Genomic DNA, 1,153,433 nt, shown 5'->3' on the forward strand with positions numbered 1-1,153,433 from the left:
GGTTCTATTGGAATTTTCTGCAGCATATTATCAAGCCTTTTATCGCCGATTTTAGCGGCAGTTTCCTGCCGCTAAAGCGGCGATACTTTTAACGCCGTCCTTGATAATATGCCCCTAGAAACGTAAGGTCGTCCAGCGCAAAACAAGCATTTATCCCAAACTTTGAAAGAGTCAGGACTGGAGGCAGCACCTTCAGTCATCTTTCCTCAAAAATCTGGAACACTATTCCAGCTGGAATCCGGCTTGCTGTGGTGTGTTGCGTGAAAGAATGGTAAATCAGCCGAGTGTTGCTGCTGTGTCCAAGGGACAGAAGGCCCATCTTTATTCTCAGGATAAGGCTCTGATCATGGGAAGGAGACATTGGTATACATTCGCCCTGCTGGACCGGTCACAGCACACCTGAGGCGGTGGGACCCTTCAGTCAAAATTGGGCCTGCAGGGAGAGTGATCGGACTACTGCATACGCAAAGGAAGGGGCCTCTCTGTCAATCAACTGTAAGTTCCAAGGATTGTTAGTCGATTTATAGTCCAATTGCTTGCTGTAGAAGACTCACAAGAGTGGTATGATATGAGTATCTTAAAACAAGTCGTGGTGTCCTGCATGGGTGCGGTATTCTCCTGCCTGGAATGATGTGCACATGGTATTCTACCCAGATCCTTATGTTCTCCGAATGTTGGGGATGGGACTCTAAAGGCGTCTGTTGGGGAGGCTTAAGGAGTTGTATGGGGTTCTTCTGACAAAAATGTAGAGCCTACGCCTGCCCTTTCTACACAAGTCAGCTCCTATTCACCTGCGTCTGACCAGCTGGACCGCTTGAGTTAACCCAACCTATATTTCACTGAAGGCCTAACAATCCTTTTCTCCACGTTAAAACTGTGTAGTCTGAATTGTTTTGAATTATTGTGAGCGGGTGGTAGCCTTGCACTGCAGGTATTACCGGGTCCTATAGGGCCGAGGGCAGCAGACCTGTGGTAGGAGAGTGTGCAGGGGAGACAAAGGAACGAAAAGATGCTCAGTGCATTGTTGCAGGCAGACCCCCTGGTAGACAGCCTGAGCACAGAGGAGCCAGCGCGGGCTGCAGGCGTCGGACAGGGATGCTCTCGCGGATGGCAGTGACGTGTAGAAACAGTGCTGAGAGCAGGGCGGAGGAGGGGCGCAGATACTCAGCTTGAGCTCAAAGCGAGCTTTATTTCAGTCTCTCGAGGGAGGGCGCCTGGGGATGAGAAGCAGCGAAACTACAACTAAATAACCAGTTCCACGCAGGAAGGGCATTGTGACAGGGCGGGCACAGAGCCCAGTGGAGGGCCGGTGCTGCGCCCCTCCGTCAGGCTGGGAGAGCTGCTACCCGTCGGAGCCTGTCTGGCACTCACTGCGGTCTGTGGGGCTCACCCAGGCTCACTCAGATCAAAGCACCAGTGACCGGCTTTATCAGCCAGGCGAGTCTACCCTGGACCACAGCAGCCCACTGAACGCGAGATAGTCATCGTGCCAGGACCAGGCGACAATTTAGAACGAAACCAGGACCCTGAAAAGGCGGTATTATCACCTCTGTCTGGCGCTGCCTGTTCCCCTATCACGGCCCGCAGAGACCTGTCTGGAGCGTGGCTGTAGAGCGGCACACATCACCCCACAGAAGGATGGCAGGGCGCCCATCACCTGCATACCTGTGTGCCCTTCTGACAGGTGAGGCGGTTCCTTTATGCTCTCGGTATTACTACTGTCTGTGTGTGTGTGCCACTGGTAAATATACCATCAGCTGCTCCTGTGCTCTGTTTCACACGGATGTCCGAAGCTGCATTGCCACTGCTGAAACATTTTCTGAAAAGTCGGTTCCCACGCTCCAGCATGTAAGGGAGGGAAGGCGCGAAAACTCCAGCTGCAGCAGCATTACACCCTCTTCCGCTTACCCAGCCCCCTCCTTCTGCCCCTCACACGCAGGCTGCACAAACGTATAGCTAACGGAATCCTTGACACTGGCACATGTGACTGACTTGGGAGCTGAAAGCTGCCCACACCTTTAACCTCAAGTTCCCTGATCTCATTGGCAATGAGGAGAACTCCAGTTGTGATCTGCACACGTGCTAGTCTGGTAACTATGGGGCATATTATCAAGACAGGCGATAAAATGATCGCCGGTGGGAAACATGCACATGCTCCCTGTTCCCGTCTGACCAATCACAACCCTACAACACAGCATTGTGACTGGCTTAGTGGACCTTAGAGGAACCAATCATAACGCTGCATTGCAGCTTTGTCATTGGCTTAGGGAGCCTGGGAGCCCGGGTGCTTCCTGCGAAGTGGAGAGGTGGCGGAGAGGCAGCGGCTGGTGACGTGACCAGCAGGTAAGTTCTGGTGTCAACATGGGCTTCTATGGGAATTCTCTGCGGCATATTATCAAGCCCATTATCGCCGCTTTAGCTGCAGTTTTCTGCCGCTAAAGCGGCGATAATTTTAACGCCGGCCTTGATAATATGCCCCTATATTCTGCAGCGGCTGCTAAGTCTGGAGCATAAACTGAGATGGACATGCCCAAACCATGGCCGCTCTCACAAGATGCAGCAAATGTATTAGAAAGTCATGTAACGCAGCACTGTGTTGCGTGAAAGAGATTTCAGGACTGCTGTGGCGCTGTTGCAGCATTTGGCTGCCATTTCATGCTATTTTTCTATGAGAAGCAGATTTCAATTATGTTTCCATCCTTAAGATAATTGTGTGATCTTGGTCTAATCCTTCCTCCTTTAATCAATAGAAATACAACAGAACATTTAGCATATTGTAGAGATGTACATAGCAATGATGGGGATGTGAAATGCACGAGGACAGACGTTACGGTAGATTTACAAGTATGTCTGTCATCGATGCAGCAGCTCGCGGTTCATTCACCTCCGTATCCCTCGAGCTGTGGGGAGATGAGATGTAGGGTACCACAGTGCTCGCCTTTGAGCCACTGGCCACAGAAGCCTCGGGGCTTTAATAATGTGTCCTGTGCTGATGACATGCAACTAATGCTTGCCTTTCAACAACTTGATGAGTCTGTAGTAGCTCATTTTCAGGGGTGTTTCAGGGCCGATGCACATTAGCTGTCTAAAGCTGAATTCTGACAAGATGGAGATTTTTATCTTTGGTCATTCGGAGCCCTTAGACCATCGGTCTCCAACCTTTTCTGCAGTAAGACCTACTTATGTTCAATGAAAATCATACCGGTTTACTAATATAATTAGTGCCTTAATAGTGACCACATGAGACAAAACTACATTAGTGGTCACGACATGCAAAATTACCAGCAATGATCCTCTTAGTGAAGGGTTGCTGGCAATAATGTAAAAAAAAAAGAATTTGTCAATTTGAATACTTCAAGGTGATACTCATATCATAATCATAAAATATCAGTTTTAAATATCTTTTAAAAATGTAGCCATTTAACAGTGTCGGCTGGTAGGGAACGGTGGAGGAGGTCCGCGGGGAGGGGTAAAAAAATAAAATCAAGAAAACTTACCTGCTGGTCACGTCACCAGCTGCTGCCTCTCCGCCACCTCTCCACTTCGCAGGAAGCATCCAGGCTCTCAGGCTCCCTAAGCCAATGACAAAGCTGCAATGCAGCGTTGTGATTGGTTCCTCTAAGTTCCACTAAGCCAGTCACAATGCTGTGTTGTAGGGTTGTGATTGGTCAGACGGGAACAGGGAGCATGTGCATGTTTCCCACAAGGCTGTATAATGCAGCCTGGTGAGGAACATGCAAAGTGCGCATGAATGTTTGGCCGGCCCAAAACAGCCGGTCAAACATTCATGTGCACTTTGAGTGTGCTCACTACCCCTCTCCTGGCCCCTGGTCTGACCAGCCCGCCCCTCCCCACACCTAGGAAAGGAAAAATGAAATGATGATAACATTTCTTAGATATCATTTAATTTTTCCTCTGCACTGCTTTTAAAGCAGCGGGGTGACAGTCTACCGCCTTAGTGGAGAAGCCGCCCCTGGCAGTCTATCTCCAAAGATCAGCTCATGCCTTCTGAAAATACACTCATTTTTGTCTCAAATTCATGAATTTCAATTTTAGTCTATACATCAATTCAACCAGTCAAAAGCTTTTAATTTACTATGCCCAGCTGTACAGAGGAGAGCTACTTACAAGTAGCAGGAGAGCTACCACTAGCTCATAAGCTGCTCTTTGGAGAAGTCTTCCTTAGACATTAGAAGATTATGGCCAGCTGGGGAACAGCCATTACAACGCGGTTATTACCACGCTGTGCAGTTACATCGCATGCGTTACAACGCATGCGATGCTACAACGCTATGCCATTAGAGCGCAAGTCTGTACATCGACTTGCGCTAGATGGTGTGCTAACATTACAAATAGTGTAGTTTACTATCCCAACACCTTCCCTACTGTTAAGTGGACTGGAGTTGGAATAGTAAATTACACTTTTTTAATGTCAGCACGCCATCTAGCGCAAGTCGATGTAAAGACTTGCGTTCTAATGGCATAGCGTTGTAACATCGCATGCGTTGTAACGCATGCGATGTAACTGCACGCGTGGTAAAAACCCACGTTGTAATATCATACATCCGGCCAGCTGGTTAGGGGGAGCCTCTGATAGAGGCTGTGTGGCAATAAAGTTAGGGATTAAATTCAACAAGGATTTATCTTCTCTACTGCAAGTGCGTCCCTTGACGGCTACTTGTTTTTTGATCCTAAAATCTTTAAGAAAGATCTTCAAATTTCTCCCAACAGCTATGAGAAAAGACATTGTCCAAGCATTGATTATGGCTAGATTAGGCTATGCCAATGTGCTGTACCTTGGGGCGACGGAAGGTCTGCTAAATAAGCTTCAACTGGTGCAGAATGCAGCAGCACGCCTTATTCTGAATACCCTCATCGGCATTCCACCAGTGATGGTCAGAAGGCACTGCACTGGCTCCCAATAAGGCAAAGAATAAATCCAAAGCTCTAACAGTAACTCATAGAACCCGACATAAAAGAGGCCCTTGTTATTTACAAGAAAGAGTTAGAGTTTATGACCCCTGTAGGGTTCTTCGCTCTGCCAGAAAGAGACGTGTTCAGATTCCTTTGATTCGCAAAGTCATAGCAGGGGGAAGATCTGTTTCTGTATGGGCTGCTAGGGTGTGGAATTCCTTATCCAGGAGTCTTCGAGAAATTGAAGCGGAAGATGTTTTTAAATCCAATCTTAAAGCCTTCCTTTATAGAGAGAAGTCTTTCAGTCCGTGTGTCTGGCTAGCTTAGTGCCAGGACTCTCCCTTCTTCCTTGGAAGCAGCTGTTGTCCTTTGTAAGAGGCTTTTCATTCATTCAACTAAAGTTGCTGCGCTGTGTTGCAAGAGGGAGAGCGCAGGACAGAGCCATAGCTGCAGAAATATGGTGCTGTTTCTCCCTCTGCGCTGGCGGATGTTGAACCTGACTTGCACCGTGCACACACCCTGGCACCATAAGGCGAGGTTGTGTGTGTTACGTCTAGCATAGGTTGTGCACTAGAAGTGTGCAACCAATACGATATGAAATCCTATGCTTTGACTAACTTTAACATTTTCCCACAAGGGATGCGTACTGTACATCCAACACACATGCAACATGCAATGTTGCTAAAATTAGGAGAAATTACATTTTTTTTTTAAACACCTGCCTTCAGTAAGTGCAATATTTTGGGCGCAAAACCATGCTTTTAATTGTTAATAGACAGGGCTTGGTGGTTTCATGGGAATGCCCACGTGCCACCCATGGAACGCTCTCATGACACAAAAAAACGCAAAGTAGCGTGAAGCACTGTTTGCATGACATTTTGACAGTAAATAGCTTAAGACTTTGCGCCTATTTGCGTCAGTTTTTACGACTTTGCACTATTACAAATCCATGATAAATCTGCCTCATTGTTTTCAAGGGTAACAAAAATGGTGGTGTGAGTACCTTCCCAAGAGCATGGCAGGCAGGCCATCTCCCTGAGCTCAAATAAGCCTCCATGGTTTCATGCCCAGTTACATGACCGCAACGTTGAGCCCATACATGTATGGAATGCATAATGTCCCATGTAATCTCCCTAAAACGTCATACGGAGGAAAATCTTCTTGACACTCCGCATCCCCCGCACCCTTGCTCAGAGATGAATCCTCCTTTTGAAAATGGGGGTATGCACTGTGTGGTGACAGCACTACGCACATCAGGAACCGGCTCGTGTTTCTTACCACGGACTCCTTGACACCACTGTGCCTAATGGGCGTGCCTGGCATGCTGGAGAGCGGGGGATCTGCCTTCAGCGAACTGTGCTGTTGCAGGACGGCGCGCTCAGCCCCAGCTCGCCATGTATGGTATCGAGTGAAACTCGATAAGTGTGGGAGTGCGTACTGCTCGCGTGTTTGACTGTCACGCTTGTCCTGCGCACAGTGAAACGGACGGGCAGCTTCTCTGAACACATGCATTCTCTTAGAGTGCTCTCAAGAGGCTGCGAGTGCCAGTCCCACCTGGCTCCCTAAACGTGAAACACCTGCGGACAGCTGGCCCTGGCAGACGGCTCCTCTCGCTGCCTGACATCTCCGACTGACGGGCTTTAGCGACAGTTGTTTGTGCCTGCGAGTGCGATGAGTTCCAGACTGCAACACAGCGGCGGTCTGCATACTGGGAGGAGAGGATAAAAGACATTTCTGGCCAGTGGCGTAGCTGGAAGGGGGGGGGGGGAGCGGTGGGCGCGCTCCCCCCCAGGCGGCACTATTTCGGGGGCGGACAAAGGCATTCAGATAAGGCTCGGCTTGCTTTCGTGGACGGGCAGAGAAGGAATAGGACTCGGGCAATGTCCTCTTCTTTTCTGTGCTGGCAGCTGCCCCCCCCCCTCTCTTCCTATTATTCTCTCTCTTTCTGTCTTGCTCCTCACTTACTGAAAACCGTAGCTTGAAGAAACGGTTCACAACCTCTCTTTCCTTCCTTCATTTAGTTGCTTCCCTGTGAAATGGATCCAAAAAAGAAAAACACTCTTGCAGGAAATGCCCTTTTTCTGACATTTTTCTATTCCAAAGTGCAGTGGGATGGAGAGAAATAGAAGGTTTAAAATATGAGAAATAAATACATAACTAAATAAAGCAAGACAGAGTGGTTGCACAGTGGCCCGATTGGTTTTATTCACATCCAAATACATCAGCCTCACTTTACAGAGTTTGTCAGTGAAGCGCTACTTTTGTTTTCTCGTCTTTCTTTGAACAGCATTGTTGTCCCCAGGTGGGAAAGTGCACCATTCCTGGAGGTACTGCAATACCTGGTTGATGGGTGGATTGGAAAACAAAATGTGTACCATGGCTCTGTGTTTATGGATGTGGTCTTTTTAAACCATACTGCTTACGTTTTGTAAGGATATAAGCAATGGACATTGAAACGGGTCCCTTCAGGGCCCTGTAGTCATGTCCTTAACTCTTCAGGTAAAACCACTCGCTGATTTCTGAATAGTGAGTGAGAGATCGTTAAGGTAACCATGTTGTGTCTGCTTACATTTCACATGCTTTACGTAATCTTGCATTCCCTATGAGTGCTAGCTTTTACTTTTTTTTTTTTAGGCAGCATGTTACTCTTATCAAGTGCATAATTTGAATAGAGCCACATCCAAGTGTTAATAGCGGGCACAATTAGGTTGTACCTGAAGGCAGTGCGAGTTTCTCTCAGTGGGGCAGTATGGTGTTCAGTGGGGGAGAGGATGTGGCACTATGGCCAGAGCTGTTCAATTTGGAACTGGGGAACTGGGTTCAGCCTTCATGACCAGTCCACCAGACCACTCTACTGAGGGAGCATATTCCCATGCTAAACCTTAGAAGGCCCCACTAGACCTTAAAAGGCTTGATGTCTTAGCACAAGCAGGTGCACCCTAGTGGTGTCAATTGTGAGATAACCTTGAAGGCCTGTCCACCATAATCCATACTGAAGTTCATCTCCAGTCTTGCGGCCGGCCTACGAAGCAGCAACACCCTAGAGCAACAGTGATCCAGTCACTGTGACTCTGTCACTGAGGTCACATGAACCCTGAGCATGTTAGGGCGGTGCAAACGGCGTGACCGCACTGGGTACCTATTTCGGGTGGGTGCGTAGTGTTTCCAAGTATATTATGGTTTTAAAAAAACATGCTGCCTCCTTCCTGGCCTCCAGCAATTTTCAGAAACAATAAAAATGTCATGACAACTTCGGTGATTAATGTTCTTCCTAGAGAGAGATCCCAGTTTTGTCTAGTGGAAGGGTTGACTCCTGGAAAGGTAGCACAAAGGGTTAATGTGCCTGCAGCAAAGAACATGTACCATGCAGATCACAAAGTGCTCTGCTTGAATGGGGGGACCATGATGAATGGTCATTTAATGTCAGCTGTAGATGATGGATCCCTGAACAGTGTCATGTATGTGCATGTTTGCATTGTGCTGAGGGAATTAACAGGTAATTGTTCACGCAGCTCTCTGATGAATGTCACATGCCGTTTTTCTGAGTCCCCAGATAGATCATGCAGTCTGTGTGTTCTCTTTTGTACTGCCAGTCACTGCCAGTCACCGGTGTATTCAACTGTGTAGCCTTCGACCGCGTCATGTATGTGCATGTAACTTGCATGATCGAGGTAACTATTAGCGGCGATACTACGTGACACTCGGTCCTCTTTCAAGTGCTTGCCATCCTTTTTCCCCAGCAAACCCCCCCCGCCCTGGTGCGGCAATCTGAGGGATAGCCCCGGGCGCCACATGCTCTAGCTACGCCTCTGCTTCTGGCTCTCTACTCCACAAGAGCTCTCTCTGCATTGTCCTGGAAGAGCATTAGTCAAAGTGCCCGCCAGCAACTGCGTTTCAAGACCCTCCGAGCACAGAATCTGATTTTATAACTTTTTACTTACAAATGATCATTATTCTAAACGTTATACTTCTTAGTTAGAAAGATTAGGAACATAGGTTGCTGAATGTTTAAGAATCCCGGCCCTACTTTTAAACATCAGGATCGGCAGTCAAAGGTGACCAAGGCATTTGATTGCTTTGCAATGTCTCAGTTGGTTTGTGTACACGTGTGAACATTAACAATATTCAGCCATTAAAATGTAGTTCAAAATTCTGCATTTGTTTTAGTAGTTTGAAAACGGGTTGGCGTTTATTTTTGAATATTATAAATATGGATTTCTTATTAAAACAGCCAATCGATTTGATTTCGTGAAGTGAGAGTGCTTCATCCGTGATTGGTCGGTTTGTGTATTGATTCTGTGGATTGATGAGTTGTGAGAATGAGTCAGTTCGAACGTTTATATCAAGGTATAGATGACTGCTTGCCTGAATGGAGGCATGGCTGATGAGTGAATGAGCTTCAAGGACTCAATGAGTGAGTACTTGAACTGATAAATGATTACACATGAGTATCAGTGGACATGACTTGCCATTAACAGAATAAGATACATGGGTATTTATTACTCAATCCATCAAGCTCTGTCTGACAGTGCATGTCAATGAATGCCCACAGTATATTAAGCAATGTCAAAAATTGCCATCATGATACCAGGGCAATGCCTATATTACCATTGCAACTTTTATGTCAAGACCACCATTATTTCAGAAGTAGGTACGATCATGCCTTGCATTGCTTTTTAATGCGAGGGAGTACCTCACATAATAAAAAGATAATGCAAGACACAATCAACTGACTAGTTTGAGCAGAAAGTGTATCTTGGAATACCATAACGGGAACTTCTTGGAAAAGTAGCTTTTTTTCCCATGAAATAAACATAGTCAATTTTGCAAATTTCACTCAAGAAATTAAGGGGCATATTATCAAGACAGGCGATAAAATTATTGCCGCTTTAGCGGCAGAAAACTGCAGCTAAAACGGCGATAATGGGCTTGATAATATGCTCTATGGAATTCCAATTGAAGCTCAGGTTAGATGTCCTTCACATCTAACATGGGCTTTAATTGGAATTCCATAGAGCATATTATCAAGCCCATTATCGCCGTTTTAGCGGCAGTTTTCTGCCGCTAAAGCGGCGATAATTTTTTTGCCCGTCTTGATAATATGCCCCTTAGAGATTACCCGACCCTAGCAACGGCCCTGACGACCCCAACCTGCACCCACCCTATAATATTCCTTTTCCCTTAGACCGAATTTGCTAATTGACCTTTATCACTCACCTTGCTAATTTCTAGTTTTTGTGTCCAATTCTCCACACCCACCTTTAAAAGCTTTCTTTCGCCCCAAAAATATTTTTTACATGGACAAGCAACACCATCCTTAATGTAGCTGCATATTCAGGGTTAGCTCCTCATTCACAACCATTCCAAAGTGCACCTCAGTTGTCCCTGGTATCCCACTCTTTCACCAAATCACTTTGGCCTTCAGCAAAACACTCTGTATTTGTTAATCTGAACACCAGCTTCCACCATCACACTCTAAAACGTTCCCAATGCTTCATTTGTCTTTCATGGGTCACATTCAATCAAACGTTAAAGTGTTGTGATTTCCCCACCCCTGCGACTACTTCCTCACCCCACCCCACCCCACCCCTCCTCTCTTCTTATTGTTCTGTGTCAACTCATCCTGTTTGCTGCTACACGAAGTTGTTACATCGGCCTATTGGATGTTCATTTTAATTCCTTACTTAATAAACAATTGCAACACACAAACAAATGTTGTGATTCCTTGCATAGGTGACACTTTGTCGTGCATCCCCTTTGCCCCTCCAAAGTCTCTAACGTACTGCTCTTCCGTCATCACAGACCTGCTTACAATCCCACACTGCATAACTACATTTGATTGGATTTGAATTTTTTGTAAATGCAGTCAAATAACCAGAGGCATCTTGGAGCTAAGTGCCAGCTTCAATTGCCAAAAAAGCCATGTTTTTAGAGCATTTCGAAATCTAATAAGAGATGGAGCTGTTTTTATTTCAAGAGGGAGCCTATTTCAATTCCGTGCAGTACAAACCACAAAACCCCTACCTCCCTAAGATGAAAGTTTATGGGGGGAACTACCAGATTACTGGCTGAACTTGAGTGAAGAGTCCTCTCTGGGGCATACCTTCTGAGTTTTTCCCTCAGGTAGGCTGGACCTGAAGCGCTTTGTATATAATGCACAATGCCTTAAAAACGATGCGCTTCTGTACAGGTAACCAATGTAAACTATTGATAGCCTGTGAGGCAGACTGTAAACTAGGAACCTTTATCAGCATCCTGGCCACCAAGGGGCATGTTATCAAGAAACGGCGTTAAAATTATCGCTGCATTAGTGGCAGAAAACTGCCACTAAAGCTGTGATAATGGGCTTGAAGATATGCCCTTGAGAATTCCAATAGAGGGCCATGTTTTGGTGTCAACATGGGCTTCTATTGGAATTCTCTGCGGTATATTATCAAGCCCATTATCGCCGCTTTAGCTGCAGTTTCCTGCCGCTAAAGCAGCGGTAATTTTAACGCCGTGCTTGATAATATGCCCCTAAATTTGGAAGAATCTGACGTTTGTTCAGAGAAACATTTGGAAGATTTTGATACAGGCCATTACTATAGTCCACATTAGATAACAAGGGCTATGAGAACTGTCTTCAACAAGTCAAACAGAAGAAACAGCACTATTTCCCCAATAATGCGTAGCATGTAAAAACAGGTAGAAATCACCTTATTGACTTGTTCCCTGTTGGTTTGTCTGTTGTCAATCAAGATTCCAAGGATTTTTACTTTCTTGACGGGTGATGGAAGAGAGCTAAATTCAGCTGGGATTACCAAATAAGGTAACTTCTGTCTTTGAAGGATTCAATTCCAGCCAGTTATTATCCATCCATAGACTCACTGCCCTCATACAGTTCCAGAAAATGTCACTCAAGTCTGGGCCCTTGCTGGAAAGGGAAGGCACACTCTGGGTGTCATCAGCATAAGATACTAATGACAACCCAAATGATTTCACTAAAGATGCCAAAGATGTAACAAAAAGATTAAAAAGAGTTGGGCTTAATGACAAGCTTTGTGGACTTCAGCAAGGTAAAGAAAAGGGTTCTAATACAAAGAGACCGAGAGTGACAGATTGAACTCGATCTGTCAAAAAAGATCGCAGTAAAGAGAGAGCAACACCATCTAACCGATCAATCAAAAGATCATGATTAACAGTGTTAAATGGTACAGACAGGTCGAGTAAGATAAGGGCAGCATTGATGCCCCTATCTACTGATGCCCTGATTGCCTCTGTGGCCCCATGTTGAAAGTTGTAGCTGTCACTTCCAACCCTTTTGTTCCCCATCACCTCACTGTCACCAAAAACCCTGTCAAAATCAAAACAAGCCCTAGTAAAGCCAATAGATCTCACCTATGACTTTGTCCATGCTTTCTTTCCCCCATATGACTGGCTGCATGTGTGCCTGTAGGTGCTGTGCCCACTGTGTAATAAATGTTTGTAAAGCGAAAGAAAAATGATCACAAGATGTTTGCCATGCACTCATATGCAGACACACACAGTGGGTATCTTGTAATAATTTATTCTTAAGGGAATTAAACAAACTCATTCAAAGATGGCATTTGTACCTGTGCACACAATAGGCAGTGACCATCTTTACAATTTATTTCTAATTTCCAGATCAAAGGGGGTTAGCGGCTATGGAGGAAGAGTGAAATAAAAAAACATATGTGTCTGATGGTGGATAAATTGAAGCCTGCCAGTGTTCATATGCTGGTCCCTTCCAAAAGTTATTTAAAAAAATGAAAAGAAAGTACAGGGTGCACGTCGAGCAAATGTAAATACCCTTTTAGCAGTGTGCAACTGATGGGTCCTTGTAAAAAGTAAAAACAAATATAGATCAATGAAAAATTAAGCAGCCTGGATGGGAAGAAGCACAAGAAAAGTGTTACACTACTATGGAGTGATGAAAGTAGAAGAAAAAATGAGTCCTCTCTGAAGTAGCAACATAATATAACGTGTCTTGATTTCCCACATGGGACTGCTCAAAATCTGCATCCAGCAGGTTGATTGAGGAAGTGAGTTGAGCTGTCTCCAAAAGGACTCACTATACTCTTAAGTCAGCGCCTTATGATAATGTGAAGCACAGTAGACACAGCTTCCTGAATGAAGACAGATGCTCTCGGAGGTTCAAAGTATACAGATCAGGTTTAATGAGAGCATCACTACTAGAAAGAGCAAGTATTAAAGCACCCTTCTGTGCTCAAAGAAGAGGTCAATATACATGTCCAGAAGATCTTCTTAGCTCTCACTAACCTCCTTACAAGTCTGTCTATATTTCCAGGTTACACCTTATTCCTTGTTAGGAAATCCAAGAAGTCCTTACAGGTTGCAGAAGTTTATTCCCAGTGTCTGTTTTTTTTTATTCTCTTGTGTCCCAGAGACTTTGCTGGTTGCAAGGATTATGTGTTTCAGCTGACTCTCTGTTCCGGTCATATTTATGGTCCCAAGTTGAGGAAGGGAGTGTATTTACAAGCTGACTGTGTTTTGACCAAGCACAGCTGACACTTGACCTGGTGACCTTTGTAGTATTTGGGAAACCAAGAATGCATGTGATGTGCTAGACATGGGTGATTTTGCCGTTACCGCAGCTGACGCCAAGAATAGACATACAACAGTAAAAATAAAAAAATGGTACAACTTCATGTATTGAATTTGCACACTCTGGATTCTATATTCTCTTTCCATTCACACTCAAGCTAACTCTCTTGCCATATAATGAACCTACTCCTAACTGGCCTCCATAGATCCTCACCCTAATACCATTTCCACCCTTACTAAAATCCTTCTGTCCCTCACCAAACCTCAAATCCTTCTGGAACTATCATCCCTTTCACCACTCTAAAATCGTTCTTCTCTTCATCTTTACCCAAACTTACCTTACCAGGATCACCCTCATTCTTACTTCAGCAGTTCCCTTAAAGATGCTTTTCCCTTGATCCCAGGAACCACTTTTCCTCCTGTTTTTCAGCACCTGTCGCAAATTTTGCTAAAAATCTCTAAGGAGGCCTTTAACTAACCTCTCCACTCAACTGCTTGGCTCCTTTATTTCTGTGTGAAACACAGAAACCAGCAGCAGGCCACATGCAATGTGCATACTGTATACTACCGCATGGCTCCCTCCCAAAGTGCTTGGCCTAAACAAAAGCTACCTGGGGCTTCAGGCAACAACCCTGTGGCTACCTAATCTCATGTAAACCACACAGCATGTGCATCTATCCTGAATGAAAGAAACAATCAATCAAGACTTCTACTGCACTCAGCTTCTACCAGGGCATCCCAGTGCTACATATATTGTTTGATAACTAGAGAACAACAAGCTTCAGATTCATTTGGAAAAGCCAGGTTTTATTATTTTTCCCACATAAGTTGCAAGAAGCGATACACAAAGGGGGGGAAGTATGCCACAGTTTGGCAGCTAGACAAGAAAAGTCTTTACTCTCCGTTCTATCTGTGTAAATCTTTAGTAGTTGGAGAGATGCTGAGCAAAACTTGTGTTCAGGGATATAGAAAGAGAATTTCTGTCTCAGATAGCAAGATCACTTACTTTTCAAGGCATTGTGTGTGAGGCACAAGGATTTGAAATAATGCATTTCCACACTAGGAGCCAATGAAAGGAGATGAGAGAAGGAGTGGCCAGGTTCTGCTTGGGGATGTCTAGAATAAGTCTGGTATCAGCATTCTGTCAAATCTGGAAATGTTTCAGGATGTAAAGAGGTGTACCCAAATAAAGGGAGTAGGCAATGCCCAGTCTCGAAAAAATAAGGAGTTGTACGGGATTGTACTACTGAATAACAACACTAACAGTATTGTGAAACAAGTATATTGAGGACAGAATATTGAGGTACAAAATATCGAAGGTAAGTGGCTATAGGAAAGTATAGATTTGGTAAGATGGTGTCCCCTGTGTTGGACGAGTGAACAACCAACTCCCGGCTCCCCCCTCTCTTTCGCTGTGTATTGACACGATTCTGAAATATGGTGGAAAAACAGAGGAACTGGTCTCTCCCTGGAATGGTCTCAGGAAAGCAGTAGAGACTTCCTAGTGGAGCCTGAGAGATCGATGCAGCATCTTTAGCAAGTTGGTTTCTCCGGTGGCGGCTTTGGAAAAGGAACCGACAGCGTTGCAGTACGCGGCACGTATCAGAAGCGGCAAGCTCGCTGGTGGCGTGAGGCATGTCCTACCAGGCTCAGACGTAGTGGTATGCCTCCCAAGTCGGCCAGAGGAGGGAAGACTCGAGCAACTCTGGATGCGGCTGCAGTGAACAGAGGCGCTGCTACTGGTCGCAGTATGCATCCTTTGGCATTGGATGGAGCAGTGGGAAGCATGGATAACCCATCCTGAGGAGGTGAGCAAGCGGCGGACAATAAAAAAGTTCCCCAGGTATTTTTGGCAGGGAGCAAAAAAAAGTTTACAGCCCCACATGTTTCCAAAGCAGGTGCCGGGAAAATGATGGATGGGACATCAGGAAATTTGGACGGCACTGAGGTAGGCAGTATATCCCAGGGCCAGTCGGTGTCTGAGGAACATTCCATAAAGAACAAATCAGAGTCTTTACAGAATATCGTAGAGAGTGGGGATGAGGCTAGGAAGCCGGAGGCAACGGCAGAGTATAACCCGATGTTATTAAGCATACATGAGAGGGTTGTGAAATCAAAAGTTGTGGAATGTGCTGCCTCTACTGGATCTATGGCCGATGGAGGTTTGGAAGAGGTTGAGCTTGAAGGAGCTTGTGGGGGTGTTGGCAGAGAGAATAATTCAGGGGAGAAATTCTTTTCTATGTGGGATCTCTCGGATACCTGGGATGATGAATGCATACTAGGCCCTAAATCGCACTCTCAGGAAGGATCAATAATGAGGACTGGAAGTGACCAAAACAGTATAAACGTGGAGTATGAAAATTCTGATTTGTTGACGGTGCACAAAAAAATTGCTGTTAAGGAAAAGGTGCAGCAACCAGAAGAAGTGAATAGCTTGCTGTGGGACTTTTCTTTCTCATTAGAGTTGTCACCCAAAGGAGCAAAATCTGCCACCCATACTATGGGAGATACAGTAGAAAAGCAGGATGAAGAAATGTAATTAGTGTCAATATATCAAAGCATTTTTGATCACAGAGTTGAGACCCGAACAGAGAATTTAAAAATGCATACTGCTTGTCGGAAACTACAGAATAATGTGAGGGGGATTGCCAAAGCTTGTAATGAATTTATGGACAGAATGAATGAAGCAGAATCACGTATATCCACGCTAGAGGATGCAATGGCGGCCCAAAAGGCGACTGCAGAGCTATATGTTCATATAAGGACAATACTCAATTAAAGCTTGTCGATTTAGAGAACCGATTACGGCGTAACAACTTGAGAATATTAGGAACCCCTGAGGGAATGGAGGGCTAGGATGTTCGCAAATTTGTGGTGGAACTGTTTGCAGAGGCCTTTCTTGAACTGTCAATGTGGAACTGGGCCAGTGAAGTTCAAAGGGAACATAGGTTCCCATTTTAACAACAGACAGGCAAATAGGGACTGCCTGCCCTTGGGCCAAGGGTGATTATGATTTGTTTGAATAATTTCCTTGCGCGTCAGGCTGTATATTATCTTGCGCAGCCGGATAGGAAGAGGTCCAGGGAAGGGCATCCAATTTTTTGTCAGGCCTGATTTTTGTTATCATATGGTGGAAAAAAGGTGGCAACTGCACCAATTAACATCTCCATTTCAAGGCAAGGGGGCACAAGCCTTTCTGTTGAAGCTGGCTACGTTGAAAATATTATATAAGGGGCAAACACGTTTTTTTACATTAGAGGGACAAGCTAAGGAATACCTCCTATCCATTTAGGTATAAATGTCAGTAGGGGTATTACCAAATCAACTGTTTCAGATTTCGTTTTGAATTTTATGTGGGAAATATAAGAGTAATATCGTGATGGGGTGTCAAACGGTATGGCAATGTCTTTAATGTCTCCTAATGATGTATTCATTTTTGGCTGTGGCTGCTCTTCCGGAGGAAGAAGATAAGAATTTTTGTGAGGGGGTACACCGGGTAGCAAAGAAGCTCCCCATCGCAAGGGGCATAGGCCCTATTGCCCGAGGATTGGGAAAAGGGAGGAGGGTGGGTTGGGGGAGAGGCGGGGTCACAGGGTTTGGGGTGTGTGGGATGTATGGGGAGAATCTGGGTGTGGTGAGTGGGGACGGGGTAAAATCAATCCATAACAAAGGAAATATGGCTATTATAGCTATCATAGCTGTTTGTAAAGGAACGACATGCAAGTGGGCATATAGTGTAGCAAGATATGGCAGGTAGGATGACAGTTTGTGGGTTACAAATTTCCTCGTTCATTGTATGTGGCTTGAACACTACTGGTAAAAGGCAACGGGTAGCGGCCGATTTATGACTAACAAAGCCTGACATTCTGTGTGTACAGGAGACACATATACCTTGGCCCAAACGTACAGTATTAAAAGATCTTGGATATACATTAATTGTTGCATCCCCGACAGACCACTACAAATAGGGGTGTGGCTATTTTGGCCCGACAGGGAATTTGTGGTACTCCGAGGATATCGGCAGATAATTTTGGCAGGTGGGCTATCGCTGAATGTTTGGTAGGGGGTGGTACAAAAGGGGGTGGGGATGGACGGAGCATCAGAACCAATCAAACACTCACACCCAGTCAAGCGATCTGGGTTTGATCCATCACCGTTCTTTAGCCCACTCTGCCACCCCAGTTCAGAAATAGCCATATGCAAATCAGTCTGACCCTGTGCCTCATGGGAACAGTCCAGCCCGAACTGTCAAGCCATGCCTTCCCTGGACCGGAAACAAGCTTCCTAGGACCGGTTTCTGGCATTTAGGCCGTCTTCAGCAAGGCTTGCTTGAATCCAGTGGCAAAGTGTTTGGTAGGGGGTACCAAGGTCATTATATGCACAGTATACGGATCGAATTTCGACGAAGCAGCAATATTAGAAGGGTTAAATGTTGAGTTGGCTTTGTGGGATACCACGCTGATTTTATGTGGGGATTTTAACATCCATTTGGAATGTCAGGAGAGGGAGTTATACAATAATAAATATGGGTGCCGAAAACCCAAGGTTTTTAAAGCATTACAGCAGCTTATTGGGGATCATGGACTGGTAGACGTGTGGCAGACCCTGAACTATCCGGACCCTGGATATGCTTTTTACTATTATCCCTACCACAAACTAGTTAGGCTTGATTATGTTTTTATGTCTAAGCTACTTACTGTGGGGGCAAGAATACAGGTGTGGCCCAATATTATGGCGGACCACGGTCATTGTTATTGGATGTTTTCACTAATAGCCAAAGGAAGGTGGGCAGAGCTTTTACCTTTGATAGGAAGCTCCTAATGGATAGCTCTTACGTTAATCACATTAAAAGCTGGGCTACACAATTTCTGGATATTAATAGGGGTCCACTTCTAGGGCCATGGTATGGGATGCTCTGAAGGTAGGATTGAGGGGTAAAACACTAATGTACGGATTGGGCAGAGAGAAACAACAGCAGATTATTATACAGGGGCTCTTGGATGATCTTAGGATAGCGGAGCAGGAACTCATTTAGAGAATAAGAAGGGGTGTGGAGGTAAAGGGAATGCAAACCAGGATAGCCTATTGTAAAGCTAAAATCAATCGGGTGTGGAGCAAGGAAATCGCTTGTCAGTATAAGATTCACAAGGAGGAAAGGTATGAATATGGGGAAGCTACAGGGCGCTGTCTGGCACCAAGGTTATGGGTTAAGCAATCTTTACAAAAAATAACGTCATTGGTTGATCGTGAAGGGAATACGGTGGAAACAATGGAGGGTATTTTGGATGTATTTCATGCCTTTTGCAAAGAGTTATACACACAGAGGGAATGTAATTAGCAGGCTATCAATGTATTTTTACAGCAACTAGAGGTAGCAGGCTTAAGACAGGAAGAATTGGATATCCTCGATGCCCCGATATCTGTGGAGGAGCTTGAGGAGGCAATAGGGTCATTAGCTAGGGGAAAAGCAGCAGGACCAGACAAATTACCACTTAAGGTCTATGGAATGCTGTTTCAGGTGCTTAAGGAGGATATGCTGGTTACATTTCAAGAGGCACAGTTGAGGAACCTGCCACTGTCATGCGAAGAGGCCAATATAGTAGTATCTAAGAAAAAAGACAAACCTCCAGACTTGCCAGGGTCTTATAGACCAATTTCCATTTTAAATACGGATGGCAAGGTCTATGCCAAAATTTTAGCAACTAGATCGGCGCGAGTAATCACCTCCTTGTATCTATCCATCAGCATGGATTTATACCTGGCAGGAGCACGGTCAACCATATAAATAGAGTAGTTACTTTGATAGATTTTGCTAATATACAACAAAGTAGGATAGGATTGATATTTCTCGATGCCGAAAAGCCCTGGAGATGTTCGTGTGACTGAGGGAGCCACATGTTTGGGTATTAAAATTAGGATGTGCCTACAGGAATTAATAGAGGTTAACTGGGGAGGTATGTTGGCAGGGATTAAACAACAATTCGATCGGCTGGAGTGCCTGCATCTCTCACTGGTTGAGAGGTGCAACGTACTTAAGATGAATATTCTCCCCAAAGCTATTACTGTAGGGCAGCACCACTAGAGCTAACATGAACACAGCTACAGAAATTACAATCTGTGTGTGATAGATTCTTGTGGGGGCAAAGGAAATCTCGGAGGGCTTCTAAATTTATGATGCTACCACGCAACCATGGTGGCTGGGCCTTCCCTAATTTAACATTTTACTATTATGCTTGTCTCCTTCAGAATATGAGGATATTTTTAACAGGGGAGAAAGTGGGCACATTGACAGAGACACCGTCAATATATCAGATGCTGTTGGGGTCAGCAGGTCGATATTGTTTATTTAAATATTTGGAGCCAAGTTATTTTAAGAAAACACGATTTAAAGTGGTGGTGGCAGCATATAAGGTATGGAAGGCAGTATGGAGAAATGTTTTTATACCCCTACGAATTCCACGATAATGCTACCTGCTATATTTTGGGATCTTAGAATGGATTAATGGAGAGCTAATGGGGATAATGCAATTAGGAGATTTATTTGAAGAAGAAGGACTCGCTTCATTTTCATCCTTAGCGGATAGATTTAGTCTGCAAACCAATGACTTCTTCAAATATCTGCAAATACGAGATTTCCTATGGAAAAACCAGAAGCAGAAGGGGATGAAGCCTAACCCTTTAGTTGAGGCAGTTAAACGCGTAGCTAAAATAGGGGTACTGTATGGTACGTTAATGGATACACAGCAGGACGATCTGGAAGGCCAAGATAGGAAATGGTGTGCACGGTTAGGACAGGAAGGGATGTAATTTCAACAATCGATCGATATTGCGGGAAAAATTCTGGTTTCAGCTCATTTGAAAGCCCAACATTTCAGGTCACTCTTTAGCTTATATCACACAACTGCGAGAATGATGAAATGGGGGGGATCAAATGATGGGAAGTGTTTTAGATGTGCGACGGAGAAGGCTGATATCACGCATATCTTTTATGTTTGTACTTATCTAACGCAATGGAGGGGGCATATTGAGGGTTTTTTGTCTAAAATTACAGGGGTGGATATTCATATAACAGTGGATGTTATGTTAACAGGAGTTGGTGACACTCTCAAGCGGGGCCAACCGGGCTATCTATTCAGATATCTAATATTTATGGCTGTGGGGGTTGCGTCAGTCTGACTGCAGCAAGAAGCCCCTTCGTTTGAGATGAGGCAGGCTAAATCTTATAATATTTTTAATTTAGAATTCAGCCTTTTTTCTCTCAAATCAATGAAAAGACAAAAATTGGGCACTCAAATTTGAGGCCCATGAGAGAGCATATGAAATGAGATTGCCTTCCAGTAAGTTTCTATCATACCTTTTTTTTACCTGTCTATGCTTTGTGCAACTGTTAGCCACTATATTGTATCGTTTGTATGCTGTGTAAGGTATGTGGCTGATTTTGGTTTCTAATGCTTGGTGTAAAAGTATTTATGTAACCGATCATGATTGCCATTTTTTATGGATAGAAAAAAATGAAATATAAATAAAAAAAATTAAACAAGGAAAGTATAGATTTACTATTACTAATTCTACATCTACATACCTTAAAGGTATACGTACTGCGTAGGTACATAGATGTGGAGTTAGGTATGAAAAATCTAAACTTAATTACCTGTTGATATTTTATTTTTGATATATTTTCCACTATATTTTGTTCCATTGATATTGTTGTTTTGTTTTCAGGGGGCACTCCCTTGTATGGCAGTTTTATGTGCAAAAAAAGAAAATAGTGGAAAGATTTCTAGAGATTGCAGCATGCCAGACCAGATGCAGCAACATTGTTAATTTGGCCAGCAATAGACAGGACACCGCCAAATATCACTCTGAGATTATTTTACTTTTTGGAAAACATTTTATTAGCTTTACAACTTCCTATAAGAAAACAGAACAGTGAGCGTAGTTCCAATGCAGAATATAAGAATACATTGTACTACAAAAGAAAAGCAGGAAGACATCACCTCCAGTCCAATAACCAAACTCCGGAACACCTGATAACAGCGTAGAACACAATAATCCCGTTTATACAGTGATATTGCCCATCCCACATAATCCCGGCACCCCACCATCAGCCCAGAGGCTCTCTGTGCATGGCTCTAGCTGTATCCCTCTGTATTCCGCCCAGTCTTTCCAGATCTTAAAGTGTCTCTGGGGGCAGCCCTGTGATAAGTACATCAGGTGTTCCAGTCCAATACAATGATCCATGACCTTGGCCCAAGTGTTCACCTGAGGGGCCTCAGTCGCCTTCCAAGCCCTCACAATATCCCTCTTAGCAACAATGAGGCCCGACCAAAGAATAACCCTCTGATAATGTTATGTTATGTTAAGGAGATTTCTAAAGTGCGCGATTACCCGAAGGTGTCCTGGCACTAGTTACTTCTCCTGCAGCAGAGCTTGGAAGAAGGAGTTTATTTGTCAAAAAGCCAAAAAATAATTATGAGTTTTCCTAAGATAATCTATGACATGACAGTGCCAGAACATGTGAGGTTAATCACCCCTTGGATCATCACACTGCAGGCAGTTTCTCGCAGGTATCAGGCCCATGTGATGGAGCCTGGCGCTAGTGAGATGCACTCTATGAAGTATCTTGAGTTGAGTTAATCAAAACTGGGCGGCCTCTCTGGGGGCCTCCACAGCCTCCCTTCAATTGTTATCATCCAGGCAGCCCAGTTCACCCTCCCACTCCTGCTGCACCCCCTCCATTGGGTCTAGCACATTACACAGTAATATTTTCGACAACTTATGCTCTTTGAGGATTGATAGAAGGATTTTATCCTCCATCGGGGAACAATCTACAGGCTGCAGAAGAGGGCATGACGGAGCTGCAGATATCGAAAGAACTGTGTACGTACATATCATACTCATCTTGCAGGTCCAGAAATAACTTAAATTGTCAGATTGTGCAGCATATCCTCCAGCGTCAAAATGCCTATTGTTATGTCCCAGGTGATGAATCCCTTCAGGGCCATCACCTGCGGAAGTCTTGTGCCCTACCACAACAGGGTCTCCAGTGTGAGACGATCGGCCCACCCCACAGTCTTCAAAGCTGTATTCCATATCTCCAATACCATGCGGGTGGAAGGAGGAAGAGCCGCAGAGACCCTCCCTCCATAGAGCAGGTGGAGAAGATCTCGGCCACTCAATAGACAGCTCCCCACCGCATACTGATGATACCCAAAGACCCCAAACACCACTCATTCACAACTAACATATGTTCCACCCAGTATAACAGGGGCAGGTCTGGGGTGGCTATCCCTCCCACCAACAGCCAGTTGGAAATATTTCACCAAAACAATGCGGGGTGCGCCACCCTCCCACAGCAACAATCGGATTTGTACATTAACTTTAAGGAGGAAGGTTTTATCGACCGGAAATGGGTAGTTTTGCAGTTGGTAAAGCAGAAGTGGGAGGGTCACCTTTTTAAAAATGTCAGAGCACCCCAAAAGGCAAAGAGGCAGAGTGGACAAGAACTTCCCATCCCGTCCAAGGGCAACCAATGGAAGTGTTAGATTCTATTCAAAGGAGTGGGTCGCATCACCGGTGACAAAAACACCTAAAGTACTTAAATCCTAGAGGGAGGATTGGTATACGGCAGCCCATAGCATTTCTACCGGACAAGGAGCAATGAGATAAATTGGAGATTTTTGGGGATTCACCCAAAGACCGGGGTGGAATTCAAAAACATTCAGAATCCAGAGTGCCCCAGGCCACCTGATTGTCCTAGAATATAAGGACGTCATCGGCGTACAATGAAATTCTGTAGCCCACCCCCTTAGACCACTAATAACACCTGATAAGCGCATTGACCCTCACCCATGCAGCCAAAGGCTCAATTAACAGCGGAAAAAGTAAGGGCTACAAGGGATAACCTTTGGGGTGTCCCTTGTCACCTGAAACCACTCCAATGCCACCCCCAACCCAAATTCTGGCTATCAAATTGGTGTAGGAAAGGCACACATAGCTCACAAACATCGGGTCAAACCCCACTCAGGTAAGGAGGGCAAATCAAAACGCCCAGTCCACTGAATCAAACGTCTTCTGACAGTTGATAGAGAGGAGTGTATGACCACAGAAGGCCCCACTCATAGCAATGGCGTTATTCATCCTTCACAGATTACGCAGAATGGCCTGATGGGGCATCAGTCCAGAATGGTTGGGGTGAATGAGGCCTGTGATCACACCCGTGAGATGGGCGGCTGGCATCTTAGCCCATATTTTTACCTCTGAGTTCAAAAGTGAGATTGGTTGGAAGTTTCTGCAGCGCATCCCCTTGAGACCCGGTTTCGGTATCGCCACAGTCTCTGCCGTCCGCAGATCAGAGGCCAACTCCCAATTTTTACTCTGAGATTTTTAGCTTCCTTTGTTGGAGAGAGAGGCCCTGACATTGGGCCACAACTGTGAGACACAAGTCCAGGAAAGTTTGCAGAAAACAAGAACATCCGTTTTCTTCCCATTCAATTTCAGGCAGTTGTCTCTCATCGATAAGACCACCACTGTCATACAATTTTGAAAAATCATCTTTGTATTTCCATTGCTGTCAGAGATAGATACAACTATTTGTGTTTCATCTGCATAAGGTAAACACAAAATAAAGAGAACAGTGGAGCACTCAGATAACAAATGTTGTGAAAAAGGTGTTACACAGATGTATGCATTTAATAAGTTAATATATTGAGCCACTGTCTCTTCTCTATGGGTCAGGAATTGATTAATCCATTTAAAGGCTTTCTTACCTGTCCTGATGTCCAGAATCTTGACCAATAAGATATTGTGGGGAACTGTGTCAAACACCAACGACAAGTCTAAGAGGACCAGTGCAGCAGATTCCCCTTCTTTCTTAGGTTGTCAGAAACAACAAATAGTGCTTCCACTTATGTGAAAAAATGCACTGAAGCATGCACACACTCAAGTATATGTATGTGGATACAAGTATCAAACCGAGAATTATTCGAAAGAAGACTAGAAAATCTCCATGTATATCATGTACGGAGAATAATGTGATAATCAAAACACTCATAAAGCACAAAGACACATATGACTGTATTTAATAGGAAACCATGCCTGCAATAGATAACTCATCAGTGGTAGGGTTTCAGTAAAGCCCCATAGTGTTCGAGGAAGTAGGCTGTCATTGAATTCAAACTCTAGGGGCCTAATTATGATGGTGGTCGGACAAGCGTCCGACTGCCATTGCCTCAGCTAGGTGTCTGACCAACTATATGTCAGTGGTCCCACCTGCCCAATTGCAATGCGACCGCCATGCAGGTTGTTGGAAAACTAGTATTTTCCATTGCAGCTTGTGCTGCGGCCCTAGAGCATGGTGCATGGATGTTTGGGGGGCACCACATGGGCCCCCCTGGGGTCATAGCACAGGCCCAATGGGGACAGGGGCCTTGCTAGGTGCCCCCAAACTCCCATTCTGTCTGCCTTTACATGGCGGTAGGCCCACCATGTAAAGGCAGAGGGAAAAGGGACATCATAATCCCTATGGCGGGGCCTCTGCAGGCACCACCCCCACTGTAGGTATTCTGCTCCAACCGACGCTCCGACGGGCTCCTTGAGCCTGTCGGATGCATTGGTCAGTCCCTCCGCCTGCTGCACTCTGACCGACCGCATCATTATGTGGAGGTCGGACCGCAGCATCAGATTTCGGACAGACCGCCACCGACGGCCTGTCGGTGGTAATCCAACCGACATCATAATTGGGCCCTTTTTATTGTAGAGAAAGTATGCACTGTTGGTGTCTATTGGTGAAACTATTGTTCAGATAATAATTCTGGAATCAGGGGGAGTAGCACTTAGTTCTTCAATGTATGCGGCCCCCTCGTAACACCTAGCTCCTTCACGCCCCTGGATATTGAGAAGCAGAGGAAAACATGGTGTTTTTAAGCTACTGTCAAAAAGCCTGCACAGCTGCAGTAGGGAGTGAGGAGCATATGGCATGATCTTCATGGGGCAGCATCATGACATCTTGCATAACATGCTATACGTCTTCCCGGCCATATTTGTACAATCTGCCTTTGCCGTTTTGTATTCTAATTTGGGCTATATTTTTCAATGGTGTGAAGATAAATGCAACGAGTTGAAAGTACATATATGACTTCTGTGTGTATAGTGTCGCCATACATTGTCTTGAATGTCTGGTTGACTAGAGAGACAGTATTTTCTTTAGAGGAGGTAGACACAGAAATGCTTGACTCTTCAAGTAAGGCTTCATAGGTGAAAGTAGAGTATTAATCCTTCTTGAAGGAGGGTATGCTACAGTGGAATACAAAATGGGCATCCAATATGCTCCTAGGGACATCACCCCTTCACTCTTGTTGCTTTTCCTTAATTGTTTTCCTCTAGTATTCAGCGGGCTTTGTTAGCTATGAGATGCCTGGTCTGAGGGTTCACAATGTTGGGCCACTTTTTGTAAGTTTTCCATGCCATTTGACCAGAAGGTTTTATAGATGTGACAATGTTAGAACTACTGGTATTACGCAGATATGTCTAATAATGTTTTCTGTGGTACTTCTGGTGACGTGGATGTGACTCGACGTTTTTATGACTCAATGACTATGGTCAGGCACATTGGTTTGAATGCTGGTACTTGTTGTTTGGTAATAGTTGCAATGTAGCCACTTACCTGGTACTTACATTCATCACTTTTTTCAGGGGTGATACCATTTGATGGCTCAGCATACTGATGCTCTGTTACCACAGCATCTGATTCCTAGGAGTCTATTTGTTGCCAGTTCAATTATTTACATGGTGCTGTTCGCTCAAATATTTGGGTACTACTGCCTCATATGATTACACGCTGAGCTGTTCTGTCACATTTTGCAGTGCGCAGTTTACTTGCAAACACTGCTGGTGGGAATCTGTACTTTTTCAGATTATGCACTTTAATAAACACTCAGATGTAGATTATAGACTCTGGTGTGCATTTACCTGTTGTCCATGAAGACCTTGTGTCTCTTCAATATGCATAGCCTGCAGTGACAAACTATACTAAAATCATGGTTGTGTTGATGTACACTTTTGACTTTCATTAACAATCTTTGGTATTTGTTGACCTATCTAAAACAAAGAATACACGTGTAGATTAAGGGGTTGTGGCACTATGGACACCTAACAGTATTCAGTTACTGTAGCTGCTACAGTAGCTGATAAGGACTTTCTTTACAAATCTGATCATGCAAAGTATCTCATTGCTTGGATTAGGTGTGACAAGAAGACATCTGAAAGATGATGTATTTAGAAAGGTTGACCTCTTATTAGATCTCAGACATAGACAGCGTTAGCTCTCTGTTGGCAGACCTACTGCTTGCGATATATAACATATATTTAGAGGTGGCTTTGTGCCAGCCCCTTGCTCATGAAGGCTTTGTTATCTATCTTAGGCGTCTGTTCTTAATTCACTGACTTTCCTCTCTATTCTTGTGTTTGTACCTTCCAGGAGAATTTCAGTGTCATAGTATTCTGATTGCTTAAGTTGTGTTCTTAAAGTACTGAATTGAGGGGCCTTTTTATATCTTGGCTAGACTGTGCATGTGCTGTCTAGAAGAGACATTTTGGGTTTAATCTGTTGACTTCAGCCCGCCCACAGACTTCCCATTTGCTTGCTCCATTGTGTGCCTCATATTCTTTGTCACATTTTGTCCTTGGCATGCATGATCATGCCTCTTTTTGTGTTTAGCCCTCCTCCCCAGAGCATGGACCAAGTACTTGTAAACATTCACTGCTCATGTTTTTATGACATTTTTAGGACCCACTTTTTTCTTTCTTTTTTAGCACTTTACACAGTGCTCTTACTTTTACCATCTCCGTTTCCTCATACTCCCTCATGCTCCATCCATAAATCACACCCTTGCCTGTCACTGTTTTTTCCTCTGTTGCTGCTTTCCGATTCCCCCACCTCCTCCCTCCTGTATCTTATTGCTCCCTCGCTCCTACCAGTGCTTGCCCCATCCACAAATCACCCCCAACCCCATCACTGCTTTAATCTCCCATTGTAGACTATTTCTTTCTAGTGAGAGGTGGTGTTCTGCTTTTTAATGTCCTGTTAGTGTATAGCTGACTTGCTGATTGGAGAATGTGTGCACTGCTGCTATTACTTGGCACAGTTTATTTTCAGTGCATGTTGGTACTAGGTGTGTGCCCTATTTGCACCATATGTGGTCGTTTGGCAATGGTGTTTATAGCTGGAAAATCAGACCTCAAGTGAATCAGGAATGCGTTTTCACAGGGCATGTCAGAGTTTCTAAAGTACCTGTGTTTTCTGCTATAATTGTGCGGCCATGTTTCTCATATGCAAAATGATTGAACTGATTGTGTTTCACCTTGTTGCTTCTCGGTTCATATGGTGGGACTCCAGTTCTTCAAATTTCTCCCATCAGGGCAATTTGTTACTTTTTCAGCATTCACCTGTGAAAAGTGTCTGTGCGCCACTTTTCCTGTACTTGATTTCTCTTCAAAGGAGCCAGGCGGAATCTTGATGTCATCAAGGTCTGCGCGCACCACAGTCTCCATGGCAAAAGCAGTCCTTTTAATGTGGTTGCCAATGCAATGTATTTCCTCATGTTCACTACTGTAAACCAGCCCAATACTGTGATTATTTGTGTGTTTTTTGTGTGCAGATTTATAGAGCGCCAATATCACCCAAAGGTAGAGAAGCACTTTACATTTGCACCAGTTACTTTTTTGTGCAGTTTTATATAGTGGCAACACCACCCGAAGGTATTGGAGTGCTTTACATTAGCACCAGTTCATTTTAACACAAGGAGACATTCATTTTTGTTGGCACTTGGAGTTTAAGTGATTTTCCCAGAAACAAGGATGTTAAGCCGACGCCCAAACTCGAACCTGGTTTACCCGCTCCATAGTCAGCAACTGTGGTTCTTACATCATATTCTCTTCCAGGAGGATGCCACATCGTCTCCGTAGCCTCACTTCAGTTCCACATATTGTGATTTTCAGCCAAGTCACTTGGGGCCAGATGTATCAACATTGGATTTTGCAAGTCTATAATAGCAAATTTTACCGATTCGCTATTATAGACTTGCAAAATGCAATGTATGTAGGTGTCAGCAAATATTTTGCGATTCCTACGCATGCCTTAATTGCGACTCACAAATTGCGAGTCGCAAATCAGTAATGGCTTCCCATTCATTTCGATGGGCCTAGAGGCCATAGGAATGAATGGGAATTGCATGCGCAATTTGTGAGTACCCAATAGGTACTTGCAAATTGCGCATGCAATTTCAAGGGTGCAAGGCTGCCAAAAAGACACCCTGTTGCACCCCTGAAATATGCATGTGTGCACATGTAGCACACATACATGCCCTACGGGCATGTTTGTGTGCCACATGGCACTTAGGAAAATGCAAAATTTTGCATTTTTCTAAGGATTTACAATTTACCACCAACTTGAAGTTGGTGGTAAAATGCGATTCCTTAAAGCAGGGTCTCAAATTTAAGAGTGCTTCCTACATTGCATTTAGGGAATCAAAAATTGCGATTCTCTAAATGCATTCTCAAAATAGGTAATCACAAAAATTGCTTTACATCCCAAAAGGCTTTTTTCCTGTTCTGCGAATCGTCCCGTTTGCGAATGGGAAAACGCTTGATACATCTGGCCCTTAATCTCCCCGTGGATGCCCGCATTTGCTGCTGGTTGCCTGACTACGTCTTGCTTGTCACTGCTTTCCCCACTGAACTCTGTTGCACACATCCCCTCCTCCTGCGACTCTGCTTTTCACAGTTTTTGTGTGAAATTTTATATAGTGCCAACATCACCAGAAGCTATTGGCGCACTTTCCAATAGCACCAAATACTTTTTGTGTGTGCAGTTTTATATAGAGCCAACACCACCCAAAGGTATTGAAGTTCTTTACATTAACACCAGTTACCTTTCATGAGGACAACATAAACTTAGGAAAATCACTTAATCTCCTTATACCAGCCCGCATTTGCTGTTGGTTGCCCAACATCCTCCCACCTATTGCTACTTGCCACGCTGAACTGCTGTTGCACAGTTCCCCTTTTCCCCCAGATCCCCTCCTCCACTGACTATGGTTTTTACATTTGTTTTTTTGTGCAGTTTTATGTAGTGCCAATACCAATTGAAGGTATTGGAGCGCTTTATATAAGCACCAGTTATATTTTTTTTGCATTTTCATATAGTGCCAAATTACCACAGAACGTATTGACTTTAAATTAGCACCAGTTACTTTACACAATGATACATTTATTTGTGTATGCATGGGAAGATTAAGTGATTTAACCTAAATCAAGGATGTTAAGCTGACGCCAAAACTCAAACCTGGTTTCCCAGCTCCATAGTGAGCAGCTCTGACCCTTACGCCACATCCTCTCCCTAGAGGACTCCACATCGTCTCCCAAGCCTCGGCCTTAGTACCACATTTTATGATTACAGGCACATCGCCTAATCTCTGAGTTACTTTACACAGCATTCATTTTCGTAGGCACAGCGAAATTCGCCCAAAATCAAGGATGTTAAGCCGATGCCGAAACTCAAACCCGGTTTACCAGCTCCAGAGTCAGCAACTCTGGCCATTATGCCACATCCTCTCCTGAAAGGCTGCCATATTGTCTCCCTAATCTCGTCCTTTGTTCCCTTTTTGGGGATTATAGATAAATCACTTAATCTCCCTATTTCTGCACACAACAAGCATTGGCAAAACGAGTAGGTTTTGCCTGTGCGAAATCTTTTATTTTTGTCTCGACTAGACCGCGCATGTGCTACATGTTGTGTTCTATCTGTGGGCTTAAAGACCATCCATCTCCTACCATTGGTAAACTTGAGTGTCACTCTCATTTTCTTTGATGCCATTTATAATGACATGTAGGCACCATGCCCTCTTCTTATGTTTGACCCTCCCATAGTGCATGGTCCAGGTACATGTTTCCTTACACTGCTCCCAGTTTGCGCAGCTATTTATTCTTTGTTTCCAAGCACTCCATAGGAGTACTTGTGTTTTCAGGTCGTCTCCTTTGTACACATACGCACATACCACTAAAATGCATGCACATCTACGTAAACAAATGCATTTCTTACAAAGTTATTAAGACACTTACAGCTCTTGTTTATTTTATTTTTTCTGCACGATCCGATGGTATTGGAGAGCTTGCTCCATTCTTCATCTTGCCATGAGTTGATGGTAATGGAGTGCTTTAAGAGCTCACCAGTTACATTTCACAATGGTGCATTCATTTTTGTTGTTGATCTTGCTTCAATTAAGGTATTTCTTTACCCCTTTGTTTGTTGCTTTCTCGCGCCCTCTCCCGTTGTTACTTGCTCATCTCTCCATTCCCTTCTGCTTCCCTGCATGACTCATCCCCCCACTACCTCCCTCGTCACTGCTGCTTTCATTTATTATTTTTTTGTATGATCTGATGGTATTGGAGAACTCGTTCTGTCCTCTAACTTGCCATAGTCTCTCTTGTACACATACCACTAAAATGCATGTGTTTACATAAACAAATGCATTTCTTAAAAAGTTGTTAAAACATGAACATTATTTTTGCATGATCCGATGGTATTGGAGTGCTGGTTCTGTCCTCCATTTTGCCATAGTGTTAACACCAGTCGATGGTATTGGAGCGCTTTAAGAGCTCAACAGTTACATTGTACATTGACACATTCATTGTCGTCGCAGGGGGAAGCGTACGTGATTTTGCCCAGATCACAAACTGGTCAGCCGACCCCGACTTGGCGTCCTGTGATTCAGGGCTTTCAGTGATTTTCAGCCATGGTGAACAGCAGATGTGCAGCTAGGCAACATGGCTAAATAACATTCACATTGACAAGGCCAAGAGCTCTTGCATTGCTGAGACATATTGACTTTGTTAATGCTCGCTTTCCTTTGCATACAACCTTTCCTAGGACTGCATGCTTTTTCTTGCTCTGTGCCGCTTGATCCTGTGGCCCTCCATGGTTCTTTGTACTACCATGACTCAGTCTCTATGCTCCATGTCCAGATCCCCATCCTTCTCTACATCTTGCTCCCCATTTTAATTTTTCTTTCTTTCTTTCTTTCTTTCTTTCTTTCTTTCTTTCTTTCTTTCTTACTTTCTTTCTTTCATTCTCTTGTATGACAATGTTAGAAAGTATTTATTTGGACGTATTAACTGTCACTAATGCTCTCTGGATGCACCGACCTTCTTGGTTTATTATCAGCTATGGAGTACACAACAAATGTTATGAACATATTTAAATATGAAAGACAGAATGTAAATAATTGCTAGTAGTGCACAAGAAATGGAAAACGCGGTGATCAAATTCAAAGTTAATGCTAAAAAGGCAGTGCATTGCTATAATCTCAAGGACTATTTCGAACCAATGAATCTGTTAATTCCTTAATTTTGAAATGGAAATGAAACTACGCCCAACAGTAAATGACCAGTCTTCATTAATTCATGCAACATCTACTGGGCCAAATGCTATTTTGATCCTATGCATGAAATGCATTCATGGTAGACCCTATTGCTTGACTATATTTTGAGGACACACTAGATACAGTTAAACTTTATCTTTACTAATCCTACTAAAAATAACATATAACATGCTTACTTAATTGCACTTTAATTAATTAATTGATATATTTCACGTTTTATTGCGCACTTTCGATGCCCTGAGGTTTCAAAGAGATTTGTAAAAAGAAAAAGTCAGTTAGTTTACAACAGACAGCCGATACCAATATTGACAATAAATCATTTTGCTAATTTTTCCAGATTGCTTTAACAACATAGCCACTGTCTCAGCTTCCATTTAATAGTTGACCAAAAAAGATAGAATCATTCTCCAGGAGACTGAGGTGAAAACGGAGAAAAACAATTGTTATATCCTACAGTGTAGTTATGTATCTCATGAAACCATATAGTCCAGTTATTCCTTATGTCCTGTAAAATTTCACAAAAAATAAGGGAGGATAATCTCAGCTAATGTTTTTTAACCTTTTGGCTTCTATGGACCCCTCACTGAATCTCTACTGGAAGTTGGCAGCCTGGGTCTAACAACTGCTAAGGGTTTAACCTCAAAACAACAACAATACAAAAAATATAAGGACAAGTATACATCAAACAAATACACAAATTATTAAAATGTGTATGCAATTCACAAAAAAATAAACACAACTCAAAAAAAGTTTTAAAGAGAAGATTGGAACTTTTAAACATGTTATTTTATTTCTAAAAGATAAAGCGATATGGTAGACTCTAGCATATTATCGTTGTTTCTTTTTGTTCCTAATGCATGTTGTCTGTTTTTTGGCACATAGCAGTGCCCACAAGAGAATCTCAGAATATCAATTTATTTTTTAGCCTCCAATTTCAAATTCCTTCACATTTACAGAGTGTTTTCAAATTAGCTTTTTTTAAAGAGCATACTTTATTATTCAGCTAATAGTATTTAGAGGGATATGTACAAGGAAGTAGCGGAGAGAGGCATTAGCCGTCATGGCTTAACGCCTCTCTGCGTCACTTCAGAAACGCAAGGCTGCACCATATTTACAAGAATGTGGTGCATCCTTGCGTTTCACTCCGCGACGGCGCTAAGTTTAGCAACTTAGCTCCAACGCCGGCACCCTTGCACCATAGTGCAAGGGTGTCTGCGTGCAGGGGAGGATTGTTTAGGTGTAGGAAGGTGTCCCTTCCTGCACATAAGCAATCCTAAATTGCCATTCTGTCACTGTCATGTGTGCTGCTTCATGCAGCACATCTGAAAGTTACAAAATGGCTTTTTTTTAAAGGATTGTTTATGTACAGGAAGGTGTCCCTTCCTGTACATTAACAATCCATGGCATTTTGCTTTTTCCATGTGTGCTGCACAAGGCAGCACACATGTAAAAAGCAAAAACGAGGAGAAATATTGCATTTATCCTCGTTTCGCCACCTTAAGACCAGGTTTTTCCTGGTCTTAATTTTGGCGTTGCCTCCTCTGTACGCCACCCTGGTATATAGGGGCAGCATCAAAAACAATAGGTTTTGCGGTGGAACGCCCACCGCAACACCCACCGACCACCCCTTTCACGCTAACCATAGCATGAAAGGAGGCCGTATTTACAAGGCAGCGTTACGGCACGTTAAGAGGCTTAACGCTGCCTTGTACATAAGGCTCTGCCCCGGTAAAAGTGACCTTGTGGTGGCGATAGGGGCTTGTACATATGCCCCTTAGTTTCTAAACAGTTGCAGAACCCCTGAGTAACTGTCTGAAGGTGAAAAATCACTAATCTAAGCATCTAAGTGAAAGCGAAGATCCAGATTCCGATGTTGTGGATATTATATTGGAATAAGCATTCATTTAATTGAAGCTCCTCAAGTTGATGTTGTGCTCATTTACTTTTACGGTTCACATTTGGTATTCACTGGCTTCTCACTTCATTCCAATCCTTACCAGGCTGAGCTGTAAGAATTAAATAATTAAAAAAAAGCCGTCTCAACATGCCTTAGGAAAAAAGTCATATTCTGGTCATTTAGATTCAAGTGCAAGTGCTATCAGCGTTAGCAAAGCCAAGAGGTCTGGGTTTAATGAGCTAATACAAGCAGCATTAGCACATTAGAGCGACACACAGGGGAGGGAGCCAGCAGGAGCGGGTCAAGACAGAGGGCTACATTTGCAAAGTATTTTCCCATGATGTTCAACACAGACATTCAAGCTGGAGGGGGCAGGATGCGCCCCAATGGCCCAATAGCATTAGATGAGAGGAGAACACTGGGCTCAGCCAAGACATAATTGACAAAGTCTTAAGCCAATGGCTGAAACAGGCTGGTCGAAGAAAGCCAATGGCTGAAAGCGAACTCTGTGTATTGTTAACAATAGACCTAAAAACAAATGTAAATCTTTCTGTGCTCATTTTTGCAGGACCACCTGTCACGACTTAAGTGCAAATCGCATTTGCATGAATTTGTCATAGTACTTACTCTTCTACTTAGCTGGCGGTATCTACCCATGCAAAATGTATAAAAACATTTATGAACAGTTGGTAAAAGGACACAAAAACATTCGCTCGCCTTTGTTCCCAGTATGTTGATTTTTACACAAGTATCACTCTGTAGCAAAAACACAGCAGTTACAATGTAGAAATGTAATTTGAACAGTCTACCTAGACATGCATCTTGTACGTGACGGGGGCGTTGAGCACCATGTTTTAATATGCACTGACCATCGAAGTGTCAATGAGGTTTCAGGAGACAACTGGTTGTTTTCCATAATTAAATAATCACCTATCAGCAACACAAAAAACAAACAAAAACAAAGCTATGATTTTATTCCCATGTTTCTTTCATTCCTTCTCTTTTCATCGTTATAACGTGTGTAATTAAGGCACCAAAGACAGTATATAGCTAATTATCGGCAGGCAGCCATTTGATTTCAATTTATATAACGCAAACCTCTGAACCAAAGTGCTATTTGAGTAGCAGCGCCTGCTTCGGCGCTTTTGCGTCTTATAAATGAATAGAAACACATTCAAAAGAGCACGCAAACTGGTGTTGAGCTTCCTTCCAATGCTCATTCGAAGCAGAATATCAGCGTACAGCCAGAAATCCCACTCTCATGGGAAAACAAAATTGCTTTTTTAGCACAAAAAGCGCCTCAACAGCGATTTGAGGTGGGCATACATTTCACTAGCACAGTCGGGTGTTTGTTGCCAGAGAAGGCTTTTCAAGCTCCATCGCGTCCCCCAGGACCAAGCGCATCATTACAAAGGTGCACGTCCCACCCCCCCGGTCCTAGAAAAGATGAGCCCTCCAAAATTATTAATCAAGTCGATTCCTACAGATAAATCATCGCCCCTCCCTTGGGAAAATAGTCCACACCCCCAATATGAGAAATTCCAATATATCATTAATTACAACCCTTCCTTGTCACTAAAAGCCAATGCCTGCCGGGAATGCATGACTCCCGCCCCCTTATGGAATAATATATTGCCCGTACCTTAATGGTTGCCATTTCGTCTGGCAGAGGCCCCCTCCACTAAGCAAACCTCCATTTGGAGCAGGGGGTCAGATACACCACACAATTTCAGTAAAAACAAACATTGTCAAAACTTATAGATCTGGCGTTCGTTGACAACTTTTCAATTTGCCGTTGTTTGTGAATGGTTTTTATAAAACTGTACAAGAGGTCTACTTTTGGTGTGTGAGGTGCCGAGTGGGCAACAGCAGAGCGACATCATCCACAGAGAGGTAAACCAATGGCTATAGTGACTTACCATGTGCACTTTGGTGCAGTAGGCGGGACTTAATGTGAATGACACACTAACAGATTAAAGAATTAAGAGAGCTGGCTGAAATCCACTATAGATAGGAGCATGATATATATATAATTTTATTAAACTCAAAGGTCTTAGCTAAAGCAAGATTAAAAACAAAAAAAACAGTGCCTCCGAAGGCCGGTAGTGGTGAAGTCGGGTCTGTCACAGACATACAACAGATTTCACTATGGCATCAATCATTTTGGACCCCCCTTTATCAGGAGCTTCCTGAAAGTACACTTTACCCAACACTAACAATACATTTTTTACACAACCCCTTGCAGCATCACAGAAACCTTAAATCAAAGAGGGGGAGGGGCCGAAATTGCCTTGGCTATTCGCTCGGTTGCATCCGGCAAGGCCATGGGCCCCAATGGTATTCCCATCGAGCTCTACAAGCTACGCCCGGATGTGTTGGCTCCCCACCTGCGCGCGATGTTCCTGGCGGCCCACTCGCGGGGTTCCCTCCCGCCGGACCAGCGTCTAGCCACAATTGTGGTGATCCACAAGGAGGGGAGGCCCCGTGAACGGGTCACATCCTATAGGCCGATTTCGCTTTTGAACGCGGAGCCCAAAATCCTCGCCAAGGTGTTGGCCAACAGGTTGGTTGGCGTGGTAGGCGATTTGGTCCACCAAGACCAATCTGGCTTTATACCGCACCGCAACACGGCGCTCAATCTGCGGCGCTTGCACGGGGCGCTCGCGCGTGTCCCATTTGTGCGGGAGCCGGCCATCTTGGCGTCCTTGGACGCCACCATGGCGTTTGATACGCTTGAATGGCCATACATCTGGGCGATGCTGGCAAAATTCGGGTTTGGCCCGGGTTTCATTAGCTGGGTCAAATTGCTATATTCGGGCCCATTGGCGCAGGTGGTAGTGAATGGGCGAGTCTCGGCCCCATTCGCGCTGGGGAGGGGTACGCGACAGGGCTGCCCCCTGTCGCCTCTCCTGTTTGCTCTGGCCCTGGAGCCCCTGGCGGAGTGGCTGCGGTGGCACCCTTCTATCCGTGGTCTCCGCTGGACCCCCGAGCATGAGGACCGTGTGTCCCTCTATGCTGACGATATCCTTCTGTATCTCGCCTCCCCGCGTAAATCACTGATCGTCCTGGTTGATGTTTTGCGTTCATTCGGTCGCAACTCAGGCCTGGTCATCAATTGGGCGAAATCCTGTGTATATGTGCTTTCCGGGGAGGCTCCGGCCTTACCACGGGACTGTCCGATCCAGATTGCCTCCCAAGGTTTTCGGTACCTGGGTATCTATATCACTCTTGACCCGGAGGCCCGCTATGAGCGGAATTTGTTACCCCCCCTCCGGCGTTTGAGGGAGGACGTGGTGCGCTGGCGGCGTCTGCCGCTCTCGCCGCTCGGCCGAGCGGCCTTGTTTAAAATGATGTCCCTGCCACGCTTCCTCTACGCCCTCCAGAATACTATGGACTTGGTCCCGGCACGCTATTTCCGTGAGGTGGAGGGCCTCCAGCGGCGCCTGTTCTGGGACGGGAGGCCGCGCATTGCTCTGGCTAAATTGACGCTCCCGTGGTACGATGGGGGGGTCGCCCTCCCTGACATTAAACGGTATTACTGGGCCTCCCAACTAGCTGCAATTAATCATGGCCTTTACGGGCCCGCCTTGAACCCGGCATTTGAGATGGATAAGATGCTCCTGCCCGGTGGCGATTACAATCGAGCGCTCTACGCGGGCGCGCCCGACTCCCGTTTGACGGGACCGACGCGTGTCATGGTGCGTGTTTGGCACGCGGCTAATGCAGCTATGGGGTGGAAGGACCGTTTGACCCGGGCGTCACCGCTGTATGCGTCTGAGAGGTTGGGCTCCCTGTGGACGTCGAAGGGCTTCGAGAAGTGGGACACGATCGGAATCAGCACGGTGGGAGATCTCTGGACGAGGGGGGGATTCAAAACTTTTGAGACGCTGCAGGCGGAGTTCCAGCTGCAGGGCAGTGAGTACTTTCGGTACCTACAGGTCCGCCATGCGCTGGGCTCCGTCTTCCCGGATGTCGCATCCATTCCGGAGTCTTCCCCCCTGGAGGACAGAGTCCTAGATGGCCATGTCCCGGACAGCACGATCTCCCTCATATACAAAAAACTGATCAACGATAGATCGTGCCTGCTGACTAATCTCCGCGAGGCTTGGGTTGCCGACGGGCTGGAGCTGGACGATGAGGATTGGATTTCCGCGGTGGCCTCTCCGAAAGAGGTGGCCATCCCGGCTCGCCTTCGTTTCGTCCAGCTCAAGATCCTTCACCGGGTTTACGTGACGGGGCCAAGGCTTCTGCGTATGGGTTTTGCTGGTGACGGAATGTGTAAGCGTGGCTGTGGTGCGTTGGCGACTTTCATGCATATACTGTGGGAGTGCCCGAAGGTGGAGCGATTCTGGCGTGGTGTGCATGAGGTCCTGCGTGTGGTGACGCGTGTTGCGCTGCTGCCTGAAGCGAGGAGATGCTTGCTGAATGTATGGGAACCGAATGACTATTCGGTCCCGCAGACGCGGTGGGTGACTCTGGGATACATGATAGCCAAGCGCGACATTGCTCAACTGTGGGGATCCCAGAGGCCCCCTGCGGTGTCGGCCTGGAAAGAGCATATGGATTGGTGTATGTTTCGTGAAAAGGTGGTGTATGTGGCGAGAGGTAAGCCTGGGGCGTGGGTGAAACTCTGGGGCCCCTGGAACGCCTACCGCGGGGGTATTTGTGAGCCACCACTGCTACCGGCTGCCTCGCCTGCTCCGTCTCCCTAGACAGCCCCCCTCCCTCAGCCGCGGGCGCGCGGTCCCCCAGTCCCTGATCTATTCCCATCCCCCCCTCCAGAGTTCTGCTGCTGGTTTGGATCCCCCACTTATGGAGCACGTGCTGTTATTTTGGATCGCGGGTTGCCTTGCGGGTGTGGTTTTTTGGTGTTGTTTTGTTTCAAGAAAAGGGAACCGTACTGTGGGCTTGGAGCTGTGTGGCCTGCACCATTGATTACTCCTGTTTCACTGCTCTGCGCTGCCTAGAAACTTTTACTGTATGTGTGCAATATGTTTTTGTCACTCTAGCGGCCGGCCGGATGGTTGTAGGCCCATACCTGTAACTTTTACGAACTGCAATAAACGGTTTAAAAAAAAAAAAAAAAAAAAAAAGAGGGGGAGGGGGAGGAGCAAATCTTTCGCATGGTCCTATTCCTGAGCTCCTCCATGGACTTGCATCAGGATAATCAAGTCTGAGGGGTAGTTCCGCTGCCAGACAGATGCACGTATTTGTGCTATTTGTCTGGAGTACGTGTCGCTAGGAGATCTGTAATTCAGATTGTAATGCCCTCACACACCTGGGGGATGTCATGCTTCATCATTGGGCGCTCCTCGTTAGGCCGGCGCTGCGATGTCTGATGGGCCTGGTGGCGGCTTTAGCGGAGTTCTTTTGACCTGAGGACGTTGTATATGATGAGTGCAAGTGGGCAGTATAAGTGGTGCAATCAGGTGTAAAATGGTGATTTAAAAGAGGCACAGGAGCCCATAGGCAAACTATTTACTAGGATGTGGGCCCAAGGACTAGGTAAAAGCAGTGGTGCTATCTGTTGGTCGTTAGGTACCAGGATAGCGTTAGTAGCAGGTGGTCAACATGTTTTGTGCCATTTATGCCCAACCGTCGGGCGGCACTCCTTCAGGACCTTGGTGATCAGTAATGCTCGCTATTGGGGCTAGAGGTCTCCCCGCTACATGGGGATGACCTGCTTATGTGTGCCGGTGTCCTATATTTGGGAGCCGGTGTGGTTTTCCACCTAAAGTTGAGGAGTCTAGTTCTTCATAGGAGGATTGGAGGGTCCTGAACACGCTGGGGGACACTTGGCATGTAGATCGGACACTGCCGTCTCACCTACCCAGCTTCATCCAGCCTATTTTAAATAACCTTTTTACACCCGATTGTACCACTCATACTGCCCACTTGCACTCATCATATACAGCGTCCTCAGATCAAAAGAACTAAAGTAGCCACCAGACCCGCCAGGCATTGCAGAGCCGACCTGACTAGGATCAACCAATGATGAAGCATCACAGAAACAACATGGCTCAATGTCATGTAAATAGCTAAACACATTCCATCTCATAAGCACTGTCAAATACATTTAAATTCATGCTCATTTTACACCGATAGTACACATTAGACACAGCCCCCACACCATCACAGGCACAAGATGCCTTCATGCCATGAAGTAGGTAAAACACATGCCATCTCAATAGCACAGCCATATCAACATGTATTCATACCCCGATCCACAGCCACAGTCCAGGTTTGATGCAGACCCCCACACAACCACATGCACAGCCCAGTCCCAGGCACAATGACCTGCATAACCAAGCTCGAAGCATTAATAAAAGGCATTGTCATTTACAATATCAATAGGACAAAGTTTTAAAAATACGAGACCTATTGCATTGCAAATGCTTGTTTATAAAGATGCACAGGAATGAAGAATATTAATTATTTCAGATGTTGGACACAGAAGCGTAGTACCATTACAGACAAGGGATTTTTATAAACTCTACCCAACAAACAGTACTGTTGGACTTGGCCCTTCTGGCAGGTTCACCCCTGAACTTTTTTTGCTTGTAATTGGTAACTTGGTGTAGTGATTTTGGGTTTCTGCGCACTTTACCGCTGTGTCCCAGGGTAAAGTGCGTGCGTGTTGTGAGGTTGGCCTGCCCTCCCATAGGAATGCATGGGGGAATGTAGATGTCCCGGTAGTTCCTGATGCGTGGGGTGTGCAGGCCCGTGTTTGGTATGTGCGGACTCGTGTGAGTGAATGCTGCGCGTTGATGTGTGCGGCGTGCATGTACCTGGTGTGGAAGTGCCACTTCTAGAAGTGGGCACTTCAGTGTGCAGTCTGAAATGTGTGGCTTGTCTGATGATTGGCTGGTGAGGTCAGGTGACGGACTAGGGAATTCCCCAGAGTCAGGAGGAGTCACCCAGTGGTGAATGGGGAGGTAGCATGTTGATGGCTGGGGAGGAGTGTACCTGGGTCCTGAATAGGACAGGGCTTCCCCCACACAATGCTGGCGCCGGCCCCTGTGGTGCGTCTAATGACCCTAGCCCTGCCAGTGAATAGAGTGAGGGGCTGAGCACATCAAGGGTGCTCCCCAACCAGCTGCGACTGGTTTTCCCCCTCACCCTGAACCCAGACAAAGGGATTTGGTGTATAAAAAGGGGCTGTGTCCCCTTACAAAATGTTCTTGTTCTTGTTCCAAACTCGAATCTACCAGGGGCATGCTGCTGCTGGGGCCCAGGGGAAGGCTTGCCTCCCTGGGCCCTGCCCAGCCCCTGGATGCCAGATGGACTTACTGGACCTTTTTGACCTGCAGCGCCTGGGAGCGCTTTATGGGCTTTAGAGCGCTGTTTTGCTGGACTTGCTCTCTTTTGTAGCGCCTGGGAGCGCTTGTGGGGCTTTCCAGCGCTGGGAGCGCTGTGCGTGACCTTGTAGCGCTGTGTGCGCTTTGATTTCGTTGGCGGGTGCCCACCCCGCTTATTCGTTGTGTTTGCGAGGGAGCCTACCCCTCTACGAGCAGAGAAATCACCGCCGCGGCCGGGCTTCAGCCGGAAGTCAGGCGGGCTGTGGGCGGGCCTCCGGGACAACCGGAACTTAGAATCGGAGGGCGGGAGCCTACCCCGCCTCCTACCGAAGCGTCGCGGCTGGTGGGAGCCCCGGAGCAGGCAGGAGCCTACCCTGCGCCCCGGGGCACTCTGCCCAAGAACGAAGAGCCCGGTCGGAGAAGTGTTGATCCAGGCGGGAGCCCACCCCGCACTGGACTGAGGAGAGGAGCGCGGCGTCCGGAGTTGGTGCGGAGGGGGCGCGAGGCACATTGTCGGTGCCTGCCCCTCCGCGTGGAGAAGAGCCCTCCCGTCCGCCGGCACCCGAGAGAGAGAGGACGACGCGGGAGTCCCCGAGCAGCCCGGTGAGTGCTTAAGAGGGCTGGGGACTCCACGCATGTGCTGGGGGTGCGGGGGCAGTGATCGAGCCCCGTGAGGCTCCAAAAGTTACCGCCAGCATTTCTCGAGCCCCGTGAGGCTCTAGGGGGGCCTTGTGAGTGAAGAGTCCCCCGTGTGGGACTCCAACGTTCCGGGGCATGCTTCTGTAGAGCGCGAGGCGCTCCAACGTGAATACAGCTGAGTGTTCAGAGCGCTCAGAGCGCTCCAACGCGGGGAGTGTATTTCCTCGAGCCCAGTGAGGCTCCAACGTTGTGCTGAGCCACGAAGGCTCTAGGGGGCATTGTTATTGTGATAGAGCCCAGAGAGGCTCCAAGAGCGACAGATTGGTGTTCCAAGGGCACAGCGGTGCCCACGCTCAGGTCTCCAGCTGCCCAGCACTTAGTGGGCAGCTGCCACGTTTAGGTGGGGGGACCTTTCTTGTTTTGGTCTGCGCAGCTGGCGCAGCCTGACTTTCAGAAGACAGAGTGTCCTAGCCTGGACAAGGCCAGTTGGCCAGGGACTGCCACAGGTGGTGGCTCATAGGAGTTCTTGCGCAAATGTTGCTTCTACACCTCTGAATGTTCCCCTGCATCATGTGTTTCCTTTTGCTCTACACCTCTGAATGTTTTCATGCATCATGTGTTTATGTGTTTCGACCCCTACAGGTATTGTGATACTTAGGTGGTTGTTTGCTTTCTCCTAGTACAGGTGGTGCTAGTGAGGTCCTGATTCCCTGCGCAATATTTCTCCTAAGGTGGTTAGGGTTGCGTAGGCGGTACTTTCTGATACCAGTAGTTACCGGTTGTGTGCTACATGTTATTTTGTGCTACTGTGATATTATTCCTATGTTCTAAGTGCTAATTTCTACAAAGTGCTAATTCCTGACAGTGGTCCATGTGGCCCTGTCCCCTGTATATATAATCCCTTGTAAATTCTGCCCGTGCCTGTTGGCACATTGTAGAGTGTGTGTTTTTATCTAATGTGTTGTGTATAATACAAAGGCTATTTTTATAGAATACCTTGTGTGGAGTTTCCTTTGTGGTGGGCCTTGGGTGTTGTTGCTGGGTGCGCGCGCAAACGCTTTACACATCGCCTCAGGGATAAGCCTGTCTGCTCGTGCCAAGCTACCAAGGGGGTGAGCAGGGGTTATCTTTGGCGTGTAACTCCCCAGCCCTGACTAGAGTGGTGGTTTCTGCCTGGCTTTGGCGCAAGCCTCAGCCAACCAGAAATCCCATTTCTAACATTGGTGATCAGCGGTGGGATTTGGACTTGCGTTTGCGCTGTACCGCAGCAGCAACTGGCCGCACTACAAAACTCTGCATTTAGATAAATCACATGGTATAGGGATTATTGTTTTAAAGTTTGCTTTTAAATGTCATTTCTTTGGAAATGTGTTTCTTGTGCACTGTGAGTTAGGTGTCCCTAGCTCGGGAGGGTAGATCATCCCCCTTAGTGCATTGTGTTTTCTGGATTCACCAGAGGGTGGGATCCAGTGGTGGCAGCAGATGTGTGTCCAGTGCATGTATTCCCATTCCCAGTTCCAGGGGTAGTGGTACCTGTGTCACGTGGTGGTCAGGTTGAGAAATCAGGGGCGGTAGAAACTGTCTTACCAGTCTTGGGAGGGGTTTGGGGATGAATGTGTAATGCGCTGGATGAATGTGAATGTCCCATTCCCAGTTCCCAGAGTGATAGTACCTGTGTCACGTGGTGGTCAGGTTGAGAAATCAGGGGCGGTAGAAACTGTCTTACTAGTCTGGGGGGTGTGAGTGTGGATGAATGTTGTGTTGCACTGGAAGATTGAGTGTTAAATGGTGTGTGTAAAATTATTTTGAGCTTGTTTTTGGGAGTAACCCTAGAAGAATGGTGCAGGTATCTCCACAAACCCTTGCGGCGGAGATGGTTTAGAGTAGCCCAGCTAGGTACCCTTATTTGTGAGGAGGTTGAGTGGTCTCACGCCTGAACTGGTTGAGGGCGTGACCCTGGGTTGTATTCCCAACCCCAACCTCAGTCTCCAGGACTGGTTGGTTCCATGAGGGAACACCAGGTAGGGAGCCTAGTCTGTCCTGTTGTACTGTTCTTCGAGGTGGTTCTTCCTGTTTGAGGTAAGCTGGGAGTGTCTGTAGTCAGGCCTCCATCAGTTTTGGTGTCGAGCAGTGCCACTCCTAGGTGGAGGGTGCAGAGGTACAGTTGTGAGGGGTGAGAGGGGGAGAGGTCCCCAGTGGGAACCAGTGGGTCAGGGGGCCAGCCGGATGGGCTGAGCCACCAATGAGTGACCATGGTGATGCCACTTCTGTCCTGGGGCATCTTCACGCACTGTCGGAGGGACAGGAGGTCGTGAGCTCTGCGCCAGGTTGCTGGGGCATCTTAACGCACTGTCAGAGGGACAGGAGGTCGTGAGCTCTGCGCCAGGTTGCTGGGGCATCTTCACGCACTGTCAGAGGGACAGGAGGTCGTGAGCTCTGCGCCAGGCAGACTGTCACACGACACGCTAGGTATGTGTCACCCTTAGGAAGTCCTGGTCCGCCAGGCATCTGACCAAAGGGTACGTCCCTCGGTTGGGGAGCCAGTAGCCGGTGTTTCCGGATCTGGACGTAAGGACGACTGTAGTCAGTGTCCTGGCTGGGTTGCCTTCTAGGGGTACCACTCCAGTTGGGAGGGTGCGGAACTCTGGAAGGGGGTGCAGAGGGAGGACGGCCTCGCCTCTGACCCCGGTGCAGCCGGCGAACTTGGATCCCAGGTGGTAGACCAGTTGGTGGAGAGAGGTCCTAAACTGGTGGGAGAGTTGTGTTCTGGTGGGTGCTTCCCTGGGAGGGTGCGGAACCCCAGAAGTAGAGGTAGGGTGGGGCATTCTTGCCCGTGACCTCTGGTCAGCCTGAGGGTGCGGACCCTAGGTTGAAGGATCAGTGGTAGTTGGGAACTACACTGAGAGGGAGAGTGGAGAATGGCTTGTATGCCAGGGGTTACTACCCCCCACTCTGGGTTTGGCAAGGACCAGTGGTATCTGGGTGGCCTAGGGCCTGGTCCTGGCCGTGGACAACTAGGTAGTACCAGTGGGGTAGCCTAGTTGGGCCTGAGTTATTTTCGGTTGTTTTTTTTCAGATGGAACCATGTTGATTGAGAATGGCGTAGAACCGGAGAGTGTCCCTGCAGTGCGGGCCTGCGTCCGTGTTCTATCGCCCCAAGCAGGGAAGACCATCACGGTGGTGATTGGTCTGCCCTGCGTTTTGGCTGGAAGGGGGTTGTGTTGGACTTGGCCCTTCTGGCAGGTTCACCCCTGAACTTTTTTTGCTTGTAATTGGTAACTTGGTGTAGTGATTTTGGGTTTCTGCGCACTTTACCGCTGTGTCCCAGGGTAAAGTGCGTGCGTGTTGTGAGGTTGGCCTGCCCTCCCATAGGAATGCATGGGGGAATGTAGATGTCCCGGTAGTTCCTGATGCGTGGGGTGTGCAGGCCCGTGTTTGGTATGTGCGGACTCGTGTGAGTGAATGCTGCGCGTTGATGTGTGCGGCGTGCATGTACCTGGTGTGGAAGTGCCACTTCTAGAAGTGGGCACTTCAGTGTGCAGTCTGAAATGTGTGGCTTGTCTGATGATTGGCTGGTGAGGTCAGGTGACGGACTAGGGAATTCCCCAGAGTCAGGAGGAGTCACCCAGTGGTGAATGGGGAGGTAGCATGTTGATGGCTGGGGAGGAGTGTACCTGGGTCCTGAATAGGACAGGGCTTCCCCCACACAATGCTGGCGCCGGCCCCTGTGGTGCGTCTAATGACCCTAGCCCTGCCAGTGAATAGAGTGAGGGGCTGAGCACATCAAGGGTGCTCCCCAACCAGCTGCGACTGGTTTTCCCCCTCACCCTGAACCCAGACAAAGGGATTTGGTGTATAAAAAGGGGCTGTGTCCCCTTACAAAATGTTCTTGTTCTTGTTCCAAACTCGAATCTACCAGGGGCATGCTGCTGCTGGGGCCCAGGGGAAGGCTTGCCTCCCTGGGCCCTGCCCAGCCCCTGGATGCCAGATGGACTTACTGGACCTTTTTGACCTGCAGCGCCTGGGAGCGCTTTATGGGCTTTAGAGCGCTGTTTTGCTGGACTTGCTCTCTTTTGTAGCGCCTGGGAGCGCTTGTGGGGCTTTCCAGCGCTGGGAGCGCTGTGCGTGACCTTGTAGCGCTGTGTGCGCTTTGATTTCGTTGGCGGGTGCCCACCCCGCTTATTCGTTGTGTTTGCGAGGGAGCCTACCCCTCTACGAGCAGAGAAATCACCGCCGCGGCCGGGCTTCAGCCGGAAGTCAGGCGGGCTGTGGGCGGGCCTCCGGGACAACCGGAACTTAGAATCGGAGGGCGGGAGCCTACCCCGCCTCCTACCGAAGCGTCGCGGCTGGTGGGAGCCCCGGAGCAGGCAGGAGCCTACCCTGCGCCCCGGGGCACTCTGCCCAAGAACGAAGAGCCCGGTCGGAGAAGTGTTGATCCAGGCGGGAGCCCACCCCGCACTGGACTGAGGAGAGGAGCGCGGCGTCCGGAGTTGGTGCGGAGGGGGCGCGAGGCACATTGTCGGTGCCTGCCCCTCCGCGTGGAGAAGAGCCCTCCCGTCCGCCGGCACCCGAGAGAGAGAGGACGACGCGGGAGTCCCCGAGCAGCCCGGTGAGTGCTTAAGAGGGCTGGGGACTCCACGCATGTGCTGGGGGTGCGGGGGCAGTGATCGAGCCCCGTGAGGCTCCAAAAGTTACCGCCAGCATTTCTCGAGCCCCGTGAGGCTCTAGGGGGGCCTTGTGAGTGAAGAGTCCCCCGTGTGGGACTCCAACGTTCCGGGGCATGCTTCTGTAGAGCGCGAGGCGCTCCAACGTGAATACAGCTGAGTGTTCAGAGCGCTCAGAGCGCTCCAACGCGGGGAGTGTATTTCCTCGAGCCCAGTGAGGCTCCAACGTTGTGCTGAGCCACGAAGGCTCTAGGGGGCATTGTTATTGTGATAGAGCCCAGAGAGGCTCCAAGAGCGACAGATTGGTGTTCCAAGGGCACAGCGGTGCCCACGCTCAGGTCTCCAGCTGCCCAGCACTTAGTGGGCAGCTGCCACGTTTAGGTGGGGGGACCTTTCTTGTTTTGGTCTGCGCAGCTGGCGCAGCCTGACTTTCAGAAGACAGAGTGTCCTAGCCTGGACAAGGCCAGTTGGCCAGGGACTGCCACAGGTGGTGGCTCATAGGAGTTCTTGCGCAAATGTTGCTTCTACACCTCTGAATGTTCCCCTGCATCATGTGTTTCCTTTTGCTCTACACCTCTGAATGTTTTCATGCATCATGTGTTTATGTGTTTCGACCCCTACAGGTATTGTGATACTTAGGTGGTTGTTTGCTTTCTCCTAGTACAGGTGGTGCTAGTGAGGTCCTGATTCCCTGCGCAATATTTCTCCTAAGGTGGTTAGGGTTGCGTAGGCGGTACTTTCTGATACCAGTAGTTACCGGTTGTGTGCTACATGTTATTTTGTGCTACTGTGATATTATTCCTATGTTCTAAGTGCTAATTTCTACAAAGTGCTAATTCCTGACAGTGGTCCATGTGGCCCTGTCCCCTGTATATATAATCCCTTGTAAATTCTGCCCGTGCCTGTTGGCACATTGTAGAGTGTGTGTTTTTATCTAATGTGTTGTGTATAATACAAAGGCTATTTTTATAGAATACCTTGTGTGGAGTTTCCTTTGTGGTGGGCCTTGGGTGTTGTTGCTGGGTGCGCGCGCAAACGCTTTACACATCGCCTCAGGGATAAGCCTGTCTGCTCGTGCCAAGCTACCAAGGGGGTGAGCAGGGGTTATCTTTGGCGTGTAACTCCCCAGCCCTGACTAGAGTGGTGGTTTCTGCCTGGCTTTGGCGCAAGCCTCAGCCAACCAGAAATCCCATTTCTAACAAGTACCATTTGTCTCTTCAAATGGGGAGGACATTTTAGCCAGTGTTGACTATATTAATATTTCTCAACTACGTATTTATCATTGGTCAATTGTAGTTTACATTTACTAAACAGCAAAATGCAGTGAAGATATTCTAAACGTGCTTCATTCTTTATTCTCTTATTATCTCAATTGTCAAATGTCATTGTCAAATGTTTTTGTAGAGCGCGCATATCACCAGAAGGTCTCAGGGCGCTTGCAGCCAAAGACAAAAGGAATGTACAGTGCGCTAAAATGCTCAGATACCTAAATTTAATTAGCAAAGAGCCAAGTTTTCAGTTTTCTGAGGAAAAGTGCATGGTCAATTATAGAAGTTAGCTCCAAAGGAAGTTTATTTCAAAGTAATGGGGCTAGATATGAAAAAGATCGGCCCCCAATACGTACCGTCCGGATACGTGGTTGGGCAAGAAAAAATCTGGAGCTGGACCGCAAAGAGTGTCCAGGGACGTACCATTGAAGTTTTTTTGCCAGATACAATGGACCCGCTCCATGCATTGTCTTATAGGTAAGACTTAGAATTTTAAAACGCCCTCTTTGGCGAATCGAAAGCCAATGCAAGGTTTAAAGAGTAGAAACAGAGGGAGACCGAGAAGGAAGATTGAGAACCAATCTGGCAGCCGTGTTTTGGAGAATCTGAAGCTTGCAAAGTGAATCTTGGTTGAGCCCGATAAACAGGGCATTGCCATAATCCAAACGGCTGATGATGAGACCCTGAACCAGAGGTTTCCTTGCTTCCAAAGGTAGCCACTTAAAGATCGTATGTAGCATACGCATAATCCCAAAACAAGTCCCAAGCACTTGATTTATATGGGTCTCCAAAGACAAAGAGTTATCAATTGTTATGCCCAGGTTGCAAACTGCTTGCTTAGGCTGGGGACAAGAGCCCAGCTCTACCGGCCACCAGTCACTGGTCCAAAGCTGTTCTGCTTTCCCAAATAAGATAACCTCCATCTTACCGCCGTTCAGTTGGAGCTTATTCAGATTCATCCAATCATTAATCCGGATCATACAACTCTTAAAGCGGGCTTGCACATCAGCTTGGTCAGAATTACAGGTGACTAACAACTGAGTGTCATCTGCGTAGGATATTGTTTCAAAGCCGTAGGTCCTGATGATGTGAGCTAAAGGTGTTAAGTAAACATTAAATAGCACGGGGCTAAGAATAGAGCCCTGTGGAACCCCGACTGTTACTGGATATGTATTGGAAACAATCTCATCCACAGATACCGTAGTAAAGCGGTCAGCCAGGTAATTCTCAAACCAATTAAAGGCCTTCCCTCTAATACCAATTGTATTATCTTTTACTCATTGAAACCTATTTCTCTGTATCTCACATGTGGTGAAAGTTGTAAGGTGCAGAACACTCTGTCGTAAAAGAAATAATAATAACTGCAATACCATACTTGTCAGATTTCACTGTGCCATAGCTATACTTGCTCAGATGGGCACCAGGCATTCCATCAATTAAGAATCCCTGGAATTTCTTCTGGCTCTTTCTTATTAGCAAAAGATGTTGTTTCGGATCCTCAATAGGTGGGCTATAGCTCCAGGACTCTATTGCAGTGCCCATAATTAAATTGTCTGTCAGGCTACCCGTTTGTGATAAATGTAATAACACACTCATTCATAAGCTCCATACAAATAGTTCAAGAAACAAGTTTATTTAAGAAATCTGCTTGATTACTGGCAATGGCAGTAGATGGCCTTTTGTGAATCTGATTAGCGAGCCTGGCCTGCGCCTGATCACCTCGAGGCTTCTGCGGTATTACTTTGGAACCAGTTCCTGTCTAGTGTCCACTATAAACATTCATGGACCATGAAATAACAACATATAAAATTAATCAAAAATAGAAGGTGTGATTATTAAAACTCACTTTCTATTGTAGGGGTACATCTTACAGCTTCTCGTGTCTTCTTGAGATATTATCTTGATTGTTACAGATGTCTTCATGAAGTTATAAACATGCCTTAGTTAGACTTTTTCCTACATAAATGCATATATGTGGCATTTGGATAGTACGAACGTTGCCAAAAGTCACAAGAGCATCTGAGAGAAGAGGTGCACTATTTAATGTGTCACAATATAGTGTTCTTTAATTATAAGTCTTCAGCTCCTTCCTAAATTGGAGAAGGGTAATGGCAGTCCGAAAGAGTATGTCGATGTTCATCCAGATCCCAGTTCCATAGATGGATACACCCTGTTGCCTGGCTTTGTTTTTAGGTCTAGCATGATAGGACAGCACAGAAGAGCCAAAACCCAATTTATAACATACATAAAGTGGGGTTTGACTCTTCCCAGAGGTGTATTTCTATTGCTATTGGCTGTTTGGTGTATCATTTTGTCTCATAAGGAGTATTTGCACTGCAATACATGAGGAGCTATTTTACAAATCCAAAGTACACTAAATCGTCAGACAGTACATTTGTGATGTCATGCATATTTTGGTTTTAGAAAGCAATCTTTTTTTTCACTGCTGCAGGCTTAGGCCGAGCCTACTAGACAGTGCATGCGCTGCCTGTTGTGAGACATAGAAGGGATTGGAGCACACCCATTCATCACTATTTATTGGCTTATCTGACACTCTTATTTGCCTACTTCTTATTCACGTCTCAGCTTATCAATTTTGTGTTTATCCAACCCATGTAGCATAGTCTCTCTGCATCCTCTTTTGATTAGCTGGCTTCTATGCTTTCACTTCTTGCTTTTGAAGCACTGCTTTTTAGGTCTCGCCTGGCGTTAGCAGCGCGCATGCGCTGTCCTTGCCATGCAAAGGCCTTTTGGAATCAATACGGATTCCCAAGCGTGCACGCGGACAGACAGAAGATGTGCACGTGCGGCATGGGATTACATGTGACATCTCTGCACAACCAGCGCATGGCGCGCTTTCGCTTGTTTTCCTTTTGTATTGCATGTGTTTATTTAGTATCAACTCGACCGAAGGTAAACAAACTCGACTGAAGGTAACAAAGCACTTTACATTACCAATTGTATTTCAGATGGACAGGGACTAGAACTGTGCACTACGAATGGACATTCTCTACATTAATCATGAATGCACCCCGTGCCCCTGCTATTTAGACTTCTACCCAGGAGTTGCTCATTGTTGTGGATTGTCAGAGGGTAAATGTCGAGGAGCCCCGGCGTTATGTAATATTTGCTATCCTCTTGTCTCCGGCTCTCTTGCGGTGTCATTGCCCGATACTGACCTAACAAGCATTGAAAATGCAATAGGCCTTGCTTTTAATTAAGTTAAAGTCATTTGCTTTGCTAATTGCTATACAATACCATTAGCAAAGCAAATGGCTTTAACTTAATCAAAGTCGAGACCTATTGCATTTTTAATGTTTGTTTCTTTTGGGATAAGCTCTCCATGGAAGTACATGTGTTCTCCAGTTGTCTGCCTCATGTACGTCTCTCCCCCTGCACTCTCTGTTACAGTCTGTCCCCCATTTGCTTCGCCCTGCCCTCTCCATGTTACACTCACCTAGGCGCTCTTGCCCCCTTCCTCTTCTTCCCCACCCCTACCCACTGTGTTGCTTCTACCCACTCATACCCTCCACTCTCAAATGCTCCTTCTCCTCCTCCTTCACATTGCTTCCCCTCATCCATACTCCCAGTGTTGCTTCCCCCATCCCAACCCTCTACATTGCTACCCCTACCCTGGCCCTCCATGTTGCTCCTCCCCATCAGCGCTGAAAAAGCCCCACATTTCAGCAACTTTTTTTTATTTTTCTCGAAATCAGTGAATACAAAATTCTTGCCTCATTCTGTAGACAAATGCAAAAACAACAGTTGATGGACAGAATGCAGAACGATGTCATACATTCACCCCAGTACAGAGATCTGAGCCTAAATCCATCGTTTTTTTGCTCACCATGCCATTCCAGTTTGAACCCAGCCATATGCAAATCAGTCTTGACCCTGTGCCTCATGGGAACAGTCCAGCCCGAACTGCCAAGCCAGGTCCTCCCTGGACTGGAAACAAGCATCCTAGGACCGGTTTTGGTGTTTCACCCCTCTTCAGCTAGGATAGCTTGATTCCAGTGGCATGGAGAGCACGGGACCCACGTCTGGGCATACCCGTCCCACTCGGGGTGACAAATACAAAAACAACAGTTGATGGACAGAATGCAGAAGAATGTCATACATTCACCCCAGTACAGAGATCTGGGCCTAAATCCATCGTTTTTTGTGTGTTTTTTTTGGCTCACCATGTCATTCCAGTTTGAGCCCAGCCATATGCAAATCAGTCTTGACACTGTGCCTCATGGGAACAGTCCAGCCCGAACTGCCAAGCCAGGTCCTCCCTGGACTGGAAACAAGCATCCTAGGACCAGTTTCGGGGTTCACCCCTCTTCAGCTAGGATAGCTTGATTCCAGTGGCATGGAGAGCACGGGACTCACGTCTGAGCATACCCGTCCCACTCGGGGTGTCAAATGCAAAAACAACAGTTGATGGACAGAATGCAGGACAATGTCATATATTCACCCCAGTACAGAGATCTGGGCCTAAATCCAACGTTTTGCTCACCATTCCATTCCAGTTTGAACCCAGCCATATGCAAATCAGTCTTGACACTGTGCCTCATGGGAACAGTCCAGCCCGAACTGCCAAGCCAGGTCCTCCCTGGACTGGAAACAAGCATCCTAGGACCAGTTTCGGGGTTTCACCCCTCTTCAGCTAGGATAGCTTGATTCCAGTGGCATTAGGGTGAATGTTTTAATTTGTTCTGCATTCCATCCATTAATTGTGTGTCTTTTGCTTTCTCGCCCTAAGTGCGCCAGGTATGCCCGGACGTGGGTCCTGGGCTCACTGTGCAACTGGAATCAAGCTAACCTGGCTGAAGAGGGGTAAAACCCCGAAACCTGTCCTAGGATGCTTGCTTCCGGTCCAGGGAGGACCCGGCTTGGCAGTCCGGGCTGGATTGTTCCCATGAGGCACAGGGTCAAGACAGATTTACATATGGCCAGGTCTAAACTGGGGTGGCATGGTGAGCAAAAGAATGATGGATTTAACTCAGATCTCTTGACTGGGGGTGAATGTTTTGATTTGTTCTGCATTCCGTCCATCAATTGTGCGTCTTTTGCCTTCTCGCCCTAAGTGACTCATGTATGCCCAGACGTGGGTCCTGGGCTCACTGTGCCACTGAAATCAAGCTATCCTGGCTGAAGAGGGGTGAAACCCCAAAACCGGTCCTAGGACGCTTGTTTCCAGTCCAGGGAGGACCTGGCTTTTCAGTTCGGGCTGGATTTTTTCAATGAGGCACAGGGTCAAGACTGATTTGCATATGGCCAGGTCTAAACTTGGATGGCATGGTGAGCAAAAGAATGATGGATTTAACCCAGATCGCTTGACTGGGGGTGAATGTTTTGATTTGTTCTGCATTCCGTCCATCAATTGTGTGACTTTTGCTCATTCTGTAGACATGCGCAGTTTTTACCTTGTTTTTTTCACCATGCTGCACAGAAGTGGAGATACCATTCAACAAAGTTATAAACTTTCCTAAAGGCTAAACCTGCTGGTTTCCATAATGCTTGTTTAATGTTCTAAAGAAAACCAGTATGGTGCAGCCCGGTATTCTTGAATACCTAGGTAATCGATGAGAATCAAAATACAGTGGTTCGCTTAGAAGAAGTGCTTAGGTAATCCATTAAAAAAAAAAAATAGGCAAAGCAAAAACATGTACTGAATCACCAGTCATTTAATCATTATGACATTTTTTGCCAAACAAAGAGATGGAGGGGGATATGTATAAGGAAGTGGCAGAGCGTGGCGTTAGCCTCCTTGGCTTAATGCTGTACTCCGCCACTTCTTCACAGGCTGTACCATATTCACAAGAAAGAGGTGCAGCCTTGCGTTTCCCCCTGTGATGGAGCTACGTTTAGCAACTTAGCGCCAACACAGGCACCCTTGCACCATAGTGCAAGGATGTCTGCATGCAGGTAAGGATTGTTTATGTGTAGGAAGGTGTCCCTTCCTGCACATAAACAATCCTAGAAATGCCATTCTGTCACTTTCATGTGTGCTGCTTCATGCAGCACACATGAAAGTGACAACATTACTTTTTTATAAAGGTTTGTTCATGTGCAGGAAGGGACACCTTCCTGTACATAATCAAAACATAGCATTTTTCTTTTTCCATTTCTCCTCATTTCGCCAACTTAAGACCAGGATTTATCTGGTCTTAATTTTGGCGCTGCCTCCTATGTACGCCATCCTTGTACATAGGGTGCAGCGTCAAAATGAATGGGTGTTGCGATGGAATGCCCACCACAACACCCACTGCCCACCCCTTTCACGCTAACATAGCTTGAAAGGGTGCCTTATGTACAAGGCAGTGTTAAGCCACATTAAGTGGCTTAACGCTGCCTTGTACATAAGGCGCAGCCCCTATCGCTACCACAGCGTCTGTAAAAGTGACGTTGTGGTGGCGATAGGGTCTTGTACATATGCCCCAAAGAAGTATGTGTTCCATAGAACGGCGCAACAATAGTGCTTAGTGTAAAAGTGGTTCTCTGTGATTGTATACCATACTAAGTTGACTGAGAGACAGTTGAATTCACAGAAAACAGACTCTAAATTGAGTTCAGATTTTTTTTAAACTATACACTTTGCTAATACAGTCAACACATGGATGAGTTAACGTTTCAATCCCCTATAGTGTAATTCATGAAGAGGGCATTTATCAGGACACAATGAGGTCGCAACCTACAACATGCATTTGCAATGCAATTGGTCTTGCATTACTGAACGTTTGAACTATTAGCGTTGCTAATAATAAAGCAACGCCCATAGCTCAAACTTTCAGTAATGCGAGACCTACTGCATTGTAAATGCGTGTTTTAAACAGACATTAGAGTGAGACAGCACACAATGATCCAATGGCAATTACTAGTTGAAGACAAATCGTATATAGAACATTAGGGAGTATAAACTGCAATTATTTATATTGATCAAGAAAGCCCACGGCTGCATTCAGCACATGGATGTCAGAATTCAGTCTCTTTAGTGAGAAGTAATAACTTACAACAGCTGTTTTAACAGAATGTTCCTGACTTTAAAAAAAAGGGATGCCTCAGATGTTGGCAGGAAGGCTGCATACTGAATCTAGGCCGTGTGAATGTTACTACATTGTTTAATTTGAAAGACAAAAAGATTAACTATAACCAACTCCTAGCCAATGCTGCAACAACATTCTGCCAGCTAAGCAAGCTGAGGAAAAAGGAATACAACTACTGCAAATTTATAAAAAATAAAGGATACCCGAAAGTGTACCATTTGTACACTAAATAAGGACACAAAACTGAAATGTGGTTGCTTTATGTAACAAGAAACGTTTTACTGCAGTGATGCACAGTAAACACACACAACGTCCAAAAGTTAAAGGCAACTTGAATTGACGCAGTGTTCTGCCTGTATTCTAACAACATTTTAGCATCTGGCTACTGCATGTAAAGATACAAGTGAGGGGGGCACAAAGGTAGCTGCTATAAAAAAAAGTCTTTAGACTCAAAGAAACACCAACCTCAATGATGCGTTATTATAATAATGATCAATACACACAAATACCTTCCAAGTGCCTGTTGCTGCAGAGCCAGGCTCCAGCTCCCTGGGAGGGCCGGGTAGTTCACTCTGTGGGTAGTGCCTGCTGATTACATTTAAGTCTCCCACAGCCAAGGAACAGAGAGGACAAGCCCAAGCATGTGTCCGAATGGGTGATTAGGGATGCCTTGTGGCGCAGTTTAGGCAGGCCCCGCCCTCACATGCCTTGCTTTGTCTCCAGATGTTCCTGCGCAGTGTTGGGGAAGTGAAGGTACTGGGGTATGAAGCTGAGGATGGCATCCAGGACAGGTGTGATGAACTTTGATAGGGCTGACTATGAGACCCCTCCGACTCTGGCAGTTGTTGGTTGGAAGGTACCAGAGGCCAACAGGTGAAGCACAGCCAGCAGCTTTGTATACGGAGGATGTTGGTTCTCCTCTGTGTTGGGACCGTCAGCCTGTGGGCGATGTGGGTCATGATGCGGAGGATGGTTGCCCTTTTGAGCCTGTAGTGGGCATTTACTTCCTCAGGTCTGTGAGAGTGGTGCGTTTTCGGTAGGTCTCACTCTGCGCTGCCTCTGTGGTGGTCCGGTGGGGGGTAGGGTCTGGGTCCTGGGGGTGGTGGCGGTGGGTGCTGTGGCCCTGTTGGTGCTCCGAGCTGCATGATGAGTAGCTCCATGGCGTTGTTTGTTCTTCGGGTGTGGCTGTGTGCGGGGCTCCGTTGCCTACTGCAGGTAGTCATTCGTCTTTACACCTGCTTGAGGCAGGTGTTAAATACCTGCGGCTACCGTGGCTTATCGCCTGTTTTTGGTTCGCTTAGCAGATCTGGCAGTTCGTTGTCAAAGTGGTGTTGTGGTTTTTTCATGTGTTTTTGCACCTACTCTGCATCTCATTAGGGTTAGTTGGTGGTGTCCGCCGTGGTGATACATTTTGGGGCAGTTATCGCTGGAATACTTGCAATGCTTGCAGTTTGCACCAGCTTGTGAATGGGGTGTTAGGTCTATCTCCACTTTTGATGCGTTAAGGTCGAGATAAATCGGAGATAGGTCCTTGTGAATATACCCCGGTATCTCCACTTGACCACCATGTGCGATTCTGACTGTGCACAACACTTATCTCAACACACATCTCTTTCCTCAATGAGCTAACAATGCCAACAGTAGGCGCTACAAAAAAACACCAGTCCGTTACCCGTACAGGTGATGGGCTATGGTATTGTAATCACTGCCACAGACACAGTAGAAGTTGGAAGAAACGTTTTACCTGCCAGAAGGGGGAGTGGCACCAGCAGCTAATACAGGACCCCAAGCAAGACCCGCAGCTCCTGCACGGGGGTGAGAGGAGAGCTTACCCGTGAGGAAGGTGATCAGGCTCCCGGCATCGCTGCCCAATCTGGTTGCAGCAGAGCAGCTGATAATTTAAAAAAACTGAGAATCCTGGAGGCTCAACATGATACTTCTTGCAGCCATGGCGGCAGCAGCAGCAGGGGCTCCTGCTTGGTGTTGTGGGAAAGCTTTAGCTTCCGGTGTCGCTGCTATAGCCAAGTGAAGCACAAGTAGAAAGGTGCATTCGCCACTATGCGACAACCACTAAATGTAGGTTAGTTGACCAGGTATGCTGGCCAGCATAATACAGTAACGGCCATGCAACTCGGAACCAGGCAGTGTGATAGGCGTGAGGCTTAGACAAAGGAAGGGCAGCACAGGGGCTCACAGTGAAGACGGGGCCCGAATCAGTGCTTTAAATGGGCCGGTACTCACCGGTACTGAGTACCGGCACTTTTTCATTTTCTCCCCTTGAGTACCAGCACTTTTCCTAGAACGCAGAGAGTACCGGTACTCATGGGGCCTGACTTCAACCCAGGCAGCGCTTCCTTTATCCCTTCACTGCTACATCTGCAGCACCTTTAACAAGCACTGCACGGAATTAATCACAGGAGCTCTTGTCACCAGGAACCAGCGTGAGCTGCTTTGGAAGTTTGGAAGTCATCAGAGCAGGGGGGATGTGGGGGGGGGGGGGTGTCTGAAGATTGGTTATCTTATCCTTTGTTCTTTTCACCGTGGGGCTGAGAGGGGGCTGTAAAATCAAATAGGTGGCGGTAGGACGCACAGTTCAGGATTGAATATTCCAGCAGCGTTTCATTTAAAAGTGGGTTTATGGCTGTTGGAGTGATGTTCACTGAGTGTTATCTAACAGAGGTCCATTAAGCGCACCTGAGGACAGGCACCAGCTGGCCTGCCCATCTCAGCCTCGAACCCCTCCTGGGTACAAGCCTCGCTGGCCTGCCCTGGGTATATGATCCACCGGAGGGCCGTTCTTCAGCTCTTATTAAGCAAGTGCTTCACTGGCTACCATTACAACTTGATCTATATTTCCAGAGTCTCTCTTCATTCTAAAACTCTATCATGTTGTGAAATGTGTTCTTTCTGCAAAGTATAATAATGCCTCATACAACTAACAGTAACTCCTTCCAGAATGAGTACACTCACGTAGAGGGACAACGAGGCACGGCTTTCAAACTTACGAATCTTGTTTCTTTATATCGGATAAGTGCCAAGTGTTTGTGTATGTGGTTCAGAAAACAAGTAGTTGCTGGAGGAAGGCACTGAACTCTGGCTGCTGTTTCAGAATGAGTCACAGGAATTAACACAGCTCACTCGGAAGAACACACTTTTCGGATACCCTTAAATTATACTAAATTTTTTTTTAAAACAAATGTTCATAAAATTCTCGATTTCACTGTTGCACAAAAAAAACACACACTCCACAAATAGACACGTACCGTAGACAAACACAGTAGTGACGCACACAACAAAGGAACGGATACATGCACACAAACCATTATGCACAGACACGGATGAGTACATACTGCACAGATGTACATGCACCAAATATTCATGCCAAAGCACGCACACGCAAACACTTGTGAAAACCACAAGCACGGACACACAGCACACACATTCCATCGGTAGACACACACAGACAACATGCACACATACAATTAAACACATACCAAACGCATACAAACTCACAAAAGAAACTATGGAGCTTCTACTGGTCACCTTACAGTATGTTGCTTCACCTTTCTTCACAGCATGACATTTGATGACGTCACATTTCCTTCATGGTTATCTTGATAAATAACTACCACGTATAGTGTGTGCTGTACAAACTGAGCAAAAGACACACAATTGATGGACGGAATGCAGAACAAATCAAAACATTACTGTTTTTAAGATCCTTGTAATATAGCTTAGTGAGTTATGACCCTGCAGCAAGGACCTGCCTGCAAACAAGAAGACACACAATTGATGGACGGAATGCAGAACAAATCAAAACATTCACCCCCAGTCAAGAGTATAAGTTGCGGTATGGGTGGAAAATTCTGGACTTGCGACGCTGCAGTTGTTAGGGCCCAATTTTATATGTGGCACAGTCCTCGTAAATGGCTACACCCAAGAGCCATTGAAAAGTTTAGGTTAAGACACGATGGAGGGTAGTGCCTTCTTAATTGGTCCACGTCAGTGGATAATCAACATCAAAAACATTGCTCGAATGGAAATCATTTGTGTTGTTTTTATTTGTATTTTTATCAAAGGAGCGCAAATTTTAAATTGTGAAGAGAAAAACAAAAGCCGACACGTGTTTCGCCCTAGTGGCCTATTGGCCGTGGGCTTTTTCCAGGCGGTGTAAATTAATCATCAGAGTCTTCCTATGAAAGTAGAAAAATACGTCTCTGCGGTCTTCGGGGAAGTCGACTTGCGAAAAGAGCTGTCACAGGCTCGACCTAAAAATGAAGATGCAAATAATTACTCTATCGAATCCACAAAACTGAGGTCGTAAAGTGCAACCGTATGCAACGGAGGGATTATTACCTCTTAAACATTTGCTTCTTCGCTGGGTCCAAATCTGTCTAAATCTAAAAGCAATACATGTTATGTTGTTATGTAGCAATAACTTAGTTGGGCAAACCTATTAATCCATACATACATATACAAAAGCATATTTTATATTACTAAAAAGGTTTATAATCAAAGAATACTTATTTGTCAGTTTTGGCACTAAGCACTATCACTTCTGTGTTCTATAGGGCACCTACTTGTTTATCCATATCTTTCGATAATATACTCATAACAGTGATTAAATGAGTATTGATTTAGAACATATGTTTGTGCTTTGCTTATTTTTTGAAGTCAATAATTTAAACTCTTTTTCCAAGGGGACCACTGTATTTTGATTCAGTTTAATATTGCAGCCAGTATTCAGTTTTTCCTTTTTGTCTTTGTTGTTCTTTCCCCTTTCAACTTTTTTATTTTCTATATATGTTTAGTTCAAGTTCTTTCACCAATGTATGTAGTTTCTGTTTCTCCATCTTTCTCTTAGCCATTGTTCTTCCTCCTCTGTTATCATGCAGAAATGTTTTGCCAAATCTAATAAGTCTACCTTCAATGAGCTAATACATGTAAACACAGATATGCACACTTAGCTTACCTGTATGTCAGCACATTAAAGCCAGGCCTATTGACTAATTCTTGTCTTTCTTGCGCTGTGCTGCTGGTGTGTTAACAGCCACTTGAGATGATAGGCAGGTGCTGGACATAATGGCTTTGTAGATGATGCAGCTGACCTTGAATTGAAAATATTTAAAGTATAAATACATTTTATTGTTACAAAAATGCCCTTCTAGGGAGCAACTCAATAGCCATGTTTTAGGATTCAAAACATTATGGAGCTCATTTTTAAATATATAAGTATCTGGATGTGTAAGAATTAATCATTCTTGAGTTGAGGCACAAACACCGCAGATAATTAATCTGAGAAATTTAGAATTGTTATGGGGAAATGTATGATTTTGAAATTCATTATACGTGTATGCAAGTTTACCCAAATCTATGAGAAGTCTCTGCACCATGGGAAATCCTCCTGCATTTCGTTGGAAAATATTTGAAATTTTACAAGTTTTTTATTCAAAGGAAAACATTTTCCATGTGAAGAACTCCCATCTCTTAAACACCCCCCCAACACCCACAAAGTGCATTATTTTCCTCAAAAACTGCATCATTATTGTTTAGTGTTGCACATAAACAGGGGATAGGCATCAAAAATATTTATAACTTGCCACACGATTACTACTATGTTGATGTACACCTCACTTGCATTTATTTCCCTGAGCATTGTAGGACACAATTATGTGAGAATTCCCAGGAGAGGGGCTTTGACTCCGCCCAGATGTTGGGGCCAGGAGCACATGTTTTTATGGCAGAGAAGCTGTGTGCTTCCACAGAAACAAAATGCTTATATTGCACACGGCTGCAATCATTTTGTTTATTTATCCAGCTGCCTGAGCTTATACTTTCAGAGGTAGACACATGACATTGTAATGCTATTAAAATGGCTTAGATAACTAAATAATGTTTGTTGTGTGTCTCTGACAGCAGCACAGATCAGATGGGAGGAGGGCAATCATTGGCCTACTTGAATTTTAGGCCTGGCTTGACGGTGCACCTTTCTCCTGACCTTTTAACCAACACCAATATTATTCTACAGTTCTTTGCTTCCACACAAATAAATATCCAAAGCCAGACCTATTGGCATTACCAGTGCTCGTCTGTTCCTTTTTTTTTATCGATTGGCTTCTCTTTGAGTAATGGCTCATGTCTATCTGATAGGTATTCTGAATTTGAATATTTTTCTCCTTGTAATGTTTTTCGTGATGCAAATGTACCATGCCCTGCAGCATTGAAAGAGAGGGTTTGAAAAGGTATGGACACAGTGCCTGTCTTGGATACATTTACAAAAAAATTGTTATGAGATGAAAAAAAGAGATAACTCACTTGCGTGCAGGCCTTGACCTACCTTTTGTACTTTCCTGGATGGTTTGCTGGTGAAGGAAGGGCGTATCAATGAGACAAGGCAAACCGAAAAACCAGACAAATAACAGAGGACTACTTCCAGAAAAACAAAACAAAACAAACACTATATCTCAATAACCAGGCCTTAAATACAAGAACTAAGAAGGGCTTGTTATTTGTATTCCTCTGTGCCAAATCTTGGTTGTGGAATTCGACGTAAGTTCATTATTTCTGGTACAGTGGCTTGTCTGTGCATGAGCTGCCAAGATACTGTACAATTCTCCCATGTGGTTTTTTTGTATCAAGGGAAAGTGTTCCTTAATTAGGATTGTGCTGGGGAGCATAGGCTTTTGGTAATCACGGTATGGGAGCATCTCACCATTCACAATTCTGGAGCAGGCACATGCTGTCTGTTGTACTTTACCCTCTTCTCGAGAGCCTTTATTGACCTTTCAGGTGAGAGTGCTTCAGAAAGTTCATCCAAGTGTGATTAGTTCTTCTTTCCTGTCTAAAATCATTAGGATATCATTCTTTCTAATTTTTAATGCTGAAAAATAAAAGTAACAGGTAGAATCATGGGCTCCTATTTTAAATGGCTAACACAACAAGATGGTGGACGCAGTGCTGAAACTTTGCAACCACTCACCCCCATTGAAGAGATCTGGGTTTAATCCATCGTTCTTTTGCTCACTATGCCACCCCAGTATGATCCCAGCCATATGAAAATCAGTCTTGACCTCGCTCATCATGGGAACAGTCCAGCTTGAACTGCCAAGTAAGGTCCCCCCTGTACCGTAAACAAGCATCCTTTCTATAGATGACCTCAAGTCAATAGATTTTGGATGGGTCAAAAAAAGTATAAATGTGAGGCTATAAAACTGACATACTTGTTCTGTGTGTACCTGTTAGAAATGGGGTTTCTGGTTGGCTAGGGTGTTCACCTTGACCAGGCAGAACCCACCACTCTAGTCAGGGCAAGGGAGTTACATGCGGAAGATAACCCCTGCTCACCCCCTTTGTAACTTGGCAGAGCAGTCAGGCTTATCCCAGAGGCAACGTGTAAAGCGTTTGCACAACACACTCACACAGCAGTGACACACTAGGCACACCACGAAAGAAACTGCACACAAGGTTATATAAAAATAGCCTTCGTATTGTGCATAAAAACACATTAGAACACTATCACATATATACACTTTGCAACCAGGCACTTGTCATGACTTTACAGGGATTACATAAATCATTAGGCCAATCAGGCCACTGTCATAAACATTTATCGTCGCCAGTAAATACTGGCAGGATTGCACTTAGCACAAAGCATGAGGCATGAACATCATAACCGTACTCAGCATAGCACATTACGCATATATATCCTCAGCAGGGCACCAAAGTGAATACTCATCATACATATACATAAACACCTCCTGCCCCTCTTAGGCATAAGCACTTCATTTTTGCAATGCACAGGGTGCCAACCTTGGCAACCAGCCCAACCTATAGGCAAACATCAGGCATTGGGCAGAACCCTTATCACTGACCCTGATCCGTGATGTGCAAGGGAAAGTGGGTGACTCAATCCGGTAGTCCCCCAAAGTACCTGGTGCCGGTAATCCCCCGTGGGAGTAGTGGTGATCCCTTTGACCCCTCACCAACACGAGGCCTCAAATTAACCCCTAACATCCGGTAAGAGGGCAGCTGTCTGCGATCATGTGGCCGAGCTGCAACAAGGTCAAAAAGAAAATGCGTAGCCCGTCACCACTGCAAACAAGGGGGTGCAACTCACCCCATCTCCTTCAATGGAGAATGCCCCCGATGTGGAAGAACAGAATGCAGTTGCCCGCGACCATGCAACGCAGCTGTGACAATGTGGGAAATGCAAACAGGGCTCCTCGGTCTCTTGCTGGCGGGAAGACCCTCCCTTGACTGCACAGGGAGCCCATGAGGCTCCGGCTTGATCTCCTCGTCTGGCGCCGCCCACAGCCAGGCTTCCCCTGCCTGACTTCCGATCTCTGGCGAGGGCTAGGCCCCACCCCCCTACTGACATCAGTATTGCGAGGCAATGCGGGAACCCCGGCCCAGGGATTCCTCCTCAACTGAGGCCACTGCTCCCCAGCTAAAGTATGGAAGGCTCCCGCAATGTTGTCATCACGGTGCAGGAGCCACGGGTGGGGGCCCGGCCCGAGGCAGTCGCTCCTAAGATAGGTTGTCAGCGCTTCCCTCTCCAGCGTGGTCCTGACGCCAGACGGCTGCTCCTCCCGCTGAATGGGAAAGATAAAACACATCGCCAGAAAGGGTAACTAGTGCTCAACACATGCTTCACCAGGGCAATAATAGAAATATAATGCGCTCAGTCTGTCTCCCCCTGGAAGACACAAACAGGGAGCAGGCAACGCTCTTTTTCCAGGAATCCACAAGGCCAGAGCTGGGCAGAGGCAGGCCAGCACGCAGGGACTCCCCGCAGAGGGCAGCCCCTACAACCACCTAGAAGGCTGCAGCTGAGTCCCACAGCAGTTCCTCCTGGCAGAGTGCTCTTCAAATGCAGTTCCCAGTAACCTCAACCAAACTTGGGGTCATAGCCACAATATTTATGGTGCACAAAGGCTTTGTTCTGCCCTGGTACAGGTCCCTAGACCCAGTTGGAACCAGTTCTGGGGGCACTTAAAAAGTATCATTTACAGTGCACAACATGCCCCATTGTAAGTGTAAGCCCTGGCCTCAGGCACACCACAGGGGGGCGGAGCCTCCATTGTGGAAGGCAGGCACAGCCCTATTCAGGTACAGGTACTACTCCTCCCACCACTCCAAACGCAGACCAGGCCTAGTCAGTCTAGCGCTGACTCATCTAGACTCTCTGAAGCTACTGCACATCCCCAGCCCCTGTCACTCCAAAGCCAGGCAGTCAATACACATCCTAGCAGAGGACCAAAGATGCATAGCACACAGAAATGCCTGCTTCTTAAAGTGGCATTTCTAAAATATTAATAATAAATCCGCAAACACGAATATGCAGCATTTATCACCACTATTCCAAACATACCAAATTTGATCACGCTATCCCTCTCATGTCAGGAATTTCCACTGAAGCACATATCAGGGAATTCCCAATGCACTCCTATGAAATGGCAGCCTCACAGCAGTGAGAAACCAAATAGGCTGTTTGTCACTACCTGGACATGCCACACAGTTAAGGCACATGTCCTACCTTTTACCTACACTGCACCCTGCCTATTGGGCTAGCTAGGGCATACCTTAGGGGTTACTGATATGTAGTAAAAGGGGAGTCACAGACGTGGCAACAACTTTATGTGCCACGTCACAGCAGCGGTAAACTGTGCGCACAGGCCCTGCAGTGGCAGAGGCCTGAGATAGGTCTGAAAGGCCACTTTGGTGGGTGGCGCAAGCAGCGCTGCAAGCCCACCAGTAGCATTTAATTCACTGGCCCTGGGTATATGGGACACCACTGTACAGGGGGCTGACAGATAAAATAAATATGCCAAACAGGAGTAGACCAATCGTACCAAGTTTACCATAGAGAGAGAGAGAGCACATGCACTTTAGCACTGAACAGTAGTGATAAAGTGCCCAGAGTTATAAAATTTCCACCGACAGGTCAGAAGAAATACAGGAGGAAGACAAACCATTCTGGGATGACCCTGCAAAAAGAGCAAAGTCCAACAGTACCCTATCTACTCAAATTAACTTGAAATATCCCACCCACCTTCATTGGAAACAGTGACTACCAAAGCTAAAGTACAGAACGTAAGCTACAGTCCTAAAAAACTGTCATCACATTATGGTCATAGTATATGTCACATTGCTCCTAAACTAAGGCAATATCTTGCATGTCAGCCTGCTGCCTGCAAGTCAAAAAATAGTCTCATATGGGTTAGGTCTCATTTTAGGATTATGGAAGCATTTCTCCAACACCTTTTAATGGAGAGGCAAAGGCATGATGTTAGATCTGTCAACCTTCGGGTGGTACTACCTCAAACTTTTTGCCTTCCTCCTCCATTTTTGCTGATCTTGTTGTTGCTGTCTTTAGGACTCTGCACTCTTTACGACTGCTGACCAGTGTGCACTCCTCAAAACATGGTAACCTTGGTTTATCCTCAATTGACAAATTTCATTTTCTTATAAATCCCTAGTAAATTGGTACTATATGTTCTCAGGGCCTGTAAATGAATTGCTACATGTGGGTCTGCTGCACTTATTGTATTAAGTAGCCCTTTAAACATGTCTCAGGCCGGCCATTTGCAGTCTGTGTGTGTGTAGTTTCTAACTGCCATCTTGACTTGGCAAAATAAACCTTTTGCCGACCCAAACCTTCCTTTTTAACAGTAGTGGTGCCTCCATAAGAGCAGAGGAACATCCCCCCTCCGCTGTGACAGCAGTGAGATAAAATGGTAATAAACCAAATTTATTACCATTTCATTTTTCATGCTGGCAGCAGCTGAGTCTGAGGACGGGGTCAGCAGCAGGGAAGGAATAGTGTGCACTTCATTTTAAAGTACGCATGTCACTTTGGCTGGCTGTTTTGCGATGGCCAGCCTGGCATGCACACTTTATACACTCCAATCCGAGCTATTTTAGACAGCCGGTGTCTGAAGGAGCATCGAACCAGTGCACTCCAGCCAGTGCTGGTGCTTTTTTCATGATGCCTGAGCAGCTTGTGAGCATCATCTGGATTTGTAGAGGGGAACTGGCCGAGGCTCTGGGAGCCTGCAGCATGTGCTGGAGGAGCCACAGACAGCGGAGGTGAAGAGGAGTAGTGGGTAAGTAAATCTTAATTTGTTTATTTTCATTTGATTCAACTCACTGACAGGCACTGTGAGAAACTCGCAGTGCTTTCAGTCTCAACTCCAGAGCTCTCAATCGTGGCCCATTATTAACACTGTTCAAAGTGTACTACAATTGAGAGATTTGGTATTGAGCCTAACGGCCCTTCTCTTTTGTTTTTTACCAGTGCCTGCCAGCTGATTAAATATTCGCCCCCACCAGTTTTGTTTGCTGCTGGCCTCCACTGCTTTTTAATACATATAAGTCAACCATAGGGTAGGCCCTGGACAGCCCAAAGACATGTCACGGTAGCGAAAAACTCTAACACTATTTTTTATCTACTGCAAGGACGACCTCTTCCTTGGGATAACATTGGCGGTATCATACAACATTTAGTGAGATGTAATATCTAAATGGGGGCAGGTAACCAGTTCATGTCTAGTCTCTTCAGAATTGTAATAAAAAATCCTAACTTATGGTGCAGTTAGATTTTAAATTGCAATTTTGAAAATGCCACTTTTAGAAAGTTAATGACACATAGATGATGGACGGAATGCAGAGCAAATCAGATATTCACCCCTAGTCCAGAGATCTGGGTTGAATCCATCGCTCTTTTGCTCACCAGGCCACCCCAGTTTAGACCCGGTCATATACAAATGAGCCTTGACCCTCTGCCTCATGGGAACAGTCCAGCCCGTACAGCCAAGTCAGGTCCTCCCTGGACTAGAATCAAGCATCCTAGGACCGGTTTCGGGGCATCACCCCTCACCAGCCAGGCTAGCGTGAATCCAGTGGTACGGTAAGCCTGGAACCCATGTCTGGGCATATCCGGCACACTTAGGGCGAGAAAGCAAATGACACACAGATGGACGGAATGCAGAGCAAATCAGGCATTAACCCCCAGTCAAGAGATCTGGGTTAAATCGATTGCTCTTTTGTTCAGAATGCCACCCCAGTTTAGACCCAGCCATATACAAGTCAGTCTTGACCCTATGCTTTATGTGAACAGTTCAGCACCAACAGCCAAGTCAGGTCCTCCCTGCACCAGAAACAAGCATTCTGGGACCAGTTTCGAGGAATCACCCTTCATCAGCCAGGCTAGCGGAAATCCAGTGGCATGGTGAGCCCGGGACCCACGTTTGGGCATACCCAGCGCACTTAGGACGAGAAAGCAAATGACACACAGATCTTACAGCGGCCTTCGATACCGTAAATCACTCCGTCCTATTAACAAGACTTACTTCCCTAGGCTTCACCGGTCCTGCCCTGGCCCTTATCACCTCCTTTCTTACTACCCGCACTAACCAAGTGCTTTGGAACGGACTACAATCTGTTGAATTCTCCCTTCCAGGTGGGGTCCCACAAGGCTCGGCTCTGTCACCAACACTTTTCAATCTATGCGTCACCCCCCTGGCTGCCCTGATTAGATCCCATGGCCTACAACTGGTGTCTTACGCCGACGACACACAAATTATTGTGTCCATCTCACAAGCTATCGATGCCACGGCGGAGTGTTTTAGGAGCTGCCTCACTCAGATTAAGAACTGGATGAGTAGTAACTTTCTCAGACTGAACACAGATAAAACTGAAGTCATCGAGTTCGGTCATAAACCTTCCATCTGGAATGAACTATGGTGGCCCCCTGAAGCAGGAGCCTGCCCTCTCCCCGTAGACAAGGTCAGAAACCTTGGCTTCTTGTTAGACAAAGAACTCTCTTGCAAAGCCCAGGTGAATCAGGTAACTTCCGCCTGTTTCCATAACATCAAGATACTTAGGAAAATCCTACCCTACATCCCGGACATGTTAAGGAAGACGGTGATGGGAGCCCTTGTAATGTCCCGAATAGACTATTGTAACTCCCTCTATTTAGGAGCAGGAGAAAAACAACTGTCTAAACTACAGGCAATTCAGAATGCGGCTGCCAGAGCCTTATTGAACCTCCCCAGACACCACCCTACGTCGAAAGCCATCCGGGAGCTGCACTGGCTCCCGGTCAGATGCCGCATTCAGTTCAAAGCTCTTTGCCTGGTAAATAGATCGGTACATGGCAAGGGACCTGACGACCTCAACAATCTACTACCATGATATGTTCCCTCACGCACACTGAGGTCAGCCTCCCACGACCTAGTGTGCCAACCCATAATAAACAGAGCCCGTTGGGGGGGGAAAGTCCTTTTCCTACCAGGCAGCTAAAATTTGGAACCTGCTACCCCCAGCACTTCGTGCACAAAAATGTAAAACCAGCTTCAGGAAAGACCTAAAGACCTGGCTTTTTACCTAGATCGATCTGCCTCCCGCCTTCCCCTACGTTCTATATCTTCAGCGCCAAGACGCCGCGGCATTCGTGCGCTCTACAAATATTTCAGTCAGTCAGTCAGTCAGTCAGATGATGGACGGAATGCAGAGCAAATAAAATGTTCACCCCAAATCAAGAGATCTGGGTTCATTCCATCTTTCTTTTGCTTACCATGCCACCCCAGCTCAGACCCAGCCATATGCAAATCAGTCTTGACCCTGTGCCTCATGGGAACAGCCCAACCCGAACAGTCAAGCCAGGTCCTCCCTGAACCGGAAACAAGCATCCTGGGACAGTTTTGGGGGTATCACCCTTCATCAGCCGGCTAGTGTGAATCCAGCGGCACGGGGAGCCCTGGACCCACATCTGGGCATACCCGGCGCACTTAGGGTGAGAAAGCATATGACACAAAGATGATGGATGCAATGCAGAGCAAATCAGACATTCACCCCCAGTCAAGAGATCTGGGTTAAATCCATCGTACTTTTGCTCACCATGCCACCCCAGTTTAGACCCAGCCATATGCAAACCAGTTTTGAGTCTGGGCCTCATGGGAACAGTCCAGCCCGAACAGCCAATCCAGGTCCTCCCTGGACTGGAAACAAGCATCCTGGGACCGGTTTTGGGGTATCATCTCTCATCAGCCAGGCTAGCGTGAATCCAGTTGACATTTTCCTGCCTTTGCCATTTAGTGCCTGTAGCCTGTCTTTGGGTCATATGACTGGGTGTAGCTAACAGCTAACAGTTTGGCTTTGTGTATTCCTCCTAGATAACCACATACAATAGAGAGCTTGTATAGGCTGTGTTCTGCCACCACACAAGGGGCTGCATACCCCCTGTAGTTAGTTTGGAGCCAGGTTGGGGAAGGCAGGCTGTCTAGGGACTTCAAAGAGAAACCACTAGAAGCTTCCCCCCCACTTCAAAGGCGCAACAAAGTATAAATACTGGATCTCAGACACCCACTCTTCAGGCCTGTGAATACTTTGCCAGGAAGAAGGACTGCTGTGCTACTGAAAGTACTGTCACTCTGCTGGACTGCTGCTCTGAAGGACTACTGCCCCGCTGTGCTGACCTGCTGCCTGCTGTCCTCCTACCTGACTGAGAAGAACTGAACCTGCATCTGTTGAACCCAGGATCCCAAAGTGACTCCATCGCAATTTTGCTCGGCTCCTGACTAGAGACTAAGGGAAAGAAGGCTCCAACAACCTTAATCCCAGCTCCTAGACTCTGCCATCTTTGAGTCTACCCTGCCAAGTGGTGCCACCTCAGTTCTGGACTCTTAGAAGTGGGCCTAAGGTGATCTGCCAGTCTATGTGGCTTCAGTGCAACCAACACATCTTCTATGCTGCGCGGCGCAGCTGCGAGTAGTACAGACACAGCGCTGCTGCTGCATGGATCTCTTCCATCACAAAGACCCACATCCCATTGCAGCCCATCCCCTTTATGGACCTGTTGCTGTGCAATCCATCCTCGGCACAGGCCTTCATATGCCTCTTTGACGGCAGCCTCAACGACAGACTCCGCATCACAGCCTTGCAGCTCCTCAGAACTGATGCATCACACCTGACTGAGTAATGCATTGTCGATGCCATACTTTGCATCGCAAGTTCTCATCAATGGGATCCTTGACAATAATGCAGGACCTTGCACCGCAGCCTCGTCGCATCTCGGTACCGACATATCACTGCGGCTGCACGACGCATCTTCAATGCGGACCAACCCAATGCTCCCCAAACCAGGATTTAAGGTACTTTGTTCAGCGGGCTTAACTGGATCCATGTAACTGGCCCACGTCCATTGCGTTTCGCCTGAACTTGTGACTAGGTCCCAGTATGGCGCGACCAGATATCCACAGTTTGTGCTTTTTGTTTTTTGGTGCTATTTTGACAAAAAAATGTAAAGTTACATATCTTCAGTTTTACTGATTGGATTGTTGTCATTTGTGTCTTGTTTTATTTATCAAAAATTACTCTATTGTTCTAAACTGGTGTGGGATCCTTTTATGGTATTTTTACAGAGTTACTGTTTGAAGTGTTGCACAGATACTTTACACATTGCCTGAGTTAAGCCTGACTGCTCTGTGCCAAGCTGCCCTAGGACTGAGCATAGGTTAATTTGCTTGTGCCTTCACCCTGAGAAGAATTGTGGTTGCTGCTTGAGAAGGGTTTCACCCTCCACAACCAGTAACCCAATTTATTTTAAGGGCCCATGACTAATTCGCATTTTGACAGCGGCAATGGGGTGACAAAGGTCATCAGTGACCCCCCCCTTCATCTCAAGCTTCTCTAATTCCACTTTGATTTCCATTCATCCTTTGTCTTCATTCATTGACCACCATTTTGTTAGGTCTGGCTTTAGCCAAGATCTTTTTAAACTAAAATGATAAATATACTTTACATGGGGGGCTAGCCAGACCTCTTCGTTCTCCTGTCTGTTGTTATGTCATTCACACTTTTCTTCCACCCACTATAACATGCGGCAATAGGACAGCTCATTTCAGCCTGTGGATAGGTTGACTGTGAGTGAGGGCATTCTGCTGTCTCACAAGGCGCACAACGTCACTCAAAAAAGGTCCCTTCATTGTCAGCCACTGCTGTGGCAATGCGTGCTTTTAGACACCAAATAAATATTTTTACTTTTCGCCATTATTTTGGCATGGGCCAGCAACTCCCCCAACAAAGACATTTTTCAAAAATCACGACAAAACAAAACAAGCATTGACAAAGCCAAAAGGCTGACAGCCAGCGCTAGAGCTATTGGCTTTCCTCGAGCTGTTTATGCATGGGTCCTAATCTGTATTGAAACATTTTGTTGAACTAGCCATGTAATGCCTTACAGGTCACCTATCACCTTTTTATGTAGAGTAAACATGTTTTAGAATGTTCAAGCTTACTTAAAAAAAGGAGACACTAACAATACTGTAACACTTTTCCTCGTATGCTCTGCATTTTTGATGCAATCTGATCTCTTGAAGTCAATTATTTTCCTAACTCTACCACATAGTCCACATAAACAATTTTGCAAGCGTACTAGCGCTTGATAGGTCGAATGCTGTGGAGAAAATGACAAACAAAATGTTAATTATGTATTTATTTTAATTCTTCTTGTTTTCTTTGCTCTTATAAATGTCTTGAGGCTCACCATGGCCAAACAAAACCCAAAAAACCCTTGTAGGGATCCTCAGAGAAAGCACATGAGCAGGCGATAGATGCTTCTCTGTCCGTGGCCCCAACATCTGGATTCTCCTCGCACTGGGCATCTGCAGGGCCCTTGTCATTATACCACACGCCCACATATGCTGGCTCTCACTGGGGTTTCAGTTTCACGTGTGGCCTTCCAATCCACTGTGATATGGCAGACATTTGAAAGTGTCATGCTGCACCGCACGGGAAATGGGATCACTAATATACGGACGATAAGGTAAATGTATTGTTGACTTATTTACTGTGGTTTGTTAACATTAACTGATAATACCTCTGAGAAAATAGCCACCAGGTGATCTTAAGCAAATATGGCTGTAACATATTGCAAGAGTGCCTGGTAGCAAATAACTTATACAGTGTGTGCTTCAGAGACAAACATGAATACAGAGATCTAGGTACAATGTCTGGGTGTTATAAAGGATTAGCCGGTAATAGAATCGTAAAAAACACTTTCAAGCTGCAGCTACTTTCCGAATGGTCTAAATCTTGGATGGCAGATTTATGTAAATGCTTTTTTATTGTGATTTGGTTGAACACCAGCAGATCGCCTGGCTGTTTCCTTGTTATGCAGTCATTGAGAGCAAATGGTGGTTCTCTATAACTATGTCTGCTATTCAAAGGCACCCTCTTCATTTGCGTTTTGTCTAGTTGATAAAGAAATCCTGGGGCACATTTACTATCATTTCAATGCAGCGCAGCAAGGGAACTTGCTGCTCTGCATTGATTGAAAGAGAGAGAGTAGAATGCTCCATATTCACAAAAATATACAGCATTTCTGCTCTCTCTTAACGTGGGCGCACGGTGTGCAATCAGCGCCAACACAGGAACCTGTTATGTTAGCATTTTATAGAGCACATGGTTACTCCAATTCGGAGTGAATTCTGAAACACCGAGAGGGTGACCAAGACTACCCCCGTCGGTTGAAGTGTCTCCTAAAAAGCCAAGGGGCATATCATCAAGCCCCGGAGATAAAATTATCACCGCTTTAGCGTCCATTTTCGGACGGAAAGCGGCGATAATTTTATCGCCTAATCAGCAAGGTCATGCTATGGCGTGAATCCTTGCATTATCGCCCTTTCCCCCAACCCCCATCTTTGCATCTCTAATGAGATGCAAAGTGGGCGTTCCTTCCCTGACATAACTGGAAAAATGTCGCTAAGCGACATTTCTCCAATTATCAATGGGCCCGCTAACCTGCAGAGCGACAAGCAAAGTAGCGATAACCTCTGTTATCGCTACTTACCTTACGCCTGCTTCAAAACTGACTTAGCCATGATACCCTATGTAAGGTGGATATCATGGCTAAGTATGCCTTGCCCTATCAGCAAGCTTTCGCCAAACCGTGTGCGATTATCGCTGTATTTCCAGCTATAATCACACAATTGGCAGCTTGCGCTCTGAATTTTATCGCTTTGGAGATAAGCGTTTCTGATAGCACGCTAACTCCGCGATAAAATTCAGAGTTGGCCGGCGATAAATATCCTCGCGCTAAGAGCGCTGAGCGATAATTATCGCATGGCCTTGATGATATGCCCCCAAGTTTTTAGGTGTTTTCGAAAGTATAATTCTGAAGGCTCTAGTCTGAGATGTAAAGGAAGTAGGTACTGTTGGGCTGCCAGGAACCTAAAAGATCTACCACCAAGGCGCTTTCTATTGAATTTGGGAACGCTGGCCAGTCCTCTTCCAGCTGATCTTAAGCAGCGCTTTGGGTGGTAATGTAGAATCAGGGGAAGAAGATAACTCAGACCTTTACCCTGCAGTATTTTGTGAACATATCACATGGCTTTAAAAGATGTCCTCTCCCCAATGGCGAGCCAGTGAAGTGTGTCCAAAGCCCGCCCTGTGGGGGCATGTTTGGGAATTTTCAGCAGCATATGCTCTGCCGTCTTTTGCACTCTCTGAAGTATTTGGATGCTTCTCTTCCCCAGATAAAGGATGTTGCAATAGTCCAGTCTTGATACCACAAGGGCCTGGACTGCTGTTCTTTTCGTGTAATACGGAATGAGCCCTAAGATCTTCCTAGTCAATTTCAGCACCACCAAAACAGGAACCTGTAGTAGTGGAGATTTGGTCCCAAACAGATAGGGACAGATTTACAAGCCCCTTGCGACAACTTTATGCCGCTTTTGCATCACTTCTGTGACGCAGCAGCGTCGTAAGCAATGCGCCATGATGCAACATATTTACAACGTTTCGCATCTAGGGGGATGTGTCACGTTGTAAAGCCCTGCGCTACATTATACCTGCGTCAGGTAAATGTATGCAGGATTGTCGTTCCGTTGCAAGGAAGCCTCGTAAAAGTGAAGCAGTGAAATCTACAAGTCAATTTTACGACGCCACTGCGTCACAACCTTGCACCTGCTTGAAGCAGGTTTAAGGAGTGACGCTGCATGATGGGAACAGGCATTCCTGACCATTGCTGGAGCTGCGTCGTGCTTACGACACGACTCCAGCAATGCGCCGCCTTTCTGCCAAAAGATGCGCCGCTCATCTGTCTATCCTTGCGCCACGGTGCGCTGCATTGTAAATGCGGTGCATCCGAATGTATGACGTTACAATGCATACATTAACAACGCATGCCTTTACAACTCAGATGTAACATCGCATCATCCTTTACGACGCATCATTTTACATTGCATGCCATTACAACGCATTTTTTAAAACTACACGTACAATGCATTCCATTACATCACATCATACCATTACAACGCATACAATTACAACTCATACCATTACATTGCATTTAAGATACGTGTTGGATAGTGTAGGGGTGAAAATTACTATTCTAACTCCAGTGGGTGCAACAGTAGGGTAAGTGTTGGATAGTGTAGGGGTAAAAATTACTATTCTAACTCCAGTGGGTGCAACAGTAGGGTAAGTGTTGGATAGTGTAGGGGTAAAAATTACTATTCTAACTCCACTGGGTGCAACAGTAGGGTAAGTGTTGCATAGTGTAGGGGTACTATGCGTTGTAATGATATGCGTTGTAGTGACATGCAATGTAATGGCTGCGTTGTAGTGACATGCAATGTAATGGGTGCGTTGTAGTGACATGCGTTGTAAAGGCATGGTAAGCCAGAGTTAGAATCAGTTGCGTGTCATCCGCATAAGACACCGTCTTGACACCATGAACTTCCATTAGATCTGCAAGCTGGCATATGTATAAATTAAAAAGGGTCGAGCTCAGAGCTGAGCCCAGAGGCAAGCTCTGTTTCAACAGCCGGGTGATGGAGACAAATGACTGTAGGATCACTTGAAGGTACGACACTTCAGAAAATATGCCAGCCATCTCAGCGCCATGCCTCCCAACCCCTGCATGACATAACCTATCTAATAGCAGACCACGGGGGACAGTGTTGAAGGCAGCACTCAAGTCAAACAACACTAGTGCAGCCATTTTACCATTCTCTGCACTACGGCGGAGAGATTCTGACGCGAGTAGCAGGGCTGATTCTGTGCTAAATGAAGGTCTGAACCCAGAATGCGTTTCATGGAGAAAAGCCTTTTTTCTCCACAAAATTCATAAGTTGTTGGTTGACAGATTTCTCAGCAATTTTTTTCGAAGAAAGGCAAAAGAGAGATTGGTCTGAGATTTTCAGGCAACGGGGGGTCTAAAGTGGTTTCTTTAAAAATGGGTTCACCATAGCATGTTTCTACTCTTGGGGAACAAGCCCAGAGCCAAAAGTTAGATTTAGCACCTCAGTAAGGACTGGAACAATGGCTTCTCTGCCCCGTTCTACTATGGCCGGGGACGCGAGATCTAGAGGAGATCCAGATTTTACTTTCATCATCAAACTGTTAGTTTCAGCATCCGAGACGGTTTTAAATTTAAGAGACTTCCTGGAGTATCTAAGGAGGTCCAGGCAGAGATTGCAGGTTGAAAGTTCCTGGCACTCTCAGGAAAGGAGCTATAGATGTTGTTTATCTTTCCATGAAAAGATTGTGCGATCTGATCACAAAGGCCAGTGGAAGGTGGAATTGACGCAACTGTTTGTTCCAGAGATATTAGGGACTTAATTATCTGAAAGAGTTTCTTCGAATAATTTTTTGATTATTCGATTTTTTGGGCATCAAAGTTTGCGTGGGGTGCCTAAGATCTTTGTGGTAATTTTTCAGGGAGGCAAGATAGGAAGTTTTGTGGCGCTCTTCATAGTTTTTGCGCCGTATGCGTTCCAACCGCTTGCAAGATTTCTTCTTTGCCTGCAGAGCCTCCGAGAACCATGGAGCGGAAGGTTTAACCCACAAAAGGGTAATCTCCTTCTTGGGAGCTAAGGCGTCTAAGGCCTGGTTAATCCACCCCATAAGTTGTCTATTGACGGTGGATGGACATACTTTAAATGTTTGTGTGTTTGTTTAAAACCACTCGGAAGGCATCTGATGTAAGACGGCACCATTTGCGCGTGCTTTGTTTCTGGTATGGTGCCACTAGCTGAGAAAATTCAGAGATCCCAGAAGGGATCAAATAGTGGTCTGACCAGGCCAACGGAATTGGCGCAACTGCTGTTATGGAACTCAAGTTAGTAAATATTGGGTCCAGAATGTGACCATGCACATGTGTGGGTGCTCTAACTAGTTGGGTAAATTGGAACAGACCGAGATTTTCCACCAAGTCTTTGGCTAGAGGGCAGTTCTCGATTTCAATCTGGATATTAAGATCTCTTATTAGTATGAAATTGGCATTGCGTACTGCTTAGTCGGGGATAGTGTCCATTAAGCTTTTGACAAACGTGGCAGGTGGGCCAGGAGGGTGATAAAATAAAAAGCCTGTTAGTGTGAACTGACTGGTCAGGGCTAAACTGAAAAAGGCTGCCTCAGAGTTAGAGATATCTACTTCCCTCAGTCTGCATTGCAAGCAGCATTTAAAAATTATTGCCAAGCCTTCCCCTAAGCAGGGGACGATCAAGCCTTAATAGGGCGCAATTAGGGCGAACTGCATCGAGTACGACGGCGGCTGAGGAAGCTAAAAGCCATGTTTTAGTTAGGAAGAGCGCAGCTGGTTGATATTATGTTATTAAGTCTGCTATCTCAACCTCATGTTTGGGCAGTGAGCGGCAATTCAATAGTAAGCATTGGTTAGCATGTTGACTCGCCTGGGTGGCCTTACCTTGATGGCTCGTTTTTGTGGATTCCCCCACGGAAAACTTGCAGCTACTGCATTCTTTGGGACTGAGTAGTACATTCAAAGAGTGAAGGCAAACTTCCTTCACGGGGCTGTTTAATTCCAACAAGTCGCTCTGTGAGTATGTGATTGGCTTTGAAGTATGAGGCAGGGGTTCTAGCACCTGATGCCATCCAAGCACGGACAGGCACAGATGGGCATGCATTTGGTGCGCGCGTCCGCTGTGCATCCACGCATCTGGCATAACTATATAGCCCACCTCCAAAAGGGCGTGGCTATGTTCCATCTGGACTCGGCAGGCGAACACAAAGTGGGAACTGGAGTCCCAGAGCTCCGCTTCAATCAGTGAAGCTCCCCTCCCAGGTTGAAGTACTGGGAAAAGTAAAACTAAACCAACAACTAAACAGAAAAGTGTGAAAGGTAAACCACAAAAGCAGCTAAAACAACCGGTAGAAGGCCGAACTAAGATGGGCGCCACCGGGACGGGAGCCAGGCACCTCCAAGCGCCTAGAGCGCTACAAGGAAATCAGCAGTAGGGAGCAGGTAAGCAAGGGCTAGGTTACCCAGAGAGCAAGCCTTACCCCTCTAGGCAGTCGGAATCCAGCACGTTAGTGCTGCTGGCATAACTATAGAGCCCGCCTCCAAAAGGGCGTGGCTATTGTCATGTCTTTTAGTATACTCCCATCGATGTATACCCCATTTTTACATAGATTGTCCCATCCACACGACAGTAACGATTCTAAACAGGTGACCTTTTAGCTAGTAGCTTGCGCCTGTCTCCTCGACACCAGGCTCTAAGTATTCTATCATAATCCCTGTACATGACGTACATAAACATGTCCCCAGGCACGGCAGATTTATCCTGTATAAGGGTCACCACTTTTTTCAGCTTTGGTCAACATCCAGCTGTGCATGATCACACTTGTTTAGAAAAGCATCGTTGATTGTTTTCAAAACTTTTATGATTGTTTACAAAACATCCATGGTTGTTTTAAAAACATATCGATTCTTTAAAAACCCTGGAGTGACCACTTTAGTGTAAAAGACCCTCACTCCCCCCGAAAAATTAGAGGAGAATTTCTTTCAAGCTGAGACGGGGGTCCTGCATGCCGAATCTCCGACAAGCAGTGGTCTGACATCCCTTGCGGGTTGTCATCCTCAATGCAGAGACGGAGTCATTCATTCCCAACTAACAAGTGAGGGGGCTGGTCCTTCCCTGGTGGTTTCTTGACTACAGATACACATATCTATACGCATATACACCTACACATCTAGGTTAGGCTTGGTACATTTTAGCAAATTACTTAGGGCGCACATTTTAGGAATATGCAAGTGCTACTGTTTTTATCTGAACTGTTTCTGTTCATCTTATTAGCACTATGGTAGAAAGGTATCTACTATTCACTATATTGGTACTAGCAATCTCTTTCGTATGCTTCTGTCTCCTGATTGTAGCGGGACATATATTTTACACAAGGCTGTCACTGGACGAATACATTCTTACTGAACCGTCCCAATCACCAGCTTGTTTATTTTCTGAGAGAAAGCAACCCCAAATGTCTGCGCAAAAAGTACTGTACTGTTTTCCACGATCCCTGAGGAATCAGGGTTGTCATGTTCAGTGGTTGCCAGAGACCACACACACCACTGTAGAATACAGGGGGGTGGTAGTGGCACTATAGAGCTAGATGGTCTAACGACTGACATATCCTGTGGGGGTGTCCGGAAGCAGTTGGGACACCAAGCCCTCAGTTTAAGTCATGCAAAATGCACAGGTCCTGTGGGATTCCTGGGGACTGCACAAAACTATGTTCCGTTCGGACTGGGTGGGCGAACACAAAGCAGGAACTGGAGTCCCAGCGCTCCGCTTCAATCAGGGAAGCTCCCCTCCCAGGGGATGGGAGCCAGGCACCACCCAGTGACTAGTGCGCCAAAAGGAAATCAGCAGTAGGGAGCAGGTAAGCAAGAGCTCGGCCACCCAGAGAGCGCTACCCCTCTAGGCAGTCGGAATCCTGTGCACCATAGTGCAAGTGTGCCCACGTTACGGGCAGGATTAAGGAGCACCTCCCTGCACAAAAACAATCCAAAGAGTAATTTTCCTCTTTTGATGTGTGATTCCTAATGTTTCACGCATAGGAAAAGGAAATAACGAGGAGAAAAAAATACTTTTCTCCTCGTTACGCCATTCTTTGGGATTTGATGCTATCCTAGGTTTACAAACCCTTGTAAATCTGGAATTGCACCAGATCCATGGGTGGGTGCACAGGAATTCTATTCGGTTGAAATGTATGGTACGGCAGCAAAAGCTGCTGCTTTGTGTTACATTTCTTGACAAAGCCACCCAAGGCGGCGCAAATCGCCGATTGCGTAGCTTTGTAAATCTTACTGAGTGCGTTGTCCACGCAAAGGCTTAGTAAATCTGGGCCCCAGTATCTTTGCTAGTAAATACGTTAAATTGGTTTAAAAAAATGAGTCTGCAAAGTGTGTGATTCAATCAAAGTCAAGATAGACAGCAGAGTGTTCATGAGTCAAATTTGACCCCTCAATTTGTCAGCGCCCCAATATGTGATTTTTTCAATGGTGTTTTACTTCATGGGAAGTTAATCCACACAAAAGATGATGGGGAAAATCTTTGCGAAAAGTCTAGAAACTGGCAATCGCTCGAGGCATTCCTCCCATCACCTTTTGTAGGTTTACATTTTGGGAAGACCAAGCCCCGGTTGGTCTTTCCATCGGGCTGTTCACAGTCTGTGCACTATAATACACATCCACTCAGACGAACATTTAAAAAGAGAAATATTCAGAAGCAGAATAGGGATTTATTAAGGCCAGAGAAGCTCAGATGGAGTCTGAACCCCTAATGATCGGAAAATTCGAATTATTTGGAGTTTGGACAATTGAAGGAGGTCCAATAATACTGCTCGGGATGATGCCGTGTCAAAGTGTAAACAAATGCTTTTAATTAATTTGCCAGTGATGCCATATACGATGCACATACAAGGGGGCAGATTTATGTTTCCTGGCGCATCCCTGCAAATCAGCAGGGATGCGCCAGGAAAGATGCGTCACGCAAGTTCACCCTTGCGCCACCACCGATGCGCCGCATTTACAATGCAGCGCATCATGGCGCAAGGATAAACAGATGCGTGACGCATCTGATGGCATAAGGGCGGCGCATTGCTGGAGTCGTGTCGCAAGCACGACGCAACTCCAGCAATGCTCAGGGGCTGGCCATACCGAACATGCTGCGTCATGCCTTACGCCTGCTTCAAGCAGGCTCATGGTTTTGACGCAGCAGCGTCGGAAAAGTGACTCAGTGAAATCTTGTAGATTTTACTGCACCACTTTTCCGAGGCTTTTTCCAACGGAACGCCCACCCTGCATACATTAAACCTGACGCAGGTTTAATGTAGCGCAGGGCTTTACAACGTGACGCATCTCCCTAGATGCGTCACGTTGTAAATAAGGCGCAACATGGCGCATGGTTTACGCCGCCGCTGAGTCACAGACGTGACGGAACGGCGGCGTAAATGTCTCACAAGGGGCTTGTAAATCTGCCCCAAACTCTTTAAGAGGGTTACCTGGTTGGACCAGAGAAGTAAGGTGTCTTGTTGCCTGCATACTGTACTGACTGCTCATTGTCATCGTTGTTGCTGATTTGGTTTTTGTAACTTTCAATAAGTTCAGATGTGTGTTTAATAAAACTATTTGCTGAGTTTTATTAGCAAGATTTATATTTTCAAGTCCTGCATCTAAGTTTTATGAAAGTAACCTACATACAGACGAGCCTTTTGGCGTGTAATAAAATTGCTCGGGGTTCATTCAATTTTCAGTCAAGCTGCGAGCCTCCGTGTACAGAGTGGAATCCATATGTAAGTCCCTGTGTGGTATCTTGCCTCTGGGGATGGATGCAGGCAGCCTCGAAGATGATAATGAGTCGTGTCCCCTTACAAGCTGCTCTTTCCTCCGATTATGTGCTGGTCTTACTCATCACGCAGCCGCAGCGCTCTTTATCGGCAGTCCCCCGTTTCCTCACTGCCAGTTTTCCTAATCTAGTTATGTTTTTTGCTTCAGTAAAACCTCTCAGACAAAAAAAAAACTATTCTTTGCTTTGTTCAGTGTTCGGTATTTGTCACAATGCAAAAATATCACTCGTGATATATTGGACATTTCTCAGAAAAAAACTTTTACGAACGAGAGATATGCCCTAAATGTAAGCAAACATAACTTGCAATCTATTTATATGTTTCCTGACTGAGACGATAACCGGCCTTTTCTATTATCACTTAGTTTAAAACCAAGACTTGAGGATTTTGGGACTCGACCCAACGAATCCAGTACTCAACCACAGTTTCGAATCAGATTAGCTCCATATATAGAAATCCCAAACTCGTATTTTGGTATTTCCAGCCTCTAACATAACTCTCTTTGGAATGGATCCGCCTCCTATCTACATAGCGGGGCTTGTAAAGCAAATCCCACGAGGATTACCTTCAACAGTTGTGAATTCCTCTGTTCCACTTACAAGAAGAAAATGGCTGACTGCACAGCCTTGTGGGTAAGTGTAGTGCACTTGCCCTCATTTAAGGTCATGAAAGTAAAGAAATGATGATGCCTGTGTTTCAAATAGTGAATATTAGCACAATTCTCGAAATTGTCTCTCCATAGTATCTGTGTGCGAGGGGATGACATCCTCTTTCAAAGAGGCAAATCGTCATTATTTAATGATTCTTTATGTGCAGGAAGGGACACCTCCTTGCACATAAACAATCATTCATAGCATTTGCTCTTTCTATGTGCACTGCATAGCAAAAACGAGGAGAAACAAAAGTATGTCTCCTTGTATCACCATTCTAACGCCTGCTCTTGCATTGGCATTTGTTTTTGGCACAGATTTCCAGGTCCTTGTAAATCTGGGGCCGCGCAAAAAAGCAATGGGAATTTCATTGGAACGCCCAGAGCAACACCCATTGCACGCCCCTTTCACACAGATACCTGCGTGAAAGGGTACCATATTTACAAAATGGCGTTAAGCCACAAAAAGTGGTTTAAAGCCACGTTGTAAATAGGAGCAGGACATTGCACCATAGGAACATCGTTAAAAGTGATGTTCCTGAGGCGCAATACCTTTGTAAATATCCCCCAAAGTCTCCATTCCACTGTTGTTATGTGAGCTGTTTCTGAGCTCCCGCATCACCTGATGTGTGAACACCTACAAGGGTAAATCGGTTTTTCCCCAACAATATCCTTTGTAAATGTATGTGAGAATAAATGTAAAACTACAGAGATATGTGTAGAGTATGGGTTAAGAATGCTTAAAAAACATACAATTAAGGAATAAAGAATGCGTCAATTACTTACTGGTAACTGTTAATACTACTAGGCCAATGTTTCCGCGTCACAATCCTAAAGGTGTGAGGTCATCCTCCCTGTAAGAGAGGATTGTTTTCTCCCAATGTCCCAAAGTCCCATATAGCCAGCTCCCTGCCAAGTAACTTCCTGTCTCGCTAAGGCTCTTACTATCAGCAGAACGGGAGGGACGTAGGGCTGGGATGAGTAGCATCAGACTAGGAGTAATAAATATCACTAATAAGCAAACTGTTCCTCCATGTCTTCCCTTCCTCATACATCCCAGTTGTAATGATGTGAGAATGTAGAAAGCTTTTGGGCTTCATTCACTGAAAGTCATGCGCAATACCACAAAACAACATATCAAATCTGTTTTCATTGCTCAAAATAACTCTTTATTGAGGCATAAACTTAATTCAGATAGAAGACACAAAAGAAGAAAACACCGTCTGAGAATTTGTTTTAGAGTAGACGATTGAAGTGTCTACACAATAATGATTAATAAAAGTATGCCTATCAAATGAAAGTGTGACGGAGGCTTGGTATCAGGTAGCACCTTCTTCCATTAAGAAGTTTGACATGCAAAACCGTATACTGGAGAACTTTAAAATACATATATATATATATATATATATATATATATATATATATTACCTACTGGCGGTCGCCAGTAGGTAGTTATAGTTAGGACCACGTTTCCATAGGAAATCCGCAACATTCTATTTTGAATAACTTTGGCGCCGGTCGACGAATCCTCGCGAATTTTTCAAAATAGGTGGGGCGCTACGCTCCGCTCCTACCCTGAAAGTCTCGGGGGGATTCGTCAAGCGGGGGCTGAGATAAAAGGGGGGTCCCAAAACGCATTTTTCCCATGCATTTTTCCATAGGACCTTTAGACAGGGCTACAGCCCGAACGGCTGAACAGAATTACTAGAAATTTGGCAGAGAGGTAGTCCTCAGGTCAAGGAAGTGCCTTTTGTAGGTTTGGTGTAAATCTGTTCAGTAGATTCTGAGAAAATAGCCTTTAAATCAATATATATATCTGAGCCAGCTTACGGTGCGCTTACGGTACGCTTACCGTACGCGTACGGTGGCGTGCGCGAGCGCGATTCTGATTGGCTCTTAGATCTTAGTAAACATTCGAATCGGCAGAAACCAGGAAGCGGCGGCCGCCATTTTCTCTCTCGCACTGAGAGTGATGTTTAAAATATAAAGCACAAAAACATGTAAAGGGGCTGTTTAGACAGATCCCACACACATAGCAATGTTGAGGGAGTCCCCAAAGATCCCCCAAGGCCAAAAACGGAATTTTTATTTTTGCGCTAATTTCGCCGATTACGCTTACCGTACGCGTACCGTAAAAAATTATAAAAAAAAAAAAATTATCCACACTCTCCCCACCCCGTGTGCAATTGGTGCCCGAAGGGCACCAATTGTGCATGGCTTATTAAAGATGAGTTAAACTAAAATATTTTAAAAAAAAATAATAAAAAAAAAAAATGTATCCACACTCTCTCCACCCCATGTGCAAATGGTGCCCGAAGGGCACCATTTGTGCATGGCTTATAACATATACGAAAAATTAAAATATTACCTTTCAAAACGAAGTGCATCATATGTCCTCCATGTGCGCACGGTGCGCGAAGCGCATCGTGCGTACATGGCCCATCTAGCGTAACGTGGGCACGCGGTGCGCGTAGCGCACCGCGTGCCCACCGTGCGTGCACGGCACTAACTGCATAAAGTGGGCGCGCGGTGCGCGAAGCGCACCGCGTGCTCACTGTGGGCGCACGGTGCGCGAACGGAACGAACTGCGTTAAGTGGGCACGCACGCCACGAATGGCATAAAGTAACTTAGCATTTAAAAAACCGTACAAATTCACTGAAAAAACCATAGGTTTCACACACGTTATAGTTAGGAATTAGCATTTAAAAAACCTTGCAAATTCACTGAAAAAACCATAGGTTTCACACATGTTATAGTTAGCGGAAATTTTACTGATAAAAAACCAATGAAATTCCCCCGTTATAGTTAGTGCAGGCAACTATAACTCACGCGACCGCAATCTTCTGCTGATGACATATGTGTCTTTATGAAAAAAAAATATTTGTAATATATGTATAGCTAAAAATGTATGGAAGAAGACATGGGCAAATAAGTGTCTAAATACAGTATTAGCATCAGCAGAGGATTGCGGTCGCGTGAGTTATAGTTGCCTGCACTAACTATAACGGGGGAATTTCATTGGTTTTTTATCAGTAAAATTTCCGCTAACTATAACATGTGTGAAACCTATGGTTTTTTCAGTGAATTTGCAGGTTTTTTAAATGCTAATTCCTAACTATAACGTGTGTGAAACCTATGGTTTTTTCAGTGAATATATATATATATATATATATATATATATATATATATCAGTGAAAAAACCATAGGTTTCACACATGTTATAGTTAGCTGGACATTTTACTCGTAAAAAACCAATGAAATTGCCCCGTTATAGTTAGTTCAGCTAACTATAACTCGCGCGCCCGCAATGCACTGCTGATGATGTCACATATTACATCACTCATGACATGGTCAGTGACATCACTGATGACATCACTGATGACATCTCAAATGACATCACTGATGACATCACTGATGACATCATCCAGTGAATGTGGGTTTTTCTGAAAATTAAATATGTTTTATATATGTATATCTCAAGGTCGATGGAAGAATAAATGGGTATATAAGTGTCTAAATGGATGATTTGTTTTTGAAAAATTGATTGTTTAACTGACTGATTAAGTGTATCATAGTGAATACATGTTTTAGTGAGTAATGTTTAAATATGTATATATCTGTATCAGTCTCTCACTTTGTGTATAAGTGGCTGCATGGGTTGGTGAGTAGCTACATGGGTGTCTATATAGGTTATTAGTTGGTTTTTTGAGTATCAGTCTGAGTGTCTGCATGGTTCGGTGGGGGGTATTACGTAGTGCATAGGTGCATGAATGAGTGACTCACTGTTTGTATGTGTTGAACAGACCATGTGTGCAGGACTGCATGGGTGGATGAGTGTGTGTATGGGTGTGTTAGTGAGTGAATGACTGTCTCAATAGTGTCTTTATGAGGAACTACATATGTTTAAAACTAGTATATGTGACTATTGGTGTATATATGTGAGTATATGCAAGGGTGAGAGATTGGAAGAGTTCCTGTATGAATAAGTATGTGTTTCTACAAGTGATTGTTTAAAAGACTAAGTATGTGTAAGTTTCCGTAGAAGTAAGTATGGTGGTGTGTGTATAACTGTATATGCAAGTAAATGTATGTTTGATTCTTTATTAGCACGAGTGACTATGTGTGTGAGTAACTCTATGGATGAGTGGCATTGTGTAACAGGATGTATAGGTGTATGAGTACATATGATGAGTGAGTACATGTATGAGTGACTGTATTGGACTGTTGGTGAATGAGTGGATGTGTATGTGGATCTTAGAATTACTGAAGAGGTTGTTGTAACTGCTATTGGTATGTCCATTGTTTTTGAAAATTTTAGTCTCTATTTTTGAATGTGTGTGTCAAAGGTTATATTAGGGTGAGAGGAGGTCTGCCACTCTATCACAAGGATGATGTCATCAGTGATGTCATTTGAGATGTCATCAGTGATGTCATGAGTGATGTCACTGACCATGTCATGAGTGATGTAATATGTGACGTCATCAGCAGTGCATTGCGGGCGCGCGAGTTATAGTTAGCTGAACTAACTATAACGGGGCAATTTCATTGGTTTTTTACGAGTAAAATGTCCAGCTAACTATAACATGTGTGAAACCTATGGTTTTTTCACTGAATTTCTAAGGTTTTTTAAATGCTAATTCCTAACTATAACGTGTGTGAAACCTATGGTTTTTTCACTGAATTTCTAAGGTTTTTTAAATGCTAATTCCTAACTATAACGTGTGTGAAACCCATGGTTTTTTCAGTGAATTTACAAGGTTTTTTAAATGCTAATTTTTTTTTTTTTCTTCTATTTTTTCTAACATATTTTTAATTTAATTATCTTACCTTTTATAAAGACTATGATTAAATTTTTAAAATTCTTTAATATGTTTTTTTAAATATATTTTTTAAAATAAACATGTAAAATTTATTTGCAGTACTTTTTTTAAAAAAAAAATATTTTTTTAGTACGCGTACCGTAAGCTCACGGTAAGCGTACGGTTTACGCAACGTCCGTAATCTATCTACGCTGCTTGCGTATAGTTACGCACTTTGCGTAGCTGCGCGTACTGCGCGTGGGACGCGTGCGCGCTTACGCCACACGCGCACGTTACGCGGAAGTGTCGGGTAGTGACTGTTATGCGCATGCGCGCAAGCGCGTGTCTTTTTTACGCGCATGCGTACTTTTTGCCGTAAGCGTACCGTAAGCGTACCGTAAGCGTACGGTAGGTCATGTGATCATGAAACACAACTTTTGATTGGTTGAAACTACTTTCAGTTCTAGAACTCTCCTACACCACACCCATTCCCCTCATTTCTGCTTGTGATCCCTTGGGAGAAGGAGCTGGTTTGTCTTTGGGATACGATGGCAGAACAGCAGAGCTCTTCTGAGAGTGAGGCTAGCACTAGCAGCACTGTCTTGAGGCAGAGAGCGAGGAAACAAAAGCCCTCTTATGTATGGGATTATTTTACTTTTCCTGAAGGCCAGCAAAAGGTGAATGCACCCTTAGTTACTTGCAGGCTGTGTAAGCGTGTACTTTCTAGAGGTAATCCTGACAGGAAGTATTCCTTTGGGAATCACACCATGAAGAGACACCTCCAGGATGTACACAGAAGGACACATGGTCATCTTTTTGGAGGTAACTCTTCAGAAAGACGAGCCAGTACATCCACAGCAGCTCAGCCTGGACCATCATCTGCAGGGCTGACTCCTTCTTCTGCAGGTCAGGTGAGCCCTTCATCTGTGGGGGGAGAATCTCCTTTTGCTGGCCCTCTGGAAATGAACCCTCGATTTCGGAAGGTTGATATTCATTGCACATTTTGTAAAGATCTAATTTGCCATAGGGAGACCAGTGTTTCCCTAGTGAACAACAAAATAGATCAGCACATTTGTCGCTTTGAATAATTTTCCCATGCTTCCTTTCCTCTGTCCCTGCATGAACACAACGGTTCTTTTAAGAGCCAACCTTATCTTTCATCTTTTTTTTACATATGTTTTTAAAAACTTTTTTTTATTTTTTTTTTACCGTACGCGTACGGTGCGCTTACTTTTTTTTTTTTTTTTTTTAAAAACACTAAAAATCATTTATCACATTACATTGTCCTTGAGAGACTACAATTATTATTATTGACTTACCATACTCACTGAAAAAATATTTATTCATTTGTTTTTTTAAAAAATAGGTTTAAAAATATTTGTAGTTTTCGAAAATTTTCTATATCTATCTGGAAAAAAAGAAAAAAGTATTAATATTTTTAAAACATTTTATAATACAGTACACATATTTACATTTTTTTCCCAAAAATATTTTTGCCTTATTTTTGCTGTTTTCAGAATATATTGCATTTCACTATAAATTGTGAAAGCAATTGCATTCATCATTTTACAGCGGGCAAAAAAAAATACCAATCACAAAGATTGTATTAAAAATGCCCTGATTCTTTTTTTACTTAAACTTAACATTATAGAAATGCATAATATTGTAAAAAAATATCATCTAATACCAATAGTTATTTCTTTAAAATACCGTCTGATATGTTTGTTTCAGAAGTATAATCACAATATTATATCTCAAATAACTCCAAAATACATCTGATTTCATTTCCTTTAGACCAAATAGTAATTTTAAATTTTTTTTTGGAATAAATTTCCAACGGTAATCCAATAAAATTCTAAAGTTTAATTTGTCCAGATCTCACCGATTCTCTGTAACATTTTGGTTCACGAAAATTTTTTGAATAATTTATTAAGTCCACAATAGAATTGGTTACTTTTCCACATGGCCAAATAGTAATTTTTTAAAACATTTTTGAAAAAATTTCCAATGGCAGTCCAATAACATTCCAAAATTTAAAATGTGCAGAAGTTACCGATAATCTCTAAATTATTGGTTTTTCAAAGTTTCATTAAAAATTAAAAAAGTCCACATTACAATTGGTTATCTTTCCATTAGGCCAAATGATAATTTAAAAAATCTTTTTTTTACAAAATTGCAATGGTAATCCAGTAAAATGGTAAAATTGTTTTGTCCAGATCTTGCCAAGTCTCTCTAAAATTTAGGTTTCAGGAAGATTAGATAGGAATTTGCTAAATCAAAAGTCAAACGTTGTTTGAAAATCAATTGGGAATCATTACACAGTGTCCAGCCTTTTTCACATTTAAGATAAACTGTGTAATGTCCAGAAGTAACAGTAGGTCCATCATGGAAAATTATTGCAACAGTTACAAAAGTTTTTCCTGAAATTGATCATTGCTGTCCTGTAAACTTCTTTATTAAAGTATCCAATTTTGAACCATCAGCTCTACATCGTTGCATCATTAAAATTACATACTGTCCGTATTCCTTTAAAATTAATGTTGAAAACATGTCAGAATTACACTCACCACATTTCATGCTATGATTAGCATCTTTAACTAATTTTGCAAAAGTGACTGTTTTACTCTCTGGCAATGTCAAATAAATAAACCTTTCATTATCAACAATAGAGCCACATATATTATAACAATTATCACAACTATGTTCCCATTTATAAGAGAGACCAAAAAAAATGTCAATGGGAACTCCTTCTTCTTCCACTACCTGAAGAAAATACATCAAAAATTCATGTGCATCTTGCTGTTCATTTTGAGAAAACTGTGTTCGTCCTGAACATACATCTAAAAGTTTTCTAATGTCAGTAGCACTTTCTATTTGAGTTTTATCTTTACTCAGCTTTTGAAAAAGGAGACTCAGCTCTGAACAGAATCTTTTTCCCTGATTTACTATTATCTGCTCTTGCAAACTTTCCAGATAAAATGCAACATTCAGCACTACATTTGCGTAGCAGTTGACACCAGAGCTATTTTCAAAATGACATCCTACAACCTGTTCTTCATTTTCCTTTTTCTTTTTGCTTGCAATTACATCACTCCTCTTTTTTTTCCTCTTCTCTACATCTTCACTACAGATATTCTCATTTTTTCTTTTACGAGAAACTACACGTTTCTCCAACACAGGATACTGACCTAAATGAGGAGCATAGCTTCTTCTTAATCTATTATACTCCTTTACACAGTTTGTATCAGCACTAACTTTTGACTCATCAAAGTCTATCATGAATAAACCTGATAATGTTTTGACTCGTGACAAAGCAACATATGCCATACCTTCTTTGAACACAGTTGAACCAATGTTCACAAATGCACAATCTACAGTCAATCCTTGAGACTTGTGAATAGTTACAGCATATGCTAGAGAAAACGGAAACTGCTTCCTACGTACATATAAGTCTTTCACAAGCATAAAACGAACTGTACAACGACAAATATCTTTAACTTCATCTATCTGATCAAATTTTATTTTTAAACATTCAACTCCTTCTTTTTTCTGGTAATTAATAAAACCCACAACTCTTCCCATCGCTCCATTAACTAAACCTTTCTCAACATCCAAATTTCTCCTTAAAAACACTCTACAGTTCATGCAAACATATAGATTTTTTTCTAATCCAGCTGTTTTGGAGATGTTCTTCTCTAGTGAGTCCAATTTATTTTTCAGTTTGCCTGTTACTGTGACAGTAATTCTTCCATCCTCAATTTTGTCCACTGCTTCCAATTTCCTGATCTCTTCCTTTTCCAATTTCAAAAGCTCCTCATTGAATATTGAGCATTCACGTAGAGTTGGCATTAAGCAGATGACACTTTTGTTTTCTGCAATGTTCTTGTATATCTTCTCTGCAACTATTTCTTCCTTTGGAAATAAATTATGTAGCAGCCGACTCTGTAATGCTTTTTTGCCAACTTCTGTCAGTAGTCCAATCCTGATATCTTTCAGAATACTTCCATATTCTTCATCGTTTGTTTGCCTCATATTAGTAGTAAGTTCCTTGTACTCAAAGAAGGACCAAACATTTGTATTTCCGATGCTTCCCAATGACTTCTTCGTGTCTTCATGTGTCACAGTATTAAACACTGGTTGTCCTTTAACTGGAGTAAGTTGCAAAAGATCTCCAAAAACTATGACGTGTTTTCCACCAAATAACATGTCATAGTCTGTCTTCAAAATTTGCTGCATTCTTAAATGCACAAAGGCAAGCATTAGGTTTGATACCATGCTCACCTCATCAATAATGAGAACTTGCATCTTCTTCAATACTCTTGAAACTTCCAAGGATGCTTCTCCAGTTAGCTTGTTGAATTGTATTTTGTTCTCATGCTCCACTGGTAACATTAGCAAACGATGTAAGGTGATTCCTTTTATGTTATATGCTGCTAACCCAGTTGGAGCAGTAACCACACAAGACAAAGTAGAATCCGTTTTTTGCTGTAGGTAGCTTCTGATGACTTTTATTAGGAAACTTTTTCCAGTTCCAGCTTGTCCGCTTACATACATCCTGATTGGATGAAATGATGTGCATGAGCACTCTTTTTTTACATGTAGAAATCCGTGATCAATTTTGTTTTTGATCTCTTCATAAATTTGTTGCTGCTCTTGATTCAGTTGTCTTTCCAAATTTTCTAAGTCTATAAATTCTTCTTGAGCTTGATTCATAGCCGTTTCCACTTCATTCATGGCTATTGATGCTTCATTTTCAATGATTGGTTGTCCTAGGGGATCTTGACTGTGTGTTCCTGAACTTTGGCTGTCCTGAGAACTGTCTCTAGCTATTTCTGCTGCAATTGTAGTTTCCTGTTCAATTTCTTCATTTAACATTTGCAGATAAGTTGTGAATGTATTGCATTGTATGCTGTCTTTGCAAGCATTAAATGAATCTTCATAGCTTTGAAATTCTCCCAGTAGTTCATCCTCTGTACGCCATGGTTTAAACAACTGTAAAAGAGCCAAGTAGTAAAATTCTTTCTTGTCAGTAGTGTCGCAACTCAGCTTCCGGTGATTTATCAAACTTCCTTTTGTTTGCTTCACCAAACATCCTTCTTCACCAACGACTTTATATTTTCCATTATTGATGTCTTCTGTGGCTTTCCTTGAATAAATGTAGTTCTGCAGCACTTCATAGAGACACATGTTCTCCAGATGTTGACTTCTCTTGGGATAATATGTGTCCAACATGTTTGTTTTCAATATATCTGTACTTTCTGGGTCATTCTCGACCAAATATTCAATTTCTCCTACAGATTTTAGTACCCGATTTCTCATTGCTGCAAGGCCTAAACTTGCCCAAATTATTCTTCTTGACTTCGAGTAGAGACTTGCAGAAGATAACCTATCTGAACATTCGTAGGATCCAATTTCTCGATGCGATAACATCTTCAAACTGAAACTGTACAGCTTCTTACTGACAGTCTTCTCGTGAGAAATCTCTTCCCACATTTCCTTCAATTCTGTTTTTTCTGATTTCGTAATGTAAGACGTTACATATCGTGCAACAGCAATGGAATTGTCAGCTACATACTGTATATCCATGTTAGCGTTCCACATGGATAAAATGACTGGGTTGTAGTCATTTATATTTTTTGATTCTTCTTTTCTTTTAAGGTTGTAGGTATTCTTAGGTGATTTTCTTGTGATAGTATGTCTCACAGCTGACATAAAACTGTTTACTCTTCCATTTGAAAGAACAGGTCTAGGAAATCCAAATCGACATTTAGTGTAGTATTTTTCTTTGCTCTTGTATTTCCGTCGACAGTATTTTCCACACCGATGACTTTGGAAACGTAAAACTTGCTCCTTTAACTTGTTCTCTTCTGTGCTTTTTGGTATAGCACATGTTGCATATTCTTGAATGTAAGATAACACTGCTTCATCAGCATCTGTTCCAAACTTTGGGGCATCCTTGATCCACAACAGCATATGAATATGAGGAGCACCTCTTGCCTGGTACTCTTTTCTCCAAAAGAAATCCACTACTTCTCCAAGGGGTGGATTTTTTTTATTGCAGATGAAGGACATCATAGCCTCAAATCTATGATTGAAATATCTGCAAACATTAACCGGATCCAATGAGCACAATTCTCCTGCTGTCTTGTATTCGATGTTTTTAATGTTTGAATTGGCCTCTCGTAGAAAATCCAGTAAATCATCCCAAGCGTACTCGGCACAGCTTAGGGTAAGGAACCATGTTGGTGTTCCTAAATTCCGTAACATGCATTTTAGTTCACCATGGCGTCGGTACCAATATTCATTTGTCCCACGCTGACAAGCCATCAGATTGATCAGTTGTGTTTCCAAATGATCATCTCGGTGCTGCACTTTCTCCATAAAATCCTTAGCAGACACATTTTGTAAATGTACTCCACTTTTTAAAATGTGATTTACTGCATAAGACAGTGCAGACAAGTCGCTTTCAAATAAAAGATGGAACAAATAAGGAATACTTTGTCGAAATCTGGGATCTTCAGCATATAGTCTTGTAGTCCGATACTCTGAAGCTGGAATCTGTTCTGGACGTTCATCGTATCGTCCTCCTTTTCCTTTAGGAAACAGCTGAGGAAAACATCGAGCTTCCAAGCTCTCCTCCCATACACTCACAGGAGTTCCTTTTGCTTTCTTCATCTGAAAGAGATCAATATTGTCTCCCATAACTTCTTTCGAATGAAGAGGATGTATGCTAAAATGTTCATAAATTTCTTCTTCCTTTGACTTGTCCACTTTTTCAATTTGTCCAGTTGGTGTTTCTGTGTCTTCTTGAAAATCTTCTTCTTCTTCTTCTTCTTCTATATAAATTGATTCATACCATTTGTTATTTTTTTTCAAATACAAATTTGCTCTTTGTACTTTCCGCACATCTACCAGCTCCTGCCAAATCTTCTTATTCTTTGTAGGTACACCATTAACCAGAATAATTAATGGTTCAGTTTCCAAAGTATCCGCATCAATAGTTTCCATATTTTTTTTCAAATCCAAGGGCAAATACACCACTCTACCTTTTAAACCTCTCAGTAAATCTGAAGGAGGTAATTTACCAGTTTTGGGCTCCATACGTACTATGGTCTGGAACGGATGAACACATTGAATGAGTATAGACTCATATGTATTTAATTCAGAAAGTTCAGCAGGAATAGCATCCAATTCTAAATTATTATGTACAGCTCTGGTCGGCATTCTATTTTCCTCTAACTTGTTGTAACAGTATTTACAAATACGCTGATCTTCACCCAATTCAAAACAATTTTCTAGAAATATATATGTGGCAAAATCCTTCCACTTATAATTATCTTCATTTTCACTCTTTCTGTAGAGATCAACATTCCTAGTTTGTTTTCTATAATGAGTTCTGCGGCAACAAATACAAGTAACATTTGGTCTTTCATTAGAGACTATTGCAAATTTTGTTATGTGATCATTAAATGTCTTACTTACAGAAGGTTCTACATTCTCTTCCACTTCTTCCTCATTTACTGTGTCCTTCTCTGCACTGTTTTGTTCAGGACCAAAGTAACAAAACTGAATTTCATCAACAACCTTCTCTACATCTGATACCGTTCCTCGGAACAGAGCCCTATTCAATTCATTTAACTTTATTGCTGGACTTTTGGCAAAATACAACCGTCTCACAAACTTTCTCATTTCAGTATGATGAACAGCCAGCATCCTAAAATGATGGAAAACACTATTGCACACTTTTCTAGATAGACAAGCCAGAGAATGACCCTGCAAACCAGTATTCTCTCTCACTCTGCATGGATCCAGACTTTGAAGCACCTTAATCTTCTGTTTTACACTTTTTTTACTATATTCTCTAAGAAACTCTCGAAATTTGTCAATAGAATCCTGACGCACAGTGCAAATACTACTACAATTCCAAGTGTACACTGGGGCTTTAGGACGTCTCCCCATTGCCTCATCTGCCATCACTTGTACCTCATCTCTTGGAACCATTATCTCCTTCTCCATTATGCAACCATTTTTCACTTCGTAAGCACGACCTCTGGTGTCAACTGCATGCAGCAAACTATTACTTTGAAAATAGCTCTCTTCATTAAAAAAAGGTTCACTACTTGAACTATGCATCCACTTTCCTAAAAACACTTTACAAAAGTTTGTTCTGTTCACTACTCTTTTGCTTTTGCTTTGTGATTTCAGTACATTAACCATTTTATCTAATGTACGCATCCTATTCAAAATTAATATGAATAGTTTCCTTTTTAATTCTAATGCCTTTGCTGCAATGGCTTCAATTTCTTTTTTTCTCTTGTAATATTTTGCCTTTTGCTTATATTTCTTCACATCCTTTATCAAATTGGACATAACTCTTCTCTGAAACATTTTTCTACGTATCTCTTTAAACGCTGTTTTTCTGTTTATGTAAATCTTTTCAGTTGCAGAAGGTATATTTGCATTAACTAAATTCTCAATTTTTTCCTGTTCTCTTCCTTTTGTAACATTCTTTCCAGTACAGACATTTTGTACATTTTTCTTTGTTTTGAATATATTTTTAAGAAATTGTTTTTTCTGCTTACCAGAAGATTTTTTCTTTTTCCCAACATGAGCATCTTCTACTAACTTTGGTCCTCCAGTTGTCTTCAAATATAGTTTTTTTTTTAGCGTTTTTTGAACTCTGGATTTTGTAGGCATCTTAAATTTTGTTCACTGCTCTTCAGCAATACCTGAAAAAAACTAAAAAAAAAATCCTTTATTGTATTTAAATATATTACTACATTTCTTTTCACAATAGTCACAAAACGAAATTTCTTTGCCAATTTGAATGCACACAAACTGCTCTTTTTTTTGGGCAAGTGAAAATCACTTTTACAAACTGTCACATTATGAAACCACTTTTCAGATTTTTTAAAAAGCCCATGTCCAGAGTGCTACACTCCAGCAAGGGCAACCAGCCTTAGTGATGCTGAATGTATTTGCATTACAGACTGAAACCTGAAAACCCCGCTCGCTTGTAAATACTGTGCATGACTATACATGGCAAGCACATGGGTGTGTGCTAAGACTCTGCTTCTTCCCCCAAAAATTTGCTCCCCCTTTCCATCTAATGCAACTGTGAAATCACCAGAGCAAGACGCAATAAATCTCTGCCTATAATTCCTCTCTGCACACAGAGTCATGTTTTCACATTCGTCCCAAAACGAAATTTCTTTGCCAATTTGAAAGCACACTTACTGCTCTTTTTTTTTTCGGGGCAAGTGAAAATCACTTTTTACAAGTGAAAATCACTTTTACAGACTGACACATTATGAAACCACTTTTTTTGATTTATTTAAATGCACATGTCCAAACTGTTTTTTCAGACCACCACCATGTGTATTCTCGGTGACTGCCTACACTCCAGCAAGGGCAACCAGCCTTAGTGATGCTGAATGTATTTGCATTACAGACTGAAACCTGAAAACCCCACTCGCTTGTAAATACTGTGCATGACTATACATGGCAAGCACATGGGTGTGTGCTAAGACTCTGCTTCTTCCCCCAAAAATTCGCTCCCCCTTTCCATCTAATGCAACTGTGAAATCACCAGAGCAAGACGCAATAAATCTATGCCTATAATTCCTCTCTGCACACAGAGTCATGTTTTCACATTAGTCCCAATACGAAATTTCTTTGCCAATTTGAAAGCACACTTACTGCTCTTTTTTTTTTCGGGGCAAGTGAAAATCACTTTTTACAAGTGAAAATCACTTTTACAGACTGACACATTATGAAACCACTTTTTTTGATTTATTTAAATGCACATGTCCAAACTGTTTTTTCAGACCACCACCATGTGTATTCTCGGTGACTGCCTACACTCCAGCAAGGGCAACCAGCCTTAGTGATGCTGAATGTATTTGCATTACAGACTGAAACCTGAAAACCCCACTCGCTTGTAAATACTGTGCATGACTATACATGGCAAGCACATGGGTGTGTGCTAAGACTCTGCTTCTTCCCCCAAAAATTCGCTCCCCCTTTCCATCTAATGTAACTGTGAAATCACCAGAGCAATACGCAATAAATCTCTGCCTATAATTCCTCTCTGCACACAGAGTCATGTTTTCACATTAGTCCCAAAACGAAATTTCTTTGCCAATTTGAAAGTACACTTACTGCTCTTTTTTTTTTCGGGGCAAGTGAAAATCACTTTTTACAAGTGAAAATCACTTTTACAGACTGACACATTATGAAACCACTTTTTTTGATTTATTTAAATGCACATGTCCAAACTGTTTTTTCAGACCACCACCATGTGTATTCTCGGTGACTGCCTACACTCCAGCAAGGGCAACCAGCCTTAGTGATGCTGAATGTATTTGCATTACAGACTGAAACCTGAAAACCCCACTTGCTTGTAAATACTGTGCATGACTATACATGGCAAGCACATGGGTGTGTGCTAAGACTCTGCTTCTTCCCCCAAAAATTCGCTCCCCCTTTCCATCTAATGCAACTGTGAAATCACCAGAGCAAGACGCAATAAATCTCTGCCTATAATTCCTCTCTGCACACAGAGTCATGTTTTCACATTAGTCCCAAAACGAAATTTCTTTGCCAATTTGAAAGCACACTTACTGCTCTTTTTTTTTTCGGCGCAAGTGAAAATCACTTTTACAGACTGACACATTATGAAACCACTTTTTTTGATTTATTTAAATGCACATGTCCAAACTGTTTTTTCAGACCACCACCATGTGTATTCTCGGTGACTGCCTACACTCCAGCAAGGGCAACCAGCCTTAGTGATGCTGAATGTATTTGCATTACAGACTGAAACCTGAAAACCCCACTCGCTTGTAAATACTGTGCATGACTATACATGGCAAGCACATGGGTGTGTGCTAAGACTCTGCTTCTTCCCCCAAAAATTTGCTCCCCCTTTCCATCTAATGCAACTGTGAAATCACCAGAGCAAGACGCAATAAATCTCTGCCTATAATTCCTCTCTGCACACCGAGTCATGTTTTCACATTAGTCCCAAAACGAAATTTCTTTGCCAATTTGAAAGCACACTTACTGCTCTTTTTTTTTTCGGCGCAAGTGAAAATCACTTTTACAGACTGACACATTATGAAACCACTTTTTTTGATTTATTTAAATGCACATGTCCAAACTGTTTTTTCAGACCACCACCATGTGTATTCTCGGTGACTGCCTACACTCCAGCAAGGGCAACCAGCCTTAGTGATGCTGAATGTATTTGCATTACAGACTGAAACCTGAAAACCCCACTCGCTTGTAAATACTGTGCATGACTATACATGGCAAGCACATGGGTGTGTGCTAAGACTCTACTTCTTCCCCCAAAAATTCGCTCCCCCTTTCCATCTAATGCAACTGTGAAATCACCAGAGCAATACGCAATAAATCTCTGCCTATAATTCCTCTCTGCACACAGAGTCATGTTTTCACATTAGTCCCAAAACTAAATTTCTTTGCCAATTTGAAAGCACACTTACTGCTCTTTTTTTTTTCGGGGCAAGTGAAAATCACTTTTTACAAGTGAAAATCACTTTTACAGACTGACACATTATGAAACCACTTTTTTTGATTTATTTAAATGCACATGTCCAAACTGTTTTTTCAGACCACCACCATGTGTATTCTCGGTGACTGCCTACACTCCAGCAAGGGCAACCAGCCTTAGTGATGCTGAATGTATTTGCATTACAGACTGAAACCTGAAAACCCCACTCGCTTGTAAATACTGTGCATGACTATACATGGCAAGCACATGGGTGTGTGCTAAGACTCTGCTTCTTCCCCCAAAAATTCGCTCCCCCTTTCCATCTAATGTAACTGTGAAATCACCAGAGCAATACGCAATAAATCTCTGCCTATAATTCCTCTCTGCACACAGAGTCATGATTTCACATTAGTCCCAAAACGAAATTTCTTTGCCAATTTGAAAGTACACTTACTGCTCTTTTTTTTTTCGGGGCAAGTGAAAATCACTTTTACAGACTGACACATTATGAAACCACTTTTTTTGATTTATTTAAATGCACATGTCCAAACTGTTTTTTCAGACCACCACCATGTGTATTCTCGGTGACTGCCTACACTCCAGCAAGGGCAACCAGCCTTAGTGATGCTGAATGTATTTGCATTACAGACTGAAACCTGAAAACCCCACTCGCTTGTAAATACTGTGCATGACTATACATGGCAAGCACATGGGTGTGTGCTAAGACTCTGCTTCTTCCCCCAAAAATTCGCTCCCCCTTTCCATCTAATGCAACTGTGAAATCACCAGAGCAATACGCAATAAATCTCTGCCTATAATTCCTCTCTGCACACAGAGTCATGTTTTCACATTAGTCCCAAAACGAAATTTCTTTGCCAATTTGAAAGCACACTTACTGCTCTTTTTTTTTTCGGGGCAAGTGAAAATCACTTTTACAGACTGACACATTATGAAACCACCATGTGTAACTACAACAAAAACAATTTCCATTTCTATTATTCATTTCTTAAGTTACCACATACATCCCCTCTCAAACTGTAAACTCACCTTTAAAATTAGTTAGTTGTGAAAGAAATGTGACACTCAAACAGCAGATTATCAGAGCCAGGATCTCTGTTGTGTTCACCTCTCTCCTCTCAGCAGAACCAGATAATGGCAAACTTTCCCTCTATTTTTCCACACATATACTTGTAAGTTTCAAATCTCAGTGCTTCCCCCTTTTTTTCAAATGTAATCACACATTTTGAAGCCGGAGGTTTGCTGCTTTTTTAAAAACACTTATCTGTTTTGTTTTCTGTTTTTAAACGACCTCTACCTGATTAAAAAGGACAGGCTTCCACTCCACTTACAGCGGACATAGCGCTGTCTGGTGCCAGAGTCGGAGCACGAACGCCTCACCCTCGCGACACGAGGCCACGCCCCCAGCCAGGCCACGCCCACTTTTCCCGCCCATAAGACTGCGCAGTTCAACAGCGCGTCTTAGTGAAACTGACACCCTCTGAGGCGGAAGCCGGAGGTTTGCTGCTTTTTTAAAAACACTTATCTGTTTTGTTTTCTGTTTTTAAACGACCTCTACCTGATTAAAAAGGACAGGCTTCCACTCCACTTACAGCGGACATAGCGCTGTCTGGTGCCAGAGTCGGAGCACGAACGCCTCACCCTCGCGACACGAGGCCACGCCCCCAGCCAGGCCACGCCCACTTTTCCCGCCCATAAGACTGCGCAGTTCAACAGCGCGTCTTAGTGAAACTGACACCCTCTGAGGCGGAAGCCGGAGGTTTGCTGCTTTTTTAAAAACACTTATCTGTTTTGTTTTCTGTTTTTAAACGACCTCTACCTGATTAAAAAGGACAGGCTTCCACTCCACTTACAGCGGACATAGCGCTGTCTGGTGCCAGAGTCGGAGCACGAACGCCTCACCCTCGCGACACGAGGCCACGCCCCCAGCCAGGCCACGCCCACTTTTCCCGCCCATAAGACTGCGCAGTTCAACAGCGCGTCTTAGTGAAACTGACACCCTCTGAGGCGGAAGCCGGAGGTTTGCTGCTTTTTTAAAAACACTTATCTGTTTTGTTTTCTGTTTTTAAACGACCTCTACCTGATTAAAAAGGACAGGCTTCCACTCCACTTACAGCGGACATAGCGCTGTCTGGTGCCAGAGTCGGAGCACGAACGCCTCACCCTCGCGACACGAGGCCACGCCCCCAGCCAGGCCACGCCCTCAACCTTCTCCCTAAATGTGCCCCCAGCACAAGCGCAGCGGACGAGCGCAGCGGTAGCGCCGTTTGCGCGCCGAAGGCGCGCTTAAGGCAAGCCCGTCTGCGCCCGTCCGCGATCGCACGCCGTCTAGGGCTAGACCCCATGTCCCTCGTGCGAACCTTACACGGTGGAGTAAGCTAGAACTACTAGCGCTTCGTCCTAACACTACTGAGCAGTGCAAGCACAAACTAAAAGTAGAGGACAACATAGGTTGTGAACACTGTCACTTCTCCTACGATCCTGGTAGAAGCATGGCCACTACGGACAATACCTTAGAATGCGGACTGGTTAATGTCCGCTCTTTACGCAAACACAAGCTAGATCTATATGATCTACTTACTGAAACACAATGGGACCTGACATTTTTAACCGAAACCTGGCTGGATGAGGAATCCACGCCTGACGCCTTGGAGGCACTTCCAGAGGGATATACAATATACAGACAAGACAGACCTATAGGCAGAGGAGGGGGCATTGCAATAATTGCACAGGAAAGTCTCCGCTGCCAACTCAACTATGTGCCTATCCTGGACAGTGAGGCAGGGAGCTTCACGATAAAAGTGAATAACAACCACACACTGGAAGGTATGTTAATTTACAGACCCCCCGGCCCCTCAACTAGGTTCGAGGAGAGTCTAGTTGAATGCATTATAGAGTCCTCGATATGTAAAAATAAATTCATGGTACTTGGTGACCTCAACCTCCATTTCAACAATCCATCTGATAACACCAGCAAAAACCTCTGCCAAGTATTAGAAGCTTTACAACTTAATCAAATTGTAAGCGGGCCCACTCACCAGTTAGGGAACTTACTAGATCCCATATTTGTTAACTGGGGGGAAGTAGAAGCGAAGACTCCCATTCCCATCCCCTGGTCAGATCATCACCTGGTACCTTTCACCATTCATATTCCTGAAGGTAGAGCCCGACAACCCACAGCATTATACCACCTAAGGCGAAAATGGGCCTCTTTCTCCCAGTCTAAGTTCTGCGAGGAACTAACAAAAGGAGGCGACCCAGGGGGAGATGATGCAGATACAGCTAACTCCAACCTATGCAAACGCATCTACGATGCATTAGATCTCACAGCCCCGCTATCTGAAATTAATCCCAGTGACCGTGCTCAAAAAACCGCACCCTGGTTTACTACTGAACTGCGGAATGCTAAAACCTTACTGAAGAGAGCTGAAAGGCAATGGCGGCGGGCTTTCTCCAAAGATACCAGAGAGGTCTACCTGTCAGAGAGGCGAGTCTACCATGGACTGATTAGAAAGGCAAAAACTACACACTATGAGACTAAGATCAACGAAGCAGGTAACTCGACAAAGGAGTTATTTCTACTATACAAAACTCTCTCTAGTGGAAAATCCGCCACTGTCCCTGATGACTGCTCGCCTGAATCTTGCGACAGAATCGCAGACTTTTTTGCTGAGAAAATATCTAAAATTTACTCGGCTTTTCCAACTCAACCCACGAATGGGATTGAGTTTGTAGAACACTCTAGGGATAGGGGAAACTCACTCACCCTTACCAACTTTGTTACCCCACCCACAGAAACTCTCCTAAAAATATGCAGATCTGTAAAGTCGGGTTCCCCACGGGACCCTACTACTCCCAAACGACTAAAAGACAGCCTGGGGGCCTTGGAGCCTTACATCAGGCATCTACTGGACGTGTCTTTTATGACAAAAACGGTGCCTAAAGAATGGAAAAAAGCGGTGGTCCTTCCGCTCAGGAAAAAACCTATCATCAGCTTTGATAAATTGGATAATCTGCGGCCCATTTCTCTCTTACCTTATTTTGCCAAGGTGGCAGAGAAAACGGTCAATATCCAACTTATGGATTTCATAGACAAAGCTGCCTTACTGCACGACACCCAATTTGGCTTCCGCCCCCGCCATTCTACGGAATCGGCACTACTGACGGCAGTGGAATCCCTAAGACAGGGGGTGGATGAAGGTCACACTATGGCCCTTATCCTACTGGACCTGAGTGCTGCATTCGACACTGTAGCTCACTCCACCTTGCTACAGTGTCTGAATGATGGAGGTATAACTGGAGCCGCACTCCAATGGTTCCTATCCTTCCTGACGGGAAGAAGTTTCCAGGTCCGTCAAGGGGACCACTATTCCCGAGACATAGAATTGGGTCAGGGCGTTCCTCAGGGTTCGTCCTTGAGCCCAACTCTTTTTAATCTCTATGTCTCCCCAGTGGCTCCAATTGTAGTGGGACACGGACTACAAATTGTAACCTATGCCGACGACACACAGTTGGTTGTTTCCCTCTCGCGTGCACCCGGCCTTGCTATGGACAGCTTCAGGGCTTGCATGCAAGATCTTGCAACCTGGATGTCCACTAATTGCCTTAAATTAAATGGCAACAAGACCGAGGTGCTCGTGGTGGGAGGCAGCCCATCTGTCTGGACGTCGGCATGGTGGCCACCTTGCCTAGGTGAGGCCCCCACACCTCGGAAAGAAGTCAGAAATCTCGGGGTCTGGCTAGATATCGACCTGTCTTTCGGACCACAGATCAACAGGGTGACGGGCATTTGCTTCAGTATTCTAAAAACTCTGCGGAAGGTCTTAACTTTTCTTCCTACAACCGCCCGCAGAACACTGGTGCATGCCCTTGTCACCTCACGCCTAGACTTTGGCAACCTACTGTATCTAGGAGCTACCTGTAAAGCGATAAATCGACTTCAGGTGCTACAGAATGCTGCAGCCCGCCTTATCTTAAACCTCCCAAAAAGATCTAACTCTAAGGACGCCCTCCAGACACTCCACTGGTTGCCGGTGAGGAGCAGAGTTGAATTTAAGTCCCTCTGCACCTGCCACCGTATCCTCGCTAAGAAGGCGCCAGCACCACTCCTGAACCTCATCTCAAGGTATGCACCAACCCGTGCATTGCGCTCCTCGCAAGGAGGCTTGCTTAAGGTTCCTAAGGTGAAAAAGGCCCGTATGGGAGGTAGATCCTTCCGATACCTGGCGGCAAAAAGCTGGAACAATTTACCTCTTAACCTCCGACTGGACCCCTCCGAATCCAGTTTCCGGAGAAAATTAAAAACCTACCTCTTCTCAAAATAGTGGGCTCCTCCCCTACTTCTCTCTCGGAGTGTTTCAGTTCAGCGCGGGGACACGCAGTTTGCGTAACCAGGCGCTCTATAAATGCCCCTTAATAATAATAATTTCTATTGGTTGAAAACCAACCCTTTTCCAAAAGTACCCTTCCCCCAACTTGACTTCTGCCTAGTACCCTTCCCCCAACTTGACTTCTGCCTGCTACCATAGCAACAGCTCATGGAACACTGCTGTGTTGAGTTAGGTCAGAAGTTCGCCAAACAATGTTTCAATTCCACAGAGCAAGAGTGCTTGACTTTTCAAACCTAACAGCAAATCCATAGTACTGTTCTTTGGTTACACATTTTTTTTTACCAATACAAAACATGCTTCTATTAATTTACACATACAGCCTAGTTTTTATTCTAGAATGGTATGAAACAGCCAATCAGTTCTTTTTGTTTTGAAAAAAATATGTATGCCTCCATTTCCAAACTGTCTTTCTTTTCATATTGCCATTCTACTGAAAGACACCTCCTGAGTGCATCCAGTTCTCCTTTGAAGATGTTCACAGTGTGGATTGTAGGGCACAGCTATGTCTTCTGGAGTGAAAAGTTTGCAGAGAAAACAGGTATGGTGAGAGACCTTGCTTTGCCAAATGTAGACATTAAATGGATTGGTCAGAGAGGGTTAAAGTGGCACCAATTGATGCCATTGGTGAAATCCTTCATTCAAATCCAACACCCTGACCTCATAATAGTGCACTGTGGTGGCAATGACCTAGGCACTTTGACTGGGGTAGGTCTGGAAATGCTTATGAAGGACACCTTTGCACAACTGTTTACACTTTTCCCTAAAACTGCCTTTGTGTTTTCCAACATATGCCAAAGGCAAAAATGGAACTGGTCCAATCATTTCTGTCCACAGATTGACAAAGCAAGAAAGCACGTCAACAAATCTGTTTCTGCTTTCCTCCGTGACTATGGTATGGGTGCCATTTACCACAACAACTTGCGTTATGACATGCAAGACATTTATAGAGGAGATGGTGTGCACTTCAATGATGAAGGGAACAGAGTCTTCCTCTTGAACCTTAGACTCTGCATCGGTACTTACTTGTAGGTACCACTAAAAAAATGACTTCATAAACACAACAGCTCTTTTTAGAGCTCCCTAATTTCTAAACTCTTAAATCTGCTTTTCATTTATTTTTTTTATTTTTTTTACCGTACGCTTACCGTAAGCTTACCGTACGCGTACCCCGTGATTTTTTTTAAAATCAATAAATGTTTTTTTTGTACTTTTCTGTCCTTCTTTGACCCCCTTACAAATGTTAGGGGGTCTGTAACTCTCCTCATTGCCCCCTTTCCTTGTTTTCACTCTTTTTTTTCAGAGTGAAATACACAAAATGGCGGCCGCCGCTTCCTGGTTTCGGCCGATTCGAATGTTTACTAAGATCTAAGAGCCAATCAGAATCGCGCTCGCGCACGCCACCGTACGCTTACCGTAAGCGTACGGTAAGCCTACCGTAAGCGGGCTCAGATATATATATTGATTTAAAGGCTATTTTCTCAGAATCTACTGAACAGATTTACACCAAACCTACAAAAGGCACTTCCTTGACCTAGGGACTACCTCTCTGCCAAATTTTGAGTAATTCTGTTCAGCCGTTCGGGCTGTAGCTCGTTCTAAAGGTCCTATGGAAAAATGCATGGGAAAAACGCGTTTTGGGACCCCCCTTTTATCTCAGCCCCCGCTTGACGGATCCCCCCGAGACTTTCAGGGTAGGAGCGGAGCGTAGCGCCCCACCTATTTTGAGAAATTCGCGAGGATTCGTCGACCGGCGCCAAAGTTATTCAAAATAGAATGTTGAGGTTTTCCTATGGAAACGTGGTCCTATCTATAACTACCTACTGGCGACCGCCAGTAGGTTATATATATATATATATATATATATATATATATATATATATATATATATATATATATATATATATATATATATATATATATATATATATATATATATATATATATTGCCTACTGGCGGTCCCCAGTAGGTAGTTATAGTTAGAACCTAGTTTCTATGAGAAAAGCATTTATTTATTTGCTAATTACTTTGGCGTCGTTTGATGAATATTCGCAAAATTCTCCAAGAAAAAGGTCTATCCAGGTCAGCTCCTATCCTGAAAGTTTGGGGGTGATTCGTCAAGCGGGGGCTGAGAAAAAAGGGGGGTCCCAAAAAGTGTTGTCTCTATGTTAATTTCAATAGGAAATTCTATTACAGGCTACAGCCTGAACTGCTGAACGGAATTACACCAAATTTGGGAAAAAGGTAGAGCTTGGTTCAGAAAGCGACTTTTTTTTTAATGGGGTAAATCTGTTCGGTAGTTGTTGAGAAATTCAAAAAATAAAAGTCAAAAAATCAATTTTCCATAGGAAACTTTAGCCAAGACTACAGCCCGAATTGCTGAACGGAATTACACCAAATTTGGCAAAAAGTTAGTGCTTGATTCAGAAAGCGTCTTTTTTTTTAAATGGTGTAAATCCGTTCAGTAGTTGCTGAGAAATTAAAAAAATAAAAGTTTCGATAGCTGGGGCAACGGTGGGTTAGCGCACCTTCCCGGCCACGCGCTTCACTGTGATTAGCTGCCATGACCACGAGCTTCACTGTGATTGGCTGCCAACACTCCAAACCAGGAAGTGTTGGCAGCCATCTTGTGACTCAGTAGAACCGAGTCACAACAAAACAGTTGAAAAAAGATTAAAAGAGAAGAAAAGGGGGTAGGGTAGAAACATCCTGACCCCCTAGTCCTGCTCAGGGGGGTCCCACAAAGACCGAATACGCGCTGGGTGCACGAATCCGGATAAAAACAATTAAAAAAAAATGAAACAGGGCTCCCCCATTTCCTTTAAATGAGCCCCCGGGTGGGCCAGGTTCCACGGGCAATCCTATAACTATATTGCGGGTGTTTGCGGGGCCTCTGGAGCCCCGGGGAACGCCACCTCCATGGGGCTATGTAAATTAGGTGTGGGGGTGCACACAGCCCTCCCGCAGCTCTGGGGACGCCACCTCCCCGGGGCTTGTTTTGTCATTGTTGGGGGGCCCGGGGATTACCAACCCCGGGGCTTTAATTAATTATGCAGTGGGGGCCTCGCGGGGCCCCCGAAGCCCTGGGGTCACCACCTCCCCAGGGCTTTGAAAATAGAGGTAGGGGGGCCGCGTGGTCCCCTCCTGGAACCCTTGATGGTCCTGGGGACCGCCACCCCCCAGGGCCGGCTCCTGCAATGTCCAGGGGAGCCCACCCCCGGGACATTGTTGTTTGCTATGACAGGGTGGAAGCACGTCTCGCACACTGTCATAGCAGACCCTGGTTTGCTTTGTTGAAGCGAGGGGAGGATAACCTGCTCTCATTTCAATGAAGCAAAGCAGGATTGCTTTTGGGCAAGGGGAGCTGTATGTTAGCAGCTCCCCTTGCCCAAAAGCAATGCTGGTTCCCACAGGAGGCGGGGAGCCGGCGGCAGCATGGGGGCATTGGGGGTCCCCAACGAAGAGGACAGGCCCCAGGGAATGGGGTCCACATGGCCAGTAGTGGACAAGGGAAGAGGGACCACGTGCCCCCCTTCCCAATGATGAATAAAAACATTCAAGAATTGGGCATGCCCCGGGGGATGGGGTCCTCCGGGTGGATACAAATTAATGGAAGTGGAAGTTTTTTTTTATTAGAGAAGTTTGGAGTTGCGATCCTAACACAGTGCTCAGCACGGCCCTCTAGTGTGAACGCGCTGGGTGCGCGACTCTCAGCGCGACCCCCTAGTGTGAACACGCTGGGTGCGCGGCTCTCAGTGCGGCACCCTAGTGTGAACGCGCTGGATCCGCGGCTCTCAGCGCAGCACCCAAGTTATTCACAGGTCTTTAAAATACCATTTACCTGTAAATGAGGCTTTGTTGTGATTTCACCTCTTCTTAGAGCCCCTGCATCTCCAGTCTGCCTATGACTGGAAGAATTAGCCCCCCTCTGAAATTTTTATCAGCCTCCCCCGAAATTTGGCTCTAGTTGTGCCCCTGACTGGTGTGTGCTGGCTCTGCCCACTCCGCTTACACTTACAGAATTCCGTAGATTCTATCCGCCATATGTCAATGATCCAGCTGTGGGGCTGGGAATATCTTGCAGACAGGATTCTGGTCCTTTACCGAGGCTTGGTTTGCAATCCTGACGCTCCACCGGGGTTGCCACTGGCTGGCAGCCAATTAGAGCCAAGCTCGTGCTCGGGGGTTAGGCTCCGCCAACATATGTACTTATCCAATCACTCCGCCAATCTCCAAGCACTCATAAATTCACTATACACTCTCCTTGCAGTACTCTAATCATCCAGTCTCTACCCATGTACTCATAGAATGACCCAGACAAAGTTACATAACCAAGTTCTTCCCCACCGCCAAAGGTAACATGGTTGTGTGTGCAGTCAACAGCACAATGTAATGTGGTAGGGACCAGGGCCATCATGCATACATAATGAACACATGGACACAGTTAGATAGATAGTGGAACTGGCTATGGGCCCGTGTGCTCGGTACCTTTTTATTATCAGGCTCACATGTCCAGTGACGTCTGTGCTGGATGCGTGTGGTGTGAGTGTAAGCCAGCCCTCAGGGAATAGTTGGTGCTGGCAACAGCTACAACAGTGATCATCGGATCACACACAGAGGTTCAATCATAAAGGGTCCATGTCTTGTGGTGCACTAAAGTAGGGGCACCAGATCTTAAATCACACACAAAAGATTGTATCGTAAAGGGTCCATGACTTGCGATGCACTGAGGTAGGGGCATTAGAGATGAGCGTGCTGATGTGAAGAAATTGTTAATGTCCCTTCGGGAAATTCCTGCAGCCTGAGGTGACATTGTTGCTTCCGGTGTCTACAGCACGAAAGTCAATCATAAAGGGTCCATGAGTTGTGATGCACAGAGTTAGTGGCACCTGAAGAGCTCAGCGTGTACGCAGCCAGCGATGATGGCGTGTCCTTGCAGGACAGGATTGGATTGGATATGTGTGAGACCAAGATAGGTACACGATGGGTGCGCAACTCCACTTTTTCCCATTTTAAAAAAAATATATATTAATATTTAAGAAAACAGAAGACATTATATTATTTTAATAACAAACAAAAAAAACTATTTTTGGGATATTACAAAATATCACTAAAAAAAATTCAAAATGACTGAAAAAACCATAGGTTTAATGAACATTATAATTCGATATTAGCATTTATAAAACCTTTGAAATTCACAGAAAAACCATAGGTTTCAAGCACGTTATAGTTAGAAATTAGCCTTTTAAAAACCCTTAGAAATTCACTGAAAAAAACATAGGTTTCAGGCATGTAATAGTTAGTTGGACCTTTCTCTCGTACAAAACCATAGAAATTCCCCTGTTATTGTTAGTTCAGCTAACTATAACTCGCGCACCCGCATTGCACTGCTGATGACATGACATATTACATCATTCATAACATGGTCAGTGACATCACTGATGACATCACTGATGACATTTCAAATGACATCACTGATGACATCATCCACGTGAAAATCTGATGCACCTCCTCACACTCTAATATAACCTTTGATATACCCACTGTAAAATACAGACTACCATTTTCAAAACCATCGACACACCAATACCAGCTACTACAGATGCACTCACTGATTCCTAGGTATACACACACATTCACTCAATCACCCATACAATCACTCATACATGCAGTCACTCATCAATACAACACTATTATAAGAACTCATACACCTATACAGACACTCACACACCACCACTCATCCAGAGATACTCACATACCTAGTCAGTCATGCTGTGAATCAATCACACTTTATTTACTGACCTGTACAGTTATACACACACCACATCACTTATTCAAAAAGAGAAAACACATGCATACTTACTCTCTTATACAATCACTGATACAAGTACACACTCGTCCATACAGCCACTCTCACAATCAATGACTCTCATGTATAGTCAGTTACATACTTCAATTATCACATACAATGCCTTTTACATATGCAGTTACTTGGACATGTACCATTGAGACATCCATTCACTCACCAACACACCCATATACATACTCACCCACCCATACATACAGCTGTTTCCACATGCACTCTTGAACCCATACACACAGTGAATCAACCACTCAAACATCTATGCACAGAGTCACACACCTCCCATCCACCCACACACACACACTCAGACACCCATACAAATACTCAGGCAACCAATCGATAACCCATATAGACACTCATGTAGCTACTGACCAACCCAATCAGCAGCTTATACAACAACAGACAGACTAATACAGACATCCACAGAATGTATTCACTATCCCATGCATTCAGTAAGACACATGTAATCACTCACTTGAACAGTCAGTCATGCACCTACTAAATCCTCCATTCAGACACTTATACACCCACTCATTCTTCAATACACCTTGGCATATATATAATACATATTTAAACTTCACATTCACTGGATGATGTCATCAGTTATATCATCAGTGATGTCATTTGAGATGTCATCAGTGATGTCATCAGTGATATCACTGACCATGTCATGAATGATGTAATATGTCACGTCATCAGCAGTGCATTGCGGGTGCGCGAGTTATAGTTAGCTGAACTAACTATAACGGGGGAATTTCTATGGTTTTGTATGTGAGAAATGTCCAACTCACTATAACGTGCCTGAAACCTATGGTTTTTTCAGTGAATTTCTAAGGGTTTTTAAAATGCTAATTTCTAACTTTAACCTGCCTGAAACCCATGTTTTTTTCAGTGAATATATATATCTATATCTATATATATTACCTACTGGTGTTTGCAAGTAGGTAGTTATAGTTAGGGCCTATTATCGATAGGAAATCCGCAACATTCTATTTGGAATAACTTTGGCGCCGGTTGACGAATCTTCGCAAACTTTTCAAAACTGGTGGGGCGCTCCGGTCCGCTCCTATCCTGAAAGTCTCGGGGTGATTCGTCAAGAGGGGGCTAAGAAAAAAGGGGGGTCCCAAAACATGTTTTCCCCATGCAATTTTCCATAGGAACCGCTAATCGCAGCTACAGCCCGAACTGCTGAACGGAATTACACCAAATTTGGCAAAAAGGTAGCCATTGGTTCAGAGTCGTGCCTTTTGGCTAAATGTTGTAAATCCGTTCAGTAGTTCCAGAGAGAATCAAAAGTAAAATCATAGCTATATCTATGGGCGCGGTGGATCTGCGCACCCTGCCGAGCACGAACTGTATGCTAATTGGCTGTCAACACTCCAAACCAGGAAGTGTTGGCAGCACTCTTGTGCCTCGGTAGAACCGAGGCACAAGAAAACAGAAGAAAAAACACGCAGAACGCAAAAAGGGGGCAGGGTAGAAACACCCTGACCTCCTAGGCCTGCTCAGGGGGTCCCACAAGGACCCACAAGGCCCCAAAATGTTTGTTTTTTTTACATCGCAAAAATCCGCGCTGGGTGCGCGGATCCTGCCGTTGGGAAAAAAAAACAAAGCGCGGTCTTCCGCGCTTCTTTGTTAATTAGACCCCGGTGGGCCAAGTCCAGGGGGCATGATCAAAAAAAGTGGGGGGGGGCTTTATCACAATATAGGCAGGGGGTCACGGCCCCCCCCGCTACCCCGGGGACCGCCACCCCCGGGGCTTCTTAAAATTAGGTGGGGGCTCTCAGGCCCCCCAAGCCCCGGGGAACACCCCCCGGGGCTTTAAAACATGAATGGTGGGGGGGCTCATGGCCCCCCCACCACGGCCCCGGGGACCGCCACACCCCGGGGCTTTATTATTTTTTTTAATTACCCTGTCTGGGGGGCTCAAGCCCCCCCACATACCCAGGGACCACCACCTCCCCGGGGCACTAAAGATTCAATTTGGGGGGGGTCCATGACGGAACCCCCAGCCCCCGGGAACACCACCCCCTGGGGCTTTGAAAATGTGAGGTGAGCCTGAGGTGACGTGTGCAAACACGCCCTGTGGCGTGTTTTAAGTTGGGGAAATAATTCCCCTTCGATCCTGAGGGCCCCGTGGGCTAACTAGCCCACCAGGTGCTTCCAGTAAGCGTCACTGCGCTGCGTTGCAGAGAGGTGGCCCAGGCCGTGCCCATTTTTACACCTCTCTGCAACGCAGCTCTGTGGCGCTTACTGGAGGTACCTAGTGGGCTACTTGGACCCCAGGGACCCTCAGGATTCAAGGGGACTTAATCTCCCAAATTAAAACGGACACAGGGCGCGTTTACACAGTGGTGTAGGGAGGGGATGGGGTAGGAAAGTGGCTCTATATATAGTGGACCAAAGTAAAATCAGCCGAACTATGATTTCCGATTAACTCACCTGTTATCAGGAGAGACCTCAGTGCTGCATCTTTGAGCCAAGTCCTGATCCTGAAAAGTTATTCTAACCGTACTTATCAGTAACTTGAATTTCCTTCCATAGGCTAACATTGACTAGTTTCACTTGGAAATTCTTCTAAGTATGGAGTTTTGGAACTTACAAATATTCCTCTAAAATCAGCCGAACTACGAATTCCGATTTACTTACCTGTTATCAGGAGAGACCTCAGTGCTGCATCTTTGAACTCAGTACTGATCCTGAAAAGTAATTCTAACCGTACTTACCTGTAACTTGAATTTCCTTTCATAGGCTAACATTGACTGGCTACACTTGGAAATTCTTCTAAGTGTGGAGTTTTGGAACTTTAAAATATTCACCTAAAATCATCCGAAAAACGAATTCCAATTTACTCACCTGTTATCAGGAGAGAACCCAGTGCTGCATCTTTTAGCCCAGCACTGAGCCTGGAAAGTAATTCTAAGCGTACTTACCAGTAACTTGTATTTCCTTCCATAGGAATCCATTGTCTGGTTTTTACCAGAAAAGTTTCTAAGTGTCAATTTTCACAAACTACAAAAATTCCTTAAAAATCGCCTGTATGACTTAAACGCATTCTTGCAACTGTTTACAGGAGATGCACCAGTGCTGGATCCAGGATCCACCACTGAGTAAGAAAAAGTAACGATAACACTACTTACCTGCTAAGTGAATTTCCTCCCATAGGATAACATTGGTGATTCTATGTGAATAAGTTTTTGTGTCAACTTTTAAAATACAATAATATTCCTTAAAAATCACTAGTGTAACCAAAACGCTTTTACTCAACTGTTTACAGGAGATGTCCCAGGACTGAATCTAGGATCCAGTCCTGTGGTTAGAAAAGTAATCCATAAAGTAACTAATTGCATTTAACTAGAAATTCCCATTGAGCTCAATGTTGCATTGTGTTTGAAATTGTGTTGCCCATTGCAACAAATGTAACTACTGTACTTAAAAGTCTATTGCCTATTTGCAAAGTATTTAAACTAAAATAATTCATTCTGAGAAAGTATATTTTGTAATGTAATGTATAATGTAATTATAATATAATTTAAAAAATAAAACATCTAAATAAAAAATGTAGTAAATCAGTATCAAAAAAATAAATATAACAATTAATACATTTAAAAATTGTCATTTACAAAACCTTTGAAATTCACTGAAAAAACAATAGGTTTCAGACATGTTATGGTTAGGAATTAGCTTTGAAAAAACCTTCGAAATTCACTGAAAAAAACCATAGGTTTCAGACATGTTATAGTTAGGAATTAGCATTTAAAAAACCTTAGAAATTCACTGAAAAAAACATAGGTTTCAGGGCTGTTATAGTTAGCTGGACATTTCACTTGTACAAAACCATTGAAATTCCTCCATTATAATTAGTTCTGCTAACTATAACTCGCCCGCCCGCAATCCACTGCTGATGATGTCACATATTACATCATTCATGACATGGTCAGTGACATCACTTACGGAACAGGAGAGGCTTCGTCGTCATGAGAGCGGCCCTTTAAGACATCTGCTGGTTCCTGTGAAATTTTTTAAGAGACTGTACAGCAGCAGCCCACTTGGGTAGCCACTGTTTGAACTACCAGTCCCATAATGCCTGGCTCACATGAGCGGAAATTAAAAGAGGGGCTCACATGAGCGAAAATAAAAGAGGAACTGCTGGTGGTTCTGCGTTGTTTGCTGTCTTTCATCTAAGCTGTTCATGATTAAGGGCGTAGTCCCGAAACGCGTCGGACAGAGAGTGAAAGGAATGTAGGATGTCCTGAGCAGCGGCTCTCACAAAAGAAGCACTTACTCACCTGCGAGGGCCTTTCCACGAGGGGCAACTCTTCTTTGAATTTTGTAAGTGGCCGGCCCGGCCACGGAGAGGCACCACCGCGTTATCAGAGCGGGTCCGTCTTGGTGAAACAAACACGAGACTTACGGAACAGGAGAGGCTTCGTCGTCATGAGAGCGGCCCTTTAAGACATCTGCTGGTTCCTGTGAAATTTTTTAAGAGACTGTACAGCAGCAGCCCACTTGGGTAGCCACTGTTTGAACTACCAGTTCCATAATGCCTGGCTCACATGAGCGGAAATTAAAAGAGGGGCTCACATGAGCGAAAATAAAAGAGGAACTGCTGGTGGTTCTGCGTTGTTTGCTGTCTTTCATCTAAGCTGTTCATGATTAAGGGCGTAGTCCCGAAACGCGTCGGACAGAGAGTGAAAGGAATGTAGGATGTCCTGAGCAGCGGCTCTCACAAAAGAAGCACTTACTCACCTGCGAGGGCCTTTCCACGAGGGGCAACTCTTCTTTGAATTTTGTAAGTGGCCGGCCCGGCCACGGAGAGGCACCACCGCGTTATCAGAGCGGGTCCGTCTTGGTGAAACAAACACGAGACTTACGGAACAGGAGAGGCTTCGTCGTCATGAGAGCGGCCCTTTAAGACATCTGCTGGTTCCTGTGAAATTTTTTAAGAGACTGTACAGCAGCAGCCCACTTGGGTAGCCACTGTTTGAACTACCAGTCCCATAATGCCTGGCTCACATGAGCGGAAATTAAAAGAGGGGCTCACATGAGCGAAAATAAAAGAGGAACTGCTGGTGGTTCTGCGTTGTTTGCTGTCTTTCATCTAAGCTGTTCATGATTAAGGGCGTAGTCCCGAAACGCGTCGGACAGAGAGTGAAAGGAATGTAGGATGTCCTGAGCAGCGGCTCTCACAAAAGAAGCACTTACTCACCTGCGAGGGCCTTTCCACGAGGGGCAACTCTTCTTTGAATTTTGTAAGTGGCCGGCCCGGCCACGGAGAGGCACCACCGCGTTATCAGAGCGGGTCCGTCTTGGTGAAACAAACACGAGACTTACGGAACAGGAGAGGCTTCGTCGTCATGAGAGCGGCCCTTTAAGACATCTGCTGGTTCCTGTGAAATTTTTTAAGAGACTGTACAGCAGCAGCCCACTTGGGTAGCCACTGTTTGAACTACCAGTCCCATAATGCCTGGCTCACATGAGCGGAAATTAAAAGAGGGGCTCACATGAGCGAAAATAAAAGAGGAACTGCTGGTGGTTCTGCGTTGTTTGCTGTCTTTCATCTAAGCTGTTCATGATTAAGGGCGTAGTCCCGAAACGCGTCGGACAGAGAGTGAAAGGAATGTAGGATGTCCTGAGCAGCGGCTCTCACAAAAGAAGCACTTACTCACCTGCGAGGGCCTTTCCACGAGGGGCAACTCTTCTTTGAATATATATATATATATATATATATATATATATATATTTATTGAAAAAAACATAGATTTCAGGCACATTATAGTTAGAAATTAGCATTTAAAAAACCTTAGAAATTCAATGAAAAAAACATAGGTTTTAGGGAATGTTATAGTTAGAGATTTCATTAGTGATGTCATCAGTGATGTCACTGACCATATCATGAGTGATGTAATATGTAACATCATCAGCAGTGCATTGCGGGGGCGCGAGTTATAGTTAGCTGAACTAACTATAACAGGGGATTTTCTCTGGTTTTGTACGAGTGAAATGTCCAACTAACTATAACTTTCCCTAAAACCTATAGTATTTCAGTGAATTTCTAAGGTTTTTTAAATGCTAATTTCTAACTATAACGTGCCTGAAACCTATGGTTTTTTCAGTGAATTTCAAAGGTTTTTTAAATGCTAATTTCTAACTATAATGTGCCTGAGACGTATGGTTTTTTAAGTGAATTTCAAAGGTTTTTTAAATGCTAGTTTCTAACTATGCTTACTGAGGTAGGACATGTGAAGAAAGAAGAAAAAACGTAGAGAAAGAAGCAAAGGAAATGCAGAAAGAAGGAACAGAAGTCCATAAAGACGAAGAAAAGTGCAGGAAGAGGCAAGACATGTGCAGAAAGAACCGAGAGAGGAGCAGAAAGAGGCCTTGTTGCAAAATCATCCTGTGCCCACAACTGTTTCAGACGGGTACTGGTGGTAACTGAGTCTGACTAAAGAGGCCTAGAGCCAGTGCTATGTTAAAAGACACTTAGAATACAGTGAAAATACCTACATACACTATGGAACACTATGCGTTGGGGTACCCCTGTGAATAGCATGACCTTCTCTATAAGTCCCTAGTACATAATAGGGCAGGGGGATTAAAACTACCTCTAAGTCAGAGGTGCAGAAGTATGCTACTTAAACTAGTAGTCGCGTTTGCAGAGTGGTGGAGAAAGGGTGCTGGGCGTCCAACCAACGCTCAGGAATTCCACTGCGTAGGACTTACAGGAGGTACCAGGAGGGATTCTTGGCCCCCAAACTCCCTAAGGACAAAATTGGACTTCATCTCCCATCCCGTAGTCTGCCATGAGGCACGTTTGCAGACTGGTAGAGAAAGGGGGCCATGGCCTCCGAAGACGTCTTAGCAGTCCCACTGTGTGGGACTTACTGGAGGTAACAAGAGGGGTAGTTGGCCCCCAAGGACATCCTTGGGGGCCAACTTCCCAAACTACTACCTCCAGTCAGTCCCACTGAGCAGCACTGGTAAGTACTCGTACCAGGCCACGCCCACTTTGCTCACCACTCTACAAACGCGCTCACTGGCACGCTCTTGGATGGGTATTGAAGTCCCCTTCACTACTGGGGGTCCTTTAGGGGCCAACTAGCCTACATTTTACCTCCAGTAAGCCCCACACAGTGGGATTGGTGGGAGGTAGACAAAGGCCATGCTCCCTTTCTCCACCACTCTGCAAACGCGCCCCCTGGCGCGTTGTTAGTTGGGGGATAAAGTCTACCCCATGAGGTACCTCCAGTAAGCGCCACAGAGCTGCATTGCAAAGAGGTGTAAAAAGGGGCGTGACCTCGACCACCTCTCTGCAACGCAGGCCTGTGGCTCTTACTGGAGTTACCTGGTGGGCTAGTTGGCCTCCAGGGGCCCTCAGGATTGAAGGGGAATTAATTCCCCAACTTAAAATGTGCCACAGGGCGTGTTTGCAGACATATCACCTCAGGCCCCGCCCCCTCCCTTCACCACTGTGCAATCACACCCAGTGGCGCATTTTATGTTGGGGGATAAAGTCCCCTTGGATCAGGAGGGTCCCTGGGGTCTAACTAGCCCACCGGGTACCTCCAGTTAGCGCCACAGAGCTGCGTTGCAGAGAGGTGTAAAAAGGGGCATGGCCTCGACCACCTCTCTGCAACGCAGCCCTGTGGCACTTACTGGAGGTACCTTGTGGGCTAGTTGGCCCCCAGGGACCCCCAGTATTGAAGGGGAACTAATTCCCCAACTTAAAATGCGCCACAGGGCGTGTTTGCAGAGTGTTGCTGGAAGGGGGCGGGGCCTCCGGTACAATCGTGTGTTTTTATTAATTTTTTTTTTTGTAAGGGGGGCTGTGTGGCCCCTCTTCTTTTTTTTTTTTTAGGCCCTGGGAACCCCATCCCTCAGGGCCTGACCCCCATTTAAAAAGAATATTTATATATATGAACGGGAAGGGGGCCGCGTGGGCCCCCCTCCCGTGGCCAATCCCAACCGGGCCATGGCCAAATATTTGGTTTTTTTATGGAGGGGGCTGCGTGGCCCCCGTCCTGAGGTCTCTATTGGCCCCGGGGACCACATCACCCGGGGCTGGCCTTTATTTTTTTTCCTTTTTATTTTTTCATTTTTGGGGAGGGGGCAGCGTGGCCCCCTCCTGGGCCACTTCTAGCCCCAGGGACCCCATCCCCCATGGCAAGCCCTATCCGTTGGGGATTGTGGGGGGAGCCCCAATACCCCCACGGTCCCGCCAGCTCCCCGCGTCCTGCGCGAGCCGGCATTGCTTTTCCACATGGGGATCTGCTAACATGCAGCTCCCCTTGTATAAAAGCAATCTGCTTTGCTTCATTGAAGCGAAAGCAGGTTTCCCTGCTCTCGCTTCAATGAAGCAAAGCAGTTTGCAATGACAGGGCGGGAGCCGTGCGGCTCCCGCCCTGTCATTACAAACAGCAGTGTCCCACGAGTGGGCACCCAGGGACACTGAAGGAGCCGGCCCTGGGGGGTTGCAGTCCCCAGGGCCATCAAGGGCTCCAGGAGGGGGGCCGCGCGGCCCCCCATCCCACCTATTACACAGCTCTGTGGAGGTGGTGGTCCCCGAGGCTGGGGGTCCGTTACGGACCCCCGATTTTGAATATTAGTGCCCCGGCTGTCCCCGGGATGTGTCGGGGGGCTCGAGCCCCCCCACACAGGTGTATGTTTAAAATAATAAAAGCCCTGGGGGTGGCGGTCCCCGGGTCAGCGGGGAGCTGTGTGCCCCCGTGATTATAATGAATAAAAGTCCTGGGGGTGGTGGACCCCGGGGCTTGGGGGTGCCTTGGAGGCCCCCACACATTAAAAATAAGAAGGGGGTGGTGGTCCCTGGGGCTGCGGGGAGCACATGGCCCCCCGCAAATTTTTACCACCCCCGGGGCTGCGGGGGCCTCCCTGGGCCCCCGCAATTACTTCATTGATTGCCCCTTGGACTTGGCCGACCCGGGTGCTAAATAATAACGAAGCGCGGGTGCACGTGCATCATTTATTTTCTAATTTTCAGACGAAATTCGCACTGGGTGCTCGAATCGCGCCGATTTGTTTTTTAAAAAAATGCTTTTTTTGGCCCTGGGGGTCCTTGTGGGACCCCCTGAGCAGGTCTAGGGGGTCAGGGTGTTTCTACCATGGCCCCTTTTCTTTTCTTTCACCTTTCTTTCCCTGTTTTCTTGTGCCTCGGTTACCGAGGCACAAGATGGCTGCCAACAATTCCTGGTTTGGAGTGTTGACTGCCAATTAGAATAAAGCTCGTGGTCGGGAGGGTCTGCGGATCCACCGCGCCTCTAAATATTGAAACTTTTATTTTTTGATTTTCTCAGCAACTACTGAACAGATTTACACCATTTAACAAAAGGGCGCTTTCTGAACCAAGCACTACCTATTTGCCAAATTTGGTGTAATTCCGTTCAGCAGTTGGAGCTGTAGCCATGTCTAAAGTTTCCTATTGGAAATTCATTTTCCGACCTCTTTCTTTTCAATTTCTCAGGAACTATTGAACGGATTTACACCATTTAACAAAAAGGTCTCTTTCTGAACCAAGGGCTACCTTTTTGCCAAATTTGGTGCAATTCCGTTCAGCAGTTCGGGCTGTAGCCGTGTATAAAGTTTCCTATGGAAAATAACATGGAGAAAACAAGTTTTGGGACCCACCTTTTTCTCCCCCCCCGCTTGGCGAATCACCCCAAAACTTTTAGGATAGGAGCTGATCGGAGCGGGCCACAAGTTTTGAATATTTCACGAAGATTCGTCAACCGGCGCCAAAGTTATTGGGAAAAGAAAAAACGCCTTTCCTATGGAAACTAGGTCCTAACTATAACTATCTACTGGCGACCGCCAGTAGATAATATATATATATACATATGGATAGATAGATAGATAGATAGATAGATAGATAGATAGATAGATAGATATATAGATAGATAGATAGATAGATAGATAGATAGATAGATAGATAGATAGATAGATAGATAGATAGATAGATAGATAGATAGATAGATAGATAGATAGATAGATAGATAGATAGATAGATAGATAGATAGATAGATAGATAGATAGATAGATAGATAGAGTTATTTCAATTACCTACTGACAATCGTCAGTAGTTAGTAGTTATAGTAAGGACCTCGTTTCCACAGGAAGAGAGTTTTTGTTTTGCCAATAACTTTGGCGTCATTTAACGAATCCTTGCAAAGTTGTCAAAACCAATACGGAGCTCAACTATAGATGTTGTCTTGAAAGATTCGTGGTGACCCTTCAAGCGGGGGCCGAGACAAAGGAGGGGTATAAAAACGCGTTTTCCCCATGTTCATTTCCATAGGAAGCTACAGCCTGAACTGCTGAACGAAATTACACCAAATTCGGCAGAAATGTAGGTGTTGGTCCAAAAGGCGACCTTTTTGTTAAATGGTGTATATGTTCAGTAGTTTTGGAGTTATTGAAAGACATTTCCAGTTGTATATTTGGGGAAACGGTGGATCCTTGACCCCTTCCGATCTTATGATGAAATCTGATTGGCTGCCAACACTCCACACCAGAAAGTGTTGGTAGCCATCTTGTGACTCTGTTGAACCGAGTCACAAAAAAAAAAAAAAAGAAAAGGGAGCAGGGTAGAAAAAGACCTCTTGGGGGGGGGCCCCACAGGAACCCGGCAGATGCAAAAAAGCATTCCTTTAAAAAAAGTCACACGGGATCCGCAACTCCTGCCCAAAATATTTAAAAAATATGAATTGCAGGCTCCGACGCTTCATTTGTAATCGGCTCCTGAGTGGGCCCAGTCCGGGGGGTGCTTGAGGACCCCTCATTGTAGCATTACAGCCCGAGGACTGCCACCTCACAGGGGCATTTTGAAGATTATATGGGGGTTGCGCTAGGCAACTCCTGTGCCCTGGGGACCGCAACCTCGCCAGAGCATTTTATTATTGAATATGGGAGGGCCCTTGAGTCCCCCGGCAATCCTTCGGACTGCCACCTCCACAGGGCTAAATATGACAAATGCCGGTTGGGACCAGAAGGACCCACCGCAGCGCTGGGGTCCGCCACCTCCCCAGGGCTAAATGAAATATTAATGCAGGGGGGGCTCTGGCCCACCCTGCAGCCCTGGGGACCCCCACCTCCATAGTGCAAATGGTTAAAATTACAGTGGGGAGCCGTGTGGCACCCCGTAGCCCCAGGGACCACCACCTCCCGAGGCTGTATGCCATAATGGATTGGTGCAGTGCGGCCCCCCTCCTGAAGTCATACATGACCCTGGGGAGGGCCACACCACAGGACCGGCTCCAACAATTTCCTGGGGTGCCCCCCTCCAGGATATTGCAGTTTGCTATGGTTTGGCAGGAGTAGCAAACACTGCTCTGCGTGAAAGCATGGAAAATGCTCTTGCCTACTCAAAGCAGGGCATAATTGCTTTTGGACAGAGGGAGCTGCATGTTTGTAGCTCCATCTGTCCAATAGCAATTCTGGCTCCCGCAGGAAGCGGGGAGCCGAAAGGAGCACTAGGGCCTACAGGCTCCCCCCGTGGTCTCCAAAATGAAAAACTGTGTGCCGTGGGTGAGACCAGGGCACACTGTACTGTGGCCAGGCCCAAGGACAAGGGGGCCCCCGGGGCCAAAATTGGCCCAGGAGAGTGTCTCTTCCATGTTTAAAAAGTAAAGAAAAAAATAAATAAAGGGCAGGCCCCAGGGAAGGGGTCCCCAGGGCTGAAATCGGCCCAAGGAAGGGGGGCTACGCAGTCCCCCTTCCGTTAGAAAAGATTTTTATTTTAAAGCCCAGCAACTTGCCGGAGGCCTCTCCGCACTTTCCACCACTCTGCAAATGCGCCTCTTGGCATGCTGCTGGTTGGAAGATGAAGTCCCCTTGGCTGCAGATGGTCCTTAGAGGCCTCCTGTTACCTCTAGTAATCCCCAGACAGCTGGATTGCTGGTAAGGGGTAGGAGACCCTGCCCCTTTTTTCCAGCAAATGCACCTCTCTGCACATTGCTTATGGGGGGTGATGTCCCCTAGCCTCCTGAGGGCCTCGGGCCTCTGCAAACCTGCCTCCTGGTGCACTACAGGTTAGAGGATAAAGTTCAGTTGACTCCTGAGCCCCCTTTGGGGCCAAGAAGCCCTCCTGGTACCTCCTGTAAGTCCTTCACAGTGGGATTCCTGAGAGCTGGTCAGAGGCTCAGCACCCTTTCTCCATCACTGTACAAATGAGACTACTACTTAAAAAATCATAGAAATTTACTGAAAAACCAAAGATTACAGGGACAATATAGTTAGGAATTAGCATTTAAAAAAACCTTAGAAATTCACAGAAAAAAAATAAAAAGTTACAGGGACATTATAGTAAGGATTTAGCATTTTAAAAAACCTTAGAAATTAACAGAAAAAGATAAAGGTTACAGGGACGTTATAGTTAGGCTCAGATTTCACTCGTACAAAACCAGTGACATTCAGCAGTTCTAGTTAGCTGAGCTAACTATAACTTGTGCCCCCTGCAGTGAAATGCTTATGATCACACATATGACATCACTCATGACATGGTCAGTGACATCACTGATGAAATCGCCGATGACATCTCAAATAACATAATTGATAACATCATCCACAGAATCACCGATGCACCCACTCACACCCCATAAAAACTTTCATACTCCCGCTCCCACACAGCCATTCACAAACCCATTCACAGGTCCATACTAGTACTTACACACCACCTAATCACTGATTCATAGATCTACACAAACATCCACTCACTCCCCCATACGGCCACTAATGTACCCACTCAGTAACTAAAACAGTCACTGACAAATCAACTTATACACCCATACAGCCACTCTCACACTGAGTCAGTCACCCATAGAGCTACTCATACACCTAGTCACTTACCCAAACAATTGCACCGACACTTATTCACCCATACAGATACAAACACACCCACTCACTCATATAGGTACTAACATGTACTCACTCACCCATACAGTCACTGACACAAGCACACACTCACCCACACAGCGACTATCACATTCACTCACTCACCCATACAGTCACTCATATGCCCCATCACTCACCTATGCCATATACCACTGACAGATCAACTTACTCACCCACATAGCCATCCACACACTCACCCATACAGCCCCTCACAAATGCATTCACTAACCCATACAGCCACTGAGTCACCCACTCACTCATCCATACATCAGTCACTCACCCTCCCACACACTCATGCAGACAATCACTCTCCAAAGCAGCCACTCATGTACCCACTCAAACACATATACAGTCACTTAGACACCAACTGACAGACTGATACAGACATTCGCGCAAGCAGTCACTCACTCATACATTCACTGAGACACCTAATCTCTCACTTAACCTGTCAGTCACGCACCCACAAAAACATCCATACAGGCACGCTTAGACCCACTGATTCACCAAAACACGTTGGTATATATATTTAACACAAGCACATTTTAGAAGCACTCACAGTCACTGGATGATATTATCAGTGATGTCATTTGAGATGTCATTAGTGATGTCACTGACCATTTCATGAGTGATGTAATATGTGAGGTCATCAGCAGTGCATTGGTGGTTGGTGTGAGTTATACTTAGCTCAGCTGTAGGTGACGGCGTTGACCTGTTGGTTCATGGAGAGTGATGAGTCAAGTACGATGCCGAGGTGCTTGGCATGGTCTGAGGGGGTAGGTGGGCTTCCGAGGGCAGTCAGCCACCAGGTGCTCTTCCATGCAGAAGGGGTGGTACCGAGGACGAGGACTTCTGTCTTCTTGGCATTGAGCTTCAAGCAGCTGTTGGTCATCCAAACTGCGACATCTTACATTCCTTTCTAGAAGTTGAGTTTGGCAGTGGTGGGGTCTTTGGTGAGGGAGAGGATGAGCTTGGTGTCGCCGGCGTAGGATACAATGTTGAGGCCGTGTTGTCGGACGATAGCTGCGAGGGGGGCCATGTAGAAGTTGAAGAGGCTGGAGCTCAGGGAAGAACCCTGTGGGACTCCGCAGGTGATTTTCGTGGGGTCGGAGAGGAAGGGTGGGAGTCTGATCCTTTGGCTTCTTCCGGCGAAGAATGATCAGATCCAGTCCAGGGCTGTTCCTTGTATGCCTGCATCATGTAGTCTGGTGACTAGTGTGCGGTGGGAGACAGTGTTGAAGGCCGCTGATAGGTCGAGTAGGATGAGGGCTGCGGAGTGGCCTTGGTCCAGGAGGGTGCGGATGTCTTCTGTGGCGGCGAGTAGGGCGGTCTGTATGCTGTGTTTGCTTCGGAATCCGATTGGGACGGGTCGAGGACGGCGTTCTCTTCAATGAATCGTGTCAGTTTCCTGTTGACTGTTTTCTCTGCAACTTTGGCTGCGAAGGGGAGGAGCAAGATGAGCCAATAGTTCTTGAGGTCAGTGGGGGTCAGCTGTGGGCTTCTTGATCTGGGGTCTGACTTCTGCATGCTTCCAGTCATCTGGGAAGGTGCCTGTTTTCAAGATGGTGTTGATGATGTATTGTAGTTTGGGTGCGATGGCGGCCATTGCTCTGTGGTAGATATGAGCTGTGCAGGGGTCAGTGGGGGCCCCTGAGTGGGTGCTTTTCATGGTCGAGGCGGTGTCTTCGGCAGTGATCTGTGTCCAGTTGGAGATGGTGGGCTGGCGGTGTTTCTGGGGGCGGGGCCGTCTGTGGCTCCTGGTGGATGATCAATGAAGTTGTCGTAGAGGTTTTTGATCTTGAGGTGGAAATAGGTTCCAAGCTTGTCGCAGAGGTCTTGGGATGGGGTGATGTCTGTGGCTTCGCTGAGTGGATTGGTGAATTCTTGAACGACACTGAAAAATTCCTTGGAGTTGGTGGAGTTGGCCAGGATTTTTTTGTGGATGAAGTGCCTCTTGGTGTCCTTGTAGGTGCTGTGGTTTTCGGTTGTCTTGGTGTTTCTCCAATTCTTCCTCAGGCATCTGCAGGTGCGTCTGGCTTCTTGGAGAGCATTGGTGAACCAGGCGGCTTTCCTGGAGCATTGTCTGTCGGGGTTGTGTAGCGGGGCAAGCTTGTCTGCACAGCTGGAGATCCAAGTGTCGAGTTCTCTTGCTGCGTCGTTTGCGTCGGGTGCCCAGGTGTGGTAGTCTCAGGTGAGGGTGGAGTTAAGTTGCTCCACCTTGATCCAACCTTGATCCAGTTCCTTTGTGGTGGGCGTGGGGCTGGTTTGGGTGCCTTGGGTTTGTTGATGGCGAAGTGTACGCAGTGGTGGTCGGTCCAGGGTGGCTGCATTGTGTGGCTGAATTGGACACTGTTTCCTGGCGCGAAGATGGGGTCAAGGGTGTGTCCTGCTCTGTAGGTCGGTGTGTTGACGAGTTGTTTAAGTACGATGCTGGCGAGGTTGTCACGAAGGATAGTGGAGTTGGAGTCGCTGGGGTTGTAGAGGTAGAAGTTCAGGTCTCCAATGAGTATGTAGTTTGTTGAGGCAATGGCGTGGGGTGCGATGAAGTCGGTGATGGTGGTGGCGAAGGGTGTTCGGGGGCTGGGGGGCTGTAGACGAGGGTTCCTTAGAGTGTGGCTTTGGGGGTGGTCTGGATCTGGAAGTGCAGGTGTTCGGCATAGGGGAAGGTTTCGCTGGAGGTTGTGAAGTGGAGGGTGCTCTTGTGGGTTATGTCGAGGCCCCCTCCTGGGTGGTTGGGGCGGTCTTTCCTTTGGATCTTGTATCCCTCTGGGATGGCGATGCTGATGTCAGGGGCGGAGGATGCATTGGTCCAGGTCTCTGTGAAGAAGGTTATGTCGGGTGAGAGAGAGTCGAGTAGGTTCCAGATTTCCATGGCGTGTTTGTTTACGGAGCGTATGTTGAGGAGGATGAATTTTAGGGTGTTGCCGGTCCTGGCGTCGGAGGTGGTGGAGGCTGGGGTGGCGGTGAGGGTCTGGCAGTAGTGGAGGCAGGAGAACTGGCCGTGGGTCATGTTCAGCGAGGCCTGTTGGCATTCTCTAAGTCTTCCAGGGTTGAGTGCAAGGAGGGTGGTGGCGTTGTAGCGATGGGTAGTGGGAGGTCCAGGGTTCCTGGCGCTGGCTGCGGTCAGGTCGCAGACAGGCTTGCTTTTGGTGCTCCTTTGGCGCGCCAGCGGCGCACCCGCTGCGTGACCGCACCACGGCTGCCATTAAGTAGGGGAGGTGGGAGGCGGCAGCTGGGGAATTCAGGGGGGAATTCTGGGGGGTAATTCCGGGGGAGAGTGGCTATGGGGCAGCAAAGGTGAAAGGCGAAAGGAACAGGCAGGCACGAGAAAATAAAAACAGTGGTGGAAAGAGAGGAAGACACAGATGGGCACAATAACAGAGGCACAACGGGGAAAAATTAAGAAGAAAAAAAACGGCTGAGAAAGGTTACGTAGTTGCATGAAGTCTGGGCCCGGTTGGAAGGGGCAGCAGGCGCAGGAGCGGGCAGTAACCTCTAACCTCCCAAGGAGGAGGTCGGGGTCTGGAGGCAAAAGACAGCTCAGCAGAGCTGCGGGGAGAGAGTGTACCTAGACCGAGGAGTCGGAGGATCACACACTAGACGCCATTACTTCCAATATCTTAAATTGTAGATCACATGGTTCCAGACTTGATGATCATAGAAAACAAACCAAACGGCAAAGATGTGATGGCACATATATTGCTCAAAATTAATCTTGTTTACTTTTTTCTTTTTGGAATGTTATTATTATTTTTATTGTCTTTTTAATTTCTTTATTATTTTTGATTTTATTTACATTTTTTATAATTCTATGTCAAAATAATATCACCATTTGACTCTAGTATTAAAATTAGTCATACTAGACCGTATCTCAGGTATTTAAACAATATATTGCACAGGTTAGTTATTATTGTCTAAATAAAGTGCTCATGCATAGATTCAGTGCCAACGTAGGTCATTCTATGTCTACTTCTTCAATGTTCAAAATTCATTCTGATAAAGTGCATGTGCTTTAAGTAAACATTGCCCCACTCTCCTAAAGTGCTGGTGCTATATTTCATGTTACAAAACTGTTTGAATTGCTAATGCAAACACACAAATAAGAAAAAGAGAATTTTTTCCTAGTGCCTTACAATAAACCTCCAAATGGTTTAAGTAATATAAAAGCAGAGGGTTTCTCCCCTTGCTTTTCTTATTTTATATTTGACACACACCTTGGGCTGTTATTACTATACCTCACAACTATTAGCATCTCTTCATATACAGAAACTTTCTATAGTATAATCTCACTGATTTATTTCAACAATAAATTAACTAAACCTTAAACTCGTAATTTGAAAAGTGCAAGTGATTTTTTTATGCCTTTTCTTTTTAAGATCACTCTTGTTTTATAAGACGCTATCTTTTTTACCAGACTATCTATCTACTCACATAAAATCTCTTTTGGCTGTTCAAGAGAGATGAAGAAAAATCCTCTCTAAATTTGTACATATAACTTCATCGGAATTGAGGCCACGCGGAATTCTTAGTGTTAAGCATCACAATATATCTTGAATCTAGCTGTCTTCACTTAAGTTCTCGTTGCCACCTCTTCTGTTTTTTGGAACCGAATCAATGACATAATTAAATAGCTCATTCACAATTCCTCCATTGATGTGCCTGGCGACAGGATAACTTTGATCACTGTTCGTTACTGCCCTGAGGTGTTGCAGAATTCTCACATATGCCATGTGGATGGTGCTCCCTACATATAATTTTGGACATAAGCATTGGAGGATGTACACTACATAATCGCTCCTGCAATTATAAAAAAGGCGAATTTTCCATGGACTCTTCAATAAGGGTGATTGGATCTCATTCTTATTAAGACCATGTGTGCAGACCTTGCATTTCTGACACCTGACAAAGCCGGGACTGGCCCTCAACTATGTCAGCCATCTCTGGGCTACTCACCACCAGATCCTGTCACATAGATTTTGCTCTTCTGGATGTTAAAAGAGGTTTACTAGATGTGATTCTGCCTAATGTAGGGTCACTCTTTACTAAATGCCAATGTCTGATCATTGATTCTCTCACCTTTAGCATGCTAGACATTGTACCCAATAATCATATGTAATTCATCCTTGCCCTTTCTTTTTTTGATTCCTGCTGTCTTACTTGAGAACAATAACGAATCTCTGGTAATTCTCTTCACCTTATTCTCGGCTTGATCTAGAAACTGGGTGCTATATCCCCTCTCTGTGAATCTCTGTTAGTTTCCTCTGTGCTTCCCTCAAAGAAATGGAATTACCGCAGTTTCTTTTCATCCATAGAGTTTCTGCTTTTGGAATACTCTGTTTAAGTTTCTGTGGATGGGCGTGGCCAAGTAAGATGGCGGAGTAGACGTGCCTGAGAAGAGCTCCCTTCATCTGTATATCCGTTCAACATCCTGGCGATGGAAATCTAATTATTTGAGCACGACCAGCTTTTAAGACCCCTTCCGTGAATGAGAGATACCTGTCTTTTACACCCAAGGACCCCCTGTGATGGGAAACTGCTAGCTGTTTCAGCGGGATGCTGGAGCCGCTGGCCATTTTCCTGGCCTTCACGGAGCAACGTGTGCGGCTGGGATCTGACGCCCGGAGATCGTAGGGCTGGGCATCTGACAGGGACCGATGCTCTGGAGGACCACGGTGGGGCCGACGCCTTCCGGCGATGCTCGTTCGGCCGATGGGGTGAAGCACTTGCTGTGCCAGTATGTGGGATGTGGAGTCCCGGGCTCTGCACACTTTAAGGGCCTGCGCTGACTGAGATCTGGCAGCCGGAGAGTGGCAGTGGATTCGGCTAATGGCGGCCGGTGTTCTGGGTGGCTGGACCTGCATCGTGGCCACCCGACGGTACCTGCCGCTTTGCATTGGTGAAGATCTTGTGGTGCCTGGTTATGCGAAGTGGCTGCTGAGGAGCTATGCAGACGGGAGGCCTGCACTGCACAAAGATTTGGGTGGCCTGGCAGCTTGATCCCGCGCAGCCCGAGAGATGTCGGTTTCATCAGCCAGGACCAGACCACTTCTCTCGATGGGTGGAGGCTGCCCAAGAAGCTGGCATCAAGAGACCTGAGGTCTGCACAGACTACATGTGAGTTCACTCCATATGGGGTATTGGTGTGCTGCGGCTCTGCGACGATACGAATGGTTGAGATACCAGGAGTAGAATACCATTCTACCGACCAATGCCGGAAGCTGGTGGTGTCCGGGACTGAATTTAAACTAAGGGTCTTAGACAGTGAAAAGACTCTAGCTGCTGCTCTTACATATTATATCGGTAGCTCTAATATGACAGACCTGTGCCGGTTGGACTGCACTACTGGATATGGTGTAGCGCCTGGGGGGGGATCTGAGGAACAGGAGCGTTCAATTGTTGGAGATTGAAACCCTGCTGTGTACCGCCGAGCTGCGGAAAGAAAGAGGACACTTGGCTAAAGCTGTAGATTTTGTCTCCCTGTATCAAACAACAAAACTCCCCCTATTCAATTTTTAATAGGTGATACATCCAAAAATCATTGAAAGACCTCATTATGCCACAGAGATTATTTTACATTTTGGTTTATTTGGTGAAAAACGATGATATAATAAAACAAGGATATAAAAGATATATTCAATTTAGACAATAGCTAGAAAAACTGTTTGTAAATATCAAGCGAGCCAACCCAGCGGGAAGCACCAATGGACGATACACAAAATTACACCTCACAGAACATATCTAAACAGAACATATATACCCACAATACATAGTTGAGGGAAAAAAAGAGAAAAACAAAAATACATCAAATATACAAAGATTACAGCAAATACATTACAGTTGGAATGACACATACAAAACTACAAATAGCAAAGGAAATCCTTCATTTCCATTGGTTGACAAACAAGGCGCCGACACGCGTTTCGGAAAGGACCGACGTCCAACAAGTCCTTCGTCAGGGAGCAGGAGGTAAAAATCATTAAATGGTCAGAGATCCAATCCAAGATTTCTTTTAGGTTAATATAAATGCAAGCTGCAAGGTGGGAGGGCTCCTTAGAAACACAGTATATAACCGGCTATAATCTGTGGGCAATAATGAGGCACAAAAACATATATATAAATATTAAAAACAAGTTGAGACTATATCTATTGGAGCTAACCGCATCATGAAAACACCAGAATAGTGAAAGATATTCACGATCCCAAGTCAGATGTGAAAGTGAATTACACAGTGTATAAAGATGCCACAATAACCAAGAAAAGAGATGAAGAAAAGTATGTGAAAGATGAATCAAGCTTCCTGAGTTCAGATTGATCGAACGTGATGTAGAAGAAGTCATACTAGGAGCAGAATACATCAGAGAATAGAGGCAGCTGATCCTATGAATATACCTACTATTTATAAGCCAGGTCACTGGGCGCCAACACAAAGATCAAAATAAAGGGCGCGTAACCTCGAATTGTAGGTCCAATGTAAGGTAGTACTCTACAAATAAGGAAACAAATGAATATAGTATTCAAGCCCAGGACAGATAAATATAGTGTAGCTATAAGGGAAACTAACTTACTATGTCCATGAGAATCAAGAACATGTAGTGCTGGTCACAAGCAAAATAATATGTGAATAATCCTGGACTTGGGGTCTGGACATGCCCTAATTAACGACAGAAACAAAAAGGGGTGAAAACTCATACGTACTACATAGTCACAAGATAAACTCAAACTCTCTTAAAGAGAATGAAGACAAAGAAAAAAGGAAACTGACTAATGTTGAAAATTGCTTACTTGATGGGCATATACTATTTGAGGGTGCCACGCTATGTCCACAACTTCTTCATATCAAGGCTTAAACAAGATGTGGTAAACCCAATCAGGAAATGGAGGCTAAAGACAAGCCGGACAACAAATCAGAAGAAATTGGGTCTATAGTGCATAGACTATCAGGAGCATGTCCTAAGTAGCATCGGCGCGATCACTTACCTAATAGATATAAATAGAGTCCCGCACAGAAGTTCCCCTGGTCCGTGGGAAGGTCCAGTATGGGCGTCCCATGTCCGCGTATATAAATACTGGGCCAAATTAGACACACCTGTATTGCGTGAAAACGCAAAGGCGGAATACTAGAACGCGTGCATGGATGGGCGCCATCTTGGGGGTATGCGTATATCTCTCGTCACGAGGCAAGATAACATTTGAGAACGTAAAGCATATTAAAGTGATGCCTGCTCACTAAATGAGCATAAGATGAAAAGGGGGCTAAACATTATTTAGACTCAATGGAAAAAGGTGAACAAAGATTAGAAAGTAAGATGTCTAAGAATATAATGGAAATAGAAAACGGACAACCAAACAGAAGCGAGGCATACTTCCTACGGGCAATGATAGCCAGATTTCATGAGTAAATATATGGATAAAAGTATGGGAAAGTGAGACAAGATACTGATACCAGAATATAAAAGAGAAAAAAAGTAAAAAAAGTGGGGTGTAAAAGAAGATACATTTGTATAACACCCATGAACACATATATCTAAAAGTATGGGCGCAAGATGTCAGTATGTGCCAAATGGATCAAGGATACTATTTATTGGACTAAAAAGGTCCACCATTAGAAGGAGTGTTAGACAGCATATGCAATAAACCTACGTGTTAGGTAGGTAACAGAGAAAAACGGAGGATTATAGGAGGGCATTTTGCCAAGGGCAGTATTCATTAAGTTCTGTGAGCGAGGTCCGGAGAGTATAAATCCAGAACACTTCTCTTTTGCCCCTAAGTCCATTAATGTTGTTGTCTATAGGGTTATGGACTTTTTCTAAGATGGTCCATTTTAACTCAGTGTCAGAATGTTGATAGTCAAGCCAATGTTGTACGAGAGGGGCCCCTCTTCGTTTATTTTTAATCGCTGACTTATGCTCACTGAAGCAGGTTCTAAACTCTCTACCCGTTTCGCCGATTTTGTCTCCCTGACCTGTACAACCTGTCATATGATGGCGAAAGATAAAGGAAGTAAGGCGGTCCAATCCATTAAAATATCAAATTACGCCCAGCCGCTTAATATAGGGAACAGGGAGCCTCGAAGATGTCACAGCACATGGAAACTGCCGACTTACCGCTGGCTGCTGATAGACCCCCATATAATGCGGAAATACTCACAACTATCCACACTACAAGCGGTGAATTGAAAAACAAAATTGAAGCGGTCGCCATTGACGGTAATTTACTCCGTTGCGACCTCCTAAAAGTTTCAGAGAGGATTACAACCACAGAACGAACAGTAGACACAATGAAAACAGAATTACACAGTCTCTGGGACACCGTGATTACCCTCCAGAAAAACTAGTGCACCTGGACGACCAAGCTGATGACGCAGAAGGACGGTCCCAGGGAAACAATCTTCCCTTCCTTGGATTTCCGGAAAAGGCGGAGGGACAGTCAGCGGAGCTGGTTCTCAAGGAGTGGCTGACGGAGATCTTGGCCCCCCGGGGGCTTTCGAAGTTCTTTACAATAGAAAAAGCACATAACACACTATTACCTACTCCAAAACCAGGGGCACCTCCTACAGCCATCATAGCCCACTTTCTTAAATTCCGTGAAGAGTTTCTACTTCTGCAACTAGCACGTACGAAAAGACAGCTACATTTATGGGGCATCAAATTGTGATATACCCAGACTACACCCAACGGGTTCAAGAGCAAAGACGCTTTTTTTTTGGCTGAGAAGCGAGGATTGCGAGACTTAAACTGTAAATATAGCCTTTTCTATCTAACCAAACTAAGAGTGGAGCATAATGGAAAAGAGCTCTTTTTCTTCACAGCAGGAGAAACAGCCGACTGGCTGGATGCATGCAGTTCCTCGGGTCCCTGTTTGGTTACCTCCATGATCATGCCTAGCAAGCCCAGCCCACGTGATCAGTCTAGGGGACTGGGACTGCAGAAACACTCTCAGGATGCCACCAAACATCGCAGTCCTAGCAGAATTACGGTCTGCCCAGATGGCACACTGCAGGCCTCAGAGGTTGTTCTGGACTCGAGGGCTTCGTTGCCAGGACGTCCAATGAATGATGACGCAAGCGAGGACACTGATGCCTGAAACAGATCAGTAAATGGGACATTTGCTCTGACGTATAAGTGGACACTACTGATTGGTAAGATCGACCTAATGAGGGTGGCTCAGGGTTTAATGAAGGGGGAATTCTTTACAGCACAAACACGTTTCTTTCGATACGCACTGTGATATATGACGGGGTATGCCCCCCTAGTGACTGGTACCTGCTGATGGAGTTGGAGGTCAGGCCTCATACCTCGGCAGCTTACCACTCACTTCTGTGGAATAGGGTAGGGTGGGTGGGAACATGCATGATTGTGTTGCTGTTTTCTATAGTTGTATTAGTTTGAATTTGCAGTGATATACTATAGGGCAATGAGGCGGTGTCTACATGCCCTCACTGTGCGTGGGTTTGCCAGGGATGGAAATGTGATAGTGCCCAAGGAGAGATTACCAAATGTTGCATGGCTGGGGAACAACGCTTATTATCTTGAGAGATGGGCGGGATTCTCTCGGGAGGAGTGTTGATGGGGGTTTGTTTTGGCGCCCACCATGACTAAGTTACTTACCTGGAATGTACGCGGCATCGCTGCATTTGACAAACATAGACAAATATTTGCTTACCTGAAGGGGTACAAGGTGTTGGTGGCGTGTCTTCAAGAAACCCATATTTGGGGTGATTCCATAAAATGTCTGAAGAAAAGGTGGATAGGGCAGCTTTATGCCACCTCCTATTCCGGGTTTGCAAGGGGTGCCCTCATATGGGTAGCACCGTGAGTCCCATTCCAACATTTACATCATGTGATTTATATTAATGGACGATATGTCATACTCCATGGGAGACTTGATGGTATTTGTATCATAAATGTGTATGCCCCGAATGATGACAGCTCTTCCTTTTTTAGGGATCTCTTTGAGGCGGCCTCTACATATCTTGGGGCTCCAATACTGTTGACTGGGGGACTTTAACAGATTATTAGACGGAATAATGGATAGGGAGCCCCGTAGAATGCACACAAAACCAAAGATGACACTGGCACTCCAGCGAATATTGCAACGGTTACAACTTCGGGATGTATGGTAAGAACACTTCCCCCTAACAAGACAGTTCTCCTGCTATACTCCAGCTACTGGCACTTCCAGCAGACTAGATTATTGTTTTTTATCCTCCTATCTGGGTCACCTGGTAGGGGGAATAATGTATCAAACAAGATATTTGTCAGACCATTCGCCGGTCTTGCTGGAGATGGGATCTAACAGGGTCAGATACCACTATGGCGATTGAAAAGTGAGGCGTTAACTGATCCCCCTTTTTTGGTCACGTGTCAGCAGAATTAAGTATTTCTGAGAAATTGGGAGGCAGCCTCCAGCCGAGCTACTGAGTGGAAGGCTATGAAGGTTATTATCAGGGGCGTTTGCATAAAAACATCTATGGAGTGCGGACCCAATTAGAAAAGGATATGGCAACCCACGAATCCAGGTTGGGGAAATTACAGACGGAACTTAGTACAGACCCCCAGAAATTGAAATAGTGGACTGACGTTAAGGAATCACTCATGACAGATCTCCGCAGACTGGAAAAATATGTCTACACAACATATCGACAATGACCGGGAGGGAGATAAAACTGGGGCTTTGTTAGCATGCCTCGTAAGACAGAAGACACCAGCATACTGCAGATACGCACTGCAGATAGAACACTACACTACACACAGAGGATCATAGCAGACACCCTAGCAACACATTTAGAAAATGTATATACTAAACACGTCGAACTAGGGCTGAACCACTTGACAGACTATTTAGATGTGGTACAACTGCCTTCTGTTATGCAAAAAGTAACGGGACCCCCTCTAAATAAATTGCTTTACCAAAAGGTCAGGGAGAAGAGAGGAAAGAAATGAACAGTCTAACAAATAAGACTCCCTCACGACCTATCTATAATTTCTTATTTTTAACAAAAATACTTTTTTACAACATATCAAACAAACATGGGCTATATGACAACAAACTAGATAACCACTTTAATTTCTTTCTTTACATTTATTTAGAATATTTTTATAATTATCTATTTTTTGTGAGTATATAAGTCAGATTTCATTTATGACATTATCACAGTTATACATTTTACATAAATTACATCAATTTCCTAATACACTGTTATTAATCCAAATCAGACCCAGGTAGAGAACACTGAACAATCACACTACTCATTCATACATCCACATACCATACACATCCCATAAATGAGATCTCAATAGCTATCCCAATAGACGTTTTGTAGGTTGATTACAGTCTTTATAACCCTAAGAGGGAACTACTAGAATATTAGTAGTAATGCGAAAGACATGGTCGACGCGTTTCGGTGGCAAAAGGAAGCGTAGAAACCACCCTCATCAGGACCCGCTACTTCACATATCACAGGTTCTCAAACCTTGGGATTTTCCGGCTAACAGCACCTTTAATTTCTTCTTGTTCTTCGAAAGAGGCCAGAACCATATATTATTTATTTAGACATTCTCCGTGTACCTTTGTTTCGTGTTTCTTATGTAGATTACAGTGATATTCTCATTTCATCCGTCTCCAGATACACTGCAACCCAGGAAGAGGTTCACAAATATGATTCTTCGTGGTCTCCCATTTTTATCTCACGTGTTAATTCTCCATACGCATGCCTAAATCGTCCGGTCTCCGAAGGTGTCTATATATCTTCCAACACTCTTTTTATGTGATACCGAGATCATTTTTTATCACCCTGGAAACCCTACTTGGCACTCTCCTGTTGGGGGAAAAAAGAAGAAGAGTCCAACTAGAAACATTACAAAGGACATGGGAGGGAGGTGTATTAGAAGTCCCGTGGTTGGACATGTACTATATGGCTTCTCAATTACAATACACAGTTCACTGGTTGGACGACGAAGATAACTGGAAGAAAAATCTGTTGGCCGGAACATATGGAAGAGATTCACTGATCGCATTATTAATGATGGGATTTTTGATCCCTAATAGCTGCCCCTATATAATATGACATGTGGCAACTGTCTCGGAGCAGGCATTACGTAGAGTAGTCCGACATGCCCCATACGCACCAGACATGCCTTTATAGGCGGTCCATCCATTTGCAGCAATTGCGAACTCTATGTCCGTTGGTCGCTGGAGGGAGGGGGGCTGTCTCATGACGGGGGACCTGTACAATAATGGCCACTTCCTAACCCGTGAAGAGGCACAAATCGAATTAGATCTGGACCCGGTCCAATTTTTACAATATGCCAAAATATTGAGGGTCGCACAAGAGCTATGACAGACTTTTCCAGATGAGCCACCCGTTACTAACATTCTTAAAACTATGATAGAAATGATACAGGGAGGGTGACTAGTTTCTCATTTGTATAGGGCTTTAAGAGATGATCTTCCGAAAGAGCCACTAAGTCTTCAGCAGAAATGGCACGATGTCCTGGAAGAGCCCCTAATGGAGGCGGATTGGCAAAAGGTACATGGTGGGGTACACAAAGTAAGCACGAATGCTCACTTTAAATTACTTCATTACAACGTCATACATCAGGTATATTTAACCCCACACACATTACATAAAATTTACCCCCCCCGGGAGGACTGCTGCCCTAGATGTCCCACACAGGGGGTGGATTTCATTCACATGATTTGAACTTGCCCCACATTGCAGTACTACTGGAAGAGAGTCCTAGAAAGTTTGGGGAGAGCCACGGACTGTACTATCACATGGGAAGTTAGGACGGTGCTACTGGGCCTACTGCCAGCTCCTAAAAATTAAAAATTGAGCCGGCGCTTTGTATGTCTGGGGCTGGTGCTGGCCAAAAGATGAATAGTAATTGCCTGGATGCACCCAAGACTCCCGAAACAGTCAGACTGGCTACGAGATATAAATGAATGGGCAACAGCGGAGTTGGTCCGAATGCGATTCATAAGGACAGATGAAAAAGCAGAGGACAATAGATTAGCTTGGGCGTCCATGATAATGGACCCGAAGGTTGATCAAAGACAGCCTACTCATCATACTCATGACAGGACTGGCACCCACAGGGATAATTCCAGTGGCAACCCGGGCAGACACACCCCAACACGTGATTAAAGAAAACATCATGGTGGAACATTGGTAATCACAACAAAATGGACTGGTATCGCTTCAAAGGAAGGGGAGGTTGGGGGAAGGTTATTGATTACTGTTCAGTTTATGCTAATCCCTATTAGATGATGTGTAATGCTACAGACATACATGCTGGGACTGAACGCTGTTATAGGATGCTAGAGGATTGATATTCATGGTCCAGCACACGCTATTTTGTATACTGCTGACTACGGAAATGTGTCTTATAACATCTAATGTACGTATTGTTCAGGATGTGCTATACTTACAGTTGAAATGCTAATAAAAAATCATTTAAAAAGAAAAAGTTTCTGTGGATGAAAGCTGCGTGAATGCAAGATCGAATTCCCTGCTGTGGGTTTCCTATGAGTTCTTGTGTGTAATTTGTTGTTTTTCACAAGCACCTCAAGATCCAAAAAGCAAACCTCTGGTTCACATTAAAAGTTGTTTTTTTATTTCTGACACAAATCACCATATCTGATTCTTGAGAAATTTTCACAGGATGAACAAGTCATCAATGAATCTTGTCCAGAGAATGACACCCTCAGCCCACTCCACTCCCTAGCATATTTGACCCTGAGCACCTGATCCTCCCACCAACCCATGTGGAGGTTCGGCATAACTTGGGGTGAAGCAGGTGCTCATGACCATACCTCTCACCTGTGTCCTTTTCAAACATGAAAACATTATTTTCCAAGCACCATTGCGCCATCTCAATCAGTATTTCCGAATGTTGATATAAGCCTATTGGTTTTGAGTCTAAAAAATGTCTCATGACCCTGAGTCCGTCCACATGTTACATGCTGGTGTACAGCGAGGTTACATCTAGTGTCATCAGGACAAAAGATTCCTCCCATGGGATGTCATAGATTCTCCTAAGAAAATCTCCTGCATTCTCAATGTACGAAGGAAGGCCACTTTCAAATCCCTGCAAAAAGTGATATATATATATATATTTATATATATATATATATAATTCAATTTGGGGTCATACTTACATAGTAAGTTTTTACCATGCATATGCCTTTACTATACATGCCTTAACAGCGCACATTTTATTGTAAAGGCATGCGTGGTAAAGGCATATGCTTGGTAAAGACTTGCATGGTTAAGACTTACATGGTAGTGTTGTGGTCGTTATAATGACCGCTTGTAAAAACAAGGATGGTAATGGCTTGCATTGTTCCATCATACATCTTTGACCAAAAAATCAGGTATAAAAAAATTCAATTCTTTGCCAGTGCAACATTACTTTTAAATCTGATTTACTTGCTTAAAAAAGGCTTTACATCGGTTTCATGTTTCAGACATGCACTCACATGAAGCCTCTATGAAATGCATAGAAGTGCGAGTTTATATTTACATCTCCTTTGCCTTATTATTTTATTATGCCTGTGTGCTTGATTTACAATTGTTATATCCATCATATTAAAGGCTGACCATCGCATGGAAACAGCAGTGACTATGAGCCTTTTAGGATTACTGTGGGACCGCCACCGACAACCTGTCAGTGGTGGTCCCACCGCCATCATAATAAAGATTCCCGCCCGCCACATTAGGATGGCAGACGGATGGGTGGCGGTCGGACAGACAAGGAGGGAACTTCAAACCCTACAATGGTGACGGTGCCTGCACGGCACCACCGCAGTCATGATGTCCCTCCCTGCTGGCTCTTTCATGGCGGTTTACCCGCCATGCAATGGCTAGCAGAAAGGGACATTTGGGGCCTGTAATAGGCCCCCCTTGTGCCTGGCCCTCTGCTTTGGGTTTTGGGGGACACCTATTGTGCCCCCCTACATATCCCTGTACCATTTGGCAGGCACCACATGGTGCCTGCCAACTAGTGCAGGGATATGTGTAATGTCTATTTTTTGTACTGCAGCCGGTGCTGCAGCCCGCAGCTCCCACCGCAGTACAAAATATAGACATTGTGACCACTGTGGTGGCGGTTGCATTCTAATGCCTATGGCAGGACTGCCGACAGCCAATTCGGTGGCCTCATTTGCGATAGGATAGCAGTCGGACGAAAGTCTGACTGCCAGCATAATGAGGCCCTAAGTTATTTTTACCAACAGACATTTCCTTTATGTACCTTTTATTAACCTCTTTCATGTGATGGAACAATAAATATATAGTGGAAGCAAACATACACAGTACAAACATATACATTGTTCCATGCATGCAGGGAGACCACTATAACATAAAACGATTGCTTACATTAGGCTAACTCATGAAAATAATATTCATATTACTTTATGCCATTTGTAGGTGGAGAACTGCTGAGAAGATGTTGCTTCCCTATGTCGATGCATGTCTGCTGTGCTGCTTTCAGTGCTTCGGCTCCCGGAGGGGCGAGGGCACATTAAACGCTCCTCTAGTGATGCTGCAAGGAGGGCAGGCCTCACCTAGCGCTGAGTGCGCATGGCTGCGCTGAGGTGCTATTAGCATTGACAATGCATTGACAACGATTATAGACATTGACAACTCCTATAACTCTCAGATTTCTGAGACTTATTGGCTTTACCAATGCTTGTTTTTCAGTGTTGTGTTGTTTAAAAGGAAAGTCTACGTCAAAAGCTACTCTTTTTAAATTAGAGTTTGTAATTTACTGTCGAACTTTCCATTCAGAAATAAAGCCTGATGTGGCAACAATTGCATGGCAGAGCACTATTAGTGGAGCTAAGGTGAGGCATATAAAGCAAGATGTTAATTGGTGAACAAGGGAAGTGCAGTAAGTATCAAAATTTGTTTTGGAATCTCAGATGACATGAATATTCTGGAAGGGGGACAAGTCAGGCTTTGGGAATGCTGTTCCTTTACTAATTGTAGGAAAAAAATGCTGTCTGTCAGCCTGCCCAGCAGCAAATTCCACCCCATATTCAGCATAAAACAGTCCATTCTGGCAGGCTGCCAAAGTGCGACCCTAAATTCCTTCAGACATAATTAGCTTTAAACAGAGCTCAGTCTGACAGCCTGACTGACCTCAACTTGCTTGCAATTTTTATCATTATTAACCAATTCTTGCTTGACTGGTGCTAGTTGCACTGTGTCTTTTTTGTGTTCAATTAATTTAAAGTGGTAACATGCACAGTATCCCCAATCAATGTGTCTGTATGAAAAGGATTTGTGATATATACTGGGTGGGGCTGTATGCTGCAAAGAGGGAAATCATGTGGGGCTTATTTATGCGCTGCGTGATAGGAAAAGGGCAGGAAGGTGCTGTATTACACAATATGTTGCACATTCCTCCAACTTCCCAGTGCTGGTGCACAATGTGCTGTCTAGTGCCAATGCAGGCGCCCTTGCACTATGCTACAAGGTGCATGGGCGCCTTGCCTGTGTTGTTAGCAGGATTGTTTTGTGCAAAAAAAAGGACACCTTCTTGAACAAAAACAATCCTGTGAGGCATTTACTTCTTTTTATGTGTGCTGTAGAATGCAGCACATATAGAAAGAGAAAGTAACTAGGAGAAATAAATACATTTCTTCATGTTTCACCTCACCTGGGAAGGCATAGCATTTTGACGCATTCCCAGGTCTACCACTAATGTTAAATCTGAAAATGTGCCAAAATTGATGGGTGGATCCATTGGAAAACCCACGCTCCACCCATGGAACACCTCCTTGGTGCACTGTAAAGCAACACCATAAATTGTGTTGCGTTACTCTGGATTTATCAAGCCACTCAGGGCCACACAAAGTGGCCCTGCGTGGCTTGATCAAACCTATGAAGGTTTTTGTGTTTTCCTTGCACACCCTTGTGTAGCGCATAAGTGACATAAATATGCCCCAGAGTATTTAAATGTAGTGACAAATGACTTCACTTCATTTGTGATGCCTCCAACTATTCCTGAATTGTTTTAGTCAGATGACAGTTACTACAACATTGGTTGTGTGTGTCTTTGTCTTTTACAGAGGCCCAAATGCATTTTTGTCCCTCAAAGAAGAAATGAGGATGAGTGTAGGTCTAATGTCTGTTGGAAATCGCCATTTATTTCCTATTGGAATTGCAAAAAGAGAAGCAGAAAAGTGCCCCGACTATACACTCATTTAACTGCTCCTCCAATGAAATGAGCATATATGCTAGAGCAATGGCTAAAATCTCTTTGAAATAAATGAAAGTTTCAACCAACCAATGGCAGAAGTTTATGGATTGGCTGCACAATATGTGAGTAACGCTTGCAATAATTGGCAGACGGGGGTTGACCTTTTGCCTCACTCTTTCTCTGTATATTAAATTAGCTCATCAAGTCAAAGCTGTCTGTAGCCAGACCTAAACATCTAAGATGCACACAAAGGTGCAGAAAGTTGAAGAAAAAAGAGAAAATACTAAAAATGAATTATCATCGTTAATGGGCATGTGGTGCTTCTTGAATCTGTTGTGCTACTACATTATTGCACACGTTTAAAGGAAACAAGGTAATTAATTATCCTATTTGTTATTGTCTTAGTAAATATGAAACTTACATTGAAGATTCACAGAGGTAAGACTTAGAAGAGAGTTATAGCCTGACCAGTTAGCAATGTTATCATTAGTAAATGTTAGATTACATGCGGAGTGGCTGCACTTCCTTTCATACAGGAGATTTTTGCATCGTGTATTAGTTCTTAGGGCCCGATTATGATGCGGGCAGGAAGGGCTCCGACCGTCGGTCGGTGCCCTCTTGCCCACATTGTAATCACCAATTTGTATTCCCTTACGACCAAGCCATTTCGATGGGCTCTGTCGTAAGGGAATCCGAATCAGTCGGAGAGCCCATCCGCCATTTGGAAGGCCCACAGTAATCCCCGGCTGGCTCTTCTGGCCGAGGGTTTACGATGGCAGTTTCCCACTGCCATTTTGTGCCGGCCTTTCTGGCACAAAAAGATATTGGGAAACAGCTTTGGGGGTCCCCAGCAGGGCCCCCATGGGTGCAAGGCCACCAAATAGCAGCCTAGAGTCCACCTATGATGCCCCCCTGTTGATCCCTGCACCCAGTGGCAGGCACCTTGAAGTGCCTGCCACGGGGTGCGGGATGAACTGCGCCCCTGCTTTTTGCTATGAGAGCATGCATTCCATTTGGAATGCATGCTCTCATAGCAAAGTATAGGATTGCGACCAAACCCATCCTAATTCCTGGGCTGGAACCAACGACTGGAGGTCGTTCGGTTCCAGGTCCAGAACGATGCCGGATGGATTCGTGTCCGTACGGCATCGTAATCGGCCCCTTAGTCTATTATGTGATTTGTAGTGCATTCTGGTTCTTGAGGTCATCCATTATTCGACATCACATTTCAGAAGAGTAATTTTAACATTTCATGATTCTTTTATTAATCCCTGTTTTTCAAGCTTTTCATGTTATCTTGGTTCGTTTTGAACCTTTGTTCTATGTGAGTCCATATGTAAATGTGAAATCCCAGCGGTTTCCCACTTTCTATACTGTAAAGATTCCGAAGCAAATGCTCATCTCTGCTCTGAAATCATCTTTTCGGGTTGCAACAAGTACGGTTATCATTTCTATTAGATTATTATATGGTGGTATCTCATTCCCGGCAAGGCTGCTTCAAGGAACTCTGAAAATTATACCTTCAATGATTTTCTGAAGGTTTGGTGGTGATTTTAATTGGTTGATTGAAGTCAACGGAGATTCCATTGTCTGGAGCCCTGTGCCGCAAAACGTCTTCCAGTAAGTTTAGGTTTTTGATTGATAAGTGATCATGATGATGCCAAAGAGGACCAAAAGTTTCTTATAGGCAAATATGTATTGGCAACGTCTTCCTATGCCAAGGGAACCCAGTTTTGTTTCCAAGCCTGCCCTGTGATTCCTTTCAATAAAGGACCCACCTATTCATGAAGTGTCATTCTCCAGGGGACTGTTGCACCAACAGCTAATGATGGTTGTGTGTGGCTGACACCCATAACGGCGAATTCTTATTTACGGGCCCTAAACAAGAATTCTATATGCACGGAGGGGGTGCAGTCAAATTTGCCAACTAAAAATGCAATGAGCTGCAGGGTGGAGGGATGAGGTCACCAAAGTTCAGGATGGACTGTTTCCATGAGGAACAGGGTCAGTGCTCATTATGTGGCCTACATTCTTAATATAGTTTGAGCAGCATTACAGTCTATTAATTCAAATGTAAGAGGTGATTGTAGAGTGCAGCTCCTGAACTCAGGTATTTAAAAGTGTCCTAATATGTGATAATAAAGAAGAAGGAGTCTCTGTGAAATAAAATATATGCGAAGGATCACACAATTTGGACAAGCAGGGAAGCTGGTATTGATTGTAGATTATCTAGTTTTATATTTGGAAATGCAGCTGGCAGATGGCTATCTATTTCTCTCTCTCATTGACATCAACAATCACTGTTATATATTTCATTCTTGGTTCAGGAGGAGAAAAACTGCCACAGGGATAGAAGACCCAACTCAGAGTCCCCATACCCAACTCCCAAGCAACAAATGCTTTCATTTGGCGGTGTGCCACACCCCAAACACCCTTTCTGAAGCTATGGCTGTGTGTGTGTGCGTGTGTGTGTTGGTAGAGTATCTAGTTCACCTCCAATACACATCTTGTTTATTTTTATTTTAGAAATCATCTTAGCACATCCCCATGAACTATATGTGTGCAGCTGGGTAGGTGTCCTATGCTAAGCAATGGATCAGTATTTAGAATTTACACAGACTATTTCTTTAAAGCTCATTGCCATTTGCATGAAGTTGTTTAAATCTTTATCTTACAACCGTGCTTTGGGGCAGTGCCATATGCTCACAGTCATCTTCACTTTATGTTCAATGCCTGTGATTCGACTATATGTTTAATATGCTATGGCTCCACTACATGTTCAATATGCAGTGGTTCTGCTATATGTTCCGTATGCTGTTGTTGCACTATATGATCAGTAGATTGAGGCTAAATTGCATTGGAGCTGCATGGAAGGAGAGCAGAAGGTCCCCGTACCAGCTCCCCCTCGCTGCTGAGACCTCGCACAAGCTTTTGTTCTGGCTTGCTCTGTGTGCATACGCTGTGTGTATAATACTATTGTAACTGGTGATTACTGTTATTGTTTTATCTCTGTTCTGCATCTGCGTTCCTGTTGTTTTTTCTTCTGGTTCAACGCCGCTCCGCCCGCTCGCCATACTGCTGTTTTCTTTCCACTCTTACCCTCCTGCCTCTAGCAGAGCCCCGCCCACCGCCTAAGACCTACTGATGGAGGTAACAACGTGGATCCAGTAGCATGTCCCCGTACCAGCTCCCCCTCACTGCTGCAACCTCGTGCCAGCCTATGTTCTGTTTGCTCTGTGTGCTTACGCTGTGTGTATGATCCTGCTGTAAGTGGTGTTTACTGTTATTGTTTTTTCACTGTTCTTCATCTGCCCACCGGTTGTTTTTTTCTTCTGTTTCACTGCCGCCCCACCCGCTCGCCTTCCTGCAGTTTATTCCCTACTCTTTCCCTTCTAGCAAAGCCCATTCCCCACCGCCCAGGAGCTACTTATGGAGGCTGTAAAGCAGACGCCTGGCAAACGTGCGCAGCAGGCATGCCACCGGTATGCCAAAGGTAAGCCCATCTGCGCCCGTTCATGCCTGGACCCCACCCAGGTCCTGGAACCCTGATTCTTCCACCCCACTCAGCTACACCACTGCAGACCTCGAAACACCAACAACTGCTGCCACACATCTTCACGCACAACCAGAGGACCTGCCAGCACTGCTGCTTCACCTGCAAGACCAAAGCGACCACCAACGCTAAAGACATCTGAATCCCTCTCAATCCGGATTCCCAGCCAACCACAGCACCGAGAGAGCCCTGATCACAGTCACTGGCAACATCAGGGCCTTCCTGGACAGCGGTGAAATGACACCCCTCATCCTCCTGGAACTGTCAGCCACCTTCGACACCGTCTCTCATCAGATGTTGATCAACCGACTCCACCACATTGGAATCCAGGGAGATGCTCTCAAATAGATTGTCTAATACCTCGCTGGAAGAACCAAGAGAAACCCTCTCCCATTGTTCACCTCAGAGCCCATGAAGATCCTCTGCAGCATCCCCCAAGAATCATCCCTCAGCCCCACCCTTTTCAATATGTGCATGATCCTTTGGCCAACACCGTCTGATCACACTGACTCAACATCATCTGCTACAACGATGACACCTAACTCATCCTCTCGCTGTCAGAAGACCCCTCCACCACCAGAGCCAACTTCCACATATGTATGATGAATGTCGCCGACTGGATGAAGGATAACTGCCTCAAGCTCAACACAGAGAAGACAGATGTCCTCATCTTTGGGAGCAACACCTCATCATAGAAAGATGCATGGTGACCTACTGAACTCGGCCCATCCCCGACAAACCACTCCAACAACCGCTGCATCATCTTGGACAGCAAGCTATCTATGAAGACATAGGTAAACCCAGTTTCATCCACCTGCTTTTCCACACCCTACTCATGCGCCGCAAGATCTTCAGGAAGCTCCCAGTCAATGACCCACACAAATAAAACCCTGCACAAAGAAAGACCAGCATACATTAACAAATGCATGAACTTCCACCAACCAACCAGATACGTACAATCCGCCTCTCTCTTCCAGACACCACCCTGATCTGCTGAGGCAACAGTAGAGGACACACTTTCTCACACTTGGCAGCCAAAGCTTGGAACGACCTTCACCTGCACCTTAGGACCTCACTGCTCTGGTAATTCAGGAATGGACTCAAGACCTGGCTGTTTGAATGAACAGATCACAGCAAAGCAGCTAGCAACTCCAGTGCCTTGAGACCTTCACTGGTGTTTTGCTGCACTTTATAAATCCTTGATTGATTAATTAATTAATTGATTGATTGATTGATTGATTGATTGAAGGATTGTGCCTTTTTAGGGGTGCATGGCAGGACCATTAAGGAAAATGTTAAAATGTCTCTGACACACAAGGAGAAGTTACTTCAGGGCAACTAACACATCTCAGCTTTAAGTGCTGTAAAGAACAGTTATTACTGTTAACCAAATTAAAGCTACCATCTAAGCAATTACATTCAGCTATTTACAAATATTCAGTTCTTTGGGCCACATACAGGTATGATTTGCTAGCAGATGGACATAAGGTGAGGTAAATACAAGAGGTCTGCATAAAGCTCTGGGTCCGCTGACCCCAGGGCTCCCATATAAACATCCCTCTGTGTTTCACTTACTCCTAGTTACAACTCTGAAGTCAGTAATCTGTGAAAGTATGTGCGGAAACCTTTGAACAGATTGCATCCATCAAAAAGCTGTTCCAGCAGGAAATTAGGAAAGGAAACTAGGCCCGAGCAAGACAGATCAAAGACATATCAACTGGAACAACTTTGAACATGTGGAGAGAAAACACTCCTTTAAAGTCAATACACGAGTCAAGGCAAGAACTACAGAACAGGGGAGAACCGTAGAGGAACATTCCCGACAGCGCAGTAGTTTTTTGGGAAAAGGTAGCTAAACAACAAATCCAGTGTGAACCTATAAAAAATGCTTTTTTTAAGTTTAACCATGGGCCCTCTCTTTGCTGGCATATTATTTCACTGTCTTCTCCATTTCCCTTTGAAGTCCTTCTTAAATTAGTTTCATAAGAACATTGTTTACTATTAGGAAATGGAAATGTGCAGACGTGAGAAATACGAGGAGCAGCGTTCCAAAATTAGATAAGATGGCCGTTTAAAAATAGTAACTGGTGCATTATTGTCAGTTATTTATTTATAGGACACACATTGCATTCATTAGATGGTGGATATTAATAACAAATGCAAATACTCTCCTTGACTTGGTTTAGGGTTGTTCCATAGATGACTAAGGGGCATATTATCAAGACAGGCGATACAATTATCGCCGCTTTAGCGACAGAAAACTGCCGCTAAAACGGTGATAATGGGCTTGATAATATGCTCTATGGAATTCCAATTGAAGCCCATGTTAGGTGTGAAGTATTGGATGATGGCGCTCGTGTCTGAGGCAATGTTGGATTTATGGAGCGAGTGCTCTGTGCTTCAAGACATGTTATTTCTCTCTGAGGTATTCTGAGAGGCAAAAGAAGTGTGTGTGTGTCTGGGGGGGCGGGTTTACAAGTAATTCTTTGATCAATAAATATATAAATCACTAGGTAATTTCTATAAAATATAAGCAAATGAGTCCTTCATAGAAACATTGTTGCCCAGTGTTAGAACTCGTACAATATTTTAATATTTCAGGATCGATGATTGGAAACGTTATTGCTCTACACAGCAAATCATGTGTCTGCTCTGAAGATGCCTAGTTGATGGGAGTTGTGTGTGGGGGGGGGGTTACAAGTAACTCTTTGACTTTATAAATATATAAATTAATAAGTAATTTCTATAAAATATAAGCAAATGTGTCCTTCATAGAAATATTGTTGCCCAGTGTTAGAAATTGGGTTGTAGGTTGGCTGGGGTATGAGCCAAGTCAAGCAGCAACCACAATCCTAGTCTGGGTAAGAGGCAGGTAAACCCTTAATTAACCTGTGCCCACCATCTGGTAGCTTGGCACAGAGCAGCCAGGCTTACCATTAGAGGCAATATGTAAAGTATTTGTGCAACACTTCAAATAGTAACACAGTGAAAACACCATACAAAATGATTCCATACCAGGTTAATTTAATAAATAAAACAAGACCAAAATGAAAAAAATCCAATAGGCAGAACTTGAGATATGGATTTTTAAGGAATAAGCAGATAAAATAGCAATTAGAAGCAATAAGCGCTTACTTGGGATATCTGGTTGTGCCATATGAAGGCAAAGTCAAAAGTTCAGGCTGACCGCGATGGAGTGCAGGCCGGATACAGGGACCCAGTGAGGCCCGCTGAACAAAAGTACCTTACTCCTGGTCGCTTTGATGTCGAAGATGCAAGGTACAGCCTACTCGATGCATTGGTGTTGATATACGCAGTGGGGGCGATGCACCGGTCTTGATCCGTGCAGCAGTGGTGATGCATCTGCTCCGAAGCGTCAGCTCCAATGATCGAAGAGCTGCGATTCATAGCTTGGTCGTTAAGGATGCGGTTGGCGGGGGTGCGTGGTCCTTGTGCTTGAAAGAGCGTTGCACAGTGGTGGTTCTGAAGGCAATGCGTTGGGCCTGATCCACGCAGCAGAGCCGATGCACTCATTCTGGTCTATGCAACAGGAGCAATGTTCAGGTTCTGATCCACGCAACCAGAGCAATGCACTGGTACTGATCCAGGCAACTGAGATGAAGCTCCGATTCCACAGAGGATGCAAGGTGTTTGCTGGAGCAAGCACCTCAGTCCCACTTCCAATGGTCCAGGACTGGGTGGCACCACTTGGCAGGGCAGACTCACAGATGGTAGAGTCCAGTTGCAGAATCAGAGTGGTTGGAAGTCTTTTATGTCCCTGAGACTTCAGATCAGGAGGCCAGCCAGCTAGCCCATGGAGTCACTCTGAGTTCAAGTGATGCAGGCCCAACCCTTCTCACCCATGCAGGGGAATAACAGCTAGCGGGGCAGCACAGCAAGGCAGGAGTCCAAGACAGCAGCAGCCCAGCAGAGTGGCAGTCCTTCAGCAGCACAGCAGTTCTTCTTCCTGGCAGATGCTTCACATGTCCAGAAGGGTACTGGAAGTGGTGGTGTCATACGTCCAGTTCTTATACCCAGGTGGGCCTTTAAGTGGGGGAGACTTCAAAGACTGGTCTTTGAAGTGCACAGAAGTTCTCTATTGCCTTGGCTTCAGACTCACTACAGGGTGGGGGGGGGGAGTGAGTATTCAGCAATTTGTGTTGGGACACGGCACAGATTAATCAGGTGTAAGTGAGGCTGGGTCCAGCTCTTCCCTCCCATCCTACCAAGATGGTCAATCAAGTCACACATATGCTCCCATTCTGTTTGGTTGTCTAGGGGAAATACACAAAGCCCAGCTGTCCCCCACCCAAGACTGATCAGAAACAGGCAGCACCCACCAAATGGCTAAAGTAACTTAATTTTAAATCCGACTACACCGTAAATTAGGATTTTAAATTAGGATTCCAGAGAGAGCACATCGGGGTCTTACCTCTTACCAAAATTTGAAACTACTCTTATAAAATGTAATATGGTTATCCCAATATTATCCTATGGCAGAGATAGGCATTGTAGTATTGAAAAACGTCTTTGAGAGTTTTTCGCTACCAGGACACGTGAAACTTAAAAGTACATGTCCTGTCTTTTAAATACATTGCACACTGCCGTCTGGGTTGTCCAGAGTCTACCTTAGCCGTGACACATGTGTATAAAAAGGGAAGGTTTGGGCCTGGAAAGAAGGTTTTTTGCCAGGTTGACATGGCAGTATAAACTGCACACACAGGTTCAGCAATGGGAGCCCTGAGATATGGTTAAGGAGCTTCTTAAGTGGGTGCCACAATCAGCGCTGCAGGACCACTAGTAGCATTTATTTTATAGGCCCTAGGCACATGTAGTGCACTTTACCAGGGACTTAAAAGTAAATTAAATATGCCAATCGTGCTTGATCCCATGTTATCATGTTTTAAGGAGAAAACACAAGCAGCTTAGCATTGATGTGCAGTGATAAAGTGCACAGTCCTAAATTCAACAAAAATAGGGCCCGAAAAAGAGGAGAAGGCAGGCAAAAAGTTTGGAGGTGACCCTGCAGAGAGGACCATTTTCCAACACAGGCCCTTTCCAGTCTAAAGCCAGGGTAGACTACTCAATATCTTGATGGACTTCCCTGCTTTGGGTGATAGAATGTGGACAATGGCTCTCTACTGATAGAGCACTTGACACTTATATGCCTCTCTGGCCTCAGTTGGCTCCCTCTGTCTGTACACTCTTGATCCATTGAACCGACCAATGGGGAACCCTTCTCCTTAAGTGTGGACCCCTTCTGTGCAGTACCTATCCTTAATTTGCTCACAGGTGCATCCCGGTAGGCAGACAGTACCACCATGGTCATCAAGGAGAGGTGGCCCATTCTACCCCTTAGATTAGACTTCTGTCCTTAACCCAAGGAAAACTCTTCCAATAAAGACGGTAACCAACAAAGGCCATCAACAGTGGTCAGTGGCAGGAGCCAGGCCCGCCTCTCTACTAGCCTTGAGGCTGGTAAGGGGTTCCCTATGGGCTCCTGCAGTTTCAATGACCTCTGTGGTGTCTCATAGTGGGGGGGGGCACACTACTTCCACTCTATCGCCCACCAGTTCCATAGAGGTATCCTGACACTGGCCATTCACCTCAGGGTATGTACCCTGAGTCTGAACAGGGTACAGGGGTGACTCCTCCCTCACCCTGCCCCTCCCACTGGGCTCTGCTCCTCCAAACGGGCTTCTGTGCCCTCCGCTTGGAAACTGAATTGCCAGCAACTGCTGTTACTTCTTCACCGTCTTTGAAGATCCTAGCTACAAGCTTCAAGTAACCATTGAAGAAATGTGATTGTATATATATATATATCTATCTCTCTCTCTCTCTCTCTATATATATATATATATTCACTTAAAAAACCATAGGTTTCACACATGTTATAGTTAGCTGGACATTTCACTGGAAAAAAAACATTGAAATTCCCCCGTTATAGTTAGTTCAGATAACTATAACTCGCGCGCCTGCAATCCACTGCTGATGACTTCACATATTACATCACTCATAACTTGGTCAGTGGCATCACTCATGACATCACTGATGACATCATCCTTGTGATAGAGTGGCGGTCGCGCGAGTTATAGTTATCTGAACTAACTATAACGGGGGAATTTCAATGTTTTTTTACGAGTGAAATGTCCAGCTAACTATAACGTGTGTGAAACCTATGGTTTTTTAAGTGAACTTGTACTGTTTTTAAATGCTAAGATTTGTATCTATTATTATATATATTTTTTAAGGTTTTTCACCGTGCGCGCACCATGCGCGCACGGTGCGCGCACCCCGCGATTTAAAAAAAAAATAATAATGTTTTTTTCACCCTTCGGGGTCCTTCAGGGACCCCCTGACAAAGGCTAGGGGGTCAGGAACTCTCTACCCTGCCCCCTTTTCACGTTCGCCACCTCTCTTTTTCAGTGTCGCACCCAAAACAAACAAAATGGCGGCCGACACTTCCTGATTTCGACCGATTCGAACGTTGACTGACATGTAACAACCAATCAGAATTACGCTCGCGCACATCAGGGTGCGCGCACGGTGCGCGGCTATAGATATGTATGTGCTTTTAACTGCAATCTTCTCAGGAACTACTGAACAGATTGACTCCATATATGCAAAAGGCACATCCCTGACCTGAGGACTACCTCTCTGCCAAATTTCAAGTAATTCTGTTCAGCCGTTCGAGCTGTACCTTCGACTAAAGGTCCTATGGGAAAATGCATGGGGAAAACGCGTTTTGAGACCCCTTTTTTTGTCGGCCCCCGCTTGACGAATCCCCCCAAGACTTTCAGGGTAGGAGCTGAGCGGAGCGCCCCATTCGTTTTTAAAATTTCGCGAAGATTCGTCAACCGGTGCCAAAGTTATTCAAAATAGAATTTTGAGATTTCCTATGGAAACACGGTCCTAACTATAACTATCTACTGGTGACCGCCAGTAGATAATATATAGTTATATAGATATATAGATGTAGATATTGCCTACTGGTGGTCTCCAGTAGGTAGTTATAGTTAGGACCTATTTTCCATAGGAAATTCGTAAAATTCTATTTCCAATAACTTTTGCGCCGGATGACAAATCTTCACGAAATTTTCAAAATTGGTGGGGCACTCCGGTCAGCTCCTATCCTGAAAGTTTGGGGGTGATTCGTCAAGCGGGGCCGAGAAAAAAGGGGGGTCTCGAAACGCGTTTTCCCCATGTTATTTCCCATAGCAAATTTTAGACACGGCTACAGCCCGAACTGCTGAACGGAATTACACCACATTTTGCAAAAAGGTAGCCCTTGGTTCAGAAAGTACCCTTTCTTTTCAATGGTGTAAATCCGTTCAATAGTTTTTGAGAAATTAAGAAATAAATATAGTGATATCTAGAGGCACGGAGGATCCGCGCACCCTCCCGATCGCAAGCTTCATGTTAATTGGCTGTCAACACTCCAAACAAGGAAGTGTTGGCAGCCATTTTGTGCCTCAGTAGAACAGAGGCAGAAGAAAACCGATAAACAAATGTGGAAAACAGGAAAAGGGGGCAGGGTAGAAACACCCCCTAGGCCTGCTCAGGGGGTCCCACAAGGACCCCAAAGGCTCCCCAATTTTTTTTTCTTTTTTTTAATCACGGGAAGCATGGAGGATCTGCAGATCCGGCAGCGAAAATTAAAAAAAACAAATAAAGTCCCCGGGTGGGACAGGTCCCGGGGGCAGACAAAAAAGTGTGGGGGGCCCAATCTCCCCATACTGGCCCAGGGACCGCCACTCCCGGGGCTTTGCGGGGAGCAAACGGCCCCCCCGTAGCCCCGGGGAACGCTTTGATTTTTTATGTGGGGGGTAATCAAAGCCCCCCCAAGCCCCGGGGAACGCCACTCCCGGGGCTTTAATTAATAAATTTGGGGGACACACACGGCCCCCCCCGCTGCCCCGGGGATCGCCACCCCCGAGGCTCTTATTTTTTAAATTATTCCTGTGTGGGGGGCTCAAGCCCCCCCACATGCCCCGGGGACCGCAACCTCCCTGGGGCTCTCATTATTAAAATTGGGGATCCGTGACAGACCCTCTAGCCCCGGGGACCACCCCCCCTGGGGCTTTGCAAATGGTGGGAGGGATTCTGCGCGGCCCCCCTCCTGGGGACCGCCACCCGCCAGGGCCAGCTCCTGCAGTGTCCCAGGGTGCCCACCCCTGGGATACTTCTGTTTGCTATGGCAGGGTGGGAGTCTCGCGGCTCCCGCTCTGTCATAGCAAACTCTGCTTTGGTTTTTGGAAGAGAGAGCAGGGAAACCTGCTCTCTCTTCCAAAAACCAAAGCCGATTGCTTTTCCACATGGGGAGCTGCATCTTAGCAGCTCCCCATGTGGAAAAGTAATGCCGGCTCCCACAGGAGACGGGGAGCCGGTGAGACTGTGGGGATTGGGGACCCCTCCACGGTCCCTAACAGAGAGGGCCAGCCCCGGGGTATGGGGTTCCTGGGGCTAGAATTGGCCTGAGGAGGGGAGCAAAAAACTGGCCATGCACCAGAGGATGGGGTCCCCGGGGTCGATTATGGCCATGGGAGGGGGGTCACGCGGCCCCCTTCCAAATTAAAAATAAATAATAATAAAATAGGGGGTCAGGCCCTGGGAAATGGGGTCCCCAGGGACAATAGAATAGGAAAAGAAGGGGGGGCACACAGCCCCACTTCTTAAAAATAAAAAAAAATTAAAAAAAAGCATCCTGCCGGAGGCCCCGCCCCCTCCATGCAGCACTGTGCAAATGCGCCCCTGGTGCATTTGCAGATGGGGAACTAATTCCCCTTGAATACGGGGGTCCCTGGGGGACAACTAGCCCACCAGGTACCGCCAGTATGCACCAGGTAGCTGTGTTGCAGAGAGGTGTTCAGAGGCCATGCTCCTTTTTACATCTCTCTGCAACGCAGCTCTGTGGCGCTTAATGGAGGTACATGGTGGGCTAGTTGCACCCCAGGGACCCTCAGGATTCAAGGGGAGTTAATCCCCCAACTTAAAATGCGCCACGGGGCACGTTTGCACAGTGGTGAAGGGAGGGGGCGGGGCCTGAGATGACATGTGTGCAAACACGCCCTGTGGCGCGTTTTAAGTTGGGGAATTAATTCCTCTTCAATCCTGATGTCGCTGGGGGCCAACTAGCCCATCAGGTACCCCCAGTAAGCGCAACGGAGCTGCGTTGTAGAGTGTTGTACAAAGGAGCATGTTCTCTGAACACCTCTCTGCAACGCAGCTCCCTGGCGCATACTGGAGGTACCTGGTGGGCTAGTTGGCCCGCAGGGACCCTTAGGATTGAAGAGGAATTAATTTCCTATCTTAAAACGTGCCACAGGGCGTATTTGCACACATGTCACCTCAGGCCCTGCCCCCTTCCTTCACCATTGTGCAAACGCGCCTCCTGGCGCGTTGTAAGCAGGTACCTCCAGTATGCGCCAGGAAGCTGCGTTGCAGAGAGGTGTTCAGAGGCCACGCCCCTTTTTACACCTCTCTGCAACGCAGCTCTGTCAGGATTCAAGGGGACTTAATCTCCCAACTTAAAACAGCCACAGGGTGTGTTTACACAGTGGTGAAGGGAGGGGACGGGGCCTAAGGTGACGTGTGCAAACACGCCCTGTGGCATGTTTTAATTTGTGGAAATAATTCCTCTTCAATCCTGGGGGGGCCCCTTCAGGCCAACTAGCTCACCAGGTGCTTCCAGTAAGTGCCACTGCGCTGCGTTGTAGAGAGGTGGTCTAGGCCGTGCCCCTTTTTACACCTCTCAGCCACCCAGCTCTGTGACGCTTATTTGGAGGTACCTAGTGGGCTAGTTGGATCCTAGGGACCCTCAGGATGCCAGGGGAGTTTATCTCCCAACTTAAAACGGCCACAGGGCGTGTTTACACGGTGGTGAAGGGAGGGGATGGGGCCTGAGGTGACGTGTGCAAACATGCCCTGTGGCGCGTTTTAAGTTGGGAAAATATTTGCCCTTCAATCCTGAGGGCTCCTGGGGGCCAACTAGACCACCAGGTGCTTCCACTAAGCACCACTGCACTGTGTTGCAGAGAGGTGGTCCAGGCCGTACCCTTTTTACACCTCTCTGCAATGCAGCTCTGTGGCGCTTACTGGAGATACCTCGTGGGCTAGTTGGACCCAAGGGGCACTCAGGATTCAAGGGGACTTTATCCCCCAAATTAAAATGGCCACAGGGCGTGTTTGCACACATGTCACCACAGGCGCCCCCCTCCCTTCACCAGTGTGCAATCGCGCCACGTGGTGCATTTTAAGAGGTAGTTGTAATCCCCCTGCCCTATTATGTACTAGGGTCTTACAGAGGAGGTCATGCTAATCACAGGGGTACCCCAACGCATAGTGTTCCCTAGTGTATGTAGGTGTTTTCACTGTATTCTAAGTGTCATTTAGCATAGCACTGGCTCTAGGCCTGGTTAGTCAGACTCAGTTACCACCAGTACCTGTCTGAAAAAGTTGTGGGCACAGGATGATTTTTCAACAAGACCTCTTTCTGCTCCTCTGTTGGTTCTTTCTGCACATGTCTTGCTTCTTCCTGCAATTTTCTTCATCTTTGTGGACTTCTGTTGCCTCGTTCTGCATTTCTTTTTCTTCTATCTGTGCGTTTTTTATTCTTTCTTCACATGTCCTACCTCTGTAGGCATAGTTAGAAACTAGCATTTGAAAAACCTTTGAAATTCACTGAAAAAAACCAAAGGTTTCAGGCACGTTATAGTTAAAATTAGCATTTTAAAAAACCTTCAAAATTCACTGAAAAAAACATAGGTTTCAGGGGCGTTATAGTTAGTTGGACATTTCACTCGTACAAAACCATTGAAATTCCCCCGTTATAGTTAGTTCAGATAACTATAACTCGCGCCCCTGTAATGCACTGCTGATGACGTCACATATTACATCACTCATGACATGGTCAGTGACATCACTGATGACATCTCAAATTACATCCCTGATGACATCACTGATGACATCATCCATGTGATAATTTCATGCATCTTCTCACACCGTAATATATCTTTTGATACACCCACTCTAAATTACAGACTGCCATTCTCAAAACCATAGACACTCCAAGACCTATAACTACATACCCGCTCACTGATTCTTAAGTCTACACACACACACTCACTCACCATACAGTCACTCATACTTACGGTCACTCAGTACAGGACTATCATATGTACTCATACACCTATATAGACACTCACACACCACCACTCATCCATAGACGTACTCACACACCTAGTCAGTCATGCAAATATTTAATCACACTCCCATTTACTCACCTATACAGTTATACACACACCAGCTAACTTACTCAAACAAATACTAGCTGTTAGATCTGGGGGTCTCTAGTTGGCAGGGTAGGTACCACTGTCCAAGTAGGGACCCTTGCTTCTAGTCAGGGAAAGGGGAATACACTGTTAAGATAACCCCTGCTCACCCTCTAGGTAGCTTGGCCTGAGCAGTCTAGGCTATCAAAGGCAATGTGTAAAGTATTTGTACCAACACTCACAGTAACACAGTGAAAACACCACAGATTTACTCCACACCAGTTTTAGAAAAAATAATGTATCTTTACTAAAAACTTCACAAGACCAAATACTACAGACAAACCAACATATAATTCAAAAGGTTACTTTAAAGATAGTTCAAGAGTTTGCAGAAAGTACTCCAGGATGTAAAAGTCAGTGTCCTGCACAATGCGACTCTCAATGCACAAAATGCGACACTCTCGTGCCCAACAGTACCTGTAGTTGCGATAAGGTTCCCAAAAGCTATAACAAGGAAGATGGCAAAGGCGATGCGATACTCCTGAGACCTTGGGGAGGCTTTGCAGCAGCCCTGCTTCACGCAGCAGAGGTGGATGCGCCGGCTCCGATCTGTAGGGGGAGGATGCGAGGACTTTGGCTTTCGTTGCATAGGTTTCTTCGGGGGAAGCTTCACGCACAGGTACGATGCGACGATCTTCGGTGCGGCGCGATGCGCGGCGCAGCGCTGACTTCTGGCGCCGCAACCCTCGATGCGTCACGGGACGGGACTCTGCGTCGACACACGCAGCGACTGGATACTTTCACGCACCGGCAGTGGTGCGGCCCGCAAACTGGTTCTGCGACGACCCTCGCAGCGTCAGGAATCTTCTCGCACCGGGACGATGCTCGACGCACTCGGCGATGCGGGGACCCCGGGTGCTGCGATGGCGCCGCGATGAAATTCTCCTCGCACTCTCGTTCTTGCGACACGCAATCGGATGATGCGTTGGGTACCAGTTACTCTTTTTCACGCTTCTGCTTCCCAGCTCCCAAACACAGCAAAACGACCTCCTGAGGCCCCAAGACTGGGCAAGCACTCCACGGCAGGTCAGAACTCCTTCAGCAGAGTTCAGGGGAGCTGGTGGTGAAGTCCTTTTGTTCCTGGGACTTCTTAACAGGGAGCCAGCTCTTGGCCCTTGGAGATCAGAATCAAAAGAAGGGGACACAGCAAAGTCCTTCCCCTCTCCTTGGCAGCAAAGCAAAACAGTAAGCAGGCAGTCTTCTCCTCTTCAGTCCTTTTCAGCTTTCTCCTTGGCAGAGGTTTCTTCTTAGTTCCAAAGTGATCTAAAGTTTAGGTGTCTGGGGTCCTCTTCTTATACCCCTCCAAGTCTTTGTCTCTCTTTGTTCCAGTGGGGGGGTTCCCCTGCTCAAACCGGTTCCTGGGTGTGCTCTGCCCTGGAGCACCTGGTTCCTTTCAGAGTGAGGGGCAGGGTCGTTAGACGCTCAGCAGGAGGTGGAGCCTTCTTTGTGCCAGCAGAGGCCGAGTCCTCAGCCTGGCCAGCAGGGGGTGGAGCCAGCATTGTGTTGGCAGGGGCAGCCCTATTCAGACCCAGGGACTACTCCTCCCACCCATCTAAAGCAGATCTCCCTATTCACCCTGCTGCTGACTCATCCAGGCTCCTGGAGCCACCTAGCCCATCACATGACACCAGTCAGCCAACCAGCACACAGGCACACAGGAAGGTTAAACAGGAGAATAGCTACTTTCTAAAAAGTGCCATTCTCACACAGTGAATTTAAAAACCATCTTGCTAAAAAGATGTATAATTAAATTCTGTACACAAAGATACCAAACTTGGATTTTCTATCTTGCCCTTATGGGAAGATAGGCATGTAAACAGCCTCCCCCATTCTATCCTATGGGCAAGATAGCCTCTCAGCAGTGAAAAACGAAAATGGCTGTAATTCACTACCAGGGCATGTTACACACCTCATTACATGCCCTACCTTTCAGATACACTGCACCCAGCCCAGGGGGGTACCTAGGGCCACCATAGAGATGCCTGACATGTACAGAAAGGGAAGGATAAGGCCTGGTCAGTGGGTGCACTGGCCAGGTCGACATGGCAGTCCTGGACTGCACATAGGCACTGCAAGCAGGCCTAAGACATTATTTTAGCGCTACTCCTGTGGGTGGCACAATCAGTGCTGCAGCCCACTAGTAGCATTTGAATCACCAGCCCTGGCACACGCAGTGCACTTTACTAGGGGCTAACAGGTGAAACAAATATACCAATCATGGATAACCAATCAATATAACAATTTACCAAGGGAGCACTTGCACTTTGACACTGATCAGCAGTGGCAAAGTGCCCAAAGCATCTAATCAGCAAAAACGAAATCCAGCATAGCATCAAAAATACAGGAGGTAGAGGCAAAAAAGTCATGGGTAACCACGCCAAAGATGCCAGGTCTAACACTAGCACATTCTTACCCTCTTATACAATCACTGATACAAGCACACACTCATCCATACAGCCACTCTCACAATCACACACTCTCACTTATATCCATTTAAATACTCTACACACATATATACTATCTTTTACATATGTAGTTACTCACACATGTACCACTGAGATATACATTCACTCACTAACGTACCCATACACACACTCACCCACCCATACAGTCCATCACAGATGCAGTCTTAAAACCATGCACCCAGTGTATCACCCACTCACACATCTATGCACAGAGTCACACACACCCCACCCATACAAACACTCAGGCACCTATACAGATACTCAGACAACCAATGAATAACTCATATAGACACTCATGTAGTTATTCACAAACCCATGCAGCCGCTTACACACCAACAGATAGACGGATACAGAGATTCACACAGTTTAGTCACTAACCCATGCATTCAGTAAGATATGTTTAATCACTCACTTATAGAGTCAGTCACGCACCTAGTAAATCATTCATTCAGACACTTATACACCCACTCATTCTTCAATACGCCTTTCCCAATATATATTAAACATATTTAAACTTTACAGAAACACACAGTCACTGGATGATGTCATCAGTGATGTCATCAGTGACATCACTGACCATGTCATGAGTGATGTAATATGTGACGTCATCAGCAGTGCATTGCGGGGGCACGAGTTATAGTTAGCTGAACTAACTATAACGGGGGAATTTCAATGGTTTTGTATGAGTGAAAAGTCCAACTAACTATAACGCCCCTGAAACCTATGTTTTTTTCAGTGAATTTTCTAACCATAACGTGCCTGAAACATTTGTTTTTTTTCAGTGAATATATATATATACCGAGAAAAAGGGGGGGTCCCAAATAGCGTTTTCCCCATGCATTTTTCCATAGGACCTTTAGTCGCAGCTACAGCCCGAACGGCTGAACAGAATTACGTGAAATTTGGCAGAGAGGTAGCCATAAGGTCAAGGACGTGCCTTTTGCAGGTCTGGTGTAAATCTGTTCAGTATTTCCTGAGAAAATAGCATTTAAAAGCATATCAATATCTATACGCGCGCACCGTGCACGCACCCTGCCGTGCGCGAGCGCAATTCTGATTGGTTGTTAGATGTCGGTAAACATTCGAATCGGTCGAAACCAGGAAGTGTCGGCCGCCATTTTGTCTCTCGCAGTCTGAGGGGGTCAAAAACAAAGATGGAGAACGAGAAAAGGGGGCAGAGTGGACAGTTCCTGACCCCCTAGCCTTGGTCAGGGGGTCACAGAAGGACCCCCAAGGGAGAAAAAAACAATTGTTAATTTTTTTTAAAATCGCGAGGTGCGCGCACCGTGCGCGCATGGCACGAACTGCGAACCGTGCGTGCGCGGTGCGCGCACCTCGCGATTTAAAAAAAAAATAAAAATAGTTTTTTTCTCCCTTGGGGGTCCGGCACGAACTGCGAACCGTGGGCGCTCGGTGCGCGCACGGTGAAAATCCTGAAAAAAAAAAAAATACATAACTTAGCATTTAAAAAACCGTACAAATTCACTGAAAAAAACATAGGTTTCACACATGTTATAGTTAGCTGGACATTTCACTCGTAAAAAACCAATGAAATTCCCCCGTTATAGTTACTGCAGGCAACTATAACTCACGCGACCGCAATCCTCTGCTGATGACGTCAGAAATTACATCACTGATGACATATGTGTCTTTCTGAAAAATAAATATTTGTAATATATGTATAGCTAAAGATTAATGGAAGAAGACATGGGTAAACAAGTGTCTAAATACAGTGATGTAATATCTGACGTCATCAGCAGAGGATTGCGGTCGCGTGAGTTATAGTTGCCTGCAGTAACTATAACGGGGGAATTTCATTGGTTTTTTACGAGTGAAATGTCCAGCTAACAATAACATGTGTGAAACCTATGGTTTTTAAGTGAATATATATATATATATATATATATATATATATATATATATATATATATTTGTTGATCTATTTTATAACTGAACCTTTTTTGCTTCTAAACGACTCCGTAGAGCTGTGACGTAGGAATCAGATTGCAATGCAATGAAAGCTTGCTTTAGAATGCTTAGTTTGTTGTTGCACACAGCAGAATAAAAACTTGTAGTACTAAGCTCCGTGTATGGTGCGATCATTGGCGGGTACCCAGGCTGGGAAGATGCTACACTGTCCTAGACTAAAATGGTATCATTAGAGTAGAAAATAGGTTGTTGGCGTGGTTTCAGGATTTTTAGAGTTAAAAAGTTATTTTGTCTGATTGCAATTTAGTTTCAAGCAGGCCTTTGCAACCCACGATTTAAAAATAATTTTTTTTTAAGGATTGATAATAATTTTCAGGTTGGATGTTGGGAATTAGAAGGTATAGATATGTTTTCATCATTAAAATATAGATGTGGCCATGGTGACCAATGCTTTTCATGCATAGGTAGAGTTAATATTAAAGCGTGAAGGTGAGAAAGGCAGCCTTTGTTGATATGGGAACTGTTAACAGTCTGAAAGAAAGGCTTGTCTCTGGTTATTATCAAAATGAGATACGGTGGCAAATTATAAGAGAAAACTGTGTTTGTGCTCCTATTAAATAAAAAATAATGATGTTTTCTCCCTACAGCAGCAAAGGCAGAGCTTTAGTCTTGCAGCACTAACAAGCACAAGTCACTCTAATCATACATGTTTTAAAAATGACTTGATTTCACAAGACAAATTGTGAACCTGTCGCAGTGAGATGCCTCAGAAAGTCAAAACAATTTGATTCCTAATAGGTGAGGAATGCCTTTCCCATCTATTTCAATCGTAAACGCTTGGCACAAAAGATGGTTTTACACAGAACAAAATGCACGTGTTACCTGTGCAACACTATCAAAACAAGAATACAGCTAGAAATAGGTGATATAGTTGTTCTAAGCAGTTTAGATGAAAGGGGAAAAATGCCTGAGGAATAACATGAAATAACACAAAATTTAAGAGAACCATAAGGATTTGCTAACAGAATTAAAACATTCTACTAGAGACAATGAATAGTAAAAATCAAAGTCGGTCTGTGGGGTGTATTGCACAGCACAGACTGACTTTGATTTTTACTATCCACTGGCACCTAGACACAATTTCTTTCCCACTGCTAAAGCAGCATGGTCATAAAAAGTTGATGGCTCAACCCAGTGACACGTTTTACCATTAGACTTATTTCTGTAGGTTGAAAATCTTTGACAGGGTTAGCACAGAAGCTTATGCACACATACCTTCAGAAGACTGAACACAATTTTTTATTGTCCCAAAGTAGAGTTGATGTTTCAGACTTAAAGCTCTGAGTGGAGACCAGCTCAAAGTAAAGTCTGGAAGGTTGTGACTTTTGTGGATAGGGTTGTCACGATCTTTCAGAGATTAAAATGGTCTACTTGCCAATGTTTGTGAAAGGTTTTGTAAATCCTATACTGGTCCTCCAAAATTAAACTTTCAACTTGGGCATCTTGGACCAGGAGAGAATTTAGAACCGAGCAAGCAGGCTTTCTAGCTGAGCATAGACACTTGTTTCCTTTGAAATCAGAAAAAAACATCTTTCTTCTCCTGACAAGTAATTGTTCAGTCTCAGTATGGGCCAACATTCTTTCACAGCGCCTTAACTGAAAGATAAAAAATCCTCCACCAGTACTAAGCAAGCCCTTTTTTTCTTCTTTATCAGTCTGCTGTCTTTGGGAGAGAGTTCAAGCAAAGATTTCCAAAAGGTTAAACCAGTCTCTCATTGCTGACAACCTGCAGTAAAATCAAGGTTTATGATTACAGGTTCCCCAAATAATAATTTCAACAGTGCAGTTCGACACAGTTTTGTATAACAGTTTTCTACTGAAAACTGTCCAAGAATCCTTTGCACAACAGCTTTTCCAAGATTTAAGAAGCCTGAATCCATTCATTCTCTCTCCCTCTGCAAACTTGTCAAAGCTGGAAAAGTTCTGTCTTCCACTGCTCAAAGAAAACCTTCACTCCTTAAGCTGCATGAGGGGATTTGTTTGTCTATGGATGCACCCTCTTAACAAAGAGGCAAAGGCCACCATTTACTAAAGCTTGCACAGGTGCCCTGACAACACAAAACAATTCAGTGTTACACATGTGGAATGTTATGGTAAGTAAATTAATACTATCTGTGTGTAACATTAAGGTCTACCCAAAAAATTGATAATGAAGTTCCAAATATTGTGCTTTCTCTTTCACATGGATCTGTGACCTCGGTGTAGGGAAAAGGCTCTCCTCCCTCCCAGTTGCCCATTGTTCCAGAAGGCTGTGATTCGGCCAATGTAGTCCTGGGGAAGAATAGGTGTCAAAGACCTTCTACTCTCCTCTTACTAGATAGTCTAAATTCCCCCCTGCTGTCTGGTTCAGTACCAAATTCTTTAATTTTTTTAACAAATAATTCTCTATTGAAAAAGCCTTTTGTTGACCCCATGGGCCCAGCATATTATTGCCCCATTACTCTCCCACCACAGTGGATAAAACCCTAGAATCCCACATTGATTAATGCTCTTCTCTTTTCTTGCAACCCATAATTTACTTGATTACACTCAGGGCTGGCTTTTGTCCCAGTAGAAGCACAAAACTAGCACATAACCTCCACCTTGCCTCTAAGGGTGACATTGTCAATGCCTGATCCTTTTAGATTTATCAACTGCGTTTGATATTGTCAGCCATTCACTGTGTCTTCAAGCTTTCCTAAGTGGGCAAAGAAGTTCCATTGTTTCCTCTCTAACTGGACTAAAATTTCCCTCACTACGGCATGAAATTGTGAATTTCACCCAGGCTCAATGCTTTGTCCCTACATGTTCAATATTTACGTCTTTCCTTTTACCAACCTTATTACATTTCTAAACCTGAAACTCCCCTCTTTTGCAATTAACGCTAAGAGTGTGTTCAATCTTTCAAGACCCGATCAGCAAATTCTCATGTATGCATTGTCTACTTAAAATGAAACACTGCATGGGCAGCCACTTGCTAAACCTCAGTACAGGCAAAACTGAAATCTTATTGGTTAGTGTTAAACCAGTAATCCTTGGTTTAGTCTTCCCCAAACATTTTGCCTTTACCCCTCCTATTTTCTGAATTTCAGTTTTGTTGGCATTGGGACTCTGTGCACTTTCCACAGCTAACCAGTAATAAAACCCTTCTGCTTTCTCCTTAAAGCATGGTACTGATGGAGTGGAAATCTCTTTTAATTTGTAGTGCTGCATCATAATCAAGTGTAGAGCGCACCCACATATAATCTTGCAAAAATATGTAAACCTGATGTGTTCGAAATGTGTTAACATAAATATGTGATATATCTTAGGCTACTGACAAGTAGCATGGAGAATTAACGTGGAAAATGAATGTAACTAGCAGAACCTTAACATGAAGAACTTGTGCTGTGAAGTTGACAATTACTTGTGTACTAAATGAGCTCATTAATTATGTAATTTCATATGTAGCTGAATGCATGTGAATGCATTAGTTGAAAGTGTTTTAATGTTTATGTGAATTCGTAAAGCTTACATAAAGCATTCTTATGTTAGCAGAAATTCGTAGGCCTGAAATGCAAGTCCCTGAAAACTCTTGCATTAGAATTAACAGTTTGAATTTCATGTGTGCTGTGGAATCTGTTCTTTTTCACGTTTTTGTACTGCAGGTGAAGAAGCCCTCTTTTAGGCAGAATAATATCTTTGCTTTACTAGGCAAGGCGAGAAGAAGTTACAATCATGGGGCTTGAGTTGATAAAGGGATGACGTTACAATTCAAACAGGAGAAGGTCTGGAAACCAAGGACAAATTGTTGCGAGGACGATACACAATCGACATCGTCGAAAAGTACATTCAGGACTGTACCCAGAGTGGAAGGTGTGATTCGAGATGCATCATGGGAGTGCTACCTGTGTTTAACTGGTTATTGAAATTGGAGATAGAGCCCCACTTTCTTGCCTACAGAGAGGGAGCATCTTAGAACCAGCTCTTTCTTTGTAAAGGTGGCTTTATGCTACTTGACCCATTGATGATGGAGAGACTTCTTAGGGAGTCTCCACACACTGGCACCTTTTATCCTTCCTTCTGAAAATGCCTATGTAGGGAAGTCACCATAGTGTTAGAGTAGTGATAGAATTAATGCTTTTCACTCACCAACCCTCGATGGAGGGAAATTTTAACTCATGCTTCCTGATTTTCTGTATTTTACTTCTTGAGTTGATCATTTTGTTTATGCTGCACCGTCTGAATTGGATGCACAGATTTGGCTTCATGCTATTTACTTTGTATTTCTATACCCTCATGTGGAGGTGTCTATATATATCCAGTTATTTTTTGCTTTGTAATAAACTAACTAATCTTACGTGGTTGTCCGTGAGTTATTATGTACCAAGGAGAGTTATTGGCTAATTGACTGTTTCCTAACAACTTCTCTCTCCTTTACACGCTCATGCTGTGAAAAAGAACCATCGGAGTGTGACTGTAGAATAGGTCCACAACGTCTGGGCCTAACTCTTTCAGTACTATCTGCTTACACCTGATCTGCATATCTAATTTACTTATAAGTCCCTATTGTATGGTACTGCATGCTCCCAGGGTCTCCAAATTAAATGCTAGAAGTGGGCCTCCAGCACTCATTGTGCCACCCACTTAAGTAGCCCTTTAAAACATGTTTCAGGCCTGCCATTGCAGCCTGCTGTGCAGTTTTAATACTGTCCATTCGACCTGTCACATTAAAGCTTCCTTTTTAATACATATAGGTTACACCTGAGGTAGACCCTAAAAAGCCAATAGGGAAGGTAGCATTGTATTTAAAGATTAGGATGTGTTTTTAAGTTTTGCATGTCCCAGTAGTGAAAAAACTCCTGGATTCATTTTCCACTACTGTAAGGACTATCTTTTCCATTGGATAACATTGGGTTACCTAATTACATTTAATAAGTGCTAACCTTCGATTGGGAACAGATAGAGATGTGATATTTGTACTCAATCGTACTTTAATTTAAAAACCTCTTAAATGGTAAAGTCAGATTTTAAGTCACAACTCTGAAAATGCTGCTTTTAGTAAGTTGTACTATTCTTGTCCTACCCATTTGATGCCTGCTGCCTGTGTCCTGTGTCACATAAATAGCTTGGCAGTTGGCCTTTGTGTGTTCCTCAAGACAATGAGACAAAGGAAAACTAGTTGTTGGTAGAGTGGACTATGCTGCCAGGATAGGTGGGGGAGAGCTGTTTCCTGCTCCACCTAAATTTCAAAGGGCTGCCTCCAGCACTCACACAAGGGAACCTGACACCAGTCTGTTATCACCCCAGACTACTTGCAAGCTTAGCAGGGGAAGGGATGAACTTTCCAGAGCCAGATGTGGGGCAGTCATTGTGCCACCTACAGTTCAAAGGCTGAATATAAATATTGGACCTCCTGAAATACCTCTTCAGTACACTTCTGGGCCTGTGGTCACTACCGAAGAAGGACTGCCTTGTTCCCCAGAGGAATGCCTTTCTGGTTGAGGCCTACCATATTCCTTAGAGAACTGCCCTGCTGCTTGAGGCCCCCGAGAAGGAAAATGGGATCTACTCCCTTCATCCCAGTCTAACCTGAGTGATGCCAAGGGTCAGTTGGCTGACCTACTGTTCCGAGTTACAGGGATACAACAAGCTCCAGAGGCCTACCTTTAATTGCCCAGTTGACCTGCTGCAACTGGACCTGCCTCGGCCTGCAACTGGACCTGCCTTAGCCCTGCTGGCCTCTGCTAGAGTGAGTCCCTAATCACCAAGAGGCAGGCATCAGAGTGCACGTCTGTGAAGAAAGGAGAAATTCTGAAGTTTTGTGCCCTTCTCAACAGCAAATGAGCCTGTTCATGGGGAGATTCTGCTGCCTGTGAGAACTGCCAATGCGAAGCTCCAGTGAACCTGCCTCTTCACGATAGAGCAACCGCCAGCAACGACCGTTAGCATGTAATCTGCACTTTGCGCTACAGCAATGACAACCTTTGGTGAAAGCTAATGCAAAGCTCCAACACTGACTGCCCGACGCGATTTTCATGCCACAGTGACAACTGTCCACAACGCCAGGCCTGCACTTAGCACTACAGCAAAAGACCATCCTCAACGCTTTCCCTTCTCGTCGCAGCCTCCTCCACTGTGAACTGAGCACTTTGCGCTGGAATTTGAGAAGGTGACTTTTTTTGGGACTAACTTGGTCCCTGTAACCAGCCCACTCTCCATCGCAGTCAGTCTGAACTTGTGGCTTTCCCCCTGTCTAGCACGACTAGCTAACGCTGAGTGTTGCTTTGTGCTTTTTGGCGCTCCATCTACCTAAAAACTTGAAATTGCATATCTCCGGTTCTACTGATTGGAATGTACTAATTTCTGTATTATTTTAATTAACATTAGATCTACTTTTATGCATTGTTTTGGGATTTTTCTTTTGTAGTGTTTTCACTTTATTACTGTTTGAATGCTGCACAAACTACTTTACACATTGCCTCTACTTTAAGCCTTGCTGCTCTTGTGTCAAGCTAGCAGAGGGTTAAGCACAGGTTAATTTAGTGACTTTTATGGCTCACCTTGACAAGGATTGTGGTTGTTGATTAAGTAGGGTATTCACCCCCTCCACCATTAACCGAATTTCTTGCGGGCAGTCACAACCCTGCTCTATGGATACATGCTATCTGTCCCAATCCCTTTCCCTCTGTGAAAAGTCTTGGGGGCATATCAACAACGAGGGGCGATAATTATCGCCCAGCGCGCCTAGCGCTGATTTCCCTAACGGCAGCTATCGCTGAATTAAATCGCCGAGTAAGCGCGTTATCATCAACGCATAACTCAAGGGCGATATATAATCCAGCGATAGCAGGGAAATCGCCGGTTTTGCAGGGAACATCGCTGGTTTTCCAGCGATGATCCCTGCAAAACGGCGATATGCTTGATGATACGACCCTGTGGTCGTAACACATCAATCCACCTCCCATTGTCAACATACAATAGTCAGGATTTTAGCAGACGTTAGTTTTCGGCGATAACTGCGGGTTTTGCCAAAAACTAACTTCTGCTAAAATCCTGAGGGCCATCTTGTAAATATCGCAATGTGTATTTAGCGATAATTTAAAAGGTAGTCCGTCAGGGGTACGCCCAGTGCCGCCCACTTTGCATCTCATTAGAGATGCAAAGCGAGGCGTCGGCAAATCGGCTGATAACATGTGCTAATGCATGTTAGCACCGGCTTGCAAATAGGGCGAAAAGATTATTTCCGCTTTTTTGGCTTTAACAGCCAAAAAAGCGGAGATAAGGCCCTTGATAATATGCCCCTTGGTGTCAAACTTGATGACGAACTCCAACTTTTTGAACAGATTTCTTCAATCGTGTTGTCCTGCACTTTTTCTCCGTGTCAATTGCCGAAAATTAAGCTTTTCCTTACTACTGACAGCAGAAGAGCAGCGATGGCTGCCAATAGGGTAAAGCCTCAAATACTGCAACAGAATTTCATTTTTGTGCACAGTCTCATTGATTTAAAACTTCAGTTGATTATCCATGCTAATTTTGCGTGTAAAGGCTGTGCGATCTGGTAACCACAAAACCACTGAGTAGGGTTAAATGGTGAAGGTTTTGCCTCCCAGATTGCTCACCAAATTAAATCTCATACTTATCCATCAGTTACTGTCTAGCTCAGATACTACCCATCATATTTTTAAATGCTGGTTCTAGAATGTTTCATATCTTTATATCTCATTGAAATGGCATAGACTGAATTACCCTAGCTATGTTAATTATTACATGGTTTGCAGCTGATTTCAGTGGAGCCTAAAAAAGAGAACGGAGAAGAAATAGAATCATTCTAGATCTGTGATTGCTCCCTCACAGCAAAAATGGCAGCTTCAAAATGCCATACACTAGTCAGCTTTGACAATTAATGCTTGTGGTGGTAAAGTCACAAAAGTAGCTATTTTCAAATCTCGAGGGGAGGGGGGGAGTGGAGGGGGGGCCTATTGAATCCATTTGACTCAATTTTGTCTATTTTTATAAGAACCATTGGATAAATATGTAAGAGCATCTGTAGCAAGAATTCAAAAGATGATAACGATGGTCAGGTTCCTATGTTGTGTTTTTTAGTCTCTTCTGCGGTGATCAGTTATATTATTGGTAACACAGATGAAGCTCTATATTAGAGCCCTGTTCAGCTTTAATTTTCATAACTGAGACACCTTTACAAAAAGCACTGAAATACTTACTGCATCAGAGAGCACAGTAGTTGTCCCCTGTAGGGTCCTTCCATAAGGGAGATGTTACCCCAGGCCTTTTTTAGAGCAGTTACCCAATAGACATTACACGCGCTGATGTTCTCACAATAGAGATCACTTGTTATTTCTATTCTGGATGACCGATGGGAAGAACTAATGTCAGTGCTGTCAAAGCATTGATATCGTTATGTCTGCCTGTGGACTTTAACACTGTCAAACATAATAGTTTGCTTACACACTTGGTCGAGAGAGAAAATGCTGGGTAGGCTACGGGCTACATTAAAGGAGCCATTTAGACCATGGTAAGTGGTCCACCAACCTGGTGGCGAGGAGAAGGAGGACCCATCTCTGTATGTGAACCATTCACCAAAATCAAGCAATCTCTCTCAGATTATCTGGGATCTATCTTCCTGAAAGCCTCTGGTCAGTATGGCAGGATCACTTTTGGTGAAAATGTGATGCACTTAGTGGCATGCCTGCCAGCCTGCAAATGTTTGATGTTCAGAAATGTACTGAAACAAAAACGAAAAATACATGTATCTGACACACGGGGAGTTTATCGTTACGAATCAGAGACATTTCTGCAATTTTCATGATTACATCCGTCATTGGTTACATGGCAGTCACAAAATAAAAAAAATACACATTGGAAAGCTAATCTTTGATAGTGCAGGCCTTCAGCTACAGTGCTGTTGTAGCTTTGGAGAATGGGCTGCAGGAAATGGTTTTCAATGTCTTTTCTACCTCTAAATGAGGTGGGGTTTGACAGAAGCAGACATGTGCTGATTCACAGCAGATGTGCTCCTCCCACTAGATCCCAAATGAGATGACCCAAAGTCCTTGTTTCAGTCTCCCAGTCTGATCTCCATTTGACAAATTGAATTTGACTTTCATGGATCAAACATTAACTTCTGTATCAGCGTTTAAATGCTATTTCCTATTTCCTCCATCTATATTTTAATCTAGAGCAATTGGGCATGGTATTTATGGAGTATCATGCAGGTTGTTGCAAGCGCACGTAGTCTGGCTCTCCTGAACACACATAGGCAGACTGCTAGAGGGTAGAACATGATGGTCAGAGAGCCATTCATTTTACGAAGAGATAAAGAAGTGAATCTGGTACTCCCTGGAAACTAAACTCAATGTGTCTCCTCTTAATCCCTCCGTCTGAGCACAGAGAGTGTGCACTATAGATTCACACTCTAGTAAATTCAATTCAGGCCGTAGACAACGTGTCAGAATCGCCAGTGCCATTTCTCTTTTTAAATTAGGGACATGTTTTCCTCTGGGCTCCTCGTGATGCTGCTCTTGTTCAATATACACAAGCTGCCCCTAGAAGAGGCAATTTAGTCAGCATCAAGTACATTTCTAAAGATATGCTGATGATGATTGTTAGACCTGGCACCATTGGCGTGGGTCACCCTTCCATTTTTGTCTGTGCCTCAATGTATTTTTGTGCTGGTGTTAGCTGCTCAGGGCCCTGTGAATTGACTTCCATGTTTGGCTATTTGGTTTACTATCAGTCCCTAGTAGAGTGCACCAGGGGTGCCAAGGGCTTGTATATCCAAATGCTGCTAGTGGGCTTGCAGCACTGGTTGTGCCACCCACAGAAGCAGCCTGGTAAAATGTATCTAAGGTCTGCCATTGCAGAACCTGCATGCAGTCTGGTACTGTCATGCTGACTGGGCAAGTGTCCCCACTTGCCAGTCTCTAAACCTTCCCTTACCTTCATATTAGTCACCCCCTATGGTAGGCCCTAGGGCAGGGTGCATTGTAAGGATAAGGTAGGACATGCCCTGAGGTGTGTGGCATGTCCTAATAGTGAATTACAGCCATTTTCGTTTTTCACTATTGTAAGGCTACCTGCTCTCCATAGGCCAGAATGGGCTGCTAGATTATAACACTCTATAATCCTAGCAGGCTCAGGAAGCATGGTAGAAATTCATGTTTAGTATGCCTGAACTCAGAATAAAAAAATACATCTTTTATCAAAGGTTATTTTAATATCCTGGGTTTGCAAATGCTACTTTTAGAAAGTTAGCCTTTGCGTGCCTAACCATTTCAGTCCGCCTCTGGAGGGGAGGGCTATCTTCTTTGTGTGTAGCTTGAGTGACAGGGCTGGGAAGTTCCAGGAGACAGGCTGGGGCTACCAGGTGGTGAATAGAGAGATTACACCAGGATGAGTGGGAGGAGTGCACCTTGACTCTGAATAGGGCAGTGCTCTGCCACCACAATGCTGGCTCCACCCCTTGGGGAGCGTCTGATGTCTCTGCCCTGCCTGCTGAAAGAAGAAGCCAGAGTCCCAACAACAAAGTGCTCCTCACTGAAAAGAACTGGACTGGGATTATGCAAAGGCCCCCGTGGCCTGTAAAGACAAAATAAACTTGGTATAAATGAAATCAGATCCTGATTGAACCACGAAGAAACTCTGCCTGACCAGAAGGACCTGGAAGAAGCTGAAGGAGGAGTAACTTTCCCTAACCTGGGTGATTGGCCTGCAGTTGGTGCCTTGCTGAGAAAGGAGAGGAAAAGACTGAAAGAGACTTTGCACTTTGTGTTTTCAACAATCTGCAAGGGCTTGGAAGAAGAGCTTGCCCCCTGAACTGAGTCCCAGGACCATTCGACTCATCTGCCTTCCAAAACTGAGTTGCCTGGACAATTCTTGCTTGTTTCTCGCTGGATTTGGCCCCAGTACGACTCGTGCCCCATCCGCCGCGAAGCCGTGTCTTTGCCGCCCGGCACCGTGTGTCTACGCTGATTCAAAAGCGTTAGTACGCACCATATCCCTCCCGGCCGCATCGCACCTAACCTTCCCCGCCGATTCGAGACGTACAACCCTGGCTGCCTAATCCTGTACGCCGGACCCAAGCTTCGCTGTCCCGCAGGTACGGTCTGTATGCTGCTAACGTACTGCACCGTGCCGTACTCAGAGCCGAGAAGCCGCATCACGCTGATCCTCCCCGTACGCTGTACGGCGCCGAGAAGTGTTGCCGCCTATCCGCACCAAAGGTACGGCTCGAACGCCGAACGCCATGGACTCTGCAAGCTGATCCGGGCCATCCGCACGTATCCCTGAAGGTCCCGTACCAATGCCGCGTCCCGACGGCGCGACCCGACAAGCATCTGAATACGCTGCCGAACTACGACCCGGACCCATCAACTTGTCCCGCACTGTCCGTCCCGGACCCCACGAACTTAAGGTACTTTGTTCTGTTCGCACCGCCGCGTGCACGTCCCGGACCCCGGAGTCCGCTCCGATTGTTTGACTCGTACTTTCCTTGTTTTTAATGCCGACGAGTCGCACATCCAGGTACCAACCGTACAAAGCCTGAAAAGAAGCAGAATTGACTAAAAGAAGCCTATTTTTGTATTTTAAGCCTTTTTACAAGAACATTGAACTTTAAAATAATACTGTGGTCATTTTATTCGTTATTCTGGTCTTGTGCTAAGCCTTATATAAAGAGAACTATTTTTGATACAACCTTGACTGGTGTCCATTTGTGGTGTGTCATTGTATTACTGTATGTGTTCACAAATGCTTAACCTATGACGCCCTGAGAATAGTCTTGACTGCTTGCGCCACACTACCTAAAGGGTGAGCAGGGGTTATTTAAAAGGGTGATCCCCTTACTCTGACTTAGAATTGAGAGTCCCTGCTTGTCGCAAGTGCATACCTGTGCCAACTAGAGATTCCCAGTTCTAACAATGATGCTGACATCTCCATCCGACTTGAAGATAGCCAAGAAGAGTTTACCAAGATCTCAAAGGCGTTTATACTTTTGGATCAAACAAGAAAATCACGAGCGTGGAACTCCTATAGGGGTGACATCTGTGACCCGCCCTCGGACCCTGAAGACGATGCCTCCGACTCAGACTAGGATGGGGGAGCCCGGGGGTGGGGGAGCGGGATGGTGGATGTTGGAGAAATGTACTGCTGTTGAACTGTTTTCTGCCAACTTGCCGCATTCAGGGGCTACTGCATTGCTCTTCATTGTGGAAAATTATGTGTCTGATTGCTGTATTGTGCTGCTGCTAATGAATAAAATAAAAACAAGTTTAAAAAAAAAAAAGAAAATCACTGGGGTTTTGGTTTAATTTGAAGCTTCCTTTCAGGCAACTGATTACATTGGTGTCAAAGAGCACCGGTTTTTATCTCATGATGCTAAGAAGAGCTTGCTTTTCTATACAATTGAACTACAAAATTGAAATGTACACAAGCCCTCACAATATCCCACCTAGACGACTGCTATGTAGTCTGCAGTGGTGCTCCAAAAATGCACTTTTTGAAACTCCAGAGGAAAAAGAACCAAATGGCCCAACGGCCAGTGTGGTGTTTTTAACACCAGGAATATTTTAATCTACCCATTCATTGCCTACATTATCTCATTCCAGGTCTACTTCTTAATGGTGTGTGCGCCACTGGTGCAAGCTATCCTACACCAAAGGTACCCGTTCTACCTCCCATCTTACATTTGAAAGGGCTAGGTTTAATGTATGTCCATGAGGAAAGTGAATCGTTTGTGAAACCTCTATCCATCCATCGACACCACTGTGGTAAATAAAACAGCACTATACCTAAGAGTGCTCTAACAAGACCATGTCTACTTATGTCAGTAACTGTTATAGCCTATGGGGCGCCCAGCAAGATAGATTCGGAGGAAAAAAGACAATGAGGGAATAAACTTCAGTTTTGAAAGATTTCTTAAAAGAGGAGCATTCTAGCCACTAGTATTTCACACTTTGTAAATGTAGGTGAATGGAGTACTTTTTACCTGTGTGAGTTGGACCACAGTAAGATACTTGCTTGGGAATTGCAGTGTGGCATGTGTGCAAAAGTCTCTTTTTTGTATGTATCACTTATATTTCAAGGCCCATCTTCAATCACACACAAGTTGGCCATATAATTAAATGATATAGAAAAAGGAAAGAATTATACATACGGTCCACAGTTTCCAAACAGTTTTATCCAAACCTTGCTGATGGAATAGGGGAAAAAAGAGTATCTTGCCCTACATGCATTTTGCACGTGGGATGTGCGAAGAGCGATGGAAGATGCTGGTTTCAGTGAAACCAGCATTCAGAGAGAGATGTGCTTGAATCTGCAGCTAATACCTCCCTGTTGCCCTGTGCCAGTCTTGAGCTAGAATAGAGCTGCTGTACAGGAAATCACAATGCAGCTGGGCACAGAAAGTTCGGCTGGACTGGATTCTTAAACCTGGTAGAAATCTTTATCCACAGATTTTTAATCTGGCATGAGTTCATACTTTTGAGTTTTTGGAATTCGCAAAGGGTTTCCATTACTTGTTTGGAAACCTGTACGAGTCACGTGTTTCAGCAAAATTACAGATGTTCACCTAGAAAACTTTTTTGATTTTTGTTTCTATCAGAGTGTATGTACATAAACATTTTCCCAAATGTGAGAATAATGAATATAGGGACTACATTTTCACACTCAGAGAAACCGTTTTTGCTACACCCTCTTCAGATTTGGGCAGTGTTCCTTTCCCTTCTCATCTTGGAGAGGGATATACTCGTGCCCTTTACAGGAGTAGATCTCGAATTGTCCCGAGTACGAAGAGGTTGCTTTGGGACTCAGAGGATAGCAGGCTGGCAGAGGTCCTGTCATATGTGAGGCCACCGGAGTCATCTTCATCCCCTGGCAAAGAACCGCCTATCTAAACATTTCCTCCTGCATGATGGGTATCTCTTTGCCAAAAGTGCTTCTGCCAGTATGATAAATGGATTTATACCACTGTTGACTGCCCTGTGGACTTCCATATTGATGCGTTCTGCTTAGAACCCTTTGTTCTCTCTCAGCAGCAAACTCCCAATGCAGAGGCTTTTTGTTCAGACAGAAAAAAGCAAGCGGCCATTTAAACCTTGGCAGGCGGCCCATCATCCTTCCATTGGACTAGGAGGACATGACCTCAACCACCCTGGCCAAGGACCATTAGCCAAATTTAGAGTTCCCGACTGCCGGGAGTGGATCTATCTGTTGTCAAGGGAGCTGAGGCAATGATGGCTCCTTCAGAGCAGTGTAATTTGCAGAGTGTGAGCCATGTTTAAAGTGCCAGCTCAGCAAACGCTTTTGTTGTTGATAGAAATTAAACTCCCAAAGTGTGACCTTGTTTTCGCTTAACAAAAAGCAAATGGATGTGATGTGCAAGGAGATTTTTTTACCTGCCAGTCAGGGCAATTAACATTTTCCCTGCCCATTTCCATCATGGCTTGGATAGCGGAAACGGGCAAGGAAATGAGCGATGATTGTCCGGCTGTCAAGGGGCAGGATGACCACCATTGTGGCAAACCGACCACTGGGTAAGGGGTTGTTGCCAGCAGAGCCAGCAGTGGCCTGCCCCTGTTAACCCAGGGTTTTCCTGACTCTAGAGCAGAGGGAGCATGGGTATTGTGGGGTGAGTGGGTCGTTGGTCATAAATCCTTTTGCGAGTCCAAAACACAATTTTATTAATAGGAAATGCAGCTTTCCACCCATAAAAAGCGTAGTCTTGTTTGTCAAAGTTCTACATGCAATTGTTTGTAAAGATGCTGTATGTAGAACAGAACCAGTCTTCCACTGCTTATGAAACACATGTGAAATGTAGTACAGATTCACACTCACAACTTAGGGCTGGAAATGTAAATCTAAACATTTACATGCCTTTTCAATTAAAGGCCTTCAAATTTTGCTGTCATGCTTGACGTTAGGATAAGGATAGAAGGCGCTGACAAAATCATGTCCCTGTCAGATTAGACTTATTAGGGAGGAAATTTGTGCAGGGTTGACTACTAACCAGATTAGAGGGGCCACGAAAAAGCATGGGTGGTTTGACCATGCATGCACTCTTGCTCATAAGAAGTTAAAGTGGGCTTTGAAGGAGGTACCAAGGAACAACTTAGTAGTACAGAACTGTAGGTGGGCTTACAAGCAAGCTTTAAATCACCGTAAAAAGATTTTGAAAGAGGCGTCCTGGGATCACTTGCAAGAGGGCAGCCAGAATAAAGATTCTAAGTTGTTCTGGCGTGTAGTAAATTCACCATTTTGCTGTGATAATGACAAACCAAGCATAGAGGTAGCAATCACAGAACAGGAATGGATGGCCCACTTTGCAAAATTATATATGGGCCAGATTGAAGAAGGACAAGACAACTCTGTGATAGGGGCGAGAGCGGTCCCTGCTGGGCTTGCCTCCGCAAGGCAATATTTAGATTTTAACTTCACACTGGAGGAGGTGATATGGGCACTCAGAGCGAGCAAGGGAGGAAAAGCACCTGGCCCTGACGGGATTCCGATTGTATTTTTAAGGACAATATCGATCTCTAGAGTCGTCTTGTGACCCTGGCTTTTAAGTCCTTTCGGGAATTTGGCTTCCCAGTGTCATGGTCGGAATCACTATTGTACCAATATTTCAAAAGGGAGATTGAAATTGCCCTGCACACTACAGATCCATCTTCCTGATGGATTCCTTGGTTAAGGTGCTGGGCCGCATTGTGTTAGACAGACTACAGGAGTGGGCAGATTGTAATAATATTTTGACCGACTTCCAATACGGCTTCCACAAGGGTGTTGGGACCATAGAGCAGGCCATTAACCTAAATTTGATAGTGAGCAAGTATACACAAATAAAAGGGGGTAATTTGTTTTTGGCGTATGTGGACTTGTCTATCATGACCGCCATGGGTGTTGACTGTGCCATTGTCAATTTTCTTAGATATTTGTATTCAACGAGTTCTGCCAAGATTCGATATGGTATGAACGGCGAACGCACTAGCTCAGTTGACATCAAAAAGGGGGTCCGACAGGGGTGTGTGCTTGCGCCTTTTTTATTTAATTTGTACATTAATGGTCTGGGTGTTGCCCTTGTGGACTCCTGTAAGGACCTGCCCCAAATTGGCAATAGGCCAGTACCAGTATTATTGTACGCAGATGATGCGGTGCTTATGGCCCGCACCCCTAATGCCCTTCAATATCTCTTAGATAAATTTGTTAATTTTATGGAGAATCTGGGTCTTTCAATTAATATAGGCAAAACGTATGTAACGAAAGCCGGCTGTAAGTCAGCTAAGGGACGCAACAGTTCAATAGGAAACAAGACTCTACCTCAAACACTAACTTTTTCATATTTAGGAATAATGTTTGATAGCATCGGTAACTGGAAAAGCGCAGTTAAATCAAGAAGAATGCAGTTTCTCAGATCAATTGCAGGACTGAGTAACTTCTCTAGGCAACTGGCACATAAACTACCTAGGGACATGCTGAGCATTTATAACGTGAAATGCCAGTCAATAGCTATGTATGGTTCTGAATTGTGGGGTCATGTAGATGTTGATTCATTACAGCTGGTAGAAAATGGGTTTCTTAAAAACCTGTTAGGGCTTCCTAACAGCTGTTCGAATTGTATCTGTCATGCAGAATTGGGTATAACCTATCTGGAGGACTTGATAAGGGTGCAGCCAGTCCTCTTATGGCACAAGATATGGAAATCGGATTTTACGAGTTTTAACAGAGCCATACTGCAGGACTGCTGCGGGGCTGATCATGCAATGAAGATAGCATGGTTGAAATACGTAAAAAATTTCATGCATGATATTTGTCACTCTGAATACTATGCAAAGCCCGAATCCTTATTGCAAATATCTAGAGAATCACTAAAAAGAGTTTGTTTGAACAATTTGGAGGAAAAAAGATTAACACTGGAACTTGTGAAGCCCACCGTTCAACATAATCAAATGATATTGATCTGTTACATGATGCAACCGTATTTAATCGGTGTTTTAAATGCCCAAAATAGATTTGTCTTGACATGCTTCAGACTGTATATTTTCCATCGCTTGACCAGTTTCCCTAACAGAAATAATTGGTCTCGTCGACTAATATGTTGTCCTTGTGACCAGTACTGTTTTTTTGTAAATTTCATATTGACCTAAGGACTACTTTTATCAAACCTTTAATGAAATCTTTACATTTTAGACAATGTAGACCAGCCTACCTGTTCTTACAACTGCTCCCAGATTTGTTTACATGCGTAGTAGTGGCAAAGTTTTTGAGGTCCGTTATTGCCAGAAGGAAGTTTTTAACTGATGCATTTTAAATTTTTATACAGATTTTATTGAATCTGTTTTTAATTGACTTGAATAATTTTCAGTTTTTAAATCTGTATTGAATTGCAAACTTTTATGGTTCTTTCTATGAATCAAATAAAGTTAAATTGATTGATTGACTGTTATTCATGGGAGCCAATATATAATGGGAATGCATCCACTCCTCTTTATGCACGGAGGACCAGGTTTCAAATGCCAGCAATTCACGTACAACTATTTCCTGATGTCAGATAGATAATATCAAGTAAGGTAAGCAGTGTCAACAAAACATCTTCAACAAGCTGTGCCACAGGAATCGGTTCGGGTTAGGGGGTAGATTTACAAGAAAGTGACGCATCTGTAGAGTTGCGTCACTTTCCCTGCACCACTCTGAGAAACCCTTGTTCCACCATGGATGCGTTGTATTTACAATACGGTGCACCATGGCGCAAGGATTGAGAGATACGTCAGAAATTCTGACACATCTGTTGGGGCAAAAGTCACGCATTGCTGGAGTTGTGTTGCAAGCACGAAGCAGCTCCTGCAATCCATTTTGAGGCCTATTCCCACAACACTGCATCAATCCTTACGCCTGCTTCAAGCAGGCGTAAGGTTTTGATGCAGTGGTTTTGACGCAGTGGCATCCTAGAAGTGAAGGAGTGAAATCTTGTAGATTTCACTGCGTCACTTCTACGAGGCTTTTTTGCATGGGAACGCCCACCCTGAATACATTACACCTGACGCAGGTATAAGGTGACGCAGGGCTTTACAACGTGACGCATCTCCCTAGATGCGTCACGTTGTAAATGGGCCCCATCTTTACGCCACCGCTGCATCACAAAAAGTGACGCAACAACTCACAATAATGACGCAAGTGGCTTGTTAATCTGCCCCTAGGTATTCATTTTGGCCTCATTTATGAAAAGTGACTCATCGCTGGTTGAAAACAGCATGGCGTCACTTTTCATTGCGCCCTCCTTGTGACACCAATGATGCATCATATTTACAGTATGACGCATCATGTCGCAAGGAGTTACAGATACGTCAGTATTTCTGACCTATCTGTAGGCGCAAAAATGATGCATATCTGGAGTGAGTCACAAAAGTGACGCAACTTCAGCAATGGGTCATTTCACATGGGCAAGTCCCATTCCAAATGTGCCTGCATCAGTCTTACGCCTGCTGTGAGGCAGGCGTATGATATTGATGCATTTGCATCCTAGAAGTGGCGCAGTGAAATCTCATAGATTTCACTACGTCACTTCTATGATGCTTACTTGTGTGGGAACGTCCACTCTTAATACATTATACTTCGTGCAGATATAATGTGGCGCAGGGACAAAGTAAATGTCCTCCAGACATGTCCAAAGAGTATCCTTTTATTATTCTTGAAATTTAAACATGGGTGTCAGCCAACACGTTTCGTTCCACTGAGGGAACTTCATCAGGACTGAAAACATATATATGAGACATAACGTAAGTCACCACGAACCAAAATAAAATAACATGTATAAACATACAAATAGAACGCACATAATACAATTACACAAAACTTAATTACCAAAAAACGACTCAAACTGAGAATTTGCACAAAGCATACACAAATATATACAATCAAAAACATCACATTAGAAAAGAGTGCGTGATAAAAACAAACATAAGTAAAGCGGACTTCATAATTCACATTAGTGAAAAATGGTAATTTTACATGATTATACGTTTCAGTGTCCGAACTTATTCCATCAGCGTCAATAAAGGGTGGGAGAAAACCCATTGAAATGAATCAGACAGAGACAGAGGCAGACAGCAAAAGAGAGTAGAAAATGAGTTGATTGAAGTGAACATAGAATAATCCCAAAGAACCAGCCATATGTGTAATGATTGAAAGTCAAAAAATATACTCCAAAAACCATAGACCATAAATCTCACCTCATATAACAATACGAGGTACAATATATCCGTAGTTAAGGTCAAAGTATATCCAAAATAGAAATAAAAGCGTCCAAAATCCTAATGAGAAGAGGGATTGCACAATATCAGCCACAGTGCGCAGTTTGTCATGTATCAGACCAACTTGATTAAACAGAGACAATAATCTCTAAAAAATATAAATAGGATAGACATTAAGTTCCTATCTGTACAATATAACCACAAAGTCGCCATACTCACCTCATATATCAAAAAGAGGTTTGTCAGAGCTCTATATTAAAGTATATTCAAAGTCGAAGTAAGTAATGCCAATCCAAAGATCTAGTAAGAGAGGTCAAAAAACAGAAAAAACGAAATTGACAATAGGTAGCCGAATATCATGTTTCAGACAGCAGAAACATAAACTTCCATTGTTTGTACACTATGGTCAGAAGGAGATCTTACCTGACATTTAGATGGCAATAATATATGGGATCAATCTGTAATGTTCACAGCAATTAAGCTCCAAACTTCCTATGGCAAATTATAAACCAGTATCCTAAAAAAGATGAGACATGGGATCCATTTGCAAAAACTAATAATAACCGCAGGTCATATAACACACAACTACTCTAAACAATACGTTCCACAAATCCAAATTGTGGTCAAATACCCACGTTTGTAAATTACATCAATCAATCATTACACTTATAAAGCCTGCTACTTACCCGTGAGGGTCTCAAGGCGCTGAGGGGAGGGGGTGCTGCTACTGCTCGAAGAGCCAGGTCTTGAGGAGTCTTCTGAAGGTGAGCAGGTCCTGGGTCGGCCGTAGGTGGGTAGGGAGGGTGTTCCAGGTCTTGGCGGCGAGGAAGGAGAAGGATCTGCCACCAGAGGTCGTTCGTTGGATGCAGGGGACAGCGGCGATTGCGAGGCTGGCGTAGCGGAGCTGGCGGGTGGTGGTGTAGAAGCTGAGTCAGCTGTTGAGGTAGGCTGGTCCGGTGTTGTGGAGTGCTTTGTGTGCGTGGGTGAGTAGTTTGAAGGTGATCCTCTTTTCGACGGGGAGCCAGTGTAGGTCTCTCAGGTGGGGGGTGATGTGGCTGCGGCGAGGGACGTTGAGGATCAGTCGGGCGGAGGCGTTTTGAATGCGTTGAAGTTGTCGCAGGTGTTTGGTCGGGATATCTGCATAGAATGCGTTGCCGTAGTCTAGCCTGCTGCTGACGAGGGCCTGGGTCACCGTTCTTCTTGTTTCGGTGGGGATCCACTTGTAGATCAAGCGGAGGGTGTTGAAGCAGGACGAGGAGACGGTGTTGACCTGCTTTGACATGGAGAGGGAGGAGTCGAGGATGATTCCCATGTTGCATGCGTGGTCGGTTGGTGTTGGTGCTGTTCCCAGCGTGGTCGGCCACCAGGAGTCGTCCCAGGCGGAGGGGATGGTTCCGAGGATGAGGACCTCCGTTTTGTCAAAGGCAACCAGTAATCTAATAATCGACAGGAGCGTGAAATAAGCTGTTTGTGAACTCCAAAAATTACATTGTGTGGTCAATAAACTACAAAAGTAAGTTATTCCAAAAAGCAATGAATGGTCTAATAGTCACAATAAGCATAGATAAAACTGCTCATAAATTAAGCCACTCAGCAACTTGTGTTCCACGTCAGTATTAAAACAACGAGTACCGGCCAGTAAGCAAAAATCAAATAAACTCATTGTCTAACCCCCCCAGAATACATGGATTAGTCTGCTCCGCAACTCGTATCTCGCAGTGATTTTTAACAGCGAGTGTTCGATCCCCTGTTTACATCCAGATTAACATAGTTAAAAACTTCCCATAAAAATCCATAATAACAGGGGATCACACTGCCCAACCAACAACCAGCAACACGCTATAAATCATAACTGTATCGTAATCGTACCTTGATACGATACATCCTCTGCCAGTGATATTCGTATCCGGTGCCATCGGCCGGTCATTATTTGACAGAGTGTGCTTGACGCTGATGACGTCACGACGTCCTGAAGCAAAACAAACCGTGTATCGCTGTTAGTATGCCTAAAGTAAGGAAATAGCAGCATATAGCGTGTGATAAACCTGTCCATCGAATATACCAAAATCGGGCTCATTTTAAATAAAAAGCAAAGGAAAGCCTAATATTTTGGACCAAATGATACGGGTTTGAGTGTTTTTAATATAATCTAAACACGGAAACAACACGTACTGTGCCAGCAGCTAAGATACACTAAAAACGTCAATATGCTTGGAGTCACATATTTAACGTTCCATATTCCAAAAAGACAACATGGGACCAGAACAAAAGAATATCAAAAAGTCCCACCAGAGTTATTAGAGGGAGCGCGTTCTTTAAAAACCGGTCGCCATCTTTGAGAGTCCACAAGAAATATCAAGAACCCTCATGTGGAAACCAGATGATCAACAACAGAATCATTAAGGAAGCTGGTGAATCATGCAGATCACAATATTCTGATGCATATGTCACAAAAATAACCTCATGGGTGCATTTAGCTGTCTTGAAATTATTGTCTCTGTTTAATCAAGTTTGTCTGATGACAAACTGCGCATTATGGCTGATATTGTTCAATCCCTTTTCTCATTAGGGTTTTGGACGCTTTTATTTCTATTTTGGATATACTTTGACTTTAACTACAGATATATTGTACCTCGTATTGTTATATGAGGTGAGATTTATGGTCTATGGTTTTTGAAGAATATTTTTTGGCTTTCAATCATTACACATATGGCTGGTTCTTTGGGATTATTCTATTTTCACTTCAATCAACTCTTCTTCTACTCTGTTTTGCTGTCTGCCTCTGTCTCTGTCTGATTCATTGCAATGGGTTTTCTCCCACCCTTTATTGATCCTGATGGAATAAGTTCAGACACTGATACGTATAATCATGTAAAATTGCCATTTTTCACTAATGTGAATTATGAAGTCTGTTTTACTTATGTTTGTTTTTATCACACACTCTTTTCTAATGTGATATTTTTAATTGTATATATTTATGTATGCTTTGTGCAAATTCTCAAATTTGGTAATTAAGTTTTGTGTAATTGTATTATGTGCATTATATTTGTATGTTTATATATGTTATTTTATTTTGGTTCGAGGTGACTTACGTTATGTCTCATATATATGTTTTCAGCCCTGATGAAGTTCCCTTAGTGGAACGAAACGCATTGGCTGACACCCATGTTTCAATTTCAAGAATAATAAAAGGATACTCTTTGGACACGTCTGGAGGACATTTTCTTTGTCTCTTGGTGCACCTTACCTTTTCGTATAAGAATTACGTTTCTGGTTTCCAGTGGAGCCTAACTGCGGCAAGCTCTGGAAGTGATTGCACAAGACTCTGAATGTTTATGAAAACTTGGGATTTGATGTGCTGAACCTGTGGTCAGCCGTTGATGGTGTTTTTTTCTCTTTTTAATAATGTGGTGCAGGGGTTTTACAAAGTGATGCATCTACCTAGATGCGTCACTTTGTAAATATGACGCAACATGGTGCATTTTTTACGATGCTGGTGCATCACAAAAAGTGACGCACCAGCGGGGCAAAAGTGACGCAAGTTCTCATTAATAAGCCCCTTTCCATTTGTTAAATTTGGTGAACTGTTTAGAAGATGTATTTTTTGTCATTATTATTGCAAGAAATTACTTCAGATAGTGTGATACCAAAATACTGAGTTTTTTAATATCAACCAACACATATAGATTGGCAGTATATGGTCACGGCAATTAGATGCGGAGTTAGAATATTCAATCTGTTCTTTATTACGTATGCCCAAATTGATGATATAGCGGTAGCCAATATTTTAAAGTAGATATTTTGACATAAATATCTTTGATGACTGTGAATCATAAATCTGTTTATTTTCAACTAGCATATTTTATTAGACTGTGTCCCAGACGTAGCAACTTTATGCTAGTTTAAAAAACAAGGGCGCTGCTTAAAAACAAGGACACAGCTTAGAAAACAAGGGCGCGGTATAGAAAACAAGGGAATGGTTCTGCCCAGCACACGCACAAGGCAAAAATATCTCTGCTCAGAACACATTTGTGCTTTATTTCATGAAGACTTTTCCAATCCCAGCACTGCATTGCATCCATTCAACAAGGGAATTCTTGTACTGGGAAAACAGTTCTTGTCCGAAATGGTTTACAAGAAGTATGTCCATTTTCGCTGAAAGGTCACAAGCCAAAAGGAACTCAATTTTGGGAACATTACACAAAGGTTACTTTATTCCCCAAAGAAACATAAAGCATGTTTGAAATGGGGCAAGCTGAATTGCCAGGGCTTTTTAGATGGTTCAATTTAAAGTTTGGCACTAGTACAAATTAGACCCTTGACAGGATCCAGTGTTCACTCATAGAAGTTTTTATAATGTGAACTATGCATGTTCTGCATAATGATCAAATGTATACGTTATTGGCTTGTAACTATATTAGAAAATCATTTGTATCTAGGCAAAAAATAAAATGTGCTAGTTATTTAATTATTTACACTCAAAGAATATTGTTAACATTACTACAAATAAGCATGTCCAGCATGGAAAGGCGCCAGCTATTGAAATCTTGTGAAATTAAGCTTACACAGGGACGTGTCTTTTGTACTTGTAGGACCTCTCACAATTACCTACATAGATAAGGTCAAAATTAACATTTATGGGTTTTTAAATTTTCAATTATTTACCTTATGCATTTCAAACCCATATATGATTGATTTTGTGATCTGCAAAAATTGTGAAAGATCTTTTCAACTTGACTCACATTTCCAAGTACCACGGTGGATATTTACAAGTGCCTTATGCCGCCGGTGTGTCACTTTTTGTGATGCACAGGCGGCGCATTTTGCTGTCCCATATTTACAAAGACACGTGAAGCCACCTTGCGTGGCTTTTGTGTCCTTGTAAATATGGCCCCTTTTCTCGCAGCTCTTTGTGTGAAAGGGGCATTCCATGGGTGTTGCTGTGGGTGTTCTCACGCAACACCCATGGATTCTGCCACATTTCCAGATTTACAACATTTAGTAAGTCTGGGAATGCGTCAGAATCCTACGCCTTCCTTCCGCAGCACGCATACAAAGAGGAAAACACTTTACCTGATTGTTGTTGTGCAGAAAGTTACACCTATACCTGGTGCAAGGGTGCCTGCGTTGGTGCTAGGCAGCTAATTTTAGCGCCAACAATTGGGAAAAAACCAGGGGTGTTCCATATTGAAGTAAATATGGCGCATCCTTTCGTATTGTAAATGTCAGAGAATGGCGCTGCCAAATTTGGTGCAGTTCTGCTCTCCGAAATTTTGTTGTAAAGATGCCCCAGAGTTCATATTGAAAAATCAGGGGCATGTTTATCAAGGTTTTGCATCACCCTTGTGCCATGCAAGGGTGACACAAAACGTAACTGAGATATACCAAGCAATGCAAGGTAATCATGCATGGCCCTGAGCAGCAGCTTTATAAATCTATGCACGGCAGTCTCCCTGCTTTGTGTTACTCTGCGGCAGGGAGGTGTGCCATGGGTGGAGTGTGGGTGTTCCTATGCATCCACCCATGTATTCTCACACATTCCTGGATTTACCAACATTGATAGACCTGGGAATATGTCAGAATTGTACGCCTCCCCACTCGAGGCAAAACAAGGAGAAATATCTTAATTTCTCCTTGCTGTTTACTCTTTCTAAGAGTGCTGCATTCTGCACTCTGTAGCACAATTAGAGAGAGGAAAATGCCTGAGAGGCTTGTTTTTGTGCAGGAAGGTGTCCCTTCCTGCACAAAAACAATCCTGCCTGCAACACAGGCACCCTTGCCACATGAGGCAAGGGTGCTTGCGTTGGGGCTAAGCAGCTGCTGGAAATTGTGTTACTGGTTGGCTGGCATGTGAGCCTTGGTCAAGCAGCAACCACAATCCTAGTCAGGATAAGGCACAAGCAACCCCAAATTACCCTGTGCCCAACCCCCTCGTAGCTTAGCACAGAGCATTCAGGCTTAACATAGAAGCAATATATAAAGTATTTATGCAATACTTCAAACAGTAAAACAGTGAAAACAACATTCAAAAAGGCCCGCACCAGTTTAGAAAGATAGAGCAAAATGTGATATACAAACCAGAAACAAAATGACAAAAATGATAAAAATTCAATCATTAGTACTGGAGTTATGACTTTTTAAAGAATAAACTGTAAAATAGCACCTAAAAGCATAAAGCACCAACCAGGAAAATCTGGTCGTACTGGACTAGTTCAAAGTCAAAAGCTTAGGCCGACCGCGACTGAGTGCGGGTCAGATACAGTGCCAGATTACTCCTGCTGAAGTTTTACCTTCTCAGGTTTTGTGTCGAGTCCCATTTGCGTAGGAGAGGGATGCCAGAAGCAAGGAGAGTATCGCAGGTGGCATGGCACAAAGAGCAGGCTGGGTGTTGCAGAAGGGCAGGCTGGGGCTTTGCGTTAGTTGTCTCCCTTGGGGTGCCGATGCTGCTGTGCAAAGAGAGGGATTGGCAGAGGCTTGTGCTGATTCCTGGTGTGCACGGAGCAGTTCCGGTGTGAACAGGAACATTTGCTGTCGCAAAGAGTCCAAAATCTTAATTTAGGAACCTGCTGAGCCATACCAAGTGTCCAGGACCTGAGGGGCACCACTTGGGGGTCAGGAACTCACTGAAGACCGGGCCAGGAGCTGTTGGGGAGACTTTTATTGTCCTAAGGCTCAGAATAGGATGCCAGCAGTCTAGCCCATTGAGTCACTCTGTGGTCCTGGGTTCAAAATGGGCTGCAGGTCAAGCTCTTCCTCCCCAAGCAAGAAGGCACCAGGCAGCAGGTCAGCAAAGCAGGCCAGGAGCTCCTTCAGAGTGGCAGTCCAGCAGAGTGGCAGCCCTTGTAGCAGTAGCGATACCAAAGGAGATGATGGACGGAGCGTTTGAGCAAATCAAACACTCACCTTCAGTCAACTGATCTGGGTTTAATCCATCATCATTCTTTAGCTCACTCCACAACCCCAGTTCAGACATGGCCATATGTAAATCAGTCTGACCCTGTGCCTCATGGGAACAGTCCAGCCCGAACTGCCAAACCATGTCTTCCCTGGACCAGAAACAAGCATCCTGGAACTGGTTTTGGGTTCATAACCCTCATCAGCCAGGCTATCTTGAATCCAGTGGCAAAGTGAGCAAGGGACCCACGTCTGGGCATGCTCTGCCAACTTAGGGCGAACAAAGCGATACCAAAGGGGATGATGGACGGAGCTTTTGAGCAAATAAAACACTCACCTTAAGTCACCTGATCTGGGTTTAATCCATCATCATTCTTTAACTCACTCCACCACCCCAGTTCATACATGGCCATATGCAAATCAGTCTGACCCTGTGCCTCATGGGAACAGTCCAGCCCGAACTGACAAGCCATGTCTTCCCTGGACCGGAAACAAGCATCCTGGGACCGGTTTCGGGTTCATAACCCTCATCAGCCAGGCTATCTTGAATCCAGTGGCAAAGTGAGCAAGGGACCCACGTCTGGACATACCCTGCCAATTTAGGGCAAACAAAGCGATACCAAAGGGGATGATAGACAGAGCGTTTGAGCAAATCAAACACTCACCTTCAGTCAACTGACCTGGGTTTAATCCATCATCATTCTTTAGCTCACTCCACCACCCCAGTTCAGACATGGCCATATGCAAATCAGTCTGACCCTGTGCCTCATGGGAACAGTCCAGCCTGAAAAGTAGTTCTTTTTGCATTTGTCACCCTGAGTGGGGCGGGTATGCTCAGGCGTGAGCCCCGTGCTCTCCATGCCACTGGAATCAAGCTATCCTGGCTGAAGAGGGGTGAAACCCTGAAACCGGTCCTAGGATGCTTGTTTCCAGTCCAGGGAGGACCTGGCCTGGCAGTTCGGGCTGGACTGTTCCCATAGGGCACAGGGTCAAGACTGATTTGCATATGGCTGGGTCCAAACTGGAATGGCATGGTGAGCAAAAAAACGATGGATCTAGGCTCAGGTCTCTGTACTGGGGTGAATGTATGACATTGTTCTGCATTCTGTCCATCAATAGTTCATTTTGCATTTGCCACTCTGAGTGGGGCGGGTATGCTCAGACGTGAGTCCCATGCTCTTCATGCCACTGGAATCAAGCTATCCTGGCTGAAGAGGGGTGAAACCCCGAAAACGGTACTAGTATGCTTGTTTCCAGTCAAGGGAGGACCTGCCCTGGCAGTTCGGGCTGCACTGTTCCCATAGGGCACAGGGTCAAGACTGATTTGCACATGCCTGGGTCCAAACTGGAATGGCATGGTGAGCAAAAAAACGATGGATTTAGGCCCAGGTCTCTGTAATGGGGTGAATGTATGATATTGTTCTGCATTCTGTCCATCAATAGTTCGTTTTGTATTTGTCACCCTGAGTGGGGCGGGTATGCTCAGACGTGAGTCCCGTGCTCTCCATGCCACTGGAATCAAGCTATCCTGGCTGAAGAGGGGTGAAACCCCGAAACCGGTCCTAGGATGCTTGTTTCCAGTCCAGGGAGGACCTGGCCTGGCAGTTCGGGCTGGACTGTTCCCATAGGGCACAGGGTCAAGACTGATTTGCATATGGCTGGGTCCAAACTGGAATGGCATGGTGAGCAAAAAAACAATGGATTTAGGCACAGGTCTCTGTACTGGGGTGAATGTATGACATTGTTCTGCATTCTGTCCATCAATAGTTCTTTTTGCACTTGTAGCAGTAGAGCAGTCCTTCTTACTGACAGAATATCCACAGGTTCAGAAGTGTCCTGAAGTAGTGGTGCCTGAGGTCCTTCTTTTATACACACTTGTGCCTTTGAAGTCGTGAGAAGCTTCTGGAGTCATGCCTTATGAAGTGCACAGATGCACTGACTTACCTGCCCTGGCTCCAGATTAACTACTGGGGGTTTGAAGCAATATGTGTGGAGATATTACACAGCCTATTCAGGTGTAAGTGACACAGGGTCCATCTCCTCCTTCCTATCCGGCACTGTTCCTTTAATTGATAAATTGCTGGACCTCTGTAGCTGGCTTTCCACTTCTGTAATTGCTAAGTATCCCTCAGACGCCTTTCCCACCCATACTCGCTCAATGAGTCTGTTTTTGGTTAACTACCACATGCGCATATAATGCCTATATTGACCCCGGTACTATATTTTAGGTATCTTCCCCAACCAAGCAAATAATTTCTTCTGTTCTTCTCACTTTGTGGTAGTTCCAAGAATGTGTGATGAGCAGAAATTCATGCTCTCCACATCTAGATTTAGGTACCTCATATAAGGGCAATTAACCCTTGTAACTTAGGTCTTATTCATATTCTCTACTCATAAACTTCACAGACATAATATCACCAGCATCTAGTAACCTCTTACCAATCATCTACCAGGTCCTTTATACTGCTCAGTCCTGAATAGAACTCGATATTTCAGTAAGAGTTTGATACGTCGTCAACAGCACAACACACCAATTGAACTATAATAAATCAATGAATTGCCACTGCAGAATTCATTCAATTGTATGTTATTGAGATACATTTGTGAAAGTTGGTAATTTTTAATTTTTTTACCCTTTCTCTTCAATATCATTTCTCCTCACTGGAGCACTTTGCACTCTAATGAATGTATGACGTTACAACGCAAACATTAACAAGACATGCCTTTACAACGCAGTTTTTATATCGCAACATCATTTACTTTTTTTTTTTTTTATATTTATTGGGACTTCAAAACAAACAAAATATATGACAGGTTATACAATACCAGAAATAATTGAAGTTCACATTTATAGATTTATATCCCCCCTCCACCCCCCACCCAGATGGATCCCAAAATAAAGAAAAAACAGAAAAAGAGGTAGTTGCACAAAACAATACGTACAACTCACCCTAGATTTCCCTAATATACCACAGGGTTAGGTACCTTACTATTTGACACTAGGGTCTAGTAATCCTCGTCTGTGTTTATCCATCTGGCTAAAGGTTCCCAAATACTCAGCCCCCTCTCCCGCACCCTAATTCCCCTTCTTCTGAATACCGAGGTCTCCCACTTATAGACTGAAAGTAATTTACCAAACCATACATGTATAGAGGGGGGATTCTGGTCAAGCCAGACACTAGTAAGGCATAGCCGATAAACAGCAATTGCTATATAGACCAGATTCCAATTGGGTTCGTCCATTTCAAGACTACTAATCCCTAATAATATAACCTGAGGGGTCAGTTCAACCGAAAATCCCAATATAGTATCAAGACGTTGTCCAATTTCGGTCAACAGTTGAATGAGTCTAGGGCAGGGGGCGAACATATGAATGCTGTCCGCAGCAAGCGTTCCACACCGAGAGCAGTGTATCCCTGATATCCCACCCCATCTATAGATTCGAGCCAGAGTAATATAAAGATTGCACCATGTCTTAAAACATTGGGCTTGCGAGCTTGCTGAAATACAGGCTGTCTGGCTAAGCTGGAGACAGTCCTCACACTCTCCCGGCCCAGCTTGTATCATCTCTAGCCACCTATCAATGTGTTTGGGCATATCATCCACCATCCCTTTATTAATAAGCATATATAGCATAGACATTAATGACCTGCCCCCCAAAATTAAATCCATTAAAGGAATATTGTTACGGCAGGTTAACTTTTTAAACAGAAAGTCCCTTATCTGTAGGTATTTAAAAAAATGATTATTCCCAATCCCAAATTTTTCCTTTATTGAATCAAATGAAGATATTTCCGTGTCGGACATTAAGTCTCCTATGAACCCCTTTCTTACACCACTTTTTAAAGTATTCACCCTGAAACTTATTATTGTTGTGAGGAGAATATCTATGAATCCGACCAATCAAAAACTTTTTCCGAACGGAAGTCCAAACCCTGAACGCTCCCAACAAAACCTTAAATTTTACCCTCTGAAAATAAGCATAGTCTATATGGCGCATGAGGAGCCCTTTGGCTTCTACCCCGTAAATTAAGCGATAAATAGATATTTAACTATGTCCCCCGATTTCCCCTTTCAACAGATCGACCATTTGTTTCAAAACTGAAGTCCAATAATAGATTTGAAAATTTGGAACAGACCAGCCCCCCCGATCTCTAGTTAAAGTCATATATTTGAGGGCCCTGCGGGAACGTTGACCGGCCCATAAAAACCACGAGATCAGTTGGTTAACTGTAAAAACCATGACCTGTTTATCTCAAGAGGAATTGCTCTGAAGTAGTATAACATTTTTGGTAGAAATAACATTTTAATTACGTTACTCCTACCAACTAATGTAAGATGTAAAGTATTTATTCTATGAGAGTCTACCTTGATTTTCTTAATCAATGGTTTCAAATTGATATCCACAATATCTTCCACTTTGGATCTAATCTCTATACCCAAATTATAGCACTTTGGACAATTCGATGGTCAACCAGATTAATTTTATCGTTTATTACAATTTGGGTTTTATGCTCATTAAGATGATAACCTGAAAGTTTACCAAAGGGCAGCACACGGGCTGGGTGTAATGATAGTTAAATAGTCAGCATATGCCAAGATTTTTATATCCCCTCCCTTTGCATGTATATATTGAATTATTTGGTTTTCTGAGATTTTCTGAATTAAGGGGTCAATATAAATGGCAAATAGTAAAGAAGAGCAAGGGCAGCCTTGTCTTGTGCCCTGTGATATCTCAATTGAGCCAGAGAAGGCCCCCCATCATAGCTATCCTTGCAGTTGGTTCTTTGTACATACTTTTGATTGCCTTAATAAATCCGTCTCCTAGACCGTTTTTTGCCATAATTGCCCATAAAAAAGGCCAGGAGACCCTATCAAATGCCTTTTCTGCATCCAACAGAATTAAGGCCATAGGGTCTCCTGTAACCTTGGCGTAATCAAAAATGGCTATAGTCCGGCGAATATGATCGATAGTTTCCCGGCCTGGAACAAAGCTGTGTTGTAGAGGAGGTACCAGCTTCTTGATCACCGAAGCCAATCTATTTTCGAGGATTATTTAACAGATTTTCGTATTGCTATTGATCAGTGTTATGAGTCTATATGATCCACGTTCAGTTGCCAATTTTCCTTTTTTTGTTTAAAATATAACGATCTTGGCTGCCTTCCAAGAGTCAGGAGGTGCCTCACCTGCTTGTACTATGTTAAAAATCTTGGACAACAGGGGAATCAGATGAATCCAATTTTTTTTTATAAAATTCGCCTGGTACAAAATCTGTCCCAACAGCTTTGCCAGGTGGGAGAGAATCAATAGCCATTTGAATTTCTTCTGGTCTTATTGATGCCTCTAACATATCTTTCTCTTGGGGAGTGAGCTGCTCTGGATTTATCTCTTTGAGATATCTCTCAATCTCCTCTTGGGTCCCACAGTTATCTACTATATCTTCTGTATATAGTTTTTGATAAATTTTTTGAAATACCAGTAGTATAGCTTCAGGGTCATAAACTAAGACAATATCAGGATCTAAAATTTCATTGATACATGTTTGAACCTCCTTTTCTCTGGAACGAACTGCCAACATATGTCCCACCCTTTCCTTACTCTCATAGAGTTTCCTCCGCCTAGCAAGATATTTACCCACTGATGTATTAAGGGAAATTTTGGTGATTGCTTGTTTGAGCAGTACCTAATTCCCCCCTTCAGTGAGAACCTTAAACAAATGAGTTTCAGCCTTCCCTAATGCCTTCCCTAATGTTTCATATAGTACCTTTAATTTATTCCTCTCCTCCTTTTGTGTCTCCCAACAGAATTTAGACTTTTCGCCCCTGATCCCTGCTTTTAAAGTATCCCAAACCTTTTGAATGCTAGTGCTACCCAAATTTTCTTCTACGAACCTAGGAATCCATCTCTCCATATGTTGTATGTAAGCATTGTCATTTAACAGAACCCTGTTAAATGTCCAGCGTGTGGCTTGTAGTTTTCACTTAATATTGACTTCTAATACCAGAGGATTGTGGTCTGACATTACCCTCGGAAATTTGGTGATTTTGCAGCCCTGAGCCATACACTGAGAAACAAAAACATAGTCCAGTCTTGCATGTTTTTTATGAGGGGCAGAGAAATATGTGTATCCAGGGTCATTTCCCTCTTGTAGGGCCCATATGTCCAATAGACCATGAAATTCTCTTGAGATAAAGATTTGTACACTTTGGGTTTCCTCCCTTGATAAGCTATCTCCCATAAAATAATTGGGAGAGGCCAGCCCACTAATTCTATGCTCAACCATTTAAATATTGCTGGGTTATCTAGTACAGGGCCATAAACCGAACAAAGTGTAAACAAACTGTCATTAAATGTGCATTGTAAGATTACTCATCTTCCAAATTTATCTGTAAGGGATCGTGAAAAATTAGCCAGACCCCGCTGGGCAAATATTGCTACATCTTTAGTCCTTACATCCTGCGTGGTCCAAGAAATCAGTTGATACCCATCAAATTCCATAACCTTCCTTCTACCAGCTTCTATATGGGTCTCCTGGGGGCAGATAATATCTGCCTTCAGGAACCGAAAATCCTGATTAATCTTGTGCCTTTTAGTGGGGTCATTTAGCCCACAAATGTTGATAGAGGCAATTTTAAGCTTCCCCATCAAGAGTGTAATAAAAATTCAAATACCCTGAGGCCGTACCAAACATATCTAGAAATTCCAAAAAGAACATCACCGTGCAAATCCCCCTTATAAAGATCGGATCCATCTCATCCCCCTCCCCCCTCCCTCACCCCACCCCTTACTAAGGCAAAAAAGGTCCAAAGACCCTTGTGATGCCTCCTGCATTCCACTGTGCTTCCAGATCATTTCCCGACCAATAAAAAACAAAAGAAGAAAAAAAGGCAAACCCATGTAGTGGAACCCCATGCACATAAATTATAATCTTTTATAGTCTTTTAGCAGAGTTGTCATAAAACGCGGTATAGACAAGATCGGCTTCCCAGTTGCTGGCTGTGATAAGTTTTTTCAGCCACCTATAAATTCCTGCAGGTAGTTCTGTGCCTGAATCTCTGAGGTGAATAGCCTGACATTTCCCTGAAAGATAACCTTTAGGCGTGCAGGATTCATTAAATAAACTTCACAGCCTTTTTTTTGGAAAGGGCTAATCATTTGGTGGAGCCTCCATCTTCATCCCACCATTGTATGGCAGAAATCCAGCTGTACGAAAGAGGAGTGCCCGTCAACCGATCTTTTTGCATCTGATCTTGCTTTCTCAAATATTGCCTGACGCAATAAAAAGTTTCCCAAAAAAATTAGAATAGCTCGAAGTTTCGAGTTTGGGCCGGCACTGCCTTTTTTTTAGCATCAGTGGAAACCTATGAACCCGCTGAAGTTCGGTTTCCCAATTCCAGTGTGATAGTTCGGGAAAAGCTGCTTGGAATAATTTCAGTACGAACCCACGAAAATCATTTCCTTCCACGTTTTCTTCAACACCCAGTAATCGTAAATTATTTCCGCGCTGCCTATTTTCGGATTCTTCCAATTTCCAAAGTATATCAGTCATTCTAGCATCGTTTGACATAGCTTTTTGTTTCGTGCTCTCAAGTCCAACCTTGAGCCCCACCACACGTTCCTCCAAAGCAGCAGTTCGTGCAACAATTTCTGAGCAAGCTTTCGTTGTCTTGTGAATCGCAACCTGAAGTTTTTTATTTGCAAGCTATGCTCTTTTGTGCTCCTGTCGAGCCTCTACCTGCATTGATTTTAATGTAGCGTAAATTGATCCCATAGAAGGTGCAGGATCCATCCCGTTGCCAGTAGCTTTTTGGTCTTTGAACAGGGTCCCATTCGTATTTCCTTCCTCAGCTCCTGCCTCTAGCATAGTGGCGGAATAGTCCCACTGCAAATGTTCAGGTTGGCTGGTATCAGAGAGAGAACCTCTATGTTCCAAACCAATAAAGCTCCTTTTTTTTGAGCGATTAACTGCCCTCTTCAAGGTGTCCGTTGTTGTGGGGGGCTATCGCTATCCTCCCCGGTAGCATCTAGCTCAATGTTATCAGGATCACTTACAATTATATGATCCGAGTCATCTGTTAAGGAGAAAAAGTTTTCGCCATCTGGGGTGCTTAAGATTTTATCGCCTACTTTGGTTAAATCGGCGCTATAATCTGTAAATTCTGTGTATTCAGCCAATTCCAAATCACCAGTTTGTACCTTATCGAAATTTGCCATTTCTTCCTGCCCCCGGCATTCTTTAAACCCAGTACTGATTTTGTTAACATCACCAGTTTTACCATTGGGGGCTTCGGGTATTGCAGTCTCAAGAGAAGCCTTGGAGGAATCCTTTCCTACGTTGCTAATATCTAAGTCTCCATCCCACACCGACGATATATTTACCATCTTGTCCCTGGACAGGGGTTTTACCTGTTTGCCGCTTGCCCCCCTGACAGAAAACATCCCGGACACCGTCTGGGTCTGTGTCTTCGGCCTGACTGCTGGATCGTTGAAACGCTGCTCACTGCCGGGAGCTCTGCCATTGCTCTCCGCCCCCTCCTGGCTAAGCAGGCGAGTAGCGTCCAACCCCTTGGAAGCAGCCGGTTTCTTGGGAGCAGGGAGTGTCTTGGCGCTGGTCACTCCTTCTTTCACTGGGGCTTCGTCCATGTGGCCATCCTGCAGATATTAAACCTTCTTTGAAGCCTCCCGGCAAGCAGAGCCTTCATTGACGGCAGGTACGATCCGTTTTTGAATCTCAGCACACCATCAACGAAAACCTCCGCTGCTCGTCGTAACAGTACTATAAAGTGTTGCAGAGCACTCATCCAGGCTTATCAGTTGTCTTTGCCAACAAGTCTGCAAACACAGAAGGGTTCACCAGGGTTCCCCAGGGTTTCGCCGAAGTATGTTGCACAGCGGTCAGGGAGCGATGTTCACAGCGGTCAAGCAGCCACCATCTTGCCCCCGGACCTACCTCCGCAACATCCTTTACAATGCATGTTTTTACATCGCATGCTATCACAACGCATTTTTTAGAAACTACATTTACAACGCATTCCATTACAACACATACCAGTACAAAGCATATCACTTTTAGGGCCACAGTAGGGTAAGTGTTGGATAGTGTAGGGTTAAAAATGACTGTTCCCACTCCTGTGAATGCAACAGTAGGGTAAGTGTTGGATAGTGTAGGGGTATAAATTACTATTTCCACTCCAATGAGTGCAACAGTAGGGTAAGTGTTGGATAGTGTAGGGGTACAAATTACTATTCCCACTCCAGTGAGTGCAACAGTAGGGTAAGAGTTGGATAGTGTAGGGGTGAAAATTACTATTCCCCATTACTTACCTTATACTGAATTGTAATGGCATGCGTTGTAGTGACATGCATTGTAATGACGTGTTGTAGTGACATGCAATGTAATGGCTGCGTTGTAATGGCATGCGATGTAAAGGATGTTTTGTTGTAATGACTGCATTGTAAAAGTTGTTTCCCCACTCGAATATGCCTAATTTTTTGCTTTTCGTGTTTTGTGCAATTATACCTCTTTTTGTTAGGGATTTATCATGTCCTCAAAAAAATTGTGTAACAAAGATTGGGCATCAACAGGCACATGCATCAATGTAAAAACCGGTCGCAAACGGGCAGATTCTCATAATCTGCCCCTTTGCGACCGGTATTTTTGCATTTGGGATGCATCATCCCAAATGCAAAAATCGCAATTTAAGCAATCTCTAAATTGCGAATCCTTAAATTGCGATTGCATTTAAGGAATCCCAAATTGAGATTCCTTAAATGCAATGCATGGAAGTGAAAAAATTAGCGATTTCGCTAATAGGGGGAGCAAATTTCCATGAAGTTGAACTTCATGGTAATTTGCAAAAAACTTTGAAAAAAGCACTTTTGTGCATTTTTCAAAAGTTTCATGTTGCGCACACACATGCCCTTAGAGCATGTGTGTGTGCAACATATGTGCACAGATCAATTTCAGGGGTGCAATAGGGTGTCATTTTGACACCCTTGCACCCTTGAAATTGCAAGAGCAATTTGCGAGTACCTACTGGTACTCGCAAATTGCTCATGCAATCTCCAATTCATTCCTATGGGCCTGGAGGCCCATAGGAATGAATGGGACGGCATTTCTTAATTGCGACTCGCAATTTGCGACTCGCAATTAAGGAATTTGTAGGAATCGCTATTTTTATAGCGATTCCTACATGCATAGGCTTTTGCAATTCCTTAATTGCGATTCCATAAAAATCGCAATTAAGGAATCGCAAAAGTCTTTGTTGATGCATGTGCCAGTAAGTCATTTGCTATGCTCTGAGTACTACTAGATTCACAAAGGTATGCATCAAGGTAGATCAGGTGAACCACTGTTTTTGTTCAAGTTTATTGCCCCGGTTCTCCCTGACATAAGGGCAGCTCTTGCTCAATGTACTTATAAAAGCTACAGTCAGTACTTGTCAAAGAAATCCGTTTGACTTGGTCAAAATACTATGTCGCCTAGAGGTGATGCTGTGGAGTTAAAAATGTGTTAGTGCATAATGTATAAAGGCTAACCATGTTAAATATGGTGAGAGTATGTGTATGCAGTAATATGATTCAAAAGTGCTAAGTTAATGTATAGACTGTTGCAGCCTGTATTGATGTCTATGTGCTCTAAGTCGGGTGGAGGCGATATTCTCTTTTTTGACAAATGTCCTACATTTGTCAAAACAATAAATCAGGCTCTGTGTCCCAAAGTGAAAGAAGTCAGTGGGTAAAGGTGACAATCATCAATTAGTCCTTCTCAGGGCTATGGCTGGTAGAAACCAAAATGAGCATGTCAGTGTAACCAAAACTTAACTGTGTCTAGTTTAATGGAGCCCTTGCAGGAAGCAGTGTCAAGCCACATCTTAGTAGATGATTTCAATGTGGCGTGGTGTGAATTTCATGGATTCCTGTGGATTCCGGAAGTTTCCATCACAGAAATGTAAGGGAAATGTGTGATTTCAGGCAAAGTTTGAGGTTTGAAGGGCTTCTGGGTAAAACTACCCAGTGAGAGCCACGCAAGTCACACATCTGTATACTCCCCCAGTTGTCCAGTTTTAAAAAATGTACAAGTTTGGTAGGTTTCCCTAGGTGCCAGCTGCACTAGAGCCCCAGAGCCCAAAATCCATAGCTACCCACTTAGCAAAAAAATTGTAATTTTTGAGTGGAAATGTGATTTATCCATGTTACGTTTTTGGCTGTTTCCTGTGTCTGGCCCTATGCCTACCCATACAGGTGAGGAAACAGTTTTTATCGGGAGACTTAGTGGAAGGTAAGTTTATGGCTCCTCACAGATTCCAGAACTTTCCATCACAGGAATGTGAGGAAAATTTGTTTTTTTACTCAAAGTTTAAGGTTTACAAGCAATTTTCGGAAACAACACCTGGTGACAGCCACACAAGTCGACCCACTCTGGATTACCCAAGGTGTCTAGTTTTTGAAAAATGTGCAAGTTTGCTAGGTTTCCCCAGGTGCCGGCTGAGCTAAGTCCTAAATTCCACAGATATTCACTTTGCAAAAAAAGGGTTACTTTTCAGTGGAAAAATGTGGTTTACCCACATTGTGTTTTGTGGCATTTCTTGTCCCAGTCACTAGGCCTACACACACAATTGAGGTACCATTTGTATCGGAAGACATGGGGGAACGCTGGGTGGAAGGAAGATTTTGACTTCCCAAAGATTCCCGAGCTTTCCATCACATAAATGTGTGGAAATGTGTTTTTTTAGTCATAGTTTGAAGTTTGCAAGGGATTCTGGGTAAAATGAATCAGGTGAGAGCTACACAAGTGGCCCCTCACTGTATTAACCCCAGGTGTCTAGTTTTTTAAAATGTTCAAGTTTGCTAGTTATACCTAGGTTATGGCTGAGCGAGGTGGCCTAAATCCATAGCTACCCACTTTGTAAAAAAAGGTTCAGTTTTGATATGAAAAATAGCATGTATTCATTATGCGTTTTGGGCCATTTCCTCCCACAGCCACTAGGTCTACCCACACAAGTGATGTATCATAATTGTTATCGGAAGGCATGTGGAAGCATAAAATAGTGGAACTTTTGTTATTACCAATTGGATTTCATTGCATTTGTGCTTTCCGAATGTAAGCCAGTGTGTAAGAAAAAAAAATATTTGAAAAATACCCCCTAAATCTTATGCTGGTATAGATACCCACACATTCAGAGATGTACAAATAACCACAGCTCCTAAATCTTGTGCCCATTTCAGAAATACTTAGGTTTCCTTGCTACCTATTTTTCACTCTACGGGGCAGATCTATGAGGGACTTGCGCCCCTTTTACACCGCCGTTGCGTCACTTTTGTGACGCAGCGGCGGCATAAACCCTGTGCCACGCTGCGCCTCATTTACATCGTGACGCATCTATGGAGATGCGTCACGGTGTAAAGCCCTGCGCCACGTGAAACCTGCGTCAGGTTTCACGTGGGCGTTTCGACACAGGGGGGGCGTTCCGTCGCAGGAACGCCCCTGAAAAGTGACTCAGTGAAATCTATAAGATTTCACTGAGTCACTTTCCCAACGCTGATGCGTCAAAACCCTGCGCCTGCTTGAAGCAGGCGTAAGGCTTGACGCACCATGTTAGGGATAGGATAGGTTGGAACAGTGCTGGAGTTGCGTAGTGCTTGCGACGCAACTTCAGCACTGCGCCAACCTTACGCCAGCAGATGTGTCACGTATCTGCTTGTCCTTGCGCCATGATGCACCGCATTCTAAATGCGGCGCATCTGCGGTGGCGCAAGGGCAAACTTGCGTGACGCATCTTCCCTGGCGCATCCATGCTGATTTGCAGGGATGCGCCAGGGAACATAAATCTGCCCCTCTATATTTAGTTATATGAATTGGTCTATACTAGGTACACAATGAAATACCATTGTATGGTGCAGGTCTGTTGTTTGCTCTGGTTACCTTGAGTTCTCGGAGAACCTATAAACCCTCTATATCGCCGCAACTAGAAGTATCTAGCAGATGTAATGGCATAATGGTTTTGTAAAATGGCCATTGTGATGTAAAGTTACAGATGAAAACATTGTCACAAATGTCTTTTTTTTCCTATTCAGTTTCAATATTTCTTTATTTCAACATTTATTTTTTTTGCGGAAAACTTTTAGAGATCTACACATATGACTGCTTGCTGAGTTCGGAATTTTGTTCACTTTCGGAACTCTATAACTTTTCTGGCTCACCCTTGGGTTTCACACTGATTTCCACCACAAACTGTAAATCCATTGAGAGCAAAAAGAATAGTAAAAATGGGCTGCCTCTTTGAAACATGCCAACACTGTGGTAAATGAGCTTTTTTATTTTGATTAAGCTCTGCATGTTCCTGAAAGATGGGAAGATGGTGACTTTAGCAAAACAAACCGTTTGTTGATGCCGTTTCTGGGGGGGGGGGGGAAGCAGACACCTTTGTACAGAACACCTCTTCCCTATTTTTCAGCGTTTTTGCCGCACCTTGAGACCCTCATGGGTGATTTGCCACTCTTTATAAATCTTGAATAATTGGTTGATTTTTCCCCAAAAACTCAACATTTAGCTAGATTTTGCCTATGTTCTTGCTCCCCTCCAAGGGAATCCACAAACCCTGGGTACCTTTAGAATCCCTGGGATGTTGGAAAAACAGGCCGCAAACTTGGAGTGGATACCTTATGTGGAAAAAAGGTATGGAGCCCTAAGAGCAAACTGCCTCTAATAGCCAAACAAGGGCTCAGCGCGGGGTGGAGGCCCATTAGTTAAGAGTTTAATCTAGTCTTCTACAGTCTGTTGCTGAACACAACATAGTTTATACTTTAGACAAAGGAATATATAACTTTTCAATGTGTAATTAATCTCACAGCATACCTAATTTGGCACTGTCCTCAGGGGATCCAATCCACCTTAGCTCAGCTTTATCTGGATTCAAGAAAGAACCACTTACATTACATTCACTTTGATGTGACCTCAAAACAACCACTGAGTACTGCTTTGTGATTGTGAATGCCACCAGAGATGGGAACAGTGGTTTAATGCAATGTAGTTATGATTGTTACCCAATTCCTCATCTTTGGGGCAGCTCTCACATAAGATTCCCCACTGACTGTTTTGTAGCTACCATGATGTGAAGCCCACAATACTTCCAAAACACACAAGACTGACCACTACTAGTCCTAATGCTTCCCAGCAGTGCCTGCAGATGTGACCAGAGATAAGCTGAGTGCAGCTCACGATTTCGAGTTTGTGCAAGGTCCAATCAACATGCTGTGCCATCTCTGGCCTCTTTCTTTGTGCTGGGAGTCAATATTTTCTTGACCAGTTTTTGACTAGCATTCTCACCCTATCTTAAGAAAGCCTGGGAAGAAATCTTAAGAAGAGGCTGTGTTTTTTGCTTGGCTCAGCACTCCAGCTTATCGGCCCAGGCTTCCCACCACTGGCCGTTTTAGATAAATACTCTCCTCATAGATCTCTGAAAGGGGTCGATTTTACCAAGGCTGGGAAAATTTCTAGAAGTCTGGAGAGATGACTTCTTCTTCTGGCTTACCCTAAAAAAAGAGACGTTTGACCTATCCAGAGCATAAAGGAGTGCTGTCCCCCATCAAGACGATAACAAGTCCCAGCTGACTGAAAACTGCATAGAGGACGGCTCAAGTTAGTGAGCTCTTAAGGTTTCATGAAGACATTAGAGCCCAGCCATGCAAAACTGACCTGAAGTCATCTACGTTGCAAAAGGATTGATGACCTGTAAAGGTTTATCCACTAATGTGAGTGTGATGAGGCCGATTAGTCAAGACAACCCCTGATTTTCCCCCAGACATTGTAGAAGCTAATTACACCCCTATTCTAGCCCAGCAGCCCCACATTTTTCCTATTCACTGTAGGCTTTAGAGTAGTGTCCCACTTTGGTAGAGAGGTCACTCTGATTCTGTAACGGCTTGATTAATTCTTCTTGCCTTTATGGCTGGAGCACTTTCCAGATATTTCCAGATGTGAGAAAGCTCAAGTGAAGGATATTTCAAAATATTAGAGGTGCACTATTTGATATATACAATTATTGAAATTTGAGATTTCTAGATGAAGTTGATACTTTCAAGAGCAAAACTAAGAGGCATGATATTTGCACAGTGTTCTGTGTATATGTCTTGTTAAGAATATGCACATACATATACCTCTCAGAGGTGGTTTTCTCCAAGACATACAACTGTTGCACCTTATCTTGAAGTAACAGACAAGGCCAAACTATTTTTTACCTTGTAGTAACTGCTCCAGATGTGAAGATCTAGCAGGACGGCTGATTTACATGTGGAATGTTTATGGTTATTTGCAGTGAATTTACATATTTCCAGATAAGGGGGTCGATCCCTGTAAATAAGAATTGATTTTGTTAAATTCATTTCAAGTATTAGTGCATTATCTGTCTATCCATTGGTGCCAGATATTTTGTTAGGTGGGCATTGATTTATTTTTTGGGGGTGTTTCTTTTGAGCTTTCTTTCATTGGTTGTGTGGTTGTATGTGGTGCACTTGAGTGGAAATGAAGTCAGTTTGAATCACTTTGCCTCTGAACCCCCTGCAACGTCATAAGTTAAGTGTAAAGGTTTGACTATAGAATATCCTTGAATTGTGTTGAAGGATTTATAAGAATAGTCCTTCCTGAAATACCCAAACCCCTCTTTAAGTTGTGAATAAGTAAATTGTGATTGACTACTTCATCATATATTGGTGAACATGTAAGAAGAACCAGGAGACAGGCTTAGCCATTTATAACTGTCCACAGGAAGGGCTTGTACTACCCATAAAATCCATTCTAAACGGGATCTGAATGATCATAGGTGGAGGAAAGGCAGGTACCTCCATTGCCACCAGCAGGAGGCAGCAAAGTGTGTCATACGGGAGCTGCCAACACAGCCCTCGTGTTTTGAGGTCACAAAAAGTAAACATTATTTTTCCCCATACCACCGGCAAACAACTACACTATTACTGATTGCGATGGCATAGATCGTTGCCAAGAGTATTGAAAGATACCGCAGTTGTTGACACCTTGACAGTGCATGGTGCAAAAGTAAATAAAGGGCTTCGACTTGAGAATGAGCTCTGGAAAGCAGACTTCCCAAAATATAGGCAAACCTACGAACCCAAATCGGTTAGGAAGGTTTTGCTGTCATTTGACCCACACTTTCTACGCATCCGTTGGTCCGACCATTTGGTATCATCCAAAATTGCAGGACTACCCCTTGGAGCAGTCTTTGAAGTGAATGATGTCACGAGGGACACATCAAATGATAACAAAAGATAGCATAACATATCTATTTTTAGTAATGTTGGGAATTCTGCAGAATTGCCCCTTCTGATGCTTCAGTCCCGCTAGAATCCAGATTTTTTCGACCATGGTGCACATTAATCTAGAGTTAACACATTTTGATTGCTTTTACGAAAGATGCCTTTATTTGGACAAACGTTGCTGCATGTGGAGTTCACTTGATAAAGTTGGTGTCAGCAGACCCACCTTAATCTTATATTTAGAATTCTATGAGAAAGGGGCTTATTTTCTGATCCAGAATGAACTGGTCACCAAGGTGTCTTTTCATCAGAAGCATTTGGTGAATGAATGAAGATGTTGGCTTGAAGATAATGATACATTTCTGCACCTTAAGCAGTTCAAAGAACATGTGATTAGGAGGTCCCAGGACTTGGATATGTGACCAAACTACCCATTTTCAAGAATTTACTATTCAGATTGGGGTAGCTACCCTAATGGATGTTTCCAGAAGTCTCACCTTTAGTCATTCCAATGCAAGCATTAGGGGCAGGGAATCAATATTTGACTAAGATGATCCTTCATAATAAAGAAGCTCCTGTGCAACCTCCACTGCATCTGTCATCAGGTAAAATAGGATACCAACTAGTGGTTGTATGACTTTACAACGCATTCAGTTGTAACGCATGCCTTTACCACGCATGCGTATGCCATCACCACGCATATTCTTTACCACGAAAATTCCTTTTACACGCATACTTTTACAACGATTTTCGTTGTTAAGCTATGCATGTAAAGGGCATTTTCAGGTTAAAGGATTTTCACCCTAAACATGTACCTCTTAAATTTACACCTCCGCGACACCACCCCCTCATTCCTCCTTACCTTTCCTCTCCTTGATCTTCCGTGGTGACGTTGTACATCGTTAAGAGGAAGCAGAAGTGTTTTTTCATTTCCTCTTACGATGCCGTTTGCCTCCACGTCTTTTTCTTTATACTTTGGAAACAGGAGCCCCTTTTTTTTAGCCCACACTTTTATTTTGTGGAAGGAAGCCCACCCAATCCCCCCATTTTTGTTTTTTACTTTAGCACACATGACTTTACGACGTATTTCATAGCAAAGGTATGCGTGGTAAAGGCTTTTCGTTGTAACCACGCATGCGTTGTGATGCATGCATGGTTATAGTAATGCGTGGAAATGGCCGCGTTGTAGTGGCCGTTTCCCCCAACTAGTCTGTGATGCGCCAGGGAGATCCGGGTTTGTCCAGGCTTCTTTTCTGACACTTCAGTTCTGTATACAGTGTGCATTTGCACATTTGTGAAATGTATATCACATCTAAATCATCTAAATATATCAACAATTTTGTTTCCTTTTTGCAGCTTTGATACAACATGCTCTTTCATTCAATGTTGATGTGAAAAATGCATTAACCTTCAGTGGACCAGTAGAAGACATGTTTGGGTATACAGTTCAACAATATGAAAATGAAGAGGGAAAATGGTGAGTGCTCATGGTTAATGCATTACAACTTGTTGATAGTGTCGCCTATTGTTTATGTTATTGTAATAAAAAAAAGGTTAAATATACTATGTTAGTTTGGAAAGTTGGCACACTAGTTACATATTTTTTTCAATAATACAAGACTTATTATGCACCTGAATTTGCCACTTTGTCACACATGGGCAGTGCTTAATTTGAGTCTGTGGTTGCAGGTGGGGCCCACCAGCACCCTCTTTTGGGGGCTGGCACTTATGTTCCTCATCAGACTTTGACACAGAGCAAAAGAGAAATAAACACAAGGGGGAAAGAAGAAGAAAGTAAAAGATGGTAAGATTACAACAAAGGGAGAAAGCTGAATTCTGCAAGAGCAAGATAATTGGACACAGAGCGTCTCATGGTGGATTAAAAAGACTTTTGGTGGTATTGGGCAATCCTGACATTTGCTAGCACCAGCTGCGGGCCTCTGAGCAAAACTTTGGGCCCTTGCACTTACTCTTTTTACTCTTTTACAAATTGAACATTGTTATGTTATGGGTGTTTTATAGCGCACTGATCACCCGGGAGGGTATCAAGGTGTCCTGTAGCCCGTGTGTGAGGCCCGACCTCAAGGGCTTACTAGAAAATCCAAGTCTTCAGCTTATTGCAAAGAAGGAGAGAGAAGAAAGGCACTAATGTGTTGTGGGAGTTGTGAGGTATGAGAAGGCTCAGCCCCTGCTTTGCTTTAGTGTATGCATGGGGTTGTGCTAATAGAGACCAGCACAGTGGAGGTGTCTGGAAGTTTGGTGAAAATGACTGCGACTATTCAGGTAGACAGGACCTGTGTTGTGGAGTGCTTTATAGGTATTGCAGAGGAGTTTGAAATGTGCACACCCGTGTATTGAGCCAGTGGACTTTCCTAAGGTGTATTTTGGATGGTGTGTAGCCTTCATATGAGTTAGTTGGTAACAATGCACACATTAATATATTTAGGGGCAGATTTACTAACATTTTGCATTGGCGCAGCCACAACGCAAAATGTTAGTGGAGATTTACAAAGTCACACAAGCGCAATGGCCAATTTGCGATCCCTTGACAGGCTTTGTAAAAAAATTTATTAATAAGTGGAAGCGCATATTGCTGCCTTGGTTTATCTTGTGACAAGGTGGCAATCCATGGGTGTAGCATTGGCACTCACATGCATCCACCCATGGATTTTGACACAGTCCCATATTTACAAAGGTCTGCAAACATGGGATTGCGCCAAAATTGCGCACCTCCCTGACCCAAGCATAACGAGGAGAAAGATCTTTATTTCTCCTTGTTACGTCCTTTTTCTATGCATGATGCATAGCTCATCATACATAGAAAAAGGAAAATGCCCTTTAGGATTGGTTTTGTGCAGAAAGGTAAACCTTCCTGCACAAAAACAATCCAGCTAGTAACAGAGGTACCCTTGCAGCCCAGTTTTGCTCAGGGGCACCTGCCTCCTTCTTCATGTCAGCTTGTATACAATACAGTTGGTGGATGGCAAGAGCCAGTGTCTCATTTTCTAGGTTGTTTCCAAAGATGAAAGTACAGCAGGAAGCCCCAATTTTTGCACACACCCCACCCTCAATCGCATTTATCAAGTCCAACACATACCGATGTTGCATCACCTTTAGGCAGATGGCTCTAAGTTCATCCTTGATAGCATTTAGGCTGAACTTAGTATTGTTGATCATTTTAAGTAGCTCCCACCAAGTTATTTGTAACGAGTGGGTGTTCAGTTTCATTTGCAAGGTGAAGAAGGGCATGGATCTTCTACATTTACTTGAGTATCAGAAAACAGTCTGAATTCTTCCAGAATGTCCTTGTACTGTGCCCAGCCAAAGTAATCAGCAGTTCTTTTTTTCCAAGCCTGATGCAATAGAGTCGATTACTTCTGCAGTGAATATTGGTACTACTTGGCTAGATCTACTCCAGGGATGACCAGAGTTGGGGTGTGTATGGTTACGAGGGTGCAGAGGACGCCCCATCAGGGGATGAACTGGGTGTAGGCAAACTCCGCAAATTTCCGGTACATGTCCATCAACACGGAGGTGACCCATTGCAAGTCTGGTATGTGAAGTATTGCTTCTCAATGTTCGTTGGTGCCAAGTGCCACCAATCCTTTGCCTCTAAAACACAAGGAATACAGTGTATGTTTCTGTACAATCAGGGGTTGCCCCAAACCTTTTAACCATGTGCACCTATCTATCTCAGTGTTGCAGTTTTTCTGACATGGGGTAAATAGGCTGGCATTCAACCCTTCCCTTCTAGACTCATTTTCCCTGGTTTCATCAAGGTGAATGGCTCTGCACTCGAACTCCATGTCTGGGGTCTATTTTATTATTAAAGAATATTGACCCAGATATGCTAAGGTCCACCCTGGACCACAGACAGAGGCCAAAGTGGACATGTTTGTGCACTGGTGCGGTGGTCTTGCTACCTCCAAGAATCTCTTTTCTGAAAAATCTCTGGGCCAACCAGTGTCCTCCCCTATGTTGTCCTGTCTATGCATTCTGTCTAGTTATGTATGAATGCTGCTGGGCTCAGGAAAAAGATGTAGTGCTATGGGGTTGGTTTCATATTTGGAAATGTTTATCACTATTCTATGCGGTTCTTCTCTACTGGTTATACCTTAGCCCATCTTGCATAGATACAGGTGGATGAGACATTTTGCTTTCTCTGGGACTATTTCCTGGGATAAGTAAAGTCTGTCTGTGCCCACAGCATGGGCTATCAGTGAGCAGACATTGCATCACTTAGCCAATGTCTGGGCGCCCACAGCGGTCATGTGCTGGTACCATGTGTTGTGTAGGAGTGTGCTGTGAAGTGCGTGTGGAGTACTAGCGTTTGGTTCAGCATAAGTGTAAGTGGGGGGAAAGGTCCCTATTCAAGTGCTGTAGAAATGTCAAGGTAGGCTCCATGTGACCAAGCAGCTTTCTTGCTACGGATGGATGCAGCCACACCCATGCCAAGCAGATGGTGTACAAAGGGGCAGTATTATGTAACTTTCTAAACATTGCAGGTCTTGGGATGGTGTCTGGAGGGGTCATCTGCAGCTTTCTGGAATACAGGGGTGTCTTTGGCTTGGCACAGTGTAAAGAGTTGGTTTATAAAAAATGTCTGTAAAAAATAGTCCGTGGTCTCTGTTGGCCTGAACCCTTGGGCCTCGTTGGGACTTCGGAGGTAGCTACTGAGTAGGTTGAGGGACCCAGTACAGGTGGTGCACTTGCAGCTTGGATACAGACCTGTTGGATAAGAGCTGTGGTTTGTAGGTTAGCGTGTTAGAGAGAGACATGCATTATTACTCGGCCTCAGAAATTCCTGTGCCTGCCCTTTGTGGGGCTTCTCTGTGCATCCATTTTGCACAATTTTTGTTGGGGTACTGGTTGGAAGCCCCAGTTTGGGTGTCATTTTAGGACTTAATGAGTCTTTTGACATGCGTTGCCTGATTTTTATTTTGTGGGTCATTTGGTCCTCCTCCCTCACCATGATAGAGGTGAGTGTTCTAGTGGGGCGGTCTTCATGGTTGTGCAGATTCCTCTTTTTACCTAACTATAATTTTATGGGCGTTTTCGGCCCTCTAATATCCTACTTTCACTAACGTGTGTTTATGTGTGGCTTGATCAATGCTGATGGTACCTTCTGACGTGAACATGCGTGATGTGCTGCGAAAGGAAGGGGGCGTGTCATAATTTTGGGGGCTGTGGGTAGTTGCAAAGTATCCAAAGGATAAGTGTATGTCCCCCTGGTCCTTGCTCGTGGCGTGTAACATGTTTTCCCTAATGGAGTTAGGTGACTTGACCAAGCACTGTTTCTGAAAGCTTTGTTTGTCAGGCTACATTTGGGCTGCTTCCTGCAGGTTATTGATTGCCTTCTTATGGTCTCATTGTGTTTTGTTTTCATTGTGAGCATACATAACAGTGGGAGTTGAGAAGCTGCTCTGCGGTGCATATGTGGTTCGGATGTGGCAATGTCTGGAATAGGGCCTATTGCTCCCTCGGGCGATGTTCTGGGTGCACTTGCCAGGTCGATATGACAGTTAACAACTGCATGCACAGACACTGTAGTGGCAGGTCTGAGTCACATTTACGGGGCTACTCATGTGGGTGGCAGAACCAGTACTGCAAGCTCACTAGTAGCATTTGATTTACAGGCCCTGGCCCACTCAGTGCAATTTACTAGGGACTTACCAGTCAATCAAATAGGCCAATCATGGATAATATAATCACAATTTACACAGAGAGCATATGCACTTTAGAACTAATTAGCAGTATTAAAGAGCCAAGAGTCCTATAGCCAACTAAAACAGAGTCAGAAAAATTGGAGGCAAAAGGCAAAGGTTTGGGGATAACCCTGTCAAACGGTCAGACCCAACAGTGATACCCTGTGTTATTTGCTTTGACAAGCTGGGTGCAGTGATGTGCGTATCCATGCACCTGATGTGGGAGCTACAGTGGTCATTGAAACAACCCCCTTTCCCTCCCAGCGCCCCATTCCCCCTTGGATCCAGGATGCTTTGGGTCTGCCGACCTGGGTGGTAATCAGGGACTTTTTACCCAGTGACACACTACTCTAGCTGCTTTGGAGGAACGTAATCCCTTGAGGAGACTTTTGATGTTGGAAGCAGTAGGGGATAAGAGGAGGCAAAACATCTTGCTTACGATGGGAGTCAGGTGCACGTTAGGACTTGTCGTGCTGCGAGTGACAAACTGAGATGGCTGACTATCATGGTGACTCCACCAACTGACTTAGGGGCAATTTCTTGTTTACTTGCACGTAGACTTGTACGTAGACTACGGAGTACTATGGGGGACAACATCATCCCAAATGCGTGGAAAGCCTGGCTTCCGGCACCAGAGCATCACTTCATTTTAGAACTGAAAGGGGGACCTCCACTAGCTGGAGGCCTTAGTGGAGTCCTTTTTATCTCATGATAGGAACCCGTCTCTATTGGACTTAGATGCGGGGATCTGGGTGCTTGCTTTAATTCACTAGTCGGAGGCTGCACCAACCCCTTCATTAGACTGTCTTCTCCCCCTCCCCCGCCCCCCCCCCGGGGTGTGGCCAGCCAATCCCACCCTGGAGGACTAACAGCAGAGTGAGGCCTAGGCCCCTGCAGCCCACAAATGGCACATTTTAGCACAGATTCCGATTGACCGAACATACAGTAGCCCTGAGTTTTTCCTGAATGCAAGTAGAGGCTTGAGATTTCTCCTAATGCTGTGCCACTAGTATTTATTGTGCGGTGAGTTTCTTGGAGTTGGTGTGAAGTAGATGGGTCATATTGGGGCTTTGGATTTTCTTGCGTATTGCGAATGGGAGATTGTGTGAAGGCATTGCCTTCCCAGATGGTCACCCCTCCCTGCCGTAGCTGTGGCCCCAGTGCTTGCAGGGTTGGGTTACCTGCCTGATGCAGTTGCCATGTGTTTGGCCAAACACCTGTCCCTTGTTGTGGTTGTGTGTTTTCTAACTTATTTCCTTGTGGCTGACTGTGTAGATCTAGGCTTGGTTTTGTGGGTGGGGATTTTGTGGGGACTGGCCCAGGCCTATCAATATCGTCTCATGGTTTTGCTTCAGGCTCCATCGGTTGGCCACGTGGCCCATTCAGTGACAGTAATAGCACTCTCTACAGTCTGGCTGCTACCAGCCCCCCTGACCTCTGCCGCAAGGACTGGGCGAAAACCCTCTGTGGTTCGGTGTCGGAGCTCACTTCACAACTTGTGCCGTTTGCACGCTTGAGGCCAACGCGACCCCCTCTTTTTAAATTTATGTTGGACCTTCATAGTTGTGTCTCTTTGGACTTGGTCTGGCTTTTCCCTATCCTTTTCCTGCTTCTTTCTGTAGTGATGTAATATGTAGGACTGTATTTCTTGCCAAGGTTTGGTGTCTAATCCTACTATCCTATCCAGCCCACTCTGTATTTTGGTTGGCAGTCCCTTTTGAGGATGTTGTAGAAGAATGCAACCTGGAGGCCTGTGTCGGTCCATGGTTGTCCTGTCTTCTGTCCCCATCGCTCCCTTATCCTGTCTAGAAAGTCAGTCATGGTTACCCCAGGCATCATGCTTACTGCTATCAACCCTCCTATATCTGGGTGGTCAGTAAAACGTTCTCTCAGGGCCGTCTATATCTGGTGTCTAAATTAATTGAATGCTGCCCTGTCATGCTCGGTGTTGGTCAGCGTGACTGCTGAGAGGCGGGAGTGTGAAAACACTGGGTTAGTCTTCTCGCAGATGAGGCTGATGAGGCTGCTGAGCAGACTCTTGACATCACCTATTGCTAGGTTTATACCCGCAGTGTTTTTCTCAAAACATGAGATCCATTTTTCCACCCTGTCCATCAATGAGGGCAGTTTAGTCTTGAGCCCTTCTTTGTCCATCTCAGCCCATGGCACATGGATGCTCCCTGACGTGCCTTTCTGTAACAACTGGTAGATTTTGGCGCCTAGCTGCTCCGCAGTCTTTTCTCCAACGTAGTGCTCCCAACTTCTCAAGCATTCCTCAATGTAGGGGAAGTTCCAGTTGGGATCTGCCTCTGTGTGCTGGATGAAGGCTTAAACGATGGCCATGTCCTCTGGCTCAAAGGATCCCTCCTCTGGCCAGGGTCTATAGTACTTGTCCTCACCTTCGTTCAGGCAGGCTAGCAGGTGGCAGAATGTTCGCACGAAAACCTCGCCTTCTCTTGACACTCTCACTCTCTAGGGGTCAGCTTGTTTGACCAGTGTGTTAGGGGGAGCGCAGACATCTTCACCGCTGCTCTTCTTGTATGAGTGCAGAGGTGCCATTCAACTTTTCCTATGTCTTTATTGAGTTTGGGCTAGGCTACAATGTTTTTTATTTCTTGATTGCCCCCCACCTAACCTGACAAACTGGTGGCGTTTATGTTCCCAGTGGAGGCCTCCCTTCTGGTTCTATTCTGGACTCCTCATCATGCGGAACTGAGGGCCTAGTTTGGCTATCCTTCGGAGGAGGGTGTGTGACTCTGCTTACCCTCTGTGATTCCCAGGCGAGAGCTCTTTCTCTCTACATTCTAAATCCACGTCTGTCTTCCAAATCCCGCCTGAGCTGCTTTCTTCATCCAGTGGGAATGTGGTTCTCCTTGGTAGGAACATGTCCTCCAGCTCTCCTCCTTTAATTTCTTCCACTGCCTGAGCATACCCTGGGGGAGTATATCCTGTGGCTCGCCCCTCAATGTCAGACCCCGGAGGGCTAGAACCTTTGTCCTCACCCCCATTGGGGGTGTCGCTATCCAGAACCGCTGTGAACTTCCCAGTTACTTGGAAGCGCTCAAATGGACAGGTTGTAGGGTACTGCTGCATACGATGGATGGGGGGAGTCGAACTAGGACCGAACTGGGATGAGTCCAGAATTGTCTGGGTTTGTTGATCTGGCAACCTCCCTGCCCTAGATCTAGTGGCTCGCTGCCCAGTGGGGAGCCCTTCCACCCCATCGACCAGCTGATTGGTGTAACCCACTGCGGGAACAGCAGGGATTTCCAGCATTAGAGAAAGCACCTCTGTGTCTGTGTATGGTGGGGGAGGTGCGGACGCCTTGCTTGCGGTGTCTGGGGCAGAATTGTATGTTGGGCCCGACTTTGAAGATTGCCCAAAGTTCTAACAGTGCCTCTCTTCTAGCATTCTTGTTCCCTACGTTCTTGGTCCGATTGTGTGTCCTTGTATGTTCTATTATGTTGGTGTCGAAGATTCCCCCCTCTGGCCAGGGAAATGCATGCATCTTAGTGTGTGCGTTCTATTCATGGCAGAATTTATCTGGCCTCTTAGCCTGTGTGGGGAACTTAGGGCCCGATTCACAGAACTAACTTAAGAAAAAATCCTAAACTTACTACCATTTTGGTATTCACAGAAGGCACTTACTCATTTTGGTATTTACAGAAGGCACTTACTCATTTCGGTATTCACAGAAGTTAGGAGTTCTAACTTTAGGATTCCTAAATGCCTTCTGTGAATACCGAAAGTCTTAAAATTAGGATTTTTCGCAGTTTAGTAGTAGTATAGTTAGGACTCCCAACTTTAGGACTTCTAAATGCCTTCTGTGAATACCGCAAGTCTTAAAATTAGGATTTTTCTCAGTTTAGTAGTAGTAAAGTTAGGACTCCTAACTTTAGGACTCCTAAATGCCTTCTGTGAATACCGAAAGCCTTAAAATTAGGATTTTTCTCAGTTTAGTAGTAGTATAGTTAGGACTCCCAACTTTAGGACTCCTAAATGCCTTCTGTGAATACCGAAAGTCTTAAAATTAGGATTTTTCTCAATTTAGTAGTAGTAAAGTTAGGACTCCTAACTTTAGGACTCCTAAATGCCTTCTGTGAATACCGAAAGTCTTAAAATTAGGATTTTTCTCAGTTTAGTAGTAGTAAAGTTAGGAGTCCTAACTTTAGGACTCCTAAACTGAGAAAAATCCTAATTTTAAGACTTTCGGTGTTCACAGAAGGCATTTAGGAGTCCTAAAGTTAGGACTCCTAACTTCTGTGAATACCGAAATGAGTAAGTGTCTTCTATGAATACCAAAATGAGTAAGTGCCTTCCGTGAATACGAAAATGGTAGTAAGTTAAGGGTTTTGTCTTAAGTTAGTTCTGTGAATCGGGCCCCTAGTTTGCATGTCGTTTAATGGTGACTCCACGATGGGTTGGGAACTTTTAAAAGAAAAGAGCCAGTACATTTCTAACTTAACAACTGTTTAACAGAAACTTAAATACTACTCTGTTTGTGGGGAAAATATGTGCAGGGGATTATACTTAGGACAAGGATGAATCAATCAAACTTTAACAATACATAAAACAAAACATGGAAAATAACAACCTGTAACGAAGTGCATTGGTTAAATCAAAAAAGTTATGAATTGTACTTTTAGCAGCAGATTAACAAAATGTAATCGAATGATGACTTCTTCGTATGCACATAGAATCCTTGACTGACCATAACATTTATCAATAAATACAGTTTTGCAAAAATGTTATCAGTACCACAACATCAAGAGAAAATGCATAAATTTAAAACCACAATGAAAATAGAAGAAAAAGTAACAGAGGGAAAAATTATGAAAACCTAAGCCCGCTCTAAGCACATGCCGCCTAATGACGAGGAGAAGCCCTGCACAGGACATGGATCTAAGGGCCATATTATCAAGGAGGGCGTTAAAATTATCGCCGCTTTAGCTTCAGGAAACTGCCGCTGAAGCGGCGATAATGGGCTTGATAATGTGCCCTTGTGAATTCCCATAGAAGCCCATATTCACACCGGAACATGGGCTTCAATGGGAATTCACAAGGGCATATTATCAAGCCCATTATCGCCGCTTTAGCGGCAGTTTCCTGCCACTAAAGCGGCGATAATTTTAACTCCATCCTTGATAATATGGCCCAAAGTGAGCCTAATAGTCTGCCACTAACGGCTTGGGGGCAAAGATGGCAACAATTTAAGCAGAGGATAAGGAGAGACTCGAGAACTACAGGCCCTCCGTGGCCAAGCACAAGCTGCACCTTACTCTACGGAGTCCAAATACTTCCCTAACATCTGAAATACACCCTAAGTCATACCCAGGGGTCATGCATACCAGCTGTGTGATACCTCTCACTTCTTTGAGATACTACCAATGTTAAGAAACCAATAGCACTAAGAAAACTCCTTTAGACTAAAAAATAAGATTGAGATACTGGCTCCATATCACATCCAGAGCCTATGCATACCCTTTGTGTCACGCCCAGTCGTCCAAGTGGTGAGGCTCCACCCCTGTATCACACCAAGGGATCAAGAGTATACTCTTTATCTCACCAAGCGGTCCAAGCGGTTCCTGTGTCACACTCAGAGACAATCATACTCTTTGTGTCTTTCCCAGTGGTCCCTGTATCACACCCAGAGACAAGCGTACCCTCTGTGTCATGCCCAGCGGTGCAAGCGACTAAACAACTCTCACCTATCCTAGCATGCTGACTATCAAAGAAACGTGATCTCCGTCCTAGTTTGCCATATCCCAAATGCTGGGACTAAGGATCTGATGTAGTCTCTTACCCACTGACGGCGGCTTCAGGATGGACATCTACCCCACGCATTCAGAAGAACTTCCAATTAATTGCGGCGTCTGCTCACTGTTCTTGCTGCACAGATGTGAATCCATACAGGCGGGGTTCTGTTACTTTGGCTGCAGTCAGGTTCAAAGAATCAATCTCTCCTATCTGACTCGCCAAAATGTTGCTCAATTATTAATTTTGCTTGAAAAATGAAACACAAGAGTCGTTTGGCAAAACACGAACAGTTGGTTTAATTAAATGCAGCAACGGGGAGAGCAAGCAACAGAGTCGGGGTCTGAAGACTGTCTCAAAGTACATTGTTTTTGGCTGTCAATTTATACATTTGACAAGGTGTAATAAAGCAATTTTTGTATTCTTTTAAGAACAGGAATATGGGCCTAGTTATGGAGCAGTAAATCTGGTCATTTGATAAGGAGCGCATGTGGGTCTCGACCCTGCATGGAAAAAATGAAGAGCTAGTGTGTACATGTCCAGAAGTAACCACATGGGGAGCGTGTGATCACTGCATGTAGTATGCATGCTGTGTTCTGATCGGCTGAGAATTCCTAACTTACTGTGGTATCTAACTTTATGGTGTTTTGGAAACGCGCGCCCCTCCGGCCAAATGTGTCTTTATTGGGGACCAATCTCCTGAGATCATGATGGTGTCACTGCCTAGTTCTGGGATTGATTTGAGTTTTCCTGTTTACACATTTTTCTAAGTTTTGCTTGTCCCCCCACCTGTAATCTATCAATCAGTTGCTTCGGGCCTAGGATGCAGGGCCTTCCTGACAACGTATATCTGACTTGAGGTTGAGTAGGACGTCATTTTGGGTGAATTCAACAACGGAGATGCAAGTTTGTTAATATACGTACATATATCGTATTCATCAATATTAACAGTACATCAATTAAGAAACTGCAAACCATTAGAATGGTACATATACAAAACAGACCTTCTATCTAACAGAGTGCCACCTGGTGTCACTCTATATCGCTCCCTTCACATGGTCACCTGGTGAAAAGCCAATGGCACACGGTGTCACACAATTAGCCGGAAATTCCTGCAGAGAGTAGCTATCCTGCTAATTATTTGGAGGCTCTGCACAGCTTATGTCCATTGCAGCGTTGGACACTTCCCAAAACTTCACCAACAGCCTCGGATGCTTTGTTTTTTTACTATTGAAACAGGGAAGCTGTAATGTTAACATGCCTTAGGCTTAGCTCTGCACGTTGCCTCACCCCTCCATGGCCCTTCCCCTCCTCACGTGGTATGATTTTTTCACAAGTTTGCAGGTCTGAGAAAACACTGTAATATTGTGTACAGTGTCAGTCATTAAGTATGGTGGGCTGTGCTTTAGTCTGTGCTTGATGCTGATTGCCTGAGTTCAATTGTGTTAAGTTGGTGCGTCTGTTTAGACACCTTCAGGCGCCTGCTCCTTTAATCTTTGTAACCTTGCAAATAGTTTACTGATTAGACTAGTGAGTGTGACATTATAGTAGTCCATGCGTGCGGTGGTCCGAGTTCTTGTCATCTCCACTTGGTCATCACTTTGCTTTATAATGAGTGTTTTTCAGAGTAGGGAGAGCTCGAGATAGCTATCCATAACCAATGCATTAAATTCAGCGTACTTTCAAAGCCTATCCCCTGTCCTTTACTTTCAAAGAGGCTGATGCAGGCATTCAAAGGCCAGGAGAAATGGTTGAAAGTTTCCGGGACAGATTTAGGGGTGTATTTACAATGAATTGACATTGGGCAGCGCCCACGAATCATTTTGTTGCACTGCCCTATGCCAATTAGAATGAACGGAAATGCACCATGTTTATAAGATACGTGCATGCCTGTCCTTTCAGCCGGCATGACATTTGCAGCTGTGTGCTAATACAGGCTCCCTTGTACCAGGGTGCAAGGGTGTCTGTGTTGTTGGCGTGATTGTTTTAGTGCAGGAAGGGGCACCTTCCCACACAAAGACAATCTTGAGAGACGTTTTTCTCATTCTATGTGTGCTGCAGAATACAGCACATGTGGAAAGAGGAAAATAGAGAAATATTTTCACCTGCTCTGGGGTGACGTACGTTTTTGGTGCTGCCCCAGATTCACGCTAAGTGTGAAACATGGGGTAGTGTTGAAATAAGTGGGTGTTGCTTGGGAACACCCAAAGCAACACCCATGTCACACCACCCTGCAGCAATATAAGGCAATAAAGCAAGTAGCGCTACGTGGCCTTACACCACATCTACAAGGCCATGAAAAGCGACGTAGGGAGGCTTTGTGTGACCTTGTAGATATAGTTGTGCGCTGAGCGTCACCGGAGCATCAAAAAAAGTGACACTCCAGAGGCTCAAGGGTCTTGTAAATATACCCCTTAGTAGCTAACATTATTATGAGCTCAGGTGTAGCACGTTTCATGCTGAGGCAAAGTTTCTTCTCCTAGTAGAGTACATGGTTCAAAGATTTGGTAAGGTTGATTGAAAACTCAGATCTGCTGTCAAGCCGGAAGTGGGTTTGCAAGTAACCTGCGTACAATATGAATTTCATGTGCTACTGTTCACTTAACTGAGCCAACACAAGTGAATTGAGGTTTAGGTGTTGAACAGCAGTGACGAGAAAGGTAATTCTTCGGAACAGCCAAATACACAGGTCATGTGGATGATTCGACAACATGTACTCTAGCAACTTGTTCTACGTGCAGCTTAATTTTAAGTGGTTTGCATGATAAAGGGAGATGGCCTACAGAGCTAAAAAATGCAAGCTTTAACTTGTGCATGGGCAAAAGAATTTACAGAACGTAGGATACCGTTTCGCAATGGAAAAAGAATATGATATTTAACTTGGAAAATGAAAACCACTTCAGAAAACCAAAATAAATTTGAACAATCGACCGTACGCTTACGGTGAAAAACTGTTCATAATACTTTAAACGAAAGATACCATGTCTCAGATAAAGAGAATTTAAATGCATCTGATCGGTCTGAGAAACGTTTCTGCCTTTCATTTTTTTTATTTCCACCCTTTTCTGTTTTTTCAGCAAATTGAGCTATATTCACCATGCAACATTACCCCAACCAGCCAACTGCACATTTGTCATTTGAGTGTGGCATCCTTTCATGGTTTCCTTTCTCAAAAGGCTTGTATTTGTACAAATTCAAATAATCTTTTTCATCTTGCAGTTTATCTCTTCCAAAGCCTCCTATAACCAATGTTTTATTTTTAGGTCTTAGAGGTCTTTTTTGGTTTTAGAGACAACTTAGGTTGTCTCACCAACCTCACATAGGGGCTTATTTGCAAGCTCATTGCACCGCCTGGTGCATCTCTTTTTTTCACGCACCGATGGCGCAGTTTGCCTGCCCACATTTACAAGGCAACATAAAGCCTCCCTGCATGGCTTTTCGTGGCCTTGTAAATATGGCCCCCTTTTACGCATTACTCTGCGTGAAAGGGACGGTCCTTAGGTGTAGCAGTGGGTGTTCACATGCAAAATCTATGAAACCTGGAACAAGAATATGTAAACCTGGGGATGCGTCAGATTCCTACGCCTCCCATTTATTTCTCCTCTTTTTTTACTTTCCTCTTCCATTCTGCAGCACACATAGAAAGAGGAAAACAACTCTTGTCATTGTTTTTGTAAAGGAAGGTGTCCCTTCCTGCACCAAAACTATCACCTCCACAACGCAGACACCCTTGCACCATGGCGCATGGGTGCCTGCGTTGGCGCATGGTAGCACATTGTGCACCAGCGCAGGGAAAAAGGACAGGGATGCACCCTATCTTATAGATACGGTGCATTCCTGCCCTTTTCTTTTGACGCAGGGTAGCAGTAAGGCTTGCTGCGCTGCCGTTAGTCAAATATTGCCAATGAGGCCCTCACTATAAAAATCATAAATAAATAAGCATTGACAAACCAATATGACCTAGCCTGACCTCGTCAGTGCCGGTCGCTCTACCCGCCGCGTGGCCCCTCCAGGAAGTTACCGGTTCCCTGCTGCCGCCGCCGCTCGCATCGCTGCCCTGATTGTGCCCCCACTGTGGTTTGTAGGATCGCTGTAGTATTGCCCTGATTTGTACTGTTCTGTCTGCTCCTGTTGCCTTGTGCTGTGTACTGTTCTGCCCCCTGTTTCGCCATAGTCTTGCCCTGATTGTACTCTTCTGTTCCTGTTGCCCTAGCGCTTCTGTCCCTGCTGTTGCCCACCCCGCTCCCTGCCGCTGCTCCCCCGCGGCGCCCGCCCCCACTCCTGCTGGTCTCCCTCGACCCTCCCATTCGCCACCCCGCTCCCACCTCCCATCTGCTCCTCCCTCCCACTGATTACTTAATGGAGTGACCGGGCAACGGGGAGCTGTGACCTAGCCTGACCTCGTCAGTGCCGGTCACTTTACCCGCCGCGTGGCCCCTCCAGGAAGTCACCGGTTCCCTGCTGCCACTTGCCTCGCTGCCCTGATTGTGCCCCCACTGTGGTTTGTAGGATCGCCGTAGTATTGCTCTGATTTGTACTGTTCTGTCTGCTCCTGTTGCCTTGTGCTGTGTACTGTTCTGCCCCCTGTTTCGCCGTAGTCTTGCCCTGATTGTACTCTTCTGTTCCTGTTGCCCTAGCGCTTCTGTCCCCGCTGTTGCACACCCCGCTCCCTGCCGCTGCTCCCCCGCGGCCCCCACCCCCACTCCTGCTGGTTTTCCTCGACCCTCCCATTCGCCACCCCGCTCCCACCTCCCAGCTGCTCCTCCCTCGCTCCGCCCCCCCTACACTCTCCACTTATGGCAGAGTCCGCGCATGCTCGCAGCGTTCACGCGCAGCGAGCGCGCCAATGGTGCGCCGAAGGCGCGCCAAAGGCAAGCCCGTCTACGCCCGTCCATGCCTGGACCGCGCCCAGCGCCAGACCCCCTGGCCCCCGCAGATGCCATCCCACCTGCCGGACGTACGACGCCGCCACCCTCAGCGCACTCAACCCCGGCCGCCTCCCCGGATGCCACAGTGGCACCCCAGGACGCACCCACGTACCCTTCTCCTGCCAACCCTGCAAGTTCTCCTGCATCCGGACCTGCAACGCACCCGCACCCGCCAAGCCGAGCACCAACAGCAACCACCTGAAGTGCATCCTGCTCAACACCCGCTCCGTCCACAGACACGCCGTGGAACTATGGAACCTGCTCGACACCACCTCTCCGGAAGTCGCCTTCCTCACGGAGACCTGGATGAACGCCTCCTCAGCACCCGACGTCGCTATAGCCATCCCGGACGGATACAAGATCACCCGGAGGGACCGCGTCAACCAGACTGGAGGAGGCATCACCATCGTCCACAAGAACACCATCCGCATCACGACCAACTCCGACGACACCCTCGCAGCCGCCGAACATCTTCACTTCCAGATACACACCGACCCCAAGACCACACTCAGAGGCACCCTCATCTACAGACCCCCAGGACCCCGCACCCAATTCAGCGAAGACATCGCAGACTTCATCAGCCCACACGCCCTCCCCTCCGCTGACTACATCCTCCTAGGGGACCTCAACTTCCACCTGGAGAACAACAATGACAACAACAACACCACCACCCTGCTGGACAACCTCGCCAACCTCGGACTCAAGCAACTGGTGAACATCCCCACCCACTACGCCGGACACACGCTTGACTCAATCTTCTCCTCCAGCAAGCACATCTCCTTCAGCCACTCCACCGGACTCCACTGGACAGACCACAGCTGCGTCCACTTCAGCTTCAGAAAGACCACGACTCGCTACCTCCCGCAACAGGTTCCCCGCAGGAACTGGAACAAGATCACCACCGACCAACTCACCACATCACTGAACCAGAACCCTCCCGCCAGATCAACGGACCCCAACCAAGCAGCCCACAACTTCGCACAGTGGATCACCAACTGCGCCGACGACATCGCACCCTTGAAAACCCAGCCCAGCAGGCCCGGAAGCAAGAAAGCCCCATGGTTCAACGACAACCTCAAGAACTCCAAGAAGAACTGCCGCACCCTCGAGAAAGCCTGGCGAAAGAACCCGACCACAGACAACTTGACCGCCCTCAAGCACGCCACCCGCAAACACCACCAGCTGATCCACACCACCAAGAAGTCAGCATTCAAGGAGCGACTAGACAACAACGCACACAACAGCAAGGAGCTCTTCAGCATCATCAAAGAACTCTCCAACCCCAGCGCCGGAAACAACGACATCACTCCCTCACAAGACCTCTGCGACTCACTCGCCGCGTTCTTCCACAACAAGATCGCAGACATACACAACAGCTTTGGCGAACAGTCCACGCACCCAACCACAGAACCAACGCCCACCACCACCACCCTCCGCGCTTGGACCCCAGTCAACACCGAAGACACCACCCACACGATGAACACCATCCACTCCGGATCGCCAACCGACCCATGCCCCCACCACGTCTTCAACAAGGCCGACTCCGTCATCGCACCCCAACTCCGGGACATCATCAACTGCTTCTTCAACACAGCCACCTTCCCGGAGAGCTGGAAGCATGCCGAACTCAGCGCCCTCCTGAAGAAACCATCAGCAGACCCCACCGACCTCAAGAACTACCGCCCCATCTCGCTCCTCCCGTTTCCTGCCAAAGTCATTGAGAAGACCGTCAACAGACAGCTTGCCGCCTTCCTCGAGACGAACGGATCCCTCGACCACTCACAGTCCGGCTTCTGAGCCAACCACAGCACCGAGACCGCCCTCATCGCAGCCACTGACGACATCCGAACCCTGCTCAACAACGGGGAAACAGCGGCCCTCATCCTCCTGGACCTCTCCGCAGCGTTCGATACTGTCTGCCACCGCACCCTAGTACAACGCCTCAGCAACGTCGGAATCCAAGAGAAGGCACTGGAGTGGATCATCTCGTTCCTCACCGGAAGAACCCAGAGAGTCCGCCTCCCCCCGTTCAGATCCGAGGCCACCAAAGTCATCTGCGGCGTACCACAAGGATCATCACTCAGCCCCACACTCTTCAACGTATACATGAGCCCCCTCGCAGCCATCGCACGCCAACACAGCCTCAACATCATCTCCTACGCCGACGACACCCAGCTGATCCTCTCCCTCACCAACGACCCCGCCACAGCCCGAACCAACCTACACGAAGGGATGAAAGAAGTAGCCGAGTGGATGAAGAACAGCCGCTTGAAACTGAACTCAGACAAGACGGAAGTCCTCATCCTTGGATCATCACCATCTGCCTGGGACGACTCCTGGTGGCCCCCGGCCCTAGGCAGCGCACCCAAACCTACGGACCATGCACGCAACCTGGGTTTCGTCCTGGACTCCTCCCTATCGATGACCAGACAAGTCAACGCCGTGTCGTCATCGTGTTTCAACATCCTACACATGCTCCGAAAGATCTTCCGATGGATCCCCACCGAAACCAGGAAGACGGTCATCCAGGCACTTGTCACCAGCCGACTGGATTACGGAAACACCCTCTACACCGGAACCACAGCCAAACTGCAGAAAAGACTCCAACGCATCCAGAACGCCTCCGCACGACTCATCCTGGACCTCCCCCGTCAAAGCCACATCTCCAGACACCTGAAAGACCTGCACTGGCTCCCCGTCAGCAAAAGAATCACGTTCCGCCTCCTCACCCACGCACACAAAGCCCTCCACGACCTAGGCCCCAGATACCTCAACAACCGCCTGACCTTCTACACACCCACCCGCCAACTACGATCGACCAGCCGCGCCCTCGCTGCCATTCCGCGCATTCGAAGAGCAACCATGGGAGGAAGATCCTTCTCCTACCTGGAAGCCAAGACCTGGAATTCCCTCCCCATCCACCTCCGTCTTACCCAAGACCACCTCTCCTTCAGGAAGCAACTCAAGACCTGGCTGTTCGAGCAGTAGCGGACCCCCCCCCCAAAGCGCCTTGAGACCGTCCGGGTGAGTAGCGCGCTATACAAATTTCTTCATTGATTGATTGATTATGTCTGGCTGTGGCAACATGGAGTGTGGTTGTTTATTCTTTTTGGAAGCATATTCATAAAAAAAGAAGAGAAAAATAACATGCAGCCGCCTCAACATGGCGACCATGTGCTCCAATAATATATCAAATTTATAAAAACATCAACATGTCTAATTTTATTAGAATATTATGGGTGCTAACCAGCAGGCAGGTGCACATAAAAATGCTATACAAACCCAAGGGTGGAGATACCTTTAGTGCAGCAGGTGCAGTGCACCAGGCCTCAATCCCTAGGGGCCCATTGAACCATGGCAATGCTGTATTTTGCTACCCCAACAACATTCAAAGGGGTCATTTGTCTTGCGTCCTCAGAGTTCATGGCATATTTGCTACACTACTGTATAAACATTATTAACATGTATTGCATGTCTGCCCATCACTTGATCGATTCTGGAGGGGGATATTCTCCTGTCTATCGGAGGTACTGGGATGGACACTTCCACGCACACCACAGTTCGCCCTGTTGCATGTGATGAAAGGGATTGGGGGCAATGTGTATAAACAGCATCTTATACAGCTGGGCCTCACATTGGCGAAAAGAGATATAGCCAGGATGTGGAAGGCTGCACGGGCCCCCTCAGTGGCCACCTGGAAAAATTGCCTTGACTTATGTATGGGGCTGGAACAGCCAATCTTTGTGGCCCGGGGATGTACACGTAAGTACTACAAAATATGGAAGAGGTGGGCGGAATATAGGGGTTTGTGGCTGGAACCTCCGATTGCGACGGACGATCCTCCAGTAGAATGAGGGCAGGGGCGGGTGGGTCGGATTGGATACAGGGGGGTAGAGGGGTAGTCTGGGGTGTGTGTGTGCCAAGGCCGTTTTCTTTCTTTTGCCGTTCATATTTTTATTTTCTTGTGTCTTCTGGCCCGATATTATGTGCCTATGGACTGGTCTCAGTGGACTTTGCGCAACTTGGGGGAAGGGTGCTAGGGGGGTAAGTTGGGGAGGGTGGGCTTCACATCCTAACAGATATGGTATGTGAAGTATTTTGGTTGCCTTGTTTGATGAAAAAGAAAGTCAGTTGCTGTCGTGCAAATGTATAAATTGATACTGCAGGGGCGTCTGGGGTACAGAGCCCTGCGACCTCTGTGCAAACTGACAATAAAATATGTTTTTTTAAAAAATGTATTGCATGTCACAGGAAAATATGATTTTTATTGGCACAAAAAAATATGCTATTGTTTTTGAATTTCTGTAACATGAAGAGATTGTTTAAAAAACACAAAAGTAACCAAGTAACCAAGAAAAATAAAAAGAGTAAATAATGGAAAGAAAAGCTTAGTTAAAGGAAAATATTGGCTTGTGTGTCTTAATATTGTAGAGTACTTCAGATAGATGTGCGTACGTGTGATCAAGAACATTTCCATCACTCACAGTGCAAGAGAGCAAATGGCTGAACTAACCTGATCCACTGCTGTTGTATTTCCTGGTGGGCAGAAGCAAAATATGAATGACAGTGGAACAGATCACTGTATCAGAGCTGATCAAAAGCCTCTCTATGTATGCATGTAATCCGCACACATTATGATGCGACCGCACATGGTGTGGTCGCAAACTCCCATTTCACTATGGGAGCTTGTGCGGCAGGCGGAAACCGCCCGCCCCACAAGCTCCCATTGAGAAATGAGAGATTGTGTAAATCCCTGCACCGTGTGGCAGGCACCCAATGGTGCCACCCACTCGGTACAGGGATTTTCAGGGGGCCACCGTAGGTGCCCCGCACTGCCACAATCATAGGCTGCAGAGGGATGGAAGACATGCCAGGGGCCCCCAAAGTTGCTTTCCAACAGCCTTTCCATGTTGAAAAGGCTGACATAGAAAGGCTGTTTCCCACTGGCCGACGGTCTCCTTGAGCCTGTCGGAAATAAGTCAGATAGACCGGCAAGTTTGCACTCCGACCGCCGACATTGAAATTCGGTGGTCGGACTGTAAACCTACAATGTCGGTTGGTAAGGCTCCAACGAGCGGTCGGAAGCTTACCGACCGACATTGTAATGAGGTCCTAAGTTGTCCCTAAACCAGACATAGAAAGGGCCACAGCAACAAAGAAAGCATTGATGTCCTGCATATTTATGTCCCTCCTTGTCCTTGTGATTTGTTATAAGGAGCATGTAACCTCTCGACAACATTTTACAATTGAGTGCACCAATGCTGTATAGTATCATGTGACCTCTATTTTGTTCTCACACAGACTCGAGAAACTACTACATACAATGCAAGTGATTGGAAAAACTTGAACCACCAATAAACATAATCTAATTCACATTCACGTCAAATTCAATCAATAACTGCATAGCAATAAAAAACCGAGTGAAGCAATATTTTAATGTAGAGAAAATCACCTGTTTTGGCTTTGTTTTCCTCACCGAGAAGCCTTATTGTACTAAATTGCACATGCTAATAACGTCCAATATGTGCATTTATTTGAGATGCTTTAACTATCCTTAATTATCCTTAGGTTTTGAAGTGGAGATTCAGGGTAAAACAGGATTCTAGTGTATCTGATTAAAATTTTGAAAAGTTCACAGAAACAGCTGTTAACTCTTTTTTTCCTGCAAAATGTAATAAATGTTTATATCTTATTTTCAAGGTTTTAACCAAAGCCTTGTTAAACCCGATCATACATTTATCAGTCTTTCTGTCATGAAAGGCTTGTTCTGTACAACACTGTAACTTCAGCGGGAAGTCACTATCAAATCCCGGCTTTGGCTCTGCATCTTTTGTTTATATGCTTAACACTGTTATCAGTTTGCTGAAATAAATGTCAATAAAACAATGATTGACTTACGTTTTGAGTTTTGCATTAAAGGAACCCAGGCAAACTAAAAGAAAATAAAAATGTGGGGGAGACATGGACTATTCATTAACAGACACAATTAGTTCGCTTAGGCAAGTCAGCATTCCCCTTTAGGAAGTGCATCGGCCATCTTGGAACTGTTATGTTAGAAATAGGGTTTCTGATTGGCTAGGGTATGCACCGAAGCCAGGCAGAACCCACCACTTTAGTCAGAGTAAGGGAGTTACACACCCAAGATAACCCCTGCTCACCCCCTTGGTAGCTTGGCAGAGCAGTCAGGCTTATCCCAGCGGCAATGTGAAAAGTGTTTGCACAACACACACACACACACCAGTGACACACTAGGCACACCACAAAGAGAGACTCCACACAAGGTTATATAAAAATATCCTTTGTATTATACATAAAAACACCTTAGACCACAGACTAGGCAATTGCCATCACATCACCAAGATCATAAATCACTGTACCACTAGGCAATGATCATAACAGCATAGGTAGTGCAATAAGGTAAATACTCATAGATTGCACACATTAAGAAGCAGTAGTCATACCATCATTTTTAGTGCACTAAAGTCAAGACTTATCTGGTGCATACGTCATAAAATCACACCATTACTATGCATACAATGTACACTCTGAAATGGTACTCGTTATCCTGTTATTTGTAAGGCATCAAACGACATACATCACCAATCAGTGCATAAAATGCAGCAGGTAGGTCAGAAAGAGCACACACATTGGTTACCAAGCCTCCTTGTACATACATCCCCATATGACATTAGGTAACAACCAGTATCACAATATATTCCTAGAGCACAGTGCTTCTGTGCCTCCAATGCACCCTATACGGTAATGTGTATCCCAAACATAGGCTACAGGGCCACCACCCGCCCACAACAGGGAATGTGGTAACTTCAGTGACTTTTCCTAAAGGGAGCGGGGGGCTACGTCGAGGTTTACCCATGCCGCTACCACCATGGCAGCCAGACACCCCCCCAAGATATGCACCAACACGAGATGGGAGGTGCACAATGCCGAATCCTATGGGGAGACCTCGCTGGGTCCCCCACGTGTCAGGGAATGCAAAGGCAACTGTCGCTGTCAAGCAAAGGCCGGGGCCGCCCCTGGCCAGGACATATAGTGGCTGGACAATTCCCCCAAAGACTCTCTACTGAGTCTGGAGTAGTCCTCTCCCCTCGAGGGGGTCACAACTCTCAGGTAGTCAAGGGCGTTGCGTCTTTACTGAGCGGGCCGACTCCTCCCACTCCACGATGCCAGCAGAGTACCTCTGCTCTGCTTTCGGTCTGCGCCTCGAATCTCCCATCCAGCAGCAGGGCAGGAAGTGTTGCGGCGCGCTTCACTGAGACGATCATGGGCAGAAGAGGCCCTTCTCTCGGGCCGGGTGTAGACATATGCAGGATTTCTCCTTGCCTTCTGCTTCTCACTTAACCAAGGGGATCCCGCTAGGTGGATCCTCGCTGGCCACATAGGAGCAGTGCAGGAGATATTGGAGCTGGCTGCTTCGTGCACACTGCTGTTCTGGTGGGCCAAGCATCTCCCGCTATACCACACAGGCACTTGGACTGTGTGGAGCCCGGAAAATATACAAACACACACAGGGGCACTGCCGAGTTTGTGGCCATACAGCACTCACCAAGCGCCGAACAAAGGATTAAGGCACAAGTTCCAGAGAACGACCAGGTGCAGGTCACAGCAGTCACCTCTGCACTGAATTCCTGTGCGAGCACTGGGGGCATGCATGTTCAGAAAAGCAGACAGCAGGTGAGCAGACAGGATCCTTGGGGCAAAGAGGCAGTCCTTCCTTCCAGGTAGGCACAACAAAGCAAAGTCCAAGTGTCAGTTTCTCCTGACAGTCCAACAGTTCCTGCTGGCCAGGTGTGAGCAGCATCTGGTTACAAGTCCACACAGTGTCTAAAATCATGGGGTCACAGCCCCTGTACTTATGCCCACAAAGTATAAAACACCCCCATTTAATCCCCAGCCCTTGCTCTAGACACACTGCAGGAGGGGCAGAAACTGCATTGTGAAAGGCAGGCACAGCCCTATTCAGGTGCAGGTGTCAACTCCTCCCAACACTCTAAATGCAGACCAGGTCTATTCAGCCGGGCTATGAGTCACCCAGGAAAAAATGGACACACCTCAACCCCCTTGGGACTGTCTGGGGTGAATCCACATCCCCAGCTCCTGTCAGTCTAAACCAGACGGTGAATACACAACCAGGCAGGGCACAAAGAGTCATAAGCACACGGAAATGCCCAATTTTAAAAGTGGCATTCTAAAATAGTAATAACAAATCTGCTTTCAACACTAAGCAGGATTTATCACCACTATTCCAAACATACCAAACATGGCCACACTAACGCTTTCATATCAATAATTACCACTGAAACTTATATCGGGGAATTCCCAATGCAATCGCATTAGAAGTGCAGCCTCACAGCAGTGAGAAACCATATAGGCTGTTTGTCACTACCAGGACAGGCCACACGACACAGGCACATGTCCTACCTTTTACCTAAACGCACCCTGCCCATAGGGCTACCTAGGGCCTATATTAGGGGTGACCTACATATAGTAAAAGGAGAGTTTCAGACTTGGTTATCACTTTGAATGTCATGTTACTGTGGCAGTAAATTGCTCACGCAGGCCCTGCAGTGGCAGAGTCCTGAGACAGGTTTGAAAGGCTACTTCTGTGGGTGGCACAAGCAGCTCTGCAGGCCCACTGGTAACATTTAATTTAAAGGCCCTGGGTGTATGAGATACCACTGTACAAGGGACTTATAGGTAAATTAAATATGAAAAACAGGTGTAGACCAATCTTACCAAGTTTACAGGAGAGAGCATACGAACTTTAGCACTGATCAGCACTTATAATGGGCCTAGAGTCATAAAACCAACACAAATAGGTCAGAAGACATATAGGAGGAATGCAAAACGTTCTGGGATAACCCTGCAAAAAGGCAAAGTCTAACATGTTCAGACTGAGAAAAACACGTTCAAATGTGTGGACCCGTACATGCAAGGTTGGATTGAGACAGAAATTAGGCACTGGCTCCAAAATAAAAGTGGCCTCGTTGGTGAGTCAACTACCTTAAAAAGGTGCACACATTTGCAAATCAGGGCAGTAACTTGCAAAACATGCAGTATAGATCTTTTGCAAGGTAGGGGAGAGTGCATGCATTTGTGGTTGATTTAGGCAATGTTTGTGGACTAATGGCTTGAGTGGTCGACCTCGAAGCGAGGGAACCGGGCTCAACATCCGGTGATTCTTGCAAATCATTTAATCTGCTGAACAAAATGAATGTGTCTGTCTGTAATGCAACTGGTGCTCATGTAAAGTGCTCTGATACCTTCGGGTTAAGTTCAAGCTTTATAAAACTCCTAAAAAAAAGATAAATTAGGGAAACCAACAGTAAAAACCTTCCCACCAGACCTTAAAACAGGCCCTCAAACAGCCGGGAAACCAGCTCACACACTGACCTTTCAGATGAGCCCATCAGCATCTGCCTGATTTCCCTATATTCCAGTCCGTTCATCACTGCGTACAAGGAATGTAGGGCCACATGTACCTGGATGATTTTTTTCTAATTCTTTATAATTGCTACTTTTCCAAAATTGCTGATATGTTGAAAGAAACATGTCAACCTTTTTGGAATGTAATGAATGTAAAAAATGAGAACATACATGGACTCCACAGTAATGCCCTTGACGGGTCCAGAGCACTGCAGGTGGTACAACTTGACTCGGTAGCTGCGTGCAGGAGTTGCCAGGCCCTTGCAAACAGGAAAATAAATGTTGCAGTTTATGAAAATTAGTAATACTGACCTTTTTATTCATAAAGTGCCATGTACTCATGTTTAGGCAAATGTGCACAGTGTGCACAAGCAAAATACCATGACTCAAAGTCAGAGGAACCAGTGGCTAAAGTGGGTGTGCCCATTACCCCATGCTGCATGCTGTGGTGGGAGGAAGCAAAATGTGAATGACAACTAAACAGATCAGTTCATAAAGAAGGCTGTCAAAAAGTTCCTATATGTATGTGTAAGAAATTGGTTTGTTGGTTGAGGGTTTGAAACCCTTCACAAGCAGCACCACAGTTCTTCTCAACTTGGAGTCACAACAACCCCTATATTATCTGCGCTCGACGCTCGAGTAGCTTGGCACTGAGCAGTCAGGCTTAACTTAGAGGCAATGTGTAAAGAATTTGTGCAACACTTCAAACAGTAGCACAGGATTTCATACAAGTAAAAAAAAAGAGTAATTTTTAATAAATAAAACAAATTAAAAATGACAAAAATCCAATCAGTAGAATTGGAAATATTCAATTTGAAAGGTTTTAGTAAACATAGCTCCAAAAGATGTCAAGCAGCAACTGTAGATATCTGGTCGCGCTGGACTGGGACAAGTCACAAGCTTAGGCTGACCGCGATGGAGCGCAGGCTTGCTACAGGAACCCTGTTAGGTTTGATGAACAGAGTACCTTAAATCCTGTTTTGTGGATCATTGCGAGGATCCATTTCGAAGATGCCTCGCTCAACTGAAGCGATGCGCCGGTTCCGAGATGTGGCAAGTCTTCGGTGTGAGGTCCTGCTGTGTCATCGTGGAAGATCCCATCGACGAGAGCTTGCGATGAGAAGTCCGGAGTTGGGGATGCATCGCATAGCACTGCATAGTCTGGCATCATCGACGAGGGCACCCTCAATGAGGGATGCGAGGGCCTGCACTGAGGTTGCGTTACACAGCAGCGATGCAGCAATGGGCTGTGATGCAATGCAGGTCTTTCTGGCGGTTTCGACTCACGCAGCAGTGGTGATGCATTGTTCTGCTCAGGAATGCGCCATGCAGCAGAGGAGATGCATCCATTCCGCTGGATCCCCAGAGGCTGGCAGAGCACCTTAGGCCCACTTCCAAGAATCCAGGACTGAGGTGGCACCACCTGGCAGGGTAGACTCACAGATGAGACCAGCCAACTAGATCTTGGGAGTCACTCTAGTGTCCTGGGTTCAAAAGTTGCAGGTTCAGTCCTTCTTATCTAGGCAAAAGCACAGCAGGCAGCAGATCAGCACAGCTAGGCAGCGGCCCAGCAAGGTAGTAGTCCAGCAGGGCAACAGTACAGCAGAGTGGCAGTCATTCTGCAGCACAGCCGTCCCTCTTCCTGGCAGAGTGTCTACATGTTCAGAAGTGTACTGATGTGATGGGGACTGAGGTTCATTATTTATACCCAGTACTGCCATTGAAGGGGAGGACATGTTTCTAGATGTTTCCCTTTGTAGTCCTACCTTACCTGTCCTGGCTCCAGACTAACAACAAGGGGGTATGCAGCCCTTTGTGTGGAGGCAGGACACCACCAATTTCGGTGTTGCTGGGGCTATGCCTAGCTGCTCTCTCCAATCCTGTAAATGATGGCCCATCCAGGCACACCTAAGTTCCCTTTTGTGTGCGGCTGTCTTGGAGGAATACACAGAGCCCAACTGTCAACTACACCCAGTCATGTGACCCAGGGAAAGTCTACAGTCAGTAAATGGCTAAAACAGAAAAAAACCAACTTTCTAAAAGTGGCATTTTCAAAATTTAATTTACAATCCAACTTCACCATAAGTTAGGATTTTTCATTACAATTCCAAAGATGACAAACATGAACTGGTCACCTGCTTCCATTTGAAAATGACAGCTTATTAAATGTAATACGGTAATTTCAATGTTAGTCTATAGGAGATACAGGCCTTGTAGTAGGGAAAAAACAAATTCAAGAGTAGTTTTACTACTAACACATATAAAACTTAAAATTACATGTCCTACCTTTTAAATACAGTGCACCCCACCCTCTGGGCTGTCCAGGTTCTACCCTAGGGGTGAAATATATGCGTTAAAAATAAATGGATATTGTGTCAAGCTGAAATGGCAGTTACAAACTGTACACATACAGGCTGCAATGGTAGGCCTGAGACATGTTTAAAGGGCTACTTAAATGGATGGCACAATCAGCACTGCAGGCCCACTAGTAGCACATGTAGTGCCACTTTACTAGGGACTTACAAGTAAATTAAATATGTCAACTGGGGATAAGCCAATGTTGCCATGTTTTAAGGAGTGAGCACATGCAATTTAGCACTGGTTAGCAGTGCTAAAGTGTGCAGAGCCCTAAGGCCAGCAAAAACAAAACCAGCAAGAATGGGGGAAGAAGGCAAAAAGTTTCAAGGAAGACCACCCTAACGCTGACAGCTCTAACATTCTGTATGGTATTTAATATTTTTTTTCGTAAAACAATATTCTATCGAGAGTGGTCTCTAAGATCAGACTTAAAAACAAACATATATAAGGGCTTTGTATCAGCCTTCTTTATTTATTGGTCTGTTCAACTGTCATTCACATTTTACTTCCACTCACCACAGCATACACCATGGGACAGTGGTTCAGCCCACATCATCCATTTGCTCTCGTGCACAGTGAGTGACAGCATTTTGCCCTTGCACATGCGCACATTCACCTAAAAGAAGTACTCTTCAACGTCTGGTGGGCAAATTCTATACTTTGCAAATGCTTTTTTCTTCCCCTTTCTTATGTCTTTAAATATTTTTGTCATCATTGTTTAAATTATGTCTTCAGGTTACAATAATTCTAAGCCAATAATATATTTTATTTTCTCAAACAAAAATCATGTTTTCTTGTCATACATTAAAACTAAAAAGGGTCTCTATACCTGTTGTGTGTACACCTTCCTCGCACGAAGCACTGTTCCATTACAATTATATGCATTAGTTACATTTTGTTTGGAATTTTTTAGTGCTATCATGTGGCCTCCATGTTTAGCTAGTTGCATTTTTTGTGGCAACAAAATAATGAAAAAACCTGCCCCACTAGCTTTTCATGACCCGACCTATCGGACTTGCCCGTGCTTGTTCTTTTTGTTTTTCTATTTGCGATATATTGGTCGTCCATTTAAGCCTCAGTTCCCATAACTGCCTTTCCTACATCCCTCTGCTTTTGTAAATACACTTGCCTGTCCTGCTGAGATTCCTTGTATTGTTCAAAGCTGAACTGTTTCCCAGCCTCTTAGTCACGTCCTTCACACCCATGGATCATTTCTTTTAATTTTTTTAAAATTTTTGTGTGCGAAGGAAAGCCTCTGCTCATTCAACAACGGCCAAATATGCTGCGTTTTCTCACCGTTTTGAAAGTTTGTTCCTATGTCTGAAAATATGTCTTTTTAAATTTTAGGACCATAACATTTGTCTCAATGGCCAAAATACATACAAGTATGGTTACTGGATGTATGCAATTGTTGCCTGTTTATGGCTACATAATCTATCATCTGTTGCATAATTTGCAGTTTAAAAAAAAAAGTGTTTCTCGCTCAAATGCACCAAAAGTTACTAACAACGTTGCCAGGTGTGTTTCAGCGCAGTGGAAGACCCTTTGTAAATGTAAACTGTTCACCTTTCAGTTGCGTAATGCTTTATTTATGTGGTCAGCTGATATTAACAAGGTCAAATATTGGCCAAGACTGTGTTTACATTTGTACACATGGCAAAATGAAGTAATTACATTGCATTTGCTTTTACTTCCTGCCGAATTTAGTCAGCCATGTGCTAAATTTGGTCTTCCCCTGGTGCATAATTCCAATGGCTCTGTATGTAACAAAGACACCTTTTAGTGGTCAAAATAGGGTAAATCAATTGCCGTCATTTTTGCTGCTTGCTTCATACAGAATGGAGCGAATGTAATTCATCGTAATTTCTCCATAAAAGTTTTTACTGTAGGACAAAAGAGACAAAAGGGAAAAACAAAATGTAGAACCCGATTCATAAAGGGATTTATAATCTTGATTCCATAAACTAATCCTACACTAGGTTGCAGCTATACAAGTATTGATTTGCTACTTATGAAACAGAAAAACAACATAATAAATGTGCCTCGAACATGGATCCATCGTACAAATTTGAAAAGTAAAGGTACTTTATCAACAGCACCAATAAAGTGTTATGATTTTCATCAGTGTTTTGCCCTAGTGCAAATAGAGTTATAGTCTTCAAATGTACAGCCAGTGAATGCTCACTGTTCTAATTGCAACTGTGCAAAGACTTCATATATGGTCTACTGCGCTCCTATTCTTAGGTTAAAAAGCATCACCTGATAACGTTTTCATTCTGATATAAGCTGCACATGTTACACTATTAAGTGCCATGTCTTATTTTGTCATGACATACAAGTGACTCGACAACAGCAGTCAGAGAAGTGCTTCCTTTTATGTTCAGGGCTAGACTAGGGAACCAAAAGCAGTCCTGACAAAAGTGCTCAAACCAGCCCCTTTTTAGGTCTCGCCTAGCAGCGCGCATGCGCTGCTAGGCGAGACTTATAGTAAGGGGGCTTCAAAAAGTTCACCACACACTTGTGCGTGTGTGGCCTATTGCTTGCGGTTACTCGCAGAGGCACCATATGTTTTGAATTATCGTGCCGATATTTCAAAACACATGGCTCGCTGTGGCGTGCGTGCGCACCACACACGTGCTTGTTATAACTTTAGCTCCACACTACTCTTCAGGACGAAGCTGGAAGAGTCACGTCATTGTTTGCATTACGTACGGGCCACGTGACACCCTGTTGCTTCACTCCCCTCTTCCCGCCCGCCCTCCCTGGACGTTCCAGCAGCAGGGGTCGGGGCTCTCTGCCCCTGCAGGCCTCTGCTGTCTCCCGGTCCCTTTCTCCAGTGCTTTCAATGGAGAATTCGCAGTGTATGTACCTTCCGTGAGCTCAACCGCTGGCATGCTTGCCTTATCAATAACATTGCTGTGCTCCTTTGAAATGCCAGCCCACTTTGCTTGCATTGAAGTCAGGTAGGCGCTCTGCAGCCACCGTCTCTTGATACTGTGCATATTTGTATTTGCATTCATATAGCGCTTAGCGCTTACTATGCAACTTAGGCAAAGGGCACGTTGCATTTCAGTTCAGACGCCAACAAGGGTGCCACTAGCAGTGGGAGGCAGAAAAAGAAACACGGATTGCCCTTGTGGCCTTTGTGTGTGCCACTGCGGTGCTCGCTGCAGTCCTTTTTTTAGGTATGGTGCTTTTATGTTATGATTTGTTATTTTGAGCTGCATCACGTGAAGTTACAGTGGTCATGTCACTGGATTTTCTGCAGATCTCATCACCGCCCAACCAAATATGCAACTAAGTGGCTACTGGAGTACTAGCAACCTAGCGGAAATCAGCCAGGCAACAGATGGGTACTAAATGAGAAATTATGTATACTAGTGCATTATCCACCTCCAGACTCACCAGACAAAGCCTAAACCCACAAAATAAAGACACATTCCTTGGCCCTATTAAGCTTGTGCTTGCAACATAGGGATGCATGGGAAGGCTTTAATAGCATGAGACCCAAGCCTGTCCACCCATGCATTGTTTTTTCCAGTTTAACCCCTGGCTCTCCTGCTCCCGCCAGTGCCTACAAAAAGCGCTCCAAGACCACTTCGGGTCAAGTCCGCGCTATATAAACTGCAAGAAATGCTTTGTGTGTGTTTGAGGACATGCCCCCAGGGAGCTCCAAGTCCTGGCAAATCAAGCAAAAGCTTATTGCTCCAACTGGGTATGTCTGTGCCTTCCATGCAGTGTGGGGTTGACAGAACACAGAAGCGAATCTGCACAAAGCAAACATCTGGTCCGATGTCTTCTAGCAATTAATCAAGGTATCAATACATTTCTGACAAAACAATAATTATTACTAATGTGCATGCATATTAATTTATTAGATTTTTTTTTACAGCATATGAATTGTCTCCTGCCATTGATTTACCCCAAACTTTAATATCTTAAATGACTAATGTAATAGATAATGTGCTGCCTGTCTAAAAACTTATAAGATCCCAAAGGCGAGACCTATTGGCTATGCCTATGCTTGTTCTTCTTGTGCAACATCTCTCTTTCCAGTTATCCATTCTCTCACTTTCCTTCTCTCCTCTCTTTTCTCTCTGTGATCACTTTCTTTCTTCCTTCCCTCTCCCTCCCTCTTTCTTTCTCTCTTACAGCCTCCCAGAGCCTGCTTCAATTAACCTCATGGAGTGGGGGAAAGTGACAGAAGCACCAGGAGCGGCCCTGGGCTTTCGAAACAGGCCCCCAAGTGCTCCAGCTGAGGGAGCGTGGTTTTCTATACCTTAATCTTCAGGTATAATCATTAAATAATTCCTGCCACTAGTCATATGGACCTTTGAGTGTCGACAAGGAGAAGTATAAAGGAGCAAGCAACTACATCAATCCAATAATAATGATACATTTTTAATGACTGTTTGTGCTGTCAATAAAGCTAATTTTGTATGAATTAAAGGGTTTTATTGATCGTTTAAAAGAATATATATATTTATTCAATAAGAATTAGTCTTTTAAGCTTCAGCATTTGAAATGAACACAATCCAAAAACAAAACTGATATTTCAATATAAGGTAGAATACAATATTACTTAAAATTACAGTAAATATAGTAATAATACAGCAAGCGTGTTCCATAAAGAAAAAGTTACATCATCCACATTTTGTGGTCCAGACTGTTCTTTCCATGAATCATCCTTCCTGTTGTCTCCGCTCCTCCCGGTGAGAACCTTATTGTCAGTTGTTCAATAGAAAACAAATGCCTATTCACTAACAGGAGGCGTCCTTTAAAATTACAACATATGTATCACAAGAGAAGAAAACATCTTGTGCAGCAACAACTCATTATGAAAAACAGATCTTTCAATACTAATGCTTTATTTTGAGTTAATATGGCATCAACAGTTAATCGAACTTAAGTCAGTACATTATTTATTTTATTCTCATATTGTCTCAGCATGGTTGCTTACTGAAAATTTACATTCAAATGGGCGTTTCATTTTTATGCAATTTTACATTTTTTTAGTTTAGATGTGCTTGTATTTGAGAAGGATAAATACGTGCCAGCACTGCCCATCAGGAAAAGACCTACCCTGGCTATGTACATAAATTATAAATAAAACAATAATTAAATTATGCATTTCTGTCAACTCTCTGAACTCCTACCAATCTTATCATTATAGATGATGTTCTTTCAAAACATCGATTTTATAGGCATGTCTGTGGCTAGATGTAGGTGTGCCTGTTCTATGTGGTGTTTGCAAAGGATTTCTACTTGTTTAATGGGAGAGCACCTTATGGTCATATTGTATAGAAGCTTACATTGTGTGTTTGTGTATGTGGGTGATTATGTGCATGTGTGAGACAGGTGTAGAACGTCGGTATTTATCTTGTTCCACAACATTGAGTAGTTGTCAATTAAATGATTAGTTGCGTCTAGTTGCTTTGTCAGATATTCCATTGTCAAACGCATGGTTTTGGTACTATGCTATGCAGGCATAAGAATGCTGCTGGCAGGGTGCAGTGTATTAGAGCAGAGAGTGGGACTTCATCATCATCAAAATCATCTGTATTCAGTCATTGTAGGACCATAAAAGCACAGAATAAAACATTTACATCTTCAAAAAAAGAGTGGGACTTAATTGATCAATTTGAATTTACTCAATGCGTCCGTTGCTCATTGAGAAAGTCACCTGAGACCATAACAATGTGCAATCTTACAGTACTGTGAATTTCTATTAGAAAACTGTTCAACTAAGATTATATAATTTATGTAACTATCTCAGAACCTCTGCACTCAGAATGGGGATAAGTGTGTTCCTGAATCACTGTACCTCTTCTTCAATCTCTTGAGAAATTATTGGTTAAAACCTTTCTCAGGAACCGAGTAAAAATCTCCTTTTGGGATTTAGTGAAGTCTCAGTTTCTATAGGTATGGAGGGTGTTTGAACCAGTTTGTTGATGTTTCGCAAGACATGATTGGTTGGCTGGCAAGTGCATTCACATGTGGTTTTGATGTGGTCCGGCTTACACAGTTTCAGACTCCTTCAGTTTCAGACTATCTAGTTCTGAACAATTTTGAGGCTAGCAATGACTTTCGGGGTGGTACTAACACAAATAATGTTTCAGTAGTCAAGCCATGCTCATATAGGGTGCCTCGTCCGTCCAATTCTCTGATCAGTTTGAGTAGTGGGGCGATTGTTTTTAGAACCGAGAGCGAAATGTTTCATTGCTTTTGGTAAGGTGAAGGTGGGTGTTGCAAGACTCGGCGAGACAAACAAATTTTATTGAATCAGTCTCGGGATCTGCAATTCCAAGAACCTCTATCTTGGTTTATTTCATGCAGAAGAAGCTCTCTTTTGTCTACTGAAACTTCCCTTAATGTGGTGTTGCCTTCTTTAACTGTTTGAACTAAGCAGGATAATTAATTACAAATAGATGCAAAAACATCTAAATACCTAAGCACAACACAATAATGCTGTTTCCTGTGCCATCAGTGTGTACAGTTTGGAAATATGTACTTCCTCTAGTACCACCGTCATGCTATGGTGAAAACTTCTTCTGTGACTTAGGTTACCATCCACTTCCCTGTACTAAAAAAACCTCAGGCCCACCACTCACCCGGCACACAGAAAGGAGCACCACTAGCTCAATATGTTTGTTTCTATTTTCTGACTGCTCTCTGGTAATTGGGCTCCGATGATTTCCTAATGCTAGACAAGGGGAGGAGGAATCAGACCCCATAGAAAATGAGCTTTCCAAAAGGAAGAATGAAAAGAAGACGAGAGCCACAACTTCCCTTAAGGGAGGAATGCCTAAAAGAGCTGTGGGGCTTAAGAGCCGTTTTTCTACCAATACAGTATGATGCAAAGATAATTAGGCTTGATACATCATTCTGTGGTATACACCTCAGAATGAGTACTATCTCAATAATACCACGTTTTTCTCAGCAGCCCCTCATCCACTATCGCGGAGGAGCATCGCCCCCCAGCCTCAAAATAAAAAATATAACACGATAATAAAATTTTAATTTTATTTTTCTTCCATTGAATGAGATTTGGGGGTGGGGCCATCGCGGGGCAATGCAGGAGGGAGAGTGGTGAGCACTTTGATTCAGTGAATGATGGGTTTGCCGGCCGTCTCAGGACATGCCAAAGCGTCATACGCAGCGAAGCTTTCTCCAACCCCAGTGGCATTGCTGGGTTGGCAACCGCAGTTACAGGATCCCAGTCTCCCTGGGAAATCAAGGGCGCTCCTCATGCATGAGAGCAGCATTGGGGGTGGGGCCATCGTGGGGCAATGCATGAGGGAGAGTGGTGAGCACTTTGATTCAGTGAATGATGGGTTTGCCGGCCGTCTCAGGACATGCCAAAGCGTCATACGCAGCGAAGCTTTCTCCAACCCCAGTGGCATTGCTGGGTTGGCAACCGCAGTTACAGGATCCCAGTCTCCCTGGGAAATCAAGGGCGCTCCTCATGCATGAGAGCAGCATTGGGGGTGGGGCCATCGCGGGGCAATGCAGGAGGGAGAGTGGTGAGCACTGTGATTCAGTGCGCATGATGGGTTTGCCGGCCGTCTCAGGACATGCCAAAGCGTCATACGCAGTGAAGCTTTCTCCAACCCCAGTGGCATTGCTGGGTTGGCAACCGCAGTTACAGGATCCCAGTCTCCCTGGGAAATCAAGGGCGCTCCTCATGCATGAGAGCAGCATTGGGGGTGGGGCCATCGCGGGGCAATGCATGAGGGAGAGTGGTGAGCACTTTGATTCAGTGAATGATGGGTTTGCCGGCCGTCTCAGGACATGCCAAAGCGTCATACGCAATGAAGCTTTCTCCAACTCCAGTGGCATTGCTGGGTTGGCAACCGCAGTTACAGGATCCCAGTCTCCCTGGGAAATCAAGGGCGCTCCTCATGCATGAGAGCAGCATCAGGATTGGCCGCAGGGGAGGCTGGGGGCCAATGCTGCAGCAGTAAGAAACAGAAGAGCAGTGTTTTGGCAGGCTTTATGCAGCAGGTAAGTTCCTTTTTTTAAATTTAAGTTTACTCTTTTTGGTCCATCGCCCCCACTTCCCCTCTGCCCCTCCACTCCAACGGCACACCGGCTGCTACTGGTTATTCTCCTATTATGAGGTGGAAAACTCATGCTGTTGCAGTTTTTCCACAAGCAAATTGTGCTGGTATTTTCCTAGTGAAAGTTATGCAAGACAAAATGTATGTGGACTACATAATACCTGCTCATATTTTGAATCCATGGACATATGGAAATTTATGAGAAATTCTAGGGTGGGCAAGGTTGCTATACACTGAGCCTACTGCTAGGTTGCATGGAAATGTAAGTCTCTCGGACCCCTTCCTAGTAGCGTGGGGAACTTGCCTGGGGTGCCCTCTATCACCACTTCTATTTGCGCTAATCTCCATGCCATTTGGTAGTATTTTGACAGACAGGCCACTCAATGCAGCTCATTGATAGCAGGTAGGGTTTATTTAGTGGCACTCTACACAGATCATATTATCCTGCATGTCAAGCACTTGTCCTGTATTCTCTCTTTTTGCTGTAGATTTGTATGCTTCTCCTTCCTTGAAATTAACTGGAGCAAATCTCAGATAATCCTATTAAATCCCAATAACACCCAGCCAGCCACTACATCTCCCCTTTTATGATTTGAACAGCCAGTCAGGAATGTAGGAGTTATGGTACAATGGAATTCAAAACCAGTCATTTGTGAGAACTATGAAATAGGCTAAACACTAGGCACTGTCTCCCTTTTTCCTTAGCATGGTGCATAGCAGTTTTATAGATGATATTTCTGCTCAGACTGCTCTATTATTTCTGTAATGTACTGCTGTCTAAGGCTTTATTTAACACACTGAAATCACTGTTGCTATGATATGTGTTGCTGTGACAACATCCATGGGTGGGATGGACACTTTGACCCTCCCTTATGTGTTTGGAGGGCTAGTGGCCTCGAAATTTGAATAATATTATTTGTGTCCATGCTAAATATATATTTCATTGGATACATCATGAACGCTTCCTTCCTTCATTCACAATAAAACAGAATATGGCCGTGAACACCCTGTAGCCACGATTTGTAGCCGGTAGAGCTGCTTGCCCTCGATCACATTCACAATGTAATCATGTGCATAATATGCGTGTGGCTTCAGTTAATAGTAGTCCTAGGATAACGCCAGGCAATAATCCATTGATCCCTGTATCATATGAGTCTTTAAAAAGTACTGTGAAACATGGGATTGATCACGCTTGAGGATCTGTTTGTCAATGGGAAATTTATTTCACTGGGGCATTTTAACCAAAGTGGTGGGAATACATCACCTACAGGTACTTGTACTTTAGACTTTAGCATAGACTCAGAGAATCCATCCCAGACTTCCCAAAGATGCCCACAATGGCAGTGGCTTTTACAATGATACACACATGTACATCCCCGCTAGGACTAATATCCAGGATGTACAATGCAACTTCCAAGGTGAGGGTGATCTCAGAAACTAATGCAAAATAAGAAATGGGAAAGAGATTTGAGAATAACTATTGATTATAAAGTCTGGCAAAATTGCTGTGTGCAAATTAAGATAGAGTCATTTTACAGAAGACACTTTTTAACACACTTTAAATGTATACACAGGGGGCATATTTAGCAAAGTTGTGCGTCGCCATTGTGCCACACAAGGTTGCTCAAGGGCGGCGCAAAACCTAGAATGATATTTACCAAGCCATGCAAGCCCACCTTGCTTGGCCCTGCATGGCTTGGTAAATCTAGAATAACTCATGGCAGTGCAAATTGCTGCCTTGCGTTACTTTTCCCCAGGGAGGCGTTCTATGAGTTTAGCGTGGGCGTTCCTAGGCATCCCCCCATGGATTTTTGGCACATTCCCAAATTTATCAAGACTGGTAAAGCAAATTTGCACTCAACTTGGTTACAAACTCCCTTTTGTGTTCGGAACGGAAGTTACACTTACTCAAGAATGAGAGCCTTTAAGTTTTGGAATGCCCTGATTTACAAACAAGCTGTTTGGGTCATTACCTGTAAGGATCTTTTGGTAGAGAAAACAAGGGGAAAATGTGCACAAAAATGAAGATGTTCTATTGATTTGAGAGTGATTACAGTACTGAATGAAAAGACAGCCATGCAGTTTTTTTTCCTACTAAATGGCTATGGTATAAAGGTTTAGGCTTGATAAGCTCTTTCATCATCCAACTGATCACTTCTGTTAACCTGAAGGTACTTGAAATGGTGGATAGAGTTTGGAATCTGAAAAAATACATTTAAACAATGAAATAAAACAATGTAAAACAATGAAATAATTAAAAGCAACACAAATAGAGATTAAGTAAAGTATTTTAGAAACTGCAAGTAGAATCCCTTGGAATATATTTAGTTGCAAGCATTTTATATAGGGTCTGCCAGATTGGAAGCGTTATTTATCACACCCGGTAAAATCATATACCTCTGCGTTCAGAATGTATCACATGCCATAAATAGCACTTATCCTGAGCTTGTGGTGAATAACATCGAGATTGTGGGGGCTTCTACACCAAAATTATCATGCCCCATTAAATACGGGTTTCCTCTTTAAAAGTGTGTCAGGCTTGACCTGCCGAAGTATTTAATGCAGCTGGTAATTTCCCTGTGGGGCAAACGAGGAATTCTGATCACTGCATCAGGGCCTAATTACTCCGCCAACGTGAGTCCCGAGACTTCGCCACAGACCCCACATCTGATTTTTACAGTGAATTTCCACCGGTCCTTCTTTTGCTCAGCTCTGGAATTGTATTTTTCAAAGCTTTACCAATGTGATGTAATAAATCTTCAGTGATAGATGCTAGATGATTTAGAGCATATGTTATTTCTGTCTCGGCAGGGTACTTATTGGCTCTCCATTGGTTGGCCAACCCGAAAAAAGAACAGGGGATGTCTACAAATGCCCAGTAGGCAAAGGCACTCAACCAGCCTGCACAAAGCTGAACCTACCAGGTGCGTATACATAAATTTACACAGAATATTCACAACATGGAGCAAATTAGACTCAATAAAATCTACATATGTGCCCTTCTTCATCTCAAGGAAAAGTCGAAAAAAGTATATGTGAATCTATTTAAAGATGTTTCAGACTAATTCAGCTCTTGGTATACCAAAGTACTCTTGAATGGTTATTGCCCAATCTGGTATTTCTCTTAAATAATTATCTGATGTAGAAATGGACATTTTGTAAAAGCTGGGACCAGTGTTGTATAAAGTTTACAGAAATTGAATAGTGCTGTGCAAAGTTTAAAGTACATAAAAAATATTGTTTTCCTTCACTGATAATATCAAAAGGTCTAGCTAATGTAAGATTGCCTTACAATTCTAAAACCAAATGCCCAACATATCCCAATGGCATCGGGCATACATATATAACTGCATTATCTTTACGGTATGATCCATCAACAAAGAAGGTATGAAGGTAAACCGGGGAAATTAAACGCGCCGGCTTGTACTGAAACGTGCAGGTCGGCTCCGGTATTAGGTGCAGGACTGTCAAGAAGAAAAACTCAGCTCTCCGGCTCTATACCGGAGCCAACGTATATAGTATAAATGATTTTGATATTAAAAAAATCGGTTTGATTATTCAAAACAGCATTAAGTGATTTATTCATAACCTTGTTTTTTGCTCGCCTGCATCGCAAATTAAATATTGCATTTCTCTTTGATCAGGTATGAATAGGACCACACTGTTTAATGCACCATATGCTACCTGTTGCAGTTAGCGCTCTAGCGTCCGACGCTAGAGCGCGTATGTAAATAACGTTATGCGTACGCCGCGACGGTGGCGTACGCTTCCAGATAAATAAAGGGGGGCGTGCCTCGCGGGGCACTCGCGCCAAGACACCATAACTGTGTGTGGTCTCATCTTTGCGCTGCGCCGCTGCTGCTAGGCCTGCACACTCAACAACGCAACATTGGCGACGAGGCGGCCGGACCTGCCGCGTGTATCGCACCCAGCGCTGCCTCCTGCTTCTCAGATCGCGGCAGTCCCGCGATTCTGCTCTGGCCTCGCCCAGCCCCCTCCGGCCTGTCACGCTGCTCGCCCGAGCCTGGGGCAACGCGTGACTGACTCTGCAGCTGCTGCTGTCAGGGCCTGGACATTACTGCAGCCCACTCCACACGGTGAGCGTATGTGCACCAACCACCAATGCCTGCAACAAGTGGATGAAGATTCCCGCTTGTCTCGCCTCAGCGTTGCGTCCCATCTGGTTCCTCGTGCCACATTCTCTGCGCCAGCCCTACAGAGGCCCCAAAGTCGCCTAGGCTTACCTCCACGTGGCCCTCGGTTGCCCTTCGCTACGCTGGTCCTCTAGCAGCTGCCCTGCATCCCAGCGCCACGCCCTCACAGCTGCACCATGGGAGATGACAGAGCCCAAGCACCTGCCCACCCGTTTCACCCACCGACCGGTGTCCTGCCACCCTTCAGCGAGACGGCTGACCCCGCCACAGCCGCCCCACGCTGGCAGATGTGGATCGGTAGGCTCAACAACTACTTCATCGGTTCTCGGGAGACGGACGGGGCGGTGAAGCGATCGCTCCTTCTTCACTACGCGGGGGAGGAAGTATACCTGTTGTTTAAGCACCTTCCCAACACCGGTAATGCAGACGACTACGACGCAGCTGTGACAGCCCTCAACACTCAATTTGACCCCCAAATGAACCCAGATTTCGAGAACTTCAAGATGCGTCAGGCGAAGCAGAAAGAGGGAGAGTCAGTGGATGCCTTTCATGCACGGCTGAGGGTGCTCGCGGACACTCATCTGGCTGGCGACCGAGCAAAAGAAGAGATCAGGGCGCAGCTCATCTATGGCATCCGAAGCAAGAAGCTGCGGAGCCTCATCCTCCGCCAACCAAACATCCCGATGGCTGACATTCTGGTGCTGGCACGGTCCCACGATCTGTCCGACGCACGTGCGGAAGAGATGGAACAAGCGCTCACACGGAGCACGGGGCCGGGAGTGACCGTCAAGACAGAGCGCGCAGACGCAGTGAGGACGCGCAAGAAGACACGCCGACCAGCACCCAGGAGGTCGCCCCCAGCGCAGTGTGACTACTGCGGGTACGAAGAACACCAAGGCAAGAAGTGCCCTGCTAAAGGTAAAACGTGCACCAGCTGTGGCACCCTGAACCACTTTGCCTCCGTCTGCCGGAAGCGCGCCCCGCGGAAGGAACACAGGGGCAAGAGGCTTGCGAAAAGCATGGTGAGACAACTATCCCAGCCGTCCCTCTCCTCACGCACTGACGCTGAGCCCAGACACACGCGGGCCCTGCAGGAGGACGACTCGGAGTCTGACGATGGAGAGGAGACATACGTGATCTCGTTCACCAGAGCCCTAAAAAGCACAAGACGACCACAACCCTGGTGCGACGTCAGGGTCGCAGGATCAAAGGTGAACGCGGTGATCGACACGGGGGCATCAGTCACCGTCATGGGGGTGCAGCAATACAACCGACTCTGACCGAAGCCAGAACTCAGGGCATCAAAGGCCCGCATATATGCATATGGCAGCAATGTCCCGCTACCCCTTCTGGGAAAAATGACAGTACCGGTGGGAACGGAGGACGCCGAGATCACCATTGATGTACACATCATCAACCAAGAGGTAGACACGCTCCTAAGTGGACACGCCGCCGAGGACCTAGGGCTCCTAGTGTTCATCCGGAAAGTTCAAGATAATCAAACGGCCAACCTGCTGGACCAGTTCCCGGAACTATTCACGGGCCTAGGGAAAATCAAGTGCCCGCCGGTCAAACTCCACATCGACCACTCTATCACACCCACGGTACTGAAGCACAGACGGATCCCTTTTCATCTACGCCCTCTGGTGGAAGAAGAACTCAAGAAATTGGAAGAACAAGGGGTCATAGAAACAGTCACTGGCCCCACCCCATGGGTGTCCCCAATGGTGATCGCGGAAAAGCCCCGTCAACCAGGCAAGATCCGGGTGTGTATTGATATGCGGCTCCCCAATAAAGCCATCAAGGGGGAGTGACACATCACACCCACCATGGACGACATCATTGCGGACCTCAACGGGGCACGGTGGTTCTCCAAGTTGGACTTAAACGCCGGCTACCACCAGCTAACACTAGCCAGAGAGTGTAGGTACATCACCACCTTCAGTACACACCTTGGGCTGAGAAGATACCGGCGGCTCAATTTCGGGATATCATCCGCGGCGGAGATTTTCCAGAACACGATCAGGGCCATATTACAAGGCCTGCCGGGAGTTATGAATGTGAGTGATGACATACTGATCCACTCCACTACCATAGATGAGCACTATCGGAGAGTCAGAGCCACACTGACACGCCTCAAGGACTACGGAGTCACACTCCACAAGGACAAGTGCCAGCTATTCCAGCAGCAGATTGAATTCTTCGGGTACAAGTTCACCAACAACGGCATTCAGGTGGACCCCCGGAAATCCCAAGCCATCAAAGACGCCCCAGCACCCACATCCGCCTCGGAGGTGCGCAGCTTTCTGGGAATGGCCACGTACTGCGGCCGGTTCATTCCGAACCTAGCGACAATTGCCGAGCCTCTCAGACAACTGACGAAGAAGGACGCACCGTGCCAGTGGGGGCCCCAGGAAGACACCGCGTTCCAAGCCTTCAAGACAGCGCTCCTCGACCAAGCCACTCTGGTCTACTTCGACCCCACACGAAGGACAGAGCTACTAGTCGACGCCAGCCCGGTGGGACTCGGGGCAGTCCTCACACAGGAACAAGAGCCGGGGCGGTGGGCCACACTGGCCTATGCGAGCAAAGCACTCACAGCAACCGAACAAAGGTATTCCCAGATCGAGCGGGAGGCGCTGGCCATAAGATGGGGCTGTCGACACTTCCACCTATACGTCTGTGGACATCCCTTCACGGTCGTGACAGACCACCAGCCACTGGTACCCCTTTTTAAAGGGACAGCACCACACACCCCGCCGCGAATAGAACGATGGGCCATTGGACTCCAACAGTACCATATGGACATAACCTACTGGCCTGGCGCCAAGAACCCGGCCGACTTCCTGTCCAGGCACCCGGACACAAGAGAGCCCCCACAGGCCGGGAAGGATGAAGAAGACGCGGCTGAAGCACACTTAGACTTCATCGCGGCCCTAACCTGCCCTCAGGTACTGACACTCCAAGAGATTTTACAAGCGGCGGAGCGTGACACCGTAATGACCAGAACCAGGGAAGCCCTCCAACAGGGGTCGTGGACCAACTTCCTACAGTCTGCCAACACGTGGACAGAGGATGAGAGGGCAGACCTGCAACAGATCTGGCGCGTACGGAATGAGCTCAGCGCCACCAGAGATGGAATGGTCCTGAGAGGAGCTAGAATCGTCATGCCAGCAGCGCTTCGCCACCAAGCCACTCTCCTTGCCCACAGAGGTCCTCAAGGGACGGAGAGGATGAAGGCCAGAATGAGAGAAAAGGTGTGGTTTCCGGAAATGGACGCCTCGGTGGAAGACATCGTAAGAAACTGCCCGGCGTGTCAGATGACTGGCCGACCTGAACCTCCAGCCCCCATCGTGACTGAAGAGCCCGGGAGACACCCCTGGGACAAAATCAGCGTGGACTTTGGGACCCTCCCCGATGGGAGAGTAACGCTGGTAATCGTGGACAATTTCTCCAAATACCCCCTGGTGGAGGCGCTGCCATCCACAGCCTTCACGTTTGTAGGGCCAGCATTAGAGAAGATATTCCACATGTTCGGGCGCCCCTCAGAACTGAAGAGCGACAACGGGCCACCGTTCCAAGGCCACGAATTTCGAGAATTCCTCGCAATTCAAGGCATACGCCACAGACGGATCACTCCCCAGTGGCCCCAAGCCAACGGTGAGGTCGAACGCTTCATGCGGACACTAAATAAAATCCTGCGAATAGCCAGCGCCGAACATCTGGACCCGGAACGAGAGATCCAACGGTTCCTAGGGGAGTATCGCAGCACACCACACTGCTCCACCAAACAAGCCCCATGGGCCCTCATGCTGAAAGGGACACGCCGGGATGGTCTACCCACAGTCCCCGGGTGGGCCCCCCCACCATTTGAAGCGGAGCAGGCACTGCACCGGCGTGAGCGGCGGAACCAGCAAGCGAGCCGGGCCAGAGGAAGCCGGGAGCGCGCCCTGGGGCCGGGGGACAATGTCCTCATAAAGAACCGGAGACCCGGGAAGTTCAAGCCACGGTACGAGCCCGGGAGCTGGACAGTGGAACGCCGCCAAGGGACAATGGTTACAGCCCGAAGGGGGGCTGAATCAGCCACACGTAACATCTCGTGGTTCAAACGAATCCCTGCGGCTACAGAACACCGGCAAGAGACCGCGGAGGAGGAGGAGGAGGACGCCGGGATTCCCGAAAGAGAACTTTCATCACCTCTGACCCGGCCCGAGCCGACAACAGACCCGGATGGGCCCAGCTCCGAAGCCGACAGGGTGGAACGCGACTGCCCGCCAAACGCCAACACCCAAGCGACGACCAGGTATGGGCTAAGAGGGAATCCTCCACCAAGCAGCCGCCTCAGAGACTTTGCCTGCCAAGTAAGTGACTGAGTGGGGAGTTCGAGTCTGAGTTTCATCATCCAAGTTGGAGAGGGATGTTGCAGTTAGCGCTCTAGCGTCCGACGCTAGAGCGCGTATGTAAATAACGTTATGCGTACGCCGCGACGGTGGCGTACGCGTCCAGATAAATAAAGGGGGGCGTGTGAGAAAGTGGCTCTGTATATACTGTTCCCTAATAGGTACAGGGTGTACAGAGTCCACAGTCCCCCAGAGGCTGATAGAGGTCAAAGTTAGGTATGACCTTACTCTCAAAAGTGGTAGCTTGGTCGAGCAGTAAGGCAGTACCAGAGGACAGTGTAAAGCATTTATTGTACACACTCAGTCAGCAAATGGTTTCACACACTCAATAACTGAACTCTAGGCCAATGATTTGTATATATAAAATATATGCTTGTTTTATTTTTAGAACCACAAAGGGGGTAAAAATATACTTTCTCAGAATGAGAGGTTGAATATAAATACTTTTGTTTCAAGCAATAAATTTGTGTAAACAGTCACAGTTGGTTGCAATAAACAATCCTATTTCCTAAACATAACAATGCATTGAGCTCAATGGTAAATTTAGGTTATTTGTAATAAATTACTTTTCAGATTACTTTTGGAATTCCAGGTCTGGAGCCTAGAACCAGCCTGGGGTCAGTATTCAGAATCAAGTGATGAAAGTCGACTTAATAACTGTAATGATTTTTAAATAATATTTAGCTATTTCAAAAGTTAGCACTTAGAAAATATTTCACAGAAAACATTCAATGGATCTCTATGGCAAGAAATTCAAATTGCAGGTAGAGTACTTAATCGTTACTTTAGTAATCCAGGACTGGGTGCCTAGACCCAGGACTGGGGTCCTTATCAAAAGCAGGTAAGTAATTTCGTTTGCAGAATTGGTACGATTTTAAAAGAATATTTCAAATTTGCAAAAGTAGACACTTAGAAGAAATTTCACAGAAAAGCAGACAATGGTTTCCTATGGGAGAAAAATGAGTTAGAAGTAAGTATAGTTGTGAACACTTTTCAGAGTCAGGGCTGGGCACCAAGATCCAGCACTGGGAGCTCACCTAGGAGCAGGTGAGTAAATTCGTTTTTGTCACTTGGCTGATTTTTGGTGAATTTTTGCAGTTTTGAAAAGTTCACACTTAGAAGATTTTTGAAGAAAAAGCCAGTCAATGTTACCCTATGAGGAAAATGAAGTTAGCGGTTTAAGGGTAAGTACTCGACTGGTAGTGTTGAAATTCCGGGCATGGACTCAGGGGTCCCCCAGTGTCAGGTAAGTACAGTTGATTCACCCTCAGCGGTTTCAGGACGGCCGGGTGCAGAGAGAGTTGGGCCCAATGTTATCCTATGAGGGATAGGGGGGCCTTGGTTGGTGGCTGCTGTCTGGCAAGCCACGCGGCTGTGGGAGCTGGGCTCCTGGTCACTTACTCAGGGCAAGTGGGGAAGTAGGTTAGAGTAGTGAGGGCACTGCCAGGGCCACTCGGGCGGCTGGGTGCAGGGTGCTTTTGAGCCTTAGGGCGCTCAATGGAAATCAATGGGAATATTCCGGTTTGGAAAGAGGCTGCAGGCTCGGGGACGAGGATGTTTCAGGTGCCACCACCACTTCGAGAGGTAAGTTGGGTAGTTGTAGGTTAGGTGGGTACCCCGGGATTGGGCACAGGGGGTCGCAGGGCGCCGGGTGCAGGGGTGCCTTTTGTCGTCGGGAATCTTACCCTCTGGTTGATCGCGGCTGGGGTGGCACTTGGTTCTGAGGCTGCAGGCTTCTTCCGGGATGTCGAGGGGGGTCCTTGGGTGCCGGACTCTGGGTCACAGTCGCCGTGGGGTCGTCCTCTGGGTCTTTGTCCACTCCGGCACTGGCCAGGCTTGGCTGGTGCAGAGTGTGTTGGGTCCGCGGTCCCGGGCTGGTGCCAGGGATAGCAAGTAGGTTTCTTGAGTAGAGCCTCTACTCGTGGGAGTCCCAGGGGCTTAGAGCTAAAGGGTAGCCAGGTCCTCCGGGGTTGGTGAGGTTGCTGGCCACGTGGGATGCCGCGCTGGTGCAGGTTCGAGAGTCGACAGGCCGGTAGGGCTGGGGCCAAAGCAGTTGGTGTCTTCTTCTCTTTTTAGCAGCTGCCGGGCAGGTCTTTGTTCTTCTTGCTCTTCTTGTCGTTTTTCTATCTGGAATCTGGGGAAGGAAGGTTCAGGGGGCCCCTAAATACTAGATTTAGGGGCGTTACAGGTAGGTGAAGGCCAGGGACCAATGGGTCCTTGTCCTGGGGTGGGTACACCCCCTATCCTGCCTCTCTCCTGTGGGAGGGGGGCAGTAGCCTAATCCTGATAGGGTAGGGCCTCCCATCTTCAAGATGGCGAGAGCCCGGAGATGTGCTTCACCTCGCCTCCCCCACCTGAGGGGTGGGGTGGGCAGGCTGGCACATCCCCTGTCCTTGTATGGGGTTTCCGGCCAAGCTTCCCGCCAGAGTGGGGGGTCGCAGTGGCCTGGGGAAACTCCAACTGGCGGCATGCCTTTGAAGCTTCCCTTTGCTCATCCTGGGGGAGGAGATTTCTCACCTCACCCAGGATGTGCATTGTTGCAGGCCCGGGAGAGCAGGGGCTCTCCCACCCAGGGGTCCAGCAACGTGTCTGCTGTGTAGCAGCCTGGGCAGCCTCAGAGCAGACGTGGATTGCAAGTTAGCTGTAAGGGGGCATCTTCTAAGATGCCCTCTGGGGTGCTTAGTACATTAAATCCCACACTGGCATCAGTGTGGGTTCAATGTGCTGAGAAGTTTGATACCAAACTTCCCAGGCTTCAGTGTTGCCAATATGGTGCTGTGGAGCTCGTGTTTGACAAGCTCTCAGCACCATGTATTCTTAAATGACAGAACTGCACTTACAGTGCCCAGGAATGGACCCGGGTACTGTAGGGGCACAGGGCTCCTGCTCCTGTGCCCACACCATAGGCGTAATGCACCCAGCTAGAGGGGTGGCTGACATATGCCTTGGCAGTGTAGGTGATGGGCATGGTACACAGTGATGTGTGCCATGTCGACTCTTTGTTTTGTCCTGCACCCAGACACTCAGCCTGCAAGGGCAGTGTGTGTGTGTAAGGGTACAGGGCCTCTGAGGGTGGCACAATGAGTGCTGCAGCCCTTAGAGGCCTTCCCTGGTCACAAGGCCCTGGGTACCTAGGGTACCATTTACTAGGGGCTGACATGTGGCTAGGGTTTGCCAATTTGGAGTTTGTGTGGTTTAAGGAAGGAACATAGGCCCTGGGCACCTGATTGGCAGGAACCCAGGGTACACTCAATCGAAGTACATTCAGCAATTTAGCAAAAAGTGGGGGCATACCATGCAAGAAAGATGGCACTTTCTCACACAACCCCCCCCCAAACGAAAGGTGATGAGACTAACCTTGTCCTATGGAGTCTTCATTGTCTAAGTGGAAGAACCTGGAAAGTCCATCTGCATTGGCATGGGCAGTCCCTGGTCTGTGTTCCACCTCAAAGTCCATTCCCTGTAGGGAGATGGACCACCTCAGTAGTTTTGGATTTTCCCCTTTCATCTGCATTAGCCATCTGAGAGGTCTGTGGTCAGTTTGAACTAGGAAGTGAGTGCCAAACAAGTATGGCCTCAGCTTCTTCAGGGACCAAACCACAGCAAAGGCCTCCCTCTCAATGGCACTCCAACGCTGCTCTCTAGGGAGTAGTCTTCTGCTTATAAAAGCAACAGGTTGGTCTTGGCCTTCATCATTGGTCTGGGATAGGACCGCTCCTATCCCTAGCTCAGAGGCATCAGTCTGCACTATGAACTGCTTGGCATAATCTGGAGCTTTTAGAATTGGTGCTGAGCACATTGCTTCTTTTAGGGTGTCAAAAGCCTTTTGACAACTAACTGTCCAGTTAACTTTCTTGGGCATTTTCTTGGAGGTGAGTTCTGTGAGGGGGGTCACAATGGACCCATACCCCTTCACAAACCTCCTGTAGTACCCAGTCAAGCCAAGGAATGCCCTGACTTGGGTCTGGGTTGTTGGAGCTATCCAGTCCATGATGGCCTGGATTTTGGGTTGTAAGGGCTGTACCTGGCCTCCACCTACAAGGTGGCCCAAGTACACCACAGTGCCCTGCCCTATCTGGCATTTGGATGCCTTGATAGTGAGACCTGCACTCTGCAGAGCCTCTAAAACCTTCCCAAGGTGGATCAGGTGATCCTGCCAGGTGGAGCTAAAGACAGCAATATCATCAAGATAAGCTGCACTAAAGGACTCCAACCCAGCCAGGACATGGTTCACCAACCTCTGGAAGGTGGCAGGGGCATTCTTTAACCCAAAGGGCATCACAGTAAACTGATAATGCCCATCAGGGGTGGAGAATGCTGTCTTTTCTTTTGCTCCTGGGGCCATGCCAATCTGCCAGTACCCTGCAGTTAAGTCAAAGGTACTGAGAAATTCGGCAGCCCCCAATTTGTCTATCAGTTCATCTGCTCTTGGGATAGGGTGAGCATCTGTCTTGGTGACAGAGTTGAGCCCTCTATAGTCCACACAGAACCTCATCTCTCTCTTTTCACCCTGTTGATGAGGTTTGGGGACCAGAACCACTGGGCTAGCCCAGGGGCTCTCTGAAGGCTCAATGACCCCTAACTCCAGCATCTTGCTGACCTCAGCTTTGATGCTTTCCTTGACTTGATCTGACTGTCGATAGATTTTGTTCTTGACAGGTGCACTGTCACCAGTGTCCACATCATGGGTACACCAGCTTGTCAGACCAGGGGTCAGGGAAAAGAGGCTAGCATATTGTTGCAAGACTTGCTTGCAGTCAGTCTGCTGTTGGGCAGAGAGGGTGTCTGAGAAAATCACACCATCTACTGACCCATCTTTTGGGCTGTAGGATAGGAGGTCAGGGAGTGGCTCACTCTCTGCTTCCTGTTCTTCATCAGTCACCATCAGCATGGTGATGTCAGCCCTATCATTGTAGAGTTTAAGGCGGTTCACATGGATGACCCTTTTGGGTGTCCTGCTAGTGCCCAGGTCAACTAGATAGGTGACCTCACTCTTTCTCTCTAGGATAGGGTAAGGGCCACTCCATTTGTCTTGGAGAGCCCTTGGTGCCACTGGCTCCAAAACCCACACCTGTTGCCCTGGTTGAAATTCAACCAGTGCAGCTTTTTGGTCATACCAGTGCTTCTGGAGCTCCTGGCTGGCCTCAAGGTTCTTGGATGCCTTTTCCATATACTCAGCCATTCTGGACCTTAGGCCAAGCACATAGTCCACTATGTCTTGTTTGGGTTCCTGAAGAGGCCTCTCCCAGCCCTCTTTTACAAGACATAGTGGTCCCCTTACAGGATGACCAAACAGAAGTTCAAAGGGTGAGAAACCTACTCCCTTCTGTGGCACTTCCCTGTAAGCGAAAAGCAAGCATGGTAACAGGACATCCCACCTCCTTTTGAGTTTCTCAGGGAGTCCCATGATCATACCTTTCAATGTCTTGTTGAACCTCTCAACAAGGCCATTGGTTTGTGGGTGGTAGGGTGTAGTAAACTTGTACTGCACTCCACACTCTTTCCACATGTGTGTTAGGTAAGCAGGCATGAAGTTGGAACCTCTGTCTGAAACCACCTCCTTAGGAAAACCCACCCTGGTGAAGACACCCAGGAGGGCCTTGGCTACTGCAGGAGCTGTAGTAGTCCTAAGTGGAATTGCTTCAGGGTACCTAGTAGCATGATCCACTACTACTAGAATGAATTTGTTCCCTGAGGCTGTGGGAGGTTCAAGTGGACCCACAATGTCCACACCTACCCTTTCAAAGGGGACCCCCACCACTGGTAGTGGAATGAGGGGGGCCTTTGGGTGGCCACCGGTCTTGCCACTGGCCTGACAGGTAACACAGGAGCTGACAAACTCCTTCACCTTTTGGTGCATCTGGGGCCAGTAAAAGTGACTCACTAACCTTTCCCAAGTTTTGGATTGCCCCAGATGTCCAGCTAGGGGGATGTCATGAGCCAAAGTTAGGAGGAACTCCCTGTACTTCTGTGGCACTACCACCCTCCTGGTGGCTCCAGGAGTGGGGTCTCTTGCCTCAGCATACAGTAATCCCTCTTCCCAATAAGCTCTGTGGGTACCACTGACATCTCCCCTGGCTTCTGAAGCAGCTTGTTGTCTCAGGCTTTCAAGAGTGGGACAGTCTCGCTGGCCCTGGCACAGCTCTTCCCTAGAGGGTCCCCCTGGGCCCAAGAGTTCAACCTGGTAAGGGTCAAGCTCCATGGACTCAGTTCCCTCAGGGGTATCTACATCCTCTCCAGGGGGAGAGGGGTTCTGAGTGTTTGGCTGTACAGAAGCTGGTCCCCCAGTCTCCTTGCCCTTCCTCTTGGTTGGTTGGGCCATTATTCCAGGCTCCAAACCTACTTTTTCACCCTTCCTCTTGCTCTGTGCTCTGGTTTGCACACACACCAATTCAGGGATGCCCAGCATGGCTGCATGGGCCTTTAACTCAACTTCAGCCCAGGCTGAGGTTTCCAGATCATTTCCAAGCAGGCATGCAGCTGGCAACTTTGGAGAGACCACTACCTGTTTCAGGCCAGTAACCCCCCCCCAGCCTAATGTTACCATGGCCATGGGATGACTAGTGGTGACACTGTCAGCGTTGGTGACTGGGTAAGACTTCCCAACCAAGTATTGCTCAGGGGAAACCAGTGTGTCTTTCACCATAGTGACACTGGCACCTGTATCCCTCAGAGCTTCTACCCTAGTTCCATTTACCCAGGGGTACTGTAAGTATTTCTTTAAGTTGGGGGGCCACACAGCCACAGTGGCAAACTCCACTTCTCCCAAGGAGACTAAACTTGCTTCAGTGTGTTCCCAGATTTGCTCAGGGTACACCTCTGATCCCATTTGTATACTTGCTGCCCCAGGAGTGGCTGTACTGGGTGCCTTAGGGGCTTTGTTTTGGGGGCAAGATACAGTTAGGTGTCCCTGCTTCTTACAGGTATTACACCAGGCCTTTAAGGGATCAAAGTTCTTCCCCCTATATGGTTGGGGCACATAGGGAGTAGTTTGGGTCCCACCCACCTGAACAGGTTTTTGGGGCCCTTTGGAAGACTCAGACTTTTTATCTTGGGGATTCTCACCACCTTTCCCCTGGGGAGGTTTTGTGACCACCTTCTTTTGGTCACCCCCAGTGGTTGTCTTGGTCACCCTAGTCTTGACCCAGTGGTCTGCCTTCTTTCCCAATTCTTGGGGAGAAATTAGACCTAGGTCTACCAAATGCTGATGCAACTTTTCATTTGTGCAGTTACTCAAAATATGTTCCTTCATGAATAAATTGTACAATCCAGTAAAATCCTGCACACCATGTCCAGCTAACCAACCATCCAGTGTCTTCACTGAGAAATCTACAAAATCAATCCAGGACTGGGTCTGGGTTTTGTGAGCCCCCCTGAATCTAATTCTATACTCCTCAGTGGTGAATCCAAATCCCTCAATCAGAGCTTTCTTCATGAGGTCATAGGATCCTGCTTCTGGCCCAGAGAGAGTCAGAAGCCTGTCCCTGCAGTTACCAGAGAACAGTTCCCACAGGAGTGCCCCCCAGAGAGGTTTCTTTACTTTCCTGATATCACAAGCCCTCTCAAAGGCTGTGAACCATTTGGTGATATCATCACCTTCCTCAAATTTAGGGACAATCCCTTTGGGGATTTTAAGGTCAGAAGTTTCCTCCCTATCCTTGTTTTTATTATTGCTGCCACCATTGATGGGTGCTAAACCCATCTCTCTCCTTTCCTTTTCTAGAGCCAGGAGCCTGGACTCTAGATCTATTCTTTTGGCCAGCCTCACAAGGCTGTCCTCTTCACTGGGGGGTCCCCCAGTGTTGTCTCTGGGACCAGAGCCACCTGTGTGGTCTCTAGGTGCCCAGATGCTATGTCTTGAGTTGGAGGGTATGGGTGCCATCTCCTCCCTAGGGAATAGTATGGGGAGGTTGCTGTCCTCCTCCCCTGATTCCCTTTCCCCATCTGACTGGCCATCACCATGTTCAGATGGGTGGTCTTTAGCATACTCAGCCAGGAGCTCCTGGAGCCCTTGTTTGGTTGGATGCTGACCCATTTGTAAATTTTTGAGTTTACATAAGGACCTCAATTCCTTGAAAGACAAGTGTAAGTAAGGTGTGAGGTCGAGCTCCTCCACCAGGTCCATGTTATTATTATCACTAATAGCTGGGTTTGTTTGAGACATTCTAACCTGACAGTTCTAACCCTCTACCCTGACTATAGTGACTTTTATTTTTCTAAAATTCTAATGGGACTTAAGCAAGGCCCTAGCAAGACTTTTAGTAATTTTGGAAAAACCAATCAGAATTCTAAAGGCAATTTTTAAGAGTTCTGTCGTGTGATCAGATGGTAACCAAGTAGTCCAACAAATGCAAGTTTGTATCCCACCGCTGCCACCAATGTGAGAAAGTGGCTCTGTATATACTGTTCCCTAATAGGTACAGGGTGTACAGAGTCCACAGTCCCCCAGAGGCTGATAGAGGTCAAAGTTAGGTATGACCTTACTCTCAAAAGTGGTAGCTTGGTCGAGCAGTAAGGCAGTACCAGAGGACAGTGTAAAGCATTTATTGTACACACTCAGTCAGCAAATGGTTTCACACACTCAATAACTGAACTCTAGGCCAATGATTTGTATATATAAAATATATGCTTGTTTTATTTTTAGAACCACAAAGGGGGTAAAAATATACTTTCTCAGAATGAGAGGTTGAATATAAATACTTTTGTTTCAAGCAATAAATTTGTGTAAACAGTCACAGTTGGTTGCAATAAACAATCCTATTTCCTAAACATAACAATGCATTGAGCTCAATGGTAAATTTAGGTTATTTGTAATAAATTACTTTTCAGATTACTTTTGGAATTCCAGGTCTGGAGCCTAGAACCAGCCTGGGGTCAGTATTCAGAATCAAGTGATGAAAGTCGACTTAATAACTGTAATGATTTTTAAATAATATTTAGCTATTTCAAAAGTTAGCACTTAGAAAATATTTCACAGAAAACATTCAATGGATCTCTATGGCAAGAAATTCAAATTGCAGGTAGAGTACTTAATCGTTACTTTAGTAATCCAGGACTGGGTGCCTAGACCCAGGACTGGGGTCCTTATCAAAAGCAGGTAAGTAATTTCGTTTGCAGAATTGGTACGATTTTAAAAGAATATTTCAAATTTGCAAAAGTAGACACTTAGAAGAAATTTCACAGAAAAGCAGACAATGGTTTCCTATGGGAGAAAAATGAGTTAGAAGTAAGTATAGTTGTGAACACTTTTCAGAGTCAGGGCTGGGCACCAAGATCCAGCACTGGGAGCTCACCTAGGAGCAGGTGAGTAAATTCGTTTTTGTCACTTGGCTGATTTTTGGTGAATTTTTGCAGTTTTGAAAAGTTCACACTTAGAAGATTTTTGAAGAAAAAGCCAGTCAATGTTACCCTATGAGGAAAATGAAGTTAGCGGTTTAAGGGTAAGTACTCGACTGGTAGTGTTGAAATTCCGGGCATGGACTCAGGGGTCCCCCAGTGTCAGGTAAGTACAGTTGATTCACCCTCAGCGGTTTCAGGACGGCCGGGTGCAGAGAGAGTTGGGCCCAATGTTATCCTATGAGGGATAGGGGGGCCTTGGTTGGTGGCTGCTGTCTGGCAAGCCACGCGGCTGTGGGAGCTGGGCTCCTGGTCACTTACTCAGGGCAAGTGGGGAAGTAGGTTAGAGTAGAGAGGGCACTGCCAGGGCCACTCGGGCGGCTGGGTGCAGGGTGCTTTTGAGCCTTAGGGCGCTCAATGGAAATCAATGGGAATATTCCGGTTTGGAAAGAGGCTGCAGGCTCGGGGACGAGGATGTTTCAGGTGCCACCACCACTTCGAGAGGTAAGTTGGGTAGTTGTAGGTTAGGTGGGTACCCCGGGATTGGGCACAGGGGGTCGCAGGGCGCCGGGTGCAGGGGTGCCTTTTGTCGTCGGGAATCTTACCCTCTGGTTGATCGCGGCTGGGGTGGCACTTGGTTCTGAGGCTGCAGGCTTCTTCCGGGATGTCGAGGGGGGTCCTTGGGTGCCGGACTCTGGGTCACAGTCGCCGTGGGGTCGTCCTCTGGGTCTTTGTCCACTCCGGCACTGGCCAGGCTTGGCTGGTGCAGAGTGTGTTGGGTCCGCGGTCCCGGGCTGGTGCCAGGGATAGCAAGTAGGTTTCTTGAGTAGAGCCTCTACTCGTGGGAGTCCCAGGGGCTTAGAGCTAAAGGGTAGCCAGGTCCTCCGGGGTTGGTGAGGTTGCTGGCCACGTGGGATGCCGCGCTGGTGCAGGTTCGAGAGTCGACAGGCCGGTAGGGCTGGGGCCAAAGCAGTTGGTGTCTTCTTCTCTTTTTAGCAGCTGCCGGGCAGGTCTTTGTTCTTCTTGCTCTTCTTGTCGTTTTTCTATCTGGAATCTGGGGAAGGAAGGTTCAGGGGGCCCCTAAATACTAGATTTAGGGGCGTTACAGGTAGGTGAAGGCCAGGGACCAATGGGTCCTTGTCCTGGGGTGGGTACACCCCCTATCCTGCCTCTCTCCTGTGGGAGGGGGGCAGTAGCCTAATCCTGATAGGGTAGGGCCTCCCATCTTCAAGATGGCGAGAGCCCGGAGATGTGCTTCACCTCGCCTCCCCCACCTGAGGGGTGGGGTGGGCAGGCTGGCACATCCCCTGTCCTTGTATGGGGTTTCCGGCCAAGCTTCCCGCCAGAGTGGGGGGTCGCAGTGGCCTGGGGAAACTCCAACTGGCGGCATGCCTTTGAAGCTTCCCTTTGCTCATCCTGGGGGAGGAGATTTCTCACCTCACCCAGGATGTGCATTGTTGCAGGCCCGGGAGAGCAGGGGCTCTCCCACCCAGGGGTCCAGCAACGTGTCTGCTGTGTAGCAGCCTGGGCAGCCTCAGAGCAGACGTGGATTGCAAGTTAGCTGTAAGGGGGCATCTTCTAAGATGCCCTCTGGGGTGCTTAGTACATTAAATCCCACACTGGCATCAGTGTGGGTTCAATGTGCTGAGAAGTTTGATACCAAACTTCCCAGGCTTCAGTGTTGCCAATATGGTGCTGTGGAGCTCGTGTTTGACAAGCTCTCAGCACCATGTATTCTTAAATGACAGCACTGCACTTACAGTGCCCAGGAATGGACCCGGGTACTGTAGGGGCACAGGGCTCCTGCTCCTGTGCCCACACCATAGGCGTAATGCACCCAGCTAGAGGGGTGGCTGACATATGCCTTGGCAGTGTAGGTGATGGGCATGGTACACAGTGATGTGTGCCATGTCGACTCTTTGTTTTGTCCTGCACCCAGACACTCAGCCTGCAAGGGCAGTGTGTGTGTGTAAGGGTACAGGGCCTCTGAGGGTGGCACAATGAGTGCTGCAGCCCTTAGAGGCCTTCCCTGGTCACAAGGCCCTGGGTACCTAGGGTACCATTTACTAGGGGCTGACATGTGGCTAGGGTTTGCCAATTTGGAGTTTGTGTGGTTTAAGGAAGGAACATAGGCCCTGGGCACCTGATTGGCAGGAACCCAGGGTACACTCAATCGAAGTACATTCAGCAATTTAGCAAAAAGTGGGGGCATACCATGCAAGAAAGATGGCACTTTCTCACACAACCCCCCCCCAAACGAAAGGTGATGAGACTAACCTTGTCCTATGGAGTCTTCATTGTCTAAGTGGAAGAACCTGGAAAGTCCATCTGCATTGGCATGGGCAGTCCCTGGTCTGTGTTCCACCTCAAAGTCCATTCCCTGTAGGGAGATGGACCACCTCAGTAGTTTTGGATTTTCCCCTTTCATCTGCATTAGCCATCTGAGAGGTCTGTGGTCAGTTTGAACTAGGAAGTGAGTGCCAAACAAGTATGGCCTCAGCTTCTTCAGGGACCAAACCACAGCAAAGGCCTCCCTCTCAATGGCACTCCAACGCTGCTCTCTAGGGAGTAGTCTTCTGCTTATAAAAGCAACAGGTTGGTCTTGGCCTTCATCATTGGTCTGGGATAGGACCGCTCCTATCCCTAGCTCAGAGGCATCAGTCTGCACTATGAACTGCTTGGCATAATCTGGAGCTTTTAGAATTGGTGCTGAGCACATTGCTTCTTTTAGGGTGTCAAACGCCTTTTGACAACTAACTGTCCAGTTAACTTTCTTGGGCATTTTCTTGGAGGTGAGTTCTGTGAGGGGGGTCACAATGGACCCATACCCCTTCACAAACCTCCTGTAGTACCCAGTCAAGCCAAGGAATGCCCTGACTTGGGTCTGGGTTGTTGGAGCTATCCAGTCCATGATGGCCTGGATTTTGGGTTGTAAGGGCTGTACCTGGCCTCCACCTACAAGGTGGCCCAAGTACACCACAGTGCCCTGCCCTATCTGGCATTTGGATGCCTTGATAGTGAGACCTGCACTCTGCAGAGCCTCTAAAACCTTCCCAAGGTGGATCAGGTGATCCTGCCAGGTGGAGCTAAAGACAGCAATATCATCAAGATAAGCTGCACTAAAGGACTCCAACCCAGCCAGGACATGGTTCACCAACCTCTGGAAGGTGGCAGGGGCATTCTTTAACCCAAAGGGCATCACAGTAAACTGATAATGCCCATCAGGGGTGGAGAATGCTGTCTTTTCTTTTGCTCCTGGGGCCATGCCAATCTGCCAGTACCCTGCAGTTAAGTCAAAGGTACTGAGAAATTCGGCAGCCCCCAATTTGTCTATCAGTTCATCTGCTCTTGGGATAGGGTGAGCATCTGTCTTGGTGACAGAGTTGAGCCCTCTATAGTCCACACAGAACCTCATCTCTCTCTTTTCACCCTGTTGATGAGGTTTGGGGACCAGAACCACTGGGCTAGCCCAGGGGCTCTCTGAAGGCTCAATGACCCCTAACTCCAGCATCTTGCTGACCTCAGCTTTGATGCTTTCCTTGACTTGATCTGACTGTCGATAGATTTTGTTCTTGACAGGTGCACTGTCACCAGTGTCCACATCATGGGTACACCAGCTTGTCAGACCAGGGGTCAGGGAAAAGAGGCTAGCATATTGTTGCAAGACTTGCTTGCAGTCAGTCTGCTGTTGGGCAGAGAGGGTGTCTGAGAAAATCACACCATCTACTGACCCATCTTTTGGGCTGTAGGATAGGAGGTCAGGGAGTGGCTCACTCTCTGCTTCCTGTTCTTCATCAGTCACCATCAGCATGGTGATGTCAGCCCTATCATTGTAGAGTTTAAGGCGGTTCACATGGATGACCCTTTTGGGTGTCCTGCTAGTGCCCAGGTCAACTAGATAGGTGACCTCACTCTTTCTCTCTAGGATAGGGTAAGGGCCACTCCATTTGTCTTGGAGAGCCCTTGGTGCCACTGGCTCCAAAACCCACACCTGTTGCCCTGGTTGAAATTCAACCAGTGCAGCTTTTTGGTCATACCAGTGCTTCTGGAGCTCCTGGCTGGCCTCAAGGTTCTTGGATGCCTTTTCCATATACTCAGCCATTCTGGACCTTAGGCCAAGCACATAGTCCACTATGTCTTGTTTGGGTTCCTGAAGAGGCCTCTCCCAGCCCTCTTTTACAAGACATAGTGGTCCCCTTACAGGATGACCAAACAGAAGTTCAAAGGGTGAGAAACCTACTCCCTTCTGTGGCACTTCCCTGTAAGCGAAAAGCAAGCATGGTAACAGGACATCCCACCTCCTTTTGAGTTTCTCAGGGAGTCCCATGATCATACCTTTCAATGTCTTGTTGAACCTCTCAACAAGGCCATTGGTTTGTGGGTGGTAGGGTGTAGTAAACTTGTACTGCACTCCACACTCTTTCCACATGTGTGTTAGGTAAGCAGACATGAAGTTGGAACCTCTGTCTGAAACCACCTCCTTAGGAAAACCCACCCTGGTGAAGACACCCAGGAGGGCCTTGGCTACTGCAGGAGCTGTAGTAGTCCTAAGTGGAATTGCTTCAGGGTACCTAGTAGCATGATCCACTACTACTAGAATGAATTTGTTCCCTGAGGCTGTGGGAGGTTCAAGTGGACCCACAATGTCCACACCTACCCTTTCAAAGGGGACCCCCACCACTGGTAGTGGAATGAGGGGGGCCTTTGGGTGGCCACCGGTCTTGCCACTGGCCTGACAGGTAACACAGGAGCTGACAAACTCCTTCACCTTTTGGTGCATCTGGGGCCAGTAAAAGTGACTCACTAACCTTTCCCAAGTTTTGGATTGCCCCAGATGTCCAGCTAGGGGGATGTCATGAGCCAAAGTTAGGAGGAACTCCCTGTACTTCTGTGGCACTACCACCCTCCTGGTGGCTCCAGGAGTGGGGTCTCTTGCCTCAGCATACAGTAATCCCTCTTCCCAATAAGCTCTGTGGGTACCACTGACATCTCCCCTGGCTTCTGAAGCAGCTTGTTGTCTCAGGCTTTCAAGAGTGGGACAGTCTCGCTGGCCCTGGCACAGCTCTTCCCTAGAGGGTCCCCCTGGGCCCAAGAGTTCAACCTGGTAAGGGTCAAGCTCCATGGACTCAGTTCCCTCAGGGGTATCTACATCCTCTCCAGGGGGAGAGGGGTTCTGAGTGTTTGGCTGTACAGAAGCTGGTCCCCCAGTCTCCTTGCCCTTCCTCTTGGTTGGTTGGGCCATTATTCCAGGCTCCAAACCTACTTTTTCACCCTTCCTCTTGCTCTGTGCTCTGGTTTGCACACACACCAATTCAGGGATGCCCAGCATGGCTGCATGGGCCTTTAACTCAACTTCAGCCCAGGCTGAGGTTTCCAGATCATTTCCAAGCAGGCATGCAGCTGGCAACTTTGGAGAGACCACTACCTGTTTCAGGCCAGTAACCCCCCCCCAGCCTAATGTTACCATGGCCATGGGATGACTAGTGGTGACACTGTCAGCGTTGGTGACTGGGTAAGACTTCCCAACCAAGTATTGCTCAGGGGAAACCAGTGTGTCTTTCACCATAGTGACACTGGCACCTGTATCCCTCAGAGCTTCTACCCTAGTTCCATTTACCCAGGGGTACTGTAAGTATTTCTTTAAGTTGGGGGGCCACACAGCCACAGTGGCAAACTCCACTTCTCCCAAGGAGACTAAACTTGCTTCAGTGTGTTCCCAGATTTGCTCAGGGTACACCTCTGATCCCATTTGTATACTTGCTGCCCCAGGAGTGGCTGTACTGGGTGCCTTAGGGGCTTTGTTTTGGGGGCAAGATACAGTTAGGTGTCCCTGCTTCTTACAGGTATTACACCAGGCCTTTAAGGGATCAAAGTTCTTCCCCCTATATGGTTGGGGCACATAGGGAGTAGTTTGGGTCCCACCCACCTGAACAGGTTTTTGGGGCCCTTTGGAAGACTCAGACTTTTTATCTTGGGGATTCTCACCACCTTTCCCCTGGGGAGGTTTTGTGACCACCTTCTTTTGGTCACCCCCAGTGGTTGTCTTGGTCACCCTAGTCTTGACCCAGTGGTCTGCCTTCTTTCCCAATTCTTGGGGAGAAATTAGACCTAGGTCTACCAAATGCTGATGCAACTTTTCATTTGTGCAGTTACTCAAAATATGTTCCTTCATGAATAAATTGTACAATCCAGTAAAATCCTGCACACCATGTCCAGCTAACCAACCATCCAGTGTCTTCACTGAGAAATCTACAAAATCAATCCAGGACTGGGTCTGGGTTTTGTGAGCCCCCCTGAATCTAATTCTATACTCCTCAGTGGTGAATCCAAATCCCTCAATCAGAGCTTTCTTCATGAGGTCATAGGATCCTGCTTCTGGCCCAGAGAGAGTCAGAAGCCTGTCCCTGCAGTTACCAGAGAACAGTTCCCACAGGAGTGCCCCCCAGAGAGGTTTCTTTACTTTCCTGATATCACAAGCCCTCTCAAAGGCTGTGAACCATTTGGTGATATCATCACCTTCCTCAAATTTAGGGACAATCCCTTTGGGGATTTTAAGGTCAGAAGTTTCCTCCCTATCCTTGTTTTTATTATTGCTGCCACCATTGATGGGTGCTAAACCCATCTCTCTCCTTTCCTTTTCTAGAGCCAGGAGCCTGGACTCTAGATCTATTCTTTTGGCCAGCCTCACAAGGCTGTCCTCTTCACTGGGGGGTCCCCCAGTGTTGTCTCTGGGACCAGAGCCACCTGTGTGGTCTCTAGGTGCCCAGATGCTATGTCTTGAGTTGGAGGGTATGGGTGCCATCTCCTCCCTAGGGAATAGTATGGGGAGGTTGCTGTCCTCCTCCCCTGATTCCCTTTCCCCATCTGACTGGCCATCACCATGTTCAGATGGGTGGTCTTTAGCATACTCAGCCAGGAGCTCCTGGAGCCCTTGTTTGGTTGGATGCTGACCCATTTGTAAATTTTTGAGTTTACATAAGGACCTCAATTCCTTGAAAGACAAGTGTAAGTAAGGTGTGAGGTCGAGCTCCTCCACCAGGTCCATGTTATTATTATCACTAATAGCTGGGTTTGTTTGAGACATTCTAACCTGACAGTTCTAACCCTCTACCCTGACTATAGTGACTTTTATTTTTCTAAAATTCTAATGGGACTTAAGCAAGGCCCTAGCAAGACTTTTAGTAATTTTGGAAAAACCAATCAGAATTCTAAAGGCAATTTTTAAGAGTTCTGTCGTGTGATCAGATGGTAACCAAGTAGTCCAACAAATGCAAGTTTGTATCCCACCGCTGCCACCAATGTGAGAAAGTGGCTCTGTATATACTGTTCCCTAATAGGTACAGGGTGTACAGAGTCCACAGTCCCCCAGAGGCTGATAGAGGTCAAAGTTAGGTATGACCTTACTCTCAAAAGTGGTAGCTTGGTCGAGCAGTAAGGCAGTACCAGAGGACAGTGTAAAGCATTTATTGTACACACTCAGTCAGCAAATGGTTTCACACACTCAATAACTGAACTCTAGGCCAATGATTTGTATATATAAAATATATGCTTGTTTTATTTTTAGAACCACAAAGGGGGTAAAAATATACTTTCTCAGAATGAGAGGTTGAATATAAATACTTTTGTTTCAAGCAATAAATTTGTGTAAACAGTCACAGTTGGTTGCAATAAACAATCCTATTTCCTAAACATAACAATGCATTGAGCTCAATGGTAAATTTAGGTTATTTGTAATAAATTACTTTTCAGATTACTTTTGGAATTCCAGGTCTGGAGCCTAGAACCAGCCTGGGGTCAGTATTCAGAATCAAGTGATGAAAGTCGACTTAATAACTGTAATGATTTTTAAATAATATTTAGCTATTTCAAAAGTTAGCACTTAGAAAATATTTCACAGAAAACATTCAATGGATCTCTATGGCAAGAAATTCAAATTGCAGGTAGAGTACTTAATCGTTACTTTAGTAATCCAGGACTGGGTGCCTAGACCCAGGACTGGGGTCCTTATCAAAAGCAGGTAAGTAATTTCGTTTGCAGAATTGGTACGATTTTAAAAGAATATTTCAAATTTGCAAAAGTAGACACTTAGAAGAAATTTCACAGAAAAGCAGACAATGGTTTCCTATGGGAGAAAAATGAGTTAGAAGTAAGTATAGTTGTGAACACTTTTCAGAGTCAGGGCTGGGCACCAAGATCCAGCACTGGGAGCTCACCTAGGAGCAGGTGAGTAAATTCGTTTTTGTCACTTGGCTGATTTTTGGTGAATTTTTGCAGTTTTGAAAAGTTCACACTTAGAAGATTTTTGAAGAAAAAGCCAGTCAATGTTACCCTATGAGGAAAATGAAGTTAGCGGTTTAAGGGTAAGTACTCGACTGGTAGTGTTGAAATTCCGGGCATGGACTCAGGGGTCCCCCAGTGTCAGGTAAGTACAGTTGATTCACCCTCAGCGGTTTCAGGACGGCCGGGTGCAGAGAGAGTTGGGCCCAATGTTATCCTATGAGGGATAGGGGGGCCTTGGTTGGTGGCTGCTGTCTGGCAAGCCACGCGGCTGTGGGAGCTGGGCTCCTGGTCACTTACTCAGGGCAAGTGGGGAAGTAGGTTAGAGTAGAGAGGGCACTGCCAGGGCCACTCGGGCGGCTGGGTGCAGGGTGCTTTTGAGCCTTAGGGCGCTCAATGGAAATCAATGGGAATATTCCGGTTTGGAAAGAGGCTGCAGGCTCGGGGACGAGGATGTTTCAGGTGCCACCACCACTTCGAGAGGTAAGTTGGGTAGTTGTAGGTTAGGTGGGTACCCCGGGATTGGGCACAGGGGGTCGCAGGGCGCCGGGTGCAGGGGTGCCTTTTGTCGTCGGGAATCTTACCCTCTGGTTGATCGCGGCTGGGGTGGCACTTGGTTCTGAGGCTGCAGGCTTCTTCCGGGATGTCGAGGGGGGTCCTTGGGTGCCGGACTCTGGGTCACAGTCGCCGTGGGGTCGTCCTCTGGGTCTTTGTCCACTCCGGCACTGGCCAGGCTTGGCTGGTGCAGAGTGTGTTGGGTCCGCGGTCCCGGGCTGGTGCCAGGGATAGCAAGTAGGTTTCTTGAGTAGAGCCTCTACTCGTGGGAGTCCCAGGGGCTTAGAGCTAAAGGGTAGCCAGGTCCTCCGGGGTTGGTGAGGTTGCTGGCCACGTGGGATGCCGCGCTGGTGCAGGTTCGAGAGTCGACAGGCCGGTAGGGCTGGGGCCAAAGCAGTTGGTGTCTTCTTCTCTTTTTAGCAGCTGCCGGGCAGGTCTTTGTTCTTCTTGCTCTTCTTGTCGTTTTTCTATCTGGAATCTGGGGAAGGAAGGTTCAGGGGGCCCCTAAATACTAGATTTAGGGGCGTTACAGGTAGGTGAAGGCCAGGGACCAATGGGTCCTTGTCCTGGGGTGGGTACACCCCCTATCCTGCCTCTCTCCTGTGGGAGGGGGGCAGTAGCCTAATCCTGATAGGGTAGGGCCTCCCATCTTCAAGATGGCGAGAGCCCGGAGATGTGCTTCACCTCGCCTCCCCCACCTGAGGGGTGGGGTGGGCAGGCTGGCACATCCCCTGTCCTTGTATGGGGTTTCCGGCCAAGCTTCCCGCCAGAGTGGGGGGTCGCAGTGGCCTGGGGAAACTCCAACTGGCGGCATGCCTTTGAAGCTTCCCTTTGCTCATCCTGGGGGAGGAGATTTCTCACCTCACCCAGGATGTGCATTGTTGCAGGCCCGGGAGAGCAGGGGCTCTCCCACCCAGGGGTCCAGCAACGTGTCTGCTGTGTGGCAGCCTGGGCAGCCTCAGAGCAGACGTGGATTGCAAGTTAGCTGTAAGGGGGCATCTTCTAAGATGCCCTCTGGGGTGCTTAGTACATTAAATCCCACACTGGCATCAGTGTGGGTTCAATGTGCTGAGAAGTTTGATACCAAACTTCCCAGGCTTCAGTGTTGCCAATATGGTGCTGTGGAGCTCGTGTTTGACAAGCTCTCAGCACCATGTATTCTTAAATGACAGCACTGCACTTACAGTGCCCAGGAATGGACCCGGGTACTGTAGGGGCACAGGGCTCCTGCTCCTGTGCCCACACCATAGGCGTAATGCACCCAGCTAGAGGGGTGGCTGACATATGCCTTGGCAGTGTAGGTGATGGGCATGGTACACAGTGATGTGTGCCATGTCGACTCTTTGTTTTGTCCTGCACCCAGACACTCAGCCTGCAAGGGCAGTGTGTGTGTGTAAGGGTACAGGGCCTCTGAGGGTGGCACAATGAGTGCTGCAGCCCTTAGAGGCCTTCCCTGGTCACAAGGCCCTGGGTACCTAGGGTACCATTTACTAGGGGCTGACATGTGGCTAGGGTTTGCCAATTTGGAGTTTGTGTGGTTTAAGGAAGGAACATAGGCCCTGGGCACCTGATTGGCAGGAACCCAGGGTACACTCAATCGAAGTACATTCAGCAATTTAGCAAAAAGTGGGGGCATACCATGCAAGAAAGATGGCACTTTCTCACAGGGCGTGCCTCGCGGGGCACTCGCGCCGAGACACCATAACTGTGTGTGGTCTCATCTTTGCGTTGCGCCGCTGCTGCTAGGCCTGCACACTCAACAACGCAACACTACCCAGGTCCAATGGCCTTCTTGGGTTACCCCAGTAATTTGCAACAATCCTTTCTAGAGAGAGCACAACACTGTGTAGCCCATAGCAAGAGTGAGAGGTATCTTATCAAAATTGTGCTGCTTGATACGCAGTCACCTACAGTTACCTACTGCTTTCACTATACCAAGAGTGGACTTTGGGGCAGCCCCCTTGACCCACTAGGACATTTGGGCCAGCCTCTTCACTTGTTGCATTGATACTTTATTAATCATATATTGATTCAGTCCAGAGGAGTATACACCGCTCACATCATTCTTCTGGTTGTTTGATGTATAATTAAAGATCTTAGAAAGTGGTTCTGTTACAAAATATGAGGGATTATTTAATATCTGAGAAACACCTTGGGGTGTGCACAGCACTGTTTTTTTCCACATAATTTCATGAATGTCCATAAAATTTTGTAGAATTATATTTTCGAGAGGAATTTGGCATGCTGATTTTCCTGGTGAGTCCTTATCTCGAAAAAAAAGTCACACAAGATTTCGGCAAAAAAAGAACTGTTTGATCAGTTCTCTTAAAGAAACCTACACAAAATTGGATGTTACGAGATGTATATATTTTTCTCAGTTTCATGTAAATCAGAAATCTGGGCATGAATTTCCTGTATAATTAAAATGTCCCCTAGACCAAAAGTACACTCACTCATCACACTTCCATATCTTTGCCTACATAATAATACAGAAAGCAGTACTCTTTGGTTATTTTTTTCACCTTAGCAGTATAAGTAAAAAAAAAAACACAAACATTCTCAGAACTCGAGTGTGACCTTGTTTAGCTAATTGCTTTTTTGTGTTGACACATTGAGACGTACTAACTTCAAAATGGCAGCCATATCACCTTGAATGATCCCACCTTCTGCTCTACCCTGTCCTTCTTATGATGATACCTCATAGTCAGGGCCGGACTGGCCGCAGCGGGCACACGGCATTTTCCCGGTGGGCCGCCTGGTTGGGGGTGGGTTTTAGGCTACTGGGAGCCGGCAATATCAGCCCCCTGTAACAAAATCGGCCGAAAGCGGCCCTGTAAACAGCTCGGCCGCACCCCCTCAGGAGGTCCGGCCGAGCAGTTTGCCCAGGCAGGTTTCGGTTCCCAGTCCGGCCCCGCTCATAGTGGCCTTGGTTTCTGCTGTGGCTCACTCACTTCACCACTTCTCTGCCGCTCAGTGATCCTAACTGCTGCTCTACGCTGCCCTTCTTGTTAACTTGGCTGTTGACGGCTACAGCTTTTTCTCCACCCTGCCCTCCATGTGTGCAGCTCACAGCTGTCTCTGTTTCTTCACCAGCCCCTCTTGTTTGCTTTCTTGGCCGTTCAGTTGGTATGCAGACAGTTCAGAAGTCACCTTTCATGGAAATGTTTAGCGAAAGGTTATTTAGTGGGAATGCATAACCTTTTGATATCTAGTCAATGTACGGCCACCACCACATCCACTATTATCACTATCACGTTATCATTAACATTATCACCATTACCACCCCTATGATTAACATCACAGCATTTGCAATTACTAACACCATTACAACAGCACCATTATCACAGCAAATATTGCTATCATTATCACCTCCACTACTGTCAGTTTTACCACTGCCACCAGCACTGTCATCACCACCATTACCACTAGTTTCACAAACATTACCACTGTAAGAAATTGGGTAGTTGTTTAACTGGGGTGTGAGCCCGTGTCAAGCAGCTCCGCTTTTTATTCCATGCTGCCGAAGGATATAACGGACAATTTAATCGCTAAACACACGCATGAACTTACTTTAAGAAAATAATTGTTTTCATGTACGGACTCCATGCCCCATAATTCACCGGGGACACAGCACTCAGCACTCGCCCCCTGGTGGGCCATGGAAATCAATAAAATGCCGGAAATGGTCTTGAAAGCTTCGTGTGTGGTGTTTATTTGCCCAGGAAGAAGGGGCCGTCAGGCCTTGAAACGCGTCGGCAGCATGGAATAAAAAGCGGAGCAAAGGGGAATGCTGCGTGACAAAGCTGGAAGGCAGGGCACTGTCGTGTGCCTTTCGAATGCTACAGGGCATTTTGCGTTTTCATTTCTCTACACGGCAGCCTGGCCGTGGAAAGTGCACCATCAGCAGCAGGAGATAACCACATACCTGTGAAACGAGGCCAGCGCTTTGAACTAATCCAAGCTGAAACTGGCACAGTGCTCCATACGCTCAATAAGCAAGATCTGAAGCTCCGCTACCTACTCAAGGATATAACGGACAATTTAATCGCTAAACACACGCATGAACTTACTTTAAGAAAATAATTGCTTTCATGTACGGACTCCATGCCCCATAATTCACCGGGGACACAGCACTCAGCACTCGCCCCCTGGTGGGCCATGGAAATCAATAAAATGCCGGAAATGGTCTTGAAAGCTTCGTGTGTGGTGTTTATTTGCCCAGGAAGAAGGGGCCGTCAGGCCTTGAAACGCGTCGGCAGCATGGAATAAAAAGCGGAGCAAAGTGAATACTGCGTGACAAAGCTGGAAGGCAGGGCACTGTCGTGTGCCTTTCGAATGCTACAGGGCATTTTGCGTTTTCATTTCTCTACACGGCAGCCTGGCCGTGGAAAGTGCACCATCAGCAGCAGGAGATAACCACATACCTGTGAAACGAGGCCAGCGCTTTGAACTAATCCAAGCTGAAACTGGCACAGTGCTCCATACGCTCAATAAGCAAGATCTGAAGCTCCGCTACCTACTCAAGGATATAACGGACAATTTAATCGCTAAACACACGCATGAACTTACTTTAAGAAAATAATTGCTTTCATGTACGGACTCCATGCCCCATAATTCACCGGGGACACAGCACTCAGCACTCGCCCCCTGGTGGGCCATGGAAATCAATAAAATGCCGGAAATGGTCTTGAAAGCTTCGTGTGTGGTGTTTATTTGCCCAGGAAGAAGGGGCCGTCAGGCCTTGAAACGCGTCGGCAGCATGGAATAAAAAGCGGAGCAAAGGGGAATGCTGCGTGACAAAGCTGGAAGGCAGGGCACTGTCGTGTGCCTTTCGAATGCTACAGGGCATTTTGCGTTTTCATATATATATATATATATATATATATACATTATCTACTGGCGGTCGCCAGTAGATAGTTATAGTTACAACCTAGTTTCGCACCGAGCGCCCTCAGCGTGCGAACGGTGTGCGCACAGTGAAAAACCTTAAAAAAAAAAAAATTAATAAATACATAACTTAGCATTTAAAAAACTGTACAAATTCACTGAAAAAACCATAGGTTTCACACACGTTATAGTTACGAATTAGCATTTAAAAAACCTTGCAAATTCACTTAAAAAACCATAGGTTTCACAAATGTTATAGTTAGCTGGACATTTCACTCGTAAAAAACCAATGAAATTCCCCCGTTATAGTTAGTGCAGGCAACTATAACTCACGCGACCGCAATCCTCTGCTGATGACGTCAGATATTACATCACGATGACATATGTGTCCTTATGAAAAATAAATATTTGTAATATATGTATAGCTAAAGATTAATGGAAGAAGACATGGGTAAATAAGTGTCTAAGTACAGTGATGTAATATCTGATGTCATCAGCAGAGGATTGCGGTCGCGTGAGTTATAGTTGCCTGCACTAACTATAACGGGGGAATTTCATTGGTTTTGTACAAGTAAAATGTCCAGCTAACTATAACATGTGTGAAACCTATGGTTTTTTAAGTGAATATATATATATATATATATACACACATATGTATATATATATTATTTCACCGTCAGAGCCAAATTATGTGCCGGCCGACACAAACCGGAGCACACACGCCAAATCCGTGAAAATGTGTGTTTATTCCTTTGAGGATCCCCCCTCAGCGCTGACAGACGCATTTCGCCGCTGTGGCTTTGTCAATGTCAGTAAGTTACATAAAGTACCACCATTTTAAAGTTAAAAAAGTGCAAGTGCAATTGAAAGAAAATAGTAAACACAAAAGACGGTACAATATATGCTAAATGTAATGTCTTCATGTCGGCCATCTTAACATGTAGTGCAGCATCAACAGAAAATACATGAGTGTTGGTTTTTTTGCGGTCAGAGTGTTTTACTATGTAAAAAAAATATATATATATATATATATATATTTATATATATATATATATATATTCACTGAAAAAACCACAGGTTTCAGGGACGTTATAGTTAGTTGGACATTTCACTTGTACACAACCAGAGAAATTAAGCCGTTATAGTTAGTAGAGCTAACTATAACTCACGCCCCCGCAATGCACTGCTGATGATGTCACATATTACATCACTCATGACATGCTCAGTGACATCACTGATGACATCATCCGGTGAATGTGTGTTTCTTTAAAGTTTAACTCCTTCAGTGCCCATGACGAGATGGTCTCGTCATGGAGCGCGGTTGCGCTGTGCCCACGACGAGACTATCTCGTCATGAACCCCGCCCGCTAATGAAAGGGCCGGCACAGGGCGGGGAAAGGGCGGGGCACTGAAGGGGTTAAATATGTTTTATATATATACATATATAAATGCCAAGGTGTATTGAAGAATGAGTGGGTGTATAGGTGTCTGAATGGATGATTTAGTAGGTGCGTGACTGATTGTATAAGTGACTGATTAAGCGTATCTTACTGACTGCATGGGTTAGTGAGTAAAGTGTGTAAATGTGTGTATCAGTCTGTCAGTTGGTGTATAAGCAGTTGCATGGGTTGGTGAGTAGCTACATGACTGTCTATATGGGTTCTTGATTGGTTATCTGAGTATCTGTATGGGTGCTGAGTGTCTGTGTGAGTGTGTGGGAAGTGGGTGACTCTGGTTGTCTGAGTAGCTGTATGGGTGCCTGAGTGTCTGTGTGAGTGGGTGGGAAGTGGGTGACTGTGCATAAATGTGTGAGTGGCTGATTCACTGGGGGTATGGGTTCAACAGTGCATCTGTGAAGGGCTGTTGGGTGGGTGAGTGTGTATATGGGTGTGTTGGTGAGTGAATTGATGTCTCAGTGGTATATGTGTGAGTAACTACATATGAGAAAGGCAGTATATGTTAGTGTTGCAGTACATAAATTACTATATGTGGGAGTTAGTGATTGTGAGAGTGGCTGTATGGATGAGTGTGTGCTTGTATCAGTGATTGTATAAGAGAGTGAGTATGTGTTAGTATTTGTATAAATAAGTGAGGTGGTCTGTGTATAGCTGTATAGGTGAGTAAATGGGTGTGATTGATTCTTGGCATGACTGAGTAGGTGTGACAGTAAGTCTATGGATGAGTGGCGGTATCTCACTGTATGTATAGGTGTATGAGTGCATATGATAGTGCTGTATTGATGAGTGACTGCATGTATGACTTACTGTATGGTGGAATGAGTGGATGTGTGTGTAGACCTAAGATTCAGTGAGTTCGTATGTAGTAACTGGTATTGGTATGTCTATGGTTTCGAAAATGGTAGTCTGTATTTTAGAGTGGGTGTATCAAAGATCATATTAGGGTGTGGGGAGGTGCATCAGATTATCACATGGATGATGTCATCAGTGATGTCATTTGAGATGTCATCAGTGATGTCATGAGTGATGTCACTGACCATGTCATGAGTGATGTAATATGTGACGTCATCGGCAGTGCATTGCGGGGGTACAAGTTATAGTTAGCTCTACTAACTATAATGGCCAAATTTCTCTGGTTTTGTACGAGTGAAATGTCCAACTAACTATATAGTTCCTGAAAACTGTGGTTTTTTCAGTGAATTTCTATGGTTTTTCAAATGCTAATTTCTAACTATAACGTCTCTGAAACCTATGTTTTTTTCAGTGAATTTCAAAGGTTTTTTAAATGCTCATTTCTAACTATAACGTGCCTGAAACCTATAGTTTTTTCAGTGAATTTCAGAGGTTTTTTAAATGCTAATTTCTAACTATGCCTACAAAGGTAGGACATGTGAAGAAAGAGGCAGAGAAACGCAGAAAGAAGCAAGACAAATGCAGAAAGAGGCAACAGAAGTCCAGAATGACAAAGAAAAGTGCAGGAAGAAGCTAGAGATGTGCAGAAAGAACCAACAGAGGAGCAGAAAGTCCTCCAATGCACCCAACATTTTGCTGACGGGTACTAGTGGTAACTGACTCTGACGAACCAGGCCTAGAGCCAGTGCTATGCTAAAAGACACTTAAAATACAGTGTAACCACATACATACACTAGGGAACACTATGCTTTGGGGTACCCTTGTGATTAGCATGACCTCCACTGTATTTGCATGGGTAGTGACAAGGAGATGGCTGGACTACATCAGTAGTGCTTAGGGGATTGTAGCAGTGCATGTGTTAGTGCCTGGGTCATTGCATGAGTACATGGGTAGTGACTAGATGATTAGAATACTGCAAGGAGAGTGCATGGCGAATTTATAGCCCTCTTGAATCCTGAGGGTCCCTGGGGTCCAACTAGCCCACCAGGTACCTCCAGTAAGTGCCACAGAGCTGCATTGCAGAGAGGTGCAAAAAGGGGCGTGGCCTCAGACCACCTCTCTGCAACGCAGCCCTGTGTCACTTACTGGAGGTACCTGGTGGGCTTGTTGACCCCCCAGGGACCCACAGGATTTCAAGGGGACTTAATCCCCCAACTTAGAACGCACCAGGGGGCCCGTTAGCACAGTGGTGCAGGGAGGGGGCGGGGCCTGATGTGCCAAGTGTGCAAACACACCTCCTGGTGTGTTATAAATTGGGGGATTAAGTCCCCATGAATCCTGAGGGTCCCTGGGGGTCAACTAGCCCACCAGGTACCTCCAGTAAGCGCCACAGAGCTGCGTTGCAGATAGGTGGCCTGAGGCCATGCCCCTTTTTACACCTCTCTGCAACGCAGCTCCGTGGCACTTAATGGAGGTACCTGGTCGCCTAGTTGGCCCCCAGGGACCCTTAGGATTCAAGGGGACTTAATCCCCCAACCTAGAATGCACCAGGGGGCGCATTTGCAGAGTGCTGCAGGGAGGGTGTGGGGCCTGATATAACAAGTTAGCAATCCTGCTGTGTGGGACTTACTGGAGGTAATAAAAGGGGTAGTTGGCCTCCAAGGTTGACGTTGGGGGCTAACTTTCCCTCCTGTTACTTTAGCTCACCTTTCTCCACCACTCTGCAAACATGACTGCTATGTTATAGTTAGAAATTAGCATTTGAAAAACCTTAGAAATTCACTGAAAAAAACATAGGTTTCAGGGACGTTATAGTTAGTTGGACATTTCTCTTGTACAAAACCATAGAAATTCCCCTGTTATAGTTAGTTAGGCTAACTATAACTCGAGCACCCGCAATGCACTGCTGATGATGTCACATATTACATCATTCATGACATGGTCAGTGACATCACTGATGACATCTCAAATGACATCACTGATGACATCATCCATGTGAAAATCTGATGCACCTCCTCACACTCTAATATAACCTTTGATACACCCACTGTAAAATACTGACTACCATTTTTTAAACAATCGACACACCATTACCAGTTACTACATACACACTCACTGATTTCTAGGTCTACACACACATCCACTCATTCACCCATACAATCACTCACACATGCAGTCACTCATCAATACAACACTATCATAAGCACTCATAGACCTATACAGACACTCACACACCACCACTCATCCAGAGTTACTCACACACCTAGTCAGTCAGGCAAAGAATCATCACACTTCCATTTCCTTACCTATACAGTTATACACACACCACATCTCTTATTCAAACAGAAACAAACGCATACTTACTCTCTTATATAATCACTGATGCAAGTACACACTCATCCATACAGCCACTCTCACAATCACTGACTCTCACGTATAGTTATTTATATACTTCAACTCTCACATATATTGCGTTTTACATATGTAGTTAATTGGACATGTACCATTGAGACATCCATTCACTCACCAAAACACCCATACACACACTCACCCACCCATACAGTTGTTTCCACATGCACTCTTGAACCCATACACACAGTGAATCCACCACTCAAACATCTATGCACAGAGTCACACACCTCCCACCCACCCACACACACACTCAGGCACCCATACAAATACTCAGGCAACCAATCGATAACCCATATAGACACTCATGCAGCTACTGAGTAACCCATACAGCAGCTTATACAACAACAGACAGACTGATACAGACATTCACACAGTTTAGTCACTAACTCATGCAGTCAGTAAGACACATGTAATCACTCACTTAAACAGTCAGTCACCCACCTACTAAATCCTCCATCCAGACACTTATACACCCACTCATTCTTCAATACACCTTGGCATATATATAATACATATATAAACTTTAAAGAAAAACACAGTCATTGGATGATGTCATCAGTGATCTCATTTGAAATATCATCATGTCATCAGTGATGTCACTGATCATGTCATGAATGATGTAATATGTGACGTCATCAGCAGTGCATTGCAGGTGTGCGAGTTGTAGTTAGCTGAACCAACTATAACAGGCGAAATTCTATGGTTTTGTATAAGAGAAATGTCCAACTAACTATAACGTTCCTGAAACCTATGTTTTTTTCAGTGAGTTTCTAAGGTTTTTTAAATGCTAATTTCTAAGTATAACGTGCCTGAAACCTATGTTTTTCTCAGTGAAAACAAAAAAATATATATATATATATATATATATATCCTACTGGCAGTTGGCAGTAGGTCGTTAATGTTAGGACCAAAGTTCCCATAGGAGAAGCATTTTTGTTTTGCAAATAACTTTGGCGCCGCATGATGAATCGTCACAAAATTGTCAAAAATCTTCTCTTTTTTGGTTCAGCTGCTGCGTTGAAAGTTTCGGGGTGATCCATCAAGCCTGGGCCAGAGAAAAAGAGGGGTCTCAAAACGCGTTTTCCCCATGTTATGTCTATGGGGATTTTTCATTTTTTGAACACGACTACAGCCCGAAACGCTGAACAGAATTACACCAAATTTGGCAAAATGCAAGATGTTGGTCCAGAAAGCATGCTTGTTGTGATTTGATGTAAATCTGTTCAGTAGTTTCAAAGATATTTAGGTATAAAAAATATAAATATCTGAGAGCCCAACAGCCTACTGAGACCCAACTGAAATTTGATTGGCTGTCAACACTTCACCCAGGAAGTGTTAACAGTCATCTTGTGACTCAGTGAAATCGTGTCACTGAAAAAAGATTTTTAAAAAAAGAAAAGAGGACAGGGTAGAAACACCCTGCCTCCCTAGGGCTCTTTGGGTGGGGTGTGGTGGTTCCCACAGGGGCAAAAAAGCATGTAAAAAACAAAATTTGCGAGAATCGCACTTGATTCACGAATCCCGCCAATTTTTTTTTTTTTTTTTAAATGAAGCATTGTCTCCTGTGCTTCCTTTCTAATCGGCCCAAAGGTGGGCCAGGTCCTGGGGCATGTGCAAATTTGCAGGGAAGGGATGCACGGGTCCCCCTCCTAGTATCCCTATAGCCCTGGGTACTGCCACCTACCCATTGCAATGTTTTTAATAATGCGGGGGCCAATGCGTTGCAAAATATTTTGCCCTGGCTATTTTACCTGGGGACCCCAGCACCAGAGCTAGGGAATCAGGGTATTCCTACCTTGCCCCCTTTTCTTTAGTTGTTCTAGTTATTTTGGAAATTGGCTGAAACGAGTACCAAAATGGTTGCCAACACTTCTTGGTTGAAGTGTTGGCAGCCAATCACAACTCTGCACGAGAGCGAGATGATTTGAAGTGGGGTCGCATCCCTATAGATACAAATTTGGTTTTCTTTTAATAACTGTAAAACTACTCAGCTGATTTGAACCAAATAACAACAATTATTTACAATGCAATAGGTCTCGCAATTACGAGTTTTTGAGCTATTGGCATTGTAAATGGCAATGCCTGTTACAAAAAATCAAAAGGCAATGGGCCCGATTCACAGAACTAACTTAAGACAAAATCCTAAACTTACTACCATTTTGGTATTCACAGAAGTCACTTACTCATTTTGGTATTCACAGAAGGCACTTGCTCATTTCGGTATTCACAGAAGTTAGGAGTCCTAACTTTAGGTCTCCTAAATGCCTTCTGTGAATACCGAAAGTCTTAAAATTAGGATTTTTCGCAGTTTACTACTCCTAAACTGAGAAAAATCCTAACTTTATGACTTTAGGTATTCACAGAAGGCATTTAGGAGTCCTAAAGTTAGGAGTCCTAACTTCTGTGAATACTGAAATGAGTAAGTGCCTTCTGCGAATACCAAAATTGTAGTAAGTTTAGGATTTTGTCTTCAGTTAGTTCTGTGAATCGGGTCCATTGTCATTTACAATACTGAAAGCAATACCTATTGTATTGCAGATCTTGGTGTCCCTGTAGCGGGTGCCGCACTCATTACTAAAGTCTAAAAAAAAATTAATGAAACCGAGCGTGGTATTCCTGAAGCGGGCGCCACGCTCAGTATTAAATAAAATAAATAAATAAATAAACAGAGCACGATGACCTTGAAGCAGGTGCCGCACTCTACATGAACATTTTTTTAAAAAAACATTTCAACTGAGCGCGGTGTCCCTAAAGTGGGCGCTGCACTTAGCATGCAAATACAAAAACAAAAAAAAACAGCCGCCGTTGTCACCATCAGTGTTCTAAAACAAAATAGTGCTCACCCACTAGATAAAGCCGACTGTGTAACAAGCCAAGCAAAAGGTCCAGTTGTTATGGGCGGTAACAAATGCAGACAAGGCGGGACCGTGACAGAAAGCACAGTGAGTATAAGAGTCACTATTCTAAAAAGTGTATTAAATGCAGTACACGTTAGGCTGCTGCAAAATAGGCAAAAAGACTCAGTGTGTGTGTGCTCTAAGTGCTTTCAAGGGTTAGCAATGCGCAAAAAGACTGTACCTAGTGCAAACTTTTTTTTAATAGGTTCTCCATTAACAGGAGATATCCCAGAATTGGTGACACCCTCCAGTGCTTCTCAAAATGAATAACTATCAGAAGGAAGCTTCAGGTGATTGTAGGAATTAAAGCCTTGACTAGCTCCTAAGGAACCTTTAGATCTGCCGATTAACTATTTGCGCACATTTTAATTTCTTTCAGGTAACAGGACACCCTGGAGAGATAGCCTGTTTCTTCTTTAACTGTCTGTGTCTTCTCTCTCTTCACAGTGCAGGAAACCGCTGTTACCTTTTCAGCCAGAGGTAACTCAAGCTCAGCACTGACCATACAAAAAAAAAGTAATCTTTTTTTTACCAACAAAAAGTAGTGGAACTTTTTTAGTAGCATTTTAAAAGCTTAGAAATGTTGTTCCCAATACGCCCTTTCCACTTCAATCTTTGTGAGTGGCTACAGCTCGTCACCAACTTCTATTCTCACCCATTTGCCATCATTTTACACATATAACAGCATCACCATCTTGAGCATGTTGCCATTTGGATTACTGGGCCATCTCCAATTACCCCAACCCCTTTTTGAGCACACACACACTGTATCCCACAGCCCCTCTGGATACCTGCCTGCATATTTTAGTCCCCTCAAAAACAGGCGTACCTGTAACATAAACCATTCAGGTAAATCCAAACCTCTAGTATAACAAAAACTTAGAAACGTAATGCGGGACTCCTAAAGTAAATTATAATCATCAGCTAAGTACAATTATTTTTTCCACGCCTTTGGATCACACACCCTAGTACATCATACTGCTAGGCAAGACATGATAAAAGAACATATCTGATCACTTTTTTGTGGAAACATAGTTGCACAATAAAACACTGTTAACCACGCACTCTCCCCAGTGTAGCCTGTTACCTGTCAGAGAAGGCACTCTACAACTGGGTCTGAAGTGCTATTTAAATGCTTCAACACAATCAGTGCTTGAAATGGAAAACCAGAAGCTCCGGTACTCACTCTCCCAGGGTACCTGTTTGCTACTGAGAAGTACTGCTTCTCTCCAATTAAAAGTACAGCAGCCTTACTATGAAGTGCAGATACTAAGCAACTCTTCATTTAAAGCATTGCCTATAATACATTTACCATGAACAACTGCACACCCCAATTCCCAAATCTGGCCCACGTTCCTTACCCTCTTCATCCTTCGGTTCAGAAACACCCCAGTCCCAACCTGAGGGAGAGCCGCCTGCTTTGTCGTCGCCTCCGGACCCATTGCTGGAGTCAATGCGCTGTGCCAGGAGAGCTAGGTTCTGGGACATGTCCAGGGGCTGCACATAGGTCTCGGATCCATCCAGACCCACCTCCTGCACCTGCTTTCTGCAAGCCGACTCAATGCTGATCCGCACAGCGGGCACAGACCCTGGGCCCGACATGATCCCAAAAGTGGTGTTTGCTAAGAGGGTCAAGGAGACAACTTCACCGAGGACCACGAAACATGGAGCTGTGCATACGATGCCTAGTACGGGTGCCCCGCCAGGACGAAATTGTCATGCTGCCTTTACTTCCAAGTGGTTCACTGTTAACTAGCACAATATTTCAGATGGCAAAAGCAGCGGCCATGTTCAACTGGAATTAATCACTCCAAAGTAATCAGAAAGGCACACAGAAAGAAATTGCTACCAATAAATTAAGATTGTTGTTAAATATTTCATGATCCGCGTCTGCATTGTAATCTGAACAAGCATGCAGTATAAGAAAGGAACAGGATAAAAAGAGGTGGTGCGCTCAAGTATTTGGAAATGTTTTGACTTTTTTATTTTTTACTCAGTCGCTTGCCCGATCTTGCGGAAACCTAATAACAGTGATTTGCGAACGTATGTATCACATTCTGTTTAGACTGGGCTTTCAATAATATAATTAGTTTATCCAGGGCACAAGTCCTAAAATAATCATTTGCAATGCAAAAGGACTCGCATTTATGCAATACCTATTGTATTGCAAACGGTAGTCAACATGGACAACAGGAGGAAGGGGGAAGCCACAGACAACGGTGGTGCGGGCGGGGGAGGGGGAGAAGACACGGACAATGGGAGTGTGAGCGGGGAGAGGAGAGGAGGGAGAAGGCACTGACAACGGGAAGGTGGGGAGAGTAGAGAAGGCAGTAGGAGAACCTTATTAAAAAAATAGTGCTCACAGTCAAAATAACACATACTATGTAACCCTTTAAGTAAAAGGGCCAGTAGCCATGGGAGGATACAAAATGATGACATGGCCGTCATAAGAAGGGACTAACAAGTCTCATAATCAATCAGAAGACAGCATTTATGAAGAACAAAGACACAAGCCAATGAAAAATAAGGGTGGGCAGTGGGCGGGGCTTCCCTCACGTACTGAACTACCACAGATCATCCCCAGAGCTGCGCTTGCATGCTGGCTTAGGGCTCGACCTAAAAAGCACTGTTTCTGGACTCCGGGCCAGATGTACAACCCTTTTTTGCATACGCAAATGGGTTTGCGATCTGTTTGTGCATGCAAAAACCTGAAGGGCCACGTACAAACCCTATTTAGCAAATGGCAATTTATTTGCGACTCGCTAAATAGGATTTGCGACTCGCAATTAGGAAGGGGTGTTTCAAGAGCGTCCCTTCCTAATAGCGACTTGCTACCCTATGTAAGAATGTTTTGCGACCGCAATTGCGGTCGCAAAACACTCACAATTTACTGCCCTCTTCAAGAGGGTGGTAATGAACTCGCAAATGAGAAGGGTTCCCCAGGGGACCTCTTCCCCTTTGCAAATGAATGGAAAAATATTTTTTTAAATGCAGCCCGTATTCCTTTAAGGAAAACGGGCTGCATTAGAGAAAAAACTACTTTATTTAAAAGCAGTCCCAGACATGGAGGTCTGCTGAGCCGAGCTGGCCACCATACCTGGGAGGGCCAGACATTCTCAATGGAGTCGCAAATTGCGAGTACCTCATGAATATTGATGAGGCATGCAATTTGCGACCCCATTCAGAATCTCTAACAGTGTCTCTGACACTGTTGTTCATGTCATTTTGCAAGTCGCAATTTGTGACTTGCAAAATGACATGGTCGTACATCTGGCCCCAAGAGCTGCCTTTCTGCCAAGTTTGGTGTAATTCCATCCAGCAGGTTGGGCTGTAGTCTTGTTCAAAATCCATATGGGAATTAAAATGGGAAATACCGTTTTTTTGACCCCCCGACTTTTTCTTGCCTCATAACTTTCCATGCACAACTAGAATCACCGGCACACTTTTCATTTTTTTGGGGGGTGGGGGTTTATATAGCATAAACTAGACCCAAAGGTATCAGAGTGCTTTACATGAGCACCAGTTGTGTTACAGACAGAAGCATTCGGGGAGATTTTCAGGATTTGTCAAGAATCACAGAATGTTGAACGTCCCTGCCGAGACTCAAACCCGGTTCCTCAGCTTCAAGATCGATCACCCTAGTCATTAGGCCACATCCTCTCCCCACTTGTTTTTGGCAAATTTCGGGAAGATTTGTAAACCAGTGCAAAAGATATAGGCAAGTCAAAAAACGTTTTTCCTATCGAAAATAGGTCATAACTGTAACTATCTACTGGAAAACTGTAACCTGTGTCCTAAATGTAACTATAAGTCGCATCCCCGCCATGCACAGTGTTGTCAAGGATGCCATTTCAGATGTTGCAGTCATGTTATTGATGATGTCATAGAACATCATGAGTGATGTAAAATGTGAGGTCACTACCAGTGCATGGCGAGGGTTCAGTAATATTTATGTATAATTTATATATAGTTTGTGCTATATTACCCAGTGGTGGTCGCCGGGTGGACACTGGGGCATCCACTGCTAGAAAATAGCCAGATCCTGCTGACACCCCTGAAGGGTGCTGGCTGGGGAGCCGACAGGGGATGTGAGTCCTTAGTGCTCCCCCTGCGTCCCTCAACTTTAAAAAAAAAAGGGTGGGTGCCCCGGTTGGGCTCTGTGACACCCACAGCACAACTTCAATATTGGCTTCCCCGTCACCAACAAAAGATGCTGGCTGGGGAGCCAGAAGAGGCAGCGGGGGCCTAGGGGCTCCCGTTGCGGCCCGCAACTTTAAAAAAAGGTGTGGGGTATCCCAGGTGGAAGGTACAATATTAAAAACAAGCAGCTAGAGAGGTGTGTGGGTGTGTCTTGGCAAAGGGAATTGGGGAACCTGCTTCCCATACATATTTCAAAAGAAACATGTAATGAAGAACTTGAAAATGGATGATGTGGTTATTTAGGATTGTGGTGTGTTTGTAATGGTAAATGGGGATGGGGGAGACATGCAGTTGTTATTTTATATTAGATTATTAGAATGTTGGGAGCTTGAAAACAATGGAGTGCTCCAGGCTTCTAAAGCTCGGTGCTCAAACATTCCCATGTTGTTGTTCACAGCTGTTGCTCTGAACAAAGGCCTCAGGGAGCACAAGGAGTTTTTTATCCCCTCAGGCTCTGTGAGGCTTTTGATTTATTTTTTAGACCATTCTGTTCTCTAGTGGCGGAAAGTTCTAAAAGCCTTATACCCCTCCCTAACTGGTCTATAACAGCATTAAAGTTCCGCTCCCTTGTTAAAGGCCCTTGACTTCGGCTCGGCCTTTAACGCTGGAGCGGGCCTTTAATGGCCGGTATAACCCGCTACGATGGGGTGTAAGCCTATATTATGTGGTTAGGTTATGAACGCCTTATACCAGAGGTGTGGCACCAAATTGCTTTTTTAATCTAGATAGCTTTGTATTCCTGAACTCTCATTCATCGACTGTTTATGATTGCTTGGATGTGTTTTCTTCAAGATGATTAACAGCGATCAATCGTAGTTTAGTTAAAGTTTATGTTGACAAATGTTAAAGTAAAATGAGTTTGATCCAGCTAATAATCTTCGTAGTGTTATGTGTATGGACAGGGGTGGATCATCAGCCGTCTGTATGGTAACCTGTTCAGATTGCTTTCTTGGCAAAAGTTCTGTTCATATTAATAGCTATGATGTGATGTCTGATGCGTGATCGTAATTGTATCTGAATGTCTCTAATATGTCTGGAAAAGGGGCGGTGCTGTTGAACCGGCCGTGTTGGGAAACTATAGTGACTTGTTGCTAGATGGTCGCTTGAAGGTAGCATGTTTTTGTTTTAGAAAGGTGAATTACATGTATGCTTTTATACTCTGGTTTAGAAAAATTCAGGTGAGGGTAGACAAGGGGTCTAACTTGCAGTCGTATCCCAAGCCCATTATCTTGTTTTTCTATTTATGAAGTTGAAACAGCAATCATGTTTTTTTATCAATGTCTAAAATTTCAGGACGTTAGCAAACGTTTTGGAATATTCAGTAGCCTAATACTAGAGCGACTGGAGTGACTGTAACAGGAAGAGAATAACAGGATGTGACGCCTTAACGTAATTATCTGTGATTACCGTTACAATGCTTACGCTTTTCAGCTGCAGCTCAGCACCAAGCTTAATATTTCCTAACGTGGTGTTGGTCTAGCCGGTTGAGGCGCTCACTATAACATCAAAATTGAAACAGTTTGGTATTCGTGGAAACAGTCATACTTCGGAATACAATTACTTATTTCCTTGATCACTCACTCCTGTAACAGCTGCTTGCACTAACATGTGCATCCAGCACCCATGCCTGGTACAGGTGGTGTAAATATATATGCAATTGTAAATTTGTGATGTGTATAAAAACCCTCTTTAGGTGTCAGTGGAGACTGTAGTGGCACAAGATGTCAAACTGAATAACCACCCACGTGTCTAGTCTCAAGTGAATGACACCATTTTTTCTGGGGTTCTCTAATGGTATGACACACTTATGGGTGAAGTGGAAAATCTGAAATTAATTCCCATTTTGCTCATATATAGTTTTGTGGGATGGGAGCACTGTCACAAATTGGCAGTGCCCTGGACCTGCTAACAATCTGCAGTTTCCGTGCCCAATCCAGAGATGCAGGGCTTCATTCAGGGAGGCCTCGCCTAGCTCTGCCGTCTGACATCTGTGACCTGGTGGCCCAACCTCCACTGGGCTCAATGCTTAATTTGAGACGGTGGTTTCCAGTGCTCAACACCAGAACTTAATTATCAACACCAGTGCTTTTCTTAAGCACCAGTTAAGGACAATTATGCATGTGTAGATTAAGTGATTTGCCCAGAATCACAGGATGTTGAGCTGATGCCGAGACTCAAACCTGGTTCCCTAGCTCGGATGTCGGCAACTCTGGCCATTACACCACATCATCTCTCCACTTTCATAGCTAGTAGCTGGCTCTGTTTTAGGCTGCACAAACAGGCAGAATGGGCTGGTGCAAGCTGCCTCCTGACAAGAGCCCCGGCACTTATGTTTTTTACAAATTAATCACTGACTGAGCCCCTAGGTGACAGCGATTGTAGCCCCAGCCACGATAGAGCAGTCTTCCCTCACTGGCCATGTAGGACAAGGTAGGGAAAATGTGAAAATCTCCCTGTACTTATGGGACTTTTTTTTTTTTTGCTTTTCAATATAAACCCCCCACTTTGGAAGTTTTTTACTGGGGAAAAAATACAGAGAATGACAAGTGGACTGAATAGACAGGGCAGACCACTGGGAAGTCATCAGTGTTGAGGGTGCATCCACTGACCCAGCCAATGCAATTTCATTTCGGAGATATGTTATGTTGTGTTGTGTTGTGTTGTGCTATGTCATCTCATGTACTGGAGATTTATAAAGCGCTAGGATGTCGAAGCTTTCTGGTAGTAAATGACCTGAAACCAGTTCCTAACAGGAAATAAGTGGTGGGATTATGTATTAAAGAGCCAAGTTTTCAGTTTCTTCGTAGTAATGGTACAGGAGAACTGAGAAGGAAGATGAAGCAGGGGATGATCCCACATAGTGATGTGGGGCATACCAGCTAAATTTGGTTGCCAGGAACGGAGGAGAAGACAAATAGATTGCTTTATTAATGATTGTTAAAGATATACATTGCTTAACCTATTCAAACTGGATGACTATGCATTGTGAATTGACTCTCAACATTGCTATATATGGTAAGGGCCCTCCTAAAGGTGTAAGGCCAGGGACTCCGTCAACCTGGCAAGCTGGCAGGCCACACCACGGGGTCTAAATGTGGTCCTTGGTCTATTAATTCAAGCAAATTGACTTGGTCACTTGCTCAACCATGCTTTTTTGCTGCCTGCTACCTAGTGTGTTTTTTCTTGATTTTTAGCCCTTGAAATGCCCAACCCAACCAATGATGACCTCTGAGCTTCTGACACTTTCCATGAACCTTTTTTACTGCTTTTGATAACGTGAATTGATAGGACAAATATACTATCATGGTACATCTCAGTAATTAGCCAGTCTATTCCATGTGAATAGAATTATTGCCCACCGCCTTCATCTACATAAACTAAACCAGCTTCCTAGCTATGAAGTCGCTATCTGAATACCAACAAACAAGCTGTGGCAATGACTGCTGATGAATAACTCTCAAAGCAAAGTAACAAACATGAGAAATACCTTGACTGTGGAAAATCCTATGAAATTACAGTAGCTGCAAGTGACACAACCTTGGTCCCTGTTTCTGCCACTACCGTCATCTATGTGTCCTACTATGTCATCTCTAAGGGGCATATTATCAAGGACGGCGGTAAAATTATCGACGCTTTAGCAGCAGGAAACTGCCGCTAAAGCAGCAATAATGGGCTTGATAATATGCCGCAGAGAATTCCAATAGAAGCCCATGTTCTGGTGTGAACATGGGCCTCTATTGGAATTCTCTGCGGCATATTATCAAGCCCATTATTGCTGCTTTAGCGGCAGTTTCCTGCTGCTAAAGCGTCGATAATTTTACCGCCGTCCTTGATAATATGCCCCTAAGTCGTGTATCTGTAGGTGCAACCTTGCAAAAACACAACTTAAGAATGCCACTCCCAAATATATCCTTTTCCAGTTCGTGTGGGGGTATACAATGTGTAGTTTCCTGTGCTACACATGCCTTCTGTACCTTTCTCCATTTTAAATATATATATATATATATATATATATCTCAAACCACATGTCTTGCAACTGCACAGTTTGCAAATAACATATAAAAATGTTAAATAGTTAACTTGGCTTCAACATGTGTGACTCCATTATTCACCACTTGTGGGACATAATGTGTCTTAGCACCAATGGATGTGCAATCAAATTGTAGCAGCAAAACTCAGTTCATTTCTCAAAATATTGACTGATTTGTGTTTCCTTTGGAAAACATCAAAAAACAGCTTTATGCCAAAGTAAATCTAAGAAGCGAGAGATGTGAAAGTATAGCAACTACAAAAACAGAATAACAATGCCTTGGCTACAACTCAGAAAGCACAGTGGTGGGAAGGGAGAAATACCACCCAACCCTAAACATTACACACGTCACCCATGCCTCTGTTGTGTTTTCTTTGGTATGAAGCCTAGCATCTGTATTTCTTTTGTATAACTTTTCTGTAGCTTATTATAAAATGTACCATGATGTAGGTAAAATAGTTCTAAGTCACTGAACTTAAAATATATGTGTTTATTTTCAGGATTATATTTTATTTATCAGTAATCACAAATCTTAAACTAATAGGAGTACTTTTCCATCATCACAGATCCACAAATAGCTTGCTTTGCCAGGGTATTTTGTCCATGGCAGTCATGTCTTTTCTAGTGAAAACCACCTTCAATTAGAAAATAGAAGACCCCTAGAGCTGCATGTGAGAAGGATGTGGGTAAAGGGAACCTACGTTTTCCCTCAGACAACATCAAAGCTAAAATTACAGATGGCCATGCTCTTTGTCATACTCTTTCTGGCAGATTCGTTGTAAAATTGTGGTGGTTATCCCCTCTTTGTACTTTCTTTAAAGTTGTTACTTTGTTTACTCCGTCTCGAGGTAGTCATTCCGAAGAGTCTGTTCACCCACCCAACCCATTGCCCTGTTGATGGGCATTCTTATTTGTTTCAAGATTTTATCTAGTCTGGACCAAACCCAAAGGATAAAGGAGCACTTTGCAGAGGAAATACAAAGGCACAGATTTATAAAGAAGTCATTCAATGCAGGGCAGCAAGTAAAGTTGCTGTGGTGTGTTGCGTGAAAGAAAGAGAGCAGAACAATGACATATCTAGTAAAATGTTGCACTGTTCTGCTCTCTCTCTCTGTGCTGGCGCACTTTAGGCAGCTATACTCCAACGTACACACTTGTGCACAATAGTGCTAGAGTGCCTGCATTGTCTGAAGCATCGGTTTTGTATTGAAAGGGGTCCCGTCCAGTAAACAACCTATGCCTTAAGACTTTTCCCAGTTTCTTTGTGTGGCATACAATGTAGCACACATGCAAAGTGGAAAAAACGAGGAGAAATTAAAACATTTCTCTTCAGTGCACCTGCCTCGATGAGGTGTAGTATTTTGGCATAAATCCCTATAAGTCTTTGTATATAGAGATTTGCATCAAAACCCATGGATGGTTGCATGGGAATGCCTTTGCACCCCCATGGACCACCCCCTTGATGCAAAATAACGCAAGGCAGCACATTGCAAAACTTTGCGATACATTGAATTGCTCGCCAATGCAATCACAACTTGATTTGGATAGTAAATCACTGCTGAACTGTTTCAATTTGGTTTCTGTTAGAAAAGTAATGCAAACCCAATGCAAAGCATTTGCACATATGGGCCAAAGTGACAATTCACAATTACAAGGCTGTGGTTAGCTATGCAGCAGTGTAATTGCAATTAGAATCAATACAAACATAATAGGTGTATAAAGCATATACAATTGAGTTCCATTCCGCTGTTGCACTACCAGAAAACAAATATTTGAGAGTTCTCTTTTGTTGAGATGAGTTTTTTAAGAAAATGATATTAATGCTTCCAGGAGCAAAGGCCTCCTGTGATGGCTACTGTTTGAGGTATCTAGCATGAAGATGAATTTTGTGAGTTCTGCAAGGACAACTTAAACATATTTTTAGCTTCAGTAGTAAGCTATTAATGGTTATGTATGTCACAGCCGGCCCGGGCCATAATTAAATGCATTCTACTACAAAAATGTATTTTATATGCAACGGTGGGCTGCCAAGCAGGAAAATAACGCCCTGGTGCTCCTATAGAAGCACCACAGCTGCTAGTTGGGTTCCTTCAAATTAGTTGACTGAAAAATGCTTGAGCATGACCCGGCATGAGCAAAAGTGCAACCTGAAGGGGCCTTATGAGGTCTTGAGGTCATGTGAATGGACTTTTAGGTCAAGCCTAGAGTCAGCACGTCTGCGCTGCTCTGTGAGACTTGCTGTATTGGAGTATGCACTTGAAGCCCCGCCCACTCTCCAACCATATTTGTCATTGGCTTGTGTTATTGTCCTTCGTAAATGCTGGCTTCTGATTCCTTAATAGCCTTGTTAGTCCCTTCTTAGTACCGCCTTGTCTTCATGTGTACATACCATGGCGACTGGCCCCTTTACTTTGGTTGTCACACGGTACGTGTTATTTAGTCTTGTAAGCACTACTTTCTTTATTGAGTTTCTCCTTCTTTAGGCACGACGACGTGCTTTGCTTACATTCAGCTCGCCATGCACGCTTTCATTTTTAAAGCAGCCTGGAAAATGACGGCCAATTTTTTGCAGTGCCATTGCTCTCACATTTAAATGCAAGACCCATGGCATTGCAAATATTTTTTTAACTACCAGCTTGGGGATGGGAGCTCTTTTTCACTAACGTTACATCCTTCTGCAATTAAAAGTTTGTGGGAGGCTCAAATCCTGGCGGTGCTGCTCGCACGGCACTGCTAGCGGTAAATTAAAAATCAGCGGTGACACTGTTGGACCCAACCCCATGAGACTGGAGCCTAATGTGCATCTCAGATGCGCGTGCTTGCAGCTGAGAGTGAGACTGATGCCCAGGCAGTGCATCGCATGTTTGCCGAATGAATTGGTCATGCAGCCAGTCAGGACATTGAGGAGGCAGCTGGCTGGCCATAACCGAATTGCCGTGGCTTCCTTGAGATGTAGGTTAGTCACGTCAGTGAGACAGTGAGTGCCAGCAAGCCGAGTTTTAATCAAAGTTTAGCGCGATCAGTTGCCTGCTGGTCAGTGTTACTAGCAAGTTCTGCCCTGGCTCACTGAGTCTGCCAACGATAGAACATCAGTGTGTAGCAGAATGGAAACGTTAAAAACACGTCCTGTGCACAATGGCAGGTAAAAAACATCTAAGAGGGAGGCAGTGTTGGAGTGCATTGTTGTTTACGGGGGAGGTATCAGAATTCACCCCAAAACCAAAAGAAGTTCACTAAGACAAAAATGGTTGTACCGTTGCAAGCCCAACACCCAGACATGCTGCAAACTTGGATTTTCTGTCAGTTATGAGTGCCTTTAAATTATGTGCCAATGTTTGGTCTATGCCTTCCCAGGACATTGTTAAGTCAATGGACTGGTCCCTGATTTCGGCCTTCAATTCTGTTTTCATCTTTAAACCAAACTGATGAATAAGAAGAAGAATAAAAATGGAACCAGCGTAATGGGAAGTTATTCCTATTTTTTTGAACTGGCTGCACCCTCAGGTAGCACTTTCTGCCATCACTGACAGTGGGATTGTGCTTGACGTCACACCGAGTAATTATGAGCCCGCCCTCGCACAATACCCAAAGAAAAAACTTTAATACAAGAAAAATTGATTACTATTTCTTCCAGGGGGCGGGGAGTGGCGGTCAACTGAAGACGGCCACGGGTCTGTACTGAGGAGGTGATGCAGCTGAAGGGCTGTGCTTTACCTTGTAGTTAGAAGCCTGTGCGAAGTAATCCCCTAGGAGTGGCTGCCACATATGGCAGGTCATCCAATGCTCCTGCAGGTGGCTGTGGTTCCATAGGCCGCACTGGGGCCTGTGGCACGTGGTGAGTCCCTCTCATGCTAGAGGCATTGCGGGTGAGCTCTGCCACCAGACGAGGGCTCCTGTGGTGATGTAGTTCAGGAAGAGTGCAGGAACAGTCAGTATAAGTAGCACAAGGACACCGTGGTGGACATTCCAGGAAGAGGAGAGTCTCAATTTGCTCGCAAGAAAGTGTCACTCATAGTCATTGAAAGGTCACACTGAAATTATGAAAATGTCACACATAGCAATCTCATACCTTGGTGTTGGACTTGGCCCTTCTGGCAGGTTCACCCCTGAAACTTTTTGTTTTACTGGTGACTTGTGTTAGTGATTTTTGGTTTCTGCACACTTTCCCTGTGTCCCAGAGTAAAGTGCGTGTGCATTCTGAGTGCATGTGGTGAGATAGGCCTGCCCTCCCATAGGAATGCATGGGGAATGTATGTGTCCCTGGTAGTTCCTGATGCGTGGGGTGTGCAGGCTCGAGTTTGGTATGTGCGGACTCGTGTGATTGAATGCTGCGCGATGATGTGTGCGGCGTGCATGTACCTAGTGTGGAAGTGCCACTTCTAGAAGTGGGCACTTCTGTGTGCAGTGTGAAATGTGTACCTTGTCTGGCGATTGGCTGGTTGAGGTCATGTGGCGGGTTTGGGAATCCCCAGAGTCAGGATGAGTCATCCAGTGGTGAATAGGGAGATCAGCAGCTAGATGGGTGGGAGGAGTACACCTGGGTCCTGAATAGGGCTGGGTTTTCCCCACACAATGCTGGCTCCGCCCCCTGTGGTGCGACTGATGACCCTGGCCTGCTCTCTGAATAGGGAGAGGGGCTGAGCAAAACAAAGTGCTCAGGAACCAGTTGTAACTGGTTCGCCCCTTCCCTGCACCCTGAGACAAAGGGTTTTACTGTATAAAAATGGGGCTGTGTCCCCACAGAAGCGGTTCTCTTGCTGATCCTAACCTGAGGGGGGGCTGCTGCTGCTGCTGGAACAGAGGACCGCCACTTGGACTACCTCCCTGCCTGGAGGCCCAGTGAGCTGGCTCTGGGTCCAGCCTTGCCCCCACCCCTGCCCTGCTGCAAGCAGGGGAGAACTTTGCTGGACTTTGTGCTTACTGGCACCCCAAAGCGCCTGGAGGCGCTTTTATTTTACTTACAGCGCTAGGAGCGCTTCCTTTGGGACCCCAGCAGCGCTGAGCTGCAATAATTAGCGCAGGAACCCCGGCGTGGGATTCCCCGCTTCTCTGCCGAGAATTGTAGCGGGTGCCCACCCCGCATCGTGCGCTCGTCGGCGGGTGCCCACCCCGCTTATTTGATTATACCCCTAGCGGGTGCCCACCCCGCTTATTTTCGCTGAGTTGTACTCCAAAACGAAGGCGGGAGCCCACCCCGCGCTTCGGAGAAAGCCGAGGTAATCACCGCCGCAGGCCCGGAGTCCCCGCCGCGTCATCTCCCTGCCGCGCTGGGATTGGTCCAGCGGGAGGGAGTGTTGCCCACGTGACCGGGGCCTTAACGAGGAAGCGACGCTCGGATTCACGGAAGCAGACGGGAGCCTACCCTGCTCTGCCCCGAACGAAGGAAAGTGAGAGGAGTCCGCAAGCAGCAGCGCCGCTGCTGTCCCGCCGGAGGGCCACAGGCACCCGCCGAGAGAAGGAGACGACGTGGGAGTCCCCCGCGTGCAGCCCGGTAGGTGAGAAGGGCTGGGGGACTCCATGCGTGTGCCTGGGGGTGTCGGTCCCGGACCAACCGACTCCTCGAGCGGCCCCCGCCTGAAAGGCGGGGTCGCTCCGACGCGGTGCGTTGTCATTTACGAGCGCGAGTGGCGCTCCAACATACAGGGGCACATTGCTGGGTTAAGAGCCGGTTGAGGCTCCAACGTAAGCAGGGCACATCATTGTTAAGAGCCTGCGAGGCTCAGGGCGCATTATTGTTTAGAGCCTGCGAGGCTCAGGGAGCATATTGGTGGTAGAGCCTGCGAGGCTCAGGGCGCATTATTGTTTAGAGCCTGCGAGGCTCAGGGGGCATTTCTGCAGTGATTGAGTGGCCCCCGATGGCAGCGGGCCGCTCCCACCTTGCCCCACAGAGTTATTCAGAGCCCTGGGAGGCTCCAACTTTGGCCCCAGCGTCTTCCCAGCTGCCCAGCACTTAGTGGGCAGCTGCCACGTTTAGGCCCCCCCCTGACATTGGGACACAGGGCGTCCTAGCCCCTACCAGGCCAGTTGGCCTAGGGACTGCCACAGGTGGTGGCAACTGTGAGTTTTGCGCTATTGTTCTTAACCTGCACCTCTGAATGTGTTTTTATGCATCATGTGCCTTGTTTTACACCGCTGAATGTATTTTATGCATCATGTGTTTTCCTTCCCTACACCTCTGAATGTGATGCATCATGTGTAACGTTCTATTACCCCTACAGGTATTGTGATACTTAGGTGGTTGTTTGTTTTCTCCTAGTACAGGTGGTGCTAGTGAGGTCCTAGTTCCCTGCGCGATATTTTCCTAAGGTGGTTAGGGTTGCGTAGGTGGTACTTACCTGATACCAGTAGTTACTGGTTGTGTGCTATATGTGTTATTTTGTGCTACAGTCATTTTATATCCTATGTGCTATTTCTACAAAGTGCTAATTCCTGTCAGTGGTCCCTGTGGCCCTGTCCCCTGTACATATAATCCCTTGTAAACTCTGCCCGTGCCTGTTGGCACATTGTAAAGTGTGTGGTTTTATCTAATGTGTTTTGGTAATACAAAGGTTATTTTTATATAATACCTTGTGTGGAGTTTCTTTTGTGGTGGGCCTTGGGTGTTGTTGCTGGGTGCGCGCACAAACGCTTTACACATCGCCTCCGGGATAAGCCTGACTGCTCATGCCAAGCTACCAAGGGGGTGAGCAGGGGTTATCTTTGGCGTGTAACTCCCCAACCCTGACTAGAGTGGTGGTTTCTGCCTGGCTTTGGCACAAGCCCTAGCCAACCAGAAATCCCATTTCTAACATTGGTGATCAGCGGTGGGATTTGGACTTGCGTTTGCGCTGTACCGCAGCAGCAACTGGCTGCACCACAAAACTCTGCATTTAGACAGTCACATGGTATAGGGATTATTGTTCTAAGGTTGCTTTTAAATGTCATTTCTTTGGAAATGTGTTTCTTGTGCACTGTGAGTTAGGTGTCCCTAGCTCGGGAGGGTAGATCATCCCCCTAAGTGCATTGTGTTTTCTGGATTCACCAGAGGGTGGGATCCAGTGGTGACAGCATACTAGTGTCCAGTACATTTGTTCCCCGCCCTGCGCCCAGAGTTGGTACCTGTGTCACTTGTGGTCAGGTTGAGGAATCAGGGGTGGTAGAAACTGCCTTACCAGTCCGAGTGGAGGGTTGTGTGTGGATGAGTGGTGTGTGGCACTAGACAAGTGAGTGTGAGTTCTCTGGGATAGAGACCTTGCTGAACCCTTTTTGTGAATTGTGTACTCCTGCGTTAAGCTCAGACCCCTAGGTTCCTTGTGTTGAACTTTTCTCAAGAACGTCCGCCAAAATGGAGCCAGCTTTTAATTTCTGTGGTCTGTTTAGATACAGTATGTTAGAGTTGGTTAGGTTCTGTGAAGAGAGATACATAGAGGTGGGTGAGTCAGATACCCAGTCCAAACTGAGGGACAACCTGATCCTATGGCAAAAGGATGAATGGGAACGTGAGCGCAGTGAGGAAGATAGGGCCTGGGCCGCACGCCAAGAGGGTGGTGGGTCTGAGGGGAGCACTGAGGAATCTGAAGAGGAGGAAGAAAGCGACCTGACAGGGACGCCAGTAGATAGCGAAGAACCCATAGATAGGGAGTCCCTTGCTGGGTCCAGTGTCAGGAGCAGCACCCCATCCCTTTCCCTGTCCCCAGAAGAGTGGATAGATAGGAGGGAAGAAAGGGAGCATCAGCTGGCCATGGAGAAGCTCAGGTTAGAGCATGCCAAGGAGATGGCGCAGCTGAATGTGGAGGAGAAAAAGTTTGAGACCGAGAGGGTCTTAACGGAGGAGAGGATAGCGGAGGCTGAGAGGGCCTTCGCCAGGGAGAAATTAGCTCTGGAGGGTAAGTTGTCCCCTGAGCGCAGTTTTAATTTTCTGGGCTCCCCAGGGAGGGTAGAGTCCAGTGGTGGCAGCGAAATAGAGTCCAGTGCAGGGCGTCCCATTCCCAGTTCACCCAGTCTGGTACCTGTTTCCCAAGAAGAGGAGAATAGGTTGAAATTCAGGGGCAGTAGGAAGCTGTCTCACCAGTCTTGGGACAAGTTTGTGGGTGAATGTGAGGATGCACTGGATGATTGGTTAAGGTAAACACGAAACAGGATTTTGACGGACTGTATGCTCTGGTTATCAAAGAGCAGCTATGCAGTAGTTTTTATCCCGGATTGCGCCAACACCTGTTGGGATGTGACGCCTTGGATCCTTGGACCCTGGCAAAGAAAGCAGACCGTTGGGAAGGGGTCCCGAGTTCTGATGAGGAATGGAAGAGTACTTCTAACAGTAGTGACTCAAGTAGCTTCCAGTCCAGTATTGAGGAAGAGGCTCAGAGTAGCCCAGCTAGGTCCCAGAGTAGTGAGAGGGGTGTAGGGGCTCACGGCCTAGCTCAGTGGAGTAGGAGTGAGTGGGTGACTTCGAGTCCCCAGAGGCCCGAAACCCAGTCTCAGAACCTGGATGGTTTCTTCAGGGAACACCAGGTTGGGGGCCTAGGCTGTCCTGTGAGTCCATTTGAGGAGGATCACCTAGTGATTTAGATTTACAAGCTTTATTCGATTTATCAATAAATCATAAAAGCATACAAATACAATTTATGCAGACAATTTAAGAACAGTTTTCATATGAACAAAGTTACAAAAATGGATAAAACATTTCTCCAAAAGTTAAAATCTACAGCAGTCATTTGGATGAGGGGCCTCGTTTTACACTAATCAGTCAATATTAACATGTGTTAGTTAACTCATTGAGTTTCTAAATGTCATCACTGACATTAAGAAGCGAGAAACAGCAAAGATGACATCCACATCTTCTAAAAGCAAAAATTTTAAATATGCAGGTTTACATGTTCTTATCCCCCAGCGTTTAAGTAAGGGTAGAAGAAATAATTTCCTCGGGCTGGTATACAGATTACAAAAGAACATGATGTGAATGTTACTTTGTGTTGAATGGTCGTCGCATTGACATATTAATTTCAATGAGGCCCAGTCATTCTGTTTCGGCAAAGTGACCAAGCGGAAGAAAATCCCTAGGCGCAGCCTAGTTAAAAGCATGCGAGCATAGGGTGCTTTTTCAATCCCAAGGTAAGATTGTAGGCCTTCAGTAGGGGTGATTTGCTGATAGCTCAGGGTTGTGCCTTTAAGTTTCTCAGTGTCCCATCTAGCACTCTCTAAGTGTATAGATAATAGTTTTTTAAGGGCCGGTCTAGTCAAGGTTTGTAGGGTCTCTGGTTCGTCGTAAAATTCCGAGTGTCCAATGTTAGAAGACATCGTTTGTACGTATCGCAGCCACTTGACTTTTGCTACACCGTCCAAAGCCATGCAGTCTTTTATGAGATTTCTATTCAATTTGCACTCCTCTGTGGTCCAAATCTTATGCCAGAGCAAACAAGGTGATATTTTTATGATGTCGCTAAGGTATTTAACGCCGGTCTCAATGTGAGTCATAAAAGTCGACGTGGTTTTGGACACACCTAGTAAGTAACAGATGAAAATATTCTCGCAAATTTGTAATGAGGACACATTCTCGAAACCCCAGAGACCTGCGCCATATGTGGCCGTAGCTATACACTTTGCCCGGTAGATCTGTAACATTTCTTGAATGGGTTTACCCCCAATTTTGGCTGCAAAGGTTCTTAAGGCACCTATGGCACGGCTAAAGGCGAGTTTCCTAGCTGACACTGCGTGTTTCCACCTTCCCCACCTGTCAAACATAATGCCCAAATAGCAAAAAGTGTCTGTGATGGCAATCTTTTGCTGATCTAAATATATTGAGCATGATGGTCTGTTGTTCTTTTGGGAGCAGGGCATGGAGAAAGTTTTGGAAATGTTCACCTTTAAATTTCTTTTACCCATGTAGGATGAAAATTCATTTACTGCTCTCTGCAAACCTACTTTTGTCCTAGACATAATTGCCGCGTCATCGGCATATAAAAGAATGGGTACAGGCCTACCATTAACAGCCGGATAATCGCTTGACAGAGTTATTAAGCTTTCAGCGATAGAGTTTATGTAAAATGTGAAAAGCAAGGGCGCAAGTATGCAGCCTTGTCTCACCCCTCTGTTTATGGCAAATTTTTGTGAACATTGCCCCTGGGTCCCGAATCTTACTCTGGCCCCCGCTTCTCTATATAGTTCTTTGATAAATGTGAGGATAGCTGAGTCCACCCCGATGTCTTCCAGTGTCGACCAGAGCATCGCATGGTCCACGCAATCGAATGCGGAGCTGAGGTCGACAAAGGTAACAAATAGGTCCCCTTTTTTGGCCTGCATATATTTAGAGACTAATAGGGACAAGTTTAGGGATTGCTCCAATGTCCCTAGTCCCTTTCGGAACCCATATTGGAACTCCGAGATAACCTTCTTCTCTTCTTCCCAGTGTTGTATCCTCTTAAGGACAATCCTGCCAGCAACTTTCATGAGTCCGTCCAATAGCGATATTGGACGGTAACAAGCCGGGTCGTCCCTATTCCCTTTTTTAAATATGGGGACTACGATTGCGTCCGACCAGGTGGTAATAAAACCGCATTTATTTCCCATATTTAATACATTGGTTAACAAGGGAACCCAGAAGTCCGGTTCTGATTTATAGAGATCCACTGGGGTGTGGTCAGGGCCGGGGGCTTTACCTAAAGGACTTTCTCTAAGGGCATCTTCCACTTCTAGTGTGGTAAATACCAGTTCAATAGGGTAAGGAGGTGCTGGGGAGACAGTTAGGTGGTTATCCTTAATTATGCTATCTGGGGGTGAATTCACCTTGCATGGGTTCGAGGCATTACCCTGTGTGTTGTTGGAATAAAGATTACCATAATGTTCTACCCAGAGCTCAGCCATTATAGCCACTTCTACAGAATTATCTCTGTCTTTTGAGTTATAAACAGATCTTATAACTTTCCAGAAGGCATTGCTGTCCTTATTCCTGGCGGCATCCCCCAAAGCTTCCCAGGCCTCCTGCTTCAGTTTCGCCCTCCGCTGTTTAATTGCCAGCTTATAATCGTATCTCGCTTGACGAATTTGAACTCTATCTTTTGGGTCGGCAGACAAAGCTTTCTTTAAGATTTTCAGTGTAGATGTACATCTAGAGTCAAACCACCCACGAGTATGCCTCCCCTTGTCTTTGCAGTTCCTAGTCAGTGCATTTTTTATATGGCGCTGAATGTTAGAAAAAGCAACCATGATGCTCTTTGGGTCAGTATCTTCCTCTAAGCAGGCAAGTATGTCCGTGGAGCAAGAGGATAGGAAGTTTTGAAAGAAGGATGTTGGGTTCATTTTCTCCCATTTAATTACATACCCATTGGTCTTAGATAGGGTAACCTCAAATGGATATAGAACCCTACTAGGTTCCTTTACTTTGCCCTCCATGAGATTTACCCCGAAGGTGATGGGATAATGATCGCTCATGGGGTCATCCCCCGTTTCCCAGAAGGTTATAAAGTCAGGATAGGTGGGTGATATCAAGGCAAAATCGATTGTAGTTTTACAACCTCTTCCATTGTACGTTGGGGCAAAGGGACCGGGGGGGAGCATGCCTGGTTAATAAAGGTGAGGTCAAAGGTAAATATGACATTGTTAAGAAGAGACCCCATGTTGGTGTGGGAGAAGTGCAGAGGACCGTCCTCCCCGAGATCTGACAGGCCGCACAAACCTAGCTCAGAAGACGGACAGACGGAACAATTAAAGTCACCCACCCACAACATTATGTGATCCCCCGAACCTTGATCTCTCAGTTTGTGAATATGATGGATCATAATATTCAAATTTGATTCCACCTCACTAATTGGCAAATTATTATAAAAATTCACAAGAATCACCTTTTGCGAAGTACCCCATTTAAGTAGTATGATTTGGAAGTACTGGTTGGATTGGAAATCGCAAACTTTTACATCCCCTACGTTAGATATGTATGTGCACAAGCCCCCCTTGTTGCGACCCTGGGCTGATGGCACAGCTGGGGAATGGAAGGTTCGGTAGCCCAACATGTGCACTTCCTCTATAAGCCAGGTTTCTTGTAGGAAAGGATGCCATACTTCTGCACAATCTCCAGCCAAGGTTTGTGGGTGATCTTACTACCGAGGCCTGCAACATTCCAAGAAAGGAGAGAGTGCATTGGGTTTCTAATTTCCTGTGGATGATGCCCTGCATTCCCCGTTGTGCCTATCCGAACTTGCAGGTGTGCAAGGTCTGCCTGTGGTTTAACCTGTGCAGTAAGAGGGTGCTGTTCAGGGGGGTTTAGGTCTATCCCAATGTGGCTTGGAACTTGGGGTATGGGCATTAATTTTTCACTCGGGACAGTTTCCGTTAGGGGATTTTGGGCATTGGTAAGGATTGGAGCGACACTAATTCCCAGTCAATCCACCTGATCCAGACATTCAAACCTGTTCATAGTGGGTGCTCCTTCCCACCAGTTGTTAAAGGGTTGCCATCCCCATGTCCTTTCCATCTACGATTGTGGGCTATTGACCAAGCCCCAGGTGGCTCAACAGTCTGTTTTGGAGGATAGAAAAAGGTGAGGGGTCTGGTGACAATAGATTGGTCAGTGTCCTGTGAATCCCATATAGTGATATGCTGGGCTGTGTGAGGGTCTGCAAATGAGACCACTATGCAGTCTCCAGGGATGGATTTATGGGTACGACCCACCCATGGCACTCTCCTAACCATTAGAACCCTAGTCCTAACAGTATTGGGGAGCTGTCTATTGATGTTGAGCCAGTGAATCACCTTATTCTTTAGGGACCACTGGGTCTCCATAGAAAGCGGGTCAAGAGGTGGTACACCAGCCAGTATGACGACGTAGGGCCCGGCGTCAGGAGGAAGATCAATGTAGCCCCCACGAAAGTTCTGGCGGCCATGGTACTGGTTGGTTATGCGCGCAGTAGGGGAGATATTAGTCTTATTGGGCTTGTGGGCGGCCTTAGGGATAGGGTTGGGTAAGGTCTGGTTCTCGGGGCCTTTTGCCACTGGTATTGGGATTTTTGGTATTAGGGGAAAGGGAACGATTGGCTTAGAGCGAGGTTTGGGTATTGGGGTTGGCTTTGGTGGGGGTAGGGACAAGACCGGAGGTAGCATTTCAGGGGCAAGGGAACTAACGTTAGTTTCTGGAGCCGGGTGAATACCATCGTCATTCTCCTGAGGAGTACTCTCAGCTATATGAGGATAAGTTGCTTCCAGTTGTTTTAGGCTAAGGGTGGCCAGGGAGACTAAGGTCTTATCCATCTCGAGGAGATTATTCTCGATACGAGAGAGTCTGAGTTCCAGAGGTGACAGTAATTGTTTTAATGTACCCCAGACTATCTTAAGAAAATCTTCGTCATCACCCCCCTTGTCTCTATCCCTCCCTGGCTCACTTTGCCCTCCCTCTTTGGGTTTCTCACCATATGTGGGGAGAGGCCCTTGAATAGGGTCAAGGACTACGTTAAGATTGCTGTGTTCCCTGTCCCCCCCTATTAGATGGTTAACCAAATTTGGCGCTTGTATGGTCTCCCCAGTGGTGGGTAGTGTTCGCCTATTATTAAAAAACTGCAACCTTGCAATTTTTTCTTTTTTGCGGGCATAAGCAGATCTTGCATTGTTTTTCTTTTTTAGAGTTAGGCCATCTTTGTTTTTATTTTTTGCTACTGGGGGAGAAAGGTCAGGGGGGTCAGGGCTATCCGACAAGACAATGGCAGTTCCAGGTCCAGTGGGCGCGATTCCCTCGAAAGTTTTGGGGGGCACAGTAGTTAAGGTGGGTATGGACTCTAATGGAAGGGAAAGAGGTGGGGGAGCATGGTGAACATCGGCATGGATTATCAGTGGAGGAGGGCAAGAAGCATGTTGTGGAGATGCAGCAGACGCGATTTTCCCTAGGGAAGATTTTTTAGAGTTAGCAAAGATCTGGGAAAGCCTACGTGCCGCGTCAAGCTCAACTGACACCCTCTTCTGCATTTTAGTGATTTCAGCATCAATTGCTAGATTAGTCTTAACAAGGAAATCATCCAATGTCCCGCTGGGCTTACTCAGCCCCATTGCAGTTTTACTGCGACTGCCCCGTGTACTCATGATATATTTGAATTGCAGTACCCACAATGTACTTACTGGTGGAAAAGGGACGAGTCAGATAACAAGAACCAAGGGGGGTGGGCCAGGCCAGTCCTCTATGTCCTCGAATGGCCTCAAACGGCCCGCTCTTTGCCCGGTCTTCGCCCCGGCCCTTGCCCCGTGCGCGTCCCGCGTGCGCGTGGCTTTGGCAGATTATCAAGGGGAGTCACAGGAGGGGGCGGGAAGAGGACCAGCTGCGGCCGATCAGCGCCGCTCAGCAGGCTGGTCCTCGCAGTCCCGCCTCTGAGCTTGTGTGTTGCGAGGTGGTTGCAGTAGACGCGTTGGTGCTCCTATGCACAACAGGGGACCAAAAAAACCAGGACCGTGACACAGTCTTGAGCCTGCGAGCGGCCCCCGCGGAGCGGGGGCCGCGAGGCGGTGAGTTAACAGCAGGAAAAGAACAGGCAACCGGGACAGCACTCCCAACACAGCCAAAGGACGAACCCAAGCAGCACAGTCTCCGTAAGGTTTTAAACAGGTGGAGGGGGCGGGAAGAGGACCAGCTGCGGCCGATCAGCGCCGCTCAGCAGGCTGGTCCTCGCAGTCCCGCCTCTGAGCTTGTGTGTTGCGAGGTGGTTGCAGTAGACGCGTTGGTGCTCCTATGCACAACAGGGGACCAAAAAAAAAACAGGACCCTGACAAAGTCTTGAGCCTGCGAGCGGCCCCCGCGGAGCGGGGGCCGCGAGGCGGTGAGTTAACAGCAGGAAAAGAACAGGCAACCGGGACAGCACTCCCAACACAGCCAAAGGACGAACCCAAGCAGCACAGTCTCCGTAAGGTTTTAAACAGGTGGAGGGGGCGGGAAGAGGACCAGCTGCGGCCGATCAGCGCCGCTCAGCAGGCTGGTCCTCGCAGTCCCGCCTCTGAGCTTGTGTGTTGCGAGGTGGTTGCAGTAGACGCGTTGGTGCTCCTATGCACAACAGGGGACCAAAAAAACCAGGACCCTGACACAGTCTTGAGCCTGCGAGCGGCTCCCGCGGAGCGGGGGCCGCGAGGCGGTGAGTTAGCAGGAAAAGAACAGGCAACCGGGACAGCACTCCCAACACAGCCAAAGGACGAACCTAGTGTATGGAGGACCTGGAGCGTCAGTGAATAGAGCACCAGTGGTTCTGATAACTGGCAGTACCGCTCCAGTAGGGAGGGTACAGAAGTCCAGCGAGAGGAGTGGCATGGGGCTGTGTTCCCCGGTGGAGGAGCCAGTGGGTCAGGGACCAGCCGGGAGGGCTGAGTCTCCTAGAGGTGACCATGGTGACCACACGTCTGTCCTGGGGGATCTTCGCGCACTGTCAGGTGGACAGGGGACGGGAGATCTGCGCCAGGCAGACTGTCACGTAACATATGAGGAATATGTTACTCTCGGGGGGATGGTGTGTAAGTCCCCAGAAGTCCTGGAGTGCCAGGCAATTATTCCACCAAAGGTTCAAGACCAGAGGTTGGGAGACCAGGTTCAGGATCAGCCTGACCTGAAGGGTAGGACGACTGTAACAAGTGTCCTGACCGGTTCTTCTTCCAGAGGGACCGCCCCGGTTGGTATGTAGCAGGACTCTGGAAGGGGGTGCAGAGGGTGGGAGAGCCCACCTCTGACCCCGGTGCAACCTGAGGGGTTAAACCCTAGTTGGGAGACCAGTTCTCAGGGAGAGGTCCTGAGCTGGTAGGTGAATTGCATTACGGGGTCGCCTCTCAGAGGAGGAGAGGGCGGAACCCTAGAAGAAGAGGTAGGGGGGAGGAGAGCCTCTCCCGTGACTTTTGGTCAGCTTGAGGGTACAGACCCTAGGCTGGAGGATCAGTGGCAGTTTAGAACTGCCCTGATGAGGGGTAGAGTGGAGAATGGTTGCTATGTACCAGGGGTTACTACCCCCCACTCTGTGGTTAGGCAAGGACCAGTGGGACCTGGGTGGCCTAGGCCCTGGTCCAGGCCGCGGACAGCTGAGGAGTACCAGTGGGGTAGCCCAGTTGGTCCACCGAGTTTTTTCAGAGGGAACCACGTGAGTTCAGAGTGGCGTAAAACCGGAGAGTGTCCCTGCCGTTGCGGGCCTGCGTCCATGTTTTATCGCCCCAAGCAGGGAAGACCATCACGGTGGTGATTGGTCTACCCTGCGTTTTGGCTGGAAGGGGGTTGTGTTGGACTTGGCCCTTCTGGCAGGTTCACCCCTGAAACCTTTTGCTTTTACTGGTGACTTGTGTTAGTGATTTTTGGTTTCTGCACACTTTCCCTGTGTCCCAGAGTAAAGTGCGTGCGCATTCTGAGTGCATGTGGTGAGATAGGCCTGCCCTCCCATAGGAATGCATGGGGAATGTATGTGTCACTGGTAGTTCCTGATGCGTGGGGTGTGCAGGCTCGAGTTTGGTATGTGCGGACTCGTGTGATTGAATGATGCGCGATGATGTGTGCGGCGTGCATGTACCTAGTGTGGAAGTGCCACTTCTAGAAGTGGGCACTTCTGTGTGCAGTGTGAAATATGTACCTTGTCTGGCGATTGGCTGGTTGAGGTCATGTGGCGGGTTAGGGAATCCCCAGAGTCAGGATGAGTCACCCAGTGGTGAATGGGGAGATCAGCAGCTAGATGGGTGGGAGGAGTACACCTGGGTCCTGAATAGGGCTGGGTTTTCCCCACACAATGCTGGCTCCACCCCCTGTGGTGCGACTGATGACCCTGGCCTGCTCTCTGAATAGGGAGAGGGGCTGAGCAAAACAAAGTGCTCAGGAACCAGTTGTAACTGGTTCGCCCCTTCCCTGCACCCTGAGACAAAGGGTTTTACTGTATAAAAATGGGGCTGTGTCCCCACAGAAGCGGTTCTCTTGCTGATCCTAACCTGAGGGGGGGCTGGTGCTGCTGCTGGACCAGAGGACCGCCACTTGGACTACCTCCCTGCCTGGAGGCCCAGTGAGCTGGCTCTGGGTCCAGCCTTGCCCCCACCCCTGCCCTGCTGCATGCAGGGGAGAACTTTGCTGGACTTTGTGCTTACTGGCACCCCAAAGCGCCTGGAGGCGCTTTTATTTTACTTACAGCGCTAGGAGCGCTTCCTTTGGGACCCCAGCAGCGCTGAGCTGCAATAATTAGCGCAGGAACCCTGGCGTGGGATTCCCCGCTTTTCTGCCGAGAATTGTAGCGGGTGCCCACCCCGCATCGTGCGCTCGTCGGCGGGTGCCCACCCCGCTTATTTGATTATACCCCTAGCGGGTGCCCACCCCGCTTATTTTCGCTGAGTTGTACTCCAAAACGAAGGCGGGAGCCCATCCCGCGCTTCGGAGAAAGCCGAGGTAATCACCGCCGCAGGCCCGGAGTCCCCGCCGCGTCATCTCCCTGCCACGCTGGGATTGGTCCAGCGGGAGGGAGTGTTGCCCACGTGACTGGGGCCTTAACGAGGAAGCGACGCTCGGATTCACGGAAGCGGACGGGAGCCTACCCCGCTCTGCCCCGAACAAAGGAAAGCGAGAGGAGTCCGCAAGCAGCAGCGCCGCTGCTGTCCCGCCGGACGGCCACCGGCCCCCGCCGAGAGAAGGAGACGACGCGGGAGTCCCCCGCGTGCAGCCCGGTAAGAGAGAAGGGCTGGGGGACTCCGTGCGTGTGCCTGGGGGTGCCGGTCCATTGTCATTTACGAGCGCGAGTGGCGCTCCCACATACAGGGGCACATTGCTGGGTTAAGAGCCGGTTGAGGCTCCAACTTGAGCGGGGCACATCATTGTTAAGAGCCTGCGAGGCTCAGGGCGCATTATTGTTTAGAGCCTGCGAGGCTCAGGGAGCATATTGGTGGTAGAGCCTGCGAGGCTCAGGGCGCATTATTGTTTAGAGCCTGCGAGGCTCAGGGGGCATTTCTGCAGTGATTGAGCGGCCCCCGATGGCAGCGGGCCGCTCCCACCTTGCCCCACAGAGTTATTCAGAGCCCTGGGAGGCTCCAACTTTGGCCCCAGCGTCTTCCCAGCTGCCCAGCACTTAGTGGGCAGCTGCCACGTTTAGGCCCCCCCCTGACACTGGGACACAGGGCGTCCTAGCCCCTACCAGGCCAGTTGGCCTAGGGACTGCCACAGGTGGTGGCGACTGTGAGTTTTGCGCTATTTTTCTTAACCTGCACCTCTGAATGTGTTTTTATGCGTCATGTGCCTTGTTTTACACCGCTGAATGTATTTTATGCATCATGTGTTTTCCTTCCCTACACCTCTGAATGTGATGCATCATGTGTAACGTTCTATTACCCCTACAGGTATTGTGATACTTAGGTGGTTGTTTGTTTTCTCCTAGTACAGGTGGTGCTAGTGAGGTCCTAGTTCCCTGCGCGATATTTTCCTAAGGTGGTTAGGGTTGCGTAGGTGGTACTTACCTGATACCAGTAGTTACTGGTTGTGTGCTATATGTGTTATTTTGTGCTACAGTCATTTTATATCCTATGTGCTATTTCTACAAAGTGCTAATTCCTGACAGTGGTCCCTGTGGCCCTGTCCCCTGTACATATAATCCCTTGTAAACTCTGCCCGTGCCTGTTGGCACATTGTAAAGTGTGTGGTTTTATCTAATGTGTTTTGGTAATACAAAGGTTATTTTTATTTAATACCTTGTGTGGAGTTTCTTTTGTGGTGGGCCTTGGGTGTTGTTGCTGGGTGCGCGCGCAAACGCTTTACACATCGCCTCCGGGATAAGCCTGACTGCTCGTGCCAAGCTACCAAGGGGGTGAGCAGGGGTTATCTTTGGCGTGTAACTCCCCAGCCCTGACTAGAGTGGTGGTTTCTGCCTGGCTTTGGCGCAAGCCCTAGCCAACCAGAAATCCCATTTCTAACACTTGGCAGCTATGTTGCTTGCATTAGGTCACTTGGCATCTTTTCTACACCACAACTCTCTGCTGTTTTGAATCCATGTCATGACTGGCAACAATGCTCGAATGACCACGCTAATGGTGTCCTCTCTTGTACAATGTTCCACTGAGAGGCCTGGAGACAGCGGTCTATGACAGACAAGTAACAGGGCAGTGTGAGCCTAAGTGTAACCCTCAGGCCGGTGTGGCACAGAGGGGAGTCGAGGGCTTTAGCATCCACATGGACTGCGTCTGTTCTGCAGGGACACACAAACCCACACACCGGGGAGCTGTGCAAACATCCTTAGACTTGATTATTCAACGGGAAGTTGAAGCTTCAAGCATGAAAAACATAGTCTATGAAGTAATTCAAGGCAAGCTCCTTAAAGTTTTCTCGTTTTTTGTAACTTTTTTTTTACCAGCATAACTTGTACGACTGAAACATCTGAGGCAAAAATGAGAAGTTGCTGGTGACTTGCAGCAGTATGTTGGGGGCGGAGGGCAGCAGGGTGCAGCCAGTTCATATCTGTATCCACCCCCTAATTATGGGCCTCATCATATGTCAGATGTTGCTTATCTGTTACTCGTCTTTGAGTTGTATGTTTACGGATGGTCCCTTGGCCATCTGTAGCTGCGGGCTCGGCTTGAGTGGGCTGGGCGAAGGAGCTATAACCACTGCTGAGACTTGTGATCTTCTGCAACCCAGCCCTTTCTCTCAGAAACAGAGCAGGTTGTGCAATATCTGCTCTTCACATTCCCCAGACATTACCCTTGGCTGGGCCACTTGCAAGCAATGCCAGCAATATGAATTGTGAAGCATTTTACAATGGATTGGAACATTACAGCCCCCAGTTGTGCTGTGTCCGGCTCATAGCCGGACAGGCCGTAGCGGGCACCGGGCAATCCCCCGGGGCGCCGCACGGGTGGGGGCCAGTTTTGGGCCCCTGGGGGCCGTTTTTGTTACGGGGTCGTTTTTGCAGCATAGGTGCAAAATCGGCCCTGTAACAAAATCGGCCGAGACCGGCCCTGGCAAAGAGGTTGGGGACACCCCCAAGTAGGGGGCGGGGGGCTGCCGAGCACTGTGCCAGGGCCGGTTTTGGTTCCCAGTCCGGCCCTGCTCCGGCTGGTTTAGCAAACACATGGAAATGCAAGCAATTGTCTCGCTCTTGCAGTGGGAACAACAAAGTGATTCATGGGAGTAGGGGCTGCACACTGCCATCACTACTACCCCATTCTCTCCCCCCATTAGTTCACAGATCAAAGACGATATGGTTTTAGATCGAGCCTGGGCAGCGCATGCGCTTCCCTGCGAGGCTTGCTGTATTGGAGTATGAAATTGAAGCCTCCCCACTCTCCACCCATATTTGTCATTGGCTTGTGTCATTGTCCTTCGTAAATGCTGGCTTCTGATAGGTTAATAGGCTTGTTAGTTCCTTCTTAGTACCGCCTTTTCTTCAATTGTAACCTCCCATGAGGCTGGCCCTTTTACCTCTGTCACACGGTACCTCTTATTTAGTCTGCAAGCACAATTTTCATTAACGAGTTACTACTACAGCAGGCATGGCATGTTTTCCTGCATCATTCACGGCATGCTGTCCTGCATCATTCAGCGCGCCCGTTACACTCACAAGTTTTATAAGCATGGGCTCCGCTCAGTGTTTCAGTAGGGCACACACTTTGATGTGCCAAGGCTCTCCCAAAGTTATTAGATGTACACACTGGCCACAGCTTAGACTATTTACCCAGGGCCATGTGCCCCCACTACATTTCACGACACTCCTGGAGGTGGAAGAGGGGTTCTACGTTGCTGCCCGGGTTGCTTAGCATTTCCAACTGTACCAACTGTGGCTGAGGGAAACAAGCAGAAGCTGCACTCGGTCCAACCTGATCCCAGCTCTTTTCCCACAATCCCCGACAGAGCACTGAGGCTGGTGGAGTGAGAACTCTGCCCCAGGATCCTGCTGAGCTCACTGCTAGGAGTAGGGCGAGTCTGAGTCCGGGAGGGGCTTGAGAGAGGCAGGCAGCTGTCACCCAACACACCAGCCATCATAAACCCTCTCCTTCACTAACCGACAAGCCCTGTGCGGCCTCCCACATCTCGGACAGCACAATCCTTTGACCGTACATTATGCTGCTGGAAAACCGGGATCAGAAGCAGCTCAGTCAATGTACCTCACCCTACTTTACTACGTTTTGCTACAGTTATACTAACATTTCTCACACGCAGGGCCCACAATTACCTTCTACAATCTGTTTAAGGAGGTCATCCAAACACACTGCTTTGTCAATGCACGTCCCATGAAAGGCTCCTTCATGTGTTGCCCTCGTTTCCAAGAAACTTAACACAGTGCTTGTTTACCAATTGAAATGTAACTGTTGACCAGTAGCAGCATGTGGTTTTACTGTGTTAATATGGTAATTACAAAACACATTTTACTGAAAATCAGAGTAGTAAATGAAACACTGACCCGTACACTTATGAACGTGCTTATAAACATTCAAACTTTCATTTTAAAAAGGAAAGCCATCGCCGTATGCTACCCCAACTCGCTCTGCAAACCAGTTGATTCTCCACTGAAAAATAAAACATCCTCACTAGTATCGCCAACCAAGACAAACAAAACTATGGTCCACAAGCCCTAGTTTCAAAATTGTAGTGTATGGCCTAAGAGGCCACACTCCGGATACGGCTTCACCATACTCCCACATTGTGTGATTCTAGGCAAAAGGCTTCCTCTCCATGTGCCTTTGTTCTACACTCTGTAATATCTAGGCGCACGTAGAAATCAGCAGTTAGTGCTATACCTGAAGACTATACAGATAATAGACACTTCTGCCAAAGCAAGAAGCGCTTCTCAATGCCTTTTATTTATTTGTTTTAAAAACCTACAATAATAAAAGGCATTGCCATTTACAATACCAATAGGTCAAAGTTTCTAAAATGCAAGACTTTTTGCATTGCAAATGCTTGTTAGGTTTGGCGTCAGCCAAGATCTTTTGATTTTACTAAAAGTATAAAATTATACATCTATAATGCACATTCTTATAAGGTGCTCAGACAGCCTTCTTCACGCATTGGTCTGTTGTTGTATCGTCCATCTTTGATTCCACTCGATACATAATGCATGGGTCAAAGGATTAGACCTTTTAAACCATTGCCTCCCTTCAATGTGAGTGATATCACCACTTATACACCAAAAAAGTATTCACCTTCAGTGCCATGACTGTGCTATTTCTTAACTGTTCTAAATATAATATATTATGCGAGGGCCTGACAGCATTTCCAGTACTGTTGTAATGAGTTTTAACTATATTTAGGGCTCCCGGTTTTATGGTATTTATTTTTTTAACATTTCTGTCTGTATCCATATTTATTTTTGGGCCATTGTATCTGTATTTACCCATATTTATTTAGTGTTTTGCAGATAAATGAAGTTGTACAACTGTATATTTCCATAATTATTTAACTGGTAGACTTGCAGTCATACTTTGATATCTTTCTTGTTTTAGCTATTTAAGCTGCAAAATATTACATAACAATACATCCACTGGTAAATAATAGCATTATACCACAAATGTATGCTGAAATATGAGTTATTTAAAGAAAATTCATCCTATTTTTTTTACTTCTCATCCTGTCCATCTGCTCAGCTGTTGGGCTATAATTCATGAAAGACTGCACAGAGAGTCACTTAAAAGAAGCCCAGGATTCTGTATTGATCCACTTTTAAAAATTAATGCAAACAGAAAACACATTGCTTCCTGTCTGTATTTATCTGTAAAAATCTGTAAAAATGGAAAACCGGGAACCATAACTATATTCAAAGTTTGATGCCCATGCTTGGGAATGCCTGCACATGCACAGTCACCTATCTTCTAATTGGATTCCAAAAAAACCTTATCACAAGATCATTCAAAGACGTCTGCCTGTGTGCAAGCATGAATGAAATAAAGATTCACTAAAATGTTGAAAAACCATAGAAAAAGTGCTGGCAGCAAATGCTAGATGTATTGGCTATAACAATGCGTGCTTCCGTGTTCACTATATGCAAGAAAAAAAGTGCTAAAAAGAAAGATTTTTCATCCAGCACAACTGAGAATTTATGGGATCAACAGTAAAAGAGCTTTAAGAAGCATGACCGAGATAGGGGTTGTGGCTCTATCTACAAGTTGATTAACTTAAGTACAGAATTCAATTGATAGGAAATTGTTACCTCAATTGAAAATGAGTTTGCTTTATGTCTATGTTATCTGATCTGATCTGTTTATTATAATAGGTTACAACAAAAGCAGTAGAGATGTCTTATTTGTAATGAATAATACACAATAATAGACCTTCCTTTAGCTGTGAATTGTTATTATACTTTGTTAAAGCCTGTAGATTTGTATTTTGTTACAAATAATTTCACAAATTACTTACGAGGCAAGGATTTTGTGCTCGTTATAGCCTCTGACAAACCCTGGCGGTAGAAGATTTTCTCTTAGATATTCTCTGTTAGACACTCCCTGTTGCATTGGATGCTATTCTGCCATGTGCAAGTTTGTAAATGTAGGCATAGTATACAGCTGTTTCTGTTTTTAGCTTCTTTTTAGTTTTGATTTGACAGCTTTAGCTGTCTGCCAGGCTCTTATAACCAAAAAGAAACCAAATCAAAAAACATACATGCATGCACATGCGTATAACAAGGGTGTGGAATTCCTATACTCTGATGCCCAGAACATATTGTTTGGGGTCACAGACAACAACTTTACATGTTTATTTTGTGCTTGGAATACGTAGGCCCAACACCCTGCAGCAAAAACCCTTTGGCTGCCAGATTAGAGTGACACATTATGGATCTGGAAATGGCATTGTCTGCAGTTAAGAAGCATTGTCAAAACCAATAGGTATGGCATTGGTGGGCAGCCTTTTGGTTTTGTCAATGTGTGTCTTGTTTTGAGATGGTTTTTGTAAAACAATATTGGTGTGTGAGCTGCTGAGCCCTCATCACTATAACAAACATTGGCAAAAACAAAAGATGTTGGTCTCAAAAACCATACGTTGCCACTGTATTTCCTGACACTGAACAAAGCTATACTTTGCAAGCCAATATGCTCCTTGGGAAAGAGCAGGATGCTGTCACTTACAGTGAAGCCATCTGGTAAATATACAGCGATAGAATATTAATAATAACAAAAGGGCTTTGTTAACGCCAGACAAAAATAGGGGCCCAATCATTTAAGTCACAAAAGTGCACCCATAGTATAAGTTCATGCATTCGTGTAGATTTACAGCTTTAATGTAGTCACAAGAGTACATGAATAGGTCACAAAATCGTATCCCTAGAAAATATTTGTGAACTGTATTTTAGCACGAGCAAAGATGAATGTGAATATTTGCTCATGCAAAAATCTGTTGAGCGGTAACAAGTTCACTTTTCCACTAACCATTTTTTCCCCAACGCTGGAAGTTTTAGTTATGCACGTATCAGGATTAGATTTCCAACATTTCTCCCTATCAGAAAATAGAGACAATCTGATGAACCTATAAAACATGCAAGTTAGTCAGAGTATACAGACTCAAAAAGACATTCCAACCATAGGGAACAATAGTGTGTTGCTAGTATTCAAACCCTACTATTGTTTGAGCTCTGACACAATCATAGAGGCTATTACAGAGCTCTTATATAATGAGATTGCTGCCATAATTTGTTGCTGCCCTACATGGCATCAAAGGGACAAGTGGATTATGTTACAGGACAAATAGATTTCCCTCCTGAGAAGAAACCCTGAGACTCTGATCTCTGACCTGTACTTTAACGCCGACAAGAGCACAATTATCAATGACCTTATTTTCTACTCAAGAAAAACAGCACTATGGCGCGCAGCCATATCAAACCTACTTAACGTACATTAATCCAAGAACATTCTGTACAGAGTTAAACTCACGATCGTGCCCTCCCAAAATCTAAGAGCTGACCTTACTATTACCTTATACAAAAAGGCACTGTTCTGATCCAAGCACCAAACAAAGATCTCAACAAGTTTGTGGACTTTTTCACCATCCTTAAAAAGCATGTGCATGACTCCTATCCCTCTACGCTCCCCCAGCGCCTGCTGTCGCCATCTAACTCTTGTCATAGCTCCTGTCAATGCAGATCAAAGGACAGGGATAAGGGATTCCTGTTAATGTCCACCAAAGCTACATCCACTCCCCCTTGCATCCCCTTACTCTCTACCTAATGTTCAGACTGGCTCGACTCCAAACTCAAAACAACACTCTGGGCAGCATCTCCCCTATATCTGCTAGTGAACTTCCCTTCACTCCCCCAAACCTCTATCATCTCACAATAAGGCAACACCGCCGCCCCCCTCTTCCAACCCTCGCTCCTCTCCTACACTCATAGTGATTAACACACTAGTCACTCACAGTGCTGCGGACACCCACCTCAATAGCCCTGTGACCACCCTGCTGAGCGTGCCTAGCCCTTTGCACACCCCATCCTCTCAGAAACCTAGACGCAGGGTGGTCGAGCTACACTACCCGGCTACCCGACCATGCCAGCAGAACAAGTCCTGACCCACTGGTCTCCTTCCCGCAAGTACAACCTTCACCTATGGACCTTAAAACTCTGAACCTCAGAGCAGCCAACATAGCTCAGAGCATCCATAACTCTGTTCTTGAATTGAAGAGCCTCCTTCACCTCACTGATCACTCTCTTTCGAATATCAAGCTCTCCCAGAACTCAGTTCTTCCCCCACTCACCAAGCCCTTCCCTCAACACTTGCCTCTAGCCTTTAGACACCTTCGCCCTCGTAAGCATCCCAAGTAACTCTCAGAGGACGAAATTCTAGCACTCCTCTTATCCTTTAAAACCTCTCCTGATGCCCCAGTCCTCCAGACAAGAAAGATGAATACTTAGTTAATCAACTTTAATAGATCATCAACTCTCCGTAACAGAGGAGCAAACAGCAACAACTTAGCGCAAGTACCCTTATCCTCCCTAACACACAACACATGCCCGACCCTCCACTCTCCGGACTCCGAATTAACTGCTAATCAACAGCAAAGCATAATTCTGACATCACCACTCTCATCCTGAGCGAGAAATCTGACGTAGCAATCCTGAGCAAATCAAGGCTCAACAAATCCTCGGCACCTTATCTAGACTTTTTGGTCCCTTCAAATTATAACATCGTAAAGCTTGACAGGCAAATAAAAAAGGGGGAGGCATTGCTTGCATCTACCGCTCAGACCTCCTCGTCACAACTGCACTCCTGCGAATAACTTGCACTCTCCATATGTAACAACTCTACCCAGTTGTGCAAACTGCATATCTTCTACCACCACCCCAGGTAAGAATGACACCTTCATCGACCACATCATGGAAATCACTACAGCTAAGGTTTCCCCCCACTCCAATGACATTTTTCTCTGAGACTTTAATCTGCACTGGAATTACCTCAATGACTCTCTGGTCAATGCCCTCAAAGACTTCCTTGCAGACCAATAACTTACTCAAGCCTGCACATTCCCAACTCACACGAAAGGCACCACACTGGATTGGATCATTGCTAAGGCAACGGCGGTCAGGCTTAACTCAATAGATCCATGCAAGCAGTCTGAGCACTATGCCATTACCGTCCTAATGCCTGGCATCCACAAGTCAAGGCCAGCGCAACCTGTGAACTGAAACTCTGGCTCAGGGATACAAAGAACCTAGATCTCAGAAAGCTGACTGTACGTTGCGAGAATAACCTCCTCCCCCTGAAATCTCTCAAAGGTCAACAACCTGACAGAGCACTACAACTCAACTATGTCTGACATAATAGGATCCCTTAACAATGAAAGGAGAACCCTCTGGCTAACAGAAAGAAACTGGAGACAGCACCCCTCAGCCTCCCAACTAAAACTTCTCTGACAGACCAGAAATGCTTGCAACAGGAACATCCTCAATTCTAAAAAATACTTCTTTAGATCAGAACTGGAAAACGCTAATAACAGAACTCACAAGCTCTTTGAAATTGTCAAACATCAATTAAAAAAACTGGCCAAAACTTCCAAAGAAACCTCAAAATCCCTAATGACCTGTGAGAAGTTCTCCTCCTTATTTACTGCCAAAATTACCTCCCATCGGAAACAAACTTAATTCCACCACCAACATTCGACCTCCTCCTGCCAGGTCCCATCTCTCCTCTCTTCCCCCAAAGACAACACCCAAAAACCAAGTGCACTGGTCCAAATTTAAGTTATATGCCGGCCATTCCATCTTGAAAATTCTATCCTCCTTAAATCTGAATAACCACTTTAATACCCACTCCCATCCACCTGCTTGGCCGCGACCTCTTAATATATCATTCCCATTTGGACTACTATAATCAACACTTCCCTTCTACTAGGATCCAAACCTGACTCTCTAAAAGCCGGTCAAGTCGTCCTCATCTTAAAAATAACCACTTTGAATCCTGCTACTCCAGACGATTTCAGAACAATATCCAATATCCTACTTCTAGCAAAAGTTCTGGAGAAATGTGTGCAACTTCAACTGAGCCAACATATCACCAATTTCAATCTACAAGACGAAATCCAATCTGGGTTCAGGACTGGGCAGAGCACAGAAACTACTATTCTCCATATTGTGGATGACGCTCTTCAAGCTCTTGACCAAGGCAAAACATGTCTCTTAATTCTATTGGATTTATTTTTGGCATTTGACACAGTCAACCACAAGAAACTACTTGAATACCTCAAATTCAGGATGGGAGTAGGGGGAGCTGTTCTCGGATGGTTTAGATCCTTGCTCTGGAATCTCTCTTAGAGATTCTTAGTCAACAGTAATCTATCTGCTCCTTCCCCAATAACGATCGGAGTCCCCCAAGGATCAACTCTTTCCCCAACCCTCTTCAACCTCTACCTTCAACCGTTAGCTGAATTACTACGTACCGCCAACATCTCCTTCCGTATGTATGCCGATGATACTCAGATCTACATCAAAATCTCATCTCTAGAGGAGATCTACTCTTTGAATGAGGCCCTAAAGCTGACTATTCAATGGCTCGCCAGCTCAAAATAAATGTACAAAAAACGGAGTTCCTTCTAATCTCCCTCCCTGAAATTAACACTGACATCCAGGAATGGACCAAGTTGATCACAGCACTAAACTGCGCACCGACCATAGTGGAATCTGTCCAATCTCTCGGACTAATCCTAAACAGCAACCTGAATATGCGAGACCACATCAACTCGATGGCTAAAACTGCCAGGTTTCACCTGAGTTACCTGAGGAAACTAAAACCTTTCCTTGATGCCTCTGACCTAACAATGGCAGGCCAAGGATTAGATATCGCCAGAATCGAATACGGATGCTCAACCCTTCCTGGCCTGCCCAAGATCTCCACGGCCCCCCTAAAAGCTTGCCTCAACACTGCCGCAAGACTATTAACAGGCTCAAAATAATTCAACCACATCTGTCCGCACCTGAAAGCACTGAACTGGCTTCCTCTCAAAGCCAGAATCCAGCTCAAACTGGCATGTATCACGCACAAAGTGCTACATACGAAATCCCCTGCAATCTCGTCCAGAAACTCATGGTTTCTGGAGGATCCAGAAACTCCTGGTCCGCCAGAGACTTTGTGCTCCAGCCACCCCACTTCCGAAAGGAAAAACCTACAATCGTGCCTTCTCTGGGGCTGCACCAAGAACCTGGAACTCGATGTCGTCTTTCATCAGAAGAATTCCCTCTCTGTCAATATTTGAAAAGGAAGCCAAAACCTTCCTATTGGGCAAGTTCCTCCCATAAATCATGCATTGCACACACCTCTCAGCAGCATTGATTTTTTTTGTTGCCGATAGATTGTTGACTGACTGGCTGCTATCTATCTTGTACTGACCTGGTAGTCCCACAAATTTAATTGCTGGATATCTCTGCATAATGATCTTAATATTGTATACACCCTATTGTATACACCCTGTTACTTTCCAAGTGTATTCACTTCCTTCTATCCCTACTTATGTTTTTATTGTCTATTTCATACTTGTATATAAAGTGATATCCCTGTAAAGTGCTCTGATACCCTAACAGGTCACGTTTGCGCTCTATGAAACACTAAATAAATAAATGAATAAGCAAGTTGCCCCATGGACAAGTATATATCATATTAAATGCCACACTCCTGATATAAGGACTTTTGTTCCGTTCTCATCAGCCGTTGGTCCCTTTGAGTGTCATTCAAACTCAATTCTTACCCATGGGCACATAGCAAGGGACAATGTGTCAGTCCACTGCATTCATTGGCGCTATTGCCTTGTAGGTGGCTGCATTGTCCCTCATCATATGTGCACAGCTGTATGACAGGCCTTGTGCATCAATCATTTCATTTTCCTTTTTTTAATTTTTAGAGGGCCCCTTTTTTTCTTTCCTTGTATTTTCTGTCTGTTTTGTTTGTTTTCTAGAGAACCTGCAAATCCCCAATATTTGCCAGTGGGTTGTATACTTGCTGCTCATTTCAATTGCAGTGCACCACATACCAAGCAGCCATTGCTTCTAAACTTGGCAGCCATCTTGGAATGGTATTTTCTGCAATGCATTGTTATTTTACTGCTCCAGGATCTCACCCATCTTGGATCAGTACAGCAACAGTACACTTTGCATAATACCATTGCAAGATGGCTGAGCACTGCAATGTTTCATTTTGTACTTGCATTTTCCTGCTAGCCCACTTGGCACAATTATGTGTGACATTTTTTCTTATTTCTTATTAATTTATCTTGCATGTGATTGTTGAGTATTTGTGTGTGCTTTATTGTGGGTAGGTGCATGACTGAATGAAAGAATGAATCAGGGGTGGATGAATTCAATGATGAATGACAGTGTGTATGTATGACTAGTTAATGAGTAACCAAAAGGGCACTTACAGTTATCACTCACACCAATTCTTGTTTTTTGTTAAAAAAAAGACAATTTAAAAAAACTTTTATATCACACTCATGCCAGTTTTTGATTGGTACGAGCCGTGCCATATCAGACTGTGCACATGGAGTTCAGGATTGAGCTATACTCGCTGTGAACATTCTATACTCAATGTCTGGATCTGGTGTAGATGTCACTGACACATTAAAGGACCAATACCAGATAACCTCATAGCAGAGCTCTCAATAATCCAAGGTCCAGGCGTGTGTTGCTAACTTAGCCTTGGAAGTTATAGTCCTGTTTATCCAATTTAAAAAAAAACAGGACTACAAGTTCCAGCATGCAATCAATAAGCCTGCACCGGATGAGCTATTTACACACAGATCCGAGAAACTTCAGAACCCTGCCCCTAGTTGATCATGCACAATCTGTTAATGGTCCAAGTCATTGCAGGCATTAAATACTCTTTTGAACAAATGCACATATTCTAATATTAGATACACATCGCTGCATGATCAAGGGAAATTATTAAAGAAGCATGTTTTGGACAATTTTCCATTTAGGGAAGTTGCTAAAACATAAATGTTTTCACTCAGCTAGCATTTTAACCGAAAAGCCGACCCAGTTAATAATAATTGCAAACCGTAAAAAAGAGTGATGTTATCAGCAAGAGAACTATTTGGCCATAAAGGAAGTTTTGCAGAGTCCTCCCACAATCCTCTGGCTGACCTCTGTGGTGTTGACCAGTTGGGGCAGGAAGTGGAAAATTGTGATAAAACATAATTTCTGACTGCTTTTCTTAGCACCCTGGATTTCGTTGTCTTCAGTTCATCCTGTAGCAGCGTGTGCAGTCAGTCTGAAGTTCAAACCTAAAGATTTTCGAAAACATGTTTGATCAGCAAATCTGTAAGAAAGCGCATGCAGTATACACTTTACTGCCTCGCTCGGCTCTTTCCACATTTACTGTTCAAGTAAAATCTGTGAGACAATGGGCCAGACAAACCTTCTGGGACACGAGCCATTGTTTATAATGGTTTCCTTGCTGATGAACGTTTCCCAACTCCTGCACAGATATGTGATAATGCATTTTTGGCTCGTCAGACGAGGCCTGTTCTTTCTTTGGAGGCAAAAGCAGCCTTCGAGACATGAATGCACTTAACTCGACGATGTTTCTCTATTTATAGATCATACATCCATTGCAAATGTTACTGAAGTGAAGGAAAACATGACTATGGGAGCGACCTTAGTGACGAACCCCAGCGGAGGATTCCTGGTAAGAAAATAGTGCGGCCCTTCTTCCTTCTCACAACAGTGTGAACCGTTATACCATCTTTCAGACGCTTGGACATGATATTGTTTTTCATTGTTTCCTCTCCTAGGCATGTGGGCCCCTCTATGCATACAAGTGTGGAAGTCTTCACTATACCACCGGCATCTGTTCGAACGTAAGCGCCACCTTTGAGGTGGTGAACTCCATCGCGCCCTCCGTACAAGGTATGTGCGCGGCGGATCGAGCGCGTGTTTGGAGAGTGTTAGCCATGGAAAACGACAAATGGATTAAACACAGGGACATACCACAAGCCCGAACCATTTTTCTCAGCTACCAACATTTCCAATTTAGGAAATAGATTCCCTTGGAGTATGTTACATTGTAAACAGTTTAAAGAGCCGAGTAAAGTCCAAACACAGTTTAGAACCTGGACCCTGGATGCTCAGTAAGGCAGAGAAAAAAAGTTTTCAAAGTAAACTGAACTCTATGGAATGTGACTCTTTAGCTTGAGTGATTGCATTTCTGGCCCTGATGTACAGACAGAAAGCATCTAAATATGTAAATTAGTCTAAATCTGCTACATTAATTTATGCCAGTAACGCAAAATGGGCCAAGTAAAGCAATTAAACCGTTTTTTAAAGCATATTGGAATATTTTATATTACAAAATATTAAGTTGTACACTAAGACATCCATGTGTATTATAAGCTGTCATTCTAATTGCATTACTAGCATAAGATTAAAATGCTTTATTTCTTTATTGATTTAGTAGTTTTATTAAGAACAGTATGCCATATTTTGATCTCTTCAGAGGGTTGTTGAACGAGGAAATCCTGTATAACAGAAGTGATTGAGATGTTTGTAATGTATCACCTCAGCGTGTTGGTGGGGGTGGCCAAAGTAAAGGCACCCATGAACGTGCAGATTCTGTTGGGGTCCCGTATGACGTTGGGACTCCAATAAATAAAACGGGGGCGGGCCTGCTAGCCAGCCTGAGACCTCAACCATAGTGTGGCTTGGCATTTATTTTTAGGCCCCGATCTCAGGCTTACGGCCCAGCTAGTATGAGGGCCAACACCACGATGTTAGAAGTGCACTGTTAAATTGCAACTCCTGTACCATGTGGATATTGTAGTATGGCGCAAGGACGTGCCCGATGGTGTACTTGCTCACATGTATGGACGCCCTGGCCTCACTTTAGAGCAGAGGTCTGCAAACATTTGGACACCGTGACCCCCCTGTCAATCTTTTCAGAGGTAAGGACGCACTCCTGACAAACATCTCTGGAACTCGGTACTCCTCATCATCGACAACCATAAATGCCCCCAGTTTGCACAGGACATCATTTTTACGGTGGGAATATATTTTTAAACAGTGTTTAGCAAGTCAAAGGTTTGTGGGTGACTGGTCACAGGCTAACTGCACAAAAATCAACAGTAGAAATAGTCCACCAGACCACAAAACAGGCCAGCATGCAGCCAATAGAAAACCCTCACATTGATCTGCCAAGCCACCCCTTTGGGCACTGCCAGACTGTCCTATAGGCAGCGCTACTGGAATTATGAGGCAACTGAAGGACCAAATTATGCAGCAGTTTCAAACTTGTAAATGCCGAGCTGTATAGATGTTTTGTAAGGTATGGGAGACTGCATGCATTTGTGCTTGCTTGGGACAATATTTATGGTCATAGAACAGAAATTAACAGTAAAATCAGTCCACCAGACCATAATACAGGCGAGTAAGCAGCAAAACAAAAAACACACACGGACCTGACTGACCATCCCTTTGGGCACTGCCAGCCTGCCCTAAAGGCAGGGCTACTGGAATTATGAGGCAGGGGAGGACCAAATTCTGCAGAAGGGTTGATTAAGTTGTGTGGTAAGAAAAGGCAAATAATGCTTTGTGATGTGGCATTGACATTTTTTATACATGATAACACTAGGCAAAGATTTCACTTCATCAGTACCAGTTTATACCAAAATACAGCAATAAACAACAGAAAGATGTCTAATCATCCTTTATGAAGGACCTTCCAATCCGCAGTGTTACCACATTAGAAGCTCACCTGGACCTGGCCGAGAGCAGAAGGGGTCCCTTAAAACCCTGGTGGTCTTGTGCTGAGTTAAGCAGTTTACCCACTCCTCTTTCCTCTCACCCCCTCCCTTCTATCCTTCTCCCCTCTCTCAACCCCTGAGCCCTATCTCCCTTTGTAGGCCATTTTCTTTCACTCCTTTTTACAACTTCTGAACTCTCTCCATTTGACCTCTCACTTCATCTTTAATCACCCCTCGATGTTCTGTTCTTTCAATCCCCTCATCTCTAACAGTCTTTCTCATTTACCTCATGGCTTCCCTGGACCCATCTTCTCTCTCAAGCCTCAGCACTTCTCATTCACCTCAAGTCTCGCCCTTGAAATTTCTGTCTTATCTATTTGTATCTTACATTTCTACCGTCCCCCATTCATCATTCCCATCTCTCCTTTATTCATCCACACCTTCTTGAACCAACGTCCATCTTTCCTGTCACCTCAGCACCCACCCCAGAACTCCCTCTATTCCCCTATCACTGCTCTCCCTCACCCATGTCACATCAAATTCTCTTTTTACCTCACAGATCACCTCTTAGCTATCTTCTCCCACCCTTTAATAGTAGCCCTCTTCACTGCCTTCACCTTTCTCTCACATTCACCTCTCCTCTTGCAATTCTGCACTTCCTTCACCACTTCACATTTCTCCTCACCCCTTACCTCTCAAATCGAATTCTCTGACTCCATCACCTCTCTCGGCTGCCTTCTCTCATCCCATCTACTCACCCTTATTTCTCCTCACCTCTCACATCCTCCTCTCTCACCCCTCCCACTCTTCCACATCCCTCACCTTGCCTCTCCTCACTTCCCTCACATCATCCACCCCTTCTCTCCAGTCCCCTCTCACACCCACATCCCACCTCTCACCACTGGCTCGACACCACTTGCCTTCCAATCGGCGCCGCATACCCTCATCTCCCATCCCACATCTCTGTCAGTTAAAGTATGTCTGGCCGCCCTGTCTCTCAATATCTAATAATCACACACAGACAGTGCCTTGTCTGTTCAGGCTCTTCCTCTTCATCTCTTCAGTGTTATGCCCCCTCTCTCACCAAGCACACTGCCCTTCTGTCAGCTGCATGATGGCAGTGCCATTTCTAAAGGGGAAAGAGCATCTGCAGCTGGCACCACTGCCCCAACCCTGCCTCGAAAGAAAGTAAAAGGCATAGCCCCTGAGAGCTTGGATCCGAGTGCACATGACATGTGATGCCTCTGGTTGGATTCTCCTTATTTCATGTGTTGAATACTCAATGATAATAACACATGATTGAGTTTTGAATGGCTAGTTTTGTCTTAAAAAAAACCCTTTTCTGTTGGAAAGATTGTTCCTTCCAGTGGTGCAGATGGGAATGTGACTGCCTCCCTAAAGGACTTTAAAGCAGAGATAGAAGTGTCACATTGAAAAGCATGTGGGACAACTTTGCAATAACAGTAGAATAAACAATATCAGTAAGTGAAACTCATGCTATTTACCAAATGTAACTGGCTTGGTAGAAGCCACTAGGACAGTGCACTGTGGGGTTTTAAGGTGTACGCAGTATTTGGGGAAGCAAAGAGAGAGAGAAGTGGGAGCTACACGGGGATTTCCATTTGCACATAGTGCGTTTACCTCTGAGATCTGGTCCTTGGGTTTTGTTAAGAACAACTAGTTTTGTCTTAAAAAAAACATTTCAATTTATAAAGATTGTTCCTTTCATTGATGCAGGTGGGAGTGTGACTGCCCCCCTCCCTCCCCTCCCCCCCCTAGCTCAGGATAGCCAATGTAGGATTTCCTCAGGCCAGCTGGACAAACGGAGGTCGGAGAATGGCAACAGCTAACAGAGAGGGCGGAGCAGAGAAATTCCAAAGACAGCAGTGGGGAAAGGGTAGGTGTGAAAATAAAGGAGGGTTTTAAATTCCAGTGCCAGGCAGAAGTGCGACCGGGAATGCGTGACCCCTTTTTTATGACTCCATGCCCCCCCTGGGGTCACGCCCTACAGATTGAAGACCCCTGCCTTAGAGGGTAGGGCAAATGAATAAAAAGAGAAATGCCCCTGAGATTTAAGACCCCCCGCTGCCTCCTGAATTATTTGTTGCTGCTTACTGTATGTTTGTACCGGGAGGCCCAATAGCCTTGTGCACGACAGATATCAGTCAAATGATGGTTGAAAGAGTTTGGATTTCCTGACCCATGTATAGTCTGGTTCTGTTCACAGTCCGCGATGCACTACCTTACAGTTTGGGTTTCTCATTGTATAAAAGTGAGACCCAGATCCACACCTGTCAAACAAAAGGTGAGAAGTGAGCCTCTGACCATAAGAAAAGAACTACATAAGCTTTTACAGGTGCTCCAATTTCTGAAGTATAATAAAAAACATGAATCATATGAGGTATGAACAACCTTTTTAAAGGACCATACACAGAGAGCTCATCCTCAATTACCGTTAACTCTAACAGTCTTCCACACCAACTATTCTACCTGGAGCGTACCAATGCCAGGAGGAGAATGGGGGGAGAGGGCATGGGAAACAGGGGTTAAAGGAAAAAAGGAAATCAGTTACAAAACAATGGATATTACACATACTTCCTTTACAACTGCAAAACATCACTCTTGAGGAGTTTTCCATGAGGGGGCCCTGACTCTTTGAGACGTCTTGATCTTCTCTGCAATGGTGTCTTCCTCGGGCCTAATTATCAAAGGATAGAGCTTTTCTTCTGCTTCACAACTTCCCATGTGTTGAGGGACCCTCTTACTTGCTACATTGTCATCGTGTACCCCATGGGAGTCAGCTAAGGATTCCAATTCATCAACTGGGTACAACTGCACATCATCAAGACAAGATTGTTCTTGCCTCTCAGCACTTCCTTCTACAGCTATACACTTGGCCATCTTCCAACACTCCAACATCTACCATCCTGTGTAATTACACTCCCTGTGTTCAATTTAACTATTTTGAGCAGCCTAGAAAACTTGGATCTACCCTTCTCCACCCTTGCTGGTAGTCTGACGTGAACCATATATCCCCCCCCAGCTCAGGTAATTACGGCTTGTGACTGATGTCATATCTGTGTTTGGCCTTCAACTATCCACTCTCTACGCTCTTCCAAACTTGACTCAATTCTTAACCTCTCCTAAAGAGGTTGGTCTTGGGGTTGTTCCTTGAGCAGCCACAATGGGAACAACTCAGATGAAGGCACCCTTCCACTCAACAGCCTGAAAGGGTTGACTCCAGTAGTGATATGGGAATTTATGCGGTGAGCCCATGATCTTTACCTTATGCTGCATCATTTGAAATTGCACAAGATTCCTGATTTAGCCACATGGATACCCTCTGTGTGTGGCACCCCGGGTTGAGACAGCTTCCCCGGCACACACACAGCCGCCCCAGAGTACTTCACTGGTCTTTAAAAGACCATTTACATGTTAATGAGGCTTTGTTGTTTTTCACCTCTTCCTAGCTCCCCTGCATCTCCACTCTGCCTATTGCTGGAATCGCCCGGCCCCTATAAAGCAGAGTGTCGAGGAGTCCGCCCAGCTGCAACCGGCTGTGTTTGCTGACACTCTTAAAAAAAAAAAAACACAGGTATGATGTCTGCAAGGTCCGCAGGCCGCCAAGGAAGGCTTGCCGGGCCGCTGGCGGCCCCCAGGCCATACTATGAGTACCTGTGGTCTAGGGGAATAATTTACTATTCCCACTCCAGCAAATACAACAGTAGGGAAAGTGTTGGATGGCCGAGGGGAATAATTTATTATTCCCACGCCTGCAAAATAATTAATATAAATCACCAAATAATTAATTTTTCAAAAATAATTTACCTCCCACCATATTCCCCTATAAACGCCAATATTCTTAAATATTACACAATTAACACAATTAATTAACAATTAATTAATTTACTAAAAACAATTAACAAGCAATTTAAAGACCATCAAAAATAGATTAGTTCACACAATTAACACTATGAAATAACTTAAAATAAATATTATATATTCAAATTAATATAAAATGTATTATAATTAAATTGCTTCCCACCCTACTCCCCTATCAGTCCACAACCGCTCCTAACAAATTACACAATTAACATATTTACCAATTAATTATCAACAATTACTATCTAATTAATAACTAATTAGTAACATGTTTTAGCGCAGTTAACAATATAAAATATTGATTACATAAATAGTAATTAATACAAAAATAATTAATTAATTATAATTAAATTACTTCCCACCCTACTCCCCTATCAACCAACAACCCGCTCCTAAAATAATTACACAATTAACATATTTACCAATGAATTATTAATTATTGATAACCAATTAATTATTAATTAATACAACATTAATTAACACAATTAACAATATAAATGATTAAATACAAAAAATAGTAATTCATAAAATTATTATTTAATTAATTTCAATTACATTACTTCCCACCCTGTTCCCCTATAAACCCACAATCCGCTACGGAACTAAAACGCAATATTTTGTTTTTTTTAAATTAATAACTTCTAAAAAATGAATAATAAATATATTATAATTAAATTACTTCCCACCCTAATACCCTATAAACCCACAACCCGCTACGGAACTAAAATATGCAAAAATTAATTAACATAAAATAAATTATTTCTAAGAAATTCTAACATACATCAAAAAAATAAGCTATACTTTTAACACATATACTAACATATACAACACAAAAAAATCGATATTGTAAACAACGATATTTTTACTAACGTTATAAGTTCTATATTCAGTGAAACAATATTTCTTACCTGTATGTCGATATTCTTGTTGACGATATTCTTTCAGGTCGATATTCTGTCATATCGAGATTTAAACATCGATATTTTGGTATATCGATATTTAAAACTCGATATGAGTACATACCATTCCTACTACTGGAACATAAACAATTTTGAAACAGTATTCTTGCATTTTGGTGCATAATCGAGCTATGTGCGCATTAGACTTGAAACCTCCCCCGGGGGCAAAATATGAACCAATGGCTTATGATCACTTTGTAAATTGAACCTGTTTCCCAACACAAAAATTCTGAAGTGGTTCACTGCCTAGACACAAGCTAACAACTTCCGCTCAATTATTCCATAGCGTCTTTCCATGCCATTCAAAGTACGGGAGGCATAACCCATTCCTCATGGTCACGTCACTGAGAAAGAACTATGCCCAGACGATAGGCACTGGCATCGACTGAGATTGTGCATTATTTGGCAATGGAGAATGGTCTTAGCACAAGTGCATTGCTTATCCATGACTTAATGCAGTTAAATGCCTCTTCTTGTTCTTATCCCCAAAGGAAATCTTGGCTCTTATGGAGTAGAACCCTGAGTGGTTATCCGACAGTTGCAAAGTTCTTAATGAACTGGTAGTAGTATTGATATAGTTCACAAAAGGAAAGCAACTGTTCCACGTTGTTGGGAGTTTGGCCTGTATTGATAGCTTTAACTAAGGATTCCTTCGGGGCTACATCTTCAGCCGTCAACTTATGTCAGAGATATTCAACTTGTTTCTTGAACAATTTGCACTTGTTTGGGGATAGAATGAGAACCGTTGCTTTCAAGTCTGGAGCAAGCCTTCAGCAATACTTCCCAGTGTTGTTGGTTACTTTTGTAGAATACCCAAATGTCATCTTGGAAGCACCTTATGTTGCTTTCCATATATTTGATTATATGGTACTTTGCCCACTGGAACACGGAGGCCACAGATGCTAGCCCAAATGGCATCCTCCAGTATTTAAATAGCCCAAAAGGTGTGATAAATGCAGTCAGCTGTTTTGAGTACTCAGCTAGTTCAATGTGGTGGTAATCCTGGTGAAGATCCAGGGCCCCATTACGATGCCGCCACCATCACGGAAAATGGAACCGACTGCCAGAGGTGCGGCGGTCCAACGAGGCCAATTAGGATGCGTTTAACATTGCGGCGGGCGGCAGCACCCACCGCAATGTTGAAGTGGCATGTTGTTCATTGCCATGCACAGTGTGACAGGAACCACGCAGGTGCCTGCCACTTTGTGCCATAGGTACCCCCCAAGTGCAGCCAAACCCCCCCAGCCACCCAGAGGCCCGCAACAGGGCCCCCGGGCGCCATGGAAAGGCATACCCACTGCATGCATCATAATATGGATGGCGGTGCCTGCAAGGCACCGCCACCATATTGTGCGCCTTTTCCACCCGGCCGGCAATCGTGCGGATTGCCGACCGACGGAAAAGAAGCGGACGGTCTTTCCGTCTGCCGCGGAACCCCCGCCATACTAATATGGCGGGGGTAACTCAGGTACGGATGGCAGGCGGATCGCCACCACCGGGCCGGTGGTGGTGATCCGCCCGCCACCCTACTGGGCTCCCAAGTGTGGAATAAACTCCTTCCTATATGGGAAGTGATTTATTGACCTTAGGTAAAAGATCTGGTCAGTCATGTTGTTAGCTTTGAGAGAATCTGAAATCCACACATAGGCATAGGTTCCCATCATGTTTCTTTTTTAGAACACTGAGTGACACCCATTCCAAGGACTCTGTTTCCTTAATTATTCCTTTGTGCATGGGCTCCTATAAAAGTTTGTGTAATTCTTTTCTTATGGTCAGAGGCATACCTCTCCCTTTTTGTTTGATAGGTGTGGATCTGGGTCTCAATTTTATTTGATGAGAAAACCCAACTAGCTTTCCCAAACTTTCAGAGATTATTTTGGGGAGCAATACTGGGAGGAGAAGTGGGAGGACAAAGGGAAACAGGGGAACAGGGTTCAAAGGCAAGGGATGAAATAATCAGTTATAACAATGAATATAACAATTATCTCCTCATCTCCTTCCTTATCCCATACCTTACTTCCTGAGGAAAGGCCCGTCTCTCCTCTACAGGCACCCCGCACTAAAGCGGTCTTTTACACTTGGGGGCATATTATCAAGCCAGGCGATAAAATTATTGCCGCTTTAGCGGCAGAAAACTGCCGCTAAAACGGGAATAATGAGCTTGATAATATGCCGCAGAGAATTCCAATTGAAGCCCATGTTAGATGTCCTTCACATTTAACATGGGCTTCAATTGGAATTCCATAGAGCATATTATCAAGCCCATTATCGCCGTTTTAGCGGCAGTTTTTTGCCGCTAAAGCAGCGATAATTGTATCGCCTGGCTTGATAATATGCCCGTAATTCTTTGAAAGGGGAGTTTATCCACCCTCCCTTAGAGCTCTTTTCATAACACTTTAAAAAGGACTAAGGCACAAAGTGCTGCCTGTTTTCATTTGTGCCCACCCTCTCATGGTCTACATATGCTCCAGTGCGGTCACAGTGTTTTACTATGTAAATATATATATATATACCGCCCTTCATGCTGCGTGAGGGGCGTAACTCACCTGGGTGACTTTTTTCACAAGGAGCAAAACTTGATGGACATATCTATCTATCTATCTATCTATCTATCTATCTATCTATCTATCTATCTATCTATCTATCTATCTATCTATCTATCTATCTATCTATCTATCTATCTATCTATCTATCTATCTATCTATCTATCTATCTATCTATCTATCTATCTATCTATCTATCTATCTATCTATCTATCTATCTATCTATCTAGATAGATAGATAGATAGATAGATAGATATGTCCATCAAGTTTTGCTCCTTGTGAAAAAAGCCACCCAGGTGAGTTACGCCCCTCACGGTAAGTGCAGTAGGAAGGGCGGCACATGTTACCCCAAGTTAAATGGCAAACGTGTTTCAGGCTACACGCCCTTTCTCAATGGCAGGCAAAAGAGTTCACACAAAGATGTTGTCGACACCATCTTTATTTTCAATAAGCCCCGCCTACTGGCCTCCGAGCATCATGGTACTTGTAGTATCTGTATGTATTACCCCAGTGGGCTCAGTGTGCTGCTCAAATGAACTTGCTCAAATTAAAAGCACAGTTGGTGGGATGCTGTGCCACAGTCCTTCACAGCGCTTTGCTCACAGTCTCACCAGATGGACCTCACCCGTCTCGAGTTTCATGGCGTCATGGACTTCAGATCCGCTTTCCTGCGGCGGGCAGTTTTCGCGATGGGTGGGCCACAATAAATCTATCCATCAAGTTTTGCTCCTTGTGAAAAAAGCCACCCAGGTGAGTTACGCCCCTCATGGTAAGTGCAGCAGGAAGGTCGGCACATGTTACCCCAAGTTAAATGCCAAACACATTTCAGGCTACACACCCTTTCTCAATGGCAGGCAAAAGAGTTCACACAAAGATGTTGCAGACACCATCTTTATTTTCAATAAACCCCGCCTACTGGCCTCCGAGCATCATGGTACTTGTAGTGTCTGTATGTATTACCCCAGTGGGCTCCGTGTGCTGCTCAAATGAAATTGCTCAAATTAAAACCACAGTTGGTGAGTTGCTGTGCGACAGTCCTTCACAGCGCTTTGCTCACAGTCTCAACCAGAGGGACCTCACCCGTCTCAAGTCTCATGCCGTCATGGACTTCAGATCCGCTTTCCTGCAGCGGGCAGTTTTCGTGACCGGGCGGGCCGCAATAAATCCATCCATCAAGTTTTGCTCCTTGTAAAAAAAGCCACACAGGTGAGTTACACCCCTCACGGTAAGTGCAGCAGGAAGGACGGCACATGTTACCCCAAGTTAAATGCCAAATGCGTTTCAGGCTACACGCCCTTTCTCAATGGCAGGCAAAAGAGTTTACACAAAGATGTTGCAGACACTATCTTTATTTTCACTATTTGTACAAGATTTAAACAAGACAGCACATGTGGTAGTGTGGTTTTGCGGAACATAGCCTGTGAAAAAGAGCAGGAGCCCGAAACGCGTCGGCTTGTATGAACTGTTTTTGGCATCTTTCCTGTTTGAGCCGTAGTCCGCATTTGAATAAAGGAATCAGCATTACTTACCTGAGTGGGCTCCTTTGTTGAGGGCAACTTCTTTGGTTTGGATATTCAATGGCTATGCTCAGCCGTGGAGGAGCCCTGCTGTGCAATAACAGACCCGGTCATGCCATGCCGTGTACGCCATGTGGGACAGGCACTGAAATGGGGACTGAAGTAACGGCTGAGCAGAGATGAGGTGCCAACACAATCCACTGTGGATTTTATTGACTTTCATCTGCCTAAACGCACGCCACCTCACTTGAGGAACACTTTGTGCACTTCAAGTACCAGAAGGCCGTGGGGCAGCCACGCCCACTTGGGCAGGTATTAGGTTTAAACAAGGAAGCACATGTGGCAGTACGGTTTTGCAGAACATAGCCTGTGACAAAGGGTAGGAGCCCGAAACGCGTCGGCTTGTTTGAACTGTGTTTGGCATCTTTCCTTTTTGAGCTGTAGTCCGCATTTGAATAAAGGAATCAGCATTACTTACCTGAGTGGGCTCCTTGTTTATTTGGAGAGACCCATCTTTATGACACTTCATCACGGTGAAAAAGTGAGGCCCAATACCGGAGTTAAAGCTTTTATTTGCAGGTACAGCAGAGCAGTGAAACTCCGTCTCATTACTCGTTTCGGCGACCTTTCGCCTTGCTCACAGGTTGGAGTATGTATATACAAAGTGCAATTGTGCGCGCTTTTTGAATTAAAAGTCACGTGACAGTTTATTTTCGCACTTCAAATCCCATGATGCATTTCTTTAAGCGTTTACTGCAAGGAATCTTGTAACATCCGTCTGCCTTTGTATTAAAAGTTATTAATTATACTGGCATCACAATTAGTGGGTATAATATTCAAACTGTCCAATGCTGATTTTATCGTGCTTAGTGCTCCGTGTTTTAAAGTACCTGCAGCTAAGCCTGTCCTCCGGCACGATCGAAGCGGAGGTCACCCCCCTCCGAATCCCTTCCAACATCGCCATTGATTTGCACAATAGCATTGCCTCAGTTAGGTGTCTTAGTTAGGTTCCTGGCGATGAGTGAGTTGAGCTCCAGATTAGACTTTATATAATGTTTCCTTTTTAATATTTTAGTGTAGGTTGTGCCTGTGCTGCATTTTAAGTTGCCAAGTGGATCATGAGCCTCCCCTTTCCTTTGGCAGCATTATGGGATGCTGTGACAGAGCAGATTTCAGGCTTGGAGGAGGGCCTGCTTTAAATAATCAGTGGACCAGTCAGGAGCAGGATGATGTTTCCACTACATTGGGTTGGAGGTTGTGGGCTATAGCATCTCACAAGTCTTCTTCATTATTGATGTCAACCTCGCTGTCACAGAAGAGGCGTAGACACACACATGCCAATTTGTATCAAAGAATGAGTCTGCTTGTTTCTTGAGAGCTCCATACATTCCAACACACCTGAGTCAGACAGGAGACTCCCAATTCCTGAAGCTGAAAATGACTTTATTTAGCTGACTCTCCCCAAAATAGCCTCTGCTACAATATAAGTCAACGGGGAAAATACATTCTCCCATTTTTTATTTAAAAATCTCCCACTTGCTATTTGCAAAATACCTTGTATCTGGTTAGGCGCGGCGGAAAAGACTGACGTCAATAGAAGGCAAGGGAGTGGCAGAAGCCTGTACTGCTGAAGAAGAAAATTAGATTGGCCCCATTCAGGAGATCGCCTTATTAAAAATCATCATCGCCAGCAAGCAGTTTTCGAAGGGCTCTTCTATATATTGCAAGTGTCTGGTCACCAATGAAAATCATAATTGCTTGTACCGACCTTGATCACCTGAATTAGCATGACGTTTGGGACCACCAACAGTTGGACGCTGATTTGGATCTGACAGCCATCTCTGGCATACATCCACACAGTTTTGAAATTGAGGATTTCTCTGTGAATTCTTCAGTCATACCTACAGATTTGGTTTCTACTATTTTAAGTTTTAGTGCCTGATGCACAACTTATGTTGATTCATTCTTCATGTTCATTGAGATTTATTTGAAAAACAGTGGGCGCTCCTACTTATGATGCTTTTGTCCTGATGATGACCCTCTAAGCATCCTCTGGTCGAAACATCGTCGACGCCAGTAACATGGCCTAAATGAAAGAATACACAACTGTTGTAATGTGTATTTCTGTTTTATTTTGAAACCTGTTTTTTGTATTTTTCCTCAGCCACTATCTGTTTAGTTTACACTTGTCATTGTCTATAATCATAACACTGTTTGTGTATCTGTATGAGTGCCACTATTAATGTGTATATATATTTATATTATGCTTTTTGTTTAATTAACATTAAACATTAGTCTTTTGATACAATTACTGGTACATGGGTAATGTAGAATATAGATAGCATTTGTTCTTTCTTACTTTAGTTTCTCTCCTAAATTTTAAAACAACAAACTTTATTTTTAAGTTTGGTTCACAAACCATTTTTTGGACTTTAGTACATATTGTAGGTTACATGGGCAAGTTATTAAGTATATCACACCTTGGGTATTGCAACTTGTCAGATTCCTGTGCTGCCAAGTCATATTGTTTTCTTTAAAATATATTTTTATTGTTTTAAATCACACAACACAATTGCATTCAATATCAGAATATAATTACATTCAGAGTAGCATGTTATGAGATTGAACTATAACTGAGGAATATCGCACATATCTGACAGTCATTTATAACTAAAGAAACCAAGCTCCATAGGGGTTGCCAAGCATGGATCGTTGTGATGCCAAATGGAACCCATTTGCAATTAGCAGTCCTGCCAGTGTCATATAATAATATCCATCCTCTTGCCATGAACCTGACATTACTAATTGCAATCCCCCTTCCCTCTCTCCCCCCTCCCATTGGCGTAACAGCTATATGTGATTATTGGTGGTAACAAGTCATAGCTGTGTCGTTAGTAAATAAACACAAAACATCAAATAAGAATGCAATTCTCTGCTGTCAGAGGTAACTCCCATGTGAAAAACCAGTGTGTTTGTCCCCCTAGAGAGATGTAGCCCCTCAGGGCGGTGCATCTAATTCTGACGCACCCGATTCCTCATCAGAGTTTGTATCCGGGATTTTTAATAACTGTACTAGCGCCTCCCAAGCTCTCGCCATCTTTAGCGCCTTGTTGCTATTAGCGCAGGTCACCAACTGCAATCTCATGGACCCTCACATTCCGCCCATTTAATAAGCTCGGTTCGCCATCTCTGAAAACTAGGACCTTTCTTGGCCTTCCAGTGAGCTGTAATCTCCCTCTTCGCCAGCAAAAGCCCCAAATCTATAAACGTACTTGTTACCTTATTCTTAGAAGTGTGGGAGAACCAGTGCAGCAAACAGAGGTCTATAGTGGATTCTATATCTCTGTCCGTGACATAGTACAAAAGTGTTACCACCTCCTCCCAATATGTCCCAAATTGAGGACAACTCCACATCATGTGACAAAAATCTGCTCCCACCGTGTTACAGCGCGGACACATTGCTGAATTCATATTAAAATATTTATTCATTTTTGCTGGTGTAAGATAAGCCCTGTGGGGAATTAAAAAATGCACCAATTAGAAGCGCGCATTCCTGATGCTATTCCATGCGCGCTCCACCAGTCCCGCCCACGCTTTCTCAGGAATTTCTTCGCCTAAGTCCTCTTCCCACTTTTGTCGGAGTGATGTCAGTGGGGCTAGTCTCTTGTGTGTCATTCGGCGGTACAGACATGTAACCGCATTGATGGTGCCAGCTGCTAGAACTACGTATTGACAAGCCATTGAGGTTGGTGGTTCTCTGAGCCCCTTCTTCCAATGCGCTTGGATGGCCGTTATAAGCGCCAAATGCAATAAGTAGTCTCCACAAGCCAACTCATACCTGTCCTGCAATACCTCATAAGGAATTACAGCGCCATCTTCATATAGATCTCCCATGGTGGCCAACCCCCTCTCCGCCCAGGCAGTCAGTACCACCCAATTACCACCGTGCGGCAAAGCACTACACACCGTCAACGGAATCTCAGGGGCATATGGCCGTGCTATTTGTGCTCGTCACTGACTATTGTTCCAGCAGAGTTTAAACGTCCCTATCTCCCGGGTGTGAGTGGAGGCAGAGATCGGCAGTTGCAATGGTAATCTTGAGAGCGTCTGTCTATCAACCTGATTCCCCTCTACTCCGTCTGAGCCCCAAATGTGCTACTGTCTGAGTAAGCCACTGCAACTGCGCTGCCAAATAATACGTTTGGAAGTAAGGGACTGCTAAGCCGCGCTAAGATCTCAGTCTCATCAACGTTTTGAGTGCCACTCTCCGTCTTCCCTGGGCCCAAAGGAACCCAACCACCATCGACTGAAGTTGCTTAAAACAGAGTCTGGTATCCAAATAGGTAGCGTCCTAAAGTAGTACAGCAGTCAGGGGAGTGCTATAATCTTAAGGAGGGCCACCCGTCCAGCTACCGAATGTGGAAGTGTGCCCCAAAACTCGATACAGCCTTTAAGCCCTCTAATAGCCCTCCAATAGGTCAGTTTGAGTATGGTAAACACAAGTGCCAAGGTACATCATGCATTGACGTTCCCATCGTATTTCCTGCGTAGATATTGGGCCTTTGGTCATCAGTGCAGTGGGAAACAACAAGACTTCACCCAGTTTACCTTAAGGCCAGCAATCATGCTAAGGTCCCCCGATAAAGTCTTCGCACCAAGAAGGGCGCCCTCCGTGTCGGCCAAAAACATAAGGAGATCATCGACATTTATGATGAATTTGCTTGCGCACTCGTAATCCCGAATAATGCAGACCCGTCCTGGCCCGGACCACCAGCAGCTTCATGGCCAGTGCCTGCCAAGTCATATTGTTGTTAAAAACAACTGTTTGCATTGATTTCTTAAGATGGCATACACTACAATTGCCACAAGGGTAGTAGCCCATGATTGGTGTCATAAAGCTTTGTGTAGTTTTACTTGGGATTGTTTAAGGGCGGGTGTGTACTAGCATATCTTCATCTGTGGGAGAACATTGGGCGTGGAATTGTTAAAGTTCCACTGTTTAGTATGCGCAAATGTTTGTGAATGATTTTTGTAACCAAATTGGACGCAATGGTGAAGGTGGTGAACCAGATAGGTCTTGTTTCCTCATTGGGTTGTTGTTGTTGCCGAGGTTCTAAAAGGATGTCCCTATTATTGTTTTGCACATGTTATTTGGCTTGCAACACAATTCTCCTTAGGTACTTCCGGTCCTTCAGTTTTTTAGCCAGGTGGTTGGCTTGTACTTTGATGTCTTTTATCTCTGAGCAGTTCCTTCTTAACCTTAGGAATTGTCCAAGAGATGGATTCTCACTTAGATGCCTTGGGTGGAAACTGCCATATAATAGCAGACAGTTCTTCGCTGAGGGTTTCGCCTGGGTGTTAGTATTGAGTGTACCATCAGTGGCCAGTATATTCAGGTCCATGAATACTAGTTATTCTCTGCTCATTGTGTTTGTGAACTTTAGAAATTCATTTTGTTCATTGGGGCAGGTGAGGAATTTGTTCACTACTTTTCATTTCCGTCCCAAATCACAAGGACATCATTAATATGTAGTTTCCATAATTTGATATATTGACGGAAAGGATTTGTTTCATGGAGGATTTTGCGTGATTCCAAATGATTTCCATACAAACATGCTGTACTGAGGGCGAAAGTACTCCCCATGCTGGTCCAATGTTGTTGTTGTAAGAGTTTCTCCTCAAATTTGAAAAAGTTGCGTGCGAGCGACCATTTGCAACATTCCATTACAAAGTTCCTCGTGTTTGGAAAAACCACTCCTCTTCGAAAAGAATCTCTTCAATGATGCTCAGAGTTTCTTGATGCGGCAGGCTGGTGGAGAGGCTTTCAATGTCCAATCCAATCAGGATGTGTTTTACAAGGTCACATTGTATGTCTTTCAGAAGGCCAAGAAGAGCTTTAGTGTCCTTAAGGTATGTGTCGGTCTTTTGGATGATTGGTCTCAGGAAGGCATCTTCAAAATTCGATAGGGGTTCCAGAATAGATCCTTTCCCAGAGACTATTGGTTGTTCCGGGGGATGTTCCAAAGATTTATGGATCTTAGGAATGGTGTAGGAATACAGAATCATTGGGTTCCTATTAATCAGAAAATCCCCTTCCTTGTGTGTGGTCCAGTCGTGTGCAAAGGCTTCTTCAGTCATGTTGCCTAACCATATTCTGAGAAATTCTGTTGGATCTGTTGTTAGTATTTTGTAATTCCTCTCGTCTTCCAGAAGTCGTAGACACTCCTTTCGCTATTCGATCGGAGTTTGTATGACAATTGCTCTTTCTTTGGCCGCCGGTTTTATGACAAAGTATTCATCACTGGATAGTTCTTGGATTGCTTCGTGTTCTTCTTTGGTCGTGTTGTGTAAGACTCTTAAGGTTCTTGGTTCAATATCACCAATACATATCAGGACTGCTTTTTCAAAAGCTAGTATTTCTATAGGAATACAGGCATTGCATGGAGTGAAAGTTGATTTCGTTCATAGGCCACTAGTCCCTTGATTGTCATTCACTGTTGGTTTTTCTTCACAATTGGTCCTCAGTTTTCTTTTTCTGATAAATTCATTGACCTCGCAGCTCAGTTTGAATTTAGCCAGCCCGGCTGTTGGGACAAACCAAATCCTTTTTCTAAGACATCCAATTGTGGTTTTGGGAGTGGTCTTTGACTAAGGTTCACCACTAGACTGGGCGGTTGCTTGGGCCTGGGTGATTGTTTGTGTCCATACTCCTGGTTGTCATCCTCGATTGTTCTATTGTTGGGGCCCAGTGTACGTTGGTCCCTTTCTTCATTCTGCTTGTCTGGCATCCTCGGCCCTGACCAAAAAAAAGGTCTGGGTTGGTTATGAACCAAGTGTGAGTATTGCCAAGGACAATTCCCTGAGTAAAACGAAAGAGTACAGCTGGGTGGTATGGACTCCTCTCAAGCAATTGTGTGATGAACTATATTCACAGAGCGCAAGCAGCTGATGAATTGAGTATGGTGAACAATATCCTATACAGGAATGACAAATGTGTACCACCGGAGAATGTCAGGCAACTCAATATGAGGGTTAGTCTTCAGGGTCACATGGAGATGTCAGCTCTTAAAAATGCTTTGAGAACTTATTTCTGGTAGGCCAATATGGAATCGACGGTGGGCCACTTTGTGAGAAACTGTGAGTATTCTTGTAGCGGTAAGTGCACTGGTTGACCATAAAAATAGGGGGCTGGTGGCCGCTATATGAGACCCACCTGCCACTCTGGTGATGGAAAGGCCTTTTTGGTATTCTTTTAGTATATTCCTCCTCTGTGGTACCCACTCCTGTTGGTGCTGGAATCCAAGCTGTTGGACCCAGTATCAGAGCGTATGTATCTGTACTGTACCCTAGATTCCTTCCAGATGTCGTGTAGTCCTCCCTAATGTAGAGGTATACACCTTTATGTGAAAAGTTATTGAGCCTTTTTTGAATTTTTGAAACTTTGTTTATTTGAGTGTAGTTTCAAACTCGTTCATCGTTTGATTCAGTTCTTCTAGTCTCTTTTTAAGGTTGCTTACAGACAGGTTTGATTTTAGGCGGACCTCACTGGTATGTATTTCGGTCTCTTGTGAGAGGCGGGCTGCTGTTTTTATGATTAGTACCAGCCAGTCTCTGGTGCAGTGCGATGATATCAAAGACTAGTCCTTCTTGAAAGCTTTATCATTCTGAAAAATAAAGGGCTCATTACTTACTATGAGATCCCAGGGTGCTGCATTGGCCCTTAGATACTCTGTAGTTATAAGGCCATGTATCATAGTCTTAATTTGTGTTGTTTTTAGCTCCATTAGTTCATCCCAGCTAGTATTGTCTGTGTTCTCCTCAGGGGTGGTACTTTTGACAAAAAGAGAAATTACAATGATAATTCACCCCACTTCTTCATCTGAAAGTTTAGCCAAGATGGGTCAGTTATTCTGTGATGTCAGGATATGTTGATTGGGCATATTAAGAAGTCGTAACTTGATATATTTTGTAGATTTTTACTCCCCCAGTTGTGCGCTGCCTGTAATGCAGCCCAAAAAAATAGGGGAGAAAGAGGATCGTTCTGGGTTTTTCCTTCTAAGTTGATATGCACCTTCCTCTCTCGCTCTTGTATCTCCACAGAAAATAAAGAACACTAATTAGGTGGTATACGTATGTATTTTCACTAAGGGACATAGCATGCAAGTAGCTTGTTTTATGTGATTAAACATACAGGAGTGATACCAAGGAACTAGGTTCCCATGGTCCTTAAGAAGAGCCATAGGGGTACAGCTCAAAACATGTTGACCTATAGGGCCGCAGGCACATTACTAACCTTGCATTCTTAGCGACCCCCTAATTTTTAATCATACCAACTAGAGGCAGGAATAAAATAGATATACCTACTATCCAGGCCTTTTTAAATTATCCACTCACTATCCCTTTTAGATATATACATATTTTTTATCATTATATAAAGACCAACACTCTCTGATCCGCAGCAGATCGGGATGGACCCGATGATGAAGCATGCCATCCAGGAGTAACTCTGGTGGGTGAGGGTTTTTGAAGAAAAACATTGTTTTCTCTGACACAAGAGAGTTATTATGCATATGTTCGCTGGGTCTGCTGTTTTGATTTAATACATTGAACTAAGGAGGACGAAACCGGAACAATCCTCTTTTACTCCCCTTTTTTTGGTATCTATTTACGTAACCTGCCATTCGTCTACAACAGAGATTGATATAGTTGTCTGGTACTGAAGGAGTGAAAGATTCACAGCTAGAACTAGTAGCAGGGTGGCTTGTGACCGTGCCTTTGTTTTGCTAAACACCTACAGCATAACAGGTCTAATCCTGTTAGGGGTAATGTGCAAAAGGGACACGCTGCAGTCCTTCCTATCCTATTGAAGAACCAGAACCTTTTGGGCCTGGCGGCGCAGGGTACGCCTTAATCTCCTGGGTTCTCCTGCTCAGCTACACAGAGACACGGGACACTCTGTTAGGCGTTAGAAGATCAGATTTATTAGCTGCAGCTAGTACAGTTGTCCCAGAAGTACACAAGGTAGGTTCTCAGGAGACTGCCACTTCACTCTGTGGCGCACAAACTTTTATACCATATAGATAACGTATACATTAACCAAGTATACACCCAGCACATACAAAAAAGAGCCAATAAGGAAAGTTGAAAAACAGGACAGAACCAATAGGAGAGATTTGAAAACAAAAGTGTCAGATGACTCGAAGAAACCTCTCCTCCAACTGTGTTTGTCACCCGTCCCTCAAACTAATTTATTAACGGATTCGTAACAAACTTGCAGGTGGCGAGATACGTTTGTGTGTGTTGGAGGACAGTTGTGAAACGAGAGAATGCTAGCAGAGGACAGTGAAGGCCAGACGATAAGATAAAGTCAGGAAAGATTAGTGTGAACCAACAGATAGTTGAGACGGGGATTAGGAAAACCAGACAGGGATTAGTGTACTCGGCCAGACCTAACACCAGCTTTGTAAATAGAGGCAGAAGGACAATTTCGACACGAAGCTGCAGAAAAAGCAGAATAGACTTTGTTCGCCGTGCTGCCTGAGTGATGGCAACACAAAATGGCGGCGGAGCACAAAATGGCGGGTCGACTCGATCGCGATCGGAAATCGAAGTTCCTCAGACCCTCCTTATGCCAGAACTCAGGCAAGGTAGACTCATGTTAATCTGAATCAATGTCGATAGCCATGATGATGAATACAGGCCCCAGCTAGGCCCGCAGGACACAAGGGTTCGCTCTCCTGTAATGGAATCTATAAGGAAGTTGGCACGGAAACTGCAAAGTACAAAGACAGCATTTATTAACCCTTAAGGGTGGTCCTACAATCCACACAACACTCTTCAGTATTGCATAGAGTAGCACAAAGAACCTTCGTACATGGTCCCCTTTTATACACAGTAGAGGGGCTCATAAGTGGGTGGATACAACATGAAGACGAAGAACATTACCATTTATGGTCATTTTCGATACTGAATCAATATGTGGGCGGAGCTAACGCACTCCTTGAGCCCGCGAAAACATGGTCAAGCAAGGCTAACTGATAACAGATGTGGTCAAGTCTGGGCATGTGCCAGATAGACAAAGGAGCTATTTATAGACTGTTACTGGGCAGATTACAAGAGCAACTAACACAGAGGTTGGACTCTTCTCGTGGGGAACACGTGGAAGCATGACAATACAAAATGGAGTCCAAGCTTCGGCCAACATAAAGAGAAAACGCGATCTATAATAGAGGAATTAATGTCTTTAGTAAATGCTTAATCACATCGCTGTCTCAATTTACAACAGACGACCCTTTCAGCATTTACTGAAGACATCCGGTTTGTTAGGATAATCGTCATATATGTCAATTGTCATCATTCCTTCAACTTCTTTAGCTAAACGTTTTTGGTGAGCAACATCAGCAATAGCTTTCTTATCAGGGATACAGAATGATACACATAATGAGCAGAGCAAGGGACCACATTGAATACAAATACAGCATGAGAACAGAACCGCTACAATAATGCAGAGACCAGTTAGAACCTTCCATCCCCAGGCAGTAATTAACGCCCAAAACCATCCAGAAAAAGACCAAGTGCCGTTTTCTGTATGGATCTCAGCTGCAATTTTATGCAGTTTATTGATGGCATTATAAACTGATGGCGTATGATCAGGGATAAACACACAACAGCTACTTCCAATAATTTTACATGCTCCTCCTCTGTCAGCTAGCATAACGTCTAATACCATACGATTCTGCAATGCAACAATTCTAGTGATCTGTAATTCCTCCGTAAGATTCCCAAGAGCAGCAGCAGTCTGATTTGTCACAGCTTCTACCACTCTTGTTAATCTTCGGATCTTCCTACTGTTCAGGGCAGCTCCAACAAAGAAAAACAGTCCTAGGTTAAAATCAATATATTGTTGCAGACTGGTGTCAGTCTGATCTACATCATCAATTGATAAAGTACGTTTATACCTATTTACAGTCACATTATTTAATAATTTCAAATCCTTATGATAAGATGCGGGAGCCAAGAATACTGGAGGTAATAGAAATGATACATAGCATACCCCAGACCACCCAGCCGGCAGACGGTAATAACCTTTATTTCCACACACAAAGTACGTATTATGGGAGGCTAAGAAGGTACTATTGTTCAACCCATCAATATTCAATACAGTAATGCAATCACTGACACCAACAGGGATGAAACCCACACTCTGGACACACAGGTCCGCTTGAGCTTGTGCTACTTGAATCACAAATGTATCTTTTCCCACAGTGTCTCTTGTGTTCGTAAAGATGTAGGGAATGGATTCATTGTCTGGTCGGTACTCTTCCCACTCCCAAATTGTCCCATTCGCTTGTGGATACCCATTCTTGTCTTGATGGCATTCTTTATTAAGTCTAAAAAGCAATCGTCCCACTGTCGGTTTCCGAGTGGCAAAAAGCAAAGTATACCAAGCTCTACAAGAGCCATTATGAGAGAAAGGAAGTGGTATAAATGGCGTTCCTCCTTTCTTCTGATGAGCTGGCATCATCCCACATATCCAACAGTTCGTAGCATTCGTAGCAACGTGGGTATGATGCAGCATCTGGATGAAAGTGTTATTCAAGTAGGATTGTCGATGCTTCAACTCTTGATACGGTAATGTATAAAAATAGTGCTCCTCAGGCACCGGAGTTGTCAACACAAGAATCTTCCGAGCGGGAGTTACATCCTCCACGAACCATGTGGTTATCCCAACAATGGCTACTGTCAACATGAACCCTAATGCGCAAAGTATTTTCTTTTTCTCCATATCAAAGCAAATATAAAACCCAATATCTTCCTGAAACTAGAAGTCTGTCAGAACTCTTCCCCTTGGGCAGCGGTTGATTTCTTCACCAGCGGGCCAAGACGGGTGTCGCTACACTAATGCAGGGCTGATCCCCCCCCCTTGCCTCATCGGCTCTCCGTTTCACTAACCCAAGGGCCGTTCTGACAGTATGTCCCGGTACCGGAAAAACTCACTTCCTTGGTCGAAGATGATATCGCCTTCCTCCAGAAGTCGCGTGGTCCGGAAAGAGCTCCTCAGTGGCGTTTGGCTCCGCAGCACGGCCTGTCTCTGCAGCCAAAATGTCTCGTTGATCGGTCAGCACGGCAGGTTCCACCAATCCGGGCGGCACCTTCCTACAGTGCAGAGAGTGGATCCAATTCTTTCGGTTGGAGACTCGCACAGCCGTCCTCGTTGCGAGGAGGACCTGCTCAGGGCCCACCCATCTCGGTTCCAAACTGTTCGTTCTGTCGAAGACTTTCACCATGACATGGTCACCAGGCCGGAGACCATGTCCTTCACCGGTAGACCGATCAGGGAGCGCCTCTCGGACCTGTTGATGGATAGAAACCAAGTTATCCGTTAACTGTGCCAGATAATCGCTCATCATTACACAAGGTACATCATACACAGCCTTAGGTCTTGGTGGACCCCAAATATTCATTGGGCGTCCAAAAACGATCTCGTATGGCGTAAGGCCAGTTTGAGAGTGCGGTACTGATCTAATTGACAATAACGCCAGTGGCAGAGCGTCTGGCCAAGTCAAAGACGTCGAAGCTTGAATTTTGGCGATCTTAAGCTTCAGTGTACCATTATACTTCTCAACTAGGCCTGCAGACTGAGGGTGAAACACGGCGTGGAACTTCTGAGTGATGCCTAGGCCCTTCAGGACATACTTTATAACATCCGCTACAAAGTGAGGGCCGTTATCACTCCACAGAAGTCTACAGACGCCATATCGAGGGAAGAACTCTTTCAGCAGCAACTTCGCAGTAGTCATTGCAGTATTGTCTTTCGTAGGGTACGCTTCAACCCATTTGCTGAAAGCGCAGACCACTACTAGAACATACTTCAGATTATTACAGCGCTCCAGCTGGATGTAATCCATCTGCAGAACCTCAAAGGGTGCGGTGGGTGTCACAAATCCTCCTGCTGGAGTTCGAGTACCCTTTCCCGGGTTATACCTCAGGCAGATCATACAGGTCTGCACCACCCTCTTTGCTGTGCTAGCAATCTCTGGATGCTCCCAGACTTGGGTAAGCAATTTCACAATTGCGGAAGCTCCAACATGTGCTAGCCCATGTGCCATCTGAACCATAGGTTGTACAAAGGCCGTGGGTAATTTCCATCTATCCATCTGCTTATTTCTCCAGCAACCCTCGTCATCCAGTTCTCCCTCGCTAGCCCATTGTTCCCGCTCTTTGTCAGAAGCGATCCTTTGCATTTCTCGCACTTCCTCCTTCGCATCATGCCATCTCTCCACCTGTGACTTCACTACATACATGGCAGTAGTACCGGGCTGCATCGCAGTCTCCCGTGCTACTCGATCCGCTAACGCATTCCCTTCTCCAACTTTATCAACCACTTTCCTATGGGCGCTACACTTAACAATGGCAATTTTCTTTGGGTATGTCAATGCAGTTAAAAGATTATGAACTAACTCTCCATGCATTATCTGTACTCCATGTGACGTTAAAAACCCTCTCTCCTTCCAGAGTAGGCCGAAGTCATGCGCTACTCCGAAGGCATAGCGGCTATCTGTATAAACATTCACACATAATCCTGTACTGAGCTCACATGCTCGTGTTAATGCTATCAGTTCCGCTGCTTGAGCTGATTTCTGTGGTATGCGTGCTGTCTCCACTATCGTTTGTAATGTGGTAATTGCGTATGCTGCTGAAGTCGTACCATCTGGTAGCTTCAGACAGGATCCACGACCCTTTGTTTGTTCCTCAGTCACGAGAATACAATCATGCGCTTTCCGCGCCTCAGGCTGGGTTTCGGGGTATGGCAACAATGTTGCCGGGTTTAACGTTACGCACCTTTTCAACGTAATATGAGGAGCCAAAAGCGTCAACTCATATCCCGTTAAACGGGCGCTGGTCAAATGCTGCGTCTTCGTTTGATTAAGCAGGGCATCGACAGCATGGGGGACTAATACCAACAGCTTATGAGATAACACAATTCCCTCGCTTTGGCGTATTGACACAGCTGTCGCCGCAACCGAGCGAAAACACCCTGGTAATGCTCGGGCGACAGGATCAAGTACAGCGGAAAAATATGCACATGGGCGCTGCTTATCACCGTGCATCTGCACTAAAACTGACAATGCACATCCATCTTTCTCATGCACATACAACGAAAAGGGTTTTGCATAATCAGGGGTCCCTAACACTGGTGCTGAACAAAGGGCCTGTCGTAGTTGCTGAAAAGCAGTATCACACTCATCTGACCAAGGGATTGGGGTAGGCGTGTCCTTTGTCAAGAGGGCTAACAATGGCTTAGCTATGTGCGAAAACCCCAATATCCACTGTCTACAAAAAGAAACAAGGCCCAAAAATGCACGCACATCCTTCTGTGTGGATGGTCTCGGTGTATCCAAAATTACTTGGATACGATCCGGTGTGAGTGCACGTCCCTCCTTAGACAAAAGGTGACCCAGATAAGTCACCTTTGGTCTACAGAATTGCAATTTCTTCCTAGATACCTTATGATTGCGGGACGCTAGAAAGGAAAGTAAGGATAACGTACTTTTTTCACATAACTCCAGGGTGTCAGCCGCCAGTAAGATGTCATCAACATATTGAATGAGGGCGACCCCCTCGAGCAGAACAAAGGAATCCAATTGTCGTTTCAAAGCCTGACTGTAAATGCTAGGGCTTTCTGTATAGCCCTGGGGAATCCTACAGAAACGATAAGATCTATTATTCAATGTAAACCCAAAAAGATATCGGCTATCAGGGTGAATGGGAATGGAAAAGAAGGCATTTTTCAAATCAATCACAGAGAACATGGTCGCCGTAGGCGGGACCAAGGTAAGCAACGTCGTGATATCAGAAACCACTGGGTATTGAGGTATCACGATCTTGTTCACTTCTCTCAAATCAATTATAAACCGATAAACTCTGGCATCCGTATCATTTTTCAGTATGGGAAGAATCGGACTGTTACAAATGTTGTAGGGGACTTCCTCGACTACCCCAACCGTTATCAAATCCTGCACTATCTGTATGAGAGCCTCCTCCCCCTCCTGGGAAATACGGTACTGTGGGAGGCGTGGTAACACCGCCCCCTCCTGGACGCTAATGTGGACCGGTGGAATCACCATCTGTCCCACATCAGTATCCGAAGTTGCCCACAAAGCACGAGGGAGGGTAGCTAACAGCGCATCCTCTGACATCGTACACATCCGTGCAGATCGGGGGTAATTGTCATTCAATATTACCCGCACACCAGCAGGGGAGCAGCGGATAGTAGCCCTAAAGTGCTTTAACATATCAAGACCCATAATATTGTCTGGTGTGTACGGGGCAAGCAAAAACGGACAGGGTGCAGAAAAAGAATCAACCTTAAACATGAGGGGCTGTGAAAGAGGGCTTCGGGAGAGTGTGCCATCAAACCCTACCGATGTGACCATTAAGCCGGATGGGGGAGCCCCCGGAACCAATTGCTTAGATAGCGCACTACGTGTCGCTCCAGTATCCACTAGGAACTGATCAGTAGAGCCCAAAACCTCAGCCGATACATAAGGGCCCTTCTGATCGACCGGCACCTCAACTGATTCTAACCCCCATCCAACGCAATCCTATGCATGCTGAGAGTCATGGTACCCCGACCGGTCAATCCCTGACGCTTGACACTGATGCTGGCGATCGAAAACATTTGATCTATCTCGGTGCTGCCCAGCAGACTCAAGACGAGCCTGTTCGTTAGAATTCCCTCGAAAGTTCGAGAAACCCCCTCTACCTCGCGGGCCACCGTGGGTATGCCCCTGGCGCGATGCATGCAACACCGGGCAGTCCCTAGCCCAATGACCCGCTTGCTTACAATACGCACATTGATTCCTATTCAAATCAGACCGGCCCGAGGGAGGACCATAAGATCCTCCCCTACCTCTACTACTACCCCGTCGAGGCGGGCCATAGACTTGCGCCAACATCACCTTTGTTTTCAAATCTTTCGATTTCTTTTCCTCCTGGCCCTTTGCTTCTTGCTCCTGACGCTCATAATACTGGGCGATAGTCAGGAGGGCCGTCGGTGTAGCGGAGGACCAAGAACTTTCACTCGCTTTTAGACGGGCCGCAACTGCCGGCAGCAGATTAGCTACATATTTATCCGCAAAAAGGTGGCGTCCCGTATCGTCGGTAAGCGACTGTCCACTAAAATCATGAAACGTCTCCTCAAAGCGCGTAAAGAAGTCCGCAACTGACTCGTCAACTTTCTGTTTACATGCAGCTAACATATTCCAGTCAATCTTTTTAGGGGGGATAATTGTCTTCAACTTAGTCACAATAGCAGCAGGGAGATCTAAAATATTCTGAGGCGGTTTCTGCGCAGGCTTCCTCTCCCTATCCTCATCCTCCAGTTCAGACCATCGAGCCTTAAAAGTGGCAACATCATCTACCTTCCGCACAGATCGCCACATGTCTGGTGGTAGAATAAGCCCAAAGAACAAATCTATGTCTGCTAAAGTCATGACGCAAGAATTCAAGGCCCCCTCGACTTCTTCATAGAAGGCCGCTGGATTCTTGCGGGGGTCGGGCAGCGCATTCTTCAATGCCATAACATCAGCCCTATGCCACGGAGTGTAAACCCAATTATACACGAAATATCCCTTAGCATCGGCGGAGGTAATGTCCGAGCTAGTCCCCGCTCCTTTAGGAGGAACATACAAAGGCGCCGCCTCCCGCATTGGTTTAACATGCACTATGTCATCCTTATCTGACTGGGAGGTGGATGAGTGGCCCTCTGTTGTGCACGAGTCCGACTGCTTCTCCTTCCCTGCTCGCTGGCGCGCTTTCTCTTTATAGACCAGCACCTCGTCCCGCAAGGCGAACAGCCGCCGAGCCGTATCTGGAGCCTTAGAAAAAGAGAAAACACCATTACGCAATGCTTTAGCATCCGATGATACTTCGTCGGGCTCAAAAACACCAGAACGTTTCCGGAAAGCATCAATCACTTCATCCGCGAAATGACCCAGAAAATACACTTTATCTCTCTCCTGCCACGCCTCCCAAGTATGAAATAATTCCTCTACGGATATCTTGCCGTTAAGTGCACGGAAGGAAATTTGCCGAAGCTCAGCCATTTGGTCGGCTGATAACATAGACCGCGTATCTACCTTACCCGGACCCGGGCCAGAATCTTGCGGCCTTGGAGCAGATGCGCCGACATAAGGGGGCGGAGAGCGATCTAGTAAATAAAAATCATCATCAGGATTATTAAGGACAGGATAAAGTGGCTGCCGAACAACGTATTGACCCGAAACTTGTAGCCTACGCTCCTTCTCTTGCCTGTCCGTCTGCTCTCTGTCCTCCCGTCGCTTCGCTTCCTGTGCTCGCACATGATCATTCTTCCGTTGTTCTTTATCAAACAGCGCTTTCTCACGCTTCTCTCGCTCACGCACCTCCTTCACCCACAACCGCACACACTCAAACATATCCTGACGAGCACGTCGCTTACACATACACTGTTCCACATACTCAATCTTACGTATATCAAACGATCCATACAAAGGCCATCGCAACTCAGGATCTTTTTTTGTATATTTCCTCCATACTGTGCTGTACATTATGGAAGAAAGACCATGCTTCACATACATATCCCTATTAGGAGTCCCCTCTGGGGGAGCTGGAGCAGATTCCTCGAGGTTCAACCGGTTTCCGAAACAGCAGCACCACTTACGGAGTGCGCTGAAAGCAGGCATGCTCAGAAATAATGCAAAATATGCAATATTATAGAAAAATGGCACTTAATCGTTGCGCCGTTCAAAGTTACACAGCTCTGGAGAAATCTCTCCACATTACCTGCCTATATGTGTTGCAACGCATATATATTCACAAAGACAAATTCAAAATATGACTAGTCATCACAAATCAAACTCAAATAGCCAGATCAGGCTTCAAAAACTCGGAGCAAGTACCGTACACCGGTTCTTACCAATCAAGAGTCCAGATTCCAACTGCCAAGCTCCACAATCGCCCAAACGGCTTTCACGGCAAGACCGACAGAAGAGGTCTCAGTCGAGGACCGGCGCCACCCAGACGGTCAGCTCGGAAGGGAAGGAAGAAAAACCTTGGGATGCCAGGGCTAAGACGCCGCTGGCAGTGATCACGTCCCCGGCCCAATTCCTCACCTTCGTCGCGACCAGTCCTTCGAGCATCCGAGTCGCCGATGAGCCCCACGTGACGGGCGCCAATTGATGAATACAGGCCCCAGCTAGGCCCGCAGGACACAAGGGTTCGCTCTCCTGTAATGGAATCTATAAGGAAGTTGGCACGGAAACTGCAAAGTACAAAGACAGCATTTATTAACCCTTAAGGGTGGTCCTACAATCCACACAACACTCTTCAGTATTGCATAGAGTAGCACAAAGAACCTTCGTACATGGTCCCCTTTTATACACAGTAGAGGGGCTCATAAGTGGGTGGATACAACATGAAGACGAAGAACATTACCATTTATGGTCATTTTCGATACTGAATCAATATGTGGGCGGAGCTAACGCACTCCTTGAGCCCGCGAAAACATGGTCAAGCAAGGCTAACTGATAACAGATGTGGTCAAGTCTGGGCATGTGCCAGATAGACAAAGGAGCTATTTATAGACTGTTACTGGGCAGATTACAAGAGCAACTAACACAGAGGTTGGACTCTTCTCGTGGGGAACACGTGGAAGCATGACAATACAAAATGGAGTCCAAGCTTCGGCCAACATAAAGAGAAAACGCGATCTATAATAGAGGAATTAATGTCTTTAGTAAATGCTTAATCACATCGCTGTCTCAATTTACAACAATGAGGTCATCGAGTTGTTGCTGTAACATCATTCTTATGTTTTCTGTTCTTGGTGACTTGGGTTTAGGGTTGCACATAGTAGCACATAGGTCACAGATGGCGGGACCACAGTGCATACAAAGGCAACAAGAGAAAATAATGGTCAAAATTATTCCGAGAAATGTCAATACTTTCCAACCCCACTTGGACAGTAGTCCCCAAAACCACTCCGAAAAGGACCAATCTCCTTCGTCCTGGTGAATCGACTCAGAGATTATATGCAACTTGGAGATAGCTTGGTATACTGTCGGAGCGTCATTAGGTATGAAAATACAGCAACTTGACCCGATCAATTTGCACACTCCACCACGATCTGCAAGAACAAAATCTAAGGCGACTCGATTTTGTAAGGTCATAAGACGGTCCGCCTGTAGTTCTGCCGTGATATTACTTAAGGCTCCTACAGTGATGTCTATTGTGGTCTCTACGACACGGACCAGTTGCCTTATATTTCTGCTGTTGGCCATTGGACCCCAAAAAGGAAGGAATCCTTTGAGGAAATCTCCTCCCTCTTGTCCTGCCGTGTCTTTCGAATCAATAATCCCTCTGCCATATCTGTTTCGATGATAGTTTGCAGAAGCGGTGTATGTAGGGGGAAGAAGGAAAGCTATATAGCAGGTACCAGAAAAACCCGTTGGTAACCATGTGTAAGCTCTATTGTAGCAGATAAAATATGTGCCCTGAGATGGCACTAGAGGAGGCGAGTTCTGAGAGGAATAAACGTACGTGTGGGAACAGTTATTTCTTTGTATGGTGTCAGAAGAGCGATCATTAATTTGTAGACAGAAATTTCCCTGATGAGGAATCGTCCAAATTGGTGGAGATTTTCTTTGTTTGACTTTATCACTAAGACTAGTGATATAATGGGTGACGTTCCAGTTTGTATACGCTTTTCTTTCATCAATGGAAATCCTACTATTTTCCATGATTTTAGCCATAGCTACCATTCCCTTAATTAATGAGCCATGACTTAAATCCGGACCACCAATATGTGAACTAATGGAGCGTTTGAACTTACTTTGGTAGGCATTAGAGAAAGAGACAAAATAAGCCCAAGCGGAACCCTCATAGGAGAACGGAAGAACTAAATATGGCCTTCCTTTCTCTGTGGTATGTGGCATAAGTCCGCACACCCAACAGTCAGTCGTATTGACCACTAACTGGTGTTGATGTAACAATTGGACAAAGGAACTGTTGTAGTATTCAGTTCTTCTAATGAGTTCATGTTGAGGAAGGGTATGAAAGAGATGTGGAGAGACAGTAGAAGAAGGCGAAGAGGAAGAAGGAGAGACAACTTTTTGCTGCAGAGCATAAACAATCCATCCTGTAAACGCCAAAATAATGCACAATAGGATAACGACACATAAGGTTATATTAAAACGACTGTACAATAATTTACAGCATTCTTTCTTCATTTCATACTTTCTCTCTCTTTTGCCTAGTGTAGTTTCCATCTTTCTAATGGATGCTCACGGCAATCTTCCTCGATCACTCAATTATGATTATCTGCCGTCCTATGACACTGCAAGTCCTGCAGGCCACTACTCAGGTCACAATTAAGACTCCTACCGTGACCCTGCAACCGGGACAGAATACTACACAAGAGAGAAGAAAATCTTAAGTGTTCTTTTGCCTAGATCTCAGATTGTATCGTTCTTTTCCAGGAGTGTTTTGATTTTGAAACAATGTTCGTGGATTGGTTGTATCTAAGCGACGATGGGATGGTATTGCTTCCTGTAGAAGGTCGTCGTCCTCTTTCTCAGACAGTGTCCCATTCAGGCGTGTATCACTAAAGGGTACGAATCATGGAACCTTCTCACTTTCAGAATCACAAATGCCTCTGCGCACCCATTGATCGTAAGGTAAGGGCAAAGGCACTTTCTTGCAATGCACGCCGTGAATCCAATTTTTCTTTCCTTCGACTTTAACTGCTGTTCTCGTGGTGAGCAAAACCATTCGGGGCTCTCTCCATCTGGGCTCCAAATTTCTCGTTCTTTGGAAATTCTTGGTGCAGACCCAGTCACCTGGTCAGATGGAATGACCTGGGTCTGCGGAAGCCTCTGGTAAAGCACTCTGAACCTGTTAATGGAGAACACGCAATTTAGTCGTGAGATCATGCAAGTAGTCAATCAACATTGGATATGGCAAGTCTGAGTTTTTTTTAGGACGAGGGACTCCCCATACATTAGCCGGGCGTCCAAAAACCACTTCGTAAGGGCTAAGTCCCAAACGAGAGTGTACTGCAGTCTGGTGGACAGTAGAGCTAATGGCAAAGCATCGGGCCAATTGAGTCCTGTACTAGCCTGAACCTTTGCTAACTTTAACTTCAATGTACCGTTGTAGCATTGTACTAAACCCGCTGATTGTGGAGGATTTGCCGCATTGAACTTTTGCTTGATACCAAGACCCGCACAAACTTTTTGCATGACTTGGCCAACAAATTCGCTCCCATTGTCACTCCAGACAATGCGCGGCAAACCAAATCTGGGGAAAAATTCTTTCAGTAGAACTTTAGCTGTGGATAAAGCTGTGTTGTCTTTTAGAGGGTATGCTTCTATCCATCTTGAAAAGGCACATACTACCACCAGAACATATTTGAGGTTGTTGCATCGCTCCATATGAATATAATCGATCTGCAACACCTCAAATGGATATGTTGGAGGAGCAAAGTGACCCGCTGGAGTTTGGGTTCCCTTTCCCGGGTTGTACATCAAACAAACAATACAATGTTTCACAATATTGTCTGCACATTTTGGGATTTGTTCATTTAGCCACACTTGAGCCAGAAGTTTGCATATACCTTTTGCACTTAAGTGGGCTGGACCATGTGCCATAGTAACCACTGGGAGCACATAGGCATCTGGTAACAGCCAACATTGGTGTTCAGATAATTCCACCCAACAACCCATCTCATCTAACACTCCTGTACTTTCTCTCCACTTGGTCAACTCTTTCTCCGTAGCCTCTTTCTGAATCGCTCTTATACTTTCCACTGTATCCTCATACATTCCTCTCTCTCTAACCCAATTTGCAGGACCCGCCACATACATTCGACTTGTTGCATCTCTTGCTGTCTTTTTCGCTACTTCGTCTGCAAATGCATTTCCTCAACCAACATCATCTGTAATCTTTTTGTGTGCCCTACACTTGACAATCGCTATTTGGGTGGGTAAGGCAAGTGATTCAAGGAGATCAGTCACTAACTGACCATGTTGTATTTTGGTGCCATGTGAAGTGAGAAATCCCCTTTCCTTCCAAAGACGCCCAAAGTTGAACGCTACACCAAAGGCATATTGGCTGTCGGTGTACACGTTCACTCTCTTCCCTTTTAAAAGTACACATGCTCTCGTTAAAGCTATCAATTCTGCTGCTTGAGCTGAATTATGCCTAATATGTGCTGTTTCCACAACTGTATGCAAAGTGGTTACAGCATAGGCTGAAGTTGTATCCCCATTAGGCACGTACCTCCCTTTGTGTGGATGGCACAGACATTTGCGTAATCGCCTGAATTTGTTCTGGCGTTAATCGTCGTCCCTCCTTTGATAGGAGATGACCCAAGTAGGTAACCTCTCTACGAACGTATTGTAGTTTGGAGGGTGAAACCTTATGATTCAGATCAAACAAGTGGCGTAACAATGCAACAGTGACATTTTTGCAAATCTCTTCTGAATCAGCAGCAATTAATAAGTCATCCATATATTGGATAAGAGCAGCACCAGACGGCAAATGGAAAGTATCAAGATGACATTTTAAAGCTTGGCTGTAAATGGAGGGACTTTCACAATAGCCCTGAGGTGCGCGCTTAAACCGGAAGCTTCGGCCTCCAAGAGAGAAGCCAAAAAGGTCCCTACTCTCTTCTGCAATGGGAATACTAAAGAAGGCATTCTTTAGATCGATAACAGAAAACCAGGTCGCTGTAGAAGGTGTCATTGTCAACAAAGCAGTGATATCCGATACTACGGGAAACTGTGGCACAACAATTTTATTTACCTCCCGGAGATCAATCACAAAACGATATACAGGTGGCTGAGAAGGATCAGTTAGTTTAAGAACAGGAAGAATAGGACTATTGCATGTGTTACCTCTTGTTTCTTCAACCACACCCTTCTGAATCAGGTCATGAATGATTTCCAAAAGCGCTTTTTCACCTTCAGTCGAAATTCTATACTGCGGGATGTGCGGTAATTCTACATTGGACTTAAGAGTGACAACATAAGGTGGAATCTCAAGACAACCCACATCGTTCGGACCCGTGGCCCAAAGCGTTGCTGGAAGAGAAAGCAATTCAGGTGGAAACTGATCTTTGGACAAATACATTGGAAAAATCAGTTTCTGTCCTAAAGTAAGATGTACACCAGAAGGAGAACAATTTATCGTAGCATGCATTCTTTTCAATAGATCTAAACCCAACAGATTCTCACCGCAACCATTCGTCAAGAGAAGTGGAGCTTCCAAATCATAAGGACCAATTGTAATAGGCAAAGGGCAAGAAACTGGGTTACGAACAGGGGCGCCAGAAAATCCTACAAAAACATTCGTTAAGCCAGACAAAGGTGCCCCAGGGAGTTTAGAATGAATGATAGAACTTCTCATTTCCCCAGTATCTAGAAGAAATGGCTCTGAAACACCCATTGTAGTGACGTTAACATAAGGTCCATTCTGATTACTGGAACCGGCACAACTCCCTTACTTTGTCCATGGCTGTCCTAGTTGGCATGGAGACTCTCATCTCTGTTTTCAATATAATGATCTTCGTTGTAATACTGAGTAGACCTAACATTTTGCTGATCAAAATAGTTCCCAGAATTGGGAGAAGGAAGGGCACGCTGTTCTTGAGTCAACATACCTCGACCTCTACCTCTGTTTGTTGACTGGAGGCCAGCACGACCTCGTGGAGCAGATAATGCTCCATTGCGCTGCAATAAAACCGGACAACTATTCTTAAAATGACCTTCTTCTCTACAATAGGCACATTGATTAGGTCCTAACAAAGGTCGCGGAATATATGATTCAGGTTTTTGATACAACCTCTGAAACTGCGGAGGCTGTTGAAACTGAGGCTGAACAGAGCGAGGAGGATAAGCTTGTTGCAAGGGGACCTTTGTTTTTAATTCTTTCGTCTTCTTCTCTTGCTTTTCCTTCTCTTCTTTATCTCTGTTTTCATAATATTGTGCAGTAGCCAATATCTGGGCAGAAGAAGAAACAGCCCATGAACTTTCAGAATCTTTCAATTTGTGTGACAGCTCGGGAAGCAAATTAAATACGAATTTGTCCACAAATAATCACTGTCCACCCTCTGTAGCCATATCTTGACCACTATGATCGATAAATGTCTCCTCGAAACGAGTGAAGAAATCAGAGATACTTTCATCTTTCTTTTGTTTGCATGCTGCTAGTTTATCCCAGTTAACTCTCAATGCAGGCATCATAGTTTTAATTAATGTAATAATCCTACCAGGGAGTTCCGAAATCAAAGCTTCAGGTTTTGCACCACCCACTTGGTCTCTATCTGTGGTAGTTATAACATCCCAAGTAGCACCTAATTCCTGTACGTGATTTTCCTTACGAATCTTAGCCCATATTGTCTGTGGGACTACATTTCCCATCAACATGTCGATATCTGCCAAATTCATGATGCAAGCGTCAACTGTCTGTGATAATTCTTTGTAATAACCTGCATGGTTCTTACGAGGATCTGGTAGAGTCTGCTTAAGAGCCAAGACTTCAGATCGTTTCCATGGAACATGTACCCATATACGTTGAAAGTGAGCAGGAATAGCTGCATTAGCACCTACTGCTGCAACCTCTTCCTTCCATACTGGAGGAACCTCTCTCATGGGATAGTTTTTCAGTGTCAACCTAATCGACGGATCAGAATCAAGAAAAGCCTGAGAGAACAATAAGGATCTATAAGAAATAAGTGTCCTTACGGCTTTCTCAACCTTAGAACCCACAATAAGTCCTTTATCAAAATCAGTCTGAACATCTAACAGATCTTGTGGGATCGGACTCGAATTCACATCTTCCCATTCTTTAATGAGAGTATCGCACATTACATTAAAAACATATCTTTGCGTAGGCGCATTCCATTGTGAGAAAGTAGGCATAATATCGGACACACTGTATTGAGGACCCTTCTTGATCCATTTACGTGCGAGAGAGTCTAACCCAAAATCTGGGAACTGACTACGAGACTGTCTTTGAGCAAAAGCCGGAGACACATTTTAAGCTCCAAAGAAAGGAGATAGAATACCAGTGACAGTGTCTGTGAGACGCTTACACACAGACGGAGAATTAGACATAAGAATTGGAGACAAAGTATTAGGAGAACTGACAGGAGGAGAAACGATAATTGCAGGAGGAGCAGAAGACAAAGGAGATCTAAGATCAGGAGATGAGGGCAAAGAAGTTGAAGTTAATGGTAACACTGGCAAAGGCGGTAAAACTGGAGGAGGCAAATGCGGAAGAGCCGGAACAAGCGGAGGTACCACTGGTGGCTGAACAGGCTGTAACAATTGGGGTGCATTAGCACTTTGTGCATAGGGCAGAGGCAACCTCAATAAATGGGACATTAGGGGATCTTCTTCTATATCTTTCTTGTTTTCAGAAGGGGAAACAGGCAACACCGGATAGCATTTGTCTATCGCCATGCGATGCTGTCTTTCTGAAATTTCAGTCGCATTATCAATTTCATCATCTTTGAATTGTTGAGCTGCCTGTATAATCGTCATACCCTGTGCTTTCCTATCTCGTTTTGCTTGCCTAATTTCTTTCTGTTTGGCTTCCTTACGCCAAAGGCGGAAAGAGTCAAACATTGCCGGCCGGGCTTTTCTTTTGAATAGAACTGCTTCCAAATTATCTAGCACATCGGGATCAAAGCTACCATTTTCTGGCCATTTTAAAACACCATCTTTCTTCGTGTATCCGGTCCATGCCTCATTAAAGGCAATGGGGCCAATACCATGTTTCGAATAGAGCTCATATGTGGGAGTTCCAACCGAAGGAATCGGACAAGAGTCCTCAAGTCGGGAATCCCTATTACAACCAAAACAACAAAATTTTCCAAACTTAGTCAGACCAGGCATCTCACGATTTTACCTAACTTTTCACAAACTTCAAGGGGGTAAAACTCAGTTTACGCAGCACAAATGCACTTACCCTCGGTTTCGATTATTGCAATAGTCGAATCTAAGGACTAGGAGTAAACAACTAAGAAAACGAAGGACAAAAATTGTGGGCGCGACCCACAAAAATATTTAACTAAGGACGTCTTCTTACACCAACAGAGGCCCGTCTATCGTCTCGCCTTACCATACATCACCAAAGAAAGGGCCAAGGCAGGGCGGCAGTCAGGGCAGCACTCGTTAGTAGCCGTCAGGAAGGAGTAACCGCGCTGTAAAAGACCTTCGGACTAATTTCGACATACAGGGGTCGCTTGACGTGGCTCGCGAATCCTCCGGAATTTTCTTGCGGGGTTCCTCACGACCTTCAGGCAGAACCGGTACCACTGAAGCCGCCCAACGTTGGGCGCCAGTTGAAGAACCAGAACCTTTTGGGCCTGGCGGCGCAGGGTACGCCTTAATCTCCTGGGTTCTCCTGCTCAGCTACACAGAGACACGGGACAGTCTGTTAGGCGTTAGAAGATCAGATTTATTAGCTGCAGCTAGTACAGTTGTCCCAGAAGTACACAAGGTAGGTTCTCAGGAGACTGCCACTTCACTCTGTGGCGCACAAACTTTTATACTATATAGATAACGTATACATTAACCAAGTATACACCCAGCACATACAAGAAAGAGCCAATAAGGAAAGTTGAAAAACAGGACAGAACCAATAGGAGAGATTTGAAATCAAAAGTGTCAGAAGACTCGAAGAAACCTCTCCTCCAACTGTGTTTGTCACCCCTCCCTCAAACTAATTTATTAACAGATTCGTAACAAACTTGCAGGTGGCGAGATACGTTTGTGTGTGTTGGAGGACAGTTGTGAAACAAGAGAATGCTAGCAGAGGACAGTGAAGGCCAGACGATAAGATAAAGTCAGGAAAGAATAGTGTGAACCAACAGATAGTTGAGACGGGGATTAGGAAAACCAGACAGGGATTAGTGTACTCGGCCAGACCTAACACCAGCTTTGTAAATAGAGGCAGAAGGACCATTTCGAAACGAAGCTGCAGAAAAAGCAGAATAGACTTTGTTCGCCGTGCTGCCTGAGTGATGGCAACACAAAATGGCGGTGGAGCACAAAATGGCGGGCCGACTCGATCGCGATCGGAAATCGAAGTTCCTCACTATGCAGTCCTTAGTTAGAGCACTTCAGGAAGAGAGGTGACCTCTTGGAGGGAGATTCCGTCCTTTGACCTTATGGCGATGAGTTTGTAATCCTGGTTTTAGCTCCACTTCCATTGAGTCTATTACAGTACTGAATATCATCACTGTAAAGTGTCTAGTGGAGTTTAGTTTAGTTTTGTAGCAGTTTAAGTCTTCTTGATTAAGTGGAAATATAAATAACTTCATGTTATTGGGAGTTTGGTCTGTCAATTACATAATCTTGCACTGTTTAGGCTCTTGCATTTATTACTGTTGTATTCATACAGGCAGGTTTGGGTGTCTGTTTAAGGGTATAATGGGTTATCTCTTCCCATGGGGCATTAAGGTAATGGATTATGGATGAGCTGGTTTCTAAAATGTGGCCCCTAAACTTCAGTTTCAATACAAAGGTTTTTTTTCTTAGGAGTGAGAGGAGACGAGTTTTTGGGCGACCTCCGGACCATAGGTGGTTGGAAGTCTATTTTTAAAAAAAAAGAGAAATGAGTTACCGGTGTAGAGAGGATTTTTTTTGTCAGTCATAAAGGCAGCATTCATCCAGTTCTTTTTCATGGTACTACTGAGGACTCCACTAATGTTCTGTTTAACAGCATGATGTTGCAAATCACCACTTTCTACTATTAATATGTAGAGTTTGGATGCCCTCATTATTATACATAACTTTTCTGTGACTTCAATTTGGTTCATGGGTAATTAAAGAAAGTATTTTTCTTGTAGCTTCTACTTCCAGTTGTCTTCATTTTACTAGAATGACCAGCTTCTGGCAGAATTCTCTTTTAGAAGGAGAGGTGCTATGGCATTTGGATGACTGAGATATGCTTGCATATCTTTTGCAAATGCCAGACGCTGGATTGTTGGTAATGTTTTGTAAAGAATATGCCTCCCGGTTTTAACATTTTTCCTTTTTTAACCCCCCAAGACCTCTTAAACAAGGCAAATATTTAGCATTGTAGAGTTTGAGATCCAGGTGGATTGTTGTACTTTGAGGAATTTTAGATCTGAAGCTCCATGCTTTAGAGAGGCGTTGAATACAGTATTTTCTTGTCCATTCACATGCCCATTGCAGTACTTCTAGACAATTCACAGTCATGAGCCGAAAAGGGTTATGGTGTTAAACCTGAATAAGCAGTCTCTGGATGCAGTTCCTTTTGTATTCAGGATCCTTGGAACACTGCTTGGACCTGTTATGTTGTTAGCTGCATGGTTTTTCCAGGGATCTTGTCATATCCCATTCAATCCTTGCCAGAGACTGGCATACTTAGAAAGCTTGTTTTCTGATGAACATTGGATGTTTTCTCCCCGCAGGTCAAGATTAATGGTCTTTCCATCTCTTGCAACAGAGTTTTGCCTCTTTAAGTATTTGACTCATGGTATAGATGTGCATGGCAAATTCTGTTTGTAGTTTAAAAACAGTTTCGACATTGTAATCGGGCCCAATGTGGTCTGAATCTGATCCAACAAGGACCATTAGCTCCTTCTTGGCTCCATTTATGGAAAGGAAACTGTCTTTCGTCCATTGGAACACATGATTTAAGCATGATGCAATGCTGGCCTGGTTGCCTAGTTTCCAGCTGGAAGTGGAAATGTCTCAATATATATTAGGAACCTCACCTGGTACTGGTCTAAAAGTTCCATTCCTTCATTATTGTATTATTTTACTCCTGTGTCACTTTATCCAAAACTAATATGTAGATGACAAATAATGAGCACGTAAATTGATGGACAAAAAAAGTAAAAGCTAGTACATTTATGCACACATTTGTTGTTATAACTGATATTTAAGTGATTGTTAACTAGAGAATAACTCTGTTTTAGATGATAGACCAACCTACATAATGAACATTTTTGAAGCTTGATGCACACAACTTAAAGCTTCTTCTGATTGAGCCTGAAGCAGAACTTCAGAGACATTGAAATAGAAATGTTCAAGTCTGCTTAGAACCTGTATTCAGAAATTGTAAAATAATGTGGAATTTACTTTTACGAACACGTAGAATGTGTTTTCAGCATTCAAAGCATGGGCCATTCTATGATCCACATATATAGTGATTTGAAGTATAGTGAAAGCTGTGGGATTATTGTAGAAGGGTTTTGTTTCATTGTCACATGTTGCAAAATATTTGATTGGGTGACTGTTGTTGAAGCTGTGTTAGTTGTTGGTTTGGTGTTTTAGCCCATTTTTTGTTTGTGTGTTTGGGTTTAGACAAAGTGGGCACACCACAGCAGGCAGCTGTGTGTCCTTTCAACAATTTTATCGGGCTGTTCTATCACCTGTGGTAATACACTATCATTATGAATTAGGACAGGAGCTGTGGAAGAGCATCATGGAAACACAGATTTGAGGTGCCCTCCAAAATTTCACTTTTGAAAGGGAATACAGCCCTGGTTTGCGCATGCATACCTCTGCAGAGGTGCAGATGGTGACCAGGCACCTGCCATCCCATGACCTCACTTGTTTCTTATGACTCCACTTCAGAGTCATATATTCTCGATTAAATTGCAAAAAAAAATTCAAGTTGGTTTAACTAACACTTTACTGAATGTCTTTAGTTTGATCAAAAGAGAAAAGTAGCACCATCACCTTGAGTGAAATTTTGAGATTTTCACACGTGTGGGAAAGGGTTGATGGAATAGCCAGTCGGTATGTCATTCTCTGTTTTCTATGTGACTGACTGTCCCGAAGCTCTTTAAATCTTGCATGGACATGAGGCTCTGGTGAAACCTCCAATTGTCTCTGAAGGAAAGTCCTGCTCTGATATGAGATTCATAGATTCAGTATCACAGACTAAAGAATGCATAGTGAAAGATTTTATCTTTCACAATTCAGAAGTGAGGTTAGGATTACTATTAAATTGGGTAAAACTTGTCGGTTGTTAAAAGTTCTAACAGAAAAACATTTTGTCCATCCAGAGTGTTAAACTGTGATGTGCAGGTTAGGCACAGAACTTTACATTGCTTGCTCAACCCACTGAGAAATTTTAAATGCCTGATTAAAAGCTCTAATTTCAGGGATTATTCCTAAAAAAGCTTTGCCACAAGGGCCCTCCTTATGAGTGGCGTCTTGATTGCGATGGGGTCGGTAACAGCAATTACCGGCCGCAAATGAATGATAGCTTTGTTACTTTTACAATGACATTTTGGCTGCTGAAAACCGCTGAAATCTCCATGTGAAAGTTCGGGGGGGGGGTGGGGGGAATGAAAGACTACAGGTTAAAGGACACTGAAATACTGATCCCCTCGGCAATTTTTCTTTCCTTATTGGACTTTTAAAGTCTAACTCCTAAAAGGTGCTGTATTTTCCTCATCCCTGGAGATACTGGTACCCTCGGTATTTGTAACTCCACGGATGAGGAGCCACTTGAAATGGGAGCCTGGGTGTGTGTGTCTACATATACGTCACATGCAGTCAGTGATGTTTTCTTCTGTGAATAGCTCCAAGTTTGAATTAAAGTGAGCTTTCAAGATCTTCTTTATTAAAAGTTCGTACTGAGCTAGGTCGTTTTTATTCAGTGTTTGAGAGTGCACGAGCTTCGACAAAGAGGAATCGCCCAGTGCTTTCCGGTGCTTAGTTCCCTAAAGTTTGGTTTGTATGACTGGCTTTCAAATATGAAGTCATAAGGGTTGTGGGAAGTTGCTAGGCTTTTTCGTGCAAGTTAGTTTCGCAGCATTCTATGGAGGACTTTAAAACTTTTCGAAGTGTTTGAAAATGATTTTGCAAACAGCAAAACACTGGACATCCCTGCAAAAATATGAGTGAACAAACACACACTTCCGCAAACACTTGTCAAATGCCATACTGAAGCTAATGTTTTTCAAGATTTGGGTATTGTCCTGCATAGTTACAACAGGAGCAATGGCAGCTGCCTGGGAGAAAATATCAAATTACATTTGTTAAGACCAGGCCTACAGACTTGGTTTTTACCAATGTTTTTGTTCTTGTAAGTGAGGTGACATCTGATTTTCACAGGCAAACCCAGCGAGAAGAACATGGGGGTAAAATTACCTGAATGTGTATGTTGGGATAAAAAACGGCAGGGTGGTTAACGTACATGTGGTGTTGTCATTATTTGGTTATAGAGACTTGCATAAAGAGACATTCATGACGAACAAGGCAAAACATAATAAATCACAGATATCACAGCATGTGCACAATGTATTGATAATTTGCAATGCAGCATATTCTAATATCAACACATGCATATGTGTGTTGTGTAAAAAGTGAATATAAATGTTGTTTACTATTTAAAAATTTGTAAGTGTACCTTGCATCATTATATATGAAACGTCAATTAAATCTTATTTTTCAGAAACATGTTTATTTAGAAGTATATGTGGAAAGTGCCTTTATTCATGTATTATCATTATTATGGTGGAAAGATTCTGTCGAGCTAGATCTCAAACTTGTGTAATTCAGAGAACCAGTAGCACCTGGGTACCAACCAGTACCCGATGTTTATTTCCTACACACTGGGACTCTTTCCCTGCTGTTGTTTGCCTCTTTTGTGAGAGTGACGTTTCTTCCTCCTGTCCTGCAACTGTTCTTTTTGATAGGAAGCCTTGATAGGAACGCTTGCAAATAAGTGTTGCACTTATGTTGTGTGTTAGTGAAGCTTGGAGAAACCTTTTTCAGTATACTTAAGCCAAAACATTTAGCACTAAGAAGGGTGTGTGCTAAATAAAAAGGGTTGGGGTGCAGGTGGTAAGCAGGAGCGGAGAGTGCAGGGGGGTGCAGGCTTCTTACACACTCAAAAAACTACTGTAGTCCAGTCAGCAGCAGTGTGTGCCCTTTATGCAGAAAACGGGTACAACATTTACATTAGCAGAGCAGGGTTCTCTCTTTTTTTTCGCCCACACATATACGGACATACACCTAAGCATTAACACCCGTGTGTATGTTTTCTTCATGACATTGCATATGTATGTGTGTTCAGTGTCCAGATTGAGCCTATAGCTGCTTTGCTCTGATAACTGTGTGCAGGTGTCCTTCAGTGTACATGTGATAAACAACATGCATTGTCAGTGAACGTTAGCAAGTGAAGGTAAGGCCCCAAGGGACATCAGATAATCTCTTAAAAGTCCTAGCTGCTTGGCACTTGTGTACATGACACCTGCCCCAAAATTGACTGTGCTCCGACCCGCCTGTCTTGTCAGAGGTGCTGCTGACGCGACTGCTATGGCATCAACACTGCCTCCCAAGTATGCCTGAAATGTGACTGATATTGGGTCAGCCCTTCTGGCTTATCAGAGGTGCACCTGCCATGTGTCCTAAATTGCCCCATCCCAATAACTATTCACAGACACATATGATTGACTCCCCAACACCCACCCTTCTTCTTTTAAGCAGAGCATGTGGCATCAGACTGACACTTGCCCACCTCTAAAGCCGCTAGGGGTACTATCTTTCAGTCCTACGGGCTTTTCAGCTGTGTCTGGCAAGTGAATGATTTTGCTACAACACTAATGACCTTTCAGATATATAACTGGCATGTGACTGACTCTCCAAGTCCTACAGAACTTTCAGTTAGGTTATTTACATGCCGCTGACACATGCCCATCTACAACAGCCTTTTATAATATTTTTTCTTCTATGAATTCCCTTTTTAGGTTGCATATTTTAATCGTTTAATTATAAATGACAAATATAGAGTACACGTTTGTTTCATATAATTTCTCATTGCAACATGATAATCAAGTCTGTTCTCAGTATATGACATTTTCTATTCTAAAATAATTCTTAAAACTGCTCAATTGTAATCAATCAATCAATCAATCAAAGCCATTTATAAAGCGCACTACTCACCCGGAGGGTCTCAAGGCGCTTGGGGGGGGAGGGGGGGGGGGGGGGTGCCGCTACTGCTCGAACAGCCAGGTCTTGAGCTTCTTCCTGAAGGGGAGGTGGTCTTGGGTCAGGCGCAGGTCGGGAGGGAGGGAGTTCCAGGTCTTGGCGGCCAGGTAGGAGAAGGACCTTCCTCCTGTTGTCGCTCTTCGGATGCGGGGGACGGCGGCGAGGGCGTGGCTGGTTGATCGGAGATGGCGTTTGGGAGCGTAGAAGTTGAGGCGGTTGTTGAGGTAGCTCGGGCCTTGGTCGTGTAGGGCTTTGTGTGCGTGGGCGAGGAGACGGAAGGTGATTCTCTTGTTGACGGGGAGCCAGTGCAGGTCTCTCAGATGTCCGGAGATGTGGCTGCTTCGGGGGATGTCGAGGATGAGTCTGGCTGAGGCGTTCTGTATTCGCTGGAGTCTCTTCTGGAGCTTGGCGGTGGTTCCGGCGTAGAGGGCGTTGCCGTAGTCCAGTCGGCTGGTGACGAGGGCCTGGGTGACCGTCTTCCTGGTCTCGGTGGGGATCCACCGGAAGATCTTCCGTAGCATGCGCAGGATGTTGAAACAGGACGAGGAGACGGCGTTGACTTGTCTGGTCATGGAGAGGGAGGAGTCCAGGATGAAGCCCGGGTTTCGTGCGTGGTCTGTCGGTTTGGGTGCGGTGCCCAGGGCGGGGGGCCACCAGGAGTCGTCCCAGGCGGAGGGCGGGGAGCCCAGGATGAGGACTTCCATTTTGTCTGAGTTCAGTTTCAGGCGGCTGGTCATCATCCACTCGGCTACGTCTTTCATCCCTTCGTGGAGGTTGGCTCTGGCGGCGGCGGGGTCGTTGGTCAGGGAGAGGATCAGCTGGGTGTCGTCGGCGTAGGAGATGATGTTGAGGTTGTGTTGGCGTGCGATGTCATCGGTGGCAGCGATGAGGGCGGTCTCGGTGCTGTGGTTGACTCGGAAGCCAGACTGTGAGGGGTCGAGGGATCCATTCGTCTCGAGGAAGGCGGCCAGCTGCTTGTTGACGGTCTTCTCGATGACTTTGGCTGGAAACGGGAGGAGCGAGATGGGGCGGTAATTCTTGAGTTCGGTGGGGTCCGCTGTTGGTTTCTTTAGTAGAGCGCTGAGTTCGGCGTGCTTCCAGCTCTCAGGGAAGGTGGCGGTGTCGAAGGAGGTGTTGATGATGTCCCGCAGGTGGGGTGCGATGACAGCGTCGGCCTTGTTGAATACGTGGTGAGGGCAGGGGTCGGTCGGAGATCCGGAGTGGATAGAGTTCATCGTGCGGATGGTGTCTTCTGTGTTGATCGGGGTCCAGGCGCTGAGGGTGGTGGTGGGGGGCGTTGGTGCGGTCGTGGGGGGCGTTGTTTGTGGGATGAAGCTGTTGTGTATGTCAGCGATCTTGTTGTGGAAGTAGGAGGCGAGGGAGTTGCAGAGGTCTTGCGATGGGGTGATGTCGTTGTTTCCGGCGTTGGGGTTGGAGAGCTCTTTCACGATGTTGAAGAGTTCCTTGCAGTTGTGTGCGTTGTTGTCCAGCCGGTCCTTGAATGCAGTTTTCTTGGTGGCGTGGATTAGTTGATGGTGCTTCCGGGTGGCGAGCTTGAGGGTGGTCATGTTGTCCGGTGTTGGCTCCCTTCTCCAGGCTTTCTCGAGGGCTCGGCAGTTCTTCTTGGAGCTCTTGAGTTCCTCGGTGAACCATGGGGCCTTCTTGCTGCCGGGTCTGCTGGGCGGGGTCCTCAGTGGGGCGAGTTCGTCCGCGCAGGTGCTGATCCACTTCGTGAGGTTGTCGGCGGCCTGGCTAGGGTTCACCTTGTTATTGTGAACAACGTTTCATGGAAGCTGATAATTGTATTGCTCTTTTATTATCATATTCAAAGGGCATTGTTCCACAGAATAACAATAATTAAAGGGCACCAGGCCTTCTTTCTGCTAATTGTTTATTCTGAATCTTATTCTTAAAAATGTTTGATGATACTGACGCAAACTGCTCCTGTTCCTTATAGGGGTAAATTTCAGGGCATCTGTCACACAACTAGGCGTTATAAACAATAGGCCCTGCACTGTATCTCACATACTACAGCCAACAACTATTAATGCTGGGTAACAGAGTGCTCTAGAAATGTGGCAATAATAATAAGAATGATACTGAGATGCTGCACTATCAGCGTAAAGGTCCCGTGAGGATATCAAGAACATTAGCATGGTTTGGTGGTCAGTTACCCCATGTAGTTCAAAACTTTAGAATGGGCACCTCAAGTAATGAAGGGTCTTTCTGGCCTATATTGTCTGAATATACACCTTGTCCTGACACAGAAAATCAGCAGATTGTAGAAGCAAGGCAGTTAATAAACAAGGTAGTGGGTCTTTATTGGAAACTTTCACACTATGTCCTATAATCGATTGCTACTGCAGCATTTGCTCCAGGTCCTACACAACATGTACATACCACAGAGAAGGGAATTAGTCCACAGGCTATTAATGCTATCATGGGTAAAGCACCCATAAAGCGAGACGAAATTCAATACTTACAAAACCAATCAATGTGTGTCCCACTTGGGATGGTATCACCCATAGAATGTACCACTTGGGGGACTATATTTGTTACTATTTATACTGCTACTCATGGCACACCCTCATTAGCAATGATAACGAAGGTTCTAATCAGATACACAATGAGCATGTGGCTGCACCTTCTCTAGATTCAGGGATACAATTAATGGGCAATTTAATTTTGAAACAATTTACTCTATAGTTCTGAGTAAAATTCACTGGGAAGCTACAATTCTAGCAGTATGCCAGTGGGTGGCAGCTGTTCCCCTTCAACTTTCCAAAAGTATTTCATACATTTACACCTCAGTGGGCCATGATACCCTAGGTTCTTGAGCTATAAAATCACATCTCAAAGCAAAGAATGAACATGAGGGTTCCAGTAAGGAAAATGCTGCAAAGGGGACTAAGAAAAAGCAGAATGTAAAACAACAAGGAGTGGATCTCCCACAGGAATTCAGTGGGGGGTAGATATACTTTGAGAGACCATGATAAAATAAGAAGGCCAGATCGGTATCAATATCCTGCTAGCTATGCTTCCATTCTTTACTGGACTCTGGGGAAAGTAACATGGAAGAAAGGATTGAACTGACTGAGTCCCACAGAAAAGACGAGTCAATTAAGCAAAACAGTGAACCAGGATGTGAAATTGAAGTTAGTGTAAAGAAAGAAGAGAAAGACCCAAAAACTTTTTTATGAAACAGAAAGTGGGCCGTCTTGTAAATAAACATTCACTGCAACCTTGGGATACTTCTGCATCTAGTGATTGATTCCAACTAAATAATACATACAGGTTCAAGACATCGGATGAACATGTAAACCCTCCCGATAGAATTCATGATGTAGAAATAGGGATTTTAGGGTGATATACTGTTGAAATAAAAGCCATAAGCTAGCCCCATTTATTGGATGCTTATGGCCTAATTCTTTCAGAGGATGACTAGCCTCGGGTTTTTGTAAGGTTGCACAGTGAGGTGATAATGCAAGCATTTTCCTACTTATTACATGAAAAACACAAAGAAAAAATGTGTGTAAGTGGATATTGAAACAAGTACTGTACATTGTACAAAAACCAAGCAGAATGGGACAAAGGTACTGTTTCTCATGTAATTCCCTTAAGGAGAGAGGCCTAGTTACAGCTCAGTATCCATAGAAGCCAGAAGCTAAGTACAATATGAAAGGTACTCTATATCAACTATGATATCAAGGTATATTAATGCCTTGTAATTCTACCATATACACGTCTCTTTTTCCGATATTGAAATATGATAATTCACATAGAAACAGCCTACATTATAAAACTTTTAATGTACCTAAAAGCATACATTCTTTGCAGAATGCACATAGTACTGGATTAATGACGAATCTAGTGAAAAAGAAATATAAAACGACATGAGACATATCTAATGGCTTCATTTGTCAAAATATAGTGCCAGCATCCCAGTATCGAACCGCTTTCTCTTTTGGGGTTTTCAGTATGTGTATACACAGTTGCCACTGGTGTAGAAGAATAGTCATGGATTTTTTGCAGCAAGAATCATGGCGCTCTTATAAGGAGAGCCTATGTCACTATCAAATGTTGACAATATATAAATCACTAACAGTGACTTGACTGAATACCTGGCTAGGTTGGACAGGATAGTGACTTTTTTGGGTATATCATTTGTTTTAGGTAATCTAAGACTGCATACCCTAATATGATTTTTCTAGGATTCAAGCAGTCAGTCAGGTAATGGTTTGCCATCTGAATTCCTACATAAGTATGCTACTTTACAACAACCTCTGTACACATTAAATAAGCTACAAACCCTGGCAGCGTTTCTTAACTTCAGGAGAGTATACTTACCACATTATTCTGAGTGAGTCAACCTCTTACATGAGTTAAGCACTCTGACATTTTCTGATAAAAGTTGGATGAAAGCACATGCAGTTATCTTACATGGAATGCAGCAGACATGCTAGAGACTTAATATTTACAGACATATGACAACAAAACTAGCCTAATATTAGGGTAGCTGCCAGCACTTCAGGCTACAGTATGTGGTGTACTGTGAACGACAGACAACTCCCAGAGCATAAAGATCACATCTATATGCATCTTTGGTGAGGAATGCCTAGAAGAGTATTAGGTGGTCACACCCCATGCAAAATGCTCTTTAGTGTACTGAGAAAACTCTCACTGCAGTACAGACACTATACTGAAAGACTGCTCTTTGGCGAAGGGGAAACAAATTATTATAGTTTCTCCCATACCTACACTAGAAGCAGCAACAAAAGCTTATTGCATACTCTACACCTGCTTTAGATGAAATGGGCAATTTGTTTAAATGCTTCTAATGTAAAATTTGAATATGACCCTACACTTGACACGTAAGACATTTTGCAATGCACACAAAATATTGCACAAACTCTGAATGTTGTATCTAGTTATGAGTGTAGAAGAGTGTTCTACAGTGACAGCTCTGTATAGCCTGCAGTTGACACTAAACAAACATTGTCTGTGGCCTGTTCTGCAGTGCAGGAATTTTTGGAAAATGGCAACTTGAAGGCGCTGCATGCACACACAAAAGTTTTAGGTAATTCAACAGCACACTTTGTAGAAATACATACCCTGCTCCTTGCCCTCCAGGAGACTGATCTGTCAGATCCTTCACTTATTGTGTCAGATACAGCATTCTGAGTCCAAGCATTGGTGCTTGAATGGATTCAGAGCTTCAAACGGGAAGCCAATTAAAAGTAAACAACTTTAGGGAAAGGTAGCTGCCCTATAGGACAAGTTTCCTTTGGTCAAAAAATAGCACACTATGGTTTATAGAGATTAAAGAATTAATTCTAAAGGGAACTATTTAGCAGATTTTGCTACGAAAACCGCAGTGCAAGTCTTTAATGGGGCTGCTGTAAATCGATCTCAAACTAAGATTGATGAGGACATTTCAGGAGCAATATTAGCAACGTTGAAATGGGGAAAATCTCTTGATGGTTTTCCCTCTAAACAGTTTTACACCCTCAATAAAGATAATGTTTTCATACCCAGAGTGTGAGGTAGACATATTCCTTAGGAACAAGCAAGATTAGATTCAAAAAGTGCAGATCATGAGGAGATAGCCTTGGCTCATGCTGGCATCAAAGCTACAGCAACAACACTGTTGGAAATATTTACCAAAGCTGGCAAAAAATATGTGTAGTAATGCAATAGTTGTCAACAGATAAAACATTCAACTGTTGCAGGGCCAGCACACTCTCCACTATGTACTACCTCAGATTAACCGTTCGGGGTAATTTTACTTGACCATATCGTGCCAATCTTGAGTGTCAATTGACTCAAACTCCAGATGCCTTTGAGTTTGGCCCCAAATGACTACCACTGCTATAGCGGCCATACAAAACTAGCAGAGCCTAGAACAACTGGAAGAGTTCATTCCTTTTATTCAAATAATAGTCCTGTGTTCACCACTATGATGTTCATGAATGCTATGTCTGCTTGGCAGTATGACTGCTACATTCTTACCCATTCCGCCCAGAATTGACCGGTGTTGTAGAATTAGCCAACAATACTTTGGGGCCTATTAGGATGGCAGTTGGAAATTCCTCCCGACCGCCATGGTAGCGGGCAAAGTCCGCCCGCAAGGACTGCTGCATAATTGACAGTCCAATTAGGATGCTCCGCAGTCGAAATCCCACCGCGGCGGTCGGATTCTGGCGTTTAACATTGCGGTGGTTGCTGCTGCCAGCAGCACCGCCGCGGTGTGAAAAGGAGCATGTCATGTATGTCACTGCACTGCGTGGCAGGCACTGCACAGTGCCTGCCACCTGGTACAGGGACATTTAGGGGGGTGCCCATCCCAGCACACCCACACACCCCCAACACATTGGGGGCCCGCAATGGGCCCCCGGAGATATTCTCCGCATGCCTTTCCATGGCAGTTCCACCGCTGCAGAAATGCTGGCTACCGCCAGCATCATAATCATGCCGGCGGAGCCTGGCCCTGCACCGGCATCATTGTAGCGGTCCAGTTCCGCCCACTAGGCATGCGTGCGGACTGGTACCGGCGGAAAAGTGTCGGACAGAGATTCTCACCGCCGTGGTCACCACCGCCATGCTATTGGGACCGGCGGTTTTCAGGGTTGGGATCGCGGGCGGATGTCTTCCGCCGGTCCGGCGGTTGCCACCGGCGGCGTCCATCTGCTCGCCATCCTAATAGACACCTTTGAATGCACTTTGACCACTAGGGTAGTGGATACAGGACTAACCTGACTGCATAAACTGTGGAGTTTTCAGAGAGCTCTAAATAATGTGCCTAGATGTCTATTACGTGGTCACACCCCATAGGAATTACTCTTTGGAGTACCCAGGTAAATTCCTGATTTAATGTCCCTGGAAAGGTGGCAGAGTCGAAAAAACCTGATCCTTTATCCTGATTTGCTCTATTGCAGATCGTTCAAGAAACTAGAACTAAAACATGAAGAACTCTGCCTGATAAGATTTCCAAAACTGCGTATCTGTGGCACCCTAAATTGGCAGAACTGGTTCAGGAAAAAAACCCTGCTGAATGTGCTCAGACCATCCTGCAGATCACCTATTCCAGTTCTTAGAGTAGAAAGCGCACAAACAGTAATTTTGCTGCAATTGCATGATGCAAAGAAAATCAGAAATTGTTGATTGTTCAGATCAAAAAGCATTATGTAGTTGATTCTGTTCCGCAAACGTCCTTCGACGCCAAGGTGCCTCCAGAGAAGATCAGTGCATCCTCTCCCTAATGTGAAGAAAGAACCCCAAGAAGAGTACAGCCATGCTAAAATCATGAGCCCCATTCCAGGAACTGAGAAACCTGCTGTATCTCCAGCTTCACACCAAGTGTCAATCACAACAAGCAACCCTGTTGCTACAATTTCAACTATTGCAACCTCTATTTTGTCATATTATGATTCTCAGACAGAACCAACGTTAATTATACCACTACACGAAATTGTGCAGTATGAAAATGATTCTGTTAGAGAAATAATAATTCCTTCTTCAGTCAATCAACATTACTGACGGCTACTTGCTTGCTGTTGATTTTGTGACAGATACCTTTCTCGATCATGGTCACACATAAAAGAAAAACAATTTATTCAACTTGTTAAAATATTTTTATGTTAAATATTATTGTAAATTAATTTTCTAAATTTATTGTAATTGTAGAACTAAAGAAAAAAATGCTACAGCACTACTACATTTTGAAATAAGTCTTTAATCAATGTAAATACATTACATTTCATTAAAATTATTTTTTTAGTTTAAATGATTACATAAATTAACACCTAGATTAGAAAAATATATTTTTTGTATGCACTATTAATTAATTAAAGTGAAGTATAGAGTTTACTAAAAGTAAATAAATTAGATTTAATCAAATTGGTTGTTACCTTTATTTTAAAATGCAAAAGACATATTAAAATAGGTACTATTTTATATATTTGAATACTAAATAATATTTATTTATATTTGTTAATGTTTACTTTAATTTATTTAATTTCATTTATTTAATATAACATTATTTCCTAAGGAATTCATTTGAAGTCCCTAACTCCATTGATTTCTGTGAAAGTGTGGTGCAGTACTAGTGGTTTGCCATGTGTGGTGCTGGACTAACTTCAGCTCTGAACTGTATTAATGTACTGCTGTTTTTGGCTCCCCACTAGCTATAGTAACTTATGCAGTGCAGTTTGTAAATAGGAGTAGGCTTCCTCTTTTATGGGTGGGTACACGTCCCTTCCTAGACCCCTCCCAGGCCCCCTGTTAAGACCTCCTTACTGCTCCCCATTTAGAAGTAGGCATTCCTCATTTTGCAGCCATGCCTCTGTCTCTCCCACATTTACTACTAAAAGCCATACTTATGTGTGCAGAGGCTCTACAATCAGATGGAAAAATCACCACACAGAAAAAGATAGGAAAGGCAAAGGTGTAAACTCCGCACATAGATTTGTGAATAGCTTTTTATAGTAAGTTTTGTAGTACTACAAAACACAATTTGTGAATAGACCCCAGTGTTCCTTAACAAAGAAAAGTGGACAGGCCTTACAATGTGGGCTCATCTCACTACTGCATAGCCTCACCCCGTCCTTGTGGGAGGAGGACCCCCCGCACTTTGTTTGCAGACATGAAGGGTGTCTGTCAAGCTGAGCAAAGGTCAGCCTGACAGACACTCTATATGTTCAGTTCAGGCAGAAAAATGCTAGGGATGTGCTAAATGCACAGGCGCCTCTCTGCCTGAACTGAAGTATATTGGGCTGGAGATTTCACAGCTCCTGTAAGCATGACCTCTTCAGCAAGGTAAATGGATTAGAAGACCACCCCGTGATGAGGGGGGGCATCAACGATAGCCTCAGACTGGGGCACTTCAGTTTTAAGCCCTGAAGTGTCTAGGCCAGAGTGTCTATCACTGGCACCGGATTACTTGGTGGGATGGGGTCAGCAACTCTCACTTATCACATTCCACTTTGTGAGTGTTGGACTTGGCCCTTCTGGCAGGTTCACCCCTGAACTTTTTGCCTTTTATGGTGACCTGGTGTTAGTGATTTTTGACTTCTGCGCACTTTACCACTGTGTCCCAAGGTAAAGTGCGTGCGTGTAGTGAAGTTGGCCTGCCCTACCATAGGAATGCATGGGGGAATGTATGTGTCCCTGGTAGTTCCTGATGCGTGGGGAGTGCAGGTGCGAGTTTGGTATGTACGAACTCGTGAGAGTGAATGCTGCGCGATGATGTGTGCGGCGTTACTGTAGCTAGTGTAGAAGTGCCACTTCTAGACGCTGGCATAAATGTGCAGTGACTGTCTGGCGTGTGATTGGCTAGTGAGCCTGGCTCCAGGAGTCAGGATGGGTCTGCCCCAGTGGTGGGTGGAGAGAGCTGCATGTAGATGGGTGGGAGGAGTACACCTGGGACCTGAATAGGGCTGGGCTTTCCCCACACAATGCTGGCTCCGCCCCCTGTGGTGCGACTGATGACCCTGGCCTGTTCTGTGAATAGGGAGAGGGGCTGAGCAAAACAAAGTGCTCAAGAACCAGTTGCATCTGGTTCGCCCCTTCCCTGCACCTTGAAACAAAGGTGATCTGTGTATAAAAAGGGGCTGTGTCCCCTTACAAAATATTCTGCTTTGGATCCTAACAGGAGGGGGCTTGCTGCTGGTGGGGCCCAGGGGGGACCGCCGTGGGGGCTGCCTCCTTGCTGGAGGGCCCTGTGTGCTGGCCCCTGGGCCCTACATTGCCCCCCTGAGGTCTCCAGGATCTTTTGGTTGCTGTCCAAGCGCCTGGGGGGCGCTTTATCTCTTTTCCTTGCTTCTAGCGCCCTGGGAGCACTATATCGCTTTATTTGGCACCGTAGGAGCGCTGGAGCTCCGCAGCGCTGGGCTGCCGTCTGTGTAGAGGGAATCCCCATCGTAGGGATTCCCCCGTAATGGCTGCCTAGCGGGAGCCCACCCCGCTTCATCTTTATTCTAAATTGCGGGTGCTACCCCGCTTCTGTTTACTTTAATTTGCGCGGGTGCCCACCCCGCTTGTGGACTGTGTGTCTCCACCGAGGGATCCTACCCCTCATTTGCTGCCGTTGAAAAGTCACCGCCGCGGCCCGCGGCAAAACCGGAAGTCAGGCAGGCCCGCCCGGGACATGGGCGGGGCCTGAAATCCGACCGGAAGACTGTGAGGCCTCGCGGGGCTCCCATGAGTTGAGAGAGTCCCGCGCATGTTCCAAGAGTCCCGGGTCCCAGGAGGGGGCCCGAGTGAAGTGAAGAAGCCGCCCCCGAGAAGACCGGAGGAGTCCTGCCTCTGGAGTGGCAGTCCGGTGAGTGGTGCTGCCTGAGGGGAGGGGGAGGGCGCGAGATAGAGGCACTAGTGCCAGTGCTGAGCGGCCCCGCTTTACAGTGGGCCGCTCCAACATGCCCTCTCCCGTGTATGTGTGCCAGATGAGGCACAGAGTCCGAGCGGCCCCGTCTGTCAGCGGGCCGCTCCAACGTGGGCATGTTGTGTCTAAGCGCACCCCCCCCCCCCGCCCCCATGTGGGCACGATTGTTTCTCGAGCCTGCGTGGCTCCCACGGGCATAATTGTTTTTAGAGCCCAGAGAGGCTCCGACGAGGCAGGCATGGTTATTTTAGAGCCCAGAGAGGCTCCAACGAGGCGGGCATGGTTATTCTAGAGCCCAGAGAGGCTCCAACGATGGGGCATTATTGTTTCAGAGCCAGGAAAGGCTCCAATTCTTGGGGACATGTGTATGTTTTCAGAGCCCAGGGGGCTCCAGCGTGTTGGCATGATTAGTTTGAGCGCCAGTGCGCTCCCCAGTACTGGGGGACATGGTGTGTGTCGAGCCTAGGTGGCTCCAACGTTTTGGATATTGTTTCAGGGGCCATAGAGAGCCTATGCCTACTATTTGCCTTCCACAGCTGCGCTGCACTTAGTGCCAGCTGCAGCGTTTAGGCCCTGTTCTTGTCCCCAGCTGCCCAGCAAGTAATGGGCAGCTGCTACGTTTAGGTTTTGGCGCAACCAGGACCCTAATTGAATTTAGGTGTTATTGTGATTTATGTGCTAACGTGATTGGGTGTTAGGAAATGTACTGTGTATAGCATGTTTTGCGCACCCTGTGTTATACCTCTAAATGTGGTCTTTTCTGATTATGAGGTTGTTCTTGCTAGTGAGATCATGTCTCCCTGTGTGATGTACGCCCCTAGTGTAGTTATACTTAGGTGGTTAGGTCTAATGCGTTAGACTAATGAGAAATTGCATAATGTGTTTATGCCCCTGTGATGGATGCAGGATAGGTTTTATACCTGATGCTAGTGTGATGACGCTGAAGTCATTATTGCGCCAGTAGTTACTGGTTGTGCTCTACAGTGAATTTGTGTTACAGTTAGTATATGTTCTACATGTACAATTGGTGATTTGTGCTGATTCTGACAGTGGTCCATGTGGCCCTGTCCCGTGTAAATAGTCCCTTGTAAAATTCTGCCCAGTGCCAGTGGCACAGTGTAAATTGTGTGAATATTATCTAATGTGTTTTGGTATAATACAAAGGCTATTTTTATATATAACCTTGTGTGGAGTTTCCTTTGTGGTGGGCCTAGGATGTTGTTGCTGTGTGCGCGCGCAAACGCTTTACACATTGCCTCCGGGATAAGCCTGACTGCTCGTGCCAAGCTACCAAGGGGGTGAGCAGGGGTTATCTTTGGCGTGTAACTCCCCAGCCCTGACTGGAGTGGTGGTTTCTGCCTGGCTTTGGCGCAAGCCCTAGCCAACCAGAAATCCCATTTCTAACAGTGAGGATGTAGGGACTGACATTGGCTGACCAGTTCAGCCAATGAGAGAAGGCAGTAGTCCCAACTCTCCTGGAACCTCCGAGGCTCCCACCAGAGATGCTGTAGCTGGTAAGTTTTATGATTTGTAATGTTTGGTGTATGTGAGCGTGTGTGTATGTATGAATGTAGGTGAATTGCGAGTGAGGGTGATTGTGTATTTGTGTACATGTGGGAATGCATGGGTTTGTGTATGTGTGTGTGTGCCCCTCCCTCCCCTTTTTCCTGCTCAAATTACTGGCCGCCACTACTGCTGCACCATTGAAAGTGTCATATGCAATAATGGATTCCCTATTTCATGAATGCCAGCTGCAACTAATGAACAATATTGTAATACATTATTTTTACAATATCTAATAGCAGAGCTGTGCCACTCTCCATATAGTTTTAAGAGCTCTGTGTCAGACCAAAACAGCTGGCTCTGGCTTGCATTACCATGAGTTTATGAATTAGTAATTTAAACAGTACTCTTATTTAATCAACATTCAACAAAGACTGCAAAGGCAGGGCTGACACTGCTACTGTAAAGGTAATTGTGTATCAAGTGCTTTGCCCAGGCTGGTATGCTTCTTTCTCCTTTTCCTTTGTGCATTTAGGTAAATCACCCACTGTTAATTACAATAATTTTACCAGAATGCATAAATCGGAAGTTACCGAAAGTGCATTTAGTCCATCCACTCATTACCGAAAGCATTTTAAAACACAATTGAAGTGTTTACAACACTTGTTTATATTTCTGGATGGACTGTAAAGGCCTGATCCTGTGTTGTAAACATATCTTAGGGTGCTCGTCTAAGGCGCTGGTACTGGAATGGGGCTGATACCACAGCACCCTCAGGTCTAGAGGCAGTTCAGGAAAACAATGAGCTCTGTCTATTATGGGTCTTTTCTCCACAACATTAGCTATTTATTCCAAGACAATACAAGATTGAGCCCACGTACAACGTTTGTCTTGTGTAAGCAGGTCCTATGGAGGATGAAAGAAGGAGGCCTGTAAAAGGCACTAATGATAAAATGAGCTCTTTTGTAAAGTTTATAAATATTGAAAATGAGACTCCTTTAGGCCTTTTAATTGAGGAACGTTGTGGGAGGCAAGCGTCACACGGTGCATGGCTAAAACCCCTCTGGTTTGTCGATCCGCTCTTCTGCTTGGTGCATTCCCGTATTTAACAGCATCGCATCAGAAGGCACCATTGACCTACTTTTTCACAAAACCTCCTTCAACCCACAAACACAAGCTTCCGCTAAAAGGTTTTTGCTCACTTGCTACACTCACCCGCTGAGTAATGCTCGTCCGGTAACATCAGGATTGTAAAATACTCTTACATTTTCGTACACCCATACCCCTGCGAGTCAGAAAACTATTCCAGTAGCATTGGCGCTGCTTGAAATGTCATTTGAATTCTGCAAACGGTGATGCACGCAACTTCACAAACTAGCACAAATGTTCTGATAGTGCCAGATAACCTTAACACCTTTATACAACGTCATATCTGGGGTAACTCCATGCTGGCTGTAACCCTGTCACTTCAAACCCGCAGAGCACATTTTCAGATGACTGACTTCCTCTAGCTGGCATGGAAACTAAAAATAATTTCAGGTAAAGTCCCATTGAAACATTTTAAAGCAATGTGGACATGCCTTACACCTTCACTGCTGCATCCCATTTCAAATACGAAGATTTGCATCTTAGAGATTTCCTTTGCTGAAAGTGTTGCACTTCAATCAATGTAGTGAGTGCACATACTAGTCAGAAGACTGGTCCTGATGCGACCCTTTTTGTACTTTCCAGGTTTAAACGTCAACATAAAATCCCTTGGTCTGTGAAGATTATCTCCTATAGGGATCGCCTCTGAACAGTGAACAGACCTTACTGTGAATTATTGTGGAAAACCTGCGAATGTATACAGCGTTATTTTTAATTTGTACATTATTCACTCGTCTCCTTTTTTCATACACTTCGCAGTCCGCACTTTTGTCACAATTGTTTTCGTAAAGTGCCTACACAAAGATGTTGAGTATGAAAAAATATATATTTAAGCTAAAAGGTTATGCAATTTTGTTGTAACCATTTCTGGTCTGCACTTTCATGAATTGATTCATTAGTTTCTGATTTAGATTGTATTATTGTTGTTTTATTCTTTATGGTACCTTGTAATGGAGACCCACAGGACTACTGTTACTTATACTTTGTTTTTGGTTATACATATTCTATGACACATATTTACAGTTTCTAGCCCAAGGAGATGTATTTTTCTATATTCACATTGGGACATCACATGCACTTATTCTAAATATAAGATCACAGAAAGTGACATCACATCATCTTCGACATTGATCTCATCAGAGAAAGTGTCAAATGATCATTGGTCTATTTTGGATTTGGACTTCGTTTTTATTGGCCTTAGGACTCTATGCACTCTACCACTTCTAACCAGGTCTAAAGTGCTTGTGCAGTGTTCCTAAAACAATGTAAAATTGGCTTACACCCAAATGCTACGTTTACTTTACTTATAAGTTCCTAGTAAAGTGGTACAACATGTACCCATGGCCCGCAAATTAAATGCTACTAGTGGGCCTGCAGTACCTATTGTGCCAGCCACTTAAGTAGCCTTTTAAAACATGTCTCACGCCTGTGTGCAGTTTTTAACTGCCAATTCAATATGGCAAAATAAACCTTTTGCCAGGCTTAAAACTCCTATATATAAGTCAACCTGAATGTAGGCCCAAAACAGCTAAAAGGGCAGGGTGCAGTGTATTTAAAAAAATTGGACTTGTACTTTTAAGTTTTACTTCTTCTGGTAGTGAAAATCTCCCAAATTCGTTTTTCACTGCTGTGAGGACTACGTCTCCCATAGGATAACATTGGGTTACCTTATTACATTTATTAAGTGATAGCTTTTGTTTGAGGACAGCTGGAACTGTCATGACTGGTCTCTAGAGAATTGTAATTTAAATTTTTCTTCAAAGGTAAAGTCGGATTTTATGTTGCAATTCTGAAAATGCCACTTTTAGAAGAAACCATTTGGTGCCTTAAACCTGTGTCTTGGTTCACATGACTGTGAACAGTTGACAGTTGGTCTTTGTGTATTTCTCCCAGACAGTGAGAAAAAGGGGGGACTACGTGTTGGCAAGGTGAGTCATTCTGCCAGGATGGGAGGGGCAGAGCTTTTCTCTGCCCCACTTACATTTCAATGGCGCTGCCTCTGCACACTCACAAAGAACTTCACACTAGCTGTTTGTGACCCCAGACCCTTTGGATCCTAGGTAGGGAGGAAGAGAATTCCAGAACCATCTGTGGGGAGAAAACTCCAGAAGGTTCTTTCACTTCAAAGGCAGCACCAGGTATAATAGTAGGACCCTCAGACCAACTCTTCAGTATTACTCCTGGACTTGAGGAAGACTACAGAATGACTGTCTTGTACCCCAGAGGAATGCCCTTCTGCTTGAGGACTGTCTTTTTTTCTCAATAACTGCCCTGCTGCTACTAAAAGACTGACCTGGTGTTTGAGGTCTGCCTTGTTCTTCAAAGGACTGCCCTACATCTGGAGGCCTGACATTCATTTTTCAGAGGACTGTCTTGCTTCTTGAGGCCTGACCATCAGTTTCCTAGACAAAATATGAAATACCCAAACACGGGTATTATTTCCACAGATGCATCTTTAAATGCAAATGTTCAACCACCCGATGCTATGAAAGTGTTTCAAATGGTCAGACTCACTTATACATCAGCAAGTGTGCCAGATATGGAATGAATGTTCAGGCATCAAATACCAGGGAGCGTATTATACATTATGCCCTGGGGGCACAATGGGCATGTGCACCCATTTTGTGCACTCCCAGGACAAAATGGTATCACAGAAGGAGCCAAAGATGCTTGTGCATCCCCTTCTTTAATACCAATCGTTATGGCACACATAGAGCACCGGCGCTGTCATGAGAGGGCGTTCCCTCATTTGCACAGGGGTGTGACCCAGTGCAAATGACGGAATCACTTTGCCTCTGCACCTGCTCTGTATTATGGACACGGGCCCAGAGGGAAACATGCCCTTAGTAGGTGCTTTTTCAGTGCGCTTCCTAAAGACAGTCCTCTGGAGAGGGAGAAAGGGGGGTCTTATAGACCCCGCAGACATCCACCTGCAGGCAGGTGCAGTCATTCACTGCACCCGCCTGCAAGAGGAAGTCCCTTCCCTCTTCAAATTGCAGGGGGCATGCCACCTACGGTGTGAAACACAGAACAGCTTTGAAGCAGCTGCTCTGTATTTCACTTCAAAGCACAGCCCGAGGCAGCCCATTTATTCTAATACAGTGCACTATCCTTGTTCGCACCCGGCACACATTTTGCAATGTGCGCCATGGTGCAAACAAGCAAAGTGCACCCTATGCCTTAAACAGCCCAAAGAGAATGTTATAGACTCACACTCCAAAAGCAGCCTCAATAAATATTAGAACATTGGAGTGTTGAGCGCTTCATTGAAGACAGTGGAGTACTCCTGGCTTTTAATGGCTGTTTGAAGCCTGTAGCATCAACATTCCAATGCTTGTTCATAGCAACAGCTGTGAACAAACGCCTTACATAGCCCGAGGGGATTTCAACCCCCTCGGGCTCCCTAAGGCCTTTGTTTCACAAATTAGAACATTCTGCCCTATAGGGGCAGAATGTTCTAACAGCCTTAGAGCCCTCCTTAGCGATCTCTACCGGCCATTAAAGGCCCACTCCCTTGTTAAAGACCCTTGCTTTCTGCATAGGCCTTTTACACTGGAGCAGGCCTTTATTGGCCGGTAGAGCCCGCTACAGCGGGCTTTAAGGCTCTATTAACTTTCAGTCTATTACTGAATTATATGAGTCGGTACAGATATGGATGTGATATTGATATCCTAATGACATCTACCTGATCCTTTCAGTCTACTAATTAATCTATCTGTTTTCCGATGTAGACTCTATTTAATTGTAATCCATATCTTTGCCCCCACCTTGATTACACTAGACTATCTACAAGACACTTAGCATAAAGTGTTATTCCATATGATAGTCTTTACACCACACTTGTTTGCGTCTACATCTCACCTCATTTCCTCTCTAATTTCTCATGATTCTCTGCACCAAACCATAGCTACCCTGATGGCTGATTTCCCTTCGCCGCCTGGTATTTTTTCTCATACCTCATGATTCCTCATCAACTTCAGGCCATAACCATCGAGGAACTCTCACAACTGCTCAAGTTCCACAAATTGCCATCAGATAATTCTACAACTTGATTACCAACAGGCAACGAATACCTCGACTCACCAGACTTTCACTTTCTTACTCGCACCCACTCATTCTCCCTGCACCTGTCCATTTTCATCGTGGTCCATTTCATCTTGCTTTTCCTCAGAGGACCTTTTCAGTTTAGCTTTCTCAAATAACTGCATTATCCACATTTGGTTCAAATTACATGCACCCTTTGTCCCTCTCATTTTTTCGAACTGTGACAGGTCCCCATCACTCCTGGGTGTATTTCTGTAACTCCATATTAATTCCTTAACAGCTTGCTTGCAATTCTTCCCATTGACAATGGTCAGTTGTAATCCTTCATATAACCCTCTAATCCACCTTTCCACAATTCTGTTACTCTGAGGATAATACACGGATGTGCGCTTATGCTCAATTCTATGACTCTCAAGGAATATCTTCATCTCATTGAACGTCAGTCGCATACCATTATCCGTGATTGATGCTTTTGAAAATACTTCCAGCACAAAAATTTCATTAAAAAACCTGTATTACTATTCTTGAAGTAACCTGTGATACAAAATTGACTTCCGGCCATTAAGACAATTTATCAATCAAGACTGAGGCATACATTGGATTTGTACTAATACACATGGGCCCAGCAATGTCTAGAGGGACACTTTCCCATTCCCTCGATGGTCTTGAAACCGGTACTCTTTCATATCTTACAGTTTTCAACAGCCCATTCAACACACAATCTAACATTCCTTTTAATGCATCTATCAACAGCAGGCCATAAAAAATTAACTCTTCTTTTCATCCTGCTCATCCCCAGATGCCCTTCGTCTACCATGTGCAATAAAGTCTGTCTAAAACTTTCTGGCATAACTAGCTGCACTCCATGTATTAAACTTTTGTCTTGTTCAGACAATTCTTGTGCGACATACAAGTAAGGTAACAAGTGTTACTCCAAATCTTTCTTCCTTGGCTAAGTTGACTTAAGATATAATTAATATCTTTTGAAAATCCTCATCACTCTCTCACACAGCTTTCCATTGATTGTCTTTAAGGCATCCCTTGGATACTTCACAGATTGATACCACTCTTTCCATCTCATTGTCCTTAATTTCAACATCATCCTCAACCTCAGGAAGTCTTGATAAACAGTCTGCCAATATGTTTTTTATGCCAGAAATGTATTCAACTTTAAAGAGCAAGTCTTGTAATTTGTATTGCCATGTGGCAATTCTAGGTTTTGCTTTACTACAACCCTTTGTGGTAAAATAATCTACCAATGGACGATGGTCTGATCTAACCTTGAACATCCTACCATAGACATACTTCCTAAAATATTCAATACCCCACCAGCATACAAGAGTTTTTTTCTCCAAAGTTGAGTATTTGTCCTCTGCACCCCTGAGTGGCTGTTTGACCTGGCATCCTTGGTGTGGTTTTTCCCTGATTTTTTGCCTCTACCTCCTGTGTTTTTGATGCTGTGCTGGATTTTGTTTTTGCGGCTTAGATGCTTTGGGCACTTTGCCACTGCTGATCAGTGTCAAAGTGCAAGTGCTCCCTGTATAAATTGATATTGTGATTGGTTCTCACTGAGTGGCATATTTGTTTACCAGTAGGTCCCTAGTAAAGTGCACTACATGTGCCAAGGGCTGGTAAATTAAATGCTACTAATGGGCCTGCAGCACTGATTGTGCCACCCGCATGTGTAGCCTAAAAAAGATGTCTCAAGCCTGCCACCGCAGTGCCTGCGCACAGTTTGTTAACTGCCATTTGTACCTGGCCAGTGTACCCACTTGCCAGGCGTGGAAGATAAATAGCATGCCAGGCCTTACCCTTCCCTTTTCCTATACATAGCACACCCTTATGGTAGGCCCAAGGTACCCCCCTGGGCAGGGTGCAGTGTATGCAAAAGGTAGGACATGTACTGGTGTGTGTAACTTGTCCTTATAGTGAAATACTGCCAATTTTGTTTTTCACTATTCGAAGGCTATCTTGCCCATAGGAGTGAGATAGAAAATTGAAGTCTGGTATCCCTGAACTCAAAATTTAATAACACATCTTTTAGAAGGATGGTTTTTAAATTCTGTGTTTGAAAATAGCACTTTTAGAAGGTGACTATTTTCTTTTTCAATCCTTCTGTGTGCCTCTGCCTGGTTGTGGATTGACTGTCTGGCTTTGGAGTGACAGGGGCTGTGGTGGCTCCAGGAGTCTGGGTGAGTCAGCCTGGGCTGAATAGGCCGATCTGCATTTGGAGTGGTGGGAGGAGTAGCACCTGTACCTGACTAGGGCTGTGCCTGCCTTCCACCCAAGACTGGCTCCACCTCCTGCGGTGTGTCTGAAGACCCTGGCTACACTGATAAAGGAAGAAGTTGTGCACTGGCAGAGTGCACCCAGAACTGGTTTGGACTGGGTTCAGGACCCCTTACACATAGAGAACAAATACATTTGGGGTATAAATATTAGAGCTGAAACCCCTGACTTTTAGATAGATCATCCTGGAACTAAGAAGAACCTTTGCCAAGGAGAAGAGCGCCAGAAGCTGAAGAAGAAGGACTGCCCTTGCTGTATGTTCTGGGGCTGACTTGCAGTTGCTATTCTGCCAAGGGAAGGAGAAGGACTTTGCTGTGTGCTGTGTCCTCTACTTAAAGGAAATCTCCAAGGGACTGAGGAGACCTGGCCTCCCGTTGTGGGTACTCAGGAATATCAAAGTTTCCAACGTCATCTCAAGTGACGCTGTGTGCATGTGTCTGCTGCAGCTCTACCTGACTGAGACCATCGTGCAGCCTGCACTGTGTACGTGTGTCTGAACACAGCTCCGACTGCCCTACAACCCCCGCATGACCATCGAAGCGCTGCGTGCTTATCACCACCATCAGCCCGAATCGTCATCTCTGAGGAGCTGTGTACTTGATTTTAAAGCATTTGGGGGCATACTTTGCAATCGCTGACCACGGAGTCAGCAGTCCCGTGGGGGAAAGTCCCCTAACCACAAATGCTGTGTGTGCAGGTGCTAAAGAGAACTGTGCTGGTGATATTCTGTTTTTATTACCCAGCGGATTACCAAACCTACAAGTTATTTTTAATCACAACCTAAAAAGTAATTTCTTCTAAATGCGCAATTGTTGGATTTTTGTTGTGTTGGTCTTGTGAAACTTAGATTAAAATACTTAATTTTTCTAAACCTGTGTGGTGTCCATATGTGGTGTTCTCACTGTGTTACTGTGAGTGTTGGTACAAATACTTTACACATTGCTTTTGGGATAAGCCTGTCTGCTCATGCCAAGCTACCAAGTGGGTGAGCAGGGGTTACCTAGCCTGTGTTTCCTCCTTACCCTGACTAGAAGCAAGGGTCCCTATTTGGTCAAAGGTACCTACCTCTGCCACCTAGAGACCCCCATTTCTAACAGTGGCCTTGAAGCAAAAGCAATTGAAACTAACTTCCCTTTCTGATTTTGGATTAGGACTGTCCCAATGCCAACATTGCTAGTATTTGAAACAATGACTGAATCACATGTGGTGTTGAACGTTGCCAATGCGGGGGCCATTGCTATTCCCACTTTTTACAACTTAAACTCCTCCGCACAGTTTTCGTCCAACACAAATGATTGGGTTTTTTTCATCAAATTTCTCCTATGAACAGTTTTGTTTTAAAATAGCAGAATACATTTGGCATAGTATTCAGTCAGCCCTAAAAATTGTTTGAGCTGGTCCTTATTTTGAGGTTCCGGTGCTTCTTCTATCGCTTTCACCAGATTGAGTTTGAGATCAACTCCATCTTTACTGATACAATGACCAAAAATAATCTACAGAATCTTCGCCAAATGTACATTTTTCTTTAGTTAAAGTTAAGCCATTATCCTGTAATACATTCAATACCTTATATACAGTTTCAGTGTGTTCTTGTGCATTCCTACCAAAAACCAAAATATCGTCCTGAAAATATAGGACAATATTCAACTCTTTAAAGAGCTTATGCAAAATCCTTTAAAATATGGGAGATAACGATATAAGTGCAAATGGCATCCTCTTATATCTATAAGCTCCTACTCATGTTATAAACGATATACTGTTTGCTATCCTCATGTAGTGCTATTTGATGATAGGCACTCAATAGATCTAACATCAAGAATACTGTTGCCCCTTTCAACATAGCAAAGATGTCTCCTATGTTGGGTAGAGGATGTCAATCCACCCACACACAATCATTCAAGTCTCTTAGGTTGACACAAAGCCTGACTTTTCCATTAGGTTTGTGAACCACAACCATGGGTGATTACCATTCAGAAGATTCTATCTCCTCTATCGCATCTTGGTTACTTAACTTTTCCAACTCATCCCTCAATACATCTCTCATAGCCAATGGTTTGTTTCTGACTTTGTGCACTTTAGGTACCATATTACTCTTTAAAATAATTGTATGTACAATGTTCTTTAATAAACCTACCTGTGAAAAAACAACTTTAGGAAATAACCTTTCCCAATGAGTTGCTGTATTGTCTCCAACCTGTAATACCAGGTCACTATAACCTAATACCTGTTCTGGATTTTTAGGATTGAGTAATCATTAGATCTCTTTGCTGAGGCCTTCTTTGGCCACATAAACCTTTGCCTCAATTGTCTTGCCTTTAAAACTCAAATTGGACTTAAAATATCCCAACACTTCAATAGTTTTTTTCCCCCCAAAATCAACTAATTTGATATCTGGTGGGGACAGTTTCACATTTGGAAATTCTTTCATCCATTCATCAGCAATCAAAGTATGTCTCACACCTGAATCTGCTATAACTTGTATCTCTTCATCCCCATTTTTAATTGCACAAAAAGGGGCATCTTTAACATTCCGATTAATCTCATACACACCTAAGACAAATTCTTCTTCCGTTTGTTCCATTGAATCACATCCAATCTCCCTTATATAATTCCTTTTTTTGCGTTTTTCTTTCCAAACTGCTATCTCTAACTTTGTTCCTATTTTTACAAATCCTTGCATAATGTCCTTTTGTTTTACAAAAGCTACAAACTTGTCCTATAGCTGGACACCGTCTGGCATTAGTCAAATAAGCGGGTAAACCACATTTGAAACTTACATATTCCTTTTTGTCCATATACTGGTTGTCTTGCACTTTTACTTTGGGTTTATTATGTATTTTCTGACCATTGCTACCTTTTCTCAACATCTGAATTTCAGCAAAAAGTTTTTCTGATAATGCCTTCATACCCAGTTTCATCTCCTAAAATCAGTGGGCAATATCCAATACTTTACTTAAGGTTAAATCATTTGCTGATGGTTTTTCTTGTGACTTTGAATCTACAACCTTATGCACCATTTGGTCCTAAACCATTCGGTCATGGAAAGGCATCATAACAGTGAATTACTGGATTTAGTATCCAGCTGTTCCCGCTAATAGCTCTTGATGAGCGACATGCAATGTACTTCTTCAAATATATGTTCACCACACCTGAGATTACAGATCTATTTTTATCACATCATTTTTAACTAGTTCCTTCTAATGCTAGCTAAAAAGAAAGGTTGACGGATCATGCACAATTTTATTTCAAGAAGATAGATTTGGACAAGGAAAATATCCCTTTTGTTCTGTATTTATTTCAGATGTGTATTTAAAATTTTTGGTTAAGCAGTATTGAGAATAGGTTATGTTATCTCACATGTGTCTATTATGTAAAGAGAGATTGCATTTCTTGGCAGAGTTCCAGTGAAGCATTGTGGTTGGGATATGTTTTCATATGTATGAAACAGTTTCATCCTATGGTTTTCTCATCACCAAGATATTTGTGCTATAACAATATTTTGTTTAAAGTGTTATACCATTTTATTATATATGCATACATACGTGTGTTTTTTCATTTATTCCAAAATCCATGACTCACTATCAGCATTATCTAATCTCTGGTGAGAACCAGTTTTCTAGCATGATTTTGAGTATACATGTGCATGTAGTTTTATCTTATGTCTGAAATAAATGACAGTAAACAGTTCTAGTGTAGAGAGAGAGAGAGAGAGAGAGAGAAACCAAGAACAGTGGAGCGGGCAAGAGCAGAGTGATTGTCTCAGGAAAAGAAGCTCTAGAAAGGATGTCCTTTAAGTCTTTGAATCAGCTGGCATAGGTGACTGCTTTAAAGGATTTGATTCCTGTGAATCCTTGATTTGAATCTACTTAGATCCCTCTAGTAGCACCACATTGCATTCCATAGCCCTATTTGCTTAGCAGAGTGAAGCATGCTGCTCTGTTTTAAGTGCAAATGAGTAGTGAAGCTTCCTCTTTTGTTGGTCTCATCCTGAACACACTACACGGAGCTGCATGGAACAGCATAAAACCATTGGATTTGTCTAAAATACAGCCAGTTAGACACAATATATATAGACTAACTCTTGAACAAGGCCATGCGGTGTGTTTTAAGTGCACACAATACAAAACATGGACTATAACACTAAATCTTTGAAGTACAGAAAATTTAAGATGAATGTTACAGCATTTGTACTGGGGTTGCTATGACACACTTGTGATGTAGGCTCTAAAGCAGTGACTTGCTGCACAACAGCAATGCACATACAGTCCCAGCTGGAGTGGAAACTGGAAAGTATCAAAGGAGCTGCTGAAGTGGTAGCCGAGCTGCTGAGTACTCTAAGTATCTGAGCAGCTTAAAAGAAATTACTTGGAACTTCCCTGGTGCTCTGCTCAGAAATAAGTGACACACAGCAGGAATCACAGGGGCTTGCCGGATGCTCTGTATACAAAAGCATCCCAGAAGGAATGAGAGGTCCTACCAGGCACTCAGTGGCCGAAATGCACAGCAGGATTGGCAGGGCAGCTGGGTGTGCTGCGTACAAAATGTGAGGCCCAATAAGCAGTGGTTTGGAGATCACTTCCAATATGCATTCAAGTGTTAACGGGAAATGTCGTCACTCACAACGCATGATATGCCAAAAATCCAATGACTTTCCTACGAGTCGACCACAAATATAATTGATACTGGCAGCTGAGGCAGGGGATGACCAATTGAATTGCTCTGTGTATCTTGTTATATTGGATAAACCAACACTTGAATCACTCTGCATTAGAGCAATAGCTGAAGGGGACTGACCAAAAGCCTGTTTTTGTGTTAATAGTTTATGTATCATTGAGTATGAGTTTCAAGAGATTTGGGAAAGACACATAGCTTTGCATTACTTCAGTCCCACAAATGACAGTTCACTCAGAATTTAATGACCATATGTATACTATCATAAATGCCCTGAGGGGTTGCCCTAACACCTTGTACACATCAACCCAAGGCATCATATTATAGTAGTGGCTCCACAGGCCGCTGTACAGGCATATGCTCTCTTGCTGTTTCCCTGCAGTCAATGCACACTTGCAGGCATTATTACTTGCCCTAAACTGACCTCAGTAAGTGCATATGGACTCATAAGTACTTGAATACTAGCTGATGATGCTAATGAATGAGCCCTCCTCAAAGGACATCTGCACCATTCACCCTGGTATAGATCCAAGATGCACAGCTCCAGACATGCTGACTGGCAACTACCTTCCTTTGGGAAATTGTGCAGGAAATGCCCCGTCCCCTAAACAACTAAACTTGATGTTGAGATAGGGCAGAATGCAAAATTAAAGGATGTGCTGCATTTTACACCTTTGAAAAGGAGAAATGTCAGCTCAAAAGGTTGTGAAGTTTCATTCAATGTATAATAACCCTGTTGGTTCAGTGAATCTCATGATTATGGTAAGCATGTCTGTAAGAAAATGCCTCTTTTTGTATGTTATCTTACTCTTTACACTGGGACACTGCTAGCCAGGCCTCAGTGCATGTGTTCTGGACACCTAAAACATGTAAAAATTGGCTGCACTCCTGATTGGCATATTTAACCTACCTATACTTCCCTAGTATATGTTACAAAAGTGTACCCAGTGTCTGTAGGATAAATGTCACTAGTGGATTTGAACACATATTGTGTCACCGCTGACGTGACAAGGCAAAGCATACTGGCTATACAGTTTTAAAGCTGCCAATTTACCTGCAAAATAAACCCATTTCCATTTCTAAGCCTTCCTTTCGGATACATATCAGCCACCCCTAATGTAGGCCAGAAATTCCCATAGGGTAATGTGCATGGTATGTAAAAAGTACAATGATTATATTTTATATTTTACATGTCTTGGCAGTGAAAAACCTCTTAAGTTATTTTTCAGTGAGGCAAGGCTGTCTCTGCCATAAGAAAGGACTGGATTACAGTATAACAGCTTATAATTTTTTTATTCAGTTTGGGCATAGCTAGAAAAATTATTCAATGGTTCATTTTAATAGTATTTTAAAATCCAACTTAACAGTCAAGTTTGATTTTATATTACTATTTTGAAAATAACACTTTTTTGAAAGTTGTGTTTTTTATGATTGAACCTAATGTGCCTTTCTGACAGTGTTTACTCTCACCCAGGAGCTGAGTGGCTCCTTAATTAGGTGTGAAGTAGCTCACAGGGCTGAGAGTAAAAAAGAGGGACTTACCTAACCAGTACAGGATGGCCATCTCGGCTGTGCCCAGGAACTTAATTAACTTCAAAGGATGCCTACCAGGTTATTGACAGATGTAGCTCATACCTAGCCTGTCTCCCTTTTGTCTTCATAGCCAACTTGTAACCCAGTGGTAGGGGGAGCTACCTTAGAATTGGTTTGGAGTGACCACCAGAGTGGTTTTGCCCATTGTCATAGCAAAACTCTGGGTCGGGAAAGGGAGCTCTGCACAGGGGAAGAAAAGTTTTGCCATGTTGGTTTTAGGTAGAGAGAGGCACTGTGGGATAGTTTGCATTAAAACACACAGGAAGTGCTGTCAAAGTTGGTAAGGCCACCCCTGGTAAATTTTACCCGATTGGTTAGGGAGTGGCCAGGAATGTTCCCCACCAACAGTCTGGCACTGGTCATGATTTAAAAAAAACAAATAGGGTCTGAGGGAAAATCTTTAGAGACCTTCGAGGATTCCTAATCCCCCTTCCTAAATATTTCAATACAACAAAGGGATCCGAGGTCTTTTATGCAACCCTTGATATAAATTCAAGACAGTTGACTCATAGCAAATTTACGCCAACGGTGAATTAGTATGGGTAAGCATGTGAGAAACAGATACAAAAAAATGAAGACAAACAAGAGGTAAGAAAAAGAGCTTGATCTAAGGATAATCAGCATCCCATCATTACACTCTGAAAGTGCCCAGTGTCATCATCTGGGGTACCAAACAACTCTTCTCAGAAACCTCATATAATATCGAGGTCATACGAATGAGTTGTATCCTCTTATCAAGAATCCATCCAGGAAAAGAGGGAAAAATAGAAAGCTATTTAGAGTGCAATGAAACAAAAAAAGTATTTTTTGTATTTTCCAGTGTTCATAAAACAGAATACACAATTGACTAGCACTAGGTATATATTTCCAACTTGTGCCCCATCAATCGTATTTCTATCTAAAAACAGTGTGAGAACAAAAAGAAAGAAAAGGCAGTTATACAACGTTTGCTGCCCACTATTCGGTCGACATGTTTCAGCCTTCGGGAAGACTCTCCCTGGCTTTCTTCAGGACCTCATGCTCAAAGCTACTGATTGTAGACTTTGGGAAAGAAGAAATGGGTTACTACTATACCCTCGTATTTGTTGTCCAATTCCTCAATGTGATTGCTGATGTTAACTGACATCTAAAAACAACGGAAAAATTAATTACATTGGGAAGTGAATTCATACAGATAATCACATGAGATGTATTGCTTCATACGTCTGTTCCCTCACTTTTCTGAAAATCGCCATAAAAAGTTTCAAAAATCATGCTTACCAAACATCATATGAGGAAAAAGCCCCACCTCACTCGGCACCAGCTTAAGTCAAGGAAGAGGCCCCGCTCTGAAAGTAAACGTGAGCCAATTGAATAAACCGGTCTCAAAAGCTAAAGAACGGTGAACTTCTCAAAAAGGACTGTAAACGCTTGGCATCGTCCCACACTCATTAAGTGATCGGGGCCGGAACGTGTCAGCGGAGTTGCCATTGGCATCTATTAAAAACAATTAGCTAGGTCTGGCATATAGATAACACAGCATATCTCCATGTGTGAAAGAACACCCAAATTGACAACATCGATCCTGTTTGAAAAGATGTTCGTGGCAAGGGCTATTCATATCGGGATATAAAAATAACTCCTAAAATGAATAAGTCAAGACATGGTTCTAGAAACCATAAATTTTAGCGAGTATCTGCAGTTTCAACTATGCGATCCAAATTGCGTGATGATGAAAAATACAAAAGACATTCAAAGACCGGGCTAGTCGGTACCTCCGGCAGGGACTCGTACTGGGATGGAGGTACCAGACGTAACCGGATGGTTTGGTTTTATGTCGTATTGAGATGCACAGCTGTCAAGGATCAGCGAGGAATGCCGTTTGAACTTCCGGCGCACAAAACGTGACGTATGGCGGAACTTCAATAGAACTACAAAAAGACGTCACGATTGCTGGTAATTGTAGTTTTAACAGAAACTGCATCTTTTTCATTAAAAAAAACGTCATAGAAAACTTTATTGTGGTGAACACCGAACTTCTTTATGCAATGAATTATGAGTTACGCTTGTTTCTACACATCAAAAAAGTGGTTTTGCCCATTGTCATAGCAAAACTCTGGGTCGGGAAAGGGAGCTCTGCACAGGGGAAGAAAAGTTTTGCCATGTTGGTTTTAGGTAGAGAGAGGCACTGTGGGATAGTTTGCATTAAAACACACAGGAAGTGCTGTCAAAGTTGGTAAGGCCACCCCTGGTAAATTTTACCCGATTGGTTAGGGAGTGGCCAGGAATGTTCCCCACCAACAGTCTGGCACTGGTCATGATTTGTCACCCCCAGTATACTCTATAGAACACCTCTGGACTTGTGGACGACAGAAGAAGGAATGCACCTGCTGTTGTAACAAGTGAGGAGGGCTGTAAGGGCTGTACCTGCTGCCACTTGTATCCTGGAGTGAGGAGTGAACTCATCTTGTTAAACTTCCGGTACACAAAAACTACAAGAAGCCAACTTTCCTGAGAGAGCCAAGCTGACCAGTCACAACTGGACCTTCCCTGGACCCTACTGGTGTTCACCTAGAATTAGCCTAGACCTCTAAGTGGTGTCCCTAAGTCCTGGGGCCCTTAGATAAGTGTCAGAGTGTACTCTCCTACCTAACCCTAAACCCTGGTATTTAGAAACCTTTCAAGGATTTCTTCATGGAGATCCGTCAAAAAATTGGAACAAACCAGTGAATCAATCTGAAGAAGGTGCATTGCCATTGCGTCAAAGATTCTGGTTGCTCTTGCTCAAAACCTTTTCACAGCAACAAATCCATTTCAGCGGACGTCAAAGGTATACGGCCTCATGGAGCCCTGTTCTGCTACAGTTTACAGGTTTACCTCATTGGAGGAATCTGAGCTTCAAACAAGTGACTACATTTAAAGGTAAAAATCTTCACCGGGCAAAGACGCCAAATGTATCTGGCAGGTGTGGGACTTTCTTTGTGCTCGAATTTTGAATTTTTCCTTCTCAGAGATTTCTTGCCAAAAGTCAACTGCTTCACCGGGATTTTGTTCTACAGCTATCCAGCCTTGTGGAACCAATCTCAGCCACAGTCTGCCAACTTGTCCCTCTGAGGATCTTCGACTCGCATTTCAGAGACCAAGTCAGAAGGTAAACGTCTGACAGGGATGAAGCTGGTCTCTGTATCAGAACCGCTCTCCTTTGCTCCTGGACTTAACTCGCTTCTAGGTACTGGTCAAGCGCATCAATGACACCAGTTGATGCTTAATCATGTTTGCTGCCATTTTAATAAGAAAAAACGTATATCTCTGGTTCTCCTAATTCGATGTTTGTGATTGTGGTGTCATTTTGTTCATTTACATATTTTCTATTTTTATAATTTGGAGTGTAATTTTTATTCAAACTTTTATATTCTTTTCACATTTTTTTAAAGTCTTCTTTGTGTCACAGCTGCCAGGAGTTGAGCTGAGGTTAAATTACTGAAACCTTAGCTGGACCTAGAAAAACTAGTGACATTATTATGTGTGGTGGACTACCATCCATCCCAACTAATAAAACACTTTTTCACAATGGCATTATGCTATGATCACTTTGTGTAGCATAAGTATATTGTTTCAGAAAGCATAACACTGTAATCATTTGAATATTGCTTCTCTCTTTTCAGAATGCACTTCCCAATTGGATATTGTTATAGTCCTTGATGGTTCAAACAGTATTTTTCCGTGGATAAGTGTCACAGAATTCTTGAAGAGCCTGCTGAAGAATATGGTGATAGGACCCAGAGACACACAAGTAAGTACTGTTTTTGACGTTGGACCTATTTAATATTGGCAACTCAATAGAAAAATATTCTACTAATTAGGAATGATACACATATCAGAAATGAGTTAACATCTCCAAATCCTCAACCTCACACCCACCTTTTTCTTCAGTACATTGAATGAATAATGTTTGGCTCAATCTTCCATTATCAGCGCTATTGCTTGTATTCTAAACTAAGCTATTACCAGTTTGGAGCTGTATTATTCTTTTGGTTCTTGTTGGTAACAGTAATGGACTAGGGTGCCAGCTCATGCATCCTGCACATGTAATGAAAGATTGCAGTGAAAAACACATGTGGAGTAGTTAATGGGTTCTCTCTAATTGTCAGCTTCACTCTCAAGCAGCAGTCACTTTGCCTTCTATCCCTGAACTAATTTGCTAGCCTGACCTACTACACCACACATGGAGTCCCTGTTCTCAGATGAGTACCGGAAATCAATGTGTGCAACGGCGCTTAATCATCCCTATCCACTATGTACGTGGTGTGAAATATATAGTAGATAGGGATGCTGGGTAAATGAAGGTAGATATGGTTAGAAAAACTGTTAGATGCGCAGGTAGGTGTCTTTCAATATATATAGAGGTTTAACACTTGATAGTGTGGACACACATGGTACATTTATACATTTGATAGATCAATCAGCAAATTTGCTTTTTTGGACTTTTCCCTTTCTTTTCTAAAATGTCTTTTTTTCTAAAGCTATTGATTGGAGATCAGTACAATCATGAATTGGTCACAATAGCAGTTGTTAATAATGAAGTTTACACAAGAACATTCACCACTCATTGCTTCTTGTGATTACTGAGCCATATTTAATAAGCAGTTTCAATGAAGAAGCTCAAAATGCGATATTAAGTCAAAACATTTGTTAAAGGCAACACAGTTGCTCAAAATCATTTCATTGTAGTTGCTCAAAATCATTTCATTGCGGTAGAAGTATAGTGCTCTTAGAGTGATAAGGAAGGGAGGAAGTTGGGTAGGTGGTGGTGAATCAGTGAGTGAGGGACAGGGTAAAGGTATGGTGACATAAAAACATCATAGTAGTATAGCTAACAACCTTTACAGCCTGATGTAGGTCTATAGTTCCTATGTGTAACACATAGCTCAACTGTACATATAGCTTGTCAAAGTCAGTCCTTTGAGCTTGTAAAAGTGGTTGTGTGTTGTCAACGTTTTGACCCCTGGAGATTTTGGGATAATTGGTGTCCTCAAGGTAGGGTCTTCATCAGGACTTAGAAGAGCACCTATGAAGTAATCATAAAAGTGCGTGAGGTGAGTAGCGAAATTGAGATGTGGGTGTTTGGAGATGGCATATATGGGGCATCATTACGATGCTGATTGGAATTTTGTTCGACCGGCACCAAAGCGGAAATAGGACCGCCCGACAAGTAGTTGGCAGTCCTGCTGCCCTTATTCCAATGCAACCGCCTTCACAGCAGTTGCAACGTCTATATTTTCCATTTCGGCTTGTGCTGCAGGCTGCAGCACAAGACGCAATAGAAAATGCACACTTTCAAAACATCCCTGCACCATGTGTTAAGCACCATGCAGTGCCTACCACATGGCGCAAGGCTGTTTATGGGGGCACCATAGGTGCTCCCTAGGCCCCATAGCGGAGGGACAGGGGGGAAGGGAGCCCTGCTAGGGGCCCCCAAAGTCACTTTCCACCTGCCTTTTCATGCTGGGTGAACAGCCATGAAAGGGCAGACAGAAAGGGACATTGTAATCCCTACAGCAGTGCCTGAGCAGGCACCGTCCCTATTGTAGGGATTACTGACTCTTCGACAGGCTTCCTGAGCCTGTCGGACAGCTTTGAAGTGTCCCTCTACATGTTGCCTCCTACTGCATGCATTGTAATGCGTCGATCAGACTGCTGCAGCATATGGTGGTCGGACCACATCTGATGAGCCATCAAATGTGGTCCGACCGCCATCAGAATGACCCCCCTAGTGTTAGTAGTGTTCCTGCAGTAATGTTCCTTTTACTTACAATAGGTGATGGTTTGTTGCTGTATCTTTCCTTGGGCAATCTAATTGCATAAAACTATTAGTCCAATAACTCTGTGGATATTCTTTGCATCAAAAGCAGTCGAGTGTGTTTCAGAATGGGCCTACATCGCAGTTATAGCACTGCCCATTCAGTACAGGTTATTTGATTTGAGACTGGCACCTGCTAACTACTTTTCTGGGGCATGATTCTAGTTGTACCTATTTATGTATTTGTGCAATCTTATGTCACCTCACTTCCACTGCTTTAGAGTGACTCTCTTGCTATATGAATTCCTTTGGCATGAAATATAGTTTCATTGTATTATTTCCACAAAACAGTGCGTGTAAGAATAAATACCTTATACAAAACAAGTAAAGAATTCTTACGAAAGAGATGACAGCTGTTCTTTAGCAAGGACCACATCTGCTTCCTGGGAATTATTCCAGGGCCGGGGGTTTTTCCATGTTCAGAAATCTACCCAGCAGACACACTTCTACATGTAAGATGCACTCTACAGCCTCGTTGAGCTACTCGGCCCGCTGGTAGAGCAAGTAGTGGCAGCTTGTGTCCTTTTGGCTAACAGAGGAAGGGTCCATCCTGATCGCCAAAGGGTTGCCCACCTCTCCTAGGAAATCAAATACTAGCCAGCCTTTAATACCAGGTGACATTGTCCTAATGAGACACGTGCCAGTAGGTCTTCAGAGGTTAATGCCGGCCCTGACAGAAAAGGGACTTGAAATAAACCACAAAAAATCTATGGTGATGGCTCTCTCCCAAAATGCAAAATATATTGGTAGCATCTTCACAAAGAGAAACAAGCACCAGACAAGGAAAGCGTATAAATACCTCTACGCCACCCTCGATAGCAAAAATAATTTCAAACCTCATCTCCAATCAATAAAATACAGAATTAAATTCCCTGTATTCTGACTTAAACAGCAAATCGTTAGAATCAATCTTCAATTGGATTAACAGCATTTTTTTACCATCTTTATCATACAGTACAAATTACTACGAGTTAGACGTTTGACACGGTCTCCCACCAAATCTTGCTGCAACGGTTGGAGGAGGCGGGCATTGTGGGCTCTGCCCTGGACTGGTTCGCCTCTTTTCTTCCTGAGAGGACTTTCCAGGTGACGGCCCCCCCTTTTGCATCCCTAACCCATACTATTAAACAAGGGGTGCCACAGGGCTTAGCACTGAGCCCAACACTATTCAACCTGTATGTCCAACTGTTAGCAGCTGTGGCCAGGAGCAGGGGGCTCACAGTACTATCATATGCTGATGATACACAGTTGGTAGAAGCACTCTCTGACTATTCCGTGCAGGATGCTTGCAAGTTTCGGAGCGATCTTGTAGCTATTGCTGAGTGGATGACTGCCAACTGCCTCCAGCTTAACGCCAGCAAGTCTGAGGTTTTGCTGATTGGGAGAGACTCGGAGCTGTGGAGTGAACGCTGGTGGCCTGCAACCCTGGGCTGTGCATCCGCCCCCAAACAGGTGGTAAAAAATCTAGGTGTCTGGGTTGACTCGGCCCTTAGTTTTCAGGTCCAAACCAAGAAAGTGGCAGGGACCTGTTACGGAATATTTCGGGGCTCAAACCTCTGCTGGGTTTTTTCGATTCTTCCATCCGGCAGGTTATCATTCAGGCCTCCATTTTGTCTAGACTGGACGATGCCAGCTCGCTCTACCTGGGGACTAACAAGACAGAAAACCTGCGATTGCAGAGGGTTCCAAACACAGCTGCTAGAACTCTCCTTGGCTTCCCTAGAACTTGCTCTACTACTAGTGCCATCCGCCAACTACACTGGTTGCCAGTGGTTAGACGCGTAGAGTTTAAGTCCCTTTGCATTGCTTTTAAAATTTTGAATTTCTCCTCTCCTGGCATCCTGGCCAACCTGCTTTTACCTTATATACCCACTCACCAACTCTGCTCTATGGGTCAACATCTGGCGGTCGTCCCTCGGGTGAGGAAGGTGCGTGATGGTGGGCGCTCCTTCCACACCCTGGCATCCAAATTCTGGAACTCTCTTCCAATACATATCCGCGGCATGAATGACTACCTGGCATTTCGTAAGGCAATTAAAACGCACCTCTTCACTCCGCTCTAGGCCCTGGTTTCTGCTAGTAGCCTCCTAATTCCTGCTATCAGCACTGGGACTCCCCTTTTATAAAAACATATAACATAACACAACGTAACATTAGGCGCAATATTGCTAGACGTTAGAAGCCATCCTATCCAGATCACTGTTTCACTTACAAAAAGCACACTGCAGACTCCTACCCGATTAGAGGGGAAGATTTACAAGCCCCTTTTGACACTTTCGTGCTGCCGTTTTGTCACTTTTGTGACACAGTGGAGGCCAAAATAATGTGGCACGTTGCAACACATTTACAACATGATGCATCTAGGGAGATGCATCACCTTGTAAAGCTCTGCGCCACATTATACCTACGTCATATAGAATGTATGCAGGGTGGGCGTTCCCTAGCAAGAAAGCCTCGTAACAGTGACGCTGTGAAATCTACAAGATTTCACTGTGCCACTTCTGTCACGTCACTGTGTCAAAACCTTACACCTGCTTGAAGCAGGCGTAAGGAGTGATGCAGCACAATAGGTATAGGACTGTACTGCTGGAGTTGCGTCATGCTTCCGACACAATGTCAGCAGTGCGTGACCTTTGGGCCAACACATGCATGATGCATCTGAAAAATCCTTGCGCCATGGTGCGCCACATTGTTAATGCCACACATCCATGGTGGCGCAAGGCATGTTTTGCATGTCGCAAGGAAACTAACTCATCTCTGCTATAACGCAGAGATGAGTCAGTTTCTTGGAAATCTGCCCCAGAATTCGGTCTTCCAAGACAAGAACTTGTTAGATAAGGAGCATTCCTCAAACTTTCCAAAAAACTGTGTTATGCTTCAAATGGCTTATACAATAGCCTCATTTTAGGGGAAATACACTCTACCAAACTTGGAAACCAGTGAAAACTATTTCTAAATACAGCTTTAACAATACTGCACCTTTCGGAAAATTCGGAGCTCCCCCTTACCCCACACAAACGGCAGCATTAGAGCACTAGTGAAAACATATGTTAAACTTCTTCACTGCAACAAGACAAAGATTAATTTGCAAAAAAAGGCCATTCCTGATCAGTGATAGGGTCTTACGTTTCCGTAACCGCTCAAAGGTGAGAACTCATTTTTCACTACACCTAAAACTAAGATTGGTGGCAGGCAGACTGGGTTGTATTCATGCAAAGGACTTTTTACTAAAATGGAAAATAGCCATCATGTACTTTCTTCCCACTTGTCCCACACTAAAAAACCAACAGAGGAAGCTTTTGTGTCCCCATTTCAAAGACCTGTATGTGAGAACTTCCAGGCGAGCCCTGAATAGAGACTACATGCAATTAAACTGCAAATGTTTTTAAAAGTTTGGAAAAGGCCAACCATATGCTCTTCCTAACATAGAACGCTAATAATTAACTTATGTATGTAAGGTGTATTCATTTTTCACAGAAACAAATTTATAATGGTTGTAATTAACTGTACAATAAGGAAATATAATAAACTACACTATTGAGTGATAGAAGGCCTCAAATTCTCTTCCAACAGGTTATAGTCAACCAGCGTTGAAAAAGACATACCATACATAGATAGTCACTGGATTTGCAAAAGATGAGCATAAATTGGAATTTGGCTCGATAAAACGCTGGACTTCTCGGTTCAGGCTACCAAAACTGCCTCCACGTGTGTTAGGCTAATGAAAATGCTCCGTAAAGTCCTCCCTCTGCTTCCTTTCCAGGCGAGGAGAATCATGGTTCAGGCCTTGATACTCTCCCGCCTGGACTATGGAAATGCTTTATACCTAGGTGCCCCGGCAGCAGTGACCAACAAGCTCCAAGTCACGCAAAACTGTGCCGCCCGACTATTGTTTAACATCCCCCGGTGGCAGTCAGCCAAGAAAGCTCTAAAAGAACTGCATTGGCTCCCAGTCGCTGCTAGAGCACAGTTCAAAGCTATGTGCATTGTGCACAAATCTTTCCATCGAACAGGCCCTGCCATCCTGTTCCCCTTAGTTGTGCCATACGTTCCGTCTAGAGCCCTCCGCTCCGGTTCACTGCATCTAGTAACCACAACAAAAATCAACAAAGCCCGATGGGGCGGCTGTTCCTTTTCCCACACCGCCGCCAGACTTTGGAATTCTCTTCCCTTAAGCCTTAGAGAGAATAATAATTGGTTGGCATTCAGGAAAGCTCTGAAAACTCATCTGTTCGCAAAAGCGTGTTAACTCACCCTGCAGCGCGCCACGGTAATCAGTTGAAGCGCTGCGAGGCCTCCGGGTAGTTACGCGCTATATAAATATAATTTTTCATTTCATTTCATAAATACAAATACAGGCATTACATGCTAGAAATGACAGAACATAACAAGCAAACAAAATGGGACGAAGACAAAGATTACACAATTACTGTGGTAATAAGAACCACTATAAGAATATAGTGTAATTTGACACAGAACTGATGCAAGTCAATACTCAATACAAAGGAAGCTACAAGAGTGATGGACCACAAACACATTTCCAAGCACAATATAAACGAAAAAAAGGATGGTGCTTGCCTGCAGTATAAAATAGCACTCTGCAAATGTCAAAATGCAAAGACCGTATCCCCTCCATAAAGGAAAGCACAATCAGCAGGACAAGTAAACTGTGGCATGGCAATTGTATGCTGCAGCCCACTTCCCAAATGTGCTTGCAGCTATTGTACTCATATTGCACTTTAGCGACCAAGATATCTAAACAATGTGTGCACTGTCTGCCATGCAAGGGGATACTTCACATGTGCGTATATACATTTTCCAAGTTCATAACATTTCAGATTCATCTTCGTTGCCTTGGTGATTAGACTTAAACTGGATGCGGTGGACTTCAGAAAGATGCAATTGCCTGGTGAGTAACTTCCATTATCTAACCACAGTACCTTAACTGAGGTACCACACACACAAACATGAGACATCATCGAGCACAGTTTAGGCCAACTATGTCAGACTTCTAAAGTCTATTTCACACATTGAGTATCATAGTCAAGTCCCCAGAAGTAGTGTGCAAGATTATCCCGGCCTGCTGTGTGTGGCATAACATCACTTTCTGCCGGACCAAACATATTGACCTGAAACTTGCACTTTTTCTCAATCCTGGACCTCAACCTGTGGCTGTGCACGTGTGTTGGAATATGCATGTCTGCAACAGCTTGTAGACCTTGGCACCAGTCTGGGCGATTCTCAAACGTTATTGTGCAGTGGTGAGATAATGACATTTGGTACAAGCATAAACCTACAACTACCATGATGAGACAACATTGGTTGGATCCTTTGGAAGATAAATGCCTGGTTGAAGCAGCTATTTAGAAAGGCAAATAACCATGTGTTTTCCTGTACTCCACAATGACTGTGTTTTGTCGTCAACACATCACAGTCTATTGTAATGTTGGCTCAAAACTCATGGATTGTTCATGTTAAATGCTCTCATCAAAATCTTTTTATTTTTTTCTGTCTAAGCTCACGTGTTTCCAGGCATATGCGAACTCATATAGATATCTGCCTGTGCAAATTTCTCTCAAAAGCTACTGAAAATCCATCTATTCCATGGTGAGGTATCATGAGTGAAAGGTACTCAAGGTATGTACTTGCGCACAAAATGCTTGGGAGTTACCAGAATAGACTTGCAAGAAGGGAAAAAGATGCTGCAAACATCCTGTTCAAGGAACCTCAATAGACATTACTGCTCCAAAACAAGTCTTGCAAGAGAAAATAGGCAATTGGTGTAGGCTTACACACAAAATGGGCAACCACGCCTATGACAGGTAGTCCAATAAACGGTCTCCACAAGAGGCTATGCTTGTGTAAAAAATTACGCACACCAAAAGATTTTATCACATTAACACACTAATATGTTTGCACACATATGGTTGATTGTGTCCCTCTGCCATTTACCATGCATTCCCAACATAGCAATTAATAATATTACAACTACAACCTGTTATTTGCCTTCTATTTGTTGTTATTTTTGGAAAGCTATTTTGCCATTAGCATTTTGATTTCCATACTTTTTCAAAGCAAATCATATTCATGAATAGTCTTATTTTTCTGCCAGTACTTTTGTTGAAGAGATTTGAGGATTTTCAGATCCTACATGGCGCACCATGAGGCATACGTAGTCTAGTTTAATGTCAGCCTCATGTAACTTGACATGAAAAACACCGAGGTCCATATTTGTCAAGATTTTGCATCTCACTTGAGCCACAAAAGGGAATGCAAGGGCGACGCAAAACCTAAAAGAGATTTATCAATCCACACAAGGCCACCTTACATGGCCCTGAATGGCTTACTAAATCTAGAGTTACGTAAGGCAGCGCAAATTGCTGTTTTGAATTACTCTGTGGCAGGGAGGCATGCCATGGGTGAAGTGTGAGTGTATGTCTCCCCACCAGAAGCAGAACAAGGAGAACTGGCTCTATTTCTCCTCATTGTTTCCTCTTTCTAAGTGTGCTGCATTGTGAGGAAAATGCCTCCGAGGACTGTTTTTTTGCAGGAAGGGGCACCTTCCTGCACAAAAATAATCTTGTCTACAATGCAGGCACCCTTGCACCGGCTGCCTGCGTTGGCGCTAAGCAGCAGTTTGAGAGCCAGAGCAGGCAGAGAGCAGGAATGCACTGTCTCCTAATGTTGAATACGGTGCATTCCTGCCTTCTCCTTTTCACACAACACATCACAGCAGGGTGGCTTGTTGCACTGCGTTGCTTGAAATATTTATAAACATGGGCCTTATTTACAAAAACAGCCTTTCTTATAATCCTTTTGACAATGAACATTCATGTCAATCTTGCTGAAGTTTTGTGCCCTGTTGTACGATCGAGGAGCTTAACAAGAGCGTCAATTAACATATTAGTGGCGGAGGATGAGGTCATTGGTGAATCAAACCTCAACAGCTACTCACAGCTACTGGGGTCTGCAAAGTGCCTCATGGGGCAAATAGAGATGCTTAAGAACTGGCAACATATTTCACAGTAAAGCAGTCGCGAGGCAGGGCTGGTCTGACAGATCAATATGTCAGCCAGTTTTTTGGCTGTCCCTAGGTCTGTTTTATGTCTAGTGTGACAGTTTTTTAGGTGGAGCCTAGGCAGTGCGCATGCGCTGTCTGGAAGAGCTGCTGTATTCAGTAATGGACTTTGCTCCTGCCTGCTGCCTTCCCATTGGTTTGGTGTAGTGCTGCTCCTATTTGCAGCTTCCTAAGTGGTTCCCCAGTGATATGTCACTTCCGTTTTTCACCGTGGAGCACCGCTTAAGTTATGTTTTCTTCCGCATCCATTTTTTATCTGTTCTTACGGAGAATTCTTCTTTGCTAATTGTTGCAGCACGGCATGCCAAGCTTTATGTTAAAATATGGTGGTCGTGTGGCAGAGCACCATGCATAAGAACTGGGAGCTGCTCGGTTTACTTTCTACTTCTACACTTTTATGTATTCAGAGAGTAAGCGTTTCCATGTTTAAATGGAAGAATTTCACTCTGTACAGGAGGGCTTTACAGAGTGTAAACTGGTACCCAGAGGAAGGGCATCTACGTCACCATGAGTGAATGCCGCCCGCAGCAGGCACGAACATATGTGTTAAGACTTGCTTTTCATTTCCAGGGAGAATCCACCTCTGGATAAGGGCAGTTGTTCAGCGCTATGTTTGTTTTGTGCATTTTTGTGGCTCCCCTTCAGATCTCTTGCCTCCATGGACATGCTTTTGGACGCTATCGCCCATGTTATTGCGGCACCTGCAGCTGGAGAGATCTTTGGGGCCAGGTGTAGCTCACAACTTTTATCATCCTCTACTTCTTCTGTTCCCATTGGCCAGCACACATTACGTGGCTCCACCAACTTTGCACACTTGCCAACCACTCCAGCGAATTAATGAGCATGAGTTCCTTTTTCATTAACTCCAACTACATTCAACCCAAGTACTCGCATAGAGGATACCTGCCGCTGCCCGCTTACAATCATAAATTGGAGCCTTCCTACCAGCCTCCATTGGCCGATGCACTGTACCCGTACAGCGTGCCTACCCAGAAGAGGGCTACTGCTAATGGTAAGGGCAAGCTAACATCAGGTGCCGCAACAAGATGCGCCTCACCATTACTGCTGCGGAGTCACCTCCTGCCAGCCGGGTAGTAGCAGCAACCCCAGCCACAGCCCCTGCAGCAGCACTGTGAGCCCCTACTCCCCAAGCATCCCTCCTGTACCCTGCCCAACCTGTGCCTGCTACCAAACTGCAAGGAGCAGGCCATGGTGTACCAGTAAATGAACGAAGTGCACATCAACACGGGTAAGTGCACTCTTCTGCTTGGCCGACACCCCAGCCCACCCTGTGCCAAAACCCACCACAGCTTAACTTCCTGGTTGCATTCTAGCAAAATATTGCATATTATACCTGCTACTAGTAAAATGCAACCTCCAAAGGCATCCCAGTGGTATAAGAACTCAGTTTGGTGTCTCCTCCACCACCCTTTTTGTCACCCCGGTGCACCCTTTTGAAAATATCCCTTCTTAAAGGAGGAGATGGCAATAATTCCTGCTCTCTCCAGCAAATCTTGCTCTCGTTATGCCCTTCAAACGCACACATCTCCTCCTCTTCCACCCAAACTCTTCCTCTTTAAAAAGCTGAGATGCTTCCCTTCCCTTCACACTTCCCAGGAAAGGGAGTATCACAGATGAAATGGGTGGTGCCCTGGAGTTTACCTAAAGTGTGTTTCATCCTTGAGATCACCTATTTTTGAGAGGGGGGATAGCTGACAGAGTGCCCCAAAATAATATCCTCAAAGCTCCAACACCGCTTGCCACTTTACAAAGCTTACAAATGAAGTGCTACTTTTGTTTTCTCTTCTTTCTTTCAACAGCATTGTTTTTCCCGGTGGGGAAGTGCACATTTCCTGGAGGTACTTCAATACCTAGTTAATGTGTGGAGTTGGAAATGTTTAATATAATCCTTATCAGCTGTTTTCGTAATTTAATTTTTAAAATGTGTAACGTGGCTGTTTGTTGAAGGATATGGTCGTTTTAAACCATACTGCTTACGTTTTGTAAGGCTATAATCAATGGACATTTAAATGGGTCACTTCCAGGCCCTGTAGTTATGTCCTTAACTATTCAGGCATAAACACTCCTTGATTTCAAAATAATAATTGTAAAAGCTTTACTTAATCTTACATTCCCTATTGGTTTTTGCTTTTTCTAGGATGTTAGTCTTTTTTTTTTCAAGTAGCATATTACTCTCCCTAACGGTAGGGAACTTAAGTAATAATTGAAAAATAATGATTACCAATGTATAATTCCATTTTTAATTGATTAATGATTATGTAAATTGAGTAATACTCATATATTTTAGTTATATTTGAGGTATAGGCTGCTGGGTTTGTAGGGTTGTTTAGTCAGAAGTGATTTACGCAATAACTATCAACTAATTAGTAATTGTTAAATAGTTATGTAATTGATTACCAATGTTGTAAATTATTTCTAGCCGTGGACTGGCAGGTTTGTAGATGTCTATGCTGGATAGTTATTTCCATAAAAATTAACTAACCATTTTTTTATTGTAGATTAATTATTACATTGTTTATTAATTTTGTAATTGGTTAATTGTTTATTTATTTTATATTACCTACTGGCAGGCCAGTAGGTAGTTGTTGTTAGGATTTTGTTTCCATATTAAAAGCGTATATTGATTTGCTAATAACTTTGGCACCGTTGGACAAATCTTCACTAAATTTTTGAAACTATTGGGACTGTCATGTCAAATGCTGTCTTGAAAATTTCTGAGTGATCTGTCAAGCGGGGGTCGAGAAAAAGGGGGTATCCCCAAAATGCTTTTTCTTCATCTTAATTTCCCTAGGAAACTCTTGACGCAGCTACAGCCCAAACTGCCCGAACCGCTGGACAGAATAACACCAAATTTGGCAGAAATGTAGCACTTTGTCCAGAGATTACTCTTTTTGTTCAATGGTGTAAATCTGTTCAGTAGTTCCTGAGAAATTTGAAGATTTCTCAGATATACAACTGCGGCAGTGGTGGAGCCGCGAACGATCCCGATCTCGTGCCTGAGATCTGATTGGCTGCCAACACTTCAAACCAAGAAGTGTTGGCAGCCATCTTGTGACTTGGTTGAACCGAGTCACAGGAAAAAACTTGAATAAAAAGAAAAGGGGCAGGGTAGAAACAATTTGACTCCCTGGGCCTCCTGGAAGGGTCCAAAAAAGCATTTTTTTAAAAACCTTTTGGTGGGAGTCGAGGTGGATCCGGGAATCCCACTGAAAATTAGAAAAAAACAAAGTGCTTTCTCCTGCGCTTCATTTAATTAGGCCCCTGGGTGGGCCAGGTCCCGGGGGCAATTTGAATAAATAATGTTGGGGCTGCGCGGGCCCCCCACAGCCCCGGGACTGCCACCTCCCTGGGGCTATATACATATTAGAATGCATGGGGGGGCTCCATCCAACCACGCTGCCCCGGAGACCGCCAACTCTGTAGGGCTAATATAATAAAATGCGGGACCACGCTCCCCTGCTGCCCTGGGAACTGCCACCTCCCTGGGGCTACATTTGAATATCATGCGTGTGGGGGTCCAGCCCCCCATGCAGCCCCAGAGACCGCCACCTCCTCGGGGCAAATGTCTGCAGCCCTGGGGACCGCCACTTCCCCGGGGCACAAATTAAGTAAAGGCAGGGTCCGTTGCGGACCCCCATCCCAGGAATCACCACCTCGCTGGGACTACAGAGTACATGGGAGGGGGCTGCACAGCACCCCTCCAGGAGCCGTACATGTCCCAGGGGACTGCCACCCCATGAGGGTCATTTCATTTTATATATATATATATATATCCCAACACCTCGTCCAATTTTCTTCAGAAAAACAAGCGTAGACCACAATGAAGTGTTGCAAATTTGTATTAGTCCTTGCATGCCATAACACGTTTCGGCCGAACAAGCGACCTTGATCACATGACAGTGCTCAGCATTTTTTCCTACTATTTAAAGTGCCAGTGCTCACAAAAAAACATAAAATCATGGACATCGAAAGTGGATAGGTGTCCTCATTAAATACATGCATGAATGCATTCTTGACTTCAAACAACTGTCGATATTGCAATTGATTAAGGTAAAATACCAAGATTTATATAAACCATACAAGTATCTATGTGGCATCTATTAATAAATTATGTCATTCATCGTTTGAAAATAAAAGCATGATGCTCAAAACACTAGAACTCCAAGTTAAGTCTATAACGAATTAAAAAATTGACAAAAAGAAATTTGCTTAAAAAGTGCCCCTTGCCTAAACGTGAAAATAAAAATAAATGAGAAAACTTAAAAGAATATATGGTCCTACATCACTGTGTGCACTACGTCTCATTGTACTTAGATATAACTTGAGGGGTTTTATAAAGAAGATAAGAAGAGTATACTATCATTGAATTTGAACAATACAATTTTCACAGGTATTCATTACTTCCTAATGCGCAGAGATAAATGTATCTAATTAAAACTGCGCCATACTGCCACCCCTTCATCGATGCTATTAAATACAGAAATTAAAGTGACTATGTGCTCCAGTACCTGATGATTAAGTGCCTTAATGCCTTAAAGTGAAAAAATGCCAGGAATATTGGGGGATCGGTTGTGCAAATATTCAAAGACCTTATAAATAGATACTATAAATACATTAAAGTACGTACAAAAAGAGGGATCTGATAAACAAGATGACAATAGAAATCTGAAGATTAACCAGCCACATTGTAAGAATACCATAAAAACTCTATTCCATCAGACTGGTAATAAAAACACACAAGATAAAACCGTATGCCTAGAACCAATCCTAAAAACAGAGTGAACATGATAAAATGTAATGAATATTAATAAAATCCCTCTAAAAATGTGCATTTACCAACTATTAAAGTAGAAAAACCAGATATCTCAGTTTGTTAATCTACTGCATACTGAAAGTGACCTATAATACTGTAACCCTTAAAAGGCATATCATGGAAGTTATAAAAAGGTGTGAAGATCTTCTGTAGTATTAAGACCACTCAAGTATATAGCTGGTTTCCAAGCGTCTTAGCTTCACTTCCCTATCACCCCCTCTTTTAGTAATGGGAATGGCTTCAATCACATAATACTTGAGATGCCTGGGGTTACTATCATGTACTTCTTGGAAATGCCTAGCAACCGGGTAATTTTGATCTTTATTAGTTATTGCCCAAATATGTTGCAGGATTCGTTTGTGGGCAGCCAATTTGGTGCTTCCTATATATTTTAAATGACAACTGCATTCCAAAACATACACAGAAAATTGTGTTTTGCAAGTAAGATGTTGCTCGATATCTCTAACTTTGGTAGAAAAAGCAGTTGTGTAGGTTTTAACGTTGTTGCCAAATTGGCAGGCTTTGCATGATAGACAGTTAAAAAAGCCCCTTCTTACTGTTAACCACATGTATTTGCGACATTCCTCTTGCCTGTTGTTTACTAACATATTCCCCATGCTCCTTGTTTTTCTGAATGTGATTGAGGGATTGGTGAGCATCTGACTCGCTATCGCCGGATCGTCCTGTATAACATGCCAGTTGCGTCTGACTATGCTCCTCAATTGTTTCTCCTGCCTGGAATATGATAGGATGAGTCTAACAGGTTGTGGGGTATGAGTTGCATCTCCTGGCGGTGTTTTAGCCTTATCTGTTAAAAGATCTTCTCTCGCTCTTGCCCGTGATCTTCTGATAGCAGTGTCTACAATTTCCGTTCTGTAGCCCCCGGCTAAAAACCTAGCATGACTTTCAGCCTGCTTGATCTCAGCATCCTCATTATTACTGCATATGCATCGGATGCGGAGCATCTCCCCATATGGAATACTCTTGATGACGTGGGGAGGATGAGCGCTAATGCATGCAGAACTGAGTTGCCAGCAGTGGGCTTTCTAAAAAGGTCACTGTATGCCTGCTGATGGTAGAAGTAAATTTAAGATTAATATCATTCTGGTTAATCTCATCAATGAATGTCTTGGCACTTTCCTCACTCCCTTTCCACACAATAAAAAGATCAACAATAAAACGCAACCAGTAAATAACATTGGAGGTGTAAATATCTTCATATTTCCGCATGAGGACCAATTCCTCTTACCAGCCCATAAAAATACAGGCATAGCTGGGGGAGAAACTGGCCCCCATTGCTACTCCTTGAGTCTGCTGGTACATTTGGCCATTAAAAAGGAAAAGATTATTTTCTAGACAAAATAACAACATGTCTAATAACATTCTTGTGTGCTGTGCAAACATGATGGGTCTTGTGCACAGAAAGTACTCAACTGCTCTTAGTCCATCCTTATTACGAATACAGGTATATAGACAACACACATCTAGCGTTAAGAGCAAATACTCGAAGCTCCAGATCAAGTCTTTGATTTTATTTAAAAAATCACATGTATCTTGTTCATATGGCTTGAGCTTTTTCATGCATACCTGTAAAAAATCATCAATATACCTAGAAAGGTTTTCCAGCAGTCCATCACAGGCAGCAATGATGGGCCTGCCTGGTGGTTTGTTGATATTCTTGTGGACCTTAGGTATAAAATAGATAACTGGAACCGAAGTATGTTCTTTTTTGATAAATTTGTACTCCTCCCCACTGAGGAGTCCCCGGCTTTTCCATGCCAGGAGGTGTTTAAATACTGAGTACTTTTGTATTTGAGCGGAGTACTTTTTTTGTAACATTGTACGTCATTAAGTTGACTGTATGCTTCTTTCAAATAATCATCCATTGGCCAAAGGACGATATACCCGCCCTTATCTGAGTTCCTCATAACCACATTTTCTTTTTGCAACTGGGAAATAAGCTGGTTGTATTTTCTTTCTCTATTAGTGCAGACTTTACTTGATCTGTTTATGGCAAAATTCAATTTTTTTATTTGGCTCACAACATGCTCACTAAATGTGTCCAGTCCATCCCGGGCCATTATAGGAACACATTTTGATTTCATTTTTGAATGGCGTTGTCGGTCTGGCATGGACCCCAAGTGGACAAAGCAAAACCAAAGGAAATGATGGACGGAGTGTTGAACATTGCAAGCACTCACCCCCAGTCAACTGATCTGGGTTTAATCCATCATCGTTCTTTAGCCCACTCTGCCACCCCAGTTCAGACATGGCCATATGCAAATCAGTCTGACCCTGTGCCTCATGGGAACAGTCCAGCCCGAACTGCCAAGCCATGTCTTCCCTGGACCGGAAACAAGCGTCCTAGGACCGGTTTCTGGCATTTCAGCCATCTTCAGCCAGGCTTGCTTGAATCCAGTGGCAAAGTGAGCAAGGGACTCACGTCTGAGCATACCCTGCCAACTTATGGCGAACAAAGCAAAACCAAAGGAAATGATGGACGGAGTGTTGAACATTGCAAGCACTCACCACAAGTCAACTGATCTGGGATTAATCCATCATCGATCTTTAGCCCACTCTGCCACCCCAGTTCAGACATGGCCATATGCAAATCAGTCTGACCCTGTGCCTCATGGGAACAGTCCAGCCCGAACTGCCAAGCCATGTCTCCCCTGGACCGGAAACAAGCGTCCTAGGACCGGTTTCTGGTATTTCAGCCATCTTCTGCCAGGCTTGCTTGAATCCAGTGGCAAAGTGAGCAAGGGACTCACGTCTGAGCATACCCTGCCGACTTATGGCGAATAAATCAAAACCAAAGGAAATGATGGACGGAGTGTTGAACATTGCAAGCACTCACCCCCAGTCAACTGATCTGGGTTTAATCCATCATCGTTCTTTAGCCCACTCTGCCACCCCAGTTCAGACATGGCCATATGCAAATCAGTGTGACCCTGTGCCTCATGGGAACAGTCCAGCCCGAACTGCCAAGCCATGTCTTCCCTGGACCGGAAACAAGCGTCCTAGGACCGGTTTCTGGCATTTCAGCCGTCTTCAGCCAGGCTTGCTTGCATCCAGTGGCAAAGTGAGCAAGGGACTCACGTCTGAGCATACCCTGCCAACTTATGGCGAACAAAGCAAAACCAAAGGAAATGATGGACGGAGTGTTGAACATTGCAAGCACTCACCCCCAATCAACTGATCTGGGTTTAATCCATCATCGTTCTTTAGCCCACTCTGCCACCCCAGTTCAGACATGGCCATATGCAAATCAGTCTGACCCTGTGCCTCATGGGAACAGTCCAGCCCGAACTGCCAAGCCATGTCTTCCCTGGACCGGAAACAAGCGTCCTAGGACCGGTTTCTGGCATTTCAGCCATCTTCAGCCAGGCTTGCTTGAATCCAGTGGGAAAGTGAGCAAGGGACTCACGTCTGAGCATACCCTGCCAACTTATGGCGAACAAAGCAAAACCAAAGGAAATGATGGACGGAGTGTTGAACATTGCAAGCACTCACCCCCAGTCAACTGATCTGGGTTTAATCCATCATCGTTCTTTAGCCCACTCTGCCACCCCAGTTCAGACATGGCCATATGCAAATCAGTCTGACCCTGTGCCTCATGGGAACAGTCCAGCCCGAACTGCCAAGCCATGTCTTCCCTGGACCGGAAACAAGCGTCCTAGGACCGGTTTCTGGCATTTCAGCCGTCTTCTGCCAGGCTTGCTTGAATCCAGTGGCAAAGTGAGCAAGGGACTCACGTCTGAGCATACCCTGCCAACTTATGGCGAACAAAGCAAAACCAAAGGAAATGATGGACGGAGTGTTGAACATTGCAAGCACTCACCCCCAGTCAACTGATCTGGGTTTAATCCATCATCGTTCTTTAGCCCACTCTGCCACCCCAGTTCAGACATGGCCATATGCAAATCAGTCTGACCCTGTGCCTCATGGGAACAGTCTAGCCCGAACTGCCAAGCCATGTCTTCCCTGGACCGGAAACAAGCGTCCTAGGACCGGTTTCTGGCATTTCAGCCGTCTTCAGCCAGGCTTGCTTGAATCCAGTGGCAAAGTGAGCAAGGGACTCACGTCTGAGCATACCCTGCCAGCTTATGGCGAACAAATCAAAACCAAATGAAATGATGGACGGAGTGTTGAACATTGCAAGCACTCACCCACAGTCAACTGATCTGGGTTTAATCCATCATCATTCTTTAGCCCACTCTGCCACCCCAGTTCAGACATGGCCATATGCAAATCAGTCTGACCCTGTGCCTCATGGGAACAGTCCAGCCCGAACAGCTTATTTAGGCCCAGATCTCTGTACTGGGGTGAATGTATGACATTGTTCTGCATTCTGTTGATCAATTGTTGCTTTTGCATTTGTCACCCCGAGTGGGACGGGTATGCTCAGACGTGAGTCCCGTGCTCTCCATGCCACTGGAATCAAGCTATCCTGGCTGAAGAGGGGTGAAACCCCGAAACCGGTCCTTGGATGCTTGTTTCCAGTCCATGGAGGACCTAGCTTGGCAGTTCGGGCTGGACTGTTCCCATGAGGCACAGGGTCAAGTCTGATTTGCATATGGCTGGGTTCAAACTGGAATGGCATGGTGAGCAAAAAAACGATGGATTTAGGCCCAGATCTCTGTACTGGGGTGAATGTATGACATTGTTCTGCATTCTGTCCATCAATTGTTGTTTTTGCATTTGTCACCCCGAGTGAGACGGGTATGCTCAGACGTGAGTCCCGTGCTCTCCATGCCACTGGAATCAAGCAATCCTGGCTGAAGAGGGGTGAAACCCCGAAACCGGTCCTAGGATGCTTGTTTCCAGTCCATGGAGGACCTAGCTTGGCAGTTCGGGCTGGACTGTTCCCATGAGGCACAGGGTCAAGACTGATTTGCATATGGCTGGGTTCAAACTGGAATGGCATGGTGAGCAAAAAAACGATGGATTGAGGCCCAGATCTCTGTACTGGGGTGAATGTATGACATTGTTCTGCATTCTGTCCATCAATTGTTGTTTTTGCATTTGTAACCCCGAGTGGGACGGGTATGCTCAGACGTGAGTCCCGTGCTCTCCATGCCACTGGAATCAAGCTATCCTGGCTGAAGAGGGGTGAAACCCCGAAACCGGTCCTAGGATGCTTGTTTCCAGTCCATGGAGGACCTAGCTTTCGGGCTGGACTGTTCCCATGAGGCACAGGGTCAAGACTGATTTGCATATGGCTGGGTTCAAACTGGAATGGCATGGTGAGCAAAAAAAACGATGGATTTAGGCCCAGATCTCTGTAGTGGGGTGAATGTATGACATTGTTCTGCATTCTGTCCATCAATTGTTGTTTTTGCATTTGTCACCCCGAGTGGGACGGGTATGCTCAGACGTGAGTCCCGTGCTCTCCATGCCACTGGAATCAAGCTATCCCGGCTGAAGAGGGGTGAAACCCCGAAACCGGTCCTATGATGCTTGTTTCCAGTCCATGGAGGACCTAGCTTGGCAGTTCGGGCTGGACTGTTCCCATGAGGCACAGGGTCAAGACTGATTTGCATATGGCTGGGTTCAAACTGGAATGGCATGGTCAGCAAAAAAACGATGGATTTAGGCCCAGATCTCTGTACTGGGGTGAATGTATGACATTGTTCTGCATTCTGTCCATCAATTGTTGTTTTTGCATTTGTCACCCCGAGTGGGACGGGTATGCTCAGACGTGAGTCCCGTGCTCTCCATGCCACTGGAATCAAGCTATCCTGGCTGAAGAGGGGTGAAACCCCGAAACCGGTCCTAGGATGCTTGTTTCCAGTCCATGGAGGACCTAGCTTGGCAGTTCGGGCTGGACTGTTCCCATGAGGCACAGGGTCAAGACTGATTTGCATATGGCTGGGTCCAAACTGGAATGGCATGGTGAGCACAAAAACGATGGATTTAGGCCCAGATCTCTGTACTGGGGTGAATGTATGGCATTGTTCTGCATTCTGTCCATTAATTGTTGTTTTTGCATTTGTCACCCCGAGTGGGACGGGTATGCTCAGACGTGAGTCCCGTGCTCTCCATGCCACTGGAATCAAGCTATCCTGGCTGAAGAGGGGTGAAACCCCGAAACCGGTCCTAGGATGCTTGTTTCCAGTCCATGGAGGACCTAGCTTGGCAGTTCGGGCTGGACTTTTTCCATGAGGCACAGGGTCAAGACTGATTTGCATATGGCTGGGTTCAAACTGGAATGGCATGGTGAGCAAAAAAACGAAGGATTTAGGCCCAGATCTCTGTACTGGGGTGAATGTATGACATTGTTCTGCATTCTGTCCATCAATTGTTGTTTTTGCATTTGTCACCCCGAGTGGGACGGATATGCTCAGACGTGAGTCCCGTGCTCTCCATGCCACTGGAATCAAGCTATCCTGGCTCAAGAGGGATGAAACCCCGAAACCGGTCCTAGGATGCTTGTTTCCAGTCCATGGAGGACCTAGCTTGGCAGTTCGGGCTGGACTGTTCCCATGAGGCACAGGGTCAAGACTGATTTGCATATGGCTGGGTTCAAACTGGAATGGCATGGTGAGCACAAAAACGATGGATTTAGGCCCAGATCTCTGTACTGGGGTGAAAGTATGACATTGTTCTGCATTCTGTCCATCAATTGTTGTTTTTGCATTTGTCACCCCGAGTGGGACGGGTATGCTCAGACGTGAGTCCCGTGCTCTCCATGCCACTGGAATCAAGCTATCCTGGCTGAAGAGGGGTGAAACCCCGAAACCGGTCCTAGGATGCTTGTTTCCAGTCCATGGAGGACCTAGCTTGGCAGTTCGGGCTGGACTGTTCCCATGAGGCACAGGGTCAAGACTGATTTGCATATGGCTGGGTTCAAACTGGAATGGCATGGTGAGCAAACAAACGATGGATTTAGGCCCAGATCTCTGTACTGGGGTGAATGTATGACATTGTTCTGCATTCTGTCCATCAATTGTTGTTTTTGCATTTGTCACCCCGAGTGGGACGGGTATGCTCAGACGTGAGTCCCGTGTTCTCCATGCCACTGGAATCAAGCTATCCTGGCTGAAGAGGGGTGAAGCCCCGAAACCGGTCCTAGGATGCTTGTTTGCAGTCCATGGAGGACCTAGCTTGGCAGTTCGGGCTGGACTGTTCCCATGAGGCACAGGGTCAAGACTGATTTGCATATGGCTGGGTTCAAACTGGAATGGCATGGTGAGCAAAAAAACGATGGATTTAGGCCCAGATCTCTGTAGTGGGGTGAATGTATGACGTTGTTCTGCGTTCTGTCCATCAATTGTTGTTTTTGCATTTGTCACCCCGAGTGCGACGGGTATGCTGAGACATGAGTCCCGTGCTCTCCATGCCACTGGAATCAAGCTATCCTGGCTGAAGAGGGGTGAAACCCTGAAACCGGTCCTAGGATGCTTGTTTCCAGTCCATGGAGGACCTAGCGTGGCAGTTCAGGCTGGACTGTTCCCATGAGGCACAGGGTCAAGACTGATTTGCATATGGCTGGGTTCAAACTGGAATGGCATGGTGAGCAAAAAAACGATGGATTTAGGCCCAGATCTCTGTACTGGGGTGAATGTATGACATTGTTCTGCATTCTGTCCATCAATTGTTGTTTTTGCATTTGTCACCCCGAGTGGGACGGGTATGCTCAGACGTGAGTCCCGTTCTCTCCATGCCACTGGAATCAAGCTATCCTGGCTGAAGAGGGGTGAAACCCCGAAACCGGTCCTAGGATGCTTGTTTCCAGTCCATGGAGGACCTAGCTTGGCAGTTCGGGCTGGACTGTTCCCATGAGGCACAGGGTCAAGACTGATTTGCATATGGCTGGGTTCAAACTGGAATGGCATGGTGAGCAAAAAAACGATGGATTTAGGCCCAGATCTCTGTACTGGGGTGAATGTATGACATTGTTCTGCATTCTGTCCATCAATTTTTGTTTTTGCATGGACCCCAAGTGGAGACATATCCTGGCTATTGACTTGGACACCGTCCTCCAACTCGCAAAGGTCCTGATACAAGCCCATATCAGAGACCAGGAGGCCGGCGAACTCGCCAACAGCTGCGGCAGGTGTAACAATTTTTGTTTGATCCAATGTTGATCGCTGTTGATGAAATTTTAGAAGTTTTAATTTTCTAATGTACTGATAAATATCCGCTCTGGTTCTAGTATACTGGAAATTAGATTCTGGACAATGAGACGGTCCTAAGGATAGGATTTGGGCTTCTTCTACTTACAGATCTATATTAGCCAAATTGATGATCGTATTGGCATCCTGCTTGTTGGTTGTATTATCAGTACTATTGCTACCCATAATCGAATCATTTATTGGCGCTTGCCCCCGCCGCGGTCGCGCTTCTTGAATTCTCTATTTCCTGCCGTCGCTCCCTTCTCCTTTGTGATTTGGTTTTACGCCTGCTCCTTTGTAGCGTGGCCGCAGTGTGTCTCTCCTGCTTTGCTTTAAAATGTCCAACTCTTCCCCCAGAGTAAACTTAATGCCTCCATTTTGGACATTCTTTCTCACACTTTCATTGTCAGATTCACTCTCAGGGATTGAGCTTAGATCGGATAGTGAGGACACTTCAGTACGTTGTTGCCCCTCCTCCACTTGATCGCCTCCTTGTTTGAGTTTGTTTGCTGTTGCTGCCCTGAGTGAGTCATAGCGCCGGGCAAAAGTAAAGATTTGACTGTTAGCGTAATCTTCACGATCCCTTTTGAATTTATATATATACATATATATATATATTCACTGAAAAAACCAAAGGTTTCAGGGGCGTTATGGTTAGGAATTGGCATTTAAAAAACCTTAGATATTCACTGAAAAAAACATAGGTTTCAGGGGCGTTATAGTTAGCTGGACATTTCCCTCGTACAAAACCCTAGAAATTCCCCTGTTATAGTTAGTTCAGCTAACTATAACTCGCGCCCCCGCAATGCACTGCTGATGACGTCACATATTACATCACTCATGACATGGTCAGTGACATCACTGATGACATCACTGATGACATCTCAAATGACATCACTGATGACATCACTGATGACATCATCCATGTGATAAATTAGTGCATCTTCTCACACCCTAATATAACCTTTGATACACCAACTCAAAATTTCAGACGGCCATTTTGAAAACCATAGATACTCCAATACCAATAACTACATACCCACTCATTGACTTTTAGGTCTACATACACCTCCACTCACTCACCTGTACAGTCACTCATACTTACAGTCACTCAGTACAGGACAATCATATGCATTTATACACCTATATAGACACTCACACACCGCCAATCATCCATTGAGGTACTGACACACCTAGTCAGTCGTGCAAATAATTAATTACAGTCCAATTTACTCACCTATACAGTTAAACACACTCAAGTTCACTTACTCATAAAAATACTAACAAATTATGATGTTCTTATATAATTACTGATACAAGCACACACTCATCCATACAGCCACTCCCAAAATCACACACTCTCACATATAAATAGCTATATACTCACATATACACTGCGTTTCACATATGTAGTTACTGACATATGTACAACTGAGAATATACATTAAATCACTAACCCACCCTTACATACAGTCACCCAACCATACCGTCCATCACAGATGCACTCTTAAAACCATGCACCCACTGAATCACCCACTCACACATCTATGCACAGTCACACACACCCTACCCACACAAACACTCAGGCACCCATACAGATACTCAGACAACCAATCAATAACCCATATAGACACTCATATAGCTATTCACAAAACCATGCAGTCACTTATACACCAACACACAGACACATACAGACATCCACACAGTTTAGTCACTAGTCTGCAGTAAGATACATTTAATGACTCACTTATAGAGTCAGTTACGCACCTAGAAAATCACCCATTCACACACTTATACAGCCACTCATTCTTCCATAGGCCTTTCACTATAAATATAAAAAACATATTTAAACTTTTCAGAACAACACACATTCACTGGATGATGTCATCAGTGATGTCATCAGTGATGTCATTTGAGATGTCATCAGTGATGTCATGAGTGATGTCACTGACCATGTCATGAGTGATGTAATATGTGACGTCATCAGCAGTGCATTGCGGGGGCGCGAGTTATAGTTAGCTGAACTAACTATAACAGGGGAATTTCTAGGGTTTTGTACTTGGGAAATGTCCAGCTAACTATAACGCCCCTGAAACCTATGGTTTTTTCAGTGAATTACTAAGGTTTTTTAAATGCCAATTCCTAACTATAACGCTCCTGAAACCTTTGTTTTTTTCAGTGTATTTCAAAGGTTTTTTAAATGCCAATTCCTAACTATAACGTGCATGAAACCTATGGTTTTTTCAGTGAATTTCAAAGGTTTTTTAAATGCTAATTCCTATCTCTAACTTATCTCTGAAGATATCATGAAAAGCATTATTTTTTAAAAGTAGGGTGCACATTAGTTTTGTGGAAAAGCATCTTTGTGATTGGTAAAGAAAAAGCAGTTTCAACGTGGAGTACATATCATAGGATAAAATTTGCTCAGCTCAACCACACCTGCTACTTGCATTTGGAAGGCACTGTTCAAACTTAAAACAATCGTCAACTTTTAACCTGCACGTGTCGTTAAATGTTCAAGAAAATGTTACAAAAAATATCATAAAGTTTTAAAAAATTGATGAACTTTTAACCTGCACGTATTGTAGAATGTTCTAGAAAGTGTGTTGATAGAATACGTTGCACTTCTGACTTCTATGTGTTGTTGAATATTAAAAAAAACGGTTCATATGGAAAATTAAAAAGAAACCAATAGAGAAGTTTTGAAACCTAAAAGAATCAAGGAACTATTCTAATTTATTCTTTACATGTATTTATGTGTGCAACAACAAAATTATAGACACAACAACACTAGGAAGAGGAAGAAGCAGGGAGTGGGGGGAGGGGGGAGATGGGCAGAATGGCACACATGCACAATTAAGTACAACACACATATAGACTAACAATGGCCAAAATGAAACACATCAACAAGGAGCACAAGTCACACAACCTGCCAACATCACACCACTGAACAAGCATAGAAGTGAAAACCATGCTGCATTCATACAGGATGTGTACAAAGGCCAGTCGTTGGTATTGTGGGATGTCTGCGACCATGGTCATCATGGATGAGATGCCCAGCATGTGGCACATGGTCGAGTTCACTGTGTGTTATGTTGCCAAACGGCTGCTCCTCCCTCCCACGAGCCCCCACACTTTTGTACGGTGAGCTGTTGTATCTCGTGCACTCATACGGCACGCCATTGTAATGCCTATTTGCGCATGTCCTGCTACATTCCAACTACAACATCACAGTGCTGTTTGGAGGTGGTGCATGCCACTTTACAACATCGACTGCTGCGGCTCTTGTAACAGGCCACACCAGAACACAGAGACACACTTACCGCACTTCCTGTACGTGGACATGTCCGAGACACCCCGTTCCCCTTGCCGGATAGGCACATCCCTGCACTGACCTGTGAACGACAGACCAGCACACGCCAGTTGTGCATGCAGGAGGATGCGTACGTAGCTACACATCCAGGCTCACTGCCAATGCTGAGGTGACAGCACACTGTGATGTTGCAGGGCTCGTGCCTATCATGCTAAGACAATGACCACAGGGACACACTTACTAAGATGTGGGTTTGGGGGGCATTGGCGGTCCTGGAGTTGTTGAAATGAGTCTTCTGGCCCTCATGGGTATCCCTGTATCATACTCATTGACTCTATGGCACCTGTGGGTGTTCTGGTGTGGATCTTGGGTGTGTTCCCTTTCATGGTGCAGGTAGTTGTCCTGCTTAACACCAGCAGAAAGCAGGTGTAAAATCCCTGGTGCTAACGTGTCTTATCTCCGTAATTTGTTTCGCATTGCAATTGGTGTGAAAGTTGTGATGTGATTTTTTTCGTGTGCACAACAATATACGAACTGAGCAGTGTATCTCGTCAAGATCCAGCACCTGACGCACTATTCCCAATCAATATTAATACAATGAGATTTCTTAATAGATTTTGTGTGTACATTGTAAGTGCAGCCAATACCTCAGTGCAATACAATACAGGATTTTACTATTTAGAATAAATCGCAAAGGTGCACCTCGTGTCTTGTTGCACGGGAACGGCTACTCTCCATTTCATTATCAGCACTTTAACAGAAGTAAAGTTGAGATAAATCTAACACACTATTCAGAAGTTGGTGCAAACTGCAGATATCACCAGTATTCCAGCGATAAGTGCCCCAAAATTTAACACCATGGTGGACTCCATCAAATAAAAGTAATAAGAACAAGAAAGAGTCACACAGCAGTTAAGAGAACAACCAAAAACATTATTAATTTTTTTTTCAAACTTTATTTTTTATAATAATTGTTAGATCTGGGGGTCTCTAGTTGGCAGAGGTTCCTCTCGATAGTCGAGTCTAAAAATCTGTTGTCAGGGGTCTTGTACTTATACCCCTAGAAGTCTTTGAAGTCTTTGTGCAAGTGGGTCCTGAGCCCGGTCTGATCCAGTTCTGGGTGTTGCTGGAGCACTTTGTTTTCCTGGCCTCTACATTCTTTTCAGAGCGAGGGGCAGAGTCGTCAGCTGCCCAGCAGGAGGTGGAGCCAGCAGAGTGGCAGGCAGGCACAGCCCTATTCAATCCCAGGTGCTATCTCCTCCCTCCACTCTCCTTGCAAATGTCGCCATTCAGCCGAGGGCTGACTCAGCCAACCTCCCGGGGGATCCCCAGCCCCTGTCACTCTCAAACCAGACAGTCAATCCACAAGCGCGCCCAGGCACACAGAAGGGTCAGACAAGAGAACAGCTACTCTCTAAAAAGTACTATTCTCCAACTAAACCTCTCCTAAAGGATGTGTTATTAAATGTTGAGTTCAGGGATATCAAACACTCATGTCTTATCTTGTTCCTATGAGAAGATAGGCGGATAGCCATTGGCACCCGCCTCCCCCATGTTAGCCTATGGAACAAGATAGCCTTACAGTAGTGAACACACAAAATGGCCGGTGTTCACTACCAGAACATGTTACCTGCACTAGTACATGCTCTACCTTCTACATACACTGCACCCTGCCCAGGGGGGTACCTTGGGCCTTCCATAGGGATGACTGACATGTACGAAAAGGGAAGGGTTAGGCCCAGCCAGTGTGGACACTGGCCAGGAGGACATGGCAGTCCGGCGACTGCAGGCAGGCCTGCGGCGGCAGGCCTGAGACACGGTTTTAGAGCTACACAGGTGGGTGGCGCAATCAGCGCTGCAGACCCACTAGTAGCATCTGTCATCACCAGCCCTGGCACACACAGTGCACTTTACTAGGGACTTCATGGTGATACAGATATGCCAATCAGGTATATCCAATCAATACGATATTTTACACAGGGAGCACTAAAAGACTACATGCTAACTGACTAAATGATTACAGTACTATAAGGAGACACACTGGGTGAGTGACAGGGTGTTTGCTAGAAGAGTATGAATACTAACTAGGGAATTGAAGGTGTGAAACACAACTGTGTAGGTGATTAGAGGACTGCATCCATACTGCATAGGCATTTAAAGCAGTCCATGTGCTAAGGCCTGGCTCACTGCATGACTACTTGGGTACTGACTGAATGATTAGAGTACAGCAAGGAGAGTGCCTAGGTGAATTTATAAGTGCTAGGCTTTTCGCACAGGGAATGGATTAGTACTTGGTACTGAATGGGTCACTAGAGGAGTGCAAAGGCAGTCACAAGTGCTGGACTGTATGGATAATGACTAGGAAATTGAAAGTGTGAAAGACAAGTGTCTAGGTGGTTAGAAGACTGCATGCATAGTGCATAGGGGTTTGAAGCAGTCCATGTGCTAAGGCCTGGCTCAGTGTATGAATACTTAGGCACTGACTGAATGATTAGAGTACTGCAAAGATAGTATCTTGGTGAATTTATAAGTGTTTGGGTTTTAGCACAGTGAATGGATTAGTACATGGTGCTGAATGGGTCACTAGAGGACTGCAAAGGGAGTGACAGGGTATTTCCTGGAAGTGTATGGATACTGACTAGGGAATTGAAGGTGAGAAAGACAATTGTGTAGGTGTTTAGAGGACTGCATGCATAGTGGATAAGGGTTTGAAGCAGTCCATATACTAAGGCCTGGGTCACTGGATGAGTACTTGGGTACTGACTGAATGATTAGAGTACTGCAAGGAGAGTGCCTGGGTGAATTTATTAGGGTTTGGCGCAGTGAATGGATTAGTACATGATGCTGAATGGGTCACTAGAGGAGTGCAAATGGAGTGACAGGGTGTTTGCTGGAAGTGAACAGATACTGACTGGGGAATTGAAGGTGTGAAAGACAAGTGTGTAGGTGCTTAGAGGACTGCATGCATAGTGGATAGGGGTTTGAAGAAGTCCATGTGCTGAGACCTGGCTCAGTGCATGAATACTTAGGCAGTGACTGAATCATTAGAGTACTAGAAAGAGAGTGTCATGGTGTATTTAAAAGTGTTTGTGTTTTGGCACAGTGAATGGATTAGTACATGCTGTTGAATGGGTCTCTAGAGGACTGCAAAGGAAGTGACCGGATGTTTCCTGGAAGTGTATGGATACTGACTAGGGAATTGAAGGTGTAAAAGACAAGTGTATAGTATGTTAGAACACTACATGCATACTGCATAGACATTTGAAGCAGTCTATTTGGTACTTAGAAACTGACTAAATAATCAGACTACTTCTAGGACAGTGCTTAGGTAAATCTTTTAAATTTTCACTTCTGCCACAGTGAACAGAATAGTACATGGCACAGCACCTTAGTGTCAAACCCTGACTCATTTTATCAATGCATAAGCAAAGACTACCTTCTAATGCTACTAAAACTTGACAACATGAGAGGTTTTAAATTAGTTATCTGTCAGCAAATACACGATGTTACCAAATGCTTCTCTCACAGTGGTTCTCAAATGCACACAGACTCAAAGTGTAATTCTAGACAACAACCACTATACCTAGGAATTTACCAAAAATCATTCACTACTGTGGAAGTGGTAAGCGAACTGCACACAATCTTCATATTTCAGGACTGCACTTTTATGTCAAAGCCTGACTCATATAATCAAAGCATAAGCAAAGACTGGCTTCTAATGCTACCAAAACTTCACAACATGACCGGTTTTAAAACAGGTATATGTCAGCAAATACACAATGTTACCAAATGCTTCTCTCACAATCCTTACCCAAATGCACACAGACTCACAGTGTGATTTTAGACAAGCAACATTATCCTAGGAGTTTACCAAAACTCATTCACTACTCTGGAAGAGTTAATGGTACTGCACACAATCTACATATTTAAGTACACCACATCAGTGTCAAAGCATGACTCATTTAATCAACGCATAAGCAAAGACTGGATTCTAATCCTACTAAAACTTCACAACATATATATATATATATAATGAAAGCATAAGCCATAACTGTCTTCTAATGCTACTAAAACTTGACAACATGACATGTTTTACAACACTTATCTGTCAGCAAATACACGATGTTACCAAACACTTCTCTCACAGTGGTTCCCAAATGCACACAGACTCACAGTGTGATTCTAGACAAACAACACTATCCCTAGAAGTTTACCAAAACTCATTCACTACAGTGGAAGTGGTAAAGGAACTGCACACAATCTACATATTTCACGACTACACTTTAATGTCAATACCTGACTAATTTAATCAACGCATAAGCAAAGACTGGCTTCTAATGCTACTAAAACTTGACAACATGACAGGTTTTAAAACAGTTAGCTGTCAGTAAATACACAATGTTACCAAATGCTTCTCTCACAATCCTTACCAAATGCACACAGACTCACAGTGTGATTTTCGACAATCAACACTATCCTAGGACTTTACCAAAACTCATTCACTACTGTGGAAGGGGTAAGGGGACTGCACACAATCTACATATTTAAGTACAGCACATCAGTGTCAAAGCATGACTCATTTAATCAACATATAAGCAAAGACCGGATTCTAATGCTACTAAAACTTCACAACATGACAGATTTTAAAACAGTTATCTGTCAGCAAATACATGATGTTACCAAATGATTCTCTCACACTGATCCCAAATACACACTAACTCACAGTGTGATTCTAGACAAGCACCACTATCCCTATGAGTTTACCAAAACTCATTCACTACAGTGCAAGTGGTAAGGGAACTGCACACAATCTACATATTTCACGACTGCAATTTACTGCCAATGCCTGACTCATTTAATGAAAGCATAAGCCATAACTGTCTTCTAATGCTACTAAAACTTGACAACCTGACTGGTTTTAAAACAGTTATCTGTCAGCAAATACACGATGTTACCAAATGCTTCTCTCACAATCCTTACCCAAATGCACACAGACTCACAGTGTGATTTTAGACAATCAACACTATCGTAGGAGTTTACCAAAACTCATTCCATAGTCTGGAAGAGTTAATGGTACTGAACACAATCTACATATTTAAGTATAGCACATCAGTGTCAAAGCATGACTCATTCAATCAACGCATAAGCAAAGACTGGATTCTAATGCTACTAAAACTTCACAACATGACAGGTTTTAAAACAGTTATCTGTAGGCAAATACATGATATCACCAAATGCTTCTCTCACACTGATCCCAAATACACACTAACTCACACTGTGATTCTAGACATGCACCACTATCCCACAGGAGTTTACCAAAACTCATTCACTAAAGTGCAACTGGTAAGGGAACTGCACACAATCTACATATTTCAGGACTGCACTTTTCTGTCAAAGCCTGACTCATTTAATCAAATCATAAGCCATAACTGTCTTCTAATGCTACTAAAACTTCACAACATGACAAGTTAAAACAGTTATCTGTCAGCAAATACACAATGTTACCAAGTGCTTCTCTCACAGTGGTTCCCAAATGCACACAGACTCACTGTGTGATTCTAGACAAACAACACTATGCCTTGCACTATATCAAAACACATTTCTTCATCTAGAAGTAGTACTACATAATAGTATAGAAACATAACATAACTCATTTCACAAATTCATAAACAATGACTGGTTTCTAATTCTACCAAAATATAAAAAGTGCACAGTTATCTGTTTACAAACACATGAAAACCACAAATGCTTATCACAGAATGGTTTCTACATGCACACACATTGTAGAGAAAAAAAGTACTCCCTACACTTTAGCAGGAAAAATACATTAGTCTGATTAAAATCAAAATAGTCTAGATACATCCCCTCACTATTAAATAACTGATCTTTCAAGTTCTTTTGTAGATTAAGGAGTATATCAATCACTCACCATATTTTCTTTTACAGAATCTCTGCACTGTGCACCTCTCAGCAAAAGAAAAGAATGAAAAAGTTTCCCTTTCATTTTCCACACATATACATGTAAACATCAAATCACAATCCTTCGCACATAAACTCAAAAGCAAACACACATTTCTATTGGTTAAACATTTCAACCCTTTCCAACTGAAATACATTTCAACCCTTCCCCCAATCTGCCTTCTGCCTGTTACCATAGAAACAGGTCAAGGAACACTGCACTGAGCTCACAGGTCACAAGTTCAGCACACAATCTTCCTACACAAGACAGGAAGTGTGCTTGACTTTTCAACATATCAGCTTATCATATATAATGTTCCTTACAATCTGTTTTTGTTAACCAATAACAATCATACCTTTAACCCCTTCAGCGCGGCGGGAATTCCCCCGCGGTGCTGAAGGGTTCGAGCGCGGGCGGGGCCATGACGGAACGGTTCCGTCATGAGCACAGCGCAACCGATGCTCATGACGGAACCGTTCCGTCATGAGCATGGAAGGGGTTAAAAAACAAAAATATACACCCTACCTTTCAGTGTAGAAAGTTGTCATACAACCAATGATTTCAAAAAACGTTGCCGTGGATCCGCGCACCCACTGCGAGAGAATCCGTGCATCCAACGCAATAGGGTGCGCGCACCATGCGCGCATTTCGCCGTTTTTGTTTTTTTTAAAAGGGGGGCCCCAGGGGGTCCTTCTGGGACCCCCTAAGCACCTCTAGAGGGTCAGAGTATTTCCACTCTGCCCCCTTTATATGTTTTACACACCTATTCCCCTTGCTTCTTCATCCTCGCCTCTACCGAGGCAGAAAATGGCCGCCAACAGTTCCTGGTTTCGAATGTAGAGAGACACTCGACAGCCAATTAGCATTCAGCGCGTGATCGGGAGGGTGCACGCTCGGTTCGGGGAGGGTGCGCTTACGGTGCGAGACCCCCCTTTTTTCTCGGCCCCCGCTTGACAGATCACCACGAAACTTTCAGGGTAGGAGCGGAGCGGAGCTGGCCAAAAGTTTGGAAAATTTTGTGAGGATTCGTCAACCGGCGCCAACGATATTCCCAATAGAATGTTGCGGATTTCCTATGGAAAATAGGTCCTAACTATAACTATCTACTGGCGATATATATATATATATATATACACACACATATACATATGTATACATTTATATATATGTGTAGATAGACAGATAGAGATAGATAGATAGATAGATAGATAGATAGATAGATAGATAGATAGATAGATAGATAGATAGATAGATAGATAGATAGATAGATAGATAGATAGATAGATAGATAGATAGATAGATAGATAGATAGATAGATAGATAGATAGATAGATAGATATTATGTTAAGTAATAATATTTATAATGAGTTTATATTTTTTCTAAATTAATAGGGTTATTCAAATACGTAATGTGTGTGAAGTGAAGCAGTTTATCTACTGTTGCACAGACTGGAGCTGGAATAGTAAATCTTACCTCTCCGAAGTCGAACGTTTTCCCTACTGTTGCGATGTTTGAAGTGGGAATAATATATTTAACCCGTCCAAAGTAAACTGGGGTGAGAATAGTTTATATAGTAATCCCAGACTCCAATACCTTTCCTAATATTGATTAAATATAATTACTATTAATATGTGTTTATAATTAAAATGTTTATATTATATTTTAGCATTTTTTATCTATTTTTACATTTATATAATATTTTTTGTAAATGTATTTTTTAGTTTTTTTAAGTTATAAATTGTATTTGTTTGGTATTTTATTTAATGTATTCTATTTGAATAGTTAATATGTGGTATGTTTCATCTGAATTAAGAAAATATGTATAATGTGCTTTTTATCTTAGTAAATTCGAAGAATGAAACCAAAAAAATTATAAAAATGTAAATTATACATTTTTAATAGTTGTGTTACATTATGTACATGTATATATATAAAAAAATATAAACAAAGGTTACAGGGAAGTTATAGTTAGTCCGTGCACACCCGGCATAATTTTTTTAAATGAAGCCCTGGGGAGGTGGTGGTCGCCGGGGCTCAAAGAGCCTTCGGAGGGGGACCCTGTGTGGCACTGTAATATTTTTAGAAAATATCTCCGGGCTTTTTTCAAAACAAGCGCGGGAGCCTGTCTCTGGGTCATGTGACTGGATGTAGTTGGCAATTGGCCTTTGTTTATTCCTCATAGATGACTACACACAATGGTGAGCTTAGGGGTGACTGAATGGGCCATCAGTGGCAGGATGTGAGTAAGGAGCTGGACTCAACCCCACTTACACTTGAATAGGCTGTGTCCTGTCTCCACACTAGGGCTGCATACTCCCTGTAGTTAGGCTGGAGCCAGGGCAAGGAAGGCAGGCCATCTATGCTCCTAAGGGATCAGATCACCTGTTCTGATTCTTCAGGCTTCTAACGACCTCTTCTTCTGTTAGGAACTGCATACCTTTTAAACCTACTTTGGCATGTGTATGCTGTTGTGATGAAACCAGAAAAGATCGAGAATTGGAAATTGTAGAAAATCGATTACAGGCCAGAGGTTACTCACAGACTGTGATTAGAGAAGCAAGAAGAAAGGTCAACAAAGTAAAAAGAACTTGCCTTTTGACAGATAGCAAGAAGGCAATAAATAAAAATAGGATCAAATTGGCTTTTATCACTCACTATACTACCATAAGTACTGATTTGTATAAGATTCTAAGGCAGCATTGGATTTACAAACACATGATGCCACTTTACAAAGTGCAATCGGACCTAAACCCACAATTGTGCATGAAAGAGGTTGAACATTAAGACAATACTTGTGCCCGAGTTTCATACCACCTTTGATAAATGCAACTTGGCCAACTTCAGCTCCTAATGGTTTCCACTGGTGTGGTTCCTGTAGCATATGTTGTTTTGGAATGCATAAAATCAACCGATTCTAGTATTACACTGAGAGAATCTACACAATAAGGAGCTTCATAAACTGCAACACTAAATTTGTAATTTGTTGTATTAAGTGCATCTGTGAAAAAATCTACATTGGTAGCACAATACGCCTGCTGAAAAAGAGAATTCAAGAGCATATTCGAGCGATACGCAACAACAACATACAGTGTCCTTTAGCGGTTAACTTTAACACAACACATAAGTCACATGAATTGATGAAATTGGGCTTTCATGGCATTGATGTGGCTACTCCCGGACTGAGGGGTGGAAATAGAATGTCACAACTATGTAGAATGGATCATTAAATTGAGTGCGGCAGAATGTGGTTTGAACATCGACAAGGAGATGTGTGAATTTCTGGAATCAATAATACTGACATTGAGTATTGACTGTAACTGTAACTTTGCTTTCTCTATCTCCTTGATGACTATTTCTTGACCAATCATTCTCTCTTCTCTTGGGTGCATCATCACTTATATAGGTATAATGAACATGGGTCTTTACCTTTTTGGTTGATCTACCTTCACCATTTATTAACATCAATCTCAATATGAAAATCTCTAAATATGTCTTTGACATTTTTGTCTTTTCTATTTCTCATTTAATTTGTTCATATTTTCTAAAGCTGGGCTCGAGTTAGAACGTCGGCACGAATATAACACGTGATGATCCTCCTTTCACCATTTGCCAATTCTAAATTCAATAGGGAAATCTTGAAATGTAGTTCTCTGATAATTTTTATTCCAGTTTCTTGCGACGTGACGATATTTCATTATGCCCATGAGAGCCTAAGAACGTAGTCCGCTTTGTAACTTTACTTCCCTCCTTGATCCTCGTTTTTGGAATTGACATAAATTCACACAGAGTTATATTATTTTGTTTTTAATGTCTCTATACAGTGATGGGTTCTTAGATGCTCATAAACATTTGGAGCTATTCAAGACGAGGACTATCATGTACAATAAGAAGCTAAATGTTAGGTATTGTACTATACAAATTTGGGCTAATTAAAAGTTTTACTTATGGCACTTGTCTATTGTTGTTTAAATATACAATGAAACATCCGTAATTAAATTTTAGACTTAAATATTCAAGGGCAAATTCTAGAATGGAAAGAAACCTCAGTACGCTCTCCATTTTCACTAATTTGGAGTGTGGAGAGTTAAAAAGATAGCGTCCGCATATCAAAAAGCGCGCTGCTGCCGGTTACGAGGTGCACGGATTGCCTCTTGAAACAAGGTATTTAATTTAGGTAGAAGAGATCGGATAGTCACAGCTTGGTTTGTGGTTATGTGCAAACCTCTGTTTACAGCATGCTCAATAGGACAATTTGGTAACAGATATCTTGGGACTTGTCTCGTTATGTTTTCTGTAGAGAGGACGTATCAAGGTCCTACACTCGTGGAAGAGAAAAGTTTCCTCCATGGTTCATGACGAAATTAACGCGGTTTACAACAGGGATTGACATGACTGCCAGTCGGATTGATTTTTCACATCATTTATTGGTAAGCTGTATTGCGGGTTGTGACAGGGAGCAATCTTAGAGGGTTGTAATCTGTTTTTTGATCTGGCTGTTAAATATTAGTGAATCTTTAGGATTTTTTTTATCTATAGCTGCCTCTTATGGTTTTTTGAATTTGTTTGCTCTCCATTTGTTCACATTTAGGAATAATTATGACCTATTGCACTTAATTGGAACTTTGCAATCTGAGATGAGAAATTGAACTCAGTATATTAAATCTAAGGTGAGGTTCTTTCGTCTGGCCCGTTTTTTTTAAATATAATGGCCAGGCACATGAGGAAGTATATTTTATCCTCTGTAGCCATGTGGCCTGTGATCATAATAGGTGGTGGTTTATATATGGATAAAACTATACAAATCTTTTTAATCTTAGACAATTTCTTAAATGCGTCGTTTTTTAATTCACTTTGATTGTGCTTCAACACAGGGTGTGTTCTCCTCTTCTCCAAATTAAACGAAAACCATGTCACGTCTAGGTTGGAACTTTTTGGATCTATTCTGCTACTACAATGATTTGGGGCATCATTAGGTGTGAATTTCTTGAGGGATCTTTGGTTTTTGACTGACTGTGATGCACATTCTTGTCTCTCTCCTTTTTCTTTCTTTTTTTTTCTTTCTTACCTTACTGTGTTCAAAACACAACAATAAGGGCATTTGTTTGTTTTGTATGTAAAACTGTATAATGTAATACAGCAAACAGTCTGCGCATATGTTTTTGCAGCCTTTAGAAAGCCCAGGGAGGCGAAACGTACGTCGGCTGCTGTTGATTTCTATGTGTAATGAAATGGAATAAACAAAGCAAAGGGACCTGATTCCACAATTGTTGTGGAATTCTTCTAAAGGACATTCATTTTGACTGGTTGAACCACAAATCATTGAAATTGGATGATAGTTACGACCATTTGGTGTGCTTTGGTGTTTTTTGTTGAACATTGTTCTAGGCTGGTTTCAGCCCTAGTGGATTTATACCCTGGTGGGTTGGTATTGAGAGCACCCTAAAATGTTTGTGGCTTCAAGGACACGGAAGAGACAAATTGAACACTGATGTAAATAGATGTGCAGGTCATGGAGCATACCCACAATCTTTGGAAACATCACACAGCCACTTGCCCATATGACTTGGAGTGTGTTTTGTAAATGGCAACTCACAAAAATGCAAATTTGCATTTGCAAATTACTCATACATAATATTGTATCAGTATCAAGTAATGTTATATGAGTAAATCTGCTCCTATATAGGGCGTTTAAGGCGAAAACGCCTTGTAATGTTTGAGTTTGTTGGTATTCAGAAACCTTTTTCTCTCACTATTGCCACACTGGAAACGATCACTGATTTACTGCTATCTTAAGTGAATACAGCAAACAGAATACAATCGCAATTGGTGGGAGTCGAGGTGAAAGAGTTTCTCCATAAGAGAAAATTAAATATAGTTAGCAAGTGCAAATTCACTTTTGGGTAGCCACTTACCGCTATGTACACATACACAGGTGTAACTGCTTACCTCTGTAAGCACCCATGGAGGGTTACGCCTGTCACAACATTTTCGGGGCAAGTCGTGGAATTCACTGAGGCGTAGGTGTAATCTATCTAGATTTACTGATAGTTTGTGAATCGAGGTATCATACCCCGAATGCACAATCTGGCTCACAAGCATGGCAATGTCCTATTTTTCAGTTTGTTGAAGTAAAATGTAAATTCACACCAGAGACACCAGCATAAGCGTTATGAATCTTAAAGGAAGCGATTGGTGGGTATGGGGGGGGAGATATGCGTTGAGCTGTCCACCTGCATACATGTCTTTCTTGGTATCCTGTTACTTCCTTTTTACTTTGAATGTGTGGTTTTCTCAGAATCTCTTTTCCCTTCAACTATGTCCTGTGCTATTTCTCGCTTCTAACCACATATTGCACCACAATTTTTTATGTACAAGTGTGACAATGCAAAATGTTTTTAGTTATTTCACAGCTCCTACTTTTTTTGCTGACATCTCTTGTATACCTGGCTATAATTTTTGCAACTTTGAAAATATACACTCCGGATTCATTTAGTTTATTACACATGGTTAATCATTAACGCAATCCTTGGTTGAATTTTGGCCAAATGTGATCATTGTGCTGCTGAATGATGCTTAATCCTTCTTTCACTTGGTTTTTAAGGTTGGAATTGTCCAGTATGGTGAAAATGTAACCAATGAATTTAACCTGAACAAGTATGGTTCAACTGAGGATGTACTGGATGCTGCTGTTAACATAAAACAACGAGGTGGAATTAAGACAATGACAGCTCTTGGCATAAGAACAGCAAGGTATGTGCAGGCATTGGACAGCAAAGGCAAACAGACTAAATTAAGCATTGACACATTTGAGTATGCTGTGAGATTTAATCACATTGCGTAACTCCTTTTTGTGCCCAAAGTTTGCATCTATATGTTTGGTAGGGTGCTGTTGAGTGCAGACTTGAAAAATGTAGATGTCAGTGCACTGTACAACCGGTGAGGCCATTAGAGCACAGATTACCAACTTAGTAATGTCCGAAGGGAAAAGGACCAGTAACTGTAACTATCAGGGTACCTATGAGAAATTGGGTTGTTGTCTAAGGGGGGGAGGGGTAAAACCCTTCTCAAGCAACAGTCACAATCCTTTTCAGGGTGAAGCACAAAAAGTCACTAAATTATCCTGTGCATAACCCACTGGTAGCTTGGCACAAAAGCAACCAGGCTTAATTTAGAGGCAATGTTTTAAGAATGTTTGCAGCTCTTAAATAGTAATAAAGTGAGAACACAACACAAGAAAAGTCCCACAACAATTTCGAAGAATAGAGTAAAATGTAATAAATTATTTAACACCAAAACATCAAAAATCCAGTTAGTGGAACCAGAGATATGTAATTTCTAACATTTAGGTAGAAATAGTGCTTAAAAGGACAAAGCGCCATCTGTGGTTATTTGGTTGCGCAGGACCAGGAGAAAGTCACAAGTTTAAGATATCCAGATGAAGTTCAGGCCAGCCACGGGGACCAATTATGCCTGTTAAGAAATGTACCTTAAGTCCTGAATGCAAGGCGTTGGCACTTTGCACTGAGCAGCAGCGGTCCCAAGGAACGATACAATGTCTGCGTTGTGGATGCGGAGCGCACTGGTGCTTCCAATGGGCTACGAAGGCTGTGATATGGGCTTGTTTTAAGGATATGTCACTCAGCAGTGGTTCCGACGGTCTGCAATACGGGTTTGCGCTGAGGCTGCGTTGGTTCTGAGGTGAAGCTGCAAAGAGCTGTGGCGGATTTGCATTTCACTGCGTCGGTTCTGTTGGAGACCTCAGTTCAAATGTCCCGGACTGGTGGGGTGCCACTTGGGGGGATTCGATTCACAGCAGGCAGAGACTAGGTGCAGGGTTCAAGCTGGTTGGCGTCTTTTCTGTCCCTTAGGCTCTGATCAGGAGGCCAGCCAACTCACCCTTGGAGTCACTCTGCTGGTCCTGGGTTCATTGTGCAGGTCCAGCACTTCTTACTCAGGCAGCAGGGCAGCAGATAAGCAAGGCAACAGAGCAGTCCTTTCTGCAGCATAGCCATGGAGCAGTCCTTCTTCTGAGTCCTCCACAGGTCTAGAAGTGATCTGAAGAGTTGGGTCTGAGGTTCTGCTACTTACACTTGATGCCAGTTTTTAAGTAGGAGGAGCTTTCATAGTTTTCCCCTCTCAGAGGTGTCTCAAATGTCCTTCCTCCCTCCCCTGGCCCTAGCCCATATGGAGACTCAAAAGAATAATGGGAAATCATTTGTGTGTAAACTTAGCCAATGCCTTTGAAGTGCAAGTGTGGTAGGTGACAGCTCTGCCCCCCTAACTTGACTTTCCTACCTGTTCCCAATCAAACATTAGAACTTATTAAATGGGATAAGGCCACCCAATGTTATCTTAATGGGAGAGTGATAGGCCTCATAGTACTGAAAAACTAATTTAGGAGTTTTTCACTACCAGGCCATGTAAAACTTAAAAGTACAGGTCCAACTTTTCAATTACAATGCACCCTGCCCTAGGGGCTGTTTAGGACCTACCTTGGGGATTACTTATATCAATTAAAAAGGGAGTTTTAGGCTTAGCACAGATGTTATTTTGTCAAGTTGAATAAGCATTTTAAAACTGCTAACATGCTGTAGTGGCAGGCTGAGACATGTTTTACAAGGGCAGCTTAAGTGAGTGGCACAATAATTGATGCAGGCCCACTGGCAGCATTTAAATTACAGGCTCTGGGTATAGGGTATACCACTTTACTAGGGACTTATAAGAAAATAAAAAATGCTAATCAGGTGTAAGCCAATTTTACCATGTTTTAGGGCATAAGCATAAGCACTTTAGCGCTAGTTAGCAGTGGAAAAGTGCACAAAGTCCTAAGGCCAACAAACACAAATTCAACAAACATAGGAGATGTGAAGGCAAAAGGTTTGGGGGTGACCCTACAGAGAGAGCCTAGTCCAACAGTACTGATATGCAACAAAGGAAGACTCTCCACTATTTTCTTGTTACAAATGTATTCTGAAGTCAACACAAACTTGTAACAGCGGGAAACTTCATCGGCGGAAGCACCATTGAGAGGGACTTTGTGTCTCAGGACACCTTGGGGCCGGCAGAGTAGGCCCGTTTATTTTGCCCACAGCTGAATCAAACTTACGCTATAAAGTGCACCTAGCAATCCCGCTGCTCGGCACCGCCCAGGCTAAGCACGAGCCAAGGACGAGCCCGTCGGGTGCCCGTCAGTGCCAAGAGTAGCCAGGGCAGGGCCACCCCATGGCTCTTTCCGAGGCTCACATCTTAAACTCTGGTAAGACCTTGCCCGATGTAGCACCAACTTGCATTGTCCTAGAGCCCTCCCTTGAGACGATGTACTGATTAAATAGTGTGTTGGATACCTAAAGAGAAACTGCTTGTCATGAAGCGGCTCCCATTTCAATTTACTGTTTTGTTAACTTACTTGGCCAACCAGTTTGTTTCTTATCTTTCTTTTTTATTAATATCATCTTGGAAAGATAAACTACTCATAGCAGTACAGTATTTGAGGAGAAAGCAAACCACCAGGCCAGATGCAGCTTTATTTTGTTGGCTTCCATTCAGTCAAACAGCTCTCCAGCCACAGGACTCAGCCCATTAAGTGATGTTTGTTATATCATCGCGAAAGGTGGTCCATATCTGTGAACAAGCTTATTGCTGGGTAGGGACTTGGTTTGCAAGTATATATGAGTATTGGTCCCCAATTCTTTGAGTTTATGTGAGAGTGATTTACCTAAGTTCGAAGGATATATCTCCCAGTTTCACTGAGTGGGGCAGCCTAGGTTTAATAGTGCGTATTATTGCAACTAATGCTCTATAGTCTAATTTGTGATGGGGAAAGAAAGTTCATCGAAAAACACACAATTGAGCCTACTAATAAGAAAGCTCCTGATATCTGCAAATAAGTTTACACTGCAAGATATTGACAATTTTATAGAAGAAGTAGAAATGCCACTTTTTTCCTGATGCCCCCAAACCATTAGACACAAAACAAAATAAAAAGTAGTTCCTTTATTCAACAAAAAGGGTAATAAAGGTAAGCCACTGATTTCTAGTGAACCCCTATCCACCTCCAATACAGTCCTTGCCCCAGAGATTACCTTAGGAGCTGACATTTCAGTCAGTGATTGCTCTAATCTCGCAATCCCGTTGGAACCCACTATACTGTGCTCCAATCAGTTCTCAGTTTTGGCACCTGCTGATGAATTAAATAGCAAGACTAGGCCAAGACCCGCTACTACTACTCGGATTCCAGTGGCAGATGAGAAAAGAGATCAAATAAAAGAACTTTGGGAAATTATTTTCCTTATGAGTACAGAAATTACAGACTTAAGAACTATAATACAACTACTATCAGAGACCTATCCGCCAGGGTTTGCCTAGGAAAGACATGAGAGTGAGCGTGCTCAGTTGTCAACAGAGGGGGCCACTACTCAATTTAATAGTCCATCTAATAGGCTACCCCATCGAACAGTAGGAGAATCATCCTTGAGGCCTACACATCCAACTAGGAGAAGTACAGCCTCGGCCCATGCAGGTAAGAGCGGTGGGTCCAGGTGGGGGGCTATTTTGACAGACGCCGATGAAGGTTAAAATAATTATTTATTTAATTTTCCCTCCTGGTCGTTTGTCAAATTCCCCCCTAACCCGGCCACACCGCTCTTACCTGCATGGTCCACGGCTGGAGAAGTATCTGGTAACTTCTCCGCCCCCTTTCTACCAACAATCAGTGGCAATCCCCCATGCCTACTGTAGCCCCCCCAGTTAGACCAATGGGCTCCCATTCTGGGGAGGACATTAGGATACATCAATCTCCCCATGTTATGGAACATTCATATCTCCGACCCAGATTCATTACAGCTAGGAATCCCAATGTTGATATCCCTAGTCTAGCTACTTCACATCTGCAAAATTCTTCGGGGGCAGGTCCAAATACAGACACCCCCTATACAATAGGTTCATTTATATGACCGGCAGGCCCAATCTACAGACACAATATCGGGAAAACCAGGCTTAATTAATTAACAAGGTCACTCACTGGATCAGAGATGTTCGGAAATGTGTAATTCACTCAAACATTCTTAGTGTGACCCGGTTACCACCTAAGAACAACAATTTAGATCTTGTCAAGCTGATATTTTCCCATTCCTCTTTTGTGAGTGGTTTATTAACCTTAGAAACTCAAACCCTCCCACCAGCCACCAGCTAATTCTAAGATTGACCTAAAATCTCACATACCGAGATAGATAGGACAGTTTATCCTCAAATCTCTTCCCCCACATCTATCGTCGATTGACTGGACTCTACAATTGGACCTGTCTGAAATAGTCCTGTAATCCTGATCGTAATATCTGTTCAGGGGTTTTCCTTAAACCTCAGCAATACTGCCGAAACCCGGCCTTGGGCATCCTCCAACTTGGCTCAAGAAATTGTTCCGGTTATTGGAACATCACATAAACAATCTTTGTTGTGCTCACTACATCCGGAGACTGCAACATCATATCCCACATCCAAGATGTTATCTTTATCCATGTGCAGCAGCCTGTCTCAAGTCTCTTGGAATACAGCGAGGTTGAGGAGCAATTTGGTCCAGTTTGACTAGAAAGCTTTTATCAATAGCGGTGACATAATTATGTTTCAAGAAACTTGGGAAATAGTACCCTATCACAGATGCGGTTTTAAAACCTTTTTTATCCCACCCCGAGAGTACCAGGCTGGTAGACCATCAGGGGGACCTGCAACATGGCTTAACATTTCTCAGAAGCGGCCTGTTTGCGAACGAGAAAAAGCCTTTTGGGATGTATCATCCCAAAAGGCCCTCGCAAAATAGGGAATCGCAAACTTTGCGATTCCTTATTTTGCAAAAACATTTAAGGAATTGCAAATTGCGATTCCTTAAATGCAATGTAAAATGCACCCAAGTGTTGCGATTTCTCCTTAAGAAATCGCAAATTACCACCAACTTCAAGTTGATGGTAATTTTTGATTTCTTTGAAAAATGCACTTTGTTGCACTTTTTTAAAGTGTCATGTGGCGCTCATACATGCCCTCAGGGCATGTACGTGTGCCACATGTGCACACATGCACATTTCAGGGGTGCAACAGGGTGTCCTTTTGACACCCTGGCACCCTTGAAATTGCATTCTCAATTTGCTATTCTCTAATTGAGAATGTCTTCCCATTCATTCCTATGGGCCTCTAGGCCCATAGGAATGAATGGCGAGGTATTCCTTAATTATGAATCGCAATTTGCGATTCGCAGTTAAGGAATATGTAGGATTCGCAAAATTATTTGCAAATCCTATATACATAGCATTTTGCGATTCTCAAATAGCGAGTCGCAAAAAATCGCTATTTGAGAATCGCAAAAGAACATTTTGATACATATGGCCCCATATGCTTTAATGTCCCCAGTAAATGCCACTTACGGCCATTTGGAATGGTAATCAATTAACACTAATGCGTACTTGTTAACTATTCCTTACGATCACCTCATGAAGGTCTCTAAATTTACAGGTGTCTGCAAGTGTTCTCAATACAGAAATATATTGCTCCAGACTCTCCTGGTAGTTGGGATCGAGAAAAAAATGTATGTCTTTCTACTACAATGCTAATCTTTTTGCCGTAATTTTCTTTTAATGCTTTTATTACCTCAATATACTCATCAATGGGAACTATTTTGTCGTAATGTAACTTTACCACCTCTTCACTCTCTTCTTTACTTTCATTATCGCTTGTTTTCTCACTAATAACAACTTGTTTCTTATCTGTATTAATAGGTAAGGTTTTTAACACCTTCCTGCCCTCAATACCTAAATTATGTTTAAGTAACACCACCTTACGCAAAGCTATAAAGTCCTCCCCACCAAAAGCCTCTTAAAACGTTTCAAAGGATTCTATCCAATCCTCCCATGGTAAAGGGGATTCTCCAGGACTTTGCAATAATTTGGGTGGAGCTATAATGGACGACATGTCCATAATGGTGGTTTCCCTATCTTCAAAATAATTCACTTAAAAAAAAATACCAGAGTAATGTACACACACTGTAAACATGTGCAAAAACAGTACAATAATGGTAATGTTATAGATATATATATGTAGTCACTGGTTTAAAAATATCAGAAAAAAACAAGTTAATAAAGAAAACAAGCTAAAAAAATTGAAGTCACAGTTGTAGCAGACTGCAACAATCCTCACATTCGTGTGCGGTAGTCTGTAAACAGTTCACATATGCACTCGATTGGCCGAATCTTCTTAACATGCATAAATCCTTCCACAAATTGAGTTCAGTAGCAACATGCTCTTCAATTTAATTTATTCAAATAGTGTTCGCTGACACCGTGGTCTTTGATCCCCTTTTATTTATGCAATTGCGTTGCCATATTAAACAGACGCTGTTTCAGGCACAATCAGGTTGCACATCACAACGCGATGCAATTCCCATGTTGCATTGCACTCGTGACATGTGGCACTTTCTGTGATCACTTCAAGGAACCTCGATGGCGTGCACAACAAAGAGAAGCTCGAGCAATCGCCGGTGAGTTAACTTTTAAATAACAGCACTGCAGTGTAAGCGCTAATGATCAGAACACCCGTTGTAGCCATGGGTTGATTTTTAGTCAAGTAGAATCCAACATCAGCACACAATGATCTTCAAAGTTGGTTGTAACACCTTGTGGATCCTATCATGCACTCAACCTCTTTGGGCAGTTATTTCCATTTCAAGGTTTCAATCTTGTGCCGATCTCAATGGTCGCACTCAACTCCCAGCTCTATTGACAAAGATGCCGCACTACACTAGTTCGGTTCCGTCACATGGACAACGCCAATTACTCTCAATTTATCTCAATACAGTCAGGCTTCTGTTCACAGAAATGAATAGCGCTTGCTGGATTACGTGCAAAATAACTCTTACCCCGGGCATCTCAGAATATGAGCCAAAACAAAACTATCCAAGCCAGTCTTCTTTCTTTTTACTTCTTGTAGGACGTCTTCAACAACAGTTCACCACCAACTCAGTACTAATCCACATTGTATGACAATTCAATTGTCCATCACTCGTCTAGGGGTTGATACTTCTCAGTCAGCCCTCAAGGAAAATTACAACCCATTCCCGTCGCCACTTTTAAGAGGCGCATACAAGTTATTTTGTAGAAGAACTTTATTAAGTTCTCTGGAACAACCCCCAGACACGTCCTCTCTCTGAAACTGCCAGCTATCCTAACATGTTGCCAAGATACCATGTTAAGATACAACATGGGGCATCGCACAACCCCTGGGTCCCTGTTTACCATCCTCAACCAAGGTTGCATTGCAAATATTTATTCTTTGGTTAAGTTGTCTTTTGAGAGCGTGTAATGGCCAAACTGCCTCTGACCTGGCTAGGCAACCAACTTTAAGAAGGAGTTCTTATAAGAGTTATATTGATTATATTTTTCTGGACTTGTACTCTTGGTCTAACTTCATTAACGTGGAAATGTTAGAGCAATACGAAAGTTCATCATTTTCCTTTACACCTTTCTCTACAGGGTAAGCCTAATGCTCAAGAAAGGCAGATACAATTGTATTGTGGTAGCTTAGTTGTTACAAAAACTAAAGGAATGTAAGATGGGAGCATGTCGTTAAAAATGAGGGTACCCGTTCGCAATTATACTCTGAGTTGGGCCCTATTTTGTCCACACTTGCCTGACTCTTCCCATAACCTAGTTATGGTCTCTCATGGCATGTGCTTTGAGGTTTTTCAAAAATTCTATTTTTACCAAGCCTTCACCTAAGAGGAATACATCTGCATTCACCAAACCCACTTGGTATAGTAAGACCTGTATTTATTTTTTTATTTTATTTATAAAGTTTTATATAGCGCGAACAAGATCCCGAAGGATAACAGAGCGCTTTACAATATGAATGGGAGGAAAAGAGGAATAAGCTGTAGGACAGCTCAGTGTGCTTTATTTAAAGCCATAAAAGGCGGCTCCCAACCAGAAATTCAAACTGTTAGAGAAAACTATAAAGTAGTCCAAAAGCAGGCTAAAGTAGTTTGGGATACTTCTGTTTGATAGGATACTTTATATGCAGTTTGATCAGGAAACCAGACCGTTTTCTGGCACATGATAAACCATGGTGCAAAAACCTGTTGGTCTTTGCTTCCCCAATGTTGCGTTCCGTGAAGACCCAGATTATGACACCCTCACGATAAGCACTTTCAATTGGTAGAAAATAGACAAATCCACAGGATATTTTTCCGTGGCTGAAACTAAACTTGCAATTTGCTTGCAGAAAGCAGGTAAGGCACCTGGTCTGGACAAGATCCCAGCAGGTCTTTTTAAATCTGAGCCCCTTGTTTGGGCCCCTTATTTAGACCGTATTGCCAATGCAATCATGGCCTCCACACAAATCCCCGCTACCTGGAAACAAGCAGAGGTAGTCACCATCTTTAAGAAGGGCCTTAAATCTAATCCAGCAATCTATGACCCAATAAACATTACCGATGCAGCACAGAAAATCTCTGCAGGCAAAGTTTATTTCATCTCTTAAATTGGATTGACAGCAACAGCATTCTTTCACAGTTCCAGGCAGGGTTTCACTCCGATATGAGCAAAGTGTACCTAGTGTTCAGATTTCAGATTTTTAAGAGGGAAAGTGGTGGATCTCAATAGGGGTAGCCTTTATGTGCAATTTGTTGATCTAAAGTCTGCATTTGACATGGTCACCAGAAAAAGACTGTGGTGTACCTTAAGAGAGTTGGGCCTCCCAGCTCCTCTTTTAGATGATATAGTGTGCCTACACAATGACAATTATGCACAAGTAAGATGGGGTGCAAATGGGGAAATGACAAACCAGATAAACGTGGACAAGGGGGTTCAGCAAAGATGCGTTCTTACCCCAACGTTATTTCTTCTCTTTATGAATGGGTGTGTAGATTTTTTATTGAATTGTAATAATGATTTCCCAACCTTATGAGGCATAAAAATCACAGCTCTATTGTTTGTGGATGACACCCTGTTAGTGTCCAAAACATCAAAAGGTATTGAGACCCTCTTAGTTAGGTTCAAGTTGTTTTATAGTAACCACGTGCTGGTCATTAAAACTAACATAGCTAAATTCATGGCAATACACCCCCACAGGCACTTTAGAGGGGTTGTTAGCTTACAGGGTGTGAATCTTCAGAGAGTCTCAGATTTTCATCAGCTGGGAATGTGTGTATCCAGTAGTAGTTCCTGGGCCAGCCAGATCACGAAGAGTATGCTTCTTTTAAACCACAGGGCAGCAGCAACCTTGAGATTCGCTAAAAGTGCCTCTTTCCATCCTATAACCCCCCTCCTAGAAATATGGAGTACTCAAGCTGTGGCCACCGCAGTATATGGGGCTGAACTGTGGGGTTATTGTAACACCAATGCCTTGGGGGTTGCGAAAACAAATATTTGGGGCAGCACTCGAACTTTCCCAAAGCACCCCACTAGTTTTTAAACTAGATCTGGATATGTAGGCTTTTATCCCTAACGCGAGACTCAAACCAATTTTATACTGGCTAATGATCTGGCTGACTTCTGAGCTAGAACCCGATAGGGCCGGTCAAAAATATATTGTAGATAGACAAAAGGATTTGGTGTTGCTTCCATGGTTGAAGTATGTGAAAAAGATGTTCATTTCACTGGGTTTGACACATTTTTGGACTACCCCAGCTCCCATTACCTCCTCTTCTGTTACAATGGTGAGGACCGTTTTCTGGGTGAACAAATAGAGGACTATGATCTATTCACAAATCTCTGGCCCACTAACAAATAGATTTTTGGGGACAAAACCAGCACCCAGGTTTGAGCCTTACATGGATGAGATAGATCCACCCTTCACCAAAGCCCTCTACATAAGATTAAGGTTAGATGTACTTCCACTTGTTACGTTTACTGTTAAATGGAGTGGCCCTTTCATCGGTGCTCTACTATGCCCAGCTTGCACTTAACAGGAGGAATCTGATGACCATTTCTTGTTTTTTTTTGCCCAATGTATGTTAGACAGCGTAAGCCCTGGATTGTTACACTTTGTCGCACTTTGGGTATTCGGCAATCATGGGTTGCACTGAGAATTTGTACATCAGACTCTAAACCTTTTATCGTTTTTTCATTAATAAAATATCTAGAAAGAATCAGGCATTTTCGGTCCAAAACTTTATGTAATTAACCTGAATGCACTTTGTTTGATTAGTAAGTGTGGTGGTGGTAAGGTTCTCCCTAATAACAGGTATATTTAAGCATTCCAATAATGCACTTCATTACCTTGCTCTTATGCTTTAGCACTTTAGTACGTGAGGCCAGAAGTACATGAATTAGTCCTCCTCTATAAAGAAAAATATATTTTTTTAAATCTCTTTTAATTTGTGTGCCTGTGTACAATATGTCAGATAGTAGTACTTTTGCACTCATGCATAAAATGTGATTTTTATTGAAAGTTGTCATTGCTTGTGCACCTTTGCACTACGTAAAACACTTAGGGGCAGATTTACAAGCCCCTTGCACCACTTTTGCGTCACTTTTACCATGTTAAAAGTGACGCAAAAGTGGCGCAAGGGGCATGTAAATCTGCCCCTTAACTTTTTATACTATTCATAAGTTTTTTTAAATTCCTGTACAAGTTGATCGACATGAAAGGTGATTATGTAATGTGTTAAACTCTGTGTTATATTATAAACTGCAAATTGATTGATCATGTTCTTTTTAAGGTCTTTGACCGAAATAAAGTGCTTAAATTGAACTTGTAATTAACTGCTTATGCAAAATACGCTGCTCAAAAACAAAAATGTGTCTATGAATTCTCTCGAACACCATAGCTAAGACACTCTGAAGGGTCAAAGAAACCTCCATAGGAGTAGTTCTATCCCCTTTTATTTTTCTTATGTCTTCTTCTACAGATTACAGAGTGTGAGGTACATAGGGGAACCTTTGTTCTTGGAATTAACACTTTCCAAGGTTACCTAACCGAGGTACAGAGGATTACTCATTTTGGGATCCGAAGGGTCCTGAGGAATGCCAGTGCGACCCAACACTGTGGGCACGTAACAAACTGCAGAAACATGTGGACACATTGGCAGTAAGGAGGGGTGAAGGAACTCTTTACCTTCTCCTATCACCACCATCCTTCACATTTTTACATCTAGCCCGGGGGCCCAGGAATAAATGGTCGGAAGGGTACACCGCTGAGCTAGTTTTAAACTTCACTGCACTTTTCTTTCGGTGATCCCAAATTTTATGTTTTTTTGTCTTCCCCTCCCTTTGCTCCACCCTTGGCGTTGGTCTGCGCAGGGGCGTATTGAAGCAAGCCCAATGTTGAAGCATGTCACAATTTTGTGAGTGTGGGCAGTATTTTTTCACAAAGCACGTGCCAATCTTGGAATACACCTTCCCTACTCCTCCGTGTGTGTGAAACTAAAGTTCAGCAGGGTAAGGCAACCAGTGGTGTCCGAGGAGTAAGCATTGTTGTCGAGGAGCTGCTGGTCGAAGTCACAGTGAAGATTCCTACATTCAGACTCTTTTTTGGAAATCTCCAGCGGGATGAAGCTGCAGGCTGCAGCTGACAAGGGGTCCACGAAGCCAGATACCCCATCTGTGAGTAGCCACTGAACAGGATTTGCTACTGCAGATAAGAAAGTCAGGCCAAATGAAACAATTTACCTTGTGCGTGCTGCATCGCCGATTTGGCGATGCAGCGCGTGCAAGGTAAATTGTTTAATTTATTTAATTACTAACCTTACTCCTGTCCGTCGTATGTCAGACTCCACTACTCCCCCACCCTGCCCCACCCTCGCCCTGCAGCACTCCCTCGGCGAGCCACCACTGTGGTCACATACTTTGTGAAGAAAGGTTAGTGGGCACATAGAGCTAAAATTCAAAGTAAAGAATGATGCTTCTTTGCCTGCAGTGACCAACAGAAGCACAAAGCAGCATGTGTGCCAAAAGATGGTCCGGCTTCACTGACCTTAAGGCAATATGTTCCTGCACCTCCTGTATGCCGTTGCATTAAATCCAGAGATGAATGTTGTGCTTTCAGATTTTTTACTTTTCATTTTAGGGAAGATGCCTTTACTGAAGAGCGTGGAGCACGGAAAGGGGTCAAAAAAGTAATGGTGATTGTAACGGATGGGGAGTCTCATGATGACTACGATTTGGAGAATGTCATTGAAAACTGTGAAAAGGATGACATTCAGCGATTCGCTATTGCTGTAAGTGATCAATGACTTATCTATAACCAAGCAGTGATAATTACCATATCAAATACAATCTCCCACATTTGTAGTTTATATTTAGTTGTGTTGTTCATGATCTTTTTAACTTCCTTGCTCAATGATCTCCGTTACCAAAAATGATTGTTGGTAATGTACCTCTGAACCATGCTGTTTCTAGATTGCCTGTCCCTTCCAGTTCATCCAGGCCATTGTTACAAACCTTTTTCTGCTTCGAATACACCAATTCTCTTGGCTTTTCAACAATCCTGTGATCATACTGAAATCTAACAAATTACTGACTTATTATCTGCGTCTGCCAGAGGCAGCAGACAGAGGGCCCATTGTATTGTACGCTTATTTGTATAGCGCTTTCAATACCTTTGCAATTACTAAATGTGAATTATATACCTCTGCCTCCCCTATTTTTCTCTGTGTATAAATTCTACCCCAACTATGGGGATTGGTTGCAAAACAGGGAATATTTACTTCTAAAGTGGAGGGGCTGAGGAAGGAGTAGGAAGCAGTTATGAGAGGGTCAGGGAGGGGTTTAAGAAGGGACATGTAACCACAAAAGAGAAACTGCTTTACTGTTCACATACTGCACTTCTAAAGTTTCTACAGTCCACAAGCATTGGCAAAGCCAATAGCTCTTGCCTATGTGAAAGCTATTGACTTTGCCAATTACCTTTTAGCCATGGTTTACAGAAGTGTAGTTGCGTGGCATGGCTAAAAGCCAAATTAGAAAAAAAAGTGTCATGACATTGACCACATCACAGTGCTTTTTTTCTTACAGCAGTTTGGGGGCAACACATACAATGGGAGGGTGGAAGGTAGGAGGGAAGAAAACCATTGGGTGGCCCGGTAAACCCACTAGAGAAATGCCCTTGTGGGAGAGGCAATGGCTTCCTGAAATGCGAAAAGTGTGGATATGAGGCATGGAATCTGGTTGTGATCTTGAAGGAGGGGGATCTAATTGAGGGTGGCAATATCATGCTGGTCTCCTCGCATCAGCTGGACTACAGGATGAATGCAATTAAATTCCTAAAATACGCTCAAGTAAGACACACATGGATGGCTCAGGGGCTCCTTGGAGATGGTATCCAGGAATACATCCCACTAGAAGGATGGCTCCTGACAGAGGAGCTAGGGAAGGGTGCAATTTGCCTCACTTACAAAGCCCTTTATAGTAACATGCCAGATACCCTACATAAGCTATGGGGCAAGGGGGTGGAGGAGGTGGGGGAATTGGAGGTTGACTGAGAATCAGCCCTGATGCCCCATGGTAGGCAGGTAGCAAACAAAGTCTGGCTATTTCTTGTCCGAGTCAAAATATTACATAAAGTGTAATATGAAAGATGTTGATTGCATGCCATGGGGAGGACACGGACCATATATTGTCTTAGATGTCAAGGAGAGGATGGCTCCTTCTTTAAAACGATCTGTAGTTAAACCTGATCCAGGACCACTGGGTTACAATTTTGGGGTTCCTAGTGGAGTGTTCTTGGTACAGATCCAATTGGACCCTAAATTCCATATTATGGGGGATCCCTAACGAGATTGACTTACCACAAGCTCAGCTTATGCTCTGCGGCCTTGGCCCAGTCGTAGCCAAGTGAGACACAACTTGATACTTGGGGGGCACTGGAGTGCCCGACACTACAGGAATGGAAAAGAGGTATGGAGTTGTACATGTTCGCTGAAAATATACATACACCAGCAGGGGTTGCCCCCGAATATTTCATAGGGTATGGGGAAAATGGATGCAATACTACTCTTTAGAGATGTTGGAGAACAGTGGGAGACAAGGGCAGGAAGTGTTCTGATGAGGACGGGTGTGCTGTAATATGCTGTATTGATACTCACAGTGTGGTTCTTAGTTCTGCTATGCAATCGGTTCTAGCAGATGGGTGTCTGGGGAGGGGGTGGAGAATGGGGGGAGAATAGCTGTTCAGTGTTGTTGTTATTACTATGTAGTCAATAGGGTTGGACTCCAGATTTGTTGTATGGTGCTTTTATTTGCCTCTGCTGCAGTGTTTTGAACATAAATATATATATATATATATATATATATATATATATATATATATATATATATATATATATATATATATATATATATATATATATATATATATATTCACAGAAAAAACCATAGGTTTCACACACGTTACAGTTAGGAATTAGCATTTAAAAAACCTTGCAAATTCAGTGAAAAAAACATAGGTTTCACACATGTTATAGTTAGCTGGACATTTTACTGATAAAAAACCAATGAAATTCCCCCGTTATAGTTAGTGCAGGCAACTATAACTCACGCGACCGCAATCCTCTGCTGATGACATATGTGTCTTTATGAAAAAAAAATATTTGTAATATATGTATAGCTAAAATTTAATGGAAGAAGACATGGGCAAATAATTGTCTAAATACAGTATTAGCATCAGCAGAGGATTGCGGTCGCGTGAGTTAAATATGCCGTTATGCCATGCCATGCCATGCCGAAATGCGCACCATTTGAACACGGGGTGTGGAGAGTGTGGATAATTATTTTTTTTTAAAAAATTTTTATAATATAACGGTAAGCGTAATCGCCGATTTTTCGAAAATATTTAAATTTGAATTTTTTGCCTTGTGGGTTCTTAGGGGATATCTTCATCAAGGCTAGGTGGTTGGTAGCAGTCTAAACATCCCCTTTACACGTTTTTTGCCTTTGTTTTTCCTCCTCCCCCTCAGAGTGCGAGATAGAAAATGGCGGCCGCCGCTTCCTGGTTTCAACCGATTCGAATGTTTACTAAAATCAAACAGCCAATCAGAATCGCGCTCACGCACGGCACCGTACGCGTACAGTAAGCTTACCGTAAGCGCTCGGTAAGCGCACCGTAAGCTGGCTCAGATATATATATTGATTTAAAGGCTATTTTCTCAGGATCTACTGAACAGATTTACACCAAACCTACAAAAGGCACTTCCTTGACCTGTAGACTACCTCTCTGCCAAATTTCAAGGAACTCTGTTCAGCCGTTCGGGCTGTAGCTGTGTCTAAAGGTCCTATGGAAAAATGCGTGTGAAAAACGCGTTTTGGGACCCCCCTTTTTTCTCATCCCCCGCTTGACGAATCCCCCCGAGACTTTCAGGGTAGGAGCGGAGCGTAGCGCCCCATTAGTTTTGAAAATTTCGCGAGGATTCGTCGACCGGCGCCAAAGTTATTCCAAATAGAATGTTGCGGTTTTCCTATGGAAACAGGGTCCTAACTATAACTACCTACTGGCGACCGCCAGTAGGTAATATATATATATATATATATATATATATATTGCAAAGGGTTCCTTTGGAAAAAAAGGAAGGTCGACGCCTTGTCTGTTGCGCAAAATAAATTTAATGACAGCACAGCCGTTAGACGCGTTTCACCTGTGAAACAGGCTTTTTCACTAACGGTTAACATCAAATTATCAGCCATTTTTAAACAAACAGTGATTGCGTGACACGTGACAACTACAAACTCATAGATAGTGAGAACAGACTGGTAGTTTCTACGAAGTAATGATGAAATGCTATTTCTTAAAATCAATAATCCAACAACACCGGTACTGTATCTAATACCCAAAGTGCATAAGAACATGATCAACCCCCCCAGGTAGGCCGATTATTTCGGCAATTGGTAGTGCTCTTGAAAATACTTCTAAATATGTTGACTTCTTCTTAGCCCCCATGGTCAAGAAGCTCCCGTCCTTTATTCAAGACACGGGTGACTTTCTGCGCAAAATTTATGACATACCGTGGGAACCGGATTATTTATTGATGACTATTGATGCAACTACTCTGTATACGAGTATTAGACATGTAGACGGCTTGAATGCCGTGAAGCATTATTTGGGAGAAAGGCCATTACAGTTATGGCACCATACCCAAATGTTGCTAACTATGATTTCTACCTGTCTAAACAACAACTATTTTCTTTTCAATGGAGAACTGTTCCATCAGACATGCGGGACTGCGATGGGCACCTGCTTCGCCCCCAGCTATGCGAATTTGCATATGGGCTGGTGGGAGGAGCAGGTGGTCCAATCGCAGTTTGCTAAGGAATGGCAAGATAATGTGATCTTCTGGTGTCGCTACATCGACGATTTATTTGTCGTTTGGAAGGGATGCCAAGAGAGTGCCAGTAATTTTGTCAATGGCCTACAGGTCAATGATTTGAACCTAAAACTAACATATGAAATTAGTGGGATCAGTGTTAACTTTTTGGACGTGACTGTCTTTATTGCCAATGACAAGTTGGAGACGAAATTGTATCGTAAAGCCACAGATGGCAATACCCTGCTGCATGCCTCTAGCTTTCACCCAAAGAACTTGGTGAGGAGCATTCCCTATGGTGAATGCCTTAGGGCTATGAGGAACTGCAGCAATGTGCAAGATTTAAATGCAGAACTGGGTTGTTTGAGGGAACGCTTCTCAGCAAGGGGATATCCCCGGGCATGGGTTGATTTAGCGATTGCAAAAGCACAAAAGAAATCAAGAGAACAAATACTCTTCAGTCGTGAACAGCAGCCAGATAGGCAAGCCACTGTGAATGATGACCAGTGTAGATTAATCACCAATTACAACACCCAAGAGGGCAGCTTGCGAAAAATCTTACATAAGCATTGGCACATTATTGCTAATGACCCTACACTAAAGAAGCTAGTAGGGCGTAAACCTCTAATAACGTTCAGAAGAGCTAAATCTCTGAAACAATCACTGGTCGCAAACATGTTACCTACGACACAGGCACAGGCACCTAAAACTTGGCTTAAAAGAAAGGATGGTTTCATAAAATGTGCAAAATGTAAGGCCTGTATTCATGGCAAGAATACATCCACCTTTTCAGGAGGCCTTTTGCCTCATCCCAGTAAGATCAGGGGCCAATTCTCTTGCAAAACCGATTTTGCTGTCTACGTGCTGCGGTGCCCTTGTGGCCTTCAGTACGTGGGCAGCACAATCCTGCCCGTCCACAAGCGTATCCTACAACACCTTAATGGAGATAAAACCTATCCTGTGGCAAGGCACTTTGATCTATACCACAATAGAAACACAGTGGGCTTTGAGTATTTTGTAATTGACGCAGTGCCCGTGAGCGTAAGGGGAGGTGACCGAGTTAAAAAATTGAGACAGTTAGAGTCAAGGTACATCATTCGTCTCAATACAAAGATTCCCGAAGGTCTCAATATGGAAGAAGACTTTCATACACACCTATAATTCTTTTACCGCCTCTGCTCCCTAGCCTGATTTTAAACATTTTGATTCATTCTGATGAATTTTAAATCTGATTAATTTGTTTTATAAATTTGCACACAAGCACTTTATACAGACTGATGGTAATCAAAGTTGGTATCTATGCATCTGCGTATGTTCTTAGACCAAAAGCTGAGTTGGCCCACTTGGGCGAGACTTTTCTTGTAACCATGGTTTATGAGTAATCATTTTTAAGCGTATTGTGGCAATGGTTTAGCATATTGAGGCTGTACCTAAAAATGATATCAATATAATTGTGCATGGCTCGAACCCCGCTATTTCATCTAATTTTATTTAAAATTGTGATGTAATTTTAAATGGGCAGATCAATGGTCTTATTTAATGTATAGAAGGTTACGAGTCATGAGATTATTAAAATCACTAAGAAAATAGATTAATTGATTTAAATGCTACCATGTGAATCAGTTTACGAGAGAACTTCGTAGAAACTACCAGTCTGTTCTCACTATCTATGAGTTTGTAGTTGTCACGTGTCACGCAATCACTGTTTGTTTAAAAATGGCTGATAATTTGATGTTAACCGTTAGTGAACAAGCCTGTTTCACAGGCGAAACGCGTCTAACGGCTGTGCTGTCATTAAATTTATTTTGCGCAACAGACAAGGCGTCGACCTTCCTTTTTTTCCAAAGGAACCCTTTGCAATATTTTCGGACCGAGCTTTGGCGGTCCGTTTGTCGACGCGCCCTCTGTTCTGGAGGTGGTGGGCATACCGGAGCACCTGGGAGAGTAGTATATATATATATATTCACTGAAAAAACCATAGGTTTCAGGGGTGTTATAGTTAGCTGGACTTTTCACTTGTACAAAACCATTGAAATTCCCCCGTTATAGTTAGTTCAGCTAACTATAACTCGCGCGCCCGCAATGCACTGCTGATGACGTCACATATTACATCACTCATGACATGGTCAGTGACATCACTCATGACATCACTGATGACATCTCAAATGACATCACTGATGACATCATCCAGTGAATGTGTGTTATTCTGAAAATTAAATATGTTTTATATATGTATATCTCAAGGTCGATGGAAGAATAAATGGGTATATAAGTGTCTAAATGGATGATTTGTTTTTGAAAAATTGATTGTGTAACTGACTGATTAAGTGTATCATAGTGAATACATGGCTTAGTGAGTAATGTTTAAATATGTAAATATCTGTATCAGTCTCTCACTTTGTGTATAAGTGGCTGCATGGGTTGGTGAGTAGCTACATGGGTGTCTATATAGGTTATTAGTTGGTTTTTTGAGTATCAGTCTGAGTGTCTGCATGGTTCGGTGGGGGGTATTACGTAGTGCATAGGTGCATGAATGAGTGACTCACTGTTTGTATGTGTTGAACACAGTATGTGTGCAGGACTGTATGGGTGGATGAGTGTGTGTATGGGTGTGTTAGTGAGTGAATGACTGTCTCAAAAGTGTCTTTATGAGTAACTACATATGTTTTAAACTAGTATATGTGACTATTGGTGTATATATGTGAGTATATGTGAGAGTGAGAGATTGAAAGAGTTCCTGTATGAATAAGTATGTGTTTCTATAAGTGATTGTTTAAAAGACTAAGTATGTGTAAGTTTCCGTAGAAGTAAGTGTGGTGGTGTGTGTATAACTGTATATGCAAGTAAATGTATGTTTGATTCTTTATTAGCATGAGTGACTATGTGTGTGAGTAACTCTATGGATGAGTGGCATTGTGTAACAGGATGTATAGGTGTATGAGTACATATGATGAGTGAGTACATGTATGAGTGACTGTATTGGACTGTTGGTGAATGAGTGGATGTGTATGTGGATCTTAGAATTACTGAAGAGGTTGTTGTAACTGGTATTGGTATGTCCATTGTTTTGAAAATTTTAGTCTCTATTTTTGAATGTGTGTATCAAAGGTTATATTAGGGTGAGAGGAGGTCTGCCACTCTATCACAAGGATGATGTCATCAGTGATGTCATCAGTGATGTCATTTGAGATGTCATCAGTGATGTCATGAGTGATGTCACTGACCATGTCATGAGTGATGTAATATGTGACGTCATCAGCAGTGCATTGCGGGCGCGCGGGTTATAGTTAGCTGAACTAACTATAACGGGGGAATTTCAATGGTTTTGTACAAGTGAAAAGTCCAGCTAACTATAACACCCCTGAAACCTATGGTTTTTTCAGTGAATTTCTGAGGTTTTTTAAATGCTAATTCCTAACTATAACGTGCCTGAAACCTATGGTTTTTTCTGTTAATTTCAAAGGTTTTTTAAAATCTAATTTCTAACTATGCCTACAGAGATAGGACATGTGAAGAAAGAAGAAAAAATGCACAGAAAGAAACAAAAGAAGTGCAGAAAGAAGCAACAGAAGTCCTCAAATACGAAGATAAGTGCAGGAAGAAGGATAACGTGCAGAAAGAACAAAAAGAAGAGCAGAAAGAAGCCTTGTTGCAAAATCATCCTGTACCCTCAACTTTTTCAGACGGATACTGGTGGTAACTGAGTCTGACTAACCAGTCCTAGAGCCAGTGCTATGTTAAAAGACACTTAGAATACAGCGAAAACACCTACATACACTAGGGAACCTTATGCGTTGGGGTCCCCCTGTGATTAGCCTTACCTCCTCTATAAGCCCCTAGTATATAATAGGGCATGGGGATTAAAACTACCTCTTAAAACAGGCCACGGGGCGTTTTTGCACACGTTAACTCAGGCCCCGTCCCCTCCTTTCACCATTGTGTAAACACGCCCTGTGTCCGTTTTTAGTTGGGAGATTAAGTTCATTTGAATCCTGAGGGTCCCTAGGGTCCAACTAGCCCACTAGGTACCTCCAGTAAGTGCCACAGAGCTGCGTTGCAGAGAGGTGTAAAAAGTGGCACAGCCTGGACCACCTCTCTGCAATGCAGCTCAGTGGCGCTTACTGGAAGCACTTGGTGGGCTAGTTAGCCCCCAGGGGCCCTCAGTATTGAAGGGAAATTATATCCCCAATTTAAAACGTGCCATGGTGCGTGTTTGCACACGTCACCTCAGGCCCCGTCCCCTCCCTTCACCACTGTTTAAACGCGCCCTGTGGCTGTTCTAAGTTGAGAGATTAAGTCCCCTTGAATCCTAAGGGTCCCTAGGGTCACACTAGACCACTAGGTACCTCCAGTAAGCGCCACAGAGCTGCGTTGCAGAGAGGTGTAAAAAGGGGCTTGGCCTCAGAACACCTGTCTGCAGCGCAGCTCCCTGGCGCATACTGGAGATGCCTGTTGGGGGCGCGTTTGCAGAGTGCTGCACGGAGGGGGCATGGCCTCCGGCACGATGCCAGTCTTTTATTTATTTTATTTTTTTAAGAAGGGGGGCTGTGTGGTTCCCCTTCTTATTCTAATTTATTGGCCCTGATGACCCCATCCCCCAGGGCCTGTCTCCTAATTATATTTTTTTGACCCCAATCCCCAGGGCCGGCCACTGTTTTTTATTATTTTAAAAAAATATATATTTATAGACACACCTAGGACATGCTGGACAAACCGTACGTACCTATCACCATGACGATTTGCGTGATATTCATTAAAAGGCGACTATGCATGCAATTAATCCACGTGGAATGTATTTACACCACTAGTGAAGCTCTGACATGTCTGATGCTCTACCGTGCCTAATCCCGGTAGACACCCTTGTCGTTTATTTATACAAACATGGGTAGCTATTGACGGGCACATTTAATACACATGCACACCAAGCCATTCAAAGGGGATTCGACAAAAATTCGACCAAAACTATGCAAGAAACCCCCCTCACGGTTAATAAAACACACATCCACTGCCGGATGTGTAATACTTTTTATTTTACTCTCTGGAAAGGGGACGAACATCACTTGCGAGTCACAGCGCGCTCCTGACAGAGCCCAATGCTGTGTTACACCCACCATTGCCTGCCGAGTACCACACACCTCTGTGTTGTATTCCACTAGCTAGTGCATATGCTATGACACTCTCTAGCCCATGTGCACTGTAACACCACCCCGTGAATATGTCATGCCACACTTGTCTTCGCACGGGTTATATTGCCCCATCAAACGTGCCTTCCTCGATGCCTATGTTATAACGCACAGTGCTATGCCATACATATTACAATTTGGGATCCATATCTTTGTCACAGTGCATGTGCAACGTTACACTCCCCAGCACATATTTTATATTACAACTTTAGAGACTAGTTAGGTTACACAACACTGCCCTGTGCATATTACACTCCAAGGCGCATATCGCATAGCACGCGCTAGTGCCTGTGCTATCTCGCGCTCTCCAATGAATCTGTCATTGCGCACAATGTATTGCATATTATATTTTACGCCTGGTTCATCTTATATCACACTTTTTGGTGCATAGTTTATACCATACACTATATCTAGTTTTCATTTTCAATCGTGCTCTCAGGACTATGTTCTATATAACACTGTGTTCACCTACCCTTTTCACGGGCATTACATTTTGCGATAGGGGGTGGAGGGTCAGGGGGTGTTTTTGCCAAGTGAGCCCGGAGTCACAGTCACTAACGTCTTCTTCTTCCTGAATAAAAGTGAGATTATGCTGCATACTTGTTCATATTTTAAGTAGTTTGCACAGACAAAATGTTTTAAAAACAATAACGTTTCTAATACCCGCCTTCTCTGAACAGTTAGCTTGCTGCCCCATCCCCCTCCTCCCTATCCTCTGTTGTGTGAATCCATGGACTAGCCTCCTCCCTCCTGCCATGCATGGTCTGATGTGCTGCCACTGCCCTCAATTTAGTATGATGTACCAGTCCACTCCTCCTGCCCTCCATTGCCCAATTCTATGCCCCATCATTGACCTCCTGCTTAAACTCTGTGCTTAGCTTGCTGCCCCTATTCTCCTTCCCCCTGCCCTCCGATGTCTTTGTGCATGCCCCTGCTCCATCCTTTTTGCCCACCATGTCCCATGGACCTGCCACTCCTATCTACTCTGAGTGTTCTGTTGAGCTGCCACTCCCCTCCCACCTGCCTAGCATTGTCAGATGACTGTAACCTGTCCCTGCCACCTCCACCCTGCCTGTCCACATGCCATGCCTCTATCCTCTTCCTCCTGTCCTACATGGTCCATTGTACTGCCACACCCTTCTGCCCTCCCTGGTCTGTTGTGCTGCAACTGCTCCTCCTGCCTGCCCCGTGTGGTCTGTTGTGAGGCCCCTTCCCCTGAACTTTCTTGTCTGTGCACAGGTCCTAACCCTCCCTTCTATCCTCCATCGTCCTTTGTGCATGCCCCTGCACCCTCCTCCTTGCCCATCATAGCCATTGTGCTGCCACTAACCCTCCCACTTGCCATGCATGGTCTTCTGTGCTGCCATGGCCCCTCCCACCTTCCCTGTGTGGTCAGTTAGCTGCCCCTGACCCCCTCCCACCTTCCCTCCATGGTCTGTGTGTATGCCATCACAGTCTCACTGTTGCTCTTCATGTTGTGTCTTGCTTCTAGTGCCCATCCTGCCTGACCTCCATGGCTATCTTGCTGCTCCTGCCCTGCCCCCTTGCCCCCAGCCCTCTGTTTACATGTGCAGACCCCTACTCCCTCCCTCCTGGCTTGTCTGTTCCATTGTAATGCCCCTGATCCGTCCCTCCTGCCCTTTATGGTCTGTTATGCTGCAGCCTTCTCTCCTGTCTGTCCATTATGGTCAGCTAGCTACCATTGCCTCTTGCCCCTCTGTTCTCTGTTGTCCATGTGCATGGTCCTGTCCCCTCCCTCTTGCTTTCTATGGATTGTTGTGCTGCACTCCCGTCCTGCATGCCCTGTGTGGTGTATTGTGCTGCTGCAAACCCTGATGCCTGCCCTGCAGGGTCAGTTTGGTGCACCTCTCCATGTCTCTCCTGTCCTCTGTTATCCAAGTCCATGTCCCTATCCCATTTCCTTCCATGATCCAATGTACCATACTTGCGAACATTTTGAACTTGGTAAGAGGGAGATTTTGAAAAAAAAATGGGGTATTGATTTTACCCTTTGAGTTACATTGAAAAAGAGGATATTGTAGACAGGAGACAGATCAAATAAAGCCCATTTGAGCTTAAAAACATTGGACGTTTCCTGGCTGAATCGGGTCTGTTGACATGTATGGTTGTACTACCATTGCCTCTTCCTTCTGCCCACAATGGTCTATTACATTGCCACAGCCTTGAAGGAGGGTAGATTTTGTATCACAGGGGGCCCCTGGCCCGTTCTGACCTCACCTGAAGTATGAGACCCTTGTCCTTGCCCTGCCAGCCGCATTTGTAGGCCGTATTAAATTGACCAGCGGGTCCTGTGTTGCTATATAATTATCCTGAGACATCCTTACCACTCAGCCAGCATAAAACCCCTGTGTAGGCCCTTCTGTTCAATATGTAGGCCTCTTTGTTAAATTGACCATAGCTCTGCAATTTTAGTGTATAGCAGTCTGAAGGCAGGTCTGCGAGTCCTTCTGCTCCAAACTAGTAGCCCCCACCCTACCCGAGTGCTCCGTATCAAAGTTCAACATCCCCCTGAAGCTGTCGACATACAGTAGGCTGCATCCTGGACTGGTACTTGCTTCCTGGGCAGGTTTCCCGCTTTTAAGGAAGTGGAAACCGCAGAGCATCAAGTTAGGAGAACTGAGGAGATTTTATACATGAATATATTGAATTCCTGTACAATACCCATTATTTTCTGCTTGCTCTATGGAACTTACGATAAGCGATTGTCCTGAGAGACTGACCTTTTCACCCAGTCCATTGTCAGCATTAAGTGGGTAAATGACGAAATGTCTGGTAAAATCTGCAGACGAAGCTTTTGGGTAGCATACGTAGGTAGATGTAGCGTGCAAAGGAGCCCACAAAATGATATAAAAAGGGATCACCCACAGATATCAACGGACAACCTCGCCGTCTGTATGTAGGTTAACAGGCTGTGCAGGTTTTCCCCAAGAACTGGGAGCTCTTGTCTTCCTTTGCTTAAAATGCCTTGCTCTGCTTTGCTTGAAGTATCTTATTCTATTTTACCTATATGAAATGTCATGTTATGTTTAACCATTGTTCTCTTTACTTTTGCATTTAAAAGATGTTGTATTGTAATTGCAGGAATGCTTGCTCTAAGAGTAAATGTGAGTGTTCCTAGGTAACATTTTCCTTGGTGTAACTTGTTTCTCATGATGCATTTATAGATGTGTTTTCTCTCTCTCTCTGTCAGTCCATTAATTGAGATACAGAGAATATCATGACAGCTGTATGATTATCTGGATTCTGTATTTTGTACTTTATGTCTCTATTCTGCGGTTTCTTTGAAGTTGCATCTTCTCATTAAACTGCCATTGTATTCTGCCTCCAATTCCATGTCTCATATGTCTGTTTTCTTCATTTTTGGAGCAAGCGTTCCTAGGCACCCCGGCTCAAATTAAGGTGCCCCTTTTGTCCCTGACTCACTCTCCTGCTCAGTTCTGTGGTGGCTCCCGGGGCTCTGGGGACCGCCCCTAGCTTCCTTGACCCGTAATAGATCTTCCCTCCAACAGCCTCTCTTGCAAGTCCTGTATTGTTGGTTTGTTGCCCCTGCCCCCCTTTCCACTGCCCTCCATAGTCTGTTGTGCTTCCACGGCCCTTCCTGCCTGCTCAGTGTGGTTAAATTGTTGCCTTTGCACCCTCCTACCTGGCTTCAATTTTCAGAGTCCGTGCCCCTGGCCTCTGCCTCTCAACAGTATCCTAATGAACAACTAGATTGCTAACATTCTATATTTATTACAAAAGTGTGGAACGCCTGACATCATCTTGATGTAATCAAAACTGTAATACCTAGAGCATTCCTTTAGAAATTACATATATGAGAGGGTCTTATTGGCATCAAAATTATGGTTAGTGCTCTAAAAGACTAAAATAAGGACATATTTTCTGAGTTTTCAAATAGCGACAAAGCACTTTTAAATTATTTGTTATCTTTATGTTTTTTTATCTAGTTGACAACTTGATTAAATGTTGCACTTAGGGGAGAGGATGTGGTGTTACTTCCAGAACTGCAGACTTTGCAACTGGGGAACCAGGTTGAAGTTTCTGCTTCAGCTCGACATTCTGTGATTCTGGTCAAATCACTTAGTCTCCCCATGTCTACAACCAAAATGAATTTGTTGTTGTGTGATGTAACCAATGCTCATGTAAAGCACTCCAATACCTGACAAGTCTGCACTATATAACACTGCAAAAACACAAAATAATAAGTGTTTTGCACACTTCTGTCATTGGGCTATATTTGGGCTATATCTGGGTGATTTTGGGCTACATTTGGGCTCTTTTGTCTCCGGTGGCCATCTTGGGAGATTTATTTGTTATGAAGTTTCCTAATTTCCTCATGTACTGCAGTCTCCTCAGTCGGAAATGCTTTCAGTTTTTTACTTTGATTCCATCATGCAGGTATTCAGATATGTCACACATTTGCCATAAATTCTGAATGTTAGCACTCTAGTTGCTCATTAGATCACTGTAGTAAAACTACTGTTCACCATGGAAGTCTGCTCCTGGTATTAAAAGTGCATGTTTCAGTCTGCATGTCAGAATTTTTTAATGAAATAGAAGAGGATTTGAGAAGTCACTCAAAATGTGCCCTCATTTTCTTTCTTCAGCATTAATCATAATTTCTATGGCAAAATGAACCCCCTCATTGTGTTCCTTTTTAAATTAAATGTTTTAAGTGTTACCAGTTTATTCCAATCAAGATGGTTTCAGGTGTGCCATACTTTTGTCATAATGAAGACAGTAAGTGCTCTAGTTGTTTTTAAGAACATTCTTGGACATTCTGTCATTGGGCTATACTTGGGCTACATCTGGGTGATATTTGGGCTACATTTGGGCTCTTTTGTCTCTGGTGGCCATCTTGGGAGACTTATTTGTTATGAAGTTTCCTAATTTCCTCATTTACTGCAGTCTCCTCAGTAGGAAATACTTTCAGTTTTTTACTTTGATTCCATCAAGAAGGCATTCAAATGTGTCACACATTTGCCATAAAATCAGAATGTTAGCACTCTTTTTGCTCATTAGATCACTGTAGTAAAGCTACTGCTCACCAGGGAAAACTGCTGCTGGTATTGAAAGTGCATGTTTCAGTCTGCATGTCAGAATTTTTTAATGAAATAGAAGAGGATTTGAGAAGTCACTCAAAATGTGCCCTAATTTTTCTTTCTGCAGCACTAATCATACTTTTTATGGAAAAATGAACCCCCTCATTTTGTTCCTTTTTAAATTAAATGTTTTAAGAGTTACCACTTTAATCCAAGCAAGATGGCTTCAGGTGTGCCATACATTTATCATAAGTAGGACGGTTAGCGCTCTAGTAGTTCTTTGGAACACTCTGGAAAGCTGCAGTAGAACACAAAGAAATCAACTGACAGTCTCTGCCCTTGTTGGATGTACATGTTTTACTGAGAATGTCAGACTTCATTCTCACATGACTGAGAAAGATAATGTGAATTTACAGAAAATAAGCTCTCAGTTTAGCTTATAGATCACCTTCCAAACCTCTGTGGTAAAAGCATGAGAAAATATTTTTCTCTCAATCATGATATCCCAGCAGAAGGCTTTTTCACATGGTGAAATCACCTTAGAACATACCACAATTCCTAAAATGAGTATGGTACCATCAACAAATGATTTATAATGTAACTAAAGTCTTAAAACCTTCTATTAAGTGCAATGCTTTTTAATGAGGTGCTATCATGTATATTGGTCCCAAGATGGCTGCCAACACTTCTTGGATGAAGTGCTTACAGCCAATCAGATCTCAGGATGAGATGTGTGGTTAGGCTCCGCCCACATATATATATTGATTTAAATGCTATTTTCTCAGGAACTACTGAACAGATTTACACCAGACCTACAAAAGGCACTTCCTTGACCTGAGGACTACCTCTCTGCCAAATTTCAAGTAACTCTGTTCAGCCGTTCGGGCTGTAGCTGTGTCTAAAGGTCCTATGGAAAAATGCATGGGAAAAACGCGTTTTGGGACCCCCCTTTTTTCTCAGCCCCCGCTTGACGAATCCCCCCGAGACTTTCAGGGTAGGAGCAGAGCGTAGCGCCCCACCTATTTTGAAAATTTCGCGAGGATTCATCAACCGGCGCCAAAGTTATTCCAAATAGAATGTTGCGGATTTCCTATGGAAACAGGGTCCTAACTATAACTATCTACTGGCGACCGCCAGTAGATAATATATATATATATATATATATATATATATATATATTATCTACTGGCGCGCGCCGTTAAAAAGTTTTGTTTAAAAAAATATATTAATAAATACATAACTTAGCATTTAAAAAACCGTACAAGTTCACTGAAAAAACCATAGGTTTCACACGCGTTATAGTTAGGAATTAGCATGTAAAAAACCTTGCAAATTCACTTAAAAAACCATAGGTTTCACACATGTTATAGTTAGCTGGGCATTTCCCTCGTAAAAAACCAATGAAATTCCCCCGTTATAGTTAGTGCAGGCAACTATAACTCACGCGACCGCAATCCGCTGCTGATGACGTCAGATATTACATCACTGATGACATATGTGTCTTTCTGAAAAAAAAAAAATGTAATATATGTATAGCTAAAGATGAATGGAAGAAGACATGGGTAAATAAGTGTCTAAATACAGTGATGTAATATCTGACGTCATCAGCAGCGGATTGCGGTCGCGTGAGTTATAGTTGCCTGCACTTACTATAACGGGGGAATTTCATTGGTTTTTTACGAGGGAAATGCCCAGCTAACTATAACATGTGTGAAACCTATGGTTTTTGAAGTGAATATATATATATATATATATATTCACTGAAAAAACCATAGGTTTCAGGGGTGTTATAGTTAGCTGGACTTTTCACTTGTACAAAACCATTGAAATTCCCCCGTTATAGTTAGTTCAGCTAACTATAACTCGCGCGCCCGCAATGCACTGCTGATGACGTCACATATTACATCACTCATGACATGGTCAGTGACATCACTCATGACATCACTGATGACATCTCAAATGACATCACTGATGACATCATCCAGTGAATGTGTGTTATTCTGAAAATTAAATATGTTTTATATATGTATATCTCAAGGTCGATGGAAGAATAAATGGGTATATAAGTGTCTAAATGGATGATTTGTTTTTGAAAAATTGATTGTGTAACTGACTGATTAAGTGTATCATAGTGAATACATGGCTTAGTGAGTAATGTTTAAATATGTAAATATCTGTATCAGTCTCTCACTTTGTGTATAAGTGGCTGCATGGGTTGGTGAGTAGCTACATGGGTGTCTATATAGGTTATTAGTTGGTTTTTTGAGTATCAGTCTGAGTGTCTGCATGGTTCGGTGGGGGGTATTACGTAGTGCATAGGTGCATGAATGAGTGACTCACTGTTTGTATGTGTTGAACACAGTATGTGTGCAGGACTGTATGGGTGGATGAGTGTGTGTATGGGTGTGTTAGTGAGTGAATGACTGTCTCAATAGTGTCTTTATGAGTAACTACATATGTTTTAAACTAGTATATGTGACTATTGGTGTATATATGTGAGTATATGTGAGAGTGAGAGATTGAAAGAGTTCCTGTATGAATAAGTATGTGTTTCTATAAGTGATTGTTTAAAAGACTAAGTATGTGTAAGTTTCCGTAGAAGTAAGTGTGGTGGTGTGTGTATAACTGTATATGCAAGTAAATGTATGTTTGATTCTTTATTAGCATGAGTGACTATGTGTGTGAGTAACTCTATGGATGAGTGGCATTGTGTAACAGGATGTATAGGTGTATGAGTACATATGATGAGTGAGTACATGTATGAGTGACTGTATTGGACTGTTGGTGAATGAGTGGATGTGTATGTGGATCTTAGAATTACTGAAGAGTTTGTTGTAACTGGTATTGGTATGTCCATTGTTTTGAAAATTTTAGTCTCTATTTTTGAATGTGTGTATCAAAGGTTATATTAGGGTGAGAGGAGGTCTGCCACTCTATCACAAGGATGATGTCATCAGTGATGTCATCAGTGATGTCATTTGAGATGTCATCAGTGATGTCATGAGTGATGTCACTGACCATGTCATGAGTGATGTAATATGTGACGTCATCAGCAGTGCATTGCGGGCGCGCGAGTTATAGTTAGCTGAACTAACTATAACGGGGGAATTTCAATGGTTTTGTACAAGTGAAAAGTCCAGCTAACTATAACACCCCTGAAACCTATGGTTTTTTCAGTGAATTTCTGAGGTTTTTTAAATGCTAATTCCTAACTATAACGTGCCTGAAACCTATGGTTTTTTCTGTTAATTTCAAAGGTTTTTTAAAATCTAATTTCTAACTATGCCTACAGAGATAGGACATGTGAAGAAAGAAGAAAAAATGCACAGAAAGAAACAAAAGAAGTGCAGAAAGAAGCAACAGAAGTCCTCAAATACGAAGATAAGTGCAGGAAGAAGGATAACGTGCAGAAAGAACAAAAAGAAGAGCAGAAAGAAGCCTTGTTGCAAAATCATCCTGTACCCTCAACTTTTTCAGACGGATACTGGTGGTAACTGAGTCTGACTAACCAGTCCTAGAGCCAGTGCTATGTTAAAAGACACTTAGAATACAGCGAAAACACCTACATACACTAGGGAACCTTATGCGTTGGGGTCCCCCTGTGATTAGCCTTACCTCCTCTATAAGCCCCTAGTATATAATAGGGCATGGGGATTAAAACTACCTCTTAAAACAGGCCACTGGGCGTTTTTGCACACGTTAACTCAGGCCCCGTCCCCTCCTTTCACCATTGTGTAAACACGCCCTGTGTCCGTTTTTAGTTGGGAGATTAAGTTCATTTGAATCCTGAGGGTCCCTAGGGTCCAACTAGCCCACTAGGTACCTCCAGTAAGTGCCACAGAGCTGCGTTGCAGAGAGGTGTAAAAAGTGGCACAGCCTGGACCACCTCTCTGCAATGCAGCTCAGTGGCGCTTACTGGAAGCACTTGGTGGGCTAGTTAGCCCCCAGGGGCCCTCAGTATTGAAGGGAAATTATATCCCCAATTTAAAACGTGCCATGGTGCGTGTTTGCACACGTCACCTCAGGCCCCGTCCCCTCCCTTCGCCACTGTTTAAACGCGCCCTGTGGCTGTTCTAAGTTGAGAGATTAAGTCCCCTTGAATCCTAAGGGTCCCTAGGGTCACACTAGACCACTAGGTACCTCCAGTAAGCGCCACAGAGCTGCGTTGCAGAGAGGTGTAAAAAGGGGCTTGGCCTCAGAACACCTGTCTGCAGCGCAGCTCCCTGGCGCATACTGGAGATGCCTGTTGGGGGCGCGTTTGCAGAGTGCTGCACGGAGGGGGCATGGCCTCCGGCACGATGCCAGTCTTTTATTTATTTTATTTTTTTAAGAAGGGGGGCTGTGTGGTTCCCCTTCTTATTCTAATTTATTGGCCCTGATGACCCCATCCCCCAGGGCCTGTCTCCTAATTATATTTTTTTGACCCCAATCCCCAGGGCCGGCCACTGTTTTTTATTATTTTTAAAAAATATATATTTATAGACACACCTAGGACATGCTGGACAAACCGTACGTACCTATCACCATGACGATTTGCGTGATATTCATTAAAAGGCGACTATGCATGCAATTAATCCACGTGGAATGTATTTACACCACTAGTGAAGCTCTGACATGTCTGATGCTCTACCGTGCCTAATCCCGGTAGACACCCTTGTCGTTTATTTATACAAACATGGGTAGCTATTGACGGGCACATTTAATACACATGCACACCAAGCCATTCAAAGGGGATTCGACAAAAATTCGACCAAAACTATGCAAGAAACCCCCCTCACGGTTAATAAAACACACATCCACTGCCGGATGTGTAATACTTTTTATTTTACTCTCTGGAAAGGGGACGAACATCACTTGCGAGTCACAGCGCGCTCCTGACAGAGCCCAATGCTGTGTTACACCCACCATTGCCTGCCGAGTACCACACACCTCTGTGTTGTATTCCACTAGCTAGTGCATATGCTATGACACTCTCTAGCCCATGTGCACTGTAACACCACCCCGTGAATATGTCATGCCACACTTGTCTTCGCACGGGTTATATTGCCCCATCAAACGTGCCTTCCTCGATGCCTATGTTATAACGCACAGTGCTATGCCATACATATTACAATTTGGGATCCATATCTTTGTCACAGTGCATGTGCAACGTTACACTCCCCAGCACATATTTTATATTACAACTTTAGAGACTAGTTAGGTTACACAACACTGCCCTGTGCATATTACACTCCAAGGCGCATATCGCATAGCACGCGCTAGTGCCTGTGCTATCTCGCGCTCTCCAATGAATCTGTCATTGCGCACAATGTATTGCATATTATATTTCACGCCTGGTTCATCTTATATCACACTTTTTGGTGCATAGTTTATACCATACACTATATCTAGTTTTCATTTTCAATCGTGCTCTCAGGACTATGTTCTATATAACACTGTGTTCACCTACCCTTTTCACGGGCATTACATTTTGCGATAGGGGGTGGAGGGTCAGGGGGTGTTTTTGCCACGTGAGCCCGGAGTCACAGTCACTAACGTCTTCTTCTTCCTGAATAAAAGTGAGATTATGCTGCATACTTGTTCATATTTTAAGTAGTTTGCACAGACAAAATGTTTTAAAAACAATAACGTTTCTAATACCCGCCTTCTCTGAACAGTTAGCTTGCTGCCCCATCCCCCTCCTCCCTATCCTCTGTTGTGTGAATCCATGGACTAGCCTCCTCCCTCCTGCCATGCATGGTCTGATGTGCTGCCACTGCCCTCAATTTAGTATGATGTACCAGTCCACTCCTCCTGCCCTCCATTGCCCAATTCTATGCCCCATCATTGACCTCCTGCTTAAACTCTGTGCTTAGCTTGCTGCCCCTATTCTCCTTCCCCCTGCCCTCCGATGTCTTTGTGCATGCCCCTGCTCCATCCTTTTTGCCCACCATGTCCCATGGACCTGCCACTCCTATCTACTCTGAGTGTTCTGTTGAGCTGTCACTCCCCTCCCACCTGCCTAGCATTGTCAGATGACTGTAACCTGTCCCTGCCACCTCCACCCTGCCTGTCCACATGCCATGCCTCTATCCTCTTCCTCCTGTCCTACATGGTCCATTGTACTGCCACACCCTTCTGCCCTCCCTGGTCTGTTGTGCTGCAACTGCTCCTCCTGCCTGCCCCGTGTGGTCTGTTGTGAGGCCCCTTCCCCTGAACTTTCTTGTCTGTGCACAGGTCCTAACCCTCCCTTCTATCCTCCATCGTCCTTTGTGCATGCCCCTGCACCCTCCTCCTTGCCCATCATAGCCATTGTGCTGCCACTAACCCTCCCACTTGCCATGCATGGTCTTCTGTGCTGCCATGGCCCCTCCCACCTTCCCTGTGTGGTCAGTTAGCTGCCCCTGACCCCCTCCCACCTTCCCTCCATGGTCTGTGTGTATGCCATCACAGTCTCACTGTTGCTCTTCATGTTGTGTCTTGCTTCTAGTGCCCATCCTGCCTGACCTCCATGGCTATCTTGCTGCTCCTGCCCTGCCCCCTTGCCCCCAGCCCTCTGTTTACATGTGCAGACCCCTACTCCCTCCCTCCTGGCTTGTCTGTTCCATTGTAATGCCCCTGATCCGTCCCTCCTGCCCTTTATGGTCTGTTATGCTGCAGCCTTCTCTCCTGTCTGTCCATTATTGTCAGCTAGCTACCATTGCCTCTTGCCCCTCTGTTCTCTGTTGTCCATGTGCATGGTCCTGTCCCCTCCCTCTTGCTTTCTATGGATTGTTGTGCTGCACTCCCGTCCTGCATGCCCTGTGTGGTGTATTGTGCTGCTGCAAACCCTGATGCCTGCCCTGCAGGGTCAGTTTGGTGCACCTCTCCATGTCTCTCCTGTCCTCTGTTATCCAAGTCCATGTCCCTATCCCATTTCCTTCCATGATCCAATGTACCATACTTGCGAACATTTTGAACTTGGTAAGAGGGAGATTTTGAAAAAAAACTGGGGTATTGATTTTCCCCTTTGAGTTACATTGAAAAAGAGGATATTGTAGACAGGAGACAGATCAAATAAAGCCCATTTGAGCTTAAAAACATTGGACGTTTCCTGGCTGAATCGGGTCTGTTGGCATGTATGGTTGTACTACCATTGCCTCTTCCTTCTGCCCACAATGGTCTATTACATTGCCACAGCCTTGAAGGAGGGTAGATTTTGTATCACAGGGGGCCCCTGGCCCGTTCTGTCCACACCTGAAGTATGAGACCCTTGTCCTTGCCCTGCCAGCTGCATTTGTAGGCCGTATTAAATTGACCAGCGGGTCCTGTGTTGCTATATAATTATCCTGAGACATCCTTACCACTCAGCCAGCATAAAACCCCTGTGTAGGCCCTTCTGTTCAATATGTAGGCCTCTTTGTTAAATTGACCATAGCTCTGCAATTTTAGTGTATAGCAGTCTGAAGGCAGGTCTGCGAGGCCTTCTGCTCCAAACTAGTAGCCCCCACCCTACCCGAGTGCTCCGTGCTCGGTATCAAAGTTCAACATCCCCCTGAAGCTGTTGACATACAGTAGGCTGCATCCTGGACTGGTACTTGCTTCCTGGGCAGGTTTCCCGCTTTTAAGGAAGTGGCAACCACAGAGCATCAAGTTAGGAGAACTGAGGAGATTTTATACATGAATATATTGAATTCCTGTACAATACCCATTATTTTCTGCTTGCTCTATGGAACTTACGATAAGCGATTGTCCTGAGAGACTGACCTTTTCACCCAGTCCATTGTCAGCATTAAGTGGGTAAATGACGAAATGTCTGGTAAAATCTGCAGACAAAGCTTTTGGGTAGCATACGTAGGTAGATGTAGCGTGCAAAGGAGCCCACAAAATGATATAAAAAGGGATCACCCACAGATATCAACGGACAACCTCGCCGTCTGTATGTAGGTTAACAGGCTGTGCAGGTTTTCCCCAAGAACTGGGAGCTCTTGTCTTCCTTTGCTTAAAATGTCTTGCTCTGCTTTGCTTGAAGTATCTTATTCTATTTTACCTATATGAAATGTCATGTTATGTTTAACCATTGTTCTCTTTACTTTTGCATTTAAAAGATGTTGTATTGTAATTGCAGGAATGCTTGCTCTAAGAGTAAATGTGAGTGTTCCTAGGTAACATTTTCCTTGGTGTAACTTGTTTCTCATGATGCATTTATAGATGTGTTTTCTCTCTCTCTCTGTCAGTCCATTAATTGAGATACAGAGAATATCATGACAGCTGTATGATTATCTGGATTCTGTATTTTGTACTTTATGTCTCTATTCTGCGGTTTCTTTGAAGTTGCATCTTCTCATTAAACTGCCATTGTATTCTGCCTCCAATTCCATGTCTCATATGTCTGTTTTCTTCATTTTTGGAGCAAGCGTTCCTAGGCACCCCGGCTCAAATTAAGGTGCCCCTTTTGTCCCTGACTCACTCTCCTGTTCAGTTCTGTGGTGGCTCCCGGGGCTCTGGGGACCGCCCCTAGCTTCCTTGACCCGTAATAGATCTTCCCTCCAACAGCCTCTCTTGCAAGTCCTGTATTGTTGGTTTGTTGCCCCTGCCTCCCTTTCCACTGCCCTCCATAGTCTGTTGTGCTTCCACGGCCCTTCCTGCCTGCTCAGTGTGGTTTAATTGTTGCCTTTGCACCCTCCTACCTGGCTTCAATTTTCAGAGTCCGTGCCCCTGGCCTCTGCCTCTCAACAGTATCCTAATGAACAACTAGATTGCTAACATTCTATATTTATTACAAAAGTGTGGAACGCCTGACATCATCTTGATGTAATCAAAACTGTAATACCTAGAGCATTCCTTTAGAAATTACATATATGAGAGGGTCTTATTGGCATCAAAATTATGGTTAGTGCTCTAAAAGACTAAAATAAGGACATATTTTCTGAGTTTTCAAATAGCGACAAAGCACTTTTAAATTATTTGTTATCTTTATGTTTTTTTATCTAGTTGACAACTTGATTAAATGTTGCACTTAGGGGAGAGGATGTGGTGTTACTTCCAGAACTGCAGACTTTGCAACTGGGGAACCAGGTTGAAGTTTCTGCTTCAGCTCGACATTCTGTGATTCTGGTCAAATCACTTAGTCTCCCCATGTCTACAACCAAAATGAATTTGTTCTTGTGTGATGTAACCAATGCTCATGTAAAGCACTCCAATACCTGACAAGTCTGCACTATATAACACTGCAAAAACACAAAATAATAAGTGTTTTGCACACTTCTGTCATTGGGCTATATTTGGGCTATATCTGGGTGATTTTGGGCTACATTTGGGCTCTTTTGTCTCCGGTGGCCATCTTGGGAGATTTATTTGTTATGAAGTTTCCTAATTTCCTCATGTACTGCAGTCTCCTCAGTCGGAAATGCTTTCAGTTTTTTACTTTGATTCCATCATGAAGGTATTCAGATATGTCACACATTTGCCATAAATTCTGAATGTTAGCACTCTAGTTGCTCATTAGATCACTGTAGTAAAACTACTGTTCACCATGGAAGTCTGCTCCTGGTATTAAAAGTGCATGTTTCAGTCTGCATGTCAGAATTTTTTAATGAAATAGAAGAGGATTTGAGAAGTCACTCAAAATGTGCCCTCATTTTCTTTCTTCAGCATTAATCATAATTTCTATGGCAAAATGAACCCCCTCATTGTGTTCCTTTTTAAATTAAATGTTTTAAGTGTTACCAGTTTATTCCAATCAAGATGGTTTCAGGTGTGCCATACTTTTGTCATAATGAAGACAGTAAGTGCTCTAGTTGTTTTTAAGAACATTCTTGGACATTCTGTCATTGGGCTATACTTGTGCTACATCTGGGTGATATTTGGGCTACATTTGGGCTCTTTTGTCTCTGGTGGCCATCTTGGGAGACTTATTTGTTATGAAGTTTCCTAATTTCCTCATTTACTGCAGTCTCCTCAGTAGGAAATACTTTCAGTTTTTTACTTTGATTCCATCAAGAAGGCATTCAAATGTGTCACACATTTGCCATAAAATCAGAATGTTAGCACTCTTTTTGCTCATTAGATCACTGTAGTAAAGCTACTGCTCACCAGGGAAAACTGCTGCTGGTATTGAAAGTGCATGTTTCAGTCTGCATGTCAGAATTTTTTAATGAAATAGAAGAGGATTTGAGAAGTCACTCAAAATGTGCCCTAATTTTTCTTTCTGCAGCACTAATCATACTTTTTATGGAAAAATGAACCCCCTCATTTTGTTCCTTTTTAAATTAAATGTTTTAAGAGTTACCACTTTAATCCAAGCAAGATGGCTTCAGGTGTGCCATACATTTATCATAAGTAGGACGGTTAGCGCTCTAGTAGTTCTTTGGAACACTCTGGAAAGCTGCAGTAGAACACAAAGGAATCAACTGACAGTCTCTGCCCTTGTTGGATGTACATGTTTTACTGAGAATGTCAGACTTCATTCTCACATGACTGAGAAAGATAATGTGAATTTACAGAAAATAAGCTCTCAGTTTAGCTTATAGATCACCTTCCAAACCTCTGTGGTAAAAGCATGAGAAAATATTTTTCTCTCAATCATGATATCCCAGCAGAAGGCTTTTTCACATGGTGAAATCACCTTAGAACATACCACAATTCCTAAAATGAGTATGGTACCATCAACAAATGATTTATAATGTAACTAAAGTCTTAAAACCTTCTATTAACTGCAATGCTTTTTAATGAGGTGCTATCATGTATATTGGTCCCAAGATGGCTGCCAACACTTCTTGGATGAAGTGCTTACAGCCAATCAGATCTCAGGATGAGATGTGTGGTTAGGCTCCGCCCACATATATATATTGATTTAAATGCTATTTTCTCAGGAACTACTGAACAGATTTACACCAGACCTACAAAAGGCACTTCCTTGACCTGAGGACTACCTCTCTGCCAAATTTCAAGTAACTCTGTTCAGCCGTTCGGGCTGTAGCTGTGTCTAAAGGTCCTATGGAAAAATGCATGGGAAAAACGCGTTTTGGGACCCCCCTTTTTTCTCAGCCCCCGCTTGACGAATCCCCCCGAGACTTTCAGGGTAGGAGCGGAGCGTAGCGCCCCACCTATTTTGAAAATTTCGCGAGGATTCATCGACCGGCGCCAAAGTTATTCCAAATAGAATGTTGCGGATTTCCTATGGAAACAGGGTCCTAACTATAACTATCTACTGGCGACCGCCAGTAGATAATATACACAAAAAAGAAAGCCACTACGGACGGCTCCAGATATAGTTCCAGTGTGAAATGTACAGTTCATACACCAAAAAGGGGAGAGGGCAAGATCCAGCTCTCATCTAGGTCAAAAAGCTATTTATATCCCAAATAGTGCACTCAGGTTACTCAGCACTTTTGCTCTGCTGGATACGTGTGCTCCATGTGGTCAAGCAGTTTAATACCCTTGTTTGATCAGGAAGAAGATGGCAGCACCACAGCAGATTATTTGAAGGGTAGTTGGGAATCCCCAAAAGATATCTTGAGAACAAATTGTTTGTACAAAGTCTCAAACTGAGTTAGGTATTATGTGTTTAACAACCTCTGTATTTCCGATGCAGGTTTGACTCTTTACAGGTCATAGAACTCAGAGTCAGAGGTCAAAGGAACGTCCTTTTGTAGTAAAACTGCAACAAGTTTACTAATTTTGTCAAACGCATGTCCTTTGTGTCAATTCTAGGCAAAGGGAAACCTTGGATTACATGTTGAGGTGGGGGATATGAGGTCTCACAACAACAATGTATTGTTTTAGAAACTGTAATTGCACATGGCTGGCCAGGCTCCAACCCACAACATCTGGGGTTGGTTAACATTAAATATTAACCATTATTATTATGTGGTGTATTAGAATTGATCAAGCAAGAGTTACTGAAAAGACACTGCTTAATGCTGGCTTCAAGGGGTTACACATTCCATGCAAAGAAATTGGATTGCCAGTATTGAGCGACCTAGATGATTTCTGCAGCTGGAAACACTAATAAACACAGGGTTATCTTAATTTAGGCATGTGGGAAAAAGGAAAATTCCACAAATTATATAAATGTATATTGTGCCTTTTCTTGTACCAGCCTAACGATTTATATTTCCGGCACTCGTGAAAATGAAAAGTTGTAATTGAAAGGGAAATTACTTCATGTATCTGCCATGTAACAGGGACATTTTCACTAACAGGAAATAGGGTTTCCTCCATTTGTTTAATACTCAACAAATTTTTGGTGGATTCTTTCTTAGCATTGTCTTCTGTGTTAGTATTAAATTATATGGCTCAAAAACAGCAGATTTGTTTAAAGTTGCCAATACGTGTGACCTTCTCAAAGAGTTTGTAAAGACCACTGTAATTTTTTTAAGGCTCTTAATTGAGCCTGGCCATGTTGTAAAAGTCCTCTCTAAACTTTGAAGAGATTAAATGCTGAGGGCATAATGTTATTGAATAAATATTCTCTGTTGGAGTGTGTGTGTATGCCATTGTGATTAACGTTAAAAACTGCTAGCATATTTTCTCTATTAAATTATTTCAGCAGCTTCTTTTTCTGAATATTTTTTCTAATTATTAATTTTGGTATATATACTAGGCCTGGGTTGAACTTTTGGAATTTCACTTCATGGAATCACATGGTCTGCTACCTCTCTCAAGGGTATAGTTACTATAAGATTAAGCCCCGCGGTGCTACAAGCCATCTTGCTACCCCGAGCTGTGACATTAGGCAAATGCATGTGTATGTCTTATCATGGTGCAAGGGTTCCTGCGTTGCAGGAATGATTGCTTTTGTGCAGGAAAGGACACCTTCCTCCACAAAAGCAATCATTGATAGTGTTTTCCTCCTTCTATGTGTGCTTCAGAATGCATCACACATAGAAAGAGCCCTGGGGAAGCGTTAGAATCTGACTCTTTCCCAGGTTTAAAAAAACCTTGTAAATCTGGGAATGCATCAGAATTCATGGAATGCCCCTTTCATGCAGAGTAATGCGTGAAAGGGGGCAATATTTATAAGGAATGAAAAGCCACGCAAGGTAGCTTTGTGTGGCCTTGTAAATATGGCTCAGCATTGTGCACCACCAGATCGTCAATAAAAATGACTCTGCGATGGTGCAGGGGGCTTGTAAATATGTCCCCTAATCTTCCCAAACCTTATTGCAGGGTTTACCAACGGGACTTCTTAATGATGGTGGTAGTAGGCTAGTGCTAATAGGAAAAATAACACAAAATGAGCTCCCCCCATTCCAAATTATGTTTGCAAGGTGAGCTTGAACTGTAAGAATATTCAGAAGGATTATCCATCACTGGCAACTAGACTGAAAGAAAACAAAGAGTTAGTGTATACTCCAAGACTGATGCCACCATGGCAAAATAATCAAGCAAACAGCAACTAGCAAGCAATCGTAAAAATTAAAACTAAACTTACAATAACCTTGAGTCAGGACTCAGGAGAAGGTTACTCAATTTTGCATGGATTTTGTTGTAAGGAACACAAGGCCTGTTTCACAAAGGTAAAATTGCCCTTTTGGTGATACTTTACTCTTGCGGTATAAGTTTATGACTAGTAACTTTTCCACCAGTAACCTTGTGAGTAGTAACTTTGTGAGTAGTAACTTCTATTATTTTAAAAGGAGTTACTACTATCTATTTACTACTCATAAAGTTACTACTCGTAAAGTTACTGCTGGTACAGTTACACTTGTGAATCAGTCCATAATGTTCCCTAGTAGTCCCTATCCTTGGACACACATTGTTCTAAGACTGTCCTTTTGATGTCTGGGTGGCTAGTAGGGCTGCCATGACTATTGTTTAGTTAAGAAGATCCTATAGAAGTTGATGTTGCTTCAACCACATCCACCCCGCCAAGTGTGTGATACTTCTATGGGATAGATTATTAAGTAACACCTCAATAGATCACACAACCTGGGGTAAGAGGGTTAGGTTTTTTAATTGATGGGAATGGCGAGTTGGAGAAAGGTGAGACAAACACCACATTTAATTAGGTCAATGACCAGCACATCATCACATCTGTTGTAGAAGGAGGATAACAGTCACCTACCAAAGGCAAACAGTCCTTCATCCCCAGAGTCCCAAGTTATTTAATTGTTATGTTACCTAGGGTTACAAAATACAAAAATTATTATTGTTAAGAAAAGTAAAATGGTACTCTCTTTATAAATGTGGAAAGTGCATCTGCATTCTTCTTCTTAGAATGTCCGCCTTGCATGCAGGGCTGAATCAGTCAGGCAAAAAGTAAATGTCAGTATTGTAGAGTCAAGGTAAGCTTCATGGTGGATGAGGATCTAAAGGGCATAACAGGCTGGTGCAGTCATGTGTAGTTAACTGAGAAGTGAGAACAATCTTGTACCACCAATCCCAAACAAGTAGCTGCATATACCTGACTGATCAATCTCACAAATATCAATAATATTTAGCTGTGTGCTTCTATCATGTGACGTGTCCAGTTACAGACCCCCGACCACAATCACATAATTAGGGTTTGACATTGGAGCCACTACTCTGACTTTTCCTAACAATGCACCTCTCTCCAGTCCATAGGAACAGGCCTCTTGGTATCATGGTGTAACTTATTAAAGTAGATAGGCATTGTGCCTAACTTCCTTTTTCTGGCTATTATGGTAGTCAAGTCCTGACTCCCGACCTGAATGAAATAGGCCTGTAATGTAGAAGAACAAGAAAAGTAAAAGAATTTGATCTTTTTTTGTAGTTTTGGTGGATAAACTGCCTGGTGTTAGAACATTACAAATCAAGTTTAAAAATTAGTTACAGCACCCTTGCAGCTACAACATGAATCATCAATCAGTCAATATTACTAATTGGTGCAAAGTGTTCCAAAGTGTTCCAAACATGGTGCACATTTGCCTATTGTGTCTCTTTTTCCATGGAAGTGATACACTCAAGGGTAGTCTGGCACAATGATCTTTACAGACAGCCCAGCTAGGGAATGAAACAAAGAAGGATAGGAATGGGAGGCATTGTCTTCATGTCCTTTAGCAAATGGAGGCTTCTTGTGTGCACACTGGTCTATTCTACACATGTCAAACGAGGCAGCGTATGTCAGACACCAAATATATAAATGTCCTTCGATATACTTTTTTTTTCAAAGCAGTTTGAAAATATATATAAGTTCCCTTGTGGGCTACTTAATCAGAAAAGTAGAGTGTGGTCTCAAACTCAGAGGGTTCACGTTTCCCTTATCCTCCTCCTGTGTTGATTCAGGAACAATGTAATCTTTTGGTTTGAAGTGTTTGTTCATTTTAATGATGGTCAATCTCTTCATGATTTGAGGTGAGAGACTGGTCCTTTAGATTGTGACTACTGTACCAGCAGTACTGAACATACACTCAGAAGACACACTGGCTACCGTACAAACCAGATACTTTATTGCCAGCCTGCTCAGCTCTGGCCATTGTTGCATCTTCCCATAACAATAGACTAATGGGTTTTGATCCAGATAGACCTCTGTTGGGTCCTCCAGATAGTGTTTGACCATCCTCTGGATGGTCATTGGTGCTGCCACTTGCTTGACCTCTGTTGCCTTCACCTCTGCACTTGACTTAAACCCTGCCACATGAAACCAGGCAAATGCAAAGATCGGGTTGGATTCTTCTGTTGCTGGTATTGTTGGGGGTGTTTTTGGCTGTGAGATAACAGCATTTCTCTCTTTGGAAGTTGAAAGCTGCACACTAGAACTTCTACCCATGCCTCTAACATGCAGCCGCTCTTCTTCCAGGCCTCTCGCTTGATTGACAATCCAAGTCTTGTAAAGTGAAACAGCCTATTCTGAAGAAGGAATTAAAGTGGCCAGTATTTTTTTGTACTGCAGATCAAATATTGTGGCACATATGTACTCTTTAGAGGACAGGATCTCTTTTTGCAGCCTTGGATTAACCACCAAGTGAAGTGAAGGATTAAGCTCTGAACCACCTTTTTCAATTGGTCCAGTAGCAGATGCAACAATGGGACTGCTTGGCACATTGTACTGTCTTCCTTGCTGACTTCCCATGTGAAAATCTCAAAAGGAAGTTGCATTTGTGTCAGGCACTTGATAATACCCCCATTTGCTACCTCTATTGTCATGCCTTTCTCCCTTGCATCCCCTCCTCTTTGAAGGTCATAGTCGGTGATAGATCTGTAATGCTCAAAAAGACTTTGTAGCATGTAAAAGGTCAAGTTCCAATGTGTAGACACCTCCTATATGAGGTCTATGACCGGTATGCTATTATCACGCTGAATGATCCCCAACTACTTTCAGGCTTAAAGGAATGACTGAAATTAGTGCACATTCTCCAGCATGGGGCTAGTAGGTTGCTGGCTATGTATTATTTTTTTAGACTGTCCTGCACAATCAGGTTGATATATTGCACCAAATGCAGGACCATGAAATATCCACCATCTGCCATGGCCTTGACAATATTACTACCATTCACTATGGCAACAAATCAATTCAAACACCTCGCTGTTAAACTCTTCCAAGATGTTTGCAGCTATATGAAATTTCTCCATGGTGAACATCACTTCTGTTGTATGCCACCGAGTGCTTAAAACTTTCTTCAGTGCTGAGACCTGTGGATGGCTGTTGCCTAACCCCTACAAAAGGGATTAAGTGTGCAGTGATACACATGTACTTGACAACTGCTCCACATATCTGTCATCAGGTGGGCAGTCTACACAGCACACAGCTGCACAGCATGGCCCACCAATTGAGGAACATCATGATGGGGGTACTGGGACAGACACTCTGGCAAAATAGGTTCAGCTCGAAGTCTTCTATTTTGGGCAGATGGTCTTCACAAATTCTAAGATTCCCACTCATTCCACAAAAGAAAAAGGAAGAAGGTCTAGTGTGAACATTTTAACCAGCTTCCCCTTTGTACAAATGTGAGGTTGAGTGATTGTGCTTGTATTTCCCCTCCTAGATAAACATGCCTGTAATAGTAGCTTGATTTTTTTTCTTTTGTGGTGTCAGTGACACAGCAGACTTCTGGAGAGAACCAGGAAGTGGTAGACTCAATGTGCGTCTTGTGGTAATCACTGTATTCGGCGTTGCTTGCAACTTAGTCTTGTGCCATTTGGAGGTTGCCACTGCCAATACCTGAACAACTGGAGGTAGCTGGGTGTGTCATTTGCCTCGTTGTCTGTAGGGTTTACTTCAACTGTGGTAGTGGTTGATGCAGGTCTTGGCGGGTTCAACAAAGTCCCCCAGCACACACAAATACAATTAATACAAAATATGTAATTTCAGTGTAGACAATCTTTGTTTCCTTATATATCTTCTTTCATTTTGGCTTTTGTTCAGTTGTTAGGTTCCTTAGCCAACAAGTGTTTCATCGCGATATGGGCACATTAACCCCGAACTTCTTCTGGAATATGTTTTTCTTGGTGTAGTACCTTCCTGTCGGTTGTAATTCCATCCCGAAGGTAGTGATAATCCAGAACTATTTATATTCTGTCTTTAAGAGATTCCTGGGAAATGAGTGCCCATTATGATAAACTGGGGAAGACTAAACCCCAAATATGGGGAATATACCACATGTGTACCTGTATAAAGATACATATATACCCAATTAAAACCACTCTGAATCCGATTCAATTAGTATATTTGAAAAATCAACGTCCGTTGCAATCGACTGCTTACTGAAATAATTGTCCCATTAGTCAAAGATTGTGTCAAAAACCTGATGAAACACGTGTTGGCTAAGGAACCTAACAATTGAACTCTCCAATTTCGCTTGCGGAATTAAAATTACACACGGGCCTAATATATATCTGTTGCTATGAAGCTTTTAATTGTTCTCTCTCTTCAAAGGGAATTTCATTCAGAAGAGGAAGAGGCTGCAAGGCTCCACTCTGAATTATTCTTGATGTCCAAGAGTGTCTGCTGTGCAGGATCGGCCACATAGTGGGGCACATTTACAATCCCCTTGCGCTGCATGACTTTTGTTGATGCACCAGTGCCGCAGTGTGCTGCCCATATTTACAAGGCCATGTAAAGCCACCCTGAATGGCTTTTCGTAGCCTTGTAAATATGGCCCCCTTTTATGCATTACTCTGCATGAAAAGGGCATTCCATGGGTGTTGCTGTGGGTGTTTTACACGCAAAACCCATGGAATCTGTCAAATCCCACATTTACAAGGTTTCGTAAACCTGGGAATGCATCAGAATCCTACACCTCCCCAGGGGAGGCGTAAGAGTAGTGCAGCGAGGAAAAAATACCTTCATTTCCTTGTTTGTTTTTTGCTCTTTCTACGTGTGCTGCATTCTACAGCACACATAGAAAGAGGAAATCACCATAAATTATTGTTTTTGTGCAGGAAGGTGCCCCTTCCTGCACAAATGCAATAATTCCTGCAATACAGGCACCCTTGCACCATGGTGCAAGTGTGCCTGCGTTGGCGAATGACAGCCCGTTGTGCGCCAGTGCAGAGGAAAGCACAGGGATGTGTCATAATGCTGTAAATATAACACATCTGTGTGCTTTTGAAATAATGCAGCTCAGCGCAGCAAGATGGCTTGCACTGTTGCGCTGTCATTTTCTTGTAAATGAGGCCCAATGGTCAATGGCTACCTATCTGTTTTTCTTTGAACCTTACAACAAAGTCAGGATTGCAGTTAGTTTGTGTGCCTTTTACCCCAAGAACTGGAATGGGTGGCATGTAAGATGGCCCAAAAACGTGTTTATTATGGATCTTTTCTCAAACTAGATCACCTACTTGTGGAATCTACCTGTCAGCAGCTGATGAAACCTTTTCCTCACCAGTGGCAGGCTCAGAATTAGATACCTTGTCTCTTACTTCTTAGACATTCTACAAGATATATAAACATTGGTGATGGTCAAGTTCTGTTTTTCCCATCACTTTCCCTGGATTATCTAAGTCAGGTATATGCATATGCCTATGTATGTACTCCAAAGGGTACTTCGTATGAAGTGCAGCCACACATTAATCTTCTAGGCAATTTACTTAATGCTCTCCGTACTCCATTCAGGTGATGTTACCAACTAGTCCTCAACTGAGCTCCCTAATCTTCGGGAATTGTTTAGGTGTGCCAGTAGCTTACTCTATTAACCCTTTATTCTTCGATTGAAATTGGAAGTTGAATTGAAGATATTCTCCCAGAGCAGACATTGCATCAATGTAAATTGTTTAGGAGAATGCAGTGCCGTTGTTTCAATATACTGCTTCCATGGCTACAAAATACTGCAAATCCTTTTCGATGACTTGAGCACCTGCATTTCATTGTGGTAAAACCCACTGAAATCGAGACCAATCCTTGTGGAGTCTGAGGTATATTCTGTTCTTATTGAAGGATTGCTTGTTCCCTAAGAGCCATATCATATTTAAAATTTACATGAACTGCACTCATCAAATGCTTGCCATAGTGGTCACCTCTACTGTAGGGACAGCGTAAGGTCAGGAGAAATGTCAATCGATTGTTTTTCCAGCACCAATAGTCACACAAGTTAGTAGCATGTTTGCCCGCCCACTGCTTTGAAGAAAACTTGTAACAAATGAATTTGTCCAAGGGCTTCACTCGCTCAGCATAGTGTGGTAAGTAAGTATGCCTGAAGTTCAGAAACCCCAACAGAGATTGTAACTTCTTCAATGTGTGTGACGGCTGCAAGGTAACACATCTGCAAGGTATCAAATTTCTGAAGGCAATCAGTCACCAGGACCTTGCCCTCATTTGATAATTCATATCCAAGAAAAGTCACAGACAGCTGCGCAATTTTTGATTTTTTTCAAGTTAGTTTAGTAACCATGTGATGTCAGTTTTGTCACTATCCAGTCCACCCTAGTTAGGTCAGGTGTGCAGATCTTCATAGTATGTGCTGACAATAAACCAGGACTTTTCCTATTCCCCATGGGTAATCTTTTAAAGGATTATTGAATTCCATTGAAATGGAAGGCGGTCAGATACTTGCTTTCAGGTGCTATATTTTGACCCAAAAACCCATTATTGTTTTCAAGTGTTGTTTTATATTTTTTCCATACTAGATTTGCCATGAAACCCATGCTGTGAGCATTTAAAACTGCAGAAGTTTGTGTATTTGTGTTTAGATTTCTGTAATCTAAACCCATCCTATATGGTTTTAAAATCAGAAAAAGAGGAGTATTCATTGGTGAAAGACAAGGTGCTATAATGCCCTGCTATTGTAGTTGATTTACTTTGGTTTTGTATCGCGCTTGGCTTCTGGCTTCATTGGATATTGAGCCTGCGCTTGGGGCTCACTGCATGTGGATATAACATGTGGAATAGAGTGTTTATCCCACCCCACTTCATTTCTGTATACAGTTGGGGCTACTTTGCAGCCAACTCTTTTATATACATTTCCCTGATATCCTCAGGTACTATAAAGGAAAAGGCTACTCTTCTTACCTCCTCTCCTTGGGTGCTTTCATAATAAAGACCAGAGGCCAATCAGTTCCTGCTAGTACAATGTCGGAAACTTCAGACAAATGAGGCAAAAAACTTGTTTAATGGTGTGCGGTATACACCCCTCAATTTGTATATCCAATTATAAAACCTTCTGCTACACTGCCTAGAAGGTCTCTTGTACAAGTCCTTTTTCCCAGAAGTATCCATAGCTAGTATGGCATACTTATTAGAAAGTCCTGCCACCTTCCTCTTTTTAAATTGAGGCTTAGGGTCCGAACCTTTCTCTTCTCTCTTTACACTAGCCTCAATCTCTTGTCATGGTTCACCTTCTGCTTGCTATATTTTTCTCTTATTGGGTATTTGTTCCGTTCCCCTCTTTCTGTTCCTTTATCGTCAGGGTCCTAATAATAATGGAAAGAACAGCTATCAGCATACTGATACTGTTCCAGCTTTTTCATTTTATTGCTGTCCCTCAAATTATACTCACCCCAGATGGATTTCTGGGCAACCGGAGATCAAGTCGATCTTTTCTCCCTCCCCTTCTTATAATTTTTACCTTCAGTTACAGGTTTTTTCTTAGCTGAATTCTTAAAATGTCCCTTATGTTGAAGGTGTGGATTAAGAGTTTGTGTACCTAAAGTATCACGGCTCACAGAGGTATAGACTTCAGATATTAATTTTGGTAATTCCTGTTCATGACTCAGGACAGGAAGTGCTGTAAGCTTCTGGTGGATAGCCAGCACTGAGGCTTCTCCATGAATGTTGCTTAGGATGATTGAGGAAACTGTCGAGAAATTTACCATTCATTTAATTCTTAAGTCCAGAGCCAGTGCTGCCCATGCTCATTTTGTACTTGTTTTAATACCTTTAGGAGAACTGCTAGTGAGGGTGTGCCATGTGTGTTAATGTTGATGCATGAAAATATACTTTACCAGGTGTTACACTTTTCTTCAGGTGGCACCATTCTAAGGGGAAGACATTGTCAGTGTTCTGTGTTTTTTTCTGGAGTGTTGTGTGAGGATAAACTAATTCCAGCTGGTTGGTCTTTAGAGCAATCGAGAAGGAAATTTCTTCATGCTTCTTGGGCATCTTCCCAACAATATCGTTTATTTCCTCTGGGCTGATTGCTGCACCACAATCTGTCTCTGCGCTGCTTGTCCATTTGGAGCTTGTCTGTATATTTCAAGATTTTTACTACATCAGTGATTGCTAGATTCTTAAGATGTGGAAATGGTGTATGTCCAGACAATGCAGGCCATTGAGACCCTTCATTACTCAGGGAATCCAACCTAACATCAAAGGGATTTCCAGATGCCTTATTCTGTGCACGTGGCTTTGCTGGTTTGTATGTATAAATTAGCCTTGAGGCAGCATGTATAGCCTCAAACATCACCCTGGAGTAAAATGTTTCACTGGCATATGCTGCGTGTGCCGCTATTACACATGTTACTGCCCCCCCTTCTCCAAAAAGAGGACACCTCTTTTCTTGAGATGTTGTGTAACTGCCTCTCAGTAATTTACTCCTATCATGACAGGAGTCACCATTTTAATTGAACAGATTCAATAAAACATGACATTCAAGAAACATATAAAACTACAGAGTCAAGCTTGACCAACCTACAATAAATGGTGCTTAATTATTTGGCCAGTAGAAGATAACCATTATTACTGCAGATGTCTCTGTGTACTTGTAATGATGGAGTTTTGAGTATGCTTATTCAAAGGTCAAAAAAATCAAAATGCCGACATCAGGTGCCATGTTGCGTAACCTTGGACTCTGGCCCAGGTCAACAAGGTTTGGTTTCCCTACCCACGGGTAGAGGGTCTGAGTTCAGTGCACCATTGCTTGAACAGGTGAGTCCAGGTTATTGAAGCCCCACACAACCCACTGAGCATACCTGCTGGTGTGGTATCCATGCTTTCTGGTTTACTAACAGTCCCATAAAGGGTTCAGGGACCAGTGGTAATTCAAACCCAATTTCATTTTTTAGCATAGCACACTCAAGCACCACACTAAGAAAAGACACTATATACATTTAAAAGCGTTTTATTTCAACAGGCTCATCCTGTTGCTTGGCACATGAGTAATAACCACACAGAATATAATTAAAGCAGCAACAAAAATAAAAATCAACAGTTGTAACATAATTAGAATGTTCCTGGAAATGTACCACCCTAAAACTACTTCTGTATACTACACTATGAGAGCACAGAGTAGCTAACTTGCCTCCTGAAAGTCTCGGGCCCAGCGCACTGCATACCTATTCACAACAGATCTCCTATGGTTATCAGACTTCAGCAGGAAGAGAGAGTGTTCCCTCGGAAGGAAAACACACGATCAGCTGGGCTCAGCTTCTCTCATCTTGGTATCGACTCTTGGCATGAAAATGTATCCTCTGATAATAACCTGGGGCGGAGGAGTCTCGAATTCAATGGTCAATCCAAGGAGTTTGTATAGTGTTGACCGCTGCCTGTTAGCCTATGTTGGGGAACTTTCCAATAATCTGAGATATACCTGTTCTAAGTCAGCATGATAATAATATGTCAACTCGGACTACATGTTTATATTGCATGTCAACTGTTAAACCTTGAAACATAGATAATTCATAGCTTATAGCAGACTTTAGTTGTCTTATTTGATAGCAAATTGTTTAGATGAAAAGATACTTTTGCAAGCTCTGCGAAAGATAACGACAGGCTGAACGTGGACCAAAATCAGCCAGACTAATTTAATGTGCTCGAAATGGAGTCTGACTTTGGGATTTTAGGACAAGCCATTCCACCAGTGGAATTCTTTAACTTTGATGTCCATCCACCAGCGGGCCTACAGGTCACAGTGAGAGTTACTCCTCGCTATTTAGGAAGGGCCGATGGTTACTGGATTTCGTTGTAAGAATCAGCCATGCAAGACATGGCAGTCCTAGACAGGGAAATGGTTTAACCAGGGGCGGCTGGTGGAATTTGAAACTGGTTGAAACTGGTGAGGCGTATGCAGAATGAATGAACACATGCGAGCGAGCGCAGCGAGCGAGTCCGACGGCAATAAGAGGGGTTCGGGGGGGGTTCTTTGGTTTCTCTCTGAGATGTAATATTATCCGGATAGGGCAGAGCAACTGACATATGCCTAAAGCCTGTCAGTATGATTGGCTTTGTCACTGGGTGTTAGCTGTTTAAGATAAATGAGTAACAACAATGATTTCTTATAAACAATTAACATTGAAAATGTTTAAATTCTGAAATTCTGAAATAGTGAGTCTGTGAATTAAATAGCATTGAGGCCTGTGGATGTAGTTTTGGCCTTCAATTATGTGTGCTTTATGTTAGACATATATCCTCTTTTTCTCTGTATATCTTGTCCATCTGCACATCTTCAACAACCCTCACTTTCCTCTTCAGCATCCTCTTTTCACTCTTCCCCGAATGCCCTTGCTCACATCTGTCACTTCACCGCCCCCAACATGCACTGCACTCCCTCAAATATAAGCACTTTAATTTCTCTTACTTTTGCCTTGCAAATATTTTGACATCAGTGTACCCCCTTCACACACATTTCCACAGAATTTCAGTTGCAAATGGAATACACAAATATTGTTCTGTGTGCTCTGCAGTCAGAGACGCCAACCCACTAACAGGCACTTTGTTTGGCTTTAGCCTTAGCGCCTGCGTGCTCAGTCAAAGCCCCTCATAAACACCTGGCATGGCTCAAGCCTCAAAGTATGCACAGAAAAAAATACAGCTAAATCAACAACATTATAAAATAGCTAACTCTTGGGGAATGCAAGATCAAGTAAACATGTAAATTAAAAGATTGTACTTATGGAGCGCTGTAAATATCAGGAGTTCGTGCTAGTATTACTCGATTGACCTACTATATTTACAATTTTGGGATGAAAGGCTGAGACCGACATGCAGGCATTAAAATCAGTGCATTGATGGTAGATCTGTACAACAGGTGCATTAACCGACTTGTATGCATAACTGGCGTTTTTTTTTTTTATCTATTTTCCGTCGCTAAATGTGTTCTCGGGACCAAGACTGTCGCGAGAATGGAATTTGCCATAAAAATATAAAATGCCCAGAAACAGAGAACAAGAGTCACTCACATTTGCTCCCTTTGCATTGTTTTGGTGCTCCTGCTATACGATTTTTTTTTATCCAAAGCAATCCTCTATTACAATACATGGCATAATTTTTCGAAAAATCAGAACACAAACAACGTCAGCGTAAATGTCTGACAGGCTGCCTATGATGTCCACGTGTGAAGTAAGGCCGGAAACTGGGTCAGCAATGCAGGAATACGCGATCTGCAAATCACCACAGTGCTCAGTGGAAAGCGTTTAACGGTTACGGGAGAATATCATGTACTCGAACATTTATGAATCTCAGCGTTGCCAACGATAACTATTACTCGGTTCACACGCTAATCCGCATGGGCACATTGTGGTGAGATATCAGGCGCGATCATGCAGGAATGGTATTCAGCTCCCTCTGACAGTATGACAGCGTGCAGATATCCCGATCTCATAAAACTAAAGATAAGACTAAGTCTTTGGCACATGACGTGAAGCACATTATGCGGTCCATTTGCACCCAAAACCTTTCATTAATTGTCATAAACATGTGCTTTTAACAATTTCATATAAATATTAAAAAAAATGCCTTTTTACAGCTTCAACTATCACCCTTTAGTCACAACCCAAAACAATCCTAGCAATATCCACCCCCTCCTTTGCAAAGTACAAATCGTTGCATACACTGATGATACTTTAGACTTTTAAAAAAAATATATTGAAAATGCAGATTTTTTGTATACGTGGAATTGCCAAATACATTATTTAAATAGCAAACATAAAAATACGTTCCTGCACTGGATGCCGAAAAGCTGTGTCCTGAAATTCACAGTTTCCCTCAATGGGGGGCTGCGTGAACAAGGCTACCTGAAGGCGGCCTTTTTTAATTACATTTTTTTCTTTTTTGGATGGTGTGGAAAACAATCAGAGTACATATAAAAAGAAAAAAGTCATTTATTACTTCATGTCCTACGTGCCCCCGGTTTTGACCAGCTCTTTGTAGCAGCCATTTCTTTTAGCGTTTTTGAAGATTTAAACACTGTTCATAATAAAGAAATGGACTGTGAAAACAGCGGTGCAACGCTTTACACAATGTCCGCTATCACTGCTCCAATCGCAGTCATGCGGGGGTGGCAAGAGTGTTAAAATACATTTAAAAATATCTTTATCCTACCTGCTGAGGTCCTGAGCACGTCCGCGCCGCATCTGGTCCGTTCGTTGGCGTCTACAGCGGTACAGCCCCTCTCAGGCTCTCAGCCAATCCTGGCGCTGCCAGCAGCGCCAGGATTGGCTTAGGGCATGGTTACTGCTCGCCCGCCTGCCCATTATGAGACTGAGGTTTGAGCCTTTGCTCAACCCTCGGTCTCCTAATGGGCATGCGCCTGCCAGAGCACACACTAGTGCGCATGACTGGGCACGGAGCGAAAATTCGCTCACCTTCCCCAATCATGCGCACTTGTGCTGCTGCCTGTTGCCACTGCCTGGTCCGTCTGACGATCATGTCAGTCAACATGACGCCGGACCGCCCACCGATGGTCCGACGTCATGCTGACTGACATGATTGTCAGTTCTCCCTCTGCTTCTTTGAACTTAAGTAAACTGATTTAGTTTACTTAAGTTCAAAGACGCCGATGCTGCGGGCGACACTGCGGGCAGGGGGGCTATGCCCCAACGCCATAATGGACGCACCGCTACTGGGTTTAACGCCTGGATGCACAGGTAGAAACTCCCTGTGCAAAAGTGCCATTAGTGTTGTGTTTTCTTGAACAAAAAAATTGCTTAGCAGATGCAACAAACACACCGCTCCCAACCGTTTTACTGGCAGAATGGTGTCTGTGCCCTTTTGTCATGTTTTTATATTTTACGCAGTCACTTAGATTCATGCTAATTCAATTCTACCACGCCCAAATCTCTCTGATTCATGCCATTCAAAGATCACACACAACACCAAATTAATTACTTTAACACATAGAACAAACAAAAACAATAATCATGCATAACAAATGGAGTAGCCTCTTACCTGACCACAAGAAAGTGCTTAGAAGCTTCATCTTAGGTAGCAAAGCACTATACACAGTAGCGGTGCATCCATTAGGGCGTTGGGGCATAGCCCCCCCGCCCGCAGCGTCGCCTGCAGCGTCGGCGTCTTTGAACTTAAGTAAACTGAATCAGTTTACTTAAGTTCAAAGAAGCAGAGGGAGAACTGACAATCATGTCAGTCAGCATGACGTCGGACTGCCGGTGGGTGGTCCGGCGTCATGTTGACTGACATGATCGTCAGACGGACCAGGCAGGGGCAACAGGCAGCAGCACAAGTGCGCATGATTGGGGAAGGTGAGCGAATTATCGCTCTGTGCCCAGTCATGCGCACTAGTGTGTGCTCTGGCTGGCGCATGCCCATTAGGAGACCGAGGGTTGAGCAAAGGCTCAAACCTCGGTCTCCTAATGGGCAGGCGGGCGAGCAGTAACCATGCCCTAAACCAATCCTGGCACTGCTGGCAGCGCCAGGATTGGCTGAGAGCCTGAGAGGGGCTGTACCGCTGTAGGCACCAACGAACAGACCAGATGCAGCACAGACGTGCTCAGGACCTCAGCAGGTAGGATAAAGATTTTTTTAAATGTATTTTAACACTCTCCCCACACCCGCGCAACATCCCTCCCCCCTTACCCCCCGGCGAGCCACGACTGTGATTGGAGCAGTGATAGCGGACATTGTGTAAAGCGTTGCACCGCTGTTTTCACAGTCCATTTCTTTATAATGAACAGTGTTTAAATCTTCAAAAACGCTAAAAGAAATGGCTGCCACGAAGAGCTGGTAAAAACCGGGGGCACGTAGGACATGAAGTAATAAATGTCTTTTTTCTTTTTATATGTACTCTGATCATTTCCCACACCATCCAAAAATGAAAAAAATTTAATTAAAAAAGGCCGCCTTCACGCAGTCAGAGGTCCCTGTTCACGCAGCCCCCCATTGAGGAAAACTGTGAATTTAAGGACATAGCTTTTCGGCATCCAGTGCAGGAACGTATTTTTATGTTTGCTATTTAAATAATGTATTTGGCAATGCCACGTATACAAAAAAGCTGCATTTTCAATGTATTTTTCTTAAAAGTCTAAAGTATCATCAGTGTATGCGACGATTTGTACTTTGCAAAGGAGGGGGTGGATATGCTAGGATTGTTTTGGGTTGTGACTAATGGGTGATAGTTGAAGCTGTTTAAAGGCATTTTTTTATATGTATATGAAATTGTTAAAAGCACATATCTACGACAATTAATGAAAGGTTTTGGGTGCAAATGGACCGCATAATGTGCTTCACGTCATGTGCCAAAGACTTAGTCTTATCTTTAGTTTTATGAGATCGGGATATCTGCACGCTGTCATACTGTCAGAGGGAGCTGAATACCATTCCTGCATGAGCGCGCCTGAAATCTCACCACAATGTGCCCATGCGAATTAGCGTGTGAACCGAGTACTAGTTATCGTTGGCATCGCTGAGATTCATAAATGTTTGAGTACATGATATTCTCCCGTAACCGTTAAACGCTTTCCACTGATCAATGTGGTGATTTGCAGATCGCGTATTCCTGCATTGCTGACCCAGTTTCCGGCCTTACTTCACACGTGGACATCATAGGCAGCCTGTCAGACATTTACGCTGACGTTGTTTGTGCTGTGCTTTTTCGAAAAATGATGCCATCTGTTGTAATAGAGGATTGCTTTGGATAAAAAAAAATCATATAGCAGGAGCACCAAAACAATGCAAAGGGAGCAAATGCAAGTGACTCTTGTTCTCTGTTTCTGGGCATTTTATATTTTTATGGTAAATTCCATTCTCGCGACAGTCTTGGTCCCGAGAACACATTTAGCGATGGAAAATAGATTTTAATTTTTTTTTTTTTAAAAAGCCAGTTATGCATACAAGTCGGTTAATGCAGCTGTTGTACAGATCTACCATCAATGCACTGATTTTAATGCCTGCATGTCGGTCTCAGCCTTTCATCCCGAAATTGTAAATATAGTAGGTCAACTGAGTAATACTAGCACGAACTCCTGATATTTACAGCGCTCCATAAGTACAATCTTTTATTTTACATGTTTACTTGATCTTGCATTCCCCAAGAGTTAGCTATTTTATAATGTTGTTGTTTTATCGGTATTTTTTTCTGTGCATTCTTTGAGGCTTGAGCCATGCCAGGTGTGTATGAGGGGTTTTGACTGAGCACGCAGGCACTAAGGCTAAAGCCAAACAAAGTGCCTGTCAGTGGGTTGGCCCCTCTGACTGCAGAGCACACAGAACAATATTTGTTTATTCCATTTGCAACTGAAATTCTGTGGAAATGTGTGTGAAGGAGGTACACTGATGTCAAAATATTTGCAAGGCAAAAGTAAGAGAAATTAAAGTGCTTATATTTGAGGGAGTGCAGTGCATGTTGGGGGCGGTGAAGTGACAGAGATGTGAGGAAGGGCATTCGGGGAAGAGTGAAAAGAGGATGCTGAAGAGGAAAGAGAGGGTTGTTGAAGATGTGCAGCTGGACAAGATATACAGAGAAAAAGAGGATATATGTCTAACATAAAGCACACATAATTGAAGGCCAAAACTACATCCACAGGCCTCAATGCTATTTAATTCACAGACTCAACTATTTCAGAATTTTAGAATTTAAACATTTTCAATGTTAATTGTTTATAAGAAATCATTGTTGTTACTCATTTATCTTAAACAGCTAACACCCAGTGACAAAGCCAATCATACTGACAGGCTTTAGGCATATGTCAGTTGCTCTGCCATTTATCCGGATAATATTACATCTCAGAGAGAAACCAAAGAACCCCCCCCCGAACCCCTCTTATTGCCGTCGGACTCGCTCGCTGCGCTCGCTCGCATGTGTTCATTCATTCTGCATATGCCCCACCAGTTTCAAATTCCACCAGCAGCCCCTGACTATACAAATGCTACATTGCAATTCAATACATGAGAGAGCCGCAAAAAATCTGCAAAATAATCCAATGTGTGGAAATAAAAATAACCAATTAGAAAGCAGTGTCAGTCAGCACTTCATTGCTTCCAGACAACTGGCACAATATTTTAGAGAATGTTCAGGGCTATACAACTGTATGAAGGTGATTGAATTTTCTGATTATTTGTTTTGTGTTTATTTGCATGTTTTAGATTCTTGGCAGCTACAACCGAGGAAACGAGAGCAGTGAGAATTTTGTGAATCAAATAAAATCAATCGCTTCCAAACCTACAGAAAAGCATTTCTTCAATGTGTCAGATGAATTGGCTCTCGTTACCATTGTTGAGGCTCTGGGAGAAAGGATATTTGCTCTCGAAGGTATGATATGTTTTGTATTTCATTTTTGTCTAGATAGAGGTTAACCGCATAGTACCTAGGCAAATTCCAAATGTATCTTACAGCAGGTTCATTTTTCCACTGAAACTAAAAGACGTGTTTATTCCTCCCTCCCTCAGATGACAAAGATATCCTCCATTTTCTCTCAGTGTTTCACTTGCATGATTTAAGGGTTTTCATTCACTAGTGTCTTCAAGGTGATTGAAGGGACACTACTGATAACCACTGTGCTTAAATATCCAAGAGCATTGGGATGGCCTGGATGTGGGGGTCTCTTAAAAACCCTGACCACGAAGACTTTTGATATCGGCCTCAGCCAGCTTTCTAGAAGATGCTCAGCCACGCCAAGGTCGCAGAAGCACAGACTCACCATACCCAAGGAATGAGGAGTAGGGGGTTGTAAATCTGTGGTTAAGGAGCTTCAATACAGTGTGATGACAATTTCTAGTTTTAATGATGCAGGAGTATGCGTTCATGGTAAATTCAGTTTGTGTAATAGTGTGAAAAGCTTACTGGAATTTTTGATGGTTGTTGGATCACAAGATCTTCAGAGCATCATGAACCATGTTCCATCTGACCTGGTACATTGTTATCACGTGGCCTCATATTTGGAGTTCCAAATGCACTACTTAATTTGATCCGACGGTTGCAGGTTGCAGGTGGGGCCATCGGCTATCATTTTTAAGGACCATCATTTATTATTTTGCTCAAAAAACTTTAAGGCCAATCAAGAGAGAAAAACACGAAAGAGGGAAAGAAAGAAGATGAGAAAGATGGAAAAACAGAGACAAAGGTAGAAAGCATGAAGGAATAATACCCTTCAAGAGTGAGACAGAGGCAGGGATTGTCTGCTGGTGGATGAAAGATCCGTGAGGTGGAATTATGCCTACACAGCTTTGAAATCCAGCACCTGGACTGGCTGTGGGCTCCTAAACTAAACTGAGGGCCCCAACAAGTATTCTTAAAAAACTAAGCAATGACCAAATGTATGACTGCTCATGAGAATCATAATGTAAGATTGTGGCAACATAAATGTGCTCAGTGAAAACCTACTCTGTTTAGTATTGAGTAGGGAAAAAGCCGTACAGCCTCACTGAAGCCAAAAAGTTACCATCACCATAATTTGTTTACGAGTTATGCCAGGAACATTCTTTTGTTTACAGTTTATGCCAGGGACATTGCCAACCAAACTAGAGTGGCAGCAGCAACCGGAAATGTTACCAGCTGCTATGCTGTCCAGGAGTGATGTACTCCTTCTCCCTAACAATTTTTAAAATTATACTTTTGTTGCTGAAGTGATGTTGTGGGTGATGTTAAAAAAAATGTTACAGTGCACATTTTTCTACCCCAGTATTGTTCGGATGGAGGTATCTAAAACACCATACTTGTCTGAGCACAAGTGTTCCCACAAGCAAACAATCAGTTATACAGTCATAACTTAATAGTTGGCCAAACACTGAGAGGGTTTAACAAGGATTATCTCAGATACAAATCTTCTAACCCAGGTGTTCGTAGTTGTTGGAAATGGTCCTTTTTGCTGGGCTATCCCCAAACTTTTTGCTTCTTCCGCCTTTGTTTTTCCTGACCCGTGGTTGTTGGCTATAGGACTCCGGGCACTTTACCACTGCTGATCAGTGCTAAAGTGCATATGCTCTCGGTATAAATTGTTACTATGATTGGTTATCCATGATTGGCAGATTTGGTTCATCAGTAGGTCCCTAGTAAAGTGCACTGAGTGTGCCAGGGCTGGTGATTCAAATGCTACTAGTGGGCCTGCAGCACTGATTGTGCCACCCACATGAGTAGCCCTAAAATGGTGTCTCAGGCCTGCCACCACAGTGCCTGTGTGCAGTTGCTAACTGCCATGCTGACTGGGCAAGTGCACCCACTTGCCAGTCCCTAAACCTTCCCTTTTCTGCATATTAGTCACCCCTATGGTAGGCCCAAGGGCAGGGTGCATTGTAAGTATAAGGTAGGACATGCCATGGTGTGTGTGGCATGTCCTAATAGTGAATTACAGCCATTTTCGTTTTTCACTATTGCAAGGCTACCTGTTCCCCATAGGCCTGAATGGACAGTTTGATTGTTACATCCTATAATCCTAACTGACCCAGGGAGCATGGTAGAAATTCGAGTTTAGTATGCCTGAACTCAGAATCATAAAATACATCTTTTAGTGGAGTTGGTTTTAACATTCTGTGTTTGAAAATACCACTTTTAGGAAGTAGGTATTTTCTTGCCTAACTATCCAAACCTGCCTCTGCTAGGTTGTGTATTCCTTGTCTGGAGTTTGAGTGACAGGGGCTGGGGAATTCCAGGGGGCTGGGAATTCCCGGAGACAGGGTGAGTCAGCACAGGGCTGAATAGAGAGATCTCCATATAGATGGGTAGGAGGAGTTGCACCTGGGACCTGAATAGGGCTGTGCTTTCCCTCCACAATGCTGGCTCCACCTCTTGTGGTGCGTCTGATGGCCCTGGCCTATACTGTCAAAGGAAAGAAGGAGTTCTGTAAACAGAGGGCTCCAGGACTGACCAGAACTGGTTCTGACTAGGTAAAGGCCTTTCTGCTTTAGACAACGAAGAGAATATTGGTATAAATACTGGGACCCAGACCCCAGAACTTTAGATCATCCTGGAATCAATAAGGAACCGCTGCCAAGGAGAAAGCTGGAAGACTGAAGAGGAAGGACTGTCCTGCTGTGTGTTTGTGGGCTGACCTGCAGTTGCTTTGCTGCCAAGGAGAGGGGAAGGACTTTGCTGTTGCTGTGTCCCCTTGCTTGAAGAGATCTCCAAGGGCCTGAGGAGAGCTGGCCTCCTGTTAAGAAGTCCCAGGAACAAAAGGACTTCACCCCCAGCTCGCCCCCTGAATTCTGCTGAGTGAGTTCTGCCCTTCCGAGAGCGATTGATCCAATTGTGGGGCCTCTGGAAGTTGTACCTGCTGTTTGGGGAGCTGGACAAGAAGAAAAGAAGAAGATCTGCAAGTTTCATGCATCGCTCACTTGCGGAGCGCATCGTCAACAGTGCAAGAAAATTCCCGTCGCCACGAAGAACGTCACAGCGCCTGTTGCCGCTGCAAGAGCCGACGCATCGTTCGCTTGCGGAGCGCATCGCCCCGGTGCGGGAAGATTCCTGTCGCTGTGAGTATCGTCGCAGAGCCTGTCGTCGCTGGGTGAGATCGTCGCACCGCTTGCTTGCAGACCACATCACGTCACTGCGAACATCATCGCAGAGCCATTGCATCGAGGGGCCGCGAGAGGAGAAGATCGACATTGCGTCGCGCATTGCCGCCACACCTGAGATCGTCTCCGCCCCGAAGATCGTCGCATCGTGCCTGTGCGAGACGCTTCCTACCGAACCTGCGCACCGGAATCCATACTAGGTATCGCCTCCCACCCCATACAGACCGGATTCATCGCAACACGTCCGCTGCATGCAGCGGGGCTGTCGCATCGCCTCCCCAGGGTCTTAGGAGTGGCGCATCACTTGTTTTTTCAACGCTGCAGCTTCCATTTGGAACTTTTGTCGCATCTACAGGTACTTTGGGCTAAACGTGACGCAACTGTGGATTATTTAGACACAAACCCTAGAACTCTTTGAAAATCATATTGTTGGGCTGTGTGTTGGATTTTTGTTGTTTTGGTCTGGTTTAGTTTAGATTAAATACTTTTATTTTTCTAAACTGGTGTGGAGTCCATTTGTGGTGTTTTCACTGTGTTACTGTGAGTGTTGGTACAAATACTTTACACATTGCCTTTGATAAGCCTGTCTGCTCATGCCAAGCTACCAAGAGGGTGAGCAGGGGTTATCTAAAGAGTGTATCCCCTTACCCTGACTAGAAGCAAGGGTCCTTATTTGGACAGTGGTACCTACCTCTGCCAACTAGAGACCCCCAGATCTAACAGTAGTTATCCTTGCATACTGTGGTATTCTGTGAGATCCCACTCTGGCCCATATTTATCAAGGTTTGCATTGCCCTTACAGCCTGGGGCTGTATTATGAATACAGTGCACTTTCCCTGTTTGCGCCTTGGCGCACCTTTCAAATGGTGCGCCGGGTGCAATAACAGTCTGCCATATTACAAATAATACATTGCATCTAGGGCAGTCACACATGTGCGCTTCCCCAGGACAGCACATTCGAGTGAAGCTGTTTAAAAGCTGCTTTATGTTTCACAGTGCAGGCGGCATCCCACCTGCGCTTTGAAGAAGAAAAAGATCCCCTTGAAGGTGACTGCATCCGCCGGCAGGGAATGTCTGAGGGTTTCATGGGACCTCCTTTTTCCCCTCCGAGGGATGCCCTTAGGAGACACACTGAAAGTGCACACCCTTTTTTGTGGCACATTTTCAGTGTGCCTCTTAAAGGCATGTTTGCCTCTGCTCCTGCATCCATATTATGGTGTGGCGTAGAGGCAAACTGATTCCCTTGTTCACATGAGACAACGCCTCCGTGCATATATGGGAGTGTCCTTTTATGATATCACTGGTGCTACATGTGCGCCATCGCTATCTGTATTACAGAAGGGGAAGCACAGGCATTTGTGGCCCTCTCTGTAACAACATTGCGCCCCGTGGGTGTACAAAGTGGGCTCACAAGCCCGATGTGCCTTCGAGGTATAATGTATAATATGGCCCCCGGGACTCGGGGATTAGGAGGGCCTGTATTACCTTACCCAGGCACATGGCCAGTACCTTGGCCATGATCTTTATGTCTACCCTGAATAAGGAGATCAAGCAGTAGGTAGCACACTCCAAGGGCTCTTTGCCTGCCTTGGGGAGAAGCGGACTAGTGGTCTTATTGGAAATTGCTGCCAGGGGGCCTGTGGCTTCAGCCTCTTGGAACACTAGTGTCAGGTGGGTAGCTAATAGGCCTTTCCTCACTTTGTAGTGTTCACCCAGGAAAACCTTCTTCCCTTAGGGAGTTACATGTGGGGTGAGCCTCAATGGCCTCAGCGACTACCTCTTCGGTGAAAGCCTCCAACAATAGTGCCTGCCACTTGTTGAAGAACACCAGGCAGATGCAGAAGGCCAGAAAGGCATTTGTCTGTATGGGCATGGCATTCTGTTCTGCCACATAAAGGGAGGTATAGAAGGAGGTGAAGCTGGAAGCTTTTTCACAGTGGTGCACAAGCAGGGTCCCCAGCTGATCACGTATCACCAGCATTGCCATTTGGGATTTTCTCAGGTCCAGTTAGGCAGCTAAGAGTCTACCAGGCTTTTCCCATTATCGTATTGCTGCCATAATAGCTTGACTAAGGCTTTCTCAGCAGCCCTAGTGAAATATGAGTTCAAATGGATTTTGGCAAACTCTAGTTTCTTGAGAAGAGACTGGGTGGGGGAGATCATATATTGCGCCCTGAGGGTGTGCACCTCCACCTTCAAGGGGGTGTGATCAGAGCGAGCCTCAAGCTCTTGCTGTGGCGGGAATGTGCTTTAATCTAATTAAATCTTTAAGAAAGTCTTTTGACTTCCTTCACTAGCTGCCAGAAAAACAGTAACTTTCACTCTCATCACATCCAGGGTCGACTACTGTAATAGTCTCTATGCAGGAGCCTCGAAACCAATACTCCACAAACAGCAGATGGTGCAACATGCGGCGACAAGACTTGTGATGAAACTCCCCAGACAGAGTTCTACTTTTGCAGCTTTTAAAACTTTACACTGGTTACCGGTACACAAAAGGAACCTCTTTAAGATCCTTATACTGGTCATCAGCGCATTCAAATGACCTAAATACTTGACTGCCAGATTCAATCAATTACAATCCAAACAACCTTGAGATCGTCTCACATGAATCTTATCAAACCTAGGCCTGGGCGGAGTTTGCGGAGTTCTTCTATGCCAAACTCCACAAAGTTACCAAAAAACTCTGCTGCGCTACATGGAGTTCCACAAGCGGTGGAGTGCGTTTGGTCATGACGTTCATGTTGATTTTCAGCGCCAGGTGTTTGTCACACGCTGTACCATCAGTGCAAACAGCACAATATGCAGCACAAGAGGGCTGTGCTTCTTTTCTTGCTGCTCGAGTTGATTTTCTACCTGAGCAGCAGATTTCTCAACGCGAACGGAAGGTTTCTCAAGACAACCTCTCACGACCATCCGCGAATGCCCGCGTTTTGAAATCTCACTGCAGAGTTTTCTAGAACTCTGCACGCTGCACGGAGTGCTGAAAACTGTGCAAATTGAGTGGAGTTCGCCACCTAAGCCTACTCAAGCCCCCCTATTTAGACTTAAAACCTGAGTTGGCACATACTTCTCTGTACTAGGATCCAAGGCCTGAATCAACTCTCCAGCCCTTTGCAGTTCACAGAATCGTAAGCCCTATTCAAAAAGCACTTGAAGATCTGGCTTTTCCTGGCCCCTAATGCTCTCTGTCACTCTCTCATCTCCTACTTTCCTCTTAATTTTCCTCTCATCTGGATTACCAGATGCAAACTGTAGCACCAGGATGCTCCACTGCAGTAGCAGTGCACTTTAAAAGTTTCCAACTCATTTACTCATTCTTAAGGTTTGCGGTTGCTGTGTCTGCCATCATTGCACCCCGGAGTGTCGCCTAGCTGGCTGCCCATAATACTGTGTGAGCCCTCATTGTCAGAGAAGTAGGACTGAATATGTGAGTGCAACAAAATTTTACCCTCAGGTGACTGGTAAGCAAAGTCTTGCATGCGCCATTGGCAGGGGGCAGCACAGCAGGCCCAAATTTAGCTCCAGCAACACCGGCTTATGGTCAGCGAGGCCCACCTCTAAAATGTCACAGCAGGTGACATGGGATATGAGCTGGCTATGGATCATTGAATGATCAATATATTAAGTCCTGTGTGGGCAGGAGAAGAATGTCCGTTCTGGTTACGCAGGTGCAACAGTCGACACACGTCCACAAGTGCATGGGCCTTTTCTAGGTGCATGAGGAGTGCCCTGTTGTGGGTATCACCCCTATATGACCAGTCCAAGAATTGGTCTGGCACCAAGACCCAGTCCTCACCCAGAAGCATGGGGTTCTTACTGTGGAAGACAGGCACCTAGAAAGTTCGGTCAGAAAATGAGATTTGCTGGTGGTGGGGGCATAGATCGACCCAACTACAGCTGTTCTATCTAGGATCTGCAACTAAGCCAGCACCCAGTGACCCTCTTCGTCTGTCCACGTCTTGAGTACCTTGCAGGGTAGAGATTTCCATAGGAGGATGGCCTTCCAGCATTTATTTGAGCAGGTGCTTGAAGGGGAGGTCATGCCGTGGTCGTGACTGCTCTACTGCTTCTAATGACTGCACCTGCCCATTCCCGTTTGAGCTTAGTTGATTCCACATGGGAAAGTTGAGTCTTGTGCAGTAGCTCCATGTCTACCAATTTGGTATATAGATAATGTAGGATCTTTTTTACTGGTGTGACAGGCCCACCAGGGAGTGGATGAGAAGAGGGGAGGTCTTAGTGGAGCACTGCCTTACCGGCCCACAAGGGAGAAGGAGAGCCAGAGGGGATGTGGGCAGGGCCTTTGGAAAGGAATCTAACTTGGAGGGTGAGGGGAAACCAAACCCGGAAACCAAAGGGTACTGAGGTCTAAACTTTGGGGCTCAGCTTGAACACGCACTAGCAACACCCACCTGACACCCTCAGTGAGGAACATTGAGGACGAATATGAGACTGGCCCAACTCTGCTGGTGTAGGGGACCTCCATCGAAAGTGAGGGCCAAGTTAAAGCAAGGGCAGCTGCTGAAGCACTCCGAGTCAGGTGGACAGAAGACTCCCAGGCCACCCCCTGTGTCTACCCAAGGTGACATTGCCTGGTGTATGTCATCCCGGAAGGGGGGCTTAGATGCCCCATCTCCCCCGTGTAGGGGGCATCAAGCCTGAATAAGGGGGTAGCTAGCGGGGCAGCTGGTGCCAAGGCAAACCCAGAGAAGGAGTGAAAGGAAGGTAAAGAGTGAAATCAACGTGGCAAAAGTCTGTACAGTATGACTAGGTCTCCCCACTGGTATCAATGATATTATCTCCCTGCTTCAAGAGTGATCTAATTTGTCTCTGTCTCTTTCCTTGTGCAATGCTTCCACAATCTGGTGTAGGCCCTCTTGGTCAGATATCCTCCACATTGGCCTCATCGTGCATATGTGACTGGGTTGATACCTGGGTTTCCAGGGTGGGGGCGGCAGGCGATCCTCCTGGGTAGCAGATGCCCAACACAACCCATTGTTGTGTCCATAGCAGGGTCCCCCAAAGAGTCTAATAACAGTTCAAGGGCCCCTAGGTCCATGAAGCCTCTTGAGAACCCTTCAATAATCACTACCATTTGTGCAGGTTTCTTAAGGCAGTATTTAATGCTTCTACGCTGCAGGTGGGAACAGAGGGCCAAGAATCATTTGCGTTTAGTGCTGGTAGCCGCGGAGTCATCTGCTGAGAAGGAGATGAGGTTACTGCCAATGAGAAGGGGGGCAATGGGGCACCAATGCTCAGAGATTGTCCCTTGAGTGCTAGTGATGTATGGTGCATGCTATAGTGTGACATGGGGTATTAGACTGGGAGGCTCAATGAGCTCAAACCCAATGGGCCAGCTAAAATTCCAGGGTTCGTGCAGGTGAAGATGTAGCAGTTCGAGTAGCAGATACGTGAGGTAGTCCACCACATCAGACTTCTCAACCCCCACTGGAATGCCATAAATCCTAAAAAGTGTGAAGCAGCAATTCAATGCAATTCAGTGTTTCTACCCCAGTCCGGCTAGTGATCTTAATAGCCCTCCATGTAGCCCAACCTGTGGTTCACTTTGTCTAGGTGAAAATGAAGGGAGGACACCTCCTGCTGGACAGACGTTTCCCCAGCCAACATCTCATTGGCTGAGATTTCCTTAAGGAGGATCTCCATGTTGGCTGCAGCTTTGTCCGGAAGAGGGAGGTTTGTTGGTAATTGTGAGCGACGGACTGCTTCAGAATATAAGAGCTGGCAGGCTGTCCAGCTCCGAGTTGACATGTTGCACAGACAAGGGCAAGTGGGTTCAGGCCACTATCCCCACAGCTGATGAATGGGCTCCAGGGACACAGGCAAGAAATAGAGGTCAGCGGGATGACCGGGGGTCACCACGGGCAGGAGGGAGGAGATAGTGCAATGGATTACCATCCGTGCCGGGAACCCTCTGCAATTGCCAGCAGTTTGTCCTTGTGTCAGCCCTCTGGAGGGGAAGGGGGTTACAGGCCCAAAATCTAGGTAGTAGATCCACGAGGGACTGCACCCTGAGAGTGTGTCCCTAAGGAAGAGATGTAGTTGCCGCCAAATAATTGAGGCCCCAGAAGGCTCAGAAGGTCCTCCAGTTGTGTTACTTGCTGTAACCAGGGATTTCTAAGCTGTCTTCAACCCCATGAATGCATCACAAGATGAAGGAATAGTGGCAAGCGGCCCCCTCAGAGGATACCAGCTCCAGCCCCTCCGGAACAGCATGAGGGGAGGTGATGCCGCTCACAAGTGAAAGGACAGACCCTCTGCAGCTGTCACTAGGCTGGTTCCCTGTCCACTCCCTGTTGCTGGTCGGCCGTGGAGAAGGGAAGAGGGTGAGGCCACTGCACTGGTAGCCAGGGCACGTCACTCCCTGAGCAGCTCTCTTGAAGTTGGGTGGCACTCCAGAGGGGCCTTTCTGTGGCACCAGCAGGCCAAGCAGGAGGAGTCTGGCATGGATGGATGGGGAAGAGGGAGGCAGCGTGTGACACTGTCCAGGCAGGAGCTATGATCACCTAACTTTCCATTTACCAGGACTGCGTGGAATGGCAGCTCTTGTTGTCAGGCAGGCCGACCAGCTCGGGCAAGGCTGGGGGGTTCTCAGTAGTCTCTGGAGCTCATAAAGCATGGTCCAATTCTCTCAGGAATGCACTCAGGATATGCGTGGGGTGCAGTGTGAGGCAAATGCATTAGTGATGGTAGAGGGGAAGCCCTCCACGCGGTCAGGCGAGGGGCACCACATTGATGCCTGCACATAACTATGACATCTTGGTTGCCTCAAACACCCACCTTGTGTTCTCTTAGTTCAAATCTTCTGGATTCAAGCTTTATCAGTGGTGATCGCCAACACTGTCTACATGATTTATCGCAGTGTAATAACAACCCACCTTACTGCTTTCAACATATGTTTTTCACAACAAATAATTCAGTCCCACTGCCTTTGTCATAACCTTTCATAATAAACAGATCAAACCCCTGGCATCTGGCATAACATTTTTCAATTAATCAATCAGTTGTATTGTGTTAATTATTGTCTGGTCACCATTACCAAATTAGGCCTAAAACATACGTTTTTACACATCAGGCATATAGACATAAAACTACAATTATGTATACATTAGAGTTGGAAAAACAATATGCAACCTATTCTAAGAGGGATAAAAGGATTATCGCAAAGTGTTGGACCTGGCCCTCTGTTTATTGACACCCTCATACTTATGCCTTCACCCCTCCTTTTTGTGCTGAATTCATTTTTGTTGTCCTTAGGACTCTGTGCACTTTACCACTGCTAACCAGTGCTAATATGCTTGAACTCTTTCCCCAAAACATGGTAAAATTGTCTTATAACTGATAGGCATATTTAATTTACCTTTGAGACCCGTATAGAGTGGTATACCACATACCAGGGCCTGTAAATGAAATGCTACTACTGGGCCTGCAGCACTTATTGTGCCACCCACTTAAGTCGCCCATTAAAATATGTCCCATGCCCGCCATTGCAGCCTGAATGCAGTTTTAAACTGACAAATCGGCTTGGCAATATAACCCTCTTGCCAATCCTTACACTCCCCTTTTATAGCATATAGGTCACTCTTAAGGTAGGCCCTATGTAGCCCATAAGGCATGTGCATTGCAATTAAACAACCGAACATGCACTTTACTTTACATGTCTTGGTAGTGAGAAACACCTAAATGCATGTTTCACTATTGTGAGACCTACCTGTCCCATTGGATAACACCGGGCTGCCATATTACATTTAGTAAGGGCTAACTTTTGATTCTGAATAGGTAAGCATTTTGTGTTTGGTGTCTATGAAATTGTCGTTCCAAATCCTCTTTAATGGTAAAGTTGGATTTTATATTGCAATTTAGAAAATGCCACTTTAAGAAAGTTAGCATTTTCCTACTCTTTCTATCTGGTGCCAGCAGGCTGTCCTAGGTCAAATGACTGGGTGTAGTTGACAGTTGGACTTTGTGAACTGCTCCCAATCACTCATTAGAGGGATTAGGAGTGTCTGAATGGGCCATCTGCTGGCAAAATGGGGGACAGAACTGGGCCTAGCCCCACTTGCAGCAGAATAGGCTGTGCTCTGCCTTCATGCAAAGGACTTGTCACCATTGCATTGTCCCTGCAGCCAGTTTGGAGCCAAGGCAGGGGAGTCATCAAATTCCAAGAACGTCAAAGGGATTTCTGCAGAAACTTCTGCTTCAAAGAAGGCACCAGATATAAAAATAGAACCCTAAGACTCACACTGAAGTTCACTTTCTGAACCTACAGATGGACTCTCAGAGGACTGCTTCTGCTGTGGCTTGCTGCATACTCCTCAAAATTGCTTTTCTACACCTAGAAGGACTGCTTTGTTACCTGGAGCCTGCCTTGAATTGTCGGAAGCATGACCTGCTGCTTGAGCCCTGCTTCATCACATGAACCCAAGACTAACAAAGTGAATCCAAGGGCTAGTTTACTGGGCTCCTGTTCAGATACACAGGGACATAACAGGTTACCATCATCTTGAACGTTCACCAGGATCCAGCCTGTGTGAGTCCTAACACCTCCAAGTGGTGCCCCTCGTGTCCTGGACCCCTGGTGGTGGTGCTAAGGAGCCCAGAGTGCCCAAAACGAAAACTAGCAACTTAAAAGGAATTCTACCAAAAAATGCTCAGAGAACCAAGACGAGACTGGAACCAACCTGCTCATTGATCCACCCAAAGTACATCTCTAGTCGGGCTGAATTTCTTCTCTGCAGTAGCAAATCCTGTTCAGCGACTTCTCACAGAAGTGGTATCTAGCCTCGCGGAGCCCTCATCGGCTACAGCCTGCTGCTTCATTCCACTGAAGATTTCTGACTTCCTAGGAAGTAACTAAGTCCGAACATAGAAATCTTCACCGAGGCATCATCCAGCAGCTCCCCGGCGAAGACGCTCCCACTTCAGACACTGCCTGACCAACTGAACTTTGTCTTCTCAGAAAAGTTTCTTATAAAATTTGGTCTAAGTCCGAAGGTAAGCTCTGACTGGGCCTAATTGATTTCTTGTATCTGACCCGCGCTCCATCGCAGTCAGCCATATTTTTCAACTTTGACCTGGTCTTGCGCCACTGGATGTTTGCGGTTGGCGCTTTGATCTTTTAAGCACTAGTGTTTACTAAAAAGTTAAATATTTCATAACTCTACTTCTATTGATTGATTTTTTGTAATGTTGGTGTTAAAAAAGGTAACAAATTGTACTCTGGTTTTTCTAAATTGGTGTATTAGTTTTCTTGTGTTGTGTTTTCACTTTAGTACTGTTTAAAGTGCTGCAGAAAAAATTTACACATTGCCTCTAAGTTAAGCCTCACTGCTTTGCTACCAGAAGGTTAAGCACAGGCTAATTTGGGGTTTGCTTGTGACTTCACCCGGACGAGGATTGTGGTTGCTGATGAGTAGGGTTTCACCCCCTCAACCAATAATTCAACCTCTCACATTAGTGTTCGGCAATGTGGATCAGGACTTGTGTTTGTGCAATGTCATACAGTGATTTGTGTAACACAAAGTTTGCATATAAATAATTTGACACCAGAGTTGACCTCTTTTTAAATTCTTCCTAGTTTTCTATTGGCTCTTTTCTTAATTTAAGTGCCCTACTTTCCTTTTTGCATGATAGAGATGGATCTGATCAACATTGACACCCTCAGCAGGGCTTAGCTGCTGAAGATCTACAAGGAGAATGGCAGAAGGCAAGCAGGAAGGCTACCAAACTGGATCTCCAGGTAGCCATTTGAGTCTTTGAGGAAGTTAAAGATGGTAGACCACCACAGAGAAGGATGCCGAGGATATTGGGACCCAGACCTGGGTCCTGAGTTGCAGGGAGAGCCCAACTCAGCCACAGCGGATGCCCATGATGGGGCAAGGAGCAGTGTGTCTGCCAGGGGTCTGTCCTCAGAGGAGCTGGAGGACATAGAGGCAGAGATGGAACTCAGTATACAGCTGTACAAGATAAAGCTGGAAGCAGAGGAGATGAGAGCTGAGGCAGAGAGGACCTTTGCTGGTACATCAGATGGATCTGAAGAAGCTGGAGTTCAAAGCCAAACGGATTCCAGAATTCCCTCAGTGTTCTTAGGAACAGGAACTGGTGCCCAATTATGTGGTAGGAGACTATATAAACAAGTGGGTTTCTCCATATGAGGTAACTCTATGGTTACACAAAGTTCCAGAGGAGTACTCGAGGTATAGCTTATGAACCCACATGCCTACAGTGGGGAGGGACACACTTCTCACACTTGAGGTACATGATCAGACAAAGTATACCCCCATAAAAACCACACTTGTTGCTAAATTTGGGCTGACCTCTGAGAATTACCATCAGAGGTTCAGGGACAGCCACAAACTCCCAAAGACAGTCTTGGGTGAATTTCATAGACTACTCCAGCAAGGAACTGAATGGCTGGGTGAGGGATAGCAAAGTGGATGATTATGTTTAGCTGTGCTACTTAATCTTGAGGTAGCACATGCTTGTTACCTGCTTTACAGAGCTGTGCCTGCACCTAGTGGAAAGTAAGCTCTCTAACCCGAAAGAGCTTGTTATGGGGAAAGATCTCTGGATCCACACCAGAGTGTCTAAGATGGTACATAGGAGTGACGACAAGAAGAGTGTTTCAGGTTTCTCCCAGCAGAGTGAGGGGGAGGTCAAGGATGACACAGACATTTCCCATATTAAGGTGGGGGAAAGGGTTCCCATGCCCCTTCTGGGAAACAGGGGAGGGTCTGGTGGGCAGTGGCCCTGGACACCCCATTTCCAACCCAGCTGCTTTCATTGTTCTTAGCTAGGACACAAGCAGGGGGACTCTGTCCTAGGAAACCACCCACTGGTGGGACCTCTATAGGGAGTCCAATATGGCCTTAGGGGTAAATAGTGCCCAGGGACAAGAGGCAGACCATGCCCTAAGTTCACTCCATTGGGAGTTGAACTCAGAGGGTAGACTTGTAATACCCAATGGTTAAAATCTTCACTTCTACCAGGTCAAGGTGAATTGGGTCCCTGTCACTGCTCTGAGGGACATAGGGCCACCAAGATCATAGTATTGGAAAGTCTAGTTTCCCCAGAGCAGTACAACGGCGAGGTATGTAGGGTAACTCAGGCCCAGGGGCATGACTTTTTCTGCCTCATGACCCTAATGACCCTGAATTGGAATCGGTAGATGACCCACAAAAGGGTCATAGTTAGTCCCCAGATGCTCATTGATTGAATTCTGGAAAATGGTGTCAGGGGAGCTAGGAAGAGTGGCCGCTCAGTAAAGTCAGAATTCTAGGGGCACCACTCCCAAAGGGGACTCATCCCCGACCCTTACTCAGCCTCAGGGTACAGACCGGTGGCTGGGTGGCCAGTCTCATGCTACCACCCCTGGACTGGTGGAAAGGAGAGTGGAAGAAGGGTGCCTAATACCCAGGGTCATTGCCAGGCCAGAGATGCCTGGACGGCCTGGGGCCTGGCTCTTGACCTTGACAGCTGGCAGTGCCCTCTGTTGATTTCCTGTCCTTATGGGCAGAATTTTCCTTGGGTAGGGACAGAAGTCTGACCCAAGGGTGGAATGGACCACATCACTTTGTTGGCCTTTGTGATACTATCTGCCTACTGGAATGCATCTTTGAGCAAGTTAAGTTTAGGTGCTGCATAGATGGGGTCCAGATGTGAGGAGAAGGGTTTCCCATGGGTTAGTTCAGTGGCTCAGGAGAGTGTAGACAGAGGAATCCAGACAAATTCAGAAAGCCACAGTACTGATAAGGGCCTCTGCTTTAAAGGGCCGTTGTCTATGTTCTATCGCCTATGCAGTGAAGCCCATCAAGGTAATGATTAGTCTCCCGGAGCTTTTGGCCCGAAGTGTGTCGTGTTGGACCTGGCCCTCTCCAGTGCTAAAGATATTGTGCTCTCTTACACCACATACCCAGGTCCTGTATATTAAATGCTACTAGTGGGCCTTCAGCACATATTGTATATATGCAAATCTATGGTAGTCTGTCAGTAGCCCATAGGGCAGGGTGTATTGTAATTAAAAGTTTGGACATGTACTTTTAAGTTTTACATGTCCTACTAGTGAAAAACCCCTAAATTCATTTTTCATTACTGTGAGGCCTACTTGTCCATTAGGCGAACATTGGGTTGCCTTATTACATTTAATAAGGGTTAACTTTTGATTTGGAATGGGTAAGCATTTTGTATTTGGTGTCTATGAAATTGTAATTCAAAATCCTCTTCAATGATTTAGAGTGAAGTCTCTCCCTGCGTACATTTTCAAGCTGTATACATAGCCAGTAGAGCTCCCACACAGCATGTACAATCCCATAGCAAGCTCTTTTGCTTGCAGTGTCCTGCCTGAACAGCAGACACCCTTATATAGGATCAAGAACTCATCAGTGGCCTTATTCTTTCCAGGAGTAAACATTTCTGAAACCCTGGCAGACAAATGTCCCACAATAGGCCTAATTTTGAACAGCCTGTCATGATCTGGATGGTCCTGGGGCAATTCAGCAGAATTTTCATTGAAATGCAGCATATGCTGCAATACCAAAAAACTATCTCTGCTCATGAAGATGGGTGTTACCCAAACCGTGCAAGTAGACCAGTACGACTGCAAGCTTGATTTGTGCACAAATCCATTTTCAGCGTAAGGCCCAAAAATATCTTCAACACCTCAAGTGAAGTGAGAGTCCATCGGTGTGCCCTAGAATGAGGCCTTAGATTGCCCATCAGAAATTATTCAGCACACTTATTTGTTTGCTGCACAATTTGCTCAAGTCAACATCCAAAAAGACATGGACAAAATGAAATTAGCAAACAATTGGGTGTATTGATTTTACATCCAGTGTCGCCAGTTAACGCCAGAATTTGGGTCTGAACTACATTGGCAGGCTACCAAGATTGCACTCTGTCTGTGCTAGCCGCTGCACGTGCCTGTTCTCTAGGTTGGTCTACCCTGCTATTGTTCTTCGCTGCACTGACTATGCTTGTGAAGAGACAGCATGACTGCCATCATCATGTCCCTCAGAATCTCTGGAAGATGAGTCGCGGGCAAACTCAACCCGAAGGTATTGGTTCACTTCACATGACCACTAGTTACATTACACGTGATCATATTCATTTTTTTGCGCCACCGAAGGGAAGGCAAACACCTCCATGGCCCAACAAAATATGCCCCTGGGGGTCGGCCCTTATGCAGAATGGGCAGGCTACCATACTTACTTTTTTCATTTAGTGCAAACTCAACCCAAAGGTATCAGTGCGCTTTACATAACCACAAGTTACATTACACAAAGTCATTTTCATATTTTTGGACATGGAGATGTTTGCTTTCCCCTGGTGGGTGGTGCAATCACTCCTCCCACGGGATAGCAAGCATTTTCATAGCCAAAACAGATTTGCCCCATGGTGGTTGACCCATGTTCAAAAAGGGCCGGCCCCATAGTTATGTTTTTAATATAGGGCAAACTAAACCCACCGGCATTGATGCATTTTACATGACCACTAGTCAGGGTTGGACTGGCCTATAGAGCAATCAGGTAGTGCCTGTTGGGCTGGTCTGGCAGGTCAGTGTGTGGGCTGGTTTGTTAGCAGTTTATTGGCTTGTTGTATGGCCAGATTGGCCGTTTTTCTACTGTTCATTTCCTTGATATTACCACAACTGCTGCCTGCAGCAAACTAAAATGCATGGATTTTTCCATATCCTATCCTATAACCTATTCAGCGTGTATTTACAAGTGCAAAACTGGCCTATTTTGCAAAAAAAGGCCACTATTCTAGCTATCTGATTGCTAATTGGGGCCACTTTTATTTTAGTGCCTGGTCCTATTTTTGTCCCAGTCCGACCCTGCCAACAGTAACATTACACAAAGTGTTTGTTTTTTTGGGCCATGGAGATGTTTTCTATCCCCTGAGTGGTGCTTTTAAACCCCCCAATGTTGTGTAGTTCCCACTAATCCGTAGGATCTGCGCGTTTGTTGGACAACATAAACTTAGGGTGAGGTGCCTAGACCGATTCCAAGCCCCCTTCCAGGATATGGCGACCACTAGCTCAAAGTGCCACCATAAACCTCCTCATCCTACCAGGGAGCAAATGGTTTCTGGCAAATACTGAACATGACAACCCGGATCTGTCAGGTATCGTGGTAACAGATCCGAACCTCTTGCTCAGTCACTCATGCTTACTTGCCCTCAGGGGAATATACAGAGAATACACAGTGGGTAGTTTTCAATATATTAATTGAACCAACGTTATTCTTGTATAAAATACATGTGCTGCGATACTCAGTAGACAGAAGCAGATGAAAATGATTACAAGCAGCAAAAGAGTAAATAGTAGATACAGTTCTACCATGTTGGTAAAACAGTGTATACATGCAGGCATTTAAGAAAGGTAATAATCAGGCATACTCCTACTATGCAAACCCTATTCGGTGTGTACCTAGAGTGCGAGTAGGTGTAAAGCCAAGAATCCCCCCAAGGAACGACCCAACCCCATTACCTGGCTGGAGGGAATGTAGGACCCCTTCTTGGTCAAACTAGATAACCCTCATGGAGATGTCAGACCACTGTGTTGTGATTTCTTAGCATGCAGGGACCCTCGGTGTCAGCTGAAGTGCCTCCTTTGCTAATCCTATGAGATGCTGATTATTTATAACAAAAAGCGTCCTCACGATGTACGTATAGATTAGCAATGTTATAGATATGTAGATAGCCCTGTTGCCGTGTGGATGAAGATAGAACGACATTTGTACATTTGTACCTAAAGGCCTTGTAGTTGGTGTTTGAGGAAGTATGATAATTTTATTTGAAGCCAGATGTGTAAGCAGAAGTAGTTTCAGAGAAAAACGAATCCAACATTGTCATGCACGAGGATATGTGCAAAAGGTCACAGTAGGAATGTTATTGTGAGAAAGAGGACAATTAAGAAAATGTGCAGCTTTGCTTCATGGGCCTAACCAGGGCACATAATCCCAGGGGATAGCAAATATCTTCTTAGCCAAAATAAAATATGCTCCTTGGGGGTCGACCCATATGCAGAAAGGGCCGACCCCCCCATAGTTATGTTTTTAGCGGTAACTCAAAGGGATTGGTGCACTTTATATGACCACCAGCTACATCACAAAATGCATTTATTGTGACCATGGAGATGTTTGCTTTCCCGGGGGAGAGGAGGATGGAATGAAACCCTGCCAGGGAAAACCAAACATGTCCATGGCCACCAAAATATATGCACCCCAGTGGTTGGCCCATATGGAAAAACTACCCACTCAGCTTACTTGTTTATTGTTGTCAAAGAGGTTTGGTTTCCCCTGAGCGGGGCAATTGCACCCCCCCAAGGGAAACCGTACCGCTTTTGAGAAATACACTTTCCACTGGGGGGGGGGCTTGGTCCTTGTACCAGGGGATGTGACAAATTCCTGATGTCTAGTGGTATTCCTGCTCATTGATCTCGGTGGGACCGAGATCCACAAGCAAGGAAGGGGTTTGTGAAAGACATCGCTGGAGACTCTCTCCTTTCCAACAAAACTTCCTCAAAAATGGAGATAGAAACCCCCACTAGGCGGGGAAGTAGTTCTATTAGTTGCTGTTTCCCTCCTCCGGAGGGGGTTTGTGATGTCAGTGCACCTCGTGGCGAGCTGAAGTCACAAATGGGTGTGGAAATGTGTGGGGGCCAAAGTGGAAAGGATTCCATTTCAGCCCGACCCTTGAGCAATATTTAAGGAAATTCCAGTGCAGGGACCAGAGGTTTCTTTAAAGCCCTGTCCAGTGCCGGGCAATGGCTGACAGACGCACTGGTGAGGTGGTGTGGGTGTCGGCTGCTGTTTGACGCCCGCAATAAAAGAGTTAAAGACCTTTTTTTACTTATCATGTGCTTTTTGCTACAGAAATGTCAGACTTACTCCTTTCTCATAATATTTCATATTAAACAGATCAGACCTATGGCACCAGCACTGAAAATCTACACACAAAAGAAGCTACCCTGACTAAATAATGTGAAGGACTGTCCTCACACACCACCAGGTGTCATGCTTCATCATTGGCAGTCCTCGCTCTCTAGAAACCGCGTTTGGTAGAGAGCGGGCCTTCACCTGAAGACAGAAAGGCACTTCTAAGAACGAAGTGGGGGGCCCATGATAAAGTGAGAGGTTAAAAATGAATGCAAACGCCAAATACAATTTATTTGTTAGTTGTTTGCTTAATATTAAAAGTAATGCGTGGGGACCTGGGGGTTTAGTACCCCATCCCCATCCGAGTCGTCCAACATGTTTCTGTCGTGTAGGGCCGGAGGGTCCATGGCATTCATCAGGGCGATATATAGGAGCTCCTATCTAATCACTTCAGATTAAGATATGACCACCAAGTAGGATAACCTTTGTCAATCTCTACCCAAAAATCTGGAATTTCCTTGAAACATGTAAAATAAAGGTTAACAAAGTGTCAAGAGTGGTTACTCAAGCATATTGTATAGAATCAGAATGACATCATGTATATCAACAGAGTTGTGCATGTGGATGTGAAACACTGTTACAGCAAATGTGCCACAAGTATATTTACAAAAAACATGTACTGTGAGACCAGCTCACAATCTTACCCTGAGCCAGGGATTGGAATTCCCCATGGGAAGGTGGGATTTGAGGGACCCCTGTAGTCACACTCTGTGAAGGGAGGAGAAATATTTTAGAGAAACATAATTGCACACAAATTATTGCACACACGTTCATTCACGTAACACCGGGTTCTGTGATCTGGAAACCCTGGTGGCATACATCACAGTCACACCCTTACTGCCACAAGGTGCGTCCCTTGTGGATCTCCTAAAAACCGGCCTCGCCTCTTCCCCGCTGGTAGTGGAGTGAGCGGGGACTTGTGGTGTATATTGGTGGGGGTGAAGTAAACAAGGGTAAATTAGGCTAAATTGGCGGTCTGCTGTGCTTAAGTAAGCTGCCCAAGATCCGGTGTCTGCATAAATGCCTAGAAGTTACGTGCATTTTGATCAGCTGTTTTCAATGGTATCGGGAAGTATTGCAGCGCCCCTGCACAAGACAGAAGACTCCTGGTGGACGGCTCACATCCTGCATGCCACGTCAGTGCCCCAAATGCCCAGTGCTTGCATGTCCAGTGTTGGAAATGCATGACGGTAGACCTTGGGCGTCGTTCTGGTACGTGCATGTGTGTTGCAGAGACACCTGAACTTTGAAGTTTCAGTGTTGTTCCTGACATTGAAGGACTCAGCCCTCTAAGGCCACACGGGTACCTATGACCACCTGCTATGCCATCCCAAAATGAAGAGTCGGTCAGACAGTAGAGAATGAAAACTTACATTTATTACAGGTATATTCCCTGCAGAGGAGCCCAGTCAGACCTTCGCCCTAGGATGTTTGTCGAGGGGACTGACTCCCCAATGTTCGCTAATAGATGATAAACCTTTCAGAAGACTGGTGGAAAAGTACTGGTTCAAGCCGGGCACGAGAAAAGGAGGCACAGAGAGATGAGCTAACACCTGCCAGATCGACACGCTATCAGCGGCCCAAGGCCTCTGTGACGAGTTTCAGCGTCTCCTAACGTAGGAGCAGGGCTACATGTATACAATGGAATGCAAAAGCAAAATAATTGTCCTGTTAGCAAGTCGAGTTGCAGCCTTGAACAGAGAAATATAACAAAATACAGTGTTCTGCTGAGGCAAAAGATTCTTATTCTAAGGCCTAACACGGGCACAGTAGAGGCAGTCTAATAAGGGTTACGAAATACAAAATGGAGTCACACTGGCTAACAAAAACGTGCATGTTACCGGTATAGCTCAGGCGGCTGCATAACGTGAACATAATTACATGTATTTTAGTCACACATTGCTAACCTAATATAACATGATGAGTACAATTTGAGAACGGGGAATTTTGAATCTAACAACGTGGGAGAAGGCATAAGAAGAGCATGCACTATGTTCTTCATTCAATCTGCATTAACCTCATTAAAAGCAACGGGGAGATTCGCACTTGGAGAGTTTAATCTTTGTTATGGAAGCCCGCAATTTGAGGATAATGGCAATACGTTTCTCCATAGAATGGAGGGCAATTATAAAGGTCATGAGGACAAGGCTACATTGAAAGACATAAGTGGCTTGCCGAATGAGTGGGCATGACGTAGATGCAGCACACTAGGTATGGTAAAATATTGCTGAAAAAGTTGCTAAAAAAGTCTGCAGAGCTATTTTATTTATTTATTTATTTATTATTTATATATTTATTTTTAAAGTTTAATAGCGCGCGAACCAGACCCAAGCTAGGGTATCAGGGCGCTTTACACAAGGCATACGGTGAACACATTCAAAAGGGGAAAATTGCATATAAAAAGACATACTCCGAAAGTAGCAAGGAATAACAGCATTGAGAGGACTAGTTCTAAGAAGTAAAACCATTCAAAGTTTGTGTCGGTTTTCACTTCATGTGGCAGCATTGGGAAGTAATGCTCTGAGCATTACAGTACAGTTCAAATTCGTGTAGGTCTTCAATTACGGGCAGGGAACCCACGGGTAGAGGTAGTTAGGGGTTGTGGTTCAGGGGTCGTGGTTGTTTCGGATTTAAAGTAGGAATTTGCTCATCAGGTATAATTTTGCTTCCTTTTTGAAGAGACGTGTAGCGGAGATTTTTCTGATGTATGGTGGGAGAGAGTTCCATATCCTTGGCGCTGCCCTGGAGAATGCTCTGTTGGAAGTTTTAGACTTTTTTGAAACGTGAGGGTTTCAGAAGTAGATTGTTTGAGCTCCTTAAATGCCTGTTTCCTCCAGATAAGGTGAGTTTTTGGGATAGGTACTGAGGGGTGTTGTGGTGTAGCGCCTTGTGTGTGATGCAAGCCATTTTTAGGTGGATTCGGGCTTCGTAGGGTAACCAGTTGAAAGCTTTCAGATGTGGCGATATGTGGTCAAATTTCCTAGACCCTGTTATGAGTCTTGCTGCGGCATTGAGACAGGCTTTTAGAGGTGCGGGTGAGATTTTGGGAAGTCCAGCGAGGTTGGTGCATCCGTATTCAAGCCTTGAAATAACTGAGGACTGGACTGCGGATTTGAGGTCGTAAATCTTGAGAAAAGGTTTAATTTTTCTGAGATAACTGAGGTGGAAGCGGGCATTTTTAGTCAATAAGTTGATGTGATGTTGCATGTTGAGGTTCTTATCTAGAGTGATACCTAGTGATAAGGAGGAGTCTACTACAGTTGGCGTGCAATTCAACACAGTGATAATTTTGATCCATTCCTTTGTCTCAGTGGAGTTCTTGAGGGGGGAGATTAGGAGAAACTCTGTTTTTTGAGAGAGAGTCAAGCTTGAGGAAGTTGGTTGATAGCCATTGGACTGTCTTTTCGAGAGCTAGGTTCATTGTCTTTATCTCTTCGATAGAGGAGATCTTGATGTACAGTTGGGTGTCATCCGCGTACATGTGGAAGGAGATGTTCTCCTGCTGTAGTAGCTCGGTGAGTGGTTTAACGTATAGGTTGAATAACATGGGAGATAGTGTGGAACCCTGAGGAACTCGCAGAAGGTTAGGGGAGGAAACGGAGAGATTGTTGGTGATCATGTACGATTTGAACCACTAAAGGACTTTACCCGATAAACCCATCCTGTTTTCTAGTCTTCTTAGTAATTTGTCATGATTAACCGTATCGAAGGCTGATGAGAGGTCAAGTAGGACTAACAAGCAGGTTTTGATGCGGTCAAGAGCTTGAAGGGCATCATCTACTATGTGTAGGATGGCTGCTTCTGTGCTATGTCCAGGTCTGAAACCCGATTGGTGAATGTTCAGTAGATTGAAGTGTGAGATGTATTGGTTTAGTTGTTGCTGAACACATTTTTCCAAGACCTTGGCTAGCATGGGAATGTTGGTTATTGGTCGGAAATTGTTGTTGCTGTTATCTGCTGTTGTTTTTTTCAGAATAGGGGTGACTTGGCCTGTTTTTAGGCAGTCTGGGATGTGACCTTGTGAAAGAGAGGCATTGATGATTTTGGTCCAGAGGGGTGAGATGTTATGGAAGAGGTGGGGTAAACAATTAGAGGGGACAGGGTTGTTAAAGTGGTTGTTAAGTTTGGTCGTTGCTAGGATATTGGTGATGTCACTGAGATCGTAGAGTCTAAACTTGTCCCAGTGAGAGTTATTTTTGGGTTGCGGTAGTTCTTGCAGTGCAGGAATTTCGGCTTGACTGCTCTTTGGACTGGCTGAGTTGGATGCTGCCTCACTAAGTTCGAGTTGCAGGGAGTTAGTTTTAGCTGTGAAAAATGATGAAAATTCTACACTACTCAACTGTGATTTCGATGTTAGGAGTGAGGATTTGGCTAATTTGTTACATTGTTATTTCAGAATTTCAAAGAGTTTCTTTGGTCTATTTTTGGCCTTGTCTAGTTCTGATCTGAAATAGTCTTTTTTGATTGAAGGATACTTTTATTGTAGGAATGTCTCGATATTCGGAGAAGTTAAAGATGATTGGGGGAAGGCTGTTGCCTCCATTCCCGTTCCGTTGATCTAAGTTTGCTTCTCTCTTCATTTAAGGTTTCGCTGAACCATTGGTTTTTGTCTTTATCTGGAATTCTTTTGAGTTTTAGTGGAGCGGCTTGATCGAAGATTTCGGTCATTGAGGAGTTATAGTGAGCAGTCAAGTCGTTGACGTCTGACACGTTAATGGGGGGAGTGAGAGCCTTCTCACTGTGGGAGGCTAGGTTGTTCCAATCGATGTTTTTGTGTCTCTTATCCAATGTTTTTGCTTTCTTTGTTGCGAGAAAGTTTTCTTGTAAGTTGATGGAATTTGGAAGGTGATAATGTGATGGTCTGACCAGTCACAGGGACTGACCGAGAGAGATTCAATTGTATTGTGTTTAGAAATGATCCAGTCAAGAGTGGCACCTTTTGAGTGAGTTGGCATTGAGATAACTTGGGTCATGGAAAGGTCTGCTAGGAAGGTTTTGAGGGCGTTAACCTGCTTGTCCAGGGGGTTATTCCAATGGAGATTGAAATCACCCAGGTATATGTCTTTGGAGTGAAGGGAAGAGTTTGAGGTAATAATTTCCATAAGCTGTTCTGTGAATTCAGCATTTGAACCTGGAGGATGGTAGAGTATATGTAGTTTGTGAGAGAGGATACTTGATGCTTTAACGACAATCCCCAGGTATTCACAGGAGACTAAGGGTTCCGTGTGAAATTTCAAGATGGAGATGTCGGAATGATTTATGCAGGCTATACCTCCGCCTGTCTTGTGCGTTTTGTCTAATCTAATGATGTTGTTGTCTGGGGGGACTAGAAGGTCAAGGCAAGGGGAGGATGATTCATTGAGCCATGTTTCTGTGAAGATGATTATATCCACTTTCCTGTTGAGGACAAGGTTGGCGATGTTAGAGGCGTGTCAGAGCTATATTAATGGACATCCCTGGCTCGCAATAAACAGTGGGTATGACCTCATAGTGTGTTGAGACGTCATGTATACCACTAAACATTAGTGGAAATGTTTGCCAAGATTTACAAAAATACTGTAAAGAATGTTGGTAGCTGTATTTATCCCATTCGTAGACAGGATATCTTTGCACCGATATGTAGCTGTACAGTATAGATTGTTGGTAGCTGTATTCATCCAATCTGTAGCCATGTTTTATCATCGATAAAGCCAGATTCCCAAGATTTGAGGCGGCATACCCAAAGCTGTTCCCGAGTGTGGAGTTTTTTCGGTATATTGGGGATGTTTGGGCTCATTTTCTCCAGGACCACCCATTCCAGATCCTCATCCCTGTGGCCTTTTTCAAGGTAATGGCGTGTCAGTTTGGCGTTGTTCCTTTTACATCTGACCGTACTCCGATGCTCATTTTTTTTGTTTTACAGAGTTTTATATAGCACAAACCTGACCCGATTCGGGTATCAGAGTGCTTTACATAGCACCAGTTGCATTACATGAGGACACATTAATTTTTTGTAGGCACGGGAAGATTACGTGATTTGCCCAGAATCACAGGATGTTCAGCGTGATTGCGGAGACTCGAACCCAGTTCCCCAGATTAGAGGTTGAATGCCCTAGCCGTTAGGCCAACTCCTCTCCTCTCGTTGATTCTCATTTTGATTATTCTTGTCATCATGCCCACGTAGAAGAGTTGCAGAGGCACGTAATGAGGTAGATGACGTTTTCACTGTTAACAGTTTGTGAAGTTCTTTAAAATCCATGGTTTTCCTGTTTTTATATCAACTTCCTTGGTGTGTGTACTGGCATGCTACACAATTGCCACACGGGTAGTGACCAACAGGTCGCTCGTGTTCCCATTAAGTTGTCTGGTTTTGGATGGGTGGTGACAGTGTCTTTGCGTGAACCAGCTTGTTGCGGATGTTTGTGTTCCTTTTGAACACGAACAAGGGTGAGGGCCACTGTTTTCCTGCTCCATTCAGAATGTTCCAGTTTTTTTGTACAATGGTTTGGATTTTGTTGGAAATGGGAGTGTAGGTTGTGATCCATACTATTCTCTCATTCTCTTGTTTATTGCGATTTTCCAGAAGAGCCTGGCGATTGTTGTTCCTTGCTCTTGAAACCAGTCACTTTGGGTAGTGGCGTTGGATAAGTTTATTTTCCAGGGTTTGTGCCTGGGTGTCATAGGCATCCAATGAGAAAAGATTTCTCCTGAAACGGAGGAACTGACCTACAGGAAGGTTCTGTCTAAGCACTTTGGTTTGAAAACTTTCATACATAGGGAGACTGTTTTTGTCTGTTGGCTTGTTATGGACCCTTGTCTTAATTCCATCATCATCCAGGGGCATGACTAGGTCCAAGAACACTGCTTTGCGTTTGTTAATAGTTTATGTGAACTTAAGGTGTTCATCCTTGGTGTTCACCCATTCTGCAAATTCAATCACTTGTTGCTCATTTCCATGCCAGATTATCAGAACATCATCGATGTATCTGCACCACAGCTTCAGCTGTTGCCTGTAGGGGTTTCCCGGATTATATATATGGTCAACCTCAAATTGATGTACATAGAGGCAAACCGAGGTAGGAGCAAAGGTGCTTCCCATTGATGTGCCCCTAATCTGATGGTAAATGGTGTCTTCATACTCCCAAAAATTCTCTGTTAGTGCCATTTCTGCGCACTCCAGAATGAAATTGCGTGGAGTTAAGATTTGCCAATCCCTCTCTTGTAGGATGTGTTCGACCGATATGGTCCGTCTCTGTTGGATGCTCGTGTAAAGAGCCTCTATGTCCATTGTGATGAACCAGTCTTCAGTAGGGGTGATTTCCTTTTCTCTGAGTAGACATAATAAGTCCTTGGTGTCTTTCAGATATGAGGTTGATGTCTGCACAATAGGTTTTAGGAACCAGTCACAAAATTGTGAAAAGGGTTCTAATACAGAACCAATGCCAGACACTATGGGTCTTCCCGCTCTCTACCTAACGCGGTTTCTAGAGAGCGAGGACTGCCAGTGACGAAGCATGACACATGTGGGTGTGTGAGGATAGTCCTTCACTTTTCTTGAGATGCCTGGCACCCCACTTAATTAAGCGTAGTGCGCCTGGTTTTCACATATAGAATCAGATATTTATTCAGGGTAGCTTATTTTGTGTCCACATGACTTACTTGGAGGCCAGATCACCCTGAACACCCTGTAGCCTCTAGTTCCCTCCCCTAGCAAGCACTAGGGTTAAGTGTGTGTAGACCAGTACTGAAAATACCTGTTGCAAAAAGCCCTTTCTGCAGGGTCACCCCCAAACCTTTTGCCTTCCTCCTCCACTTTTTCTGACCGTGTGTGTGTTAGCTTTAGGACTCAGCAGGGGTTGCAAAATGCGGCAAACGGCCGATTTCAGGTAAGTTACGAAAAAAATTAATAAAACGAATTTCGTTGCGCGCGCTGCATCGCCAAATGCGATGCTGAGCGCGCAACGAAATTCGTTTTATGAATTTTTTTCGTAGCTTACCTGAAATCGGCCGTTTGCCGCATTTTGCAACCCCCCACCCTGCCCCTCCTCTGCGCCACATCACCGCCCCGGTAAAACGCCCTACACGGGCCGTCACTGCCCAATTGTGAAAAGATTAATTTTCAAGTTTGTTTATCTGGATTCACAATTTAAAATCACAACTTATGGTGAAGAGGGATTTTAAGTTGTTTTCTGAAAGCTGGCCTTTTCTTACTTTAGCCATTTGGTGCCTTCTCCCTATCTCTGAATACATGTGTGGGGTTGGTCACAGGTATGCTTTGTGCAGTCCCTCTAGACAGCCACACACAAAGGGAGCTTAGGTGTGGCTGATGGGCCATTCACATTCTGATGGGCGATCCTGGCCAGGATGAGAGGGAGAATCTTACACTTACACCTGAATAGGTTGCTTCCCGTCCCTACACAAAGGGCTGCATACTCCAGTGTAGTGAGTCTGAAGTCAGGGCAGAAAGGGTAGGGGCTCTGTGCACTCCAATGAATCTGTTTTAAGTCTCCAAGACCTCAAAGGGACAGCTGGGTATAAGTACTGGACCTCAGACACCACCAACTCAATACAAGTCTGATCCTGTGACTACTCAGCCAGGAAGAAGAGCTGCAGTGCTGCTAAAAGGAATGCCATTCTGCTGGACTGCTGCTTTGCTGGACTTCTGCTGTGCTGTGCTCTTGCCTTGCTGAGCTGCTCTGCTGTCTTCTGGTCTCCTGCCTGGGTGGCCAGGACTGGACCTGCATCACTTGAAACTAGAGTGACTCTGACTTGCTGGCTTGCCACCTGTTCTAGGTCTCAGGGATATCAAAAACTACCTGCATCTGCATCTGGACTCTACAAGCTGTGAATCTGCCCTGCCAAGTGGTCTTAGAAATGAGGCCTAAGGTGCTTCACCATCCAGAACCCACACATCCTCACTGGAACCCGCTCATTTTTGCATTTGCGTGAGTACGAAGCAGCGCATCCTCATCATTGCATGGAGCGGACCCAGCGTTTCACCTTTGGAACCAGCGCCATCTTCTTTGGAATCGAACGCATCACCTACTGCAGGAGCAGCAGCCACGCATCGCTTGAGATCAATCGCCTCGCACTCCAAACCGACACATCGCCACAGTTGCGTGGAGAAAATCAACTCATCTCAGCCACTGCATGGCTCGACACCCACACACCGCTTCATTTGCACCTTGCATCTTCAGCAACAATGAGGCATCCCGGATCACCGTACTATGGTTCAGCAGTCCCAAGTGGGTCTTTTTAGCCAGACCACACTCTATCGCGGCCGGCTTCAACTTTTGACTTTGTCACGTTCCAGTGTGACCAGATCACCCATTTAAGCACTTGTTGCTTCTGAGCACTATTTTACATTAATTCTTTAAAAATTCATATCTAGACTTCTAAATGTTGGATTTATGTCATTTTGATTTTGTTTTATTTATAATATTAAGCTCTATTTTGCTAAACTGGTGTGGAGCCTTTGGAATTGAACGCATCACCTACTGTGGGAGCAGCAGCCATGTATTGCATTCAGTACCAGCGCCTCGCACTCCGAACCGCCGCATGTCCGTAGTTGCATGGAGAATATCAATGTATCATGTCCACTGCATGTCTTGACACTGATGCATTACTTCGGCTGCACCTTGCATCTTTGGCGATGATCACACATTCCGGATCAAGGTGCTTTGGTTCAGCAGGCCAAGTGGGTCCCTGTATCCAGCCTGCACGCCATCGCAGTCGGCCTGAACTTTTGACTTTGCCCCTGTCCAGTGCAACCAGATAATCCATTAAAGAACTTATTGCTTCTAAGCCCTATTTTACATGTTTTCTTAAAAAAATCATATCTAGACTTCTACTTGTTGGATTTTTGTCATTTTGTTTTATTTGAAATTAAAACTTTATTTTTCTAAACTGTTGTGGAGTCTTTTGAGGTGTTTTCACTGTGTTTGAAGTGTTGCACAAATACTTTACACATTGCCTCTTAAGGTAAGCCTGACTGCTCTGTGCCAAGCTACCAGAGGGTGACCATAGGATAGTTAAGAGTGTGTGACTTACCCTCACTAGTATTGTGGTTCCTTATTGGACAGGGCACATACCTCTGCAAACCAGAAACCCAATGTCTACCAAACCTTTCCCTAATGAAGCAATCATGCTTCTAACCTTCATTGTTGACTTGTCAACATGACAAACTCAGGCCTACTGTACTGAGTATAAGGTTTTCCACAAGGCACAATACCAGCATTTCTTTCATTGGGGACATTCATACAATTGGAAATCTACCTCTTCTGGATGATCAACACAGATCTTTAGCTTTTTGCTGGACCTTAATTTTGCTGGTTTTAGAAGTCTGTACACTTTCCCCTGTAAAGTGTCTGTGCTTCCTCTTTAAACATGATTGAATTGGTTTATTCCTGATTTGACATTTAAATTGCCTGGTAGTCCCTAGTGTAAGTGTAGAAAGTGCACCCAGAGCTGGACGTTAAATGCCACATGTGGACTGCAGCACCTACTGTGCCATCCACTACTGTGGCAGTGCAAACCCTGCTACAGGCCTACCCTATCTAGCCTGACTACTGCTGTGTAAAACCTGTAGAGCGACCTATCAAAATTACACTTTTTGACTGTTAAAGACCTTCCTATTAAATATTGGTAAGTCATCCATATGTAGGTTTTGTCGGCCACAAGGTAGAGTGCATGGTTTTTAAAAGCAGGACAGGTAGAAAATTAATATTGTTATTTGTGTATTGTGCACATCTTTACAAAGTAGGATGAAAATTATAACAAATGATGTGCCAGTTGGTCTGCTTGGCATGCTGATCAGGAAAGTGTGACTGCCTAGCACACAAGTAAAGTACTTTATATAGTAAGTGGCAAATGCCGCTTTATGCCTGATCATACAGCATGTGAATCTATCAAAGTGAATCTTTATACAAATAGTATTGTGTTGCTTTCACATTTATTTGCATAATAGCAAAAGTTTTCAATCTGAAAGTAACAAGTATTCTGTAAATTATGTCAGTTTCAAACAATATGTGTATCAGAAAATACAACAATTTCTCTGAACAATCAGTGTGATTATGAAGATTTAAGAAAATAAATTGGCCTATTTAACAAATACATTTTCATTTATAAGCGTGTGTTTTGCTGCCCAATGCATTTTGGGATCATTGTCCCTTCTTCAGGGTCCACTGTTGTAGAATATATAGAAACAATAAAAGGAGAGGAAGTATCACTCAGTTTGTAAATGGGACAAACATGGTTGGTGTATCCGTCCTGTGATCCATAGCTGTCAGCCTTAAATCTCGTCTAGGTCCCAATCAACCCATTCCATAGACTATCACACTGGCGTAACAGAGGCCCCCGCAGCCCCTGTGGTGTGGGGGGCCCCGAGCTGCATGGGGCCCCCTCAGCACAGTACTCTGGCCTAAGCGCTCCTGATTTAATCTGGAGCGGGGGCCCCTCCATGTGCCTTGCATGGGGGCCCCTCAAGTTTCGTAACACCACTGTACTATCATTGGTGCTTTGGGCTTTTGGACCTATTTCTACCTAAATCTTAAAAAATCAGTGTCTCCGGTGACCCTACTGGATGCTTTCATTTTGACTTTATTACCGTTTTGCCATAGCTGCCAGGTGGTTAAGCTAGTGTTAATTTAGTGACTTTAAGAGTTCACCCTGTGATTATTCCTTGAAGTGGGCAGTCACCCTCCCCAAATAATAATCCTATGTCTTACACATATTCTGTCTAGTTTAAGATTTGTAGAGAAGTACAACATGTGGGCAAAGCCAAAGCCCCTCTGTCAGTACTGCCTTTTTTGGTGATCAAATATGGTCTGGCAACAGCTGCACTTTCTAATCAAGCCTAACATATATCATCCTGCACCCCTCCCCATCATCTTTGACAGTATCCTATGACACACAGTACACAAAAATACCTGCTGTCTTGGAATCCTTCTGCACCCTACCTCATACTATGTCTCCACTCCATTATTTAAAAAGTCTATATCTGGCATCATGCCATCCTCCCACACAACACCAGTAACTTTCTCTCATTGCCTGTCCCAAAAAGAAAGAAATCAATTCATAGTGTCCTACCTCACTCCCCACCACTCTTTGAGTATTACCTCAACCTCTCAATCAGAGAGCAGACAGCAGGCCCCAGGCTTGTTCAAAGCAGCTGGTCAGGGATGGCCTGCATTGCCCAGTCAGCCTCAGGTCTGTGCAGACCCATGGCTGACAGTGGAGATGTGGTTGTAGGTAGAAGAAAGTCATTGATATTCCCCTGCTTCGAAGCTTATTTTTGCATGGTTTGCGACGTATGGCTTCCGTTGTACGCTATTAGCCTGAATATTGCTATTATGCCACAGCATTGTGAAACAGAAGTTATTTTTCACTGCTGTGATGTCAACAAAGGAAGCACAAAGTCCCTCCTTCTTTCTAAGCTTTACACAGGTCTGCAGAGACCCAAGCAAAGCAGTGGATTGACATATGATGGTCTTCCATTTAATTGTGTCTGTTAATTCTCTGAAAACTCAATGGAAGCAAGGAATGACAATGGCATGAGGCAAAGCAAAACATTTTCTGCTTTGTGTATGCTGCTGCAGAGGTCAGGTAGTGATTCGGCGACAGTTGTGCCCGCAGTACCTGCAGCTTCTTTCAGGGTTAAGTGTCTCCAGGCCTGCAATTATCAGGTCCGGAGTTTGTGGAAGCGATAGTTGAGCCCCGGAGACTCTTGGAATATCAGGTGGTGGAATTCCATCAAGCTGGGTAAAATTCCATCTCTAGTAATCAAGGCCTAATTATATCTTTGTAAATATTCATGTGGGGAGAGGATGGGAATTATTAGGATAATTGGAGAGGAAGCAGGACACCTGCTGTTTTTTTCTTTTCTTTACTATTTGGATGGAGAGGTTGCCAAAGGTGTTAGGGGATGGTGGCAGGATACCAAGTATCTAATATAGGGGCAGACCATTTGTTGATGAATGAGGAATGAGAGAGCCTAAGGGAGATAGGAAGAGGTATTTTGTGTCTGCCTACCTGATAATTCCTCTCAACATGTACAGCTATTCCACAGAATCAACTTAAAGGGGTTGTTATTTGGGGGCATACATAACATAGCAAACACAAGAAGATGATGGATGGAGCACTGAAACTTTTCAGACACTCACCCCCAGTCACAGATCTGAGTTAAATCCATCATCATTCTTTAGCTCACTTCGCCAACGCAGTTCAGACCCAGCCATATGCAAATCAGGCTTGGTCCTCTTCCTCATGGGAACAGTCCAGCCCGAATGCCAAGCCAGGTCTTCCCTGGACCGGAAACAAGCATCCTGGGACCGGTTTCTGGGTAACACCCCTCATCAGCCAGTCTCCTTAAATCCAGTGGCAAAGTGAGCAAGGGACCCACGTCTGGGCATACTATGCCAACTTAGGGCTAACAAAGCAAACACAAGGAGGTGATGGACGGAGTGCTGAAACTTTTCAGACACTCACCCCCAATCACAGATCTGGGTTGAATCCATCCTTCTTTAGCTCACTTGGACCCCAGTTCATACCCAGCCATATACAAATCAGTCTTGACCCTGTTCCTCATGGGAACAGTCCAGCCCAAATTGCCAAGCCAGGTCTTCCCTGGACCGGAACCCAGGAGTGGGCGGGTTGTCTGTTCAGTTTTTAACTGTTAAACCAAGTGCAGGAATTGAAGCATATATGGATACGGTGAGGCCCCAACTAGCGAAGACACTGTATAAGAAGTTTGAGTTGGTGTCCTTTTAATTAATCCTTTAACAGCGAGGTAGAAATTGAATAATCCCACTGATGTGGGAGTTAATTGCACTTTAAATGCCAAAGAAAACCTTGAACATATCATGTGTTTTTGCCCTGTTTCTGCCAATCCTAGAAGAAAATGAATCCGTCCAGTGTACTGTGACTCGAGTTTTAAGTAACACTTGGATGCATTGAGAGTTTATAGACAGAAACCTCCCCATTTCTACAGATAACTCCCCATTTATACAGAAAGCTCTCCATTTTGGCCTCAGTAGATATTTATTCATAGTAGGACTAGTATGGAAAATAAGGGGCTTGAAACTTTAATGCAATGATGAATAAGATTTATCCTGATGAATAATGTTTTTATCTGTTATAGTTTTCATAATATTATTGTAAACTAGCGCTTTTAAACGGTATAATGATGCAATACGAATACTTCCCTGATATATATATGAAGTTCGCATTGTACTTATGAAATAGCTTCATGGGTTTTTACCCGACATAAAATCTATTTGAATTTGAGACAAACGGCGTGAGGCTCAGTAGGCCAGAGTCTGCAAATATTATCAGCAGCGTAACACAGCTAACTTAAATTCGGCATCTTGTGGTTATGTGCAAGGGGCAGAAGCAAAAGTAAAAGTTTTCTAACTGAGGATTCTTAGAAATGACACCGAATTTCCGGCCTACCCTGACTTGACGCGCGTGCTTGAGGGGAAGTACTCTTTATTTCTCCTCTAGCTGTAAACGTTAGATATATATATTTTTTTGCATTACAAAAAAAAATTGCTTTCTTAAGATGTTACTAAAGCTGGCGAAAAACGCCGTGGTTATGCAGCGTTCTCATGTCTTACACACAAAACGTCTCACGAGGTTGTGTTTTACGTGTTTCTTCGTAAAAACAAATGACCCCAGAGTGCGTGATTGGGACGCCTGTAGAGTCTTGCACACATTATAGTCGTTTCTCTTCATTAGTACATGTAACTATGCGTGATATGTCGGTTTGTGAACGTCATCCACATAGTAAAGCATTGCCATTCATTCGCTCGAAACAACAACAATGCACACACAGAGCCACTGATTATCTACGCAACACCTCCTAAAAATAGGGTGAGTTTCTCCTCCCTTCGAAATACTGGGAGGGCAGGTAAGAATTTCCTCATGATAATATCAAGGTTGACTTTTTCTTCTTTGTTACCATCAAGGTTAGAAAGACATTTATAGCCCATAGCAAAAAGGCCAGAACGTGGTTCTTAATAAGTATGAAGGCACATTTTTTTTAATAGAGAGAAAATGACATATCAGCGTCACACATATCAATAAAACCCCAAGTATTTTTTATAAACAACGGTGTTACTTCTGATTGACATTATGCACATTGTGGTCTCTGACAGCTGTCTTGAAATTTCCAAAATCAAAATTTTGCTGTTCGGCACATTAAAGCAAATTTCTTCCATCTCGAGTCATCTTTACTTTTTATCCATAATCTTCCATGTTGATTTACAATATTTATTTTGGCTGGCTTAAGGTATCAGTTACAGCTTATAAAGTGTGCCAAAAGGTCCATAGAAGAAGCAGCAGAAGCAGTAACATGACTTGACCAGTGGTAGAAACAGGGTAAATTACCACTGTTCAAATTGGCTAAGACATTGAAGTCAGCTTCTCGGGTGATTACAATTCTTTATTTATAGGACTAAGCACAGAAATACGTATAAAGCATACACTGCCTTCACACTACCTCTCTGTATATCAAAGTCCATTTAACTGACTACTAAAGAAAAATTACTTTAAAAACCCTCGTCACAGTTTTGCAATCATAAGAATATTCACAAGATGGCATGAGCGCACCTGAAGGAAAGGCAGTGAGAAAAACACCATTTAGTCCCCTAGAACATGTAGGCAGATGCAAGGTATGGTTAAATGCTCGTTCCTTACTTTTGGTGCTGTTTCCCAAACTAAGCCCTGCAGGCCTCTAGCTCCTTCCCAGACTTCCGTGGAGCCTCAAGCCAAAGCATTTATTCTCAAGCAGCATCAACCACGCCCCCTTTGTATACCAAAATCTAATGCAACCAGCCCTCATATATAGCTCAAAACAAGCCTAACTACTGGATAAACATGTCAAAGTAAAATCTCCTCAAAAGGCATAGGAGACACCAGGGCCGGACTGGGAACCAAAACCAGCCCTGGCAAAGTGCTCGGCCGCCCCCCTCCCACCCCTCCCGCGGGGGGTTGGGGGTGCCACCGAGCTCTTTGCCAGGGCCGTTTTTCAGCCGATTTTGTTACAGGGCCGATTTTGCAGCTATGCTGCAAAAACGGCCCTATAACAAAATCGGCCCCCAGGGGCCCAAAACCGGCCCCCACCCGTGCGTCGCACCCGGGGATTGCCCGGTGCCCGCTACGGCCAGTCCGGCCCTGGGAGACACTGTAGACTAGCGGTGTACTCACGCAAAGCAATAATTCGGCCAATTAAATATGTGAAGCTGAACTTTTAATATCAAATTGCTTTGTTAGGGCCAAGTTCCTTCCTACCAATTTACTGAAGAACTCTTGGCCGATGGACCTTTCTTACCTGCTGAGAAGTTTAGTGGGGAGATATACCTTGTTAAAGCAACCTAACAATCTTAAGAACCATGACCCACAAGAATCACAGACTCCAAATTCCAAGTTAGTGGGTTTATGTCAAAGCCAAAAGCAACTGGATGTACACACCCCTCATAACGAGGTTGTAGAAGTACATGGGAACTAATACAAATCCAAACTTACAAGATAGTTTTATGCGATGAATCATAAACAGTATAACATTTTCTAGAAGCAGAATGCAGGCAATGATTGCCCCCACGTCAAGATCCGACTTCACCTGTGGCTCATGAATGGAAAGCATTAGTCTGTCCCTACACTACCACTATCGTGACATCCCTACTTAGCATTCCCCAGGCAAGATCAGGAAAAGGTGTCAGCGTGTGAAGACTAACCCTGGGCGTGACACTACGCTTCGCCCACGTAGTGTACGTAGCGCTGCCTGCTTCACAGTTTTCGAAGTAGGCGAAGCAGGCAGCGCTACGCACACGCCAGGGCGTAGCGTAGCTGCCTGCCGCCCACATCCCGCCTCCCGCCTGCCTGCCTTTTAAAACATACCCTGAATGTAAAAAAAATAAAATTAAAGACACTTACCTGAAGCGCAGCGTCTCCGGGGCTCCCTCTTCCTGGTTTCCAACTTCTTCTGACAAATGCGCATGCGCGGACGCCCGCGCATGCGCATTTCTCGCAAGAAATGTGCATGCGCGGGCGTCCGTGCATGCGCATTTCTCGCAAGAAGTTGGAAACCAGGAAGAGAGAGCCCCGGAGACGCCGCGCTTCAGGTAAGTGTCTTTACTTTTATTTATTATAAATTCAGGGTAATTTTTAAAAGGAGGGCGGGCGGGAGGCGGGTGGCGCGTAGTGGGTCTACGCGGAGCGCGTAGTGTGCGTAGATTTGGGCACACTACGCGCTGCTTCACGTAGCCCCACTACGCCCACTACGCCCACCCTTAGTGAAGACTTCCTAAGAAGTACACTCACGTTGTATAGGTGAAGTAGACAAAGCTACAGAGCTCGTTCTAAGATGCTCCTTCTCTCTCCTTCGATCTCCTCACCTCCTCTCCTGACTCCACCCCAGGACACTGTCCCTAATACAAAACACAAAACACGCCCACAGATCACCTCATTTTGCTGGACACTTATCATAGGTGATTTACCATTCGGCTCGACTTCCAGCTCCTGGCTCGATGACCTTGATTCCCAGGCCTCCCTCAGTGAGAAAGAACACTGTCTCCCAATTATCAGCATTCCTTACACATAGTATCATCTCCTCCCCGAGCCTAACCCCTAAAACAAAAGGCATTATTCTAACTAACAAAGGCGACTTACTCCACTTGCAACAGAAACGTAAGAACAGAACAAATTCAACATGCACATCAATTTTAATAGCAAGCCTTGCCTGAGACCTTCCAGGGAAAATACATTTGAGGCCTACAGAAATCGGCCAGCATAAGAATGCAATATATAGGCCCTTCAAATACACGCATTGGTGAACGTTTCATTTGGGCCTTTCGACACCATTGTACAGAAGCACGTACATTCTACACATTAAGCACAAATAGTCACATCTACGTGCAACTTTAACTTGGTGCTCATTTAAATCAAATGCATTATTACATGTAAGAAACTTTGTTAAGCAAATTACATCAAACACTATGAATTACAATATTAAAACACGAATGCCACGTTGTTTCTTTGCATGGCACGATACCTTTCTATCATTACACTTTCACATGTTATTACTGAATATGATCTAGTAACCAAATGTTGTTAAGACAAATTAATATATATGTGGATGCAGACTATCCGTGATTAATATGCACCCCTATAAACGAATGAGCACCATTGCACTCCATCAGTTCCCCCCTCTGATGATACGTGTCATCATAATAAATCACAACTCCCTGGAGAAAGAACCGACCTAAACAGAAGTTGTAGCCAGTCTTCCCTGACGGAACTTCTCTAGGCTCTTGAGTTTCTCATAGTGACTGTCCTGCAGTATCTCCATTCTCCTCTCATGATTCCTAAGAGATCTCTCAGCCTGACCTGCCTTATGCCACTTGTAGGCTTTTTCCAGTCCTAACAAGATGATCACACAGACCACAACCATGATGATGGGCTTCAAGATGTAACCAAAAATTCCTTTTCCAAGGTTGGCAAACCAACTTCCAACCTTTCTAAAGCCTTTTCCAACCTTGTCCCAAACACCGTTGGTTGCCAAATCATGCACTTCATGATGAATCTCAGTGATGTTACTTATATACTTCTTCAGATCCCTGCTATTATCAGGTATATAAGTACAGCACTGTTGGACCCTCAACATTTGACAGACTCTGCCCTCTTTTGCTAGCAAGACATCCAAAACAAGGCAGTTCTGCATCAACATAGCTCTTATCGAAACCATCTCTCCATCTACGAGCAACAAAGACTAAGCTGTATTCGCTGACAGCTTATACACAATAGTTGACAACCTTATAATCTTACTGTCATTTAGAAATACCCCCAGACTTGGTATCATTGCTCCAAATACATCCCCAACTATCTCACCTGCACCTGTACCTCGCTTCTCTTTATGATGTACTCCACCTTCCACAGGTCCTAAATAAATCCTCAACATGATAAATCTTGGGAAACACAACAGCCACATAACATGTATTGTACCAATTCAGTGGCAATCACACATAGGCATTTTTCCTACACAGGAAATACACATTTGGCACCACTTGCACCGTATCCTGCAAGAACTTCTTCGCAGTGGCTTCGATCGTAAAGATGTGATCACATATACTCTGCCTCACAAAAACATTATCATTGTATGTCTGTACCTATCTGATGCAAATCTTTGCCTCTCCGTTCAAAATCAAAAGCAATTGGACCAGAGCTCCCTCTCGCCTTGTGTGCAAATTCCTCCTTGGGCCAGGTCATTTTCCCCTCTCTATTATTAGATCTCACTGACAACTGTCTACTGTCTACTTGGTCTACAAATGTATTTTCTTTGTCAGTTACCATACATGTTAAATTGTGATGATGTGCAAAAGCTGTATCTAATATGACTGTAGGTATGAAATACTTTCCCACTCTTTCCTCCTGCTGGTAATAATCATATTTATTCAGGTGCTTATAAGCTGGAATTTCTGAAAGCACTACATCATAATTGGAAAAGTAATATACATAATGATCCTTACTATAAAACATACTAAGCAACAAACTACATGTAATACCATATGTCAAAGGCAGATTGTGATAACAAACACCTTCCTCCACAGACGCAGGCTTTGCATGCACACATAGCAATCTCTCAAATCCACCCTGTTAACATACTCATATAGCAGCTTGCCGTAAGTGTTAAGCATGTAATTACCTTTAGACAAATCTGCTTGTAAATACAACTAGTTTGATCTAGCATAGCCTTTTCAGCTCCTACGATACCCTCTTTTGTGCTAGAAGTAACATGTGTGGTTGTCCCCTTCACTTCCAACCCTACAACTTCTACATTATGTGAACATTTTACAGACACAATAATAACTAACGCTATTACTATTATCACTCCTACTATGAGTGTACCTATCACACACTTAGACCTATGATTCGAATTTCCAGACTCCATCTTCAATTGTCAGTTTTGCACAGCAAGAGGATTAACACAAAGTCTCTTTCTCTGCCTCTGATTTCTGTTGATCAGATCAAATACAGTTCATTGAAGTTCTGGAAATCAATTTACAGTTCTTTCTTCTTTTATTTACACAGTTCAAAAATACTTACTCAGCCCTCTTCCTTCTTCTTCAGAAAGATCCCTACATTTATTTTTCTTCCACTCAGGCCTAGGTTATCTTCTTTAAAGCACGGTTATTTACAGTTCACAGTTCAATCAACAGTCTCTTATCAGCTAAGGACCAATTTTTTCAAAGTCAAAGCTTTATTTCGATAAAAAGTCATTATCATAAAAGCAGCTCAGTGTATAAAAAGTTACAGTTAAGAATAACAGTAATAAATTTAAAAAGATTTTATATCTCTGTTCCAACATTTAGGAAGGGCAATAGTTTCAAAAAATGTTTGTTCAGTTAAACTAGCCAACTAGTTGGTTAAATTTTAGAGGTTAAACAATTATGGCAGCATTTTCAGTTTAAGAAATTTTTCTAACAAAGAATTAGACAGATTGTTTTAGCTTTTTGGCTCGGATAGCCCAAGCCCAGGATAGAAACTTGGCTAGGGCGCAAGCATAGGGTACGCTACTGTCCGAAGTAAGTATCCTGATTGCCACATCATGACTCCTAGTCCCCAGCTGACGGCATAGGTTTTTGAGCCAGACCCTCCTTGGAGTAGCATATTCGCCGCACACAAACATAAAATGTGCTAATGTTTCCGGTTTAACAAGACACGATGGGCATAGCTCAGACATTTCCATACAGGATTTCCATCTTTTAGTAAAGGTATTAAGTGGTAAGGTTCCCATTCTAAATCTAAAATACAAGGCCCTATCAAAGGGTTTTCCAATTGCATCCAGGTACAGTTCCCGCCTGGGGCAGTCTTTGAACCTCAGAAAGTCCTTTGTTAGCCTGCCCAGGGAGGTGCTAGAGTTTCTTTGAGAACAAATCCAGTCCCAATAAAGCTTTTTAAGTGTTTGCTTTGGGGGTGAAGTTCTACTTAGCCATGATTCAAGTTGACCCAACTTAATTAATAAGTTTTTCATGTCTTTTAGCCATTTGATTTTATACCAGCTTGGTGATGACATGATTTCCTTGAGGCCTCTGGCATATCCGCTTAGTTCTTCTACCCGCCAAATACGGGCCCATAATAATAAAGGGCGAAATTTCGCGATTTCGCCAATCTGGGTACAGCCAAGGTCCATGAATAAAGGAAGTGTCGGGGTGCCTTGTGGAAGGGACATTATTTCTCTGCAGAATTTGTTCTCAGATCTCTGCAGAGCGTCAGTAGACGAAAAGCCCCAGAGTTCCGCCCCATAAAGGGCAGAGCTAACTCCTTTAGCTGTGTAAATCTCAAGGACTGTTCCTATAGGCCTTGTTGTACTGGAACGTTGCTCTCTTAATAGGGCACCTGTAGTCCTTTTGTGGCTCAACAGCATTTTATCTAGGTGTGGCGTCCAGTCCATTTTATCCGAAAGGCGTATCCCAAGGTAATCAAAGACCTTTACCCTTTCCAGAAGCTCAGCGTTTAGGGTGGGGGAACGCACATGTTGTTTCGGTGGATTGAGGACAAGGTACTTCGTTTTGTTAGTATTTATTACCAGACCTCGTTTGGTACAAAATGATTGGAAATTGTCCAAAAGTCTCTGGAGTCCCATTGGGGTTTTGGAGATTAAAAGCGTATCATCCGCGAAGAGGAGGGTCGGTATGCGTTCGCCAGCCAGGGATGGCTCGTCAGATGGATGTTTGAGGAGATGCTCAACCACCCCATTGATGTAGAGAGAGAAAAGGGTGGGAGCCAGAACACATCCCTGGCGGACTCCTCTCTCGACCGGAATACTGCCCGTTTTCTCCCCTCCAGGGCCCCACCTGACCTGGGCAAAGCTGTCCTGGTGTAGTCTGACTAATAGGGATAGTAGATAATGTGGCAGCCCCATGTCAGCAAGTACTTTCCATAATAGGTCCCTAGGTACAAGGTCAAAGGCAGTCTTTAAATCGATAAACGCGAGATAAAGACTGCCCTTGCCTATAACCACAACCTTCCAATATACCATCATGAGCCTGAATGCCTGCTCAATCGTTCCAGTACCCACTCTAAAACCTGCCTGGAAGTCGGAAAGGATTTTATTTTCTTCTACCCAATTTAGGATTCTAAGTAACAGGACTTTGCCGACAACTTTTTGGCTGGTATCTAACAAGCTGATTGGCCTATAGTTAGATGGGTCATCCCTCGAACCTTTCTTATGGATGGGGACCACCTCCGCCCCTTTCCACGATGAGGGAATAGGGGCACCCCTACAGATGGCAACAAGAAGGGAGTGGATCAATTTGCCCCATTTGGTGCTATCGGATTTTAGCAGGTCCCCGGGAATCCCATCAGGTCCGGCCGCTTTTTGTGGAATGATAGAGCTTATTGCGTATTCCACTTCCTTTAGCGTAAAATCAAAGTCAGTGGGGCAGAGTGCATAGTTTGTGGTAGGCAGGGATATAGCAGACCCTCTCCCGTTGGAGCCGTCATGGCAGGAGTAGAGTTTGGAGAAGTGGTCCTCCCACACCTGGCTTGAGATGTTACAGGTTAGCAGATCACTGTCTGGTCTGTTACGTGCCCTTATAGTGTCCCAAAAATATTTAGAGTCTTTTTTCAGGCTGGCTTCTTTAAGGGTTAACCAGTAGGCATCTTCCCACTCCCTTTTGGCCAACCACAAGACCTTTTTATATTCCCTTCTAGCTATTTGAATTGATAAGGGGGACTTCCCTTTAACTGCCTCAATTAGACATGTCTTGGCCTTTCTTCATGGTGCAGAATACCAGTCGTGTCTGCCTTTGGGTTTGGTTAGAGGTTTGGTTTTCCCTATAATCCCTTTTACCCAGAAATGGTCCCCTATAGTTTTTATGGCTACTTCGTAGATAGTTGTTACCTTATCTGCTGCCATAAATAAATCTATGGAGCTGATTACATCTTGTGTGCCATTAATCACCTCTTCAATAGTGGACAATTTATTAGTATTACACAAGATCTTATTCCACTTAAGGCGTCTTCCACAAGAGGAGACAGTAATCTCCTGTGGACAGCTCGGTGGTGCTAGCGGCGCTCTGGTAGACCAAGAATTCATTAGGGTTAGGGAAAGTGAGTTATGATCACTCTCTATGGTAGGAATAACAACCATATCGATGACCGAACTCCAGAGCCCCCGGTCCAGCAGAATATAGTCTATCCTTGTGGAGTGACCAACTCTGTTGAACGTTGGGGCACCCATCTGATCAGAACGTGTGCGGCCATTGGCTGCTCTTAATCCAAACTCTAATGTAAGTGCGTTAAGCTGTATTGCACTGCGAGTCCAGCGCTTAATGGGTGGGATAGAGAGGATGGGAATACCCCACCTACTGTCCTCTTCTCCTAAATCGGGTATTCCTTCTAGGGGGAGTGGCTCATATGTGCAGTTGAAATCTCCTGCTATTATGATATGGCCAGGTTCGTTATGGTCCCCTAATTGGGCCTCAAGTTCCGCTACTGTTGGTGAGATGCACCCATTTTTGGAGCCTCTAACGTAGACATCGTAGAGATCTACAAGTAGTCCCCCACGTTGGCCCGATAGAGAGATACCAAGGATGTCTGGGTTTCCTGCCTTTTTTATGGTTATCCGACAGTTGAGCGAAATGCTTACCCAGATGATAAGCCCCCCTGATGGCCGCCCCTTCCCTGCCTTAGGTTTTACAGCTGGTGTATAAAATGTGACAAACCCGACACGGTGCAGTGGCTCAGTGATCCAGGTCTCTTGGAATACACAAATCTTGTGGGCGTCAATCAGGACGTTCCACTCCGGGAGGCCTAATTTCCTAGAGATCCCCGCAAGGTTCCAACTAAGAATTTTTATCTCGCCATGTGTTGGATCACCGTCGGGGATGGTAATAATTTTAGAATTTGGTGGGTCTACACTGTCCCTAGTAAATATGTGGGCAAGTGGTATTAGGGGTGCCTCTGTTGGGGATTCGGAACATATAGGGAGAGATGTGGCTGGCGGAACATCCTCCATATCGTTATCGGTGATAGTGAGATTTATATCTGGACCTTCCATGAAGTTGAGTCAGTCTACCTCATCTAGCACACAGTATCTATTTGGATGAGCGAATTGTGAATACGAGGGGTCGAAAGAAGGGGGCAAGCCCTGCCATGGCTGTTGCCAATGATGGTTAGTGAATTGTGGAGGCTGAAGGGGTTGCTGCCACTGCTGAGCAGCCTGATATGGGGGTGGTAGATGTTGAAAAGGTTATTGCCACTGAAGACTAGCATGATGTGGGAATAAAGGTGAGAATTGTGGTGGTTGTTGCCAGTGTTTAGTGGTATGTTGCGGGGGATACACAGACCCTCTGTTAGTTGGAAAAGTAGGCCGATGGGGATTTAGTCTTGGCGGCATGGGAAGGAAATAAGACAAAGGGAGTGGATTGATTTGGGTAGCAGGACCACTATTGGGTGTATTGCATATGTAGCTGGCTGCCCCTATATCCCTAAAGTTAACTGTAATTACATCCCCTGCTATTGTTTTCTTACTCCTGCCCACCCAGTCCCCTCTACGCACTGTAAGAATTTCACCACTCATATTGCTAGGTAAAGGTTTGTGTAGTTGAAGCCACTGAGCACATTTGTTTTTTAGCTCTACAAGGGTTTCTTTTACTCCCTCCTTCAGTGGGGGAACGGCTGTCAGCACAACCACAAAAGGAGAGACTTCCGGTGGCAGGCTAATTGACTTAAAGCGCGCCTGCTTTGGCTTAGAGCCTTCGGGCTTGTTTGTAGAATGAGGAGCTGCAGGGTTAGTAGACTTTCCCGTGAGATCTTTTGCTTGTAAGTTGGTAGTTTTATTTCCACCAGCAGATTGTTGCAAAGCCGAAGTAGGACCCACCGCCTTCGGAGTAGATAGGGGTGGGGATTGAGCAGAAGTATTCCCTGTTTGGAACAGGTGTAATACAGCTGAATCCTTGGTAGCTGATGGTATTTTTGCCTTGTTAGATGCATCTTTAGGGGGCTTGACGCAAGGTGAAGGTTTGGGAAGCGTTTCTTTAATCCCTTGTGACTGAATAGACCCAGGCCCATTCATCTTATTAGGCCATTTCGAAGTTATTAGCGACGTGAGTCTGTCAAGTTTGGAGATTAAAGGCTTTATTTGCGCTGCTATTGTGGCCTCAAGGTCCAGTTTAAGATCTGTTACCATGTTTTCAACCCAGCAGGGTATGCCTGACGCCAGGTGCGGGGTAGGCGATATCAAGTTGTGATTCCTTGCTTTAGCTTTAGGTTTTTCCTTAGACTTGGTCTTGGACGCCACCTTTGTAGGAATAGTAACCCTGCCCCCAGTGTCGATAGGTACAGAAAGTGTTCCTTTGTCCATTTGCCCATCTAGGCTTGGCTTCGTCTTTTCAGATGTCTGGCAGACTTCTAGATCTGGGGTAGCCTCAAGATCAACATAAGACGGATCCGAGTCAGATTGGGTGACTGACAAATCGACAACGTTCGGAACTGTGAATTCGCCAGCGGTGGTCAAGGGTAGGGGTAAGGAACAATTAATCAAAGCTTGCTGGGAGGGTGAATTTGCGTTTGCAAGAGAGCCCAAGGAAGAGCGCTTAGCGTTCATGAGGTCCAAGGAAACTCTTTTTTCCAGCAATATAATACTTTTATCGATGGTCTCATTCACCCGTGAAATAAAAAGATCTATAGGTCCAGTCACTTGTGCTACCGCCATGGCTTTTTTAGTACAGCTTCTAGTTCTATTGCGCATAGTTGACATCTGTGGTGCTGGGTCAGATGCAAGAAGGGGCCTCTCAAAAGCGGTAGATGATAGGGCTAGGAGGCGGGCACTATGTGTTTATAAAAGAGATGGAAATCACAGTTCCGCCTACCTTGCCAACGGATGAAGGGCGAGGATACAGGGGTTCAGGGCCAGGGCCGTCCTCTGCCTTCCTTGAACGGCCTTAAACACCCCGGCCTTTGCCCCGCGCGCGTCCCGCGTGCGCGTTGCTGCCACAGCTTATCTAAGGAGAGGTCAAGTGGAGGGGGCGGGAAGAGGACCAGCTGTGACCGATCCGCGCCGCTAGGCACGCTGGTCCTCGCAGTCCCGCCTCTGACCTTGGTGACCAGCTGTTGGTTTCCAGGAAGCGCGTTGGTGTTCATGCACATCGAGGGACAGGAGGCTAAGTCCACAGTAACCAAAATCTTTGCCTACGAGCGGCTCCCGCGAAGCGGGGGCCGCGAGGCGTGGCGAAGTGGCCGGAGAGCAACAGGAATCAGGAGCAGCGCTCCAAACAGTAAGGGACCCTGGATGGCCAGCTGGAGGTGTCTGGGGATGATGCGGGTCTTCTTGTTGTCACGGGCAGCGTTGCCGGCCAGCTCCAGGATCTCAGCGGTCAGCGTAAATACCTATCCAACTCGCTGTTCGGGCGTCTGCTAGGTGCAACCTTCAACGCTGTAAACTGAGCAGCTCAGCCGAGCAGAAATATGGCTTTCAAGCGTGGTCTGGCCGCGGACAAAGATGACCTTTCCTCACTCGATCGCCGGCTCCCACTGAAGCGGCTTCACTGGATTCGGAGTTGCTGCCAGCCCTGATGGACAAGCAAGTCTCCGTTGAGTGTACTCCTCGAGAGATTCGGCGTCTCCTACTATGAGTGTACCTATCACACACTTAGACCTATGATTCGAATTTCCAGACTCCATCTTCAATTGTCAGTTTTGCACAGCAAGAGGATTAACACAAAGTCTCTTTCTCTGCCTCTGATTTCTGTTGATCAGATCAAATACAGTTCATTGAAGTTCTGGAAATCAATTTACAGTTCTTTCTTCTTTTATTTACACAGTTCAAAAATACTTACTCAGCCCTCTTCCTTCTTCTTCAGAAAGATCCCTACATTTATTTTTCTTCCACTCAGGCCTAGGTTATCTTCTTTAAAGCACGGTTATTTACAGTTCACAGTTCAATCAACAGTCTCTTATCAGCTAAGGACCAATTTTAACTATGACGCGTTGAAAAATCTCAAGACGCACAGCTGTAATCACCTAGCTGGTAGCTGATATCCAAAGGTTAGAAAGGACAAATCTCACAGAATTAAAACTTGCACTCTGATCAAGATTGGAGGTCTTGGTACTGTTACTGTCAACACCCCCTTCCTTTCTAGACCAGGGACTATCAGCTCTATATCAATTTTCAGTTCTGGTGTCCTGCTGACCACTCGTGAAGACATCAGCCTACCGGTCCCCACTGCTCCTGGCACTCTGGGGCAGCGTATCTCTGACAAGGCACTCTTGCTCTTTTCGACCATCCTGGGCCCCCTTGCTCTTGTTCTGTGTTACTTACCTCCAATTAAGATGTCTCAGACACAGGAGCAAGATCTCTTTCAGGTGCCAATCCCAGATTTAACCTCCTTTGTCACCCAGGCCACGATTCCTCTGCAAGTTCTGCTCTTCTCCTCTGCACCTGACCCCCTTGCGCACCAGTTCTTTCAGCTGAGTCTGACTCCATACCACTCGCAACATTACTGGCTCCCTCAGAGTCAATACTTGGGTCATGTGTAGCGTGACCCCCTCAGCTTGCTCTGGTAGGCAATTAGCTTAATCAGCAACCTTCACAGCTTGGCTTGTCCCCTTCTGTGGCCTCGCAACCACAGCTGGATTTTCTTCTGGGAGAGGAGCTGTTTCTTCCGAGGGTCCTGAAACTCTGCGGGTGTGGGAGGCGTGTATCCAGTTCGGCAAGCCTCTGCACTTCACAGCCGTATTTTTCACCAAGATCACTTGATATGGACCTTTCCAATGGGCGTTAAGGCAACTCTTCCTCACACGCTTGTGAACGAGCACCCAGTCACCTCGGCACAAGTCATGGCACAGGTCCTTCAAGGTCAGGGCAGTTGCAGTTCAAGCTGGTGAGACACAGAACGGACCACGTCAGCCAGTATTTGCAATAATCAAGGGTCAAATCATCTGTGATGTTTATCAAGGCTGTAGACAGGACTGCAGGCAAATGCATCGCTGTCTCCATCAAGATCTAATGAGGCGAGAGACCTGTCCTCCTGTCAGGGATACTACGGATACTCATCAACACCAAGGGCAATGGATCAGGCCATTTCAGAGACGTGGATGAACACACTTTTGCCATTCTCATCTTGAGAGTTCCATTGATTTGCTCCACAATTCCAGATGCCTCTGGCCTGTAGCTGCAATGCAGTCTCTGATCAGCTTGTAAGGCAGCACAAAGCATCCTCATAATCTCACCATGAAAATGTGTTCCTCTATCAGACTCCAATGAGGTTAAAAATCCAAACCGCGGTATAAGCTCCCTGAGCAATAACTTTGTTACTGTGAGACTATCACAACCTCCTGGTTGGATAACCTTCCACCCACCATGAGAAAACACACACAACAACCAAGAATCACCTCAATCCATTACATCTTGACATTTCAATGAAATGAAGCTGAATACGATTGAAGGGTCCCCCTGATCTTCCAGTGTGACTCAATGCACCCTCAGTCTTTTTCCCAGCATTCATTTGTTGACACGTAACACAACTGTGACACTCTGCTTCAGCAAACGCACGAAACCGTGATTTAAACCACGTCTGCCTGAACACTCGCACCATGGCATCCCTTCCAATGTGAACTGCTCCATGAATCTGCCTTGCCATAGGGCTCAGTTGAAACCCAAATACCATCATCTCTTTTCTCGCAACCTGCTTTGATCCAACCAGCTTCTTCCTATCCTGACACTTCTCCCAGCAGGCGATAGAGCTTGTCCCAAGTCTCTGCTATGACTAACATCATGCTGAGCTCGGTTCTTTCAATGCTCTCTCCAGTATATTCTCCTGTGAAAATGCACCCTTGTTCAGCACAGAAACGTGCAACTTCATCTGCATACCTGTTTCCAAACGTGACAAAGTCCTCCCCCCTCCCATGGGTGGCATATTTAACCATTGTAATTTCTTTTGGACGTTGCAAAGCTTTTAACAACTGTCTCACGTACTCCCCATTTCTGATTGGAGATCCTGAAGACGTTAAGAATCCCCTCTGTGACCATAGCTGTCCGAAGTCATGAACCACACCAAATTATGACTGGCTATCAGTGTAGATGGTGACTCGGATTTGATCAGCAACCATGCAGGCACGTGTTAGAGCAATGATTTCAGCCACTTGTGCAGAGTATACTCCCTGTAAACAAGCAGCTTCCACAACTCCAGAAATGGTGCATACAGCAAACGCTGCTCTCAGATGACCCACATTGTTCCTTAAACATGAACCATCTACAAAGAAGATCACATCAGATTGGAGCAGAGGCTCATCGACAATGTCAGGTCGTGGTTTGGTGTAAAGTCATGGCCCTCACAATCTTCATCATCAACATTTGGTATAGGCATCAATGTAGCAGGATTCAATACAGAACGTCTTTTCAGAGTCACATTCGCTGAGGTAAGTATGACCTGGTCATAGCGTGTGAGTCTGCTATTTGTCAAATGCTGTGTCTTTGTTCTTGTCATCAGAAGCTCAACTGAGTATGGAACATAAACAGGAAGTGGATGACTCATCAGAATGCTTTCACACCTTTCAATGCTGACACTTTTTGCAGCAACAGATTTGAGACATCCGGGCAACGCTGAAGCTACCAGATCTAGGCTAGCAGAGAACAAGGCAACTGGTCCTCGGACACCTCCATGAGTCTGTGTGAGTACTGATATTGCACCACCCTCTCTCACACAGCAAAACAGTGAGAAGGACTTGTTGCAATCAGGCATTCCTAGAGCCGGAGCGCAACCAGTCATTGTACCGGATCACTCACATCCTTGTGTGTCAACCTCTGTAAAGGCTGCACCTTCAAAGAAAAGTTGGGAATCCACTGATGACAACACCCAACCATTCCCAGAAACATCCTGACTTCTTTTTGGGTTGTAGGCGCAGTTATGTTCATGATCGCCTCAATGTGGTGACACCTTCCTCTTGCCTTTTTCAATTCGGTGACCCAAGTACTGAACCTCAGTCAGACAGTACTGTAGCTTACTCAGATATACCTTGTGTCCGTTCTCTGCTAGATAATTTAATAAGGCAACAGTATCAAACCTGCGAACATCTTCTGTTTTGGGCGCAATCAAGAGGTCATCAATATACTGCACAAGAACTGAATTCTGTGGCAGTATGAGACTTTCAAGATTATTCTTCAAAATCTGATTGAAAATTGATGGACTCCCTGTATACCCTTGTGGGATACGACACCATGTTAACACACAATTTCCCAAAAGGAAAGCAAATAAAATTTGGCATTCCTCGTGAAAGGGTATAGAAAAGAATGCCTGGCCTAGGTCAATCACTGTGAACCACTCAGCTTCACATGGTATCTTAAATAAGATCACTCATGGATTTGGTACCTCAGGACAGCATGGAACTCCAATTGTGTTGACCTTTCTCAGGTCCTGCAGGATTCTATACTTCCCACTCGGCTTCTACAATCCCATTATAGGGGAATTACATGGGCTCCCCATTATCTCTTTCAAAATTCCCTGCCCAATCATGGACTCAATTACAGGCTTGAATCCTGCCACCGTTTCTGGTGTCATATTGTACTGAGGTGGCTTGGAACTGCAGCGTTTGGCTTGCCCTGAACCTTAACTGGCTCAACCCCCTTGATCAATCCTATCTCTTCCCCAGTGAAATCCCATACTTCCAAAGAGACTGAATCCCTCAAATCGAGTGGTAAGTCCTCGACTGTCAACACAGGGAACATCTCATTGCAGAGATTCTGGTTCGTCAGTTTGAATGCAATGTCATCATCATTAGTCTACAACTCCACTACTTTGGGCGTGCAATAGATGGTGCTGTTCAATTTACACAAGAGATCATGACCCAATAGCAGACTGGACTCAAATCACACACCACAAATTGGTGTTGATCGTAAAAGGTTCCTATTCTTACAGGTATCTCATCTATCAATGGATTGGTCATTCTCTTATTTGCAACTCCTAAAACTTGGATCGATTGTCCAGAGAGTTGTAGGTTTGGGACTACTGCAGACCTTACAGTAGAACGGGTAGCACCAGTGTCAATCAAAAAGGTGATGGGGTGACCGTCAACATCTGCCTCTACATACGGTCCTCTCTGGTCTTCCTCCAAGACTGCTCCAAGGGTACAGTATTCCTCCCCCCACAGGCACCGTCATTGTAACAGGTCTGAAGGGTACTCATTGAATGTCTCGATGAGTGGCATCTGCTGGTACGTTTGGTTTGCTTGTGGGATTCTCGGTGGTTGGGGAACTTGCACTTGTGGCTCCAAACCCCCCGTACAGACCTGGGTCTTACCGCTGTATTTACCGTCTCAGGTATCTGCACCATTTCTTCATCTTGGACCTGAGTGGCAGGATTTAACCTGCACTCCCGCTTCCAGTGCCCGAGTTTGTGACAATAATGACATGCAGTAGTCTTCTTCAAAGTACCAATATCCGTCCCTGTCTTGGGGTCCACAAGTTTACTCCTGTCTTGGCCTGACGTGTTTTAGGCCCCTCCTTGGTCTACCTGCCTTCTTCCCAGTATTCCTCCGCTTGGCTGTGCTTGGTCCACCCTATCTGCATTCCTCATCTGGACCAGCATCAGTTTATCCTTGAGCTTCCTATGCTTTTGGTCTAATTCATCACTACAATACCTGGCATACTGTTGAATCTCATCCACTGATTTATTCTGCCAATAGATCAAATGCTGTTGAATCATGAAGCTAATCTCTGGTCTTAAACCTAGGACGAATTGGAGACGAACTGTCCCATGTCTTTGGAATCTAGGGTGTCTAGTCCACTGTACTCTTGTGGCGACATTTTAGACTGTAACTATGTGATTACCTTCTCAAACAATTTCATAACCACAGGTGAAGGGCCATGCCTAACAGGATCTCGCTCTGATTCTGATGCTGACCACTCAACAGCAATTTTACAAGCTGACCACAGATAACTTGGTACTACAATGTCAAACAATGTATTCAAATCAATCCACAATACATTTGAAATATTGACAAAGCGATTGAATTGCTAGTACCACTCAACAGGTTTTTACCTCAGCTGAGAAAAATCATCTGTGAACGCTGCCAGATCACCCCTGCTCCTAGGCACATGCACATACCCTCCGCTCTGTACCTCTCCCAATGGGTAAGCCTCTACTCCTGCTGTTCCCCCACCTGAAGGCGGTGTATTGCCTATACCCTTTTTGACACTCTTTTTCTTGGACCACCTCTCTTCCCACTTGTCAAGCATGCTCCATGCATGTATTCCTACAATCAATTCTCAAAAGTGTGTTTTCAAACCCTATGACCTTTTTCTCTTCCAATTCTTGATCACTGTAATTTAGCCTATGGCTTCCCTGTAACATCTTCGTCTTGGACAAGTCTACATTATACCTTTGTGCAAATTCTGTCAGTTTCTCATGAGCTTTCCTTGCCTTACGGGTCACATCCATTGCCACAAACAGCAGCTCATCTTGTTCATAAAGTTCCATCCTTTCCAAAGGTAAATTTCCACGTATTATTTAATTTGCTTCTGCCTTTAACCTTTAGCTCTCCACTTTCACTGCTCTGATTTCCTCAGTGACTCCCTTCCACTATGGACCATGGGACATTTTGACTCCCAGAAATTCCTTGATCAGTCTCTCCTCCTGTCATTCTCCCCATCGGACCTCTAACTGGGGGTTCCCACATCCTCAAATCATAACGTGAGTCCACTAATGACACCGATCTTACTGCTCTAGGTTCATTGTGTACCCTCTAGAAGAATCTGAAGTGGCTGACAATGGGGTACTGGCCTCTATTGATCACAAAAGAGGACCAATTCTGTTCACTGTACCATTTCCTCCAGGACTGATACTTTCTTCTAATGCTAGTAACTGTGTTTCACTACTGTTTTCTGTTTGACCAGGATCGTACACTGACACTATGGGGCCAATGGTGACTGGCACCATAAGGGCATCCGATAACAGTGTAATAGCTTTAGCTCCTTTCTCTGTACTCCTCTTTGGTCGCATTCCCATTCCCTCTGTTCCTGTTGAAATCTTTCCCACTACTCTCGCACTAGGACTCATCTGCGATTTTCCTGTCCCTTCCGCAAGCGCTTGTCTTCCCTCCTCCAAAGTTGGATTATATGGAGGCAGATGCTCTGCTAGCAACATATCCAGCAAAATATCATCAGTGTCACTATCATCTTCTTCTTCCTTCCTCCTCTGGCGACTCCTACCTTCACTAACAGTAGGAATGGCCTCTCTCCCTCAATGGTATCTACTCTCCATTTCTTCAACAGTGCATACCATTGTGCGTCTTGAAATGCCCTTATTAACTTTTTCACTCTTTCCTGACTTCGCTCCCATTTCCTCACATGTGCTGCTCTTATCTATGCATCCAGTGCCTCCAACTGTGTCGGTCTGGGGAGAGGTTGCAATGAAGTCATCACTGTCCTTAACTGATCCCACACATCTAATCTAAGTGAACCATAACGTGGAAAAGCCAAATCTCCCTCCTTCTCAGAAACCTTATGCCAATTATGCCAATTTTAAAGCCAAATAATGGTATCGAGTCCGACATTTGTGGCCATATAGTGTGCTGGTGTCCTCATGTGGTGCTTCCTCACCCACTCAAGTTACTACTCCTCTATGTCCCCTACAAAGGTCACTTAACACCCTAAAGCATTGCAAGATTGAATTGACTCTTTTTCTTCACAAGATGGTTTTGTTTTTACTTCCTGATGACAATCCACCAATCCCAGTGCAGCTTTACACCAACTGACCTATTGCCGTGCGGCACACTCTGATGTCACTCTTCCTCCCCACTTAGCTGTTCACCCTCTCTTGCAATCTCTTCCTTATGCATTCACATACCTCATTCATAGAAACAAGTAACTCTCTGTCCGCCAAACACCGGACAGTCACATAACCGAATGTCTGTCCACGAAACAACCGGACAGTCTCACAAGTAATTGTCTGCCTCACCACTGGCAACTACCTGTTTGTGAAACGACTGGACAGCTACCTCTAATCGTATGCCCACGAACAGCCTGACAGTCATACAAATAACTGACTCAAATCCGCTCACACACAGGGTCTGCATTGGCCACCCGAATCGCTGTGGTACTCTTTGTGCACTTGCTTCCCACGTGACTCTCTCAAGCTCTCTCACACACGTTCCCTATCTCCTGTGTGTTTGTCGATGACGCCTCACGACTCCCACAATCACTGGTCAGACAATTATAACACTGGTGTCTTCTACACCACAAACAAATCCCAGGATCTTAGGCTATTCGTTGAGCCTGACATCAAAACAAAACAAATCGTATCACATGGACCATGAGCTTTCGGCCCAAAACCATAATCACTCGACTCTCAAGCCACCTCTGCCAGACATCACACAATCAAATCATCACCGCAATCTATGCACAATGCTGTTCCTGCTGCACCGTCACTCTCTGACGGTTGCTGCCAAAACTTGTCGTTCTCTGCTTTCAATCCTCTGGGCTTTCATTCTTTGAGCTTTTTGGGGCTCTATGACTAAACTTTCCCTAATGTTCCTAACTGCACCCCTCACTGCAGAGGTAACCATACTTCTGCTACCAACTGTTAGGGCCGAGTGCCTTCCTACCAATTTACTGTGGAACTCTTGGCCGATGGTCCTTTGTTACCTGCTGAGAAGTGTAGATGGGAAAAATAACTTGTAAAAGCAACCTTACAATCTTAAGAACCATGAACTTGAAGAATCACAAACACCCAATTCCAAGTTAGTGGGTTTATTAAATAGCCAAAAGCAACTGGATGTACAAACACCTCATAACGAGGCTGTAGAAGCACATGGGAACTAATACAAATCCAAACCTATGAGCTAGTTTTATGCGATGAATCATGAACAGAATAACAATTTCCAGAAGCAGAACGCAGGCAATGATTGCCCCCACGTCAAGATCAGATTTTATCTGTGGCTCATCAATAGAAAGCATTAGTCTGTACCTGCACTACCACTATAGTTACATTGAAGTACTGGGTATTTTAGTCCCAGCGGTGCAGGGGCACACACCCTATGACTTCTGGGTTCACCCTGTTCCAGACCTACAGAAACACAGAGTCTTCTGGGTGAAGTCAAAGATTCGTTTATTGGCTGCAGACCAATTACAGGTATCCTAGAAGTACAACAGCGTGTATGTTCTCAGGAGACTACTGCAAATCATAGGAACGGGCTTCTCCTTAAGTACAAAATATCATGCTTCAGGCACACATTCCTTGGTTTACGATATGGCCATTACAAGTATACATTACAAACGAAAAAGCAGAGTCATGATGACCATCCCACATTCCAGTTCGGCCAGCCCACAATGATTTATACAGTAAGGTTCAGATCCCACATTTGATGTCAATAGACCCCCCAATAAACATGAGCATCTCCTGTTTTGGGAAACAAGTCATAAAGCAGGAACAAGCAGGTGTGAAAGAGATTAGCCGGAGGATTGTATAGAATGAAAGGGTTTTATGATGGGTCAAGCCCTGATGCTAATCACAGGTGGACGGAGGAAGGGGAGCTCGTGAGACTGGTTTGACCTGGGGCAGCAGAGCCAGCTGCCCAGGTCACAGAAAAGTCAGAGGAAAAAGCCCATGTACTGTGAGGCCCGTATTTACTCCATTATAGCCTAATTGAGGGCAATGACAAGATGGCCACTGCTTCCAAAATGGAACCCGCGTAGTGAAGCAGAATAACGTGTACACAGTGCATTCATAGCTAGAACGATATATAAAGCACTCGTACATGCCGCATTTACCATTTGCGGTTTGCTAATACCAAGATAGACAGGGGTAGGGCCCTGTCCCCTACGCGGCCCCGAATATTAAAGTACGACAGACCCTCCTTTTGCCCTTACATAGGCAATCACTATACTCATTTTAATCCGAGTCTAGGTCAATGTTCACAAAGTCATGGAGATGTTGCTGTAGCATCATCCTATTACTTAGCTCGTCCCTCGATACAGGTTTCCTTACACATAAGGTAGCACAGAGGCCACATATCGCAGGAGCACACTGTATGCACAGACAGAACAGGAAAAGAATGGCTAAGATCATTCCAATGACCATCAGAACTTTCCAACCCCAGGCAGATATCAATTCCCAGAACCACCCCATCAGTGACCAGTCTCCCTTATCCACGTGTATGGATTCAGATATTTTATGGAGTTTGGAGATGGCTTGATACACTGTTGGAGCATTATCTGGTATGAAAATGCAGCAAATGGATTGGATGACCTTGCATACCCCACCGCGGTCTGCAAGAATAACGTCTAGAACCATGCGGTTCTGTAAAGTCATAAGGCGATCCGCTTGGAGCTCAGCCGTCAGATTACCAAGGGCACCAGCCGTTACATTTATAGTGGATTCAACCACACGTGTCAGCTGTCTCAGGTTCCTACTATTGACCATAGGTCCCCAAAACGGCAGGAAACCCAAGAAGAAGTCTCCCGCTTCCTGACCGGCAGTATCCTCCTTACTAATCACACCTCTCACAACTCTGGTCTTGTGATAGTCAGAGGCAGCAGTAAATGTCGGCGGTAGCAAGTTCGCAATATAACATGTGCCCGAGAAATCAGGGGGCAGCCATGTATATGCTCGGTCATTACAGATGAAATATGTGCCCTTGGCAGCCAAAAACGCAGGGGAAAACTGTGACGGGAAGGTGTACGTTTCAGTACAGTCACTTCTTCCCAGTTGAGCTCTAGGATTCTGACCATTACCCTGTAAGCAGAACCGACCCATGTGGGGTACGACCCAGATTGGAGATGAGATTTTTCGCTGTCTTTCACCCAGACTAATACTATACCCCGTCGCGTTCCATCCTACATAAGGTCTCAACTCTTCTTTGGGAATGGATGAGTATGCATCGATATCCCTACTCATATCGGCAACTCCTTTCATCAAAGCCTTATTATTGGTGATAGGTCTGATGGAACGCGGTTGGCGAGGGGAGTATGTATCTAAAGCATAGAGAAACATGGTCTGGAATGCCCATGACGATCCATTGTAACTGTACGGCAGCACCAGGTAGGGAATACCCTTGTTAATGGTATGTGGCATTAACCCACACACCCAGCAATTGGTCGTATTCATTACCAGTTGGTGCTGGTGCAAGAGCTGGATAAACGAGTTATTTACAAACTCTGATCGTCTGGTCTGTTCGTGCTCAGGCAAAGGGTGAAAAGAGTGAGAGGAGGCGGTAGAAAGAGGTATAGGCTGTTCAGTGGGTGTAATGGGCTTTTGAGCGGAGAAAAACACAAACCCTACAATAAACATCATTATGCTACACAGTGTAAAAAGGCACAAAAATACAAAACATTTACTTTTTACAATTCTACACATCCTTGCGTTAAAGTTCATTTCCTCAATCGGTCTCTCCATCTTAAAAAACTCCATCCTCTAATCGGGCCGCTCGCGGCGGATGAGTTTCTTCTGCTAAGGAGTACGCCTGTCAGTCCAGGGAAACGCCCTAGACCAACCAGAACCGTTGACCTAACGTCTTCGGCCTGTACCCCAAAGTCTTGGCACCGCGACCCTGCGGCAGAACCCGGATGGTGGTTCGAAAAACAAAAATCAAGAAAGTCTTTCAGATGGGAGAGCAAAAATGTCAAAAAGGAAATAGTGGGAAAATCTTTATTTGTCCATGGGCCTTGGTCTCAAATTATAGCGGAGACGGCCAGGTACTGTTTGGTCTTGAAACAAAAGTTCAGGCTCAGTGGTGTCCAGTCGATTTGATGGTGGCACAGCTTCCTGCAGAATATTGTCACTCTCTTGGTCTGAAACTGTGTCTTTTAGGCGTGCGTCACTGAATGGTACAAAACGAGGTACAGTGTCCGTCTCAGAGTCGGCGATACCCTCCTTGACCCACTGGTCATATGGCAGAGGCAAGGGGACTACTTTGCAGTGGGTACCATGGATCCAGTGTTTCTTCCCTTTTACTCGCACCGCTGACCTTGTCGACAGGAATACAAGGTGAGGGCCGATCCAGCGAGGCTCGTCGTTGCTTTTACGCTGGAAATTTCGGATCAGGACCCACGAGCCAGGGTTGATAGGGTGTCCAGGAGGTTCAGAAGCTTGGGGAAGAGTATCATGTACCTGTTGGTGCAAAACACGCAGTTTAACAGTCAAATCATACAGGTAATCGAGTAGTACTGGATGTTCAATCTCACTGAACTTCGTAGGCCTCGGTACACCCCATACGTTGGCCGGGCGGCCAAAAACAACCTCGTAAGGGCTAAGTCCCACTCGTGAGTGTATGGTCATCCTGGTGGACAGGAGTGCTAAAGGCAGAGCGTCAGGCCATTTAAGACCGGTGCTCGCCTGAATTTTGGCCAGCTTGAGCTTTAAGGCTCCATTGTAGCGTTCTACTAATCCAGCTGATTGGGGGTGATTTGCAGCGTGGAACTTCTGCTTTATCCCTAGCCCTTCACATACATTCTTCATCACTTTACCCACAAACTCACTTCCGTTATCACACCACACCATTCTTGGCATCCCAAACCTAGGGAAAAATTCCTTCACAAGGGCTTTGGCTGTGGATAGGGCAGTGTTATCTTTCAGAGGATAAGCCTCTATCCATTTTGAGAAAGCACAAACAACCACCAGTACATATTTCAGGTTGTTGCATCTTTCCATGTGAATAAAGTCCAGCTGCAAAACTTCAAATGGACATGATGGGGGTGCAAAGTGACCAGCTAGAGTTGGGGTTCCCCTACCAGAGTTGTACTTCAAGCATACTATGCAATTCTTGACCACATTCTCTGCACACTTGGGAATCCCAGCATTCTGCCATACTGGAGCCAACAACTTGCATATACCTTTCGTACTGATATGTGCCATTCCATGTGCCATAGTAACCACTGGAAGCACATATGCATCAGGCAACAACCATCGCCTATGTTCTGTCAGATCAATCCAACAACCATTCTCATCCAACTTACCCATACTTTCTCTCCACTTGCTTAACTCTTTCTCTGTGGCTTCAGCTTGAAGCAACTTCACACTCTCTATTGTGTTCTCACACATTCCCACATCATTAACCCATCTTGCGGGGCCTGCAACATACATTCTAGTCTTCACATTCTGTGCTGTTTCTTTCGCGGTCTCATCAGCAAACGCATTCCCACGTCCAACATCATCTGTGACTTTCCTGTGCGCACTGCATTTCATGATCGCAACTTGCAACGGTAGGGTCAGTGACTCAAGGAGATCATTCACCAACTTGCCATTCTGAATTTTAGCTCCATGCGACGTCAGGAACCCACGCTCCTTCCACAAACGCCCAAAATTATGAGCCACGCCAAAGGCATACTAGCTATCTGTGTATATATTCACTCTTATTCCTTCAGACAACACACACGCTCTCGTGAGGGCGATTAATTCCGCTGCTTGGGCCGAATTATGTGGCACTCGTGCAGTTTCCACGACCGTGTGTAAAGTCGTGATAGCATATGCAGCAGTCGTGTCACCATTAGGGAGTTTGAAACATGAACCATCCACCCATAAAGTGCCATCACACTCAGTCAGGGGAGTATCTTTTAGATCTACTCTCCCTTTCGTCTCTTCTTCTGTTCTGAACAGACAGTCATGTTGCTCAATCTCGTCTGAGTCTGCTGGAATTGGCAACAATGTAGCTGGATTCAGCGTATTGCATCTCTTTATGTGTATGTGATTTGCTAACAGTGTAAGCTCATAACCTGATAATCGCGCACTAGTCAAGTGTTATGTCTTGGTTCTATTTAATAATGTGTCTACAGCGTGTGGAACCATAACAATCAATGTATTGTCCATTACCAAACCAGCAGATTGTCGGATAGACATTGCTGCAGCAGCTGTCGCTCTCAGACAGCTTGGCAATGCCCTCGCTACAGGGTCCAAGGTTGATGAAAAATATGCGCATGGGCGCGGTCTGTCGCCAAAAGGCTGTGTTAACACTGACAACGCACAACCATCTTTCTCGTGAACATACAATGTAAAAGGCTTACTGTAGTCAGGGGTACCCAACACAGGTGCTGAACATAATGCATTACGCAATTCCACAAAACTTCTCTGGCATTCTTCAGACCATGGGATAGGATTCGGTGTGTCTTTGCATGTTAAGGCTACCAAAGGTTTTGCCAACAAAGAAAAACTAGGGATCCAATGCCTACAGTATGAAGTGATGCCCAAGAAAGCACGCACTTCTCTCTGTGTTTTTGGCACACTCAACTGTGCAATGGCTTGAATTCTTTCTGGGGTCAGTTTCCTTCCCTCCTTCGACAAGAGATGACCTAAGTAGGTCACTTCTTGTCGACAATATTGCAGCTTAGAGAGAGACACCTTGTGATGGAAAGCGGATAAATGGCGCAACAGTGACAATGTGGCTCCTTTACAGATCTTCTCAGTATCCGCGGCAATTAGTAAATCATCCACGTACTGAATCAGGATAGCGCCCCTAGGTAAAACAAGTGCATCAAGCTGCGCTTTCAAAGCTTGACTGTATATGGATGGACTCTCACAGTAGCCCTGGGGAGCGCGTTTGAAGCGGAAGCTTCGGCCTCCCAGACTAAAACCAAAAATGTCTCTGCTCTCTTCTGCAATTGGGATACTAAAGAAGGCATTCTTTAAATCAATCACTGAAAACCATGCAGCAGAGGCTGGAATCATCGTTAACAAGGCAGTTATATCAGGGACAACCGGAAACTGTGGCACAACAATCTTATTAACCTCTCTAAGATCAATCACAAATCTGTAAACAGGTGGCTTTGAAGGATCCGTTCGTTTTAAGACAGGTAAAATCGGACTGTTGCAAACGTTGCCCCTTGTCTCTTCAATCACACCCTTATTAATCAAGTCGCTGACAATGTCTAACAATGCTTTCTGGCCTTCATTAGAGATCTTGTACTGGGGAATACGTGGCAGTCTGACATTAGCCTTTAAGGTCACCACATATGGCGGTATCTCCAAGAGGCCCACATCATTGGGACCAGTAGCCCAAAGGGCATCCGGAAGGGATGACAATTCAGGCGGCATTGTGTTTTTAGACAAGTACATTGGGGAAATCACTTTCTTGCCTAATGTAAGTTGTACTCCTGAAGGAGAACAATACAGTGTAGCATGCAATCTTTTCAACAAATCTAATCCCAGTAAATTCTCACCACAACCTGTTGTCAGAATCAGGGGTGCTTTCAGCTCGCAAGGTCCAACAGAAAGTGACATGGGACTAGAAATCGGGTTCCTAACTGGGGCGCCAGAAAAACCTACTGAAACATTTATATCGCCAGACAAAGGTGCGCCAGGGAGTTTTGAATGCATGATTGAACTCTTTGCAGCACCAGTGTCTAGCAGAAAAGGTTCCGTTACATTTGCTGTAGTTACCTCAACATATGGTCCGCTCTGATCCACTGGCACTGAAACAACTCCCTCTCTCTGTCTATGGCTGTCCTAGTAATCATTACTTTCTGCATCACCATCCTCTGCATAATAATCATTATTATAATACTGAGCCGTACTACTAGTCGCGTTAGCTTGCTGATCAAAGCTATTGATGGTACTTTGAGGCGGCAGAGGACGCGCGTTCTGGGGAGCATTTCCACGCCCTCGGCCTCTAGGAGCTTGCTGACCACCCCTACCTCTTGCGCCATACGCATTACCGTTCCGCTGCATTAATTTAGGACAACTATATTTATAATGACCTTCCTCTTTGCAGTATGAACATTGGTTGGGACCTACAGGGACACGTGGTTGATAATACCCGTTCATTTGCTGGTTGTTCTGAAACTGTTGGGGTTGGTGATAGACACCTTGGGATTGCCTATAATTATTCTGACCTCCACGTGGCGGATAGGCCTGCTGTAAAAGGACCTTTGTCTTTAATTCCTTCGTTTTCTTTTCTGTTCTATCTTTCTCGTCTTTATCTCTATTTTCATAATACTGTGCAGTAGCCAGTATTTGCGCTGAAGAAGAAACAGCCCAAGAACTTTCTGAATCTTTTAACTTTTTACACAGGTCAGGAAGTAAATTCTGCACAAACTTATCCACAAATAAACGTTGGCCACCCTCAGTACTCATATCCTGCCCACTGTGATCAATAAACGTTTCTTCAAACCTAGTAAAGAAGTCTGACACTGTCTCATCTTTCTTCTGCTTGCATGCAGATAACTTGTCCCAATTTACGCGCATCGCAGGCATTATTGTCTTCATATACGTGATGAGTCTACCAGGCAGTTCAGCTATTAAAGGTTCTGGTTTCGCGCCACCAGTTTGTCTAGCATCAGCAGCAACGATGTTAGCCCATGTATCCCCTAGTTCTGCATCGTGATCTACATTACGAATTGATCCCCATAGAGGCTGTGGAACAACATTACCAAATAACATGTCTATGTCGGCCAGATTCATAACGCATGACCCTGCCGTCTGTGACAACTCTTTATAATAACCTGCTGGGTTTTTACGGGGATCAGGTAAGGACTGCTTAAGTGCTAACACCTCTGAGCGCTTCCATGGGACATGCACCCAAACACGCTGGAAATGCGCTGGCACAGCGGGATTACCGGCACCAGCTGCAACTGCTTCCTTCCATACCGGGGGAACTTCTCTCATGGGGTATTGTCGCGCTTTTACCTTTTTTCCCCACAAGGACATCTTGTTCAAACAATGACTGTTGACAATCATCATTCCTGAAGGACAATACAACCGCAACTGCTTTATCTACTCCGCGGTCCACAATTATACCAGTTCCAAAATCAAACCTCACTCTACACAATTCCTGCGGGCTCGGATTTTTACCACTATCTTCCAATTCCTCACAGAGAATTTCGCACATTTTCTCAAACACATATCTCTGTTTCGGGGCATCCCACTGATGGAAAACGTTGACAACTGATTCCACATCATACAGTGAAGGGAAAACAATCCATCTACGTGCCATGTTATCTATTACCTTTTTCTCGTCAGGGTTAGGCAATTGGCTACGCAATTGCTTACGCTGTAAACCAGGAGTCGCACCAGATGACTCAAAGAGAGGAGACATTAATGTAGTAACCACATTAGCTAAGCGCTGTCGCGCTGAAGGAGAAGCTGAGGCGAAAACAGGGGGATAAACAGAGGGGAGAAAAGAGGATGTAGAAACAGGTACTGGAGTGGTGCAAGGAAGAGTGTCAGAAGAGGCAGCTGCTGTATTAGGCAAAGTCGCAGGAAGTGCGGGGGCAGTTGGAAGCACAACTGGCGGTCCTTGAGAGGGCTGCGCTACACGGATAAGAGCCGGCTGCAAAGCAACTGGCGGTAGCGGCAAGGCTTGCAGTATATTGACTGGAGGTGGCATATTCACAAGCTGGGGAGGTGCCGTGGCATTTTGAGCATACGGGGGTGGCGAACTCAACAAATGTGACATCAAGGGATCTTTCTCCTTTTCTTCTAACTCATTCTGCTTAGAATGTGGTAAAGCTGGGTAACATTTGTCAATCCCTAACTTGCGCTGCCTGTGCAATTGCTCACTCATCTGCTCCTCCTCATTGTCTTTAAATTGTACAGCTGCTTGCATTACTGTCATACCTTTCTCTCTCTTATTCTTTTTCGCTAGCTTAATTTCCTTTTGTTTGGCTTCCTTTCGCCATAAGCGGAAAGAGTCAAACATCGCCGGCCGGGCTTTCTTCTTAAACAATTTAATTTCCAAATTATCTAAAATATCGGTATCGAAACTACCATTTTGGGGCCATTTTAAAACACCATCTTTCCAGGTGTAGTGGATCCATACTTCGTTATATGCAATGGGGCCTACGCCATGTTTTACATAGAGCTCATAAGTTGGAGTTCCAACCGGAGGAACCGGACATGATTCCTCTAGCTGGAAATCTTTTCCACAACCCAAACAGAATAATCTACCAAATATTCCAGAACCAGGCATCTTCGCTCACTAGTCTAGATCCAAACGTCAAAGGATTATCGATTACGATAGTCTCGTGAATACACGAGTCCTCTGGCTTTGGCGTTTGCAAACTCCAAATGACCAATTCAAACGATCCCGAAGGATACCAAAACAAATAGGAGACGTTCCACTTATACTTAACTGAATATTGCTGATCGATGGCGTCACCAGAAGACTCTCTCGATTGTTTCGCTCTCTCAGATTCGTCAAGGGTCCAAAACAGGTCGATTAATCAGGGCAGCAGTCCTTCGTAGCCGTCGGGACGCGGAGAACCTCGCAGAAAAGACTTTCGGACCACGTCGACATGCAGGGGTCGATGAAGTGGCGGCCTTCCTCCGGAATTTCCACACGAAGCTCCTCACGAACCTCTGGCTTGGACTGGTACCGCTGAAATCGTCCCGAGTTGGGCGCCAAACTGAAGTACTGGGTATTTTAGTCCCAGCGGTGCAGGGGCACACACCCTATGACTTCTTGGTTCACCCTGTTCCAGACCTACAGAAACACAGAGTCTTCTGGGTGAAGTCAAAGATTCGTTTATTGGCTGCAGACCAATTACAGGTATCCTAGAAGTACAACAGCGTGTATGTTCTCAGGAGACTGCTGCAAATCATAGGAACGGGCTTCTCCTTAAGTACAAAATATCATGCTTCAGGCACACATTCCTTGGTTTACGATATGGCCATTACAAGTATACATTACAAACGAAAAAGCAGAGTCATGATGACCATCCCACATTCCAGTTCGGCCAGCCCACAATGATTTATACAGTAAGGTTCAGATCCCACATTTGATGTCAATAGACCCCCCAATAAACATGAGCATCTCCTGTTTTGGGAAACAAGTCATAAAGCAGGAACAAGCAGGTGTGAAAGAGATTAGCCGGAGGATTGTATAGAATGAAAGGGTTTTATGATGGGTCAAGCCCTGATGCTAATCACAGGTGGACGGAGGAAGGGGAGCTCGTGAGACCGGTTTGACCTGGGGCAGCAGAGCCAGCTGCCCAGGTCACAGAAAAGTCAGAGGAAAAAGCCCATGTACTGTGAGGCCCGTATTTACTCCATTATAGCCTATGTGAGGGCAATGACAAGATGGCCACTGCTTCCAAAATGGAACCCGCGTAGTGAAGCAGAATAACGTGTACACAGTGCATTCATAGCTAGAACGATATATAAAGCACTCGTACATGCCGCATTTACCATTTGCGGTTTGCTAATACCAAGATAGACAGGGGTAGGGCCCTGTCCCCTACGCGGCCCCGAATATTAAAGTACGACAACATCCCTGCTTAGCATTCCCCAGGCATGATCAGGAAAAGGTGTCAGCGCGTGAAGACTTCATAAGAAGTACACTCACGTTGTATAGGTTGCAAGGAAATGCTCCTTCTTTCTCCTTCAATCTCCTCACCTCCTCTCCTGACTCCACCCTGAGGCACTGTCCCAAATACAAAACATAAAAATGCAAAACACCCCCACAGATCACCTCATTTTGCTGGACACTTCTGATACGTGATTTTCCATTCCGGTCGACTTCCAGCTCCTGGCTCGATGACCTTGATTCCCAGACCTCCCTCAGTGAGAAAGAACATCCTCTCCAAATTATCAGCATTCCTTAACCATAGTACCATCTCCTACCCAAGCTTAACTCCTAAAACAAAAGGCGTTATTCTATTTTTTTTTTAAAGTATCTTTATTATCATTTTACACTTCTTTAGCAAGCCGTACAGGATTACTACAGAATTACCAGTACAATAAATACATAGGAAAAGATAACAACAGAGGATAAGGAATAGCCATAAGACATTGCAAAAAAAAAAAAAAAAAGAAATCAATCCACAGAAATAAGAAATATACATTTACAGTGTATGATATTCAAGCCAGCTCCCCCTGAATCCATTGCCGAACAGGGTCCCAAATTTTTCTACCAAAGCATCTTTTCCTTCTGCCTTTTGTTCTGTAAATAGCTTCCTCTATGTTGTAAGAGGCTAAGAGACGTGCTCTCCACGCTTCAAATGAAGGAGGGGATGGGCTAATCCATTCTTGAATAATACAAGCCCTGGTTAAAGCCATAGATATGAATAGGAAGGCTTGTTTTCCCTCTGGCAGCGTATCAGTGTTCACGCCAATTAAAACAAGTTCCCCAGTTAAAATAAGTGAAGACCCAAGCAGTATATTCAGAAAGGCCTGTATTGCCTCCAAAAAGGGGGCTAACTGCGGACAGGCATAGAACATATGTATCGAGTCTGCGGCCTGACAACCACACCTGTTGCATGCTGTTCCCGCCGTCGCACCCCATTTTGAAATTTTTAAGGGCGTATAATATAGGTCATACACAGCCATATAGTGCTGAGTACGTGATCTACCAGTAACCAGAACCGTATTAGCCAAAGCAATTGATTCTTCTAGGCATATAGCCTTAGTACCTAACCTCTTGGCCCATCTTGCTGCATGAGCAGCTAAATCATCTAAACAGGTAGCCAGAAGGGCTCTGTAATAATAACCAATCCGTTTTTTAACAAACAGATTGTCAATAAGTGGGATCCTAACAAAACCAGATACTTCCAGCATCGACAGAGAGCAAAAAAAACTATGAATCTGTAAATATTTAAAATAATCCTGCATTGAAAGATTATATCTTTCCGTTAACTCCAAAAAGGTAAGTAACCGGCCATTCTGCCATATGTCATTCACACAGTAAATTCCTTTGTTTCGCCATCTAGACATGACTGCATCCTGAAAAACCGATGGAAATATTTTAAAGGCAGAAAAAGGTGTATAAATCAACAATTTCATGATTCCAAGTTGATGCCTAACTATCTTCCATACTCCGAAGACTGCTTTCAACGTTTTAAATTTAAATTTTTTTATGATAGCTTGGTTCTATATTTTTAAGAAAACAGCCGCGACATTCCTCTCCCATTATGAGTTCGTATATTTCCCCAATAATCAAAGGAGAGATAAAGTGTAAAACAGACGCAATATAATAGAACAGAAAGTGAGGAATTCCCCCCCCCCCCCTGGATTTCGGTAAAATCATCTTTTTATATGACCTACGGTGTTTTTTATAGCCCCAGATAAACCTGGAGGCCAATCTTTCCACTTGTTTAAAGAAAATCAGGGGAAACTCGAGAGGAATAGATCGAAACATGTAAAGAAATTTTGGAAGTATAATCATTTTTAACACGTTATTCCGACCAAATGAGGATAAGTGAAGATGATCAATCCGTTCAAGTGTAAAGTTTGCGTTTTGAAGAACCGGGTTGAAGTTTATAGCTGGAATATCTGATACAGGGGATGTAATTTGAATGCCCAAATACGTTGCTACAGATACTAAAGGGATCGATGGTGGGGGGGGGGTCTTACCTATAAATACATTTTGAGGTTTCGCTATGTTCAATTTGTAGCCAGAGAAGGCCCCAAACTGAGTGGTCAAGTCCTCAACCACTGGAAGAGCTTTCGAGATATCAGTTGTAAGTACTATAATATCATCAGCATAAGCAAGCGCTCTATAATTAATATTGGCAGCAGAAACTAGAGGTATTTCATATGCTGAATTCAGTTTGTTTAAAAATATAACTATATAAAGGGCGAACAAAAGTGGGGAGGAGGGACAGCCCTGACGGGTACCTCTAGAAATGGAAAAAAGAGCAGATTTTTTAGAGCCAATTTTTATACAAGATGTGGGTGATACATAAAGAGATTTTAAGGCGAGGATAATCCGTGGGCCAAACCCTTTCATTGCTAGCATCTCCCAGAGATATGATCAGGCTACCCTGTCGAATGCCTTCTCGGCATCCAACAGGGTAATGCCTAGATCATATCTCATCACTTCGGCCCGGTCCATTAAGGTAATTACACGCCTAACATGGTCCGAGGTATCCCGATAAGGGACAAAGCCATGCTGCAGAGGCGATACTATTGTAGAGACTACCCCCGATATACGAAATGCTAGAATCTTTGAAAAAACCTTACTATCGGCATTGATAAGCGATATCGGTCTAAAAGATGAAGGAAGAAGATAGGGTTTGCCTTTCTTAAGAAAAGCCATGATTATCGATTGACTCCAAGATGGAGGTGCGACCGCTTTTTGAGCCTCTACATAAGTCTGGAGAAAATCTTGTTTCAAAAGAAGTCTAAACACTCTATAAAACTCCAATGGTATACCATCTGGCCCCATAGCTTTCCCGGTAGCCAGCGAGAGAATAGCCGCCTCTACCTCATCCCATAAAATTTCTACATCTAAGGCTGCGGATTGAGCATCCGTTAACTTAGAGATGTTGTCAGTTCCACAAAAGTTTGAATACACCAAATTTTCCTCCGTATAAAGTTTACTATAAAATGAGCGAAAAACCTCCAAAATTTCTTCAGGTTGACTATATATTTGACCCGAGTCGCCCTGAATCTCACTCACAGCACTAAATACTTCCTGCTGCCTAAGCCTCTTAGCCAAGATCCGCCCTGTCATTTCCCCCACTTCATAAACTTGGGAACGAAACACTGTGGCATGCTCAGCCAGTTTCGAAGCAAAGACCTCATACAGCCTAGACTTATGTATGGCAAGTGTTGATTTAATAGGATCAATATCTTGAGCTGCAATGATAGCGGAAACTAATTTAGCCTCCCACTCTAGTACAGCCTTCTGATAAGTAGCAAGTTTGAGCCGAGAGGACCTTTGTTTATTAATAGAATATGACAGGGTCTCTCCCCGGACCGCGGCTTTAAACGAATCCCAAACCATTTGAGTAGAGGCAGTCCCACGATTAATATCAAAAAATTGTTTAATCCATTTGGACATATGTTCAATATACGATGGATCGGCCAAAAGTTTACGTTCAAATGTCCAGGAGTTTATCTTCGGGGATGAACCCAATCCTTGCTTGACCTCAATTAATATAGGGTTGTGATCTGAAATTATTCTCGGGAATACCTCATAGGTGATATTAATTAGAAGTGTCAAAGAAACAAAAAAATAATCTAGGCGAACCACTTTCTGGTGTGGGGCTGAATAGAATGTATATCCCGGTGCCATATCTCTTTTTACAAACCCCACATCAGAAAGACCAGACTCTAAAGCTAAACCTCTTAATGCCTTGTAGACCTTCTTCTTAAGCCCTAGATAAGGAATCTCTGAACTTATGTTGACATCTCTATCAATATGGATATTAAAGTCCCCACACAGTACTAATGGAGTGGGCCATCCAGCTAATTCTACACTTAAAAAATTTAAAAGGTCAGGGTCGTCAGAATTAGGGCCATATATTGAGCAAATAGTCAGGTGTTTACCATCTAAGGACAAATCTATTATGACCCATCTTCCATACTGATCAGTTTTGACACGATTACACGACCCTAACCCCTTTCTAATAAGAACTGCCACTCCCCTAGTAGTAGTTCCTTGACACGTGCATCCCACAAGATGCATTCCCAGATCATTAAACCATTTTCTATTATTCCATATCAAATGTGTCTCTTGCAAACAGAGGACATCTATTCTCATACTATAAATAATACATACCCCTCTTTTGCTTATTATTCAGCCCACAAATGTTCCAAGAACATATTCTTAAGTTGGCCATTGACAGTTCTCTCTTTTTTGTATGTTTCTCCCCATTTCTTACATGAATCAAAGTTAATAAGAAAAACAAAACTTAAACCTGTCTGATAATACAAAGCAACCATGTCTTCCCCTACTGAACTACAATACAAGTTACCTGCAATAATCCTGTATTTGCTTGCCCCATCACCACACCCCCCTCCCCCGAGCCCCCCCCACCCCCAACCCCAACCCCTACCCAAGAAGGGCAAAGGCACTGAACAGTCCCTAATAGTGATGGTCTGAAAAGCATAATGCGTCTTGCTGCGCACTCTCATCTGCTAAACAGTCATCCAAAAAAAATGCTTTTAAAGACAAAAAGGCCTAACCACGGGAGAACAAAAAAGTCATAAATCCAAACAGCTAAGTAAACAAGCTAGCCCCCTGATGATTCAGCCTAACAATCAAAAACAAGTCCAACTAGAATTAGGTCATCACATCTTGGATAAAAAATCCTTTGCTGCTCTCTCCGAAGTCAAAAAATGAGTTCTCTCCTTAAATATAACCTTAAGTTTCGAGGGGTTAAGAAGAAAAGCTTGGGCTCCCTTTGCCTGAAATGAAGGGATAAGTTGGCGAAACTGCCAACGTTGTTGGACAGTAAAATGACAATAGTCAGGATGGGCAAAAAAATCCAAACCCTTTCCCCTTCGTTTACGATCTGGCCGAGCAAGATCGTACAGTGCTTCATGCCCCAGAAAATTGTTCAGGGAGATCAAAATAGCTCTTGGTTGGTTGTTAAAGGCCCCGCCAGATGTCTTCTTAGGTTGAAAAGGAAACCTATGTGCTCTAAGAAGCTCCCGGTCCCACTGCCACTGGGTTAACTCCGGAAAAGCTTCAGTGAAGAGCTCTATAATGAACTGCCTGACATTAGTCCCCTCGCTTCCTTCGGGAATACCCAAAATGCGCAGGTTATTACGCCTGGATCTGTTCTCTAAATCCACGAGCTTCCAGTTAAAATCCTCCTTTAAGTTAACAAGAGTGGAGAGCTGGGAACTTTGCTGAGACAAAACATCTTCAATAGCGGAGATCTTCCCCTCAGCCTCCTGTACTCTAACAGAGTTTTCATTGCATGTTTTTATCACCCGCCTTAGGTTGTTTTGGAGCTTACGTAGAGCCCCTTGTGTACGCAGGTTCTCAGCTCTGGTCTCTTCCCGGTGTTGAACCATCACTTGATACAACATATCTAATGTAACCCCAGATGTCTGAGAGCTCTGTGACGAATCAATTAGATCTGCATAAGTGTTCCCAGGGGGAGAAATGAGAGCAGAAGAGCCTTGATTCTTATCATCTAAATCTACTGGGAAGGACCCCCCCCTAAGAACAGTGTTTTCCTCAGCCCCCCACTCCATTCGAGCAGAAGGAGAATCACCATTGACTGACCCTTCTTCAATGGAAAGGCTGGATTTTTCCTGAACCCCACAAGTTAAGCTAGAAATACTAGCATCGTCTCTCCACTCCCCATCTCCGTCCCCATCTGAACTTTCCAGCTCCAATGCAGTCGATAAATCCGACATTGTATAAAAATTCCCTGCGGAGTCAACTGATTGCGAGTCCCCGATGATATCAACCTCCTCCGGAAGGTTAGCGTGAGCAATGGAGCCATGAGTAATATCAGAAGACATGCCCTGAGATTTTGACACTAGCCCCAGAGCGGTAACTGTACCCTTATTAGCAGCGTCTGCGATATTAGAAACAACAGTCTGTGCCACCAGGGGTACCTCGTTGCCAGAGGAGGAGAGAGGAGCTGGTACCTCCACATTCATATTGTCACTGACAGTGACAAGAGGATTGTCAGGAGGATTGTCACTGAAATGTATTGGGTGAGGTTCAGGATTAGCCAGTAAATCACCAGTAGTCTTCCCCTTCAAATTATCCTTCAGGTTATCCTTATTCAATGCCTTATTCCCTTTTTTAAACATGCCGGGTATTTTTTTTAGCAGAAGTAGCACTACACCTCCCAACATGCATCGGATCAGCTTCGTGTAGCTTGTGTGGAATAGCAGTAGCAGGATCAGCCGGAATATTATTCGGAATACTGTCCTTCTGCACAGGTTCAGAAACACTTTTTGATGCGGTTAAAGCAATTCCATGATTGCCCGGCTTACCAGTGACTGTTGCGGCGGCCACCGCCACTGCCCGGGTTGTTGGTTTAGGACCCATCACTGGTCCCCGTCTCCGTGCTCGTTTCCCCAGCGCTTCTTCACTTTTAATCCGGCCGCCGGTGGCAGCTGGTTTTGACGAGGGGTCCCGAATCCAACACAACCGCCGTTCAGCACCCAGGTGACTCCGCCTCAGTAACTGTCCAGTAGTAACGGTCGCCACACGCCAAGCAGCTTGCAGAAACCAGCAATATTTGAATAGAGAAACCTGCCGCATACTCGTGAACCACACCGAAGATCACAAATCCACCTGGAGCCTTCCTCACACATGAAGAAAGGGAAGCGAGCGCCCAACAGCAGCTACAGGTGAGAGCGTCTAGCAGCGAGCTCGACCATGCTGCTCACTCGGATGCGCACGCATCCGCCATCTTCCCCCTTGACCATAAGAAGTACACTCACGTTGTATAGGTTGCAAGGAAATGCACCTTCTCTCTCCTTCAATCTCCTCACCTCCTCTCCTGACTCCACCCTGAGGCACTGTCCCAAATACAAAACATAAAAATGCAAAACACCCCCACAGATCACCTCATTTTGCTGGACACTTATCATAGGTGATTTACCATTCGGCTCGACTTCCAGCTCCTGGCTCGATGACCTTGATTCCCAGGCCTCCCTCAGTGAGAAAGAACACTGTCTCCCAATTATCAGCATTCCTTACACATAGTATCATCTCCTCCCCGAGCCTAACCCCTAAAACAAAAGGCATTATTCTAAATAACAAAGATGACTTTCTCCACCTGCAACAGAAGCGTGAGAACAGAACAAATTCAACATGAACATGAATTTCACTAGCAAGCCTTGCCTGAGAGCTTCCAGGGAAAATACATTTCAGGCCTACAGAAATTGGCCAACATAAGAATGAAAAACATGTGCCCTTCAAATACACGCACTGGTAAACGTTTAATTTGGGCCTTTCTACACCATTGTACATAAGCACGAAAATCCTACACATTAAGCACAAATAGTCACATCTACGTGCAACTTTAACTTGGTGCTCATTTAAATCAAATGCATTATTACATGTCGCAACTTTGTTAAGAAGATGACATCAAATACCATGAATTACAATATTAAAACACAAATGCCATGTTGTATCTTTGCGTGGCACAATACCTTTCTATCATTACACTTTCACATGGTATTACTGAATATGATCTAGTAACCAAATGTTATTATGACAAATGAATATATATATGTGGAGGCAGTCTATCCGTGATTATAATGCACCCCTATGAACGAAAGAGCACCATCGCGCTCCAACAGCTGTTGGTATGTAATGAGGTACATGCCCCCAAACTGCATGTTTCACTTGTAAGTCAGACCTTTTGTGTTAGATTACTGCAAAACAAAGTGCAGGCTTCTCATCATAGACTGCTTCATAGCTCACTGAGACATGTCAATCGAATTGGCTCATACAGTGCCATACCCTGTGTGTCTGTGCCTGCTGACTGTGAGTAGCACTACATCAGATTGCCAGTGCATTGCTGTTGGGAATTTGCTCTTCCAACAGCATCACCCAGATTTTTGCATTTTTTGCTAAACTTGTTTTGCTGGCCTTAAGACTTTGTGCACTTTACTCCTGCTAGCTAGTAGTAAAGTGCTTGCGAGTATCCTTCTAAACCTAGTTAAATTGGCATACACCTAATGGGCACGTTTCATTTTTGTATAGGTCCCTAGTATATGATACTACATTTGCCTAGGTAAGTTCAATGCTACAAGTGAGCTGCACCTCTTATTGTGCTACCCGCTAAAGTAGCACTGTAAAACAAGTCTCCAGGCCTGCCCCTGAAGCCTCGATGTGCAGTTGGAAAATAGCCATTTCAACCTGGTCAAATGAACCTTTTGCCCAGCCTAGATCCTCCTTTTTAATAATTATAAGCCACTCCTGATGTAGGCCATAGATCTCCACAGGACAGGGTGTATGCTATTTAAAAATCAGGACATATATATTTAATGCTTTACATGTTCTAGCAGTGAAAGCCCCTGAAATTCATTTTTCACTACAGCAAGGCTGGCTCTTTCGTAGAAAAGCACTGGGTTATAGTATGCAACTTATAATGCTAGAAACATTAGTCAAGGACTCACTTTAATAGTAATTTAAAATCTAACTTAATGATAAAGTTGGATTTTATATTACTATTTTGAAAATGACAAAGTGGTCAATTTCCTGCTTAAGCCAAATGTTCCTTTCTGCCAGTTTACTAAAATGTGGATTGCACCTAGAAACAAGACAAAAGGCTTGGATGTGGAGAGGTGGATTTCTTCCTTTAGCAGGATGGCCTGGGAGCAGTGCCCAGCTCCTTCCTGAGCTTCAAAGGGTGTACTGGCAGATATAGCTCACGGGGCCTTGAAAAATCTACTCACCCACTCACTCTGGCGAGTCAGATTTCATCAGGACAAGCTGTTTTTAGGGCCTACTCATCTGTTCTGACAAGATGACAAAGAACAGGTGCTCAGTTCACTCACAAACTGAATGAGCAATAAAGACACCTTTAAATTGTGTTTTTACCTTGTCATATTTGCTCAGCAGACAGAGGTTAAAAGTCAGTTTGTCTTCCAATATTTACTTTTCTTTCTCTGACTGGGAAGTTAACTGTTTGTAGATTTATATAGCGCAGCTTATCACCCATGAGGGTATCCAGGAACAGTCCATGGGCACTGAGAGATTAAGGGATTTGTCCAGAATCACAGGATTTTGTGCCGATTCCACAACATCGACCCAGATCCCCAGCTCCTGAGTCGGCAGCTCTGGTCGCTGTGCCACATCCTTTCCCCATGTGACTTGTGTTCTCAATCCTGCTATGATTGCGTGTGTAATGAAAGACTAAAGGGGATATTCACAAGAACGTTTGATAACTACCGCAAGAGTAGCGTAACGCAACTTCCAATATCGCAGCCCATCACGGGAAAATAACCCTGTGTCTACATGGTATTCACAACAAGGCGGTACCATGCGATTGTCCGCCGACACCACGGACAATGCCCGTGATACAACCATCACCACGGAGATAAAAACACAAACCACAACACCAAAAAACACGCAATGGGCCAAAGCGCGATGAAGAAATCAGCGATAAGCAGCGTCAGGCCTACAACACTCACCTGGCAGGCTGAAAAAAATCACCATTAAAGTAGAAAACACAACCACACCCAAACTGACCTACACCCAAGCACCATGGAGTCAGCCGGAGCAGACTCAGAGGACGAGCACAACCCCACAAGCACCCTCGACGACCAGCCCGGGACATCAAGGACAGGGAAGGGCAAGAACAAGAAGACGAGGAAGTCGAAGTTCAGTCCGCAGGCGAACAGGATCATAGTCACGGAGGTGATGGAACACCATCAACAACTCTTCGTCACCTCCAACGTGTCATTGGGCACCAAAACTGGAATATGGCGAGACATCGTCGACAAGGGGAATGCTGTCGGAGAGCACAAGAGGACAATGGATGAGGTCAAGAGGCGATGGAGTGTCATCAAGCGGAAGACCAAGGAGAAACTCTCCACCAACCAGAAGGCAGCAATACAAACCGGAGGTGGGGGCCCAGCGCCACAGCTGGAGCTGGATGACATGAAGGAGCTGGTGTCGACAGTCATCAGTGTGGATACTGTGGCCGAAGTCGGGGGACCGGACACTGCTCGACAGGACACAAAACAACCGCAACAGGGTGAGTGACCACCAGGTACTGGGGGGACGGGTGGAGATGGCCATGATGGCACACATGCACAATCAAGCAGGGTACAGTACACACCTACAATGACCCTGGCTCCTTGCACAGACCCGCATACTGTCACAATGTACAATGCCATGCTGTCAGAATGTCAACCTGTACCATGCGGCTACATACATGTGGACACATTGTAATACACCAGCTCCCCTTCACATTGCAGGGGCATCGTCAACACCTCCTGCAGAGCAGTCCCAGCCACTCTTCACCCTCCTAGACATCATCGACCTCATCCGCGACTCACCTCCAGGATCAGGTGAGCCCAGCTACATCGAGGAGACCCCACTCATCACCCAAACCACCCAGCAGGAGGCACCCACAGCCCGGCACCCTCCCAAGTCCCCCAGGAACAACAAATGGCCTTTCAATGCCATGTGCTGAAGGGCCAGAGGGAGACGGCTGAGCAGGTGCGCGTGGGGTTCGAATTCATGGCTGCCAAACTGGATGCCATCCTTGGGTGTCTATGTCCACCCCATGGTCTCAAACGAGCCCTGACTGACATCGCTGGAATCATGACGTGGAGAGTAGAACAGCTGTCCGCTCAGAGTGTCTCCAGCGATACCAGCCATGAGCTGGCACACATGCGGAGGCTCATGGAGGACATGGTGCGTATGGAGGCAAAAAGGATGGCAGCCACCGCTGCACATCATCAGAATGTATCTGGGATCTATCATGCCCTGCAGACCTCCATCATGGCATTGCCGCCACAAGGCGTGGAGCTGATGAATGCTGCTGCTTCCACACCATCCACATCCCCGCCCCCTGGTATGTCAGTGCCTCACAGTGCGGCAGACGTATCCACCCAGGCCCCTGATGTGTCAGTGGCACAAAGTGCCGCAGCCGGGACTGCAACACCAACAGTGGGGGCAGGGCACACATCCAGGGTTGAGGACGTGGATGGGTTTGTGATCAGGAGGCACTAGCATTCATTTCTGCCACCTGGCCTGTTTCTGCTTGGTGCTGCAGATGGCCTCATGACCTTCCGCTGACCCCCGATACACTCCGATGCACTCACCTTGGACAGCGACATGGACTTTCACATCCTGTTCAACTACAAATGACACGGCGGACAGACTGTGAACTGTACCCTTCCTCTTCCGCATTACATGTCATTCCCGGATGGACTCTGGCCAGCCCTCCACATGCCCATATTGTGTAGTGTGCTCGGCATTGCCCTGTACCGCTCTAGCTGCAGAACTGCACGGGATGTGCAAATAAACATCCAGTGACGCACTGCTGTGTCATGTCTTACATCATTCAGGAATTGATGTGTGGATGAATGTGGGGACAGTGCCTTCCCTTGCGTCAATTATGTTCATCCTGTAGGATAGGAGTCACAGGGTGCGACATTGCATTTTGTGTACCTGGTCCTGTGAACACTACAACAGGGACACATGCATCATGTCACTTACTTGTCCGGACATGGACTGGACCACGCCTGAGCCCACGAGTCATCATGGCAAGCCCTGTGCTGGTCCGGCGTACGGCAGGCCAGACCACTCCGATGACGCACCGAGGGAGGGGCCATCATTGCTACCCGTCGCAGGCGTACTCGCTGGTGGTGTGCAGGTCACTGGTCTGGTCGTCAGCATGTCACAGCCACTTTCTGAGGGCAGGTTTGCACACACACCACACCCATCCGGCACAGGTGTCACTGGCCATGTGACTCTGCCAACATAAGGGGCCGAAGACGTCACATTCCCCGCTTCTGGTGGTGGCTGGATGACGGCTTCTCCACGCTTCTCATTCATAAGGGGCCCATGGGTTGTTGCGCACAGGTTTGGTGGCATTTGAGGCCTGGCGCATGACACTGGCCTACAGCCATGTGGCGCTGACTGGGGTTGCACAGGGTTAGTGGCACCCGAGGCCTTGCGGACGGCACGGGCGTGCCACCACGTGGCGCTGACTGGGGTTGCACAGGGTTAGTGGCACTCGGCGCATTGCGGCTAGCACAAGCACCCCGCCATGGGACGGTGACTTTGGGTGCATTGAGTCAGTGGCAACTTAAGCTGCTGAGTGGGTGTGCAGCCTGCGATGATGCCCCGTCCCGGCGGTCTGGAAAGCTCAGGTTTTGTGTGCCTTGCTGGACCGCAGGGTAGGCCAGAGCCAGTGGGCAGTGCGGGCCTACCGCCACGTGGCGTCGCTTCCGAGATCCCAGAGTTAGTGGCACCCATTGGGCTGAACGGGTGTGCAGCCTGCAATTATGCCGGGTGCACTGGTATGTCATGGAGTAATCAAGACCCAGCACCAAACGTGAGACCTGGTGTCCTGCGGAGCAGGGCTGCATGGTGTGGAGGGTGGCATGTCTGCGGGCACCGCGCTTGTGGCTTGCAGCGGCACGTGGTGGTACCTCCCGTCTACGCGCCAGTGGCGGAAGGTGAGCAGTGAGGCCTGGGTGTGCATGGGTGGGCATGCTCCGATGGGTGGTGGGAGGGGTTGGGGTGCCTCTGTCTGGGTGTGCATGGGTGTGCCTGTCATGTATCTGGTTTCAGCTGATGGCTCTGACTCAGATGTGTGACCTGGTGAACTGTGATACATATCGGCACATGGTTGGAGACACACCAGTGGCAGTAGGTGAGCAGTGTGGCCTGGGTGCGCAGGGGCGGCACTCTCTCTCTCTCTCTCTCTCTCTCTCTCTCTCTCTCTCTCTCTCTCTCTCCCTCTTCTCTCTCTCTCTCTCTCCCCCTCTCTTCGTCTCTCTCTCTCCCCCGCTCTTCTTCTCTCTCTCTCCCTCTCTACTTTCCTCTCCCTCTCTACTTCTCTCTCTCTCTCTCCCTCTCTTCTTCTCTCTCTCCCCCTCTCTTCTTCTCTCTCTCTCTCCCCCCTCTCTTCTTCTCTCTCTCCCCCTCTCTTCTTCTCTCTCTCTCTCCCCCTCTCTTCCTCTCTCTCCCCTTCGCTCTCTCTCTGTCTTTGATGTGCGCAGGACACACCTTCTCATCATGATTTTTGTCTTGCAGGCTGGGACCTACGGATTGTCCCGAGGGGAGTGGCCATGTGTCTTCATTTCATTTCAGTGTTCATTTTAATAAAGTTTCATTTGTTGCTTCGAAAGTGAATGTGTGCTGCTCTTTTCTGTGTCGACACATGCATGTCACCAGTTGTGACTGTGCGACGTCAGGCGGATTATTTTGTGCATGTTTGGGTGTAGCTGATGTGGCATGTCTTTGGTCGGGGGTGCCAGGGAGGGGTGGTCCTGGGGGTGGTGTCGGTGGGTGTTGTGGTCCTCTTGGGTGTCCGGGCCGCATAATAGGTAGCTCCATGGCTTTTGTTGCCTTTCGGGTGTGGCCCTGGGCTGATCTCTTTTGTGGTGCAGGCTGCCGTCCGACTTTACACCAGGTCAGAGCAGGTGTAGATTTCCTGGTGCTAATGCGCCTTATCACCTGTTTTGTGTTTTTATCGCAGTTCTGTCTGGTCATTGAGAATGTTGAGGTGTGATGTTGTCGCGGCTTTTGGCACAGGAACGCCCACTCTGCATCTCATTAGCGATAGTTGCGCGGGTCCTCGGTGGCGATGTTTTTTGTGGCTGCTATCGCGGGTAAACTGGTGCTGTGGGCTGTTAACACCAGCTTGTGAATGGGGCGATGGATTTATCGCAATTTTGGCTATGATAAAGTGCCGTTGACTCGGTAATAGTTTCTTGTGAATATGCTCCTAAGAGTTCAGGTTTTTTTTTCTAACACATTATTGAAATAACATATAAGTGAACTGTTCAAACATTTAAAAATATATTTCAGTAGTTTTGAAGATTCAACAACTAGAGGGACATTATCAGTGGGCTTTTTTGAAAGGTCCAGCATACATGCCCAAGACTAGTTTAGAAAAGAAGGGTATGCAGTTCCTTAAAAGTGCTTAGAGAGAGGTGAAGTGAGACACAGAGACTATGATGTTGTCACTAAGGGCATCCAATAATTCTTAGGAGAGGAATTGCTCCTATCAGAACTAGGACCCTCACACACCTAACCAGTTAGGTGTCATGGTTCATCATATGGGTCTGCTCCTCATCGGATTGGTGCTGCAATACCCGACGGGCACCCATAGAGGGGCTCTCCACTCTAGGCCCTCCACCTCTCCACACACTTCAGGTCAGACACCAGGGGATAATTGTTAATTTGGACCTCAGTTTCAACCTCCAAATCAATAAAAATGTCTAATGAAAAAACTGTACAACCTATGTGTATTCTAAACCAGTCTCCCCAATAAACTCATGTCTAGGCTAGAAAGAGTGCAATATGAGGCAGCCTGCATGTGCTTGCACTTATAGAGATATGATGAGGTTAAGCCAGCCTTAAATGCATTCCACTGGCTTCTGGTGGAAACACTTTGCATTATGCACAAAACATACTGGAGCAAAGGTCCCTACAACCTCCAAATTACTGTCCCGCCGTTAAGCACCAGCTAACAACATGTGGTCTGCTTACGTCCATTTTATTCAACATTTCACTTCACTTCACTTCACTACAGACCTTGTTCAGAGTTTGGCAGAAAGGATGCTCCATAATGTATCTGGCAGATGTCCCATTCACCAAATTACATGTTCATTTTAGTCTATGGTATTTGTGACATGGCGGACTGGATATCCACTACATTTTGACATAGTGTCCCATCCTCCAAACTCTAAATAAGTCCCTAGGTCCAGGTAGATGGCCATCCAGGTGCAGGGTCCAAGACTTTGGAATATCTTCAGCCCATGGCTCCAAACCTAATGCAAACAAGCTTCTCCCCAATGCAAATGAGCTTTTCAAATATGGGCTCAAATAGAGCAACTGATAAATGCTGGATTTAGTACCCTCCCTTAAATCTAGCTGGGCTCTAAATACATTAGCTTATTTTGTTTCGTAGCCAGCATCTCTGCCTTCACCCATTCACAGCACGTATTTTGTTGCTTATCGGCTCTGGAGCGGAAAATGGCAGAATGATTTTCATTTTGTGTCACTTTAAATCACCCGAAACAAAAATTCCACTATAGTCCTGTGGCTTTCTTTGCCAGGCTACGGGACTATGAGCCTAAGGGATAGCCCACTAGGATTGCTTGCTATTGTAGTGCATCTCCGCCCACACTGGAACTCTGATAAGTCTTGTCTCAGTGTGAATATATTGCCTTTGAGCTATAGGGGCATATTTACTAGGGACTTCTGTTGCCCTTGCTTCACGCAAGTCATCGCAAGGCAATGCAATGCTAGTCCTTATATGGGATTTACAATTACGAATTGCTCTGTTTTGCATTACGCGTTGTTGTGGTAGGCTTCCATGGGTGGAGTATAGGCATTCCTCTGCATCCACCCATGTAATTTGATGCAATCCCGGATTTACTAAAGGCAGTAAACCTAGGATTGTGCCAAAATGATGCGTGTAGCACAGAGAGCATAACCAGGAGCAATATCTTTATTTCTCTTGTTACTTCCTCTTTCTCTGCATGATGCATTTTGCATCGTGTTGAGAAAAAGGACATTTCCATATATTTTTCAGGAGGTTATGGGGAGTACCCTTTGAGACATCCAAGGGTCTGAAGACCTCAGGAACGACACTTGGTAATCAAGACTTACTCCAGGAGATGCCTCTAGAGAGGGCAACTCCAATTGAAAGTGGTCAGTTGGGCTCTACAGGAAAAGGGCTTCTGACAGCTTGTTTTGCCCCTGTACAGTAACAGGAGGTCAGCCAACAGACCCTTAGGGTCAACATCTTTGTCATGGGTACAAGTTGGAGGGATGCACCTTTCAGTTCTCCTCACAGGTTCCACAGCCGATGCAGTCCTTCCTCTGCCTTCAACAGGCCCAGTAGTGTTCTGAAGACATTTATGCCTGCCACAAGCCTGTGGGTGGGGATGACTCATTGCCCCTTCCTAACCAATAGGGAAAAGATTCCCAGGGTAACCCTACCCACTTGTGCAGCAGTTCCTGTGTGCCTTACTGCAAACAATTCCACAATATCCCACTGCCTAATTTCTACATGGTAGAACCTTGATTCCCCTGTTCAGAGGTCCTGTGCCCACGTGTTGGAAAATGGCCCTTTCTGTAGGGTCAACCAAAATGTTTTGCTATCCTCCTCTTCTTTTGGTGAATTCTTTATGTTGGCCTTAGGACTCTGAACACTTTACCACTCTTGACCAGTGCTAAAGTGTATGTGCTTCTCCCCTAAACATGGTAACATTGGTGTATACACAATTCACAAATTCTGTTTACTTGTAAGTCCTTTGTAAAGTGGTATACCATATACCCACTGCCTGTAATCTAAATGCTACTAGTAGGCCTGCAGCACAGATTGTGCCTTCCACACAAGTAGCCTTTCAAACATCTCTCAAGCCTGCCATTGCAAGGCCTGTGTGTGCAGTTTACTGCCTCTTCGACTTGGCATTAAAAGCTACTTGCCAAGCCTTAAACCCCCCTTTTATTACATAAATGTCACCTCTAAGGTAGTCCCTAAGTAACCCTAAGGGCAGGCTGCCTTGTAAGTAAAAGGTAGGACATGGGGGCGTGGCTACCTGCCAAACATGGCAGTCGCAATGTGAGCGAGCTCCGCGTCGGACCAGTAAATCCTGCCATAACCCTATTTCATCGGATTCCATCTGTGCCGCTGACACGGATGCGGACTTGCGAGATACATACAGCGTAGTTTGCCTGTAGATTACATCGCCTGGGGCCCTCTGTACCACCGAGCAGGAAGCGGAGACCGGACACTGGGTGGAGGTCGTGGGTGCTGCCGAGTGTGCTGCCGAGACTGGAAGCCATAGTTATAGCGTTGTGCAGTGAATATGACACGCCATAAGGATGGGAAAAAACAGCAGTGTTCCCTACTCACCCCCCCGCCAAACACTGTCTGCTGCTTGCAGTTGCCTGGGACCCGGTGGGTGGGGCCCTTGTTCGGTGGCCTGCTTAGGGCCATTGTTGCAGCAGGGCATCGTGAGACCCCCTCTCGCCACTGACTGAGCCTCAACCCAAGACATTGATGAGGTGTGCATGCGGTGCGACCGGAGGTCCTGACTGCAGCGGATGGGTAGCGACTCACGAGGTAGGAGGCGAATATGCACTGTAATGTGTGGAAAACGCCGGCCGTCTTGAAATCGATGTCTGTACCCCAGCGCATACCTCTGGTGATGCCGCTTCACTGCTTGTGGTGCCGCGGCCTACAGCAAGATCCGCTGCTGGACTAAAATTGAGTGGCGGTGAGGGAGTACTATTGAAAGCGGCGGCCTGAGAGCGGTCGTCGCACTCTGTGTCCCTGAAGCAGAGTTTAAATATATTAGTCGGCGCACCTGCAGGTGATTTGGCCAATGTCAGTGTGCTTGCCACTGAGCATCCTGGGCCCAAACACAGCGATGGGACAGGCTGGGTCAATCTGAGGCAGGTGTGAGCCTGTGGTGAGTGTTTCGTCCTCTGTGATCCATCTGGTGATTGGGCAAGGCCCTATTAGTTACTAGGGCAGATTAAGAGGAGTGCTGGACCCATAATCACCCTCAGGGGACGGCGAACGTACAACGCCAACTATAGAGAACGGCCCCTGTCTGCAGGAGACTATCACACCAGCGACACTGCGCTGTGGTGACCCGCGTTATATGAGGCGACACAATTATCCTGTGCCCCTGCTAATGCACCCACACGGCAGGCTTTGTGGATCACTGCCTGGTGCTGAGCTGGGAAACACTGCAAAATGGGGCGCCCCCGGGGCAAGACACCAGACACCAATGATGCAGATACACAACAGATGGAGGACAAAGACACCCCCACACAGTTAACGAACTGTGTCCCACCCACCAACCTTGAGGCCACCCCGGATAAACTAGATCTTATCCTACAAGAGGTGAGAGACTCGAGGAGATCAATTGAGCAGCAAATTGGCTCCCTAACAACTGGGTTCACCCTCCTTAAAGCAGACCACACTAAACTTGCCGTCACAGTCTAAGACAAAAAACTCGGCCTAGCTCAGCTAATACCACAGCACAAAGAGCATGCAGTGCAGATCGCATAACTACATCGTCAGGTAACCGGGCTCCAGGACATAGTGGACGACGCGGAGGGGAGAACTCGACGGAATAATATCCGAGTTATTGGTCTACCAGAGCACAGTGAAGGCCAAAATACTGCAAAATTCATGGAACAATGGTTTAGGGCTTATCGTATTTCTTTTGCATAGATAGGGCACATGGAATCCCCACTGGCAGACCGACAGCTGGTTGCCAGGGTAAACAACGTTTACCCCAAAACTTTTTCAACGCAGAGAATCACAACGCAGTTGTTACAACTACCGCGTTGTGATTCCACATACCATTACTCCGCAAGTCGACTTGCGGAGGGGGGGGTGTTGGATTTAAAATTCAACACCTTCCCTAGTGTCCGCAAAGACTAGAGTTGGAATAGTAAATTATACTCTTCCAACATCCAGTGCCCCCCCTCCGCAAGTCGTTGTTCCGACTTGCGGAGTAATGGTATACGGAATCACAACGCAGTCATTGTAACAACCGCGTTGTGATTCCCTGCGGGGAAAAAGTCTGTGGAATAACGTCATAAATTCGGTTGCCAGTATATTGAACTTTAGAGATAGGGACATGCTGCTGCAGAAGGAAAGGGAACGGACTCATCTCCAATATGAGAATCAACGAGTATCATTATACCCAGATTACACTGTGCTAGTGCAACGAAGGCGCTCCCTATATCAGGAGGTCAAAAAAAGGCTCAGAGCGCTGGATATCAAATACGCCCTGCAATTCCCGGCCAGACTGAAAGTCATTCATGACCAAAAAACACAATTCTCTGACACTTCAGAAGAAGCAGAGAAATGGCTTGACATCATGTTCTCCCCAAAGGAATCTGCACCCTCCTCGCAAGGCATTCCTCGATCTCCGAAAAACAAACAGAACCGACAATCACGACACTTTTATCAACAAATCACAAGCCAGAAACCCCATACTGGAACAAGCTCAAAAGGAACGCAAGGAGGCGCTAGCAGCGGCTAACACGTTGCAGGACAGTAACCATCATGCAACCTCCGACTCTTCTGATGATAATACAGTCCACTCCGATTCGGAGGGTAGCCTGGCGCTATTTAGAACTGTAACACCTCGAACTGCTGATGGTTTCATGGGATAAAAGTGGCACCAGATGGGGTGGTCTGTAAAGCATTGTCAGAATGCTGTAAGGTAACGCAGGTTAGCCACCTAATACAGCGCACATACTTTCTTGCAATCACAATTTGATAATACTGGACAACCGCAAGGTACTTACCTCACTAGTAAGGTCACAAGAAAACTCCCCCCTAAAGGTGAAAGCAACTGTTAAATTGTTAAATGTTCGCACTGTTGTGAATGGAGTTTGCACCAGCACCTGGACCGAGTATTTAATGTTATAGGGTCAGATGTATGAACACATTTCCACATAGAAACAGAATGGGTAAAACCCTTTGATACATCTGGCCCAGAGTTAGGGAGTGTTTAGAATTTGGCCCACCCCATATACCACGTCACACGCCATCAGCACTGCCACACCCAATACACTAAAATAGCAAATACAGCAACATGTACATATGCAGGGTAACTACAATATAATCACCTGGAATGTGCAGGGACTGGGGTCCATACATAAGCTTGATAGAATACACGCGCATTTGAACAGGCGCAAAGCATAGGTGGTGTTTATACAGGAATCCCACCTCACTGCAGCTGAAGCAGTTAAATTACGCCAGAAATGGAGAGGCCAGGTATTGTCCTCATCATATTCAGCTTTTGCCAGAGGTGCTACAATTTGGGTCAGGAGTGGTGTCCCTTCTAAGGAGCTGGAGCAATGGACGGATCCACTAGGGAGATACATATCAGTGAGAGGCACACTGGACAGCATACATGTAGTACTGGGTAGCCTTTATGCCTCAACTCTGTATTAGCGTGCTGACAGCATATCCATGGATATTAGGTGGGGACTATAATGCTGTTATGGATACAAACATAGACCGCTCAAACCCCCAACTCCAAGGTGCAGGAACTAGAAGACAAGCAGAGGCACTATGCAGATGGACAGAAGGCTGAGCATTGGGAGACATATGGCGTTTAAAATACCGAACCAGCAGAGAGTACTTGTTCTTCTCCCCGCCACACCAACTCCACACCCTGATGGATAGGATACTCTGCTCTGCTCTCATTACAACCCAGATTACACATGCTACATACCTAGGTAAGACTTTTTCGGACCACAACCCACTAGTGATCACCTTAGCCTGGGGCAGAATCCCCACCCGGTTCCCACCTGGAAATAATGGCCACAAATGCTGGAAGACTCTGTCTTTCGTAACGCATTGTCTACGGGTATCACAAACTACTTTGCAGAAAATGACGATATAGCCTCTACACCCCACATAGAATGGGACGCATAAAAGACTATGATAAGGGGCATAGCCATAAGCACCACAGCCGGGGATAGGCAAGAAATACACAATAATCTCAAAACAGTTGAAAGCACTATGAACACATTGGAACAGGAAGCAGTAGATGACCCCACAAAGACTACACCGCTACAGGAAACCCGCATAAAGCACTCAGAACTGCTTGAAACCTTTAGACAAATTGATTACAAATCATACACCCAAACAAAGCATGTGGAGGCTGACAAAGCAGGCAAGCTTCTAGCATGCATAACACGAGATGAGCCCCCCCATATGCCAATACATGAGATAACTACCCTGGGAGGGGACACTGTGTATACTCAGGGGGAAATTAATGAGGCCTTCTGTGAATATTATTAAGTACTATATCAATCACCTCCCCAACTGGCAGAGGACTCTTTAAATGCATTCCTGGCTGACCTAATCTTCCCAAAGCTGAACCGAACAGCCCAAGACGACCTATCAGGCCCCATCACAAAGGCAGAAATTAAAGGAGCCATTCGGGAATTACCATGAAACAAGGCCCCGGGCCTTGATGGCTTACCAATAGAATTTTCTGACACCTTCTTGGAAGCCCTGGTGCCACAGCTAGAATGGCTCTATAAATCTGCGCTAGACATGGGAATTCTCCCCCCCAAAACAATGCAAACCTTTGTAATATCCTTTCCGAAGCTGGGCTGCCTGGCATCAGACATATCGGAATACTGGCCCCTATCAGTCCTGGCGACTGAATACAAAATATTGAGTAAAATCCTATTGTGCCGACTACTCCCTTATATACACAACCTAATCCACCCAGATCCATGTGGCTTTGTACTAGCACGTAACACTTCTCTAAATATCAGGAGACTCTACCATGTAATGGAAACTATCCCAGCAGGTCATCATAATGCCGGCTGCATTACATTAGACCTAAGGCAGGCATTTGACACTCTCAAATGGGACTATATGGTCCAGGTGCCTGAAAAATGTAGCATACCACCAATCTACCTAAAGTGGGTTAAATTATTATACTCCGCTCCTACAGCGAGGGCCCGCACTGACAGACACATTTCGCGCGCATACCCGATTGGTAGAGGTACCTGGCAGGGCTGTCCCTTATCCCCCTTACTGTTCGTGCTTGCCCTGGAACCCTCAGCCATTAAGTTACGATCATCTATGGAGCAGAATGGCTGGGTAACTCGACGCATTTATTATCCGCATATGCAGATGATATAATCCTTTATGCCAATGACCTGACCCATGCCCTAGCCACAACTCCGGAGACTTTTTCACACTTTGCACAAATATCAGGTCGCACTATAAATGAGACAAAATCTCAAGCTTTTTTCTTCTGCCCTGGTGAATATCCAAATGCGATCCAGTTTGGGCGGCTCTCCCTCTCGGTGGTACATCACTCCTTCAAGTACCTAGACATCCAAATTTATAGAAGCTCGCAAGACCTGATAGATGGTAAACTAAACAAAGCCATAAGGGCACTTTTATCACTGACAATTTTCTGGACCTCATTGCTGTTATCTGTGATGGGACGAGTGGCGATTTAAAAAATGGTGGTTCTCCCGTGGCTGCTATACTTCTTTACAAACTTGCCGGTAGTAATCCCCACTCCTATACTTAAATCATTAGACACATTACTATCGGATTTGATATGGAGAAATGGCCATCATAGAGTGGGGCTGCCCAAATGCGAGCCAACTTCAATGGCTGTCATACTGGCTTGCAGGCTGTAACCTGCATGAAATAGGATACATGACCCGAGATATTGACAAAGCTGTTCTACATACGTTACTGCTACCACGGTTTACAATACCTCTGGGTGCCCGACACTCCTACGTATTGCGCTTACCTATTGGAAGAAGACCCTCCACTATACACGCAGATGCCCCCCACATGCAGATATCACACCATTATTGGGTATCACTAATAAGAGAATCCTTGCTTGGTCTGAGGGAGGGGTCACCACAGTGGGAGCGCCGTTCGACAACGGTACCTTAATGGACCATGACAATTTCACCAGGCAAAATGGGGTACTAGGAAATCTATTCCTAACACACGCTGCAATTCTCCATTATATAAAAAAACATTGGGCCCCACTTAGGGTGGAACCCTCAACACACAAATTGGTGCGAGCAATGTATCTAATGGGGGAAGGACGCCACCATACGAAATGGTTGTATAGAGGCATTAGGGCACTTATAGGGGTTCTCCTTACAGACACACACACTAAGTGGGCCACGGACCTTGAGAAAGACCTAACTGATAAAAAGTGGAATATGTTAGTGGAATACCCAAAGAAAGTATCCAGCAATGTCAAATTCAAATTAATTCAATATATGATATTGCATAGGGCATACCTCACCCCACACCAACTACAGCAAATGTTTCCAAATACACAACAGCACTGCCCCAGATGTAAGACGGCTGAAGCCAATATACTGCACATGCTATGGCTATGCCATGTACTCACAGAATTCTGGAAAACAGTAATCTCAAACATTAACCTGGTGACCTGGTTGATCAGTATCAGACACAGCTGGCAGCTGCCTGTTGGGTATGACTCGACGTTCAAAAACATGTAAAGTACAACTTTGCTTCACCGATCTAGCACTACTTATAGCCAAATGCTCCAGAACAATGAGATGGAAATCGGCAAAACCCCCAACAATTTACTCGGTGGGGTGGGGTAGTGCGGAAAGTGCTGCTATCCGTCGAGAAGAGGCCTGAGGATTACGTAAAACATTAATCTCGATGGACTGGGACCTAATAATGGAAACATTTAAGGCACTCGAGCCTGCGCCTGTCCCTGCAGCACAAGAAGTGTAGACTTGGTTAATAGGCCAGTCCCCCCCACTAGCACAAAGCAAACTCAAGCATAGTTCTGCTGAACAAAGTTACCAAACAAATACATACTGTCTCTAGGTGTGTTGGGGACGGGTATGAGTCGTAACCTATTGACAACATTATGTGATGGGGTAGGGCCAGCAGAGTAGGGTCGTTGGGTGGGAGGGGTGGGCCAAATTACGTTATTCTTTTTCCTTCTTTGTAATACTGTTAATATAGCCATATAGGCATTTGGAAATCCGACTACAGTTCCAATCGAGTTGACTACTACTGGTACAATATGCTATAAGTTATGTTTAGTAACACAACCTGTAAACCCTAAGCATCCTATAAATGTCCCTATACTGCATAACATGTAAAAACAGCAAATATATGTGCCTATCTTCATAAACAATGTAAAAAAAATAAAAGAAAACAATAAAGTATGTTTTTAAAAAAAAGTTTAATGTAGGACATGTGTGTTTAATCTTTATATGTCCTGGTAGTGACAAACACCCACATTTGTTTTTCACTATTGTGAGGCCTACCCCTTTCATAGGCCAACATTGGGAGTTTCTTAATACACTTCAAAGATGTAATTCCTGATTAGAAAGAGTGGCTGATAATGTTTCATATCTCTGGGTTGGTATTGATAAATCCTCTTTACTGGTAAAGTTGGATTTAACATTACTGTTTTATAAATACCACTTTTAGAAGGTGGATATTTATCTGCTCTTACTGCTCTGTGAGCCTGACATCTTGTCTCTAATACATGTCTGCGATGGGTGACAGCTACGCTTTATGCATTCCCTCTAGACAGCCACAACACAGGAAGGATAGGTGTGTCTGAGTACCCATCTACATACATCTGCCTTCTGATGGCTTTATCTGGGCAGAATGGAAGGGAGGGGCTAACACTTTACTTGAATAGGCTATGACCTGTCCCCACACAAAGAACTGATTAACCCCCACAGATAATCTGGCAGACAGGACTGGTTGAAAGGGATACTTGTGCACTTCAGAGAGCTGCTTTGAAGTCTCCCCCACATCAACACACTTTTGGGTATAAGTACTTGGTCCCTGACCCCCTAAAATTAGACACTACTGGACTTGTAACTAAGTTCCGCCAGAAGAACTGCTGTGCTACTTAAGGGACTCAACTTGTCTGCTGACCTGGAAGGCATGCTTTTCTTTTTGTTGTGCTGCCTGCTGCTCTCTGACTCTGCTGAAGGAAATGCTGGAATTTCCCTTCTTCCAAGGACTCCAAGGACTTGTTTGCTTGTTTCCTGTTGCTTGAGACTAAGGGATATCTAAGTCTCTACCCCTGCGCCTGGCTTACTGGTAGTGGCCAAGATACTTGTAACACGCATTTCCTGTCTGCGTGTATCAGAACCGGTGCATCGACCCGGTTGCTGGAGTACAACAGGTGCATCACCTTGGATTCATTGATTTGCCTTCTGGGATCAACACATCAGACAGCGTATTGCCACTGCTGCAGCTTGAAAAGATCACTGCATCCCCTCAACTGCGTGGTAAAATCTAGTGCAGTCACCCTGACCTTTGACTTTTCCCGGGCTAGTGTGACCTAAAGTAACCTTTTTAGTGCTACTTGTGCCTAAGCACTATACTGCATTTATTACTTTCAAATTCAATATCTCAACTTCTATACACTGGCTTTTTTTCATTTTGGTCTTGTTTTGTTAAGAATACAATAATTTATTTTTCTAAACTTGTGTGGAATCCTATTGTGGTGTATTCTTTGTGTTACTGTGTGTGTGTCTTGAACTTTATACATTGCCTCCTAAGATAAGCCTGACTGCTCTGTGCCAAGCTACCAGATGGTGAGCACAGGTTATATTTTTGTGTGTGTCTGACTTATCCTGACTAGTGTGGTTGTTCCAACCTGGCCTGGGTACATACATCAGCCAACCAGGCATCCCGAGTTCTATCACCATCCCAGAGGTGTGGCCAGGGAAATAAACAATGCCATCCTGTGCATACGGCTTTTAAAGGTTCTTGGATTTTGGTCACTTCTGCTAACACACTAACTTAGGAGTACTGACTCACTGAAAACATTAAAATCCTGTGGAGAGTGCCCAGTACTTAAAAGTATTAGCATGTTGCTGAGAAGTGCCAGTGCTGAGAAGCGTAGTACTTCTGTCCCTTTAAAAGTGTTAGAATCTTGTAGAGAAGTGGCAGTAATGAGCAGTGTAGTAGTGCTGTCCCATTAAAAGTGTTAGAAGCTTGCTGAGAAGTGCCAGTGTGGTAGTGCTGTCCCATTAAGTGTTAGACTCTTGCTTAGAAGTGCCAGTGTTGAGCAGTGTGGTAGTGTTGTCCCATTAAAAGTGTTAGAATCTTGCTGAGAAGTGCCAGTGCTGAGCAGTATGGGAGTGATGTCACTTTAAAAGTAATAGAATCCTTTTGAGAAGTGCCAATATTTTCCATTTATTATACTCAATCTCATTTGATAAGTGCCATATCTAACACAGCAAGCTTTACCAATGCTGGCACTGTGTATGTACCTGTTTATATAGTGTGATGCGCACACCCGTTTTTAATTATTTTTGTACCTGGCTCAAAATAACTCACTCATCTGACTCTTAATATGTTTATGTATATTTGGTGTGCTGGTCAGGAATTAGGAATTAGCATTGAGGTTAATCCGACAATCTTTAACACATTTTACATCATAATGCTTGGAATAAGAACTCATTAAAGTCAAATAACATTTTTGTTCATTAATTTTAGGTGACTTTTCACACCTGTGAAACACTCTTTCAAATGAACAGTATTAGGTGGATCATACATTAATATTTATGACTCTAACATAAGCATTTTGAAAAGAACAATCCACATTTTTTTATTTGACAAAAATCAATGCTCTCTCAAGAAGTTGTGGTGCATGCTCAATGCATTTCGGGAAGAAGACCTTCTTCTGGGGCCACTGTAAAAATAATCAATAGATATTCTTGTTTAGTTGTGCCACAACATACAGGAAGGAGGTGGTCTTGCACATGTAATTACTGTGCATATTTTGATGTGAAAAGTTATAGGGAAATACTCACAGAGAACTGTGACATTGCTAGTTTATTCTACTGAGATCAGCTTGAGCAATTCCTTCTCTCACCAAACAAGGTGTTCATGATCAAGAAAATTGATTAATAATGATACCATTACCTAGTTAGTTAAAGGGATACTGAATCATCAGTAGCTGTAATGTGACGAAAGATGAAGATATCAGAGGAATTTCACCGGTCCTAAAGTAATGTTCCAGCATGCTAATCGTTAAAGACACTCGGTAAAAACGTGACTGAACTGCTATGATAAAAGGACAGCTACTTACTCGATATAATGATATTATGTATGCTTATTAGGAAAATCTTTGTGTACTCTTGTTTCAAAGACGTAGCCTACAAAGTGATGAGTTTGAAATGGAGCGTTATTGAATACATCTTAATGAGCAAGATGGACCTAGGTGAAAAGTAAATGAGTAGCGGTACCTTTAAGTTTTTTCCTCAAGGGAAAGCCGTTATGTCTCGGAGTGATCAAAACTTGCAAATTAATAGACGATATCCCTGTAAAATGATGAACAACAGTGGCTGTAACAAATGCAAACCTGCTGTTTACATAACACCTGATACTGAGGGAGTCAAAGTAACTGCTTACCTTCGGAAGACGCTGTATTTGTCTATACTCGAGCCATTGTGTGTTGCAGTGATTGCAGTGTTTGGCGTTTGAAATGCGGCAATAAAAAAGGATTGAAATAGAAACAAGACTGGTGTTGTGAGATTATTCGTCCTCAGTGCGGCACGGTCGCCATCTTGAAAGTACATCGAATTAATAAATAAATTGCTAATAGTAAGAACTGATTGAGCAAAATATTCTATATATGCAGTGTCAATAAATTGTTTACGATGCAATACAATGTTAATGTACGCAAAGAATATGAAAATCAACTCCAAAAGTGAAAAAATCTAAAATCTATGACCTTCTGCTCGTGGACTGTTATGAGAATATTGAATGGTGCACTCTTGTAAACAAGGCTGTATACTAGTAAATTCTGCAATAGAAGTAATGAATACCCTCCTCACAGAAGTAAGCTGATATAAAAGACACCCAAGTGAAGTTAAAAGTATCAGAGAGAAGAAGGAAAGCTTTTAGAGCAAAATGCACATTACATTGCTCAGATCAATAACTGACAACCATAATTTTGCATTCAGTGATCTCAAGGTGAATTCAAACACAACATGATTACAAGAACAGTACATTGTATTAATCATGTCCCAAGACATCAATCGTCAATTCATTGGTGATGGTAAAACTTTGTATGTTGTAAAATACCATGTACAGAATGTCACTTTGTGCCACATGTAAGTTATAAAAAGCGACTCATATCTTTTTTACCATTCAAACCAAAAGGAGTCATTGTATTAAACGTTTTAATCCACCAGATTTCCCTCTGGGACAATAGTTTAGAGTTGTCTTTGTTGTTGCTGATTTGTATTGTTGCTAAAATAAGGAACCTCAATTGGGCTATGCTGTGTTTGTTTTCTAACCAATGTGCAACAAAGTTACAGTTGGTGTTTTGATTGCGTATCATACTTTTGTGTTCTGTTACTCTTATTAAAATTTTCCGTTCAGTCTTGCCAATGCACATTAATCCGCAAGGGCATTTTATGCAGTAAATTACAAAAGTTGAATTGAAGTCTGCTGAATGCCAAAGTTTCCCTGGTTTTCCCATCATTGCATGTGTAATAGTGTTCCCAGTAATTACATTGTTACAGTGTATGCAATTATGACATTTCTTCATGCCAGTTTCAGAAGTACTTTGTTGGTTTAGGATTTGTTAACAGTTCTTTGATGATCTTGCTTCTTGTGCATGCAAATAAAGGCTTTGCGGCAAATACATTTTTGAAATCGGGCTCATGTTGTAAAAGTTCCTACGTTTGTTGATGATCGTTCTAATTATAGCAGATTTGTTGAGAATTTTAATACGTAGACCATGCGGTCCTGTGAGTCTATAGCTCTGGTCGACAATAATTTGCGTCTTTCAATTGAAGATGTTCTTGCTTCTGCTTTATGTGATATACTATCAGGGTAGCCCCCCTTTGTTTGAAGTGGCATTTTTATTCTTCAAGTGCTGTTAAAAAAGCTTCTTGTGTTGAAGATATTCTTTTAATCCATAACATCTGTGAGAAAGATAGGTTGTGAATCAGGTTGGCTAGATGGAAGCTATGGAACAGTAGCACATTGTTCCGGTCTGTTCTTTTCATATGAACTGTGGTTTCCAACTCCCTGTTTATTTTTATGACTTGTACATCCAGAAAAGGTATACAGTTAGTACTAATGTCATACGTGATTTGAATTCTAGCGTTTTTTTGGTTGAGATCCTTAATTGTAGTCTCCAATTTTTCTTGAGTGTTGTATCATATCAAAAAAATATTGTTGATGAATTGGCAAAATAAGGTCAGATTAGAATTCCATTCTGGGTCAGTAAAAATGTAATCTTGCTCAAACTTCGACATAAAAATATTTGCATACACCGGTGCCCCTGCAAAGCCCATTGAAGTGCTGCTGAACTGGAGATAGAACTCATTATTCCACATGAAGTAACTATGCTGTGGGCAAAACTGTGCAAGTTCCAATATAAAAACGTTATTGGCTTGAATGACTAGTTTTTGAGGTAAAGATTTCAAAAGTATCCAACACCTTGCGTGAAACTGGTGAGGTGTACATGCTGCGAGGTATAAATTCCTTATACGCTGGCCGTCCTTTTTAGGTCAAGCCTAGCGTTGCAGCGCATGCGTTGCTCGCTTTGCGAGGTGTGCAGCATTCATAATAGCTTGGAAGCTTTGTGGAAGCTCCACCCAATTTTTCATTGGTTTAGGTCATAAATGCTGCCTTCCAGTTGGTTTTAGGCCTGTTAGTCCCTCCTCATGACGGCCATGCCGTCATTATCCTTCCATGGCTACTGGCCCCTTTACTTCAAAAACTATTTTCTTCTCGTGGCCCCCTCCTGCAGTCTGTGACTTCTGGGCCCCCCTTACTGCACTCCCGTTCGTGCGATCTCGCCCGTACGCACTCCTGTTTGCAATGCAATAGGTTTCAGGTAAATGCGAGTTCTATTGCATTGCAAATGCTTGTTTACTGTGAAAGCGCAGAGAGGCAGCAGAGCGGCAGCACGTGCTGTACCCTGTTTTGACAGGCTTGGGGGGGCTGCCTGAGCTCATGAGCAGCTGGTACTGTTACAATGTAACAGACGTCATTAGGATTGGATTTACTGCGTGGCCGCGGCTTTACCATTTCACTGATGTGGGAGGAGTCAGAGTGCCCTATGGTTATGAGACACTGACAGCCAGTGAGGTCAGGTGTGAGTCACTGAGACTCAGTGACAGGCCGGTGGGTCCTGCTGCAGCCACCCGCTGTGGCAGTTGAATTAGAAAGTTTGTCTCCTCAGCTGGCGGTAAACATGTAGGCTAGGGCAGCCTATAAGAACCATGACTCCACCGACGGCTTATTTACTGAAAAACAAACTGGTGGCCCGATTGGTTTGTAGCTAACCAGAAAACCTTCCTGAGTCAGAGTGTGCAGCTGAGCCGGGTCCCTCAATCATACCCGGCAGCTGCCGTTGCCGTGGACAACGTCCAAGTTGGGTTGCCGAGGCCGGCCAGCACTGCATCTCGCCAGCCCTGAACACAGGAATTGCCCAGCGTGCCAAAGGTATCATGATTTTAAAGTTTTATGGCGTGATATTCTAGCGCACCCAGCCCATGTGGTACGTACATTTTTCTTTAAATATGGGCCTGTTAACTAGCTCATCATTATATAGGCACACATCACGCGCCTGCTCATCTGCAGAGAATTCCGTTAATTACGAGCGCAGATTGTCGTTTCTTTTCGGACCATTTTTCACTGCTGCCTTTTGCATGCGTGTTTTTTTATCCCTTAAACGTGACGATTTGGAGCAACCAGAGGGAAAAGGCAGACGGCGCTGCCGCGACTCTCAAAGCGTTGAAGCGAGGGAGCCCCACTGTAGACCGAAAGCGGGAACTCCGCATCTGCAGCCTGGCTCCAAAAAGGAAGGGGCGGTGCGAAGGGCGGTTAAGATCAAGCAGGGGATCGCAGCAGCTCGCCAGCCCAACTGGGATGCATCCGTCTTGCATTGCCCAGTTTACAGAGGGCAGGCTGTTGGCCTCTCAGGGCAGCTTTAGGGAAGCTTGGACTGCAAACAAACCTAGGATGGAAGAAGCCATCACTCACCCACCTTCCAGAGACAGGATGCCAGCTTCTGCCTAATGGACCTCTCTCTCCTCACCCCGCCTGAGATGAGTCTGGGGCAAAGGTCTGCAGACCTCATTTTAAGTGCTCTCATCTGGAAAAGCGTTGTATTTTAAGCGAATCTTGGATTTTCAAAGCGCCTGGACACATATCTCTGACAGAGAGGAATGTAAAACTGCGGCCTTTTACAGCAGCTGTCAACTGACATGAACCACGCCTGTTCACAAAACTAGATTTATTTCACGAGGATTAGTTGTGAGTAAGAACGTTTTACTAGGTCAGTTTCCTTCCACTTCTGTTGCTTTACTACAGTTTTAACATCTTAGAGTTTCTCATTCCTCAACTACATGTTATTTCTGATATTTAAATGTTTCCCTCATCTTCATTGCTTGATTTTTGTTTGTGAGAAAATGTCACTTATAGTTGTTACAATGTCACTCATAATTACACTGAAATTATGAAAATGTCGCACATGGCAATCTGAAACCTTGGCAGATATTTATATCTGTAATCCTAATCTTGGCAGCAACAGAAGATCTTGGTGCTCATTTCATTTGCAGCGAACACAGAGCTGGCTGCTGTGAGCAGTGTCATTGGAACATTATTTCTGCTTCCCTGCATTATCACATTACACATTTGTTTTTTTGTATTCTACTTTCATATTCTGCAGTCAGTTCCCGCCTCCCAAGAGACAGTTTTAGCGCGTGGCAACACTTTCCTTTGCTGTAATAGCTGCCTCTAAGGATTCCTTTGGTTTATTTTTTTGGAATTACTAAAGCTTTCAGATTGCAGCTAAAACCTAAATATTTCAAATCCATGACACATAAATGAGTATGTGTACATTTTTCACCGCTCGCAGTATCCCCTAATAAATTCTGCTTTTGCATACTTAGCTAATTAATAAATCAGATGACCTTGAAAAATATTAACATAACAAAGACAAGTATAATTCCAAATTCTTTGAAAACGTTGACCATATTACCCAATGTTAAACTATCTTTTCAGTACGGTTTAATTTGTTCGAGCCACAAACATTTTTTTTGCTAAAATCTGCAAATTACACAACACATCCAGCCTACCGACTGACACTTTGTAGTATCCTGCATTTGTTAATGTAATGTATTATACACCTACTGCTCAGCCAGTGTTTGTGCTGTGTGCTCAATAGAATGTTGGAGTCTTGATGTGCCTCGGAATGTTGGGACACAGATAGGTGAAGTGACAGTTGAGCATGGGCTGAGCAGCAGACAGGCTGCTCTTGGTGGGGCTCTCCTTCACAACTCAACTACCTGTTGTCTGGAACTATTCATCTTGTTACCTGCTTGAACAAATCATCTGTAAGTACACTCCACGCGCGTGAACCTCCTTACTACACATTTGCCCAGTCATTCTTTATAAACACACGTGATCACCATGGCCCAGTACATCGTGGAGGTGCAAAATACTTCTGTTACCTGGGCCTTCTAACCGGCGTTGGTTGCTCGGAGCTTAATTTGTAAAAATTAACTACCGGACCCAAGGTTTTTTATAGCAGCCAATCCTTGGCGCTACTAAATGCCAGGGTTACCGATTACCAGTTGACACTGGTCCTTATACCACGACACTAGGATTCATCTATTATTCATTATTCATCTATTATTATTCATCTATTATTAACCGCATAGGGATGAGAGACTTGGTCAGCCCCACCAGGATGTAGCTCCGTGGCCTTCATGTTACTGAAAGAGCTCTCCACAGGGGCACTCAGCCTATTGGGGCACGTTACAAAACATTTCACCACCGACCTATTGCACCCCCATCTGTCCTAGTCTCTGACTGCAGGCAGTCCCTGCCAGGCAAGGTGTGCAGGTCTGTGAAAACAGTTTCAGAATCAGCTGTGCACTCGTCTGCAGCATGACCCACTGCTGCTTCTGTCAACACCACAGAGCGAAGAACACATGGGCGGCGGTGCATATGTTTGCCAGCTATGCTTGCTCCTGCATGCCTGAAATACACACTATGCACTGCTAATACTGGGCTTTTACAAAACACAACATAATCTATCCATTAGGACACAAATCGTAGATCTAAATATGCAACTGAATGTTACTCGTTTTTTTGACCTTAGAAGGATGAAAGGTTGAGTCTCCCCTGGTATGATTAGATCCTACGACAGACAAACTACTACACACCGATATCCCCAGTAGAAGTTAAACTCACAGATCCGTCAACCCAATGACACCCAGACAAACGACAGTTCACGTAACAGAGGTATTGGCATTGTAGATGACAAATACAATGCCTTTTATTTATGTGTTAATTATCAAAACAGATAAATAAAAAACATTGTCATTTATAATGCCAATAGCTTAAACTCTCGCAAATGCGATACCTATTGCATTGCAAATGCTTGTTTCTTCGGTGGCTGGTAGTATGTTCTTGAATAAATGCCGAAGCCTCAAGTTTCTCATGAATTTGAAGACAGATACCTCCAATTCTAGTGTGTTTGTAGTGTGCGTAGGTACAAATGATGTGCCTTTGTTGAGAACTTTTATTTGTTGCATTGTTAATGCTGTAGAAGATATATTGATAATTAAATGTTGGTCTTGCTCCGGAGGTTCTTGCCGATTTTTTCTCTTTCTGTTTTTTCTCGGCGTGTTTTTTGGACCTGCTTGAATTCGGTGGACGTTCTGTAGTTTGACCACTCGCTAAAAAAGTTGTGGACTGCGTACTCAATTCTGTTGGTTTTTATGGTTGTTGGTGTGTTGCCTATATCCCAATCCAGTGTTCTTTGGTGTTCTATTTGTTTCTATTTCATGGTCAGATACTATGCTTTCCTGTGATGATGTTGTTGGTTTCTGGGTAGTTCTTCTGTGGGCGTATACCTTGGCCCAGATTCATACCTCATTGAGTTTGTAGTCAATTGTATCACGTTTGAATTTTCTACGTTTCCGTTCCTGAATTTCCTTGCCTTAAGTCTCCACTTTTTCATTAAGGTCATTGAGAGTTTTTTCCAAAGGTCTGGTTCACATCTTGTGACCAAGTCTAATTTAACGATTTCTATCACTTCTTCCAGTTCCCCTATTGTACAAGAAAGTTCTGAAAGGTCTAATGAACATTTGTTGAGTATGGCATGCCATTTTTCTATAAAACGTTATTGAATTGGAATTGGAACAACAATAGTTTAATTGGAAGTCTCAACCAGCGTGCTATTCTCTGGACCTTGTGGTATTGTGTAAGCGTGAATACATGAATGCCTTGATTTAATGCTCTTCTGGAGATGAATTCAAATGAGTTGTTGTGTAATGGAACCTCCCTGTATATTGAAAGATCTAGAAGCTTGTATCTATGAATAGATATCCGTTGCCTGTGCTATTGTGAATGTATTTGTGTCTGCAAGGTTGTCCTTGATACTTGATATTGCTTCAAAGAACATATTGATCTGGGGATGCTGCAAATGTATTTGTGGCAGATGAATCAGTTAATATAGTGTGTTGCGCACACCCATTTTAATTTTTTTGTACCGGGCTCAAAATAGCTCACTCATCTGATTCTAAATATGTTTATGTATATTTGACGTGCTGGTCAGGAATGAGGCTGGCTACCTCATGTAGGAATTGTATCTATGGCAAATGTGCAATGTCACTTGTTGCCTGGCAGCACATCATTGAGGTTAATTCTTCAATCTTTTAACAAATTTTACATCATAATGCTTGGAATAAGAATATATTAAAGTCCATTACACTTTGGTTTATTATTTTTAGGTGACTTTTCACACCTTTGAACCACTCTTTCAAATGAACAGTATTAGATGAATCATACATTAATATTTATGACTCCAACATAAGCATTTTGAAAAGAACATTCCACATTTTCCTATTTGACTAAATCAATGCTCTCTCAAGAAGTTGTGGTGCATGCCAAATGCATTTCGGGAAGAAGAACCCTTCTGCGGGGGCCACTGTAAAAATAATCAATAGATATTCTTGTTTAGTTATGCAGCAATATACAGGAAAGAGGTGCTCTTGCACATGTAATTACTGTGCATATTTTGATGTGAAAGGTTATAGGGAAATACTCACAGAGAACTGTGACATTGCTAGTTTATTCGACTTAGCTGCAAGATCAGCTTGAGCAATTCCTCCACCCACCGAACAAGGTGTTCATTGTCAAGACAATAGATTGAGAATGATACCATCTTCTAGTTAGTTAACGGGATACTGAATCGTTAGTAGCTGTAATGTGAGGAAAGATGAAGATATCAGAGGAAGCTCACTGGTCCTAAAGTAATGTTCCGACATGCTAATCGTTAAAGAAATTCACTGAACTGTTGTGATGAAAAGACAGATACTTACTCGATATAATGAAACTGTGTATACTTATTAGGAAAATATTTGTGTACACTCGTTTCAAAGGTGTAGCCTACAAATTGATCAGTGTTGAACTCGAGCGTTATTGAAAAGATCCTAATGAGCATGATGGAACTAGGTGAAAGTAAAGAGACACAGAAGTTCCAGCTACAAAATCCCAAACCACAAGAACCTAAGGAAGTCAGATGGCAATAAGAAATTAGCTCCACACCTCTCTAATAGAGTATAATGTTGGTTTCAAAACACTAAGGGGTCCAATCCACATAATGAAGAACCTTGCATTGGTAGTCGCACACTCGAAAGAACCAATACCACAGGTTCTGGTGCTTCCAGAAATTGTGAATTCTGGCCAATGGGTCTCTGTGAAATGGGAGTAGCAAATAGTGTTTACAACCCATATGTTATTCATCACTTACAGACTGTTTTTCTCCCGATCATTACTGATATGTACAGGTGAAAAACTGGGCAGCTGTGATGCTCCTACAACCATCAGCAGCTGTGATAGTCCCGCAATACTTGTAGTCAGTAACATGAGCTACCAATTGCATCAGGCTTTATGTCCTATTAAGTCCACTCATGCCAAGGGCCTTTCTTTTGGCTACAGAGTATTTGAGGGAGAAGATCCAGAATACCAATTAGAGCATATTCCTCCCTGCATGCTTGGCTGAAACCTGAGATTTGGAACTCTTAGGCTAATGGGCCAGTTCCAAATGATAGTTAAACATGCTGGGTGTTTGGCTCATCACTCTCAATAATCCTGAACCCTCACCTGAACGATTCAACCAATGTTCCGGTTTTCAAAAGAGTCACCAAGATTGACCAAATAATTTTACTACTAATTTGGATGTCATTTAACAGATGAAATGAACACCAACGTATATGTTACATGTAATATTGCCTGAAAGTCTCAAATCTGTAATAACTTTTGAGCACCTTACCTCTCCTGTGCCTACTTGAAAACGAGGACAAACATTGTGGGACAAGTTGGTACCACTGCCACAAGAGGTGTATCATGTAATAGTAATGGTGAATGTGGTGGTATGCATAAATGGTGGTTTTAAGTCAACATCAGATAGTAAATTAACTCCGAGATAAGGCTCTTGTTAGACCACTGCACATCTGCACATCAATGTTAACTTACTGATGTGCTTAATGTTTTGTAAAGTGCTACAGAGAGCCATTAGCATTCTCAATGCACTTTGCAGGTGAGAGAGCAATTATATAGGGGCACAAGTGGTTCAGCAGAAATGTCTACGGATTTTATGATTCCAGGTGTTCACTTAGTAGATGTGTTGTAGAACTGGACAAGCCCATGGAGCACTATGTTTTAGGGCACACCTGGCGATCAGTTAGGATCAAGTAGTAGGAGGATGATATTCTTGAACAAGACTCCATTGAACTACCTAATGGAATGTATACCAATAGCAGATCCTTGGTACAGAGCAAGCCAGAATGTGGATGGAAGATGCTGCCCAGTCGTAGACATCTGGGTGGACAACAGTGTATCATGTTGAGAGGGTCTTGTGCGATTGGGCGCCAGGGATGTTGGAAGATGATGTTGCCAGTCTGTAGAGGTGTGTCTTCAGACTTTGAGAGATTGAGGAAACTTCCTTCCAGTCTGAGATGTTCAGGAAAGATGGTGCAAATTGCGGATCCCTGAACTTAAAAAGATCTGCCTCCTGATATTTTTCATCTTGGTTTGCAGGATGTGAGTTTGATTTTAGTAGCTGACTTGAAAGACCAATAAAAAGTGTCTTGGATATGGCCATGCTATGTCATGGGGTAAAGTGTAGTGCATTAAAATGTAGTCTTTACCTCGTGGGAGGTCACTTGAGGTATTGAAAATAAGCAGAGTCTAGTAGTTCTGTATATATTGTAATTTAGAGTACTTCTTTTCTGAAAAACTATTGTAAATGTCATTGTAGTCAAAGTCAGGAAATTATGACTGGGAGTGTGTGCTATTTGTGGTAACATTGACATAGGAAGTGAAAGTGGGGTCACTATTGTACATTACAGCCAAGCTTTGCACCTTCTTCATTAGCGGTGCTTGAGGCTATATGGAGTCATGAGGAGGAAGCAGATATTGCTTCATTTGAGCTGGTGGTTGCCGGTGGGGGCCACCAGCACATTTTTGGGGGTACCGCCACTATTTTTTCATATCACATTATTTACCAAGTGCAAGACAAGTAAAAATGTACAGATTGGTAAGACAGAGGAAGAGAAAGACGGTAAACCTGTAAGAAAGAGAGAAAGCAGGAACCTGCAAGAGCAAGAAAAAGCAACAGAGAGTGTCTAGTATTTGATTAATGTAAGAATCTGCATCAACTAGAGCCTCTATGAGAAAACTGAAGTGTGGTTCGTATCAGTGTGAGTTGAGTTTGTCTTCTGTCATGAAACTTACTAGGGCATGGCAGAGCAGGAAAGCATAACACGGTCAATAATCTGGAGTCTTGGGACAGCAATGAAGATGACGTTGAGGATGTCGTCACAGCATTGTGTTTAGAGCCCCACCAATTCAATAACGCCTTTGCTGTGCATGTCCATGATGACTCCCTAGGCTAGATAGATTACCCAAAGGTGAAGGTCGCCCAGGGATAAATATCACTTGGAGATAGAGGGGCTTTGTATAGAAAGATCAAGAAGATCCCCTGCGAAGGTGTTTAAAATGTATTTAAGTGTACTATTGCACGCACAGTGAGGATGTTGGGCTAATGGGCTAATGGCACTTTCTCATAGAGGATAATCAGAAAGAGCAAACTCATGGCATGGATTTTCCTGCTGTCCACAGTGTAACAGTGGACAGCTACACCTCCTCTTTTGATGATCATCGTGTTTTATACCTAATGTAAAAAGTATGGGGGAGAATCTACCAAGGAGGAGGCACGCTATAAGCAGTAATGATGAGTCAGAAAGCAAAGTCTCTAAAAAAGTTTAGAAATAAAAGAATTCAGTGAGGTCATTATTGCAGATTACAGTTTTGACAGCAGATATGTCACTCTGAAGGGCACCTGTAAATGAGTTGTCTTGATTGCGAGTGCTAGAAGTAAATCCCCAAAGAGCAAGAGAAGGAATAGCTGGATGTGTCGACCTAAATGACTTAAAGTGTAAATCATATCTCATCGATTTCTCTAGCCCTATGGTGACCCTATAGTGACAGGGTGTCCCGCTTCTAAATCTCAGGGAAAGAGGGACCCATGTGGAATGAAGATATTAGTGGGGTAAGTAGAGGCGATGTCATAAGGGGATGAGGAGTGATCGTCTTTGGGGTTGCCAGGTTTGAGGTCATTGCGCGTGGGAATAACGTAGGAACTTTGCTTCTATTACCTATTTTAGAAACAAACTGGTGCTGTGTTGTGGAATGGATATGGCTTGAGGAAGTTTGTTGCCCAAGAGGGCACATAGCTCACCAAAATATCTTCTGCCAGAAGGATCTTGTCCCAAATATCGTTTACAGAAATATCGCATTGGAGGTGCTGAAAAATCTACTCCAAATGGAATATTATTTTTGTAAATGAAATTCAATACACAATATAGAATTTTTTCAAAATGTTATTTTATCTGCATTTACTTTATTCCACTTTGCTTTTCTTTATAGTAATAAAGAAGGTTGAAGATTACTATTTACTTCAGTATGAGAAGCTTACTTAAATACATTTCTGTGATTCTGAACATATAGTCTAAGCAGTGCACTCCATGGACACATGCTACAGTAGTCAATAGAATTACAGGTCTTCTGTCGGCTTTGAAGTCTGCACTTGCAGGGAACATATTTAACAATAGTTGTTAGTATTACAGTTCTCCTGGAGACTTCAAGGCATGCGCTTGCAGGGGTACATTTTTCTATATACATGCCTTTCTTTATATTCCGGCTAAACTATCTCTGTATTTGTATAATTAGTTCATTCACAGTTCACTGAAAGGGCGCGTGTGGGATGCCCATCCTGTTCATGCTGCCTAATCATGACACAGACTTCCTCTGGAAACACAATGTTATCGCACATTAGTCTTTCTGGGAATATTAATGTCAAGATGGAACATCCCACTCATACAACATTTAATCAAATTATAGAAGGAATAGAGACAATATATTTGCTTGTGCACAGGCTCCACTCTATTCGTCAAAAAGCATCCCGAGCTACGCCCATCTTCTATTATTCTCCTTATTTTACATTGGACATATTGTACTTTGTGCACAGCAGATGGTCAGTAGGATAATGGACATTGCTGTGGATCGGGTGGGGTTTGGGCAGGTGTCTGAAAGCAGGGCAGACATTCGAGAGACTGGAGGAAATATTGTCTGCTCTACCTCGGTGCTTGAGATCCCTTTTATACTATGTTTTTATTGTATGCACATTTGCACACAGCAATACTTAGAGCCCTTTTACGAGTACCGAACAGGTGGTGGCGGTCCAACCACTGCCACACTGCGGGCTCGCCTGCAGTATTATGAGTTTGAAGTCGAACGGCAACAGGACCACTGCGACCGCCAGGGATCAAGGGCCACGCAGCAGTCAGGAGCACTAATATGCTGGTGGTGCTGCTGCGGGAGTTGCCTGTCCACTGTCCTTTTCATGGCGGTGAGCCCACCTTGAAAAGGGTGGCAGAGAGGCAGCAAACTCTTGCCACTCCTGGACCTGGGGGTGCCTGCGAGGGGGGGACATGTAGCACCCCCATGGTTTTGCACACCAGTTCCTGCACAGTGTGGCATGCATGCCACACCGTGCAGGAAGGTGCAGTCAGCGCTCTGTGAGGGATGTATGATGATACAACGCGTACCATCACAACGCGGTATGTTACATCGCGGTCTTGACAATGCAAGTCATTACATCGACTTGCGTTGGAGGGCGCTGGATTTAGGAATAGTGTGAATTACTATTCCAACTCCAGTCTACGTACAGTAGGGAAGGAATAGTAATTCACACTATTCCTTAGTCTAGAGCGCCCTCCAGTGCAAGTCGGTGTCAAAACCACGATGTAACCATACCGCGATGTAATGGTTGCGTGGTAAAGGATGTTTCCCCTCTGTGAGTGGTGGTTTGCATGTTAGGCTCTTCTATGAGCCTAACAGACCGCCGCTTTCAATCCGCTGCAGGACCGCCCACCAGACCAGGATTTAACTCCTTATCTGGTGGGCGGTCACACCACAGCTTTGGCGGTCCTACATCACATGGCACATTGCACCGTCTGCCGTAGAACCGCCAAAGTCGTAATAAGACCCTGGGTCCAGTGTTTCCAGACACATTGCCAATCGGTGCAGAAACACCAGACCACTCATAATATTGCATTGGAGTATGCCCTCAGGGGATTCCTCTCCAGGATACTCATAAAGTGGCTTCAACACTCCATGGAACTCTTTCTAAACCTTTAAGGAACTCGACATTCTCAACATTATATCAGATTTGAAACCATCAAACCACTTCACTGACACTCTTACCCCCAACTTCCCAACTCCAACTTTAGAAGAAGATTCTAAATGCCTCTCTACGTCAAGGACCAATCCCTGATTTCCTTAAGGGGCAGGTCACCCCTATGCAAAAAAAAAAACAACGGCAGACTTAACAGACCTACATAGCTTCCACCCCATCTCCAACATCCCAACTCTGGCGGAGCTCCGTGAAAAATGAGCACATGTCCAACTTTGTAACCACATTGATCAATTCCGTCTTCTTGACAGATTCCAATCAGGCTTTCGACCGGGGCATAGCTCTGAATCAGTCCTTATATATACATAGTGGATGATGCTCTAAAAATGCTAGATCTAAATGAATCATGCCTCATAACACTCCTTGACCTATCTTTCGCATTCGATACAGCTAAGTATGACTACCTACTAGATCTATTGGAGCGCAGAGTTGGAATCTCAAATTCCATCCTAAAATGGTTCAACTCGATTCTCCATAGCAGAACGTTAAAAGTCAAGATAAATCAGTCCCTGTCTAAGATTGCTTCAGTCACATTAGCTGTTACTCAGGGCTCCTCCCTCTCACCAACTCTTTTTAACTTGTGCGTGGGAGCCTCTAACGGAAGTGCTAAGTTCATCTAACATCCACTATCACATGCACGCCGATAATATCCAACTCTCCCTGAAAGTCTCCTCCCCTGAAGATATTAGATCCCGCAACACATCTCTACTAAATACCCAAAGTTGGCTTACTAGCAACCACCTCAAACTTAACTCACTTAATACAAAATCCCTCCTAATCGCCCCACCTAATCAGTCTCCCATCATAAATGAATGGATGAAGCAATTTACAGCCTTCAAATACCTACCACAAGTTATTGACTCAGTAAGATTACTGGGAATAACTCTTGATAAGAACCTGAATATGCAGAAACACATCAGTGCTGCCACTAAAGGAGCAAACAATCAAATGAAAATCTTAAGGAAATTAGAACCCTTCCTCCCTTGCAATGACTTCAAGTCTGCCGTCCAAGCCCTAGTGCTTCCCAGGTTGGACTATTGAAGTGCTACCCTCTGCGGTCTGCCCAAATCCAAAATGTCAAAAAAGGATATCAGCGCAGAGACGCCTCAGGGTATTTGTTTGCACGATATAAATTCAATTAAAATCAAATCAAAACAGCCCCATTAAGGGGGTCCCTCAACTCTGCTGCAAGGCTCATCACAGGTTGAAAAAGAAACAATCACATCACCCCCTGATTTGAAAGCCCTCAGTTGGCTCCTCTATGAGGCAGGAATTCAACTGAAAATTGCTTACATTACCCATAAAGCTCTACACTTCATAACCCAAGCTACCTCACCCAGAAGCTCGAACTTGCTGGAGGTTTTAGCTACTCCAGAAGCTGCAGCACTTTACTACTGAAACCTCAGAGATTCTTTCAAAATAAAAGCTATAACAGAGCCTTCTCAGGCTTCGCATCAAGAATTTGGAACTCCCTCACCCCGGATCTAAGGATCTTCAACCATATCCTTCAAGAATGGAGTTAAACTATTTCTCATGAGCAAATGTCTGCCCTAGAATCTAGTAACTCTCTCTCCGAGCAGTTTATACACCTGGAGATTACTACTAGCTGGGTTCACTATTGTCCTTATGATTTCTCTGTGTCAACAATGAGTGGACCACACCATTTTCGGGGATGCTGCCTGTTGAATCCTCTACTGTACTATATTAGGATATTATGATCACTGCTTCCTTTTATGTTTTTGTCTTGCCTGATCTAATTGTCCTGTCACTGAGAGGATAACACCTTCAGTCGGGTTGTTGTCTCAGACTGTACTGTTCTAGTTTATGACACCATTTTTACCACTTGATTATTTTGGTATTGCCTTTTGGAGTGCCGCTGTATCTTGTAATGCTCTATTTATACCCATTTTTCAATTTGTTTCATTGCATAACTATATCCTCGCTAACAATTGTAAAGCTCTCTGATACCTGCAAGGGCCATTTTCACGCTATATAATACTCTTCAAATCAATCAAATAAAATAAAAGTTATGAAAGAAAAAATCTAGTGAAAGCAGTTTGTTTTATGATTGCTGTGGAGGAAATGCTGTTTGCTGCACTCGACAACACAAGAGCAGCAAAACTGGTCCAATGGATTTGTCAAGGTCTTTTTCCTCAATGCAAAGATTCTCCAGAACAGCCCAGGTGTTAATTTATTAGGAGTCTTTTTACAGGCATCATTGGATTGAAAGACCGAGGGGCCCGTCAGGATTCAAAAGTTCATGGTTTAATCTTGGCAGAAAATGGAATAGTCCACTATGCCACAAGTGCCCATGAGGACTTTGAGGAATTTTTCAATAGGATTAGAAGCATATAACAGTTCAATGTTTCAGTCCAAAATTGCTTTGCTCTGTGCAGAATATAAATCCAGACCTCATCACTCCATACCGACATGTCATTTTTGGGAGCAAAACTTCAGCTCCAATAAAACACTGAGAGAGGAAGAATGTTGTCTCCTGAAAAATGATGTGTCATTGTGAGTGATTTGATACAGGGAGCCCGTCATCGCCACACTGGGGCAGGACTCAAGCCCCCAGTTTGCCTTGCGGCAATCACGGCACCCTTGTCACTGTGCCAGGTGGCGCTTTAAGCAGCTCGGGGCTCCTGTAGCACGGGAGCCCGTCATCGCCACACCGGGGCAGGACTCAAGTCCCCAGCTTGTCTTGCGGCAATCACTCTGCCATCGTCAGTGTGCTAGGAGGTACTTTAAGCAGCAGGGCAGGGGTGGGCAAAGGGCGGGCCCGTCCACGCATAGAGGAGCACGAAGGAGGCTGGGCTGGGCCCCCCCTCTAACATCTATTGCTCCAAATAGCCTGGACCATCATGGGGAAGAAAAAGTCGCCTGCACCAGAGGAGGTAACTGCAACTTCTTTAGGTACTTTTCTGGCTAAAGCAACATCGGCCTTAGAAAAGGAAATCGCCCTCACAGAAAAGAGACTTTTGTTATGGGCCGGGGTAGGGCAGGCACGTAGCTCTCCCGTCTCTCCATCTCTGGAAGGGGGAATGGTGCGATATGAGGATGCTTTCCCCGAACCGTTGGTGGTCACTCTGCCACTTATTGAAAACTCACAGGCAGCTACTACATTTAGTGAGATAGTAACAGTCCCAATGACCTCTAATGGGAAAAGGAAAAGATGCACTGTAATACCGCCTCCTCATTGCTCTGCCAAGAAGTCCAGAAAGGCTGCTGTGCCAGCGACATCGACATGTAAGCCCGGAAAGCTTCATCCTGAGACTATATCCCACCCAAATTGGTGCTAGCTTCTTGATAATTTTAAACAACTCCTACAACCGATCTATGCTGGGTTAGAATCTATAGATCGCAAAACCAAAGGGGATGATGGACAAAGTGTTGAACATTGCAAGCACTCACCCCAAGTCAACTGATCTGGGTTTAATCCATCATCATTCTTTAGCTCACTCTGCCACCCCAGTTCAGACCTGGGCATATGCAAATTTCTGTGCCTCATGGGAACAGTCCAGCGCGAACTGCCAAGCCATGTCTTCCCTGGACCAGAAACAAGCATCCTGGGACCCGTTTCTGGCTAATCAGCCGTCATCAGCCAGGCTAGCTTGAATCCAGTGGCAAAGTGAGCTGGCTGGACTGTTCCCATGAGGCACAGGGTCAAGACTGATTTGCATATGGCTGGGTTCAAACTGGAATGGCATGGTGAGCAAAAAAACGATGGATTTAGGCCCAGATCTCTGTACTGGGGTGAATGTATGACATTGTTCTCCATTCTGTCCATCAACTGTTGTTTTTGCATTTGTCTCCCCGAGTGGGAAGGGTACGCCCAGACGTGGCTCCCATGCTCTCCATGCCACTGGAATCAAGCTATCCTGGCTGAATGAGGTGAAACTCCGAAACCAGTCCTAGGATGCTTGTTTCCAGTCCAGGGAGGACCTGGCTTGGCAGTTCGGGCTGGACTGTTCCCATGAGGCACAGGGTCAAGACTGATTTGCATATGGCTGGGTTCAAACTGGAACGGCATGGTGAGCAAAAAAGGGATGGATTTAGGCCCAGATCTCTGTACTGGGGTGAATGTATGACATTGTTCTGCATTCTGTCCATCAACTGTTGTTTTTGCATTTGTCTTCCCGAGTGGGAAGGGCACGCCCAGACGTGGCTCCCGTGCTCTCCATGCCACTGGAATCAAGCTATCCTGGCTGAATGAGGTGAAACTCCGAAACCAGTCCTAGGATGCTTGTTTCCAGTCCAGGGAGAACCTGGCTTGGCAGTTCGGGCTGGACTGTTCTCATGAGGCACAGGGTCAAGACTGATTTGCATATGGCTGGGCTCAAACTGGAACGGCATGGTGAGCAAAAAAACGATGGATTTAGGCCCAGATCTCTGTACTGGGGTGAATGTATGACATTGTTCTGCATTCTGTCCATCAACTGTTGTTTTTGCAAGAATCTATAGATCGCACCCTACAAGGTCTGCTATCAGCCAATGTGGCGCATCATATGACGGGAGACTCTAATAGCAGCTCTGCTAATCCTAGTTCCCGACCCCTATCTATGGACAACCCGCCTGTTATCAGTAAAACTTGCAAAAGCTGTAATTTTGCTCATTATAATTTGTGTTTGTTCTGTTAAAATAGGTCCCCTGGCAGTGAGTTAGACAAACAGTCCCCCACTTTCATTGGTATCACTAGTGTTGTAGATCAGATTTGGACCCTATAGGTTCAGACTCTGTAAGCTTGATCCCTAGGCGTGGCCCCTCACAGGTGACCATCCAAGAGTCTATGGGTAAGGGCAAGGAGCATTTACAACATTTTCCAAAGTTACAGGCTAATTTAAACCCTTCTTCTCCCCATTCCCACAGTAGACCGAATCAACAATTCATGAATCTTCCTCCTGCAGTTTGTCATCACGTTTTAATTTTAGTTAATGTACCTTTATTCCCTCCCAGTCAAAGAGAGTCCTCACTTCAGCTTATAGCCAAAAGCTTGATTCTGGTTGACCAAAAACTCAAAGAGTGGTCATCTTATCCAAAATCATTTGATCATGGCTAGAAAAACGCTGTGGATTGGGGCGGATGTAAAAATTGCCAATAACGACTGTGTCTTTTTAAAGTTTGACAATTAACTGTTAGTGCGAGATTTACTGGGGCATTTACTGGCTGCCCCCTCACCCCAAGCCCAGATCTATGCAGTCCCTTTGGGCTTTTTTTATAGGCCTGCAATTATAAGTAGCTCCATCACATATGTCCAGGGCCTTCCTTCCTTGAGTTTTGGCAATAAACCTATCCAGTCGGCCCTTGATACTCTTCCGCTCTCTAATAGATGTTCTCCCTTGGAAGGCTTGGAGGCTTGCGATTGACTCATACTACCATTAAATTAGTTGCTTCCTCAGCTTCTTCCCCATCACGTAAATCAAACTGTCTCCCTTCTTATACCTGCAGTGAGGGCAACAAAGGCTGTCCTAGATTCACAAAGTAGTAATACGCTTTTACCAACTGGCCCTAAATCTTCTTTTATCGACTTAACAACGACCTGCTCTAAGGAGCTCCTAAGGGACGCATTGATTCTCTCATGGAATATAGTAGGCTATGCAAATAAAAAAGATAACCAAGATTGGTATAAAGTGTTCATGCACCGTGACATTGTTTGTTTTCAGGAAACCTGAGCTGACCAACCTGTCTATGTAAATGGTTATCACTCTTTTGTCACACCAGCACTTCCCTCAGTATCGGGCCGTTCTAAAGGGGGCTTACTTATACTTATAGCAAACACAATCTCACTAGGAAAGGTGACTTTTACTAATAATTTGTCCTACTTTCATGCTATCCTAGCTGAAGGTTTGTGGAAAACTGATCTACTATTGATAAATGTTTATAATAATTCACTTTCAGAATCCCACACAGGTGGCAGAAGAGTTGGGGGGTATAGTGGAAGCTCTGCTAACTCTCCCCCCATGGTCAATTTTTGTAATCTGGGCTCGGGATATTAATGTGCATTGTTGTACTAAATTAAACCAACATATTTGTGGGGTAACTGACACTAATGACTCGCTGCTTGTCCATTTTAATCATTTCAATTATGGAAATGTTTTAAACAGTTTTTTATTAACCTGGGATCCATTCATAGTAAACCCGTGTCACCCCTCCACAGGTCAACTTCTCCCTACCTTCCAACGAACAGGGGCTATTTTGACAATTGATTTTCTTATTATTCAAGCTAAATTTAAGAGATGTATTAAGTCCTCTATGGCTGAGCTAACTGAATTTAGTGATCAGACATTTCTCCTTCTATGTTTTGCTGGATCTCTTGTTGCTAAGACAAGATTGTTATTTGCTCCAAAACCCATTCTGAGTAGAAAAAACGGATTCACACTTAAGTGGGAGAAAATAGATTCAACTTCCTTCCTCCAAATGGTTGTAAAGGAGGTGTTACCGGAGATCCATTCCTGCTTAGATGCTCACTCAGACAGTTACCAAGTATTAACAGCATTTGGAAAAGCTTTAACATCTATAAGTTCTAACCTCTCACTCCCTGCACCAAGAAACACTCCACTGGTGCTAAGATGGTTTGAGACCAATTGTTCGAAGGCCTCTAAACAACTTCGCAATGCTCTTAAATTACTCCCTAGAAACAAAGATTTGATAAGGAAGCTGGGAGCTGACTATAAGATAGCTAGGGAGGTGAGAAAGAAGCAGCTGCGGGACGAAGCATGGGAAAATCTGCGTGAGGCCTCTAGGAGAAAAGATAGCAAGACCTTTTGGAGAGTGGTAAATGAACCTTCTCTGCAGAATCAGGCTGGCCCCTCTCTTGATCTCCACATAGATTATTCTACCTGGCTGTCTCTTTACAAAAACATTTTTCATGAAGAAAGGAATGGTATTACAAAAGAACCTGTGGTGATGACCAGGGATGGAATTTTCCTTAGAGGAAATTGAGCTTGCACTTTCCCAATCTTCTGACTTAAAGGCAGCGGGGCCAAATGGAGTCCCACTTGACATATTTTTTGTTCACAAAAATGTATTGGCACCCTTCCTGACCCACGTTTTTAACGCTGTTACCAAAGTGGGTCCCCCGACTTCCTGGAAACGATCAGTGATCATGCCTATATGTAAGAAGGGGGTTCCCTTGAACCCTGCAAATTATCATCCAATCTCCTTGCTGGACATTACCACCACGTTAATGGGGAGATTGCTTTTAAATAGATTGGAGGAGTGGGCATCTAAAAACACTGTCTTAGCTTAGGACCAATACAGGTTTAGAAAAGGAGCGGCACGATCGATCAAGGCTTAAATTTAGCCTTATTCGCAGCAAAATATGTCCATGCATAAAAGGGTCAGTTTTATATGGCATTTATGAACTTGTCCGTGGCCTTTGACTACGTGAGCCACAAAAAATTGTGGGCTCTTTTCGATTCGATGAACGTGGACAAGTCCATAATCATTTTTATTAGCCAGACGTATAGAGAGGCAGGGTCTGTAATAAGATTTGGAATACAGGGGGAATGTACGAAGCAGTTCAGAATCGAAAAGGGGGTTCGTAAGGGGTGTGTCCTCACCCCCTTTCTTTTCTCTTTATATACCAACAAACTTATCGAAGTCTTGACCGCACAGTGCAGGAATTTTCCATTTGCAGGCGGCTTATCACTTCCTGCTCTCCTCTCTGCAGATGATGAGGTCTTGATGGCCAGAACCCCCTGGCCCTACAGAGTTTAATTGGAGCATACTCAAATTACATGGCTGAACCGGGTTTGAGTGTCGACAAATCGAAAACTTTTGTTAAGACAGCGGGTTTGAGAAGAAAAAAGTCAATTTCACTCCAACTATGGGGGGTTCTCTGGATTGCATAGATTTTTTTATGTACCTAGGTCTCCTTTTTGATTCCAAACTTAATTGGTCTGCTATGGTAGAAAACAGAACTAACGTGTTGAAATGAAGTATAGCTGCTCTCTGGAAATGTGCTCCTCACCTGGGTAAAAAGCCTTGCAGGGAAATGGTTGAAGTGTTATGGCAAAATCCGTAGCCATAGCCAATTTTGGAGGGGAAATTTGGGGGTATTGCTCAAGTGGGTAGCTTGCAGACAGTGGAGGATACATTTGTTAAAAAGCTGCTTTCAGTCCCTCCATCCTGCTTGAATCTAATTGCCCATAAGGAACTTGGCCTTTCTTTTATTACCAACTTGATCAAAATGTCCCCGCTCCTATTATGGCTAAGAATCTGGACGAGGGACTCGGTTAAGATAAACCAAGTTTTAATAAAAGATGTAATACATTTTGACCGAGTTAAAGTATCCCAAGGCTAGCATATTTTGAGCAGTCCTTCACAGATCTAGGCTTAGCCTTCTTGTATACAACACCTTCTAAATTCCTGTATTTTTTAAAATCAAACTAAGAGAGGCTTTCACCACAAAGTGCAAATTAGAAAATGGCACTGTAACCAAAGCAAAGTCACAGTTTTATTTTACCAGACTCTGCTTAGAGTGGCCATGGTACTTGATTCCTATCTCTCTTTTTTTCTAACACTATGCATTGTTATCTATTAACAAGGATGAGACTGAACCTTTTTCCCTTAATGGTAGGATACCTAGCCCAATCACACTCATTAAATCATTTATCGCTATGCCCGTGTGATGACCGATCTGCACAAACTATTTCGCACATTTTATTCTTCTGCTGTTTTTATAACCTTGAAAGGAAAAAAATCTTTCTCCCAATGTTAACAAAATTGAGTTATCCTCCCATTCTGCACCCCTTGCAGCTATCAATACACTGGAAACCACTTTCATCTGTTTTATAACTGTGACATTTTTACATTCAGTTTTGCGAATCAGGAAAGGTTCATCAGAGAGTGGAGTTGTTTTATCGGATCAGTATTATTAGCCTGATTTCAACAGTTCAATTAATTACTGCTAGGATGTTAATATACAAGCCGGCATCAGCTGTGGGATTTGGAAGACCTTACACAGGAGGAATGTTGTCTTAACTTGTTTGTTTTAATACCTTGGTCTTTTTTTACCCGCTAAAAATGAATTGTTGTTTGCTGTTTGGGTTTTTATTGATGGATATGGAAGAGAAAATCATTATTTTCACATATACCTAATTGATGTTTTTTTTTCCTAATATGTTTTTATATGTTTCTGCCTATTTTGCATTGTGATTTTCCTCTGTACTTTTATGCATTTATCAAATGTGAAAAAAGATGATAATTTGATTGATTGATTGATACATAACCTGGTCCAGGGCAATGTGATTTTTTTTTTTTCATTTTGAATTTCCATTTGATATGTAGTGATAAAATGTTATAATTATAGTATGGCTAAGACTAATATGATTTGAACTTTCACATGACAATCCAGTGTATTTTAGAATTTGGAAATAAATCAATGATTTAACTTTTGAAAATTAGATTCTATTACTGATTCTTGAATTCAGATATATGTGCTGCAAGATGAAAGTCGAGCCAGGAGCTTGAACTATGTTGTAGTGGGTGTTCGATTGTATAATATAATATCTAGAACAAACATATTGTGATATTTAAATATTGCAAAAAAAATGGATACCAAAATATCATATTTACATACTTTGGAGTCTATTAGTGGTGCTGGGACCGGCCGCTAGTGGTGCGGCAGTCCCGCTGTGCCAATTAGGATGCGACCGCCACCATGGCGGTCGCATCCTTTATATTTAACATTGTGGCGGGCGGTGCTGTATTCAGCACCCGCCACAATGTTAAAAGGGCATGTTGTGCATTTGCATGCACAACGTGACAGGCACCGCGTGGTGCCTGCCACCTTGTGCATGCAAATGTCGGGGGGTACCATGGGTACCCCCCAAGGGCAGCCACCCACCCACCCAACTGCCTGGGGGCCCGCAACGGGCCACCAAAGGCATTTTCCGCATGCCTTTCCACGGCGGAGTCTCTGCCATGGGAAGGCATGAGACCGCCATCATCGTAATATGGATGGCGGTGCCTGGAAAGCACGGGCACCATATTACAGGTCTTTTCCGCCTGGTAGGCAATCGGGCGGATTGCCCACTGGCAGAAAACTGGCGGACGGTCTTTCCATCCGCCTGGATCCCCACCGCCATCGTTATATGGCAGGGGGAAATGTTAGGCGGGCGGACAGAAATGACAGGCGGATCGCCACCACCTGCCACCCTAATAGACCCCTTTGTGTGTATACTACATAAAGAGTGGGACAAAATTTTGTGGATCAGAATATCTTGAAAAAATAGGTAAGTATACACATTTTATTCTTTATAGCATTATGTTTAATTTGGTTTAGATATTAAAAAATAAAATAATAATAACAATTACAAATAAATAAATAAGATTGAAATTTAATATAAAATGCACACAAAAAGTACTTTAAAAAGGTTAAAATATTATTTAAACAATTAATAAAATCAATCACTATTTGTATAGCGCGGCTTACCACCCATGAAGCTATCCAGGCACTGGGTTGCTGGGCTTAGTCGACGAGGCAGGTCTTGAGTTTCTTCCTGAAGTCTGTCAGCGAGGTTGATGTTTGGAGGTGGAGGGGGAGGGCGTTCCAGGACTTGGAGGAGAGGTGGGAGAAGGAGTGTCCTCCTCTATGGCTACCGTGGATGTGCAGTGACTGTGTCAGGGTGATGGAGGCGGAACAAAGGTTTCTGGATGGTTGGAAGTTCAGGCGGTGGTTCATGTTTGCTGTTATTTGGTTGTGAAGGGCTTCGTAGGCGTTTCAGTAGTTTGAATTAGCATCGTCCCTGGACGGGGAGCCAGTGGAGACTCCTTAGGTGCTGGGTGATGTGGGTCCGTTTGGGCAGTTTGAGGATCAGTCTGGCCACTGCATTCTGTATTGTCTGGAAGCTTCTCATGAGTTTAATGGTGGTTCCTGTGTACAGTGCGTTGTTGCAGTCCAGACGACTGGTGATTAGGTCTTGCCTGACTGTTATCCTGCTTCTTGTAGGAACCACTTTAAGATTCTTCAGAGCATGTGGAGAGTGTGGAAGCAGGCCAAGGAAACTGTGCTGATCTTTTGTTTCATGGTGAGTTTGCTGTTCAGGATGATACCAAGGTTGCGGGCATGGTCTTTTGGTGTGAGGGTGGGTCCGAGTTTGATGGGTCACCAGGTGTTGTGCCAGAGGGAGGTTTGGTTGCCAGGGCTCATACTTCAGTCTTGTCCGTGTTGAGCTTCAAACAGTTACCCTTCATCCAGGCTGCAACGTCCTTCATGCAGATGAGGAAGTTGGTCTTCATTGTAGCCAGGTCTGCTGAGAGCGAGAGGATGAGATGGGTGTCGTCATCGTAGGATATGATGTTGATATTGTGGGTTCTGATGATGTTGGTTAGAAGTCTCATGTAGATGTTGAAGAGAGTGGTGCTGAGGGATGAATTTTGGGGGATGGTGAAGATGGTGCTCTTGGGTTGCTTGGTGATGGGGAGATGGAGTCTCTGCGTGAGTCCCATGAAAAATGATAAAATTCATCTGAGTGCATCTTCTGTGATTCTCATCTGGTGCAGTCTTTTGTTAGGTGTATGGTGGAACACATTGTCAAAGGCTGCGGAGAGGTCGAGAAGGATCAGGGCTTCCGATTCTCCCCTGTCCAGTAGGCTGTGGATGTTGTCTGTGGCGGTGATCTGGATGGTGACTGTGCTGTGGTTGGCTCGGAAACCTAATTGGGTGGGGTGTAGCAGGTTGTTTCTCTCCAGGTGTTCGGTAAGCTGATGGGTGACGGCCTGCTCTAGGACTTTAGTGAGAAACGGGAGCCGCAAGATGGCGCGGTAGTTCTGGAGATCACTTGGGCCTGTAGAGTGTTTCTTATAAAAATGTGGATAAATCGCATATATATTTGTGTATGTGTGTGTTTATTGATTTATTAACCTTATTTAAAGTGAAATTGATATGATATTTCAGTCATAAATTGCAAATGTGAACTTTGTCTCTTTTACGCTTTGGTGCAATTGATTGACTTTAAGATTAGGTCATATCAGAGGGGGCTTAAAAATATCATGTGGTCATTTTTCAAATGTCAACGGATTGTGAACAAGGCTCACCATAGGAGCCAAAAAGAATCTGGTTGTGTACAGTTAATTTCTAATAAAGCACTTTGAATACTGTGAGGTTAAGTCTATGGCGTCTTCTTTGAAGGAGAAGTGAGTCTACATTTATAGTTATGGCCACCTTGACAGGGTTTTGAGCTCCTGAAATAGGAATAAATAGGGCAAGTGTTGGACTTTGAGGGGCCAAATTTACTATTCCCAGTGCATTCTCAGCAACAGTAGGGAGAGTGTTGTACTTCGGATGAGTCATCTTTACTATTGCCACTACAACGTAAGCAACAAAAGGGAAAGTGTTGAACTTTGGAAGTGTCAGATTTAATATTCCCTCTCCAATCTAAGCAACAGAAGGACAAGGGCTGCCTTTGTAATTCCTAATATTTATAAATAAACTTTGTAAATATAGACCAAAAACCTACTTTTTAAAATATTATTAAAATAATAAATGTATTAATTACATATGAAACAAGTACAATAAAATACACATTTTATATTACAAATAAGAAATAATTAGAAGTATTTTCAATTACAATACTTTCACCCTATTACTCTAAAAAACAAACACAGACACAAAATTGCTAATAAATATATACATAATTGACACACTGTTAATGCAACATTAGGAAATTTAATAAACCAGTACAATGAACAATCATATTTAATTTAAAATAATTAACACATTTAAGAAAATTGATATACAATTAATCAACCAACTAACAATTAATTAAAAGTCCAACATTTTAATACCAACGAAACAATTCATTTGGATAATTTTCAATTTCATAAATACATTAAATAAGAATTAATTATATGTAAAAAGTGATAATTTACATATTTAAAAATGTTCACCCTTAATCCCGACAAACCTAACAGCCTGCTGCTAGACTGAAAGGGGCAGATTTACAAGCCCCTTGCAACACTTTTGCACTGCCATGGCATCACTTTTGATCATGCAGCGGCAGCGTAAACAATGTAACACATTGCAGCCCATTTACAACATGACGCATCCAGGGAAATGCATCACTTTCTAAATCCCTGCGTTACATCATACCTCCATCAGGTATAAGGTATGTAGGGTGGGCATTCCCACTCAAAAAGCCATGCTGAACGGACACAGTGAAATTTACAACATTTCAATGCGTCACTCTACGCCTTCACTGCGTTAAAATCCCCACGCCTGCTAAGACCAGGCATAATGAATGACGCAGGGTTTTTTGAATGGGACTCACCTATCTGTTGTGGCGCAGTGCGGGAGGTGCGTCACTTTCATGAGCAACTCCAGCAATGCGTCTCTTTTGTGCTAACAGATGCGTCAGAATTTCTAACGCATCTGTTAATCCTTGCATCATGGAGCACTGTATTGTAAATACAGTGCATCCATGGTGGCACAAGGACATTTGACGCTGGCGCAAGGAAACTGACGCATCTATGCAGATGCGTCATTTCCTTGTAAATGCGGCCCAAGATTTCTAATTAAATTACAAAAAAATGCATTTCATATGAAAAAGAATCAATGATTTATAAATACTAATTAAAAACAAATGTTTCAATACTACTAATTTACAATACTTACAAAGTTGTCCTGGGCATGGAGTAATGGGAGGGGTTGACACTTACACTTTAATAGGTAGCATCCTGTCCAAACACAACGCACAGATTTACCCCCAGCAGATAGTCTGGCAGACAGGACATGATTGAAAGGGATCCTTGTGCACTTCTGAGATATGCTTTGAAGTCACACCCTACATCAAAGGCACTTTTGGGTATAAGTACTGGGATCTCTAACACCCTCAAATCTAGCACTTTTGGATCTTGAACTGAACCTCTGTCAGAAGGACTGCTGTGCTGCTTAAAGTTTTTCTGAAAGGACTGTTTTTCTGTTTTTGCCATGCTACCACCTGCTCCCTAACTCTGCTGAAGGACAGCTGGACTCTGCCGTCTCGCCAAGTAATCTCCAAGGGCGTGCTGGATTGCTACCTGCTTTCTGAAGTCTCAGGGACACAAAAGACTTCCTGCAATGCTGCTTGTGCTGCTGGGCTCTGCCTTCTGCGAGTCCTACCCCTGCCTGAGTTGCCCCCTCCATGTTTTGCGCCCCAGAAGTAGGTACTGTGGCTGTTTTGCTACAGAATTGAAGCATCGTCACCACTGGGCCGATCAGAACGGACACAGTGCTCTTTGATTCCAATGCAGTGCTGATCCTTAGACAGCCCTGTGCAGCTTGAAGATGATGCAGGACCTGGCTGCGAGGTTTGACCTCGACACAGCACTGATCCGAGGTCCCGACTGTGAAGTTCGACGATGATGCAGCGACAATCTGAGGTCCTGGCCAAGAGGCTTGACTTTGACGCATCGGCCAGACTGCATGATTCAGAATTGACGCATTGCCTTCATTGCGTGGAAAAGATCAATGCATTTTGTTGCTTGCAACCAGGAAAGATACTTTGTTCACTGGGGCCAGCGTGGGTTCTGTAGGCAGCCTGCACTTTCACAAGGTTGAACTGAACTTTGACTTTTCCCTGGTCCAGTGCGACCTAAAGTAACCTTTTTAGCGCTACTTCCATCTAAGTGCTTTACTGTATTTATTCCTTCAAAATTCAAAATCTCGACTTATTTACATTGGATTTGTATTGTTTTGGTCTTCTTTTATTTATAATATAGTAATCTATTTTTATAAACCAGTGTAGGGTATTTTTGGTGTGTATTCATTGTGTTACTGTGTGTGTGGGTGTTGCACACATACTTTACATATTGCCTCTTTAGATAAGCCTGGCTGCTCTGTGCCAAGGTACCAGAAGGTGAGCACAGATTATCTTTTAGTGTGTATGTCGCTTACCCTGACTAAAATGGTGGTTCCTACTTAGCCTGGGTGTATACCTTAGCCAACCAAGAATACCATTTCGATCATTAGTGCTCAGCATTGAGGGTAAGACTTGTGTTTGTGCAATACTATATAGTTACTCAATGTTCACTACAACTCTATTATTAGACTAATGTTAGCATTTTTCTATACACCCTGTTATGACATCTTTTGATTTTTCCAAAGTCCTTTTGCCCAAGTTCTATTTTTTCTGCAATTTCTGTGTTCTTGCCTGGCAATATGGAAGTTGAGCTGGCCAATCTGGAGGCATACACAGTGGCACAGCTCAAGGGGTTATGTCAGGAGAGAGGGGAGTGCTAAGAAGGCAGAGCTTCAAAAAACCTTAAGAACATGGGCAGGAGCCCACCCAGAAGGAGAAATGGATGAGAACGAAGGATCTGTGTCTGAGGAAGGATCAAAGTGTGACCTGGCAGAGTGTCTTGTCATACAGCTTACAGGTGGGAGAGCAATTTTCTCCCAGGACTCGCCGTCAACTCAAGGCCAGGCAGCAGTTTGTCTTCAAAGATCCTGTCCGCAGAGGAGCTGATGGACAGGAGGGAGGAGAGAAATCTAAAACTAGAGCTTGCCAAGATAGAGAAGGACAAGGACTAGACCCTTGCCCAGCTTGAGAAGTAGCAAGCTCTAGAGGAGAGAGGCTAGCCATGGGAGAAAGGAAGCCTCAGAGAGCTGGATATCAGAGCACTCCAAGTGGGGTCCAGCAACATCAACATCAATATTGGTGGCAGCATACCTGCAGTGTCTTCACATGAGTCCAGATTTCATATCCCAAAAGATATGGTGCAAAACTATTTAGTGGGGGGTGGCATAGATAAATTATTGGCAGCTTATGAAGTGGCTTTGAAAGTGCATAGGGTCCCAGAGGAGTTCTAGGGATTGACTCTCTAGGGGTACATGCCCACGGTGGCGAGTGACACACTCCTTACCCTAGAGGTGGGGGACCAGACCAACTACATTGCCATAAAGACCATTTTGGTCAGTAAATTTGGGTTGACAGCTGAGAAGTACAGACAATAAATTAGGGCTAGTCACAAATGCTCTGCACAAACATACTGGAATTCTTGGACTATGCTGGTAAGGCATTGAAGGGCTGGATGAGGGGTAGCAAAGTTAATGATTGTTGGACCTGTCAGCCTTAGAGTGGTCTCCCCCTACCTTTTTGCCCTTGTGCCTCCTATTTTCACTGTACTTTTTTGTTGGACTTAGGATTCTGGGCGCCTTACCACTGCTAAACAGTGCTGAGGTGCAGGTGCTCTCCCCTAAAACAATGTGACACTGGCCCCTGCTGCCGCAGTGAGGCCTAACCCTCCATAGGTTAACATTGAGGACCCTCCTTATGGGACAATTTCTGACTGGAACCTAATAAGTATGTCATGTTTGGTCTTGTTGGAACCGGGGCAGGGAACCCTTTCCAATGATATATGGGGTTTGGGCGCTACTACTTTAGAAATCCCACTTTTAGAAAGTGGATATTTTCCTGCCTACACTTAGTCTGGGCACTGCAGACTCCCCCCTCCCATCTACACACTGATAGCTGCCTGGGTTGGTAGGTGGGAGTGGTGATTCACACCTTCTCCCCTTGAAGGGGCTGTGAATGGCTGCCCACTGTAGCCTTAATGGCCCTGCCTTTCGTCACTGTGACAGCCAGGTCAGGGAAGGCAGGGAACATCCCAGAACTCCCTGGACTCTCCCAGAAACCCCTGCCCCCAGACCCTTCCAGAGACTTCTACCACCTTCTAGTAACTGGACTGTAGGGTATAAAAGGGAGGGTTCTGGCCTCACATCTTTGTTACACTGCTGGACCACGGGGGAACTCTGCTGGAGAAAAGACTGCTGCGCCAAGAAGATTGCCACCTTTGCTGGGACTGACTGCTCCAAGGAACTGCTGCCCCAGCTTGCTGCGCTGCCCTCCTGCCTGCTGATCTTGCCCCGCTAAGAGAGGACCTATAAAACATCTCCAGAGTGTCTCCATAGGAGGAAAGACTGATCCCCTGGGCACTGGGATCACCAGGACAGTGAAAACACCAAGGACTGTCCCTGCAACATTGTGGGACTGCTCTGCTGCAGAATCGAACAAAAAGGACAATAACGATCTGCAAACTTTCTATAAATCACCCTGCAGCGCTGGAAATCACCGCCGCCACCTGGGGACCCTAATTGAACTGTGAGGTGCTGTGAGGAAGAAGCGCTGTTAGCCTAACTCATCGCCGTCTCCCGGGACCTGAATGCACAGTAAAGTGCCGGGCAAAGGAGTGCTGTGTGCCTGAAAATCACCTCCGCCGCCCGGGACCCCTGAGGCACTGTAAAGTGCTGGGAGCCGGAAGCACTGAAAGCCTGAAATCACCGCTGCTGGCCTGAGCGGAGCGCGTCCCTGAAAGCTGCCCCACAGCGCTGTTGGCCAAAGGACTCCGAACTGCCTTCAAGATCTCCGCCGCAGCCCGGGACCTGAATGAACAGTAAAGCGCTGAGCCGAGCGGGAGCCGGAAAGCTGCTCTGATCCACTCCCCCCCCCCCCCCGGAAAGCGCAGACAGAAGGCAGAAGGGCTCCGGTCGAGGGAAGCCTCGGGCACACCACCGCAGAGACCAACTCCAGGTAACACCGAGCGTTGGGTGCCGAGTCGCGCTACTGCCTTAAAGTAAATAGCGGGCCTGACGAGGACTGCCTTAAAGTGAGTGGCGGGTCTAACGGGGCCCATTTCTTTGTAATTGCGGGCTGGCTCATTTGAACTCACTCTGCCCGGGACTGTGCTTGCCTGGCTTGGGGAAGCAGTCTCCTTTAAAAGTGCGAGAACTCTGTGATTATCGGCATATTCAGTAGCGCATCACCGGGGGAGGCATTGGACGGTTAAAACACTGCCCGACAAGACTAAAAGGGGCACGTATTCCTGATACGGCGGTCAAGCCTTAAATCTACCGCATTTGGGGAACTGTTGCCTTCATGGTCTGTCCTCTGAAAGACAGTCTGTGCCAATATTAGAGACTGGCTCTAACCCACTAGGGGTGATTGTGGAATCACTGAGCCCACAAGCGCATTTTTGTGACAGGGTCCCCAAGAGACATTTCATCAGAAACTTTTAATTGTGTACATTGGATTCCTGCTATCTTTGGATCTGGCATAATTTTTAGATAAAGATAACTTTATTTTTATATAAAATTGGTGTAGTGTCCTTTTGTGAGTGTCTTTCCTGTGTCACTGGTGTTCTGGGTTGCACAAATACTTTACACATTGCCTCCGAAGTTACGCCTTCCTGCTCTGTGCCAAGCTACCCGGTTGGAAGTGGTGGTCCCTACTTGGACTAGGGTGCATACCCCTGCCAACTAGAGACCCCGGTTCTAACAATGATTATGAAGGCTTGTACAACTCTTATTTAAAGGAGCGCATTCTTAATACTTGTTTTCCAGAGCTGCCCCAACACCTGGTTGATAGCAAGCTTACTGAACCCAGAAAGCTTGCTGAGGAGGCAGACCTCTGGGTCAGCACAAGAGTCTCCAGAAAGGTACCTGGAGGGAACTCTCAAAAGGGTGGTCAGGGTTCCCACCAGAAGAAGGAGGGGTGAGCTAAAAATAATGAGTTCTTTAAAGGCCATCAAAACAACTCATGCCGGAAAGGGTCTGGTTCAAATTCCCAATCTGGCCACCAGAAGAAAACTTACCCTGGCAAGAGTCAGCAGCCCAAGCTCATCAAGATTTATGAGTGCAACGACTATGAACACTACAAGGGAATCCCAAGTGTACAAAACAGAGCACCACCTCTTACTGGATGAAAGATTCCAGGGGTGGCTAGCGTACTGCTGGGGGAGAATTTTGTCCCAGTAAAAGGGGGAAAGTTTACAGAGGTTACCCTAGTGTCCCTGGGTGATAGTGAGATGGTTCCCAAGATCTACGTGCCCTCAAATACTACTAAGTATAGGCAATGGGTCACCATCAATGGACAAGGTGTGGAGGCTCTGAGGGATACAGGAGCCAGTATGACTATGGTAAGGAGTCAGCTGGTTTCCCTAGAGCAGGTAATTCCTAATTCATTCCACCAAGTTGTGGTGGATGACAACAGAAAAGGACACTATCCTGGGGTCTGTGTTCCTTTTGATTGGGGGATTTTAGGTCTTCTGAAAGTTGCAGTGGCCCTGCCATACCTGTGGACTCTTTGTTAGATAATGGCCTGGAGCACACTACCTGGAAGGATGTGGAGCTCAAGGCTGATGTGGAGATGTTAGAGTTACCTGAATGGATCTGTACCACAACAAGGCCCATGGCTGCCCGGGAAGGGAGTCAAAAAGGGCAGGTGCCAGAAGCAATGGTACAGCCTGCTACTAAGAAGGGGAAAGACAAAGGGCGTGGAAAACCAGTCCCTGAATGTACCTCCAGTGAGATGGCTAGGTCACCTGCGGTGGCTGCCCCGAAGTCCACTGAGGAGGACATTGCTTCCCCTGGTGACCTGCCTGACTTTGCTGGATGTCATGTAGAAGGGGAAACCACCAGGGAGGAGTTCTGTAGGGCACTAAGGGAGTGCCCTACCTTTGTGGAGATGAAGCAACAGGCCGAAGACTGAGCATCAGGTGATGCCTCTGGTAGTCACCACATTTACTGGAAAGACAACCTCCTGTGCAGTGAACCTAAGGCTCCTTGGCATGGGGCATCAAGGGGCCTGATGGTCTCCCAATGCTACAGGGCTCTCCAACTGGAGCTAGCTCACACGATTCCACTGGCAGTACACCTATGCAAAGACAAGACATTTGAAAGGATTGTCCCCTACTTCTATTGGCCTAGGATCAAGAATTCCTCAGATGCATTCTGTAGGGCTTGTGTGACCTGCCAAGCTAGCAGGAAGACAGTGCAGAGGCTTAAAGCCCACCTTAATCCCTTACCTATTGTTAGCACCCCCTTTGAGAGGGTGGGTATTGACATTTTAGGGCCTATGAATCCCCAGACTGCATCAGGCAACTGGTTCATCCTGGTTCTGGTGGATCATAGCACTAGGTACCCAGAGGCAATTCCTCTGATGACTACTACTGCACTCATAAGGGCAAAGGCCCTGATGTGAACCCAGTGGGTTTCCCCAAGGAAGCTGTGTCTGACAGAGACACATAATTCATGGCTGCTTGTATGCAGTTAATGTGGAATGTGTGTGAGGTAGCATACAGGTTCTCTACCCCTTACTATCCACAAAACCAATGGGTTTGTTGAGAGGTTCAACAAGACCCTAAAAGACGTAATCAGAGGCCTGCCGGAGGCCTTGAGGAAAATGTGGGATATCCTCTTACCATGCCTGTTTGCTTACAGAGAGGTGCCACAGAGAGGAGTGGGTTTCAGCCTGTTTGAACTGTTGCATGAAGAGGACCTCTGAAATTGGTAAAAGAGGGGTGGGGGCAAGCTCCCAGGAAGGTACCCCAGTATGTAGTGAGCTACATGCTGGCCTTTAGAAGCCAGGTTGCTAAGTTAGGAAATCAAGCTTCCGGTAACCTTGAACCCAGTCAGGAAGTCATGAAGGAGTGGTATGACAAACATTCTAACACTGTGGAATTTCAACCTGATCAGAAAGTGCGGGTGATGGAGCCAGAAGAGCCCAGGGCCCTCCAGGACCACTGGAATGAACCATATCAGGTGATTGAAAGAAAGGGTGAGGCCACATACCTGGTGGACCTCAAGACCCCTAGGCAATCCACCAGGGTGCTGCATGTAAATCACCTCAAACCACACTCTGAAAGGCCTGAGCTCACCATGCTGTTGGTGACTGAGGGAGAAAAGTAAGAGGAGAGTGAACCTCTCCTTGGTCTCTTGGACTCTCATAGTGGAAATCTCTGCCATTGTTTTAGCAGGCATAACAAAGGCTAATTCAGAAATAAATATATGTTTATGGGCAAGTTTATCCTTTGTGAATGTGTACAATTGTAAATAACATAACTTTTACTCCAGCTGTCAGAATGTTGATTACCAATTTCATGTCTTAATTTTTACAGTAGTTATTAATGGATCACTCATCTTTAAGAATTGCCATCAAATATAGTGAAGCACAGAAGTTATTATTTATAAGAGAACTAGTTAAATGGCAGTCTTCTACATATATTGCATGCCTCACTGAATCTAACAGAGGTCTGTTTTGTGTTCAAGCTACAAGTGAAAAATCGGCATCCTCGTTTGAGATGGAAATGTCCCAGACTGGCTTCAGTGCTCATTATTCTCAGGTAAACTACTTACATCTAAAATATAATGTTAAAGCTGACATCTAAGTGCATAATGTAATGAAGTAGCATCATACAATCACAACAAATGCATTACCTCACCAAAGACCCTAAAAAGACACTGTAGTAATTACTAAGGGCCTCATTACGAGTTTGGTGGTCCTCCGGCAGCACCACCACCGTGCCATCTGCTGGAGCGCCAACGTCATGGTGCACCCACCCGCCATATTACGATTGTAATCCAGGTCGGGCGGGCGGTGCTGCGTCTGTCTAACGGTGGTAGTCTGTTAGGCTCATAGGAGAACCTAACATGCAGACCGCTGCTGTGAGAGTGCCCATTGCACATTCCTGCGCACGGTGGCTTGCACCATGTCATGCATGCCACTCCATGCAGGAAAGAAGGGGCAATTCCAGGGGAGGCACCACATGACCCGCCAGGCCTAGAGATGGATGGGGGGACCTGTTAGGGCAGTGGAAAGCCAACTCGGAATATGCTCGGGAGGGCCACAGCGGCACCACCAGCATATTCTTGCCTATTCTTGCCTCTGACCACTACACGTCCACCGCAGGATCCTGGATTCCCGGTGGACGCAGTGGTCCTGTGGCGGACCGACCGCCACATTTGTAATACTGCGGGGGGGCCCGCAGTGTGGCGGTGGTCGGACCGCCAATAAGATAGGACCCCCAAAACTAGTAATAAGGCCCTAAATCAATGTTCCACAATACAATACACTGAACTAAGGTGCATATTTCCTTGCCATGTATTAGCATCTTTTGGCATATAAGTTTCTAGATGTACTATAACGCAGTCCCATCATTTAACATTCTACTGGAGCTAAAATCTATTTAAAATGTTTCAGGTATCAGAGAGCAGGCACGCATAGCTTAAAAATGACTCAATTTCACAAAATCAGACTTTTGAGCTAGAATCAAGAAAATAAAAGAAAACAAAGAATTGTAACATTTTCTGATTTCAATGTCCACATCTGATAGAGACATCTAGCGGCAGATTCCGTAACTTAGAATATCCCCAGGTGTCAGACTGGATCCGGAAAAAACTTTGCAGCAGCACCTCTTTGGGCCAGGGGACGGCACCACACGACCCCGCCCGGATGTCGTCCACGTACGTGACATCAGCGAGGTCATATAAGTCTCGCCCGGCGCGCTGACATCAGTTTCCTTCTTTTCCGCATACAACGCGGATCCGAGTGAGCGGTTCCTTTGGCCTGTTTTCAGGCCCTTCATCGACGCTTTGCATCTGGAACAGTGTGCGATGCCCTTGGGCTTTAAATCCTGTACTTCCTGTTCGCTGCAAATGTCCGCGATGGACCCGCATCTTATTTGTATGTGGTGTCTGGGCAAGCACCACGACTCCACGGACTGCGACGCTTGCCAACAACTCAAACCGAAGTCCCAGCGGGAGCGCCAGATGAAGCTTCTTTTGGCACGGCTGTCCCGGTCGGAGTCGTCGCACCTCCCGTCCTCTTCAACGAAGTCCCGCCGTCGTTCGCCCTCTGGGGCCCAAGGCCATCGTTTACCACTTCTTGGTAAGTTGCGACGTATGTTGCCGAGGTCCTTGACTTCCACCTCCTTCAGGGGCGCTGGTTCCCGGGACATTCCAGACCCGCGCCCCAACAAGTCGCCCTTGCCCTAGCTACCCTATCCGGGTGCAGGGGCGACTCTGGCCCACATGGTAGCCTATACCATGGCCTTGCAGGCCTCACTTGGGTCCTCTGCCGTTCCTGGGGGGTCCTTGGGGCCTCCGCTATCTGTGGGGTCCCAGACCGACTCACCAGGGGGTTCGCCCCCGGCGACAAATGAGCTCTTGCCCTCCAGGAACGTTGGTGATGTGGTATCGTCAGGGAGCAGCTCGGCTGTGTCCCCCTGTACGATCCCTAGGGCGTCATCATGGTGCGGCCCGGCTGGGTCCCCCTCTGTGACCACCTGCCCCCCTGCCTCACCACATAGTTCCACGGGGCTCCCTGTGGCATCGCAGGCGGTTACTAGTGCCCAAAGCCTCGCTTTGTGCATGCCGCGGCCTTCCGGACAGGCGGATGCCAGTCCGGAGCCGGGGTCAGCGCCGGCCCGGCACTGTAGACTCATCTTACCGGCTCTGCCTCTGGTTCTTTCTCCGGAGTCAGGGCCTTCTGTGGTCGAGACCCCTAGGGCGTCATCGCGGTGTGGCCCAGCAGGGTCCCCCTCTGCGATCCCCTGCATCCCTGCCGCGCCACATAGTCCTACAGGGCTCCCTGTGGCATCGCAGGCGGTTGCTAGTGCCCAAAGCCTCGCTTTGTGCACACCTTGGCATTCCAGACAGGCGGACTCCAGTCTGGAGCCGGGTCTGGCACCATCCCAGCGCCGTAGACTCGTCTCCCCGGCTCTGCCTCTGCTTCTTTCTCCGGAGTCAGGGCCTTATGTGGTTGAGACCGAGTCGGCGCCGGTGCGGGGCCGAAGGCTTGCCTCCCTGGATCCAGCTCCTTCTCCTTCATCTTCTTCGGAAGGGGAGCTGGTCATAGATTCAGTGCCAGACAGTGGCACCGGACGAAGAAGATTCGGTGCTGGATGGAGCCGACTCAGCACCGGATGGTGTCGGGTCGGCGCCGGACGCGGTGCAATCGGTGCCGGCTGCAGTTGTTTTGGCACCACATCTACGCAGGGTTGTTGATGAGTCTTCTCTGGAAGAGTTTGAAAAAATCGTGGCGACAGACTCGCCCCCGTAAACGCTGGTGGTATTCTTGCCTGTGCCTCCTTTAGAATATGTGGAGCCGGCAGGATCCCCACCTCCTCCAGAGGATCCACAACCGATGGTCTCCTCGACACTTCAGGAGCCTCGTCAGGACCACCATTCCTCAATGGGGCTCCCCTCAGTGGAGCATTGGTGGCACCCTCACTGTCTTGAGAGGGTTAGCCGACAGCCCTCACCTAATGATGAGCTACTGTCTCCTCCTCTGAGGACTACTGCAGCTGGTACAGCCTTTCTGCGAGTGGTCTGTTTGGCCACTCGGATTCAGAACATGCAAACCCCTTCGGTGTCCCTCTCTGTGGACCCTTTACTTGATGTCCTTCACTGTGGGTCAGGGAATGTGGAGCCGCTTCTGCCCTTCGAAGCCTCTCTTTATGATGCCTTTTTGGGTACCTGGGTTTGGCCAGCTTCTGGTGACCCGGTGGCTCGTTCGGTCTTGCACCGCCACTGTCCTGCTCCACATGATCTGGTCTGCTTATTTGTGCAGCCGGACGTGCAAGGGTTTGTTCTGCCTTCCCTTCCCTGCCACAGCTGATGCTTCCTCCCTCCTGGGAGTCCAGATGGCTTGAGTCATGGGGTTGGAACATCTTTGCCTTCACAGAATACGGTGTGTGTCCTAGCACGGGCTAATTCTGCCCTCTGGGACTCTGCAGAGTCTTTGCTCTCCGCCGGCACTGAAGGTTCTCGTGTTGACCTCCTACACCTTTTCCGGGACGGCCGTGACCTCGCTGAGTTTACCATTCGCTCCGCCTTGGATACTATAGATTCCTTAGGCCGGGCTATAGCTGGTTCAGTTGCCTTGCGGCGCCATGCTTGGCTGCAGCATCGCGTCTTTCCGGAGAATATTCGGGAAAGACTTGTTGATTTGCCCTTTGATGGGGTTTTATTGTTAGATGCACATGCCGACTCGGCTGTTCGGCGTCTTCTTGCAGGCTTTCGCCCCCCACCTTAGACCTGTGTTTCTCAGGCGTTTGTCCTGGAGTGGTACCCTTTCGTTCAGCATCCAATTGATGCGTTCTGTGTTTTGGGCTGGCGGTAAGCCTCTGGTCTCTCTTTTGCATGGTCTGGGGTGATTACCCTTTCATTGGCATCCTTTGGGTGCATTATGCGTTTTAAACTGCAATTAGCCGACTGTGGCAGTGTTCCACAGATTGTTCCTCGGACTGTGGCTTGTCCTGATGGGTGTTCCCTGTTGTTGGGGTGTACATACTCCGTGTGGGGTACTTGTTTGCTATTATATAGCTCAGTTTGGGTCAACTGGGCCTAGGAGATTCCTTGGCCTCTACGCCTCCTCTGGTACTCTTGTCTGACGATTGTACGGCACTCACTGTTGGGCCTTGGCGTCATCATCTGTACTTCATACATCCTCTTGCTTATTGCTTCCTTCTACTCCTTGGAAGCTTTTCAGAGTGTTTTCACGCTTGAAGGCAAATTCTGTCTGCCATTCATGTGCCGGATGTGTTCCTCTACAACTATGTTCCATGGTTGTGCATAGTTTATTTCTATATACCTCGAAGCTCCATAGGTACTCCTGTTGCTACCTCTTCCCCCTCTTCGAGGCGGCGACGTAGGATCCTAAGTCTCCAGGTTTCAAGGGGCTATTCAGTCATTCATATGGCGTTTCTGACAAAGTACTCTTTTGTGTTCCACTTACTGGAGTTGTTTCCGGTTCCTGGACACTCTATTTCCTGGACAGAGGTTACTTTCTTTCCATTCGGAGGGTGTGGTCTGCAATTCTGCATCTCTCCGCCTTAGTACTTTCGTGTCTCCGTTGCTCCTTCCTTCGGAGGTGCCTCCTTCTTGCGGTTCACCCGATTTCATATTTATGTGATATCAGCAGGGTATACGGACAACATTTCTACTGTCAGTCATTCTGGTTCTACACCCTGCGTATCTGTATTTCATGTGCTGGCTCTCATTTTTGCCTTCCAGCTGTCTGGTCGAGCGGTCTTGTGCTTCTTTTAGATATGCCACCTTCTGGTCTCTGTGGCTGTTTACTCTGTGCATGCAATTAACAGGGTTCTTGTCCCCGCCTGCAATTCTAGGAACATTGATGGTTTCTACCTATTAGTCTTTGGACCTTGGCTGTAGCCTCTCCGGCCTTTCTTCTGTAGGCTAGCCTGGTAGGTTCTGGTGCCTTTCTTCATGTTTCCTCTCGACATTTACTCAGTGTTCACATGGTGCGCCATTACACGGAGAGGGGTCCTTCCTCCTCTCTCTTTCTTTTGTTCTGGTATATGGCTGGTGCCGTTTCTATCTTTCATGCTTATACTGGTATGGTGTTCCACCCTTCTGGCACTTTTGGGATGGTTTGCATTCCGTTCTCTTTTGCTCTTCCTAGCTATTTCGGTGGCTGTTCCGCCACGGCCTTCCACATTGTCCGGGACTCTGTTGCCGGCTCACATGCTTGGCACTTCTGTTGTTCTGTCGCAGACCCACCTCCCCTTGGGGTATGGTTGTGGTATCTATTCTAAGTTAAGGAATCTGCGGCTAGATGTCTCTATCAGATGTACGAGTTACTTACCTTCGGTAACAATGTATCTGGTAGAGATGTTGTCTAGCCGCAGAGTCCTTAACGCCCACCCAGCCTCCCCGTTCTGCGAGGGCTTTGCCAAGTGGGGTTCTCCGCTGGTCCTCTCTGTTTCAGTTGGCATTGGTTTTTTCTCTCATGGGTGCTCACATTGTTGCGTCCCTTTGAGATTTGCCATTATACCACTGACTCCCCCTCAAGGGTTTCTGTCACAATAATTCCGTTGCCTTCCTATCAAAGATTTCTTATCTGTAAAATAGTCCTCCTTGGGGCTCTGTTCACCTCTGTCTCAAACCTCTGTTCCTACAGAGGCAGTGCCAGACTTTTCATTCCTGTGGTGGACTGTTGTTGTTGTTTTCTCTGTGCTCCTTTCTTGCTGGACGGCACAGTTCTGCATGTTACTGGCAGTCTATTTTTGTCTGTTACTCTGCGTGGTACTAACAGTCTATTTCTGTCTGTTGAGATGTTCTTCCCTTCTTACACTAGAGAAGGGTCTTCGCTTAGCTTGTGAGGTCCTTTCTCACAGCTTTTTCACCTATATTTAGGTAGTGTCTAATACTGTACTTAACGATGTTGCTCCATCCTCTTTGTTCATTCACAAATATTCATCCATTGCACACTGTTCCCATACTTTCACAGTTTTTCTATTGGTGGCTCCGCGTTGTGTTGCGGAAAAGTTTCTCCGAAGAAAACTGATGTCATCACGCCGGGAGGGACTTATATGACCTTGCTGACGTCATGTACGTGGACGACGTCAGGGCGGGGTCGTGTGGTGCCGTCCCCTGGCGCACAGCGGTGCTGCTGCAAAGTTTTTTCCGGATCCAGTCTGACGCCTGGGGATATTCTAAGTTAAGGAATCTGAGCTAGACAACGTCTCTACCAGATACATTGTCACCGAAGGTAAGTAATTCGTACATAAAGAAGGCACCTACATAACCAACTTTTAATGTGAAATCATTTCAGGATGGCAGCTATTGGTTAGGCATGCATAGTAGCCATGTTGGAATACTTTTTCATTTGAAAATGTCTGTTATGCATAAGCACGCACATGTGAGAGTCTTGGAATAGTTTTTATAAAGCACATAGAAAATCATTCCAATATAGCCAACATAGATGCACGTATGTGCGCATGAGTGTGTACTCATGGTGGCCATCTTGGAATGTTTTCTCTTAAGTTTTAGACGGCCGCGGTGTGTGTGCGAACTGAAGTGGCCATTTTAATGTTTTTTCCATAAACAATTTCTACCAAAATAAGCGTTGGGAAAAGGGAGATAGAGGCATATTTACTTATCCAATGTTTGTTATTGCAGCCCTATGTTTAAGACATGTAGAGACCTAATAAAAGACTTTTGCCAAACAGAGAATTAAGCGGCCCCTCGTTGAAACCTTATTTCTTCTAAATAATGTTTTCTTTTCCCCCAGACTCATTCTGAATAGGTAATGCTATCTACATTAGTTGATTTTTTCGAATTAATGCACACAAATATCGATGTTTATTAAATATAAAGGGGCATCAAGTGACTCAAATGCTATACATCTTAGGGACAGTGCGGTATATGACCTCCCCTGATTACTGAAAACACATATATTTTATCTAAAAAGGACTGGGTGATGCTTGGAGCTGTTGGAGCTTACGACTGGAACGGAACCGTAGTCATGCTTAAAAATGGCACTTTTGAAATTCCAAGAAATGATACCTTTCGAACAAAGCCTTCTGAAAGAAACGAACTGCTCGCTGCTTACCTAGGTGAGTGAAATTGTAAAGTGTGTGCTCTTTGTATTGCTTGTTTGTACTGCTGCATCGCTGTCTATGATTTAGTGACTAGTACCTGTTAGTAAAATATGCCTGGCAACAGTTACGAGGTTTTATGCTGAGGTGAAAGGGGATCTGCTGCAAAGATAAGTGCCTAGAGAAGTTGCTGCCTGTGCACTATGTGTTGTAATGCTAAGTGATCTTGCTAGTGAAATGTACGCCTCTGGTGGCTGCCCACCCCCGTGTGACCATCCCAATGCCAATATACGCGGATGGGTGTGGCCTACAGCTGTGGTAAATCACCAAAATACCACCTGCTTCTACTGTCTGGTTCATTTACACTATCCTTCCCACTCCCATCACATTTTTCTGCCTGTAAATGGCGGTGTGGTACGGTCTACACTCCCGCGCGACTAGCAGGGCTGGCCTGTTCCTGCAAAGCAAAACCTGAAAGCTGCTGAGAAAGCAGAGTTAGACGAGATCAAGACAATGGCCCCCTCTCAATGGGGTCATTTCAGGGCTTGCCTCAATTGTTCCATCAGTTTCTCCTTTTTAGGTCTCGCTGAGCCCCAGCGCTTGCGCTGGCTCGGAGAGACATTTTATAGTTGGGATTTTCAAAGTGCTGCCGTGGCCTAAAGCTTCAGTGCACGTGAACGTGCACGCGCGCAGCGCCATGTGTCTTTCCTCCGCAGCACGCGATCACAAGCAATCGCGATCACTTTCACTTTCGCGGCGATCGCAATCGCGATCACTTTCACTTTCGCGGCCGCGGCCGCGTGGCGAAAGCTTGTTTCCTTTTGTGAAGAGGATTTAGATTTACCAGACAGACACTTGCAAAACATGAGGGAACTGATTATATTTAAATAATGAAAACAAAGGCCGAGTAGCTGGAATTTGGAATGTCAATGCGTGCAATCCCTGTGTGGGCTCCGGTAATCGGGTTACTCTGGTTGCTAGAAGGTCACGGGGGCGTGCTACATTCCTCCCACCCAGGTCGATATTTATGTTTCTGTGTTGGCAAGGCTTTGATTTCAGAATTGTCCCAAACCTCCACCTATTCAAACTCGGAAAAATAACGTGTACCTTTCAGATAATCACAGAGTCTGTAAAACTGAATTTGAAAATGGGATCCTGCCTTCCTATTTGAACACTTTAGAAATTACGCGCCTTATCAACATGCTTTGTCTTTTCTGATTTGGCATTTAAGATAAACGTTGAATTTGTTTGATTTTGGAAGCAGTAGAGCATGTTAAAAATGAAATGCAGCTGCATGTCACCGCGCTGCCCGTGCAGGTTGATGATACAGACCAGCTCCTTAAACCTCAAGCTGTGGCTCGTTTGTAAACGTCAGAGTTGTAAGAGTTTGCCCGTGGAAGATTAACTTACTTTTTATCCTTTAAGAAAGATACTTAGGTTCTCAGTTGTATTTACGAGACTAAATTCACGTACGGTGGTCACAAAACAGGATGTTATTCTCGGAAATGGGTTTACATAACACCCCTAGTGGTGTATTAAATTGCAAAGTCAACTTAATTTGAGGCGGTGGTTGTCGGTGGGCGGCACCGGCAGTCTTCTCTCCCCACCAGCACTCTTTAATTTCCACGCATGGGCGTAGTCCAGACATAAACATATACACCATTCCTGTTTTTCACGAACTCGTTGTACCAGGTCCTGCTACCATGATGAGTTAAAGTAATTGAAAGTGCCTAGTAAGTGACACTGATTGACACAGAAATGGCACGGAGGGACTTAGCTTGACTTCCTGTGCAGCCATGGCTGTGCTGAGCACAAACACACGCGTGTGTCAGTATCAATCCAGGCCACACTGCAGCAGCTTCAGGCGGCCCCTGCTAACGCTGGACGTTCTGAGTCCGTCCTGGAGCCAGTGGAGAGATGAAAGGTGGTGTGTCCGCTATCCCAATAACCGATCATAGAGGTCCTGGCCCTTAGTTTAAATACAAAACCCAGAACACAAAAAATATACAGTTCATACACTAATAATGTTACAGATTATCCACGTTACTCGCAAGCACGGAGAGACCATTAAAAGAAGCACTGCCTGATGCCATTGTATGGGCAGCACTAGAAACGTTTTATTTTGAGATGTTTCAAAATTCTTGGTTGAATTTCAATGCAGGATGTAACTTCTACAGCTTTGCACTATAGTTATAGGGTTCACTCAGTGCTTTTGTGAATGCTCTGGTACCCCTGTTCATTGGCTTACTTTTTTGAAGTTTCGTTAAATTCAAGATGCGCTGCCTGTGCTTAATTTGTGCCGACATTTATTTATTTATTTAGTGTTTTACAGAGCGCGAACGTGACCCGTTAGGGTTTCAGAACGCTTTACAGAGCTAAGCAAGATGTTTACAAGATAATTCAAGACAGACGAAATCATGAGAGCGTTTTGCCATCAGAAGCAGGGTAATGCAATGAGAGGGAATAAGCAACATGGGTACAATTTAACGGGGAATAACAAACATTAGTGGGAGCAGAGACAGATTGTACAGCACTAGACTCTGCCCCATAAAGTGAACAGTGAGGTACGAATGAGGTAGAAGGAAATAGCAACAGCCATGGTACAAGATCTTGCATAGGCTACATCAAGAAAGTCCAGATTGGCATACATATGTAGAGGTCAAGAAGAGATGCATGTCGCTAGGCAGCAAGCTGTATAAGCGCTGAGAATGTTAAGGAAGGAATTTTGCCCATTAGGAAGGTCTTTGCTCCCTTTTTAGGTCTCGCCTGATCCAGCGCCTTAGCGCTGACCTCGCGAGAGCTTTAGCAAACGGTGGGATTTGGAAGTGCAAACTAGTGCTTTCAGGCCTCCAAATACAGTGCATGTGCGCCGGGCGCGCGCATCATTTGGCAAGCTGCGTGATCATTTCGCGGCCGCTTTGATGTTCTCAGTGAGCCGCGCGGCCACTGAGAACATCAAAGCGGCCGCGAAAGTGCTCACCATTTGCCAGCCTGCGTGCCTCTCTCCCCTACCCCCTCCCTTATCCCACTTCCTTATAGCACGAGGAGCTGTCTATCCCTAGCGCGCGCTTCAACGTTCCTCCCCCACCACAGAGTGCGACTCGCGGCCGCGCGTCTTCCACAACTCCCAGGCTTGTTCTAATACCCATGCCTATTTTTCTCTGCTCTGTCCCTCTAAGTACCCCCAACCCATCCCTTCTGCGGCCACTGCTGCTGTGTGGAAGGGTATATATGTTTATAAACTGCTACTGTACCAATAATCTAGTCTTAGTAACAGTCGCAATAAACTAACCACCGAGACCTGGACTGAATATAAACTGAATACAACATATTGTCTGTGATCACTAACTGACACTCAGAAGCATCATCACAGGTACAGTGTATGGAGCAACAGCCCATGCTTTCTTCACACATACATGAGGCACACCACATTCAGGAGCTGTGCACGCTTTGTTTGGAGGCAGAACAGGTACAATACACCCAGCTGTGCCAAGAGTCAAACGGAACAGTTTCAGCCCAGCAGATGCAAAATCCTCTCCCAACTCAAGAAAGGGGAACAGTCAAAGCTTCTCTTACATGAAAATATGCATGTCACTGTCACAGACATCTAGAGTAAAACTGTTAACGATGCAGAGACTCGAATCCCGTTCCCAACGTCCAAAGTCGGCAGCTCCGGAGGTTACTCCAGTCTCTCTCCTGCTAGACATCAGTGTGTTTGGCTGCAACTTTCATACTGTTTTCCGCCCTCGCTTAAAGCGAGCTGTCGATGGAAAAGCCTGCTTCCGGGGCTGGCCTTGATTATCCTTCCAGCGCCATGCAGTCAATCTATCTTTTTACCTCCACCCAGGCCTACTCCCCCCGCCGATATCCTGCTGTCCATACTAGGCGCCTTCATAGCAACATAGCGGTAGCTTAAGTCGAGAGCTCCCATAGGCGGGAGGGTTCGAGGCTCACCGCAATCCAGGGCAGCTTCCATGTGCGGGGGGCGTCCCCGAGACCACAGAGGCTGCTCTCTCCTCCAGGTTGTGCTGTCAGAGACCGCACAGATCGCTCTTGACTTTAAGAAAGCCCCATCTCTGTTAGGAGACCCGCAAATTCACCCCACAAGCCTCTGGTGGTTCGGAGGGTTTGTGAAGGCGGTGCGTTTACTCACAAGGTAATGACTTTCACTCGCACCGCAACTGCACATTTTTACAGTTTGCGATATCTTTTGTAGCACCAGTCACCTTAACTGGAGTTAATTTCAGCCACAGCTCCTGCCTACAAGGGCCATGGATATTTAATTCATACAGGTACCGCCGCCAGCGGCGAGTTGTGTAATGTTGCAATCTTCGCGTTGCGGAGCAATAATTTTCTAGCAGTTTAACTCGCCAACTTTGTTTATGCCACAGCTTCTGCCTTTATTAGGCACAGCTGTTTTGACCATTACGGTTGCAGTGGCTGATTTAAGCAGGACCCACGGAGCCTACTTCTTTTCATGCACTAGTTTTCACTTTGTGCCCATGTGAATGGCTGGTGCCGAGGCATTTTACTACTCCACTGCCTAGAGGTGATATGAAACTGATTTCTTTGCATGCAGTGATCATTAAAGAGGGGAATCAAATTATTTCCGTCGGGCTACTAGAGCCACGGCAACGGTGAGCCGAGCTGGTATGCTGCAACCCGCACCGCCTTAGCTGGCTCAACCCTTGACACTAACCCTTTAACAAGCATTGGCATAGCCAATAGGTCTCGCCTTTGGGACCTTATAAGTGTTTAACAGTTGCATAACTAAATACTTATAAGGTCCCAAAAGCGAGACCTATTGGCTATGCCAATGCTTGTTTACTGATATTTCCTTTTGCGTGGCGCTACATTCGTCCTATTTGCTTCCACGCGTACCACTGATACTCAGAGGCTGTTGAGACATCACCCGGACCCGTGAGCCATGGTGCATCCTTTCAGACCAGCTGCCAAGCATTCTTCCAGTGAGCCAGGCCCGAGGTGATGCAATCAGCCCGCTGGTACCATCGGTGCCGGGAAGATCAGTCTGAAAGGGGAAAAGGCTGAGGAGCAGAGACTCTCGGATGCTCCCCAGTTTCTGCACTAGCATTGTATGATTGGTAATATATAATGTTGACAATGGAACAAAGTTAAAGGCTGGGGGCTTCCGGAGAAAATGAGAGCCATGCAGACTATCCCGAGTTTAACTATGTGGACAAAAAACACTCTGGATAGTGTTCACAGGAGACAGGGATTGCATGTTATCTCCGTTTTGCACCACTGCTACTTGCACCACTAGTTACCACTTACAAATACCAACAAAATATGCGTCCTTCCCAGTTTACCTCTCGACAGGTAGCACACGATGAAGAAATAAAGGGGCATATCAGCAACAACCGGCGACAATTATCGCTAAGCGCACTTAGCGCTAGGATAATTATCGCCGGCTAGCGTGGATTTTTATCGCTGAGATAGCGTGCTATTAGCAACGCTTATCTCAAAAGCGATAAAAATCCTCATGCTAACTGCCTAACGTGAGATTATCGCTGGAAACCCAGCGATAATCTCACGCAATGTGGCGTTAGCTTGATGATAGGGACTTACAAACTTAGCCATGATATCCACCTTCCATAGGATATCATGGCAAAGTCAGTCCTGAAGCAGGCGTAAGGAAAGTAGCGATAACACGGGTTATCGCTACTTTTCTTGCCACTATGCTTCATAGCGTGGGGCTTGATGATAGGAGAAATGTCGATTAGCGACATTTCTCCTGTCATGTCAGGTCAGGAACACCCACTTTGCATCTCATTAGAGATGCAAAGCTGGGCGTTAGGAATTCCTACGCTAACGCAAGTTTTCACGCGCTAGCGTGAGCTTGCTAATTAGGCGATAAAATTATCGCCGCTTTTCGGCCGAAAACGGCCGCAAAAGCGGCGATAATTCTATCACCTCACCTTGCTGATATGCCCCAAACTCTGGGGCATATTATCAAGAAGGGTGTTAAAATTATCGCTGCTTTAGCAGCAGGAAATTGCCGCTAAAGCGGTGATAATGGGGTTGATAGTATGCCCTTGAGTATTCCAATAGAAACCCATGTTCTGGTGTGAAAATGGGTGTCTATTGGAATTCTCTGCGGCATATTATCAAGCCCATTATCGCCACTTTAGCGGCAGTTTTCTGCCACTAAAGCAGCGATAATTTTAACGCCTTGCTTGATAATATGCCCCATGGCCCTCTATTTGGTACCATGATAAGAGTACCGACAAATGGAGTTCACAGCAGGCGGGAGAGGCCTTTGATAGTCTTTCCTCGCTACCATTGAGCTCAGGAAGAATTACATGGAACAGACATGTAAAGCGTTTAGTAGTAGATTAGCGGTTACTGATTCACAATAAAATAAATTGGCATACATATCTCCTCCCTCACCCTCTTCTTTGCAGCCTGCAGTCTACTGTCTAGGAGAGGTACTGCAAGCTGTTCTGTCTCCAGGTTGGAGCCTGTACTTTCCAAAACTGACCTTAACATTAGATTAGTATTAGTGAAAGAAAACACGTATTCATACTTAAAGTGCATACATCTTTGGTGCACTGGAAATATCCCCTAACGGCTAGAGAGTTCGATCTCGAAGGAAGGGAACCGCCGGGTTCAAATCTCGGCAGGGACGCTCAACATCCTGTGATTCTGGGCATTTCACTTAATCTCCCCGTGCCTAACTAAATGAGGGGCATATTTACAAGGACGGTGATAAATAAACGCAAAGCGCGCTTAGCGTTTTTTTATTTATCGCCGTCTATCTCAGGAATTTATCGCCCTGGTAGCGCGTTATTAACAACGCGTTTCTCCAGGGCGATAAAAATTCCAGCGTTAGGGGGTAAGTCGCCGTTTTGCAGGCAACATCGCTGGTTTTCCAGCGATGTTCCCTTGAAAACGGCGATAACCTTGCTGATACGACCCTGTGGTCGTATCAGCATAATTCACCCCCAATGTTAGGGATAGGTAAGCCTCCATTTTAGCAGACGTTAGGGGCATATCAGCAAGGGCCGGCGATAAATATTGCTCAGCGCTCTTAGCGCGAGGATAATTATCGCTGACTAACGCTGGATTGTATCGCTGAGATAGCGTGCTATCAGCAATGCTTATCTCAAAAGCAATACAATGTCAAGCGCAAGCTGCCAAAAGTGCGATTATCGCTGGGAATCCAGCGATAATCGCACAAGAGGGTGCTAACATGCATAATCGCATGTTAGCACCCTTTACCCTGACGCCTCCCTTTGCATCTCTAATGAGATGCAAAGTGGGCGTCACTGGGCAGCACAGCCTTGCAGATATCGCTGATGTGCACATCGCGATATTTACAAGGCTGCCCTGGCATTTTAGCAGACGTTAGTTTTTGTAGAAAACCGCTGTATAGGGGGTGGATTATGCTGCTACAACCACAGGGTTATATCAGCAAGGTTATCGCCCTTTTGCAGGAAACATTGCTGGAAAACCAGCGATGTTCCCAGCAAAACGGCGATTTCCCCCGCTATCTCTGGAATTTTTATCGCCCTGGAGCAACGCGTTGTTGATAACGTGCTACCACGGCGATAAATACCAGAGATAGATGGCCATGAATAACAAAGCGCTAAGCGCGCTTTGCGTTATTCATCGCTGTTCGTTGCTGATATGCCCCCTTGTTCTCTGATACCTTCGGGTCGAGTTCCCGTTATATAAAACAAAAACAAAAATAAACGTGCATCACATGTACAGTTCAGAAGAAGGGACTAACAGCATGAAAATTCGTTAATTGTAACATTTTGTGAATTCTCGTGGCTTACTTTGGCAATTTCTCAATTTTGTAGAAGAATATATTGTTGTTGTGCCCCCTTGGAGTTTAGCATAATATTTCTCCTTTTTCTGTGCACCTACAGCACATGGAGGTCTCGGTAATTTTCTTGTTTTTTTTATATGATAATACCCTATTTTGCAATTATTTTACTTTAAGTTGGTCAAAGGAAAAGTCACATTTTGTAGAATGTAGAGAAAGGTTAAGCAGATGTTTATCATTGTCCCTGCATGCTTCGGATTCTGAAGTTATTCTGACCACATGTGAGAGGAGAGAAGATGCGCCCCTCTGTTTCTTATTCTTGTGTAAAACTAATCAGGAGAATTTTTCTGTGGACGGTCACGCCAGGGTACATTTAAAATAAAGACTGATAATGTGGGCCTATTTGAAGCATGGGGCTAAAATTGCTGGGACATAAAATAAAGGCACCAATAGAAAATTAAACCAGGTTTTTACTTATTTAATGGTTTTCAAGAGGCTGCCGGTAGAACTAGAGTCTGTGCTGATAAATAAAACAAGCAAACATGGATCTGAGCGAAAGGAGTACTGAACATAGCGGCATGGAGGAGATTCACCCCGTTCAGATACGGGCGCCAGCATACATGCCACATGTCATTTAGGAAACCACTATTCAAATAACAATACCTGCGGACTGCAACGGCTGGTTGATAAAGGAGGGAATTGTTTTGTATTAGTTACCCTACTGTTACTCTAAAGGTGAGTATAGGGGTGGTGTTCTTAATTTCAGTGGTTAACATTTTCACATGACAGCAACTCTTCCAGGGAATGACAGGCCTTTGTCGCTGGTAGCGCCCGGTGCGACAATCTTTTCCAGCACGCCCCTCCCCCCATGACCTCCTTTCCAGATTCCCTGACTACCACCCGGCAAAAGTGCCCCTCATCTCTCCATAGCCCCTCTCTCGCATACATTTTGTTTGTTTTAAAGCGCTGGTACAGACTGGCTTTACTAATCCACTCAGCTATCCAATTAGACATTCGATCGCCAGGCATTTTGGGGATCAATATAAGGCCCTTAACAGGGAACGCGATCAATATTTTCAATATCTATAACCGTTCTGTAGTGGAAAACAAAGATCCCCCGACCTTATCTACTCTTGAAGAACATCTCTCGTCCAGCAAGAGTCTCCCATCCATGATTATTGCAGAAGACTTTAATACCACCCATGAACCCTTGCATTGTATGACCACTATTACCCAGAGGGAAGACAATTTATTTTAGCATTCCAATTTTGGAGACTGAACCCATCAAAACCTGGAATTCTGCATCCTTGCAAGTTCTCTCACTAACTTTGACTTATGGTCTCAGAGCCTGTATTGGGAGGTCCAAATATGATCGGGATAAAACCTTTACTTTTGAAAGGGCTCAACAGAGAAGTCGTATTGATTATTTTATTCTGGATACTAGGCTATGGGGTATTCTACAATTTCAGGGTGATCCCTAGATGGGATAGTGACCATAACACCCTAGAATTCTCACTCTCTGCTGAAATGATTGATGAACTGGCTGCTCACGGTAGGGAATTACCAGCTTCACCCATTCCAACTAATAATAAGCAAGCCATAAAATGGCCCTCCCTTGCAGGCGATTCTGTCCCGCTGACCAAAGTGTACAAGGTATTTTCTTCCACCTTGGCCTCTCTGCGATTCACCTTCCAAGCATCTGTCAATGTTAGATAGGCATACAAAATGATTCCGCCTATTAAAAAGCTTTTTCAACACTCCTATCAAGCAATCTACCATTAAAACACATAAAACTACTCCTTGGTATGATGCTGACAGCTGCTGTGCCAAATGTAATCTTATTTCGGCTGTAAATTCTTATAAGCTGGCAGCTGTTAGGGACTCCAGACTCTCCTACAAGAAGGTTTGGATAAAAAAACAAAGAAGCTGAGACCAAGCACATTGGCAGGACCTTTAAGAGGCCTCCCGGAAGAAAAAGAGTTGGGAAAATTATATCCAACAGCCATCCATTCCCGAAACTTTTCATTTTGTTTTACCTGCCATTTGGATGAAGCGCTTCTCAGAGTTGCATGTTGCTAAAGCTCTTGCCCCAAAACATCCAGTGATCAGAAGCTTAAATTGAATGGGTCATATCACACAAGACGAGGATCGGCTATGTTTTTCTCTGGCTAATACCAGAAAGGCCATAAAATCATTTCATCCAGGGAAGGCATCTGGGCCTCACATGATCCCTGGAGATCTCTATAAATCTGAAATTGATATTTGGGCCCCTTATATTAATCGCTTATCCAGCGACATCCTGAGCGGAGCTAATCTTCGCACCTCTTGGGTTGTGCTCATCACATTCTAATTTATAAGAAAGGTGACAGGAATGATCCAATGAATTATAGATCTATCAGTCTCCTTGACAATCTTAAAAAAATGTATTATCAGTTGTTTGGAACATTACAGGACTGAATAATTTTTTTTAACATCCTTTCACCATTCCAGGCTGGCTTCCATCGTAAGGCCAGCACTATTGGTCAGATTTGTAGGTTCTATTTAATTACCTGGAAATATATCACTATACAACAGGACTATCTATATTGGGCCTTTGTAGATCCTAGGGCAGCTTTTTACCTGGTTTCCAGAAACACTCTTTGGGAACTCCTCACAGTATTGGGAGTTCTTCCACACATTTTGAACACCATTATTAGGATCCATCAATCCACCAATGCCCAAGTCAGATGGGGCATGATCTCTTCCTCAGCTTCCCTCCCTTGGCAAGAGGGCCCCTCCTCTCTACATAGACCCTCTCTCACATACATTTAATTTGTTTTAAAGTTCTGGTAAATGCTGGCCTTCTTTATACACACAGGTATCTACTTGAAATACAGATCTGTTCTTTGCTGCAGGCATATTACCCCTCTGTGCTACTTTATGATGAGTCAAAACTGCCAGTAGACAAAACTTCGATCTCTCTCTCTCTAGCAGGAACTTTAATCACAAGAGTTATGTTGACATTTTTAGTGCAGCCTGAAATCTGGTTGCACAGGAACTGTGCATCTGCTGCTTTTAAATCTTAAGGTATTGCTAAACACAATGCCCCCACCAGAGGTCAGCACCCCCCATTCCAGGTCAGCGCCCAGTGAGGCCACACCAGTCGTTTGTTTGACAAATTTGTGCTCAGTAATATCAATTGTCGCTCACTCCAGCAGCTCACAAGCAGTGAGACCTGCCACAATGGACAAAGGCAAGAATATTATGAATTCCACTTCATCGGGCACATCAAATCCTCATCCGCCCTCTAAACGTCCTAAACTTTCTAGGAAAACTGCTGCTGATACTACCGTGGCCCCTTGCGATGGATCAGTAAGGGCTAAAAAAAGGTATCTGTACAGAGGCCGGCAGCTATCTCCAAGCCCCCTGATCTGGTAATATATTACAGTTGTCTGCACCTTTGGACTACACTTCAATGGCTGCATCTTTCCAAGCTCTGACAGAGCCTATTAAGACTACTTTTTGTACCATTACGGATATACTTAAAGCTATTGAATGTTCTGTGTTAACATGTGTAGAACGATTACTTTCGCTAACTAGGAAGGTTTGAATGAGTACTCCAATAATAATGGTTTAACTTCAAGATATATTGCATCTCTCCCACCACAACAGGCAATTTTTAAGATACCCAATCGACCTGTGTTAAATCCAGTGTCCCAGTCTCAACATGCATCAGTCACAGAAAAGAATAGGCTTCCTATTAAAAGGGTCCTATGTACCACCCTGCCTAACACCTGTTCTGTGGGAACTGCTCCCACCCACCCTCTACCTACTTCTGATTGATTAGACCCGCTTTCCCTGCTGTGACCCCCTTTGTGGTCATTTTGGCCAATGTTCCACCCCTTTGTGCCCTATATAAGAAACATGGGAATCAGTAAGAAACAAATCACTTAACTGGCTAAACACAAGAGTTGGATTGGGGGGAGCGCTTTTTGCAGATTTCAAGATGGCTAAATGAGTCGGGTGGTTTGGCAGAGGATCTAAAGTACTTCAAGGGGATTGTGTGGTGCTTTCCTTTAAATATCCAGCACTAGTAAATGACATCTTCATTAGAACTAGCTCAGTGTTTCTAAATCAGAATCAAATCTCTGTTTTACCACTTGGGTTTTTCTATCAACCCCCCACACAATTTTCTAGACAATCAAATGGAACAACACAATTTTTTTCTCAATCACAATCACTACCTCAAACATCAATATCATACCCTAACTATGCCCATCCACTTATGCATCCTTTTTCGACGTCCAATAGGGTTGATTGTTTTTCTAGTCTTACTGGAGTAGATTGACTGAGGGCTGAATCTTCGAATAGAACTCTCCTCTGCAAGTCTGCCCCTACAACTGTGACCCTGTTAACTCCCCACTGATAGTTGACGATCTATCAAATTCTCAACATCCTGCAGAGCAGTCCCCACTGCGGAGCGAGGTAAACATGGATTCTATAACACCGACTGTAAACGTCATCACAGTTTTATGCTGGAATGTAGCGGGGCCTCCGTAGTAAGTACAAACTACCAGAATGGTTAGATTTTTCAATAGGCTTCAACATCATTTGCCTGCAAGAAACATGGGCCATTGAACTAATTCATCTTAACGGGTTTAAGACATTTCATTCCTCAGCTATTCCATCGAGACATAGCTGTAAAGCCATCTAACTCTTTCTAAGAAATTGTCCAGGTTGATTTCTCAGCATCTTCCTCTTTGGTACTAGTAAACCTTTATAACATTGACTGTGACCTAGATATACTGGATAGTTTAAGTCAACTTGATGCTGACTTGGAATCATTAATTGATAAGGGGACAAGGGATAGAATCTTGATATGGGGGGGATTTTAACGTTCAACACTGTCAACTGTTAGCTAACAAAATTTGTGGCATGACCTCACCTGCAGGCGATGACGTTACTCACTTTTCCCATACAGAGTATGGAGAGAAACTTAAAGAGTTACTTTTTAAATATGTTTTAGTAATGAACTTGGAGATAGGCCAGTTGAAGTACTCTGCACATTTGATGGTAGTATGGGAAAAAGCGTTATTGATTTTTTGCTTTTTCCTAATCTTTATTCTGACTTAGTTCGGCCACTTTCCTCAGAGCTCAGTGTTGGACACTACATTTGTAAAAAATCAAGGGATTTTTCACCAAACCTTATCTGTGGAGAACATAAAGCTCTCTCTCACAAATGCTTTTACCCTGCGTTGGTCTATGGTTGATCCGACCAGAGTCTTAGAACAATGAATCCACCAACAGAGAAGGGCCTTTGATCTATGCCTAGACGAGTCAGCAGAAGCTACCATGATTTTAGAGGCTTTTAACCAAATTACTAAGGACATTAAAGAAGGTCTAACTTCCAATCAGAAGAGAGATGCTACAAAAACACAGGGTTGGTTTGACCATTCCTGCACCCAGGCTCCCAAAAACTTGAAAAGAGCCCTAAATATACCTAGGAACAGCTCAGAAATACCGAACTGTTGGCAGGCATACAGGCCAGCTCTAAAAAATCGTAAAAAAGGTTTGAAAGAGGAGGGCTGGGAAAAACTGCATGAGGCAAGCCATAACAAGGACACCACGGCATTCTGGTGTGTCATAAACTCTCCTTTCTTCAGTGACGATGACAAGCCCAGAATTGAGGTTGCAGTGACTGAAGAAGATTGGGTAGCCCATTTCTCTATATTATATACTGATACAAGTGATTGGGGCAGTTATAGCCCTACATCTGTGCCTGCAGTTGATTCCTCTATGTCTACATCGGCCACAGTGGCGATCGTGAGAAAGGGATACGAGAGGGGAGATACCTTTCTCCTCTCAACTTTTCCTGATGCAATGCGCTATTGAAGATGTACATTTTCAACTTTGTCCAAGGCTTTGTCCAAGGCTGTGCCTATATATTTATGTGAGTGTTGCCAAAAGTCCACTTTGACTTGCTGCACTTGGTGCCAGGAGCGGTGCCTGACCGGATTCATGTAAGGTTGCCCACATGCTCAATAAAATGTGCATACGTGCACTCAGGACTTGCGGAAAATATTCATTTATTGAAGAGATGAACACCAGCTCATGAAACTCGTTTCAGCTTGCCGGACTTGCTCACACACAGGTTCTTGTGAAAAGCAATCTTTTATCAGTGAATACACACCAATCGAAAGTGGATTGCGAACTTAGTATAACATGATCGTCATATTGAGAGGTCTGCACCACTGGATAAGCATTACCAAAACATAATGCATTAGTTCAATGTATCAAAATTAAACAGCAAGTTCAACGAAAAAAATATTAGAAATATGCTGTTGGTTAAGTACACAATATTCATCAGCCATCATGGTTATCAAAATCCAGCAGTGTCACCCATCATCATGAAAATAAATACAATATACAATTGATTAGTAGGTTCACCATGAAATAAGAATATGTTGGGTTACAACAAATATAGTTAAAGTCGGCGTACACAGTTAGAAGCCATCTCTTTCCATCAAAAAAGTGTGGTCGTAAAAATAAGATACCGTACATCGTAGAAAAAATGACTTCAGTTGTCATTCCTGAACTTTCTCCTTCTGATCCCCCTCAGTCTTCTAGCTCAACACTTGTGCCGGGCTACTCAGTTGGAGCTCTAAGGCTCTTTTCTTCACAAGATAATGCTCATTGAGATTGTCAACAATCTTCTAGTCCATGCTACGTAGAGGGTTTCCCAGGTGTGTTAACTAATCCATCAGGTCCTCCGGCCCTTTCTACTTCGCCATTAAAAGAGATTGACTGACTGCAATAACATGGGACCTCGGGCATTATAAGCAAGGCTTGACCCAAAAATCTATTGGTAATGTTGCATCCTCCTTTGCTAACCCAGACGAATTATTCCAATGTACCCCCTACTGATGGCCCCACTGACAACCCAAATATTTGAATTCTCTCATGGAACACCGCTGGTGTTCTCCATAAGGTCACTGACCCCTCAAGGAAGAAATCCATGGATTCTTTTCACTTTGTTTTAATCCAAGAATCCTGGTTCACAGAGTAGGGTACATTTCTTTTTGTTTTGATGCCATGCCTTCAACCAATGGTAGGTCTTTTTGGGGGGCCAGACATTTTCGGGATCAATATAAGGCCCTTAACAGGGACTGCGGTCAGTATGTTTAATATCTATAACTGTTCTGCTGTGGAAAACAAAGATCTACCAACCTTATCTACTTTTGAAGAACATCACTCATCCAGCAAGTGTCTCCCTCCCATGATAAGTTTCTGAAGGTAAGCAACATTTTACTATATTTAACTCTACATATATGTACCCTTACGATATATGGGATTATTTGCACAAGGCACAAGCACTTTAAGAGAGACGAAGAATAACAAAGGAAAGTAACCGTAAGACAAAGCTCTACCTGTACTATTAGACTTGCACAATGCACATGCACTTTAAGAGCATTGAAGAATCATGAAAAAGAAATTGTAAGATCACGCCCGACCTGTAAGATCAGATGATTCACTCTTTATGAATTATGCTTTTATGTTTCTATTTACATATGATATGTTGCACGAACTATTAGCACTTTTCTGAAACCCTAGTTTTAAAGGATTTTAATCATTGACTGTGACCCTCCAATAAGACCAGTTGATTTACATTTTATGCACTATGTACCTATTTCTATTCCAAACTAGTAGTCATATGACACACTGTATGAATCGCTTGTACAATGTTTAGCTTCATATGCAATGGTTTTAATTAATTATGCAATAATCTTATTTCTCTATATCTTCAAGGTACGTAGATGTGGAGTTAAGAATATTAAATCTATACTAACCTATTTGCACTAACCGTCCTGATATATTGGTCTTTTATATTTTTGACACAATATTCTGTCCACACGATATTTGTATTTGCGATATTCTGTCAGTGATACATTTCTGTGCTACGCTATTGCAATGTATTGCTGTATTGTACTGTGGGTTCCAGGTTGCACTATGTTTCCCTGTTTTTGTGACCTGCTATGCTTTAATTGTGTTGCTCTGTTCATGCAATTGTTTTATGTTCTGTTGTATACATCAGCTATGTCAGAAAATACTGCTAAATGTTCAACCCAATGCTGCACCCCCCTTGTAAAGTGCAACTGAGAAGTTAGAATTGACCACTGTCAAAGGAGGTAAAATATTGCTGTACCAGCGTTTCAACTTTGTAAGACAATAGTGACCCCGAAATTGTGGCAGAGATTGTTTTAGCCCTCCCAGTGCTCACTTCATCTGATACAGTCCTATATCTTTTAATTGTGCATTGGGTCATCATCCTACATTCAAGGAAAAACATTTCATACAATTTAAGTCATGGGCAAACTTGAATGTTATGCAGACTTATTCCCTGCAGGTCCTGAATAATTAAGTGGTCAGAACTGACAAGATGTTAAACTTATTTTAAAATGGAAAGCAGTTTGTTTCTATATGCAACAAGATCCTATGTCTGTAATGATTACGTTTTCATTATGATTTACTAACAACTGATTATAAACATGATGATAATAATGATGATGAACAGTTATTAAGAAGATTTTTCACATATGAATATATTTGATTTTGTCGCTGCTGTAGGTTACACTGTAAATTCTGCATCCATTCCTGGAGGTGAATTGTACATTGCAGGCCAGCCCAGGTATAATCACACTGGTCAAGTAATCATTTATAAAATGAATGGAAAGGAAATACAAGTATTGCAGACACTGGAAGGTGAACAGGTAATTTTGCTTAGAAAAGTGCAAATATGTTGATGATTCAAAATAAATGAGTAAGTGAGAATGCGTAAGAAGGCTATAAAACTAGACAGGATGTACGTATTGGAAATTGGGAAGTTGGTGTGATCATTGCCGGATCATGATGAATCTTCTTTTGCATTGTCTCTGTTTCACAGGATGATCCATAACATATACACTACATTTATGTGCTACCATGTCCAATGTGTATTAGATTGATTTGACAAAAGAAGAAAGTGGTTGCACTCCATTTTTAGGGACTGAGCACCAGTCTTGGCCTGTATTTGACTCGTCAGCATAGTATGTTGGAAAATCCTGTTCACCAAAGAAACATACATTTGATGAAGAGGTTTAAAAACGATTACATAAAATATATAATTGATTTTCAGTTTATTGATTTGTCAGCAATTGGGAGTAAGGGGCTCAACAAAAAGTATAAGCGATAGCAATCTGCTTCTGACTGATTGATTGACAACTGTGCCAACTATGAAACAGTGCTAAAGTGCTTGCGCTCCCTTCCTAAAATGTGGTCAAATTGGTTTAGTCACAATTGGCATATTTAATTTACATCCCCAGTAAAGTGCACTACATGAGCCCAGGGCCTGTAAATTTGGTGCTACTAGTGGACCTGCAGCACTGATTGTGCCACCCACTTAAATAGCCCTTTAAACATGTCTCAGGCCTGCCATTGCAGATCCTCTGTGTGCAGTTTTAATTGCCATTTTGACCTGGCAAGTTAATCCTCTTGCTAGGACCAAATCTTCCCTTTTAATTCATATGTCACCCTTAAGGTATGCCCTGGACAGGCAAGGATAACATTTTGATTACTTTATTACATTTTATAAGTGTCATTTCCAATTGACAAGACATTTGATCCCAAATTTGGTGTCCCAGGAATCACAATTTAAAATCTTATGATGAATTCAGATTTTAAATTGCAATTCTGAAAATGACACTTTTAGAAAGTTGGTATTTTCTTACTTTAGCCATTTGGTGCCCGCTTCCTGTCTATGATCACTTATCTGGGGTGGGTGACAGCTGGGCTTTGTGTATTTCCCCTGAACAGCCACACACAATGGGAGCTTAGGTGTGACCATATGGGTCATTCTGGCAGGATGGGGGGAGCTGGGCACAGCCTCACTTACACCTGAATAGGCTGTGTTCTGCCCATACACAAAGGGCTGCATACCCCCCTGTAGTGAGTCTGGGGCCAAGGCAGAAAGGGAGGACCTCTGTGCACTTCATAGACACTTATTTGAAGCCTCCCCTACTTCAAATGCACCACTGGGTATAAGAAATGGACCGCAACCCCAACACTTCAGTGCACTTCTGGACCTGTGCAAGGAAAAAGGACTGCTGTGCCAACGAAGGACTGCCACTCCACTGGACTGAATGGATTGGAACCGGCGCATCGCCCCCTGTTTGTGTGGACCAGAACCTGCGCTTCGCTGCATCTGCATCTCTCAGAGCCTCCACTCCCCCTTCGGAACTCCCACTGCATGACTCATTTGCCAATCTGCTAGACTGCTACCCCTAAAAAAATTGCTTTCTTGCTCAGCCCACCTGCTGCCTTCTTTCCTTCTGATCTGTTGGGAAGATTGGACCTACATCACTTGAACCTAAAGTAACTCCAAGGACTTGCTGGCTTGCCTCCAGATCTGAAGTCTCAGGGTCATAGAACACTTTCAACTATCCTGCTTCTTCACCTGCACTATGCCATCTGTGAGTCTGGTCTGCCAAGTGGTACCACCCCAGTCCTGTACCCTTGGAAGGAAGCTTGTGCTTGTTCAACACATCACTGCTGCGGGGACTGAACCGACGCATCGTTTCTTTTGTGTGGTCAGCTATGACGCATCTTAGCCACTGCACAGATTGGAACCAGCTCATTTCCCCCTGTTTGCTTGGACCAGAAGTTACGCATCACTGCATCTCCATGGTTGGGAACCTGTGCTCTGCCTTCGGAACCCCCACTCTGTGACGCTCCTCAAGCAAAGTCCTTGCATATCCCTCGACTACAGTATTGACGTCGAAGTTGAAACTGCATCACATCAGAGCCAATGCATCGTCGCTGTAGCGCCATCGGGCCAGTGCATCGCTGCCAAACGGATGGCTCAACCTCAACACATCGCCCTCTGCACTTCACAGCTCCTTCGTCGACAGGACCTTCGACATCAATGCAGCCTTAACCAAGGTACTTTTGATCAGTGGGCCCAACCAGGCCCCTGTTGCCGGCCCGCGCTCTATCGCGGTCGGCCTGAATTTTTTGTATCAGCCCGGTCTAGTGTGACCAGATGTCCCTTTTTGCCACTATTTTAACTTATTCATTTAAAAATCAATATGTTCGGATCTACCTATTGGATTTTTGTGATCTTGGTCTTGTTTTATTTATTGCATTAATCTCTATTTGTCTAACCCGGTGGGTATCTTATTGACTGGTATTTGCACTGTTTTTCTGTTTGAAGTGTTCCACAAAGATTTTGCACATTGCCTCTTAAGTTAAGCCTGACTGCTCTGTGCCAAGCTACCAGGGGGTGAGCACAGGTTAATTTAGGGTGTGTTTGTGACTAACTCTAACTAGGATTATTGTCCCTGCTTGGACAGGGTACACCCTTCTGCTAACTAGAAACCCAATTTCTAACACCTATCCTAATGGGCTGATGATGGTTGCTACTTTATCTGTGCCATGCTGCAGGCCCTGCCAGGTCAGATCAGAGTTTTCAACGCTGAGCCTAAAGTCCTAATTGACAAGACTAGCTGAAATCAGTTCATGGTGACAGCAGAAAAGGCAAAGAGGGGTAATGGATGACTAGCAAACATTTCTGGTGTAGCCCACATGCAGATGCACTGACTGCATCAGTGGCTCTACACATCACCCCAAAGATTAGTAAGTAAAAAATGTGTGATCATTGCAACATCATATTGACCATATGTCAGGGATGTATCACAAATACATCTCATAGCTTTTATCCCTTCAGATGTAAAGGAAAGAGTGTATTGTGCCAAAAAGAAGGTAGGGAATATGATCTCCTAGATCAAGAAAAATCCACTGTTCATATTCCTGTACTATACAAAAGAGGAAACCTTGGCAGAAATCAGACCCAAGGGGGTGCACATAAAGTGACTTGGACAGCGCAATTGTAAGGAATGGCATGTGATATATTTTGGGCTGAGTGTATCATGTACAGAAGATCTGGGCCTGTGGGGCCTTATTTACGAGAAAAGTGAGTCAGCGCGGTGCTGCAAGTCATTAGGCCAATGATTCAAAGCAAGAGAGAGAAAAACTCAAAGCGGAGAAAAAGGAAGAAGAGAACAATGGAAACAACAGTAATAGAGGGAGAAATAGGGGATAATAAATTACCTGCAGGAGTGAGATAAAGAGGCAGGAATTGTCTGGTGGTGAATTGAAGAGACATGAGGTGGAAAAAAACGTCCACGCAGCCTTGGTATTTAGCAAGGCCATCTTTATAGCACAATCCATGGGTTTCTGAGCAAAACGTTGGGCACCAGCATTTATTCTTTCATAAATTAAGCCTCTTACATAGTTATCATCAACTTTCTGAGTACCCTGTTTAGCCAGGCATGTGTATCTTTAGGGCAATAACAACTCTCTCACACATCTTTTGCTACGTTTTAACACAAATGTTTTATTCTTAGATTGGTTCATATTATGGGGGTGTTATAACAACAGCTGACATCAATAACGACACTTTTACTGACATTCTCCTCGTTGGAGCGCCAACCTACATGGGAACAGAAAAGGAAGAGCAAGGAAAAGTCTATGTATACACACTGAATGAGGTAATGTATCACATTATGTATGATTATGCTCATATTTGTAAACCATGTTATAGCATGAAACAAAGCAACCATTTGTTTTATCATCCATTTCAGATACTAGAAATTAAATTGTTACATTAAACTTTCAGCACTATATACTAAACATAAGCACACTTTGACACAAACAGCAAAGGTAAAGGTAATGTTTGAATAAACAGTCTAAAAAGTCTGTTTGGTATACTCACCTTTAAGTTTCCTAATTTAAATAAGTTATATATTTTAATTCATATTAGGACAATATTGAACCACATTTAAAAAAAATGTAATGAATACACACACATGTCTTATAGTAAGCCATGTACTTTCCATGCACTATGGTATAAAGGTGTGTGTGTAGCAGTAGACAGCCTGTTGTGCGCCAGGGCTTGGGAAGAGAGCAGCTGCGCTGTATTATAGTAGATATGGCTCCCCACTGCCCTCTCCCCCAAGACATACACTACGCATCAACAACTTTTGTTGATGCGTAGTGTTGTCCTTTTTACGTCTCACCTAAACAGCTCGAATGCGCTGTTGCAGCGAGGGGTATTGTATGCAGTAAAGAGCTTGGAGCCCCGCCATCACTTCCTATTTGAAGGCTTGACTGTCAGTCATTGTAGCTGGCTTGTAATTGGGTACTATACATATTACATCACTTCATTTTAATGTTTTGGAGCATGGACAAAGTACTAATTAACTGTATTTTATTTGTTTTTCCCTTACTGACGTTGTGCTTACGAGACCTTCAAACCCAGTATGGTCGACGACTGGAAGTGGTCACATCCATGTGACACGTGTTAAATGTTTGAATGATGTCTAGCTCTTAAAAATTTAATTACAGAGGTTTCTGCAGTGTTTCCCCTACACCAATGACACTAATTAATTCCGGAGATTGATGGCAGTTGGCGGAGACTCCACATGACCTGGATAGCAGTTATATGTAGGTTTTCCTCACCTCGTGAATCTCTTTGACTGAACACAGGGTATGCCTTCTATTGCCATGTGTTGACATTAAGGGCAAATGCTTTTGCCGCACACTACGCATGCGGTATTCAAGGACCAATGGAAAAGTGGCTTTTGTACATTATGCTCACAAAGACACGTTTCGTGGACTACGCATGGGCAGAGGCACTCGCTGAGCTGTGGCAATGTTAGAGCCAGCCTTCTTAATTCAAGAAGAAAGTATGCATCTTCAATATTTTTAGGATTGATGTTCAGGATTGAGGCACTAGTCAGGGGAGTGGCTACAGGGTGAAGAAAACCCAACCTCCACCAATTTTAGAAAGAGGCAGTTGTCCCCCTCAGCCCTGGCCAAGGATGCTCAGCAGGGTCACATATTTGCTGCTGCTCCAAGGTTTATTCACAAGAAGGGTGGAAGTTCACCAGAGGTGTTCTGTCACAGGCCCAAACTCCTTACAGGCTCTTATTGTTTCTCCGCTTTCCGTGTTGATCCTCTGCCATAAAATAAAGTGAAAAGAAGGGGCTACCATTGGCTGTGTGATAGTGCTTTTTCCCCTCCCACCATTATCTATGTTGCACCTCCCACCCATCCGCCCTCCCTATGTTGTCCATATTGCCCCTCCGCCTGCCATAACAAAAACAAAAGTGCCATGATGTGGACACCACTGGCTGCATCGTAGCCCTTTTTTTCCACCCGCCTCACCTCTCTCCCTCTATGGTGCTTTACTTTCCACCCTCCAGCACTGGCCGTGTCATAGTATATTAAAATAAACTTTCAGCCATACTGCACAATAACCTGCTGCTCTATAACGTAGCTAAAAACATTGACAAAGCAAGTTCCTCACGTAGGCGAGACCTATTGGCTTTAACTGGATGTTTGAGAATACAAGTTTACAGAACAATTAATTAAGCAATGTCTAACTGATTCAGCTGCAAACAACATCATACGGTGAACTGAAATATTTACTGGCAATAGGATGTATAACAGTACATAATTGAAATAGCAAATTAAGGTTTGAGGAGGAACATGGCGGCCGCTAGCTAAACAGCCGCGGTCGCGCTCTCTTGGGCTCTTCATTAGGGCTTGATGTCAGAGGCCTGATACCCTCCGAAAGTTTAAAGTACCCCTTCCCTCTTACCTCCTGTTATGTATGGCGAGATTACCTTTACTGGCTCTGGGGGGCATACGGTCCTGGATCCCCGTTGTGGCCTGACGGGAGTCGGAGTCTGGCGCTGGCAGTGGAGAGAAGCTGCGCGGGAGTGGAGACGTCGGGACGCGGCCCGCTTCCTGCTCTGGCTCAACGGAGGCAGTGACAGCACCAGCACCCACGCCAGCACCTACTCGAGCTTCCGGATCAGAATTGATTGCGGAGGTGATTTCGGGCGGCAGGTGGCAGACAACCAGGTTTTAGACCCCCAGGTCGTAGACCCCCAGGTAGGGTGTTGGAGTCTTACTCCCTCCAAGGAAGACTGCAAGGTCAGGTACTGTAAAGGGAAGAGGGAGCTTATTTTACTCCCGGGCTGTTCTATTGATAGCTCCATTGGCAGTACCCTTTTTACCTACTATAAGAAGGCATTTGCAATATCGAGGCTACCAGGGCAGGGGGAGGCACTCCCTTATTGTATGGATACTTGCGAAGTATAATCAGCAGATATACACTGCGAGCTAGAGTGGCCCACTCCTCCTTTAATACCGACATCATTCAGCCTATTCTGTCCCCCCAAGTCTTCCCCCCATCTCTGAAGTTAGACCATCAGTCAAGCAGCGCAAGCTGAAAGGAGACACAACGGATTTCGGAACTGCAATCAAGGGAGAGAGGCCGGTAAGGGAAAGGGAAAAGGCAGGGGCAAGAAACCATCACCTTTAAAAGTGAAAATCACTCCATCATTGAAATCGTATTATAAAGTAATGTCTACTTCTATCGCAGCTGCTAGTGAGCCTATAAAGAATGTTGTCCAGAATAGCCCGCAGGGAGGTGTGCATAGTCCACAAGGTCTCCCAGGAGTTGGTACAAGTAAACCTCTAGACCAAACTAGCCTAGCTTCAGAAACCACGCTTACCACCCCACGGAGCAATTTGAATGGTTCAAAACTATCGGTTCCTCTGACTAATTTAGTTGAGAGTTCTGATGTCTCACGGGTGCTTGTAACAACTGTATCTGCGATTGCAACTGCTGTTCACCCTGCAGTGTGCCTCTCCAACAGATTCTCCACCTTGGAAATACCAGACACCCAGGAAGATCAGGAGGAAGTCATTAACATCTCTAACGTCATAAGTGATGCTACCACTGAGAACTATGTAGCTTCAGATTCTACGACTCGCTCTTTGGCAGATCTACTACTTGCCATGAAGGACGAGATGACAAGCAGGTTTACTGTGTCGGAGACGAACCAGGCTGAGATGGCCAGTAGGTTTTCCATGTCAGAAGCAAACCAGGCTGCTATTCAATCATCCTGTGAAGTATTGGCTCAGAAACTGGAAGAAGTCACCATGAGGACAGATGCAATAGAGTCGGAGATCCCCAAACTTAAGGAAGCTATACATACCACCTCCGCAGATTAGGCAAAGTTATCAGCTCAAAATAAGGAACTGAAAGATGACCTTGAACGTTTAGAAAAAAAACACTCGAGGAAAAATAACTTAAGGCTCCTAAATATCCCCGAAGCCCTTGAGGGGTCTGATAGAAAGGGGTTTGTGATTTCTTTATTACAAGGAACAGTTTTAAAGAACTCTCCTAGCATAGATCTAGTGCACGAGATTCAAAGGGTGCATCGCGATCCTTTTAAGAGGAACCCTGGCAGGCGAAGACCCAGGAAGATACTGGTTAATTTTTTGTCATACTCCGTTAAGGAGTTAATTTTATCTTCTGCTCTCAAGGAAGGCACCATAACATCTACATCCATGGGTCAAAACCCCTTCTCCTTCTCTCTGATATTTCACATATCACGGCAACAAGACAATGGGAGTTGGGGAAGAGACTTGAGGAGCTAAATAGTCTGGGAGCCAATGCTCAGCTGAGGTTTCCTGCGTCATTATGTGTCATGTGGAACAATCACATGCACCAGTTCTGCACGGCTGAGGAGGTCGATGCCTTTATTGTTAAAATCAAAATGGAGTGGAGGGTAGAGAAGGAGGGCGTTGAAATTATGGAGGCTTTTTGGCATCAGATCCTAGAATTACTCATTAGTATGTACTATGTATTTTCTAAGAAACCCAAGGGAGCGGTGATTGAATAGGCTTAGCCTATTGGAAGGGAGGGTTCCTTACGGGGGAAGGGGTCACAGGGTGTGGGGGGAGGGATGGCGGGATGCACAGGGTGGGAAGCAGTGGATAAAATAAAAAATATGCCTCGTCTCATCTGAATTTTAGGAAATGTTTGTTTAGCCAGCGCCAAGGGCCTGCAAGCTGATGGCAGGAACTTCTATAAGAGACAGTAAGGTCAATTTTATCTCCTGGAATGTAAACGGGCTAAAAGGTCCACGTAGACAAAGGCTGATACTGAAGTATTTGGAGCTTTCGCCAGCTCAGCTCAGACACATCTGAGCTCTGCAGAATGCCGTTTAATATTCTCAAGAATCCCCTGGATAAAAAGTTATTGCTCCTCACAACAAACGATCAATAGTAGGGGTGTCGCAGTTTTGATTAAACAGGGTGTCTCTTGTTCTATAAAATCCATGCAGACTGATCAGACAGGGAGGTGGATAGTGACACAGCTGGATTTTGGAGGAACAGAATTAGTTTGCGCCTCCTTTTATGGACCTAATGTCAACAACCAAACCTATATTTGCAAGTTGCAATCTAAACTAATTATGGCAACTCCCACCTTGATTATAGGTGGAGATTTTAATGTCCTCCTTGACCCATTAAAAGATAGGTCAAGCCAGAGCCACTGTGGAGGCCCCCCCCGAATCCGTCGACCTATGAAAAATCTGCTATATGATTTGGATCTGGTAGATGTCGGGAGGGCAAAAAGGGGAGATCTTCAGGTGTTCACGTTTTACAGTAAAAAATATTGCCACTCATCCAGGATTGATTATATTCTCGCTAATAGGTATGTCCTGGATAGCCTGACCGGGGTTTCAGTATTACCAAGTCATCTCTCTGATCATGCTCCAGTGTCATTTTCCTACCTTAGGAAGAGTAATATGCTACAAACTAGATGGACGCTTAATAGAGTAAAGCTGTTAGACCCTGAAATTATTCGGGCCGTTAAATCATCCTCCCTAGAATATTTTTAATCTAATATCGGTTCTACGACCAGGGAGTTTTTATGGGATGCCTTTAAGGCCAACCTGAGGGGCAGGCTGCCATGCTCCTTAGAATCTGGCTGAGGCCCGGGAGCTACACATCATCGAGGGAAGAATCTTGCACTTAGAAGCTAAGAGGAATCAACTCAGCCATGGGAGCCCAAGAAGGTTGGCACAAGTCTAGGGAGATTTAGAGGGAGCCAGGCAGGAGTATAGGGGTAAACTGGACCAGAAGTGTAGGGCACAATGGCTCATTAAGAGCATGCAAAATTTTAAGTATGGGGAGAAGGCTGGCGCTTTACTGGCTTGGAAAGCAAGAGCCGACTGCTCAAAGAATAATATCAATGAGCTCATAATAAATAACAATGGGGAAAAATCAAGCAATGTAGAGGACATGCAAACCTGCTTTTTGGTTATTTATAAAGCAAACTTAACCCCCTCCCTAGATCAAATACAAACTTGGCTGAGAGGTAAATCTTTGTCAACGTTAACTGAAGCTAGTCGTGACCTCCCTGATGCCCCAATTACTTCAGAAGAGATTAAAAATCAAATAAAGAATTCCAAAAATAATAAAGCATCAGGAATAGAGGCACTCCCGATTGAAATTCACAAAATCTTATCAGACTTATTGACCCCGGTACTGGGTAACTTGTTTAATTCATTATATAGCTCAACAGGCCATGTCCCCAGATCCTGGAAGGAAGGAACCATTGTACTGATATTAAAGCCAAGGAAGGACCCACTAAAAGCTGACTCTTACCGCCCGATCTCCCTGCTGAATGCCGATTATAAGATCTTTATGGGTATTCTGGCAGGCAGATTGGCCAAAATGGTCCCTAACCTGGTTAACATCGATCAGAAGGGTTTTGTAACAGGGAGATACATCCACGAGCAGACACAACTGCTGATAGGCAACATTGACTTGGCCGTTGTAAGATCAGATCCCTTGGTAGTAGTAGCCTTGGATGCGGCCAAGGCATTTGACAGGGTCTGTTGGATGTGTCTCTAGGAGGTACTAGGGGCAATTGGCTTCGGCCCTATTTTTATTCAAACTCTGAGAAACTGTTATCGGGGAGCCTCTGTTAAGATTCTGTTGAATGGTATGCTCACCTCCAGTTTTAACATCCAGAGGGGAACTAGACAGGGGTGTCCTATTTCACCTCTGCTGTTTAACATCTATATAGAGCCATTGGCGCATGCCATTAGACTGGATGACTCAATTTACCCCTTTAAATCTCAGCATTACCAATGTAAACTGGCCCTATATGCGGATGTCATAATATTATACACCAGCAACCCGGGGATACTATTTTGTGGGTTGAAGCCCTTCTGGGAGAATTTGGTTCTATTTCTGGCTACTTTGCCAATTCTTCCAAAACGGAGGTGATGTGTTGGAATATCGACCAATGGGCGGGTACTACTAGCAATGAGTTAAGATATCTGGGCATTTATATTGTCAAAGAACTGGATAAAATTCTCAGATAAATTTGAATAAAACTATCAAGTAAATTGATAGCCTCTTTGCTAGATGGAGAAATCTTCCCCTGACAATCTACGGGAAGGTCAACCTGGTGAAGATGGTTATCCTCCCCAAGCTGACTTATTTATTCAGTGCAGTCCCCCTGGTCTTTCCCAGTATGTGTATTCGCAAGATTCAAAGTAAGATCGGGAGCTTTATATGGGGAGATAAAGGAGTAAGGCTGTCTTGGAAGAGCTTGAGGCATAAGCTTACTAAAGGTGGGTTGGCTCTCCAGACATCAGATGGTACTCAGTTGCATTTCAATTTAAAGGCATTCAGATGCTACTTTCTAAGCCTGTGGAGCCATCGTGGGGAAGGCTGTTGGGCGAGATGGCTATGATGGAGGGCGGAGGAGGCGGTGAAGGCTTTCTATATAAGTTAGGAGCCATGAGGTCCTTAAAGCTGCCCTGGAAACCTGGGGGCAGATCTATATTGGAGATGCGCCACTTTTACGCCGTCGTTGCGTCACTTTTGTGATGCAGTGGCGGTGTAAACCCTGCGCCACGTTGCGCCATATTTACATCGTGACGCATCTATGGAGATGCGTCACGATGTAAAGCCCTGCGCCACGTAAAACCTGCATCAGGTTTCACGTGGGCGTGTTGACAGAGGGGGGGCGTTCCGTCGCAGGAACGCCCCTGAAAACGCTGATGCGCCAAAACCCTGCGCCTGCTTGAAGCAGGCGTAAGGCTTGACGCACCATGTTAGGGATAGGGTAGGTTGGAACAGTGCTGGAGTTGCGTCGCGCTTGCGACGCATCTGAAGCACTGCGCCAACCTTACGCCATCGGATGCGTCACGCATCTGTTTATTCCTGCGCCATGAAGCGCCGCATTGTAAATGCGGTGCATCATGTGTGGCGCAAGGGTAAACTTGCGTGACGCATCATTCCTGGCGCATCCTTGCTGATTTGCAGGGATGCGCCAGGAAACATAAATCTGCCCCCTGGTATAAAGTGAGATGTAGATGGGGAATCGGATATTACTCAGATCATGCACCTATATGGGACTCCCCTGGTACACCATTTTGTCTTTTTAGACAGCCTGGCTGTACCAATTAAGAGAGGAGGCATCACCACCTGGTCTGACTTGGTGGACGTAGAAGGAATCCACCCCTGGGAGCTACTAAGAGCCAAGATAGGCCCTGGTTTTTCTAAGTTTGAGTACTTACAACTTAAATCCTGGTTGGAAGTGGAAAAGGGGATATAAGGGGAGACTGGGATACGGAGATTCTCTTTCAATCAACACAGCCAAAGAAGAAGGAAATCTCCATTTGGTATAAGAAATTTCTAGATGCAGAAGACATGGAACTTCCACCACAATCGTCAGTCTGGCACCAATCCCCCTTTGAGCCTAATACTGTAGACCTCCTTGAGCCCTCTTTGAAATTACTTTATAAATTTATTAAACCAGCCAGTCTAAAGAAGAATCACTTCTTTGTCACCAATCGACTTTATTATACGTCTGCCAGGATAGCCAAGTTTGCCCGTCTCCTACTCCAAAATGCCCTAGGTGCATGATACCTAATGCCAATGGCATTCATATCTTCTACGAGTGGCCCAAATTAAGAACTTTCTGGAAGGGAGTGGGTGACACTCTCTGTGGCATTTTTAAAGCCAACATCGAGGTTAATCTATCATTGGTGTTTTTTGGGAATGATGGTTTATTCAATCTGAACTCACCACAGATACATTGTGGGTTGCTGTTATACTTGGTGCTCCTTGCCCGGAGAGAGATATGTATAACGTGGTAAGATCCCCATCTCCCTAAGAGAGAAGAGTGGCTTAAAGCCTCATTTGCTATTGCCCGCCTAGATCAGAATGGAACTGGGGATAGCTCTATAAACATCTGGCAGCCCCTTATGAGCTGGGGCCGAGACCTGAGAATAATATAATCTGTGCTGGCTCTCCCCACGTCCTATGATTACACCAAGCCTTCATCAAACGGGGCCGGTGGGATTGACCTAAGCAAGTGCAGTAAGCCGTAGGGCGCCCAGTTGGAAAACGACGGCTTCTAAAGATCTGCAGAAGCTTATTGGTGAGATGAGGACAAAAACCCCCCCAAAAATAGCAAATTAAATGCATTGAACCAAGCCTTGTAGAAGATGTTTCAGTGTCTTTTACTGCACAGTAAATGGAAGCCTCCATGGCGTGAATCTGCTCTTAGTTGGAATATTCCGAGCCAAAATTAATTAATAAAAATGAGATTTCTTGAAATACTCAGGGACACAAGTACTTTTAGTATATTTCGCCTTGTCATTCAATCCCTTGTATTTTAAAATGGCACTCCTCATCAGTATTTAATCATTCAGTTTACACTGCAATACGAATGTCTATAAACATCATGAACCCCCAAAGTTACAGTACACCCCAACGTATACCAGATAGAACATCACAGTATAAGGGGCTATCACTTTAAATAAAGCAGGCCTGATGGCTCTGTCAAAGGTCACCACATCAAAATATAAGGCAAACCTATTGACTTTGTCAAGGGGTCATCACAGCAATAACATAAGGGAAGCCTTTTGGCTTTGTCAAGGGGTCACTACACTAAAACATAAGGCAAATTCCCCTGACATACACAGAATCCCAATCCCAGTTGAAGACCACAAACTTGCCATATGCGAACGATATGTTAGTTACCCTCACACGACCAGCTACCTCACTGAGAGCCCTCATGAAGCAGATCTCGCACTTTTCTTCCCTGTCTTGTCATAGGATGAATTTGGATAAAAATAAGGCTCTGCCTGTCACAGATACCAACTGGGGTTACAGGCCTGCCTTTTATTTTTTATTTTTTATGGTCTGCTGGATTTAGTTTTTGCTGGCTTAGATGCTTCGGGCACTTTGCCACTGCTGATGAGTGTCAAAGTGTAAGTGCTCCATATATAAAGTATTATTGTGATTCGTTCTCGATGATTGGCATATTTGATTTATTAGCTAAGTCCTTAGCAGAGTGCACTGTGTGTGCACAAGGCCTGTAAATCAAATACTACTAGTGGGCCTGCAGCCCTGATTATGCCACCCAAACATGCAGCCCCTTTAAATCTGTCTCAGACCAACCTCTGTAGTGTCCGCGCATGCAGTTTGTTACTGCTATGAAGACAACCTAGCAAGTGCACCCACTTGCCAGGCCCCAACCTTCCCTTTTCATGCATGTAAGGCACCCCTTAGGTAGGCCCAAGGTACCCCCATGGGCAGGGTGCAGTGTATTTAAAATGTAGGATATGTGCTAGTGTGTTTTACATGTCCTGATAGTGAAATACTGCCAATTTCGTTTTTTTTATTATTGAAAGGCTATTTGTCCCATAGGCTAACATGGGAGTTACTTTGTAAACATCTTACAAGAATAACTTTCCTTTTTTAAAAATTTTTTATTCAGCCAAAAGAGAAAAACAACCAGACAAATTACAAAACATACCATAAAGTCAGAGAGTCCAGACTGGATAAGCAGATATAGAGTATATGATATATACAAACAAACTCATCGTTACTCTTTAGTCCCATTGCAGGCAGTGCCAGATTCATTCTGTTCTAATCTGAGAGCGGAGGCCCCTGGCCTTTGCCAGGGCGATCTCTAATTCATATACCCCTCTTAACAGCTGCCAAAACTCCACAAACGTTGGAGGTTTAGGCTCAATCCAGACCCTGGCAATGCATAGTCGGCAACAAGCCATAATAATAGAAAATAAGGCTGCTGAGATTAAACCTGACTCATCTATTAGCCCCAACAGTATCTCTTTCTCTAAGATAACAATATTAGTCCCTGAAAGGTTACATAATTCCTTAGCAGTCCTAGACCAAAAGGCAGATAGTAAAGGACAGGTAAGGAACATATGTCTAATATCAGCAGCATACAATGTACATTTGGGGCAGAAGGTTTTAGGTGCCATATTGGACATAGCCCATTTTGAAATGATTTCAGGCGTATAATATAGAAGGAATAACATCCGATGCTGCTGAAGTTTTAAGTTAATAGACGTAACAGAAGTGTTAATAAGAATAACTTTCCATTGGGACCAGATAGAGAAATGAAGTTTAGCCTCTCTGAACTCAGAATTTACTAACACATCAATTTAGGAAGAAGGTTTTTGAATTGTGTGTTTGAAAATGCCACTTTAAGAAAGTATTCGTAACAACAACACCAATGCTGATACCTATTCACCTCATCACTTTTCTCAATCACACGTGGCACTCATAGTGACTGAAAGGAAACCAAATTCAATTTAAACTCATTTAATTTTTGAGAGTTTTTCGAAGAATTGTTATTTTTCAAATTCATCAGTTCATTTTTTTTAACATATTCCAATAACTTCAGACCACATAAAAAATGTACAACCATACAACCATACAACAGATTAGGTTTTCTGGTATAGCAATGACAATACATTACATTTCACATTAAAAGACATTTACAAAAGAGCGTAGAAAAAGTGTAAAAAAAAGTGTAAAGAAAGCTCAAGTTCCAAGAAGGAATAAAGAAAAGAGTGAAAAAATAGAAGAAGATGAAAACAGGATCCAGAGTGAGGTTAAGCAATACTAAAGTTCTTTATGAATTTATAAGAACTGCTCACCCCTGGGACACTAGTAACCAAACAGTACTGTATTCTGGTCTTAGAGATGTTTTTTCATTTGACATTTATACGGAACTTACCCTCTCAAGACCTGATACTTTTAATTCTTAGACCCATCTTGTTTGGTTTACAGAAAAAACGGTCTACGCGTTTCAAGCCCCTAAAAGTTATTTGTTGGGTTCTCCTCAGGACCAGGAACTGGAAGCTAAAATTGAAAGAAAACAAAGAAAACGTGTATGTTAGCATACTCTCTGCTCACTTACAGCACCACCAGGTTTTGGAGTGATCTGAGCTGGGGATGTTCATCCACTGTAGACAGCCATGAGGGGGTTTGAGGTGAGTTCTCCCTTTCCTTGGTGACTCATAGCTGAGCTGAATAGACCTTGGCTGCATTTAGAGCGGTGGGAGGAGTTTCACTTGCACCTGACTAGGCAGTGTCTCCTTTCCCTCAATGCTGTCTCCACCTTCTGTGGTCGTGCTGCATCAGACAGGACAGAACTGGTTTGGACTGGGCTCAGAGACCCTTATCACAAAGGGAACAAAGAGGAAATGGGGTATTAGTATTGGACCTTAAACCCCAGAAAATCAGAACACTTCTGAACTCAAGATAAACCTCTGCCTATATGAAGAGCTGGAGAGCTTTAAGGAGGAGTACTGCCCCTTCGCTGTGTGTGCTTTGCATTGTTGTCCCGCAGTTGCGACTTCTGCCAAGGAGAGGACAAAGACTAGAACTTTGCTGTGAGCCTGCTTGAAGAAGAAGGACTTGTTTGTGCTGGCCTCCTGTTCCGAAGTCTCAGGGACACAAAGACTTCACGTACAACCCACTGACCAGCACCTGGACTCCTGTGTGGACTCTTGCATTCAAAAGGGTGCCAGTTCCAGTTCCTGGGCCCTGAGAATTGTGTGGTTTGTGCTGGAAAGCAAGAGGAACACTGATGCCATCAGTGCTGCCACCAGTGATGCCGCGAACTGCACCAAGACTGGGGGCACCGCTCGTAAAGTGTACGACGCACCGCCCCAACTGCACCACAGCTCCAACACCCTTTGATGCTTGCCGAAGCCTTAAATTATCAGCCTTCAGGATACCAGTGCTCACACCGAAACCATCATCGCCAGTGCCTAGTTCCAGTTATCGCAAAGGCAATAACCAATGAGGGTGACCTCACAAACTCTTTGCATCGCCTCACTGGATCTAATACCTCCCCACCAGCGCCGCCTACATTCCCTTGTTCTGGATTCGACACCTCGCCTCCTCACGATCTTGACAACCCGTCTCCCCCGTGGCAACCAGGGAACCGGCTTAGCCTTGCCACCAACGCATCACCACCACAATGCTGTGCATCGTCCATAGACTTCCCTTTCAAGAAACTGTTGTTTGGGGGTTCCTGTGACTCTGTGCCCGACACCGCGCACCTTGCGGTCAGCTCCATTCTATGTTTTATCCCTGTCACAACGTCGTGATTACCCCAGTTGGAGCTATTTTGTTTCTACAAGTTCTATTTTTATAATAAGTGTTCTGAAGTTATAAATTAAGGTGGTTAGTCAAAATATCGAGTTTTTAATATCGACCTACAATAATATCGAGTTTTTGCTCCTGATGAAAGCCTTACTATTTGCATTCTGAGGCTGAAACATGTAGACGGGCCATCTCATATTCACTTTAGGATGCTACTGGTGAATTTAACCAGCTAATACATCCACCATCACCAATTTTTAACCTTGCCTTACTTTTCCATTATTAAAATTGTTCCGAACAAGTAAAGGCAATTTTTATATTCACGGTTTTTGCTCACTCACTGCACATTCCACGAAAAACCTGCTCCGCTGTAATCAGGCGTCACAGCACACCCGAGAGGCAGAAAGCCCCTCGGGTAGGCAAGCCTATGATGAAGCATGTCACCAACTAGGTTGGTGAGTGAGGCTTCTTTTTAAAATCACAGTTGTGACTCCTTAGGTAAGATCATTATTTGGAATCACTCTTTCATTGTCTATTGATGTACTGTAAGGGGACCAAGAGTGGCTTCACTATATTTCCCTTTCTGTCTCTCTGTTCTTAACGTCATAATTTAATACACATATGGTGGATTATTGTTTTTTTGGGTTTGGTATAGATATGGATACTTTAGGTTCCTAAACTGGTGTGGTGTTTTCACTATGTTACTCTGTGTTTTGAGTACAACTACTTTACACTTTGCTTTTAGGATAAGCCTGTCTGCGCGTGCAAAGCTACCAAGGGGTGAGCAGGGGTTATCTAAAGTGTGTAACTCCCTTACCCTTGATAGAAGGAAGGTCTCTACTTGGACAAATGTGCATACCCCTGCCAATTAGGGACCACCATTTTTCACAGTCCTCCTCCATGAGATACTTTGGGATTGAAGTCACCCCTGGTCTTAAACATATGGCGGAACGCAACCTTGACCCACTACATACAAGCATTAAGGCAGACATGAACCATTTGTCACAACTCAGCCTCTCTCCATGGGGGAATATTGAGATATTTCAATTGAAAGTGATGCCTAGATTGAACTACGTGTTTATTATGCTCCCACTCTGCATTCCGACCGCTTAATGGACACTCTCTAGAAAACCCTAACAACATTCTTGTGGGGAGGGCGGAAACCACGACTGAAACTGGAGAAGCTGCATGCCACCACAGAAATGTCTCTACCAAACTTTAACTGTTACTCGCTGGTGACCCAAAAAGCACCAATCAAATATGTCATACACACCACATTAGACACACCAGTTGATTACAGTTGGAGTCAGCCCTCTGACCCATAATAAGGGTGTTAAAATGTTGCACACAGGAGACACGGCTAAATTGATTTAGTCAAATCCTCTTTCGGCCACCACTGTCCATGTATGGCAGAAAGTCTGTAAATTACTGAAGATGAACCCCACTGTTTATGCAAAAGCCCTCCTGTGGTGCAGTGCCTCATTGTTGTTAGGGGGAAGGAACTCAACTGGACAAAATTTTAATCTAAAGGTATTCACCAACTCTCTGATTTAGGATGACTCCTCATTGTGCCTACCTCCCCTTTCCCCCCTCCCTCCAGTTAAAGCTTCCTGGGAGTCTTTCCATTCCTTTCTTGGTCAGGCAGGGACAGCTTTATGGTGGAGTTATCTGTGCAGCTGCACCGAGCGATGGCCTGGAAGGGAAGCACTGACCTCAGGGTGTACGCTGTGTTTAGCAATAACTCACAATTTAAAATCACCTGCTGCAGAGTTTGTTGTGTGCCCAACTTTCAGGCAACAATAAAAATGGCAAGATAACTCTTGTGATTAATGTTCCTGCTGTTGTGTGTAGATTTTGATTCTGTATATAGGTTTCCTGATTTATGGCCTTATATATACAATTCATATTGCCCTTTTTTAGGCATAGAAAATCCAGCCCTTATTTAGGTATTGTCCATGCTAACCAAATACAGGCATGGTCTCCTACATCCGTTAATCCATGTCACAACGAGTTCTTGGAAAACCAGACTCTTAAGCATTTAGGAATTTCCCTTGCTTGGATATTGAATTCTCCAAGAACTCATTGAGTATGCATGAACAGCTATTCCTTAGGGGTTCAATTCATGACGTTCCGATGTCCGACTTTTACGTCAATACAGGCATTCCTAAACACCTTCAAGGTATAAATATACCTGCACTTGCCTTGGCAAACCACGGTTCCGGTACAGTACAGTTCGACTGCCTACTTGGTGTTTGCCACAGCAAGTTCGGAAGGAGATCGAGTTCCCGCCTGACGCACTGAACAGACACTGTCATCCTCCTCGCAGATATTCCAGCTCCAGTGTTAATGACTCCCCTTGCGGGGTGTTAGATATCGAGTCCTGGAAAGAGATTCCAACCTCACACATTCTAAGGTATGGTGCAGACTAGAACTTTGAGAAACTTTTGGCAGCTCTTGGGAAAACTAAAACTATAGCTAGCCCTACTTTAGAAAACAGCACCTACTTCTTACCTCGTACTACACTTAGGTTAGGTACACTGGGGTAGAACTATTTCGAAGCATCAGATGAGTATCCACATTTTAGCCTGTGTTTATGTATTTTATGAATATATGTCATAGCTACAAACCATGCTATTGCAGTATTATTTTATCTTACTGCTAACCTTGTACATATTGTACTTCGCATCCTGTCTTACGATTGTAGCAGTTCATATCTCTTGCATGAGAAATAAGACTGTTCAATAAACCCCTTTTTATTGAAATGCCCGTCTCTCTATTTCTGTGCAACTCTGTAGAAAAGAAGCATGCACGATTGACTGAGTGAAACTGTTATCTATTGTTTCCATGGTTCTGAGATTGTTCCGACTCTAAGGGAAATAAAGTTGTCATGTTTATGCGGTTATCAGAAACTAATCCCTTCTTGTATATACGAGAAGTTTCTAGTGACCTCTGAGTTAGCAAGCACACACAAGTAATTAAGTTTAATGTACTCGATAGAGATATACTGACCTCAGTCCTATGTCAAAACTATAATGTATGTTATTCCAATGCACAGAGCCTATCATGGATATAGGATCTACACTACATGGCGCCCAACGGTTTGGTAAAGCACTAATTTAATGCTAGATACTGAAGTAACTTAGTCGTGATTTTCTCAGAGACCCCTACTCATAATACTCCATAAGACGTCTGGAGTGGGTAGGGATAATATCCGCCATAGCTGAGTAGGACAAAAATCCTATGTATTAGCTGTTTGGTTGGTTCAACGTTGAAGGATACAGTGTTCCAAAATATTGTGCACCTTATCTTTTGTTTCCTTGAAACTTGTTCTACATTTTTCATTAAACTAAAATGTCTGATACAGAGGCTCTGGCTGACCAAGTCGTAGCAGCTTTTAATACTAAAGGTTTAAATGAAACCGATGAGGGTGTTATAAACATCCATCCACATTTAAGGAGAACCATGACTCTAAAACTTATAAAACATGGCCTAACACCAAGAGGTGTTAGGGCAGTTTTTGTGATAGAGGCACGTGAATCTCACCAAGACAGAGGTATTAAGGCACCCTAAAACATTACAATCACATTACCAGGCTCGGTCCACTAGGTAGACCAGGAGCAACATGGCCGATTTTAGCCGGCTACTCACCTCATCCTGACTTTGAAAAAATGACAGATGTAGAATTACTAGCTCAACTCAAGGAGCTAATCAAAATCTACAGACAATTAGTTCAATATGTCATGCAGACTTTCACAGTCCAACCACCATTAACCATTCAAAATCCAGCCCCTCATCAGGGGAATACACTAAAAATCACTCCACAGACTTTACACGCAGTCATGGGTAAAATGCCCCAAAACGTGAACAAATTCCATTCTGGATAGCTCAAAAAATTACTCAAGTCGAAGCAGTATTTCCTAATACTAGCCCTTATGAGAAACACAGAATTCTAACAATCTGTTTACCAATGGGGATCACACCACATCTGGAAGACTGCACCACTTGGGGCACAGTCTTTGCTGCAATCTACACAAAAACACATGGTGTTCCGTCCATGGCTGTAATACCTGATGTCTTGAAACAAATTCAAAACGAATACGGGGCAGAGCCTGCTCTGAATTTAGGTATGAAGTGACTGAAAATTTTCAACCAGGTCTCAACAATAATATTATCTAATATTAAAGGAGAAGCAGCATCAGTGGCAATCCGCCAGAAATTAAGGGAATTTGATGTAACAGAACAACCACAAGAACTAGCCAGAATAATTGAAAAATCCTATGAAGAATTAGGCCGAGACACTTTGGGAGGGAAACCAGTTAAACCACAACTGTCCTGAAAAGGCCTTTGCTAAAAACAATCCTACCTCTTCTAAAAAGAAGTGGGAAAATAACAAACAACATTCAAAAGAGAAATATTCTCAAACCCGAAGAAGGTCTCCTCAAAAGCAGCCCTCCGAAAGGAGGTATAACCTCAGGAATAGGGATAATTTGAGAAAACCTGACAGGTATCAAGATACTGATACACGTTCCTCTCGTACGTTTCAGATATCATCACAGACATCCAAAAGAAGAGGACAGTCAGAGAACAAAGAAGAACGCGTGAAGTCCAAAGACGATCAACACGTTCAGAAAAACAAACCAAAACATCAATTCTCCAAGAAGAAAGTAGCAGGTCTGAAGATCAGACAAGCAGAGGATTCTGAGAACACAACTAAAGAACAGAGAATGGGCTCAGACAATGTTGGACAGCACAGCAGAAGTTACAGTAGCTCGCCAGAACCTGAAGGGGCTTCTGGAGACAGTGGACTTGAATGAGGACATTCAAGTTGAAACTGCAGATACCAGGATTAGTTCTCCGCATACGTTATATGAAATAACACTCCGGATGGAGGGAGACAGACCAAGAAAAGTGAAAGCACTCTTTTGGGAGCGACTTTCAAAAGGGTTATGATATACTTCTAGCAGAACAAGACTGGCCACCAGAATTTGTCAGAGAGTGCCCACATGGCGAAGACATCATTATGCCAGCCTTCCCATGTTCCAGTACATTTAAAATAAACTTATGCCAGGAAATGGGCAGTGGCCCAGGCCCCAGCATTATATAAGAATCATGTAGGATGTGATGAGGACTCACCTCACCACAAAATCCAGTTAAAAAATCAACCAACTGTACAAAGGCAGTATCCAATTAAGCAAGAATCGATTCCTGAACAAAACACAGGGTATCAGTATCAATAGTCCAGACCCCCGCTATGTTCAAAGACAGCATCCAGGGGTAGTAACAACATACAGTGTAGGGAAACTTTGCCTTGATTGGCTTCAGAAAGCTACACTGAAGGATGTAAAACAACATTTAACTTTACTTCAAGAAGGCGCAGACCTTAGGGAATTCTTGCTAGGACCAAGAAAACTGCTTCAAAAACGTTTCTACGCTGCTTATAATGAAGCATGGAAGGTTACCCTAGCAGAGACTGCAGAACAAATACGAGAAATTGATCGTATTAATTTAGAGAAAACTCTCTCTGTAGTAGACAATGGGTTAACGACTCTGTCGTCAAGAATATATTCATTGGACAGCATTGTGTCTTCTGTCATAGACATCATGGAACGGGACTTGGTCATGTTGCAACGTGGTTAGTCTCAGCTACGTTCTATCATGCTATTGAGCTGGACACTACAAAACTTACGTGCAGGCTATGTGCCTTGGCGTTTAATCAACACTACGTCACTGTTTTCAGAATTCAATCTCACTGATAAACAGATCAGACTGGCACAAAGGGGAGCACACTACACTATGCTGAGCATTGAAAAACTGGAATAATTACCATTCATGGTGGCAGAAAAACCAGCTACTGAGTGGATCATACATGGTAAAATTACTCTGCCTGTTACAACTTTCCATTTTCAGTATTGCCTAAAACCTATACCAGTAGGCAAATATTAAAGGTTGGGTGAAGAATACATCAAGACATCCTGGGATTTACCTTACACACATAGATGTTGGAGTGGGGAACGTGAAGTGTTTCTTACCGGTGAAAACTGTGAACACGTACTAAGCGGTTCTCTCCTTTGTCAGGGTATTAACTTACACGGTGCCTGTGATGGTTCCACTACAAACTTATCCTGTCACCTGCAAGGTTCACCGGCTGCAGTGATTAATCCAATTTTTGGCCAACTTTCTAATGGGAGTTACATTATGTTGAATGCTCATAGCTGCTGTGGCATGTTGCCAGCTCTTCCATATCTAGTTACGGTTACATCCAGGGTCAATTGCTGTATGCAAGTCTTGTTTCCACAAATAGACACAGTCAGGGAGTCGCCTTTATGGCCTTCACTGAACATCTCTTCTATACGAATTGATACTCTAAGCAGAATGAAAGCCATTCTTTTACAGAAAACAGTGCCACTGACCTCGGCCAGATATATACCCTTTTGTATACAAACTGCCCTGTGCATTTCTCAGAAATGTTAGGTCATATCTTAAACATGTCTGATATGAGCAGTAGTATACATGTATTTAACAACGTGTGTGCAGGACTGTTAGCACCTTTTCAAGCAGTCCTCAGCATATTTCCAAACTTCGTGCTCTCTGTGTTTGGCGGACTGCCGCTCCTTTTAGCACTCATTGCAGGGATCCTATTTTTGCTCCTACTGCTACGATGTGGCAAGCCACATCACCAGCATCACTCCAGGCACCATAGAGAGAGCTCTTTTGGAGAGGAAGTGTCGTGAGCGCATCGTCCAAATTTCGGGTTTACCTTATCTACGAGAATTAAGCACCACATGGTTTCTGTCATTCAGACCAATCTGGCAAGATTGCATCTTACCTGTTCTACGGTGCCTGCTCTGCAGTGAAGAATGCGTGCTAGACATCTGTCTTAACAGTCCCATCAGTTATGCCTATGGATATCGATACTCTGTGTTTTCACCAGCGGCTACCAATCCTGATGACGGCATTAATTGAGATATCACAGACGCAAATTGCTACTGCTGAGGTACGAGAGGAAACATCAGGCACGCAGGTAACATCCGATTTGAACATTGCTGATGCAACCAATGCTGAAGGCGAGAGTTCACATCTATGTGCAGTTAATCTTCTAAACAAGGTATTCCAACTTTCACCTACAACAGTAGACACATTTTTGTCTACAGGATTTCATGTTTTCTCCAGGCCCACATACTGACTTTTGATTCCGGCACACAGTGTTCCGATGAGACTCTGAATTTGGCCTTCTTCTTTTCAGACAAGGGACTAACTTTGGAACTTTTTCCTATGATTAATTTTTTTTTCAAATTTGGATTTCTTTCTTCATTTTTGGCACAGTAGTCTGCTTATAGTAGAACTATTCATAGAGAACAGACTTCTTTGAAAATCTTCCAGGGACATTATGCCACTTTGTCAAAACGAGTTCTTGGAAAACCAGACTCTTAAGCCTTGAGGAATTTCCCTTGCTTGGATATTGATTTCTCCAAGAACTCATTGAGTATGCATGAACAGCTATTCCTTAGGGGTTCATTCATGACGTTCCGATGTCTGACTTTTACGTCCATACAGGCATTCCTAAACACCTTAGAGGTATAAATATACCTGCACTTGCCATTGCAAACCATGATTCCGGTACGGTCCAGTTTGACTGACTACTTGCGGTTCGCCACAGCAAGTTCGGAAGGAGATCGAGTTCCCGCCTGACGCACTGAACAGACGCTGTCATCCTCCTTGCAGAGAATCCAGCTCCAGTGTTAAGGACTCCCCTTGCGGGGGTGTGTTAGATAACGAGTCCCGGAAAGAGATTCAAACCTCACACATTCTAAGGTATGGAGCAGACTAGAACTTAGAGAAACTTTTGGCAACTCTTGGCAAAACTAAAACTATAGCTATCTCTACTTTAGAAAACAGCACCTACTTCTTACCTCGTACTACACTTAGGTTAGGTACACTGGGGTAGAACTATTTAGAAGCATCAGATGAGTATCCACATTTTAGCCTGTGTTATTTATGTATGTATTTTATGAATATATGTCATAGCTACAAACCATGCTATTGCAATATTATTTTATCTTACTGCTAACCTTGTACATATTGTACTTCGCATCCTGTCTTACGATTTTAGCAGTTCATATCTCTTGCATGAGAAATACGACTTCAATAAACCCTGTAGGAGAGTAGGATCTGCACTTGTGTTGCCCCCACTTTTTTTCTGATGTATACACTGGTTTCTGGCTATAGTCTGGCTGGGTCCCTGCTAATCAGGGCCCCAGTCTAACTGATCTCTCTAAACAACTTGGTGTGCATATTAGATGCACTAGTGATTGGATACTGTGGTACCTTATGAGCCCCTAGTATATGGTACCTTAGGTACCTAGGGCATTGGTACTTCACAGGCCTACCAGGGGCTGCAGCATGTATTATGCCACCCCTGGGAAGCACTCACAATCTGACACCACAGGCCTGCTACTGCAGCCTGTGTGAGGTAGTGTTAGCACTCCTCACTGAGGTATAGGTTCCTATATCTCACCATACACACACATATAAACCTATCAGTCAACCCTATGGTAGGCCCTATCAATCCCAAGGGCAAGGTGCTTGGTTTACTATGTGAGGGGGTGCTTCTGCCTGAGCAGGACCCCTCTGCAGCTGGCAGAGTCTATTCTCTGCTGCTGTTTGTGGATGCGGTTAAACCATATACTCTTAAGTGCATTATAACCTCGCGGTAAATGCTAACTTTGGAATGACTGCATCAAAACATGTCGTGTTTGGTGTCAAACAACTTGGAATCCTACTCCCACACCAGTAACTGGTGTGGGAGTAGGATCCCACCCTTCTAGAGGGGACGACATGTACACACTGTACTACACGGTAGAAATCATCTAGAGCACTGGCATCACAAAATGGATGCCACCAGCACAGACACCGGGCTGCCCTCCTGATGCTGACCGAAACTCGCAGTGGAGAGAGCCCAACAAAGGGTTTCCTGTCACAGGGAGGTGTCACCACCTCCCAGACAGGATTTAGTGTATTGGAGCTGGGTGGGTGCACTCTTAGAGTGCTTTGAAGTCCTGCACTGGGGGAGCAGTAGGCTCCTCTGTGCATATGCCAGCTCAAACCGGTTCAGGGGCTACCTGCCCCTGCTCTGGCGCGAAACTGGACAAAGGGAAGTGGGTGTAACCACCCACTACCCTGACCCCCCTAGAGGAGTGGTCATAGAGCTAGTCCCTCCCATCTTTTCACTATAAGATACCACACATTGCCAATGCAATTTAGATTACACCTGGACGACGCTCTACTAAGAAGAATCCTGGCCCTTCGACGTTCCACTATCTCTGGAAGACTGAAGAATCTCCCTTGGAGTCAAGGAATGACTCCCCTGCTTGGCAGGCACCAAAACTCTTCTACAACGGTTGCAAACTTTACCGCTCTCGCCGGAGCCCGAAGTACCTGCGTCCCCTGAAGCAAATTTCCTGACCTCTCGACGGCCATTTTGAGTCCCCAGCGAAGCTGTGGCATCTGGACCCCACGAGTGACGAGGAACAGCAATACCAGGGAACCATGCACTAATTTCGAGTGCAAGCCCTAATCTACGTCCAACGAAGTTGTGCTTTGAACCACTTGTTTTCCAAGTCCCGAGCAAGTCTAGTACCGAAGATCAGCAGCCTACCCCATCCCGAGTGACCGTGGGCTGTTGTTAAACTTTTCCTGCAAAGGCGTCTTTGCAGTTGCTTGCCCGTTGGCTAGTAACTCACCTGAAGACTTCCACATCAACTTCAAGGGCTCACCTGCTTGCTCTGGGCCTGCCCTCACTTACCCTTGCTGGGTAAGTCCATCAGACCTTGCTGGTCTGCACCATTGCCAATCTTCACTCTACACGAGACTTGCAGCTGCCAAGGATTGTTGGCTCCAATCCGGGTGCCGACACCGTCGTCAGCTGCAGACGTTGTGGGACCTCCCGAATCCAGCTGCTGGTCATCGTCGAGCCTTCCTGGACCTCGTGAGTGAAGAGACAAAACACCATCATTGACCTGAAGAGACGCGACAGCTGTGGTCATCCATGTCGCTGGCCACCGGTCACTGGCAAGTGACTCTGAACTCTGTCCCCTCAATTTCTAGGTCTTCTGCAACTCCAATCCATCGTCGGATTCGAACGGACACCTCTCCAGTCATCACAAGCAGCAAGTCTTCAAGGATCTCCATTCAAAACAGCTTCGCGACCCGACACCAAAGGACACCTATGCACCCAGCTTCCCTGGGTGAGGTAACTCGTGCACTCCGGTGCCCAAGTGTGTGTTGGCTCTCGAAATACGTAAGTTTCTTGCTTGTTGACTTTTGCGAAGTGCCCTAGAACTGTAAAATACTAACCGCGACATTTGCCATTGAAACGCATTGAAAACCCGCGTGTGTGTTTAGACACTGCACGCGTCTCCTGTGGGCTGATTACTTACCTGCTAACACTGCAGAAGTGAAGCCTCAGCGATTCCCAAGGCCCTAAGCCTCTTACTTTTGCAAGTCGAATTTGTTAAACCACTTTTTTAGTATATGGTCTGGTACGCCCCTAGGGCTACAGCCATATTTGTGCTTAATTTATTGAGAACTGTTGATCTTTTGAATGTTTACCTGGCTCTAATCTCATAAAGAGATTAGTAGAGTATATTTAGAAATAAATACATATATATTTGATATATATACCTGTGTGGTGTCTTTTCATTTGGTAATTCAAGAGATTATAAGGTAAAACAAGCTGATTTACATTCCTCAGAGACTTAGCCTGAAGGCTGCTCTCCACAGCTACCACTAGGATAGCTTTCTTTAAAGGTTGTCTTAAACCTATCTACCACAAGAGTCGAATTGGACTGGTGCAAGGTGGCCACTATAACTAGTGACCAGCATATGCCAGGCCAACTTCTCACAACCCTCTTTTTATTGAAATACCCGTCTCTCTATTTCTGTGCAACTCTGTAGAAACGAAGCATGCGCGATTGACTGAGTGAAACTGTTATCTATTGTTTCCATGGTTCTGAGATTGTTCCGACTCTAAGGGAAATAAAGTTGTCATGTTTATGCGGTTGTCAGAAACTAATCCCTTCTTATATATTCGAGAAGTTTCTAGGGACCTCTGAGTTAGCTGGCACACATAAGTAATTAAGTTTATTGTACTCGATAGAGACATACTGACCTCAGTCCTACGTCAAAACTATAGTGTATATTATTCCAATGTGCAGAGCCTATCAGGGATATAGGATCTACACTACACTGCTAGAAAGAGACATCGGAGTCTTGTCTAGTGGCAGTTTTGACTCGCCATAAAGTAGTGTGGTGGGTTGCCATGCCTGCTGCAAAGAACAGATCTTTATTCTATGTGGATAGCTGAGTGGATTAGTAAAGCCAGCCATTACCAGTGCTTTAAAACAAATAATATGTATGTGTGAGAGAGGGGCTATGGAGAGATGAGGAGTGTGGCAGTGCGGGAATCCGAGGAGGAGGTCTTGGGGGTTAACAAAAAAAGATTGTTGCACCAGGTGTCACCAGTGCTAAAGACGGCCCTGTGGTCAGATAGTCCTGCTGATCCACTAAATGTTCTGATAGAAAATCTGGGATTAGGATTTAGTACTGTTCTCTGCAGGCCCTTACAGGTTTATCTCAGTGGCCTACCATAACAAAAGCACTTTTTTGAATGGCATGCAGATATCACATTATGATGTCACATCATCATGGGCATGTCATCCACATGATTATTAGTAGCCTGGGAAGTCTGAATTACAGTGCACACGTGCTGCCTTTCCCCATACTTTGTTTACCTTCTCCTGGGATAGGTAGGTCCCTTGAGGAGCCTCACAGCTGTTTGGCATCAGAGCCTGTTATAGCTGCCCCTTTCAGTCAGAGCCTGCAGCAAGGCCTCTCTGCACGGACCGTGCATTGCACCCTCGAGGCCTGCTTGCCTGATAACTGTAGCTGACCCATCCCTAAAGACCCACACATAGCTCGGTGATCAAGCCTGCTGGTCGTGTTGACCTGGCTGCAACGAGTAGATATTCACAATCAAAAGCAACATCTACTTATTGATTTTGCGTATTTGAGTAGTTAGTGCAACTTAATTAAATGTGTGTCATGTATCTGAAAGAAACACGTTAGTTATAGATTCCTTATCTTAGAATTACCCTCAGGTGTCAGACTGGATGCGGAAAGTTTTTTTGTCAGCAGAACCTCTGCGCGTCGGAAGGTGGTGTCGGTCGGCTTTGCATCTGTCGTTGGCGTCATGGTCGCCGGGATGATGTCGCGGCAGCTACTTAGATGCCGCCCTCACACGCTGACATGTTTTTTCTTTTTCCGCGCCAGCCAGCGCAGGTCCGGTGAGAGCGGTACCTCCAGTGACTTTTTGACTGACTTTTTTCTCGACTTTTGTCGACTTCGTTTCTGAGTCCATCGACTCCTGGTGCACGAGGGATGCCCGTTTTCAAGGCCTGCGGTTCCTGTACCTGGCTGATCCGCACAGCGTGTGTCTCTTTTACCTGGAGCGCGACTGTGACCCCAAGTCGTGCTCTGACTGCCGGTCGATGGCGCCGAAGGCTTTGTGTCGCAGTCCCGAAAGTTGCTTGAGCGCCGGCAGTCTCCATGACTTTCTGGTGTGATCTTGGATTGCAGACCCACCACTGGGGTTGCTATTGCTGGGGTATCTATTCTAAGGTTAGGAATCTATAACTTACGTGTTTCTTTCAGATGAACAAATTACTTACCTTCGGTAACAATATATCTGTAAGAAACATTAGTTAGTTATAGATTCCTTACCCCCCCACCCATCTTCCCTGTTCTGCAAACTGATTTCTAGGGTTAAGGACATCACTTCAGGGCCCTAGTTTTGTTCACCAGTGGACAGCGTCTTGCATGGCTCTGCATTTCTGGTGCAGAACGTCATGTATAGAACTGATGTCAGAGTGCGAGGGCGGCATCTAAGTAGCTGCAGCGATGTCATCCAGGCGACCACGACGCTACGATGGACGTGGAGTCAACCGACGCCACCTTCCGACGTGCAGAGGTACTGCTGATGAAAAAACTTTCCGGATCCAGTATGACGCCTGGGGGTAATTCTAAGGTAAGTAATCTATAACTAACTGATGTTTCTTACAGATATATCGTTACCGAAAGTAAGTAACTTGTTCTTCCCGTTTATCTTAATTTCCTTGAAATACAATCATTTACTGTAGTTACTCTTGTAACAGTACACAATGTAAACATATTCTGTAAGATGATTGCATGGAAAACAAAGTAGAAAGAAAGGTGAGCACAGACTGTAGCTCTCCAGTGTTTTAAACATCTCTGGCAAGATTATATCTGACTTTTAAACAGTCCTCAATTGGCGTAACGTCCAGACCTGCCAGCGCCCTCAGAGTGGACAAGCCACTCCTCCCCTGGCCTAGAGCAGGAACGCACACCAGCCCGCCCCCAATCAAACCCTTCTGCTTTCTTGCAGTGCGAAAAGAAGAAACATGAAATGGTATTTATAATACCATTTTATTTTTCTGCTTCTTGCACTGCGAGAGAGCAGTGGGGCGACGCTTCTCGGCCCACATTGGGGAGCCACCCCTGTGTTCAAGATATCTGTGCCCTGATTCCAAGAATATGTACATCATCTAACAGTGTGCTGAGTTTGAGATCCATGCCCATACTCCACAAGTCTTGTCTTAAGTTGTTATAAAAGAAATATGTTTTACTGTGTGTGATGATGGCAGCTATGAAACAAAAACTAGCTGTCTTTGGGAAAGGAGCATCTCTGTTATGCTTCCAACTCTGTCACTCTATGAAGCACTAGCAAAGGAGCTCTTGGAAGTGTACTTTGCCATGATTGCAGGCTGCTCTTGATGACCATGCATGCATGCTCACTGCAGCTCCGTCGTTGAGGCATCCTGCCCCAGTTGCCTGTAAAGCATGCCCCTGCACGCCATAGGCCTGCACATGATTGGCCAGAAGGAAAGACAGGGGTGAAGTGCCGCCCCAACACCGAGTGAACCCCTTGGCACGCACGTCGCCTGCATGGGACGAGGAAACTGTGCCCCAGTGTCAAACATGTCACCTAAAATCATGAGACAGGTGGCAGGACGCCACATCCAAGTAAGGACCTGGTCGGAAGGAGGAAGAGAGAGTGGCAGGATGCCACTCTGCAAAGGAAGACAGAACAGTGGCACAAAGCCATAGGGCAGACAAACATAACAGGCACGCAAGATGAAACAGAGAAGAGCGAGAGGACAGAGGACTCGTGCCAGCACTGGAGAAGGTGGTCACCAGCAGAAGCCAGCCACCGGGGTGCAGAGATGTCACTTGACACAGATTCGCGGGAGGACCAACCGTAAGCCGCTAGCAAGTGCAATCTGTGTCCAGGCCCCACGCTTTGCAGTTCGACCGTCCTCTCACCTGTCACCAGCTGCTTGGTATCCATAGCACCACACCTAATAAGTGCACCTGTTGGAAGATAACTGCAAGTGGCCACAAAGTCCCTCTAGTCCTCCAAACTCCACAAGGTCACCCGAGGCAAGAGATCGCTGCCTATTGCCCAACTGAAGGAAAATCACTGTTTTTGTCATCGTCATCCAGGTGCATCATCACCAAGGAGCATCGCACCACCAGAGTGGATCCAAACACTCCAGACATTCGGAGTTCAACGAGGCTAGCCACCCAGGAACCGTCTGTGTGCCCCGTCAACCTGAAGCCTGCCAAAGTAGAGCATACCCGACCATTGGAATATCCACCTCTGGGGTTACACGAGGCTTGGCCGTGGCCCTGTTGGGAGTTCTGCAGCGACCCCTCCACGTGGCCTACGAAAGGCCCACACAGCCCACGCGGTCACGTGGCAATCCTGGGGCAAGGGCCTCGACGGAGATCCGGTGAGAGGGGAATCCGAATAGGAGAGATGCATCGGCAGCAGCTCCACTACAGACACGGGAAGCATGGAGGTCACAGTCGAAGACCGGACACCCAAAGACCATCAGAGGAAGGCACAAAACCTGACTGAGACACCACCCTCTACGGCTACATGAGCGACTTGGCGGTGGTCCAGTTGGCAGTTCCTCAGCGACACCTTCGCGTGACCCACACAAAGCCCGCACAGTCCACACAGTCCCATGGCAGCCCGGGAGGAAGGCCTTCCAGGAGGCTTCAGTGAGAGAGGAGTCCAGGCAAGAGAGACAAGTATGAAGTCGCTCGCTGTCAGGAGCTAGAAAGACCATCAAGCACGTCACTTCCAATAGAAGGCCTCATACACCGAGATCATCCCCAACAGCTGTAGGTTTGTCGTCCACCGGAACCTGAGCGCCTGCGAGATCTCCAGAGTGGACTTCACCACCGCTCCAGATGCACTGATACTTGAACTTTGTAAATAGACTCCAACACCACGAGACCAGGCCGGTCTGAAGTTCATCCCCAAGGCGGACTAAAGCATCCTAACCATGCGGTCCAAAGCTCCAGCGCTGCCTGTCTGAGGGCCTGAAGAGAGTCATTTGGTGCTATGTGTTGTTTATTTGTTTTCTTACAGGTTGGACTTTTGTTTGTTTCTTTCCATTTAAGTTTGGGAGGGATGTAGTGTCCTGCTGGACACGTTCTAGTGTTTCACCCTGTCAAACACACACTAACACCCACCCATCACAGGTGTCACCAGTCAGGTGACCCTGTTAATAAAAGGGGCCAGGCGCTTGTGCCCTGGGCCGGATCTAGTATCATAACCACGGTGTCTGTGTAACTCATTATAGTAGCATGTGGGCCCAGGGCCCACAACACTACAGACCCCAGATGTAGATGTGCTGGATAACAGATGAAGGAAAGAGGGGTGGTGGAAGACTGAGGGAGGGATTTTGTGTTTGTTTTTAAAAGAATGTGACCAGAGCTCTCAAGTTGCCTTTGTGTCGATCCTATCAACTCTAATGATGCCAGATGCTTTGGCTGTTCACAAACCTTAGCAATCATATGCAGGCCAAATCCAGGCACCTTAGGGCGTATAACTGTGGTGCTCACTGGTGTATCTTGAACGAATATATGGCTTTTCCGCAGACAATATACGGTTAGAAAAATGTAGCTTTCATCTTTGAATATTTATTGATGTACGCCCAGATAATATATGGCCTGTTCCTAGAACATACAGAGGTAAACCTATGTAGCTCTTTGTATGGCGTGCTTTTTGGTGATTTAGACACCTGTCCTAAAATAATATACGGCACACATGCTGGCAATCTATGGGTAAGAGCAGGAAGCCCTGAGGATAGCAAATGTCTTGGATATTTGCGCTTCATGAATTAACGTACAATGGTTTAACCACACAGCTGGGAAATGCTTCATTTATTTACAGACCTAACCTACTCTGATATGATACATGGCTGTTTCCAGCGGTCACAGTGCTATACCCTTAGAGTTCTCAAGGTGGCGATGTTTTAGGTGTTTCCCACATACTGGGATTAAAAAGACTCACCATTTTTGAAAGATTAAGGAGGTAAAATACTGCTGCGAGATTTCTTCAACCGAAACGAAAAACTGTGGCAGAGTCGGATTTTCAATTAACATTTTTACTGCTGACTTTATCCAATACAATCCTATCCTTGCTCTACTGCGTTTTACCCGCTAATTGTTACCTTTTATTCAATGGAAATGTTCTCCTAGGCCATGTAATAATGTTTGCTCTTGTACGCACAGTATGGCTGACCATTATTTGCTAATTGCCATGCACCTTATGACATATTATCCTTTCACTTCACAGACAAGATTTGACTTTCAAATGAGCCTCGAACCCGTAAAGCAAACATGTTGTTCTTCTTCAAAAGACAGTTCCTGCAAAAATGACAATAAAAATGAGCCCTGCGGCTCTCGCTTTGGCACAGCCATAGCTTCAGTGAAGGACCTCAACCTGGATGGGCTGAATGACGTGGTAATCGGAGCGCCCTTCGAGGGCGATCACCGGGGAGCGGTGTATTTCTATTACGGCAGCGGCAGTACCATAAGGAAAGACTATGCACAGGTATTGTATGCAGTTTAACATAGGCCCCTTTCTTTAAGTGCTAAAATATCCGCATGCCGCCTTGGATGCCTTATTTGTTATTCATTTAAGCAGGAAAGGTTTAGTATGGTTAGAGGGCTTTGACATAGTGAACTAATTTTAAATTTTAGATGTAGATCCAGGCATTTTTTTGTGAAACACTTGTGAATATTCACAGATTGTCCCAGAAAGATTTGTGTCCCCCAAGAATATGTGGTGTTGCTCTGGGGGCCCGGAATGCTGGAGATATAATAGATATATCTTAATGTTTATGGAACTATAATGACAGGAGGCCTAATAGTAAACCTGGTATGCCTATGCAGTGGGAACAAGCAGCACTCTTTCCTGGAGCCCCCCTCCCTGGAAGTACATTAGTTTAAGGGCAGTCAGGCAAAGTCTGCCAGACACTGTATGATCTGCGCTTGGGAAGCAGGCCATACATGGACTCAAGCCTCATCCATGAATGTGGTTCTTAGGGTTTACAACTTCAGAGGATTCATTTGTGCAGATAAACTATGCAGAGTTTTGTCACTAAAATAACTGTTTATTTTCTTTCACTCAATAAGTTGGCAACTTCATAACATCAATTAGTCCCTGATTTGTAATTTGTAAACATTTGGGGGAAATTCATCAATAAAGTAATAAAGCTGCACCTACAAAAGTACTCAAATGTATAAGTGCAAGTTACTACTTTTTGGAATTGTGGGAAACGTGATATGAATGCAGCCTCCTACTTCCCAATGCTTAAAACTAATCTTGTGGCAAGAATGTCCCCTGCATGGTCAACGGGCATGTTCGCCTACCCGTGACTGCACGTGACGCAGGTACCCCAAGGTTTTATTTCGACACTGGCATTGCAGTAATTTATCTTGTGCAGAGAGGCATAGGCCTGTACCTAGTAATGCGAGGTTCAGAATCTGCTCTGTGACTTGGAGGGGCGCCCAAAGCCTACCCTCGTAATTAGCGTAGTGTCACTGTTTATGCCCAGGTTGAATCTGGCAAAGGAGTTGTGGCAATGTACCAGGTTTTTGTGAATCAGTGGTGTGACTAAACCTTCTTCTCTGCAGCAGGGAGTGGAGGCTCTACTGCCCCTCTCATGTAAAGTTCTGCTGCTGCATGAACCCTGAGCCTTGCTCTGAAATTCCATGTTTCTGTTGAGTACATGTATGTTGAGTGAGTGTGTAGCACCTGTATGGCAGGAGGACTCTGTATGTGGTTTGAGATTGAGCACCTTGACCAGTGGGATCTATTTTGGTTGGCCACTGGTTTAACATGGCACAAGATGGAGGGTGATGCAGCTTCCATAAATGGTGGAAGTGCATTGACTGGATTTCCATTGCTTGATACTTCGATGTTGTCCAGCCCTATTGCTACTTGCTGTGAGATCCATTACCTTGCACAAATCTGTGTCGGGGGAACAGCCAGAAAATTACATTGGAAAGAGAACCGCCGCTAACTGGTTCTGAAATCATGGAGAGTGGATTCACAACCCCTACCTGAAAAATGTGAATAAAATTAGGACCCAAATCATTCAACTTTGTTTTCCATGACCAAGGAAGGGCGGGCTCTGCAGTGTACTTGAAGGACTGCTGTCGGACCAGAGTTGAGATCTTCATGACAGTCACTCTCCCAAAGATAAGGAAGCATCACTTAGAGTCTGCACAGGCTGCTGGAGAAGCTGAAAGTCCGCCTAGAAGCATGTCAGCCTGCTCAGTGAGGAAAGGAGAGGGCTTGGCCCTTCAGGAGGAGATACTGTCCAGGATGAGGCCAGGTGTGTTCCTGGCATATAGAACACCCAATAGATGCTGAATGACCTTGGAAGTAAAGCCAGTGCTGACCATTGTTGTCAGGGGTCTCCCAGTCTGTCAATGCAACCCCCACAGTGGCACACATGCAGAGATAAAGGCCAAGAGGTATCCATGTGCTGTCCAGCATCCCTGTAATGCCTCAAGAACTGGTGCTGCTGTTGCCCGATTACAAGAGAATCCAGTGGAGGAGTTGCAGTTGCCACCAAATTTGAAGCATAATCCTGGCCCGAAGGCTTCACCTGCCTGAAAGGCACCATGTTTGATTCTATCCCAGAGGCTGCAATTGCCCGCAACACGCACTAGTCCAATTACATCCTGAAGACTACATCTGCCAGGACAGGTGCCCGCTCGGGGAACAACCTTTACAAAGCAACTTTTACACCGCACTACCATTACAACGAAACTTTTACAACGCATGCGATGTTACAACGCATGCTTTTACAACGCAAGTCTTTACATCGACTTGCACTAGATGGCGTGCTAACATTAGAAATAGTGTAGTTTACTATCCAAACACCTTCCCTACTGCAACGTGGACTGGAGTTAGAATAGTAAATTACACATTTCTAATGTCAGCACGCCATCTAGTGTATGTCGATGTAAAGACTTGCGTTGTAAAAGCATGCGTTGTAACATCGCATGCGTTGTAAAACTTTTGTTGTAACAGCATGCGTTGTAAAAGCATGCGTTGTAACGTCATACATCCGCCCGCTCAGCAGGCCTGCCATGCTGCTCACCTGCCGCTACACATGTCTCAAGTGAAGCTGCCACTATAGTCCCTCAGCTGTAGAGTGGCTGCAGAAAGTGCTGGCCAAGAGAAGACCTGTCACCTGTGCAATCCCATAATTGAACAGAACTATGAAATACTCTGCATGAGAAGAGACTTATTCAACTGCACTTGTGCTAAATCTATGCCTAATTTATGATTACTCTTGAGTAGACGTCTCTAGAAAAGCTCCTAAAACAGGGAAAGAACACCATAGTGGGTGTAGACGCTTACCTGGGAAACATAGCTGGAATCACAACTCCTTAACTCAGTCTCATTGAATTTTGTAGCATTACGTACTGCAGTTGTAAAGTACTTTCTTTTTATGAACATAAGCACTGGACTGGACAATACATTTTTGTGTCTGTTGTTTGACTGTTGAGTTCTGACTTGAGACACCTTTGACTTCTCATCCTCACTCCCCTGAGAGTCAGATGCAGAAAGAGTGTACTTAGCCCACTTTGCAGGGGCAAAATATGATTGGATCCAGGACACTTGTGACAAATTACCTAAAATACCATGCTTGGGGCCACGTAGCCCATTAGCTGCCCCCTCTCCTCCCGTGGTGGTCTGACAACTACATAGTGTAAATTATGGCACCGGGGAAACTGAGCCCGATGTGCAAATGCCCTTGTGGGAAAATGTCGGATAAGAGTGTGAGTACCAGCCAATGTACACATTTTTGGGTGTTCTCACACCAAAAAAGCAAACCACTCTTTTTTCTACTCACTCCTACACCTTGCATTGGTGTTTCTACGGTGTGTTTGATTCAGTTTTGGTGGAGAAATATTTCATAGAAACTCACTTCTGCCTGTAAGAATTCCCTATGTAAATTCCTGTCAGGGGAAATTGTAGGCGTTGTAGACTATGCATTTATGAATTGCCCCACCAAAGTTTTTATATTATATTTTTAGAAGGACTTGCACCCAGGATGGACATGCTTGTTAGCTAATCCCTCACTATTCTAATGTACATGCCATGTGCTCTCTACCCAATATCTAGGGTAAATGGTGTAAGATTTTCACTCATTCTCTTTAATGATTTTTTTTTAATATGCATGCAGCCACTTTTAGCCTGGTATAGTAGTTTTCATAAAGAATCAAACGTCTTTGTAAGATGATATAGAATGAAGACTACCTATATCATCTAAACCTCATGTTTTTAAGTGTGTTTGCCTAATGCCCTACCCCAGACACACCCTAAGCCAGTGGGCAACACACAGGCCTTGCTTTCTACTCTTGAATGCAATAAACAAGCACAACTGCCAAGTTTACTGGAGTGGACAGCTGCAGCCTTTGAGTCTACTTGGACTGGCAAGGCTACCCATAAATCATCTAGTCAAGTGAGCTTCCATCCAGATCCTAGCACAGCAGTTCAGCAGACAGAGAAATCCTCTTGTCTGTGCTTTAGGACCTCTCGTTACAGTAAAGGTGCTCAAAAAACAAGTAAAGTTTTCAGGTTCCGGAATTGCTTAAGCATTTCAGAGCTGTTTCAAAGCTTGGTGCACTTTCGAAGGCTTAGTCCACAAATCCCATGGTGTCCCTAAACAAACTCTCCCACACTTTTACAGCATTGTGACCTCACCTAAATGCATTTAGATTCACTTGCACCATATACACTTGTCATGTGTGGCTGAATTGAATTCCAATGAAGCACTCATTTTCATGCTGGGGTTTTACGCAGGATTCCCCAAGCATAACATCGATCCTATGTCGTGAGGCAGAGAGGAAAGATAGCCGCCCCCTTTCTGGGTGTGGAATAGGTAATCGGATTTAAAAATCCAATTCCCTCACCTGAATAATTAGGGTACATTTTAGTTTGGCCCAAGTTGAATTGTATGATCAGCACAGACATTCCATGGAAAGCTCTTAACAACCATCCGTGCTTTCATTTTAGGAAAGTCTGAAGCAGCCCTAGCCAGCTGAATGTGTATTCACTATAGGCAGATTGAATCGTTAGGTAGTACGTTATAGTGTTTTAGAAATTTAGGGGCAGATTTACAAGCCTCTTGCGTGACTTTTGCGCTGCAGCTGTGTCACTTTTTTGACGCAACAGCGGCGCAAAAAATGCGGCCTATTCACAATGTGACGCATCTAGGGAGATGCGTCACGTTGTAAAACCCTGCGTCACATTATACCTGCGTCAGGTATAATGTATGCAGGGTGGGCGTTCCCACGCAGGAAGGCCTCGTAAAAGTGACTCAGTGAAATCTACAAGATTTCACTGCGCCACTTTTAGGATGCCACTGCATCAAAACCTTACGCCTGCTTCAAGCAGGCGTAAGTAGTGACGCAGTGTAGTGGGAATAGGCCTCAACACACATTGCTGGAGTTGCGTCGTACTTGCGACACGACTCCAGCAAATGCCTGCCTTTTCCGCCAACAGATGCGTCAGAATTTCTGACGCATCTGTCAATCCTTGCGCCACAGTGCGCCGTATTGTAAATACGGCGCATCTATGGTGGCGCAAGGGTTTCTATGGGTGGCGCAGGGAAAGTGACGCATCTGTACAGATGCGCCACTTTCTTGTAAATCTGCCCCTTATTATTTAGCAGCCTATCCATGCCAAAATAATATCTACAATTTCAAAGTAATATGTATGTCTCATAAAAATTGCCGTAATTGTGAAGAAGTTATAAATGTAGTCATTTAATTAATATACATGTGCATGTTGGCATTATGTCCATAATTCTGTGCGCCTAGAGACAACACAATGCCAGAAATAAGAAGACTGGAAAAAAGTGAATTTGTCTCTACTTTTGAAAATGGAGTTGTGTTTAGACCATCGAGCACAAACATATTGTGCTGCAAAAATATTGTAGGTAACATATTGACTACCAAAATATCGTGAAGTTAATTATATGTAGGTAAGTGGGGGCATATTAACAACGGCCAGTGATAATTATCGCTGGCCGTGCTTAGCGATAATTATATTATCGCAGGCTATCTCTGGCATTTATCGCCCTGGTAGCGCGTTATTAACAACACGTTACTCCAGGGCGATACAAATTCCAGAGATAGAGAGGTTATCGCCCTTTTGCAGGGAACATTGCTGGTTTTCCAGCGATGTTCCCTGCAAAAGGGCGATAACCTTGCTGATACGACCCACAGGGTCGTATCAGCATAATCCACCCCCTATGTGAGGGATGACTAAGTCAGGATTTTAGCAGATGTTAGGTTTTGGTGAAAACGGTCGTTTTCGCCAAAATCTAATGTGTGCTAAAATCATGTGTGCTGCCTTGTAAATATCACAATGTAAACATGAGTGAAATTGGTATGGTAATCCATCTTGGGTACGCCCAGTAACGCCCACTTTGCATCTCATTGGAGATGCAAAGTGAGGCGTTGGGAAAAAGGGTGCTAACATGCGATTATGCATGTTAGGTCCCTCTTGTAAATAGGGCGCTGGTTGTATCTCCGCTTGTTTCTGGTCCAGGGAAGACATGGCTTGGCAGTTCAGGATGGACTGTTCCCATGAGGCACAGGGTCAGACTGATTTGCAGATGGCCATGTCTGAACTGGGGTGGTGGAGTGAGCTAAAGAATGATGATGGATTAAGCTCAGATCAGTTGACTGGGGGTGAGTGTTTGATTTACTCAAACGCTCCATCCACCATCCCCTTTGGTATCGCTTTGTTCGCCCTAAGTTGGCAGGGTATGCCCAGACGTGGGTCCCCTGCTCTCTTTGCCACTGGATTCAAGATAGCCTGGCTGATGAGGGTTATGAACCTGAAACCGGTCCCAGGATGCTTGTTTCTGGTCCAGGGAAGACATGGCCTGGCAGTTTGGGCAGGACTGTTCCCATGAGGCACAGGGTCAGACTGATTTGTATATGGCCATGTCTGAACTGGGTGGTGGAGTGAGCTAAAGAATGATGATGGTCTAAACCCAGATCAGTTGACTGGGGGTGAGTGTTTGATTTGCTCAAATGCTCCGTCCATCATCGCCTTTGGTATCGCTTTGAGATATTTAGGAAGCACAATAATTCAGATTTGATATTCTGGTAGTATACCCACATGGTGTACATTGCATTCATTACTAGAGTGCTGTGCACACGAGGGACAGGTTTGCACTCGATGGAAAGGTTTAATCTTTTCAACAGATGTTCATGAAATCTTAGACAGGTATCTACACCTCAGAGAGGGAATGACACAAATATTTATTTACAAATATCGAGTAACATGAATAATATATAAAAAATATTGTGGAAGAGAATATCTGGGATAAAAAGATCTTTTTTATGAATATTGTGTTGTTTAATATTGTTTACTTTAAGATAATTGCAATAATATATGTTCTCATTCATTTTATATATGTTATTTAGTATATATAGTTTTAGGTGTTAGTATTGTTAGTATCGTTGTTATTATTTTTTCAAATATAGTTTGTAATTGTAAATGTGTAATTTATTTTTTAATGTTAATTTATATTTTAATCTTTATAATTTAATTATGAATTTTATTTTTTAGAAACAGATTGTTGTGTTTGTAGTAGACTATGGTGGGAAGTTGTTTATGATATAATTGTTATAATTTTTTGTGTTGTTTACATATTAAAATCATAATTAATCATGCAACTTTTTATTTGATCATTTATAATGTAAATCATTTATTGTATCTTAACTATAAGTAAGCCATCCATAAGTGTATTTAATAATAATAGCTATGACATTTATTTTACATCCATTGTTATTTTTTGGTTTCTGCTAAATTGAAGTAATATTTTAATTTTAATATGGTTATATTTATTATTTTTATTTATTATTTTTACCTTTTTTATGTTTGTGTGTTTTTCTGTAGTATTGAGAGAGATGAATTTTATTTTAATCAAATGAAATATTTATTTGAAAATTATTTTGTATTTTTATAATTAGTTTTTAATTTTGCGTACATTTGTATTGTATTTTATGTAGAATAATTGATTCATTTTATGTTGTTAGGCATTCAAATGTTTTCTAGAAAATTGTTTTGAGTTGGAATTATACATGTAATCCCTCCGAACTCAAACACTTTCCCTCTTGATGCTTAGGTTAGATTCGGAATAGTAAGTCTAACCCCTCCAAAGTCCAACATTTGTCCTACTGTTGCTTACATTGGAGTGGTAATATTACATCTAACACCCAAGAAGTCCAAAACTTTCTGTATTGTTGCTTAGACTGGAGTAAGAATAGGAAATCTATCCCCTCTGAAGTCCAACACTTTACCTACTGTTCGTTTGATTGAAGTGGAAATAGAAAGTTTAACCCCCCACCCTCCACCCGGAATCCAACATTTTCGCTACTGTTGCTCTGATTAAAACATAATAAAATGCCGTTGCTCAGCAATTTTTGTTACAGTGCAAAGTCACATGTTGATCATCTTATCTTAAAATTGCCAGGAGACATTACATTTATATGGGTTGAAATATATATATTTCTTTGAAATCATGCTTATTCGGCTTAGGTTGAAACAAGACACTATGTTAATGAAAGCTATTATCCTGCATGACAGCAGTGTTGTGAACCTCCTACTTTAGCAGGTACAGCAGCGTTGAAGTTTTTTATGGGCCTCTTCTGTCTGCAACTGAGCAGACAGAAGCTCATGATTAATGCTATAAGGAATTAAAAAACGTGTTGATAGAAAAGGGAAAGAAGGATGGAAGGATGAAAGAAAGCAAATAGGAAATTAAGGAAGGGTGAAAAAAGTTAGAAGATTGATAGGAAGGAGGAGGTGGATAAATGAGTGGATGGATGTGTGAATGGATGGATGGAATGGTGACAGGCTGAATGATGGAAAGAATGAATGGATGACATAATATAAAGGTGAAATGGTGGCTATCAGAGGATAGATGGAAAGGTGAAAGGATGAATGGATAGATGCGTGGCTGGAAGAGACAATGGAGCTTTTCTGGTTTGGGTCTGTCTCACATGCTTCCCTTGCTTGATGCCATAGAGCTTTGGGGATATTCTAATGTTCTGACTACTCCTTTATTGCATGACATTTCTCAATTTACTACTTGTTGTAAAACATGTCTTCAAAGATGTAAGTAAAGCACACGTTTATTGCACATGAGCCATTTTGTGTGTTTTTGTTGTGGTGATAGCGAATTCCCTCAGGTGGTGATGGTGACAAAGTGAAGTTCTTCGGCCAGTCAATTGATGGCAAGATGGATTTGAATGGCGATGGTCTAATTGACGTAACCATCGGTGGCTTGGGAGGTGCTGCCCTCTTCTGGTGAGTAGTATTTTAAAATTTCGTTAGAGGTCCGGACATTTCACATATTCTATGGCTGAAGATAGTACAATCTTCCCTATTCTGTAGTTGAGATCAACTTGCTGTATAAGTGGTTAACGTGTTGCCACCTACTTCATGTGATCGGGAAATAACCTTTACAACGCATTCATTACATTGCACTACATTTACAACGCAGCCATTACATCGCAACATCCTTTACAACGCATGTCACTGCAATGCAGCCATTACATTGCATGTCACTACAACAGATGACACTGCAACGCACGTCACTACAACGCAGGCTTTACATCTCATGTCATTACAACGCATACTATTACAACGCATAGTACCCCTACACTAACTAACACTTACCCTACTGCTGCACCCCCTGGAGTTAGAATAGTAATTTTACCCCTACACTATCCAACACTTACCCTACTGTTGCACCCTCTGGAGTTAGAATAGTAATTTTTACCCCTACACTATCCAACACTTACCTTAAATGCAATGTAATGGTATGCGTTGTAATGGTATGCGTTGTAAAGGTATGATGCGATGTAATGGAATGCGTGGTAAGTGTAGTTTTAAAAATTCATTGGAGTGGTATACAATGTAAATGTGTGCGTTGTAAAGGATCTTGCGATGTAAAAACTGCATTATAAAGGCATGTGTTGTAAATGTATGTGTTGTAACGTCATACATTCCATGTGATCATATAAAAACTATACTGTGATTTCAGTTTTCCTCATTGTGTAAGCAAGTATCTTTGGTATGTTTAAACTTATTTACATTTTATTATTCACATGACACAAGTTGCTATTTTATTGTAAGAGGCATATAAATGCCTCTTTTTTATGAAAGCTGTACATTGATAGTCAATATTTTATGTTCAGTATACATATGCTATAACAAAATACAATTTAATTTTTTCTCTTATTTGTTTTAGGGATATTGCATGCATTTTGTGTAATGTGGGCCCTATCTGCATACATTGGCCTGCTTCTGGCCCCTACACCAATCCAATGTGCGCCTCTGCTATGCCATTACACCCTTCTTCTCCTCCCTTTTATTACTTTATTTGTGAGAAGGGTTTGCCTATTTCCTCAAATTAATTTGATCTATCCATGAGCCTATCTTCCCTACAAATGTACTATTCTATGCATTCACAATGATAGCACAAAACTAATGAAGTGTGAAATCATTTCTAGGCTCTCATTCATTATGAAAAGGTACACTAACATCACACCTGCAGAAATCATTTGAGTGCAAGTTATATAAGCCCAAGGACCCTACTTCAACTTCGCCAAGACTGCACCCCAGCGACTATGCCAAAGTAAAATTGTCATTCCAAAATGGGAAAGGAAGATAATGGTTGGGGAGGCAGCCAACCTCTTTTGTATGCCATAGATTTGCATTAAGGCTCTAACTAGGGTGGTGGGCCTTTAACTCATAGAATATGTGGTATTAAGTGCTCCCTGTCTTATATTAAAAGGATATTGCAAATCACTGAGTAGTTCAGTGGCCATAATGAGAAAGGAGGCCGAAGGCAGGGTTTATTTATAAGATCATGGAACTCCTTGGTAACTTGCAGTATCTGTATAACGTACGGCAGGGGGTACTTTAGTCCTTATAATATGTGGTTACACCATAACCTTTTGTCACAAAGCAGTTATATCATTGGTGTGATGTTCTTTGAAATGAAAGAGATGAGATGGTTATAAACATAAATAATACATCCGGACTCTGTAGTGCAGAGTTAAACCTACCATTAATCAGTTAGGTATTTGTCACAAAAAGTTATTAGGATCAGTTTAGTTATGCTGTATGGCATGCCTTCCTCCTCAGCTGCTAGCTCTGACAAGAAGCATTGTTATGTCAGACCTCAACTACAGTTGAGAGGCTATATCACTTAATTTTTACAGGTGACAAGAGATGTCACAAGTCGCCTGTAATAAGGAAATTAAAGCTAGCTTTTCAAAAGTGATTAAAGATGCCCATATAATATATAAAAATAATAATGTTTGACTCACTATGCATTTCTGAATCCCTCGCACACTATGGTGGAAATTCCTGTTTTTCCCAAATAAATATGTAAACAGTAATTTCTTTAGCTACAGCATTTTTTCAATGCTTATTTTAAAACAGTGATTTTAGTACAGTACTTCTAAAGCATTGACCACTAGCATATCACAGACACTAGAGACTGAATGAAAAAATATTTAGGTGACTAGGTAGACATGTCACAGTATGAATTGTATATAGTGGTATTTAGAGCTCGAACCAAGCTGTGAAGCAACCGTGCTCTTGCTGTACATTACATGAGGGATCGGGATTTCTACAAGACCATGTACATGTAGTAGGGATTGCAAAAAATACCTTTTATTCACCTTTATGCACAGGGAGATTAAGAGATTTGCCCAGAATCATACAATGTTGAGCCGAGTGCCAACACTGTATTCTTAAAATCCTAGAAAGACCAGAAAACACAAAACACGTTCTGAAGTAACTAACACGCTAGACATAGGGCCTCATTTATGAAAAGTCCTGCATCGCTGCGAGAAAACAGCGATGCGTCACTTTCATTGCACCCTCCATGCGACACCAATGATGCGTCATATTTACAGTATGACGCATCATGTCGCAAGGAGTTACAGATATGTCAGTATTTCTGACGTATTTGTAGGTGCAAAAATTACGCATTACTGCTGTGTGTCACAAAAGTGACACAACTCATGCAAAGGGTCATTACACATGGGTGAGTACCATGTGAAATGTGCCTGCGTCAGTCTTACGCCTGCCATGAGGCAGGCGTATGATATTGACGCATTTGCGTCCTAGAAGTGGCCCAGTGAAATCTTATAGATTTCACTGCGTCACTTCTATGACCCTTTCTTGAATCGGAACGCCCCCTGCATACATTATATCTGACGCAGGTATAATGTGATGCAGGGGTTTACAAAGTGACGCATCTAGGTTGATGTGTCACTGATTAAATATGGTGCAACAAGGCTCATTTTTTACGCCGCCGGTGCGTCACAAAAAGTGACGCACCGGTGGCACAAATGTGATAAATAAGCCCCATAGTTAATAGCAGTGCTTCAGGCAAGTCATAGTGACTTGAAGCACGTGTTGTACATTAAATTGTATTGTTCTATTGCAAAAGAAATGCTCAATCACTTCACCCTTTTTATCTCTCACCTACAACTGATGTATTGTATCTAATAAGTACTTAGGCAGTTTTTTTAGTTTGCCCCTTGATCATGTTTCAGTTGTTTTCTTGTCTATTTCAGTATTGTGCTCCTGTTTGACAGTTTTCCTAAATAGTCTGGTGTTTGTCCCATCAAAGCAACATTTCGGTCTCATCTTGTTTTGATTAAATTAGATATATCCTTCCAGTGCTGACATCAGGACTCGTGCTGAGGAACTATTTTCTCTCTCTCTCTCTCTCTCTCTCTCTCTCTCTCTCTCTCTCTCCCTCGCTCTTTCTCCTTCCTTCCCACGCTCCCCTCCTTTACAGACCACTTCATGCTTTAAATAAAAATTCGACCAATTACTCCCAGATGCTCCATCGACCAGCCACTGTTAACGCAGCGCTGCATGGGCATCTCTGAATTTCTTTTAAGCCATTCTTGAAAGTCCACAAGTACAAATACGTGCATCTGTCCACACACAGTGGCTATCTTAGAATGGTTTTCATAAAGCGTAAGAAAAAGCATTCCACTTGCTCATTTGAACAACAGCTCGCATAAACCATGCTAGAGGTCTTGATTATGGAAGAGTGCTACGTGTGCTCAGACATTGCCATGTGTGTGCGCACATTATGCCCACATTTGAATGCTTTTTTGAAAGTGGCCCACTGCACACACACACACACACACACAGCAATCTTAAAATCTGTGTTTAACATAAATTGTAGCTAAGTCCAAAAATAATTACCCCCGTGTTCAAAGTGAGGCCTATTTCTTTGCCAATTCTTGTTACCTGCTGTCAGTAATTCAGGCTCCATGGATGCAGTGGCTGCGCTAGAACGATAAGTAGCACATGTCTCAAAACACTAGTAAAAATCATCAGTGGACAGCACTATATATTGTCCAGTGTAACTAAGCAGAATGACGTACAGAAACACTGATGGTCTGATCACAAACCTTCAGCCCCTGGTGTCATCCCTGTCATGCAAAATACCTTATTTGACACACAGCGAGGATAGAACAATGTCTCCTGCAATATGGAGGGGAAGAGGGACTGCACAGAAGAATGTGACACAGGCCACATATGACCACAGTGGAGGACACACAGAAGATCCTGTAAGGGCCTAGCGATAGGTGGGTCATCTAGCCAGTAACTTGAAAGTCATACTGTCGTACCTGACCAGTGATGCACAAACTTGCAAGTCATCAGGCTAAGAGGAATGCCCAAGGAGAGCCTGGAAACCCAATTACAAATAAAGCCCATGTGCAGGCATGCAGCAGTCACAAATGTAACTGTGCCACAGATATAGGGCAGGACAGAATGCACAATCATGCTACTCACCATATACTAACAGAAGTAGTTAAATATATTAAATGTGATGGACAAAAAAAAACATTGGACACAAAAACCATGTATCTGTTAGAGTTGGCCATGGCTTCCTCTTTCTCGAAGAATGTTCTTCTAGGACTGCCGTGTTACAGGGTAGAGTGTTACTTCTTGTCTAGATTGAACTTAAGTTACAATTGATGTATCTGTGAACTCCATCCTCATCATAAATGTTTTAATGCAGAAGGTTCACATATTGTACCACCAATATGAAGTTACTTTATTTCTAGATTGTAGGTTACAAATTAGCCTCATGTTACTGGCCCCTGCAGGAGCCCTAGGTGGCATTATCACCACCCCTTAAGTGAAATACTCCAACTATAATGCCCTACTCATTCACACTCTCACAGTACAATAGACATCTTTATTTGGGTGCCTAGCATGTGCCACCAGAGAAAAGTTTCTTTTGCAATTTCTGCAGATTTTGGGGACAGTGTGTTGACAAATATTATGAATTCTATCCCGTCAATATTGTATACAAGAAACAATTTTTTATATAGTTATTTATATCACAGGAGACATGAGCTGAGTTTAGAAATTGGCCTGCTGCGCTGCCCTATGGCAAAAGAAAAGGGCAGGAATGTGCTGTATCTCTCAGATACAGCGCATTCATGTCCTTTTCCCCATCGCCGGTGCACAATGGGCTGCCATGCGCCTACGCAGGCACCTTTGCACCATGGTGCAAGGGTGCCTGCATTGCAGGGATTATTGTTTTTGTGCAGGAAGCAAAATCTTGGTGCACAAAACAATCACAAGTGGCTTTTTCCTCTTTCTATGTGTGCTGCAGAAAAAAGGGAAATGCGAGGAGAAATAAAGATATTTCTCCTCGTTATGCCTCCCTTATGCCTCCCTCATAAATCTTGGGCAGTGTCAAAAAGCCATGGATGTTGCTGGGAATGCCCCCAGCAGCGCCCATTGCACTCCCCTTTAATGCTGAAAACTGCATTAAAGGGAACAATATTTACGAGGCAGCATTAAGCCAAAAAAAGTGGCTTAATGCTGCCTCGTAAATATGGAGCAGGGTCCTGCGCCACGTAACGTCACAACAAGTGACTTTCCTGCGGCGCAAGTGGCCTCATAAATGAGGCCAAGTCTCAGTCCTGATAAACCAAGAAATCATTTTATGACATGACATGAAGCTTAGAACGCCATCCCCAAAGTTACTCCCACCATTTTCCATCCCAGGGAGCCTGAAATGATGCCACAAGTGTGAAGCAAAGCTCACGTAGCAGCCCTACAATGTTTGAGTTTGGAGTTATCACAGCTAAGGCAGAAACATCTGAACTGCCATCAGCACTGGTATGTTCAGTCCCAGGTCAATGTTCCACTGTAAGGTCCATTCCCTGTAAAGAGATGAACCACCTCAACAGTTTTGGGATCTCACCCCTCATTTGCAACAGCCATCTGAGGGGTCTACAGTCTATGTGAACCCGGCAGTTACCAACATGTATGGTCTCAACTTCTTCAGTGCCCAGACCACTGCAAATGTCTCCCTTTCTGTTGCACTCCACCTCTGTTCCCTTGGAAGCAGCCTCCAGCTAATGAAGGCTACAGTTTGGTCCAAGGCACAATCATTTTGCTGTGAGAGGACTGCCTCGACGCCATGCTCTGAAGAATCTGCACTACGAATTCTATGGAGAAGTCTGGTGCCTTTAACATTCGTGCTATGCACATGGTTTTCTTCAGGCTATCAAATGCCTTCTGGCACACCTCCATTCAGATCACCTTCTTGGACTGCTTTGTGGTACTCTGCTCAGTAAAGGGGGCAACAATGGTGCCATACTCTAACAAATCTCCTGTAACATTCTGTGAGGCCTAAGAAGGCTCCTACCTTAGTCTGGGTCTTGGGTGGGTTCCCAAGCCAGGATGGTCTGTATTTCAGACTGGAAGAGCTTCACTTTGCAGCCACTGATGTGGTGGCCCATGTACACAACTAAGCCCTCCTGTATCTGACTCTTCATGGCCTTTATAATCAGGCCTGCCTTTTGCAGGGCCTGATGCACTGCTCGGAGATGGTGCAGTTCGTCATTCCAACTAGAGCTAAAGAAAACAGTATTGTCAAGGTAGGTGGCACTGAAGGCGTCCAACTTGCCCAGAATTCAGTTGACTAATCTATGGAAGGTGGCAGGAGCATTTGTAAGCCAAAAGGCATCACCCTGAATTGAAGGGGTCCCTCTGGGGAGGAGAATGCTAGCATCTCCTTGGTCATCTCGCTTAAGGCAATCCATCTGCACCCTGATGTCAGATCGAAGGTGTTAGACCTGCAAGCCCTTTGGCTGTCCCCTCCTCATTCTTCTTCCTTTACCATCTAATTTTTCTGTCCACTAGTTTTTTTTTGGTGTTGACTTAGAGGCTCTGGGTGCCCCATCATCACTAATTGATGGTGTGGCGCAAGGCGCTTCCCTAAAATGGAGGGAGGGAGAGAGCTCCTCCACAAAATGGTGCCTAAACTGTCACCTTAGAACCTGGGCCATAGGCTGGCATTAGGAGTTCCAGAACCTTCTGGGCCACTCTAGCGAGTCAGGGCCCAGGCTATATATAGAGGTGAGGTGCGACGGCCATTTTGAGTGAACTGAGGTAGTCAGGAGTAAGGCACCTGAGTGAGGAGGTGGGAGCGCCAGAGGGGGGGAACTGACTGTTCTTAGGGCCTGCTTTTTCTCCCCCCTCGGTTGACAACACCCCCTACCTCGTGACCTAGCCCTGCCTTCAGCCTCTGACCCTGGGATCACGTCAACTTTTTGTGCTCCCCGCCTAGTCAGGACCCCTGAAGAGAACTGGGGAAGAGAGTGACCATTTCTGACCTTATCCACCATTTTCCTGACTGTGCCTGGGTCCCCCCTATCTTGCTCCGCCACTGGCGTGTGGCCTGCCGCATTCCAACCAACCTGTCCTGAGCCAGGGCGTCGCTATGAGGAGACAGGGGGCGCTAGGCGCCGAACACTTTGCCACCCCCGAACTGCAGGCCACCCCTTAATTTGTGCCACCCCCGTCGGGGCTGTCCCAGAGAATAGCTCACCGCTGTGGCCCAGGGCCGGAAAGATCGCCCCCATAGTCATCGGGCCCGTGGAGAAGCCCAGGACCCCATCGCTGCAGTCGGAAGGCAGGAAAGCCAGGCAGGAAAGCCCACTGGAACCCTGCGAAGGCCTCACCAGGCCTGGAGCCATCCCGTGAGGGCCGCGCAAGGCCGTGAAGCGGATTCCCACCATCACGTGACGGGGGTGGACTGCGAGACGCCGCCCCCACCGCTGGGTGATTTGCCGACTGGGCCGCGCCCCGCAGGTCGCGCTGCATCGGCGGCTGCGGGCGCGGGCCCTGAAGTGTGAGGGAAACTCCGGAGCCTTCTGGAGTCCTGCGGAGCCCCCACCACCTGACTGAGAGGAGACCCGTGAGGGGCGAAAACCAGCGCAAGGGCCGAGAGAAGGCTGAGGAGAAAGATAACCATGGGGGAGGCGGGCGGAAGGCCGTAGAGAGGCCCAGAGTTCGCCCCTCCCCTGGGGAGGCCCAGTGAGCCACAACATTTCCCCCTGACCTGGGACCCACCTCACCAGCATCTCCTGCCTCTGTAGGGCTCCAGGACAAGGGAGTTTGGGGCCCGAGGACCTCGCCTCAGACGGAGAGTCCCGTTAAGGCCTTAGGTACTTGCCGGGGATAGCACTAATGAGGTACTGAGTACACCGCTAAGCGGAAGGGCTTTATTTAAGGTGCTAGGAAATTACCAAGTGCAGTGCTATGTTAATGACTTTATTTAAGGCACTATGAAATTACTATGTGTAGTGCTACGTAAATGACTCTATTTAAGGCGCTATGAAATTACCAAGTGCAGTGCTATGTTAATGACTTTATTTAAGGCGCTATGAAATTACTATGTGTAGTGCTACGTAAATGACTCTTTTTAAGGCACTATGAAATTGCTATGTGCAGCGCTATGTTAATGACTCTATTTAAGGCGCTATGAAATTGCTTTGTGCAGCGCTATGTTTAATGACTCTATTTAAGGCGTTATTAAATTTGCTGTGCTGTGTTTGACCACCAGATGACGCGCTTGATTTCACATCAGGGCTAAGGTACTTAAGTACTGCCAATTTAACCACAACTAAATGTTTTGACCCTAATGTGGTGTAGATAAAAACTGATTGGTTTCATTTGAAAGAAAAGAGAAACCTGATAAAAGGAAAGATAAAGCTTTTCTAACTTTTATAATACCTTGGTGTAGTGTCGTTTTTAGTGGTGACACGCTGGAGTGCTGAGGTGAGTGAGATGCAAGCACAACATGTTTCTCCGAACGAGGCCTTTCCACCTGAGCCAAGCTACCCTAGGACTTTAGGTCCAACAAGTTGGTGTTCAGCGGTGGGATTCTGAGCTTGTGCTTGCGTCCACTCATCAGCAATTCAGTGTGCGCCACGCACCCTACACCTGATTTTTGTTTTTTTTATTGGAGTTTCCTGCAGGTTGTCTCCCTGATTGGATCCTTTTTGGATTTTCCCGAAATTATCCCTGTCCTGTGGTGTGGCTTTGTTTTGAAAGAAGGTTCTTCTTACCTTGAGAGTTCTTTTCCGCATTGTTTAGGGCCCCACCTGGCAGGATGGAGTTTGAGCTGGATAGTCTAGAAGAGTACACTGTAACCCAGCTATAGGAATTCTGCCAGGAGAGGGGGGTATTTTTCAAGCGGGGGGCAAAGAGAGGAGCTCCAGACTAGCTTGAGAGCCTGGGTAATGGCCCACCCTAGCCGGGAACGGGAGGAGGAGGGACCGGGACCGGACACCACGGAAGGGGCAGAGTCACTTCTTCCCCCTGAGAGCAGCAATATGGTTGCAGGACCCAGGGCGCCTTCAAGCGCCGGTAGTAGCGCTACAGGGGAAGCCTGTCTTCGGCTGATTTAGCCGACAGGAGGGAGGAGAGGCAATTCAGGATGGAATTAGCCCGCTTGGAGAAGGAGAGGGAAGAGCGGAGGTTCCTTCATGAGCTCCATTTGAAAGAATTGGATCTCAAGGCCCTTCAGTTCGGGGCCCCCAGTAGTCCTGTTGGTGGCAGCGTACAGAAAGAAGTCACCAGGGAGCCCAGACCCCACTTACCAAAGGATGTAGTTGCCAGCTACGGTGTTGGGGATGACATCGCCAAGTGGTTGGCTGTCTATGAGGTCTCCTTACGAGCCCATGGGATCCCGGAAGTTCAGTGGGGGGGTGGTCTATATAGGTACATGCCTCCGGTGGGGAGGGATGCCCTTTTAGCCCTAGAACAACGGGAGCAGACCAATTACCCCACCATGAGGGTCGCCTTGATTAGGAAGTTTGGGCTGACCCCTGAGAAGTAGAGGCAGAGATTCCGGGGTAGCCAAAAGCTGGCCACCCAGAATTGGGTTGACTTCCTGGACTACGCCAAAAAGGCTTTGGAGGGCTGGGTGCAGGGCAGTGAGGTAAAAGACTACAAGGGGTTGTATAACCTGTTTTTGAGGGAGCACCTCCTCGAGAAAAGTTTTCCGGAGCTGCGTCAACACCTGGTGGACAGCAAGCTGACTAATCCTAGGAAGCTTGCAGAGGAGGCGGACATCTGGGCTAGTACCCGGGTGTCTTCTAAAGGAACTGGGGGGATTCCCAAAGGACTGGACAGGGCGCTTCCCAGAAGAAAGAGGGGGGAGACAAAAAGAAGGAGTTCCCTAAAGGCCCCCAAAAGAGTTCGCAGGGAAAGGGATCAGGATTCCCTCCTAAGGTTGGCCCCCACAAACCCCCTTATCCTGACCATGGTCAGCAGCCTAGGGCTGTCCGTTGCTATGAGTGTGGCGAGATTGGCCACTACAAGGGGGATACCAAGTGTTCCAAGAGACCACACCCTCCCACAGGAGGAAAGACCCCCGGGGTGGCGAGTGTAGTGTTCTGGTAGGAATTGCCCCTAGATAAGGGAGGTGAGTGGGCAGGGCTAACATTAGTGTCCCTGGGAGACTGCGAGATGGTTCCTAAGACCCATGTCCCCTCGAATACTACCAAGTACAGGCAATGGGTCACCATCAATGGCCAGAGGGTGGAGGCTCTGAGGGACACAGGAGCCAGCATGACTATGGTAAGGAGTCAGCTGGTGTCCCCAGAGCAGGTGGTTCGCAACGTAGTCCACCCGGTTGTGATGGCTGACAACCGAGAGGGTCACTATCCGGTGGCTCAGATTCCCTTTGAGTGGGGAGGGGTTGCGGGTCCTCTTCGAGTTGCGGTAAGCCCTGCCATGCCGGTCGACTGTCTGTTGGGAAATGACCTTGAACATACGGCCTGGAAGGAGGTCGAGTTCAAGGCTCATGTGGAGATGTTGGGGTCGCCTCGGTGGACTTGTGCCAACACGCGGTCCGTGACTGCCCGGAGGGGGAGTTCACAGAGGTTGGAGCCTGGGACAAAGGCCCAACCAGCTGCCAAAAAGGGTAAACGGGGACAGGGGAAGCCTGCCCCGGCATCTGCACCTCGTAAGGTGGATGGGGCAACTGAGGTGGTCCTGGAGTCCACAGAGGGGGATGTGACTTCCCTGGAGGGTTTACCTATCCCTGCAGAATGGCAGGTGGAGGGAGGACCTACCAGGGAGGAGTTTTGTCGGGCCCAGAAGCAGTGCCCTACCCTTGAGGGCTTACGGAGGCAGGCCGAAGCCCAGGCAGCGGGTAATGATTCGGGGAACTTCCACATATATTGGGAAGATGGTCTCCTCTATAGCGAACCCAAGACTCCGGTGCATGGATCATCCTGGGCCTTGGTGGTTCCCCAGTGTTAACGAGCCTTCCTTTTGGAATTGGCTCACGAGATACCCTTGGCAGGACACTTGGGACAGGACAAGACCTTTGCTAGGCTTGTCCCTCACTTCTACTGGCCTCAGATGAGGATTACGTCCGACACTTTTTGTAGGACATGTGTCACCTGCCAAGCTAGTGGGAAAACAGGGGTGAAGCTGAAGGCTCCCCTGGAACCACTGCCTGTCGTTGGCATCCCCTTTGAGAGGGTGGGCATCGACATTGTTGGGCTATTGGATCCACCAACGTCTGCCGGTCACAGGTTTATCCTGGTTCTGGTGGATCATGCCACCCGGTACCCAGAGGCTATTTCTCTGAGGACCATTACCTTACCTGCTGTGGTACGGGCCCTGATGGGGATTTTCACCCGGATGGGGATCCCCAAGGAAGTTGTGTCTGACAGAGGTGCCAACTTCATGTCGGCATACATGCGGGCTATGTGGAAGGAGTGTGGAGTCGCCTACCGGTTCTCCACCCCGTATCACCCTCAGACCAATGGTCTGGTGGAGAGGTTTAATAAAACCTTGAAGGGCATGATCAGGAGTCTGCCCGAGAGCCTGCGGAGGAAATGGGACGTCCTCCTGCCTTGTTTGCTGTTTTCCTACAGGGAGGTACCGCAGAAGGGAGTGGGCTTCAGCCCCTTCGAGCTGTTGTACGGGCACCCTGTATGAGGACCCCTCAGCCTGGTGAAGGATGGATGGGAAAAGACTCCCAGAAAACTTCCCCCGGATGTGGTGAGCTACATGCTGGCCTTTCGTAGCCAAATGGCTAGGTTGTGGAAGCAAGCTTCCGAAAACCTAGAAGCCAGTCAGACGGTCATGAAGGAGTGGTATGACCAAAATGCTCACCCGGTGGAGCTGGCGCCTGGCCCGAAGGTGTGGGTCATGGAGCCTGGAGAGGTTAGCGCCCTCCAGGATCGCTGGTCAGGCCCCTTTGAGGTGATTGAGAAGAGGGGCAAGGTCACCTATGTGGTAGATCTGAAGACTCCCAGGCAGCCCCATCGGGTGCTCCATGTCAACCGCCTCAAGCCCCACCAAGAGAGATCAGAGGTCACTTTGATGATGGTGACTGATGGGTTAGAGGAAGAGGAAAGTGAACCTCTCCCTGATCTTTTCGCGTCCCAAGAGAAGGATGGGTCGGTGGAGGGAGTGATTCTCCCACCATCTCTAACTCCCGAACAGCGGAGAGACTGCTGCCAGGTTCTGGAACAGTACACTTCATTGTTCTCACTTATCCCGGGAAGGACTCAACTGTGTACCCATGATGTGGACACAGGGGACAGCCCACCTGTGAAGTCCAAGTCCTACCGCTTGTCGGATAATGTGAAGGCTAGCATCCATGGTGAAGTCACTAAGATGCTGGAGCTGGGAGTAATTGAGCCTTCAAGCAGTCCCTGGTCCAGTCCGGTGGTACTGGTACCTAAAGATGCCCCGCCGGGCACTACCCCAGAACTCACGTTCTGTGTGGATTACAGGGGATTGAACTCTGTGACCAAGACCGATGCTCATCCTATCCCGAGGGCGGATGAGCTCATTGACCGGCTGGGAGCTGCCCAATATCTGAGTACCTTTGACCTTACATCCGGGTACTGGCAGATCTCCCTGACAGATGAAGCAAAGGAAAGGTCAGCCTTCTCCACACCTGAGGGTCACTACCAGTTCTGCGTGATGCCCTTTGGGCTCAAGAACGCCCCTGCCACTTTTCAGCGGCTGATGAACCAGGTCCTCTCCGGGATGGAGGCTTTCTCGGCTGCTTACCTGGATGACATCGCCGTCTTCAGCAGCAGCTGGGAGGACCATTTGTGTCACCTTCAGGCTGTTCTTCAGGCCCTGCAGCAGGCGGGTCTGACGATTAAGGCTAGCAAATGCCAGATCGGGCAGGGGTCGGTAGTGTACCTCGGTCACTTGGTGGGTTAGGGCAAGGTGCAACCCCTCCAGGCTAAGATCAAAACCATCATGGCCTTGGAACCCCCCAAGACTCAGACGGAGGTCCGAGCCTTTCTGGGCCTCACCGGTTACTACGACGCTTCGTCAAGGGGTATGGCACTATCGTGGCTCCCTTGACTCAGCTTACATCCAAGAAGCACCCTCGACGGGTAATCTGGACCGAGGTGTGTCAACGAGCCTTTGACACCTTGAAACAAGCAATGTGTGCGGCGCCTGTCCTCAGGGCCCCTGACTTCTCCAAAGAGTTCATCGTCCAAACGGATGCGTCGGAGCATGGCATCGGGGCAGTGCTGTCGCAGCTCAATGAAGAGGGTCTGGACCAACCGGTGGTTTTCCTATCCAGGAGACTACTCCCGAACAGAGGTGGAGTGCGATCGAGAGAGAGGCTTTTGCGGTGGTGTGGGCTCTGAAGAAGTTGCGGCCATACCTGTTTGGCTCGCACTTCCTGGTTCAGACCGATCACCGGCCCCTCAGGTGGCTGATGCAAATGAGGGGCGAGAATCCTAAGTTGTTGAGGTGGTCCATCTCCCTACAGGGAATGGACTTTAGGGTGGAACATCGCCCAGGAGTGGACCACGCCAATGCTGACGGTCTCCCCAGGTATTTCCGCCTTAGTGAGGGGAACTCCCAAGGATTGGGTAGCTCTCCCCACCTTCAGCTGGGAAGGACGCATGTTAGACCTGCCAGCCCTTTGGCTGTCCCCTCCTCATTTTTTCTTCCTTTACCCTCTAATTTGTCAGTCCACTAGTTTTTTTTGGTGTTGACTTAGAGGCTCTGGGTGCCCCATCATCACTAATTGATGGTGTGGCGCAAGGCGCTTCCCTAAAATGGAGGGAGGGAGAGAGCTCCTCCACAAAATGGTGGCTTAAACTGTCACCTTAGAACCTGGGCCATAGGCTGGCATGAGGTGTTCCAGAACCTTCTAGGCCACTCTAGCCAGTCAGGGCCCAGGCTATACATAGAGGTGAGGTGCGACAGCCATTTTGAGTGAACTGAGGTAGTCAGGAGTAAGGCACCTGAGTGGGGAGGTGGGAGCGCCAGAGGGGGGGAACTGACTGTTCTTAGGGCCTGCTTTTTCTCCCCCCTCGGTTGACACCACCCCCTACCTCGTGACCTAGCCCTGCCTTCAGCCTCTGACCCTGGGATCACGTCAACTTTTTGTGCTCCCCGCCTAGTCAGGACCCCTGAAGAGAACTGGGAAGAGAGTTACCATTTCTGACCTTATCCACCATTTTCCTGACTGTGCCTGGGTCCCCCCTATCTTGCTCCGCCACTGGCGTGTGGCCTGCCGCATTCCAACCAACCTGTCCTGAGCCTGGGCGTCGCTATGAGGAGACAGGGGGCGCTAGGCGCCGAACACTTTGCCACCCCCGAACTGCAGGCCACCCCTTAATTTGTGCCACCCCCGTCGGGGCTGTCCCAGAGAATAGCTCACCGCTGCGGCCCAGGGCCGGAAAGATCACCCCCATAGTCATCGGGCCCGTGGAGAAGCCCAGGGCCCCATCGCTGCAGTCGGAAGGCAGGAAAGCCAGGCAGGAAAGCCCACTGGAACCCTGCGAAGGCCTCACCAGGCCTGGAGCCATCCTGTGAGGGCCGCGCAAGGCCGTGAAGCGGATTCCCCCCATCACGTGACGGGGGTGGACTGCGAGACGCCGCCCCCGCCGCTGGGTGATTTGCCGACTGGGCCGCGCCCCGCAGGTCGCGCTGCATCGGCGGCTGCGGGCGCGGGCCCTGGAAGTGTGAGGGAAACTCCGGAGCTGTCTGGAGTCCTGCGGAGCCCCCACCACCTCACTGAGAGGAGACCCGTGAGGGGCGAAAACCAGCGAAAGGGCCGAGAGAAGGCTGAGGAGAAAGATAACCCTGGGGGAGGCGGGCGGAAGGCCGTAGAGAGGCCCAGAGTTCGCCCCTCCCCTGGGGAGGCCCAGTGAGCCACAACATTTCCCCCTGACCTGGGACCCACCTCACCAGCATCTCCTGCCTCTGTAGGGCTCCACGACAAGGGAGTTTGGGGCCCGAGGACCTCGCCTCAGACGGAGAGTCCAGTTAAGGCCTTAGGTACTTGCCGGGGATAGCACTAATGAGGTACTGAGTACACCGCTAAGCGGAAGGGCTTTATTGAAGGCGCTAGGAAATTACCAAGTGCAGTGCTATGTTAATGACTTTATTTAAGGCGCTATGAAATTACTATGTGTAGTGCTACGTAAATGACTCTATTTAAGGCACTATGAAATTGCTATGTGCAGCGCTATGTTAATGACTCTATTTAAGGCGCTATGAAATTGCTTTGTGCAGCGCTATGTTTAATGACCCTATTTAAGGCGTTATTGAATTTGCTGTGCTGTGTTTGACCACCAGATGACGCGCTTGATTTCACATCAGGGCTAAGGTACTTAAGTACTGCCAATTTAACCACAACTAAATGTTTTGACCCTAATGTGGTGTAGATAAAAACTGATTGGTTTCATTTGAAAGAAAAGAGAAACCTGATAAAAGGAAAGATGAAGCTTTTCTAACTTTTATAATACCTTGGTGTAGTGTCGTTTTTAGTGGTGATACGCTGGAGTGCTGAGGTGAGTGAGATGCAAGCACGACATGTTTCTCCGAACGAGGCCTTTCCACCTGAGCCAAGCTACCCTAGGACTTTAGGTCCAACAAGTTGGTGTTCAGCGGTGGGATTCTGAGCTTGTGCTTGCGTCCACTCATCAGCAATTCAGTGTGCGCCACGCACCCTACACCTGATTTTTGTTTTTTTTATTGGAGTTTTCTCCAGGTTGTCTCCCTGATTGGATCCTTTTTGGATTTTCCGAAATTATCCCTGTCCTGTGGTGTGGCTTTCTTTTGAAAGAAGGTTCTTCTTACCTTGAGAGTTCTTTTCCGCATTGTTTAGGGCCCCACCTGGCAGGATGGAGTTTGAGCTGGATAGTCTAGAAGAGTACACTGTAACCCAGCTAAAGGAATTCTGCCAGGAGAGGGGGGTATTTTTCAAGCGAGGGGCAAAGAGAGGAGCTCCAAACTAGCTTGAGAGCCTGGGTAATGGCCCACCCTAGCGGGGGACGGGAGGAGGAGGGACCGGGACCGGACACCACGGAAGGGGCAGAGTCACTTCTTCCCCCTGAGAGCAGCAATATGGTTGCAGGACCCAGGGCGCCTTCAAGCGCTGGTAGTAGCGCTACAGGGGAAGCCTGTCTTCGGCTGATTTAGCCGACAGGAGGGAGGAGAGGCAATTCAGGATGGAATTAGCCCGCTTGGAGAAGGAGAGGGAAGAGCGGAGGTTCCTTCATGAGCTCCATTTGAAAGAATTGGATCTCAAGGCCCTTCAGTTCGGGGCCCCCAGTAGTCCTGTTGGTGGCAGCGTACAGAAAGAAGTCACCAGGGAGCCCAGACCCCACTTACCAAAGGACGTAGTTGCCAGCTACGGTGTTGGGGATGACATCGCCAAGTGGTTGGCTGTCTATGAGGTCTCCTTACGAGCACATGGGATCCCGGAAGTTCAGTGGGGGGGTGGTCTATATAGGTACATGCCTCTGGTGGGGAGGGATGCCCGTTTAGCACTAGAACAACGGGAGCAGACCAATTACCCCACCATGAGTGTCGCCTTGATTAGGAAGTTTGGGCTGACCCCTGAGAAGTAGAGGCAGAGATTCCGGGGTAGCCAAAAGCTGGCCACCCAGAATTGGGTTGACTTCCTGGACTAAGCCAAAAAGGCTTTGGAGGGCTGGGTGCAGGGCAGTGAGGTAAAATACTACAAGGGGTTGTATAACCTGTTTTTGAGGGAGCACCTCCTCGAGAAAAGTTTTCCGGAGCTGCGTCAACACCTGGTGGACAGCAAGCTGACTAATCCTAGAAGCTTGCAGAGGAGGCGGACATCTGGGCTAGTACCCGGGTGTCTTCTAAAGGAACTGGGGGGATTCCCAAAGGACTGGACAGGGCGCTTCCCAGAAGAAAGAGGGGGGAGACAAAAAGAAGGAGTTCCCTAAAGCCCCCAAAAGAGTTCGCAGGGAAAGGGATCAGGATTCCCTCCTAAGGTTGGCCCCCACAAACCCCCTTATCCTGACCGTGGTCAGCAGCCTAGGGCTGTCCGTTGCTATGAGTGTGGCGAGATTGGGCACTACAAGGGGGATACCAAGTGTTCCAAGAGACCACACCCTCCCACAGGAGGAAAGACCCCCGGGGTGGCGAGTGTAGTGCTCGGGGAGGAATTGCCCCTAGATAAGGGAGGTGAGTGGGCAGGGCTAACATTAGTGTCCCTGGGAGACTGCGAGATGGTTCCTAAGACCCATGTCCCCTCGAATACTACCAAGTACAGGCAATGGGTCACCATCAATGGCCAGAGGGTGGAGGCTCTGAGGGACACAGGAGCCAGCATGACTATGGTAAGGAGTCAGCTGGTGTCCCCAGAGCAGGTGGTTCGCAACGTAGTCCACCCGGTTGTGATGGCTGACAACCGAGAGGGTCACTATCCGGTGGCTCAGATTCCCTTTGAGTGGGGAGGGGTTGCGGGTCCTCTTCGAGTTGCGGTAAGCCCTGCCATGCCGGCTATGTTAATGACTTTATTTAAGGCGCTATGAAACTACTATGTGTAGTGCTACGTAAATGACTCTGTTTAAGGCACTATGAAATTGCTATGTGCAGCGCTATGTTAATGACTCTATTTAAGGCGCTATGAAATTGCTATGTGCAGCGCTATGTTTAATGACTCTATTTAAGGCGTTATTAAATTTGCTGTGCTGTGTTTGACCACCAGATGACGCGCTTGATTTCACATCAGGGCTAAGGTACTTAAGTACTGCCAATTTAACCACAACAAAATGTTTTGACCCTAATGTGGTGTAGATAAAAACTGATTGGTTTCATTTGAAAGAAAAGAGAAACCTGATAAAAGGAAAGATAAAGCTGAGGTGCTGAGGTGAGTGAGATGCAAGCACAACATGTTTCTCCGAACGAGGCCTTTCCACCTGAGCCAAGCTACCCTAGGACTTTAGGTCCAACAGAAGGTACTTAGGAACTATGCAGCTCCGAACCAGTCAGTGAGCTCACCAGCTTGGAGATGGGGTGAGCATCAGTCTTGGTGACTGAATTAAAGACTTTGTAATCCATGTTGAATCTCAATTCTGGAGTGGTGCCTGGTAGGGCAGCGCTGGGTAATTACTAGACTGGACCAGGGAGTACAGGAGGGAGCAGTCACTCCCAAATCCAGCATCTTGGACACATCATCCTTAATACTGACTCATCTTGTCAGACACCCTGTAAAATTTGTTTTTGAAAAGCATGCTGCTCTTCATATCTATGTCTTGGGTACACCAATCAGTGAGCTTTGGGGTTAGTGAGAAAAGAGAGGTGACTGTCCCTATGTTGCTCTGGGGTCAGGGTAGGCAGTAGGACCTCTCCTTCCACTGACCCATTTTGCTCCTTGGAAGACAGGAGGTCATGAAGGTGCTTGTTGTCTTCCTATCATCTATCACCAGGAGCATAGTTACTTCAGATCTCTTAGAGTGGATCTTGATAAGGTTCACATTGTATGCCTCTTAAAATAATCCCTAGATGTCTTGAGGTCAGGTAGGTGACCTCCCCTTTCTGCTCATTGACCTCATAGGCCCCAATCGACTGGTCCTGGAAGGCTTGGGACTCCACAGACTCCACCCCCCTCACTTTTCTGGCCAGGCTGATACTCCATCAGAGTGGCCTTCTGGTCGTACCAGTGTTTCATCACTTCCTGGCTGGCCTCCAAGTTCTCAATGGCTTCTTTCCAGAAGAGCTTCATCTGAGACCAAAGACACAACATGTAGCTCAGTACAGCCTGAGAAGATTCTCAGGTGCTTGTTCTCTTCCCTCCTTTACAATCCTGAAAGGTCCACGTACAGGGTGGTCAAAAAGAGGTTTAAACGGACTGAACCCCACCCCCTTCTGAGGCTGCCCCTTATATGCAAAGGGAAGGCATAGCAAGAGGACATCCCACTTATGCCTCATGGGTTACGGAAAGACCCATAATCATGCCATTCAGGATATTGTTAAATCTTTCAACAAGCCCAATAGTCTGTGGCAGTATGGAGTACAGAACTTAAAGGTTATCTCACACTCTTCCGACATGGACTTTATGTAGGCAGACATGAAGTTAGTACCCCAGTCACATACAACCCCCTCGGTGAAGCCCACGTGGGTAAATATGTCAATCAGTGCCCTGGTCACTGTGAATGCAGTGATCACCATCAGAGGAAGGTCCTCCTTGTACCCTGTGGCGTGGTCCACCAAGACCAGGATGAACCATGTAGCCTAGGGCAGTCTTGCAGTCCAGAGGCTCAACAGTATCTATGCCCACCCTCTCAAATGGTGTCGGGGGACCTTGTGCTTTGCACCTGACTTTCCACTGGCTTGGCAGGTTACGCAGTATTTGATATTGCATTCAAATCTGTGGTCAATAAAAGTGGGTGACCAGTCAGTCAAAGGTTTTGGCCTGCCCCAGATGTCCTGCTAGAGGTATGTAATGAGCCAATGCCAATAGTAAGGCCCTGTTTCACTGGGAAAACAACAGCATATGGGTTGCTCTAGGCTCAGGGACTTTAGGCTTGCTATATAGGAGGCCTTTCTCTATAAAAATTAGGTGATCACCAGAGATGTTGCCAGCTGTCTGGGCCTAGGCCTGCAAGAGTAAGGTACTCCCTCTGCTATTCGCAGAACTCTGCCTGGGACAGCCCACCCCTTCAGTTTGCCACTCAGCCATCTCAGGTAGGTCCCCTAGGGCATCAATGTTAGTAGCATCACCCTCAGGATCAGACTCCTCCCGGACCATGGAAACTTTTGGAGCGGGGTTCCATGCCCCTTTCCCTTCCTCATTTTGGCAGGCAGCTGGGCCATTTTTCCAAGTGCCAGGTATTTCTGACTCTTATGCCAGATTGTCAAGGACCGTGTGGCCAGGGACACCCACTCAGGCAATCCCAACATCTCCAGGCGAAACTTAAGCCCTACCTCCTTTCAGGTGGAGGGCTCCAGGTCATGCCTTAACAGTCAGTCAACATGCATGGTGGACTCATAGCTACCTTATAGGAACCTGAGACCCCCATTCAAAGGGAAACAGAGCCACTGGATAGTGGCTTACCTGTCATCTGCTCTGTCAACCTGGTGAACTATATCTGGGACAAGCTGCTGCGAGAACAACAGATGGCTCTTTTCATTAGTCATGCTGGCTCCTGTGTCTCTCAGATCCTCTACCCTCTGCCCATTGATGGTGACCCACTGTTATTGTCAGGCATGTGAGCCTCAGCACCATATCTATGGCGCCAAAGAACACTAGGCTAATCTCTGCACCCCCAACACTAACTGGGGCATCCTCCTCCTCAAGCTCTACACTAGTAATCTCGGGGAAGGCTGACCAGACGGGCTGCTTCCTGCGGCAAGATATAGTATCCCCTTTAAAGTGCCTATACTCATAGAGTACATGACATTTGGGGCCGAAGTAGTCCTGGGGCTTCTTCCCGTTTAAACCACCTTTATTTTATTTAGGATTGAACTGACAATCCTTTAATTGAAAAATATTTTAGTAGCCTTGTGAGAACTCCTTTCTTTATCTCCCCCTTTTTCTTCTGGTGGGGACCCTGTCCACCCTTTGGGTGATCCTCAACAGGTACTTTCTTTGATATCCTAGTAGCAATCCAGAGGTCAGCCTACTTAGCAAGCTCCCTGGGAACATTGGGTTTGGAGTCTAACAGGTGTACAGCAACTACTGAGCATGTGGCCTCTCAGAATAAGACTCTATACCCAAAAAAGTCATTCACTTTGCTGCCCTTAACCCAATAGTGCCTTAATGGAGTAATCCAAAAAATATACACAAGACTGGTTTTTTAACTGTTGCTGAACTTTAAACTGTGTTTTTCCAGGGTAAGACCAAACTTGATGAAAAGGGCTTCTTTCATGGAGGCATATGCCAACTGGTGAGCTATCCCTAAGGCCAACAGGGCATCCCTCCCAACAATTGGCATGTGCTTCCATAGACTAGCTCCCATTCCTCCTCTGGAGCCCTATGCATACGAACAGCTACATGACATTCAGCAAACCATCTATCAATGTCCCCCCCAACGCATAGCTAGGCACCAGGTGTTTGGAAATGTGGACCCTTTTGCCTCCTGTAGGTACTTCCGTGGTGCTGCCACCATCTTCACTGGACTCTCTACCTTCAAGTTTAGTTCTTTCTGATTCACTTCATGAGCCACCAAGGCCTTTTTCCCCTAGTAGGCAAACCTTTTCTCCTCTAGGGGCCTGGTAGAAGCTACCACCTCCCTTTTTCTCTGCAGCAGCCAGTTTCCAAATGGCCAGCTGTAGTTTCAGCTCATTCTCAGTCCTTCTGCCTGCTAGTTCCTCAGGGGTCAGGCTGCGGGAGCATACACTATTTCTTGCTGTGGATCCAGCAGGGGAACATACTCATGTGGACCCTCATCTCTCCTCGGGCTCCGGGGCCATGTCCAGTGCAGGCGGGCTTCTTAGGATCTGAGGGCTATCTGGCACACCAGACTCTTGGAGCCTTTTGCTTACTTCAGCCCCCTATTCCTGTTCAACTTTTTCAAGCTCTGCCACGGTGTAGTCTTCAATGTGGCTCAGGTCTCGTCCCATTTTTGTAAAGAAATATCACAGCTGCAAAGCCCATAGGCAGGAATTAAATGTGAAAACAAGGGAAAAAATGCCCAAATGAAAATGAGAATTTTAAATAAATCAATTTTGATGTCATATTATAACAAGATATTTTTGATTTTACGTAAATCACTGAGTGGTACTGCACAAACACAAGTACTGGATCCAACAGCTGAACACCAATGTAAGAAATGCGGTTATTAGTCGAGAGGTGTGAAAGCCCCATTCAAATATTAAACACAATCCTTGTCAGCATGAATCACAAAAGTCACTAAATAAACCTATGCGTAACCATCTGGTAACTTGGCACAAAATCAGTCAAGCTTAACTTAGAGGCAATGTGTAAAGTATTTATGCAGCGCTCAAGTAGTCATAAAGCAAAAGCACAACATATAGAGTAAATTATAATAAATAAAATTACACCAAAATGACATAAATCTAGTAGAAGCGGAGTTATGAATTTTTTAAGTTTCAGATAAAAATAGTACCAAGAAGCACAAACAGCCAGTGGCGGTTATCTGGTCGCACTGGAGCATGTTAAAGTCAAAAGTTTAGGCTGACCGCAATTGAGCATGGTTCAGAAACAGGGACCAGGTTTATCCAAGTTGATAGTTTAGCTTCTACTCAGTCCAGTTCCATGCGTGGAGCCTCAGCGGAGCTTTACATTGGTGTGGGCTGCCAGGGCATTATTGTCAGCATGAAGAGCTGGTCTCCGGTTAGAGTTTGAGCATGAGAAAATCCTTGTTGACACAAAGAACAGGTTGCCGGTGGGAGCTTCGCGTTGTCAAGAGACGCAGTCGGTTGTGGCTGATGGGAAGAGTCTAGAATCTCTGGATTTTCACCTGGAGTCCAGTTTATTCAGTTTTGAGGTAGGAGGAGTACACTCTGTCACCTACCACGAGACCTTGGGACATACCTATTGGTGATTAGGACTCATTCCAGCAGAAGAAGCCCGCAGCAGAGTCCAGGCAGGTCCAGGTGGTGCTGGTCATCTTGAAGCTTGTTGAGACACGTCTGGGATCGTGGGTTCAAGACAAGCATTCCAACTTGTAGCTAACTTGTAGCATTTAATTTACAGACCTTGGGAAAAGCAAAAATCTGGGGGAATACCACAAAAAAAGATAGTCAGTTCTAACAACTCGTGCATTTAGTATAGAATTAGAGCTGGCTTTGTACTCAGCCCCTTGCAAATTAATGGTTTTCTTGTTTATCTCAGTTCCCTGCTCCTGATTCGATGACTTTCCTCGCTATTTTTTCCTTGCATTTGTCCTGCATAAGGAGTATTTTGGTCAATTGATTGGATGAGTTGTATCTTTTCACTGTTGCTGGGTTGATTAGATTTTTTTTATTTCAGCATGCCAGGAATTGCATTGGTTTTCTCTCTGGCTCCCCCTCACATTCCTGGTTTTACGATCTCTCTTTCTGCTGTCTACATTTGTTCCCTGGTCCCCTATCCAACTCTTGGGGGCATATTTACGAGGAAGTGGTGTAGCCCGCAGTTAGCCACCATGGCTTAACGCATCTCTCCACCACTTCCAAAACGCACGGCTGCACATTATTTACAAGGATACGGCACAGCCCTGTGTTTCCATCTGCGCTGGTGCTAATTTTAGCTGCCTAGTGCCAACGCAGACACCCTTACACCATAGTGCAAGGGTGTCTGCATTGTAGGGGAAAATTGTTTAAGTGCAGGAAGGTGTCCCTTCCTGCACATAAACAATCTGAAATGGTATTTTTAAACTTCAGTGTGTGCTGCTTAATGAGGGGTCAACTTCCTACACATAAACAATTAATGGCATTTTTTGTTCTTTCTATGTGTGCTACACTACGCAACACACAGAAACAGCAAAAACGAGGAGAAATGAAACATTTCTCCTCGTTGCGCCTGTTTAAGACCAGGTTTGCCCTGGTCTTAATTTTGGCATTGCCCCATATTTACTCTGCCCTTGTAAATATGGGCCAGCGTCAAAAATAATGGGTGTTTCAGTGAACACCCACTGCAACACCCATTGCCCTCCTCTTTCACGCTAAGTATAGCGTGAAAGGGTGCTTTATTTACAAAGCAGTATTAAGCCATGTTAAGTGCAGCCTCTATTGCCACCACAACATCAGAAAAAGTTTGTCGTGGTGGCGATAGTGGCTTGTAAATATTTCCCTCTGTTTTTTTCAAATGTATTGTTTATTAAATAATTTATTTTTGCCCAAGGGCCTCTGCACTCCATATTCTTTCTTCCACTGCCTCATGAACCTCTGTTGCTACGCATTGCTCTCCCGCCAAACTCGCTTCCGTTTTTAAATAAAATAAGTTATAGTGGACGTTCGGCTCACTGTTTTATGCTCTTGCACACTTTATTCTTTCTTTTTAGTTTAGCATTCTAAAACAGCTGTCAGCCATGTTTGAATGATAAACTAAAAATGAGAAATGTATGCACAAGTAAGCATGCACACGCACTGTGGCCATCCTGACCCACTGAATTTTTAAGAGAGAGATAGATGGCAGAAAGATGGCAGCTGTGCATGCTCCTGCCATAGTGGCCATTTTGAAGGGAGCGCCAATGAGACCACAGACAAACATTTGCAAAATACCTTTTAAAAGTAAGACCTATTAGCTTTGTTAATGACTGTTTTCTGTGTAGTGAATATGTAGTAGCACTCAGTCCGTAGAGATTACCAGAATGCTCATGTATACCTAAAAATGTATAAAAATTAACAAACTTCCCTCCATTATTTTTAGACTGTTATTTTCTAATGTGTGGATATTTTAGGTCTCGTGATGTTGCTGAAGTTATCGTGAAAATTAATTTCACTCCAAATTCGATCACCATCGAAAAGAAAAACTGCAAAATGGAGAGCAAAGACACAGTGTGCATCAACACCACAGTGTGCTTTGAAGTCAATCTCAAATCGAAGGAGAACAAGAATGAAGCGTTTGGTAAGAACATGTGACTTAAAATTCACGTTATGAGCATCCTTTAAGTTTTATACCTCTTTTGTTTTGGTTACTTCATAACAGGTTTTACTATTCTTATTAATCAGATATGCAATACAGATTGACACTGGACTCAGACAGACTATTGTCTCGCAGCTTTTTCAAAGACTCCCATGAAAGAAAAATTCAAAAGAATATCACTGTCGGAGGGATGACCTGTGTTAAACATGACTTCTACATGTTGGCAAGTAAATCATTTGCAAAGGCTACGGAAGATTTGCTCATTTGTGGATATGTTGAATGATTTGTATGCACAGCAGAGAAAGCGGACCACAGAACAACCCCACCTCTTCTTAAAATATAATTTAGAACTTAAATTGTTGGACAGTATTTGCTGAGGTCTTGACTAAACCCTTCTCTGGGTGACTGTTAACTTAACAAGGATTAACGTTTAAGCTTGAGCTTTGTGTGCTTTGTGTAAATAAATGGACGTTCATATATTTTATGTCACTTAGATGATATATAAAAACATATTTGCCACCGAAAGTAAAGTTGCAGTAAAATAAAAATGCGTGAACAATGAACGAACTAGAAGCACATACCAAAAAAGGCCTAACGTTTGGATATGCAGTGTTGGAGCATCATATGAATCTTAGGGGCAAGAACGTATTTTATGCCTGAAGTATAAATACCAAAGCTACTTCCAAGGTAGGGTAATGGTGGGGTGCACAGTAGCCTATATTTCAATTTATTGTATCAGACAAAGACTCTGGCCAGTGATCAGACTGAAACACCAATTACACAATGTGGCAGGTCATTTACATCTGGTCTATGGACAAGCAGACAGTGGCTTAGTTGGTCCTAGGCTACTGACGACGTTTGTAATAATTATTTATTGGCTGAGAATGTGTGGTGTGAAGAGATTATATTAAACTATTTATAGGAACAAAAATAATTTGATGGTAACAGAAGGGACTGTGTGTGAGGTGGTGAATAGACATTAATAAGTGACAACAGTAGTTGCAACCAATATTATATGTTAAAGTGGAAGGATTGTTGTTTATAGCATTATCTGTGCATGGGACGTCAACTAGAACTGTCAGTGGAGTTAAGCGAACTCTGGGGCATATCATCAAGGCCAGGCGATAATTATCGCTCAGCACTCTTAGAGCGAAGATAATTATCGCCGACCAACGCTGAATTTCATCGCGGAGATAGCGTGCTATCAGCAACGCTTATCTCCAAAGCGATAAAATTCAACGCGCAAGCTGCCAACTGTGCGATTATCGCTGGAAATCCAGCGATAAGCGCACAACGTTTGGCGAAAGCTTGCTGATAGGGCAAGGCAGACTTAGCCATGATATCCACCTTCCATAGGATATCATGGCTAAGTCAGTTGAAAAGCAGGCGTAAGGAAATTAGCAATAACCAAGGTTATTTTCTTGTCGCTCTGCAGGTTAGCGTGTGGCTAGATAATAGGAGAAATGTCGCTTAGTGACATTTCTCCCGTTATCTTGGGGTGGAACGCCCACTTTGCATCTCATTAGAGATGCGAAGATGGGCGTTGGGGGAAAGGGCGAAAAGACATGGATTCACGCGATAGCGTGACCTTGCTGATAAGGCGATAAAATTATCACCGCTTTCCGTCCGAAATCAGACGCTAAAGTGGCGGTAATTTTATCGCCTGGCCTTGATGATATGCCCCTCTATAACCTAAAGGAGGTACTGATGTGTGGCTCCTTTGATGGTGTGCAATGTTGTGTCTGATCGTAAGACACAGTAGAAATTGCTTAGAAGTGTTAATACACCAAGTCCCCCATTATGAGTGGCCTAAAGTGGTGTTTCTAGGATGAGGTTAAGGGTTTAGTATATATCACTCTAGCCTGTTATCAGTTTCGTGGTGTCTCTGGGCCAAGTATTATCCGGGCATTAATGTTCTGATCATTCCAGGCCTGGAGACATAGGGCATGGACTTTGGAGAGTAGCTGAGGGGGCATCAGGCAACTGCTGCTCTGAGCCCTGACCAGGTATTTAGAGGCAGCTCACCTGCTCTGCACTCCCATGCCACCCCCCTCCCCCAACGGCACTCGCACCTCGGTCTGGCAAACAGAAATTGCATATGCTACATGCAAGTACTGTTCTTTTTGTAACCAACCGGTGAAAACCTTTTGGAAAGAATAATTGTTTTCTTGCCACCCCGATTGAAAAGAATGCACATTTGTTATGTGCTACCTACTTACCTATCAACAGATCTTCCTTGTTAAATGTGTATTACTAGAGTGTTCTAATGTAGCCCATGCTATTACTTTGGATGCATCCACAGCAGTCACGGAGTGATTCCTCTCTATTTGAAGTACAAAGACTGCTGATTTATGTATTTTAGGTGTTCATGTCTGTATTGTTGAAGAGGATTTCCTTCTTCTGCTGAATTTCCTCATTCTCCTAAAGTCTTTTCTTAAATTTAACAATCTCTTTTTAATTATAAGGCTGTAGCCTTGATTGTGGACTGTGGTTATGGACTAGTTCTATTATTTTTGGTCTGAACACCGCCAGGGTTGAAACCTATTCTGCAGCGGTTACCTCTTCAGTATTGCACTGGCCTTTTTGACATTTTATAAGTTCAATGTCTTCTGTGGGCCTACTTCAAGAGCTACTTAATCAGCTGTGTTCCTCTGTAAGTCAACTTGCTAATGGCAACACACTTTTAATTCTGCTGATATTTTGATGTTATGTTGTGTTATGTTAAATGTTTTGTAGAGCGCTCAAATCACCCTGGGGCATCTTGGCGCTAACTAGGAAAGTGTACTGAGAGTAGGTAGGCCGGAAATAAAAAGGATGTCTCTATTAAAACAGAAAAGCTTTCAGCCATTTCCTAAAAATGTTAAGCGTTGGAATTTTGCGCAAAGCTGGAGGGAGCTCATTCCAATATCTTGGCGCCAGATATGAGAAGGCTCTTCTTCCAGTACGGATGAGGCGGATTCGAGGAACCTGGAGGAGATCCAGAGTACTGGATCTAAGTTTCCTACAAGGGGACTATTTTAATAGTTTTTTCCGCAAATAGAGGGGGCCTCTTTCTTTCAACGCAATATGTGTAAGACAGCAATTCTTAAAAATGGATCTCTTCTTTACTGTTAGCCAATGTAATTCCCTTAACAAAGGAGCCAAGGCAGAGCCTGCCGGGCGATTTAAGATCATTCTAGCTGCGGTGTTCTGTATTACTTGGAGTTTGGCCAATAGTGTCTGTCCCACTTCTGCCAGCAAGGCATTGCCATAGTCCAGATGACTGATGACCATTGCCTGGACTAGAGTTCTGCGGTGGGGGGTGGGCATATAAGGAAACATTTTCCTAAGAGGCCTAAGACCATAATAGCACAAGCTCGTAGTAGCCGTGATATGATCCTTCATAGTCAAAGCCTGGTCCAATTTTAGAACTAGGTTTTTTACTGACTGTTTGGGGGAGGGGGCAGTGCCCAACTGAACAGGCCACCAGTTGTTCGACCAACTGTCTGTGGCTTTACCCATCAACATAACCTCCGTCTTTTCCGGATTCAACTGGAGACAATTTCTTGTCATCGAGTTGGAAATGGCAAGCATACCGGAGGTAAAACTGATTTTGTCGAGCTCTGGGTTTGTTCCGATGGTGAACATAAGTTGCGTATCATCAGCATATGAAATGATCTCAAAGCCCAGCTGCTCGACAATCCGTGCCAGCGGAGCCACATATATTTATTGAAGAGGGTTGGACTTAGGCAAGAGCCCTGAGGAACGCCCTTTTCAAGGTGCATTTTTGCTGAGGAATAGGGACCCAACATGACAGTTTGGGTTCTCTCAGACAAGAAATGTTTAAGCCATTTCAGGGCTGTCCCATTGATACCACAAGAAAGAAGTCTCTCCGCCAGCTTAGAATGTGAAATGGTATCAAAAGCTGCGGAGAGATCTAGGAGGATCAGGATTACTGAGCCTCCTGCATCAACAGTCTGTCTAAGAGAATCGGTTACCGCTAAAATGGCGGTCTCCGTACTGAAGCCTGGCCGAAAACCCGATTGCGAGGGATCCAAAATATGATTATCTTCCAAGTAAAAGCTTAGTTGTCGATTGATAATACTTTCCAGTATTTTTCCCAGCAGTGGCAGCAAGGAAATGGGGCGGTAGTTACCAAGAATTGAGGGATCAGCAGTGTTTTTTTTTAATATAGCGCGAACAAATGCCTCCTTCCAGATAGCTGGAATAGTGCCAGTAAGGATGGAATGCTTCAATATATCTCAGATTACCGGGGCACAGCTTGAGGCTAAAAACGCCATAGTTTTTGGCGGACAAAGATCTAATGGTGACCCAGATTTAGCCTCAGCAAGGCCTTTTGTGACCTCCTCCATTGTAATTTGTTCAAAACTGTTTAGGGAGCTGGCTACTATCTTATTCCGCTCCTCAAATTTGGAAGAAGATACCAAGTCAAGAGTGGCTGGTGAAGACAAATTCTCACAGATTTTTGATATCTTCTCATGAAAATAGGTCGCCAGAGAGTTACAAAACTCCTGGGATTCCATGGGGGCCTGTCTGCAGACTTTGGGGGATACAAAGTCCCGTACTATGCCAAACAGTGTTTTCGGGGAGTCGCTTGCATTTTCAGTATGGTTGATGATAAACTGACGTCTGGCAACTTTTAAGTTCAGATGATATTTATACAGAGGCTGTCTATAAAGCACTCTGTTTTTATCAGTCTTACTAGTGCACCACCTTCTTTTCAATTGCCTGCAACTGGCTTTTTCCATTTTCAGTTCCACCGAATACCAAGGAGTGGAAGGCCGCCGTTGTAGTGTGCCCTGTTTTTTTTTGGTATAACAGCATCAAAGGCTGTTTCTAAGGCGATGTTAAAAGCCTCCAACTTTTTGGATACTTCCATGACGTTAGTTACCGGATCCGGGGAAAAAACCTAATTAAATGCCTCTAAAGAGAGATTGCGCCAAGTCCTCCACTGTTCAGGATTTTGTCTAATAGATCGTTTGAAGCTCTTCTGGCTTGACTGCTGAATATGGATCGTGATCATAAAATGTTCTGTCCAAGAAAGGGGGTTTGGGGGGTCACATCTCAACTGGTCTGTGTTGAAAAAGACCAGATCTAGTAGATGGCCTGCTCTATGAGTGGCGCCTTCAACTCTTTGGGTAAGTCTCATTAGTTCGAGGGAGGAAAGAAGTTTTTTAACCTCAGGATCGGCAGAATCTCCCCATGGAAATTAAAATCTCAGAGCAAAAGAAATCTGTTTGCAGCAAGTACATGTAGTGCAAGATGTTCTACCAGGAGATCTGCAAATTTGGCTCTAGGTCCTGGGGGCCGATACACTAAGGCACCATACCAGCTGTTGGAAGAAGACAGAGAAACCTTAAAAATTCCTATTTCTAAGCAATCATTGCTGACAGTAAAAACCCACTTCACATCCAAGTGATTTTTAAAAGCAATGGCAATACCTCCTCCTATTTTAGTATCTCTATCCAAATGAATACATTTGTAATTCTCTGGTATGGCCAGAATAATCATGGGATGATTTGAGGGGCACAGTCATGTTTCAGTAAAAAAACAAAAGACAGGATCATGCGAGACAATCATGTCCCATATTTCAAATGGATTTTAGCAAGGGATCTAATATTACACAAAATATTTTTCTGACTCATGGTGGCTGGCTCTAAAGCTATACCGAGGGCTTGAAGATCTCCTGCAGATATTACCATTTGAAATTGACATTGATTGCAGGTAACCGGCCCTTCTAAGATGTGCGGGAGCTTCTGAATGCAGTTCGAGTGAGAGCAATTATTCACTTGTGCGCGCGTTTTAATTTCAATCAAGGATTCAGCTGAATAGTATAAGGAGGCTAGATGGCGCATATTTACCTTGGTAGTGGCAGCGTTTCTGGCCTCTGGACTCGTTTGGGCATGGACGGGCATAGACGGGCTTGCCTTTGGCGTGCCTTTGGTGCGCCCGCTGCATGCATCCGCTGCGCATACGCGTTTGCATCCTCTTTAGTAGAGCCCGAGGAGCGAAAGACTAGCGCGCTGATGGCAATATCCCCCAAGATGTCCGCCTGCTCCCGCGACGTAGCGAGTGCGTGCCTTCCCTCCAGAAACCCAGCACCTAATCGGCTAAGAGACAAGCAGGGATCGAGAGAGTCCAACATTAGCAAGTTAAAAACGTAAGTGAAGTTTCAAAACTAACATGTGGCGCAATTTAAAAAGAATGTGTCTGCTCCCGGCTTCCGCCTCAGGAGACAAATTCCTAGTGCTGTGCGCACACGTTTGCTTCCTCTTTAGTAGAGCCCGAGGAGCAAGTTAAAAACGTATGTGAAGTTGATGTCCAAGCCTCATCTTAAATTTCACTGAAATTGGTTCATTCAGTCAAGAATGTAAGATTCTTTTCTCTGTGGCACTCCAAATACTTTTTCATTTCAAGTAGAAGCTGTTACTGATTGCTTATACCATCTGGATGAACCCGAATAACCATATTATGTTTATGCAAGCTAATTGCACTAATTTTTGCTTTAGGAGTTCGGGAGGGACATCTTTAAGGCTGACTTTTTTACTCCAGACCATTTCTTGTCTTGTACGGTGCAGATTTGTAGAATCTGCCAGTATTTAGTTTATGGCAACTATGAGTGCAGCTTGAATAGCAATCATTGGCATAGCCAGTAGGTCACGCCTTTGGAACCTTATAAGTGTTTAGCCATGCAGCACATTATCCTGGGTGCTCTGCCACCAGAGATTGAAGAGCTATACAATTACTATACACTGGGTCATGCAGTGTGATTCCGGAATTTATGCTTGCCTCGGAAAACGTTTATGGACACATTCCAAGGCCTGTAAAATGCACACACAGAAATACAAGTGCTTCGATGCAAGACAACAGCACTATAGCATTCTGTGTGCTAGTGAATCACTAGAGTATTGAGCAGCCGTTGGAAAAAAGTAGTGAAGTATTTTCCAATGGCGGAGACATTACTTCCCTCCTCCCCCAGGCCGCTATTCGCCAGGCACCCGTTTCCAGAGTTTTCCATTAAAAACACTGCTCACATCATCCAATTACCAGCAAGCTCCTGGACCCGACCTCTGTCCCAGCTCCCTGAGTATAGTAGTACTGACATAGCAACAACAACATAATGCTCCCATTTGTCAGATAGAGGGGAAATAATAAATAAACAGGGATGACATCAGCATCACCTAAACACCGCACAACAAAAAAATAAAAATAATAACCTGACCTTGTGTAATGTAATTGCCACTTTTGTAAAGCGTTCCAATACCTTTGGGTCATTTGAGTTTTTGCACTATAACAATACCCCCAAAAATGTATCTGACATTGTGTAATGTAATTAGCACACATGTAAAGCACTCCTACACCTTGGGGTCCCTCAATTTCATATTATGTAAACAAGCGTCAGAGAAAATGTGACAGGAGTTGCCCAAGCTTTACCCTTAACTGTGCTGCAAGGTTGGGCTGCTGAAGATCCAGTGACCAAGGCTCGCTAAAGCAACAAACAGCATCGTGGGATGGGTGTGGGAGATATCCTTGCGCTTTGAAGTCAGAGAAAATTAGAGAGGTGATTCAGAAAACAGTGTCTGAAGTAACTGAAATTTCATCTTGGTTTTTGAATGGTACAGGGGAGATTAAGTGATGTGAGCCGAAGCTGAACCACCGAAGGCGGGCAAACAGTGACTAGAGTAGGAATCAACGAAAAAATAGTCCCCCAAATGAACACAGAAGTGTAATGTTAACAGTAATTGTGTGGTGCGCTGTGGGAGGCAACCAAACACAAAAAGGAGGGACAAAAAGGAAGAATGAACCACTAGCAAGCAAGAATTGTGGAACGACAATCGAGGGGGACAAATGAAAAGGTAATGGGCCAGTCGTAAACCCACAGAGTGAATATATAGTGTTTCAAATAGTCAGCACATGCGCTGCCTGGGCTCGACCTAAAAAGCAGAAACAATGAGAGTGAAACAGGTGCACATTGACTTTGCTTGGATTATTCTGACATTTTCGTCCAAAAAGATACAGACATCAATACTCTGTAAATACAATTTGTGCTGCACCATTTTTGCACCCGATTTTGCACATAACTCAAAAGCCCTGATCGCAAATGGGACTTAATATTCCAAACTGTGCCTAAACCCTCATTTGTGCAAGAATCAGAATTATAATTTGAATGGCGAACACCACACAAACCGAATTTAGGGCCACGTGGACACACATTTTGTTTCAATCGCAAACGACCTGATTCACAGAATCGGTCAGTTTGTGACCTTAAAAATGCATTTTCCCAAGTACCAAACCTATTATCAAATCGCAAATTGGGTCAGTGATTCGGTATTAGTAAAGGGCATGTTAAGGACATCCCTTCCTAATAGTGACTCACAGTGCTATGTACGAATGTTTTGCGACTGAAATGCTGTTGCAAAACATTCACATTTTACTGCCTACTTCCAAGTAGGTGGTAACACATTTACAAACAGGAAGTGGCCCCAGGGCACCCATTCCCCTTTGTGAAAGCATGTGAAAATGGTTTTTCAGAGCTGGCAGTGATCCACGGAACACTGCCTATTCTTAAAAAATTTAACTGAAACGTTTAATTTTTCTTCTTGAAATGCATCCTGTTTTCCTTTGAGGAAATGGGCTGCATTTAAAGATAAAAATGTTGCTTTATTTAAAAGGAGACACAGACATGGTGGTCTGCTGTTCCCAGCAGGCCACCATCCATGTGTTTTTAGTGATTCCGAATGGGTCACAAATTGCGACCTACCTCACGAATATTAATGATGTAGGTCAATTGCACCCCACGAGGAATCGCTAAATGTGTCAAAGACACATTAGTACATAGGTGTTTGGGATTTCCTAATAGAGAATTGCAAAAATTCGCTTTTAGGAAATCGCAAAATGAGACCTACGTACATGTGGCCCCTAGTTAGGACAAACTGCCGACCTTTACAGGAGTAAAATGGCTGCTAATTCTGGAATTTGCTGCAGGATGCACCAATCCCACAAGTAATTCACAAATTCCCACAGGAACATCTGGAGTTGGAGATATATTTACCAAACATGGCAAATACCTCTTGTCTCGGTTGCTAGTATTTACTGAGACTGCTCTTAATCTGGACCTCAATGATTAATTTAAAATAGTTTACTATGCAGTTGAACTTTCTCTTCCTTTACCAAAGTTTGCGCCACCACTAATGCAAAGCAACAGCAATTAGCACTGAACATGTGGGCCTCTCCAGTGGAAACTAAGGGGCAGATTTATAATGGACTTGCGCCACTTTTACGCCGCCGTTGCGTCACTTTTGTGACGCAGCGGCGGCGTAAGCCCTGCGCCATGTTGCGCCCCATTTACATCGTGACGCATCTATGGAGATGCGTCACGGTGTAAAGCCCTGCGCCACATGAAACCTGCGTGAGGTTTCATGTGGGCGTTTCAACTCAGGGGGGGCGTTCCTTCGCAGGAACGCCCCTGAAAAGTGACTCAGGGAAATCTGTAAGATTTCACTGAGTCACTTTCCCAACGCTGATGCGTCAAAACCCTGCGCCTGCTTGAAGCAGGCGTAAGGCTTGACACACCATGTTATGGATAGGAAAGGTTGGAACAGTGCTGGAGATGCGTCGCACTTGCGACGCAACTTCAGCACTGCGCCAACCTTACTCCGGCAGATGCGTCACGTATCTGCTTGTCCTTGCGCCACGATGCACCGCATTGTAAATGCGGCGCATCTGCGGTGGCGCAAGGGCAAATTTGTGTGACGCATCTTCCCTGGCGCATCCATGCTGATTTGCAGGGATGCGCCAGGGAACATAAATCTGCCCCCAGGTACATAGGAGCTTATCTACAAGCCCCTTGTGCCACCCGCACGCCACTTTTTCCAAGTTAAAAATAACGCAAGAGTGACGCAAGGGGCTTGTAGATAAGCACCCGCTATCTTTTGTGTGGTATTGTGTCACATGAACACCAGAGCAAAAAGCAAACGTGTGTCCAAAAACCTACAGATTTAAAACTTTATCATATTATTATGCTCTTATGAGATCTATTTACCAGCACTATCTCAAAATAAACTAATAGCCTAACATTTTCAGTTCATATAATTACGGTTTCCACCTGCGACAATATTGTTATATTCTAGTTGCTGTAACCTTATTTTAATTACGTTACTGTAACTGTGCAAGTTTTTGTTGTCCTATCTAATTGCTATTTGTTTACACTGTGGCTGTTTAACAGTGTTGCTGAAAAGTGCTTGAATGCATGAATGTAATAGTTAAAGCTATATAAACCTTTAATATAAATGAATGAATGCATGAATTAAGTATTTAGATATTAGCAAACGTGTTATAAGTAACACCAAATTTATTGGTGATTAAAAAAAAAATCACACTTTTTATCTGCTTCTAGGAAAAGCCTGATTTCCTGGATTCTGTCAAGGTTTCACTGGAATTTAATTTTTCTGATCCAGAGAAGGGACCCGTTCTTGATAGTGATATCCCGAACTCTATTCATGAATATGTAAGTGACCTAACTTTTTTTCATAATCTGTGAAGTTCTGATTTCTGCAGATTGCCATTTTTGCACCGATACAAAGATAGACAGTAGTGCAATGTCTGTGCTGCTTGCCCGCGGGCATTGTAGATTGTTATAAAGTAAATAGTATTTTAATGCACCAGAGGTTGGATCATTCTCAAGTGCACCGACTGAGCTCAGAGCCGAGAGCCTGTATTTTGTGTCTAATCCTTCTAAAGTCAAACATAGGAGCACAGGCCGGTTTGTGAATGAGGACGATAGTAGTGACTGGCGTGGTATTTGTTTGCACTTCTATAGTCTGTGTGGGATCAAACATGAATCCGGGATTCCTCACTCACTGTCCCTTCTCAGTAAGCACAGGTCAGAGCCCAAATGCATGCACAAGTTATGGGCACTGTGGCTGAGCCAGCCGGATACCATGCAGACTGTATTCTGCCTAAATACTGTTGTCCTTGCCAATCTCATCATCCATTTATCCTTCCTGTAGCAGAAAGTTAACACTGACAAAGGTGAAAAACCCTTTTTTATTTCTACGAAGGATGTTCTTGAGAGCAGCATGGAGACTAATGCTTGGGGACCCATCACATTTCCTTGGGTCTCTCATGACCGTGAAAGGGTCTGCAGCAAACTGAAGTTCAGGCCTGGGCAGCCTTTGTACCCGTGAGCTGTCACACATCAGCAAATAGGACAGACAGATATGCGCATTAAATTCACTTAATTTAATTGCATGCAGGCATGTTTGTGGTGAAAATATATTGACATTGGAGCGAGATATCAAGGCACCGGAAGAACTATAGGTATAACAGGATTGGACAGCTTTTTCAATCATGTTTTTGCATTTTAATTGGAATGCAGCTTATCTATTCATGCATGGGTAGTATTGCATAATATGCCATCGCCCACCCAAAGCAATTAACTGGAAGATCTCTTTTCTGTTGGCACTGACGGACTGAGGAGGGACCCCAGGAAGGAGTGAGCCATGGGACCTTTGATAGAACAGCTACTCATAACACATCTGTTGTATAAGGAACTTAAAGTGGCACTATCCTTGTTCTCAGTGGCGGCTGGAAATCCAAAAATATGGGGGGATGTCTTGCGCCAAAACAAACTACAGTAATGCTCCACCCGGTGCGGCATGCCAGGCGATGGAGCTGTGAAGTCCACGAGCAGGAAAGGGAAGGACTTCCCTTCCTGCCCAGTGGAATGCGACTCTTGACTGATCCTGGAGCTGTTCTCAGTATAAGGGTTTAGGGGTTCCTTATTATACTTACCAGGCATCTGCGTGGTAAAGGTTGCATGTAAAAAGCATGTGTGGTAAAGGCTTGCGTTGTAACACCATACATTTCCTGAAACAGAGTCTGCACCATGTAACCTTACAAAACCACCTTTAACAGTGGGGGAGTTGGGAGTGAAGTTAACATCCATTCTGCCTCTCTTTGCCCAAGGACTTGTAAAAGTCCAGTGCACACTCATGATTATTTTATTACAAAAGGAAGGAGGGTTAATCTCTTTCCCTGTCATACTCCTATCCCACTGGTGGTATCCTCTGATGATCACTTCAAGGGAGAGATGCTCCCAAGCGAATAGATTTCAGAATGTGTTTGTTTTTAAAGACAATCAGACAACTGCCCCTTCATCCTTTTATTCTGTGGGGTTTTTATGGAGGTTTATCCCAAATTTGCCCCAGAGTCCTTAAAACTTCTCTAGCTGCAAAGTGGTATATGTATAATAACAAATAAACAAACAAGCGAGAAATGGCCCACTGACAAAATAGCCGTGCTACCTATTCTTCAGCCACCTGCCCAATTCCTGTTTACCAGTAGGAGGCAAATTAGCCAATTAAATCATCTGGGTGTCACCTCCAACTTTCAGAGTACCTTTTCTCCTGAGGGGAAGGGGGTTGTCACACCTACTAGGCAACAGGGATTTCTTTTAACTTGAAAAATGGAATGCCAGAGAAGGGGCACTCCCAGGCCTGTGCCTGTTTTATACTGGTTCCTCACACCTATATCCTATGCCAGGGCAATTAAAGAGGCTTCCTGCTTGATCAGCAATGTAAATATTGGTGAATCCACAGAAGACAAAAAGTATATTTTTCTAACAGAAGCTAAACAAGGGGTGTTGTTGCCCCTGGGCCAAGGACCAAACCCAACTCATCTACAAACACTCTTTCTATTCCCAAGGGGTTGCACATTATGCAAGATTCAAAATGCATCATGTGATCAGACCTTGAGTAGGTGAAACAACATACCCACCAAGTGCTTTATTTAAACAATGGTGGAGTAAATGTAAAGTGGCATCATCGTCACCTATGTAAAATGCCTGTAAGATTTACCAGCTGCTCTGTCATCTCAGGAAAAATGGCAACTAGCCCTCTAGATTAACCTAAGAGAAAAGAATGAATCAAGGTGGGGCGGCTCTTTATAGAACAATCCTTATAGGAATAGGACTAAGAAGACAAGAGTAATGTAGTGAACGACTTCTTTGAAGTTTTCCTTGGGATCGTACTATGCCCACATCCAACCATCCCCTCCTCTGAGGCTCCCACATATCAGGATGAAATGACAACTATTGAAAGCTCTCTCATACCAGATGGGAGGATTAGAAGTAATGCATCTTTAGGTGGTGGGGCGGGGGTAAGTCGACAGACTACGGGGAAGGTAAAATTAAATTTAAAAAAATAAAACCACTTACCTTGCGCTCGCCGTATCGCAGACTCTTACTTGAGTCGGCCGCCACTGTCTGTAGGTTTGTTTGAGTGGGATAAAGTACATGCAAATTTAAGGGGATGACTGAAGGGTATTAGAACAGGTCTCCAGTGAGTTAGGTGCTGGCAGCCACGCTGTGCCATTGATACATATTGTTTTTCATACATGCATACATTCATGTGGGCATTGTGTTACGGAATAAAGGGAATTGTTGATTGATTGGAAATCAACTTCTACGCTCCCAAACGCCACCTCCGATCAGCCAACCACGCCCTCGCCGCCGTCCCCCGCATCCGCAGAGCAACTACAGGAGGAAGGTCCTTCTCCTACCTGGCCGCCAAGACCTGGAACTCCCTCCCGTCCGACCTGCGCCTGACCCAAGACCACCTCTCCTTCAGGAAGAAGCTGAAGACCTGGCTGTTCGAGCAGTAGCGGCACCCCCCCCCCCCCCAGCGCCTTGAGACCCTACGGGTATGTAGCGCGCTTTACAAGTGTCACTGATTGATTGATTGATAGCCATGATCAATGTTTAGTTTCGAAAACCAAAATATCCACGTTAATTCTGCATCGAGTTACTTCACTAACACAGAACATCACTAACGCAGAACAACCAGTGATAGCAGCTCGGTTAAGATGACTTCACCTTTCAAGATTTTGATTCTCTTTCGTTCTTGTAAATAAATTAATTAATAAACAGTGAGTTCATTGGTGTTGTGTTTTGCTGTTTTCCCTGTGATTTGGGCACCGTGTAACGACTGTATCAATTAATATCTCAGACACGTCATCTTCAGCATTCAGGTTCACCTTTGTAACATTTTCTTTGTGTCAAGATATGTAATTCATGTAGTCTGAAATCCTTATGCAATGTAACTGGTTGCATTGAAAAACGCACTGACACCTTTAGGTAAAGTCTGCGCTATATAAAAATGCATCAAGCAAAAAGTCAAGGGGCAGATTTATGTTTCCTAGCGCATCCCTGCAAATCAGCAGGGATGCGCCAGGAAACATGCGTCACGCAAGTTTACCCTTGTGCCACCACAGATGCGCCGCATTTACAATGCAGCGCATCATGGCGCAAGGATAAACAGATGCGTGACGCATCTGATGGCATAAGGGCGGCGCATTGCTGGAGTCGTGTCGCAAGCACGACGCAACTCCAGCAATGCTCAGGGGCTGCCCATACCGAACATGCTGCGTCATGCCTTACGTCTGCTTCAAGCAGGCGCAGGGTTTTGACGCAGCAGCGTCGGAAAAGTGACTCAGTAAAATCTTGTAGATTTCACTGCGTCACTTTTCCGAGGCTTTTTCCGACGGAACGCCCACCCTGCATACATTAAACCTGACGCAGGTTTAATGTAGCGCAGGGCTTTACAACGTGACGCATCTCCACAGAAGTGACGTAACGGCGGCGTAAATGTCTCGCAAGGGGCTTTTAAATCTGCCCCCAAGTCTTTAGGCTTTAGAAATCTTGCTTCCACCCATGGGGATATTGAAGCTTGAAAGATATATCATGACTGGAAGCTGAAAGTTAAACATTATTCTCTGCCTATCGCCTGTCAACGTGCTAAACTACCTGTGAAACTAACATTTTGTCTCCTAGTTATGCTGTAGTTATTTCAACATAGATTCATAGAAAACCGTATGTAAATAAAATTATGTTGGGCAGGAAAAGCATATTTGCCCCGGTAAACCCTAAAGGTGATGGGATAAGCCATGGCTCAGGAAGCCTGCAATATGCTGACTGGCAATTATGACAAAAAGAGCTAATGAAAAGGCCTGCAGAGTGCGAGGACGATGATACTGTTTTCCAAATGTATTTTCCGAGTAAAATGCACAATTGAAACTGATTATTTTATGACTACACAATGTAATGGATTTTTATAACATGATACACACTGAATATATTTACAATATACGAAGGGGCAGATTTACAAGCCCCTTGCGACACATTTACGCCGCCGTTGTGTCACTTCTGTGAAGCAGCAGCGGCGTAAACCATGCGCCACATTGCGCCTTATTTACAATGTGACGCATCTAGGGAGATGCGTCATGTTGTAAAGCCCTGCGCCACATGAAACCTGCGTTAGGTTTCATGTGGGCGTTCTGTCGTAGGGTGGGCGTTCTGTCACAGGAACGCCTCGTAAAAGTGACGCAGTGAAATCTACAAGATTTCACGGAGTCACTTTTCGAAGGCCACTGCGACAAAACCTTACGCCTGCTTAAAGCAGTTGTAAGGAGTGGCGCACCACATTAGGGATGGCTGGCCCCTGTGCATTGCTGGAGTTGCGTCGCGCTTGCGACGCGACTCCAGCAATGCGCCGCCCTTACGCCACAAGATGCGACATGCATCTGCCTATCTTTGTGCCACGGTGCGCCGCATTGTAAATGCAACACATCCATGGTGGCGCAAGGGGAGACTTGCGTGTCATATCTGTTCTGGCACATCCCTGCTAATTTGCAGAGATGCGCCAGACATTGTAAATATGCCCCGAAATATTTTGCAGTTTAGAACAGCACATGCCACTAGCGACTGACAATCATAGCAACTCTTTTTTACCTCTTGTAAAATATAGGCAAAGCAAAGCATAACTTATAGGCACGTTATCCGGGCAAAACGTTTCCAGTCCTAGGCAAAACAAGACTACAACTCCCAGAACACAGTAGGTTTAATGTGAACCCAGGACTGAAAGTTCTGATGAACCGAGGAAGTGACAGCCCTACGCACTTGTCCAGGTTAAACATGTGCACTATTTCCAGGTCCTTAAAGGCTGTCCACGATTCCAAATCTGTTTGGGTTGGCTCTGCTGGTCATCACTTTGGTCAACACTATAAGTGCATCTGGAATTCTGAGCCAGTTATTTTACACCCAGAACTACGAATACGAACTGCACTGATATCAGTGGGCGCCTGGCTACCCTCTCATGTGATTAGTGCGCTTTACGAGCCAATATAACATAACATTCCTCATTTTAGGGCAGTTTACCATCTGGACATTTCAGATGCTTTCTGCTGCTGATATGTTCTGGGTAAATATACAGCTGATGTCCTTTTACTGAACAGCACGGAATCCCAATTTGTCAGAAAAAATAAGGGGCATATTTACAAGCCCTTAAGCAGCACACATAGAAGTTTCAAAATGCCATTCAAAATCGTTTATGTGCAGGAAGAGATACAACGCCGTGCTCCGTCAATTCCTTGTAAATATGCCTCTAAGTTTTGGGGGAAGCGGAAATTCCAAACACCTTGTAATGAGAGAGGGCCCAAAGGTTTTCACCATTTTGCTTTGAACAGGTGTTGTGGTATTTAAAGATGGCTCAAGTTACACTCACATATCAATTTATTCAATGTGAATGCTCTTACAAAATATCACCTATTATTCGAATTACTATATTTATGTAGTTGTCACGAAGGTGACTACTCTTCCTTTCTTCTGCCATCTCTTTTGACTTTTTCCAATGTTTTGGGACATAGCGGTATATTCCAATTAATGCGGCAAATTTACAAGAAATTGCTGTATGGCAGTGCCGCCATGCTTTTTGCTGCACTGCCCTATGCCAATTCATAAGGACAGGAATGCATTGTATTCATATGATACAGTGTATTCTTGTCCTTACAGCCAGCGCAGGTGCACATTTTGCAACTGTGCACCAAAGCAGGCAACCTTGCAACATGGTGCAAGAGTGCCAATGTTGTTGGCAGGATGGTTTTTGTGCAGGAAGAGACACTTTCCTGCACAAAAACAGTCCTAAGAGGCAGTTTCCTCTTTCTACAGACTTTATTGTTCAGGGAGCTAATTAATTAATTAATTGGATGAAAGCAAAAATATTTTTCTGTCTCAAAAATTACAATTTGGCATAGTAGTACCAGGAACTAGAGGGAACTAATGTGGGTGCAGATATAGTCCTCGTGAACAAGTCAAATGCCATCAATGACAGTGAAGTTAGGCAATGGCTGAACTGAGCTGGCTCATTGCCTGATGCTGTATGCACTAGTGCAGTGGTCTTCAAATTTTTTATTGCTGTGCCCTCCTCTTCACGTTTTGCTATCCCTTCTAGAAAATGCAATCAGATAATTGATTGCCAAACATACTATTCTGGTCAACCAGGCCTTATAAAGTGTGTTAGAATTCACAGCATGATTATAAGAAATGGGGGGGGGGAGAGGTTTGAGGAATATTTGGAGTCCCTTCCTTTTTGACCCATGTGACAAACAATGTTACCGATGGCCCATTACAGAGTAGCTTACTGCCACTCATGTTTCTCACTTAAAACAAAGCACTGTTGTCAGCAAGATGCTGTTTTTGGTCACAGCCTGGCCCCCCAGTTTGAAGAACTCTGCTCTAGTGGGTAGAAGAAAAATATGAATGGCACAACAACAGAGCAATGGATGTAGAGTGCTGGCTGAAAGCCCCTAAAGTAGTATACTATATATATATAATTTTTGTAAAATAATAAGCACTTGGCTAACACTTAAAAAGGGGTGAATGAGGTTACAATGCATGACTTTACTGTGCTTGCCATTACCAATCAGCCTTTACCAAGGATGACTTTACTGTGCAGATGCCTTTACCATGCATGCCCTCCTCATGCCTTTACCATGCATGCCCTCCTCATGCAAGGTGAGTATATTTTACCTATGTAAACCCCCATTTTTATTTACTCCTAACCTTTATTCACCACCACCCTCCCCTAAACCATAAAATTACTCTAACCACCACGCACCCCCAATCCCTACAATTACACTTACCACCCCTAAACCCTAAAACTACCCTTACTATCCTTTACCCCTACCCACCCCTAAACTCTAAAACAACCCTTACCACCCTTTACCACTATGCGCCCTAAACCCTAAAATCCCCCTTACCACCCTTTACAACTACACAACCCAAAACCCTAAAAAATCATCCTTAACTTCAAATTTGCTGTACCATTATTTACATATATACCCTACCTTTATTTGTGATATTAGATATACTTACTATTCATAGTAAAGGCAAGCATGCTAACAGCATCTGCAGGTTAAAGGCATGCTTGAAAAGGACTTCATAGTAAGGGCATTACATGGTAAAGGCATCGTTGTGAAGACTGGTTCCCTCCGAAAAGAAGCTAATTTTGTACAACTGCCCGTGAAGGCTGCTTTGCTAAATTGGAGACTAAGGGGCATATTCAAAAGCCAATTTCGCCACGTTAGTGGGCCTTTTTTGCTGATAAAGCGGCAATATTTTTAACGCAATATTCACAAGCTGTCGCTAACAGCCGTTAGCAACAGCTTTTAGGTGAAATGGACCATTTACAACATCGCAACTTCTGTCAGCGATAATTAACGCTAATGATATGTAAGGGAGGCGTTTCCTTGCAAAATCTGACGTTAACCCAAGATTTCCCTATTCAAAAGGGGATTCCTTAATTTAAGATGACCAAAAAAAGTGGCTACACTGCAACTAGAGGCAGTTTTTAAGACCATAAAATATCTGGTCTTAAAATGGAGATAACCATTGGGGCCTCATTTCTGCAGGTTTTGTTGCTGGACCGCATTGCAAGCAATGTTGCTGCGCTGCCCTGTCACATAATTACAGGGCAGGACTGCGCACCATCAACAAGATAGTGCGCATTCTTGTGCACCAGTCATGAAAAGTGTTGCAGCACTGCGACAAGACAGCGTTGAAACACTTCTCACTATGCCCTTCTTGCGACGGCATGGTGCGCTGTACTCACTGAACAGTGCTCCACGACGCAAGTAATTACAGTTACGTCAGGAATCCTGACGTATCTGTCTCTGCTAAAAACACGCATTGCTGCAGTTGTGTCACAATCATGATGCAACTCCAGCAATGCATGGGGCCAGCCTATCCCTGTGGCACTGCGTCACCCTCACGCCTGCCTTCAGGCAGGCGGAAGATACTGATGCAGTGCAGTTCATGAGGGGTGCCCGAATGTTGACGCTGTTGGAGATCCATCGGTGTCGGTTGTGTGCTGCGGTGTCATCGTTTGGAAGCAGTGGCGGAGTGTTGGTGCTGAGAGACTTGACAAGACGTTCAACGGTGGCCTTAATCCAGCTGCGAGGGGTTATGATGGTGGCGTTGGTGTCCTGTGGGCAAGGTGAAGACGTGATGTATCCAATGATTGTTGGTCCAGGAGAGTCCGGTGTTGTTCCTGAAGTTGAAGCTCCCGCTTGCGGCGCTGACATGCTCAATCGTGTGTCCTGCAATGTGGCCTGTTGATGTGAGTTGCTGCTTGCGTCTGATATTGGTGACCTTCTCCCGAAGGCTCTGGTGTCCTGGTCACTGGGGTTGTCCAGGTGGAACTTGAGATCACATAGTAGGATGTCGTCGGTGGATGGGAGATCCTGGGGTACAATGAGGTCAACAATGGTATTTGAGAATGGGGGTCCAATGTCCGGGAGCCCAGCACATGAGTGTGCCGCCGTGGATGTGCTTGGGCTTAGTCCAGATCTTGGAATTCAGGTGGTCCATGGTCACCCTTGGGTCATTAGAGTACATGGTCAGTCAGAGTGTGCCTCTGTAGGTGATGGCAATCCTTGTCCTTGAAGGGCACGCTGCTCCTTGCAGGTGATAATGCAGCTGTCAGTGATGGTGATGGCAATGGCGATGTCAGGTCTGGAGCAGATATTGGTCCTAGCAGGCAATGTGGAGTCCAGGGTTGATGGCGAGGAGGGTGCTGGCGTCATAACGGTGGAGTGTCCAAGACGAAGGCTCCATGGTGGTGAGCGCAGTCCAGGGGCAGATGGACGCAGACGGGCCAGGCTATGGTTTGCCTTTGGCATGGGAGACGTCCGTTACAACGTAGGCAGTACATCATTAACTACACAACTCAAACAACATTGTGAGGTCAGTAATGGGGTAATTTAAATTATTTTGTGTGTGTATGGGTATCGGATGTCGGATTTGAAATTTTGTGTGTGCAATTGGTGTGAAATATAAACTGAGTACCACAAAGATCCTCGCTCAGCCACACGCTCTTCAACATCTACATGGCCCCCCTCGCCACCATAGTCAGACAGCATGGGCTCAGCATAGTATCTTATGCTGACGACACCCAGCTCATCCTCTCTCACGGAGAACCCAGAATACACCAGACTCGCAGCATGGATGAACGACAGCTGCCTAAAACTGAACTGCTTTGTGCCAGTTTTAGTGACAGTGCACTGGCACCGTGCATCGTTAAATATGACCCAAAAAGTAGACCACTCCCATGGTTTTTCTCTCCAAACCCTATCTTATTGTTACAGCTTTGTGTGAAAAATAATGCCTCCTTGAAACAGACACTGTGTAGGAGAAAGCTCTTAATTTCTGCTAGCTTTGCAGCCGTAGAAAAATAGCACTTTTGATAAGCACTTCTCAGCAGAGTGCTGCTCAGACTTCTCGAGGCCAATCAAGATCAAGCTCCAGCCGGCACCTGAAGAGCGATACCTCGGGCTGAGCCTGTCCCACCTCAGCGGTACCTCGGGCTGAGCCTGTACCACCTCAGCGATACTTCGGACTGAGATTGTACGGGCTGACCCTTGAACCATACCTCGGACTGAGCCTGTATGGCTGGGCCTGAGCCCACATCAGCAGAACCATCGCCCAGCCAGAGACTTTCAGAGCAGACTGATTGTCCTAGGGAACTTGTCCTAACAGGGTCTTACAGGCTGCACCTGTACCGGCAACGGGATCACAGGCTCAACGTCTACCGGCAGGGAGATCACAGGCTCAGCTTCACCAGCAGGGAGATCACAGGCTCAGCTTCACCAGCAGGGAGATCACAGGCTCAGTGTCTACCAGCTGTGAAATCAACAGGCGTAGATTGTACTTGGAGTGACAGCACAGAATGGCCTCGCATTAACAGTGCGATCACAGGGTGAGTTCGCAGCACTACAATTGTAGTTCAGACTAAACCTGTTTAAGCAGAACCATTCCTCCCTCACCTTCAGAGGTCGAAGACTGAAGCAGCAGTGATATTCCAGGATCAGTCTAGATTGAAAGCGATATCTGAACCTGAGCCAATACACTTGTACCCCAGACAGAGGCAGTTATTGCCCTCAGTCAGCACATGGCGCGATTGTATCTCTGCCCGAGCCTGTACCAAATATGATCCCATATTGAGACTATTATGCATAGCCATCGCCTGAGCGTGCACTAGGCCTGATAGCTCATTCTGTGGCCGTTCCAGCAGAGCTGCAGTTCGGATCAGTCCCACCTGTGAGACGTCACACGCTAGCATAGCGATTATAATCAGGGTAGGCGACGTTAACTTTTCAGCCGTAAACTGACGTTGGCGATAGTTATCGCTCGTCATTGTGAACATCCCCCTAAGTCTCACTCTTGCATCGCCTCACAGGCTCCACATGGGACCTATGAGAAGAGCACAGGGAGCCACCACGCAAGGAGGGTGTCTGGTTTACCTCAGTAGCTTCATTTTGCTGGTGTTGCCATGCGCCATCTCGTCTCTTTAGGTGGAGCACCATGGCAGAGGTCTTGATTATGAATTCCTGTTCTGGACATTTCACTTTTCTTGCAGACATATTTTTGCTCCCTCTGTCATTATTGGTCCCTCTTTGGCTTGGGTTTCAAATGTATATAATTTAGTGGCTTTGCTTGTGTGCTGTAGGTGATGTTACATAATTATCACATTTTTCTTTCCTATACGGGACGTGTAGCTACATTGTTTGTTTTCCTTGAATCATACTAAAGGACTTTATTTGGATATTTCCTGTACATAAATTTCCAACCTCTCCCAAAATGGCAATGGCCCATTTGTGAAAATGGGCATCTATGTGTGCAGGTAGGAGAAGGCTCACCTCTTTCAGCTGCACCTGAACTGGCATGTGTTCTGTGTATTTGCCTTCCTTCAACTTTCTGTCCCATATTTATCAGGAAATGCAGTTTCTTTTTTTCTGCCTACATAGGTCTAATCAGAATTCTACTTGGACCACGGTGAAAGTTTGCTTTGAAATGAATATTCAGATAATGCACAACTGTATTCACAGTTTGTGAAGTAATGTGTAAATTTGCATGTTCATTTGTCAACATTCTGGAAAGACAAAGTATGTTTTTGTAATCTTTCAGATTCCTTTCACGAAAGATTGCGGAGCCAAGAAGAAATGCATCACTGATTTGGTACTGGAAGCACATACAAGTATTACAGCTAGCAGGTAACATTTCAGTCTACCGTTGGGGACCTTGTAAACAAATACTTATAGCAATTAGGGACATATTTACAATATTTTGGTGCATTCCTGTCCTGCTGCCAGCGCCGCCGCACAAACTGCAGCCAAGCACCAACGCAGGCACCCTTGCAACATAGTGCAAATCTCGGCAGCACCAAAATTAATTCCTTCCCAAAGTGGGCATAACTTGGACAAATGTTTAAATTTCCTCTAGTTTTCATCTCTTTCCATATCTCCTGCAGCACACACAGAATGAGGAAAACACCTCCTTTGATTGCTCTTGTGCAGGAAGGTGTCCCTTCGTGCCCAAAAACAATCATGGCAACAACACTGACACCCTTGTACCATGGAGCAAGGGTGCCTGCCTTGGCTCTCAGCTGCAGTTTGTGTGCCGGTGCTGGCAAAAAGGACACAAATGTGCAGCATCTTGTAGATACAGCACATTCCTCCCCCTTTCATTTGGCGTAGAGCAGGGCAGCTAGAGGCTTGCGGTGCTGTCGTATAAGTAAATATATACTTCATGGGGATGGAAGGCCAAGGTAAATTATAACCCTTGTTTTTCCCTTCTTAACTATTTGATCTACTAAAAGTATCACTTTTTAATTGTACTACATTGTCATTTTTGATGTTAGATTCTTTCATTTTAACAACAGCTTATTTCGAAACCTTTACATACCAAGAGGGCGTAAGAATTGTAGTCTGACAAACTACAAATCCCAAGGCCGCTTTTGCCATCAATTACTTTATTCTGCTGCAGGTTTAATTACTGTGACCAGTAGATACGGTCTCAATAGGGCGACTTACACTAACTCACGCCAATACAACTTGGGTCGCTTCATCTCCAGAGGTCCTGTTTCGGAAAGCCATTGGCTAGTGTAAGTTCACCTTGCATGCAATAACGTTTATGAAGTGATAGTGAGCGTGTGTAAATCCCGCGCCAGTGACGGAGAACTGACACTGCAGAGTAGGGCCATCGCCAATCAAACCGAATCACCTTTTTCCATTTGTTTTTGTCTCTTCCGCTACCCTGGCAGAACTATTTACCTGATTTTGGCCAGTAGAAACCGCGGCAGCTATAAATTGTTACGTAGAATGTGCCCACACTTACTGACCCAACTATTACTGTGCATTGAAATAATGCAATATTGTGATTTTTTTTATTATACTGTATTATATTGTTTCTATGCACATACTGCACAGGTCCTATGTACCCCTTTGGATCCGTATTTTACCTCCCACCCTCATGTGAGCTCCTGACTGCTGTTAGACCGTGATCTTCCCTGCATACCGACAAAGCCTCTTCTCCAGCAGACACTTAGATCCTGGGCACTACGCAGGTGCCAAGAATTTTCCCGCCTTCCTCTATCACCTTTCTTGTTTATTCCCCTATTTCTCTCTATTCCTTCATTCTTTATTCACTTTCTCCCCTTCCATCCCATACTCCGCTCCTTCACTCACTTCGTTTCTAATCCACCCACTCTCCCCTCTAGTCATCTTCCCCTTTCTTCCGCTTATCACTTTTTTTACTTGCTTCATTACTTCCTCTCTCCCCACCTCCTCTCTGCTTCACTTCCCTTGGCGTCCTTCATCTTCTGCCTGCCCTCCTCACCACGGTTCACTCCACTACTTCCCTTATAACATTTGTATTCCTGCAATGTTGTTTTATAGTACACTAGATTTATTGGTCTGCATTGGTACATTGGCACAACACACTCCTCATTCAGTTAAAGGATTCTAAAAAACATATATCCCTAGGTGAATACAGTTTTGACAGTGAGCAATATGCTTCCACATGCTTGGATGGTACATGTTTCAAGTCGACTAGTGAGAAAAATAAGTATTCCCCATTTTCCAGGCACTCCACTGTGTCCCTCCATATCTACCACAAGAACGTATACTTACATGTGTATAGACCCCGCAGTTGGGGTGGATCATCCTGCACGGAAAAAGATAGGCAAGGCAGAGAAGGAACCTTCGCATGTAAGTTTGTGAAATAGCATTTGCAGTATGTCTGTAGCACCAATATATTATTACAAATGCAGTTTGTGAATAGGCCCTGATGTGTTTACACACAATAAACCCCCAGCTGGGTCCATGCCGTTCAGTTTCAGTATTAGTTAAGGAATGGTTTTCGAATCAGAGAACTGGATGCTTTTTCCTAAATGCAGTTGTAGGTGTTGCTTTTCTTAGGTTAGGCTGAAGAGCATTCCATGCTGATGTGGTTGTAGCACAGAGTATCGCCTGCTAGCAGGTGACTTTGATACTAACAGCAGTAATGAACTTCCCAAAATGGTTAGAGGTTTTACAATGTAGGATGGGTTCTTGTTGTGGATAGACATGTGGACCAATTGGCATATTTTCAATTGAATTCTTGCCAGTATCTGAAAGAGTGAAATCCCAGAGTATGTGTGTGAAGTGGCTGACTATGTTAGTAGGTCATATAAGACCGACCGCACAGTGGAGGACAAACATAAGTGTAGCAAGGTGGGCAAGAGGTACTTTATCTAGTATGGCATTCTTGAAGTTCAGTCTTGATAGGACTGGTGCTTGTACAGCTTTCCTTAGCTGCTTGGTTGAAATAATGTCACAAAGCATGACTAAGTTTGTTCAATTCTGTTTGGCCTACAATGTTCATCAATTACTCACCACTTTGAATGCATCTTTATATACTTTTAACCCCTTCCATGCTGCGCAAATTCCGCCGCTGTGCTGACGGAATCTTGCGCGGGCGTGGTCATGACGGAACGGTTCCGTCATGAGCACAGCTCAACCGTGGCTCATGACGGAACCGTTCCGTCATGAGCACCGAAGGGGTTAAACACTTTCACATATTAAATTTGTGTTTTTATGTTCACAATCAGCTCATAGCTTGTAACTTAAATTTGTGTTTGTTTTGCCGCATTTCTCTGGGTCAGGGCGAAGCATAGCTAACTTGTTGATGTTTGAGAACTGGGATGCAGATTGTAACGCCCTGATTATTTCCTTATAATCTTTCGTACTACAGATTCCAATACCTCTCTTTGCCCTTCTCTGTTGGTGTGCCTCAATTCAGTGGATGTTCTACTACCGGCTGATTAAAAAGGATGGTGTAACATAAGACTTTGTTTCATATAGTGGCCCATGGGAAATTACCCACCCTTAAAAACAAAAAAAAATGAAAAGAATTGGTGCAATTTATAGGTAGACATCGTGGTACCTATCTTGGGCGAGGACTGGGACAAGGAAGAGTATCACTTAGTTTCATCAAGATTACCAGTAATATAGTTCTTCAGTTGTGTAAGCACACAGGAACCCATATTGTATTACAAAGATTACAATAAGGTCTCAGTTTGAAATTGGTGAGACAGCATCTTATTTACAAAGATCGATCAAACAGGGATTCTTTAAGTGTGCTACTCACCCGTGAGGGTCTCAAAGCGATGAGGGGGGGAGCCAGGTCTTGAGGATCTTCCTGAAGATGTCGATCGGGAGCTCATTCCAGGTCTTAGCCGCGATATAGGAGAAGGTTCTACCACCCGTTCTTGCTCTGCGGATGCGCGGGGGTTCAGCGAGGGTGGCAGATCGGATGTTCCTCTTTGGTACGTGGAAGAAGATTCTATTGTTGAGATATTGGGGTCCAGTGTAGTGGAGGCATTTGTAGGCGTGGGTGAGTATCTTGAAAGTTTTCTCTCTTCTCAACGGGGAGCCAGTGGAGGTTATGCAGGTGTTGGATGGTGTGTTCGTGTCGAGGGATGCCAAGGGCAAGTCAAGCAGTGGTGTTCTGTATGGTCTGGAGTTTGCGGAGCAGAGACTTGTTGGTCCCGGCATAGAGGGCATTTCCGTAGTCCAGTCTGCTGGTTATGAGTGTGTGGTTGACGGTCTTCCTTGATTCAGGGGGGATCCATTTGAAGGTCTTTCGGATGATGCAGAGGTTGTTGAAGCAGGTGGAGGCAACGGCGCTGACCTATTGGGTCATGGAGAGGGAGGAGTGGAGTACACTGCCAAGGTTTCGGGCGTGGTCTGTGGGCGGTGGGGGCTGCCGGGGGCAGTGGCCCACCAGGTGTTGTTCCATGCAGAGAGGGAGGGTCCGAGGATGAGGACCTGTGTTTCTCCGAGTTGAGCTTCAGGCAGCTGCTGTCCATCCAGGATGCAAAGTCCTTCATTCATTCCTGATCAGTCATGGAAGTGAGCAGGAAACATAGATATCAATGCTGGTATATGTTATCATAGCCTAGTATGTGATGTTTTTTGAATAAATATTGGTGATACCAGTTGCATGTGTAGTGATAAAGTAACAACTGAATTGTTGTGCTACTGAAAGTAATTAGGCAAATAAAATATGCTTTAAGACTTTCTGCATTATCAATGCCTGTGTTTTGTTTGGCCTGGCCATATTTTTGCTTTCCTAATCCAAATAACTTCAAGTTGTTGTGTTCTTAATTTCTCTTATTTTGCACTCACAATGTATGATAAAGAGCTTATTCCTTCTCTTCTTATTAATTGTTGCAGCTCTTCTCCCTTCATTGTGCAGTCAACAAATGAAAAATTCTATTTAATGTTATCCATTGAGAATAAAAAAGACAGCGCCTATAATGCCAGAGTCACCATTCAGTATTCACCAAATATTGTTTTTGCAGGAACTGAGGTAAGGCATCTGACACTCGCATATACTACTGTCCTGTCATGTTGCATTGTGCATGTCTGTTAAATCCAAGAAGATGAATAGGTTTTTTTCCCAGTATAATTTCTATATTTCACACATCTCATTAATTTGTACTTCTTGGGACAGTTGGGTACCTATTTGTCTGTGATAGTGTTCTGGCGGGTGTATCATACATTCACTCACTAAGCAGCTTGATCTAAAGTCACTTAATAAAAGAAGTAAACTTCCATCCGTTTCACTGTATGGAGATACCTATGTCTTACAGTTTAACATAATCATTTGTCATGTCCTTCGCATGACCTTCCCACTTATCCCTTATCATTTTAGTTCATTTCATACCATTGGTGCAGACTAAAATAGTCCTGTGCCTGTGGCTGGCATTTCAGCACCTCCTTCAAACCCCTCTACCCACAAACCTCACTTATCTGTATTCCCATTACGAGACATGACTTATTACTGCCACCCAATGCAGCATTCATCATCACTTAACCAACATGTGCCAAACCCAACTTTCATGGATATCTTCTGTCAGATCTTCTTTTCCACAAAACTGAAAAAAGCAAAAGGAAAAAGAAACAATATTTTAGTGGCATCCCTACACAACAAAACTCAAGCAGAATAATGATAGCCCAGTCTTTCTTACTGCTAGCTTGTATAACAAAGTCACATTGTATTGGCCCCTATAGGTAGAAAAAAATAACTATTTCATTCTCTTTTTCCTTTCTTTGAATGGCATTTAATTTGTGGGTGTGCAGGTGTTTTTTCAGTGTTTATATGTTTTCACTGGTGAGGGCTATTTCTCTTTCAGTGGGGTTTTATCAGTTATTATAGGTTTAAACCTAAAACAGGACAGCCTATTGATAATGCACATTCTATCACTAATCCCATGACATTCTCCCAGATCGCCTATTTGCTGAGAAATATTATTCAGTATGCATGACCTAGTACTTGGTCATCTACACTAAGCTTTAGATCGCTCACACCATCCCTGATAATGAAAAATTAATTAGTAGTCGTATTGGTTATACATGACCCCTGCAACCAAATGTTATTCAGTTAATGGTATGCCATTCAGCCTTTGATATGTGGCATTGCAAACTAAAAGGGTTGAATCTGCCATGTAAAATAGAGAAAGCAATAGTGCTTTTAGTAGACATGCCCCTTGGAGCTCTTGTGTTGCCCGTGTTTGCCTGTAGGCATCATTGATAAGATCATATGCATTATCTCATTTGTCAATTAGGTTGCTAGGTTAATCATCCTGCATCCTCCAGGTGACGTCTGTAACAGAAACATGTGTAACACCTGGTCTCATTGGATCATTGAAAGCATTATCAATGGCCTGTTCTTGATTTGCCTCCCCTCCTCCACTTTTCTCTTTTCCCATAAGTGTTTTGAAACTGGAATCTTGATTACAGAGGCAGATGAATGGTAGAAGTGTCTACAAGGTTAGATTTGTTTTCCATGCTCTTGAACATTGAACGATTAGTAACAGAAGGCAAAGAATATGTTGATCACACATCTTACTCAGAAGTGTAACATATCTTGCCTTATGGAAAGGGAAGAGGCATATCCCTACTAGCTGATCCAATTATTTGTTTGATATTTATATTTTAAAGTGTTATTTCTCTGAGGATTTGGAAAATCATAAGCTTTAGCCTGATTTAATAAAATGCTGAAATCTCAGAGGATTTGATGTAGTTCTCTGTAGGAAACCCTAAACATGTATCCTGTCTTCAAAGGTATTTGTCTTGACTTCCTCTGAATGAGTAAAAGTTCTTGTTACTCCTTCTGCATGGATGTTTCTTTTTATTTTTTCAGCTTCTAGGGTCTGTACCAGAACAGTTCACAAGGTTTCCATTCTTATGGCTCTTAGCTCTTCTGTGTTAATGAGCCCTGGTATGCAGAATGTTTTGATAAAAATCGAATTCTTCATTAATCTGTATGCCCTTAAGTCTTACCCGATTTTTGAAAGAGAGCTGTACATATTTTGTTTAAGCTTGTGATGCCCCATGTGGCATTGAGAGCAGTTTTTGGTCTACTGTAATTGTCAATGCCAACAGACTAGGTGGCCAATTACATTTGGAGATGATCATCTGATGTGCCATTTTGCAAACCAAAAGTGAAACAGTATTGTTGTACCAAGAAAGCGATTGTGATCTGCAAGGGAAGAATCCCTTATAGAAGGTGACCGAGAGCTCTAGTCTTGGTGTTTTTCCAGTACATTTTGATAGATGTCTTGTAATCCTGGACATTATATATGACTATATTTTTTAAAATATCTAAGGATCTTGGTCTTGAGTTGACGTGGAATCACAAATGTTTGCTGCTGAAACTATCTTGACAGTGTGTTGAGGCACAAGCTTCTGTGAGGAGCATAGCAATGCAGTCTGTATAACCACAGTCATATCCCTGTAAACCATGCACTTCCTTATTTATAGGCTATAAATTGTCTGATTTTAGATATGACATAAAAATATAATGGTTTAGAAATGGTTGACCAAAATATTCAAATAGAGTTAAATAAAAACAAGATATAACAAATCAGAAAAATACAACCACAGCCCTGGACATTAGTTATTTTCATGAGGGAAACAGAAGCTCCTAAATCTGCTAAAGGGACCTTTAATTTTAATACCCAACCCTAGTGGAAAGCAGACCTCTGCAGCAATATGTATCAACTCAAAATGGTCAGTAAAACTTCACGTGATAAAGTTTAGAATTTGAATATAGTGCAGCCACTAAATATCGGGGATTGTAATCAGTATGTTATATCACTCCCTCTGGAAACAATTTATGGATCTTCACCAGGAGTGGCCTCGAAGTGCATGGAGGATGTCCATACAGTTTGTCAGTGGAAGACAATATAAGAGATTCTACATATATTGAAGTGGATTCCCATGATTCCATGAAGTTAGCCGCTATGAAAGCCTGTTATTTATTTGGACTTGGAAGAGACCTCAAAAGCTTTAGTAACTACTTTACAATCATAATAAGAAGACATGTCGAAACTGATGGACTTAGTACAGTAAAACACAACAGCCATAAGATCAAAGTTAAGGACATTTGACCTTTTATGTCCATGAGTCGACTATATGAAATTGTGTTACTGGTTGAGGGGAGTGAAACCTTTCTCCTGCACAGTCACCACAATGCTTTTCAGGGTGAAGTCACAAGCAAACTCCAAATTAACCTCTGCTCAACCCTCTGGTAGCTTGGCACAGAGCAGTCAGGCATAACTTAGAGGCCGTAAAGTGTTTTGCAGAACTTCAAACAGTAATAAAGTGAAAACACAACACAAGAAAAATCCCACACAGACTCAGAAAAATAGAGCTACAGTTAGTGAATAAATCAAGCCCAAAACGACAAAAAAAAAAACAGTAGAACCAGAGATATGCAATTTTAAACATTTAAGTGAAAATATGACCAAAAACCCAAAGCGCCACTTGCGGATGTCTGGTTGAGCGAGATTAGGAGACAGGCACAAGTTCAGGAGAACTGCGATGAAGTGCCAGTTGACTACAAGGACCAGGTTAGTCCCGCTGAATCTTTGCCTTTTTAATCTAGCTCAAAGAATTCCGTTAATGGTGGAGGGGGCCCAAAAGTGAAGGGAATTTCTTCGGATGGTCGTTCATGTTGGATGAAGAGCAGGATTGGCGCTGCAGACAGGCATCATTGTAGCCTGAAGATCATGTTATCGTCACAAAAGTCAGGCCAGTGCTTTGCGATGGTGCTCCCTGTAAGTGGTTGATGCTGTGGAACGGAGAGTCAGGCTGACAGAACTTTGCGTTGGTGGTCTGTGTGAGTGACAAGGTTTTGGCACCAACAGGCCCTTTTGAAGTCATGAAGAGCCCAATAACTTCAATTCAGTCTCTCTGAGGCCACGCCAAGGCTCCAAGGACCTAAGGGGGAACTCCTGGGGGTCATGAGCTTGCTACTGCTGGATCCGGGTGCTGATTCAGGTGGTTGGGAGTCTTTTATATGCCTGTGGCTCTGAACAGAAGGCCAGCAGTCTAGCTCTTGGAGTCACTCTAGCAATCCTGGGTTAGGTACAGGTCCAAATCCATCAGAATAAGGCAAGAGGGCAGCAGGGCAGAAATCCAGCAAGGGAGCAGTCCAGCAAAGGAATAGTCCAGTAAGGAAGTAGTCCAGCAGGGCAGCTGTCCAGCAGAGTGGCAGTCCTTTTAGCAGCACAGCAGTGTTCCGCCTGGCAGAGTCTCCACAGATCCAGAAGTGTACTGAGGAGTATCTGTCTGAGGTCCAATATTTATACCAGATGCCTCCTTTGAAATGCACAGGTGTCCTGCCTCTCCTGCCCTGACTCCAGACTATCTACAGTGGGTATGCAGCCCTTTGTATGGTGGCAGGACATAACCAATTCATGTGTACGTAGGGCTGTGCCCTGCTCCATCCGTCCATCCTGCCAGTGATGGCCCATTTTGGCCCACCTAAGCTCTCTATTGTGTGTGGCTGTCTGGGAAGAATACACAAATCCCAACTGTCACCCACACACAGTCATGTGATCCAGAGACAAGCTGGAAGTACTGAATGGCTAAGGCAGAAATGCCAAATTAATAAAAATGGCCTTTACAAAATTATAATTTAAAATCCGACTTTACCATAAGAGAGGATTTTTCAGTACAGTTCCAAAGACACCAAGCACGAACAGGTTACCTGTTCCCATTTGGAAGTTACAGCTTATTAAATGTAATAAGGTAACTTTAATGTTATCCTATGGGAGAGGTAGGCATTGCAGAAGTGAGAAATAACTGTTTTCATTACCAGGACATCTAAAAGTTAAAAGTACATGTCCAACTTTTTAAATACACAATATCCTTCACTCTAGGCTGTCCGGGGCAGGAGGTATTAAAAAAGAAGGTTTGGGCCTAGCAAAAGGGTCATTTGGCCAAGTCAAAATGGCAGTTTAAAACTGCTCATACATGCTGCAATGGCAGGTTTGATACATGTTTAAAGATATATTTAAGCAGGTGGCACAATAAGTTCTGTGGGCCCAATAGTAGCATTTAATTTACAGGCCCAGGGTACGTGTATTGCCAATTTACTAGGAACCTCTAAGTAAATTAAATATGCCAATAGGGGATAAGCCAATGTTACCTTGTTTTAAGGAGTGAGCACAAGCACTTTAGCACAGGTTAACAGTGGTAAAGTGCATAGAGTCCTAAGAGCAGCAAAAACAGATCGGCAATAATGAAGGAAGAAGGTAAAAGGTTTGGGGGAAGACCGTCATTAAGCTGACAGGTCCAACTTGGACTTAGAAATATTTGATTGAGCATGGGAAATGTATAATGTTTACTATGGATAGGGAAAAGTGTGTCAGCCAGAAGCATCAATCAAACACAAGCAAAAACTTTATTCTTAATATCAAACACATCTAAAATCACAATTCATTTTAACAGCAATAAAAAAGCGTGAAGTCTTAAAAGCCTAACTCATAATTGTTTTTGACACAAACGGATAACATCGTGCCCCATTTAGAAGTAATCCAAATGTTAATTTCACTGCTTTTCAGAATAGAGTATGGAACAAGGGGTATTTATATATCATTAATACCATAACCCATCAGAAAAGAAGATGGAGTGATATAAAAAAGTTAGACATCTTAAGAACATATCTTTGACAAAAACAGTGACAGTATCAACATACGCTGAGCTGAAAAGGCCTAGTTCCCAAAGATGGTACTTATAGGGCCTTTCATTAAATTATTTCAGTCCCAAACTAGAAGTGCTGCCATTACTAAAGCTTTGCAATGATTGAATGTCATTCTATGTTAAAAATAGTAAAACGATAGCTACTCTTGGCCAGGTCCATACAGCTCTCAGCACACCCGTTTGTTACAGACCTCTATTCTGTTCAACCGTGCTTTTGAGAACACCACAAAAAAGGTAATCAGTAAATTTTGATGCTTAAACTACAGATCTGTGCAATGTTACAAAATTCTCCATTGGTCTGTCATTGCATGGAGTATTGCAGTGTACATTAGAGCTTCCCTTATAATAGCTTGACTTCTTATACTGCTGTATTTCTGTCTTATCTGCTAATATGAGGGGTTGACATTTATAGCCATAAATATGTTACTGTGAATTTGCTTTCTAAGAAATGCATCTTGATAGATTATAGACTGAGAGGTCCTAAGAACCCTGAAAGCAAACTCTCTACCTATTTGATTTCAAACAAACTCCACAGTGACTTTGATGTTGATGTCAGAGCATAGAGATTTACCAAAACATCTTAGTCAAAATCAGGAAAGAGTTACTGTCTGCCATGGGCGAAAGACTGTGCCCTGATTTTCTAGTACTATGTATGATATGGTAGATCATGATATTTTCTATCCTGTTTGGAGTCCACTTTTACTTTAGAAAGAACAGATTCAATTATTTCCTAAATAACTGCACACAACTGTAATGATGATATAACGAGATGGAACTTAAAGATATATTTATTCAGGAAGAAGAAACAGGTGAGCGCCAGGCGGTACGACTTCCTCTCCAGGACACCAGTAGCAACTGACGCCCTGGATTGGAACTCGTGATAAAGACAAAGAGTATTCTATGCCACGCTCCACATACACAGAATTAAAGGAACCGATCTAAGTATATAACAATATCATAATAACATACATATACAACAACGACAGTTAAAATTTGACCTTTTCTTTTCTAAAATCTCTCAAATAACTTCCAGTGTGCCTCAAGATTATTTCCTTTAACCAGCCCTCCTTAACAGTTATATTGCAGCCTTAATCAGAGCTACGATTTCATCTGCCACAGATGTTCAGATGACACAAAAGTCCACATAACGCTCCCAAAAATTTGGAAAACACTTAGCTGGTATATGACTGACTTTTCTCATACAAGAGTGAGATTTTGGTGGTTTGTTTTCTTGATCCAAGAGATCTCTTCCTGATCTATCCTTACTTCCTAGTTTCTCTCCCCATGTGTAATGTGATCCCATATCTTAGGATCCCACCCGCCCTGCAGCAGTAAATCGTTTGTTCATATTTGCCTCAAAATTTGTTTTGTCCATATAAATGTACACTCTGATCAAGAAAGTATATTTCTACATCAGTTTTTGCTGTGGTATTCTCTAACTGCAAGTGTGTCTCTGAATTGCCCTATTACTTGCTATGGTCCTTGTCCTCATTGACTGCTGTAATAGAGTGTGTGGCTTTATCATGACAAAAACTCTCATTCTAGTTAATTATTACAAATATAGCACATCAGAATTGAAACCTCTCCACTAGCTGCTATTCACAGAATGCATTTTAAATATCAGCTTCAGCCTAAATCATAAAACTTTACATGGCACTGCCACTGTATTGCCATACAAGGCAAATGGTGTTAATTGACTAGTTTTAAATAGAAATTGTGACTATCGCATAATACTAAGATATCAGAGATCAAAGGACAGAGCTAGGCTGTGACAATATGGCCACAACCAAAGTGAGCTCCAAGCTAGAGAAATAGAATTGGGTCAAATTGCCTCTCTACACTGGCACTGACAGGAAACAGATACACATCTTGCGGATAGAAGGATCAATAATGAAGGCCCCAAGCACTAATGAGTCCCACAACTACCTAGCATAAGTGCTACTATATCCCCAATAGGTCGCCGATCTCTAAGATGGTGAGAGACTACTGCAAGTGAGGGCCACAGCAGAAATGTGGTGGCAACACAAACAGCCCTCTTTCTGGAACCGACTTCCTGTGCCTCACAGAACGGACGCTCCCCGCCACTGCTCTGCCACTTACCTGCCTCCGCTGCCTGACGCCTGATCTCCGCATCTTCTTCCCGCCACTTACCTGACGCCGCTGCCTGCCTTCGGATACCGCCTCCCGCCTCCCAGGTAACGCCTGCTGCCTCCTGGCTGCTCCTCACGCCGCCGCCTTCACTCCTCCTACCTGCTGACCTCCGCTGGGCACCGGGTGACTTCCTGCCTGCTCCGCCGCTTCCCGCCGTTTTTCCCGCCGCTGCCCCAGGCGCCTCCTCCCACTCCCGCCTCCACCTCCGTCCCGCCCCCCCTCCCTGCCCATTGGCCACCCCGCTCCCGCCTCCCGCTGACCCTCCCTCCCGGCTCCTTATTTAAGGGGGACCCCGTGGACTGTCCAGTGCGACCTCCTGTGCCTCACAGAACGGACTCTCCCCGCCACTGCTCTGCCACTTACCTGCCTCCGCTGCCTGACGCCTGATCTCCGCATCTTCTTCCCGCCACTTACCTGACGCCGCTGCCTGCCTCCGGATACCGCCTCCCGCCTCCCAGGTAACGCCTGCTGCCTCCTGGCCGCTCCTCACGCCGCCGCCTTCACTCCTCCTACCTGCTGACCTCCGCTGGGCACCGGGTGACTTCCTGCCTGCTCCGCCGCTTCCCGCCGTTTTTCCCGCCGCCGCTGCCCCAGGCGCCTCCTCCCACTCCCGCCTCCACCTCCGGCCCGGCCCGCCCCCCCTCCCTGCCCATTGGCCACCCCGCTCCCGCCTCCCGCTGACCCTCCCTCCCGGCTCCTTATTTAAGGGGGACCCCGCGGACTGTCCAGTGCGACCTCCTGTGCCTCACAGAACGGACGCTCCCCACCACTGCTCTGCCACTTACCTGCCTCCGCTACCTGACGCCTGATCTCCGCATCTTCTTCCCGCCACTTACCTGACGCCGCTGCCTGCCTCCGGATACCGCCTCCCGCCTCCCAGGTAACGCCTGCTGCCTCCTGGCCGCTCCTCACGCCGCCGCCTTCACTCCTCCTACCTGCTGACCTCCGGCTGGGCACCGGGTGACTTCCTGCCTGCTCCGCCGCTTCCTGCCGTTTTTCCCGCCGCCGCTGCCCCAGGCGCCTCCTCCCACTCCCGCCTCCACCTCCGGCCCGCCCCCCCTCCCTGCCCATTGGCCACCCCGCTCCCGCCTCCCGCTGACCCTCCCTCCCGGCTCCTTACTTATTTTAACTTCCTCCGCGACCGCGCAGCGGACGCGCGCAGCGGGAGCGCCGATTGAGCGCCGAAGGTGCGCCAAAGGTAAGCCCGTCTGTGCCCGTCCGCGCCTGGACCGCGCCCAGCGCCAGCCCCCTGGCCCCCGCGCCCGCCAGCCCCCCCGCAGGACCTACGACTTCGCTACGCTCATCGCACTCAAAATCGCCCGAGCCCCCGGATGCTACCGAGCGTCCCCGCGACGCACCCATGGACCCTTCGTCTGCCGAGCCTGCAACTTCTCCTGCCTCCAAACAAGCACCACGCCCACCAAGACGGACAACAGCAACCACCTCAAGTGCATCCTGATCAACACCCGCTCCGTCCACAGACACGCCGTGGAACTCTGGAACCTCCTCGACACCGCATCTCCAGACGTCGCCTTCCTCACGGAAACCTGGATGAACGACTCCTCAGCCCCCGACATCGACATAGCCATCCCGGACGGCTACAAGATCATCAGGAGGGATCGCAACAACCAGACCGGAGGGGGCATCGCCATCGCTCACAAAAGCACCATTCGCATCTCGACTGACTCCACCGACGCATTCAACACCGCCGAATACCTGCACTTCCAGGTCCACACCGACCCCAAGACTACCCTCAGAGGCACCCTCATCTACAGACCCCCGGGACCACGCGCACAGTTCTGCGAAGACATCACAGACTTCATCAGCCCTCACGCCCTCCCCTCCGCCGACTACATCCTCCTTGGGGACCTCCACTTCCACCTGGAGAACAACAACGACCGCAACACGACCACCCTGCTGGACAACCTCGCCAACCTCGGACTCCAGCAACTGGTCAACACCCCCACCCACTACGCCGGCCACACGCTCGACCCCCTCTTCTCATCCAGCAAGCACGTCACCTTCAGCCACTGCACCGGACTCCACTGGACTGACCACAGCTGCGTCCACTTCAGCTTCAAGAAGAACACGGTCCACCACCACCCGAAGCAGGTTCCCCACAGAAACTGGAGCAAGATCACCGTCGACCAGCTCACCACCTCCCTCAGCCAGAACCCACCGGTCAGGACAACGGACCCTAACACAGCAGCCCTCGACCTCACGCAATGGCTGACCTCCTTCGCCAACGACCTCGCCCCACTGAAGAACCCACTCACCAGGCCCAGAAGCAAGAAAGCCCCCTGGTTCACCGACGAACTCAAGGACTCCAAGAAGGCATGCCGCACCCTCGAGAAGGCCTGGCTCCTCGACAAGACCACCGACAACATGACCGCCCTCAAACTCGCCACCCGCAGACATCACCAGCTCATCCGCACCACCAAGAAGAAATCTTTGAAGGAACGACTGGACAAGAACGCCCATGACAGCAAGGAGCTCTTCAACATCGTCAAGGAGTTCTCCAACCCCAGCACCGGCAACAACGACATCACTCCCTCGCAGGACCTCTGCGACTCCCTCGTCTCGTACTTCCACCGCAAGATCGCCGACATCCACAACAGTTTCGGCGCTCCACCCCCGCACCCATCGACCGAACCTACGCACCCCGCCGCTATCCTCCAGACATGGACCAAAGTGACCCCCGAAGACACGACACGCATGATGAACACCATCCACTCCGGATCTCCGACCGACCCATGCCCCCACCATGTCTTCAACAAGGCCACCTCTACCATCGCACCCCACCTCCGAGACATCATCTACGCCTCCTTCGACACAGCCACCTTCCCGGAGAGCTGGAAGCACGCCGAGCTCAGCTCACTACTGAAGAAACCAACAGCGGACCCGACCGACCTCAAGAACTTCCGCCCAATCTCGCTCCTTCCATTCCCTGCCAAAGTCATCGAGAAGGTCGTCAACAAGCAGCTGGCCGCCTTCCTCGAGACGAACGGATCCCTCGACCCATCGCAATCCGGATTTAGAGCCAACCACAGCACCGAGACCGCCCTCATCGCAGCCACCGACGACATCCGAGCCCTGCTCGACAAAGGTGAAACAGCGGCACTCATCCTCCTTGACCTCTCCGCAGCATTTGACACTGTCTGCCACCGCACCCTAGTCCAACACCTTAACGACACCGGCATCCAGGGGAATGCTCTGGAATGGATCATCTCATACCTCTCCGGCAGAACACAGAGAGTACGCCTCCCTCCATTCCGCTCTGAGGCCACCGAAGTCATCTGCGGCGTCCCGCAAGGATCGTCGCTCAGCCCTACTCTCTTCAACATCTACATGAAACCCCTCGCTGCCATCGCACGCCAACACAACCTCAACATCATTTCCTACGCCGATAACACCCAGCTGATTCTCTCCCTCACCAGAGACCCCGACACCGCCAAAGCCGACCTACACGAAGGGATGAAAGATGTCGCCGAATGGATGAACATCAGCCGCCTGAAGTTGAACACGGACAAGACAGAAGTCCTCATCCTGGGACCGTCGCCCTCCGCATGGGACGACTCCTGGTGGCCCCCGGCCCTGGGCACCACACCCAAGCCAACGGACCACGCACGCAACTTGGGCGTTATCCTGGACTCCTCCCTATCGATGACCAGACAAGTCAACGCCGTCTCCTCATCTTGCTTCCACAACCTCCACATGCTCCGCAAGATCTTCAGATGGATCCCGACCGAGACCAGGAAGACTGTCACCCAGGCCCTCGTCACCACCAGACTAGACTACGGAAACACCCTCTACGCCGGTACAACAGCCAAGCTTCAGAAAAGACTTCAGCGTATCCAGAACGCCTCCGCCCGTCTCATCCTGGATGCCCCCCGACACAGCCACATCTCGAGCCACCTGAGAGACCTGCACTGGCTCCCTGTCAACAAGAGGATCACGTTCAGACTCCTCACCCACGCACACAAATCCCTCCACGACCTGGGCCCAAGGTACCTCAACGACCGCCTGACCTTCTACATGCCCACCCGACAGCTACGATCCGCGAACCTCGCCCTCGCCGTCGTCCCTCGCATCCAGAGAGCCACCGCCGGAGGAAGATCCTTCTCCTACCTGGTAGCTAAGACATGGAACTCCCTGCCCGTCCACCTGCGGCTGACCCAGGACCACCTCGCCTTCAGGAAACAGCTCAAGACCTGGCTGTTCGAGCAGTAGCAGACCCCCTCCCCCAAGCGCCTTGAGACCCTTCCGGGTGAGTAGTGCGCGATATAAATTCCATGATTGATTGATTGATTGATTGCCTGTCAGAATACAGCAAGGATGGGAGACTGTGACTGTGAAACTGATGACAGATATGTGGCGGAGGTGTGGACAGTAAATACCTTGCAACAGTGACATAGGCTGTGAAGCCCGGCAACGCCCTCCAGTGAGGAGAAGCACTGGAGTTTCCAAGTCACTGGTAGTGAATTTAAGCCAGTCATAGGTATTGGGTGTAAGAGGTCATCCTCTGAGAACAGTAGAGATTGAGTAGTAGAGAGTAGAGTGAGTAGTAGAGAGTGAGTAGTAGAGAGTGGTAGAGAGTGAGTAGTAAAGAGTAGAGTGTAGTAGTAGAGAGTGAGTAGTAGAGTTAGTAGAGAGTGAGTAGTTGAGAGTGAGTAAAAGAGAGTGGTAGAGAGTGAGTAGTAGAGAATAGATAGAGTTTAGTAGAGAATGAGTAGTAGAGTGAATAGTAGAGAGTGAGTATTAGAGTGAGTAATAGAGTGCGTAGTAGAGAGTGGGTAGTAGAGAGTGAGTAGTAGAGAGTAGTAGAGTGAGTAGTAGAGAGTGAGTAGTAGAGAGTAGTAGAGAGTAGTGAGTAGTAGAGAGTAGAGGAGTAGAGAGTAGTAGAGAGTGAGTAGTAGAGAGTAGAGAGTAGTGAGTAGTACAGAGTGAGTTGAGAGTGAGGAGTAGAGAGTAGTAGAGAGTAGAGAGTAGTAGAGAGTGAGTAGTAGAGAGTGAGTAGTAGAGAGTGAGTAGTAGAGAGGATAGTGTAGTAGAGAGTGAGTAGTAGAGAGTAGTAGAGAGAGAGTAGTAGAGAGTGAGTAGTTGGAGTAGTAGAGAGTAAGTAGTAGAGAGTGAGTAGTAGAGAGTAGCAGAGAGAGATTAGTAGAGTGTAGTAGAGAGTGACTAGAGAGTAGAGAGTAGTAGAGAGTGAGTAGTAGACAGTGAGTAGTAGAGAGAGCAGTAGAGAGAGCGTAGTAGAGAGTAGTAGAGAGAAAGTAGTAGAGAGAGGTGTTAGAGTAGTAGAGAGTGAGTAGTAGAGAGTGAGTAGCAGAGAGTGTAGTAGAGAGTGAGTAGTAGAAAGTGAGTAATAGAGAGTGAGTAGTAGAGTTAGTAAAGAGTGAGTAGTAGAGATGAGTAGAGAGTGAGTAGTAGAGAGTGAGTAATAGAGAGTGAGTAGTAGAGAGTAGTAGAGAGTGATTAGTAGAGAATGGTAGAGAGTGAGTAGTAGAGAGTAGATAGTAGAGTGTAGTAGAGAGTGAGAAGTAGAGTGAGTAGTAGAGATTGAGTAGTAGAGAGTAGAGTGTAGTAGAGAGTGAGTAGTAGAGTGAGTCGTAGAGAGTGAGTAGTAGAGAGTGAGTAGAGAGTGAGTAGTAGAGAGAGGGTAGTAGAGAGTGGTAGAAAGTGAGTAGTAGAGAGTGAGTAATAGAGAGTAGTAGAGAGTGAGTAGTACAGTGAGTAGTAGAGAGAGTAGTAGAGAGAGTAGTAGAGAGTGAGTAGTAGAGAGTGATGAGAGTAGTAGAGAGTAAGTAGTAGACAGTGAGTAGTAGACAGTGAGTAGTAGAGAGAGAGTAGTAGAGAGAGAGTAGTACAGAGTAGTAGAGAGAAAGTAGTAGAGAGAGGTGTTAGAGTAGTAGAGAGTGAGTAGTAGAGAGTGAGTAGCAGAGAGTGTAGTAGAGAGTGAGTAGTGGAGAGTGAGTAGTAGAGAGTGAGTAGCAGAGAGTGTAGTAGAGAGTGAGTAGTGGAGAGTGAGTAGTAGAGAGTGAGTAGTAGAGAGTGGTAGAGAGTGAGTAGTAATGAGTAGAGTGTAGTAGCGAGTGAGTAGTAGAGTTAGTAGAGAGTGAGTAGTAGAGAGTGAGTAGTAGAGAGTGAGTAGTAGAGAGTGGTAGAGAGTGAGTAGTAGAGTGTAGATAGTAGAGTGTAGTAGAGAGTGAGTAGAGAGTGAGTAGTAGAGTGAGTAGTCGAGATTGAGTAGTAGAGAGTAGAGTGTCGTAGAGAGTGAGTAGTAGAGTGAGTAGTAGAGAGTGAGTAGTAGAGAGTGGTAGAGAGTGAGTAGTAAAAAGTAGAGTGTAGTAGAGAGTGAGTAGTAGAGTTAGTAGAGAGTGAGTAGTAGAGAGTGAGTAGTAGAGAGTGGTAGAGAGTGATTAGTAGAGAATAGATAGAGTTTAGTAGAAAATGAGTAGTAGAGTGAATAGTAGAGATTGAGTAGTAGAGAGTAGTGTGTAGTAGAGAGTGAGTAGTAGAGAGTGAGTATTAGAGTGAGTAATAGAGTGCGTAGTAGAGAGTGGGTAGTAGAGAGTGAGTAGTAGAGAGTAGTAGAGTGAGTAGTAGAGAGTAGTAGAGAGTAGTGAGTAGTAGAGAGTAGAGGAGTAAAGAGTAGTAGAGAGTGAGTAGAGAGTGAGTAGTAGAGAGTGAGTAGTAGAGAGTAGAGAGTAGTGAGTAGTAGAGAGTGAGTCGAGAGTGAGGAGTAGAGAGTAGTAGAGAGTAGTAGAGAGTGAGTAGTAGAGAGTGAGTAGTAGAGTGAGTAGTAGAGAGGATAGTGTAGTAGAGAGTGAGTAGTAGAGAGTAGCAGAGAGAGAGTAGTAGAGAGTGAGTAGTTAGAGTAGTAGAGAGTAAGTAGTAGAGAGTGAGTAGTAGAGAGTAGCAGAGAGAGATTAGTAGAGTAGTAGAGAGAGAGTAGTAGAGAGTGAGAAGAGAGTGATTAGAGAGTGAGTACACCAGCAGCAGTTTATTCACTCACCCATCACCACACCCAATTACACAAACACACCCATTGGTTAACACACAAAGCGCAATACTAGCAGCAGAAGAGTACTTCACCGTAGATGCAAACTGAACTACACCTGAAGCTGTCTTCTGCACCTGCTCAATTTCAAACACTTATTGCAGGTATGGAGCCTCACTGCTTCTGGCCAATGCATGCATTGACTTTGAGCATTTTCATGAACGGTACAGTTTATCTCTGGGTATTGCAGCTTCAGGTGTGTGACACTGAAAACTGAGCAGACAAGGAACAGCTTTTACTTTGCAACCTGAGTTGTGTTCGTGAACCATGAATTCACCTACTGCTTGGCATGCTCTCTCCATGAGTCCTCATATTGAATTTAACACTTAATTATTAGCTTGAAACATAAAGAAAACCGCCGGAAAACAAAGCGCCGTGAAACGATAGTTGAAGCTGCCCGCGATTACAAACGCATGCGATGTCTTTAAAAAAAAAGTGCAGCAAGCTTACAATAAACCTACTGTGTCACGCCGCTGATGAGAGATCCAATCCCGCAGGGCGTGGATTAAAGGAGACATGGTTGCAACAATCAGCGAGTGGCATGCCTTCAGTGCAATCATTGCACTGTCTTTGGCATAATTCGTGACGCAAAAGGACGCGCACAAATCAAAACTTAAGGCGGAGCTGGGAGGAGGCTTCTGGAATCGTATCGATTCCAAGAAGCCTCGTATGACGAGACAGCGCATGCGCTGCCTACGTCAGGCCGAGACCTAATGAATGTGTTCTCAAGTAACACAACTTGTGCTCGTGTGAAGCGCTCTGATACCCGATACCCTCGGGTCAAGTTCACGCTATATAAAACTCTGTAAAATAAAAAATAAAAAAATACACCAGACAGTCAGATTGAGCACTGGTAAAACTCTAATGTGGAATATGTGAAAGAGGGATTCCAGCTATGTCAAAGAGAATCACAAATCGCTGCTGCAGTTGTATGAAGGGAGAATGTATCCTTGTCGACACACTCAATGGATATCTCAGATGCCTTTGCCTCATGCTATAAATTCTTGTATCACTCACAACACTCACAAACCAGAGAAGGATTCATAAGAGACTTGCATTTACCCACTCACACGCGAGATTACCAAAGAAGAGATAGCACAAGCCATCGCCTATTTCTTTACTTTTAAATTCCCAGAGAAAGACGGCTTACCCAACAACTTTTACCAAGCTGGAAAAGAATTACCAGTGGCAATGCTGTATGAAGCATTCAGAGAAGCTGAAAAGACAGATACCCTGGGTCACATTTCCAGCAAGGCTGTTAGATAGCTTATACTGAAAAGGGGTAAAGACACCAAAGAATGTAGTAGCTGTCGCCCCATCCCACTTGCCGCACAGACATAAAGATCCTAGGTAAGGTAGGTGTGGCACATCTGCGTAAGGTACATGAGGTCAATTCCACCTTCTCTAGGACATGCAGGCCTTCACAGTCTCCTTAGATACCAGAAATGGTATTTGAAGAAGGAGAATGGTGTTACCTGATAAAAATATGGAGTGAGTGAGCTTAGGGCATGACTTCTTTTCAAAGGTCAAATGCGCCTTTGCAATACAATGGAACAAATAAACAGTGGTCGGTTTCTATTGGACAATTTCCTCCTTACATGCGAAATCCAGAAGGCTGGCCTTTCTTATTGCTCTTGTCCTATTTACACAGGAGCCCTTACAGGCGTCAACAAGATGGTCCTCCTACATCAAACAAATTGACAATCCATGCAGACAGTTTAAAACTTTTTTATTTACAGGTGACATGTTCAGGATGATTACTGTTCTAGACACTTCAAAATCTTACTACAAAGATAGCAATGTTTACCCTCTTCTTAGGCTATAAAATGTAGTGTGGAAATATGAGGCTCTCCCTGTGTGCCACATCACCACTAAAGACATCTTGGGACATCATGCAACAAGCTGAGTTCCAAAGGGCCTTATATACTTGGGCATATGAGTAAAGAGAGGTCTGACGCCCCACTGATAAGTAAGACCCATAATGACAAAGCACATTGGACCTCTTTGGAATTTTCAGTGTGGGGTAGATTTCGAGTGACTACAATAACAATTTCGCCCTGATGTAACTATATACTTAGAATGATCCCTTAAGTAATTATCTCTCATACTTTGGCTATAATTGATGAAGATGTCAAATCATATGTGTGCAGATCAATGTGCCCTAAATTAAACCTACAGAACCTTCACTCATACCCCATTTGTGCACATATTACTTAGTTGGAATGCTATCACAGATGGTACACTTACTACTAGACGCAGAACACACTCCGCTTTGGGTCATTTAGGAATGGAGCGTCAAAACCTGACATCTCTATATATAGACCCAATCTGCCCGCATGTACCCTATACTGTGAACCACCCAGCATGAAGGGGAACAAGCCCATAGGGAACTGAGGGGCTTATTTATGAGCACTTGCGTCACTTTTGCGCCGCCGGTGCGTCACTTTTTGTGACGCAGCAGCAGCGTAAAAATGCGCCATGTTGCATCATATTTACAAAGTGACGCATCTAGGTAGATGCGTCACTTTGTAAATCCCTGCGCCACATTATACCTGCGCCAGGTATAATGGGGCAGATTTACAAGCCCCTTGCACCTCTTTTACGCCACCGTTGCATCACTTTTGTGACGCAGCGGCGGCGCAAATACAGCACCATGCTGCGGGGTATTTACAACGTGACACATTTGGGAGATGCGTCACGTTGTAAAGCCCTGCGCCAGAAGTAGGCGTTCCTGCGCAGGGGGGGGGGCGTTCCGTCGCAGGAACGCCTCTTAAAAGTGGCTGAGTGAAATCTACAAGATTTCACTCAGTCACTTTTGAGCCCATGCTGCGTCAAAACCCTGTGCCTGCTTGAAGCAGGCGTAAGGATTGACGCAGCATTATGAAGAGCCTTGCTGGAGCTGCGTCGTGCTTGCGACGCAACTCCAGCAATGTGCTGCCTTTACGGCACAAATGCGTCATGCATCTGTCTGGTTTTTGCCCCATGGTGCGCCGCATTGTAAATGCGGCGCATCCATGGTGGCGGAGCCGTGACGCACAATAACTGGCGCATCCCTGCTGATATGCAGGGATGCGTCAGTTATTGTAAATCTGCCCCAATGTATGCAGGGTGGGCGTTCTGACGTAGGTAAGCCTCGTAGAAGTGACGCAGTGAAATCTATGAGATTTCACTGCGCCACTTCTAGGACGCAAATGCGTCAATATCGTACGCCTGCCTCACAGCAGGCGTAAGACTGACGCAGGCACATTGAAATGGGACTTGCCCATGTTAAATGACTCATTGCTGAAGTTGCGTCACTTTTGTGACACACTCCAGCAATGCGCCATTTTTGCGCCTACTGATACGTCAGAAATACTGACGTATCTGTAACTCCTTGCGACATGATGTGTCATATTATAAATATGACGCATCCAGCATGTCGCAAGGAGGGCGCAATGAAAAGTGACGCATCGCTGTTTTCACACAGCGATGCGTCACTTTTCATAAATGAGGCCCTGAATGTATAGTGTTAAACTTGGCACTATTAATGAGGGTTTCCCTTCCATTTTTTTGTTGTTGCCTCATCTGTTTTTGCTGGTCTAGATTGCCAAAGTGCAAGTGCTCCCTTTTGTAAATGGTTGTATGGATTAGTGATTCCAAGATTGGTTATTTGATTTACTCGTCAGACCCTAGTACAGTGCACCATGTGTGCCCACGGCCGGTAAATCAAATGCTGCTGGTGGGCTTGCAGCACTGATTGTGCCACCTACAGAAGAGGCCTCTAAAATGTGCCATTGCAGAGCCTGTGTGCAGTCTGGGACTGCCATGTCGACTTGGCAAGTGCACACACTTGCCAGTCCCTAAACCTTCCCTTTTCTACATGTTAGTCACCCCTAAGGTAGGCCCAAGGTACCCCTGTGAGCAGGGTGCATTGTATGTGTAAGGTAGGACATGCCCTGATGTGTGTGGCATGTCCTGATAGTGAAATACTGCCAATTACACTATTGCAAGGATATCTGTTCCCATAGGCCAGAATGGGCAGTTAGCTTATAACTTCTTATAAACATAACTGGCCCGAGGAACAAGATAGGAGAATAAGGGTTATTGTGCCTGAACTCAGAATGTTAAAGTGCATCTTTTAGTGAGGGTGATTTTTACATTCTGTATTTTAGAAAGTGGGTATTTTCTTGCCTATCCATCCAGTGTGCCTCTGCTAGGTTTGTGTATTACATGTCTGGCTTGTGAATGACAGGAGCTGGGAGAGGGCAGCGGCTCCAGCAGTCTAATAAGTCAGGGCTAGGCTGAATGGGACCTGGGTTGAATTTAGAGTTGGGGAGGAGATTTCCTTTCACCTTCCTGGGCCAGGTCTGCTTTCAACAATGCTGTCTCCACCTCCTGCCAAGAAGCTGCAGTACAGACACTCTCTGTCTTCAGAGAACAAAGAATATGTATAAAGGGGGACCCAGACCCCAGAACTTTATATCACTTCTGGGAATCAAGAAGAACCTTTGCCAAGGAGAAGAGCCAGAGAAACTGATGAGGAATACTGCCCCTGTGCTGTTTGCTGTCGGGTGTTGGTCTGCAGTGGCTGCTTGCTGCCAAGGAAAGGAAAAAATAAGGACTCTGCTGTTTGCTTTGTCACATGCTTGGAGACAAAATCTTCAATGGCTTGAAACTGAGATTACCTTCTGTTCTGAAGTCTCAGGGACACAAAGACTTCACCACCAGCTTCCGTGAATTTCCTTGCTGGGAATTCTAACCTGCACAGAGGTGCCTGCTGCTGTGTAGGACCGCTAGAGACTGTTTGTCGCTGGGAGCTGGAAGATCGACGCAACAAGGAAGAAGCGTGTCGCATCCACACCGATTCCCGATGCATCGCCGAACCACAGGAAGAAGCTGCCACATCCGCACTTGGTTCCGATGCCTCACCGAGCAACCAGGGAGAAGCGCGCCGCATCCACATCGGGTCCCGATGCATCACCGAGAAGACCGTTGCAGCACCTGCCGTGCAGCTGCAAAAGATCACGCATCATACCGGACCGTCGCATCGCATCGCATCGAGACGCCATTTTGACGCAACGCACCCGATCGTTGCTGCTTATCGAGGAACTATCTTGTCGTAACGTAATGGGAACGCAGTAAGAAATAGGCGCATCTCTTCCCCGGCGCTGCAGTAAGGAACCGACGCATCACCTCCTTTGAAGCACGGAACTGACACATCACCTTCCCTGCGACCCTTTTGTTTGTTTTGCGTGACGCACCTAAGGTACTTTGTGAGAAAAGTGTTGCATTTACAACTTGCATTGAACTGAACTATTTCTACTATTTGAAAGTCTTATTTTTAATACTGTATTGTGGATTCTTGTCGTTTGGTCTTGTTTAGATAAAGGTTACTTGTTTTTCTAAACTGGTGTGGTGTCCATTTGTAGTGTTTTCACAGTTACTTCATGTGTTCACAAATGCGTTACACACTGCTTCTGAGATAAGTCTGTCTACTCATGCCAAGCTACCAAGGGGGGGAGCAGGGTTTATTTTAGGAGTGTATCCCCCTTACCCTGACTAGAAGCAAGGGTCCCTATTTGGACAATGGTGCAAACCATTGCCAACTAGATACCCCTATTTCTAACTTATACCATTTAAAACACAACATCAAAACAGGGTGCCCCCGATAGGTTGCTTTCAGGTCTGGGAGAAAGGGGGGAACAATAACAAATATATACAAAAAATCCCACTTAACCTATATTTCTTTGGATAGGCTGACAACAGTTCTACTGGGCTAACCATGATAACATCATAACACACTTACAACATCTTTATCTTTTGAATTTTTTCCATATAAATTTATTTTTGGTTATTCAGAATCATTTTTTTAACTTATTCGTATCAAAATAGATTTTTTTTTGTATATATTTGTTACCATATAAAACACTCCTAAGCACCCTTGTGGCATACACCAGGTATAGGAGGTAGTAGTATTCACTGAAGGAATCACATATATAGATCTGTTGTTGTTGGACAATAGGATCAAAACATTGAATGAACTACGCATATAATTCTCATTGCTGGGAACATTTCGTAGGTAGTGCTTGCAATTGAAACAATCTGAAATGGCAGAAATAGAAGGCTGGATATCAAATTGTCTGAATCACCTATCATACATTACCTACAGACCTGGGAATAAGCCCAAAAATATGATAACCACCCTATATAACGTTCTGCTTGATAACCTTAACTCTTTACAGACATTAATGAGTGCCAAACTATACTATCAGACTGTATTGCACAAAGATTACCTTGAGGCAGAATGGGCATACTTACTGAATAATTATGACAGATACTTAATGGAAGCCAAATTAGAGTTTATGTACCCTGCAATTGGAACAGGGCCCTGTACAGACTACACAAAGCAAATTATTTGCCGCAATCAAGCTATTGTGCTGCAGCACAGCCATGTGTGACTGATTACATGTCTTGTGGAACTGGCAGATACACTTAGGCCTTCTTCAGGACCTAATGTACATACCAAAACTGATAAACTATAAATACAGATGGTTGGCTACAGCGTTTGCAGAAGCAAATCTCTGTATCCTGAGACGACAGACGACACGTACAGTTCCATAATGGTTCTTGGAACTTTCCAGGATAGTTAAGCAAGAAGTATTGTGCGCAAGATGTAAAAAGAAACTCCTTAAGATCAAGAATTACATGAACAGCTAAATTTAAAAAGGTGTTGGACTGTTTTCTCTCTTGCTACTCTATACATTAACCAACATACTAAGGGGCATATTATCAAGAAACAGCATTAAAATTATCGCCGCTTTAGCGGCAGAAAACCGCCGCTAAAGCAGCGACAATGGGCTTGATAATATGCCCTTGAGAATTCCCATAGAAGCCCATGTTCTGGTGTCAACATGGGCTTCTATTGGAATTCTCTGCAGCATATTATCAAGCCCATTATTGCCGCTTTAGCAGCAGTTTTCTGCCGTTAAAGCGGCGATACTTTTAACGCCGTGCTTGATAATATGCCCCTAAGTACTTAGAAATGGATCAGCTCTAACAACACATCCACCATGCTGCTTGATAAAGTAGAGAACAAGTAGAGATGCACAAATGGAATCTGAGCACAATTCAATCACAAACATATCACACTACTAGCTTAACTTTTAAATTTAGTTTATAATGCTAGCATAACAATAGACATGGGCGTCTGTAGTCCCCTCACATACCATCATATCACTGCCTCATGTAAATTCCCAAGTCTCTCACATTAGAATATATACATTACATCTAGGAACCCATTTAGGTTAGAATAGCTTTAGACATTTATTAATAACATGCAATCAAATTACAAATATTCCTTGAGTATTTCATCTCTTTCCAATGTTTTCCTTGTATTGTCACCACTATTTATTCATTGACATTGCAGATTTGAAATGCTTATTGTTTGTAAGGATTATTCTCTGCAAGACTTATACTGTATGGTATATACGACAAAAGAAATAATTGCTGCAATGAAAAATATCAGAAAGCAAGTCTGGAAATATGTAGAAGTGCAACATATTCTGCAGGAAAAATTTATGATAGGGATGCATACTCTTAAAAACAATTCAAATTATAGTTTTAGTTGTGTAATTTTAAGGTTAATGCATGGTAACTATTAAAAAGTATCATAAATATTACCAATTGTTAAATATTCTGTAGTTTTCACTCAGAAAATGTGTTTGTCACCGTCAAGAATAATTTTTGATTATGGTTTTCTGTATCAAAGTGTTTGATGACTAGAATATTTCCTATGTCAGACACACAGTTTATTTATTATTTTTGAGGGGTATTGTTGAGAGTGGATTCATCCATTTTACCCATATTAAATATAACTAGTGAAGATAAAAGATATGATTGCAGAGTAATTAATCAATGTTCATCACAATAATTAATTTGGTTCAGATTGAACTGATAAAAACTTGAAATAATAAATCAGGTACTTTTATCTTTTCCCAGAAAGACAGCTGTGAATCCAATCACAATGTTGTGTGCAAAGTTGGATACCCTTTTCTTAAACACAAAGAAAAGGTGAGTAAATGAGGGTATTGAGAGAATTCAAGTATGTATCATTTAGTAAATGTGCTTAACTAATACCATGCATTAAATATATATATAGCAGAAACATATTTCCCAACAACAGCACACATCGTTATAAAGACTCGGTCAGTGGACTGAGCCTTGAAATTCAAGAATAAATCTATGATTATTGTGAAAGGTTTGCTTCCCCTGAAAAATTTTATGATCATGTAAGTCATATTCATTCTTTTAGTTCTCAGCGCATGTGTGATACACCTATGATCTGAAAATGTTTAACTATTGCGTAGCCAGTACTAAATGGTTGTTTGTAACCAGAACTTTAATATTTAATACAAAGGAAAATAAAACTAAAACAAAAACCTAACATGGATCAACAAAACAACACACCAATACAGTACAAAACACAGCATACCAACACAAAGGCAATATACCACATCACCATCACAACAAAATGCGGCATAACAAATATGCACAAATGTTCTTATTACACATTACTACATTCACAGCTTTGCTTTCATAATGAGGTTGTAAACAGTGTTTCTACTAAACACTGTTTTCCATACCACTAAGGATATGTAGTAAAGTGAGTCAAAAATATTGTGTCATGCAGCTCTATAAGTAAATAATATAACTGTGAAGCATTTTAAAAAATAACCATATGTTCACGTAAATTGACAACATTTGAGAAAAGCATATTTAATAAAGAGGCTGCCTTTTTAGAACTAGGCGAGCTGTTTATGGGGGCCATCTTGAGCGGTTAGCGCTCTAGTTGTTGATTCTGGGGGTATAAATTCACCGCTTGCACGGACGCGCCGCTGGCGCGCCTAAGGCAAGCACATCTGCATCAGTCCACGCCTGGACGCTGCCGGCTGCCCGGAAACTCTGCCCGTTTTTAAACAGGTACAAGATGTCTCTCTTAACATATTCAAAAGACTTGCTGTTGGATCTTAGGGTTAAGACTCTTGAGTATGGGGTGTGTGGGGTATATCTCAGTAGAGAGGGGGGCACAAGGCTGTAACTGTTCTCAATGTGGGTGGTCTACGACACACATTCAGCAAACTTTAGACCCCCTTCACTCTGATCCCTCAAGCGATCAAGTATTAAAAGAGCAGAGCACTGGGGAGAGAAACCAGATGAGGCCAGTACAAGGAGCTCCTTTTCAGGGTTTGTATTTTAACGCTAGATCTATCCCTAAGCATTCCACAGAAATTTGGGACTTCCTGGAAGATTTGAAGCCAGACATCTGTCTCCTTACCGAGACTTGGTTGCAAAACCATTCTACACCTGCCCTGGCAATCGCCTTTCCAGAGGAGTACACAGTTACGGGATTAGATAGGATGGTTAAAAAGGGGGCGGGCCTGGCCATAGCCATGTGCTCTCCGTATTACATCAAAATGGTGGACACGGTCTCTACCACTAGTATTGAACTAATGGTGTTTCGGCTGGAACCTTTTCAGGTGGCTAGGTGGATGGGGGCAGTAGTCTATCATCCCCCAGGAGAAAGCAAAAAACTGTTTTGTACATCACTATTGGAATCTCTTGCCCCATATATCCTGCAAGCCGACAACTTTTTACTTGTCGGGGATTTTAACCATCACTTAGAGGACCTTTCCAATGCAGACTCGGAGTGTCTACTGTCGGCCATGGAGTCATTAGGTCTCTCTATGAGAATTCACAACCCTACTCATGTAGCAGGACACACCCTGGACACCATTTTCATGAATATCTATGATTTATCAGTAGAACCTCCTCTGGCGTTAACTTGGACCGATCATCTGGCACTAAGATTTTCTTTTAGAAGGTCAGAAGTACGGCTTGGAGGAAAGTCACTCCTGCAGCATTTAGTCGGCGTTCAGAACCCCCTCATTTGAAAGCTGTGCTGCAAGTGAAAAAGCCCTAGAAAGATGGGAGGCCTCCATTAGCGACACCTTAGACAGCATCACCCCACTCAGAGTAGTGAGCACTCAGGAGAGGGCTGCCCCAGCCCCCTTGTACTCGGAATGCCTTAAAAAGAAAAAGGCCCTGTGTAGAGGTAGCGAGAGGAAATGGAGAAAAACTAAGCTGTCGGTGGATAAGGTGGCCTATAAATTGGCACATAGAGTCTATTTAAAAAGCTGTAATACAGCAAGAAGAGATCATTTAGGCACGCGAATATGGGAGGCAAAGAGCTCCTTTAAGGAGCTCTTTAAGATCCTTAAGGAGTTCACAAACCCCAGGGCTAATAGTCCCTCCCTCCTACACAAAGGCTTTGTGATGACTTAGCCGACCATTTTAAACAGAAGATCGACAAAAAGTATAGTTCCTTGGGTGCAGTGGAGGTATCGAAGGGGATAGTCCCTCTCCGGACTGATACTTCATTACCCAGGCTCGATTCTTTTGTAACCATCATCACAGAGCAAGTGGAGTCTGTACTTGCGCTTACTAAATCAGGCTTGCCATTAGATCCGGTCAGAACTAGCGCCGGTCATATCTTCCTCGCTCTCGGAGGTCTGTAACATTTCTTTGGCCGCGGCTACATTCCCCAGGAAATGAAAGAAGGCGCACATCAAACCTCTGCTGACAGACCCGGCAAACCTGCAAAATTATAGACCGATTTCCTTCCTTCCGTGCTGTTCCAAGGTCATGGAGACACTGATTAATCAACAACTCTCGGGTTATTTGGAGCAGAATAATCTATTGGACCCCTCCCAATCAGGCTTCCGGGCAGGGCATAGCACCAAAGCTGCCTTGGCGGAAGTCACAGACACAATAAGGATGTCATAAGGATAAGGGGATCCCTACAATGTTAGTGCCCCTTGACCTGTCGGCGGCCTTCGACACATCTCTCATAGCATCCTGCTGGACAGGCTACGAGAGATTGGTGTAGGAGAAATGGCCTTAGCCTGGCTACAATGCTTTCTGACCAACAGAACACAATGTGTCCAACTGGATACATTTGTGTCACAGACCACATTATTGGACAAGGGGGTCCCCCAGGGGTCCATTTTAAGTTCTACCTTGTTCAAAATCTATGTGGCTCCTCTGGCTGCCATTATTAGATCTTGCGGTTTTGAGACGATCTCGTATGCGGACGACACCCAGGTGATAATCTCCATTGAGACGGATCCCGCGGAAACCAGAGCTTGGTTTAAGCCCTGTATGTTAAAAATAGCCACATGGATGAGTAAGAACTTCCTTCAGCTTAACTGCAACAAAATGGAGATTCTCCTGTTTGGGAAGGCTGAGGAACTATGGTCTGCGGACTGGTGGCCTATAGAACGTGGGGAAGCACGCAGCCCAGGAAGGAACCTGGGAATTATGATTGACAATAAACTCTCTATGGAGGATCATGTGAAGATGATCTCAGGCAAATGCTTTGGAATAATGCGGATATTGAGAACGATTTTTCTGTGGATCGCCTTTGCGGCCAGAAAGACTCTAATACGGGCACTGCTAGTTAGTAGACTAGATTACGGTAATTCACTATTAGTTGGAATGAGGGAGGAATCTATCATCGAGGCTGCAAGTAGTTCAAAATACAGCAGCGCGGCTGGCTCTCAACAAACCGGTACACACCCCATCATTACCTCTCTTGAGACAATTGCACTGGCTGCCCATTAGGAAGAGAGCAGTTTTTAAGCTCTTGTCTATAGTGTTTAAAGCACTTTAAGGGACGGGCCCAGCGTACATAATGAAGAAGCTAATTCCTTATGTCCCCATGCGCCAACTGAGATCGAATAATCGGAAACTGCTCTGTCCCTGGAAAATCAGTAAAATTAAAATGGGTGGGCGTGCATTCTCTCATCTTGCCCCCTTCCACTGTAACAGACTACCAGACGAGATTCGAGCCTGCACAACCCTGGTGCAGTTTAAGAAACAGCTTAAAGCATGGATGTTCTAACTGTCAAAAGTCAGCGGTAGTGTGCCACCAAGGCACCGAGAGATCCCTCTGGGGATGATTCGTTGCACGCTACAAGTCGTAATAATAATGATAAAAAAAACACATTTCAATGAATCAAAGATTTCATAAACGGTTAATCACAGTTTGTATATTTGATATTGTGGCCTGTTCCTTGTTCTCCTGATTCACCTGCAGTTGGTACACAATTGTGAATAAAATCTTGCTCTCCTCTTGATGTTATTTTGAACTGATTATATTTTCTATTCTATTAGGTGCCCTAATCTAACATTTTCTTTTTGTAGATGGCTTTCAAAGTAGCATTCCAGTTCAGCAGTTCTTCTCTTCTAGAGAAGGCATCCTTCCATATACATGTAACAAGGTCAGTTAACTGAATCTTTCCATATGTAAACTTTGGTTTCCTCAATCAGTCTTTCTGTCCCCGAGTTTTCTAAATATGTGTAGTGACAAAGAATACCAGCAAATGAAAACTATAACAACAGTCTTTCTAAAATGTCCTTGTAATATTGTTGCAAAAAATAATATGTTGATCAACATAAGAGTTGTCTGAAATATGCTGTTGCATTTCAAGGTTTTACACATAGCTGGCAAATGTCCGTAACAGAGCCAAATATCTTAAGTAATGCAATAAAGCGTGTTGGAAGAGCACAGACATCACAAAACTGTGATAGTTTAATAACCTGAGAGGCCTGCACGGTTCTATTGAATATGCCTGACGCGCCATAAAAGTCTGTTATACAAAGTAGTTTAACATTTTTATTTGTATAGTTCAAATTCACCAGCGGTGTGTCTTCGCACTAAACAAGATGTTTATTGCATCTGTGGAGTATACAAAAAAGTGATGGATGGAATGATTGACTTAATCGCACCCACTGATAATTACTTCAGGCCTGTTCCAGTCCTTTGTTTTTTTGTCCACCATGCCACCTCAGATTATACCCAGGCATATGCAAGTCAGGCTTGTTCTTGTTCCAGTAGGAATAGTCCAGCCCAAATTGCTAGACCTTGTCCTCTCTGAACTAGTGACATTCTGAACACGCATTTCATGTCTGGGCATGCACGTTGCTGTTAGGTTGTCACAATGAAATGGTGGTGGATGAAATACATTACAATATACAACACAATAGGATTTGTAAAGCGAATGGCTACCTCCGAAAAGGTGTCCCAGCGCTAGTGGTCCTGCGATGTACTGCAGATTGATCCAAATCCAAAGCGGAGTAATTATTTATCAAACAGGTATGGTTTCGGAAGTTTATGGAAGACTAATTCAGAGGACGCAATACGGAGGGTTGAAGGCAAAGAGTTGCAAAGTTTGGTGTTTAAGTAGGAAATGAAGCAACCGCCTCTTCTCACCTTACTAATCCTCGGCAAATATAGAAATGTTTGTCCATTAGACTGCTGGTAGGGAAGCAGTCTTTTCAAATAGCCGTGGTCTTTATGCTTGCATGCTCTGAAGGCAAATGCTAGGGATTTAAATTTAATACGGTTAACAATGGGCGACCAATAAAAACTGCTCAGAGAAGCTGTGACTAAGGGTGAGCAGCTAACTTCAGAATCAGCCGGGCCGAATCAGCCGGGCCATCGCATTCAGAATGATCTGCAAGCGATGGAGCAGATAGGCTGCTAAACCTGGATATAAGCTGTTCGTGTAGTCAAGTTTTGATGTTACCAAAGCACGAATGACAGCTTTACGGCTCTCCTTTGGGATCAGATGGATCATCTTCCTAATTGATTTCAGTGTGAGAAAACAGCTGGCTGAAATAGCTCTAACCTGAGGTTCAAATGATCGACTGTGGTCAGATTTGGCCACAAGGTTTCTGACCACTGCTGCAGGAGAGGGAGGGGAGCCAAGCTCTGAGGGCCAACTGTTGTAAGAGTCTGGATGATGGTCCATTAAAAAAAAACATCTCTGTTTTATCAGAGTTTAACTTAAGGCAGCTCACATGAATTCATTTACGGCCCTCAGGCATCTCTTGAATGCAGTCAATGTACCCACCTACTTCTCTTGGAACGAGAGCATTAACTGTGTGTCGTCTATATATTAAATGATCCTTATGCCCCACGCCTCCACTAGCTAAAAGGGCCAGGTAAATCTTGAAAAGTGCTGGGCTCAGGGCAGAACCCTGAGGTACCCCGCAATCAAGAAATGCTTGAGTAAATCTGAGCCACTGTGTTGGACTTGGCCCTTTCTGCAGGGTCATCTCCAAACCTTATGCCTTCACTCCTCATAAGTTTTCTGAATTCTTTTTTGTTAGCCTTAGGACTCTGTGCACTACTAACCAGTGCTAAAGTGCTTGTGCTCTTTACCTAAAACTGGTAACATTGGCTCATACCAAACCAGCTTATTTAATTTATTTTAAAATCCCTAATGAAGTGGCACTGTATTTGCTGAGGGCCTGTTAATTAAATACTACTTGTGGGCCTGCAGCACTGGTTGTCCCACCCACTTAAGTAGCACTTTAAAAATGCCTCAGGCCTGCAATTGCAGAGCCTGTGTTCAGTTTAAGCTGCCATTTCCACCTGACACAATAACTCTTTTGCCAGGCCCAAACCTTCTTTTTTAATTTAATATAAGTGACCCCTAGAGTAGGCCTGGACAGCCCTAAGGGCAGGGTGCAGTGCATTTAAAAAGTTGGATATGTACTTTTTTCAGTTTTACTGGTAGTGAAATACTCCTAAATTCACTTTTCACTTCTCAAGGACCTATCTCTCCCATAAGATAACATTGGGATTGCCTTATTACGTTTTGTGCGTAATTTCTAAATGGGAAGAGATAACGGGTTCATGTTTAGTGGCTCCGGAATCCTAATTTAAAATCCTAACTTATAGTGAAGTCGGATTTTAAATTACAATTCTTAAAATGACACTTTCCGAAAGTTGGCATTTTCTTGCCTTAGCCATTTTGTGCCTGCAGCCTGTCTCTGGCCACGTAACTAGGTATCGTTGGAAGGTGGACATTTGTGTATTCCTCCCAGATAGCCACACACAATAGGGTGGTATGGTGTGCCTAGATAGGCCATAACTGGCAGGATGGGTGGGAGGAGCTGGACACAGCCTTACTTCACCTGAATAGACTGTGTCCTGTCTTTATACAGAGGGCCTAATGACTCTGCATTGCCACCTCAGCTAGATTGGAGCCAGGGCAGAGGAGGTAGGGAATTCTATGCACTTCAAAGACACTGTCTAGAAGCTTCCTCCACCATTGAGTTTGCTTCAAAGCCCTCTGCCTGGTTTTTAAAGCTCTGCACGGTATGGGTCCAGAATACCTAAGATAGCAGCTCCACTGGTACATACCAAGGAGACAACTCCAGTCACTGGAGGCCAGGTGGGTCTCGGTACCCTACATAAAAAATGAACGGTGGGGAGGCAGAAGTTTTGCTTACTGTGCAGCTAAAGCCTGGAATGATATGCCGTTCCAATTAAAAGATGTCTCAGATCTGTTGACCTTTAGAAAAAGCTTAAAAATCTGGCTTTTTGCCCAATAAATTATTTCCCGCGCCTTTGCCTAAAGGAGATGTAACTAGTGCCGGGAGACCCCCGGGTGACCGCTGGGCTGTATAAATATCATTAACATTAACATTGAGAACAAAGGAACCATGGTATACAAGAAGAACCTCAGACACCAACTCTTCAGTACTCTTATAGACCTGTGAATACTCTGCCAGGAAGAAGGACTACTATGCTGCTGAAGGACCACAACTCTGCTGTACTGCACACTGCTGGACTCCTGCTTTGATGTGCTGACCTGCTGCCTGCTGCCCTCTTGCCTAAGTCAGAAAGACTGGACCTGCATCTCCTGAATCCAAAACCCACAGAGACTCCAAGGGCTAGTTGGCTGGCCTCCTGGTCTGAAGCCTCAGGGACATAACAGGCTTCCAACCTGCTTGCCCCTGGATTTTGCCATCTTTGAGTCCATCCTGCCAAATGGTGACATCCTAGTCCGTTACCCTTGGTAGTGGGCCTTCAGTGATTGCCAGTCAGCTGAGCAGTGCATCCTTAAGCAGAACCGCCGCTTCGCTGGTGCTGCATGGATCGGACCCATCGGCATGACCAGCATCGACCATCACAATCCTCGGAACCGAGACATCACCCCAACGGCGCAGTGTATCCGCAGCCCAAGTCCTGTCACTGATGGCAGCCTCGACGACGATGTCAGACTCCGCACTGCAGCTCCTCAGAACCAATGCATTGCCTCATGTGCATAACCTCCCACATGATGGACTTCGCATCGCAAGCCCTGTCGACGGAATCCTGATGATGATGCAACAGGACCTTGCACCACAGCCTCACCATATCTCAGAACTGAAGCACTGGCCGCGTGGCACCTCTTTGGCATGGATCCACTCAACAGGCCGCAACCAGGATTTAAGGTACTCTGCTAAGCGGACCTAACATGGTCCCCGTAACCGGCATGCTCTCCATCATGGTAGCCCTGAACTTGTGACCTGGTCCGGTGCAACCAAATCTTACCGATTCGTGTTTTGTGCTTCTCGGCTCTATTTTCACTAAAAACTTTAAAATTCAATATCTCTGGTTCTATTATTTGGACTTTTGTCTTTCTGGTCTTACTTTATTTATTAAAAAGTACTCTCATTTTTAAATCTGTTGTGGGCTCTTTTCCTTTTTTGGTGTGTTTTTACTGTTTAACTATTTGAAGTGTTGCACAAATACTTTACACATTGCCTCTGAGTTAAGTCTTATGGCTCTGTGCCAAGCTACCAAAGGGGTAAGCACAGGTCAAATTAGGGTTTGTTTTTGCCCTAGGAGTATGGTTGCTGCTTGAACAGGGATTACACCGCAGTTAACCAGCAATCCAATTTCTTACACACTGGTAATAAAGAATGGCTGCATCAAGTCCGTTTCTTTTGCCCACCATGCCACCTCAGATTAGACCCAGCCATATGCAAATCAGCCTTGGTCTTGCTCCAATAGGAAAAGTCCAGCTCAAATTGCAAAACCAGTCCTCTCTGAACTGGAACATAAGAAGCCCAAGATCGATTTAGGCCTGTTTGGGCATCCTTAGTCAGATGCAGCTTGGTTCCAGTGGCACCGTGAGCTCTGAACCACATCTGGCATACTCACAACATTTGGGTGGTCACAATTAAGAATATAAAAAAGCGATGTGTAGGATGCTTGAATTAATCGCAGCCACTGGTAATTGTTGCTGTATCCCAGTTCTATTTATTTGCTCTCAATGATTCCTTAAAGGATACCTAGTTATTTGCAAATCATCCTCAATAGGAACTGCCCAGCCTAAACCACCAAGCCTGGTCCTCTGGACCAGAATACAAGCAACCAATTAGTTTCAACCTATTTGGGCCTCTTCAGCCAGGTGCTGATTGGTTCCAGTGTACAGTGACCACAGGACCCACATATGGGCATACCCATCTCACTTAAGGCATCACAATGCACAATATAAACAAATGATGGAAGAAATGCTTGAATCATCCTTAGCCACTGGTAACTTATCAGGCGGCATTCCAATCCATAAAACGAGCCACATGCTAATCAAGGTTGCTTCTGTTCCGGTTCAGAGAGGACTTGCCAGTTTGGGCTGGTCTTTTTGTATTGGAGCAGGACAAAGGCTGATTTCCTATACAGCTTGGCTAGTGCTGTTTTGTGCATTCTTTATTTTTTTTCAAATATCTTTATTGACATTTATACTCGAAACAGCATACATTGAAAAGAATGCAGCAATAGATATTGGCAGGGAGTGAGCACTCAAACATCGCCCACTTTTAATCTAAAGACAGTGTGTTGCTTGCACGTCATACAATGAAAGCAGAGAAATGTGGCAGGTAAGAAAGTTAGAATAAGAACCCAAGTTGACATGGTGCATCTAACCATATAGAGAAGCAGTCAAAATGCCTGTTATAAAAGAACAAACTAACAACCAACAAAACCCTTAGGCTGATGCTGCTCTAGGCAGCTTGTCGGGGGGCAACAGGAGGCTTATTAGGAGCTCTTTGCCAACACCATGTGTCGACACAATATCACGTGTCGGGGGAACAAATGTGCATCCTCATGCAGACCCCTCTAAGGATCTGCATGGGCCTCAGCACTACCCAGCACCCATACACGCACGATGAGGCCGGCGGAACCTATATCCCCTTAACCATCTCCAAGTGGCAGTACACACGAGCCTGTCACCTGCCGCCCCATATAGTTTGTCAAATAATTTGAGGACATAAGTGTTCCAAAGCATGGCAGATTAACCACCCCTCCCTATCCCCCACAGCCAGCAATCATGGGTCATGGCCCATTTGTGAGTCACCAAAAGCCAGTATCTAAGCATGGGTGGGGCCATCCAAGCCATAGTAATTAAGCATTTAAAGAGGGCTAATGCCAGGTCCACCTGCTTCAGATACTGTTTATTGTGCTTGCTATGCTTTGCTATCCCCAAAAGACACAGGACTTGGTATTTGCACATTAATCATCATGAACACCTGTTCCATCACATGGGTCCACACACAGAACAACGGAGGACATCCCCATACCATGTGCATACATGTAGCATCCATGTGTCCACAGCGCGGACAGGCTGGCGACACCCCAGGGAACATTCTGTGGGAATGGTGTGGTCTAAGGTAGATCTGAGGCAGGTAGTTGAATTGTGTAAATTTCAGATGGGCATTATGGGAGGTGAGTTTCACCCGTTCCAAGGCCATGGTCCACTACTTGATCATCAAGTCTGCCCCCTATCACTCATCCCACTTAGGTTTGTCTCGAGTCCGGAGATTAGTGCAACCTGTGCACTGACACAGCCCTACAGGCCCAAGCCATGTACAAAACCTATGCTAGACTCACGCCCACACTTAGCTGCGGTGCTAAGGTCTGTGCATGGCGCACAGCAGCTGTAATAAGCGCCGGCGCAAGGGAAAGGGGAGGAGAGAAGCATATCTCTGAAGATATGGTGCTCTCCTGCTCCCTCCCTGTCGCACAATGCAGAGCAGCCTCGCGGGGCTGTGCTGCGTTGCTTCACTTTTTAGTAAATCTCCCCTGTTTAGGCACAGAGCTTAGAATTACCAAACTTTTGGGATAATGCGCTGTACAAAAAATAACAGAGGGGGATATTTACTAACATTTTACGCCGTGTTTGCGTCGCAAAAGTGACGCAAAACGGCGCAAAATCTTTTTTTCAAGATTAACTTTCCAGAGCTAAACTTGTTTAGCGCTGGAATTAATGTAAAAGTAAAGCGAAGCAGCCATTGCGCTGCTTCGCATTACTTTGTGCAGCGGGGGCGTGCCAAGGGTGATGCATAGCCGTTCCCATGCAACCACCCAAGCTTTCTCATGCTAAACCCAATTTAGTAAAAACAGTAGATTGAGTTTAGCGTGAGAAAACTGCACCCTTTTCAACTAGGCGCAAGGAAGGAGAAATGCTTTAATTTCTCCTTCCTTTTCCGACTTTGCATGCGTGCTGCACTGTGCAGCACACATACAAACGTGTCTAGCGTTGTATTTTGTACAGGAAGGATACACTTCCTTTACAAAACCTATGCTACACTCATACACACACCCTAGTGCTATTGCGCTAAGGTGTGTGCATGGCGCACAGCTGCTGAAATCACCGCCGGAGCAAGGGAAAGGGGAGGAGAGAGCCATATCTTTAAAGATATGGCACTCCCCTGCTCCCTCCCTGTCACGCAACGCAGCGCAGCCTCGTGGGGGCTGCACTACGTTGTGCTACTTTTTTGTAAATCCTTCCCCAAGATCTTCAAAATCTTCCTCACTTCTCATCTACCCCTCAACACCAGCCCTAACCACCCTGCCACACACCCCACCAGCCAAAGGGTAAAGAAAGAAAGAAAAACAGTGAAACAAATGTGTTGAACAACTCCCCTATCCCAGACCTGAATGCCTTCTGGCTTTATGCCACAACACCCCAAACAATGCACTCAATATGAGCTATTTACCTTCAACAAGAATATGTTCATGCAGAATAATCTATCAGGGTGAGGACCAAGCAGCGTCCTTCACCCGGAGCCGCAGCTTCTGCTACCCCAATCAGGCCCAGCCATACACTCCACACACAGGTAAAGTATCTCTCATTTAATCTCATTGTCACTTCTGGGGCCCCAGAGATACATGAGCAGGCAGCCAAAGACCTCGCATCCACCATGAACAACAGTGACTCACCACCTGTGGCACCTCAGGAATCCAGGGGGGAGGAGAGTCAGGCAGAACCCTCTGGAGCGATCCCAGCTCTGAGGCGCCTAAGCCAAGAGTCCAAGTCTCTGAGTCTAGGTCAGTGTCTGGTGCAAGCGCTCAGTATCTGTTTGTGCTGTGGGTAGAGATGTTCACCCTCACCCACTCCAAGACAGCATGTTCTTCAGAGGGGCAACACGGCAACCAGCACGGACATTGGCATCAGCGTTTGGACTTGCTTTCGGACCAGCACAGTTGATCGCCCTCAGGGGGCTCCGGTTGAAAAGTCACCCCATTAGTGGGAAGCCATTGCCAGGCTTTTTCTGGTGATGTGAAGGAGTATGTGGTACCAGCGTCCACCACTCGCAGGTGGGCCGTACACAATAAGACATATGGAAGATTCAGGGTAATGAGTTGAGCCTTAACAGCAGCAAAGGTGCTACATTTCTTTGGACCTCTGAGGTGTAATCCGGATATGTTGTGATACTATTGCTTCCTTTGAAAGTCCAAAGGCCTTTTGCTCTGAATAACTGTAGGAGTAGGTCCATGTCTCGAAAATTAAGTTATAGTGCTATAATCGGGCGTTGGGAGGCCCCTGGCACCCGGGGTCAGACCGGAGCCCTGTGAGCTCTCTCAATTGAAAAGAGTTTCAGGACTTTGTTAGGTAGGACCATGTTCATCAACCAGTCTTCGAGAAACAGCTCAGTATTTGTGCCCTTGGCCCTTTCTGGAAAACCAAACAAGCATTTATTATTGCGTCAAGAGCGTTCCTCCGCATCCTCAGTCCTTGCAATGAGAGTCCACATTTAGCCTGGTGAGCTTTTAGCTGTTCTTGTACATCCTGCATCGAAGGTGTAAGGGAGGCGAGTGAAGATTCCACCTCATCTACCCCTCCCCCCAGTTTGGCATGGTCCGCCCGCCTGCATCAGTCCAGTCTCAACCTGTATGGCTCCCAATTGGGCTTCCATCACCATCTTGGAGTCCTGGATCACCTGCAGAATTTAACATGATGGTATGTTTCTCCAGTGTGTTTTCCAAATGTTTGTTCAGATCTGCGCGGGTTGGTGTGAGCATAATTGACTTCTGAGAAGGAGGCCCGGCAGCCTTAGGAGGAACCATGCAGGTCATTCAGAACCCATCACATGCGGTAGGGCATGCATCCATGTTTCTTAGGGTGACATCCTCAACAGTCTAGGGAGCCTCACAAAGTAGGCAGCACCAAAACTTGATTCTCAGGGTATCCCTATCCCCAGAGCTAGGGCGAGATGCGGAGAACAATTTTTGTCCAGCTTACGTTGCGCTGTGGTCTGGAGTCCAACAGAGTGTGCCTCCTGTATTCACTGCAGCACCAGCACACCTGTTCAGCACAGTCACGTCACTCCTGAGGGGGCCCCATCTTGCAGAGGTGCCAATCGTGTACTCCCACTGCCACAGGTGAGCCTCCCAGGCAGTGCAGATAGCTCTAAGCCGCAGACCCCAGCACAGGCCACAAAGCAGTCCCTGATCTCACCGCCAAACCCTCCACCCGGCTGTGAACATCTGAGGTCTCTACTTCCAATGGGGGGGTCTGCAGGCTCCCCACAGCACACAGGTGACCTCTTCAGGAGCCCCCTTCAGCTCCTAGGGGGCCCCCTACTGCTGATCATGGCCACAGCAGCCCCGCGTTAGGTCAACATCGGGACAGGGAGGCCACGCCCCTCTGCACCACGTAGCAATAGGGAAGGCCTGTGCATTGCGTTAGCAGCCCGTTTGCCCCTCGGCTGCAATTTTCGCCTCACCTCTGTTTCCTGGGCCAACAGCTCAGCCCAGTCACCCAAAGGATCCATCTGCCAGGGGATTGAGGCAGCATCAGAGCCTGCAGGCACCCCAGAGGCCGTCTTTCCCGTGGGCCTCCAGCCAGCGGCCATCACAGCAGTTCTCCCAAGGTGGCAGCCAGGGGCGGGAGCCCCAGAAGAATGTAGCTACAGGCCCCCGGACGTCTGACCCAGGCTGCCGCAAGTGACGACAAGCGCGTGGCCCCTCAGTGGATATCGGGGCCCGCAGCTGTCGTGCTCTCCCGCAGTGCGGTCTTTGGCAGTGGTCTCTGGAGGTCTCAAGCCCTCACTGCAGCATTGTTGATTTACCTTATGGAGCCCCCAGCACACAGGGCAAGCCAGAGCCACTCTGGGAGGTCCAAAATGCTGGATAGACACAGGATGTGAAACACTGGGCCCAATGAGGAGCTGTGTTCAACCACGGCAGCATCTTGGCCACGCCACCTGTGTGCATTATTTATTTAATAGTAACTAAATATTAAAGCTTTCAATCTATTGTTGAAAGGTTCTCAAGTGGGTCCTGGTCAAAACATAATGTTCTAAAAATATAAAAAAACAGAATTAAATACTGTCTAATGAAAGTATTTTAGCAACTTTGCATAATGGGATGTAGTTACTTTAATAATGTCTTTCTCATTTATTTAGCGACAGTGAAGAACCACAAGAAACCCTATTTGACAATAGGAGGAACATCACCATTCCAGTGAAGTATGAAACAAAATTAGCCTTTTCAAGGTACTTAGCCTTTTTTGTTTAAGTGAGAGAAACAACATACAATATTTGTCTTACTGTACATGCTGTATAAAACAAACCCATCTTTGGTGTGGCATGTTTGTGCTTATTCATTCTGTCAAGCCATGTTAGGTCTACTTCTGTTGAACAGTGTTATGAGAGATTGTTGCAAGTAAGTTAGGTAGGCAGCAGGACATGGCTTCAGGTTACAAGATAGATTTATTAAGATAGCACAGCAGAGCAACACACTTCGCTAGCTGACCAGACCGTCAACTGCCAAGACTGGAACTTTCACATACCAGATAGAACACTCATAGGTACTATGGGAGATTGAGAAGATAGAAACACAAAGGAGGGACTACTGACACCAAGTAGCCATAATGAAGTAAGCACAAATATACAACATATCTTCTTCCTTTACAGAGAAAACAAACTAAAAGACTCAAACACACAATAAGAGCTTAAAGCATGGAAAACAACAGAAAGGAAACATAAAACAAGTAGAAGGTCAGCGACCTTTTGGACTTCCAGATCACGAAGGCAAAGGAACAGGATATGATGAGTGTTAGACCTGGCATCATTGGCATGAGTCTCTCCTCCATTTTTTTCTGTTTGCCTCCTCTGTTTACGATGTTTTTGCTGGATTATTGCTTTGGGCACTGTGCCACTGCTGATCAGTGCCGCAGTGCAAGTGCTCCCTATGCTAAATTGTTACGTTGATTGGTGTTACCATGATTGGCTTGGTTGACTTACTGTTCAGACCCTAGTCTAGTGCACTGCGCGTGCCAAGGGCGTGTAAGTTAACTGCTGCTGGTGGGCTTGCAGCACTGGTTGTGCCACCCACAGAAGCAGCGTGGAAAATGTGTCTCAGGCCTGCCACCGCGGCGCCTGCGTGCAGTCCCTGACTGCCATGTCGACTTGGTAAGGAAACCTACTTACCAGTCTCTAAACCTTCCCTTGGCCACATTTCAGACACCTCTATGGTAGGCCCTAGGGCAGGGTGCATTGTTGGTAAAAGGTAGGTCATGCCCTGATGTGTGTGGCATGACCTAATAGTGAATTACAGCCATTTTCGTTTTTCACTATTGAAGGGCTACCTGCCTCCAATAGGCCAGACTGGGCAGACGGATTATTAACTCCATTATAATCTATCTGACTCAGGGAGCATGGTAGCAAGTCGAGTTTAGTATCCCTGAACTCAGAATTTAATAACTCACCCTTTAGGATGGATGGTTTTTAAATTCTATGTTTGAAAATAGCACTTTTAGAAAGTGGCTATTTTCTTGTCCAACTATCTACCGGTCTCTGCTGGTTTGGTGTGTGTGTCAGGGGCTGGGTGGCTCCAGAGGTCTGAGTGAGTCAGTGTGGGGTGAATGGGGCGTTTACACGTAGAGTGAGGGAAGAGTAGCCTGCCCTGCCTGACACAATACTGGCCCCGCCTCCTGCTGGGCGACTGATAGCCCTGCTCCTACCAGTGACAATACTGGCTCCGCCTCCTGCTGGGCGGCTGAGGACTCTGCCCTGCCCAGTGAATAGGCCAGGTGCCTCTGCCTGGCAACACCCACAACAAACCTGAGATGGTGGGAATCGCCCTGCTTGGACAAAGGGAACAAAGGGAAAAAGGGGTATAAGAGAAGGACCCCTGAACCAAGAACTCAGATCACTTCTGACAAGGAAACCTGTACCAAGGACAAGAAGCCTGCTGATCTAAGGACTTGCCTCCCCTTTCTGCCAGAGTGCTGTTTTGCTGTGGAGGAACCTGAAAGCTGCTTCTTTATTTTTGCCAAGGAACAAGGAGAGAGGAACTTGGTGTGTACTCTCTGAACACTTGCTAGAAAATCTCCAAGGACTGGAAGAGTGCCAGTCTCCTGTTGAAGTCACAGGGCCAAAGGACTTCACCATCTACTGAATTGCTGAATTGCTGGAAAGTGTTGTTTCCAGTACACAAGGGAAAATCTGCAGTCTCGACGCCAGCAGCAACGCCAGTGAGCAGTGGGTATCGGCCCCGGCTCCAAGTGACCCCGTCTCGACGCCGGTATCGACGCCAGTGAGGAGTGAGTATCGGCTCTACCTCCAAGCGACCCCGTCCCGACGCCGCTGCTGATCGCATCGACTCGACGCCCTTCTCGACGCCGTGAGCGCTGCTCCGGCCCGACATCCCTCGACACCACTGCGGATTGACCCGACTCCGAGGCACGATCGACGCCGACCTCGACGCCGACATCTCGACGCCGTGGATCATCGTTTCCTTCGTTTCTCAAGGTACTGTACTTGTGGGGTCTATTGCAACTCCAGGCTCGACGTAGCGCTCCTCGCGGTCGACGCCGAACCTTGGGAATCTTGTAGACTCGACGTCGTGTGACTCCTGTGGGGGTTACATTGTTGCCAAAGAACTGTGCTCAGAAGAATACTTTGCTAAAGAACTATTTGCCAAGAAGAAACCTTACTTGAACTATTATTTTTCCTTCCAAAGAGTATTTATTACGACTGTGGTATATTTTTGTCGTTATTTGGTCTTGTGCTAAACCTTATATAAAGATCCTATTTTTATAATAACTTCGGTGTCGTGTCCATCTGTAGTGTATTCACTTTATTACTGTATGTGGTCATAAATGCTTAACACACTGCCTCTGAGATAAGCCTGTCTGCTCTGCCAAGCTACCAAGGGGGTAGCAGGGGTTATCTGAGTGTGTAATCCCCTTGCCCTGACTAGAGTTGGTTGGTCCCTATTTGTCAGAAGTGTATACCTCTGCCAACTAGAGACCGCCGGTTCTAACATTGGTGGTCAGCGGTGAGGATTTGAACTTTGCATTTATGACTCATGTGCAGTGATTAGTGTACGCTACATAGTGAAAGCAGACCATAACGCAGCCACAATCTGTTTTGGAAGGATATCCTATTTTTGTTCTCCGCTTTCCTGGAGCTTATTTTCTTAAACACTGCCAGTTTTGACCATGGAGAATGCCGGAGCTGCTACACCTGTGGAGAATGTTGTGGGGGAATTTGATAAGGAGAAGATAGATTCCTACACGCTAAAAGATCTAAAAGGATTTTGCAAGCAGTTTAAAGTTCCTACCACAGGTGTCTCAAAGAAAGAGGGCTTCCTCAAAGCGCTGAAGGCCTGGTTAGAGGCCAGAAATCCCTCTGATCCGGTGGTGGTACCGGAAGAGGAAGAAGAAGAGGAAGAGCCCACAGGTGGGCCAGTGTCATCTCCAGGCAGTAGTGCGTCCTCTAGGAGCCTTTCCCCCGAAGAATTAGAAGACAGGGAGAAGGAGAGGGGGTACAAGTTAGAAATGGCAAAACTTAAATTAGGAGGGCAGTTGGAATTAGAGAATGCGAGAAGCAAGAGAGAAGCTGAAATGGAGAGCAAAAGATTAGATTTTGAGAGAGAGAAATTAGCGTTTGAACGTGAGAAGATGGTGAGGGAGATGGAGCTTAAAACTAAGAGTTTAGAGTTGAATCCCTCTGGTGGCAGCACTCCATCTGTGCCTGCAGAAAGTAGGTTTTATTTTCCTAAAGATGTGATCAAAGATTACAGTAAGAATGAAGATATTAGCCAATGGTTTAAAGCATATGAGTTAGCGTTATTGGCCCACCGGGTCCCTGAGAAGGATTGGGGAACGGGGTTGTGGAGCCGCTTTACAAACGAGGGGAGAGATACCTTGTTGAGCCTTCCTGCTGAGGATAGGATGTCTTATACTCATATGAAAGATGCTTTAATGCTGAGATATGGCTTAACTCCAGAAAAGTACAGACAAACCTTTAGAGAATGTAAGAAGTTGCCTGGTACTACGTGGGTTGAATATGTGTCTTTTTTCTGCAGAACCATGGATGGTTGGATAAAGGGTAGCAAGGTTGATAGTTATGATGCTCTTTATGATTTGTTTGCTTGGGAGCACTTGTCTAATAACTGTTTTCCAGAGCTACGCCAGCACCTTGTTGACAGCAAGCTATCTAACCCTAGAAAACTTGCTGAGGAGGCGGACCGCTGGGTCAGTACCAGGGTCCACAAGGGTCCAGTGGGAGACTCAGCCAAAGGTGGGCAGGGTCCCCAGCAGAAGAGTGGGGGGGACAGGGGTAAACAGAGGGAGTTTCAGAAAGGGCCCCAAAGTAGTCCCCAAGGGAACCAAGGGAAGGGTTCCCAGCCTCCCCCTGTAAAGAAGCCAGAGGCCCCGACAGGTAAACCTGTTCACAGGGGCCCCATGACCTGCTATGCCTGTAAGCAGGTGGGACACCGTTATTATGATCCCCAGTGTCCCATGAAGGATTCGAATGCACCGCCGCGTGCACCCCCTCGTCAGGTAGCGAGTGTAGCCCTGGGAGGGGATGAGATGGGTGCCCCCGGTGGGTGGGGTCCCGCAGAAATGTCCCTGGTCTCTTTAGGAGACGTGGAAATGGTCCCTCCAACCCCTCTGCCTAGTAACACTAAGAAATATAGGCAGTGGGTGACCATTAATGGCCATAGGGTGGAAGCTCTCAGAGACACCGGAGCGAGTGTGACAGCTGTCAAGTGTCACTTGGTGTCCCGAGAGCAGGTGGTCCCTCATGCATTCTACCCCGTTGTAGCTGCTGACAACTCACAGAGTCAGTGTGAGGTAGCTCAAGTTCCCTTTGAGTGGGGGGGGGTCTCAGGTACTCTTCAGGTTGCTGTGAGGCCCGCCATGCCTGTTGATTGTCTCTTGGGCAATGATTTGGAGGACTCCCCTTGGGCTAAGGTGGAGAGAAAAGCGCATCTGGAAATGTTGGGTCTGCCTGAGTGGGTGTGTGCGACCACCCGGTCCATGTCAGTCAGTAAGGGTGTTGATGGGGGCCCGGAGCCTGAAAGTATGGCCCAGGTCCCAACCGTGAAGAGAAGAGGCAGGGGGCGCGGGAAACCGTCCCCCATCGTTCCCACGGTCCAGGAGGGAGCAGACCCTGAGGGGGATGCCCTGGAACCGACAGGAGAACAAGTGGCCGAACTGGGAGACCTGCCCGAGCTGACCCATTGGCAGCAGGATGGTGGTCCCTCCAGGGAGGAATTTTGTGCTGAACAGAAAGTGTGCCCTTCTCTTGTGGGTATGAGGCAGCAGGCCTCAGCCCAAACGACAGGTGATCAGTCAGGATCACATTGGGTCTACTGGGAGAACGACCTCCTGTATAGCGAGCCTAAGGCTGCTGAACCTGGGTCAGCCCGTGTGCTGGTGGTACCCCAGCGCTTCAGAGCCTTCCTACTGGGGTTGGCTCATGACGTTCCGTTAGCTGGACATCTGGGGCAGGACAAGACCTATGACAGGCTTGTCACCCATTTTTATTGGCCTCAGATGAGAAGGGATTCAGATATCCATTGTAGGACATGTCAAACTTGCCAGGCAAGTGGGAAAAGTGGGCGGAAGCAGAAGGCTCCCCTCCAACCTTTTCCCGTCGTCAGTACCCCCTTTGAGCGAGTGGGAATTGACATTGTGGGGCCACTGGACCCCAAGACAGCCATGGGCAACAGGTTTATCCTGGTCTTGGTGGACCATGCCACCCGGTACCCGGAAGCCATCCCTCTCCGAACAGTGACGGCCCCCGTGGTGGGACGGGCACTGATGGGTGTTTTCTCCCGCATGGGGTTCCCCAGAGAGGTGGTGTCAGACCGAGGCACCAACTTCATTTCGAATTATATGAAGTCTCTGTGGAAGGAGTGTGGGGTAACCTACAAGTTTACCACTCCTTACCACCCTCAAGGTAATGGGCTGGTTGAGAGATTCAACCGGACCCTAAAAGGCATGATCATGGGTCTTGAAGAACCAATGAGGCGTAAATGGGACGTCCTCTTGCCATGCCTGCTGTTTGCTTACCGTGAGGTGCCACAGAAGTCTCTAGGGTTCAGCCCCTTTGAGCTTTTGTATGGTCACCCGGTAAGAGGACCTTTGAGTCTGGTCAAAGAAGGCTGGGAGCAATCTCCCAGGAAACCTCCCCAGGATGTATATAGTTACATGCTGGCCTTTAGGAACCAGACTCGGCGCTTCAGAGATCTTGCTCAGGCAAATCTGGAGGCCAGCCAGGAAGAGATGAAGCGGTGGTACGATCAGAATGCCACTCTGGTTGAGCTTCAACCTGGTCAGAAAGTTTGGGTCATGGCCCCTGTGGAACCTTGTGCGCTCAAGGACAGGTGGACTGGACCGTTTGAGGTTGTGGAGAAGAAGAGCGATGTCACCTACTTGGTGGACTTGAAATCTCCCAGGAACCCCTTAAGGGTCCTGCATGTCAACCGGTTAAAGCCCCACTTAGAAAGGTCCGAAGTGGGCATGCTCCTTGCCACAGATGCTGGGATGGAGGAGGAGAGTGAGCCTCTTCCTGACCTCCTGTGTGCAAAAGAAAAAGATGGGTCAGTGGATGGTGTTGTCCTCTCTGACACACTGACCCCTGAGCAGCAGCAAGATTGTCGCCATCTGTTGGTACAATTCCCTGATCTGTTCTCCTTGATCCCTGGTGTCACTCAGTGGTGTGTCCATGATGTGGACACTGGGGACAGCACTCCTGTGAGGCACAAGGCCTACAGGGTGACTGACAAGGTCAGAGCATACATCAAGGAGGAGGTCTCCAAGATGTTTGCCTTAGGGGTGGTTGAGTCCTCTAGCAGTCCTTGGGCCAGCCCAGTGGTCTTGGTCCCAAAGGCTGCAGCGCCTGGTGCTTCACCAGAACTTCGGTTCTGTGTGGATTACCGAGGACTCAATTCGGTCACCAAGACTGACGCGCACCCCATCCCCAGAGCTGATGAGCTCATCGATCGGTTGGGGGCTGCCCGGTACCTTAGTACGTTTGATCTAACGTCTGGGTACTGGCAGATCGCCTTGACTGATGGGGCAAAAGAGAGGTCTGCATTCTCCACACCAGATGGGCACTACCAGTTCCGGGTGATGCCCTTTGGGATGAAGAATGCCCCTGCCACATTCCAGAGGTTGGTTAACCAGGTATTGGCCGGACTGGAAGATTTCAGCGCCGCCTACCTGGACGATATAGCAGTGTTCAGCGCCAGCTGGGAGGAACACTTGCGCCACCTCCAGGAAGTGTTGTTGGCCCTGCGCAGAGCAGGCCTCACAATCAAGGCCAGTAAGTGCCAGATTGGGCAGGGTTCAGTGGTGTACTTGGGGCACCAAGTAGGGAGCGGCAAGGTGGCCCCCCTGCAACCCAAGATAGATACCATCCTGGCTTGGGAACCGCCCAAAACCCAGACTCAGGTGAGAGCCTTCTTGGGTCTCACGGGTTACTACAGGAGGTTCGTCAAGGGGTATGGCAACATTGTGCACCCCTTGACCTCGCTGACTTCCAGGAAGCAGCCGAGACTTGTGATCTGGACTGACGCCTGTCAGAAAGCCTTTGACACCCTGAAAACTGCAATGTGTACAGCACCGGTCCTCCAGGCACCCGACTTTTCAAAAGAATTCATTGTCCAGACGGACGCTTCAGAGCATGGTGTGGGGGCTGTTCTAGCACAGATGAATGAGGAGGGCCGAGACTTACCTGTAGCCTTCATCAGCCGGAGGTTACTTCCCAGGGAACAAAGGTGGAGTGCGATAGAGCGTGAGGCATTTGCTGTGGTCTGGGCGCTGAAGAAGCTAAGACCCTACCTGTTTGGGACTCACTTCCGGGTTCAGACAGACCACAGGCCCCTCAGATGGTTAATGCAGATGAGGGGTGAGAACCCAAAGCTGTTGAGGTGGTCCATTTCCCTACAGGGGATGGACTTTACGGTGGAACACCGCCCTGGTACAGATCACGCCAATGCTGATGGTCTGTCCAGATTTTTCCGCCTTAGTGATGAGGACTCCCTGGGTGAAGGGTAGTTCTCCCCACATTTCAGCTGGAGGGGACACGTGTTAGACCTGGCATCATTGGCATGAGTCTCTCCTCCATTTTTTTCTGTTTGCCTCCTCTGTTTACGATGTTTTTGCTGGATTATTGCTTTGGGCACTGTGCCACTGCTGATCAGTGCCGCAGTGCAAGTGCTCCCTATGCTAAATTGTTACGTTGATTGGTGTTACCATGATTGGCTTGGTTGACTTACTGTTCAGACCCTAGTCTAGTGCACTGCGCGTGCCAAGGGCGTGTAAGTTAACTGCTGCTGGTGGGCTTGCAGCACTGGTTGTGCCACCCACAGAAGCAGCGTGGAAAATGTGTCTCAGGCCTGCCACCGCGGCGCCTGCGTGCAGTCCCTGACTGCCATGTCGACTTGGTAAGGAAACCTACTTACCAGTCTCTAAACCTTCCCTTGGCCACATTTCAGACACCTCTATGGTAGGCCCTAGGGCAGGGTGCATTGTTGGTAAAAGGTAGGTCATGCCCTGATGTGTGTGGCATGACCTAATAGTGAATTACAGCCATTTTCGTTTTTCACTATTGAAGGGCTACCTGCCTCCAATAGGCCAGACTGGGCAGACGGATTATTAACTCCATTATAATCTATCTGACTCAGGGAGCATGGTAGCAAGTCGAGTTTAGTATCCCTGAACTCAGAATTTAATAACTCACCCTTTAGGATGGATGGTTTTTAAATTCTATGTTTGAAAATAGCACTTTTAGAAAGTGGCTATTTTCTTGTCCAACTATCTACCGGTCTCTGCTGGTTTGGTGTGTGTGTCAGGGGCTGGGTGGCTCCAGAGGTCTGAGTGAGTCAGTGTGGGGTGAATGGGGCGTTTACACGTAGAGTGAGGGAAGAGTAGCCTGCCCTGCCTGACACAATACTGGCCCCGCCTCCTGCTGGGCGACTGATAGCCCTGCTCCTACCAGTGACAATACTGGCTCCGCCTCCTGCTGGGCGGCTGAGGACTCTGCCCTGCCCAGTGAATAGGCCAGGTGCCTCTGCCTGGCAACACCCACAACAAACCTGAGATGGTGGGAATCGCCCTGCTTGGACAAAGGGAACAAAGGGAAAAAGGGGTATAAGAGAAGGACCCCTGAACCAAGAACTCAGATCACTTCTGACAAGGAAACCTGTACCAAGGACAAGAAGCCTGCTGATCTAAGGACTTGCCTCCCCTTTCTGCCAGAGTGCTGTTTTGCTGTGGAGGAACCTGAAAGCTGCTTCTTTATTTTTGCCAAGGAACAAGGAGAGAGGAACTTGGTGTGTACTCTCTGAACACTTGCTAGAAAATCTCCAAGGACTGGAAGAGTGCCAGTCTCCTGTTGAAGTCACAGGGCCAAAGGACTTCACCATCTACTGAATTGCTGAATTGCTGGAAAGTGTTGTTTCCAGTACACAAGGGAAAATCTGCAGTCTCGACGCCAGCAGCAACGCCAGTGAGCAGTGGGTATCGGCCCCGGCTCCAAGTGACCCCGTCTCGACGCCGGTATCGACGCCAGTGAGGAGTGAGTATCGGCTCTACCTCCAAGCGACCCCGTCCCGACGCCGCTGCTGATCGCATCGACTCGACGCCCTTCTCGACGCCGTGAGCGCTGCTCCGGCCCGACATCCCTCGACACCACTGCGGATTGACCCGACTCCGAGGCACGATCGACGCCGACCTCGACGCCGACATCTCGACGCCGTGGATCATCGTTTCCTTCGTTTCTCAAGGTACTGTACTTGTGGGGTCTATTGCAACTCCAGGCTCGACGTAGCGCTCCTCGCGGTCGACGCCGAACCTTGGGAATCTTGTAGACTCGACGTCGTGTGACTCCTGTGGGGGTTACATTGTTGCCAAAGAACTGTGCTCAGAAGAATACTTTGCTAAAGAACTATTTGCCAAGAAGAAACCTTACTTGAACTATTATTTTTCCTTCCAAAGAGTATTTATTACGACTGTGGTATATTTTTGTCGTTATTTGGTCTTGTGCTAAACCTTATATAAAGATCCTATTTTTATAATAACTTCGGTGTCGTGTCCATCTGTAGTGTATTCACTTTATTACTGTATGTGGTCATAAATGCTTAACACACTGCCTCTGAGATAAGCCTGTCTGCTCTGCCAAGCTACCAAGGGGGTAGCAGGGGTTATCTGAGTGTGTAATCCCCTTGCCCTGACTAGAGTTGGTTGGTCCCTATTTGTCAGAAGTGTATACCTCTGCCAACTAGAGACCGCCGGTTCTAACAATGAGGATCATGATGAGGATCATGATGACCACCTTCTCCCCTTCGATTGACGAAAAACAACAAGAGACAGTCTACTCTCTACAATCCGTCATTGTGGCCAGCAAAAACGGGAAGAGACAGTTTACTTTCTCCGATCAGTCTTTGTCCGCCGCGGCTTACCGCTCATAGTTGAAGATAGAAGAGTTCAACAAGTGCCTCCAATGCTCAAAACGTTCTGGAAGGATGTTCTCTAAGAAAAATTTGAGCCAGTTCTCTTACAGTCCAAGATGAAGTTCAGGACCAGTTGTCTCGGTTCTGGTTCTTTTTCTTGGGTTATGGGCCTCTAGATGTGGTTCAGGCCTCTAAGTTACCTTTAAATTTAATTTCTTTGTTGACAAACTGTCTCAGTACTGTGGGCTATAAGACCTGGTTATAGTCGAGGGAACGTTTGTCCCGATTCAAAGAAACCCCTTGTCACGATTTTCTGTCGTGGTACTGGAACTCTTGTCGTCACGAATCTCGGTCGTGAACTCTCCCGGTCCTGGACACATTTTTTTTCCTATCCCGGTGCAGATTCTGGGACATCCGTTGTCCACCTATAGATAGGTTGGAACCTTTGTTCTCTCGTTTTTTTTTTCTTTCTTCTGGGACCTTTGTCCCCTTCCGGTCCTGTGACATCCTTTGTCCTCTCCCGGTTTCTGGTTCTGCCAGTCCTGGGACTAGCTTTGTCCTCTCCTGGTTCCTGGTTCTGCCGGTCCTGGGACTAGCTTTGTCCTCTACTGGTTCCTGGTTCTGCCGGTCCTGGGACTAGCTTTGTCCTCTCCCGGTCCTGGTCCAAGGCTCACTCCCTCAGTCCTTAGTTTTCCCTGGATTGGGGTTTGAGTCACAATAGTTTTCCCCAGGTCAATATTGAAATAGTAATTGCCATGTTCCAAATTTCCCATTTACATTTCATCTCTTGAAATCTACAGTCTTTCAATACTTTTGAACGGTGGCATCTCTTCTTATGACTTTAAGCCAGATTTTTGTTTTTATATCTGCCTCACTTGCTTTTGAGCTGCTCTCTGTCAACGCTGGAATGAAATGAATTACTCTCTCCAGAAGTTGATGGTGGCTGCTTAACAAGCTTTTCCGATTTAATTTGCGATACAGAATCAATAAGATACTCCTTTTTGCGCTTCTTCTGTGACTTTACTATATATGTGCTATTGAACATCACCATCAAAACCATCACTGTTCCGGTTCTTAACTTTCCTGGTGCTAGACTCTCTGTCCTTGTTCTGGGACCTTCTCACTTTTACCCTAAATGCTATAGTTTTGTTCTGGTTTTCAAAAGAGATCCAAATTGTGACCATCCAATGCTTTATTTTATGAAAATGAGCCACAAATAAATACTTGAAAAGTCCACAAGGTGGCACTGTTGTCACAGATTTAACACTGTTACTGTGAGATATCAACTTACGAGTGAAATGTAACCCACATCCGATTAAAAGTGTTCATTCCAACTACTGTCTCCCACAAAGGTGTTACAAAAACGTGCCTGCTTTACAGCCACGAGATCATGGACCGGCACAACAGCGTGTGAGGAAACTGTGTGACAATGCTTACCCTACTCTCACCTCATCGCAGCGTGAGTGTGTCCATTCATTATCTGGAGATAGCAATCAGGGAAGGTTGGTGCTTGTATAAGCCCGTGGTGTGTTAGCACAATCCTCTCAGCTACCACCACTATGCCGCTAGTACACAGCTCTATACGGCGCACAGGGTGAATTAATCTTCGAGCCGGGGCGGCGTTACGATGTGTTCCAGTAACCATGGGAACAAATAAACAATATGGCTGTTTCACGTTGTGAGACGTTGCGCGATGACGTGCCCAACCTGGCAACACGGACAGATTTCTACAAGATGTAAAAACAAAAGAATTACTTTACTGTGACGGTGGACACCTGATGTCAAGATGGAATGTGCTGGTTCTCCGCTGATACCCACGGAGATTCTAATACGTCATCATAACGAGATATGCCTTGGGGAAGTGTGGCTCGGAGCATAGACACTAGAAATTCCCTCGCAGTAGCAGGCAGTCAAACGTACAGGGAGAAATCAAAGGATCAATACTCACAGGCAAAACAGGAATTTCTCTCCGCAACTGACTGACGGTAGAAGAACTTGATACAGGTTTCTTCTTTTTCTTTATCCGTTTCTGCTTATGATTCACTCCTTTTTGGGGTAACTGAGGCGAGTAACGTTGAAAGTACTTCGCTTAGATCTCACCCGTTTCTTAGGTCAAGCACTTCTTTTGTTCAGGTTAGTGGCAGCAGATGAGGAATCAGGAAACGGTGATTTCACCCCTTTATTTCACTCACAGTTGGGGTACTTCAAACTGGTTTTTTTTTCCGCGTCTCACAGGTTTCCAATTCCTTTTCTTCTTTCACGCAGTAGGTTTCTTTAAGTTTTCTAGCATAACAGAGGTGTCCAGTTTCTTTTTCCAGTTGCTTTCAGCCGCAGTTGGATGACAAGGTGTCTTGGGTTCTTGGTGCGAAGTGTTACTCGTGCTGCACTGTGCTTCTGCCTTGGTCTGGCCAGCCAAATCGTCGCCAAAATGTTGCAAGTAAGTTAGGTAGGCAGCAGGACACGTCTTCAGGTTACAAGATAGATTTATTAAGATAGCACAGCAGAGCAATACACTTTGCTAGCTGACCAGACCATCAACTGCCAAGACTGGAACTTTCACATACCAGATAGAACCCTCATAGGTACTATGGGAGATTGAGAAGATAGAAACACAAAGGAGGGACTACTGACACCAAGCAGCCATAATGAAGTAAGCACAAATATACAACATAGATAATTAAATCTTCCTCAGTAGGTGTTGTTCCATGTAATTTCTGTTACATTTACCATGATAATTTGATGCATACTCTGGTATTTTACAAATCTTTGTGAATGTGCTTTGGAACCTGCTCAAAAAGGTGTTTTCTTTGACTTTTTTTTTTGTGGTAACAATTATTTTCATTTACAGCTTATTTTCAGCATTCAGTTACATTAATTGAGCGGAATCATGAGAGGCTACAGAAATTGTAGTTTCCAATTTATTTTTTAAGTACAAAAGCAAACTGTCGGCCTCATTTATGAGAAGTGACGCATCGCTGCGTGAAAGCAGCGATGCGTCCGTTGTCAGTGCGCCCTCCTTGCGACACCAATGATGCGTCATATTTATAATATGACGCATCATGTCGCAAGGAAGGACAGATATGTCAGTATAACTGACGTATCTCTCAGCGCAAAAAGTGGCACATTGCTGGAGTTGTGTCGGAAGCCTGGCGCAACTCCCGCAATGAAAGGGCCTGCGTCACCCTTACGCCTGCCATGAGGCAGGCGTAAGGTTTTGACGCATTGGTGTCCTAGAAGTGGAGCAGGGAAATCTCATAGATTTCGCTGCGCCACTCCTATGACCCTATCTTGCGTGGGTACGCCCACCCTGCATACATTATACCTGGCGCAGGTATAATGTAGCGCAGGGGTTTACGAAGTGACGCATCTACCTAGATGCGTCACTTCGTAAATATGGTGCAACATGGCCCATGTTTTACGCCACTGGTGCGTCACAAAAAGTGACGCACTGGTGGCGCAAAAGTGATGCAGGGGCTCATAAATGAGCCCCGTTGTGTTTTGGGAAAACAGATACACGGCAAAATCCATGCATGTTGAAGAAATAAATGACATATCAAATGAATGGCTGCTACTTGATTAATCAAGTCCTGGTGCAGGTATCTCAATGGAGTGTGCAGGAGGACAGAGGGATTACAGAATGGGCCACTAGGTTTGCAGGTAACAATCACAAACCAGAAATTTGGAAATGATTGTGCAAACATCCAGGCAATCAGATGTTTATGTAAAGTCAGACAGATCATTCCTTCAGAACGACTGAATTTTACTTTCATAGAGTTATTACCTGAACATAAAGATCAGTTGTCAATTTAGAACTAGATAACTTCAGATATGACTTGACAGTTCAATCTTATTTTACACTGCACCTTAGTTCATTTAGTGTTCAGATAAGGCTGCTATTTGGCAAAGCCTTTCTTCAGCTTCTAGTGGTATAAAATTGTGCTACATTTACAGTTAGGGTACGATGGACTCTACGACACCAAAGTACAAGACGCTATTCTTATCAGTGCACCTGCGGCATCTTCAATGTTCCCACTGGCCATAGAAAGAGCAGCAATTTCAACTGATCTCTACCCAACAGTTGTCTTGCAGCTTTGTTTGTCCTTTAACTCTTGTTCACTGAATATGTTTTGTCTGAAATATTTATATTACATTTTACACAGTAATACAATTGTGCTATCAAGCAGAGGTAAAATGCAAATATACTGGTCTGATGTAAACACCAGTACACTATAATCCCCCCAGTGCAGGCAGCATAACAGCACTCGTTCCACCCCGATTGGCAATAGAATGCATTTGAGTCAAAAAGGAATAGAGTTTGTCTTGCAATTTAAGATGGTCTGGAGACATACGCATCCCACATTAGGCTGATTGGCTCACGGCCACCCCGCAGCCTAAGCAACGGTAACGTGTCTGCCTGCAACCTGGCCCATTTAAAAAAAATCTCTAATCCACACGGCAACTGCCGGGTGAGTTGACAACTTCCAGGCCATGGCAATTTGCTTCTTAGATAATATGAGCGCCGGGTCCAGAAATCTCCATTCCAAACGGCTTTGGAATGAACCTTGAACCCCAGTAGGCAGAGCTCAGGAGTACACGAGACCCGGTGGCCCACTATCTCAGAGGTGATAGACATAACTTGAGCCCGCACTGGCTGCTGCTAGGAGCAATGCCACACCATGTGGTAGAACTCCCCATCTGTATTCCCACACCTTGGAAAGTCTGTAAGCGTCCCCTGAACACGCGGCATATTTGGTGTGGGGTGAGGTATGTTTCATGCACATAATTAAATTGTGTGAAGTGGAAGCGCGCATTCCAGGACATCCCCTGAACCTGGGCCACAATGGTACTCCACTGCTCGGTCGTAAACGCTGTAGCAAGGTAAGCTTCCCAATTTGCCTTGTGTCTGGATGTCAGGTTGTGTGACTGCTCACACAGAAGGATATACATTGTCATCACAGCCCTCCTGCCCATTCTGTGGGTCACTATCCCAACAGTGCAGAGGGGGTGTGCCACCCCAGCCCTTGCTGATAATATGCACTAGTATGTTGTATGTGAAAAAAGTGGGATCCTGTACAACTCAGCCAGATCATGGAAGTCCCTAAGTTTCCATTCATGAACAGGCACCCCGCACCTCACCCCTGCCTCCTTCCATGCCTCCTTCCATGCCTGGGTCTCGACCTTACCCGCCAGATCCCTTGCCTCAGGCAACGCCCACAAGCCCAATTGGGGGGCATAAAAGCAAGGCCCACCACCAGCATGAACATACTGCTGCCAGCAGGAGTGGGACATTTTCATCAAGGCAGAGGCTGCCTGCCGACTGAAGCAGCCTAGTTTGTTCACTCCATAATATAAGTTCACTAGCATGTATTTTCCCCAGTTTGTTACTGTCTGTTATTAACAGTTCATTCTACTTAGATACAGTTCATAAAGTAAGCATAAGCAATTGTTTTACTGAATTCTACCAAGCCATTATGGCACTCATTCCTTGACAATTGTAAACATTGATTGCTTTCTGTGAGTATCCACTAAGTTCTTCTAATGTGTAGTTGTCAAGCAGTTTTAAGATCAGTGTGACATTGGTATTAAATTGATGAATTCTGTGGGGATTTTGGACAAACTGTGAAAATGAGCCTGCGCTGTTCTCCGTTATGGAAGATCTCGAGATATCTGATATTGCCATTACCCTTACCATAATCAATCTTGAACTTTGTGATGGTTTTGAGATCATTAGCCCAAAAAAAAAAATTGCCACTTGAATAATAAGCTTGTTTGGTCACGCTAGTTTTGTTTTGGGGTTTTCATTTAGACAAGTGATAGAAGATGTGTTTTCCAAATTTTATCTCTCAGAAAGGAGATAATTAGTTTAGTGACAGCCTCCTGGATAGTGCAGCAGCCATTAGGCAAAGCAGGCCTTCCACTTTGATTGACAATTATGGGTTCTGTGATGCTCCAGCAGCCTGATTTTATCCAGCTATTTGTATCCTTATATTGAGCACCAACGTCCACTGATAAGTGAAGGATACTCAATGCACTTCCACTCCAAAGATTTTACTCTGTACTCTGAAATCCAAGGCAGTTGCATGCACATTGTCATGGACACAATATGCGATGGTGGTTTAGACAGCAGTGGTGTCCAGTATCAGTAAAGGTGGCCATACCTAAGGATCACTGCATTTCACCCATTGGCATCAACTTCATGGTGCAAGATTTAACAGTTGATAGGTAAACTTCACGTGCAGCCAGTTCTTCAATTTGTTTTCAAACTCTCAAGTGATCATGTTCTCACCAACAGCTGATAAACCATGCCTCTTCTGAATATTAAAAACATGAACAGTTAGACTTCAGGGAAATTAGATGAATGTGAAGGGAGTCTTATGTTCATTTTTAGGTGGCTATATTGCTTTAAACGATCAAGCAATGACTGTGACCCTCTCTGTTTTAAGAGAGGCATCAATGTGTCTCTCTATGCTATCAGTAGTTAATGATTTGATAAATTACTTGATATAAATCCCATGTATGTATTTGTTTGGGAATGCAAAATTCACCACCTACTCATATTAATGGAAACAACGAAAGAGGAATCCACCTTGACCTAGTGTTTAAATGCCATAGAAGCAGCCCACATCATGTCCATGTCAACTACTGTGTCTTCCTTTATAGATCTGGCTAGCCAACGCAGCTGTTTGCTCTACCTATTGTTGTCAAATTCATTAAAAGACACCGAGAGTGGGCTATGGCTCCACCCTGACAAGTATATTTCTCTCTCACCTAGTTCTATTATCTGTTTGGGATATCATTCCTCCTATAGAGTATTTTACACCCTGTACCTGGAATCATCACACATTACTTTATCTATCTAATTTTTACATTATATTAAGAATGCAATTAAATAAGTTTTGCTTTCTCACGGCAACAGTTTTTCCTAAATGCTTTAGTTGGGACTAAAAATGCAATTGCAACTTTTTGCCTTTGCTATTTCTGTTCATTGGGTTAACTCATAACCAAGGCACTTCAGAAATTCTGTGTACCAGAAGAAAGGAGTGCGTCTTTTCACTAAAGCATTTATGGTTCTGGAAGATAACCATGCATCAGTAATCCTCAACCAGCTGGTAATATGTGCAGAATGAGAAATTATTATGATTAATATTATATAATTTAATAGAGGGCATAGCTGCCCAATAGACTTTCCCAGTACTAGGCATGTGTAGGTATAACAGCAGAACCATACAAAGGCAGTAGATTTAGAAGAGCCAAGTCTTTAGCAGTTTCCGAAATACACAGAATAATTGACATGTTCTCAGAGAAGCAGAGTGTGTTCTACTATTAGAGACCATGATAGGAGAAAGACTGGTCGCCCTGTTGTGTTCTCCTAATTCTGGGCACTATAGAAAGATTGTTATTGCTTGATTGAAAAGAAAGGCTTGCACTGTAGTTGTCACGAGTGATCTAAGATACTATGGACCTGACATTGTCATATAGCACAATGCTTTAAACTGAATCCACTTATCAATAGGAAGCAAGTGGAGGAATTGTTAGGGAGATGGAAAAATAGTCTAGTGGCTGCATTCTTGACTTTCTGCAGAAGCTTGAGTGAGGCCTTGGAGGTCCCTAGATAAAGGATCAATCTGAATTTATAAAGTGCAGCAAATCACCCGTGAGGGTCTCAAGGTGCTAGAGAAGCCAGCTGCTTCATGATGCTCAGTTCATTCGAACAGCCAGGTCTTGAGTCCTTTCCTGAATTCCCAAAACGATGCATCGTTCGTAAGATACAGGGAGAGGTCATTCCAGGCTTTGGTCGCCAGGTGAGAGAAGGAGCATCCTCCGCTGTTGGCGGATCCGGGTGATGTCTTCGAGGAAGAGAGAGGTGTATCATCTATGTCTGGTTGGTTGGTGGAAGGTTATTTGTTTGTTGATGCATGGGTCAGCATCTTGAACTGGCATCTCTTCTGGATCAGTAGCCATTGTAGCTTCTTGAGTTATGAAGTGATGTGAGTCAGTCTGGGGAGGATGATGATGAGACTTGCCACTGAGGTTTGTATTGTCTTTAGTCCCTTCAGGAGGTGTGCATTGAATCCTATAAAGAGGGTGTTCCCGTAGTCCCGCCTGCTGTTGACATGGGCCTGAGTGACTTTTCTTCTGGTGTTGATTGGGAGACACCTGAAAATATTATGGAGTATGCATAGGGTGCAGAAGCAGGCAGATGAGACTTTATTTACCTGTTTCTGCATGGCTAACTTGCTGTCCAAGATGATGCTGCAGTTGCGGACGCGGTCTCTCATGGCAGGGTAAGGGCGGAGTTCAGCCGGTTACCAAGTGTCATTCCGTGGTGAGGTGTTGTTCTCAAAGATGAGGACTTCCATCTTGGCTGTGTTGAGCTTGAGACAGTTGTCCTTCATCCTGTCAGCGATGTTCACCATACATCTGTGGAAGTTGACTCTTGTGGCAAAGGGGTCTTCTGACAGTGAGAGGATGAGTTGGGTGTCGTGGGCATGGGAGATGATGTTGAGTCAGTGCAATCTGACAGTGTTGGCCAGGGGGATCATGTACTTGTTGAAGAGGCTGGGCTAAGGGATGATCCTTATGGGACACCACAGATGATCTTCTTGGGTTCTGAGATGAATGGTGGGAGACAGAATCTCTGGGTTCTTCCGTATGAGGCAATCCATTTGCGGGTATCTCCTTGGACTTCTATTTTGCCATGGATGTTGCCTCAGTCCGACGTAGAGAGAATCAATGTCTATATTACTGTACATTGGGCCTGGACAGGCAGTAACCAAAGTAGTGGAGGCTACCTTCATAATTTGAGAATTCATTGAGAGCTTTTCATCAAGCCAAAAACCCAAGTTCAGAATGAAAGAGATCCTAAATTAAAGGAAGCACAACCACATTTAGCTATTAAGAAAAATACATTTTCATTTACAAGATGGTATGCGTTGATATCACCATTCACACTTGAAATGCCATTTACATCTGAATGGAACACCACTAGTGTGTCCCTCTTCTGCCTGTGTTTGTGTCCTACTTGTGGAACTTTCGTTTTCAGTACTTTTGTAGTTACTTAACTTGGAGTGAGTTTCTATTTTAAGTTAAGAAAATGAATTAACTACAATTTGAAAGTGTCACAAAGTTTATCTTTCATGTACTGAATGTTTTGATATTGAGTTTTCTTCCTTTCTTGTTTTGTTCCCTTGAATATTTAAAGTTCCAAAGAATTTCATGTTACCATTGCTGCAAATGAAACCATACCAACTGTAGTGAATGCAACTGAAAACATTGGCTCTGAAGTAAACATCAGCTATTTGGTGAGAAATCAATTGTAGACATTCATCTAAATATGATATAGAAAAGTCTAGTATATTACTGTATTTTACTCTATTTTTAGCAAATTAATCATGATTACTGGGAAATCAATCAGTTAAAGGTGAAGAATGTTGGTCCTTTTTAGTTTTCTTCAAACAATTTTAATATCGATCATGTTAAAAACCAGAGGATTGTTTATATTAAACATGTATTTAGTCTGCAATAAATGTTTCATTATAATGGTAATAATAATAGTAGTAATATTAATATTGATAATAATGTCCATTACTATTTTGTTTATTTTCTTCCCTTCTTTAACATTCTAAAAATGCTTTCATTGAAAGACTTAGTTAATATTTTGTCGCTAATAGTCTTAGCATTCACCCAAATTCACAAATGTCACCAACACAGAAGCTCTGAATATTGCAGCCAAATCTCCTCCACAGTGATCACTCCCACAGTGGCTGTTGATAAAGTTATTCAAGGAAAGCGTATGGTTGACACGACAAAGTTGGGTGTCACTGTTATGGCACTTCTTCTGACTCTCCTGCGTAGCTTTGTGACACCTGGCCACATCACTGTGAACCAAAGGCCACCAATGCTCTATTTTGTCCCACTCTTCTATACAGTCCCAGTTGAAGAAAGGATCTCTTCCTGCAGATTATTCTACAATCCTTTTCTTACGAAATCACCAATTACTAATGATTTTCTTAAATACTCATTGACCTACCTGAAACCTATAGATCTCCCATTTCTTCTGACAGGAACTTCATTGTCCCACCACTCCCTAGGTGTGTTATTTGAATCTTCACTGGGGCTTGTCCGAGATGCATTTTTATGATTTACACTGAACTCTGATAGGTTCCCTTAAATGATCTCTCCAAAAAGTGTGGGAGAAACCCACTTAGAGAACAATGTGTGTTTCACATGGTTCTGAAATTCCTGGTTCTTGTTGTCATTTATGCTTTTCCCACACTTCTCTCTTAATCTCTACACTGTGGATTGCATCAGTTGCATGGATTGATACTTAACTTGGACCTTCAAGGAACCTTGTGGGGCAATGCTCTTGTACTTTGTTGACGGTGAACCAACAAGAGGGTATACTCTTTCTGAACTATCCTTTTAATTTCTGCTGGGTGCCTAGCAATTTTTGGTAATTCTAAGGTGGATACTCTGTTTTCATTTCTGTTGGAGGTTCCAATTATATTTTATATGCTGGACTAAAATTGTTTCCACAACTATAGACAACTAAAGAATATTTTCCCCTCACAATAATCCTTCTCAAAACAATGCAGCTGCAAAGTGCTAAAAAAACAACATATGACTTTCTCCTCTATACCCTGCATCAAAATTCAAAACTTTCCAATTCCCACACAAGTTCAAGCTCTCTTATATGTTCCAAACCAAATGTATGGTTTTCCTTAATGTGGATAAATATATCTGATTCCGCCTGCCCTCTAACAGCATCAGATATTCCAACTCTCAAATTCAAATAAAATATGCTCTTCAAAACTCAATAGATAGGAACTAACCAACTCTAGTACTCATTGATTCTATACTAGGTGTATGGGGAAATTCCAAAGATTTTTTAAAAGTTCACAATATCACAATTCTCTTAAACTTTACAAAAATATGAATTTTTAAGCTCATTCTTGCCTGACCAAACCTACATGATTTTGCAGCACCTAAATATTTGGCTGCTAGGAAGTTTATCAAATTTCCAAAATGTTTAAGGTGGATTTAAGGTTTTTCAAAACTGTATTTCTTAATACCCTTAATTCTATAACATATAATCATATTTTAAGGGATTTGAGTTAGTTCCACAACTATAGGTATTTGTTCTCATGACGTGTCAACTCTTTCACATCACCCTGTGAGGTACAAGTCCTGCAAAAATGAAGGGGGATATTCTCAAGGAAGTGGCAGTGAAAGGCGTTAGCCTCCTTGAATTAACGCCTGTCACCGTCACTTCGGAAACGCGAGGCTGCACCCTATTCTCAAGAATGTGGTACAGCCTGGAGTTTCCCCCTGCGATGGCCAGAGCCGGACTGGCTGTAGCAGGCACCGGGCAATCCCTTGGTCAGCAGCACGGTTGGGGCCGGTTTTGGGACCCTGGGGGCCGTTTTTGTTGCAGGGTTGTTTTTACAGCATAGCTGCAAAATCAGGCCTGTAACAAAATTGTCCGAAAACCGGCCCTGGCAAAGAGCTCGGCCACTCCCCCAAACCCCACGGGGGGGGGGGCGGCCGTGCACTTTGCCAGGGTCGGTTTTGGTTCCCAGTCCGGCCCTGGCCATGGCACTAAGTTTCTCGACTTAGCGCCAACGCAGACATCCTTGCACCAGAGTGCAAGGGTGTCTGTGTGCATGTACAGGAAGGTGCCCCTTCCTGCACATAGACAATCATAAAATACAATTTTGTAACTTTTATGTGTGCTGCTTCGTGCAGCACACATCAAAGTTACAAAATGGCATTTCTATATCCACATATGTAATAATATTAATAATCCACATTTGTAAAGCACGAACAATCACCCGTAAGGGTCTCTAGGCGCTGGGGGCCATCGGGAAGATTAAGCAAGCTATTGCCCAGAGTCACATGGTGCTGGGCTAATCTGCTGCAAGCACCGGTGATCAAACCGTGATCCCCAGATTCCGGAGTCAGTCGCCCTGACCGCAGCGCCACACCTCTTCTTTCTAAAAACGTTTGTTCATGTACAGGAAGGGACACCTTACTGTACATGAACAAACCATGGCATTTTGTTTTTTCCATGTGTGCTGCACAAGGCAGCACACATGGAAAAAGCAAAAACAAGGAGAAATAAAGCATGTCTCCTCGTTTCGCCACCTTAAGACCAGGATTTTTCTGGTCTTAAGTTCGGCGCTGCCACCTATTATCGCCGCCCTCGATAATAGGTGGCAGTGTCGATCACAATGGTTGTTGCAGTGGAACGCCCACCGCAACACCCACTGCACGCCCCTTTCACGCTAAATTTAGCGTGAAAGGGGCCTCATTCTCAAGGCAGCGTTACACCACTTAACATGGCTTAAAGCCATGTTAAGTGGGTTAACACTGCCTTGAGAATAAGGCGCTGTACCTATCGCCATGGGAACGTCAGAAAAAGTGGCGTTCCCGTGGCGATAGGGGCTTGAGAATATACCCCAAAGTTTCTTACAGATGATTGTTTTTTGATGATATAACAACCTATTTTCAATGTACATGAAGGTGCCCAGCATTTAGTAAAAGCTAAATATTTTCTGTTCCTCATCACATATGTTAAATGAACTGCCAGCCCTATTTAGAGTCTATCAATTTAATAAACTCATAATCCCATGTAGGGTCTCTAAATAAGCAGATGAGACAAGACATCTGCCAATTTTATCCAGGTGTTCTGCATCCACCCACCTCTAAATAACCACCTCTGTAAATACATACTGAGTATCTGTGGTTAACTGTCTGCCAAAATACTTTGCCAGCTAGGATCATATCCCACATATGAATCCAGCTGTCATGCATTGTCATTGGTTTGCATGTAATTTGTGGTTTATTGACTGCAACTATTTCTAGAGATACACGTTGTAAAACTCCCATTATCAAGAACCTTTACATTTTAAATAGCCTAGGTTGCGACTGTTTCTAAGTAAACTTATACTTTCTGAATTGCAATGAATACATTAGCAATGAAATAAATATTGATTTAATGCTGTTCGAAAACTTAAATTACAACAATACATGTGGCAGAGCTAGTAATACAATCTGCTGTTTCTTCCAGATTGAGAAAGATGTAAAGTTTCACATGCCAGCTCTGAGTCTGCTGATTTCATTCCCATATGAAACTCCAAGTGGAAGCTTTATCCTGTACCTGACCAATGTCTCCTCATCTCCTGTAAGTATTGATCTTACTACAGAGCCTTTACACGGTTCAACTTCATATTGTTTCCTGCAAACCTGTTCTATGAATTAACAGATATTTGAATCACATATAATTTTGCTGCTTTTTGGTTAAGACTTGAATTTCGATTCATAAGAAATACTGCTGAATTCTCGCACAGTGTGGCAGTGCTCAAGGAATCTATCTGATCACATTAATTTGGGTGAGGAGCGCCAGAGATTCAAAAGTGTGCTATTCATGCCTATAAACTGCTTATTGTGGGAGTCAGATTTTTTTTTTCTCACCTAGAATGAACTTCCAAATTCCCGATATCCTAATTTACAGAATTTGGGGGCATATTTACAAGCAGGCGATAAAAAATTATCGCCGCTTTTGCGGCCGTTTTCGGCCAAAAAGCGGCGATAATTTTATTGCCTAATTAGCAAGGCCACGCTAACGTGTGAAATCTTGCTTTAGTGTGGGGATTCCTAACGCCCAGCTTTGCATCTCTAATGAGATGCAAAGTGGGCGTTCCTGACCTAACATGACAGGAGAAATGTCGCTAAGCGACATTTCTCCTATCATCAAGCCCCACGCTATGAAGCATAGCGTCAGGAAAAGTAGCGATAACCCCTGTTATCGCTACTTTCCTTACACCTGCTTCAGAACTGACTTAGCCATGATATCCGATGGAGGGTGGATATCATGGCTAAGTTTGTGAGTCCCTATCAGCAGGCTAACGCCACATTGCGTGAGATTATCGCTGGGTTTCCAGCGATAATCTCACGTTAGGCAGTTAGCATGAGGATTTTTATCGCTGAGGAGATAAGCATTGCTAATAGCACGCTATCTCAGCGATACAAATCCTCGTTACCCGGCGATAATTATCTTCACGCTAAGAGCGCTGAGCGATAATTATCGGCGGGTGTTGCTGATATGCCCCCAAGATCTGTGGACATTTACACTTGCAAATCAAAAATAATATAGTGGTACTACAGCATGGTGGATTTTCCACATTACCAGTTTTATTGTTTGGCTGTAGCCAAGTGGAATACAGTGAATGCCAATAAAGTTATAAGCCTTCCTAATGATGTGCACGCCAAATTCATAAACCTTATGCTAGAACCCCCAAAGTCTAGCCCAGGTGTGTAATTTGGGTCCTGAAAGATTTTAAAGATTGTGAAAGGTGTTTATGAACCGGATAACATATGTATTGATTAAAAAAAAAAATGAAGTGGATTTGCTGCTTAAGTGTAACTACAAGCTAGCAAAGGTCCACCAGTCTACGGTTAAGTGTAAGCACTGAATTGCCCAATTTGTATACATTTATATGTGTGCATGTAGGCACCTCTTTGAAACATGTAAAAGTAAAAAAATAAAACTATGCGCCTCATCGGATGAAAGCTATGATTCATAGACTCTCAAGTTTCCTGCCAAACATTTATTTGTCGTAATATTTGTGGAGAAAGCAAAATACGGCCTTCATCTTGAAGGTTGGACGGTTGGAGACTTATGATAGCCAGTCAAAGGATTGTACCACTGAATATCAATTCCAACAACATTGTGGTGCAAGAATATTCAGGAAAGATTATCCATGAACAAAATATTGAAGGGTATGGGCACATAGGGAAGTATAGTTTTACTATTGCTAACCCCACATCTACATACCTTGAAGATATATGTACTGCATAGACACATAGATGTGGAGTTAGGTATAGAAATTCTAGACTTACTAACCCATTGATATTTTATTTTTTATATTCTGTCTTTGATATTGTGTCCTATTGATAGTGTGGTTTTGATATTCAGGGTGCACACTCATCCAAAGCAGATTAATCATTGGAGCACAGTGAGAGGGACAAGACTGGGACAGCACGACTAGATTAAAAGAGAGTGAGGTACATTCTAAATGTTCACACAGAATCCAGAAAACATCTAAAAAATAGATGTGTAATAATCTAAAATTATGTTTAGTAATTGTTGTCACTCTACGTTGAAGGAGAGTTATATAATATTCATAATATACAAAATGCTTGTACTCCCTTTCTTTTAAATTTGCAAGAATAGAAAATATAAAACGGCCTCCAACCTTTCATTTTCTAAGGGGGTAAGTCTTTATAGCATAATATTAATAACATGCATCTGTTCCACTAGGGTGGGCTGTCTATTTTTGACAAATGATTCTTGCATTCTTTTTTACAGAGCAGCTCACAGTACCCAATGAACGCTTAGTTAGCTAGCGGGGAATCTTCTTTAATAAATGTCTTATTTTTCTTCCCTTTCTGCATAAAATGGTGTCTGTATAATTGGATCATGAATAGAGTGTGCAAAGTTCTCAAAATCTCCTTTTTCATAATTACTCAACTTTTGGGAACAATAAACATATAATTATGTGACGAAATGCATCCTCATGTCCAAAATGGACGTGAGGACGAATTTCAAGCTAAAAAAAATGGGCAAAAAGCATAAGTGCCATAAACAACAGCCGCTTGTGTTCTATATATTCAAGTCAGTCCTGTGCTCCCACCATAAGATTTTTATCTGAATTTACTTGAAGTTATGCAAAGTGGAGTAGTGCAGTAATGTCAGGAATTTTGCATCGCAAAATTAACTCAAAATGCCAGAAAACACACAAGATTGCATCAGCATAACAAATATTTCACCCAGGCCTAATTGAGATCGGTGCAGTTGAAACACCACATTAGTAAAAAATGAATTCATGAATTCTGAAGATTTTGATTGAATCTTTCTCAGTCAGTCATGAGCATTATCCGATTATTCATAAACAATCATTAAAGCATCCGGTACAGAAATATCATTGTAAAAATACATCATATAAATACATCTAAAAACAGTAAAAAGAAGATTTCAGACATTGTCCCTTATTACGATGTCGGCCAGACGTGACCGTTGCGGAATTGGAACCGACCGACCTATGGTCTGCGGGCCCGACCGCAGCATTACAATGCGACCGCACATGGTGCAACGCACATGTTGCGGTCGCATACTCCTGTTTGTCTATGTGAGCCTGTGCTGTGGCCGTAAATCAGCCATAGCAGGAAACAACAATCACAACGTGGTCATTACGGTGCATTACCATTACAACACGGTTGTAACAATGCAAATGCTGTTACAACGCATGACCATCACAACGAAAATTGTTACCACGCATATGCCTCTACAACGCATGCCTTTACAACAAATTTCATTGTAAAGGCATGAAGGGTAAAGGGATATGTTTTTCAAATGTAAGGAATTAGATAAGTATAAGTTTTTAGGGTTTAGGGTGAGTATGGGTTTATTGGTGGCAGGGTTTAGGATGGATATGGGTTTTTGGATGGCAGGGGTCAATTTATGAGTTTAGGCTGCGAATGGGTTTTGAGGTGGGAAGGGTAAGTTTAGTGTTTACAGTGGGTGTGGGGTTTGGGTGGCAACGGTAATTTTAGAGTTTAGGGTGGGTATGGCTCTTTGGGTTGCAAGGGTAATTTTAGGGTTTAGGGTGGGTATGGGTTTTGGGGTGGCGATATATTTTCAAACATAACTTTAATCCCGCATATGCCTTTACCAATCATGCTATTACAATGAAATTTGTTGTAAAGGCATGCGTTGTAAAGGCATATGTGTGGTTTCTATTTCGGAAAGCACTACAAGAAAAGCCTGTCGAAACCGACATCCTAATCCTAAAGGAGAAAATGCCGTCCATAAGGATTACGAGCAGGCCTCCGACTGGCCGATGAGTTTCTTGCGCCCATCGGAATACAGGCGTAATGACCAGCCGGTTTCACTTTCGACTGCCTATATCGTAATGCTGCGGTCAAAACTGAAACTGCGATCTGCGGTTGGAGGCTTTCCAGGTCTCATCGTAATGAGGCCCTTAGTGTAAATTTTGTTTATGCAGGGCTAATTTCAGAAAATTCCCAACATAAAAACAGGCATGTTTGTTCTCAAGCATATGCCAGAAATACAAAGCTGGCTTACTCAATTAATTTAATAACTGGTTTAAAAAATGCCCTAGTAAAAATTCATGGCATTTATAAAAGAAAACAAAAGGGCATATTTACAAGAGTTTACCACCACAGGAACGACACTTTTAATGATGTTCCTGTAGCGATAAGCCCTTCGCCTTATTTACAAGGCAGCGTTAAGCCACTTAACGTGGCTCAACGCTGCCTTGTGAATAAAGCCCCCTTTTCATGCAGCAAGTAGTGTGAAAGTGGCGGGCAATGGGTGTTGCGGTGGTCGTTCTGCCAGAACACCCCTTGCTTTTTGATGCTGCCCCCTATTTACAAGGGTGATGTAAATATGGCGCAACACCAAAAATAAGACCAGGGAAAACCTGGTCTTAACCTGGCAAAATGATTTTTTTTAATTAATTTCTTCTTGTTTTTGCTGTTTCTATGTGTGCTCCATTCTGCAGAACACATAGAATGAGGACACCTCAATTAGTGATTGTTTATGTGCAGGAAGGTGTCCATTCCTGCACATGAAAAATCATTAACAAATGACGAGTTGCAACTTCTATATGTGCTGCACTCTGCAGCACACATAGAAGATACAATCAGGCCCGGGTAGTGAACTCCGCTCCGCCAGCAGAGTTTGCAGAGTTTTGCCCCCTCCACGCTCAGTTGGGAACACAGAGTTCAGGCAAAACTCTGACTCTGCGGTGAAGCAGAGTTACCCCTGCCCACGCCCAATAAAAAATAGGAAAAAAACCCACTTACCTGCTCCTGCATCACCAGGCTGCCCTCCTCCTCGCTGTGGTCTCTCCTCCATGGCAGTTGCAAAACCCCTACATTGTACTTCTTGCATGGACTGCCCATGCGCATGCACAGTCCACGCAAAACGTACAACATCGGGGTTTGCAACCGGCGAGAAGGATGGCAGCTCGGAGACGCCAGAGAAGGCAAGTGTTTTTTTTCTTCTTTTTTTATATTGTGAGGTCGGAGCAGAATGGAGCGGAGTTCCACTGAGTTTGTTTTTAACTCAGTGAAACTCCACGGTGTGCCACTACGCCTTCTCCGCCCAGGGTTAGTCACAATTCACCTTCTGTGATTGTTTATGTGCAAGAAGGAACACCTTCCTGCACATAAACTATCATTTCCTGCAACGCAGGCACCCTTTCACAATGGTGCAAGGGTAACCTGTTGGCACTAGGCAGCTGAATTTAGTGCCAACACTAGGGAAAAAGTGCACAGTATTGTTGTAAATACAGCACATCCCTGCATTTTCAGAAAGGCGGATTGCGGCGTTAGCAATTTTGGTTATATGCCGTGGTCCACCATTCTCTTGTAAATATGCACAATGCAGCACACATGGAAACGGCAAAAACGAGGAGAAATAAAGCATTTCTCCACGTTTCGCCAACTTAAGAGCAGGTTATTCCTGGTCTTAATTTTGGCGCTGCCTCCTATTTACACTGCCCTTGTAAATAAGGGGCAGTGTCAAAAACAATGGGTGTTGCGGTGGAACGCCCACCCCAACACCCACTGCCCACCCCTTTCACCCTAAGCATAGTGTGAAAGGGGGCCTTATTTGCAAGGTAGCATTACGCCATGTTAAGTTGTAAATAAGGCGAGGCCCCCTATACTACCACAACGTCACTAAAAGTGAAGCTGTGATTGTGATAGGGGCTAGTGCATATGCCTCGTAGTTTTTTATAGATGTCGAATTATTAAAGCTGCAAAGAGGATTATTTCTTAATACCTAATTATATCAGTAGAGGCATTTTGCCGTGAAATGATTGCAGCCTTTTCTTCAAGCTTAGCCCTGGGATATGTGAAGATTTCTGGAGACCCGGACAAATGAGGCAGTTTTTTCTCAAACCTAAACTAACATTTCTCAAAATGCTAACATACTTTGGGGCACGTGTTTCACTGATCCAAACGCCTAGCATAAACCTGGACATCGGAAAATTCTGTCGAAGAGGTCTGCGCTGGAGTATAGTTTGCAGATCTGGAGAATATGCCTGTGTCACAACAAAATGTGTCTGTAGAAAATTAAAGATCAAATTGCGCTTATTTAGCTCCATCTGTAAACAGTTGTTCATTAGCATCTAGAACATGATCCCCATAATTCTTCATGCACAAAACATAGTGGATACAGAATAAGACGACTCTGGTACATCTGAACCAGTAGTTTATGTTTTTTAACAAGGCCCATTACTTCATCTAAGAGTAGAGCTACCGAAATGGTGTGTGGTTTAAACCAAAAGTCATATGAAGGAAGGATGAATAATGTAGGCATATTCCTTTCCAAAGTGGTGCAGAGTGTCCTTGTGGCAGTGTCCTCGTGCCAACTTGCTCCAAATGTTCTCATGTATGTCTACCTCGCATGTTTTCTTGTGAAAGATACCAGTGTCATGAGCTCCTCAGACTTAAGTTTGAAACAGTTCTGTTTTCGGACACGAGCAGCAAAAGTCATTTGGTCTATGTTTGCACTTTACACAGCTGGTTAGTGCTTGTTTGCCCACATCAGGCCAGTTAGTAACATGAAAGTTAGTTCTGAGCGGCTTTTGACAATCGTATGTTTCTTTCTGCAAACTTTCAATTTTGCTAGATTAGGCGAGTGAGGCACGCGGAGAGGAGACGCACTGGTTATGGAGCTTATGGGGAAGTAACACTGGGATTAGAATGTGGCCCCTCCAGGTTTCAAATATTTGTTTTATGTTTTTTTTGCAGTCTTGTGTAGCACACATGTAGGTCAAGGGCATTAGAGCAATTTACATCAGCACCAGGTTACAATACCCAAGGTCATGTTATTTATTTTGTGTTTTTGGCCTAGAGGAATTAAATGACTTGCCCAGAGGATATGGAGCTGGAGCCAGGTCTCAAACCAGTTCCAACAAATACAAGACCTATTGCAATAGTAAAAAGCATTGCCATTTATAGCTCCCACTCCAACAAATGCGAGACCTATTGCATTTCCAATGCTTGTTCTTTTTTAAATGCATCCCGTTTTTCTTTAGGGAAAACGGGCTGATTTTTTTTTTTTTAAAGTTGCTTTATTTAAAAGCAAACACTGAGACGGTTGTCTGCTGACCCCAGCAAGCCACCATCCCTGTGTTTTTAGCGATTCCCAATGGGTCGCAAGTTGCGACCTACCTTATGAATATTAATGAGATAAGTCAATTGCGTCCCACTTGGAATCTCAAACAGTGTAAATCACACTGTTGTGCATATCTGTTTGCGATTTCCTAATAGCAAATAGCAAAAACTCACTAATAGCAAATCGCAAAAATTCGCTATTAGAAAATTGCAAACAGAAATGTTAGTACAAGTGGCTCTAAATTTTTCACCTCGGGTCTGAACAGCACTGCATCATTAATGTCTTTATATAGGGCCATTTTACCTTATAAAACCATTGAGGGGCTGATTTACAAGGAAGTGCAGCAGTGCGGCAACGCAAGCCGCTGCGGCACTTCCAAAGCACAGGAATGCGACATATTTACAATAATATGTTGCATTCCTGTGCTCTCCCCTGCGCTGGCGCACAAACTGCTGCCATGCACAGGTGCAGGCACCCTTGCACCATAGTGCAAGGGTGCCTGCGTCATGGGGAGATTGTTTTTGTGAAGGAAGGGGCACGTTCCTGCACAAAAACAATCACTACAGGCATTTTCATCGTTAAATGCGTGCTGTAGAATGCAGCACGCATTGAAAGATGAAAAAACAAGGAGAAATTAAAACATTTCTCCTTGTTGCGCCTTGCTATGCCACCCCTAGGGTGGCGTAGCATTTAGACACATTTCCATGTTTACGAAATGTGTCTTGTTCCATGGTTGTTGCATGGGAAAACCCACAGCAACACCCATGGAACACCCATTTCACGCAAAGTGCTCCGTGTAAAGGGGCCATATTTACAAGGACAAAAGAAGCCACGCAGGGTGGCTTTTCCTGTCCTTGTGAATATGGAGCAGTATAATGCGCCACTGGTATGTCACAAAAAGTGACGTACTGGTGGCGCAGGGGGCTTGTAAATATGCCCCTGTGTTTGTAAAGTTCTTTATTCAGGTTTTATGACTTTACTGTGACTTAAGTTATGTTTTAAGTTTGTTGAAGAAATATTCATAGAGGCCATCATATAGCATGGACGTTTAATTGTTATGTACTATTAAGAAGTGCACTGAGAAAACTAGATCAATGAACCAAGATTTGATAAATAAAACCAGTGTATTTATTTTGGACCTTTTCCTCAAAACTGAGCGGTGTGCTGTTCCTTCCAACAGAATGCACGTTGCAAAGCCAGTGAGGTCCTCGATCCGCTAAAGATAAACACGGGCGCAACATACCTGGTGCCAAAACTGAAAGAACATTTAAGGGATCCAGTCCTGGTAAGACCACACCTTTCTATTGTGTATGCCGTGTTACGCGTCCTCAACACATTCATATACACTGCTCAGAGCATGTGCTTTTCAATATTTGCTTTTTTTGCACATAGAAAATCCGAGATGCCATTGCTGCTGATTGTTACATTTAGTTCTTCACTTTTACTCTGCCAAGGTGCAGGAGAGCATTTTTGTGTTTATTTTCCCGGAGTTGTGACTTCATTCCAGAAAGTAAGATAAGTGGGGGCTGGAAACTTAACAATTGTGGCTCAATAAACCTCATACTGTACATTGTTTTTTTCAACTTTATGTTGTCTGCAATCCGGTTGTTGCTAAAATATAGCAAACTCATATTTCCGACTCCCAGTCATACGGGTGTCAGAATTTAACAAGGCATTCGTAACTATGGCCTATTTAGCAGATATTGCAGAAATTCTCTGGGGCATATTCTCAAGGAGCAATCGCCGAGTTATCGGCACTTATCGGAGCCAAAGTCGCGATAAAATTACCGCCCCATCACGAGCAGGTGCAAACAGCCAATACCACCAGTTTTCCGGCGATAGCATCCTCAAAAATTATCGCCACAGATGACCCTGGCAACTATCGCTAATGAAATGCAGAGTAGGCATTCCCAAGCAAAAAGCCGCGACAACACCACTCCGCAACATTCACAACGACCAGCCAGATTTACGATAGGAACACAAAACAGGCGATAAGGCGCGTTAGCAGCAGGAAACTAACACCTGCTCTGACCTGGTACAAAGTCAGACGTCAACCGGTAGCAGCCAAGGGAGCACAGCCCATAGGCAAACATGAAGAACAACAGATGCCCCCGAGCAACTGAACATGCAGCCCGGAGCACCAAGAGGGCAACAACACACACCGCCACCCCCCCGGACCTCACCCCCCCTCCTTCGGACAAAGATAATGCACATCAACTCCACAAAACCATGACCCAAACACAATCACAACACCCTACATACAGGTGTGGCCAGAAAAATTGTAAAACACATCCACATCATATAAACCAAAAAATAAACAACCATGATGAGGCACGGCGGGTCTTTTCCGGGCATTCTGTAAGTCACAGCCTGCAAGACAGAAAGACAGATAAAAAGGTGTGTCATGCGCCCATCAAAGGACAGAGAGGGAGACCGACAAAGAGAGAGAGAGGGATAGAGGGATAGAGAAAGAGGGGGATAGAGAAAGAGAGAGAGAGAGAAAGAGAGGGAGAGAGAGGGAGAGAGAAAGAGAGGGAGAGAGAGAGAAAAGGAGAGGGAGAGAGAAAGAGAGAGGGAGAGAGAGAAAGAGAGAGGGAGAGAGAGTGCCGACACTGCAGACCCAGGCCCCACTGCTCACCTTCAGCCACCGGTGTGTCTCCAACCAAGGGCAGGTACACACTGCAGTCTCCCAGGTCACTCCTCTGAAACAGGTGCCAGAGACATGAATGACAGAGTCCATACAGTAGTACATGCCATCATCGCTTGCCCGCCCCTGCGCACACAGGCTGCCCCACCCCAGCCCCTCCTGCCGCCCAGCGGAGACCGCCCGCCCCTGCGCAGCCAGGCCACACTGCTCACCTTCCGACACCGTCGTGTCTCCAAGAGGGCACACCACGTGCCGGTTGGAGCTCCAAGCCCGGGGCCCGCGACCATGCCCACATCATGCAGCCACGCACCACGGGCCACCAGGTCACACACATGATTCTGGGTCTTGATTTCGCAATGGCAGGGAACACATCAGTGCACAGGGCATCATCGCAGGCTGCACACCTGCTCAGCAGTTCCGGTGCCCCTATCTCAGTGCACCCAAATACACCGTCCCGTGGCGGTGTGCCTGTGCCTGCCGCAGTGTATCCTGTGCCACCAAGTCTGTGCACCGCTAGCCATGGACCCTTTATGATTGGGTCCCGTTGTGCGGACGCCATCATGTCACCACCGGCACTGGGCATTGTGACGTGGCAGGGCCCTCGGCCCTCATGCATAAGTGCTACCCACAATTAGACACCCATTTGGAAAGTGGAAATGGCATCCAGCACGTGTGCCAGGCCCTTTTTATTGGCATGGTCACATGTCCTGTGACGCCGGTGCCGAAAGGGTGTGGTGTGGGTGCAAACCAGCCATGAGGGAGTGGCTGTGGCATGCTGACAACTAGACCTGTGAGCAGCAGATCCCTACAGGGAAGACCAGGTGCATGTAGCATTGTCGTCCTCCCCTGTGAGCGTGAGCGGAGTGGGCTGGCCTGGCATATGCCAGTCCAGCGTAAGGATGTGAACAATGACCCCGGGGCTGTGGGCGTGCTTCCATTCTGGCCTGGACAAGGAAGTAACAAATGCGTGCGTCTCCGTTCGAGTGTCGGCGCCACCCGGCACGCAATCGGCAATGTGTCACCCTGTGACCCAAGTCCCACAAAGTAAGGTGAAATCATTGACCCTACATGCATCCATCCCTCCATACTTGCAAGATGATAGATATGACATATCGTTGTGTTAATGAATGTTTAATGCACATTCAATGGAGTGTTGTAGCTGGAACAGTATAAGGCCATGCAAACGCCACCTTTCAGCGTTGGCCGGTGGAGGGCCAGCCAGAGTCCTTCAGTGAATGACAAGTACAGCAATAGAGGAGAAGTTCAGTCCGCAGTCTGATAGCTGTGTTATTGGTTACCAAACAGAATATGACAGTCCATGTCGAGGTCCAAGGTGAGTGTCGCAGAGTGCATCGGGGGACAGTTGAAGGGGATGATACAAAGGCCACAACCAAGCAGAGACAGGCCACATGGCGGACATGAATGCTACCGCTTCCTCCTGACCACAAGGGTATATTCTTCCGCATCTTCGTCCTCTGCTGTTTCAGGTGCCTCACATGTGGGTGGTGGTGTTCTGTCTCCAGCACTGTGTGGCAGTGACACCGCAAGGGCCGGAGGTGGAATGTCCGCCGCACTGAGTGGCACTGACACATCAGTGGCCGTAGATGTGGATGGAGTGGTAGCAGCAGCATGCATCAGCGCCAGGCCGTGTGGCAGCAATTTAAGAAGGGGGCGAGGTAACGCCCCAATGCCGGACGCACAGCATTGCTTCATTCATAACAAAAGTGCCACAATTTATCCAATTTCTCAAAGTTTTATTCCATTTTCATCCATTTCCTTTTTCATTGCTTTTATTCCAGTCACATGAGAGGCACTTATTCACTGTATCCTAAATGCTGTCAAAATGCCCATCCAGACTTTATTCAGAAGCACGGAGTGTGCATAAGTAATCCTCAAAGGTTAATGTGTATTACCCAATGCATTTCGGATCGTTCCTGGCCCTTCATCAGGGGTTATCTACAAATTCAAAACATTCCTGTTAGACTGTATGTTTAATCTGCCTAAACATGTTAAAACGATATTTCAATTATTAGAATTACATGCCTTAAATTACGACTCTCCCTGCAATCAACGTCTGCCCATTGAATTCATTATCAACCATTATCACGGAACAGCCTCTCCCCAACCGCCACAATTGCACATGTTACCCTTCCGCCTATTCAAGATATCGCTCCTTGATACATTGTGGCAACAATGCCATGAGGATGGTCTATATGGCGTTGAGGGACCCAGCTACCTCTCGCTGGTGTGCAGCCGTGTCAGTTACTGTTTCCGCACGATGACGCTCCCTGTCCTCCATGAGCCTCCGTATGAGTTCTAACTCCTGGGCAAGCTCGCTGGAGCCACTATGAGTGGACAGTCACTCTTGCCTCTGAGTCAGGACCCTGGCAATTTCAGCCATGGTTCGTTGGAGGGCATGGAGCGGACTGTGGGTGTCCGTTAGGGACTGTGAGTGGTCCCTGATGGGACTCAGACACCCACGTATGGTGTCTAGTTTGTCTGCCATGCGGTCAAACCCCACCTGCACCTGTTCAGCCAGCTTCTCCTGGCACCCCAACACACACACAGAGTTGGAAGGCCATGTGTTCGTCGTGGAGGTCCTGGGAGGCAGCCTTGGTGGTGGGTGCTGCCTGCTGTGTGTACTGTGCAGGGGGTGGGTTCTCCTTGTAGCTGCTGGGCTGCCCTTCTCCTGTAAGTGGGATGCGGAGGCACACCACGAGCTATTGGAGAGCGTCGGAGTCGAAGGTGTGGTGGTCCTCTTAGTCATCAGAGAAGAGAGGTTGGGACTGCTCTGCAGGAGGTGTTGAATTTCCCTCTGCAATGTGAAGGGGAGATGCAGTTTAATATTGTGTTCACATGTATGTTGACGCATTATACATGTTTACATGCAGACTGAATGACAGTGTACATTGTGACTGTTTGTGGGTAGCTGCCTATATGATGCGTGACAGTGGATATTTCAACGACATCATGGATGTGTGTTCGTACTTGAACATTGTCAACTCACATTTCCCTGCGAGGCCAAATGTAATTGGCCAGTTACTGCACACATGCTGCCCCAATTGTGTCCCCTGTTCTGTTGTGGACGTGTTGTGGATTGTGCCACATCATTTTCAAAGTTGATGTGCTCTGCATGTGATGCGTGTGCCACATTTTGGGGGAGTCGCCCCTGCAGCTCTGATTTGGCTGCCCCTGATCCCTTACATGCGGTGTGCCTCTGACTTCTGTGCTTATACAGTGCTGGGATGTTGCATTCTTGTGTGCATTGGTATCTTGGTGGGAGTTGGGGGTCTGTGGCATGGTTTGTCAGCAGATGTGCTATGCTTACTTGTGCATGTGTGCCATTGTGCCCATCTCCCCCGTCCCCCAGTCCCTGGTCATTATTCACCCTATTGCTGTTGTGTCCGGTCCTGCCACCGTCTCCCCACTGATGACTGTGTACACCATTTCCTCCATCTCGTCCAGCTCTTCCTGTGGCGCTGGGCTCCCACCTCCAGTCTGCATTGCTGCCTTCCGGTTGTTTGCGAATTTCTGCTTGGTTTTGTGCTTGACATCATTTCAGCGCCTCTTGACCTAGTCCATTGTCCTCTTCAGCACTCAGACTGCATTCACCTTGTCCATGATGGTCTGCCATATTCCATTTTTAGTTCCCAGTGACACAGTGGAGGAGACAAACAGTAGTTGATGGAGTTCTATCACCTCCGTTATCAGGATTCTGTTTTCCTGCGGACTGAACCTTCTCTTCCTACTCTTCTTCTCCTTGGCCTTCTCTGTCCCCGAAGTCCCAGGCTGGTCCTCCGGGGGGCTTGTGGGGCTCTGGTTGTCCTCTGCACTTGCTCTGGCTGACTCCATTGTGCTTCGCTGTTGTTTGGCTTTTGTATGTTTTTTTCTCAACTTTTGTAGTGCATTTTCCCGCATGTTGTGTGGCGATTGCAGGCCTGTGGCTGGTTTTTGCTGATTTTGTATCGCGATTGTCGTCATTGCTGCTTTTTTCGCGTTGGTGTTTCGCATTTTTGCGGCGTCATGTTGATTTTAACGCGTTCGTTTGACACGTTGTCGTGGGACTATCGCTTGGTGCCACCGGATTGGGAATACCACGTTAACACGGAGTTAAAATCCCATGATGGACTGTGATGTGAAGGGTCGTGTTAAGCTACTTTTGCGGTAGTTAACACACGTTCTTGAGAATATCCCCCTCTGTTCTTCAAAATATACTGTGCAATTAGCTGTTTTGGAGAAATGCAGCTTGAAAATCGATTACGTGTAGTACAACAATCCCTGAAAAAATCTCAAACAAAGTACCTCTCGTGCTGTAATTTGGCCAAACCTCAATGTCCAAAAAATGTAGAGGACATGGCCCTTAATATTTACTTTTGGCTTCTCACGTCATTGAGTGTCCATGAAATACAATGCCTTCTCAGTTATGGATAGGTTAAGGTAGATGATGCACCATAACCTTTTTTGTTATTCATTGAATTTTTTCCAACATAGAAATAGGTACTTGAAATCTGGTTGTGGAATATGGAATAAAGGCACTAAAGAGATTGAAACTGTTTACGCAAGAAAATGTTATGGATTTGTGCAGGAACTGATGGACAAAGGCTCTAACAGGGGCACTGATGTTTCCTTTACACCGTGACTAGCCTCTTCTTTGTTTTACAAGAGATTCAACCTCGCAGTGCAAAGGAACTGTTCACAAAAACATGCTAATTGCCTGCCTCTTCATTATTAATGGCTTCGAAATTAACATGTGCCCTACTCCATATATTTGTGAACACGGGGACGGAAGCCTCTATAGGCCAACTGACCTCAGTTCCAACATTCATGTTGTCCCTTGCCCCCTCACTGTGACCTATGCTTAATTTGTGACGGTGTTTGTATTTGCTCGACATTGAAACTTATCTGCAAACGCCAGCCCGTATTTAAAGAAGTCTACCACACATTGTTGCTGTCTGTCTATTTGTTATAGAATAAATCAGTAGAATGTTTAAAAATAACGCTTTACCAGTTGAAAAAATAATTAAACCAGCAAGCCTATTCAATTATTACAGGATACCGTGATCTAAAAAGTCAAAATTGAAAGAGTGGGATGTTAGTAGGTTGCGCAGACACAGGCTTTAAGGCAGCAACTTTTTAGGCAAGGGGTGGTGGCAGTCAGAGTGGCTTCCCAAAAATTACCTTGAGCCCTAGAACTATTTTGTTTACGAATAAAGCGCTGACTGTGACCCCTGCCCTCTAAAGAGACAAGCATCATAATGCCACAAATATTGGCACATTCTGAATCTGTCACCAAAGCAAGCATGTCAATGCAATAGCAGTTTACATTTTGTGAATGGTTCTCGCATGGGTAGGTAATAGCTATTTAGTGTTTTGTGGCTGCAAAACTAGAAGCAAGCATTTGAGCATAAAACTACAATGCACAAGCAAATAGGAATACTCCTCTCTTTCCCTTTACAATGCCTCATGAAGTGCAATATGTTTATTGTGATTTGTAATGGCAATTACGAATCACAGTGCAAATTTGTGAATTGAGAATCATGATGTTACAGTGTAAAAATCAGCTTTTCTTTTTCCTAAATATGGAAAGCATTTTGTGCACCAGGCAGCATTTATTTGGCCAACATCTCCCTATAAACATAAATGTCACAGCTTTGAAAATGACCTTGGTACCTTCCCTATGCACTTCCCCTTTGCACGCTGGTATTTGCATTAGTCAGAATCTACATCATGATCTATTAGGTTATATGAATACTATTGAACCTGACATCCTTAGTCTGGTTTTGCCCCATCTTTTTGCCTTCTACCCTCCTGTTTTAGCTGACTTCGTTTTTGCTGGCTTTAGGACTCTGTGCACTTTATCACTGCTAACCAGTGCTAAACTGCTTGCGCTCACTTCTTTTAATTTGGTAACATTGGCTTGCACCGAATTAGCACATTAATTTACTTGTAAGTCCCTAGTAAAGCGGTACTACATGTACCCAGGGCCTGTAGCTTAAATGCTACAAGTGGCCTGCAGCACACTTTCAGCCACCCAATGAGTTGTCTTTGTAAAACATGTCTCAGGCTTGCCATTGCAGCCTGTTTGTGCAGTTTTAAACTGCCTTTACTACCTGGAAAAATAAATCTCTTTCCAGGCCTAACCCTTCCTTTTTAATACATATTAGTCACCCCTAGGGTAGGCCCTAAAAGGCCCAGTAGGTATGATGCAGTGCATTTAAGATTTACATGTCCTGGTACTGATAAACTCTTAAATTCGTTTTTCACTTCTGCAAGGGCTACTTCTCCCATAGAATAACAATGGATTACCTTACTACATTTAATAAGTGCTAACTTTCAATTGGGAGGAAGTAGGAATGCCAATTTTGATGTAATTTAAAACCCTCTTTAACGGTAAAGACTGACTTAAAGTCACAATTCAGAAAATGCCACTTTTAGAATCTTGCAAAAAGAACAATTGATGCACAGAATGCAGAACAATGTCATACATACATCCCAGTACAGAGACCTGGGCCTAAATCCCTTGTTTTTTTGCTTCCCATGCCACTCCAGTTTGAACCCAGCCATATGCAAATCAGTCTTGACCCTGATCCCTATAGGAACAGTCCAGCCCGAACTGCCAGGCCAGGTCGTCCCTGGACTGGAAACAAGCATCCTAGGACTGTTTTGAGGGTTTCACCCCTCATCAGCCAGGCTACCTTGACTGCAGTGGTATAGAGAGCACGGGACCCACGTCCGGGCATACCCGTCCAACTCAGGGTGACAAATGCAAAAAAAAAAATTGATGGACAGAATGTAGAACAATGTCATACTTTTAGGAAGTTAGCATTTTCTTGTCCCAACAATGTGGTGCCTGCATCCTGTATCTATCCTGGGTCACATGACTAGGTGTAGCTTGCAGTGTGCCTTTGTGTCTTGCCCCAAGACAGTGAGACAAAAGATTGTTGGCAGGATGGGCATCTCTGACTTGATGAGGAGAAGGATCTCCCACCTACCACAAGTGCACCCACAAAGGGTTTGACACTAGACTTTTGTGATCGAAGAGAAGCTGGGGCCAGGGCAGGGAGGGAGGAAATGCAAAGCACTTCTGGGAGTGGAAACTTCTAGAAGCTTCTACTTCAAAGTGGGCACCAGGTATAATTAATGGACCCTCAAACCCAACTGTTCAGTAACCCTCTGGACCTGTGGAAGACTTATAAGGACTGCTGTGCTGCTCTGCAGGAAGGACTGCTACTCTGTTGCCCTGCTGCCTGAGTGAGAAGGAATGAACCTGCATCTTGAATCCAGGACCACCAGAGTGACTCCAAGGATTAGTTGTCTGGCCTCCTGATCAGAGCCTCAGTGACACAAAAGGCTCCAACCACCTTGAACCAAGTACCTGGACTCGGTCTGCTTTGAGTCCTACTCCCTAGAGCAGTGCCACCCCAGTCCTGGGCCCTTGGAAGTGGACCTGAAGGTGCGGTGGCAGCCCAGCTGTGGTCCTGTGAGCAGAACTGATGTAGGGTGATGAGTCTCCTCACAGCTGCATCGGATCTGCCGCTGAACAATGCAGAAGGTTGCATCACAGCCAGTAGATTCCTCAGAGACACTGTTGTGCGACGTATCCTTGATTCATGTCTTCGCATTGCAAGCCCCTCATCAACTGCATCCTCAACGACAATGCAGGGCTCTACATTACAGCACCACAGCTTCCTCAGAACTGCCGCTGTTCAACGCATCCTCAATGCAGGATCTTGCAATGCTCATGCAAATCAGGATTTAAGGGACTTTGTTCAGTGAGCTTAACTGGGTCCCTGTATCCGGCCTGTGCCCTATAATGGTCAGCCTGAACTTGTTACTTTGCCCAGTCCGACACAGCAAGATAACCAAAGTTGGCGCTTTGTGCTTCTAGGCACTATTTTCTTTTAAATCGTTAAAATTGTATATCTCCAGTTCTACTGATTGGATTCCTGTAATTTTGGTCTCAAATAATCTATTAAATTTGACTCTATCTTCTATTTCTAAATTGGTGTGGTATTTTTCTTGAATTGTGTTTAACCTTATTACTGTTTGGAGTGCTGCATAAATACTTTACACATTGCCTCTAAGTTAGGCTTGACTGCTTTTATGCCAAACTACCAGAGGGTGAGGCACCGGTTAATCCTTTGGCTTGTTTGTGTTTCCCCGTAACAAAGATTGTGGTTGCTGCTGGAGTAGTGTTTCACCCCCCACCAGCAACCCAAGTTCATACAAATACTCATTATTTTTGTATTGGTCATAAATCCATATCCCCTTCTTCCCAAACTAAGGGCAAAATATTTACCATTACCTCTCCTTCAGTGACACACATGGAAATGCTTTGTTTGGTGACTCTCAAACAAGGGTGTATGTTGGCGGGTACCCTCCTGAGGTCATTTAACTCACCTGGTGTATTATTTGGCTGCTTTATAGGGATACAGTGCATAATTGCTATGCAAATCAATGGACAGTCAGTCTCCCTGGGCCACTGCACTGGATAACACATATCTGGGGACTGTGCTGTCATTAGCCTTGGCTTTCAGTCGATTACCCCTCTCTGTGTGAGCAGTAACAGGGAACAGGTCTGGAGTTTTGGACCTGCCAATGATGATGGTAAAACATTTTCAAGACTCCTGTAGGAGGTCAACATTCTCACTGACTTTGCTCTGCCCTAGTCACCCATATGCTGCGGGAATGGGTGGGTTAAAAGTCACATTGATTTCACTGTAACAGAGTAACAGTATTGCAGGTGATCTAGAAAAGAGGTAGCCAGTAAATGGGTGGCAGAATATTTTTTATTCTTTCTGACTAAAGTCTGACCCTCTCTATGTACCACCTATGCTGAAAATATTTAGGATTCATTAATATAATGTGGCACCCAAGAGGTTTAATGCATAGGAAACTACCAAATTCTGTACTATCTGTGCCAGGCTATGGCTAAGTCGATCCTGATACTCCTCCGACACACAAACAAGTTCCCACCAGTTGTGTCACCAGGCACAGCATCCCATCATCAGGCATCTACTTCCCTTAGATACAGATGCACTTTTGTTTCAGAAATACTCATGCAACATCCTTGTTCTTCGGATTCCAGGTAAGATAAGCAACTTTCCATTTAACATTCACCTCTTCGAAATCAATCAATTGCCTAAAGATAAATGTTATGATAGCACACACCTTACCTTGTTCATCCACTGAAAATATCTAAAATATGCACAAACAGCCCATACAAGTAATAATACGTGCAAATGAATAAGAGCACTAAAGTAATACAGGCAAAAAGCATTACTTAACACAAATTAAAACTCAAAGGCTGGAATAAACTGCATTGTAAAAAAAAACTCTAAAAAAACTTCTAAAAAAAATCTCTCAATGCTCCTCGAGATATTGACCAGCCATACCTCATATTCCTACAGTCACACTAAAGTTAAAAAGAAAGTCAGAACTCCACTGTTTTACCATTAAACTTGCCTGAATTTCTCCTGGATGACTAAAAGCGCACAAACACCCAAATCACATCCCAACTCAGGCAAGATGTTTGATAGGCCAGATGAGTCTGTGCGATCCCATAAACCTAGCTACCAGATAAGTCTACAGAGATTTATGGATCACACTTGGGGCCATATGTACAGGAAGTAAGAATTGTGATTTCCAAATTGCGATTCGTACCAAATTGCAATTAGGCAATCCCAATTTCTAATGTAAGTAAACTTATATCTATTAATTAGCCATTCCAAGTGGGTTGCTAAACGACCTACTTCATGGATATCAAGAAGTAGGTTGTAGTTTGCGACTCATTAGGAATGATGACCATCACAGGGATGGTGCCCTCCTGGTGTCAGCAGACCACCTTGTCTGTGACTGCTTTTTAATAACGTTCGTGGGACAACTGCCTTCTCTGAGAAAATAGTTTTGTTTACATTCTCATAGCGGTAGGGGTCCTTTGGGGATCCCTTCCTATTTACTAATGGTTACCACTACCTTTTAGTAGTAGTTAAAAAATGTATGTTTTGCGACCGTAATCCAGTCACAAAACATCAATACATACCAATTCAACTTGATAGTTGGAAGGGCTGCCCTAAACATGCATCTTCCAAATCCTGAATCGCTAAACCACAAATCAATTTTGTAATAAGATACCGAATCATATTTTGCCATTTGTACATTAAAAAAGGCTTTTTTTGCAGTCGCAAACTGGCTGAAACTGCATATCAGACTGTTTGGGACCTTAAAGTTTTGTACATATGGGCCTTGATACTGACAGTGTAGATATATATAACCAGTGCCCACATATTCTTACAGAAATTTCGCTTTGGAAAACAATTGAAGTTTCCATGTCGAATTTACCTACTCAGGGGTCGATTACGATGTCGTTAGGAAACCATTCTGACTGAATCAGTTCCGGAATGCTTTCCGAAGGACTCGGATCAGGAGAGTCCAACCGAGCGGTTTGGAAGCATCCGGAGGCTTCCGGATACGATTCGGTCGTACTCTCATTGACTTCAATGGAAGCCTGTGTCCCAACCGAATACACAGGCTCCCATTGAAGAAAAGGGTGGTTGGGGAAAATTTTGCACCCTGTTATAGGTACCCCAAGGTGCCTGCCACACTGTGCATGGTTGGAAAGGGGGGACCCATGGGCCCTATTTGGAGGGCCCCGGTTAAGGGGGGCCTGCTACAGGCCCCACAGTCAGATTCTGACAGCTAATTCATTTCGGAAGAACCGGTTTAGAAAGGCTGTCCGAATCAGGCATCATAATTGCTTGGCTGGAAGCGCGCTCCATAGGCTGCTACGATTCAGCCCTGACCGACTCAGTTACTCCCAAAGCCTTTGGGAACCAAGTCGGACAGTTCGACACTTCCCAACCATTGTAATCGCTGGTTGGGAAACGTGACCGAGTCGGTCAGAAAGGCGGGTTCCGAAGCGGATTAGACCGAATCAAATTCCTTTTGGAGCCTTTCCTGACAACATCGTAATCAACCCATAAATTGGTTCTTCTTATGACATATAGTGAATTTGCAAGTTTTTTACTATAACAGTGACTTTTAAAATATCTTACATATGTGTATTTCCCTTCATCAGTGTGGTGGTGATTATATCTCCACCACTCAAACTATCGAGGATTCTGCAAAGTCTGAATTGGGCCGAAGCTTTTACCGTTTTATGCTTCTGATTATTATGAAATAGTCTTTAGATATTTTTATGGCTCTATAACAACTTTTAAAATTTATTTATGTAAGCTCGATGAATTTTCAAGTTGAAAGAACCAAGTCTGATGAGCCAAGACTGACGAATCTCCAACTTGATAAACGCCAACATGAAAAAAATATCTGATTCATCTTATTAAATGCATCAACAAGACCAAGTGCCCAATTCTGTGTCCTGGCTGCAGAAAAAAGTACAAAATAAGAAACAAGAAGCTCTTCCGGTTTCTTTAATATCAAGATGTGAAAACCTATGTGTAATATTCCCTTTTTGCCGTTTTGACAATTCCTTTGCCTGAACGGCAGAAACGAATATAGAATGTTGAGGGTAGGTTTGTGGGCGGTGGTCAGAGAAGATAAGTTCTGCGGAGGCTGCGTCCTCCTTTCAGACAACTCTGTGTACAGATTATTATAATAAACCTTTCTTACCTGCAATACACGTGTGTAGTCGTTCCTGCCGTCACTACACACTTTGGTTGGTGACAAGTTGTCCAGAACTGCCAGTGAACCTATGCAAGACGGAGCCACATAGTAGCAGGCTTCCCTCCTCTCAACATTTCAAATGGGGAAATCTGGGTGATGGAGCAAGGAGAAGAACGGTAGAACCATAACATGGATCTGACAGCATTAATAACGCACCTGTTGTCAATTGCCCACTGAATACAACGCACCAAACATGACTCATGCTCTCAACATGACCGTTAGACTGGGGATGATAAAGAGCTGTCTTCAAATGTTTAACACCCCCTGCAAGAAGAAATTTCCCAACTTCATCATTGGCAAACTGGACACCATTGTCCAAAATCACAAAGCCAGGGTAACCCTCCTTGAGAAACACATCTCTCAGAAATTCAATAACAGCAGAGGTGCTAGATTCAGAAACAAATTTGACTTCAGGCCACTTGGAGTACAAATCCACTGCAACTAAAGCAAAACGATACTGCTTAGGCAACCTATTGAACGGACCAACTAAATCGATGCCAACGTTTGTCTAAATCTTTTCTTAGTGAAGGTACAACCCAAATGTCCTTCATGTGTAATCTTTATGAGTCTGGGCCTCAAACCTGCAGGTGGAACTAATTTATCCCCCCTAAGGAGTATTCCATCATCAACAGAAAGCTCTTCAGATACCTTGCAAAAGGGTTGACACGCCAAAGGCAAGGTCTTCTCGCTCGGCCACTCAGTAACAACATACTGAAACACAACCTTCAAAGCTTCACCCAACCCTAACTCATCTCTCCATTCTCGCTCAGAAATGGCACAAGACTCAAGGAGATCAAGAGAAGCAATGAAACAACTTTCATCTGCAGTATCATCACCCTCATCTTCGAGTCCTTGAATGGCAAAACGAGACAAAAAATCTGCTTGAATATTCTTTCCACCATAGATTTGTTCGATGTCAAAATGAAATTGTAATAATGTGGATGACAACCTAGAAATCATGGGTGTCTGTTCTTTAAACTTCTCCCCGACAGTATAGAAACCAAAGGTTTATGATCAGTCTTGACAGTAAACTTCGTACCCCACACATACGGTTTGCACTTCTGTATTGGCCACCAACAAGCTAATAGTTCCTTTTCTATGGTGGGATATTAAACTTCTGTGTCTCGCAATGCCCATTTTTTTTATACAACAGGGACTAGGAATGGGTCATGGTAAACAAAAAAACTGGTAGCTAAGGTATGTTTTTTACTCCTACAAAGACAGTAGCATAGTGGAAGAAAGACAGACACTATGAGCAAAAGAACGGTCAGACGAGGACATTTCTAAGAATGAATACAAGGTGGGGGAAAGGACAGGAAAAGCAATGTGAGAGAATAAAGAAGTCCAGAGGAGTAAAAATTATCCACCCAGTTGTTGCTAATCTGGAGGGGGAGAAAAATGAATATTTTAATGTGCTCAACTCTTATTGCCTGTGGCAGGAGAAATAACCTCAAGATACCTCCCGGTCTCACTCCACCTATATCCCTTTCGCAGATCCCTCAAATTTCTAAAAAAAAATGCAAAGAGGACGCTCATTTCCAAAACTTCCTGCTACAGAATGGAACTCACTAGGACCAAAGGTGTGAAGTGAGCTGCAGTTACTAACTCAGAATACAACTTCCATTTTCTTGTTAGTGCATTTTGCAGAGACACCAGCAGTGTATAGAAAACCAGTGGTGTTAGATAATTCACACAACAAACACTTCTTTTAATTATCACAATAAATTACAAGAGGTTTCACAGAGCTATTAGTTTCACTGCCACTTTTGTAAATACTAGGGGTCTTATTTGCAAGCCTCTTGCGCCACTGGTGTGTCACTTTTTTTGATGTACCGATGGTGCACTGTGGTGCTCTATATTTACAAGGCCATGTAAAGCCACCCCGCATGGCTTTTTGTGGCCTTGTAAATATAGCCCCTTTTCGCACAGCACTTTACATGAAAGGGGCGTGCCATGGGTGTTGCTGTGGGTGTTCCCACACATCACCCATGGATTCTGCTGCATTACCAGATTTGCAACATTTTGTAAACCTGGGAATGCGTCAGAATCCTACGCCTCCCCCAGGGGAGGCGTAAGGAGGCACAACGAGGAGAAATACTTTTATTTCTGCTTGATTTTTCCACTTTCTATGCATGCTGCATTTTTCCACACACATAGAAAGAGGAAAACACCGCTCGTGATTGTTTTTGTGTAGGAAGGTTTTCCTTCCTGCACAAAAACAATAATACCTGTAACGCGCCACCCGTGCACCATGGTGCAAGGTTGCCTGCAATGGCGCATGGCAGCCAATTGTGCACCAGCACAGGGGGGAACTCAGGGATACGTCATATTGTTGTATATGATGCATCCATGTGCGTTGAAAGTGACGCAGTGTGGAGAAGCCAAATGGCTTACGCCACCGGGCTGTGTTACTCTCTTCTAAATAGGGCCCAAGGTGTATTTAAAGCTGTGTTCCAAGTAGTCCCATGTTCTTTTTTACCATTAGATGGCTGGTGCCAGCTTGATTGGCATTAGCAGGCAAGCATATACCTCCCCTAGTCTCTTTGTCCTTCTTCAATTCTTCATCACTGATTTCTGAAAATAAATATTGACTTTGCTTATGTTTTTCAAATACACAGCCTCTGGGAGGTTTTTTTAATCCTACTCCCATTCTGTCTCAGAATTCTTTCAAAAAAATGTTCTGTTTTACTGAAATGCCTAAGAGCAGTGGCAGCACCTACACTAAGGCAGAGGAGCGTCGCACCACTGCTGTTGTGCAGCAGTAAAAGAAAGGCCAAACAGTCATACGCACTTTAGCATGTTCTCCATGCAGGCTCCATTACAGCCTGCATGGATAACATGCCCAGGCCCCCAGTTCCTGTCTGCGTACCAAACCACGGCGCTCAGATCAATCACAGTGCTGCATTGCAGTGTTGTGATTGGCTCAGGGGAGCCTGGCTGATTCCTGTTTGGTGTAGAGAGACAGCGTTGGACAGAGCGGCGAGGAGGCAAGTTAATTTTTCTTTTTTTTACAATTATACCTCCTTACCCCCTCGCCCCCCTGCACCCCCGCCTCACCACCCCAGATCCATTCTGGCCAACACTGCATACGTAGTGCTGGATCTTTTTCATGGATTCGGCAATAATGTTTTCAGTTTTGATATTGGCACAAGATGTGTTATGGCATTGGATTGATTTATCATTTTCATTTTCCTTTATTTTCCTTAGGTGAAAGATTGCCTGCTCCTCTTAGCTTTATCAAATAGTAAATGAGTATATTTTACTAGAATGTGATACTAAATCTATCTATTTATATGTGGTATGTAATTCATCTTATTTTTCTACCCTGCAACAATTAAAACAGGGCTGCAGTGTTGACTATAGTTGTGCATCGTTTTCCTGTTCTGTGGATCCAGCTGACATCACCCAAGTGAACGTGTCATTTAGAATATGGAAGCCAACTTTTATCAGAGTAAGAGGAAGGCAATATTGTATACATTACTGAGAAAACATACTGTCTGCAATGTTTTTGTAATGATGGAAGGTGGATTGTCAATTAAGAATTTACTAGATTTTTCATCTCCATTAGTTAATGTCCTGAAAAATGTGTATTGCTGCCCTACTATTATCATACAATGAAGTACAAAAATGCTTTAATAAGAAAATGAAAACTTTCTTTCGAGTGGTGTAAAACCTGCCTCTTCTGGGGAACATGTCCTGAGTATGCTTTTCTCCATTTTCCTGCAGAGTACTTTGATGGTTTAGTAATTCTATGTCACCTAAGCATGTCCTCTTTTAATTCCACCATATCTATGCTCTGACGTTTAAGCCAGTCTGTGGGTTCATGGCGGTCATGTGAGCCTTCTGAGTTTTCCCCCTCTCAACGCAGCAGCTTTATGCCTCTGGGACTTTCACCCTTCCAAAGTTCTAAGTGGGTGCTTAGATATCCAGAAGAAAAACATCAATATCCAAGTTCCCAGTGACCCTCCCCTGATAATATCTGATTATCTGAGTGATAACACATGTAAATAACACGACAAAACGTTGGTGGTAAATAGACAGACTGGAACGCTGTGACGTGAATTATGCGGTTAACAATCAAATCATGCCATCAAAATGGCTGTACTCGAAACCTTGGTTTTATCAAACACTTGTCCAGAGTGGACATTTGTTGGAAAGATCCTAATGAGCCCTGTCAGAAGATGACATTAAATGCAAAGTGGAAGGGGAAGTGCATGAAAAGCAAATCAGATTGCCAGTCAGACCTGTACTTTTCATTTCCAGCGACTATGGTGAAGTAGAGCATTTGTTACACTGTTTCTATTTGTTACACTGTTTCTTCCTTCAAACACAAGATCTGCCCCTTACAGGTTGCTTCCGCTATTAACTGACTTAGACTACAGTCATGTGGGTATGGGTTGGCCCGCTAGATGGAACTGGAGAGCGTCTATATTAAAATAAGTAAGAACTGAACTGTTGTGGAGGGGTGGGGCTAAGGTGATGAACTACCATGGCTTCACACACTGCATAGACTCAGTTCCCTCTTCCACATTGTCTGTGGTAAAACCATGCCCTTGGAGATGATAGCAAGGCAGGATCTCATAGCATGGTTACTGATTCTCTCTGCATCAGCAGCACGTTCCTCTGTTGTAATCAAAGTGTATTTTATGCTATGAAAGGCTGTTCATTTGTACAGTAAATGCCGCATTACAGTCATCCAGAGTGTTGGTTTTTTTTTTAGTTTAAACATAGATTTTATTTTATGAAACTGCAACCAAGCATGAGTAATGACATAGGCTATCAACCAACAAATGACAGCATTAAATGAAATATAACCTATGTAATATGAAAGCCAGATAAAATAAATCAAAATAGTTGCATATAGAAATAATTAGTGTATATTATATGAGAGGAAGGAGAGGGGAGAGCGGGGAAAGAGGGGAAAGGAGAAATAAAGATAAGAGAAAACATTACTATTGAGACTAAATAAATATATATGATGTCGTAAGGACTTCTCTTCTGCTAACATTAACGAATAATAAAGAGAGAGAAATGCTGTAAAAAAACAGGGTGTAACTTCAATTTAAACCAAAAGGAGAGTATATAAATGTAAATATAAATCAAACAGTCTACCCCTATCAAAAAGTCATGGTGGTTTGAGGACTTCTTCAGATGAAGGGTGGTGACGGGTAGATTTTTGTGCAGAGGCATCTAAGAAAATAGTCACAGGAGACCATGGGCCAGATGTAGATAATCCATAAATACCGAATTCTTAATACCGAATTATACCGATTCGGTATTAAGAAATCGGTATTTCTTATGTAGCTAATGAATCGGTAGAAAATACCGATTCCTTAATATTCCTTATTACCGAATCGGTAATACCGATTCGGTAATAAGGAATACCTACCCATTCATTGCTATGGGCTTGGAGGCCCATAGGAATGAATGTAAAGCCATTCTGTATTAGCGATTCAGTATTACCAAATCGGTAATACCGGCAGGTATTTCAAGGGTGCCAGGGACTTAAAAAAAAAATCAAAAGTGAATTTTTAAAGGAATTCGTTAATTACCACCAACTTGAAGTTGGTGGTAATTAACAAATTATTAAAGCACATAAGCACTCTTTTATGTGCTTTCTACATTGCATTTACCGATTCGGTAAATACCGATTCGGTAAATTACCGATTCGGTATTTACCGAATCATCACCTACATTAGGAATGGCTAAATACCGGTCGGTAACCCTGAAATTTACCGAATTTCGGGGTTACCGACCGGTATTTAGCCACCTACATCGGGCCCCATATGTGTTCGCTTTTTAGGAGCAGAGACATAGGAGACACATAAGCCTGATCTAATCGATGGTTATAGCATACACTGTACCACCAGGATTGGAAGGACAGTTGTGTGAATTGCTTCCAATTTTTTGTTATTTGTTGAAAAGCAATGGCAATTAGTATATCCAGAATGTTTGTGTTATGGGAAAGGGTTTGCCAATGATCAGATAATGTACCTAAGAATGCAGCTTCAGGGGTATGGCAAATAGTATTAATTTGAGACCATACTTTTAAACCAAAACTGGTGTATATGGGGACAGGAAAAAAGCATATGGAATAAGTCTACGTGAGGAATGTTATAAGACCAACAGTCTAAGGACAGGGTAGGTTGAAATTTATGTAAAGATAACAGAGTAAATAGAATTAGATTATATATAAAGAAAAGCGTTTGAGTTGTGCTTGCTGATTGTGAGGTCTTGCGTAGTTTCAACCATAATTTGTCCCATATCGAGATAGACCAAGATGAATGAAAATCAGACTCCCATTGGAGCTCTGTGGGGTTCTTAGATCTGAGTATAGTGGGAGGACTAAGGAATTTGTAGAGGGATGAAGCATTAGCATGAGCACTTAAAACAGGAAGAATGTTGCGTTGAGATAAAGAGGATTGTGGTGTAGAGGATAGATGAAGTAGAGACTCTGTTACTTGCTTGATCAGTAAATTACATTTGGTAGAAAAGTATTTTGGTAATTGATAGTGATTGTGCATCAGAGAAAGTGAGAGGAGAATTATTTGAATATAGCTGATGGATCCATAGTAAACCTCTGTCCCGCCAAGTCTTCCAAAAAATGGGTTTGTTTTTGATTTTGAGAAATTTGTTATGCCAAATAGATGAATTAAGAAATTGATCTTTAGGTGAAAGGTGTGAAAGCATAAAAGAATGGAATAATTCATGATTCGTATTGTGTATAGGTGAGGAGAGAGAACGAGATTTATGAGTGAAAGTAAGGGATTCATCAAGGGAAAAAGGAGATATAAAAGAATGTTCCAAATCCTTCTATAAAGCAGGGGGATTAGGGATAGAATCTTTCAATGATTAAGAGAGTTGTTTAAGAAGAAAGGCATTATGATAGAGCTGAAAATCTGGAAAATTAACACCACCTTGAGCTTTAGAGCGCTTTAGTTTAACTAAGGACATACGAGGTTTCTTCTTATTCCATAAGAATGTTGAAAGGATAGAATTAATTTTTTGGAAAAAGTATGCAGGGAGACTAAGAGGGATACCTGAGCTCATGTACAAAATGATGGGCGCAAGCCTGACCTACCAAGATAAATAGAGACAATGCCATTTATCAGTGCAAGTAGATAGAGTAGAGTAAAGACGTGTCATGTTTAGGGAAAGTGTTGTTTTAATGGAAGGGGCAAATAAGAGACCTAAATATTTAATTTGTTGAGGGCTCCATTAGAAGTTAGTAAAAAGAAAATCTTGCTTAAAGCAAAATATATTTAAGGGTCAAATTCCACATTTATCATGATTTAGTTTGTATCCTCAAAGAGAGGAGAATGCATTAACTTCTGCCATGAAGGCGGGAATGGAAAGTTGCTGTTTAGATAAAAATAAGAGAATGTCATCTGTGTAAACACTCAATTTAACATGAAGTTTATCCTGTTGGAAACCATGTACATTAGGATTTTGTTTGATCTTGGCAAGAAACGGTTCCAAAGCAAGGATGAAAAGAAGAGGGGAGAGAGGACAGCCTTGTCGAACACCTCTCTGTTGTGTAAAAGGTTCAGAAAAGGAACCATTGGTAAAAATAGTGGCTTTGGGAGAGGTATATAGCAAGGAAATATAAGAAATGAATTTGGGACCAAAACACCAGTCCATCCGATCGAAAGCTTTCTCTGCATCTAAAGAGATAGCTGCAAGAGAATGTGGGTATTTGTGAGCGTTATGTAGTATATTGAAGAAAGTGCGGGTATTATCTGAGATATTGCGTCCTTTAATAAAGCCAGATTGTTCTTTGCAAATAATAGATCGCAAAATAGGTTCTAAACGAAGAGCAAGTATTTTAGCAAATATTTTATAATCTGAATTAATTAAAGAAATCGGTCTGTAATTTTCAAATACATGGGTATATTTCCCGTCTTTAGCGATCAAACAAATAGGAGCCTCTTGAAAAGTACCGGACGAGGCTTTAGAAGAAATAAAATATGAAAATAAGGACAACAGATGGGGAAGTAAAGCTTTGGAAAAATGAGAATAACATTCTACTGGGAATCCATCAGGACCTAGTGCTTTACCAATCTTTAGGAGTTTTAGGGCATGAGAAATATCTTTTTTGGAGATGTCTTGCTCCAGTGAAGAAAAATTAACATTTATGGGAAATTGCTTTTGTATGGAAGCAAGATAATATTGTATGTCTATGGAATCAGGAGAAGATTCAGGAGTATATAGAGAGGTATAAAAATGTTTAAACTCATCTAGAATCTCCGAATGTTTAGTGATTGGAATGGAAGCAGAGTTTAATACATAATCAATATTTGAATGGTCTTTTTTAATTTTGAGGTATGAGGCAAGAAGCTTTCCTGCTTTGTTTTGACTACCATAGTATCGAGCACTACCTCTAAGAAGATAAGCAGAACCATTTTCTGTGGATAACTTATTGTATTTAAATTTTTCTTTAATCAAAGTATTAAGATCAGCTGTAGAGTTTTTTAATGTATATAAGGATTCAATTAATTTAATGGATTTAGGAATTTCATTGGCATTATGAGAATTTTTACGTTTTAGCAACATAAGAAATGATAAAATCTCTAGCAGAAGCCTTAAAAGAGTCCCAAACAATAGAAAAAGAGGAGACAGACAATAAATTATGTTAAAAAAATTCAGTAAAGAAATCTTCAAAGGAAGATGTGAAGATCTGGTCAGCCAGTAACGAAGTATTAAAACGACATCTTTTAGTTGAAGTATTAAGGGGAAGTAATCCTAGGTCTAAAATTACAGGGGCATGGTCAGAGATTAAAATGAATCCGATATCTGCATGTAGAATAGCTTGAGTTAGTGCTTTTGAGACAAATAAATTATCTATTCGGGACTGTGAAAGATGAGTGGGCGAGAACAAAGTGTATTCACGAAGCTGTGGGTGACAGAGTCTCCAAGAGTCAATGAGGGATCTGTGAGTAAGGAGATTGGTGAATTGTTGGTGCATTGATGAGGAAATGAAAGGTGATTTGGATGTAAGGTCTATGTAAGGGTCAATGATTAAATTACAATCCCCACTGAAAATAATATACGGAGTATCAATGGACATTAAAAGTGTGGAAATATGTGGCCAGAAAGTGTTATCTAGTTTAGTAGGTGTGTATATGTTAAATAAGGTGATAGGTACATCATTAATTTTAAGGTGAATGATTAGCCATCTACCATCCTCATCTGAGTGTTCAGAAAGCAAATATACTTTGAGTTTTTTATGAATAAGAATTACTGCACCATTTCATTTACTAGTGCCTGGGGAGGAAAAAACATGTCCTACCCATTGTCTTTTGATCTTAAGGACTTCAGAGGCTATTAACTGGGATTCTTGTAGAAAGACAATATCAGACTTAAGGTGAGATAAATGGGAGAGTACCTGTTGTTGCTTAATAGGCGTACCCAAACCTCTAACGTTCCAAGAAACTACACGTAAAGTCATTAATCAGCCATATAAAACAGAACCATATACAATAGTATAGCATAAATATAAATGTAATAAACATTTCGTAATAATTAAGGGGAAGAGAACGATAAAGAATGTTTGAAGTGTAGAGTAAAAGAAGAAAGAAAAATGACGGTGAGCTAAAGATAGAATAGGGAAGTGAAGAAAGAGAAAAGAGCAATGTTTTGAGTAAATCAAAGAAAGCAAAGAAGAAAATGAAGCAAGTAAAGAAAGAAAGAAGGAATGTTGAGAAAGGAAAAAATAGAGAACTGACAGAAACAGAACATCAAAACATACCAAAGACTCAAACATAGGTGGAGGGTGTTGAGACACTGGACGTGAAGACGAACCAACTTAACACCGCTGGGGGAAGACCACGAGGAAGGCAAAACATACTATATGATATTAAACAACAGAAGATAGGGATCATAAAAGATTGTACCTGAAATAGGGGGAAATGTAAGAAAAAAGATAACATTAATTCAATATTCAAGAACGAAGAAAAACAGAAACTAAATATATGAGTACAAATATAGAATAAAAAATGATAAGAGACGTACATAAGGAGAGAATATAAAAATAATTTTAAGGAAAAAAGATACCGTGGAAGGCAAGAACAACTAAGAAAAAATAACAAGTGCAATAAAAGACATAGAAAAAGAAGAAAAAATTAATTCAGTTATCATGAATCATAAACACATAACATAAATACACAACTACATTCTGCCATTGAGAAAATGAGAGTTTCATGAAATCGAAGATGATGTTCCTGCAAAATCCATAGATTCCTCTCTGCAGTTGTTAAGGAAACGTTGAAGTAGAGCCGGGTCTTCATAAGTGGTAGTTTTATTTTTATAAGTTACTTTGAAGAGGCAGGGGTGTATCAATCTGAATCTGGCATTTAAATCTCGTAGTGGTCGCATTGCTAGAAAACTTTTCCTTTTATCTGCCGTGGTTTTGGCATAATCTTGTGAGAAAAACAATTGCGATCCTTGCCAAGAGATGCGACATTTAGTTTTGGCTGTTTGTAGAATTTTCACTAAGTCAGTGTATTCCAGGAAATAGAGTATGACACCTCTTGGTTTAATCTGAGATGAAGAAACAGAGGGAGGACGACCTAGTCTATGAGCTCTTTGTATGTTCAAAGGAGGAGAGTTTGGAAGATCAAGCACCTGTGGGATGAAAGACTGGAAAAAGGCGATAGGATTAGACCCTTCCAATCCTTCGGATAAACCATAAATGCGTAGGTTATTCCATCTATTGCGATTCTCGAGGTTTTCGACCTGCTTCTAAAAGTGTAAAATTTCAGCTTTCATAGGGGAGATTTGACAAGAAGAGACCTGCAATGATTCGATTTGACTCTCCGTAGAACTAAGCTTAGATTGAAGTGAATACCAGTTATCCTCGAGACATTGTAGGTGGGTATTCTTCTCTGTCATATACAGCTTAAGAGCACGTACTTCATCCAGAAGCTGTTCAATTGACAGAGGTGGAGGGGAAACAGTAGGTGTAGGAGGATTTGTTTTACCTCTCTTGCTAGAAGATAGTGACGATGATGCCCCTGATTTGGGTGTAGTTTTAACATTAACTTGCGAGGAAGAAGGGTTGGAAACAAGTGAAGAAGTCTGCATGGTGGATGAAGCCTCATTGGGGTGTGGTATTATTGTTTGCGCAGGGTCCTCTAAGTAATCTTGAAGAACAGAGAATGGGTTGGAGGTAGATAGCATAGTTGATTTTGAGCGGGAGGCAGACAAATTGGGTAGAGTATTGCTGCGACCTCCTCTGGTTCTCCCCATAGACATGAGAAACAACACGAAGGCAAATATGTGCAGGATAGAAAATTGAAAAGATGTAATAGGATAGCACTCATACCTCAGAGCAGTGTTTCCCAAACTATGGTCCGCGGACCCCCAGGGGTCCGTGACACATTCCCAGAGGGTCCGCAAGCAACAGTTTTAAAAGCACTTCAAAGTTCCTTGAATAATCTGTAGTTTTAGGGCAACTATATAAGTGTCAAGATAACATCCAGTGATTAATGTACCTGCTGGAGAGAGAAGCGTGTTTTGTTCAGTAGCAGGTTTGACTCATCTAAGGTAGCGCAGAGGGTTAATATGCCTGCTGCAAAGAATGTGTACCATGCATTTTTTATTTGTGCAGTTTATGAGTTACAATCATAATCTAGCACCTTAAGCTATGCCCTGCCATCAAACAGCTGAATGCAAACTGCATGGTACAAGTTAGTATGCTATCTGTTTTTCCCAGTCTTTCATAATCTTCATTTTGCCCAAAAAGTTTTTTTGGGTATAATTAAACTGTTATAATTAAAGTCAAAGTTAACCCCTATGTTACATTCTGTATCAAGATGTTGTGCTTCTCCAGACCAAGCACTCTTAAAAAATGCTCCCCGGTATGGATGACATGTGAATCCTACACCTTGAAGTCCCCTTTGCCTTATATAACATAACATTTTCTATACACTGATTTACACACGTATGATTCATTGTCTCTGTATGTGTGTGATGTAAAGTGCTCTGACACCCTACACTTGTATGAGAGATCCTATAAAACAAATGAAATACATGTGACAGAGGGGCCGTTGAGAGAAGAGAGGCACTCTTGAAGAGTGATAGTGAGGGATTCATAAAAGAGCCCCAAAAAGATTGTTGTATTGGTGCATAGTAAGGTCATCATTTACTATGCTTTAAAAGCAAATTCAATTCAATATATAATGACAAATGTGTTGCAGAATGCACCATTTTTCCCCAAATTTCCTTGGTGGGAGAGCCCCCCAAAGTTTGCTTTGCAGTGGCCAGGCTCACTCACTGCACTTAGTACTGGGACTGGTCTGACAACATTTGCCAGGGCTGCTTTGGGTTTCCAGTCTGGCCCTGGCAGGAACCTCATACTACGAAGTAGAACCAAATATTGAAAAGTTAGTTGCCGAAATGCAGCACTAACCATCCCATTAAAAGTTTTCGATTTTGCTAATTCTTTCTATATAAAATATTAAAATCTTTAGTGATTCGAGTATATGTTTGGTGTGCACAAGTGTGTGTTTACTTTTTTTCAAGCTACTGTTTTAATGTTTGAAATTTAAATCGTACAAATTGTTTGGGGGTCCTTGGCTTCCAATAGTGACTCAATAGGGGTCCTCAGGAGTCAAAAGTTTGGGAACCACTGCCTCAGAGCATTCACAGCCAGAGCAGTAGTGTTATTAGACCTTTAGTGATCAAACTGGTAAAAACAAATAGTGTTTATACGAAGAGAAATTACTGTGGTAATGATGAACTGAAACCATAAGGTGGCAATTATTTTCTTCCAAAATAGTAGAAATCAACCATTTTCTGAAGAACTGGCATTTACATAAGGAGAAAATTGTAGCAGTGACTAGATATTTGAAAGTGCCACAAAATGGCAGTCATGTGTTAGTTAGAGAAGTCACTGTATGCCATATCAAGTTGTAGAGAGCCAGCACGAAAAGATATTGTAGAATTTAAAATATTATTTCATATATGCCACTTCTCCTTCACCAAAGCAGATTGTAACTGAAAATCATTTCAAAGAAGTGATTGTATGGAACCACAGGTCACAGAGTGCAGTACAGGGCAGAGAGGAAAACAGCAGGAAAAAGGGGATTACCTCCGTGGTACCTTAAGAAAAAGCATTTAGGGGCTGAAGTGCCCTGTCAGAGAAAAACGTCTCAATAAAAGTGGCATTCCTGTGAAATGGCGACCGCTATGTGAGGCAAAGGTTATGTGGTGCGCAAAATGGCGGTCGTGAGCACCTCATGCAGCGCGTCTCCCAACGAAGGCACAGTTCATGTCAGGGCGAGCTTAACGCGAGATAATAAAGATATCCTTTAATGCAGCAGAGATTCCGCTGCTCGATTCCTCCGTAAAAGTTCCCTTTTATGCACTCCCACCGGTGAAAAACTGACGGCTTCCTCGGGAATCGCCCAGAGCAATATCAGCCATCCGCCATTCGCGTTGGTGCTCAAGCCACCATACCCCCATCCAGTGTGTTTAAGTTGGCAATGTATTCAGATTTTTGACTGTGTGACATGGAGGAAAGTTATGAATGAGAGGTAGACGTGAACTTCTCAGACATGAAAATTCTCTTGTTCTTACACAGGCCTTGCAATCGGATGTATGACGTTACAACGCACACTATTACAACGCATGCACTTACAACGCATTTTTTACAACGCATAATCCATTACAACGCATGACATTACAACGCATGCCACTACAACGCATTTTAAAAAAATACCTTTACAACGCACTACCATTACAACGCATACTACCTTTACAACGCATACCATTACAACGCATAATATTAAATTACATTTAAGGTAAGTATTAGATAGTATAGGGGTAAAAATTACTATTCTAACTCCAGGGGGTGCAACAGTAGGGTAAGTGTTGGATAGTGTAGGGGTAAAAATTACTATTCTAACTCCAGGGGGTGCAACAGTAGGGTAAGTGTTGGATAGTGTAGGGGTAAAAATTACTATTCTAACTCCAGGGGGTGCAACAGTAGGGTAAGTGTTGGATAGTGTAGGGGTAAAAATTACTATTCTAACTCCAGGGGGTGCAACAGTAGGGAAAGTGTTGGATAGTATAGGGGTAAAAATTACTATTCTAACTCCAGGGGGTGCATCAGTAGGGTAAGTGTTGGATAGTATAGGGGTAAAAATTACTATTCTAACTCCAGGGGGTGCATCAGTAGGGAAAGTGTTGGATAGTATAGGGGTAAAAATTACTATTCTAACTCCAGGGGGTGCATCAGTAGGGTAAGTGTTGGATAGTATAGGGGTAAAAATTACTATTCTAACTCCAGGGGGTGCATCAGTAGGGTAAGTGTTGGATAGTATAGGGGTAAAAATTACTATTCTAACTCCAGGGGGTGCATCAGTAGGGTAAGTGTTGGATAGTATAGGGGTAAAAATTACTATTCTAACTCCAGGGGGTGCATCAGTAGGGTAAGTGTTGGATAGTATAGGGGTAAAAATTACTATTCTAACTCCAGGGGGTGCATCAGTAGGGTAAGTGTTGGATAGTATAGGGGTAAAAATTACTATTCTAACTCCAGGGGGTGCATCAGTAGGGTAAGTGTTGGATAGTATAGGGGTAAAAATTACTATTCTAACTCCAGGGGGTGCATCAGTAGGGTAAGTGTTGGATAGTATAGGGGTAAAAATTACTATTCTAACTCCAGGGGGTGCATCAGTAGGGTAAGTGTTGGATAGTATAGTGTAATATTATGCGTTGTAATGGTATGCGTTGTTATGGTAGTATGCGTTGTAATGGAATGCGTTGTAATGGTAGTTTTTAAAAATGCGTTGTAGTGTCATGCGTTGTAATATCATGCGTTGTAATGGATTATGCGTTGTAAAAAATGCGTTGTAATGGTAGTGCGTTGTAAAAGTTGCGTTGTAAAGGTTGTTCCCCCTTGCAATCAAGTGCAACAGTTTAAAATATGGGGCTTGGATGATAAAATTAATTGAGAACGCTCTCTGCCACACACTTCATGGAAATCCAGTTAATTCTTTAGAAAAAGGGGTAAACATTGTACAGACAGGGGTCTCTGAATCCCTGTATCTGGCTTTAAGGCAGCAGAATAGGTAATTGTAAACACTATGAAGAGCAGAAATAGATTAGATGTCATGATACACCGGGGCTTATTTACAAGCTCCCTGTGCCGCTGGGGCGCCACTTTTAATGTGGGAAAAAGTGACGTACCAGTGGGGCACGGGGCTTGTAAATAAGCCCCAATGTATTTTGTTAATTTGCTGACTCTTTTGTCAGATGGATGAAAACTAGACTGCTGTGTAATAAAGCATGGTGTTCACCTTCAATTTCGCATTGGACGTCTTTACCCAAAGCAGCACAGGACCAGATATGTAATAGGGCACAACAATATTAGAGAACATTACAAGATGGTAGTTGATGTCTTAAAGGTAACAAACATGAAAGGGATTTCCCGACTATCAAATCTTCCTTCAGTGCTTAATTTGGGCAGGTGGTTGCAGGTGGGCCCAGTAGCACTCATCTTTGTGGTCTGGCACTTTTATTTCCTCAACAAACGTTGATCCAGAGCAAGAGATATAAAAATACAAAAGGGGGAATGAAGGAGTAAGAGGTAAAAACAAAGGTAGAGGGAGAAAGCAGAGATGAAAAGGAACCTGTGAGATAGAAAGGCAGAAGGTGTATGGTGAAGGGTTAAAGAGGTATGAGGTGAAGTGAAGACTACACAGCCTTGGTATTCAGCACCAATATTTCTGATATAACCAGGCAGAGTCTTCTGAGCAAATCGTTGGGCCTTGACATTATTATTTTACAATTTATGCAGTAACTTCGAAGAAGATAAACAATGTTTTAAGATCACAGCTAGAGCAGGAGGAATCCTGGAATGCTGTCAACCAGCAAATGCTGAAGAGTAGGTCCGGTTTTGTTGCACACAACTCCAGTAGGATATCTAGAGTTATAGATGTGTAACAGTGAATAATGGGAAGTTTTCCACTGAGGGGTTGTGAGTGACAGCAAACCGACAACAACAGCGAAGCTTGGGTTATTTAGGATGTCACTCAGAGCCTCAAAGTGAAAAACATCAATTTTTCACAGTTAAACCATCTATAATTATTCGTTATGTATGGCCCTCAAAACCTAACCTGCTCCTGCTTTTTAACTGCTATGTAGGGCAGAGGAGTAATAGGGAGCCATGCATCACATAGTCTCTCATTACAAAGATAATACAACCACCTGTCCTCCTGCCACCCATCCCCACCATCTTTTATGCCTTCCTTCCCCTCCCAAAACTGTGCTCTCTGCCTTACATCGAGCTGAGAGCCAGTGCTGCCCTTTCAGAATTCCGGAGAGCCCTGTCAGAGCAGGCAAGAATCCTTTTATGACATAAAATAACTTGTTTCCCACTGTTGCTACATCATGGCAGTTAGTAGCCAGAATTAGAACTGGTATTCATAATGGTGGGCCTCGGTGAGAGCTATACACAGCATTTAGAATTGCTGATAGATAACTGTGAATAACGGGATGTTTTTCACTGAGGGGCTTAAGTGACATCAGATACACAAGCAAGGCAAACCTCAAGTGGTCTGTGATGTTTTGTTTGAAAAGCTTTATTAGCATTTAGTAAAGTACAAACATACCAGCAATATATAGAGGAGACAACCATAGGTAAGATAAATGAATAAGCTGATTACTGCAGAAGAAGCATAAAAGCATTTTGGGGATTTTACATATGAGGGAAGGAAAAGAAGAAGGGGAAGGGGAAGAAGAGGGAGGGGGAGGAGAAGGATAGGGAATGTTAACAGCGTTATGAAATAGAAAAAATAAGCAAAAGAAGGCATACTAGGTTACATATCATAGATAAGCAAAAGGTGGTTTGTGAAGTAAGTCAAAATGTATAACAAATCAATAGGGTAAATATGAAGAAACAGAGATAATTTCATTCAAGGAGGTTTAAAATTGTCAGAGGTCAAATGTGAGACCTTTTTTAGGACAATTCGGTCCAGATAGGTGGTAAGCGGCAACCAGAACAGATCCCTATTATGTATTGGGGCACATGAGGAGGCAAAGGTAACATCCAGTCTATGGAATTGGCAGAGAGTGTTCCACCAATGTTGTATGGACAGTTTTTTGAGGGATTTCCAGTTGAAAGAGATGTGTTGAAAAGCCAAGGCAAGCATGCGATCAAAAAGACCATGAGAATGTGGGGTAAGCTCTATAGATTCACAAAGACTACCAGCAAAGAGGAGTGGAATAGAATAAGGAATGGAGATAGTGAAAAGATGAGAAATGTATGACCAGACTTTCTCCCAAAAGTCAGAAACCGAAGGACAGAGGAAGAGAAGATGAAGAAGGTCAGCATCTGAAGAGCCACAAGTCCAACATTTAGAGTCAGTAGAAGAAGAAAAACGAGCTAAAGAAACAGGGGAAAGATAAAGTCTGTGGTAAAGAAAAAACATAGATTGAGGCAGAGATGCAGAGCGGGAAATCTTTAAGCATCTGGTCCAGAGTTTGTCCCAAAAAACTATAGACCATTCGCATCCTAAATCCGATTGCCAAGAGAGTTCCAGTTTAGATTTCACCCGATTTGGATTGGGGGCTAAAAAGAATTTATATAAAAGAGAGGCTTTGTGTAAAGTACGAAGTAAGTCAAGGAGAGAGTGTTGGGTATCAGATGAGGGAGAGGAGGGAAGAGAATAGTAGGTGTCAGTTATTACCGCCATAAGTGTAGTGAACTGTGGAAGAAAGGAGCGAGAACAATGAAAGAGGGATTGAAAGTGGTGAACGGAGCAAGGAGAAACACCGTTGAAAAGATGCTTAACCCATATAATACCTTTTAATCTCCAAGCCTTCCAGAAAATGGTCCTATTATTTAAGAGGATAAGCGAGTTGTGCCAAATAGGAGATTCTAAGAAAGATTCACGAGAAATAACGATAGGGCGGATTTGTGGAGAACAAGGAGAGGTAAGTGAAGGCTGGTGAGACCACCAATCTCAACTCCACAATAGAGCTTGGGTCTCTAGCGATCGGGTGAGGCAAAGGAACATAGGATACATAAATGCATCCCACTGGTGCTGTCACAACACTTGTAAACTACTTTAGTTGACGACTAGTTGTGACGTCATGACGACTCTATGTGGTTACTCATGATAGAGGCTTCCCAAGGAAGCTATACACAACATTGGAAATCTTTTTTCTTTACAAATATACTTTTAAGACTAGAGGTCATGGTATAAATCGGGTAGCCTCGGGGTTCATTGTAGAAAAGAAGAAAGTGGAGAATGTAGAGACAAAAATCCAAACAGAATAAAAACTCTGGGACAATGAAGAACAATGGTATGTTGTAGTCTGAAGCTGATGACAATAAGTTACTGAAATAGACATGCTTAATGTGTCTGATGGTCTTTACACAATCTCAGAATCTATGTTTCAAAATGTCTAAATATACAACCATAAATGTATTATACCAAAACATTGAATGTCATGTACAGTTATAAATGGTTCAATTCACAAATGCCTATATGTTCTGAACGTTTTCTGAATTTCCTTACTAGAAAAAAATGGAACTGTGTTTTTTTGTTTGCTAGGCAGGTCTTCATTCTCTGAATGTTCTTGTAAATGCTCATCTTAAAAGTGAAAACACGTCATTGGTCCTGAGCAGCGAGAACCAGCAAAGGGAGGTAAGCATGTTCCAAAGGCTCAGACCTTTTGATGAGGCTATTAGTACAGCAAGGATACTTAAATGTTAATAATATAGACATGCACATACTTTTTAAGAAACATTTGTGTCCACAACGATAGCCACTATTGTACTCTTTTGATTTAATTTAATATGCAGCAAATGATATGTAAAACGTGTGGGTAGCGACCCACTGGTGGGTTGTGAGCTGATTTTTGGTGGGCCTCAAAAGTCGAAGCAAAAAGTCAAGATGCCTTTAAATTCAGCATTTGTTTTTTCACATTTGCTGCGCTTTAAAGTCAAAAGACAGTGATAATATGTCAGGATATGTCTTCTGACAAATTGCTGCTTCTTTAACCCCTTGTGTGCGCACGACGTCTCCCGGCCGGTGGGCGTGGGCGTGTGCGCACGACGGCCGGGAGACGTCGTGTTCACGAACGCCGTTTATTTCTCCCGCACGGCGGGAGAAATAAACCCGCACGCAAGGGGTTAATATGGGAATTGGTGTTTACAAACTCTTTTCTCTTTGCAGTCAGTGAAAGTAAAGTGAATTATCTGACAATCTTGCCGGGGTACAGTGAGTGTAAAAAGGAAAGGCTGTATAAGTCATCTTTTTCCAACACAAAAAAATGTAAATACTTGTAAATAACCAGTACATATTCAGCAGTTAGGAAAGCAAAAATGAAGCACGGTTTTTGTAATTCTGAAGTATGAAGGAAACAAAGATTTCATTAGGGTCAAAAGAAATCAAGACATATCACTTGGTGATGCACAAGTAATATATATTCACAAAAACCCAATTTCCACACATTATCATTTGTGTGCAGTATAGTTGTATCACTAGAACTGTATGTAGGTGCAGTTAATGGCCATTTCAATGGAAAATGTCATGTTAGTACATGACTATGTGCTACCACACGATGCTTTACTTACATAAAAAAGAAAAATCACCCGCCTCGTGTCCATTAAAGCTAGGTGGTTTGCAAAAGTTTGCAGTTTTAAAAATTGGGTTGTGGTGCTAAAAGGTTTGGGAAGCACTGATCATAATCATTATGAGCAATTGGGTTGCTGCTTAACTGGGGTGTGAGCCCTGGTCAAGCAGCAACTACAATCCATATCAGGGTGAGCCAAAAGCCAACCCTAAATTAACCTGTGCTCAACTCTCTGGTAGCTTGGCACAGAGCAGTCAGTCTTAACTTAGAGGGTGTAAAGTGTTTGCATGACACTTCAAGCAATAATAAAGTGACAAGCACCACCCAAAAAGGTTCCCACACCAAGTTATAACAAGCATTGGCATAGCCAAAAGGTCTCACTTTTGGGACCTTATAAGTATTTAGTTATGCAGCACAATATCCTTGGTGCAACAACATCAACTGTTGCATGGCTAAAAACTTATAAGGTCCCAAAGGCGAGACCTATTGGCTATGCCAATGCTTGTTAAATATTCTTCCAGGAACTCAACAAATGGAAATAGGTAATTTCTCCACAGTCTACAACAGATATCGCACCACAAGAGCAAGTCCAAGTACAATTTACAGATAACAGGTGTAATTTATTTACATTTTTGCCTCCTTTGGAAGACTGTTTTGGCATACTTGATGATGGCTAAAAACCCAAGCGCAGAGCACCAAAGGGACACTGTGACCTGCTAATGTCTTTGTCACCCACAATGCCAGTATCCTTTGCACGTCACAGGGTATACGAGGCATTAAGGGGGTTTCCCCTGCTGGCAACACACATTGGAAAGTTACTCATCGCCTTTGTTTGAGAGCCAGTTTGGTGACCTCAGGACCACAACCCTTGACCATTGCCCCGCATTCAAACTGCAGGCATCAGAGGGCACACTCAAACATTCTTCTATTCTATTCACTGGATTCAATAATCACCCTTTGACAACTCTTAAAGGTATAATTTTTATTGATATTTGCTCTTTTTAGAAGGGATGAGGGGAAGACGTGGACAATACATGAGGAGAGTAAAAATAATGTAATAGGTACATCGAAAGGCAGAGCAAGTAAGCTGTGACAATGAGCATTGTTATGAAAATATTTATTTTAAACTAATACTGAGAAAAATCCACATTCTAAGATTCATATGTAGAAAGGTCCCTGCCTCCCCAGCAGCACCAGGAGCAGAATCCTGTGAACAGAACACTTATGATGTGATAAGAAACCCAGTGTTACGTCAGGAGGCCCAGGGTACGTGCAGAAGGGAGGCCTCTGCTGCAGCTGAGGGAAAAGGAGAGACCACTTTTGGGAAAGTGTGTCGGGTAGGATGGGATCTTCTTTCAGGTTGACCGCAGGATCATTTCTGTGAATAAATAGTTTCATTGTCTTAAGAAATTGTATAATACCCGTGCAATGCCTGCTCCCCCTGTTAAAATGAAATACGTGGCTTCCCCCACAAAGTGATGATGTATGATGACACGTTGAAAGTCTCCATTGTGACGTGTCCTGGGCATAGAAGGATGGTAACCAGGCAGCTGCAGTGTTGCACTCAGGGACACCGGACGGAGAGGAGCTGGAGATGTGGTCAGTCAGAGGCTAAAGCTGCAAGGGCTGAGCAGGCTTCAACATGGAAAGGGGCTGGGGTGGGTCTAAGGGTGCAAGGTAAGTGAATGAACCAACTGAAAACTGAACTGAACACTGAACTTAGAGCGGACTTGAAATTCTTACCTTCATCCTTAATTTCTCCCAGAGAAACAGAGAATGAAAGAGAGAGAGAGGAGGAGGAGAGAGAGACAGGGGAGTAGAGAGAAAGAGATGGAGAGGAGGAGAGAGTGAGGGGGAAGGAGAGAGAGAAAGAAAGAGAGAGAGAGAGAGAGAGAGAGAAAGAGAGAAAGACAGAGAGAGAGAGAGAGAGAGAGAGAGAGAGAGAGAGAGAGACGGGAGAAGAGGGAGAAAGAGATAGAGAAAGAAAGAGAGAGAAAGAGAGAAAGAAAGCAAGAGAAAGAGAGAGAGAACGAGAGAGAGAGAGAGAGAGAGAGAGAAGTTTGAACGTATTTGCCAAAGATGCTTTGGTTCCTAGTCCATCCCTAAGCAGCTGCAATGGCACTGGGGCCCCGCGAAGTGAGGGCCCTCTGCATCAAATTATGGAAGTATTTTACTGCTGAAAAGGACCACTATACTTAAATTCAGATAAACGAGGATATGGAGCTGCTACATCAGTGCTATTTACCCAGCGCCCGAGCAAAGCAGAAGTAACTTGTGCTACAATATTTATCTCTGCATCATTTAATAACGCCATTTATCTAGCAAATGCTTCGGTTCTCAGAGAGACGTTTTTATTGCCCTATTAAAACGGGTCTATGGCAACAAGGACAAGAACGTCTGGCTGAGCCGAGACTGCCGCCAGGCTGTAGAGACGCTGACAGGATTCATGCGCCCGGGAACACGACGCAGGTCTGTGACTGGGAAATCAATTTGTGAGCACTGCGCGGTTTCCAGGCAACAAGGATGTGAGCGTCTGGCTGAGCCGAGACTGCTGCCAGGCTGAAGAGACGGTGACAGGATTCATGCGCACAGGAACATGACGCAGGTCTGTGAATGGGAAATCAATCTGTGAGCACTGCGCGGCTCCCGTCTGGGCAAGTCTTCAGCAGTAACGCAGCAAGGACGCCAACCATGGGCCCAACGCGAGACGTGGCGGGGGAGGGGCGGAGGACAGATGGCGCTTGATCGGGCGCTGAAAGCTAATGGATGCGCGCGTGCACATGTGTGTGAACGCAAGCGCTAGGCCAGCAAAAGCTGGGGAAGCACTTTTAAAACCGCACTACTAACTGTCTCGCAGAGCAGCACATGCGCTGGCTCAGGCGAGACCTAAAAATAGAGTAAAATAAAAGCACAAAGCGCCAATTAAGAGTATCTGGTTGTGCTGGACCAGGTCAAAGTCACACATTCAAGCTGACTGCGATGGCGGGCAGGTCGGCTACAGTCACCACATTAGGTCCGCTGAGGTTTACAATCCCAAATCCACTCCAAGAGGGGGTGCAGCTACTGGTCGAACAGCCAGGTCTTGAGTAGCCTCCTGAAGGTCAGCAGGTCTTGGGTCTGTGGTAGGCTGAGTGGGAGGGTGTTCCAGGTCTTGGCGGCGAAGTGGGAGAAAGATCTGCTGCCGGTTGTTGTTCTTCGGATGCGCTGGACGGTGGCGAGGTCGGCAGAGCAGAGCTGGTGGTTAGGGACGTAGAAGAGGAGTCGTCTGTTGAGGTATCCTGGGCCGGTCTTGTGCAGTACCTTGTGTGCGTGGATGAGGTGTTTGAAGGAGATTCTCCTGTCGACGGGAAGCCAGTGCAGGCTTCTCAGGTGGGGAGTGATGTGGCTGTGGCATGGTACATCGAGGATGAGGCGTGCAGAGGTGTTTTGAATGCGTTGCAGTAATTTGATGAGCTTGGCTGGGGCTCCCGTGTAGAGGGCGTTTCCATAGTCGAGTCTGCTGCTGATGAGGGTCTGGGTGACTGTTCTTCTTGTATCTGTTGGGATCCACCTGTAGATCCTGCGGAGCATGCAGAGGGTGTTGAAGCAGGAGGAGGAGACAGCGTTGACTTGCTTGGTCATGGAGAGCGTTGAGTCGAGGATGACTCCCAGGTTGCGTGCGTGGTTGGTGGGTGTCGGGGCTGCCCCCGTGCCATTGGCCACCAAGAGTCGTCCCAGGCTGATGGGTTGGAGCTGAGGATGAGGACCTCCGTCTTGTCCGTATTCAGCTTTAGTCAGCTGCTCATCATCCAGTCGGTGACTGCCTTCATTCCCTCGTGGAGGTTGGGTTTGGCGGTGTGGGGGTCCTTGGTGAGGGAGAGGATCAGTTGAGTGTCGTCAGCGTAGGAGATTATGTTGAGGTCGTGTTGTCGGGCGATGCATGCGAGCGGGGCCATGTAAATGTTGAACAGTGTCGGGCTGAGGGAAGAACCCTGGGGTACGCCGCAGATGATCTCAGAGTCTTCGGATTGGAATGGGGAGGCGAACTCTCTGGGTTCTGCCGGAGAGGAAGGAGGTAGCCCATTCCAGGGCCTTGTCTTGGATCCCTGCGTCATGGAGGCGTGCGCGTAGGGTACGTTGGTAGACCGTGCCGAAGGCGGCGGAGAGGTCCAGCAGGATGAGGGTTGCAGTCTCGCCGTTGTCCATGAGGGTCCTGATGTCGTCGGTGGCCGTGATGAGGGCAGTCTCTGTGCTGTGGTTGCTGCAGAACCCTCGATCTTCTCGATGACCTTGGCTGGGAACGGGAGCAAGGAGATGGGCCGGAAGTTCTTGAGGTCCCTCGGGTCCGCCTTGGGTTTTTTGAGTAGGGCTTTGATCTCAGCGTGCTTCCAGCTCTCTGGGAAGGTTTCGGTCTTGAAGGAAAGGTTGATGACGTTGCACAGGTGTGGAGCGATGGAGCTGGTCCACAGGTCCAGAAGTGCACTGAAGAGTTGGGGTCCGACATCCAGTATTTATACCTAGTTGTGCCTTTGAAGTGAGAAGAAGCTTCTAGAGGCATGCCTATGAAGTGAACGGGTGCCCTGACTTTGTAGCCCTAGCTGCAGACTTACTACAGAGGGTATGCAGCCCTTTGTGTGGAGACAGGACACAGCCTATTAAAGTTTAAGTGGGGCTGGGCCCAGCTCCTCCCTCCCATGTTGCCAGTGATGGCCTATCCAGTCACCCCTAAGCTCCCCATTGTGTGTGGCTGTCTAGGAGAAATACACAAATCCCAACTGTCACTCACACCCAGTCAAGTGACCCAGAGACCGGTTGCAAGCACAAAATGGCTAAGGAAAGAAAATGCAATTTTCTAAAAGTGACAATTTCAAAATTGTATTTTAAAATCCGACTTCACCATTGTAAGAAGCTAGCTCTCTATATGATATTCCAAAAAGAGAGATATTGTGTAAAGAGTCCAATTATTCCCTTCCAAGTGGACCGGGGCTTACCCTAGCAATCCCCAGGTGCTCTTCTAGGGGGTAGTGTGCTCAAGTAGCCTTAGGCTTATCAGTGAAAAGTGTTAGACATTTGCAAATACACACAAAAGGCAAAAAATGATGCACATAACTCAAGAACGAGATCCACATCAATTTATAAAAATAACACACATCTTTATATATATTTAGGCACCAGAATCAATACGATCAGGTAAGTACATTTTGCAAGAGAAATGTTTTTACATTTAAAAAGGCGATAGTGCATTTTTCAGAAGCTGCAATGTTATCCTAGGGGAGGAAAAACAAGTACGGCATTCAGGTACAGTACAGCAACTTACAAGACTAATCTCCTGGACTTAAGGTGAGCATGGGACAAGGTCCAAGGCAGCACCAGCAGGTCACCTCCAGCAGCACTAGGGCGGCCGGGTGCAGTGGTGCAACACAGCACCAGGTGCCCAATGTTAGTCTATGGCAATAGGTCTTTGTGAAAAGAGGCTGACGGTTTGGACTGGGAGGTCCGTCGGGCGGAACCCACCAGAGGGTTCAAGTCTTGTGATGCTAGGGGACGTGGGGACACTGATGGTCCTCTTCTCCACAGGCCGGCTACAGAGGGTCGGGTTTTTTCATCTGAGAGAACTCGCAATTGAGGGGTCTCTTTTACTTGAGGGCTTGGGGATCACGTTGACATCATTGGGCCACTTCAACTCAGGGTAGGGAGTTTGGGTGCAGTGTTGCTAGGTGACGTCGGGTTTTGGAGGTTCCTCACGGCTCTTCTTTGAGTACCTTCAGGTTGCTGGAAAGCAGCTCTGCTGCTCCACGGCTTTGAGGCATGACAGCTTGCAGGGCGAGATGACTTTAGTGCAATTCGACAGAGAACAGCAGACAGGCCAGCAGGGCTGGTGTCAAGGCAGTTGCTCTTCTTCAGACTTTGCTTTTGAGGCTCTTCAGTGTCCTTCTTCTTCATAGGTCTGCAGGATCAGCTACTCTGGTGCCAGGGACTCCCCTAAATACCGAATGTAGGGGCGTTAGGAAAGTGTAGGGTTTTAGCCAATGGGCTTGCTATCCTTGTGGTACTATGACCCCTATATGACCACTTCCTGGGGGAAGTGGGTATAATCCTGTCCCAGAATTCCTAAGTTTGCTATCACCAAGATGGCTAACTTTGAAAAGTCGCCTCCACTTCAGGTAGCCGACCTTAGTGGTGGCACTAGCCTGAGGGTGGACATCACCTATCTGACTAGCTAATTGTCCTGCCTATCCAGGTATCAACGGGCTCTGGACAGAGGGCTCAGCATCCTCTCCTGTGAGGAAAACCAGATTTGCATACCAAAGGCGGTCGGTTCTTTGAAGCTCTCCTACCTTGAAATGTTAATCTGCAGGTTATCCTGTGGGAGGGGGTGTAAATACCCTCTGCCCGAGCACACTTTGTTTCTGAGCTTCTGGGAGCAGCGGCCCTCACCCTTTAAGGTCATAAACTCGTCTCTGGTGGCAGGCTGGCGAAACCAGTCAGTCAGCACACCAGTAGCTGGTTGGTTTTCAGGGGACAACTATAAGGTGCCCTCTGTGGGCATTTATTGATAAATCCGGATGTGGCACTGGGGACCAGGATAGCAGGAAGCCAGTGCCCTTCCACTTGAAATCACATCAAATACCCTGCAAAAAGGGGGGGGGGGGGGTAGAGGCCATGTCAAAAAGAGGCACTTTCCTACAACCATTTTTAGGATTTTTCGTTACAATTCTAGAGACACCAAACATGAACTGGTAACCTGGTCCTATTTCGAAATTACACGTATAAAATGGGTAATAAGGGAACTCCAATTATATCCTATAGGAAAGGTAGGCCTTGCAGTAGTGAAAAACAAATTTAAGAGTTTTTCACTACTAGGACATGTAAAATTTAACCATACATGTCCTATTTTTTAAATACATTGCACCCTGCCCTATGGGCTGTCCAGCGCCTACCCAAAGAGTGACTTATCTGTATTAAAAAAAGAAGGTTGGGTTTACTTTGCCAGGTCGAAATGGCTGTTTATAACTGCATGCACACAGGGTGCAATATAGCAAACACAACACGATGATGGACCGAGTGCTGAACACTTTTCAACCACTCTCCCCCAGTCACAGATCTGGGTTTAATCCTTCTTTCTTTTGCTCACTATGTCACACCAGTTTGGACCCAGCCATATGCAAATCAGTCTTGACCCTCCCTGTTCCTCATGGGAACAGTCCAGCCAGAACTGCCAGGCCAGGTCCTCCCTGGACCAGAAACAAGCATCCTGGGACCTGTTTTGGGGTATCACTCTTCATCAGCCAGGCTAGCTTGAATCCAGCACAGTAAGCAAGGGACCCACATCGGGCATACCCTTGTCCATACAGGGTGAACATAGCAAAAACACACAGGGTGCAATATAGCAAACACAACAAGAAGATGGACTGAGTGCTGAAACTTTTCAACCACTCACCCCCAGTCACAGATCTGGGTTTAATCCATTGTTCCTTTGCTCACTATGCCACCCCAGTTTGGATCCAGCCATATGCAAATCAGTCTTGACCCTGTTCCTCATAGAAACTGATCCAGCTCGAACTGCCAGGCCCGGTCATCCCTGGACCAGAAACAAGCATCTACTAACGATAGTAGACAGGGTTTTCTACCAAAAACAAGGAGCTACCATGGAGAAATATTTTATTTCAAACTATCTTTCCACACACTACATGTGTGCTGCACTGCACAGCACACATACAATGCTAGAAACGTTTTCAACTATGACTAAGCATCGCATTTTGTACTGCAAGGGTAGCCTTCCAGCACAAAAACTATTCTAGACGTAAGATACACACCTTTGTGCTATGGTGCAAAGGTGTAAGTACTAAGTAAAGTGTTTGTAAAGCACGCAAATGCCAAGGTGTCTTAGCGCTAAAACAATGCTGCCGCTGATCTAAGAAATTAAGAGGCTTACTTGGACCTGGGGGCAAAGAACCAGGTCTTGAGAGATTTTCTAAAACAGAGACTATTCTATAAAGACCCAAGGGAGGAAGGCAAGGAATTCCATAGTTTGCCCACCAAGTAGAGAGAGACTTCTACCACCCCACTTGTCCTTCCTCACCATAGGATGACCATCAACCGAGCATTGGAAGATCTTAGATCGTGTCAAGGTACATACCAAGCAAAACATTTCTGGAAACCCTGGGTTCCGGGTCCATGCGATGCCTTGTGCACAATGCCTTGAATTTGACCCTGTCTTGAACTGGCAACCAATGTAGGTCATTAATACTGTTCAATATGTGGCAGAATTTGGGGATTTTTAATAGCAGCCGAGCTGCTGCTGCATTCTGCAGAGACTGAAGCTTTGATTGAAGTTGTGTGCCTATTCCTAGATCAAGAGCATCGCAGTAGTCTAAATTGGACAACATCAAAGCTACTATTACTGTTTGTTGCATATCAAATGCAATGAATGGAAAAATCTTTTTTAGCATCTTTAAAAGATAAAAGCACGGAGATGTAATATGGTTGATCTGTTCAGAGAAACAAAGCTGGTTGTCGAACATGACCTCAAAATTTTTCACTTTACAGACTGGGGCTGGACAGGGGCCGGAATCAGCAGGCCACCAGGAGTCGTTCCAGAAGGAGACGGCATTACCAAAAAGTATCTACTCTGTCTTTTTCCGTGTTTATCTTTAGATGGTTCTCATGCATCCAATTAGTGATGTGTGCCAGACAGTTGTTAAATTGTCTGCCCACATTATTTGCATCAGATGTAATTTATACAACTATCTGCATGTCACCGGCATAGGTTATGGTGGAGAAACCATGAGATCGAATAAGTCTTGCCAAGGGAGTGACAGAGATGTTAAATAATGTTGGGGATAATGACGTTCCTTGAGGCAACCCACAAGGTAAAGAAAATGGATTAGAGGTGTGCCCTCCGTAAACATCACAGTCTGTTCTCTGTGTGTGGTCATGGTGCTAGCGAGCCTGAAAGAACCAGGAAAAGAGAACAGCAGTGTCATATCTACAAAGATTCTTAGGGGCATATGTACAAGCCTCTATACCACCACAGCATCACCTATATTGACATTGTGGTGGCGATAGGGGCTGCGCCTTATGTACAAGGCAGCGTTAAGCCTTTTAACGTGGCTTAACGCTGCCTTGTACACAAGGCCCCCTTTCACACTATGGTTAGCGTGAAAGGGGTGGGCAGTGGGTGTTGCGGTGGGTGTTCCACCACAACACCCATTCATTTTGACGCTGCCCCCTATGTACAAGGGTGGCGTACATAGGAGGCAGTGCCAAAATTAAGACCAGGGTAAAACTGGTCTTAAGTTGGCGAAACAAGGAGAATATCATTTTTTCTCCTTGTTTTTGCTTTTTCCATGTGTGCTGCTGTTGGAAATGCCCCTTTTTGTAGCGTTATCCCCAAACTGTTTGCTTCTTCCTCCTTTGTTTTTCCTGACCTTTGATTGTAGGCTATAGGACTCTGGGCACTTTACCACTGCTGATCAGTGATAAAGTGCATATGATCTCTGTGTAAATTGTTATTGTGATTGGTTATCCATGATTGGTATATTTGTTTTACCAGTAGGTCCCTAGTAAAGTGCACCGAGTGTGCCAGGGCTGGTAACTCAAATGCTACTAGTGGGCTTGCAGCACAGATTGTGTCACCCACATGAGTAGCCCCAAAAGAGGTCTCAGGCCTACCACCGCAGTGCATGTGCGCAGTTTGTTAACTGCCATGTCGACCTGGCCAGTGTAACCACTTGCCAAGCCTTACCCTTCCTTTTTCTTACACATAGGACACACCAATGGTAGGCCCTATGGTACCCCCCCTGGGCAGAGTGCAGTGTATGTGAAAGGTAGGACATCTACTAGTATATGTCCTGATAGTGAAATACTGCCAATTTCGTTTTTCACTATTGAAAGCCCATAGGATAGAATGGGGAATGCTGTGTAACATATTACCAGCATATCTTCCCATAGGAGTGACATAGAAACTTGGAGTCTGGTAACCCTGAACTCAGAATTTAATAGCACATCTTTTAGGAAGGATGGTTTTTAAATTCTGTGTTTGAAAATAGCACTTTAGAAAGTGGCTATTTTCTTGTTCAACCTTTCTGTGTGCCTCTGCCTGTTTGTGGATTGACTATCTGGTTTGAAAGTGACTTGGGCTGGGGTGGCTCCACGAGTCTTGGTGACTCAGCACTAGGCTGAATAGGCCGATGTGCATTTGGAGTGGTGGGAAAAGTAGCACCTGGGCCTGACCCTGTTTCAGGCCAGGCCGCTCCCCCGCCGCATCAGCACACCCTGCTGGTGCCATGTCCCTGCCCCTCGCTACTGCTGCTACTGCTGCTACTGCTGGAAGTTCGAGGCCCTCCTCCACCCACAGGCTCCCGCCTGCGCCTCATCCCTGGTGGCCCAGTGGTGGGCTGTAAGTATTGTAAGTATTGCTCTGCCTGTTTCTGTCTGTCTTTTTTTGCTCATTTGTGCTTGCTCTGTCCATCCGATTGTGTTCTGTCTGCTTTCACTCTCTCTGCTCATCTCTGCCTGTTTTCTGTCCATCTGATTGCATTGTGTCCCTGTCTACCTCGCTTTCTTTCCGTTTTTCGTGATCCCCCGCTGTGCTGCCTCTGCTCCCCTCTGCTTGCCCCCCCGAGTGAATAAAGTTGCCTCCTTGTCTTTTTTGCTTTTTTTGCCGTCCTTTCCTCCTGTCCCCGTCGCCCGCTTCCCACTCTTTCCCGCCGCTGCGTCCCCTGCGGCCCCACCCCCTCCCTCCCATTGGCTCCCGCTACCCGCCTCCCAGCTGCTCCTCCCTCCCTCCACCCCTTCTTAATGCAGGCCGCTGCCACGTTGGAGGCGCGCCAGAGGCAAGCCCATCTGCGCCCGTCCGCGCCTGGACCGCGCCCAGCGCCAGAACCCCTGGACCCCGACAGGCCCACCACGCACGATGGACCTTCGACACCGCCACCCTCCTCGCACTCAACACTGGCCGCTCAACTGCCTGCTACAAAGCCACCCCGAAGCGCACTCACGGACCATTCTCCTGCCGAAACTGCTGCTACACCAGGACCCGAACCACCGCCTCCCATACCAGCTCAGGAAACAACAACAACCTCAAGTGCATCCTACTCAACACCCGCTCCGTACACAAGCACGCCATCGAACTCTGGGACCTCCTCGACTCAACAGTCCCAGATGTCGCGTTCCTGACGGAGACCTGGATGAATGCTTCCTCGGCCCCTGACAACGCCATTGCCATCCCGGACGGCTACAAAATCACCTGGAGGGACCGTACCAACAAGCCCGGAGGAGGAATCGTCATCGTCCACAGGAACACCCTCAGAGTCACGTCCAGCACCGAAGAAACTCTCAGCACCGCCGAGCACCTACACTTCCAGATCCACACCGACCCCAAGACCACCCTCAGAGGAACACTCATCTACAGACCACCGGGTCCACGCCCACAATTCAACGAATCCATCGCCGACTTCGTCAGCACGCACGCCCTCGCCACCACAGACTACATCCTCCTGGGGGACCTGAACTTCCACCTGGAGAACAACAACGACAACAAAACCACCACCCTGCTCGACAACCTCTCCCACTGTGGACTGAAGCAACTAGTGAACACCCCGACTCACCACGCAGGCCACACGCTGGATCCCATCTTCTCCGCCAGCACCAATGTCACGGTCAGCCACACCACCACTCTCCACTGGACCGACCACCGATGCATCCACTTCTCCTACAAGAAACTCACCACACACATCCAACCGCCGCAGATCCCCCGAAGATGCTGGAGCAAAGTCACCACTGACCAGCTGACCGCCGCCCTCGCGCAGGGCCCTCGGCCAATGCCTTGGACACCAACATCGCCGCCCAAAACCTCACACAGTGGATCAGTAACTGCGCCGACACCCTCGCCCCTATCAAGAACCCTCCGAACAAGCACAACAGCAGGAGAACCACCTGGTTCACCACAGACCTCAAGGACTACAAAAAATCCCGCCGAACTCTAGAGAAAGCCTGGCTTGAAGAACGGACTGCGGAAAACCTCGAGGCCCTTAAGACCGCCACACGCAAACACCACCAGCTCATCCGCATCGCTAAGAGAGTGCATAGACAACAACGCACACAACATCAAGGAGCTCTTCAGCATCGTGAAGGAACTCTCCAACTCAAGCTCCAACTCCAACAACATCCCCCCCTCACAGGACCTCTGCGACTCCCTCGCGGCCTTCTTCCACCGCAAGATCGCCGACATACACGACAGCTTCGCAAACCAGATGCCTCCACCAGCCGCAGAACCAACGCCCCCCACGCCCTCCTCAGTCGCTGGATCCCCATCAACACCGAAGACGTCACCCAGATCATGAACACCATCCACTCCTGCTCTCCATCCGACCCCTACCCTCACCACATCTTCAACAAAGCAGGCACCATCATCGCACCCCACCTCCGAGACATCATCAACAACTCCTTCGAATCTGCCATCTTCCCTGAGAGTTGGAAACACGCTGAAATCAACGCCCTCCTTAAGAAGCCGACAGCAGAACCCAAGGACCTCAAGACTTTCCGGCCCATCTCCCTGCTCCCCTTCCCGGTGAAGGTCACCGAGAAAGCAGTCAACAAGCAACTGACCAACTCCCTCGAAACCAACGGCTCCCTCGACCCGTCCCAGTCTGGCTTCCGCAGCAACCACAGCACAGAGACTACCCTCATCGCCGCCACCGACGGCATCAGAACCCAGCTCGACAACGGAAAAACCGCAGCCCTCATCCTCCTAGACCTCTCAGCTGCCTTCAACACGGTCTGCCACTGCACCCTAAAAACACGTCTCCACAACACAGGGATCCAGGGAAAGGCCCTGGACTGGATCTCCTCCTTCCTCACGACAGAACCCAGAGAGTCCGCCTGCCCCGGTTGCACTCAGAGGCCACCAAGATCATCTGCGGCGTACCCCAAGGCTCATCACTCAGCCCGACACTCTTCAACATCTACATGAGCCCCCTCGCCGACATCGTCCGCGCACATGACCTCAACATCATCTCCTACGCCGACGACACCCAGCTGATCCTCTCCCTGACCAGAGACCCAGTCACCGCCAAATCCAACTTCCAAGAAGGAATGAGGGCCGTCACCGAATGGATGAAGATCAGCCACCTGAAACTGCACACAGACAAGACGGAGGTCCTCATCCTTGGACCATGCCCCACCGCCTGGACCGACTCCTGGTGGCCCGCCGCCCTGGGCACAGCACCGACACCCACGACCACGCACGCAACCTAGGGTTCGTCCTGGACTCATCGCTCACTATGACCAAGCAAGTTAAAGCCATCTCCTCCTCCTGCTTCAACACCCTCCGCATGCTATGAAAGATCTTCAAATGGATCCCCACGGAAACAAGAAGGACTGTCACCCAAGCCCTCGTCACAAGCCGGCTCAACTATGGCAACACACTCTATGCAGGGACAACGGCCAAGCTACAGAAAAGACTGCAACGCATACAGAATGCCTCCGCACGCCTCATCCTGGACATCCCCCGCCACAGCCACATCACCTCCCACCTGAGAGACCTGCACTGGCTCCCCGTCAACAAGAGGATCACGTTCAAGCTCCTCACCCACGCACACAAAGCGCTCCACAACGCCGGACCCAAATACCTCAACAAACGCCTCTCGTTCTACGCCCCGAATCGCCAACTCCGCTCAGCCAGCCTCGCCCTTGCCACCGTACCACGCACCAGAAGAACAACAACAGGTGGCAGATCCTTCTCCTACCTCGCCACCAAGACCTGCTGGAACTCCCTCCCCACCCACCTCCGACTGACCCAAGACCTTCTCACCTTCAGGAGACACCTCAAGACCTGGCTGTTCGAGCAGTAGCAGCACCCCCCCCCCCCCCACCTTCAGCGCCTTGAAACCCTCGCAGGTGAGTAGTGCGCACTATAAATGTATTGATTAATTGATTGATTGATTGAATAGGGCTGTGCCTGCCTTCCACAATGCTGGCTCCACCCCCTGCGGTGTGTATGATGGCCCTGGCCCACACTAACAAAGGAAGAAGTTGTGCTCTGGCAGAGTGCACTCAGACGTGGTTCGGACTGGGTTCAGGACCCCTTACACCTAGAGAACAAAGACTTTTCGGGTATAAATATGAGAGCTGAAATCCCTGAACTTTAGATAATCCTGGAATTCAAGAAGAATCTTTGCAGAGGAGAAGAGCTGGAGAAACTGAAGAGAAGGACTGGCCTTGCTGTGTGCTCTGGGGCTAACTTGCAGTTGCTATTCTGCCAAGGAAAGGAGAAGGACTTTGCTGTGTTCTGTGCCCCCTGCTTGAAGAAGATCTCCAAGGGCCTGAGGAGAGCTGGCCTCCTGTTTTGAAGTCCCAGGAACAAAAGGACTTCACCCCCAACTCCCCCTGAACTCTGCTGTGTGATTTCTGATCTGCCTAGAGTACTTGATCCAATTGTGGGGTCTCTGGAGGTTGTTGCTGCTGTTTGGGAGCTGGATGAAAAAGAAGTGTGAAAAGAACTGCAAAACTCGTCGCATCACTCTTCCTGCGGCATGTTTCACCGGCGCATCTCGACAGCACGAGAAGATTTCCATCGCATCGCCGTGCCGCTGTGAAGCTCATCACATCGCCTGTCACCACTACAAGAACCAACGCATCGAGGGATCGCGACTGAAGAGGACCGACACCCCACAACACCGCCGCATCGATCGCTGTCGTATCCCAAAGATCAAAGCATCATACCTGTGCGAGACGCTTTCCCGATGCATCACTTGCGAACCGGAACCGGCACGAAGATTCGACGCATCGCTCCCCCTACAGACCGGACTCGACGCAACCCGTCCACTGCGTGCAGCGGGGCTGTCGCATCACCTCCTCAGGTTCTCAGGAGTGTCGCATCTCTTTGTTTTCCGACGCTGCAGCTGTTTGGCTTCGGAACTTTTGTCGTATCTACAGGTACTTTGTTGAAAAGTCACGCATCCCTAGATTTCTATGGTACAAGTTCATGAAACCTTTTTGAAGTCATATTTTTTAACTGTATATGTTGGATTTTTGTTGTTTTGGTCTTGTGTAGTTTAGATAAAGATACTTTCTTATTCTAAACTGGTGTGGAGTACACTTGTGGTGTTTTCTCGGTGTTACTGTGAGTGTTGGTACAAATACTTTACACATTGCCTTTGGGATAAGCCTGTCTGCTCGTGCCAAGCTACCAAGGGGGTGAGCAGGGGTTATCTAAAGTGCGTATCCCCCTTACCCTGACTAGAAGCAAGGGTCCCTATTTGGTCAAAGGTACCTACCTCTGCCAACTAGAGACCCCCAGTTCTAACATTGGTGGTCAGTGGTGAGGATTTGAACTTGTATTTGTATTTGACCCACAGTGATTGGTTTACATCACTAGATTAGTGCAGACCATTACGCAACCACATACTGTTTGTTCTGTTTCCTGGTGTCTTCCTGGAAGTATTTTTAATACTGAGACTCTGGTTAGTGTTGCACCTGTGAAGTCTTGGCAAAATGGAAGTAACATTTTTCCACCTGTATATCTACACAATGGAGGAGATAAAAGCTGTTTGCAAAGAGAGGGGGCTGCCTGTGGAGAGAGGGTCCACAAGGAGGGATCGTGAGGCACGCCTGTATTCCTTTGAGGTCAGAATTTGGGAAGCAACATTAACAGACGATTCTGAGGGGGAGGACTTCTCTGACAGTGAGGGAGAGAAAAGTGAGTGGCTTCTTGCTGTTCAGCGGAGGCTGAAAGAATTAGACCAGGAACTCAAGAGGCCTGAGATCAAGAGGGCCTTAGCTAAGAAAGAAGAAATGTGTGTAGCTCAGGAAGTGAGCTTTGCTGAGTTGGAGGTGGAGTCCAGCTCAGATGGTGGCAGCAAGATTGTGTTATCTAGTGCTGAGGGAGAAATACACACACCCAGAGATGTGGCGCCTGACTTGAGGGAGGGGGTTAACATACACCAGGGGGTTCAGGTTTATGAGGTAGCTCCATTGGTATGCCGTGTCCCGGAAGTAGATTGGGGAACTGACGCAGGGGATCATATTCCTAGATATTCCTAGTGGTGGGAGGTACACCCTACTGACTCTAGACGAGAGGTGCAGGGAGAGGGTTTCCCCCATGGTAGAAGTCCTGGTGTGTGAGTGTGGAGACCGCCCAGAAGAGTGTGGGTTGAGTGACAGAGACAGTCAGACACTGTCTTGCCATTCTCAGGAGAATGGTGTGGGATAGTGTGTGAGGCACTGGATGGTGAGGCAAAGGGTAGCTTGTTTAACATCTGTGGGGAGCTGTGTGATTCATTTGTTAGAGAGCATATTTTAAGTCCCTGTTTTCCAGAGCTATGCCAACATCCAGTGGAGTGTGAGTTCTCTGATTCCCGGGAGCTTGCGCTGGAGGCAGACCACTTGGTAGATTTCAGAGGGTCTGAAGAGGCATTTGGGAGTGATTATAAAAGGAGTGGCTCGGGTATCTTCCAGACCTGTGTGGTGGGAGAGGTTCAGAATAGCCCAGCTAGGTACCGGTGTAGTGGGAGGGGTATAGGGGCTCACGTCCTGTCTCAGTGGAGAAGGAGTGAGTGTGGGCAGTGTCCCAAGGTGCCCAAAACCCAGTCTCAGGGCCTTCAGGGTTCCCTTGGCACACCAAGTTGGGGGCCTAGGCTGTACTAGTAGGCCATTGGAGGGGAATCTCCTAGTGTCAGGAGAACCTGGAGTGTCGGTAAACTGAGCTCTAGTGGTTCTGGTGTCTGGCAGTGCCACTCCTAAGTGGCAGGTGCAGAAGTCCAGATGGAGGGGTGAGAGGGGGATGTGTTCCCCCTCTCTCCTCCACTTCCTTGTACATATCCCCCTAGTACCTCCTAGTGCTGCACAATACAGCAATTTTGGTTGCTGTGCTGTGTTGCACTATAAATTAGCACATCTCCTCAATAAGTCCAAATCAGTGTATCAGAGTTGACAATGGCCAACGACTTTTAAATATAAACGTCACCAAACACAGTAATATTAGCAGGGAACTAGCTCTGTGTCAATCATCAAACACACAGTCAATACTTTTTATGCAAACATGCCACAGTAATCCCAGACCTAAAAAAAGCACATTTGGGCTAATTATAAACCAATAAGGCATGAAATAGACTACATTCACTGCCAAACACTAAAACTCTGAACACAAGAATAGAGTACACTCCCAATGCAATAGCAAAAATATAATGCCGTCTTTCCCAGGGGCGTAGCTACCAGTGGTGCAACCGGTGCAATGCACCAGGGCACAGTGGTGGGAGGTGGCCCAACTACAACAGCCCCTTCAGCCGTGAGAGGGCACCTACAAGTATATGAGTTAGAGGTAGTGGAGTGGGGGGTCTGCAAACTCCCCAAAATAACCATGCTAGAGTTCATCATGATTCGTGTGCCTATGTGAGGGCAGCACTGTGAGTGTGGCGTCCCTGCATGTTATGGCTTTGTGTACATGCACTTTACAAGGTCCAAACCTATTGTTTTTCATAATTCTTATTAGGGTTACGGCTTTGAGTAGCAGAAATGCAGTGCAGTTAATTGAACTACAAGTTTGTGTATGAGAATGGTAGTGAATTTTGATATGGAAAATGCAAACTGTGTCAAGGCAGGTTAAGGAGTGCCAGTGGCATCTAACAGACTGAGATGTCACCTTGGTGAAGGGGCCTAGTTGCTTTGCTTGCACTAGTGTCCATGGCACGGCTGAGAACAAAATGTACGCTCTAGCATAATAAGATGTTTGAAGGAAATACTAGACTCAAAAGTGGCATATGCATCTATTTAACTGTACCTATCATCACCATCATCACAATTCTTTATTCGTATGTCAACCTATCAGCAATAGTAATATATACCAGTAGCACTTCAGAACCTCTTCACCTCACACGTCATCAAAAGATTTCTAGAAGCAGTAGAGAACTGCACCCCAAGGTCAGCACCTACATGTATGTGGAATCTTACTCTCATACAGTCACAGTAAATAAAAGCTCCATTTGAACCAGTGCATACAATGCATACAGCAGGACTGACTTTCCTGACTATGAAAACTGCATTCTAGTTGCAATCACATCTTCACTCACAGTAAGTGAATTGCAAATGCTCACAGTCCAGGAACCACTTTTACAAATACATAAGGTAGTCACGAAAATGGACTCACAGTTCATCCCCAAAGGGGTATCACATTTCCATGAAAATCAGTCACTGCGATTACCTATTTCCTTCCAACAATGAAAAGCATAGATAAAAAGGGCACTACAGACACTAGAGAACAGCAATGTATTGTCTGCAAGAAACAAAACAGTATAGAAAAGGGATTCAATTGTTCATGTCATTGGCACCAGCAAACAGAGGTTTGCCAGTCTCAAAGGGTACCATCACAATTAGGTTAGGACAAACCATCCCAACCTGCTACAAATTAGTAGGGAAAATGGTGGATAGCAAACCACCAAAAAAAAGGAGTCACACTAGCATTAATAGCAAATGTTTCTATAAAGGAAATATGCATGGCTACCACATGGTCAACAATCCACACATTCATTAACACCACTGTGGAGCTATCCACACCAATAGAGAGTCTCGAGGGAGACAGAATGAGAAACCCTTTTGCAACTCTACAATTACTTCAACCAATTCTCCCACACGAAGGTCATACCGCTATGTAATCTATGCACAGGAAGTGAATCCAGAAAGTATTAATGCTATAAACGGAAAAATATACTTAACTATAGTAATAGTTTTACAGCTTTAAAACTTTTCTGGGTTAACATACAAAAATCCCCGAATGAAGGGGTGTGGTTAATCAAAAATAGAGTAAAATGGTAGATTAGACTGGAAAGTAACCTTCTACTCGACAATTCCCAACCACAGCACTGAGACAGCCCTCATCGCGGCTTCCGATGACATCCGAGCCCAACTTGGCCAAGGAGAGACCATGGCGCTGATCCTTCTAGACCTCTTGGCAGGCTTCGCTATGGCCTCCGACCACACATTTATCACAAAACTACACAACATAGGCATCCAAGGAGCCACTGCCAAATAGATCGCCTCTTTTCTCACCAGAAAAGTCTGCCTTCCCATTCATCTCTGAACCTAAAGAAATCATCTATGGAGTATCCCAAGGATCCTTGCTCAGCCGCACCACATTCAACACTTCTATGGCACCTCTGGCCAGCATCCCAAAAACCCACAGACTCAACATCATATACTACGCCGATGACACCCAACTCATCCTCTTCCTCTCCAAAGAAACCACCAAGACCAGCTTCTACAACTGCATGACAGGGGTTGCTAACTGGATGAAGGACAACTGCCTAGAGCTCAACATCGACAAGACAGAGGTACTGATTTTCGGAAACAAAAGCTCCCCATGGGACACATTCTGGTGACCCTCAGAACTCGGACCTACTCCTACCCCCAGTGACTATGCTAGAAATCCAGACATCATTCTGGACAACAAGCTAACCATGACAACTCAGGTCAAGTCCGTCTCCTCCTCATGCTTCTTCATCCTCTGTATCCTTCATAAGATATTAAAATGGCTACCCCAAAGTTCAAGAAGCATCATCACCCAGGCCCTCATCTCCAGACAACTTGACTATGACAATTCTCTCTACACAGGAATTGCAGTTCACCTCCTCTGGTGACTATAGACCATACAGAATGCCACAGCCAAACTCGTCTGGGACCTTCCTAGACAAACCCACATCACCCACTACCTCACGGAACTCCACTAGCTCCCTGTACAGAAAATATGCCAGTTCAAGCTCCTGACCCATGCATACAAGTATCTACACTACTGCAAACCTGCCTACTTGACCCACTGACTGAACTTCCATCAACCCACCTGACACTTCTACTCTGCATCACTTTCTTTAAGACCTATCCCACCGCATCCAACATAGCAGTTGTGGAGGTCGCTCCTTCTCATACCTAGCAGCAAAGACATGGAACAAGCTATCTTTTCATCTACAGACCTCCCTATCTCCTCCAGAGTTTCCAAAGTCCTTGAAGACCTGGGTATTTGGCTAATCAACTGAATCCTGCCAGTGCCTGGATACCCTCACGGGTGATAAGAAGTGTTCTACAACTTTAGTGATTGATTGGTTGATCAATATTGGGCCCTCAGTACAAGTCACCAAAAAAAGGATAAAAAGAATCTAGAGACTGGGGCACTGTGGACTTACATCTGACATAATGGGGGATGGTACTACCCACGTGCTTGTTGGCACCCAAAAAAAATAAAAAAGAAGGGCAATTTCCGCCCAACAATAATGCACTGCATGTGAATCTCAACCAGATTCATGAAGCAAAAAATATTGTTACAGGTAAGCAACCTTTTCTTGACTTTGCATCTGCGCTGTCAGAAACATCCAGCATGCCCTTCCCTGTAGCTCACCATTATAAACTCTTATATAGGAAGAAAAGAAGTTGCAAAAAGGATTGCTAAAATTATGTGAAATTATGAAAAAGTTCATGAAATTCACTTGCTGGCTATTTTGATTTAAAAGTAGTCATGAGGGCATGGTTCACTATCAAACGTCAGATAAAATACAGGGAGGAGACAGACAGAGCAAAAAATATTTCCTGCAAGACATTTTGAACCATACTGAAAGATTTAAATAATGGGTTGTGTGATTGCTCGACCCATAGATCTACTTGCACTTTTTTTTTCTTTACAAAAAAATCTATCCAATTCTTTGTGAATATCATGAAAGGCGTAAAAACAAATCCAGTGTTTGGGAGTTGGATGTAAACCCACAACAGTAGGCATTGGAGGCCTCCACACTTGGGAGTTAGGGAGTGATATTGCCACCATTACCATTACAACCAACATCATTACCATCAATATTACAACCAACACAGTTTTTACTAACATGACCACCTCAATAGCAGCAACACGGTTACAGCACCGTTACTACCACCATTATCACAACTTTACCACCACAATTATCAACACCATAATTACCACCACCATTACCACTGTCAGAATCCCGTTCAGAGGGCCACGAGAGCTGCAAGGGGTTATTGGGCTCAATCAAGGTGGTTGAGGCCTTGTACTCCTGATGTTCCGGGGACCCTTCTACTAGAGGTCCAGCTCAACTGGGTCAAGCACCCCCTTGTGCACCTGACTTTTATTTAGGTAACATAGCGCGAGCAATTGAGGCTTCCTCAGGAGGAAGAGTAGATACAGATCAGTGAACATACATAACTCAATGTGCATGCAGCGCACACAATAAATCAATGTCCTGTTAAATACTTATTTTGTATAAAAGAAGTATTTTAATTCTAATTATATACATGGAAAGCTAAATGACATTCAGTAAACAATACCATAGTTGCCCTTTGACGCAGGCACCCTAATAGTTGTCCGGCCACCCCCCTAGCTACTACATTCGTATGTAACAGGTGTTCTCTTATTCCCCTCTACAAGGTCCTGTTCATGGGGTTTCTCCTTCTTGAACTCAGTCAATAAGGTGTAGTCACTTAGGGGATTATTTACAAGCCCCTTGTGCCGCTGGTGCATCACTTCTAATATGGGAAGAAGTGACGCACCAGCAGTGCGAAGGGCTTGTAAATAAGCCCCTTAGAGTTTAAGTAGGGTTACAAAAACCAAATATCCCTTGGGGCCTGGTAGGCTCAATTCCCATCTTACCCACTCTGGCAGTATGAACCCTGGCAGCACTGCAGTGTGGTCCTGGCCCAGATCGGCAAAGTTGGACTGCACACGCTCACACGTGCAGCACCTGGAAGGCATCGGCTCTCTCTCTGGGCCGCGCTTACCAGCTTCTAGACAATCAGAGTTGCTCCGGCTTCAGCCAAACGTGGTAAGTCTTGTTCTATCTCTTTCAGGGATGGGAACAGTCTCCTGGCTCTGGCAGGGCTCTTATGGCGTAACCTCTGTCCTTGGGCCTCCTCGGATTCAAAGCCTCCCTCGTCTAGGGTGTAGCAGCAATTTGGGTCATAGACAAGGACGAGGACCTCTGCACTTCGAGTGGCCCATCCTGGCATAATGAACCCCACTGTCCAGCCATGCTGGCCTCAGGTTACATCCTCCATGGCCCCTCGTAGCACACAGGGTTGTGGCAAGCTTCCCACACACAGATCATGACCTGATTGATGCGGCACAGCTTCTTGGCACACAGTGACCCCTTCTGGCATACTGGGTCGCCAACATCCACAACGCAGCACACAGACAATGGCCCGATCAGTGCGACACTGTCCTTGGTGCACAATGGCATCTCCTGGCATACGGGCTTGCCAAACTTCACAACACAGCATACAAGCAAAGGCCCGATCAGAGCAGCACAGCTCCTCAAACCTTGATCAGGAACCCCACACATCTGGGTTCCCCTGTGAATCTTGCTTTCTCCAAAACGCTCCTCTCCCTCAGGGGCACACTGGTCTTGGTGAGCAGACAGCCACTTATGCTCCAGGGCAGGTGATCTTGGTTTAGCTGGGTGATGTCCCCTCACCTAGCAGGTGGACTAGCAGGCTTGGCACCTAATCCTGGTTACAGGCTGAAGTATTGCAGAGCTTCACCTCCTTAATCAACCCAGCTGTATGCTCAGCAGATGACAACATATGAGGTCTCATACTTCCCTACTTTTTAGTTCTTTTCCAGACACAAAATGTGATTTAGGGTCTGGACCTTAGAAGTTTTATGTTGGGGTTCTACTTTGTGATATGAACATCTCTCCCCCTCATACTTCCTCTGTAAATATGTCACAGTAGCCAGGACTCCAAAGCTGATTAACCCAGAACATGTTTCATGGGAGTGACCAGAGTTCACAAATGGATGTCAGCCACAGTGATCTGTGTATCAAAGGTTAATCCCAGGCCCTCAGCCCTACCTTTTATGATTCCCTTGTCAGCCCCATCTCCCTCTTCCTGAGCTGTACCCAGGCCTTTTCCTTTTGATCTGTCACTGAATCAAAGAGCCCTTTTAAATGCACAGGGTGAGACTGGCGCCCCCTCACCCAGTGCTTGTACCACCTAGCTTATAGGAATGCAGCAATATACAATTCTGTCTGGGCGAGATTTCTCTTCTCCTAATGTTTCCACCAGGCAGGCCCATGGTCCTCCTGTTATGTACCAGTGCAGGCATTTCTGCCCTAAGCATGCATTCACAGCACACTCCACTGTCTAGTATTTTTGTGTTATTGTACCATGCTACCACCATAATTTCCACATGCAGCACAAGCACTCAGTCTGCACACACTGTTCAATACTACAGTCTCTCTGTACTGCAGTTAAATACCCTCTGGCAATGCACACACATTTACCATGTGCACATTGTTCCACACTGCACCCTCTGTGTAGTGTATGTCTTGCACGCTCACATGCACTCACCACATGTTTTCATTACGTACACACTTCTATATCAGCCTGATGTAGGCAAAGGGTGAGAGTTAAACACAGCAGCGGAACCTTGATAATGGTGAGTGAGCCTGTAGGCCTCACTCCAATGACTATGGGTAAAAAGGACCTGGTCACTACTAATCATCACACGGTATGCTGCCACCACCGCACTCATGCTATTTAACTCCTGGTGAAGGCAGTAGCCTTCCACCACTAAAAGGGTGGTGCTTAGGGTGCCAATCCCAGTCCAAAAAGACCTCAATCCATGAGACAGGCCTATGCCATGGCGCACAGGCATGATCCATGTTCGCCTATGACTGGAAAAATCAGCATAGGGGGTCCAGGCATCGATACAGTTGGGCACTCAGGGCAAAGGTACATGTCTTTACCATGCAGAGGACTTTTCCATCCCAGCAAACAACTTGCATGATCATTACCACCATGATTCCTACCATCATAACCATCACCATTACTATTAGTGTCATTACCACCACCATTTCTACATCCACTTTGGACACTGCTACCACCGATTAAATTACATTTTGACACCATTACCACCAACCACATTACAACCAACATTACTATTACTAAGAACAATGCTATATCTATTGTCACCATTACAACAACTTACCATACATTGATACAATCAACATCAAATGTTAACTCAAGAAACAAACTGCAAGAAACCCAAAAATGCCCATACAAAAAAGAATAGCCTTGTCGTAAAAATTAAAATGTTCTGAAATTCACAAGTTAAAGTGCCGCCTTCAGTCTGGTCTCAACCTGGCCATACTAAGTCAACCTACCAGGGCTGTTATTAGTAGTGTGGAGGTATATGATGTAGCTATGTGGTGGAATGATACATATGATGGAAAGTTGCTAGGTATGTGGCCATATGATAGTAGTTGTGCGGTGATTTGATGGTTGGTGTATGTTAGAAATGGGAGTTCTGGTTGGCTAGGGCATGCGCCTAAGCCAGGCAGAAATCACTACTCTAGTCAGGGCAAGGGAGTTACACGCTGAAGATAACCCCTGCTCACCCCTTTGGTAGCTTGGCAGAGCAGTCAGACTTATCCCAGAGGCAATGTGTAAAGCGTTTGTGCAACACACTCACACAGCAGCGACACACTAGGCACGCCGCAAAAGAAACTCCACTCAACGTTATTTAATTATTTAAAAATAGCCTTTGTATTAACCATTAATAAATTAGAACCGAATCACATATATACACTGTGCCACGTGGCACTTGTCATGACTTTACAGGGATTATATACATCAAGATGCCAATCAGGCAATTGTCATACACATTGCAGTTAGGGTGACCAGTAGCTACTGGTAGGATTGCTCATAGCACAAACCATTAGGCATAACCAAAATATTGGTGCTTAGCAGAGCACCTTACTCATAGCCATCATCATGAGCGCACCATAGTGAATGCTTATAAGAATGTACATATCATAAACACATCATGCCCATAACAGCAGTTACATAAGATCCTCAATGGCAATGTACCTTTGCAACCAAAATAATGCAGAAGTCACTGTGTCCCCAGGCACGTATTACTCACAGCTAGTGGAACTCCCAAAGCATACCATGTTGTTCCTGCCGAGTAGGGAGACACGGCTTCACTCCCCGTGAAGTAGCCATAGTGTCTTTCCAGAAGGTGGCAATTCTCGCCAGGGGGGCCTCCGTTTAGGTCTCACGCCCGTTGCTGAGTTCGGTTGGGGAACCCTCAAGGGCTCGCACAACTAGCACACATCAGACGGCGGCTGCCCACAAACCTGTGGCGCAGCTGCCGCAACCAGGCTGTGTCAGCCCAATAAAAGTGCGGCCAACAACAGGAATCCAGCGGGAGGGCCCGATCGGGCTCTCCCTCAATGGCGTCAGCCCGGTTGTGGTACAGCCGCTGATGACTGCAGCTCCTCTGGCCCTACTGTGCCTCGTTCTTGGCCCGGAACTGAGGCGTGTCATCCAGTGGTCCTCTTTCCTCGCGCCACCCTGGTTGATCACCAGAGTTCTCTTCAGGACAGTAGCGAGACCCAGAGAGAAGTCTCCGTCGGTCCCGCATAAGGTTGGGAGCTTCGTCTCACTGTCGGGCCCTGCCCACAACCAGGCTCAGCCTCTCCCTGACTTCCGGCAGCTTCTCCGCACAGCACAAACACACTCTGTACCCACGACATTGTTGAGGGTAGAGCACACTTCTTGGGCTCCTAGAAACCAAATTGAGAGCACCCTTCATGCACTACTGGGGTGCAGACACAGTGCGAAGGAGCATCGCAAAGGTGGAAAAATAAAGCACTCAGCTTGTCCCCACCATGGAGACACGAACCAGGGACCAGGCAGCGCTCACCAGCACTTGGTGTAAAACAAATAAAGCGCTTGCCCGGCACTAAGGTCTCCCGCCCACAGGGCAGGTCACCATGCCTTAAAAGATCACTGGGAGAGATCACTGGTGGCAGAGAACAGTGCATAGGCAGGCCAGCACACGGGGTCCCTTAGCAGAGTGGTAGTCCCTTCAGCTGCCCAACAGTAGGTAGTCCAGATGGCGGTTCCTCCTGGCACGCAGCAGTCCTCTGGTCCCACGCAGTTTCTTCTTCCCAAGTTCCAGTTTGTTCACCAGACATGGGGTCACAGCCCCAGTCCTTATAATACTAAAAGTCATTGTTCTTCCCCCTGGCACAGGGTTCTAAGCCCAGTCCAAACCAGTTCTGGGTCCCTTTTCAAGTGCACAACCACCTCCATTGTTCGTGTAAGCCCTTGCCCCAGACACAGCACAAGGGGGACGGAGCCATCATTGTGGAAGGCAGGCAGAGCCCTATTCAGGTGCAGGTGCTACTCCTCCCACCACTCCAAATGCAGACCAGGCCTATTAAGCCTAGTGCTGACTCATCCAGACTCTCTGGAGCCACTGCAAGTCCCTAGCCCCTGTCACTTCCAAGGCCAGACAGTCAATACACAACTGGCAGGCACAAAGACACAAAGCACGCAGAAGTACCTATTTCTAAAAGTGGCATTTCTAAGATAGTAATAATAAATCTGCGAACACCAATATGCAGCATGTATTACCATCATTCCAAACATATACCAAACTTTATAACGCTACCCCTCTCATGTCAGGAATTACCACTGAAGCACATATCAGGGAATCGCCAATGCATCCTTAAGAGAGGGCAGCCTCACAGCAGTGAGAAACCAAATAGGCTGTTTGTCACTACCTGGACATGCCACACAGTTAAGGCACATGTCCTACCTTTTACCTACACCGCAACTGCCCATCGGGCTACCTAGGGCCTACCTCAGGGGTGACTGATATGTAGAAAAAGGGGAGTCACAGATGTGGCAACCACTTTATGTGCCATGTCACAGGGGCAATAGCTGCGCGTGCAGGCCCTGCACAGGCGGAGGCCTAACACAGGTTTGAAAGGCTACTTTGGTGGGTGGTGCAAGCAGCGTTGCAAGCCCACCAGTAGCATTTAATTTACTGGCCCTGGGTATATAAGATTCCACTGTGCAAGGTCAATTAAATATGCCAAACAGGTGTAGACCAATCACGTTTACCATAGAGAGCACATGCACTTTAGCACTGAACAGCAGTGATAAAGTGCCCAGAGTCCTAACACCACCAACAACCGGTCAGCAAAAATACAGGAGGAAGGGAAAAAGTTCTGGGATGACCCTGCAAAAAGAGCCAAGTCCAACAGTGTATCTCTGCTTGTGCAGTGGTATAGGTAGGTGGGTGTTCAGCTGCATGATTGTGTCTTTGCATGTGATGTTGTTTGCTTGGATTTATAATGGTGACTGATGAGTGTCTTAATAAATGAGAGTGTTAGAGTGGTTGTATCATGACAGCTCTAAGGTGTGTTTATGGTTGCATGTTGATGGGTGTATGTGTCTTATCAGTTAAGTGATAGAATATCGATGCTAAAAACATTGATGTTCTAAATCGAAAAACAAATATCAACTACAAAAATATTGACTCCAATACCTTAACAGGTAAGTACAAAAATATTGAATCAAAAATATTGAATTTAAAAAATAGATGCAACAAATATCGATTAAAAAATATAAAAAAATAAAATAATATATGTTAAATATATCAAAATATTAATATAATCTTTAACATAATGTATTCAATTTAATATATATTTTAACTACATATAAAAATAACCTTAAAAAAATATAAACACACAAACATAATAATTTATGCATATACATAAATTAACTTTGGAATAATTTATTAACTATTATCTTTATTTAATATTTAAACTTTTCAATTATATAAAAATAACATATATACATATATCAATAATTTAAACTAAAAAACATAACCCTTATATAATTAATTAAAACATTTAACAATTTAAAAAAAAAGAAAACTGACACTACAGTCAACACTGAGGGGAGCGCAAATTGTACCATGATGCAAAGGATCAAACTTTTCTGGGTTATCATGTAGTGTCTGGCCACACCCTTTTCCCTGCCCAAACTGTTTTTCAAGACCTCCTCTACCATTTATCACACATTCCTAATGTTTCTTTTTGTAAAAATAGCATTCCAGCCAATTGATTACACTTTATCTGGCCCGATCCGGAGAGTAGGGCCCGAGCCGGAGAGTACGGCCTGGGTGCAGATTGTTCGGCCCGGGTGCGGAGAGTCCAGCCCGACGTAAAGATACGACTCGTAAATGAACTCTCTGAATATCAAAAGTCGTAAATGACTTCTGTGGATACCTAAACTCGTAAAGTTAGACTTTTGTCTCATATTACCTTTGTGAATCAGCCCCATTATCTATAGACCGTCACAAGTTTATGATCCTTGAAAATAAATCAGACATAATCTGTAAGAAATTCACTTTGCTCCATCCACTGATAACTAATGATATGAGTTATTGTTTTAGTGAATGTCCATATTGCCTTGGGTGTATGAACAAACTACATTAGGAAAATACTGAGAGTAGAAACTTTTTTACAGTTATTGATGGACTGTGATTAGCACAGCACTTACTGACAATGTAAATAAAACTTTTCAGATTTTCCCATTATGTATTTATAACAGAAGATTATTTTTGCATTTAAAGTGTTTATTTCAATAATTTGCAGACTGTGATCAAGATTTCTAAAGAGCTCCACCCTGGCAGGATACCTCTTTGGGTGATTCTACTGAGTGCTTTTGCTGGACTTCTTATTCTCATGCTGCTGATACTGGCTCTGTGGAAGGTAAGTATATGGAATGTGAAGTGTTAGAAACAGATATCAACAATACTCATATGGGATTCACAGTAATTTCCCGTGCTTTTAATTTGTGTAGAATAGCTCAAAGTAAGTTTAATGTGGTTCTACTGGAAAAAAAGGTAATGTTTTGCTTGCTTTCCACAAACAGATATGATGCAACTTTAGATGTTATAATTTGCAAATGAGCTAGCGATTAAAATAAAGCATAATGATCAACTGAGGGGCCGAAAAACTACGAGCCGTACGGTGTTTACCGGCCGACTCGTACAGCTGTACGAGCGAGCAAGTACGATGCGAGCCACGTGACATTCACCGACCGAGTCGTTTCCGGGTCCAAACTGCTCCGTACGTCTCGGTCGGAAGCTAATCGTGGCGTGAAATGGATGCGATTTACAACTGAGCCAGTACGATGCATGCGTTGGACAGCCTGTGTGAGCCGGAGTGTCCGACTCACAAAAGCTCCCGGAGTCGGACTTCGGGGGTCAGCGTCGGACCCTCTGACACCCGCAGCCCTATGACTCGGACAAAGGGGCAGACCTATGGGTCTCCCCAACACAGGCATGTATGGTGCGGATGGCACCGATGCGTACCTACTGTAGGGGGCGCACTTGTTCGAGACGTACCCATTCAGTCAATGGGAGCGCATGTACGCGTTGTACAACTGGTTCCCATTGACTTCTATGGGAGTCCGACCGAACCGAGTCCGACAGCATACGTGCGCATCGTACTCGCTCGGTCAGACTGTAGGGGTCCAGCTTGGTCGGAAAGCACTCTGGATCTGACTCGGTCGGAGTGCTTTCCGACCCGGATCGGAATCGGCCCCTGAGTGTGCATTAGCCAGCCTTTTGCCCTCCTTATATTTTTTATTGCATGACAATGTGTCAGTACATGATAGTTGTCAACTAAATAGAATACTGCACTAGCATTTAATTTTTGGAATAAGAAAGCAAATAGGTTGCAACTATAACACCGTTTTTTCTGCAAGGTAATTTGAATACGTAGTACTTAGAATATTGTCTTAACAACTAATACTATACTTCATTTAAAATTATTGTAGCAAAACAATCTCAAGAAATATGTCCTCTGGAAGCCCCTGCTGATTATTGGCTTCATCATCTTGTTGCAGTTCATATCAAAGTTCTGCATGCTATCACCAATAAATTAAATAAAATGTTTGGGGAATAGGGCCCGGCATACAAGGACATGCACATTTCTTTTAAAATAAGTTTCATTTATGACAAAGGCTGTGGCTTCAGACTGAGTCTGATTTACAAAGCTTTCTTCTGTGGGTAAATGTGTATTACTAGCATGAGTTGTAAAGGTGAGTACCAGAAAATGTAATGCAAGATTGTTAGGACACGGTTAGAATATTGCGTTTTATTCCTTCACTCTACATTAAAACATTAAGAAGTCTGTGAAAAGCACCTTCTTGTTGATTACGCACAATATAATGTTTCATATAGGAATACATTCTAAAATGACTCAAACCTATTATTATTATTTTTTTAAAGTGTAAACAGTGACACTGTCATCCGCATTAAGCTTTACTTTGTTCTAACAAGTCTGTCTTTAGAAAAAAAGTATATACTTGCTTGAACAACCCATTCCATATAGCCTTCACACACCACATACATCCCTCAGTGCAGCTAGAACTATGCTAGATAAAAGTGATGGTAATGCATCTAAAATGAAAATTAATACATCATATTTGATCACAGGTAAAATGCTCCTTCAGTTAAAGAGCTTATCTTCCACAGTTCCCATTCAGATGCATCGATGAATGCACAATGTTCACTCAAATTTATTTCTAGTACACTGAGGGTCAGATATATATATATATTCACTGAAAAAACCATAGGTTTCACACATGTTATAGTTAGCTGGACATTTCACTCGTAAAAAACCATTGAAATTCCCCCGTTATAGTTAGTGCAGGCAACTATAACTCACGCGACCGCAATCCTCTGCTGATGCTAATACTGTATTTAGACACTTATTTGCCCATGTCTTCTTCCATTAAATTTTAGCTATACATATATTGCAAATATTTTTTTTTCATAAAGACACATATGTCATCAGCAGAGGATTGCGGTCGCGTGAGTTATAGTTGCCTGCACTAACTATAACGGGGGAATTTCAATGGTTTTTTACGAGTGAAATGTCCAGCTAACTATAACATGTGTGAAACCTATGGTTTTTTCAGTGAATTTGCAAGGTTTTTTAAATGCTAATTCCTAACTATAACGTGTGTGAAACCTATGTTTTTTCAGTGAATTTGTACGGTTTTTTAAATGCTAAGTTACTTTACGCCGTTCGTGGCGTGCGCGCCCACTTCACGCAGTTCGTTCCGTGCGCGCCCGGTGCGCTTCGCGCACCGTGCGCGCACAGTGAGCACGCGGTGCGCTTCGCGCACTGCGCGCCCACTTTATGCAGTTAGTGCCGTGGGCCATGCCGTGGGCCATGTACGCACGATGCGCTTCGCGCATCGTCCACACACGGAGGACATATTATGCGCTTCGTTGTGAAAGGTTATCTATTAAATGATCAAAATTATACATATGCCATGCACAAAAGGTGCCTTTCGGGCACCATTTGCACACGGGGTGTGGAATATGTGAATAATTTTTTTTTTTTTCATTTTTTTTTACCGTACGCGTACGGTAAGCGTAATCGGCGTTTTAAAAAAAAAATAAAAAATGAATTTTTGGCCTTGGGGGTTCTTTTGGGACACCCTCACCATGGATAGGTGGTTAGGAGCTGTCTAGCCTGCCCCTTTTTATGTTATCCAACTTTGATTTTCCTCCCCCCCTCAGATTGCGAGAGAGAAAATGGCGGCCGACACTTCCTGGTTTCGAGCGATTCAAATGTTTACTAAGATCTAACAGCCAATCAGAATCGCGCTCGCGCACGGCACCGTACGCGTACGGTAAGCTTACCGTAAGCGCACGGTAAGCGCACGGTAAGCTGCCACAGATATATATATTGATTTAAATGCTATTTTCTCAGGAACTACTGAACAGATTTACACCAGACCTACAAAAGGCACTTCCTTGACCAGTAGACTACCTCTCTGCCAAATTTCAAGTAACTCTGTTCAGCCGTTCGGGCTGTAGCTGTGTCTAAAGGTCCTATGGAAAAATGCATGGGGAAAACGCGTTTTGGGACCCCCCTTTTTTATCTCAGCCCCCGCTTGACGAATCCCCCCGAGACTTTGAGGGTAGGAGCGGAGCGTAGCGCCCCATTAGTTTTGAAAATTTCGCGAGGATTCGTCGACCGGCGCCAAAGTTATTCCAAATAGAATGTTGCGGATTTCCTATGGAAACAGGGTCCTAACTATAACTACCTACTGGCGACCGCCAGTAGGTAATATATATTCAAGTTCAAGTTCAAAATGTTCGCAAGTATGGTACATTGGACCATGGTAGGCAGGGGGCAGGAGGAATTGGGGTAGGGACATGGACTCGGATAACAGGACAGGAGGGACATTGAGAGGTGCACCAAACTGACCCTACAGGGCAGGCATCAGGGTTTGCAGCAGCACAATACACCACACAGGGCATGCGGGACGGGAGTGCAGCACAACAATCCATAGAAAGCAATAGGGAGGGGACAGGACCATGCACATGGACAACAGACAACAGAGGGGAAAGAGGCAATGGTAGCTAGCTGACCATAATGGACAGACAGGAGAGAAAGCTGCAGCATAACAGACCATAAAGGGCAGGAGGGACGGATCAGGGGCATTACAATGGAACCGACAAGCCAGGAGGGAGGGAATAGGGGTCTGCACATGGAAACAGAGGGCTGGGGGCAAGGGGGCAGGGCAGGAGCAGCAAGATTACCATGGAGGTCAGGCAGGATGGGCACTAGAAACAAGACACACCATGGAGAGCAACAGCGAGACTATGATGGCATACACACAGACCATGGAGGGAAGGTGGGAGGGGGTCAGGAGCAGCTAGCTGACCACACAGGGAAGGTGGGAGGGGCCATGGCAGCACAGAAGACCATGCATGGCAAGCGGGAGGGTTAGTGGCAGCACAATGGCTATGATGGGCAAGAAGGAGGGTGCAGGGGCATGCACAAAGGACCATGGAGGATAGAAGGGAGGGTCAGGACCTGGGCACATCATCCATGTGATAATCTGATGCACCTCCTCACACCCTAATATAACCTTTGATACACCCACTCTAAAATACAGACTATCATTTTCGAAACCATAGACACACCAATACCAGTTACTACATACCCACTTACTGATTCCTAGGTCTACACACACGGTCACTCATTCACCCATACAGTCACTCATACATGCAGTCACTTATCAATACAGCACTATCATTTGCACTCATACACCTATACAAACACTCACACATTGCCACTCATCCATAGATTTACTCACACACCTAGTCAGTCATGCAAAGAATCATTCACACTCCCATTTACTCACCTATACAGTTATACACACACCACCTCACTCATTCATGCAGATACTAACACATACTTACTCTCTTATAAAATCACTGATACAAGCACACACTCATCCATACAGCCACTCTCACAATCACTCACTCTCACATATAGTGATTTACACACCCCAACACTCATATATACTGCCTTTCACATTTGTAGTTACTCACACATGTACCACTGAGACAACCATTCACTCACCAACACATCCATACACATACTCACCCATCCCCTACAGCCCTTCACAGATAAACTCTTGAACCCATACACCCAGTAAATTACCCACTCACACATCTATGCACAGAGTCACATACCCCCCACCCACCCACAAAGACATTCAGGCACCCATACAGGTACTCAGGCAACCAATCAATAACCCATATAGACACTCATGTAGCTACTCACCAACCCATGCAGCCGCTTACACGCCAACTAACAGACTGATACAGACATTCACACAGTTTAGTAACTAACCCATGCATTCAGTAAGACATGTTTAATAACTCACTTATACAGTCAGTCACACACCTATTAAATCATCCATTCAGTCAAAAACCCACTCATTCTTCAATACATCTTGACCTATATATCTATATATATATATATCTATATTCACTGAAAAAAACGTAGGTTTCAGGGGTGTTATAGTTAGCTGGACTTTTCACTTGTACAAAACCATTGAAATTCCCCCGTTATAGTTAGTTCAGCTAACTATAACTCGCGCGCCCGCAATGCACTGCTGATGACATCACATATTACATCACTCATGACATGGTCAGTGACATCACTCATGACATCACTGATGACATCTCAAATGACATCACTGATGACATCACTGATGACATCATCCAGTGCATGTGTGTTTTTCTGAAAATTAAATATGTTTTATATATGTATATCTCAAGATCGATGGAAGAATAAATGGGTATATAAGTGTCTAAATGGATGATTTGTTTTTGAAAAATTGATTGTGTAACTGACTGATTAAGTGTATCATAGTGAATACATGGCTTAGTGAGTAATGTTTAAATATGTAAATATCTGTATCAGTCTCTCACTTTGTGTATAAATGGCTGCATGGGTTGGTGAGTAGCTACATGGGTGTCTATATAGGTTATTAGTTGTTTTTTTGAGTATCAGTCTGAGTGTCTGCATGGTTCGGTGGGGGGTATTACGTAGTGCATAGTTGCATGAATGAGTGACTCACTGTTTGTATGTGTTGAAGACAGCATGTGTGCAGGACTGTATGGGTGGATGAGTGTGTGTATGGGTGTGTTAGTGAGTGAATGACTGTCTCAATAGTGTCTTTATGAGTAACTACATATGTTTTAAACTAATATATGTGACTATTGGTGTATATAAGTGAGTATATGTGAGATTGAGAGATTGAAAGAGTTCCTGTATGAATAAGTATGTGTTTCTATAAGTGATTGTTTAAAAGACTAAGTATGTGTAAGTTTCCGTAGAAGTAAGTGTGGTGGTGTGTGTATAACTGTATATGCAAGTAAATGTATGTTTGATTCTTTATTAGCATGAGTGACTATTTGTGTGAGTAACTCTATGGATGAGTGGCATTGTGTAACAGGATGTATAGGTGTATGAGTACATATGATGAGTGAGTACATGTATGAGTGACTGTATAGGACTGTTGGTGAATGAGTGGATGTGTATGTGGATCTTAGAATTACTGAAGAGGTTGTTGTAGCTGGTATTGGTATGTCCATTGTTTTGAAAATTGTAGTCTCTATTTTTGAATGTGTGTATCAAAGGTTATATTAGGGTGAGAGGAGGTCTGCCACTCTATCACAAGGATGATGTAATCAGTGATGTCATCAGTGATTTCATTTGAGATGTCATCAGTGATGTCATGAGTGATGTCACTGATCATGTCATGAGTGATGTAATATGTGATGTCATCAGCAGTGCATTGCGGGCGCGCGAGTTATAGTTAGCTGAACTAACTATAACGGGGGAATTTCAATGGTTTTGTACAAGTGAAAAGTCCAGCTAACTATAACACCCCTAAAACCTACGGTTTTTTCAGTGAATTTCTGAGGTTTTTTAAATGCTAATTCCTAACTATAACGTGCCTGAAACCTATGGTTTTTTCTGTGAATTTCAAAGGTTTTTTAAATGCTAATTTCTAACTATGCCTACAGAGATAGGACATGTGAAGAAAAAAGAAAAAATGCACAGAAAGAAAAAAAAGAAGTGCAGAAAGAAGCAACAGAAGTCCTCAAAGACGAAGAAAAGTGCAGTAAGAAGGATAACGTGCAGAAAGAACAAAAAGAAGAGCAGAAAGAAGCCTTGTTGCAAAATCATCCTGTACCCTCAACTTTTTCAGACGGATGTGTCCGTTTTTAGTTGGGAGATTAAGTTCATTTGAATCCTGAGGGTCCCTAGGGTCCAACTAGCCCACTAGGTACCTTCAGTAAGTGCCACAGAGCTGCGTTGCAGAGAGGTGTAAAAAGTGGCACGGCCTGGACCACCTCTCTGCAATGCAGCTCAGTGGCGCTTACTGGAAGCACTTGGTGGGCTAGTTAGCCCCCAGGGGCCCTCAGTATTGAAGGGAAATTATATCCCCAATTTAAAACGTGCCATAGTACGTGTTTGCACACGTCACCTCAGGCCCCGTCCCCTCCCTTCACCACTGTGTAAACGCGCCCTGTGGCTGTTCTAAGTTGAGAGATTAAGTCCCCTTGAATCCTAAGGGTCCCTAGGGTCAAACTAGACCACTAGGTACCTCCAGTAAGCGCCACAGATCTGCGTTGCAGAGAGGTGTAAAAAGGGGCTTGGCCTCAGAACACCTGTCTGCAGCGCAGCTCCCTGGCGCATACTGGAGATGCCTGTTGGGCTAGTTGGCCCTCAGGGACCCTCAGTATTGAAGAGGAATTAATTCCCCAACTTACAACTCGCCAGGGGGCGCGTTTGCAGAGTGCTGCAAGGAGGGGGCGTCGCCTCCGGCACGATGCCAGTCTTTTATTAATTTTAATTTTTCCCCTTCTTATTCTAATGTATTGGCCCTGATGACCCCATCCCCCAGGGCCTGTCTCCTAATTATATTTTTTTGACCCCAATCCCCAGGGCCGGCCACTGTTTTTTAATATTTTAAAAAAATATATATTTATAGACACACCTAGGACATGCTGGACAAACCGTACGTACCTATCACCATGACGATTTGTGTGATATTCATTAAAAGGCGACTATGCATACAATGAATCCACGTGGAATGTATTTACACCACTAGTGAAGCTCTGACATGTCTGATGCCCTACCGTGCCTAATCCCGGTAGACACCCTTGTCGTTTATTTATACAAACATGGGTAGCTATTGACGGGCACATTTAATACACATGCACACCAAGCCATTCAAAGGGGATTCGACAAAAATTCGACCAAAACTATGCAAGAAACCCCCCTCACGATTAATAAAACACACATCCACTGCCGGATGTGTAATACATTTATTTTACTCTCTGGAAAGGGGACGAACATCACTCGAGAGTCACAGCGCGCTCCTGGCAGAGCCCAATGCTGTGTTACACCCACCATTGCCTGCTGAGTGCCACACACCTCTGTGTTGTATTCCACTAGCTAGTGCATATGCTATGACACTCTCTAGCCCATGTGCACTGTAACACCACCCCGTGAATATGTCATGCCACACTTGTCTTCGCACGGGTTATATTGCCCCATCTAACGTGCCTTCCTCGATGCCTATGTTATAACACACAGTGCTATGCCATACATATTACAATCTGGGATCCATATCTTTGTCACAGTGCATATGCAACGTTACACTCCCCAGCACATATTTTATATTACAACTTTAGAGACTAGTTAGGTTACACAACACTGCCCTGTGCATATTACACTCCAAGGCGCATATCACATGGCACGCGCTAGTGCCTGTGCTATCTCACGCTCTCCAATGAATCTGTCATTGCGCACAATGTATTGCATATTATATTTCACGCCCGGTACATCTTATATCACACTTTTTGGTGCATAGTTTATACCATACACTATATCTAGTTTTCATTTTCAATCGTGCTCTCAGGACTATGTTCTATATAACACTGTGTTCACCTACCCTTTTCATGGGCATTACATTTTGCGATAGGGAGGGGAGGGTCAGGGGGTGTTTCTGCCAAGTGAGCCCGGAGTCACAGTCACAAACGTCCTCTTCTTCCTGAATAAAAGTGAGATTATGCTGCATACTTGTTCATATTTTAAGTAGTTCGCACAGACACACGTTTTAAAAACAATAAAGTTCCTAATACCCGCCTTCTCTGAACAGTTAGCTTGCTGCCCCATCCCCCTCCTCCCTATCCTCTGTTGTGTGAATCCATGGACTAGCCTCCTCCCTCCTGCCATGCATGGTCTGATGTGCTGCCACTGCCCTCAATTTAGTATGATGTACCAGTCCACTCCTCCTGCCCTCCATTGCCCAATTCTATGTCCCATCATTGACCTCCTGCTTAAACTCTGTGCTTAGCTTGCTGCCCCTATTCTCCTTCCCCCTGCCCTCCGATGTCTTTGTGCATGCCCCTGCTCCATCCTTTTTGCCCACCATGTTCCATGGACCTGCCACTCCTATCTACTCTGAGTGTTCTGTTGAGCTGCCACTCCCCTCCCACCTGCCTAGCATTGTCAGATGACTGTAACCTGTCCCTGCCACCTCCACCCTGCCTGTCCACATGCCATGCCCCTATCCTCTTCCTCCTGTCCTACTTGGTCCATTGTACTGCCACACCCTTCTGCCCTCCCTGGTCTGTTGTGCTGCAACTGCTCCTCCTGCCTGCCCTGTGCGGTCTGTTGTGAGGCCCCTTCCCCTGAGCTTTCTTGTCTGTGCACAGGTCCTGACCCTCCCTTCTATCCTCCATCGTCCTTTGTGCATGCCCCTGCACCCTCCTTCTTGCCCATCATAGCCATTGTGCTACCACTAACCCTCCCACTTGCCATGCATGGTCTTCTGTGCTGCCATGGCCCCTCCCACCTTTCCTGTGTGGTCAGTTAGCTGCCCCTGAACCCCTCCCACCTTCCCTCCATGGTCTGTGTGTATGCCATCACAGTCTCACTGCTGCTCTTCATGGTGTGTCTTGCTTCTAGTGCCCATCCTGCCTGACCTCCATGGCTATCTTGCTGCTCCTGCCCTGCCCCCTTGCCCCCAGCCCTCTGTTTTCATGTGCAGACCCCTACTCACTCCCTCCTGGCTTGTCTGTTCCATTGTAATGCCCCTGATCCATCCCTCCTGCCCTTTATGGTCTGTTATGCTGCAGCTTTCTCTCCTGTCTGTCCATTATGGTCCTGCCTCTTGCCCCTCTGTTCTCTGTTGTCCATGTGCATGGTCCTGTCCCCTCCCTCTTGCTTTCTATGGATTGTTGTGCTGCACTCCCGTCCCGCATGCCCTGTGTGGTGTATTGTGCTGCTGCAAACCCTGATGCCTGCCCTGCAGGGTCAGTTTGGTGCACCTCTCCATGTCCCTCCTGTCCTCTGTTATCCAAGTCCATGTCCCTACCCCATTTCCTTCCATGATCCAATGTAACATACTTGCGAACATTTTGAACTTGGTAAGAGGGAGATTTTGAAAAAAAACTGGGGTTTTGATTTTCCCCTTTGAGTTACATTGAAAAAGAGGAGATTGTAGACAGGAGACAGATAAAATAAAGCCAATTTGAGCTTAAAAACATTGGACGTTTCCTGGCTGAATCGGGTCTGTTGGCATGTATGGTTGTACTACCATTGCCTCTTCCTTCTGCCCACAATGGTCTATCACATTGCCAAAGCCTCTCTTGCAAGTCCTGTATCGTTGGTTTGTTGCCCCTGCCCCCCTTTCCACTGCCCTCCATAGTCTGTTGTGCTGCCACGGCCCTTCCTGCCTGCTCAGTGTGGTTAAATTGTTGCCTTTGCACCCTTCTACCTGCCTTCAATTTTCAGAGTCCGTGCCCCTGGCCTCAGCCTCTCAACAGTATCCTAATGAAAAACTAGATTGCTAACATTCTATATTTATTACAAAAGTGTGGAACGCCTGACGTCATCTTGATGTAATCAAAACTGTAATACCTAGAGCATTTCCTTTAGAAATTACATATATGAGAGGGTCTTATTGGCATCAAAATTATGGTTAGTGCTCTAAAAGACTAAAATAAGGACATATTTTCTGAGTTTTCAAATAGCGAGAAAGCACTTTTAAATTATTTGTTACCTTTATGTTTTTTTATCCAGTTGACCACTTGATTAAATGTTGCACTTAGGGGAGAGGATGTGGTGTTACTTCCAGAACTGCAGACTTTGCAACTGGGGAACCAGGTTGGAGTTTCTGCTTCAGCTCGACATTCTGTGATTCTGGTCAAATCACTTAGTCTCCCCATGTCTACAACCAAAATGAATTTGTTCTTGTGTGATGTAACCAATGCTCATGTAAAGCACTCCACTACCTAACAAGTCTGCACTATATAACACTGCAAAAACACAAAATAATAAGTGTTTTGCACACTTCTGTCATTGGGCTATATTTGGGCTACATCTGGGTGATTTTGGGCTACATTTGGGCTCTTTTGTCTCCGGTGGCCATCTTGGGAGATTTATTTGTTATGAAGTTTCCTAATTTCCTCATGTACTGCAGTCTCCTCAGTAGGAAATGCTTTCATTTTGTTACTTTGATTCCATCATGAAGGTATTCAGATATGTCACACATTTGCCATAAATTCTGAATGTTAGCACTCTAGTTGCTCATTAGATCACTGTAGTAAAACTACTGTTCACCATGGAAGTCTGCTCCTGGTATTAAAAGTGCATGTTTCAGTCTGCATGTCAGAATTTTTTAATGAAATAGAAGAGGATTTGAGAAGTCACTCAAAATGTGCCCTCATTTTCTTTCTTCAGCATTAATCATAATTTCTATGGCAAAATGAACCCCCTCATTGTGTTCCTTTTTAAATTAAATGTTTTAAGTGTTACCAGTTTATTCCAATCCAGATGGCTTCAGGTGTGCCATACTTTTGTCATAATGAAGACAGTAAGCGCTCTAGTTGTTTTTAAGAACACTCTGGGACATTCTGTCATTGGGCTATACTTGGGCTACATCTGGGTGATATTTGGGCTACATTTGGGCTCTTTTGTCTCTGGTGGCCATCTTGGCAGACTTATTTGTTATGAAGTTTCCTAATTTCCTCATTTACTGCAGTCTCCTCAGTAGGAAATACTTTCAGTTTTTTACTTTGATTCCAAAGGCATTCAGATGTGTCACACATTTGCCATAAATTCAGAATGTTAGCACTCTTTTTGCTCATTAGATCACTGTAGTAAAGCTACTGCTCACCAGGGAAAACTGCTGCTGGTATTGAAAGTGCATGTTTCAGTCTGCATGTCAGAATTTTTTAATGAAATAGAAGAGGATTTGAGAAGTCACTCAAAATGTGCCCTAATTTTTCTTTCTGCAGCACTAATCATTCTTTTTATGGAAAAATGAACCCCCTCATTTTGTTCCTTTTTAAATTAAATGTTTTAAGAGTTACCACTTTAATCCAAGCAAGATGGCTTCAGGTGTGCCATACGTTTATCATAAGTAGGACTGTTAGCGCTCTAGTTGTTCTTTGGAACACTCTGGGAAGCTGCAGTAGAACACAAAGGAATCAACTGACAGTCTCTGCCCTTGTTGGATGTACATGTTTTACTGAGAATGTCAGACTTCATTCTCACATGATTGAGGAAGATAATGTGAATTTACAGAAAATAAGCTCTCAGTTTAGCTTATAGATCACCTTCCAAACCTCTGTGGGAAAAGCATGAGAAAATATTTTTCTCTCAATCATGATATCCCAGAAGAAGGCTTTTTCACATGGTGAAATCACCTTAGAACATACCACAATTCCTAATATGAGTATGGTACCATCAACAAATGATTTATAATGTAACTAAAGTCTTAAAACCTTCTATTAACTGCAATGCTTTTTAATGAGGTGCTATCATGTATATTGGTCCCAAGATGGCTGCCAATACTTCTTGGATGAAGTGCTGGCAGCCAATCAGATCTCAGGATGAGATGTGTGGTTAGGCTCCGCCCACATATATATATGATTTTACTTTTGATTTTCTCAGGAACTACTGAACAGATTGTCACCAGACCTGCAAAAGGCACATCTCTGACCTGAGGACTACCTCTCTGCCAAATTTCAAGTAATTCAGTTCAGCCGTTCGGGCTGTACCTTGGACTAAAGGTCCCTATGGAAAATTGCATGGGGAAAACGCGTTTTGGGACCCCCCTTTTTTCTCAGCCCCCGCTTGACGAATCCCCCCGAGACTTTCAGGGTAGGAGCGGAGCGGAGCAGAGCGGAGTGCCCCACCTATTTTGAAAATATCGCGAGGATTCGTCAACCGGCGCCAAAGTTATTCCAAATAGAATGTTGCGTATTTCCTATGGAAACACGGTCCTAACTATAACTATCTACTGGCGACCGCCAGTAGATAATATATATATATATATATATATAAAACATATTTAAACTTTACAGAAACACACAGTTACTGGATGGTGTCATCAGTGATGTCACTGACCATGTCATGAATGATGTAATATGTGACATCATCAGCAGTGCATTGCGGGGGCGTGAGTAATAGTTAGCTCAACTAACTATAACTGCCAAATTTCTCTGTTTTCCAACTAACTATAACGTCCCTGAAACCTATGTTTTTCAGTGAAAAAAAAAATATATATATACACATACACACACATCAGTAGCTGGAATTCGTGTCACCAATCAATGTGCATGCTAATTCCATATGGTCATATAAAATCATTCTACTCCATTTACGGGCACAGTGTAACTACCATAACCTATGGCATGGCCCAGAAAAATGTATCCTTCGCCTAAAATGATTGGTCTCTATTACACAGATTAGAGAGTTGCTCGCTGTCCCCAATAGAGCAATTTTTGCAGGCCGGAGCTATCTCACTGTGCCTCATTTCCATTATCTGTGAAATTTAGGGGCATTTAGAAGCAGTCCGAATGTAAGGCTAAATGTATTCAAAATGGCAATCTGGACATTTACAAGTCAAATCAAAGTCCATTAAAGTATTTTGCTGAGGGTTGTGTTACATCTAGTACAAGTATTACAACTCTGCATTTGCATTTGCTGCGGATAAATTTAAATTTAAATTTGCATCCACAGATGGCTAAGAAGAATGAACAAATGAGGGATGTGTTTATTTTAACACTTATATTTATATATGTTAGCCTACAAATGTGCACTTAAACACTCCAGAGTAGCTTTTGGAAGGTAGAGATTGATTTCATTATTACTAAGAGTGTTAAAATTTGTTAATCTTAGTTGATCTTAATTTGCACTTTGATAATAATTCCAATTTGGAAGCACAATATCTCTGTAAGGAACTTAGAACCATGAACCTGATGCAAAAAGTGAGCACCTCAACTCATCAATTGGGATATATTTTAGACCCGATATTTGCCAATTTCCCCAGGATTGAGGTGGATGCCCCGTTAATAGTTCCCTAGTCAAACCACCGTCTTGTCCCCTTTTCGGTGCCATTCCGTAGGCCTCTCCCTACTAAGTCTAGTCAGCTAATTACTCATAGTAAGTGGGCTAGGTTCAATTCTGAAATCTTCTATCTGACTTTCTTGAACACTGGTCCCAAATTAGAGGAGGATATTGATAAAGCACACAGGGATGTTGAAAACTGGATAGCAAAAGCACTAGATGTAATAGCACCATGGACCAGAATACACAAAGGATGAGGATCTTGGCACCCTGGTTTAACGACACCCTAATTAAGGCTAAAAAAAAGTAAACACCTAGAACGTAGGTGGAGACAGGACTACTGTTCTATTAGCAGGGGCAACTACAAAAAATGAGCTCAAACAATATCACGCACTGATTAGGAAAAAATGCTGGGACTTCTATACTGAAAAAATAGAAAGTGCTAATAATTCCTCTAAAGAACTCTTTTCCATTCTGAAATCTCTGTCCTCACTTGAATGCACATTGGCCCCTGCATTAACTTCTCCTGAGAATTGCAACAAAATTGCCAACTTTTTTGTGTCTAAAGTGTCAAAAATCGACAACACCTTCCCGTCAGAAGCATGTAGCCGTAAAAAACCTGACATTTCTCCTGAGGACACATTTGGGGGAAACACATTCTATGAATTTAGGATGCCGGCAATGGAAGATCTGGAGGGCATGGTCATGAATATCAAATCAGGATCTCCTCTTGATCCAGCTCCACCTAAAATGATAATGCAAGGAACGACCATCATTCTTCCCTATGGTCACAAATGATAGCCTGGTCTTTCAGCTTAGGTGAAAAAATTGAAGCAAGCGATATTACTTCCTAAACAGAAAAAAACTTCAGAGGATCCAATACTGCTAGAAAAATAGCGTCCTATCTCATTGCTATTGTTCTTCGCAAAAATTGCAGAGAAAGTGGCGAACAAGCAAGTTGTAAATCATATTAATCTGAATGATTTGTTTCATCCTTAACAATCTGGTTTACGAGCCTACCACTCCACAGAGTCAGCCCTACTCCTTGCAACTAAAACTCTAAGGAAATTTGAAGAAGAAGGACAAACTGCTGCGCTGGTCCTATTGGACCTTAGCGCAGTGTTTGACACAGTATCACATAACGTACTTCTTGATAGATTAAGCAACTGCGGGGTTAGGAGATTAGCTCTTTGCTGGATGACTTCTTTCCTTACATCACAGAGCTTTCAAGTTACCCAGCACCCGTACATGTCAGAGAGTATTTCGCTTACGCAAGGGGTCCCATAAGGCTCCATATTGAGTCCTACTTTATTTAATCTCTATATTGGTCCCCCCCCCAAAATTAGTGGAAAAACATAGTGTAACAATCGTATCATATGCTGACGATACGCAACTTATTGTTACACTATCTCTGGACTCGGTGAAGGCTACAACTCAGTTCTCTCTATGCTTATAACATAACATAACATGTGTATTTGTAAAGCGCACGTTCACCACTACGGGTATCTTGGCGCTGAATAACAGATGTTTTATTGTTACCCAACTCAATGGTACTCATTTTATCGACCTCAGATGGATGAAAGGCTGAGTGGACCCACCGGGATTTGAACCTGTGACCATGAGGTCGAACACAGGCCCCTGCAGCAGACGCATTAGTCCACTGAGCCACCAGACCCGGCATATGCTTAGAGGAGCTAGTCTAATGGATGTCTAACCACTGCCTAAAATCAAATGGCAACAAAACTGAAATAATGATAGTCAAGAAAGCCTCCTCTATATGGTCCACGGCATGGTGGCCTGAGGACTTTGGGTCACACCCCTGTCCCAAAAGCAGAAATAAAAAATCTGGGGGTTTGGCTTTATTCCAAACTCACGTTTGAGAGCCAAATCAGGAAGGTAGTTGGGAAATGCTTCGGGACTCTCAAAGTCCTAAGGAAGCTCCTAGATCTATTACCAATTGCCGCCAGAAAAACTACGCCTTGGTTACATCTCAGATAGACTATGGTAATATCCTCTATCTGGGAGTGTCTAAAAAAGGTCTAACCAAGCTTCAATCGATTTAAAATGCTGCTGCACTCCTAGTCTTTAACCTCCCAAGAAAAGCATCTCCCCTGAAGGCTTTTGCTTTGAGATGAGGATTATTTTTAATGCTATGTGCTACTGCCACAAAATTCTGTGGAATAAGGGCCCGAGCTATCTTTGCTCAATTATAACCTCTTATATACCGGCACATAATTTAAGATCTACAGTAGCCTATTTAGTCATGGTGTCAAGAATTCCAAAAGTCAGGATGGGAGCGCAATGTTTTGCCTATCTTGCAGCCATAAGGTGAAATACCGTGGCAGTGACTTTGAGAACCAAGCCTTGTGAAAGTACCTTTCGCAAGGGTTTAAAGACCTGACTGTTCCCATCTCTAACAAGCATTTGCAATGCAATAGGTCTCGCATTTATACGAGTCTAAGCCATTGGTATTGTAAATGACAATGCCTTTTATTTATGTTCAAAAAACAAAAATAAAAGGCATTGTCATTTGCAATGTCAATAGCTCAAACTCACGTAAATGCGAGACCTATTGCATTGCAAATGCTTGTTATTTATTGAACACTGCTGTGTTCCTCATTTTGAGCGCCGAAGGAACCACACAAAATACAAGAACTACACTATAAAACTCAGAAATAAATAAATCAAGTTGTGTTTAAGAGAAAAGTGATCGAGTTTTGTCTGAGTAAAGAGTCACCTCCAGATACAACAAAGGTGTACCTACCATGCATGCAGCGCATTATTTGCAATTGTATTTTATAGCGCTTACTGCCGCTGTTGAGGCGTTGAAGCGCAAGTAGTAAGCTCTATATAGAGCTTTAACTAAAGTGCAACTAAAAATATCACGAACTGTAAAAGAGGTATTGAAATCCCAAGCATTCAGCTTCGAGAAGGACCCGTACACAAGTTACCTTCGCAGAGCTCTGAACCAGCGGGGGGGCGAGGGGGACGCAGGCTCCATGGCGGACCCGGGCACCTCCAGAAACGGCTCTGCAGCTGCAAGAACCCTCGGCCTCCTGTCCTGACTCCCGACGGAAGCTGTGGTGGACAGACGGGGCAAGAAAAATTAAGACAATGCGTGAGACTGCAAAGGGCGGAGGGGGAAAGGGGCTGCCGGCGTTTAGTGGTTTTAAGTTAAAAAAAGAATGTCGTCCATAAAGTGGCTCGACTGGTTTACTCTTGGTGCGGGAGGTGCTGACCTCTCACTGATTCATTGGTTCAAAATCACAAGAGTTCAGTAGTGAACGCCAGCTGGCTGCGGAGACATAGTTAAAGGTCCCTGAGTGCTTGACCGGATAAAAGAGAAACACAAGCGTTGGCCGCGCGCGAGCTGCCGCAAGACGTGATCTGTGGTGGGGAGGGGGAGAAGCGGGAGTTGTGTGCGCGCGTGCGTCATCGCGATCGTGATCGATCTGAAAGCGAAAGTGATCGCGATGACGCACGAGTTTTCAAAGTGCTGCTGGCGGCCGACTGCGCGCGTGCTCGGTCGCGTGAACGCAAGCGTTAGGCCAGCCAGCAGCACTTTGAAAAGCTCACATACAAAATGTCTCCGAGCTAGCGCATGTGCTGGGCTCAGCGAGACCTAAAAAGGAATACCTAGATCCTTATCTATGATCAGGTTATCTCTAGCCCAAGCACAGTTTCAATTTCTGCTCTCTCGCTGAAGTCCTTATACTAGCGCAGGGACACACCAACGGTGTAACCAAGAGCTTTGCAAATGGTAAAATCAAATCAAGCATATATCATGTCCTCTGTGTGATTTCACACCAACAATTCACCAAGTGACAGAGTGTGACTGTTTTAGTTCAGAAAAAGTTCTTATATATTTTAAGATTGTTAGATGAGGCAAATAGTTTGATCCCTTCACAGTGCATCCTACGAGTACCTTAATGGAACACAAAAGGGTAACCTACTGATATCTGTGTACACTTCCTTATGTGCATCATCCCATCTGCTAAAAGATAAACATCTTTATATGAGTACATTAAATATGCAGTTTGTGATTGTCAAGACCATCTACCATACGGCTTCTAACCGGATTCTGCATCCCTCGACCTCCACGGCTCAGTGGGCTGCATCTTGCCAGACCGCCAGTTGACATGCCGGACAGAAATCACCTTCATGGATATTGCCAAACCCTACGATTCACCATCGCGATCATGCTAAAAATACCATTCAAATGGCTCTCACTGGACACCCGCAGGATGATAACCCAAGCCCTCATCACCAGCAGATTTCACCATGGCAATGTCCTCTATTTAGGGATCTCCCCCAAGCTCACCAACAAACTCTAAATAGTTCAAAACGCAGCTGCCAGACTCAAACTCAACTTCCCTCCCCGATCTCACATTTCCAAACACCTCAGAGACCTACACTGGATTTTGATCCAGAAACGCACCACCTTCACACTCCTCACCATTACCCACAATGCACTGCACAACCTAGGCACTGCCTACCTCAACGACAGCATCCACTTCCACATCCTAACTGGACACCATCAGAAATGCTGGACTTCACCTTGCCCACATCCCCTGCATCCGGTTTGACAATATGGGTGGACACGCCTAATCCCATATCTCCCTCAGGACCTAGAATGGGCCCATCCCCCCATCAGGTCAGCCAACTACCTCCTAAAATATGGTAGAAAACTTAAAACCTGACTTTTCAACTAAGCTCTTCTCAGGCTAATCAGATAAGCTCCTGGACATATGCTTGTGTGATGAGCGTGCCTTACAAGTCCCAATAACATACAATTGTGCACACTGAAATTTAAATTCTGTCTATGTTAAAAAATGTGTGAAATCCTGTAAACATTTACTCCAAAATACACAATGAAATTAGAGGAATACAATTTAGCAAATTAACATTTTTGTTGTATTTTTTTTTGTCAAAACTGCCCTATTGTGTGAAGAAACAAATAATCACATTTATTCTTGAGTTTGACAAAATGAAAATATTTGTTTAAAATACTTCTATTTTATATTGAACTACATTTTTCAAAAAAATGAAATCGGTAACAAGTTACCCAACTATGCATCACAAGACTCACCTCACAATTACCCAAATATGTAACAAAAGACTCACATCAAATGTGAATATGTCTTCGTCAATTTTCATATTAATTTAGCATATGATATCTTCTCATGTATGCTAGAACAAATGTAAAATCTCCAATTTAATATTAATTCAATCATAAGCAGAAAAAGAGAATGGAAAGAGTTGTGCAGAGTTGTGAGAAACTGAAAAAGGGGAAAATACAAAGACGGTAATATGACTTTCATTAGCAAAACAGTACACACTACGTAGTGTCATACATTACATCCATAGCAATCCAAACAAGAAACACCACTGTCAATCAGTTTAATCCACCCGAATCTTCTCATAAAACTTTACTTTTGGTTAGCCAGACATAGGTAATGAGTAAGAAACTGAAATGCCTTTAATAGATCTTACCGTTTTTAAGAGTTTTACCATGTTAGTATTGTTAATAACAATGCATTGCAGTGTATTTAGTTATCACTGCCACTTACCACTGAAACTATTTTTTGCTGACCTAATCCTGTTTTTTCACATTTTGTTTTGTGAATTCACAAACCGAAAAATGTTTGATTCTACTTCAACTTTGAAAATTTGAAAGTGACTAAATGTTATAATTTCACCAATCTCTATTGAGAGCATGGATGGTATCATTTTAATGCAGCACTTGTTAAGAAGCAATTACATTCATGAACTCCTATGAATATATACTGGCACAATTGTATATAATAAATATTTCAATTAATTTCTAAGTGCATCCCAGCACATAAAAAAATGATCTAAATCTTGTGTAATTGAAACACTAATCCTTTGTATTTTTTCTTTGTACCAGGCTGGATTTTTCAAAAGGCCTTTACAGGAGAAGATGGAAGAATAAATTTGGACATCATAGAAGTCAAGAAATAATGAGATGATTAACTTTCTTCAAAGCAAGTTACAGACAGATGACAATTTCCACACACCTGATAACATATGTGCAATTCCGTCAGGGACAAATCTATGCATTAAATCAAATGCAGAATTTTGCAGCGGCGGAACCTATGGTTCCAGATGTTCAAGTCTCTCATGGCAGAATTCTTTTGAAGATACTGCTCATTTGTGTTGAGCACATCACTCTGAAACATTGTGGGTGCTGAAATGTGTTGGATGTAGGAATGCCTTAGTTATTACTTCCCGGGTATTTATACATTACTAGAAAAAGAGATAAAGGAGAGCAAATGTTTTTTTTTTTCATGTTATTACACTTCTGTGACTCGCTTGTCAGCAGTATGATATAGTGTGTGTGCCACAAGATTGAGAAAAAAACAAGTAATAATAACATTTAGAACAATTTAAAAAATGATAAGTGCAAAAGTAGATAAAGTTGTCTCAGCAATGGGTATATTGCAGAGACATAACACATATGAGATCTAACATGAGACTGCAAACAAGGCAGAGATTCCAATATGAATTCAATTGCTCAGAGATGTAGATCAGTGTAGCTTTTATGCACAATGCAAGTGTTGCACACTCTGTTGTGTGTGCGAACACCTGTAATGCTTAATGACGTATGACCTATGGTAGTGGACATTTGTGGGTTCTGCGCCACAGGATAAGAATACATTGATAATGCAAATGTAGATTTTGTTTGCACATTCGGGCAGATTATGTGGAACTGATTGTATGCCTTATGCGAAGGAATTCGCAGCACCCACATGCACATCCACTCAGAATGCACAGTTCGCCGTGTATCATGTACATGTCTGTCGATTACATGTTACAGCAGCGGTGCATATTCCCGATGTCCTGTCAATCTCCGCAGGTAGTCAGCACTGTGTCACTCTAATTTAGAACAACCACATTTCTTCCTCCTGTAGTTTTTATACACGTTTTTCATTAAATTCACATTCTGAAAGCTAAAGTATATTTCCACTTACAATTTAGGACACAATCGCTCATACACTTTTAAGGGAAACGTATTTAGGAGTTGCTTGCAGTTGCGAGTTATCAGGGTTTGAGTCTGTGCTTTTCTGTGGTAAAATACATTCTACTTCTGGACACCCTTTGTGCTTTATTTAGTGCAATGCACTTTACCTCCGTGTTGTTAATTCAATCTGGATCGACCAGCTAACACCAGTGTTTTGCTGCATCGGTATGAGTCACTGTATATTTATATTGAATGTTTATATTGCCAGCACATAAAATACTTATTGATTTTTCTGCACAGCTTTACTAAACTAACATGAGATATTATTTCCCTGGACTCATTTCAGATACATGATAGTTTCACAAGACAAACTATGTTATACTATTCCCAATGCAAATTGCTAAAAGGAGCATAAAAAGGGGGTCATTTAGATGGCGGTTGGACTTTCTTCTGACCGCCATCGTTGCAGGGCTTGGGCCCAGCCACCTGTAAGGTGGCGCTCCTGCACATGAGATTACGATGTGACCACCACCGCATCATGTATCTCTGACATTGCGGCGGATGCTACTGGCTGCAGCACCCGCCGCAATGTTAAAGTGCCAAGCTGTGCATTTCCCTGGCAGGCAGTTAGTGCAGGGACATGTAGGGGGCTACATGGTACCCCCCAGGGCACCCAAGACCCCCCCACCCCAGGGGGACCCACAATGGGCCCCCAAATACAATCCCAGCCAGCCTGTGAATGGCGGTTTCACTGCCATACACCGGCTGGCGCGGATGCAGCATTGTAATTTGGCGGATGGTGCCTGCTAGGCACTGCCACCATTTTACGGATGCTGACTGTCCGCCAGGCAATCGGACCAATTGCCTGTGGCGGATCCTTGGCGGGTGGTCTTTGCGCCCACCACGGTTGTGGTCGGATTCCCCCCGCCATCCTCATTTGGAGGGGGAAAATCGCGGTCCGATGGCGGAAGGCCCGCCACCGCATGGTTGGCAGTGGCAGGCCTGCCGCCATCATAATGACCCCCTAATTTTGTCATGCATACTTTTGCATCAATTATCTTGTTTTTGCTGTACATGGGAGAATGTTCTGAAAATATATTTTTCTCCATCGCTGGACAGATAAAGAGAACAAAAGAATTATACACATGGATCCTTATGTGAAATAAAAAAAATATAGGTGCAAAAAAGTATGTCTAGGAGATATTCAAGGCAATGCAGAGTGCATGAAATCAATCGAAATAGCAAGATATAACAATTTTGATTTCATAGTGAATGTCAATTTGTAAATATGTCTTTTAATACTTTCATAGGTTCTTTTGTGTTAGCACCGTAAGAATGCTAATAGCTTTGTATTTTTCGATTTAAAAACCGCTTTGCCATAAAAGTGATAGATAACCCCATAACATATTACAGGGAGCGGTATTTACTGGGTACAATAAATACCTCGGGCTTATTTACAAGCCCCTTGCGCCACTTTTGTGTGATTTTTCCCATGTTAAAAATGAGGCAAAAGTGGTGCAAGGGGCTTGTAAATAAGCCCCCTCATGTTTAATAGTGACCCATGGAAAATGGGGAAGTACATGCAGAAATTGGTGCTTGCCACACCTATTCTCACATGGATCAAAAATGTTGACCCAGTTTTTTGTGGTAAATTTTGACAGGTTACACTGCTGAAATTCAGAAGACTGTGGGGAAGTGGAAATTACTGTGTTACCCATAATACCAGTCCCTATGCAATCTCCTTCTTGTGCAGGATCCGAATTTAGCCTCGTACTAGTAATCAGACCATTAGTGTCTGTTGCACTGTACAGAAATTGCATAAGGTGCAAATGCAAGGGCTATTTTTATCTCATTCTTTATGTTCATTTTATATCACCGCACAGCATGCATAACATTTTTACTTGAAAACGCTTAAATTGTGAAAGGCATAAGAGCCTCAGAGGAACAACTAGGGGTGTGCAAATATGCAAAGATTTTTCTTTCCGACACTTTGCAACTTTTCTTAGCGCTTTAAAGTTTTAAGTCAAGAATTTTCTTACAAAAACATATTTTGTTGACGATTTTAGAAAAAATTTATTTTAAAGAATTTGCACATTCAGGCAAGGGCAACCATTATCAGATAAATTAAAATACTGTAATATATGCGTGCATTGCAAGACTCATTAGGCCTTTTGTACATATATTTTAGGATCATATGATGTTTTTTACAGTGTTGTATTTTTATAATAACGAGCGCAGCTCTTTGCACCTGTACATCTGAAGCCTGTAAAAAAAATAAAAATGAAGACAAGATATGCATCAGGTCTCCGTGTACTTAACTTGAATCAGAATTTGTCTGATTTTGTTACCCTTCGCTGCAGTCGGATTCAGTTAATTTTATTATAGATCTGAAACGCCAGCAGAAAGTGAACCTTTTACTCTACAATTCATCAATCAGGTTTTGTAAAGCGTGTCTGCGTCACCCGTGAGGACCTCGAGGCGCTGGGGCATCATGCCCATACTGTCTGATATCCTATTGGTTGAACATCCAGGTAGTAAGGTCCTTCCCGATACTATTGTAGCGATGGTGAGGCTCTGAGGTGCAAGGGGAGGTTGTTCCAGGTCTTCGCTGCCAGGTGGGAGAAGGAGCCGCCTTCTCTGTTCGTCCGGCAGATGCGCCGAGTGGCTGCTAGGGAGAGGAATTCAGAGCGGAGTTTCCTGGTAGGTTGGTGGAAATTCATTTGACTGCTGAGGTATGCCGGTCCTTCGTTGTGTAGCGCCTTGCAAGTGTGGGTGAGCAGCTTGAACTGACATCAGCAGGTCCCTTATTATTGAAGTTGTGGCTTGTATATCTATTTGCAGATTGAGAGTGTGGGATTAAGTGGCTACGATGTGTATTCTGTAAAGTGGAAGGAGGTAATTGAGGCATGTGAGACAAAATATATAGAAAACATTGTATTAATACAAAAATAAGTCAATGAAGAAGGTAAGTAAGTAATAGAAAGACTTACTTGCAGGCAGTAGGAATATTCAACAAATATTTTGCTACACTTCTAAATATTCAGGATGAAACAAACAAAATCCAGGATTGGATCTGTCACATAGTGAATAAATAGGTTACTCTTATTTTCGAAATGAATTAAAAATCTGTGGACTTGGATGGACGAAACGAGGTCAACCCTGCTAGCATTGTAACCTGCACACAGAAAGTCTGGTGATCACAATTTTTCTAACTTACTGTAACTAGCTGGCTAATATAGCACTGAAATGGTAGCAGTTGGTTCAAAAGTATGGTGGTAGGTGTAGAATCCTCTCCAGCCCGGGTGTATGCAAATGAGCATGCCACACATGGAACTCTGTAAGAGACGTCTTTATTTCTCAGTATACGATCACACATTGCACACTCATTACATCATAATGTTTAATACCCACACCTTACCACCTCCCAGCCAGTTACGCAATCTCTTGTAAAGTCCTCCCAGAAACGTAAGTGTCCTAGCGCACAAAGTTTAAATACACTACAATAGGTCTTCCCCGGGCTGCGGTGCTAGAGGGCAGTATGGTACAGGCCCATGAGCCAGATCTCGAGGCTGCATGGTTCAGAGAGTCTGATTAGGAAGGCAACAGCAGTGACCTAAGTTACGGTCCAGAATTAGACATGGCTTTGTACATATAGCACAGTGCATTAAACTGGACACGATTACCAATTGGGAGCCAATGGAGATCGCAAACATGGTGAGAAACCGAGGAGTGTTTAGGTTGATGGTAAAGCAGCCACGCTGCCGCATTCCGAACAATGTGTAATATGATAAGCAAAGTTTCTTCGCACCCAAATAGAGATTCAGTCAAACGCGCAAGATAACTCAGAGATAACTCTCTCCAGTGAAATTGCCCATCATTCAATCTTGCCTCCCAATTTCACAATTGTAATTCTTGAGCAAGCGCTGAACGTATTGGTCACAAAGCCTCCAACATCCAAGGTAAGCCTTTCTTGCAGTCATAAATAATACCACAGGCCTCATTTATGAAAAGTGTTGCATCGCTGGGGGAAACCAGCGATGCAAAACCTCTCCTAGTGCCATCCTTGCAACACTATGAATGCGCCATATTCACTGTACGGCACTCCATATCACAAGGATTTAGGGGCATATTATCAAGCACGGCCTTAAAATTATCACTGCTTTAGCGGCATAAAGCAGCGATAATGGGCTTGATAATATGCCGCAGAGAATTCCAATAGAATCTCATGTTGACATCAGAACATGGGCTTCTATGGGAATTCTCAAGGGCATATTATCAAGCCCATTATCGCTGCTTTAGCGGCGGTTTCCTGCCGCTAAAGAGGCGATAATTTTAACGCCGTTTCTTGATAATATGCCCCTTAGATAGGTCAGTATTCTTGACGTATCTGTGGGTGCAAAATTGGCGCATTGCTGGAGTGTGTCTGAAAACAGATGCAACTTCAGCAATGTGTACTTTCACATGGGGGCAAGCTGCATGTGAAAGGGCCTGAGTCACTCCTTGCTCCTGCTTGAAGCAGGCAAGCCCGTCTGCGCCCGTCCGCATCCCTTCGGCGTTCGGTGCACGGATCTCTGTATCTGCTGCTGAAACCGTCATGGATGGGAATGCGAATAGGCGGAAATACAGTAAGTGTTCCATGATTAAGATTAGAATGCCAACTTGCGGCTGTACCCCCTTCAATTTAGCCATGACTTCGGACATATTGTGCTGTAGCGTCTGCAATTGGGAGGCAGCACCTCTAAGCGCTCAATACACGACTGATGGGGGGAATGAATCTTCCCCCAGCATTCAACTTCCAGTGAACAATACTGCCAAAGAAAAACTTAAAGTTCTCCTTATGAATGTTAGATCCGTGAAGAAGCACGAATTTCTTTTGCATGACCTTCTTATGGAGGACAAGCCTGATCTTATATGCATTACTGAAACTTGGCTCCATGAAGGTTCCAACCCCACTCTTGCGAACGCCATACCTTCAGACTACAAAGTTATCAGGAAAGACAGAACTGGAAGCCGAGGTGGGGGGGTAGCTATTATTTATATAAACACCCTCCGGTGCTCTGTTATTCCAGTAAATGACCTCGAAGGAGCAGAGGGATTAGGGTTCTATCTCTCGATCTCTGCGCACCAGTCTGTTGCAGGAATGCCTATTTATAGGCCGCCGGCGGGATGTTTCTTAGAATCTATTGGTCTGGCTACTGCCCCCATCGCCGCTAGATACAAACATTGTATGGTTTTAGGCGATTTTAATTTGCACTTTGACCAGAATGATGACCCGGAGGTTAAGATGCTATGTGAATCATTAAACATTTTTAGTATGCCTCCAATTGTGTTTACTCCAACGCATGACAGGGGTCATACTTTAGACCAGATTTTTTCGACCCACAACATTGAATTAGATAATCCTTTATCATTAACCTGGTCTGACCATTTTTTGCTCTCTTTCTGGATACATGTAGAGCGTCATAAGCCCTGGTCCTTATCTACCAATCAATCTAAGGTAATCAGATCTTTTAAAAACATTACCCCCGAAACCCTAGCGGAAATAATAATTCATCACCCCATCCCGGTGAAAGGTCCTCTTGAAGACGCAGTATCTGCTTTGGAAGAGTGGCTCCACAATAGGACACTTCACCTTGCCCCTCCCAAAGTTCATAGGGCCGTGCGTGACAGTCCCTCGGCTCCTTGGTTTTCTGAGGAACTGAGGAAGAGTAATAAAGACTGTAAATGTCTTGAGCACGCTTGGAGGAAAAACTATGACCCCCAGAGCAAACTCATATACAAGCTGGCTCTCAAAATCCACTACCTGAAGGTCCGCAATGAGAAGAAAAACTTTTTAGCTAAAAAAATAGACTCTGCTAACAACTGTAGCAAAGAACTTTTTAAGGCAGTGAAAGATTTTGTTTCCCCTATTGCTACTCAAAGTCCTTTTACCCCACATCTGAATGGACCACGAATATTGCTAAATTTTTCTATGATAAGATTAAGTCCATTCAGGACTCTTTTGGTTTATCCCCACGGCAAAACCTGGCCAATGTTTCGGACCCCATAGGCTGCTCCAAGGCGGGTGGTCTAGTAAAATTCCCTTCGATATCTTTGGACACTTCTCTAACTATTATGAGAGCGCTTAAATCTGGGTCACCTTCTGACCCGTGCCCTGCCAAAACAATAGCATCTGTTGCCGAAGTTGTGAATCCTGTCGCCAACCATGTTATGAATCTTTCACTTAGCACCGGCAAAGTTCCTGCTAGATGGAAACAGGGCAAAATACTTCCTCTCTTAAAAAAAGCTTCTGCCGACCCAGCCGTCACCAGTAATTATAGGCCTATAACATTGCTTCCTTTTTTTGCAAAAGCTTTGGAAAAACATGTGAATGCAGTTATTACCAACCATCTAGAAGCCACAAATGCTCTACATTCCAGTCAATCAGGCTTTAGAGCAGAGTATAGCACTGAGACAGCTTTGCTAGAAATCTTTGAAAGCATTAAAAATACTCTTGACAGAGGAGGAAAAGCAGTTTTAATACTGCTTGACCTCTCGGCCGCTTTTGATACCGTGCCCCATGACCGTCTCCTCCAGAGATTGAGAGAATGCGGCCTAGGGGGAACGGTTCTCAGCTGGTTTTCCTCCTTCCTTAACGAGCGCCAACAATCGGTTTGGTCCCCCCCTTTTTCTGCAGATATTCCCCAACTTAATGTGGGAGTACCCCAGGGCTCTGTGTTGAGCCCGACTCTTTTTAATGTCTATATGGCCCCCCTGGCTTCTCTTGCTGAAAAATTTGGAGCCAAGATTATAACATATGCTGACGACTCTCAAATCTTGTTCAAATATGGAAAGGATGAACCTTTTAATGAAAGTGTAATTAATGAATGTCTGTCCAACATTTTTGGATGGTTCTATCCGAACCAGTTGTCCTGCAATTCGGCCAAAACCGAAATTATGTTTTTTGGACATACCCCAGGGGATAAGTGGAGGAACTGGTGGCCTCAGGACCAACCTTCTCCTCCTAGCCCTCTCACCACTGTGAAAAATCTTGGAGTCTTATTAGACTCGGATCTCTCCATGAAGTCACAGGTGAAATCTGTGACGGGCACAGGTTTCAGGCTTCTAAAAATGTTGAGAAATGTTCTCTCACTTCTGCCCCTGCCCCATAGACAGACAGTAGTTCAGGCCTTAATTATTTCAAGACTGGACTACGCGAATGTCCTCTATCTGGCCATCCAGAAATTCCTTGTTAACCGTCTTCAGTTGGTCCAAAATGCCGCGGCTAGGGCTATTTTGAGGGTTGGTCCTAGGACCCATCTGGCCAGCCACTTTAAAACATTACATTGGCTTCAAGTAAAACATAGAATTAATTTCAAGGTATTGGTCCTTGCTTTCAAAGCTCTTCACGATAATGGGGCCTCTTATCTCAGAAAGAGAATCGCTCCCTATTGTCCAGGGAGGACGCTAAGATCTTCAACACAACACCTGCTAGTTGTGCCAAAATTTTTCCTAACTAGGAAGGGAGGTCGTTCCTTTCAGGTGATCGTTAGCAAGTTATGGAACTCCCTACCCTTGGCCCTCAAAAGTGACCCTGAACTTCTTAGCTTCAGACGCCACCTTAGGACCTGGCTGTTCCATCAATAAATTATAAAGTCGGTAACGATAGGACGGAAAGCATGTGTGATCTCTTTTTTTTCAGGCAGTTACTCTTAGCGCCTGGACACTCTTTTTGAGTAGCCGTGCGCTCTATAAGTCCCCCTTAATATAACATAACATAACAGGTGTAGGGATTTGATGCAGTGGCATCTGCCAAGGGGCGTGCTGAAATCTCATAGATTTCACTGCGCCACTACCACAAGGCTTTTTTGCGGGGGAACACCCACCCTGCATACATTATACCTGATGCAGGTATAATGTAGGGCAGGGGTTTACAAAGTGACACATCTGCCTAAATGCATCACTTTGTTAATAGGGCTTACAGTAGTGCATATTTTATGTCACGCTGCGTCACAAAAGGTGACACAACAGCGGCGTAAAGGGCGGATAAATAAGGCCCCACATTTCAAATCTTGATCCAGATATCACAAGAGTTATAAGAACATCACTTCAACAAGCCATCATCCCTAACGCTGAAAGGCATGCAATCCTGACAAATCCCCTTGGAGCCGTACAAGTCCATCTTGAGACTCCCTTGTATGAGGGGGTGCGGTCACAAAAGCTTCAAAAACCTTTTGTCAAACAACATCTTACATGACCAAAGTTCAGGTTTCAGACCTGAAAACAGAACAGAAACCACAGTAAGAGACATCCCGTAAGACTTGCCAACACCACTGAACCAGAAGTCCTAAACTGTTCTTAGCTATCTATGCAGATACAGAGGACTTCTCCTGGAATGCTTAGAAGGTGGGTAGCTGATAGTATGGTTATTCAGTGGTATCAAACACTGTTCTCAAACCGTAGTCAACAGATGTTAACTGGACTATTCGCCTCATCCCATCACCAGCAGTATACAAAATACATCACTAACATCTATACTGCTTTTAAAAATGTTATTAAGATAAGACCATTAGCCCTCACTACCCCTAACCACCAACTGATCATGGCAATATAATGCAGATTATATTGACCACATCTGACTAGGCAACCACTCTGACTAGCAGGTTGTTAGAAATTGTTTTTATGGTTGGCAGAGGTATGCACCCTTTCCAAGCAGGAACCACAATCCTAGTCGGGGTAAGCCACAACACACCCTAAAGTACCCTGTGCTCACTCTCTAGTAACTTGGCACAGTGAAGTCAGGATTAACTTAAGAGGTAATATGTAAAGTGTTTGTTCAACACTTAAAAGAGTAACACAGTGAAAACATCACAAAAAGACTCCACACCAGGTTTGAAAAGTAGAGCTTAACTTTATGAATAACAAAAGACCAAAATTACACATTTCCAACAAGGAGAAGTCTAGATATGAATTCGTAAATTATAAATGTAAAATATTGTTTAGAAGCAGTGAGTACTTAAATGGGTTATCTTGTCGTGCTGGATAGGGGCAAAGCCAAAAGTTCAGGCTGACAGCGAGTAAGCACAGGCGGGATACAGAGACTCACTTAGGCCTGCTGAGCCAAAGTACCTTGATCCAGGATTGTGTCGACATCGAAGAAGATGAGAGTTGCAAACAAAGTGATGCGTTGGTGACAGGCCACGCAGTGGGCGCGATACATAGAGATTCTCCACGCAATGGTTCCGATGCGTTAGTTCCAACTGTTAAGCACTGGTTTCAAAGGCGATGTCCGGCTACTGCAACCCGGAGCAGGCGATGCGTTTATGCCGAAGGCGATGCACTGGTTGCGAGTGCGATGACCCGGCTCCGTTCCACGCTTTGATGACGATGTTCCGGTTAAGATCCACGCAAAGGTGAAGATGTGCCAGTTCCGACCCACCCAAAGGTGAAGATACACCTTTTCTAAAAAGGATGTGTGGGTTCTGGTTGTATAAGCACATTAGACATTTAAAATTTAAAAGCACGTCCTGTCTTTTAGATACATAGCACCCTGCCCTGTGGTCCCTACGGGGCCTGCCTTAGGGGGTGACTAGTGAAAACTGCACATACAGGGTCTGCAATGGCAAGATTGAGCCATTGTTAAAGGGCTACTAAAGCGCGAGGCACAATCAGTGCTGCAGGTTCACAAGTAGCATTTAATTTACAAGCCCTGGGCACATGTAGTGCACTCTACTAGGGACTCATAAGTAAATTATATATGCGAGGTGAGAGCACAAGCACTTTAGCACGGGTCAACATTGTTAAAGTATGTGGAGTCCTAAACCAGCAAACGAGGTCCGAAAAAGGAGGGAGGCAGGAAAAAAGTTGGGAGAAGACCCTAAGGCTGTCAGGTCTTAACACTGGCCAACATTACTTGCCTGAAATGTAAATGTTGCCAAATAAAGGAGAGACATATTTGTCTAATTGAGACAAACACCACACATGTTGATGTGAGTTCGATAAAGAGCTCTCCTTTTCACAATAAAGTACAGTGGTAGCCAGAAATACCAGCTCTCCTAATGCAGAGAAGGAGCCTCCTTTCTTTTCAATTGTGAGAGCAAGTTGCGTTGTGGCGCCTGTTGTTAACCAAGAAAGAATCAAGGGGAATATTTACAACGAGGCGATAAAAAATTATCGCCGCTTTGGCGGCCTTTTTCGGCCGAAAAGCAGCGATAATTTTATCGCTATATTAGCAAGGCCACGCTAACGCGTGAAACCTTGCTTTAGCGTAGGGATGTCTAACGCCCAGCTTTGCATCTCTAATGAGATGCAAAGTGGGCGTTCCTGACCTGACATGATAGGAGAAATGTCGCTAAGCGACATTTCTCCTATCATCAAGCCCCACGCTATGAAGCATAGCGTCAGGAAAAGTAGCGATAACACCTGTTATCGCTACTTACCTAACACCTGCTTCAGGACTGACTTAGCCATGATATCCTATGGAAGGTGGATATCATGGCTAAGTTTGTGAGTCCCTATCAACTAGCTAACGTGAGATTATCGCTGGGTTTCCAGCGATAATCTCACGTTAGCCAGTTAGCGTTAGGATTTTTATCGCTGATGAGATAAGCGTTGCTAATAGCACACTATCTCAGCGATAAAAATCGGCGCTAGCCGGCGATAATTATCCGAGCACTAAGTGCGCTCAGAGATAATTATCGCTGGTTGTTGTTGATATGCCCCCAAGAAAGGTGCCTTCAAATGAAAGGTGATGCAGGCTTGAACCAACCAGCCACTGACTAAACCTCTAAATCTGAGATTACTTTACCTTTACTAATTCTCATAGTGCAGGGAAGAAAATTCAATTTACTTTGTCCAACTTTCAAACCATGATCAACTTGCTAAAGTTTATAACAGAGGCAGACCCTGTACTATATTAACAGACACAATTTAGTGTGTCACAAAAAGACCTGACACTCAGCCACATTCAACCAAAAGAGGTAACAAGACCAGTATCCTGGGCACATTGGTATGGAACTCATTGACCCCAGACCTCACAAACTAATGAAATCTAACATAATTCAAAAGGAATATGAAGGATGTGGAGGGCTTAACCCACTAAATCTGAATACTCAAGATAGCCAGGGGAGCCGACTCTCTTTCACAGCTTGTGTGCCTAGTGTCCTCATACAAAGAGAACACTCACAATATCCTCTCTGATAGGCTCACAAAAACATGAAGGATTGAGGAAAAAAGCCTAAAACAAAGTGATGAAAATAAGAGAAATGCATGGGCTAATACTACAAACAGAAAACTAGCATTGACAAACAATAAGTCTGGTGTTGTCTGACAACCTTTTGGCAATCCTTGTTTTGTCATGGTTTTTGCTACAGTGGGCTGACCCATTGCCTCTTGATGAATGCTTTAGTGGAGCAAGAAAGATAACAAGAAAGAAAGACTAAAAGAAAGAAATACAGAAAGGAAGAAAGAAAAGAAGAGAGAAAGAAAGGAAGGAAGAAAGAAGTAAAGGAACAAGAAATCCAGAAATAAAAAAAGAAATCCAGAAATAAAGAAAGATGACAAGAATATGAAGGGCAAGAAGAAAGAAAGGAAAGCAAAGCAAAGGAAGATGGAAATAAGGAAGGAAAGATGAGAAAAAAAGGAACTATGAAGAAAGAAAGAATGATAGAAAAAAGGAAAGAAAGAGAGCACTAAAGAAACTATAAATATGGAAAAAAGAAGGAAGGAAAGATGAAAGAAAGAAGGCAGGAAAGATAGAAAGGCACAAGGAAGGAAAGATGGAAAAAAGAAGAAAGAAAGGAAAGAATGAAACAAGAAAATCTAGAAACAAGAAAGTAAAGAAAAAAGATAGATGATGGAAAGAAAATGAAAGGAATGAAGGAAAGACATAAAAAGAAGGCAGGAACAAAGAAGGAAGGAAATGTGGAACGAAAAAAAGATTTAAAGAAAGAAGAAAGAAAGAAGGAGAGCAAGAGAGGAAAGAAGGAAAATAGAAGGAAAAGAAGGAAAGAGACAAAGAAAGGAACAAAGAAAGTAGAAGGAAAGAAGGCAAGAAAGATAGAAAGAAAGGAGGAAATAAAAAACACTTTTTATTGTTTTTAGCAATACAATGATTACAATTATCAAAAGAAAGAGGCCTGATTCTTAAAGTTAAACTTCAACTTTTGTGTAAGTTTACTATTTTTGGTATTCACAAACTACAAGTTTAATTTTACTAATCGTAATTTTACGACTGCTGAGACTTCGCAGTCAGGGCGGAGAACTCTGCACATAAAAGGCTAGGCCTATCCTATAGGGATGCACTCCTGACTCTAGAAGAAGTGGTAGCTGACTCTTACTCTCACATAAAGGAGGCCGGGGTTCAGGCATTTGGTCTCGCACCTGAGAAGAACCAGAAGATGTTCCAAGACACAAACAATGGCACACAACAATCATGGGTTGACTTTTTAGACATCTCACTAAAAGCAGAAGGTCAGTGAAAGACAATAGCATTGCTACTTATGATGGGCTATATAATCTGATTCCAAGCGCTCTGATCCCAGGCAGCTCAGTAAAGCAGCTGACCTTTGGATGCTCACTAAGGTGTATAAAAAGTCCTATGGTGTGATTGTAAGAAAGTGGGTTCTCATAAGGGCCCCAAAAATCTATTAAAGGGGGGGAGTCCTGTGCATTTTCCAAATCTAAGTGGAGAAGGTACGTGGGGAAGAAAACCTTTGACTCCATGAAGGCTGGGGTGTGACTGGGCTGTCGCAAGTCAAGACATAAAAAGAGAGACTCTGTCTATTCCAAGAAGCCCCCCACAGGTGGGCGGTCCGAAGGATTGCAAGTGTAGGAACTTAGGCGGATGTGTGCCCTGGGCAACCAGAGGTTCGAATGAAGCCACCTTAGTGTCTGTTGTGGGGTGGATTTTAAATCCATAGCCACTTTACCACCCCTAATGGTGAAGTACAGGCAATGGCCAATGTCCAGTCATCAACGGGACCAGGGTAGAGGCTCTGAGGAATACAGGGGCCAGCATGACAACAGTGGTGGACTGGCTGGTTTCCCCGCAGCAGTTTATCTTAGATGTTCTACATAAGGTAGGAAACACTGACAATGAGGTGAAAATTCATCCCATGGTATGATCACTTTTGTTCCTAGCCTGGAGATGGTAGCTGTGAGCCCTACCATTCCACTGGAGTGTCTGTTAGCAAATGATCTAGAAACCTCTGCTTGGGCAGAGATGGAAATGAATGAGCATATTTACAAGCCCCTATCTCCATCACAACATCACTTTCTAGGACGTTGTGATGGCGATAGCGGCTTTGCCTTCTTTACAAGGCAGCGTTAAGCCCCTCAACATGGCCTTACGCGGCTATGTAAATAATGAATCCTTTCGCGCTATATTTAGCATGAAAGGGGAGGGCAATGGGTGTTGCAGTGGGTGTCCCACAGCAACACCCATTGATTTTGACTTTACCCCCTATTTACAAGGGCAGCGTAAATAGGAGGCAGCGCTTAAATTAGGACCAGGGAAAACCTAGTCTTAAACTGGCAAAATGAGGAGAAATGCTTTATTTCTGCTCGTTTTTGTAGTTTCCATTTGTGCTGCCTTTTGCAGCACACATAGAAAGAGCAAATTGCCTATGATTGTTTGTGTGCAGGATGGTCCCCCTTTCTGCACATAAACAATAATAATTGTTTTGCAACTCCTATGTGTGCTGCATTAAGCAGCACACATAGAAGTTACGAAATGACATTTAAAGATTGTTTATGTGCAGGAAGTGAGACCTTCCTTCTCCTAATGTTTATGTGCAGGAAGGGCGACCTTCCTGCACATAAATAATTTTCCCCTCAACGCAGGTACCCACGCACTATGGTGAAATGGTGCCTGGGCTGGCACCACGAGAAGGTTAATGTGCCAACAAGGGATTTATTTTGAAGTGATCTGTTAATTGTGAGTTTCAAAGATTTGAATCAATAGGCATGTTAAGATAAATTAACATCAATGTGAAATCAATTCAGTTAGCTGGACATCATAAATATATAATGATAACAACGCACACGGGGGTTTCTTTTGTGATTTAAACACAATAATTTTTATAGTTTTATCCAAAGTAAAAAGAGTACAAAAGAGACATAAATTAAAGCAATATATCATGAAAACAGGGGACGGAGTTAAGTCCTCATTTCATCTAGATACACACATCTATTCCTGATTGGTTTGAACAGAGATGAAGCTCTTTTTTAGCATACAATCTACTGTGCATAGCAGATAAACTGGAATTAGATGGTAAAGTCGACGTTTCGGTCTTGGGTGGTGTCAATCCGTCAGACCATCTTCAGGACAATAATTGCTTAAACAAGGACTCCTAAACAATATAATGCAAATAGTTACAAGAATGTAAACATAATTGCGCTAACAAATCAATGTACAAAGTTTAAAACTCAGACTTCAACCCGTGTGCGAGCAATAAGGTTGTCAATATCGTTTTTCAAGAAAAGAATTACATCTAACATCTAATATTGAAAAAAAGCTATTGTCTTTCAATCGTATAGACCAATTGCTTTCTATAGTAATACATGATTTTTATCAATGGCCATGCTTACTTAGAGGTCTCAGTAGCGTTCTCACGTAACTTTGTTTAAAATCATGTGGGTATTTACACTGCAAGTCAAAAAAACATAATTCAGTATTTATTCGATGAGATTTGTCATGCTGTGTCAAAAAGATAGTAGATCATATCCTACCATGTAGAACTTGGCATCAGCAATTGCCAGATCGTATTAATGCGGGAGTCAATCCTGCCGTGGTTTTATTGCTGTACAATGGAAATAAATAGTAATATATTATCTATTCATTCACCTGTATGTCGTTTCTAATTCTGACTTAGTCTGTAAATTCCATTTGCAGTAATAATAGTGTGGGTCTTTTTAGAAACCCGATTATCTGCTGAGTCATTGACAATTTGTGTAATTATTGTCAATGAATTAAATTGTTCTTAACGCTTAAATGAATTTTGGTCATCATATAAGCAGCACAGAAAAGAAGGTGCTGCAGTATAGGAGTAAGTGCCTAACTAGTCTACTTCCCAACAAAACAATGGTGGACTTGTCACAAATTGATGGACTTTTTTCGAGAAAGTTTTACTGTGTTCATCGTTGTTTTAAAAGAACCTCGATTTAGATAAATCAGTTGAGACTATACTCAAAGGTCATACAAAGATAATGATTTATGTGCGTATTGCTGACAGAGTACGTCACTGACCTATCTGTGGGCAGTGAGTAAATTAAAATATGACTTACTTTTCTGTCGTTAGTCTTCAGAATGCGAATATGGTCCGTCTGAATCGAGACAGCCTAATTGTGCACTGCGCTGTCATGTGCTTTTAAAGAATGGCTGTAGTTGCAATGGGCTGGCACCAGGCAGCTGAACTCAGCACCAGCGGTAGGGGAAATGCATGGGTGCGCCGCTTTCTTGTGAATACGGCACATCCCTGTGTTGTCAGAATGGAGAAGCGTGGCGTTCGCAATGTTTGCTTAATGCCACACTTTTCCTTTCCTGCTGTAAATATGCCCGAAGACTCATGCAGAAATGTTGGGTCTAGTTAGGTAGGTGTGTGGGGCCACGAAGGCCCAGACAGCCCATCAGGTACTTCAAGGGAGCCTCAAGTCTGGAACAATGACTCAGGTTCCTATAACCAAGAGGAAAGGCAAGAGGTGTGGGAAAACAACCTCAACACTTCCCATGGTCCAGAGGAATCTTACCCCATGAGGAAGCATCTGAAGCCTAAAGGGGAAACAGAAACTACCCTGACAGATCTGCCAGAATTCTCTGAGTTGCATAGGGCAGGATGAACCTCCAGGGAGGCATTCTGTCAAGCACAGAGAACATGTCAAGCCTTTAAAGGCCTTCCTCAGCCTGTGCAAGTCCAAGAGCACGGGGATACCAGTAGAAACCATAGGATTTACTGAAAGTGTGGTAAATATTTCATTACCGGTACTATTTTTTATGCGGTAAAGTCTATCAAGAATAACTCAGTAAATATAAGAGGCAGAATCCGTGGTATTAGAGGTTTTAAAAGGTTTTATTCCTATACAAAGGAATACAATTCGAATTGTAGGCATTCTATTCCATCACCACGAAAGTTCAGGAAGGAAGGGCATATATTATTGACAGATAAGCAGTTTTATAGAAAATACATTACAATGAAACAGATGCAGGAGGCGTAACAGCTGATAAAAGGTGCATACGTAGCTAATAGAGGGCGTAATTTAATAAACGTCATCATACATGATGTCACAAGTGGGTGGATCCATAAAAGAATCCTGCAATGTCAGCAGAAATAGTTGGCAGAGATGCGCGCGCAGCCGCATGACGTGTGATTGACGTGCAACTAGAGGGTGAAGGGAACTTGACATTTAGCTCTACATGTGGAGACAGAAGTCTGGGGTTATGTCAACCTAATCCCAAATCATATCTAATATCCTATGTTTAAAGAACTGTGTTATCCAAAAAGAGAGGTCTCTTAGGATAGAATCTTATTCTATACTGACTATACTGACTGTTAGTGCGTGTACAAGCGTCTAAGTGTCTACACTAGATGCGGGGGGGTAGGAATATTCCATGGTAACGGGGCTATGAATTACTTGCATGAGGGCAGCGAGGCCTGGCCCTTTGCACGGTAGCTGGGAGAATGTTTACCTAACTACTAGACAGGAATGCATCGGATGAGGAGCGGAGGAGATAATCTTGAAGGTGAAATACAGTTTTTGGCAGGCGACGGGCTGGATCAGGCACCGTTAGCCGCGCAGGGAGTAAGACAAAGTTCATGGTCACAGATGCAGGCTCAGACTGGAGCTTTCAGAGGTAGAAGGCAGGAAAAAGGCTTGATGACAGAATTCGGGCCTACTCGCCTGAATCTGTAAAATGTGGAAAGTGAACCACATAAAGTCGGTGGCCTTTCATACTTAGGAAAGGAATATCTGACCCATTCATGGTGGATTTGAAAGAGGACATGTTGACGGTGGACGCACATATATTTGCGTCTTCAAAACTGGAGCAGGAGGGAACATACATGTACTTATAGCATGCACATGGAGCCGTTGGGGTCTACGATAGGGGACATAACTGATCACAAAATTCATATTTCCTCATTCCCTCCTTGTCCCCTACGGACCCTCAGGAGATATCGATCTTCATCAATCCATCGATCTGTTCATATAGCATCATTTGTTCTTCTTTCTTCTTCCGGGATCTTGAACGAAAACTTGGATGTGGGATACACGAGGTGGCACACAGGCCACAAATCGCTGGCCCACATTGTAGACATAAGCAGCAACTGAATAGTATGAGAAAGCCAATACCTAGGAAGGAGAGCATTCTCCATCCCCAGGCTGACAACACGCCCCAGAACCAACCGGACCAAGTCCAGGTACCTGGACTCTGGTGTATCTGGCTTACAATCTTATGAAGGCGGGTTATGGCTTTATATACTGACGGCGAATTTTCTGGTATGAAAATGCAACAACTTGATCCGATGACCCTACAAGCTCCACCCCTATCGGCCAGGATGACGTCAAGGACAAGACGATTTTGAAGCACAACAATCCGCATAGCAGACTGCTCTTCTGTTAAATTGCCTAAGGCGGAAATAGTTTCGTTCACTACTGCTTCAAGGGTTCTGGTTAATCTACGTATCAGCTTACTATTAGTGACTGTACCTATATAGGGAAAGAAACCTTTATTGAAATCTGTGTATTTTTCCCATGCTGTTTCAGTGTAATCGACAATTGGGAGATCTCTCTGCTGTCTATTGTGTACTAAATGGGTATTTCTGTGATAATCAGGAGGGGCTAGGAAAACAGGTGGTAGAAGGAATGCTATGTAACAGGTACCATCCCAATCTAAAGGTAGACGTATATATGCGGTCTGGCCACATATAAAGTAGGAATGACGAGAAGCTCTAAATGTAGACTTGCCTTGATCACTGAATTTTATTACAGTGATGCATTTACTATGGCCCATGTGTATGGAGCCATTCTTTCTTATACATAATTCCCCCTTTACTGGGAATACTGACATGGCGGGCAAGATTGGTGTAGCTTCAGATTCAACGTTCAGGATCATAAGGTTAAGTGTAAAATTACCTAACCCATATACTTCATTTTCTAGATCAGTTCCTGTTCTTTTGGGAAGTCCCTCCTTGTTAGGGTAGCAGACTTTAAGCAAAACTAAGTTCAGGTTTCCCCATACCCAGCTGTCTTGATAAACTGCGGAATTCGAATCTAGGGAATTAATCAAACTAAACCATGCTCCACAGGAGCCATTGTGTGAGAACGGATAAGGAAAGAGGGGCAAAACTCCCTTATAGTTCTGATAGGGAGGGAGTCGGCCACATATCCAACAATTTGTGGCATTGCTGGTTTGATGGGAATGATGTAGCATACTAATGAAAGTGTTATTGCGCAGCGCAAATCTATAAGACAATTCATGTGGAGGCAATTCACTAAAAGAATGTTCTGCAGTTATATTATAAGCACGCTTAGGAATAGGGTAATACATGTGCAATAGGATGCTGACAATGATGATCAGAAGACTTAGAAAAAACAAAATTAATAATGTTACTGTGCAGTGACTACGAAATGATTTACAATACGCATGCTTATTGAGCAGCATCTGATGATTTCTTTCTCTATTCCGGTCTAGAGGATACATGTCAGAGACAAATTCAACCGATTCACCTTGGAGAGGACTTAAACAATCAAATTGTCTGACTTACTAGACCTCAATTTTAGTTTATAAATTTCTGAGTTCGATTGCTCAACCAAGGGGAGCTTTGAGTCTGTCTGTGAGGGAATACAGGGTTGAGTATCTATGCTGGATGGTAGTCCATAAAATTTCTTGATATGACTCGAGTGCAACCACCCTTTCCTTCCCTCGATCTTTACAGCTGTCCTTGTGGTGAGTAGAACCAACTTCGGGGACTTCCACCTAGGATCCAGTTGGGTCTTCCGGTCAAAATTCCTGACCAACACCAGGTCCCCAGGAACCACGTCATGGGGCTTCACCTCAGTGTTGTCGGGAAAAGCTGCGGATACCTGTGAACGACAAGATTGTAGTGCAGACATCAAGGAAGCCAGGTAATCTGTCAGCATATTACAGTCAACATCAGTGATTTTGCGAGGTATAGGCGTCCCCCACATATTTGGTGGTCTACCGAAGATCACCTCATACGGAGATAGCCCTGTTCGAGAATGTGCTACCATTCTCATGTAAAAGAGCGCAACTGGTAAGGCTACTATCCAATCAACTCCTTTTTCTCTACATATTTTGGACAATCTAATTTTCAGAGTTTGATTATGACGTTCCACGAGACCTGCCGCCTCGGGATGTCGGACACAATGGAATTTCCATTGGTAGCCTAATAGAAGGGAAACGTGTTTCATTAGTTCGGATGAGAACGGCTGGCCGTTATCTGAGTAGACAACACGTGGTAAACCGTACCGTGGGAAGAATTCTCGAACTAACTGTTTGGCAGTAGTCGGGGCAGTGTAATCTGAAACCGGGTATGCTTCTGTCCAACGGGAAAGAGCACAGACAACTACGAGGACATATTTGAATCCTCGACATCGTTCCATCTGGATATAATCCATCTGGAGGACTTCAAAAGCATGATCGGGAGTTTGGAATCCACCCTGTTCTACGGGGATGCTTTTACCTGGATTAAACTGACAACATATCATACAGGTACGAACTTTTTGTTTAGCTGCGGCTCGTAAATGTTTGTTGAACCAAATGTGTTGAATGCTGTCTAGCATAGCTTTTTCTCCTAGGTGCGCTGGACTATGTATAGTGTTAATGATGACTTGGACCATTGAGTCGGGAAGAAACCATATAGATTTTTCCTTCGTCATCCATCCTTGATCTGTTTGGATCCCTCCTAATTCAGTCCATTTCTTTATTTCTTCTGGTGTAGCATGTGTCTGTATGTCAATTACATCAAGGGCGGGATCCTTAACTGTCATGCAATGTGTTGGTGTCGGAACTATTGTCTTTGTCATGTCAGTTGTGTGAGTCTGATTCTGAGCAGTCTGTTTAGCTGTTCTGTCAGCTAGGTCATTACCCTGAGAAATGATATCGGTAATTTTTGTGTGGGCTTTGCATTTCATAATCGATATTGCAGTAGGTAGATGAATCGCGTCTAATAGGGCTTGAATGAGGGGTCCGTGTTGGATGTGGGCACCGTGAGAAGTTAAATAACCTCTCTCTCGCCACAGTACGCCGAAGTCATGGACGACTCCGAATGCATAACGTGAATCTGTGTATATGTTGACTTTTTTATTTGTGGCTTGAATACAGGCTTGTGTCAGAGCGGTGAGCTCTGCTGCTTGAGCTGACAAAGTGTTAATACAATTTGTTTCAATGACTTCAGTGTCTGTTGTGACTGCGTAAGCGGCCACTAACTCTCCTGTACTTGTTCTCATACATGACCCATCTACATACAATGTCAAGTCTTGTCTGGGTTTCGTCGTGATAGTAATGACTTCGACACAATCATGTGCCAATGGATCTGTTCCGCCTACTGGTAACAGTGTGGCAGGATTTAACGTATTACAACGTCTGATTTCTATGTGTGGCTGAAACAATGTTAATTCGTAACCGGTGAGTCTCGCTATGGTCAAGTGTTGTGTTTGTGTGCGGTTCAAGAGAACCTCTACTGCGTGTGGTACTTGTACTGTCAATTGATGTCCTAACACTATGGCATCGCTTTGTCTGATTGCTAAAGCTGTTGCTGCCACTGATTTCAGGCACGCTGGAAGTGCCTGAGCTACTGGATCTAATGTACTAGAGAAATAAGCACATGGTTTGTGTGATCCTGCTTGTTCCTGAGTGAGTACTGACAAAGCAGTACCTTCGCGTTCTGTAACGAAGAGTGTAAACTGTTTACTGTAACATGGTGTTGCTAGGACAGGTGCTTGGCATAAAGCTTTCTTTAAGCTTTCAAAGGCATGTGTATGTTCTGGAGTCCAAGGGAGGACAGTCGATGTGGCTGCCTCCTGTGTTGTCAACTGGATGAGTGGTTTTGCTAGAAATGCATATTGAGGGATCCACTGCCTACAGTATGAAGTGAGGCCTATAAAAGCCCGCACCTCAGGAGGAGCCTAGCGCGCAACCAAGATGGCCGCGTAGGTGCGAGGCTCCCGAGGACCTCCGCGACCTCCTGAATTAATCCTGCCGATATCCTGTTCTTGTTGAGGGGACTGTGTCGGTGAACCCGAGCTGAGGCGCCACCCGTTTTTTGGGCTCGAATCGGACCCCGAACACCGGTGGGAGCATCGATTGAAGGTTGCGGCCTTCTCCTCGCGGGCCCCCCGGATTGGAGTAGTGGGGCGATCCGGGGACGAAGTGAATAACAGCGGCGAGCGGGGCTGGGCGACTCGCGTACCCCGCACTTTCACTTTCGCTTTTGCGCCCTCCTTGCCTCAGGCGGGGTCGGGCTGCGGAGCGGGGTGCGGTGGTGTTGCCTTGTCCAGGTGCCCGGCTGACCCGCCGGCGGTGGGTTGACCCGCGGCCCGGTGGTCGCCCCCGCCCCCCCCCCTGACACCCGTGATTTGGTGTGGCGGCCCGTTTGGAGATCTTGGTACGACGGTGGAAGGGCCAGCATGTCCACCAAACAAGATGGCGACCGGGTGAAGATGAAGACAACCCGCCGTGGCACGGCGCACCAGGCCAATAGTATGGATCGCTATACGCTCCAGAAGGGTTCTCCGGAGACATCGCGGTCATCCCTGGTGGGCCCGACGGAGGCGCCTGCCCAACCGGTGGATCTGACCCTCCGGGACGTCATGGGCGCCATCGCAGAGATGAAGGCCTCAGTGGACCAGCGTTTCGACACCTTGGCGCAAAAAATTGACTCGGTCCTGGTGGATGTGGGCCTTGTGAGGGCAGACTTGTCAAAAACGAACGACCGAGTTGACTCCCTGGCCCATACCACAACGAGCCTCACTACGGACGTGGTGGCCCTCCAGAAGGAGGTGCGCCGGCTTGGCCAGGCGAGCGCCCTGATGGACCGGCGACTGGAGGATTCCGAGGGTCGGGCCCGGAGGAACAATGTTCGCATTATTGGTGTGCCGGAGGGCCGAGAGGCGGAGGCGGCAGATCTCTTCGTGGAAGAACTGATCCTGACCCATCTCCAGCCCCGGGGGCTGAGTAAGCTTTTTGCGGTGGAGCGTGCTCACCGGGTCCCTGGGGGCCGCCCTAAGACCGGTGCCCCGCCGCGGCCTATTATTGCCCGGATTTTTAATTTCCGGGACAGAGACGCCATCCTCCAGACCTCCAGGCAACAGGGACCGGTCAGGCTGGACAACATGGATGTACACTTCTACCCAGACTTTACTCCGGCGGTCCAGAAGCAGCGACAGAGCTTTCTTGGTATTAAACGTCGCCTAAGGGACCTAAACCTCAAGTACTCAATGCTCTTTCCGGCTAAGCTGAGGGTGGAGGTGGATGGCCGTACGCACTTCTTCGACCGGCCCGAGGTGGCTGGGGACTGGTTAGATACTTTGCCTGGAGATCGGGGTGGGGGGGGCGCGGCTGGCGGGGAGGGCCCGCCGGATCAGAATTGAGGGGTGACTGTATAGGCCTTGCTCTGGATATTGTTCCTTTACCATATATTGCTTTCGTATGTTCCCCTCCCATGGAGGTCGGGTGGGGTCTGCTGGGGGCTTCCCTCCTCCTCGGGGGGACTAGTTAGTACTTAGCTATGGGGCGACAGGCACACTGCACTTTGGGGGGGCTGTCTGGGCTCATGCAGGGGTGCAGGGAGGGGGGAGTTTTGTTGGGACCGGGGGGTGGGGGGGGTGTGTTGTTTGTTAGCACCGCAAGGCAAACCCGCAACCGTTTTGTTGTTTTTAAGATGCTCGGTGGGGGGCGACCGATTGTTTTGACGTATGATGGGGGGTAGGGATTTGATTGTGTTGTCATGGAATGTTAACGGCCTGGGGGATAGGATTAAGCGTGGTGTGGTCCTGCAGTATTTAAAACGTATTTCTCCAGATGTTGTCTTCCTGCAGGAGACACACCTTATAGGTAACACCTTTCATGCAATGAATCGGCGGGGATATCGTTTGGCGGCCCACTCCGGCTTCACTTCGGGCTCGCGGGGGGTGGGTATTATGGTCAAGAACTCGCTCCCGTTGGAGATTGACGAGGTGCGCCATGATGAGAGGGGACGTTACACTGTTCTGGTGGGACGAATGGAGGGTAGAGTGTTTATCTTTATATCAGTGTACGTCCCGCCTGGGTTACAAGCCACTACATTTGCGGACCTGGGGCGCCTCCTTCTGGACCTTCCGGGTGGCCTGTTGGTGGTTGGAGGGGACTTTAACGCGGTTGCCTCTGGGTCTATGGATCGCCATCCCCCTAGGGACCTCCCCCGGGCACAGGCGTGGCTGCCCGGCCTTTTAGACACGCTGGGCCTGGTGGATTGCTGGCGCTTAAAGCATCCCGTATTGCAACAGTACACCTTCCACTCGGGGGCCCATGGTAGCCTCTCGCGGCTTGATTACATCCTTGTCCCGGCGGCCCAGGCAGGGAGGGTGGGGGAGGTGCGCCATTTGGCACGGGGTATCTCAGACCACTCCCCATTGTTGTTGCATTTCGATGTCTTCCCGAGGGGGGATGGCAGAGTGGCCCCGATCAATGCATGGTATTTGCGCGACCCCACCATTCGTGCCGACTTGATCAAAGCCTTACAGCGCTATTTCGATGAGAATGTGGGGTCGGTCCCGTCTGCCATCTCCCTGTGGGAGGCTTTCAAGGTGGTTCTTAGAGGGGAGGCTCTCTCCTTTATTTCCAATGCCCGGCGGCGCGAGCGGGAGGAGGTGACCCGGGTTGAGGCCGAGATTGCAGAACTGGAGGGTGACCTGGGGAGCGGGGTAACAGACGCCAAGTTGCATGTTTTGCACTTAAAGCAGGCGGCCTATCGGGCCCTCGTCACGGAGGCGGCCAGGGGCCTCAGTAGAGAGCAGCAGGGGCGATTGTATGATGTGGGTGACAAGGCTGGCAAATTGATTGCGTGGTTGGACAAGAGGGAAAGAGCGAGCCGCGTGGTGCCTTTGATTGAGAGCGTGGATGGTGTGTGCGTCACTGAGCCGGAAGCCATTGTCTCCTGCTTCGCGGATTATTTCCGCGAAGTCTACTCCCCGGTTTCTCCCTGCTCGGAGGAAGATTCCCATGCCTTGCTTCGGGACATCGCACTGCCCTCCCTTACGGTGGAGGACAGGGATTCGCTGGATGCCCCGCCCACCTCGGACGAAATTGCCTCGGCTATTCGCTCGGTTGCATCCGGCAAGGCCATGGGCCCCAATGGTATTCCCATTGAGCTATACAAGCTACGCCCGGATGTGTTGGCGCCCCACCTGCGCGCGATGTTCCTTGCGGCCCACTCGCAGGGCTCCCTCCCGCCGGACCAGCGTCTGGCTACAATTGTGGTGATCCATAAGGAGGGGAAGCCCCGTGAGCGGGTCACATCCTATAGGCCGATTTCGCTCCTGAACGCGGAGCCCAAAATCCTCGCCAAGGTGTTGGCCAACCGGTTGGTTGGCGTGGTGGGCGATTTGGTCCACCAAGACCAATCGGGCTTTATACCACACCGCAACACGGCGCTTAATCTGCGGCGCTTACACGGGGTGCTCGCGCGTGTCCCATTTGTGCGGGAGCCGGCCATCTTGGCGTCCTTGGACGCCACCATGGCGTTTGATACGCTCGAATGGCCATATGTTTGGGCGATGCTGGCGAAGTTTGGGTTCGGCCCGGGTTTCGTCAGCTGGGTCAAATTGCTATATTCGGGCCCGTTGGCGCAGGTGGTGGTGAATGGGCGAGTATCTGCCCCATTCGCGCTGGGACGGGGCACGCGACAGGGTTGTCCCCTGTCGCCTCTCCTGTTCGCCCTGGCCATGGAGCCCCTGGCGGAGTGGTTGCGGTGGCACCCTTCTATCCGTGGTCTCCGCTGGACCCCAGAGCATGAGGACCGCGTGTCCCTCTATGCTGACGACATCCTTTTGTATCTCGCCTCCCCGCGCAAGTCACTGATCGTCCTGGTTGATGTTTTGCGCTCCTTCGGTCGCAACTCAGGCCTGGTCATCAACTGGGCGAAATCCTGTGTCTATGTGCTCTCCGGGGAGGCCCCGGTCTTGCCACGGGACTGTCCGATCCAGATTGCCTCCCAGGGTTTCCGGTACCTGGGTATATATATCACTCTTGACCCGGAGGCCCGCTATGAGCGGAACTTGCTGCCCCCCCTCCAGCGTCTGAGGGAGGACGTGGTGCGCTGGCGGCGTCTGCCGCTCTCGCCGCTCGGCCGAGCGGCCTTATTTAAAATGATGTCCCTGCCGCGCTTCCTCTACGCCCTTCAGAATACCATGGACCTGGTCCCGGCACGCTACTTTCGCGAGGTGGAGGGCCTCCAGCGGCGCCTGTTCTGGGATGGGAGGCCGCGTATTGCTCTGGCTAAATTGACGCTCCCGTGGTACGATGGAGGGGTCGCCCTCCCGGACATCAAACGGTATTACTGGGCCTCCCAACTAGCTGCAATTAATCATGGCCTTTACGGGCCCGCCTTGAACCCGGCATTTGAGATGGACAGGACGCTTCTGCCCGGTGCCGATTATAATCGAGCGCTCTACTCTGGCGCGCCCGACTCCCGTTTGACGGGACCGACGCGTGTCATGGTGCGTGTCTGGCACGCGGCTAATGCAGCTATGGGGTGGAAGGACCGTTTGACCCGAGCGTCTCCGCTGTATGCATCTGAGAGGCTGGGCTCCCTGTGGACGTCGAAGGGCTTCGAGAAGTGGGACACGATCGGAATCAGCACGGTGGGAGATCTCTGGACGAGGGGGGGATTCAAAACTTTTGAGACGCTGCAGGCGGAGTTTCAGCTGCAGGGCAGTGAGTACTTTCGGTACCTACAGGTCCGCCATGCGCTGGGCTCCGTCTTCCCGGATGTTGCATCCATTCCGGAGTCTTCCCCCCTGGAGGACAGAGTGCTAGATGGCCATGTCCCGGACAGCACGATCTCCCTCATATACAAAAAATTGATTAACGATAGATCGTGTCTGCTGACTAGTCTCCGCGAGGCTTGGGTTGCCGACGGGCTGGAGCTGGACGACGAGGATTGGATCTCCGCGGTGGCCTCTCCGAAAGAGGTGGCCATCCCGGCTCGCCTTCGTTTCGTCCAGCTCAAGATCCTTCACCGGGTCTACATGACGGGGCCAAGGCTTTTACGTATGGGTTTTGCCGGTGATGGAATGTGTAAGCGTGGCTGTGGTGCGTTGGCGACTTTCATGCATATACTGTGGGAGTGCCCGAAGGTGGAGCGATTCTGGCGTGGTGTGCATGAGGTTCTACGCATGGTTACGCGTGTCGCGCTGCTGCCTGAAGCGAGGAGATGCTTGCTGAATGTCTGGGAACCAAATGACTACTCGGTCCCGCAGGCGCGGTGGGTGACTCTGGGATACATGATAGCCAAGCGTGATATTGCCCAATTGTGGGGATCCCAGAGGCCCCCTGCGGTGTCGGCCTGGAAAGAGCATATGGATTGGTGTATGTTTCGTGAAAAGGTGGTGTATGTGGCGAGGGGTAAGCCTGGGGCGTGGATGAAACTCTGGGGCCCCTGGAACGCCTACCGCGGGGGTATTTGTGAGCCGCCGCTGCTACCGGCGGCCTCGCCGGCTCCGTCTCCCTAGATGGCGCCCCTCCCTTGGCCGCGGGCGCGCGGTCCCCCAGTCCCTGATCTACTCCCGTCCCCCTCTTCAGAATTTTGCTGCTGGTTTGGATCCCCCACTTATGGAGCACGTGTTGTCACTTTGGATCGAGGGTTGCCTTGCGGTTGTGGTTTGTTCACGTTGTTTTGCTTTAAGAAAATGGAACCGTACTGTGGGCATGGAGCTGTGAGGCCTGCACCATTGATCACTCCTGTCTTCCTACTGTGCACCGCTGAGAAAGTTTTTGCTGTATGTCTGTAATATGCTTTTGATGCTCTAGCGGCCGGCCGTGTGGTTGTAGGCCCATACCTGTAACTTCTATAAACTGCAATAAACGGTTTCAAAAAAAAAAAAAAAAAAAAAAAAAAAAAAAAGCCCGCACCTCCTTTTGTGTCTTGGGTGCTGGCATGTTAGCAATTAACTGGATGCGGTCGGATGTAAGCTGCCTTCCCTCCTTGGACAGCGAGTGCCCAAGGTAAACAACTCGCTGGACACAGAATTGCAGCTTAGAAGGGGACACCTTGTGCCCCTTGTCAGCCAGAAATTTCAAAACCGTCAGTGACGCTATCTCACATTCATGTTCGCTTCGGGCGGTGATCAGCAGATCATCGACATATTGAAGCAAGGCAGTGTTAACTGGCATGTGGATACTGTCAAGTTCTCGTTTCAGTGCTTGGCTATAGATGCTGGGGCTTTCTGTAAATCCTTGAGGTAAAACTTCGTCCATTTAAACTAAAACCGAAAAGATATTGACTTTCCGGATCAATTGGGACACTAAAGAAAGCATTCTTGAGATCAATTACAGTGAAGAACGTTGCTTCTGAGTCAATAGCTGTGAGTAATGAAGAGATATCTGGGACCACTGGGTATTGTGGTACAATACATTTATTTAATTCGCGCAGATCAATAACTAATCGATATACTGGTGGTGCTTTTGGATCCGTTCTTTTAAGGATCGGAATTATCGGGGAATTACATACATTGGAGTCAGTTTCCACAACCACTCCTTGGGCAATAAGCTCGTCAATGATTTGCAGTAAAGCCACTACAGCATCTGGAGGTAACTTGTATTGTCGCATTCGTGGTAGTACTACTCCTGTCTTTAGTGTGACTCGATATGGTGTAATGTTCATGCAACCAACATCAGTGGGGCCTTGTGCCCATAAATGTGTAGGTAAATTCTGCAGTCGGTAATCTATGTCTCTGGACACGTAGTGACCTTTAAAGTCACGTAAAAATAGTCGTACTCCTTCCGGAGAACAACATATTATGGCTCCTAGAGCTTTCAATGTTTTTATGCCTAACAAGTTTTCTGGACATGATTTAGTAAGCAATAAATCTGTAGTACGTGTCAATGGACCGACTGTAAGTGGAAGAGGTTGTGTTACGTCATTTATTATCGGTTTTCCTGAGAATCCAAGGGAAATATTCTGTGAGCCTGAGAGGGGTGCCCCTGGAACTTCACTGCGTCTTATAGTTGTTCTGCTTGCCCCTGTATCAAGTAAAAACTTTCTGTCTTCCCCTAATAGTTCACTATGTACATAAGGTCCCTCTTGGTCTACAGGAACCTCAATAAGGGGTAAGCCAACTTCCCTCTCTAGGCTATCTCATGAGTATCGCTGATAATCGGGATAATCTGTTTGTGCGTACTGATACATTTGTTGTGTTGTTGCTTGGGTTGCAGCAATAGGCTGCGCTTGTGGTGGTACTACGATCTGTTGTGGAGCTGCCTGTTGCGGAGCTAGTTGTTGCGGAGCTAACCTATGTTGTGCATTCTGAGGGATTTGTTGTTGATTCTGATCCTGTCTAGGTGGACGTGGTCTCTCATGTGTTCTACCTGTGGCTATATTATGTTTCAGGACTGGACAATCGTGTATATAATGACCTGGTTGTTTACAATAGTTGCATGTCCCTTTTGCAGGACTTGCGGAATCACCCTTTTGATGACTATCGGCTGGAACTGACTGTGCAACAAGCATTTTCATTTTCGTATCTTTCATACGTCTTTGTTCGTGTTCTTGTTCTTCTCTAATTCTATTGTGGTGATATTGTAACATCTGTAGCATCTGTGATGGGGTATTACCTTGCCAGGTACTTTCGAATTTCAATACTCTATTCTTCACTTGTAGCAGAGAATTTTCAACTAATTTTGTCACAAACAGATGTGGATATGACTCACTACTGGCTTTTATGCCACTATTTATACTAAAACATTTTTCAAATCGGGAATAGAAATCACTAGTGTCTTCATCTGGTTTTTGTTTACAGGCTGATATTGCACCCCAGTCTTCCTTTTTCGTAGTTAATAAACGTGGCAGTACCTGTATTAGTAATCCTGCTAGTGCTGTAGTCTTTTCCCCAAGCCCTGCTCCTGCAGCTCGGGCCTTTTCTTCGTTTTCTAATGCTGTCCAATCTATCTTTTGGTCTCCCACCTCCCATTCCTTTTCTTTGAGTTTTTCATAAACACCGGCGGGTAATAGGACTTTTAATATTTTCATAATATCGGGGTAGGTATACTCTCCCATGAGCAACATGTCTTTTATCTCACGGTGGAAACCTGCTGGGTCCTTGTCATGGCTGGGTACTACTTTCTTCATTTCTAATAATTCCAGTTTAGTTATAGGCGTGTACACAAACACGCGTGTAAAATTATCACCGGCACCTCTGATTGGGTGCACTTCGCGTAACGGGTTCTGTCTATCTATGTGATACATTTTTCTTCCCATGATGGGAACTGGAACGTGTTCTGGGCATACGAAATTTAAATATTGGTTTCGGGATTCTAGAATTTCCTTAATCAAATCAGTACCTGACCCTCTCCATATATTCGTGAGTAGTTCTGTCAATATGTCAGGTAAGGGTCCTGGATCGGAGTGTTGGCTTTTATATAATATAAGGAGGTGTTGAATCATGTATATACTAGCTAAACGCTGTTCATATGGGTCTAGATTCAGAAACGTGTGTGCAAGTACATCGTCATTGTAGTCGCCGGGACTGTCAGCCCATTGTACTGCTGATCTGGCTAATTCTTGTTCGTCCATGGAATCGAGCACGTGGTACCCCCTTCGATCTCGGAGTAATTTATCAGCGGCTTGGAATAAGTGTTCAGGGGATTTTGTATTTAGCATAGGGTTTGGAAAATGTCTATTATATTCCGGACGTATTAGACGTATTGGGTCGTTAAAACCTCTGGTATTATTATGGGATCTTCCTTTACCTACATAAGCTATCGTGTCTAATTGCTCTGATTCTTGCTCCTCCTCCTCTCTGTTTAGGTCAGCGGCGTCTACCTCTAATCTTTCTTCGTGTATTCATTCTACTTCTTTGCGGATCTTTCTGTACATAGCTACTATAAATAACTGTTTATCATGTCTCCCTTCTGATATATTCTGGCCCCAAGCGACAAGTTTTTGCATTTCTTCCGGATTTACCCCAGGCCGGTCTTGATTTCTGATTACACAGTTTATGAGGAAACGTAACAGTTGTCCCTGTACCTCCGCTTTCTGGTACTCCATGGCTCTGCTAATACTTTCAGGACCTCGTCCTGACTGGACAAAGTGATATATATTTTCTAAATGTGTAGCCATTCCTGGTAGCTTCGTTAAATATATTGCAGCTCGTCGAATACGTAATGATGACAGCAGCATTTCGTCCCGTTTACCGGGCACAGGATCATATCTACAATCTACTAGAAGTTCCTTAAGCATGTCGGGAGTTGCTAGTTTGGGCGTACGTTGGTGTGCTAATTCTCTAAGGGAAAATTTATTTCCTCTGGGTGGCGTAGAAAAAATGTCTGTCGTACCTCCTGTAGCACCGTCTGGGGTGCTGGACGTGAAAGGATTTGTTGAAGGTGAGACAGCAACCGTCGTTGCGGGAAAAGCTGTAGAAACAGATGCGTTTGTCGGAATGTGTATCGGAGCTTGTTGTTGCGGAGGTACAGACGGAGGATCTTGGCGATGAGCATCATCGGCAAGCGGTCTATGTGGTGCGGTACTAGCATACTCGGGAGCTGCGTCATCTAAATAAGAGGAAAGGAAAACATCTTCTGCGGTTCTGGGATGCCCCTTGGGATGTGCTTTTATCGGAAACAATGGGGGTGGCAAGTCTTTTGGTATTTCCGGAGTAGCCTTAGGTAACCCTTCGGCCAGAAGTGGATACATACCATTCATAAGGGCGTTTCTTTGTCTATCTATTTGTTCTGATTTTACTCGGGTACCTTCCTCAATTAACAGGTTTTCTCGGACTTTATTTGAATTCTCCTTACCCTTATCTTCCTGTCTGAGTGCTTTTTCTGTACGTCTATATGATTCTTTACGCCATAATTCAATGGCATCTTTCTGTGACTGTCTGGCTTTCCTTTTCCATAATTCTTCTTCTACTCTCATGATGCAATCTGCATCCCAGGTCCCCGCTGCGGGCCATCTCTTACTCTCTGGTAATTCTTTGGTGTAGTCCACCCATAAATCAAGAAATAATACGGCATCTAGGCCATGCTTATGATACATAAAGTACCCTGGAGTGTCCCTCGGTGGGATGGGAACAGCTTCTTCGAGTACCCCTTTTCTAGTTTTGATCTGTCTTAGTTTCGAAAAGAGCGGCATTTTTAGACCTTATTACTAGAACACACTTTATACAAAAAACACAATAATGAACAGTCATTCACACCACAGTATATAGAACGTAGTTTAAAACATTTAACACTTAACAGTTTTACGAACAATGATAACTAATAGAAAACTAGTTACTGACATTATACTGACACTAGATAATACTTATTTATATGCAAAACATACTATATATACTGCTAAACAGTACAGATACACTGCTAAAACAGTGCAGACCGGATTTGTGTACCCAAACCCGTCTTGACCGGCACAGACTATGTGCACGTAAAATGCCTCCCCGGTAATGGTACTCACCGGGTAGCTCGGAACGGAAGGCCTCGGAACGGAACTGAAACTGGACCGGACTGGACTCGACTCGACTGGACTCGGAACTTCGGAACCTGGCGGGTCTCTGTATACCTCGGATCTTGCTCTCTCAGCTAGGCTCTGGTCGGGATACTTCGCACTTCTCACCGCCTCGTCTGGGTGTTGATCGCAGCCTCAGTCGTCCCCGCTTGGCCGGAAGGAGATACAGGAAATCCTGCGGGTACGCGTTTGTGTCCGTTCAGCTGTGGCAGGAGACCGGGCCTGCAACGCACCACCGGCGCGTGAGATGAGAAAGTGTCCCTATTCGGGCGCCAATTTATGTGGTAAATATTTAATTACCGGTACTATTTTTTATGCGGTAAAGTCTATCAAGAATAACTCAGTAAATATAAGAGGCAGAATCCGTGGTATTAGAGGTTTTAAAAGGTTTTATTCCTATACAAAGGAATACAATTCGAATTGTAGGCATTCTATTCCATCACCACGAAAGTTCAGGAAGGAAGGGCATATATTATTGACAGATAAGCAGTTTTATAGAAAATACATTACAATGAAACAGATGCAGGAGGCGTAACAGCTGATAAAAGGTGCATACGTAGCTAATAGAGGGCGTAATTTAATAAACGTCATCATACATGATGTCACAAGTGGGTGGATCCATAAAAGAATCCTGCAATGTCAGCAGAAATAGTTGGCAGAGATGCGCGCGCAGCCGCATGACGTGTGATTGACGTGCAACTAGAGGGTGAAGGGAACTTGACATTTAGCTCTACATGTGGAGACAGAAGTCTGGGGTTATGTCAACCTAATCCCAAATCATATCTAATATCCTATGTTTAAAGAACTGTGTTATCCAAAAAGAGAGGTCTCTTAGGATAGAATCTTATTCTATACTGACTATACTGACTGTTAGTGCGTGTACAAGCGTCTAAGTGTCTACACTAGATGCGGGGGGGTAGGAATATTCCATGGTAACGGGGCTATGAATTACTTGCATGAGGGCAGCGAGGCCTGGCCCTTTGCACGGTAGCTGGGAGAATGTTTACCTAACTACTAGACAGGAATGCATCGGATGAGGAGCGGAGGAGATAATCTTGAAGGTGAAATACAGTTTTTGGCAGGCGACGGGCTGGATCAGGCACCGTTAGCCGCGCAGGGAGTAAGACAAAGTTCATGGTCACAGATGCAGGCTCAGACTGGAGCTTTCAGAGGCAGAAGGCAGGAAAAAGGCTTGATGACAGAATTCGGGCCTACTCGCCTGAATCTGTAAAATGTGGAAAGTGAACCACATAAAGTCGGTGGCCTTTCATACTTAGGAAAGGAATATCTGACCCATTCATGGTGGATTTGAAAGAGGACATGTTGACGGTGGACGCACATATATTTGCGTCTTCAAAACTGGAGCAGGAGGGAACATACATGTACTTATAGCATGCACATGGAGCCGTTGGGGTCTACGATAGGGGACATAACTGATCACAAAATTCATATTTCCTCAAAAGGATGGTGTCAGAATACACTGTGGCTAGGGACAAAGCTTCAGATACCTGGTTCATCTTGTTAGTGATGGACCATGGCAGTAGGTACCCTAAAGTCATACCTCTGATGATGGTGACTACACCCTTGGTGGCCAGGTTCTTGTTCTGTGTTTTTACCAGAGCAGGGTTCCCCAAAGATTTATTCTCAGATATTGTGGTGACAAAATTCAGGCCTGTGTACTTAAAGGATTTGTATGACGATTGTGAGGTGATATTGAATTTCACCACCCCTAAAAAACCCAAACCAATGGTAAAGTGGAGAAATTCCGCAGCACCTAAAAAGCTATGATTATGGGGTGACCTGATAAACTCTGTAGGAAGTGGGATGTCCCACTACCATGCCTTTTATTTTCCTGCAGGGACATATCACAAAAGGAAGTAGGCTTTAGCCCTCTTGAGCTTTTGTGTGGGTGCCTGGTCAGAGATTCCACAAGTCTCATCCAAGAAGGGTGGAAGAAACCTCTCAAGAAACACAAACAATACATTGTCACCATGAGCTGGACCTGGGCTCCTACATGGCCAGGAGGTTATTAAGCACCGGTATGACCAAAAAGCAACCTTGATGGAATATCAGCAAGGTCAAAAAGTGTAGACTGGGGATCAGGCGGCTTCAAGGGGCCCTAAATGGTATTGGAAAGGATGGGTGAGGTCACCTACCTGGTAGACCTAGGTACCCCCAGACACCCCCACAGGATGATCCATGTCAACCTCTGAAGCCCTACTTTGACAGGGTGGATATGAACATGCTCATTGGCAATAGCGGAGGGAAGGAAGAGGAGATTGAGGTTCTCCCAGACCTCCTATCCCACAATGCCAAAGGATGGTTCAGTTAAGGGAGTATTGCTCTAACCTACACTGTCAGAGCAGCAGCAAAGAGAATGTCTCCAGTTGCTGGAGCAGTTTGCTGGACTGTTCTCACCGACACCTGGACTGACCCAGTGATGTGTTCATGACATTGGCATTGGTGACAGTTTACTTGTCTAAAACAAAGTATATAGGCTATCAGACACATTAAGGGCCAGCATCAAAGAAGACGTTCCCAAAATGTTGTCCACTGTGTTGATTGAGCCCTCTAGTAGTCCCTAGGCCATCCTAACGGTGCTGGGGCCCAAGGGTAACCCAAAATCGGGTGTCCCAAAACTGTGGTTCTGCGTGAACTACAGAGGACATAATGCTGTCACCAAGGCTGATACACATCCTGTTACCAGAGATGATGAGCTCATTGGTTGGTTGAGGCTGCCAAGTATGTCAGCATATTTGGTATGACTTCTGGGTACTGGTAGATTGCCCTGAAGCAAAGGAGGGATCAGCATTCTCAACCCCTAAGTGCCACTTCCAATTTAAAGTAATCCACTTGGTAGAAACATCTCAGGGAAGTTCTGCAGGCCCTGCAACAGGCAGGTCTGACTATCAAAGTCAGCTACTGCCATATAGGACAGGGTCTGTGGCGCACCTGGCCCACCACGTTGGCCTCTCCAGCCCAAGGACCAGACAAATATGCCATTGGAACCTCCCAAAACTCAAAGTCAGGTCAGGGCTTTCCTGGGTCTGACAGGTTGCTGCAGAAGGTTTGTCAAGCAGTTTGGCAACATTGTAGCCCCTCTGCCAGAGCTGACTTTAAAGAAGAAGCCCAAGAATGTCATATGGACTGAGGAGTGTCGAAAGGCCTTTGATACCCCGAAGGAGGCACTGTGTACAGCACCTGTACTCAAGGCACTTGGTTTCAGAAAGGACTCTGTGGGCCAAACAGATACTTCACTATTTAGAACTGGAACAGTGTTATCACAGTTGAATGATGGCGGTCAGAATCAGCCCATTATCCCTATTAGGAAGCAACTACTCCACAGAGAGGAGTGCTGTAGTGTCATAGAGATGTAAGCCTTTGCTGTGGTTTGGTCACTGAAGAAGCTACAACCCTATTTGTTTTGGGCTCACTTCAGGGTTCAATCTGACCACAGGACTCCCTGATTGCTCATTCAGATGAAAAGTAAAAACCCCAAACTGTTAAGGTAGTCCATCTCCCTACACAACTGTGTATAACAGAAGGACCTCAGATACCAACTCTTCAGTATACTTCTGGACTGGTGGATACTTTGCCCGGTAGAAGGACTGCTGTGCTGCTACAAGGTCTACCACTCTGCTAGACTACTGCTCTAAAGGAACTACTACCCAGATGTTCTGGCCTGCTGCCTGCTACCCCCTTGCCTGGGGAGGAAGAACTGGACCTGCAACTTCATCTGGAACCCAGGACCCCAGAGTGGCTCAAGGGGCTAGTTTGCTGGCATCCCGATCTGAGCCTCGATCACATAAAAGGCTCCTCAACAGCTCCTGGACCCATCTTCAGTGTGTTACTGACCCCCAAGTGGCCCATCCACGATGCCTGGCCTGCTCTTCTTGTCATGCTGACCATCACTCATGACTACCACCCGTGATGCTCTCCTTGCATCCTGTGACCCGACCCAACACAAATGGGATTCTTGGCAAAAAACTTGAGAAAGGTAAAACTTCAGTTGTTTCTGATCTGCGCTCCATCGCAGTCAGCCTGAACGTTTGACTTTGGCCCTGCCCTGGGCAACCAGATAGCCAACATTGGAGCTTCATGGCTTCAGGCATTATATTGCTGTTTATTCTTTAAAAATTCATAACTGCAGTTTGACTGATTGGATTTTTGTTGGTTTGGACTTGCTTTATTTATTAAATTAAGCTCTATTTTTCTAACTTGGTGTGGGATTCTTTTTTTGTGCTGTTTGCACAGTTTTACTGTTTGAAGTGTTGCACAAATACTTTACACATTACCTCTAGGTTAAGACTCACTGCTCTCTGCCAAGACACCAGGTGGTGAACGCAGGTTAATTTGCGGTTTGCTTGTGCATTACCCTGACAAGGATTGTAGTTACTGCTTCAGAAGGGTTTCACTCCCCTCAACCTGTAACCCAATTTCTAACATTGGTGATCAGCAGTGAGGGTCAGGACTTGTGTTTGTGCAGTGCCATACAGTGATGTGATGTACACTACCATCCCATATCTAAGACAAATTCAAGTTTCAAATTTCACCTGATTGGCCTTTTTTGTTCTAAATTCATTCCTACTCTACCTGACCGATTTTGTTTGTGACCTTACATGTAAATATGGAGTTTGAGCTTGTCAACCTGGAGAGCTACAATGTGGCTTAGCTCAAGGAGTTTTGCCAGGAGAGGATGGTGCTCGCTAAAAGGAGACCCTAGAAAGTGGAGCTTCATAAGCCTTGAAGGCATGGGCTGAGGTCAGACTGATTTGCATATGGCCATGTCTGAACTGGGGTGGCGGAGTGAGCTAAAGAATGATGATGGATTAAACCCAGATCAGTTGAATGGGGGTGAGTGCTTGCATTTTGTTCAACACTCCGTCCATCATCCCCTTTGGTTTTGCTTTGTTCGCCCTAAGTTGGCAGGGTATGCCCAGACGTGGGTCCCTTTCCCAATTTGCCACTGGATTCAAGCTAGACTGGCTGATGACGGCTGATTAGCCAGAACCCGGTCCCAGGATGCTTGTTTCCGGTCCAGGGAAGACATGGCTTGGCAGTTTGGGCAGGACTGTTCCCATGAGGCACGGGGTCAGACTTATTTGCATATGGCTATGTCTGAACTGGGGTGGCAGAGTGAGCTAAAGAATGATGATGGATTAAACCCAGATCAGTTGACTGGGGGTGAGTGCTTGCATTGTTCAACACTCCGTCCATCATCCCCTTTGGTTTGCTTTGTTCGCCCTGAGTTGGCAGGGTATGCCCAGACATGGGTCCCTTGCTCACTTTGCCACTGGATTCAAGCTAGCCTGGCTGATGACGGCTGATTAGACAGAAACCGGTCCCAGGATGCTTGTTTCCGGTCCAGGGACGACATGGCTTGGCAGTTCGGGCTGGACTGTTCTCATGAGGCACGGGGTCAGACTGATTTGCATATGGCCATGTCTGAACTCGGGTGGCGGAGTGAGCTAAAGAATGATGATGGATTAAACCCAGATCAGTTGACTGGGGGTGAGTGCTTGCATTGTTCAACTCGCCGTCCATCATCCCCTTTGGTTTTGCTTTGTTTGCCTTAATTTGGCAGGGTATTCCAAGACGTGGGTCCCTTGCTCACTTTGCCACTGGGTTCAAGCTAGCCTGGCTTATGATGGCTGATTAGCCGGAAACCGGTCCCAGGATGCTTGTTTCCAGTCCAGGGAAGACGTGGCTTGGCAGTTCGGGCTGGACTGTTCCCATGAGGCACGTGGTCAGACTGATTTGCATATGGCCATGTCTGAACTGGGGTGGTGGAGTGAGCTAAATAATGATGACAGATTAATCCCAGATCAGTTGACTGGGGGTGAGTGCTTGCATTGTTCAACACTCCGTTCATCATCCCCTTTGGTTTTGGTTTGTTCACCCACCTGTCACAACAGGTGACCAGGAGGGAGAAAATGATGGGGCGGGATCATAGAAGGACCTGCAGGAGGGTCTTGTAAAGCAGCCGGCTGAGAGGGGGGATGACTCACCCACAGGATTGGAGATCATTCACCATGCAGGAAGCAGTGTGTCCTCTTGCAACTTGTCCCCAGAGGAGTGGATGGAAAGGAAAGGAGAGCGAGAATACAGGCAGGAGATGGCCAGACCCAGGATGGAGGAGAAAAAGGCTGAGAGGGACTTGGGGGAAACTAAAATGGCCATGAAGTGAAAGAGACTGGCCATGGAAGAAAAGAAAGCCTTGTTGGCTCATGAGAGGAGCCTTAAGGACTGAACATCAAGGCCAGGCAGGCGGAGTCTGGCAGTGATGGTGGAAGCAGACCGGCAGAGATCTTTGGAGATATTGACAAGTGGTTTGAGGATCATGAAATTGCCTTAAAGATGCACAAAATTCCAGAAGGGAATTGGGGACTTTTCTGTGAAGGCACATCCCTAGTAAAGGGGAGGAAACCCTACTGGTCCTATAAGACAGAGACAGGGTGAGGTATCCCCAATGAAAGAAGCCCTTGTAAGAAAGTATGGTCTGACACCAGAGAAGTACAGATAGACATTTGGGGACAGTCAGAAAATGGCCCAACAGACCTGGGTGGATTGTGTGGATTTCTTATGCAAGGCATTAGATGGTTGGGTGAAGGGCAGTGAAATAAAGGATTATCAGTGGCTGTACAACCTGATTGCAAAGGAGCACATGCTCAGTCTTTGTTTTGCAGATCTGAGCCAACAATTGATTGACAGTAATCTGTCTGACCCCAGGGAGCTTGCATAGGACTGCTGGGTCAGTGCCATGGTCCAGAAGAAGGTATCTGGGGGGATCACAAGGATGGGCAGGATCCCCATCAGAAGGAGGTGGGAGATAAATATAAAAACAAGAAGTTCTTTAAAGGCCACCAAACTAGTTCCAAGGGTCAGGACTCCCAATCCCCACCTGAAGAGAAAATAATATGGTTCCCTGATAGTAATTCATTAGGGAAAGCACCCCTTTAAGTATTAGAAGTGCCAACAGGAAAGGCACTTCAGGGGGGAGGCCAAGTGTCTCAAGGGGGCGAAGTCCCCCACTGGTGGGCAGTCCCTGGGATTGGCTAGAGTAGCATTTGGGGAGAAGATTGTCCCAGTTAGTCGGGGGGACAGTGTAGATGGCACTCTAGTGTCCCTGGGTGACAGATAGATGGTGCAGAGGACTCACATGCCTACTAATATGAGGAAATAGAGGCAGTGGGTCACCATCAATGTGCAGAGGGTGTAGGCTATGAGAGACACTGGAGCCAGCATGACAACTGTCATATGTCATCTTGCGATCTCAGAGCAGGTACTCCCTAATGCATTCCACCAAGTTGTAGAAGCTAACCAAAATGAGAGTCACTATCCAGTGGCTCTGGTTCGCTTTGAGTGGGGCAAAGGTGTCAGATTCCTTGAGGGTAGCTGTGAGTCCATCTATGCCTGTGGATTACCTGTTTGGCAATGACCTAGAGCACTCCATCTGGAAGGAGGTGAAGCTCAGGTCTCACTTGAATATCTTAGGGTTGTCTGAGTGGGTGTGCCTGACTACACAGCCCATGGCTGTCGAGACGGTAGTCAGAAGGACTTGGATCCTGGAAGAATGGCCCAGGCGCCTGCCAAAAAGGGAAAGGCCAAGGGGCGTGGGAAACCCAGTCTTGAAACTCCTATGGTCCAGGAGGAGCCTGGACCTGAGGGGGACACCCGGGAACCTACTTGAGAGGATGTTACTGCCCTTGGGAACCTACCTAGCCAAGAGGCAGAAGAAAGGGGGTTCCACCGGGGAGGGGTTCTGCAAGGCACAGAGCGAATGCCTTACTCTTGCGGGCCTACAGCAGCAGGCCGAGGTCCAGGCAGCTGGCAATACCTCTGGTGATCAGCTAATTTACTGTGAGGTTTGTGAGCCTGTTAGTGGTCCCCCACTGCTACAGCTTTTTCCTACTGGTGCTGGCACATGATTTAGGCTTGTCACCTACTTTTATTTGCCTCAAACTGTGGTACCCACTTCTTGTCAGGTACATGAAAGCCATGTGGATGGAGTGTGGGGTTACCTGCAAGCTCTCCACCCCCACCACCACTGCACTAGTTGCTTGTTGATAAGTGCATAAGCACACCGAAAGGCATGATAATGGGCTAGTCAGACACCATGAAGCGGAGCTGAGATGTGGGCCAGTCAGACACCATGAGGCAGAACTGGGACAGCCTCTTGCCATGCCTTTTATTTTCCTACAGTGAGGTCCCGCAGACGGAGGTTGGTTTCAGCCCCTTTGAACTTCTGTACAGGTACCCTGTGAGAGGACATCTCCGTCTGGTAAAGGAGGGCTGAGAACATGCTCCCAGGAAGGCCCCCAGGATGTGTTTAGCTACATGCTGGCACTCCGTAACCAGATAAAGCACTTGATGAAGCTGGCACAGGAAAATTTAGATGCCACCCAGGAGCACATGAAATGGTGGTTTGACAAGAACGCCACTCTGTTAGAGTTTTAACCTGGCCAAAAAGTGTGAGCTATAGAGCCTGTAGAGCCCACAGCCCTACAAAACTGTTGGTCTGGGCCCTATGATGTGAAGGAATGCAAGAGTGATGTCACCTAACTGATGGATATCAAGGCTCCCAGGAACCCTTCTAGGGCATGGCTTGTCAATCACCTCAAACCCCAATTCGAGAAGTCTGAGATGACCATACTCCTGGTTATGGATGATGGGGTGGAAAATGAGACTGATCCTCTCCCCAACTTACTTTGTTCCAATGAGCAGGATGGGTCAGTAGAGGGTGTCAGCCTCTTCCCTACACTGACCCTAGAACGACAGAGAGATTGCCACCAGATGTTTGGCCAGTCCTGCTCACTCTTCTCGCTTACCTCAGGACTCACTAAATGATGCATCCATGATATTTACACTGGGGACAGAATGCCTGAGAAGAGCAAAATTTACAGGCTCTCAGATAAGGGGGGAGCCACCATTAAGGAGTAGGTCTCCAAGATGCTGGAGTTAGAGCTTATTGAGCCCCAAAATAGTCCTTGGTGCAGTCCAGTGGTGTTGGTCCCCAAGGCTGCTCCTCCTGGTGTCACTCCAGAAATTAGGTTCTGTGTGGACTTCCGTGGGCTTAATGCTGTTGCCAAGATTGACGCACACCCCATTCCTGAGCTGATGAGCTTATAGATTGGCTAGGAGCTGCCAAGCTCCTAAGCATGTTTGATTTAACATCTGGGTACGGGTGTTCTCTACCCAAGAATGGCACTTCCAGTTACTGGTAATGCCTTTTGGATTGAAGAACACCCCTGCCACCTTCCAGAGGTTCTTCAACCAACTCCTGACTGGGCTGCGGATCTTCAGTGCCACCTACCTAGATGACATTGTGGGCTTCAGTTTTAGATGGAAGGCCACCTGTGCAACCTCAGAGAAGTGCTTGCAGAGGGCAGGTCTGACTATCAAGGTCAGTAAGTGCCAGATAGGGCAGGGTTCAGTGGTCTACTTGGGTCACCAAGTGAAAGGAGGCAAGGCCAGCCCCACTGGGCCAAGATTAAAACCATCTGGGCTTGTGAACACCCAAAACCCAGAGATGAGATCCTTCTCAGGCCTCACCAGCTACTACTGGAGATTTGCCAAGAGGTATGACATCATTGTTGCACCCTTGACAGACCTAACTTCCAAGAAGCAGCCACATAATGTGCTCTGTACAGAGACATGCCAGAATGCTTTTGAAACACTAAAGAAGGCCATGTGCACAGCACCCGTTCTCAAGGCCCCTGACATCTCCCAAGAATTTATTGTGAGACAGGCACTTCACAGCATGGCATAGGGGCCGTGCTCTCACAGCTAAATGAAGAGGGCCTGGAACAACCTTTAGCCTTTATCAGTAGTAGCTTTCCTCCCCAGGAACAGAGATGAATGCATTTAAGAGAGAAACCTTAGAAGTGGTCTGAGCCCTGAAGAAGCTGAGGCCATACCGGTTTGGTGCTCACTTCTGGGTTCAGACAACCCACAGACCCCTCAGATGGTTAATGCAGATGAGGGTGAGAATCCCAAAAGGTTTAGATGGTCCATCTCCCCACAGAAATGGACTTTACAGTGCTGATGTTCTCTCCATATTCTTGTGCCTTAGTGAATAGAACTCCCAAGGGGTTGGATAGTTCTCCCAGTTTTCAGCTCGGGGGACACATTGGACCTGGCATCCGTAGCATGGTTCCACCTAACATTTTGCCTTTGCTCTCCACTTTTTTTGCTGAATTTGTGTGTTTGTTGACCTTAGGACTTTGTGCGCACTTTACCGCTGATAACCAGTGCTAAGGTGCTCTTTTCTCAAAACATGATCTGGCATCCTTGGCATGGTTACCCCTTACATTTTATCTTTGCGCTCCACTTTTTTTTGCTGAATTTGTTTTAGATGACCTTAGGACTTTGTGCACTTTACAGCTGCTTACCAGTGCTAACGTGCTTCTGCTCTTTAGTCAAATCATGACCAGGCATCCTTGGCATGGTTCCCCCTAACATTTTGCCTTTGCTCTTCACTTTAATTTGCTGCATTTGTTTTTGTTGACGTCAGGACTTTGTTCACTTTACCGCTGCTAATCAGTGCTAAAGTGCTTGTGCTCTTTTCTCAAAACATGGTAACATTGGTTTATACCCACGTGGCACATTTAATTTACCTATAAGTCCCTAGTAAAGTGGCATTACATGTGCTCAGGGCCTGTAAGTTAAATGTTACTAATGGACCTGCAGCACTGCTTGTCCCACCCACTTAAGTAGCACTTTAAACATGTTTCAGGCATGCCATTGTAGAGCCCGCGTGGGCAGTTTAAACTGCCATTTTGATCTGACAAAATTATCCTTGATGGAATGAGGTTTAAACATGCGTGGAGAGAATTAAATGGGGTAATTCAACAAGGTGAAATTTACGAGGGTTAAATGTTTCACATTAGTTTTCTCAAAGCATAATAACAGTGTATTGTGGGTTTTGTAGTTTGATCATTGAGGGAGTGAGACGACCTGGAAAGATACGAGAAGGCGGGAAGACAACACAGGAAGTTATTTAATGAAGGTGGGAGGGTAACATCTAGCACACGTATTGAAACGAGAGATAACAGGCATTAGCGCACTCGTGGTATGAGCTCGTGGAATTACCGCAAGGGAGTCAAGCCGAGAATGTGTTGGGGTTACTGAAGTTAAGAGCACTTCGGGTAGTAATTGAAGGGGAGCATTAAGGGAAAGATGGGGCATTCTGCAAGAGACATTAATAATTATTATGTATTCCAGTGGGCAAAACGTTGATTACGGGGTGAGCATTAAGTTTTTTAGTCGTATAATTTGATAAACAAAGGTTAACTTGTGACATAACCTAATAGTCACCCCTGACGAAGTGCCAGGAAGGCACGAAATGCATTGGGTGACGCAAATTATCTAATCGAGGAGTATCTATGCAATTTTCCATGCTACAGAATAAGGCTCGTTTTGGCATGTCTATAGCATTAAGGAGTTTAAGTTGAACATAGTGTGTCCAACATGTGAATTAAGAATAACAGAATACATTTAATGACTTAACCAGAAATAAACATTTGGGATGAACTTGACGAATTCGGCATCTTTGTTATGCACTTAAAGGCTGTGCGTCCGGAGTGGGGTGGGTAATCCGCCCCACTTTCTGCAGTGATTTTTCTACCACGTGGCTGGGCAGTCCACGGTTCTGGGCTAGCACGCTTAAAAAATTATAAACATGAATGATTTTGAAATTTGAAAGATTTGGTGTGCACTCTGTCACTATCTTTGAGACTTATTACTGTTCTGTCCACCCGACGAGTAGCACCCATGGATTATGGAACATCAATCAACGAAATGTGTTTGGTCACATGCTGGACTATTTTCACATCCTTCTTTGAGAATGATAAGCACGAACTACGTTTTTAGAGCAAAGTAGCAGATGAAAATCGGCTGGACTCATGGTTAACTTTAGTCACAACATGTTTATCCTTTTATCTTTTTACAAGCAACACTAATTACGTTTTGATGTTTGGAGTGATTAACGTTTAAAAATGACATCTGTGGGAGGGCGGGCAATTTTATGTTTATGCTTAAATGTCAAACAGAATGTTCACAATACGGAGCTTACATTTTAGTGGTGGGGAAATATGTGTTGATGGAATGAGGTTTAAACATGCGTGGAGAAAATTAAATGGGTTGATTCAACAAGGTGAAATTTACGAGGGTTAAATGTTTCACATTAGTTTTCTCAAAGCATAATAACAGTGTATTGTGGGTTTTGTAGTTTGATCATTGAGGGAGTCAGACGACCTGGAAAGATACGAGAAGGCGGGAACACAACACAGGAAGTTATTTAATGAAGGTGGGAGGGTAACATCTAGCACACGTATTGAAACGAGAGGTAACAGGCATAAGCGCACTCGAGGTATGAGCTCGTGGAATTGTTTTTGAAAATAAATAGCCTCGAAGAGGAAGGGTGGTTACCGCATTAGCAAGGGAGTCAAGCCGAGAATGTGTTGGGATTACTGAAGTTAAGAGCACTTCGGGTAGTAATTGAAGGGGAGCGTTAAGGGAAAGATGGGGCATTCAGCAAGAGACATTAATAAGTATTATGTATTCCAGTGGGCAAAACGTTGATTACGGGGTGAGCATTACGTTTTTTGGTCGTATAATTTGATAAACAAAGGTTAACTTGTGACATAACCTATTAGTCATGTTTCTTTAAAATTGTAGTGAACCCCTGACGAAGTGCCAGGAAGGCATGAAATGCATTGGGTGACGCAAATTATCTAATCGAGGAGTATCTATGCAATTTTCCATGCTACAGAAGAAGGCTCATTATGGCATGTCTATAGCATTAAGGAGTTTAAGTTGAACATAGTGTGTCCAACATGTGAATTAAGAATAACAGAATACATTGAATGACTTAACCAGAAATAAACATTTGGGATGAACTTGATGAATTTGGCATCTTTGTTATGCACTTAAAGGCTGTGCGACCGGAGTGGGGTGGGTAATCCGCCCCACTTTCTGCAGAAAATTATCCTTTTGCCAGGCCTAAACCTTCCTTTTAAATACATATAAGTCACCCGTAGGCTATGCCAGGGACAGCCTAGAGGGCAGGGTGTAAGCTATTTAAACAGCAGGAAATGTACTTTTAAGTTTTACATGCCCTGGTAGTGAAAACCTCTCAAATTTGTTTTCATTACAGCAAGGACTATCTATCCCACAGATTACCATCAGAGTTGACTTATCAAATTTTATGAGCTCAATTCCAAATTGGAAGAGATAACCAGTGCATGTGTGGTGTCTCTGGAATCAAAATTTAAAATCCTAACTTATAAAGTTGGATTTTAAATTGAAATTCCAAAAATGCCACTTTTAGAAAGCTAGCATTGTCTTGCTTTAGCCATTTTGTGCCTGCAGCCTGTCTCTGAGTCCCATGACTGGATGAAGCTGACAGTTGAGCTTTGTGTATTCCTACTAAACAGCCACACACAATGGGGAGCTTAGGTGTGACTGGATGGACGATCACAGGCAGGATGGGAGGAGTAGCTGGGCACAGCCCCACTTACACTCAAATAGGCTGTGTCCTGCCTCCACACAAAAGGCTGCATACCCCTGTATTTAGTCTGGAGCCAGGGCCAGGAAGGCAGGGCATCTGTAAACCTCAGTTGCATTCTTTAAGAAGCCTTTGTCCACTTCAAAGGCACAACTGTGTGTGAAGGAACTCTTCAGTACACATCTGGCCCTGTGGATACTCTGCCAGGAAGAAGGGCTAGTGTGGTGCTACAAGGACTGCCACTCCACTGGACTGCTGCTCTCAAGGAACTGCTGCCCTACTGCGTTGAACTGCTACCCTCTTGCCTGGGGAATAAGCGGACCTGTATCTTCATCTTGAACCCAGGACTCCAGCGTGACTTAAAAGGCTAGTCTGCTGGCCTCCTGATTTGAGCCTCATTGACAGAAAAGGTTCCCCAACAGCTCCTGGACCCAACTTTTTTTTTTGTACATCTATTTTATTGATTTTGTGCTTTTATTACAAACAATTTATGCATGCAAGCATTATCGGACATTCTGGTTAATACAGTGGATATGGTACATGTACAGTTGTAGGTCCCAACTGCATTCCCAAGACAGTAGAAATACTGTGAAAACGAAAGCTTTTGGGTGCAGTCCCAGTTTATGTCCATTAAATAAGCAAAAGAAGAGAGAAGGGACAAAAAGGTAGGACGGTTACTATTAGCGTACAGTTCTAGTTGTCCTTTAGACCATACACGTTGTTGCATGTCTACTATTGATTGCCTTTACATGTGTTAGCATACAGAAAGGATGATAGCATTGGTACTTGTAAATAGCTAGGTGATATTAATAGATTAACAAGAGAAGTCAAAAAAGATGCATAAACTAACAAAAAGAAAAAAGGAAACGTGTGTAACAGTTGCTCAGCCCACAATGCCTCCCCGTTTTTTCATGTGTAGTTTTGTATGCTACTGTCACAGCTGGTGGCTACTTTCTACCCCTTTGCTTCTGAAGTGTGTGTTAGTACTTTTGTACAACCATCATGTACTTGCCCATAAAAAGACGTTGTGGTGTATAAGCTATCCAAACTTGTATGCATGTTAGTTGCCGAGTCCCCGATCGTCATGTCTGCCTTTTGTTGCAACTCAGTGTAAAGAGTGTCCCAGCAAGTTGCGATGAGGACCCTATGCAGTCCCAAAGTTTCCTCGCACCTAATGGCGAGACTTTCCGCCTTGGCCCAATCGAGCATTGAGTTCCACCAGGCCTTTATATGGGGCGGGTCTGGCTCTTTCCATTTTTTAGTAATCAGCCTCTTGGCTACTATCAATCCCAGATCGAGAAATCTGGATGTGACCTTCATGTTTGGTGTCCAGCGGAATTAGTGTTACAGGTAGGTTGGCCAATCGAAAGGCTGCTCCTGACCCATACAGGTGTGTAATATTGCGGTCACTTCACTCCAGTATGCGCCCACCCGGGGACAGCCCCAAAGCATGTGTAATAAATCAGCACCATTCTCAGCGGACCTCTCACATTCTGCATCTACATGACCGAAATATGGATTCATTTTTGCAGGTGTGAGATATGCCCTGTGAACTATGTGTTACTGTATTTGCCGGAAGCGCATATTCCTGGGTATGTGTGTCGGGCTCTCAAGTGCCCGAGCCCAATACGTATCAGCACACTAGTGCCCCAGGTCCCGTTCCCATTTGGATCCAGGTTAATCGCTGCATGAGTTCTTAGTGAGGCTGGAACCAGTGCGTTAGGTGTCTGCCCGGCCCCATGACATGTAAGTACTGCATGGTGAGATGTGTTCGTGGCTCTGTAGTAATGTCCCTCCATTTGGTCATGAGTGAGGCTATCAGTGAGCGATGGAGGAATACTGCCCCTGTGCTGGTTGCTGTCTGGGGTTGGCCTGCAGTGGCTACTTGCTGCCAAGGAAAGGAAAAAGGACTTTGCTGTTTGCTTTGTCCCATGCTTGAAAGAAGATCTCCAAGGGCTTGAAATTGAGCTTGCCTCCTGTTCTGAAGTCTCAGGGACACAAAGACTTAATTTCTTCTGTCTTTCTGCATCTGGAACTGCTGTTTCAGCTGCCACAGAAGGAAACTGCAACACCAACGCCGGCGAGCGTACCGTAACCTGCACCGATCCCGTGGGGACCACTCGTGAATAGCACAACGCACCGCCCCGACTTGCAGCGTAGGCCTGACACCTATTACCACCGAGCTGCATCAACTCTGAAGCCGTCACCGAGGCCGCTGCCTGCACCGGAGCCGAGGATACCGCTTTTGTCATCCACAACGCACCATCCCGACTTACACCGCAGCCCCAACTTCACCGACGCCGGTGCTTCATTCATCATCGTGGTGCCAATACTCGACGTGGGTGACGCCTGAATCAATCAACATTGCACCGCCGTAAGGAAAAGCCGCCTCGCTGCCACATGACATCACCTCCCCAAAACAGTAAGGAACTGATGTCTCACCTATCCTGCACCGCAGTAAGGAACCAAGGCTTCACTTTTCCTGGGGTCATAAGGAACCAACGCCGCCCGGCGCCAACAAAGCATCACATCCGCGACGCCTTGTATTGTCATTGCTTTCATCGTTTCCAAGGTACTGTTTTTTGTGTGTCTGCTTGACTCCACGCCCGACGCCGCGCATCTCGCGGTCGGTGCCGTACTTTGGGATTTTTATCTGTCACGACGTCTTAATAACTCCAGGTCGAGTTATTTGTTGCCACAAACTTTAATTGAGTGAATAACCTATTTTTGAGGATATCGTGACAACTGTACTGTGGATTTTTGTTATTTGGTCTTGTTTTGGTTTAGATAAAGATTACTTATTTTTCTAAAATGGTGTGGTGTCCATTTGTAGTGTGAATAGTTACTTGTGGTGGACTACCATCCACTCCCACTAATAGTCTGTAGTATCCTGGTCTGGTATGGTTAAGATGTGCCAGTGGAATGCTGACAGTGTGATGCTGGATGGAATGTTGGGAGTAGGAATGGACAGTTGGAGAAGGGCTGAGCACCTGGAAGGCTGCTCCTGGTGGGGTTTAATTACTGGCTTATTTACAACTAACTTACAACTTGTAACCAACCTCAATAAAACTACCTGAAACTACATCCTGGATCCTGGCTTGATTACTACAATTTTATGGCGACGATTTGAACTAAAGAACCTGCGTCTGCTACCCCTGTAACCTTCAATTTCAAGTCTACTTCAAGTCTGGAGTACCTGCTATCAAGCTAAACCAACTTAAGCAACTACAGCTGCGATTATTCAACTAACTGGCACACCATAGCCCCACCAGTGGCCTCTACAACGGTCGCCCTCTACGCTTCAGTGCCAGTTCCTGTCTCAACTGCAGCTTTGTCGTTTTTGTGCTGTGCCCTCAGGAGAGGGTAAGTCAGACACTCTACAACGCTCTGTTCCTGTGCTGTGCCCTCAGGAAAGGGTAAGCCTGACTCTCCACTACGTTTTGTTTCACGACCTGTGCTTTCAAGAGACCACAAAAATATAGCTTATCAATCTTTTGTTTTCAACTTTGCATCCAGAAAAAGAAGCTGTCGTCATTTATACAAGCTTCCCCTCGCTGCTGCCTTCTCACACTGGGATCGTGAGTTTTGTTTCAACCGGGTTGGAAGTTTTGGATAGTTAAAGCTTCGCGCTAATCTAAGTGGGAATTTCCTACATATTTTCTCTCTGTGCAGACATTTTTTACACAGGACCAGAGTGGTGGACGTTTGGTTTTGTGTTTTTAAACCATTTGAGATGTGCCTACGTTTGTGACATCTGGGGTGAGTTTATTTTTGTTTGTACTTTGGCCCCCAGTTGCACCCTCAACATGTGGCAGTTCAACCGTCACCATAGTCATTCTAAGTGGGTGCGCACGAGCCATGCAATGCACGCGCTTACCTGTCTACTCTCTTCGTCGCGCGCTGCTACTTCTGAGTCCCCACGTCACCTCCATCTCGGATCCTGTAATCTTCAGTCCGTCGTTTTGGTGCACGCTGATGCCGGGAGCCACCCATCACAGCGTGAAAAAGCGTGCCGCCATCTTGTGGCTGGAACTTGAAGCTCCATGCATCCTATGCAGTTCATATGGGCCCAAGAGATTTGATTCTCGATCACACTGGCCAACCACGATCTGTCCTGTTCAAACCACTTTCCCTTTTGAGCAATGAAGTTTTTTGTTCAAACCTGAACCGACGCGAAAGAGCGACTGGGATTTTTTGACGTGAACAGTGGTCCCAGTGCATCGTGATCTTGAACTGTGGGGTGAGATTCGTTTTGTGACATTGTATTGCTTCTGTGTTCTATACCTGTGTTACACTGCCATCTGGTGGGGAAAATCCCTTTCGAGACTTTTCATGTCATCTGTACGACGTCCCTGACTGAGCATCGGATCTGTTATCCTATAGTGTTTTGAGAGACTGCATTTTTGTTTAAGTTTGTTTTGAGCACGTTTGTCTGGGAAAGGCAATTTATTTAACAATTATATGAGTCTGTAAGATCTTTTCTTTGTGTTAAGTTTTCAAGTTACCTTTGGTTTTCTTTACAGGCGCTTAGTTTCCTGTTCTGTGCACAACGTTTCCTACCTCCACAAGGGGTGTATTTATGAACGTCGTCCTTTTTGTACAGTGCACAATATTTCTGGTTTTGTTTAGTGCACAATTTATTTTTCTTTCACTAGTGCACAATGTTGTTCTCCACACGAGGTCTGTTCCTCGGGTTGTTTTCACAACTATTACAGTGTACAGTGTCTCATGTACACATGGCTATGTGTGGACTAGTATCCCACTTGCGCATGCTCATCTAAGGACCTCTCCGTGAGTTGTGTTTTTGGGGTTATGTCGCTAGTTCATGTGCGTTTTAGTTGACCTAGTAGAGGTGTGTCGCGCGGACGTGTGTCCCGCGTTTTCAATGCACAATCCGTTGACCTCTCCGGAGGTGTGTTGTGGGGTTTTTCCCCGTTATCCGGTGCATATCAATTTTTACCTCTAGTCGAGGTGCGTCCGTAGGTGGACATCATATCATTTGTTTATTGCCTGCACTGTAGTGCACGGGTTACCTTTCTTAAGGTGTTTAGTGTTGGCAATTGTTTTGTTTTCAATAGTGCACATATACCTCCACTCGAGGTTGCTCATGCACAAGCAAATGTATTTACCCTAAGTGGGGTGTGCGGTTTAAGTCGCCACAGTGCATGGGTCATGTTACTCTGGGTGTTTCAATTGTCTTAGTTTTGTTTTGCACGCTGTAGCCCAGTTGTATTCTATTTATTGTAATTTCTTTTTCTTGCTGTCGTCAGGGAAGAGTGAGCATTCGGTTTCCGCTTTTTCTCTGTCGTCTTGTTTTCTCCTGATGTGAGCTGTTTTCTTGTATTTCTACCTGGCCAGTGGTTTTGGAGAGGACAGTCATTAATGGATGTTTTCTTCTTTTATTCTGTGGAAGGGAAGATGGGTGTTTTACGTTTTCCTTTCTCATGTCCTTTCATTATATCTTATCCCTATCTCTCTTTGGTGTTTTTGTTTGGTTGCTATCCTTGGAAGGGAAGATGGGTTTGGTTTGTGTTATTCCCTCTCATCTTCTTTCAGAATATTCTTCCTCTATTTTCTCGTGCTTTCCGGTCTTCTCGTTTCTGTGTCTAGCTTCTGTTCTTTTTCTCTCTTGTCATTCTAGATTTTGGCGTTCCTTTTTGTTTTTGTTAGAACAAAGGAGGATATGTAGTATCCTGGTCTGATATGGTTAAGATGTGCCAGTGGAATGCTGACAGTGTGATGCTGGATGGAATGTTGGGAGTAGGAATGGACAGTTGGAGAAGGGCTGAGCACCTGGAAGGCTGCTCCTGGTGGGGTTTAATTACTGGCTTATTTACAACTAACTTACAACTTGTAACCAACCTCAATAAAACTACATGAAACTGCATCCTGGATCCTGGCTTGATTACTACATAGTCCAAATTAATAATCTTTGCTAATCACAATTACCTCTTCTTTATCCTCATATTTCGTACTTTTCACCGTATCCATGCTTGACATTAAAGTGTTTTTATCCTAGCTGCCTGATTGTTCTTTCTCTGTGGTTCTTGCTTTCCCTTCCCCACCTCTTCCATTAAGTGTCCCTCAAGGCTTTGTTCTAGGCATTTTCTTCTTTTTTAATACCAAATTTATTAGCAAAATCATTAGGTGCTCCAACTCTTCCTACCAAGCAAGAGATGCCCAACCTGTTTTCTCATTTCCTACTTTCACTCCTCACCTTAAGATACACACCTAAAACTGCCTCAGAGCCATCTGTTGATAAAAGACTCTTCAGTCACTTATGCTGAGCTCATTAAATATGGAAGTCTGGATTCCTGACTCGTCAGCACTTGCATGCCTCCCTTAACCTATCCACTTACCTCAGATATCCTAACTCCAGTGCCCTCAGCTAGAAACCTCAAAGTAAACTTCAGTCTCTTTTATGAGTATGGAAATAGTCATATGTAACACAAACGCAGCGGCAAGTTTTAGTTTATTAAACTGAGTTGAGAAATCTACACTTAAGTATCCCTCCATACATTCAAGAGCATATAATTGTCTCTTGTCCTTAGTAACTTCAGTATGGTAACAATGTTCTGGTGGGTCTCCTTTGACAAAGTCTTACATTTTGTTACAAAGACCTAGACACTCCTAACTCAGAGTACTACCGGCACTAATGTGGCTGGTTGTTTGTGAACGACTGAGCATTTTAAAAGCCATTAATATAGGCTTTCACATCAATCAATAGATCTACCCAAACTACTTTTCCTCAATGGTGAGTAGATGCATCCCAACTCGTATTCTAATCTCAGCCATCCTTGATCTCCTGGTCCACACACCAATCTGTGTATGCAGTCCATCTACCTATTGGAACATCTACTCAGGAGCTCTCAACTATTTCGTGCTGCTCACCCCTTTCAAACTGGTCTCAAAGAACAAGGGACAACTCACCTTGCAAGAATCTCGATATTTATCTACAGCTTCAGTTTACTGTAATTGTAAATGTGGCACTGTAATTGTGCATATATGAAAAGCACTTATTTGTACTGGCAAGTCTTTGTTGAACGTCCACCACTGATCAAATCTAGAACCTTCTATATATTCTCCCACCAAAAACCCCTAAGAGCATTGTAACTGCTTATATATGCAGATTTGTTTTTAATGCTTCTGTCGCCAATTCAAATAAATAAGCCAATGCTGGAACAGTCAACGCTTATGTAATTCCCCTCAATAGGCCAGAATCGTAGGCATCTATTTCTGTGACTCGCATAAGAAATTTCCCCATCATGTTGGAAGATATTTCTTTGTGTGTGGGGTACATTTAAAATATTTTCATTCTGGGGCCATAATGGTTTCAATGGCAATACAGGACAGAAAAACCAGACAGGGGAATAAAGTTAGATGGTGCACTTAACTAGATGACTCCTTTCGCACCATTCTTGGGAGTGCCATGTCAGATGAAATGGTCTTGCAGCCGTCTGAACACTCTCAATGCGAAAAATGCAGAGGTGTCTGTAAGGGGAACCTGTTTTTTTATGTCAGTTTCACATTACTCCCACTTATGAGTGCTGTTATGAATCACCAGGTCAAAACACTTGTGCAGCTTATCCCAATGAGCAGGAGAGTCATTAAATCTGTGTTGCTTATTTAGATAATGCTTGACAGTAGGTCCTTGGGTACTCTGGACAGATTTTCTTTTTTAGATTTTACAAAGCTTTTTTCTCTTCCGTGGACAGGGTCAGTAGGGTTAAGATGATCAGGGCTCCAAGGTCTTGGACATCGCTTGTTGGAACTCATGCTAGACTGGTTGGGGAGAGTTAAAACATTCTCCAGCGAGAGGTTACATCTTTTTCAGTGCATGCACATCTTGCTTGTCTTCAAGTGGATGGAAGAAGGAAGTACTTGACATCACTGAACCAAATCTAAGGTTTGGGTTGTGTGGATCCTAATTTCAGTGTAGGAAACAGAGATACCCAGTCAGTCCTTCCTCTAGAGCCAAGCACAAGGCAAGAGAATTCAATGGCCTTCAAGCTTACAGAAGTGTGAATTGATGTCCCTATCTTCTGTTCATCGTGGTTCCCCCAGCTAGCAAGTCACACTGACCTCCAGATATTTCATTCTGTACAAGCAGACTCATAGGTAACTCCGGGCATTGTACTTTGCTTCACCAGTCGAGTTAGCGGTGTTTTGCCAACTCTGCTGGCAACACGAGTTTGCTGCAAAACTCCGACTCCGTGGCAGTGCGGAGTACGTGGCCAGTCCCCTTACAAATTCTTTTTAAAAAACACTTACCTTCTCTTCTGCCTGCCCTCCTCCTCGCCACAGTGTCTCACTTCTTCCGTCGTCCTCTTCCTCGCGTCCTTGTACGTATTACGTCTTGCGTGAACTGAGCATGACACCGCGGCGAGGAGGAGGGCAGGCAGAAGAGAAGGTAAGTGTTTTTTTTTTCTTAAACTCTTTTGTGGACCCGGGACAGAGCAGAGCTCCATGTAGTTTTTTTTTACTCCGTAGAACTATGGGGAGCACCACTATACATACTCTGCCCAGTGTTACTCATAGGGCAAAGTAGGTCGAGTGAAAAACTTGTCCCACCACTAGCATGTAAATCTGGCTGGAATTAATTTGTTGGTCAGGTTCATTCTAACTGTAGATTTAGCACAGGAGATCAGGCTACCTCTTCCCACTGAATTCAGGAGAAGTTCCGTTGATCCAGAAGTCCTTATGAAAGCTATTCCTAATGTTCAAATTCTCCATAGCAAAGCTAACCCTAAACTAACCTACAAACACTTTTCCTAGAAAGTGAACTCAACAAAATCTTGTGGGGTTGCATTCAGAGCTCACATATCATTTCCAATTCTTATGAGATAATACAGTAATCAGCTTGTATGCTAGACATCCTTTGTTTATTTATTATCATTCCACTTGTTTCTTCCAATAGGCCCCATAAGGTTAGGCATATAAGCACAGAAGGACAACTCTACCTTGAAGAAGAACTGTGGGACACAAAGATTGTGAAGGCGAAATATAGTTCAATTGTCTAATAACAGTGAAGCTTCCTTCCTAGGTAAAGGTAAAAGTTACAAAATACATTTCTCACCAGAATATGATTATCTCTACTAATTCTAATTTAGGGAAGCCAAAATAGCTTTGGGGTTGTTCACATACCTGATGAATATTTATTAACCCTGTCTATACTAAAGAATTCAAAACTTTTTTTTATCAATAATTGTCCAATTATTTGGTTTGCATGAAAACGTGCATATTCCTCTCAAATTTCATTACATCATTTGCCAAGATCAGAAAGATATGAAGACGTTATCTTTCAACATCGAAGACAGTTACATGGAAGCTAGAGAATTGATCATTTCTCTCAACCCAACTTTGAATTTAGCAGGAGCTAATGGCAAATGTCATCTAGTCGCATTACATGCTGCAGCTGGGGCAAAATCACAGAAGCAACCTGGCCCAGCACATTCAGCACAGATCAATCTGGCCCCTCTGACAACCTTAATAAGCACATCAGCAACTTCAACAACTGGATCAAGAACTGTGCAGACTCCCTCTCATCCATCAAACACAATAAGCAATGTAGATCAAACAAGGAGGCCAGCTGGTACATGGAAGACCTCTGAGACACCAAACAACACTGTAAACAGCTGGCAAAAGAATGGAGAGTCAGGCACAACACCACCACTAGAACTACCTACAAGTCTGCACTCATACGCGATCACCAGCAAATAACAGAAACCAAGAATAAAACACCAGCGGACCGCATCGAAGGAAGCTCCAACAGCTGCAAGGCGATCTTCTCAATTGTCAAGGATTTCACCTCGCCCTCAGCCACTGTCAATAACATCGCTGCTTTCCTAAAAATTCTACAACCCATTCAGCTTCTTCCACAGCAAAATTCCAACCATCTACAGCAACTTCGCACCACAACCCAACTCCAGAGAACTCATTGCTCACCTAACCACCACCAACCAAGGCGGCCACCTGACCGAATGGACAACCTTCACCCAAAAGAACCAGATGCAATCATGCAAACCATCCTCTCAGTGGCCAAAATGGAACCATGCCCCTACCACATCCACATCCTGGGAACATCACCAGTCAGCACCACCCTGCCCCACATCATGTCTGTCACTTTCCAGGAAAAATGGAAACTTGCAGAAATTAACACCCTCCTCAAGAAGCCCACAGCCAGCCCAAATCATATGAACAACTTCAGACCCATCTCTCTGCTCCCCTATCCAGCCAAAGTGTTTAAGCAACTCACAACTAACTTCGAACTACACCATCTGCTAGATACAACACGTATTCCGAGCTCTTTAGCCTGTAAAATGTCAGTTATCCAGGGATAAACTAGTTCCTTCCCAATGTCCTGACCTTCAAGATCTGCAGTGGTAGCCTATCCAGCTAGAATACTGCCTGGGACCTATCTGAGGTGTGGCGGAGTCCCTAAGAACATAAAGCCGCTTATTTGCAAAGGGATTGCGCCACTGAAACATCACATTTTATTAACGTTCTGGTGGAGCAATGCCCTGCACCATATTTATAAAGTGGTGTTAAGCCACTTTTTAAATATGGTACTCTTTCACACAGGTATCTTCATGAAAGGGGTGTGCAATGGGTGTTGCTGTGGGCGTTCCACCGTCACACCCATTGTTTTATTGATTTTTGATGCTGTCCCAGATTTAGAAGGAAGTGTAAGTCTGAGGCAGCACCAAAAAGTAACACTGTGCAATACAAGGTGTTAGAATAGCTCAACGAGAACAAATACTTTATTTCTCCTAGTTTTTGCTTTTTCAATGTGTGCCGCTTTCTGCAAAATGCCATTAATGATTGTATATGTGCAGGAAGGTGACCCTTCCTGCTCATACACAATCATTAAAAATGGCAATTTGCTACTTCTATGTGTGCTGCAGAAACGAATTGTCATTATTAATTGTTTATGTGCAGGAAGGAACACCTTCCTGCACATAAACAATAATTCCCTGCAACACAGGCACCCTTGCACTATGGCGCATGGGTGCCTGCGTTGGCAGGAGGCAGCTATTGTTAGCGCTAGTGCTAGGAAAAACACAGCGATGCGCTATGTGGTTGTTGTAAATACTGTGCATACCTGTCTTTTGGAAATGGCAGAGGATGGCACTGCAAAAATTTGCAGCTGCTCCGCGTGCCATCATTTCCTTCTAAATATGCCCCTTAGTTGGCAGGCACATCAGATTCTTATTGGTCAGTGTAGGCGGCTGATGTAAACCTGGGCCCCTTGCACCAGGGCTGGAGGAGAACTGAGAATCTCGATAGTACAGCCGGAGGGGGTTAATCATCATTGCAGATGAGGAGGCTTCAACGATCCGCTTTCTCTGCTGCTCAAGACACAGCAGTGATGCCTAAGACCGGAGGGTTTGTGGACAGGGCCTTCAGGAGAGAGCCGCCTGGAGTTTTCCCCTGCCACGGCTCTGACTTGGACTGCGACCTCCTCTGTGTTCTTCCACTGCAGGGGGATCACTGAAGTAGTTAGCCCCAAGCTGTGTGTCCGAATTACATCCGGAGCATGCGACTCCCAGTGAGCCAGGAGTGGCATCACTTAGGGTGTACCGCTGGGCCTTGTCCCGCTCCTGGCTTCCTCTTCCGGACGTCTCATGGGCCTTCATGAGCTGTTGCTGCAGCGGACCTAGAGGTGAGCGAGTGGGGGGCATAGTGGGTCTGACCCCCTGGAGCCTTGTTTTGCAGGTGGCCCTTTAGCGGGAGGGATCATGGTGGTGCTATCACTGCTTGTGTTGTCCCCCTGCGCCAGCCGCATCTCCAGGGTGCCATACCACCCGCAATGGATAAATCACAGTTATGCGGTGCTGCCTGGCCCTGATCCATCACTGCTCATTTTCTCTGTGGCTGTTCAGCTGTTTCACCTATGATAACCCGCATCGCACTGACCTCTCCAGCCACGTTTTCAAACACCAGCTGATCGTATAGTGGCATACAATCACCTGGGGACGCCACGTTGTCTTGTTGTCGCCTTACCACCATCTTTTTTTCACATTCTTGGGGTCACTTTCCCAGTCTGCCTGGATGCCTCCAGTTCTTGAGATGACAGCTTCTAAAAATAAAACTTCTAAAAACCCATCCATAAAAGAGATGTTTCATCAATTTAAAGGGGACGAGAGCTTGACTTCGGCTCTTCCTCACTGCAGGAAGTGGATATCAACAAGAGCAGCAGAACTTGCAATCCTCATCAATAAAAACAGATATCCAAGTTTTACTCATGAAATTCGAAAAAGATTGGACCTCCCTTCGAATCAACTCCCAAAAAGCATTTTCAGAGCTGGATCGCTCTGCTCAAAAGGCTGAAACCAAAATTGATCATCTCGAGAGAGGCCTGGCTGAACAAGCCCACAAGATGGATGAGCTGGTCTTCAACCAGGATATACTAGAAATGAAGATGATCTTGCTGCAGACAGAAATGAAGGATTATGAAAACAGAGCTAGGAGGAACATATTCGTATTAGAGGAGTAACTACATTGTTGTAAGGCAAGGCGTGAAGATGCAGTAGTCGTGGTGCCGCTCTCGTTAGAGAAAGGCTTTTTGTTAATAAGCCTTCTTCAAAAGTGACGTTTCCCGTAGAAATTCTGTTAGATCACACCAACATAGGGTATTTACCATTCCAACAGAAGCATAACCTATTCCTGGACTTCTTGATAAAAGTGCATTATTTTAAATAGAAAGAAGACATAATAGCAGCCTCCTGAAGTCAAATTTCTATACAATACAAAAGAGATCATGCTTCCTCTGCAACTCTATTGCGGCGCTATTACACAACATTTGTGCCGAGAAAATATCCCTTACAGTTGGAGGCAGCCATTTCATTGCCTCTTCATCAAAGATAACAAACAAAATTAGGCCAAAACACCTCAAGAAGCCAGAGATATTCCCCACCTACCTTCAACAGAGGAGGATCGTGATTCCCCTCTGGCCTCGTGGAGCGGAAGGGCTTGGGGAGAATGGAGGGTACAGTCCACCAGCAGATCACATGTCTAGGTTTCCATGCTCCATCTGCTCGTCATCACATAACAAACTAAATACCCGAGAGGAAAGAAAGAGAATTTGTTTACCTTGTACGCAGGTCTCATTTGCTCGGTGAACAACCCCTCTCTCTCCATACCGCCAAATACTTACCTAGAAACTTCCGGGGGAATGGAATTGCGCAACAGAATCTGTCCCACCTGAATAAACATGACACGGCTGTCTGACGTGTCCTTTTGGGGTCAGTGCCACTGGTCCATGGTTGCATAATTTGTTGTTTCTATTGTGCTATTGTGGTATTTCTTTCTTTTTTTTTTTAAAGGAATACTCGAAGTCCATCACTGTTGCTTGTGTCCAAACACATACCTGTCTCCTATTATCCAGCTCCATCACGTGTCTTAGGCACATCTTGTCATCCCATCTCTTGGGCGACGTCCCCCCTCCAGCAGCTCTTCCCTGTAGTTGGCCCAGGTCTCTGAGCTTCTTGATCAGAGACCACTATTACATCACTTACGTTAGCTTCTTTAAATATTCAAGGCAAAATTCTCCAAAAAAGTGTAAGGCCCAGTACAAAAAAATTGGCATCTGACTGATGCAGTTAACCTATTTAGAAAAAAGACTCTCCCAGGTTACACTCATACCAGTATCCTCTCTAATAGCCCTCTTCTTCCATTACCAAAAAGAAATGTGTAGCCATTCTCATTCGTAGAGGACTGTGAAGATGAAAAGACGACCTCGAAATGAGCTTATGACATAAGTTTATTTGTAAAAACAGGAGCCCACATCTAGCGCTCATCACCCCAGGGAAGACCTCAGCAAACTGGCCAGCAGCACTGGTGAATTCCCCGGGAAGGGTCGGACCGAATGTGGAACTCGGTGCAAAGGACAACACACAAGGCTTTGCATAGAACATTGCGTGGAACAGGTAAGAAGTTCATCATTACCTCCTTGTCTGTCTTCCCGTCCGATTCCTTAAAAGCTAGCAGCTCGTCTGATCCACAGAAACCCTGGGCCTTATTTACAAGCGCCTTGCACCACTTTTGCGTCATTTTTAGGTCTCGACTGAGCCAGCGCGCATCCGCTGACTGCGAAACATTTAGGTGCCGATCACGATCCGGTAAAAACCGGGTACGAACCGTCGGACGGAGCATAATCTCCGTCCGACGCGTACCCGGTCGTCAAATTTTACAAACAAGGAATTACGATTCGCACGGGAACACCATTTCCGTACGAATCGGAAAAAAGCCCGAGCGAACAAAATAAAACTACCAATGCGATCCGGGACAGCGCCGAACTGACGTCGGGACGCTCGCAGCCTGCCATTCACGAACCAGGAATCACGATTCGCACCGACGTCATCCCGCACGGAGAATATTTTCCGGCACCCAAAAACTGCCGGGAAATCAGGACGACGCGAACAAGGACCACCAGTACGCGACGGACAGACAGGACGACGCGAACAAGGAGGACCAGTACGCGACAGGACGACGCGATCAAGGAGTACCAGTACGCGACGGACACACAGGACGACGCGATCAAGGAGTACCAGTACGCGACGGACACACAGGACGACGCAAACAAGGAGGACCCGTACGCGACGGACAGACATGGACCCGAACCTACGTGTCATCCCGGCCCTCATAGCAGTCCACCTCCTCTACAGGTTACGACGCAGATGCCGCAGAAGGTCAGAATAACTAAGGGAGGGGGGAAAGTGGGGTGGGGTGGGGGTGGCAGGACCAGGGCAGGCCACAAAACCCCCACCAAAGTCACACACCACACATGCCCAGGACATACCTGACACCCATGCCCAGGTCACTACGAGGGGGTGGGGGCGTGTCCAGCTAAGCCAGCGACCGCCACAACGGAAGTCCGTCACCACGCGAACCGGCAACACAACCAGACCGGTACGTCCCGTACCCACGCCTGAAGAGCGTGGGTACGAGACGTACCACGCCCACACCCACGTCACCCTAACAATGGCGGGACGGATCGTACCCACGTGGCAAAGGCCTGGGTACGGCCCGCACAAGCATCACATAGCGTGGGGACAAACATGTACGGACCGTACCCCCACCCGCGTACGTATGGAGCGTACCCCCACCCCACCAGTGTACGTACGACACGTACCCTCACACGCATACGTATGGAGCGTACCCCCACCCCAACAGTGTAAGTACGACACGTACCCTCACACGCATACGTATGGAGCGTACCCCCACCCCAACAGTGTAAGTACGACACGTACCCACACCCGCGTACGTATGGGGCGTACCCCCACCCCAACAGTGTAAGTACGACACGTACCCCCACCCATGTACGTATGGAGCGTACCCCCACCCCAACAGTGTAAGTACGACACGTACCCCCACCCGCGGACGTATGGAGCGTACCCCCACCCCAACAGTGTAAGTACGACTCGTACCCTCACCCCGTATGCATGGAGCGTACCCCCACCCCACCAGTGTGTGTACGACACGTACCCTCACACGCGTACGTATGGAGCATACCCCCACCCCAACAGTGTAAGTACGACACGTACCCACACCCGCGTATGTATTGGGCGTACCCCCACCCCAACAGTGTAAGTACGACCCGTACCCTCACCCGCGGGCGTATGGGGCGTACCCCCACCCCAACAGTGTAAGTACGACCCGTACCCTCACCCGCGGACGTATGGAGCGTACCCCCACCCCAACAGTGTAAGTATGACCCGTACCCACACCCGCGTACGTATGGAGCGTACCCCCACCCCAACAGTGTAAGTATGACACGTACCCCCACCCACGTACGTATGGGGCGTACCCCCACCCCAACAGTGTAAGTACGACCCGTACCCTCACCCGCAGACGTATGGAGCGTACCCCCACCCCAACAGTGTAAGTACGACCCGTACCCACACCCGCGTACGTATGGAGCGTACCCCCACCCCAACAGTGTAAGTATGACACGTACCCCCACCCACGTACGTATGGGGCGTACCCCCACCCCAACAGTATAAGTACGACCCGTTCCCTCACCCGCGGACATATGGAGAGTACCCCCACCCCAACAGTGTAAGTACGACCCGTACCCACACCCGCGTACGTATGGAGCGTACCCCCACCCCAACAGTGTAAGTACGACACGTACCCCCACCCACGTACGTATGGAGCGTACCCCCACCCCCACCAGTGTAAGTACGACTCGTACCCTCACCTCGAATGCATGGAGCGCACCCCCACCGTGTATGTTCCAAGCGTACATATCCAGAAATAGGAGGTGTGTGTGCAGAGTCCTCCCAGCAGTGCCCTGAGACAGGAGGGGTGGGTGTGGAGTCCTCCCAGCAGTGCCCTGAGACAGGAGGGGTGGGTGCCTATCACTCCCAGCAGTGCCCTGAGACAGGAGGGGTGGGTGTGGAGTCCTCCCAGCAGTGCCCTGAGACAGGAGGGGTGTGTGCCTATCACTCCCAGCAGTGCCCTGAGACAGGAGGGGTGTGTGCCTATCACTCCCAGCAGTGCCCTGAGACAGGAGGGGTGGGTGTGGAGTCCTCCCAGCAGTGCCCTGAGACAGGAGGGGTGTGTGCCTATCACTCCCAGCAGTGCCCTCAGACAGGAGGGGCGTGTGCCTATCACTCCCAGCAGTGCCCTGAGACAGGAGGGGTGTGTGCCTATCACTCCCAGCAGTGCCCTGAGACAGGAGGGGTGTGTGCCTATCACTCCCAGCAGTGCCCTGAGACAGGAGGGGTGGGTGTGGAGTCCTCCCAGCAGTGCCCTGAGACAGGAGGGGTGGGTGCCTATCACTCCCAGCAGTGCCCTGAGACAGGAGGGGTGGGTGTGGAGTCCTCCCAGCAGTGCCCTGAGACAGGAGGGGTGTGTGCCTATCACTCCCAGCAGTGCCCTGAGACAGGAGGGGTGTGTGCCTATCACTCCCAGCAGTGCCCTGAGACAGGAGGGGTGGGTACAGAGTGCTCCCAGCAGTGCCCTGAGACAGGAGGGGTGGGTACAGAGTGCTCCCAGCAGTGGCCTGAGACAGGAGGGGTGTGTGCCTATCACTCCCAGCAGTGCCCTGAGACAGGAGGGGTGTGTGCCTATCACTCCCAGCAGTGCCCTGAGACAGGAGGGGTGGGTGTGGAGTCCTCCCAGCAGTGCCCTGAGACAGGAGGGGTGTGTGCCTATCACTAACAGCAGTGCCCTGAGACAGGAGGGGTGGGTACAGAGTGCTCCCAGCAGTGCCCTGAGACAGGAGGGGTGTAACACATGTGTGTGAGGCTGGAAGTACCCACATGCATACTGCCTACAAGGGAACATGTCCCCATGAACTCATGTCAACAGACTCCACACACAAGTACAGTGATCACCAAGGATGCCACGAATGTTGCAGGTGGAGACATGGCCCTGCATGCATGGCCAAAGTAGAAGGGCTCTGTCACACACACAGCTCATGTAGACACAGCTCTGCGCCAATTATTGGGAACACCCTGCAGGGAAGATACCAGGGTACACAGAGGAAGGAATACACCCTGGGACAATGGCACCATGCAGTAACTGCTTACATGAACAAAGAAAGTTAGCTAACACCTTGTGATGGCACACAGATCCCAGGGTCCCCCCAATGAGCAGCACACTACTACATATCCCACACACCCAACACATAACACCACCCAAAACCATGTAGCAGCCCCACCAACACCAATACCAGCATAGCAGTAGTGTTATAATGAAAAAAAAATTAAGCTTTATTCAGCATGAGCACAATGTCCGTGGATCGCAGGCAGTTCAATATTCACAAAGCCCATAGGGCAGTCAATGAGTCTCAGCTGGATGGGGGACACAGTGGGATGCGTGTCCCCTACCTTGCCTGCACAGTTACATGCCATCGTCTTCCACAGGGGTGAGGGTATCATGGGGGGGGGAAGCACCAGGCACCGCAGGGACATCAGGGCAAAGGGGAGGCGTTGTGGGTGCAGGGATGGAGGACTCCACCACAGGGGGTGGGGCAGGGCCAAAGGCGGAGGCCAGGATGGCACTACACACCTTTGCAAGGTCCTCCAGGGATTCCCCTGCACCCGAAGGATCCACAGGCCCCAAGGAGGGGGGGGGGTCAGAGGGATGGGTCGCAGCGCCACCGGGGGAGGGTGTAGACAGGGGGGGAGAATCAACCACCCTGACCGAGGACTTCCTTGACCGCTTGCGTGGTGGTGTCACTGTGGGGCTCAGGGACAGAGCGGCCATGAAGGAGTCCTTGGGGGAGATGTGGCCAGGAGAGCTGAGGGGAGGGGATTTGGAGGGAGTGGACTGGGTGGAATGCGGACTCCCACTATGGCTGCGTGTCACACGTTTGCCCCCCGACCCAGTGGGTGTGCCTACCTCACCCTGTGTGTGCGTGTCAGGAGGAGTGCGGTGGACCTTCCCTGCTGGTGTGGTGCCTGTGTCTGTTGATGTGGGTGCATGCCGACGTCTGGGTGTACGTGGGACAGGCATGGGAGTGGGAAGTGTGGATGGGGCAGGGGTAGGTGGGGGGAGGTCGCGCTGCAGGAGACCCACTGCTGCAGTCAGTGTGGAGTCTATGGACCTCAGCAAGTTGCGTTGGTCAGCCTGCGATGAATGAATGCCCTCCAAGTATGCCTCGATGTTGGTGAGGGTTTTGCCGTGGGCATGGAGGACATTAAGGATCGCAGCCTGACCAACCTGCAGTTGCCGCTGGATGTCCACAGACTCAGCATTGGCGGCAGCAGTGGAGACAGGGGCAGGGGGTGCGGTGCCTGGCATGAAGGAGACATGCGGTGACCGTGCACGCTGGGAAGGGACACGAGCAAGTGGGAGGCGGCTGATGGGAACTGAGGGGGCGGTGCGAGGTGTTGTTCCGCTGTCAGCTGCTGGTGCAGCCACCGCCCACTCGGAAACATCCTCCTCGGACCTGTCAGCTTCGTATTCTGACATGCCAGTCGACAGGTCCTCGGCCGCACTATCCTCCGCCTCTGTCCCACTCGATGTGCCAGCCCCGATGTCACGGCTGGCACTGGTGCTCGGTCCCTCCGCCTTGTCTGTGTCCATGTCTCCCTCTGTGTCCCCCGACGATGCTGTGGGCAGGGTGGAGAGACAGAAATTAATCAGACACCTGTACACATCTGTCACATGAGTCCAATCTACATAGGTAACATTGCATAGCCTGAAAAGGAAGATCCCTAACATCTACTAAACAAGGTACCGATGTAGGGCATGAAACACACAGTTGGTTGAGCCACCATGCCACTGAAATACCATGGAGAGCATGAGACAATAGCTAAAGACAGGAAACGGAGTCTGACATAGCACCCAGGCCCTGGGGACAATCCAGCACTGCATCTGCACCACACAGCGTTGGCGAAAATACCGATGACCAGGGACCATATCCATGAACTTGAGACACATGCTGCATAGGTAATGCTGAAAACATGCCCAACATGACTGGGTCACTGCACCTTGCGTGTGTGTCCAGACAAACATCACACACTGCCCAGACCCAGCAAGTAGAAATCTGGATTTGACATATAGGCTTTGCCCGCCCCAACCACCCCCTACACGAGGCAAATAGTTGAGACACAGGTGGCACCAACATCTCATAGTCTGGGTGATAAACACAGGGGCAGGATAAATGCAAGATTGGACGCCAAACACCCAAGGTGCGCCTGTACAAATAATGAGGTACCAGTGCCCATCCTCAGATGAGTATAACAAGACACACAGGCACTAGCAACTGTGAGTATGAAGTAGGACATTCAGGTCAGGCTGCACAGTGGACACCTGTACAAAATAGCACGTCTATATACATGGTGCCAGGGGACAATGGCACAGAGCACAACCTACGCTGTAGACACTGAGAGTGTCCACGTTTATGATGACACATACAACACTGATAAAAAGGTGCCCCAGGGGACAGTAGTGGCCACGCAACTCCATGCTCCTGAATGGTAATGACTGCAACACACGCCACCATCCCTGCACTATGCGTATCGCACACTCATGCACATCATGTCACAGGCCACTACATAGGACATGCGCACTGTAAGGCATGACACATGAGAGACCAACTCCCATGTCTGGAGTCAGCATCAGTGCCAACTGACATGGAACCCACATGCAGTGAACTTGACAGGGCACAGCCAAGGTCCCAAAACCTGTTACACACCACCCCCACACATGATGCTACAGGCATAGTTCTCGTGGACAAAGCGCCAGCCTACATTACCTTGTGAAGGAGTGACTACACACAGACCAGGGAACACATTGCAAGGAGGGGAAGGGTGGCAGGGGCGCAGCGCTATACTGGGGCAAACTGGATCTGCACAGCACCTTTAAACCCTGGCAGTGAATTCATGCTACTGTGCCCTTACAAATGCCTGTGACACACAACAAACACACATGTACCTACCCCCTTCCGGCTGCTGCATCGCCTGTAAGCGCCTCTCCAAGTCTGGAAAGACCACCGGCAGCACACGCCTGTGGAGGTGGCTCAGACGGCGGCGGCCGCGGTTCTTGTGGCTCTCAGGTGAGTCCCCCAGCAGGACCCGTGCAATCCTCCGCGTCCAGCACCGGATATCCTGCCAGCGTTTCCTCACCTGGGACAGGCTCCGCCTCCGACCATCCACACCCCTCACGGCACTGACGGCGGTCAGCCAGATCTGCGCCTTGGCAGTGGCGCCTACCTGTGAGGAAGAACAAGTGACACCAAATCAATACACCAGCCACATGTCACAGAGAGACATATGAGAACAAATTAGCTGGTAACAACAAGGCATGTCATGCAGCCAACGCATTGCACCTTTGTCATAGGGACATGATCCTCTGGTGAGGGAAAAAGCAGTACGTGCCATAGTGGGTACACAGGTGGAATGATGGCAATGTCACAATCAATGATCAAGGCTCACACTGTGCATCACACCCACCCCTCCTGTCTCAGGGCACTGCTGGGAGGACTCCACACCCACCCCTCCTGTCTCAGGGCACTGCTGGGAGTGATAGGCACCCACCCCTCCTGTCTCAGGGCACTGCTGGGAGCACTCTGTACCCACCCCTCCTGTCTCAGGGCACTGCTGGGAGTGATAGGCACACACCCCTCCTGTCTCAGGGCACTGCTGGGAGTGATAGGCACACACCCCTCCTGTCTCAGGGCACTGCTGGGAGTGATAGGCACACACCCCTCCTGTCTCAGGGCACTTCTGGGAGCACTCTGTACCCACCCCTCCTGTCTCAGGGCACTGCTGGGAGTGATAGGCACACACCCCTCTTTCTCAGGGCACTGCTGGGAGTGATAGGCACACACCCCTCCTGTCTCAGGGCACTGCTGGGAGACATCAGGCATCCCCCCCCGGGACCCCCCCAACAGTACATGGCATGTGTGTCACACCAGGACACAATGCCAGAAGTCACAGTCACAACATAGGGACAGTCTGTGCCAGTGGCCTATGCACTCACCTGAAACCCTGGTCGCCCATACAGCATGGGGTACTGTGGGAGGATCACATCCAGCAATGCCATGTTCTCCTCAAGGGTGAATGGCTGTGACCTCTCCACAGCCCTTGACATGGTTCCAGGGAATCAGTAGCAGCAGCTGGGTCGACGAATTCAAAGATGTGCAGGCAAGTACTCCCTCATGGGACCTGGCTGCCTTATATGTGCCTTTCTGCCCTGTCTCATGCACAGGAGTACAGAGTGATTGGTCACTCACATTTGCATCCTATGTTTCCACCAATCCCTTCAAACCTAGCAGTCTGTGTGTACTCTATCGGTTTCATTCTCCTGCATGATGTCAGCTCCACAAACACATTGCAACAAAGTATCTTAATTCCAACTGACTTCTGCTGTTCACCTTCCAGAAGAAATTCGAATTTTGAACTTGGTCTCCCTGACAACCAGCATGCATGTAGGCCTTAATACTTGTCCCTCATGTGTCCCCTATGTAATTTGGAGCTTCACACACAGGTACAGTGCGTTCCGGGGCCCTAGGGCACCCCAAATGCATTGCAACGTCCCGTACACGCGTGACTACGTTCACTATCAGTATGGGTGGCCTCGCGTATGCGTACTCGTAGTGGTACGGGCCGTACACACGCCTGTACGCTCCCTATCACTACGAGTACGCATACGCGAGGACACCCATAGTGGTACGGGCCGTACACACGCCTGTACGCTCCCTATCACTACGAGTACGCATACGCGAGGACACCCATAGTGGTACGGGCCGTACACACGCCTGTACGATCCCTATCACTACGAGTACGCATACGCGAGGACACCCATAGTGGTACGGGCCGTACACACGCCTGTACGCTCCCTATCACTATGGGTGTCCTCACGTATGCGTACTCGTAGTGATAGGGAGCGTACAGGCGTGTGTACGGCCCGTACCACTATGGGTGGCCTCGCGTATGCGTACTCGTAGTGGTACGGGCCGTACACACGCCTGTACGCTCCCTATCACTACGAGTACGCATACGGCAGCACTCCCATAGTGATAGGTAGCGTACAGGCGTCTGTACGGCCCGTACCACTACGAGTACGCATACGCGAGGCCACCCATAGTGGTACGGGCCGTACACATGCCTGTACGCTCCCTATCACTACGAGTACGCATACGTGAGGACACCCATAGTGATAGGGAGCGTACAGGCGTGTGTACGGCCCGTACCACTATGGGTGGGCTCGCGTATGCGTACTCGTAGTGGTACGGGCCGTACACATGCCTGTACGCTCGCCATCACGATGGGTACACATACGGCAGCACTCCCATAGTGATATGGGAACGTACACTGGCCCTCTTGGCAGCAGTACAGCGGTTTTCACACATCACAGTGGTGACAGGCGGCACACAGGTAGGGATAGGGCAGACATACTTGTCCATGGATGGACATACTTGTCCATTAATTGACATCGAGGCATCGTCTGTGCATCACTACATGTGTGGGGCACAGGTGTGACGGCCTGTGATGTGGAACATTACTCCTGAGTCGAGAAGGCACCAGATGTATGATGAGATGTGTACAGATGTACTGTGTGATGGTGCGATGTGTGCCAGGCATGCCCTTGACTCCTTTGACATGTGTGCATGTCGTACTGCGCACTTGGGGTGAGCGTCACTGGCATGGCACGGACACCAACACACGGAAGTGTCCCCTGATGCCCAGTACAGGGGTTATGACACCTGACTTGTCACTACCCACGGTGCACAATGTGACTATGTCATGTATGTGTGGGGGTTCCCATCAGGTTGATGTTGGAGCACCCTCAAACGCTGCAGCCGTTGCAGCAACCAACATGTGTCTGTGTGTAGATTGGCATTGCACACTGTTCCGCACACCATGCCACATGTGGGATCGGATGTGAGATGCACATGTATGCATGGGACACGGAGTAGCGTGACAAGGCCATGTCAGCATCCTCACAAGGAATGTGTGGTGAGTCATGACATGTGCACCTTCATGGCAAGGTGTGTGGGCTGTCCTAGTGTAATGTCATGTGACCTGTGGCTCCAGTGTTCCGCTACCAGTCTCTGCAATCGGCATCCTACTGCTGCTGATGTGTGGGCGTATGTCACTCCTGTGTTGCGTCTGGCTGTTCTCTTGCACTGGGACACAGCTATTCCCATGGCGTGGCATGGGGAGGTTCTCAATCTCCGTGTGTAGCTGGGTCTTGGAAGGAGTGCCACCTTTCATCCATACGTGTCCTGGCCATGTAGCACATACCTGACTCCCTATGTAGCATGTGTGTATTGCCAGATTAACATGTGCTCAGTACACATGAGTTGTTGTCGTAGTGCACTCACTCTTCCTTGTCACTTCCATATTACTGCAGAGCGCCGCCTCTTGCCCGAAGAATTCCAGACTTGGCTGCCATGCAGGAGAATGACAGCATCCGGCTCTACCGCTTCACCCGACCGTTGATTCTGGAGTTGACGGCGAGACTGGCACCACACCTGCAACCGCTGCACAGGTATCCCACGGCACTGACACCCCAGCTGAAGGTAATGGCTGCCCTACATTTTCTTGCCACGGGTACCTTTCAAAATACCATAGCTCATGTTGGTGGCATGTCCCAGAGCATGTTCAGCGGTGTGCTGCATGATTTCTTAGAGGCCATGTTGATTCAGCTGGATGACTTCATCAAGTTCCCAACCCCTGAACAGATGACTGAGGTCAAGCGTGGATTCTATGCCCTGGGAGGGATGCCCCATGTCATTGGGTCCATAGATGGGACACATGTAGCTTTGGTACCACCACACGCACGGGAGGTGGCGTACCGCAATCGGAAGCACTACCACTCCATCAATGCCCTTGTGGTGTGTCTGTCCAACATGGTGATTTCACATGTCTGTGCTCGTTTTCCAGGATCAGCACACGATGCCTACATCATGAGGCGTAGCGGGATGCCTGATATGATGATGCAGCTGCGCAACGAACTGGCATGTGTTGTTGGTGGGTACAGTCTGTCTGTCCTGTATTCTGTATAGCCTACCAGCACGACCACTTCACCACTTCTAACGATGACCATGTCTTTCCCATGTAGGGGACGCTGGCTATCCCAACATGCCTTGGCTGCTCACACCTCTCCGCAACCCCATCACGCCGGCCTAGCTCCGCTACAACACCGCCCATGGCCGGACAAGGCGAGTGATAGAGAGGACGTTTGGCATGCTGAAGAGCCGATTCAGGTGCCTCCACAAGACCGGCGGTGCACTCCCATATGCCCCGGCGAAGGTCTGCAAGATCTTCATGGTCTGCTGCATGCTGCTCAACATGGCAGTTGAAAGAGCTGTGCCACTCATCCTGAATCAACATGACGAGGACCATCCACCCGTGGAGGACGAAGGGCTTGGCAATGGGGCTAGTGATGTGGAGGATGTGGAGCCGCAAGAGGACATCCGGACTCGGCTCATACGCGACTTCTTTGCTTAGTGGTGAGTACCAGTGTCTGAGTGTGCACGCATTGGTCCCCGTGTGGCATGCGTTGTGATGTGTGTCTCCACCTGCATGTATGGCACGTGAGTCGGAGGTGTGTGTGGGTGTGTCACTGGAGTGATGGTGGCAGTGATGGTAGTATTTCCCCAGTCATAATTGTGACCTAGCATGTTGTCATCCATACATGTGTCGAGTAAATGCACATGCAAGTGGCTGTGCTTTTTGTGGCTGACTTCTTGTGTGTCTCTCTTCCCCAGGTACCTGCGCATGCCGTCTGCTGGTTGCATTGTTGTGGCACTGCTATTCGTCATGGACATGACATCGTGGGCTGACTCAGCGTTACAGGCACGGACACGTTTGGAAGTCTCCATGGGGTAAGGGATGCATCTGGGGTGTATAGGGTGTGGCAGTTGTTCACGATGTATGCACACTGCCCCTGTCAATGTCTTGTTCCTCTGCAGCCATGTTGCATCCCCATGGGACACGACATGCAGCTGTGTACACCTGAATAGATGGTCTGCCTGGTTGACAGGCATCAGTGATAGGATAGGGGATAGTGATGATGGCATCAATGTGTGTGACACTGCCCTCGGCCACATACGGTTAGCATTGGCTTGACATGGTGTGGGACATCGACATCAGCGGATCTATGGTGTATGGCAGGCTCTCCGTGTGCAGCTGTGGGTATTTAGCTGTTAGCCGACGCTTGTGTGCCAGTTCCATGGCAAACACGCATGTGTGCTGCTGTAGGGGGTGCCAGTGTTGGACCCACATGTTACTCCACATGATGTGTTCATGTGTACTTCGAGTTGCCTCTGCAACCCTGAATACATGACTAATAAAGCTGTCCCTATGCTTCCAAGGTGCCTCTTCTCAGTCAATGCTGGTGTGTTGCCACGGTGCATCCTGCATGTCTGGCATGGTATTCCCTGATTGTGGCTATGTGTCAATGTGTCGAGTTGCAAGATGCAAGCTGTGTGTGTGGGCTGAGACTGTGTATTGGGCATGATGTCCATGACTGTGTGGGTATTGTGACATGTGCCATCCCCATGCATCCAACGTTGGCCAGGCCCCCATTCTCTGCATCCACCGGACTCAAGCTTGCAGGACATGGTTCTGCCACCTGTCTACACATACCTGGGTGCCCCCCAGGACACTGGACTGGATCCCTGACCTCTGCGCATGACTGTTGCTGTACTCAATGTGTGTGTCAGCACGGTTGTTCGGCGACCCCCTCAGCTGTTTGGGTCCATCACGGGTGTGTATGGTGCTCCATGTCTGTCTTGCCTAATACACTGTGACCCATGTGTCCTGTGCCAGACTCAGGCCCCAGGGTGTGGATGGTTGAAGACAATAGATGACTCAGGCATGTTTAGACTTTACAAGACACATGTTAGGTAATTATGCAACCAGCAGGCATCTACTCTTCATAATGTGATTTATTATGGGGGGGGGGTGGGGGGCAAAGTGAGGGTCTTTCCGGGATTTTGGAATCCAAAGTTCAGTAGGGGAGTTGGTGTCCTTGCCATTGGAAATCCTCAGAGTCCATGCCACAGTCTTTGTCAACATTGGTCAGCCAGTGACCAGCAGGGCCATGTGGCAGAGTATGTCTCTTGATGCTGTGATGCTGTTGCTCCAGTGGGCCAGGTGCCAGGCCAGGTGTCCTGGGAGATGGTGATGTAGCGCCGACCCTCACGGTCCTTTCCGTGGACGACCCGGCCTCCTGCGGGGAACCTCAGCAGCAGGCCGTGACGACGTCTGGGATGCTCCGTCGGATGTTTCCTCCTCCTCCTCCTGATCCCTCCCTGTGGGTGGTGATGTTCTCCGCCTTCTGGCACAGGGAGGGTCGGCCATGTTGTCGGCCATCCGACGGAGTGTAGCGTGAATCCCCTGGAATGCCGTCACTTGCTCAGCCTGTCTGTCCTCCATCCTCCGTTGGTGTTGCAGTTGACAGGCATGTTGCTGGGCCTGCTGGGTCTTAATCTCATCCAGGGTCCCCTTGATCTCATTGAGGGTGGACACAACCTGGGCCATGCCCGTGGTGTCCTGCCGGTGTGAGTCCATGATGTTACGGACATGGGACAATACCGGATCCCCAGCCAACTGGTCAGGCTCGCGCCTCCGCCGTCCTCCACTCCCACCACCCCTGCCCACTTGCGCCTGGCCTGCCCTTGTGGGCACATGGGGTCTCCGGGACCCCTGAGGGGTGGCATTGGCGTTGTCGCCTGCCTCCTCCTGGGTGCCCGGGACACCGTGTCCCTCCTGGCCAGCCTAACTGCATTGTGGTGTTGGGGCAGGGATCCTGGGTGTCTCCTGGGATGTGGCAGGAGTGGGGGTGGTGGTTGGCACAGTTGTACCTGACGCAGGTGCTGCAGGTGGTTGGACACCAGAGGGGCCAGGTCGGTCGGGGTCGTCCGCAGAGTGGTGAGAGTGGTCGCTGCCGGTGGGATCGGGCTCCTGCAGATCCAGGTCCTGTGAGTGTTCCCCCCCAGTGTTGGGGGGTGCACCACGACGTTGACCTGTGTGTGAGAGAGACAATGTTAATTTTGGTCCATGCAACATCCATGTTTCATCAGTTTCAAAGTTGGCACATTTCCTCTTGGAATTAGGATCGGTCTTGCATTCCACTCACAGTGCACTTGTGCATGGGTGTGTCCCTTGGGCACCACTTTGGCCCCTTTAACTATGTGTGGCACAGTCTTACTTGCTGCGTCAGGTGTGACTGCAGTCAGCAGTGGAGTGGGCAGGTGTGGCGTGCCATGCATTGGCACCTTCCGTGTAGCACTGTACATGTGCACATGGAGTGGATCCACACACTTATATGATCCAGGTAGCTGTCATTGTGCTCGTGAACAGGTTGTGACATGGCCCTGTGTTTTGCCATGGTGAAGAGGGGGGGTTCTGGCACTGGCCACCCTTGTCTACATGCACGCAGTCCACCTGCTGACGAGCAGCCATTCGCACACGCCACACGGCTGATTTGCTCTCCCTGTGTCTCGCTCCCTCTGTGTCCCCCTCTCCCTCCCTCTGTGTCCCCCTCTTCCTCCCTCCGTGTGTCAGCCTCCTCCCTCTGTCCGTCTCCCTCACTCTCTGTCCCCCTCTCCCTCCCTCTCTGTCCCCCTCTCCCTCCCTCTCTGTCCCCCTCTCCCTCCCTCTGTGTCCCCCTCTCCCTCCCTCCGTGTGTCACCCTCTGTCACCTCAGCCCAGCTTCCTGGGCACACACTGTTAGCAAATCTTTGAGTGGCCCTTGGCTTGTTGATGTGAGTTTGTTTCTGATCTCCAGGCACCCATTGGGTGTGATGTGTGTCTGTGCGCTGCTGCTGTGGTGGTGTGTGCTGCCACTCTTTCACAATGTTGGCTGTTCATTAGCTGCTGTCATGTGCAAAACAGTGCCTTCACCCCCATGTGTTGATGCAAGGCGTCCGGCATTTGCTGGCAAGTCATTCCTGTGTTGGGACACACTGTTTGTCTGGCTGTGACCTAGGCCATATGGGCAGAGTGCATTGTTGTCTGCTTCTGAGTTGCACTATGTGATTATTGGGGCCCAGCCTCCCGCCATCCGGGTTACCGTGTCATGTGTTGTTGTCTTCTGTGGCCTGTGACTTGACATTGTCCAGCTGGGTGCATGGGGCATGGTGGCAGCAGTGGCATGTACGTGTTCATGGAGTGTGGTTGAGTCATGCGATAGCTTGTGGTGGTTGCGTGCCTGTTTGTGGGTTTGGTTGTGGATGCCGTTCCCCCCATGTGAGGTGCGTTGTTTGTGTACTCACCCGGGTCGCGGAGTCCTTCTAATCCTTCGACTGCCTCCACCGGCAGTATGGCCATCACCCTCTCCTCCCAGGGATGGTATTGTACGGCTCTGCGGGAGGGCCCTCCTCCGGTGGCGTTGGCCTGGTCGTGTTCCTCCTGCCTCTTGGCTCTGACCCTCCTCCGCAGATCGTACCACCTGTTCTGGCATTCCTGCCTGGTCCTTCTGGTGTCCGCAACAGCATTCACAGCATCGACGATGGTCTGCCACATGGCTGTTTTTGCTGCCAGGCTGGTGTTTCTGACCAATGTTCCAAAGATCTGTGGCTCGACTCTGAGGATTTGATCAACAAGGACCTCCAACTCTCGGTTACTGAACTTTGGATTCTTGGTAGTGGGCATGGTGAGAGGTGTGGGTGTGGATGGTGGGGGGGTGTGTGTGGATGTTGGGGGGGGTGTGGATGGTTATGGGTGTGTGTGTGTGAATGTGATGAGGGTGTGTCTGTGAAGGTGGTTGTGTGAAGGTGCACAAGTGTAAGGTGTGGTGTAGCTTGTAGTATGGTTCTGTGGTGTCTGGCAGCAGTGAGTCTGTTGCAAAGGCTCATGGTTTGTGTGTGTGGGCCCTTTTTATTGGTCCATGGGTGGGTGTGGCAGTGTTTGAAGTTTGGGTGGGTGTGTTATAAGTAGTGGTGGTGTTTTGGGCCTCTGTTTGTCTTTGGCAGTTGCAGGTCAGTGAAGGTGTTTTTGTAGTGTTTGTTGGCCATGTTTAGTGGCTTTGTGCCATTCGTATGGTGTATTCTTGTGTTGTTTTGTTTTGGCCTGGTTGCGTACGTGCGTTTTGAGCGTGTGTACGGTGTGTACATGGGCCATTTGGTTGTACGGTGCTGTCCTTGTGTGTGGGTTGGTACGACTCGTACATGCGGTTGTGATGTTGGGGCCTGGGGTGCGCTCCGTACTTAGGAGGTTGTGTTGGGGGTAGGACCGGAACGTCCTGGGGTGTAGGTACACGGGGGTATGACACGTACAGGGGTGGGGGTGAGACTCAAACGTACTGGGGTGTGGGTACACGGTGGTACGACACGTACAGGGGTGGGGGTAGGACTCGAACATACTGGGGTGTACAAAGACGGTGGTACGACTCGTACAGGGGTGGGGGTAGGACTCGAACATCCTGGGGTGTAGGTACACGGGGGTATGACACGTACAGGGGTGGGGGTGAGACTCGAACGTACTGGGGTGTGGGTACACGGTGGTACGACACGTACAGGGGTGGGGGTAGGACTCGAACGTACTGGGGTGTACATAGACGGTGGTACGACTCGTACAGGGGTGGGGGTAGGACTCGAACGTCCTGGGGTGTAGGTACACGGGGGTATGACACGTACAGGGGTGGGGGTGAGACTCGAACGTACTGGGGTGTAGGTACACGGGGGTATGACACGTACAGGGGTGGGGGTACGACTCGAACGTACTGGGGTGTAGGTACACGGGGGTATGACACGTACTGGGGTGGGGGTACGACTCGAACGTACTGGGGTGTAGGTACACGGTGGTACGACACGTACAGGGGTGGGGGTACGACTCGAACGTACTGGGGTGTACTTAGACGGTGGTACGACACGTACAGGGGTGGGGGTACGACTCGAACGTACTGGGGTGTAGGTACACGGGGGTATGACACGTACAGGGGTGGGGGTACGACTCGAACGTACTGGGGTGTAGGTACACAGGGGTATGACATGTACAGGGGTGGGGGTACGACTCGAACGTACTGGGGTGTACTTAGACGGTGGTACGACACGTACAGGGGTGGGGGTACGACTCGAACGTACTGGGGTGTAGGTACACGGGGGTATGACACGTACAGGGGTGGGGGTGAGACTCGAACGTACTGGGGTGTACTTAGACGGTGGTACGACACGTACAGGGGTGGGGGTACGACTCGAATGTACTGGGGTGTAGGTACACGGGGGTATGACACGTACAGGGGTGGGGGTACGACTCGAACGTACTGGGGTGTAGGTACACGGGGGTATGACACGTACTGGGGTGGGGGTACGACTCGAACGTACTGGGGTGTAGGTACACGGTGGTACGACATGTACAGGGGTGGGGGTACGACTCGAACGTACTGGGGTGTACTTAGATGGTGGTACGACACGTACAGGGATGGGGGTACGACTCGAACGTACTGGGGTGTAGGTACACGGGGGTATGACACGTACAGGGGTGGGGGTACGACTCGAACGTACTGGGGTGTAGGTACACGGGGGTATGACATGTACAGGGGTGGGGGTACGACTCGAACGTACTGGGGTGTACTTAGACGGTGGTACGACACGTACAGGGGTGGGGGTACGACTCGAACGTACTGGGGTGTAGGTACACGGGGGTATGACACGTACAGGGGTGGGGGTACGACTCGAACGTACTGGGGTGTAGGTACACGGGGGTATGACACGTACTGGGGTGGGGGTACGACTCGAACGTACTGGGGTGTAGGTACACGGGAGTATGACACGTACAGGGGTGGGGGTACGACTCGAACGTACTGGGTTGTACTTAGACGGTGGTACGACACGTACAGGGGTGGGGGTACGACTCGAACGTACTGGGGTGTAGGTACACGGGGGTATGACACGTACTGGGGTGGGGGTAGGACTCGAACTTACTGGGGTGTACATAGACGGTGGTACGGCTCGTACAGGGGTGGGGGTAGGACTCGAACGTCCTGGGGTGTAGGTACACGATGGTACGACCCGTACAGGGGTGGGGGTAGGACTCGAACGTACTGGGGTGTACATGGACGGGGGGGTACGTGTCGGACGTACGGGGGCTGGGGGGAGTGTTGGGCGCGTATGCGGGCACATGTCTCCATGCTTGCTATAGGAGTTCGGTGCGGACGGTGTTTTTTCCATACGGTTGTGACCTCGGACGCACGGGATGGATCGTGATTCCTCGGTCGGACTTGACTTTTCACGTATGTACGGTAAATCGTCCGAGGACGTGTCGGACACATTTTCCGACCCGAGGACGTGTGGGGAATGATTCCCAATGCGGTTCGTATGGACTTTTTGCCATGCGAATCGTGATTGCCAGTTCGTACGGCACTTGTACGATTCGTACGTTAAAAAGACCGGATACGAGTCGCACGGGGGAATTTTTCACCGGATCGTGATCGGCACCTTAGTAAGGGCTTTAAACTTTGGAACACACGCTCGTGCGTGTGCTTTTGTTTTCTTCACCCGCTATTGGCCCTTGCATGCGTCTTTCTAAGAAAGACAGCGCGCAAATGGCCAAAGGCGGGTGCATGTCCTGCCTTCTCTCTGCCCTGGCCTAGGGTCTGCGGGAGCGAGCGCGGCTTTCCTCCCTCGTCAGGGCTCATTAAGCACAGCGTGCACTTTCAGCTGCAAACACGGTTGCTTTCACTTTCACGTACCGCGCTTGTTTTATTTATTTATTTACTAGAGCGCCTTAATGCCTTTCTGCACAGAACACCCCTCCCACCTCCCAAACATCAACCAGAGCAATGCCGTGGCTTGTATCTTTTCTTTGTGAGCCACTCTCACTGCAGGCACAACATATTCTTTTTTATTACCGGAGCATTGTGCTAAATGAACAGATATTTGTTTGTTGTGTAGTGTGCAGTACTGGGCTGTACAGAGCCCTCATTGCTGTGCGTGCGCTACATGAATGGATATTTGTTTGTTGTGTAGTGTGTAGTACTGGGCTGTACAGAGCCCTCATTGCTGTGCGTGTGCTACATGTGCAGATATAATAGTGCTCTACAAGGTCTGCTGGCTGTTTGTTTTGCAAATTCATACAGTGCAAACTGAACTCAAGAGTAGTAGAGACCTTTACAAGACACCCAGTTACATTACACAAGGGCACATTCACACAGGAACACATTGCCTTTTAGAAGGCACGGGAGATTAACTAATTTGCCCAGAATCACATATTGGTAAGTCAACGCCCTGACTCGAACAACACCAGCTTCCGCATGCGATCATCATGCGTGATTAATCAATTAATCGCACGCGATCATCATGCATGATTAATCAATTAATCTCCCCATAGTCCCCCTGTTTACTAAAAATTGGGTGCTAAGGAACATTCACATGCGCTATAAGAAGAGACCACCCCGTTAAATCTGTTTCGTGTTCTATCTACTCGCCGTTTTTTGTATCTAATATTCGGCCTCTTTCTGCTCTCCTGTTAAATGGTAGCGGCAGTTTCAGTCGATAACCTTTCAAGTATTTGCCCGGCGGTAATCGCCTCTCATACCACTCGATAATTTACCAATGAAAGAGGCAGGCGCCGGAGACTGGAAGGCAGGAAACAAAGTTTTATTCCGTCGGAGCAGAACACATCAGATCAGACAGCAAGGTATCGTCACGAGGTGCTCTAACTGCATCTCTGAGACCTGGTCTCTTATACACTGGTTTATTGCTTTATTACACATAGTACATTCTTGAGATTCCCTTGATGTATGGGGGAATATCCCCTGAAGCCCCGGTTCAGATCCGATCCCACAATTAGATACAGTAGAAGTTCCCACCCCACCCACAGTAGGAGATGGCTATTGCGCAGCAGGGTATTCCGTCAATTCCCGGGGGTGTGTGTGACCGGTCGGGTCTCAGGGGGTAGGGGCTTTGATCTACTGTAATCCCTTTGATGTGGGGTGTTTCCCTTACAGTAGGGGCAATAAACTGCATCCGCAGGGCTAGGTGGTGGCCTGGGACCAGTTCGGACAATGGGGCGCAGAGGAAGGGGGTTATCAAAGGAGAGGCATGACCATGTATGGGTTGTCGGTCGGAAGTGGTTCCGTAGCAGGGTCGCGCAGAAGGAGAGGGTTTATGGCCTGTATGAGAGAGCGGGGGTGGCCGGCGCGCGGGGGATGCTCGCAGCGCCAGGGGATGCTCGCAGCGCTGGCGATCGAGAGTGAGCGGGGAGAGAGTGGGGTGCCTAAAATGGCGGCCGTGCATTCGCTGTGCGTGGCGCTGGGGAGAGGCAAGATGGCGCAGATAATGTTCAGTTTGCAAGCTAAATTTCCACACTCCCATGTGCCCCCTTTGTGATCCTCCTCTCCATCCTCATTGTGCCAGCACCCTCCTTCCCAATAGTCGTCCACCACCACCACGATGTCTGACACCACCACCACGTCCACCACTACCACCACGTCCACCACCACCACGTCCACCATCACCACGTCCACCACCACGTCCACCACCATCACGTCCACCACCACCACATCCACCACCACGTCCACCACCACCACCACGTCCACCGCCACCACCACGTCCACCACCACCACATCCACCACCACCACGTCTAACACCACGTCCACCACCATGTCCACCACCAGGTCCACCACCACCACGTACACCACCAACTTGTCTACCACATCTAACACCACCACCACATCCACCACCACGTCCACCACCACCATGTCCACCACCACATCCACCACCACCACATCCACCACCACCACCATATCCACCACCATTACGTCCACCACCACATCCACCACCACGTCCATGTCCACCACCATGTCCACCACCATGTCCACCACCACCACCACATCCACATCCACCACCACAGCCACATCCACCACCACCATGTCCACCACCACCACCAAGTCCACCACCACCATATCCACCACCACCACCATGTCCACCACCACCACCACATCCACCACCACCACATCCACCACCACCATGTCCACCACCACATCCACCACCATGTTCACCACCACCACCATGTCTACCACCACCACCACGTCCACCACTACCACCATATCCACCACCACATCCATCACCACCATGTCCACCACCACATCCACCACCACCACCACATCCACCACCATGTCCACCACCACCACCACGTCCACCACCACCACCTCCACCACCACCACATCCACCACCACCACCCCCATGTCCACCACCACCACCACAGCCACCACCACCCCCACATCCACTACCACCCCCACGTCCACGACCCCCACGTCCACCACCAGCACCTCCACCACCACCCGCATGTCCACCACCACCCACACGTCCACCACCACCCCCACGTCCATCACCACCCCCACATAGATGTATGATATAACAACGCGATCATTTAGATCGCGGTGCATTACATCGCTGTTTTCCTCTCGTCGCCCTCTGGTGTTTCGGGAGTCTCCTCTGCCGTGTCATCCTCTGAGGCAGGCGGCCTTGCTGGAAAAAGTTTGGCTTCTCTTGGAGAAGGCTGCTATTGTGGAGGTCCCTCCTCTGGAGAGGGGGCTGGGTTGTTATTCCATCCTCTTTCTGGTCTCTACAAAGGATATGAGAGACTTACGCCCTGTGTTGGACCTAAAAAGGGTCAATCTCTACATTCCTCGTCGTCAATCTCTACATTACTCGTCGTCATTTCAAGATAGTGATTTTGCTTTCTATCCTGTAACTGGTTCTGCTTGGGTGCTATCTTGCCTCCATCGACCTGATGGACGCCTGTCTGCATGTGCCCATCCACCCTGCAGATCAGTGTTTTTGCTTTGCTGTGGACTCCCGGCACTTTAAATTACAGGTGCTTCCTTTAGGCCTTTCATCGGCATCAAGGGTGTTTGAGAAGGTCTTGGCCCCTCTGTTGGGTATTCTGCATTCCAAGGGACTTCAAGTTTTTCCCTACCTTGATTATCAGTTGATTGTTTATCCTTCTTTCTCTCAGGCACAGAAGGATGTGGACCAGGTCTGTCGCCTTCCGGAGTTCTATAGGTTCCTCATCAGTCACAGGAAGTCCTTACTGCTGCCCTCCCAGAATTTGAAGTTCCTGGGGCCTCTCTTCCGAATGGATCTGGGGATGGTGTTCCTCTCCCAGGAGAGACAGTTGACTTTGTTTGAGCATCTTTTGTGGGTTCTGTCTCAATCCCAGGTGTCTGCATGGCTCTGGTTGCGAAGTCAGGGGAAGCTGGCTTCCACTCTGCATCTCCTTCCTTGGGCCCGTCTCAATTTTTATCCCCTTCTGTATCACATTCTGGCCCACTGGGATCCTACCTCTCAGGACTACGACACCCTTATTCCTGTATCTCCAGGGATTTGGGCCTCTCTTCAGTGGTGGCTGTCCCCTTGGAATCTCTCCAGGGGTTTCGACCTTCTTCCTCCTCCGACCGTGGTGGTGTTGTCGACCGATGTCAGTGCCGTGTGATGGGGGAGCTCTGGGGGTCTCCAAGGCTCAAGGCTTGTGGTCCTGGTTCGAGGCTTTCCAGTCAGTTTGGTTGGCCCTTCTGTGGTTTGCTCCCCTCCTTCAGAGCCATGCTGTTTCTGTTCAGACCAACAACCAGGTTGTTCGCGCTTATGTGAATCAGCAGGGGGTTATGTGCCGGTCTCTGTTTCTCCTTTACAGGAGGATTGGTCTATGGGCTGAGCAGAATCTCCTTTCTCTGATGGCTGTCAATCTTCCGGGGAGAGAGAATGGGCCTGCGGACTCATTGAGCTGGGTGTTTCCTTCCTCGGTGACCATGTGTCTGTCCCCTCTTTTGTTCAGCCTTCCTTGGCTGGATCTCTTTGCCTAAGAAGACTCTGCCCTTCTTCCCATTTTTGCAGCCTTTTCCATCTCTGCTGGCCTAGGCAATCAATGCTTTCTCCGTTCCGTGGTCCCAGGGACTCTTGTTTGCCTTCCCACCCCTTGCCTTGATTCCCAGAGTCCTCCGGAAGATTCGGGTGGATCGGGCAGAGGTTCTTCTGGGTGTGCCGGAGTAGTCCAGGTGAACTTGGTTCTCCCTTCTTCTGGACTGGTCGATATGCCCTCATTGGCAATTTCCCCCTTGTCCCTCTCTGCTGCATGCTCCTCTTCTCAGCATGTCCTCTCTGCGTCGCCTCCGGCTGGAGATTTGACACTTGAGAGGTTAGGTTTGTTGGGCCAGGGTTTTTCTCTTGAGGTAGCCCAGAGCATCCAATTGTCCTGCAGGCCCTCAACCCTTAAATCTTATGGCTGTCATTGGAAGCACTTTACCTCCTGGTTCCTGGGAAAGGGTCTGTATTCCTCCTCCTGTGCTGCTGGGTGGGCACTGGACTTTTTGCATGATGGCTTTGTCATGAGTTTGGCTGTCTCCACTCTCCGTGCTCAGTCAGCTGCCATTCTTGCCTTTTGGGGTTCTTCTGTGGCTTCTGTCTCTCCCTTGGTGGCTCTCCATTTGCGTAGCTTTTTGATACAGCATACTGTTTCATGCTCTCCTGTCCCAGCCTGAGATCTTCCCTTGGTCCTGCAGGCTTTGACTGGTCCCCCTTTTGAGCCTTTGCTCTACGTTGATCTTAAGCTTCTTTCAACGAAGGTTCTTTTTTTGGTCGTCGTTTCTTCTGGGTGGCGCTTTGGTGAGCTTGGTGCTTGGACTTTTTGCGTGATGGCTTTGTCAGGAGTCTGGCTGTCTCCACTCTCTGTGCTCAGTGGGCTGCCATTCTTGCCTTTTGGGGTTCTTCTGTGGCTTCTGTCTCCCCCTTGGTGGCTCTCCATTTGCATAGCTTTTTGATACAGCATACTGTTTTGCGCTCTCCTGTCCCAGCCTGGGATCTTCCCTTGGTCCTGCAGGCTTTGACTGGTCCCCCTTTTTATCCTTTGCTCTACGTTGATCTTAAGCTTCTTTCAGCGAAGGTTCTTTTTTTGGTCGCCGTTTCTTCTAGGTGGTGGGTTGGGGAGCTTGGTGCTTTGCTGACTCCCCCCCCCCCCTTTTTTTTGCTCTTTTGCTCTGACAAAGTGATTCTGCATCCTAGTCAGTTTTTTCTGCCCAAGGTTTTGTCTTCTTCCCACTGTCAGGAGGATATTGTCCTTCCTGTTTTCCCCCTGATCCCTCCTCCCCTGAGAAGGGGGTCCTGCATTCTTTGGATGTGTTGAGAGCTCTCCGCATCTATCTGGATCAGACCAGTGCTTTTCGAAAGGTGGATTCCTTATTTGTTACAAAAGGTCTCTCTTGGAAGGGTCTTCGTCCTTCCTTGTCCACTTTGATTCGTTGGGTGAAGTGTGCCGTTATTTTGGCTTATGAGTCTGCTCACTGTCATCTCCCTTCTTCTGTCCAGGGTAGGTCCATCCGGGGTGTCTCCTCCTCCTGGGCCATGTTTAAGGGTGCCTCCTTGCATTACATTTATAATGCTGCCATGTGAGCTTCTCCCCATACCTTTGTTCCCCATTACCATCTTCAGTTCAGCTCATGTTCGGTCTGCTGTACATGATTTGTAATTTGTACTGCTTTCCTTGTTATTAAATGGACCTGTTCTATGATTCATTTCCTGGTCTTTTTCTTACAATCACTGTGCACTTGGGTATGAGCTCACTATTAAGGAATGGGATGGGAAGACAGACGAGGATGTAATGCCTGGTTACTCACCAGTAATATTCATTACTCCGAGCCCTTCCCTCCGTCCCTGTTTTTGTTTTCAGGTGATTGTTTTGTGTTTGGTTTTCTTCTCTGGGTTTCTTTGGCATTCTCATGATGTCCTAGTGATGTTGGGGGAAGTGTTACAGCTCTGCTAGTTAAAGGGTTTCCGTGGAGCAGACGATCTGCTCACTGTTAAGGAATGGAACGGGAAGACCAGGACTCGGAGTATTGAAAATTACCGGTGAGTAACCAGGCATTACATGGCCTTCAGTTCACCCTTTTACAAAAACTAACAGATACGGCAGATGGTCTTAACTCAAATTGCTTAATTGATTTGATGCCAGTAAAGTTTTCGTTCTATGACCCGAATGACAATAAACATTACTTTTATGAAGACTTCTTCCCCACGGTCACCCACTTTCCTACAGAAAAGAAAATCATTGGAGGAGACTTTAATTTAACTCTAAACCTCTCCCTAGACAATCCTGTCCTAGGGGCACGCACCCCTTTCCTTTGTTATTAAACAGAATTGAGGGCCCTGCTCCCATTGTCATTAAAATCAGCTATAAAGGAACACGCCTACACATTCTTCTCAAATATCCAAAGAACCTTTTGCAGAATAGATCACTACCTTATTGACAGCGCGCTGCAGAAAAAGATTTTGACTCACAATCTCGCATGGAAATACTTTCGGACTACTCTGCAGTCTACTTGCACTTCAACCTTGCCTTACCAATCTCGATACAACCATTGGAGGATCAACTAAATCGCCTTTAGGAATCCCACACTGCACGCTCCCATTCAAGAGGTTCTCAACCACTATTTTCAGGAAAATGAAAATAGGTACGTAGAGTGGGACACCATCTTGGCAGCAGAAAAAGCTGTTATCAGGGGCAAACTCATTTCACATAACAGTCATCTCCATCCCAAAGCGAAACAAAACAAAAACGATGTACAAATCCAAATTTGTGGTCTCGAATATAAACACAAAAAAGAAGGCTCTCTCAGAGTGTATTGTGAAATGTGAAAAGCAATAGGAGAATTAGAACAATTTTTAATAAAAGATGCAGCTAAACTTTTTTTTTTATACAAACCAAAGTTGCTATGAAAAGGGTAGCAAAGCCAATAGGCTACTGACATAGCAATTACTGAAGCTACAAACCGGAAATCCAGTTTCCTTCATTCACAAGGATAATGATGACATACACTCTGGTTTAGCTTCCATCAAGGACTAACATCTATATCTACCTAGTCCTGCAGGATGAAGCCCAGAAGAGATGAGCTTGACTTTACCCTTACAGAAGAATTTGTCACCGCCAATGAAGTGCAGAATTCGATCATACAACTGAAAAATAATAAGACCCCATGTCCAGATAGTCTGTCAGTGTTCTTTTACAAAGTGTATGCTAACCTTTTAGCTCAATATACACTGAAAAACCCTTGGATCTGAATTAGCAAACAGAGGAAAGAAACCAAAGATTATCTCTTAGAACTTGTGGGGGGATCCCTTTGTTATGACGAAATCCCTTACCCACCGTAGGTGGCATGCTACATCATTGTCATTCTTCTTGTGATAGGAAAACCTAGTCCCGCCACAGGCTACAACCCCCTCACCGAGAGGGAGGAGCTCAGGGATGTTTTATTCCCAGTTTTAGGAAATACTAAATCCTACAATGAGAAGAGGGATATCAGGTTGGGTAGGGGGTGCAGCTCGTTCCTGGGGCCAAAATTAAAAACAGAGCATCAGCAGGGATAATTTATAACTGCAGGTAATAGACGAAGACAGGTCTACATGTTTCAGCCTATAGACCCAGAAGGTATTGCGGCTTTTGTCTGGACCTAAATTTGCTACTGCTATTCACAATAATGAACAAACTGTGAAGTGTAAAAAGTAATAGTGAAACCAAGAAAAATAGAAATTAATACAACACCAGTGATCCTACTGATTGCATTGATGATTCACCTGTATGGAAAACACAAGCAACAAGAGAAATCATTGAAACATGTATCCCTAAACATGTCTGATACTTCATGTTTGAGAAGGCCGGTGCGGCAAGATTCTGCTGTCACCAACATGCTTAAGTATAGTGACGATTTGTCATGGCAAAAATGTGAATAAATGAGTTTCTTACCCGTCTCTTATGGATAAGAGGTCTCACCTTGACCTGGAAGCAGCTCAGGGAAGGGGCACCGCTCTGAAAAAAGAGATGTGTAAAACATTTACAAGTCAACCAAGACTTATACAGACACATACTCTTTAAAGGATTGTGTAGAGAAATCTGATCAGGTGAGCAACAAGATATAGAACTACATGAAACGGTTATGCTGCGTGTGGAGTAACAGCACTAAGCTCCTAGTGATTAGTCCCCCACATTCATACAGCTCCGTCAAGTCAAGAAAAGGAAGTAAGAAAAGAGTGGCGCCCTACAGGTCTCACACAAATCAGCATGCTGCATGTGTCCGCAAGAACAGAAAGCCATTGAGGCTGGAACGTATATAAAAGCCTGTCTGAACTAGCCAAGGCTGCAGAAACCAAAAGCGGGCCCACCCCACACACCTTAGTCCGTGGAGGCACTTGCAACCAAACATCTAAGCGTGCCACTCATGAAATGCGCAACCACGCAGGCCATCTAGCCAGGCACTGATGCAGGGACCTTGGAGACTTAATCAGGGTCCCGAGAAAATTGAGTATATTAAAGTAAATTACCCCCGTGTGGCGCCAAGCGAAAAACACGACCCCAACAGGCCCAAACAGAATCCCAAACGGACTCTCTGTCGGTACTCCGGGTGAGGTTGGGCTGCAACCAGAAGGCAGTCAACGACCACTCAAGGGAGGTACAAGTAGGCTATTAGAAGGGTTGCATTGATGTGACCTCACAACATGATTGCATGTGGCCCGCGATCATGGGAAATGTAGTCTGTCAGTCAACAGCTGTTTTCTAAGTGGGTGTGACTGCACTGTACCTATTCATTCTTAGGTTTTAAACACCAATGTGCGGAGGTGGCTAATGTACCTCCGCATACAGCAAATTATTCATGAACATTAGAGGCACTCTCCACTCTCGCCACTATGTTGTCATATGTGCGAAGTGGAGTGCTGGGAGATGTAGTTCAATGTCCCATATAGGATTGTGTATGCAATTAGACTTAGAATAATTCAGAATGCGCTTGTGCCTTATGTTCTATTGTCACAGGACCAATATATTAGGGGTCTCGCCTGTCCAAGGGTCTTCATAACGACATAGAGCATACCCCCGGGACTCTAAGAAAATATATAGGTGTAACCCCAAATGACCTGTTCTATACAGTAGATATTACTAGGGCAGTGATAAATCTAGAGGTCTGTGTAAGCGAGTCTGCCAACAGCAGATGGCTCTTTATGGGAGAGGTAAAGTGTTAGACAATATAATCCTGAATGTGGAACTAGTTGAGAGGGCCATTCACAAAAGATAGTCTTAAATGATTGATAGTTTTAGAGCACGCCATCTGAAGGGCAGAATGGAAATTGATCTTGGCTGTTTAGGAGTGAGATCTTAAAGAGTGGCATCTCATAACTAATGCTTATTAGAGTGCTGTCCTTGGGATATCATCAAACAGGCCATCAGTGTCACAATACAATCTGTGCACCCATCTCTGCTCTCTCAGAAATAGGAATCTGGCTATGTCAGATATGTGTGTGGGAATATATGGTTGATCCAGCACTGTCCATCTCAACTCCTCTGCTGCATGTTGTTTCTCCAGAAAATGGTTCAGAAGTTTGGTGGACTGTTTCCTGCAACGTATAGTGCTTTTATGTTCCATTATCCTGGTTTTAACCTTCTGTGTGGTCATGCCCATGTAGCGTAGCCCACAGGTACAGGTTATCAAATAGATTAGTTTCTCACTATTGCAATTAGTGTGTTGTGCTAGCATTCAAGGGTTGTTGGTACCAATATCGATAGAGGTTGTGTACTCGGTCTGTGGGCATACCCCACAAGAGCCACACAGAAAGTATCCCTTGACAGCCGTTAGTACCCAGAGCATATCTTGGGTTGCAAGTCTCTTGTTGCTGGGCCTGGTGTGGACAAGCTGGTCCCTAAGGTTCCTTTTGAAAGCAAATAATGGTATTGGAATGGGAGTGTCTCCTATATTGAGGATTTTCCATTTCTTACAGATACTCTTCTTGATCTGATTGGAAATTGTGCAAAAGGTGTTAACACAGGTGATCCTGGATAAAGGTTTTTTTGGTGGAGCAATCTCGATCAGTGCCTCCCTGTTATTATTTCTTGCCCTTTTTGATGAGCGTCGTATCAATTGTGCAAGGTAATCCCTCTCTCTCAGTTGCATCAAAAGCTTTTGTTAGCTCAACCGTCAATTCTTTTTTAGATTCCGGTAGAGTCACTAAAACAATGATGGAATCCCTGATGACTTTGATCCTAAGATCTGACAAGAACCCTTCTAGCTGCGGGTATTATAGACTAATAGCATGACTGAATTTTGACGTAACGACTTTCACTTCCATCCTAGTATCACAGGATTGTGATGCTTGTCCCTTGCTCATCTCCCTTGCACAATCTGGGTTTGTCAAAGACCGTCACATTATTGACAACACTAGACTATCTTATAACTTGATAAATGCAGCAGAACACCAGGGCACTCAAATGTCTCTTCTCTCGCTTGATGCAGAGCAAGCTTTTGATATAATACATAGAGATTCCTTCACATAACAATTGTTAAAGCAGGCATGGGCTCAAACTTTACAAAACACATCATGGCCAATGATGTCCTCCTGTCAGTGCAACTAAGGATCAATGGAGAGCTTTCCTGCCTATACGCTAAACGAGCGGGACGAGGTAGGGGTGCCCCCTCTCCACCTTAATCTTTGTCCTCTCCGTGGAGTTCTTGACACAGAAAATTTTATCCAATTCCAACATTGAGGGTATTACAATAAACCACACAGAATACAATGCTACTCTTTTTGTAGATGACATTCTCTGTTTTGTCACAAAACCTGATATGTCTATTCCAGCCTTACTAGAGGAATTGCATGCTTTGACAGAAGATTGTGGTTTTAAAGTTAATTACACAAATTCCTCTGCCATGGGCATCTCAGACCCACTAGAGACAACCAATACTCTAACCCAGAGGCTAGACTTCCACTGAAACAAAACCTCTATCCCATCCTTAGGAGTCCGATTAACATGTTCAGTACAACACGCATGCTCACATAACCTTCCACCTCTGCTTAACGTACTGTTGAAGGATCTCTACAGTTGCAAGTGTTAACAGCTCTGCCTCTTCAACTCCCTAAAAGCACCATCCTCCAAATTCAAAATAAGGTACTAGATTTCATATGGAAAGATAAATCCCCAGAGTGCCTAAGCAAACTCTATGTAGAAAGCCATCAGAAGGGTAACGACGGGTGGGTCTCCCTAATATAGAACGTTACATTATAACCTTGCAGTTGCAACCTGCCTTAAACTGGCAGTGAAACCCCTCATTAACTCATATGGGTAGAGTTTGGGCACTGTTACTTAATATTACCAATACCACACCTCCTATGGTGACCACACAAAGACAGACCACAGCATCCAGCCCTTCTCCATTCATCCATGCTTGAAATGGGGTCTCTAGTTGGTAGAGGTAGGTACCTTTGTCCAAAAAGCGACCCTTGCTTCTAGTCAGGGTAAGGGGAATACACACTTTAGATAACCCCTGCTCACCCCCTTGGTAGGTTGGCACAAGTAGACAGGCTTATCCCAAAGGCAATGTGTAAAGTATTTGTACCAACACTCTCAGTAACATAGTGAAAACACCAGACCAGTTTAGAAAATAGAATATTTTTTATCTAAATTTAACAAGACCAAAACGACAAAAAATCAACATACGCAGTTAAAAATAGGATGTATGACGTTACAACGCATGCTATTACAACGCATGTATTTACAACGCATTTTTTACAACGCAAATACTTTTACAACGCATGTTGTTACTACGAAAACTGTTACAACGCGGGAAAGAGATATTAAATATAAAGTACTTTTACAACGAACACAACTATATTGCATACCTTTACAACGCATCAATAAATATATATATATATATATATTTTTTTGATAAATAAAACCTGGCACGGGATACAGGGAAATTAGGGGTTTTTGGGTGGGGATGTGTTTTAAAACGTAGAGAAAAACTGAACGTAAATGTATTGAAAAGCATATTATTTTTAAAAATTAATACTCGAGTACTAAAATTAATACTCGAGTATTAAAATTAATACTCGTATATAAAAAAAAAGTCTATTATTCAACATTTATAAAAGTATTCCACAAACAACAATTTATTAAATATATTAAACATAAAAAATAATATTAACTAACAAAACAAATGAACGAAATAAAACATGTCACATACACTATGGTGCCGATCACGATCCTGTAAAAACCGGGTACGAACCGTCGGACGGAGCATATTCTCCGTCCGACGCGTACCCGGTCGTCAAAATATACCAACATGGAATTACGATTCGCACGGAAACACCATTTCCGTACGAATCGTACAAAACCCCGACCGACGAAAATAAACATACAAATGCGATCCGGGAAAGCGCCGACGTGACGTCGGGACGCACGCAGCCTGCCATTCACGAACCAGGAATAACGATTCGCACCGACGTCATCCCGCACGGTGAATATTTTCCGGCTGCCAAAAACTGCCGGGAAATCAGGACGACGCGAACAAGGAGTACCTGTACGCGACGGACAGACATGGACCCGAACCTACGTGTCATCCCGGCCCTCATAGCAGTCGACCTCCTCTACAGGTTCCGACGCAGACGCCGCAGAAGGTCAGAACAACTAAGGGAGGGGGGAAAGGGGGGGGTGGCAGGACCAGGGCAGGCCACAAAACCCCCACCAAAGTCACACAGCACACATGCCCTGGACATACCTGACCCTCAGGCCCTGGTCACTAGGAGGGGGTGGGGGCGAGTCCAGCTAAGCCAGCGACCGCCACAACGGAAGTTCTTGTCGACGCGAACCGGCAACACAACCAGACAGGTACGTCCGTACCCACGCCTTAAGAGCGTGGGTACAAGTCGTACCACGCCCACACCTATGTCACCCCAACAATGGCGGGACGGCTCGTACCCACATGGCAAAGGCCTGGGTACGGGCCGCACAAGCATCACATAGCGTGGGGACGGATATGTACGGACCGTACCCCCACCCCGTATGCATGGAGCGTACCCCCAACCCCAACAGTGTAAGTATGACACGTACCCCCACCCGCGTATGCAAGGAGCGTACCCCCCACCCCAACAGTGTAAGTACGACACGTACCCCCACCCGCGTATGCAAGGAGCGTACCCCCCATGCCAACAGTGTAAGTATGACACGTACCCCCACCCGCGTACGTATGGAGCGTACCCCCCACCCCAACAGTGTAAGTATGACCCGTACCCTTACCTGCGTACGTATGGAGCGTACCCCCACCCCAACAGTGTATGTACGGACCGTACCCCCACCCCAACTGTGTATGTACAACCCGTACCCTCACCCGCGGACGTATGGAGCGTACCCCCCACCCCAACAGTGTAAGTACGACCCGTACCCCCACCCCAACCGTGTATGTATGACCCGTACCCTCACCCGCGTACGTATGGAGCGCACCCCCCACCCCAACAGTGTAAGTACGACCCGTACCCTCAACCGCGGACGTATGGAGCGTACCCCCACCCCAACAGTGTAAGTATGACCCGTACCCCCACCCCAACCGTGTATGTACGACCCGTACCCTCACCCGTGTACGTATGGAGCGTACCCCCCACCCCAACAGTGTAAGTACGACCCGTACCCTCACCCGCGTACGTATGGAGCGTACCCCCACCCCAACAGTGTAAGTACGACCCGTACCCACACCCGCGTACGTATGGAGCGTACCCCCACCCCAACAGTGTAAGTACGACCCGTACCCTCACCCGCGTACATATGGAGCGTACCCCCACCCCAACCGTGTATGTACGGACCGTACCCCCACCTCGTATGCATGGAGCAAACCCACACCCGTGTATGTTCTAAGCGTACATATCCTGAAATAGGAGGGGTGTGTGCAGAGTCCTCCCAGCAGTGCCCAGAGGCAGGAGGGGTGTGTGCCTATCACTCCCAGCAGTGCCCAGAGTCAGGAGGGGTGTGTGCCTATTACTCCCAGCAGTGCCCAGAGTCAGGAGGGGTGTGTGCAGAGTCCTCCCAGCAGTGCCCAGAGACAGGAGGGGTGTGTGCCTATCACTCCCAGCAGTGCCCAGAGGTAGGAGGGGTGTGTGCAGAGTCCTCCCAGCAGTGCCCAGAGTCAGGAGGGGTGTGTGCAGAGGCCTCCCAGCAGTGCCCAGAGACAGGAGGGGTGTGTGCAGAGTCCTCCCAGCAGTGCCCAGAGTCAGAAGGGGTGTGTGCCGAACACTCACAGCAGTGCCCATGAAACGCAAAGGGTGGAGTAGCCACATATACCATGCCCACAAATTTCAGTCAGGTGCACAAAGACCCTGCAGTACATGTACCACATGTGTGCGAGGCTGGGAGTATACGCATGCATAGCGCAGAAAAGAAAACATGTACACATGAAGTCATGGCAATAGTCCACATACACAAGTACAATGACTACCAAGAATGCCACGAATGATGCAGGTGGAAACATCGCTCAGCATGCATGTGCAAAGTAGAAGGAGTCCGTCACACACCCAGCTAATGTACACACAGCTCTGCGCTAAATATTGGGAACACCCTGCAGGGAAGATGTCAGGGTACACAGAGGAAGGAATACACCTTTGGACAATTTCACCATGCAGCAACTGCTTACATGAACACAGAAACCTAGCTAACACCGTGTGATGGCACACAGATCCCAGGGTCCCCCCTATGACTAGCACACTACTACATTTCCCACACAACCAACACATGATCACCACCCAAAATCATGTAGCAGCCCCACCAACACCAATATCAGAAAAGCAGTAGTGTTCAAAGGAAACAAAAATGGCTTTAATCAGCAAGATAAAAATTGTATGTACGTTGAAAGTTCAATATTTACAAAGCCCATAGGGCAGTCCAGAAGTCACAGCTGGATGGGGGACACAGTGGGATGCGTGTCCCCTAGCTTGCCTGCACAGTTACATTCCGTTGTCTTCCACAGGGATGAGGGCATCATGTGGGAGGGAAGAAACAGGCACCGCAGGGACAGGAGGGTGAAGGGTAGGCGTCGTGGGTGCAGGGATGGAGGACTCCACCACAGGGGGTGGGGCAGGGCCAAAGGTGGAGGCCAGGAGCTCGCTGCACACCTCAGCCAGGTCCGCCAGGGAATCCCCTGCACCCGAACGAACCACAGGCCCCAAGGAGGGGGGGTCAGAGGGATGGGTCGCAGCGCCACTGGGGGAGGGTGTAGACAGGGGGGGGAATAAACCACCCTGACCGAGGACTTCCTTGACCGCTTGCGTGGTGGCGTCACTTTGGGGCTCAGGGACAGAGCAGCCATGAAGGAGTCTTTGGGGGAGATGTGGCCAGGAGAGCTGAGGGGAGGGGATTTGGAGGGAGTGGATTGGGTGGAATGCGGACTCCCACTCTGGCTGCGTGTCACACGTTTGCCCCCCGACCCAGTGGGTGTGCCTACTTCACCCTGTGTGTGCGTGTCAGGAGGTGTGCGGTGGACCTTCCCTGCTGGTGTGGTGCCTGTGTGTGTTGTGGTGGGCGCATGCTGACGTCTGGGTGTACGTGGGACAGGCATGGGAGTGGGAAGTGTGGATGGGGCAGGGGTAGGGGGTGGAACGTAGCACTGCAGGAGACCCACTGCTGCAGTCAGTGTCGAGTCTATCGACCTCAGCAAGCTGCGTTGGTCAGCCTGCGATGAATGAATGCCCTCCAAGTATGCCTCCATGTTGTTGAGGACCTGGCTGTGGCCATGGAGGACATTAAGGATCGCAGCCTGGCCAACCTGCAACTGCCGCTGGATGTCCACAGACTCGGCATTGGCGGCAGCAGTGGAGACAGGGGCAGGGGGTGCGGTGCCTGGCAGGAAGGAGACATGTGGTGACCGGGCACGTTGGGAAGGGACACGAGCAAGTGGGAGGTGGCTGATGGCAATGGAGGGGGCGGGGCGAGATGTAGTGCCGCTGTCAGCTGCTGGTGCAGCCGCCACCCACTCGGAGAGATCATCCTCGGACCCGTCAGCTTCATACTCTGTTGTGCCAGTCGACAGGTCCCCGGCTTCACTCTCCTCCGCCTCAGTCCCACTTGATGTGCCAGCACCGATGTCACCTCTGGCACTGGTGCTCGGTCCCTCTGCTCCGTCTGTGCCCATGTCTCCCTCCGTGTCCCCCGACGATGCTGTGGGCAGGGTGAAGAGACAGAAATTAATCATACACCTGTATACATATGTCACATGAGTCCAATCTACATAGGTCACAGTGCATAGCCTGAAACAAAAGAAGAGTTACATCTACAAAACAAGGTACATATGTAGGGCATGCAAGACACAGTTGTTTGACCCACCATGCCACCGAAAAACTATGGAGAGCATGACACAATAGCAAATGAGATGGAATGGAATTTTGACTGAGGAGCACGGCCCTGGGGACAATCCAGCACTGCATCTGCACCACACAGCGTGGCAGGAAATAGGGATGAGCAGGGACCATATCCAGGAACAAGAGGCACATGCAGCATAGGTTAAACTGAAAACATGCCCACCATGACTGGCCCACTGCACCTTGAGTGCATGTCCAGACAAACATCACACACTGGCCAGTCCTAGCAAGGAGATATCAGGTTGTGACATGAAGGCCATGGCCGCACCACCCACCCCCTACATGAGACTAATATTTGGAGACACAGGAAGCACTTACATCCCTTAGTCTGGGTGAAATACACATGGGATGCAACAAATCAAGGTTGCACACAAAATACCCAAGGTGCGCCTGTCCAAATAATCATGTACAAATGGGCATCATCAGATGATTGTAACAAGACACACAGGCAATGTCCACCGTGAGTATGAACAAGGAAAATCAGGTCAGTCTGTACAGTGGACACTTGTACTACATTTCACGTCAATATACATTTGGCCAGGGGACAATGGCACAGAGCACAACCTATGCTGTAGACACAGAGATTGTCAACATATTCAGATTACACACATGATACCTAGGAAAATATGCCCCTGGGGACAGTGGTGGCCACACAACTCCATGCTCCTGAATGGGAAAGACTGCAACACACGCTACCATCCCCGCACTATGCGTACCGCACACTCATGCACATCATGTCACAGGCCACCACATAGGACATGCGTGCTGTAAGGCCTCACACTTGAGAGACTAACTCCCATGTCTGGACTCAGCATTAGTGCCAACTGACATGGAACCCACAAGACCAGAACTGGACAGGGCACAGGCAAGGTCCCAAAACATGTTACACACCACCCCCACACATGATGCTGCAGGCATTGTACACGTGGAGAAGGTGCCAGGCTACATAACCTTGTGACGGAGTGACTTCACACAGACCAGGGAACACATTGCAAGGAGGGGAAGGGAGGCAGGAGAGCACTGCAATACTGTGGGTAACAGGATCTGCACAGCACCATTAAACCCTGGCAGTGCATCCATGGAACAGTGCACTTACAAATGCTGGTGAAACACAACAAACACACATGTACCTACCCCCTTCCTGCTGCTGCATCTCCTGTAAGCGCCTGTCCAAGTCTGGAAATACCACTGCCAGCACACGCTTGTGGATGTGGGAGAGACGGCGGCGCCCGCGGTTCTTATGGGTCTCAGGTGAGTCCCCCAGCAGGACCCGTGCGATCCTCCGCGTCCAGCACCGGATATCCTGCCAGCGTTTCCTCACCTGGGACAGGCTCCGCCTCCGACCATCCGCACTCCTCACGGCACTGACGGCGGTCAGCCAGATCTGCTCCTTGGCAGAGGCGCCTACCTGTGAGGATGAACAAGTGACACTACATCAATACACCTGCAACATGTCACAGAGACACATATGGGAACAAATTAGCTGGTTACAACAAGGCATGTCATGCAGCCAACGCATTGCACCTTTGCCATAGGGACATACTCCTCTGGGGAAGGGCAAAAGCAGTACGTGCCAGTGAAAGTACACAGGTGGAATGAGGGCAAAGACACAATCAATTATCAAGGCTCACACTGTGCATCACACCCACCCCTCCTGTGTCTGGGCACTGCTGGTAGTGATAGGCACCCACCCCTCCTGTCTCTGGGCACTGCTGGGAGGACTCTGCACCCACCCCTCCTGTCTCTGGGCACTGCTGGGAGTGATAGGCACACACCCCTCCTGTCTCTGGGCACTGCTGGGAGGACTCTGCACACACCCCTCCTGACTCTGGGCACTGCTGGGAGGACTCTGCACACACCCCTCCTGTGTCTGGGCTCTGCTGGAAGGACTATGCACACACCACTCTTGTGTCTTAGCACTGCTGGGAGGACTCTGCACACACCCCTCCTGTGACTGGGCACTGCTGGGAGTGTTAGGCACCCACCCCTCCTGTCTCTGGGCACTGCTGGGAGTGATAGGCACCCACCCCTCCTGTCTCTGGGCACTGCTGGGAATGATAGGCACCCACCCCTCCTGTCTCTGGGCACTGCTGGGAGTGATAGGCACCCACCCCTCCTGTCTCTGGGCACTGCTGGGAGGACTCTGCACCCACCCCTCCTGTCTCTGGGCACTGCTGGGAGTGATAGGCACCCACCCCTCCTGTCTCTGGGCACTGCTGGGAGACATCAGGCATTCCCCCCCCTGGACCCCCCCTACAGTACATAGCATGTGTGTCACACCTGGACACAATGGCAGAAGTCACAGTCACCAAAAAAGGGTCACAGTCTGTGCTAGTAGCTCTGCACTCACCTGATACCCTGGCCAATACAGCAGGGGGTACTGTGGGAGGATCACATCCAGCAATGCCAGGTTCTTCTCCAGGGTGAATGGCTGTGACCTCTCCACAGATCTTGACATGGTTCCAGGGAATCACGAGCAGCAGCAGTGTGGTAGATTGGAAATATGTGCAGGCAAGTGCTCCCTCATGGGACCTGGCGTCCTTATATCTGCCTTGCTGTCCTGTTTCATGCACAGGAGTACAGAGTGATTGGTCACTCACATTTGCATCCTATGTTTCCTCCAATTCCTTCAAACCTAGCACAGTTAGTGGTTTCTTATTGTGTTTTTTTCTTCAGCATGATGTCAACCCCACAGACACATTGCAACAAAGTAGATTCATTCCAACTGACTTCTGCTGTGCACCTTCCAGAACAAATTCAAAGTTAAAACTTGGTCTCCATGACAACCAGCATGCATGTAGGCCTTAATACTTGTCCCTCGTGTGTCCCCTATGTAAAATTGAGCTTCACCCACAGGTACGGTGCGTTCCGGGCCCCTAGGGCACCCCAAATGTATAGCAACGGCCCGTACACGCGTGCGTACGTTCACTATCACCATGGGTGTCCTCGCGTATGCGTACTCGTACTGGTACGGCCCGTACACACGCCTGTACGCTCACTATCACTACGAGTACGCATACGCGAGGACACCGATAGTGATAGTGAACGTACAGGCGTGTGTACGGGCCGTACAGTACAAGTACGCATACGCGAGGACACCCATAGTGGTACGGCCCGTACACACGCCTGTACGTTCACTATCAATATGCATGTCCTCGCATATGCGTAATCGTAGTGATAGTGAACGTACAGGCGTGTGTACGGGCCGTACCACTATGGGTGTACTCGCGTATGCGTACTTACTGACCGTACACACGCCTGTATGCTCACTATCACTACGAGTACACATACGCGAGGTCACCCATGGTGATAGTGCACATACAGGTGTGTGTACGGGCCGTACCACTATGGGTGTACTCGCGTATGCGTACTTACTGACCGTACACACGCCTCTACGTGCACTATCACTATGGGTGTTCTCGCGTATGCGTACTCACTGACCGTACACATGCCTGTACGCTCACCATCACTATGGGTACACATACGGCAGCACTCCCATAGTGATATGGGAACGTACACAGGCCCTCTTAGCAGCAGTACGGCGGTTTTCACACATCACAGTGGTGACAGGCAGCACACAGGAAGGAATAGGGCGGACATACTTGTCCATGGATGGACATCAAGGCATTGTCTGGGCAGTACTACATGTGTGGGGCACAGGTGTGACAGGCTGTGATGTGGCACATTACTCCAGAGTCGAGAAGGCACCAGATGTATGATGAGATGTGTACAGATGTAATGTGTGACGGTGCAATGTGTGCCAGGCATGCCCTTGACTCCTTTGACATGTGTGCATGTCGTACTGCACACTTGGGATGAGCGACACTGGCATGGCACAGACACCAACACACGGAAGTGTCCCCTGATGCCCGGTACAGGGGTTACCACACCTGACTTGTCACTACCCACGGTGCACGGCGTGACTATGTCATGTATGTGTGGGGGGTTCCCATTAGGTTGATGTTGGAGCACCCTCAAAAGCTGCAGCTGTTGCAGCAATCAACATGTGTCTGTGTGTAGATTGACATTGCACACTGTTCCGCACACCATGCCACATGTGGTATTGGATGTGAGGTGCGTATGTATGCATGGGACACAGAGTAGCGTAACAAGGACATGTCTGCATCCTCTCTATGAATGTGTGGTGAGTCATGACATGTGCACCTTCATGGCAAGGTGTGTGGGCTGTCCTAGTGTAATGTCATGTGACCTGTGGCTCTAGTGGTCCGCTACCAGTCTCTGCAATCGACATCCTACTTCTGCTGATGTGTGGGTGTATGTCACTCCTGTCTTGCGTCTGGCTGTTCACTTGCACTGGGACACAGCTAATCCCATGCCATGGCATGTGGAGGTTCTCAATCTCCGTGTGTAGCTGGGTCTTGGTAGGAGTGTCACCTGCCAGCCATACGTGTCCAGGGCATGTGGCACATACCTGACTCCGTATGTAGCATATGTGTGTAGACAGATTAACATGTGCTCAGTACAAATTATTTGTTGTTGTGGTGCACTCACTCTTACTTGTCACTTCCAAATTACTGCAGAGCGCCGCCTCTTCCCCGAGCAATTCCGGACTTGGCTGCCATGCGGGAGAATGATCGTATCCGGTGCTACCGCTTCCCCCAACGGTTGATTCTGGAGTTGACGGTGAGACTGGCACCACACCTGCAACCGCTGCACAGGTATCCTACGGCACTGACACCCAAGCTGAAGGTAATGGCAGCCCTACATTTTCTAGCCACGGGTACCTTTCAAAATATCATAGCTCATGTTGGTGGCATGTCCCAGAGCATGTTCTGCCGTGTGCTGCATGATTTCTTAGAGGCCATGTTGATTCACCTGGATGACTTCATACATTTTCCTACCCCAGAAGTGTTGACTGGGGTCAAGCGTGGATTCTATGCCCTGGGAGGGATGCCCCATGTCATTGGGTCCATAGATGGGACACATGTTGCTTTGGTACCACCACAGGCACAGGAGGTAGCGTACCGCAATCGCAAGCACTACCACTCCATCAATGCCCTTGTGGTGTGTCTGTCCAACATGGTGATTTCACATGTCTGTGCTCGTTTTCCAGGATCAGCACATGATGCCTACATCATGAGGCGTAGCAGGGTGCCTGAAATGATGACGCAGCTGCGCAACGAACGAGCATGTGTTGTTGGTGGGTACAGTCTGTCTGTCCTGTATTTTGCGTAGACTACCAGCTCGACGATGTCCATGTGCTTCCCATGTAGGGGACGCTGGCTATCCCAACATGCCATGGCTGATCACACCTCTCCGCAACCCCATCACGCCGGCCCAGCTCCGCTACAACACCGCCCATGGCCGGACAAGGTGAGTGATAGAGAGGACGTTTGGCCTGCTGAAGAGCCAATTCAGGTGCCTCCACAAGACCGGCGGCGCGCTCCCATATGCCCCGGCGAAGGTCTGCAAAATCTTCATGGTCTGCTGCATGCTGCACAACATGGCAGTTGAGAAAGCTGTGCCACTCATCCTGGATCAAGATGACGAGGACCATCCACCCGTGGAGGACGAAGGGCTTGGCAATGGGGCTAGTGATATGGAGGATGTGGAGCCGCAAGAGGACATCCGGACTCGGCTCATACGCGACTTCTTTGCTTAGTGGTGAGTACCAGTGTCTGAGTGTGCACGCATTGGTCCCCGTGTGGCATGGGTTGTGATGTGTGTCTCCACCTGCATGTATGGCACGTGAGTCAGAGGTGTGTGTGGGAGTGTCACTGGAGTGATGGTGCCAGTGATCATTGTATTTCCCCAGTCATAATTGTGACTTAGCATGTTGTCATCCATACATGTGTTGAGTGAATGCACATGCAAGTGGCTGTGCTTTTTGTGGCTGAAATCTTGTGTGTCTCTCTTCCCCAGGTACTTGCGCATGCCGTCTGCTGCTTGCATTGTTGTGGCACTGCTATTCCTCATGGACACGTCATCGTGTGCTGACTCAGCGTTACAGGCACGGACACGTTTGGAAGTCTCCTTGGGGTAAGGGATGCATCAGGGGTGTATTTGGTGTGGCAGTTGTTCACGATGTATGCACACTGCCCCTGTCGATGTTTGGTTCCTCTGCAGCCATGTTGCATCACCATGGTACACATGACATGCAGCTGTGTACACCTGAATAGATGGTCAGACTTGTTGACAGTCATCAGTGATGGGATAGTGGATTGTGATGATGGCATCAATGTGTGTAACACTGCCCTCAGACACATACGGTTTGCATTGGCTTGACATGGTGTGGGACTTCAACATCAGCGGATCAATGGTGTATGGCAGTCTCTCCGTGAGCAGCTGTGGGTGTTTAGCTGTTAGCCGACACTTGTGTGCCACTTCCATGGCTATCACGCATTTGTGCTGCAGAAGGGGGGTGCCAGTGTTGGACCCACATGTTACTCCACATGAAATGTTCATGTGTACTTCAAGTTGCCTCTGCAATCCCGAAAACATGACTAATAAAGGTGTCCCTATGCCTCCAAGGTGCCTCTTCTCAGTCAATGCTGGTGTGTTGCCACGGTGCATCCAGCATGTCTGGCATGGTTTTCCCTGATAGTGGCTATGTGTCTATGTGTCGAGTAGCAAGATGCAAGCTGTGTGTGTGGGATGAGAGTGTGTATTGTGCATGATGTCCATTACTGTGTGGGTATTGTGACATGTGCCATCCCTATGCATCCAACGTTGGCCAGGCCCCCATTATCTGCATCCACCGGACTCAAGCTTGCAGGACATGGTTCTGCCACCTGTCTACACATACCTGGGTGCCCCTCAGGACACTCCGCATGATCTCTGACCTCTGCGCATGACTGTTGCTGTACTCAATATGTCTGTCAGCACGGTTGTGCGGCCACCCCCTCAGCTGGTTGGGCCCATCACGGGTGTGTATGGTGCTCCATGTCTGTCTTGCCTAATACACTGTGACCCGTGTGTCCTGTGCCAGACTCAGACCCCAGGGTGTGGATGGTTGAAGTCAAAAGAGAACTCAGGCATGTTTAGACGTTACAAGACACATGTAAGGTAATAATGCAACCAGCAGGCATCTTCTCTTCATGGTGTGACTTTTTATTTTAGTGGGGGGGGGGTTTGACATGAGGGGCTTTCCGGGTGTTTGGAATCCAAAGTTCAGTAGGGGAGTTGGTGTCCTTGCCATTGGAAATCCTCAGAGTCCATGCCACAGTCTTTGTCAACATTGGTCAGACAGTGACCAGCAAGGCCATGTGGCAGAGAATGTCTTTTGATGCTGTGCTGCTGTTGCTCCAGTGGGCCAGGTGCCAGGCCAGGTGTCCTGGGAGATGGTGCTGTAGCGCCGACCCTCACGGTCCTTTCCGTGGACGACCCGGCCTCCTGCGGGGACCCTCAGAAGCAGGCCGTGACGATGTTTGAGATGCTCCATCGGATGTTTCCTCCTCCTCCTCCTGATCCCTCCCTGTGGGTGGTGATGTTCTACGCCTTCTGGCACAGGGAGGGATGCCCATGTTGTCGGCCATCCGACGGAGTGTATTGTGAATTCCCGTGAACACCGTCACGAGCTCAGCCTGTCTGTCCTCCATCCTCCGTTGGTGTTGCAGTAGACAGGCATGTTGCTCCGCATGTTGCTGGGCCTGCTGGGTCTTGATCTCATCGAGGGTCCCCTTCATCTCATTGAGGGTGGACACAACCTGGGCCATGCCCGTGGTGTCCTGCCGGTTTATGTCCAGGATGTTTCGGACATGGGAATATACCGGTTCCCCAGCCAACTGGTCAGGCTGGCGCCTCCGCCGTCCTCCACTCCCACCACCCCTGCCCACTTGCACCTGGCCTGCCCTTGTGGGCACATCGGGTCTACGGGATCCCTGAGGGGTGGCATTGGCGTTGTCGCCTGCCTCCTCCTGGGTGCCTGGGACACCGTGTCCCTCCTGGCCAGCCTGGCTGCTTTGTGGTGGTGGGGCAGGGATCCTGGGTGTCTCCTGGGATGTGGCAGGAGTGGGGGTGGTGGTTGGCCCCGTTGTACCTGACGCAGGTGCTGCAGGTCGTTGGACACCAGAGGGGCCAGGTTGGTCGGGGTCGTCCACAGAGTGGTGAGAGTCGTTGCTGCCGGTGGGATCGGCCTCCCGCAGAGCCGGGTCCTGTGAGTCTTCCCCCCCAGTGTTGGGGGGTGAACCACGAGGTTGACCTGTGTGTGAGAGAGACAATGTTAATTTTGGTCCATGCAACATCCAGGTTTCATCAGTTTCAAAGTTGGAACATTTCCTCTGGGAATTAGGATCTGTCTTGCATTCCACTCACAGTGCACTTGTGCATGGGTGTGTCCCTTGGGCACCACTTTGGCGCCTTTAACTATGTGTGGCACAGTCTTACTTGCTGCGTCAAGTGTGACTGCAGTCAGCAGTGGAGTGGGCATGTGTGGCGAGCCATGGATTGGCGCCTTCCGTGTTGCACTGTACGTGGGCACATGGAGTGGTTCCACACACTTAGATAATGCAGGTAGCTGTTGTTGTGCTCGTGCACAGGTTGTGACATGGCCCTGTGTTTTGCCATGGAGGAGAGGGGGGGTGCTGGCACTGGCCACCCTTGTCTACATGCACGCAGTCCACCTGCTGACGAGCAGACATTCCCACACACCACAAGGCTGATTTGCTCTCCCTGTGTCTCCCTCCCTCTGTGTCCCCCTCTCCCTCCCTCTGTGTCCCCCTCTCCCTCCCTCTGTGTGTCAGCTTCCTCCCTCTGTCCGTCTCCCTCCCTCTGTGTCCCCCTCTCCCTCCCTCTGTGTCCCCCTCTCCCTCCCTCTGTGTGTCAGCCTCCTCCCTCTGTCCGTCTTCCTGTGTCTCCCTCCCTCTGTGTCCCCCTCTCCCTCCCTCTGTGTCCCCCTCTCCCTCCCTCTGTGTCCCCCTCTCCCTCCCTCTGTGTGTCGGCCTCCTCCCTCTGTCCGTCTTCCTGTGTCTCCCTCCCTCTGTGTCCCCCTCTCCCTCCCTCTGTGTGTCGGCCTCCTCCCTCTGTCCGTCTCCCTGTGTCTCCCTCCCTCTCTGTCCCCCCCTCCCTCCCTCTGTGTGTCACCCTCTGTCACCTCAGCCCAGCTTCCTGGGCACAGACTGTTAGCAGTTCTTTGAATGGCCCTTGGATTGTTGCTGTGAGTTTGTTTCTGATCTCCAGGCACCCATTGGGTGTAGTGTCTGTGTCTGCGCTGCTGCTGTGGTGGTGTGTGCTGCCACTCTTTCACAGTGTTGGCTGTTCATTAGCTGCTGTCATGTGCAAAAACGTGCCTTCACCCCCATGTGTTAATGCAAGGCGTCCGCCATTTGCTGGCAAGTCTTTCCTGTGTGAGGACACAGTGTTTGTCTGGCTGTGACCTAGGCCATATGGGCAGAGGGCATTGTTGTCTGCTTCTGAGTTGCACTATGTGATTTTTGGGGCCCACCCTCCCGCCATCCGGGTTACCGTGTCATGTGTTGGTGTCTTCTTTGGCCTGTGACTTGACATTGTCCAGCTGGGTGCATGGGGCATGGTGGCGCCAGTGGCATGTGCGTGTTCATGGAGTGTGGTTGAGTCATGCGATAGCTTGGGGTGGTTGCGTGCCTGTTTGTGAGTTTGGTTGTGGATGACGTTCCCCCCATGTGAGGTGCGTTGTTTGTGTACTCACCCGGGTCTCGGAGTCCTCCTAATCCCTCCACTGTCTCCACCGGCAGTATGGCCATCACCCTCTCCTCCCAGGGATGGTAGTGTACGGGTCTGCGGGCCGGCCCTCCTCCAGTGACGTTGGCCTGGTTGTGTTCATCCGTCATCTTGGCTCGGACCCTCCTCCGCAGATCGTACCACCTGGCTTGGCATTCCTGTTTGTTCCTTCTGGTGTCCGCAACAGCATTCACAGCATCGACGATGGTCTGCCACATGGCTGTTTTTTCTGACATGCTGGTCTGTCTGACCAATGTTCCAAAGAGGTGTGGCTCGACTGAGGATTTCATCGACAAGGACCTCCAACTCTCGGTTACTGAACTTTGGATTCTTGTTAGAGGGCATGGTGAGGGGTGTGGGTGTGGATGGTGGGGGGGTGTGGATGGTTGTGGGTGTGTGGGTGTGGTTGTGCAGGTGTGTGTGTGAATGTGATGAGGGGGTGTTTGTGAAGGTGGTTGTGTGAAGGTGTGCAAGTGTAAGGTGTGGTAAAGCTTCTAGTTTGGTGCTGTAGGTTGTCTGTGGGGTCTGGCAGCAGTGAGTCTGTTGCAAAGGCTCATGGTTTGTGTGTGTGGGCCCTTTTTATTGGTCCATTGGTGGGTGTGGCTGTGTTTGAAGTTTGGGTGGGTGTGTTATAAGGAGTGGTGGTGTTTGGGCCCTCTGTTTGTTTTTGGCAGTTGCAGGTCAGTGAATGTGTTGTTTTAGTGGTTGTTGGACATGTTTAGTGGCTTTGTGCCATTCGAATGGTGTATTCTTGTGTTGTTTTGTTTTGTCCTGGTTGTGTACGTGCGTTTTTAGCGTTTGTACGGGGTGTACATGGGCCATTTTGTTGTACAGTGCTGTCCTTGTGTGTGGCTTGGTACGACTCGTACATGCGGTTGTGATGTTGGGGCCTGGGGTGCGCACCGTACTTAGGAGGTTGTGGTGGGGGTGCGACTCTGACGTACACGGGTGTACATACACGGGTGGGGGTACGACTCTAATGTACACGGGTGGGGGTACGACACGTACAGGGGTGTACATACACGGGGGGTACGACACGTACAGGGGTGTACATACACGGGGGTACGACACGTACAGGGGTGTACATACACGGGGGGTACGACACGTACAGGGGTGTACATACACGGGGGTACGACACGTACACGGGTGTACTTACAGGGGGGGTACGACACGTACAGGGGTGTACATACACGGGGGGTACGACACGTACAGGGGTGTACATAGACGGGGGGTACGACACGTACAGGGGTGTACATACACGGGGGTACGACACATACAGGGGTGTACATACACGGGGGTACGACACGTACAGGGGTGTACATACACGGGGGGGGTACGACACGTACAGGGGTGTACATACACGGGGGGTACGACACATACACGGGTGTACATACACGTGGGGTACGACACGTACAGGGGTGCACATACACCGGTGGGGGTACGACACGTACAGCGGTGTACATACACGGGGGGTACGACACGTACACGGGTGTACATACACGGGGGGTACGACACGTACAGGGGTGTACATACACGGGGGGTACGACACATACAGGGGTGTACATACACGGGTGGGGGTACGACACGTACATACACGGGGGGTACGACACGTACAGGGGTGTACATACACGGGTGGGGGTACGACACGTACAGGGGTGTACATACACGGGGGTACGACACGTACAGGGGTGTACATACACGGGTGGGGGTACGTCACGTACAGGGGTGTACATACACGGGGGTACGACACGTACACGGGTGTACATACAGGGGGGGTACGACACGTACACGGGTGTACATACATGGGGGGTACGTCTCGAACGTTAGGGGGCTGGGAGGAGTGTTGGGCGCTATGCGGGCACATGTCTCCATGGTTGCTATGGGAGTTCGGTGCGGACGGTGTTTTTTCCATACGGTTGTAACATCGGACGCACGGGATGGATCGTGATTCCTCGGTCGGACTTCACTTTTCACATTTGTACGGTAAATCGTCCGAGGATGTGTCGGACACATTTTCCGACCCGAGGACGTGTGGGGAATAATTCCCAATGCGATTCGTATGGTCTTTTTCCCATGCGAATCGTATTTGGCAGTTTGTACTGCACTTGTACGATTCGTACGGTAAAAAGACCGGATACGAGTCGTACAGGGAATTTTTGTACCGGATCGTAATCGGCACCATAGTCTCCATTTTTAACTTTCTACTTCCAAAACATGTCCTACAACACTTTCCATGAAAATAATACCAAAACACTACTTTCAAAATGGATGCCAAAACGGAACATAAAAGTTAAAACAACACATCTTAAAATGTTTTTAAAATTAGAAATTTACACAGCAAATTAAACCGCATTAAAAATTATAACCAACGCGATGTTTTAAAAAAATAATAATGACACTGACTAAAACTTATAAATACAAGCAAGACACCATTTTTAAACCAGTTGATTATCAACTCCCAGAGAGACCAGACTCAGAAACCTGACCCTCTGACCTCTTCACCTTGAAAACGCCGAAATACATTTGAGAAGCATTTTTCGATTCGAAATACAAGTAAGTTTCTATTAAAATTAAACACAAACTGCTACTTTATTCATTTAACATTTCAAACATTGCATACACTGCACCTAATAAAATACAAACATTATTTTTTAATCCTCAAACATGTTAAGCAAAATTATCATGTAATGAAATATAAGTTAACTAAATATTAAGATGTATTATTTTTCCAAAAATACCAACAAATTATTTTTTCTCTATAGCATAAATTGTATCAACTGTGAAGAAAAAGACAACGTTAAAAATAAGAAGTTTATCTAAACAACCTACACTCCTCATCTCTACTAATGTGAAGGTATATTTCTATATAATTGTATGCACAATTTTAAAATAGTAAATAGAAAATATTTGTTGCGTAGCATAAATATTTTATATGTTTAACATACAAATACAAATTCGTAAAATAATTTTGTTTTTGGTTAAACTATAGAAATTGTGAGACAGTATAATTTTTAATTTTTTTAATATAACTCCAGAAATGTGCTTCTAGTGACAAATTGTAGTATAGTGTAACAGAATAAATAAAAAATCTAACTTCAGGAACGTAGAGCAGTAAGAAAGCTTTTTTTGAATGGTGTAGGGGTAAAAATTAGGATTCTAACTCCAATAAGGTAGAGCAGTAGGGAAAGCGTTGGATCATGTAGGGGTAAAAATTACTATTCTAACTCCAGGAAGGTGCAGCAGTAGGGAAAGTGTTGGATGGTGTAGGGGTAAAATATACTTTTCCAACTCCAGAAAGTTAGAACAGTAGGAAAAGTAAGGAATGGTGTAGGTGTAAAAATTACTAATTCCATAAAGCTAGAGCAGTTGAAAAATTGTTGCATGGTGTAGAGAAATCAATTACTATTCTAACTCCAGTAAGTTGTAGCAGTAGTAAAACTTTAGAAAATAGTACAGATACACTACAATAAATTCTCATCAAAGCACAGAAATGTTTACATATGTAAAATTTTCAGTAAAGGTTTTTATAAATGTACATTCACTTTTTTTTCCTTATAGATCCTTTCACAAATCTATTCAAGTCTTTAACAAAACTCGAACCACATAAAACCAGCCAACCCAAATCAGCACAAAATTACAACATAGAAAACAGGAAGCCAGACCAAGAAAAAATCACCAAAACCAAAAGGTATTTTAAATAAACACACCCAAATACTGCACAAATTATTAAACTAATCAATATAGCTTAAAAAATACAGAAATTGTAGGATAGTCTACGGGTTATAATTACTATTCTAACTCCATAAAGGTGCAACAGTAGGGAAAGTGATGGATAATTTTGTTTTATCAATTAATATTCTAACTCCAATAAGGTGCTACAGTAGGGAAAGTGTTGGATAGTGTAGGGGTAACAATTACTATTCTAACTTCAGAAAAGTGCAGCAGTAGAGAAAGTGATGAATGCTGTAAGGGTAAAAATTACTATTCTAACTCCAATAAAATGCAGCAGTACAGAAAGTGTTAGATAGTGTAGAGGTAAAAATTACTATTCTAACTCCAGAAAGGTGCAGCAGTATAGAAAGTGATAAATGCTGTAGGAAAAAAATAACTATTCTATCTCCAGTAACATGCAGCAGTACAGAAAGTGTTGGATATTTTTAGGGTATCAATTAAAATTCTAACTCAAGGAAAGTGCAGCAGTAGAGAAAGTGATGGATGGTGTAGGGGTAAACATTACTATTCTAACTCCAGAAAGATGCAGCAGTAGGGAAAGTTTTGAATGGTGTAGGGATAAAAAATGATGTTCTAACTCCGGGAAAGTAAAGCAGTAGAAAAAATGTTGCATGGTAAACAAGTATCAATTACTATTCTAACTCCTGGAAGATGTAGCAGTAGTAAAACTTTTTAAAACAGTACAGGTACACTATAATAAATTATCATCAAAGCACAGAAATGTTTACATATTTGCAATTGTAAATAAATGTTTTTATAAATGTACATTAACATTTTTTATTCTTATAGATCCTGACACAAATAGATTCAACTCTTCAACAAAACTCGAAGCACAAAAAACCAGCCAACCAAAATACCCAGAAAATTCCAACATAGAAGACAAAAAGGCAGACCAAGAAAAATTCACCCAAACCAAAAGGTATTTGAAATAAACACTCCTAAATACTGCACAAATTAATAGTCTAAACTTTTTTAAATAATCAATATAGCTTAAAAAATAAAGAAATTGTGGAATACTCTAGGGGTAAAAATTTCTATTCTAACTCCAGTAAGGTGCAGCAGAAGAGAAAATGATGATTAATTGTGGTGTATGAATTACTATTCTAACTCCAGGAAGGTGCAGCAGTAGGGAAATTGATGGATGCTGTAGGGGTAAAAATAACCATTCAAACTCCAGTAACATACAGCACTAGAAAAAGTGTTGACTAATTTTAGTGTATCAATTAATATTCTAACTCAAGGAAAGTCCAGCAGTAGAGAAAATGATGGATGGTGTAGGGGAAAACATTACTATTCTAACTCCAGGAAGATGCAGCAGTAGTGAAACTGTTGGATCGTTTTGGGGTATCAATTACTATTCTAACTCAAGGAAGGTACAGCAGTAGAGAAAGTGATGGATGGTGTAGGGGAAAACATTACTATTCTAACTCCAGAAAGATGCAGCAGTAGAGAAAGTTTTCAATGGTGTAGGGATAAAAATTAATATTCTAACTCCACAAATGTAGAGCATTAGAAAAAGTGTTGCATGGTAAACAGGTATCAATTACTATTCTAACTCCTGGAAGATGTAGCAGTAGAAAAACGTATTAAAACAGTACAGGTACACTATAATAAATTATCAACAAAGCAATACATTTTTACATAATTGCAATTTAAAAAAAATGTTTTTATAAATGTACATTAACATTTTTTATTCTTATAGATCCTGACACAAATAGATTCAACTCTTCAACAAAACTCGAAGCACAATAAACCAGCCAACCAAAATACCCAGAAAATTCCAACATAGAAGACAAAAAGGCAGACCAAGAAAAATTCACCCAAACCAAAAGGTATTTGAAATAAACACTCCTAAATGCTGCACAAATTAATAGTCTAAACTTTTTTAAATAATCAATATAGCTTAAAAAATAAAGAAATTGTGGAATACTCTAGGGGTAAAAATTTCTATTCTAACTCCAGTAAGGTGCAGCAGAAGAGAAAATGATGATTAATTGTGGTGTATGAATTACTATTCTAACTGCAGAAAGTGCAGCATTAGGAAAATTGTAAGATAGTGTAGGGGTAAAAATTACTATTCTAACTCAAGGAACGTGCAGCAGTAGGGAAATTGATGGATGCTGTAGGAATAAAAATCACTATTCAAACTCCAGTAACATACAGCACTAGAAAAAGTGTTCAATAATTTTAGGGTATCAATTAATATTCTAACTCAAGGAAAGTCCAGCTGTAGAGAAAGTGATGGATGGTGTAGGGGAAAACATTCCTATTCTAACTCCAGGAAGATGCAGCAGTAGTGAAACTGTTGGATAGTTTTGGGGTATCAATTACTATTCTAACTCAAGGAAGGTACAGCAGTAGAGAAAGTGATGGATGGTGTAGCGGAAAACATTACTATTTTAACTCCAGAAAGATGCAGCACTAGGATAACTGTTGGATCGTTTTGGGGTATCAATTACTATTCTAACTCAAGGAAGGTACAGCAGTAGAGAAATTGTTGGTTAATTTTGGTGTATAAATTACTATTCTAACTCCAGAAGGTGCAGCAGTAGGGAAAGTGTAAGATAGTGTAGGGGTAAAAATTACTATTCTAACTCCAGGAAGGTGCAGCAGTAGGGAAATTGATGGATGCTGTAGGGGTAAAAATAACCATTCAAACTCCAGTAACATACAGCACTAGAAAAAGTGTTGACTAATTTTAGTGTATCAATTAATATTCTAACTCAAGGAAAGTCCAGCAGTAGAGAAAATGATGGATGGTGTAGGGGAAAACATTACTATTCTAACTCCAGGAAGATGCAGCAGTAGTGAAACTGTTGGATCGTTTTGGGGTATCAATTACTATTCTAACTCAAGGAAGGTACAGCAGTAGAGAAAGTGATGGATGGTGTAGGGGAAAACATTACTATTCTAACTCCAGAAAGATGCAGCAGTAGAGAAAGTTTTCAATGGTGTAGGGATAAAAATTAATATTCTAACTCCACAAATGTAGAGCATTAGAAAAAGTGTTGCATGGTAAACAGGTATCAATTACTATTCTAACTCCTGGAAGATGTAGCAGTAGAAAAACGTATTAAAACAGTACAGGTACACTATAATAAATTATCAACAAAGCAATACATTTTTACATAATTGCAATTTAAAAAAAATGTTTTTATAAATGTACATTAACATTTTTTATTCTTATAGATCCTGACACAAATAGATTCAACTCTTCAACAAAACTCGAAGCACAATAAACCAGCCAACCAAAATACCCAGAAAATTCCAACATAGAAGACAAAAAGGCAGACCAAGAAAAATTCACCCAAACCAAAAGGTATTTGAAATAAACACTCCTAAATACTGCACAAATTAATAGTTATAACTTTTTTTTAAATAATCAATATAGTTAAAAAATACAGATATTGTGGCATACTCTAGTGGTAAAAATTACTAGTGTAACTCCTGGAAGGTGCAGCAGTAGGGAAAAAAATGGATAATTTTTATTTATGAATTACTATTCTAACTCCAGAAGGTGCAGCAGTAGGAAAAGTGTTGGATAGTGTTGTGATAAAAATTACTATTCTAACTCCAGGAAGGTGCACCAGTTGGAAAATTGATGGTTGCTGTAGGGGTAAAAATGACTATTCTAACTCCACTAACATGCAGCAGTAGAGAAACTGTTGGATAGTGTAGATGTAAAAATTACTATTCTAACTCCAGGAAGATGCAGCAATAGTGAAAGTGATGGATGCTGTAGGGGTAAAAATGACTATTCTAACTCCAGTAAGATGCAGCAGTAGGGAAAGTATTAGAAAGTGTAGCAGTAGACTTATTGTGGAATATTTTTAAGTTCTTTTAAAGCCATTTTTTTTTAAAACAAACTAAATTAGTACACAGATTTTTAGATAAATGCAGCATATTCTTCACTCATATATCTCATTTTAAATGTTAAAGTTTTTTTTCCCTTTTTTTCTTCACAGATGGTGCCGATTACGATCCTGTAAAAACCGGGTACGAACCGTCGGACGGAGCATATTCTCCGTCCGACGCGTACCCGGTCGTCAAAATATACCAACATGGAATTACGATTCGCACGGGAACACCATTTCCGTACGAATCGTAAAAAATCCCGACCGAACAAAATAAACATACAAATGCGAACCGGGAAAGCGCCGACCTGACGTCGGGACGCACGCAGCCTGCCATTCACGAACCAGGAATTACGATTCGCACCGACGTCATCCCGCACGGTGAATATTTTCCGGCAGCCAAAAACTGCCGGGAAATCAGGACGACGCGAACAAGGACTACCAGTACGTGACGGACAGACAGGACGACGCGAACAAGGAGGACCAGTACGCGACAGGACGACGCGAACAAGGAGGACCAGTACGCGACAGGACGACGCGAACAAGGAGGACCAGTACGCGACGGACAGACATGGACCCGAACCTACGAGTCATCCCGGCCCTCATAGCAATCGACCTCCTCTACAGGTTCGGACGCAGACGCCGCAGAAGGTCAGAACAACTAAGGGAGGGGGGAAAGTGGGGTGGGGTGGGGGTGTCAGGACCAGGGCAGGCCACAAACCCCCCACCAAAGTCACACAGCACACATGCCCTTGACATACCTGACTCCCATGCCCTGGTCACTACGAGGGGGTGGGGGCGTGTCCAGATAATCCAGCGACCGCCACAACGGAAGTCCGTCACGACGCGAACAGGCAACACAACCAGACAGGTACGTCCTGTACCCACGCCTGAAGAGCGTGGGTACGAGTCGAACCACGCCCACACCCACGTCACCCCAACAATGGCGGGACGGCTCGTACCCACGTGGCAAAGGCCTGGGTACGGCCCGCACAAGCATCACACAGCGTGGGGACGGATATGTACGGACCCTACCCCCACCCCGTATGCATGGAGCGTACCCCCACCCCAACAGTGTAAGTACGACCCGTACCCACCCGCGTACGTATGGAGCGTACCCCCACCCCAACAGTGTAAGTACGACCCGTACCCACCCGCGTACGTATGGAGCGTACCCCCACCCCAACAGTGTAAGTACGACCCGTACCCACCCGCGTACGTATGGAGCGCACCCCCACCCCAACAGTGTAAGTACGACCCGTACCCACCCGCGTACGTATGGAGCGTACCCCCACCCCAACAGTGTAAGTACGACCCGTACCCACACCCGCGTACGTATGGAGCGTACCCCCTCCCCAACAGTGTAAGTACGACCCGTACCCACCCACGTACGTATGGAGCGTACCCCCACCCCAACAGTGTAAGTACGACTCGTACCCCCCACCCACGTACGTATGGAGCGTACCCCCACCCCAACAGTGTAAGTACGACCCGTACCCACACCCGCGTACGTATGGAGCGTACCCCCACCCCAACAGTGTAAGTAAGACACGTACCACCACCTCGAATGCATGGAGCTTACCCCCACCCCAACAGTGTAAGTAAGACACGTACCCTCACCTCGAATGCATGGAGCGTAGCCCCACCCCAACAGTGTAAGTAAGACACGTACCACCACCTCGAATGCATGAAGCGTATCCACATCCGTGTATGTCATGAGCGTACAAATTGTCAAATTGGAGAGGTTGGTGCAGAGTCCTCCCAGCAGTGCCCTGAGACAGGAGGGGTGTGTGCAGAGTCCTCCCAGCAGTGCCCAGACACAGGAGGGGTGTGTGCAGAGTCCTCCCAGCAGTGCCCTAAGACAGGAGGGGTGGGTGCCTATCACTCCCAGCAGTGCCCAGACACAGGAGGGGTGTGTGCAGAGACCTCCCAGCAGTGCCCAGACACAGGAGGGGTGGGTGCAGAGTCCTCCCAGCAGTGCCCTGAGACAGGAGGGGTGGGTGCCCATCACTCCCAGCAGTGCCCTGAGACAGGAGGGGTGTGTGCAGAGACCAGTGCCCAGAGACAGGAGGGGTGTGTGCAGAGTCCTCCCAGCAGTGCCCTGAGACAGGAGGGGTGTGTGCAGAGTCCTCCCAGCAGTGCCCTAAGACAGGAGGGGTGGGTGCCTATCACTTCCAGCAGTGCCCTGAGACAGGAGGGGTGTGTGCAGAGTCCTCCCAGCAGTGCCCTGAGACAGGAGGGGTGGGTGCCTATCACTCCCAGCAGTGCCCTGAGACAGGAGGGGTGTGTGCAGAGTCCTCCCAGCAGTGCCCTGAGACAGGAGGGGTGTGTGCAGAGTCCTCCCAGCAGTGCCCTAAGACAGGAGGGGTGGGTGCCTATCACTCCCAGCAGTGCCCTGAGACAGGAGGGGTGTGTGCAGAGTCCTCCCAGCAGTGCCCTGAGACAGGAGGGGTGGGTGCCTATCACTCCCAGCAGTGCCCTGAGACAGGAGGGGTGTGTGCAGAGTCCTCCCAGCAGTGCCCAGACACAGGAGGGGTGTGTGCAGAGTCCTCCCAGCAGTGCCCTGAGACAGGAGGGGTGGGTGCAGAGTCCTCCCAGCAGTGCCCTGAGACAGGAGGGGTGGGTGCCTATCACTCCCAGCAGTGCCCTGAGACAGGAGGGGTGTGTGCAGAGTCCTCCCAGCAGTGCCCTGAGACAGGAGGGGTGGGTGCAGAGTCCTCCCAGCAGTGCCCTGAGACAGGAGGGGTGGGTGCCTATCACTCCCAGCAGTGCCCTGAGACAGGAGGGGTGTGTGCAGAGTCCTCCCAGCAGTGCCCTGAGACAGGAGGGGTGTGTGCAGAGTCCTCCCAGCAGTGCCCTAAGACAGGAGGGGTGGGTGCCTATCACTCCCAGCAGTGCCCTGAGACAGGAGGGGTGTGTGCAGAGTCCTCCCAGCAGTGCCCTGAGACAGGAGGGGTGGGTGCCTATCACTCCCAGCAGTGCCCTGAGACAGGAGGGGTGTGTGCAGAGTCCTCCCAGCAGTGCCCTGAGACAGGAGGGGTGTGTGCAGAGTCCTCCCAGCAGTGCCCTAAGACAGGAGGGGTGGGTGCCTATCACTCCCAGCGGTGCCCTGAGACAGGAGGGGTGTGTGCAGAGTCCTCCCAGCAGTGCCCAGACACAGGAGGGGTGGGGGCCCATCACTCCCAGCAGTGCCCATGGAACGCAAAGGGTGGAGTAGTCACAGATACCATGCCCACAAATGTCAGTCAGGTGCACAAAGACCCTGCAGTACATGTACCACATGTGTTCGAGGCTGGGAGTATATGCATGCATAGCGCAGAAAAGAAAACATGTACACATGAAGTCATGTCAATAGGCCACATACACAAGTACAATGACTACCAAGGATGCCACGAATGATGCAGGTGGAGACATCGCTCAGCATGCATGTGCAAAGGTGAAGGACTACGTCACACACCCAGCTAATGGACACACAGCTCTGTGCCAAAGTCAGGGGACACCCTGCAGGGAAGAAGTCTGGGTACACAGAGGAAGAAATACACCTTGGGACAATTGCAACATGCAGCAACTGCTTACATGAATGGAGAAAGGTAGCTAACACCGTGTGATGGCACACAGATCCCAGGGTCCCCCTATGAGCAGCACACTACTACATTTCCCACACGCCCAACACATGACCAACACCCACAACCATGTAGCAGCCCCACCAACAGCAATGCCAGCAATGCAGGAGTGTTCCAAGGGCAAAAATAAATAGCTTTATTCAGCATGAGAAAAAAACTAGTATGACGTAAGTCCAATTTTAACAAAGGCCATAGGGCAGTCCAGGAGTCCCAGCTGGATGGGGGACACAGTGGGATGCGTGTCCCCTAGCTTGCCTGCACAGTTACAATCCATCGTCTTCCACAGGGGTGAGGGCATCATGTGGGGGGGAAGAAACAGGCACCGCAGGGACAGGAGGGTGAAGGGTTGGCGTCGTGGGAGCAGGGATGGAGGACTCCACCACAGGGGGTGGGGCAGGGCCAAAGGCGGAGGCCAGGATCTCGCTGCACACCTTAGCAAGGTCCTCCAGGGACTCCCCTGCACCCGAAGGAACCACAGGCCCCAAGGAGGGGGGGGGTCAGAGGGATGGGTCGCAGCACCACTGGGGGAGGGTGTGGACAGGGGGGGACTCAACCACCCTGACCGAGGACATCCTTGACCGCTTGCGTGGTGGCGTCACTGTGGGGCTCAGGGACAGAGCGGCCATGAAGGAGTCTTTGGGGGAGATGTGGCCAGGAGAGCTGAGGGGAGGGGATTTGGAGGGAGTGGATTGGGTGGAATGCGGACTCCCACTCTGGCTGCGTGTCACACGTTTGCCCCCCGACCCAGTGGGTGTGCCTACTGCACCCTGTGTGTGCGTGTCAGGAGGTGTGCGGCGGACCTTCCCTGCTTGTGTGGTGCCTGTGTCTGTTGTGGTGGGTGCATGCTTATGTCTGGGTGTATGTGGGACAGGCATGGGAGTGGGAAGTGTGGAAGGAGCAGGGGTAGGGGGTGGGACGTAGCGCTGCAGGAGACCCACTGCTGCAGTCAGTGTGGAGTCTATGGACCTCAGCAAGTTGCCTTGGTCAGCCTGCGATGAATGAATGCCCTCCAAGTATGCCTCCATGTTGTTGAGGACCTGGCTGTGGCCATGGAGGACATTAAGGATCGCAGTCTGACCAATCTGCAACTGCTGCTGGATGTCCACAGACTCAGCATTGGCGGCAGCAGTGGAGACAGGGGCAGGGGGTGCGGTGCCTGGCAGGAAGGAGACATGTGGTGACCGGGCACGTAGGGAAGGGACACGAGCAAGTGGGAGGCGGCTGATGCCAATGGAGGGGGCGGTGCCAGATGTAGGGCTGCTGTCAGATGGTGGTGCAGCCACCGCCCACTCGGAGTGATCACCCTCGGACCCGTCAGCTTCATAGTCTGTTGTGCCAGTCGACAGGTCCCCGGGGTCACTCTCCACCGCCTCTGTCCCACTCGAAGTGCCAGCCCTGATGTCACCGCTGGCACTGGTGCTCGGTCCCTCCGCGCCGTCTGTGTCCATGTCTCCCTCCGTGTCCCCCGACGATGCTGTGGACAGGGTGAAGAGACAGGAAGTTATCATACACCTGTATACATATGTCACATGAGTCAAATCTACGTAGGTTACAGTGCATAGCCTGAAACAAAGGAAGAGTTATATCTACATCACAAGGTACATATGTAGGGCATGCAAGACACAGTTTTTTGACCCGCCATGCCATTGAAAATCCATGGAGAGCATGACACAATAGCAAATGAGATGATATGGAATTTTGACTGAGGAGCATGGCCCTGGGGACAATCCAGCACTGCATCTGCACCACACAGCGTGGCAGGAAATTTGGATGAGCAGGGACAAAATCCAGGAACTAGAGGCACATGCAGCATAGGTAATACTGAGAACATGCCCACCCTGACTGGCACACTGCACCTTGAGTGTATGTCCAGGCAAACATCACACACTGGGCAGTCCTAGCAAGGAGATATCAGGTCTTGACATGTCGGACATGCCCGCACCACCCACCCCCTACATGAGACAAATCAATGGAGACACAGGAAGCACGTACATCTCTTAGTCAGGGTGAAATACACATGGGATGCTAAACTTCTATATTGCACACAAACTACCCAAGGTGCGGCAGTGCAAATTATCATGTACAAATGGGCAGCATCAGATGATTGCAACAAGACACAAAGGCAATGGCCACCGTGAGTATGTAATAGGAAAATCAGGTCAGGCTGTACAGTGGACACTTGTAATACATCTCACGTCAATATACATGTTTGCAGGGGACAATGGCACAGAGCACAACCTATGCTGTAGACACAGAGATTGTCGACATTCTCGGCTTACACACATGATACCTAGGAAAAAATGACCCTGGGGACAGTAGTGGCCACACAACTCCATGCTCCTGAATGGGAATGACTGCGACACACGCTAACATCCCTGCACTAGGCCTAACGCACAATCATGCACATCATGTCACAGGCCACCACATGGGACATGCCTGCTGGAAGGCCTGGCACTCGAGAGATTAACTCCCATGTCTGGACTCAGCATTAGTGCCAACTGACATGGAACCCACAAGTCCAGAACTGGACAGGGCACAGGCAAGGTCACACAACCTGTTACACACCACCCCCACACATGATGCTGCAGGCATTGTACACTTGGAGAAGGTGTCAGGCTACATAACCTTGTGATGGAGTGACTACACACAGACCAGGGAACACATTGCAAGGAGGGGAAGGGAGGCGGGAGAACACTGCAATACTGTGAGGAACATGATCTGCACAGCACCATAAACCCTAGAAGTGTATCCATGGAACAGTGCACATACAAATGCTGGTGAAACACAACAAACACACACATGTACCTACCCCTTTCCGGCTGCTGCATCTCCTGTAGACGCCTGTCCAAGTCAGGAAAGACCACCGCCAGCACACGTTTCTGGATGTGGGAGAGACGGCGGCGCCCGCGGTTCTTGTGGCTCTCAGGTGAGTCCTCCAGCAGGAGCCGTGCGATCCTCCGCGTCCAGCACCGGATATCCTGCCAGCGTTTCCTCACCTGGGACAGGTGCCGCCTCCGACCATCCGCACTCCTCACGGCGCTGACGGCGTCCAGCCATATCTTCTCCTTGGCAGAGGCGTCTACCTGTGAGGATGGACAAGTGACACTACATCAATACACCTGGCACATGTCACAGGGACACAGATTGGAACACATTCACTGTTTACAACAAGGCCTAGTATGCATCCAACGCATTGCACCTTTGTCATAGGGACATGATCCTCTGGGGAAAGGCCAAAAGCAGTACGTGCCATTGAAAGGACACAGGTGGAATGAGGGCAACTACACAATCAATGATCCAGGCTCACACTGTGCATCACACCCACCCCTCCTGTCTCAGGGCACTGCTGGGAGGACTCTGCACACACCCCTCCTGTCTCAGGGCACTGCTAGGAGTGATAGGCCCCCACCCCTCCTGTCTCAGGGTACTGCTGGGAGGACTCTGCACACACCCCTCCTGTCTCAGGGCACTGCTGGGAGTGATAGGCCCCCACCCCTCCTGTCTCAGGGCACTGCTAGGAGTGATAGGCCCCCACCCCTCCTGTCTCAGGGCACTGCTGGGATGACTCTGCACACACCCCTCCTGTCTCAGGGCACTGCTGGGAGTGATAGGCCCCCACCCCTCCTGTCTCAGGGCACTGCTGGGAGGACTCTGCACACACCCCTCCTGTCTCAGGGCACTGCTGGGAGTGATAGGCCCCCACCCCTCCTGTCTCAGGGCACTGCTGGGAGGACTCTGCACACACCCCTCCTGTCTCAGGGCACTGCTGGGAGTGATTGGCCCCCACCCCTCCTGTCTCAGGGCACTGCTAGGAGTGATAGGCCCCCACCCCTCCTGTCTCAGGGCACTGCTAGGAGTGATAGGCCCCCACCCCTCCTGTCTCAGGGCACTGCTGGGAGGACTCTGCACACACCCCTCCTGTCTCAGGGCACTGCTGGGAGTGATAGGCCCCCACCCCTCCTGTCTCAGGGCACTGCTGGGAGGACTCTACACACACCCCTCCTGTCTCAGGGCACTGCTGGGAGTGATAGGCCCCCACCCCTCCTGTCTCAGGGCACTGCTAGGAGTGATAGGCCCCCACCCCTCCTGTCTCAGGGCACTGCTGGGAGACATCAGGCATTCCCCCCCCTTGGGACCCCCCCTACAGTCCATAGCATGTGTGTCACACCTGGACACAATGGCAGAAGTCACAGTCACAACAAACGGACACAGTCTGTGGCAGTGGACACTGCACTCACCTGATAACCTGGTCGCCCATACAGCATGGGGTACCGTGGGAGGATCACATCCACCAAAGCCATGTTCTCCTCCAGGGTGAATGGCTGTGACCTCTCCACAGCCCTTGACATGGTTCCAGGGATTCAGTAGCAGCAGCTGGGACGTGGAATACAGAGATGTGCAGGCAAGTGCTCCCTCATGGGACCTGGCTGCCTTATATCTGCCTTGCTGGCCCATCTCATGCACAGGGGTACAGAGTGATTGGTCACTCACATTTGCATCCTATGATTCCTCCAATCCCTTCAAACCTAGCAGTCTGTGGGTTCTCTATCGGTTTCATTCTCCTGCATGATGTCAGCCCCACAAACACATTGCAACAAAGTAGAAGAATACCAACTGATTCTGCTGTGCACCTTCCAGAACAATTTGAACTTGGTCTCCATGACAACCAGCATGCATGTAGGCCTTAATACTTGTCCCTCATGTGTCCCCAATGTAATTTGGAGCGTCACACACAGGTACGGTGCGTTTCGGGGCCCTAGGGCACCCCAAATGCATTGCAACGGCCCGTACACGCGTGCCTACGTTCACTATCACTATGGGTGTTCTTGCGTATGCGTACTCGTAGTGGTACGGGCCGTACACACGCATGTACGCTCACTATCACTACGAGTACGCATACGCGGGGAGACCCATGGTGATAGTGAGCGTACATGCGTGTGTACGGTCCGTACCACTACGAGTACGCATACGCAAGAACGCCCATAGTGGTAGGTCCGTACGCCCGCATGTACGCTCACCATCACTACGAGTACGCATACGCGGGGAGACCCATGGTGATAGTGAGCGTACATGCGTGTGTACGGCCCGTACCACTACGAGTACGCATACGCAAGAACACCCATAGTGGTAGGTCCGTACGGCCGCATGTACGCTCACTATCACTATGGGTGTCCTGGCGTATGCGTACTCGTAGTGGTACGGACCGTACAAATGCCTGTACGCTCGCCATCACGATGGCTACACATACGGCAGCACTCCCATAGTGATATGGGAACGTACACAGGCCCTCTTCGCAGCAGTACAGCGGTTTTCACACATCACAGTGGTGACAGGCGGCACACAGGTAGGGATAGGGCGGACATAATTGTCCATGGATGGACATACTTGTCCATGGATGGACATACTTGTCCATGAATGGACATACTTGTCCATTAATTGACATCAAGGCATCGTCTGTGCATTACTACATGTGTGGGGCACAGGTGTGACGGCCTGTGATGTGGAACATTACTCCTGAGTGGAGAAGGCACCAGATGTATGATGAGATGTCTACAGATGTACTGTGTGATGGTGCAATGTGTGGCAGGCATGGCCTTGACTCCTTTGACATGTGTGCATGTCGTACTGCACACTTTGGGTGAGCGTCACTGGCATGGCACGGACACCAACACACGGAAGTGCACCTGATGCCCGGTACAGGGGTTATCACACCTGACTTGTCACTACCGACGGGGCACAATGTGACTATGTCATGTATGTGTGGGGGCTTCCCATCAGGTTGATGTTGGAGCACCCTCAAAAGCTGCAGCCGTTGCAGCAACCAACATGTGTCTGTGTGTAGATTGTCATTGCACACTGTTCCGCACACCATGCCACATGTGGTATCGGATGTGAGGTGCACATGTATGCATGGGACACGGAGTAGCGTGACAAGGACATGTCTGCATCCTCACAATGAATGTGTGGTGAGTCATGACATGTGCACCCTCATGGCAAGGTGTGTGGGCTGTCCTAGTGTAATGTCGTGTGCCCTGTGGCTCTAGTGTTCCGCTACCAGTCTCTGCAATCGGCATCCTACTTCTGCTGATGTGTGGGCGTATGTCACTCCTGTCTTGCGTCTGGCTGTTCACTTGCACTGGGACACAGCTATTCCCATGGCATGGCATGGGGAGGTTATCAATCTCCGTGTGTAGCTGGGTCTTGGTAGGAGTGTCACCTTGCATCCATACGTGTCCTGGCCATGTAGCACATACCTGACTCCCTATGTAGCATATGTGTGTTGACAGATTAACATGTGCTCAGTACATATGAATTGTTGTCGTAGTGCACTCACTCTTCCTTGTCAGTTCCAAATTACTGCAGAGCGCCGCCTCTTGCCCGACCAATTCCGGACTTAGCTGCCATGCGGGAGAATGACAGCATCCGGCTCTACCGCTTCACCCAACCGTTGATTCTGGAGCTGACGGCGAGACTGGCACCACACCTGCAACCGCAGCACAGGTATCCTACGGCACTGACACCCCAGCTGAAGGTAATGGCTGCCCTACATTTTCTTGCCACGGGTACCTTTCAAAATACCATAGCTCATGTTGGTGGCATGTCCCAGAGCATGTTCTGCCGTGTGCTGCATGATTTCTTAGAGGCCATGTTGATTCACCTGGATGACTTCATCAAGTTCCCAACCCCTGAACAGTTGACTGCGGTCAAGCGTGGATTCTATGCCCTGGGAGGGATGCTCCATGTCATTGGGTCCATAGATGGTACACATGTAGCTTTGGTACCACCACACGCACGGGAGGTGGCGTACCGCAATCGAAAGCACTACCACTCCATCAATGCCCTTGTGGTGTGTCAGTCCAACATGGTGATTTCACATGTCTGTGCTCGTTTTCCAGGATCAGCACACGATGCCTACATCATGAGGCGTAGCAGGATGCCTGAAATGATGATGCAGCTGCGCAACGAACGAGCATGTGTTGTTGGTGGGTACAGTCTGTCTGTCCTGTATTTTGCATAGCCTACCAGCACGACCGCTTCACCACTTCTAACGATGTCCATGTGCTTCCCATGTAGGGGACGCTGGCTATCCCAACATGCCTTGGCTGCTCACACCTCTCCGCAACCCCATCACGCCGGCCCAGCTCCGCTACAACACCGCCCATGGCCAGACAAGGCGAGTGATAGAGAGGACGTTTGGCCTGCTGAAGAGCCGATTCAGGTGCCTACACAAGACCGGTGGCGCACTCCCATATGCCCCGGCGAAGGTCTGCAAGATCTTCATGGTCTGCTGCATGCTGCACAACATGGCAGTTGAAAGAGCTGTGCCACTCATCCTGGATCGACATGACGAGGACCATCCACCCGTGGAGGACGAAGGGCTTGGCAATGGGGCTAGTGATGTGGGGGATGTGGAGCCGCAAGAGGACATCCGGACCCGGCTCATACGCGACTTCTTTGCTTAGTGGTGAGTACCAGTGTCTGAGTGTGCACGCATTGGTCCCCGTGTGGCATGTGTTGTGATGTGTGTGTCCACCTGCATGTATGGCACGTGAGTCAGAGGTGTGTGTGGGTGTGTCACTGGAGTGATGGTGCCAGTGATGGTTGTATTTCCCCAGTCATAATTGTGACCTAGCATGTTGTCATCCATACATGTGTCGAGTAAATGCACATGCAAGTGGCTGTGCTTTTTGTGGCTGACTTCTTGTGTGTCTCCCTTCCCCAGGTACTTGCGCATGCCGTCTGCTGCTTGCATTGTTGTGGCACTGCTATTCCTCATGGACATGACATCGTGGGCTGACTCAGCGTTACAGGCACGGACACGTTTGGAAGTCTCCATAGGGTAAGGGATGCATCTGGGGTGTATTGGGTGTGGCAGTTGTTCACGATGTATGCACACTGCCCCTGTCGATGTTTGGTTCCTCTGCAGCCATGTAGCATCACCATGGGACACGACATGCAGCTGTGTACACCTGAATAGATGGTCTGCCTGGTTGACAGTCATCAGTGATGGGATAGGGGATTGTGATGATGGCATCAATGTGTGTGACACTGCCCTCGGACACATACGGTTAGCATTGGCTTGACATGGTGTGGGCATTCCACATCAGCGGATCTATGGTGTATGGCAGTCTCTCCGTGAGCAGCTGTGGGTGTTTAGCTGTTAGCCGACGCTTGTGTGCCAGTTCCATGGCGAACACGCATTTGTGCTGCAGAAGGGGGGTGCCAGTGTTGGACCCACATGTTACTCCACATGATGTGTTCATGTGTACTTCAATTTGCCTCTGCAATCCCGAAAACATGACTAATAAAGGTGTCCCTATGCCTCCAAGGTGCCTCTTCTCAGTCAATGCTGGTGTGTTGCCACGGTGCATCCAGCATGTCTGGCATGGTATTCCCTGATTGTGGCTATGTGTCAATGTGTCGAGTAGCAAGATGCATGCTGTGTGTGTGGGCTGAGACTGTGTATTGGCCATGATGTCCATGACTGTGTGGGTATTGTGACATGTGCCATCCCCATGCATCCAACGTTGTCCAGGACCCCATTCTCTGCATCCACCGGACTCAAGCTTGCAGGACATGGTTCTGCCACCTGTCTACACATACCTGGGTGCCCCCCAGGACACTGGACTGGATCCCTGACCTCTGCGCATGACTGTTGCTGTACTCAATGTGTCTGTCAGCACGGTTGTTCGGCCACCCCCTCAGCTGGTTGGGCCCATCACGGGTGCGTATGGTGCTCCATGCCTGTCTTGCCTAATACACTGTGACCCATGTGTCCTGTGCCCGACTCAGGCCCCAGGGTGTGGATGGTTGAAGACAAAAGATGACTCAGGCATGTTTAGACTATACAAGACACATGTTAGGTAATAATGCAACCAGCAGGCATCTACTCTTCATAGTGTGATTTATTTTTTTGGGGGGGGGGACAAAGTGAGGGGCTTTCCGGGAGTTTGGAATACAAAGTTCAGTAGGGGAGTTGGTGTCCTTGCCATTTGAAATCCTCAGAGTCCATGCCACAGTCTTTGTCAACATTGGTCAGCCAGTGACCAGCAGGGCCATGTGGCAGAGAATGTCTCTTGATGCTGTGATGCTGTTGGTCCAGTGGGCCAGGTGCCAGGCCAGGTGTCCTGGGAGATGGTGATGTAGCGCCGACCCTCACGGTCCTTTCCGTGGACGACCCGGCCTCCTGCGGGGACCCTTAGCAGCAGGCCGTGACGACGTCTGGGATGCTCCATCGGATGTTTCCTCCTCCTCCTCCTGATCCCTCCCTGTGGGTGGTGATGTTCTCCGCCTTCTGGCACAGGGAGGGTCGGCCATGTTGTCGGCCATCCGACGGAGTGTATCGTGAATCCCCTGGAACGCCGTCATTTGCTCAGCCTGTCTGTCCTCCATCCTCCGTTGGTGTCGCAGTAGACAGGCATTTAGCTCCGCATGTTGCTGGGCCTGCTGGGTCTTGATCCCCTCGAGGACAGACACAACCTGGGCCAGGCCCGTGGTGTCCTGCCGGTATGTGTCCAGGATGTTACGGACATGGGAAAATACCGGTTCCCCAGCCAACTGGTCAGGCTCGCGCCTCCGCCGTCCTCCACTCCCACCACCCCTGCCCACTTGCACCTGGCCTGCCCTTGTGGGTACATCGGGTCTCCGGGACCCCTGAGGGGTGGCATTGGCGTTGTCGCCTGCCTCCTCCTGGGTGCCCGGGACACCGTGTCCCTCCTGGCCAGCCTGGCTGCATTGTGGTGTTGGGGCAGGGATCCTGGGTGTCTCCTGGGATGTGGCAGGAGTGGGGGTGGTGGTTGGCACAGTTGTACCTGACGCAGGTGCTGCAGGTGGTTGGACACCAGAGGGGCCAGGTCGGTCGGGGTCGTCCACAGTGTGGTGAGAGTGGTCGCTGCCGGTGGGATCGGGCTCCCGCAGATCCGGGTCCTGTGAGTCTTCCCCCCCAGTGTTGGGGGGTGAACCACGACGTTGACCTGTGTGTGAGAGAGACAATGTTAATTTTGGTCCATGCAACATCCATGTTTCATCAGTTTCAAAGTTGGGACATTTCCTCTTGGCATTGGGATCTGTCTTGCATTCCACTCACAGTGCACTTGTGCATGGGTGTGTCCCTTGGGCACCACTTTGGCCCCTTTAACTATGTGTGGCACGGTCTTCCTTGCTGCGTCAAGTGTGACTGCAGTCAGCAGTGGAGTGGGCAGGTGTGGCGAGCCATGCATTGGCGCCTTCCGTGTAGCACTGTACATGTGCACATGGAGTGGATCCACACACTTATATGGTCCAGGTAGCTGTCGTTGTGCTCGTGAACAGGTTGTGACATGGCCCTGTGTTTTGCCATGGGGAAGAGGGGGGGTTCTGGGACTGGCCACCCTTGTCTACATGCACGCAGTCTACCTGCTGACGAGCAGACATTCGCACACGCCACACGGCTGATTTGCTCTCCCTGTGTCTCGCTCCCTCTCTGTCCCCCTCTCCCTCCCTCTGTGTCCCCCTCTCCCTCCATCTGTGTCAGCCTCCTCCCTCTGTCCGTCTCCCTGTGTCTCCCGCCCTCTCTGTCCCCCTCTCCCTCCCTCCGTGTGTCAGCCTCCTCCCTCTGTCCGTCTCCCTCCCTCTCTGTCCCCCTCTCCCTCCCTCTGTGTCCCCCTCTCCCTCCCTCTGTGTGTCAGCCTCCTCCCTCTGTCCGTCTCCCTGTGTCTCCCTCCCTCTCTGTCCCCCTCTCCCTCCCTCTGTGTGTCACCCTCTGTCACCTCAGCCCAGCTTCCTGGGCACACGCTGTTAGCAGATCTTTGAGTGGCCCTTGGCTTGTTGATGTGAGTTTGTTTCTGATCTCCAGGCACCCATTGGGTGTGATGTGTGTCTGTGCGCTGCTGCTGTGGTGGTGTGTGCTGCCACTCTTTCACAATGTTGGCTGTTCATTAGCTGCTGTCATGTGCAAAACAGTGCCTTCACCCCCATGTGTTGATGCAAGGCGTCCGCCATTTGCTGGCAAGTCATTCCTGTGTTGGGACACACTGTTTGTCTGGCTGTGACCTAGGCCATATGGGCAGAGGGCATTGTTGTCTGCTTCGGAGTTGCACTATGTGATTTTTGGGGCCCAGCCTCCCGCCATCCAGGTTACCGTGTCATGTGTTGGTGTCTTCTGTGGCCTGTGACTTGACATTGTCCAGCTGGGTGCATGGGGCATGGTGGCAGCAGTGGCATGTGCGTGCTCATGGAGTGTGGTTGAGTCAAACGATGGCTTGGGGTGGTTGCGTGCCTGTTAGTGATTTTGGTTGTGGATGCCGTTTCCCCCATGTGAGGTGCGTTGTTTGTGTACTCACCCGGGTCTCGGAGTCCTTCTAATCCTTCGACTGCCTCCACCGGCAGTATGGCCATCACCCTCTCCTCCCAGGGATGGTAGTGTACGGGTCTGCGGGAGGGCCCTCCTCCGGTGGCGTTGGCCTGGTCGTGTTCCTCCTGCCTCTTGGCTCGGACCCTCCTCCGCAGATCGTACCACCTGTTCTGGCATTCCTGCCTGGTCCTTCTGGTGTCCCCAACAGCATTCACAGCATCGATGATGGTCTGCCACATGGCTGTTTTTGCTACCATGCTGGTGTTTCTGACCAATGTTCCAAAGAGCTGTGGCTCGACTCTGAGGATTTCATCAACAAGAACCTCCAACTCTCGGTTACTGAACTTTGGATTCTTGGTAGTGGGCATGGTGAGGGGTGTGGGTGTGGATGGTGGGGGGGTGTGGATGGTGGGGGGGGGGTGTGGATGGTTGTGGGTGTGTGGGTGTGGTTGTGCAGGTGTGTGTGTGTGTGAATGTGATGAGGGTGTGTTTGTGAAGGTGGTTGTGTGGAGATGTGCAAGTGTAAGGTGTGGTGAAGCTTGTAGTAAGGTGCTGTAAGTTGTCTGTGGTGTCTGGCAGCAGTGAGTCTGTTGCAAAGGCTCATGGTTTGTGTGTGTTGGCCCTTTTTATTGGTCCATTGGTGGGTGTGGCTGTGTTTGAAGTTTGGGTGGGTGTGTTATAAGGAGTGGTGGTGTTTAGGGCCTCTGTTTGTTTTTGGCAGTTGCAGGTCAGTGTATGTGTGTAGATGGGCCATTTGGTTGTACGGTGCTGTCCTTGTGTGTGGCTTGGCACGACTCGTACATGCGGTTGTGATGTTGGGGCATGGGGTGCGCTCCGTACTTAGGAGGTTGTGGTGGGGGTGCGACTCGAACGTACTGGGGTGTGGGTACACGGTGGTACGACACGTACAGGGGTGGGGGTACGACTCGAACGTACTGGGGTGTACTTAGACGGTGGTACGACACGTACAGGGGTGGGGGTACGACTCGAATGTACTGGGGTGTGGGTACATGGTGGTACGACACGTACAGGGGTGGGGGTAGGACTCGAACGTACTGGGGTGTACTTAGACGGTGGTACGACACGTACAGGGGGGGGTAGGACTCGAACGTACTGGGGTGTACTTAGATGGTGGTACGACACGTACAGGGGTGGGGGTAGGACTCGAACGTACTGGGGTGTACTTAGACGGTGGTACGACACGTACAGGGGTGGGGGTACGACTCAAACGTACTGGGGTGTACTTAGACGGTGGTACGACACGTACAGGGGTGGGGGTACGACTCGAACGTACTGGGGTGTGGGTACACGGTGGTACGACATGTACAGGGGTGGGGGTAGGACTCGAACGTACTGGGGTGTACTTAGACGGTGGTACGACACGTACAGGGGTGGGGGTAGGACTCGAACGTACTGGGGTGTACTTAGACGGTGGTACGACACATACAGGGGTGGGGGTAGGACTCGAACGTACTGGGGTGTACTTAGACGGTGGTACGACATGTACAGGGGTGGGGGTACGTCTCGAATGTACTGGGGTGTGGGTACACGGTGGTACGACACGTACAGGGGTGGGGGTAGGACTCGAACGTACTGGGGTGTACTTAGACGGTGGTACGACACGTACAGGGGTGGGGGTAGGACTCGAACGTACTGGGGTGTACTTAGACGGTGGTACGACACGTACAGGGGTGGGGGTAGGACTCGAACGTACTGGGGTGTACTTAGACGGTGGTACGACACGTACAGGGGTGGGGGTACGACTCGAACGTCCTGGGGTGTGGGTACACGGTGGTACGACACGTACAGGGGTGGGGGTAGGACTCGAATGTACTGGGGTGTACTTAGACGGTGGTACAACACGTACAGGGGTGGGGGTAGGACTCGAACGTACTGGGGTGTACTTGGACGGTGGTACGACACGTACAGGGGTGGGGGTAGGTCTCGAACGTACTGGGGTGTACTTAGACGGTGGTACGACACGTACAGGGGTGGGGGTACGACTCGAACGTACTGGGGTGTGGGTACACGGTGGTACGACACGTACAGGGGTGGGGTACGACTCGAACGTACTGGGGTGTACTTAGATGGTGGTACGACACGTACAGGGGTGGGGGTACGACTCGAACGTACTGGGGTGTGGGTACACGGTGGTACGACACGTACAGGGGTGGGGGTATGACTCGAACGTACTGGGGTGTGGGTACACGGTGGTACGACACGTACAGGGGTGGGGGTAGGACTCGAACGTACTGGGGTGTGGGTACACGGTGGTACGACACATACAGGGGTGGGGGTACGACTCGAACGTACTGGGGTGTGGGTACACGGTGGTACGACACGTACAGGGGTGGGGGTAGGACTCGAACGTACTGGGGTGTACTTAGACGGTGGTACGACACGTACAGGGGTGGGGGTACGACTCGAACGTACTGGGGTGTGGGTACACGGTGGTACGACACGTACAGGGGTGGGGGTACGACTCGAACGTACTGGGGTGTACTTAGACGGTGGTACGACACGTACAGGGGTGGGGGTACGACTCGAACGTACTGGGGTGTGGGTACACGGTGGTACGACACGCACAGGGGTGGGGGTATGACTCGAACGTACTGGGGTGTGGGTACACGGTGGTACGACACGTACAGGGGTGGGGGTAGGACTCGAACGTACTGGGGTGTGGGTACACGGTGGTACGACACATACAGGGGTGGGGGTACGACTCGAACGTACTGGGGTGTGGGTACACGGTGGTACGACACGTACAGGGGTGGGGGTAGGACTCGAACGTACTGGGGTGTACTTAGACGGTGGTACGACACGTACAGGGGTGGGGGTAGGACTCGAACGTACTGGGGTGTACTTAGACGGTGGTACGACACGTACAGGGGTGGGGGTACGACTCGAACGTACTGGGGTGTGGGTACACGGTGGTACGACACGTACAAGGGTGGGGGTACGACTCGAACGTACTGGGGTGTACTTAGACGGTGGTACGACACGTACAGGGGTGGGGGTACGACTCGAACGTACTGGGGTGTGGGTACACGGTGGTACGACACGTACAGGGGTGGGGGTACGACTCGAACGTACTGGGGTGTGGGTACACGGTGGTACGACACATACAGGGGTGGGCGTACGACTCGATCGTACTGGGGTGTACATACACGGGTGGGGGTTCGACACGTACACGGGTGTACATACAGGGGGGTGTACATTAACGGGGAGTACGACTCGAACGTATGGATGCTGGGGGGAGTGTTTGGCACGTATGCGGGCACATATCTCCATGGTTGCAATGGGAGTTCGGTGCGGACGGTGTTTTTACCATACGGTTGTGAGTTCGGACGCAGGGGTGGGATCGTGATTCCTCGGTCGGACTTGACTTTTCACGTTTGTACGGTAAATCGTCCGAGGACGTGTCGGACACATTTTCCGACCCGAGGACGTGTGGGGAATGATTCCGAATGCGGTTCGTATGGACTTTTTACCATGCGAATCGTGATTGCCAGCTCGTACAGAACTTGTACGATTCGTACGGTAAAAAGACCGGATACGAGTCGCACGGGGATTTTTTCTACAGGATCGTAATCGGCACCTTGAGTCTACACAAGAAACTGCTACCTATATTAAATCTAGAAAAGGGAAAAACTTACTAAACCATGCTGGATACATATATTGTAAAGAAAGAATAAGTTTCCCAAGAAATCATTGGAGGTGTGTGTAATACTACTCTACCCATTGCACTGGCAGAGCGGTAACACATGATAATTTCATAGTAAAAACAACTGAACATAACCACTCTGCTTCTGCAATTGAGGTAGAAGTAAGAGAAACCTCAAACAAAATGAAAGCATTTGCAAGCACCTCCAATGATTCAACAGGATCCATTCTAAGAGAGGTTGCACAGCATGTCCCCAGTCATGTTGCTAGGAACATGCCTATAATTCCTAATTTGAGACGAATTATTCAAAGACAAAAGCAGGCAAGTAACACAAAAACCACTACACCTCATACATTTTCTGAGATTATTATTCCACATGAACTTTCTATTTCTTTTGCTGATGAACCCTTCCTCCTGCATGACAACGAAAACCCTCAAAAACGTATTCTTATCTTTAGTACACCACGTAACCTTGTTAAATTAGAAAATAGTGAAATTTGGATGATGGATGGGACTTTTAAAAGTAGACCCCATCCTTTCACTCAAATTTACACTATACACGGTAAAATTAACCATAATGTAATCCCCTTAGTATATAGTTTGGTACCTGATAAGACTTCTGCTACTTACTGTGAACTTTTATCAGTTATTAAAAATTCTACATCAAAAAGTCCTAGGAAAATTATAGTTGATTTTGAATTAAGCATGATCAATGTGATCAATAAAACGTACATGGATACCCAAATTCAGGGATGTTTTTTCCATTTTTCCCAGGCATTTTGGCGTAAATTACAAAAAACATCCCTGGTAGCAGAATATTCTCGTGATAGCAAACTACAATTTGAATTAAAAAAATTAACAGCTCTTTGTTTTGTTCCTCCCGATAGTGTGGACGAGTACTACACTTCTATTACAGAATCAGAATATTACAATGTAAATGAAGAAAAATTGGCCCCCATTCTAAATTATTTTGAAGACACATGGATTGGACACCTAAGCAGATCTGGTCGCAGGAGGAAGCCACGTTTCCATGTGGAGTGGTGGAACTGCTACACGAGCTGCTTAGAGGGAGAAGCTAAAACAAATAATGCCATTGAGGGATGGCATAACTCCTTCAATCATACCATTGGTAAACCACACCCTAACTTCTACTCTTTCTTGGAAACTTTGAAGAAGGAGCAAAGATTTCAAGAAATGAGACTTTCACAAACACTAGCTGGTAGTCTAAACCCGCGAGTTTCTATAAAAACAAAGGAAATGTCTGAAAGACTTTTGGGTGTTATTCAACAATTTTCGTTGTGTGTGGCTTTAGACTACCTTGAACATCTTGCTAACATTCTTAACTTCTAACTATCTTTTTCAAGATACTTTCCTGCTTTGCACTAAATTTTATTCCACATTAATTACAATTGGCAATAACATTTTCCAAAAACATTTTTCTAAATTAATAGTCGGGTTAGCCTATGTTATTTTTCCATTTCCCTATTTCATCTCCTTATTGCATCAAAATAAGATCTATTTTTCAAACAACCAAACTCTTATTCAAAAGTACAGTTTTCTTAATTTTTCTAACTGTGAAAAACCATTCCTATATTACAATTACTACTACCTAAAAAATAATAATCTCACTACCTCGGAAAATTACCCAATATAAAACCACAACCTCAATAAATCAATAAACCTTTTTCCATTGTAAATAAAGCACTTTTTTTTTTTACCCCTACCAAACCAAATTATATATATTTTTTTTACGATCTTTATTTAAAAGGACTTTTTTAATTCCTTAATTTTGATTACAACATATATTTACAAACAGTTTCTGTTTTTTCACTAAATAATATAAATAAATAACTTTACAATGTAACTTTCAGCGACCCGACATAGGCATACGTTATTAACACGATTGGGGACATGCATTTTTACAATTTTTCCATCTAATTGTTAAACCGCAACCTCTCCTTATTCTTTCTTTACAATATATGTATCCTTTTTTTAAATTACAAATATAAATAAAGTTAAAATAGTTTCCTACCTGGGCGTAGATCAGCTTCCAGCTGCTTCCTCCATCGATGCTGTTCAAAATGGCCGCTTACATTTCACGTTTACGTCTTGACGTCATAGCTGCAAAGAAGAAAAACGGACTATTTATTTATATATTTTTGATAAATATATGTTTAATTTTATTAAAAAAATTGTTACGTTTAATACAAATTAAAAAAATATGATAATATTTAAATATGTAAAAGCATTTTTTTGACAATTTTGTTTAATAAAAAAATTATTTTTAAACCATATGTACATTTGTTCTTATAATCTTTATATTTATCCTTTACATGTAACTTGTATGTTATATATTCTTAAATAACCTTAAATGATCCTTACCTCGACAATATTTGGTTTCTCTCTCCAAACTTCCTCTTTCTTCCTTTTTCACTGCTTCCTTTCCAGTTCCGCGGCTTGATACTACTTGAGCTATAGAAATAAATAAAGGACAATTTTTCACATTGACTTCAAAACAAAAGCGTGGGAATAATATTAAATTACAATCTATTTTTTTAAATACAATTTATTTCTTTATGTAATTAGTAATTATATATTTTAAAAATAATGTTAAAGTTTTTCTTACCTTTACATCATGATAATTTCAATATTTTAAAATTATAATAAACAACTAATTTTATTTTTCAATAACTTAACACTAGTTTTTATTTTCATGAAATATATTAATAAATATACATTTATTATTCACACACTTAACATGTTTACTAATATTATTTTTTCAATAATATTTTCACTTAACTTTGTATTCTTTTAAATTATTTTATTCATATATTTTAATTTTATGTAACTGTTTTCACCCTTTATTAATATGTTTAAAAATGTACACAGTTTATTTTTTCCCATTAATACAACTATATCAATACAGTAATATAAATTTGTATTTTTTAATTATTTTCCTTAAATAATATATACACTTAATATTAAATAAAATTAATACTTGTGTATCATTTTCTTTTTTTAAACCTCTACCAATAATTAATAATCATTTTTTTGTTTTTTATTCTAGAGTAATTGTTTTAGATAATTTTCTGAAATATTAATAAGACTAAATAACATTATATTTTAATTTTTAAATAATTGTATTTTTTATCATTCCAATTTTTTTTATTTATTTATTTTAATAATTAATTTATTACCGAATTATTAAATATAATACATACTTGCATTTTGATCAAATAATTAATACTAAAGTATTTTTTTAATAATTAATTTATTACCAAATTATTAAATATAATAAATACTTGCATTTTGATCAAATAATAAATACTCAAGTATTTTTTTTAATGCTGTAGTACTAAATACTTATTAAATTAGTTAAATATTAATATAACAAAATCACTTTATTTCTTCATTTTTTATCAAATTTTTTTATTATTCATCACAAAAAAATGTATATATTATTGTTACATTATATAAAAAATGAAATAATACAGATAATAAATACTTACATTTTGAAGGTACTTTAGCGTTGTAAAAGTATGCGTGGTAATGGAACTTGCGTTGTACATGCATGCGTTGTAAAATTCTGCGATGTAAATGAACTTGCGTTGTAAAACTTGCGTTGTAATGGTAGTGCGTTGTAAAAGTTGCGTTGTAAAGGTTGTTAACCTTAAAAATATGACATTCAAAAGGTTTAAAAAATGGTACCATAGAAAACTATGGACGTGTGGCTTTTACACAAAGTACCTGTAGTTGCATCAAAATCTAAAATGCCAAACAGCCGCAGAGTGAAAAAGAGTTGAATACAAAAAGATGCATCAGTTCCTGAGACCTTGGGAAGGCGCTATAACAGTTCTGCTGCATGCAGGAGGAGTGATGCGTCAAATCCAGTCTGTAGTGGGAAGTGATTCGTCAATTTTTCATGACGGTTCCGGTCCACAGGCGATGCATCGGGAAAACTTGTCGCACAGGTGCGATGAGTGGATATCCGGGATGCGTCAGTAATTGATGCTGCGGCGGCAAGAGGTGCTGCGACGTTTGTTTTCAGCCGCGACCCCTCAATACGTCGATTCTTGCAGCAGCGACTGGTGCTGCATCGGTTTTCATAGTGGCACGGCGATGCATGGAATTTCTTCTTGCGCCGTGGAGATGCGTCACAAAAACAGCCGTAAGAAGAGTGATGCGTCGTATTTGTAGTTCTTCAAGTTCCTTCTCTCTTCCTTCTCCCAAACAGCAGCAACAACCTCCAGAGGTCCAATACTGGCACAGGCACCTCCTGGCAGGTCCGAACTCACAGCAGCAGTGTTCAGGAGAGCTGGGGGTGAAGTCTTTTTGTCCCTGATACTTCAGAACAGGAGGCCATCACACACAGGCCCTTGGAGATCTCCTTCAAGCAGGGGACACAGCACACAGCAAAATCCTTCTCCTTTCCTTGGCAGAAACAGCAACTGCAGGCCAACCCCACACAGCCATCAGCAAAGGGGCAGTACTTCTCCTTAGTCTTTCCAGCTCTTCTCCTTGGCTAATGGTCCTCTTGAATACCAGGGATGATCAAAAGTTGAGGGGTTTTAGGTCTAGCCCATCAGGAGGTGGAGACAGCATTGTGTAAGGCAGACAGGCTCTATTCAAGTGCAAGGGAAATCTCCTCCCAGCACCATAAGTTCAGACAGGGCCTATTCAGGTGCTAGTAAGAGCTCCCCCTACTTTGCATGCAGCCCAGATCTATTGAGCCCAGCCCTGAGTCATTCAGGAAAGGCAGGACACACATCAACCCTCTAAGTCCTCCCGTGGCACCTCCCCAGCCCTTGTCACTCCAAAACCAGACAGTCAATACACAAACAGATAGAGGCACACAGAATGGTTAAACAAGAAAATTACTACTTTCTAAAAGTGGCATTTTCAAACACACAATTTAAAAACCAACTTTACTAATATATCTGTTATCAAATTCTGAGTTCAGAGAGCCTAAACTTTATTTCTCTATCTTGTCTCAACGAGAAGTTATATTTATAAGATGCTATAAATAAACTCTCATTCTACCCAATGGGGCAAGAAAGCCTTTCAATAGTAAAAAAAACTAATTTGGCAGTATTTTACTGTCAGGACATGTCACACACACCAGTACCTGTCTTACCTTTCACATACACTGCACCCTGCCCAAGGGGGTACCTTGGGCCCACCATAGGGGTGCCTGACATGCAGAAAAAGAGAAGATTAGGGCCTGGCAAGTGGGTGCACTTGCCAAGTCAACATGGCAGTTAACAGCTGCGCACAGACACTGGAATGGCGGTCTGAGTTACCTTTTCAGAGCTATTCATGTGGGTGGCACAATCACTGCTGCAGGCCCACTAGTAGCATTTGATTTACAGGCACTAGCACACTTCAGTGCACTTTACTCTGGATTACCAGTAAATCAATTATGCCAATCAGGGAGAAACAATTGTAACAATAATTTACACAGAGCGCATATGCACTTTAGCACTGATTAGCAGTGGTAAAGTGCCCAGAGTCCTATAGCCAACAACCACAGGTCAGGAAAAAATAGGAGGAAAAAGCAAAAGGTTTGGGGATAACCTTGCAAAAAGGGCCAAGCCCACTATTTTCCTAGACTACTGGGATAGTCTAACCTGGAGGCGAAATACTACCACATTCCCTTCCTCAATGACCTCATCATGAATAACCTAGATTTTCGTCCCGGGGCTTGGGATTCCTGATTCCAATGCTGAAATAACAGGAACCCGGTGCCTTTGGGAGATCTCTTCCATGAAGGCACATTAATAGACCAAGCATCTTGTATCAAACAATTTCATATTCAAGCTTTTGATGAGTTTAGGATGACCCTGTTGTTGCATTGGGCACGACATAAAGAAACACAATCTAAGGCCAACAGAGAACTTACCTCGCTAGAAGCCTTTTCCGGGACTAAACATGTGAGAAAAGGACCTCCATACTATGTTCGAATCTTAATCACATATACATTGACAAGCCCCCATCCTATGAAATCAATGGAAGAAAAAACTGTGATTACATGTTTCCCAGCTTCCAGGACTCTGTCTTGCCAGCCCCCTTGATCCTCTAGCTTCACCTCAATGCAAAGAATGTCCGGCATTAAGCATGCACCTGGATGGAAAAAAGAGCTAGAAAACAAGCATTGGCATAGCCAATAGGTCTCGCCTTTGGGACCATATAAGTGTTTAGTTATCCAGCACAATATCCTTGGTGCAACAACATCAAGTGTTGCATGGCTAAACACTTATAATGTCCCAAAGGTGAGACCTATTGGCTATGCCAATGCTTGTTTTGAGTGAGTGGCTCATACAGGTATGCCACTGTGAGGTAGAGCTGCTGCGAGTGCTTTAACAGGAGCCCCTGTGACATTGCGCCTCTTCAAAATGTATCTTGGGTCTAGTGTAATACTTCTAGCCCCTTTTCCAATCTTCTCGCACCCAATGCATCCTTAAATGTCCCTATGTACAGCTGGGGTTGACACTCCTATTACCCCTGCCCTCCAGTGACACTTTACCTGTCATGGGTGGTGGTGGTGGTAGACGTGGTGGTGATGAATGTATGTTCTTAAGACTCATTCTTTTTCCCCGCTGGGAATCACAACGCGGTCATTACAACAACCGCATTGTGATTCCACATACCATTACTCTGCAAGTCGGAACAACGACTTGCGGAGGGGGGCGCTGGATGTTGGAATAGTATCATTACTATTCCAACTCAAGTCTGTGCGGACAATAGGGAAGGTGTTGGATCATTGTTCTGACTTGCGGAGTAATGGTATGCGGAATCACAACACGGTCGTTGTAACAACCACGTTGTGATTCCCTGTGGGGAAAAAGATTTGTGGTAAACGTTGTTTACCGGTGGTGGTGGAAGTGGCGGTGGTGGATGTGGTGATGGTGGACATGGTGGTGGTGGACATGGTGGTGGTGGATGTGGTGGTGGTGGAGGACGTGGTGGTGGTGGATGTGGTGGTGGACATGGTGGTGGTGGTGGATGTGGTGGTGGACATGGTGGTGGTGGACGTGGTGGTGGTGTGGATGTGGTGGTGGACATGGTGGCGGATGTGGTGGTGGTGGTGGATCTGGTGGTGGTGGACATGGTGGTGGTGGACGTGGTGGTGAAAAAGGTGGTGGTGGACATGGTGGTGGTGGATGTGGTGGTGGACATGGTGGTGCTTGACGTGGTGGTGGACATGGTGGTGGACGTGGTGGTGGATATGGTGGTGGTGGACGTGGTGGATGTGGTGGTGGTGGATGTGGTTGTGGTCGTGGACGTGGTGGTGGTGTAAATGGTGGTGGATGTGGTGGTGGTGGTGGTGGGTGTGGTTGTGGTGGACGTGGTGGTGGTGGATGAGGTGGTGTTGGACATGGTGGTTGTGGTGGTGGACGTGGTGGTGGGGGAGGTGGTGGTGGTAGACGTGGTGGTGGTGGACATGGTGGATGTGGCTGTGGTGGTGGTGGACGTGGTGGTGGTGGTGGTGGTGGACGTGGTGGTGATGGTGGACGTGGTGGTGGTGGATGTGGTGGTGGTGGTGGACATGGTGGTGGTGGTGGTGGACATGGTGGTAGTGGTGAATGTGGTGGTGGACATGGTGGTGGTGTTGGTGGTGGTGAACGTGGAGGTGGTGGATGTGGTGGTGGTGGTGGTGGACGTGGGGGTGGTGGACATGGTGGTGGTGGATGTGGTGGTGGTGCTGGATGTGGTGGTGGTGGATGTGGTGGTGGTAGATGTGGTGGACATGGTTATGGTGGTGGATGTGGTGGTGGCAGACATGGTGTTGGTGGACGTGGTGATGGATGTGGTGGTGGTGGGCATGGTGGTGGTGGACCTAATGGTAGATGTAGTGGTGTTGGACATGGTGGTGGTGGAGGTGGTGGTGGTGGAGGTGGTGGTGGTAGACGTGGTGGTGGTCATGGTGGTGGTGGACATGGTGGTGGTGGACATGGTGGTGGTGGACGTGGTGGTGGTGGACATGGTGGTGGTAGTGGATATGGTGGTGGTGGATGTGGTGGTGGTGGATGTGTTGGTGGTGGACGTGGTGCTGGTGGACATGGTGGTGGTGGATGTTGTGGTGAACGTGGTGTTGGTATACGTGGTGGTGGTGTACATGGTGGTGGTGGACGTGGTGGTGGTGGTGGACGTGGTGGTGGTAGACATGGTGGTGGTGGTGGTGTTGGCGGTGGACGTGGTGGTGGTGGACATGGTGGTGGTGGTGGATGTGGTAGACGTGGTGGTGGACGTGGTGGTGGTGGATGTGGTGGTGGTGGTGGAGGACGTGATGGTGGTGGACGTGGTGGTGGTGGTGGACATGGTGGTGGTGGTGGTGGACATGTTGGTGGTGGACGTGGTGGTGGTGGTGGACATGGTGGTGGTGGACGTGGTGGTGGATGTGTTGGACATGGTGGTGGTGGTGGACATGGTGGTGGTGGACGTGGTGGTGGTGGTGGTGGTGGACCTGATGGTGGTGGTGGACGTGGTGGTGGTGGACGAGGTGGTGGTGGTGGACATGGTGGTGGTGGTGGTGGACATGGTGGTGGTGTTAGGCATGGTGGTGGTGGTGGATGACTATTGGGAAGGAGGGTGCTGGCAGAATGCGGATGGAGAGGAGGATCTCAAAAGGGGCACATGGGAGAGCAGAAAGAGGCAGAATATTAGATACAAAAAATGGCGAGTAGATAGAACACAAAACAGATTTAACGGGTGGTCCTTTCTTATAGCGCATGTGAATGTTCTTTAGCACCCCGTTTTTAGTAAACAGGGGGACCATGGGGAGATTAATTGATTATTCACGCATGATGATCATGTGCGATTAATTGATTAATCACACATGATGATCGCTTGCGGAAGCTGGTGTTGTTCGAGTCACGGCATTGGCTTACCAATGTGTGATTCTGGGCAAATTAGTTAATCTCCTGTGCCTTCTAAAAGGCAATGTGTTCCTGTGTGAATGTGCTCTTGTAATGTAACTGGGTGTCTTGTAAAGGTCTTTACTACTCTTGAGTTCAGTTTGCGCTGTATGAATTTGCAAAACAAACAGCCAGCACACCTTGTAGAGCAAGAGCCTATTATATCCATTCATATAGCGCACGCACAGCAATGAGGGCTCTGTACAGCCCAGTACTGCACACTACACAAAAAACAAATATGCGTTCATGTAGCGCACGCACAGCAATGAGGGCTCTGTATAGCCCAGTACTGCACACTTCACAACAAACAAATATCTGTTCATATAGCGCACGCACAGCAATGAGGGCTCTGTAAAGCCCAGTACTGCATTTAAAATGTAAAGTGCATTAAAGCGCAATGCTCCATTAATAAAAAAGAATATGTCGTGCCTGCAGTGAGAGTGGCTCACAAAGAAAAGAAACAAGCCACGGCATCGCTCTGGTTGATGTTTGGGCGGTTGGAGGGGTGTTCTGTGCAGAAAGTCATTACGGCGCTCTAGTAAATAAATAAATAAAGCAAGAACGGTACGAGAAAGTGAAAGCGACCGCGTTTGGAACTGAAAGTGCACGCTGTGCTTAATAAGCCATGGCGAGGGAGGAAAGCCACGCTCGCTCCCGTGGACCCTAGGCCAGGGCAGAGAGAAGGCGGGACATGCACCCGCCTTTGGCCAATTGCGTGTGTTCCAAAGTTTAAAGCCCTTACTAAATGTTTCGCAGTGCAGCGCATGGCTCAGGCGAGACCTAAAAAGGAGAGACACATTAATAGACTTGATTTTACTACACGCTGAGCTCCGTCGTATTGTGCTGCAGACTTAAATAACCAGTGTTTTTGTTCAACTTGTACATACTGATGGCAGGGCTCTGCCAGAGAGGACTTGGGTGAAGCCAACCCTGTCCAAATTTGCCTGTGGGTTTGATGCTGAAATCATAGTCACTACAGTTTCAAAAGTTTTAATAAAGGGGCCTCTACAGACAATCTAAATAAAAACACAACTAAAGGTTGGTTGAGATAAGAAAAGCTTTCCTGAGGTGATACCTTAAGAGATAGAGTTAGTACCAGACTAAAGCCTTATTATTTGTTTGTTTATAGGTACCATATCTGGCAGTACCATTCATCAGCCTGGTGTGAATGCCTGCTGCAGTGTTGCTGATGAGTAGACAAGCACAGCATCTTTGACTCTACATGCGCTCTCTATCCCCAGCCCTTCCCACTGGGATTTGCACAGGAGCAGTATCTCCTTGTGTAAACTGAGGGAAAATCTCGGGAGGATTCGGGAACAAGCATCACCTCCCCATCTGGGATCCAGGTAGGTGGCTTATTACAGGGGCTTACATCCCACCCCCTTGTTTTTCATTGGTTCCTGTACTTCTCACGTATTTTTCCTCAGTTTCTTTTGGCCTTGTGGTCTAGGGCAGTAGCGGTGCGTCCATTGGGGCACTGGGGCGTTGCCCCACTAAGCGAGAGGCGGTGCGTGGTGCGTGCACAAGCAGTAATGAATGAATTTGCAGCTTGAATGGCTTTAAGTAGTGCTACTAGCGTTACGCAGCCCGGGAGTCGGGACACGCCAGAGGCAATCGGCCTATGAAGGGGGTGGGGCCAGGGGAGCGAGCATTAAGGTTGAGTGACACTAGTTTGCAGACACCCACTGACTGACTGACAGTGGCTAGCAAATTTGCGCATGCTCGAGTTTGGCTCATGACCAGCACGAGCATGCGCACTCGCCGCACTGTCTGTCAGCCAGCCAAGTATGTACTGAGAGTGAGGGTGCCCCGAGAGGCCGAGGGTTGCCTCATGCAGCAGCCCCCGTCTCTCGGTATGGACAAGCCCTATCCATGCTCTTTAGCCAATACAGGGCAGGCCCTGCTAATGCAGCGTCTCTAGATTGGCTGAGACAGTCTCAGGCTCCGCGCAGCCTACAAAGAAAGAAGCATTGGGTGCCGCGCAACTATGGCCAATCACTGTGGCTTATGTCTGAACAGTGATTGGCCATGAGGTGCGCAGCGCACTCTGCAGTCCATCGCGGTATCACGCACGGTGTCACTGCCATACACACCTCGTGGCGGTGACGGTGCGTGGACAAGTGTGTCACTAACTCTCCCGTCGTGACTTGTGTGGTGACTGAGTGACTTCTCACTTCTGTGTCGTTGTTGTCCTGGCTGACTCCCTCCTGATCAACGTCGACCTCGTAAGGTGACCAGACAACGAAAAACAATATGAGAATCATTGTTTTGCTCATTTTCAATTTTAACCCTTCCTACCAATTGGAATTAAAACCGAAACAATTTACGTTTTGGAACTGCAGGGAGACTGCACTCGTGCCCTCACCCCTCTTTGCTCGTGTTATTTCCCACATGTCTGTAGGCCGCGTCCGATATTCTGTGAGCCTGTGGGGTTTATAGTGGGGTTAGGGGCAGGGAGGAGGCAGGTAAAATAGAAGATCCGAAAGTGACACAGCTTAAAGGTTGTAAAACCTTCTTCTGCAGATTTTTCTGATTAGGGCCTAAAAATGCAGATAAATTAGCAGTTTCACACCGAGCCATGGTGTATCGTTCGGAAAATACAGAACATAAAATAGAAAAAAACGACCAGTCCCGGTCTTCAGAACTTGCGGTCTCTTGGTGGCAAAATTACGAAATTTGGATCCATTTACCATCTTAGCCGACTAAAAGTCTGTAATTAAAAAACTGCTTTGGTGTAAAACGAAAAATAAAACATACCCACATTTTTTTAAAACATATGCAATTCCTCTTAAGTCATTCATCTAAATGAATAAATAAAGTAAAGCGACAGAAGTCGGATGTCGCCCGTTTCCTTCATCGTATTCGGGGTCCTTCGCCGAGGCACGTTGTCGCATAGGTAAAAAAAAAATGGAACGCTTCTTGTGTTTAATATTGTAAAATGCCTGGACACTCATAAAGCTCACTCTACAGCCACCACCGGGCTCTCGCTGGTACCGGCTTTTCCCTCTGCAACCAAAAGGCAGCTCATTAATGCCCTCTGCAGCCAGTGCTGGACGTTCATTAATGCCATCTCAGCAACCAGCAACGTGAGCACGGCAATGCCCTTGTGCGGCCTGCTCCGAGCGCTCATCAATGCCCGCTGCTGCCAGCATGGCCACTCATTAATGCCCCCTCTTCAGCGTGTGACACTTAATAATGCCTCCTACAGCCAGCACTGGACGTCCATTAATGCCATATCAGCAACCAGCGCCGTGAGCTCATTAATGCCCTTCTGCGGCCTGCTGCGAGTGCTCACTACTAATGCCCTCTGCAGCAAGCACTGGCCGTTCAATAATGCTCTGAGTTACTGTCGGCGTTTGACGCTCATTAATGCCCTCTGCAGCAAGCACTGGCCGTTCAATAATGCCCCCAGTTACTGTCGGCGTTTGGCGCTCATTAATGTCCGCTCTGCGGCTCGCTCCTGTCGCTCGCTCATTAACTCCCCCTCTGCAGCCTGGCAGCGCCTGAACCTGGAGGTGGTTTCCTTTATCGATCAATGCAAAATACATGGAAACAGCATCGACAAATTGCCTCGCTGTGCTGGGCTCTGTGCAGAAGCCAGGTCCGGCTCTAGTTATAATTGGGAAGCCAATCTGCACGCTGCACTTTTGTCTCTGGGTGGAACGCCAACACACTGTGGGAGAAGGGACATGGTAACTCTTCAGCCGACTTCATTTTAGAAGTTCCTTTTACAATTGTGCAGAACTCTACCGACACAAAGACAGGTTGCTGCTCAGTTCCAATCACTGTTTGTGAGGGGATCCAAGAGATGGTTGTTCACCTTCCGCCCTTGTGTGTGGGTCTCCATCTGGGTCATGCGTGAAGGTGTGTTGGGCCGAGGTGGGGAAACTTGCTCACATGGTGTGGTCGTCTGCTGATCACATTAATCAAATGCTCGTCCCTGGGGTAATCTCCACTCAGTAAATGGTAAATATTCTTCCCCCCCATGCGCGTTATCCACAATCCATTTGACTCACTAAATGGAAATCAGTTACCAGCCCATCACAGAAAGACCTTAAGCGGACTTATGAAACCGTGGACACTTAAACTCCCTCCACCCATGACAAGTAAACATTTCCCAAATCGATAAGATACTACAGCAAGGATAAAGCTCAAAGGACTTCAAATCTGCGGAATTAGTCACTCAGTAGAATGGGGAACTGCATAAAGTGTTTGCTCATGTGATATATCTGTACCTATGGACTGTGCGTAATACTCATTAAATAACAATGTTCTAAAGGGGGAGAGCCAAGTAGTAATACCTTTAATTCTGAAACGAGACAATAAGGAAGTAACATTTGCCAATTTCCACAATCAGAAGCCATGCCAAACATGCCCCCTTTCGGGGTCTGTGTCCATGTGGTGTCAGTCATGTTGGTCTAAGACGTATCATCAAAATGTATGGACCAAACTATTGCTATTGATGTTCCACTATGCATCTTTCTTATAAGATGTGTATGTGGTATATACGTGCATAGATGCTTTTATTGTTTTTGGAATGCTCGCCATAGCTTCGTTGGTTCAGACTCAAATAATGCCCGTGCGAGAGTCATCATGCAACAATGGGTCATTGGGCACAACAAATGGACTTTGTAGCAAATCAAATGTGAATCAATAATCTAGCAGCACATCCCAGCCCATTCTCCTCCTACCCCTTCTGCTCCCATCAAACTACTTAATTTGTCCCTCCAACTTCTGAACGCTTCTTGCTCCTTTGATCAAAGGAAGATCACTGATGACTATTGCTAATACTTGACAGTTCTGTGTACCATTCTGGGGTTGGCATGGCTATATGGAACAAAGACAACCTCTTATGTGTTTTTTGCTTTGCCAAAAATCCTAGGATCTGCGAGTTAAACTCATCAGGCTGTTACTTATTAAACATGGGGCCGCGATCATAAGGCAGCTAATAGGCTTGATGCATTGGGATTATTGTTAAGAGGGCAGCATTATGGCATGCATGTTACCTCTCTAGATCCTGGAAGGCGGCCAACCCATAAGGTCAGACGAGGCCCTGGACTTTGTTCGCCTAATGGAGGGCCATCTGTTGCATCAAGAGATCCGCGCCTTTGTTGCAGCAATCTGTAAGCCTTTACTGAATCGGCTGTACATAAGGCAGATCTGGATGAGGAGCAGTCCTGTTTATTTCACCTGTGCATCATTTACTTTTTTATATAGCACAAACTCCCAAAGCGGAAGTTTGTTTATGAAATTTAAAAAAATCTGTGGCATTAATGTAGAGGTAGGTTTGTCCCTGAGCATCAGGTCGGTGTATTTCCTTTTCCTAAGCGAGAGTGCCATGCAGGGCATTCCCAGGCACGGACATCCAGTGAAGGTCACTGTGACATAAATAGGGCGGTGTGACTGCCAGTGCAACCCAGCCCTTCTGCGGCCGACTGGCCAGAGTCCAGGGTTTGCACTCTCAGGGCACCTGCGGAAGCCCCGCTCTCCCCACCTGTAAATGGGGTGGAGGAGTCACAAGGTTAGCAGACAGGGCCCTGCCCACATTTTGGTGTATGATCTGACCCTAAAACCTCTACAGGGGAAGCTCTACCCAGGCATTCATGATTACAGCAAGCAACCCTATCATTTTAGCCAGGTTTACTGGGTTAGTCTATCTCAGATGGTACATCATATCCTGCTCTTTTGCTTACCTTTCATAAACCTTACCTGAATAAATTCAATGTAAGTGAATGAAGACTTTAACCCACAGAATGAGCTAGATTCTAAAAACAATTATGAGAGATTGACACTAGCCTACTTCCCAGAGCATCCTTACAGCGTTAGAACTAGCTGAGAGTACAGTGATGTTTAAAAAATAAATTGTTCTATTTTTATTTTCAGCACCTGCTAAAGCTTGACAACCATTACCAAATTTTTGGTCAATTTTTCGGCGAAGAACAAGACCTCCTTTGCTGCTCTTTCACCCCAGCCATGACCCAGAAAACACCAGTGTTAAAGGTAAGGAAACTGATGCTATATTTTTTTTTGATTGGAGTTAGGGCTATGTGTGTGGTCACTGTACATGGTGGTTGGGGTAGGTGCACATTCTGAACATTGTACCCTCAGTGGATGGAATTTACTAATAGCCTTAGCCCTGTGATTTGGGCAATAACGGTTGTTAACAGCACTATCTATCCCTTGCCTTGTTAAACACCCTCAAGCAGTGTCTGTTTCAGTGCCTTCTGCATCCTCTATGGCACACAGAGGCAGCAGCCAGTAAGGATGTATTTTTAGCAGTCATGTTGTGCAAAGGGGAGCTGTTGGAGATTTATTGCGATACTGCACAAGATATATGTATTTATACTGAAATTTGATATTATTGCACCGCAACTTATACGTTGTACCTTGATTATTGACAGGTTTCTTTAATATATATTGGTAAGGCCAGCATCGGCATCATGAATACAGAACAAGAGCTGATTACAAGGTCATTCCAGGCAAGGCCACTTGAAGAGAAACTACATTTAAAGCAATTAGGACCTCATCAGCCTGAGATAAAGCTACAGCAAACTTCCCAGGACAGAGGAAAAATGTCCACACGTACATTCTCAAACGCCTGGTACACAAAAGCTGATTGGCTTACAGGGTGCCCTTTAAGAAATGCTCTGTTCTGCTTCCCCTGCTTGCTGTTTGGTGGTGAGTTTTATTGGACAAATCAAGGAGTAACAGACTTGAAGCATTTGTCTGAAAAAATAAAGAAGCATGCACACACAAGAAAGCATATGGAAAACCTGACGAGACTGGGAATAATGGGGGAAGACGCACCGATTGAGCAGCAGATAAGTGATGCATACCGCAAAACAATACAGAAACACAATGAAGCAGTTGATAGGAGCAGACAGATTCCATCCAATATAATTGATTGCATTCGTTTCTGTCGTGCTCTTGAACTGGCATTGCGAGGCCATGATGAATCACTGAGGGGCATATCAACAATGAGGCGATAGAAAATTATCGCCGCTTTTGTGGCCGTTTTCGGACGAAAAGAGGCGATAATTGTATCCCCTAATTAGCAAGGTCACGCTAACGCGTGAAACCTTGCTTTAGCGTACGAAATCTTAACGCCCGGCTTTGTGGGCGTTCCTGACCTGACATGACAGGAGAAATATCGGGACATTTCTCCTATCATCAAGCCCCACGCTATGAAGCATAGCGGCAGGAAAAGTAGCCTTGTGGATTTAATAGCAAGCATAGACAAGGATATGGAAGCACATTTAGCAAGTGCTACAGTCTTTAAGGGCACCTCTAAAACAATACAAAATGAACTCCTTGAGTGTATGCTCGAAATTATGAGAAGCCATATTGTGCAAGAATTGCAAAACACTGACTTTGTGGCTATTCAGGCTGATGACACCACAGATGTGGCCACTAAAACACAGTCCGTATTAGTGTTTCGGTACATTGACAATGACAGAGAAGTTGTGGAGAGGTTCTATGGTTTCACACATTTAAGAGACTCTAGTGCAGAAACCCTTACTGCAGCTATACTGCGACAACTGAGCTTAATTTTTCCAGAGCTGCCACAAAAAAAAAAACTTCTTGCGCAAAGCTATGATGGTGCGTCCGTAATGAGTGGAAGTCTTAGTGGAGTTCAGAAAAGAATTAGAGATGTGTACCCTAATGCTCATGATGTGCACTGTTACGCTCACCAACTTAATCTTATTATGCAACAGGCAGTATCAAGGATCACAGAGACACAAATTTTCTTTCAGGATATAGGAGGCATGGCAGCATTCTTCTCACGTTCCCCCAAAAGAACAGAAGCACTTCATGAGATTGTGGACAAAAGCGTTCCAAGGGGATCCTCAACTCGTTGGAACTTTAACATCCGTACAGTCAACCTAATCTATGAACATAGAGAGGACCTTGAGAAATATTTTGCCGCCATAGAAGACAATGATGAGTTTGATTACAAAAGTCAGACTGAAGCCCGTGGCTTTGCTAGAACAGAGAGTTTCAGTTCTTACTGTTTTTATTTCATGATATAATGGTAGCTATCGACCTGTTATACAATCAGTTACAAGCACGAGAGATAGATACTGTCAAAGTGCAAGTATATACCACTATGTTTGTACAAAGCATAAGCAAAGTGAGAGATGGGGTTTACAATTTAGACAGCAAACTGCCAGAGCAATCTACTTCTTCAAACTGCAGGAAAAACATCACCACTCTGGTCCAAAATGCAAAGGAGATATGTGACATTGTAAATGTGCAGGCACAAGAACGTTTTTCTTTCACAAAACATTTGGTGAGTGCCACATTATTGCAAAGTGAACAGTTTGCCAAATATGATTAATCATTCCCTGAGCGTGCTCTGAATGAGGCTGTGGAAGCTTATCCTATGCTCAAAAAAGAGGAGCTGAGAACTGAGTTGACTGTACTGTACGCAATGCCTGTGTACCGGAAGGCCACAAGTGCCTTGTCTTTGCTGGCTTTAATACATAAACTTAATATGGAAAAGTCACTTACAGAGACAGTGGCTTTACTTAAAATTGTCATAACCACTCCTATGACAACAGTCGAGTCAGAACGAAGTTTTTCAGCCTTAAAGAGGATTAAGACATTTCTGAGGAACACCATGCTTGAGGAAAGACTCAATGCTTTGGCAATGCTCTCTGTAGAGAGCAAGCTAGTTCAGAAAATCCCAGACTTTAACATTCAAGTAATTGAAAAGTTTGCTGCTCTTAAAGAGAGACGTGCTGATTTCATTTACAAAAAGTAAACAATATGTATGTTGAATGCTGCTACTTTGCAACCAGTTTAGTTGTTTGTTAAATAAAAAACATCTGTGAGTGAGGTACTCAGAAATGCATTGTATCTCGAAGTATGTTATGAAGCTCTGTGGATTTACTGAATAAGCAGCTACCTATATTATATGACATCTGTTTATTAATCAAATAACTGCACTTTCACAATTGCTTTATTAACCTTCATGCTTTCGCAAATTTGCTTGAAATTGCACCATATTTCCTCTCTTTTTTCAAAATTTTCTCTAGTGCAGCAGAGCATATCACTCACTTTTAACACACCCACTACTACATACACTGAGTTCTCCCTTTTAAGTCTGTAAACACGGACCATTATCTTAACTTGGCCCGCTCTTGACTACAAATACCATCAGCCCAAGTATCCTATTAATCTAGGGATTGTGCTTTCAGTGAGTTTTAGTCTTTTCTTGAAAGGCACATGCCATCGTGTTGATCTTAAATGAGTGTCTTTCTCTTGTTTTAATTGTTTCCTGCTCGTCTGTGCTGTCCCCAAGGTGTCGGAGCACTTTGCATGAACACCATCTGCATTACATAAGAACACGGCGTACAAATCGCATGGTGGCAGCGAAGGGATTGCCATTACATATGGACACGGGTACACACTACGTGGTGGCAGCAAAGGGCTGATTAAAACTGGATGTTATGTTGAAAGTGTACGAGTTTTAAACGGCGTGTACTAAAAAAAAAAAAAGGATCCTGTGTGCAGCAAGAAGGCATATTATGACGTCTGCGGAGCCCATTACTTCCTTACATTCGCTTCGATTGGTCACATGTGGAGGAAAATAACAAGATGGCTGGCACTGCTTTGGAACGCATATTGGGAATGCATTTCAATTTTGCATTCCAAATGAGTGCCAGCCATCTTGTTTTAATTAGAGACAGTGGGAACGTTCCAATGCTGTCCCTTGTCATGAAGCTTCTATCAGCTTTCTACAGCTACATTTTATTGGCGATTTTCCAACATAGGAAACAGGTTCTAGTCATGGCATCCACTCAACATTCTGTGATTTCGGCCAAAATCCAATATTTGCTTTTCCCTTGGCATGCCCCGCACGGGACGCTCACTCATTAATATAGATTCAATGGGCTGAATTCTCTGGGTTACATTTATTACACTTGCAGTAGGTGGCTGGCATGGTGGAATAATAGCTAAAATTTCCAGAAGGAATGTTGAAAAAAACTAAGACTTTATGCATATTGTCCTTCTTTAACATATTTTGTAGATTATATTAATTACATGCACATCAAACGTCTTGCAGAGGGATATCCACAGGAGCGCTCCTGTGCTGTCTGTTGTCGTGGCATGATGCTCCCATCAGCTTTCTGCTGCATGGCTACATTTTATTGGTGATTTTGGAACCTAGGAAACAGGTTTGAGCCATCATGTCCGCTAAGCATTCTTTGATTCTGTGTAAAAGCCAATGCTTGTTTTTTTCTCTGCATGCTCCACACGCGACGCTCACTCATAAACGTGCATATGGCATCATGCTTGTAGGAATTCTGTTTTGTATTTAAGGATGCGTTGGAGTTTTTATATTACCTTCCTAAATGTGAAGGATGTGGGCACAAAATCATCTAATTATTAATAATCATATAGGCAAAACCTATTGTATTTACCATTGCTGTTTCTGTTTACTGTATACACTGTGCCACTCTTTAGTATGCCGCTGTATATGGTGATGGCATTACACCTCTCTGTAATTCATGTTAACCAAGCAATTTATACACTTGGTATAGTTTGACTTCTGTTGAATAAAATAAAATGGTAAAAAGAATTCTAGTTTCTTGTGCATAAAGGAGTTTTCAAAACGCTTTATTTAGCCAACAGAACTTAATTATCACATGTACCAGAAGACCCATGAGCCTAAAATTTACTTAACCTGGGAATAAACTAAGAGAAATATAAACAGCAGTTCTTAACCCCTTCGCTGCCAGGCCTTTTCCCCTCCTGTGCCACACCCTTTTTTGGCTATTTGGGGTAGTGCGCGCTGAGGCCCCTGTACCTTTTTGACCACATAAGGTATCCACGCCAAATTTGCGTCCTTTTCTTCCAACATCATGGGGATTCTAAAGGTACTCAGGGTTTGTGGATTCTCCTAGAGGGGTCACAGAAATTAGCCAAAATACAGCAACATTTTGGGTTTTTTCAGAAAAATGGGAAAAACAGGCTGCAAATGAAAGCATCTGGGTTTTTCCCTGCAAATGTTATCAAAAAAGGGTTTGTGGAGATGAAATCACCATTTTCCCAGCTTTTCGGGGATACCAGACTTTTGTCAGAAACCCAACATTTTTACACAGTTTTGGCATTTTTCTGGGACATAGCCTAATTTTGCTATTTTTTGTGCTTTTGACCTCCTTCCAGTTAATGGCAGAGATGGGTACAAAAGCAATAATGGATCCTGGACAGCTATACATTTTCAAGAAGAAGACAAAATTCTGAATTCAGCAAGGGGTCATTTGTGTAGATCCATTAAGGTTTTTTTTATAGAAACTATCAGTTAAATATAGGATAAATTGAAAATTAGTTGAAAAAAACAGCCTTTTGTGTCAACGTTTTCACCTGTAACTTCTTCTAATTATGACAGTTCTTTGAAAGCAATATACCATTACATCCGCTGGACATTACTGGTTGTGGGGATATATAGGACTTGTAGGTTCACCAAGAACCCGACGGACCCAGAGCCAAAAACTGAGCAGCAACTTGCAATGGTTTTTTATTATGTACCGGGTATATAGTAATTATTCTGTAAAAATGTGTACATGGGAAAATCGGTATGAAAGACACCTATGTATTTCTGAAATGGGAACAAAATATAGAGTTTACAAAACAGTAGATATTTGCACATTTCTGAAATTGGGAATACTCATACTAGCATGAGAATTATCAGTCATTTTTTAGAATGACTTCTTTTTTACACACATCTTTCATTTGGAAGGCAGAAATGCATCGAAAGTCAATAGATAATAACAGTTCCTTTACAAATCTGAATTACCCTAAGTCTCCCGATAAAAATGGTACCTCACTTGTGTGGGTAGGCATAGTGCCCGTGACAGGAAACGGCGCAAAACGCAACGTGGTCACAACTCAATATCGCAGTGAAAATTTACCCTTTTTTGGCAAAGTGCCTAGCTCTAGTTTTTGAACCCTAGCTCTGCGGGCACCTTGAGAAACCTAGCAAACCTATACATTTTTGAAAACTAGACACCCAGGGGAATCCAGGATGGGGTGACTTGACTGCCTCCCTCCAGGGTCTGTTACCCAGAATCCCTTGCAAACCTAAAGTATTGTAAAAAAAAACACATTTTCCCCACATTTCTGTGGTGGAAAGTTCCGGAATCTGCGTGGATCCACAAATTTCCACCCACCCTGCGTTCCTCAAAGTCTTACGAGAAAAACGGTACCTCACTTGTGTGGGTCGGCCTAGTGCCCACGACAGGAAACGGCGCAAAACGCATCGTGGTCACACCTCAATTTCGCAGTGAAAAATGACCCTTTTTTGGCAAAATGTCTAGCTGCAGTTTTTGAACCCTAGCTCTGCGGGCACCTTGGGAAACCTAGCAAACCTATACATTTCTGAAAACTAGAAACCCAGGGGAATCCAGGATGGGGTGACTTGACTGCCTCCCACCAGAGTCTGTTACCCAGAATCCCTTGCAAACCTAAAAATTGACAAAAAACACATTTTCCCCACATTTCTGTGGTGGAAAGTTCCAGAATCTGCGTGGATCCACAAATTTCCACCCACCCCGCGTTCCCCAAAGTCTTACGAGAAAAACGGTACCTCACTTGTGTGAGTCGGCCTAGTGCCCGCAACAGGAAACGGCGCAAAACGCAACGTGGTCACACATCAATTTCGCAGTGAAAAATGACCCTTTTTTGGCAAAATGTCTAGCTGTAGTTTTTGAACCCTAGCTCTGCGGGCACCTTGGGAAACCTAGCAAACCTATACATTTTTGAAAACTAGACACTCAGGGGAATCCAGGATGGGGTGACTTGACTGCCTCCCACCAGGGTCTGTTACCCAGAATGCCTTGCAAACCTAAAAAATTGACAAAAAAAACAAATTTTCCCCACATTTCTGTGGTGGAAAGTTCCGGAATCTGCGTGGATCCACAAATTTCCACCCACCCCGCGTTCCCCAAAGTCTTACGAGAAAAACGGTACCTCACTTGTGTGGGTCGGCCTAGTGCCCACGACAGGAAACGGCGCAAAACGCAACGTGGTCACACCTCAATTTCGCAGTGAAAAATGACCCCTTTTTGGCAAAATGTCGAGCTGTAGTTTTGGAACCCTAGCTCTGCGGGCATCTTGGGAAACCTAGCAAACCTATACATTTTTGTAAACTAGACACCCGTGTGCTTCCAGGGAGGCATGGCTTGCGTGGATCCCCCAACGTTTCCTTACCCAGAATCCCCTGCAAACCTCAATTTTAGCCGAAAAAATCACATTTTCACACATTTTTGTGTGGGAAAGTTGTGGCATCACCGGGCTCACTCAAATTTCCCACCACCCAGCGTTCCCCCGGGTCTCCCGGTAAAAATGGTGCCTCACTTGTGTGGGAGGCCCAAGTACCCGCGACAGGCAAGGGCCCAAAACGCAGTGAGGCGACATCAAAATTGCCTATCTCAAAACCACCTGGCTTTGCAAGGGGGGTCACTTGGGTTCTGAAAACTAGACACCCGGGGGCTTCCAGGGAGGTATGGCTTGCGTGGATCCCCTAACGTTTCCTTACCCAGAATCCCCTGCAAACCTAAATTTTAGCTGAAAAAAATCACATTTTTCAAGCATTTTGTGTGGGAAAGTTGTGGCATCACCGGGCTCACTCAAATTTCCCACCACCCAGCGTTCCCCCGGGCCTCCCGGTAAAAATGGTGCCTCTCTTGTGTGGGAGGCCCAAGTACCCGCGACAGGCAAGGGCCCAAAACGCAGTGAGGCGACATCAAAATTGCCTATCTCAAAACCACCTGGTTTTGCAATGGGGGTCACTTGGGTTTTTGGCCCGGTGCTCGGCGGCCATCTAGGGAAACCTACCAAACCCATACATTTCTGAAAACTAGACACCCGGGGGCTTCTAGGGAGGTATGGCTTGCGTGGATCCCCCAACGTTTCCTTACCCAGAATCCCCTGCAAACCTCAATTTTAGCTGAAAAAAATCACATTTTTCACACATTTTTGTGTGGGAAAGTTGTGGCATCACCGGGCTCACTCAAATTTCCAACCACCCAGCGTCCCCCCGGGTCTCCCAGTAAAAATGGTGCCTCACTTGTGTGGGAGGCCCAAGTACCCGCGACAGGCAAGGGCCCAAAATGTATTGAGGCGACATGAAAATTGCCTACCTCAAAACGACCTGGTTTTGCAAGGGGGGTCACCTGGGTTTTTGGCCCGGTGCTCGGCGGCCACCTAGGGGAACCTACCAAACCAACACATTTCTGAAAACGAGACACCCGGGGAATTCCAGGGAGGTATGGCTTGCGTGGATCCCCCAACGTTTCCTTACCCAGAATCCCCTGCAAACCTCAATTTTAGCTGAAAAAAATCACATTTTTCAAGCATTTCTGTGCGGGAAAGTTGTGGCATCACCGGGCTCACTCAAATTTCCCACCACCCAGCGTTCCCCCGGGTCTCCCGGTAAAAATGGTGCCTTACTTGTGTGGGAGGCCCAAGTACCCGCGACAGGCAAGGGCCCAAAACGTATTGAGGCGACATGGAAATTGCCTACCTCAAAACGACCTGGTTTTTCAAGGGGGGTCACCTGGGCTTTTGGCCCGGTGCTCGGCGGCCACCTAGGGGAACCTACCAAACCCACACATTTCTGAAAACTAGATACCCGGGGGATTCCAGGGAGGTATGGCTTGCATGGATCCCCCAACGTTTCCTTACCCAGAATGCCCTGCAAACCTCAAATTTAGCTGAAACAATCACCTTTTTCACACATTTTTGTGTGGGAAAGTTGAGGCATCACCGGGCTGACACAAATTTCCTACCACCCAGCGTTCCCCCGGGTCTCCCGATAAAAATGGTGCCTCACTCGTGTGGGAGGCCCAAGTACCCGTGACAGGCAATCAGTACTTGGGCCTTGGAAACGTTGGGGGATCCACGCAAGCCATACCTCCCTGGAATCCCCCGTGTGTCTAGTTTTCAGAAATGTGTGGGTTTGGTTGGTTCCCCTAGGTGGCCGCCGAGCACCGGGCAAAAACCCAGGTGACCCCCCTTGCAAAACCAGGTTGTTTTGATGTAGGCAATTTTCATGTTGCCTCAATACGTTTTGGGCCCTTGCCTGTCGCGGGTACTAGGGCCTCCCACATGAGTGAGGCACCGTTTTTATCGGGAGACCCGGGGGAATGCTGGGTGGTAGGAAATTTGTGTCAGCCCGGTGATTCCTCAACTTTCCCACACAAAAATGTGTGAAAAAGGTGATTTTTTCAGCTAAATTTGAGGTTTGCAGGGCATTCTGGGTAAGGAAACCTTGGGGGATCCACGCAAGCCATACCTCCCTGGAATCCCCCGGGTGTCTAGTTTTCAGAAATTTGTGGGGTTGGTAGGTTTCCCTAGGTGGCCGCCAAGCCCGGGGCCAAAAACTCATAGGACCCCCTTTGCAAAACCAGGTTGTTTTGTGAGAGGTAATTTTGATGTCTCCTCAATAGGTTTTGGGCCCTTGCCTGACGCGGGCACTAGGCCTACCCATGCAAGTGAGGTACCATTTTTCTCTGAAGACTTTGGGGAACGCAGGGTGGGTGGAATTTTGTGGACCCACGCAGATTCCAGAACTTTCCGACAAAGAAATGTGAGGAAAATGTGTTATTTTGAACACATTTTTAGGTTTGCAATGGATTCTGGGTAACAGAACCTGGTGAGAGCCAGTGAAGTCACCCCATCCAGGATTCCCCTCGGTGTCTAGTTTTAAAGAATGTAGAGGTTTGCTAGGTTTGCCTACGTGCCAACTGCGCTGGGGCCCAAAATCCACAGGTATGCACATTGCTAAAAAAAAATCGGAGCCCAGTGGGCTTTCTGCCGCTCTGGGGGGGGGAAACGGGGAAGGGGGTTTCATCCTGATATGCCCCTAAAGGGGCAGAAAGACTGTGGCTATTTTTTGTGGGGGTGGGGGCATTGGTATGACCATTTTGGGCAGCCCCCACCCCCACGCATAAAAAAGCCTGCGTACTCGCTGGCGCCTACTGGGCTTTCTGCCCCCCCAGGGGGCAGATCAGGGGCCACTGCCACCATCTGCCCTCCCGGGGGGGCAGAAAGACTGGAATTTCTCTGGGGGTGGGGTGGGGTATTGTCATGCCCATTTTGGGGAGCCCCTACCCCTACACTAATAAATCAAAAAAAGCCATGGTTTCTAGTGGGCATTTTGCGCCCCCAGGGGGGCCAAATTGGGGGCTACAGCTCCCATCTGCCTCCTGGGGGGCAGAAAGACTGTCATTTTTGTGGGGGGGAGAGTGGGGGCATTGGCGTGCCCGTTTCGGGCAGTCCACACCCTAAAAACAATTGCGCAAAAAAATCCCTGGTGTTTAGTGGGCTTTCTTCCCCGCCGAAGGGGCAGATTAGGGGCCAATGCCCCATCTGCCCCCCGGGGGGGCAGAAAGACTGTGATAATTGGGGGTGGGGTGGGGGCATGGGCCTGCCCGTTTTGGGCAGCCCCCACCCCTATTTTTTTTTTTTTTTACAATTCCCTGGTGTCTAGTGGTCTTTTTGCCCCCCGGGGGGCAGATTGGGGGCCAATGCCCCATCTGCCCCCCAGGGGGGGCAGAAAGGCTGTAATGGTGGTGGGTGGGTGGGGGCATTGGTGTGCCCGTTTCGGGCAGACCCCACCCTAACAAAACAGAAAAGAAATCCCTGGTGTCTAGTGGGATTTCTGCCCCCCCGAAGGGGCAGATTAGGGGCCAATGCCCCATCTTCCCCCGGGGAGGCAGAAAGACTGTGATTATTGGGGGGTGGGGTGGGGGTATGGGCCTGCCCGTTTTGGGCAGCCCCCACCCCTATTGTTTTTTTTAATAAATTTCCCTGGTGTCTAGTGGGCTTTTTGCCTCCCCGGGGGGGCAGATTGGGGGCTACTGCCCCCATCTGCCCCCCAGGGGGGGCAAAAAGACTGAATAATGCCCAAAATAAACTGGGGGAGCAAAGGCCCTTGCCCAAGGGGCCGCTCCCCCCTCCCTGGTGTCTAGTGGGTGGATCCCTGCTTGGGGATCGCCGTCCTGTGGCGATCCCCAAGCAGGGATCCACTGGGGAGGGGTACCATTGGAAAGGGGAGATTCTTCCCTTCCCTTTCCAACGATACCTCTCTCATCTTTCAACGTGCTCAGGTGGCTGAGATAGCCCCCTGAGCACGTAGAAAGTGAAACTGAAATGAGCCTCTTGGCTCGTTTCAGTTTCACTTTCGCTGTAATGACGTCGGCACGCCGTGCGCGCTGATCGTCATTACAGTGAAAGGGGGGGGGGCCTCGGGAGCTGGGGAAGCTCTTCCCCAGCTCCCGAGGCTATTTTGGCAGAAAGGGAATCCCTCTGGTGCCTGCACCAGAGGGATTCCCTAGGGAATGCCTCATGACGTGCTGGACACGTCATGGGCACAGCGCGACTGTGCTCCATGATGTGTCCAGCACGTCATGGGCACACAAGGGGTTAAAACTAGTATTGATTATCTTTTTTTCTGATGCGTTATTGAGTAACAGTCAATCTAATCTTGCTGTGTGTTTTACCAATGATCTTTATATACAATGTTAAGAAATCCTGGGGCATATTATCAAGGACAGCGCTAAAAATTATCCCCGCTTTAGCGGCAGAAAACTGCCGCTTAAGCAGCGATAATGGGCTTGATAATATGCTCTTGAGAATTCCAATAGAAGTCCATGTTCTGGTGTGAACATGGGCTTCTATTGAAAATCTCCAGGGCATATTATCACGCCCATTATCACTGCTTTAGCGGCGATAATTTTAACGCCGTCCTTGATAATATGCCCCCCTCTGTGCAAACTGAAGTTTCCCTCTATGCAATAACACCTGAACCTCTTTAAAGCAGTGTTTGTGGCTGACTACTCTTAACCAACCACAGTTAAATATTAAATACCTTTTAAGGTACTCATGGCCTGGTGTGTAAAACTATTTGCATATTTAAGTGGTAACTTGCACATACAAACCGCTCAATTCATTTGTGGGAAAACCACTTTTGCAATTCAAGGACGTTGATTTTCAGAGGGCTGGGCCCATATAGTCACAATCTGATTGTTCTTTTTCGCATCATAAAAGTGTAAAGGGGAGAAAACTCATTAGTATAGGACCAAATTTTCATTAATGCCTTTGGAAATTTGAATAACTCACGGACTACTGTATGAGGTTAGTTAATTTATTACAAAGACAAAAATAACTGGACATGCAGACACCTCAACACGAGGGTATAGATATACAAAGGAATTAGCATAAAGCCAAATCTGCGTAACCAATGCAAAAGATGCAGCATAAACAAAACTATCATTTCAAGAAGTAGAATACAGAGAATCAGGAAGCATGAGTCCAGGTTCCTCTGCATCGATTGGTTGATGAGTGAAAAGTATTAATTCTATCCCTATTCTACCACTAAGGTGACACCCCTATGAAACATTTCCAATGAAAAGGATAAAGGTGTCAGTGCATGGAGTCTTCCTAAGAAGTCTCTCCACCATTGAATGGGTCAAGCTGCATAAAGCCACGATCAAAGAAGAAAGAGCTCGTTCTGAGATGCTTTCCCTCTGAAGGCAAAGAAGTGGGCAACTTTCCCTAGTTCCAAGCCTCAATTATCTGCAGGTAACTCTACCATAATGCACAGTGCACATCTTGGTTCATAATAGGCACAATCATAGGAAACCTTCCACGATGTTCTTCTACTCTTGATCTTGCAACATTTGTCCTTGGTTCTCAGGCCTTCTCCCGTGTGAATCCGTCTTAGCTCCTATCACCTTCGAGCTTTGCAACTGTAACTTCTTCTCTCCTTTCCCTCCTGCACAAAGACATTACTTTTTCTTAACGAAAAACGTTTCCACTTGCAATGAAAACATGAGAAAGAACACACTCCACAGTTCCAATGAAATTCAGAACATTAATTCTATTGTGAGAGTTTAGAGACTAGCTTTTCAGGCCTACAATTCAAACTAACATAAGGACATGTAGCTTAAAGCACTACAGATTGACACAAGTCTATTGCACTTAAATGAATATGCAAATATAATCATAGGATTAACATTGTTTAACACATTTGGCATATGTGTGCTGCATTTGTTCAACACGAGTTCTTCAAGTTAACGTTTTCCGCTGGTTACATCCATTTCCTACGTTGATTTTTCCATGCTACTTGTCAGTAACCCAAAACACATCATGAAATTATATTAATACAATTCACACTTCTAACAGCTCACATCTCTTATCACAGGATTATGGGCCAGATGTACGACCTTATTTTGCATGCGCAAACTGGTTTGTGACCTGTTTGCGCATGCAAAATCTAATAGAGATATGTACAATCCCTATTTAGCGAATCAAACTTTTTTTGCGACTGGCTAAAAAGGAATTGCGACTCGCTATTAGGAAGGGGAGTTCAAAGACCATCCATTCCTAATATTCAGAGGCCTATGAAAGAATGTTTGGCAACCGCAATTGCGGTCGCAAAACACTCGCAATTTACCGACCTCTTCAAGAGGGTGGTAGAGCTCTCGCAAATGAGAAGCGGTCCCCAGGGGACCCCTTCACCTTTGCGAATGCAGAGGAAAATATTTTTAAGGGGCAGGCAGTGGTCCCAGGGACCACTACCTACCCTTTAAAAATGAAACAAAAACGTTTCAGTTTTCTTTTTTTAAATGCAGCCCGTTTTCCTTGAAGGAAAGCAGGCTTCAATTTAAAAAAAAAACTGCTTTATTTAAAAGCAGTCCCAGACATGGAGATCTGCTGAGCCCAGCAGACCACCATACCTGGGAGGGCCAGTCATTCCTAATGGGGTTGCAAATTGCGAGTGCCTCATTAATATGCGTGAGGCATGCAATTTGAGACCCCATTAGGAATAGCTAACAGTGTCTCAGACACTGTTGTACATGGCATTTAGCGACTAGCAAATTGTGACTCGCAATTGAAGGCAATTCCCCCCTCTGATGGCATTGAGTCATCACAAAACACTTAAATCATCCCTGCAGAGTAGCTCGATCTAAACAAATGACGTAGCTAGTCTTCTCTGTCAGAACTCCTCCATTCGCTTTAAATTCTCATAGTGACTGTCCTGCAGTCGTTCCATCCTCCTCTCTCTTTGCCGTAAATAGCTGTCCAACTGTCTCACTTTATGCCACTTGTAGGCCCTTATCATCCCTATCAAAACAATGATAAAGATTATGACAATCGCCATTGGTTTCAGGATGTGTGCAAATATTCTGCGTCCCAGATTTCCAAACCACTTTCCAACCTTACCAAATCCATTCTCAACTTTGTCCCAAACTCCGTCAGCTGCTAAGTCCTTTCTCTCTTCATGTATATCAGTGATGTTACCAATAGAACCCTTGGATCCTTACTTTTATCTGGTATTTAAGTACAACACTGTTGGACGGTTCAGCATGGGACAGACTCTGCCCTAAAGCAATTCGGTTCTGCATCGCCATTACCTATATCCAAACCATCTCTCCATCTATAAGTAGCAAAGACTGAGCCGTGTTAACTCACAACTTATCCACTATTGTAGACAACCTTCTAATCTTGATGTCATTCAACACCACACCCACACTATGTATCATCGTTCCAAATATATCTCCCACAACCTCACCAGCACTCAGGCCACATTTTTCTCTGTTGCACGGCTTCCCTTCTTAAGCCTCCAAATCCTCTGCATGTTATATTTTTGGAAACACCACCGCTAGGTAACAGGTACCAAACCATTTACTCTGGAGTATGCATTCTTTCCAAAGATGAAATACACTCCTGGTACTATTTGGACTGATTCCTGCAACAATGGCCACTGGGCCACTGATTGAAACAATATGGTCACACACACTCTCTCCCACAAATAGCATATGATAACGACTCGCAACCTGGCACACGTATAGTTTACCTCATTGCGGCCAATTCAAAGCTACAGGACTGGAACCTCCCTTTGCCTTATTAGCTAATTCCTCGTTGGTCCAAGCAAAATTCTTATCCTTGTTATCAGTACTAACAACTATTCCCCAACATCATGATCTACCTGATCTATACATTTCTTTTCTATATATGTTAGTGTGCAGGTTAATTTGTGTATATGCTCATAAGCAGTATCTAGTGTCACTGTTAGTGCAAAATAGCTTTCCATTCTTTCCTTTGTCTTATAGTAATCGTATTTGTTCAGGTGTTTACTGGAATTTCTGAGAGTACCACATCAAAGTTTGAGAAGTAATACTCATAATGACCTTTCCCATAAAACATGCTATGGATTAAACTACAACTAATGCCATAAGTCAAGGGTAGGTGGTGATACCCTCTCCTTTGAAGGTTATTGCATACACACATAGCAACCTCTAACTTCCATAGTGTCTTCATACTCATACAGCAAATTAGTGTTAGCATTCAATATATAATCACATGAAGAAAGCGACTAGCCTGTTCTATAAAGACTTTCTCAGATCCTAATGTACCCTCCTTTAAAGCAGCAGTGGTACATGTGAATATTCCAGGTATCCCCTGCCCCGTGCTCCTTGTTTTCAGAAGAACCTAAAACTGACTCTATGATAAATACGGCTATTGCTAATATTACCCCTAAGTGAACCTACAATGCACTTGTACCTACGATTCAAATTTGCAGACTCCATTTTTTAGTGTATCTCGAAATACAGCTCAAGAGAGGATCAGCACACAGAGTCTGTTTTTCCGCCTCTCTCGGCGTATACCACAGTTCTCAAACAACTTTTGAAATCACAAAAGTTCTTTTAACAGTCTCTGGTTTACAGTATTTACACAGCTTGGAAGACCTCCCCAGCCCTTCTTTCTTTCCTTCTTCTAGGTGAAAACCCCTAGTTTTATTCTACTTCCACTCGGGCTTAGGTTATCTTTCTCAAGCAAAATATATACAGTTCAAAGTTCAATTTACATCCCTTTAGATGAGGACCAGTCTCGTCAATGAATTGTTGCAACAGTTCAGCTCTCAGTGCTGTGATCTCTTGGGGAGACTGTGGTTCTCCGAAACCTAGGAATTCTATGTCTTCCAATATCAGAGTCCATAAGACACTTAGCCTTGATGCAAGGGGAACAGTCAATGACAGAACTGCATTTATGTCAAGTCCAGGAACTCTCATCAAATTCTCGACAACCAGTATCGAAATCTTGGACCTTGCTCTCCCCGGCAAATGAAACCAGAATAGTCCACTCGGGAGAGGAATATCGTCAACCAGGCAATTGAGCTGTCCTGGACCTCCCTGTGCTTTCCGCACTTTGTTCGTTCCCACTTGATGCAAGTTCTCTTTCTGTTGTGAGCCTCAGGTTCTTTCTTTTCAGTCTCACATGTCAGCTTTCACCTATAGCATTTTTAATTTTTGTCTGCACACACCCACTTGTCTCACCAGCCCCTTCTACTGAGTCAGACTCTCAATCACTCGCAACGTTACCATCTCCTTCAGAGTCTGTGCCAGGGTCTTGTGAAGCTTGAACCCCCCCCACTTAGATTGACCATGTGTAACTCCAGCCTCTGCAGGTACCTCTACAGCTTGGCTTGTCCCCTCCCGTAACACATCTGTCACAGCAGGAAATTCTTCAGGGAGAGAAGCTGTTTCTTCAGAGGGACCTAGGACTCATCGTGTGTGCGTTACGTGGACCCAGTTTGGCACTCCCCCACACTTTACAACCATCGTTGTCAATAGTATCACTTGATATGGGCCACACCAGCATGAATCAAGGCAGTCTTTCCTCACTTGTTTCTTGATGAGGACCCAGTCTCCTGGGTTTAGATCATGACAAAGAACCCTTGATGTCTGTGCAGTTGCTGCTATACCGGATGAGACACAGAACGAACCACGTCAGCCAATCCTTTACAGTAGTCAAGGACCAAACCATCTATGATGTTTAGTAATGCAGTAGCAGGCACAGCAGGCAACCGCTTAGCTCTTCCCATAAGTATCTCATGTGGCGACAACCCAGTTCTCCTCTTAGCAATGCTGAACAGGCTCATTAGCACCAAAAGTAAATCATCAAGCCATTTCAAGGATGTCGAAGCACATTCTTTACTTAACCTTCCCTTCAAAGTCCCGTTCATTTGTTCCACCATTCCCGACACCTCCGGCCTGTAGCAACAATGCACTCTCTGATCCACATGCACAGCGGTACACAGCAACTTCATGATTTTATTGTGGAAATGTGTTCCTCTAGCCGACTAAAATGTAGTTGGAAATCCAAATCTAGGAATTAGTTCCCTTAACAACAACTCAGCTACTGTCAAGGTGGGTAGGCTTCGACCCATAGAGAAGATCCACATAACCACCAGAATGTATCTCAATCCATTACAGACGGGCATTTCAACAAAGTCTATTTGGATCTGATTTAAGTGACCCACTGATCTACTAATGTGAATCAAGATAACAATAGTCTTTTTCCCAGCATTCATCTGTTGACACGAAACACACCGGTGGCACACAGCTTCAGCAATCTCTCAGAACCTCGGATTGAACCAAGTCTGCCTAAACAGTCTTACCATTGCATCCCTTCCCACATGAGCTGCTCCGGCAATCCTGCAACACCGCCCTGCCATCAGCTGACACCCAAATGTCATCCTTTCCCTTTTCACATCCTGCTCTGATCCAACCCGCTTGTTCCTCTTAAGTGATTTCCATCTGCAACCACCTTTCTCCATCCCAGGTATAAGCAACTGCTAGCATCAAGTTGGGTTTGGTCTGCTCTGTACTTTTGCTAGTATATTCTCCATTGAAAACACATGCATGGAAAGCACAATAACGTGCAACTTCGTCTGCATACCTATTCCCCACGTAACAAAATTATTTCCACTTCCATGGGCTGCGCACTTAATGGCAGCCACTTTTCTCTGCAGTTGTAAAGCTTCTAACAATTGTCTCACATATTCCCCATTTCTGATCAGGGATCCAGATGATGTTAGGCATCCTCACTGCAACCAAATCTGTACAAAATCATGAACCATACAGAATCCGTACTGGCTGCCGGCATAGATATAGACTCGGATGTGTTCAGAGACACAACATGCGTGGGTCAAGGCAATGTTTTCAGCAACTTGTGCGGAGTGTACTCCCTGTAACCAAGCAGCTTCCACTACGCCGGAGATGGTAAAAACAGCAAATGCTGCTCTTATTGCCTATTAGGCAGGAACCATCAACAAAAAAGACTTGGTCAGGATCAGACAATGGTTCATTAACAATGGCAGGTCCCGGTTTTGTACAAAATTTAGTGACATCTAGACAGTGTTGGTCTTCACGTTCTTTTCTGCTAGCAGTTGGAACAGGTAACAATGTAGCAGGATTTAACACAGAAGACCTCTTCAGAGTAATGTTTTTGTCTGCAAGTAACACCTGCTCATACCTTGCCAATCTGTTATTTGTCAAATGCTGCTTTTTGGTTCTCATCATCAGAAGCTTATCTGAATGTGGAACGTATACTGTAAGAAGAGGACTCATCCCAATGCTCTCACACTGTTGCTCTTCACACCTGTAGCAGCAACGGCTTTGAGACATCCCAGCTACAGGATCTAATGTAGTTGAGAAATAGGCCACTGGTCTAAGGGCACCTCCATGTGTCTGGGTGAGTACAGCTAGATCACATCCCTCACTGCAGGACAATGAGAATGCCTTTTTGTAAGTTGGCATTCCTAAAGCTGGAGCGCGATGATTAGAAAGGAGGGGACCCCTACATAACTAATACATTTGCTATATGTAGGGAAAACAAATATATGATGGCATGGTTTTTTGGCACCGTTTCACAGCGTCTTTTGAAGTGCATTTCGCACTACCTTCAATCGGTTGGACCCACCAGAACAAGCTATCAAATTTGACCTAGGTATCACTGGGAATATCTAAACGTTTTTTATCTCCAAGACCATCATATCAGTTTTCATTCTTCTCCTTCCATTTCGGTTTTAAGAACCGTTAATGTCTATCCATCACGATATGGATCTCCATGTGTGATTTTCTATCTGGACATTTATATCAATGTCGGTCCATCAGGATTATTCATCGTTCTAATATATAACTAAAAATCCTGCCACCTCTTTTGATTCAGTATCATTCATCAGTTTGCAATTGGTCCTCAGTCCATCAAAGGATGCCATGTTTTTGAGACGCTCTACATCCAATCAGATTAATTTCAGTGCAATAGACGGTTCCATGATGAAGGCAGTAATGCCGAAACACACGTAGCTTGCATCTACCGCATTGTTTCCATCAACTACACACTAATATAACTGGTTTTGTCATTTGCTATGAGTACATAAAAGCATTGTGTTTTTGTATGATGAATTATTTTACCCTATCCCCAATTTTGCTCACTGATTTGTAAATATTATCACATATCTATTTATGAATGTATCAACAAAAGATATACAAAATAAAAAGAGATTTACATAAGAAATAAAAAATATATATTTTTCTAATTCTATTTGTGTATTAACGTTTTATTTATTTATAAGATTATTATTGGTGGTTACACTTATGGGTTATGCCTAGAAAATGTTTTGTTATATGTTTATTCATTTGCTATAGTTCTTTACCTAATATAAAGCTGGAGCGCGACACAGACTCTCTCAGCTCCAGAAGGGCAAGCAAATAATTGTTATACTAAGGAACTGGATCACACACATCTGTACAAGTCAACATCTGCAAAGGTTTCGTCATCGTAGAAAAGTTGGGAATTCACTGTCAGCAATAGCCATCCATTCCCAAGAACATTCTGACCTCTTTCTGGGTGGCAGGCGGATTCATTTTCATGATCGCTTCAATTCTCTTTGGTGATACCTTCTTCTTGCCTTTTTAAATTAGATGGCCCAAATATTGAACTTCAGTAAGAGAGTACTGAATTTTTCCTGGTGACACCTTATGCCCATTGTCAGCCAGATGATTCCACAAAGCAATGGTATCGTCCCTGCAAGTCTCACGCGTTTCAGATGCAATGAGAAGGTCATCATTATACTGGACCAGCATTGAGTTTTGTGGCAAGGTCAGACCTTCAAAATTCTTTTTCAGGATCTGGTTAAAGATTGATTGACTTTATGTATACACTTGAGGGATACGGCACCATGTTAAGACACAATTTACCAGACGGAGAGAAAACAAAAATTGGCTTTCCTCATGCAATGGGATTGAAAAGAATGCCTGACAGAGATCAATCACCATGAACCATGCAGCTTCACAAGGAATCTGAAATAGGATCACAGATGGATTTGGTTCCACAGGACAACATGGAATAACTATGTTATTAACCTTTCTATGGTCCTGAACAATGCTCATTTTCCACTAGGCTTTTGCAGCAACTTGATAGGAGAATTGCACGGACTCCCCATTATTTCCTTCAGGATGCCCTGATCAATCATGGACTCAATTACTGGTGTAATCCCATCTGCCCCCGAATACACCCTCCGCAAGCTGCAGACAGTGCAAAATTGTGCTGCCCGCACACTACTCCAACTACCCCGGAAAATATCAGTAAAACCCGGACTGAGGAAACTGCACTGGCTCCCGGTCCGTCAAAGAATTTTTTTTAAAGCGCTGTGCATTGCTCATCAGGCCTTCTGGGACACTGGCCCGGCAATCTGCCGGAACCTCATGTCTCATTATCATCCCACAAAGCACCTCCGATCCAGTCAGGCCTACTTAGCAACTGTACCAAGAGTTAGAAGAATGCGGTCTGGTGGCAGGATGTTTTCATTCAATGCCGCCAAACTTTGGAACCTCCTGCCCCTTCAACTCAGATCCAACTCCAATCTCTCTTCATTCCGTAAACTCTTGAAAACTTTTCTTTTTACTTTCCAAAATTAGCTTCCCGAAGTGCTCCCGGCCAGCCCTCACTCCATTCTTCAAGTAGCGCTTGGACGCCTTCTGGCAGCAACTGCGCTTTATAAATCCACTTTTCATTTCATTTCATTTCATTTCATCTGATTCAGATTATACTGAAGACTCTGCATTTGGCTTGACCTGTATACGGACTGGCTTGGCTGCTCGGATTAGTCCTATATTTTCTCCAGAAAAGTCCCACACCACCGGAGAGACGGAGTCTCAGAGATCCAGCATCATGTCTTCCACTGTCAGTAAAGGAAATAGGGTAGTATAAAAATTCTGGTTTACTTGTTTAAAGGCAACATCCTCATTGTTAGTCTGTATTTCAATTGCCTATGGTGTGTAGTAGATGGTACAATTCAGTTTACACAGCAGATCACACCCTAACAAGCACACCGGGTTCAAATCACATAACAAAAACTAATGTTCACCAGCACTTCCTCAATTAATGGATTTGTCATTCTTATGTTAGCGACTCCCACAACTTGGATCAATTTTACCGAGAGAGTTAGGTTTGGGGCTACTGCAGATCATACAGTAGAGCAGGTAGCACGAGTCTCAATCTAGAATGTAATGGGATGACCATCCATGTCTGCTCCATACTCTGGTCTACCTCCAAGACTGCACTAAGTGTACAATTTTGAAAAACAATAGGTCCTTCAAAAACAATTCAGCATAGGAGAAATATAGACCAGAATCGGCTCTATATAATTATGCAATGCCCAGCCGGACATTGAAGTTTAATGATCAAAAGACCGAATAATTTAAACATACGTGTAGATATTGAGTGGGACACAGTCCTGCGTCCTTCAACAATTAACACAATTACAAACAGTCACACATAAAAGACATTTATCAGGCTGAAGAGGGAAGCTTATTGCCGATAAGGAATACAAGGGCAAGCTTTCAAGACGGTACAATAACATGCACAAATTTTAACATATGTGTTTGACATGCATGTTTTTACACAAGGTCGACGACGTTTCGATCTATTTTCGCAATACATAGATCATCATCAGGACTAGTGAATTAACAAGCCTGAGAGTACAATTCCTGTGAAAAGATGAAGGGGGAGGAATAGAGAAGGAAAGGAGACATTCATTAAAAACAAACCATAGATACTAAGAATACTCAATAATGGCAGTAGTAATGCACGTCACAGCATAAGCGAATATTGAGCCAGAAGAGGCTAATGCAAGTGGGAAGGAACATTTTCTGCATTTTAAATAAACTATAGAAAAAAAAATTCCGGATATGCAAGGAGAAAGGAGAGAGAATTGCTAAGGTGCAGATACCTCAATTATGAAGGTGAGAAAAGTAGCACGTCAACTTGGTGTGAGTAACCACTAGCAGATAGGAACCTGAGGATAAAAGGGGTGAGCGAGGTCTGTAGACCGTGAAGTTACGGTACGTGATCGCCGGCGTGATAAGAATGACTGGTACAATGTTAACCGCAAATACGGGTGTGAATTAACCAACAGTATATACACAGTTAATAACTGGGTACATTAAGCCAAGGTGATGTGAACGATATGTGTGGGGACCGAATACAAGAACCCCGGATTGCAGTGATTTTGTGAAACCCGATCGGCGGCGTGAAGAGATCTGTCTAGGGGGCTGGAGGCATACTGAGCAATGTGTTGTATTCTATCTATTGCATATTTCTATGTCTGCCTTTACCCACTCAATGCCTTTCTAGTGGAATGCTTCAGCACTGTGATGTACTACGGAATGTTGGGTGCTGATTGAAGATAAGCCACAGTTATGATGGGGCTGAGCTGCCTGCTGGCTGCTCCTGGTGGGGCTTATTCCAGAATACTTAACATCTAACAATAAATCCTCTTGAAATACCTCAACCTGTCTGGACTACATTACTACATCTTTTTGGCGACGAGTTGATCTTACCTACGTTGGCAACTAATGGAATTCAAGTTTCAAGAAGGCAACTAAAAAAGTCAAGTTTCAAGAAGGCAAGAGATTCAAACCTCATCAAATATCAAGCAAAGACTCTGGCTTCAGAGTCCCACCAGTGACCATCACACCGGTCGCCCCAACCTGCGCATGCCAGATTCTTTTCCAATATTTCATCAACATTTTCAACTTCAAAGAATATTTTCACTTTTTCTACTATCCAACTATTTCAAGAGGGAAGTTAAAGCAGAGATTTATTTCTACAATCTATGTTGTATTTTTCAAACTGCTGTGGATGTGCCAGATCCCACTTCACAAGCTTTGTTCCAGCGCAAAACGGATTATCAAATCATAAATAACTGTCTTTCACCAACTTTAATATCTACCATCCAAGAAATACAGCCGAGCGTTTGCCAAGATATTACAGACTAATGAAAGCTGTCCACAGTAACGTGCTAATTAACTCAAGACAGAAAAACCATTCAATTAATGCTTGTCACGAACGTATGAAACTCCAAGAAATTATTCAAGAAAATCTAAGGGGCTAATTTGCTGCTTTGAAGAAAATCGGAAGCACTCCAGAAACAAGTAACTCACTGCTCAGCTAATGCCATCCAGTGTTGGTGTTACCAAGAAAATCGGCAATTAAAGCTTTTGTACTCGAATTTATCTATTAACAGTGAGTCAATTGCTGATCTGCCTCTATCTGTATGTGCGTGGCCTCACTCACCGTTTGTCAGTTGGGCGATCCTTTTGTCAGCTGGGCGATCCTTCTTCGACGCTGTCGTTTTTAGACTGATGACGTCGTCGAATCTCAAAGTGTTCTTCTTACGAGCCTGTCATCGATCTTCTGTGACGTTTGTTTCTCCTGGGTGCTCTGGATGTTTTGGTGCATGATTGTGCCTCTAGCCACCCGGCGCAACGTGATCGACGTGCCGCCATTTTATGACTGTCGATTGTCAGTACATTTGCTAGTTCTCTATTCCCACCTTGCCAGCCACGTTTTCGTCATTTGAGTTGGTTTAAATAAAGTTAATTCAAGCTTTATTCTGTCAGCAGATCTTTCGTGGGAGCAAAAAATTTACATGCTCTGTCTGTCATTTTGACTGCTCGTGGATGTCCATGAGGATGGAGGTTTGAGCTCAGTCGGGTGACAGTCTATATGTCCTATCAACATTTTACGTAAGTCCAACATGAAGTTATTTCTGTATTCTAATGGGCAAAACATTCTTGGAAAGTTTATCGAAGCACAAGGATTTTTAAATAACAACAGTCACTTGTTTGCATTGGAGGTGGTGTTTTTTTTACTGGAACTATCTTTGAGCACGGAGACCTATCAATTTCTGGATTCAACACGAAAACAGAATCAAGCAGTAACGAGTTCGAGTTAGGTTTTTCAATTATTTCAAGAGTGCCATCTAGTGGTTGTTTTTTGTAATTCTTTTGTAAATAATTTTGCAGTTGTCTGAGACTGTCACAGTTTGATCAGCTTGTGCACAACGAAGATACAAGTCTCTTATTTCGTCAATGTGCTCAAGTTCAACTGCTATATTTATTTTGTTTGCTTCTATTAAGACAGCTCGAGTTCTATGTCAACTAAGTTTCTAAGGAGCGTGTTGATCTGTATCTATGTTTTTTGGGTGCACATTCAAGCTTTCGATCACACGTCTAGTCTAGCATGATTTTGGTGTTTTTGTTTTAAAGTGTCTGCTAGGTGGTATCGATGTATTTCTATTTTTGTTAATGGGGTGTTTATATTTATGACCCTAGTGACATGCTCTCAAGAAATCGATTGTTCAATATTTTTTATTTATCAAAATACTTGCAGGTTCACTGTGGCTTATCTTCTAATGTTATATCCTGAGTTTTACTTAATTGTAATTAGCCTAGGTCTTCCTAGCTGCTCAGCCAGAGTGAGAGATGGTAACGGAATGTTGGTGTGACTGTGATGAATGGAATGCCTGGGTGCCTGTGTGGGTGAGTGATGACAGTTGGAGATGGGCTGAGCAGCTAGGCAGGCTGCTCCTGGTGGGGCTGTTACATGGGCTGACATAGAGGCTGTAACAAGGGCCTAAGATAGGCTAATGATGAAGCTGGTACGTGGCTGAACCTTGTCTGAAGTGATCTAGAACTGGTACAATAAAGAATGCATATGCATGCGTACAGTATTTCTTGGTAAGAAATGTGTATCTCTATCGATTTATCAATTTGCATGTGTTATAGTTGTTTTCAAAAGGTCAATATTTCTATGTTTTTCTATTATCAATGTATATGCATGCGTCCAGTATTGCTTGGTAAGAAATGTATATCTCTATCGATTTATCAATTTGCATGTGTTATAGTTGTTTTCAAAAGGTCAAGTTTTCAATGTTTTTCAATTTCTGACCTTTTGAGGTTGTCAATTTGTGTTGCTTCCTTTCAACTTTTCAATGTTTTTCAATGTTTTCAAGGTTTCAATGGAATTTCTATCGAGCCGCGCTTTTTCAATGTGTAGCCATATTACGAGGTTGTCTCTGTATGAGTTATATCTCTTTCAAATGTTCAATAATATTCAATCTAATTTTTTAATGCTGTTTCACAGGGCGGTGTGAAGGATCTTTTGTTTGTTCCTCTGCCTCTCTGTTTTATATCTTTCTATTCTCTTTCTCGTTGTTTAATGAAGAAGGGAATAAGAGTACTTATTTGTGTTTGTACCTTTAGGTGGTTTTCTCTAAGTCTTTCTATCTTCCTGTTCCTTTTGTGTTTTCGTTGGAGAAGGGAAGAAGAGTACCTATCCTCCCAGTCTAACTATTCTTTTTGTTCCTTTTATGTGTTGGTTTGATGATGGACTAATAGTGCCTATGTTATGTCAACTTAAGGAGCGTGTTTGTATTGTATTGTGTTCTCAGAGAAGGAATGTGTCTGATTTTATTCTATCATTTCTTTTCTGTATTTTCTGCATGCTGTGCTTTGGCTTCTGTCACATCTGTCTGGCCAGTGGGTGTGATAGAGGTTAATGATTGGTACGCTTTCTTTGACAGGTGTTCCTATACTTCTATGTTTAGTTTTCTGTTGTGGAAGAAAAGGAGGTATGTTGTATTCTATCTATTGCATATTTATATGTCTGCCTTTACCCACTCAATGCCTTTCTAGTGGAATGCTTCAGCACTGTGATGTACTACGGAATGTTAGGTGCTGATTGAAGATAAGCCACAGTTATGATGGGGCTGAGCTGCCTGCTGGCTGCTCCTGGTGGGGCTTATTCCAGAATACTTAACATCTAACAATAAATCCTCTTGAAATACCTCAACCTGTCTGGACTACATTACTACACAATGTTAAGGAGCCTGGACACTAACCTCGAGTGGAGACGGACAGAAGCGTTGCTACCAGATGGGAGTAAACCAGGTGGGGTTGTTGTCGGGAGGTCCAGCGGCCATGGGGAGGATCACCGAATTAGGCGAGCGCTGGGACTGAAGGGGAGGGAACAGAAGGTGAGGGGATGGGAAGAATGAAGGAGCCAAGGCTAATGGGATTGAAAAGAATGCCTGACAGAGATCAATCACCATGAACCATGCAGCTTCACAAGGAATCTGAAATAGGATCACAGATGGATTTGGTTCCACAGGACAACATGGAATAACTATGTTATTAACCTTTCTATGGTCCTGAACAATGCTCATTTTCCACTAGGCTTTTGCAGCAACTTGATAGGAGAATTGCAAGGACTCCCCATTATTTCCTTCAGGATGCCCTGATCAATCATGGACTCAATTACTGGTGTAATCCCATCTGATTCAGATTATACTGAAGACTCTGCATTTGGCTTGACCTGTATACGGACTGGCTTGGCTGCTCGGATTAGTCCTATATTTTCTCCAGAAAAGTCCCACACCACCGGAGAGACGGAGTCTCAGAGATCCAGCATCATGTCTTCCACTGTCAGTAAAGGAAATAGGGTAGCATAAAAATTCTGGTTTACTTGTTTAAAGGCAACATCCTCATTGTTAGTCTGTATTTCAATTGCCTATGGTGTGTAGTAGATGGTACAATTCAGTTTACACAGCAGATCACACCCTAACAAGCACACCGGGTTCAAATCACATAACAAAAACTAATGTTCACCAGCCCTTCCTCAATTAATGGATTTGTCATTCTTATGTTAGTGACTCCCACAACTTGGATCAATTTTACCGAGAGAGTTAGGTTTGGGGCTACTGCAGATCATACAGTAGAGCGGGTAGCACGAGTCTCAATCTAGAATGTAATGGGATGACCATCCATGTCTGCTCCATACTCTGGTCTACCTCCAAGACTGCACTAAGTGTACAGTCTTCCTCCCCTCCCAGTCACTGTCAAAAGGCAGGGTCCTCATCTAATCCATCCAGCAACTCCATTAAGGGCACCTGGTGATAGACTCGACTACCCTGTGAAATCCTCGGGGTTGGGGTACTTGCACTAGCTGGTTCTGATTCCTCCCGGCATTGAATAATCTAGTCCTGGTCACTGTTGGCAACTGATTTACCCCATCTGCCACCTGTACAAGTTCTTCTACCTGCTATTGGTTCACTGGATTAAGTTGGCACTCGCGCTTCCAATGCCCGACCTTGTGACAATAATGAGAAGAGGTAGTCCTTTTTCAGAGTTGTAACATCTTTCCTTGTCTTTGGATCTATTAGAATAACCTCTTCCTCTTCACTCTCCTATTGATCCTACAACCTGTTGTTCTTGCAGACCTCTTGGGGCATTTCCCTCTTCACAAGTTACAGTTCCAAATACTGCTCGCACCTGCTCTCCCTCCTCGGCGTTGCACATTCGAACTAGCATTAATTTCTCCTGTATCCTCCTATGCTTTGAGTCCACCTCATCACTGCAGTACCTGGCATTCTGTTTCATCTACAGACTTGTTTTGCCAACAGATTAGGTGCTGTTGGGTCATGAGGCTGATCTCTGGCCTCAGTCCAGTCACAGATTTGGACACAAATTGTCCTATATCTTTGGAGGTCGGGCGTATCTAACCCGCTGCACTGCTTAAAGGCTTGCAACAGCCTCTCATAGTCGGCATGTACTGATTCTTTAGGTTCTTGTGTAGTCCAATCTATCTTAACCCAATCAATATCCTGTGGGGCTATTTTGGACTGTAACCATGTGATCACCTGATCGTACTTCTTTATGACCAATAGCGAAGAGCCATGAGTTACCGAGTCCCTCTCTGGTTCAGCATCAGGCCAATCCATAGCTATCTTACAAGCAGACCATATATCACTAGGAACCACAATTTCAAACAAGGGGCCCGATTCACAAAAGTAATCTGAGACAAAATGCTAACTTTACGACTTTTGGTATTCACAAAGGGCATTTAGGAGTAGTAAAGTTAGGATTACTAACTTTACTACTCCTAAGTGCCCTTTAATCCTAACTTGTGACTTTTGGTATCCACAACGGGCATTTAGGAGTAGTAGAGTCAGAAATCCTAACTTTACTACTCCTTTATGCCCTTTGTGAATACAAAAAGTCATAAAGTTAGGATTTTGTCTCAGATTACTTTTGTGAATCGGGCCCATTGCATTTAAATCAATCCACAACAGTTTTGAGATCTTAACAAAGCGATCAACTGCAGGTTTCTCTCTTGGTCTGGGAAAGCCATTTGTGAATGCCTCAGGATCACCTCGACTCCAGGGAACATGCACAAACCCTCTACTAGGCACCTCCTATAACGGATACGCCTCTACTCCCTACGTTCCCCTACCTGGAAGTGGCATCTCTCCTGGTACCTTCCTTGTAGTCTTGTGTTTGTACCAAATCTCTTCCCACTTATCCAGCATATTCCAAACTCTTATTCTCACTACCACTTCTCGAATGTGCGTCCTCAATCTAGTCACTCTCTTTTCCTCCAATTCTAAGTCACTGTAAGTAATCCTGTGGTTTCCCCGTAATGTATTTGTCCAGGATAAGTCTACCCCATACCTCTGAGACAATTCTGACAGCTTCCCATGTGCCTGTCTTGCCCTCCGGGTGACATCCTTTACAATAAACAGCAAATCATCTGGCTCATAGGTCTCTAGTCTCTCTAAAGGTAGACTCCCACTGATGATCTCCTCTAACTCTGCTTTTATCCATACCAGGTTGTTAGACCTGGCACCATTGGCATGAGGATTCCCCTGTATTTTTTTCCTTAGCCTCTTGTTGTTTTGCTGTATGTTGGACTTTGTTATTGCTGGTCTAGGTGCTTTGGGAACTTTGCCACTGCTGTTCAGTGCCAAAGTGCAAGTGCTCCCTCTGTAAATTGTTGTTATAGATTGGTGATTCCATGATTGGCATATTTGATTTACTGTTAAGTCCCTAGTACAGTGCACTGTGTGTGCCCAGGGCCTGTAAATCAAATGCTGCTAGTGGGCTTGCAGCACTGATTATGCCACCCACATAAGCAGCCTGTAAAATGTAACTCAGACCTGCCACTGCAGTGTCTGCGCGCAGTTTTGTACTGCTGTGTCAACTTGGCAAGTGCACCCACTTGCCAGGTCCTATCCTTCCCTTTTCTTACATGTAAGTCACCCCTAAGTTAGGCCCAAGGTGCCCCTGTGGGCAGGGTGCAGTGTATGTGAAAGGCAGGACATGCCCTGATGTGTGTAGCATGTCCTGATAGTAAAATACTGCCAATTTCGTTTTCACTATTGCAAGGCTATCTGCCCCATAGGATAGAATGAGGAGTTAACGTACAACACCTTATAAGTATAACTGCCCATGGGAAAAATATAGGAAAATAAAGTTTAGCATGCATGAACTCAGAATGTAAAGATTCTTCTTTTAGTGAGGATGATTTTTACATTCTGTGCTAGAAAATACCACTTTTAGAAAGTGGGTATTTTCTTGCTTACCCATTCTGTGTGCTTGAAGTGGAGCTTGTCCCCTGTTTAAGAGGTCTCAGGAACAGCAAAGACCTCCCATCCTTCTGGGCACCGTCTCTGGAACCACTGGTTTCTGTCACAGCAGAAGAAACGGGCAACTGACTCTGTCACTGAGTCCGTCGCAGGATTCCGTGTCCTAATGGCCCTGCAAAAGGCACTGCCGCACTTCACATCGCGTCCTTGGTTTCATCGATGTCGTCTTGATGATCATCACCAAGCAGTTGCTCGCACCGCGTCCTGTGGACACCGCATTCCACAATGGCTCGCTTCACCCTGCCTGGAGGTCACCAACACCATTCGTGCCCCACTGGTATATCACCCGGCTCCATCACCTGCACAGCAGCCTGCCAGCACTGCGTCGAGCACTGCCTCACCTTGTACCGTAAGCCTTGACCTCACCAACGCAGTCTGGGTGATCATCATCGAGCCGCTACCTGCACCACATCGAGAGGGCACCGCACCCTGCACCCGTTTCATTTTGCAATGCAACCGCGATGGTTTCCCCGACCCTCTCGTACCATCACGTCGGCCACAACAAGAAAGGTACTATTTTCAAGCCTGTGTTTGCTTTAGCTGTCCCACACTGACGCAGTCGGCTGGAATTGTTAGACTCTGTCATTTTCAGCATCCCGGTAGCTCCCGACAGAGCTACCAACGGAGAAGAACTGTGTTTTTCAGCTATTTCTGCAATTTAAAGGTTATCTTGCAAACTATTTTTACAGTATTGTATTGTGGATTTTTGTCATTTTTGGTCTTGTTGGGTTTAGATAAAGTTTTACTTAGTTTTCTAAACTAGTGTGGTGTCCATTTGTAGTATTTTCACTGTTTTACTGTATGCATGCATAAATGCTTTACACACTGCCTCTGAGAAAATCCTGTCTGCACGTGCCAAGCTACCAATGGGGTGAGACGGGTTATTTTAGAAGTGTATCCCCCTTCACCTGACTAAGAAGAAGGGTCCGTACCTTGACAAAGGTGCAAACCATTGCCAACTAGAGACCTCCATTTCTAACAAACGTCCACTGGCTTCACCTTCACTGCAGCCTGGATGGTACCCTGACTTGACTTGCTATTTTGACTCTCCTTGCTGTTGCTATGATCCCTCAACCAAATTCTAAGTCTGACACGTCTAAGATTTGTTGGTCCTCCAAAGCCCTCTCACTTAGGCTTGCCTCTCGAGGTGTGTCGCTCATTCCTCTCACTGGGATTTCCCACATTTGAAGATTGAGCTAGTGCTTATCATGGGAATAGGTCTTATAACGCTAGATCTACCAGACGGGTCAGCATTTGTTGCTAAAGGGGGTACTGGATTCCATAGGCACCAAAGTATGACAATTCCGACTTATATTCCCTGTTCTTCCCGTCCAGGTTCCTTAGACATGTATGGATTGCCTCTGACCAACACTTCCTACTGAGCTTGAGGAACCACGGAACCACGGAACCACGGAACCAACGGTAATCAGTACTGCAAGAGCTTCTGGCAACCGTGAAGTGGCATTGACATCACTCTGTTCCATACCTCCCAAGGCGGACACTCCTGCCTTCCCTGTTCCTGCTGATATCATTCCACAACCCCTGTGTCAGGAACCACTGGGGCTGATGAACTTCCCACATTCTCTGTGCCTTCGACTCTTTGCTCTCCTTCACTCAATTGCGGAGTATAGGGTGGTGATCGCGCTCCACCAACAACCCATCCAACAAGTTGTCTTCGTTGTCACTACTGTTGCTCCCATTTGCCCTTAGCTCCTATCCTGTGGTCCACCATCTCCTTCCAATACTGGATACAACCTCTCTCCTTCAATGGTATCCATTCTCCACCTCTTAAGCCTCGCATCTCAAGAACATTCACACACAGTAACCCTCGACCAGCGTGGATCACCTGAATCAGTATTGTCAACCCCTGTACACAAGGTCTATTAGACGATCCCCATAAGTCCCATTCACACAAAGTTCCCTTTCGTAGGTGGAACCCCTACGTAACACTTCCCGTAGAAAGAATAAAGGTGTCAGTGCACGGAGTCTTCCTAAGAAGTCTATCCAGCATCGAATGGGTCAAGCGACATAAAGCCACTATCATAGAAGGAAGAACTCATTCTGAGATGCTCTCCCTCTAAAGGCAAAGAAGAAGTGGTTTACTTACCCTAATTCCAAACACCAATTATCTGCAGGTAGCTCTCCCATAATGTACAGTGCACATCTTGGTTCACAATAGGCACACTCATAGGAAACCTTCCATGTTTTTCTCCTACTCTCAATCTTGCAACATTTACCCCTGGTTCTCAAGCACTCTCCCGCGTGAATCCATCTCTGCCCCTATCACCTTCGAGCTGTGTAAATGTAACTTCTTTCCTTTCTCAGCTCCTAAACAAAGACATTACTTTTCCCTAACTAAATAACTTTTCCACCTGCAATGCAAACTTGAGAAAGTGCAGACTCCATAGTTCACATGAAATTCAGAACATTAATTCTAATGCAAAAGTTTTCAGGTACTTGCATTTCAGGCAATTCAAGGTAACATAAGGACTTATAGCTTAAAGCACTACAGATTGACATAACTCTATTGCATTTAGATGAATACATCTATAATCATAGGAATAACATTGTTAAACACATTTTGTATATGCATGCTGTCAATTGCACAACACAAGTTCTTCAAATTAACGTTTTCTGCTAGTTACATCCATTTCCTATGTTAATTTTTCCATGCTACTTGTCAATAACCTAAAACTTATCACGCAATTATATTAATACAATTCACAATTCTAACACCTCACGACCCCTAACACAAGATTACATGCGGGCGAGATTTCCGCTGCAGGGAGGGGATGTCCTAGAAGTCTTTGCACATCCACAAATACACATGTTCCAGTATTCACAAACTGTTTTCCTGGCCGTTCCCACCCTGGATAAAGTAGATTTACTGCTGTTAAGTGGTGGATTAAAGCTCTTTCCCAGGAGAGGAAGGGAAGGAAGGGAATAAATCCCAATCCTCTCCTGCAAAGACCCCCCTCCACCCCAAATGCAGTGATGTAGAGAAATGGTTTTCTTAATGGAAAAGATGTGAGATGCTCAGTAAGAAAATAGATAGCAATGTGACAATGGACAAGGAAACATTCGTCCGTATGCGAAAATCGAATTGAAAAAAACTGTTCTCGCATTACTCGGGGGTATATGCGATTGGTTCCGGATATAACATGGAAGAGTTTTCTCGAGTTCTGAAAAGGGCAAACCTACAGCCAAAAGTTGTAAATTTCCGAGCGCAGTTTTACTTATTTCATTGCGAATAATTAACACGTATAAATGAACGGATGCTTTTTTTAAAGTTAATTACAGTAGTGTGCTAGTTTGAGTTTTGCCACCAGGGGAAGCCATTTACAAATTATTTACAGTACCATTGCTCAGACTCCGAGCTCAAATTAAAGCGCAAAGGAAAATAGCACGTTAGAACAAGCAAAAGAAGCAAAATCATTGGTAGGGTTACTTTGGATTCTTTTATTTTACATTTGTGAACAACCAGGAAGGTCTAACAGAAAGGCGCAGAATGTTTCATTACTTTGAGTGGGCAGGAACTATTACATATTGAAGCGATACTGTGTGAGTTCGCTTGATGCCAGAATGCAAACGATACAGCCTTAATTGAGGTGAAAGGAGCGTCTCTGAATATAGTAAAATCCAAAAGGAACAGGCAAAGCTCGAGTAAAGAACAAGGGACACATGTATGAACATTTCGTAATCGTGCAAAGTCACCAAAAAAGGGAACTACAGCACTTGTGAGAGCCAGATGCAGCGGGGGCTTCTCCCTGTGGCGGGAGAGCGTGGCCTCCCCTGCCAGCAGGAGCGGCTACGAAACTTGAACTTTTTCCCTATACCGTGTAGTCTAGGGGGTAGGGGGATGACAGGCACGAGGGGGAGTGGTAGGTGCCCTGTTGACAGAACACATGATGGTTTGGCGGTCCATTTCAGGACAGACGGCCACACGGCCATGCGCACTGAAGCTCCAACCCGAGCTGTATTGCTGGGTTGGAGAGAGCAGGCACAGGCTTTCAGTCTCCCTGGGAGCGCAAATGGAGAGCACTCAGGCCAATCCTGATGCTTCTCTCATGCTGTGAGAGCAGCGTCAGTCAGGATTGGCTGCAGGGGAGGCTGGGAGCCAGTGCCTGCAGTGGAGCCAGAAGAGAGGTGATGTTTTCTGTTTGTCTCCCACCCTGCCCTGCCACTTTGCTCTAACATCAGCCGCAACTGTGTTTTATATGAGAAACGGACGCTACACTTTTTTTTAGGCATAGGGAAGTTAAGTTATTATGAAGCTGGGATTCAAACCTGGTTCTTCCTTTCTGAGGAGGGCAGGGTATCTCTAGCCATTAGGCTACCTCTCTCCCTATTATGCTTACTTTTCATTAAAGTAGTGTTCCCATGCAACCGCCTATGGTCTTTACTGCAAAGACCTATGTACTAACATTTTTAAACACAGCTTTGCGCCAAAAAGGTATACCTCGTCTGCACAGGTACATAGTAGGAGAAACGTTGTTTTGTCAGCAAATTCTTCTTAACTTTGCCTGTGTACGGTACTCTACAGCCCACATACAAATTCAGAAAAAGTATAAACTATGTCTGAGCATAGTATTTTGTACTTGATGGTTACCCTTTCAGTACAAAACCCATGGTAGACTTGGGCAGGCACCTTGCACTATTGTGCAAAGTCATATGTGTGTGGCACTAGGCAGCAAGAAAGTGCGCCATCACAAAGAATTTCAGTAGCAGCACTATATCTTGGTAGATATGACACTGCCCTGCCCTCTTCATTTCAATGCAGCACAGCAAGCTTGGTTGCGCTCTCCATTTAGTTGCTGCACTTTGTTGCTTTTAAAAAATAGTGGTGGGAAGGATCAAAACATTGACAAAGAAATATACACCTGTTTGGAGGATAGTGGAAGCTGTACAAAGAGGGTAGAGAGGGAGGGTACAGAGTGCAGAAGCAGAGGCGATGAAATGGAGGAGGATGAAGGTATCCAGGAGAGTATAGAGGAGAGGAGTTACAAGATGTCCAGGCTATGGATATAGCAGAGGTAGTGTTCCTTACGTTGGTGATTAGTACAGGCTATCTTCTCATGCTAACTGATTAAGGTATTACTCCTTGAGCAAACGTTTTCTTGAGATAGATTTTTTTTCTCCTGATGTGATATGTATATCTATAAACCAATACATTAATTAAAAATGTGTTTCTTGTCCTTTGTTTTTTCTTCATAGCATAATTAGTGTTTGGTATTCAAAGAGCCATATGATAAACCTGAACTACCTAATCTGAAACAGATACTATAACTTTAGATTATCTTCATATAGTTGAATAAATGACATCTATGTGCAATAATATCAGACGATCAGTATGTCACTGTTGAGTGGAGCAAGAAGCATGGTCCACTAGTGGACAGAGGAAAGAAAGCGTCACACAGACTGCTGCCTCGTTCAACTGTGTACATGAGTGGGATGCTAAAGTTCACATACCTACAAAGAAAGTCAGCTGGGCATTCAAGCAAATAAAAGCCTATACCAAATGTTTCACATTAATAAAAGGAAATACGTTGTGCTATATAAGACATAAGGTCTTCAAGTTGCGGTTCCTCCATCTCAGCGGAGGAGCGTCGCCCCACGAGCCGCAGAGCTAAAAAAAAAAATGGTAATGAAGTTTATTTATTACTATTTTAATTTTCAGCAACCCATCCCAAACTAAGTCTCAGGAGTGCTGCAGAGGGGCAGCAGCAGGGAGCTGTGCGCTTTATAATGCGCATGTCTCTTTGGCTGGCCATCTTGGGATGGGCAGCCAGACATGTGCATTTTAAAGTTCTCTAACCTAGCTGTCTTAGACAGATGGGTTACAGAAAGCACATACCTCCAGTGCTCTTGTGAGTGCTGAGTGAGGCCACTCTATCCAATCCTGGTGCTGCCCTCATGCTATGAGAGCAGCACCAGGATTGGGTAGTGCAGTTTCCTGGTCCGGAGCTTCCTGAAGACCGGACCGGACACCCGAAGGAAGAGGACGTCGGGCTGCAAGAAAGAAAGGTATGTTTATTTTATTTAATATATATTTTTTTCGTGCCCCCTGCCTCCTCACCCTTGGTACATGTCAGCTGCAATTGAGGTCTTCTGGCATCTGTAAGAATGTTGAGCAGTATTCTAAGAATTTATAGATCTGGTGGATGCATAAAGATAGTATTCAGTTCATTGTGGACAACAGACATTCTAGAATAACTTGGAATAATTATTGCCAATATCAGCTGTTGTTTATGGCACACCGTTTATAAGCCCTATAGAAGTAATATGTATAAGCATTGATCATATAGATAATAAGCATGCATGTGGAATATGATTTTTTACAATGTATTCTTCTTTGATGCAAGTCCCAGCATTGAGTTAGATAAATGCAATTGCTTAGTGAGCAATACATCCTTGGTTAAATCAGATGTTATTCATCAGTAAACATAAATACAACAGTAATCATCCCTGTCGGACATGGCCCTCTCTGCAGTGTCACCCCCAAATGTTTGATTTACCCTAAACTTTATTGATTAATTCGTTTTTGTTGGCCTTAGAATAATTCTGTGCACTGCCAACCAGTGCTATAGCGCCTGTGCTATCCTTTTTAAACATGGTAGAATTGGTTTACACCTGTTTGACATCATTATTTTACTTGTATGTCCCTTGCAGAGTTATATACCATATACCCAGGGCCTGGAACATAAATGCTACCAGTGGGTCTGCAGAACTTATTGTGTCACCTACTCAAGTAGCACCTTAAAGCATGTACCAGGCCTGCAACTGCAGCCTGAATCCAGTTTTTAACCGCGCATTAACACCCTCTTGCCAGGCTGTAAACTCCCCTTTTATTACATATGAGATACCCCTAAGGTATACCCCAGGCAGCCCATAAGGCAGGGTGCTGTGTAATTAAAAGGTTGTACATGGACTTTCAATTTGTATATGTCCTGGTAGTTAAAAACTCCTAAATTCTTTTTTCACTACTGTGAGGCCTACCAATCGCATAGGATTTAATTGGGGATTCCTTATTATATAAAATAAGATGTATTTTCCAAGTGGGAGCAGGTAGCTATATCATGTTTGTATCTATAAAATTGTAATGATAGACCCTCTTTAATGGTGAAGTGGGATTCTATGTCAGGACCAGATTATGCCTTCTTCCTTTGCTTTTTTTTCACAGCAGCCCTTTTTTAAACCAATAACAAAAACTACATTTCCCATGAGCAGCATGGAACTAGAAGAGTTTTGAAACACAAGTCCTTCCATGCAGTCCACACTCCAGTCCCAAGTTGGTCCCTCCACTCTGTCTACTCTTCCTCTTTCTTCGCTGCTCAGCAGCAAGCTAAGTCGTTTTTCTCATTTCTCCTGTTTGGGGGGGATTTATGCTGACTGCTTACCGGCATTTTGAAGCACTTGTGTTCTAATCTGTTTTTCCACAGATTCCTTAAGTCATGGGACACATTTGCGTACCTTACGCGACCTATTGCCCATATGTGAGTGCGGTGAGGTCCTCTCACCGCTTGGGGGCGCTGTGCCCTCTCTATTGCCAGTGCGAGTCAGGCAAATGGAGATAGAGTGCTGACGAACGCTGCCCTGTGGAAAGTCCAGCCTTGTCCCCTACCACCCGAGTGACTTCTTGATTGGGTCTGTGATTCCCCCTTCTCTTGTTTAGGACCCACTGGGGTCTGTACTCTGCTTCTAAACACCCTGTGGGGTTGTAAAGGAGGCTAGTGGTGCCCAGTGGGACACTGTATTGGGTGGTAGCCCATTGATAGGGCAGGGCTGTAGTGTCCCAGGTCCCTGTCCCATACATTTTGCACCTCTGGCCACCCAAATTAGCCTGGGCTCCCACCCAGCCAAATTCTGCCACACTCTCTGTGCCTGAACCTGTTGCCCCCCAGCACTGAAGCTGCCTACTAAGTGAGGTTTTTTTCCCATGTGTTGCTTACTTACAGTCAGAGCAGGATTAGTTCCAGGAGTAGGACACCTTTTCCTTCCTCCCTTGGGATGATGACTTCTATCAGGCAGAGGACGACTCCATATTCAGGGCTGTGAACTAAGCCTTGGAGCCATTCGAGCTGCGCCTCTCTGAGCAGATCGCAAAGGAGTGTGCCAAATCAGCCAATCCCATGCCAGCTCCCACTAAAGCCCCCCAAGTGCCCCAGGAGGATGGGTCCCCACCCCCAAGAAGCAGTGTAACCCTGGAGTGGATGCAGATGCTTGTGTGTGCCTGAAGCAGGCTTTCCTAGTGCAGGTTCCCCCGCAACTGGAAACAGCAATTACAACGCTGTCTCCACAACGCATGCCATTACAACGTGGTCATTACAACGACCGCGTTGTTAGTATGCAATACCATTACAATGCAAGTCTTTACAATGACTTGCTGTAGGGGGCGCACTGGTATTGGATTTAAAATCCAACACCTTACCGGCTGTTGTACAAACTGGAGTAGGAATAGTATACAATACTATTCCTAAGTCCAGAGCACCCCCTACAGCAAGTCGTTGTAATGACTTGCGATGTAAAGGTATTGCGTACTAACAACGCAGGCGTTGTAACAACCGCGTTGTAATGGCATATAATCTAATTGCATGCGTTGTAAGCAGCTATATTCCTCGCTACCGGTACCTGCGGCCCCCGTTCATAGCTCCCCCCCCCACGTACCGCCACCCCAGACTCCCAGGACACTAGGGGTTCACCTGGGACACAGATGATGATGCTGGTCCCTCTAGACCATGGCTTCCAACCCCACCCCTTCTGTCCTAGAGGGTGTTTCGGACATGTTAGACCCAGATGACATCGCGCATCCCAGGTCCGTGGACCGGATTCCAGGGGACAAGGTGACCAAGTACGTCACGAGCCATCTCCGCAAGCCTATGGAGAAAGACGCTCGCAAGCACCTCCGGGCAGAGTGTCTTCATCCCAGTTTAGAGGGAAAAGTTGTGCTTACTCCAGATATTGATCCAAAGATGGCAACGTTCCTGGACAAATTTGTGAAGGACCCTAAGAAGGGTGTTGACAAGTCCTGGCGTTTCTGCCAAGACTAGTTGCTGGACGCAGTGGGTCCGATGACCAAAATCCTTGATATGGCTGAGGAGGCTAAGGCCTCGGGTTCGTTGATTTTCCCAGAGGTGCTATCGGGTTGGAGACAGCACACCATTGTGTTCCTGGGGAACTCAAATTGTGCGCTCTCGACTGAGAGATGTTGTTCTCTTCTTATAAAGGTGGACCCAAAGTTGGAGACCTGGCTTCCTCAGAGGCAGGAATGGTGGCCCAGGGTGGTTTGTTTGGGGATATGTTCGTCAAAGAACTTAGCAAGTTTGTGGCGACATTTACCTCACTGGAAAAGGCCCAGTCTAACATTCAGAGAGTCTTAACCCCTTGGGTTTTCCCAGGGGCCTATCGTGGCAGGGGCCGATAGACTGGCAGGTCCTCCTATTCTAACCTTGACATGGGACAAGGTTTTGGGTGTGTGCAATACAAAGACAATGCATACTACAATACTTTCTACCCCACCAGATGACGGAAGTTCCATGGCCATGGAGGCTACCGCTACCAATCCAACAACTCTGGCAAAGGTGAGTGGGGTACCTTCAGCGCACCTGCGAGTGGGGGGGTCACTTACTCTCTTCTTCCCGGCCTGAGTCTCACTCACGAGGAACATTTTCCTGGTCGACAAAGCCGACGAGGGTCAGAGACCAATAATCAATTTGAAGGATTTCAACAAGTAGGTGGTGTTTTGCAACTTCAAAATGGAGGGTATCCACCTCCTCAGAGAAGTGTTGAGGTCGCTCAACTGGATGGTCTGCCTCGACCTGAAGGACGCATACCTCAGGGTCCAAATCTTTCCTCATCACCGCCGTTTTCTACAGTTCAGGTGGGATGGCCAGGTCTTCGAGTTCACCATTCTGCCTTTCAGCTATGCTCAGCTCAGTGGTGTTTCACGAAAGTCCTCAGGTGGAGTTTCTAAGGGTGCAAGGCATTCGGATGATCATGTACTTAGACGACATGCTTTGCCTGGACCAATGTCCCAAAAGGCTGATCCGTCACTTGCAGATGGCAGTCAACCTACTGCAAGGGTTGAGATTTGTCATAAACGAGAAGAAATCCCTCCTGACCCTGGTCCAGTGACAACTTTTTGGGGTTCGCAATAGACTCCATTTCCTCAACGATGAGTCTTCCAACCAGGAAAATGGTGAAGATCAGGCACACGCTGCACCAACCCTTGGCTAAGTCACACACTTCATTGCGCCAGCTTGCTCGCCTAGTAGGCCTTCTCTCCTCCTCGATTCAGGCCATCTTTCCCAGTCCCTTGCACTATCATGTGATGCAGCACCTCAAGGTGCACCACCTCAGGAGGGGACTGACTTATTCGTAATCCAACCCGCTTACGGCGGAAGTGAGGGAGGAGTTGGTGTGGTGGCTCACGCACATGGAGGCGTGGAACGGGAGAGCGATCCAGCAGGGGTGCCAGGTGCGGAGAGTTTTCCACAGATGGAGCCTGGTCCGCACATGAACAATCACTGCACATCAACTTCCTGGAACTTCTGACTGGATCATTTGCGGTGCAGTGCTGGACGAAGAACAGGGTGCAATTTTGTGTCCTTCTCAAAGTGGACAATTTCTCCACCGTCCGGTACATCAACCATATAGGCGGCACCAGATACCAGGCCCCAGCAAACATAGCCAAGGAGTTTGGAATCTTCTGCCCAGAGAATCAAGTGTCGGTCACAGCGGAATACCTCCCGGGTCGGGCGAATGATGTGGCAGGCTGACACTCTTGCCACCTCCTAGATTCCAGTGTATGGAAACTGGACCCACAGGTGTTTTCTCAGTTAGCAGAGAGAGGTGGTCCCTTTTCAGTCGACCTATTTGTGTCATGTCTGGATCATCGGTTGCCGAGATTTTTCAGTTGCAGGCCAAATCCTCAAGCGGAGGCGACAGACGCGTTTCTCCAGGACTGGTGGCAGGAGCAGGGCCAAGCGTTTCTTCCTTTTTTGATGATCACGTGGGTGTCCGCGCACATAGGTCACCAGCAGGTGGAGATTGTACTGATCACTCCTCTGTGGAGATCTCAAGTGTGGTTTCCAGTTCTTTTGGAACTTTCCTGGGATCCTCCAATCTGACTCCCCACTTTCCTCACATCCTTCTGAATCCAGATCTCGATCCTCAATGCCTGGCAGTGGAAGGTATGTTGAGGTTGATGGCCTGGCAGATCTCCAGCATCGCTGGTCGCTCCCCGGACTTTCGGGACAGGCTGAGACTTTACTCTCCAGCCCATGGGCGGACAGCACTATAAAGAGGTACCAATATGCCTGGAACAGATGGCATCGTTGGTGTGTGACGGGGAGTGCAGATCGCATGGGAAAGGATGTAGTCCACATCCTTTATTTGCAGGTGGACCTAGCAGAGGATGGTTTAGCATTCCATTTGATCAACACCGTTCAGCAATCTCAGCAGGCCATACCCCCATTCATGGGTAACCTGTTCGTCTGTAGGCTCCTCAGGGGGATGCTCTTGTCAATCCCTCTGGAACCGCGGTATTCCCCTCTATGAAATGTGATCCTGGAGTTGAGTCTTTTCCTATCCTGGCAACTGAACAGGTTTTTGTCACGGAAAGAGATTACTGCCAAATTGGCAACACTGTTATGCCTGGTGTCTTGCAGGCGAGTGTCGGACGTGAGAGCCTTAGACATTTCAGATAGAGTATTTTCCCCGGATGGGGTTTCATTTACGGTAAGTAGAAGGACCAAGTGTAATACCAGGGTTATCTCATACCTGGCCTCCGGGACTCCCCTAAACTGTGTGTGGTGCAGTGCCTCTGAGCATATGCGGAATTGACTGAAGAGACTCACCCTCCTGGTGAAAGACAACTACTCATTGTGAAACAAAAGCCATCCAGGGCAGTCTCATCCACGACCATAGCCAGATGGGAGCGTTGGGTGATGCAGGGGCGGGGATCCATACAAAAAAGTTTGGTGCCCACTCAGCAAGAGGGGCGATGACCTCAAAGGCGTTTTCTCTCAGACACATTTTGAAGACCCGATGCATGCTACTGACTGGTCCTTTGAGAGGTTTCATTTTAAGCCAGTGCTGGAAGTGGCTCAATTGGTGGTTGACAAGCTTTGAACTGGCATAATCTGAGCTTCCAGTCCTGACATAGAATGAAACTTTACCTAGCTATAGTACAGGTAAGTCTATTAAGGACACGGAGACGAGGATTATCCCACCCAACGACCACTGAAGACGTAGACCCTCCCCGTTCTGGTGTAAGTAATTGGTTTATGAGGTCAATTGAAATATATGTTCATGCTTATCTAGTGTCTATGGTCACGCAGTTAATGTTTTTTGGTGGTGTTCTGACGCTTAGGGGCCCATTAGGATGGCAGGTGGATCGCCCCCGCCAGGCCGGCGGTAGCCACCGTTGGCCCGGCGGGGGCGATCCGCCCGCCATCCTTGCCCGATTAACCCCCCGCCATATTAGTATGTCTGGGTGGTCCGCGGCGGACAGAAAGACCGTCCGCTGCTTTTCCGCCGGTCGACTCATTGACCGGGCGGAAAAAAGGCATGATATGGTGGCGGTGTCTGCAAGCCATCCATATCATGATGTTGGCGGAGATGTGCCTTTCCATGGCGGCGTTGCCACCATGGAAAGGGATGCGATTTCTGCGAGTTTTGGGGGGTGGAGGGTGCCTTTCACCTTGTGCATGCCAATGCACAATGTGCATCCACAGCATTGTGGCGGGCGGTGCTGTGAGCACTGCCCGCCACAATCTTGTGGATGGGGGATGCCACCGCCACAGTGGCGGTGGCATCCTAATGGCCACAGTGGGACCGCCGCACCTCTTGCGGACGGTCGCGTTCACCGTTACGGTAAGTCTGCCCGCCTTCGTAATAGGCCCCTTAGTTTGGTCTGGACTCATTCTCTGACGCTGCCTATTTTTGAGGAAACTGTGGATCCAAACAAGATGTGTGAAGTCCAACAAGGAATGGTTTGTGCAAAGAAAGAGGAAGAGTAGACAGAGTGGAGGGACCATCTTGGGACTGACATGAGGACAGCGTGGAAGGACTTGTGTTTCAAAACTCTTCTATTTCCCTGCTGTTAAAGGAAAATGTCGTTTTTGTTATTGTTTTAAAAAAATTACTGCTGTGAAAATAAAGAGAAGGAAGAAGGGATAATCCTCGCCTCCGTGTCCTTACTAGAATTGAAACTTACCTGTACTATAGCTGGGCAATTTTTCATTTTTTATTACAATTTTGAAAACGGCATTTTTAGAAAGTTGGCATCTTCCTGACCTTAGCCCTTTGTGCCTCCAGTCTGTCTTGGGTCCCATGACTGGGTGTAGCTGACAGACTTTGTGACTTCCTCCCAGACTGTCACACATTAGAGGGATTAGGTGTGCCTCAATGGGCCATCTGCTGTCAGGATGGGAGGGTGGAGCTGAGTCCCACTTACAACTGAATAGCCTGTGCTCTGCCTTTACTCAAAAGGCCGAACAACTCCACATTGTCACTGCAGTCAGCTTGAAGCCATGGTAGGGGAGTCAAGAAGTTCCATGCACTTCAAAGAACTTTTCCAGAAGATTCTCCCACCTTCCAAACGAAGGGCACAAGGGTATAAAAATAGTACCTTCAGCCTTAGTCTTCAATTCACTACTGGGCATGCGGAGGGACTCTAAGAGGACTTCCAGCTGCTGTGACCTGCTGTGCACGCTGTAAGACTGCTGTCGTACCTGGAAGGACTGCTTTACACTCTCGAGCCTGCCTTGATCCCTCAGAGGCTAGCCCTGCTGTTGAGCTCTGCATCTTCTCTGAACCCAGGACTACCAGAGTGACTCCAAGGGCTAGTTTTCTGGCCTCCTGTTCATAACCACAGGGACACAAAAGGCTCCCACCATTTTGAACCAGCACCTAGACCCACCCTGGGTGAGTCCTGAGCCCTCAAAAGGTGTCCCAGCAGTCCTGGACCCTTTGTTGTAGTGCTAAAGGTACCCGGAGGGCGAAATCCTAAAACTGATCACTAAGACAAATTTTGGCCAAAAACTGCTCTGAGAACCAGGAGGCGACCGAGAACAATCTGTGTGAATATCTGCCCAAGGTGCACAGCCAGTCAGATTGACTTGCAGCAACTCCCGCTATGTTCCTCTCTGGAACAGCAAATCCTCTTCAGTAGTCCTTCTCCAAGGGGGAAGTCAACCTCATGGAACTGTCTTCCGCTACAGCCCTCTGCCTTGTCCCACTGGTGATTTTCGACTTACATTTTGGTGACTAAGTACAAACGGGAAAATAGTCACTGCGGCTTTGCTCCATGGCCATCCAATGACTATGCTACCTCCTCGGACACTCCTGCAGCCTTGCCCTGCTGAACTTCAAACTACTCAGACATTTTTCTTCAGATTTTTTTTTTAAGTCTGAATGTAAGTACTAACCGGACCCAATCCATTCTTTGTATCCAAACCGTGCTCCATCGCAGTCAGCCTTAGCTTTAGACTTTGACCAAGTCTCTCGTGAGAACCTTTGTGGAGGTGCAGAGGTTGTTGTCCACTTCAGGAAAGACTGATGGTGATGAGGAGGGAGGAGCAGTATCTGAAGATGAGGAGCAGGACCTAGAAAGGAGTCCTGAGCAGTGCGGAGAGCTCAACTGCTCCCCAGAGGATAACCAAGATGCCCAGGATGGGGCAGGGAGCAGTGCGTCCTCAAGGGGGTTATTTCAGGTGGTTTTGGAGGAAAGGGATAGAGGACTAAAACTGGGATCTGAGGAGAGGTTCGCAAGAGAGAGACTGGCCATGGAGGAAGAGAGGATGGTCCACAAGCTCAGTCTCAGAGAGCTGTACTTGAGAGCCAAGCAGATGGAGCCCAGCAGTAATGGTGGCAGCATACCAGTAGTGTCCAATTAAGGTCCATATGCCTAAGGACCTGGTGCCCAGTTATGTGGTGGGAGATTATATTGAGGAATTGTTCTCATCATATGCGGTAGCTCTAAAGGTAAAAATGGTCTCAGAGGAGTACTGGGGGAATATCTTCTGGAGGTACATGCCCCCAGTGGGGAGAGGCACACTCCTGACACTAGAGGTAGAGGACCATAATAAGTATGCCCTTATGAAGGCCATTCTTCTTATCAAATTTGGGATGCTCCCGAGAGGAATAAACAAAGGTTCAGGGACAGCCACCAATTCCCAAACCAGTCCTGGGTAGATTTTTCAGACTATTCCAGCAAGGCATTGAAAGGCTTGGTGAGGGGCAGCATTGTAGATGATTTCACTAGGCTGTACTGCCTGATTTTGAGAAATCAATACCTGTTCTACAGATCTGTGCCAACACCTGGTAGAGAGCAAGATGTCTGACCTGAGGAAGCTTGCTGAGTAGGCAAACCTCTGGGTTAGCATCTGAGTGTCCAAGAAGGCATCTGGGGGGCACTCCCAAAAGGGTAGTCAGGGTTCCCACCAGAAGAAAGAGCCGGGAGGTAAAAGGAAGGAGTTCTCTCAAGGTCCCCAAAATAGTTCACAGAAGAAAGGGTCCCACTCCCAATGTGGCCACCAGAAGAAAGGCTTCTCTGAAGAGAATCATAGCAAGTCTGTCACTAAGTGCTATGAATGTTATAACTATGTGTGCATCAGGGGTGATCTCAATTGCCCCAAGAGGGCACAGCCTTCTGATGGAGGGAAACCCCCAGGGTTGGCTGGCGTATTGCTTGGGGAGGATATGGCCCCAGTTAGTGGGAAGAAGTCAGCAGGGTTACCCGAGTGTCCCTAGGTGACAAGGAGATGGTGCTCAAAGCCCACATGCCTTCCAATACTTCCAAGTTTAGGCAAAGGGTCACCATTAATGGACAGAGGGTGGAGGCTCTGAGGGACACAGGAGCCAGTATGACTATTGTAAGGTGTCATCTGTTGTACTCAGAGCAAATGCTTCCTATTAGACTTGGCATCTTTTGGCGTGTCTCCCCTGAGTTTTTGCTTTCTGACATCCCGGTTTTGACTGTTTTTGCTGGCGTAGCGTTTCTGCGCACTTTACGCACTGTTGATCAGTGGGAAAGGGCAAGTGATCCTGTAGTAAATTGTGTTATGGATTAGTGTTTCCCTGATTGGATATTTGATTTACTTGTTAGTCCATAGTAAAGTGCACTGAGTGTCCAGGGCCTGTGAATCAAATGCTACTCGTGGGCCTGCAGCACTGATTGTGCCACCCACATGGGTAGCCCTGAAAAGGTAACTCAGACCTGCCAATGCAGAGTCTGCATGCAGTTTGTAACTGCCATGTCGACTTGGCCAGTGCACACACTTGCCAGTCCCTAACCATCCCTTTTCTTACATGTCAGCCCTCCTAAGGTAGGCCCAAGGTACCCCTGTGGGCAGGGTGCAGTGTATGTGAAAGGTAGTGTTAGAGTCGGGGATCTCTGGTTGGCGCAAGGTTGCCCTTGTGTCAAGCAGGAACCCTCTCCTCCACGTCAGGGCGCAGGATAACCCCTTGCGAATGACCCTTGCTCACCCTCTAGGTGCGTGGCGTGAGCAGCCAAGGCGATTCCTCAGGCGTTGTTGGTTAAGCACTTACAATCACACACACAGTAAATACATCAATCCCCCCAGAAACGGACACCAGACTTGGATATATATAAAAATACGCTTCTTTATGTAAAAATAGGTATATGTATCTCAGCAGACTTATCACAAGACCAATAACGTTTTCGCTAGGCCACCAGGTTATAAAGCAGGCCAATGTTCTTTGTTCGTAGTTTCAAATGGATACTTTGTAGTCTCTTGCAAATGTCACTTGTGGTTCCAGTACTTACAGAGATCGACTCCTGTGAACGGGGAAATAAGGCGTTGCGGGCCCCGAGCCCGATACTGGAACCTCTTCCGTGATGTGGAGAGTCGGCACAGGTCGGTGCGACTCTCAGCTTGAGAAGTGGTCTTGGGTCCTCGATCAGCGGGTGTGGGCAGGTAGGCAGGCGCGGCCAACGACCCTTAGCACGGCGGTGCAGGGGGGTCTCCACAGCGGGGGCGGCGCGGCCTGAGATGTCCGGGGATAGCGAAGCGGGGTCACAGGGCACAGTCAGTGCAGCTGGATGACCCGGCGTAGATCACAGTCGTCGGACGGCTTCCGGCGGGAGGGGTGATAGCGCGTTCAGCGCGCTCCAGTGGCAGGCGGTGACAGGGGTGCAGGCGGCCTAGCCCGGGGACAGAGAGCGGCTCCGGACGGAGCGGGGCTGTCACGGGGTTGAGGCAGGCGAGCTCCTGAGTGTCACGGCCCTAGGAGGGGCGATGAGGGGCGCAGTCTCTTTTCCAGAGGGATGCCCACACGGCTCGAATCGGAGGACGAGCAAAAGCACAGAGAACCCACTGGTCCTGGGGTTCAGTTCAGGGGGCAAGCTCAGATCAGGCCCTTGGAGAATGTTTAAAGCACAAAGCAGCAAAATCTCTTCAGTAGTCTCTTCCTCTCCTTTCTCAGCAAGGCAAGCAGCAGGCCAGCTCCTCCAGCGTCTCCTTCTCCTTCTAGTCGGGCAGAGGTTCTTTGTGGTAAAACAGGATTCTGATTTCTTAGGAGCCAGGCTCCTACCTTTATACCATGATTCTTTTGTTCTTTAGCGCCAGGGGGCCTAGGCCTGGCTCAGTCCAGTTCTGGAGCACTTTGTTATGGTGACTCTGCTCTTTCCTTTCAGCAGCAGGGCAGAGACATCAGCCGCCCCGCAGGGGGCGGCGCCGGCTTTGTGGTGGCAGAGCACAGGTCTATTCAAGAGTCAAGGTGTACTCCTCCCACCCATCCTGGTGTCATCTCCCTACCCACCACCTGGCAGCCAACCTGTCTCTGGGGATCCCCCCACCCTGCTCCTTACTGTTGCTAGGCAGAACACACACACACAGCAGAGGCGGACTGAGATGGTCAGGTCAGTAAATACTAACTTTCTAAAAGTAGTATTTACAAACCCAGGATACTAAAATAAACTTGACTACAAGAAGTATTTTATTATTCTGAGTTCAGGCATACTAAACTTGACACTCTACCATGCTCTCTGAGTCCACTGGGGTCACAGCGTTGGCGTGATCCCAGCAGCCCATTCTGGCCTATGGAGAGCAGGTAGCCTTCAATAGTGAAAAACGGAAAGGGCTGTAATTCACTACTAAGACATGCCACACACATCAGGGCAGGTCCTACCTTATGCCTACAATGCACCCAGCCCTCGGGCCTACCAGAGGGGTGGCTAATATGTAGGTAAGGGAAGGTTTAGGGACTGGCAAGTGGGGGCACTTGCGCAGTCAGCGCGACGGTCCGGGACCGCGCACAGGGTCTGCGGTGGCAGACCCTAGACACATTTTACAAGGCCGCTTTCTGTGGGTGGCGCAACCAGCGCTGCAAGTCCACCAGCAGCATTGGCATTCACAAGCCCTGGCACCCCTGGTGCACTTTACTGGGGACTGACAGTGAATCCAATAAGCCAATCATGAACATCTATTACAGGTACACTTTACCAAGGGAGCACTTGCACTGCGGCACGGATTAGCCGTGGCGCAGTGCCCTGAGCGGACAACACCAGCAAAACAATCGAGGCACACCATCAAAAAGTGGAAGGGAAACTCACGCCAAGGTGCCAGGTCTAACACGTGTCCCCTCCAGCTGAAATGTGGGGAAAACTACCCTTGCCCAGGGGGTTCCTCGTCACTAAGGCGGAAATACCTGGACAGACCGTCAGCGTTGGCGTGATCTGTACCAGGACGGTGTTCCACCGTAAAGTCCATACCCTGTAGGGAGATGGACCACCTCAACAGCTTCGGGTTCTCACCCCTCATTTGCATCAACCATCTGAGGGGCCTGTGGTCCGTCTGAACCCGGAAGTGAGACCCAAACAAGTAGGGTCTTAGCTTCTTCAGCGCCCAGACCACAGCAAATGCTTCTCGCTCAATTGCACTCCACCTACTTTCCCGTGGAAGTAACCTCCTACTGATGAAGGCTACGGGTTGGTCCCAGCCCTCCTCAGTCATCTGTGAGAGAACAGCCCCTACACCATGCTCTGAAGCGTCTGTCTGTACTAGGAATTCCTTGGAGAAGTCAGGGGCCAAGAGCACGGGCGCCGTGCACATGGCAGTCTTCAGGGTGTCAAAAGCTTTCTGACAGGTGTCAGTCCAAATCACGTTCCTGGGCTGCTTCTTGGAAGTCAGCTCTGTCAAGGGGGCAACAATCGTTCCATAGCCCCTGACAAACCTCCTGTAGTACCCAGTGAGCCCCAGGAAGGCCCTCACTCCGGTCTGCGTCTTGGGGGGTTCCCAAGCCAGGATGGTCTCAATTTTGGGTTGCAAGGGTCCCACCTTGCCACTCCCCACTTGGTGTCCCAAGTACACCACGGAACCCTGCCCGATCTGGCACTTGCTTGCCTTGATCGTGAGGCCTGCTCGGCGCAGAGCCATCAACACTTCCCAGAGGTGGCGCAGGTGTTCGGGCCAGGTGGCACTAAACACTGCGATGTCATCCAGGTAGGCGGCACTGAACGCATCCAGCCCAACCAGTACCTGGTTGACCAACCTCTGAAAGGTGGCAGGGGCATTCTTCATCCCAAATGGCATGACTCGGAACTGGAAGTGCCCATCTGGTGTAGAGAATGCTGACCTCTCTTTGGCCCCATCGGTCAAGGCGATCTGCCAGTACCCAGACATTAAATCAAACGTGCTGAGGAACCGGGCAGCCCCCAGCCGATCAATGAGCTCATCAGCTCTGGGGATGGGGTGCGCGTCAGTCTTCGTTACTGAATTGAGTCCTCTGTAGTCCACACAGAACCGGAGTTCAGGTGTGGCTCCCGGCGCAGCAGCTTTGGGGACCAAGACCACGGGGCTGGACCAAGGACTGCTGGAGGACTCAACCACCCCTAGCGCAAGCATTTTGGAGACCTCCTCCTTGATGCAAGCTCTGACCCTGTCAGTTACCCTGTAAGCCTTGTGCTTCACGGGTAAGCTGTCTCCTGTGTCCACATCATGGACGCACCAATCTGTGACACCAGGAACCAGGGAGAACCTATCGGAAAACTGCCCCAGCAAGTGGCGGCAATCTTCCTGTTGTTCGGGCGTCAGGGTGGGTGAGAGGTTAACTCCATCCACTGACCCATCTTTCTCAGAGGCCACTAAGAGGTCAGGAAGAGGCTCGGTCTCCTCTTCCATTCCATCATCAGTGGCCAGCAGCATGCCCACTTCGGTCCTCTCTAAGTGGGGCTTAAGGCGGTTAACATGTAGGACCCTCAAAGGGTTCCTGGGAGACTGCATGTCCACCAAGTAGGTGATAGGACTTTTGCGCTCCACAACCTCAAAGGGACCTGTCCACTTATCCTGAAGTGCACAAGGCTCCACTGGGGCCAAGACCCACACCTTTTGTCCAGGTTGAAGCTCTACCAGAGTGGCATTCCGGTCGTACCACCGCTTCATCTCCTCCTGGCTGGCTTCCAGATTTGCCTCAGCAAGTTGCCTGAAACGCTGAGTCTGGTTTCGGAAGGCCAGCATGTAACTGTATACATTCTGGGGAGGTTTCCTGGGAGATTTCTCCCAGCCTTCCTTTACCAAACTCAGAGGTCCTCTTACCGGGTGACCATACAGAAGCTCAAAGGGGCTGAATCCTAGAGACTTCTGTGGCACCTCTCGGTAAGCAAAGAGCAGGCATGGCAAGAGGACGTCCCACTTACGCCTCATTGGACCGTCCAGGCCCATGATCATGCCTTTGAGGGTTCGGTTGAATCTCTCAACCAACCCATTTCCTTGGGGGTGGTAAGGAGTGGTGAACTTGTAAGTTACCCCACACTCCTTCCACAGGGATTTCATATACGTGGATATGAAATTGGTCCCCCTGTCGCTCACCACCTCTAGAGGGAATCCCACTCGGGAGAAAATTCCCATCAGTGCCCGTCCCACCACGGGGGCCGTCACTGTCCTCAGAGGGATGGCTTCAGGGTACCGGGTGGCATGGTCCACCAAGACCAGGATGAACCTGTTGCCCAGGGCTGTCTTGGGGTCCAGAGGCCCCACAATATCAATACCCACTCGTTGGAATGGCGTACCGACCACGGGGAAAGGTTGCAGAGGAGCCTTGTGCTTCCCTCCGCTCTTACCACTTGCCTGGCAAGTCTGACAGGTTCTGCAGTAGGAATCTGAATTCTTGTGCATTTGGGGCCAGTAAAAGTGGGTGACAAGCCTGTCATAGGTCTTGTCCATCCCCAAATGTCCTGCTAACGGCACATCATGAGCCAGCCCCAGTAGGAAGGTTCTGAACTTCTGGGGTACCACCAGCACACGGGCTGACCCAGGTTCAGCAGCCTTAGGCTCGGAATACAGGAGGTCACTCTCCCAGTACACGTAGTGTGTTTTGGCCTGAACACCATTGGCCTGGTCTGCAGCCTGCTGCCGCATACCCACGAGAGAAGGGCATTCTTTCTGCTCCCTGCAGAATTCCTCCCTGGAGGGACCTCCTTCTTGCTGCCAATGGGTCAGCTCAGGCAAGTCTCCCAGTTCGGCAATCTGTTCCCCGGTAGGCTCCAGAGCATCCCCCTCAGGGTCTACTTCCTCCTGGGCCGTGGGAACTTCGGGGGCCGGTTTCCCGCGCCTCCTGCGCCTTCTCCCTAAGGCCGGTTCCTGGACCTCTCCCTCAGGCTCCAGGACCCTCTCAACACCCCTACTGGCTGCCATGGACCGGGTGGTCACGCACGCCCAGTCGGGTAGACCCACCATCCTCAGATGCGTGGTCTTCTCCACCTTTTCCCAAGGGGAGCTCTCCAGGTCGTTCCCTAGCAGACAGTCTACAGGCATGTCAGTTCTCACAGCGACTTGTAGAGTACCAGAGACCTCCCCCCACTCAAAGGGAACTTGAGCCATTGGACAACGACTCTCTATGTTGTCAGCATTGACAACCCTACAGTAGGCATTGGGTACAATCTGCTCTTGAGACACCAGGTGTTGCCTCACCGAGGTCACGCTGGCTCCTGTATCTCTAAGAGCCTCAACCTTCTTTCCATTGATGGTCACTACTTGCCCATATTTCTTAGTGTTAGAGGGTAAGTAGGTTTCAGGGACCATCTCACTGTCTCCTAGCGAGACTAGGGTCATCTGCCCGGGACCCCCACCCTCCTGGACTGCTACCTCCTCCCCAAAGTTAACACTAGCTATTTGCCGGGGTGGAGCACCAGTGGGTGCGGTCTTACCAAACAGGCGACACTTAGGATCAGAGGCAATGTGACCCGGGTCACCACACCTATAACAATTGAAGGGCCCCTTTGGAACAGGTCTACCTGTCGGGGCCCCGTTCTGCTGCGGGGGTGGGGGAGGCTGAGAACCCTTCTGCTGGTTCCCTTGGGAATTACTTTGGGGGCCTTTTTGGAACCACTTCTGTTTACCCCTGTCCCCCCCACTCTTCTGCTGGGGACCCTGCCCACCTTTGGCGGAGTCTCCCACTTGACCCTTGTGGACCCTGGTGCTGAGCCAGCGGTCCGCCTCCTCAGCAAGCTTCCTCGGGTTGGACAGCTTGCTATCAATCAGGTGCTGGCGTAGCTCAGGAAAACATTGACTGGACAAGTGCTCCCATGCAATTAAATCAAGCAGCCCTTGATAATCATTCACTTTGCTACCCTTCACCCAACCATCCAGCGCTCTGCAGAAAAAGGTCACATACTCCACACACGTACTCTCAGGGATCTTCTTCGTCTCCCTGAACCTCTGTCTATATAGCTCAGGAGTTAACCCATACCTGTTCATTAAAGCTTCCTTCATATGGGGGTATGAGGCTTGGAGATCTAAGGGTAAATCTAACAGTGTGTCACGTCCTTCAGCAAGGAACCTTCTCCACAACCCCGCTCCCCAGTCTTTCTCAGGGACCCGGTGTGAAGTCATGGCCACCTCGTAGGCTCTAAACCACTGCCCTATGTCATCCTTCCTAAAATACTCCTTTACTACATCTTTGGGGATGTACACCTTGGACTCTACCTGCACTGGTGGAGTGCTGCCACCAGAAGGAGCGGTGTCCAAACTTTTCGCCTTCAGCTCCAACTCCTTCAATCTGATATCATGATCCATTTGGCGTTGTTGTGCCTCCAGGGCCAACTTCTGTTTTTCCATTTCCATTTGTCCTGCCAACTTTGCCATCTCCATTGCATGCGCCCTGTCTGCTGCCCTGTCTGCCAGCTCCTCTGGCGACCGGACTCTGCTGGGCTCCTCAAGGTTGTCGGGTGGAACGATGTCCCCCGCATTCCGTGGGTCTCGTGACTCCTTCCAGGCTCTCAACGCCTTGGTGTACTGGGTCTTCCTCTTGAATCCAGCATGGGGGACTCTGAATTTTACACTGTAGCCTTTCAATTGCTCCATCGTGTAGCCTTCCAGTCTCTCCCAATCCACCTCATCTATTCCAGAAATCACAGAGAGTGCTCTTCCAGCGGAGAGTGAGCTAGGCATGGTTGCAGTAACGGCAGATGTCTCAACAAAGTTCAACAAATAAAAACCTGTGGCTGCGTTATCTGGTCTGCTCTCACTATCTGGTGATTAACAATTCACTGTATGCAAATTACAAGTGCAAATCCGAAATCCCAGCCGCTGCCAACAATGTTAGAGTCGGGGATCTCTGGTTGGCGCAAGGTTGCCCTTGTGTCAAGCAGGAACCCTCTCCTCCACGTCAGGGCGCAGGATAACCCCTTGCGAATGACCCTTGCTCACCCTCTAGGTGCGTGGCGTGTGCAGCCAAGGCGATTCCTCAGGCGTTGTTGGTTAAGCACTTACAATCACACACACAGTAAATACATCAATCCCCCCAGAAACGGACACCAGACTTGGATATATATAAAAATACGCTTCTTTATGTAAAAATAGGTATATGTATCTCAGCAGACTTATCACAAGACCAATAACGTTTTCGCTAGGCCACCAGGTTATAAAGCAGGCCAATGTTCTTTGTTCGTAGTTTCAAATGGATACTTTGTAGTCTCTTGCAAATGTCACTTGTGGTTCCAGTACTTACAGAGATCGACTCCTGTGAACGGGGAAATAAGGCGTTGCGGGCCCCGAGCCCGATACTGGAACCTCTTCCGTGATGTGGAGAGTCGGCACAGGTCGGTGCGACTCTCAGCTTGAGAAGTGGTCTTGGGTCCTCGATCAGCGGGTGTGGGCAGGTAGGCAGGCGCGGCCAACGACCCTTAGCACGGCGGTGCAGGGGGGTCTCCACAGTGGGGGCGGCGCGGTCTGAGATGTCCGGGGATAGCGAAGCGGGGTCACAGGGCACAGTCAGTGCAGCTGGATGACCCGGCGTAGATCACAGTCATCGGACGGCTTCCGGCGGGAGGGGTGATAGCGCGTTCAGCGCGCTCCAGTGGCAGGCGGTGACAGGGGTGCAGGCGGCCTAGCCCGGGGACAGAGAGCGGCTCCGGACGGAGCGGGGCTCTCACGGGGTTGCGGCAGGCGAGCTCCTGAGTGTCACGGCCCTAGGAGGGGCGATGAGGGGCGCAGTCTCTTTTCCAGCGGGATGCCCACACGGCTCGAATCGGAGGACGAGCAAAAGCACAGAGAACCCACTGGTCCTGGGGTTCAGTTCAGGGGGCAAGCTCAGATCAGGCCCTTGGAGAATGTTTAAAGCACAAAGCAGCAAAGTCTCTTCAGTAGTCTCTTCCTCTCCTTTCTCAGCAAGGCAAGCAGCAGGCCAGCTCCTCCAGCGTCTCCTTCTCCTTCTAGTCGGGCAGAGGTTCTTTGTGGTAAAACAGGATTCTGATTTCTTAGGAGCCAGGCTCCTACCTTTATACCATGATTCTTTTGTTCTTTAGCGCCAGGGGGCCTAGGCCTGGCTCAGTCCAGTTCTGGAGCACTTTGTTATGGTGACTCTGCTCTTTCCTTTCAGCAGCAGGGCAGAGACATCAGCCGCCCCGCAGGGGGCGGCGCCGGCTTTGTGGTGGCAGAGCACAGGTCTATTCAAGAGTCAAGGTGTACTCCTCCCACCCATCCTGGTGTCATCTCCCTACCCACCACCTGGCAGCCAACCTGTCTCTGGGGATCCCCCCACCCTGCTCCTTACTGTTGCTAGGCAGAACACACACACACAGCAGAGGTGGACTGAGATGGTCAGGTCAGTAAATACTAACTTTCTATAAGTAGTATTTACAAACCCAGGATACTAAAATAAACTTGACTACAAGAAGTATTTTATTATTCTGAGTTCAGGCATACTAAACTTGACACTCTACCATGCTCTCTGAGTCCACTGGGGTCACAGCGTTGGCGTGATCCCAGCAGCCCATTCTGGCCTATGGAGAGCAGGTAGCCTTCAATAGTGAAAAACGGAAAGGGCTGTAATTCACTACTAAGACATGCCACACACATCAGGGCAGGTCCTACCTTATGCCTACAATGCACCCTGCCCTCGGGCCTACCAGAGGGGTGGCTAATATGTAGGTAAGGGAAGGTTTAGGGACTGGCAAGTGGGGGCACTTGCGCAGTCAGCGCGACGGTCCGGGACCGCGCACAGGGTCTGCGGTGGCAGACCCTAGACACATTTTACAAGGCCGCTTTCTGTGGGTGGCGCAACCAGCGCTGCAAGCCCACCAGCAGCATTGGCATTCACAAGCCCTGGAACCTCTGGTGCACTTTACTGGGGACTGACAGTGAATCCAATAAACCAATCATGAACATCTATTACAGGTACACTTTACCTAGGGAGCACTTGCACTGCGGCACGGATTAGCCGTGGCGCAGTGCCCTGAGCGGACAACACCAGCAAAACAATCGAGGCACACCATCAAAAAGTGGAAGGGAAACTCACGCCAAGGTGCCATGTCTAACAGGTAGGACATGCCCTGGTGTGTGTGGCATGTTCTGATAGTGAATTACTGCCAATTTCGTTTTTCACTATTGCAAGGCTACCTGTTCCTCATAGGTCAGAATGGGAAGTTTGTTTATAACATCTTATAAACATAACTGGCCCTGGGAACTAGGTAGGAAAAGGACGTTTAGAATGCCTGAACTCAGAATATAAAGATGCATCTTTTAGTGAAGGTGATTTTTACATTCTGTGTTTGAAAATACCACTCTTAGAAAGTAGGTATTTTCTTACTCAGTCATCCCGTGTGCCTCTGCTGGAATGTGGATTGCCTGTCTGGGTTTTGGATGACAGATGGCTTGGTAGCCGGAGTGGCTCCAGATAGTCTAGGTGGGTCAGGAAAGGGCTGAATAGACCTGGGCTGCAATTGGGGAAGGGGGTAGAGATTTCCTCGCACCTCAAAGGGCATGGTCTACCTCTGACAATGCCGTCTCCACCTCCTGCCAGGAAGTCACACCAGAGAAGGCAGAACTGATTCTGGCTGGGCATGGACACCGTCTGCCTAAGAGATCAAAGCATTTTGGGATATAAATATTGGGGCCTAGAACCCTCAACTTTAGAACTCTTTTGTATCAAGAAGAATGCCAAGAAGAAGAGCTGGGGACGCTGTGAGGAGGAACTACCACTTTGCTGTGTTGGCCTGCAGTGGCTGCTTCTTTCTTGGGCAGTGAACGGACTGGACTGAACTTTCTGCAATCTACTTTTGGGAGTTTCTCCAAGGGCTTGAGGTAGAGCTTGCCCCCTGTTCAAGAAGTCTCAGGAACAGCAAAGACTTCAAGCTCTTCTGCCCTCAACACTGGGGACTGTGTGTTTTGTGCTGCAACAGAGGAAAAAGCAACCCAACTTCGTGTACGACACCGCTGCTGACTCCGTGTCCTGAAGGCACCGCAGAGGGCACCGCCGCAACGCTTCACCGTGACCCTGGTCTCACTGACTACGCCTGCTGACGCCACCACCGAGCCGCTGCTCGCACCGTGATCTGTGGGCACCGCCTCGCTTCACGACGACGCTTTAGTATCCCTGACGATGCCGCTCCACGCCAAAATCTACGCCGCTGCTTGCACAGTGGTTCGAGGGCACCGCTCGTAAAGCTACACGACACACCACCCTCATCCCGCACCACAGGCTTGGTATACCGAAGCCGGCACCATCGACTCCAGTTTGTGTGCTGCAGACAGCGCTTCAGCAACGACAACACCGCTGCTTGCACCGCGATCTGCCAGGACCGCGACGAGCAATGCATTCACTTTGCACCGCGAACCTGGTCTCACCGAGGATGCCATCGGATGCCAATACTGAGCCGCTGCTCACACCGCAACCTTACGACACCGTACGCCGCACCACTGCACTTTGCACCACAGCACTCGACGCCTGCCGACACCAGCACTCATGACTTCATCAGAAAGGAGTTCAATCTGAAACGCATGTGACCTCAAGGGCCCTGACGACTCCTGTACCGACCACCGTAACCGACATCTGCGGACGCTGTTCTTTCGGAAGCTCAATGAGAGGTTTCCGACAACCTGCATTTCTAAAAGGTACTGTTTGTGGGTCTTCCTGACACCTCAGCTGGCCCGAACTGTTTGGATCTGTTTGTTCACAATGCCACGATCGCTCCGGATAGAGCTATCAACATCAAGGAACTATTTTTCAAGCATATTTTGATAACTGAAGATTTTTAAGTACTGTATTGTGGATTTTTATTGTTTTTGGTCTTGTATTAAGTATATAAAAATATTGGATATTTTTTTTAACTGGTGTGGTGCCCTTTTGTAGTGTTTACACTGTATTACTGTTGGTTATGTGCAAATGCTTTACACACTGCTTCTAAGATAAGCCTGACTGCTCGTGAAAGCTACCAAGGGGGTGAGCAGGGGTTATTTTAGGAGTGTAACTTCCTTATCCTGACTAGAGTGGTGGTTTCTGACCGACTTTGGCACATGCCCTAGCCGACCAAAAATCCAATTTCTAACATTGGTTGTCAGCGGTGAGGATAGGACTTGCGCTTGCACTTGACTTACAGTGATTGGTGTGCACTACTACCATATCGCAGACCATTACGTACCACATACTCATGTTTTTGGCCTATTTTTGACCTTGCCAGCTTGAATTTGCTCCTTCATCATGCCTGAATGAAGAGCATCATCTTTTGCATCCATGGAAATTGCCTTTGAGGAGGATAGGTTTGGAATCCTAAAATGATCAGTAGATTACTTTCAGATTACTTTTCCTACACAGTGTAGTAAACCTGAAGACTACACTGAGACATTTCCTGTAATCAGGTAAGTAAAAGCGTTTTGGTTATTTAGTACAGTTGTAAAAGGTTTTCATAGATTTTCCAACTCCACACTTAGAAACTCACATTTAGAAACTTTTCATAGAAAAACAGTCAATATTATCCTATGGAGGAAAATTGTGTTCAAAAGTAAGTACTTTGTTGTGGGAGTTGGTATTCTGGGGTTAGACTCAGGGGGTCCCCCGGGTCAAGGATACACTCTTCTTACATCCTCAGCAGCACTAGGGCAGCCGGGTGCAGAGTGCTGAGGCCCATTGTTATCCAATGGGGGACAGGGGGCCTCCGGTTGGTGGCTGCTGACAAGCAGGCCACTGGGTTGTGGGGGCAAAGCTCCTGGAATTAAGCTCAGGTTAAATGGGGGTTTAGGCCAGCACAAACGATGCACCCTCAGCAGCACTGGGGCAGTCGCATGCAGAGTGCTGTTTTGGTGTTGGGTGCCCTGTAGCTTTCAATGGGGAGACTCCGGTTTGCAAATACACTGCAGGCTCGTGGACGAAGGTCTTCTGGGTGCGACCACCATTTCGAGAGGTAAGTCGGGATGCTGGGGATTGGTAAGGCATTGTCGGCTGTGCCACTGAAGGCCGTGGGGCGTCCGGTGCAGGGGTGCCTGTTAGGGTCGGATCTTCTTACCAGCTCCTGGTCACGGTTAGGGGGACCTTCCGGTTTGAGGCTGCAGGCTTCGGCTGGAGGCTTGAGGCAGCTCAGGGATCACCGGTTCTTTGGTCAGGATTGCCGGGGAGACTTCCTCTTGGTGTTGGGCCTCTCGATCTCGGCCGTGGGCATTGGGTGCAGAGTGGTGCAGACCTGCAGATCCTTGCAGAGCTGGAGTCTGTTGTTTGAACAAATCCGGTGTTCACAGGAGACAAAGTCTTTGGGAGTGATGGCAGGCAGGTCTTCCGGGTTTCTCAAGGCTGCTGACTGCAGGACGCACCAGGATTTTGCTGGAGTAGGTTGAGGCGGGGACAGGCAGTAGGACTGGTGCAAAGTCAGTGGGCGTCCTCCTCTTGTTAGCTTTGGCACGGCTGTTTGGTCCTATTTTTTCTTTTCTTCTTGTACTTTTTTGTCTGAGGAAGCAAGGTTCAGGGGTGCCCCTAAACACTAGATTTAGGGGCATTACAGGTAGGTAAAAGGTTGAGACCAATTGGTCCCTTCCCTAGGGTGGGTACACCCCCTATTATGCCACCCTCCAGCGGGAGGATGGCATAAACCTTTCCCTGGTTGGCTGGGTCCCCCCATCTGCAAGAAGGCGGGGATTGAGTGTTGTGCTTCACTTTGCCCCCCCACCTCAGGGGTGGAGTTGGCAGAGGTGGGCACACCTCTCTTCCTCACTTGTTTTTCCTGCCGGTTTTCCCACCCAAAGTGGGGGTCAGAACCAGTGGGGACTAGTTGCTGAAAGCATCAAGTGGCCTGGGGAAGCTCGCAAAGGCGGCAAGCCTTTGAAGCTTCCTCTTCATGGACCATGCCCATCCTGGGGGAGGAGGTTTGGCACCTCGTCCCAGGATGTGTATTGTTTCAGGCCCCCGAGAGCAGCAGGCCCTCGACCCAGGGGTCCAGAAACATGTGGTGGCAGCTGAAAGCAGTCACTCCGCCAGGACACTAGTGGTAGGTCATTTTTAAGGTGGCATCTCTAAGATGCCCTCTGTGTGCATTTTTCATTACATCCCACACTGGCACCAGTGTGGGCTTAATGTGCTGAGAAGTTTGAAACCGAACTTCTCAGTTTTCAGTGTTGCCATTATGGTGCTGTGGAGTTCGTAATGACAAGCTCCCAGCACCCTATACTCTTAATGGCAGCACTGCACTTACAATGTCTAACAATAGACTTAGACACTGTAGGGGTACAGGACTCATGCACCAGTACCCTCACCACTGGTATAGGGCACCCAGCTAGAGGGGTGACTGATCTATGCCAGGGCAGTGGATTGTAGGCATGGCACACAGTGATGTGTGCCATGTCGACTCTTCACTTTGTTCTGCACCAAGATGTGCAGCCTGCAAAGGCAGTGTGTGAGTGTAAAGGTACAGGACCTCTAAGGGTGGCACAATAAGTGTTGTAGCCCTTAGAGCCCTTCCCTGGTCCCAATGACCAGGGTACCTGTAGTACCATTTACCAGGTGCTGACCTGTGACCAAAGATGCCAATTGGGTTTTGTTTTCAATGCAGTTTTTAGGAAAGAACATAGGCCCTGGGTACCTGATTGGCAGGAACCCAGGACACACTCATTTAAAGCACTTAAGCAGTTCAGCAAAATGTGGGGGCTATCATGCAGAAGGAGGGCACTTTCTCACATATGGGCACCCTGTTAGTGGAAGTCTCAGCCTGGTTAAGGAGGGGCGGGAGCAAGCACCCAAGAAGCCTCCCAGGATATGGTTAGTTACATGCTAACCCACCAGAACAAGATAACCAAGCTCTGAAAGAAGGCTTATGAGAACTTGGAGGCTAGCCTGGACTCTGGAGGTGATGAAACAGTGGTATGACCATTCAACTACCCCTGTGGAATTACAGCCTGGGCAGAACATGAGGGTGAGGGAGCCGGTGGAGCCCAAGGCCCTCCATTACCATTGTCTGGGCCTGAGGCGATAGTTGAGAGGAAGGGGGGGCTAGCTACTTGATGGACCTCAAGACCCCAGACGCCCCCTATTGGTCTTCCATATCAACCATCTCAAGCCACACTTCTTGAGGTTGGAGGCCCCCATGCTGCTGGTGACAGATGATGGGGAGGAAGAGGAAAGTGATCCTCTCCCTGGCCTCCAATCATCAAAAGAGAAAGAAGGATCAGTGGAGGGTGTCAACCTCTCCTCTACCGTGACCCAAAAACAGCAGAGGGATTGTCTCAAATTGTTGGTACAGTTTGCCTCTCTTTTCTCCCTCATTGCTTGGCTTACTACTTTGTGTACCCATAACATTGATATAGGAGACAGCACCACATCAAAAACAAAATATACAGGCTGTCTGACATAGTGAGGGCCAGCATCAAGGAGGAAGTCTCTAAGATGTTGGAGCTGGGGTAATTGAGTACTCCTGTAGTCCCTGGTCCAGCCCAGTGGTACTGGTACCAAAAGCTGCCCCACCGGTCGCCGTCACAGAACTCCAGTTCTGTGTGGACTACAGGGGACTCAACTCAGTCACCAAGACTGATACTCACCCCATCCCCAGAGCTGATGGGCTCATTGCTAGGTTAGGGGGCTGCCACATTCCTGAGTACTTTTGACTTAACTTCAGGGTACTGGCAGATTGCCCTAACTGAAGAGGCTAAGGAGATGTCAGCCTTTTCTACCCCAGAAGGCCACTTTAAGTTTAAAGTGATGCCCTTTGGACTGTAAAAAGCTCCTGCTACCTTTGAGGGGCTGGCGAACCAGGATGTGGAGGCCTTCAGTGCTTCTTACCTGGATGATGCAGATGTTTTAGTAGCATCTGGAAGGGCCACCTCCTTCACCTTCAGGCCCTACAGAACACAGGCCTCACTAGCAAGGTCAGATAGCACAGGGGTCTGTGGTATACTTTGGACACTTTGTGGGCAGGGGTAAGGTGCAGCCTCTTCAGGCCAAGATAGAGACCATTCTGGCCTGGCAGCCCCCAAAAACTCAGACTGCGGTTATGGCCTTCATGGGTCTCACACTATATTACAGGAGGTTTGACAAGGGATATATTGTCATTTTTGTCCCATTGACTGAGCTGATGTCTAAGAAGCAGCCAAGAAAGGTGATCTGGACAGAGGCTTGCCAGAGAGCCTTTGACTCCCTAAACAGGCCATATGCACGTCCCCTGTGCTAAGGCCCCCTGACTTTTCTAAGGAGTTTATAGTCCAAACAGATGCCTCAGAAGGTGGCATGGGGACAGTCCTCTCACAGCTCAATTATGAGAGCCTAGAAAAACTTGTAGCCTTCTTCTCTGGGAGGTTACTTCCCCAGGGACAGAGGTGGAGTATTATCGAGAGAGAAGCTTTTGCTGTGGTCTGGGCACTGAAGAAGCTGAGACCATACTTGTTTGGGACTTACGTCAAGGTTCAACCAGACCACATGCCTATCAGGTGGCTAATCCAAATGACGTGTGAGAAACCAAAATTGTTGCGGTGGTCCATCTCCCTACATGGAAAGGACTTTATGGTGGAACATAGATCTGGGGCATACCATGCTCATGCTGTTTGTCTCTCCAGGTTCCTCCGCCTTAGTAATGAGAACTCCCAGGAGGTTGAATAGTTCTCCCGGCTTTCAGCTGGGGGGACATATGTTAGACCTGTCAGCCTTAGGGTGGTCTTCCCCCAAACCTTTTGCCTACTTACATCAAATGTTGGCAGGATTTGCTTCTGCTGGTCTTACGACTCTGTGCACTTTACCACTGCTGACTAGTGCTAAAGTGCTTGTGTTCACTCCCCTAAACATGGTTTGATTGGTATATAGCTCATTGGCATAGTTAATTTACTTGTAAGTCCCTTCTAGTGTGGTACACCATATACTGCACTTTCCTGCCCATAGCCTTTTGTGCAGGCGGTCTGTCTTGGGTCACATGACTGGGTGTAGCTGACAGTTAGACTTTGTGAATTCCTCCCAGACCTTCACATGATAGAGGGATTGTTATATCTCATATCAGTACCCTAATATAGGTCCCAGAACATCATACACTATCTCTACATCAGCTCCCATTATTTCATATTAACGAGCTTTGAAAGGACATAACTCCAAATAAGGACAGAATGCCTTATAGGGACATCACGCCTTATAAGGACTGCAGCCTTTTATGGACTAAACCTTTCACCTAGTTCCATGCCGAGGGTGGGTTTTTCCCAATCGATATTGCTAAGACGTCATCCTTAGCACATATGAATAATTGATGAGTACACTCTCCAGGAGGCATACTTCACCACTCCCATTGACGCACAAGGTTTAATCCCCAAACGTCATCCTCATACTGAACAAAGGGTAACACACGTACACAGACTGTATAAATACAGCACCTCTTGCTATCAGAAAGCAGGAGGGAACCAAGACTTCAAGACCGGCACACTGACCAGAGACACTGCAGCTCCGGCATGCCATCGCTCCAGCTGACAGTGGTCTGACGATCCCTTGCAGGGTGTACAGCTCAAGTCCAGGACGAAGTCCCACACTCTCACTATTCAGGTATGGGGGTTTGACTCAATTCTAGCAGGATTCGTGGCTCATAGGCTCTTAGGCTTAGGCTATGTAGCACCTACTCACATGCTAGGTGCACTTAGGTACATCTAGTTAGGCATCTTAGGAGTACGCACTTTATTTTTATAAATGCATTTCATCTTCATGTATATGTTCGTGAATATTGCAAAATGGTAGAACTATTCCTTTTTATTCACTGTACTGCTGGTTCTATTTCTCTGCTACTGTGTTACAGTTGTAACAGCGGACTTATTCTACATGAGAAGAACTACAGTACAATATATTCTTATTGTAAAAACGCTCGACTGTTTCTTCTCTGTATCTCTCTGAGAGCAAAACAAGCAAGCACGAGTGACTGGGTGAAAAGTAGTATATTGTTTCCACGAGTCTGAGATTATTGTGTTCTGAGGTTGCAAAAACGAATCTCTCTGATAACAGGAGATTCTAGTAGCACTACGAGCTAGCTAATGAGAAAAACAGGCTAACATATTCGGTGGGGATGTACAGAGTTAGTCTGCCACGAGGCCCACAGTTCATGTAATCCGGAAATGCATAGGTCCTGCATAAAGGGTACTATTGGAACTACACTCCAGGATTAGGTGTGCCTTGCCCCTACTGAACTTCTACCTTCCTAAACCATGCCGAATACACTTTGTGCATCCGAAAACACACTCCATCACAGTTGGTCTCAACTTTCGACTTTTGGCCCTGTCTCGCGCAACCAGATATCCGCGGTTGGTGCTTTGATCTTTAGAAAGTGCTTAATTTCACTATAAACTTTCTAAATTCATAACTCCGGTTCTACTGATTGGATTGTTGGCATTTTGGTGTCAAATAATGTAAGATTTGCTCTTTTTTTCTACATTGGTTTTAGAATGTTCTAGTGTTGTGTTTTCACGTTATTACTGTTTGAGTGCTGCATAAATACTTTACACATTGCCTCTAAGTTAAGTCTGACTGTTTTTTGTGCCAAGCTACCCAGGGTTAAGCAGAGGTTATTTTAGTGACTTTTCGTTGTTCACCCTGCAAGGGCTTGTTTCTTTTGCTTGACCAGGGCTCACACCCCATTCAATCAACAACCAATTTCTCACACTTACGTCATATTGTATTTGATAATATGGTCCATTATATAAGCTTAGGATTGTCAGGAGAAGCATAGTCCACAAGGTCTGGGGAAAACAATTGTAAAAATGATCAACATGTGTGGGGAGGATGCCAGTATTCAAGAAGCAGGAGAAAGAAATCTCTTGTGATAGTTACCTATGTATCAAGGTAGTGCTTTCTATTAATGAAGGTTGGAGTGAGATAAGAACCTATAATGACCAGGCAGGAAAAGTATTAGAGTCAAGTTGAAACAATTGGAGAAAAATAAAAATGGAAAGGAAACTTCAGCATAAATTACAAATGTGGAAAAGTAAATGTTGAGCCGCCAGTTGATAGCAGTTTGGTCTCCAAGCTAACTTGTGATTGATGTAGATAAATCAAAGTACCCACCATCTCTGTTGGTGTAGTATATTAATAAGTAACAGCAAATGGACCTTAGAGAGGTGGGTTGGCAACAGCTAAGATCAGAAATGGCTCTGAAAATGTCTGGCATTAGATATTATCTCATTTCCTGTCATTACTGCCAAATATCAGGGCACCTAGTGTTAACGTTTTTTGATTTGAGGGCATCCATTGAATTGCATGAGGAACAACTTTACAACTACAGCTCTTGATATCCACTACTGCTACCCTCATCCCGGGTCTCATGTTCTAACATGCTTATGTTGCATGCATAGGCATGAAACAAGCTAAATTTAGCTGCCTAGCTCCAACACATGCTCTCTTGCACTATTGTGCAAGGGTGCCTGCATTGAAGGGTAAGATTGTTTATGTGCAGGAAGGTCTACCTTCCTGCACATAAACAATCAATGGCCTTTTGCTGTTTCTATATGTGCTGCACAACGGATGTGGTCCGTCGGCTAGACTGCCGACTTTGGTGCTGGAAACCAGGGTTCGAGCCTCGGGGTCACGTCCTCATCCTGTGATTCTGGGCAAATCACTTAATCTCCCCGTGCCTGAATGTGTAATGTAAATACGGTGCTCGTGTAAAGCGCTCCAATACCTCCGGGTCGAGTTCGCACTATATAAATATGCAAAAAGAAACAGCAAAAACGAGGAGAAACAAAGCAAGACCAGGTTTCCCTGGTATTAATTCTGGCGCTGCCCCATATTTACGCCACTCATGTAAATATGGGGCAGTGTCATAATCAAAGGGTGCTGTGGCGGAGCCCCTTTTTACGGAAAGTACAGGGTGACAGGGGGCCTCATTCACAAGGCGAACAAAGCGAAGCCCCTATCGCTACAGGGACATACACAAAAGTGGCCATAGCTGCTTGTAAATATGACTCTTTGCCCTAAGAGTTACCGCTCCGGACATGTACAAGATTTGTGGTTTCTCTAGGCTCATAATTATTGGGTACTCAAACTCCAGACTTGATAATTACCGGCCCGGAGACACTGGACAAGCAACCTTTGGTGGAACTGCGGGGGATGCACAGTAGCTCCCTCCCTCCCTATTTCAGCATGAGATAAGCAGAAGATGATTCCCAGTTGAAGAAAAATAATACCTTTCCCTCCCGCCGAGCCACTGCCCTTTTCTTCTGCGCATGCGCAAGAGAAAAAGCCCCTGGAGCAGCAAGCAGGTTGGAAATGTTTGTGGATTTGACCTGTGAGAACGCCTGTTATTCCCCATACTGGCGCAAACGGCTCATAATTCATGTTAACAAGGAGAAATACGACCCGCAATCATGAACATCTTCCTTCAGACTTAACACAGCTCTCAGAATGAGGATTTGAGAGGGGAAGGTGAATAATTCGGGCATTTCAACTTTCGTCTTGTCATCTAACTTTTCTCCTGTCATCAGATGCTGTGCTGCAGCAAGGGCCTCTACAGAGTTAAATTAATATGGTCTTGACAAAATAAAACACTTACCTAAGTTCAGCAGTGAACTTTAAATTGCCTTTGTGAATTTGGTGATGAGTTTAGACTTAAACCATCAATTGTTCATGAATATTGTAATAACAGCAGTGCTCATGCCTCTCAGAATTTTGGATTTGAAACATGCAGACTGTTTTATTCATAAATATGAAGCAGAGCAACATATAAGACGCCCTCTTCAGAGAATTATATGCCAGGCTTGTATGACTTTTTCTGTGTAATTAATTTAAAAGGAATATTAACAGTTAAATTACATAAACTGCGATTTTACCTAAGTACACATGTGGCTGTTTGTGTTTCCTGTAATAATGACTGATGAATATGCAGTTCTCTCTTTCATGCTTGCACAATTTGACTGCAGTTGACGTCACGGATATTTCTTTGCATTTGCCATAGACTGTGCCCCTGTTTTGTCTCTTTCCTCTGCAACTTAATTACACTATGACTGTGAGATCATTGACATTAACGTTATGAATCCCTTCTGATCTAAGAGGTATTTGGTGCCCTTATAATCTTTTCTGTTTTGCTCGTTAAGCAAGATGTCAAATAGCATCACATGGAAAGGGGTTTGTATCTGCTGAGCAAAGACTAAGAAAGCAAAATTAGAATTAATAACATTGTGTGCTAAGTTAGCATAAGTAGGCCGCAAAACTAATTTTTGGAGCTTTAGCTTGATTGTATTAAAAATGTGGCTTTTAAAAGTTGCGTTGTGCATTGGATTCATGTTTTCGTTTATACAGTATTTTTCTTCTCTTCATAAAATAGCTGAAATGTGCCCTGTTCTTTAGTGATGCTGTAACAATTCATTAGCTATAAAGGAAGTCTGCTTACAAGTGGAGGAACATGCATATAATGTTTCAATGTTCAGGGTTGATGTCTTTGCTAACAGAATTGTTTTATTCACATTTTCAAGTGGCTATTGTTTAGTTCTGGAATGTCACTTCCACTTGTATGCAGGCTAAAGGTTCTACCTGTTTATTCAATGTGGGAGGGTTTTTAGAGTAAGCTTGTTTTATGTAATGAAACTTCTAAATGATAATTGTCTTTTATAAGTGTCGTTTTAGGAGTACAACAGGTGTCACTTTACGCCATGCTTAGGGCCTGGTTCTCTGATGCTGAATTACTATAAGAACTGTTAAGTTGTTTTGGAATGTTTGCCAGAAGATTTGTCCTTGATTAGAAGAGCAGTTTCCATGCCAGATTATTATATGATCCCGTCATAGCCACCGGGGGAGCAGAAGACTTCAACCCCCAGCCTTCCTTGCGGGTAACGCCACGCCACGCCACCAATGACGCCAGTACATCAGGATGCGCTTCATTAGCAGCTCGGTTGTCCCGCGGTGCGGGAGCCTGTCATAGCCACCGGGGGAGCAGAAGACTTCAACCCCAGCCTTCCTTGCAGCTAAAGCCACGCCGCCAATGACGCCAGTGCGCAAGGAGGTGTTGCATTAGCAGCTCGGGAGTCCCGCAGCGCGGGACGCACCCGGGCTGTGCACGGGCAAAGCCCGGGCCAAGGGTGGGCCCGTCTGCGCCTGTCCTCGGCCGGCAGAGGCTGGGCTGGGCCTGGTCTCTTGGCTTCCTGTCCTGACAGGCATTGGATCCCCCAACGCCATAATACAGCTCTGCTGAGCCCAAGTAACTCACCTCTGGCTTGTTCCTTAAGGACAACAGACACCTTCAAGTAACTACTTGCCCTTCATCTGTGACATTGATGTTGTTTTTTGCTTCACCCTTTTGGAAGCAGGAGGTTTTTTAAGCTGATCAAGTACAAAATGGGGAAGAGGAAAGCAGGGCCCATGAGCTCCCTCCAGGGCCCCAAACACGGTACTATTGACTCTTTCCTTGCAAAAGCTGTGGGTGCAATTGCACAAGAAATAGACAGGGTGGAGAGGTGGCTTTCCTTGGATACAGGTGGAGTTTTGCTTCCCACGCTGGAGGAGCCCTCGTGCTAAGTAACGGATAAATCATTGAATGGAGTTACGAGTCGACCTCAGGAGAGTGTGGTCATCTCTGGCCCTAGCTTGAGTAATGCTACCCCTGGGCACAACACCCACAAAAGGGGTCTCAATGCTGCCCTTCAAAATGCAGATTTGAATACCCTCGCACCCAAGAAGTTGCAGAGAGCAAATAAGAAAATAGAGACTGTGAGACTGGGGCGGGTGTGGGCAGCATTCATTTTCAGGGTACTGAAGAATTTTGGGGCCTTTTAAAGCAAAATATAGTGGAGGTTTTGTCTGTCTTATTGTCTACATTTTGTTGTGAAATCACTAAAGTTTTGACAGTATCCAATGTTACACTTGGTGGTGTTGAAAAAGCATTGGTTTACCCCAACCAGGCATCTCAGATGAGCTGCCTCGCAATCACAAGCAGCTCCACTTACAAACTCTCTCACAGGGGCCCTTTCTGCTGCCCAGACCCCCATTGTCTCCCTCAGCGCATCAGGGTCCTTTGTACAGGGCTTTGTTCCCCCACCCCGACCACCAACCATTCCTGGCCCGGAGTTACCGATGTACTCCCTCACAGCAACGAGGAACAACTGCAGACAGCTTAGCCGCACAAAAACACAATGGCTTACCAGTATTAGACCTTCCACCAGCCTTCAGCCCTTACACTGTGGTCGTGGGGGGGGTACCAGGCCTTAGCACCCTGAGGGATGAGTCTACTGCCAATTAATTAATAAGGTGACTCATTGGTAGAGTACACACGCCAGGTTTATTATGGCAGATTATAGGCATATCCTGATGGCTAGGCGGGCCTCTTGGATCGGACGTTCTAGGTAAATATTTGAGGATGACTGTGTGGTAATCACGCTTTGAATCCCGGAATTGGCTCGCAAGATTTTACACCACGCTTCTCACCCATTTTTTTCCACTCAGGTATAAAGCCATTACCACTGGGTTTCTTTTACAGGCCCCCCATAGTTTTACACCCTCCCGCCACCACATAAATCTTGAAGAGGGTGTTTCCTCCCCAGGGGGATTATCAATGTCACTTAACTGTTTTGCTCCCCTGAGGGACCTCAATGAGATAGATTAAATTCGAAAGGGTGTGGGTAGGGACGAAGATTGCGAAATGTTCATCGCGAATTGTGAGATAAACACGGGTGGAAACATAGGCCCTCATCCTAATCTCAGGTGTCAAAGTAGCGGGGCCCTGTCAGTTTAGGGGAAGCCTTTTCGGCTGCATCATACACACAGACGTGGGTCAGGAGGGCTAATTTAAATATTATTTCTTGGAACGTGGCAAGACTAGCTGCAACATTTTCAGATGGTCAGTGGCTCGAATTCATTAGGCACTTTCATATAATTTGTATACAGGAAACTTGGGAGACTGAAAATACTTTCTTTCTTGAGGGATATAAAACGTTCTTTCACACGGCAGAGGGCCCCAGAATTGGGTGAGCAAGGGGGGGCCTAATCATATTAATAGACCTTAGTATTCACAGCTCTATGAACCCCCTGGCATGGGATTCCTAAGTTGCTCAAGGACTCACTTTAGCAAGCAAATCGTACAGATTTGCTCTGATTAGTTTTTATAGCACAAGATGGCAACATCATGGTTCGGCAAGCATTGCAGAGCTAAGAGGGTATCTTGAGCAACTACAGGGGGAAGGTTTGTCGCAGGCTCAATTAATCCCAATGGGAGGTTTTAATTGTCACTTATGCCCTAACTGAGCCGTGAATCTCCAAGATTGGTCTACTTGTACTATTAGTGAGGGAATGCACATGGAACATACCATGGAAGGGCGGGAATTGAATGCCCTCCTTAACACCCATGGCTTAACACATATACTGGATTTTCTCGCTATTCTCTCTGCTTCTTCTGTTCCCCCGACCTATAAAGGCAGGGGATGTTCAACAATCACTGATTTTATTTTTATGTCGTCCTCCTTGAGGAGGGTTATATCTCTATTTAATATCCAACATAGCCCATAAGTGAGCACAACCCTTTGACCCAGGCGCTTGAAGTTGCAGGTGTCAGTCTGCACTGTGCAGAATAACTGGCAGCATGATTTCTGCCACTGACCAAGGAAGGCGTTTAAGGTGGTCACAAGTGGATGTTACCGATTTTAATAGATCTTTGTTCATTAATAGTCAGCAGGAGATTCTGACCTGTTTAGATCCGCAAGCCTCAGGGGAAGAAATCATTCAGGCAGTTATTGCCCTCGTACAATCAATTGACGATCTGTTAACAGTTCCAGCAGCCTCCGCTTGTGTGGCAGATCCAAGATGGTTTGACAGCAAGTGCTCCCGGGTTCTTACAGACCTGAAGGTGGCCTTGAAACAGATCCAGCGAGATTGAGCCCGGGTGGCAGCCAACCGCAGTATCTATAAGCGGGTGGTTAAGGGGCGGAAGTATTTACTGAAAAAACTAGCTTGGGAAGACATAGCAGAGCCATGTAAACAAAGGGATAGCACCAATGTCTGGAGGGTCATCAATAATCCCTGTTTTTCAGATCCGGACAAACCGGTGTTAAGTCATAACATTCCCCCAGATTTATGGAAGGATCACTTTGAGTCAGTTTACAATCATGGTCCTAGTGAGTCACACTTACAGAACCCAATCCCCCTCCATAGGTCAGAACCCATCATTTTTAACTTGGCTGAGGTTAGAACGGGAATCGAAAGATTATCATGGAATTAGGCTTCGGGACCCAATGGGATTCCCCTCAACCTTTCTTGCCATAATCTAGATGTATGGGCTCCACTCCTAGCTAGGGTCTTAAATGTGGCAACAGCATAATTTATCCCCACTTCTTGGTCTACTGCCATTATTGTCCTGATCTTCAAGAAGGGAGATAGGGACAGCCCACATTGTTATCGCCCTATATCCCTTATAGATGCCACAGTGAAAGTTCTTGGTCGGTCCTCCTTAACAGGCTGTCAGACTGGGCAGATTCCAGTTGAATAATTTCGGAGGTGCAGTATGGGTTCCGGGTTGGAAAATCCACTGCAGACCAGTGTCTTAACCTTTATCTTTTAATTGCAAAATATACATTAGCCAAACCAGGTGCGATGTTCCTGGTTTTTATGGACCTCACTGCGGCTTTTGAACAGGTGAACCACAGTAAGCTATGGAAATTGCTTGGAGGTCGATGTGGCAATAATTCATGTGTGAATGACCCTACACTCCAACACCTCAGCTGTAATTAGATATACCCAGGAAGAGAATATTACCGATCATTTTAAATGCTCAAGTGGGGTCAGGCAAGGATGTATATTAGCTCCTTTTTTATTTACACTATATATTAATGGTCTTGATGCATCCCTGAAGGCGCTACAGACCGATACACCAAGGATAGGTGCAAGGCCGGTCCCTGTCCTATTGTATGCAGATGATGCGGTCCTCCTTTTGCGTACATCGAGGGGTTTGCATATTCTACTTGATGGGTTAATGTAATTTATTAATGAGATGGATCTTTCACTGAACCTATCCAAATCATATGTCGTGGAAATCGGTAAACAGGGTACTAGACATAATTCCTATCAACTTTGCACACATAGTTTAGTGGAAGTCCCTACATTCTCCTACCTGGATATATTATTTGACGAGAAAGTTAATTAAAAAAATTGCAAATTATGCCCACAGATTGGGTACTTGGTCACCGGAGATAATTTTAAAACTATAAAATTCTTTTTGTATCTCTAAAGCTCTATATGACAGTGAGGTTTGGGGGTACATGGCGGCTAGTAAACTCCAAACTGCTGAAAATAAATATTTCAGACGTATTCTGAAAGACCCCACTTATACTCCCTCGTACTCTATACATGAGGAACTAGGCACTAAGTACATCATGGATATGTTTGCGGTTAAACCCCTGTTATGTTGGGTGAAGATCTGGTCAAATGAGGAGGCAGGTTTTAACAGACTTGTGATTCAGGACTGCCTCTCACTTGACCACGCACTTAAAATACCCTTGCTAAAATACATCAAGGATACCTTTACTGCCTTAGGAAGAGCAGATATGTTGTCCAGATATGACAACATGAAGTCCCGGGATAAGGATACTATACTATAGTTTTTCTGCAATTGCATGTGTGCATTGCTGAAGCCTGAGGTCAGTTTTAAAAGTGGCCCTGGGTGGCAGGACTGCTTTTAAAAAGTAAATTGTGCTCAAACTGGACTTTGGGGTTTGGAGCACTCAAAAATGGATAACCTACAATGTTAAGGCATATTAGGAACACCCAGAGTCTACCCTAGGTGACCCAGGGGTGGGGGTCAGGTAGTTATAAGATAGACCCTTATAAAATTAGTTTTATATGCCCTGGGTTAAGTGAAATTCACATTTCACTCCCCACATTGTAATAAAGTGCTTCCCAAATTCAACTTTGATGCTAGGAACGCTGTGGAGGGAAGATCTGCAATATTTCTACAGATTCAGATAAAGTCTCCCCTAGTTGTCCCATGGGGTGGGGGTCCTGTAGATATAAGACAAGTACTTATAAAATATGTTTTTGTAAGTCCTGGTGCTGGAAAAATGGCCCAAGTCATTTTTCCCAGTGCAAATCCCCTGCTACATAGGTTAGCATGGTAGAAAGTTATTGATTAATAACTCTTGATAGGAGAGGGCTAGAAGTCCCATTTAACGACTTCCCAGAATGGTATTGGCAAACTCAAGAATATGGTATTGTTTAATTTCTGCTAAAGTGTACATACAAGAAGTCATATGACTTTCTTGTTTGTAAGTCCAGATTCAGCCTTCCAGTGGTCTGTCCTGATTGGTCAGAGTTAAGTGGATTAGCCAGGCTGTTTTGAAGAGGTGATAAAGAGCCCCTGTGGTTAACCAGCTCTGCTGGGAGGGCAGTGTGCTGCTACACAAGAATGCCAGGGCAGCGGGAGGAGTCGTAAACCATGGTCTTCAAAGGGAAGAGGAGGCCTTAGTGTCATTTACAACTCTTAACTCTTCACCTCAGCTAGAGCCATTCTTATGGAAGGAATGCACAGATGCAAGGGGGAGTGTTTAGGGAAAGTAAGCCATCCTAGGGTGTGTTTAGCCAGCTCTTACCTCCCTGCTGGAAAATCAGCCATTATGAATTTGGAGGATTTGGTGCACGCTGGGACAAAAAAATGCCACACTCTACAGGATGTGGTCATATGTTTGGGAAGTTGGCCTGCTCCAATTTGTCAGCAGTGACCTCCTGCTTGACGCAGAAAACTGGGAATAAGTTTCTGAGAGGGGCAGAGCCTCTCAGATCTGCTGCTTGAAACATAAGGAAGCAAGTCTTTGCCATGCTGAGAAGTTGGGGGTGCTAAGTTCTAAGGCCTGAAACTACAGCCCTGTGGTTTACCTTGCTGCAAAAGAACTAACGAGTTGACTCCCTGCAAGCTACAGGTTAACAGAGCTCACTTGGACCATAACCACCAAGGATCCTGAACCTGGAGAACACCAGTGGATTTGTAAGGGTTTTGTCCAAGTGGATTGTGGGAACTGAAGTCCTCAACTCTCAAGGACCATCTTGGAGCTTCCAGACCCTTGGAGTGAGTTTGAGATACTTTGGGAATTTTTGAGGAACTTCAGGAAGAAGTTCAAGAAGTTTGGAGAACTTTGGAGCAACCTTGAAAAAAAGCTCCATGAAGGGACCGACTCAACCTGGCAAACCAAGCCGCCTGCCTTCAACCGCCAGCCGGCCAAGCCATCCAGGTTCGTCCCGCTAAAAGCTCCCCAGGTCCAACTTCCAGAGTTTGACCGGGAGTAGAAGAAATCCAGGGCCGGAGAACCCTCACCGAATCCGGCCTGGTGAAGAGCATCAAAGGACCCCAGGAGAAAAAGCTCCGTAAAAGTTTCTAAGTCCGAACGAAGAAAAAGGTGACCGGGAGCAACCGCGAAAGCCAAGCCGCCTGCCTTCAACCGCGTGTCGGCCTGGATCCTGGGTTTGCCCCGCTGAAACGCTCCGAAGGTTGGACTTCCATAAGTTGGACAGGGAGCTCATTGCACGGCTATCCAGCGAACCCTCACCGAATCCGGACTGGCTGAGAGCTTCGAGGGACCCCGGGAAGAAAAGCTCCAGAAAAGTTTCTAAGTCCAAAGGTAAAAACTGTGACTGGGACCTACCACGAGTGGTATCCTCTCAGGGCTCCATCGCGGTTGGCCTGAAACTTTGACTTTGAGCTGGTCCATCACGACCAGATATCCCAATAAGGTGCTATATGTTTCTAAGTGCTATATAATGCTAAATCTTTGAAAATTCATGTCTCCTGTTCCCTACATTGGATTTTTGTCATTTTGGTGTCATTTTAAAGATAAAACTATTTCCTATTTTTATAAATTGGTGTTGGATTTTTATTATGTGTTGTGTCTTAATTAGTTACCGAATTTGTGTTTTTGAATGCTGTACATACCTGTGTTTGAAGTTAAGCCTGCCTGCTCGCAGCCAAGCTACCAAGGGTTGAGCAGAGGAATAATTTTCTAAGACCCTATGCTGAGTCCTATCATGTGTTAGTGGCCTTATTGCCAGTGGCAGACCTACATTTGCCCCTACCGATAATCCACTTTCCAACATCCGTGAGGACCAGGAGCTAGAAAACCCTTGGTGAGAGAGCACATCCTGGTAAAATCTGTGCAAGGCATGGAGCCTTATTTATATGTTTTAACTAGTGTGCATCCACTAAGAAGGGGGACCCCTGAAAACTAATATAGGCAGGACTATCAGGGGAATCAGCATAAAGTAAAGGGGAAGAAGAGAGTACCTGCCGCGAATAAATCACACGAAGGCCCTAGAGGAGGGTCCAAATATTTCAAAAACAACCAAAGGCAAACCAGAAAAGGTTGAACAATTAGAGTCTAAAGGAAGGAACGTATTTTTAGAAAAGATCTTTTTTATTTAATTTATAGTGATGATTATTATAAATAAGACATTAATTTTCAGTGCATATGATGAAAGGTTAGACAGACTAAATCAGAGGGGGTGGTCAGACAAACTTCAAAATAATACAATTTCAATACAAATAATAACTAATGGTCCCAAGGGTGCTCCTTCAGACAAGACACACATTCATACCAACAATTGCATATAGAAACATATAATGACAATACAATTTTATAAAAACATATAGCAATGTGCAATAATTAATTCGCAACAAGATTCTAGAACAATTAAAGGACTGAACTCAGTCCAGGCGGCTAAAAAGGCATACAACAAAATTCCACGTTGGTAATGGCCGGGGGTGTAATAACACAATGCCAACGCGCGTTTCGGTGATCAAGCCCCCACAGGGGCTGCACCTTCTTCAGGGCGAAGGAGAACACAGATGGAGGGACAGGTACACCTAAAAACAAATCAAATATAAACGATAGCAAACAGGCAGAAACAATTTATGTAATAACATAGCCTAGTCAGTCGATAGCATCAATATAGATAATCATGCTTCTGACAGAACATGAAGGTACTCAATGCGACCTCGTTGGTTTAGGGATGACATTTTTTTTATATATATGAACATGGTTTGCCAAAGGTAGAAGCAATGATATACGGTTATTGCAAATCAACTTAAAAATTGGAATAGAGTGCAACAAAAAAAGAACCACCACCAGATACACCGAATGCTTAGTAGAAATGGGAGAGACAAAGAGAACACAGAATGTATAGACTACTCGACATATATAGTATAGATGGAGGAAAAAAAACGGTTGATATTCTAAGGGCACATATATACAATATAAATATAACTAACAATGTAAATAAAGTATGAAAATGATAATCCTATATATGGAAGTCCTATATTCAATTGAAATGATCAGTGTAACCACGGGATGATAAACAGGGGGGACAGGGTGCGCTCCAAGTTGGATGAATAGATCGAGATAACGTGATAAAAGGTGATATAAGATATAAAGATGTGCCAACACCAAGCCCAAAGCATATCCAGATAAGGGTAATAACCTTATGGCCCTCCAGAGTAAAAGGAAAGGGGATTCAGTTAATGGGGGAAAGAGCGGGCGAATCGTGCCAATACCATTATGGACAGAAGGCGTCAAAGCGCTGCTCACTTAATTCGGCGTTCTTCGTAACGAGAAACAGAACCACGCGTAGGTTCTCAGGAGGGATAGGAAACCACCCCCGACGATGGTAATCGTTATCACAAAAAGAGGCAGGTTTGTAGAGGAGTGTGCGCCTTGCTGGATCCAAAGCCTGTATGGGTATATATACAGTATTAGAAACAAGTAACAAGTCCGCAGTTGATAAGTGCTGAGCCCAGCGTGATGGAGACACGCGTGGGGGAGGAAAAATTCCATACCCATAATCAGGTCATCTCTTGTTGTGGACAAAGGTCCTTTTTTTTGGAGAGACAGCGAATAAATCAAACGCCTCACACTCGGGTATATATATGCGCGGTTTTTTTTAAAAAGAGGATAGTGCTCGGGGATGTTCCTGGAAGAGTAAAAAATGAAACGAAGTCAGAAACATCCTCATGGAGTGGGACTAGAGTAGGGAAAATAAATGCCTGAGGGGGAGCGCTTACCATATTAGGTATCCATAGATCGGCAATCGGGAGGCTTCACACGCAGATCTCTGCGGAGTCGATAGCAATCAACGACTTCCGGGAGCGGACAGCTGGCTGGGAAATGAGAGCCGTCTTTTATGTCGGTTTCAGATAATCTAACGACCAATAGCCCGCAAGGGCGGGGCGATTGGGAAAGGAGATACTAGAAGTAAAGAAGGGACCATACCGGCCATAAATGGAGCAACCATCTTAGAGTGGTCGACAGAAACAGTCGAATATCACTTATGGTGACCAACTGGCAGGGAAACAAAGGCAAAGTACCCCAACATCGCAAGGTGGAAGAGATAAAAGGAGATTTTTTTGAAAATAAAAAAACAGAAAAATTAATTTTTATATTTTTTTAAAAATTATACTGCGGAAATGGCTTCTAGTTACTCAGCAGAGGTCAAGAAAGAGGGTTTACTCAGGGGGAGAGGATTAGATGATGGCATTCTCCCAGGGACAGTGTTCATTGAGTCCTTTCTTGACCGAATTCAGGAGGTAAATCCAGAATACCTCTCGTTTTTTGCGGATCTGAGTTGGGTCCTTTCCTGGACGGGTCACGATTTTCTCTAAGATCGACCATTTGAGGTCCAGGACCGAATGGTTAGAGTCCTGCCAGTGTTGGACCAGGGGGGCCGATGTTTTTCCATTCCTGATGTTGGACTTGTGTTCCCCTATCCTGGTTCTACATTCTCGTCCAGTTTCTCCAACATAAATCATCCGACAGGGACACATGATGAGATATACAATGTTGGATGTGCGGCAATTTGTCATGGTGGTAAGTTTGATTTGGCGTTCAGAGGTGTCTATACTGTCTCCCACCATGGCATTGGGACATGCCTGGCAATTGCCGCAGCGGTGGTTGCCTAGAACAGGTCCGGCGCTGGTAATGCCGGTTTGATGGGGTACGGGGGGTTCTTGAAGTTTCCCTTTGACTAGGTGGTTCTTGAGATTCCTGTTCCTTCTGAATGCGAAGATGGGTCTAGGGAAATTATTATCCTCATTACCCATGTTGAGGAGAAACCAACATGAATTGATCGTTTGTCTCAGTTTGTGATTGATATTGGAATGTCTGGTTACATAGACAAGTTTATCAGTCGGAGATTTTTCTTTGGGGAGAAACATGGACTCGCGATTGAAATATTTGGCCCTCTTCAGGGAATCCTTGATGAGCTTGACAGGGTAGCCCCGGTGTATAAGTTTGCTTTTCAACACATCGGCCTGTTCGGTGAAATCGTTAATATTGGAGCAGTTTCTTCGAATGCGAAGAAACTGACTGAATGGGATACTGTCCCTTTGGCAGCGGGGGTGGTAGCTGCCATACTGTAGGAGCGTGTTCCTAGCAGTGGGTTTGGTGAAGAGGGATACATAGATTTTATTGTCCCTATGTTTAATCCACACATCAAGAAATTCCAGTTGGACGTTGTCAACGTGGGCCGTGAATTTTAAGTTGATATAATTGCATGATGAAGGGAGCATTAGTGATGTCCGGTTCAGACGCAAGAAACTCTTGTACCACCAATAAAGCTCCCTCCTGTGGGATGTTGGTGTACAGCGATTCAAGGTCTAAAGTGATCAACAATTCCCTGTCCGCTGTAAATCGCGTTCCCTCAATTCTGGAGATGAAGTGTCCCGTGTCCCGTGTCCTTAACAAAGGACTCGAGTTGATTGACCAGAGGTTGGAGGAAGCGATCAATGTATTTAGAGAGAGGTTCAGTGGCTGACCCGATAGTGGATACTATCGGTCTAAGGGGGGGGTTCGAGATGTTCTTGTGGGTTTTGGGAACCCCGTAGATGATAGGCATGCGGGTATAGCTCCTTTTGATAATAGGGTCAAGGCCTCTGAGCCAATGCTGATGTTGGACAAATTAAATACGGGGATGTTTTTCACGTTCTCCAGATGGGTACAAGAGTTTCTTGCGTCTGAACCGGACATCACTAATGCTCCCTTCATCATGCAATGTCTTAAGATAGTTCTCTATGAGAACTATTTTGAGTTTAACCATTGCTTCTTCCACCAGATCAAGGGAGTTAGCATGGGGGCTTCTTGTGCCCCGAGTATTGCTTGCCTATATATGGGACGTTTTGAGCAGTTAAACATCTTTAATGAGCTGGCCCCATTTTACGAAAATGTTCGTTCATGGGTCCGATTCATAGATGACATCTTTTTCATATGGGAGGGCGATCAAACCTCCCTTGACATCTTCCTTCTTTGGATCAATGCGGCCGATATCAACTTAAAATTCACGGCCCACGTTGACAACGTCCAACTGGAATTTCTTGATGTGTGGATTAAACATAGGGACAATAAAATCTATGTATCCCTCTTCACCAAACCCACTGCTAGGAACACGCTCCTACAGTATGGCAGCTACCACCCCCGCTGCCAAAGGGACAGTATCCCATTCAGTCAGTTTCTTCGCATTCGAAGAAACTGCTCCAATATTAACGATTTCACCGAACAGGCCGATGTGTTGAAAAGCAAACTTATACACCGGGGCTACCCTGTCAAGCTCATCAAGGATTCCCTGAAGAGGGCCAAATATTTCAATCGCGAGTCCATGTTTCTCCCCAAAGAAAAATCTCCGACTGATAAACTTGTCTATGTAACCAGACATTCCAATATCAATCACAAACTGAGACAAACGATCAATTCATGTTGGTTTCTCCTCAACATGGGTAATGAGGATAATAATTTCCCTAGACCCATCTTCGCATTCAGAAGGAACAGGAATCTCAAGAACCACCTAGTCAAAGGGAAACTTCAAGAACCCCCCGTACCCCATCAAACCGGCATTACCAGCGCCGGACCTGTTCTAGGCAACCACCGCTGCGGCAATTGCCAGGCATGTCCCAATGCCATGGTGGGAGACAGTATAGACACCTCTGAACGCCAAATCAAACTTACCACCATGACAAATTGCCGCACATCCAACATTGTATATCTCATCATGTGTCCCTGTCGGATGATTTATGTTGGAGAAACTGGACGAGAATGTAGAACCAGGATAGGGGAACACAAGTCCAACATCAGGAATGGAAAAACATCGGCCCCCCTGGTCCAACACTGGCAGGACTCTAACCATTCGGTCCTGGACCTCAAATGGTCGATCTTAGAGAAAATCGTGACCCGTCCAGGAAAGGACCCAACTCAGATCCGCAAAAAACGAGAGGTATTCTGGATTTACCTCCTGAATTCGGTCAAGAAAGGACTCAATGAACACTGTCCCTGGGAGAATGCCATCATCTAATCCTCTCCCCCTGAGTAAACCCTCTTTCTTGACCTCTGCTGAGTAACTAGAAGCCATTTCCGCAGTATAATTTTTAAAAAAATATAAAAATTAATTTTTCTGTTTTTTTATTTTCAAAAAAATCTCCTTTTATCTCTTCCACCTTGCGATGTTGGGGTACTTTGCCTTTGTTTCCCTGCCAGTTGGTCACCATAAGTGATATTCGACTGTTTCTGTCGACCACTCTAAGATGGTTGCTCCATTTATGGCCGGTATGGTCCCTTCTTTACTTCTAGTATCTCCTTTCCCAATCGCCCCGCCCTTGCGGGCTATTGGTCGTTAGATTATCTGAAACCGACATAAAAGACGGCTCTCATTTCCCAGCCAGCTGTCCGCTCCCGGAAGTCGTTGATTGCTATCGACTCCGCAGAGATCTGCGTGTGAAGCCTCCCGATTGCCGATCTATGGATACCTAATATGGTAAGCGCTCCCCCTCAGGCATTTATTTTCCCTACTCTAGTCCCACTCCATGAGGATGTTTCTGACTTCGTTTCATTTTTTACTCTTCCAGGAACATCCCCGAGCACTATCCTCTTTTTAAAAAAAACCGCGCATATATATACCCGAGTGTGAGGCGTTTGATTTATTCGCTGTCTCTCCAAAAAAAAGGACCTTTGTCCACAACAAGAGATGACCTGATTATGGGTATGGAATTTTTCCTCCCCCACGCGTGTCTCCATCACGCTGGGCTCAGCACTTATCAACTGCGGACTTGTTACTTGTTTCTAATACTGTATATATACCCATACAGGCTTTGGATCCAGCAAGGCGCACACTCCTCTACAAACCTGCCTCTTTTTGTGATAACGATTACCATCGTCGGGGGTGGTTTCCTATCCCTCCTGAGAACCTACGCGTGGTTCTGTTTCTCGTTACGAAGAACGCCGAATTAAGTGAGCAGCGCTTTGACGCCTTCTGTCCATAATGGTATTGGCACGATTCGCCCGCTCTTTCCCCCATTAACTGAATCCCCTTTCCTTTTACTCTGGAGGGCCATAAGGTTATTACCCTTATCTGGATATGCTTTGGGCTTGGTGTTGGCACATCTTTATATCTTATATCACCTTTTATCACGTTATCTCGATCTATTCATCCAACTTGGAGCGCACCCTGTCCCCCCTGTTTATCATCCCGTGGTTACACTGATCATTTCAATTGAATATAGGACTTCCATATATAGGATTATCATTTTCATACTTTATTTACATTGTTAGTTATATTTATATTGTATATATGTGCCCTTAGAATATCAACCGTTTTTTTCCTCCATCTATACTATATATGTCGAGTAGTCTATACATTCTGTGTTCTCTTTGTCTCTCCCATTTCTACTAAGCATTCGGTGTATCTGGTGGTGGTTCTTTTTTTGTTGCACTCTATTCCAATTTTTAAGTTGATTTGCAATAACCGTATATCATTGCTTCTACCTTTGGCAAACCATGTTCATATATATAAAAAAAATGTCATCCCTAAACCAACGAGGTCGCATTGAGTACCTTCATGTTCTGTCAGAAGCATGATTATCTATATTGATGCTATCGACTGACTAGGCTATGTTATTACATAAATTGTTTCTGCCTGTTTGCTATCGTTTATATTTGATTTGTTTTTAGGTGTACCTGTCCCTCCATCTGTGTTCTCCTTCGCCCTGAAGAAGGTGCAGCCCCTGTGGGGGCTTGATCACCGAAACGCGCGTTGGCATTGTGTTATTACACCCCCGGCCATTACCAACGTGGAATTTTGTTGTATGCCTTTTTAGCCGCCTGGACTGAGTTCAGTCCTTTAATTGTTCTAGAATCTTGTTGCGAATTAATTATTGCACATTGCTATATGTTTTTATAAAATTGTATTGTCATTATATGTTTCTATATGCAATTGTTGGTATGAATGTGTGTCTTGTCTGAAGGAGCACCCTTGGGACCATTAGTTATTATTTGTATTGAAATTGTATTATTTTGAAGTTTGTCTGACCACCCCCTCTGATTTAGTCTGTCTAACCTTTCATCATATGCACTGAAAATTAATGTCTTATTTATAATAATCATCACTATAAATTAAATAAAAAAGATCTTTTCTAAAAATACGTTCCTTCCTTTAGACTCTAATTGTTCAACCTTTTCTGGTTTGCCTTTGGTTGTTTTTGAAATATTTGGACCCTCCTCTAGGGCCTTCGTGTGATTTATTCGCGGCAGGTACTCTCTTCTTCCCCTTTACTTTAACTAGTGTGCATGACAGATTCTTAATTATTCGTTTTAGACTGAATCAAATTCATCATCTATTGGCTTCGCCTTCTGGCTTCGTCCAACACGTGGAAAATAGAGGTGCCAGTGGCTGTGAGACAAGGTCTCCACAGGATACCCTAAGTTTAACCTTTTTCTGTAAATACTTCTCGCATCCTAGAAGAGTGTTTCTTAAAGGACTTTTAAAAGATCTGAAATTCAGGCATGTCCGTGTTGCCCTATTGTTTTTACTGCTTTTACCTAATGTTCACACACATTTCTGTGTTAGTAATTTTTTAAGATCTGCCTTATGGTTGAGATGTTCTAGAGGAGATTAATGGTCATAACTCCTTTGCGTATTTGCACATTGTTATGCTGCTACAAATGTAACAAACTTCTGTTGATTATCGTGGACCATTATCGTGTCCCCCCTTTTTTTTTACTTTTATAAAGCGCGAACTCGACCTGTGGATATCAGGTATGAGAGCACTTTCCATGAGCATCAGTTTTGTTTTACCGATGGACGCATTGATTTTTTTTTTATTAGGCACACGAAGATTACGTGATTTGCCCAGGATCACAGGATGTTGAGCACCGTTGCTGAGACTCGAACCTGGTTCTCCATCTTCGAGGTCAACTGCTCTAGCCATAAGGCTACATCCTTTGTTTATTAATTTCTGCCTATGGCCCCACAGCCTTGTTTTAATGTTTTAGCTGTTTCAGGATATTTGGTAAATGTGTATATATGGTTGTTATGCAGTCACCATTTGAATTTGATGTGTTGCTTCTTTTTAAAATTGTTTCTTTTATGGTAGTATTTTCTGCCGAATAAAGATTATTACTATTATTATTGTTAATATATGATTTCATACTTAGAAATAGTAGAATTTCACTTATTCATAGAGACAGACTCCATGTCAGAGTGTTGTTTGACCACAGACTTTCAGCAATGTTCTATGCAAAAAAAAATGCAAACAAACTGGAAGGTATCTGTATGATGCATTTTACACATAGGTCGGCAATAAGGCCAATGTTTAAGGCCATTTACTCACAACATCACACGTCTATTTAACATTATTGTGTAGCACACTAGGACGTGTGGGTATTTAGGCTTTTTAGAAACAACCAGCAACATTACATACAAGCAGAGTATTTATAATACCCCAAGAAAAAGAAAAACATGAGAAGAATGGCAAAATGTAACCTTTGAAGAATATCAGTGGAAGTTGGGGACGGTAAGAATACGTAGAAAATGTAAAGTTATATCTGAGAGGAATAATATGGGTGTAAACTATTTGATAGACAGATAAAACAATGAGGAATAGTTGGGTGTTGACGAGAGGAGAAGGCCTCCAGGCTGAATCTGCTTCTCCCAGTAAGGAATGGAGCTCAGCAGAGGAAGATAAAAATGTTGAAGACTCAATCCACTTAGAAGTCTGGCTTGGAAGGTTTCTCAAGGTGTAAGGTGACATGTATTAATGTGTCACTTGAAAGGATATGTAGCAAAGCTTGAATCTTTTCCTTGCATTAAATTTGACTAATGAAATTCTCGGACAATAGGAAGATATGATCATATTTTTAATGATGTAACCACCAAATCTGCGAAATGAAGAATTGCCAAAAGTGGCAAAGTGATAATTGGAAATAATTTGTGAGTTAAGACAGGGTTTAGTAGAATAGGACTAGGAATATTCTGGCCAATCTTGAAAGAATCTGGGAAGGGGCCTTGTGAGAGGAACGTGCTGGTTTTTAGCGATGGAAATTATTCCACAGAAGGGAAACACACCAACAAAATGCTCCTTTGAGGATGTAAGGGCAGATTTACAAGCCCCTTCAACATGTTTACGACACCGTTGTGTCACTTCTGTGATGCAGCAGTGTCGTAAACAAAGTACCACCATGCGACAGATTTACAACGTGACGCATCTAATGAGATGTGTCACGTTGTAAAGCCCTGCGCTACATTATACCTGCACCAGGTATAATGTATGCAGGGTGGGCGTTCCGTCGCATGAAAGGCCAGTAAAAGTGACGCAGCGAAATCTACAAGATTTCACTGAGTCACATTTACGTCCATGCTACGTCAAAACTGTATGCCTGCTTGCAGCAGGCTTAAGGAGTGACGCAGCATGTCCGGCATAGGGCGCCCCTGAGCATTGCTGGAGTTGCATCGCGCTTGCGACATAACTCCAGCAATGCTCTGCCCTTACGATAGAAGGTGTGACACGCATCTGACTATCCTTGCGCAACGGTGCATTGCATTGTAAATGAGACGAATTGGTGGTGGCGCAAGGGTATTTCTGCGTGTCCCATCTTTACTGGTGCATCCCTGCTAATATGCAGGTATGTGCCGGTTCTCATAAATCTGCCCCATAGATTACACGGACATATACCACATGCAAACTGCGAAACAACATGAATAACATCCACATGCAGGTTGAAATGGGACAATACAGCTGGCAACAGAGCACAACGGTCCAGTGGAACGGCTATACTTTCGGGGAAATGTTGGAGCAATGACAGCAAAACCCATTTTATAAATCATCATGCAAAATATGGAAATCACAACTCTGATGTACATGCTGTCCATTAACCAGCTATCAGGCATAGATTCTGATGATGGCAACACCCCTCCACCATAGTCTCCGAAAACACATATCCCTGGCAGATGGAACCATCATGGTCCTCTCAGAAGGTCCTCGTGTATTGTGTGCACAAGCAACCACCCTGCTGCCTACAAATGTGAGCATGTAGCAAGTGGGAAATGTCACACATACTTTTGTGATGTCATTTGCTTCAGAACACATCTTTCACACACAAAATGGAGAAAGACAAGGGACCACACTTTAAACCATAACGGGGCTTCAAAAGGACAAGGTATGATCCCTGTGTACCAGCTACATCACCCATCATGGCATTTTGCATACCCTACAGCGTGTCGAGCAGCATCAAAACTTGTTTATGCTGCTCATTTCCCCCACCATCATGGTCCATTCCAATTAGGATGAATGATCCTCCATTCTCACTGGCCTGGATTTATTTGTATATCTGTTAGACCTGGCACCCTTGGTGTGGTTTTCCTTGCCTTTTTGCCTCCACCTCTGTATTTTTGATTGTGTGTTGGACTTGGTGTTTGCTGGTTTATGTTCTCTGGGCACTCTACCACTGCTGATCAGTGCTAAAGTGCAAGTGCTATCTGTGTAAATTGTGCTTCTGAATGGTTAAACATGATTGACATATTTGATTTACTCAAAAATACCTAGTAAAGTACACTGTGTGTGCCCAGGGGCAGTGAATCAAATGCTACTAGTGGGCCTGCAGCACTGATTGTGCCACCCACATGAGTAGCCCTGTAAACTTGAGTCAGGCCTGCCATTGCAGTGCCTGTGACATAGGCGTCCGCGGGGAGGTGCAAGTAGGGGCACTTACCCCCCCTGGATCACCAGTGCGGGTCATAGTTCCTTGGTGCGGGTGCCATTCTTTTTTGTAATGCTGGCACTCCAGCATTCCAGTGACTCACTGGGCTGCTGGAGTGCGAGCGATGTTAAAAAAATAATAGAGCCCTTCTGCACCACGGACTGTAACTAGAGTGTCTAGTACGGGCTACTGCCGGGTGGTGTGGGTGATGGAGCGGGTAATACAAAATGTTGTATACCCCCCCATTCCTGCATATATATATTAATCTGAATAATCCATTAATTGTATTAATACTTAACTGTTGGAAGTGAATTCTAATCAATCAAACTAATGAAAGAATTACACATTGGATTTGCATTTGCATGGCTAAACTAATTTGTATACTAATATAGGTACGCATATTAATGCTAGAAAATTAGAATATTGCATGATATATGTTGCTTTTGTGACGTAATTGACGACTGATAGCCAGATTAGGTAAATATGATGTTCTGTAGATTGGTCGATGATTTTCCAAAATTTTGCAATTAATTAGATAAACGAAGCTTTGATTAATAGACAAATGTGTTGAGTTGTTTTTTTGAAGAGATTAGATTAAGATTGAATTAAGAATAAAAGAATCAAATTACCAAATACCCAAATAAAACTGATTAATCGCCAAATGAGGGGAATATCACGGGGTTTGAAATTAATAAGGTATTCAATGTATATTTAGGCATATTAGGGTTTAGATGAAAAGATATTCCTTTCATGTCAGCGTTTGGAAACCTTATCCTTCCCGTAAAAGCAAATCGATGAGGAATGAGTGTTGGTGTTATGAGCCCCACCAATGAATGTATTGTGTGAATGTGTTAGGGAGGATTTGACATTCCACGCTGCATCAGTTTTTCTGGTAGCAGGATGATGGTTGTTATTGTTTTGGTTTGGTGATTATTGCTTGTACATTGCTTATTGAATTATTGATTGGTATTGGTTTATGTATTAACACTCTATGTGGAGTTGCGTCAAGTTTTATGTCGTCTGTACGACTTCTGGGATGTAGGAAGTCGGAAGTTTGTTTAACGGTTCCGTAGTAGAGCAGAGGTAAGCGCTGCTCTCGGGAAAGACAGAATTGTTGTTGCCCTGTAGGTACACAGGGAAAAACGTGTGACGATTGGAGTTGCACGACGCATTGTCTGGGTTTGATTCGGTAGCATCGTCTCGTGTTGCCATTAGAGACCTTTTCTGTATAAAAGAAGTATGTATGATAGCGAAGGTTACCTGTGAAATTTTTGTCTTAGGTACCAGGAGGCCGAAAGGTACTCTGATAATGCTTATCACTAGAAAGGTTGCCGGTATTCTCTGAGCTTGCTAGAAGGACAGAGTAGAGGGAAGTGCTACTTTGTTAACGAGTGTCATAATTCTGTAGTAGGACAGACTGTTCGCTGTTCTCGGGAAAGACAGAATTCTGTGTGAATGTACTACAATTTTCCTGTGTGAAGGTGTGTTAATGAAAAGGCATTCTGGTTAATTGCGAAACTCTGGTTTTATTTCTCAGGAGCATTGGGTCTCCAACTAGGTGTTTTAATTCTGGAGAAGCGGTTAGCTGATGCTTGTTAGAAGGGTAAAGTAGAGGGATGTGCTACTTTATCAACGGATGTAATGATTCCGTAGTAGGGCAGAGGTAAGCGCTGCTCTCTGGAAAGGCGGAATTCTTGTGAGAAAAGTCTTTTGCTATACTTTGGTTAGCGGAGCGGACAATGGTGGTGTTTCCCTGTTGTTACTAACTGATTTGTAAATTTGACACAAAACTTACAGAGTGAATTTTGTAAAGGAGAGGTAGGCAGGAGCAGGAGCTGCGGCAGCGGCTGCTGATGTCAGAACGACCGCACTGGGATTGGCCAGTCGGTTGGAAAAGTAAAACACTCCTGATTGATGCGTTAGTGAGGGTCGCGCTAGGAGTGGAGAATCACAAGGTGACGTAGACGCATCTGATTGGTGCGTTAGTGTGAGTCGCGCTGGGATTGGAGAATCGTAAAAGTGACATAGACGTTCCGGATTGGTGCGTTAGTGTGAGTCGCGAAACGATTGGTCAAAATAGTGGTACAGTTGTAAGGAGAGACTAGCGATAAACGGAAGACAGAAAGGATGTATTACAATCCACCAGAAAAGGAGAAAAAGTCCTGGTTTGGGAGAATTAAAAAGTGGTTTAAGAAGGACAAACCGATTGTGACTAGAGAAGGACAATTACTTCCTCCACCGAAAACCCCTGCATCCTTTATGGTTGCGAAATATGGATATCACACTTGTATTTGGTTAGACAATTGGGTGAAGTATACCAGAAATGACGGAGTCTTGGCTTTCCCAGAACATGGTTCATTTAATTTGGCAGTTCTGCGAAATTTAAGAGAGAAAATTATGAATCTAGAACCAAGACCTAGACCGACACAATTTTAAGCACTGACAGAATGGGAAGATAAGATGCATGACCGAGAGCGACAAAGGAGTGGCGGAAGGTATAGGTACATGTTTGGTAGATCATACGGACATGAAAATCATGATGATCGGATGAGAAGGTGGCGGAATGCAAGTATGACGGAAGGATTATTTCCTGTAAGAACGACAGAGGAAAATGGAGGGAGAAAATGTACAGAAAAAAGACATAATGTGGAGTCGAGAGGGTATGGAGTGAATGAATCCGAGGATGATGTTCTGGATGACATGTTTTATAAAAATCCACCCCCGTATCGACCAGAACCAGAAATATTAACACCAAGTGCCCCAATGATAGACCCTTTATGAATTATAAAGTCAGAACCAGTGGCCCAAGATTTAGAGAAAAATAATTCCATTAGGGAAAGAGAGATGAAGTCAGAAAATAAAATAAATGGTGAAAATTCAACAGAATTAGCAAAGACAACCTTGGAATTAACTGAGAAGATAAGAGAATTGACTAAGAATTTGGAAGCAGTAACATTTCCAGTGACAATAGGTCCAGTAATGCCTATTTTTGATAAACAGAAAGATGGTGAACATTGTTTAACAGTTCCTTATAAAAGCAATAAACAGGATGAACAGCCAAGGCTGACCCAAAATGAAAATCCATGGAGACAAATAATAAGTATGATCGAACCAAATATTTCAAACAACCCGTTTATAGGCCAAAATATTACTGAAAAACGTAAAACGACAGTAGAGTCAATATTAGAAACACAAAAGGATTCAGAACGAGGTAATGTAGAGAAGCCGGTAGGACCATCTACCGAAGAATTAAGTGAATGGTTGAGAAGTTTGCAGAGGAAAGACAAAGAATCCCAATCAATAGATGTGGCCAAATTACGAATGGTATTGGAAGAATTGATAGTAGGAACTATCCCCACAGAGAAATTAAAAACTTACCAAGATGAGGAATTACTATTTTTATGCAAAAGTGTGACATGGAGAGCGAAGAATTTGCATGAACGACTCGCAAAAGTAGCAAATGAGATGGGCATAGATATTGAAAGGGTGAAGGCTTTGCAAAAACCATATCGGATAGATTTCACTGAAAAGATATTGAAAACTTGAAAACCACAGGACGGATAAGTCAGATTAAGGAAATAATTATTTTGTTGAGAAAATGGGGAGATGTGGATAAATGGAGAAGCAGGTGGTATCGGAAAAAAGATGATGCCTCAGAAAAAACAATTGCAGCTTTCCCGGTGAGAGAGAAAGAAAAGGTAATAACAGAATGCCCTATGAGAGAAATTCAAGGAGGAGGATATGTGCATGTTCCATGGACAAGACAGGATATTTTGTCATTTACAAATGATTTCCCTCGACTACGTGAAAAGCCTGTCGAGTGGTATAGGCAAGTAGACAGATTTGTGAAGTTGTCTAAAGTATTATGGATTGATCTAAATAGCCTATTTGACATAATAGTACCAGCAGATTTATGGACAGAGTGCAAATTGATGATAAATTGGCCAACGCAAGAATACCCGAGGGATCCAAAAACAGGGGCTCCAGACCCTGAGGTAATGAAGAAATATTAACAGGTTATTGTCTTTTTGAAAAACAAGGTTCCTCCTAAAGAGACAGATTGGGTGAAAATTGACAGAACACATCAGGAAAGTAAAGAGTCGGTACATGCCTATTATGAAAGACTGATATTGGCCTTTAAACAGTTTAGTGGAGATGAAAATTTGAGTGAAAAGGATTTAAGTCATTTTGTATACAGGTTTGTATATGGTCTACGCCCAGAAATTAGTGAAATGATAAAACAACATACTGTAGATTGGCAAAATAAGAAGATAGACAAAGTATTGAGACATGCTAAATATTTCAGTGATGAGACTGAAGCAAAACAGCGAAAATTAAAAGAAAAGGCTGTGTGGGCTCAGGTAAAGGTAGGCAGAGGCAGGAAGCTCAATTAGCGGAACAAGCAAATAATACAGGCTCAAGACCAAAATTCAGTCCGGGGAAAGGTAAAGGGAATATAGAGAATCTAAGAAGAAATTTCCATGTCATAATTGCGGTAGAATAGGGCATTGGAAATCCGAGTGTAAATTTCCCCCAAGTACTAACAATGAAAACCCATCATTGAATCCACAGGTGCAGAATGAGGTGAGTGGTCAACCGCAGCGACAGCAGCAGGTTGTAACACAACAGAATCAGGTGCCAAAACCGCCTTTACCACAGAGCAAAAACTCTCAGAAATTTAGTCATGAAGCGGGATTCTACAATGAAGAACAGGTAAAAAAGCTGCTGCGCGCTAGCGCTGTTTCCCAGTATTGGCTACAACGCGATGAGAGTGATTCAGAGGAGGGTTATTGACGGTGCCGAAGGGAGGAAGAAGAGTGCGTACTTGGCGCAACTCTAGAAGTAGACCAAACTGGCCCATTTGTAGATGGGAAAATCAATGATGAAAATATTACTTTCTTAGTAAATACTGGTGCTACTCAATCAACTGTTAGGTCAGCTGATGTTAAGAATCTTCCTCTCTCGGACGAAACAATCCAAGTAGTTGGTGTATCAAACAGACAGATTAAAACTTATTTTACGGAACCGGTGAAAGTAAGCATAGGGAAATGTTCTGAAATGCACCGCTTTGTCGTGTGCGACACTAGTCCTGTGAATTTATTAGGTAGGGATTTGTTGTGCAAAATGAACTGCACTATATTTTGTACCCCGGATGGGATAGCATTTGAGACCCCAGATGAAGATGTGTTGTATAAAATGACCATAGCAAACAGGGAGAAAGAAATTATTGAAACCTATTCTGTATTTAACCCTGATGAATTACCTAAAGAATCGAAACAGACTGTAAAAGCAGAAGTTTGGGATTTTACAGGAGAAGATGTGGGATTAATGCGAAATGTAGATCCAGTAAAAATAACAGTAAAGGAAGGAGTAAGTTACCCAAATATCCCTCAATGTAAATTGACACCTGAAATAATTGAAGGAGTAACTCCTGTGATTGAGAAAATGATAAGACAAGGAATTTTGAGAGAAATAATGAGTAGTCCATGTAACTCACCAATAATGGGGCTGAAAAAGCCTAATGGGAAGTTCAGGATAGTTCAAGATTTGAGAAAGATAAACACAATCGTTGTGTCATGCTGTCCCATTGTACCGAATCCATCTGTGATTTTATAACAGATTCCCCATGATGCAGAATGGTATACAGTAATTGATCTATGCCATGCTTTCTTTTCCATCCCATTGCACCATGACAGCCAGCAAATGTTTGCGTTTCGTTTCGGCGAGCGTATTTTGGCTTGGTGCTGAATCCCACAGGGGTATGCAGAAAGCCCCTCGATATTTAATCAGCTATTGAAGAAGTCTTTGGAAAGTCTAGAAATGCTTGAAAATTCAGTGTTAGTTCAATACATCGACGACCTTCTTGTGGCGTCAAAAACCCGTGAAGCTTGTGAGATAGAGACTATAGCCTTGCTGAATCATTTGGCAGATGGAGGACTCAAAGTGTCACCATCAAAATTGCAATTTTGTAAGAAAGAAGTACAATATTTAGGACATAACATTGAAAAAGGATTGAGGAAAATAACAATAGACATAATTAGAATCATAAAAGGAATGAGAGCTCCTATGACTCAAAGAGAGGTGAGAATGTTTCTGGGAATGGTTGGGTATTGTCGTCAATGGATAAGTAACTTTTCGTTGATTGCAAAACCTTTGGTACGTCTGACGAGAAGCGATGTGAAAGATCCCATTGAATTAAACAAGGAAGAATTGGCGGCTCTTAAACGATTGAGAGATGGACTGTGTGAAGCACCTGCATTAGGTATGCCTGATTATGAGAAGGAGTTTGAGTTGTACTGCAGTGAGAGAAATGGATGTGCACTCTCTGTGCTAATACAGAAGCATGGAAAACTGAGGAGACCGATTGCATATTTTTCATCAATGCTTGACCCAGTAGCTGTGGCCCTACCTGCGTGTTTGAAAGCAGTGACTGCTACATCCCGAAGCTTGGAACAGAGTGAGGGAATTGTGATGGGGTATCCTGTGAAAGTGTTTGTACCTCATGATGTGGCGATCCTTTTAACAAGGAGTCATACACAGTATATGACACATAGTCAGCTGACTAAGTATGAAAAGGTCATACTAGGTGCAACAAATGTGAGTCTTGTGAGATGTCTGATGTGAATCCTTCAACATTATTGCCTGATGCTGAGAATGTGGAAGTCAGAGGTGAAGCAGATCATGATTGCTTGGATGTACTTGATTTTTGTACAAAACCACGACCTGACATAAAAGATGTACCTTTGCCAGAAAGTGATTTCGTTATGTTTGTTGATGGGTCTTGTTTGAGAACAGATGATGGAGTGTTGAGTGCAGCATATGCAGTATGTACAGTTGCAGTCGTAATGGAAGCATCTTATTTGAAAGGAGTAAAATCAGCCCAAGTAGCCAAACTTGTTGCTCTGACTAGAGCATGCAAGATTGGGAAAAGTGTGAGAGTGACTGTGATAACTGACAGCCAGTATGGCTGCAGAGAGGATTTTTGACATCAAGTAGAACTCCCATTAAGAATGCTGAAGTGGTTGGAAAATTGCTTGAGGCGATACAGCTGCCTAGACAATTGGCTGTTGTGAAGTGTGCTGCCCATAGCCAGAGTAGCGATTATATTGCTACTGGCAACAAATATGCGAATGATATGGCCCAATACTGTGCACGAAATCAGAATTCCATCAATCGGGCTAAGGAAAGAGAAGGGATTTCTTGCTCTTTGATGTTTACTAACACTGTGGGAACATGGGAAGAAGTAAGACAATTGCAGGAAGAAGCAGGAGAGGGAGAAAAGAAGTAGTGGGTAAAAGCAGAATGTTCTCCCAGAGAAAAGGATCATGTGTGGGTCTATCAAGATGGAAGACCACTTATGCCTGATAACATGATGTCTGCCATGGCCCGGATGTATCATGGTCAGGGACACATAGGGAGAGATGCTATGATCAGGTCATTTAAGCAAACCTGGCACAATGCAAAATTCAGACTTGTAGCAGAAAGTCTTTGTCAGAGATGCCTAATATGTCAGCAATACAAACCTGGAAGGAAGACAGTAGTGAGTCTGGGAACGATAGGTCGAGAAGGAGGGCCTTTTACCAGAATGCAAGTGGATTTCATTGAGGTGCCTCCCTGTAACAGGTTGAGTTATGTTTTGGTTATGGTATGTCTGTTTTCTAGGTGGGTAGAGGCATTTCCAACAAGAAGAAATGATGGGATGATAGTGGCAAGATTACTTTTGAGGCAATTTATCCCTAGATTTGGGTTCCCAGTGACAATTGTATCAGACCGAGGAGGACATTTCCATAATGAGATCATAAAACTGATTTGTGAAGCATTGAATGTACGACAGAGACTACATTGTGCCAATCGTCCAGAGGCTTCTGGTGTTGTGGAACAGATGAATGGTACCATCAAAAATTGGATAGGGAATATGTGTTTAGCCACAGGTATGAAATGGCCTGATGTCTTGCCTCTGGTACTCATGACTATTAGATCTATTCCAGACAGAACTACAGGGTTAAGCCCCCATGAAATCATCATGGGACGAGCCATGCGTCACGTGTTTATACCAGTCAACAAGCTGATGACTATAACTGATGACATGGTGTTGGAATACTGTAAAAGCCTGGCTGACGCAGTACATTCTGTGTTTCATCAGGATCGAGCGGATGCCACCACCCTTGAAAAGAAGCCAGCCCATGATCTGAACCTAGGGGATTGGGTAAGGATAAAAGTCCACATAAGAAGAAACTGTTTGATTCCAAGGTGGGTAAAACCAAGGCAAGTCATCTTGACCACAACAACAGCTGTAAAGTGTGCTGGACTGAAAAACTGGATCCATGCAAGCCATACATTGAGAATTCCAAATCCAGTGGACAGCACAGAAAAGGAGTATTTTGACGAATCAGAATCCAGTACTGAGTCAGATGACGGAGAGTCCAAAACAAAAGAAAATCCTGAAAGGAGGGAAACAGAACCAAGCCTAACATTTGTCCCCAGAAGTATTTCCCTGAGAAGAAGGTTACGGATTTCTGATACCAGCTCAGACTCAGAGACTGAACAAGGAGCGCAATGTTCCAGGAAGAAACAAGGAAATAACAAAGAAAAAGACAGTGAAGAGACAATAAAAGAGATTAGTGAAATGGAAGTGACAGATGAAAGATTGAGAGAAATTCCACCTGAAACAACACATTTAGATGGACAGGTGCCAGATACAGAGAGAGAGGGAAAGATTATTGCGGAAGAACCCAGAGGCGGTGTAGGGAACTCCAACATCCAGTTGGAAGTAGGGACAAGTAGTCAGCAGGAAGATTGCATGTCGGAGATCCGAGGACGGACAGAGGTAGGGAAAACAAAAGAAGTGGTGGAAAAGGAAACTGCTGAGAGTAAAAAGCAAGTTGAAACAGAGTCAGAGAAAAGTGAAGATGAAATACCTGAAGGTCGAGTTCTAAGAAAGAGAGCCTGGAGAACTGAAAAGAATGATAAAGGAAGTAAATTGAAAAGACCTGCAAGAGACGAAGTTTGGCCGAATAAAATAAAGAAATTGAGATATCGACTGACGCAAGTAAATTCACCAAGGGCTGAACAGGTGAATGAAGTGACAAGTCAGGAGAAATCAAAAGACGAAGAAACCATTGTAATTAAGGAGAGAAAAAGAACAAGAAAACCTAACCAAAAGTATAAATCACCAGAATGGACGTATGTGGCCCTGCCTGAAATGAAAGAAGAGGCGGATAGCCAAGGAAATCCAGAAGTGGTTGTACCAGAAGTGGTTGACGAGGACGAAGAATCGGAAATCCTGAGAGTTATCTTGTCCGATATTGGAGAAGAAGCGGATGTTCAGGACATTCTGTATTCAGATCGTGAAGGAAAGGTGAAAGATGATGAAATGCCAAACTGAATGAGATAAGAAAACTACTGATGGAAAGACAATAAAATACGCAAAAGGACAAAAAACTGGTAGAACCAAGTAGGTGCTTAGAGACTTGGGTTAGAAAACTAGTTGTGAAGTAGAAGAGGCTAAGTCAAAAAACACAGTCCATTCTAGCAAAAAATGGCAAACATAGATAGTAGAAAAGGTAGATGTATATTTTTGAAGAGATGGGTAAAATGTGTTGTTGTTGTACAGGATTACTAATGCTTCTATGGAGCATACTTGCTCTTCTGATCTTATTTAAAGTTACAACAAAACTAATATAGAAAGGCTTCAAAAGGTAGTTCCGACTAGAATAGATAAAAACTATCTACATAAGGACAGGTCTATAACTGATTTTTCTAATAATGTGTTTTCAAAATTGTTGTATGAATATGTAAAGACAATGGACGTAAGGGACTGCTACGTTTGTATGCAGTTACCTGCCTCTGTATCGGAGGGAGTGACTTATCATCACCTTCCTGTAACATATGAAATAACATGTAGTGTAATAGCTAGTTTATTTTATCAAACAGGGAAAAAGAGTATTATTTTTCAGACGTAGACACTGTACTTTCACAAGTACCAGCAATTAACAAGCTAAACAAGGTGAAACCTGCAAAGGTATTAGGTGAATTGTTCTTAGAGACTAAAGAACTAACATTAGGATATATTTTTAAGAACAATTTGACATGCAGTTTAAAGAAGGAGGAAAAGACATTTTTAGATATGGTTGAAGAAAGGAGACTGAAAATGCAAAGAAAGGCATCTGATGGAAAGGTGGAGAAGACAGTCTGGGATGTAGAAATGGAAAAACATCTGAAAGGTGAAGCTAGTCCAACTATGGCTTTAGATTGGCCTCAGACAGGGAAATTGTGTATTAGAAGGAATCAAACTGCATATGATAACTATTTTGTAGGTAATAGTGAGTGCCATGATACATACCGAATCATGGGTGAATGGGGATTTAAAGGTGGAAAAGATCCAGTTTTTCCTGGATTATATTTCATTTGTGGGAACAGGGCATATTATCGTTTGCCAGACCATTGGTATGGCACATGTTACGTAGGCCTGGTTTTTCCAAAGATTTTTCATATGGATAGAGGTGAAGATGGTGTACATAGATTAGGTAGTTACTTAGCAAGTAGTAAGAGAGAATCTTGGTCAGAAATTGTGGGTGACATTTTTGGTGCACTGATACCGGCAGTGGGAATATCTCTGAATGCAACAAAATTAGAAGACTTTCAACAGTTGTGGATCGCTTGTCAACAAGCACCGCTGGAGGATTTTTATTAGTAAACACTGAAATGGTTGCTATGCGTGCTATGGTAATGCAAAATCGACTTGCCCTTGATATATTATAAAAAAAAAAAAAAAGAAAGAAACAATGAACAGGTGTAAACCCATTTTCTCAGCAGAGACCGGGCAATAGTTTTTAACAAAACAACAACTTCTCAACTGGATATCATTTTAGAAAATAGCAAGTTTCAAAACAGTGATATAAATCACAAAGGGAAGGGGAAGAAAAAGGGGAGACCACAAGAAAATTAGAAAAAGGGTATATATTGTAGGTAGTTATTACAGCACTACAATACAATAAAGGTACAAATGACCAAAAAACACACACAAGTGAGCACTGAGCGTGCTAGTGACAGTGAACGGCGCAGTGACACAATGGGTGACGAACAGCGTGAACGGCGAAAATTAATACAATAACAATGTGGTCAAGGAAAATAATTATATACAATCTGCTATGAACAAAATTTTTTGTTGACCACAGACAAGCCAAAGTTCTTTGCTGAGGATTGTCGATCGCGTTTCAGCCTGATTAATTTAAGGCCATCATCAGGAAATGGTCATAATTTTAACGTGTGCTGGGCGTAGTACAGGTAAGTACAGGGAATCCTTTTAGAAGTGGAGAAAAACACGGACATAGGTCAGCGTGTAATCAAGAGATTAAGCAATCAGGGGTCAGCGTCCTATATTTTGCTGTGGCCGGGAACAAAAAAGGTCCAGAGGCCGGGCATAGGAATCAAATCTCGGGATGAATTTCAACAAGTGGGTCCAAAAATGATTAATCCAATGGACGGGAACGAATCCTGGAAAGGAGGCAGTATATTATTGGCAAAAGAGGGTGGAGTGTGTGGAATGCTGAAAGTCCAACATTGTTGTATTTACATTCCTGACGAAAGTAAAGACTTGAAAATTTATATTAAAAATATTACAGAATTGCATGACGAAATTGCACCACTGGAGGTTGAAGGTGTTTGGGAAAAGATTGGAAAGAAAATATCAGCTATTAAAGATTTCTTAGTAAATTTAGGTAGTACGTTCGTAGGTAAGATAATATTTCCATTAACATGTGTTATTTTCATAGTATTAATAATTAGATTAGGGTGTATCTGTCGTAAAAAGAATAAAAATCAGAAAAAGTTGAAGAGAGAAAATTTAAGGAGAAGAGATAAGAAACAAGAGAGAGAATTTGAAGAGATAGAATTGGAGGAGGTTAAGGAGAACATGTACAAATCAGCAAGAAGGGAGGAGACAGGGGAGACTGAATTTCACTCCGAAATTCAGTAAAAGGGATACAAAATTTTGATGGTGTGGTGATATAATTACCAAAGGGGGATTGATTGAGCGGGTAATACAAACATTTTAATCCCCCCCCATTCCTGCATATACATATTAATCTGAATAATCCATTAATTGTAATAATACTAATCTGTTGGAAGTGAATTCTAATCAATCAAACTAAAGAAAGAATTACACGTGGGATTTGCATTTGCATGGCTAAACTAATTTGTATACTAATATATGTATGCATTTTAATGCTAGAGAATTAGAATATTGCATGATATATGTTGCTTTTGTGACGTAATTGTAAGTCGCACCAGATGACATCGTTGGGTGAATATAAATGCTTTGAATGTTGCTAATATGCTAGATAATTACATACACATAGGGGAATTAGTGAGGGTTTAACATTTTACTAGCTATTTCCATGTTTTAATTACGTTTTGTGTTTGTTTTGCTTAAGTTGACCAATTGGGCCTTCGTCAAGATGGCCGACTTTTGACGTGACGGGACTAATCACCGTTCCATGAGGTTTCGGGTGAAGTGCGCCTGAGCCACAACAAGCAACAGTGGCCTCGTTCTGACCCAGGCGAAGATGTACCAACCAAGGACACACTGGGAGAATTGCCAGGATCACCAAACAAAGAACTGTCTTTAAAACCGGAACCAACAAGTGTGGTGACCTAATCAAATAGACTCTGTGAGAACTTTACCGAACGACCCCAAACCCACCAATCGGATTTGTCTAAAACTCATTCTTGATACATTTTGACATTAACTTTATTATAAAAGAGTGTAGAAGAGTGAGTTGAAGAGCTCGCTCGTTTGATTTGTCTTGCTGCGAATCTCCTGACGTTATGCTGACGGAGAGGACGGTGACACTGCTGGTCAGCTGTTTCCCTGAATCTTTGACAGACTGAATTGCGGCCTGACTTTGAACTGTTAAAGATATTTTCCACGACTTGATTGACTTAAAGGACGACTAATGGCCAGATTAGGTAAATATGATGTTCTGTGGATTGGTCGATGATTTTCTAAAATTTTGCGATTAATTAGATAAACAAAGCTTTGATTAATAGACAAATGTGTTGAGTTGTTTTTTTGAAGAGATTAGATTAAGATTGAATTAAGAATAAAATAATTAAATTACCAAATACAACTAACTTATTCATCGCCAAATGAGGGGAATATCACGGGGTTTGAAATTAATAAGGTATTCAATGTATATTCAGGTATATTAGGGTTTAGGTGAAAAGATATTCCTTTCATGTCAGCGTTTGGAAACCTTATCCTTCCCGTAAGAGCAAATCGATGAAGTATGAGTGTTGGTGTTATGGGCCCCACCAATGAATGTATTGTGGGAATGTGTTAGTATGATAGTTGGTCTGTGACGAAGGGAGGATTTGACATTCCACACTGCATCATGGGCGCCATTGTACAGAGGCGTTGCTAGGTTAATCATGCAGCGCGCTCTGGATCATGGTACAATGGCAGGGAGTGCAGTCAGATAGGAATGAATGGGTTTTAATGAAATCCTTTTTCAGTCCCACTCTAATCGGTGGAGGACTCGGGATTAAAACAATCAGAGACCCAGTCATATAGAGCTGAGCAACCACTCAGCAGTACGTAATTACATAAATCACGCTACAAATCCCTCTAGAATCTGTAATGACATCGGACTGCTCCTGGCCATGGAGTGGGTCTCAACAGACACCTTGAGCGGCCATCAATCATTCATAGCGCAAAAGCGCTACTTATGGCGGCCATGTGTGGGAGTAAACAAAAGTAGGGAACTCGGTTGTAGCTGTATCCAAGTTGAAGGTTTATTTGTGGAAAGAAGTTACAGGTGTAGATGCAGGATAAACAGCATAATAAGTAGAATCAGAATAGTTAGACAGATACACTTAAACATACACAGAAGGAACATTCCATGACATCACTGAGACTGGCTGAGCAGCAGAGAACAAGACACAAAGAAAGGACAAAGCAGAGAAGAAAGCAAGATACCACACCCTGTTTCCTGTTTCTCGCCTGCCCCCAGATAGAATGGACCAATGATCTCACGAGGGGCATTCACAATAGACAACGACATGTGCCTAAGGCACTTTGGCCCATATTACCAAGAAAGTGTGATAATTATCGCAAAGCGCGCTTAGCGCTGTTTTTTTTATCGCCGACTATCGCTGGATTTCATTGTGGAGATAACCCGTTATAATCAACGCTTATCTCTGAGGCGATAGAAAATCCAGCGATAGCAGCGCAACCCAGCAATAGCGCGAGAAAAACAGCGATAAATTCTACACGGAAATGAAAAGCTTGCTAGTAGGCAGGTGAGGACTTAACCTTACAATCCACCCCTCCATTGACTAGAATGGTTAAGTCAGGTTTTTAGCAGGTGTTAGATTCCAGCGATGTTCGCGGTTAGCGCAAAATTTTTTATCGCTTCGCAGGCATTGCTAATAGGGAGAAGCTGTGTTAGCGACTGCTTTCAGTCGCTTTAAATCGGGAAGGCCTACTTTGCATGTCATTAGCGATATATATCGCTGACATGCAAAGCGGCACCAAAACGGTCGCTTTCGCCATAAAGCTGTCGCTAACAGCTGTTAGCGACAGCTTGCTAATAGGGTGATAGAAATATCGCCGCTTTATTGGCAAAAAGTGCCGCTAAAGCGGTGATACAGCCCTTGCTAATATCCCCCCTAGTGACACGAAGGAATCGGAATAATTATATTGTATTATGCGAGGGAGTTGTTATGCATTTTATTCCCCACATGTATACCTAAAGTATTTCCATGTGTTTGGCACATGTTTGGTCTAAAAAACAAGATAGCGACAAGATTGTTTTAGTCGTTTTTGCGTTATGATGCAAATGTCAAATGTTTTTTTGTGTATAATCATTGTATAATCATTGTACATAGTAATTTTGTGCGTTTTCTATTGTGAATTGTTAAAAGTATTATGGTTATATTGTTTGAAAAACAAGTGTCTCCCTATTTTTCATGCATTTGAACTTTTTGGATAAACAAAACAGTGAAAATCGAAAAAAGGAATGGTTTAATAAAAATTCCATTCAAACAGAAAAGGTAGCAGTCTGTTTGTTTCTCTAAAGTAATAGGAGCAGAAGACAAAACGGAGCCAGGTCCCCTTATTCGTGTTTTCAACTTTTAGAAAGTGGCCATTTTCTTGCTTAACCCCTTCGGTGCTCATGACGGCCGGGAGCCGTCATGACACACAGTGGGCGTTTGCTCATAACGGCTCCCGGCCGTCATGTTACATGGCCCCGGAAATCCCTCTGGTGCAGGCACCAGAGGGATTTCTATTTCTCCCCTGTGACCTTGGGAACTGGGAAAGAGCTTCCCCAGCTCCCGAGGCCCCCCCCCCTGTTTCAGTGAAATGATGATCAGCGCGCACGTTGCGCTGATGTAATTTCACTGAAACCGAAACTGAAATGAGCCTTTAGGCCAGAGCTTTCCAAACTCTGAGTCGGGACACAGTACCGTGTCGCCTGACATGTGTGGGTGTGTCGCACGATGAGCATAGCTGCTGAGGTTTCAGATTGCCATATGTGAAGATTTCATAATTTCAGGTTTATGATGAGTGATATTTCAACGAGTATGAGAGACACTTTCTCCTGAGGAAAGCCGCAGCAGCAGAAAAACCGGACTTCTTGTTTTCTTCGTTTCCTCAAGGTGTGCACTGCGAGCGAAGGCTAACAGAAAGAAGTGCATCCATAGTTTAACTACCAGCTCACGCATCAGCTGAACATGTGGCTCGTCCTTCCTCTTGGCAGTGCAATTGCACCAGAAATGCTCTAAACAGAGCTCTAACCCCGGTGGTTTTGATCATCCCCCCCACGTCTCTGTGTGGCTGCAGTGTTGAGCAATGAGGTACGGTCCTACCTTCACCTTGTCCTTGTGTCCTAATCCGCCTGTACAAAGCCACCCTTAACTCCCATTCCAGTTACTACTAGAAAAACTTGAAAGAAGATGCATTTGAAAGATTTATTGATTAGGGGGGGTCAAATCACAAAGGTACCATAAACATGCATTTTCAGCCTAAAACTCAAGCCATGGTTAGCCTTTTAAATTTGGGTAAGCCCAAAGCTCGTACATTTGTGGGCATTCTCAAACTCCAATCAAAAACTCTCTCACCCTGGAAATGAAATAAAGAAAGCAAGAAATAAATCAGGAGAAAAAGATACCAAAACAAGAGGTGAAAGGAAATAAGTGAAAAACTGATTAACACCCAGTTTTGCCAGTCACTGTCTTTGTTAGAACAGATTCACAATTGCTTTATTAACCTTCCTGCTTTCTAAAATTTGCTTGAAAATGCACCATTTGCCCACTTTTTTTTCCAAAAGTTTCTCTTAGGTGGTTTGGGCTCGCTCGCTACACTGCTTTACCGTGTCACGAAATGATGCATCTCTGGAAAGCGTGTCACAAACATCAAAAGTTTGGAAAGCTGTGCTTTAGGCTCATTTCAGTTTCACTTTCTACGTGCTCAGGGGGCTATCTCAGCCTCCTTGAGCACATAGAAAGACGGGAGAGGTATCATTGGAAAGGGGAAAATCTCCCCTTTCCAATGGTACCCCTCCCCAGTGGATCCCTGCTTGGGGATCCACCACTAGACAGGGAGGGGGGAACGGCCGCTTGGGCAAGGGCCTTTGCTCCCCCCAAACATTTTTGGCCATATTCAGTCTTTCTGCCCCCCGGGGGACAGATGAGGCAGTAGCACCCAATCTGCCCCCCCCCCCAGGGGGCAGAAAGCCCACTGGATGGCAGGGATTTTGTGTGTGAAATTTATCTGAGGGTGGGGGCTGCCCAAAACGGGCATGCCAATGCCCCCATCCCCTCACCACCATTACAACCTTTCTGCCCCCCCTGGGGGGCAGAAAGCCCACTAAACACCAGGGATTTTTTTGGGTGGATTTGTAGCCCACTAAACACCAGGGATTTTTTTGGGTGCATTTGTTTTTTAGGGTGGGAGTTGCCCGAAACGGGCACCCCAATGCCCCCACCCTCTGCCACCATTACAGCCTTTCTGCCCGAAAGCCCACTTGACGCCAGGGATTTTTCGTTGTCATATGTAATTAGTGTGGGGGCTGCCCAAAACGGGCATGCCAATGCCCCACACCCCCACCACCACTACAGCCTTACTGCCCCGCCTGAGGGGCAGATGGGGCAGTAGCCCCAATCTGCTGCCGATGGGGGGGCAGAAAGCCCCCAATATAAGCTCACTAAACGCCACAGATTTTTTTTGTACATTTGTTTTTAGGGTGGGGCTGCCTGAAACGGGCATGCCAATGCCCCCACCACCCCGCCACCATTACAGCCTTTCTGCCCTCTTTGGGGCAGATGGGGGTAGTAGCCCCTAATCTGCCCACCCCGGGGGTGGGTAGAAAGCCCACTTGTCACCAGGGATTTTCATTGCCATATGTAATTAGGGTGGGGGCTGCCCAAAACGGGCAGGCCAATGCCCCCGCCACTATTACAGCTTTCCTGTCCCCCCTGGGGGGCAGAAAGCCCACTTGACACCAGGGATTTTTTTTTATTCGTGTATGGGCTGCCCAAATTGGGCATGACAATACCCCCCAGAGAAATTCCAGTCTTTCTGCCCCCCAGAGGGCAGATGGGGGCAGTGGCCCCTGATGGGGCAGAAAGCCCACTAGGCGCCAGATATTACGCTGGCTATTTTTATGCGTGGGGGTGGGGGCTGCCCAAAATGGGCATACCACAAAAAAATTGCCACAGTCTTTCTGCCCCCTTGGGGGCATAATGGTGGTGAACCCCCCTCCCCTGATTCCCCCCCAAAGGCGGCAGAAAGCCCACTAGGCACCAACTTTTTTGGGCAATATGCCTACATGTGGATTTTGTGCCCTAGTGTAGCTGATACATAGGGAAACCTAGCAAACCTGTACATTTTTTAAAACTAGACACCAAGGGGAATCCAGATGGGGTGACTTGACTGGCTCTCACCAGGTTCTGTTACCCAGAATCCCTTACAATCTTAAAAAATTGTCAAAAAAACAAATTTTCCTCATATTTCTGAGGTGGAAAGTTCTGGAATATGCCTGGATCCACAAAATTCCACCCACCCTGCATTCCCCAAATTCTTCCGAGAAAAAATGGTACCTCACTTGTGTGGGTAGGCCTAGTGCCCGTGACAGGAAACGGCACAAAGCGCAACAGTGAAAAATGACCATTTTTTTGCAAAGTGCCTAACTGTAGTTTTTTAACCCTAGCTCTGCCGGCACCTAGGGAAACCTAGCAAACCTATAACAAAATTTAAACTAGACACCCAGGGGAATCCAGGATAGGGTGACTTGACTGGCTCACACCAGGTTCTGTTACCCAGAATCCCTTGCAATCCTAAATAATTGACAAAAAAACACATTTTTCTCACATTACTGTGGTGGAAAGTTCTGGAATCTTCATGGATTTCACTCATCCCGCATTCCCCAAAGTCTTCTGAGAAAAATGGTACCTCACTTGTGTGGGTAGGCCTAGCGCCTGTGACAGGAAACGGCCCAAAACGCAACGTGGACACATCACATTTTCACAGTGAAATCTGACTCTTTTTTTGCAAAGTGCCTAGCTGTAGATTTTGAACCCTAGCTCTGCCGTCACCTAGGGAAACCTAGCATACCTATACATTTTTGAGAACTAGACACCCAGGGGAATCCAGGATAGGGTGACTTGTCTGGCTCTTACCAGGTTCTGTTACCCAGAATCCCTTGCAAACCTCAAACTTTGTCAAAAAAACACATTTTCCTCACATTTCAGTGGTGGAAAGTTCTGGAATCTGCGTGAATCCACAAAATTCCACACACCCTACATTCCCCAAAGTTTTCCGAGAAAAATGGTACCTCACTTGTGTGGGTAGGCCTAGTGCCCGCAACAGGAACCAGTGCAAAACACAACGTGGACACACCTCAATTTCACAGTGAAAAATGACCCTTTTTTGGCAAAGTGCCTAGCTGTAGTTTTTGAAACATAGCTCTGCCGGCGCATAGAGAAACCTAGCAAACCTATACATTTTTGAAAACTAGACACTCAGGGGAATCAAGGATGGGGTGACTTGACTGGCTCCCACCAGGTTCTGTTACACAGAATCCCTTGCAAACCTAAAAATCTGACAAAACAAACACATTTTTCCCACATTTCTGTGGTGTAAAGTTCTGGAATCTGAGTGGATCCACAAAATTCCACCCACCCCGCATTCCCCAAAGTCTTCTGAGAAAAATGGTACCTCACTTGTGTGGGTGGGTCAAGTACCCGTTACAGGCAAACACCCAAAACCTATTGAGGCGACATCAAAATTACCTATCACAAAACACCCTAGTTTTGCAAGGGGGGTCCCATGAGTTTTTGGCCCCGGGGTCGGGGGCTATCTAGGGAAACCTACCAACCCCTCAAATTTCTGAAAACTAGACACCCAGGGGAGTCCAGCAAGGTATGGCTTGCGTGGGTCCCCCAATGTTTCCCTACCCAGACTTCCCTGCAAACCTCAAATTTAGCTAAAAAGATCACTTTTTTCTCAAATTTCTGTGTGGGAAAGTTCTGGAATCTGAGTGGGTCCACAAATTTCCTACCACCCAGCATTCCTCCAGGTCTCTCAATAAAAATGATACCTCACTCGTGTGGGTGGGTCAAGTACCCGTGACAGGCAAGGGCCCAAAACCTATTGAGGCGACATCAAAATTACCTATCACAAAACAACCTGATTTTGTAAGGGGGGTTCCATGTGTTTTTGGCCCCGGGCTCGGCGGCCATCAAGGGAAACCTACCAAACTCACACATTTCTGAAAACTAGACACCCGGGGGAGTCCAGCAAGGTATGGCTTACGTGGATCCCCCAATGTGCAAGTGCAAGGTCCTTGATCCACCCACGTGTGTGAGGTACCATTTTTATCGGGAAACCTGGGGGAACGCTGGGTGGGAGGAAATTTGTGGATTCCCGCAGATTCCAGAACTCTCCGACACGGAAATTTGAGGAAAATGTGTTTTTTTGGACAATTTTTTAAGTTTGCAAGGGATTCTGGGTAACAGAACCTGGTGAGAGGCAGTCCATCCTGGATTCCCCTTGGTGTCTAGTTTTAAAAAATGTATAGGTTTGCTACGTTTCCCTAGGTGCTGGCAGAGCTAGGGTTAAAAAACTATGGCTAGGCACTTTGCCAAAAAAGGGTTATTTTTCACTGTGAAATTGTGGTGTGTCCATATTGCGTTTTGCGCCGTTTCCTGTCACGGGCACTAGGCCTACCCACACAAGTGAGGTACCATTTTTATCGGAAGACTTTGGGGAACGCAGGTGGGTTGAAATTTATGGATCCACGCAGATTCCAGAACTTTCCACCACAGAAATGTGATGAAAATGTGTTTTTAAAAAACATTTTTTTAGGTTTGCAAGGGATTCTGGGTAACAGAACCAGGTGAGAGGCAGTCAAGTCACCCCATCCTGGATTCCCCTGGGTGTCTAGTTTTTAAAAATGTATAGGTTTGCTAGGTTTCCCTAGGTGCTAGCAGAGCTAGGGTTCAAAAACTACAGCTAGACACTTTGCCAAAAAAGGGTCATTTTGTGGATCCATGCAGATTCCAGAACTTTCCACCACAGAAGTGAAGTACCATTTTTATCGGGAGACTTAGGGTAATTCATATTTGTAAAGCAACTGTTATTACCTATTGACTTTTGATGCATTTCTACCTTCCAAATGAAAGACAATGTGTAAAAAAGAAGTCATTTTGAAAAATTACCGATAATTCTCATGCTAGTATGAGTATTCCCAATTTCGGAAATGTGCAAATATCTACTGTTTCTAAACTCTATATTTTGTTCTCATTTCAGAAATACGTAGGTGTCTTTCATACCGATTTATCCATGTATACATTTTCCCGCAATAATTGCTATATACCAGGTACATAATAAAAAAAATTGCAAGTTGCTGCTCAGTTTTTGGCTCTGGGTTCGTCGGGTTCTTGGTGAACCTACAATTCCTATATATCCCCACAACCAGTAAGGTCCAGCGGATGTAACGGTATATTGCTTTTGAACAGCTGTCATAATTAGAAGAAGTTACAGGTGAAAATGTTGACACAAAAGGCTGTTTTTTTCAGCTAATTTAATATTTTCATATATTTAACTGTTAGTTTCTATAGAGAAACCTTGATGGATCTACACAAATGACCCCTTTCTGAATTCAGAATTGTGTCTCCTTTTCCAAAATGTATAGCTTTCCAGGATCCATTATTGCTTTCATACCCATTTCCACCATTCACTAGAAGGAGGTTGAAAGCTCAAAATAGGCTATATCCGAGAAAAATGCCAATATTGTGTAAAAACATTTTGGTTTTCTGACAAAAGACTGTCATCCCCTAAAAGCTGGGGAAATGGTGATTTCAGCCCCACAAACCCTTTTTTGATACCATTTGCAGGGAAAAACCCAGATGCTTTCATTTGCAGCACCTTCTCCCCATTTTCCCATAAAAACCCAAATTTAGCTGTATTTTGGCTAATTTCTGGGTACCCTCCAGGGTAATCCACAAACCCTGGGTACCTTTAGAACCCCCATGATGTTGGAAGAAAAGGACACAAATTTGGCGTGGATACCTTACGTAGTCAAAAAGTTACAGGGGCCTAAGCGCGAACTACCCCAAATAGCCAAAAAAGGCTTAGCACAGGGGGGGGGGGGGAGGCCTAGCAGCTAAGGGGTTAACTATCCTGTGTGCCTCTGCCATTTGTGTATTGCCTTTCTGGGTTTAGATTGTCAGGAGCTGGGGACATGCATTTACACTGGTCAGACACAAGGGGTGGGTTGAGGTTTTCTGCCTTTCCTGGGTAACTCATTTCCAGGCTGAATAGACCTGACTGCATTTAGAGTAGCAGGAGGAGTTGTTGCTTACACCTCAATGGACTGTGGCTGCCTCTCACAAAACTGTCTCCATCTCCTGCGGTAAACCTGGCCTGAGACAAGCTGAACTGGTTTATGTGTGCCAGACGAACTTTGTTTGTTCCAACTTCAAGGGAAAATGCCCCAAAGTGACCTGCTTTTGAAGTGGACATTAAGACCCAAAGGGAGTTGGTTTTGAAGTAGAAATCAAGGGAGAGCAGGACAAAGAAGAGGACAACACCTCTAATAGTATACACGAGTTCTCCCAATGAGACAACAAGTCACAGAACACAGTAAAGTGTGCCGCATTGCATAAGTCTCAGTGCTTAATTGACAGTAATATCACCTCGGGGTGCAAGGCAATGAGGACTCCCACATGGGTAATGGCCACCATGTTGGAAGTGCAATGCCAAGAATAGCGATGTTGGTGGCAAAGTGTGATAAGATGCATCTGCAGCATAGTAGCATAATACCAAAAGGGTTCAAAGTAAGAGCTGCTATGTCTCTGAGCTCAAAGGCCTCTTTGTTTCAAGGTTGACTTCAGAAAGTACCATGAATACACATTAACATATGTCTTAGCTGAAGCATACTTCTTTGAAAGGGTCCTTTCGACCTGCTGTCCACCCTGCGGGAGCCATGTCAGTCAGTGGAAGAACCACCATCTGCCAGTGTTGATGTGGCAGACATTCACCGACATAATGTGGCAGAGAATCCAGTTGCCAGATGAATGCTGCTGAAGAAAGTACATTGCATGATGTTCAGCTGCCTGCGGTTCCACCATGACATGCACCTGCACAACATCACACATTCAGCAATACTTGCAGTAAAACTTGCAGTCCTCTGTAGACTACTTAGGCTCAGCCCATGCTGCACAGATTAATGAACAAAACCTAATATTGTGCCCACCGCCAACATGAGTTCTATAGCAGGAGCATACAAGCGCACTGACAATGACCCTGTGGTCATGGTGAATGAAACCCTAAGGATGGAACACCATTACTTGGCAGTGAGGTAGAGAGCACATGGCCCCAAAGTTTGGACAGGGTCATTCTTGTCTCCCTTTTCATTAAAAAAAATAATGTTTAGAAAAAGTTTGAGGGGAACGGGCAATGGTCCCTTTTGCAAATCACTTACCTCTTACTTTACGGTGTCGATAACTGCTCGATAATTTTGTTACACCTGGCATCCTAGTCGTGATTTGCCCTAACCTTTTTGCCTTCAGACCTCCTGTTTTTGATGACTTAATTTTTGCTGGCCTTAGGATTCTGGGCAATTTACCATTGCTAACCAGTGCTAAAGTGCGTGTGCTCCTTCCTTAAAACATGGTAACCTTGGCATATCTGCAACTGCCATTTTAATTTACTTATACGTCCCTAGTAATATGCACTACCTGTGCCCAGGGCCTGTAAATTAAATGCTAGTAGTGGGCCTGCAAAAAGAGCAGTTGATGGACCGAATGCTGAACAATGTCAAACACTCACCCCCAGTCAGATATCTGAGCCTAAATCCATCGGTGTTTTGCCCACCATACCAAACCAGTTTGGACCCAGCCATATGCAAATCAGTCTTGACCCTGCTTGCCATGGGAACAGTCCAGCCCGTACTAGTGGACCTGCAGCACTTAAGTAGCCCTTTATAAACATGCGTTAAACCACTTGCCAGGCCCAAACCTTCCTTTTTAATACATATACGTCACTCCTGTGGTAGGCCCTGGACAGCCCAGAAGGCAGGGTGCAATGTATTTAAAAAACAGAACATGTACGTTTAAGTTTTACATGTCCTGGTAGATAAACTCTTAAATTCATTTTTCACTACTGCAAGGCCTACATCTCCCAAAGAATAACATTGGGATGACCTCTTACATTTTTTAGGCATAAACCCTTTTTTGGTGTCTTTAGAATCCTAATTTACCATCCCAATTTATGGTGACGTTGTATTTAAATTACAATTCTGAAAGTGCCACTTTTAAAAAGTGGGCATTTTCTTGCCTTAGCCATTTTGTGCCTGCAGCCTGTGTCTGATCACATGACTGGGTGTAGTTGTAGGGCTTTGCATATTCCACCTAGACAGCCATTCACAATGGGAGCTCAGGTGTGATTGAGTGGGCTATCCTGACAGGAAAAGAGTGAGGAGCTTGTCCTACTTGAGAAGGGACCTCACTTACACCTAATTAGACTGTGTCCTGTCCCCACGCAAAGGGCTGCCTACCCCCGTAGTTAGTCAAAAGCCAGGGTAGGCAGGGCAGGGTATCTGTGCACTTCAAAGGCATACCTATAGAAGTTTCTACCCACTTCAAAGGCACTAATGTGTTTAAAGGAAGGACCTCAGATACCTCTACTTCAGTACACTTCTGGACCTGTGGATACTCTGCCAGGAAGAAGGACTGCTGTGCTGCAGAAAGGGCTGCCACTCTGCTGGACTGAAACTCTGCTGGACTCCTACTTTACTGTTCTGACCTGCTGCTTGCTTCCGTCTTGCCTGGGTGAGAAGGGCTGGACCTGCATCACTGGCTTTTCCAACTCGCAAAATTGGTTTAATACATATCTAAAAGTCATGTTGTCATTGCAAACACTGCGATTTTGCGAATAGTGAGCCTTTGCAAAGGGTCAGGATGCGGTCATAATAAGTGAATTTAGCTTTCAAAGCACGTTTTAGTTTGCTGGATTCATTAGCCATGCTCATTTTATGGATTCCGTTTAGTAAATTACTGAGGAGAAAGCACCATCCATGTGACATTTAAACTTCATCCACTTCACTTTCTTTGGGTGATGATCAGGTATTCTTCCTATTCATGCTCAGAAGTGGATATGTATTGCCCATTTTTTTCGGTTGTTGTAACATGTTACTCTTTACCAAAGTAGATAGAAAGGAAGGGTTATTCGTCTTAAAATATATTGAATGTGACCATGATTCACTGTGCCTCATTAAATGTACACTTTAAATGAAGAAAATGGGCCTACTGTATATTATAAAAATATTGAAAGTCAATAAGGAACTATTTTGCCACATGCTGAGTGTCTTTATAACATCATATTGCTCACAGAACTTTTAATGGACAGATGAGGTATTTTATTCTACATAAGAAGTAGGTATTTCAACCTCTCATGGAGTTTTAAAATATCCCTGGCAGGTATGAGTAGGAATTTTAGGACATGTTGGAGGCTATGTACAAGGAAGTGGCGGAGAGAGGCGTTAGCCTTCTTGGCTTAACGCCTCTCTCTGCCACTTCTGAAATGCAAGGCTCCACCATATGTACAAGAATGTGGTGCAGCCTTGCATTTCCCCCTGAGATGGCGCTAAAATTAGCAACTTACACCAGCGCAGGCACCCTTGTGCCATAGTGCAAGGGTGTCTGTGTGCAGAGGAGGATTGTTTATGTGTAGGAAGGTGTCCCTTTCTGCACATAAACACTCCTGAAATCCGATTCTGTAAATGTCATGTTTGCTGCTTCATGCAGCACCCATGAAAGTCACAAAATTGATTTTATAAAGGATTGTTTATGTACAGGAAGGGACACCTTCCTACACATAAACAATCCATGGCATTTTGCTTTTTCCATGTGTGTTGCTGAAGGCTGCACACATGGAAAAAGCAAAAACGAGGAGAAATATAGCATTTCTCCTTGTTTCGCCAACTTAAGACCAGGTTTTACCTGGTCTTAATGTTGGCGCTGCCTCCTATGTACGCCACCCTTGTACATAGGGGGTTACCATCCTCTCCTTTGCCTGGATAGTTGAGGAGCACTTACCTAGCGTCACCCGGAGAAGCAAGCATGTTGACATCCCTCCCTGCTTGTCATAAATTAATGAAATAGAATAGTAATGCTATTTTCTTATTACATGCAAAATCAGAAATGTGTGGAATTGCTATCACATAATTGCACAACATTTTGGGACATTTGCACGACATTAAGCATAATAACACAAATGCAAATCCATTATTTTCCTCTATATTTTACGGTGAAACATGAGGATGCAGTTTGGCACTAAAACAAGAGCGAAAAGCACAATTGCCGTTAACAACCGCAACGCGGGTTGGTTGTTCGCATTGTTTCTGTGCTATACCTTTGCCATAAATGCGGGTGTAGATCAGGAATTTTGCATAAAAAGCGTAACGTGAAAATCCAGAAATTACTCAAATTACGCTGTCGTAATTAAAATTTCGCCCATTACGAACAGACATGTAATTAGAAAATAAACAGACTCCCACTTAAAATGTATTAATAGCATCTATAACTTCAAGTCGAATCCTACACAGTCTCCTCCTCACCCGTTCTTTGTACTCCTTTTCCAAGAATACTAATGCTTGCTATCCGTGTATTTATTTATTTTGCAACTGTACTTTATGCCAGAGGCGTAGTTAGAGCTGTGGCGCCCGGGGCTATCCCTCAGATTGCTGCCCCTGGAAGGGGGGGGGTTGCTGGGGAAAAAGGACGGCAAGCACTTGAAAGAGGACCGAGAGACACGTAGTATCACCGCTAATAGTTACCTCGATCATGCAAGTTACATGCACATACATGACACGGTCCAATGCTACACAGTTGAATACACAGGTGATTGGCAGTGACTGGCAGTACAAAAGAGAACACACAGACTGCATGATCTATCTGGGGACTCAGAAAAACCGCATGTGACATCCATCAGAGAGCTGCGTGAACAATTACCTGGTAATCCCCTCAGCACAATGCAAACATGCACATACATGACACTGTTCAGGGATCCATCATCTACAGCTAACATTAAATGACCATTCATCATTGTCCCCCCATTAAAGCAGTGCACTTTGTGATCTGCATGGTACATGTTCTTTGCAGCAGGCATATTAACCCTCTGTGCTACCTTTCCAGGAGTCAACCCTTCCACTAGACAAAACTCAGATCTCTCTCTAGGAAGAACATTAATCACCGAAGTTATCATGACATTTTTATTGTTTCTGAAAATTGCTGGAGGCCAGGAAGGTGGCAGCAAGTTTTTTTTGGTTGATGGATGGATTGGAAAATAAAATGTGTACCATGGCTCTGTTTATGGATGTGGTCTTTTTACTATACTGCTTACGTTTATTAAGGATATTGAAACGGTTCCCTTGAGGGCCCTGTAGTCATGTCCTTAACTTTTCAGGTAAAACCACTCGCTGATTTCTGAATAGTGAGTGAGAGATCGTTAAGGTAACCATGTTGTTTCTGCTTACATTTCACACGCTTTACTTAATCTTGCATTCCCTATGAGTGTTTGCTTTTACTTTTTTTTTTTTTATCAATCAATCAATCAATCAGTTAATTTGTAAAGCGCACTACTTACCCGTAAGGGTTTCAAGGCACGGGGGGGGGGGGGTGCTGCTGCTACTGGTCGAAAAGCCAGGTCTTGAGTTGTCTCCTGAAGGTCAGCAGCTCTTCGGTTTGTCGTAGGTAGAGGGGGAGGGTGTTCCAGGTCTTGGCGGTGCGGTGGGAGAAGGACCTGCCTCCGGGAGTGGTTCTACGGATGCGCGGGCCCGTGTCCAGGGCGTGGTCAGCGGAGCAGAGTTTCCTGTTGGGTACGTAGAAGGAGAGCCGACTGTTGAGATAGGCTGGGCCGGTTTTGTGGAGTGCCTTGTGTGCGTGGATCAGGAGCTTGAAGGAGATTCTCCTGTCGACGGGGAGCCAGTGCAGGTTCCTCAGGTGGGGGGTGATGTGGTCGCGGCGCGGGACGTTGAGGATCAGGCGTGCAGAGGCGTTCTGGATTCTTTGTAGTCTGTTGATGAGCTTGGACGAGGCTCCGGCGTAGAGGGCGTTTCCGTAGTTGAGTTTGCTGCTGACTAGGGCCTGGGTGACTGTTTTCCTCGTGTTTGTCGGGATCCATCTGTAGATCTTGCGGAGCATGCGGAGGGTGTTGAAGCAGGTGGAGGAGACTGCGTTGACTTGTTTGGTCATGGTGAGTTTTGAGTCGAGGTTGACTCCCAGGTTGCGTGCGTGGTCGGTGGGGGCCGGGGGGGACCCCAGTTATGCGGGCCACCATGAGTCGTCCCATGCTGAGGGGTTGGACCCGAGGATGAGGATCTCCGTTTTGTCTGAGTTCAGCTTAAGTCGACTTTCCTTCATCCAGTCGGCGACTGCCTTCATTCCCAGGTGGAGGTTGGATTTGGCAGTGAGAGGGTCCATGGTGAGGGAGAGGATCAGCTGCGTGTCGTCAGCGTAGGAGATTATGTTGGGGTCGTGCTGTCGGGCGATGCGTGCTAGTGGTGCCATGTAGACGTTGAACAGCGTCGGGCTGAGGGAGGACCCTTGTGGGACGCCGCAGATGATCTCGGAGGCCTTGGACCGGAACGGGGGGAGGCGGACTCTCTGAGTTCTGCCGGAGAGGAAGGAGGTGGTCCAGTCCAAGGCCTTCTCCCGGATCCCTGCGTCTTGGAGTCGCGTGCCTAGTGTGTGGTGGCAGACGGTGTCAAAGGCGGCGGAGAGATCCAGGAGGATGAGGACTGCCGTCTCGCCGTTGTCTAGAAGGATCCTGATGTCGTCTGTGGCGGCAATGAGGGCGGTCTCGGTGCTGTGGTTGCTGCGGAATCCTGATTGGGAGGGGTCCAGGATGTTGTTGTCTTCGAGGTGACGGGTGAGCTGGGTGTTAACTATCTTCTCGATGACCTTTGCTGGGAACGGAAGCAGGGAGATGGGCCGGAAGTTCTTGAGGTCGCTCGGATCCGCCTTGGGTTTCTTCAGTAGGGCGTTGATCTCTGCGTGCTTCCAGTTCTCAGGGAAGGTAGCGGTCTCGAAGGAGAGGTTGAACATGGGTGCGATGGAATTGCCGGCTTTGTTGAAGATGTGGTGTGGGAGAGAGTCGGACAGGGATCTGGAGTGGATTGTGCCCATGGTCTTGTCCTCGATGCTCACGTTGGCCCAGGTTGTCAGGGAGTCGTGGGCTGTGGGGTGCGGTGGGTCCGATGCGACGGGGCCCGCAGGGATTGTCCGGGGTTTGAAACTGTCATGGATGTTGGTGATTTTTCGGTCGAAGAAGGTGGCGAGGGAGTCGCACAGGGCTTGTGATGGAGGGATGTCGTTGCCGCTGGAGCTGGGGTTGGAGAGTTCCTTCACGATGTTAAAGAGCTCCTCGCTGTTGTGTGCGTTGTTGTCAAGGCGGTCTGTGAAGGAGGTCCTTTTGGTGGTCCTGATGAGGTGGTGGTGGTTGTGGATGGCGTCTTTGTGGGCAGTGCGGCTGTCCGGCGTCTTGTCGCTGTGCCATATGTTCTCCAATTTCCAGCAGGTGCGCTTTGAGTCGAGGAGTTACGGGGTGAACCAGCTGGCTCTTTTGGTGGTGTCTCTGTTCGTGGGTTTTTTCAGCGGGGCTACGGAGTTGGTGCAGTCATTCATCCAGCGTTCGAGGGTGAGTGCACCATCATCGGGGTTGATGGGGTTGGTCGGAGGGCTGAGTGGGAGGCTTGTCTGTAGTTGTTCTTCAGTGACTTTGCTCCAGCAGTGGCGGGGGGTCTGTATGGTGCGGTGGTGTGTGAGGGGTTTTCGGAAGGAGAAGTGGATGCAGTGGTGGTCTGTCCAGGTAAGTTTGGAGGCGTGGCTGAAGGTGACGTGGGGGCTTGAGGAGAAGATGGCATCAAGTGTGTGACCGGCGATGTGGGTTGGCATCGTGACAATCTGTTTTAGTCCGAGGTTGGTGGGATTGTCAGTCAGGGTGGAGGACTTGTTGTCGTTGTTGTTCTCCAGATGAAAGTTCAGGTCTCCGAGGAGAATGTAGTCGGTGGAGGTCAGCGCTTGTGTGCTGGTGAGGTCGGCGATGGAGTTGCAGAATTGAGGCCGGGGTCCTGGCTGTCTGTAGACGAGGGTGCCTCTTAGGGTGGTCTTGGGTCCGTGTGGATCTGGAAGTGCATGTGTTCGGCGGTGCTGAGGGTGTCGTTGGTGTTTGTTGAGACCCTGATGGTGTTTTTGTGAACGAAGGCGATTCCTCCTCCGGCCCTGATGGTGCGGTCTCTGCGGGTGATCTTGTACCCGTCGGGGATGGCTATGGCGATGTCTGGCGGGCAGGCTTCATTCATCCAGGTCTCGGTCAAGAAGGTGACGTCTGGGGATGTGGTGTCGAGTAGGTCCCAGAGCTCGACGGTGTGTTTGTGTGCGGAGCGGGTGTTGATCAGGATGCATCTAAGCTGGTTGGGTTCTGTCGTGGCGGGTGTCTCGGTGCTTTCGAGGAAGGAGAAGCTGCAGTTCAGGCAGGTGAAGGGACCATGGGTGCGCTTCGGGGCGGCCTTGCAGCAGGTGTGGGTCCTTCCTGGGCAGCATATTACTCTTATCAAGTGCATAATTTGAATTGAGCCACATCCAAGTGTTTATAGCGGGCACAATTAGGTTGTAGCTGAAGGCAGTGCGAGTTTCTCTCAGGGGGCTGCGGGCTGTATGGTGTTCAGTGGGGGAGAGGATGTGGCACTATGGCCAGAGCTGTCGAATTTGGAACTGGGGAACCGGGTTCAGCCTTCATGACCAGTCCACCAGACCTCTCTACTAAGGGAGCATATTCCCATGCTAGACCTTACAAGGCCCCACTAGACCTTAGAAGGCTTGATGTCTTAGCACAAGCAGGTGTACCCTAGTGGTGTCAATTGTGAGTTAACCTTGAAAGCCTGTCCACCACAATCCATACTGACGTTCATCTCTAGTCTTGCGGGCAGGCCTACGAAGCAGCACACCCTAGAGCAACAGTGATCCAGTCACTGTGACTGTCACTGAGGTCACATGAACCTTGAGCAGGTTAGGGCGGTACAAATGGTGTGGCCGCACTGGGTACCTGCTTCGGGTGGGTGCGTAGTGTTTGCAAGTATATTATGGTTTAAAAAAAACTTGCTGCCACCTTCCTGGCCTCCAGCAATTTTCAGAAACAATAAAAATGTCATGATTACTTCGGTGATTAATGTTCTTCCTAGAGAGAGATCCGAGTTTTGTCTAGTGGAAGGGTTGACTCCTGGAAAGGTAGCACAGAGGGTTAATATGCCTGCTGCAAAGAACATGTACCATGCAGATCACAAAGTGCACTGCTTTAATGGGGGGACCCTGATGAATGGTCATTTAATGTCAGCTGTAGATGATGGATTCCTGAACAGTGTCATGTATGTGCATGTTTGCATTGTGCTGAGGGGATTACCAGGTAATTGTTCACGCAGCTCTCTGATGGATGTCACATGCGGTTTTTCTGAGTCCCCAGATAGATCATGCGGTCTGTGTGTTCTCTTTTGTACTGCCAGTCACTGCCAATCACCGGTGTATTCAACTGTGTAGCATTGGACCGTGTCATGTATGTGCATGTAACTTGCATGATCGAGGTAACTATTGGCGGCGATACTACGTGTCTCTCGGTCCTCTTTCAAGTGCTTGCCGTCCTTTTTCCCCAGCAAACCCCCCCCTCCCAGGGGCGGCAATCTGAGGGATAGCCCTGGGTGCCACAAGCTCTAGCTATGCCTCTGGGAAGAGGTTGTGAACCGTTTCTTCAAGTTACGGTTTTCAGTAAGTGAGGAGCAAGACAGAAAGAGAGGGAATATTAGGAAGAGAGGGGGGACAGATGCCAGCACAAAAAAGAAGAGGACATTGCCCGAGTCCTATCCCTCTCTGCCCGTCCCCGAACGTCCACGAAAGCAAGCCGAGCCTTATCTGAAACCTTTGTCCGCCCCCAAAATAGTGCTTCCTGGGGCGGACTGCCCCCACCGCCCCCCACCAGCTACGCCACTGCTTTATGCTCATGTACTGTGTATCCTGTGTTTCAAAATTCAATAAAAAAGATTTGAACATACAGAAAAATGTAGTAATAGCTTGTGCTCCGTATGAGGAAATCATTTGGGTCGCACATGTGGCTATTCAGCAAACCACATTTCCTTTTCTAAACAGAGTCGCGCTTTGTAGAGTAGGGAGATTAACTATTTTACCTTAGTTTTTGCCTTTCTCAGTACAACTGTCTGCAGGCAACGGTTTCTTTTCGTGGTGCCCTAAAAGAAAACCAGAAATCACAACCTGACGCGTTCAGCACACGGGTAGTTAACATGATCACCTTTCTGTCAGCAGGAATGCAGGGATTTTTTTTATGGATAAAGCAGCTGAGAGACTGGCATGTCTTTTGGAGATCCGGAATTGGAGGAGAAACTTAAAGAAAGGATAGATTCCAGGAAGAATAGCGTCTAGGGAAAATAATTTATAAAAGTGGCTGGTTTCGTTTTGCAAACGTCTGAGTCATGCATTTTCCTCCCACTCATAGCCACAGATTTCAGGATTATTCGAGTGCGATTTCCGCTCGACACTGCATAGTGCATGGGGTGTATCCTAAGTGACTGTGTTTTGTAAGCACAAAGTATTGTTGTATAGGATGTGGCAATAATAATCATTGTGCAACGTCTGTGGGTGATTCTCAGAAAACAGATGAGACGACATTGGACATTACCTGATTCCCCACCACGGACCTGCTCATGGATGAGGCAACCTATCGAAGGACCACGCACTGTGTAAACACATAAAATAAACAGAACACATCCTATTACTCAGCCTGGACTTTCATACGTTAAGAAAACAGTGTTTACAAAACTGCTGTCGAAACAGCCCCATTTCAGGGCAGACAGGAAGCAGGTCTGGAGCAGACACGCTCAGTTTAATGGTTTGACAAAGCAATAACCTGCTCTATAGTGGAGTGATACTGTGAAATGTAAATTAATTTTATTGAAATAACGCTTTTTTCCAAAATGCTTCACAAATTTTAAAATGTGTAAAAGGTTTGGCTTATTTAAATATAGGAATCAGAACAAAATATCACTTAGATGAGAAAAGTAAACTGAAGTAAACCGTTCCAAGAAAACTCTGGAAAGATTTTTATTTTTAGACTATCAAGTATTTGCTCAAGCACAGTAGGAGTGGACTATTGTTTTTTTTGTTGTTTTTTTTTTACAGCATACTCCAAAGCTTGAGCAAGAGAGAAATCGATATATAACTAACCAATGAGAAGGGGGCAGGGAGATACAGGGGATGAATCAATATAGTTAAGTTAACATCAGGGCAATTTGATAGAAGAGGCGTGTAGGAAAGTTGGATCTGCTTCCATGGTTACCCCCGCTTTTTGCCTGGTACAAAGCTGTATTTGACGTCTGACTGGGATCCTGCTAATCAGTACCCCAGTCTATCTGCTTTCTCCCTAAATTGGTTTGCTCAGTACTTAGGTACATCCCAGATTGGATACTCGGGTACCCTTATAAGTCCCTAGTATATGGTACCCAGGTACCAAGGGCATAGGTATGCCAGAGGTCTCCCATGGGCTGAAGTATGTATTATGCCACCCATCAGAGACCATTCAACATGGAACTACAGGCTTGCAATTGAAGCCTGTGTAAGTTAGTGCTTACACCACTTACTGAAGATAAAGGTTTCCTATATCTAGGGTCACTACACTTAAAACATATCAGTCACCCCTCTAGCAGGCCTCTGCAATCCTGAAGGCAGGGTGCTTGGTCCCAAGTGAGAGGGTGCCTCTGTATGAGCAGGACACCCCGGCAGCATTCGGAGTCCATTCTCCCAGGTTGTCAGTGAAGTATTTTTTTTGATTAACATAAATAATATGTGGAGACGATACCACGCGGGAGCGTGCATCCATTTCAAACCCTCATTATAAAAGGGAATTTTGGAGGACGAGACATTTGAGCTATTGTTTGGGGAACCTGCCATCAAGGCCCCATGTCAAAGGAATCTACAGCTTAAATATACACTGCGGTCCATAAAAAGAAGATTCCGCTCACGATCTGGTGCAGAACGTTACATGCTCACCAGCCATATTGAATAGCACAAGTATATTTGTACGGGCTTAATTAGGAAACACTAAGATATATCCTAGTGCTTTCTGGATACAACAGAGGAAACTACGTCCCAAAATATTCCTGGAAATCATTTGCCCAGTATATCTGGAGCGACTATTGTCGCCAACAATAGGTGTTTTAAAATTCATCAAAATTCAAGTTTTATGTCAAAGAGAGTCAGAACCTTTGTCTTGATAAAGATGGTGGTATAAGACATCCATCGAAACGCGTCAACGCCTAGTAAATCACATAATCTGTGCAAGGGGCTGTGGCCAATGAGTATTCTATAAATCTAAATATACCAGGTTCCACGCCTTTACCATTGTTTTATCATGGATGTGTACCACGTAAATGACATATTGTGTCTGTCTATGTAATGCGCTCTCTTTTTTAAACTTGTTTATAGCCATTTAGTTAGTATCTTGTGATAGTATATTGGGCTAATGGGAATATCGTTGACTAGTAATGCTATAGATTGTGTTAAACATTTCTTCTCTTTTTTTTAAAGACAACTGTGTTTTTATGAATTTTTAATCAATAAATCGATTTATATTTTCGTATAATTTTATGTGTTCCGATTATCTTTTGGTGATATATGGCTCAATCTTCTTGAGTATGGACGAGGTTGAATTGGAGGTAAGAAATAAGGTTGAATGAAATGTGTAGATTGGTTGATGGTTAGATAATATAATCTTGTCCAAAGGATACTGTTTCCTAATCACTGTCAGTGAAGCAGTCATACACTATATAGAGGGGCACTGCGTAATTACGCGATGAACATCTCGAAACTGGCTGCAACGAATCCTATCATGTTTGGTATCAAACATGTTGGAATCATTACCCCACAACGTAAACGGTGTAGGAGGTATGATTCCAAGCACTGGAAGAGCCCTCCGTTAGCATCCAAGTGTTCCCGTTGCCAACCTTCTAGACCCAGACAGCAGAAAATGGTTGTTGCCGACCAAAGACACGTTTCTACCCTCCTGCTGAGCCAAGCTCAAGCAGGGAAAGGCAGAACAATAGGCATCCTGTCACAGGAAGGTGTGACCATCTCCCAGACAGGATTTAGTGTATTGGGACCGGGTGGGTGCGCTTGCCAGCACCACAAAGTCTGTATTCGGGGCACAGTTGGTGTCCCACTGCATAGTCCAATTCAAACCAGTCTTGGGAGCCGCTGGCTCCCGCTCTGGCAAAACTGGATAAAGGGCTTGGGAGTAACCTCCCTCCTGTCCAGACCCACCCCTGAGAAGGTCCCCTTAAATTTCCCAACCATTTCCCTAGGGTACTTAAGGGCTTACCTGGGTGTACGTCCCTAGATTCATTGTGGGATAAGATTCAGATCAGACACCACTTCTTCTTCTACCGTCTGGGTACTCTGGACTTCGCTGGACTTCGTTTGGGCCTGACTCCGTCTCCCTTCGAGTACATAGAAAAGTCTGGGCCTGTGCATCATACAGGAACCTCCTAATGCCTGTGAAGCATCAAAGACACTTGAAGGAATCTCCCTTGGAGTGAAGGAGTCACTCCCCGGAATTTGCAGGCACCGCAACTAAGTCAACTGGTCTGCTGATCCTGAGCTCCTCCGAACTCCATAAGGTTCTGCAACACAGGTGGTGGTTTTCCACAGCTTCCAAGGTCTTCCCTGCCCTCTCACCAAGTTTGAGGCCAGTATCCCTCTTGGGGGCTGTAATAACCAAACCCCTGTGCACTGCATCAACTTGCAGTTGCAAAGGCTTGTTGGCTTCCTTCCAAGAAGATCTTCAGGCTCCAAGTAGCCCCAACCTCGAGCACCTCCAGTGACCAGAATCTTTAGCCGCACCACATTGTATGTATCATGGCCTGCATCTTTTGGTGAACTGCTGAGGTCATTTCGCAACTCTAGTGGCTCCGGTCTGTGGGTCCACTTGAGGGTCACAGTTGTTTCTTTTGGGCTCCCCTGAGAGCTCGGGTGGTGCCCTGACTGCCCTGCTTGTGGTGAGTCTCCTGTACCTTGCTGGTCCTGATGTTGCTCCTTCATTACTTCTTGTGCTGGTTGCATTTGCCAATGCTTCTTGGTGCTCCCAGCGGACACCAACTCCTCAGCACTCGACATCCTTCATGGGACAGCTCGTGCACAGCCCCAGGTCCTTCTCAGCATCACCTGGTCCTCACAACTGCAGAGTCAAGGTCATCGTCAACCATCCTGCAAACACACGACATCGGAGGACAATCGTCTTCCAAGTCTCCTGGTCACTCCTGAGTGACATAGACTCAGTCCCCTCTGCTTGCAGGTACATCTCATCTAGAATCCACCTTCGGATTCCACCTGACACTTTCTCCTTCTGCAACAGCGGCACTTTCCTGAAGTCCTCCATTGTGTTTGACGGCAGTTTCCGACACCACTTCACACGTATGCACCCGGCTTCCCTGGTGTAGGTAACGTGGGCACTAGGGTATACACGGGTGGGGTAGCTCTCCAACCTTCTGTCTTCCACGGGGTTTCTTCAGGGTCCACTGGGAAGGGTCCTTAATCTTTAAAAATCCAACCACGACTTACACGTAGACTTATACGGAGCACATGGTCATGTTTCCACACTGCACACGCTCTCCGTGGGGTCCCTATCTACTTGCCTTGGGTGGTTCTGTGGCTCCCCAGCCCTTCTACGCCCTCTTGACATTGTCTTGACCCAAGTCGTGGTTCTTATACCACTTTCTCGGTATAAGGTTTTGCCCCCCCAAGGTCCACTGTGTATTTTGTGCTATTTACTGTGTTTCTTTGCTAAAGTATTGTGTGCATAGTGTTTATATCCGTGTAGGAGATATGTGAATGTACTAGAGAGTATTATATAATAAATACATATTTTTATAAATACTTGATGTGGTTGTTTTCACTTAATCTATACTATAATATTGCATTCTGGTAAAACAAGCTGCTTTACACTCCTTCTGACCTAAGCCTGAAGGCTGCTCTCCACAGCTACCACTTAGAGAGCTTTCTACGGTTGTCTAAGACCTCTTAAATCACTGTAAGGGTTGTCTGGACTGGTACAAGGTGCCCACTTACATTAGTGGACATCATATACCAGGCCAGCTTCTCACAAGGCAAAGAGGAGGGAAGTGAGGATTAGAGAGAACATTGTAAGTGCACTACTAGGGATGGGATGAAGGACATAGCAGGGCTGGGTTGAAAAAGAATAGACCCAGAAGAGAAGAATGAAAAATCTGAGCATCAAATTAGTAGAGAATGAAAGGCTGTGGAACTTGATACACTATTTGCAAATAAAAATAATATGTTTGTGCGCCAGCACAGGGGAATAGAGAAGGAGCCGGACATAGTTAGGGGCACATTTTCAAAATAAACTGCAACGCAGTGCAGTAACCAAGTTGGCGCTCTGCATTGCGCAAGAGGGAGAGAACAGAGCACAGCTAAATTGACTAAATATGGTCTGCTGCTGCTCTCCTTGTCTATGCTGGCGCACACACAGGCTGCCTAGCGCCACGCACACACTATTGTTCCATGATGCAAAGGTTTGTGTGGGGTGTCTAGAATATGTTTTGTACTGCAAGTGTACCCTTCCAGTAGAAAATCTTATGGCTAGACAACTTTTAAAACATTTCACACTGGGCTGTGCTCTGTACAGTGTAGCACACATGCAATGTGTGAACTGTTTGTAAAAACAAATACCTTTGAAGCAAAGCCCAGTCTGACATGTTTGATAGATAGGGCTTTGCTTAAAAAATCATGGCTATGTGCACTGGAACTCCCAAGTACCAACCATGTAAATTATCCTTGTTGCAAATTGGCTTGAATTGCGATTTGCACTAAAAGGGCACTTTACCAGATCAAACGTTTTGCAATGAAAAGTAAACATCCTTTCAACATGTTGTGCCTCTTTGCAACACATTGCATGATTTTGTGGTAGTTCAAAGTCTTCATAAATCTGCAATGGCTCTGTACCACTCTCTTCCTCCTGGGCAATGCAGCGCAGCACCCTTGGTTGTGATGGAACATGGCCCATCTGTTCTAGAACCGCTCTAGACTTACAATCCAATGGTTCTTTTTCACAGCATGTAAGCGTAGAGGGGAGAAAATTATTGTTAGTATTAATCAATTCAAAAGAGACTCTTGGGATACATAGTAACCACAGACAACTGCATCAGGGTTAGTGGGTGTATTGCAAAGCCAAAAATAACTGAACAGAGAGGCACCTCAAGATGAGGGTGTACAAATGCATAGGAACTAGCATAAAGCCAAATCTGCACACCCAATGTAAACAATGTAGCATAAACAGAAAAATCAGTTCCAAAAGTAGAATTAGTGAGAAAGAGTCCAAGTTTCCCTGCATCGGGGGTTGATGACAATAAAACATTAGTCTGTCCCTACTCTAACCCTAACGTGATATCCCTACTTAGCATTCCCAGGCTGATGGGTCATTGGGTCAGTTAGCGTAAAGCTACAGAGCTCGTTCTAAGAGGCTCATTCTCCTGGGGCAGAGAGGAAAGGAGTGGAGTCTTTCCCCACTTGCAATACAATTTGCAGGTGACAATTCCGATCAGACCCTGCGAGTAGTCACGCCATATGCTTTATCCATGATCCCATAGGTAAATTTCCACTGGACAGCAATTCTCCTGAACTGCAACATTGCTAACCTAGGTTCCCAGGCCTTCTCTGGTGTGAAATATAACAACTCCTCTTATCGAACTAAGCTCATGAGGTATCCCTTTCTCCTCTCGCCTGACTAAGAAAACAAAGACATTATTCTAACTAGCAAGGTTGCTTCTTCCACCTGCAACAAAACGTAAGTAACAACAATATTCATAGCACACATGAAATTTAAACTGTTAATTCTAAACAAGAGCTTCCAGGGAAAAATGCATTTCAGGTCTACGATTTCGGCTAACAGAAGAGAGTGCCGCATGAGCTTTACGAATTTGCATAAGAAAAATACCACATTCAATTAGTGTTACTACCTACATCTAAATTAACACGTTTCATAAGCACATTAAATACATGAATAATTGTCAGCTACACACACGATCTGCACGTTGAAGTTTTCAGCTAGTTACATTGCTTTGCTACGATAAATTCTCCATGTTACATTGAAATGTCTTAAAGTGCATCACAACTCACGTTATTACAATTCACATACTAATGCCTCATGTTAGTACAACAAAGAATTATCTGCGGTTGCAGACTACACGTGTGATTATAATGCACCCCCTACAGCAAAAATATATGTCTTCCGCTACATCAGTCGCTTCGCTGGATCATATTTTCAGAAATCTTCCCCATAGTCCTATCTTTCTTGAACGGCTCAAGGAAAGGAGAATTTGAACTGCGCAGAAGTTGAATACCACCAGAGAGTTGTCAAGTAGGTGAGAGTCTCTTTATGCAATGATTGTGGATAATACAGGCTGTCTTGAACTAAAGCCATAGAAGAACAAGAAGTGTGTGATCAGACTTTTGCATCTAGAGATGAAGAGGCAATGTGCCATCTAGGTAATCATGCATGTAGTGAGAAACTGAGTCTAGAGAGTGCTAGGGATTGGACCAGGGACCTGTGGTCTTACTCAGGGATTAACTGTCTGATACTTCAAAGCAGTCTGTTTGAAATTGAGTGCTCCTGGACAAGGGATTGAATTGGTTGGAGGATGAGTCTGAACACCAATGATTTGACATTATCAACTATATAAGGGATTGATTTGGCTTGATTTGGCTGGAGGATGAGTTTGGACACCAATGATTTCTCATTATCAATTATAGGAGGGTGTCAGTCAAAGATGTCAAATGAGTTGATCCAAGATTGAGCAAGTAGGTTTGATTTCTTAGGTGAAGTAAGCATCAACTCAGTTTTTAGGGAGTTGAGTTTCAGGCTGTATGCAGACATCCAACTTTGCACAGTCTTTATTGTTTTTCTATGAAAAGAGGAAACCTTGAGATATAGCTGAGTGTCATCAGTCTCTGCTGTTTTTCAGCAAAGAGGACTGTGGTTAGAAGTGGAAATATTGAGATGTAGCTGAGTGTCATCGGTGTTATAGAGATGATCACAAAATACTTAAGCTAAATCCCTAGTGGTTGAACAGAATGCAATCTTTAGGGACACGTTGATGAGACCTAATCAGCCAATCTGTAGAGAAACTTCCCCATTTTAACTTCTTGGGACCAGCTTGAACAAGTATGAGGTGAACCATTTAAGTATTACACCCTTGATGCCCATTCTGTATTGAGGATGTTGATCAGAATGGAAGGCTTGACAGTATCAAAACATGAACAAGAGGTCAAGTACTACTAGGAAGCATACGTTTCCTGCATTGAGGAATCATAAGGTATGCTCAGCAACCTGTATGAGGGCAGTCTCTGAGCTGCAACCCACAACTAAAACTAGTCTGTAAGTTACCCAGGAAACCAGTGACCATTATATGTTAAGATAATTGAGTATGCCCAACTTTCAATCCCCTTTCCAAGGAAGTCTAATCCTGATAACAAGTGAACATTATTGATAAAATTAACATCTGCCATTGGTTTCTTCAGAAGCATTGAGACTTGCCCAGTTTTGAGGCAATTAGGGAATGTGCCCATTGAAAGAGATGAATTGATTAACATGGTACAGTGGCGTAAGCCACATACTAAAACTTCTTTTCAATGCTCCTCAGTGCCACTCCAGTAACGTGCTTTTGCAGTTTTTACAGTATTGAGATCACTCTCAGACGCCACTGAAATGGGCCACCCATAACTGGACTTTGCTATTCAGTTGCAAGAGGTCGATAATGTTAGATGTAGGAGGTGGAGAATTCTCAATAGGTTTTACTTTATTATCAAAGCAGTGTTCTTCACATTTAGATTTTGGGTTCTCAGAAGGGAGAGTTGAAGCAGAAATATTGAGCAAACTAACAACTCCAATGGGAAGGCTGAAGGATTCTTGGAGTTGCCTAATAAAGATAGCAGGGCCTATTTACAAGTATGCTAAGTAGTGCTACTACAGTACTAAAAAATGCTATTTACTAATCTGCTTGCAGAGGTGTACACCTTCACCTCTCCTATCTTTTATTTGCAAAGATCTCCACACAGGTAGGTATCTGTTTTTGTAGTGAATCTGAGAGGGGCTGGAAAATGGGGATTTTTAAAGAATAAATGGGAGGTTTTTAGAGAGGTCTGAGAAGGGGTTAAAGGAGGGCATCACAAGCCGGATGTATGCTGTCAGATTTGGACCAGTCCTCAGCACCTCCTTTCATCATTCGCTACCCATTCCATAGGTTGTGACTGTAAAAATGACCACGAAGTATTTGTTCATAACTTATGAAATGCATGGGTGGGAAACACCTTTTCACCTTCTATTTGCAATGTGTGCTTTTGTATTTCATAACAACAAAGCATGTGATGCATTGCAATTTCTGACTTGGCATCTGAGAGTCATTCCACTGACTTTGTGAATGCAAAATATTTAGAGAACCATCTGCATTATTGTTAGACCTGGCATCATTGGCATGGTATTCTCCTAACTTTTTGCCTTCAGAACTCCTGTTTTTGATGACTTCGTTTTTGCTGACCTTAGGACTCTGCAAACTTTACTACTGCTAACCAGTGCTAAAGTGCTTCCGCTCTTTTCCTAAAACATAGTGACATTGGCTTATACCCAATTTACATATTTCATTTACTTGTAAATCCCTAGTAAAGTGGCTCTGCATGTGTCCACTGCCTGTAAATTAAATGGTACCAGTGGGCCTGCAGCACTGTTTGTGCCACCCATTGAAGTGGCCCTTTAAACAAGTTTCAGGCCTGCCATTGCAGAGTTTGAAACTGTCATATCGACCGGGCAAAATAAAAAAATATACAAAGTCCAAACCTTCCTTTTTAATAAATATCATTCACCCTTACTAAAAGCCCGGAGGGCAGGGTGCAATGTATTTAAGAAGTAGGACATGTACTTTTAAGTTTTACATGTCCTGGTAGTAGGCCTGGGCGGTAAATTTCGTTCCGCTCCCGGAATTTGCAGTATTTTGACATTTCCGCGTACAGCGCGAAAATGTCAAAATTTTCGGAATCTGCCGCGAAACGAAAGTATTTTTCATGTTCGCGCTTTAAAAACACGTTCTCGCGTGCGCGGTCGCGACTTACCAGGTACCTGCTTTGGGCGACGAGTTTTCCTATCCGTTCGCGTGCGCCACAAGATGTTGGATTGTTGGTAGCCAGTCGCGCTATCCCGCGAGAGTTTGCGATCACGAAAACGTCATTGCGAACACATCATTCGACCCGGTACAGGAAATAAGCATCGTGAGCAAGATGGCCGCGCCCATTAGCACCGCATGGGCAAGTTGGAGATATATTTCCCCGCGAGCACGCAAAAACACATCGCGAACGGGTGGGAAAAGCAATCTCCGCATCTTCGCGAAAGTTCTGCGTGCTCGCGGAGATTTTGCGCAATTTCACAGTAATTTGCAAAAGTCAATTTCGCAAATTCCACCCACCTGAAAAACTCTTGCATTTGTTTTTCACTATGCAAGGTCTGTCTCTCTCATAGGATAACAGTGGAGTTCACTTAATACATTTTATAAGCGTAATTTCCAAATGGGAGGAGATGACCAGTTCATGTTTGGTGTCTCTGGAATCATACTTTATAGTCGTAACTTATGGTGAAGTCAGATTTTAAATTGCAATTCTGAAAATGGCAACTTTAGAAAGTTGGCATTTTCTTGCCTTAGCCTTTTGATGCCTGCAGCCTGTCTCTGGTTCATATAACTGGGTGTAGTTGACAGTTGGATTTTGTGGATTTCTCCTAGACCGCCACATACAATGGGGAGCTTATGTGGGGATAAATGGGCCATCACTGGCAGGGGGGCGGGAGTAGCCCAGCTCCACTTACACTTGAATAGACTGTGTTCTGTCTCCACATAAAGAGCTGCATACCCCCTGTACTTAGTCTGGAGTCAGGGTCAGGATGCAGGGCATTTGTGCACTTCAAAGCCAAGCCTTTAGAAGCTTTTCCCCACTTCTAAGCACAACTATGTATAAAACCTGGACCTCAGACACTAACTCTTCAGTACACTTATAGACTTGTGGATACTCTTCCAGGAAGGACTTGTTTGCTGCTAAAAGGACTGCCTGAAGGAGCTACTGCCTGCTGTACAGGCCTGCTGCCTGCTGCCCTCTTGCCAAGGGAGAAATAACTGGATCTGCAACTTCATCTTGAACCCAGGACCCTAGAGTGACTCAAAGGGCTAGTCTGCTGGCCTTCTGCTCTGAGCCTCAGGGACATAAAAGGCTTCCCGAGCAGCTCCTAGACCCAGCTGCAGCGAGTTCATGACCTCCAAGTGGTTCCCCGTCAATGCCTGGACCCTAGGTTTGGCTCAGTGAGCTAAAATCAAGCTTTTGGGCACTTTTCGACCACAAATTTGCCCATTCGCACTGAGACCACTCTGCTTTCTGTGAAAATCAGATTGAAGTGCCGCCAGCCCGTCTCTTTTCACTGCAACATCGACCACTCACTGGGGGACTGCCAAAGCGAAGCTCCAGTCCACCTATCCACGACACCCAGCCTGCTCTTCGTGCCATGCCGACAGCTTTCCCTGACGGTCTCCTTGCTTCTTGCGGCCCTCTTCAACGTGAACAGGACTCTTGGCAACAAACCTGAGAGGGACTTGTGTTTGTACAATACCATATAGTGATTTAGTGTATACTACCATCCCATATCTGAGACCAATTCAAGTTTTACATTTTCCCTGAGTTTAGTTTTTGTTAAATTAATTCCTTCTCTACCCGACTGTGTCTGTGGCCCCACCTGCAAGGATAGAGTTTGAGCTTGCCAACCCAGAGAGCTACACTGTTCCTGAGCTCAAGTTCTGTCAGGAGAGGTGGCTGCCTTCCAAAAGGAGCACCAGGAAGGTGGAGCTCCAAAGGGCTTTGAGGGTATGGCCGGCAGCCCACCAGTCGCCACCCATAACAGATGATCAGGAGGGAGAGGATGATGTGGAGGTTTCCGAGCGGCATCTGAAGGAGTGTCTTGGAATGCATTCTGTTGTAGGGGAGAATGACTTACCTCCAGGATTGGTGATCACTCCCCATGCAGGAAGCACTGTGGCCTCTCGAAACGTGTCCCAAGAGGAGCTGGCGGGGAGGAGAGAAACTTTAAACTGCAGGTGGCCCAGTTGAGAACAGGGATGGCCATGGAGGAAATAAAACTGGCCGTGTAGGAGAGAATCACTTTGGAGAGATTGGCTCATGAGACGAACTTTAAGGAGCTGAACATCAAGGACAGGAAAGCAGAGTCCAGCAGTGATGGTGGTAGAATTTCTACAGTGCCCTCTAGAGACATAAGAGTCCATATTCCTTAAGGTCTGGTGCCTGACTTTGTTGTAGGAGATGATATTACCAAGTGGTTAGAGACTTATGAGAGTGCCTTACAGATGCACAAGATCCCTGAGGAGGTTTGGGAGCTGGTCTGAAGAGGCATATACCTAGTGAGGGGAGGGACACCCTACTGGTCCTAGAAAAGGGAGACAGAACGAGACATCCCTCCATGTAGAAAGTCCTTGTTAGAAAGTGTGGATTTACCCACAGACAAGTAAAGGCAGACGTTTAGGGACAGTCAGAAATTGGCCCAACAGACCTGGACGGATTGTATGGATTCCTTTTGCAACACACTGGATGGTTGGGTGGAGGGCAGTGAAGTAAAAGATAATCAGGAATGTACAATTTGATTGCAAAGGAGCACATATTCAGTCTTTGTTTTGCAGATCTGTGGATACACCTAATTGACAGTAAGATCGCTCACCCCAGTGAGCTTGCTAAGG

The 1,153,433-nt window shown here is 45.4% G+C and overlaps 1 protein-coding gene across 2 annotated transcripts; it reads left to right on the forward strand.

The window, feature by feature from the left end:
• Positions 1-1,194: 1,194 nt before the first annotated feature.
• On the forward strand, positions 1,195-881,517 carry ITGA1 (integrin subunit alpha 1). 2 transcript variants are annotated; one of them, XM_085631246.1, is made up of 30 exons: positions 1,195-1,684; positions 202,789-202,909; positions 240,493-240,605; positions 316,079-316,167; positions 316,274-316,388; positions 389,414-389,541; positions 427,512-427,660; positions 439,955-440,105; positions 484,043-484,208; positions 609,982-610,055; positions 616,928-617,072; positions 633,448-633,590; positions 637,260-637,403; positions 666,899-667,156; positions 675,828-675,958; positions 700,621-700,787; positions 700,892-701,028; positions 711,202-711,312; positions 723,103-723,188; positions 727,692-727,827; positions 750,700-750,771; positions 754,963-755,039; positions 765,286-765,375; positions 784,779-784,878; positions 788,646-788,759; positions 796,969-797,073; positions 813,461-813,568; positions 828,681-828,773; positions 858,132-858,248; positions 878,146-881,517. In XM_085631246.1, the coding sequence occupies exons 1-30, from the start codon at positions 1,639-1,641 to the stop codon at positions 878,188-878,190; spliced, it is 3,531 nt and encodes a 1,176-aa protein (XP_085487372.1). In that variant the 5' UTR covers positions 1,195-1,638; the 3' UTR covers positions 878,191-881,517. The 2 variants fall into 2 exon arrangements, with proteins under 2 accessions (XP_085487372.1, XP_085487374.1); XM_085631248.1 differs by lacking the exon at positions 1,195-1,684 and adding an exon at positions 2,233-2,343.
• The last annotated feature ends 271,916 nt before the right edge of the window (positions 881,518-1,153,433 follow it).

Source organism: Triturus cristatus, chromosome 2_1 (assembly GCF_964204655.1).
Source record: "Triturus cristatus chromosome 2_1, aTriCri1.1, whole genome shotgun sequence".
NCBI lineage: Eukaryota > Metazoa > Chordata > Amphibia > Caudata > Salamandridae > Triturus > Triturus cristatus.

Excerpts from the sequence above, each read along its gene's own strand:
- ITGA1 (XM_085631246.1), top strand. The coding sequence starts at position 1,639 with ATGGCAGGGCGCCCATCACCTGCATACCTGTGTGCCCTTCTGACAG. Across the intron at positions 484,209-609,981 it reads AAGGATATTTGCTCTCGAAG|CTACAAGTGAAAAATCGGCA; the intron begins GTATGATATGTT and ends TTTGTGTTCAAG. Across the intron at positions 784,879-788,645 it reads AAGTAAACATCAGCTATTTG|ATTGAGAAAGATGTAAAGTT; the intron begins GTGAGAAATCAA and ends TGTTTCTTCCAG.